The sequence below is a fragment of the Chiloscyllium punctatum genome, chromosome 19 (genome assembly GCF_047496795.1).
Source record: "Chiloscyllium punctatum isolate Juve2018m chromosome 19, sChiPun1.3, whole genome shotgun sequence".
NCBI lineage: Eukaryota > Metazoa > Chordata > Chondrichthyes > Orectolobiformes > Hemiscylliidae > Chiloscyllium > Chiloscyllium punctatum.
In genome coordinates, this window is record NC_092757.1 from 68,582,323 (window position 1) to 69,731,385 (window position 1,149,063).

Genomic DNA, 1,149,063 nt, shown 5'->3' on the forward strand with positions numbered 1-1,149,063 from the left:
GGGGTCAAGTTTATCACTTTTGAAATTTTAACCATTGCTTGCAGTTTTCAATCAAGTTTATGCTGTTCGAAAACTGGACAGTTATGTACCTGTTAATACACGAGCTATTCAACTGTACTAGTCAATCAACAGGCCAAAGTTAATTCTTAACTTTTGAGGTGAAGACGGTTTTGTGTCAAGTCCAAAGTAGAAATGGATAGCCAGATTTGCACAGATGATAATAAAATTACTGAAATTAATATTCTGCAGTTGTTGAAATTTAAAAATTGATTTCATTATGAAATTCAATAGTATTGTACATATGCACTGATTTTGGCAAGCAGTGAAAACTGTTTCTTCAAATAGTACTCCTGAATTTTTAAAATCCATGATGGGTCATATCTATGAACAGTCCTCCAAAGATACAAAAGGTTACAATTGTTATTATTGGTGCAAATAGATTGCATGTGCTTATAACCCAAAGTAATGAAATACAGACAAATTCAGAAGCTGTTCGATACAGATCAACAATATAGTTCTAATTAAGGTAAATACGACACATAATCATTGTATCCTTTTATTCAGCAAAAGCATATGCAAATTTTTACCAAAAAGCACAGAAACTCCAGAAACCAGAGATTGTCATAAAATAATGTGCTATGATTACAATCATGCAACAAGACAACAAGCAACACAAGACACAAAAAGATTTCCCTTTCTAAACAAACTATGGGGCATTCTAACAGTGCTCAGGCACTTTGCAAATGAACTGAGATTGAAGGCAACATGACTATGGTTAAAAAAAATCACATTTGCAGAGGCAATCTCAGTTTATGCAATAGCTCATAATCAATACATCTCCACATTCAAATCAGGAGACAGGGGTGGAAAATAAGCGATTTTCACAGATGCACATGTATGCTATGGAATATTTAATATACCAGCCAGAAACTGCAACAAGTTGTAATTCCAATTTGGGCTGACAGACCTGTACTACATTTTAAATCAAGCCTACTTTGCACTGCATGTTTTATTTGCAGTGCTGAAATGGCTTTGAACTGAATCAGGAAGGAGTAAAAAACACAAACTTCAGGCTATAAACTATTTGATCTCAGCATACTTGAGCACCAGTACAGTCAATCACACGCTTAACCGAAAGTCTGTTTGGCAAAAATGAAATACATTTCATTTTCCAAACTCAAATTCTTAGTTGTCATGTAAATATTAAAATAAAGCTGCTTGGGGAAGTAAAAGTGTAATATTCAAAGTATACAAAAACAGATTTTCTTCCACATTCTTCACTGCTTTTCACCATTGTTTGGATCCATAGTTACCAGCGCATTGTCAGAAGCTTTGCTTCGTTCTGGTTCAATTTAATAAATAAGGTTCATTTCAAATATTAATCAATTAACCGGAAAGGTATCAAAGAACGGAGTAAAAATGAATTTTACTCCACAGAAACACAGAATAATAAATGTAGTTTGAAATTGAGACCTCTGATCAATTTTATCAATTTTTTTTGAATATTTAAAGTGCACCAAAGCAACATCCTGGCATTGAGATCATATGGGCCACTTTATTCTTTAGGGAGCAAAGTGCTGAATCTTTCTTGTTAAGTTCTTTTATGATAGCTTTGAATTCCTTTCGTTTAACAAACATTACAAACAATGTGAATTCAACAAAATAAGCTGTGAAGGGGGTATTATTTGAAACAATTTGTAATGGCTAACAAACAAGAAAAGACAAAAATAAGGCCAGTAGAATGATGGAGGTTATTAAGGCAATTTTGTGGACCAGTTTGCACACAATACAATACATGCAAATACAGTCTGATTGAGGAAGTGGTTGGGGTGGGTAAGATGGGAGATAGGCCTAGTTGCATAAGAAAGAAAAAAAGCAAAAGAAATTGTGTACAGTACTCCAGCAAGCCATACATATAATACAGCCAACACTGGCAATTCTAAGCAAGCAATTTTGCTGGACAGCGGTATAGTAAATCACACAATGAATTCTGTCTCCATTTCCTGCAAGCTCAAGCGGTACTGAAATGCATTATAATATACATTTGTCTTCTTCAATGTTCCAAAGGTTTAATGCCTTTTCTGTCAAGCATTAACAAGAGATAATAATTGTGCTGAACTACATATACACATCAACTTCAAATACTTAACAGATCATTGGTGTCAGAAATGCAGCATATACCACTACAGCACATATTTCCAACACATTATTTACACATTTGATACACCTTACTGTTTTCTTAAAAGTATTTTTGCAACTCAAAGCGTCAAGAGTTCAAAATTCTTTGACAGAGAAAAAATGCTTCTGAAATCATGGTTAATTTTCATGAACCTTCTTTCTATACATCCAGACTGGGTAGGTAGCAAACTTTTTTGTCTTTAACTTTTTCTAAAAAAAAATCGCAGTTAGCATGTGGCACAAGTGCATTGACAGACTGGTTTTGGATATATTATTACAAATATGTACAAAGTAAATACAGGCACTTAAAATGTCTTTGGTTGGAATAAACCAACTTTGCAGGACACTGGAATCAAAGTGTCAATACCCATTATTTTGGGTTCAACGTGCAAATGCTACAACCTGTCCGTTTCCAGTAATGAAGGTGATTTATGCTTCTGATAGTGCAACCTGAAGAAAGAAAGAAAAGTGACATAGAAACCAATATACAATAGTAACAAAGAGGAATTTCTGGCAAAACACAGGTCTGGCAGCACCTGTGGAGTGAAAACAGTTAAATTTCAAGTCCAGTGCCTCTTCTTCAGATCTGATAGCAAGTAGGAAGCAATGGCTGAAGACAAGATGGCAGGAGAAAGAGGTGAGTGGGTTGGTGGAGATGGAGCTATTTAAATCAAATGTTGAGGCTGAGAGGCCGTAGGGTGTCTCACTATAGGCTTCGTACCACCTCTCCCTCTCCACATTCACATCCCAAACTAGTCTTCAGCAGATATACAATGTTTTCCTAGTTGCCAGGTCACTAGACTCAAAATGTTAACTGACATTTCCCCCACCGATGCTGCCAGACCTGCTGAGTTTTGCCAACAGTTTCTGTTTTTGCTTCAGATCACCAGTATCTAAAGTTCTTGGTTTTATTTTATACATGAGTAAACTAAATTAACAACTGCTGAAAATGAGGCCTGTTTATTGGTGTAGCTCAAAACCTAAGAGTAAGGCCAGCACAGCATAAGCAGCCCAAGCTTATGGTTACATAGTTTCCTTGTTAGGAAAAGGGGAGTTTTGGAATCACAGAAGTATGGTAGCCAAGCTCTTGTAATACCAGAGCTATTCAGTAATATTCAAGGTAATATTTCCAATCTAGGTTCACTAATATTAAAGAAAAATAAAATTCTAGGGCTAATGTTCAATAACCAAATGCAGCTGACATTATCCACAAACAATACACAATAAGTTGAACATTTTTAATCTTCATAATTTAAATATAAGCACTAATTAAGACATTAAATGTTTACAATATTTAATTAATGCTAAAAGCTAAACTCTAGGAAAATGAGAATAATACTCACAATTATGTACTGTGTTAGTGTCTGTATTTAACAGGCATCACGATCAGAGTATAATTTCTCTTTAAATCGGGCTGAGTCACAGGAAAAGAAGGAGTTACCTTTTCTGGACAGAATTCACTATTGTTTTGTCGTATTTTCCCTGGCCGTCCTTTAATAACCGCATAGCAGAATATTGTAATCACCATGACGAACAGGAAGTAACTGGTATGCATCAAATGCAAATTAATGAGTGAACGGTCATCCTGGGAATGGAAAAGATTTTTTGCAGGAATAACTTGAGAGAAAATGACATACATCTGCATTCTTAATTTTACAAGGTTCACTATATCTATCTTTCCCTTAAATTTGTACAATCCTTGTCAGTTGGTAGATCAATCCAAAAACTTGACCACAGTTTTGCATAATGTAAAAATAAGTAAATTTATCCTTGGAGTTTATGCCAGGTCTTTGCTACCCAATTAATCTCACTTGTCTATTCTTTTCCCATAACCCTGTAATTTTTTTTTCTGTTTTGTACTTATCAAAATTTTTTCAAAGTCATAATTGAATCATTCTCTCACTCTAATAGGTAGCATAATCCAGATCACAAAAAGGAGCTGCTAGAACAGTGTTTTCATGCCACCACTGGCTCTTTTATTTATAAGACAAGATTAGTTCTGTATCCTCCAGTTTCTGAACTATTTCTTACTTTGGACATTCCTTTCAAATGTCATCTTAGCACCCTCTTTAAAAAGAGCATCACCAGCTTCTCTGATCTCTCCACATAAAGTCTTTCAACCCCCTAAATCTCTTCTGCTGCTGTACAAAGTTCTTGACATCCTTCTGAGATGGAGATGCCACAGTACATAATTGAACTGAACCCAGTACTTCAGATGGAGCATACAAAGTCTTTCAAGAAGATTTAGCATTACTTCCTTAGTTTTGTATTCTATGCATCTAATTGAAAAGCCAAGGATTCAATGCATTTTCTAAAAAAAATACAGCTTAATAACTAATGCAACATTTGAAGATTACCTTTTTAAAACAATTTATATACTCCCTTTATAGTAGATACTAATCGACTGGCATATTCTCTCTAATGCCCTATTCCTTTATCTTTTCTATTGTTTGTATACACAACTGCATGGCTAAACAAACAGAGGATTACTTCTCTTAAGCAAACTAAGGCACAATGACAGAAAGCTAGTCTACTCTACTACTGGATGAGATAATGACATTGATGCACACCAACCAGAAGCCCACCAATTCTGACCAGAGGTTTTTAGGCTTGATGATTTCAAAGAATGTTCTAGCCATTGAGAGTTGCTGAACATTTTCACAGCTAGAGGTGAAATCAAAAGGTTAATAGCATTGAAATAGTTAGCTGGTTCTGTATACTGAAGAACCCTGGCTTCATGCAGACAGAACCAAAATAAAAAGGTACTAACGAACTGTCACTGACCTGACACTTCAACTTATTTCCTTTGCCAAGGGTGCTGCCAGCATCATTGTCCATTTGATTTTAAAATTTTCAGCATTTTTGTCAAACGTCTGATTAGTACCTTGGAATTTTCAGTGCCTCATTAATATTGGAGGATACTGGGATTACATACATTAACTGCCAGTAAATCTGCATGGTTTATGTATGGGTCATAAAATCATGACAGAAGAGACCCTTCAGCTTATCAAGTCGACTCCATTAAAAAAAAACTCAACCTACACCAGTCCCACTTTCCAATACTTGGCCCATTTAAAGTACTCATCCAACTACTTTTTAAAGATTGTGGGTTTCCTGCCTTAACCACTCTCCCAGGCAGTGCATTCCATTTCCAAATTTCCTCAAATCCCTCTAAAACCCCCGCCTTTCACCTTAAAATTATCCCTTGTTACTGACCCTTCAACTGAGGGGAACAGTTGCTTTCTCTACACATCCATCAGGTCCCCTCTCAGTCTTCTCATAACTCCTCTGCATCTCCTTCAATGCAATCATATCCTCTCTATAGTTCAGTGAGCATAACTACATACAGCATTCCAGCTGAGAGCCGACCATAATCCTGCTCTAATAATCGATGCAATGACCAATAAAGACAAGTGCTCAGTATGCTGTTTTAATTAACCTATTAACCTGTCCTGCTGTCTTCAGGGATCTGCGGACAAGCACCCAAAGATCCTTCTGAACTTCATGTTCTACCATTCACTGAGAACCCCCTTGTCTTGTTGCTTCTTCCAAAGTGCACCATTTCACACTCAGAGTTACATTTCATCTAGCATTGACAAGCGCAGTTGACCAACCTGTATCCTCCTGTAACTCAAGACCACCTTCCTCACTGTCAATCCCCCAATCATCGTGCCATCCGTAAACTTATCATTGCCCCCACATTTTCTTCTATAATCATTAAAATGTAATTATCACATAATTCACAAACAAAGGGCCCAACACGGATTTCAGTGGTATGCTGCTGGACACCAGCCTTCAGTCTTCTTCTACCAATCTCTGTTTCCTAAGACTGAGTTAGTTTTGGATCCAATTTTCCAAGTTACTGTATGCTTTTGTCATCTTTATCACTTTCCCATATGGGACCTTGTCAATGGCTATGCTGTAATCCATAGCAACCACATCAAGTGTGCTAGCCACATCTGGTCACCTCCTCAAAAAAAATTAAAATCAAATTTGTTTGGCATGACCTACCTCTGACAAAGCCATGCTGACTATTCATGATCAAACCTTGACTCTCCAAGTGGAGATTAACTGTCTCCTTTAGAATTTTCTCCAATAGTTTCCCTATCATTGACCTAAGATTCAATGGTCTATACTCCCTGGTTTAGCACTAGCATCCTTCTTGAAAAAAAAGTGGAAACACATTAACTGTCCTCCAATCCCACCACCATTGTTCTACCCTCAATTTGCTGTTTCCAATTTACTTTGGCCAGATCATGGCATCTTTTAATAAAATTGGCCTTTCCTCAATCCAAAGCCCTAGCGCCTGTTGTCAGTTTATGGGTCTATAATACAGTCCCAGCTGTGTGATTGCCCCTTTTTATTGCTAAGCTCTACCCACGAAGCCTCCATTGATGACCTAAGATATCATCCTTTCTTCCTGCAATGACCAACTCACCAATAATGCAACATCATCTCCATTTTTACATCCTACCCGGTCTTGCCTGAAGATCCTACATCGCAGAATGTTGAATGGCCAGTGCTGTCCCCAGCCATGTTTCTTTGATGGTAACATTGCAATTTTACAAATTAATTCATCTCTCTTACCTCTTATACTCCCATCATTAAAAGGAGAGGTTATCTAGCTGAACTTTGTCTGCTAGATACTCAAGTGTGCTGTGTCCCTACTGTATTAACACAGTGCATCCCCTCTCCCTGCCAACTAGCCTAAATTCCTCTCAACAGCAACAGCAAACCCATCTGCAAGGATGTTAGTCTTATTCTAATTCAGGTGCAGACCATCTCATTTGTACAGGAGCCACCTACCCTAGAAATGATCCCTGTGAGCTAAAAATCTAAAACTTCTTGCACCCGTTTGAGACCTGCATTCACCTGCATTATTCTCTTATCTCTGCACACTCTAGCACCAAGTAAAGTTGTTATAGCTCCCAGAGGGCCATAGGCTACTTTGTCATTAGACCATGACGACTGGTGGTAAGTTTAACCCAAGGGTCTCCAGATCTCAGGCAAGGGGCAAGATTGAGAAAACAGGACCTTCATGGTGACCTCAACAGGTACAGAAACTGAACATGCACTGTTGGGGTCACTATGTATTTTAAACCAGCTATCCAGCTAACTGAGCAAACTGACATCCCTATGATTTGTAGAATTTTACACTGAGCAAAATCCACTGGAATAGATGCAACCCAACAGTGGTATTACCAACAACACTTGCATAAAATAGTAAGTGTAAGATCAGCAAAGAGAAAAAATTGAGAAGTCTTTTAAATATGAAAAACTTTGATGGGGTAAAGATCATGATAGACATATCATAATATGGACCAACTAAATTTCCTACTGATTTGCTCTTGGCCCATAATAATGAGATAGTAGATTATACTTGAGCAAAATAATCTTAGTGAGTAAAAAACACAAGATAAAACACAAGATTCCCACTTCAATTTTTAAACATGCAAATCAAAACAATGTATAACTTTAGGCAATGTTAATGGGTTGGCAACTTGTCACAGAGCCGTAAAGAAAACATAAGGATGGTGTGTTGCCTTCCTGGTGCTAGAGTGAAAGACATCGCGGACTGAGTGCAGGACATCCTCAAGGACGAGGGTGAAGAGCCCGAGGTGGTGGTACACGTCGGCACAAATGATGTCGGGAAGAAGAGGAGAAACATACTACAGCGAGACTTCGGAGAACTAGGAAGAAGGCTAAAAAGCAGGACGTCCAAGGTGGTTATCTCCAGTTTGCTTCCAGTTCCTTGGGCTAGTGTGGCTAGAAACCGGGAGATAATGGACTTGAACGTGTGGTTGGGGAACTGGTGCAGGAAGCAAGGTTTCAAGTTCTTGGATCACTGGGGTATATTTTATGGTAACCATAAATTCTACAAGAGAGACGGCTTGCACCTGAATAGATCAGGGATCAGCATTCTGGCAGGCAGGTTTTCTGCTGCAACACCGCTACATTTAAACTAAGTAGCGCGGGGGAGGGGACAAGCTGGATGTTTAAAAAGGAAATTGAAGGGGTAGTTAGAACAAGAGAAGTCAAGAAAGACAACTGTATCAAGGAGGCAGAAAACTGGAAAAGGCATCATGCTGTAAAGTTGAGTGAAGTAAGGGTTGAGGGGATGGGTGAGAGCAGTAACAAATTAAAAATTCTATATATGAATGCACGAAGCATTAGACACAAGGTGGATGAGCTTGAGGCTCTTTTGGAAATTGGCAGATACGATATTGTGGGGATAACTGAGACGTGGCTTCATGGGGACAGGGCCTGGGAAATGAATATTCAAGGCTACACGTGCTATCGTAAGGACAGACTGACGGGCAGAGGGGGTGGGGTGGCCTTGTTGGTAAGGGAGGATATTCAGTCCCTTGCGCAGGGGGACCTAGAGTCAGGGGATGTAGAGTCAGTGTGGATAGAGCTTCGAAACACTAAGGGTAAAATGATCCTCATGGGAGTCATCTACAGGCCCCCAAACAGCCGTCTGGATGTCGGATGTAAGTTAAATCAGGAGCTGAAATTGGCTTGTCACAAAGATGTTACTACAGTTGTTATGGGGGATTTTAACATGCAGGTAGACTGGGAGAATCAGGATGGTATCGGGCCTCAAGAAAGAGACTTTGTGGAGTGCCTCAGAGATGGATTTTTAGAGCAGCTGGTGCTGGAGCCGACCAGGGAGAAGGCGATTCTGGATCTGGTATTGTGTAACGAACCTGAATTGGTCAGTGACCTCGAAGTGAAGGAGCCATTGGGAAGTAGTGACCATAATACAATAAGCTTCAATAGCGAAGATAAGTGGGAAAAATGAGGACTGGGAAGCTTTTAAAGAACAACAGAGGATTAGTAAGAAGGAAATACGCAGAGAAAAAATGAGGTACGAAGGTAAACTGGCCAAGAATATAAAAGGAGGATAGTAAAAGCTTTTTTAGGTATGTCCAAGGCAAAAAAATTGTTAGGACAAAAATTGGGCCCTTGAAGACAGAAACAGGGGAATATATTACTGGGAACAAAGAAATGGCAGAGGAATTAAATGGGTACTTCAGATCTGTGTTCACTGGGGAAGACTCAAGCAATCTCCCTGAGGTAACAGTGGCTGAAGGACCTGAACTTAAGGGAATTTATATTTGCCAGGATTTGGTGTTGGAGAGACTGTTAGGTCTGAAGGTTGATAAGTCTCCGGGACCTGATGGCCTGCATCCCAGGGTACTGAAGGAGGTGGCTCGGGAAATCGTGGATGCGCTGGTGATTATTTTCCAGAGTTCAATAGAATCGGGGTCGGTTCCTGAGGATTGGAGGGCAGCTAATGTTGTGCCACTTTTTAAGAAGGGTGGGCGGGAGAAAGCAGGAAATTATCGACCAGTTAGTCTGACCTCAGTGGTGGGAAAGATGCTGGAGTCTATTATAAAGGATGAAATTACGGCACATCTGGATAATAGTAACAGGATAGGACAGAGTCAGCATGGATTTATGAAGGGGAAATCGTGCTTGACTAATCTTCTTGAATTTTTTGAGGATGTAACTCGGAAGATGGACGAGGGAGATCCAGTGGATGTAGTGTACCTGGACTTTCAGAAAGCTTTTGATAAAGTCCCACACAAGAGGTTAGTGAGTAAAATTAGGGCGCACGGTATTGGGGGCAATGTACTAGATTGGATAGAGAATTGGTTGGCTAATAGGAAACAAAGGGTAGTGATTAACGGCTCCATTTCGGAATGGCAGGCAGTGACCAGTGGGGTACTGCAGGGATCCGTGCTGGGACCGCAGCTTTTTACAATATATGTAAATGATATAGAAGATGGTATCAGCAATAACATTAGCAAATTTGCTGATGATACAAAGCTGGGTGGTAGGGTGAAATGTGATGAGGATGTTAGGAGATTACAGGGTGACCTGGACAAGTTGGGTGAGTGGGCAGATGCATGGCAGATGCAGTTTAATGTGGATAAATGTATGGTTATCTACTTTGGTGGCAAGAACAGGAAGGCAGATTAATACCTCAATGGTATCAAATTAGGTAAAGGGGCTGTTCAGAGAGATCTGGGTGTTCTTGTCCACCAGTCAATGAAGGCAAGCATGCAGGTACAGCAGGTCGTGAAGAAGGCTAATAGCATGCTGGCCTTCATAACAAGAGGGATTGAGTATAGAAGCAAAGAGGTGCTTCTGCAGCTGTACAGGGCCCTGGTGAGACCACACCTGGAGTACTGTGTACAGTTCTGGTCTCCAAATTTGAGGAAAGACATTCTGGCTATTGAGGGAGTGCAGCGTAGGTTCACGAGGTCAATTCCTGGAATGGCAGGATTGCCTTACACGGAAAGACTGAAGCGACTGGGCTTGTATACCCTTGAGTTTAGAAGACTGAGAGGGGATCTGATTGAAACGTATAGGATTATGAAAGGATTGGACACTCTGGCAGGAGGAAACATATTTCCGCTGATGGGGGAGTGCCGAACCAGAGGACACAACTTAAAAATACGGGGTAGACCATTTAGGACAGAGATGAGTAGAAACTACTTCACCCAGAGAGTGGTGGCTATGTGGAATGCTCTGCCCCAGAGGGCAGTGGAGGCCTAGTCTCTGGATTCATTTAAGAAAGAATTGGATAGAGCTCTTAAAGATAGTGGAGTCAAGGGTTATGGAGAGAAGGCTGGAACAGGATACTGATTGGGAATGATCAGCCATGATCATATTGAATGGCGGTGCAGGCTCGAAGGGCTGAATGGCCTACTCCTGCATCTATTGTCTATTGTCTAAAACATAAGAACTACGAAACGTCTGATTAATTTTGTGTTTCACATACATATAGTAAAATGATGCATCACTTACATCTGGCACAATGACTGTTAGTTTAGGATTAAGTGCATGATACACTTTCCCAATTGCTCCTTTGTAACACCAAAACGGGTTGTAATCTTGTGAATATTTTGTATTTGCGTCTCGAGCTGTGGTGAAGATTTTATACCAGACAGTAGCATTGCTGAATGTTTCAGGGACGCAATGTGGTGGCTGGCTGCAAAAAGAAAGTAATTTTCACATTACTTCAAATGTTAAAAACTAGTTTGAATGACATCCTCCACTTCTCTCCTAATGCCTTGCCCCTTTTCACACCATTAGGGCTGATAGCAAAAACGTTGATAATTTCAAACTCTTGGAAAGCGTGTTGTGCAAGCATGCTCTGCTCCAAAGCAGATCCTTGGCTCATGTTCTGACGCTTCATGCCAGTTTTGTTTTGTTGTTGATGGTCATTTGGTATAGCCATCCACTTCAGGGAAGACAAGGAGACAGGTCACACAAGTCAAACACAGCAGAACAGGAATCAAAATCTGTCCTGTTGCAGTTTATCTGAACCAAATCTGAGCCACCTGAGAACATTAACCCCTTTAAAAAATATATCCATTTTAGTTTTTTTTAAAACTAGATTTTTGGCAACTTCAAAATTATCTTGATCTGGAGCCAAGCTTTGAACCAAGCTCTATCACAAAGACCACCTACTTCCAGGTCTGGAAGCATCACCTATTGTTGAAATTGTCCTTCATACTCTTGACCTTTAGAGTCAACTATTCCACTGCAATTCCGTCCAGCTTCTCAATTTTCAAGTCTCCGTATTCTTCCCAACCCTACCACCTGCTGCTCACCCTCTGCTCATTGATCTATATTTGATCCAGGTCCACGAACACTTCAAATTAAAATTAGCTTGTTAAATCCATCCATGGGCTTCCCATCCTAATCTCATCAACCCTGCAGCCCTCAAAGAACTTTGCATCTTCCAAATTTAGTCAATTGTGCACTCTCCACTGTTCACCACAACATAGGCTAGCACAGCCCTTCCTGATGGAATGATTGCTAAATCTGTTTTCCTTATCTCTTCCTTTAAACGACTTCCTAAATCCTGCCTTTTTGAACAAACCTTTAGTCTCCCAACCTTATGCTTCCTTCTTTAGTTCATTGTCAACTATTGTCTGATTGCTTAGTGAAGTATCCAGAGATGTGTTTACTACATTAGTGACACTTTATTAATGCAAGTTACTGTTGTTAAAGGACCTAACACTTAAATAAGCAGATTATGTTTTTCCAGATCAATAAATAAATAAGATGTACTCTAAAACAAAAGCAAAAAAGACATTCCACATTAAGAGATTAACTAGATGTTAGAAAGTTGCCCTTCGTTAATTACGTTGCATTATTCATACTGTTCACTACTCGCCAATCATATTCTACTAAGTGTTTCAGAAAAATAAACTATTTACAAACATGGAAACAGACTCTTGGGTCCAACCATTCATGCAGAACACAATCCTAAACTAAACTGGTCCCACCTGCCTGCTCCTAGCTCATATCCCTCAAAACCTTTCCTATTCATGTAGTTATCCAAGTATCTTTTAAACATTGTAACTTCTTTGCCCACTTCCTCAAGAAGCTCATTCCACACGCAAATCACCCTCAGGTACAAAATTTGCCCCTCATGCCTTTTTTAAAAAATCTCTCTCCTCTCACATCAAAAATATGCCCCCTAGTCTTGCCATCTCCCATTTTGGGGAAAAGATATCAAACATTAACCCTATTTATACGCCTCATGATTTTTATAAAATTCCATAAGGTCACCTCTTAACCTCATTCACTCTCGTGGAAAACGTCCCAGTCTATCCAGCCTTTCCATATAAATTAAACCTTCCATACTGAGCAAAATCCTGGGAAATCTCTTATGAACCCTCGCCAGCTTAGTAATATCTTTTTCCGAGAACTGGGGAACCAGAACTAAATACAGTACTCCAGAATATGTCTCACCAATGTCAGAGTCATAGAGACATACAGCACGGAAACAGACCCTTCGGTCCAACTCATCCATGCCGACTAGATATCCCAACCCAAACTAGTCCCACCTGCCAGCACCCGACCCATATCCCTCCAAACCCTTCCTATTTGTATAAGCATCCAGATGCCTTTTAAATGTTGCAATTGTACTAGCCTCCACCACTTCTCAACATAATTTTCCAACTCCAATATTCAAAGGACTCAGCGATGAAGGCAAGCATGCTAAACACCTTCTTAACCATCCTGTCTATATGCATTACAAACTTTGAAGAATTATGTACTTGAATCACTAGGTTCCTCTGTTCTGCAACATTACCCAAGGCCCCACCATTAATTGTATAAATCCTGCCCCTGTTTACTGTATCAAAATGCGATTCCTCACACTTATCCAAATTGACCCATTTGATCAAGATCCCTTTATAATTTTAGAAAATCTTCTCCGTTGTCTAGTTATGCCACCAATTTTGGCGTCACCCACCAACTTACTAACCATGACAAACAAGAGAGGACCTAGAGCCCAAACATGTGGAACTCCACTGGTGCCAGGCCTCTAGTCCGAAAAACAACCTTCTACCATCACTCTGCATCCTGACATTAAGCTAATCATGTATCCAATCGGCATGCTCACCCTGAATCCCATACAATCTAACTTTCCAAATTAGTCTTACTATGCAGAACCTTGTCAAAGGGCTTTACTAAAATCCAAGCAAACAATGTCTACTGCTTTGCCGTCATCAATCTTTTCATTGCAACCATTAACTTATAACATTTTTGGTTGCATTAGTGGGAATTAAAAATGAAAACATTTTAATACAAGACAAACGAGACATACAAATTCCCTCAAAATGCATCGCTGCAACGTTTCCTATAGATGTATGACCATGCAGCCATTTGTAAGACTCGTGCACTTCAACTGTCCTCCACTATGTGTCATCGGCTTCCATTTGAACCTGCCATGCACAGAGGTTAGAGGTCACGCAGAAGAAACAAAAATTTGGAGAACATTGCTGCAAAGTACATCAAATACAGGGTCACAGATGTGCATAGTTATAACCTATTAGTTCTTCCATAACGGCTTTCAAGAAAATAAAAAGTATTTGCTAGACCAACAAAATGGGGGGGAAAATAAAAGACCAAGCTATGGAGACATAGTCCAGGTAGGAAAGAAAATCTTTACAAAGGATGCATTAACTCCTTGGAAGGCCGGAACAATAATAAGTAAGCAATTTGTTTAAGTTACAGAATATGGGCACAGTGGTTAGCACTGCTGTCTCACAGTGCCAGAGACCCGGGTTCAATTCCCGCCTCAGGCGACTGACTGTGTGGAGTTTGCACATTCTCCCAATGTCTGTGTGGGTTTCCTCCAGGTGCTCCGGTTTCCTCCCATAGTCCAAAAATGTGCAGGTTAGGCGAATTGGCCATGCTAAATTGCCCATAGTGTTAGGTGAAGGGGTGAAGGTAGGGACTACTCTTCAGAGGGTCAGTGTGGACTTGTTGGGCCAAAGGGCTGTTTCCACACTAAGTAATCTAATCTAAACCTCTGCTAAAATAGGTTGTCCAGCTACAGCAACTATTTGAAGAACCTTCAGTTTAAGAAGAAAAGTAAAACAAGATCTGTAGAATAAGTTTAATTCAATTGACTAAGCTGATCACATTTTAACCTTAATGTCAGAACGTTGTAGATTCAATTCCAAGGTTTCAGAATAGTCCAGGTGGCACTTCAACAGGAAACGGGGGCAGCCTGATTTGTTGGAAGTATCATCTTTTAAATTAGATCACTACAGCACCACCTTCAGGTACTGCAGTGTACCTGTGTGTACAAACTGCACTTGGTTCCTGAAACTCAGCAGTGATTACACTTTAAGAACAGCTCATTTGATAAGATTCGGAAGACCCTGATAACAAAAGGTGAGTTAAACAGCAATTGATTTACTTTTCTCAAAAGAAACAATACATCAGGGAAATTAATTTTCTCTAAGCAATTGCTTCTGAAGCAATAAATAATTAGGAGGCTCTGGTTTAATTTTCGTTATCATATAATATGTGATATTCTTCAAGCAAGGTCACAAATCCCAAATGCTGTAGTCAAACCAGAATGGAGATTAGGTTTAATTTGGCATGTAAATTGTTTTTTCCTATGGAAACCAAGGATCTGAATCTGACGATTGAATGGAGAAGTATACTTAAGCCAATTTCATTGAATTGTACTAATGGGTCCTTCAGAAACTTATCTAAATGGATTCTGCTGCGTAAAAGGAAACTATTTTCTGTACAAAAGGATTCATCAAATAGAAGAGGGGGTAGGGTTAAGGCATTAATATTTCAACTCATGGAATAGTATAATACTAAAAATGTAAACAATGCTGACAGTATGATGATGCAGTAAAGTGATGTGATGTTATCAGGACAACCTTATTATGTAAGAATCCTGGCCATAAAATACTCATGTCTTCACATAAATTTACCCTGTACTTCATTTGATGGTCTTCTCTCCTGAATACATCAAGAATCTTCGATTCAATTTTATGAATGGCAGACACCCTTATCCATGTCACACAAGTAGCCCCTATTTCTGTTATCACAACTGTGGGTATGAGAGGGGTAATCAATTGTGGAAGGGAGAGAAAGTGACTTTATTTTTATTCTCACCACTAATCCATAGATATGCAATTAATATAATAGCAGTCAGAAATGGTGACTAGAGTCATATTTTTCCTCCATAATCCTGAGCTCACTTATTACTGCTCAGCTAGACTCAGTGTACTTTGCACCAAACAGAATTCTGACCAGATATAGTTCTTTTTGTGGCTCAACTATTCACTAGAAAACCCAAATTCTGGCGATTCTGAAAACTGGGAAGAAAATTAAATTTCTAAAAATTCTTAAATGGTTGCTAAAAGATTTGGTAACTGTACTACTGGATAACTTGATTTGGAGGTGCCAGTGTTGAACTGGGGTGTACAAAGTTAAAAATCACACAACACCAGGTGATAGTCCAACAGGTTTAATTGGAAACACTAGCTTTCGGAGCGTCGCTCCTTCATCAGGTGGTTGTAGACTATAATCATTATACTCCACAACTATCTGATGATGGAGAAGCGCTCCGAAAGTTAGTGCTTCCAAATAAACCTGTTGGATTATAACCTGATGTTGTGTGATTTTTAAGTGGATAACATGGAAGATTTACCATTCCCAATACCAAAGCCAAACACCATCAAAATAAACATGCACTTCCTCACACAAAGTATAGTTATGGACAATACCACTAGCTGGTAGGGAGGTTGACAACAAAGAGTATAAATCACTGGCATCAAATGCGGATAAACTCATTTGATTGAATGAATTAATTACCAAATCAATTCAAGTTTGAAGGTAGCATCTGCATTAGCTATCAGTGCAAATATTCTCTCACATTCACCCGACACAATACATTCACTCCTAGTTCAAAAATCCCACGTACGTTAGAAAATGAAAATAGGGAAATACAATGACTTCAGATGTTGGAAACCAGATTCTGGATTCGAGTGGTGCTGGAAAGGCACAGCAGTTCAGGCAGCATTCGAAGAGCAGGAAAATCAACGTTTCGGGCAAAAGCCCTTCATCAAGCCCAAATCATCGATTTTCCTGCTCATCGGATGCTGCAGGAACTGCTGCGCTTTTCCAGTGACAATCTAATCCAGGAAAATAAAGATACCCTACACACCCACTTGAAAACCCCAATCACTTCCAAAATAATACTCACACTGTGACAGGAAAAACATTAGTTGCAGCTGTAATGGTCATGCATGTCGTGTAAACCATCTGCTCACACTGGCCATGGAGTACACATTCATCGGAATTCCAGGAAGTTGGCAAAGTAAATGTAATATTCATTTCTTCATGTGATTCATGCCCTATAAAATAGTATTTTTAAAATCACAGTCAATAAACATTTTAGGGTGCACTAAGTGCTCAAAACATGCCATTGGGGACATTACAATAAAAATCAAAAAAGTTATATCTTCCTGGAGAGATACGCAGTATTATAGCAAAATTGATTGTTAAAAATGGATCTGTTCACTTTATAGATTGTTATGTTAGTAATAAATATTAGTTCTGCACATCCAAAGTACAACATGCAATAAGTATGCCACAAGAAATAATCAGATCTGCTAATCACAAATTTGATTGAACAAACTATTCAGCAATAAATATTGCTTTATAATCCAATTCACAATGAGAATTTTCTCATTTTATATTCAGTCTGTAGCAAGAAGTAGTAACATTTAATTATTTAAAACATCACACAAAACATATTAGAAGTGCAACTGCACAAACAGAATGGTATCAAACAAAATACAACATAATCAAAAGCAAAGTATTAAAAATTTCCACCTCTAACACCTATTCTCAGTCAGCCTTTTGAAATTCATATTTGTGGTTTATTTAATTACCAGTGTCTTGGGAATTGAGAGTGTGGTGCTGGAAAAGCACAGCAGGTCAGGCAGCATCCAAGGAGCAAGAGAATCAACGTTTCAGGCATAAGTCCTTCATCAGAAATCATGAACGGTGAAATTCCTGATGAACGGCTTATGCCCGAAATGTTGATTCTCCTGCTCTTCGGATGCTGCCTGACCTGCTGTGCTTGTCCAGCACCACACAGTCACTCTGAGCTCCAGTATCTTCAGTCCTCACTTTCTGCTTGTGTTTTAAGAATGCAAGTCTGACATTTTTGACCAATGTACACTATAAAGATTTGTTTCGGATTAGCTTTAGAATTTGCACCAAGTATGTATACTGTAGAAAACATTCTTCTTCAGTAATACTTCAAAGAATCAGTACCAGGTTCTTGAAACATTACCAATTTGACAAACTTCCTATGATGAAGCAACTGTAACTGGAAATTTAAAACCATTACAAAAATTGTTTATTCACACCTAATATCACAGTGGGAGGCAGAGTAATAGACATTATGTTTCCTTGGAGTATGCAGGTGATTCATGATCCTTGTAACTTTTTTTTTGATCAGAATGAAACAGTGACTAAAAAGGACACAATTTGGATGCAGCCTGTTTTGGAATGTTGGTTTTGCAGCTGTGTCACTTACAGGAACAAGTGGTTGTACACACAGATGCTGAGAAGAACTTTCAACGAGATATAGATTAAGACATTTGCAGAACAGAAGGTGGACTATTCAGCCCATCATGTTCACACCAGTCAACAAAGACATCACCACACTCATCCATTTTAAACTCTTGGCCCATAGCATGGAGGCTGTGACAATGCAAATGAAGACCTAAATACTTCAAGTGTTACAAAAGTTTCTGAATTAACCACCCTTTAAAGCAGTTCCAGAATACCCAGCAGCCTCTGGGTGAAAAAACATTCTCTTTGCCTTCTACATCCTACCTTAAATCTATGCCCTCTGGTTAGTGACCCTTCTACTAATAATAAAAAAATGCTTTCCTATCCTTAAATGAAACAAAAGTGAGGATATTGTAAATCGGAAGCAAACAAGAAAAAAAAATTAGAGAAACTCAGGAGACACGGCTGGCTCACAGGACTCTAAACATGAATGTTATTCTTTCCACAGATGCCACCAGGTTTGCTGAGCTTCTCCAGCTTTTGTTTTCTTTACTACTCACTCTATCTGCAACCCTCAAAACCTTAAACATCTCGATTGGGTCCCTTCACAACTTTAACTGCTCCAATGAAAACAATCCCGGCCAATCTAATCTTTTCTCATAACTCAGACCCTCAGCCCAGGCAGCAACCTGAAATATTCTCTGCAACCATTCTAGTTCAATCACATCATGCTTACCAGAACTGTAAACAGTACTCCAATTGTGGTCGAAACAAACTTTATAGTTCCAACATGACCATCTTCCTCTTGTATTCTAAAGCTCAGCTAATAAAGACAAATATCCCACATTCCTAATTAACTATATTATCTACTGGTCTTGCTATCTTCAGTGATTTATTCACATGCACTAGGTTCCTCTCATCTTCAGTACCTTCAGGCACAGTGGCAAGCATTGCTGCCTCATAGCACTAGGGACTAGAGTTCAATTCCACCCTCAGGCGGCTGAAGTTTGCACATTCTACCCATAGGTGCTACTCTGGTTTCTCTCTCAGTCCAAAGATGAGCAGGTTAGGTGGATTGGCAATGGGAAATGTAGGGTTACAGAGATGGGATGGGGTGGGGAAGGATGCTCTTCGGAGGGTCGGTGTGGACTCAGTGGGCCAAATGGCCTGCTTCCACAGTGTAGAGATTTGAAGACTCCAAAATCCTACCATTTATTGTGTAATTCCTTGGTCTTGTTAGCCCTCCACACGTGCTTATCTCATATGCCTACCCTTATGATCTCATTTGATAGTAATTCCCATGATATCAGCCATCCTCACATCAAGAATTGATTCCTTAGTCTGTATCATGAAAATTGATGCTGTACCTATTCAGTTGCTCTGCCATTTCTTTGATCCCCACTATTACTTCAGCAGTCCAATGGCCACTCTTGCCTCACTCTTACCTGAGCTTCTAAAAAAAACTCCTACAATCTTCTATTAAGAGCGAACTTACTTTCAGATTTCATCTTCCCCCTCCCCCATACTACTTTTAAACTGTCTTTGCTTAAAAGACTCCCCAGTCCTCTGGCTTCCCACTGATCTTCACCTCATTGTATGTTTTTCCTTTTGCTTTTATGCTGTTCCTGACTTCCCTTGTCTGCAATGACTGTCTGGTCCTCCCCTTAATATGTTTCTTCTACCTTGGTTTGAATTTCTGCTGCATCTTCCAAATTATCTCCAGAAAACAACTGTTTATTTTCACTTGAATGGCAAAGGATGAGAGGTGACCTGATGGAAGTTTCCAAAATTATGAGACTCAGTCTTTTTGTCCCAGGATAGGAACGTCAATTACTTGGGACATAGCTTTTTTTATAAAAGGGCGTAAGTTTAAAGGAGATGCGAGAGGCAAGTTTTTTTTAAAATACAGAGGGTGATGATTGCTTGGAATGAACTGGTGGAGGCGGCAACATCTAAATATCTTGACAGATAAACGAACAAGCGGAATATAGAGATATGGAGCACAGAGGCAAAAGGTTTTAGTTTAGAAAGGCATCATATATGTTGGCACAGTATTGGTGGACACAAGGACCTGTTCATGTGCTGTACTGTTCTTTAAATTCTTAATTCCTGGCGTTGCTACTCCACCATCTTTTCTGTTAGGTTGCCCTTCCAATCAACATTGGCTAGCTCCTGCCTCATGTCTTTGTAGTTATCTTTACTCAACTGTAATACTGTTACATCGGATTCCAGCTTCTCCCCCTCAAATTGCAGAATGAAGTCTATCATATTGTTACTGCCTTCATTTTAAGCTCCCTAATCAAGACTGCCAGATGACATAGCAAATCCAGAAAGGCCACAAGCTGCTTCAGAAAATCTTGTGGATGTTCCATAAATTCCTTACCTTGGGATCTGCTACCAACTCAAATCTTCCCAGTACATCTATTATATGATAATCCCATGATCATCAACACTTTTCTCTTTCATGTCTTTCCTATCTTCTGATCTTTTTTCTGCCCCACATTCTGACTACTGCTAGAGGGTTTGCACCATCTCTCCAACATTCATCTGCTCTATCCTTCTATGCCTATATTCACTACTGCATGACACCAGGAGGAAATCTAGAGATTGCTACCTTATTCGATTTCCTATGTAACTCAATAAAGTCTACTTGCAACATCTCATTTTTTTCCTCCTATATCATTGGTCCCAATATCAACCACTACTTCCGATTGTACACCTGCTTCTTTCAGAATTCCCCTGCAGCCGTTCTGTGGCATTCTTGACCCCAACACCCAAGTGTTGACATACTATCCTAGAGTTATAACAACTGAAGTGTCTATCTATTCTACTCATTAACAAGCCCCTCCACACTTCTGCTTCCCAAGTAGCTAGATTATCCACAGTGCCATGGACTTGGCTGTGGCTGGTCTCCACGAAGGAACCAGCACTATCATAGTCTAAGACTGAAAAATGTTCGCAAGTGAATGGCACTTGGGATATTTCCTCACTGACTATCCTGCCCCCTTATTCTGTCTGGCAATCACCTATTTAGTCAGCCAGTTCTTAAGCTGTACTTACAATCTTTAATCACAAGCAACAAGAAGTTTATTTAAATAATATAGGAGGAAACATAGTTAAAAAAGCAACTATTTGCCTAAAAACCTGGAAGTAAAATGGTAAAATATTTGCATAGATTATAAAGTAATTTTTTTGTGGAAATTAAATTCATTGAAATTAAGTCAGTTAATACAATAAGAACACACAAAACCTGGAATCATCCGACAACTGAATTAATGGGATAAAGAAAGCTGTGCAAAATTACAAATGAACTTAAACAAATTAAGTTTTAAAATCCATTTGATTCCAAATTTTTAAAAACATTACAACATTGAACTGTGGAAGAGAAGGAAAAAAGGCAAGCCAATAACTTAAGATTAGAGAAATAAAGTTACAGCACTACAGTTCATCAGGACAGAATACATTGCAGTTTCTTTACCTGTCAGCCCGATCTGATGTCCAAATATAGTTGCACTAAGGTGTGTAATATTGCGAGAGTATCCACCAAAAGGTTTTAGAGGATCCAATGTGAGTGTTATAGAAACAGAAATATTTATTGGTCCAGGATCTTCCAGAACTGATGGGGATTGTGTGGAAGATCGCATTTGGCCACTTGTTACTGTGCTCTCTGGGGTGGTTGTTTCATTAATGAGGTGCTTTAAAGTTTCATTCTCAGATATACACAAGTCCAGATCATTAAATCTCAACAGGAAAGTGTTCCAGTCCTATCAGGAGACAAAAAAAGTGTTTATTTTAAAATCATAATTTTAGCGCTTCAGCTTTTAAAATATATTGCAATAGCAATCACAATCCACTTAGTAACAATGATTTTGATTGATGCTGTCACCATTAACCACTACCAGAATTACTTTCATAATAACAGACATATTCAAACAGCACCTTGGATTTTTGAAAAAATATCCTTAAGTGGTGGTGAGCTTCTTGAACTGCTGCAGTCTAAGAGACGCAGACATGCCAACAATGCTATTAGGGAGTTCCAGGATTTTGTTGTGTGCCTTGGAGAAAAACTTGCAAGTTGTTGTCCTTCTTCTTCCAGGTGGCCAAAGTCTTGGGTTTAGTAGATATTGCCAAAGGAGCCTTGATGAGCTGCTGCGTCAATGGTGGAGGAAGTGAGTTTTGAAAATAGTCAATGGTTTGCCAATCGCTTTGTACTGGATGGTGTCAAATATCTTGACTGTTGTTGAAATTGCACCCACCCAGTAAGGCAGAGTGTTATATCACACTCCTGACTACATGATATAGAGGCTTCATGAAACTAGGTGGTGAACTACTTACTGCAAACTTCCCAGCCTCTGACCTGCTCTGTAGCACCACAGTATGAATATGGCTTACCCAGTTCATTTTCTGGTTATTGGTAACTTCTAGGATTTTGATAATGGGGGATTTAGTGATGCTGAGAGAATTGAAAGTCATGGAGAAATTATTAGATTGCCTCCTGTTGGAGATAGTTGTTGCCAGGTACTTAAGTAGCACAATGTTAGTGGGTGGCACGGTAGTTAGCACTGCTGCCTCACAGTGCCAGAGACCCAGGTTCAATTCCCACCTCAAGCGACTGGATTTTGCACATTCGCCCTGTGTCTGCTTGGGATTCCTCCAGGTACTCCAGTTTCCTCCCACAGTCCAAAAATTTGGCCATGCCAAATTGCCCGTAGTATTAGGTGTAGGGGAATAGGTCTGGGTGGGTTGCGCTTCGGCGGGTCGGTGTGGACTTGTTGGGCCGAAAAGCCTGTTTCCACACTGTAAGTAATCTACTCTAATCTAATGTTACTTACTACGCATCAGCCCGAGTTTGAATGTTGTCTAGAGCCAGGAACATGTGGATTATAGAAAGATTTTCATAGTCATTTCACTGATTCGAAGGATGAGTAAAAGTTTGGTCAAGGTGGTGCATTCTGGGAACTGGAATGAGGAAAGGCAGAGAAGTTTGAAGAGGTAATACCAGAGCATAAGGCCATAAATGTCTGAAAACAGTGTTAATGCGAGTGGGTGAAACACAAGCGAGAGAATTGGAGAATGCTACAGACATAGGGAGGCAATGTCCATAAAGGAATTCAAAGAGAACAAGAAAATTTATAAATTTAAACTGTTAGGAAAACTGAATTCTAGCGTGTGAAACAGGATACAAACACTGATTAAATGAGCTAAAACATGCAGAGATTAGAAGTTAAGTGAAATGTTAGCAAATTTCAAGTCTACAAATAAAATTATGGAAGGAGGTTTCTCTGTAAGAGCTTCAGCAGAGGTGCAGACACACATGGGATCTTTTTATGGGCAAAACGACACTTTTTTAAGAAAAAGCATATAGAATATCAGAAGACTTCACAAGTTGCAAATGGATTTTTTTAAAAATCCAAGGTCAACCTTTATCTTAATTGATCAGTTGAAATTAAGAACTGCCAAGAGGGAGAGAATAAAGGAGACTGGCTACTAACCAAAGGTCTATTAAATGTGTGAACAAACTCTTCAGAAATGTCAGGCAACACACATGAAAAGTAAGAATCAAAATGCAGACAACAATATGTAATGACTTGTTGATGCTTCCTCTTCCCAAGACTTCTCATATCCATGTTGTTAAAATAAAGTCTACTCTTGAAGTTTTATTTTTCATTAAACTTGGCACACTATCAAAAACAGAACACTTCAGTCAACACGAGATCATCCTTATCCTTTGAGGTACATACACAGTAGGCTTCCTGTCACATGCTGCAAAACCCTCTGAAGCACTCACTGCCAGAGCAGCTTCAGTTTTGATTTCTAAAGGTTTACATTTAATACTTACTTTTGAATAACTGCCATTTGTTTTATCAATATTATGTGTATTTTGAATTGTGTGAAAATTATGCTGACCTCAATATATTTGACAAAGTACTATTGGACAATACTTACAATAAAATCATTTCTCACCAAAACTAGCACAAGACTTAATCAAAATCCAACCAAGGTATCAACTATCCTCTCAAGTGGTTGTAAAAGATGAAATACAGGGTATTCTCATTGTACTACAGGAAAGACCATCACAACAGATCTTCATTTGTTGGAACTCCTTGCTATGTGCAAATTCAAAGGCCCATTTCTCTTGAAGTGTGGCTAAACTTCAAAATTTATCCCCTCATTGCGAAGTACTTAGGGATGGAATGAAGCTGTGAAATGTGCCATAATGAGAAGTTCTATTTAAAATGTTTTTCTCACTTCTGTGACTATTCTTTTGTAAACCTGACAGCAGATGCATTCAATTTAATGCACAAACAAATGAAGTGTTCAAAAACATCACTGTGCTGCCAATTATGAGGTGGCATGGTGGCTCAATGGTTAGCACTTCTGTCTTACAGGATCAGGGACCCGTATTCAATTCTGGCCTTGAGCAGCTGTCTGTTTGGAGTTTCAAGTTCTCCCCGTTCAGCCGTGTGTTCCAGTTTCCACCCACAGTCCAAAAATGTGTACATTAGGTGGATTGTTCATAGTGTCTAGAGATGTGCAGGCTAAGTCAATTAGCATGGTAAATGTGGGGTTATGGAGACAGAATAGGGGATTGGGCCTGGGTGCGATGCTGTTGCAAGGGGTGGTGCAGAGTCAAGGGGACAAATAGCCTCTTTCCGTTCTGTAGGGATTCTATCATTCTATTATGCCATTTAGCTAGTAATACTACTAATTAATAATAATTAGTTAACTAATACACTTAGGTTTGTGCTTTTACCTGACAAAAGAGATTTTCATCAATTCTAATACAGATTAACACAGGTTGAGGAAGTAAATGACAATAACTGGAAGGTTTCTAGAACATGGCATTTTGAGAAGGAAAATTGCTGTTTATATTTTAAAATATAGTGATCATTCCTCTTGTAGTGCACAAAAGAGAAGGCAGAAATACTTTGCAAACTAAATGCCATTACAGCTGTTTTTGTTGACTTAAAGCAACATTTGCAAGCATAGTTGTTTTTACCTCCAAGTAACTAAACACATCTTATCCACAGATTTCAGAACAGAAGTGACACTATAGTACATTTACAGTTGGAATCTATGTAAACAGTATCTATGTTCTGGTAAAAACCGAGAGCTTTAATCATGACAAACATTTTTTAAAAGCACTACTTCATACAGTTTAAAAAAAAGGAAAGAAACAATACCTCAGTCATTTCTGGAGACTTTATTTCCTTTATTTTGAAAAAGTAACCCAATGTCAGGAAAGCGATGGCCATTGCACTGACACTAATCATAAACACCACAAGTGGAGGACGGTTGCTTATGTATACCTTCAAGTTCTCAAGTGGATGGATAGTAAGCATGGTTCCCATCAAGTAAACCTGCAAAACAAATCACTTTTTAAAATTGTATACAACAATGGATTTTATTATCTGCCAACAGACAAGGTTTCCTACAATTGACCTGCTACTTTGCAATTAGGAATGAAAAACCCAATGCTATTAAATATTTTTTGTTGTTTGATTCACATCAAACACACAGCTATCACTCTAAACCAAAACATCAAACTCAAAGCTCCAAGAGATTTAAAATTTATGTTATTTGCAGTTTACAGTCCAATTTACTATCACTGTCACAATTCATTCAAAAATTCAGAATACAAAAATATTCTCGCTAATACATATACAATGATCAACAAAGCAAAATTCTTGCCCAAAGTTGCAATGATTGCATATAGCAAATCACAAAGCTAAAAGTCTAGCCTCAAACATTAAGAACATTTCCAGAAAATAAAGCATCCAGCAGCTGTTTTGATTTGCCAAATCAGTCTTTGCCCACTTCCAACCTGACAAACTCTCTGTTCAGTAGGGTTAAATAGACTTAAACATATGAACTACATTCAGAGGATTTAAAGCAGTTACGATGAAAAGTTAGTACCCAGTAGTCATAAACTAATTTTTCAGATTCTGCTTCAACTAATTATTTCTCACAAAGTTTTTCTTTATCCTGACTATTTAGGTTGATTACAAAATCATGAAGCTCAGAATCAATGTCTATTCATGCTCGCACAGCTTCAATCTGCTTTTACAGTATTGAACAAAGAACTGAAATTCAGAGGTATGCACAAAAAATGGTTGAATTCACCCCTGGTCTTGAGCCAGCATGTGGCCTCTATTTAGTATTCTTTCCTAAAAAGGTAAAAAAAAATCAATAACTCAAAACAAATCTGGATTTAGATGCAAAGCCAAGTCATGCACCTGCAGTGTTAACACCAAGACATTAGAAAATGTCAGTAAAATGTTTTGCATATAGTATATGTCATGGAAATGTTTACTTTGCTTCCTGTGTTTCAGTCATGACTATCATTAGCATTAGCAGTCATATCCATTTTTCACTGGAAAAACCGAAGCCATTGCTTCCAGTTCAGATTTCAAAACACCATTCCCCAGTTAGACTCGGTCCATCTAAGTTTTTGAAATTAAACAAGTCTGATCTTCTGGCTTATTTTACCCAAACTGAGTGAACACTTAACTTTGCCTTCATCAAGATAGTTCACATCCACTTTGCTGACAGAATTTGCCTCAGATTATGCGCTGCCGAAATCTTTGCTCTTGCATCTGGTACCTGCACACACAACTATGCCAACATGTTTTCTAACTGTTTCTCCACAGTAAATTTTCTGCACATGAGGTAATCCCAAAATCCTTCCCAAGTTTTAACATAAAGTCCAGTTCAACAATTGCTCCTCTGCAAATGAGCATTGTCTTTATAATTTTCTCATTTCTCAGGAAAATAAAACACTTGCATTCAGGTGCCTCCCTTCCATTTTTTCTCAAAATTGTCAATTTATCCATTAATTGTATAATTAAAGTATTTGTTCCATGAAAGGACAGAATTACATTTCACTGTTGTCATGTAAAGACCTTACTAATATGTAATTCATAAAGTCACACACAAAGTGCAAGGACAATGAGAGGAAAGAGGTTTACAATCAGATTGCGAATATGTATAAAATCTTAAAAGAACTTGGGACTGTGCGTTTCTTTCTCATAATAAGGATGTCAGTATTGCGATTTCCAGTGACCACAAGCCCTCATTATAAAAGTTTCACTTCAATTTGTTGCTCAATAACTGGATTTTAGAATTGAACACAAAAGTGATTATCCCAAGCCTGAAAGATTATATATCTTTCAGTTGCATGAATTTACTTCTTTATGATGAGTCACCATAATGTTATATACACACTTTCTAATGATCTCAACTGAAGTTACTACTAGACAAGTCAGATCGCAGAACAAAATCTGGCTTGACAGGCCAAATTATGTTTTTCTTCAAATTTCACTGAAAGCACACAAGGCTATAGATTTAGATTTGCCAATTAAATAGAAGCTCGTTACTCAAAAGTAAAATAAACTAAACCAAGCTAAATATGGCAGGTTGAAAGATTTCAAAACACATGGCAAAATGAAGTCTCACCTACATCAGTGTTTTGACTGGAATCACACAGTCCCTACGGTGTGGAAGCAGGTCATTCGAGCCACCGAGTCCACACCAATGCTCTGAAGAGCATCCCACCAACGCCTCCACTCTATCCCGACAGTTCACATGACCAATCCACCTAACATGCACATCTTTGGACTGTGGGAGGAAACCTGAGCAACCGGAGGAAACGCAGATACAGTAAGAATGTAAAAACTTCATACAGAGAGTCGCCTGAGGGTGAATTCGAACCCAGGTTCCTGGTGCTGTGAGGCAGCAGTGCTAACCACTGAGCCACAGGGACACCCCTTCACATGTAATCAAAACCCAGAAAATTTTCCTTCCCACTGCTTCTTCTCAATTCCGGTCCTAACAGTTGTGGAATTTTTTCTTTGAAAACTCACAACTGAGAGCTTAAGACTTTCTCATATTGAATAACTAATACAGATTTCTATACAAACATTTCTAGTCTGGAAAGTTAACAAACTATATTTTTAAGAAAAACATAATTTGGCCTGTCAAGCCAGATTTTGTTCTGCGATCTGACTTGTCTAGTAGTAACTTCAGTTGAGATCATTAGAAAGTGTGTATATAACATTATGGTGACTCATCATAATGAAGTAAATGAAGTAAACTTATCACCTTAACTGCTCTGAACCTCTTTTCTCGCAGAAGCTGCATTTTCAGTCAGGCCTCCTTCAAACCGAACCAAAAGCTAATGTAAAACAAATCTGCTTTAATGAGTGCCACAACAGCCAATGGCTTAACATTTCTCTCAGCTGTTATAAACCTCAAATATATAATTAACATTGCACAGGTCCTTGCAGTCACCTGGTTTCTCTCTGATACATACTGGTTTTAAAGTCACGGTTCTGATAAGACTGACCCAATTAAATTTTAAATCCCTTCCTTCACAAAAATCAGACCCATACCCATATAAGTTTGAAAACCAAACTCTTAAAAGAAATGAAGTCATTTAATGTAGTTCTGATAATAGCCCTAGTGTTCATCAGCTACAAATATAAACAATCACGTCTGCAGAACCACTGTGAAATGCAAACATGGATTGCTCACTCATGTAGGTGACTGCAATGAAAAGAAAATATTTACTAAAACCAATGATGTATCCAATTTGTACTCTAATACCTTAAACACAATACAAGGGACTTGAAAAAAAAACTCATCTGAACAACTTCCAAAATGCAGTGAAATGTTACACAACAACACGTGCTGTGTGGCATGAGTACTCCCAAAGGGCTGTTAGGTACAGATTTCCATGATTTTGACACTGTCGCAATAAAGGAATGCAATCTACTTCTACGTCAGGATGGCATGTGACAAGGCAGGGAACTTGAAAGTGTTCACATGGAACTGCTGTCCTTATCCTCCAAGGCTGTAAATGTCCAAGTTGGTAAACCCCAAAATGAAGTTACTAAAAGTGCATCTTACAAAAACTACACACTCCACCCAGTGCATCCATGGTGGAGGAAGTGAATGAGCAAAATGAGTTTTACTAAAATTAAATTGAATGATTAAATCCAAGAATGAGAAGTGAGCTGCCTCTTCTTCCAACCCTCCCATTTTTTCAAAACCAAAGGGGTAGCCATGGGCACCTGCATGGGCCCAAGCTGTCCCTGCCTTTGTTGGGTACGTGGAACAGTCCAGAGCTACACCGGCACGATTCCCCACCTTTTCATCTGCTACAATGACGACTGTATCAGCACTACCTCATACTCCCACGAGGTTGAACAGTTCATCTACTTCACTAACACCTTTCACCCCGACCTCAAATTCACCTGGACCATCTCGGACACCTTCCTCCAGGGAAGCACTGAAGTTCATGACCTGCTTTCTATTTATGCATTTAGGTTTCCTTGGGTTGATGATGTCATTTCCTGTAGTGACAATTCCCTCCACAACTCCCTCGTCAGATCCACGCTCCCCACCAGCCCTCACCCCACTCCTTGCAGCTTCCCCTGCAACCGCAGGAGTGCAAAACCTGTGCCCACACCTCCCCACTCACCTCCATCCAAGGCTCCAAAGGATCCTTCCACAGCCGACAGAAATTTACTTGTACCTCCACAAATGTCATCTACTGTAACCATTGCACCCAATGTGGTCTCCTCTACATCAGGGAGACAGGATACCTTCTTGCGGATCGCTTCAGAAAACATCTCTAGGCTACCTGCACCAACCAACCCTACCACCCAGTGACTGAACACTTCAACTCCCCCTCCCACTCCACCAAGGACATGCAGGTCCTTGGCCGCCTCCTTCACCAAACCCTAACAACCCAATGCCTGGAGGAAGAACGCCTCATCTTCCATCTTGGGACCCTGCAACCACACGAGATCAATGTGAACTTCACCAGTTTCCTAATTTCCCCTCCCCCCACCTTAGCCTAGTCCCAAGCCTCCAACTTGGCACTACTCTCTTGACCTGTCCATTATCTTTCCAATCTATCCGCTCCACTCTCTTCTCCAGTACCTTCACCTACTTATTATATTCTCAGCTACCTTCTCCCCCGCCCCCCACCCCCACCCCACCCCCTTCCCATTTATCTCTCAGTCCCCCCGCACATAAGCCCTTCATCAGGAATGAAGCCTATGCCCAAAACATCGATTCTCCTGCTCCTTGAATGCTGCCTGACCTGCTGTGCTTTTCCAATACCACACTCTCAACTCATCTTGAATGGTGCTGAAAATGTGTTGCTGGAAAAGCGCAGCAGGTCAGGCAGCATCCAAGGAGCAGGAGAATTGACGGTTCGGGCATGAGCCCTTCTTCAGGAATGAGGAAAGTGTGCCAAACAGGCTAAGATAAAAGGTAGGGAGGGGGGACTTGGGAGAGGGGCGTTGGAAATGTGATAGGTGGAAGGAGGTTAAGGTGAGGGTGATAGGCCAGAGAGGGGGTGGGGGCAGAGAGGTCAGGATCAGGATTGAGGAAAGTGTGCCAAGCAGGCTAAGATAAAAAGGTAGGGAGGAGGGACTTGGGGGAGGGGCATTGGAAATAAGATAGGTGGAAGGAGGTTAAGGTGAGAGTGATAAGATAAGGGTGATAGGCCGGAGTGGGGATGTGGGCGGAGAGGTCAGGAGCCCAGAAGGGGTCATGCCCGAAACGTCGATTCTCCTGCTCCATGGATGCTGCCTGACCTGCTGCGCTTTTCCAGCAACACATTTTCAGCTCTGATCTCCAGCATCTGCAGTCCTCACTTCATCCTGAATGGTGTCAAACTTCAAGTGCAGTTTTAACAACACTCGTTCAGCAAACTGGAATGTATCCCATCACACTCCTATCTGTTGCCTTGTAGATGGTTGGAAAGTTTGTGTGAAACAGGAAGCAAGTCACTTACCACAAAGCATCCAGCCCCTTGCCTGCTCTTGGAGCCACAGTATTTGTGGCTATTCCAGTTAAATTTTAGTTAATAGTGACTGCCCAGGATGTTGATGATAAGTGATTGGCTGAGTGTAATGCTAGTGACTGTTAAATAGAGTTGCCAGGTTTGACCTGTGTGGCATAAACTGTATTTACCAGTTTATGCCATCTGTGTCAAGCCTGGCAACAGCCTTATTTATCACATGAAGCCTGAATGCTATCCATGTCTTGTTGCAAGCAGTTAAGGACCTTTGCACTATAAGGCAAGTGCCCAGTTGGTTATAATAAAAAACACATGAAAATGCTATCATTCAGGCTATTGTCTCTGTGCTGGCTGCTTGCTAGTGTTAGTCCAATACTAACCTAAGTGCCCTGCTCCCGAGTTGAAAATATTTATCCGATGCCCCTGCAAAGGATGGAAGTACTTTTGACTCAACTATTCTGTGCAGCAAAACTACAACAAGGAGTTTTATTGTCCCAACTGCAGACTTCACTCTCACAAATTTTAAAATGTAGGAACTCTCATTACGAACATCCTAACTGGATGAAAGAGTTTGATTCACCCAATTACAATTTTTCATTACTCCCAGTATCACTCATTTAGACAATAGGTGCAGGAGTAGGCCATTCTGCCCTTCGAGCCTCACCACCATTCATTATGATCTTGACTGATCATCCTCAATCAGTATCCTGTTCCTGCCTTATCTCCAGAACCCTTGATTCCGCGATCTTTGAGAACTCTATCCAACTCTTTCTTAAACGAATCCAGAGACTGGGCCTCCACTACCTTCTGGGGCAGAGCATTCCACACACCCACCACTCTCTGGGTGAAGAAGTTTCTCCTCATCTCTGTCCTAAATGGCCTACCCCTTGTTTTTAAGCTGTGTCCTCTGGTTCGGTACTCGCCCATCAGCGGAAACTTGTTTCCTGCCTCCAGAGTGTCCAATCCTTTAATAATCTTATATGTCTCAATCAGATCCCCCCTCAGTCTTCTAAACTCAAGGGTATACAAGCCCAGTCGCTCCAATCTTTCAACATAAGATAGTCCCACCATTCCAGGAATTGACCTCGTGAACCTAGGCTGCACTCCCTCAATAGCCAGAATGTCTTTCCTCAAATTTGGAGACCAGAACTACACACAATTTTCCAGGTGCGGTCTCACCAGGGCCTCACCAGCTGCAGAAGAACCTCTTTGCGTCTATACTCAATCCCTCTTGTTATGAAGGCCAGCACGCTATTAGCTTTCTTCACTACCTGCTGTACCTGCATGCTTGTCTTCATTGACTGGTGTACAAGAATACCCAGATCTGCTTGTACTGCCCCTTTACCTAACTTGACTCCATTTAGGTAGTAATCTCCCTTCCTGTTCTTGCCAAAGTGGATAACCATACATTTATCCACATTAAACTGCATCTGCCATGCGTCTGTCCACTCACCTAACCTGTCCAGGTCACCCTGTAATCTCCGTACATCCTCCTCACATTTCACCCTGCCACCCAGCTTTGTATCATCAGCAAATTTGCTAATGTTACAATTAATACCATCTTCTATATCATTAATATATATTATACAAAGCTGCTGTCCCAGCACTGATCCCTGTGGTACCCCACTGGTCACCGCCTGCCATTCCGAAAGGGAGCCATTTATCACTACTCTTTGTTTCCTGTCAGCCAACCAATTTTCAATCCAAGTCAGTACTTTGCCCCAAATACCATGCACCCTAAATTTTGCTCACTACATTTATGACTACATTTTTCTATCCTTGGCATCAACTTGGCCGATTTACACTGTATTAACTTTATGCAGGGAATTTTAATACTTGGTTGAAAACAGATGAGAAAGTAAAACTCTAAAGGTTCTCAAACCGGAATCCAACCCACCTAGTTAGTTTTAAATGGCTATCTTAATATATCACCTGCAATATCACAAGTCCTTGTATTAATCTTTTGAGAAACATCTTCTTGAAGATCTTTTAGAAATCCAGGTATACTACATTTATTGGCTCCCTTTATCTACCTTACTAATTGCATTCTGAAATAGCTCCAATAAATTTGTTAAATAGGATTTTCCTACTGTTAAGCCACAATGACATCTCCTAATCACACTACCCTGTACTAAGTGCATTGCTAAGACTTCTTTGATTGTAGATTCCAGTATAACATCAATTTGTGGAAATACTAACTGGTCTGCAGTTTCCATTTTTTCCAAATGCAGCATCAATATTTGTCAACTTATAATTTGATAGGAATATTCCAGAATCTTAAGGAACTTTTAAAAACAAAGCTTGCAGACCAGCTATCTGTGCAACTCTCTTTTAGAGCACTAAGGCATAGGCCATCTGGTGCGGTGAATATCAGATTTTAGTCCCTTAAGTTTCATCAATACTATTTTTCTATTGATATTAGCTTCCTCACTCTTTTAGGTTATGCCCATTTTTGGGATGAATCTTTTATCTTATGATTCAAAGAAATGCACAAAATGTCTGTTCATTGCCTTTGCCCTTTCCTAGTTTCCCACAATAATTCCTCCTATTACGGGGCCAACATTAATTTTACCTAATCTCTTCCATTTTATTTAATTGTAAAAGCTCTCACAATATTGCTTTAGAATCCTGCTAAGTCACTCATATTCTTCTTTTTCCCTTCTCAACAATTTGGTAGCCTTTCGCTGGTTTCTAATATACTTCAAATTCCTCAATCTTGACACTTTTTCTTTAAAACAATATTATAAGCTTCTTCTTTTGACCTGATACCATGATTAATTTCCTGGCTGAGCTGCAGATGGGTCATTCCTGCCGAATTTTGGTTTGCAATACAAAGTACTTCTGTTGAGTGCAGGTATCCCCCACTTTCTGAAAGTTTGATTTACACCACTTCACTTTTACAAAAGACCTACATTAGGAACTATTCTTGCCAACCGAAAGAGGATTTTCGCTTTTACAAAAAAAAGTGAAATTTTTCCCATATAAATTAATGCTCCTTCGCTTTATGCCATTTTGGCTTACAGAAGGTTTCATAGGAACGCTCTATTTTCAGATAGCAGGAGATACCTGTAAATGTTAAACAATACATTACATCTATTTTAAGTTTTACATTCCACTGTATGCCCACTCCTCAGGTCTGTTTATTTTTCCATTCCACTTGATGAGAAAAGTTATAACACACCTCTGGAACAAATGAGATTTGAACCTGGGTCCCCAGGTCCAGGGATGAGAACACCACCACCATGCCAAATTTCTTCGAAGTCTTTCACAACCATCCTTAAAATGTTAACCTTCCTACTTTGCTGTCATCAGCAATAATTTTAAAACTTGCCCCAATAATTTAAAAACTTGCCCCAAGAACAAAGAAAATTTACAGCCCAGGAACAGGCCCTTCAGCCCTCCAAGCCTGAGCTGATCCAAATCCACTGTCTAAACCTATCGCCCAATTCCTAAGCACCTGTATCTTTCTGTTCCCCACCTACTCATGCATCTGTCCAGACGCACCTTAAATTAATCTTCCATGCCTACCTCTACTGGGAATGTGTTCCAGGCACCCTCTGTGTAAAGTACTTGCCGCATATATCCCACTTAAACTATTCACCCCTCACCTTGAATGAGTGACCTCTGGGTATTGAGTCCCTCACCCTGGGAAAAAGTTTATCTCTATATCTACCCTGTCTATACCCTTCGTGATTTTGTAGACCTCAATCTCCTTTTTTCCAAAGGAAACAATCCTAACCTACTCAACTTCTCTTCATACCCAGCACCTCCCATACCAAGCAACATCCTTGTATACCTTCGCTGCACCCTCTCCAAAGCGTCCACACCCTTTTGGTAACGCGGCGACCAGAACTGTACACAGTATTCTAAATATGGCCGAACCAATGTCTTGTACAATTTTAACATGACCTGCCAGCTCTTATACTCAATACCCTGTCTGATGTAGGTAAGTATACCATATGCCCTCTTGACCACTCTATCCACCTGTGCAGCCACCTTCAGGGTAAAATGGACCTGAACTCCCCCACCCTAGGACAAAGGTCCTGGCGATTCACCTTATCCATGCACCTCATGATTGGATAAGCCTCTATAAAGGTTGCCCCTCAACATCCTATGTCGAGAGCGTGGTGCTGGGAAAGCACGGCAGATCAGGCAGCATCCCAGGAGCGAGAGAATGGACGTTTTGGGTTTAAGCCTTATGTTTGAGAGATAATTTCCTTCACACAAAGCCAGGCTGACTATCATTAATCAGTCCTTGCCTCTCCAAATGCATGTAAATCCTATATTGCAACCACTGATGTCAGGCTCACAGGTTTACAGTTCCCAGGCTTCTCCTTGCATCCTTTCACAATTTTAGCCAGCCTCCAGAACTTTACCCATGATAAAGGGAATATGCAAACATCTCTGCTAGGGACCCCATGATTTTTTCCCTAACTTCCCACAACATTCTGGGATACACTTGATCAGATCAATGAGATTTATCCACCTTCATGTTTTCAAAGACCTCCAGCACATCCTCTCATATAACGGGAATGGTTTTCAAAACATCAACATTACTTCTCCAAGTTCTCTAGCCTCTACTTCTTTCTCCACAGCAAAAACTGAAGTGAAATATTCATTTGATATATCTCCTATCTCCTGAAGTACAACACAGATGACCATGTTGATTTTAGACTCCATTCTCTCCATAGTTGCTCTTCTGTTCCTCACATACATGTAGAATCTCTTTGGATTATCCTTAACCATACCTGCCAAGGTTCTCTCATATCCCCTTTTTGCCCTCCTGATTTCCCTTTTAAGAATGCCACTACACCCTTTATACTCATCAAGAAATTCACTTGATACATCTGCAATAGCTTGAATGTTTTGAGCTAAATTTTGACTGCACCAGTAAGTAAAGATACTGGATTGCTATACATACACCTTGAAGGGAAAACACTAACTTGAATAATAACAAATACCGTTTTGATAAGTTAGTTTTGATGAGTATGAAGTAATCAAGCACGCTTTTGTTTGCAATATGAACCAGCTTGGTTAGGGCAGGCAGGGACAATGCAGAGAAGAAGGGAGGACTGCTAAATTAAACTGCATTTACAGTCAGAGTCATAGAGATGTACAGCACGGAAACAGACCCTTTGGTCCAACTCGTCCATGCCAACTAGATATCCCAACCCAATCTTGTCCCACCTGCCAGCACCTGGCCCATATCCCTCCAAACTCTTCCTATTCATATACCCATCCAGATGCCATTTAAACATCACATTTGTACTAGCCTCCACCACTTCCTCTGGCAGCTCATTGCATACACCCTTACCACCCTCTGTGCGAAAAAGTTGCTCCTTAGGTCTCTTTTATATCTTTCACCTTAAACCTATGCCGTCTAGTTCTGGACTCCCCACCCCAGGGAAAAGACCTTGTCCTATCCATGCCCCTCAATTTTGTAAACCTCGATAAGGTCACCCCTCTGCCTCCGACGCTCCAGGGAAAACAGCCTATTCAACCTCTCCCTATTGCTCAAATCCTCCAATCGTGGCAACATCCTTGTAAATCTTTTCTGAAGCCTTTCCAAGTTTCACAACATCTTTCCAATAGGAAGGAGACCAGAATTGCATGCAATATTCCAACAGTGGCCTAACCAATCACTTGTACAGCCGCAACAGGGACCTCCCAACTCCTGTACTCAATACTCTGTCCAATAAAGGAAAGCATACAAAGTGTGTTCTTCACTATCCTATCTACCTGTGAATCCACTTTCAAGGAGCTATGAACACGCACTCCAAGGTCTCTTTGTTCAGCAACACTCCCTAGGACCTTACCATTAAGTGTATAAATCCTGCTAAGATTTGCTTTCCCAAAATGCAGCACCTCACGTTTATCTAAATTAAAGTCCATCTGCCAGTTCTCAGCCCATTGGCCCATCTGATCATGATCCCGTTGTAATCTGAGGTTGTAGTCTTTGCTGTCTATTACACCTCCAATTTTGGTGTCATCAGCAAACTTACTAACTATACCTCCTATGTTCACATCCAAATCATTTATGTAAATGATGCTCACATTCTTTCAAAGTGGAGGTTGACACCTGACTGGCCAATCAGATTAATGTGTGAAGGGAATAGCAGGTTAGTTCAATGGAAGAAACCTAACAGGGAAGGCAGATGAACTCAGGGCATGGTTAGGAACATGGGAATGGGATATCATAGCAATTACAAAAACATGGTTCAGGATTGGACAGGACTGGCAGCTTAATGTTCCAGGATACAAATGCGACAGGAAGGACAGAAAGGAAGGCAAGAGAGGAGGGGGAGTGGCATTTTTGATAAGGATAGCATTACAGCTGTATTGAGGGAGGATATTCCTGGGAATACATCTAGGAAGGCTACTTCGGTAGAACTGAGAAATGAGAAGGGGATGACCACCTCATTGGGATTGTATTATAGACCCTCAAATAGTCAGCAGGAATTTGAGAAACAAATTTGTAAGGAGATTTCGGTTATCTGTAAGAATAATAGGGTGGTTATGGTAGGGAATTTTAAATTTTCCAAACAGTGTTCAGGGATTAGATGGAGAGAAATTTGTTAAACATGTACAAGAAAGTTTTCTCATTGAGTATGTGGATGTACCTACTAAAGCAGTGCAAAACTAGACCTACACCTGCGAAATCAGGCAGGATAGGTGACTGAGGTGTCAGTGGTGGAGCACTTTGGAGCTAGCGACTGTAATTCTACTAATTTTAAAATAGTGATGAAAAAGGATGGACCAGATCTAAAAGTTTAAGTTCTAAATTGAAGGAAGGCTAATTTTAATGGTATCAGGCAAGAACTTTCAAAAGCTGATTGGGGGCAAATGTTCAGCAGTGAAGGGATAGTTGGAAAATGGGAAGCCTTCAGAAATGAGATAATGAGAATCCAGAGACAGTATATTCCTGTTAGGGTGAAAGGAAAGGCTGGTAGGTATAGGGAATGTTGATGACTAAAGAAATTGAGGGTTTGGTTAAGAAAAAGAAGGAAGCATGTGTCAAGTACAGACAGGATAGATCGAGTGAATCCTTAGAGTAGAAAGGCAGTAGGAGTATACTTAAGAGAAATCAGGAGGGCAAAAAGGGGACATGAGATAGCTTTGGCAAATAGGGTTAAGGAGAATCCAAAGGGATTTTACAAACACATCAAGGACAAAAAGGGTAACTGTGGAGAGAATAGGGCTCCTCAAAGATCAGCAAGGTGGCCATTGTGTGGAGCCGCAGGAGATGGGGGAGATACTAAAAGAGTATTTTGCATCTGTATTTACTGTGGAAAAGGGCATGGAAGATATAGAATGTAGGGAAATAGATGGGGACATCTTTGCCCAGAGGCCCACCTAGTAGGGTGACAAAACGTCAAGAAAGGAATCTTCCAGCTCAGTAAGCAAACCTACATCTAGATCTTGAAAAATGTCCATATTACAGAGGAGTAAGTGCTGGATGACTTGAAACCGATGAGCCTGACATCAGTGGTACACAAGGTATAGGAGGAAATCCTGAGGGAAAGGGTGTAATGTATTTGGGAAGGCAAGGACTAAACAGGGAGAGTCAACAAGGCTTTGTGCATGGGAAATCATGTCTCACAAACTTGATTGAGTTTTCTGAAGAAGTAAAAAAGAGGATTGATAAGGGCAGAGAGGTAGACGTGATCTATATGGATCAGTAAGGCGTTCATCAAGGTTCCTCATAGGATACTAATTAGCTAGATTAGATCTCATGAAATACAGGGAGAATTTGCTATTTTGGATACAGAACTGAGTCGAAAGTAGAAGACAGAAGGTGGTGGTGGTGGAGGGTTGTTTTTCAGACTGGAGGCCTGTGACTAGTGGAGTGCAACAAGGATCGGTGCTGGATCCACTACTTTTCATCAAGTATATAAATGATTTGGATGCAAGCATAAGAGGTATAGTTAGTAAATTTGCTGATGACACCAAAATTGGAGGTGAAGTGGACAGTGAAGGAGGTTACTGCAGATTACAACAGGATCTTGACCAGATGGGCCATTGGGCAGAAAACTGGCAGATGGAGTTTAATTCAGATAAATGCGAAGTGCTGCATTTTGGGAAAGCAAATCTTAGCAGGACTTATATACTTAATGGTAAGGTCCTAGGGAGTGTTGCTGAACAAAAAGACCTTGGAGTGTGTGTTCATAGCTCCTTGAAAGTGGAGCCGCAGGTAGATAGGATAGTGAAGAACGCACTTGGTATGCTTTCCTTTATTGGTCAGAGTACTGAGTACAGGAGTTGGGAGATGATGTTGCGGCTGTACAGGACATTGGTTAGGCCAACGTTGGAATATTGCATGCAATTCTGGTCTCGTTCCTATTGGAAAGATGTTGTGAAACTTGGAAAGGATTCAGAAAAGATTTACAAGGATGTTGCCATGGTTGGAGGTTTTGAGCTATAGTGAGAGGTTGAATAGGCTGGGACTGTTTTCCCTGGAGCGGAGGCAGCTGAAGACTGACCTTATAGAGGTTTATAAAATCAAGAGGGGCATGGATAGAGTAAATAAACAAAGTCTTTTCCCGGGGGGCAGGGGGGGGAAGGATTCCAGAACTGCAGGGCATAGGTTTAGGGTGAGGGGGGAAAAATATATTAAAAAAAGACCTAAGGGGCAACTTTTTCCACGCAGAAAGTGGTGCACGTGTGGAATGGGCTGCCACAGGACATGGTGGAGACGAGTACAATTGCAACATTCAAAATGCATGATATATGAAAAGCAAGGGTTTGGAGGGATATGGGCCGAATGCTAGCAGGTGGGACTAGATTGGGTTGGGATATCTGGTCGGCGTGGACAAGTTGGACGGAAGGGTCGGTTTCTGTGCTAAACATCACTGATTCCATGAACTGAACAATTTTCACCAAAATATGAATTACAGTATTCACTCTGACAGTTCTTTTCAGAAATATTTATACCATCAGATCAGGAATGCCTGAGTTACACTTCTTATATTGTTAATATCAGACATGTTCAGATGCATATAAATGCTCTACGATTAACCACACAGGTTTGACCAATTTAACTGATTTATCTTTGAGGAAATTGAAAATCCACTCGATATTGTTTGCATATGTGGAGTTTCAGACGCATATTGACATAAGATGCCTAACAAAAACCAAGGAACAGTGGATGCAGGAAACCTGAAAGAAAAACACAAATAGTTGGAGACACTCAACAGGTCTGGCTCATCAGTGGAGAGAAAACAGAGACAACAGTTTGGGTCCAGTAACGCTCCTTCAGAACTAACACAAAGGTGCCTGTTCGGAACATTAAGGCACATAGTGAAAGTGACATGCAAAATAGTTACAAGATAAAAGTAAAAAGGAGTAAGAGGATGTTTAATTCATATTGGTGGGATTTGAAGAGTAGAGGTTTTGTTTTCTATTGTATAATTACAGACATAAAAGTGGCATGAACTTTGTTCCTATCAAATTAATGGACAGCACATTAAAAAATTAGGTCCGATGCAAGAGACCATAAACAAGAACTGCATCCAGTTCAATACACAGAAGAGAGCATGGAAACTGTTATAGGGATAAAAACAAAATACAATAAAATGCGAAGACTTGCAATCACATTCCAGGTGCAAAACAATGATATTTAAAAGTTGGAAGTGGAGGCCTAAAAGTCTAAAAAAAAGGAAAAGATAATAGTTGCAACAAGGATAATCTAAAATACCATTAGCTAGATATTTGAAAATTATTACTAAATAGATGTAAGGAAAAGACAGAGAAACAACTGCTCCCCATTGAAAATAGCTTTCGAGTCTACACCACAGCACAGAACCTGTTGGATCCAAATGTAACTCATTTCGCACAGTCCGCCAAAAAGCAATAGAAAGTAGAAAATTTTGTTTTTTCTTTCCTATTCTGGCTGTATAAGAATTTACATTACAAAGAGAACAGCTTTTTTTTAAAATGTTCAGAGTATCACTTCAAATAGATCACAAAACCAAATCTAATCAAACCAAATAGATGTTTTGCCTAAATTTAAATAGAAGTCTATATTTCACTGTAATTGCAACAAATGGAAATGCATAAATAGAAATTAAAAATTGTACTACAAGTAGCAAATCTTTGTGAAAGGAATGTTATTAGCAGGAAAACACAATTAGTATGGTTCTAGCCAAGGAGTAGCCAATTAAACTATCAGGTTGGAATCAGAATTCCATTCCCTAACTTGAATCACGAGCATGGTACATGTCCCGATTATTTAGAGAGTGAAGGTGGTAGTATCCCCACTGCCTAAGTATTAAAATCAAATCACTGGTAAGAATCAAAAATCTTCACAGCATTCAAAGGAATCCTTGAGGTTGCATTTAAGTTACACTCAAAGTGACACCAAATAAAATGTGAAACTATCCCCTCCTAGATCTCCCCCACTGTATCCCTTCAGATGTGGAACATGCCCTCTTTCATAGATTAAATTAAAACAGCTCTGTTGGAGTAAAGTAACAACAGTAATGTTGCACCATAAATGCATCTTAAAAATCAGTTGTTTATGGAATACTAGTGAAGATATATAATTTTGCATGGATCGATTAGTTTCCTCGAGATTCGAAACACATTTTTGTTTGGATGGATCGCACATTGTTACAGCATGTGACAACATGGGATAAATGCACATGACACCACCCATGCAAAACATGATTTCAAGAAATACTGCCTTAGGATAAAAAAAACACAGTACAAGTATTCTGAAAATAAAAACTATCCAGACAGTACGGCAACTTAGTAATAATGTGAAATTTGACAGTAATATCACAAGCTTTTAAGTTACATGCCAACAGAATATATTTCTTTCACTATATTCATACTTTCCCATATTTTTGTATATATTTAATCAAATGCAAGACATTTAACAAATATTTGCAATCATATTGCAGAGATCACAGATTAACAATCACTGGCAAAGTTTTATCAGGGAAATGACGAGGAAATGTTTCACATAATTATTGGCACCTGGAACACTACCTGAAAAGATGTAAAATTATTTCAGGAACTTGCTTGACAAGGAAGTTAGACAAGTACATGACGTTGAACTTGAAAAAAAAAGTGGGGGGGGTGGGGGAGGTGAGGTTAGCGAAGTAAACATGACTACTCTTACAGCACAGCCATGTCAGGCTGAATGACTTCCCCATATTCCTTTGATCTTATAAAGAGTGTATATAAATAACATTCAAATTAGAAAGAATCGAAATCCTAAACTGAAAAACTGCCCCTTTTGAAACATTGATATTAATACTTGCAGGTTTAATTCATTAAGCAACATTGTAAGTTTATAGTACTTAACTAGTAATTTATCAAGTCACTTGAGATACTTTGTAAAGTCTCCCTACAGCTTGAAAACAAATTACCAATTTAGTATCTAAAACAGTGAAACAAGAGCCCAATATGCTACTGAGTGTACGTACATTTGGTCTAAAACAGTTACCAAGGTGGATAATGTTACTTTTCTCAGTAGAAAGGACAAAAACCCGTATACTGAACAGAAAAGAAGTGTTACACAAAAGAAGATTTAAAACGAGCCTGTCAAGATTGAAGTTTGAAAGCGAACTGAACAGAAAGGACAATAGTCTCAAGTTTGAAACTACAGCTAAAGCGGCCTAGCAGCAACTTCACAACAGCGGAGCCTGCGCGTCTGCCCGAGCCCCAGCAAACAAGAAAGCCGGCTCGTCAGGTTCCCCGGGCCGGAGGCTGTACTCACCATGGTGGGGGGCTGACACGGCGGCCTCGCCTCGCCTAGTCCGAGGACACAGACTGACCGGGAAGGAGTGAGGTGAGGGGAAGGGGAAGGGGAGGGTTCTGAAGAGGGATCGCCCCCTCCCCGTTAACTCTCCACGGCCCCGGGGCTGCAGGAGGGACAGGGGCTAAAGGAAGACCGGCGGCGGCGGTGGTGGTGACACGGGGCTGGGCTGGGCGGCTGCTGCTGCTAGTGACCGGCCTCTCGGCATCTCTCACACACACCGGGCCGGTCTCGGCATCTTGGCCTGGCCGCCGCCACTGCAGCCGCGGTACAAATCCCGATGGTCTGCCCGGTGCCAGCTCCCAGCTCCGGCCTCAGTCTCTCTCTCTCTTGCTTTGGGCGCTCCCTGAGCGGCTCCTCCTCCGGGTCCTGAAGCCCGCCTCCTTCCCTGATACAGCCGCAAACCAAAGCCAACAACAAAGTGGAAAGCTTCCTGCTCCACTCCCGGTGTTGACATTAACTGTGAATCAGGCACCCGCCGATGATCAGAAACACTCCAGAGTGTGCGGCTGTTTTAATTTTAAAATCGAGACCCGTAGAGTTAAGGGCTTATTTTTTTTTGCAGAAAACATTTCACACTTGGCGATCATCAATTTCTGTCCACTCTCACTGGCCCAAAACCTTAATGTTCCAGGTTTAGTGTGTGTTAGTTTTTAAAAGGTGGAACAATCCGACGCTCGTTGAAACGTATCGACAATCTTTCTCACTTTATTTTCCCATACTTAAATTTAACACGCAATATTTATTCAGTGTCGAGTTTTTTGAGTTATGTCCCGTCTACGTCAGAACATTTTTTTAAAAAGTAAATGTATGCCTTTGATCCAGTGTCCTGTAAATACCTTTCTAATAACGCATTTTAAACCAGAATGGAATCAGATTTTACAAGATTACAATCCTGGATCTGGAAGCGACCATTTGGTCAAAATGTACTTCTCTTCTGACCCCCACCACCTCCATTGAAGGTTTCTTAAATGATTCTAGGGTTTTTCCTTCATGACTCAATCTGGAAGGTTATTTGACATGTTCATAATTCTCTCAGTGATGCAAAATTTTCTGATAGCCCAAAAGTTCACCTCTCTTGTATCTTAAATCTTCTAAAGTGATACTCTGAATTAACGTTTACTTTTCCCTTCAAAAATTTTTATACTTCTGTCAGACCTGAAAAAAACCCCATGAAAAATCCTGAAATAACTCCCCAAAGGCCTGTATCCTATCACCAAGTCACCCATTATTTACACATGCATATTACATGGTACTGACCCAGCTAGTCAGAGCTGGCTACTAGGGTGAGTAGAACCTCTGACACTCCTGATTATATGTGTCAAACAGGAGTTCCTGTTTGGACCAGGTTAACCACCCCAATTGGGGAACTCATATTCTATGTGGTTGACCTGGCTGACATCATTCCAATCACTACAAGTCCAATTTTATCTTTTCTCATATCATTATACCTTGATGCTGGGAAAAGTATCAATGTTCTTTACATTATGCAACATTGGCTATTTTCCCTTGTTTCTTAGCAACCAGGATTGGAGTATTAAGTTGCAGTCTGACCAATGCACTGTACAATTTAATCATTACCTCAAGTGATTTACAATCTATTGTACCTGTTATAGAATTCACCTCATTGTTATTGTTCATATTTGCTCTGTTTTGTTTGGAAATGTTGATTGAGTCTGCTAAGACACCAATTTCTTCAGCTTCTTCTCCAGCTAGATGAGTGCCATTTATGGATTATCCAAGTCATTTTTTTTCCATTACTGTACAATTGGTCATATTAAAATATACTTGTCAATGTGCTACCCACATGTATCTTGCCCAGCTCATTTTTAAAATTTTTATTTCAGTAGTTTCTATTGACTCTTGTAGTTTCTCTGGCCTTTTTAGTTTAACAGTCAAGAAGTGTGGTGCTGGAAAATCAAAACCAGTCAGGCAGCAAGCAAGGAGCAGGAGAGTCGACATTTCAAGCATGAATTCTTCATCAGGAAGTTTAACAACTTTAAATGTGACCATTCAGCACACCATAGAAAGATACAGCACAGAAGGACGTCATTTGGCCCATCGTGCCTCTGTTAACTCTTTGTAAAATCTCTAGATTTCCTTCTGCTCTGTGGCTTCTTTATATATTCCCAGCAAGTTTGTATTTTAATTCCAAATTGTTATTCAATTCCCTCCTTTTTGAAAGTTATTATTGAGCCTGCCCCCACATGAAGATAGGATATTGACCCATAACTACATTTTTTTTTTAAATCCCCATGTCAACTCTTGTTTTTTGCCAGTTACCTTAATATTTTCTCTATCAAATGCATGTGATTTCTTTCTTGAATATATTCAGTGACTGAGGTCTCACAACCTTTTCTGGTAGAGAATTCCACTGGTATAGTACCGTTTAAGTGAAGATACTTTTCCTCAAGTCAATCCTAAATGGTCTGCAATGTATTCTGAGACTGTGTTCCCTGGTTCTAGACTCCCCAGCCAGGGAAACCATGCTCCCTGCATTGAGTCTGTCCATCCTGTTAGAATTCTGTACATTTCAATCAGATTCCCTCTCATCCTTCACCTAGTGAATACAGAAGTAGTCAAACCAATCTCTCCTCATAGGACAGTCTAGTGAACCTCCGTAATATTCCCTCTATATCTTTCTTAGGTAGGGAGACCAAAACTGCACACAATACTCCAGTTGTGGTCTCTCTGAGTCTGTTTTGTCATTCAATAAGATCATTATTATTCTGTTTGTGTTTTAATTCCACATTATCACTTACCCCTGATAACTTTTGATTACCTTCCACAATGACATTTGCCTTAAAAGTGTTCAAGGAGGGCAGCATGGGGCTCAGTAGTTCGGACTGCTGCCTCACAGCACCAGGAGCCAGGGTTTGATTCCAGCCTTGAGTGACTATCTGACTTTGCACATTCTCTCGGTGTCTGTGTGGGTTTCCTCTGGATGCTCCAGTTTCCTCCCATAGTCCAAAGACATGCAGGTTAGGTGGATTGGCAATGATAAATTTTCCATAGTGTCCAGAGTAGGTGGATTAGCCATGGGGGATACAAGGTTACCGGGATAGGGTCAGGGTGAGTCTGGGTGGGATGCTCTTCAGAGGGTCAATGTGCATTCAATGAGCCAAATGGCCTGCTTCCATACTGTAGGAATTCTATGATTTTATCATGATCCTGCCTTCACTGCCTTCCAAGGCAGAGACTTTTAAACTTGCACAACTCTCAAATGAAAAAAAAAGCCTAATCTCTGTCCTAAAAGGGTGAGAGACCTAAAAGGGCATTACTCACATCTTGACAATCAAGTCACCTTTCACTCTTCTAAAGGCCAGTGAACACATTTAGTCTCTCCCAACTTCCCTCATAAGCCAACCCATTCACTCCAGCATTAATCTAGTAAAAACTGCTCTGAATTTCCTCCAATGCATTTACATCATTCCTTAAATAAGGAGACAAAAACTGTACACATTATTCAAGATGTGGTCTCATCAATGCCCTGTATAACTGAAGCATAATATGCTTATTCTTACATTTGCATCCTTTTTGTAATCAAGGATAGTATTCCATTACCTTGATCATTACTTGCTGGATCTGGATAATAATGTTTTGTGACTCAAACACTGGAACAACTAGATATAAAGAGAATGAGTAAATCTTCTTGGATTACCAAAATACATTTAATAAGATGCCACATGAAATACAATTCCATAAATTAAAGCTCATGTTGTATGGGGTAACATATTGGTAGGAGTAGAAGATTAGTTAACTAACAGGAAACAGAAAGGTTGTAAATGGGTAATTTTCCGGTTGGTAAGATGTAATGAAAGCTGTGCCACAGGAATCAATGCTGAGGTCTCCATTTTTCACATGTTATGTAAATGTCTTAAGATATGGATGCTAAATTTGTTGTTTTCACAAAGTTAGGTAGTAAACTAAGTTGTGGAAGAAGATAATAAGCTACAAAGGGATATGATGAGTTAGTGGGAAAAAATGTAGCAAATGGAAAATGTCCATTTTGGAAGGAAAAATTTAAAAAGTAGCATATTATCAAAGTGTTGAAAAACAGTATAGCTCTAAAATGCAGAGGAATCTGGGTATTTTCATTTATTCAGGGCATTGGTGAGAACACATCTGGAGTAGTTGTATATTGTTTGTCTTTGGATAGGTTAGGATTGAATACGCTGGAGTTTGGAAAATTATTATGTGAATTGATTGAAAAGTACAAGATCCTGAGGTATCTTGGCAGGTTGTTTGTGGAGATGATGGGGCAACCTAGAACTAGAGATCACTGTTTATAAATAAGGCATCGTCCAAGACAGATAAAGAGGGTTTTTTTCCCACAGCAGGCCAAAGGTCTTTGGAATTCCCTTCCTCCAAAGGCAGTGGAAGCAGAGTCTTTGAATATTTTTGAGACATCAATCAATAAATAGACTCTTGCTTCTCAAGGAAGTGTTGGGAATGTAGTGTAATCAGATTAGCCATGATCTTGTTAAATGGTGGTTCAGGCCAAGGGAGCCAAGCTTTGTGCTCTGTTTACTTTTCTTCAGCGCAGACCGCTGAGGTCCATGCATGATAGGGAATTCCAAAACCGGACGTCAAGGCTGGGAATAGTGTCAGCATGCTGATTAGTATTTGCAGATGCTCGAAATGGCTGTGCAGTTCAGAGAAAATGTGCAAGCTGAGTGGTGTATTCTTGCTTCTAGTTTGTATGTTCGTTTGTTCCTTTCGTAATGTGACAAAAAAGGTCAAGAAAAGCCTGAGTCTCCAACAAAACACAAGATCTCAGCATGAAATAATGTTTCCTGGAGGTGAATTAGTTTCTGTGTAAATTTTATGAAGGATGTGTTTAGTTGTATGATCTGTGTAACCATTGATTAAATTGTGTTTTTACTTTTACTTTATTCATATACACCCAATAAGGGTTTGCAACTTACAGGGACAGTCGGTGTTCCTTTCAATTTCTTAACTGGGATTGCACACATCGTTCTGATGCACAAGGTCTTAAGTAGTTAGCAACACATGTTCATTGTGTACTTATTGTACTCATTATGTACAAAAGTTGTATTCAACTTGGGTAACAATAAGGCTAATCAATGACGTGATTTTTGGCCAACAAAAGCCAATTAATGTTGTCTATGTTTCCAACCAGTAATAGCTGACTAGTCAGAAGCAGCTTTGACCATATTTTAACCAGAAATAACTGAGTAGTTGCAGACAGTGATAATCATTTCCAAAATGTAATAGCTGACCAGCCTGGGCTTGTGTTGACTGTTAACAACTAGTAATGGCTGACAAGTACTGTAATAACCAATGTCAAATTGTTTTCAATTGGAAGAAGCTATAACTGCTCAGCAACCAGGATTCAACTTTTCCAACTGATCTCACATTCTGGTTGGCAACTCTTTCAAACATTCTAGTTAAATGATTTTCTTTCAGCTGAGAAGTCCAGGATGTCCAAGTCCCTGTCATAAAAATATATCAAAAAGAGCACCAATCCAAACACCAACTCCTAGGGAACACTAATGCACATTTCTCTCCAGTTTGAAAAGCAACTGTGTCCCAATTTCCTGTCTGTTGTTCCTTAGTCTATTTTGTAACTATGTCACTATTGACCCTTTTATCCCATGGGCTTTTTTTCCTAACAAGTCTGTTAAGGGGTGCTTTGGTATGTGGTCTTGAATGCCTTTGTACACAGCATTGATTACACCACCGTAACACACCAGAGCTATCAAGGAACTCTTTTACATTATTTGCATATAATTTGTCTTTAACATAATCCAGGCTGGGTTTAATTCCAAGTGCCAGTTTATATTGTTTATGCCACTTATGTAAATTAGATCACCAATGTGGCACTAGAATTGAGACAAAAAATAGACAAACAGCATTTGCCCTTCATTTCCATTTAACTCCTCAAACAACCATACCTTCCCTATCCTTCAACCAGTTTCTTATCCATGCCCAGGAATTACTCTTAATTCACATAGTTTTGAATTCAATTCGATGCCTTTCATCTTGAACTTTGCTAAAGACTCTGGAAGTCAAGCTACACAACACTTTCATGCTAATCAGTTTGTTTGGATTTATCCTTCTTCAAAATACTTGGACAAGATTTGCATCTTCTGAATTCTTTTCAACTTACATTTGCTCTGTTATTGTTGTACACATTAATTTATCTTTATGAATGTCATTGATAGGTCATTAATAATTAATGGTAGATTGCACACTGGGATGAAATCCTTTTTTGCACCATCTTATATTGTGTATGCCAGCAAGTTGTGAACATTGTAACATTTAGAAAACTTGGCATTGCAAAATATCTTAGTTATATTCAATCCTGATTGATTAAAAATTATTAAATATGAAACTACTAAATGAGAATATATTGTTGATTGGGCTGCTGTTCTAACTTTGTTTATTATTGTTCTAAACAATGGAAACCAGTGGCCTTATTCTTTTAATACATACCGGGATTTCACACTTAGTCTACTTTAAAAATGAAAGTTATTGGTGCCTAGCCAGATTGTAACATAAATTTGGCACTCTGACCTGAGGATCATAACAAAGCATATAAAATGTGGAGCTAGAGAAAGATTTGTTTAAACTATGAGAATGTTATTGCCAACAACAACATTTGGCAGACCTGCTTCATTGTTTACACAAGGGGCCAGGCTACTTAAGAACAGTATCTTAAAAACCTTTTAACAAGACATTGGTTTTCTGTAAGGTTGCTTTATGGGTCTTTGAAGTAATAACTGAACTTGGACCTTTTGGTGAAGGTTCAGCACAAGCATACATTTCTCCTTATTATGATACTAATTAAGAGATAAACCTGAGCAGAAATTTATCAAAGGTTGAATATGCATTGTGCTTGAATGAAGATAGTAAATAGAGTTATGACACTAATGTACACATATTACATGGTATAAATGGATACTTTTGACACTATGTGACTTGATTATCATTCATGAGTGAATAGACTGGTTTATGGGCTAGAGACAAGATAAACAAAGATCAAACCATACTTTTACTAATTTCACTGAAAGGAAATTTGACTAAATGCTACTTTGTAAAGCCATGTACACGAGTTAAAATACTAGAATATCATTAACTTCATCAGATTTCACACTCTAGGAAAATCCACGTTTCCAATCAGTTCCTACAATTGTTAAATCTGTATTATTGGATCTATTTGCTCAATATTATCCCTCTGACTGTTTCATTTTAACATCACAGAATATTAATACAATCATGTAGTATCCTGGAAACAGTAAGCTGAGAAGAGAGACGTGTAACAAAAAGTTATAGCTACCAACAAAGTTTAAGTGTTTTGATAGCAGCCAATAAATAGAAAGCAGAATCAAGCAATAACATTGCTTTAGGTCTAGAAAAGGTAAGTAAGGAGACAAGAAACTAAAAGGAAGCATATAAATATATTTCAAAAAGTGTCACACTTTATCTTCACTCATTTTTGAATGAGCTGAACAGCTTATGGAAATGTATGATATTGCCTGTGACTTGATCAGTACATGCAAATAAAATGGCTGATCAACCCGTGCCACTTCCAAATTTAGATACATGATTTGAAGCATGGGTGGGCCTGAAAAAAAGAATCAAGATAGGCTATTCAGAAATAAATGGAAAAGTCTGTTGAAGATAAAAGAAAATAGAGAAGCTGAAGACTCATACTAGGGACTGGAGAGTGAAGCATTCAAGTGGGAAGCAGTAAGATATTAGGAACGTAAAATTTGATCGAGACTAATCTATAAGCAACTCAATTTTCCTACCTTTGGTGAGCTGATCTGACATCTATCTCAAGTCTTGCCAAATTCCATCTCACATTTATTCAGTTGTAAAATGGCTATTCTATAATTATAAGCAACTTAGCATATTTTAATGCATTTGAAAATATTTTCCCACAGGATAGCATCCCCATAAATTACTGTTGCAATTAACAAACCAGTTGTTCAGTTCAGAAATTTCAACATTCATTGCATATGTTATATATTCTTGATGCCAATAGCCTGCATTAAATTGAGGTTTGAGGTGAGGAATCTATTCATTTCATGGCCACCTGCTCACCAGCAGGAAGATCCATCCTTAATTTGATGAATGGGTGGTTGTGGAATTTGCACAATAGCTTTTTGCAGTCACAAGCAATGATTTATTACACCAAGTCATTCCAAATCTTCAAAATCATATTTTAAGATATCATGTTTGACATTGATTTTACATAATACTTCAGAGTAGTGAAATTAGTTTTTGATAAATATCTCAACTTTATCAAAAAGTTTATTTGTCATGGCAACCACAGAAGAAAAATGTTTTGAACATGGTGCCTCACCTGCTAACCGTGTTGTTTATATCCAAAACATGTCATAGAATAATTATAATGGAAACAGTACAGAAATAATAAGCCCTTTGAGTGGCAAATGACCTTCAGATTTCAAAATGAAAAAAAACTAACTTTTAAAAACAGCAAAGAAACAATTGCCTGAAGTTTTTTTTGACAATAAAACTACATTATAAAAGAGTATAAATTAATATAAAAGAGTACAACCAAAATAAAGCCTGCTGCTCACTCTATTTGAAATGAGACAAAACCAAGAGTCACGTCAGAGTTCAAAGAGATAGTGTTGCTCAGAGAATGTCTCTATTGGAGAAAAATGAAGGCTGTTGGATAAGGCATTTTGTCACAGTCAGCTGAGCCTAAAGAGCATCTTCTAGCTGGGCTGGGTGTGGATGTCTGATTGTTGGCTATGTTTTGAGTAGGTAGTGGTATAGTTGACCAGTTGCAGTCACTTTGGTTTTCAATTTTATGAGATTAAATATTTATTCATTTTAAGATGTGGCAGAATCTATCCATTGCACAATGGATTTATCAGCCATCTCAGAATGCATTGACTGATGAGTAGAAGCAAGTCATCCTCGATCACGAGTGACTACCTTTAAGAATTGTTAAGTATGGAAGTCCTTGCAATGGGCCAGCGTTCATAATTTTTAATGCAAAAATGTCAACATTTTATTATATATATCAAAAGTTAAGTTTATACTTTTAGTATTTTTTAAATGCAGAGGAAAAGTGCAACATACTTGAGACCGGTTTAAAGTAGCTACTTTCTTGTCAGCAAGAGAAAGAATTAATACATGTATATAAATGCTGCAGTTAACATTCTATAGCAAAAACTGATGTTTATATTCTGGGCAGCAATCAGTTCACCAGTTGCTTCTTTGAATGACACTTATCTTTCTCAGCTGAAATTTCCAGCAAGGCTCCTTCTGTTCTCTTTGCAATTTGAACTGCAAATCTGGTTTTCCTTTTAAACCCTAGAACAAGAAAATTATAAGATTGCTGTTTACTCCCGTAGTGAGCCAATTACTTTCACAACACATCTGCTCCTTTTCCTCAACTATCAAAACAGCAGTTAGTGCCTTTGTTCGATAACTACCACCCTGGTAGTTTGGAAGAAGACAGCAGGTCAGGCAGCATCAGGAGGTCGCGAAGTTGACATTTCAGGTGTAACACATCTTCAGGACTGGGGGTGGGTGTAAAGGGAGCTGCAGATAAAGGGACAGCAAGGGCAGGGTGGTGAAGTGGGGATAGGTGAAGACAGGTAGGGGGTAGGACCTGGTTGGTCAATGAGAGGAATGAATCCGGTTGGTGGCAGGGAGGAGTGGAAGGGAAGGGAGGGAATGGGGTGGGAAGGGGTGGGGTTATTTGAAATTGGAGAACTCAATGTTGAGTCCTCTGTGCTGTAGACTGTCCAGGCGGAAGATGAAGTGTTGTTCCTCCAACTTGCACTGTGGTTTGTTGTGGCAATGAAGGAGGCCAAGGATGATTATGTCAGAAAGGAAGTGGGAAGGGGAATTCAAATGGGCAGTGACTGGGAGTTTCGGTCAGCCCTGTGGACACGGCTGAGATGTTCGGTGTACCATTCCCTAAGTTTACATTTGGTCTCCCCGATGCAGAGGTCACATCGGGAGCACCTGATGTAGTAAACTAGGTTGTGAGAGAGGCAGGTGAACCTCTGTCTCACATGGAGGACTATTTGGGGCCCTGGATGGAAGTGACAGGGGTGATGTATCAGTAGGTTTTACATCTTTTCCAGTTGCAGGGGATGGTACAGCCCACAGTCCAGAGGACTCAATATTGAGTTCTCCAATTTCAATTGAGCTTACTTTTTTAGTGCTCATTCACTTAACACTTCTTGGAATCTACCAGCCTCTGGCTTTCATTGTAGTTCAGTCCTTTGGCTCTTCAATGTTGTCAGCCTCTGTAGCTTGCATTGCTTTTTAATTTAGAGGGAGAGGCATACAGCTTATTCAGAGCTCTGAACAGTCAAAGGGAATGAATATATAGCTGCATTGCAGTGTGCTACGTCAATATCACATCTGTAGCATTGGTAGCAGCTCAGACTTCTATAAGGAGAGAGTGTATGGCCAAAAAGGGCACAGCAATTTATAAAGCCATGGGTTCTGCAGGTACATTGGAGACATTAGCTGTAAAAGTGGTGGGGGGGGGGGGGGGGGGAATGGAAACTTGGGCAGGCTGAAAAGTCATTGAGGAAATAGGACCAGCAAAACAAATTGAAATACCTGTGCAAAGGATGGGATTATTCTACACCTGAGACAAAACCTGCAAGTGATTCACATGGACACAAATTGAAACCTTGCCAACTTCAATTAAAAATTAGCTGCATAACTACAAGGCAAAATAGCTGCCAATGCATGCGTAGTGTGTGGAGTAAATTACTGATTTCCATTTCAGGGAGGAAGAAAAATAATTGAAATTTGAAATGCTTCTCAGGGAAATTTCATTGATCGTACATCCACTGATTCAGTAATTGATTTGGGCGGCACGGTGGCACAGTGGTTAGCACTGCTGCCTCACAACGCCAGAGACCTGGGTTCAATTCCTGCCTCAAGCGACTGACTGTGTGGAGTTTGCACATTCTCCCCATGTCTGTGTGGGTTTCCTCTGGGTGCTCCGGTTTCCTCCCACAATCCAAAAAAATGTGCAGGTTAGGTGAATCGGCCATGCTAAATTGCCCGTAGTGTTAGGTGCAGGGGTATATGTAGGGGAATGGGTCTGGGTGGGTGCGCTTCGGCGGGTCGGTGTGGACTTGTTGGGCCGAAGGGCCTGTTTCCACACTGTAAGTAATCTAATCTAATGCCACCTATCTGGCATCAAATTGCAATTCATTGGCAATTTGTTCTTTTTGGCTCCTTGTCTTGTCATATAGGGAAATCTATGAAGAGGTTAGTTTAAATGTATGACCTGGGTTCCCATTTGTGAACCATATCTCATACCTGATACTGTAGACAGGGGATTGTTTAGCTGGTTTGTAGATGCCAACAGCATGGACTTAATTCCCATACTTACTGAGGTTCCATTAAGAACTGTCCTTCTCACATGCTCCCCTCACCTGAGGTATGGCATCTCCTGGGTTAAACCACAAGCAGGTGTCTCCCTTTAATGACAGGGCGGCCTTGTGGTCCTCTGAGTCTATGATGATTTTACTAACTGGAGACAATGCTTTGGAGTTGTCATATTCACACACTGAACTATATATTTGCAAGGAATGATCTGTTGAAGGGTGTCTTTTTTTTTGGAGTGCATGTGTCACAGTGGATTCATGGCAGAGTTTCAATTCCCCAAAGTAGCATGAACAGTTTGGTTCTGCACCAGACATCTGGATAAGGTTACATATCTCTCAGCTCTGTCTCAAGGCAGATACTAGCCTTCTTGTGAAGTCTCCATAGCATATATTTTAGGGCATAATATTAAGCTTCATTGAGATTAAAATGAGCGACCAGAGCAGTGTTACTAGAACACAGTTCTATTTCCAATCTTCCCCACAGATTTTCAACTTGTGCATCTGATATGGGCATTACAGTTGGAGGATTCTTGGAAGCTTTACTGCACAGGCAAAGGCAGCATCAGAGGGGAGTGCAATTGTAACATTGTCAGCAAGCCCAGCAAAAAGAACAACGTCTGACCCTACTGCATAGCCTCCAGTAGGAGAAGCAGCAAGTACGGATTTCCCAGGGAGGGGGAAGACAACGACCTTGCTGTAATGTTCCACAGTTTTTGGAAACAAAATGTAGGTGCAGGCTACATGCTAACATACAAGCAAGGAACGGATATCCAGTCTTAGGAACTCGGGAACAGAAGTAGGCCATTCAGCCCCTCCAGTTTATTTTCTGCCATTTAATGAGATTATAGCTGATCTGTGTTGTACCTCTATATAGCTGTTTTAGCACATGCCCCTTTACACCTTTGCTTAATCAAAATATATCTTTCTCAGAATTAACATTAACAACTGATATAGTATCCATTATCATTTGTGAAAGGGAGTTGCAAAACATTTCCTGCCCCTTGTGCTTAGAAATCCTTCCTAACATCTCTCCTGAACGGACTAGCTCTAATTCTCAGACCATGCCTCGTAGTCCTAGAATTCCAAACAGTGAAAATAGTTTATCTTTATCTACCCTATCTTCTCATCTTAATATCTTGGCAACATTAACAAGATCAACCCTTAACATTCTTTAGAAAAATTAGGACTAATTTGTATAATCTCTCCTTATAATTCAACCCTTAAAGTCCAGGTATCAATTTTATAAAGTTACATTGTACCCCCTCCAAGATCAATACATCCTTCCTAAGTTATATATGATCTGCTCATAGTACTCCATAGGGTCTAACCCGGGCTTTGATAACTGTAACATAACTTCTGCATCCATGTACTCCAGTGCTCTAGGTATAAAGGTCAGCATTCCATTGGCTTTCTTGATTATTTTCTGCATCTGTGACATTTCAAAAATCTACACACCTGAATCTTTTTGGACATCCATCGTATTTAGCTTCATTCCATTCAGAAATTACCCTAATTTATCCTTTTTTGGTCCAAAGTGGATAACCTCACACATTATTGCTTACATTGAACTCCATCTGCTCATTCACTTAATTTTATCGATATCCCTTTCTAATTTTGGGCTGCCATTTAAACTGCCTGCAACGCTGACTAACTTTGTGTTATTGACAAATTTGAATATATGACTTTTGGTGCCATTATCAAAGTTGTTAATAAATAATAGGAATAATTGAGGCCCTAACATAGATCCTTGAGGGACACCACTGTCAATTTGAGTATCTACCCATGATCCCTATTTTCTGTTATCTGCCACTCAACCAATTTCCCAACCAAACCAGTAACTTGCCCTCAGTTCTGTTGTCTTCTATCCCAGTTAATCATCCCTAATATGGGATCTATCAATTGCTTTCTGGAAGTCCACATAAACAACTTTCAGACATTCCCCTGTCGCTAATCTGAGTCACCTCTTCAAATAATTCAATGAAGTTTGACAGGCATGGCCCACCTGTCACCTATCTGTGCTGGCTCACCCTGATTGTGAGATGTTCAGATACCCTATACTTGATGAGGGGCACCAACAATTTTCCCACCACGGCTGTTAGGCTAACTAGTCTGCAATTTCCCTGTACTTTTCTCTTTTGCCCTTCTTAAAAAGCAGAGTGACATGTACAATTTTCCAATCCAGAAGAATACCTCTTGTATCTAGGGACCTCCTAAAGATTACAGTTAGGGTGTCTACAACATACTCCCCTCCGTCCTTTTAACACCCTCAGGTTTGTGACTCCTTAAGTACATGAATTGCCTCATTTTTTTTGCTGACAATAATCTTATTCAGTCCCACTTCCCAATCCACTATTACTTTCCTCTGGATTTCCGGCAAGCAATTCTCCTTTTCTACTGTAAATACCGAGGTAAAGTAATAATTCAACATGTCACCATTTCCCCATAGTCATTGATAATATCACCATTTTCCATCTTACAGTCAGCCAAAATTGCTCCTGATCACCTGCTTTCTCTTTCTGTAACCTTAAAATTTATTATTGGTTTTGATGTCCCTTGCAAGTTTCCTTTCATAATCCCTTTTAGTCACTATAGTTTTATGCTGGCGCTTATCTCTTTAGTTATCCATACCTGTGTTTTTTTTCTGTGCAGTGGAGTTTTTCCCTCTCAGGACTTTAACTGGTTTTGTGTTGTGTTAAATGTTTCTTTATATATCCTTGCTTGATCTGCCAATCAGTAAGATGATGGCTGATCTGATTGTACCTAATATCCACATTCTCTCGTACCCCAATTACCTATCGTCCCCTTGCTTAACAAACATATAAAGGGCGACCCCCGTATCTGTGGAATCGACCCCCGTATCTGTGTAATCATTTTCTGTGGTTTCAGTTACCTGTGGTTTACCACAGCCAGAACATATTGTAGGGAAACTTCTGAAACCAGGGACTGGGGGCTGCCGGGAAGATAAATTCCCCATTGAAATGAATGGGTTTGGTCCTCTCCGTGGTTTTGGGCTTCTGTGATAGGTTTAGGAACGCATTTCCCCACAGGTATGAGGGAACTACTATATCCACCTCTGCCTTAAAAAATACATTAGTACTTTGTTTCCACTGACTCTTCAGAAAAAGAGTGCCAAAGATTCATGTTTCCGAGATAAAAGTTCACCTGACTGGTTTTAAGTGGGCAACCTCTGATTTTTAAACAGTGATTCTTGACTATTCCATAACAGGAAACATCCTCTCCACCTCTATCCTGTCAACACTCATTGAGATCTTAATGACAAGAAGTGCTGGAAGAACTCACTGGGTCTGGCTGTACATTTAGAGAGGAAAACTGAGTTAATGTCTTGAGTCCAAAATAGCTGGGAAATGATGGTATTTATGCCGATGGCAGCTGAGTTAATTAATAAAATACGTGCAGACAAGGTCCAGAGAAAGAGAGAGTGAGAGAAAGAAAAAAGGGAAACAAGAGATTGCTGATCATTAGCTGAGAGAGATGTAAATGGCAGGTAGCGTGCAGATGAGAAGTGCAAACACTTATATATCAGTTGGCTGCAGGAAGCAGTCCATATAACAGTGGAACTGTGGATGTGAGGAAGAGGTCATGAACATAGAAGAGGGTTCTGGATTAGTGGTGCTGGAAGAGCACAGCAGTTCAGGCAGCATCCAAGGAGCTTCGAAATTGACGTTTCGGGCAAAAGCCCTTCATCAGGAATAAAGGCAGTGAGCCTGAAGCATGGAGAGATAAGCTAGAGGAGGGTGGGGGCGGGGAGAAAGTAGCATAGAGTACAATGGGTGAGTGGGGGAGGGGATGAAGGTGATAGGTCAGGGAGGAGAGGGTGGAGTGGATAGGTGGAAAAGGAGATAGGCAGGTAGGACAAGTCCAGACAAGTCATGGGGACAGTGCTGAGCTGGAAGGTTAGAACAAGGGTGAGGTGGGGGAAGGGGAAATGAGGAAACTGTTCAAGTCCACATTGATGCCCTGGGGTTGAAGTGTTCCCGTGGCCCAACATTTCAACTCCCCCTCCCACTCTGCCGAGGACATGGAGGTCCTGGGCCTCCTTCACCGCCGCTCCCTCACCACCAGACACCTGGAGGAAGAACGCCTCATCTTCCGCCTCGGAACACTTCAACCCCAGGGCATCAATGTGGACTTCAACAGTTTCCTCATTTCCCCTTCCCCCACCTCACCCTTGTTCTAAACTTCCAGCTCAGCACTGTCCCCATGACTTGTCCGGACTTGTCCTACCTGCCTATCTTCTTTTCCACCTATCCACTCCACCCTCTCCTCCTTGACCTATCACCTTCATCCCCTCCCCCACTCACCCATTGTACTCTATGCTACTTTCTCCCCACCCCCACCCTCCTCTAGTTTATCTCTCCGCGCTTCAGGCTCACTGCCTTTATTCCTGATGAAGGGCTTTTGCCCAAAACGTCGATTTTGAAGCTCCTTGGATGCTGCCTGAACTGCTGTGCTCTTCCAGCACCACTAATCCAGAATCTGGTTTCCAGCATCTGCAGTCATTGTTTTTACAACATAGAAGAGGGTGTTCATGTTCTGAAATTGTTCAATTCAGAAGGCTGGAAGGTACCTTGATGGAAGGAGGTGATGTTTCTCCAGCTGCATTGAGCCTCAATGGGGCACTGCAGGAGGCCCGAGACAGAAATGTTAGTATGGTGTGTTAAGGTGGCAGGTGGCTGGACAAAGTGTAGGTGATCAGCAAAGCGGTCACCCCCCAGTCTGCATCTCATCTCCTCAATGTAAAGGAGCTTGCATTGTGAGCAGTGAATACAAATTGAGTGAAGTGCATGTAAATTGCTGTTTCACCTGGAAGCCTTGTATACTGGAGAAGGAAGGAAGTAAATGGGCAAGTGTTACATCTTCTAAAATTGCATGGGAAGGTATAATAGGGCTGTGGGGAGGTGTTGGAAGTGTGGGAGAATAGACCAGAGTGTCCTAGAGTTCCCTGTGGAACCTCAAGATCTTATATGTTTAATTAAGTTGAGTCTTGCACTACATTTCAGTGCGTGCAAGCCTAGCATGTCCAACCTTTCCTCATAAATCAACCCACCTTTCCTGGGTGTTTGGCCTTTAAACCTTCTTCAAACTGCTTCCAAAGCATCTTCATCCATCCTTAAATAAAATGACCAAGACTGTACACACTACTGCAGATGTGGTCTCACCAGTACTCTGTACAAATGAAGCATAACCTCTCTACTTTTAAATTTAAAATTGCCCTCACGATCAATGATAACATTATACGAGCTTTCCTAATTACTTGCTGTATCTGCATATTTGTTTTTTGTGATTCATGCGCTTATCAGATTCTTGTCCACCATCTTCGCTGCTCTCTCTGAGAAATTAATTTTTTTTGCATCTTACAGCAGGACACCTTGACCCAAAGCGCCAGTACACTGAACTGAACTGACAATACATGGACGAGTTTGGATCATTGCCTCGTTAATGAAGTGCAATCATGCGGTTGTTATTGCTGCTATTCACACTGTGTTCAGTTAGACTGGCTACCGAGAGGCTCTGTGAAACCCGAATCATTCATATTTGAAAGGAGGATGATAAAACAAACAGGAATGAATAAAATATGTGAGCTGCAAAGTGAAATTCATTGAGATAGATATCAATCTTTTTACATATTAGTGAAAATGGTATACAGTTTTCATTCAATTGTCAGGTAACAGTCTTGTAATCAAATAATATATCTATCTTTGAACAAGTTTTGACAATTGCAGGATGCAGTTTCAGTCTTTGACGTCAGTACATATACAGAAAGGGTGCTCTCTGCAGTTGTGATGTCACCAAATTCAATCTTTCTGTTTTTATTTCAGTTTTCCATCATCCACAATGTGTTACTTTTAAATCACTTTAGCATGTTTCTTGCCTGACATTTAAAAAGAACATAGAATGAAATTAAACCCACCCAGCATAGTTTACTGTTCTTGCTCTTAATCCATATACCAACATTGGCCTCTGCTTTGTTCTTTCATACAACGTGGGAAGTTCCTAACCCTGTCAACTTGTTCTTTACTTGTGATTAATTGCCAATATTAACATTGCCTTATTGGACAGAAATAATACAATGTGAATAGAAGAAATAACGTGAAGGAGTTCTGATTTCTATATGTAAATTGCAGGTTCAAATGTCACAATTTTGGTTTGCAAACCAGGATCATTTGAGTTCCGTGGGTCAGTTAAGTAAATTGAACTTGGTTTCTTTGCCAAAGAGGAGACTTCAAAATGACTGACCCATTTGAATTAAAGTTTCCAAGATAACAAAAAATGGAATTGACAAAACACATTGTGAAAATATGTTAAAGGATTGAAATAGCAGTTAGAAGTAGTTGGAATCAAATTCGGCAGACCTTAATGAATGCAAAACTTAATTGAGTTGAAGGATATTAGTAAAAATAGAAAATGCTGGAAATATCTATTGATGCATTCTTGGACAGAGGAAAGAAGAGAGAGACAGAATATTGAGTAATATTGTGAGAAGAAGAATAAATGCTATTAGTCTATGTTTAAAATGACTTCTATTTAGAGTCATAGCATCACACAGAATGGAAAAAGACCCTTCATTCCACAAGTTCACAGTGACCGTGTTCCCAAACTAAACTAGTCCCACTTGCCTGCATTTTGCCCATATCCCTCCAAACCCTTCCTATTCATGTATTTATCCAAACATCTTTTAAATGTTGTAACTGTACCTGCATCCACCATCTCCTCTGGCAATTCATTCCACACACAAACCACTCTTTGTGTAAAAAAAGTTGCTTCTTCTGTCCTTTTTGAAACTTTCTTCTGTTACCTTAAAAATATGCCTTCTAGTTTTGAACTCCCCACTTTAGGGGAAAAACAACCTTCTTATTCGTCTTATCTATATCCCTCATGATTTTATAAACCTCTATAATGTTTCCCCTCAGCATCTTACACTCCAGTGAAAAAAGTCCAGCCTTTCCAGCCTCTCCTTATAACTCAAACCCTTCATTCCCAGCAAACATCCTGGTAAATCTTTTCTCAATCCTCTCAATTTAATAATATTTTTCTTATAGTAGCATGACCAGAACTGTACATAGTACTGCAGAAGAGGCGTCACCAATATCTTCTACAACCTCAACATGACAACTCATATACTCAAGGGTCTGAACAATGAAGACAAGCATGCCAAATGCCTTCTTGTACTGGGATTGGTAGAGTGAATGTTGAGAAATTATTTCCAATAGTCAGGGCCACGAAAATACTGACTATTTCATTTTCCACCTTAAAGAAGAGTCCCAGTGCTGAGTATTGTTTCCTTTTCAAATATTTTAATTTCTGGTTCCCTATACATCCCAGCAGCTTATCCATATTGCAATCAGGGCTCCAGATGCTGTATGTTGTTCCTCATTTCAAATGATCTGGAAAGTTATCTGCTTTCTTATTTCTGACTATATTAAAATTGCTTTTTGTAATTAGAAAGAAGTGAAATGACCACCAGCAAATAAACATTTATATTTTCCAAATTAGGATGGGATATAATGTTGTCTTCTCTAAATCCTTGTATAATGTGTTTGGTTGGAAATAATTTCTCATCATTCACTCTACCAATCCCCCTTTGTAATGTCTTATTTAAAAACTTAGGCAAAGTTAACCAACAATCAGTAATATTGACTAATACAAAGAATCTCCTGTTAGATACTATAAATAAGGTTAACTGTTAAAAGAATATAACTACAGCATTTGGATCTTGACAGAGACCATTAACGATAAAAAAATTGTGTTCTGGAAATTTGAGTGTCATAATGATAGTTATTTTTAAGTGAAACTAAAGGCTTTATAATATTGTTAACAAAACTATAAACAAATTTTAGCTAAATTTTTGATGTATGAGTAAAAATGTACCCATAGTGATAAAGCCATATTTTTGTGGTCCAAAGGCAGCTTTAACAAAAATGCATTATTTAAGAAAATAAAGGAAGAAATTATATTTGGATAACATATTAACATCTCACAAATACTCCAAAGAAATGCAGCTAGATTAACAATTAACAAATGAGTAATTAATTAAATATTCTGATTGTGTGATATTACTAGAGGGAAAACTGTTGGCCACAACAACAGAAGAACTTATCAAATTGTGCATCAAACTTAGCTGGAAAATAGCCTTAGTTTAGCACCTCAACAGAAAGACAATGCAAAAATATCATTCTGTTTCAGCACTATAACAAGATTAGGTTTAATCACTATGATTTCAATTTGATTTTAACCATATCATATACATGGAAAGACATTGTATTTAATGCAGTACTTATGCAAAAAAAAGTTGACTTGGTTATTAATGCCATTTAATAAACATAAAACAATAAGGGATCTAATTTGGAGATATTATCAATTTGCACATGACTTACCTAAACAGCTATTGTAATGAAATCTTTGGAAGGCTTGGTTGTATAAAAATGGGGGAGGCAGAATGGAACTTGAGGAAAGGCAGAAGTGGTTGCAACAAATGCCCATTTTAACAAATTACCAAACTACTACTAATATGACAATTAGAATATACTCTGCATCATGATACAGAAGTATTGCCTTGTGAATATCCATTTATTAGACAATTATGGTATGATATCAAGATTGATAATTGGTTGACTATTGGAATAAATTATTTTGTTTCACCATATATAAATAATTCCTAGATATCATTGACTTGGCTCTTGGAACAAAAGTAGCTTGTACTTGGGCGAAGTAGTTTTCCAACCAAACATATTATACAAGGATTTAGAGAAGACAACATTATATCCCATCCTAATTTGGAAAATATAAATGTTTATTTGCTGGTGGTCATTTCACTTCTTTCTAATTACAAAAAGCATTTTTAATATAGTCAGAAATAAGAAAGCAGATAACTTTCCACACCATTTGAAATGAGGAACAACATACAGCATCTAGAGCCCTGATTGCAATATGGATACAGCCAAGCTGCTGGGATGTATAGGGAACCAGAATTTAAAATATTTGAAAAGGAAACAATACTCAGCACTGGGACTCTTCTTTAAGGTGGAAAATGAAATATTCAAATTATTAAAGCTCAATGATATAAACCATACAGAGAGTGGCAGATGACTTCATAATCAGGGTGATCAAGAGCGGGTCACAAAGCTAGTGGCAAGGAAATAGGTAGACATCTAATTAAGATGTCTAAGGAGTATTACCTAAACGAACAGCAATCATAGCATCTAGTTAATTAACAAGAATGCCTCATTCTTTTGCATGAACATTAGATATCTTAAATCGTGTAAATCATTCCTGCCACAATATAAATATCAACATTTAAAAGTAATGTTAATTTTTCATTCAACATATATTTACGTTAGTTTTTATAGGAGTAATGTGTCTACTGCACAAGGAAGGATGTCTCTGCAAAATCAGAAACTTAACAGCAATTAAATTTGCACTTCCTATAGCAGCCAGAAATAGACAGGTACAAATGAGCCATTTGGATTTATCAAACTTCATACAGATAACTAATCTGAAAGTGAACAACTAGCAGTTGAAACTGGCTTGTCATTGAGTCATAGAGTCATAGAGATGTACAGCACAGAAACAAACCATTTGGTCCAACTTGTCTATGCTGACCAGATATCCTAACCTGATCTAGTCCCATTTGCCAGCACCCAGCCCGTATTACTCTAAACTCTTCTTATTCATATACCCATCCAGAGGCCTTTTAAGTGTTGTATTTGTACCAGCCTCAACCACTTCCTCTGGCTGCTCATTGCAAACACGCACCACCCTTTGCATGAAAAAAATTGCCCCTTAGATCTCTTTTATATACATCCCCTCTCACCCTAAACCTATGCCATCTAGTTCTGGACTCTCCCACCCACGACAAAAGAGCTTGTCTATTTACTCGATCCATGCCCCTCCTGATTTTATAAACTTCTATAAAGTCACTCCTTAGCCTCCAACGCTCCAGGGAAAACAGCCCTAGCCTATTCAGCCTCTCCCTATAGCTCAAATCCTCCAAACCTGGCAACATCCTTGTAAATCTTTTCTGAACCCTTTCAAGTTTCACAATATCATTCCAACAGGAAAGAGATCAGAATTGCAATATTCCAAAAGTGGCCTAACAAATGTCTTCTATAGCCGCAACATGACTTCCCAACTCCTATACTCAATGCTCTGTCCAATAAAGGAAAGCATACCAAACACCTTCCTCACTATCTTATCGACCTGCAACCCCACTTTCAAGGAACTAAGAACCTGCACTCCAAGTTCTCTTTATTCAGCAACATTCCCATTAAATGTATAAGTCCCGTGCTGATTTTCCTTTCCAAAATACAGCACCTCACATTTGTCTAAATTAAACTCCATCTGCCACTCCTCAGTCCATTGGTCCATCTGATCAAGATCCCATTGTACTCAGAAGTAACCTTCTTCGCTAACCACTACACCTCCAGTTTTGGTGTCATCTGCAAATTTACGAACTATTTCTTCTATGTTCACATCCAACTCATTTATATGAGTGACGAAAAGCAGTGGACCGCACTGATCCTTGTGGCACACCACTGGCCACAGGCCTTCAGACTGAAAATTAACCCTCCACCACCACTTTGTATTCTTCTACCTTCAAACCAGTTCTGTATCAAAATGGCTAGTTCTCCCTGTATTCCATGAGATCTAACCTTGCTGACCAGTCTACCATGAGGAACCTTGTCAAACACCTTACATAGACCACATCCACAACTCTGCCCTCATCAGTCCTCTTTGTTACTTAATCAAAAAATTCAGTCAAGTTCACGAGACATGATTTTCTATGCACAAAGCCATGTTGATTATCCCCTAATCAGTCCTTGCCTTCTCAAATATATGTAAATCCTGTCCCTCAGGATTCCTCCAACAACTTGCCCACCACCAATGTCAGGCTCACAGGTCTATAGATTAGATTCCCTAGTGTGGAAACAGGCCTTTCGGCCCAACAAGTCCACACCGACCCTCCGAAGAGCAACCCACCTACCGCCCCTGACTAATGCACCTAACGTTATGGGCAATTCACCTGACCTGCACATCTTTAGACTGTGGGAGGAAACCGGAACACCTGGAGGAAATGAACGCGGACACGGGGAGAATCTGCAAACTCCACACAGACAGTCAGCCCGAGGCTGGAATTGAACTTGGGACTTTGGTGCTGTGAGGCAGCAGTGTAACCACTGAGCCACTATGCTGTCCCAATAGTCCCCTGGCTTTTCCTTACCACCTTTCTTAAATAGTGGCACCATGTTAGCCAACCTCCAGTCTTTTGGCACCTCACCTGTGACTACCAATGATATAGATTTCTCAGCAAGGGGCCCAGCAATCACTTCCCTAGCTTCCCACAAAATTCAAGGGTACACCTGATTAGGTACTGGGGATTTATCTACCCTTCAGCATTTTAAGATATCCAGCACCACCTCCTCTGTAATATGGACATTTTTCAAGATGTCACCATCTATTTCCCCACATTCTATATATTCGATGTTCTTCTGCACAGTAAACACTGATGTGAAATACATGTTTAGTATCTCCCCAACTCCTATGGTTCCACACGTGGGCTGCCTTGCTGATCTTTGAGTGCTTATTCTCTCCCTAGTTACCTCCTTGTCCTTACTGTTTTTATAAAATCCCTTTGGAGTCTCCTTAACCCTATTTGCCAAAGCTATCTCGTGTTCCCTTTTTGTCCCCCGACTTCCCTTTTAAGAATACGCCTATTGCCTTTATACTTTTCTAAGGATTCACTCAATCTCGGCTGTCTATATCTGATATGTAATTCCTTCTTTTCCTGAACCAAAACCTCAATTTCTCTAGTCATCTCCCATTCCCTATACCTACCAGCCTTTCCTTTCACCCGAACAGGAATATACTGTCTCTGGACTTTCATTATCTTATTTCTGAAAACTTCCTATTTCCCAGCTATCCCTTTACCTGTGAACATCTGGCCCCAATCAACTTTTGAGAGTTCTTGCCTAATACTGTCAACATTGGCCTTCCTCCAATTTAGAACTTCTACTTTTAGATTAGGTCTATGTTTTTCCATCACTATTTTAAAATGAATAGAATTATGGTCGCTGACCCCAAAGTGCTCCCTCATTAACACCCCAGTCACCTGCCCTGCCTTATTTCCCAAGAGTAGGTCAAGTTTTGCACCTTCTCTAGTCGATACATCCACATATGGACTCAGAAAATTTTCTTGTACACACTTAACAAATTCCTCTCCATTTAAACCCTTAACACTATGGCAGTCCCAGTCTATGTTTGTAAAGTTAAAATACCCTACCATAACGGGCGGGACGGTGGCATAGTGGTTAGCACTGCTGCCTCACAGCACCAGAGACCTGGGTTCAATTCCCACCTCAGGCGACTGACTGTGTGGAGTTTGCACATTCTCCCCGTGTCTGAGTGGGTTTCCTCCGGGTGCTCCGGTTTCCTCCCACAGTCCAAAGATGTGCAGGTCAGGTGAATTGGTCATGCTAAAATTGCCCCTAGTGTTAGGTTAGGGGTATGGGTGGGTTGCGCTTCGGCGGGACGGTGTGGACTTGTTGGGCCGAAGGGCCTGTTTCCACACTGTAAGTAATCTAATCTAATCTAATAACCACTCTATTATTCTTACAAATAACTGAGATCTCCTTACAAATTTGTTTCTTAATTTCCCACTGACTGTTGGGGGGGGTCTATAATACAATCCCAATAAGATGATCATCCCTTTCCTATTTCTCAGTTCCACCCAAATAACTTCCCTGGATGTATTCCCAGGAATATCCTTCCTAAGTACAGCCGTAATGCTCTCACTTATTAAAAACGCGACTCCCCCTCTTCTTTTGCCCCTCTTTCTATCCTTACTAAACCATTAACTGTCCATCTCTGAGCCAGATCTCTATAATTGCGATGATATCCCAGTCCCATGTTCCTCACCATGCCCTGAGTCCATCTTTTCCCAACTGTACCAGTCTCTGATTGATCTCTTTCCTCACTATTTCCCTGGGACCCACCCCACCACCTTACTAGTTTAAATCCTCCCAAGCAGCTCGAGCAAATCTCCATACGAGTATATTATTCTCCTTCCAATTCAGGTGAAATCCATCCTTTATGTACAGGATACTTCTGTCCCAGAAGATGTTCCAATGATCCAAAAATGTGAACCCTTCTCCCCTGCACCAGTCCTCAGCTATGTATCCATTTGCTCTATCCTCCTATTCTCACCCTCACTAGCTCTTGGCACCGGGAGTAATCCAGATATTACTAATCTTGAGGATCTCCTTTTTAAACTTCTGCTTAATTTTCTATATTCTCCCTTTAGAATCTCATCCTCTTCCCTTCCTATGCCATTAGTTCCAACGTATACAATGATCTCCTGCTGGTTCTTCTCCCCCGTGAGAACATTCTGCACCCTCTCCGAGATATCCTTGATCCTGGCACCAGGGAGGCAACACACCATTCTGATTTTTTTGCTGCTGGCTGCAGAAACATCTGTCTGTGCCCTGACTAGAGAATCCCCTATCACAGTCAATCGCTTGGAACCTGACTTACACCCATTACATTAGAGCCATTACTGCTACCCGAAACTTGGCTGTTCATGCTACATTCCCCTGAGAGTCCATCATCCCCTACATTTTCCAAAGCAACACATTTGTTTGCGATGAGGGTAGCCACAGGAGACTCCTGCACTACCTGCCTACTACCCCTAACCTCTCCTGGAGTTAATCCATTTACTTGACTGTACCTGCCACTTTTCTCCCTTCCCAAACTGCCATCCATCACACCCCTTAGCTCCTGTAAATTTCTTATTGCCTCTAACTGCTGCTCCAACTGATCCATGCGATCTGATAGGATTCACAACTGAAGACATAATCATCAGGAACATGGAAACTCTCCTTAAAATTCCACATCTGACAGGAAGAGTACATCACTCTACTAAAGGTTATCTTTGCACCTTAACAATCTAAGACCTAGAAAATAACAGCATCTTATTGCTCTACAAAAAACTAAGGCTAACTTAATACTTATGGCTTATATTCTTAAAATTTAATCAAGAGACAGATCTCAATAAAACATATAATCAAGAAAGAACCTACTCTACTCACTGTTGTAGATTTACAGCAAGGCTACACTGAAAAACTATGCACTGAGGGGATCCAAGATGGCAGCGATCTAGGAGGATCATGTTGCAGAACTCCATACTGCAGCACAAGCAGGACGAATTTCTAAACCACCCAACCCGAACCATCCCGATATCCTGGGCCTCTCGAAAGGTCATGGAGTCCCAGGAAACTGAAAAGTTGACTTACCTGCGTTTTTGCCATCCAAGAATGCCGAATAAGGGCGGAGGAGTGTCCGAGGCTTGGCCCACGGCCCAGCCTACAGGATCCTCAGACGCAATTACCTCCCAGGACCTGGAGAATGAGCTTGTGAACTCTCGCGCAATGCTGGGTAAGCAGATAGAGGAGAAACTGGCCCCAATCTCTCTCATGCTGCAGTAGCATGAACAGCAGCTGGGAGACCTAGAAAAGAGGAGGGATGAGGTCGAACACAGAGTCACTGTAGTGGAAGCTGATGCCAGTTCCTCCAAGGATAGGATCCAAGACCTGGAGACGAAGGCGCGTAGTTTGCGTGACCAAGTGGATAATCTCAAGAACATGGAAACTCTCCCTAAACTCCCACATCTGACAGGAAGAGCACATCACTCTACTAAAGGTTATCTACTAAAGGAGCAGGAGAAAACATATTCGGATCATCGGTCTGCTTGAGGGTAAGAAATGTGAGCAGCCAGCAGAATTTATTGAGGACTGGTTGTTGAAATTCCTTAACTTGGAGGCTGGCATGAGAGGCTTGAAGAGCGAGAGGACTCACTGGGTCACAGTGCAGAGGTCAGGTCTGGGTCAACATCCTTGTCCTCTCCTGGTACAATTTTAATCACTACAGAGATAAAGAGAAAATCGTGGAAGCTCCCAGAATCCAGGGGAAGGATCCAAAGGCCCTAATTTACGAGGGCTCTAAGATCAAGTTCTTCCAGGACTTCTCAGCAGCTGTGATCCAGAAAAGTAAATCTTATGACAGTATTAAGAGAAGTCTGAGAGCTTGGGATTCAGTACTCCCTGAGGTATCCGGCAGTGCTTCGGTTTACCTTAGATGGATCCGTACATCTCTTTGATATGCCAGAGAAGGCAAGAGACTTTGTGAACAAATTAACCTGATCTGAACAATTTGGTATGTACAAGTGGTAGTGTTGTTCGGGTATGTCTTTTTTTTTAAAAAAAGCAGAGGAAGTGCGATTGGAACTTTCTTTCTTTTTTTTTCTCTTGGTAATAATTTGGTTTATACTATGTTTGGCAGCAGTTGAGATGTGTACTTTCAATTTTAAAGTTGTTATACCAAAGGATGGGTGGGGTATTTACTCCATTTTTCTTTAAAATTTTTTTCTTTATTCATATTGCTATTCCATGATGTATTTTCTTTATTTTCTGCTTGTGTTTGCGATGTGGCTCTAGCTAGGAGGAGGGAAAGTGGTTGGGATGGCTAGATGCCTACTTATGGGCTGTTTGGGATGGGTAGTTACCCCCTTTGGGCAGGGGGTGAGTTCGCCTATTCAGCACCGTTGGCGGTTTATATGTTGGTTATTTTTTGGTTTTTGTTGTTTTTAATCTTTGATAGTTTTGGTGGTTTGTTAAATGTAGTGATTTTAGTTTATGTAGCCTTCATGTTCAATGGATCATGTGACACTAAGGCTCAGTGATTTGTGGTTCCTCCTCTCTGGAATTTAAATGTTACTGCAGAAAGTTATGACTAATGACTTGATTAAGTGGTGTACCTGGAATATCAAGGGGAGTCACTCACCAATTAAGAGGAAGAAGTTACTTTTTGAGTCTTAGAAAGAAGAAGGTGGATATTGCTTTGTTACTGGAGACATATTTGGATGATAGGGAGCATTTGAAACTGCAGCAGGATGACTTTGATCGGGTTTACTTCTCAGTACCAGAAGTAGGGGAGTAGCTATATTGGTTAGGAGAAATCTCCCAGTTAAAGACTTAATTCTTAAAGCGCTGATGGATGGGGAAGAATATGGTGTTTTAAATGTTTATTGTCCTTAAGCTTATCCCCTCAAATATTTGGTAGATGCGTTTTCTAAACTGATCAGTCTTGAGTCCCGGCATATCACTATAGGGGGAGATTTTAACTGTCTCATGGATCCCACAGTGGACAGGCTGCTCAAAGGCCCCCCCGATACCCTTTGTACAAACTAAACAATTAGTGGATCTGTGTGTGGAGTTAGGGTTGGTGGACGTCTGGAGGCATCTCCACCCTCCAGGCAGGGATTTTACATTTTCTTCCAATCCACACAGATTTCACACCAGGTTTGATTTTTTTTTCTGACCCCTGTGGCAATCCTGGACTTGGTGACATCTTGTATGATTGATAATATGACCATCTCTGATCATGCTCCAGTGTACCTATTGGTTAAGATTAAGGACATTACAGTGGGTTTGAGGCATTGGTGAATGGATCCCTTTATCCTCAAGAATAATAAGTTTGTGGTGTATTCCTCGAAGGAGTTTTGGACGTTCCTAGACATTACCTCAGGATCAGTTGTAGCCCATCTGACCTTTGGGAAACTGCCAAAGCCTATGTCGGGGTTAGTTATCTCCGATTCTGCCAGTAGTAAGCGGTAGGAAGGTGAGCAGCAATGTCTCCTTGAAGCACGGTTGAAGGCAGCCAAGAAGGCTTACTCTGACAGGCTCTCGTTGGTCAAACTACAGAGGATTACGGCACTGCGGTCTGCATTGAATTCTGTGCTCACACAGACAGCAAAGAAGGAGCTTACCTTTGCAAAACAACGGTTATACAATCTTGGTGACAGACCAGGGAAACGCTTGGCATATCTCACCAGGAAATGGAGTGCCCCACAAGCCATTACAAAAGTGACTCAGGTGACTCCAAAAAGATTAATGTGGCCTTCCATAGATTTTACTCTATGTTGTACAAATCTGAGGATTGTGAGGAGGGGCAAGCCAAAATGGAATCTTTTTTTAAGGATCTGGAGCTCCCGGGCATGAGCCCCCCACCCCGAACAAGAGTCCTTTCTCAATGCCCCCTTATCAGAGCAAGAGGTACAGGAAGCTGTGAAGCAGTTTCAGAGTGGAAAGGCACCCGGTCCTGATGGACCTCCCAGCGAATTATATAAGGAATTTATAAACAAACTGTCAGGCCCGATGCTTAATATGTTTAATGGTTCATACAGCCTTGATTATCTCCCGCCATCTCTGACAGAGGCCAATATTTCACTTATTCTTAAAAAAGGGAAGGTCCCGGAGGACTGTGCTTCGTACAGGCCCATTTCACCCTTAAATGTGGACTTTTAAAATCCTTTCTACGACTCTCGTGTTAAGGCTGGACACTGTGTCACCTTATTTTGTTAAAGAGAATCAGATGGGCTTCATAAAGAACCGCAGATCCTCCAATAATGTTAGGAGGCTGCTTAGTGTAATTCAGGCATGTCAACAACATTCAACGCAGGGATTGGGGATTTCTCTAGATACAGAGAAGGTATTTGACCGAGTTGAATGGCCGTACCTTTTCTACACGGAGTCTTTATAAGATGGGTAAAGGTTCTCTACAGTGACCCTCTTGCTGCGTGAATTCAAGCAATTTTAACATTTTTAGGGGCAGCTGGCAGGGCTGTCCCCTTTCACCATTGCTTTTTACGTTGGTGATTGAACCGTTGGCGAAGGCCAGTTGTAGGGATCCGAATATATCAGCTCTAGAAGTGGGGTCATAATTACATAAATTTCATTGTGCGTGGACGATGTCCTAATTTCTTTTGTTAAATCCAGCAGTTTCAGTGCCTCGCCTGATACAATGCATCTGTGCTTTCGGTGCCTTTTCGGGGTACAAGATTATTCTTGCAAAATCAGCTGCTATGCCTGTGGTGGTCTTACGAAGGTGCTAGGTCTTGAGGGCGAGTATCAATTCCCATTTAAGTGGTCACAGGGGATTTTGTGTATTTGGGCATATTCATTACTTTGAACCATTGGGTTGTTCAAAGCCAATTTTGTTCAATTATTTGACAAACTCAAACAAGACTTTCAAAGATGGGGTTAAAAATCACACAACACCAGGTTATAGTCCAACAAGTTTAATTGGACATACTAGCCTTCGGAGCGCTGCTGCTTCACAACCACCTGATGAAGGAGCAGTGCTCAGAAAGCTAGTGCTTCCAAATAAACCTGTTGGACTATAACCTAGTGTTGTGTGATTTTTAACTTTGTACACCCCAGTCCAACACTGGCATCTCCAATTCAAAGATGGGAGGCAATTCCGGTCTCGTGTTTGGGCCGGATTACACTTATTAAGATGAATATTCTCCCCCTTTTGCTATACCCTATAAAGATACTTCCCCTGATTTTCAATAAACAAATATTCAGGAGACCAAAGGGCTGGTTCAGCCCCTTTATTTGGCATTGTAAGCGGCCCCTCATTAAATTAGCTAAACTGCAACTGCCTCACAGGTTTGGGTGGAGTGGACCTTCCAGACATTATAAGCTACCAACTAAGCTCACTTTTACCCTATGTGAGTGATTGGGTCGTGGAGACCCATGTTAAATATGGTTAGATATCAAAGCCTCCAAGGCAAGGTGCCCCCTTACTAGCTTGCTATTTCTGGACAAAATGAGGACAGTTAGGGAATATTGCCATAACCCAATAGTTATCAATACTGTTAGAGCATAGAGGGCAATTCGGCAGAGGGAAGGCAATATTGGCAAAACATCTTCTTTTACATCTATAGTTGGACTGCCGTTTTCAACTGCGGATGATAGATTCAGGATTTAAACATTGTGCAGCTAGGGGTGTGTCTTGCACGGGCGAGTTATTTGAGGGAGACGCAATGATGTCCTTCGATCAGTTGGCATGGAAATCCGAGCTATCTAACAGGGACTCTCGTTTTTTTTCAAGTTAGGTATTTTATTCAGAAAAAGACTAGACTTTTGATTGATCCCCACAAATCTGACATAGAGAGGAGGGTTCTCAGTGCTAAGAGTACACTTTCTTTTAGCACTTTATATCGTCAATTGGGGGTTCGATCGAATCTACAGGGCGTGGGACAGAGAGCTAGGTGGTAAAGTCTCCTCAGAGGCATGGGAAGATATTTGGGAAAATGCAAGAAAGATATCAATTTGCAATAGGACCCATGCTCTACAGTTGAAGATTCTCCATAGTGTCCACTTGGCTCCAGACCGTTTGTCAAAATTTAAACCAGGGATTTCTTCAAACATATCCCAAGTGCAAGGCCTGTACAGGCACTCTTACCCTTTGTCTCTGGTCTTGTGGTAGGCTTCAAACATATTGGAGTGCTGTGGCGGGTGCAATGGAGAGGACTTTGGATGTCAGGGTGGAGAAGAACCTGATCTCTCTCTGGGCCTGCCCAGTGTGTTCCCTGCAGATGCACATAAGAAAAAAACTTTTCAATATTCTCACTTTTTGCACAAGAAAGAATATCTTGCTAGGTTGGGTATCCGAAACCACACACCCCCCGCCCCAGGCCTGTTGGGTTTGCGGAAGATTGTCTGGAGCATATTCCTTTGGATTTTGTCACAAGTATGATAGAGCACAAAACTGAGAATTTTTTAAGACATGGTAGCCCTTTTTGGAAAACCTGGACACAGATTTATCTGCCACACTAACAGTTGCTTTTATGTAGCCATAATGATTGTGTTTTACAAGTCCAATATCCAGGGAGGAGGAACTCTAAATGTATGAGTGTCTTCTTTAGCTAAGTTGAGTTATTACTATTTATTAGTTTGTTGTTGGTTAATATTTATTTAGTAAAATAGTTTGGTTTTTTAATGTATATTTATACATTTGTTCATGGGGAGCAGGTTGGGTTTTTTCCACTTTTTTTGTTGTGCTTTTTTTTTGTACTCTTTTGAATTGTACTGTTTTGTATTTGTTGTTATATTAAATTTTTTATTTCCTAATAAAATGTATTTAAAAAGAAACTATGCACTTGTCTGTTCCTGTGCTATGAGCTCTCCCACACAGGTTTCTCAAAGGTCAGTTGTAAACTTTACTGTTTGTTCACTTTTCCTAGATTCATTCAGAGATATTTTAACTCAAACAGCAAAGGCAATGACTGTGCAGATTTGCTGCTGTCTGAGACAGCAATATTGGTTTCTTTCTCTCAGCATGTGGTCACTGCCTTTGTCAGTCCTCCTCTTTTTTTAAAGTGCCATGGGGGGGGGACAAAAGATCAAAACAAAGTTCCAAAATGATGCAACAGTATATAAGCTAGCACTTGCTGCTCCTGGAATTCAAGAAAATCACCTCCAACACCTAAAACACCTCAAAAAAGGAGCAGCTCTTATAGCCACAATTTATTTCCTGTCCTCTGCTTCAGAAACACCGTTCAGTCTCCAACTAATGCCCAATTACTGAGTACACCCAACATTTAGCAGCACAGATTAATATTTCATCAAAAAGTCATACTTGGGCATAAGCATAGATTTCCTGCATAAATTCCTAAAGTAGAACATCTGATCCAAAGACAGGAATGTTACCACTGAGCCACCGCACATTTGTTCTTACTTTATAGCTCACTCTTCATGGACAAAGGACACTGACTATAAAATTCCAGTACAATGGAGTGCAGCATGCATTGTTTCAGCTCAACCCATTACATCAGGCATTAAGTGCTTAACCAATGACCCTAGGTAACTCAGAAATGACCCAGGAAATTTAATTTTTGTGGACCAAAGGAAAGGATAATTCCTTTTCATTCAGTCATTCAATCTCCCCATCTATCTTCCCCCACCAGAATCAGTTTCTTTCTTGAACAATGGCACAACCAGGTCATGCCACTGTTGTCCTCTGCCTGACTGAACTTGTCATACTGGACAATTTCTTCATTTCTCTCAATTGTTCCAAACAAACAGCATTACTTGTGGGAATCTGTATGGGTCTTAACTATGCCTGCCCTTTTCTCAGACAGGTAAAACATTCAGGTTGTAAATTTGCTCACTGAGCTGGCCGGTTTGTTTTCAGACGTTTCATCACCATGCTAGGTAACATCATCAGTGAGCCTCCAGTGAAGCGCTGGTGTTCTGTCCCACTTATAACTTTGCTTCAGATTTTTATCCTTATCTTGCCATAACAGTGACCATTGTTAATGCTTCCCTTCCTCAAATTCTCTGCCTGGATGTCTGGGGATATGTTTTCCACCAGTACCGTAAATAAACTGACTGCCGCATGTACCTTGTGTGACCACACTTCTGTATTACAATTGTTGACATAACTGAGCTGGAATATTAATGCTGACAGGGAGAGATATTAAGCATCCAGTGCAGTTAGTTTGGGGTGTGGTCAGCAGCATAAGTGGTGGCACTGGTTTTACAGGTGTAGCAAGTATACAGTCAAGGCCATAATAAGAACTGACAGGATCCGATGAAATGGCTTATTCTTGCTCTTTATTCTGTTTGTTCACAAATAGAAATTCTTATCAGAATTACTACTGCTAATCAAAATTTGACTTCCAAAAAAAAAACCAGGTTATTTGAATTTCTCAAACATCATTTAGTATTATGGCAATGATGAACCATATTCTTCAAATAAGATTTCAAATATTACACTTGGTTAAAAAAATTCAGGTTATTTTCACATATTGACATTAAACTGAAGTTATTATACACTTTAAATATTGAAATAGGTAAAGTCTAATTGCTACAAACTGCAATTCATTAATTAAGAAACTGTCATTGCTTAATCATTTAAAAATCACTTAAGACACAATGTATTCAGATTACTAAATAACACTGTACAAGATGTTAAATTATGGCATAAAAACAGACATTTCAACATAGATGAATGACATTTTAAAATCACAACACTGATTTTAGATACAGAAAAACATTCAGCAGGAAATAAAGACAAACTTCAATTTGCACCAATTTACCAATTGTTTAGGTTTCAGTTTTGAATTTCCAAATAGATACAGTAAACTAATAGTTATTAGCCATTTTCACATATCAATATTTAATGTTGTACTGTTCAACTGTGACCAGCGAACCAAAATTCAGTCCATTTAGAGGTTTAAACAGGTTCATATTGTCTCCTTTCTGCTCGTTCAAAACAGGTGGTGCTCAAACCATTTGTCCCACAACGGGAAATGCAAAACAAATCAATCTCACCGATTCAAGACCTGCCAAGTTCAAAAAGTCAAACCATTGTTTGATTCGCAGGCACACAGCTGGTATGTGCATGCAGCAGAACAAGAAGACACTCCCTCATTGTTACTTCATCTGGTGCTATGTGAGCCAATATGAATTACAGGTACTTTCAATTTTACTTTTCCTCTGGTTGTGTTGTTCACTTCATTGCTGGTTATTCTTCCCATTAATATTCCCAAAAGTCTGTTTTAAGATGTGCATGCCTGATTTACTTACCCTAACTTTGAAACTTGTAGTCTTGAAGAGCTGATAGAGAAGCTGCAACAAATAAAAGCATTAAGTACTCTTCAGCCCAAGAAATCAAGAAAGGTTAGGTTTTACAACTTACTGTACATCTCTCAAATTAACAAGTGGTGTGATGGTCAGAGTTAAAAGTAGTCACTGGAGAATAGGACACAGGGCATTACCATAGCTAAATATTCATTTAAAAATTGGACAATTTTAATAAGGATTTTATATCTAATTTCACGTATGTTATTTTAGAAATAAAATCAGGAAGCCTTTTCTGTGTTTTCTGGTGCAAATTATTCACATTGAAAGTGAATTAAATTCACAAGATTGTTATGTATTATGGGAGAATCGAAAAGGTAAAGCTGGAACAGGCCTTGCAATAACCTTATTCTTGACTTTGGCTTTCAATATCAATTGAATATTCCTTACACGCACATTGATTGCAAAGTTCATCAGGTGAAGAATATATATATATAAAAAAAAGACACTTATCCAGTAAAAATAGTTTAATTCCAATCTGTCTGTCCCAAAAGCAAATACGATCATTTTGTGTCCATTCAGGAAGTGGGATTTACACGTTCCAAGAAGTTCACATGCAGCAGTGAAAGACTGACCCACAAATTAAGAGTGCTACCTTTATCTACATGTGACTTAATCTCAAGAGCGCAAAATAATCAAGTTTAAACAGTCACAGAAGTCATCAAGTTTTGTGTAAAGTGCAATTATTCTATGCAGAGATCTTAAAAGAAACAATGAAATAGTACTAAAGACAATTTAATTTTTTGAAGTGTCAATTGCACTTCACTGATTACTGAATTATTAGCTATTTCATGAAATATTATGTATTGTGATCAAGTTAAAACTTCTCACATTGTAACAAATAAGGAGTGTTTATGTATTATTCCTAAACTATGGTGAAATTTGTGACCCACAAATGGCAGTTGGTTTTCTAGCATAATTAAGAATATTTTTCTCTTTATATGAACAATGGATTTGTTTCCAAAAGGTATTTTGTATACCCACTGCAATATTGTGTGGATTATTTACTGAGATTTCATATCACTGTACTCACTACCTTGTTTTTACAATTATACACGAAAACATCAAAAACAAATGACAAAAGGTTTTCAAAAGTTAAATTCTGTACAAATTGTTTATCTTGAAAAGAGGAAAAAAAAACGAGGGGCAATCGTCCTTTGGTAATTTTTCCTTAAAGCTGATTGAAAAAGATCAGTCAGAAGTTTCAAAAGAATTTATAGATATCTTATACATGAAAGCTATGTGGAGCACTTAGCATCAGTAATGCTAAAGTTCAATCCTTGAGCACACCAAGGTGGTCAATTTTTATAGCAGCTGTCTAGAATCAGCACACCAGTTGATGGCATGTGCATCACTGCAGAGCTGACCTTGTTCTCAACAGAAAATCACAGAGCACACATTCCAGCAGGACTAATGGACAGGAATCAGGAATGGAAATACTGCCTATGCCAGGATACTAAAATCATGTGACAAAAATTCTGTGTCAGTTGAAATCAGCTAATACAGGCCAGAAAATAGAAAAAAAACTGCTTTCTTATAGCACCGTTTACAACATCAGGGCCTCCTAAAGCATTTTAATGAAATATGAAGACTTATTGATGGAACCCTCCAGATTGTATAATGTAGGCTTACCAATAGGAGAAGCAATCTAAATTTATTATACTGAAATTTGAAAATAAAAGTTAACTGCAGAATATGGACCTTTAATGTGAAGTTGTGCAAAATTGCCTATTCTATTTTAGTCATTGAACATAAAACGTTACAATGCCAAAGTTAAAGTAAGCACTGTTTCCATTAGTACTTTGTTAGAATATTATGTACATAAATTATTTTAGAGACTAAAAAGTAAATAAAACAGACACCCAGAAGATTGAAGTCAGCAACCAGTGATAAATGGGAATATGCCACTCAAAATTTAGCAACTAAAAATATTGATAGATAGCCCAACCAAACTGTATTCTGTACAGAAATAAGAGTTACTTTCATCAAGTTAATGTCCGAACTCTGCTTCAATTTTAACATCCATCAACCACATTTTAGGTTAAATTATTGCAAATGGACCATGTAAATGAATAATGCATCAAGCATTTGATACGATTCACAACCGGCCCATACAAAGAAAACCTCCAACTAGGTCATATTTATTGCTGATGTGTTTTCAAAATAAAAACAGGGGATAAAAATGTTGGCAAGTATGATAAAAAGTGAAACATCTTTTGTTTCTTTTTGCATAATATAACATGCAACGAAATGAAAAATGTAAAGATTTATCCTTTTGCTTTAAAGTATGGATTGCTCCACACTATATGCCAAATTATCAATGTGTTGTACAATGAACATATTTACAATGAAACATTGCATTAAAGTTGAGACTATCGAAGAAATATCAATAATGGTTTCTGATTTCTAAACCAAAAACGAATCATGGAGTAAATCCTAGAATTGAACACATTAGACGCAATTCTAATTTACCCAGTAACTTTAACTAGAATCCCTGAATATGAACTACTCTCAGTGGCAAATCAAGGAAAAAAAAAAGTGTTGCAGAGAATTTAGTAAATATAAAATACACCTTGAAATTTGCATGCCGGATTAAAGAGGGAAACAAAAACAGAATACTCTGGATGCTGGAAATCAAAAATAATAGAAGGCAAACACTAAACAGGTTAGCTAGTCAAGTCGGGTTTGACTGAAGATTCTGTGCATGCTGCCTAAGTCGCTGAAGGATTCCTTCATTTCTTTAAAAAAGGTACTAATCATAACATTACAATTTTGATTTTTTTTAAAATCAGAGATCAGCCATTAACTTTTGAAGTAGCCTTTGTTATAAATCTCCAACAAATCTTTACCTTACAACTGAACTGCAAATATTACTGCAAACATTTCACAAAATCATTAGTTTGAACACAGCTGTACTCCTGTAATGTATGTTCCAGAGCCATAGTTAGCAGTGAACAGATTGAACATCAAAGGAGAGTTAGCTCAAGTTTAATATTCAGTTAACATTCTTTCAACCAATGAATACTTGTGGCTGGATTGGTGGTGGAAGCTTGTCATTTTCTACATTGTCAGAATCAATTGCAGCCACTGGTTGGCCCCTAGGTTTGATTTCAAGTGGATATTTCTCAATAATATCTTCAATGTCTTTTGTCACACCTTCGCTCCAGTCAATTAGATCTTTTTCAAGCTGCTTAGCATCTGACAAAATTTTTTGTTGTCTCTCATTCAGTTGAGAAATAAGATTTAAATTTTTGTACATCTGCTTCAGTCCTGGACATGCTTCAGGAGACCATTCTTCAGAGTCCTGCTTCTTAGGTGATGCTTGGCCAGACATATAGCGATCAAAATCTTCCTGAGTCAGGTTCAAAGATTGGGCATCCAATTTTTCAATGAAGGCAACAGCACAACACTGAAAACAAATTAAATGCCATATTAAAAATCATTGCAAATACAGTTTGAACATTACTTTCAAAAAAATTGAAGGAATGTTAAAAAAAGTTAACAGCACTATACAGTAACTGATTCATCAAATCTCATGTGGCAGCCCTTTAAGTAATACTTTGATAAATAAAACATGATTAAATATATATACCAAAATATCGAGGTAAATCTCAAACCTATAATTTATCAAGTTATCATCTCAATTGTATTCTTAACTAATGGTAAATATACAAGCATTAAACCAGATACATTTGTTCCTAAATTTGTTTCAAAGATTTTTCACCCATTCTGATCTTACATCCTTTTGATATTTTAAAACATTACTGGAAGGGGCTTAGGACTGGATCAAATTTTTCTCACAATACTTGAGGAATTAGTGCACAAATGGGGGCAAACCCATCACAGATCTCCAATGTGAAAAATTAGTAGGGTCTGATATTCCCTTGCATAAACTCTCTTTAAAATTCACATATATTGGTCAGCAGTCAATGAGTCCAAAAGGTATCCAGTATTGCATTAGGATCCTAGGTCACATAGGGTCAAGGAGTCATACAGCATGGAAACAGACCCTTAAGTCCAATAAGTCCACGCCAACCATAATCCCAAGGTAAACTAGTCCTACCTGCCTGCATTTGGCCCATTCCCTCCAAACATTTCTTATTCATGTACTGATCAAAATGTCTTTTAAATATTGTAACTCTACCCACAGCCACCACTTCCTCTGGAAATTCATTCCACACATGGAACCACTGTGTAAAAAGATTGCCCCTCAAGTCTTTTTTAAATCTTACTCCTCTCAATTTAAAAATATGACCCCTTGTCTTGAAAACCCCCACCTTAGGGAAAAGGCACCTGCTATTCACCTTAACTACACCCCTCATGATTTTATAAATCTTAACCTACTACATTTCAGTGAAAAAATGTCCCAACCTATTCAGCCTCTCCTTATAACCTAAACTCTGCGTTCACGGCAACATCCTGGTAAAATTTCCTGAATCCGCTCCAGCCTAATAATATCCTCCTTATAACAGTGACCAGAATTGTACGCAGTACTCCAAAAGAGGCCTCACCAATATCCTGTCCCATCTCAATATGGCATCTCAATTCCTATACTCAAATGTTTCAGCAATGAAGGCAAGCATGCTAAATGCCTTTTTAACCACCTTGTCTACATGTGACACAAATGTCAGAATTATGTACCTGAACCCCTAGGTGTCTCTGATCTGCAATACTACTCAAAGGCCTACTTTTAATTGTGTAAGTCTTGCCCTTGTTTGTTTTACCAAAATTCAACAATAATTTCTTGAAAACAATTTGTGCGCCTCGGTTGCATCAACCAAGTATTGTAGATTTGACTTTATCAAATAGTAAACTATTATTGTTTATTTTAAGAGTGTAATTCTGGGTAGAACACTTACTAAATTTGTGAAATAATATCCATCTTCTCCAGTCATTAGTCTGCTTGGATTGCAGAATCGAGTAATGTACTGGATGTTTGACTGTAAGCGAGGTGGATTAGCTTTCAAAACAATGTAGATAAGTGTGGGTAAGAAGTCATCAGCTGAAGCAGGCTCATTCTTTGTGATCTTTATAGCATTGAATATTTGCTTGCTGCATTGTGTGATGCAGGTCAATTTTTCACGGGGAACACGTCGTGAATCCATTTCAATAACAGCTATAAAGAAATTCACAAAATTCATTACATTATTAAATTAATTTTACCACAATAAATTCACATCTTCAGTTTTATTTTGTTCCTTTAAAAAATACATACAAAATTTGTATGTATGATGGAGCCAAATTTCAATTCACAAAAATAAAATGATCAAAATCTGATTAGATGATGTTGGATCAGTTGCCTGTTATACACAATGTCTCATAATTCCATTGACTGCAAAGGATCAAATACAACCTTTTGCATCAATGTCCATGATTAATTTCTATACTGATTGTTCCAATGTTCGTTGCAGTATGAATGTTGGCATTCATACCCTAACCACAAGCTTCCAGATTCAAGCTCCACTCTAGAAACTGAGTGCAAAAGTTAATTCTAACACACTAAGGTAGCATGGAGCATGTTGTACAGCCAGAGATGCCATCTTTTAGATGACATTGTCCGTTTGTCCCTCAGGTGAATGAAAACATCCCATGTTGGCACTATTTTGAAGAGTGGATTAGTTATCCCCAGTTCCCTAAATAATATTCTTACCTCAGGAACTTGCTACATCCAATTTGGTTGCCATGTTTCCTGTATTACTACAATTATTACTAATTCAAAAGTAAACTGTTGGCTGAAAGTGTTAACTGCAGGAAAACAGTGTCTTCAAAAAAAAAACAGGCCAAATGTAAAAATGTATTAACATCAAAGTGTCTTCTCTAGGTGTAATCAGAGTTTGATCCTTATGCATTATTGTTCTTCAAAATTCTGCGAAAGGGGGACTTCTGATGTTCAATTCTTATACAGATCTTTGTCCTTCAGGTCTGTATGTTATTATTGGTGAGATTTTAAAAAGTTCTTTGATCCAAGATACTGCAAATCTGCTGGCCAAGTTCCACCATTAATTGGGTAATAGCTAAGTTGGGTCGTGAGGCTTAATTTACTTAGTTGAGGGATCTTATTTTGGTTGCTACATGCAATAAAGTTTAAATCATTGTTTCAGTACTTGATTGTCTGTGAGATTTCTTAATAAGTGGCCGATTTAAAGGTAACTTGTGATTTACCAACATCATGTCAAACAAGGAATGATACCAAAAGTTGTATATTCTATTTTTGACATGTGGTTATTTGAATGGTCTTATGAGTAGACTCCATAGTATATGTATATGAATGGGTGTACTATTCTACCTCAATTTGTGGGTGCATGTCTGACAGCTGCAGGGGACTGATGATGGTCTAATTTTTTTACACTGGCTCCATCAACCTGACCCTGAAACAATATCATAAGAAGCTCAACATTGAAGGTCTTAAGTATCCCACAAAGACAGTTCTTTTCAGCCAACACCTTCCAGCCACAGGAGTTGCTGTCTGTGGTCAAAGGCAAACCAGAATCAATACAAATGTCTGGTTAAATCAGGATGAAAGACCAACTCCTGACTAACCATGGACCATGTGAGTATGCTCATGAAAACAGATTTATTAATAAAGTAGTAATATAGAGTCATTCCAGTTAACTATTGATTTGCAGGGTTCTGACTGACTGCTGTATCCAGTTGAGTGGACTTTTACCTCTCAGTATGCACACCATGGGGTTTAACAATGCTTTTGTTTATATGCCTTTGCTAGCTATTTTTAGGTTAAAAGCATTTTTTAATTGTACTTGACTGGCTTACAATTTCGAATTAATTCAGCCATACATAACCATTAACAAGTGTATTTCCAATGCTTTGTCTCAGAGTTCACGCATTTAGCTGATATCGCCAACTCAGCTCCGTTTCTGCCATTGTGCAATTGCATACTACTTCCATCTCTACCATAGCCCTTTGCTTAAATAAAATACATGGAAAAATATATCCAGATTAAAGAGACAAAGATCTAAGGCTTCCTAAACACATCATTTCTTCAAATCTTGGCATGATTTAGGCAAAGCTAAAGTTATGCTTTGCTTTTCAAGTTAACAATGATGTACAATTACTCAGTATTTTGTAAACTTATGAAACAATCATTTAAATCTGCATCAGCATTGGTGAAGAGGTTCTTGGCTTCTCTGGATGTTATACACGAGACTGGCAACCAAACGTTTCCAAGAAACAAAGGAACTAAAGTGCAAGTACAAAGCAATTGGAGACTGAAAGCATCAGCACAGTTCAAGAGAAAAGCAGCACAGCTATTGGTGCCAGAGGTAGACAAGCAGAAGGCTGGAAGAACACAGCAAGCGAGCAGCATCAGGAGGTGGAGAAGGCAACGTTTCAGGTGTAACCCTTCTTCAGGTGTAAGGGGAGAAGCAAATAAAGGGGGTGGCCGGGGCAGAGTGATATGTTAAGACAAGTAGAGGGTACAACCTGGTTGGTCAATGGAGGAAGGAATCCAGTAGGTGGCTGGGAGGAGTGGAAGGGAGGGGGGAAAAGACTGGGAAGGGAGGTTATTTGAAATTAGAAAACTCAATGTTGAATCCTCCGGACTGTAGGCTGCCTAGGTAGAAGATGAGGTGTTGTTCCTCCAATTCGCGGTCTAGTTTGTTTTAGCAATGGAGGAAGCCAAGGATGGTCATGTCGTAAAGGGAGTGAGAAGGAGAATTAAAATGGTCGGTGACTGGGAGGTCCGTTCTGCCCCAGCAGGCCCAGTTGAGATGCTCAGCAAACCTTTCCTTAAGTTTATGGTTGGTCTCCCCGATGTACAGAAAACCACATCGGGAGCACCTAATGCAGTAAACTAGGTTGGAAGACAGGCAGGTGAACCTGTCTCACCTAGAAGGACTGTTTGGGGCCCCAGATGGAGCTGAGGGGGTTGTGGTGTACTGGCAGGTTTTGCATCTTTTCCGGCTGCAGGGTAAGGTTCCTGGGGGTTTTTGGTGGGGGGGGGGGGGTTTCATGGGGAGAGTGGTGCAATCCAGACTGGCAGATGGAATGATCCTTGTGGAAGACAGAGAGGGGTTGGGAGGGGAGATGTTCTTGGTGGTGTGGTCTAATTGGAGTTGGGGGTGCCTGAGGCAGTGGTACAACTAAAACCTGTGGCATGTAAAGAAAATAATGGTGGGCATACATTGAAAAACAAGAATGGAGCAGCCTTATCAAGGACAGAGAGACAATCAACTCGCACAGTATATTTTGTAGAGATCCTCAACAGAGGTTCTGGAACATTCTTTCCCAGAAAACAGTATCTGCAGAGTTATTTAATTCTTTTAAGACAAAAGTACATAGATTGTTGACTAACAAGGAGCCAAAGGATTCAGAGGGTAGGCAGGAATGTTGAGATGCAGCCACAATCAGATCAGCTACGATCTAATCGAATGATGGATCAGGCTTGTGGACCTTAGTGGCCTACTCCTCTCCTGCTCTTAATTCATACTCTTGTATGAGATTAATTTTGAACTGAATTGCCTCGATCTCATATGCTACATCAAGTCTCAGTGTTAGCCCAATTCAGAATAAAATAAAAAAAAATCCACTTATCAGCTGATAAACGAGCCTGCCAATGCAGACAAAAATTGCTGCTGAAATCCTAAAATATGTCGGAGATACATTCAGGGTATGATTGATCAACCTAAGATCCCTTATCTGGGGCAGAAGCACATCCAATGGTTCTAAGGGACACTGTAATCATGACCACTTCCAAGAAGAGTGAGACCAAATGCAGCACTTATAAGCAAGCCTTCCTGATGTCTGGCACAGAGAGCATCACTGCAAGGATTCCCTTCAACTGCCTTAGCCAATACATATAAACACACACAAGCTCTGTGTATTAATCACTTTGAATCATGCAACTGTGATTTTGTTTCTTTCTTACTAATGAACGTTAACTAGTAAAGCTGAAGCTGTTTGTACTGGATTTGTCTCATTGTTACAGGATGGGCATTGAAGAAATTGGTATCCTGACTGAAGAAGTGCATTATGAGATCAGGAAGGGAGATCGGGAAGATCCACAGATTCTTGCCAAAAGTTTGAAAATTAATTTCAAAAACTGTGTTGGAGATGTAAGGGAACTGTGCCCTATTGTTTCTGTGAATATATCGATGATGGTGTTGTGGATAACACCCAGACAGCTGCCTATGATTTTTCAAGTATAACCTTGAGGAGACCAGAGAGAATACATCTGGGGATGGCTTGGAACATGACAGTAATGTAAAACCAATTAGATGAGCCAACACTGGGTGTTATGTTATTTGGTACATTCATAGTAAAAACGTATAAAAAAAAAGGACATTGTAAATTACTTGTTGCTGCAAACAGCAGTTTGGTCAGCTGCTTCAAAATTACACCAGGATATCTGTTGACAGATGACCACCTGACACAGACTCTGGTTCTTAGGACATCTAAACAACCAGTGTCATTGTGTGTCCTAGTGCTTAATATTCAAGATGTTGTGTGTCATTAATATCAGGGTCAGAAATGTTTGACGTAAAAAGGTCTCTTCTTCTTTAAAAACACCCTCTTCTCAATGGCTGAAGAGCATCTCCGAGATTTGTAATGTGGATCTCAGCCACAGGGAGTCACAATGCAGTTATGATTTTCACTGCAAGACAATCCAGCAAAAATGCAGGAAGTAGCATCAACTCCTGAACAGTACGCTGCAATTTTTGACATGACTAAAACATTTGATTTGTCAATCATGAGGGCTTATGAAGAGTCCTCAAATTTGTCTGCCTTCAACAAATTGTCACCATTCTCTATGATGACAAAATCTAAATTCCTACTGAAAGGTCAGTAGTGGTCCCTAGCTCAGTGAAGACAGGCAGTGCCATCATATCAATCTTTATCTCCACCTTCTTTACTGCGATTCTGCATTTCTCCTCCAGCAAGTTTCTCACACTAGTGGAGATGATCTACAGAGTAATAGAAACTAAGTCAACCTTCATGGCCTCCACTCCAAGATTATCATCATTCCAACAATGGTCATACAGCTTCAGTTCACAGCCAGAGCTGGTGAATGTGCTCACCTTTGGATACAGAACTCCAATTCACTGTTGCCTCTTTCAACTCACTCCCTCAGCCACAACATCAATGCCCAATGCACTGATCCATGAATAATTTTCGACATAGGAGCTGTTGCTTGATGAAGGAAGACATCAATGGCAAAGTCCACCACTATTGCCTTTGTGACACCTCAGTTTTTAGCTGACTTAGCATCAAACACAGGACTGAAGTTATAATGTACCAGTTGCAGGGACCCTCACACTCCTACATGCTTCAAAGATTTCGATCATCTATAGTTGACATCGGGGCAATGGAAATGTACCAACAACATTGGCAGGATGGACAACGGCAATATCCTCTCCCAAACCAATATTTCTATCATCAAAGCACTCATCAGTTTAAAAGCAGCTTTGGTGGTCAGGTTGGGTCAATTGCATCCTTGACATTAGATTCCCAAAACTGCTGCTCGACTCAGAACTTGATATCAACAATAGACTCCCAGAAGAACAGGAAAAGTTTTAGAGATGCTCTCAAAGCATCTTAGAAGAGTCCAAGATCCCCACTGATTCGTGGGAGTCTTTGTCATGCAAGAGGCAAAAATGGAGAAGGAGTATTCAGAGAAGGCATTGACCAGCTCGAGATGATTCAATAGCAGCACACAGAAACCAAGTCCAGGTAGTGGAAGAAGTTTATAATTTCCAATGTAACTATTTGATCATTCAAACACAACTTGTGGTAAAAGCTATGGACCATGCATCAGGTTTATTTGCCAGCTTCGTACTCCCTGAAATAAGTATAGCCAAATCATCCTTGACCTCACATGACTAAGTAGTAATCAATTTGTTCCCATGCAGGCAAAGTAATTGCAATTAGTCAATCAGTCTGATGGTATGGAATCTGGCCAAAGGATAACCTCCAGATGTTGTTCTACATGTAAAAATTTATATTTTAACACATCAACTATCATAGAAGATAACATTATGATCTCAGCTGGGTAAGTCAGATCTCCAAGTTAAACCTGGCTTGATAGATGATGAGTATATTTTCAGCAGTTTAATCACCATAGTGGACAATTATTGAACACATTTGCACAAGGCTGCCAATATTCTTTTAACGGAAGAACACAATTTTACTTTAAAAGATTAAAAGTGATATAAAACAATTTACAAAGAATTTAACATAGACAGCTAAAAGGTTCAACCTTTTTCCCATCAATATTCTTTATTGTCACTCAAACCTAGTGAAATATCAGACACTCTAATTCCTTCTGCAAATGACTCCTTCCAGACCTTTTCCTTGGATAGCTGAAGCTCTTTTTCTGCTCAGACAGCCTGATGTCTTCGCCTCAGTTCTGACAATCTGGAGATTTCTACCAAGGGTCACAGTCAGAAAACTTCTACAACCTAAAAGAAACTGCCCTTCTGTTAAGATGACTTCCCAGTTTCTGAACTCTGGTAACCCCTAACCATCTGTTTCTATACCATAAAACTCAACTTTGTAAATCTTTAGTAATAAACTTCCCAAGTCGCTGATTGAGCAATTTAACTCGAGCGACTTGCTTTCTTATGGAAAAGCATTCTTTAGCTGTCTTTATTACTATAAAAGTCACCACACAGAATATGACTGAAATTTATTCTTCCTCCACTTTCAATCTGAGTTCCCAAACATATATTAAACTCCTGAGCTGGAAATCTTAATGAAAGCTGATTTGCATTTGGATATCGCATGTCAAAACCAGGGCGCAGAGGGTCATTTAAACCAAAGATTAGAGGGGGTTCAATATTTGGAACACAGCTCATAAGATATATTCACCTAAACTCAGGTCAACAAGAATGTTTCTAAAACACTCTTGGAGTTTGCATTTAATAAGTGGAAGATTTTACAGTATCTGATTATAGAAGCTCCACTGTACAAGAACAGCAGCCATAACCTGACCCTGTTGTTTGCATTCCTGTAGATCTATTCCCCCATCTTTACTCCAAAATCTTTTTATGTTCCTACTCTACAAATAAACATCCCATTCCCTTCAAGTATTAATCTGATGTCCAATATGGTTAAGTCATGGTCTGATAACCCTCAGTTAAAGAATCATCCTCCCTTTCCCTTTTATTTCTTCCCGTTAGAATCACTATTTTCCATTCATAAATTCCCACCTTGTCTATCAATGGAACTAATCTCTTGTTGCTTGCCCTCACCAAGGTCTCTTTTCACTTACATCTTTGCTGGCTGCTCCCACAACACTTCTGAACTGCAGCCCCTGACTCTCTGAATATGGTGGTCCTAACACACATTTTAGTCCAATTTCTGATCACCAGTTCCTTTTCTATCAGAACTTCCCTTCTCCTAAATGCTCATCTCCTGGTGAACACCACTAACAATTCCCCATTCTACAGTATGCACATTTTCCCAATTTTCATCTCCCCTCTCTGAACCACATTCACATACCTTCCCTTGATGTCCCATAATTCTCCTCTTCCCTTCCGTTAGTGTTCCACAACTCCGATGCCAGGTTTTCCTCAAATTTCAAGCCCCATGAATTCACTGACAGCCAAAATGGACATTTATGTTCTTGAACCTCAACTGTTCATCTTCCAGACTCCTATGAATCAAATTGCCTGAATTCCACATGATGGTGGCTCTCTGCATTGGTGACATTCAGAACCTAAAACATGAACTGTTTTTCTCGTTCTACAAGTATTTCCACACCACAGAATGTTCAGCATTTTCTGTTTTTAGTCCAGACTTGCAGCATCTGCAATATGTTGCTTCCATAGAAAACATATACCTTTATTTTGTAACAGAGATCTTAAAATAAATTTGCATTATTGTAGTAAAACAGATAGTCTCACTGGTTAAAAAAAAACTGAACAAACCTGTAATTGCTTTCACAACCAATTCATAAACTTCAGGAATTTCTTCATTCACTGGAACACATAACATTTCAAGAGTCACCCAGTGCAATGCCCTGTAGGTTAGAAAATAAAAAGAGGAAAAAGTATTGTTAACCTAAAATTGTAGAACCTCTCGTCTGTGAGGGCAAAAATGACTAAAATACCTTCCAGATTGTGAACTTACTAAATACTCAAGTCTTTAAATATTGCTGATAAGAAATTTCTTCCCAAAGCTTTTCTTCTTGCACTTGCTAGGACAAATGAAAGAGGACCAAATTTCAAATGAGAAGAACTTCTATTAATATCAACTTGGCAAAAGTGAGTACTGCAGATGCTAAAGATTAGAGTTAAGAGTATGGTGCTGGAAAAGCACAGCAGGTCAGGCAGAATCGTGAGGAGCAGGAAAATCGATGTTTCAGGCAAAAGCCCTTTATCAGGACTCTAACTGGTCAAGTTATTCCCTTGGAGAAAGCAAAGGGGAATAAGAATTTCTCAAATTCCCATGGAACTCAAAAAGGCAGAAGGCTTGAACAATTATTTTTGTTTACAATCTTTAATTTGATGTCCAATGCACTTGATATTTTTGAATATCCAAAGTGAGTATGCTTGCCTGATTCTTTTCTGAATTGCAAGATCTTTTTTCTCATCATCAGTTGTCTCTGGACAAAACACATTTTTGTACAGTCGCGTCATGATGAAGTTTTCAATCTGGTCCATCAATTTGTCTATCCGCTCAGAGGAACCTGGAACAGTAATTAGATGTATAAAACTTGCCTGCAGGGTAAAGATAATTTTATTATCAGATAACACAACTGCACAACCTAAATGAAGGCCATTGAGTATCAAAGTTGATCTTCTAAAATGTGAATACTTTGCAAAAGGACAGTAAATGATCTGCAATTTTGTTGCAACCTGTAACGGAAGAAATCTAAAATGATCACTGACTTTCAAAAACACTTATGATGGAAACAACATTAAGCACACAGCCCTGTGCAATTCCTTACAACTGAAAATTCAGCATGCAAATTAGCTACAAAAACTGACAAGCATGACTTATTTTCAAATCCTGGCAGACAAGGTTGCAGAATACTATTTGTGCTGAGGGGTGGGAAGAAAAAGGAGAGTCTTAAGCAAAGACTTGATAGTTTTCTTACCTCATTTTGATTTGGCTTAGCAAATAATTACAATTTCTCTTGCCAAGAGGTGGACCAAGCCAATCAATAGACAGTAGGTGAACATTTAGTGGAAGGTGTAAATTCTGTACTAACAAGTAAGTTAGTAGTAGAAAATGACATTGATCAACTTAAGAGTGGTCATCATCAAATTGAGGAGAGCCAAATTCAATGGAGCAAGAGCTGACTGGATAGACCAGAACCAAAGGTTGGTGGGAGAAATAATAGCTGAACAATTGGTTATCCTTAGAGATAGTTCAAGCATAAAGATCTATTCCTTCAAAAAGGAAAGGGAAGATAATCACATATAGAACTTCCTGGACGATGAAGGAGATAGAAATTAAGTTAAAGAAGAAAAAAAGGTGTGCTACTGACAGGTGCCCAGTAGTAGTGTCCATGGTGATGACATAGGCAGGACATTTGTTCAGCTGCAGCTCTTTATTTGCCACAAGGAGTACCTGGAACTGCAAATGAACTCACTATGGAGCATCCATGAAGCTGAGAATGTAATGGATAGCACATTTAGCAACCTGGTCACACCACCAGTAAGGGCTAAACAGACAGTGAGGAGCTGGGTGAGCACCAGGAAGATGAGTAAATTTGGAAACAGTACAGGAGCCCCCTGTAGCCATTCCCCTCTGAAACAGGTACACCATTTTGGATACTGTTGTGAAATGGCTTCTCAGGAGATAGCAACAGCCAGATCAGTGGCACCACAACTGGCACTGTTGTATCACAGGGAGCATCGAAGGGTGGTTTATAGTCAGGGGCACAGACAGGCTTTTCTATGGCCATAAGGGAGACTTCAGGATGGTGTGTTGCCTTCCTGGTGCCAGGGTCAATGATCTGAGTGGGCACAGGATATTCTGAAGTGGGAGCGTGAGCAACCTGAAATAGGTCCATGTTGGTACCAATTCACAGAGGCAGAAAGATATTTATATGATCTGGTCTGTTAAGGTGAGTATTATCATTTCCAGCATTTCTATGCTGTGGTTTGTATATGGGGTCTATCTCTACATACTTGTTGATGGCATTCTGGATTGAAAATCAGGTCTTTGGGAAGTCCCGTGCATGTCTCTGGTTAACTTGTCCTAAGATGGTTATGTTAGCCCAGTCAAATTAAGGGCCCTCCTTGTCTGTGGGTATTGACTTGAGCAAGAGTTGGTGTTTGTGTACTGGGTTGCTAGTTTTCTGCCGGTCTGCCTGATGTAGTGTTTGCGGCAGTTGTTACATGGGATTTTGCATATAATGATGGTCCTCCATGTCAGGTAGGAATTTGACTAGCAGGACCTCTAGGGTTGTAATCCTGGATTTAAACTAGTGTGGCTGAGACGATATATAACTATGATGTTGTAACTATTAGACACTTAGTTGAGAGAGGATCAAGACTGGCAGCTTAACGTTCTGGGATTTAGACATTTCCAGCATGTTAGAAAGAGATGTAAAAAAGTCGGGGGAGTTGTTTGACTGATAAGGGAAAATATCATAGCTCAGATGTCTCATCCAGTGAGACCATATGAGTAGAGCTCAGGAATAGGAAGGATGCAATCACATTGATGGTATTGTACTATTGATGGGAGGAACATTTTGGGAAGAGTGACCATAATTCTGTAAGCTTTAAGTTACTTATGGGTAAGAATAGCCTTTGTGTGGGGAAAGCTAGCTATCACAATATAAAGCAGAAACAGAGGAATGTAAACGGTGGACAGATATTTGAGAGTAAATCCACATCTGGCACATCCACATCTTTTAAAGACCAGTTGATTAGAATTCAGGACTATCATGTTCCTGTGAAATTGAAGGATAAAGATGGCAAGATTTGGGAATCTTGGAATGACAAGAGAAATTGAGAACTTACTCAAAAAAGGAAAAGGAGGCATACATGAAGTTTAGGAAACTGAAGACAAACAGCCCTTGAAGAATACAAATCTCACAAGACAGACGTGTGTTAATTTGGAAAATAATAAATAAACCGTGACAGGATGGTGTAGACAGTACAAATCTAAGAGTAAATTCACAGATATGACTACAGATTATAAAAATAATAGGATAAAATTCAAAACAAAATAAACAAGCTGACAGCACAGACAAGTACGTGCTAACAGCCATTAGAGAGATGGGCTGCATGATGACAGTTTGGGAACTTTTGAAGGATTTAAGAAGGTCAGGGTGGAGGAGTGGCTGTATTAATATAATATGATGTTTGCTAGTCAAATAAAAAATGACCGAATTTCAGAAAACCAGGAGGTTTAGATAGAGGTGAGACATGATAAAGGCAAGAAGTCATTTATGGCTTTGGTATACAGACCCTATATCAGTAACCACATGGTAGTATAGAGTAAAATGGATGAAACAGCTAAAGCTTATCTGAAAGGTACAGCATTAATTATGGGAATTTTGATTTACATTTAGCCTGCAAAAGTAGCATAGATGAGGAATTCACATAACGTTTTGCAGGATAGTTCCTTAGAACTGCACATCTTGGAGCAAACCAGAGGGCAAGTTAGACTAAGCATGGTATCATTTTATGAGTTGGATTAATCTATAACCACAGTGAAGGTGCTCCAGGTAGCTCATGCTTAAACTTTAATTAAGGCAATTATGAAAGTGAGAGCAGAGCAGAGCTAGCTGAAAAAAGGCAAATCAAAGTTAAAGGAAAGGTTAATAGAGTTGCAGAGCCAAACACTTAAGAGGATATTTCAGAATACACAGAATAAATAAATTCTAAAGAGAAGGAAAAATTCCAAAAGGGAGGTATCAACATCCATGATTAATTTAAAAAGTTAAAGACAATATCAAACTTGAAGAGAAAACATATAGCTGCATAAACAAATTGGTGGCATGTCAGAAATTGGACAGATTTAAAAAAACATAAAAGAACAAAAATATTAATCAGGAGATATTACAGAAGAAGCTAACTGTAAGGAAGAATAGATTTACTGTAGATTCTTTCTTGAAAAAGTTAATGAAGTGGGCATTGGCAGAAAGTCAGTCACAGAAATTAATAATAAAATATAAAATGGACATGTCAGATGAATTGAACAGATGTTTTGCATTGGTCTTTGCAAGACAGGATACAAGCAATATCCCAGAAATAGCTTTAAATCAAAAAGTGAAAATGAAAAACCTGATGGAAAACTACAACTACAAGGAAATTAGTACTGAACAAATTGTTGGAGATGGCAGTGCACATGGAAAAGTTTAAAATAATCCTGCCGTGCGAACACGCTTTTGTGAAAGGGGAATCATGTTAACATTTGAGGAAGTAATATGTGCTGTGGATAAGGGGAACCAGTGGATGTACTGTGTTTAGATTTTCAAAAGGTATTTGATAACGTCACAATGATTATTACAGAAACAAAAATGTTCATGAGTTTTAAGTGTAGAATTTTTGTTTGGATAGAAGATCAGGATCTAATAGGGAATGGACTTGGCATAAATGGATTGTTTTCTGGTTGGTAAGGTAACAAGTGGTATGCCACAGGGATATGTGGTAGAGTCTCAGCTTTAACATAGAGTCATAGAGATGTACAGCATGGAAAAGACCCTTTGGTCCAACCCATCCATGCCGACCAGATATCCCAACCCAATCTAGTCCCATCTGCCAGCACCCGGCCCATATCCCTCCAAACCCTTCCTATTCATATACCTATCCAAATGCCACTTAAATATTGCAATTGTACCAGCCGCCACCACTTCCTCTGGCAGCTCATCAATTTATATAAATGAACTGGAAGAAGGGACTGAAGGTATGTTTGCCAAATTTGCTAATGACAGAAGCTCGGTAGAAGAGTTACTTGCGAAGTAGACATAATCTATATACAATCACTTGATAGTGGGCATGAATCTGCCAAACTGCATGGATTGTTGGAAAGTTTTGGCAGGAAGAACAAGAAGAAAAGCCCATTTTCTAAAGGGTGAGAGACTGCAGAGCTCCAAGAGACAGAATAATCTGAACAGCCTTGGTAATGAACCACAAAAAATAATACTGCAACTAATAAGGAAAGCTAATAGAATGTTATTGTTCATTGTGAGAGCAATTGAATACCAAAGTAGGGAGGCTATGCTTCAGTTATATAGGGCATCACTAAAATCACGTCTGGAGTACTGCACAATAAAAAACAGCTAAGAACTGTGGATACTGGAAATCCAAAACAAAAATAGCAGGTCTGGCAGCATCTGTGGAAAGAAAATGGAGTTAACATTTCAAGTTCATTCTGAAGAAGTCACTGGACCCAAAACATTAAGTCTGTTTTCTCTCCATTGATACTTCCAGACCTGTTACATTTTAACAGAAATTCTGTTTTTGCTTTTGGAATATTGCGAAAGGTATTCATCTCCTTATAAAAAGAGGAGAGAAATGCATTGAATGTAGTTTAGAGAAGATTTACTAAACTAATATTTCAAATGAATGAGCTGTCTAATGAAGAGAAATTGGATAGGCTAAGGTTTAATCCACTGGGGTTTAGACTAGAGGCTATTTAGTTGAAACATATAAAATCCCAAGTGACCTTTACAGGGTGGATGTTGAAGGGATGTTTTCATTTTGACAGAATCTAGAACTAGAGATCACTGCAAAAATAAGGAGTCATCAATATAAGCCAGAGCAAAAAAACTCAGAGGGTTGTGAATCTTTGAAACTCTTTCTCTGAAAAGTTGGTAGAAAGAGTGTTTTTAAATATTTTTAAATCAGACGTAAACAGTTTGTTGAAAGCAAGTGGGTAAAGAGTTATTAGCAATAGTTGGGAACATGGATCAACTGCTCTTAGTGAACAAGCTTGAGGACTGGAATAGCTTACATCTGTTCCTAATCATTTGTTTGAATGTTAAAAGCTTCCAGTTTTGTGCATGCTTAATGGAAATACATCAGCAGTTACCTCACCAGTATGTAGATTGATGACTTTTGCACAGAAATGTGGGTCAGTCGATTTTTTTGAGAATAAACTTTTGCTGGTAATTTATGATTACTTTCTTGTGCTAACGTTAACAACATGGTGTCTAGGAAATTAGTACTTGCCTGTGTGCTGTGTCTTTAAGTCCAATGAAATGGTATTGAATGAAGATTAGATTAGGTTTCTTACAGTATGGAAACAGGCCCTTCAGCCCAACAAGTCCACACCAACCCTCCAAAGAGTAACCCACCCAGACCCATTCCCCCTGACTAATGCACCTAACACAATGGGCAATTTAGCATAGCCAATTCACCTGACCTGCACATCTTTGGATTGGATTTATTGGTGAATTCTTCCAAATTTGCTTTTGCACAAGTTTAAATACTGTCGCCTCATTAGTGAGAATGAAGTTAAAAATCGCACACCAGGTTATAGTCAAACAGGTGTATTTGAAAGTACAAGCTTTTGGAGCACTTCTCCTTCATCAGGTAGCTAGTGGGGTAGGATCATAGGATACAGAATTTATAGTAAGAGATCAAAGTGTCACACAACTGATGTGATGTATTGAACAAAGTCAGTCCATGTGACATTTTATGAATTCCTACTTTGGAAACAGAACCTGTCTGACTTAAGTTTGGAATACAGACAGACTCTAACCTCACATCTTTAATGCATTGTCTGAGCTGAGATGCCACCTTTTTCTAAAAATAAAACCTTAAGTTATCTTGGAAATGCGACTTGAAAGAAGCTCATCTGTGAGAATGAAAACAGTATCGGAAAAACGTTTAGAAGAGCGCTCAGAAAAATGTTATTTTAACTTCAGAGTATATATTATAAAAGCCAGGAATATCAAAATGTCCTTGAGTCAATCTTATGCCCTTGGCTGCTTTAAAAAAAAGTTACTCAGAGCTAGGTACCTTTAAAAGTGGAGTGTGTCTGCAGTCGGTCAACCATATTTTGATAGAAGTCCTGAACACACTCAGATTGTTCCTCAATGCTCAATTCCTAAGAAGAAAGAAGTTCAAATTTCACAACTTTAGTTCAAATACAAGCAAAGAACTTATTGCTAGTATAACTGAAAACCAACCACAGATTAACAGTAACAAATGGAATAACTTGCAATTCTGTAGTGCCTTAAGAGTAAAAATGAACACCTAAAATTAATTTAAAGTTGCAATAAGGGACATTAACATGTAGAAAGAATTTGAGAAAGTGGGAAAAACACATTTTCTGTAAGGCATTTATTGAGTATTATTGAAATAATGGGGCAAGAGTCTGATAGAAATGTGAAAGGCATGAATGAATTTTTCTGCAGCTCTGCAACTCTCTGAAAGTTGCCACCCAGGTAAATAGTGCAGTGAAGAAGGCATATGGCGTACTGGCTTTTATTGGTAGAGGAATTGAGTTCCGGAGTCCTGAGGTCATGCTGCAGTTGCATAGGACTCTGGTGCGGCCGCATCTGGAATATAGTGTGCAGTTTTGGTCGCCATACTATAGGAAGGATGTGGAGGCACTGGAACGGGTGCAGAGGAAGTTTACCAGGATGTTGCCTGGTATGGTAGGAAGATCCTATGAGGAAAGGCTGAGGCACTTGGGGTTGTTTTCATTAGAGAAAAGAAGGTTTAGGGGTGACTTGATAGAGGTGTACAAGATGATTAGGGAGTTAGATAGGGTTGACAGTGAGAACCTTTTTCCACGTATGGAGTCAGCTATTACAAGGGGGCATAGCTTTAAATTAAGGGGGGGTAGATATAGGACTGATGTTAGGGGTAGGTTCTTCACTCAGCGAGTCGTAAGTTCATGGAATGCCCTACCAGTAGCAGTGGTGGACTCTCCCTCTTTATGGGTATTTAAGCGGGCATTGGATAGGTATATGGAGGATAGTGGGTTAGTGTAGGTTAGGTGGGCATTGATCGGCGCAACATCGAGGGCCGAAGGGCCTGTACTGCGCTGTATTCTTCTATGTTCTATGTACTGAGATAGGACAGGGGCACTCAGCATTATCTCATTCACTGGTGAGAAAATCAATGTGAATTCCACTATTGAAACCTGGAAGCTTCACAACATTCAGCAAACTTTAAATTGTAGTGTTACTAATTCACTATTTATTATTTTAATATTGGAGATGGCACCTAAGACATTATCTTGGACCAAAAAAAATTCTGGTCCAGTTTTGATTCCCTTAGTATAGCATGAATTTCAAAATCATGGAGGCAGTGTACAAGAGTTTTACTGAGACACAAGAATGATGGACCTTTTATTCACAAATAGAGAAAACAATTCAATAAACAATAGCACTTTTCATGACAACGAAGATTTAATAGAGATGTTTGACGAAGTGAACAGGTCAGCAATGTTATAACTAAAGAGGATATTTAACAAAAACTAAAAATTAAAATGCTGAGAAAAATAAATCATTGCATTTGCACTTAAGATATAGAATGCCCTACTTGAGACAGCAAATCAAAGCAGAATTTATAACTGCTTCAAAAAAAAAGTGAATAGACATTTGATTTAGGACAAAAAGGATGTAGACAAACCATAGGGTTTTTTTAGTTTGAATAAGACAGCTTTCAGAAAGCTCACTAAAGGCTTGATGAACTAAATTACCTCCATCTGTGCTATAAGATGCTATGTTAATTGTTGAGATTCATCAGCAAAAACAGCTTATAATATTTTAACTGTGAGCTCAGATTTTAATTGGTGCAGTTACCATCCTTCATTATTTGACAAGATTTAAAATATTCTTGCACTAGTTTATGTGAATTTAGTGACTAAATTTTAAAAAACAGCTTTAGGCATGAGCCTTCGCTCAGTGATTACACCCCACCTCCAAGACAGAAGATTGTGGGTGCAAGGCCAATTCCATAGATTTGAACACACAATCCAAATCATGCAGCAGTGAGGGAGTGCTGCAACCTTGACTTTCAGGTAAGATATTCAATCCAGCATTGGTGGATGTAATAGATGTGCCTACACAAAGAGAAGTACAAGAATTCTCTTATAGCCAATAAGTGTTCCTTAAACACTTTCACTAAAGCTTATATATGTTAGATTTGGTTGTGCAGAAATTGATTGCTGGATTTCCTCACATTACATCAGTGACAACAGTGATTCCCTTTTCTTTCAACCTCATTCTTTTTTCACATTTAGATCTCTGTTCATATCTAATGAATTACATATATTCATTACAAATCACAATTACAAAGTATTGAACTTTTATACATCTTAGTTATATTTATTGGGGGCAGTAATTTTACTAAGATCAAACTGGAATCCGTATCTACTCAAAACAAATGTTATATATACTGAAAGTTAATAAGTAAGTAAGTTAGCTTGCTGAGCTGGAAAGTTTGTTTTCAGAGTTTCGTCACCATGACCAGGTATCATCATCAGTGAGAATCTCTATTGAAATGCTGGTGAGATGTCCTGCCTCTCTACTTATAGGTCTTGGTTTCTAAAGGTGGGTGGTGTCATTTCCAGTTTTGTTTTCCAAGGGAAGGTAGATGTGTTTATTGATGGAGTTCTGGTTAGAATGCCATGCCTCTAAAAATTCTAGTGCGTGTCTTTGTTTCACCGGTCTTAGAATGTGTGTGTTGTCCTAGTCAAAATGGTGTCCTTCTCTGTCTGTATGTATGGACAATAGTAAAAGTGGGTCATGTCTTTTGGTGGCTAGTTGGTGTTCATGTAACCTGGTGGCAAGTTTCCTGTTTGTTTGTCTGGTGTAGTGTTTGTTATAGCTCTTGCATGATATTTTGTAAATTACGTTAGTTTTGCTGGTAGTATCTAATGGATCCTTTCAGTTCATTAGTCACTGTTTAAGTGTGTTGGTAGGTTTTGACTGGGACAAAACACACTTCCGAGGACAGACGAAAAAAGGATATGCACAAGAATTCTTAGAAGCATGGCATTCTAACCAGAACTCCTTCAATAAACACATCGACTTGGATCCCATTTAAGTTCCCTTGAAAAAAAATTAACCAGAAATGACATCACCCACCTTAAGAAACCAAGACCTACAAATACAGAGTCGTGACATACCAACAGCACTTCACTGGAGACTCACTGATGATGTTACTTAGTCATGGTGACGAAACATCTGAAAACAAACCTTCCAGCTCAGTGAGCTAACTTACATACTTATCATCAACCTGAGGTACAAATCTTCTCAAAAACTGCTTCCTTATAGTTAATACTGAATGTACCTAAATAAATTGTCTGCCATCCTGGACTCTACAGTACAGAAAGATTGCTAAAGCTTTCGAGAGTGAAGAAATTCTCTATGAGGTGCTCTAATATGACAAAATTCAAACAGAAGTAAAATCTGCTTCTGTTCATCAGAACAGAACAAATGAAGTAAAAGGTTTAACTATGAAAAAGATGAACAGGATAGGCAAAAGCAAATTGTTCTTGACTCCTCTACTGGGAATATTGGGCTTTGGAAATGCATTTAAATATAAGATTTGGACCTGAAAGCAAGAAACACTTCTTTATACAAACTGTTATTGTATTCACTTCAAAGTTAGTGGCTGAGGTAGAAAGTACGTTTGCATTCAAAACTAAATTATATTAGTGGACAAATGTAAAATGGTTGAATGGACATGGAAACAGAGTAGACAAAAGCAGTTTGAGCTATTGCGTGAAGACATATGCCAGGGTGGATGACTCCATTGGTGTGTTTCATGGTTGTAACAAATTATATGAACCCCATAAACAGATGGAAACCAGAAGATTATTTTAATGTCAATCATTACTGTAATATTTCAGCAAGCTCAGAATTAGATTGTATACAATTTTCATGTTGATTGTTGGACATTAGTTTTTTTTATACAAATGTACAACAGTAGCTGAAATGAAGTGCTTTCAAATGTTACCTTTTTATGTTGCATTGACTCAATAAATCCTCTGCATTGTTTTAGTATATCTTGACCAGGCTTGCGAAAGCTCTTAAGGAAATCAATAAAATCCTTAGATGCTCGTTCTGTTTCTAGGCTGGTTTGCCTATTTATGGATGGACTTGAGGCTTTAACTTCCTGACTGTCTGCTACTTTCGACAAGAAAAAAATTATAAATGAGAAATCCAGTATTCAAATACCTTTGGTTTGTTTCATATTTAGTTTCTTTGAAGGCAAAATATAACCTTGTTACAGCATACTACATTTTTATACAATATCTGTAATGTTGCTTTAGTGATACAGTTTTAATCAATGGATTTTATTTAAACTTTGTAACATTTAGCACCGTATACTTACTGTATTTTTCCCAATTGCAGTTAGTAAATTTGCAGATGACACTAAAATTGGAGATGTAGTGGACAGCAAAGAGGGTTACCTCAGATTACAACAGGATCTGGACCAGATGGGCCAATGGGCTGAGAAGTGGCAGATGGAGTTTAATTCAGATAAATGCGAGGTGCTGCATTTTGGGAAAGCAAATCTTAGCAGGGCTTATACACTTAATGGTAATGTCTTAGGGAGTGTTGCCGAACAAAGAGACCTTGGAGTGCAGGTTCATAGCTCCTTGAAAGTAGAGTTGCAGGTAGATAGGATAGTGAAGGCGGTGTTTGGTATGCTTTCCTTTATTGGTCAGAATATTGAGTACAGGTGTTGGGAAGTCATGTTGCGGCTGTACAAGGCATTGGTTAGGCCACTGTTGAAATATTGCGTGCAATTCTGGTCTCTTTCATATTCGAACAGTGTTGTGAAACGTGAAAGGGTTCAGAAAAGATTCACAAGGATGTTGCCAGGGTTGGAGGATTTGAGCTATAGGGAGAAGCTGAACAGGCTGGGGCTGTTTTCGCTGGAGCGTCGGAGGGGTGACCTTATATAGGTTTACAAAATTATGAGGGGCATGGATAGGGTAAATAGACAAAGTCTTTTCCCTGGAGTCAGGGAGTCCAGAACTAGAGGGCATAGGTTTAGGGTGAGAGGGGAAAGATATAAGAGACCTAAGGGGCAACTTTTTCATGCAGAGGGTGGTACCTGTATGGAATGAGCTGCCAGAGGATGTGGTGGAGGCTGGTACAATTGCAACATTTAAGAGGCATTTGGATGGGTATATGAATAGGAAGGGTTTGGAGGGATATGGGCTAGGTGCTGGCAGGTGGGACTAGATTGGGTTGGGATATCTGGTTGGCATGGACAAGTTGGACCGAAGGGTCTGTTTCCATGCTGTACATCTCTATGATCTATGCTGTGAGAGGCAAGTATGCAACAAGAGTAAAACTAAAACAATGGTCATTATGAGTGAATAAGCAATTTCTACTTCCAACGATTATTGTTGTGACACTAAATAATAATATCTCAGAAGCCACATCTCCTCCTTTCTTGTTCTTGTGTTGGCAAAGAAATCTCAATAGCAAGAGCAAATATATCGTAAAGAACTCACACAGCAGAAGCCAACAGTTTTCACCACGAAAGATTCAGTTTTTTTTGGAAAAGGTCAATATCTGCCAAAACATTGAATTTCTTGTACGTTTAGCAGACTAATCTATTAATATCATTCCTATTAGATATTTCAATTGATTTATAAACTGGTTTAAAAAAAATGGGTTTCTTCCGACATAAAATAGCAGACACAGGAAGACAATGTGCTCATTCACCACCATTACCAACTGCAAATTTTACCCTCATTTTACAGCTGAAAAATATAATGGAACACCAATAACATTATTTCAAATAACGTAAAGGCTGTAAAGTATTTAAAGCACCATATTGGCATGTTCAGAAAATATTTCACACAGAACATGTAACATATTTACCCAATTATTCAATTAAATAAGTTGCCACTCAATGGCCTCTATTACTACAGAAAAATAACCATAAAAAAGCAAGTTATTACTAACAAGAGACAAAGAGCTCAGAACTGTTATTAATTTAGTTTCAGGTTAAAAAATAACCATGGAGTTAGCTCCCAGGAAGAAAACCCAATTACCATTTTTTTTCTTGCCAAAGCACAAATTTTAAATTGTATCAGAGTCTCAAAGCTTAATTTGAGATAGATCATATGTATAGAATATACAGAAGTAATTTTATTGATGACAGTATGAAATGTGGGAAAGATATAAAACTGATGCATCATTTTAAACCCACAATGATGTAATTTTTCCATCATGCAGAATAATCTGAGCTACAGAAATTAGGTTTATTTTTGCAGCAGATGTGAATCTGTTTTTAAATTTAATAGGAGTTTTGAAAGTTTATTCATGGTTCCTATCAAGGAAAAAATAGACCAAAAAGAATAATGAAATGAAACATTATTTTCCTAATTTTAAAGTTATATAATTAGGTACAAATTAGTATTTAGTTCTGCCTTGGTTTCAAGTTTAAAATGCAAAAAGAGTTATTTGGTGTTTACATATTAACTAATGCATTTCCTTTGTAATTAAAAGCTGATCACAAACTTGTTTACAATTTTTTGCCACATCACATCAGCTATGCGGTTGTAGTACAATGTTTGTAGTTATACATATGTAAACATTTCATGAAATTAGATATCAGTCATATTTTGATGGGAAAACATTGGCTGGATAATTTGATAATGCACATGACTTGCCAGCACCTTTTTCTCTCATTGAAAACTTTAGACAAACATTTCATCGTAAGAAAGATACAATCCTTTCATGTTTGCAAAATAAATTGAACTTGTCCTACAACTTTGCTAACTAATACAACTTGAATTCATGTCAGACTGCGTATGTATATCCTGAATAAGATTTTAAAAACTGATTGCAATATAAAAGACTAATTGTTTTGGCAGTTTTGTAACAATTTTGAGCCCATGATAAATTGATTAGCACCTACCTTGCAATTCATCATCAAAATACAGTAGTGAATTAAGGGAAAGATAGTAGCAAATGAACACAAGCAAAAAAACAACAGAAAAGGAAACACATGTTCTTCACATACATGTACATGAAAACCAAGTGAGAAATTTACACCAAGATGAAAGCAATTTTGCAAAAAAATGCAGTGTTTATAAATCAGAATTTGTATCATACAATTTGCTAACATTCCAATCACTAAGTTAACATGCTGCTTTTTGGACTACAAATGAGACTTAATCTACATATATATCACTTACATGTACTATCAGAGCTGAAAATGTGTTGCTGGAAAAGCACAGCAGGTCAGGCAGCATCCAAGGAACAGGAGAATCAACATTTCGGGCATAAGCCCTTCTTCAGGAATGAGGAAAGTGTGTCCAGCAGGCTAAGATAAAAGGTAGGGAGGAGGGACTTGGGGGAGGGGCGTTGGAAATGCAATAGGTGGAAGGAGGTCAAGGTGAGGGTGATAGGTCAAAGTAGGGTGGGGGCGGAGAGGTCAGGATGATGATTGCAGGTTAGGAAGGCGGTGCTGAGTTCGAGGGATTTGACTGAGACAAGGTGAGGGGAGGGGAAATGAGGAAGCTGGAGAAATCTGAGTTCATCCCTTGTGGTTGGAGGGTTCCTAGGCGGAAGATGAGGTGCTCTTCCTCCAACTGTCGTGTTGCTATGGTCTGGCGATGGAGGAGTCCAAGGACCTGCATGTCCTTGGTGGAGTGGGAGGGGGAGTTGAAGTGTTGAGCTACGGGGTGGTTGGTCCGGGTGTCCCAGAGGTGTTCTCTGAAACGTTCCGCAAGTAGGCGGCCTGTCTCCCCAATATAGAGGAGGCCACATCGGGTGCAGCGGATGCAATAGATGATGTGTGTGGAGGTGCAGGTGAATTTGTGGCAGATATGGAAGTATCTCTTGGGGCCTTGGATGGAAGTAAGGGGGAGGTGTGGGCGCAAGTTTTGCATTTCTTGCGGTTGCAGGGGAAGGTGCCGGGAGTGGAGGTTGGGTTGGTGGGGGGTGTGGACCTGACAAGGGAGTTACAGAGGGAGTGGTCTTTTCAGAGTCACGGATAGTTACATGTACTATCACCCAAATTCAGTTGGACCTTATTACTCTGCTTGCATCACTGACATTCTCCCACACCACGCACGCTCTACCTTTCCAACGGACGGTTTAATATTGCAATCCATGCTCATTAGGGTCTGGATTTTTTTCTGCTGAATTCATTTTACAAGAAACCTTTACAGCCAGAAAGGATATAATAGTCTGGGCTAGGTTCAAATCTCAGAAGGAAAGACCAATAACTAGCCAACCACACCAGACATTTACAGGAAATTATAACTGAATCTCAGGATCTTACTGAAACATTATTGGCAAAATTTATTTTTGATATTTGGTTATATAAACATGACAGCAAGGTTATGTGATAACCTCTCAAAAGAATAATTAACTAGCTTTCCATCAATCCAATTTAAGACAGCACAAACTATTCAACTCAAATCATAACTTCAATAATTCTCAACATGTTCTACTTTACACATATGTTAAATTTAAAGTTCTTCATTGGAGTAGCGAGTAAAAGCACTGTCTAATAGTATTGTATGAATAATCATAGTACTGGTAGAAATGTATCCATGACTAACCTAAGGGTTGGGTACACTAATTTGTTTGTAGATTCAAAACTTCATTTCCAAAATTAACTAGTTTTCCAAAACTAATTTTGGAAACGTAAACTAGATGTTCATGCATAAATCTGGAATGACACATTAGGAGTAGTCCACTGGAGCCTGCCCTGCCATTCAATAAGATCTGATCATGGCCTCACCTCCACATTCTTGGCGAACCTGATACTTTTCACTGCCCCAACAATCAAGACTCTATCTCAGCCTTAAAGTATTCAATGACCCCAGTCTTCACTGCTCCCTGAGGAAGAGAGTTCTACAGTCTCAAAACAACAAAAACATTTTCATTTGTCTTAAATGAGAGCACCCTTATTTTTAAATTTGTTTCCTAGCTCTAATCTCTCAGAGAAAAAGAAAAATACCCTTTTAGTATTCTGTCAAATCTCCTCAGGATTTTGGTGTTTCAAGAACATCATCTCTCATTTTTCTAAATTCCAATGGATACACGACTAACCTTTCCTCATAAGATAACTCCTCATCCAGATAAAATTACCTAATTTGCTATTATGAATAGATGTAGCAACATAACCCATCTTTAAGCATATGTTGCCTATTAATACCCAAGAACTTAGATTTCCTGAATATAAAATTTATTTTACATTTTTCTAAATTCAGAACATACTTTAATACTTGATTACATTACATTATAATGCAATAATTTTAATCATCTTGGTATCATTCACAAAAAGTTCCTTTGAATAATCTATCTATCTATCCTACAAGCAGTACATTGAGGATTAAGGAAGAAAATAGGTATGTATATTTTATGTAAAATATACATTTTAAAACAGAGACACCAGGGATTCAATTTTTAGTAACCATAGTTGTTCCAAATTTAAACAACAAATATATAAAATAAGTCTCATTTGAAGCAAATGACAAGGAATAATGATAGTCAAATACGTTGCAAAGCAGCGGTAGTGTCCCTACACTTGGACCAAGAGACCAGGGTTCAAATCCCACCTGCTTTAGAAGTGTGTAGTAACATCACTGAACAGGTTTATTAAAAAAAAAGAGGTTAAATAAAAAATAACTAAGTAGATTGTGGCACAATGGTAATATCCCTAACCTTGATATAGCTTCCATGTTCAAGACCCTCCTGCTCTAGAGGTATGTAATAACATCTCTGAACAGGTTTCGGTTTTGCTTAGTAAAAATATATGCCCATGGATATATAAAAGGGAATACAAAATCTAGAATAATTTCAAATTATTCAAAATGAAAAAATTCAATAAAATACTTAATGCTTCAGATTAACTATCCTGAAATAGTTTCATTGAAACTAGCATTTTTATTTCCACCAGCTTGCAAAGATAGGAATAAGTGAGCAGATCTGACACTATCAGAACATAATACATTTGTGCTCTAATAGTCTGCCATCAAGTGGTGGGATTTCAAAACACAAACTTCTGATAATAGCAGGGAGGTATTTCACCAAACGGAGGAGGAACACCTAATTATGTTCTTCCAGGGTTGGTTACAAAAAAGAAATCAGCAAATGCAGCTGTCTGCAAAAAGAACAGAAACTTCTGGGGCTGCAGCTTGAGTAATCCTATAATGAAGTAAACACTAGACTTGGTCCCAGGTAACTTTATAACACTTGAGAACGGGTATAAATATTAAAATATGGAAGGTATTTTAATTTTCATATCATGGTTGAAGAAATAAAATTTTAAATCTCACTTCTGAATTTGTTATTTTTCATTGATTTGAATTCTAATCAATGACATCTCAGCTCTCCTCACAAAAAGTGAAAAATTAGTTATGAAATAAAAGTTTGATTTGAATTAAGTTACCAATTTAGGTGTTCAACAACTATGGGCAGTAAAAGTAACCCCAGTTACCTAAGCAAAGGTAACTCTCAATACCAGTCAGCATAGACAGGCAGCTTTGCAGCAGTGCTGCATTACCTTCAGTAGGAGAAGCCAGCTCCCACGGTGGAGTAAAAATCTCCTTCAAATCCCTAAGAATGTTATCCGCATTGCATTCCCTCCCACCTAATCCATGCTTATGAACTTTGGCTTGATTCACTGAATACAAATGCAGAAAAGAACAGAAAGCAAGAGACAAATGGGAGAATACCATGAATGGGTAAAAAAAAATTCACAACTAAAACATATAATTATCCAGAGCATAATCACACAGCACAAGACAATGAATGAAAATTAAATACCAACAGCTGTTAGATACCCTCATCCTGTATCAAATGAGAGGACAACACTAAAAAGTATGAAATGATGTAATAGACTTAATTTCCTCTTTGCTCATGCTTTCGTTTCTTATCCTTAAACACAATTCCCACTGGAGAGCTATCATTAGCTTAGGAAAATAGCAGCATTGCAATTTGGAGATTAAAATACATCTAACCACCATTCAAAAATAATGGCCTCCTTAATTACAAGGACAGGAAAACTCCTCAGAGTTACTCCCAAACTAATGGCGCTACTTTGCTGGAAATATGTTGGAAGCCAATCTGTGCAGACAAACATGCTTTTTACTGTACAGTAGCACAGGTGGGAATAGGAACAACTCAAAGGAATTTTACAGCTACAGGATTAAATTATGTTTTTAAATAAACCACATTTTTTCAAATGGATTTAGACAAAAAAATAAGAAATCCACTGAAAGAAAGTGCAATACTGAAACAAAGTAAAAGTGGGCCTATTTTCATACTGTGAATATCATTGTCTCATGTTGAAATGCAAACTGAGCCCAAACATGAAATATAACTTATGATGTGCAGATAATTGCGTGTACTTACTGAAAAATTAAGTTATTTATGTAAGCTTTCGCTTGAAAACCAGAAAAGGTTTCAGATTTTTTGAAAACAAAGTAAACTGTGCTGTGAATGGTAGACATCCTATGACCCCAGTGACTGAGTCTGCAGATTTGTGCCAAATGAGTAACAGTGCAGACTCGTCAACTAAGATATGAATGGAAGCTGTGCAAACTAATTTAACACAAATTCTTTATAGCCAGCTGAGGAAATTTTAATCTTGAGTGCAAGAGACTGGATTTAAATATAGATTTCAAAGAAATCACTGCATCATCTAGCTTCCCCGAAACAATCTTATTCATGGTCAATTGTCCACAAATACCTGAACATGAAATACCTACCAAGACAGGCCTCAAGATGGTGAGAAAGCAAATGGAAGCACTTCTTCTATCATCACTGTGCATATTTAATGCAAAGTGTGCAAATCCCAAGCACCAACATTTTTCTTCTTGAGTAGATAATACTTGGGGAATAAGAACAAGCTGAAATCTTTTTGGAATTATGCATTACAGAAAGAAAATATAATTAAATTGAAAACAGAATAAAAGTGCCACTGGGACTGGGCAGAAAACAAAGAGGAACCTGAAGCACCGGATTAAAGTAGATTTTGTCCTGTCCCGTAACTAAGCTCTCAGTTTAGCATGGAGCAGAGATGCAAGCTGCACTAGTAGTGGTATCACCTTCTCTGAAGTAGTTTTCCATCTTAAGTTGTTTTTAATGGCTGTATACAGTTCAATAGCCATTTTAATAGAGCAATTTTGTTGCTCCTGATCATAGATAGTAAAAAATTATGTAGATGCTGAAAATCTGACATCTATGCAAAATACTGGGCACACTCAGCAAATGGGAAATAGGAAATATGATATCATTTTTCAGAATGCTTTTCAAATCAGCTATATTGTAGAACTGGAAGGTAATCAAATGATAAACCTCAAATAAAATTAACATTTTGTTAAAATATTTATTGTGGGCACATTATGTAAAACAAGACCCACCTTTTAAATCATAACATCCAGAACAAGAGGTGTAATTTTGAAGGGTTATTGAAACGCTGTTTTCCACTGGGATTAAAGCTTATTGTTTTCCACTGGGATCAAAGAAATTAGGGAATAAACATACACTGCATTTATCCTGTAAATCACTCATCAATTTCATTCTCAGAGTTTCCATAATAGCTTCACTTCCTGATTCTTGTCAATGTGATGACTCCACACGTAAGTATGCAAAACACTGACACATGAATTATTTTTATAGTTTTAAAAATAGTACAAGAACTTTATACTAACATTTGCAATCAGAAATATTTGGCAAACACAAGGTTAAATTGTTAAAGATGCTTGTTCTCAGAAAAGAAAGAAGAATTATGTTCAGTTCAAGCATTTCCAAGCTATTTACCTTTCTTTGGTGCAGCCCGGGATGATGGACTGAAGAACTTTTTGACAGTTTGAACTTTTCTTTTTGTCTCATTTGTTTTTTTCTCTTCAAATTTAGAAAAGGTGAGTGATGGAGCCCCTTGACTGCTAGCATAAGCAGCTTCCTCTTCACGCTGTAAACTTTGTATTCAAAATATTAGATTAATATACAATATAAAAGCAAATATTTAATGCATACTGCAGAGGGTCTATCATCTTATGTAACAAACTAACCTGCTTAGATAGATTTTACATGCTTAAATTTTTTTAACCTATTGCTTAACCAATAACATACTTAGTCAGAAATATCCACTTCAATTAAATAGAAAGGTTCTTTCAATTACAGACATAAGGAAAAAACAATATCCAAGAATTCCTTCAGAAGGAAGCAAAAGCAGAAAGAGACACCAATTGCAAAAATGTACAGGAGAAAGCAAAAATCAGAGAAATGCTGCACAAATTCAATGGGAACATTAGTCCAGAAATTTAACTGCTTAATAAATTAAATCAATAATGCAAAAGAGTTTGTCCTGGTGCTCAAAACGTTCGTACTACATTTCACACATTGTGGAATGCGTTATATCCACTCAACTTTATTTTCTGTTAGGTTGGTGCTCTGTTACCATGCTGTAAACTTCAGCATACTAAGGGTTCCAGACCTATGACACTTATTCTATGTAGCCTAGAACCACATCACATTTAAAAATCACACAACACCAAGTTATAGTCCAACAGGTTTATTTGCAAGTACTAGCTTTCAGAGTAGCGTTCCTAAAGCTAGTAATTCCAAATATACCTGTTGGACTATAACCTCGTGTTGTGATTTTTAAATTTTGTTCACCCCAATCCATCACCGGCACACCCCTATCATACCACATTTGGCATTTAAAGACTTTTTTTTCCTCAATATGTTTATTGTTTAAGGGATTTATTTCTTTAAAGAAATACTCATTACAGATGAACAAAAGCAACTAACAATGTTGAGAGATGTCAAGCTTGACCAAAAAAAGGTTTTCCTATAAGTCATTCTTGGAATGTGTCAAGGATATTGCTGGTAGAGTACAAAATAATCAAAGCAGAAGCACTACCGTTCTGCAAGCTCCCAATCTTCCTGAATTTGTCGTTGTCTCGCTTTGCTGTATTCTTCTCTCCAACACTTGGAACAAAAACCTTGCCAAGCAGGATTTCCATAGTAACCACACCCTTTCTTACACAGCAGTTCTGACTGGTCCACATGAATTCCTCTTCGTTCCGATTTCAAGCTCATATTTCTATTGGAAAACAAAACAAAGTTACAGTAAAGACAAACTAAAATCTGATAGACACAGGTTTGCATAAAACAGCTATGTAACACTGATAAAGGGTCATTAAATAATTTACTAAATCCTAAAATAATAATTTGATTATTCAGATAAAATTACTGGTCAGTGAATTAGCTTCTTTCTTGTAGCTCTATTAAAAACAAAAGGCTTGCAAATTCAGAGCACAGCTTTAAAATAATTAAAATGTTAGAGTAATGAATACACCACAAATATCACTTGATCTTATGTTTGTAGTCACCATCTTAGGCAATGATACTTGGGTAACTTAGAGGATGACATGAAGGTGGGATTTGCACATGGTGATATGGGCACATGACTGCAGCCAAATAAGAGGCTCAGATAGTGTATATACCAGCTTGAAGGAGGGCATGTTTGCATCAGAGCTCTGCCGCAGAAGAGGCCTTCCATACATCCTTTGACCAATAGCTAGGAAAGTGGAGGACTCCCAACATATCTTTGACACAGGAATTTGCACATTACCAGTAAGAATGTGTGTCCAGGTTTATAAACAACCATAACTTTACTGGAACAGGACAGATCCGAACCACTGAACAGTCTCCACCCAAACAAAGCAGGGACCAATGTTCTAGTGAAAAGGGTAAATAGGGTGGTCAACAAGACTTTAAACTAGGAAGTGAAGGTGAAGGGAAAGGCAAAAGTTAAGAAGTGTCATGGCCAATGGGAAACAAAGCAGCAGGTTAATGTATGTGGGGAGGGATTCAACTGCATGGAAAAGGATGAATAAAAAAATTTAAAAAGAAAGGAGAACTCAGGAGCAGTTATTAAAGTCTCCAAAACACAAAATAGGACAATGTGTTGAGAAAGGGTTAGGATGCAAATTTCAAGCACACGGAATAAAGGGATGACAATGAGAAGAAAGATGGGAAATACAGGAATGAAGATATTGTATCTGAATGCATTCAGTATATGAAATAAGGTAAATCAGCTTGCAGCATAGATAGAAATTGGCAGCTATGTGGTGGTCATCACAGAGACATGGCTGCAAGGGGATCAGCACTGGGAGTTAAATATCCAAGGATATACATCCTATCGAAAAGACAGACAGGTGGGCAGAGTGGAGGCTGCCTCACCAGTAAGAAATGAAATTAAATTAACAGCAAGAAACAATGTTGGGTCAGATGATGTAGAATCTGTGTAGGTAGAGCTAAGGAACCGAAAAGTTAAAAAATCACAATGGGAGTCATGCACAGTTAGGATGTAGGGCACAAGATACATCAGGAGATAGAAAAGCCATGGAAGAAAGGCAAGGTTACAGTGATCATGGGGGACTTCAATATGGGACCGGGAAAATCAGGTTGGTAGTAGATTGCCAGAAAGGGAACTTGTGGAATGTCTACGAGATAGTTATTTGGAGCAGCTTGTGGTGGAGCCCACAAGGGCACAGGCAATTTTGATATAGTGGTGTGCAATAAGGCAGGCTTCATAAGGGAGCTTAAGGTGAAAGAACCCTTAGGAGACATTGAACATAACATGATAGAATTTACCTACAATTTGAGAGGAAGCAAGTAGAATCAGATGTAATGGTATTACAACTGAATTTAGGCAACTACCAAAGCATGAGGGAAGAGCTGACCAGAGCTGAGAGTAGGAGAGGAGCCTAGTAGGAAAGACAGTGGAACAATAATGGCAAGAGTTTCTGGGAGTAACACAGCAAAAATTCACCCTGAGGAAAGAGAAGCATACTAAAAGGGAAGATGAGGCAACCGTGGCTGACAAGGGAGGTCAGAGACAGCATAAAAGCAAAAGAAAAAGCATATAATGCAGCAAAGGGCAGTTGGAAGCTAGAGGACTGGGAAGCCTACAAAGACCAACAAAGGATAGTGAAGAAAGAAATAAGGAGAGAGAAGATTAAATAGGAGGGTAAGCTAGCCAGTAATATAGAAGATTCTTTAGATATCCAAAAGACAAAAGAGAAGCAAAAGTGGACATTGGGCTGCTGGAAAATGACACTGAGGAAATAGTATTGGGGAACAAAGAAATGGCGGAGGAACTGGAAAATGCTTTGTGTCAGTCTGCATGATGGAAGACAAAAATTCAACAGAATGAGGGGGCAGAGGTGAGTGTGGTGGCCATCAGCTGGCGAAGGTGCTAGAAAATCTGAAAGGGCTGAAGATGGATAAATCACCGGAGCAGACGGACTACACACCAGAGTTCTGAAGGAAATAGCTGAAGAGATAGTGGAGCCGTTAGTGGTGTTCTTCCAGGAACCACTGGAATCAGGGAGGGTCCCATAGGACTGAAAAATCGCAAATGTGCCCCTGTTTAAACAGCGAATAAGGCAAAAGATGCGAAATTACAGGCCAATTAGTCTGACCTCGGTCATTGGTAGGGTTTTGGAGTCCATTGTGAAGAATGACATTTCTGAATACTTGGAAGTGCATGGTCAAATAAAGTCAGCATGTTTTCATCAAGGGGAGGTCATATCTGACAAATCTGCGAGAATTCTTTGAGAATGAGCAGGTTAGACCAAGGAAAACCAATGAATATTATCTACTTGAATTTCCAGAAGGCCTTTGACAAGGTGTGGCTCAGGAGTCTGCTGAGTAAGATAAGGGTTTATGGTATTTGAGGCAAGGTACCACCATGGATGGAAGATTGGCTGCCTGGCAGGAAGCAGAGATAAAAGGGTCCTTTTCAGGACGGCAGCTGGTGACTAGTGGTGGTCTGCAACAGTCAGATTTGGGCCAACTCTTCTTTTTATACATTCACGATGTAGAAGAAGGAACGGAGGGCATTGTGGCTAAGTTTGCAGACGATACAAAGATAGCTGGAGAGTCAGGTAGTATTGAGGAGGCAGGGAGGCTGCAAAAGGATTTAGACAGGTTAGGAGAGTGGTCAAAAAGTGATAGATCAAATACAACGTGGGCAAGTTTGAAGTTATGCACTTTGATAGGAAGAACAGATGCATAGACTATTTTCTAAATGGGAGAAAATTCAGATATATGAAGTGCAAAGAGAGTTCAGAGTCCTAGTCCAGGATTCTCTTAAGGTAAACTTGTAAATTGAGCTAGTAGTTAGGAAGGCAAATACAATATTAGTATTTATTTCAAGAGCTGAAAATGTGTTGCTGGAAAAGCGCAGCAGGACAGACAGCATCCAAGGAACAGGAGAATCAACATTTCGGGCATCAGCCCTTCTGAAACATCGATTCTCCTGTTCCTTGGATGCTGCTTGACCTGCTGCGCTTTTCCAGCAACACACTGTCAGCTCTGATCTCCAGCATCTGCAGTCCTCACTTTCTCCTCGAAGATTTATTTCGAGAGGACCAGAACATAAAAGCAGGAATAGATATCTGAGGCTAAGAATCTGGTCAGACTACATTTTGAATACTGTGAGCAATTTTGGGCCCCATTCCTCAGTAAGGATGTACTGGTCCTGCAGCGGGTCCGGAGGAGATTCACGACAATGACCGCAGGAATGAAAGGCCTAACACATAATGGCCCTCATCTATACTTGATGGAATTGAGAAGGATGAGGGATAATCTAATTGAAACTTACAGAACACTAAACGGCCTGGACATAGTGGACGTTGGGAAGATGTTTTTATTAGCAGGAGATTCTAGGATCCAACTGCATAGCTTTAGAGTAAAGGGAAAACCCTTTAAAACAAAGATGAGGAGAGACTTCTTCAGCTAGAGGGTGGTGAATCTATTGAATTCATTGCCACAGAAGACTGTGAAGGCTAGGTCTTTGAGTATATTTACAACAGAGATAGCTAGGTTTATGATTGTCAAGGGGATCAAAGGTTATGGGGAGAATGGGGTTGAGAAACTTATCAGCCATGATTGAATGGCAGAGCAGACTCCATGGTTCAGTTTCTGCTCCTATGTCTTATAATTTTAAGGTCCAACTTCAGCAGCACAGTTGAAGCCCAAGCACAACAATGTCAGATGGGCGAAGTGTTATTTCAGCACACCAATGGTCAGCTCCAGTACATCTTATACATTAACTTGCATGATTCACTGCCTGTGATCACATATCAGCTACATGCACATTAGGAGACCGGGAATCCCAGCAAAATTGCATTCTCACTCTGCCTGCATCTTTCAGGTTAAGAGAGGATGAAATGTACTCATGATAATGGTTATCACGCCACACTATGAACAGACATACTAAACATTCAAAGTTTTTTTTCAAAGAAGAGGGCATATTACTAATGGTTTTCTGGCACTCCTTGTGTGGATCACAAAGCCCCAAGAGGAACCATGAAATATTATACTTGAAGAAGGTGTCAAAGGAACTTCAAATAGCAAACCTTCAGAGCAGGAGATAGAATTCAAAACAAAACACACTGATTTCTTGCTGCTGCAGAGACAATGAAAGACTGACTACCCCTCTCAGCAGAATTATGGTCTAAAATGCAGGCATGTTTGTGTTTTACCGTTTGAGGAATATACAAAAAGAGGTTAAAAATCAACTGCAACAACTGGACCTGTATGTGTATATATGAGCAGATGTGCCAGTGTGCTTAGAAGCTCATAGCTCAAAAACAGCCATTAGATATCTCTGCACTGCAAGTAAAGAAAGACACTCTCATACTGGTTGTTAAAAGCTAAGCACTGAAGTCACCATTAAAAAGGAAACAGCACAAAAGCCTGTTAAGGTAACTTGCTAAGCCAAGAATTTCAAAAAGAACCGCAACAGTACCAACATTGGAATTACCAGCATCATCATGTCACATTCACCATTGGGATCATCACTTTTTTAAACTTATTTTTCTCATTTTTGGTTTGGAACTGAGAATTGAAATTGAGAACTGAACTTTGAATATCAGCTTGTTTTCTTATAATACAAGGAGAGAACAAAGAAGGCTAGAAAGATGATGCAGGCTAATTACTGTTCCAAGGATACTGTAGACAAATTGGTCCCTCAACGCTGCTTTTCTGAGGGACTGACAGCTGGTTGGATGTTGAATTGGTCAATCAAGTAGGAGAGGTGCTGTCCAGCTAATCACAGATAACGTTGAAGAAAAAAGGAGAAAGTTAAAAAAAAGGTTCTGTCTGGGTTTTGAGCAGGAGGCAGTTTTGTGTTTTGAAATCTTTTGGACAGCGTTGCTTTTGTCTTGCTTTCTCTGGTTTCAGCTTGGTTATTGACTTGTTGAATGTTCTAAGACGACTTCTACTGAGGCCATTTTCATTAACTGGTGACATCAGAATTCAAGCAAGATACATAATCCTATGTACCTCTAATACAACCAATCATCAAAGCATTTCATGAAAGCCTTTCATTCATCATCGAAACAAATTTCAATTCTTTTATTTTCCTTTATAATTTATCCCATAAATATGTGTGTCAGTAAGATGATCAAAGATTGGGCTTAGATCATAGATATTAATTAGAATGCCTGTTGTTTATCTGTGTTCTGTTAAAGTTACGCTACTAATAATAAATTGTTAACTCATGTTTAAGTTACAAACCTGGTGCCCAAGATAAAGTCTGGTTGGGAACACTTGAGCAAATTTGTGGGTCAATAAATATTTTAATTTCACTGTGTTGTGAATCCAGTGGTAGTGAGTTATTTTGTTTGGCTTCTTATCCCTATGTCATAACATCATGCTTCTAAGAACTGGTTTGCATGTCTTTTTAACTGTGATCTGATTACATAATTCATATTTCTAATCTGTGTGTGCATCATTTTTATTATCTTTTCTTGTTTTAATAGTTAATAACTCTAACTTGGTAAATTTGGCTTCCTTTTAAATAAACACATTCAGATTGGGAAAAAAAGATATCCATACACGAGGGGGTTCCTTTTTAAAAAAAACTTGAAACCCCAAACTAAAAGGAAAATCACTTCAAGGCAGGCATCCTTGCAAGAGGATTCGCAGGAAATCAGTTGATCCCTCCTTACTTGGGAACACAATTTAGCCTAATCATAATGATTTAAGGACCCTCTCAAGCGGAGCAATTATAACAATTGTAGTCAATTCTCAACAAACAGAAAGAGTGAGAGTGACCTTCCTCATGCAACAACACATGGCAAACTGAGATGCAATAAATGTCTTCAGTCCAAATGGTCATTGCCACAGTCACCTTCACAACTACTGGGAATGTAATCTTTGCATTGATCCTATGTTGCAGTTGTGGCTGCAACAGGTAACAGATTTCAGTGCACTCATACAATTTGAGATGAGACACTACAGGTCAATTGACTCAACCTTGACTCTGTTAGATCAATTTTAACCTAATTCACCTCTCAAAGGAAACTGCTGAAACTGAATGCAATACCCTGGTAGAGTACAAAACCAGCATTTCATTCAGTATCACAGGTTATCCTCCTAACTTTGGATTCAGAGTACCCCCATTATTTCAAGGAGACTCCATTCACAAGTAAGGAAAGATAATTTCCTGGGGTGCATGTGAGAACTGGTAGCACTACTGGCAAATATAGTGTCAGGGAAAGAGTCCTGTCAACAATAAAAGTGGACAACAGTCATACAAATCAGAAAAAAAGTAATCTGCTTAAAGTCTAAAAGATCTAAACAGTTTAGATCTGTGTTGACTAGAGCAACTGAACATGAGACAATACATTTTCTCAGATCACATAACGGGTACTATTTTAATTAGCATTAGTAGTTTCATCATGTAATGAACCCATCCCTCATCACAAGACTCGGGGACTGCTTATGGGAGAAATACATACACGCAAGACAAACCTGAAAATTGTAATACCAACTCAAAAGAAAAGATGCTGAATAGACAGCCACACCCTCAGGTATAAACATTCCCACTTGCCACTGCTAAATCAAGACTTAATTAAGAATATGCATTTTTCCTCAGAATATTGATGCATTGGAATAAATAACAGTAGTACCTCAGTATTTGCCAATATTAAAATATAGGACAGACAACTCGGTCATGGTAACAGCATTTAAAAAAAACAGGGGCTTTCCAATTTGCCAGCTGAGGCCTGCAGCCAAACATTGTAAACAAAAATCAGTCACCTTGAAATACTGTGATAGATGTGAAGATAGCCATTGAAGTTAAATACTTAATTGCCCACTAATGTTACATTTGTTTGAATATGCCTTTGTTTCAGCCTGAATATTGGCAATTTGCATGGCTCTTACTGTGATCAATCTCTTTTAATGTAAAATCCATTTCCAAAAAAGTTACAGCGGCATACAAGATAAACAGACAGTTCCTGTACCAATGAATCTCGATCAGTAATTTAGGGGTAATAATTGGAGATCCCTTACTTTCATCCTTAATTACACCTTTTCTGCAAAACAAAATATTAAATAACATTAGCGCCCCATCCCTACAATCCATCCCTGCACCCCACTCCCATTTTGAATATGTCAACCTGTATTGGGGGGAAATCTGGAATTTTTGGGAACTGAGTAAGCAATCATGTCTCACCAAAACAATTTGATTCTAGACAGAATCTGAACCAGGAAACAGTCAAATCGTGTGCAAAAACCAAAATGCGTGAAGGAACGACAGCAGTTAAGAGAAATAAGAAAGAAAAAGTTACTCTGAAACAAATAAGTATTTAAATTTTATTTCAGACCCTCAGTTATAATTAAAATTAGATGAAAATTAATTTTCAGTGTTGGAAGAGTCTGGTGTACAGTAATTAACAACCTGCTGTTTAAAAGTTGCTACACTGGGCAGGCCCCAATTTTTCTAGGAATTTTAATGGTATCATCTCAAAAGCACTGCAACTCCATGACCTTCCATTTATTTCAATTCCAAGTTGCTCAGTGGCATTACCAGTTTTAACTGTATATGTACAGTCACCAGATATTGCTGCCCAAAATTACTTTTGTCTTTAGTCTAAATCTGAGCCATAACTTTTTCATTGCCTTGATGAATCTAACCACCAGCCCTTGAGGTTTGATTGCATTATTATCACCAAATTATCCAATATAAACAGTTGGGGGAGTACTACTGATCAGAAACTACTACAGGACCACTCAGATAAATAAATAGCTACAAGAGTATGTCAAAACACTAGCAGTTTCTGCGACAAGTAACGACCTACTGACTCACGCCTGAGAGACAAAGTCTAATTAGACAGGACGTTACAACACTTTGCAGAAACAACTCAAAATACTTCACAAACTATTCAAGCAGGACCCAACTGGTGAGGAAATAGAATGTTTAATTCTGCACATTATTTTCATCTCTAACGGAAGTATAAAAAACTGCCTTCCTTTTGAGACCCCAGGGCATTGCAAATTACTTCACAGCCTACTTTTCAAGATTTGGAGATGCCAGTGTTGGACTGGGGTGTACAAAGTTAAAAATCACACAACACCAGATTATAGTTCAACAGGTTTAATTGGAAGCACACCAGCTTTCGGAGTGACGCTCCATCAGGTGATTGTGGAGGGCTCGATCATAACACAGAATTTATAGCAAAAATTTGCAGTGTGATGTAACTGAAATTATACTTTGAAAAATTGATTGTCTGTTAAGCCTTTCATCTGTTAGAATACAGTGATAGTTTTACTTCTTTCATGTGTAAATCAAAAAACCTTTTTTTTTAAAGTTGCATTCTCGGGTTAGCTGTTAACAATGGTGATAGCTAGACAATATGTTGAAGGTGGATTAGTGGTGCTGGAAGAGCACAGCAGTTCAGGCAGCATCCAACGAGCAGCAAAATCGATGTTTCGGGCAAAAGCCCTTCATCAATATGTTGAAGGTGTTACATTGCACTTTGCTCAAAAACTGCACGCATTCATGTAGAACTCTGAGCTCAAAAACTGCATGAATTTATGTAAAACTCTTATCTCACTTTTTAGATTAGAATCAATCTAAACATCAGGTCATAGACAGAGAACACAGGGGGCTAACACCTTCAACATATTGTCTAGCTATCACCATTGTTAACAGCTAACTTTTAAAATGCAACTTTTAAAAAAGGGGTTTTGTGATTTACAAATGAAAGAAGTGAAACTATCACTGTATTCTAACAGATGAAAGGCTTAACAGATAACCAATTTTTCAATGTATAATTTCAGTTATATCACACTTTTTTGCTATAAATTCTGTGTATTAGGATTGAGCCCTCCACCATCACCTGATGAAGGAGCGTTGCTCCGAAAGCTAGTGTGCTTCCAATTAAACCTGTTGGGCTACTTTTCAAGGGTTAAGAGTTGAAATTAAGGGAAATGCAGCAGCCACTTTGAGTACAAGTAACTTGCTCTGGTAACTTATTCTCCAATCCACATGGGATTGAGGTCTCTTAAAACGTGAGGGCTACATTCACTGCTCACAGTGACATCTGATAGGAAACCCCGGTGGAGAAGATGCGCTTCTGCGGCCGGATTCACTTCGCTGAAAGGGCATGCAGTCCATCTGGATGTGAACTGGTGCGGGAGAAGCTTGGAGTTGGACAAGTACCGTGGATCCCCGTCGAAGATTAAAAACAAGGCTTCGGTCCCGACTAAAGACAGTCTCAATCGAAACGCCTGTTTCTCTCCACAGATGCTACCTGACCCCGCTGTACGTTTAATTTTGTTTTGTTTTGCTTCAGTTTAAATGGCTCATCCGACAGGTCGCACTGGAGTGCCCCACCTGGGTTTATTTACGTTCTCAAGTCTCAGGACTGAGATTTGAACCTGTGACCTACTCTGGGAGGAGGAGGAGGAGGAGGAGGAGGGGGAGCGCTATCAACCTGATCAACACTGGGATGTAGGAGTACATTTAAACACAGATCGCACTAACTCTTCCCATCTCTCTCGGTGTTTGTGTACCATCTCCCCCACACCTACACCACCCCTCGGTGCCTACCCTTTCCCCACACCGATCGATGGCTGCTGAGGGAGGAGAGCCCGGCCCTGCGGAGCAGGGAGCTGCCTGTTCGCCGGCGGCCGGTTCCCAACTGCCGCTCCCCGGCTCAATCGACACGGACCCGGGCTGTGAAGATCGGTCTAACACCGCAATCCATCATTTCGTGCGACACCATCGGAAAGCGGGTCTCACCTGGATCGCTGTCCGAGTCGCTCTCGGTCTCTCTCTTCCTCTTCCTCCAGCTCCAGCTCCCGGCGGAATTTTCTTCCTTCGCTTCACCAACCGCTGAGGCGCGCGACTCCTGGGCGTGGGGGCCTCATTGCGTCATCGCGCACAGAGCCGCGCAGTGACGTGTAGACGCACTGACGTCACGGTCCTTGGACAGTTTCTTCCCGCCCCGCAAAGTATCAAAGTTGGACGATTGGGGAAGTTGCTCTTTGGTCTAACGTGGTGACCTTCTCAAACTTCTCGCTGTCGGCATCCGCAGCACTTACATGTACAAGACTATGGTAGCCATGATGTGGAGGAGCCGCTGTTCGACTAGTGTGGACCAAGTTAAAAATCACACAACACCAGGTTATAGTCCAACAGGTTTATTTGGAAGCACTAGCTTTCGTAGCGACGCTCCTTCATCAGGTGGTTGTGCTTATCAGGAGCAGCGCTCGGAAAGCTACTGCCTCCAAATAAACCTGTTGGACTATAACCTGGTGTTGCATGATTTTTCACTTTGTACAAACCTTCCCTGGCCAACGCATAAAACGAATGTTGTGTAACTCCAAGCTCCACTGCACTAGTTCATATCAAGACGGATTGCCTGTCCATTCATCTAAATGATAGCACCTGTATCAGCGCCCCATCCCCTTTTTGTTCCCAACCATCAGAGCTTCCAATGAATGCAACTCATGATCAGGCAATTTGGTCCTCTCATTTCAGAGAGAACCCGTCAATGCAATGATGTTCTGTCTGCTGTAAATTAGGAAGATATCTCAACCTGCTGACTATTGTTTCTGGCCGTTAGATGTCTACCTGTGATGTTTGAGGGCATAAAGCACCATTGTTGGGATTGGTACACTGAACAAAATTATTTCTGATTATTCTTCTATTTTATACCCTCCAAATATACCGGCCATAGCTTGATTTGAGAGAGTGAGTTATTGTTACGTTTGTTGTTACATATATCCAGAAATATATAGTGAGAATTGTTTTGTCCTGTCACAATCCAGGACCATTTTGAGTTACAAAAAGAATAAGAAGAAATTACATAAATGGAGTTTATCTTCTGTACAAGGGGTCATCAAATAGTGCTCCAGAATTTCTGCAAGGTGTCCTGGGTATCAAGAAGTCTCTGCTCTGAAAACAGCAATGATGACCCCACCACCAGTCCATGGATCAGGCCTACCACAGTTGGGAGAACCTGCTCCAGGCACCATCACTGCCACAGCCAAAGACCCGCAAGACCAAGCTCTGGGTTTACCACAGACGGAGTCGTCACCTGCTGCCAACAACTCATCAAGTCCAAGCTTCAGGTATACCACAGCCAGGACTCTCCACTCCAGGTACCGTCACCACTGCAGCCAATTACCTGCCAAGTCCACCCTCTGGGCCTACCGCAGCCATGGATCCTGCCTCTGGACACTACCAGCACTGCAACCAACACCCTGCCGACACTATTGCAGCTTCTCCATGACATCAGGAAATGAAGAAAAGCAAAAAGAGAAAAAAAAACTAAAAAGGAGAGATAGAGAGAAAAGGATGCAGACTGTTTGGAGCAGACAGGCTGAGGAGCCTGAGAACAGCCCTATCATGCCACCGCCATCTTGAATTGTAATACTGTCTTTAAGTCATCATAGTTCTGGGTTCACCTCTACTCAGGCACACAATCAAGGCTGATGCACCAACCGAATTCTGCAGGATTAATGCCTTTGTGTTGGAGTGGATGTAAGAGAGCCCATGGCACTATGATGAGGAAGAGCAGGTGCTAACTCCCAATGCCATCGTTTATTCCACACATCAACATTACCAGATAAATGGATTATCTGGTCATGTTAGATGGTTGTGTTTGGAGTTTGCCATTGATAAATTAAGCTAGACATTTCCTGTGTTACAACAGTGAATACACTTCAAAATTACTTAAATATCAACTGACGGATCCAGTAGTTATGAAAAGTGAAATGTAGATGCAAATTCTTTTCTTTCCATTGAATTTTTAAAAAGCACTTGCTTTTTTGAAAATATTCTCCATTTATCACTAACAAATCAACTGTATTAATTCTTTTACTTTGTAGTAAATACCAACTTGACTTTAATGGCAACACTTTCTCCTTCAAGAGGATTGTTGGTTCTGGACCCACTACAGTCTTTCTTGCAAATTTAAAGAGCTTTCGTCTCTCAGAATGGCACCAGGTTTGGATTATATGCCTGCGACAATCCTGGAAATTAGATGTTTTACACTGTTTTCTTCTGCAGCATTGAATACTTAATTCCAACAAATCTCAAATTTAACTAAGATACCAAATTCAAACAATGTATCTCCTATTCTTGACTCAGATCTCTTAAAGGGAGGAGTAGCGGTATTCCAGTTAACCTGTTGAGTCTTTTCTGTCATTCACTTCAACCATGTTTGGTTTATACCTTAATTCTATATATTCACATCGGTACCAATCCTTACCCCCTTGCAGAACAGAAATCTTATCAATATTCATTTTGACATTTTCAAGTGACCTAGAGTCAGCAGCCTTTCACTGGTGCAGGTGACAGGGAGAGGAAAGAAAGTTCCAAATTTCCACTATTATTTACATCAAAAGTAAATTTTTTGACATCACCCGTGAATGGTGAAGCTTCAATTTTAATGGTATGACATTCTGTTCTGGACACTTGCACCAAAGGAGATTGTGAGGATGTTGTGGAGAAAATCACCAGCCCTGGAGTCAGAGTTTATTGTACAAGGAAATACCGGGGAGAGAGAGAGACACCAACAGCACAGTGGTCAACTGCGAGTTTTCTTTCACCTGGAGCACATGTCAAGATACTTTCATATATTTAGTGATATAATAGATCAGTGATGAGGTTATTGTCTCTGTAACATGGTTTGGTTATTGTAAACATTGCAGAATCGTTAATAGTTTAGGTTAAGTCATTGTGGGTTCCACCACAGCCTTTGTTAATTTCAGCATGGTTGTTGTTAGTTTCAGTGCAGACATTGTCAATTTCAATATCTGCCTGGGAGTCCATTTCTGTAGTTATGGACGCTAACTGCTCTTCCTGAGAAGGATGATTACGGCAGCCTGTATCACTCTGTATTGAGTCTGTATCAGACTGTTAGCATTTCTATCAAATGTGTTGGCTGGACCCAGACACTTCAGCGGGCAGTATACGTTACTCATGTGTATTCTCTCCCCAGCTGCCTTAAACTAATCAACTCGGTTGTGAGTGCATTGTGCTGGAATTCTGGTGACCCCAGGCAGTGTCTGTATTTTCTCTGCTGTCTCTCTCCATATCATGGTCTGGTGGCCATCTTGCGTGTCAAGTGGCCAACTTATAGCTCAGTGCCCATTTTGTGTGTCCATGTATCACCCTGCCCCATGCCATCTCCCACTTCATTTCCCCTTTTGTAGTCAAGGAGACGACTTCAGAGATCTCCTGCAGACCACCCAATTACATATAGAGATAGGTCATCTCTAGGAGCTCCTCCTCTCAAGAGGTATCATGGAGTGCCAATTTCGTTGGGGGCTCTTCCGTGGTGACACTTGCTGCTGGTACAATTCTCGTCAGTAGTGCCTTACAGTAGAGCTTTAAACACCCAATGCCCAAAAAGAATACCAGCATGAGTGCAATGAAGAGAACTAACCCGTGTGCCAAATAGGGTCCCCAAGATTTACCTATTAACCAATTTAGCCAGCTGTCTGTAATTGTGGCTCCCTGTCAAAAATTATCTAGCTGGTCTTGGATATTCTTGACGGCTTCTGTAATGTTATAAGAGGCATCAATAAAATGGGTAATACAATTGTCACCAATAATTGTACAAACTCCCCCCTGCTGTGCTAACTGATAATCCACCGGGTAACGTGTCTGCTGTATGTAGAGTCTGAGCTCAGTCAGCTCTGTGTTAATTGCTTCCAGGGCTTTTGAGGTACTATTACCTTTGATAGTCAGGCCACATCCAAGATAATTTCAGTTTTTAGCACTGACGACCCCTGCTGTGCCCCTCAAAGATAGAGATCCCAAGAATCCATATCCCAGTGATGACCCCTTAATGGTGGGGATCTGCCAGTCAGCACAGAACTCCTGACTGATGGAGCGGGTCACTGTCCTTCTCCAAATGTGTCCCCCGCTGGGGCATGGTACAGTAAGGGATGCAATTGTCCCTACTGTGAACAGGTTTGGGAGGTCTGGGGTGTCTGCTACATAAGTCCCCTTAAATAGAATTCAATTTCTTTCGCCACTCGGTAACGTACATTGTACTGTCCTTCCGTCTGTCTATCCACCCATTTTGCCCCGATCCCCTGGGTGTCTTCCCCTCCCCCCAGCTGGTAAGTATCGACAGGTACGTCCATGTGGCAGAGCTGACATGGGTGCCATTGCACTGACCACATATGAATTGTCTGCCTGCGGTCACATTCAAGCATGCCTGCTCGCTGCAGGTGCAGGTAAACAGTGACTGTACAATGCTGATAAATGCATTGTGTCTGGATGCATGAGTCACTTTTGGGAACCAGGGCATAAATGCATCCCCATGCATCCCCATGTGAACCAGAGTGGATAAGTACTGGGTTTTAAATGGGTCTTCCCTTCACTAGCTGGGGGGCCTGGCCCCATGGGCCAGTGGTCCTGCCCAGCTGTACACATCTATCCTGGAATCCCCATTTTGTATGTCCCTATCTGCCCCATACACGGTGCTCAGGAGGTATCTACTGTATACAGGTCGCAAGGGTGGCCACAAATAGGGATTCTACTGATCGTGCCAGTGGGTAACAGACAATTCAGTTCCCATGCAAACTTTTGTGGGTTTTATAGAAGAGGTTATCTTCAAATCCTGACATGCTCCTGACAGTTGCAACACTTAAAACACAGTGAAATACATACAGGTATATACATTTAGCAGTTAAAGTAAAGTTATCAGTCAAAGTCTTTGTTTTCGTCAGGAGGTGCAGTCGTGCTTCTGTGTGGTTTGTTCTGTTGGGTTTTCGGTACTCACCCACTGGGGTGACCATCTTGTCTGCCGCTCCTGTCTGCACCTGGGGAATGATCAATGACATTATTTTTGTTAACAGGAGTCCTTAAATGGCTTTAGTTGGGTCCAGTGCTTCCATGTGCCTTTTCCTTTAACGTCTAGGCAGGCACTGGTGTCCCCACATCGAATGGCCCATTCCATTTTGGGGCAAAGCCTGGTTTGTTGAGCAATGTTCGCACCAGGACACTGCTTCCTGCTGCTGGGACCTTAGGGAAGATTTCGAGTTCCCCTGCTTTGTCCTTTTTCTCCTGTTCGGGGAATATGAAATTTTTGTCTAATGCCGAGTAATTGGCAGACAGTCTTCATGACCTTGCATGTAAAATGTGTCCCCTGGTCAGAATCGATCTTGAAGGGCTCCCCCCGACCTTGTGATTACCTCCTCGGCTAATGTTCTAGCTACAGTGTTTGCACTGCAGACTTTGATTGGGAATGCCCCTACCCACCGTGTGAATTGGTCTGTGATGACCAGGCAGTATGTTTTCCCACGGGTAGGTGGTAGTGGCCCTGTAAAATCCACCTGAAGGTGTCCCAGGGTCCTCTAGGTCTGGGCTGGTGTCCCATCCTAACTTTTATGGGTCACCCTGGGTTATGTTGTTCACAAACCATGCAGCAGTGGCAGTACTTGGCCACAGCTCTTCCCCCACTACTCTCTCCCTAGGTTTGCTATCATGGCCTCTCTACCTGGATGGGAGAGCCTGTGGTGCAGCTCAAGCAATGTGTTCTGTATACACGCTAGTGCTATCACCTTATCTGCTTGCCCCCAGACACCATCCTCCCCTTTGAACGCACCCTGCAGTTTCCATTGCTTTCTCTTTCTTCCTGCAGGGTGTCCTCCTGTAGCTGCTGAATTTGGATAGCACCTTTTGCTAATTCAATAGTGGCTGTTGCAGCCTCGACAATGGCTTCTTGTTCCAGGATTTTCTGAGCTTCTCGGTCTGCTGCCTGGTTTCCTTTGAATTTTACCCTATGTGGATTCTCTTTTGCTGGCTCCTTTTGATGGGCTTTTATTTTTATTACTGCAGCCTCTTTTGGTTGTTCACTGGCATGCAATAGTGCCTGAATTCTTAACTGGTGTCTGATAGGAGATTTCCCCTGTGGTGGTGAACCCTCTTCTATCCTATGCCACCATGTAGCCATGGACTACACTGAAGGCACATTGACCGTCGGTATGTATATTCACGGTTTTTCCTTTTGCTAGTTCCAGTGCTTTGGTGAGTGCTACCAGTTCTGCTACCTGTGCGGACTGACTTCCATCAATCCTTTCAGACATAACTGCTTCTAACTTCTCACTTACCACAGCCCATCCTGATCAGGGCCACCCTGCTACATATTTTCATGACCTGTCCACAAAAAGTGTCTAGGGGCGTAACCTTTACTCTCCCCCTATCTTCATCTCTACCTATATCCCCACAGTTGTGCGGTTCCCCCATATCTAGAATTCCCTCAGTTGGGTTTTCTCCCATATCCTTAACTATTACCATGGACTTACTTGGGGCTAAAAGAACTGCCTCCCACTTTGCCCTTCTCATATTAGAGACAGCCCTCTGTTTCCCTGTGTTTAGCATCTCTACTAGGGTGTGTTTAGTGTGGAGGATGACATTCCCTGTCATTACTATGGGCTTGCTAACCCTAACAGCTCAAGCAGCACAGGGTGAGGCTGCTATGCATCTGAGCAAGCCGGTGACTAATGGCCCTTTTGTAGTTGAGTAGTACCCTACGGGCCTTCTGCTACTGTGGTCTTGGGTGACCACTGTGGAATAAAGCCCTCCCTCGTTATTACAGTGGATGTGAAAATCCTTGCTGGGATCTGGCAGCCCTACACCGGGGGCCAATATGAGTTGAGTTTTAAGCTGACTATATGCCTCCTCCTGTTCTGGGCCCCTCTTCCTCACCACATTGGAAATTACAAGTACAAACAGCACCCAACTTTCAACTCAATCTCTAACTGGACTCTATGTTGTTCACCCCGACAGAGTCCAATGTTACCTGACTTTGCCACTTGTGCTTCACAGCTCCTAGTGCCCTTGGCACCTCAATTCCCACCTCAAATCCCAACCTTCGCGTGGGGGTGGGGGAGGTGGGGGGGGGGTGGGACTTCCCCTCTTAACAACCGGTTTAGGGCAGGGCTTTTGAGACAGGCACTACCTTGTTCTCTGGCTGTTTCAGCACAAACAGCGGGTTCTTAGAACAGTTAATAGAGTTAACACTTATTCTCCACAGACATGCACTTAAATTGTTTTTTTTTAAACTCAGTACTGTAGCAAGTTAGACATTACAATCGGTATATCTTTTAAACTGTGCTTTTTGCCTGGTCTGACTCTTCCCGTTTGCAGGTACAAATTGGTTCTTACCTCAGCTCCCTGATCGTGGCCTTTGACCAGGGCACCAGTAATAAGAACCCTGCTCGCAGCACCAATTGTTTTGGGGAAAAACACCAGTGTTGGAGTCAGAGTTGGGGTTCAATAACAGAGTTTATTGCACAAAGAAATACCGGAGCTCCGGGGAGAGAAAGACACCAACAGCACAGTGGTCAGCTGCGAGTCTTCTCTCAAACCAGAGCACATGTCAAGATACTTTCATGTATTTTGTGATATAATAGGTCAATGATGAGGTTATTGTCTCTGCAACATGGTTTGGTTGTTGTAAACATTGCAGAATCGTTAATAGTTTAGGTGCAGTCATTGGCAGTTCCAGCACAGCCTTTTAATTTCAGCACAGTCATTGTCAGTTTCAGCGCAGACATTGTCAGTTTCAATTGCTGTAGGAATGGGCGCTAACTGCTCTTCCTGTGAAGGACTATTACTGCAGCCCTGGCTATTATCACCCTGTATTGAGTCCATATCAAACTGTTAGCATTTCTATCAAAGGTGTTGGCTGGACCCAGACACCTTAGCGGGCAGTATATGCTACTCATGTGTATTCTCTCCCCCAGCTGCCTTAAACTAATCAACTAGGTTGTGAGTGCGTTGTGCCAGCATTCTGGTGACCCCAGACAGTGTCTGTGTTTGCTCAGCTGTCTCTCTCTCTCCATATCATGGTCCGGTGGCCATCTTGTGTGTCAAGTGACCAACGTATGGCCATCTTGTGTGTCCGTGTGCCTAGTGTCACCCTGTCCGTGCTGTCTCCCACTTCAATGAAGAAAACAGACAGCTAAGCCAAATCAACCTTTCTACCTTTATATTTGGAACAGAGTAAAATTAAACAGTCAACGACCAAGATTGGCTCCACTGGTTCCTGAACAAAATTTTGAATAACCAATCCTAAACTTCATGAATAATTAATTCCAGACAACGGTTTTGTATCTTAAACAAAAGACTTAACCATTTATTACATAGACAATAACTTCCGCAGAGAAAAAAGAAATCAAACAAGGTAATCTGAAATCAAACAAGGTAATGCTTTAAACTCAAACCATTCACACAAAAAAACGGTCAAGCAAACAAATACAGTTAAGGGATAAATGAAAGAAAATAATGAAACTTGGCCAGAATACTCAAATGGTTTTCACAATGGATTGTTTCACTGGCATAGATGTGGACTGCTTCGTTGCTGTTTTGGAACTTTCTCAGTTAACTCAGTTAATAGTTGTGATACAGCTCCAAACCAAAATTGGTACAAGAATAAAAATAATGAAAAATATCAGTGAAGGTCCCAACAAAGTGTGAACTATCTATCTGCCGTATTCATAGAATCATAGAATCATCTTAAGCACTTCACTTAGATGGTTCCACACTCGACTCAAGTTTATGCAACCTTTGCTTAGAATTTATCTCCTTTAGCCCTGGTATTATTCGGGTGAATCTACAGTGCACTATTACAAAAGTCAGTGTTTTTTTTGAGGTGCAGTGCCCGGAATTGACTATTTTGTATTCCAGCTCTCAAGATAAATGTCAATGTCGATTTTGTACTCCCACTAAATCTTTAAAATTTCTTTACTTAACACCAAATTCTCTCTGCTCATCCACAGCTTTTAGCAAATCAGAAAATGTTTTAATCTATCTTTCATGGATTAAAAGTTGATGACTGTGCAGTTTTCCACATTGAACTCTCCTGCCGCAGTTTTGCCCATTCACATAATCTATCAATATCCTAGACCATCCTTTCATTCCAATCTGTTTACTGTGTTACATAACTTAGGTGCTGTGAGTAAGCTTAGATATGCACTTCTGTCTATTTCTTAATCTCAGTTAATTGTACAAAGGCTGAAAGTCTTGAAAGTCCAGAATAGATCCCTTACTGACGCCTATTTTAATTATATATCCATTACCCTTATTCTTGTTCTCCTAATTTCTAACGAATTCTTTATCTAAGCTGTTTGTTGCCAGATGCTTTTATTTTTGGTGAAAGTATCTTTTGTGGAACCTTTTTTGAATATCTTCTGAAAATCCATATAAATAATCATAAGATCATAAGACATAAACTAGTAGCTGAGGGTTCTATTAATTTAGTATTAATTATGGGGAACTTATTAGATTGAGTTAGTAGGGACTGAATGATTGAGGATTTGTATAAATACAAATTGATCAGAAAAGCTAGACAAATACATTCCATCAAATAAACCAATTTAAATTATTTGAAGAGGAAACTAACATGCTATAAATGCTATGTCTTGGATTCTTAAAGAGATTAACAGGGTAAATACTGAGAGGATGCTTCTACTCATGGGAGAGTCCAGGACCAGAACGCATGTCTCAGAATAAAGGTGTGCCAATTTAAGACTGAGATGAAGAGGAATTCCTTCTCTCAGGAGTAGTCCATTTGGTCTCTTGATACTGGATTAGTGGTGCTGGAAGAGCACAGCAGTTCAGGCAGCATCCAACGAGCAGCGAAATCAACGTTTCGGGCAAAAGCCCTACGTTGATTTCGCTGCTCATTGGATGCTGCCTGAACTGCTGTGCTCTTCCAGCACCACTAATCCAGTATTTGATTTTCAGCATCTGCAGTCATTGTTTTTACCATTTGGTCTCTTGAGCCTACTCCATCATACAGTAGAATCATGATCCAACATTCCTCATAACAATTTACCTGCCCTTTCACCATAACCCTTGTTTCCCCAACTGATCATCAATCAATCCATCTCAGCCTTAAATATACACAAAAGACTTTGCCCCCACAGCTTTCTGTGGCAACGAGAACCAAAGACTCTCAAACCTCTGAGAGAAGGAATTCCTTCTCATCTTAGTCTTAAGTTGGACCCTCTTTATCATGAAACATCCATTCTGGTCCTGGACTCTCCCATGAGAAGAAACATCCTCTCAGCATTTACCCTGTTAATCTCTTTAAGAATCCAAGATATTCATAGACAGTCCCTTATGTAATGTGTCAGCTTCCTCTTCAAACAATTCAAATTAGTTTATTTGATATAATGTACTTGTCAAGCTTTTCTGATCAACTTGTACAAATCCTAAATCATTCAGTCCCGAATAAAAGAAACTAATAGGTTCCCCATAATTATTACTAAATTAATAGAACCCTCAGCTCCTGGTTTACCTCTCTTATCTTTCCATATGGGCAGATTTTGAATTCAAGAGGACAATTCCTGAATCAAATATGGCTTTTTTTAACCCTTGCAACCTCACACCCACATGGTTTTCACAATTTAGTCTCTCCAATATCATCCAAACAATCCCCATCAACTACCATCTTATTGCATAACCACTTCACCCAAACTCTCACATTCGGGTCAGCCATGGTCTTAATAAATGATGGAACAGGCTTGAGGGGAGGAATGACCCAATTGTATGGCTAATTTGTAAATTTGTCTAAACAGATCTTCATTTTCAGTTCTGAAAAAGGTAAATCTCAAATTTTGAGTGTAAGACAAGTCTTAAACTAGGAAAAGGCAACTTCAGGACTGATGTCTGGAAATGTATGTAAGAACATAAGAAATATTACAGGAGGTGATTAATAATCAAAAGAAGAAATCCCTTTCCATCTCCATTTTAAGTGGGAAACCCTTTATTTTGAAACTGCGCCCTTAGAGTCCTGAACCAGGGAAATCATCCTCCTGGTATCCATCCTGTCAAGCCCCTTCAGTATCTTCCATTTCAATAATAGGGAATCTGTGTTCTTGATGGAGGTCATTGATGCTGTGGGTCCGACCTATTTTGGAGCAGAGAATTGAAGAAGGTACTCTCTATCCAACTACTTAACCTATCTGCATCCCATTGCAAATTCTTTTGTCCTCCAGTCAACTTACTCCTACCTAGCTTTGCATTGTCAGCAAATTGGCTACAGTATATTCTATTTCTTTACTCATATCATTAATAGAGGTTGTAAATAATTGATTCCCAGCACTGATCTGTGATGCACTCCATTTGTTCAAGTTTGCCAATCTGAACATGACTCCATTTATCTCGATTCTGTGTTTTCTGTTAGTCAATTCTCTATCCATATATTATCCCATCACCAAGCATCTTGTGTAGCAATCTTTTATGTGATACCTTCACTTGTTTTGTCCAGAGAAATGTGAAATTACTTCAAATAGAATAGTGAAAATCAAACCTCTGACAGTTTAAAAAAAAATTGAATGCTGCAATAGATGGACTATTCAGAAACTGTATGAGTCAAATGGTTCTGCTGATTAGTGTTTTAGCTGATACCTTCTGAAAATAATTATCCAAATAATAATAATAATAATAATAATAATAATATGTGAACATTGCCCCCATTATTTTTCTGACAATATTGACTTATTTGGACTCTTTTGTGTATTGTGTACATAGTATAACTGGCCATTCTAAATTACATTGCAGGAATCCTGGGATATTTGGTAAGGAATTCTTAGCAAGCCAAGATATGAACAAGAGATTCCATTATTAGTATTGTCAGATGTCTTGAATTAAGGCTGGGTTCCAGTGTCAACTCAAGTTTTCACAAAGCATTACAACATAATTAGTTGAGTCATACATGATGAAGAATGCTGATATCCCTTATGAGGAGAAACACCTCCCCATTTTATTTATGGGTTTGGAAAGGGAAAAATACAGCACAGAAATTGAATCCTATTCTTCAAACTAGTTAAAATCTGATTGTGATTTTACCTGATAATATGTACTTCCATTGAATAGCACCTTTAAAGGGCTAATGTGACTGAGCATATTAGCTTGTTACTATCCCATAAAAGTCAAATTAGAAGTTGCAGGCTCCTGATGAAGGTTCAGGCCTGAAATGCTGATTCCCCTTCTCCTCTGATGCTGCTTTTTCCAGCTCCACTTTTTATCCACTGCAGAAAAATCTAAGATCATTTCCACCAAGGATACAAAGTTAAAGCAATTGGTAAAGAACTCTTGAAGCAGATTTTCAAGAACAGAGAAAAGTTAAACAAGAAATGAATTGAATCAAACAGAAACAACATTTTGAAGTGAATCACCACTGTTATTTAATAGCTTTTCTGTGAATCTGAGAGCAAAATAACATAACAATACAAATATATATTTGTAAAATTAAGCAAAACTAAACTAGGATGTGAAGATGACTGAAGAAAGGAGACAACATCTTGAATAAGAACTAACAGCTCATCCAAAGTGAAGCTAAACTTCCTTGAGGAAAGCAGAACCATTCAATACTATAACAGTCAATCTCCTTAAAGGAAGATGTACCATTTCTGTTCAATCACAGACTCAACAATTCACAAATACTTGAAATATAACAATTATGCATCATATATAAAACATAAAGTTTGTCTTGTCATCTTCTACTGTAACCTTAAACAAAACTGTTAGTGTTACTAAACAACATCAGACAAAACAGAGATGTGATGAACCTCTTAACATCTAAATCATTACCACCATTTGATAAACTATACTGGTTAAGTATCAAATAATTGCACATAATCTTCTTGTTATGCCAGCATAGGTATTATTGAATAGTTGGTTAGCACACGCATGTCTTAACTTCATCCTTAATTGTTCTTTCATTCAGCACTGTATTATGGTTCTATTTTGATTGACTAGCTATCAATTAAATTTGGATTGCATTGTCTGGAATGATCTAAAGGAAAACTAATTGTGTCTCTTGTAATCTGTGTGTGCCTCACAGCTGCCTTGAAAATACCAACAGGCGACCTATGAAGGTACTTTACAAACAAATTTAAAGTTGCCACACAATGAAACGAACAAGTTGTGCCCAATGAAAATAATTAAGTGGAGACATTGCTTGTGACTGGTAGATTACAATCCAGTTTTTAATTTGTGTGCATTAGAAAATGGCAAACAGATGGGTGTATTATACTTTAACTAGAATCAATTGTCTTTTGGCATTTTAGACACAAATTGGGGAGATTTTCAGAGTGAGCTTATCACATGTGAAAATGGAAGTTGTGGAAAATCTGATCCAGTTTCATAGTTGGGCCTCATTTAGATACCACTGTTGAGCTGCTTGTGCTAAAGGTATGCTGACTGATAGCCCAAAAGGGGTGGAAACTCGGCAATCCTCAACTCAGCTGAAATTTTATGATAAGTGAAATTGGAAAAAAGGGAAGTGGTCCTTAGACACAGTTGCACAAAGCTGAATATCAAGGCAAGTTTGGTGAAGGAAATCATGAATAGTCCCTATCTGTCTAGCTTTTGGATTGGCCCTTTAAAATTGTTCTGTGCGTGCTCCACCCAATGATTATTTCAAAATTGTATCAGGATCCTACAAGTGGCATTGAACTCCAGTCCACACGGGATCCAGATTTGACTGTTTCTGCTGGCCACTTGGGAACCCAGGTTAAGGACTCCCACGAAAATGGATAGTAAATAAATGAAGCTGATGGACCAACTGCTGTACTGGATACTTAATCACATTAATACTCAACAGTGTAGACAAACGTCAGCCGCAATTTTATGGCAATTAACTGTCAGGTATATTTCATTGACATTGTGTACAGTTTATACATTTGGCTGTTTACTAGTTTGAACTCACTAACCAATACAGGTGTAAAGTTGAAAATATGAAAAAAAACTACTGGCTAGATCTCTAATCTGAAATATACTTTCTCCTCTAGATTCTGTGACAACTCATCAAAGTTTATGCAAAACTAGCTTAGTTAAAAGATTATTCCTCTGTATTCTAGATTGCCATTTGTATTGCAGCTCCATGGAACAAAGCATGAGTTGATGTTTGTCATTGATATGGTACAGCAACTTTATGCATTTTATGAATGTATTATACCAGAGAATTTGGAGACATGGGCAATTTCTCAATGAGAAGTTCTTGTTTCAAAGGCAGCACTTCAAGAACTATACACATGGAGACGAGAGGTGGTACAGCACAAATCTTTCAAAGCACAACGCTCACAAAACGACACCACTAGTAACAGTTTGTGAGATCAGCACTCTCCAAACACAACGTGATGCATTGGGGAATAAAATCAATTTCAAAAAAGCCATCTGATATTACCTACATTGTAGGCCACACTTGCAAATGGTGGATGAAAATACAGCTTTTATCACTACTTGAAGCTTTTCCAAGTTTTTTTGTTATAGTGCACCTCCAAATAATTTCAAAGCATTTCAACAATTCAATAAATATCTTTTAAATTATATTTGCTACATTTTAGCTCTTTCAAAATAATTAAAATTATTACTAACAGTCTTTAAAAATGCTAGGGTTCGGAATTTCTGTGAAGAGTCTAACAGACCTCTGTATTACATGGCAGAACATAGAACATTGTCAAATAGTGTGGTGCTGGAAAAGCACAGCCGGTCAGGTAGTAGCTGAGGAGCAGGAGAGTTGACGTTTTGAGCATAAGCCTTTCATCAGAAATGACAGGGTGGTCCAAGGGAGTTGAAAGATAAATGGGGAGGGGGGGGGGCTTGGGGGATGGTAGCTGGGAATGCAATAGGTAGATAGGTCAGAGAAGAGGGTGGAAGGATAATTGGAAAGGAAGATGGATAGGTAGGACAGTTCAAGAGGGTGGTGCCGAGTTGGAAGGTGGAATCTGGGATAGGATGGGGGGAGAGGAAATGAGGAAACTGGTGAAATCCAAATTGATCCCATGTGGTTGGAGGGTCCCAAGGTGGAAGAATAGCACTCCCCACCTCCATCCAAGGCCCCAAAGGATCCTTCCACATCCAACAGAGATTTACCTGTACTTACACACAAGTCATCCTGTGTCCATTGCTCTCGATGTGGTCTCCTTTATATTGGAGAGACAGGAAGCCAACTTGCGGAACGTTTCAGAGAACATCTCTGGGACACCTGCACTAAATAACCCCATCACCCTGCGACCGAACACTTTAACTCCCCTTCCCACTCCACCAAGAACATGCAAGTCCTCAGCCTCCTCCACCACCGAACTCTAGCCACCCGACGCCAGGAGGAAGAACACCTCGTCTTCCACCTTGGGACCCTCCAACCACACTGGATCAATGTGGATTTCACCAGTTTCCTCATTTCCCCTCCCCCACCTTATCCCAGATCCAACCTTCCAACTTGGTACCACCCTCTTGAACTGTCCTACCTGTCCATTTTCCTTCCCACCTATCTTCTCCACCCTCCTCTCTGACCTGTCACCTTCACCCTCACTTTCATCTACCTATCACATTCCCAGCCCCCTTGGTCCATTTCCTGATGAAGACCTTATGCTCGAAACGTCAACTCTCCTGCTCTTCGGATGCTGCCTGACTGGTTGTGCATTTCCAGCATCACATGCTTCGACTGATCTCCAACATCTACAGTCCACACTTTCTCCTCGAACATAGACCATAGAACAGTACAGCACAGTACAGGCCCTTCAGCCCTCAGCGTTGTACAGACCTTTTATCCTTTTCTAAGATCAAAGTAACCTATGTAGCCTTCATTTTACTATCATCCATGTCAATATCCAAGAGTGACTTAAATGTCCCGAATGTATCTGACACTATTATCACCACTGGCAGTGCATTCCATGCATTCAGAAGTTATGCAAAACCTCCTTGGAAACATATTGAATACTGGCTGAGTACCAAATACAGGTTGAATACCAACCATTCCTCCAGTGGTTCTGCTATTATCAGAATTCCCCTGGAATTTCAGAGGCAGAAATTATACTGTCTCAAATGCTGTTAATGGTCTATATGAGAGCAAATTGTGACTGAAAATCCCGCCTATTGGTTACAGAATTAAAACTAGGTATATGTCTACACATATGAACACTTTTAGACACCCATATTAAACAAACTTTATCTCAAAAGATTCAAAAAGAAAATAATTTCTGTATTTCAAAATCACAGCACCAAACAACTGAAGAGTATTTATTGTAAATTCATCTTTTCTATGAATAAATATTTTTTAGCAAAACAGACACTCAGAATTTAAGTATCCTTAAGTGACTGCTGTTTAGACCTTCACTTTATTATCATTTTTGGTTTGAAATTTTGAGCTGAAGCTGAGAATCAAACTTTGAACTTCAAGCAGCAGCTTTTGGGAAAGAAGAGACAGCAAACAAATTTGTTTTTGTTTATAGGAACTGGCCTGGAAAGATAATTGTGGGTAATAATTTTCCAGGACCATGACAAACTTTTCAACACTAAGATATGTTGCTCAGAGATTGATAGCTGGTTAGATGTTGAATGGGTCACCATGGATTGAGTGACGCTGGCCTGCCAATCAAAGCGAATGTTGAAAAAAAGGGAAACGATAGTGTGAACTGGTTTGCTTGGGGTTTTGGCCAGAAGGCTGTGAAAGCTCATGGACAGCAAGCTGTTTTGAATATTATTCTCTCTAGTTTTATACCCAGTGAAAGATTTATTGAAGGTTTTGAGGAAAGAATCTCAATCTGTACGACACAAGTAAAATTTTCCAGCGGTCTGCAAAAGGTGTTTACATGAATCAGTGACTTAAGAATTCAAGCAATGTACAATGCTATTAAGTGGGTATACAACACATTGTTCAAGGATTTATGAAGGCCTATTACACATCTTAAAACCATTAACTGGCAAACTACAATTCTTTATTTTACTTTAATTTATCCATTAATTGTGTCTGTCTGTCCAATTGTGGATGAGTGGGCTTGGTGTTTAAAGAAGATTGGGCTTAGCTTGTGGATATTAAGTGGATCACCTTGTTGTTTATCTGTGTTCTGCTAAAGTTGTATTATTAATAATAAATCAGTAAGGTTTTTGTTTCAGTATACATTTGGTGTCTGATGTCTGCTATTTATAAGGTCTGGTTGGGAACAATTGAGTGATTTTGAGGGTCTTTGGATGTTTTAATTTTACTGTGTTACAAACCCAGGGATATGAAAGCTGGTTTGGATTGGCCTGTTGGCCTTCTGTGTCATAACACTGTAACCAGTAAATATAGCAGTAGGATGGGTGGGGAGCTAGCTGAATCAAAATAATTCATTGCTATGTTTTTAATTCATGTTTTTGAAATTAGCAAATGATATACTGTATGAAATACTATTGTCTACCATTCCAGAAGTTAGGAACGTATGCCTAAAGTGTCCGAGTACAACTTCTAGCAGCTATTCAAATTCTGAGTAAGCTTGAAAAGAATTTTTAAAGTGCAACATAGAGTCAAACAATATCAGCTTCAAACATGAAAACCTCAGACATTTACTGTGCTTTCTGGTTACTTAACTTGATCGAGGTCAATGATGAAATTATATTGACCCAAACTATCCCAGTATCTAATCTGTGAAGGTTTAATCATGGAGAGTTGTTGGTACAAGAAATACTATGTAAATGTCAGTTATTAATTTAATTATACACAATAATACAGTAAGTACCTGGAGAAATATAAGCAAACGATTTGACTTTTCTGATGGGAGACAAAGAAAAATGCACTAAATGCCCCTAAAGTGACTGTTAAATGCTACTGCACCTTGAGTATGATTACAATCTTATTCATGACAACAAGCTCGAGGTTATATTAATCAATCAGACTCGTCAGCATGAAAAAGGTTATGCTAAAACTCCAAGTTGAAATGCAGCTTACTAATCTTGCCTTGCTACAAGATGCTGTGGGCTCCCAGGTGCTAAATATATCTAAGTTTTCTTGCTGTCAATAATAATTTTTAAAAATCAGACTGTTTAGAGATGTTATAACATAATTCCAAGGCCATACACATATCCGGAGTTCTGACTTGAACTCAGTCCAAAGGTAGGGACAGTACCACTGTGCCACAAGATTATTAATAAAGTAAATTGCAAAACTACTCCCATCATAATGTGATTTCAAATAATTATGAAACTAAAAATTATTTAAAATGTTATTTACCACCAGGTAATCTTGAATTCATAAATTGGGCGTTTGCAGTAGTAACAGTTTATCAGATGCTTATCACAAACACCTATACATTGGTGATCGACTGTAATTCCTCTATCTGCTAAGTCTGTCACGATGCAATGAAGAAGGTCATATACATCAGCAATGGCTTCCCAAGGGCCAAATGATACATCAACTTCACAGTGATGTTCAAAGAGTTTTGTCTCGTTCTCACTTCTATCAAAACGTAGTGAGTTGTACAGAGGGCGTTCATATGGTGTAACTGGCATCTCCTCTTTGTAAACACAAATCTTCAACTTTGCAAATCTTGCCTTTCGTTGAATTGCTCTTTGTTTTGCAATATCAATTATTCTTTCCAAATTCTCTGTTAATGAAAGGAAGCAAAAGGGAAAAATACTGAAAACATACAACACAACTTTGGTTAACTGTTTTTTGAAAAATTTAAGGAAGTTTTATCATCAATCCTCATTGGTACGGAGAGAAAGAAAATACATTTCTCATTTTCATTTGCCAAAAAATGGCATTCATTCCCAAGCCGGTGTAACCTTTCACTTCATTCATAATCTTTAGATGCATTACTCACATGATGAGATATAGAGCAACATATTAACTATTTGGGAAATATAATCAGCTTGTTTTCCTGTTACAATACAAATTTTTCAGAAATACTTGTATAACTTAAAATTCTGAATAATATTTATTTCCCATGTTCAAAATTTTAAACACAAATTTCTTTTTTCCCTTTTACTGTTCCCTGGCCCTTCTAACTGACAAAGAAATCTTTAAACCTTAAGAGTTATCTAAAAACTCACCTAGGCCTCTTTTAAACATCTCTCTTACTGGTGGTTCATGGACTGTAAGCAACTTGGATATTTTATATCATGGGACCACAGTATTTAATTATTTATGAGACTCCTATTTTTAGCAAGCAGCGAGATCCTAAAAAAAACTGTAAGGTACACCTGAATGTAATTTGAAACTCTCGGATTAATCAGCTAATTTTCCAAAGCAAGAACAGTTTCATCACTTTTTTTTCCAATCTTACAATTTTACATCTATGTATTCATAACTGAAGTAGAAATAGATAGTTTTATATATTTTTGCTATGTCTATTTTTGCATTAAGATTCATATATTTTTATATAGAATCCTTACAATGTGGAAACAGGCCATTCGGCCCAACAAGTCCACACTGACTCTCTAAACAGCATCCCACCCAGACTCAACCCCTTACCCTAGCCTTGTAACCCTGCATTTCCCAAGGCTAATCCACCTAGCCTACACATCCCTGGACACTACAGGCCATTTTGAATGGCCAATCCACCTAACCTGCACATTTTTGCAGTGGGAGGAAACCAGAGCACCCAGAGGAAACCCACACAGACACGGGGTGAATGGACAAACTCCACACAGATAGTCACCCAAGGCTGGAATTGAACCTTGGTCCCTGGCACTGTGAGGCAGCAGTGCTAATCACTGAACCATCATGACACTCCAATATTTAAGGAAAGAATGTCAATTTTAATTCAAAACTCTGAAATGAACCATATTTAAAGGGGAATCGTTTGTAACAGAATGTATTGTCCTGTACACAAAATACAATGAATATTTCTCTTCCTTTTAAATAAGTTATGAAGTGAGCACCATGGAGAACAACAGAAGGCTAAAGGTTCCCAACTCCTAAATAATATGGGCTGGGGCCAGTCATTTTCATGGTTCATATAGAATTAATGCTCTATTTCAAAACTGTAGTTTAGAGCATTCTAGCACCTTTAATTATAATGCAGTTGCCAGGTCACGTCCTCAGAGACAAGTACCCAAGTCCGATCCACTCATGGATTGGACTAGGGTGCATCTGAGGGGTCTTGATTGGCCACTTAGCACTCACTTACTTTGTGCCTACTTGGATGCTCATTACATATCAGCTTTCCATGGAATGCTGTGCAGACGGGAAGTGACACAATAATCTGTCCAGAGATGGAGATCAGAAGGTCACATCATGCTATCCAGTGAACTCACAACACAACACATTCTTTGTCTGGGAAAAACAAAAAACATAGGATGGCCCCTTGACATCAGACTTCCATTCATCTCAAGTCTGACACTTTGTATCCATACCATCCAGAAAGAGGATGCCACTCAATCCTCAGAATCTCTGGGGTGGACGATGAGGATACGGGAGAACTGCCGCATTGTGCCAAGAACAAACCCAAGGATATTCTTCAAACAGAACAGCTCCTACAGTATCATGAAGCACAGAAATATTGGCCAAAGTAACATGCAGGACTTCTTTGTGAGTCTCGTTCAGTCGAATTAATTGCGTGAAGTCATCTTTCACTGACTGTAAATGTTTTGAAGCTCCTGATGTCAACATCCCCTGCATAATCCCAATTGTGAGCACACCTTATTGTTTTGATCTTCCAACATGGTTTATTCTGTTTAAATGAAGCTAAGGTGACAGATGGATGGAAATCTTCACAACATCTGATGTCCCCTCATTCAATCATGCTCATATGAGCATTATGTACAGGATAGCTGTCACGAAGATACAGTTAAACAGATGTGGTGCTAAGATTGACTCGTTTCTCTACCTTCATTCTTGTAGTTACAGCTAAAATGATGGTTGAGTCCACCGCTCATGATGAAAATTGAACCTATATTTAAACATGTAAGAATGTATTTTAGATATAATGTCACCCATGTGATATATATGATCTCAAAAGGTTTACTTTCCCCTTCCCCTCCATTGTGCCCAGGAACAGTTCCAATTTCCGCATCACGGGTAGAGGTAGCCTGCAGCTCTCTCGTGGGGTCTGTTAGCCAGGGGATTTGGCACACAACCCAGGGGTATTCTGGCGAGATTGTTAAGTTATCTGGTGTGCCCTACTCGGTTGCAGGGTCACCCTCATTGGCTTTAACTCCCACATGTTTGAGAGTGAGAGAGTGGGGATGGTGGTTGAGAGTGGCAAGGTGAGGGTGGTGGTTAAGAGTGGCCGGGTCGGGGTAGTGGTTGAGAGTGGCAGGGTGGTGGTTGAGAGTGGCAGCGTGGGGGTAGTGGTTGTGAGTGGCAGGGTGGTGGTTGAGAGTGACAGGGTTGGGGTGATGGTTGAAAGTGGCAGGGTGGGGATGGTGGTTGAGAGTGGCAGGGTAGTTGTGGTGGTTGAGAGTGGAAGGGTGGGGATGGTGGTTGAGAGTGGCGGGTTGGTGGTTGAGAGTGGCAGGGTAGTTGTGGTGGTTGAGAGTGGAAGGGTGGGGATGGTGGTTGAGAGTGGCGGGTTGGTGGTTGAGAGTGGCAGGGTAGTTGTGGCGGTTGAGAGTGGAAGGGTGGGGATGGTGGTTGAGAGTGGCGGGTTGGTGGTTGAGAGTGGCAGGGTAGTTGTGGTGGTTGAGAGTGGAAGGGTGGGGATGGTGGTTGAGAGTGGCGGGTTGGTGGTTGAGAGTGGCAGGGTAGTGGTGGTGGTTGAAAGTGGCAGGTGGGAGATGGTGGTTGAGAGTGGCGGGGGTTGGTGGTTGAAAGTGGCAGGGCATGGGTGATGGTTGAGAGTGGCAGGGTGAGGGTAGTGGTTGTGAGTGGCAGGGCTGGGCTGGTGGTTTAGAGTGGCAGGGTGGGGGTGGTAGTTGAGAGGTAAAAACAATGACTGCAGATGCTGGAAACCAAATTCTGGATTAGTGGTGCTGGAAGAGCACAGCAGTTCAGGCAGTATCCAACGAGCAGCGAAATCGACGTTTCAGGCAAGAGCCCTTCATCAGGAAAGAGTGGCAGGGTGGTTATTGTGAGTGGCAGGGTGGTGGTAGTGGTTGAGAGTGGCAGGGTAGGGGTGGTGGTTGAGTGGCAGGGTGGGGGTGGTAGTTGAGAGTGGCAGGGTGGTGGTTGTAAGTGGCAGGATGGTGGTAGTGGCTGAGAGTGGCAGGGGAGGGATGGTGGCCCTTGGTACTTGTGGAAAGTCCTGAGAATCTTCTGGAGGATGTGCATCTGGTTCCCTCTCTGGCTGGGTGACTACTGATCCCATCCTTTCTCTGTGTGAGCAAGTGGAACCTGGAGAAAGTGAAAATCCTTCACAACCCTCTCGCCTGCTGTTAGTCCTGAGCAACAATGGCTAAAGAGTTGGAGTGAGGGTCAATATTCATATCCAGCAGACATTAACTCTCCATGGTAGCTGTTAACTGGTCCATGGACGCAGCCAGACATTCACATGCCAGAGGCAACCTGGTACAGATAACATTGGTGGATTCCACCAACCTTGAAGTCAGTTTGCCCACTTCCTCCAACAAATGGCCTGATGCTCCTGTTCAGCTTGTGCATTTGGATGAAATTGTGACTGACCAGCATGATAGAGTCCTCTCCTGGCTCAGGCTAAGCAGATGCCTGATCTCTGACAGTCCTCTAAGTGCCAGTGGCCTATGGTGTTTGTTGTCAAAATGTGAGCTGATGAGGCAGCCTTGGTGGAAGATACTGTGCGGAAATCTGTGGCTTCTTCCTCAAAACGTGGAGGATATGAAATTTGGAGGGGCTGCTGTCTTCAGGGAGCAGTCAGCACAGATGTCACAGGAGATGAGAGTGAGAGAAAGAGCTGTAAAATTGGGGTGGAGATTAGGGCATGCTGAGAGTACATTCAAAGTGCTGGTAATGGGGCGGAGCACAGTACTCGGCAATGAATGTAATTTGGTTGCCGGGGGATGGAGGTCTCAGCATCTTCACAAGAGTGGTCATGGCCGTCTCCCTCTAAAGACAGGGTTCTCTTCTTGTTTTGGGTAAGGAACCTCATTGTCCATCTTGGCTCCTCTGGCTCCATTGTGGGCAGTTTTCTCCAGAAATGAGACAAAGGGAGGGATTGAGTGAGATGAAAGTGGCTGACTCGGCTGGTAGTGCTGGGGAAGGTGGAGGGGGGGGTGTCCTGAGTGAGTTAGTAGGCAGCATAGAGAGTTATTCAGGTCTAGCAATGTGTCAGGATACAGGGATGAGCGTGAGTGAGGGAAGATACTGCACTTAATTTCGAAAGGGGTAGAGCATCCACCCCAATGAGAGGTAGGTGCAGTTAGCACAGTTAATGGGATGTGAGGTAGCAGGGAGGTGGTGGTGACATATACCCTCATTGAGCACAGAAAGTCAGTCGTCCTAGTTCTTGGTGCTCAATGCAGACTGTGGAGCATGCCTGACCAAGGTGGCAACTCGGTCGGCTGAGTGAGGTACCATGGCCTCCTCTGGCAGCCCTGAGGATGGTCCTCCTCATAACCCTGTCCATCAGGGCATCCAGTTCACTGTTGATATAGCACAATCTTAACCTGCCTCTATCAGCCATCTCTGGAGCAATTCATCACACACAGGAATGCATGGGACAGCTCCTGAATGACAGCACTTGACCTGGTGCACACTGTAATTTAATTATGGCACTAGCAGTAGTGGTCTGTAGGCATTCAAATTGGTGTGAGCTGGGCACTGTACAGGAGTGCTGCAAGCTGTGGAGAATTACATGAGATAACGTGTTAGAGTTCATGACAGGAAACCACCATGAAACCCCCCAAAATTGACACTTAGCCAATCTTTGGTAAAATTCAGCCCATGTTAAGTGAAATGTGATGGCACTCAGATTGACAACCATGAAGAACAGAGTCTTGAGAATGGTGCCGGGTAAAGTGTCATTAGTGAGATCTGAACTCAGAAAGAGCCACAGCAGTGAAGCTGTTATTAAGAGTGAACAATGGTAGAAAACATTGCAGTAGTGACAAGAGTGCCCAGGCAGAATTGGTATGAGGTAGTAGGTATTGGCACAAGTACCAGTGAGGTAATTACCAGGCAAAGTGCCAAATTTTTAAAAATACTTCAATTACTCAACAAGTGGTCTGAAAGTGCACAGCAAACAGTCACACATCTTGCACAGGGTAAAATAAAACTTGGAAAACTGCTGTGATGACAGGGCATGCTCAGAAGATATAGTCAACCACAGAAGAATTTCAGAGACAATCAACAAAGACCAATTAGTAAATGTGGTGAGAAGATTAAATGTTGGTCTAAAAGTAGCAGTGACACTGCATTATCTTTCCCAAAATAGCAGTTAGAGCAGAGATGTTAAGAAGGCAAGTAATTGACATTGAATTTCATTTTACAATAATCTTCTTCTTAAATGCTTAAACTGGCCTTGATAAATCCCATTTTACATAAATGAAGAATTCAATGAAATACATACATCTGCATAATTTTATATAAGTGACTGCACTGTACTCTGAACTAAAAAGTCTTTTTGATGTGATCAGTATAAATTAAAGAGGATTAAAGCTAAAATGGAAGAGCATTATCCTGCATCAATAAGCTAATACACTGTTGCAGAAACAAGTAGATCCAAATTTCCTTTCATGATCCTCCAAATATTGAGAGCAGCCAAAGGAAGTAATAAATACAAATAAGACATCACCTCAAATACACAGACATCAACTCGTATACTTCAGCTGGCTTCAAAAATATTGCTTTCACATTTGTATAATTAAAAACAAAAGAAACAGGAGTTGGTCACTTACCCCTCAGGCCTAATCTAACTTTCATCAAGATCAACCCTTATCTGCAATCTAGTGCAGTCTTGTAAAGAGAAATATCTGCAAAAACAGCGTTACCTTTGTAATAAGGCAGCAAGTCCAAAAATGCCTTTCTCACTTTTTCACTAGCCAAAGGCTGTAGTTCATCCAGACACTCAAGAAGTGGTCCAATAGAGTAATATTGAGCTTCTTTGTAAACTGTTCTCACTCGCTCACGAGGTGGCAAGTCATCATTTCGTAAAAAATTCAAAATGTCTCTGAATACAGAAGAAAGGTAATGTATTAACCCAGGATGTGTCAATGGCTACATCAGTGTCAAATTCTTGGCAGATGTTAATTAGTTTACATATTCTCACAAATTAAGTATCATGTTGGTGTGAAATATAGTTCAAAGAATAAAATGTCCATAACTGAAAAATATTTCTAAACATAAGTATTTCCATGGACCCCTGCTGCTTTCATCCAACTCATTCAAATAACTGCTCTTTCTATGTGATTAGTATGTATGCCATATGAACAGGAGCGGGCCATTCAAACTCTCAAACCAGTTCTGCCATTCAGTTATGGTTGCTGTGCACATCATGGTCTTACCCAACAAACACCTTCACTTTCAAAATTTCAATTGATCCAGAATCCACAGAATATTCAAAGAAGAAGCTTCAGATGATAGTACCTGGGAAAAAATGCGTTCCAATTTCATTTCCTAGCTCTAATTGTAAGGGTATATGCCCTTGTTTTTATTTCTCCAATCAGAGGAAATAGTTTCTCTATAGTATGGATTTAGTATTTTAAACATTATTTAGATCACATCTCAACGTCAAGGAATTCAAGCCAATTTTATGCAATATTTTCTCAACTTAATTCTGTAAGTCCTAGTTTAATTATATGTTTTCAGACTATACCCCTTCCAAAGTTAATATAGCAATCCTGAAATGCAGTACACAAGACTAAATGCAATCCTTCAGATGAGATCTGACTAAGACACTGTACAACAGATCCGTAATTCTTCTACTTTCCGCATACTAACTGACTGCAGGGGCATTATAATAAAGGCCGGCTCTACCCTTACTGAGCATCCTTTTGCAAGTATTTTCCAACAAGTCTCAGTGAATCTGATGAGGAGAAAGAACTCTGCCTGATTTACCTTTCCCCCTTATCCTCAACTTACTGAAGTTAATTGTAGCACCTTTGCTGGCACCCCAGTTAGGATTAGCTGGTTCAATAACAACTACAGAAACTAATGACACCTGTAACATTTGGGTGACTCAACAACACATCATTCAGTGAGTGCATTTAGCAAAAGAACTGTCACAGGAATTACCAACCAACATTTCTAGTTATCGTCATTGTAAATAATACCACTAACAAATCTTCTTAAATGTAATTTAGTTTATATTTAGTGTACATTGCTACAACATTCTGTACCAAGTTCAATTCAGCTTGTTTAGTTATTTGAATTTGCCGTTTTTAAACTGAATACGTCAAGCAAATATTACAGTGGGAAGAGTTCTTCTTTAATGAAGTAGAAACAATCATGATATTATTACCTACCCAAAGTAGGTCCCATCTCTGTCAATAAAGAAGCGTCCCTCTGAATCAGTAGGAATATGATGCCGGCCACTGAACATTGCTGCCAGCATAGTATCTTCATAACGCCTCAAAGTGGATAGTCTTGTCGTGAAATACATGCCTCCTACATTCAGTGGAACAACCTCTGGGAACTACGGAGGCAAAGATTAAGACTATTGGAAAACACTTTAACAATCCTAACAGATTGTTTTTTGAGCTACCACATATTATATTTGTTGTTTATTGATTATTATAATTATTTCTATAAAGGGACAAGACCTATTATTAGTTAGAAGAGAACATTACATTTTCATCTGTTGTGGAATAAGCAATATATTCAAACTATCCATTCATCTGCTATACTTCGTAACATAGCTGGCTCCATACAGCACACTTTGTCCGATATAACACCACCTTGCTTACAAAGGCAACGGAAAAATAATGCAATTTTGATCTAAGCTCAAATATTGTTGATCGACACACAAACAACATGACACACTAACTGAAGTATCTTAAAGGCTTTCAAATAGTAAAAGGAAAATAAAGGGGCAAACCTGCAGGTGAATGACAGGCGTATACAGATTTATAGAATGGGGATATTAGATCACATTAATGGCTCAGTTATTGATTAGGGTTTTTTTTTAAGTGAAGGTAAAAGAGAGTGAGGACTTTCTGAAATGTGTTCAGGAGAACTTCCATGACCAGTATGTTTTCAATCCAACTGGGAAAAAGCCATTGCTGGATCTGGTGCTGGCAAATGAGGTGGACAAGGAACTCCTTGTCAGAGCATTTGGTGATATTTGAGGAAAAGATGCTTCAGGTACCAACTAAGTACATTTCAATAAACAAAAAGGGACAGTTTGAACAAAACCAGGGCTCTTGGATGCAGTAGAGTTATAAAACATGAATGAAACAAGAAAAGACAATGTATAATGCACATCTGATAAATTCTCTGGAGTCTCTGGTGAAGACCAGCAAAGAGAGAATATAAGTACAGAATAGCATGTAATATTTCAAGAAACCCAAACACTTTCTACCAGCTTGAAAATAAGAGGTGGAATGGGCACCACTGAGGAAAAATTGATTGATGCATACTTAGAGGTGTGTGGCATTGAATACTTTTTAAGTACTATGTATTCATTTTTACTGAGGACACAGATGCTTATATAATATTGACAGAGGCAGAGCTTGTAGAGGTACTGGATATGGTGAAAATAGTTACGTTGATGTACTGGAAAGGTTGCATATGCTTGATGTAGATAAGGCATCAGCCTTCATGAGCGGAAGGACGCAACTCCAATCTGACAAGTTTAGACAGACAACATTCTGTAATAAATACAGACAAATGAAATCATAAAGGAAACGCTGCCAGGAAGTGTACACAGGCAAAAGCTTTTAAAAAGTATTATATAGAATTTTAAAATAATTTCAACACATTTCAATAATTCCCGTTTTGTTCATTCTCAATTTAATTCTCTGCCTTCTCATCACATTTCTTTTTTTTAATGAATAAGCTCAAATATTGTTCTGTATTTCACAAAGCTTAATGGAAAAGTCTTCAAAATTGCCCATTTTCTATTCTCAAATTATATCCTCGTTCCTGAATGAGTTATCTGGATTGATCGCCATCACAGAGTTGTTGCAGCACAAAAGGAAGCCACTCAGTCTATCATGCTTGCCCTGGCTATTCAAAAGAACTCATTACCCAGTGCTAATCTCCTGCTTTCTCCCTATAGCTTTGCACGTATTTCAATCCAAAGAATTATCCACTGTCCTCTTTTACGCCTTAATTTATCCTGCCTCCACCAAATCTCTACCAAATGTCCTCTCAGCTGTCTTCTCTCGAAGGACATCGCCTCTGCACACTCTCCAAAGCATTCACCTTTTTATGATAATGCGGTGCCCAGGACTGTGTACAGTACTCCAGCTGACGTTTATCAAGTGTTTTACATAAATTCAACATGACCTTGCTCCTGTACTCAACGCCATTGTTAATAAAGCCGAGGACACTGTCATAACCTTAACAACCTCAAACACTACATTCTAGTGAGATTCCCCATAACATTGGGGATAGTTAAATTTCAAATTTAGGAATATGTTAATGTTGGAGATCCTAACTTCAGTAAACACAATAGAACTGTTGTACCTATGGAAAAATGGAAATGCACCTTTGAATTTTGAAACCTGTCGCTAACTCTTGTTCCACTCTTGTACAACTTCCACCCGCTCTCAAATTCACTTGGTCCAACTCGGACACTTCCCCCTCCTTTCATGACCATATCATTTACATCTCTGGTGAAAGTCTCCAGACGGACTTCTACAACAAACCTACAGACTCCCATAACCACTTGGACTACACCTCCTCTCACCCAGTATCCTGCAAGACCTCCATCCCATTCTCCCAATTCCTCTGTCTCTGCCGTATCTGCTCGGACGAGGAGACTTTCCACTTGCAAGCATCCCAGATGTCCACTTATTTTTAACAATGGGCTTTTCCACCCTCCCTCATTCAGACAGCCCTCCACCACACCACCTCCTGCTCCACCACTCTAAACACCGCCTCTCCCAGTGCAATAAAGACAGAGTCCCCGTTATCCACACCTACCACTCCACCAGTCCCTACATGCAATGCATCATCCTCAAACACTTCTGCCAATTCCAAATAGACCCCATCACCAAGAACATCTTCCCCTACCCACCCGTCTCTGCCTTCTGCAAGGACCATTCCCTCTGACAGTCTTTGGTTTACACCACCCCTGCCACTGAATCACCAAGTACCTTCCTGTGCAACCGAAAAAAAATGCAAAAACTGCCAGTACACCACCCCCCTCACCTCCATCCAGGGGTCCAAACAGTCCTTCCAGGTGAGACAGAGGTTCACCTGCCTCTCTTCCAACCTAGTTTACTGCATCAGGTGCTCCCGATGTAGTCTTCGACCAGGGAGACCGAACGTAAACTCAGGGAGTTGGTCACCAGCATCACAGCCATGTCCGCAGGGGCTGACTGGGCCTCCCAGTCATCGACCATTTCGATTCCCTCAACCACTCTCTTTCTGACATGACCTTCCTTCTCCATTGCCAAACCACAGCTCCTATTGGAAGAACAACACCTTATCTTCTACCTGAGCACCCTACAGCCCGGAGGACTCAACATTGAATTCTTTGATTTCAAATAATCTCCTGCCCTATCCCCCAACTCCCTTCTCAGCACCTCCCCCTCCCTTCCACCAACCGGATTCATTCCCCCCATTGACCAACCAGGCCGTACCCTCTAACTGTCTTCACCTATCACCACCCTGCCCCCGCCACCCTCTTTAGCTCCCCCACACCCATCCCCAGTCCTGAAAAGGATTGTACATGAAACATCGATTTTTCCACCTCCTGATGCTGCCTGGCAAACTGCGTTCTTCCAGCTTCCTGCCTGTCTGCTTTGGATTCCTGCATTTGCAGGTTTTTTTTGTTGCTAACTCTTGTTACCGGTGTTGTAACTTCACAAGCGTAATTGTACCTTCATAGATTATAGTAACTAATGTTACATATAAATGTTCTAGAAGAGCATTTTTTTACACAGAGGAAAATAGGAATAGGATTAAGGCAATTAGGTCAAAACAATTCCACTGCTTGATTAGATTTGTGTCTTGACTTCACATATCCACCTTTTCTAACTGTTAAGATCTTTGCCCCAAAACTTCATCAACCTTGTATTTTAGAATGTTTAATTGACCCATATTCAGCAATTTCTTGTGGGGGACAGAGTTTCAGACTCTTGCTGGTTTTTATGAGAAGTATTTCCTGACATCATCTTAGACAGGCTGAGCTTCAACATGTAACGTTAGTCCCCTTTAATCTGGACTCTCCCACAAACGTTTGGAAAATAGTTCCGATCGCTTCATCAGATCCAGTAATTATACAGTTCAATTAGATCATCTCATAACCTTCTCAATCAAGAAAATACATGTCTAATCCATGCAACCTTTCTTCATAATTTAATCCTTTTAGTCCCCCTCTAATTCTGGTGAATTGGTGCTGCAAGGCTCCAAGACCAATAAATCCTTCCTGAAGTGTATTCTCTTAACTAAATGCACGACACCACACTGTGGTCTCACTCAAACTCCACACAGCTGTAACCTAACTTCCATCCTTTTGTATCCAGCTCCTTTCAGCCAAAGGCCTAGGTTATAAGTACGTTTTTCATTCTAGCTTGTAAATGCCCAATTGGTTTCAAAGATTTCTGTACTTGGACCCCTGAATCTGTCTAATGCTTCACAGTTCCGAGCTTCTCATCATTTGCAAAATATTCTGATTGATTTTCTTGTGTACACAAGTGCATGACTTCACATTTTCCAACAGTGAATTCCATCTGCCACCATTGCAGTCACTAATTTAATCCTCACTCACTTATATGTCCTTTAACAACTTTCGGATCCCATCTGTGCTATTTATTATGTCATTGAATGTAGTGATTTTTGAAAATGTGGATATCTGGCTCTCTATTCCTTCATCCAAGTCATTTATAAATGTAGTGCAAAAGCTGAGTCCCAAGTACAGATCCCCGCTGGACATGTCTAGTTATATCCTGCTAATTTGAGCACATGCCCATTATTCCTTGTTCTATTTCCTACATCATAGCCAATTCCCGATTCACTGAAAGAGCTGGCTTCTGATCTGATACACTCATTTTTACAAACAGTCATTTGCAGAATCTTTTCAATTGCTTTCTGAAATTCCATATATACATTAGTTATAAATATTTCCTTATTTACCTTGCTACAGCATTTATATGTCAAAACAATCAACCATGCTTCTCAAAATGACTTCTGTCTTGTAAATCTACGCTGACTCTTTCTGATTAGTTGATATTTGTTCAATAGTTCAGTAACTCTGTCCTGAACACCAGGTTCTCATAACTTTCCTATCACAGCTATTAGGCCAGTTGGACCACAATTTCCTGTTTTGTCACTCCTACTCTCCAGGAATAATGACATGACACTGACTAGATCCAAGTTGTCAATCCCTGAATCAAGCAAGTTTTCAAATGTCACAATGACGGCACCTATAATTTCCTTGTATACTTCATTTAATATCAATTATTTTCGATATAGAACATATTGCAACAGTGAATGTTTGCTTAGAAGTTATACAATTTATAGCATAAGTTCTGGAAAATGTAACTAATAACACATTTTTCCTCAACTCATGAAGTGTCACAACCTAATATGGAGAAATCACTAACATCATAGAAATGTATTAAAACATTTGCTTTTTTCACATAAAGCTGATGATTATCATTATCACAGCAGACTGAAAATCTAATCAGTTCAGGGTCAGAGTCAGAAATCTGCAGCACAGAAAATGGCCTTTCAGCCCATTGCATCTGCACCGGTCAAAACAACGACCTAACTATTCTAATCCCATTTTTCAGCACTTCGCCCATGGACTTGTATGCCACGGCATTGAAAGCACACATCTAGAGTCATAGAGTCATACAGCATGGAAACTGACCCCTCAGTTTAACCAATCCATGCCGGCCATAATCTCAGCCTAAACCAGTACCATCTGCCTGCAATTGGCCTACATCCCTCCAAACATTTCTTATTCATGTACCTATCTCAATTTCTTTTAGACTTTGTAACTGTACCCACATCCATCAGTTCCTGTGGAAGTTCAATCCACACACGAACCACTCTCTGCATAAAACAAGCCCCCCCACATCTTTTTAAAATCTTTCTCCTCTCACTTTAAAAATGTCTCCTAGTCTTAACATTCCCCACCCTAGGGAAAAGACACCTGCTATTCACCTTATCTATACCCCTCATGATTTTGTAAACCTCTATTAGGTCACCTCTCAACCTCCTACACTCCAGTGAAAAAAGTCCCAGCCTATCCAGTCTCTCTTTATAACTCAAACCTTCCATTCCACACAACATCTTGGTAAACCTCTTCTGAAACCTCTCCAGCTTAATAATATTCTTCCTATAACAGGGCAACCTGAACTGGACACATTAATCCATGAGAGGCCTCACCAGCGTCCTGTGTGACCTTAACATGACATCCCAACTCCTATACTCAAAAGGTCTGAGCAATGAAGGCAAGTGTGCTAAAACCTTCATAACCACCCTATCTACGTGTGATGCAAACTTCAGATTACTACGTACCTGAGCCCCAGATCCCTCTGTTCTACAACACTACCCAGGCCTTACTTTTAATTGTATAAATTTTGTCTTTGTTTATTTTTAAAAATCCAATACCTAGCATTTATCTAAATTAAACTCCATCTGCCACTCTTCACCCCAATGACTTAATTGATCAAGATCTCTTTGTAATCTTTGATAACCTTCTTCAGTCTACTATATCACCAATCTTGGTATCACCCACAAACATACTAACCATGTTTTCTATATTCTCATCTAAATCATTTCTATAAAATGACAAACAAAAAGTGGACCCAGCACTATTTCCTGTGGAACATCACTGGTCACAGGCCTCCAGTCCCAAAAAACAACCATCCACCATTACTCTTTGTCTCCTATCATTAAACCAACTATATACCCAATTGACAAGTTCACACTGAATCCTATGTGATCTAACTTTATTAATTAGTCTGCCAAGCGCAACCTTGTCAAAAGCTTTACTAAAATCCAAGTAAACAATGTGCTACTGCTCCGCCCTCAATCTGCTTGGTCACTTCCTCAAAAAACCTCAATTACAATTGTTAAACACAATTTCCCTCACACAAAACCATGCTGACTATCCCTAATCATTCCTTGCCTCTCCAAATGTGTATAAATCCTAATCTTTCAGAATCACCTCCAACAACGTATCCACCACTGAAGTCAGGCTCACAGGTCTATAGTTAACAGGCTTCTCCTTACATTCCCTTCTTACACAATGGCATAACATTAGCCACTCTCCAGTCTTTCAGTATCTCACGTATTTACAGATAAAACAAATATTTCTGCAAGGGGTGCCACAATTTCATCTGTAACTTCCCACAAAGTCCAAGGATACACTAGATCAGGTCCCAGAGATTTATCCACTTTTACATTTTAAGACCTCCAGCATTTCCTCTTCTATAATGTGAACTATTTTCAAGACATCAATACTTATTTGCCCGCATTCTCCAGCCTCCATTTCTTTCTCCATAGTAAAAACTGACATGAAATATTCATTAAACATATCTCCCGTCTCCAGAGGTTCAACACATAGACAATCACTTTGATCTTTAAGGGGTTCTCCTCTCTCTAGTTGTTATCTTGCTGTTAATGTACATGTAAAATCTCTTAGCCTTGGCAAATAAAGTGAAGGATAATGCAATCTCATGTCCTCTCTTTGCCTTCCTGATTAAGAATGCCAAAAAAGTTGTTAAATGTTGTGAGAGTTTTTACCTCTACCATCCTTACCATCAGTGAGCTCCAGACTCCCAACACTCTCTGGGTGATAAAGTCTTTTTCCTCCCATCTCCTCTAAATGTCCTTCCCTTAAATCTATGTCCCCGGTCACTGATTCCTCCAAGGGGGCAAGTTTCTTCTCGTCTACCCTATATTTGCCCTTCATAATTTTACACATCTCAATCATGTCCCATCTCAATCTTCTCTGCGTTAAGGATACCAACCCCAGTCTATCGAATCATTCTTCATATCAACTCTCCAGCCCAAACAGCATCATGGTGAACCCCCTCTGCACCCTTTCCAGTGCTATCATCCCTCCTATACAGTAATGTGAACTCCAGAATTACATAAATGTTCCCATTGTGGCATAACCAATGTTTTATACCCTCCAGCATTATCTCCCTGCTCCTAAACTCTATGCCTTGGCTAATATAGGCAACTCTCCATACATTTTCTTAACCACCTGACCTGATATCTACATAAACACGAAAGGTCCCTCTGCTCCTTGTTGCTTCCCAGTGTCCGAGTTCATCATGTAATCCCTTGCCTTGTTTGTCTTGCCCAAGTGTATCACCTCACATTCATCCAGATTGAATTCCATTTGACACTGATCAACCTATCTGACTAGTCATTCTCTATCCGTCTGTAATTGAATGCTATCCTTCTACTTACCATCTCAACAATTTTTCAATCATTTGTGAACTTACTGATCAAGCCTCCTATATTCAATTGAGAAATTTTGTATTTGAACTTGTGTTTCCCTGGCATTTCTCTACCACCACCCTCCAGCCCCCAAATATGATTCTAAATTTACAATTTAACTTCAACAATGGTTGAAAAGTAAGATTCATTAACATAGCTCGGGATAATTTGCTGGAAAACTTTTTAAAAACTTTAATAAGTTTAACTGAAATATTCACAGTCACCACATGATATAACAGATGCAGAAGGATAACAGATATTTAGCAATCCAATTTCAGGTCAAACAGAGCTGATGTCGACAATAAAGATTAAGATTGACAGCGGGTTTATCCAATGATGAGGGTAGCATCGCCGAACTGTTTTTACCCAAGAGGAACGAGGAGGTAACTGGGCCAGTAAGAAACGGGCTTTCTGTTAACAGCATGGAGGTAGCTGCTATTTGTGTGAAACGTCTTCTCCAAATGGAGCCTGATCCACTCTGGACGAATGTGGATAATTAGAGAGATATCCATTCATTGGTAAACCCTCAACACTGAAAGAATGCAGGTCAGTGCAGTCAGCGCAACAACCACCAGAACCGCAGCTTCTACAATGCAGCATCGACCTCACCTCTTGCACGGTCAGGGTATTCGTAGGTCGGTTGGCAGCTGGCTTCCTAACGCCGTCTACTGAATCGGAGCCTGACATTGTATCATCCGACTGTTCGCTTCCCTTCTCTTCTGAAATAACCACCATCACTCTCGCCTTGTGCAGTGTGTATGTGCAAAAAAAAACTGCTGCTGCAAAAAGTAAGGAGGGAGAGAATTACTTCCTAAAGGCTGCAGCTCATCTTGCGACGCTCCACCTCCTCTGTGCCCACATCGATGGTGTTGGCGGCTGCCGGCTGTATCCGCGGTTTCTTATCTGCACCATGAAGGTGTTTGCTGTGGAATCCCTGTCATCGTACATCCTCAACGCGCAGACGTAGCCTCGCCCTCTGATCAGGCTGTGTTTCATGTACTACCCTGGGAAGAAGCTCAGAGTCATTCTGGGGCACGTCGCAGGAATCTAGCACTGCAATATTGTCAATAATATACAGTTGATCCTTTAACTGCCTGTCCCCAAACCTATTCCATTCCAACTCTTCACCATTGTCTCTTTTTCTTTGGTAATGCTGGTGTAGAGATAACAGATCAGTCTGGGGGAGCTAAACACACAATTCTAGTTATATACTGTACATTGCCCAGATATTCTGATGACCAGATATTTGTTTTGGCAGCACAGACTGAAATCCCATATTCCATGCGATTTGCCCTGGAAGATGAAGAAATCAGTCGCCTGCAACTCTCAGGAAGAGTCCATAAATGTTGGAAAAATTGGATGGTTCCACTGCGATTAACCCTGTAAAAGTTAGATGTTTAAAAGTTTAGTCGAACTCCTGGATAATTATTAAGCTGAAGCTCTCCCACAGACACCCAGCTACACCTCTCCTGATCTCTCTCACACCCCAGACCCCTGACAATCCCAATCACACTCTCCCAAAACCAACATGACTCCACGCCTTTGTGACACTGCCCACTGCTAGCCTGAATTCCTGCCAATACTGAACACCTCCTCCCCCCCCCCCCCCCCCAACCCCATCACTGCCAAACCCAATACACTCAGGCTGCCTTAAGCAGTCTATCTAATCCCACACCTACGTACTTACACTATCACTGCAGCTGTACTGGACATTAAATCGCAAGGTCAAAAAGTGTGGCCCTGGAAAAGCACAGCAGGTCAGGGAACATCCGAGGTACAGGAGAGTAGACGTTTCAGGCATAAGTCCTTCATCAGGAATGTGGGGGGGGGGGGGGGGGGGAAGGGATGAGAGATAAATAAGAGGGTGAGGGTGGGGCTGGGGGGAGGTAGCCAGGAAAGCAATAGGTGGATGCAGGTGGAGGGGTGAAAACAATTGGTCGGTGGGGAGGGCAGAGTAGATAGGTGGGAAGGAAGATGGACAGGTAGATCAGGTCAACAGGGCGGTGCTGAGTTGGAGGGTAGGATCTGGGATGAGGTGGGGGGGGGCAGTGGGAGACTTGGAAACTACTGAAGTCAATGTTGATGCTGTGTGGTTAAAGGGTCCCAAGGCAGACGATGAGGCATTCTTCCTTGAGTCGTCAGGTGGCGTGGATTTGGTGACGTAAGAAGTCCAGGTCTTGCATGTCCTTGGGGGAGTGTGAGGTAGAGTTGAAGTGGTTGGCAAGAGGGTTGTTGGGTGCATGTGTGCCAGAGATGTCCCTGAAACATTCCGCAAGTTGGTGTTCTGTCTCCCTGATGTAGAGGAGAGCAATGGATACAGTAGATGAGGTGGGTTGACCATGCAGGAAAATCTCTACCAGATGTGAATAGATCCTTTGGGGCCTTGGATAGAGGTGAGGGAGGTGGTATGGGTGCAGGTTTTACATCTCTTGTGGCAGCTAGGGAAGGTGCCTGGGGTGGAGGGTGGGGGGCATGGATCTAATGAGGCGGTCACAGAGGGAATGATCTCTGTGGAACAGAGGGAAGGAAATATGTCTCTGGGTGTAAGTGGCTGAAATGGTGAAGGATAATGCGCAGTATCTAGAGATTGGGGTAGAAGGTGAGGACCAGGAGGTTCTATACTTGTTGTGGTTGGAGGGGTGGGGTTCAAGGGTGGAGGTGCAGGAAGTGGAGGAGATGCACTGGAGGGCATCGTTGATCAGATGGGAGGGGAACTTGCAGTTCCAGAAACAGGAGGCCATCTGGGATGTCACAGAGTCATAGATATATACAGCATGGAAACAGACCCTTCGGTCCAACTCGTCAATGCCAACCAGATATCCTAACCTAATCTAGTTCCATTTGCCAGCACTTCACCCATAGCCCACTAAACCCTTTATATACCTAAATTATTTATAAACCCATCCAGATGCCTTTTAAATGCTGTAATTGTACCAGCCTCCACCACTACCTCTGGCAGCTCATTCCTTAAATGCACCACCCTCTGCATGAAAAAGCTACCCCTTAGGTCTCTTCTATGTCTCTCCTCTCACCCTAAACCTATGCCTTGTGCAGCCTTCTCATGGATGGACCCCCAACATCTCACTTCCCACTCCAGCTGTGGAGCACAAAATCGACTCTTAAATAACTTGAAACAAGATAAACAATAGATGAAAACTAAATTTGGCAGTTTCTATGCATATCATTTTTAAGTGTGACCCTAAATCATGAGTACTGCAAGCAATTTAATCTTTGAAACAAGAAAAATCTCAGTGGGTCTTTTTCAAGGCAGCAGTTAGATTACAGTCACAAGCAAAAACACCTTAGATTATTTTTTCTCTAATCTCGAGGGATCTGAAGTTAACTTGTAGAGATGTCATTGACTTTGATTACTGTGGATAGATTCAACTATACTCAAGAGATTTTAGGAATTGTATAACTATGTTTTAAAACAAAGGAGAAAAAAGGAAATTAGAAACTTATTCAGTTAGTTTTAATCAACAGAAAAACCATTGTGTTTGACCTTCATAAGAACCTGTCTATAACCTTTATCTTGCTGAACAAACAAGAATTTTATATAGTTACAATTATCAGCAATTTAAGTGCTAACTCATGAAGCACGAGTCTCTGCTTTTATTGCGCAAGTATAGAACGATCAGTTCCTTACTCAAGTTGCTCTTAACACTTTTCAGCAGATTTGAAGTTGTGTCTTCTGTAGCAGATGATTTTGGAAGTAAAAAAAGATTTTTGAAATGCTGCTATGCAACCTTTCCACGTGATCCTGATTCCGCTGTTCTGCACAAGGTATATAACTTTACTTTCTGCAAAACAGCTATAATAGAAATTAGGTAACCCATAACATATACGTTTCTCATTAGGCTATTGATTTATTTTAAAAACCCAACACACAACTTTGAAGTGCAACAATAAACTATTCTGTGATGGAAAGACGTAAGTTTAGAATACATTCAGGGAGAGCTATGTCATTGAAACTTTTTGTCTCGCATGTATCAAGATAAATACAAGAATGCCAAAATTTCAGTCAGCAAATTGTATGTGCTTGACCAAGGTAGTGGCATAGAGAAAGCAATAGGAATTAAAGATTCCCCAAATTCCTAGGTAATTTGGAAAGGTGCAAGACTTGAAAACATTGCTTATTTGTGAAATACAGAAGGATCCTTGCATATGACTATGTTCCTTAACCAATGTAAATGTCCCTTGTTATGGACCAGGCCAGACCCCCTCAAAACATTTCAAGGAAGTAGCCCAGACCCAAACTTTGCTAGTTGTTTTAAGCAGGCGTAGAATGGACATTCCAGGAGTGATGCAGCTGGTCAAACCGCTCAGTTTTAAACAAAACAATTTATTTACAAGATTACCAAATCAAACATAAATAAAAGAGAACAAAATATAGAATAACTTAAGCTATCTGAAAACCCAATTGATTATCCCAACGTAATGATGCTGTTCCACATAACAATCCACATAAACACCCCTTGGCACAAAACGAAAAAAAAAATCAAACACAGGGTCTTACAGGAGAGATGTCAGAGAGAGGGAGGATCAGCATGGACCTGCTTCTGTGGGCCCAGCAGCTTCACAATGACTGACTGCTTTCAGTGAACAGCCAGACTGCTAAAACCAAACCAAACCAGAGTAAAGCTGAGCTGGGAGAACTGGCCACACCCGCTTCAGTGTACAAGTGTTTCTTTAAAAACTTGAAAGCTTTTGCTTGAGGCAAATCTGATAGCTATAATCAAACTGACCCTAAAACCCTTCAAACCTGGACTTTTTGGAATCGCTGCTTTTAATGACCTCTCTGGGGAAAAAAAACCCAAGGACAACCATATCTTTCTAGCAAGTACCCAATTGGAGCAGATCAAAATTATCTTGCAGGACAATGGTATCCTGATCAAAGTTATTAGCTTATATCACAAATTCACAAATGGGCTAAATGCCACCACTTTCAGATTTGCAAAGTATCCAATTCAAGTCCTGGAGAGGCAAAGCACCCAAACATTTTGAACAGGTTTAAGTAATACTATGCAGTGGCTATATGAGTGGTAATTTCTACTAACAGAAAGCTGCTTTGAATCCAAGGACAGTTAGCCCACCAGAAAATCGAGCAGTCATGTTTGAAATTTAGTGCTGGTGCAATGCTAGACATGTAGGCTGTATATCCCAATGTCAATTCAAACTGCAAGTTCCTCCACTTCTTTGTTGGCTGCTGGGTCTTAAAATTTACTTCGAGTTTGAAGTCTTATATCATCTTAAATTCATATCGTAATGAGCTCGGCAATTATGAATGCTAACTCTTAAAATAGGCGTTGTTAATATTACATCAGCTGCCTGGACAACCTTTTAATTTTCTTTTAATGACATGTGGGCATCACTGGCAAAGATAGTTTTTTTTGTTGCCCATCCAATGGCCTTGAAGGGGGAGGCTTCAAAGATTACTTAAAAGGGCATTTTAAGAAGTAACAAATTTGCTTTGGGTCTGGAGTCACAGCCAGGCCAGATTCAATTAAGAACATCAGATTTCCTTCCCTCCAGGGCTTTTGTGAACAAAATCAGTATCAATGATAAATTCATGGTCGACACAATTGAGACCCTCACAATTTCAGATTTTATTGTCTGAATTGAAGTTCTATCATTTATCCAAACCAGGAGCCTTTGCTTCTGGATTATTAGTCCATTATCACTACCACTGTCTCTTCCCCAGCAAACCCCATACTTAAAATATTGTAACAATTTCAGGAAAAATACAAGAGGTTGCTCATTTACATCATCCATGCCAATACTGTTTTAACCTCCTCAGCCCATCTGGAAATATTCTTGGCATTAATGAGGTTGCTAAATTATTTCAAGTTAATTCTCTACCATGATTAATTCAGACAAGAATATTACAGATTTTTTTTCAGTGCTTATTCTAAATCTATGAGCGAAGGGTCATGGGGGAAGTATCATCTGCAGAATGCCCTGGAATGATACATCCTTCATGCTGGAGGTGCAACACAATTAGGAAAACAATTGTTATTATAATTTGAGGTTATCTCCACTTTCCCACTACCAAAGTTATTTTCAGGCCCAGAACAGGAATGTCCTTTTCCTATAAAATAACAATCATAAATGTACTGAACAATATCTGTAATGTGCAATCTTCTCCTGAAATTGCAAATGACAAAAAGACTCTTGACTGGAGTATATACGCCACTCATAAGAAAAGCCTGCCAAGCCAAGAACATGGTCTAAGATTTATGCAAACAAAAAAGCACATTATAGCAAGAGTGAGTTGCATTAGAAACAAACAGAGAACGGAGTAACTCAGCTGATCTCGCAACATGTTAACCTCAGGTTTCTGAAGAAATGATAACATGAAATGTTAATTATATTCTGTCCATGGATGCTACCAGATCTGGTGAGTTTTTCCAGCATTCTGTAAATTTCAGATTTCCAGCATTTGCAACGTTTTGCTTTTATTCAAGTTATACTTGGAAATGGGTGAACATTTGCCTGAAGGTTAGGTGCAATTTCTTGATTCAACATTACTGCTGACATATATTGTGAGCTAATATTTCACAACTAAGTAGTGTGAACACACTAACTTGTCACTTTTCAGACTTTGTCCTCACTTACTCCTATATTTCAGATGCAGACAACTTATCGTGTTAAAATTTATTTTAATGAAAATTTTACTTCAAAAATACAAAAACAAAATTTTGTATGCAACTGTATAAATAAATCAATTACATACATGAACAGCACTGTGCAGTTGTTCATGCTCCAATAATTACATATTTTACATGGAAATGCATAGATAGAATCACTATAATTTTAAATCACAGCCCACAGTTCGCCCCAAGAGCATTTAGGGAAACAGGGTTCTTGTTCATTCAAAATCTCTGGGAGATTACTTCCAAATCCTCATTCATAAAAATAAAAATAAAAAAGGTCTATGGTGATTTTTGCCATGAATAAAACTCAAGGGGAAAATGGATACATTCACATTTCATTTGTTGATACTTTTGTAATGTCTGTATGACAACATTCTAACATTATTGCCATCATTAATGGTTACATTACCTCTTCGCATATAGCATATTTGCATTTTAAGTTTCTAAGAGTTTACAGCTGGAATAGTGGCTATAAAATGAAAATTAATGTGGAATAAAGAACTTATATCACTGGTCAAGAACAAGATCCATGAGAAAATCTGATCCTGAGATATCTTCTGAGAATCTGCTTTTCTGAGAATCAGAAAGGAAGATATCTGACCATCCTGGAGTTAGGATCTCACCTGCAGCAAAACATAATACAATAGAATATTTTTTAATGCAGTTCCTCTTGAAAAATGATAAACTACAATTTACAAAAATTGTTCTGACTGCTCTTTTGTGAAACATCAGCCACTTTGTGTTAGATTCAATTATGTTATGGTAAAATTTGATTTTGTATTATGAACTAAAACAAAAATTCCAATTTGGTTGTGGAAGATTGTGCTACAAGAAAAGCTCAAAAGTTGAAGTGGAATAAATAAAATGTGAAAACTGGAAACTTTTAACATGTGGATTAGCAGCACACATGGGTTGTTTGTCTTAGCATAAGAGAAAACCCAAAATAATGGTTACAAATTTTGTTTATTTTTACATTGGATCTGGGCTTTGCGGACTAAACAAACAATTTTTATCCAATCGCTCGAGGTGTGGTGAGCCATGTTCTAGTTTCTTTATTCTCGTAAATAACTGTGCACATACAGCACTCATACTTCTAAGCTGTTTACCTACTTCAGACAACTTAAATGAACAAAAATGAGTTTTCCTAAATGCTACAAATGGGAAAAAAAATTCAATCCAGATTTGCTTGAGTGACAAGGCGACTGTTTTTCTTCTAATGGAGATGGAATAAGAAAGGATTTTTTTTTGGAAAAGGGATAGGAAAATGCAGAAGACATATAATCTAAACCTTAAAAGCGAAGAGACTGGAGATATCTTTTTAAAAATTGAACAGAAATAAAACATCTAGACAGTAGTAATCACAAGGATTAAATCACGATGAGTGACATATGCACATAAATGCGATGACGGATACACAAATACAAAAATCGAAAGTAACAGGGGAAGATGGTGATGATGTGGTTATATCATTGGACTAGTAATCTAGGGTCATCCAGGTTAACATAGGGAACAGTCTGGGAACATAGATTTCATCAATTGCTGTGGTGGGTTTTGAGCCTAAGTTTAATAAATAAAAAAATGAGAATTGAAAATAAGTCTCAGTCATGATGACCACAAAACTTTCACCTTTATCTAAACTAAATTGTCATAAAAATGATGCTGAATGAGAATTAATCTAAGGATGTAAATAAGAACACATTAACCAAAACTGAAATGCCATGAATTAATAAAGGGATGAATTTAAAATTAAATCCAAACAAAAGCATCATCATCACTAGACTTTTCTCAACCCTCAATAGCTACATAATCTCTGAAAACGAAAAGTTACAGGAACATTCAATAAGGGAAAAGGCATATACAAACTACATAAATGATAAGAAAGGATGTCTAAAAGAGTATTAAAGTAAGGTAAGATTGAGCCACTGTGGTCTGCCAACACATGAGAATGACAGACAGGAAAAGTTCAACTGAGCCAACAACCCTGCCACACTCCTGAGGAAGGGTCACCAGACCCGAAACGTTAATTTTGATTTCTCTGCCAGACCTGCTGAACTTTTCCAGCGACTTCTGTTTTTGTTTCTGCCACAGTCCTGATGGCTAAAGCATTATGATTAGACAGCTTCAAATCTCTAATGGGTATGTAATCTCCCAAGAGTAAAATAAAAACAGGGCAGATAAAGAGTGGAGAGGCCTTTTTTTTTTAAACATTCATTCGCAGGATATGGGCTGTGCTGGCTCGTCCAGCATTCACTAACCAGCCCTCAATACAGGGCAGTCAAGAGTCAACCACGTTACTGTGGGTCTGGAGTCATACATAGGCCAGATCAGATAAGGACAGCAATTTCTTTCCCTAAAGGGCATTAAGTGAACTGGATGAGTTTTTCTTTCTGACAATCCACAACCGTTTCCATAGTTATTATTAGGTTCTTAATTTGTTTTTTTTTCTTGAATTCAAATTCCACCAATCTACCATGGCAGAATTCGAACCTGGCTTTCTGTGAGATTAACTCTCTGGATTAATTACCTATCAATAAAATCATTAGGCTGTGCCCCGCCTTTTCTCTTAGTTTCATTCTGATCCCCTCAGGTAGTCAAAACCAGTTCAGGTGGTCACTGGCCACACATACGTTAACTGTATCTTCACTTTTATGAGATGTTAAACTTATAATACATAATAATGAAATGGCAGGAATATTGAATGTATGCCTTCCATTCTATTTTTGCATATCTCCAACTCTAATGAAGAGTGCAGGAGGGCATACCCAGAAGTGACATGCCAATTTAGAATACAAGTCAACTTGTGTGCAAACAGTGTAAGCACAGTGTTATAGACAGAGCCTCCTCCTGAGGTACTCAGCATAACAGATACCAGGCTTTAACCAATTTGATTAATTCCACACAATAACAAGGATTGATTGAAACCACTGGATACTGCAAAATCTACAGGCCTTACAATGTTCCAGCAATAGTACTGAAGATTTATAATCCAGAACAAGCTGTGCCGTTGCCAAGCTATTCCGATAGAGCTACAAGACTGGCAGCTATGAACAGCGATAAAAATTGCCAAACTATGTTCCACCCATAAAAAGCAGATCAAATACAATTATTTCTGCATCAGTCTCCTCTCAATTAAAAAGTGATTGAAAGTGTTGTTGACAGTGCTATCAAGCAGCACTTTCTCAGCAATAACCTCTCTCGGATACTCAGTTTGGGTTCTGTCAGGTCCATTCAGCTACTGATTTCACTAATCTTTGACAGAAGTTTGAATTCATGTGAGTAAGTGAGGGCGATTATTAACGACAGCAAGATAGTACTTAACCAAGTGTGGTATCAATGAACCCTAGCAAAACTGGAGTCAATGGCAATTAACCTCAAAACATTCTGCATTTTGGAATAATACTTGGCATAAAGGAAGATGGTTGTGATTGTTGGAGGTTAGTCAATCATCTGAGCCCTAGGTCATCATTGCAGGAGGTCTCAGGGCAATTGATTGGGCTCAATCAATTTTAACCTTTGTTCCATCATAAGATTAGAAGAGGGGATGTTTGCTGATGATTACACAATGTTAAGCACCATTCTCAACTGCTCAGATACTGAAGCAGTCTGTGTCAATTTGCAACAAGTCATGGACATCATTAAAAGTTGGGCAGATAAATAGCAAATAAAATTTGCACCACACAAGTGCCAGACAATGACCATCTCCAACAAGAAAGAATGCAACAGAAAAGAGGACTTAAATTGACATTTAATTACATTACCTTACTGAATTTCCCATGATTAACACCTTGGGGTTACCATTGACTAGAAGCTCAAGTTGATTATACGTAGATATTATGGCTCCAAGACTAGAGGTTGAGCATCCTGCGGTAAGGATCCCGCCTCCTGACTCCTCAAATTCAGCCCACCAGTCACAAGGCACGGTGGTGGAATACTCTTCAGCAGCAGTCCCTCTCAGAACTTTTTTCTACATGAACCTTGGAGGTCCATTCATGGCAGTGACTTCTGGAACACTGATCGCAGTGTGTGAAACATTGAAGTGGATGCACACGCATATGTGCAGCTATGCAGCTAAGTGGGAATGTTGCTCTCCACTTGCCTGGATGGTTTCAAATCTAACAACACTCAAGATGTGTTACCCAATTTAGGAGAAAGCAGTCTGCTTGATTGGCACCCCGTCTCACACCTTTAACATTCACTCCCTCTACCACTACAGTGGCAGCAGAGTCTACCGTCCATAAGATGCAATGCTACAACTCACCAAGGCTCTTTAGACAGCACCTTTCAAACCAACAAACTCTACCACCTAGAAAGAGCTACATCACTTGCAAATTTCCCTCCAAGTCCCACAGCATCTTAATTTGGAACTTTATTCTGTTCTTCCACTGTTGCAATGTCAAAATCCAAGAACTTTGCCCTTAACAACACTTTGGGTATACTTACACCACATGGACTACAGCAATCCCAGAAAGTAGCTCATTACCATTTTGTCAAGAGCAATTAGGGATGAAGGTGATGCCCACAGCCCACAAATGAATTTTAAAAATCATTGCCTCAATTTCCAATGGTGAAATTACCAAAGAGGAAAATGACAAAAGAATATCCCAGAGGTTGTAAATTCAAATCTCTTCAACCTCAGCCCTACTCAGATAGATATTTAACCATCTTCTATCTTATCTTCCCAATTCTGACAATTTGTTCTAAACTCCACACGTACTACAGATGAGATTGTACTTTTGAGTAATTTGATATATTCCATGTTTCTAATCTTGTACTTCCTCTAGGACTCCTCTGTGTCCTTTGCCACTGTCTGATCTATTGTGAAATTTAAAACCCCCAATATTAGCCATCTAAGCTGTGCTTACTCACTTTGAAACAATTCTGAACATTATGTTCTCAGCATCAGTATACCTGTTGACATAGGACCTGTGCTGCATTGTGAAAAACATCCTATTGTCTATGATTCCTTCTCTTTGTATTTTCCCTGGGCTATTCCCTATCCCACTATTTGTCAGTATGCAAGAATTAAACTACTGATCACTAATTGATCAATTAAGTGACTGAATAAATATAAAAGAAGGGACGAATGGTACTGGGGTTGGAATGAGGTATGAGACTTAGTAGCCAATGAACTTTATCCACAAGGAAAATTTCAGGTCAATTTCCCAACAGGCTTAGATCCAAACTTGCACAACTGATCACCAAATTATTTCCTAGACTATCTCAACAATTTTGAAAAAAAAATTACCCTTCCCCAATTTCCAATGCCTTCAACAAGAGTTTTAAATCTATAGTTTCTAACTTTTATGAAAATCTATTAGTGTGGAATGGGCCAGCAGATCTATTACTGCTGTCCACTTTATCCCTTTAAATTAGATTCCACGTATCTCAATTTAAGTCTCATTTCGAATTACCGACATCCACGCATTTTAACATTCTCCATCTTTGATTCAGATTCTTTAACCATCACTGTAATTTTCCATGTGAGCAGATCTCCTGTAAAATTTATTTCCAGTATTTTATCATTGGAAGCCCTCTATCACCTCAATCATTTACATATTACATCATCTCCCTTCATTTAGCTTAAGTCACTCTCATTGCAAACATTATCTCTCTAGTCCACTCACCACCCTTTATAGAACCAGCATTAATAAAAGGACATGTGGTGTCTGTTGTGCATAAATTTTTGTTGGAAATGTCTTCACTGAATACAAGTCAGGCTTCCTCTGTCACATTGAATGCTATGTTCAAGCTACTACCTACTTTCATTTACATCTGAAACATTTAATTAGATTTGAGACCTTGACGAAGATTTGTAGCTCAGGTTGTGGATCAGGTTATTGGTTTGCTCGCTGAGTTGGTGGGTTTGCTTTCAGACATTTCATCATCATGCCTGGTAACATCATTGGTGGGCCTCTGATGAAGTGTTGATGTTCTGTTCCAGTTTCTATCTATTTTTCTTGGTTTGTTGTGGTGGGTGATATCATTTTTGTTTCTGGCTCTGAGAGGTTGGTAAATGGGATTCAAATTGATGTTTGTTAATGGAATTCTGATTTGAATGCCAGGCCTCTAGGAATTCCCGTGCATGTCTTTGTTTGCCTATCCCAGGTTGCATTGTTCCAGTCGAACTGGTGTCCCTCTTTGTTTGTGTGTATGGATACTAGCGATAGTTGGTCATGTCTTTTGGTGGCTAGTTTCCTGCCAGTTTATCCAATGTAATATTTATTGCAGTCCTTACAGGGTAATTTGTATATCACGTTCATTCTGCTGGCTGTGGGTATGGGGTCCTTTAACTTAATCAGTAGTTGTTTCAGTGTGGTAGTAGATTTGTGGGCTACCTTGATGCCCAGGGGCCAGGGTAGTCTGATGGTTTTCTCTGATGTGTCTTTGATGTATGGTAAGGTGACTACAGTCTCTGGACATGTTGAGTCTTCCTGCTTAGGTCCGTTGTGCAGGAATCGGTGCACTGCACATATCTGCTAACCATTGTTCCTGAAGAAGTTGTATAAGTGTTTCTCCTCGGCTTGTTATAGTTCCAGGTTGCTGCTGTGTGTTGTGGCTCATATGAATAGTGTCCTGATGCAACTTCATTTGTGGGTGTTGGGATGGTTGCTTCTGTAGTTGAGTATGTGATCAGTATGTGTGGGTTTTCCTGTAAACACTCGTCTGCAGTTCTTCATTGGCTTATCATTCTACTATGACATCCAAGAAGGGGTGTCAGTTATTGCTCTTTCTCTTTGATGAACTTCATATTGGTGAGAATGCTGTTTGTGGGTTTGCGGGTTTCTTCCAGCCTGTCACATTTCATGATGATAAAGATATCATCTACGTAGCAGACTCAAAGCTTAGGCTAGATCATGGGAATGGCTGTTCATTCTAACCTTTGCAAAACTGCTTCCATTATAAGTCCTTATATTGGTGACCCCATAAGTGTCCCGTTGGTTTGTTTGTACATGTTGTCGTTGAAAGTGAAGTGGGTGTGAGGCACAGGTCCAGTTGTTTGAGGATGCTTTCCTTGCTGATGGAGTTGCTGCTGTTAAGGGTTTGTATCCTTGGTTTATCTCACAGTGACACCAGTGTTTCTTTAGCTAGGATGATGTTTGTTGATGGGGCCGTTATGTTGAAGGAAACCATGACCTTATTGTCCTCGATCTTGACGTCTTTGATGATGTTAAGGAATTCCTGGGTGGAGTGGATGGAATGGGTTGAGTCTTCTACCAGGTGTTTTGGTTTTCATTGCAGTTCCTTTGCTAGCCCGTATGTCAGTATGCCAGGAATTGAGATTATGGATCCGGGGCGGGGGCCCTTATTTGTGTTCCTTTGGTAATCTGTAGAAACAGTGTGTTAGATCCTTCTGGTTTCATTCTTTGGAGGTCTGTCTTGTTAAGTTCACCTGTCTTGTGTAGTTTCCTCAGGTGATTCTCGAGCTGTGGAGTTGGGTCCATCGCTGACTGTTGGTAGGTATCGGTGTCAGTTAGGAGTAAGTTCATTTTTTCAATGTACAGAAGAACCTTGATTATCCGAAGGACACAGGCGGGCAAGTATTTTGTTCGGTTAATCAAATTCCGAAAAATCAAATGCCAGATAACATAGTTTAGCCACACATCGGAACCTTATGACTTTGCTGGATAATCGAATTCCAGATAATTGAGGTTCCTCAACACAATGTTCTGTTCAGGATGATGGTCATGCATCCTATCTGTCCGCAGGTAGGATTACAATGTTTCTGTCTTTTGTGTCTTTCTAGGGCTTTCCCTACAAGCATCTTTAGGATGTTCACTTCTTTCTTTCTGCTTAGTGTTAGTGCTACCATCTATCTAATGGCCTGTTGGGTTTCTTCTGTAAGTCTACTGTCTTTTAGGATAGATTCCAGTGCTGCCAGAAAGTCCTTTTTGTCCACATCCCTGTGGTTGTAGTTTATCCCTCGTACTAGGACAGCTTTTTCAGTATGAGTGTAGTCGGTCAGATAGGTTCTTTATCCAGGCTCTGATTTGTTCATGTCATTGCTCTGAGAGAGTTTGGTTAGTTTTTCTTATAGGGCCAGTCTCCCTTCCTTGTCCTGGTCTGCTGTTGTTTAATCTGAAAGCTCATTCTAGTGCAGTTGTCCATTCGTGGTTGGTTGCGTTAGTGATGCTTCTTTGAATGGATGTAGCAAAGTTTAGGTGGGACTCAAGAAAGAAATTGAAGGCTATCCAATGTAATGGGAGGTAAAGGGATCTAGAGAATCTTAGAGTCAGGGTAATGTATCTGGGAGTTGTAAATCCAATGTAAGTTAGTCATGATGGAGGTGATGACGAGACAAATGCATGCTGTCACACTTTGAACAAATTATGAATGATAGAAAGTGACAGGCCAGCAAGGAAAGCACTGGACTAGTTAACAAAATTAACTTTGGGGGTCTGTGATTTGGGCAAAAGTGGGTACCTGCTGCATGTGTAGAAGCAAGGTGGCTTGATGACTAGTAGAATGCAAGGATTTTAAAAACCCAGATGAGGATTGATCAGGGTGCTGAGGTGATGAATTGTTAGGTCCATTTGCATGTACAGCCATGTAGTGGGATGACGGCAAACAAATTTAATTTATGATACGAGCTAAGGACCATGGTTTTGTTCTTCTGGTTGGTGACTAACTGCTCACTCATCAAGAAGTGAGGTGCATTTGAGATTTTTTTCTTTTTTTACAGCTCAAAGCCAAAGGGCTGATTGAAATGGTAGAGGGATGTTACTGGGTATCATCAATGTAGACATGAAAGTTGACAGAAAGCCTTAAGATTATACTGTTAAGAAACAGAATTTTAATAAAAGGCCACTAGTTAAATACTTTGGAGATCACAAAGTTATCAACATTCTTATCCTTCCTTTCCTTCAGGCATATCTGCTGCAAAGCAGGATTGGAATCTGCATAAAGTAGGAATGCATCTAGTGTGAAAAATAATTTTCCAAAACTAAACTTTGGGGGAATATTAAAATCTTTATTTAGTTCACTCCAGCCCTAATGTCACCTGTCTGGTTTTGGGCTGGAGTGTTGGGATACTTTAAGATACACACAAAGTTTAGCTCAGTGCCAAATTTCTCCTTCGACTTCTTATATAATGTTGCTATTATGTTTTTCTTAACTGATTAAGTATAGAAGACAAGCTACAATGGTAATATAATGCAGCCTATTAGTTTTAGATCAGCAATTCCACCTATTAGACAAATTATGCTTTACCTTGAGCAGCTTTGTTAACTTATCACTTTTTCCAACTGCCATTTTTTTTTTGTTTACTGCTGTGCTAAACCTGTTCTGAAGTAAAGTACCTTCTATATCACTAAGAGCAGCTTTATGACCAAAACATGTATTAACAATGTGGCACAAACACATTTTAAATAATGGGTGTCATATCAAGGATATGCCAACATTTATTTAATTTTCATAAAGTCATTTTAATGCAAACTAGTGGCGGCAATAATGCTGAATTTTCAATTTAATGATAGGTTATTTGCCTATTTCACATTCACTTTTCTCTTTAAAGACTTAACCAGAGTTTCTGCTCCAAAACGGGAAAATGATTTTGGTTATCAACAGCATACAGGAAGGTCAGTAAAAGCTCATCCTATAGGCAAATGTTCTGGTCTATTGATAAGCTCCTTATTTTATCCTAATCATCTGTTCTTTAGACATTGCACTCTTCAGCTTTGAATTGTGATCCTTCAGAGTTACAATATCAAATGCCACACACAATATTTGAATTACATATAGGTCATTCTACCTCACAAATCTGCTCTAATGATGGCTAATCCAAGTGCAGAATAATTCCACTTTTTGCATACCTTGATAACTTTTTATTCCTTTGCTAGTCAATGAACTTATATATTTCTGCTGTTAAAATAGTCAATGACCCTGCCTGTACTGCTCCCTAGGGAAGAATTCCACAGACGCCTGACCGTCTGAGGGAAGCAAATTCTCCTCCTCACCATCTTTAATGAGAAACTAGTTATTTTTAAATTAGTTCTAGTCTGGATGTAGGTTTGCTCGCTGAGGTGGAAGGTTTGGTTTCAGATGTTTTGTCACCATACTCGGTAACATCATCACTGAGCCACCGGATGAAGCACTGGTGGTATATCCCACATTTTATTTATGCGTTTAGGTTTGCTTGGGTTGGTGACATCATTTCCTGTGGTGACGACATTTCCAGTTGTTTTTATCAGGGGGTGGTAAACGGAATCCAAGTCAATGTGTTTGTTGATAAAGTTCTGGTTGGAATGCCACGCTTCTAGGAATTCTCGTGCATGACTCTGTTTGGCTTGTCCTAGGGTGGATGTATTGGCCCAGTCGAATTGATGTCCTTCCTCATCTGTATGTAAAGATACTAGTGAGAGTGGGTCACGTCAACAAACACATTGACTTGGATCCCATTTATAATCCACTGAGAAAAAGAACTGGAAATGAATCACCAACCCAAGGAAACCTAAACACAAATAAAAAGTCGGCCACACCACAGTGCTTCATCCAAAGGCTCACTGATAATGTTACCTAGTTTGGTGACAAAACATCTGAAACCGAACCTTCCAGTTCACCGAGCCATCCTACATCCAGAACCTCAACCTAAGCTCTAAATCTTCTCAAAACTCACTGGTTCTAGTCTTTCACAAAAGAGGAAGTATTCTTTCAGCTGCCTCATTGTCAAGTCTCCTAAAGATCTTATATTTCTGCAAGATACAGGTTCAAATGTCCAAACATTCCTCATAACATAAATCTTGATCCCAGGAATCAATCAAGTGAACCTTTTCTGAAATGGTTCTAATGCAATTATGACCTTTTTAAAATAGCAGGCTAAAGCTTTATACAGTACTCAAGATTCCACCCAAATAACTTCCCTGGATGCATTTCCAGGAATATCCTCCCTCAGCACAGCTGTAATGCTAGCCCTTATCAAAAATGCCACTCCCCCTCCTCTCTTGCCTCCCTTTCTATCCTTCCTGTAGCATTTGTATCCTGGAACAATTGAAGCTGCCAGTCCTGCCCATCCCTGAGCCATGTTTCTGTAATTGCTATGATAGCCCAGTTCCATGTTCCTAACCATGCCCTGAGTTCATCTGCCTTCCCTGTTAGGGCCCTTGCAGTGAAATAAATGCAGATTAATTTATTAGTCCTACCTTGTCCCTGCCTGCCCTGTTTGACTCACTTCTGTTCTCAACTGTACGCGTCTCAGATTGATCCCTTTCCTCACTATCTCCCTGGGTCCCACCCCCCCACCTTACTAGTTTAAATCTTCCCAAGCAGTTCTAGCAAATTTCCCTGCCAGTATATTAGTCCCCTTCCAATTTAGGTGCAATCCATCCTTCTTGTACAGGTCACTTCTACCCCAAAAGAGATTCCAATGATCCAAAAATGTGAATCTTTCTCCCATACACCAGCTCCTCAGCCATGCATTCATCTGCTCTAGCCTCCTATTCCTGTCCTCACTAGCTCGTAGCACTGAGAGTAATCCAGATATTACTACCCTTGAGGACCTCCTTTTTAAATTTCTGCCTAACTCTCTCTAATCTCCCTTCAGAATCTCAACCTTTTCCCTTCCTATATCGTTGGTTCCAATATGGACAATGACCTCTTGCTGGCCCCTCTCCCCTGTGAGAACATTCTGTACCCTCTCTGAGACATCCTTGATCCTGGCACCAGGGAAGCAACACACCATTCTGCTTTTTCTCTGCTGGCCACAGAAACATCTGTCTAGACCTCAGACTACAGAATCCCCTAACACAGCTGATCTCTTGGAAGCCGACATACCCCTCGTTGCATTCGAGCCAGTCTCAATACCTGAAATTGGAACTGAGAAATAAGAAAGGGATGATCACCTTATTGGGATTGTATTATAGACCTCCTAATAGTCAGAGGGAAATTGAGAAACAAACTTGTAAGGAGATCTTAGCTATTTGTAAGAATAATAGGGTAGTTATGGTAGGGATTTTAACTTTTCAAACATCAACTGGGACTGCCGTAGTGTTAAGGATTTAGATGGAGAGTGTGGGATATAGGTAAAGCAGTGTTACTTCTGCAATCATAATTGCTTATGTACGGTAAAGGAACTGACACCAGTGTATAATTGTTTCATCCAAGAGCTGAGTTAACAAGAATGAAAACTATATGAAGGAAATATATAATTGTTTTTGTATTAGCCATAATGTGCATACAAGAATGAAATGCGCCTGCAAACAATGGTAGATGTTACAGACAAATAGATAAGGTGCTGTGAGGGGAGGGGGTTAAGTTAGATATACTTGTACAAACAATAGTAATAAGCATCTGTTTCCCACTTCTGCAAAAACAAGAACAAAGCACAATCAAGAGGTCACAAGGCCCACAAGGGCAAACAATAAAAGGAAATGTTGCTTTAGTGAGCAAGGCAAACAGATGGCAGTGAAGAAGGATATATAACATTAAGACCACAGAGGGATGTGGTCAAATGTCCTTGTGAGGCCAGAAATAAGCATTCTGTCAGACAAGGCTGGATGAATTCAGAGATAAACAAGAGTAGTGGGCGTTAGGCTTAGAGTCGTGGGAAATGTAAACAGGGGAGGAGCAATGGGAGGAGGGAAGAGAAACGAATTACATAAATATTGTGTACTTGTTGAACTCTGTGTGTGTGTGACTACCTTGTAAATAGTAGACATCACACCCCTCTTGCACGAGCGTAATAAACGATACTACTGCTTCAGATTTTGTCTTGGATTGAAATTATTGAAGTGAGTGAGCTTCGTTTCTCACAGAGAGGAATTTCTTAAGTGCATACAAAACAATTTTCTGATTCAGTATGTGGATGTACCTACTAGAGAAGGTGCAAACCTTGACCTACTCTTGGGAAATAAGACAGGGCAGGTGACTGAGGGGTCAGTGGGGGAGCACTTTGGGGCCAGTGACCATAATTCTATTTGTTTTAAAATAGTGATAGAAAAGGATAGACCAGGTCTAAAAATTGAAGTTCTTAATTGGAGAAAGGCCAACTTTGACGGTATTAAGGCACGAACTTTCGAAAGCTGATTGGGGGCAGATGTTCACAGGTAAAGGGACAGCTGGAAAATGGGAAGCCTTCAGAAATGAGATAACAAGAATCCAGAGAAAGTATATTCCTGTCAGAGTGAAAGGGAAGGCTGGTAGGTATAGGGAATGCTGGATGACTAAAGAAATTGTGGGTTTGGTTAAAAAAAAGGAGGAAGCATATGTCAGGTATAGACAGGATAGATCGAGTGAATCCTTAGAAGAGTATAAAGAAAGTGGGAGTATACTTAAGAGGGAAATCAGGAGGGCAAAAAGGGGACATGAGATAGCTTTGGCAATTAGAACTAAGGAGAATCCAAAGGGTTTTTACAAATATATTAAGGACAAAAGGGAGAGAATAGGGCTCCTCAAAGATCAGCAAGGAGGCCTTTGTGTGGAGCCACAGAAAATGGGGGAGATACTGAATGAATATTTTGCATCAGTATTTACTGTGGAAGGGGATATGGAAGATATTGACTGTAGGGAAATAGATGGTGACATCTTGCAAAATGTCCAGATTACAGAGGAGGAAGTGCTGGGTGTCTTGAAACGGGTAAAGGTGGATAAATCCCTAGGGCCTGATCAGGTATACCCGAGAACTCTGTGGGAAGCTAGAGAAGTGATTGCTGGGCCTCTTGCAGAGATATTTGTATCATCAATAGTCACAGGGGAGGTGCCGGAAGACTCGAGGTTGGCAAATGTGGTGCCACTGTTTAAGAAGGGCAAGACAAGCCATGGAACTATAGACCGGTGAGCCTGACCTCAGTGGTGGGCAAGTTGTTGGAAGGAATCCTGAGGGACAGAATGTACATATATTTGGAAAGGCAAGGACCGATTAGGGATAGTCAACATAGCTTTGTGCGTGGGAAATCATGTCTCACAAACTTGATTGAGTTTTTTCAAGAAGTAACAAAAAAGATTGATGAGGGCAGAGCAGTGAATGTGATCTTTATGGACTTCAGTAAGGCATTCAATAAGGTTCCCCATGGGAGACTGATTAGCAAGGTTAGATCTCATGGAATACAGGGAGAACTAGCCGTTTGGATACAAATCTGGCTCAAAGGTAGAAGACAGAGGGTGGTGGTGGAGGGTTTGTTTTTCAGTCTGGAGGCCTGTGACCAGTAGTGTGCCACAAGGATCGGTGCTGGGTCCTCTACTTTTTGTCATTTACATAAATGATTTGGATGTGAGCGTAAGAGGTACAGTTAGTAAGCTTGCAGATGACACCAAAATTGGAGGTGTAGTGGACAGTGAAGAGGGTTACCTCAGATTACAACAGGATCTGGACCAGATGGGCCAATGGGCTGAGAAGTGGCAGATGAAGTTTAATTCAGATAAATGCGAGGTGCTGCATTTTGGTAAAGCAAATCTTAGCAGGACTTATACACTAAATGGTAAGATCCTAGGGAGTGTTGGAGTGCAGGTAGATAGGTTAGTGAAGGCGGCGTTTGATATGTTTTCCTTTGTTGGTCAGAGTATTGAGGACAGGAGTTGGGAGGTCATGCTGCGGTCGTACATGACATTGGTTAGGCTACTGTTGGCATATTGCATGCAATTCTGGTCTCCTTCCTATCGGAATGATGTTGTGAAACTTGAAAGGGTTCACAAAAGATTTACAAGGATGTTGCCAGGGTTGGAGGATTTGAGCCATAGGGAGAGGCTGAGCAGGCTAGGGCTGTTTTCCCTGGAGCGTCGGAGGCTGGGGGGTGACCTTATAGAGGTTTACAAAATTATGAGGGGCACGGATAGGATAAAGTCGTTTCCCTGTGGTCGGGGAGTCCAGGACTAGAGGTTTAGGGTGAGAGGGGAAAGATATAAAAGAGGCCTAATGGGCAACTTTTTCACGCAGAAGGTGGTACGTGTATGGAATGAGCTGCCAGAGGATGTGGTGGAGGCTGGTACAATTGCAATATTTAAGAGGCATTTGAATGGGTATACGAATAGGAAGGGTTGGGAGGGATATGGGCCGGGTGCTGGCAGGTGGGACTAGATTGGGTTGGGATATCTGGTCGGCGTGGACAGGTTGGACCGAAGGGTCTGTTTCCATGCTGTACATCTCTATGACTCTATGTGATCTCACCAAGACCCTGTGTCATAAAGATTATTTTTTATTTGTTCACAGGATGCAGACTATGCTGGCTTGGCCAGCATTTATTTCCCATCCATAATTGTTCCTACAAGGTGGTGAGCTGCCTCCTTGAATGGCTACAGTCCTTGGAGCATAGTTACACTCACAATGCAGTTAGGAAAGGCTTTCCATGATTTTGGCCCAGAAACAGTGAAGAAATGGCAATAAAACTACAAGTGTGCTTGAGCTGGTTTTGTAGGTGATGGCGTTCTAATGTATCTTCCAGCTGGTAGAGGTTGCCTTACTGGATTTCATTCCTCAAAAAACAAATCTTCAGCATTCCTTTAATATTTAGCCTGATTTCTAACAAAATATTTCTTCAGGTGCTTCGATATCTTAGTAATGACTAGTTTAAATTCATATTTTATTACACACATTTATCATTATAATCAAAGGTGGAAACACTTCTTAGACTTACTCGAGTTATTGAAGCTACTAACTTTGTAACCCAAAACTCACAGCTAAAGTTTAATACTGCACTCCCTTCACTTTTTCAAAGGCCCAGATAATAAGACCCCTCAAGACTAACACTGTCAGCCTACTATTATGGGTTAGAGCTTTGAGATTCACAGTATTTCTAATACCTCAAGTCTTTTCAAAAGGTAAATACTTGGTATTTCACAACAACCACCAATTCACAAATGCAAATGTTAATTCACTGGCAATGTTATAAACACATGCCTGTGTGTTAAAAAGCTAGTTATCCACTGTTTTTGTACACAACAGTACACATCTTTCATGGTGCATTTAATAATACATGAAAAGTATCTAGGAGAAAGTGAGGACTGTAGATGTTGCAGATCAGAGTTGAATGTGGGGTGCTGGAAAAGCAGGTCAGGCAGCATCCGAGGAGGAGAATCAAGGTTTTGGGCATAAGTCCTTCATCAGGAATTTATGAAAAAAATATAATCTGGGCTAGCATTTCATGCAAGTTCTAGACAGAAGTTCTCATGAGTGAAAAGAATAGAAATAGAAGAGGCGTCAATATAGGATGATGTAATGCAGGAGTATTGGGAGAGATCTAACAGCAGTTACTACATTATAGACAATGGCTAGAGTGAGCACCACTAAGCGAGAGAGAGATAAGATATCATGAGATAAGATTCTTAGTATTGAGATTAAGGATCATTAATAATTCCCCAAACAAGCAGTCAGAAATTTATTTCCAACAATAGAACCAAGTCAAAACATAAAGAAAGCACAAAAACAAGTGAAGACTTTAGTATAATTTAGATTATATTTGAATACCAATGTGCCTCCTGAGTCAGAATTAAAATTGGTTAGTGAAATAACTCCTCAGAGGCTGGTATCCTGTCACTAAGTCACTCTTTATTTACACGTAAAGAGTTCTTGACACTGAGCCAGCTCTCCGAGTAAGCAGAACCTGACATTCCTGTTTATATCCATTAGCCAGGGGTCCCTGATTGGACTAGATTAACAACCCCAATCAGGGAACTCAGATTCAATGAGGTCCACCTGGCTTACATCCTTACAATTGCTACATCCCTTCCCTTGGAGTCTGAAGACCTAGGCCACTCTTTTTTTTGGAGATCCTCCGAGGGAGTTTTAGCACAGGGTTAGGCTCCTCCACCTCTGCCTCTGATATGGGTGGTGTGTAAAGCACAGCAGCTCACGTCTTGTACCTGGAGCATCTCAGAAGAAACTCAATCTCCTCTCCAGGCGGCAGAGGTGCCGAGGCAGCAACATCTGCTGTGTCCATTTCAGATTCTAAGTTATTTCAACGCTTGACAGAGAAAGAGAGCCCACAGGTTCCAGAATAGGTGTGGAAAGGCAGTAGAGGAACAAGGCTCCTGCACAGTTTGCTACCGTGTTACAGCTTTCATGTGGTCCACGTGCTTGTTCAGGACCACCACACATACCTGAACCTTATAAGTCACTGAACCTGACCTCATGTCAACTATGCCTCTTACCCATGCAGGGCCACTCCAGTAGTTCATTCCAAATGTCAAACTTCATTCCCTGAAGTAAACTATCTGTCTCTCTCACTTGGTGCCTTACATTCAGCATTTGGCCTGAAGCTATGGGTGGCTCTGCCTTATCCTCTTTAAGTAGAACTAACATGTCTTTGTGGCCCGCTATTATAATAAATGTGCTTCTGTAAAGTTACTGGTGGAACTTTCTGACTTCAACTATGACCACGAAAAACCTTCCTTTCCTATCTGGGCGCATTTATGCTGGATACATAAACTATTGGGCATTCCTCTCCATTGGGCCACTTGTGAGCTAACACTACTCCAGTGCCAGATGAGGCATCACATGTCAATACCAGATCTCACTTGGGATCATAGTGTGTCAACATTTTAGACAATGATAGCTGATTCTTCACTTCCCTGAAAGCTATGGCTTGGCTACGTGACCATTTCCAAGGCTGACCTTTCCTGAAGTGTTGATGCAGAAGTGCCAGGGAAGAGGTCACCAGATTATGTACAATCTTTCCATAATAGTTCACCAGCTAAAGGAAAGACCTAAGGTCCGGTACTGACATGACAGTTTCACTTTATCTTCCAATGGGTGTATCCTGGTTTTGTTGACTTTGTAGCACAAGTCACTTGGAGTACCGGGAACACATGTTTCCCTCCTACAGTCTTTGCCCACCTGGGAGAAATGTCTCAGGACTATGTCCAAGTTCTCCAAGTGCTCCTTATTGGTCTTCCCTGTTATTAGGACGTTAACTAGATAAATGGCAACCTGGGGTATACCTTGTAAAATGTTCTCCATTGTGTGCTGAAGAATGGCACAGGCTGATGATACCGCAAATCGCAGTCTCATATATTGGTACAAACATTTATTTGTATTAATTGTGGCATGCTTCTGAGAATCCTCATCTAAATGCAATTGCAAGTATGAATTGTTCACGTCCAACTTTGTGAAGGGCAGCCCCCTTGCCAGCTTTGCGTATAAACCCTCTATTTGAGGGATTGGCTATTTTTCCAGCTGCAAAAAGCGGTTTACCATTTGTTAAAAATCCCCACAAGGCATACCGAGCTGTCAGGCTGACCGGTGCTGCCCATTCTAAAACTGAACTGGTTTGATGATTCCTTTGCTTTCCAGCCTTCTGATTCCTGCCTCTACTTTTGTCCGTAAGGCAAATGGCACTGGGCAGGCTGCAGAATCGTGGAATTGCTTCTTGGTCAACATGCAAGCATACCAGCGCTTTGACAGTCCCCATATCATCCTGAAAATCTTATGGGTATTTAATTAGGACTTCACTCAGGCAGCCATCTCCTGATTGAAAAATGTTGAACCAATCTGGGTGAATCTTTTCCAACCAACTTCACCTTAACCACCTTAGGCTCGGGCCTTGTACTACGAGCAATGGTAACTGAACCAGTCACTTCTCATAAGAGACTAGAACCAAAGTTGTATCCATAATATGTAAAGAAGGATATGCAATTGCCTTCACTCAAGTTCAGTCGGACTGGTGAGAGTGCCCACTTCTATCAGAATACCCTGCAACTCGTATGCTCTACTTGCTGCATTTTCCAATGAAAATGCCATTTGTTGTGCCTGTTGGAACTCCAGTTGGGCTTCAGTTAATAGGCGCTTTTGCACTGTTACGTCATTAATACCACATACCAGAACTACAGGGTTTAGGATGAGAGGGGAAAGATTTTAAAAAGGGACCAGAGGGGCAACGTTTTCATGCAGAGGGTGGTGTATGTATGGAATTAACTGCCAGAGGTAGTAGTGAAGGCTGGTACAATTACAGCATTTTAAAGGTAGCTGGATGAGTATATGACAAGGAAGAATTTAGAGGGATATGGGTCAAGTGCTGGCAAATGGGGCTAGATTAATTTAGGATATGTGGTCAGCATGGATGAGTTGGATTGAAGGGTCTGTTTCCAAGCTGTATATCTTCCACTCTAACTCTTGAAAGATTTTAGTATCTGGTGCCTCAGGGAAAGTTTGCCTCCGAAAACCAAACAAAAAAGCTGTAGGTCCACAAGCTGTCAGGAGAATTACTCATTGTTTTTCATCTGTCCAATGTCATTTACAAGGAAAAAAACTCATTATTTTCACAAACTGGGCCGAGTCATTATCAGCAGGATTGAACGAGTCAAGATTCCCAAGTAACGGCATGATACCAGAAATCCTTACCCCACCTCAAAGAGGACTGTTGTGAGCGAATTTCTTCAAGAGCACATTTTTCTCTCGTCACCACTGAAATAGCTCCAGAGGCTGGCATCCCTTTACCAAGTCACCCTTTATTTACACTCATCCAGCTTCCTCAGAGCCAGCTCTCAGAATTCACAAAACCGCATATACTCCTGTTTGTATAGAGTCATAGAGATGTACAGCACGAAAACAGACCCTTCGGTCCAACTTGCCTATGCTGACAGATGTTCTAAATAAATCTAGTCTCACTTGCCAGCATTTGGCCCAAAGCCCTCTAAACCCTTCTTATTCTTCATGTATCCATCCAGATGCCTTTTAAATGCTATAATTGTGCCAGCTTCCACCACTTCCTCTGGCAGCTTGTTCCATATATGCTATACCTTCTGCGTGAAAATTTGTCTCTGAAGGTCCCTTTTAAATCTTTGCCCTCTCACTTAAACCTATGCCCTCTAGCTTTGGACCCCCACACCAGGGAAAAGACCTTATCTATTTACTCTATCCATGCCCCTCATGATTTTATAAATCTCTAAAAGGTCATGCCTCAGCCTCCGATGCTCCAGAGAAAATAGCCCCAGCATTTCCAACCTCTCCCTAAAGCTCAAACCCTCCAACTTTCTAAACCCTTTCAAATTTCCCAACATTCTTCCTATAGCAGGGATCTGTCAGCTAATGCTCCCTGATTGGACAAGATTAACAGCACCAATCATGGAACTCATTTTCTGTAAAGGTCGATCTGGCTGACCTCATTACAATCACTAAAGTCAGGATTCAAAAACATATGTTAATGGTATATTTGTTCATTTCTGATCCCCAAAAACACAGTACATACACAGTACAAAACAGAAAAATAGTAATTAGCAGCATTTATTAGAAAACAAATTTTAAAATTTGATATCCTCGACCAAAAGGGGTGGTGACAGGACTGCATATTTCTTTAATTTACATATTCTAAATTATAATTTGTCATTTTCAGAAAAAGAATTTATGATTTTTTATTTGAAATAATCACATAAGTGCAACTATTGGAAGAGAAAGTTAAATTTAAAGTACAGAGTGAATTGTTTTAAGACAGATCAATGTCAAGTGTACTATTCTTCTAATGCAGAAAAAAAAGACTTAATGTAATTTAAATAATACAGCAAAAATAGCACTGCAGAAAGTGAAAATCAGGTCTGACTGACATTGATAAAATGTTCTATGCCAAGCTCTGAGACATAAGTTACACATATAGGATAAGCTGGCTTTGTATGAATAAAGGTCCTACTAGAATCAAAACATTAGCTATTTCTCCACAGATGCTGCCAAATCTGCTGAGTTTCTCAGGCATTTTTATTTTTATTTCAGATTTGCAGCACCTGTGGTATTTTGCTTTTATTTGTATGAATAGGAACTTTCATGGTTAGTGTGACTATTGCTGTGGAAGATGGTTTATTAAAATGCTGATGAAACAACTTAAAACACTGAGAAAAAGGATACCGGAAGGATTGTGAAAAAAATGAAAAGAAAAATGATTTTAAAAAGTCTGAGATTATCAAACAGAAAGACCATTAAAGTATGTATTGAATAAAATTAATGAGTTAGAAGGAACACTTTAGGATTAAGGCAGGTCGGGCTTGCTTTTGGGCAGAAGTAATTTTTTAAAAAATCATGACGTTGTCTTTGCTAGCTGGACAAGCATTGATTGGCATTCATAGTTAACCATGAGAAGGTGATGGTAAACTGCATTCATGGAATCAGCACACCCACAATGCTGTTAGGGAGAACGTTTCAGGATTTGAGTCGGAGTTGAGAGGTGGGGGGGGTGGGGGGGGGGGGGGGGGGGGGGTACTTGCAGGTAGTGGCTCTCCTGTGTATCTAATGCCCTTGTCTTTCTAGACGATAGCAGTCATTTATCAAGAGAGTGCTGCCTAAGAAACTTTGGTAAGTTGTTGCAGTGTGTCTTGTAGATGGCAAACATTGCTGTTCTTGTGAGTCAATAGTGGAGGGAGTGAATGTTTGCGGATGTGATGCTAGTCAATTGGTCTGCTTCATCCTGGATGCTGTAAAGCTTCTAGAGTGTTGATGGAGTTACAATCATCCAGGCAAGTTGGAGTCTTCCATCATTCTCCTGACTTGCACCTTGTAGATGGTAGACAGGCTTTGGGGAGTCAGAATATGATTCAGTCACTGCAGGATTCCTTGCACGTGATTTATTCTAATAACCAGAGTATTTATATGATTAGTCCAGGTCAGTTTCTGCTCAATTCATTTCCAGCATCTAAGTTGATGCCAGGTGCTCTGTCCGTTTAACCAGGCTTTTACTGGTTGATACATCTGAATGGCTTGCTTGGCCATTTCAGAATGCAAAAAACCCAAAGAACTGGGAATGCTGAAAATCAGAATGGCAGAGGGCAGCTGGCATTTTATTGTCAAACACATTATGGGTCTGAAGTCACATATAGGGCAGATTTCCTTTCCTAAAAGTACATTAGTAAACCAAATGGGTTTTTATGACAATCAATAATGGTTTCATATTCACCATTAGATTTTTGATTCCAGATTTTTAGAAAAATCAAACACTGCTATCTGCTGTGTTGGAATTTCAGTTTGGGATTCCCAGAGCATTATGTGCCTCCAGGTTACTAGTCCAGCAACAATTCACTATCACATCCCTCCAAGGCCTAAGATATCCTGGTTACAAAATATTTAGGATGAATCAAGTCGAGAAAACAAGAAAGAATGGAAGTAACAATCAGAGATTCATTACTGGCAAAGAACTTAAAGATATAAGACATGGTCCTACAATCCTGTGAGGAACAGTTAATTTTTAAAAGACATCAAACAAACAGCAAATAACCAACAGAACTATGCCAGATGATTTTATGTTTAAGCAAACAACAAGCTTTATTGTATATAAAAAAAAAAGAATTAAACAAACTAACCACTGTAGCTAATAAAGGTCTAATATCATAAGCTCAATTCTATTTCCTATTTCTCCCCAAAAAGTCCTTTAACCTATGAAATCTTTAGAGATCCTTTCATTTTTCCTGGGGCCAACTCATCGTTCTCTGGAGTTCATGGATATCTCTTCAGTGTTCCAGCTATTCACCAACATGTAAGATTTTGAGAGGGTCTTTCCTTTAGCTTCTGATTATGTAATCTCCATTTTAAAAAATTTGCCTAATGACTTTGGATTTCATAGCTCCAGCATGAGAAGGGGAATTTGGTAATGGGATGTGAGAAAATGGCCAAGGCCAGGTATTTTGTGTCTGTCTTCACACTGGAGGACACAAATAACATGCCAGCAATTGACACAGACAAAAGGTAGGCAAGGACCTGGAAACAATCATTATCATGAAAAAGGTAGTGTTGTGCAAGCTAATGGAGCCAAGGGTAGATAAATCTCCTGGCCCTAATGGAATACATCAGAGGCTACTAAAAGAGGTAGCAGGAAAAATAGCAAATGAACTTATGGTAATTTTCCAAAATTCACTAGACTCTGGGAGAGCTCCAGCAGATTGGAAAACAGCAAATGTGATGCCACTATTTTAAAAAGGAGGTAGACAAAAAATGGCTTATCTTCTGTAGTGGGGAAAATGCTTGAAGCTATTATCAAGGAACAAATAATAAGGCATCTAGATAGAAAACGTCCCATAGGGCAGTTGCTGCAATTAGTTCATGAAGGGGAAGTCATGCTTAATTAATCTACTGGAATTCTATGAAGACATTATGAGCATGGTGGACCCAGTAGATGCGGTGTATCTAGATTTACAAATATATTTCACAAAGTGACCCAGGCTGGTGCAGAAGATAAAGATGGAAGGTGTTATGATCAATATATTAGCATAGATAAAGGATTGGTTAACTAGCAGGAAGAAAAGAGTGGGGATAAATTAGTGTTCTTCTGGTTAGCAGTGACTTGTAATGTGCCTAGTGTTGGGACCGCAATTATTCACAATTTAGATACAGGAGTTGGAGTTGGGGACCACGTGTAGTGTGTCTACATTTGCGGATGACACGAAGATAAGTGGTACAGCAAAGTGTGCAGAGGACTGTGAAACTTTGCAAAGGGACATAGATACTTTAAGTGAGTGGGAAAAGGTCTGGCAGATGGAATACAACATTAATAAATGTGCAAGTCATCCATTTTGGTCGGAACAACAGTAAAAAGGACTATTACTTGAATGGTAAAAATGTGCAGCATACTGCTGTGCATAGAGACCTGGGTGTCCTTGTGCATGAATCACAGAAGGTTGGTTTGCAAATAGAACAGGTAATTAAGGTGGCAAATGAATTTTGTCCTACATTGCTAAAGGAATTGACTTGAAAAGTAGGGAGATTATGTTGCAGCTTTATAGGGTGCTGGTGAGACCACACCTGGAGTACAGTATGCAGTTTTGGTCTCCTTACTTGAGAAAGGATGTACTGGCACTAAAGGGAGTGCAGAGGAGGTTCACTAGGTTGATTCTGGAGTTGAAGATGTCGGCTTATGAGGAGAGACTGAGTAGACTGGTATTATATTCATTGGAATTTAGAAAAATGAGGGGGTGATCTTATAGAAACATATAAAATTATGAAAGGAATAGATAAGATAGTAGTAGAGAGGATATTTCTACTGGCGGGTGAAACTAGAACAAGAGGACATAACCTCAAAATTAGGGGGAGCAAATTTAGGACTGAACTGAGGAGGAACTTCTTCAGCCAGAGGGTTGTGAATCTTTGGAACACACTGCCCAGTGAAGCAGTTGAGGCTTCCCTCGGTAAATGCTTTCGAAACTAAGATAGATAATTTTTTGACAGTAAAGGAATTAAGAGTTATAGTGAGAGAGTGAGTAAGTGGAGCTGAGACCACAAAAAGACCAGCCATGATCTTACTGAATGGCAGAGCAGGCTTGAAGGGCCAGATGGCCTACTCCTGCTCATGTTGTTATGAGCTTTCTGTGATTCCTGCCGGTGACTTATAACATCATAAAACACCCTTATTTTCCAATAACTGTTATGACTTCAAACTGTAACCACAATGACTACATCCAGTACTTCAAATGCAACAACGTTAACTTCCTTTTATTGTGGACTGTGTATGTTTTTTTCCACAATGCTAAACAAATCTGCCAATTGTGTTTCCCCTTTCCAACTGAGTTCGAGTATCAGCTCCCTCTTTGTGGCACTAAGTTGAACAAGAAATCCAGTACTGGGATGGAAAGTGGTGTCTCTTTCAAATGGAATCTTCCACTGTGCAGCACGAGATCTTGTTTAACTGCTGTTACAGCGAATTGGGTCAGAAGAATCACGAGGTTAATTAAGGTCACGAGGTCCCATACTTAGCTTATTATCAATTTGTGTAAGAAAATATGTTTTGTTCTGACAACTAACTTTTGGATGAAGATGAGCAAATCGAAAACATTTATTCTGGCAACATGAGTAATTGTTCCATGTCCAAGAATTCGAATGGGTGATTAATAGTCACCCATTGTGCTCAGGTCAGACAGCAGTTCTCATCAGGCAGTCCAGGTGATTCTAAGAATAGAAACAGACTTCCTACAGTGTGGAAACAGGCCGTTCAGCCCAACAAGTCCACATCCACTCGCCAAAGATTAACCCACTCAGACCCACTCCCCTACTCATTTACTCCTGACGAATGCACCTACATACCCCTGAACACGGTGGGCAATTTAGCATGGCCAATTCACCTAACCTGCACATCTTTTTGATTGCGGGAGCAAACCAGAGCACGCAGGGGAAACACATGCAAACACTGGGAGAATGTGCAAATTCCACAGATAGTCGTCCGAGCCTAGAACGGAATCCAGGTCCCTGGTGCTATAAGGCAGCAGTGCTAACCACTGAACTAGTGCCACCTAGGTTGTTCTCAAAAGAACTGTTTTCTTCAGACGCAAGACAGACCAAAAGAGGTGCAGGGAGGAGTTCCTTAGAGCTTCAAGCAGAGAGTGGAATGCTGTCTTCACAACTTTAATGAGATCAATACCAAATGCTTATGTCCTTTGGTATTAGTGAACCATCCTCAACTGTCATGGGTTATATAATCTCATGAATTTACATATCTTATCTAAACTACTGCGTCTCAATGAACCATCAGAAATTCCTTATGAATAGTCAATTGCCTCTAATCAGGTAACCACTGTCATTAACACCCAAAATGTAATAGGTGTGGGCATGATTGTATCCCTAGCCTTCCAATGACCCGAAAAGCTACTGAAGGTCCAACATTGACAGTTTGTTAGCTGCATTTCCAACATTAACTAGTCTTATCTGCTGGCTACACACTAACTGAATTCTAGAGATAAATTCAAACACAAAGAATTGCACTAAAGTTTACTCAAGGTGACACACACAGCCAACTCCCAGGTAAAAACACAAATTAACTACAATAGTCTCCCCATACCCTCGGGGGTTACGTTCCAAGACCTACTGCAAAAGCCCAAAACCACAGTTGGAGCAAACTCATTCATTTAAATGGGAAACATTCCTTCTCGGTAGCCTCCTGGTCCATGCTTCTGGAATGTTTCCTGTAACATGTTCAGGCCACGGTAAGCCGCAGGAAACTGAAACCGCAGAAATTGATACAGGGGGTTGCCCTTTGTCTCCAAATTAACTAATTCCAAAGTTTTCCTTAATTCTGGGAAACCAAGTTAATAATTTATTTTTTTGCAGGAATATCTAGTCTCCAGTTCTTTAGCCAAGTATGACTACCTGCAACTTTAGGATTCTCACCTTTATTACTGTGACATTATCATGAAAACACAAGGATATGTTTTGAGTTGTAAATATCTGAATTTTACATTTAAAATTTGATTTCTAAAACCTATAATCTGTACCCCTAAAATATTAACTGTAATATTAAACATATGTAACAGAGGGCAGAACATAAATTTTAAAAAGGGAAATGGTACTATTCGGAAATGTGTTTTGGATCACAGAAGAGTAGAAGTGAGCCAAAGGAAGAGTTATAAAGATAAAAACAAACTAGGAACAATCAGGCCACAATACTATCTGGTTTTAATTATCCAAAGACAGACATGAGTAAAAGTAATTTTATTGCTAAGAACAGGAGCTTTTACAGCATGTACAAGACTACTTTCCAGACCATTGCATTTTAAATTCAAGGGAGGAAACAGAGCTGGATGTGATGACAGGAAAGTTTTGACTTTGATTTTTCCCAAATATATAGACGAACAAATCTGCATAAATTTGCAGCAAATATCTGACAAGAGGAAAAAAAACCAGAGGAAACTTTCAAGCAGATAAGACTTACTAGATATATTCTCACAAAAAGTAAAGAAATTAAGAAAAAAAAAGTGTCTTTTGCTGAATTGACAAAATTAGATTGAGACTTGGAGATAGGACCAATACTATAAAACAAAACCACATGAAACATAGAACATTTAAAACAAATAGACTAGAACAGCTGACAAGGAGCACCGAAAAGTGGAATTAGTGAGGAAACAAAATATTAATAAATGCAAACAACTAAGTGTCAAACATAGGATAAGATTAAAAACATTAAGGTATGAAATGATGCCGATAAACCTTTGAACTTTGAAAACATTATGACCAGGACTTAGATTTTTAAAAAAAATTAAATTCTTACACCTGTTTTTGAATATTATGACAAACCTGGTGGTTCGTACATTCTGAGGTGAGAACAGAACAGTTCATTTGGCTCCGAAATAGGACACTACCACGACACTTGGCTTGGTTTGGGGGAGGTGCAGTTTTATTCGAAATAGTAGTCAAATTATGAAGTTGATACGTGAACCCAAAATTCGTACAGTATGCAGTGAGAATGCTGCGTTTGAGCAAGGGACCCCAGTTGCAAAACTGGCTAAATGAAAATGCTGAAGTCAACACATGCCCTTTTCTCGTCACTAGCAGTATTCTTTACTGCCGTCTCTTTAAAAAAATTGCAGGACCTCAGGCTTGCCAGCGGTTGTATTTTAAAGCAATTGATTTCATTCGTCTGCTCCGACTTCCTGCAAGTCATGCGCCTCTGTTACCTGACACTTTGCTGAGGCAGCAATGTCAGGTAAAAGAGCTTGCCATATTTCCTGCCTTGTGCCGGGAGGTGACCGTCACCCTCACACAGGCCGCTGCTTAGCAAACTCCGAGGTCGAACACGTTCAAAGAATGATTTTCCTGCCTCGCTGCATCCCCTCCCTTCATAGCTTCAATACACTTGTGGATTCCAGATTATTCCCACCTGACCACTGGCAACTTTGCCTTTAGCTGCCGAGTCCCAAAATCTGGAATTCTGTTCATTATCCTCTGCGCTTCGACTTCATAGAAGATGCTCCTAAAAGGCTAACTCTTCTTCAGAAGGTGTTCACCATTTACCCTAACTGCACTTATGTTCTCGTGTCAAATTTTGTGTGACATTCGTAACAAATTTGAAAGTTTAAAAGTATTTTCTACCAATCTATCACAATCCGGCTGCTATGATAGTAATTTTGCTACAAAATAAAATCGTTATTTTTAGCTCAACACTACGCCACGTCGTCTGCACACGCCCTGCGTGTTGTTTTCATTTTCGGTACTGTTGATTTTCTATATTCCTTAGATTCATCCCGATTTTTTTTTTTAAAGTTACCTGGTCCTTAAAGTACTGAATTTATTCAAAACTTAAATTTGACTTAATACTATTCATATAGAGAAGCACAATCTTTAGTAGAATTTTTCATTTCATTTTCTCACTTGGAATTTAATTGACTTTTACTCATCCTATCTTTTAGGTGTGTTCCATTATAGACATTGGTTCTACTTGTTACTTCTTCCTTCTATGTAATCTGGACAAGATAGGAATGACGTCATACAATTTTTGCAGCATGCAAAAAAGCCCTTCAAACCATAGCATGCGCAGCAGTAATCAAACATCTATCCATCTAGGATGAGCCCTGATGAACTTGCCTTTATTGGTTCTCTGAATGGAGAGCTCACATGCGGCTGTACAAGACATTGGTTAGGCCATTTTTGGAATATTTCATTCAATTCTGGTCTCTCTGCTTTAGCAAAGATGTTGTGAAACTTGAATGGGTTCAGAAAAGATATACAAGGATGTTGCCAGGGTTGGAGGATTGGAGCTATAGGGAGAGGCTGAATAGGCTGGGGCTGTTTTCCCTGGAGCACTAGAGGCAGGGGGCAAGGATAGGGTAAATAGACAAGGTTCCTTTCCCCAGGGTAGCAAAGCCTAAAACTGCAGGGCATAGGTTTAAAGAAGATGGGAAAGATTTAAAAGAGACCTAAGGGGCAACTTCTTCACAGTGAGGGTGGGGAGTGTATGGAATGAACTGCCAGAGGAAGTGGAGAAGGCTGGTACAATTACAACATTTACAATGGAATAGAAAGGATTGGGAGGGATATAGACCGAATGCTGGCAAATGGGACTAGATTATTGTAGGATATCTGGTTGGCATGGATGAGTTGGGTGAAAAAAAAAATGGATCCTCAGCTCCTCTTTAAAACTCCTGCTCCTTATCTTAAAACTGTGGCTCCTGGTTACTGACCGTTCTAAGACTCCAGCCCAGAGAACATCCTGGTGAATCTTATCTGCACTATCTGTATTGCAATCACATCCTTTGTATCTTGTTCTCAACATAATTTTTGTTATAATAAAATTTCATTATTATGCAGTCAGCTTTTTCAAAAAGTTTGTCATTTCTTTGGTTGCTTACTTATTCCCCAACATTCTTGAGACAACTTTGCATGCAAATATACAGGAATTTTGCATTTTACCATTTCTATTTACAAAATGAAATGAGGCTAACTGAAGAATGCAACTGGTCACCTCCTTCTGATCAATTATTTTCCCAGATTCTTTAGCATTTACCATTGTTTGGATAGCTTTAGCCATTGTAACTTTAAACATAGCCTCAGAAATAGTAACAAATTTGAACAATCCAAAACATCACTAAATCCAGTTGACAATGCAACCTAATACTGTACCTCTGGCAGATCTTTAAGAATTGCAGGTAGTTGAAAGTCACCTTTGATTACCTGGGAAAAGAAATGAGTTTATTTTAGCATACTTTACATTTCCTCAAATAAAACCATCTCAGATAGTACATGCTCAACTTTTCCTCATTAATACTGTCACTTATTTTCTTTCACTTTCCTCCCCCAGGAAAAGAAGAATGACAGGCAAATGACAGAAGGCCAAAAAAAATAAGATCAGAAAGATGAGTAAATACAGTGAAGCTAAAAGAATTAAGTCAAAAAATAATTTAAGTCAAAATTAAACAGGTATCAGGAAAAGGTATATCCCTTTTATCTTAAATGCCATTCAAAATTTAAACTTAAATTTTAGTACCGTCAATTTGATCTTAGATTTTAAAGCAGTCTAATGTGAGGTGCAAAATAATAATAATGTATACATTGGCTAATGTTTCAATAAGATTTAAAGTTGAATCTTTAAAATGCTTTCATCCATGAACTACAATGACTTGCAGAAAAGGAGCAACCACAATAATTACCTAGCAACAAAAGGACAGGATGCAAGTCTGTTCCACCATCCAATAATTTCATTGCTGAAGGCTATCCCAAATGCATTTATCTAACTTCAATCTAATCCTTCGTAGCTCTATATCTTGGAACATAATGCAATGAATGACATCTGTGTTAAACCCGCTGATGAAAGGTCATCAGCAGGAGATGTTAATTCCATCCTTCTCTTAACAAATGCTATCACAGTGCGCTCTTGCTAAATATTGTCCAATGTAACTGCAGGAGCACACAAAAAAATGGCTGGCATATTTACAAATATAATTTTCCCAATTATGTGATCACAAATTGTTTTCAAAGACTAAAAATTAATATAGTTGAGTCAATGATTTCAAACATTTTTTTCTTAAAAGAGGTTCTCTCTCCCTGATCAACAAAGTACTTTACCATGTCATGTAACTTGCAAATGTTTCTCTATATAGGACCAACAAACAAATATACAAGTTTTGAGCACTGATTACCCGTCTTTACTGCACTTCTTTTTTATAGCTATCTTTCTTTATCTTGTAAATCCACGATGCAAATGGTTTGGCATTACACGTTATTTAGAGTTAAATTTGAGCTTTAAACGCGAAAGAAAAGCATACATTTGCTTAGCATTTAAAAAAATAAACTTACTTGCAACATGGTTTGTGGCACAATAATCACTCCTGTCAATGGATGATCAGTATATATTGGAACACCTTAGATCTATCTATATGCATATTGAACAAATAGGTCTTTTTTAAAATTGTTCTCCAGTATAAATTGGTAAATATAAAAATTTCTGTTTCCTCCCACAATCCAAAGATGTGCAGGTCAGGTGAACTGGCCATGCTAAAATTGCCCATTATGTTAGGTACATTAGTCAGAAGTAAATATAGGGGAAGGTTGGTTACTCTTTAGAGGATCAGTGTGGACTTGGGCTAAAGGGCATGTTTCCATACTGTAGGGAATCTAATCTAATCTAATCTAATCTAATCTCGAAGAAACGTCTCTGATATCTCTTATTTTGATGACAAACTAAGCATACACACAAATTAAATCAGCTTTTCAGGTACTTTGTCAAAATAATTAATTTGAATCATGTTATTTCAGTATCATTTTCCTGTTAGGTTTTGGCTAATCTGTGCAGTGATAAAGTTAACCTCTCCCGCTCACAGATCTCATTTACAGTTATTATAGGGAAGCATCTACACCAAGGAATAAATTCTTGTTTAATTTGCTATTCCAATAGATTATGAATAAGAGAGACCATATCATATTGAGACTTCTATTTCAATCATCTTAGCCACTGATAAGATACGATTTCCTGTGCTACATAAATGTATTTTAATCAACATTCACAGATATGTTAATACAACCTCTGAACAGATTGGGCTTGAACACAGGTTTCCAGGCTTCAGTGTAGGGACACTATCACTGAGCCACAAGAACCCAACCTGGATTACGTAGTCACTCACCAATGCAAGCAGTAATTTACGGACTTCAAGCACAGCTAGAAAGAGCAAATTTAATGTCAACAACAAAACACAAGTTAGCACAATCCAGGATCGACAACAACGTTTTCCAAACCAATTACTGCTAGCTTGTTGCTACTCGCTGAACATTTGCTTACAGACAAGTTTAAAAACAGACAGTGCTGGGTTTTGAGGTATGGAAGATTAATGTTGGCCATAGATTCCACAGCTGAAATTCAAATACTATTGGACAGCAATCCCAACTGGAATGAAGGAAGTGTTCAGCCTTCCTAGACTAGCAGTCCCATTTGGAACAAGGGAATCAAATCAGAGACTTTCTGTACAACTCAGAGACCCATTATCTTTATTGGTTAAGCCACTAGGCATTCTCCAATCCAAGCTCCAATCCAGCTAGAGAATTTCTAGTCAGTTCTGCAGCCTTCAACTTATTCAAGAATAAAAGATAGAACAATGGACTTTTTTTGTAAAGGAAGGTGGAGATGCAATTTAATGACATTAGTGGAAGCTGGTGTCCATATTAACGTATCTTGAAAATGCTTCAACAATAATTTAGCCATATTACATAAAGCAAAACCTGAAGGGTTGGCATTCTTGGAAAAGACAATCCATATTTTATTACTCAATTGACCCCCCCCACCCATTCCAACAGTGGATGTCCTATCTCTGCTTTTCCAGCAGTTAAAGACCTGAATACAGGCAGAGAAACTTAACCACCAAATCATCATGGAAAATCAATGTTAGGAGATAGTTACTACTAACAATAAACCACTACTTGCTCTTTTGAACATAGCCCCAAAGTCCTGACCAAGCAGAAAACTGTCCAAATCAATACATCAAAATGTATATTCTTCAAGTTTGACAGTAAATTTAAGTGCAGACATTTTAAAATAAAGCAGTAAGTTTTAATTGTGTCCATGGAGGGAGGAACATTCAATGCTTCCAAAAATGTACATTTCTTGATTGGCCCTCCATCACCAACATTCAGTAACAGCAATATGTACTGTCTACATGATGCACTGCAGAAATTCATTAAAGGTCCTCAAAAGTACCTTTCAAACCCATGACCACTCCTATCTAAAAGGACAGGGACAGCAGATATATATGAGAACATCACCATCTTCAAATTCCCCTCCAAGTAACTCACCATCCTGACTTGGAAATAGATCAGCATTCCTTCACTGTTGCGGGGTCAAAATCCTGGAATTGACTCCCCAATGAAATTGTGGGTCAACCACAGTAGGTCAACTGCAGCAGTTCAAAAAAGGCAGCTCACCACCACCTTCAAGGGCAACTAGGGATGTGCAATAAATACTAGCCAGCCAGCAAGGTCCTGTTCTACAAAAATGAATACATTTTTGAAAAATTTTCAAGAAATTGGCAAGCACTCACCCAACAGGATAACACAAATTTCATGGATACACTGGAAAACTGCCATAATTGGTGGTGACAAGGCCTAAACACCAATATCACTTTTGAGGTAGTAAACTGTACCTAAAGCAATGTACATAGGAGAATTAGGCCATTCAGCCAACTGGTACCTGCAAATAGTTGTGCTTCACATGAACCTCCTCCCAGCCTACTTTCTATCGGTAGAACCTCAAAAGATTGCTGTGAAATATTAAAATAATATATTTATAACATATGCACAAAATGTTTGAGATAGACAGACAGACAGATACATGTATGAAAGATTAGAATGCTTGTGGTATTTAAAATTCCATCACTAGATATAGGTGTCACTGAAGCCCAGCATTTGCCGCTCATCTCTCTGCCAAATTACCATTGCAAGTGGTGGTGAGCTGCTTTCTTGAATCGTTGCAGCCAACAATGGTGTGCATAGGGAGAAGTTACAGGATTTGACTCAGCAACAGAGAAGAAACAAATATAATTTACAATATGGCTTGAATAAAGTATAAATGGTGGCATTCCTATGCATCTTTAACAATTGCATCTCGCAGGTGGTGCACACTACTACCACTTTGTGTTGGTGATTGAGGGAACTAATGTTTAAGGTGTTAAATGGGGTATTAAACAAATAGGATACTTTATCCTGGATAGTATTGCTGCACCAATCTAGGCAATTGGAAGGTATTCTATCACACTCCTGCCCTATACTTTGTAGACAAGTGGACAGGCTTTGAGGAATCAGGAGGGAAGTTCCTCACTGCAAATTTCACAGCCAACGATCTGTGCTTTTAGCTACGAGCATTTAAGATGTAGGTTGGTCCAGTTAAATTTTTGGTCAATTATCACTCCTGGATTTGACAGTAGGATTCAGTGATGGTAATTCCATTGAAAGTCAGATGGTTAGATTGTCTTGTTCTAGATAGTAATTACCGGATATTTCTGTGGTATGAATGACACTTGCCACTTAGCAGCTTAAAAGGTGAATTTGTCCAGATTTTGTTACATGCAGGTAGACCACTTTGTCAGCTCGTGGAATTGAGAACAGGTCTGTAATTATAAGTGAACAACTCTTTTTCTGATCTTATTTAGAGCAAGGTGATTTGAACTCAGGTCTCCAAAGCACAAGTCCAGGCCTACAGACTGCTACTCCAGTCACGTAACCATTCTGCTTCCTATCTGGGGAAACGGTAGCATATCTGAAATTCTGAGCACTCTTGCCTCCTCTTTATTGTTCCTCTCTTCTCCCCACTCAAGTGTTGCTTAATCGTGAGCTTATGTAGGTTAACAAAGAAGGTTGAAGGGTACAGTACTTGGTGCAAGTTAAGATACAGCAGAATTTTGGGCAGATCATGGAAGGCCAGGCAGGAGCACACAGGACGAGGCAAACATTGGAGATAATAAAGACATGGGTTGACAGCTGCACCATAGATGAACTGAGGCAGGGTTGGGGTTGATCATTTACAATGAGAGCGAGAGAAGAATGAACAGCTCCTGGGTATTGTAGTGGACAGTTGAACACACCATACACAGAAGTAAATAAAGGAATAATATCATACATGATAAGGTTAAGAGCCTCACTTAGGGATGAAGAGCAGGCAGCCTCAATGACAGCATGTGTGTAGATACCCACTTAACCCAAGATATTCCTGACAAGTATCTCGAGAGGTAGCAGTACTGGCCTAAAACGTAAGAAAAAGCTAGGAGAAAACATCTACAGCTAGGATCTGAAGTTAAAACAGCCTCTAAAGGGCACAGTTAAAAAAGGAAAGTTCCAAAGGCAGGCCAAAACAAAATGGTGAAGAGCAGCAATTTCAACCTTGGAAGGCTTCAAAGCCAAGCCACAGACTCAGCAATATTTTGAAGAAAAGCTATGAGAACACCTTGATAATAAAGAGGCAAAAAAAAACATCGATTGTCACTCAGATCAATCAGGTTTGATAGTCAGTATGAATGGTAGTCCTGGTAGAGACCTAACCATTATCTCAACAATTTTATAGTGCAGAAGGCCTATAACAAGGGCAGATGAGGAATCTCTGGAAGTAACAGTTACACTGCTATAGAACAGCTTAAGGCTTAACACATTGACTAATAAAACTATGTTTTATTAGTCCACTGGCTAATTATGTTCTTGTAAGGCAAAGCATGAAACAAAGCAACATCCAGCATTCTGCACAGATTAAAATATTTGACACTAGCTTCAGCCCGAAAAGAAAGTTAAAGTTAGTGATAGAATAGGAGAGATTCAAAATCAGCAATCTCAGCATGAGACAAATTAATAGAAGCCTTTTGAACAGATTTATATCATTCATCAGGATGCTGTGGGTACTATGCATTGAAGGATGAATTAAAGGCCATACAAGTTTGAGAGAAGATTTGTAGCTTGGGTTCTCGTTGTTGTGGTTCTGTTCGCCGAGCTGGGAATTTGTGTTGCAGACGTTTCGTCCCCTGTCTAGGTGACATCCTCAGTGCTTGGGAGCTTCCTGTGAAGCGCTTCTGTGATGTTTCCTCTGGCATTTATAGTGATTTGTATCTGCTGCTTCCGGTTGTCAGTTCCAGTGGCCGGTATATTGGGTCCAGGTTGATGTGCTTATTGATTGCTTCTAGGAATGCCTCAGACAACAACTCACCAGGACAAAGGACCTGATACCCAGCATGAGCTAAACCAATGTAGTGTACAAAATCCCATGCAAGGACTGTACAAAACATTACATAGGACAAACAGGAAGACAGCTAATAATTTGCATCCATGAACACCAACTAGCCACGAAACAACACGACCTGCTATCCTTAATAGCCACACACTCAGATGACAAGCAACATGAGTTTGACTGGGACAACACTACTATTATAGGACAAGCCAAACAGAGAACAGCAAGGGAATTCTGAGAGGCATGGCATTCATCCACAGATTCAATCAATAAGCACCTTGACCTGGACCCAATATACCCAGCCATTGCAGCAGACAGCTGGAACTGACAACCGGAAGCAGCAGATACAAATCACTATAAATGCCGGAGGAAACATCACAGCAGCACTTCACAGGAGACTCCCAAGCACTGAGGATGTCACCTAGACAGGGGACGAAAGGTCTGCAACACAAATTCCCAGCTCGGCGAACAGAACCACAACAGGCCATACAGTAGCTTATGTTAGGGATGAGAATTTCAGACAGACATTCTCTAATCCAAGGCATATTTAATGTTGGAATAGGCAATGCAATTCACTGTGCAAGCAGATATCAGGGCCCAAAATTGTTCTGTAGTGGATCTACATTGGAAATTCTGAAAACAACTGATGGGTAGGCCCAACATTGGTACTATCGCCCTCCTGAAAGCTTGCCAAACAGCAACGAGAAAGAATTAATATCATCCACCATATTGGCTAATACAAAGTATGACTTCGAACAGAATCATAAGTAAAACAAATATCCAGATGGGAACTGTGTGCTAGAAGTCTGGCCAGTTGAGAAACTTTAGAAAATATTGTAAGTTAACAACACTACCACCACCACCTCAAAAACAAAAAGATCCTGCAAAAGGAAAATTCCACAGAAATGGAAATAATGATTCTGGACCATCATGCTGAAAGTGTAAAACTATGAAAGAGAATTTAAAACACAGAAACATCAGTCTCATATTGGGTGACAGTTCGCTACGGTTGAGTCAGATCACGAAACATAAAACTCCAAGGTCCCGGAGATACAGATCTTCAGATATGTAGACAAATCATTATAAAGCTTTACCACAAAGGACGAAATATCAGTGAAACACTGGATACATTAAAGGAATCAGAATATCTCATTGCTGAGCAGAAATACATATACAGAACAACCTCTATTATCCAAACGAGATGGGCGAGGAGCATTTTGTTCGGATAACGTACAGCATTTTTATGGGATCATGAGATCTTGTTCAGATAATCCAAAATTTGAATAATTGATGTTTGGATAATCAAGGTTGTTCTGTACTCATTCAGCAAGAATCTCCAAAGCTATTTAAAGTTCTTCAATTTGTCTTGTTCTTCATTACTCTGCAAGAAGATGCTATGCCATCTGCTTGCACAGAAAATTAAATAATCCATTAATGGAAAATGTAAAATCTCAGGTGGACAGCCTGATTGAAAGCAGGGTTACATTACAAGGGACAGAACTGACATAAAAGTGCTCAGAGCTAATAACTGTTCCCAAGGCAGACGGAGGTGAAGACGGTACGGATCTCATTCATTTAAACAAGGAGGGAAATTCATTCGGTTTCATCTGTTGATGATAATTTGGCAAAATGAGCATCATTTTTCAAAAAACTGGAGGCCAATAGTGCATTCTAATACCCTTAAACCGAGAATGAAGGTTGCTTACTACATTTATCCCACCCTTTGGTTAGTATTGCTTTAACAGTCTACCAAACATCAAATGTCTCAAACCTAGAAGGGAAATAGTGAATAATTTGTCTTCAAGATGACATCTTGTTGCATGGCAAAATGAAGAAGGAACATAGCAGGTTAATGATATGCTAACAACACTACATAACACAATCCTTAATTAAATGAGAAACACTAAAAATTGTCCAAAGTGATGAGTACATTTCTCGGATACAATATCTAAAAACAAGACATCACAATGAATTCAAGGAAGACAAGGACCAAAGTGCATACGATGTAGAGTGCTTCTTAGGCATGGTAATTCAAATTTAGAAAATTTATATCCAACTTAGCCAGTCTTACTGAACTCATAAGAAATCTTTTGAAAAAAGCCATATGATATTGGAGTCAGAAACAGACTACAGCTTTTGAAAAGATTAAAAAAGTTATTTTCTACTAATGTTCTAGCAGAATACAATCCAGGCACATTCACAATAGTAGTATGAGATACACCACCCACAGGTTTAAGAGCAATCCATATTCAATTGAAAACTGAGAACTTTAACGGAAACTGAACATGAGTATGCAATCATTGAAAAGGAAGATTTGCACTTACATAGGGATGTGCAAAGAATTGAAATTCCAGGTCAATGTAGAGCACAAGACTTTGGGAATGCTTTTGGGATTAAAGGAAATCTAAAAATGTCTCTATCATACAAAGATTCAGACTGAAGGTGCTGAGATACAATTATGGTAGTCAATGTTCCAGACAAGGTGCAAGTAACAATAGAGACACTTGAGGGCAGCAGTGGATTGAACTCTTGTAGAGGTAGAAAATATTATTCTACAGCTAAAACAAAACAGCAATAGAGGGTAAACGCAGACAAATTTGTGCAGCTTAGAAAAATTATCAAGGAGAACACAAAGGTCAGATAACTACAACTGAGTGGTATAAATATAGTACAACAGACCAAAAGCTTAAAAGATAATACAAACATTTGATAACAGTGAAAGACTTGTTGCTGTACAACCATAAAACGGCTATACTGGTCTATGCTAATAGAATTTCTCCAGAAAATCCGTGGGGACATCTAGACATGATAGAGTATTTTGCTTTTGCTCTCCAATCAAGATGAATTGCAATGGCAAGACTTCATTTAGACTCATTGATCAGAGCACAAAAAATGATCTTTGTGATATACTGTTTCCTAAAATTAGAACCAAAGATTTCAAGGATGAGGATTTCAGTGATTTACTTTGGAGACAAGTGTCAACTGAATGACAAGTTCTCCACTCCATCCTCAAATCAAAAATGAGAGGTGGACAGAGCAGTTAAGACCGCGATGTTTCTGATCCACAAGAGTCCACACTGAGAATTTGCTCGACTCTGTCGCACAGCAACTCTATAATACATAATCGGCAGTTGAATTGTCAATGGAGAGGTGGTTAAAAATGGACATTACAGTTTGAGAGTACAAGTTCAAGCCAAACATACCTTTGCATTCAGGCTTGGAGGAAACGAGGAGAAAAGATGAAGAAAATGGTGATAACAGTGATGTTAGTAATAATGATGTAATGATTACAAAGATTAAGTAAATAAACAAAAATGAACTACTCGAATAATGTAGGCCAAGCAGAGAGAAACTTAGGGGGTGTTGTGTATGAGATTCATATAAATCAGAATGATCTAACTGACTAGTGACAGAGAAAACACAAGTCTGGAATGAACAAGTGAAGAAAGGTCTTACATAATAAAGAGCTGTATTGGAGAACCTACTTTGCACAAATGCAAATAAAGGAATGTTACAGTAAATGAGGCATTGATGAGCCTTAGAGATAAGAGCAAGCAGCCTCATGGACATTTCATGTGAAGACTCCGACAACCCTGGGAAACTCCAGACCAGTATCTCAATCTGCAGGTAGCAGTATCGGCTAAAGCACAAGACAAAATAGCACTGAAAACTAAAGTAAACAACATTGACACGGCAATGTAGTTTGACTTTCAAAAAGTCTGTTAATGCTACTAACTTAAAAATTTTATATACATTGTCAGAAAAATATGACTTTTTAAGTCTTTTGTTTGCAAGGTAACAAGGAGGGCAGTGTTCTGAAATAATGGCTAGGAACAAGATTATGTGGAAAAACAGAAAAAAGTAGTTATATAAAGAGCTACATTGATGTTGCAATTTAAATATAGAATATTGTTCAACTCACTTGAATCAGTTTGTGAACCAATACAAAATAAAGTGCACTGTTTGTTCCATTCTAACAAAAATCTCTTTGCGGGTGAGCAAGACAACTAACAGTCCATGAAATATCATACAATAGTAAACAAATCAAGTTGCACTAATCACAATTGTAAACCACAAAATTAGTGTGAGCTTTTCTTCTTGATTTAAACTTAAGGCTAGAGTCCAACATGTTTTGGACAATTTAAATGCTGGGCTCTGCAACCCACCACCACTTCTCTACTGTATAAAGTAGAAATCACTCCAAATAAAAAATGGCCAACAAGCCAAAGTAAAATTAAAGAACAACAAATGAAAATGTGGAGTGTTCAGAAGGGCAATTACTCCACCTTTAGCAGATTTCCTCAAGAACGATTTGCGAAGCAATCATTAGTAGCTCACAAGTTTACAGCTCCATTTTCAGATTAACAGGAAGAGATTAATAGTAGGTAAATTACAAATTACAAACTTGTGTCACAACACTACTTTCAACTCTACAAACTTTCATTTTAGTTAATTTCAAGCAAAGGAAGCATGCCAGTTCTCTGCACAGACAGATACTCTCAATTACTAAACTCCAGGAGTCTCTCTACAAACTTTTATGTCTCCAAAATTGGTTGATCATTAACCTTTGCATAGGCTCTATAGCCTTTAAGAAGTTATATTTCTCTGAAATAAATACAGGAATAAAATTCATGTCAGCCATAAATATAGCACTTACATATTTAGTGCATCTGTAGTGAGGGATCATTACTAATTTCCCTTTCTAAAATGAACTTTCTAATCTGTACATTAAATGTAAACTGCAAAAAGCAATATACATCTGCATTTAGTAGTTCGATTCTTTTATGGTCGAGAGGGAGTGTTGTGGGATACAGTGGCCAGAAGGAAGATTTATGGACATTTTCAATTAATTTTTAAAATCAGCTTTATAAATGTTACTTTATTGATTTCTACTGGGTACTTCTTAAACTGCCTCATCATACCAAGCATCCTCTAGGCAATGCCTAGCAACTCATGCTCCACCTGAAAAGGACTGCACATTGGAACACTTCATTGTGGTATAACTCTCCTCAGTAACAGTAACTGTGTGGAGAATTAACATTAAAAGGGTATTCAGAGAACAAACCATATTAAAGGGTATTTGTTATAGCTGCATTTACATTAATTATTTATCTCGAGCTCTGTCCTTGACTAAAGGTGCACACTCTTGTTTGGGGTGTGCTGACAGCCCAAGTGCCAAACTGAAAAGGACACTTTTCCCTAGCAAGCATTTTTTTTAAAAAACAACAAACTTAGTTTTTTTATGAGGGGTACAAAAGATATATCACAAATATATCTCCCTAGTTAGCATGAAAACTGGGCTACATTGGCAAGTCATTTACAATGTTTTTTGGGCTTTGTTACATTTGCTGGTGAAATGAAAACAGTGCTCTGCATTATAAAGGTCCTCTAATGGCAATAAAACATATTACCTCTGCAACAGCAAGAAGGTAATTAAAGTGAGATCTATACCAAATTCAAACAAAAAGGAATTTCCGAATCAGAAATACCTAATGAAGGGATCTGAGCTATTTACTATCAGAACATTGCATAAATGTTTCATGTACCACTTCAGTGTACAATTTCTTTGGCAGAACATATTCTTAACTAATACAACTTTTATTTTTAAGAAGGTGCTTCTTTTTAGCTTTAAAAAAAAAAGCATTAACCTGGTAAAATATTCACTATAACTGAATTATTTTACAATTTCAAGAGATTTTTCTTGCCAAAATTCAAATAATATTTATGAACAAGCAGTTTAAACAGTTTGGTCAGGCAGGTGAAAATAGCTCTTTTTAAAAAATGAAGGAGTCAAACATTTTTATATTACTTTATTTTTTGAGAAATTGCACAATACAAAGAAAAACATTACAGTATGATTTCATACAATGAATCATAATTATCATGGGTTATACTTTCTGAAAAATGTAACTAACAATCTTTTCCCAGACCCCCACATGTACACAGCACACAAAGAATACTTTACATATTTAAATGCCAATACAATTCTTTAAAACATTTAACAGACAAATCAAAAAATGAACAACCTGGATTTGATTTCTTATTGTTGCACAAAGGCAGTAATAGACTTTGATTTAGCAGAAAGCTTATCAAATACTGGATGGTCTTCAATTGGCTCTTGGCAAGCTTTTTCTTAAAATGTTTAATGGTGGAAAGGTAAACTCAATGCATAATGAAGTAGTGTATACCTTTTTTTTGCTTTCTGATGAGTCTGCTGTTGTTATAGTTTAAGAAACATTTCAAGTGACAGTCACAAAGATAAAAACAGGCAAATGCACGTTTCCCTATTCAACAGAAAGGATTTATGTCAACTTTGAAACTCAGCAAAGTTTGACAATGATTAGTTAAATGGAATATTTATTGGGACAGTACAGGCAATAAAACAACCCAGTGGTTAAGTTGCCATATAAGTAGCAAATAGTCTTTTAAATGATTGCACATATTCCAATAAGTATGCTACTCCATTGTTTAAAAAAAAAGTTCTAGTGCTTTTCTCCATATTCTATCAAGTCCATATCTCACAATTAAATGGCTACAACTTCAATAAAATTAAAATCTGTAAGTCATTGTGTTGTTATGTTTAGAAAGCATCAAAACATATCGAGGCATGGTTTATGCACCAAATTATTCAGAGGGAAAGTTCTATTCACCTACCTGATAAATTGTTCAAAAATCTATAACTAACATTGATACAAGATAGCAGTGTAAACCATAAATTATACAAGTGATTTCACTTTACTGTCAATGTTTCATCACCACTGGAGGAAATGAGAGAGTTCCTTAAAATATTACATAGAACATTTTGAACAGAATTCTAACTTCATACTCAAGAATTAGGTTTAAAGGAGCAGACAGACAAAGTGAGTCTTGTAGACCAGATATATAGGATAAAAGTGCAGAAAATGTCAGCTGGAGAATAAAAAAAACTTCAATTTCTTAGAGAAACAAACTTTAAAAACTCTTATGCAAAGAACTGAGCTGCGTATAACAAGCACTTCAAAATTTCAACATAGTTTAAAAACTGTTTTAGAATAAGAGGTGTGCAACCTTCACAAGACGTTTCTCTGAAGTATAAACTGCAGATTTGTCATTTTAAAACGAATTTAAAATAATTTTCCTATATTTTTCATTGATTTCAAAGATAATTGCAATGAAGTGTAAATATAGGTTAAAAAGAAGAGCTGCTATATTCCTGAATTTCAAAATATTTCACAGATTCTGTATGGTTTACTTATGTGGTGACCTCATCAACATATTTAAAATACTGTAGTACAAACCAGCATGTAAATAGGAATACTGAATAAAAAACATTGCAGCCACATTAAAGAACAAGCATTATGTCCACAACCTAATGTTGTACATGGTTTCCCCAATATTCAACACTACATTAAAATAATTGAAGTCCTATTCTAGAACGAGAACAGTGAACAGGTGAACATTTAATATTTTAAAACTACAGTATTACAACAAGTTTTTGTAAGTGCCTGATAACCATTGGTTTAGAATGGATTAGGACAATGGGAAACACTAATTTGTACGACTTGATTATGACAATTTTCTGCACATTTAAAGTATATTTACATATTTTATTCAGAATCCACAAAGCTTCCTTATTTAGTTCAGTCACGACATAGTTTCTATTACAATTTAACAGAATTTGTTATAAAAAGGAACAAAAAATTTTCCTTCAGTACAAAGTTCAGTTTTGCTGTACAGGGCTATTAGAAAAAAAAAATGATTTGCCTGCAATTCTTTGGTTTTATATGCACACACAAAATAAAACATTGCATCTACTCCCATAAGCCAACATCTTTAATTTCAAAAAATAGCAATTTACTGTAAACACCGAGAAGCAAAAATTAACAAATGACTGAACCAGTCAACTTTGTATGGCTGGGCAATAATTGAATATTTTTCTCAACTATTTTCTGAAATGGGTAATCATAAACAGAGTTGGTTGGAAAGGATGTTCCAGACACTTAAACTCTTACACCTACCCTTTTAGTGTTTTCAATAACTGCTGGATCTGGTTTTCCATAATTGGGTGGATTTGCATATGGATCATATCCAAGCTTTGCTAACATAGGTGCAATCACTGGCATTTCACGAACTACCTCATGCGGAATTTTTCCCACCCATTTTGACAAGGCTTCAACATTGACTGGTTTGATGACTTGATCAGTAGATCGCTCAACCCTGTAAAATTGAAAATATTCCATTTAAGTTACAAAAACAGTTAGCCCATATAGATTCTATTTTCCTCCCCCCCCCCCCCCCCCCCACCCCCCACAAACCGCATGTTAAAACGTGCTCTGAGCTTTATATAGTTTTTAAAACGTCAAATTCATTCTAAGATAGACCCTGCATATAATTAAAATTTATTTTTGGCATTAGACATTACTACTTGGTTAGGAATTATATTTTTATTCATATTATGGCAGAATTTTTGCAGCATACTTATTGTGCATACTAACTGCAGCAACAGCATAAATCAAATTATACTGGTGGCATTTAAACTGGGGTCTTTGTACTCTGAAACCTAACAAGGAATACCTTCAAAAACGGAGATAATCAGTTTCTGATGCTTAATGAAAGTTATTTGTATTTGTATGCCAATATGTTTCTACATTGATAGCTGTTCAAAGGAAAACTAATACTTGCAACAATTAGCACAAAAGAATTGGCTATTAATAGGAAGTTCAGTGAGGCAAATTAAGAGTAATTCTGATGAGACCAGATTAAAATAAATCAGCCAATTTTGTTAGCTGACTCACTTACCTTAACTGGAAATTAATAGATCAAAGTCTCAAAGACTTGACTGTAAGCCAAAATTTTATTGCACTGAAGCAGCATTGTTTTATTGCATGTGGTGCTAAATCCACAAGTGTCTACTTGTTCAGGTGAATGCTAGTAATCTCGACATTCTAACCAAATGCTTTCTTCCATACATAAAAAAAACAGGTTAATTGCCATTACTTTGTTAGTAAAACATTACTGTATGCAAATTAGCCTTAGCATTGTAGAACCTATTGATGTACTTTAGCTTGAAAGAATTGTAATTAATGCTGGTACTCACTTACAAAAGAATAAAAAACTACAAGGTTCATGTACACTACCAGGTATCCTGAAATAATAGATTATATTAGATTAGATTCCCTACAGTGTGGAAACAGGCCCTTCGGCCTAACAAGTCCACACCGACCCTCCGAACAGTAACCACCCAGACCCATTCTCCTATATTTACCCCTGACTAATGCACCTAACACTACAGGCAATTCAGCAGAGCCAATTCACCTACTCTGCACATCTTTGGACTGTAGGAGGAAACCAGGGCACCGGGAGGAAACCCACGCAGAGACGGGGAGAGTGTGCAAACGCCACACAGACAGTTGCCCTAGGTAGGAATCGCGGAGCCCTGGCGCTGTGAGGCAGTAGTGATAACCATTGAACCACTGTGCCGCCCATCAGAATGTAAACTAAAGGGTGACATTGTCTCTCAATCTTCAATGTTCATATCCATTAATTGAGAAAATGGGTCAGTTATTTAGGGCAAGTTACTCAGAATATATTCTGACCTGTGGCACTACTTAGATTCTCAGTTTTATTAATCTTAGCGCTGCTTTCCAATTTTGAGAGGTTATAGTGGGTTAGCTTTGCTATCTACCTAGGGTAGTCTACTGTAGAGTGTTGACCTGCCACAGGATGAAGGTGGAACCTACTTTTAGAAGCAATAGAGAATCTAGAGTTAGAAGACTTTAACTTAAATAGTACCTTTCAATACATCAAAATCCCAAACAACTTTCAAACGATGCATTGCTTTGAAATGTAGTCTATGAGTAACAGAGGTAATATGGTAGAGAATGTGCTGAAATAGTGCTCAAATAAATTTTCAAAATGCAATTGGAGATCCATTTCACAACTTTTATGGTTTTCAGGTTACGAATTTCAGCCAAATTTCATATGTTTTATGCATTACTGGACCTGACATTAACCACAGCTGCTATTATAAAATCACCTTTGCTGTTTGGTCATGGCTCATACATACAAACAAATGAATTAGGAGAAGCAGGCCATTTGATCTTTTGAACCTGCTCCACGTCATGGAGGATCTGATTGTGGTCACAACTCCACATTTTGGTTTACAGCTGATAACCTCTCACTCATTGTTACAGGAACACATCTCTTCAGCTTTAAAAATATTCAACTATCCTGCCTTCACCCTCAAATCTTAAACTGAGAGAAAAAAAAAGTGTCTGAAAAGGATATCTGATACACTGCATTGATAGAATTTATCTAGACTTCCGAATCACTTCCAATTGGCTATTGCTTGAACAAAAAAGCATTTAAATAACACCATAACATTAAATGTCCATAATGCTTCCTATAGTTTGAAGAACATTTGGCATAAAACTGCTGCCGTATTTACTCAAATATCCTACAAATAAGTGATCAGATGAATGAGACTGTCTCATTCTGGGCAACACAGTGGTTGTACAAAATAGAAGCACATGGTATGGGAGATAACAGATCAGCATGGATAGAAGATTACATGGCATAAACCGTATGCATTAATAGGCCTCTCTCTGATTGGCAGGATTTGAAAAGTGTGGCCCTCCAAGCGTAGTGTTGTGCTCTCATCTTTTTATAATTTAGATGAAGGAGAGAAGGCATGCTAGTTAAATTTATAGATGACACAAAAGATAGGTAGGAAGGTATGTTGTGAAGAGAACATAAGCAGGTTGTAGACTGATTGGGACAACCTGAGTAAGTGGACAAAAATTTGGCAGTTGGAGTATGAAGCGGAAAAATGTAGAATTGTTCACTTTGGCAGGAAGAATTAAAAAAAAAAGCAAAGTACTCTGTAAACAGAATGACTGCAGAAGTCCAAGGTGCAGAGGGATCTAGGTATTCTAGCACATGAGTCACAAAAGGTTAGCATGTGGGTACAGCAAGTGATTATGTATTTCATTGGCTGTCTATCCTTTATTACAAGAGGAACTGAACATAAAAATAAAGATTGTACTGACTGTGGTGGGGCTGAATAGCCTACTTGTCCTAATTCATATATTTGCAGGTACTTGGGAGTACCCCAAATTTGGAACCTGAAATACAGTCATTAAGAAAAGGTTAGCAGGATGCTTAAAGTGTAATATTTACATTCCTTCTAATTGCTCCAGTCACAACTGAATCGGCATGAATGGACCATTGGAGCAGCTGTGCAACTGAGGGGGGAAGCATTGGCTATTGGGTCAAAGTATTTAAGCATTATATATCTTAGTCAAAAAATGTTAGAATGGCAAGACAGTGTTGAGTTTGGACTCTTCAGCTCTTTATATTTCATTGTCAGCTTAAGTCCATGTTTTGTTTGGTACTGAAAATCAAGTATAGTAAGAGCTTCACATCCAAAACTATTTAGTCAAATTAAAGATCCGAACATAAGTGCAGAAGTATAAATTACAGAATCATGTGGAACAGCAGTTGGGAGTCTTAAAAACACCTTCATATACTTTTTCATTATTCTTAGATGCATTACAGGTATCAATACAGGTACCAGCAAGGCCTGCAATTGTGGTACATCCCTAATTACCCTTGAATTCAATGGCTCACTCAGCCATTTCAGAGGACAGTTCTGATGCTGGAGTCAGATGCAGATCAAACCAGGTAAGTACAGCAGAATTCCTTCCCACTGAACAAGATAGTTTTTCTTATGGCAAAGAAGAATAGTTTCATAGTCACCATTATTAAACATAGCTTTCAATTCCAGAATTATTAATTAAATTCCACCATCTGTCATGTGGTGTTTAAGCCAATGACATGAAAGCATTAGGCTGGGCCTCTGGTGCTGTGAGACCCACCTCTGGATTACAGGTGTGATATTATCATTAAACCACCACCACCCGAAACTGGAAAATTGAAATATTAAGGCAAGACTTACAATAGGGTTTTTGAATCTTCTTTTGATGTTCTTCATAACAGTACCCTAGCAACCACAAGCAGCACAGGCCTATCAAAGGTATTTTACAGGACAACGCGATGTGTTTTGAGTTTTACAATTACAATGAGGTTTTTCAATTCTCAGAACTGACTTCAGATATTCTACAAATAAAATGTTAACTAATACTTACTTAGAAAGAGAAACACCTCCTGCTTTCCCTATCATTTCTTCATGATGCAATACTGCTGTATTCCAAGGAACACCTAGGAACTTCAGAACATTCTTCATCCAAGTTTCAGGATGCAAAACGAGTTGTTCATAGTGTACTGGTAAACACTTATTAAACCCAGTTTCCAAACATTGATTATACATGGTCTCAATAGCACGGTTCCATTTGGTCAGACAGTCTCTGTAACTGCTGAGGTCAAATCCAGCTATGGTAACTTTCCGAGTAATCATGGAATGTACTGAAGCACGTCCATCCCGTATCATTAGAATGAATTTGGCATTGGGAAAAATTTTGCTCAAATAAGTCAACGATTTGAGAGCAAATGGATCTTTATTGCATAAGTACGTAGCAGGTTCCCCATGTTTAACAATAATTTCTAATAAAAAGGCTTGCATGGCCGAGTCCAGCACCTCATCAGTAACACCAGCTTCATCCAATCGCTGTTTCTCTCGGCCAGATCTGCTCCACATTTGTTTCATTGCAAGGATTCTAGGAATAACCCGGGTTTCCTCGCCACAGCGAATTTCAGGATGGGCATCAAGCATTGCTCTCATGAGTGTGGTGCCACTTCTTGGTACTCCTCCAATAAATATTAATGGCATGTCTTTGTTGTAAACAAATCTACTTGAACTATTTTTGAATCCAGATTTTGAAATGTAACGTAATGATCTGCCACTATCTAGAATGTTAGAATGCTGCTGCGTATGCTCTTCTACTCTATGGTGGCATTCTATTGCATAACGGCCAAGATAAAATACAGTTAGTGAGCTGATCACTAAACATGCTAATAATAAGTTCTGTTTTAATTTGCCTACCATTTTGAAATATCACAAAGATAATTATTGATCCAGATATCAAAATAGTCTCTTACAAATCTGCCTTTAGATCAATTCCATGGCACCAAAACAGGAAAACACATCTGAAAAAGAAAACAAAATGTCAATGAGAAAGCTGCATGAGATTACACCTCAAACAGACAAAAGTACTTCAGAAGTAAAAGCAACTTTTGTAATACTTTTGGTTCTACATCAGGCAGCTGAAAATTTATCACCTTAAGTAGACAAACAAGCTACATCGTCAATTTACTTTCCACTGCAAACCAAGAAGTATTAGCTAATGGTGAAATAGAAAGTTTTAGCCTGTTTAAAACAATATAGTTATGCATGCTACTAGACAAACATAAATCCAGAGATTTCAAGAGAAAAAGGCTCAAGATCAAAAACATGAAAAATATCTCAGGAATTAGTGACAAATTTGCTCACAATGCTCATAAACCAATCATGTTTATGTTCTTACAATTTAGGTAATCAAAAGGGTTAACCACATCATTTTTAAGAACAATTAGATCACACTCCCCCTCTGTGTGTGTGTTATATTAAAAGGTGTTCTGCTATACACTCTAATGATCACCATTTTAATCACAAATTCTGACAGTACAGATGGAAGCTGTTTGGCCCATCATGTCTGCACCAATTTTCTGAATGAGTTAATGACTTGTTCCAACTATTTTTTTTCCAAATAACCCTGAATATTTTTTCTACTTAAATCGTTATTGAATACTCATGAATGCCTCAACTGACCTGCTTGCAGGCACTGCATTTCACAGACTAACTACTCACGCTGTAAAAAGATTTTGCTCACATCAAATCTGATTATGCAAATTATCTTATATCTGCACCTCAATGTTTTCAAACTTCTTATAAAGCAGGAACAATTTTCAACAACTCTGTACAGGACTCTCATGATTTACAAAACTGCTGTCAAACTTCTCAGTCTTCTCTTCCCCAAGGAAAGCAGTCCCAGCTTCTCCAATCTATATTCATAATGGAAGTATCTCATCCTTGAAGCCACTTCCATAAACCTCTTCTGTACACAAGTGAATTAACATCTTCAGTGTGACACACAAAATGCAGCAGCTGAGGTCCAACTAGTGTATTAAACTTAAACTTCTCTGCTCATGTGGTCTATGACTATTAAGAAAGCCTAAAATACTGAATGCTTTATTAAATAAGTGTTTTACATGTCCTACCACTTTTAATTACTTATATGCATACAAGTTATGTCTCTCTGCTCCTGCATGTGACTCATTTAATACTGCATCTCTATGTTCTTTTGACCAAGATGTATCATCTTATATTGAACTTCATCTACCACATAACTGCCCAACCCATGAGCTTAATGTCCTTTTGCAGCTTTACACCAACCTCCTCACAGATTAAAGTGCTTCTAAAATTTTGACATACTGGGAAAAGCTACATTAATACTATTATTTGAATTAGGAGTAGGCTATTTGACCCATCTAGCCTGTTCAACCAACCAGAATTGTGGCTGCTCTGATTGTGGCCTCACCTGTACATTTTTATCTACCCTAAACAATCTTTGAGTCCCGTTAGTGAATCATTTACTTCCATCTGAAAAACGACTGCCTCCACTGCTTGCTGGGAAGACTATTTCAATGATTCACAAATTTTGAGAGTTCAAAAAATTCACCTCAGTCTTAAATAGGAGACCTCTTAAGTTTAAAGTGCATCTGTTAAGTCAATTCTTTCTCAAAAGAAGAAATATCTTTCAGCATCCACATGTCAAGTCCTCTTAGGATTCTGCACATAGTTAGTCACTTTTTAATTGCAATTCCTAGACTTTCATGAGTTCTCTATTACCTGCCTTCTGAACTTACTGCACTTTTTGCTCAGGTATAACCCCGACCTTGTTCTCAAACCTAGGGACAAGGGCAGCGCTGTTGTCATCTGGAAAACTGACTTCTACCTCGCTGAAGTTGCATGTCAACTTTAACAGCTTCTCCTACCTATCCCTGGACAGCGACCCCATTATTCAGCCACAATTCTGGTTGGTTGAACAGGCTAGATGGGTCAAATAGCCTACTCCTAATTCAAATAATAGTATTAATGTAGCTTTTCCCAGTATGTCAAAATTTTAGAAGCACTTTAATCTGTGAGGAGGTTGGTGTAAAGCTGCAAAAGGACATTAAGCTCATGGGTTGGGCAGTTATGTGGTAGATGAAGTTCAATATAAGATGATACATCTTGGTCAAAAGAACATAGAGATGCAGTATAATGCGACCCCATTATTGATCCTCAAGCCAAAGATTCCACAACAGTCACTGACTGACCTTATCACCTCGAGGGGCTTCCCTCCACAGGTTCCCATGTCAGATTCAATGCCTTGTTAGCTAACTTCTATCTCTTTCCTAAAGTCCATCCATAGGTTGACCCGGTAGATGTACTGTTTCAGCCCCACCAAACCGATTTCTCTATACCTAGACTCTTTTCTCCATTTGTCTAATCTCTTCCCACTTAAAAATCAATGTCTCTCCAAATGCGGGGGCTTCAGCAATGTTTACAACTTCCTTGCCCAGATGTTCACTAGACACCCAAAAGCTGCTTCTTCCTTTAACTGAAACCCAATCAGTCCCCATCCAGCAGTGTACCATGCGCACTTCAAAATTTGTCATCTTTCGAAACAATTCACTTCAAATAAAGAGAGTTGCTAGAGGTACTCTCAAAAATCTTGGCTTACAAGAATGCCTGTATAGTTATGTTAAACATGGCTTGTTTCAGTTGTAATTGGACCTTTTCCCTCAACTCTTTGTCAGCACTGACGATTATATTGATGTTATGTCACATTTCATCCTGAATTGAGAAAATTTCAATATTGTTTCATAATTCTACCTTTCACTCAGTCTCATATGGTTCATCACCAACTTTTTTTTCCTTGACTTTTCATCTCATTAAATCGACTAATTCATAAAATGCTCCCATAACCGAAAGTACTCCCATACCTACCCTGACTTGACTTCCTCACACTTTAGACTAAGTAAAGACTACATTTCATTTGCCCAGTTCCTTAGTCTCCTTTACATCTGATGTAATTAAGCAACCTTCTACAAAAATGCTTCTGGAGATCCAAAGAGAGCAGCATGGATCGTGCAGCTGCTCCTGGGATTTCAGGCTTAGTTAAAGATGTATTTGTTTTTTTTAAAAAAAACACTCATTGCAGCCATAATTTTACTAACAAGATTTTTTCCATTTTGGTTCATTAACATGAAAAAACCAAAATTAAAAGACATTTGGATAGATACATAAATAGGAAAGGTTTGGAGGGATATGGGTTGTATGACTCTGTGTTGATTTTCCTCCACCATTGCCCTATCTGTTTCAATCACATTGATTATACTTCTGTTGTAACCCTTTCAATTCCATAACTATGACAGGTCCCCTTGCTCTGATCTTGTATTCTATTAGCTTCCATATTCAATAAATACTTTGTTATCTTCATTGCAAAGCCACTAAACACATCTTCCCCCTCTCCTCTGCCTCCAGCATTCCAAATAGACCATTGCCTTCCGGAGTCAAAAAGTATGGAGCACAACAGATGATCCAATTCTCTTTTCGATTCCTGTCATCTTGTCCTCTTCCCACAGCATCTAAGTATCTCAGAAGATAACCTCACAATTCAAGTCCCTCCCAAATTAAGCAGCAATTATGTATATTTCTCTCAATCCAGTCTACCATATTTGCTGCTCAGAATGCGGTTACTTTACAGTGGAGGGACCAAACAAGATTCGATGACTGCTTTGGGGAACACTTCCATTCTGTCCATAAGCTTGAGAGCTTCCAACAACCTGTCATCTTAATTACAAACCTCTCACACTGACATTTCTGTCTGCAGCCTGCTGCTTGTCGTTCAACTTGTCACTTCAGAGCCTTCTGGAATCATAGAACATGGAATTCAACAATTTTAGACCATAAAACCATGGCCCCTATTGTGTTTCCTGATTTTTATTTGCCTCATTTTTTTTCCTCTCTCAGACAGAATACCTGCTCTAGGCACATATGTTCTTTCTTTCTTTTATTATCCCACTAATCCTCTTTATTTTGGATATCTAGCTTTTCTATCATTCAATTTTTTTTAGATTAGATTACTTACAGTGTGGAAAAAGGCCTACGGCCCAACAAGTCCACACCGCCCCGCCGAAGCGCAACCCACCCATACCCCTACATCTACCCTGACCTAACACTACGGGCAATTTAGCATGGCCAATTCACCTGACCTGCACATCTTTGGACTGTGGGAGGAATCCGGAGCACCCGGAGGAAACCCACGCAGACACGGGGAGAATGTGCAAACTCCACACAGTCAGTCGCCTGAGGCAGGAATTGAACCCAGGTCTCTGGTGCTGTGAGGCAGCAGTGCTAACCACTGTGCCACCGTCTCTCGTCTTCCACCTTATCACAGACTTTGCTTTTGTTTTTGTCCCATTGTTTGAAACCTATTACATGTCTAACTTTTCCCAGTTCTGAGGTCACAGATAGGCACTATTAGATACTTCTCCATAGAGATTCTACCTAATTTGAGTTCTTTCTAGCATTTCCTGTTTTTCTTCAGACTTCCAATATCTATTTTATAGTTTATATTCTTCGATGTAATCGTCCACTTACATAGAAGGTTTGACCACGGATTAAGGTACCAAAAAGTAATGCATATCATCTTCAAGAGACCAGGACAGAAACAAACTGAAGAATGAATCCACCAGCATGGGATTGGGATACAATACTCTAGGTTTTCTTCCTGTTTTCTTTTAAACCAACTGCTGGTACATGTAAGAAAGGACTCCTGATGGAGGAATTGCCTCAAAACATACTTCAAAATCAATTTTTCAGAAGAAAATACCATAAGATTCAGAATTAATTTACATGTTCTTACTAGTTGGGCACTGACTTAACTGAGAAGTACCATGCATCTTATTTATATAAAAAAAGTTGCAACATTAGAATTTACAATTTTAAATTTTTTGTGCATTCAATCCTTTTGACACAAATTATTTTGAAAATAATCTGTTTGGCTACCAAACAACAAAAGTAAAAGAACAAAAATCCTTTAAAGTGGTAGAATTGTTGGGCAAATCTAACTAACTTCAACTGTAATGATAAATACCTTCAGACATTCCACAAATAAAGCAAACATCTAGAGATGGACACAGATAATTAACACAATACAGAATTAAAAAAAAATCTCTGGGCTCCTTGTTAGCCAAAAAAGTACGGCAGATATACAAATAAGACAAAACCAAAAAGGTGTGCTCGGGATGCTGTTGAATGATCCAGACAAACCAGACTCTCTGTTTCAGACATGAAATATATCTTACCTTCCTGAATAGTTGATCAGTATCGCCAGTTATGGATGTTATTATGGGAATCAACATAGGCTTAGCTATTCTTTTGCATTCAATGTTGAACACTCTGCAAGTTAGACTCCATATCCTTTCCTGGCTAAACATTCCTTCCATTGGCATCTGATGGAGATTTCATTCACAGGTTTCTAACTCCTACATACCATCATGCTCTACCTAAATGTTCCTCCACAGATTTCTCTATGCTTGATGATGATGGGGAGAATCACAGATGATCGGACAACTCCCATGAATCTATGATTATGCTTCTTGGGAGGTGCTGATAATTGGAAAATTTAAATAGCTCTGTCCTAGTACTCAGCAGTGAATATCAAATACAATTACATCATTGCCCAAGCTTTGTGTCATCACATCCTCACACAAACAAATGCCACATAACAGAATGTAACAATCAAGCACCCTTATGTTAGTCTTTTGCTTTTGAACAATTTACTCATCACCATAGCAACAGAAGAATCTCAAGCAACTGAGTGTGTGGAGTTTGCACATTCTCCCTGTGTCTGCGTGGACTTTCTCTGGGTTCTCCAGTTTCCTCCCACAGTCCAAAGATGTGCTGGCCATGCTAAATTGCTCATAGCGTTCAAGGATGCGCAGATTAGGTGCATTAGTCAGGGGAAATGTCGAGCAATAGGGTAGCAGAATGGGTCTGGATGGGTTACTCTTTGGAGAGTCAGTGTGGACTTGTTTAGCCAAATGATCTGTTTCCATACTGTAGAGATTCTATGATTCTATGAAGAATCCAAGGGACTCCACAATGCAAGCAAATGCTGACAGACTAAGAATGTCCCTCTTACCACTTTCCCATGGAAGCCTAAGGGATGGCAGAATATTAACAGGTCATTAGTATTATTGCATGCAGATACAAAGTTGCACTTCAAATTCCTTAAACTCATGAAAGAAAAACAAGAAAGCAAGCTATCAATGCAACTTGTAAATGTAATCAAAGCAAAACAGAGAATACTTAGTACAATCAAGACAATTACATTTCATAGGAACCTTTTTTGGCTGTTAACACCATAAAATGAGGATGGCGGAGTACACTGCAGTACCAACTACAGATATCAGCACCTGTTCAAGGCGAAACATTGCTATCTGATCTATAAGGTTACCAACAAGACGACCAATAACCTATAGCTTGTACATTAATACAGAATTCCTCATTACGTGTTTCAATTTTTAAAAATTCATTCACAGGATGAGGGCATTGCAGGCTAGGCCAGCATTTATTGCCCATCCATAATTGTCCAGAGGGCAAATAAGAGTTGACCACATTGTTGTGGATCTGGAGTCACAGATAAACCAGATCAGGCAATGTTCCTTAAAAGGACATTAGTGAATTCGATTGGTCTTTCTTGACAATCAACAATGGTTTCATGGTCCTTACAAGATTTTTATTGAATTCAAATTCCACTATCTGTCATGGCAGGATTTGAACCCAAGTCCCTAGAACATTACCTGGGTCTCTGGATTAACCGTCGAATAATAATACCACGAGGCCGTCATGACCTCACATTTACCTTAAACACGTGGCAAAACAAGATAAAAGCAAAAACATGATGCAAACTGTTCATTTACGAATATCTTTCTTAGGCTGAAGGGTCTGTTTCCGTGCTCAACATCTCTAAGTTTCTAAATGGAGAAAGACTGCAAAAAAAAAACTTAGAAAACAGAGGAATTCCTTCTCTCAGAGTTGCAAATCTGTGGATTTGTTTACCACATAGCACATATGATATTCAAGGTTAAGATAGACAGATTTTTAGTCAGCAAAGTCGTCAAGAGTTATGGGGAGAAGGCAGGAAAACAGTTGAGGATGATCAGATCAACCATGATCTAAATAAATGGTGGAGCAGACTTGATGGGCTGAATGGCTCTGTTCTCATGTCTTAATGCTTAATTTCAATAAGCCTAATTGGCAACAGCTGGCCAAGTCAAATCAACTCAAATGGAATTTTGCAAAAGACCTTTGGAAATTATTTCCAAAGAAATTGATGTGCACTAATAATGTATTTTTTAGTCATAAAACTACCTGCAAAATACATCTTACCTTCTGTATCAGCCTTCCACAAGAAACCATATCAAAAGCCTTACTGAAGTTCTTGTAAACCTCATCAACTGCGCACCCTTATTTCATCACCTTATCAAAAAACTCAGTCAAACAGGATCTGCCTCAAATGAATCTGTTGTGGCTGTCCCCAATTAATGCCTGACTTTTCAAGTATAGTTTAATCCTGTCCTTCAGAATTTTTTTCAACAATTTCACCACCACTGACATCAAACTAACTTGCCTGTAATTACTTGGCCCATCCCTGCCAACCTTCTTAAACAAAAAAGGGACCACATCAGCTATCCATCAGTCACTTGGCACCTTGTGACTGGCAAGGTATTAAATACTTCAACTAGGGCTTCACCAATCTCCCTCCTTGCCTCCCATAGCAGCCTCGGATACATCTCATCAGGCTCTAAGGATTTGTCCACCTCTATGCCTTCTAAAACATCTAATACTGCCTCTTTATTAAAGCGTTCTAGAACCTCATCTTTCCCAAACTAAATTCCAAGCTATAATGTCTTTCTCCAGAGTACAGATGAGAAGCATTCACTTAGGATCTCACCCGCGGCCAGGATGCCCTTTCCATGGTAGTCCTCTTAATATACTTATAAAAAAAAACTTGGGATCTTTCTTAATCCCATCTGGCAAAGATATTTCATGACCCCACTTTGTGCTCCTAATTTCTTTTATTATGTAAACCTTAACACACTCCACACTTTTGAAGGGCCTGCCCTGCATTTAATGCACTGTACCTAACAGGCTTCCTTTTTCTTTACAAAACTCTTGACTATCACTTGCTAGACTCCAAGTCGAAGGGCTATAGAGGCTCAGATTAAATATGCTCAAAACAGACAAATATATTTCTAAATTTTAAAAATAAAAATAGGATATGTGGACTCTGCAGAAAAATGATGTTGAGCTAGAAGATCAGTACTGATCTAGTTGAAAAGTGAAGCAGGCTTGAGGGGGTTAAAAATACCCAGTCCTGTTCCTAACTACTATGCTCTGACTAGTTCACTTGATTCACACCCCAACCACTACCTTAAGCCTCGATTCACTTCACCACTGATGCGCAGTGGCAGGAGTTCATACAATTTACAACATCCCCTGCAGCAACTCATCTTCAGTAGTCCCTCAGGGGCTGAGTTCTGTCGTGGCTGAATGGTCAATCCCTGAAGAAGCAAACTCTGCAACAGGTGAGACAGGTGGTGTTTGATCAGTCAAGTTGGGGGCGGCGTGGGTGACGTTCTTTTTGCTACTTGCAATTAACCTTCATAGACTCACTTGGTGATGTTCAAAGTGGTTGGCACATTCACGGATGCTTGTTCCTAAGTTTTTGCATTATAGGCCAAGCAATTCCCATCTGATGGTGGTTGTGACTCATTTGTTTAGGCTTTCAGGGTTCCCTTGTAGCATTTCCTCTGTCCTTGCTGTGATCGTTTATGCTTGCAGAGTTTGGAGTACAGCTCTTATTTAGTGAGTTGTGTGAGGCATGTAGACAATATAGTTCATCCATTATAGCAGGATATTTATGTTGAGTGCCTTGATACCAGGGACAATAGCTTGGGAGAACATGCTTACGCTGATACACCTACCCTACCAGCATACTTGAAGGATTTTCAGAAGGTACAGTTGATGATAACACTCCTGGATTTCAGATGCTGATTGTACATCAATTTTCTGATGCATACGGGTGGGTGGGCAAACGGGGTGAATACAGCTGCTCTGTACACCATGAGCTTGCTGGATTTGAGGTCTCAGACCTTGGACCCCTGCAGAACACAGTGCACAAAAGCTGCACTGGTGATGTTGGTGATGTCACAGTCAGTTCACAATGAGTAACAATCATCCATGTTGTCCATGGGCTCACTGTGGATTTTAATGATCAGGGGTCAGTGTTGTGAGCAGGCTAGTACAGACATTTTTCTTTCCTGGATGTATTGTCCGAGTCCATTCCCTTATTTGCCTTAGTGAATGTGCTGACGGTGGCTTGCAGCTCAGCCAGAGTGTGTGCACACGCAGACGTTGTCTGCATACTGCAGCTCACTGACAGACATTAGGGTGGTCTTGGTTCTTGCCAATTTCCTGCCCATCCTGTAGGTTTCCTAAACTCTGGCAGAAGCTTCACAGAGATGGGGTGGAGTGTTGCAATAAGGAAGATGAAGAGTGTTAGTGTAATGACATAGTCTTGCCTGATCGTAGTTTGCACTTGCACCAGATGTGCGGTGAGTCAGTTGGTGAGGATCACAGTTTCCATGTCATCTGTATCTAATTTTATCTTTGTACCTGTACTTTAACCAATAACTGTCAGTTTTTATCAAATTTCATACAATAAACTAACCTTGGTCTTGTTCAACTACTAAAGTTTTACAGTTGATTATTTTTAACCAGGAACACAAAAGAACTGAAAAAGGGCTGAACAGGTTATATTAACTCAGTTCATTGAGCACACTGCAGACATGCCTGGCAGTCATGACACATGGAAAAAGCATTTCATGGACTGGTGCTCCATTTAGTGAATGACTGCTCAAGGTATGATGCATTTCAAAAATTTCTAAATTAAGATTATCTAAATGAAATTATGATTATGTAAAACCTGCCATCTTTCAGTAGAGACAGAGCTTGATTCCAATTTTAGAATGGATACTGTGCAACTTTCAAGCAAAAACCTCTGTTGATACTGATGTTTCACTTCATACAAAACTAATTATTCAAATATAATTGAGGGGACAAAATCCCTGCCCCTCAAGAGAGTTCTAGAGAAACTCAATTCTCTCATTTTTGGTCTGCTGAAGATTCTTTTACTCACTTTTTAAATTAGATGTTGTGATGTTACATGCATGAGCATTGAATTTTTTTGTAGGCGCTCTTTTAGAGAACTAAGTTAGCACAAATATCAAATAAAAACAAATTGCTGGAGAAATTCAGCAGATTTAGCAGCATCTTTGGAGACAGTCAACATTTTGAATCCAGCACGACACTTCAGATATGCAGTATTTCACTTTTATTAGTGCCAATTTCATATTTAAAGAACTTTTTTTTATATCAAGTATTCTCCATGAAAAATTAAAGTTGCAGAAACTGCAAGATATTTTTTTTAAATTCACTCTTTGGATATGGGTATCACTGGCTGCTTGAGAAAGTGGTGGGGAGCTGCCTTCTTGAATTATTGCAATCCACGTGCTGTAGGTACATTCAATGTCATTAGGGAGGAAATTCTAGGAGTTTGAGTCAGTGACACTGAAGTAACAGCAACAAATTTCCAAGTCAGGACGGGGAGTGGCTTGGAGGGGAACTTGAAGGTGGCAATGTTTCCGTGTATCTGCTGACCTTGTCCTTCTAGCTGGTAGTGCTTGTGGGTTTGGAAGGAGCTCTCTAAGGATCTTATGTGAATTTTTGCAGCATATCCTATAGATGTTACACAACTGCTACCTGGCTTCAGTGATGGAGGGGTGCATGTTTGTGGATGTGGTGCAAATTTAAGTTGGTTGCTTCGCCCAGAATGGTGTCAAGCTTCTTGAGTCTTGTTGGAGCTGAGCTAACCCAGTTAAGTGGAGAGTATTCCATCATACTTCTCACTTGTGCTTTGTTGATGATAGACACTATAGTTGACAAGATTAAAAACATTTGCTGCAGTCCATCCCAATAATGGAACCTGACTTTGTTGGGTTATGAACATCAGAGACAGGGAGGTTTGAGTAAAAGGGGCAAAGAAGCACCAGCTATGAATTAAGGCTGCCTGCAATCTTAAAGTCTCTACTAATTACCTAATTCCCAAATTCCAAGAACAGACGAAAATCAGATGCTTTTTAATTTCTAACTATATAGCACAACAGATAGGTAGGAGCAGATTAACAACAGACCAAATGAATTTTTGCATAGCTCATAACTTCTCAATTACCATTACCTTCCCACCCACATCACTACATGATTGCAGGGAAATTAAGACGCAGCAGACTTTCTCTCCTCCAGCTGCTGCTCTTGAAGACATTCTTGTCACAGCCAACTCCTTAAGCTTGCTCCTGACCTGGCCACAGGTCACCTATCTTCACCCTCTTTATTTCCCCAATTATTTGCCTCCTGTAGGACAAATGAGTCAGACGAATTGTCCAGAATAACAATTTTTTTGTCTATAATTACAGCTTCAATCCTTCCTGCCCTGGTTTGCAATTTTTGAGAAGATCTGTAGCTCAGGTTGTAGGTTTGCTCACTGAGCTGGAAGGTTTGTTTTCAAATGTTTTGTCACCATGCTAGGTAACATCAGTGAGCCTCTGGTGAAGCACTGGTGCTATATCCTACTTTCTATTTGTGTCTCTTGGTGGGTGATAGCATTTCCAGTTCTTTTTCTCAGAGGATGATAGATGGGATCCAAATTGATGGAGTTCTGGTTAGAACGCCAGGCCTCTAGGAATTCCCGTGCATGTTTCTGTTTAGCTTGGTCCTACGATGGATGTGTTGTCCCAGTCAAAGTGGTGTCCTTCCTCAACTGTAAGTAAGGATACTAATTATTGTGGGTCATGTCTTTTGATGGCTATTTGGTGTACATTTAACATGGCGGCTAGTTTTTTGCCTGTTTGTCTGATATAGTGTTTGTTACAGTCCTTGCATGGTATTTGTAAATGACATTTGTTATGCTGGTTGTTTGTATAGGGTCCTTTAGGTTCAATAGTTGCTAATTAAGTGTGTTGGTAGGTTGTGGGTCTGAGTAGTCTGGAAGTCATTTCAGAGATGTCTTTGATATTAGGTAATGTGGCTAGAGTTTCTGGGTATGTTGTGTCGACTTGTTTGGGTTTGTTGTTGAGAAATCAGTGGACTGTTTATTGGGTGCCAGTTCTTCCGGAATATGCTGTATAGGTATTTTTCATAATTCCTGGGTGCTGCATAGTGTTGTGGCTTGTTGAAATAATGATGCTGCTTCTGGTGCAGCTCTAGTTTTCCTACAAAGATGATTTTCTCTCTTGCAGAACCACAAAAAAGTGAGAGGGGTGAGAACAGTGAACATGGAACATGGAATGTGACTGAAACAGCTCCTCAGATTCTGTCTCTCTCACTCAATCTTCCAATCAAATTCTATATTATTTGCCTGCTCTGAAATGCCAGTACTTTTACTCAGGGAATTTTGGAATACAAAGTGGCCATATTATAAGCAAGAGACGTATGGAAGTGAATTTGCTTGAATTTTTCACCTTTAATATGGTGGCTCAAAAAGACACCTCACTACCATCTTTGAGATCAAATAAGAGTACATGATACTAAAGAGTTAATTTGCTCTGCTGACCTGCAAGAAATTGGATTGTCCCTAGGTGAGGCTGGGCTGCCTCTGACTTCCAGATAGATTGTAAGAAATTTATATTATCATCTCTTATTCAGAGCCATTTACATTGTCATGTCCTCCTATTTACATTTTAATCCGCTATTCAGAAATCAATTAAGAACATTACAGTTGGAATTTCACTACTCCCTATAGTTAAAAATAAAACTATTTGCAACATATTTGACCATTAAGGAATGATTTACATTACATTGTTTCCAGAGATGGTCAGGTCACTGCATTGTGTCTTGAGTGGCATGTGACTATTCGATTGTGGGGCCGTGGGGGCGGGTGGGGGAAGTGTTGGCTGGGGTGGTTGTCATGTGGGTATTACTAACTCTGGTGTAAAGATTTTGTATAAACAAAAGAACTGTTTTCTTTGTTCAGAGAGCTTGCCTGGATAAGCTTCGCAAGCATGGCGAAGAGTGTTCATGGTTTCTCCAAAGTTTCTACTGTACTGTGCTTAATAAATTTTGGTTATTCACAGAAGTTAGTGTGTTGCAGTTGCACCAAGAGTGTAAGAATCTCAAGAAAAAAAGAACCTAACAGGTATATAATAAATGCTTGCTTTGTTGGAGATATCCAGAACCCATTAACAAATTCAATTTGTTTCAGTTTCACAAAGGAAGTTATTCATCATGTCATAATTTTTAATCTATCAAAGTGGCAGTAATCACAAGTACAGCCAAATACAAAAGCTGTCAGCAAGATTAAGAAACCAACATGTATCAAAATTCATAGAAACAAACAAATCTTTCTAAACTCCAAGTCACCTGAAAGTATTTCAGATTTCACTTCTAAGAAACTATCAATCACTTACTCCCCAAGATTAAGCTTTCAATTTTGCAAGAATCCCCGATCCATCTGAAACATTTCAGAATACTCATTCCAACTTGTAAAATGAACCATGGCAGGAGCTTTTGTGACAAAATGCAGACTTAACTCAAACTCAGCCAGATTGTATTCTAAAAGAAGAGTCCATTGTTACCATTGAGGCTGCAAGAATGCATTGTTGCTTTAGTCCCACTACTCCATGGGTCACATCTAAAATAAAAATCCTTTTCCCAGTTACCAAGATGATCAATTAAATAACTTAACAGATACCTGATTTTGTGTAAAAGGAGCTACCAACCAGATTTCTTTAAAAACTGAATTATCAGTTAACTGATTAACATTCATTGCCAAAAATTAAAAGCACAACTAAAAAGGTCATAATCTCTGATTAATACCTGAACAAATTGGCAAAGGATCTACAAGATGAAAGAGGTAAACGCATGTCTCAAAGATTGGTGTGGGAGAAAAGGGTTCAAATTCATGGGACATTGGCATCAGCACTGGTGAAGGAGAAAGCCACTCTGATAGGAATCATGCTGGGACCAGAGTCCTGGCAAATCATACTAGGGCTAAATAACAATCGACGAGGTATTAACGTTTCCAGTACAAGCCATAGGACAGAGTATGGAATGGGTGAGGAATCTAACTTCAGGCACGACAGATTAATGCACAAATACGAGGGGAGATTGGGACAATCGCCACAGGACTGAGGTGTTAAATGCACGCAATATACGAAATAAGATAAATGAATTCGCAGCACAAATCGAAATGAGCAGGTATGACGTTGTGGGTAACACAGATGTAACTGCAAGTGGATTAGGGCTGGGAACTAAGTATCTCAGGATATATGTCCTATTGAAAGGGCAGGCAGATGGGGCAGGGTTGCCTTTTGCATAAGAAATGAAGTTTAATCAAGATCAAGAAGTGATTTTGAGTTGAAAGCATAGAATCTGAGAGAGTAGAGTTGAGGAACCACAAAGGAAAAAAATTCTGATGGACGTTATAGGTGTCATGGCGTGGGGACGAAAATATATCAGGAGACAGAAAAGGTATGTTAAGAAAGGTAAGTGAGAAAGACACTTATGATAATCACAAGAGACTTCACTATGCAGGTTGATTCTGAAAGATCAGGTGGGTAGCAGACCTCAAGAAAAAGGAATTTATGGAACATCTATCACAGTTTTATTTAAAAACGAGCAGAGTGCAGTAGAGCCCATGAAGGAATAGGCAATTTTAGATTTGATGCGTAATAAATCAAACTTGGCAAAAGTGAGGACTGCAGATGCTGGAGATCAGAGTCTAGATTAGAGTGGTGCTGGAAAAGCACAGCAGGTTAGGCAGCATCGGAAAGATGTTGTGAAACTTGAAAGGACTCAGAAAGGATTTAAAAGAATGTTGCCAGTTTTGGAGGATTGGAGCTATAGGGAGAGACTGAACAGGCTGGTGCTGTTTTCTCTGGAACGTCAGAGGCTGAGGGATGACCTTATATAGAGGTTTACAAAATTATGAGGGACATGGATAGGGTAAATAGACAAAATCTTTTCCTTGGGGTCAGGGAGTCCAGAACTAGAGGGCATAGCTTTAGGGCGAGAAGGGAAAGAGACCCAAGGGGCAACATTTTCATGCAGAGGGTGGTGTGTGTATGAACTGAGCTGCCAGAGGATGTGGTGGTGGCTGGTACAATTGCAACATTTAAGAGGCATTTGGATGGGTATATGAATAGGAAGGGTTTGGAGGGAAATGGGCCGGGTGCTGGCAGGTGAGACTAGATTGGGTTGGGATATCTGGGCGGCATGGACGGGTTGGACCGAAGGGTCTGTTTCCATGCTGTACATCTCTGACATTATGAGCAGGAAAATCGATGTTTCGGGCAGAAGCCCTTCATCCTTTTGCCTGAAACGTCGATTTTCCTGCTCCTCGGATGCTGCCTGACCTGCTGTGCTTTTCCAGCACCACTCTAATAAAGCAAACTTGATTAGGAACTTAGGGCAAAGGAACCACCAGGGGGCAGCGACCATACAGCACAGAAATAGAGCATTCAGCGCAAATAGTCCATGCTGACCATAATCCCAAACAGCAGCTTGTCCCACTTGCCTCCAAATATTTCTCATTCATGTGCTTATCCAAATGATCACATTCACTCTACAGTTTGAGGAGGAAAATCTGAAATCAGATGTAACGGTATTACAATTGAGGCAAGGTAACTAAAAAGACACGAGAGAAGAGCTGGCCAGAGTTGACTGGAAGGGGAGCCTAACAGAAATTCATCCCAGAGAAAAAGAAAGACACTAAAGGGGAAAATGAGGCAATCATGGCTAACAAGGAAAATAAGGAGCAGCATAAAAGCAAAAACAAGACCAACAATATGAAGATTAGAGTAAAGCCTTTAAAAAGCAGCACAGGACAACTGAGGCCAGAGAAGCAGTCATGGGAATCAAAGAAACTGTGGAGGAACTGAATAGGTACTTTGCATCAGTCTTCACAGTGGAAGATACCAGCAGTATGGCAGAACCTGAAGAGAGTCAGGGAACAAAATGGAGTGTAATGGCCCTAACTAAGAAGAAAGTGCTGGGGAATGCAAAAGGTCTTAAGACGTATAAATCACACAGAGCAGATGGACGACACCCCAGAATTCTGAAGCAAATAGTTGAGGAGATTATGGAGAAATTGGTGGTGATTTTTCAGTAATCACTAAAATCATGGAGAGGCCCAGAGGACTGGAAAGCAGCTAATGTAACACCCTTGTTAATGAAGGGAGGAAAGCAGAAGACAGGAAACTACAGGCCAATTAGACTCATTTATTGATAATGACTGTAAAATCTTACCAATGATGAGAACCAGAGACTTCTGGTCAAAAAACAAAAACATGGCTTTCTCTCTGTAGGAGACTAATTTTAAAAATTAAAAACTAATCCAAAAGGCAAAAAGGTTAAGTTGTAGACTGTTCTAAAGTAATTTTGATGTTATAACAAGAGGTGAAGTCACAGCCTGCTCAGGAAACAATATCAAGAAGTTCTCTCAATCATTCTGCCAGATGAATGAACAGATTTTATCTTAAATTCAATGAGAGGTTTATCTTCATAAAGTGGTGAGATCAGTCAGATCCCCTCTCACATGCTTCTTGCTCCCCAACTAATTCCAGACACCTAGACAATGTTTGAACAGCTCTAAACAAGGGCCTAAAGCAAAACAAGCAATTTATCAGCATTCACGTGATTTCTAGGAAACTTTGTTCAAACAAAACTTCACTGTCCACAATAACCTTTAGGCTATGCCATTAATGTTTGCGTAAAGATTTCTAGCTCGGGTGCTGGTTGTCATAGTTGACGTTTCGTCCCTGTCTAGGTGACAGCTCCACGGCTTTGCAGCCTCCTTTGAAGTGCTGCTGAACTGTATCTTCTGGAATTTATTTGGCTCCATTCCTGCTACTTCCAGTTGCCAGTTCTGGTTGTTTGTTTTAGTGGCTGGTTTATTGGGTCTAGGTGTATGTGCTTGTTGATGAGAGTCTGTGGGTGGGTGTCGTGTTTCTAGAAATTCTCTGGCTGCCCTCTATTTGTCATGTCCTTATGATCATAGTGTTGTCCCAGTTGAATTTATGGTCCTTGTCATGTGTCAGTGTAGCTACTAGGGACAGCTGGTTGTGGCGTTCAGTGGCTAGCTGGCGTTCGTGGATATGGATCAGCTGTTGGTTTATGGGCTGTCATGAATCCCAGTGGTTGGAGAAGTCTGCCTGCCAGTTCAGAAACATTTTTTTTTTAAATGTAAGGTAGTGTTGCTAGTGAGTTAAGAGATGTACAGCATGGAATGCCACGACCTATGACTCTATGACCTTGTCGCATTGTTTGTCTGTTAGGCATCTGCGGATGAAGTTGTAGTGATATCAGTTCTTGGCAAATACTCGGTAGAGGGGTTCTTCTTGCCTCCGTAAGTTGTACTAGCTGTACTTGACAAGGGATTCAACTATAAACTACAGGGAAACAAAAACAAACTTCCTTGCTGCATTAGAGTGTACACTCAGAACTAACAGACTAACCAAAGAGACACAGCAAGCAGTCAGACAAACCACTGTACCCTTACTAACACAAAAGACAAAAGAACAACCTCAACACCAAAAAGAGAGAAGCCCTAAAAACACTCAAAAGTGACAAAAACCTAATTATAGTACCAGCAGACAAGGGCAGAATGACTGCTATCATGGACAAGACCGAATATATTCAGAAAGAAAAGAAACTATTTGCAGATACAGACACCTACCTACAGAGGAGTATGACCCCACACCACAGCTAGCCAACAGAATAAATAACACACCACAGAACCTACAAAAAAAAAACGGACTAATAACCAGGATTGACCTATAAAAAGGATGAAACCAGAAAGCATCAACACCTCAAGATTTTACAGATTACCCAAAGTACACAAACCAGACATACCACTTCGACCCATAGTGGCACTCCAATCACAAACTGGCAAAAGAACTTCAACAAAAACATCCTATCAGTGGATTCAAACACCATACAATCATCACAGGAAATCCTAGACAATATCAAGAACATAAAAATAGTCAAGGATGAAGCAATGGTCTCTTTTGATGTCATGGCACTGTTCACTACAATTGACAAGCTTTAGCTAGAGGGACAATAGCCAAATTCCGGGACAAGCAGAAACAGACACGACCAGGAACCTATCAACAAGGACTGCATTGGTGATCGACAACACACTTTGCATTCAATAACCAAATATATGAACAGATCAATGGACCACCTATGGGCCCACCCATCGCTGGGCTCATAGCAGAAGCAAATCCAACCCAAACTCTGGATCAGATATGTGGAGGACACTTTTGTTATCATTAAGAGAACAGAAATCAAGAACACACACTGGATTATGAAATCCATGCTCACCAGGATCAGATTTACACGAGAGGATGGTAGAAAGAACACAAAACAGTGAATGTACCTCAAGAAAAAGTCAAACACACCAACCAGGTCCTGGACTACAACAGCAACCACCCGAATACACGCAAGAGAAGCTGCATTAGGGACCTGTTCAAAAGGACTACAACACACTGCAACACTCCCGAACTACGAAGGGAAGAAAAACACCTCTACAGATTATTTGCCAAGAATGAATATCCCCACAACTTCATCCTAACAGACAAACAACGCAACAAGAACATGCCATGACTTAACTCACTAGCAATGCTAAATTGCATTTTTTTAAAAATCTCAGATCTAACAGGCAGACTTCTCCACTCCCTGGGATTCATGTCAGCCCATAAATCAACTGCCACACTCAGACAACAACTCACCAAGACAAAAGACCCTGCACCCATCATGTGCAAGACTAATGTAATTTACAAGATTCCTTGCAAAGACCGCATGAAACACTATACAGGATGAACAGGCAGACAACTAGTAATCCAGATCCACAAACACCAACTTGCCACTAATCGCCATGACCAGCTGGCCCTAGTAGCCACACACACACAGGACAAGGACCACAAATTTGACTGGGATAACACAACGATCATAGGACAAGCCAAACAGAGGACAGCCAGAGAAATTTTAGAAGCATGGCACTCATCCACAGACTCCATCAACAAGCACATATACCTAGACCCAATATACTGGCCACTACAATGAACTACTGGAAGTAGCAGGAATGGAACCAAATAACTTCCAGAAGACAGTACAGCAGCGCTTCACAGGAGGCTCCAAAGCCCTGAAGATGTCACCGAGACAGGGACACAAATATCTGCAAATCAACTTCGCAGCTCAGCGAACATACCCACAACTACCTCATTAATAAACCACTGTTTATCCATACAACTTGAAATTAATCCACCTCTTCCAAAATCCTTCAAAACCTAATCTTAATAAAAATGCAGCATCTTTTGAACAAAATACAAATACATATTCAAATTAGATATTTCAATAATTCTTAGTCCTCCCAATTAAAAAAAATGTTAGTGCATTAAAATAGCACATACAAATACAATAATTGTAGTTTAAGTTAAGACAATTCCACCTACATGCAAATCACAAACCTATATAACCTGCGGTTTCATATTAAAGTGAATGTTCGAGCAAAACAAAAAAATAAGAGCAGCGGGGTTTCATCAGCATGAAGTGTTCCCATCAAAATCAGACGGGCTCAGGGTTAAAACAGGCGTAGGGTTAAAAATTAAACATTATGGCAATGGCAAATATCAGAACAAGCTGTTTTATCATTCTACTCTTGCGGAACTAACAGTTAAATCAACGAATAGATGGATCTTTCAGAAGGTGGAACCTCCAATTGGTGCTGAAATGGTTAATATCCAAGAATATAGTGAAAAGCGGACTCGACAATCCTGGGTTGATGGACTAGACTGGAATACCGACTAGACAGTTGTCCAGACAAACGCAGGGGTACAGACACCAACAAGCATCAGGCGTGATGCCCTCCACAGCTGAACTGCGGGGTAAAGTCAGAGCTATGGCTGGTGCGAAACAAAAAAAAGAGACACTTGCAAAGCTGCATCACTGCGCGAAACGAAACCACACGCGCACACAAAATGAGTACATAGAGGATAACTTGAGGGTTTTGGTTCTGAAAAGGAACCCGGGTGGGGGAAAAAGGGAGAGAAGCTCAGAGAGCCCGAGGTTAACCGTTCCCCCCCTCCAGCTCGGGGGACCCCTGCCCAGAGCACATACAAATCAGACAGACCAGGACATGAAGCCGCTCCAAACAGAGCTAGCTTAGCGGGTCCGACTGTAAGTGGGCGGCTCCCGGTCATCTTGGCCGCGGAGATTGTTTTGGGAGGGAGGGGGGGATGTAAGAAGGAAGCGGCACACACCGCCGTCCAGAGCTGTCGCCCGCTATCATTCACTTTGGACGGAGGAGTTTTTTTTTAAACAAAAAAGGAAATTGACAATTCAGCAATCACTATTCGGTTAACCGTCGGCCATCAGTTCGACTCTGCGTTCACCCACCGGGTAGAGCCGATGATTTCGATTCCGATGTTACCGTCCCCTGCCTCCCCATAAGTGAGCACTGAGCCTCCTGCCGGCCGCCATTTTCCGCCGGGTCGCGGCCCCCCAGCAACCGCCCGTCCCGCGCTGACTGACAGCCAGGCACAAAACAACCGTGGCCTCCTATTGGCCCAATGCCAAGACATTCCGGCTGCTGATTGGTCGGGATGCGCAGGGGAGGCGGGGCTAACGGCCCTTCGGCGCACTGTAACCCTTCAAAGGACCGAGGTGTCTCTGAGGAAATGTTCGCTTCCCCTGTCTCCACGGGTGATGCCTGAACAGGTGTGATTTTCAGTATTTTTTTTTGTTTTCGGTACAGATCATAACATCTGCAGTAATTTGCTCCGACGTTAATTCTTCGAAATTTGCCTCCAGGAAGACTCATTTCTGTGGTAATGTCCCTACCTCTGGACCAGGTGGCCCAGGTTCAATGTCCCATCTGCTCTAGAGGTGTGTAATAGCGTTGATTTAGACAAAATCAATCATGCTTTACTTCACTACCCACCCTCCCATTGTACATGAGCGATTTACATGGAATACCTTTTGAAGTTTGATTTAGGAAATGCTACAGCAATCAACCAACATTAATGTGTTTATGATAGGTAATCCTTTCTGAAATGTCGGTGGAGCATTTGAGTTAATTACGTGCAGACTTTTGCATTCATATAATGCCTTTCATGATCCGCCTGAAAGGATGATAGAGGCAGGTACCATCAAAATCTCTAAAGAGCAGTTGGATGATTATTATTCAATCCCTACAGTGTGGAAACAGGCCCTTAAGCCCAACAAGTCCACATGGACTCTCGAAAAAGGAGTCACGCAGACCCATTTCCCCATATTTACCCATGTTTAATGCACCTAACCTGCACATCCTTGAACACAATGGCCAATTTAGCATGGCCAATCCACTTAACCTACACATTGCAGGGAGAATATGCAAACTCCATACAGAATCGAACCCTGATTCCCTGGTGCTGTGAGGCAGCAGTACTTACCACTGTGCTGCCAAACAATAGCGTACAAGGTTACATGCCAAGTGTTGGAAAATGGGACTAAAGTTTGATGATTGCCATAGACATCATTAGCCAATGGACCTCTTTCTGTGCTGTAAAATGTAATAATGTCCAAGAGTACTTGTCAGCCAGTAAAACACTTCTTGATGTGTAGTCACTATTGAACTGGAGGAATAAACTATGTGTAACTTTGTTATCACTGTGGCTCAGTCAGCTGCTTTCTTGCCTGAGTGGAAAGGATTGTGATCGAAAACACAGTGCAGAGACTTCAGCAAAAACATCCAGGTCACCACTGGGGAACTGCTACACTATTAGAGATTCTGTGTTTTAGAGATGTTAAATCCAGGTTCCAACCTGATTTTCATGAAAGATCCCATAGGACTATTTCAATGAAGAGCATAGGATATATTTCTGGACGATATTTATTCATCAGTAATCTTCACAAAAACAACATGCCTGGTTATTTTAATATCACTGTTTGTAGACACTTGCTGCATATACTATATAAATAGTAAAGTCTGTGAAAACACATTCTTGCGAAAGTTACAATAAGTACAGTATAATTCTTTATTTTATTTCAGCAATTCTAGTGTTAATTGGAAGTACTAAACTTGTCAGAAATTACTGTTCCTTATTTCAAATGCTTTGAAGTTAAGTCAATAAGGACATAACAATAAATAAGATACCTTTTCACCTTTTAAAATAACAGAAATTATAATGTACATCTGATACTTCACTGGAATATTATGAAAGGATCTTGAAGGACCTGCCTCAAGATTTCTGCTGTAAAACATCTGCAATAAAGCTATCCAATGAGACCAAAAAATATATTCTGAATACTGCAATACTATACTGGTGATGTCATATGCCAACTCACTGCAAATTAAATAAATCTTTCACTTGAATGTTTATATAGGATTGCTTTTTCTGTTCTCAGATCAAACACTTTGTTCAAAGTAGTTGCAAGTATATTTTCTTTTAGTTCTACAAAAGTAATTGAAACCTCCTTTCCATAGTTAGTTGCTAGCTACATTGCAATTCACTTATGGACTTAATATGTCAGATATTGCTAACTTTTAATAGGGCAGATATTACTAACTTTTAATCTGCCAAACAGTACAGAACAATTCCAAAATGACTATGCCAGCAACAATCATTTTACATTACTGTATTTACCATTAAAGGAGAAAGATATTTGACTCTCTGGAAATCTGTAATAGTGGAAGAATATTCTCGAGATGTTTAAAAGTTTCCCTCCGTTTCCAGTCAAAATGTATATGCTTTAACAGTCTAGTAACATTTGAGTAATGTTCATTTTTTTTGCACTTGTAACTTGTCCAAATGGATTTTCTTCATCTATGACCCTTGGCAGTTAGCGTCTGTGGGTTTTACTGACAATAGAGAACATCATCATTACTGTCATAAAATGTTTCCCTGTGCCAATTCTCTTCATTGGCCGACCATGGATTTGGCCATTTTCCAGGGTCAACATTTAGAGAATAATTCCTACTTGCATCATTGGACCCAGCACCATGGTGGCTGAAAAATTACTGCTAAACACTTCAGGCGCTCGCAGCTGTGGACTTAAGCCAATTGTTTTCGTGGCAGCTGAAAGGAGACCTTTTCAAATTTAAGATTTGAATTTGGAGCAGTATAATTGATCACTCCTTGCTTCACGCAGCAACATGACATGCTAACAATATGGCATTAATGATGTATAGTACATCAATACATCATTTTAACACAAAGATTCACACTGAACTGGGAAGTCCCAGATGTGATACTGAGCATTAGGAAACTTGCAGTATATTTCCCTGGTCCTAGCTCACTCCAAAACCACAGAAGCTATTGTTGAAAAATGGGCAAAGGTCTTCCGAAAATTGTCCCTTATTTTTCTTACATCATAAACATACAAATTACACTAAGGCTTTGAATTGCCTTTGAGCATTCACTCATGAATACATCACAATTTAATGCATTTTAGTTTGCTAACTCATTTGAAGTTTGCTTTGTTCAAATAACATTTAAAATTTGGTCATCTAGTTTTTTTTATCATTCACAGATGTAAGTGTCTCTTGCTAGGTCATCATTTATTGCCCATCCCCAATTTCCCTTTACAGTCCACTGGGGTTATGCACAGCCACAGAACTATGAGGCAGGGACTTCCAGAATTCTGACACATTAGCAATGAGAAAATGACAATCTAGCTTCCAAGTCAAGATAGTGCGTGGGTTGGAGGGACATTTGCAGGTGGTGGTGATGTCCTTCTACATACTAGAGGTTGCAGGTTTGGAAGGTGCTATCAAATGAGCTTTTGTGAAATATTACCACAAGATCATAAGACACAGGAACAAAAATTTGACTATACAGCCCATTGACTCCACCATTCAGTCATGGCTGATAGGTTTCTCAACCCCATTCTCTTGCTTTCTCCCTGTACCCCTTGATCCCCTTGATACTCAAGAACCTATCTATCTCAGTCTTAAATGTACTCAATGACCTGGCCTCCACAGTCATCTGTGGCAATGAATTTCATAGATTCACCACCCTCTCTGCCTGAAGAAGTTTCTTCTTATCTCTATTCCAAAAAAGTCTTCCCTTTATTCCAAGGCTATGTTCTTGGGTCCTAGTCTCTCCTACCAATGGAAATCTCTTCCCAACATGTATTCTGACCAGCCCATTCAATATTCTGTGTGTTTCAATTAGATCCCCACCCCCCACACCCCCGTCCTTCTAAACTCCATTGAGTATAAACCCAGAGTTCTCAAACATTCCTCATATGTTAAACTTTTCATTCCTTGGACCATTCTCGTGACTCTCCTCTGAACCCACTCCAGGGCCAGGACATCTTTCCTGAGAAATGAGGCCCAATACTCCAAATGTGGTGTGATTAGAGCCTCAGAAGTACATCCCTGCTTTTATATTCAAGTCCTCTTAAAATAAATGCCATCATTGCATTTGCCTTCACAACTACTGACTCAACTTGCAAGTTTACCTTGAGAGAATCTTGGACTAGAACTCCCAAGTCTCTTTGCACTTCAGACTTCTGAATTATCTCCCTATTTAGAAAACAGTCTATGTCTCTATTCTTCCTACCTCACACTTTGCCATGTTGTACTCCATCTAGCACTTTCCTAACCTGACCAAATCCTTCTGCAGCCTCCCTGCCTTCTCAATGCTACTGTTCCTCTACCTATTTTTATATCATCTGCAAACATAGCCAGAATGCCCTCAGTTTCTTCATCTGGATTGTTTATGCATAAGGTGAAAAGTTGTGGTCCCAAAACTGAGCCGTGTGGAACACCATTTGTCACCAGCTGCCATCCTTTGATCCCCACTCTCTGATTTCTACCAGACAAACTTCTATCCATGCTAGCACCTTGCCTCAAACATCATTGGCCCTTATCTTACTCAGTAGCCTCCTGTGCAGCACCTTGTCAAAAGCCTTCTTGAAGTCCAGGTGGGTAACATCTATTGGTTCTGCTTCGTGTAAACTGCTCATTACTTCCTCAAAGAATTCTAGCAGATTTGTCAGGCATGACCTCCATTACAGTGCGCCTCTTACTGTGGATGATACACAGTGCTACAACTGTATGTCAGTGGTGAAGGGAGTGACTGACTGTTGATGAAGGTGAATGAGATGTCATTCAAGTGGGCTGCTTTGTCCTGGTTAGTGTTGAGCTTCTTGAATGTTGTTCCTGCTACACACATTCAGAAGAGTATTTCAACATAATCCTGACTTGTGCCTTTTAGATGGTGGACAAGTTTTAGGAGTGAGTTACTTGCCACAGAATTTCCAGCCTCTGACTTGTTCTAATCACTGTCATAATTATATGACTGCTCTAGGTAATTCTTTGATCAATGAAAACAGCCAGGTTATTGTTCCTGGAGGAGTTAGTGATCATAATACCACTGAATGTCAAGAGAGCATGATTAGATTCTCCCTTGTTGGAGATAGTAATTGCCTTGCACTTGCCTAGAATGAATGTTAATTTCCACTTATTACCCAAACCTGGATATTGTCCAAGTCTTGCTTCATATTAACGTAGATGGTTTTAGTATTTGAAGAGTCACAAATGGTGCTGAAAATTCTACAGTCTTCAGCAAACATTCCATATCTAGCCTTGTAAAAGCAATGGGATAAATGAAGCAAAGGGATTAATGGGATTAATAAATAAAGATTTTTAGTCCAAAGACACTACATGGAAAGTCCCCTGTACTGCTGTTCTGGGACTGAGAAGATTGACTTCCAGCAACCAAACTTACCTTCCTTTATGTTAGGCATAACTCCAAACCTGCCATCTTCCCAAAAGAAAGTTAAACAATTAAACAAAGTCCAAATCCATCTTATTCATCCTGGAACCATGTTACAATTTGATTATCTCTAGCTACTCAGATCCTACAACGTGTCAAATAACATCAAGTAATGTGTTGTCATGCTGTCTTTGCCATTCTTTCTGGTCAACATGCTAATACTCAATCTCATAAGATTATTAACATAAAACAACTAATATGCATGCTGTAATCATCATTACACAAATGTTGTGATGCCATAACTGTGGTCTCAGAAGGTTGTTGTTGTTCCCCTTTACTGTTTGCATTCAGTTGTTCCTTGAAAAGAACAACTAGCATAAACCGTAAGAGCAGCTGTGCCTGACAGCCACTGGGATGGGATTTCCATCTAGTTCTTTTGGACTCATATACTCCCAAAAATATAGGAAGAAAATGACACTGAGGCTTATAGTATGAGGAGTCTCATCATAATTCTCCGCCTCCTTGATGGATCTTCCCCTGCTTGAGGTAGCACCAATGTCATCATGATGTCACAATAAAGCCCCAGCACCAACATGGTGATCTCAACACGGTGATTTCCATGTAAGAAATGTAAGCAAAACATCGATGGGGAGTTTTGGAAAAGTAACATATTTAATTGAAGAAACTCTTGAGCCTTTACATCTGTTACAATGAAGCATCATTTAAAGCCCGAACACAGTGTGGAATGGAGGCTTCCCAAGGTGGTCACTGTCATAACTCTAAAGTGATCTCCTATGTATGTCACTTTACCCAAATGTACATTGCACAATCTAAGTTGTCATGCTAGGTTAGGGGAGTTGTCAATATTGTATTTTGTTCTACCTTGATATTTTGGTTTTGTATTTCCTCAGACTTTCTGTTTTAACCTTTCCTTCTAATTTCTCTGTCGTCTCCCTAGTCGTGCTGTCCTCTGTTTATATATTGTGTGTGCATCTCTTTCCTCACAAATGTATTCATCCATGGTATCTGATTAATTTTTCATTGGATTCAATAATCCTAGTGAACTGGGACCAGGATAACAATTATCCCATGGTGCATCAAATAATTTGGGAGTATAGCTAACCTTGCTTAAATCAGTGTCATAACTTCAGCATCTTCATCACACATTTTTCATGAATGCAGAAAGTACAATCTTTGGAAAGAGTAGGGAGCTACAAAAACATCAACTTTTAAAAGGCTTCTGCTCTATTTCTACCCAATTTTTTGCTTTGGTGTAGAAGACTGGCAAAGATAAATAAAGATCTCTACATTATAAGCTCCAAAATATAGTCCCATTCCCTTATCAGAGAGAGTTGACTGGTAGTGGTTTAACCAAGGGTTCACCACAGGCAAGGGGAAAGGTTGGGAAGGCGAGTCCTTTATGGAAACCTTAGCTGATGTGGGAATTGAACCCATGCTCTTGAGTTCTCTCCATTACAAACTAGCCAATTAAGCTAATTGATCCCTACAATAACCATAACTTTGCTGTGGAACTCTCCTCCAGCCATAACCGCACACAATGAGGAGGTTGTGAATACATTAACAATGTTCTCATAATCTATGAAAGCAGAAATGGAAGGAATTTGTAGACTTAAGGATGTCTCTCTGCAGCATGATTCCACAGGTTACATTTATACATGTGATATGCATGCTGTAATCATCATTACACAAATATTGTAATGCCTTAACATAAGAATGTATAAAGCACCAGTACAATTTCTTGCACCCATGATGCCTGCATTTTCCTATCCATAATGTTTCAGATTTAAATTTGTGACTGATGCTGAGAAATATGTCTCATGCATATTGTAGCAGTCATACTACCATCAGAAACTATTTGTTATTTGTAAAGTGTGGTATTTTATCAAATAATGTGCATTGTAGGTGTGTATTAATCAACTGTTAATGTTTTTTAAAATGTTAGAACAATATGCTTCGTCTGTCTTTAAATAATAACAGGAGTGAGACAAACTAAACTGATGGAATTGAGCCAAGAGAATCTGAATGAGAGCTATCTTGTGACTTGTTGCTAGGCCAATAAGAAAATGTTTTTTTCTTAACTACCACCTGTTTCCTACCAAACTCACTTACTAACTTGAAACACCCTGAGCAACAGTAGGACAATATTCAACTAACTATTACAATTTGTGTGTGTCTATTTCATACATGTATCATGGTAACACAGATTCTTTTTCTATACATATAGGGATCACCTAACATGAATATTATCTCAAAAGAATGCTTCATATAAAGCTGTAGCTCAAATGTATTCTTCTTGGAGAAATTGTACCAAATAATGAGGAAGAAACTGATGAAGGACACAATATATAAAGTCAGAGTGACCAGAAGCAGGTCATGGTCTTAGAACAAGGGGTAGCAAATTTAAAACAGACTTGAGGAGAAACTACTTCTCCCAAAGTGTTATGATTCTGTGGAATTCGCTCCCCCAAAGTGCAATGGGTGCTGGAACAGTAAGTAAATTTAAGGAGTAGTTGGACAGATTTTTAATTGGGAATGGGTTGAAAAGTTATGGGGGGAGGGCAGGAAAATAGATGTGAAGAATGTATCAGCCATGATTGAATGGCAGGAAAGACAAAAGAAACTGCAGATGCTGGAATCCAAAGTAGACAAACAGGAGGCTGGAAGAACACAGTGAGCCAGGCATCATCAAGAGGTGGAGAAGTCAATGTTTTGGGTGTAACCCTCCTCCTAAAGAAGGACTACACCTGAAACACTGATTTCTCCACCTCCTGATGTTGCCTGGTTTGCTGTGTTTTTCCACCTCCATGATTGAATGGTGGAGTAGGCTGATGGGCTAAATGGCCTAATTCTGCTCCTATAACTTATGAACTTATCAGTCCTGAGGAATGGTCACTGGACCTAAAATGTTAACTCTGATTTCTCTCCACAGTTGCTGCGAGATCTGCTGAGCTTTTCCAACAATTTTTGTTTTTGTTTCTGATTTCGATCATCCGCACTTCTTTTGGCTTTTAATGTGTTTATGGGAAGTTACTATATTGGAACAGCTAATTTGTAGTAGTTAATATCTATTATTTTGTCAGCCATTTCAATAAAGTTACAATTAAGCCAGTTCTTTCCTTTTATTTTTACTTAGTCTGTATTTTAACTGTTGTGTAAAAATAAAGTGTGTTTTGCTGAAAGCCAAGTAGTTTGACCAACCAAATTGCATCTGGAATGTGGCACCTTTAGCTTACCTTTAAAATAAGAAAAGGTTAGGGTCTAGGCTATCTTCTTCATATGTTTTGAGGGAGGTTGGTCTGGTCCACATCAAATCCCCATTTATTTTTTCAGTATTAAGGCTTTACTAGTTTGCAGATTAGTACTACATTTCCCAGATTTTAGTTTTGTTTCTTTTTGTTGGAATTAGTAAAGAAAATAATGTTTATATTAGGATTTCCTTTCAGCTGGAATTAAGCCATGGCGAGCATGAGTTCTAAAACCTACATCACCAGCTAACTAATACAGAAACAATGGAAGATTGCATTGAGGCAAACAACAGGAATGAATAGTTACACAACAGTAGGGAGTGTTGCTGAACAAAGAGACCTTGGAGTGCAGGTTCATAGCTCCTTGAAAGTGGAGTCGCAGGTAGATAGGATAGTGAAGAAGGCGTTTGGTATGCTTTCCTTTATTGGTCAGAATATTGAGTACAGGAGTTGGGAGGTCATGTTGCAGCTGCACAGGACATTGGTTAGGCCACTGTTGAAATATTGCATGCAATTCTGGCCTCCTTCCTATCGGAAAGACGTTGTGAAACTTGAAAAAGGGTTCAGAAAAGACTTACAAAGATGTTGCCAGGGTTGAAGGATTTGAGCTTTAGGGAGAGGCTGAACAGGCTGGGGCTGTTTTCCCTGGAGCGTCGGAGGCTGAGGGGTGACCTTATAGAGGTTTACAAAATTATGAGGGGCATGGATAGGATAAATAGACAAAGTCTTTTCCCTGGAGTCGGGGAGTCCAGAACTAGAGGGCATAGGTTTAGGGTGAGAGGGGAAAAATATAAAAGAGGCCTAAGGGGCAACATTTTCATGCAGAGGGTGCTACCTGTATGGAATGAGCTGCCAGAGGATGTGGTGGAGGCTGGTACAATTGCAACATTTAAGAGGCATTTGGATTGGTATATGAATAGGAAAGGTTTGGAGGGATATGGGCCGGGTGCTGGCAGGTGGGACGAGATTGGGTTGGGATATCTGGTCGGCATGGATGTGGTTGGACCAAAGAGTCTGTGCATCTCTATGACTCTATGACTATATGCTCAATCTGTGTCATTCTATGAGTTGGTGGGGAGGTGACAGTAGGAAAATATGATTAGATTCAAAACCAGATAGCATGCAGTGATTAATACATTTCAAAATATACAGTATTATTTAAAGCATTAATTAACAAATTATTAACTGCTTATGAGAGATTTCTGTAACCTAATTAATACATTTAATTTTATACAATTGGAATGAGGGTAGCATGGTGGCTTGGTGGTTAGCATTGCTGCCTGACAGAGCGAGGGACCCAGATTCAATTCCAGCCTCAGATAACTGTTTGCATATTCTCCCTATGCCTGCGTGGGTCCCCTCCAGGTACTCTGGTTTCCTTCCAAAGATGTGCAGGTTTGGTGGATTGGCCATGCTAAATTGACCACAGTATCCTGGGAGGTGTGGGCTAGCCATAGGAAATGCAGGGATAGGCTGGTGGGGGTGAGTTTGAGTGGGATGCTTCTCGGAGAGTTGGTGTGGACCTGTTGGGCTGAATGGCCTGTTTCCATACTATAGAGATTCTTTGATTCAATGAAATAATTTATGGAACAGTGGAATTTATCGCAGACTGAAAATGATTAAGGTCAGATAAAATTATGAGAATATACATATAAAACGGTGCATCATGTATTAAAGGACCATAATTCAATACCATGCAGGACAAAGCAGTCCATTTGATCAGCATCTCATCCACCACTTTCAACAGTCACTGCCTTCACTACCTCTGCACTATGACAATATATTTTCTAATCAACTTGTTCACTAATGTCATTTCATACCTCAAGAGCAGGTGTGATTTGAACCCAGGCCTCCAGGTTCAAAAAGCAGGGATACTATCAGTGTACTACAGGAGCCACACAATGCTAACAGTATATACAAGAATAGAATTCACCTGTGTGACTTCAGTACAATGGTAGTCACAGGTCTCATTTACCAAGGTCAATTAGCATTAGTGAAAAAGCATAATTTGGATTCTAAACTGTGCTATTAGACAAATCACCATATTGGGAAGTTGAATCTGCAAGATGTAAAGCAACAGCTTACAAAGGCTTCTTCGATAGTACTTTCCAAACCAGAACGCTGACCACTTAGAAGCACATAGGCAGTAGATGAGACAGGACCAACACTACCTAAATGTTCTCCAAACCCACACCATCATTACTTTGAACCATATTGCCATTCATTCATTGTTACTTGGTCTAAATCCTGGAACTCCCTTCTTAATAGCATTGTGGGTGTACATACCACCACCCCCACCAACCAAACCACCACCACTACCATTCACTATGGACTGCAGTGATTCAATAAACATCTCACCATCACATTCTCAAGTCTATAAGTATTGGTCTAGCCAGCAACATCCACATCCCACGAATAATGAAAAAAAATTAAGCTTGTAATGATATTGTGAACAATCTGGAATTATGAAAGGCATATTAACATACAGTATTTTCTAAATCTCTGACTAGTGATGACAAACATTTTTTTCCAAGTTATGCCTCTACTGATGCAGGTTGCTCTTTGATATTTTACACAAGTTGTTCACCAGCTTATACAAAGACTGCCTGCTAGGGGGAGAGCCATTTGCCCATGAGGATATTCTAGTAAAACTCATTCCTATTTTCGTCTAATGTTTAGACATGTAAAATCAATGGTGACTACAATTGAATGGCTCATTTCTTTGTTATTTCCCTCATTGCCACTGAATGCTAAGACCAATCACCTTTTACAGCCAATATATAGATCAAAGTAAACACGTGGCTAAGGGATTGGTGTGGGAAAGAGGGATTCCACTTCATGGGGCATTGGCATCAGTTTTGGAACAGGGGGGATCTGTACCGTTGGGACGGTCTCCACCTGAACCGATCAGGTACCAATGTTCTGGCGAAGAGGATAAATAGGGTGGTCAGTAGGACTTTAAACTTCTGAGTTGGGGGGAAGGGAAAGTGAAAGCGACAGGGAGTATGGAGGTAAATGGAAAGATAAGCAGCAGGATAGCATGTTTCCAGGCGGATTTAAAATTGAGGCAGACTGAGAATGCAGAAAAAAGCAAGGATAACTTAGGACATATGACTTACAACATCTCTAATAAGGAAGTTAGCATTAAGGCACTTTACCTGAATGCTCGTAGCATTCATAACAAAGCCGATGAATTAATGGCACAGATAATAGTGAATGATTATGATGTAGTAGGCATCACAGAGACTTGGTTACAGGGGGGTCAGGACTGGCAGTTAAACCTCCATGGTTTTTCGACTTATCGAAAAGACAGAGAGGTGGGCAGAGGGGGTGGGGTTGCCTTGTTAGTTAAGAACAAAATTAAATCTATGGTATTGAATGACATAGCGTCGGATGATGTGGAGTCTGTGTGGGTGGAATTGAGGAACCACAAAGGCAAAAAAACCATAATTGGAGTTGTGTACAGACCTCCTAACAGTGGTCAGGACCAGGGACGCAACATGTACCGGGAAATAGAGAAGGCATGTCAGAAAGGCAAGGTTACATTGATCATGGGTGACTTCAATATGCAGGTGGACTGGGTAAATAATGTTGCTAGTGGATCTAAAGAAAGGGAATTCATGGAATGCTTACAGGATGGCTTTTTGGAACAGCTAGTCATGGAGCCCACAAGAGAGCAGGCTATTCTGGACCTAGTGCTTTGCAATGAACCAGACTCTATAAAAGATCTTAAAGTAAGGGAACCCTTAGGAAGTAGCGACCATAATATGGTAGAGTTCAGTCTGGAGTTTGAAAGGGAGAAGGTGAAATCTGATGTAATGGTGTTACAGTTGAATAAAGGTAATTATGAGGGCATGAGAGAGGAACTGACTAAAATAGACTGGAAGCAGAGGCTAACCGGGAAGACACTAGAGCAAAAATGGCAGGAGTTTGTAGGTATAATTGAGGACACTGTACAGAGGTTCATTCCCAAGAAAAGAAAGATTAACCGGGGAGGGATTAGACAACCTTGGCTGACAAAGGAAGTCAGGAAATGTATTAAAGAAAAAGAGAGATCCTATAAAGTGGCTAAGAACAGTGGGAAATCAGAAGATTGGGAAGGATACAAAAGCAAACAGAGGATAACAAAGAGTGTAATAAGAAATGAGAGGATCAAATATGAAGGTAGGCTAGCCAGTAATATTAGAAATAATAGTAAAAGTTTCTTTCAGTACATAAGAAACAAACGACAGGCAAAAGTAGACATTGGGCCACTTCAAACTGATGCAGGGAGCCTAGTGATGGGAGATAAGGAAATAGCAGGAGAACTTAACAAGTACTTTGCGTCAGTTTTCACAGTGGAAGACAGGAGTAATATCCCAAAAATTAAAGGGTGTCACGGGGCTGAGTTGAGTATGGTTGCCATTACGAAAGAGATAGTGCTAGAAAAGTTAAAAAGTCTTAAAATTGATAAATCTCCTGGCCCCGATGGGATACACCCTAGAGTTCTGAGAGAGGTTGCTGAGGAAATAGCAGAGGCATTGGTTGAGATCTTTCAAGAGTCACTGGAGTCAGGAAAGGTCCCGGATGATTGGAAGATGGCTGTAGTAACCCCCTTGTTCAAGAAAGGATCAAGGCAAAAGATGGAAAATTATAGGCCAATCAGCTTAACCTCGGTTGTTGGTAAAATTCTAGAATCCATCATTAAGGATGAGGTTTCTAAATTCTTGGAAGAGCAGAGTCTGATTAGAACAAGTCAACATGGATTTAGTAAAGGGAGGTCATGCCTGACAAACCTGTTGGAATTTTTTGAAGAGGTAACAAGTAGGTTAGACCAGGGGAACCCAGTGGATGTGGTCTATCTGGACTTTCAAAAGGCCTTTGATAAGGTGCCACACGGGAGACTGCTGAGCAAGGTGAGGGCCCATGGTGTTCGAGGTGAGCTGCTGGGATGGATTGAGGATTGGCTATCTAACAGAAGGCAGAGAGTTGGGATAAAAGGTTCTTTTTCAGAATGGCAGCCGGTGACGAGCGGTGTCCCGCAGGGTTCGGTGCTGGGGCCACAGCTGTTCGCATTATATATTAATGATTTGGATGAGGGAACCGGGGGCATTCTAGCGAAGTTTGCCGATGATACAAAGTTAGGTAGACAGGCAGGTAGTACTGAGGAAGTGGGGAGGCTACAGAAGGATCTAGACAGATTGGGAGAGTGGTCCAGGAAATGGCTGATGGAATTTAACGTGAGCAAGTGCGAGGTCTTGCACTTTGGCAAAAAGAATATAGGAATGGACTACTTTCTAAATGGTGAGAAACTTAATAAAGCCAAAGCACAAAGGGATCTGGGAGTGCTAGTCGAGGATTCTCTAAAGGTAAACATGCAGGTTGAGTCTGTGATTAAGAAAGCGAATGCAATGTTGTCTCTTATCTCAAGAGGGTTGGAATATAAAAGCAGAGATGTACTACTAAGACTTTATAAAGCTCTGGTTAGGCCCCATTTGGAGTACTGTGTCCAGTTTTGGTCCCCACACCTCAGGAAGGACATACTGGCACTGGAACGTGTCCAGCGGAGATTCACACGGATGATCCCTGGAATGACAGGTCTAGCATATGAGGAACGGCTGAGGATACTGGGATTGTATTCGTTGGAGTTTAGAAGATTAAGGGGAGATCTAATAGAGACGTACAAAATAATACATGGCTTTGAAAAGGTGGATGCTAGAAAATTGTTTCTGTTAGGCGAGGAGACTAGGACCCGTGGACACAGCCTTAGAATTAGAGGGGGTCATTTCAGAACGGAAATGCGGAGACATTTCTTCAGCCAGAGAGTGGTGGGCCTGTGGAATTCATTGCCACGGAGTGCAGTGGAAGCCGGGACGCTAAATGTCTTCAAGGCCGAGATTGATAGGTTCTTGTTGTCTAGAGGAATTAAGGGCTACAGGGAGAACGCTGGCAAGTGGAGCTGAAATGCGCATCAGCCATGATTGAATGGCGGAGTGGACTCGATGGGCCGAATGGCCTTACTTCCACTCCTATGTCTTATGGTCTAAATCTCAGAAAGTACTGTCATGTTTGGTTTCCTGCAGAACCATCCACTGGTTGAGGCGTCATATGGGCTTTAAGTATAAAGTACAGTATTTAAAACAAAAAGCATTCTGATCAAAGGAATTAAGCATTCTGCTAACTTTCATATATGCTTTGGATTATTTTGTCAGCTACCAGAACAAACAATGTGCAATCAACAAGCAAAAATAACCTGAAAACTCTTAATTGCCTCTTTACAAAGCCAAAGCTAAACAAAGTAAAAAAAAGTAGATTAATATGAGGATTCTCAGTGACACCTGTTATAAAAAATGGATATCGAAATGGTTACTTATTTTATTCATGGGATGTGGGCATTTCTGGAATGTCAGGCCCATGCCGAATTGCCCAAGGTCAGTTTGGAGTCAACTATTTGGCTGTGGGTGTAGCTATTTGTAGGCCAAACTGGGGAAGGACAACAGATTTCTTATCCTAAAGAATGTTAGGGAAGAGAGAGGTTCTGACAACAATTGCCAGTGCTTACATGATCATCACATGACTGGCTTTTTATTCCAGATTTCTATTCAATCTAATTCCATCATTGCCGTGACGGGATTCAAAAATGGGACTAGTTTTGTTTGGGATTATGTTTGGCCTGGACTGGTTGGACTGAAAGATCTGTTTCTATACTGCATGACTCTATGAGTCTGTGACTTTGCCCTCAGAATGTTAGCCTGGGGTTTGGGATTGCTAGTCCAGTGATACTACCACGACAACATGGCATCCCCTCTGAATAAAGTGGGAGCTCTGTCAGCTCTGATGCTTAACACAGGATGGAGTATCATGCAGTTTTGGACAGTGAAGCAATCCAGGCAGGCAGCAACTGGAATCTGACTCACCCTTCTCATGAAGACCTGTCTTTACCTACCTCGTGTTAATAATAATTAATATGTCTAATAGTTAATGTAACCTGTTTATAGTTTCTGAGTTGTAATAACCTGATTTATTTTATGTAAGACAAGGAACTGTTCTGTGAGATTTATTTGTGGCTCATCCTTTACCACTAACTATTTAAAAAATTCCTAGAACTAGTATAAATAGGATTAGTGACAGCATTATATCCCAGCCATAAATGTTTGGTATCTAGCCTTCCTATCACTCTTATAATGACAATCAGTTTTCAGTGCTTATTTCAACCATGCTGTTCTTTAGCAGTTATTTGTGCTTAACTCCTAAAGCATTAAAAGACTATTTTTTGCAAATACAATAACTTAAATCAGTATCCTGTGACACAACCAAGGTAATGAAATTGAACATGACCTCGAATTCTGATGCTGTTTCAGTTTCCATTACAGCCTGTGTTTTAAAGCCACTTATTAGAGTATATTGAGCTTTAAAACCCTCAAGTGATTTATTTGAGAAACAGATAGCAAACTCAGCCAGATTTTTAGCTCTGTGAACAAAATTGTATTGATGTGCACATCCAGAAGGCAAAGTGCTGAACTTTTTGTACAGATGGCTAATATAAACAAATTTACCAAGCACTGGAGAATTATCAAAACTTTTAGGAAAGCAGACATTATAGAAAACAGAAAGAGAAAATAACAGTTTGGCAAATTTGCCTGAAAATACTCAGGGTAATTTCTTTCTTTATATCTGTGGTTACATAAGCTTGCAGCCCTTGAGGAGTTGTCTGGATTGGAAACAGAATGTACTTATTGTGCTGTTATTTCATGTTCTGGCTCAGGCTGCCTTTATGCATCTAAAAGCAGAACATTCAAGTAAAGATAAAAACATTGATGGTACTTAGAAGCACATGGTTGTTTTCTAAACTTGTCAACAGACAGCGCCTAAATAAGTTGAAAAGTTGGGCATGTACTATACCATACCCTGAACAGACCCCACGTTGAACTCTTTTGCAATTTGAAGCCTTGAAGTTTGTTGAAATCATTTGAGAGGGAGAAGACATGATTCCTCTTTTGTTCTTTATTTTATTTCTGCTGTCTACATTGCAAAATTAAGTCGTAACCTATTTTGCCTAAGTTAATGATTTGAACCGGATGTGACTCTAAATGTTTTAATGAGAGTAATAATATAAATCTTCAGTGAATTTAATTAATTGTTTGCTTACTGATATCAAAGTGGACTAAAATTCCATGTCTGGAACATAATTTGGCTATACTCCATAATTTCTCACTAGTTCATAACCAGTATCTGCAAGGATGATTCAAAATGTAGGGTTAGCGTTAGACTGTACAAATGCTAACAATGACAATGGTAGGCATTGTTTATTCTAAAATGTCTAATGTTGCTTGAAAATGAAGACAGAACTTTGCACCCTGAATTTGCATGACTCTCCTCACCCATCATCTTGAAAAGATGCTGCCTCCACTACAAGTTTTTGGAAATTGGGTAAGCAACTTAAGAGAAAAATAATCTGCAGAAATAAAGGGTGGAGGGAGGGAGCAGTTGAATCGCCTTTCAGACAGTTGGCATGGTCATGAAAGGCCTATTGGCCTAGTTCCATCTTGGAATCATTCTACGTTTTACATGTAAGCTGGCAATTACATTGTAAGGGCAATGGAGTAACTGGAAAGCTGACAAATAATGGAACCAACTGTCTCTCTCTTTAACCAGTCAGGCTTAAGGTTTGAGAGAAAAAAAACAGACAAGGAGAGTGGATTAGAGTGAGTGAATTAGAACCAAATCAGGTCCACAAAGTGAAATAAAGGAGGGGTAAGTACAATTAGATTAATTGGGAAAGAGCAAAGGCAGAAAAAGTTAAACTACAAAATTTTAAATCTCTTAAAATATTTGTTAAAGAAATGCAACTGCTTTCTCATCTGGAAATTGCAGGTATTTGAATCTTGACGTTAAAAGAGTATTTATGTTGGATGTACAAGCCTTAATCTTGGATGAACTTAATTTTTATTTATTGGGCAGAAATTTCTTGAAACATATAAGGAGGTTGATACTGACTTGCCAATTTCATGATGCTAAATGGAAAATGATGCAAATTGTTCAGCAATCTGTGGCAGTTCAATGGACAGGCTATTTCCTCGCCATTTTACTGAATTACTTAACAGAATCATGGAAACAGCTTGGTAAAAGCCTCCTTAACAAATTCAGGCCCAATGTCACTTTGACGATTAACCTGAAACTGTACAAATGCTAACAATGGGAGGTATTGTTTATTCTAGACTCATAGAGTCATACAGCATGGAAACAGACCCTTTGATCCAACTCATCCATGCTGACAAGGTTTCCCAAACTAAAATAGACTCATTTGCCTATATTTGGTCCATATCTCTCTAAATCTTTGCTATACATGTCCCTGTCCAAATGTCTTTTAAATTATAGAATCATAGAGTCCCTACAGTATGGAAACAGGCCATTTGGCCTAACAAATCCACATCTGCCCTCCAAAGAGTAACCCACCCAGACCCATTCCCCGACTCTATTACTACATTTACCCCTAACTAATGTACATAATCCACACACCCCTGAACACTATGGGCAATTTAGCGTGGCCAACTCACCTAACCTGCAATCTTTTGGATTCTGGGAGGAAACCCACGCAGACACGGGGAGGATGTGCAAACTCCACACAGACATTTTCCCAAGGCTGGAATCGATCCCAGGTCCCTGGTGCTGTGATGCAGCAGTGCTAACCACTAAGCCTCTGTGCCACCCAAAGTTTAAATGTTGTAACTGTACTTGCATCAACCACTTCCTCTGGCAGCTTGTTCCATATACAACCACTGTCTGTGTAAAAACATTGCGCCTTAGGTCCCTTTTAAATCTTTCCCTTCTTGCCTTAAACCTATGCCCTTTAGTTTTGGAATTCTCTACCCTCAGGAAAAGACCTTGGTTATTCCCCTTATCTATGCCCCTCATGATTTTATAAACCTGTAGAAGGTCATCCCTCAACTGCCTACACATCAGGGAAAGAAGTCCCAGCCTGTTCAGCCACTCCTTATAACTCAAACTCTTCAGTTTCAGTAACATGCTTGTAAATCTTTTCTGTACTCATTCTAAATCTTTCCTATAGCCGGATGACCAGAATTGTACACAGTATCCCAAAAGTTGTCCCATCAATGTCCTATACAGGCTCAGCATGACCTCCTAATTTCTATGCTTAATGCTCTGTCCAATGAAGGGAAGCGTGCCAAATATCTTCTTCATTATCCTGTCTGCCTGTGACATCACTTCCAAGCAACTATGTACCTGAACCGCGAGGTATCTTATTTCAACAACACCCCCCAGGACCTTGGCTGCATAAGTCCTGCCCTGGTTTGTTTTACCAAAATGCAACATCTCACATTTATTTAAATTCCATCTGCCACTCCTTGACTTACAGGCCCAGTTGATCAAGATCCCTTTATACTCTGAGATAACTTTCACTGTTTACTAGACCACCAATTTTGGTGTCATATGCAAACTTACTAACCATGCTTCTTATATTTTCATTCAAATCATTTATACAAATGAAAAACAACGGTGGACAGAGCACCAATCTATGTGGCACACTGCTGGTCACAGTCCTCCAGTTTGAAAAACAACCCTGCACCACCATCAGCCTGTCTCCCACCATCAAGCCAATTTTGTATCCAATCGCAAGATCACCCTGAATCCCATGTGATCTAACTTTACTAATCAGTCTACAATGCGAAACATCATTAAAGACTTAACTAAAGTCCAAGTAAATAACATCGACTGCTCTTATCTATCTTCTTGGTCACTTGATCAAAAAACTCAATCAGGTTGGTGAGACACTATTTTCCAGGCACAAAGCCATGCTGACAATCCCTAATCAGTCCTTCTTTTTCCAAATGCACATAGATCCTGTCTCTCAGAATTCCCTCCAACAATGTATCCACCCTGACATTAGCCACAACGGTCTATTAGAGTCATAGAGTCACAGAGATGTACAACATGGAAACAGACCCTTCGGTCCAACCCGTCCATACCGACCAGATATCCCAACCCAATCTAGTCCCACCTGCCAGCACCCGCCCCATATCCCTCCAAACCCTTCCTATTCATATACCCATCCAAATGTCTCTTAAATATTGCAATTGTACCAGCCTCCATCACATCCTCTGGCAGCTCATTCCATACACGTACCACCCTCTGCGTGAAAAAGTTGCCCCTTAGGTCTCTTTTATATCTTTTCCCTCTCACCCTAAACCTATGCCCTCTAGTTCTGGACTCCCAGACCCCAGGGAAAAGACTTTGTCTATTTATCCTATCCATGCCCCTCATAATTTTGTAAACCTCTATAAGGTCACCCCTCAGCCTCCAATGCTCCAGGAAAAACAGCCCCAGCCTGTTCAGCCTCAACCCTGGCAACATCCTTGTAAATCTTTTCTGAACCCTTTCAAGTTTCACAACGTCTTTCCGATAGGAAGGAGACCAGAATTGCACGCAATATTCCAACAGTGGCCGAACCAATATCCTGTACAGTTGCAACATGACCTCCCAACTCCTGTACTCAATACTTTGACCAATAAAGGAAAGCATACCAAACACCTTCTTCACTATCCTATCTACCTGCGACTCCACTTTCAAGGAGCTATGAACCTGCACTCCAAGGTCACTTTGTTCAGCAACACTCCCGAGGACCTTACCATTAAGTGTATAAGTCCTGCTAAGATTTGCTTTCCCAAAATGCAGCATCTCGCATTTATCTGAATTAAACTCCATCTGCCACTTCTCAGCCCATTGGCCCACCTGGTCAAGATCCTGTTGTAATCTGAGATAACCCTCTTCGCTGTCCACTACACCTCCAATTTTGGTGTCATCTGCAAACTTACTAACTGTACCTCTTATGCTTGCATCCAAATCATTTATGTAAATGACAAAACGTAGAGGACCCAGCACCGATCCTTGTGGCACTCCACTGGTCACAGGCCTCCAGTCTGAAAAACAACCCTCCACCACCACCCTCTGTCTTCTACCTTTGAGCCAGTTCTGTATCGAAATGGCTAGTTCTCCCTGTATTCCATGAGATCTAACCTTGCTAATCAGTCTCCCATGGGGGACCTTGTCGAACGCCTTACTGAAGTCCATATAGATCACATCTACTGCTCTGCCCTCATCAATCTTCTTTGTTACCTCTTCAAAAAACTCAATCAAGTTTGTGAGACATGATTTCCCACGCACAAAGGCATGTTGACTATCCCGAATCAGTCCTTGCCTTTCCAAATACATGTACATCCTGTCCCTCAGGATTCCCTCCAACAACTTGCCCACCACTGAGGTCAGGCTCACCGGTCTATAGTTCCCTAGCTTGTCTTTACCGCCCTTCTTAAACAGTGGCACCACGTTTGCCAACCTCCAGTCTTCCGGCACCTGACCTGCGACTATTGATACAAATACCTCAGCAAGAGGCCCAGCAATCACTTCTCTAGCTTCCCACAGAGTTCTCGGGTACACCTGATCAGGTTCTGGGGATTTATCCACTTTTAACCATTTCAAGACATCCAGCACTTCCTCCTCTGTAATCTGGACATTTTGCAAGATGACACCATCTCTTTCCCTACAGTCTATATCTTCCATATCCTTTTCCACAGTAAAAACTGAAGCAAAATATTCATTTAGTATCTCCCCCATTTTCTGTGGCTCCAAAGGCCACCTTGCTGATCTTTGAGGGGCCCTATTCTCTCCCTAGTTACCCTTTTATCCTTAATATATTTGTAAAAACTATTTGGATTTTCCTAATTCTATTTGCCAAATCTATCTTATGTCCCCTTTTTGCCCTCCTGATTTCCCTCATAAGTATACTCCTACTGCCTTTATACTCTTCTGAGGATTCACTCGATCTATCCTGTCTATACCTGACATATACTTCCTTCCTTTTCTTAACCAAACCCTCAATTTCTTTAGTCATCCAGCATTCCCTATACCTACCAGCCTTCCCTTTCACCCTAACAGGAATATATTTTCTCTGGATTCTTGTTATCTCATTTCTGAAGGTTTCCCATTTTCCAGCTGTCCCTTTACCTTCGAGCGTCTGCCCCCAATCAGCTTTCGAAAGTTCTTGCCTAATACCGTCAAAATTGGCCTTTCTCCAATTTAGGACTTCAACTTTTAGATCTGGTCTATCCTTTTCCATCACTATTTTAAAACAAATAGAATTATGGTCACTGGCCCCAAAGTGCTCCTCCACTGACATCTCAGTCACCTGCCCTGCCTTATTTCTCAAGAGTAGATCAACTTTTGCATCTTCTCTGGTAGGAACATCCACATACTGAATCAGAAAATTGTCTTGTACACACTTAAGAAATTCCTCTCCATCTAAACGTTTAACACTATGGCAGTCCCAGTTGATGTTTGGAAAGTTAAAATCCCCTACCATAACCACCCTATTATTCTTACAGGTAGCTGAGATCTCCTCACAAGTTTGTTTCTCAATTTCCCTCTGACTATTGGGAGGCCTTTCATACAATCCCAATAAGGTGATCATCTCTTTCTTATTTCTCAGTTCCACCCAAATAACTTCCCTGGATGTATTTCCAGGAATATCCTCTCTCAGCACAGCTGTAATGCTATCCCTTATCAAAAATACCACTCCCCTTCCTCTCTTGCCTCCCTTTCTATCTTTCCTGTAGCATTTGTATTCTGGAACATCAAGCTGCCAGTCGTGCCCATCCCTGAGCCATGTTTCCGTAATTGCTATGATATCCCAGTCCCATGTTCCTAACCATGCTCTGAGTTCATCTGCCTTCCCTGTTAGGCCCCTTGCATTGAAACAAATGCAGTTTAATTTATTAGTCCTACCTTGTCCCTGCCTGCCCTGTTTGACTCACTTCAGTTCTCAGCTGTATCCGTGTCAGATCGATCTCTTTCCTCACTATCTCCCTGGGTCCCACCCCCCCACCTTACTAGTTTAAGTACTCCCAAGCAGTTGTAGCAAATTTCCCTGCCAGTATATTAGTCCCCTTCCAATTTAGGTGCAATCCGTCCTTCTTGTACAGATCACTTCTACCCCAAAAGATATTCCAATGATCCAAAAATGTGAATCCTTCTCCCATACATCAGCTCCTCAGCCATGCATTCATTGGTCTATCCTCCTATTCCTGCCCTCACTATCTCATAGCACTCTGAGTAATCCAGATATTACTACCCTTGAGGACCTCCTTTTTAAATTTATGCCTAACTCTCTGTAATCTCCGTTCAGAGTTTCAACCTTTCCCCTTCCAATGTTGTTGGTTCCAATGTGGACAGTGACCTCTTGCTGGCCCCTCTCTCCCCCGTGAGAACATTCTGCACCCTCTCTGAGACATTCTTGATCCTGTCACCAGGGAAGCAACACACCATTCTGCTTTTTCTCTGCTGGCCACGGAAACGTCTGTCTGTACCTCTGACTACAGAATCCCCTAACACAATTAATGTCTTGGAAGCCGACGTACCCCTCGTTACATTAAAGCCAGTTTCAATACCAGAAACATTGGCTGTTCGTGCTACGTTCCCCTGAGAATCCATCACTCCCTACATTTTCCAAAACAGCATACCTGTTTGAAATGGGTATATCCACAAAGGACTCCTGTCCTAGGTGCCGACCTCTTTCACCCCTTCTGGAGTCAACCCATCTATGTGACTGTATCTGAGACTTCCCCCCCCCCCCTTCCTATAACTGCCATCTATCACATACTATTGCTGTTGCCAATTCCTCATCGCTTCTATCTGTCTCTCCAACCGATCCACTTGATCTGATAAAATTCGCATCCAACAGCATTTATGGCAGATATAATCTGCAGTAACCCTTAAACTCTCTTTAAACACCCACATCTGACAAGAAGTACATATCACTGCAAAGGCCATTTTTGTTCCTTCATAATCTACAGACCCAGAAAATAACACTATTCCTCTACAGACACTGCCCCAGGTTAAATTAATAGCTATGGCTTATATTTTAAGTTTAATCAAGAGACTTATCTCCAAAAACATATAATCAAGAAAGAATCCACTATACTCACTACTGCAGCCTTTCTCTTGGACAGACTGAAAACAACAATTAACTTATCTGATTCTGTGCTGTGAACTTCGCCCAACAGTTCCTCCAAGATTAGTTGTGAATTTCACTGTTTGTTAATTTTCCCAGATGCACTCGATGTCCAGCGATACACAAATTCAAACAGCAAAGACAGTAACTGTGCAGGTTCTCTCTCTCTCTGTCTCCTGCACTGTCCTCACCTTTGTCTGCTCTTCTCCCTTTAAAACTGGTGTTGTTTTGACTTTTTTTTCCGAAGTTCCAAAACAATGCAACAGCATATAAAACAGTAATTGCTGCTCCTGGAATTTGAGGAAATCTCCTCCAACACCTAAAATACCTCAAAAACAGGAGCAGCTCTTACAGCCAGAAATCTTTCCCGTACTCCATCTTGGATTGTTCCCTGGCATTATTTTTGTAGTCTTACTTAAATAAAGGCACAACATTAGCCATCTTCCAGTCTCCTGGCAACTCACCCATAACTGTAGGTGATACAAATATCTCTGCTAGGGACCCTTCAATTTCTTCTCAAGCTTCCTGCAATATCTTAGGATACACTTGATTGTGTCCTGGGAATTTATCTACCTTTATGCTTTTTCAATTCTCTTTGCTTGTAATTTAGATTGTTTTCAGGACATCAATATTTATTTCTCCAATTCCCTAGCTTCTATGCCTTTCTCTATAGTCAATGATGATGCAAAATTGTCATTGAGTATCTCACCCATCTCCTGTGGTTCCATACACAGACATCTCATGTGTATTTTACTTGAATTCTGCACTTCATATTAATGGCCATCAACAGTAAAGAAATCTTGGTGTGAGTGTTTTACGAAGGCAACATCAGGAATTCCTATGGACCTCTCTCATCCCCAGGCTGACTGTAAAAAGCTACTGCCTGCATCCTCTGTCTTTGTGTGATATGCGTGAGCTTGCGTCACTGAGAGACATGTTTGTGTGTGTGTTCATATGAATGATATGTTTGTGTGAGAATATACATCTGGGTGAGGTATACACACTTAAACAGACATCTCTGAGTGACATGTGTTGAGTGTGTACATTTAAAGGATATGTATTTGTTTGAGTGAGTGTACATCTCTGAGTGACATGAGTTTGTGTGTGTGTATATTTGTGTGATGTGAGTTTGTGTGGGATTGTATATCCAAGTGATGTGTGTTTGTACATTAGAGTAATGGTGATATCGATTGAAATCATTCTTTACTTATTAACTTCCTTTGTCTTCTATGTAATGAACTTATATACCTGTTTAAAAATAGGTGATATTTACATATTTCAATGCACAAGAGTGATACAGTACAATTGCTAACTCAGGATTCGAACAAAATTGATTTTTTGACAAGGTTAACATTTTGAATGTACCTCTTATCTATCCAAAATTTTTTATTGCACCTAAAGTATTTATACAGAGTGTTATTTTTCCAGAGGTATTTGCACACGTTAGTAGTGATAACCAAATCTTGGGTTCATGTACTGTGGGAATTTTTGTACTTTATTTTAATCATTTTTGATTTAGAGCTGTGGGTTGATCTTCAGCAGTTGCTTGAAAAAAGGAAGAACAAACTTATATTTGTTGATGAGACCTGGCTTAGGTGATTGATTGTTGTTCGAACTTAAGAACTAAGAGGAGTAGGCAATTCAGCCCCTCAACCCTGCTCCACCATTGATAGGAACACGGCTGATTTCATTGCAGCTCCAACTCCACTTTCCTACCCGCTCTTCACAGCTGTTAAACCCATTACTAATTAAAAATCTGTCTATTTCCTAAAATTTACTCAATATCCTGGTGTCCAATGCACTTTTAGGGCAGCAAATTCCATAGATTCGTGACCGTTCAAGAGAAATAATTTCTCTTCACCTCTATTTTAAAACTGCTATCCTTTATCCTGAAATCATGTCCTCTCATTCTCATTGTTCAAAGAATGCTGTAGACATTTCAGTTCTGGAGCCTCAAGTGTTGACAGATGCTTGGATATTAATAAGGGGCCATCAGAAGGCTGCCAATGCCAATCAGTCTAACAAAGGGAATGGTGAAAAAAATAACAAAGAGAAATCAAATTTTGAATTGGATTTGAGCTGTGATTTTTTGGTTAGAACAGTTTTGGCTGTGAAAGCTGCAGTACAGAGGTTTTCTCCCTGGTTCCTCCCATTAATAACTTACTGAAAGTGTAGTGAATAGAATCTCAGTCACAGAATTAAATAAATATTCCTTAGAGCCTGCAAGAAGCTATTTGGATTGTCAGAAATCAAACCATATATAATCCAAGGTGTCAGTGATCCTTTGCATCTTGGAAACTGCTTTTATTTTTCTTTCAGTTTATCCCTTATCTGTGTCTGTCAGAATGGGGGCTAGAATCAAAGAAGATTGTGTTTAAACCCTAGACATTATTAGAATACCTTGTTTAACTTTGCTCTGTTAAAGCTACAGTATTAATAATAAATAGTTATTTTTTGTTCAAACTATAAATTTGGTACCTGGTATCAATCATTCAAAAAGTCTGGTTAGGAATCATTGGGACAGTTTGAGGGTCATTGAATGGTTTAATTTTACTGTGTTGTGAATTCAGGGATAGGGAGGCTGATTTGATTTGGCTGTCTGTCTCTGTGTCATAACAACTGAGTTCTGCTGCAAGGTGAGTGACGTGTTACAGCATGTTGTTGCCATATGCACCCCATATGTTCTGTGGTTACAATGATCAAACTGTTCTTGGTGTCCTTGGATATTATTGGTTCTGACCATTTTTAATCAGGGAGTCTCTTGACTTGGAAAGAATATATCTTGACAGTCACGGTTTATTTGGCAGATAAACAAAAACAGTGAATTTCCTGTAGCTTAATCATGTCCACAGAGCTAGACGGAAATATCTAGGCACTGCTTTGAAGAATGGGAGGCACTCAGCCTCCTTCAGCAATGTCACACGTAAGCACCACAGTTCCACCAACCCCTCTTCCTTATTTAAGTCCAGGTGCTGTGTTTTACAAAGGAAGAGGGAATACTGTGCTGTAGTCGACATAGCAATAATGATTGCATTTCTCTGCCACATGACACAATTAGAAGTATAAATAAGAATTTCTTAATTTCTATTTGGAAAAAGGTACCAAAACCTTGGGTTGGATTTCACCGACAGTGGATAAACAACAGAACTTGCTGTTGGCCCTAAAGAAACTTCGAATAAAGATTTAGTGATTTCAGCATATGGACTTACCCTATCGCAATGACAATTTAAACCTGGCACCAAATCAAGGAAATCTCCATGTGTCCGGCAGCAGTAATTTTTGCAAGCAGTCATCACGCTGAAACGTTCTCACAGATAGCAAGTGTGGAAGTTTATAACAATAATTGTCTTTTTATTTCAATGTTCAATAGTGAACTAAATAATGATAGATCTAAATTAAAGTTAATTAAAACTGTGGAATTTTATAATAGAGAAATCTGACATTTCACATGTACAATTAGCTTTTTAGAATCAATGAGCGTGTTTTATAGTAGTTATGAATTTATTACTTTAATACACCTAGTTGCAATTATTCTATAAGGTGCAACCTTTTCAGGGGGTGTTATAGCAAGATCAAGTGTAAAAGTGTAAGTGTCTGTGGATGAATTAATTGTCGAGAGATTGCAATCTAGAAGGACCTTAACGATGTATCCTCTGGAGAAGCACAGTATCACTGAAAACAACTTCTGGATTTTCACTTTTTTCTGTGCATTATGAATGTCTTAAGTTACTACTTCTGATGAGTAATAATGACAAACACAGAGTTGGCTTACAATATTCCTGCAAAATCCAGGCCTTGGCTCAGCAATTGAGGTCAGCAGATGACCCTCATTACTATACATAACCTAAAGTGTCCACTTATGTAATCCAATGGTGGGGACAGGAATGTCCTTTGGAAGCCAAGAAGATTTCCACATGGTATAGTCCTTAACTTGGATCTGCAATGTTCTTTAACATGTAGAGATCACAGTACAATAATTGAAGCCATTTTAGAGAATCTAATCGACAGCATTACTTGGCAATTGTATGTAAACATGGTTTCATATAAATTTGAATGGAAAAATGTCAAGAAGGTATATTGTAATTTTTAAATAGATTAGCAGAATTATTTTTTAAAAGTCTTATGAAGTAAATTGGTGAAATAAAATATTCAAAATTCCTGCACAGACATTTTGAAAGTTGAAAAACCAAGTACTATTTTCTCACTGGGCCAAATTAAAAAAAACCCTGTAAACTGATTCAAGGTTTTTTCCCACTGGAAACCACAACCTACAACATTGACAAAAAACCTTCATAAGTGGTGAATTTGCCCACATTCATACTACATCAGGATTTCTGAACTCTATTGTGCACATATATATACCCCCAAAGTTTGGGTTATAAAGTGTAATAACAGCACATATTAGCAGACCATCATGAGCACAGTAAAACCTGGGCTAATATATTTACGAAGTTCTATTGATAGGAATATAAACCTTTAAAAGCAGTTTCAATTAAGAATCTATGATACTTGATTATCTTTGACTGCATGATCCTTTCACATAAACTTTATTTCTGCATTCTCAATGAGAAAGTTACTTGAATATCTAAATATTTTGTACAATATTCATGATGGAAGTGTTCCAAGTATAGTTAAGCACGGTGTAATCTTCATTTTCACACTATTTTGCCACAAAGAGAAAGTGAATGTTACTAACATAATTCCACATTATCCCCTTAATTCTACTAATACACAAATATGATATTGCCTATGGAATGACATAGAGTGAACAATTTTGATTACATGGTAGACTGATGCATCTGTCATCCAGATTAATGCAGAATCAAAAAAAGCTGAATTGCAATTAGTTTTGTATCTATATATTATTTCTGGTCTGCTCCAGTTTATTTTGCAGGCTAGTATACATCAATGGTGTTCTATGGACATTAAAAATCACAACGGTTTAGAGGTCAGTCTTCTGCATCTCTCTCTCCATCATGGAAGATATTCAGTGGTTGCTTTTCCATGAATAGAGCTTAATACAAATATGAATGGTTAGTTCAGGAACTTTTCTACTCCTTTCTCATGTCAAAGGAAGCAAAATTGAAGGCTTGCAAGGGATTATTTACATCCTGTAAGGCCCTGAACAAAATTTGCAGCTGTTACGTCCAGTCAACATGGTTGAATGTTGAAAAAAGCAATAATCTTACAAATACATTTTCAAGTGTATTTGTGCAGGAAGTACCAGATGTTATTGAGCTCTTATCTTCTTTAAGGATCACAGATTTTGATGGACTATAATTAAGTGCCAACAAATCTAAGATTATTTATATGCTGAAGTCATTCACCCAAGAATGAAAAAACTTTGTTTCATAACTTGCAGAAAATTTACATTCCAAGGTTGCTGTTACATAGAAAATAGAAGCATGAATAGACCATTCAGCCCTCTGACCCTGTTCCTGCTTTCTCCTCAGAGCCTTCGATCCCTTTATCCCAAGAACAATATCTCTTTCTTGAAAACATTCTATGTTTTAGCCTCAACTGATTTATGTGGCAGAAAATTCCCTAGGCTCACCAATCTCTGGGGTGGAAATGTTTCTTCTCAGTCCTAAATAGCCTCACTGTATCATTAAATTGTGACCACTGGTTCTGGACTCCTGGGCATCCTTTCTACATTTGTACTGTCTAATCCTATTAGAATTCTTTAGATTTATATGAGATATTCCACTCCCCCCTTCATTCTTCTAAACTCGAGGGTTTCGTCCTAACCAATCCTATCTCTCTTCATGAGCAGTGTTGCCATCCAAGGAATGAGTCTGGTAAACAATTGTTATATTCCCTCCAAAGCCAGAACATGCTTCCTCAAATAAAGAGACCAAAACTGCACTCAGATGTGTTATCATACCAGATGTGTTGTTTCAGTTTATTTAATGTTACAGTTTCCAATATAGAATCAATATGTTTATAAAATGCACAATCATATCTACCTCAATTCTGCACATATGTCCCTATGTAAGCTAGTCTAGAAAATATTTTTTCATAAACTAACTATAAGTGTGCAAGGACCAAATTCAGTCAGTTTTAAACCAAATTCATAGTTAGGGAGGTTTAAGTATTGTGGTTTTTGCACTATTTGAAAAGTAAAAATATTAGTTCTGGGTTAAGATAAACACTCATCAGTCATAGCTTATGTCTCACACTGTACAGTATGGAATATAACTGAAAACATGTGTACAGTATCTGAAATTACCATTACTGTGTTGAATCCAAGTACAGTCAATAGAGTTTAAATACCAAAGCCAAGATAGATCAATCATCAAAACATTTCCTGAACAGAAATGGAGTGTATTGGCTGGATTTTGTTAACTTTCTATCTATTGATTTCCTTTTTCTCCAGCAACCATATCCACCTCATCCTCCTGCTGAGTTACAGCTTGCTCATCAGGGTCCCCTGGCAAAATACTGTTGATTGTCTGTAGAAGTTCTTCTATCTGTTCTTCTGTTAATCTTTCTTCACTCTCTTCTACCATCTGAAATATTAAAACAGATAATTTTATATTTGTTCATGAAAATTGTTAAATTTTAATCCATTGCACATAAAATAAGTGAACAAAACATCAATTTATTGTCAAGAGTTTCTACAAGCATTATCTGGCAACAGGAAGTCCCAAAATACATTAATTTGAAAGTTCAATATCGAAAAAAATCAAACTATGTAGAATCAGTTTATTTTCAGTAACTGAAGTATTTCTGAAATGTTAGCAAAGCCAGTTATAATATTTTATAATGATTTTGAGCTATCACAGACTCCTGGATATGGTCACGTAGAAAAGTGTTTGATTCCAAAATCCTCTTGTAAAATCCAGGAGTGGGAATGATTAACGTGATTTTCTGAATTTCCTCTTTCTGCAATTTTCATTGAAACATTACCTCATTCAAGAAAGTATAAGGTAATGCAGTCATTAAAAAACATGGATAGGGAAAAATTTTGATGTCAGTATCCCACATCTTTATTTTTTTAAATTTCTGCGACTTCCCTGTCACTGTGTTTGTTTATGGAATTAATGTAATGGAGGTGGAAACAGGATAAACACTTGCTCACTTTTCATTTTATTTGCCTATTTGGCAGCCAAGCAGAAGAGCAGTAGGATTCGCGCTGGGACCTTCTCTAGACCAGACAGTCCATAGGGGTTTGGGGCAGGAGGAGAGAGTCTAAGGCTCAAACCAGAAAAACAAACTTTGTCTTTATACAGTATTTCCACATTTAAAGAGCAGCAGTAAAATGTCCCGACATCAGCTGCCAGGAAAATCCAGCTTTTATTTAAAATTTATCTAAATTAAATTTTTGTTTAAAGATTCTGAACGCTTATAACAACAGAGGAGTACAGAACGTACAAGGAGTAAACTTAAGAAAATCAGGAGAACAAAAAGGGGTCATGAAAGAATGATGGCAAGTAAAATAAAGGAAAATTCTAATCCATTTTACAAGGACATTAAGGATAAAAGGATTACCATGGAAAGATTAGGGCCCAGTAACGACCACAGTGATAATTTGTGTGTGGAGCCAGAGGATGTAGGTACAGTTCGAAATGAAGACTTGGTTTCAGTGTTCACACATGAGAAGGACAATGTGAATATGGAAATCTGGCAAAAGGACTATGATATACTTAAAGAAATTAGTATAGACAGAGAGGAGGTTCTAAGTGATCTGGTAAGACTTAAAAGTAGATAAATCTCCAGGCTGTTGAGTGAGGCAAGAGAAGAAACAGCAGGGAAATTGGCATTGGCAATAATTTTCAATTCCTCCCTGATTACAGGAGAGGTACCACATAACTGGAAGGCAGCCATTATTCAAGGGATAAACCGGGATAAATTACAGGGAAGTTAGTCTAACATCAGTGGCGGGGAAACTATTGAAAGCAATTCTGAGGGTCAGAATTAGTCTGCACTTGAAGATGGAGAGATTAATCAAGAACAGTCAGCATGGTTTTGTTAAGGAAGGTCATCTCTGACCAACTTGATTTAATTTTTTGAACCGCTAACCAAGAAGATAGATGAGGGCAATACACTCAATGTAATCTGCTTGGACTTCAGCAAGGCTTCGATAAAGTCCTGCATGGCGAACTGAGAGCCAAGGTAAGAACCCATGGGATCCAAGGAAATTTGGTTAACTGGATCCAGAATTGGCCGAGTAGCAGGAAGCAGAGGTTGATGATTGGGGGTGTTTGTGTGACTAGAAATTGAGTTCCACCAGACTCCTTAAAGATCAGGTGGGGCCTTTACTGCTTGAGGTATATATAAACAATTTAGACTTTAATGTTGGAGGCTTGATCATTAAGTTTGAGGATGATATAAAAATTGGTGGAGTGGTAAACGATGATTAGATTAGATTAGATTCCCCACAGTATGGAAACAGGCCCTTCGACCCAACAAGTCCACACCGACTCTCTGAACAGTAACCCATCCAGACCCATTCTCCTACCCTGTATTTACCCCTGACTAACGCACGTATCACTATCCGCAATTTAGCACGACCAATTCACCTGACCTGCATATCTTTGGACTGAGAGAGGAAACCGGAGTACCTGGAGGAAACCCATGCAGACACGGGGAGAATGTGCAAACTCCACACTTCACCTGAGGCTGTAATTGAATGGAGGTCCTTGGCGCCGTGAGGCAGCAGTGCTAACCACTGAGCCACTGTGCCGCCCTGAGGAGGATAACTTTAGATTATCAAGGATGTGGATGGGCAGATCAGCAGCAAGCGGAATTCGATCCAGCTAAGTGAGGTGATACACTTGGGCAGGACCAACAAGGCAAGGGAATGTTGGGAAGAACCGAGAATCAGAAGGATCTTGGTATTGTTACGACACAGTGGTGAACCCCTCTGTTAATTAAACTAAACACCCAGATAAGCTCACCTCACCTCATAATCTGTTAAAATGTAATTGACATATTTTAACTCCCAAAATTCCACTATTTAAAGAAAATAACATCAATTTATTCTTTAACACTAAAAGTGAACATTAAATAACAACTATTCACGACTCTTAAGCCTCCTCCCTTTCTCTACTGCTTGCTATCTGCCTCCAATACACTGTTCCAATAAAACACTTATTAAAATTACATCAACTTAGTTTCAAAACCATACAGCGGTTGTCGTCTTCGGTGTCTTTCTTCTTCTGCTAAAGATCTCCCTGGGCCGTCTTTTTTCTTTTCACTGTGAAGATGTTTCATATGAAAAGATACCTCTGATAGAGAGTGTTTCAATGTCTTGGGTGTCTCTCTCTCTCTCTCTCTGTGGCAGTTGCTCTGTCTGATTTTCAAAATGCCTGCCTTTTATATATCCCCAACATCTGATCATCTCATTGGCAAAATAACAAATTGAAACTCAATTGGGTTTTAGTATACTGGGGCATAGTTTAATCTGATTGGTTAAATTTAAAGTGTCAAAACAGCAACCAACTCAGGTATCTATTTCACAGCCAGATGTTACATATTTTCTAATTTCTAGTATACTCTGACTTCTCTTATAAGGTCTCAGTATAGAACAGCATTCACTCTCTCTTAAAGTGACAGTATATGCCTTCAACTACATAACAATACACGTCATCTGGTTCCTTACGATAGCAAGAAAAGTAGATAAAGTGGTGAAGAAGACATATGGATATTTGCTTTTATTCTCCGAGACAGAGATTTTAAAGAATTGGTTGGGGGGGGGGTGTTAATCTGGCATTATAGACAAATTTGGTTAGGATACAGCGAGAGTACTATGTGCAGTTCTGGAATCACATTATAGGAGGGATGTGATTGCACTGGAGAGGATGCAGAGGAGATTTACCAGGATGTTGTCTGAGCTGGAAAGTTTTTATTTACAAAGAGAGATTGGATGTACTGGGGTTGTTTTCTTTGAGCGGGGCGAAAGTCAAGATTTTCCTGGTGCTTGGATGCTGCCTGACCTGCTGTGCTTTTCCAGCACTACTCTAATCTTGTTTTCTTTGGAGCAGAGGTGACTGAGGGGCTACATGATTGAGATGTGTAAAATTATGAGGGTTATAGACAGGAAGAAACCTTTCCACTTGGTGGAGGGGGCATCATCAGTGGGCATAGATTCAAATTAAGAGGCAGGAGGTTTAGTGGGAATATGTGGAAAATTGATTTCATCGAGAAAGTGGTGGAAATGTGGAACTCATTGCCTGCAAGGGTAGGGGCAGAAACCCTCATAATGTTTAAGAGGTATGTATACTTGCAATGCTAAGACAGCCCAGGCTATTGGCCAAGTGCTGGAAAATGGGATTAGAATAGTTAAGTGGTTATTTTTGACCGTAGTGGACGTGACAGGCTGACGGGCTTTTTTATGTGAAGTAGGTCTGTATGATTTTAATAAAAAACCAACAAATTCTTCGATGTTAACTGCATTGACATCACTTTAAAATAAGTCAAATTAAAATTATTTTCCACAGAGATACTATTTAATGAGAAATGTAGAAAGAGATGGAATCTTTACAATATGAAAGTAAACAAAAGCTAGTGCAGTTGTTTCAGCATATTGTACCCTTTTTTTAATTTACCCATTTCTTATGAGAAATACTGGAGGCAACTAAATGCCGCTGTGGAAACTGCAGATTGTACATACTCAAGTTTGACACAACTGATTCATAAGGAATGCAAAAGTATCACACTGAAGCCGAGATGTTTATGAGAATGTCAGATCTTCAAGTACAAACATCAATGAGACTATTAAGAGGCACTTAGTCAATTTTGAATGAGTTATGATGAAGATTTTTAAAAACATTTATTTGGTTTAAAACTTTACAAAACAAATTCCAAAGACTGACTGACAAATTATTTTCCAAAATAATTGTTGAATGATTTGATTGGCACACCAGCTTTCTCTTTACTAATTTATTTTAATGTTTACGGCTTTTTTAGACCGATTGTTCAAGAATTACTGTTTCATAAAATCTCAATTGCTAACCACCTTCTTCATTTAATTTATACATATCCTTTCTTTACAATCTGATTTGATGCTGTTTTACTCAGACCAAATTGTCATGACGGTGTCAGTCCGTAGGGCTTAAATCAAGCACAGAGATTGATGCAGCAAGTCCCTGTTCTTCACCACAACAAATGTGGGCTGGGAGTTCGTACTTGGATTTAAGAGACCATAATTGTGAGAGTTTTAAATCCAGTTGGAAGATCCATATAACTATGTCTAGAAGGAGGGATCTCCAGTGTAACACACACTGTGCAAATCAGTTCAAATAATGAAGTTAGCTAGCTGGAAAAAAGGAAGCTAAAAATTACTCTGGACTGGCTCCTTCACAACAAAATGCCCGCTTAGGTAACAAAGTAAAGCATAACTGAGGGGGGAGATTTCTGATCTAAAATGTGAAACAAGAAATCTTTTCTGTGGTTACCTATTCAAATTAACTAAACATTATTTCAGTAGGTAATTTATGTTGCTTTTAGTTTGCATGTCTTAAAACTTGAAATGTTGTCATTTGATCCTTTAGTCCTTCACTGGAAGTCTGAATTTTTTTCTAGAAGTTTTCAGTCTCTTTGAATGGACTGGGGAATGATTTGGAATGAGGAACGAAGACTGCTAAAGGCCAAATTAAACTGATGCTGCTAAAACAAGAAATTAAGAGCACATGCTGAGTGCAAATGATTACACAAAAAAAAGAGGATGGATCATCACAAAATGGATCAGTATTTCTGAAAGAAATAGCTGAGATCAGTGTGGAATGTATTAGAACTCAAAGCAGGTGCTGAGAAAGGTGATATGGCTGTAAAAGTAGATCTTGGCAAGTGGACACAAACCAGAGAAGAAAACACTGATGATGAATAGAATAAAATAGACATGATATCTAAATGTAAAGCATGGAAAGCAAGCGCTTGAAAGCTAAAGCTGCTGACACAGTAAAGTTTCAAATACACACTCTCACTGGAGCTAAAAAATGAAAACATGCAAGGCTCTCAGAAAGGCTGAATAAAGATAGTGTGAACGGAAGAAATACAAGGTACTGTAGTCTCAGAGTAAGTCAATCAAAGTGCAGGCAATGCAATCTAAGCTGTATTCAATGAACCAGACAAAAGCCAAAACAAGTTCTTGCTTTAGTCTTAAGAATGTTTGGAAGAGATTAATTTTTTTCTCTGATTTAGATAAAAATTGGTCGTTGTCATTATTTCTGCATATCTTTGATTTGTTGTCAAATCCTCTTGAATTAAGTTTAGAACTAAGAGCCCCAATTTCACAAATGAGTGAAGGAATTCTAAGACTCACTTCTTCAGATGATTAACCAACTGTCTCATCTTTATAATCACTCAGACTGACCAGTCTATATTTACAGTTTATATTACTTTAATATAGGACCTATAGAAGCTAATGATTAAACACTTAGCTGACAATGCCAAAACTTTTCATCAACTGTCCAGTACTCTATTTAGTGTCATAGAGATGTACAGCATGGAAGCAGACCCTTCTATCCAACCCGTCCATGCTGACCAGATATCCCAACCCAATCTAGTCCCACTTGCCAGCACCCGGCCCATATCCCTCCAAACCCTTCCTATTCATATACACATCCAAATGCCTCTTAAATGTTGCAATTGTACCAGCCTCCACCACTTCCTCTGGCAGCTTATTCCATACATGCACCACCCTCTGCATGAAAAAGTTACCCCTTAAGTCTCTTTTATATCTTTCCCCTCTCAGCCTAAACCTATGCCCTCTAGTTCTGGACTCCCCAACCCCAGGGAAAAGACTTTGTCTATTTACCCTATCCATGCCCCTCATAATTTTGTAAATCTCTATAAGGTCACCCCTCAGCTTCCGACACTCCAGGGAAAACAGCCCCAACCTGTTCAGCCTCTCCCTATAGCTCAAATCCGCCAACCCTGCCAACATCCTTGTAAATCTTTTCTGAACCCTTTCAAGTTTCACAACGTCTTTCCGATAGGAAGGAGACCAGAATTGCATGCAATATTCCAACAGTGGCCTAACCAATGTCCTGTACAGCCAACTCCTGTACTCAATACTCTGACCAATAAAAGAAAGCATACCAAACACCTTCTTCACTATCCTATCTACCTGCGACTCTACTTTCTAGGAGCTATGAACCTGTACTCCAAGGTCTCTTTGTTCAGCAATACTCCCTAGGACCTCACCATTAAGTGTATACGTCCTGCTAAGATTCGCTTTCCCAAAATGCAGCACCTCGCATTTATCTGAATTAAACTCCATCTGCCACTTCTCAGACCATAGATCTATCCGGTCCAGATCCTGTTGTAATATTTGTTATCCTTTTCAATACACTGAACAGAAAAACACGTTTGAATCTATATATCTTTTTAAAGTTTTGGATTGGAAAACAGGCCCCAAAAGGTCATTGAACTGACTCATGCTTACTGACTTTGATATTGAAAAACAAATATATTGTCAGAAAATTGTATAGCTTCTACTTTAATTTTCTGAAAACAGTGCAACAGGATTCTCGAAATGGTTTGAACTGTAATGTTGAAAGATTAAATGAGAATATCTCTCTGGATGTTAGTGTAAAGTTAGAGGGTTAAACTGCACTGTCTTTGGGTGGGGACAAAAGCCATGAAAGAATGCAGATGACTGTCCATTGTAAGTTATAACTTCATTTAGACATTACACCCCTGCTATTGTCAACTTAAATAATCAATTCAATCTCTTTCATTCAGAAATGCTTTATGGCCAGAGGTACGTCGCACCTGTATTGTCTTGGAATTACTGAGTCAGGAAATCATCTGCATAATAGTTCCCTAGGGTTAGGACACTAGCATTTGCATTATCTACAAGGATGGTCTCATCCTGGCATTGTACCTGGGGTTGCATGCGACTAACTGCAACAGGGGGTTGTCTTGAGTGGCATGTGATTGTGGGGGAGTGGCCAGAGCATCTGTAAGCATGGCCATTGACCTGCATAAAGAGGATGTGTTTCCTTTTGTTCAGTGCCTCACCGTGGCTCAAACTCGCATGCTTGTGAGGTGGGGTCGGGGGGGGGGGGGGTCACATTGCTTGTACAAGCTTTAATAAACTTTAACTGTTTCCTTTGTTCAGAGAGAGAGATTTTTGCCACAAACCCGTAAGCTCTGGGAGGGGTGTGTTAAAGATTCCTCCAGGAAGCCTGTACTGTACTGTGTTTAATAAATTTGGTTGCTTGTTCACAGAAGTTGGCATGTTGCAGTTGCATCAAGTGGGTAAGAACGTCAGGTTGTAAAAGAACTTCACTGAACCCATATTACAACCATCAGTAATAATAGCTCAAGGTTGTGTTTTTTTCCAAAACTGGAAAGGAACTGATAAGCATAGCAATTAAATTGATTGTAGATTTATCACTGCCCTTTTCCTTAAAGCAGTGTCTTATTCTTTCACTTGAATTGTTTATTTTCTGATGCAACTAAATGTTGACCCTGATTTGTTAAAAAAAAATCCTTCCAGAAGCTGTCCATGGCTTGTTTTGAAGCAGGAACATGACTTAGATGAATACCATTATTATCCTAGTTGATCTGTTTTCATTATGGACTTCTGAGGACCATCACTTTCTTTTTTCATAGCCAAAGAGGTATTTTTCTGAAATTGTTCACAATTTTGCATTTTTTCTTTCTTTTGATGGAATTAAATAAATTAAGTTTACCAACTGTATCTCCACTGCAGTTAGTGGTCTGTGATTCAGCAGCTGGAGCTTTTCTGCCCTGAAAGATAGACAACAGGAAATGAATACGATGAAAGAATAATGCTAAAGATATTCAATAGTGAAAGCTGTTCAACAATGTGACATTTGATCACAATGTCAAATAATTGAATCAGTAGGATTTTTGAAAACACATCTCTCTATGGTCTTGTTTTCAAATCGTGCGTTATTAAACAGGACCATATTTACATATAAACTGGTGTCTCTGCACTTTAATATAAATTAGAAGTCTTTACATAATGAGGTTTGGCTGCGAGTGACTCATCCATTAGATTGTTGAAACAGTTAGGCTACAGGGGAAAAATCTTCATTGGCTGATTTGTCCTAACATTTGTACAATGTTTATTCATACAAGATAGAGATTTCAAGTGCTTATAGTTTTTGTTATTGATATCTTAACTGGTCTGGATGATTGACATTTTATTACCTATAGTTAAAAATAATTTTTATGAATTAATGACTTAAAACAACCTATATCCTCCAGTCACTATCAGGATTATTGTTCTATACAGCGTGTATACTAGCTGAATGGCATAAAACGGTCATAGCTTGGCATGGAAGCTATGAAACCAAGATGGTAGTCAGCACAATGTGGCATGAATGAGGCATGAGGATTCAAAGAAGTCTGAGGGGGTCTGAGATTAGATTAGATTACTTACAGTGTGGAAACAGGCCCTTCGGCCCAGCAAGTCCACACCGCCCCGCCGAAGCGTAACCCACCCATACCCCTACATCTATATCTACCCCTTACCTAACACTACGGGCAATTTAGCATAGCCAATTCACCTGACCTGCACATCTTTGGAGTGTGGGAGGAAACCAGAGCACCCGGAGGAAACCCACGCAGACACGGGGAGAACGTGCAAACTCCACACAGTCAGTCGCCTGAGGCGGGAATTGAACCCGGGTCTCTGGCGCTGTGAGGCAGCAGTGCTAACCACTGTGCCACCGTGCTGCCCAGAATATAGATTACTTACAGCGTGGAAACAGGCCCTTCGGCCCAACAAGTCCACACCGCCCCGCCGAAGCGCAACCCACCCATACCCCTACATTTACCCCTTCCTAACACTACGGGCAATTTAGCATGGCCAATTCACCTGACCTGCACATCTTTGGACTGTGGGAGGAAACCGGAGCACCCGGAGGAAACCCACGCAGACACGGGGAGAACATGCAAACTCCACACAGTGAGTCGCCTGAGGCGGGAATTGAACCCGGGTCTCTGGCGCTGTGAGGCAGAGGAGTGAAGGTTAGAGGATATTACTGTTTTATTAAAACTAATATGAAACTAATATGAAAATCCAGAGCACTAAGGTTAGCCATTTGAACAGTTAGTTTAGGTACTCTGCAGCTCCTGTGGCAGCCTCCTAATTCTTTCCGAAGGCACTAGGCCCAACTCTTGTTTACATTCTGCTCCAAACTTCTATCCGTGCAGGCACTCTCTTGAAATTTCCTGACTCTGTTTGCCCATTTCAAAGAAGAAAATCCAGTTCATTATAATTTCTATAGAAATGAAATGCAAGGATAGGGGTAGTCCATCTAGCCCCTCAAACTTACCTGGGTATTCTAAATCATGGCTGATCATCGAAGTCAACTCCTATTTCTGCAATATCTCCATATACCTTGTTTTTAGTGACCATAAATCTATCAATCTCAGTCTTGAACTTAATGCCTGAACCTCCACATTACTCTAGAGTAAAGAATTGCAAAGATAATCCACCCTCTGAGTGAAGAAAGCCCTCCTCCTCTCAATTCTAAATGGCTTGCCTTTTATTCTGTGATTGTGTCCTTGGCTCTAGACCCCACAGCTAGGGTAACATCCTTTCTGCATCTACTTTGTCTATCCCTTTAAGAATTCACTAAGGTTCTCTGAGATTGGATTTCATTCTTTCTAAATTTGGTGAATATAGGCATTTAAAGAAATACTCTTATCAAATTGGACAACCTCACATACCCAAATTATATTTCACTGTCTCGCTCTTGCTCACTCACTCAGCTGAAATTCTTTTACAACCTTTACAACCTTCTCACAACTTACGTTCCCACAAAGTCTTGTAGTAACTGCAAATGTGGAAATATTCAATTGGCCCCACCGCCAAATCATTGATATCGATTGTGAATAAGCAGGGCCCTGTACTGATCAGTACTGATCCTTGCATTATTTCATTGGCTATAGCCTGTCAGTCTGAGATTACTGCTCCCTGCTTTCTATCTGTTAATCAAAATGATTACTGCTTTGTACATAACCCCGATGCCATGTGCTTTAATTTTGTTTATTAATCTCCTGTACAGAACATCTGACTATCTAAATACAAACCTGTGAGCTTTTCCTTATTGATTCTGCCAGTAATACCCTCAAAAGCTCAATGTGCTTTCTCAAACATGATTTCCTCTTCATACATCATGTTAACTCTGTCGAATTGGACTTTACTTTTTATGTATCACATAATTGCATATTGTTTAGCTTTTGTAATTTCATCAGAAAGTCATCTCTATCCACTAAATTATGTTAAAAAACCTTTAGGGTGCTGTGCTCATGTTATTGTTCAACATGTTTTGTTTCAACATAAATTCCAAACTTGTGGATGATACTAAACTTCAAAGAATTACAAACTCCAAGGAGGATTGTATAAAACATCAAATGGATTTAGACAACTGGTCGAATAGGTCAATAAGTGGCAAATAAAATGTAATGTAGAGAAGTGCCAACTGGTTTATTTTAATAGAAAAAAAGAGACACTTCTCTGTTTACAACAAAGGGTACAATTCTAAAGGGTGTGCAGGAAGAGAAGTACCTGGGTGTACATGTGTATAAATCATTAAAGGTGGCAGGTCATGTGGCATAAACATGTAAGTTTTTTTTAATCCAATCATGGGATGTGGGCATTTCTAGTTGGTTCAACAATTATTGCCCATGAATAACTGCCCTGGAGAACGTGGTGATGACTTGATGTAATGAACTGCTGCAAGATAATGGGGTGACGGATAAGGGATAGGGATAAGGGAGTTCTAGGGCTTTGAGTCAGAGAGAGTGGAAAAAAGACTAATGTAGTTCCATTTCAGATTATTTTAATGTGAGAGTTGGAGCAGAACTTGCAGGTGGTGGTGTTCTTATGCAACCAGCACCCTTGTTTTACTAGCTGACAGGTTTGGAAGGTCCTGTTGAAGGAGCCTTGGTGAGCTGCTGAAGTGCATCTTGTTGAGTATCCCTGGGGGAAGCCAAACTGTTCATCAGTAAGCAGGTTATTCCTTTTCAAGTGCCACTTGATGGCACTACTGATGACCCCCTTTACTACCTTCCTGAAGATAGATTAGACTGGTAGGACAATAAATGGCTGGGTTGGATTTGTCCTATTCTGTGTACAGGGCATGCAAAGGTCATATTTCCCATTGTTGGTTTTTTTTGCCTGTGTAGCAGCAAAATGGAAGAGCTAGACGAAGTCTTCAGTACCATTGCCAGAATATTATCAGGGCCCATTACCTCACTGTATCCAATGTCCTTTTCATATCACATGGAATGAATTGGAGTTAGTTGTAGACCAGCAGCTGAAATGCTAGAGACCTCAGAAGGAAGTAAAGATGGATCATTAACCTTGCACTTCTGGCTGAAGATGGAAACAAATGCATCACCTTTGTATTTTGAAATTATGTTCAGATGGAAATGTGTGTGGAGTTTCCACCTCCTATAAGTTGTTTAATTGTCTGCTATCATTCATAACTGGATCTAATTGATCCAGTTGGCTGTAAAACGGCTTGATATTTTGCCTGGAAGTAGCCATATATTGTAGCTTCATGTTGATTCCTCATTTTTAAGTATGCATGGTGCTCCTTGTAGCATTCCCTCCTTATAAGAAGTTGAGTAGGGTGGGTTTGTAGCTCATTGAAGTTTAGAAGAATGAGAGGAGACCTCATCGAAATATAAAAGATTTTAGGGAGCTTGACAGGGTAGATTTGGCAAGGTTGTTTTCCCTTTTTGGACAGTCTAGGATCAGAGGGCATAATCTCAGGTTAAGGGTCACCCATTTCAGATAGAGTTGAGAAGGCCTTTTTTTCTCTCAGAGTTGGTGAATCTGTCAATTGCTGTACCACAGAGGCGGTCATTGCTGGGTCATTAAACATATTCAAGGCTGAGATAGACAGATCTCCAAGTGTAAAAGCAATCAAAGTTTATAGGGAAATGGAAGAAAGTAGAATTGAGGATGATAGAATGAACTCCTTTGGCCAAATGGCCTGTGTCTTCTGCTGAATGCCATGAGATTTCTTTGCCCATGTTTGACCTGATGCCATGAATTTTCGTGGGGTTCTGTCGTGGAAATTAAATCGACTCGACTCAACTTTGCAAGAGCAAAGAAAGGAGCTTTATTTAAATTCTGCAGAATTGACCCAATACATTCAGCCAGATGCCTCATGTAAGGGGTACTGAGCATAATTTAGAAACTCTTCTTCCACTATTCTTATCACGCTCGCCAGGGCAAAGACTGGGAAAACTCAAATTGTTATTCTCTCATCCCCTGGTCATGGACATAACTGGTCTTCAGCTTTCGCTGAATTCGACTGTCACAAGGTCAAACTGAATTCAAACAAAGCCAAGCTGTCTCCTGGCTGCAGAGCTCAACAAAGTATTGTTTACAAAGCTCAGCACAGTATTAAATTTAGAAAGGCATTTTCTTTCAGATTTCACAGTAAGTGTTAAATTTGTTAATTTTCCATTACAGGTTCAGAGTCAATTTGGAGGATTCTCAGGTCAACTTCTTCCTAGCAATGAATTTAATCTTAAATAGAACACTGGTTCAACATGACTGAGTATGAGGAAAGATTGTTTTCATTGGCAGAAAGATCAAAAACAAGAGGTCACAAATTTAAGATCATTGGCAAAAAAATGGCAATCAATAATGGATGGTTACAAGCTAGAATGCACTACCTGGGAGTGTGGTGTAGACTGGTTCATTTTTTCAGCGGCAGTTGGAGTGGGAGGAGTGACAGTGAGAACCAGTGGCCCGACAGGAAGGTCATTTTAAATTTTAAAAACTTACCTCGGGAGTTTCAGGTATACATTTTGGTAGCGGCTGAATCCCAAGACACTACACATGTAGTATCTCCCACCCGTCCTCTTCCTCTAACCAAAAAAATCTCATGCATTGCTAAGGTAAGGCGTTTCAATTGATATTTCTTGTGTATCATGTGATTGATCTCTATTAGTTGGTTAATTGAATAAGATGACAGTGAAGTACTAGAAATTATTTAACTCATAAATTTGTATAAATTAATTAAATAAGTAGAGATGGCTGGGCAGGTGATGTGCTGTAGCTGTATGATGTGAGAGCTGGCTGATCCCATTGTGAATGGCAGTTACCACATCTGCAGTAGGTGTTGGTTGCTGGAAGAACTCCGGATCAGAATTGATGATCTGGAATCTGAGTTTCAAACACTGCGGCACATCCAGGAGGGGGAGAGTTACCTGGACGCTTTGTTTCAGGAGGCAGTCACCCGGTAGATTAAGTAATTCAAATTCAGTTAGTGATCATGAACAACAGAGTGTGACTGTAAGTGAGGCAGTTAGGGGGAATTCTGAGTTTAGGAGTGGAGGAGCCTTGGCCTTTGGCCTTTGGCCTTGTCCAACGGGTATGAGATTTTTGCTTCCTATATGGATGAGGAAAAGGGCTGTGGACAGGATAAGCCAGCTGACCATGGCACCATGGTGCAGAATGCTATTCAAGAGGGGTGAGCAAAAAGACAAGTAGTTGTTGTAGGGGATTCTATAATTAGGGGAACAGTAGTGTCCTGTATGAGCTGGATAGAGAATCCCGCATGGTGCCAGGGTGCAGGACATCTCCGACCAGCTTGAAAGGATATTGGAGCGGGAGTGAGAGGATCCAGTTGATGTTCTCCACAATGGCACAAACAACATAGGCAAGGCTAGGAAAGTGGACCTGTTTGGGGAGTATCGAGCACTGGGAAGGAAATTGAAGGACAGGTCCTTGAGGGTCGTAATCTCTGGATTACTGCCCAAGCCACATGCTAATTGGCATAGGGATAAGAAAATTAGGGAAGTAAACACATGGCTAAGAGGTTGGTGTGGGAAAGAGGGATTCCATTTCATGGGGCATTGGCATCAGTTTTTGAACCAGGGCAATTTGTAACGATGGGACGGTCTCCACCTGAACCGATCTGGAACCAGTGTTCTGGCGAAAAGGACAAATACGTTGGTCACAAGGACTTTAAAACCTATGAGTCGGGGGGGGGGGGGGGGTGTGGGGAGGGAAAGCCACAGGGAGTATGGAGTCAAGTCGAAAGATAAGCAGCAGGTTAGCATGTGTGCAGGTTTTAACTTTGAGGCAGACTAGGAATGAAGCAAAAAGGAAGGATAACTTAGGACATATTACTAGAGGTGATGGAAATCATGAGGATAAGATAATTAGCATTAAAGTGCTTTATCTGAATGCTCATAGTATTCGTAACAAAGTAAATGAATTAACAGCACAGATCATCGTGAATGATTATGATGTGGGAGGCATCAAAGAGACGTGGTTACAGGGGATTCAGGACTGGCAGTTAAACATCCAAGGATTTACCACTTATCAAAAAGACAAGGAGGTGGGCAGAGGGGGCGGGGTAGCCTTGATAGTTAAGAATGAAATTAAATCTATGGCACTGAATGACATAGGGTCAGATGATGTGGAGTCTGTGTGGGTGGAGTTGAGGAACCACAAAGGCAAAAAAACCATAATGGGAGTTATGTACAGACCTCCTAATAGTGGTCAGGACAAGGGACGCAAGATGTACCAGGTAATAGATAGGGGCATGTCAGAAAGGCAAAGTCACATTGATCATGGGGGACTTCAGCTTAATAGATGTAATTAAAGGGGCATGAGAGAGGAATTGATGAAAATCAACTGGAAGCAGAGCCTCGTGGGGAAGATAGAAGAGCAACAATGGCAGGAGATTCTGGATGTAGTTGAGGACACAGTACAGAGGCTCATTCCAAAGAAAAGAAATATTATCTGGGTAGGTGGGATTAGACAGCCATGGCTGACAAAATAAGTCAGGAAATGTATCATGGAAAAAGAGAGACTATGAAGTGGCTGAGAGCACTGGGAAATCAGAAGATTGGGAAGACTACAAAAACAAACAGAGGATAACAAAGAGAGAAATAAGGAAGGAAAGGATTACATATGAACGTAAGCAAGCCAATAATATTAGAAATGATAGTAAAAGTTTATTTCAACACATAAGAAACAAATGAGGGGAAAAAGTAGAAATTGGGCCGCTCCAAATTTATGCAAGAAGGCTAGTGATAGGAGATAAGGTATTAGCTGAAGAACTTAATGAATACTTTGTGTCAATCTTCACTGTGGAAGACATGAGTAATATCCCAATAATTAAGGAGAGTCAAGGGGCAGAGTTGAGTATGGTAACCATTACAAAAGAGAAAGTGCTAGAAAAACTAAAAGGTCTAAAAATTGATAAGTCTCCTGGCCCGGATGGGCTACACCCTAGCATTCTGAGGGAGGTGTCTGAAGAAATAGCGGAGGCACTGGTTGTAGCCTAACCTTGGTTGTAGGTAAAATTCTAGAATCCATTGTTAAGGATGAGATTTCTAAATTCTTGGAAGTGTAGGGTTGGATTAGAACAAGTCAGCATGGATTTAGTAAGGGGAGGTCATGCCTGACAAACCTGTTAGAATTCTAGTAGGTTAGACCAGGGAAACCCAGTTGGATGTTATCTATCTTGACTTCCAAAAGGCCTTTGATAAGGTGCTTCATGGGAGGCTGCTGAGTAAGGTGAGGGCCCATGCGTTCAAGGTGAGTTACTGGCATGGATTGAGGATCGGCTGTCTGACAGAAGGTAGAGAGTTGGGATGAAAGGTTCTTTTTCGGAATGGCAGCTAGTGACGAGTGGTATCCCGTAGGGTTCAGTGTTGGGGCTGCAGCTGTTCACTTTATATGTTAATGATCTGGATGAAAGGATTGGGGGATATTCTGGCGAAGTTTGCTGATGATACGAAGTTAGGTGGACAGGCAGGTAGTTCTGACATGGGGATGCTGCAGAAAGATTTAGTCAGTTTAGGAGAGTGGTCCAAGTAATGGCTGATGAAATTCAATGTGAGCAAATGCGAGGTCTTGCACTTTGGAAAAAAAGAATACAGGCATGGACTATTTTCTAAACGGCGAGAAAATTCATAAAGCCAAAGTACAAAAGGATCTGGGAGTGCTAATCCAGGATTCTCTAAAGGTTGACTTGCAGGTTGAGTCCATCGTTAAGAAAACAAATGTAACGTTGTCATTTATCTCAAGAGGGTTAGAATGTAAAAGCAGTGATGTGCTACTGAGACTTTATAAAGCTCTAGTCAGGCCCCATTTAGAATACGATGTCCAATTTTGGGCCTCACACCTCAGGGAGGACATACTGGCACTGGTGCATGTCCAGCAGAGATTCACATGGATGATCCCTGGATACGATGACATACGATGAACGGCTGAGGATTCTGGGATTGTATTCATTGGAGTTTAGAAGGTTGAAGGGAGATCTAATAGAAATTTACAAAATAATGCATGGCTTCGAAAGGGTGGATACTGGGAATGTGTTTCTGTTAGGCAGAAGTATTAGGACCTGTGGGCACAGCCTTAGATTTAGAGGGGGTCAATTTAGAACGGAAATGAGGAGACACTTCTTCAGCTAGAGAGTGGTGGGCCTGTGGAATTCATTGCCATGGAGTGCAGTGAAGGCTGGGACGTTAAGTGTCTTCAAGGCAGAGATTGAAAAATTCTTGGTCTTGCAGGGAATTAAGGGAGAATGTGGGTAAGTGGCATTGAAATGCCCATCAGCTATGATTGAATAGCTGAATGGCCTTACTTCCACTCCTAAGTTTTATGGTCTTATGGAAACTATAATACCACCTGAAAATGACGGATGTGTAAGGCTGCAGGGAGAGTGCAGGGGATTGGCACTTGAATTGCTCCTTTGGAGAACCAGCACATATACAACAGGGTCAAATGGTTAGTGTTTTCTGTGATAATTTGTAATTTTGCTCTGTGCTGCACCAGATTGATACAAATGAAATCTTATTGAATTGATGCCAAAAAAGCTAATCTGCATAGTTGTACTATTATCAAAATGCAAAGTATTTCTTTTTGACCACAATAATATATAAAATTAACTTACAGAAGACATATCACTAATCACAAAGTGCTCTAAAATCAGTTAGTGTCACATCAACATTGAAAAGAAAAATGCACTTCCTTTAGTCATTTTCATTGTGATATTTACTTAAAATTATTTGTAAACCTTAAAAAAAATTATATTCTCGTAAATTCATTTATCTCCATTTCTAAGACAGATACATTGTTGTCTACAGCAACAAGTTCCTCAGATTTACCTAGATTGACTTATTCTCAATAGATTGTCCCAGTCTTTGTTTTGCCATTATTATGGTTCTGCCATTGACTCAGGCCCAACATGTGTAACCTCGCATTTATCATGGCTAATCCACCTAACCTGCACATCTTTTGACTGTGGGAGGAAACTGGAGCACTTGGCAGAAACCCAAGCAGACAAGGGGAGAACATGCAAACTCCACACAGACAGTGTGGAAGAGTTTCATCCAAACAGAAAGATTCACTTCTTCCCAAGTGCAAGGCAGGAATTCTGTCTATTCCCCTCTCTGTCTGTGTCATTTTTGTGCTATCACCCCTCAGTCGCCAGCTCTCCCTTTTGAAGTTCTCCTGTGCATGAGCATCAGTACCTTTACTTTCTTCCTACTGATGCTGTCCCTAGGTCAAATGTTATCAGGTCACACTGACCAATATTTCTTGTTATCCAAGAAAATTACAACTGATTTCTTTATAACTCTTTACATTGCATTCAATACCATCCTCGGGCAACTGTCTGTGTGGAGTTTGCACATTCTCCCCCTGTCTGTGTGGGTTTCCTCCGGGTGCTCCAGTTTCCTCCCACAGTCCAAAGATGTGCAGGTTAGGTGAACTGGTCATGCTAAATTGTCCAAAGTGTTCAGGGATATGTACGTTAGGTACATTAGTGAGGGGTAAATATAGGGTAAGGGAATGGACCTAGGTGGGTTGCTCTGCCAACAAATGTGGACTTGTTGGGCCGAAGGGCTTGTTTCTACACTGTAGGGATTCTAAACATAAGAACTGATGCAAACTCTTAAAGATTCCTTTAAAACACCCTCTTAAAACAAGCTTCTAGACATAAATTGTCACACCAGGAATTTATAAGTACCAAGCTATCATCAAAAAAAGGAATTGAACTCTAATTATCCTCAGGCTTATGTTTATTTACAGCAATTACACTTTGCAGAAATAAGAAAGGCTGTTAGCTTTAAAAACTTAAAGTTAGCAGATAAGGACAATATATATGGTATAATATTTTTTAAATGGTCTGTTATTGAATAAATAACCCCTTTTAAAATTAGGTTTTCAGGTTTGAACATTTATGAAAAAACAATTTATTTCTATTCTATGACTTTGCAGAGAGAAGGGTTTAATTTGTAATGTAGGGTGGAAATTTCAACCCACTGAGTCAGATCAGCTCCAAGTACAGCAAATTCTTTTGGTGTTTTGTAATCCCACACTCTATCCATCTAAACCGTGCACTTCCTTTACAGAGTTGCTACATCTAGTCAGTTTCATGTTTTTGCTCAACTATCAGCAATACTTCTGTAAGTTCTCCTTTCCTAAGTTTATTTCTAGAGTCTGAATCAACATTTTGTTTACATTAGTCCAATCACAAATTTTCTCCTAGTTTTGCGCATCCACACAGAGATTTTTTTGTAGCAATATTTGTTACCTATTAGCATGATGGAAATTGAGCAATCATGTATGCTTTAACAGTCTGAGACTCCACTTTAAGTAAATACACTCACTTAACAGAAGTGATCATTGAGGACGATAAAAAAAATGGGACCTTTATAAACACTCAAGATGACTTTTCAGCTTAGGCAAATACCACAAACAAAGTTAAAAATCACACAACACCAGGTTATAGTCCAACATGTTTAACTGGAAGCACACTAGCTTTTGGAGCGTCGCTCCTTCATCAGGTGGTAGTGGAGACCTCAATCCTAACACACAGAATTTATAGTAAAAATTTACAGTGTGATGTAACTGAAATTATACATTGAAAAATCATGACCACAAACAAACAGAGTATAAAACCGGAAAGATTTGACAATCTATCCTCTTTCAATTGTTCACTGTTACAAATACCTATCAATGTATCCTTAAAAGTTCCAATGTTACCTGATTCCTGGGCTATCTGTTCCATCTCGTCACCCCCTATGTTAAATAATTATAAATTATAATATATTATGATTTTGAAGTTTCAGAATTGCAAAACATGTGTAATCCATGCTTCATAACTTGAAGATACTATAGTCATATCTTCTCAGGTCAAGTCACTGATACAACCAAAACATGCAATCACTCAGTGAGACATGGCTTTATAGGTCAAAATAGTTTTTATTTTTTGAGGGGTCCTTTATTGACTTCATGTTCTCACGAACCCATTAGATGAGACTGTAACACAATAACAATAGCATCTCTATTTATGTTCACACATGGAGCATTTGGACTCAACACTGAAGCAGACCAGAATAATTTATTAATGCTCTCAATTATTATCATCTCTCCATTAAACTTAAACCATGACACATAAGGGAAGCTTTGATTTCATAGCCACAGTATTCAGTACAAGGCAAGAGGCATAAGTTAACATGAGTTTTTTTTTCCCCAAAGTATCTAACACACCTCTCTACACACCAAAAATCACCAGCCAGACACACCTGCGGAACAGAATGAGTTAATGCATTTCCATCATACATGCACAAAACTGAAAGTTTAATGAGGCAGTTATAACCTTATTATTACATCCTGGACCTCAATCACAGATTTAAATATAGCAATTGACAGTGTTCATTCCACTAAGTTCCACTACTTTTCCCCCCAAATATAATGGCACCTGAACTTATTTAGAGATTTCATTTGAAAGGGAATTTACATTATCTCAGCACTTTAAAGCTAGCCAGTTAACTGTTTCATTATGGATAGCTTTAAAAATTACTCTCCTTTACAGCCTCCTTCATCCCACCCTTGCAACCTCCCTCTTCACCCCCTCCTTTCTTGCAGCTGCCTCCTCCAACCTCAGTACACCTCCTGTAACCTCCTCCTTAGCCCAAATTCCTCTTGCAACCCTTGATTCACCACAACTCTTGCAATTCTTCCAACTCTTGTCCCTCCAACTCTCACCAGCCTTCCTTTCTGCCTCCTTTTCTCCAAAACTCCCTCTTACACTCCTTATATCCCACAGTCCTATTATAACCTCCTTCTCCCCCAAAACCCTTTGTGGCCTACTGAAAACCATTCACATCCCTTGCATTCTTCCTATGTTGGTCAATTTTCTTTTTGGCTAAAACTTGTTAATGATTAGAATAGTTATTTGATGCAGAGGCATTATCTTTTATAAAGAAAAAGAGAGGTTATTAATTGTTATGTGTAAAGAATTTGGGATTGCAATGTGGTGCACTTGCGAGTACAGCAAGTTGCATATACTAACATATAGGACTTTACAGACAAAAAGAACGTGTACATGTACTGTTTCTGTTTTATCTTGACAAAAACAGGTGACAGCCATTTGCTGGTTTATTTGTCAGGGCAATGCCTGACCAGAGTCAATATGCCTGGTTTGAAATCTAAAGAGAGTCTGGCAGTTAAATAGTAATCATCATTGATCATACCATAGACTCCATGGTAATGTGTCTTCAAATCAGAGTCTATTTGCCAACCAATCAGCTCTCTCCTCTTACGCAGTATAATATTGATTTTCCCATTTATTGGTATGCTTGTGAATTGTCCTGAATACAAGCCAAAACTCTTGACAAACTGTCTTTTTCAGCAATACTACTGTTTATATTAACTAACGATCATGTAAACATACAAGTAGTTTTCCAATAACGCGGTAGTTGTGACACTGTTATAGAAAATTGCACAATATAAATAATGGGGCCTATGGGAATCCCAGGGTTGGGGCGACCTACCATAAATATCAGTAAAAATTGAAACAAAAATAGTAGTTAGCCTAACACAAATGATAGCACAGTCTAAGTAAATCTTTAAATCATATATTTCAATGAAATGATACAGTAAATTTAACACTTTCACACTACAATCACTGACTACTGCACTGTACCTTTCATGAAGCTCCTCACCAGAAAGTGTGTGAGCTGACTGACCACATGATGCAGATGTGGAAGTCCAATCCTCCTCAGGATTCTCCCCCGGTTTGAAATAAAGTTCCTTCTAAATGTCAACTACAATTCCCAGTTTCAACCTACGTTTCAAGGCTTGCAGAGCTGACTGCATCCCTGTTTTAGCCGAACACACTAAATTTCCATTTTGCAGACAGAGGGTTCTAAGGCTGGGTTTTGTTGTTCAGCTAGTGCTGGGGATGAAATTGGATAACAGCGAATGGGAATTTGCTTTATAAAAAAAGTCTGTAATTCACAAATCACATTTAATAAACACATGTTTTGGAGAACTACCTGTGTATTCTGAGGTGCCACATCAGTGCAACACTGAAGTTATCTGCTGAGCAGAAAACAATGTATCAATCCATCAACCATCAGCTGAAAGGTGATATACCCAATGAGGCGTGATTATTTCGAACAATATGAGACCATAAGACATAGCAAGTATTTATTATTATCAGACACCTGTTTTATATCTGTGAAAAGCGCTGGAGGAGCACAAGAGCCCCTTACTCAAGTTTTAAATAGTAAATGGGCATGTTTTGGGGCACCAAATGAATTGATGATACTGAAAAGTGGACTGGATATAGAAGCTCACAATCTTATTGAGCAGCATAGCAAATTTGTTGACCATTTGGAATAGTCTTTTTTTATATATTCATATTGCAAAGTGATCAATAACAGGATAAAGAAAAAAATGCAAAATGCCAATCTGGTTCAATCTATCATAGCAGTAAGGGGGAAGAAACGACTCAGTGGCAATGTTATAACATGTATGATTGACGCCAAAGACAACAGCGTCACAATACAGACAGGGTGAAGAGTTGAGAATGGGTGACGCAGAGATGGAATTGGCTATTCCAGGTACATATGGAAGCTGATCCCGTGTCTTCTCATAGAACATGTAAACAGTTTTAAAAAGCAAGGTCCAAAGATAGACTTGTAAGAATTCCAGAGGTGATAATCCACTGGGAGAAAATATTAAACATTGGGAAACAGATTTGTAGGAAAGCTAGGTATAGACCTCAGGACTTGGGAAGAAAGGCAAGTACAAAGATAGAGTCTGCCAAGGTTAGAATATCAAATACCAAAAGCAACATACTATTGGCACTGGAAATTTGAAATAAGAACAAAAAATGAAACAGCTAGAAAAATTGACCAGGTCAGGCAGAATCAGTGGAGAAGAAACAGTGTTAATGTTTCATATCAATGACCTTTCATCAGAACTGAAGAGAGATAGAAGCGTAAGGAAAAAAAGCACACAGAAGACAACAGGGGTGGAGGTTATAATCTACAGATGTGGCATAATGTTGAGTCCAAAAGGTAGCAGAGAGTAGAATTGAAAGATAAAGTGTTGTTCCTCGAGCTATCATTCAGCTTCAGTCGAACATCATAGCAGGGCATGGATTAAAAAGTCAGCATGGGAGAAACATGAAGAATTAAAATAACAAGCAACTAGGAATTCAGGATTGTGACTGCACACCAAACGGGGATGTTTGCAAAGTGGCCACTAGACTAACTTTGGCATGGAGATTGTACTTTATGGTCCCAAAGCTTTGTGAATCAGTGGAAAATAAACTATGTGCAATGGAGTTTGTGAGGGAGACATATATTCAAGGCCAAGTTTGACTCCCTGTAGATCAGAAATCTGTTTAAGGTTATGGGGAGAGCAGGCAGGAAATGGAAATCAGATAAGCAGTAGTTTTTTTTGAATACCAGAGCAGACTCAAGAGGATGGGGGAATGACAAAATGGCCTATTTCTGCTTCTGTTTCTTATATTCTTTTGTTTGGGTGTAATATTTGCAGGAAGATTTTAGTCCTCTCATTTATTTTACAGATCTTTTCAACTTTAATGAATTTTTAAATTAATGTGAATTTTTGAATTTTGTATTTCTGAATTTTGAGAGAAGCACAAGGCATTTTATAAATTGCAGATTCCTTTGTTAGTGGCCCATGTTTGTAAAGATTGAGTTTAAATGGAACCTAAAATACAGCATTTAATCAATGAAGAGAAACGAGAAGAAATAAGCGTGCCAAGAAAACAAGCCCTACCTATTAGCATTTCACATTGTATGTCAAATAATTGGCTCCTAGATGTTGAATAGAAAGAATTGTTCCATTGATTTTGTTTAGATCTTCTGAATTCAGCCAACATACGGTTTGAGCTGCATTATTCTAGAAATTCATACACTTACAAATAGCAAGATCTCATGTTCTTAGCCATAGTCCTCACATATTTCTGCTAAGCTCAATTTTATTTAATTACAGCCATTATCTTCAGTGAAAGAAGATCAAGAAAAAGTAGTAGCACCATCTTGGACAGATGTCCAAAGAAGCTAGAGATGCAATTGGAATTAGTGCAATTTGTTACAAGGTGTTATGCAATTATTTTTTCAAACAAACTAAATTATGCATCGCTTTCAAAATAAATATCAAAAATTGTGATCTTTTCTTGCATCAAGGATTTCAGAACCTACCAATCTACCAAGAAAGCCTGCTAAAACAATTGAGAAAACATTTTAACTACCTGCTGAATCTGATGTTTTGAAGATCTGAACTGAGGTGGCATTATCTAAAAGAAATTTGTTCCATGCTTCAAGTCACTATTTTAATCAAAAATTTCCAATGCGATTCTAAAAAAAAGCGTGCTTGTAAGAACTACATTGTTTGGTTAATGAAACATCATAGGAAATGTTAGTCAAAAATAATTCATGAATGAAAATAGCTCTACCCTATTTAAGTTCTACCAAAAGAGAATGAGAAAAAAACACTCATACATACTGCCGACATACATCACTGATTATTATAGACAAGGAAGGAAGGAAAGCTGATATCTATTGCTTTTAATTCCTTTATTGTTAAGGAGATGATCTAGTGAAATCAGAAAGATAATCATTAAAGATTTGTTTATTCAGTGAGTAATTGGGTCACATAAACAAAGAAATTCAAAGTTTGATGTCAGATCTGTGCTGGGTTAGCTGATCTCAGGTGCGACTTCATGGAGAATGTTAAAACCATTCTTCACATTTTGTTTTGGAGGAATGGGAAAACTAATGAGAGTTCATGTGCATGACCATCTCCAGCAAGAGCAACCAATTGTTTGCATGAGTGGATGTCCAACAGAAATAGAACTGGAGTTGCAGTTGAAAATGTTTTCTGTAAAATAAATTCTGCAAGTGGACACAACACTAATGTATAGGGAAGCACTGTATGTTTGAAGAAAATAAACTGGTACTTTGTAGTGACCAATTTTATCTCAACGTGGGTAGATGGGCTTTGAATGAGCTAAAATGGCAACCACGCACTCTATGAAAGGATACATTTCAAACAGTTCTTTAGGAATTAGTAGATTTGTTGCTTTTACGTGTCAAAATATCGAAGCAGCAAACATTAAAACAAATAGGATATAAATATTAGTCAGCTGAGTTACAAAAAAAAGAGTAGAAACATGAAAGCACTGTGAAAGTAAGTGACTGAAAAATACATAAAATAACCTAGGTGCTGGGAGAACTAAATCCAGGAAATATTCCAAATTGAAACATAAAGATCACCATAAGCCTAAACTGACAAATTTAGGACTGTTGACAACAATCATGTGGAATTTCTAAGTTGGAAAATGTGTTGTGTCTCATATGCAGTATGTTCAAATACCTTTAAGAGACACACCCATGATATCATCACTGTACCTTAGCATTTGGCCTGAGGGTATTTTTTTTTAGATTAGATTAGATTACTTACAGTGTGGAAACAGGCTCTTCGGCCCAACAAGTCCACACCGCCCCGCCGAAGCGCAACCCACCCATACCCCTACATCTACCTCTTACCTAACACTATGGGCAATTTAGCATGGCCAATTCACCTGACCTGCACATCTTTGGACTGTGGGAGGAAACCGGAGCACCCGGAGGAAACCCACGCAGACACGGGAAGAATGTGCAAACTCCACACAGTCAGTCGCCTGAGGCGGGAATTGAACCCGGGTCTCTGGTGCTGTGAGGCAGTTGTGCTAACTACTGTGCCACCGTGCCGCCCCATATTTGGTCCATCTTATCTCTGATCACTTGACTCATGCCACTCTACGAGAAGCAAGCAACTCTGTTTGAAACAAATACCTTAATATCAGCCAAGAAAATTGTCACAGAGCTGTACAGCATAGAAACAGAACCTGTGGTCCAACTTGTCCATGCCAACCAGATATTTTAAATTAATCTAGTCCCATTTGCCAGCATTTGGCCCATATCCCTCTAAACCCTTCCTATTCATATACCCATCCAGATGCCTTTCAAATGTTGTACATGTACCAGCCTCCACCACTTCCTCTGGTAGTTCATTCCATACACGCACCAACCTCTGTGTAAAAGAGTTGCCCCTTGGGCCTTTTAAGTCTTTTCCCTCTCACCTTAAACCAATGCTCTCTAGTTTTGGACTCCCCCATCCTGGGAGAAAACCAGAGATTGTTAAAACATCTGTAATACTGTTTTACCGAAAGAAATGAGCCAAGGTAGAACAAATAATCTTTCTCTTCTATTGTGTGGCTTGACATCAACACCATTCTAACACTTACATTTATATAATGCCTTTTAATAACATAGCATCTCAACAGTTACTTTAGAAGCGCAGTAACTGATGATATATGGCCATTCTGATGCTTGACAGTCAGGAGATATATAACAAATTAATTTATATTTTAGGTGATATTGAAATCAAGTACTCCATTCCAACTGCATATTACGATTAGATTAGATTCCCTACAGTGTGGAAGCAGACCCTTCGACCCAACAAGTCCACACCGACCCTCTGAAGAGTAACCCACCCAGACTCGTTTCCCAACATTTACTCCCGACTAATGTACCTAACACTATGGGCAATTTAGCATAGCCAATTCACTTGACCCACACATCTTTTGGATTGTGGGAGGAAACCGGAGGAAACCCAGGTAGACACGGGGAGAATGTGCAAACTCCACACACAGTCGCCTCAGGTAGGAATTGAACATGGGTCCTTGGCACTGTGAGGCAACAGTGCTAACCATGGAGTTACCATGCCATCCTACTGGAAAGAATCCAATCTGGTCAGAGGTCACAAGAGCATGACAAATTTTGCATTTACTGAAACATTCATATTTGTCAACATCGTTTATTAGCTATCTGTACAGATTTGATTGCAAGTAATTTGTTTCAACAGTCAGTTTTATTTTGAAATGTTGATTTATTTTATTCATAAAATAGCAAGACCTTTGCTCTTGATATGAAGAACAAACTGTTGGGCACCATTTAGTTTAAGCACTTTGAAATCAGATAAGCATGTTGCTAAGCTTACCCTGGTAAGTGCAATATAAAGTATTATAATTCTGACTGGTCTGGGATTGTTCATATTTTACCTTCATGTAACAAGTTACTTTTGCTTTGATCATCAATCGTAATTCAAAAAGTCTGTTTTGGATATTGAGGTCACTTAGTTTAATGAAGGTGTGTCAAGTCTCAGATACAAATTTCAGTATTACATTTAATTCAACTTAACTTTACAGAATAACATTATTTTAAAATTAATTTTGATTTGCCATAAATGGGTTAAGAGTTATTTTGTCTTGATGACACAGAGAATAATGCACAGTGCTATTTAAAAACAGCCACTTAAATGCTGGCAGGTGGAACTAGATTGGGTTGGGATATCTAGTCAGCATGGATGAGTTGGACTGAAGGGTTTGTTTCCGTGCTGTACATCTTTATGACTATGATTCTATTTATTTTTTAGAAGATGACTAGGCTTTATGTTGCTGCTTAATCAGATACCCTTTATAGTTAAATTTGACTAGTCAGTTTTCATGTTGAAATATTAACAGCACAAACCAGCAAATTCATACCTGACATTAAGAATGGGTTTTGTTGCAGTCAGGTGTCGTAAATAGGCAACTATGCAGAAAATACATTCCTAAAACTTCCCGCTTTCACAAAAATTTAATCACCACCCTAAAGGTCTCCTTTTTTTGTCAATGTCAGTATTTTTGTCTATTTATATCTGATTATACTCAAGTATAATAGCTTACGATGTTTTACTACATTTAAACAAACTTGTTTCGTCCAACAAGCCATTCTTCTGATTCTAGCCTCATGCATTTTGATTGCTCTTAGCATTACTAGCCATGCTTCCAGCTGCCTTGTCCCTAAACTCTAGAATTTCCTTCGGAGACTCTCCGCCTCTCTCTTCTACTTCAAAGTGTTCTTAAAACCTACCTTGTGGTCATCTGTCCTGATTTCTCTTTTTGTGGCTCAGTGTCTAAAATGTCAAAAATCTTTTTATCAGTATCACTCATGTTGAACAATTTGAATCGTTTTAGTATTTAACTGGACCACATAAATATTTAGGTGCTAAAATAAGTGCAAGTTATTATCTATTTGATTGATAATGTAATTATCTGATATGGAAAAGCTATGATTATTAAATATGCCTGCACAAACTTCAATTTTTGAACAAAAATATAGACAAAGACTAGTACAGTTTATTCCCTATTACCTACACTTTTGCAATTAGCAGTGTCCTAGTGGGGATCTATAGTTTTTTTGGAAACATAGTGGTTCACTAGTTTCAGAAACATTTGCTTCTGAAACAGTTGCTTCATGATGATATAAGTGTTGTACTATGACATTATGACTTTGTGTTTTGCTCCTGTGTAAATAAATCTAACTTCCTAGTTAGGCTTGAATGGCTGAAAGTGTGCTACCTTTAATCTGCTAGACATGATAATACAGCCAGTGTGATATCTGATGCAAATGTTTGATCTTGCAGCAAATATAAAGCTGTCAACTTTGATTTGTTAGAACTGCATTTATTTTCTTTCTTAAGAGTTATTTTTGTTTATTTCACTTCCCCAACCCCTTCTCCTGAGATTTGTTGGAAGAAAGACCCAAGGGTTATTGATCTCTGGCTTTGTTCAATGTTCTCTATTAACTAGCCACTTTAAGACAAATATAAAATACTTGGAACAGTGTTAATTCCAGACAGCAAAGCATCTGGTCCTCTACGTATCATTTATCAAGCTTGCAAAATTGTAGACATGAACGTACATGTTCCACATTTTTGTGGATATCCAAATTGTAAAGTATGTTTTTAAAAGGAGGGCTTTTTTTCTGAAATACAACAGGTAACTGTCAGACTCTTAAAGCTATAAGCTGCGAAGGCCTTGTTGGTGTTCAGTAAATATATTCTATCAAGCAGTTGTACAGTAATTCTTCACTTAACACAAAGTTGTATCCTGTACTTTATGTAAAACAATATTCAGCAAATTAGGTTTTCTCATCAAAATGAATGTAACAACTAGTTAGGTTCTGTAGTACTTTTCACATCAGAAAAAGGCAGTAGTCTGCGCCAGTGACTTTTCTGTCAGTGTCAGGTCCAGCAAGTGTCAGCAGGATGCCAGATTAGGTCTGGTGAGTTGGGTGGGGGTGTCAATGCCGAATCAGGTTCTGTTTAATAATTGTTCAGGAGATACTGCCAGATTTCACTCATCTATCTTTTCCTGAGTAATTATTGCACTTAACTGAGTCAACTGCATCAGGATTCCCTGCATTTAAGGAGTTATTGCAGCTTGGAAAAATAAGTGAAGCTAAGTGATGTATATGAAACAAAGTTAGTTTTTGGGGACATTGAGTCCAGATAAATTGGCGCTATTTGTAATGATTTCAGAAGGGCTCAGTATGGCAACAAATCTGATTGGTCAAGTTGCAGTTTAACACAGACTCCATCAGGGCAGCACGGTGGCTTAGTGGTTAGCACTGCTGCCTCACAGCACCAGGGACAAGGGTTCGATTCGAACCTTAGGCAACTCTCTGTGTAGAGTTTGCACATTCTCCCATGTCTGCGTGGGTTTCTATTGGATGCTTTGGTTCCCTCCCACAGATGTGCAGGTTAGGTGAACTGGCCATACTAAACTGCCCATAGTGTTCAGGGATGTATTGGTGAGGTGCATTAGTCAGGGGAAATTTAAAGTAATTGGGTAGGAGAATGGGTTTGGGTGGGTTACTCTTCGGAGGGTCGATGTGGACTTGTTGGGCCAAATAGCTTGTTTCCACACTGTAGGGATTTTATGAAGCAGAGTGAAAAAGAGAGAAGCAAGAAGACCTCCAGAGGTTAGCTCTCTATTAAGGTCTCATTTTCTGTTGGAAGAGCAGAAAAAAAAATTATATCCGGAAACACAAAGAAATAATTCAAACTGAAAGAAAACTTGAAAGACCTCAGGTTTAACCAAGCAACAGTGTACTACAGACTGACCAACATTGTAAAAACAACATCAAAACATCATCGAAGAAAGATAAAGAGATAGTGGAACCAACCATCTAGTTTTGGTGATTTGGGACTACTAATGCAGAACTGTGTTCCTCTGATCTTTGTTTTTCTCTCCACTCACAATATTTGTGCTTTTTCTTTGTGTGTCTCTATGCATGTCAGAGATTCGTAAAAGTCAAGTTACATAAATTAAAAGTCCTGTCCTTTTGTGTTTGCTAAAATTAAGAATGTTACAATAAAGTTATTTTTATTGTTACTGAAGAAATCAGTGCAGTTTGCTTTTATCCTGGGTAACAATAAGTTAGAAACAAAGTGGGATTGGTGATAGTTCACCACATCTTCACATTTCTGGTGATTCTAGGTATAGTGGGTGTTGATTCCCACTGCACTGCCTCACAGCGTTGTGACAGTTAAAAATAGAGTCATAGAGATGTACAGCACGGAAACAGACCCTTCAGTCCAACACGTCCATGCTGACCAGATATCCCAATCCAATCTAGTCCCACCTGCCAGCACCTGGCCCATATTGCTCCAAACCCTTCCTATTCATATATCCATCCAGATGCCTTTTAAATGTTGCAATTGTGCTAGTCTCCACCACTTCCTCTGGCAGCTCATTCCATACACGTACAACCGTCTGCACGAAAAAGTTGCCCATTAGGTCTCTCTTATATCTTTCCCCTCTCACCCTAAACTTATGCCTTCTAGTCCTGGACTCCCCGACCACAGGGAAAAAACTTTGTCTATTTATCCTATCCATTATCCTCATGATTTTATAAATCCCTATAAGGTCACCCTTCAGCCTCCAAAGCTCCAGTGAAAACAGCTCTAGCCTATTCAACCTCTCCCTATAGCTCAAATCCTCCAACCCTGGCAACATCCTCATAAATCTTTTCTGAATCCTTTCAAGTTTCATAACATCGTTCCAACAGGAAGGAGACCGGAATGGCACACAATATTCCAACCAATGTACTGTACAGCCGCAACATGATCTTCCAACTCCTGTACCCAATGCACTGACCAATAAAGGAAAGCATACCAAACGCCTTCACTATCCTATCTACCTGCGACTCCACTTTCAAGGAGCTATGAACCTGCACTCCAAGGTCTCTTTGTTCAGCAACATTCCCAAGGTCCTTACCATTAAGTGTATAAGTCCTGCTAAGATTTGCTTTCCCAAAAATATTGTACATTTCCAAATTCCCATATTTGCAAATGAAATAATATTTAAAATAAATACACTGACTCTTTCAAATTATAGCTTGCCAACCTTCCCACTTTGACCCACTTTAGAATTAGAATTAGAATTCCTACAATGTGGAAACAGGTGATTCGGCCCAACAAGTCTATACCGACCATCCGAAGGCTAACCCACCCAGGCTCATTCCCCTACCCAATGCTTACCCCTGACTAATTCAGCTAACCTACTCATCCCAGAACACAATGGGCAATTTAACACAGCCAATTCACCTAACCTGCATCATCTTTGGATGGCGGGAAGAAACTGGAGTACCTGGAGGAAACCCAAGCAGACATGGGGAGAATGTGCAAACTCCACACAGTAGCCCGAGGCTGGAATTGAACCCGGATCTCTGGCGCAGTGAAGCAGCAGTGCTAACCATTATACCACTTGCATGCCATTTCCTTCCTGACCCTCCTACTCGAAGTTTCTGTCTTAACCCTCCCATTCACATTACTATTGTTGAGAATGTATTCTTACAGTAAGTGGCATAACTTGTTATCAACTAAGCTATACAAGATTAAACTATATCCTCCTTAATACAAACACGCACACATTACAAAACGACATAGCTCTGTTCAGTATAATAGATGGGGAAAAAGTACACAAATAATATCACCATTGTAGAGCAAGGACTTGAGTGCAGAAGATAGAATGGGCTGACTTTTCATAGTTACTTTCATCTTCCGGGTGATGAAATTGCTGTTGTTTGCAGAGCAATGAATGACACTCAGTTGGGTAGAAGATCAGTCATACCCAGGTCCTTGGATTGAGTCAACAGTTCAGCTTTCAGAGTTCACAAGATCAGGCATATTGACTACTGGAATTTTCTCTGATTTCCAAAAACAAAAACACTTTACTGAGATCTCTTCAGCTGGTTTTCTTTAAGGATTACATTTTAATCATTGAGAGAGAAACAGCAAGAGCTCCTTTCTTTGCAAACCTCTCCACCTACTACCAACTTTCTTCCACTCCCATTTTTCAGGAGATATAATTACTAATTCCAGCGTGGATATCCTTTTCCAACTCCTAAGTGTGCAGCTAAACAGGCAACTAAAGTTCAGAGGTAGTTGTTGAATGAAGGTAGCATTTTTTTTCATGTCTCACAAACTCGATTGAGTTTTTCGAAAATGTAACAAAGAGGATTGATGATGGCAGAGCAGTGGACATGATCTGTTTGGAGGTAAAAACAATGACTGCAGATGCTGGAAACCAGATTCTGGATTAGTGGTGCTGGAAGAGCACAGCAGTTCAGGCAGCATCCAAATAGCTTCGAAATCGACGTTTCCTGATGAAGGGCTTTTGCCCGAAACGTCGATTTCAAAGCTATTTGGATGCTGCCTGAACTGCTGTGCTCTTCCAGCACCACTAATCCATGATCTGTTTGGACTTCAGTAAGGTGTTCGACAAGGTTCCCCATGGGAGACTGGTTGACAAGGTTAGATCTCATGGAATATAGGGAGAACTAGCCATTTGGATACAGAACTGGCTCAAAGAGAGTGGTGCTGGGTCCACTAGTATTCATCATTTATATAAATGATTTGCATGTGAGCTTAAGAGTAAGTAAGTTAGCAGATGACACCAAAATTGGAGGTGTAGTGGACAGTGAAGAAGGTTACCTTAGATTACAACAGAATCTTGATCAAATGAGCCAATGGGCTGAGGAGTGGCAGATGGAGTTCAATTCGGATAAATGCGAGGTGCTATATTTTGGAAAAGCAAATCTTAGCAGCACTGATACACCTAATGGTAAGGTCCTAGGGTGTGTTGCTGAACAACGAGACCTTGGAGTGCAGATTCATAGGTCCTTGAAAGTAGAGTTGCAGCTAGATAGGATAGTGAAGAAGGCATTTAGTATACTTTCCTTGATTGGTCAGAATATTGAGTACAGGAGTTGGGAGGTCATGCTGTGGCTGTACAGGGCATTGATTTGGCCACTTTGTGTACGTTGTGTGCAATTCTGGTTTCCTTCCTATCGGAAAGATGTTGTGAAACTTGAAAGGGTTCAGAAAAGATTTACAAGGGTGTTGCCATGGTTGGAGGATTTGAACTATAGGGAGAGGTTGAATAGGCTGTTTTCCCTGGAGTGTCGGATGCTGAGGGGTGACCTTATACAAATTTATAAAATCATGAGGGACATGGATAGAGTAAATAGACAAGGTCTTTTCCCTGGGGTTGCAGAGTCCAAAACTAGAGGACATATGTTTAGGGTGAGAGATGAAAGATATAAAAGAGACCTACGAGGCAACCTTTTCATGCAAAGGGTGTTGCGTATGTGGAATGGGCTGCCAGAGGAAGTGGTGCAACTAGTACAATTGCAACATTTAAAAGGCATTTGGATGGTTATATGAATAGGAAGGGTTTGGAGGGATAAGGGCTGGGTGTTGGCAGTGGGACTAGATTGGATTGGGATATCTGGTTGGCATGGATAAGTTGGACCAAAGAGTTTGTTTCAGTGTTGTATATCTCTATGACTCTATGATTAAGGCCAAAAATGCAATCTCCTATCTCGCTTATAAAACATCTGTTTTCCAAAGTTATTTATGTTCCCAGTAAACAGCAAATAATCTACAGTATTTCTTGTCTCTTGACGTTTTTCCAAGAGATCAGATGATAAAGGGTTTATAACCGAGGAATTATCTAAATCTTTCATTTTGTAATTCTCAATCCATAAATATAATTTGTGTACCCAACACTACAGGTTTCTTCAAGGAAGCAGGGCAGGTAGATAAAGTTATGATATCTACTTGCTTGATAAACTGGATGCTTTATGTTACAAGGACAACTGAGTGCTCTGTAAAAGAATTTGAGGAGTTAACTGCAGGAAAGCTGTGTCATCAACCAGACAATCAAGGCCAACTGGAACAAGGAACAAAAACAATTGCAGTAATTTGGATGAAAGGACTTCAAAGAATCATCAATGATCTGTCGAACATCTGCATAAGAAATGAACACCAGAACTCCACCTTTAGCAGAATTTTGAAGAACAACACTGTATAAGGATCAACCCCTGGACAATTCCAGAGACAGATGAGCATTGGTTGAAATCCTGGCCAGATTCCACCTTTAATTGGGTAATAGCCAATTGGGTAATTGGGTTGCGAGGCTTAATCTTGTTTAATTGAGATATCTTATTTTGGTTGGTACTTGTAATAAAGTTGAAGTCATTGTTTCAGTATTTGATTGAGAGATTTATTAATAAACCGTCGAATTAAAGGCAACTTGCAGTGGTTTACCGACAAAGTGATCAAAGATAGCATATGGAATACTTTATTTGGCCAAGTCATGAAATTTAAGGGCACAGAGTTTATGCTAGAGTGCAAAGGCCTTAGTTAGATTACAGCTAGTGTATGTACAGTTCGAATTGCTGCATTACAATAGAGATGTAATCAGACCAGAGAGCTACAAATAAGATTTATGAGGCCATTGCCAAGATGGAGAATTTTAAGCAACAAGGAAAGACTAGATCGGTTGGGGTTGTTTTGTAAGGAACAAAGGATTTAAACTGAGGGGCTAAGATAGAGTGAATAGAAAGGACCTAATTCTATGAGCAATTAGGTTAATAATGAGGGTGCATACTCAAAGTAGTTGGTGGAAGGATTAGAGAGATATTGTGGGGTATCTCATTCATGCAAAGGGTGGTACGGGTTTATATCTCATTGTCCTGAAGGAGCTTAGGCATTTGAAAAGTATCTGGATATTCATTAAAGGTTCGAAATTTCAACAAACACAAATCAGCCAAATGACCTCCGTTTGAACGGTAAATTTTTCTTCTGAATTTTTGTCATCTGTTATGGGTTTCTACTAATTTCCAGACTCTTCAGCTTATTTATCTTCTTGCCAATGTTATGACCCTAACAGGATCCTCAACATTTTTAGTTAAGCAAGCATGGATCGCTGTTTCCAGGGGGAGATTCTTTGAAACCGGTCTATTTTCCCCTTTTGTAATCAGCCTCGCCTGGATGTACAATACAGCTTTTAATATTTATTTCAAGAAATATTCATTCTGAAGGTGTGAACAATGATGGGAAGGGCAGAATTTATTGCCACAAATAGTTAAAAAGGTCTTAGCACTTTGATAGAACTGACTGATTTGTTGGACCACTTTAGAGGGCAGTTCAGATTCAAACACATGCTTTGGGGCTAGATATATATAATCAGTCTGGATAAGTGTTTTTAATTTGAAAGATGAGTGAGCCGGAAGGATATTTCATGAAGCTAGCAATTTTGTGGTCATTTTCACTGATAGCATTATTTTTAAACTTCAGTCTGCTTAAAACTACATTCACATTCTCAAACTACAAGGTAACTTTTTATGACGATTTTTGTAGTCATAGAAAGTGGACTACCAGTCAGAATTCAACCAATCAGACTGGGTACTTGGACAAAGAAGTTCAGTCTTTACAATGCAATCACTACCTTTATTCTCTATACTTAATTTACATTGCCAGCTTTGGCTCTGGAGGAGAACTTTGGAGTCAGAAAGACATTTGAGTCATTTTGGTCTCAATCCAGAGCCGTAAACACAATTTTAGTTGACACTTCCAAACTGTACTGGGACACAGCCACACAGCCAGAGATATAATCTTTAAGAAGAGAATCTGAGCCATGGAAAACATGGCACTGTTTGAAGAAAAGCAGCTTCATGAAACCCTTGACAATATTTACTTCAACACCAACATTCACAAGGGTTTATATGGTCATGTATCTCGTTATTGTTTGTGGGATGTTACTATGCACAAGCTGGGTATTTTACTTTTCCACGGTTAAACTCTTTCTTCATAAGCAATTAATTGGCTATAAATTATCTGAAGTCTATGAAGTGCTACGAAAATGTATGTTCTTTTTCTGTGGAATACAACAAGAATTTAAAGATATTGAAGTGACCATATTAAAACTTTTGAAACTGAAAATAAAACTATTAATAGCCCAGATATTCTGATGGTCAGATAGATGCTGGAAGAGCACAGAATGTAGTTATGCGTCAGATTCACGTGGAATCCCTAATACAGCAGACCTTGCAGGAACGCCTGAAAAATTGAAACTCCAGGTAGACAATTCCCTTGCATCTGAAACTCTCCAAACCAAACCATATCTCCCCCCCCCACACACACACAGATACACACACACACACACAATGTTGGAGCTCAGAAAGTTCTGATTCAGTAAAGTTTAGTTATTACCCAAGAAATGTTAGAAGATTAAAAATTTAATCTAGCTTCTGGGCAACCTCACTTTCATGCCCTAGCTCACTAGTGACCCTCTGAACTGCACTTGTACAGATGTCTGACATCCTGCAGATCTCCAACCCATCCTCGTTGATTCCCCCAGCTGACCTGACTTGACCTGACCCTGCCAGACCCAACAACCACCAACAGATTGCCAAATTCAACACCATGCACCCTTACATGTCCAATATCCATATGAACATGCAAATTAAGAGGAGCAGACCTTTTGGCCATTTGAGCCTACTGTACCATTCAGTAAGCCATTGCTGACCTGATTTCAACTTCAATTCCACCACCTTGCCTATCCCTGATAAATATCACTGTTGCTCACCAAGAATTTATCTACCTCTGTCTTAACAACATTCAAAGATTCTTTCGCCACTAGTTTTGACAGAAGTTCCAGACACACACAACCCCCAAAAGAAAAATATCCTCCTCATTTTGATCTTAAGTGAGTAACCTATGATTTTTAAACACTGATTCTCCCACCACAGGAAAAATCCCTTCCAAATCCACTCTGTCAAATCTACCCAGGATATTTCAACCAAATTAACCCTTACTCTTCTAAACCCTAACACATGCAAGACTGGCCAGAGTTTCCTCATTAAGACTACCCACACATTCCAGATACTTAGTTTTATAAGCTTTTTCTTAACTGCCTCCAACATATTTACATCCTTCTTAAAACAGGGAGGTCAATATTGTACACAGTTCTCCAGATGTGATCTCACCACTGCTTCATATAACTGAAGCATAATTTCAAAGTTTGAGAAGATTTGTAGCTTGGGTGCTCGTTGATGTGGTTCTGTTCGCCGAGCTGGGAATTTGTGTTGCAGCCGTTTCGTCCCCTGTCTAGGTGACATCCTCAGTGCTTGTGAGCCTCCTGTGAAGCACTTCTGTGATCTTTCCTCCGCCATTTGTACTGGTTTGAATCTGCTGCTTCCGGTTGTCAGTTCCAACTGTCCATTGCAGTCGTCGGTATATTGGGTCCAGGTCGATGTGCTTATTGATTGAATCTGTGGATGAATGCCATGCCTCTAGGAATTCCCTTGCTGTTCTCTGTTTGGCTTGTCCTATAATAGTAGTGTTGTCCCAGTCGAACTCATGTTGCTTATCATCTTCATGTGTGGCGACTAAGGATAGCTGGTCATGTCGTTTCGTAGCTAGTTGGTGTTCATGGATGCGGATCGTTAGCTGTCTTCCTGTTTGTCCTATGTAGTGTTTTGTGCAGTCCTTGCATGGGATTTTGTACACTACATTGGTTTTGCTCATGCTGGGCTATCGGGTCCTTCGTTCTCACCAGAACAAAACTACTATTATAGGACAAGCCAAACAGAGAACAGCCAGGGAATTCCTACAGGATGGCACTCATCCACAGATTCAATCAATAAGCATATCGACCTGGACCCAATATACCGACCACTGCAATGAACATCTGGAACTGACAACCGGAAGCAGCAGATTCAAACCAGTACAAATGGCGGAGGAAACATCACAGAAGCGCTTCACAGGAGGCTCCCGAGCACTGAGGATGTCCCCTGGACAGGGACGAAATGTTTGCAACACAAATTCCCAGCTCAGTGAACAGAACCACAACAATGAAGCATAATTTCCCTACTTTAGTATTTAAATCTCTTGCAATAAGTTATAACATTGTATTAACTTTCCTAATGACATATATCACCAGCATTCACGTATATCCCAACACATGCTAGAGCTCTGTAATCCCTCATCATTTAGATAATTAAAAAAAACTTCCTTCCAAAATGAACAATTTCACATTATCCCATATTGGCAACATAATCACTTCTCCCATTTGTCACTTTGCATTACAACTCCTTTCACAGTAGCGCCAAAGTGTCGGCTATGCTGCTGGATAGTTAACTCTCAGAAAATGGCACATTGACTACTACATAAGTGAGTATGGTTTTTATAAACATCTTCTGCATTGCTGGATATTGTGGATTCCTGGAAGGGTTCACAACAGAAGGTCCCTCACCAAGAATCTCCAGCACAGAGGACATGAAATGAGAGTGAGTAATTTGTTAATCCAATCAGGGTCTGATTGTATTACATATTATAGATCTGATATTCCAAAATATTGCCCCTCAGAGATGGTCCCAATAGTTCTTAGAAAGGAACAATATTATTCAGATCACCTTCAATCAAGATACATTAATATTCAAAGGAAGAGGGGAAAAAAACTGAAATGTTAGCTGGAAATGAAAGTCTAAAAAACATGCAAACAATCAATTATAACCAACTGTGATCTCCAACACGATTCCAAAAAAGCGCTACACAATTTGAAGAACAGCACCTTGTTCTGTTGATTCAGCATTTTATGAGCTTCAAGGCTCAGAATTTAACAACTTTGGATTAGAATCTCTACTTTTTTTTGGATAGCGGCTTTTAGTAATGATTCTACCATTCCCATTTACACTCTTTCTTAAGCAACCCCTTTTTTTCTGTTTCGTGTTAACAAAATTATCCCTCTTGTGCCTTCCAGTATTCTCCCTTTGTCATTTCATCAGTCTTGCCTTACACCCTAATGCACACCCACTTTTTGTTGTTTCTTTTTAAAATCACATTTTTCTACTCCTGCCTTTCCACTGCTTGAAACTGGTTAGATATCTGGCTTTCTCCAGTTCTGGTGAAAGGTCATTTATCTGAAACAATAACTGTGTCTCTCCTCAAAATATTGGCTTCCTACAGCTTGATCTTGCTTTAGAGTCAGGAGGTCTGCAGGATTTTGCTTTTTCAGCAATGAAGTGTGGTATAAACTATTTGGTGATCATTACTTCTGGTTTGAAAGTACAACTGGTTTTATGTAAAAATAGCTGCTGGCTAAATAAGATTTCCAAGATACAGTCTTTTAAAACTATTAATGTTCAGATTTAGAGGCCTGTTCCCTAATTGATTTTGTTCTTTTCACATAACATCTCTCCCTTTTAGGATATAGAACATTTCAGCACAGTACAGACCCTTCTGCCCTCGATGTTGTGCTGACCTGTGGAACCAATCTGAAGCCCATCTATCCTACACAATTCTATTTTCACCCAACATTTCAGTTTTCTGGAAGCTTTAACTTCTTGCTGAGATAGAGTTATACAGGAATCAATCACCCACGATATGTCATCTCTGGATTAAGTTCTGAGAGGAAATTTAACACAATGTTTTAAAATCAAATCTGATTCTGCCCCCCCCCCCCCCAACTTACTCCTATGACTGTAATGTGGAGGTGCTGGTGTTGGACTAACACTATAGCCGTTTGTAGTTGGAATTCTAACTAATTTTATCTTCCTTCATCAAGTGATATTAAAGCCCACTTTTATTGTCTTCACCACTGGTATCAGCTAATAATCAAACTGGGGACCTTCATTCCACTAGTTGTCACTTGCCTAGTTGAAAATGTGGGTGTTGAATAACTCAGTGGTATAGTGATGGATCAAGAAGAGTTGCTAAAAAGCTAGCAGCATTCCAGGTAGAGGAGTTGCCAGGCTCAAATGAGATGCATTCTAGATTGCTCAGAGGGGTAAAGAAGCAAAATGGGGAATTGTTGACCGTACTTCTGAACACAGGATTAGTCTCGGGGACTGCACATGTGACACGGTTGTTTAAGAAAGGGGAAATGGATAACCGAGGAAACTACAGACCTGTCAGTTTGACGTCAATAGTGGGAAAACTGACGGAGGCGGTAATGTGGGATAAAGTAAACATACATAGAAAACAAAAGTTGATGCTAGACAGTCAACACTGCATTGTCAAGGACAGAGATGCCAGAAGGCAGGTTGGTTAGCAAATTGGAAATGTTTGGGTTTGATACGTCCTTGGCAGCATGGGTTAGAAGTTGGCTAAAAGAAAGGAACCAGCGGGTAGGTACAAATGGATAGTTCTTAGATTGGAGAGGAGTTGAAAGTAGTACACCCCAGTGATTAGTGTTGGGATCCTTCATTTTTCTGATTTATATAAACGATTTAGTGATGGGTGTTAAGGGCAAAATCTCTAAATTTGCAGATAATACCAAGCTAAGAATAATAGTGAATTGGGAGGATGATACTGAGCAACTTCAGAAGGGCATTAACAAGTTGGCCAAAAGGGCAGACACCTTGCAGGTGAATTTCAATGCTGAGAAATGTAAGATAAAGCATTCCCAATTCCTCCCCCGGATCTGCTCCCAGGAAGACAAGTTCCACCACAGAACACACCAGATGGCCTCCTTCTTTAGAGACCACCATTTCCCTTCCCACGTTGTTAAAGATGCCCTCCAATGCATCTTGTCCACATCCCGCCCCTCCGCCCTCAAACCCCACCCCTCCAACCGTAACAAGGACAGAACCTCCCTGGTGCTTATTTCCACCCTACCAACCTTCGCATAAACCACAACATCCGATGACATTTCCGCCACCTCCTAACAGACCCTACCACCAGGGATATATTTCCCTCCCCACCCGTTTCTACCTTCTGCAAAGACCATTCCCTCCATTACTACCTGGTCAGTTACATCCCCCCCAACAACCCACCCTCCCACCGCAGAAATTGCAAAACCTGTGCCCACACCACCTCCCTCACCTCCATTAGAGGCCCCAAAGGAGCCTTCCATGTCCAAAGTTTTACCTGCAATCCACCAATATCATTTATTGTACCTGTTGCTCCCAATGTGGTCTCCTCTACATTGGAGAGACTGGACGCCTCCTAGTAGAATGCTTTAGGAAACATCTCCGAGACACCCGCACCAATCAACCCCACCGCCCTGTGGCCCAACATTTCAACTCCCTCTCCCACTCTGCCGAGGACATGCAGGTCCTAGGCCTCCTCCACCCCTGCTCCCCCACCACCCGACACCTGGAGGAAGAACACCTCACCTTCTGCCTCGGAACACTTGAACCCCATCAATGTGGATTTTACCAGTTTCCTCATTTCCCCTTCCCCCACCTCACCCCAGTTCCAAACCTTCCAGCTCAGCACTGTCCCCATGACCTGTCCTACCTGCCTATCTTCCTTTCCACCTATCCACTCCATGCTCCTCTCTGATCTATCACCTCCATCACCATCCCCATTCACCTATTGTACTCTATGCTACTTTCTCCCCACCCCCACCCCTCATTTACCTCTCCACTCTGCAGGCACCCTGCCTATATTCCTGATGAAGGGCTTTTGCCCGAAACGTCGATTTTCCTGCTCCTTGGATGCTGCCTGACCTGCTGTGCTTTTCCAGCACCAGTCTAATCTAGCCCCTTATTCTTCTTGGATCAGAGAAGATTAAGAGATGACCTTATTGAGGTGTTCATAAACAATTTTGACAGGCTAAGGAAGGATATTCTACTTTCATGAGTTGGTATGTTGATAACTAGGGGTCAAAATTTCAAGACCGTCAGCAAGAGAGCTAGGACAGAGATTAGGAGAAACTTCTATACTCAGTTGTTTGGATTTGGAATGTGCTACCTGGGTGAGTAGTGGAGGCAGATTTTATACAAAAGTTCTAAAGACTTACGGATACATATTTGAAAGTTGATGAATTTAGAGGGCTATGGAGATAGGGCTGGTGAATGGGAATTGCTGGGTAGCTCTTTGGGGAGCTGGTACAGAAAAGATGGCTTCCTTCAGTACAGTAAATTCAACGATTCTAAAAAGCTTAAGTCTAAATAACCATTGAATCAAAAGGGCTGGGCATTCCATGCATATTCTTTATTTAAAAACTATACTGCTACTTAAATGCCACATACTTAATCTTTAATTCTAATCTAACCCATCTCTCTCCCTTGCTCCATGCACTGATTCTTAATCATCTTTCATCTGTCACCTTTCAGCCAGTATTCCAGTTTCTGAAAATTTTTATTAGCCTTGGAGCTTTGGGAGAAGAAAGAAATTCAATGTCCTTTCAAATTGGGGAAGAACAAAGTACAGTTGCATAATCCTTTATCTGAAATGCTTGGGACCAGCTGATTTTCGGAATTCAGAATTTTTCAAATTTCAGAATAAGTGATAGTTTAATGGTGAAATTTTTAAAAAACCTTACTGGGGGGAGCACACTCACCAAGTAAAACGGGGCCTTGAAATAGAATTGAGGCCTGCCGGCCACACCCCCCACATTGCATTGTGGGTGTTGACTTGGATTAACTGTTTGCACGCCAAACAACCTTGCTAATGAAAACAAATTCACAAAAAAACCTTTGGACTTTGGAGCTTTTCGGATTTCTGATAAAGGATTGTCTACCTGTATTTTAAAATATAGCACTTTCAAACATTCTAGGTCATACCTCATCTAGACTATTGCTGCTACCTCCCCATCTTGAAGTCACATGACCCCACACCTGGACTCTAAATCAAGGTGGTCATGGAGTAATACATTAGAGCAACACACTCTTTGGCACACCAAGTCTATGCTGATCAACAAACACCAAACTACACAAATCCCATCTTCCTGCACCTGGTCCATAGCTTACAATGCCCTGGCATCTCATCCAGATGCTTCTTAAATGTCTTGGAATCTCGTGAGACAGTTTGAGGCAGGGGCAGGGGAGCAGTGCAGTGTGAAAGTAGCATTCACCGTCATAAGAAAACTTGTACTAAACAAAATGAATATTTCGCACTTTTTAAAAAAAATGACACAAATGGTATGAGAGTTGCTGTATGTCGATAGCCCTTTGCTCCTATGAGTAGACCTTAACACTATAATTTATCATTCTAGCAGGGTTGCAGAGAATAAATAGAACTAGGGAGCAGGTGATGGTTATACATTAAGTAAGGGATAATTGGAGAGCACTTCATTGGGTATATATCCTTTTATATATGGGGGATAATAGGGGCTCAGTGGTAATTTCCCTATCTCTGGGGCAGAATGTCTAGGTTCTAGTCCCATATACTACAGAGAGGTGTTACTGCATGACTTAACAGGTTGATTTTAAAAATATGAATGAAACAAGTAATCAGTAGTGTTGAACTTTGTAGTTTGTGAACTAAAACAAAAACCCTGACAAGAAAGGTTTATGACTGGACACTGTCTAATCATTTTTAAAATCAGATATTTATCATAATTTAATGGATACCATGTCTGCCTATTCTATAGATCTTGCATCTGACTTCCCCTTACAAAAATGTCATCAGATAGTTTGCTTCAACTTGAAATCAATAAAAATAAAATGAAGGCTAAGTTAGCTATATTAACTCAGATCACAGACCACACTGGGAAAGAAGCTTAGTGGTTGTGACATGTAGTTGAAAACAACATATCCTTTAATGCACAACATTTGCGAGAATCTTTGTATGACAATATAACATCTAAGATATAAAAGATCCAAAGGTACAATTAATTATGAAATTTTAATAAGTTTCCAGCAATTGAACCATGCTTATAAAATATACAGAATAAGTGCTCTGTTGTATGCAAATACCTTTGAGGGAAGAAAGTACAGGTGACAGTATACAAATAAGCATAGGCTGGCTCTTAAAAACATCTCCAAAACATAAAGAAAGAAAACAGGTCTGCAAGTACTAAAATGATCAACTGCAAATAATTAAATGCAGACAAAAAAAATTACTGAAACTGAAGCCCAGCAAACACATGTTTCACATGCTGGCACAAACACTGGCTTCAGAAGAAACATTGTTCCAGGCACTGACACGAATGTTCAGATAATTGAAAGTAATAATTTCAGTAAATTGTTAAATATTTTACATGCCAGTTAGTATTATGCTCAGTTGGATTAGGAACAAGAATATCAGGAGCAACGAGGAAAAACAACATAATTCAGGAAAATTGTAGGCTTTAACTAGAGGTTGCATTTCTTTGAGACCTTGTGGGATCCATTTCTCAATGATTCAGTGTGGTTACACTGTTTATTTCAGCTAATTAATAAACCATAACACTGGAGAGCCAACTTTGCAATTCTGCAAACCTGTGATTGTACACACCCGTGGTATGGGTTGAGCTGAACTTTGAGATCATAGGCTATGCCTTTTCATTTGAGCATGCCTTTTAGCAAAGTAGGGGGGAAAATGTTCAGAGAGTCAAGCTTATAAACTGGATGGTTGCCAATTGCAAAACTAGGTCAACTAAGCTGCATTTATGAAAGCAAATTCTTACCCTTAGGCAGCAAATAGCTTTTTTCCATCTGAGACGGGTACAACTGAGAACAGAAGTGAGTCAAACAGTCAGGGCAGGCAGGGACAAGGTAGGACTAATAAATTAAACTGCATTTATTTCAATGCAAGGGGCCGAACAGGGAAGGCAGATGAACTCAGGACATGGTTAGGAACATGGGACTGGGATATCACAGCAATTACGGAAACATGGCTCAGGGATGGGCAGGACTGGCAGCTTGATGTTCCAGAATACAAATGCTACAGGAAGGATAGAAAGGGAGGCAAGAGAGGAGGGGGAGTGGCATTTTTGATAAGGGATAGCATTACAGCTGTGCTGAGGAAAGATATTCCCGGAAATACATCCAGGAAAATTATTTGGGTGGAACTGAGAAATAAGAAAGGGATGATCACCTTATTGGGATTGTATCATAGACCTCCCAATAGTCAGAGGGAAATTGAGAAACAAACTTGCAAGGAGATCTCAGCCATCTGTAAGAATAACAGGGTAGTTATGGTAGAGGGTTTTAACTTTCCAAACATCGACTGGGACTGCCATAGTGTTAAAGGTTTAGATGGAGAGGAATTTCTTAAGTGTGTACAAGACAATTTTCTGATTCAGCATGTGGATGTACCTACTAGAGAAGGTGCAAAACTAGACCTACTCTTGGGAAATAAGGCAGGGCAGGTGACTGAGGTGTCAGTGGGGGAGCACTTTGGGGCCAGCGACCATTCTATTCATTTTAAAATAATGATGGAAAAGGATAGATCAGATCTAAAAGTTGAAGTTCTAAATTGGAGAAAGGCCAATTTTGACGGTATTAGGCAAGAACTTTCGAAAGCTGATTGGAGGCAGATGTTCGCAGGTAAAGGGATGGCTAGAAAATGGGAAGCCTTCAGAAATGAGATCCAGAGAAAGTATATTCCTGTCAGGGTGAAAGGAAGGCTGGTAGGTATAGGGAATGCTGGATGACTAAAGAAATTGAGGGTTTGGTTGAGAAAAAGGAGGAAGCATATGTCAGGTATAGACATGATAGGTCGAGTGAATCCTTAGAAGAGTATAAAGAAAGTAGGAATATACTTAAGAGGAAATCAGGAGGGCAAAAAGGGGACAAGAGATAGCTTTGACAAAATAGAATTAAGGAGAATCCAAAGGGTTTTTACAAATATATTAAGGACAAAAGGGTAACTAGGGAGAGAATAGGGCCCCTCAAAGATCAGCAAGGCGGCCTTTGTGCGGAGCCACAAAAAATGGGGGAGATACTAAATGAATATTTTGCATCAGTATTTACTGTGGAAAAGGATATGGAAGATATCGACTGTAGGGAAGTAGATAGTGACATCTTGCAAAATGTCCAGATTACAGAGGAAGTGCTGGATGTCTTGAAATGGTTAAAAGTGGATAAATCCCCAGGACCTAATCAGCTGTACCCGAGAACTCTGTGGGAAGCTACAGAAGTGATTACTGGGCCTCTTGCTGAGATATTTGTATTATCGATAGTCACAGGAGAGGTGCCGGAAGACTGGAGGTCGGCAAACATGGTGCCACTGTTTAAGAAGGGCAGTAAAGATAAGCCAGGGATCTATAGACCGGTGAGCCTGACCTCGGTGGTGGGAAAGCTGTTGGAGGGAATCCTGAGAGACAGGACGTACATGCATTTGGAAAGGCAAGCACTGATTCAGAAAGGGTTCAGAAAAGATTTACAAGGATGTTGCCAGGGTTGAAGGATTTGAGCTACAGGGAGAGGCTGAACAGGGTGGGGCTGTTTTCCCTGGAGCGTCAGAGGCTGAGGGGTGACCTTATAGAGGTTTACAAAATTATGAGGGGCATGGATAGGATAAATAGACAAAGTCTTTTCCCTGGGGTTGGGGAGTCCAGAACTAGATGGCATAGGTTTAGGCTGAGAGGGGAAAGATATAAAAGAGACCTAAGGGGCAACTTTTTCACGCAGAGGGTAGTATGGGTATGGAATGAGCTGCCAGAGGATGTGGTGGAGGCTGGTAAAATTGCAACGTTTAAGAGGCATTTGGAAGTGTATATGAATAGGAAGGGTTTGGGGGGATATGGGTCAGGTGCTGGCAGGTAGGACTAGATTGGGTTGGGATATCTGGTCGGCATGGACGTGGTTGGACCGAAGGGTCTGTTTCCATGCTGTATATCTCTATGACTCTATGACCAGAAATTGACATTGATACTGGCATGTTATAAATGTAAGTGACCATATAGGCAAAACCACTTCTTTATGTGGAAAATCCTTGAATCCTTTGCTGCATCAAGTACACGACAGGAGGATGGTTCAGTGGAATCAAACAACGGAGAATATCATTGGGAAGGCATGAGGTTTAAGCATGGTGTTGGTTTTAGAATTGACAGATAGACAAACAAACAAGGGAATCTGAGAAAGGGATGTCTCAGTGAAGATAGAGAATGAAGAGGATCATATTGCAATAATGTGTGGCAGGAGGGAGTTTATAGAGTAAGCATTTAACCCATTACTTGAACAGAATTGGAGAACCAAGAGATAAGGTCATGTGGCCCTGCGAACAGCATAGAGGTGCAGCAGTTAGAGACAGGAGAGTTATAAGAAGAAAATTCCTGAGAATAGTTTTTAATCAAATACTCTGGAGTTAAAGGAACATTAGGTGACTGGTGCATTTACACCTGGATTCGGGAAATGTTTTGTTTTAATTTAGTCTGAGAAGTGGAAACACAGCACAGCACTTCAGTCTCAGGACATGCATGTCCTATGTTAGTAGAAATACCTGGTACACCACACACTTAGGTAGTGTCATTAGCTAGAAGAGCTTGAATCCTGGTTGTGAGCTTAATCAGCACTGTTCAAAGGGTAGGGCAGGCAGACACCCTTGTTGCCTTTACAAGCCATGAGCTAAAAGTTGGAAGATGTGATTTGGCTGGAGAACGCCTTTTCAGCTTGTCTGGACATGATGGGCCAAATGGCTTCCTTCTTTGCTGTAGATTTCTATGAATCACACTCCTGTAAACTTTAGTTAAACCTTCTTGGGAAGAAGGCTGTGCCAATCCCAAAAGCCACAGATCCAAGTGCAAATCCAGAAGATTAGTCAGCATCTGCATAAATGCCAGGTCAGGAGATTCTCCTTTATAGACCTGCTGCCCTTTTCTTCACAGGCAGCATTGGAGGAGAAATTATCACTCCCAATTTTTGGATTTTTCCAACACCATAATAATCACATTCGACATATGCGTTCTTGCATATAGAGCAATGCACCATATGTCCTAATCATCAGTAAATTATTTTTGGATTAGTGGTGCTGGAAGATCACAGCAGTTCGGGCAGCATCCAACGAGCAGGATGCTGCCCGAACTGCTGTGCTCTTCCAGCACCACTAATCCAGTATTTGATTTTCAGCATCTGCAGTCATTGTTTTTACCTAGTAAATTATTTTTGCCAACTCTTCAAAATTGCTCATCCCTCAGCTAATCTGAGGTTGAAACCTGAATACGTTTTTCTTCTAGAACCGACTATTGTAATACTCAGCCTGGCCAGGCTCCCCTCTTCGATTCTCCATAAATTTAAGTTCACCCAAATGTTTGCATCCCAAATTACACTATGGGATTTGCATGCTGGCCTTCACTGACCCCCAAGTTAAGATATCAATTTTAACATTTTTGTTTTTGCTTTCAAATGTCTCCTGGGTCTTATCCCTTCTTATCTGTGTAATCGCTTCCATACACACACCCTTCTAAGAGATTCACCCTCTTCCTATCTTGGCTTCTTGCTCATGCCCATTTTTGGCAAATTTACCTGCAACTAGGTTTTCAACTGACAGGCCTCAAAATTCTACAGTTCCCTCCTTAAAACTTGGCACCTCGCTCCCTCTGTGTTCTTCTTTAAGACTCCATTAAACTTATCACCTTATCATTTTTAGAGTCATGTTTTGTTTCATAACACTCTTGGAAAGCATGTTTGACATTTTCAAATGCAAATGGTTTTGTTGTCGCATTAAACTCCAAGCAGTTCCTTCAAAATTAGAAAATTGCGATTCAGGATTATTTCAGGGAAACTTGAAGGACCTTTTGATATCACTCAGCAATCACCTTCCTGTCTTTCTCATCCTCAAAATACTTGCAATTTGCTTCTTCCTAAGTTGTCTCAAAAACATAATGTCTGATGTATTTATGGTTTTGAAAGCTTCATGTTGTGCAATGCATTGTAATGAGCTTCTGTCTTTTTGGGCCTCTGCTATTGATTCAAAACCAAAATGCTGGCAGAGAATGACAACTTCCAGCAGGCCGCCTCCCTGTATCCAGCACTAGTTCTGTTCAGTAAAATCACAGTTTGGTTATTCGTGAGAATGAGGAAGGTGCTTTGGAAGAAGTACCAGGTTATGGATGAGAAGGAGCAAATGGATGAGGCCAGAGAGGAAACTGTCAAGCTTTCATTAGTCCACTTCATGGGCTTGATCTTCCAATGCATCCATCACAAGACGCAGGTGCAATACAGAAAGACCCAAATTGCACAGGTTTTGAGGTACAATCTTTGTGTAATCCATTCAACAATACTGAGCAGCAGGTTACTGCATATCACTGCGAGCTGCTGAGATTTTTTTTATATAAATGCAGAAAGCTGTAAAGAAAGTAATGTCTTCAAAGAGAACTTAGAGGGAGCAGGCACAAAATATGATTCTTTCACCAGTATGAGCAATGCTGCAATGAAGACTTTGAACACTCTGCTAAAAACACTGTGACTGCTGCTATGGACTAATTTTGATTGTGATGTAAATGCGAATTCCGCATCTCATGAAAGAAAAAGTAGTATGTTAAAACTGAAGGTAAAAGTGAGCATCCTGCCAGGTCAGCATTGTGTGCAGTGCCTACGGATAACAATAGAGGAAGAATTAGAAAAATATTCACACTTATAGCATACCCTTCATAACCACAGGAGTGCCTCTGAAGTGTTGTCACTGACATAATGATAGGCAGATGATTGGCGTGGCCAAGAGGAAACCGTTGCCTATGTCAGTACTTTGCACTGAACCCATGTTAGTGATTGAGCTACTCCTCAGTCCTCATTTTGCCTGCAAAGCAGCAGCGGTGCTGACAAAATATGATCCACCTTTTTACCCAAATGTTCAAAGCAGAAAGATACAGATTTGGAAACTGACAGATGGATGCTGTGAATCAAATTTTTTATCTTGAACACAAGCTATGTGTGGAGAGAAAAGAGACACACAGAAAACAGCATGAAGTTATCTATATGTAAATACAGAAAATGTTGCAAATACTCAGTAATCCTGGGAGCAACTGTGCAGTAAGAATTAGAGATGATAATGATTGATGTTGATTATCTGAACTCTTAGAAATATTAGGGAAAAAATAAGACTATTATAGACAACAAAATACAAAATCCAGTTTGTCACCGCACTAAGCTTTAGTTACTGCACTGCACAATACTGCAAAATGAGTCATTTAGGTCCTCATCTGCATATGATTATGAGACTCAGACATGTCTGATGCTTAACCCTCAAAATATGCACCAAAATCCCAAGCACGAAATTAGGGGCAATCTGCACATATGCAAAATGTGAGGCTCTGTAAGCAAAGGCAGCATCACTCAACATTAGGACAATGTGATTTTTAATTAGATAGATAATTCAAGCAACAGCTGAAATATTGTTTTTGATTTAGATTTATGGTTACTTTAATTTGAATTGAATTGCATAGAAGTGCCCTACAAACAAATTAGACATATTATTCTCCAGACTTTGGATTGGAGCTAGTTCCAGAATTGATTTAAAATACTGGTGACGATTTCTTTTTTAAGAAAATGTTGTGAATAAAACAATATTTTATATATAACCCCACCAACTTAAATAGGATAAAAGATTAACATGAAAACAGAAGTGTTCTCTCTGAGAAGTAATTAGAAAACTTTTCAAGCTTGTTCAAATACTGCTGACAAAATGTCTTTTTTAGATTACCCACTGTGAACAATCCAGTTGGAGCTGCTTTGCTACATTTTCTTTTGTTTAATTATCTTCATTTGGTTCCATTACACACTTACAATTATATTTCCTCTTTTCTCATCCGAATACTTCAATTTTAAATCATAGTCAACTGATTTTCTTTTGCATTCACAAACTAAGAACTCAGACAATTAAAGAGAAACATAACTGTGAAGCAGTTAGGTCCTCACAGGAACCAAGGGAAAGGATGGGACTAACTGGAAAATATGACTGATGTCTAAAGGTCTGAAGTACACTGGATGATGTCATTTTGAAAACATTTCCGAAATTAATCACCAAGATTAATGCAAATTATGCAAAAACAGATATACTCAAGCACTGATTTTCAGGATTTGATTTTTAATAATGCAATGTTTACTGCATACGTTATTTCAGGTCTCCCAGTTACAATGTACCTGTTTCCTTCAGGTATTTCTTTTAAATTCTGTTTGCTATACGCAGCTGGTTTGTTGCAGTCAATTTTGTGTCAGTTCAATTGATTGGCGATGAAGTGTGATGCCAGTGTGGCGTTGAAAACTCAACTCCAAGTTTTCTCACTCACTTACACACACACACACACACACACACACGCAGCTTTTTACTTGTGTACAAGGAGACAGTGCCTAGTCAAAGGCTAGGCCAGCAACTCAAACGAGCATCAGTTACAGGAGCATTTTTATGCACTCACATAACCAAGTTCCAGATGACCATGTGTAATGCTTCTTCCTTAATGTGATTAAAGCAGCTTGAGTCATAGTACAGAGTTCACCACCTTTCAGTATTATTATTACTGCCTCCTCAGTATTATCTGCCTGATAAGTGGAACAATATTATCCAATTAACTTTTTTTTATATTAATTGCTGAAGTAAGCTTTAATTCTAAGTTGATGAAACATAATGTCCCAGCAAGCCTAACAATCTATAGTGGTCCTTTTTCTGTATTTCCACAGTGGATACAATTTCTGTACCAGCTGAATTCATCATGATGACCCCAGCTTCTGTTTCCTGAGTGGGGATCCCCTGGTTAAACTCGCTACCAGCAGCCTATCGTCTTCTGGGATGATATTTTGATTTACTTCCAGCGATTGATTAAAATCCATTTTTATGCAATTAACTTGTAGCAAATGGTACCAAGACAATACCCTCCCACTACAATGACAGGGTCCCACTTGTCCTCAATTTCCACCACACCAGTCTCCATATCCAAAAGATAAAGCTGCCAGTTTTGCCACATCGAGCTGGATGGCACCACCAGACACATATTCTCCTCAACTCCCTTGTCAGCATTCCGCAGGATCCATTCCCTCCTGAACATCCTGGTCCATTCCTCCACTTCCAAAACCTTACCATGCAATAGCATAAGGTACAATACTAGTCGGTTTAATTCCTCTCCCTTCACTATCCAAGGCCCCAGACACACCTTCCAGGTGAAGCAGCAATTTACCTACACTTCAGTCACTCTAGTCTCCTCCATACTGGAGAGACAAAATGCATACTGGATGACCATTTTGTCTGTAAAAATGATCTCAAGCTTCTAGTTGCTGGCACATCAACATACCAGGTCTCAGGCCTTCTGCAGCACTCCAGGAAGCTCAACGCAAGTTGGAGGATCAACACCTCGTCCTCCGCTTGGGCACCTTACACTCTTAGGAGAAAGTGAGGACTGCAAATGCTGGGGATCAAAGCTTAAAAATGTGTTGCTGGAAAAGCGCAGCAGGTTCGGCAGCATCAAAGGAGAAGGTGAATCCGGTTTTCAAGCTCTGATCCCCAACATCTGCAGTCCTCACTTTCTCCTAGTTGATTTTAACCTACTGCGAATTCTCTTGCAAGGATGCCTTCCTTGAAGAAGCTCTCCTCATCTCATTTACCCTGAAGCTCTTCAGCATTCCTGAAGAAGGGCTTATGCCCGAAACGTCGATTCTCCTTCTCCTTTGATGCTGCCTGACCTGCTGCGCTTTTCCAGCAACACATTTTTAAGCACCTTAGACTCTTCAAGACTCAATGTTGTGTTTAACAATTTCAGAATATGAACACCTTCCTCCATGCTTGTTATCCATCTCTACAGCCTTTTCAGCACAGCAAACCCATTATTGACTATTCGCAATTGCCACTAGCATCCATTCAGCATTTCTTTCTCTCCTGTTTGTCACCAATCCCTTTTTTATCCCCTACCCTTCTCTCTCTTTCTGGAAATGGTCTCATCTATTCAACTCACTCCTCCACCCAACAGTAACCCCATATCAGCATAAATTCCACCATTCCCCACCTACACTCATTTCCATCGAAGTGTCACTGGACTCAAAACATTAACTGTCTTTCTCTTCTCAGATTCTTCCAGACCTTCTGAGTTTCTCCAGCACTTTGGTACTAATATTTTGACAGCAACTGACTGTTTGGGAACTGCACACATAGTTCCAAAGCTTAGCCAGCTGGTTAAGTAGGACTTCAAAGAGATGTTCATCAGTTGAAATGCTCACGAGGTTTGCTTCTTCTTTTGCTGACAAGCCTTGTGGCACAGGTGCTGCAGAAAGATGCGAAAATTCTGCAGATCTGCCTATTTCACCAGACACTGAACTAATCTCTCCTTATAGTTTCACCTAAATCTAGTATGACAGATGCAACAGTCTAATCAGCCCGGATCTACCATTAAATAATTAAAGTCCCATTCTAATTCTGTTCAGTGCTTCCTAATTGATATTTCCAGACACTGCAAAGTTCACGACTTTGAAGGCAGAAACAAACTTGTCCTAAACTCTTTCTAGTCAATGCAGTTTTCAGCACTGGCACTTGCTCTTTTAATCCCCATACTGATGAAACATCTGTTTAATGGAACATTTCCTCCAGATGCATTATTTCTAAAGTATTCTGTCCACACAGAACACTACACACATCAAGAAAACAAGATTTTGTTTTGCATACAGGATGTGGTTTCCCTTAACTCAATATTTTAGTTTAGAATAACTCACATTTTAATGACTTTTTGGGTCAAGTTAGAGTGATAGAGTCATAGAGATGTACAGCATGGAAACAGACCCTTCGGTCCAACTCATCCATGCCGACCACATAGCCCAAACCAATCTAGTGTCACCTGCCAGCACCCGGCCCATATCCCTCCAAACCCTTCCTATTCATATACCCATTCAGGTACCTTTTAAATGTTGCAATTGTACTAGCCTCCACCACTTCCTCTGGCAGCTCATCCCATACACGCACCACCCTCTATGTGAAAAAGTTGCCCCTTAGGTCTCTTTTATATCTTTCCCCTCTCACCCTAAACCTATGCCCTTTAGTTCTGGACTCCCCCACACCAGGGAAGAGATTTTGTCTATTTATCCTATCTATGCCCATCCTGATTTTATAAACATCTATAAGGTCACCCCTCAGCCTTCGACACTCCAGGGAAAGCAGTCCCAGCCTGTTCAACCTCTCCCAATAGCTCAAATCCTCCAACACTGGCAACATCCTTGTAAATCTTTTCTGAACCCTGTCAAGTTTCACAACATCCTTCCGATAGGAAGGAGACCAGAACTGCACGCAATATTCCAAAAGTGGCCAAACCAATGTCCTGTACAGCCGCAACATGACCTCCCAACTGCTGTACTCAATACTCTGATCAATAAAGGAAATTTAAATTTGGGTCAGACCCTAGCTAAAAATCAGCAGATTTACAAAGAGATCAGTTTGTCTGTGAAATTGCTGAAGGTAAGTCAAGAAGTCAAGATAAAATTCCTCTTTTCAAAACACAACATATGAATATCTCCCAAAAATGACCAATATAAAATTGATAACTAGTAATGAAAGTAGTACAATTAAAGTTAGGGAAAAGGGAATTATAAGGGAAAATGTCTTGGGCAATAACAAGCAAATATTTTTAATTAATAGTTGAACATATTAATACAAAGCATATTTGTGACCTGCCATGACCTACAATATCTGTACTGATCTTGGTAATATTCTTCATTGTAAATGTTTCTTTTTTTCTAAATTATTGTAAATTATTCTATTTACAACAAAAGTTTAAACCAATCGAACACTGGTAGTAAAACATGAAAAATCATTCTCTTTAACTGCAACCAATGCGCTGACTGAAAGCCCACAGCTCCCGATTTATGTTAAATCCCACAGGGTAGTGAAATGAGAGTAAACAAATGTCTGCCTCCCCATAAGCAAACAATGTGGACAATTTTTCAGACTGCTTTACTGTGACTGAATTTTTTTTGGGAAATTGCTTTATCTTAGTGCAAAGTCAGGGCAGCAGCAGTGTTGTTTCCATAATGCACACCAATGTAACTGAAATCAGCAGTGATAGTAGGTGCAAATTGCAAGCGTGAGAGGAAGCAAAATGATTTGAAGATGCTCGTGTAGGGGATGCCATCAGATAATTTCTCTTATGTAACCATTCCAAATGTTACAGCTACCCCAGAGGCCGGAGTATCAGAGTTTGAGAACTTTTGTCCTCGTAGAACTCTTAAGGCATAGCTTATTTTAAGCCAGTAGATAATGCTGTTTTACAATGAAGGCATCATGCCAAGTGTGCACAATGTATGCCTCACTGGGTAGTCGGCAAGCAATCAATCCCCAATATTCCTGGTGTTGTCAGAAAAGTTAAAGGTTTCACTGAAAGTTCACAAAATTCCCCAACTCGAATGTCTTGAGGGGCCCAAGTCAACACACAGTAAAGACTAGATTTCTGTACTTAACAAAAATTAATATACATATTATAAATAACCAGATTCTAACTACAAGTAGACAGCTATGAATCATCAGCACGTAGCATTACTCAGTAAAATTCTAACCCCTTACAAAATTTCCTCCAAATACATCTGCACATACACAGATACATATAGACCAAAAAAAAATGGTGTTGTGCAGGGAAGGAGAAACCTGGGAAGGCACTTCAATGGCCCCTGTCTGCATGGTTCACTGAGATGTTTGTTTTGCTGGTTGGGACTGTATTTTTGATTGTGGACTGAAATGGGAAAATGACTATTTTAAAAAGCAAGCATTTTGGAAGGGATTACTGCAATTTTTAAACACAAGTTACCAACAATTATTATAAGTGGTGTATACACTGTTGGGGCTTGTTCAATTAGTGGGGAAGATTGGTTGCATAAAGCCCAGCACCAGTGTGCATAAAGTGAGATTTGGCTGAGGAGGAGCTAATTAGTCTGTAGAGTAATGATCAGTTGATGATGACTAAGGGCTTCTGCCTGCCAACAACTGTAATTGGCTTCTAAGCAGCTGAACAGCTTGTGGGTGTAAACATTATGGTCAGAAGACTTTGCACCTTTGAGAAAGTAGCTAGCGTTACTCTTTCATTTAAAAAAAAGTTATTTTCCCTCATCAGTTGCTGTAACTTCTGTTTTTTAAGCAGTAACTAACAGTCTTTGCAATTTGCGAATCAGTTGTTCTGTCCCTCCTGGAAGAGAGTGAAAAGTTGTCAGAGGAGAGATTGATGAACAGTAAGTTTTTTTAAAAATATGACGACAGGATGAGGACATCACTGGCTGGGCCAGCCTCTATTGCCTAATTGTCCAGAGGGTATTTAAGAGTCAATCACATTGCTGTAGGTCAGATCACATGTAGTCCAGACCAGATTTCCTTCCCTAAAAGGCATTAGTGAATTAGATGTTTTTTTTTGACAATTGACAACAGTTCCATGGGAATTAAGTCCAATGATGATCACATCTGCTGTCTCCACTGTGTATATCCACCATCTACAAGCCACAAGTCCGAATGTGAAAGAATGGTCTTTACTTGGCTGGATGAGTACTTAAACAGCACAAGCAGCTTGACTCCTCTGGGAAAAGCAGCTCACCTGACATCCCATCGACCACTTTCCACATCCATTCATCACCAGCAATTCACAGAAGAAGCAGTGTGTACCATTTATAAGATGCTCTGCAGTAACTAGCCAAGGCTCCTCAGTGAGCACCTTCTAAACCTGCAACATCTACCATGGAGAAGAAAGGCCTCGGTGAAGTCAAAGTTGGTGTGAAAGTATATTTTTTGTTCTCCACATTTATCTGGACTTATGCAACTGCAAACACTACATAAGGGTCTCTCAGCCTTTTCTGAAACCGCACTATCAGGCAGCTGATTCTGGTTAAGTTATTGCACTAAGATACCTTAGCATGATTCTGGCAAATGTTTTGCCAGCACTGAAGTGGAGTGATATTTATCCAAATCTTGCCAGGTTGACTGGTTACCTGTTACCAGATAGACTGAGTGAGTTCAGGGAGCTTCTTAACCAGGCCTTGACCTCCAATTCTGCAGAGCTCAGCTGGGTGAACATCAGTTAATACAGCTTTGCCATCAGACTGATGTTTAATTACGTTTCTCATTGTGCACAATGTGTGGGTGTGATGTCATCAGGAGAGCAGTTGTAACATGTTATTTGTTTCATTGATGTATTAAGGCCAATTGAGGATATAATTAAATGCTCAGATGCAGTGTTGACCTGTTGACATTGACGATGTGTGATGAACCAGTGGTTTAGGGTCCACAGAAAGGTTTTAGAGTATTGTAATACATCTTCCAGTCTTCATGGTCGACAAGTGAACTTCGTCAGCTTTCTTACTTAGCTAAGTGTCCTCGTCTCAGTTTGCAATGAACAGTCCTATGAATATTTTGGTAGGCATTGTGTTTGGATCATGATAACAAGTCACTGAGAGAAATCCTGTAGAGGCAAGGTTCATCCTCTAGTAGATTTGGGATAACAATTGTTTTCAGTGAGCCAATCTTCATGTTTATGAGAGGCAGCGCTGAAGCCTGTCCAGTAATTCTCATTGCAGCAAGTGTCCATTTTCACCAGACACAGGCAACTCTTGAATTCCTTGGACAAAGATTCCTGCCGGTGTGTTTAATTCTTGAAACGTTGTAACGCATCTGGATCTTCAATCCTTGGCAGTATGTAGGAGTATATGTTTAGTGTTACGACACAGGGTAAACCCCCTTTATTAATTTTAAACCAGCAACACAGAAAAGATTTATCCCATGTGGTAATCTGTGAAAATTTGAGAGACCAAGAACTATTTAAAATAAAAATGAAAAACTTTATTTCTTAAAGTATAACAGAGAATAATTAACTAACTATTTATAACTCCTTATTCTAACCTATCATTTACTTACCCTTCAATAACACTTGTCAGGTAAAACCCCCAATTAAGATTTACTAAAAATTCAAATTTCAAAACCAGGCAGCTGTCAAATCTTCTCTTTGTATTTTCCTTTGGAGATTTTCTTCTTAGGATTTCTCTTTCACAGGTCGTTGACAGATAAATGTACCTTCAAGAGAGCTGTGTTTCGGGCAGTCTGTACATGCTGGTGGCTTGGCAGTTCTCTCCCAACTGTTCGCATTTTCCCAGTCTTTTACTCCCAAAGCATTGGATTGGGTCATTGGTTCTTAACATTGTCAACATACTAAATTCAAACTCGATTGGAAGTTGGTATTTTTCAGGGTATAATTTAAACTGATTGGCCTAATCTGAATTTGTTTTTTTTGTCTCCAGGCAACCAGATACACTAGCCCCGCTGGACCAAAAGGTGACATTGTATCTTGTTCAGAACACTTGGTGCTGTCAGGTAGTTCTGTTAGCTTTTAACTTTCTTGAAGGTATAGTATACTTCTACACCTTCATAACATTAGCATTGAAATGATAAGTCACAAAATTCAGCAGTCAGCCTTCCAAGTGGCTTTCATTACATTTTCATGTACCTGCATCTGTCCAAAGATGACTTTGTTGATTAGATGCCAAGGCATTGATTGCAAGTGTACCAAACACATCTTATACAAATTAGAGTAACAGAAAATGGTCAGTGATAAGACCTTATGCATTTTCAGTAAAAGGAGACCATTACTGTTAGAACTACCTAATTTTCCCGATGACCCTTTCCCATGCCTGGTTATCTGAATCAACTCCTGTACTGATGTTAAATGAGCTTGTCTGACATTGGCATGGTAGTAATCAAGGACTTGAGATTATTATAGAATTTTTCCTTGACTTCATCAGGATTGATCGTGATAGTGGTGCACACGTTGAGCATTAATTGTTGTTGCTATGCAAGGAAAAGGTAAGTATCATCAGGCAATCATCAATAACTTTAAGAATGCAAACCAACTTACTGGTAAGATGGTTTATGACAACAAAGTCTGTGCCAGATTCATGCCATTTTTCTTTTCCATGGCCACACCAAAATATTGACAAGACACTGGGACTGAATGAGATATACCTAAGGAAAGTGAGGATAGAAACTACAGAGGTACTAGCAATAACTTTTCAGTCGACCTTAGATTCAGGGGTGGCACTAGAGGACTAGAGGATTGCAAATGTTACGCCCTTGATCAAAAAAGTTGATCATAGCAGTTTAACTTTCATGTTTGGAAACCTCTGGACACAATAATCCGGGGCAAGTTTGTACTTGAATAGACAAACATTGATTAAGACAGCCAGCAAGGATTTATGATGAGAATATAATGTTTAACCTAACTTGCTGGAATTATTTGGTGAGGTAACAAAAACAATTGATCAGGGCAACAATGTTGATGGGGTGTACCTGGACTTCTAAAAGACGTTTGATACAGCGCCACTCAACAGTTGGGTTCATAGAGTTACAGCCCATAGAATAAAAACAGCAGCAACATGGAAATAAAATTGGCTGAGTGATAAGAAGTATTTTTTTAGGCTGGACAAACAATTTGTAGTGGAGTTTCCTGGGATTGGTACTAGAACCCTTGCTTATTTTTGATAAATATTAATGATCTGGACCTTGTGGTGCACATTACAAGCACAAAACTTGTGGATGACAAAATTTGGAAGCATTGTAAACACTGAAGATCATAGTGTGGAACTTTAAAAATACATGGACAAAGAGTGGGCAAATGCTACATACAAACTTTTTCACTGTTCCGAGGTACATCTGACAATAATCAATCAAACCAAAGTTAAATCAAATAGGTTTTAGATATAATTCGATGTGGAGAAGTGAGGGGTGATGCATTTTGGTATAAAAAAAACACAAAGACAATTAAAAAAGAGTAAAACACTAAAAGTGGTTTCGGAGTCAAGGGATTTGGACGTATAAGTGCATAAACATTAAAGGTGGCAGATAGATTGAGAAAGCAGTTAATAAAGCATACAGTATCCGTGGCTTTATTTATAGGGACATAGACTATAAGTGCAAGGTGGTAATGTTGTAAATTATACAAGACTAGTTCTGCCTCAGCTGGAGTACTGCATCCAGTTCTGGGTATCACCCTTCAGGAAGGATGTGAAAGTACTGTAGAGAAGAGTTTATGAGAAAGTCCCAGTGATGAGGAATTTCAGTTATGTTGATAGATCGAAGAAGTTAAAATTGTTCTCCTTGCAGAAGAAAACTCTCAGAGGAGATCCAAATGAAATATTCAAGATCATGCTTTTCTAAGGAAGATGTTGTTAAACTTGAGAAGGTGTAGAGGTCTTACAAGGATGCTGTCGGGATTAGAGGGTTTGAGTTATAGGGAGAGGCTGAATAGGCTGAGGCTTTTTTCCCTGAAGTGGAGAATGAAGGGTGACCTAATAGAGATTTCTCAAATTATGAGGGGCATGGCTAGGGTGAATAGCCCAGGTCTTTTTCCTAGGATGGGGGAGTTCAAAACTAGAGAATACAGATAGAAGGTGAGAGGAAAAAGATTTAAAAATGACGTCAGGGGTAACGTTTTCACACAGATGGTGGTGCGTAGATGGAACAAGCTGTCAGAGGAAGTGGCGGAGTTGGGTATAATTTTGACATTTAAAAGGCATCTGGATGGGTATGAATAGGAATGATTTAGAGGGATATGCTGGCAAATGAGAGGTGGTCAGATTTGGGTGTCTGGTCAGCGCAGTCGAGTTGGACTGAAGGGTCTGTTTCCATGCTGTATGACTCTATATATGTACAGAGTAAGTAGGGAAAAAAAATGTTCCCACTCACGAAAGGATCGAGAACAAGAGGGCACGGATTTAAATTAGTAAAAGAAACAGTGATCTGGAGAAAATGCAGTGAGTGATTAGGATCTTGAATGCACTTCCTGAGACTGTATTGGAGGCAGGTTCAATTGAGGTGTTCAAAAGGATATTAGTTGGTTATTCTAAAAGGAAAGAACGCGCAGTTCTTTGGGAACGGCAGAAGAATGGCATTGAGTGAGAGACTCAGTTGAAGAGTAAATGCAGACACATGGACCAAATGCCCATCTCAGACTCCTCCTTCCCTTCCTCGACATCTGTTTCCATGTCTGGGGATAGATAGGCTACCAATATGCACTATAAATCCACCGACTCCCACAGTTCCCTGGACTATAAATCCTTGCACCGTGCTTCCAGTAAATACTCTATTCCATTCTCCCAGTTCCTCCATCACATTTGTTCCAATGATGCCAACTTTCAGAGGCTCCGTTGTCAATGTTCATCTTCTTCCTCAACAGAAGATTCCCCAGCATTGTTGTCCACAGAGCCCTCAGTTGGTCTGACCCATCTCCTGCATTTCGACCTTCACCTCCTCTCTTCCCGCCACAACAGTGATAGGTTCTCCCTTGCCCTTGCCTACCATTCCACCAGCATCCACATTCACAGGATCATTAAGCACCATTTCTGCCACCTCAAGCAAAATGCCACTACCAGACACATATTGCCCTGCCCTCCCCTCCCTTGTCAACCTTCTGCAGGAACCATTCCCTCCAGGACACCTTGGTCTATTCCTCCTTCACCCCCAATACCCCCACATGGGACCTTCCGCTGCAACCGCAGAATTTGTAACACCTATCCATTTAGTTCCTTCCTCCCTCAGTATCCAAGGGCCCAAGCACACCTTCCAGACGAAGCAGCGCTTTACTTGCATTTCACACAATCTAGTTTACTGCATACATTGCCCACAATGTGGTGCCTACTACATTAGGGAAACGAAGTGTAGGCCGGGTGACTGCTTCACTGAACACTTGCGTTCTGCCTGAAAAAAAACCTTGAACTTCCAGGTGCCTGCTGCTTCAACACCCCACCCTGTTCCCGGCCAATATTTCTGTCTCAGGCTTGCTGCAATGCTCCAGCAAAGGTCAGTACAAGCTGGAAGAACAACATCGCATTTTCTGCTTGGGGACCTCGCAGTCTTCCAGACTCAATATCAAGTTCAATAAATTTATGGCTTGAGCTCTCCTACGTCCTTCACCCAACTGCTACACACTAAGCCCTGTTATCACATAGTTTGCTATTACACACAATCCATTGTCAGCCACTAATAGTCTCCATTAATAGCTAATCACCCTCCTAACCAGATCATTATCTACTCCTTTGTCTGTCCAATTGCTCTTCTCTCTCTTTGGGCTCTATCCCCACCTACCATTTACTCATTACCCCCTCCCCCCATCCTATCTTCTGCTTATAAACTGACACTTTGCTAGTTATCACCAGTCCCGAGGACAGGTCACTCGACCAGAAACATTAACTCTGATTTCTCTCCATAGATGCGGCCAGACCTGCTGAGCTTTTCCAACAATTTCTATTTTTGTGACCAAATGTACTCCTGCATTGCAACTATTTTGTGGCTTAATGACGAATGTATAACCTGTATCGGTTTCCTGGAGTTGGCCGTTCTCAGTCTCACTAAGGGCAATGATGTTGGTGTAATGCCTAACTAGCTGTGCAGACAAGAGCAGTTCTACTTCTAGTCAGTCAGCTGTGCAATTGTCCTTGAGGATGCACATGAATTGGACTGAAGGGTCTGTTTCCATGCTGTTTCATTCCATGACCCTATGTTCCATGTACCATGATTAGATTAGATTAGATTACTTACAGCGTGGAAACAGGCCCTTCGGCCCAACAAGTCTACACCGACCCGCCAAAGTGCAACCCACCTATTCCCCTACATTTACCCCTTTACCTAACACTACGGGCAATTTAGCATGGTCAATTCACCTGACCTGCACATTTTTGGACTGTGGGAGGAAACCAGAGCACCCGGAGGAAACCCACGCAGACATGGGGAGAATGTGCAAACTCCACACAGTCAGTTGCCTGAGTCGGGAATTGGACCCGGATCTTTGGCGCTGTGAGGCAGCAGTGGTAACTGCTGTGCCACCGTGCCGGACTTTACCTTTTTGGAATGAAATACAATTGTGGTGACGGGATACCTGCCAACCTTGCCCTGGCTATAGAAGTGAAGTATATCATGTTTTAGGCACATTTTCTAGCCCATTATTTAAAAATCTTTCACAGGATGTGTGCATCACGGGCTAGATCAGCATTTATTGCTCATCCTTAATTGCCCAGTTGGCAGTTAAGAGCCAACCACATTGTTGTGGGTCTGGAGTCACATGTCAGTCAGACCAATTAAAGACAGCAGTTCCCTTCCCTAAAGGATGTTAGTGACCCAATTGACAATGGTTTCACACTCTTAATTCCATATTTTTTTAAAATATAAAATTCAAATTTCACCATTTGCCATGATAGGATTGAAACCTAGGTCTCCGGAACAATACCTGGCTCTTTGGATTAATACTCTCGTGATACCACCAGACTATCACCACCTTTCTCCTGAGAAAATGATAGTGAGCCACCTTCTTGAACCACCGCAGCCCATATGGAGTAGGTACATCCACAGTGCTATTATGGATGGAGATTCAAGATTTTGTCGCTGCAGCAAAGTGATACCTGGTATGGAGGGATTGTCTTACAAGCAAAGGCTAAACAAGTTGCATCTCTACTCACTGTTGTTTAGAAGAATGGGAGGAGTTTTCATTGAAACATATAGGATTCTTAAGGGGCTTGATAGGGTAAACACTGAGAGGATGTTTCCCCTCAGCGGATGGTCTAGGGCCAGATCTAGGTTCAAATGAGCCAGGTCTAGGGTTCATTTAAGACTGAGATGAGGAGGAATTTCTTCTCTCAGAGAGTTGCAATTATTTGGAACTCCTTATCACAGAGAGCTGTGGGGGCAGAGTCTTTGTGTACATGAGGCTGAGATAGATCTATAGATTCTTGATTAATAGGGGAATCAAGGGGTATGGGGTTAGGGCAGGAAAGTGGACACAAAGAATGCTATTAAATGGCAGAGCAGGTTTGAGGGGACAAATGGCCTACTCCCGTTCCTATTTCTTAACTGGTTTCAATTCAGACGATTTACAGCCTGAAGGTGACTATTCAGGTGATGGTGTCCTCATGCATCTGTTACAGGTGTCTTTTTAGGTACCAGGTTTGGAAGGTGCTGTTATACTGAAGAGTTAACTAAGTAGCATTTATTTCAATACAAAGGATCTTACAAGAAAGGCTGATGAACTCAGGGCATGTTTAAGAACATGGGACTGGGACATCATAGCTCTTACAGAAACCTGGTTGAGAAATGAACAAGACTGGCAACTCAATGTTCCTATAGGAAGGATAGAAAAGGAGGCAAGAAAGGTGGGGGTTAGCACTTTTGATTAAGGAATATATTACTGCTATAGCTAGGAAAGATATTTCTGATATAACCAGTGAAAATATATGGGTAGAAATTACAAATAAGAAAGGAGCAATCACTTTGATGGGATTGTACTATAAGTCCCCTAGTAGTAAGAGGAAAATTGAGAAACAAATATTTAGAGAGATCTCAGAGACATATAAGCATAATAAGGTTGTAATAATGGGGTTTTAATTTTCCAAATGTTGACTGGAACTAGCATAGTGTTAAAGGTTTGAATGAGTCAAACGTGTTCAAGAAATCTTTCTATATCAATATGTGGATGCTTTTACTAGAGAAGGAGCAAAATCAGGCCTTCGTTTGGGCAAAAAGGCAGGGCAGGTGACTGATGTAAAAGTAGGTGAACACTTCGGGTTTAGTGATCATAATTCTGTTAGTTTCAAAATGGTTATGGAAAAGGATAAGCCTTCCATAGAAGTTCAAGCTTTTAATTGGAATATGGCAAATTTTAATGCTATGAGATAAGAACTTCTAAAAGTTGTTTGAAGCAGACTGTTCGCAAGTAAAAAGGACATCTGACAAGTGGGATGCATTCAAGAGTGTGATAATGAGAGTACAGAAGCATTGTTCTTGTTAGAGTGAAGGGTAAAACTGATCAGATTAAGGAACAATGGATGAATAAAAATATTGAGGTTTGAGTCAAGAATAAAAGAGCATTTTAACTTAGATAGAGATAACTTGGTTCAATTGAATCTCTTATTCAATACAGAGTGTCTTCCTGATTTTTCTTTTAAGAATGCTCCTGCAAAGAGGGTTTGTGGGATAGCATTGGCAGATAAGGTTAAGAATAATCCAAAAAGATTCTACAAATACATTAAGAGCAAGGGGGTAACTAGAGAGAAGGTAGGGCCTCTTAAAGATCAAGGAGGACATCTTTTTGTTGAACCCCAGGAGATGAGAGAGATACAAAATTAATATTTCATGTCAGTTTTTATTATGGGGAAAGAAATGGAGTCAAAAGAACACAGAAATAAACTTTGATGTTTTAAAACCATTACAGAAGAGGAAATTCAGGATGTCTTAGAGAAAATAAAGGACCTGATCTAATGTATGCCAGAACATTATGGGAAGTAAGAGAGGAAATTATGAAATTGCCGAAACATTTGCATCATCTATAACAATGGGTGAGCTGCCTGATGACCAGAGAGTGGCTAATGTTGCATCTTTGTTTAAGAAAGGCTGTAAGGAGAAACCGGGGAACTATAGACATGTGACTCTGACTTTGATTGTGGGTAACTTGTGAGAGGTGATTATAAAATATAGGATTTATGGATATTGAGAGGGGCAAAATTTGATTGAGGATAGTCAACATTGTTTTGTGTGAAGAAAATCATTTCTCAAACTTGATTGAGTTTTTTTTGAGGAAGTTACCAAAAAGATTGATGAGTTGTTTATTTGGATTTTAGTAAAGCCTTTGTCAAGGTTCCACATGGCAGACTAATTTGTAAAGTTAGATCACATGGGATTCAGGGTGAGCTTGCCAATTGGATATAAAAATTTACTTAATGGCAGGAGACAGAGAGTAATAGTGGAGGATTGCTTTTCGGACTGGAGGCCTATCACCAGCAGTCTTCCACAGGGATCGGTCCTGGGTCCTCTCTTGTTTGTCATTTTGTATAAATGATCTGGATGAGAATATCGAAGGCAGAGTTAGTAAGTTTGCAGACAACACCAAAATTGGTGGCATAGGAGACAGTGAAGAAGGTTTTCTAAGATTATAAAAGGATCTTGATCAAATGGGTCGAGGGACTGAAAAATGTCAGATGGAATTCAATCTGGATAAGTGGGAAGTATTGCATTTTGGTACAACAAAGGTAGGGCTTATATAATTCACGGTAGGCCTTGGGTAGTGTTGTAGAACAGAGGGACCTAGGGGTGCAGGTACAGAATTATTTGAAGCTTGTATCACATATAAACAGCGTGGTTAAACAGGTGTTTGGCACGTTTGCCTTCATTGCTCAGTCCTTTGAATATATGATTTGTGAAGTTATGTTGAAGTTGTACAGGACATTGGTGAGGCCTCTTCTGGAATACTGTATCCAGTTCTGGTCACCCAGTTATAGGAGGGATATTGTCAAGCTGCAGGGGGTTCAGAAGAGATTTACAGGATGTTGCTGGGTATGGAAGGTTTGAGTTATAAAGTAAGGCTGGACAGGCTGGGACTTTTTTCACTGGAGCGTAGGAGTTTGATAGGCAATCTGAAAGAAGTTAATAAAATAATGAGAGGTATAGATACAGTTAATGGTTGTTGTCTTTTCTCTAGAATGGAGATTTCAAAATAAGGGGGCACATTTTTAAGGTGAGAGGAGAGAGATTTAAAAACATAAGATGCAAATGTTTTACACAGAGGATGGTTTGTGTGTGGAATGAACTTCATGGGAAAGTAGTGGATGTGGGTACAATTACAACATTTAAGAGACATATGGATAGATACATGAATAGGAAAGGTTTGGAGGGTTATGGGCCTGGAACAAGCAGGTTGGACTAGTTTAGTTTGGAATTATATTCACATAGACTAGTTAGACTGAAAGATCTGTTTCCATGCTCTATGACTCTAAGTGAACAGCATGGTCCTGAAAAGAGCTACTCAGTTAATCGGGGGCAGTGAAGTTCCACCTCTGATCCCTTCCAGTGAAAAGCGATTCTATGGCTTACGTTGCCCGTGTGCAGATTCACCATGATAGCTCTCAGGGAATCCACATCTGCTATATCACTCAACCATTATCACAGGACTTCTGACAGATGGCTGATAGATGAACATGATTTGCATATGAATTGATTAAAGGCAGGGAAATATGCACATCATCAGCTTTGCTCTTCCAATCCAACCTACTGTAGTCAATAGTAAGGCGAGTCTGTCGAAAATAAATCTGGATGGATTGTGGGACCTGGACGTCACTTGTCAAGCTCTACACATTCCACAACATGGTGCTGACTCTCAGTTAAAGACCATTAGACCCTAGATTATTCTTGTCCACCTGCATAAGCCTTCATTTCCATGGGTAGGACACCTGATAGCTATCCTTATTTGATTTAGCTTGCTTGTCAAAATAATTTAGTGGGGTGTGGCTGCTGTCACATGCTAATAACTATTTAGAGTCCCAGATGAGGAGAGCTAAGTGGAGGAGAAGATTAATACAGGATAAGTCCCCCCAAAGAGTGCATGAGCCTGCATCAGAAGTTATACCTTCCATTATATTGGTATTATTCATAAAACAATTCCAAAGTGAATATTATCAGTGGAAAATCTTCTTGATGACTTCAATTCTTTATCACTAAGCCAGCCAACTATCCATATAAATTACATAAGATGGTTTTCGAAGAATGTTAGTCAGATTACTTGCAAGTTTTGACACTTCTATTGAATTTTACTAAATTATCCAGTCGCAATCACATCTGTAAAGTACAACTCTGGTTGGCTGAAGAGCAATATTCATCTAAAAGTTTGGCAATGAGCCAATACTATGTCTCAAAAAATTGTAATATTTTACTGCATTGGCTTCATCAAAGTAAAGCTGCATCATACTCCAAGTTCCCAACCACCATTCTCCATTCCAATTTTGTGTCCAAGATCACTCTCCATTAAATGTTGAGCTCACAACTCTGGAAAGGGTTTTGAAAGACAATGAAAAGGCAGGCTCTGCTGTAGCCGGAATAAAAAATTAGTTATGCTGTTTACATTGTATAGTGCAGCCAACGGTGGAAAGAGCTGGCAGGTCTAATGAAGATTGTAACCAGCCCTCAACCTTTTCATCTTGTATGACCACTAGATCTTATCTTAGGAACTCAGAAAAAATTATATGCAAGATACTATCTGCCCAATATTTCCCTTTTACTTTTTTTCATTGTCTGCCAATGTGGAATATCAGAACAAGACTGGCAATCTTGCAGATTTACGTACAACTACAGGACAGTAGATGAAGTGTAATTGAAATTTAGTAAATTGAATTTTGTTTTCAACTTTTTATTACACACTGCATCCAATTTGGAACATATCAATTCCATCTGGTGCCAATTCTTGCTGTGTATCTTGGCATTTAAAAAAAAATGACAGCTTAGCATATGTTCAGGAACACGCAACACTCAAGGATACAAGTTTTAGTGTCCTACAGAGAAATAGTCACATATAAGCTAACAATATGATTTTTTTTGTCCTCCTTTTGGTCAATCTTACACTGTACCAAACTTCTCTTCTCACTGCGAAACCATACTCATTCTCAACTTTCCCTGAAGAATGCCGATGTGATGCCTTTAGCGTCTGGGTGAATTTTCATTTCATGTTTTTTATTTTTGTGCAAATCACAAGATACACTGCAGCAGCTCACCAAGGCTCTTACACTGCATCTTCTAAACAGTAAAGAGCTACCATCAAGGAGGACACAAGCCTGCAAGTTCTATTCCAAGTCATAGATCATGTCAAATTGGATTTATATCTCTGTTCCTTTCCAGTAACTAAGTCGAAATCCTAAAACTTGATCCCTAATAGCACAGTGGTGCACCATACCTCTAAGGCTGCAGCACTCAACAGGTATTCTTACCATCATCTTCTGAAGGGCTGTTAGGGATGGGCAATAAATGGTGGCTTTGCCAGCAATGCTTCCATCCCCAGAATAAAGAATGTGAACATCACAATTTTTATTTTTAAGTTTCAAAAACCAAAAAATATCCTGATCTGAACTCCCAAAAACCTTTAAAATATGATGAACAATGAACAACAAGAAGAATTTTTAGTTACTGACTAAAATAAAAGTAGAGTGTTGTAAGGTCATAAATCAGTCAGTTTGGAATCATAAAGACTTAGAAATTTGCCTATAAAAATATTTGTTTACTTTGACTTAAATTACTTAGATATTCCAATGAAAAAAAATAGTGTGAAGTGGATAGCTGTACTTACTTGGTCAGTCTTTGTGGAAGCATAGCTCTAAGAAACGTGGTTACAATTTCTGGTGTCTGATGTTTGCATGGCGTTTTGGACAAATACTTTAAAGTCTGTGAATGAAATATAATAAACAAGATAAATACCCTGTCCTCAACAGTGTGGAAGTCTTCAATAAAATTATTCATAATTTTGAACACCTCAAAAAGGTCACCTCTTAATCTTCTCTGTTCCAAAGTGAACAAGCTCAATTTCTTTACACTTTCCTTATACCCAAAATCTCTCATGTCTGGTATCATTCTAATTAATCATTTTTGCACGCTCTCCAGAGCATGAACATCCTTCCTTAAGTAAAATAAAAATGCTCAAAACTGAACCTAAACTCAAAATGTGATTGACCAATGATTTGGGTCAAAAGTCCTGGAATTTTCTCCCGGAGGGTATTGTTGGTTAACCTACATGTGGACTGCAGTGGTTTAAGAAGGCACCTCATCACCATGTTCTCAAGTGCAACTAGGGAAGGGTAATAAATACTGGCTAGCCAGCAACGTCCATGTTCCACGCATAAATAAAAACCTTTGTACAGGTATAGTATAGCAATATGTCTTTGCTTTTATGCCCGTCTATAAACCCAAGCATCCTAACAACTGTTTCAACTTGCAGGCCACCTTTGTGGAATTACTTACATGAATCAAGAGATCCCTCTGCTCCTGTACTCCCCTCAAAGTCATACCATTTAGCCTGTTCTGTCTCTCCAAGTTTTTTTTAAGATTAGATTTCCTACAATATGGAGACAGGCCCTTCGGCCCAATAAGTCCACTGAAGAGTACCCACCCAGTCCTATTTCCCTACATTTACCCCTGACTAACGTACCAAACACTATGGGCAATTTAGCGTGACCAATTCACCTAACCTGCACATTTTTGGATTGTGGGAGGAAACCCGGAGGAAACCCACGCAAACACGGGGAGAATGTGCAAACTCCGCACAGACAGTCACCCGAGGTGGGAATTGAACCCGGGTCCATGGTGCTGTGAGGCAGCAGTGCTAACCACTGAGCCATCATGCTGTGTAAATGCATGACCTTTCATTTGGCTGCATTGACATTCATTCATCATATGTCTGCTCATTTGGCCAACTTGTCAAGGTCCCTCTAAAGTCACTCAACATTTTACTCACAATTCACTATTCTCCCTAGCTTAGTACCACCTGCAAATTTAGAGATTTTAGCCTCATCAGCCATCTCCAAATAGTTTGTACAAATCTGAAAAAGCAAGAGGCCTAACACTGATCCAAGTGTTGAATCACCACTTTCAACTCATCTCTAGTCTGAGAAATGCCTATGTCTACCTACCATCTGTTTCTTATATTTTAACCAACTTCTAATCCATGCTGCCAAGGATCCACCAATCCCAAACATTTCTAATTTGCTAACAAATCTATTGTATCAAATGTTTTCTGAAAGTCCAAATATACAACATCCACAGCACTACCCTCATCCAATGCCTGTGTCACCTCAACAAAAGAGCTCAAATAAATTTGTCAGACATGACCTGCCCTTGACAAAGTCATGTTGACTGCCTAGCATCAACTTGTTTTTCTCTAAGTGCTTATTTATCTTATTCGGTATTGTGGTCTCCATTTTTCCCATTATTGGCAATGTGACAGGTCTGTAATTTTCTGGGTCATCCTTTGTCCCTTTCATAAACAATAGAGTCACGTGTGCAGTCCTCCAGTACTGATCCTGAATTCAGAAAGGCCTGGAAAATTTCAGTCAGAAACTCCGCAATTTACTCACCTACCACTCTCAGTAATCTAGGATGCATCGCGTCCAGGCATAGCAAGTTCTTCACTGGAGTGCTGCCACCCTTTTTAGCATCTCTTCTTTATCTATCACCATACTGTGATACCCACATTTTCAACTGGGCTGTTACCAAATTAGAAAATGGTGACAAAGATAGATGCAAAGTAGTCACTTAGTACCTCTACCGTTCCCTTGCTTCAGTGAGCAACTGACCCAGCTTATTCCTTCTGGACCCACTTTATCCATCATTAATCTTTACTATAAATACATTTGAAGAACATTTTGCTACTTGTTTTAGAGCAGCCTGGCATTCTTTCCTCATGCTTCCTCTTAGCCTTCCTTATTCCTGCCTTAGCCTCTCTCCTGTATTTGCAAACCGTTTCTGGATTTCTATTATTATTCTGGTTTGCGTCTAATGTCTCCTTTCTCTTCCTTAGTTTCTCATCAATATACTTAGCCATCCAGCATCCTCTAGCTTTAGATACCCTGTATTTATTTGTCATGGACATGTACCTAGCTTACATCCTATTCATCTCTTTTGAAAGTCCCCCTTTATCATCCACTGTTTATCTACCAAAATGCATTTCCAATCAACTTGCTCCCGTCCAACCTTAGACCTCTAAAATCTGCTCTTTTCCAATCTGTGATCTTAATCCTTTACTGATTTTTATCCCTTTCCAACTTAATATTGAACCTTATTACATTATAATTGCTACTTACCAAATGCCCCCTTACTCTGATGTTCTCCACTTGGCCTGTCTCATTTCCTGGGACTATAGCCAGCATAGCTTCATCCCTGGTAGGAGTGTAAATGTACTCTTACAGAAAGTACTCCTACACGTGACAGGAATTTCTCCCCTTCTATGCCCCACACCCTACCTACTATCCAATCTATCCTAGGATAATTGAAATCACCAGGTATTACAATTCAATTGCCTTGTAGGTTTCCATTATCTACCTACAATTGCTTTCTACTACTTCTGCCCCAGTATTTGTAGGTCTAAAATAAATATCCAACAAGGTCACTGCTCCCTTCCCATTTCTCACATCTAACCACATAGATTCTAATTCAGGTATTGCATCTTATTCAAGGGCTACAATACTATCTTTGATCACGACTGCTTCTTACCCACTTTGTTTATGCTCAAAAAAGGTTATAACCCAAGATGTTAAGTATTCAGTCATGTTCTGGCTTGAGCTAAAGTTTCTGCAGCTATGTCATATCGCCCAGAGCAATTTCTGCTTTCAGTTCCCCAGTTTTGTTCATTATACTCCATGCATTTACACACATATATTTAGCCCTTAGTTCTTTTTTGCCAACTTGAAGGCAACTATTTTTCTATTCATAGTCAACACTCAAGCCTTCTCTTACTTCCTTTTCACCATTTTGCAGCATCTCTTTTGTCTCTTCCAAAACTACACCCATTAGTCAACCCCCAACCACTCGCGCCATTTCTCTGACTAAAAGCTCTTGCATCAAAACATAGAAGGTGGAATGCACCAGAAGTTGGGATGTCAAAATTGCAGTAATAGATTAAAAGGAAGCAGAGGGTAATAATGGAAGGATGCTTGTTGGACTGGAGGCCTGTGACTAGTGGAGTGTCTCAGGTTTGGTGCTGGGCCCCTTGCTGTTTGTTAGCTATATCAATATTGATTTAGATGAGAATGTGCAAGGCATGATTGGTAAGATTGCAGATAACACTTAAACAGGAGAAATCATGGACAGTAAGTAAGGTTATCAGAAATTGCAGTAGGACCTTGATCAGCTGGGGAAGTGGGACGTCAAAATTGCAGCAATAGATTAAAAGGAGGCTGCAGAAGGATTTAAGAATGAGGACTGTTAATCGTACATGACTTACATTGTTGAGATACATGGGTGAATGGCTTTATTTAATGACACATCTCTGAGCCAGGAGGCCAGGTTCAAGTCCCACCTGCTCCAGAGATGTGTTTAGATTAGATTCCCTACAGTGTAGAAACAGGCCCTTCGGCCCAACAAGTCCACACCTACCCTCTGAAGAGTAACCCCCCCCCCCCCCCCCCGACTAATGCACCTAGTGCTATGGACAATTTAGCATGGCCAATTCACCTGACCTGCACATCTTTGGATTGAGGAAACAGGAGCAACCAGAGGAAACCCACACAAACACGGGGTGAATATGCAAACTCCACACAGACAGTTGCCCGAGGCTGGAATCGAACCTGGGACCCTGGTGCTGTGAGGCAGCAGCGCTAACCACCGTGTTGATTAAAAATATCTTTGAGAAAGTACCTAAAAGAGACTGAAAGGACCCTTGTGATGCAGTGCTACTCAGAAATAGCAGCTGATATGGTCCCACCTGCTCCAGACGTGATCATATCACATCAGAACAGGTTGATTAGAAATGTTGAATTGAGAAATGGTTGGGAAGGTGGTGGCATTGTGGTAATGTCACTATCAGAGGTTATTGTTCTGGCAGTTCACATGCATTCAACTCTCAGTAGCCAATGACATTTAATTTTTGTTCCTTTAAGGGACTGCCATCCATTTAATTTTTGTTCAATTCGGTTTCACTGTTTGGATTAATATATTGAAACAAAATGAAGAGGACTACTGGGTTACTAGGTTGTTTAGTACAAAGTAGATATATGAAATTCATTTTCTCTTCTTTCTTTAGGTGGATTAGGAAAGTCAGCATGTCTATAAAGGACCCTCACCAACTTTTATAGATACACCACAAAGTATTCTATTGAGGTGTATAACAGCCTGGTACAGCAACTACTCTGCCTAGGACAGCAAGAAACTAAGAAAGTTGTCAGCATGTCTATAAAGGACCCTCACCAACTTTTATAGATACACCACAAAGTATTCTATTGAGGTGTATAACAGCCTGGTACAGCAACTACTCTGCCTAGGACAGCAAGAAACTAAGAAAGTTGTGTGCACACCCAGATCTATTTGCATTAAACCCGATTTCCCATTTCTTGGCCCACTTCCCCAGCTGATCTAGGTCCTACTGCAGTTTCTGATAACCTAACTCACTGTCCATGATTTCTCCTATTTTAGTGTCATCTGCAAACCTCTCAATCATGCCTTGCACATTCTCATCTAAATCACTATTGATATAGATAACAAACAGCAAGGGGCCCAGCACCGACCCTGAGACACTCCACTAGTCACAGGCCTCCAAGCATCCTTCCATTATTACCCTCTGCTTCCTACCACCAAGTCAATTGTGTATCCATTTGCCAGCTCGCCCCTGGATTCCATGCAATCTAACCTTCCAGAACAGCCTAACATGTGGAACCTTATCGAAGGCCTTATGGAAATCCATATAGACTACGTCTACCACCCTCATTAACCTTCTTGGTCACTTCATCAAAGAACTCTAATGATTTGTGAGGTCTGATCTCCTCACACAAAGCCATGCTGACTTTTCCTAATCAAGCTTCTTCCCTGCCGTTATTAGACTGATGAATGGACCTCTCTAATTTCAAATAATGTTGACCTTGCTAATGTTGATCTTGTTTTGCACACCTCCTACACAGCTGTAATCTTGTATACCTCACTCTGTCTAAGCACCCTATGATCTATATGCCCTTGTTTGCTATGATTTTCCTGTACCTCTCACAAAACAAAGCTTTTCACTGTACTTAGGTACATGTGACTCCAATAAATCAAATTAAACAATAAATCAAATCAAATTTTCTGTGAATAAACCTATTAAATGAGAAAAGACCAGTATATTGTTCCAAACTTCATCAAGAGTATAGAAGTTGGGAGGTCAAGTTGTGACTGTAAAGGACATTGTTTAGGCCACTTTTGGAATATTACGTGCAATTCTGGTCTCCCTCCTATCGGAAAGAAGGAAAGATGTTGTGAAACTTGAAAGGGTTTAGAAAAGTTCTAAAAGCATGTTGCCAGCTAGGGGGAAGAGGCTGAATAGGCTGAGGGTATTTTTCCTGAAGCATCGGAGGCTGAGGGGTGACCTTATAGAGATTTATAAAATCATGAGGGACATGGATAGGGTAAACAGACAAGGTCTTTTCCCTGGGGTGAGGGGTCCAGAACTAGATGACATAGGTTTAGGATAAGAGGGGAAAGATATAAAAGGGACCTAAGGGGCAACTTTTTCAAGCAGTGGGTGGAGCATGTATAGAATGAGCTGCCAGAGGAAGTGGTACAATTACAACATTTATAAGGCATCTGGATGGGTACATGAATAAGAGGGGTTTAGAGGAACATGGGCCAAGCGCTGGCAAATGGGACTAGGTTAATTGAGGATATCTGGTTGGCATGGACGAGTTGGACTGAAGAGACTGTTTCCATGCTGTACCTCCCTATGACTCTATAACTGGCTTGGGATTCAAGGAACAAGGACAAAAATTCTGAATAGACAAACTGGTGGACAAAGAGCGAATGGAGATGAAGAATGATAGAAGGAATTGTGGAGCAGAATTTATCATAATATAGTAATTATAATATAATTAAGTGCCTAAGTTCTGGATGAGCTTGAAATGATGTGCATAGAATGCAGTTAGATAGGACTTGTTAAAGTTGCATTTAAAGAATTCAGTGTTCAGTTGACAGGAATGGATGAGCATTATGACTGCAGTGGATGAAATGGTATTCTTTAGCCAAACAACACAAGGACTAATATGGCTTTCCCAAACAAAAAGTGCTTCCATGTTGCATTAATCATAAATAACTATATGAGTAAGGCTTAGCTGGAACACATCCCAGAAAAGTGGTGGCTAGGGAGAGTGTGGATCTTGCAACTGCTCCTGAGACTGTAGGCTTACTTAAAGATTTATTATAGCTTTATTACAGTTATTATATTTAAAAGACATTTGGATAAGTATATGAATAGGAAAGGTTTGGAGGGATTTGGGCAAGGAGCAGGCAGGTCGGACTAGTTTAGTTTGGGATTGTGTTTGGTATGGACTGGTTGGACTGAAGGGTCTGTTTTTGTGCTGTATAACTACGACTATGACTCAATCAAAACTTCCATGAAAATTCCATGTGTTTTAATTTTGCTCATCTACCTTCTGTGGGGGGGTGGGGGCTTTATCAAAAGAATTCTGAAAATCAAAATTTACTAAATCCATAAACTTCCCTAGACCAATTTTGTTAGTATCATCCTTAAAAAATAAACTCCAAATTTATCGAACATAATTTTCCATTTGCAAATTCATGCTGACTATGGCCAGTCAGATTTGTTTTGTCCATGTGTCTATTTATCATGTCCTTTAGGATACAGAATATGCTAGAAGGGTCTGTAGTTCCCTTTGTTCCTTAAATAATGGAGGGATATTTCCAATCTGCAGAAATCATCCCAGAATCCATGGATCATAGACGATAAGATGTAGAAGCAGAATTAGGCCATTTGGTCCATCCAGCCTGCTCTGCCATTGATCATGGCTGATACATCTCTAAACCCCATTCTCTTACCCTCTCCACATAACCCTTGATTCCCTCACCAATCAAGAACCTACAATCTCTGTCTTAAAGACACTCAGTGCCTTGACTTCTGTAGCAGAGTTCCACAGAATCACTACCTCTGGCTGAAGAGGTTTCTCCTCATCTCAGTGATTTGGAATTTTAGAAGATGGTTACCCATGCATCTTCTATCTCTACATCAAACCCCTTCCAACACTTTGGATTGTAGACTATCAAATTTATGCCCCATTAATTTCTCTGATACAACCTTCTGACACATACTCATTTCCTTCACTTGCTTTGTCAGCCTTTGAGTTTTTGCACCTTGAAGAATTAGGTGGTTTGCAAAGGCCATGAATAGAGCACAGACCACCAGGGTTCTGATACCAAGACTGACTCTAATGCAACAAGGAGTGCATCAGGTTGCAAGCGATCTATTATGATAGGGGACTCTCTAGTCAGAGGCACAGAGAGTCATTTCTTCAGCCGACAGCGAGAAATCAGGATGGTATGCTGATTCCCTGGTGCCAGAATCAAGGATATCTCAGAAAGGGTGCAGAATATTCTCAAACAGGAAAGGACCAGCAGGAGATCTTGTATACATTAGAACTAACAACATAGGAAAAGAAAAGGATGAGATTCTGAGGACAGAATATAGGAAGTTAGGCAATAATTTAAAAAGATCCTCGAGCACAGTAATATCTGGACTATTCCTAGAGTCATGAGTTCGTGAGGGTAGGAATAGGAGGATAGAACAGATGAATGCATGGCTGAGGAACTGGTGCAGGGGAGAAGGATTCACATTTTCGGATCTTTGGAATCTCTTCTGGGGTAGAAGTGATCTGTATAGGAAGGACAGATTGGCAGAGAGATTTGCGAGATGTGCTCAGCAGAATTTAAACTAGTAAAGTAGAGATTGAGATCCAAGGAGATGGTGAGGAAAGAGAGGAGTCTGATACTGGCACAGTTGGGAAAGGAGCCAGTCAAACAGTGAGGGCAGGCAGGAACAAAGCAGAGAATAAAGTAAGACTGATAAATTGAACTGCCTTTATTTCAATGCAAGAGGTCTAACGGGTAAGGCAGATGAACTAAGGCCATGGTTGCAAACATGGGACTGAGTTATCATAGCAATTACAGAGATGTAGCTCAGAGGTATACAGGACTGGCAGCTTAATGTTCCAGGATATACATGTGATAGGAAAAATAGAATGTGGGGGCAAGAGAGGAGGAGGAGTGGTGTTTTTGATTAGGGATAGCATTACAGCTGTGCTAAGGGAGGATATTCCCGGGAATACGTCAAGGGAAGTTATTTAGGTGGAAATGAAAAATAAGAAAGGGATGATCACCATATTAGGATTGTATTAGAGATTTCCCCCCGCCGCTCCACCCCCACCCCCAATAGTCAGCGGGAAATTGAGAAACAAATTTGTAAGGAGATCTCAGTTAACTGTAAGAATAGTAGGGTGGTTATAGTTAAGGGGATTTCAACTTTCCAAACATAGACTGGGACTGCCATAGTATTAAGGGTTTAGATGGAGAGGAATTTGTTAAGTGTGTACAAGACAATTTTCCGATTCAGTATGAGGATGTACCTACTAGAGGTGAAAAACGTGACCTACTCTTGGGAAATAAGGCAGGGCAGGTGACTGAGGTATCAGTGGGAGGAGCACGTAGTGGCCAGTGATCACAATTCTATTAGTTTTAAAATTGTGATGGAAAAGGATAGACTGGATCTAAAAGTTGAAATTTTATATTGGAGGAAAGCCAATTTTGATGGTATTAGGCCAGAACTTTCAAAAGTTGATTGGGGCAGATGTTTGCAGGTAAAGGGATAGCTGAAAAATGGGAAGCCTTCAGAAATGAGGTAATGAGAGACTAGAGACAGTATGTTCCTGTTAGGGTGAAAGACAAAGCTGGTAGGTATAGGGAATGCTGGATGTTTAGAGAAATTGAGGGTTTAGTCAAGAATAAGGAGGAAGCACATGTCATGTGAAGGTCCTAAGGAATGTTGCTGAACAAAGAGACCTTGGAGTGCAGGTTCGTAGCTCCTTGAAAGTGCAGTTGCAGGTAGATAGGATAGTGAGGAAGGCATTTGGTATGCTTTCCTTTATTGGTCAGAGTATTGAGTACAGGAGTTAGGAGGTCATGTTGTGACTGTACAGGACATTGGTTAGGCCACTGTTGGAATATTGCGTGCAATTCTGGTCTCCTTCCTATCGGAAAGATGTTGTGAAGCTTGAAAGGGTTCAGAAAAGATTTACAAGGATGTTGCCAGGGTTGGAGAATCTGAATACAGGGAGAGGCTGAACAGGCTGGGGCTGTTTTCCCTGGAGCATCGGAGGCTGAGGGGTGACCTTATAGAGGTTTACAAAATTATGAGGGGCATGGATAGGATAAATAGACAAAGTCTTTTCCCTGGGGTCGGGTGTCCAGAACTAGAGGGCATAGGTTTAGGTTGAGAGGGGAAAGATATAAAAGAGACCTAACAGGCAACGTTTTCACGCAGAGGATGGTACCTGTATGGAATGAACTGCGAGAAGATATGGTGAAGGCTGGTACAATTGCAACATTTAAGAGGCATTTGGATGGGTATATGAATAGGAAGAGTTTGGAGGGATATGGGTTGGGTGCTGGCAGGTGGGACTAGATTGGGTTGGGATATCTGGTCGGCATGGACGGGTTGGACCAAAGGGTCTGTTTCCATGCTGTACATCTCTATGATTCTATGTGCAGACAGCAGAGATTCAGCGAATCCTTAATAGAGTATAAAGGCAGTAGGAGTATACTTAAGAGGGAAATCAGGAGGGTAAAAATGGGACATAACCCTACTTGCCAAAGTTATGTTAAGGAGAATCCAAAGAGATTTTATAAATGTATTTAAGGACAAAAGGGTAACTAGGGAGAGAATATGGACCTTTAAAGATCAGCAAGGCCACCTATGTTTGGAACTGCAGGAGATGGGGGAGATATTAAACAAGTATTTTGCATCAGTGTTTACTGTGGAGAAGGATGTAGAAGATATAGAACCTGTGGAAATAAACAGCGACATTTTGAAAAATGTCCATATTACAGTTGAGCGGGTGCTGGATGTCTTAAAATGCATAAAGGTGGTTAAATCCTTGGGACCTGATCTAGTGTACCCTAGAACTCCATGGGAAGCTAAGAAAGTGATTGCTGAGCCCCTTGCTGAGATATTTGTATCATTGATAGCCACAGGTGAGGTGCTAGAAGACTGGACGTTGGCTAACGTGGTGCTACTATTTAAGATGAAAGGGAAATGCCAAGGAACTACACACTGGTGAGCCTGACATTGGTAGTGGGCAAGTTGTTGGAGGGAATCCTAAGGGACAGAATTTACTTGTACTTGGAAAGGCAAGGACTGATTAGGGGATAGTCAATCTTGTTTTGTGCGTGGGAAGTCATGTCTCACAAACTTGATTGAGATTTTTGAAGAAGTGACAAAGAGGATTGATGAGGGCAGAGTGGTGGACGTGATCTATATGGAATTCAGTAAGGTATTTGACAAGGTTCCTCATACTAGACCGGTTAGCAAGGTTAGATCACATGGAATACTGGCAGAAGTAGCTATTTGGATACAGAACTGGTTTCATGTTAAAAGACAAGGGTGGTGGAGAAGGTTACTTTTCAGACAGGAGGCCTATGACCAATGGAGTGGTACAAGAATTGGTGTTGGGTCCACTGCTTTTTGTCATTTATATAAATGATTTGGATGTGAACATAGGAGGTGAAGGTATTAAGTCTGTAGATGACACTAAAATTGGAGGTGTAATGGAAAGCAAAGAAGGATACCTCAGTGTATAACAGGATCTTGATCAGATGGGCCAAGGAGTGACAGATGGAGTTTAATTTATAGAAATGTGAGGTACTGCATTTTGGAAAGGCAATTCAGAGCAGGACTTATACACTTAATGGTAAGGTCGTGGGGAATGTTGCTGAACAGAGAGACCTTGGAGTGCTGGTTCATAGCTCCTTGAAAGTGGAATCCCTTGGTAGATAGGATAGCGAAGATGACATTTGGTATGTCAAATTTTATTGGTGAGAACGCCGGAGATAGGAGTTGGGAGATAATATTGTGGTTATTGGTTAACACTGGTTAAGCCACGTTTGGAATACTGTGCGCGATTCTGGTCTCCCTGCTATACGAAGGATGTTGTGAAATTTGAAAGTGTTCAGAAAAGGTTGGAGGATTTGAGCTATAGGAAGAGGCTGAATAGATTAGATTAGATTACTTAGTGTGGAAACAGGCCCTTCGGCCCAATAAGTCCACACTGACCCGCCAAAGCGCAACCCACCCAGACCCATCCCCCTACAGTTACCCCTTCACCTAACACTACCGGCAATTTAGCATGGCCAATTCACCTAACCTGCACATTTTTGGACTGTGGGAGGAAACCGGAGCACCCGGAGGAAACCCATGCAGATACAGGGAGAATGTGCAAATTCCACACAGTCGTCTGAGGCGGGAATTGAACCCGGGTCTCTGGTGCTGCGATGCTAGGGATATTTTTCCTGAAGCACGGAGGTTGAGGGTTGACTTTATGCATGTTGATTAAATCATGAGGAGCATAGATAGGGTAAATAGACAATCTCTTTTCCCTGGGGTGGGAGAGTCCAAAACTAGAGGGCATAGTTTTTGGGTGAGAGGGGAAAGGACCTAGGGAGCAACTTTTTCACGCAGTGGGTGGTGTGTGAATGGAATGAGCTGCCAGAGGAAGTGGTGGAGACCGTTACAATTACAACATTTAAAAGGCATCTGGATGGGTATGTGAATAGGATGGGTTTTCAGGGACATGGGCCAAATGCTATCAAATGGGACTAGATTAATTGAGGATATCTGGTAGCAGGGACAAGTTAGACCGAAGGGTCTGTTTCCGTGTTGTACACCTCTATGTAATAAGTTCTTTAAAAGACTGTCCATTGTCCATGTAGAGTCTTTTGATGCATTTTTCCAATCCAGGTCTGCCAATTTATCCCTCATGCTTTCATAACTTCCAATTATATTTAACATTCTTCCTTCAGATTGAATACCTCACTTTTAAGCATAACGTAAAATTAGATCCTATTGCTACTCATTGTCCTCTCTGTGGGGATGTCTGGTTCATGGCAGTTTGCCTAGGGATCCAAATGAGAGAACAGAAGTAGAAATGATCCCATATCTAAAATATAATAAGACATTTAATTAGAGAAACCCCATGGCTCAACTTATTAAATTGAAGACCTAAAAATGCATAAAACACTGTATATTTACATCCTGAGATGTAGTTAGACGTTGGTCTTAACAGAAACAGCCCAAACAAATTACATTAGTGGGATCTCCCAAAAGTTTATAAAACAAATATTTCGTAGGCACCCCAAAATGCACAAGTGAGATTTTATAGTTAGAAAAATGTCATGCTTTATTTGAATAAAACAAAATTCGAGCAGAAATGCAGTAACAAAAATAAAAACAAAAAAATTCTGAAGTAGCAGTTAGCAGTCGAAAGGCACTGTGGTAAGTTACAAATAAACAATTCTGTTAAACAGCAGGTAATCAACACTTATGGAGATGATATCTAGATGATGGTATAAATTCATGCTGTTTGTCTGTTGCTTGGTGTAATTCTGTTCTTAACTGTCTTCAGATTCTAATTCTGTTTTACACGACCATGCCTTCTTAAACGGACTTGCAGAGCATACTTTCACACAACTTTAGTTGCCTACTATAAAGCAAACTACTCCTTTGCTGTACTTTATGGATATCACCTCCATGACTGCTGAGAGGATGTAGCAGAGAGTATTAGCTGTAAGGTTTCCTAGGCAACAAGCTGTTCAATTTGTGCAACACTGCTGCTGTCTATGCAATGCTGCTGAGAAACTCAAACTTCTCATCACTGACGCCCACAAAAGACTTCTGATTGAAAAAAAAAAAGGCAAAAGATAAGGATGAAGCCCCAAAAAGATACTGAAATGAAATCAAGCTTGTAAGACCCTCAAACAGTTTGCAGAAAGTTATTAGTTCATATAAAAATGCTACCAAATATTCAGAAACATTGCTCGAATCAATTTGATTTCAGAAAATCTGTCTGAGTGGTTAGATGGAATGCTAAGGCATATCCTAAAATTTCATACATTAGACCATAAGACAAATAATGCGGCATTTGAAATTGCAACAAAAACTCAAAGTGATATCCAAAAAATTGACAGTGTTTGAGTTATTTGATCAGAGTTAAAAAAACTATCAAGACCTCTTTGTAAGGCAAAGCAGAAAGAGGGTTTAAGCTAGGTATAGTTAGATGACAGATGTCAGAGTGTTTGCAGATGAGCTGCAAATGAGAGTGAGAATCATAGAATCCCTAGTGTGGAAGCAGGCCATTTGAATCATCGAGTCTACACCGGCCCTCCAAAGAACATCCCACCCAGACCCAACCCCTACTCTATCTCTGTAACCCTGCATATTCCATGGCTAATCCACCTAACCTACACACCCCTGGACTCTATGGCAACTTAGCATGGCCATCCACCGAACCAGCACAACTTTGAGAAGAAACTGGAGTACCCGGAGGAAACCCACGCGGATACTGGGACAGCATGCAAATTCCACACAGTTACCCGAGGGTGGAATTGAATCTGGATCCCTCGTGCTGAAGCAGCAGTGCTAACACTGAGCCACTGTGCTGTCTCAAGGATGGCACAAGCCAGGTGAGAATGACATCATGACAGCAGCAGTGGTAACGTGTTTTGGGCCCGTTTGATTGTACTACTTTTAGATCACAACAGTCACCTCATGCACTGAAACTATTTTGATTTCACAGGCATTTGGCCAACCACTCTGTCATTTAAGCCTTAATACAAGATTGATTTTAATTCAAAGGGATTCTCTTTTTCCTCCCCACCACGTGTCCCCTAGTTTCTACAGATGGAGCCACCCTCTTAAGCAATCTAAACTAGACAACCCTGGATGACAAGCTCCCAGACTCTTGCCTGGTGGCTGTACATCTCCCAGACCACACTAGCCCTAAACCTTGGACTGGCTATGACCCTTTCCCTGGACATCAGAGGCAGAGACTCCCTGACTAAGAACACCTCAACTAGATGCCTGACAGCCAGTTCCCTAGACTTGCTGCACCCAGGAAGGCAACATCCGGTGGGGATTTTATCAAAACCTTCTGAAGATCGAAATAATACATTCACTTGTTCCCCTTTATCGACTCTGCTAGTAATTTTCTCAAAAAAAAGAACAGGTTCCTCAAACCTGTTTACTACCTTGCAAACTGCAGCAACAGGACCTATTGAATTTGGGAAGAAGATCACCAAAGCATCCATATCTCTGTAGCTACCTCTTTCAAGATGCTGGAATGTATAATATCAGATCCTAGGGACTTAGCTGCTGTCAGTCCCATTAATTTCTCCAGTATAACTATCTCACTAATATAAGTACCTCATTCTTCTTCGTGCCTTGAATTGCTAATTCAGGGAAATTTCTTCTATTTTCCTCAGGGAGGACAAATACAAAGTAATCATTTAGCTTCACTACATTTCTCTATTCACTTTCATAAATGCTCCTGCCTCTGCTTGCAAGGAGCCCACACATTTCCTTTTTGCATAGCACGGAAGATTTTACAGTTTGTATTATTCTTTTGCTATTTCACATTCATATTTTATTCTCCTTTTATCAGTTTCTTGATCCTTTTTTTTCTAAAATCCATCTAATCCTTTGTTACACTAATATTTCTAAATAACTGGAGAGACTATAAAGACTACATAGACATCTTTAACTACCCATTGCCCATGCACCATCATATCTTTTTAATTATTTCCCAATCCACTTCAGCCAATTTGCTCCCCATATCTTCATAATTTCTTTTGTTCAAAGTAAGCACCCTGGCTTCAGACTGAATTACCACACTTTAAAACATAACATAAAATTCTATCATAATATGGTTACTCGTCAGTAAAGGTTATTTTACAGCAAGATTACTAATTACCATTTCTCCACGACATAGCACAAGACCTTAAAATGTCTGTTCTCTAGTCAGTTCTTCAACATTCTGCTCTAGAAAACCAACTGCAACACATTCCAGAAACTCATTCTCCACAGCATTAGCCCTCATAAAATTTATTCAGTCTGCACGTAGTTTGAAGTTAACATGATTACTGTACTATTTACACTACATGCCTTTCTAATTACCTGATTTAATATCAGGCCCAACACTACCACTACTGTTTGGTACGAGTTGTTTACAGTCCAAAGTTTGCTAACCTTTGCTGCTTCTTAGCTCCACCCGAAAAGAACTCACATTTCTTTATTCCAAACAGAGATCCCTCTTTACGAATGAACTGATACTGTATGTTATTGTGTTCTCTTTTGTTCATCTGTCCTTTGTTCCCATTCCATTTTGACTCCCATACTTTCTCATCTATCCTTACCTCGCCTTAGACAACGGAACTTTTTCTGCCCTGCATTATGGTAAACACCCCTCAGCTCTGACCTAAATACAGTCTTCTGCTTGTCCTAAAGATGGTGTTTAATTTTGACTCCATCTGTGCAACACCTTCTACACAGAAACGATAGATCGAGATGACTTATGATAATCATGGAGAAAAAGAAACAACAAACATTCCTTTCAAAATTTTCCAGTAATTTTGGTTTGTTTTCTTTGTAGCAAAATATGTGGAACTATGTGTCTGTTTCTAAAGAACCATGATTCATATGGGAACAATGAGCTAATTACTACAATGTATATTATCAAAATTTCATGTCCCACCATGGAAGTTACACATGTTCATCATGATAAACTGAAGGGCTTTCCTGTAGATGACAAAAGGTTGGGTGAAGAGAATGCAAATCTTGGCAACACACAAATGTTGTATTCTACCTACCTCATACATTATTGTGTTAAGATTTTGCTGACCAGCACTATGCTTCTTATTTCCACTTTCTTTCCGTTGCTCTTTAAGATCAGTTAGAAGCTTAAAGACCTAAAAGGAATAACAAAAGGATGAAAAATTGCCAATAGGACTTTCAGCTAAGATTTCAATGTAATAGATAGGGATGATCCAGCAATCCCATTATTCCACCAGGTCAGCTACATCCACATGGTATGCAAACTTGCAACAGGTTTATAATTGTACAGTTACAATGCTCCACCTGACACTCCTTCCATGTAAACATTGTACACTTACAGATACAATAAATAAAGACAGTTTGAATTAATTTATGGGCGGCACGGTGGCTCAATGGTTAGCACTTCTGCGTCACAGCACCAGGGACCCGGGTTCAATTCCCATCTTGGGCAACTGGCTGTGTGGAGTTTGCACATTCTCCCTGTGTCTGCATGGGATTCCTCGGGGTGCTCCGGTTTCCTCCCACAATCCAAAGATGTGCAGGTCAGGTGAGTTGGCAATGCTAAATTGCCTGTAGTGTTAGGTGCCTTAGTCAGATGTAAATGTAGGGGAATGGTTCTGGATGGGTTGCTCTTTGGAGGGTCGGTGTGGACTTGTTGGGCCGAAGGGCCTGTTTCCACACTGTATGGAATCTAATCTAATCAAAATATATTGGCACTTTGGCTCTAAACAAATATAGAAAATATAGAGAAGCAAAGAAAATAAAATGATAAACTTTTTATTATTTGAATGAACAAATTCTCATACTTCAATTTACCACACAAAGCACAAATGTTCTGCAGAGAAAAAGCAAATAATGCAGCAAAATTCACATCAAAATAGCACTTAAATTTCTTTCAGTGTATGGGCATTGGTAGATCAGGCAACATTCATTGCCAATCTCTAACTGACCTCGACAAGATGGTGGTAATCTGCCTTCTTAAACCACTGCAGTCCCTGAATGTGGGAACACCTAGTGTTGTTAGGATTGGAGTTCCAGTACTTTTACCCAGAAATAGTGAGGAACAGCAATATTATTCTAAGTAAGGAAGGTGTGTGACTTGAGGGGAATTTGCAGGTGGTGGTACTGTCATGAGGTTGCAGCTTTGGAAGGACTGTGGGAGTTTTTTTGGAACAGGAATCATATTGGAGTGAAAATATTAACTCTATTTCTCTCTCAAGAGACAGTACCAGACCTGAAATTTTCCTGTTCTATTTTTATTTCACAGCTTCTTTTTCAATCATTAAAACGTGCACAAAGTTAGAAACTTTACCTCATAATTACTCAGCATTGCAGCATTTGCATCTTTTCTGAAAGAGAAAATGAAAGGATCAAGTTTTGCTTTGAAAAAACATTACAGAAATAAAAGAGACAAGTAATAGAGTACAGAATATATAGTACTGCTTTTGAAAACTTCAAATTGCTGTAACTCAGTAGTTAGTGAACACACAGAAACATCGATAACTGTCCTTAATTAGCAACAAGTCACTTTGACAGGATTTCCGACCACAAGGTAAAATTCCCATGGCCTGGATTTGGTTGTCAGTGATAAAGTGTGATCTTTGCAGTTTGGTTTGCCCTGTTCCTAACATTTGTTCTAGTGCCAAGTCAGGAGGATCTCCAGCAGTTCAGCAAGAATGATGCTATGAAGCAGAGTAAGTGCTCAATTACATTGAAGTATCTCACAGACAGTTACAAAGTAAAATGCTGGTTAAACTGATTGTCCTTTACTTTATACATTTTTTTTCCCAAGACAGCAAAATGAAGATTGGGTACAGATTAGAAGCTGAAATATAAAACCAATTTTAAAAGAAATTTAAATGTTGGAAGTTCAGAAAATGTTAACATAACACGAATCCGAGTTTTCAAAACCTAGAGATGTTTGTCAGCAATGGTTTGACCTGGTACATAATTCAAATCCCAGTTACATTTATTAACATGGCAGTTTCTTTAGCGGAAAGAGGGAGGTGCTCATAACATCAATGATTGCATTCTGTGAGGAACTCAACAGTGCAGCCATGCAATCACTGACAGCTTTGAACTTCTGTGCATCACTGAATGGTTTACACTCTGCACAGAGGTTAAAGTTTAGTTAATATCCAAGCATACACTTTTTTCAAATCAGTTTGATTTCAACTTGCACCTCACAAAACTCCCACCCCATGCATTACTTGTTCTCCATATAATGGTTATTTTAAATCAACCTGTTCAGATGTGTTATGACCCATTGTCCAGGGCAGGTGGGATATGAAGTCAGGCTTCCTGGCCCAGATATCAGGACATTACCACTGTGCCACAAGAGTTCATTCTATTCCCCATATATACAGCCAGTCAAGTTCTTAACTAATTATCCCTAAATTGACAAAGTACCTGTTCCCTAGTTCCATTTGGTTTCAGGAATACCTACCAGACCCGATTAGATGACAACATGAACTCCAGAAACTAATGTCAGTTTCAGAGGAATAATGAAGCTAAACTCAGACAAGTTTGCATCACTACCATAAAGTCCACATTAATATCTCTGTTTTACTTTACAGTCAGATATATAATTTTACTGCATGCTAAATAACTTTATTACTAGGTCAAGAACTCACATAATTTGAAGGTATGTTTTTATTACAGTGCTCTGTGGGAATGTTTCTGGCAGTTTCAAATTCCTTATTGTGAGCTAATTTATGTCTTGTCTGATAAGGGAAGATGAATTAAATAGTATAGTAGATAAAGTATACTTGTACAATGCCATGATTGTTATGAGTTGTTGTGAATAAAATTAATGTTGGCTAAAAATAATATTTACACTATTTTCATTTCTTTAAGGGAAATTATACAGAATTCAAATGAAATTAAGGCAGTGTTTGGTGATGGCACAACTGTTGTGTAGTTGCAAAGACTATCTATGTCATTGCAAATGAGGTCCCAGGCAGCTAGCTGCAGACCATTTCCTTTGTGTTTCACAGATGCTGTAAGTGCAAGAAAGGGGCAGTAGCTGAGGAGCAAGAAGCTCAAGGGAGAGGCAGCAAGAGCATGGGCAGGAGTAGCAAGTGGGTTGTGAACACAAAAAGCACAAAGCTTGAGGGGAACTAACTTGGGGGCTAGTGTGGACTTGGAAATAAATGACAAGTGGGAGCAGTGAGCAGTACACACAGAGTGTGACAGCATGTGTTTGACCTAGGAGCATATACTGGATTAGTGGTGCTGGAAGAGCACAGCAGTTCAGGCAGCATCCAAGGAGCTCCGAAATCGATGTTTCGGGAAAAAGCCCTTCATCAGGAATAAAGGCAGTGAGCCTGAAGCGTGTAGGAATAAGCTAGAGGAGGGTGGGGGTGGGGAGAAAGTAGCATAGAGTACAATGGGTGAGTGGGGGAGGGGATGAAGGTGACAGGTCAGGGAGGAGAGGGTGGCGTGGATAGGTGCAAAAGAAGATAGGCAGGTAGGACAAGTCCGGACAAGTCATGGGGACAGTGCTGAGCTGGAAGTTTAGAACTAGGGTGAGGTGGGGGAAGGGGAAATGAGGAAACTGTTGAAGTCCACATTGATGCCCTGGGGTTGAAGTGTTCCGAGGCGGAAGATGAGGCGTTCTTCCTCCAGGCGTCTGGTGGTGAGGGAGCGGCGGTGAAGGAGGCCCAGGACCTCCTCCGCCTCGGAACACTTCCAGGGCATCAATGTGGACTTCAACAGTTTCCTCATTTCTCCTTCCCCCACCTCACCCTAATTCTAAACTTCCAGCTCAGCACTGTCCCAATGACTTGGCCGGACTTATCCTACCTGCCTGTCTCCTTTTCCACCTATCCACTCCACCCTCTCCTCCCTGACCTATCACCATCATCCCCTCCCCCACTCACCCATTGTACTCTATGCTACTTTCTCCCCACCCCCACCCTCCTCTAGCTTATCTCTCCACGCTTCAGGCTCACTGCCTTTATTCTGATGAAGGGCTTTTGCCTGAAACGTCGATTTCGAAGCTCCTTGGATGCTGCCTGAACTGCTGTGCTTTTCCAGCACCACGAATCCAGAATCTAGTTTCCAGCATCCGCAATCATTGTTTTTACCTAGTAGCAGACAGGGCAGCACCAGTGCAATGAGTACTGCCACTAGTAATGACATCAACTATGAGGGAATCTGCATGTGTCAGTGTAGTTGGTAGGTGCTGAGTATACATGGACAACTATTCTTGTTCAGGAGCAACAGTGTAAAATTAACTTCATTTGAAAATCAGATGAACTTGCAAATTAAAACATAACACAATTGTAGAGACTTTACGAATAAAGGAAATGAGGTAAAGCAAAATAGAAATTGTGGCCTATATTAAAATATGTTTGTTTTATATACTTATCCACAACGTGCAGATTAACATTATTATATGGATTAATTTGCTATAGACATGTTAGAATAAACATATATTGAAAATATTTCTCAAATTCTATACGCATGCAAGCACCACCTTGTGTTCTAATACAAGGTGAGTCATCGAGTGCATGGGGCTGAATTTTACTAAAGATTTTAGCTTCTCAATGATGGCTACCTGCTAATTTATTGACCCTACCAACCTTGCCTCCATTCCTACTGAAGAATAATAAAGTTCTAGCCACCGTAATGGATTGGTTTTCGAAAGCAGGCATGCTATTTGGAGCATGTGATTTGATTTGCAACAGGGTGTATCTTTGAGAAGGACTAAATAAATTTGAGGAAAGACATTCTGGCTATTGAGGGAGTGCAGCGTAGGTTCACGAGGTCAATTCCTGGAATGGCAGGATTACCTTACACTGAAAGACTGAAGTGACTGGGCTTGTATACCCTTAAGTTTAGAAGACGGAGAGGGGATCTGATTGAGACATATAAGATTATGAAAGGATTGGACACTCTGGCAGCAGGGAACATGTTTCCACTGATGGGTGAGTGCCGAACCAGAGGACACAGCTTAAAAATACGGGGTAGACCATTTAGGACAGAGATGAGGAAAAACTTCTTCACCCAGAGAGTGGTGGCTGTGTGGAATGCTCTGCCCCAGAGGGCAGTGGAGGCCCAGTCTCTGGATTCATTTAAGAAAGAGTTGGATAGAGCTCTCAAGGATTGTGGAATCAAGGGTTATGGAGATAAGGCAGGAAGAGGATACTGATTAGGAATGATTAGCCATGATCATATTGAATGGCGGTGCAGACTCGAAGGGCAGAATGGCCTACTCCTGCACCTATTGTCTATTGTCTATTAACTGAGGGGTCCTCTTGTAGTGCAGTGGTAGCGGCCCTACCCTGGACCAGGAAGCCAGGGTCAAAATCCCACCGGCTCCCAATGTATGTAATAACATTTCTGAACAGGTTGATAAGAAAAAAAGGTCAAATTAAAAGAAAAACACTAGCTGTTCCCTACTTCTCACTCATCTTTTTGGTTTGTACTGCCCTTATTGAGATTTGTTTGTAAATTATTCAACTGGAAACATGGGCATTTACTAATGGTGGTTAATAGACAAAAAAATATTATGGGTGATTTGATGATGGAAAAGAAACCCACTCAGTTGCGTGGAAGTGCACTTGTGGATATGAAAAACAGAAAACTATGCTAGCTGGAGTGCTCTTGTGGTGCAGTGGTATCATCCCTATGTCTGAGCCAGGAGGCCTGGGTTCATGTCCCATCTGCTCCAGAAGTGTCAACTCACGCTGACTTAAAATCATAAGTAAACCACTAACTCAGCAAAGAAGTGAAAATAAACGGGACCGTGGAAAATTTGTTGATAGTGAATAATAAGGAAGGAATTTCATGGAAGCACAGGTAAGAAGTTAGGATTTGTAGAATTTGATGGTCAGTCAAAAGTACTGCTCAGAGGAGATATAATTGATTATTAAATTAGATAAAAGTAAAATATATGTTAAAAGGGAAGAACCTCTTTGAAGTTTGGGAGAAGGGAATATCGGGTATTGAAAAACTAACAAGCATGGAAGAAGAGTTGAGCTACAGTGAGTATATGAATGTGGAAAGAAGAAATAACTTAAAATTTATTCATGAGATATGGGCATTGCTGACTGGGCCAACGTTTATTGCCCAGTCCCACTTGTCTTTTGGAAGGGACAAGTGAGCTGTTTGCTTGGACTACTGCAGTTTATTTGTTATGGGTACATCCAAAATGGCATAAGTGTGGAAGTTCAAGAATCTCAGTTGTTACTGTGCAGAAGGAGCCCATTCAGCCCATTGTGTCTGCACCAGTTTCATTCCCTACTGCCAATCTCCTGACTTTTCCTCATATCCCCCACACCATTTCAATCTAAATAATTATCCAATTATGCCCTCTTGAATGCCTCAATTGAACCTGCCTTCACCATATTTCAAACAGTGACTACTCACATGTGCTTATTTTGCACATACTTTAAATCTATGTTCTCTCATTCATTTTTCTTTGATGAGCAGGAACAACTTCACCCTATCTACTCTATCCAGCCCTCTCATGACTTTTAAAACCTTTAACAAATCTCCCCTCAGCCATCCTCTCTGAGAACAAACTCAACTGTTTCAATCTATACTCATAGTTCCATGATTTTGACATAGCAACAGTGAAGGAATGATCATATATCTCCAAGTCACGATGATGAGTGGCTTGAAAGGCAACTTGAACGTAGTGATGTTCCCATATATCTGCTGCCTTATCCTTCTGGATAGTAGTGATTGTTGATTTGGAAGATACTGACTAAGGAGCTTAGGTGAATTTCTACAGTGCCTCTTGCACCTGCTACCAAGCGTTGATAGTGGAGGGAGTGAATTCTGGTGGAAGTGGTGCCAAATTAGGTGGGTTGTTTTGACCTGGATGTTGTTCAACTTCTTGAGTGTTGTTGGAACTGAACTCACCCAGGCAAGTGGGATATATTCAAGGTGACAATTGACTTTTGCCTTGTATGTGGTGGAAGGTTTTGGAGAATCAGAAAAAAGTTACCACAACAGGATTCCTAGCATCTGACTAGCTCTTGCAGCTACAGTATTTATATGGCTAGTCCAGTTCAGTTTCTGATCGATGTTCACCCCCAGGAAGTTGATAGTGGGGGATCCAGTAATGGCAATATCATTGAATAAACAGTGATAGAAAGATCGTCTCTTTTTGGTGATGGTCATTTCCTGGCACTTAAGTGAAAGGCAATGGAAAGAAAAAGTACAAAAGTGGCAAACAACAGTAGGACAGAGCAGCAAGTGGGAGGCATTGTAGAGTGGGATGACGATGGGTGAATGAAAACCAATACTTCCCCTTCATTACCCAGAGGAATAAAATAAAAATTCAATTTTTTTTCCCATATGGGAAAACCCAGTCTGGTTTATCTTCAGAGTTTTCTACATAGCATTGGAAATCCCCATGGGGTGTTTTACTCTATATGGTAAAAGAGGGGGCTGCAACTGTGAACAAAAATAAGGTTTAAGTTCTTCTAGCGTTCTTAAAACTTATCAAATCATGTGAAGTCCTTTAAATTCTGCAGCAGTTTGACTGTTTGAAAAATACTAAAACATTTCAAATAGCATTAATATCTTGATTGTTTGTAACCACTTTAAAAGCCAGAAATTTAAAACCAGTTCATATTCCTAGCAGGATCAGCACAAGACTGAAAAAGCACCACATTGCAAACAACCTTAGCAATAGGAGGATTCAAAGAGGAGTACAGGTACAGTATCAAATCTGGCCATCAAAAAAACCAGTGACGCAACATGATGAAAAAGCAATAATTTTTTAAGCTGTCATACAGGAATTTCAATTATTGTTAGATGAGTGAAATAACTTACTGGTTCATTGGACAGTACTGGTGCTGCATTGATACAGTGGTATGCCAAATCGGTTGTAGACTGTATACCTAGCTTTCCTTGCTGTCCAAATTATCTGAGCCACCCCTGACCTAACCCACCCAACCTGAACCATGTGACTCAAAAGACCTGCAGGAGCCAAAAGCCAGCAATGGACTTAGTCCCAAGGTTGCTGGTTTTGAGACACCGTTACTGTACAGATATAAATCATTTAAATGCAACACTCAGTCTGAGAAAAATACACCTGAATTAATTTCTGTGAATATTAAAAAAACACAGTAAATCACATGCTATATATGAGCTTCAGTACATCAGTTATTTCTGAATAAAAATGTAAATAGAGAATTGCATGTATCTGTACATGCTTTAATCCAACCAATTGCAAATTTTGAGAAGTGTCTTTAACTTCAGAAATATCTGCCATGCACCACAGTTGCAAAATCAGTCTAAATGAAGCTAAATGACATTGATCCAAAAATATGTTAGGAGGGGTTGACTTAAAATTCAGTCAAAAGAATAAGCTTTAAAGAGAGTAGGACCAAATTACTGCAGATGGAATCTGAACTGAAAACTAAAGATGCTGGCAATCACAGTGGGTCATACAGCATCCATGAAAAGAAAGCAAGCTAACGTTGAGTCTAGATGACTCCTTGTCAGAGCTGAAGTGAAGTGTGGAGGGGGAAGCAGTTATGCAATATAGAGTGGGGGGGAAGGAATGTTGATGGTTCAGAATAAGTGATTGGAATATGAGAATGGCAGAACAATGGTGTGGCTTTATGGAAAGAACAGACAGTCCACTGGGAAGTGGGGAGGAGAGAAAGGGTGACAGAGAATGTAACAAACAAAGCTCAAAGAAAGCGAAGGAATGGGTTCACAATTTGAAGGTGTTGTACTCAACGTTGAGCCCAAAAGGTTGTGAGCTGCCTAATCTGAAGATGAAATGTTGCTCCGCCAGTTTGCGCTGTGATTCACTGGAGCATTGCAGCATGCAGAGGACAGGGCATGTGAGCAAGAGGTTGTGTTAAAATGAGCAGCTACAGGAAGGTTGATTCACGCTTGTGCATGGACCAGAGGTATTCTGCAAAGCGGTCACCCAGTCTGTGTTTGGTTTCTCTAATGTAGAGTAGGCCACATTGGGTACAGTGAATATAATAAACAAGATTGAAGAAGGTAGAGTGAAATGCTGCTTCACCTGATTTTCCTGCTCCTTGGATGCTGTCTGAACTGCTGTGCTTTTCCAGCAACACTAATCCAGAATCCTGTTTAAGCCTTGGATGGTGAGCAGGAAGGAAGTGAAAGGGCAGGTGTTGCACCTTCCATGGTTACATGGGAAGGTGCTATGGGAAAGGGTGGGTGGTATTGATGGTCAAGGCATGGACTAAGGTGTCCCAGAGTGAATGATTCCCGTGAAATGCAGACAGGGGGAGTGAGGGGAAGATATGTTTGGTGGTGGGATTCTGTTCGAGGTATCTGAAACGGCGGAGAATGATCCTTTGGATGGGGAAGCTGGTGGGATGAAAAGTGAGAACATGGGGGAATGGATCATGCTGTTAAGAGTGTTGGGAAGGGGTAAGGGTAGAAGCACAGGTGATAGGCTGGATGCAGTTCAGGGCCCTTTAACCACAATGGATGGAAAAACCACAGTTATGGAAGAAGGAAGCAATGTCAAGAAGGTGGTATTGTCCAAACAGATATGATGTAGGCGAAGGAACTGAGAGAATGGGATAGAATTCTTGTAGGATGTGGGGTGGCAAGAGTTGTGACCAATGTAACTATGGGAGTCAGTGACTTTGGATGGAGCGAGAAGTGGAATTTATGATGCCATTAATCTGTTTATGGCCCACTTCAGGCATTTATTTCAAATCACAAAAGCTTCAGACACATTCACACACATCAAGTAGCACGTCTGATCTGTCTAATGCGTTAGGTGTAGGCTCCAGTCTCTTTGGAGATGTGGACTGAAACCCTGCTATTGCTAAAATGGTCTCTTGTGATGCAGTAGTAGTGTCCCTACTTCTGAGCCAGAGGCCCAGCTCTCCAGAAGGGAGTTGTAACACATCCGAACAGATCGATTTAAAGAAACGTCAAAAGACTTCACAACACACTGAATTGTCAAGGACTGTTTGTGTTGGAAGTTCTTGATAATTGGATAGCCTGCCTCCTAATAAAAAGCATCTGATATTCAGCCTTGCTTGGTCAGATGAGGAAAAGCAAGGAGAGTGACTTATTTATGTTTGTAGCATATATAATCTAATTCTTAAAGCAGAGCAAGTAATTGTTGATCCTGAGGCATTACCTAAAATACACAACAATATATAAGGAAAAGGACACAACACAATAACTAAGTTGACAAGGACAGAGGAAAAGAAAAGTACAGGACAGGAATCTCTACTGATCAGCCAGCAATTTGAGAAAAACATAATAATTTTAGACAAGGTGAAATCAATCGCTTAAATTTTGGGTACAGTATTTGAATCATCTAACAGCAATGATGTTAGTTGCAATGGAGTTCACATTTTGTTTCATCATTGACGACCAGTTCTTTTGCTGCCAAGACCATTTTTCCTTTATCACTCACTCAATCACTCATGTTGCTTTTTTCTATTAAGGATGCAACAGAAAAACTACCATGTTGACCTTGGTCACCTTCCCTAATATCTGAGACAACATGCTGACCTCATTAAATTTGGACTTGTATGTGAACAAGACAATCAAAAATAGAACACAGAACAGAACAGTACAGTACAGAACAGGCCCTTCAGCCCACGATGTTGTGTCGACCATTGATCCTCATGTAAAGTAAACCTAAAGTACGAACCCTCAAATTCCTGTGACCATATGCATGTCCAGCAAATATCCACAATGACCTCGCTTCCACAACTGCTGCTGGCAACGCATTCCATGCTCTCACAACTCTCTACGTAAAGAACCCGCCTCTGACATCCCCTCTATACTTTCTGCCAAACAGCTTAAAACTATGACCCCTCGTGTTAACAATTTCTGATCTGGGGAAAAGTCTCTGGCTTTCAACTCTATCGATGCCTCTCATTATCTTGTACACCTCAATTAGGTCCCCTCTCTTCCTTCTTTTTTTCCAATCAAAAAAGTCCAAGCTCAGTCAACCTCTCTTCGTAAGATAAGCCCGCCATTCCAGGCAGCATTCTGGTAAACCTCCTCTGAACCCTCTCCAAAGCATCCACATCTTTCCTATAATAGGGCGACCAGCACTGGACACAGTATTCCAAGTGCGGTCTAACCAAAGTTTTATAGAGCTGCAACAAGATCTCATGGCTCTTAAACTCAATCCCTCTGTTAATGAAAGCTAAAACACCATATGCTTTCTTAACAACCCTGTCCACTTGGGTGGCAATTTTAAGGGATCTATGTACCTGCACACCAAGACCCCGCTGTTCCTCCACACTGCCAAGAATCCTGTCTTTAATCCTGTACTCAACTTTCAAGTTCGACCTTCCAAAATGCATCACTTCGCATTTATCCAGATTGAACTCCATCTGCCACCTCTCAGCCCATCTCTGCATCCTGTCAATGTCACGCTGCAGCCTACAACAGTCCTCTATACTGTCAACGACACCTCCAACCTTTGTGTCGTCTGCAAACTTGCTGACCCATCCTTTAATCCACTCATCCAAGTCATTAATAAAAATTACAAAGAGTAGAGGCCCAAGAACAGAGCCCTGTGGAACACCACTCACCACTGACTTCCAGGCAGAATACTTTCCTTCCACTACCACTCGCTGTCTTCTGTCGACCAGCCAATTCTGTATCCAGACAGCTAACTTTCCCTGCATTCCATTCCTCCTGACCTTCTGAACGAGCCTACTATGGGGAACCTTATCAAATGCCTTGCTGAAGTCCATATACACCACATCCACCGCTCGACCCTCATCAACTTGTCTAGTAACATCCTCAAAGAACTCAATAAGATTTGTGATGCATGACTTGCCCCTCACAAAGCCATGCTGACTGCATTTAATCAAGCAATGCTCTTCCAGATAGTCATAAATCCTATCCCTCAGAATCCTTTCTAACACCTTGCAGATGACAGACGTGAGACTGACTGGTCTGTAATTGCCGGGGATTTCCCTATTTCCTTTCTTGAAGAGAGGAATTACATTTGCCTCCCTCCGGTCCTCAGGTACAACTCCGGTGGAGAGCGAGGATGCAAAGATCTTCGCAAGCGGCGAAGCAATCACATTTCTTGCTTCCCAAAGCAACCGAGGACAAATCTGGTCTGTTCCTGGCGACTTTTCAATCTTGATACTTGTCAAAATTTTCAGCACATCAGCTTCCTCAATCTTTATCCGTTCCAACATGCTTACCTGCTCCTCACTGGTTTCATTCACTACAAAGGTCCTTTTCTTTAGTAAAGACAGAAGCAAAAAACTCATTTAGGGCTTCCCCTACCTCCTCAGACTCTATACACAAGTTCCCTATGCTATCCCTGATCAGCTCTACTCTTTCTTTGATCATTCTCTTATTCCTCACATACATGTAAAATACCTTTGGATTCTTCCTAATCCTTCCTGCCAAGCCTTTTTCGTGCACCCTCCTGGCTCTCCTCAGGCCATTTTTGAGCTCCTTCCTCGCCTGCCTGTAATCCTCTAGAGCTGAGCAAGACCCTGGCTTCCTCCACCTTATGTAAGCTGCCTTCTTTCTTTGACGAGAAGCTCCTCCTAACATGTCTCATTAGATTTTAGAATCCTTACTGATGTATGCAGAAACTGAAGCAAAACAGTCTGTTTCCATGCTGTACATCTCTATGACTCTATATAAAAGTACAAATGATTCAATGCAAAGTAATGTATAGAAAACAAAAGAAAAAGGTGGGGGCAACATGAAAAGGACAGAAACAAATGTCACGGTCAGGCTTGAGATCTAATTTTCATTTTATAACAATCCTGTGAAGTGTCTAGGAGTATTTTATTATATTAAACAGACTAATATATGGTCACTTTGTCTAGACTATGCTTAATCTTTCTGAATATCAACCTAATGATGTTCATAAAGGTAACAGTTTTCTTTTTGATAAAAAACTTCCTTAAATAGTATTCTCCCTTTCAAGTGTTATGGACCAGACTAGACCCCTTCCAAATATTTTAAGGTTAGCCTAGACCCTAATATTTTCTTATTTTAAAGGTAGATATGAAATGGGTGTTCCACATGTGATGCAACTGGTCAAACCATTTGACGTTAAGCAAAACAATTTATTTAGATACTACAGTTAAAGGACAAACAAAAGAAAGAGGAATTAAAATAACTTAACTATTGGAAAATTTAACCAAATAATAGATACAGTACCTATTGCTAATTAACTGTTCCAATGCAGTAATATCCCATAAACAGACCCCTTGACAAAAAGGTAAATTCAGACACATTGTCATGTACAGTTTCCCAGTCCATGAGGGAACTACATCAAGAGAAATTTCAGAGAAAGTCATAGTGAGGAATCATTTACCCAAGTTTGCAACCCTTCTGGGATCCGAGAAGCTTCCAACTGCGACAGCTAAAAAAAACTAGGAAGAAGTGTGATTTGACAGAACTTAAAGGAGTCTTAACCCATTGACTTAGGCCAGCTCCCGTAGCCACTTTGCCAACTCTATCTTTACATCCTCTCTTCAAAAAAAAAACTCAGAACAAAATAACCTTTTTAAAGTGACAGCATTGTCACACAAGACAACATATTTGTAAGTAATCTATCAAAGAACCAAATTTCTCTCACACGTGATGGCAATCAATGTAAAATTGCTCACTTAGGAAAACTAAAAGGTTCTTTCTGGGATAACCATTCTTTTGAAACCAACATGAAGCAAAATCCAAAGCATAGATAACCTCGTGAATGACTTTCATAGCTGAATGTGGCATCTTCAAGATGCTGGGATTAAAATATTGTAAGCAGTCTGGAAACCTAAAAGGTAATTCTAACTGTGACAGGTGCTGATTTCTCTGCCTCAAAACAAAATATCACTGATATAATTGGGGTGTTGTTGCAAATTTCAAAAAGTTATAAGGGAGCAGACTGGGAGATCAAATCTGATATCATTGGTCTTAAAAGAAGTATAAAAATTTAATCTTCCTGGTACAATAGAAGAAACTCTGCCACAGTATTAAGTAAATGAAATTTGCTCATTAAATGAAAGAAAACCCACCGGTCTGTATTTTCTGATCAGCACTGGTTGAAAGGGGCATAATTTAAGGAGTGTAATCATAATTAATACCTGCCCACTGACATTCGTTGGGCTTTAAAACTGCTATTTGTGGTATTTAGAAAACTAAGACAACATGCTGCCCTCTACAGGATATTTGGGACATATGAGCAATAGAAGCAGGTTTTAAAATCCTTACTGACACATGCAGACATATAAGTTAAATGTATAAATGATTTCAATGAAAAGTTATGTATAGAAAGCAAAAGGGGACAACACATGAAAGGGACAGAAATGTAATTTTTAAAAAGTCTCCAATAATTAAAATTTAAAGAAATTAAACTTCACTTTTAAGAAACTAAATTTTCTGTGCCAGTTGTTTGGTTGCAAGTAACCCTTATCCTGTCACTAAACATTCACTGATATTTGAATCCACAAACCTTAACCTTCTCCTAGACTCTCTGAGTAACTGAAGACGTATGGTGCAATGAAGCTTGAATAGGAACACCATAACTTGGAGAGCAACTTCCTCATTTCCATGTTTATCAGCATCTGTTTGAATGTCTACATTATGTAGAACTCCAGGCCAATGTATGCAGTCTCTGTCCGATTTGCCCATTCATAAAAATAAATGCTGATTGCTAAGTCACTGATATGAAACTCAATGTCTATTCCATGACCTAATTTCTATGAAATTAACTATCCATTGTAAATGGTCATCTCTCCTCAAATTCGGTCTCTCTTCATTATAAAGTCACTGTCATCAATACCTGTTTAAAAAAAAGAGTTCACCAGATCATACAAGGACGGTAGGTTTCCTTAACTGTGGGAGAATGAAGCAGCATTTGGGATTTTCACAGCAACATTTCACTGTCGATAATAAATGAATTTAAATTGTGGATGCTGTCTGGGTTATTAGTTCAGACTTCTGGATTGCTAGCCCAATTGGATATCCATTACTGAAAACAACAAGTGCTGGAGATCACATCCATGGAAAGATAGCAAGCTAATGTGGAGTCTAGATGAGTTTTCATCAGAGCTCCATTATATTTCACACTTTTATATCCTTCTAACTTTAACTTTACATTGGTTCCCAAACCACCAAAGCCTCAAGTTTAAAACTCTTTATATTCAAATCCCTATGTGGCCTTGGCTCTCGATGTCAAAATTGATTCTGATCGTAGGAGACCCTCTGAAATGGCTATTGAGAACATAGAACATAGAACAATACAGCACAGAACAGGCCCTTCGGCCCATGATGTTGTGCCGAACATTTGTCCCAGCTTAAGCACCCATCCATGTACCTATCCAATTGCTGCTTAATGGTCACCAATGATTCTGACTCTGCCACTCCCACAGGCAGTGCATTCCATGCCCCCACCATTCTCTGGGTAAAGAACCTACCCCTGACCCCCCCCCCCTCTACCTTCCACCCTTCACCTAAAATTTATGTCCCCTTATAACACTCTGTTGTACCCGGGGAAAAAGTCTCTGACTGTCTACTCTATCTATTCCCCTAATCATCTTATAAACTCTATCAAGTCACCCCTCATCCTTCGGCTTTCCAATGAGAAAAGGCCTAGCACTCTCAACCTATCCTTGTACGACCTATTCTCCATTCCAGGCAACATCCTGGTAAATCTCCTCTGCACCCTCTCCAAAGCTTCCACATCCTTCCTAAAGTGAGGCGACCAGAACTGCACACAGTACTCCAAATGTGGCCTTACCAAGGTCCTATACAGCTGCAACATCACTTCACGACTCTTGAATTCAATCCCTCTGCTAATGAACGCTAATACACCATAGGCCTTCTTACAAGCTCTATCCACCTGAGTGGCAACTTTCAAAGAGCTATGAACATAGACCCCAAGATCCCTCTGCTCCTCCACCTTACTAAGAACCCTACCGTTAACCCTGCATTCCACATTCTTATTTGTCCTTCCAAAATGGACAACTTGACAGGGTTGAAATCCATCTGCCACTCCTCAGCCCAGCTCTGCATAATATCTAAGTCTCTTTGCAGCCGACAACAGCCCTCCTCACTATCCACAACTCCACCAATCTTTGTATCATCTGCAAATTTTCTGACCCACCCTTCGACTCACTCTTCCAAGTCATTAATAAAAATTACAAACAGCAGAGGACCCAGAACTGATCCCTGCGGAACTCTACTTGTAACTGGGCTCCAGGCTGAATATTTACCATCTACGACCACTCTCTGCCTTCGACCGGTTAGCCAGTTCTCTATCCAACTGGCCAAATTTCCCACTATCCCATGCCTCCTGACTTTCCGCATAAGCCTACCACGGGGAACCTTATTGAATGCCTTACTAAAATCCATGTACACTACATCCACTGCTCTACCCTCATCCACATGCTTGGTCACCTCCTCAAAGAATTCAATAAGACTTGTAAGGCAAGATCGACCCCTCACAAATCCGTGCTGGCTGTGCCTAATCAAGCAGTGTCTTTCCAGATACTCAAATCCTATCCCTCAGTACCCTTTCCATTACTTTGCCTACCACTGAAGTAAGACTAACTGGCCTGTAATTCCCGGGGTTATCCCTATTTCCTTTTTTGAACATGGGCACAATATTCGCCGCTCTCCAGTCCCCTGGTGCCACCCCCATTGACAGTGATGACGAAAAGATCATTGCCAACGGCTCTGCAATTTCCTCTCTTGCTTCCCACATAATCCTAGGATATATCCCGTCAGGCCCAGGGGACTTGTCTATCCTCAAATGCCCAACACATCTTCCTTCCTAACAAGTATCTCCTCTAGCTTACCAGTCTGTTTCATACTCTCCTCTTCAACAATATGGTCCCTCTCATTTGTAAATACTGAAGAAAAGTACTCATTCAAGACCTCTCCTATCTCTTCCGACTCAATACACAATCTCCCACTACTGTCCTTGATCGGATCTACCCTCGTTCTCTTCATTCTCATATTTCTCACATACGCATAAAAGGCCTTGGGGTTATCCTTGATCCTACCCGCCAAAAGATTTTTCATGCCCTCTCTTAGCTCTCCTAATCCCTTTCTTCAGTTCCCTCCTGGCTATCCTGTATCCCTCCAATGGTCTGTCTGAACCTTGCTTCTTCAGACTTATGTAAGCCTCCTTCTTCCTCCTTACCAGATATTCAACCTCCCTCGTCAACCAAGGTTCCCTCACACGACCATCTCTTTCCTGCCTGACAGGTATATACATATCAAGGACACGTCGTATCTGTTCCTTGAAAAAGTTCCACATTTCAACGACATCCTTCCCTGACAGCCTATGCTCCTCAGATCCTGTCTTGCAGCATCATATTTACCCTTCCCCCAATTGTAAAACCTACCCTGTTGCATGCACCTATCTCTCTCCATAACCAAGGTGAAAGTCACAGAATTGTGGTCACCATCACCAAAATCCTCACCCACTAACAAGCCCCATCACTTGTCCAGGTTCGTTACTGAGTACCAAATCCAATATGGCCTCCCCTCTGGTCGGACAATCTACATACTGAGTTAGAAAAGCTTCCTGGACACAGTGCACAAACACCGCCCCATTCAATCTACTTGATCTAGATAGCTTCCAATCAATATTTGGGAAGTTGAAATCGCCCATGACGACTACCCTATGGCTTCTGCACCTTTCCAAAATCTGTTTAACAATCTGTTTCTCCACATCTCTGCTGCTATTGGGGGGCCTATAGTAAACACCCAACAAGGTGACAGCTCCTTTCCTATTTCTGACTTCAGCCCATACTACCTCCAAAGGCAGATCCCCCTCAAACTGGCTTTCTGCAGCCATTATACCATTTCTAATTAGCAACGCCACACCCCCTCCTTTTTTAACCACCCTCCCTAATCTTACTGAAACATCTGTAACCAGGAACCTCCAACAACCATTCCTGTCCCTCTTCTATCCACGTTTCCATGATGGCCACAACATCGTAGTCCCAAGTACCAATCCACGCCTTAAGTTCACCCACCTTATTTCTGATACTCCTTGCGTTGAAGTTTACACACTTGAACCCATCTCTGTGTCCGCAAGTATTCCCTGTCAGTGCTACCTTCTCCACAGCCTCCCTACATTCTTGGGCATCCTGAAAAACAGCTAACCTACTTGCTGGACGACAAGTCCGGATCCCATCCCCCTGCCAAATTAGTTTAAACCTCCCCGAAGAGTGCTAGCAAACCTACCTCCCAGGATATTGGTGCCCTTCTGGTTCAGGTGCAACCCGTCCTGCTTGTACAGGTCCCACCTTCCCCAGAATGCAGTCCAATCGTCCAAATACCTGAAGCCCTCCCTCCTACACCATCCTTGCAGCCACGTGTTCAACTGCACTCTCTCCCTATTCCTTGCCTCACTGTCACGTGGCATCGGCAACAACCCAGAGATGACGACTCTGTCCGTCCTAGCTTTTAGCTTCCAGCCTAACTCCCTGAGCTCCTGAATGACCTCCCCACCCCTCTTCCTACCTATGTCGTTGGTGCCAATGTGCACCACGACTTCTGGCTGCACACCTTCCCTATTTGTATAATCCCTCCCAACTCTCTTGGTTGCCATATATTTCAGTTGCTGGATTAGTGGTGCTGGAAGAGCACAGCAGTTCAGGCAGCATCCAATGAGCAGCTCGTTGGATGCTGCCTGAACTGCTGTGCTCTTCCAGCACCACTAATCCAGTATTTGATTTTTAGCATCTGCAGTCATTGTTTTTACCTTATATATTTCAGTTGCCCAGTCTTCATGTACTGGAATTCCCTCTCTAAACTATGCTTCCTTCTTTTTTTAAACTGACCCACTAACAACGCTTTTAATATATCCCTGAGTTTAGCATTCATTTTTATCCTGTCATGCCACTTAAGTTTGTTGGAGCTTAGTTCGATGTTAAAACCGCAATAAAGAATTGCAAGCTCTATGAGACATCTGTCAACATTCAGTACAAGGGATGGCATTAACAAGTGGAAGACAAACTATGATCAATGCATCGTCAAAAGCTACTCACCCAACCATCCTTCACACCCCCCCACCGGCCCTTACCTTCCTTCCACAACAATGCGAGACAAAGCAAATAGTTTATACAGAGAGCATTGTAATTGAAGTCACACCACACTCCCTGATCCAAACCCTCACATTGACAGCTTCTCTAACATCTCTACTTTCCACACCCAATGCAGGCCATGCTCTTTCTGGTCTAATGTGTTGCAATACTGACATTCCTGATCCCTTCATCCACAGGCATCGTCTGCAACAAGTTGAATATACTTCACCAAAAGTAAACAAACAGGGATATTGAACCCATCTGAACTTTTCCTGTGTTTTTTTAAAATTTGCCACATAATTAATAACCTCAAGCTCAGCCAAACCTCTCTATCTGCATGAATGATTTATTCATTCACTCCACACAGAGAGGCTGGAGACTCACGCCAAAACAAAAATCAAGCTATTTGCACAACATACACAGGACAATCAAACTGAACAAGTCTTGTCTGAAGTGAAAGAAAAGTGTTTAGAAACCCGACCTCAGTCTCTTGATGATTTGGAAATGCCGGTGTTGGACTGGGGTGTACAAAGTTAAAAATCTCACAACTCCAGATTATACTCTAATAGGTTGAATTGGACGCACTAGCTTTCGGAGCGCTGCTCCTTCATTAGGTGGTTGTGGAAGACACAATTCTTCATCTGAGAGACTTAACAACCAATCAAGGTATTTTTCAATATATAATTTCGGTTACATCACACAGTAAACTTTTGCTATAAATTCTGTGTTTTACAATTGTGTCCTCCACAACCACCTGATGAAGGAGCGGCGCTCCGAAAGCTAGTGCTTCCAATTAAACCTGTTGGACTATAACCTGGTGTTGTGTGATATTTAACTCTGTCCACCCCAGTCCAACACCGGCATCTCCAAATCATAAAAAGACTGAGGTCGGGTTTCTAAAACGGAAAGACAGACTGAGAAACGAGCCAGAAACAGAGCCGTAGCTTTGGTTTCTCAGCCCCTGCCGGACGCCCGACTCCGTTTGAACGCTGCGAGCGTCTATTTATGAGGAAACGTTGGTTTTTAAAAACTGGAGCGACGCTTGAGGAAAACTTACACCTCCATCCTGACCCCCCCCCGCTCTCCGGCCCTGACAGCCGCTCACACGCCCCGCAGCTCGGTCCGGCCCTCACTCCGGAGGAAAGAAACTGGCTGCACACGTCCACGTCATTTCCGGTACTGGACCCCAGCCTCAACTGTCCCTGATCAGGAGCAGGCTCGAGGGCAAGGAACCGTTGAAGGGGCCGCGGGTGGAAACAATGTGTAAGGACATGGCTCACGGTCGGGTGTCAACTGGAGAGGGAGAATGTGGTGTCTATTAATGCTATCCATGACTTTAAGAGAGAGAGATGGGCACCCCAGGGTGCTTTATTTCCTCCAGCAACTCTGCTGGGGGAGTTTCAGTCCCTTCCCTTTCCTACTCTCCCCATTCCTCCCTCCACTTTGATCTTTTGCATTGCCCATAATGGCCATTGCTTGTAATGCTAATTGGCTGCACGGGTGTTTTACTGGTGGTGCTCCTCGGTGGGTTAAAAAAAATAGTCATAAGGATTTTGCTGTTGGGAAGGTCATTTAGTTATGAGAGTTACTACTTTTGGGTATAAACAAAGTGAAGGGAAAAACAAAGTTACAGTAATTTGGTGGTGGGAAAGTTGTTTGGTTGTATGTGATAGCGCTTCAGGATGTGTAAGGATATGATTAATGTCAGTGCACCTGTTAGTCCCAACTTCAAGTTTCACCTGCTCCAGAGGAGTGTAATAATGTCTCTGAACAGGTTGATTAGAAAAAAATGTTGTGTGAAGATATAATTGAGACTTGTGGTGCAGTGGTAATGTCCCTGTCTCTGGACCTAAAGACCTATGTTCAAATCTTATCTACCCAAGACAGCTGCCATCTCAGTTCCAGGGCTACCATAACACATTTGAACAGGTGATTAAAATCTCTATCAAAGATGTTTGAAGGAGAAAATAACATTTTACAGGATATGATGTGGGACTTTTGAACCAGGAGGCTCAGGTTCAAGTGCCACCAGCTTCAAAGTTATGCAATAATCTCTGAACAGGATGACTCAAATTTATGTGAAAAGATACGGGTGCTCTTATGGTACGGTGCTAGTCATAGAGAAGTACAGCATGGAAACAGACCCTTCGGTCCAACCCGTCCATGCTGACCAGATATCCCAATGCAATCTAGTCCCACCTGCCAGCACCCGGCCCATATCCCTCCAAATCCTTCCTATTCATATACCCATCCAAATACCTCTTAAATGTTGCAATTGTACCAGCCTCCACCACATCCTCTGGCAGCTCATTCCATACACGTACCACCCTCTGTGTGAAAATGTTGCCCCTTAGGTCTCTTTTATATCTTTTCCCTCTCACCCTAAAACTATGCCCTCTAGTTCTGGACTCCCTGACCCCAGGGAAAAGACTTTGTCTATTTATCCTATCCATGCCCCTCATAATTTTGTAAACCTCTATAAGGTCACCCCTCAGCCTCCGACGCTCCAGGGAAAACAGCCCCAGCCTGTTCAGCCTCTCCTTGTAGCTCAGATCCTCCAACCCTGGCAACATCCTTGTAAATCTTTCTGAACCCTTTCAAGTTTCACAACATCTTTCCGAAAGGAAAGAGACCAGAATTGCACGCAATATTCCAACAGTGGCCTAACCAATGTCCTGTACAGCCGCAACATGACCTCCCAACTCCTGTACTCAATACTCTGACCAATAAAGGAAAGCATACCAAACACCTTCTTCACTATCCTATCTACCTGCGATTCCACTTTCAAGGAGCTATGAACCTGCACTCCAAGGTCTCTTTGTTCAGCAACACTCCCGAGGACCTTACCATTAAGTGTATAAGTCCTGCTAAGATTTGCTTTCCCAAAATGCAACACCTCGCATTTATCTGAATTAAACTCCATCTGCCACTTCTCTGCCCATTGGCCCATCTGGTCCAGATCCTGTTGTAATCTGAGGTAACCCTCTTTGCTGTCCACTACACCTCCAATTTTGGTGTCATCTGCAGACTTACTAACTGTACCTGTTATGCTCGCATCCAAATCATTTATGTAAATGCCAAAAAGTAGAGGACCCAGCACCGATCCTTGTGGCACTCCACTGGTCACAGGCCTCCAGTCTGAAAAACAACCCTCCACCACCACCCTCTGTCTTCTACCTTTGAGCTAGTTCTGTATCGAAATGGCTAGTTCTCCCTGTATTCCATGAGATCTAACCTTGCTAATCAGTCTCCCATGGGGAACCTTGTTGAACGCCTTACTGAAGTCCATATAGATCACATCTACTGCTTGTGTTCCTGCCTCTGGACAGAAACTTTGTGTTGAAGCCCCATTTCAGATATGATTTTTAAAACGTTTTGTTCAACGTTATGGGGGCAGATGGAGTGTGTGGAAACTGGAGATTGAAAACAGGTAATGATGCTCTTTGAAGATCTGATGCAGGGACCATGGGCCGTATGGTGTCTTTCTGTGCTATAATAATTGTGTGATTCAGTTTCATTATTACTTTTCATCAAGCATCTCATTTTCTGGAGCAAGAGGATTTCAATCAGAATCTTCTGCCCCAGTGGTTGGATGCTACCACAACTGCCAAAACATTATATTTCATGATGATATGACACTTTCAGCTCCAGCGGGATTTGATCCTCAATCTCCTAGTTTAGGCTTCACATTTACAGTTAGCTGCAAGGCATAAGGGCTACTCATGGAGGTGAAACAATTTAACTTTGCGTAAAAGGTGGAAGGATTAGAGAGCTAGAGTGGCTATAGGATGTATAAAGACTCATAGTGTTATTAGGGAGAGTAACCCAACAGGGGTTAATGGGGCAAAGCACTCGTGGGAGTGGGGGCCAGCTATGATCGTCCTTCAAAAGGCAGGAAAGGCCATCTTTTGATATTGGGCTGTGCAACTTACATTTGGAGATAAATAATGATGAGCAGTCATTCCTGCAGTAATTGAGTCTTTGGAGTAAAGGTATAGAGAGCTATTGTGCACAAGGCATGGAGAGAGTGAAGGTGATGCTGTCTGTATACGGTATGCCAACAACAACTGAACTTCCTGCATCCTACAGTCCAGCGTCTCTGAAGAATCACTTAATATGACAAATAGACCTCATGTCCCTAGCAGCAATCCATTAGAGATGGCTGCTAACAACTGTTATGAAACCAATTAAGATACAGAAGTGCTACAATAGCTGTCATCTCGGTACCGTGGCTACTGTGGAGCAGACACTCTACTACTCAAGATTTGGTTCTGGTGAACAGCTTAGGGGGTGTCTTTCAGTACAGTCACTCAAGGATTCTTGAATTGGAATGGTCTGCTGCACTCTTAAAAGAATAATCTTCCTGTCAGGTTGGATCTTGATGAAGGAGAAATGGAGAAGTACTTTCTTGGGGGTTAAGGAAAAAGTGGACAAGGGTGACCTAACCTTGCAAGGCCCTCCATGGGTCTGGCTGAGGCCTCAACATCTCAAGCAGGATGGAAAGGGAACTAGGCCCACACCTGTTGAGCCGATTCTATCTTAGATCCCTTCAAACTGGAGGACAAATGACCATAAATGCACCTTTTCCAAAATGAATGAGCAAATTTAAGAAGTGTACAAGTCATAATGATCCCTGTTTGCCCAGTGCGTACATGACAGTTCTCAAATTGTTCCATTTCAAATGTGTCTCTTCTCACTTCACTATTTGTGTGCCTTAAAGCCATCAGTTGTTAGAATCGTGGATCTGGCATTAACCATCTCATTACATTGAATCTTTTTCAATAATCACAGCCTGAGTAAAGATTAACTAAGTGTGCCAGTACTACTGACATGACCACTTCTCTCTTGACCAAACTAACTGAGTGCACTTCGTATGGTAGAGGTTGAAATGAATGCAGCTGGGATGCCCTTGTACTCAGGGACCACAACAGATTTGTTTGTATGTTAGCAATTTTGAGAAGATTTGTAGCTCAGGTTGATAAGTATGTAAGTTAGCTCACTGAGCTTGAAGGTTTGTTTTCAGACATTTTGTTACCATACTTGGTAACATGCTTAGTGAGAGTCTCTGAAGTGTTGGTGGTATGTCCTTCCTCTCTCTTTATAGGTCTTGGTTTCTTAAGGTGTTCTTATATGTTGATGGAGGGGGAAAACATGTGTTATGACACTGGGTAAACCCTTCTGCTAATTTTAAACCAAACACACAGAAAATCTCACCTTTCTTTGTAATCAGTTGAAGTATGAGTGACAAAGAACTACTCAAATCCCACTATTTAAAGAAAAAAAAATTATTCTTTAACTCCAAGAAAAGAGAACATTAAACAACAACTATCTACACTGTAATTCTCCTTTGTCTGATTGATTTATGTACCTCCCACTCTACAACAATATACTGTAGTATTGGGGATAAACCTTTTAATTAAGATTTACAAGAAAAATCAAATTTCAAAACCAGTCAGATGTTGATACTCCTGGGTCATCTTCAGTCTTCTGCTGCATAAGTCTGTCATAGATAAAGGTAGCTTTCAGAGAGCGGGTTTGCAGGTAATCTCCTGGTGCTCTTTGCCTCTGGCTAACTGTTCAACATGTTTGATTTTTATGCCCCAAAACATCAGATTGTTTCATTGGTTTGATGTCATCAAAACAGTAAATTCAAATTTGATTGGGTTTTAGTATCTTGATGCATAATTTAAACTGACTAAATTTGATTTGTTGTGGGACATAGCAGTTCAGCTCGGCTATTTATTTCATAACCAACTGTTACATTTTAAAATTTTTCAGCACAGTCTGTGCTTGCAGTCAGCCACATGACAGGCTTGCCAGCTTTTCAACTCTCTTAAAGGTACAGTACACGCCTACAACCTCATAACACATGGCTACAGATTTTTCCTGTATTGATGTTGATTCAGTCAGCGGGGCTGGTGGGGGTTAAAGTCTGATCATGTTCTTGACTTCATCAACCTCACCATTAGCTTCGTTTTAGCCTCTTCACATGCTGATTGAACGTCAAAGGGAACATAGTACCCATGCCTTCTATTTTTGCAACATGCTAGCATTGTGCAGAGCAATTCAAATCAATTCCATTCCCCAACTCTATCTCTGTAGCTGTGCAAATTTATTTCCCTCAAAGTGTTCTCCACTTTCCTTTTGAAATTATTAATTGTGTGTTCTTCATCTAACTTAATAGGCAATAAATTTCAGGTCATTATCATTTGCTGAATAAAATAGTTCTTCCTTATTCTCTCTTTGAATCTCTTGCCCTAAATCTCAATCCTTGTACCATCTTGTCTTTGTTTGTCTTATCCAAATCTTGAGTAATACATCTCTGCCAAATTTCGTTTCCTCCAAGGAGAACAACTCCACTATCTCCAATCTCTCATCCATAGAACCATTGTGGTAAATCTCCTCTGAGATCTCCCAAGAATCCTCACATCCTTCCTAAAGTGAAATGTCCAGGAGTGGATACAGTTGTGACTTAACCAGAGCTTTATAAAGTTTCAACATAAATTCCTCATTTTTGTACAATTCCTTTATTAATTAAGCCCAAGATCCCACATACTTTCCTAATCACTCTTACAATATGTCCTTTCACCTTCAAAGGTCTGTGCACATGGACCCTTAGGCCCATTTGTACATTCGAACGGTGTATGGAATAATTGCCTCTCCCTGTCATTCTGCCAAAGCGCATCATCTGATTTTCTTTGCACTAAATTCCATCTGTCACTTGTCTACCATTTTGCGAGCCTATATCCTGTTGTAGTTACCAAAACAACTCACTGGAAAAGCTCATCAGGTCTGGCAGCATCTGTGGAGAGAAATCAGAGTTAACATTTCAGGTCGAGTGACCCTTCCTCAGAACGATGAACTTTTATAGTTAATTGCTTCATCCTGATTCTTTGCCACACTTCCAACTTTAATATCATTAGTAAATTTTGAAATTTTATTCTACATTATAGATAAATAGATTTGGATATTATAAAGAAACTGTGGACTTAGCACTGAACCTTGGCAAACACAATCATCTATTACCTTCTGGTCTGCAAATGAACCATTTAGCATGATCTGTTTTCTGTCCCTAAAGGAATATCTTTATCTTAGATTACAATAACCCTACTATTCTGAATCTGAATTATATTGATTGGATTTTTATATGGTCTGTTTGACAAACACTTCCTTGAAATCTTCTGATAAGATGGTGATAGTCGGACTTCTGAGCCCAAGGCTTCATCTACTCCACCCGCTTTTCTTTTGATTTCTTTTCCTTTTCCTCTCTTTCTCAATTTTTAAAAAAATTACCTCTTGTTTTCTTGGTGGTGGCATTGGGGAAGCGAGTGGGCCCAGCAGTGCAGACTCGTCGTGATGTCAGAGGCGAATTTGGGTTCCTAGTGGCTTTTGCATTACCAAGATGGTCCTAACGCTGACTCATGGCTGCTTATGGTGGCGACGTGTTTGGGTTTCTGGTGGTGTCTGCGTCCATGTCCAGGGCAGATTCATGGAGGCAGCACTGGAGGTAGGCTTGGGCCCAGTACAAGACCCAGCGGCATCAGCAGTGGCTGTGTTGGTGAGGTAGGCCTGAAGCGGACTCAAGGCAGTAGTGCCATTGAGTTTGTGCTGCTGTGATACCCAGTGGCACCTGCATTGGCAAGGTCCATTGAGGGCTCGTAGTGGCCAGGGCATCAGTGGAGGCAAGCTGGCATGTAAAAGTGGCCAGTGTTGGTGCAGCGAAGGAGACTTGTGCCTGATTTATCAGGACAATGACTGAGCATTTAGCAAGAAGAACTGTAAAGTTGAACACTTTTTATTTCCCTCTGTTTCTTCATTTTTCTGCCTTTAAATTTATGTTTTGGTTTATTTTTCTGTGTTTTAAGATGGTGCTGGAGAGTGGCAGTGCTACACAAATTTTTCACTGTATTTTGTAACATACACATGGCAATAAATACATCAAATTAAATCAAAGTTGTTCATGACATTACTTCAAAGAGGAGAGGGGTCAGCTGAAATTTGACCTTCAATAAAGGTGGCAAAAGAATGATAACATTTATTTGTGAGTTGCTGTGTGCAAATTGCTGTGTTACCTGCATTTCAACACCAAGAAATTCACTTTGGCTTTAAAGTGCTTTGATATGTCTGATAGTCTTGAAAAGTGCTAGATAATACTTGTAATGCAGTGGTAGTATCACTATCTTTGCACCAGGAGGCCTGGGTTCGTGTTCTACCTGTTCCAGAGGTATGTAATAATTTCGCTGAACAGGTTGATTAGAAAATAGTTATTTTTGTTCGTAGCCCATCTTTCCTAACTTTCATCCCATTTGTTATTTCTACAATTTAAGTTTCTACTACTACCAATATTTTGTCAACAATCTCTTAGTATTCATTACATATTTTGTGTCTTGGCTGCATCCCTAAGCATTTATCATTCTCATTACCTCACAATTTACAAGCTGGATGATTTTTGGTACCCTTTCATATTAATTGTCATTGTATCCTCACACTCTTCTGGTCAAATATACTAAAATTCCTTGAGGATACAAGCAAGTTGTATTTATTGAGGAATGAAGTCAGCACCTGACCCTGTGGTGAAGGAATTTTCAATGGTCAGTATTTAACCTGAGGATTGTGAGGCTTTTTACTGGAGAGAGGAGCCAACAGATTCTGGAACACTGCCATTCAGCTTGCAACTGAACCGGGAAACAAAATCAGAGTCTTGACTCAGAAAAACAGTGAGCTGATTGGCTGGTAAGGAACTAGCTTAAATAGTATTTTTTTTTAAAAGTGTAAAATTACTAAGGGATTAACTAGAAAACACCAGGGAAGAATAACAGAGAATAAGAAAAGGAATGTATTTGGAACACTGTAGAAATAAAACATTTAATGACCGTCAAAATTGCCTCAGTGGCTCCTCACCAGACTTTAAAAATAACAGATATCAGCATCAGCTTTATAGCTCCAAACAAAAATAAATAATGTAGTACTCAGTGTGATTTTAGCAGAGCAAGACTAAATAAATTTAATCAATGTCTTTGATTTTAAACCCAATCCTCCTTGAATATAGCCCCCAATCTGATATAGGCAGACAGACACAATTAAGAGATAAATTAAAGGAAAAATAAGAGAGGAGGGAATTGGCCTGATCACTTAAACAGTTTCAAAGATGCGTAGTTTCGCAAGGACATGAAATTATATCTTGCTTGATTTCTGAAGTCGCCAGTCAATGCCTATAGCTTTCAGTAGGCTTCCAGATATATTCAATGTTCTTCCAGCTAGGATTCTATTCCCTGAATTTTCAATAATTTGACAATAGGAGAATAACTAGAGAGATATCAAAACTCCTTACAGCAGCTTTCACTCTCTCAGCCTTTCTGTCTAAAAAAACAGATCAAGCTTTAGTTTCTCTGTCTTTCCATCATTCTCATTGTTGGACAGGTCAGCACCGGCCTCTGTCTGATGGCCCCTTTTAACAAATGAAGCATTTTCTACCTTTGAGCATAACACATCTCTGGAGCTGAAATGTCAACAGTGTTTTTTGAACAATAATCAATCTGCAATTAACTTCGTAGGCCAGCTCCCATAAACAAATATCAATTTGTTTGTTCTTTCCCTTTTTAACAAACAAACTGCTGTTCACAGTCCAACTAGGTTAGGATATCTGGTCGGCATGGATGAATTGAACTGAAGGGTCTGTTTCCATGCTGTACATCTCTATGTCTCCATGAGACTAAAGGTAAGGAGAGTATCTTCTCAGTCTAACTAACTTTTCTAATCAATTAATTTAAGTTTCAGTTTAAATCATGGCAATTGAGGGCAGCTGAGCGGAATGTGTGATCTGTCATATGTGGGAAGTCATGGATCTTACAATCATCCTAGATGACCATTGCAAGAAGTGCTTCCTACTGCAGAACCATGAGCTCTGGGTTTTGGAGCTCAAGGCAGCTGGAGACACTGGCATATTGGCATGGCTGAAACTTACATGGATACAATGTTTAGAGAGGTGGTTGCACTACAGATCAAGGGTCTGGAGGTATGAAGGGAATTGGTGAATACCAGGCTATCAAAGTGGAACAAGTAGATAGCCCCTAGGGCTCTGTTCATAAATTGTTTTTTATATTTTGGAAACTAATGAGTGTTTGGTTCCTCAAGCGAGTGCAGTCACAGCCAGGCTTCTGGCACCACAAGCGACCTGAGTACAGAAGGGGAGGAAAAAAAGGAGTGATAATAGAGGATTCATTGGTTAGGGGAGCAGGCAAGCATTTCTTTGGCTTCAGATGTGGTTCCAGGATGTTTTGTTGCCTCCTTAGTCTCAAGGTCAGGGATGTCACTGAGTGGACGCAGGTCTTCCTGAAGGGAAGGGTGATAAGACCGAGGTAAACATTGGTAGAGTCATAGAGTCATAGAGATGTACAGCATGGAAACAGACCCTTCAGTCCAATCCGTCCATGCTGACCAGATATCCCAACCCAAACTAGTCCCACCTGCCAGCACCTGGCCCATATCCCTGCAAACCCTTCCTATTCATATACCCATCCAAATGCCTCTTAAATGTTGTAACTGTACCAGCCTCCACCACATTCTCTGGCAGCTCATTCCATACATGTACCACCCTCTGCATGAAAACGTTGCCCCTTAGGTCTCTTTTATACCTTTTCCCTCTCTCCCTAAACCTATGCCCTCTAGGTCTGCACTCCCCGACCCCAGAGAAAAGACTTTGCCTATTTACCCTATCCATGCCCCTCATAATTTTGTAAATCTCTATAAGGTCTCAAGGTCTCCTGTCAGCCTCCAAAGCTCCAGGGAAAACAGCCCCAGCCTGTTCAGCCTCTCCCTGTAGCTCAGATCCTCCAACCCTGGCAACATCCTTGTAAATCTTTTCTGAACCCTTTCAAGTTTCACAACATCTTTCCAATAGGAAGGAGACTAGAATTGCATGCAATATTCCAACAGTAGCCTAACCAATGTCCTGTACAGCCGCAACATGACCTCCAAACTTCTGTACTCAATGCTCTGACCAATAAAGGAAAGCATACCAAACGCCTTCTTCACTATCCTATCTTCCTGCGACTCCACTATCAAGGAGCTATGAACCTGCACTCCAAGGTCTCTTTGTTCAGCAACACTCCCGAGGACCTTACCATTAAGTGGATAAGTCCTGCTAAGATTTGCTTCCCCAAAATGCAACACCTTGCATTTATCTGAATTAAACTCCATCTGCCACTTCTTAGCCCATTGACCCATCTGGTCCAGACCCTGTTGTAATCTAAGATAACCCTCTTCGCTTTCCACTACACCTCCAATTTTGGTGTCATCTGCAAACTTACTATCTGCACCTCTTATGCTCACATCCAAATCATTTATGTAAATGACAAAAAGTAGAGGACCCAGCACCGATCCTTGTGGCACTCCACTGGTCACAGGCCTCCAGTCTGAAAAACAACCCTCCACCACCATCCTCTGTCTTCTACCTTTGAGCCAGTTCTGTATCCAAATGGCTAGTTCTCCCAGTATTCCATGAGATCTAACCTTGCTTATCAGTCTCCCATGGGGAACCTTGTTGAACGCCTTACTGAAGTCCATATAGATCACATCTACTGCTCTGCCCTCATCAACCTTCTTTGTTATTTCTTCAAAAAACTCAATCAAGTTTGTGAGACATGATTTCCCACGCACAAAGCCATGTTGACTATCCCAAATCAGTCCTTACCTTTCCAAATACATGTACATCCTGTCCCTCAGGATTCCTTCCAACAACTTGCCCACCACAGAGGTCAGGCTCACCGGTCTACAGTTCCCTGGCTTGTCTTTACCGTCCTTCTTAAACAGTGGCACAACGTTTGCCAACCTCCAGTCCTCCGGCACCTCACCTGTGACTATCGATGATACAAATATCTCAGCAAGAGGCCCAGCAATCACTTCTCTTGCTTCCCACAGAGTTCTCGGGTACACCTGATCAGGTCCTGGGGAATTATCCACCTGTAACCGTTTCAAAACATCCAATGCTTCCTCTTCTGTAATCTGGACATTTTGCAAGATGTCACCATCTATTTATCAATGATACATGTAGAATGCGGGATTGAGCCTTGTATTACAAGTTCAGGGAAATAAGCAGTTGAATAAAAAAGCAGGGCCTAAAAAGGTTGTGATCGCTAGAATACTCCTGGTGCCATGTCCTGACGAGCCCAGAAGTGGGAGAACAGGGCATATGAATGTGTAGCTCAAGAGTTAGTGCAGAAAGGAGGGTTTCAGATTCCTGGATCACTTGCACTGTTTCTGGGGCGATAGGACCTCTACAAGTAGGATGGTCTGCACCTGAAACCCAATAACATACTTGTTATTGCGAAGTTGGGTCGCGTATTTGTAGATTGGAAGACAGGATGTTAGAATTTGATGATTGTAAAATTATGGGGGTGTGCAGGGAAGGGAGGAAGTGCACGGCCTCTTTAAAAGATGATGTTTTCCCCTATGCTTAGCAATTTAAAAATGAGTGTCTGTGGGCAGCAGAGTGCTCGAATTGAAACATTTGTATCAAAAGGCTATACTGTTAGCAGGCAAAGCAGCATTTTTCCCAAGACAACAGATTTTTATAATTAATTTAAATCAGGCACTTGGAGACTAAGGACCAATTAAGTTTAAATCTGATGGTTTTGACAACCTATAACCAATTGGACTATAGAAAAATTAATAAGTCATCAAAGCAGATGGCATTTGAAAAGTGGCAGAGACCAAACCGCCATCTTAAGAGATTAGCTCTCTCAGCTGTCCGAGTAATCTGATTAAAGGTACAGGGTTAATATTCCTGACACCAGAATTCGATGGAGAGAGGTGTTCCTGACACAAGAATTCAAAGGAGGTAGCATTCCGGAAAGAAGATCAGCAGAGAGGGAGTGGAGCATTCTGGAAGATGTATCCTGGCTGTAAAGAGACTAAATTTTATAGTATCTTATATAGACTTGTATTTATTGAAACTGTGTACCATGAGAATTTTGTTTTATTTGGGAATAGTTAGTAGTTAGAGGGTGAATTGTTCACTTTGGAGTTAGATAAATAATTGTTGAGTATAGAGTGACTGAAAGGATTTCATTTCATTTAACCACTCCTTTAGAACAGATTGGGAGAGGGGGTGTGGTGAGAGGTATGTTATACCACTTGTCCTACTACTTTTAACAGATTGTGAAATGAGGTGATACTCTCTGGATGTTTCGGTTTTAGTTATCAGAAGGGGTTGACCTCCGTTTGAGGACACATAGAATGATACAGCATGGAAACAGATCCTTCGGTCCAACTTGTTCATTCTCAAACTAAATCAGTCCCACTTGCCTGTGTTTGGCCCATATCCCTCTAAACCTTTCTTATTCATGTCTCTAACCAAATGTATTTTAAATGTTGTAACTGTACCTGCATCTACCACCACTTTTGGCAGTTCATTTAGCATACATTTTTGAATAAGAAAACATTGCTACTGTAATTAAAGATATTTCTGAGGGATCATTTAATGAAAATATATAGGTTGAAGTTAGAAATAATAAAGAGACGATCACCTTGATGTGATTGTACTATAGAACCCCCAGTAGTCAGAGGGAAATTGAGAAACAGGGTAAGAATAAGGTTGTGATAGTAGTGGGATTTTAATTTACCAAACATTGACTGGGACAGCCATAGTGTTAAAGGTTTGGATAGTGAAGAATATGTTAAATATGTTCAAGAAAATTTTCTTTATCAATATGTAAATATTCCAACTAGAGAAAGAGCAAAACTTGACCTTCTCCTGGGAAATAAGGCAGGGCAAGTGAGTGAAGTGTTAATAGGGGAACACTTTGGGATTAGTGATCATAATACTATTCATTTTAAAATAGTTACAGAAAAGGATAAGTCTTCCATAGAAGATAAAGTTCTTTCTTGGAGTAAGGCAAATTTTAAGAGTATGAAACAAGAACATTCAAAAGTTGATTGGAGTAGATTGTTTGCGGGTAAAAGGATGACTGATAAGTAGGAGGCCTTCAAAAGTGTGATAATGAGAATTCAGAGGCATTATGTTCCTATTAGAGTGAAAGGCATGGCTGGTAAGATGAGGCAACAATGGATGAATGAAGATTGAGGTTCTAGTCAAGAATAAGAAAGAATCATAGATGTAGGCAACTGGGATCAAATGAATCTCCAAGAGTATAAAGAGTGCATTCCTAAGGAGGAAATCGGGAAAGCAAAGAGGGATATGAGGTAACCTCAGCAGATAAGGTTACAGATAATCCAAAAAGATTCTACAAATACATCGAGAGGAACTAGGCCCCTTAAAGATCATCAAAATCATCTTTATGTTGAATCTCAAGAGATGGGAGAGATAGTGAATGAATATTTTGTCTGTTTTTACTGTTGAGAAAGAAATGGAGGCTAGAAAGCTCTGGGAAATAAATAATGATATTTCACATTACAGAAGAGGAAATGTGGAGGTCTTAGAAAATATAAAGATGAACACATTTTCAAAACCTGATCTAGTGCATCCCAGCACTTTGTGGGAAATTAGGGAGGCAATTACAGGGCCGCTTGCAGAAATATTTCTCATCTATAAATATGGGTGAAGTACAGGAGGACTGGAGGGTGGCTGTGTTGCTGCAAGGAGATGCCTAAAAGCTATAGACTGACGAGTCTGACATTAGTGGTGGATAACTTGTTGGTGATTCTGAAAGGTACGATTTACATATATTTGGAGAGGCAATGACTGATTAAGAATAGTCAGCATAGTTTATTGCAAATGAAATTGTCTCACAAATTTGATTGAGTTTTTTAATGAAGTAACCAAAAAGATTGAGGGCAGAATTGTTGTTTGCTTGGACTTTAGTAAAGCCTATGGCAAGGTTCTGCATGGTAGATAATTAAGTTAGATCACATGGGATTCAGGGTTCGCTTATCAATTGGATATAAAATTGACTTGATGGTAGGAGGGTGGTGGTGGAGGGTTGTTTTTGTGACTGGAAGCCTTTGACCAGTGGTGTTCCACAGGGTTCGGTGCTGGGTCCACTTTTGCTTGTCATTTATATAAATGATTTGGATTAGAATAGGAGGCATGGTTAGTAAATTTGCCGATGACACCAAAATCGCTGATGTAGTAGACAATAAAGAAGGTTATCTAAGATTACAAAGAGATCTTGATCAGTTGGATCAGTGGGCTGAAAAGTGGCAGATGGAGTTTCATTTGGATAAATGTGAGGTATTAGATTTTGGTAATACAAACAACAAGACTTCTACAACTGAGTAATGTTGAGGTAAAAACAATAACTGCAGATGCTGAAAACCAAATACTGGATTAGTGGTGCTGGAAGAGCACAGCAGTTCAGGCAGCATCCAAGGAGCAGCGAAATCGACGTTTTGGGCAAAAGCCCTCGGAGACACCTAGAGGTTCAGATACATAATTATTTGAAATTTGCATCACATTAGACACAGTGATTAGGAAGGTGCTTAGTACGCTTGCCTTCATTGTTCAGACCTTTAAGTATAGGAGTTGGGACGATTTGTTGAGGTTGTACAGGATGCTTGTGAAGCCTCTTCTGGAGTAGTGTCCAGTTCTCATCACCCTGTTATAGGAAGGATATTATTAAACTGGAGAAGATTCAGAAAAGATTTACCAGCAGGGTGCTGGGAATAGAGAGTTTGAAATATAAAAACAGACTGGAAAGTCTTGGACTTTTTTCACTGGAGCATCGGAGATTGAGACGTGACCTTATTGAGATTTATAAAATTATAAGGGACATAGATAAGGTGAATAGCAAGGGTCTTTTCCCTAGGGTAGGGGAGTTCAAATCTGGGGGCAAATTTTTAAGGTGAGAGGAGAAAGATTTAAAAAGGACATGAGGGACAACGTTTTTACACAGAGTGGTTAGTTTGTGCCATGAACTGTCAGAGAAAGTGGTGGATGCAGGTACTTTTACAAGTTTAAAAAACATTTGGATAAGTTCACAAATAGGAAATGTTTGGAAGGTTATGAGCCAAGCGTAGGCAGGTGGGACTAGTTTATTTTGGGAACGTGGTCATTGTGGACTGGTTGGACCGAAGGGTCTGATTCCATGCTATACAAATCATTCACTGTGTGGGGAAAAAAGTTGTCCTTCATGTCCCTTTTAAATATTTCTCTCCTCATCTTAAAAATATACCCTCTAGTTTTGAACTCCTTTACCCTAGGGAAAAGACCTTCGCTATTCACCCTATCCATATCCCTCATGATTTTATAAACGTCCATAAGGACATTCATAATCCTTCTATGCTCCAGTGAAAAACATCCCAGACAATCCTTATAACTCAAGCCCTCCAGTCCTTAGAAATGTTTTCTGCACCTATAAATCACAAACAATAGTGGACCAACACTATTTCCTGCAGAACATTGCTGGTCACAGTCTTCCAGTCCAAAAAAGAACCCTCCGCTACCATTCTCTGTCTCCTACTGTCAAGCCCTGCCCAAATCCCATGTGATCTAATTTTACTGATCAGTCAATCATGCAGAACCTTATCAAAGGCTTTACTAAAGTCCATGTAGACAACATCTATTGCTCTGCCCTCATCTATCTATCATCTTGGTTACATCCTCCAAAATCTCAGACATGTTTGAGAGACGTGATTTCCCATGCATAAAGCCATTGCTAACTATGCGTAATCAGTCCTTGCATCTTCAAATTTATGTAAATTCAATTTTCAAAATCCCCTCTAACCTTCTTGGGGAGGATTTGCTGATGTTGTTGGAAGGAATTTAACCGGTTCAAAAGGGCAGGGTACACAATATGTTAATTTAATAGTGACTCAGAATATCTGAGCAAAGGAATCTAGGCAGAGGTGATCAGCCATGTTTTGTCTTAAGAAAGTAAGGTGAAAGGGGGCCCTTCAATGTAAGAGATGAAAGAAAGGTATGAACATGTGGAATTGTGATGTTGCTGCCATCACAGAGCCATGGCTGAAGGAAGGACAAGACTCACAACTTAAAATTCCAGGGTAGGATTTTCAGGCAGAAAAGGGTAAGGTGTAAGAGAGGAGGTGGTGTTGCTTTATTAATCAAGGAGTCAGCAACTGCAATAAGAAGGGATGATACCTCGGAAGTGCCATCAAATGAGACTTTGTGGATAGATAGTAGAAATCAAAAGGGGGCAGACACACTGTTTGGAGTACTGTATATTAGAAGCCTTGAAACTCACTCGACGAGAGGAGCACATATATAGCCAATTCACTAAGCTGTGTAAAAGCAATAGTAGGGTGGTTAGTTTAGGGGATGTCAACTACCTCATTAATTAGGATAACCATAGCATAAAGGGGTTTGGAGGGTTCAAATCCTCCAAGGTCCATTCAAGAACAGCGCAGTGCTGTGCCCAATTCTGGGGAACTAAGCTGGACTGGTGTTTTCATGTGGCACAGGGGGTGCACTTTAGTGCTAGTGACCACAACATCATATATTTTATGAAAAAGGAAAAAGAGGGTCTGGAAAGATGTATTTAATTGGGTTAAGACAGTTTTTATTAAAATAAGGCAGAATCTGGCCAAAGTAGATTTGGAAAAATACTTCAAGGTAAATCTATGACAGAACAGTGGGAAGTGTTCAAATGGCAATTGGGGAGAGTTTAGGACCAATATGTTCCCTTTAGTCTGAATTGTAGCAGACAATGTGGAGAATGTGGCTGTCTTGGAATTTCAGAACTGGATAAATAGGCAAAAAGAGGCTTTTAACAGGTCAAAAGGAAGCAAATCAATGGAGCCCTAATGGATTTGAGAAATTGTCCTTAAGCAGTTTGGACAGCAAAGATGGTGCATGAAAAACAGTGGAGGGCAAGATTGTGGAGAATCCCAAAATATTACATAAGTAAATCAAAGGGAAGAGAACCAGGGAAAGTGAGGAACTTATTAGGGACCATGAAGGAAATTTGTGCATGGATCAGAAGGATATTGGTAGTGTGTTAAATGAGTACTTCGCATCTTTCTTCACTCAGGAGGAAGAGGACATAAGTATAGAACTTAGAACAGCATAGTACAGGCCCTTTGGCTCTTGAGGTTGTGCCGACCTTTTATCCTACTCTAAGATCAACTCACCTAGTGAGTTTTGAGAAGATTTGTAGCTCAGGTTGAGGTTCTGGATGTAGGTTTGCTCACTGAGCTGGAAGATTCATTTTCAGAGGTTTCGTCCCCATACTAGGTAACATCTTCAGTGAGCCCATTTTACTATCATCCATGTGCCTACCCAAGAGTTGCTCAAATGTGCCTAATGTATCTGACTCTACCACCACTGCTGGCAGTGCATTCCATGCACCCAGTGTAAAGACTGACATCCCCCTAAACCTTCCTCCAATCACCTTAGAATTATGCCCCATTGTCATAGCCATTTCCAACATGGGAAAAAGTCTCTGGCTATCCATTGTCTCTATACCTCTCATCATTTTGTACATCTCTATCAAGTCACCTCTCATCCTTCCTTCACTCCAATGAGAAAAACCTCAGCTCCCTCGACCTTTCTTCATAAGACATGCCCTCCAGTCCAGGCAGCATCCTGGTAAATCTCCTTTGCATCCTCTTGAAAGCTTCCACATCCTTCTATAATGAGGTGACCAGAACTGAACATAATATTCCAAGTGTGGTCTGCTCCATAACCTTATGGCTCTTAAACTCAATCCCCCTGCTAATGAAAGCCAACACACAATACAACTCTATCAAGTTGGGTGGCAACTTTGAGTGATCTATGGACATGGACCCCAAGATCCATCTGTTCCTTCACACTGCGAAGAATTTGGCTTTTAACCCTGCATTCTGCATTCAAATTTGACCTTCCGAAATGAATCACTTCACACTTTTCCAGGTTGAACTCCATCTGCCACTTATCAGCCCAGTTCTGCATCCTGTCAATGTCCTGTTGCAAGCTACAACAACCCTCCACATTATCCACAACTCCACCAACCTTTGTGTCATTGGCAAATTTACTAACCCATCCTTCCACTTCCTCATCCAAGTCATTTCTAAAAAAAACAGAGCAGAGATCCCAGAAGAGATCCTGTAGAACACCACTAGTCACCGAGCTCCAGGCTACCACCACCCTCTCCTTTCGGTCAGCCAATTCTGCTTCCAGACATCCAGGAAGATGAATTGAGGTTCTCGAGCAGATTTACATAAAGGAATGAGGAAGTATTAGAGATGTTGGTAGACATAAAAGTGGATAAATCCTAGATCTGGATCGGTTATATCCCAGGCAGCTTGGGAGTTGAGGGAGGAAATTGCAAGGGCCCTCACCCAAATTTCTAATTTCTCTCTGGCCACAGGGGAGGTGCCAGAAGACTGGAGTACAGTTAATTCAAGGGTAAAGAAGATAAACCAGGGAATTACAGGCCATTGAGTATTATATCAGAAGGGAAATTGTACGAGAAATTTCTAAAGGTGAGAATCAATCTCCATTTAGAGAAGCAAGGTTTGGTGGAGGATAGTCAGCATTGTTTTATCAGAAGGTGGTCATGCTGAACAAATCTGGTGAAACTTTGAGGAAGTGACCAATTGTGTAGGAGAGAGTAAAGGAGATAAAAACAAATGGAATAGAGAGTAACTTGGCACATTGGCTTAGGGGCAGGAAATGGAGGGTGACAGTTATTTTACTGGAGGCATTGCAGTTTAGAAGTAATAATTTAGAGTACTAAATCAATGGCAAGATGTTAGGAAACGTGGAGGAACACAGAGAGCTTGGGATGTTTGTCTAAAATCCCGAAAGGCAGGGCAGGTTAACAGGGTAGTATGATTGAGGCATAGATTAAATGAGCAGGGAGGTTATATTAGAGTTGTACAGCACTTTGGTTAGGCCACAGCTGTAACACTGCAATTATAGTCACCAAACCATTGGAAGGATATGATTGTATTAAAGGAGATGCAGAGGAAATTTACCAGGATGTTGCTCAGAGAAAGTGGATAAGCTCAGGTTTTCTTCTTTGAAGCAGGAAAGGTTAATCACAGAATCTGTGGAAGCAGGCCATTTGGTCCATCAAGTCCACACCAACCTTCTGAAGAGCGACCCACCCCTCTACCCTATCCCTGTAACCCCACATGCCCCTGGACACAATGGGCAATTTAGCATGGCCAGTTCACCTAACTGGAGCATTGGAGGAAACCCACACAGACAGTGGGAGAACGTCCAAACTTCACACAGATAGTCGCCCAAGGATGGAATGAATCAAACTGGTGTCCTTGGCACTGAGCTACCTAATATAGTTTCCCAAATAGCTGTGTGTTGATGGCTAGTATATTAGATAATATTAATATAGGATGTTTGTAGTTCCTTAGAATATCACATATTTAATACTTATGGTAACTGTTTACTATTTAGCATAATTTGTATAAAAGTAGATGCCTTTTTAATGCATGTTTCAGCTTCCTGTGAAGTTAACCCAATTCAGAAAATTATACAGAACTCCCTTTTGACAAATTTCCTTCAGTTACAACTTCCTGTTTTATCAAAAAAACTATTTACACATTTATTCAAGTCAGTCACTCCAGCCACTGTATTTATTGTTTTAATAGTTACAGATGAACAAGTTCACTCCATATACAATTACCAGTACAGTTTTTACAGATCTTATTACAATACATCACTGCTATTTGTTTATTTACAAAGCACTTATGTACATAAAAATCTTCCAATTCAGTGCAATGTCATTTTTTTTACAATTTACAAAATAAGATGTAATGTAGTTACTCAGATAAATTAATAAATTCTGCAGTTATTAATGATTTAATTTAATAAAAAAAATATTTTTCAACCATTATATCTATAACAGACTTGTAAGAACACACAATACAGCAGTAGATTGCACTACCGGCCCTTATTTCAGGGCTGTGGCTGAAATGATGGTTTAAAATATTAATTTCTCTCACAATCACTCAGGCTTTTTTGTTTTAAACTCTTGGAGAACATAAAAAGAGGAACAGTTAGAGAGACAATGTAAAATTGTTGCTTTTGTTCTAATCATAATGCGCACCTGTGTTTGTCAAGATATTTAAAAATGCATGACATAGTTAAGTGCATGATCACTGCTTTCAGTGGTATTGTGTAGAGAAAGTATGGCTAGATTGTTTTAGAATACCAAGCAATGAGGTACTGCATTTAGCCATCACTTTTAGAATTAGTATGTCAAAACTTGTTACACAGACTAACTGCGCAAAGGAACCATCGGTTCCAAATTATGTTACATTGTATTTGCCAATGTTCCCGTTTAATAGAGCTTAATTAGTAGTCTTTATATGAACGAACACACACGCACACATATATATATTTAAGACCATCTGAAGTAGCCGTAGGATTTTGCAGGATATCAATAAAAATCACATTGGATGGGAATTGCAATGACCTTTGAAGGTAAAACACTGTTCAATAATAGTACCTAGCTCTGGATATCAAATGTTTGTTCCAGTTTTGAATATAGTAAAATAGATCACAAATCATCTGTTTCTGCTAACTAAGTTATTTTTATGATGCCAAAGAAAACAGTTCTGCTTTAAAATGCTTCTAGGTTTATGGACATTTTGTAGCTCAAGTAATGATATGAATTTAAAAATCCAAATAAATATTAAAAGTGAAAAAAATCATGTGCCCAAAGTACTTGTAATATAATATCAATTAAACAAATCATATAGCAAACAGCAGTGCTGAAAATGCGGGTGAAGTTTAAATACAACACTGTCAAAACCTTCTAAATCAGGTTTCTTCAGGTTTTTTCTGGCTTGGCTAAAACTAAAGATAGTTTGCTCCAAATTCATCATAAATGTGAATTATTAAAATAAAAAGTGTAGCTTAACCTAATTATTTCTATGTTTAAGGAACGTGTAAATCAACCAAACAGAAGTGAGGAAGATTCAAGAAACACAACTCAACTTTGTATTACCTTTTTAAATTCTTGAATGCATTCAGTTCAGTTCACTCCACTCTCACTTGGGTGAAGAGATTTAAATAATCATGGCACATATTTTGTAACTTCTCAGAATTTTACACTGAACAAAAAGACTAATTCTGAAACATTTACACAGGTTTTAAAATATTGATTTTTCTACAACTATATAACATTAAAAATACAAGCTAAAGTCATTGTTAAAAAGGTAACAAATGCAAATTGTGTTTCATGAACCATCATTTCAAATTCACTAGGGGAAAATATAGTCTACTCAGTTAATGATAACTCTGTTCGAGTTAAAATGCTGTGGCCCATGTTTTAGGAAGTTTAAATTTCTGGCATGCTACCATTCTGGTCTCGTCAACACAATGCATGAAACTCATAGTTTAAGAAAAGGAGGTAGCAGATCATATTGGCTACTGACACGTTGCAATTAACAACTGGAAAATCAGTATTACCATCTGTATTCAACTTCTACACTTTTTCCTTATGCTTCATAATCACATAGAATTTATTTGCAGAAGCAGTACATTTTGAGCAGAAATCCTGTCCAACCCTGAAATTCTCATCTGGAGTGTTTTGTTGCCCAGTCATTCTGAAATCTCATGGCATTTTGCAAATGGAAAAACACATTCACTGCAGAATACAGTACTTTCTATAATCAGATTCAAAATCTTCATCCATACTGCTCGTGTCTGCCATCTTCTTGCCTTCTGTCTTTGGCAGGAACTGTGCATAGTTCACACCTTGTTGTTCATAGAAAAGTATGTAGGCTGAATCAGTATCAATTTCATCAGGACGCACCTCCTGGAATGGAGAAAGAAAAAAAAAATTAGGTTCATAGTATATTGTTAGAAGAATTACAAGAGAAGGTTTAGGGGTAATAAACCAGGATATAATTCTCATAAGAAATAAAATAATCATAAAACAAAAATATGATCTAATGTATGTACACAGTATTTAATCAATCAAGATTGTGGTCACTGAAGGACGGAGGAAATCAGAACATTCTGTGCAGACATTTCTCACCACTTCCAGTATAGACTGAACTAGTCATTTCTGGATAAAACATCTATTCACTGTCAGAAAGCCTTTTTATTCAGAGTCTTACCCATAACTTTTAGGCGAATTGTGATAAAATTGGAGCTATCCTCTTTTGCTCATATCTTCACTTTATCATTCCTCTGAAGTCCATTCACTATCTTGGGTGACATCTTCTGTTTAAGCTGGTACTAAATGCTTTTTCCTTTGAATGCCCACATCAGTTACACCAAGGGCATATTTAGAAATCCTGGTCCAGTTTTGCCCTGCCCTCCAGCTACTACAGAAACCAGTAGTTCTTGTATTTCACATTTTAAAAGGCCCAACTATTCCAATATTTCAATGGTTTGTATTTTTTCGTCATTCCCAGTATGTTCTAAACTCCATTTCTTAAATTTAACCCAAACAACCCATAAACATAACCATCCATCTGTCAGAGTTACACAAGATGATTTTTCTCTCTTAGCTGCAGTGCCCCCCTCCAACAGCCTTATCACATCTATGCAATGTAACGAGGATATCTGTTTATCACACTCCCCGGGAGTTCCACACCTCCCCACTGAGTGAGAAAGAAAAATGATTCCCTTCTAATCTTCCTGCCAATTACTTTAAACCTATGTGCCTTAGTTATTGACTGCTCCACTATGGGAAGTAGGACCTTACTATCCCACTCTATATCCATCCCTCGATTTTTAGTAATTTCAATTAATTCTTTACTCAATGTCTTTTCCAATGAAAACAACAAACACTCTAATCGTTCCATGTAGTTAAAATTTTCATTCCGGATATCTTTTTAAAAAACCCTTATAATCTTTATCAGCATTTTTTGTTCACTCCTTGACTACCTACATTTTAAATTTATTTTTGTGTGTACAATTGTGAGAAGTACCATAGAAATGGAAGTCACTGAGTTAGCTAAGTGTGGCATATTTTGGACATGCCATAGAATATACACTGTACCAGAATGATTATATTCAATTTACACAAGTTGTATATTTTCATAATGAAAAGGATGAAACTGCGGCATTAACATACCTTACAGCTACTATCGTTGTAGCAGTACCACTTTTCATTGGGGTTTTTGGCATATGTGACATAGTGGCCTCCTCCCAAAATTCCTGAATGGCACTAGATGAATAAAGCAAATTATTTTGTTAACAAATAACATTTTACTACTTTTAATTTATCACACACAGTCTTTTAAAAACAATTATTTATAGGATGAGGTCATCACTGGCTAGGCTAGCATTTATTGCCCATCCCTAATTACCCAGAGAACAGTTAAGAGTCAACCATATTGCTGAGGGTCTGGAGTCACATGTAGGCCAGATGAGGTAAGGATAGCAGATTATTCCACCATGGGTCATGGCAAGATTCAAACCGAGGTCCCCAGAACATTACTTGGGTCTCTGGATTAACAGTCCTGCTCCTCGGATGCTGCCTGAACTGCTGTGCTTTTCCAGCACCACTCTAATCTAGAATCTGGTTTCCAGCATCTGCAGCCCTTGTTTTTACCTAGTTAATAGTCCAGCAATAATCACCTCCTTTCTCCTCTCTAATTGCAAATAATTTACAGAAGATAATCAGCAATATTTATGTACATAAAAAGAGAAGTAATTTATAAAATGACAGCCACAGTAAACAGTAAAAAGACTCAAGTAGATTTTGGAAAAAAATCTGTTGCATTTAATTTTTACTATCTTTTTGTTAAAAATCATATGTCCATTGGAAAATTTATTTTGTTTCTCAGATCTAAAGAAACTCTGTAGAAGACAGAAGATGAATAAAGATGAAAATAGGCTGGTTTATATTCCTTATTAACTGTTCAGACTGTCATCCAGAATTTATGGTGGACACCCAAAGATGGTTTCAGAAGAGACACTACCTGAGATAAAACGGATATCTTGTTACATTTCTAAAAGGATTAAGTGTACCAAAAATACATTTCAGTGCTGTATTTAGTGATTCATGAGAACTATCAGCTATAGCATCATAACCGTAAATGTTTTCCAATTACTTGTTTGGTTGGGTGTAAAATTTAGAGTCTTGGTGAAACCACATGTTGTGGAAGCTTTTCATCTTACATTCTTCTGAGCAATTATTACCTCTTAAATAGAGAAGCCATTTGTTCAAGTTGTAAGCACGACACTGTAATATGGATACACCAATGTCATTCTGCAGGTTAATGGTTACCTTGATTTCACAAACTAATGAATGGACATAAGGTCATCACTTTTGGCCTAAAACATGCTCTGTTTACCTCAGACTACTTTGGAAGGGCAAGACACTTCAAACATTAGCAGTTTCATGCAACTACAATACAGGAGCAACATGATTCACCGCTAACAGGATGTTGCCGTCAAGCTAAAAGACATTCTGCCTGTTCCACAAATGACAACATGATACATGAATTTAAGTACTAGTGTGATGCTAGGTATCACATTAACTCACCATTGTCTTACCAGACCATAGGGCGGTTCTCTCATTAGATAGAAAAGTACAGCACAGAACAGGCCCTTTGGCCCACGATGTTGTGCCGAGATTTAATCCTAATGTAAAATATAGTAAAAACCTACACACCCCTCAATTCACTGCTATCCATGTGCATGTCCAGCAGTCGCTTAAATGTCCCCAATGACTCTGCTTCCACCACCACCGCTGGTAACACATTCCATGCATTCACAACTCTGTGTAAAACACCTATCTCTGACGTCTCCTTTATACCTTCCTCCTAATATCTTCAAACTATGACTTCTCGTACCAGTCAATCCTGCCCTGGGGAAAAGTCTCTGGCTATTGACTCTGTCTATTCCTCTCATTATTTTGTATACCTCTATCAGGTCTCCTCTCTTCCTCCTTCTCTCCAGAGAGAAAAGTCCGAGCCTATTCAACCTTTCTTCATAAGGCAAGCCCTCCAGTCCAGGCAGCGTCCTGATAAGCCTTCTTTGCACCCTCTCCAAATCCTCCGTATCTTTCCTATAGTAGGGCGACCAGAACTGGACACAATATTCCAAATGTGGCATCACCAGGGACTTGTAGAACTGCAGCAAAACCTCTTAAACTCGATCCCTCTGTTGATGAAAGCCAAAACACTATATGCTTTTTTAACAACCCTATCCACTTGGGTGACAACTTTGAGGGATCTATGTACTTGCACACCCAGATCCCTCTGTTCTTCCACACTGCCAAGAATCCTGTCTTTAATCTTATATTCAACATTCCAGTTTGACCTTCTAAAATACATCACTTTGCATTTATCCAGGTTGAACTCCACCTGCCATTTCTCAGCCCAGCTCTGCGTTCTGTCTGTGTTGCGCTGCAGCCTGCAATAGCCTTCTATACTATCGATGACACCTCCAACCTTTGTGTCATCTGCAAATTTACGAACCCACCCCTCAACCTCCTCATCCAAGTCATTTATAAAAACTACAAAGAACAGAGGCCCAAGTACAGACCCCTGCGGGACCCTACTCAACACTGTCCTCCAGACAGAATACTTTCCATCTACAACCACCCTCTGCCTTGTCAGCCAACCAATTCTGAATCCAGATAGCCAAATCTCCCTGTATCCCATACTTCCTGACTTTATGGATGAGCCTACCATAGGGAACCCGATTAAATGCCTTGCTGAAATCCATATACCCATTGGTATATTTCCATTGGTAGGACAAGGATACAGCTGTAGAGTAAAGGGAAGACCTTTTAGAATGGAGGTAAGGAGAAATGTCTTGACCCAGAGAGTGGTGAGTCTTTGGAATTCATTGCCACAGAAGGCTCTGGAGGCCAGAACATTGAGTATATTTAAGACTGAGATAGATTGGTTCTAGATTGTCAAGGGGATTAAGGATTACAGGGAGAAAGTGGGAGAATAGGGTTGGGAAACCTATCAGCCATGGTTGAAAGGCAGGGCAGATTCGATGGGCTGAATGGTCTAATTTCTGCTCCTATGTCTTATGGTTTTTATGAAAAAGCATGAACAATGTCTTTTATTCTGCAAAACACACAATTGTTTTAACTAGGATTAACTTTTAATGGACTCTGTTTACTACACCAGGCTCAGACTTAGATTTGTGTTATAACATGCATTCAAAATCTGCAGAACACTGATTATGCAATTTTAACTTTGCTAGTGACATCAAACATTAATGACATAATGCATTGGAGTTTGGATCTCAAAATGAAAGAAATTAAGTACAACTGGATTTTGCATAGTGTGTGTAGTCAAGACCAACAAACGTCTTTCAATGTGAATGTGCAGTTACACAAGTACACAAAGCACTACTGAGTAGATCAGTAGTGGCAGGTAAGTGATTTGGAGATGATTGCTGATTATTCCTCAAAAGTTTCAAGTACAGTATGAGGAAGATGCAGTCAAAGGAAGCAGGGACCTGAGCTGTATTACTTCAACTGTTCAGTACAAAGTTAGAAATGTCGTAATAAGGTTATTTAAATTTTAATAAGCTCTCAGTTAGAATATGGTTAGCCATTCTAATCTTCATATCACAAAGATGACATTCTGGATGCTCAGGCAGAATGATCAATGGCCTCATAACAATAATTTGTATTTATATCATGCTTTTAAAGCAAAAGTATTCTGACCCTTCACAGCAGCTTTTATCAAATAATTTTTGACACTGAGCCATGTTGGGAATTATTGTAGCAGAAGGACATAAAGGTGAGTTCTTGGAGCATCTTAAGCAGTAAGGGGCAATGGAAAAGTGAAGACATTTAAGGAGGAAATTTCACAGGTTAGGACATTAGCAACAGAATGCATTCAATTGTGTCTTCTGTTGAGTTTGCTAGAAAGCAAACTTGTTTCTGGATTTTAAAATAGAATTTATTGATTATTACACATTAATAGACGGCATAGAATTGATAGCTTATTCAAATTGAGAAATCAAAGTATAGTTGGAAATTTACTTTTCTAAGAAGCACTCAATCTGTGGAACAGGATTCCAGAGGTAGTAATTAAATTGAATTCTTGCCGTTCAAGGCAACAATTCTGGTCACAGTTTTTTTAAAAAAGTGATTAGTGTCTCTCTCACACATCAAAAGTAGTGATAGATGAATCCTGAATTAACTTAAGAGTTTTAATTAACGAGTTCTTCAAGATTTTATGCAGACAAACAGTCAGGATGAATACATGGCTGAGTCCGTCAAAATAGAAAGTTAGCACACAGGGGTTTAATGGCGATTCCTGACCTATGGAAATAACTGAATTTTCAGCCTTCAATCTGTGGTAATTTAAACTGACTTTTGATATCATGAAGGTAAATAGAGTGATGTTACAGATTGAGCATGAGGGGTTGTGAGTTTAATTTCTCCTAGTTTAATATGCACTAAATGGGAGTGGGGTGAGGCCAGAAGAGGAAAAGTGAACAAATATCCTGCTCGTGCAGTTATGTGCGCTTCCCTGTGTTGAATTAAAAGGAGTAAATATGATGTTCTGTGGGCAACCTGTCTGAATGAGGTTCATCCGGAAAATAGGAACATGAATTAAAATTAGGCCTGACTATGATTATTTTCTAGGTTATTAAGATACATACATATTTTTGCTTCTGGTTATAATTGATTCATTTCTTTAAGGATGGTTCATTAGGATCAAATACCATTTTTTTCGTTCCTAAAAAATAGCCTAGCAGATTTATCATCTCAGAATACAGATATATTTAACTAGATCTAGACACTAGGGATAAAATCATTCAATTCAAATACAAGCATCTTGTGGTTTCATTTGAACCTTTAAAAATAACAAGGGCTCTCAAGTCAGAACAAATAATTACATTTTTAAATCTGTCATTTTTGTTTTGAAGAATTTCTTAGCATCCCTGGTCCAATTTGGAAAGTCTATCTTAACAACTTGGGTAAGGCAGAGGCAAAGAGGTAAAAAAGAACTTGATGAATTATCAACAAGCCACTATGTAAAGATTAACATGCCAGAAATGTTTATCTAATCTGTTATTTTAATAGGCACTGATGCTATTTAAATAGTTAAGCATGCATTCCTATCAAACCAAGGTCATTATCAAATGCTTTTGGAAGTTCCAATTGGTACTGATGATGACATTGCTCTATAATTGTCAGATTTTTGTCAGGAATAATATAGATTGATCAGTAAAGTCATTAATCAGCCTGTCAGTAGATTCACAGTGGAAGTTAATTGGTGTGGACATCATTGGTAACTTTCAACAGAAAACCTGAGAAAACTTTACTATGGACTGACAGTTAGCACTGAAGAGTCCCAGTGAAGATCAAAAAAAAGAGAAAGTAGTCAGTACACATGTCTGCTTTCAAGGAGATCACCTCAATGAATTATTGAGAGAGTTAACAATAGAAAAGAATGAAGTTGAGTTCTTCATAAATTGTGGAATTTTCAGTTCATTTCATGAACAAATGTGCTTGGAGAATAGACACTTCGTAAGTCAATGATTTTGGTTGAATTCCTATAGATTAATTTACTGTTCAAGTTACAATATAGTTAAAATTAAAACCTGTAGAATTTTAGTCAGAAGAGTTTAAAAAGTTTATTAATATTGGAATGTTTATCAGACAACTAAAGAGTTTACTCTGCAACAGATTATAAAAATACTGTACTTACAGAAATTGCATATAAATTATATAGAGGCTTCAAATGGAGTGGAACTCTTTGGTCATCTGCAGTTACGTCTTCATTCTTGTGACTTTCACATTCTCCGTTACTATTGCAATTTCTAAATCCATTCTGTGGCTTATTGTGACACACTCCATTGACTAAAATCAATTCATTGTCCTGAGCTGTTACAACCTCGTGCATTATTCCCTCATTGTCTCCTCCACAGCAGTTTGCCTTATCAGTGACATCCACCATTTGGTCAAAATGAGCATTTCTGACATTCTTCATCTCCAATATTTGATCTATATCACAGTTATTCTCCTTGCTGCTGTCCAGATTTTCTTTACTGTTTGACAGCTTATTCTTGCCAAGTTGCGGTAAGCGGAGTCGACCTCTGTTTTTTCCTTGTTTAGGGCTGTTGGTAGGGCTATTGCTTTTGCTTGATGAGTTATGATTTTTTCTTCCTGAAGGTGGAGACGCTGCAATTAAAGATAAATATGAAAAATAACAATTTTTCTCCATAATGGTTGCTTGTTTATCGAAAACGTATCTTATAATAGAAGTTTATATTTACTGTAACATTATGACTAGATTAATCTACAAAAATTAATTTAGATTGTCATGAAAGTTGGAAATGGCAGTGACTCAGGTTTTAAAAAAAACTCTGAATTAAATCATCTCCGTCAACTTATTTTACACTGCGTCACAAACATCCAAATGTAATCCAAATTGAATTTTAAGTACTAGATATCTGGAATTAAGGCACAAAAGCTATAAATTAAGTACCTTTTAAATTCAAAATACTCATGTTTATACCAGCTTGTGGTTCAGAGCCACCAGTCCCCATTCCCTGGGAGTTTCCCAAATCGGATTTCTTCGGTTCCATTTGTGTAATCTGCTGTTCAGTATGTGTTAAATACCGTGGCACCAAAAATGCACTTGGGTCAAAACCTTCACGAGGAAATTTAACAATCTTCTGCGATTTAATCCAACGGCCATTAACAAATTGAAATCTTTTCAGGTGAATTATCTTAAAACAAAGCAAACCAGAAGTATAGTTATTACCAAGTTAATGTACAAAACACAAGTGACCTGTTTTTGACATGTAAATGCCAGATGATATCTGCCCTAGTCACCTCTAAAATTCTTCATTGTAACTTAGTTTTGCATGTTTTACAAAATCTTAGCAATAAATGTATTGAGACATTCAATACTAACATGGTCATTCTAAAAGATGAGAGACTTAAATAATTCAGGTCTTTTTAAATATATCATTTCAGTTGCATCACACTAAACTTTTCCTATAAATTCTGTGTCTTACGATCTTATACTCCACAACCACACGATGAAGGAGCAGTGTTCCGAAAACTAGTGTTTCCATATAAACCTCTTGGACTATAACCTGGTGTTGTGTGATTTTAAAAACTTTGTACGCCCCAATCCAACACCGGCACTTCCAAATCATAATAAACTTTCCTCCTTAATTTCTATACAGAATGGAGTTGGAGGTAAGATAATTAGCATGTTACATGAATAAGGTCCACATGAAGCACATAGCTAGGGAAATGAGCTTTTGAGGGAATAGCCCAAAGGTGGCCATTATAGGATTACATTAAAGGTTCTCCTTGCACTTGGATTGTAATCAATTGTGGAAAGTTTTAGGCAAAATTGAAAGATGAATATAGTTTTATTGGAAGGAAGAATCTCCAATGTAATCCTCACCAAGACAGTGATTGCAATGGTTATAAGTTATCTGGGTGGAAAAGGTTAAAAAAACCATGTCATCAGAGCTCAGATGGGAGAGATAGGATATAATTGTGGTGGTTTATTTTTGATTGTTTGTCTGGAAGAACTTTTTTTGTAGTTTTATGATGTCAGCTGCCTAAAACAATTAGGTTTGTTTATGACAGTAAAACCATAAAACTTTAACTTTGTAAGATCAATCAAGTTGGTCAATGGGATTCAAATACCTTCTTTAAAGTTATCGGTGTCTAGGAGACAAGACAGTTTTCTAGTTATCAATTAAAATCAAGTGGCTTTAAAGCCCAGTACCAGAATTGGTGGAAGTCTCCAGAGATCAAGCTTCTTTGTTGCCAGGCGATGGGTCTTACATTTTGAACAATAATAGAGCTCGTCCTCCCCTAACTCTTCTTCACTAGTGAATGCCCGAAGACAGCTGTCTAAATTAATGGGCTCTGCTTGAGCTCGCCGACTCTCCTCGACACTTTCATGCTCTTCACAGATCTAGACATGTAGGACAATTAAAACGCATGGTGATCAATCATAGTCTTTGCAATAACTTTGCATTGTATAGTACACCACAAAATTGTCCATTTGATTATTCTGGCAGGATCATTTTTACGTTCACTGGGTGAATTTGTTATTTAGAGTACTAGAAAGGCTTTAAAATCAAGAAAATAGGAATAACAAGGAGTAACACTGTCCTAAAATTATCCAATGAATTTAGTGAAATATTACCCTTTCCTGTGATGTTTGATAACGAAGATGTAGAGCAGTTGGATCCCAGTCAATGGCTATGTAAGCATTTCCAACAGCAGCTCGTTCATCAGAACAGTCAATCTTGCATCCTCTGCAAAATCTACATCAGAACACAAGTGTTGTTCAGGATGAAATGTTACCTCAATTGGCAAAATACAGTTATCCCAAAAAGTATTTTTCCACACATCTTGTATTTTATCACTGAAGAGACTGGAACCTGGACAGAATTGGAAGGTAAGCAATTTATGATCTTCACCAACAATATTCTATGGTGAAATAAAAAGAGTAAAGAAGTACAATTGACTTTAGAATACATCCAGTTTGTCCAATAGTAAGCAAGGGATCTTGCCTCTGGATTGATAAGTTATGGACCAAATAGATGTCAGCCAAGGCTGTGATGTAAAACAAAATTGTTTGTGGAAATACAAAATTAATTGAAGGCACACAATGATGCACTTTTAAACGTATAATAATCTTTTTCTAAAACCAGAGTCTGTAATAAACTCTAAGTCTTGCAAGTTCTTCATTACTATTGAAAAGAGCAATTAGCAGAGTAAAAAGGACTTTTTTGTTACCTGTACCATGAACACCATGAACACGTGTTTCCATCTTTATGAACAACTCGAAGAGTGAATGGATACTGATAGCCCATACTGTCATCACTAGAATACAAACACAATGTACAGTATTAGTCTGGAAAACAACATATGATGCAATGCACTGAAAGATTTGTTTACACATTACATAGTAAAATATAATGTTACGAATATTTAACTCAACAGCAAGATTGCTATAGTCAAGGCAAGGCAATGAAAATCAGACACATTTATCATTGTGCATGGCTAGTTTTTTATCCACTTGTGGGTCACGAGCATTGCTGGCTGGGCCAGCATTTATTGCCCATCCCAGCTGCTCGTGAAGGTGACGTTTTGAACTGCTGCAGTCATAGGAACAAAGAACAAGAGTAGGGTACTCGGTCCTTCAGTCCTGCTCTGCCATTCAATAAAATCATGGCTGATCTGATTTTAACCTCAACTTTACATTCCTGCATATCCTCAATCTTTCATCCCCCTGCTAATTAAGAATCTGCCAATCTGTACTTTGAAAATATTTAATGATTCTGCATCCACTGCCTTTTGATGAATGGAATTCATCCTCAATGAAAAACAAACATTCTTCCACATTTCAGTTCAAAATGCCCTGTTATTCTTAAACAATGACCCCTAGTTTTGGAATCACTCAAAGGAGGAAACATGCTTTCCAGTCAATCTAGTCCCCTCAGCATCTTAGATATTTCAATTAATTCACCTCTGACTCTTCTAAACTCCACAAAGTACATTCTTAGCCTGTTTAACTTTCTTCATAAGGCAATCTACTAATTCCAGGTATTAGTCCAGTAAGCCTTCAATGAACTGCTTCCAATGTAATAACATCTTCCCATAAGTTCTCTATACTGTACACAGCTCTTAAGGTGTGTTCTCACCAATGCCCTATGAAACTGAAGCATAACTTCATTACATTTGCATTGTTTCTCTCACGATAAATAATCGACCCACAATGCCATTAGGGAGGGAAATCCATGATTTTGGACACTGAGGAACAGCAATGTATTTCCTAGTCAGGATGGTAAGTGGCTTGGAGGGGAATTTGTGGGTAATATTGTTAACCTTGTCCTTGTACATAGCAGTGGTAGTGGGTTTGGAAAGTGCTATCTAAAGATCTTTGGTAGATTTCTAGAGTGCATCTTGTAGATAGCACAAACATGTTGCTTCCGAGTGTCAGTGGTAGAGGGAGTGGATGTTTATCGATGTGGTGGCAATCAAGAAGGCTGCTCTGCCCTGAATGTTGTCAAACTTTAGTGTTGTTGGAACAGCACTCATCCAGGTAAGTGGGGAATATTCATCACACTCCTGACTTGTGGCTTGTAGATGGTGGACTGGTTTTAGGAAGTCAGGTGGTAACCTACTGCAGTATACCTAGCCTCTGCTGTGTTCTTACAGCCACTGTATTTAAATGATTAGTCCAGTTGAGTTTCTGGTCAGTAGTAACCCCCAGGTTGTTGAGAATGGGAGATTCAGTGATGGTAACACCATTGAATGTTAAGTAGCAATGGGTTGGATTGTCATTGCCTGTGATGTGTATGGCACATTACAGCCACTTTTCAGCCTAGGCCTGAATATTGTCTGGGTCTTGCTGCATTTGAACATAGATTGCTGAAGCAACCTGAGGTATTGTAAATGATGGTAAACATTGTGTAATCAATAGTGAACATCCCCACTTCTGACCTTATGATGGAAAGAAGGTTATTGATGAAGCAGCTGAAAATGGTTGGGCCTAGGACATTAGCCTGAGGATTTCCTGCAGAAATGTCCTGAAGCTGAGATGATTGACCTTCAACAAACACAACCAGCTTCCTTTGTGTCAGGTATGACACTAACCATCAGACAGCTTGCCCCCGATACCCATTAATTCCAGTTCTGCTCGGCTCCATAATGCCGCACTCCATCAACTGTTAGAATTCTTCTTGTAGATTCCGATATAATCAGAAAAACATATGAAGGACTAAAATTGTTGTGTTACCTCACTGCCCAAGTTATAAGATGTTATAAGGCCTTAGGCAGTTTCCACAAAACTTTCATGGGTACCAGCTATTGCCCTGCATCCAGTGGGCCTTCTAAGCTGCACACTGGTACACAACTTTAAGTTCCTATGTAGGTCAAACACAAAGTAGGCTCCTGTAGGATACGGAATGTGCAACTGCTCAACAAAAAATGAAATTTAGGGCTGAGATATGATAAGTTTAGAAAGAACATAGGTTGTGCCACTTCCATCTCCTCCACATTTAGTTAGCACCATATGCTACAATATAATATTGTCTGCTGCTGACAATAACATAATTATGTTACATAATGGGAAGGGTAACTGATGTACACTTCAGTACAGAACCTAGAGTTACAGAGAAATTGTTGTGAGAAAGAAATCATATTTTTACTAACCAGTCTTGAGCGTGGTTACTTGCTTCCTGAGGTGGCAGAGGGCTGGCAAGTCGTGAAACCTGTATCCATACAGAATCATAGAGGTCCTTCTTGCGAGTATGTACAGTGCAGGGTACAATAAGTGGCATGCCAAATAAGCTGGGGCGATTTTTCTGTGAGGACAGAAAATACAATTCTGTCCGCATCTGTACAAAAGAAAAATATTTGAAGTAAAATCCATAATGCTTATATAAGTGATCAAAACGATTCCAAAGTATGACTGGTAATTTTTATTTACGAAAAGAAGTCTCAATGTTTTATCAAAAATGCATAATTAATATAAATAGTACCAACATTCCATTAATGCTGGGCTGTGATCCCTGATAGTCAGGCTAATGGTAAAAATAATTGGCTTTGCATCAGTGGCCCATTTGATTGCCACCTCACCCTTAATCATTCACATTCTTCACCACTGACACAAAGAGGCAGCGCTACATACACCATCTACAAGATGTACTGCAGCAACTCACTGAAGGTGCTTTGACAGCACATTCCAAACACAACACATCTACCACCTAGAAGAACGAGACAGCAAATGCATGGAAATACCATCACCTGTAAGTCACACACCATCCTAACTATATTAGCTCTCCTGCCCTGTGGCTGGATCAAATTCCCTTGCAAATAGCACAGCAGTAGTTCCAAAAGGTTGCTTGCCACCATTGAGTGTGTTGGGTTAGTAGCGTAATGGATAATGGGTCTGACTGTGGATAAGAAGATTGAAGGTTCGTTTCCTACCTGGCTCATGCACAACATACAGCTTTTCCACCATTGCGAATTGGCAATTGTCTGCCACCTGCTGCCTTGATATATTCCCAAGAGCTGCATGAATAGGTCAGTGAGTTTGGGGCGGCATGGTGGCTCAATGATTAGCACTGCTGCCTCACAGTGCCAGGGACCTGGGTTCGATTCTAGCCTTGAACAACTGTCTGTGTTGAGTTTACACATTCTGCTCATGTCTGCATGGGTTTACTCTGGTTTCCTCCCGCAATCCAAAAGATTTGCAGGTTAGGTGAACTGGCTAGGCTAACTTGCCCATAGTGTAGGTTAGGTGCAATAGTCAGGCGTAAATGTAGAGTAATAGGATAGAGGAATGGATCTGGGTGGGTTACACTTTGGAGGGTCAGTATGGACTTCTTGGACCAAATGGCCTATTTCCACACCATAGGGAATCTATGAATTATGAACCATCTTCTTGGGGTAAACTAAGGACAGCCAATAAATGTTGGTGTAGTTAATGACATTCATGGCCAGACATTTCTGATAAGAAAGACTGCAGATCATGAAATGTCAGTGATTTTCTAATGCCATTTGATTTTTGGAAGTAAAGGTGTCACATTTCTTGAGTGTTTGTGAAATTCTTCAAAGCAAATGGAGAGTATCCAATCATACTCTGTTTGTTTCTTACAAATAATGGATAGACTTCAAGTAGTCAGAGGATGGTTTACGCATCTCAGAATTCCCAGCCTCTAACTTGCATTGTTAGCCACTGTATTTCTATGGCTGCTCGGAGTTCAGCTTCCAGTCAATGGTAACTTGAAAGTGTTGATGGAGTCATAGAGTCTCACAGCACGGAAAGAGACTCTTCGGTCCAACTTGTTTATGCCAACCAGACATCCCAATCTAACAGAGTTCCATTTACCAGTATTTGGCCCATATCCATCTAAACCCTTCCTACTTACATACTCACCCAGGTGCCTTTTAAAATATTTTAAATTGTACCTGCCTCTACTACATCCTCTGGCAGCTTGTGCCACACATGCACCAGCCTGAGTGAAAAAATTGCCCCTCAGGTCTCTTTTAGATCTTTCCCATCTCAACTTAAACTTATGCCGTCTAGTTTTGGACTCCCCTCCCCTGGGGAAAAGATCTTAACTATTCACCCTATCCATGCCCCTCGTGATTTCATAAACCTCTCTCAAGCAATCCCTCAGTCTCTGATGCTTCAGGGAAAAAAAAGCCCCAAGCTATCCAACCTCTTGTACATCTTTCCTGCACTCTCTCAAGTTTAACAATATTCTTCCTATAGAAGGGCATCAGGGGAGGTGTTGCCTGTCCCTAACTGCCCTTACATTGAGTGGATTGCTTGGTTATTTCAGAGGGCAGTTAAGAATCAATCAAATTGCTGTGGGACTGGAGTCACATGGAGGCCAGACCAGGTAGAGATGGCAGATTTCCTTCCCTAAAGGACATTAGTGAAGCAGATGGTCATACTGGAGTTGAAATGTTAACTCTGTCCCCTTTCCAAAGATGCTGCCAGATGTGCTGGGTTTCTACAGCACTCTGTCTTTGTATTTCAGATCTCAAACACTTTGTTTTTATTTGGATGATGGATGGGATTTTACATCCAGTTACAATAGTTGTCATAATGTCAATAGTCCAGCTTTATATATCAGAATTGTCATAGTATTTAACTTCCACCAGCTACTGTGGTAAGATTTGAACACATGTCACCGGGGCATTAACCCGGGCTTCTAGATAAAAAGACCAGTAACATTACAACTAGGTTTTTTTTCCTTTTTAGCATTTATCGCCTCCCCATAATTTCTGTGGAAAAGGTGGTGATGAGCTGCCTCCTTCAACTGCGACAATTCATATGGTGTTGATTTACCAGGATTGGAGGGTTTGAGCTATCAGGAGAGGCTGAATAGGCTGGGGCTGTTTTCATTCTAGAGGGCCTAAGTTTAAGATGAGAGGGTAAAGATTTAAAAGGGACTCGAGGGGCAACTTTTTCACTCGTGTGGTGCATGTATGGAACGAACTGCCAGAGGTGGTGGTGGTGGTGGAGGCAGTTTAAAAGGCAGGTGGATGGGTACATGAATACTAAGGGTTTAGAAGAATGTGGTTCAAATGCTGGAAAATGATCAGTTTAGGACATCTGGTCAGCAAGGATGAGTTGCAGCGAAAGGTCTGTTTCCATGCTGCATAGTTCTATGACGAGAATTGTACATAGTATTCCAAAAGTGGCCTAACCAATATTTTGTACAGTTGCAACATGACATCCCAACTCCTATACTCAATGTTCTGACCATCTCAATCACACTTTCACTACTGTTACATTCTGTGTCTTTGGCTCTGGGCACCCTCATCATATTCCCCCTCTGTCTACAATATAAAAATCAACATTTTTCAGCCCCTTTCAGTTCTAAGAGTCATATCAGACTCTAGACATTAATTGTTTCTCTTTCCACACAAGTTTCCTGATCTGCTGACTTCCTCCAGCACACTGTCTGGACTACTGTACCCATGCTGCCTTTAGATCCCATGCCTGCATAGTGAGAGCTGGCAGCTTGGTGTCAGGATAAAGCTCAGCCCATGGGGCCTGATGGAAGTTGTAGTTCTCACAAATGCTCAGCAGCAATTGGTGGCCAACAGCCAGGGGTTTGAATGTGAGCATGGGGGAGCCCCCCCCCACCCCACCTCCTCCTCCTCCTCCTCCCCCCCGTCTAGTGGGAAGAATTACCTGTGTAGATGGTGGGGATTCTGCAATGGTAATGCCATTAAATATCAAAGGGAGATGGTTAAATTCTCTCTTGTTGGAGATGGCCATTACCTGGCATTTGTGGGGTAAAAATGTTACTTGACATTTATCAACTCTAGCCTGGACATCATCCAGGTGTTGCTGCGTATGTACACTGACTGTTTCAGCATCTCAAGAGTTGTGAATGGTTTTCAACAGTGCAATCGTCAGTAAATACCTTCACTTTTGATCTTATAATAGAGGGAAGGACATGGATGAACCAAGTGAAGTTGGTTATACCTGAAACACTACCCTGAGTTTAATTTTCAATTCCATTTTAAACAGCAGCTCTGCTTTGAGGTATTATCTTACCATTTTTCTGTGAACTGCAATAATATATCCTATGAAAGGGCTATCAGAAGCTGCTGGCAAATGTCCATTAGGCAGTCCATTAGAGAGATTCTTCTCAATCTCAGTTGGCACAACTGTACTAGGAATTCCATTGGGAATAAGATTAGGTTTCATTGGATTTGCACTTGAAGACTGGTTATGTTTTCCATTAGTTAATGGCACCTTGGAGGAATCTAACAAAAGATACACGGTTCAATAAGTTGAGAGTGATACATTAAAATAACTGGATTCAAACATTTTTTTCTTTCTATAAAACAGAAAACAATTAAAAATGGGGTCATCTATAAGAGAGAAGTCAAATAAATCCAAAATGATTTCATTCTCTGAAGGATTAACTGCTTATATTTTATGATTACAGCTGATAGGAAGTGAATGTTTAATGTGTCTGTATGACATTCCTTACTGTTAATTTTAGAGATATAAGCCAACTTACTAAACAGATTGCAGGCTCCATTAGAAGCACAGAAACACAAAAAACTTAATGTTATCATATTAAAACTGATGTAACCAACTGTAATATCTAGCCTACTGTAGTATTCATTTTGCAAATGGACACCATAACAAGTTGCCCAAATCAAAGCCAAATAAAAGGGTTTTAAAAAAATTAAATAACAGACTGCAAAGACACTCACTTAGTGCAAGCTGTGGTTTTCCCTGAACCTTTAAAATAGCATAAAACTTGGCAAAAGGGCCTTAGTTAGAGCAAGTTGAGTGAGATAATGCCACCTTCCAAAAATCAAGAAATACTGAAATTTATCAGACCACTTATGTCCAAGGTTCACAGACCTGAAACATTACCCCGGTCTTTTTTCCACAGATACTGCTGAGTGATTTTGACAACTTTTTAACGATGTGAATATTATTGCTATGTTGCAATATATAAAAGCTTGCTTCTGAGTCTCTACCTGAATTTTTACAATGTTACATCTTAATACCTACAGTTTATCCATATTATATCTCTCTATTATATATATTAATACCTGTTTGTATTGGAGATGTGGCAGAGGTTGGTGATCCTGGAACAGGGATCTCAAAAGCACACAAAAAACCACTCGCTGACAGTCGCACTTTCTGGTTATCTTGAGGAAAATTCTGTTCAAAAGGATACAATTCACCCTTTTTTAATCACAAGCTTGGAGACTGATAGATTTCACATTACTATTAGTTCTATATTCTTCCATTCAAATTAAAATGGTTCTTTCACTTGATATGAAGATTATCGCCAACAAATTTATATGATCTGTTTTAATAATCACTCCTGTCTAAACGTTTTCTTTTACAAATCTGAACTTTCATTTTCTTCCATATTTCCTAAGTTTTACTCGTGTTAGCTAGATTTACTTTGTTATCACAGAAGGGATTAATTTATAATCCATCAAGGATTATAGTCTTAGTTTTAATTATGAAGAAATGAAGCATTTTATTAAAAAAGATGCAAAGTCTGCTGCCCCACTGTGTAAATATTTCCAGAAAACATGTACTCACTTTTATATTAGAACCATGAACCTCTCCCAGCAAGATCTGTTCTGACTTCAGTCCACACAATTCACTTAATTGCTTTTTCAAACCTGTGTATTTCTCATCCATATTTAATCGTAAACCATAACGAACTGGTGTGGAACCATCTAATTTGATAACTGAAAAACAGAACAAATTTCATATCTATAGAAGCCCAACTTTTTACTTGTACTCTTCTCAATTAAGTCAAGTCTTGGGATGAGATTAATTCCTATGTGGAAGCTGATTCTTTTGAGGAAGGGAGAATGACGAATAGAAAAAGATGGGCCAGACAAATCGGGGAAAAAAAAAGAAATCATCAATTGTGTGACAGAAATATTAACAATAACAATTAATGGAAAAAATAATTCTAAAAGTGCTTTTCAAAATAGGAGAAAATTACTGCAGATTTCAAGATTGTGTTTTTAAGAGGAGATTGTGGAATGAAATACTGCTCAGTTTCAGCATAAGCCACATTTCAGATCAAATATAAAAATATAAATATGCAAATCAAAATATACTTCATTATCAACTAGTACTGTGCCACACATGACTTCACACTCCATATACTGCAATATTTTTCAATAGCTCACACCAGCCAACTTTCATAGATGAGGCAAATAGTTCATGTAAAATTCAGGGCAGTTCTGCACTGTGGGTCCCATATTCAACAGAAATTGTCCAGTCCTAATTCAGTCTGTATTTCTGTAGCCATGAGATTTGGGAACCATTAATTCCAGCAATTTTGGACAAGGTTCTCCAATGAAAAGGACAGCAGAGTTGAACTACTGTACTTTTCAAATGACTTTTGAGAGGAGAAGGTTCATGGTACACTGGCTTGTAAAACTAAAATACTGCAAAAACTCAACAGGTCCTGAGCACTTGTGGAGAGAAACAAACGTGTATGTTTCAAGTCAGTGTCCCTTCGTCAGAACTGAGGAAGATTTAAGAGGTTTTGAGAAAGTGAGGGGAGAAAGAGAGAGGAGCTAAAACAGCAAAAGAGTAATTCTGTATTTGGGTGGAGGGCAGGACAGATTAAATAAGGAAAAACTTTCATTTTGGAAAAAGTTCAAGAAAATTATAATGGGTATAGGCAGAGAACCAAAAGATGCATCCATATGCACTGTGAATGGTTGCTTTACAGCTACTCAATTTTTAAAATTCCTACATACTATGTAGATGTCACTAGTAAGGGTAACAGTTATTGTTGATTCCAAGTTACCCTTGCACTGATTGGCTCTGTAGGCCAGTTAGGAGTGAAACACTAATGGTTATGTCAGAATTATCGATTTCCTTCTCTAAAGTATATTAGGGAACCAAATGGGTTTTAGGACAATCAACAACAGTTTCATGGTTGCCATGAGACTAGCTTTTAATGTCAGATATCACAGGTTCAATTTTTTTTTAACCATTTCTGCGATGGGGGTTTCATTGGACAACTGTAGCACACAGAAAGATTAGAGTGGGATCAAGGTAGAGAATTGAAATGAAAGGAAGCTCATGGTCATTCTCATGGGAATGAAGGAAGAGGTCTACACTCAGTCCACCTTTAATCTCCCAAGTGTAAAGGAGACTTCCTGATGAGCAATGTATGTAATATAAAGTGAAAACAAAAAAAAAGACTTCACTCAGAAGTGTTTGGGACATTGATGGTGAGAAAGGAGAAGTAAAAGGGCAGCTTTACATATCCTGCATTTGCATGGAAAGATGTCACAGGAAAGGGAAGGGCTATTGTAAAGTGACTGAAAAATGAATCAGGCTATCATGGAGATAATACACTAGGGACAGAAAAGTGATGAAGAATGACCCACTGAACACTAGCTGAAGCATTACTAGATAGAAAATATTGCATGCAAAGGGAAGAGATAAGTCAGATCATGACAATTTCTATTCTGACTAGTCTTTCATTTAGAATTTGCGTGGACTTTTCAAGTCAAACTATTTTCTGTATTGCTTGTGAATGACAATGAGGAAGGGTGTGCTCTTTACAGCCTTGTAAATATCAACATTTGGTTTATTCCAAAAAGCTATACTCTAAACTAAAAAGATTAAATTAATTTATAGGCAGCACCATGAATGGCTGAAATATTTTTCTTTACGAAGTTGAAATTTCTCCACAACTTTTAAAAAAACCATTAAGTTTAACAAACCTGTTATTTCTAAGTGCATATAGCTATCCATTGGCAGAGGCAAAGACAGGAAGTTAAATGGGTCAAATCGAACACTAATGTGACCACAGGTTTTACATTTGACTTGTGATTTTAGCTGTCCGTGAAACAGGTCGACCACAATGGATTTATTTCTCCTTAAATGATTTTCCCAAGCCTAGAAGAGTATAGAAATAAAAGTTGAACTGAAATACATAACGAAATACATACTTTAATAATGAAGTTGAAAGTACCTATCTTGATGTCTAAAACTGTGAACTATATAATTAAAATTATTTTTAAAAATTCCATTCACTGAAGCAGCAAATTCATTACTATTCAATTTTTTTAATCTTGAAGTATTTGAAGATTGATTCATTACTCAAGTAAAAAAAAATTTACATAGAAATTATAAGTTGTACAACTTTCTGTAATTAATTGATATAAGTAATTAAAAATCTGTCTGAGTATGCAGGTTAGGAAACTGACTGTAATTCATAGTGCACAATCTTGCAGTCAATTAAATATGCAGTATAGCTCTGTAGCAGGGTTCCAGTAGTCCTCAGGACAATTGTGGATCAACCCAAGTGGTATCATGCATCAAATCACTAAAATACACTCAGAATTCTAATCAATGCCCAGGTATTTTTCTGTAATTTACAAGATGCAAAATAACTTCTGGCAGATTTCTCCTACTGTGAAAATATGTTCAGCAATAATATTTTCAAAGATCAGTGAAAATACTTATTTTAGTGGATATTGTGATGCATTGATTGAAAGTGATTTGAAGAAAAATATAAGCAAAAATTCTTTTTTCTTAAGGACATAAATTATGTTTTTTTAAAGGTACCAATTTAAAGGCAGTCAATGGATTGCAAAATTTCTACAGGTACTTTATTTATGCTCAATGCATAAAATTACAGAACAAATAATCAATCTTCAGCTTAGTTTAAATTTGTACACAATTTTGTAAGAAACTATATAACTAGTTATGTATCATCTGAGATTTAAATGTTTTGAACAAAGAACTACTGACCTCTGCTGCAACCTCGAAATCTGGACGACCATCACTATCCTTTAGTTCAACATATGGCTTTTCATGAACTCTGTTGAGGTCTTCATGAAGACCATCCAATAAGAATGCGAGGAGCTCTTGGGAGTCCTGCTGCTGAAAGCCATTAAATCTTGGGGCATACTTGGCTATTGTCCACTAAAAAAAACAAGGGATAAAACAAAACTTGTAGTTTGTTCTGTGCCAAACATAAAATAAACGGTTATATTGTATCAAGGAAATGTTTTACACCACTGTTCTCACTTATGTCTTCCCTTTTGAAATTTGCCCTTTTTGTTCATGTTTCCCACTTTAAAATTTATTTTCCAGGTTTGTGAAAAAAAAACTATATCCACGAGGCAAAGTCAATGCTTGATTTTGCCACTGCCACACTCTCCAACACTTTCATCTATCTGATATCATTGATCGATACACAAACTTTAACAGTAACAGTTAAGGTAGCACAAAATAAATACGAAGAATGGTTTATTGCTAATTTTCTCATTAATTTCATAGTAACTGTTGTTACTTAACCAACTTTTTTCTAAAAACAAAACGTTCACAAAACAAATGGTCAATGCGACAGATCTTATCCATTGAAATATTTTACAATAATATGCTCCCTTACCCTGAGTTTAAGTGGCGCTACATTCTTCTGAGTTCCACTCCATAATTCTTGGATAAGATCCCCATAGCACTTGGCCATATGACCTTTCATTCCTAAAGGGTTAGCCCTGCAGTAAATCACAGACCGTCAAACTGACCTTGCAACAATGTACTCACTTTAACATTTTCATTGCATAATATCTAAAAAAAAGTCACTTATTATTTAACAGATTACTTATATTTTTGTTGCCATTAGATTATTTGATTAACATCTGAAACATTTAAAAACATAGCTCAACAACCAAAAAGCATTTGCTTCCAGAGTCTGCTATTCCATTCAATGAAGTCGTAGTGAAACACTGGATCAATTGCACTTCCCCACAATCCTCGATTCCTTTTGTGCCTAAACGTTTATCTAAAAATGGGTACTAAAATTTTGCTCAGGACATACACAGCACACGTTTATTTCCTTTAAACTTTGGTACTATTTTTTTAAAAATTAAAGAGCGTTTTAAGTGTTTAGTGATTCAGTTCACAGAATCATAGAATCCCTACAGTATGGAAACAGGCCATTTATCCCAACAAGTCCACACCGACCCTCCGAAGAGTAACCTACCCAGACCCATGACATTTACCCCTGACTAATGCACCTAACCTACACATCCCTGAACACTATGGGCAATTCAACATGGCCAATTCACCTAACTTGCACATCTTTGGATTGTGGGAGGAAACCCACGCAGACACGGGGAGAATGTGCAAACTCCACACAGTCACCAGCAGCTGGAATCGAATCCAGGTCCCTGGCGCTGCGAGATAGCAATGCTAACCACTGAGCCACCATGCTGCAGTTCTGTTGTAATAATCAGGCACTATGGAATCAATTTGTCAAACAGAGAACTTCCTAATCCTTACTAGCTAGGCTTTGCTAGACCTTTGTCAGGGTATTATATGAATCAGTTTTGAGTTGCAAATGTTTCATCCTTGGAAAAAAATGAATAAATAGCAAACATTCCTAAATCATCAGAGCAGCAAAAGTAGTGGAAAGGCAAGATATTCAAAACAAATGGAATTTTCTTTTTTAATCAAAGTGGTTTGAGAGTGCTTCACAAAAATAACAACTGGATACAATATTGACTAATTTGAATATTCAGAAACACACTTTAGCAGCATTTAATCTTTTCATAACTCATTTATTCTCCACTGAAATTTCTAAAACCAACCAAACATATATACAACATTAATATCTAGTTCAGAATACTCCTTGTCAAGTTTTAGAAAGATTTTCTTTGGAAACCGATGAAGTTCAACAAATATATTCAATGCAATTATCTTGTCACACCCACATCATTTTAATTTTAGGCAGTACACTGCACAGGTATAGTCTCTGTTGTGTCTTTAAGTGACAAAGTGTCATGGACTTTAATTGGCTGCCTGGTCTACTTGATATTATAAAATTCAAGTATGCTTCTAATTGCTCATTATTGGCCAATGTTTCACAGCCAATGACAACTTGAATGAATATCCTTCTTTAAATTGTAATAAATAAAGATAACTTGAGTTATTTTTACAGTTTAAGTTAATGGTTAAAGCATCTCACCATCCAATTTAGATGGAAAATTATATAGACTTAATGTCAATGTTAATGTTTTTTTCAGGCAACTTAATATATACACCTTACTTTAAAGGAATAAATTCAAAGAAGTCTAAAAAAATGTTCAAGTTGGTCAACTAATCAATTATAACAGTTCATGATAAAGCTTTTATATACAGAGTGTAAATGACAGTTTACAATTTGTTTACACGGAGGAAAACACATTCTTGTCAAGTTACAGAGAGAAAAGAAATCAACTTTAAGCTATCCTTCATTAATTGACCTTAATCTGCCTAGGCAGGAAACTCAGTGCATTACCCTGAGCTGTGGTGGATACTTAAAGCATTCTCAGTTAAAAATCACAGAACACCAGGTTATAGTCCAACAAGTTTAACTGGAAGAACACTAGCTTTCGGAGCGACAATCACCTGATGAAGGAGCGTCGCTCCGAAAGCTAGTGTGCTTCCAATTAAACCTGTTGGATTATAACCTGGTGTTGTGTGATTTTTAACTTTGTACACCCCAGTCCAACACCGGCATCTCCAAATCATGAAAGCATTCTCAACCTACAGCAGATTTCTAAGCATTAATTTTTGAAGACTGTGTTTCACATATTAAAGCCCTCAAGATTTTCCTTTCCTCAGCTGCATAACGGCACTTTTAACCAAAGGAAACTGTACAACTCCAAGTACGCGTAGTTGCGTTCCTACAAAACCGAGCTTCATAGAAGATTGCTTAATATAAATAATGGGACCTATAGGAAAAGTGAGGAGAGGGGCAGACCAGCAAAAAATATCACTCACATCACCTAAAAGTCTAGCGCAAAGTATAGCAAAGTCTGAATGAAGGTTGAAATCATATTTATTAATAAAACAAAACTAAATTTAACACAGCACATTAAAAAAAAATGTAGGGAAACTGCTCTTTGTACAGAACCTCTCACATCAGAACATGCGCAGAGCAGCATGAAAACTAGTAGTGACATCATAGAATATCACACGGACTTCAGTGCAGATGTCGCACATGCACAGAACAGCACGAAGACCAGCACTGATATCGCACATGTGCAGCCACCGATGCAGAAGAGTGCGGAGATTCCAGCACACACATTGGTGCATACGCAGAACTAAGCAAGCGGACCAATCCCCGCTGGAACTGCGCTATTGCCAATGAAGGTAAGCATTTTCCAAAATACCGTTCCCTAATTCTTCAGCAATGCTATAGCCAAATCGCACTGCCGAAACGCAGATTTCCAGAACTATTTGCACAACAGATTTGAATTATTCAGAAAGGGACAGAAGAGTTCAAATTTTTGAAGGGATCTTGGTACACAGGACATTATTTCCATTTGAATTATCTAACTGATTCTACAAGGTATGATGTACCATTTTCATTCCAGCATTATGTTTGTACCATAAAAGGATAACCTAGTAGGAATGCTGAACTGACTCATTACAGCAAAAAGAGATTTGCACTGCATTTCGTATTACGAAGAGCAGAGGAAAATCACCTATACAGTGTATTCAAAAAGAATGGGTACCCAATGAACACAGACTGGTGATTTCTCAGCAACAAACTCAAACAAGCAGACAAAACACGTCCAGAAACCCTAGCCAGTCTCCCCTACATGAAAGACATCTCCGAAATGACTGCCAGACTGCTCAGACCTCTTGGCATCATGGTAACCCACTAAAACAGCAGCTAATGAACTTGAAAGACCCTATACAGACAACAAGCAAAACTAATGTCATTTACTAAAGACCTTGCAAGAACTGGAACAAACACTACACTGGACAAACACGCAGAAAACTAGACACCAGGATACATGAACATCAACCAGCCACAAAAAGACATGACCACTCTCACTAGTATCGTTGCATGTATTTGAGGAAGGACACCACTTCGACTGGGACAATATATCCATCCTAGGACAAGCCAAACAGAGATACACACGTGAATTCCGAGAAGCATGACATTCCAACCGGAACTCTCTCAACAAAACACATTGACCTGGATCCCATTTCCCACCCCCTGAGAAAAAGAACACGATATGACATCAGCAACCCAAGGAAACCTAAACACATAAATAAAAAGCGAGCAATACCTCCAGTCCTTCACCGGAGGCTCACTGATGATGTTACCTAGTATGGTGATGGAGTGTCTGAAAACAAACCTTCCAGCTCAGTGAGCAGACTTACATCCAGACCTCTAACTGAGCTACAAATCTTCTCAAAGACCTAATCTTCGCTAAGACTTAATAGTTTTAATGCTGCACAATAATCATACCAAGGATCAATATGCAAGAGCTCCACTAATTCAAAATTTGCCTTTATAAGCCAGTTACAAATAGGGATGACCATACATAAAATTCAAAACAATGTATAAAGAATATGAAGCAGTGTGCTCTTCTTGGGGTTGAGGTAAGTGCACAGAGATTAGCATTGGGACCTTCACTAAATTCTCTAATTTCTATTTATGTTTGCAATTGGAAATATAAGTAAAATAGATGATGTCTTTATGCAAATCAGTTAGCTCAAAAACAATTCAAATCAACAAAGGGTCAGTTAGACTTGAAACGTCAGCTCTTTTCTCTCCTTACAGATGCTGCCAGACCTGCTGAGATTTTCCAGCATTTTCTCTTTTGGTTTCAAATCAACTAATACTGCATTTAAAAAATAAAAATTAATGTCTTCAATTCTTCTCAACAGCAAATACCAGTATACTAGTAATTCACCTATTCTATAAGCTTTCCCCAAAAGAGTGTACAAGGAAAATGGTTACTTTACACTTATAAATCGAACATAAACACTACAGGAAACTTGAGTTCCCTGCTATGTAATAGTTGCAGCCCAATTAATACATATTCTTTCTCATAGCTTACACTGGTCTGCAGAGAATCAAACAAAATGACAAGTGTAGTTTAAACTAATCTTAAATGATTTTCAATAAATCCAAAATATGACACCTTTCTACAAGATGACATTTCAGCCTTTTTTTTGTAAAAAAGGTAGTTTTCATTCAGGTATCTTACAGTTACAGACAATTTCTGATCAACCTGGATGTATAGGGTGTGGAGAGAAATTTTGAATGTTCATGAACAATACTCAGATGAAAGAACAATCTCAAAAACACCAGTTTAAATAAATAGTAAAAGCAGAAAATAACATTCATTATTCTCGTGTCTCTCCCTGTTTTTACTTCGTTCAATTAAAACACTTCCTACTCTTTCAGTTTTCTGCTTGAATGAAACCAATATTTAATAACCCATCTTTTTGGAGATAGCGATGAAGCAGCTGGATTTTTCTATCATGTTTCTTTCTTATTTCAAAAGCTCAGCATGTGCATGTTTCACTCTTCTCATTTAAAATTTTGTTCTAATATAATCACTGCATACCAGTGTAGTATAAGGGCCAAGTCTGAGAATGAATATTAAAGGCCTTATGTGTTGGCATGTAAGTATGAAATAATTTAAGGAAAGAAATCTTGGAATAAAAGCTGGCAGAGTACCAAGAAGCTGTCAAACTGTTACAAAAACCTAACTAATTCACGAATGTCCTTTCGAGAAAGGATCTCATGTTCCTTACCTAAATGGCCTCTGACTTCTAGTCTCATGTCAACATGGTAGATTCCAAAGTGGCCATGCAAGACACTCAATGTGAACAATTAGGGATGGGCAGTAAATACTGGCCTTGTCAGCAGTCTCCATACCTTAACAATGATTAAACATATCCTGTGACGTTTTGTCTACTATTTCTATTCGAGTAAACATTTCACAAATTCTCCCTGTATACCAGAACAGTTCCAGTCTTCATTGAAATCAGCTCTGGAGAAAACATATCTAGTATGATCTTACCTCTTTTCACAATCATGGAATATTTTGATTTACTAGCATTAGGTGCATCAAAGTGCACAGGAAACAGCTGTTTTTTTCTGTACAAATTGGAATTGAATTTCAAGATGAATTGAACAAAGAAAAAGTTGATATGTGTATTTCACATTCCACAGATAGATAAATTAAAATCCTTACCTGTTTAGTTCATAAAGATGTCTCCCTGATATGAAATATCGAGTGAGTGGCTGTGTGTTACTGACACACTGGATACTAGAATTCATAAAACATGTGTTTCCCAGGTTACTTAACCCTGTTGCACCTTTTTCCGTTGGAACTAGAACAAAAAAAGCATTATATGTAATGATGTGATTTAGAACAATCAAGAAACAAATAAACATCAGGAAATAGTCAAATATTGAGAATAAAAAAAATCTGCCAAGTGGATCCAGATAAATAAGTGATTAAAGAACTTGCAACAGATCAATTTGCAACAAACAAGCAGAAATGGTATCCACACCTGACAAAGATCTGAAATTAAACATGCCAATGACCTTGAATACTGTAAAATGCCTACTGAGATGTAATTGAATTTTATTTGTCACCCTGACAAGGATGTATGAACCCATAATAAAACATTATTAAACCCATTACAACTGCCTACTATGTTAGTGGAATAATTTTCTGATCAGAAATCACATTAATTGCTTTGTGAAAAGTTGCAGAAGTAATAAGATAAAAGTGTGGCATTACAAACAAAGAGCAACTTGCAGGTCTGCCATATATTAATACCGTGCATCTGAAGAAATCCCATAGATCTAGTGCTTAATATAAAAACATGGTGAGCACATTTCCCGGTGATATATATTCTTTAGAATCACCGTATTCTAAACAATTCCAGTTTTTTTGCCAGTGGAATTTTTGTTTGAATGTATGTGCTACACAACAAGCACTGCAGTCGTACATATTTAATGTTCCAACTAAAACAGCTCATTTTCGCATCTATATGAACCCAGCCTCACTTAACTATATCTTTCTATGTTTTAGAATAGAAATTAGTAATTGAAATAAAATTGTGGGGCCAATAGCAAACACAGCAAATGTATCATTTATACGTAAGGCCAAATTGAAATGATTTACATTTATTTACTCAAATTACAAGTCTTGAATATTGCTGTTGAAGCTTCTCAGCTTGTCCTCACTAGGCCAGATAGATGTGGTCTCTGGTTGAGGACCTGCCATGGAGAATTCACCTAGGAACTCTTGTCCCATTTTCTCTTTAATTCAATAAAGGCAAACAAGTGTACACATTTTCCCTTTTGACAGATAAAGACTGCTTTTTGAATATGAATATATGTAGCTTCTCACAAAACCAAGTGAGCTTTAGTAAAATAGCTCATTTGCAGTTCCTAGAAGCCAAATATATTTCCCTGCAAGGAAAAGGAATACCAGACATTCAAAAAATGGGACAATGTTATAGGAGACAGGGCTTCAACCAATCAATATCCTCATGCAATATAAATTGTCACTCTGAGGTTTGGTATCCTTGCATTATTCTGATGAGTGGAATATGAAAATCTTCAATGGCATTTTTTTTAAGCAATGTTCAATTATGCAATTGCAATCAGAAATGATTATTCCCAAGAAAGAATGGAAAGCCAATATTTATAATAAAGCATAGATTCACGTTATAAATCAGTTTTAAAGTCTATGCTCCTTTTCCTATTTTTCACTTATAATATTTCAAGTCAAAATTCCTTAGCTTTAATTTAAAGAAACCCACTAGTTATTATAATTAATAGAAAATAAACAAGAAATTTGCTTGCTTAAGTTTTAGTATTTCAAATAAATATCTTGAATTGTGAAAGTTGACTTTACCTTGCTCAATGACCCCACAACATGAAATAAATCATATTACCTCAAAGCTAAAGTTCTATATTTGTACCTACCCTTGTGTCTGTCCATTTTGCTACTGTTTGCAATGAATGACATCTCCTCCGGCCAACTCATATCTTTGTTGCGAACTATTATAAGAAACGCAGGATATCAGGCTGATAGTACTGTAACAATGCTCATACTTAAGTAACTGGAAAGCCTGTTTGACATAATATTTAGAACTTATGCTTTGCAGTTCTTTATAAAATCTTGTTTTTGTTCCATGCACATCACAATGCTAATCAGAGGGCTCAATTCTTGATCTGCTGGTTAGGAAGGGGCAAGAAGTGTTTTTAAAAATATTGCCCAGAAAAAAAACTGATCCACCAATTCTTTCATTCCTTCATGTGTGGAAGAATCAGGACATAACTTAATATCTCTCCTTGATAAACAAAACCTAGTTGAGATCAAAAATTCATTGCTCCTGGATGAATAGGCTTGGACTGACCTCAACCAGTCTATGGTTCTGAACATAAATTTAAACATGTAACACCATCATGCAACAGGCAGATTTCCCTCCACCCTGATCCTGAACCCCAACCCCAAATCATTTGTACTGTCCTGACCAAGGGTTTTACGACTGTATGCTACATGTTAATTTATTGTGACTTAGAAGCAAAATCATTTTTTCTAATATTTTAAATAAATTACACAAAATTCCCAATTTTTAAAAAAATTCTCAAACAATAATCTAAATGTTCTGTATTGTTAGAGTATATTGATACATCTGCATGAAAATAAAATCATTAGTAGTTTTAATTATATTTCACCTACTACCCAAAATATACAGATGCGACTATGTATTGAGCTGGTTAGAAAAATAAAATGTACGCTTGACCATATGAAGAACCTTAAAATTCTGCTTACAAATATCTCTTCTTCATTGCTGCTTGAACATTTTGGTATTCCCAACTATGACCAAAGAAACTCACCAGCACAAGGCTGCTGCAATTCAAAAGGAATCTAAAGTACCATAACCACCTTGGGAAACTAGAAATGAGTAGATGATACCCTGTGCCTGAATTTATAAGATCGGAACAGACTACAAAATAACCAGATAGTCACTAAATATAAAAAAAAACTTTTATTTCACAAAATGCACCACCAAATTAATCATTTCATGAAGAAAGTTGTGTGCTGCTTTTGTAGAATTGAAAATTTCTAATTGGTAGGAATAGTTCCAAGTTAAGATGAAATGAATAATCAACCAATTCAATACATTGCACTTCCAAAAGCAGAAGGCAGAAGGATAGATCTAAGTACAATAAAATGGGTGTGTTCATACTTGTGGAGGCCATGACATCCCTGAAAGAAAATTCATGAGTTAAAGCTTGGAGTAAAATTCTCAGGCCTCCAGTTAAAACTGTTAACTTTGACAATATGCAGAAATCAGCATCAAATTATAATCAAATATTTAGTTAGTGCGCCAGGGAGTAGCAAATAATTTTGGATAAGCTTTCTCAAGGTTTTACAGATTGTATGTCTGTACATCTGGGTCTAATGCAGATTAATTGACAGATATTGATGGCTATGATTAGCCAACAATTTCAGTATTGCTGTTATCAAGCAACTATCAGGACAGTAGATGAACTAGGAGGACCTTCATAATTTGTATTTTGTCCAGAAGTTCTGACATTCCTCGTTAGATAATTCCTAGATATTTTAATTTCACAGTGCACTGCAAGTTATTCTTAAAATTTCAACGTCACAGTAAGTGTAATAATCATGAAACATGGGATTGTATTTTTCACTAGTTGTTTAAAAATGCATGCCCAGAGAAGAAACACTGGCTAATGAGTCTGTGAATTGCATATTTGGGATTTCAGAATGCCTGATGTATTCTGCAGAGTAGCAACACATGATTCAAGTGATGCTTTTAAAACAAATCTAGCAATTATAAAGATAATCTGTTCTATAAACATGGTCATAAACCAAGCAGCAGCAGACTGCAGACTCATTCAAATTATGTGACTTGAATGGAAACAATTTGCTCTAGTCTTTAAGATTAGTTTAGAGTCATAGAGATATACAGCATGGAAACAGACCCTTCGGTCCAACCCATCCATGCCGACCAGATATCCCAACCCAATCTAGTCCCACTTGCCAGCACCGGCCCATATCCCTCCAAACCTTTCCTATTTATATACCCATCCAAATGCCTTTTAAATGTTGTAATTATACCAGCCTCCATCACTTCCTCTGGCAGCTCAGTTTAATTTCAGAAATGATTTATATATCATTCACATGTTATTTAATACTGCATTGGAAAAGACAAGGAAAACTGCAGAGAAGGAAAAAAATGCAAGTTGTTTAGATTTTTAAAAATTTGCTGAGGAAAATAACAATATATCATCATGGAAAGCTGATCTATACATCACTCTGAAGGGATAGACAGCAGAATTTAAGGCTGAAACATTTTATCAATGAGTGCAGTCTAAGTTTAATGATTTTGCAGATAATCATTCTGACAAGCCAACATGTGAACTTGACTTGCATCCACCTGGAATACAGTGAACTGTTTTACTTCCCTTACCAAAAGGAGGTAAATGCTGAAATCAGAAGGTTCGTGAGGTTGATCCAAGGTTCTTAAGAACAGTGATTGAATAGGTCAGGCCTGTTAATCATTGGAATGATTCATTAGGGGCATGACAGGGTAGATGTAGATGTTATTTCCTTCTCTGGGAGAGGTTAGGATCAGAGGGCATAATTTTAGAGTAAGGGGTTGCCCACTGGAGTCAGAAATTTAAGAGGACTTTCTTCTCTCAGAGGTAGTGAATCTGTGGAATTTTTTTTAAAATCAGAGAGCTGCAGAAAATGTTCTGTTCAATATATTCAAAACTGAGATTGACAGATTTTTAATGAGTAACAGAATTGACCGTTATGGGAAAAAGGCAGAAAAGGAACTTGTAGGATTTTTAGATCAGCCACAATCTCATTGAATGGTGGAGCAGACTTGATGGGGCGAATAGCCTATTTCTACTCTTACGTCATATGGTCTGTAATAGCCAAGTCAACTTATTTCTGGCCCAATGCATAACTAGAAAATGATTCTAATGAGCAGTTTTTGGCATTTTCAATAGATAGCAATGCGATTATAACAATTTCAGTTAAATTTCCATAAACCTTTTATTCGCATTCACTAAATAAACTCGAGCTCCTCAAACATCAAATGATTAACGTTGAGATATAAATGCTTAAATTAAATCAGTGAGGGAATAAGATGTGCCATAACATTGGTAGTCCCACACAAAGTACTAGATAATCATTATTCTTTAAATAATGAGAACACAATATTAATAAGTAGAAATGGGAAGCTGGAGGATGCAGTTTCTAAGGCCAAAGACAAGTTTTAAAGTTATTTTACTCTGTACTATGTCAATGAGTTTTGAAATGAATCACTGCCATGACTTAGAAATGAAATGTTCATTTACACTTGAGATCATCAAATACATTAGCTAACTTTAATGATTTTTGTGCTTTTCTTGAAAATCTTGTCTCTTTACCTTCAATCACCAAGTGTTGCTCATCTAGAATTTTCAAATCTTCTAATGTGTGGTCCTCATCATCCAGTAATGCCAGGTAGTTCTTAAAAAAAATTACATCATATTAAATGATAATCTCAACAGAATACAATCAACCAACCAAACATTGTAAATTCTATTTTACCTCACTGTTGTATAGCCACAGTCGCATGTCTTCCTCCTTTATTCGAAGCCGCTGGGATAAGTATTCATGTATATCTTTTATTGTTTGCATACGGCTGAAGCAGCCAGTGTAAGCTAACACTCGTTTCATTGGAGAAGATGGTGAAGGTACATTTCCTAAATTCACAATAAATATATTAAGATGAAAACATACTAGCCACAATACAAAATTATTAAACTCATTAATGTTACTCCGATTGAGGTTGGGCATCCAATTCTTGATAAGCATTGAAAATAGCACTCTGCAAACATACATTCGCCTGCTAACAAATTAAGTTAGAAAAGTTCAGTCTAGCTTCATGATCATTGATATCATAAGCTTCATCAACTAAACAGACTTAAATAGATAAAACTAGTTTCAAGTACAGCCAATAACAGTTTGTCTCAAAAGAATTGCAGCAATGAGGCTAGCCAATGTATTTTGTATCAATTAGTATGTGACTCAGTTATCAAGATAATATCAAATAGGCTACATACATTTGTTGCAGTCCATTAATCATTATGATCACTTATTTCCAAGTCATTAAAAATATAAAACCATCTAATACATATATGCATAATTAAATGCCCATTACACTGGCCTTTCCCCCAAAGAAACCAACTATAATGATGATTTAACATAGCAATTTTGACTAATCAGAAAGCAGATGATTCAACTGTTACAGGATTCAGACCGCTTTGTAAATCAATTTAATTGCTAATAAAAATGAAATAATAAAACCAAATTGTATTACAAGAAATTTTCTACATGGCAAGGAAGATTTTATGGTAAAACCAATTTAAGCATAGCATCTTATTACTATACTTTTAAATTAACTATTATATTTGAAGACAGTTAAACACATCAAGGTTAAATTTCATATTTGATAACAGAAACATCATGTCTGTTAATACTGCAGTTGCCATTTCGTGTCCTTGTCTGATCTGAAATCTACTCAACCAATGGAATAATAGTTAAAAGAGTGATATCCTAATGTGCTACATAATAAATTAAGCAGGTTACACTGAAAATATACAAAAAGGTCCAAATCTCAGTCACATCATCAGGCTACTGAAAGACAAAACTCTTCGAGATGTTGGGGAGGAACTGCAAAACACCTGAAACTTTAGAGAGTCAGTTACAAAGGTAGAATTTTCACAGAACTAATGATGATCTTGGGTAGTGGGGAAGAAAATTTATAAATGAAACCAAATTTAAAAATTACAACTCATGCGGCAAAGAATAGCTCAATGTCAAGTTTAACATGACTGTAAACCAATACATTGAAAAGAGCACAGTAAAAGCTAAAAATCTAATTAAAAGGCTACAACTTGCGATACAGTTGGTCAAAGTCAGACCATAAGTAAATAGATTAAATCACAAATTAAGAGGTACAGATGTAAGATTACAGCAAGGAAGTAGATTGGACTAAATTCAATCCAGAGTTCAAATTCATAAAAATTATTGTGGGGCAAATCTTGGAAGTTCATCATGAGGTCTTGAACATTTTATCAGGGAAACACACACAGCACCAAATCCACTCAATAGTACCCTAAGCATTGTAAATGCAGCCAGAATTCTGTTATGTCTCAGATTTCTGTATAGTAATATTAGTTTTGATTACTGTTATTACTGATTCAATTGTCCACTTAGCAGTTAATGATGGAAATGGGTTACACCAAACAAACAGTGTTGGTCAGTGAACATTCTGTTTCTGAATGATCTTGGTATGGTCATTGTTTTGTAGATATTGATTTCAAGTATTGAAATTTGTGTAGACATGGTCTTCAGTTGTAGGTCAAGGCCATTTGGATTTTGAGAAAGCCTCAATTCAAAACTATAATCTTTGTTTGAAAATGTAATGCTAATGGAATTAGCAGTCAGCTAACCAGATAACTAATAGCTCCCTATTCTTGCTGCAGTCTTGCATTACCCCCAGGTGCATGTTGAGAAAATGTTCTTAGGCTCATCATACCCATATTCACCCAAATGTTTGACTGTTGTGTACGCGTGGCTGTTTGTTGACGCAAGAAAAGTAGGTAACGAGGAAACAATTCCAGTTCTGCTTCTTCACTTGCTGTATTTCTAATGACCTAATTAAGATGGTAGAGAAAAAAATATTAATAGTTCCAGTTCTGACCACATGGTTTCAGCAAATTCTTTCAAGTGATAAAGAATCTCTTAAATTTCTGTACTTGTCACATAAATACCAAGATTTTGGATGCAGTATGGCTGAGACAGTAAGTTGGAATAACGGTCTACTTCACAAAAAGACAGAACAGCAATATTAAATATTTCAGATTTTTGCAAAAATATGATTCAAACACACCACAAATATTCTTGCACTGATAAAAACTTGAAATTTCTGAGCAGTTTTAGACTCTGACAAGGGCCAATTATGAAATCATTAAGTAGGCAATTACCAATCATGAAATTACAACATTTCTAACATTAAACTAATCAGTATTCATTTAATGCTTATATATTTTCCAAACCTTTAGTTAATTGAATGAATAATAGTAAACATCATAATATGTGCAATATGCTAATTTGATTAACTTCAGTAACCAAATAGAAACTAATTTGCTATCTATTTTTTCCCTCAGGGAAAACACAAGTACAGGCTTTCAATAAAAGGGGATTAGTATTCCCTGACTGGCTAAATCATTAAACAGCATGAGGATTTTGCAGTTTCGGTACAACACTGTACTACAGTTTGCTTTGTGCACACTTCAGGGTAGCTTAAATGTCTGAACATGTTTTTTCACAACTCAGTGGTCTTTACAGTTCATTGGTACATGACACTCCCAAATAACTTATGCATGGAAAATACAGAACAGTAACATGGTAGTTATGATATTTGACTACCTATTCATGTATGTTTAAATCCCTCTGTTGTAAAATGAGATTTAAACATAATAAAATTTGCTAACTTGTTGTGAAGACACACTAATTTGTTCATGTCCTATGTGAGAATTAGTTTCACAAGAGTCATGAATTATTCGCCTTTATTTATTTACAGGATGTAGGTGCTGCTGATTTTTGGTGAGCGTTTATTGCCCTGGAGAAGGTTGTGGTTTGCTGCTTTCTTGAACTGTTGTATTATGATGCACGTGCATCAGCAGGGCTGTAATGGAAGGATTTCCCGAATTTTGACCCAATGAAGGAATAGTCAAATAAAGGAAAAACTGGAGTGCTGGAGAAACACAGTAATTCTGACAAAGTGTCATTGGACTTGAAACATTAATCAATTTCTCTCCACAGATGCTGCCAGATCTGTTGTGTTTCTCCACACTGTTTTTGTTGCAGATTTCCAGGATCCACAGTTCTTTGTGCTTATAATAAGGAACTGTGATATTTGCCAAGAAATTCTGATTAGATACACGTAGAGGACATTTACTCTGGAAATTCCTGTCCAAGAGCCTCCTGTTTTCAGAAAGTCCAAGAATCCTTGTAACTAGTAGGGGAACAGCATCAACATGTGAACCACACTCAGCTTTGCGGCAGGTGGTGTTTCATATTCATATTTAATCCAAAAATTCTCATGACTATCTATGACCTTGAGGGGTTTTATTGAATGTTTATCAGAGAAGATGTGCCAACAGACTTTTCATTTCTCAGGCATTTACTTTAGAATCAGCCCTATCTGGATTTACACGGTTCCAACACAATTCCAGCCTGCACTGTTGCATTGATGATTTGATCATCGAAATATCTGGGCCACTGTTCACAGTCAGCGTGGTGTGTGGCTTGGAGACAAATTTACAGGTCCAATGTATTTATTGCCGTTGTCCAGCTAGATGGTAGAGATCATAGGTTTGGAATGTATTGTCTCAAGAGTTGGTGATTATTGCAGTGCACACTGCTCCCATTGTGCATTGCTATGGAGGAAGTGAATGAAGGTGGTGTTCAACAATTGGCATGTCAATCAAGTGAGTTGCTTTGTCCTGCATGGTGTCAAGCTAGAAGTGTTATTGCTGCATTCATCCAGGCAAATGGAGAGTATTCCATTACAAATCCATTCTGATTTCAGGATTGTGGATGGATTGGGGAGACAGGGAGCGAGTTACCACAGAATTCTCAGCCACACATTATTTATATGAATGGTCCAATTCAGTTTCTGGTTAATGGTAATCCCAAGGGTGTTGGTAGTAGGGTATTTAACATGAGGAAAGATCAATATGATCTTTCATAAAAACTACTCACATTCCAAAAGTAAATATAAAAAAAACTCACTTGTTGTTACATTGATGTTAAATAATTACAATGATTAGATTCCCTACAGTGTGGAATCAGGCCCTTCGGCCCAACAAGCCTACACTGACCCTCTAAAGAGTAACCCATCCAGACCAATTTCCCTCTGACTAATGCACATAACACTATGAACAATTTAGCAGGGCCAATTCACCTGACCTGCATCTCTTTGGACTGTGGGAGGAAACCAGAGCACTCAGAGAAAACCCACACAGACACTGGGCGAATGTGCAAAATCCAAACAGACAATCGCCTGAAGCTGGAATCAAACCCGGATTCTTAGCGCTGTGAGGCAGCAGTGCTAACCACTCGGCCACTGTGCCAATATTTCCATGCATCCCAAGAAACCATCAAAACAGTTTAATTCAAAACAATGCACGAATAAATATTTATTTTAATTGTTCATAGTAAGTCTAAGCAAAGGAAGAAGCCAGACAGACCACTCAGCATTGACCTATGCACCAGAAAGAATAACAGCAAATAAAGTTCAGGTCAAACCTGTATAATCCTCATTAACATCTGGAGTATTGTGCTTGAACTGGGAGATGTGTCACACAGACTCATCAAGCACAGTCCACATTCTAAAATATGATTCTGAGTAGCAGAATGACCAGGGAAGCAGACAAAAAATAGGCAACTACGGGCCAGTCAGCTTAATGTTTGTTATTGGGAAAATTTTGAAGTCTATTATAAAGAATGTAATAGTAGAGCATTTAGAAATGCATAATATGATCAGAGTCAGCATAGCTTCATGAAGGGGAAATCATGTCCAACAAGTTTACTGGAATTCTTTGAGGAGGTAACAAGCAGGATATATAAAAGAGAAGCTGTGGATGAAATATATTTGGATTTTCAGAAGGCATTCAGAAGATGGTACACATTAGGGACTACTTAAGACCCCATACTGTTGGAAATAGTGTGTTAGGTTGGATTGAGGATTGGCTAACTATCAAAAAATAGGGTGTCAAACTTAGGGTGCATTTTCAGAAAGGCAATCTGTTACTTAATAAGGAGAACTGTAACGCTGAACACTTTTTCTTTATTTCTTCATTTTTGTACCTTTGTATTCTATATCTTGGTTTATTTTTCTGGGTTAGAAGATGGCGCCACTGTACAACAGTTTTATTACATTTCATAACAAAATGAGAGAGACAATAAACAAGTCAAATCAAATCCAAAAAACTAGTAGTATGATGGGATCAGTGGTGGGCCACCATTATTTACGATGTATATTTATGACTTGATTGAGGAAAGTACATATACTATAGCCAAGTTTGTGAATGATGAAAATATGTGGAAAGCCAAGTGATGAGGATAACACAAAGAGTCTGCAAAAGGAGACGAGAGAGTTTAAGGGGGCAAAAATTGGCAGATGGAATATAACGTGGAGAAATTTGAGGTTTTGCACTTTAGCAGAAAGACAGAGGAGTTGAATATTATTTAAATGGAGAAACACTGCAGAAAGCTAGTGGAAAAGAAGTCCAGTCTTCACATTGAGGATACCTTCTATCATGTTGTGTGGCATGACAAATATGTTAAATGGGACAGATTTCAGACAGATCTAAGACCTAGTCATCTATGAGACACTGTCAGTCATCAACTGCAGCACAATCTGTAACCTCATAGCCTGGCATACAGATCTTATTTGCCTAACCCATTTCAAGTTCACGTCTACAGAAATCCCTGGGATATTGACTGGGGATTCATCAATGATATTATTGTTACACGTCAAGGTATGAGCGTTAGACTTCCTGTTGCTGTAGATGGTCACTTGTCAGCTCAAAGTTCGATATTGTCAAGGTCTTGTTGCATTTAGACAAGGGATTTTTAGTATCCAAGGAGTTATGAAGGGTGCTAAACATTGTGGAAATTATCAGCAAACACCGCCAGTTGTGATCTCATTATATTGGGACGGTCATTGATGAAGAAGCTGAAAGTGTTTGAGCCTAGGACACAACCGAGGCACTCCTGCAGAGATGTCCAGCTGTTGGCTTCTACAACAATGATCTTTTGTGCTTGGCATGACACTAGTTTAGAGTTCACCCCGATTTCTATTGACTCCAATTTTGCTAGGGCTCCTTAATGCCAGACTATCAAATGTGGCTTTGAATTAAAAGGATGTCACTTTCACCTCACTTCTGGAATTCAGCTTTTTTGTCCATGTTTAAACCAAGATTATAATAAGATTAGGAGCTGAGTGATCCTGGCAAAACCCATACTGAGCATTAGTCAGCGGATTATTGCCAAGCAAATGCAGATAGATAGAATTTTGGATGACACCTTCCACTATTTACCGATGATTGTGAGTAGACTGATGAGTGGTAATTGATCACATTGGACATGCTTTATGTGGTTGGACATACCTGAGCAAACTTTCTATATTGTTGATTAGATGCCAGAGTTGTAGCTTTAGTGGAACCGTTTAGCTAGGACTGCATCTATTTTTGGGAAACTCCCCAGTTGTTGTTACAGAGGACTTGCAGGATCTACAGGGCTGATCTTGCCCTTGTCACTTCCGTTGCCTTAGTCAATGCCAGGTGGTCAATCTGGTTTCATTCCTTTGAGACTAATGTAAAAATGTAATAAACTAAAAATAAATGCAAGGATAAAGATAACTTACAGGCCGTGGCAAAGCCAGGTTTGCACCATACCAATGATACAGTGCCCTCCAGACGGGTTCTGGGACAATCTCATAGTCCTTGCCACAAACTAAAGTAGGATTCTGTTTCAGACGTCCACCTTCTAAAGTTAATGTAGGAACCTTTACAAGAAAAACAATGCTCTTTAGGGAAATATACAAATTCATGACAACTATAGACATTTTCCTAGATAACAATGATAGAATAAGTTTAAAGAAAGGATCTGTGGCTCATCACAGGTGTTCATGCAAATTATCTTGAGCTAGCAGCTTGGTGACAGTATCAAATCTGCTGATAGCACCAAATTAAAACAGTATGACACAGTGAAAGATTATGAAAACCTTCAGGAAAATACTGCACTACCTTCAAAGATAAGGGATAGTCAGAGGCTAGAAAGCAAACCAAAAAACTGGCATACTTTTTGAATTGGCTGAATGTAGTTAAACTGGTACCCCAGTGTTCTCTGTTGGATCCTTTTTTTGTTTAATATTGATACAAGCAATCTGGGTGTAGGCACAATGGAAAAGGCATTGATATTTTCTGGTAGTTGAATGTGGTCTCAGTGACAGATAAATATAGGTATAAAAAGTTCAGCTCAGGGACATATTTGTATAGTTGCAAACTGGTTAGTTCAGCCTTTTATTGGCTGGAGAGAAAGAACTTATAAATGGCTAAGCAATGTAATTTGTGGCAGAGGCTTTGAGTCTTCCCAATATTTCACTGGTGAAAGGTTCTGCTTAACCAGTGCTAGCTACTGGCCACAACTCTTAGACTTATCAAAGGCAATGGAGGAAGGCAAGAGAGGTGGTTGTTAGATAAACTTGGTGTCATCAACATAATGTGGAATCAGATGCTTGTTTCAGATAGTATAAGCAAAGGAGAGCATTAAGATAAGAAATAAGAGATGGTGAATGATAAATTCTTAGAATTTTCTTAAGATAGCAGTGAAGGTCCAGGAATGGAAGCCAGGGATGGTTTCCTGATTACAACTGAATGGGTGAGAATGGAACTAATCATGGGCAGGGTCGGAAAGTGTGGCACTGGAAAAGCACAGTAGGCCTGGCAGCAGGAGAGTCGACGTTTCGGACATAAGCCCATCATCAGGAATGGGTTTAGGCAGGGCTAATGGTGTAGTCAACAGAGTCTCATAAAACTCTAGAATAAGATTAATTTAAATTGCTGAGCTAAAAATGCTGGAAGACATTATAATTTATATCCATCATTTTCAAACAAAAAAAAATCACAGTCAAATAAGACTGCAGTTTCAAGTTTGCTGCTGTTTCAATCCATCCAAGGGAAATAATTTTGGCAATTTTGTTTTCGATAAAAATTTTAATTTTGTAGCAAAAGGCAAAATATACAGTATATAAATGTCTTGGTGATGCATGGGTAAAATTGAGGTCATAGATGGTTTCAGAATGCATATTGGGAGTACATCTGAAAGTTAGTCTGCCCATCTAAAATGCAACATGGACTCTGCTTCAACTACTAAGTCTTCAGGTAGATCACACTTATTATCCAATCACAGTTACAGCTTTTAAAGTGCTACAAGTGTGAATCTCAAGTTCTGTTGCTGTTACACATCACCAGACTCTGTGCTATCCAGAACATCAATGAAATATATCATGTTTTAAAATGATAATATACTACGTATTTACTGATAATTAATTCCAACTATCAGCTTTCCTCTCATTCCACGAGGAAACCAATTTCCTTTGCAGCTTTCTCTGGTAAATGCAAACATTTAAATTGATTGGAAAGAACAGCTCGAGTCAAGCAAAATGCCAAATCAGAATCATGTTTGTTATTCACTATAAGAATTTATATGTACGTTATGCCTTCACTTATTTAAATGTCATATAAATATGACATGTTAAGTTTATCTTGCTAATATTCACAATTAGGCATGTCATGAGTTGTTAAAAATACAAGAACTCAGAACATCTTGCACAATTTCATCGTATTTAGAAATTCAATTCCCAAGAATCATGAATCTGTGCATTGTCTGAATACTTGGTCTGACAATCAACTTGTTTGGCATAAGTGACAAAAAAGTTAATAGACAGAAACCTTAAAAGAGGACATCACAGTAAATTTAATGTTTTATTTTTGGAGAGACTGTATAAATACCTTTACAGACCCTTGCATTACAAGTGATTGGTTATCAATAGCTCCTGGTTTCTGTGGACCAAGTTGTGCCAAAATGTTCCCATTGGCACTGAGGAAACACTGACCATTATTGTCCAAACTGTTGTTCTGTCTAGCAAAGCACATATCAGTACCAGCTGGACTAGACTGGTATAAACCTGAAATTAAAAAAAAACCATAATTTTTACTTGCTTTCAAATAAAAAAACTTTTACTTTGTACATTATAATCTAATATAATATGAATGCAGCTTCTTGAAATTTGAAAGTGGTCACATTAACTCCTTGATGAACAGTAAAGCCATCTTATGTTGCCTGTCGGAGGTCTGCATTTGTAAAAGATTGATCAATGGCTCAGCATTTTATTCCACCCAATGAAGGTCGCTTTAAATGTTTTTGCACTTAATTTTTTTTTTGTGTTGTGAATGTGAGAATGTTGACATAGAAAACTTTCTAATGAGAGTGGATTCAATGATAAATAAATTAAAGTAAAGGTAAAAGGTATGACAACAATCCAAAAAAAGCTTCAGATATATCCTTTCATGTAAGCAAGGCATTATGGTAAGCAAACATACATTCTGTACTTGAACGGAAACAGAAAACAAATCATATTTTCATCCAGACTATGCTGCACTCTGGATTTGTAATGAAGCTAATGAATGTGATTGATTCATATATTCCTACATCCACAAATGACCATATTATTTGTTTCCCAGTGCATTTTATTTCTTGGGACTTTTGCTACAATACTGGTAGGCTGAGCTGAGAAGAGATGAATAAGAACACCAGTGATTATAACATACTGAAACATTAAATGTTAACATACTCATTTGTATGTAGTTTCAAACACCTTTACTTTTTCCAAAATGTTATGGTTAATTTAAGTATGCCGCATCTGAAATTATTTTGCAACAATATCGCTTCCTTTTTTAATGCAAAAGAAAGTGCCCATTTTATTACTGTTAAATGGTGGTCCTTAAATCTTCAGCTAGACCAGCCTAAGTTATCATAACTCAATGAATTCAAACTAATTGATCAGCACCAACAGTTTTTCAGTATTATGCAAATACATAGATTCCTGAGGGTAAAAGTGCTATTTTAAACGTAATCATCATTTACTTGATAACAGGAATCTGACCAGAAGTGTTGAGAAATGCCAAGAATAAATATATAATTTGGATCAGACACTAATAGAGTTGCTCTTTTGACAGTTTTCAGTACAATCAATTTATTTAATAAACTTTGTATCCCAAATTAATTTCTGATTTTTAAAAAAAATCCATTTCCAGTGTATGCAGTAAGTTGAATTATCAGGCTTCAAAAGAACTGTATTGCACAAACTGAAAAGCAAAAACATTTTTACCAGTGCCAGTGCTCTCAGATGCTTCAGATGCAATTGATATATTATCAAAACATTTTTCATCTGCAGAACTGAAGGAATTCTGCACTTCAGGCTTATCTTCACCTTGATCCGCAGCATTCAATGAGGTCTGATTTTTCATTAAATTCGTTATTGAAGAGGGCTCAATTATGACTGGCTTTGCTTCCTGCAATAAAAGCAAATCAAAAGCTTGAGAACTGAAAGGTAACATTCATGGCCATAGCCACTTCCATCAACAAAAATGGTGATTGAAACTAGCCAAAGATCCTTACTAATAATTTGAGATTTAAATTAAAACTGTTCTTGACAGATATCATGAATTCTAACCTCCTAGAGGGGATTTTGGGCTCATTATCAAGTTTTGGTCCTACTGACCTACAAGGATGAATTTTGGTCTTGTAGTTTGAATTTTATTTTTAGTTGATTACTTTGATAATCAAATTCAAACTATATTGTAAACATCTGCAGGACTAATTGACATTTTTTTACATGGTTTGCAAAAATTCCAAAATGTATCACTCTTTTTTCAAATTGCCTCACTGACTATAGTTTGAAAAGAACAGTAGACTATAACTGTGGTAGAATCAAGTCATGCGCAGCATTTGTAAATATCAAGCTAAATCTAAAACTCAGAGGGATGCCAGACATAAGTACATTAGTGTAGCCAACTCTCTTGTGATTCAACAGAAAACATAAATGGAGATCATAATGGGTCAGGCAGCATCCATGGTTCAACTGCCTATGTCCTTAACAGCATCAGAAATTATCTTATTTTTGCTATTTGGTAAAGGGGAGTGAGAGAGGGCAAAACTTTGTCTAAAATAGCTCAACTATTAAGGATACAACTCTAAAATCCAAATTCCTATCTTCATTGTACCAAATCCTTCATTAATACACCTGACAGTATTTTGTACATCTTAATTTTGAAGTTGAAAACCTGTTTTTGGAAAGCTCAAAGCTGAGTGTTACAAACATGACTTGGCTGCTTTGATTACTATTTTTCTACACTGAAGCTACAAAGACAGACTCCATAACGTTAAACAATATTTCACCAGAGACTCTGTCAAAAGATCATAAAGACTAAAAAAAAATTGAATAGGCTAAGTATTATACCAGAAGTTCTTTCCTCCTGCATACTTATGAATAATTCTCTCTCTCTCGTATTGTTTTTAATATAGCTTGAGCATCATGATCTACAGCTTGATATTGATCATCTTTTAAAGGGAAGAAAAACTCAGTGTAGGAGCAAATTACTTCAAGTAGTCTCGGACACAAAACATAGCGGTAAAATGCTAATTATTCTTCTCTTGACATACAATGTCATTTACATTGTGCGAGTGTTGCAAGTTTTAGTTGATAGGTTATGTAGATCTGCTAACAGAAGCTTGTCGTTTAGCTGCAAACATGAATCAATGTGAAGGAAGAACCCGAATTGTCAAATATATCAAAACACTTAAAACTAATACACTTTTTTGATACTCTAAAATATTTCAGTGTGGAATAAAATATACGCTCATTATATTCTAATTACCTAATATCTTTCCTTCATTTGATGTTGATGCATGATCATCTGCAATCCTAGAATAAGTCTTTGCAGTGCATTTTATATTCCTGATGTTTATCAGTGAATAACAATTTAAGGAACTCAGTGTAGGAGCAAATTACTGCCAAAAGCTGGAACCTGTACCGAAAACAACAAATAGTGGAGATCACAGTGGGTCAGACAGCACCCATGGAGAAAGAGTTAATGTTGAATCAAGATGACTGTTCAGAGCTCTGAGGAAGAATCATCTAGACTCAAAATGTTAGCTTGTTCTCTTTCCATGGGTGCTTTCTGATCCACAGTGACCTCCAGCATTTGTTGTTTTCATTTAAGGAATTCTCCCTTTGTATTAAGGCAAAATGCAGTTTTGTTTAGATGTTTAAGAAACCAATTTCAAAAGGCAGAAAGTTTGGAGACAGAAGACAGCAAAGTACTTAATCACAGCTTCAAAATTTTCATCTTCTCAAGATGTTGATTTTTTGAGAAATAAATTGAAAATTGGAATACATAATACAATGTGCTTATATCGTGTCTATATCATGTTTCATTCCCTTGGTTATTTGACAAGAGCAGTACAGAGAATAGTTCAATCTGAATTTCACGTCTACAACTTGCTGGTTGAATATTAACTTCTGAACTCATTAATTAAGTATAATAATTGAAAGATGGCAATGTTTGAAAGATATTAAGGCTTCTTATCTTATGAATCTCTTAAGTAGTTGATATCTTAGTCAGTTTGTTACAGTATTCCTAGTTGAGTTATTTTATGCAAGTTGCAGTGAATATATACAAAAAAGTTATGAACAGACTACATACAATAAGCGAAGAAAATCTTTTTTTTGTGTAAATGATTGACTTACAGCTTACAAGTATTTAACATATTTAAACAAAACAGTGGTCTGTGGCGAGGTTGGGAGTTTAATGAAACATTCATCCCAAAAATGTTTTGGTTCAGTGAAAACTTGCATCCCCTCCTTATTCCCAAGCTAATTATTAACTTGTTTCAAGTAATTTATATTTACCTAATTGGCATAATGTTCGATTAATGATGTTAAATTAGTCTAGGGTATGAGATCAGTTGTGATGTTTATTTACAGGTCTAACTTTTAAAGAACAATGCCTCAAATGCTGTTGTTGAAAGCAGGTAAACAGAATTCCTTACATCAATAAAAGCTAAATAAACTGTTTTTAATCTTTTGCATTCAAATGAAATGACCAACTTGCTTGCTTTATTCGAAAAATAATTTTGCACCTAACAAAGCACAACATTATATGTAATGTTTTCTCGTTTTACTTTTAAAAGGATAAACACAGTGTTGTAATTACTCACATATTTAACATACTCCTTCCACTGATGCCACCATTGTACTGAAATCAGAAACCAGTTATGTCCAGGTTGTAGACCATGTCTACTTTCTCTTTCCAACCATCCACTAGATACAAGATACATATAAAATTAGTGATTGTACAATTAAACACAGGGATTCCCAAAATTTATTAGCACAAAGTTACATAGCATGCTATCTAAGGCCTCCACCACGATATTATACAAGGTGTATTAGACATTAGCAAATAATGTCACACAACACTCAGACAATGGATATTAATTGATGTGCTAACTTCAACAACAAAATGTTGTAGATAGCAAATATGGATCAGCCTGGATACACATAACTAATGGTAGCTTTTGGGGACAAGTCCTGTACCACAAATGTCCTAATTAATCATCAGAACAGTCAAGATGTGCAGTTAAATGGTAGCCATGATGTGGAGGTGCCAGTGTTGGACAGGGATGGAGAAAGTCAGAAGTCACCTGAGGAAGGAGTAGTGCCCTGAAAGTATGTGATTTCAAATAAACCTGTTGGGCTACAACTTGGTATTGTATTACCTCTGATTTTGCAATTAAATGCAAAGAGATTGGACCATATGATGACTGACAACATTTAGCTGAGATAAACATAGCATTGTGCATTTTTATTGGTCCCACAGATAATGTACAGGGGACAATTAATACTGTTGTTGACAACGTGAAAAAAAAAGTGATACTCTGTAAATATTACTTGGGTTTATGATCAATCATAAAATGAAGTGAAACTGGATTGCATTAATAAAAACATATGAACCAAAGAACAATATTCTGTCATAATACAGATCACTAGGTAGACTGCATCTGGCGTACTGGATTCAATTTTGGATATTTTGCATGACACTTTAGAGTGGTCTTGGAAAAGATGCAGGGGAGCACAATGGAAACATTTAGCAGCTTAAGGAACCATTGATACTCAGGTAAGCTCAAGAACTTGGATATATTTACTTTCGAATATCTCATATTTGGAGGTGATACACTTAGGTATTTAAAATAATGAAAGCAAAAAATACACATTATCGAATCTATTATTTCTACTTAATCTGTCAATTTCTAGAGAGGGGAAATAGTAGTCATGAAGATTCATATCTCAATTTTTGTTCATGAAAAATAACTTGCATCAAATGCAGAATTCCAATTAAATATGAGGCTTACTTAATTTGCCAAATAATATAAACACTATTTCAGGCACAGCATTCCATTCATAAAAGACTAGAAGCAGCAAAATAATTATAGCTTTATGGTCATTTGCAAGTTACGGACCTGATAATTTGCCCTTCTTCTTCTGGTGTAGCTGGTCTTAAACCAAGAACTATGTGGCATATCTGCAGAAAGAAAGATGATAATTACCACTGTGACACACACTCTCCGACTTTTCAGTAAGAGATATTGTCCTCTCCTTTGAAGAATCACTTAAACAAAACTTTTGCAGGATAGACAAATCCCACATGCCAAATTGCTGAATAGCTTTATAACTACTTAATTGCTGCCATGTAACATGTGACTTTATAACCCAACTTTTTAAATATAAATACTTGCGCTGTTTTAGTTTAGTATTTGCATAGTTGCATGAAAAAAGTTCTCACATACTAATTTCTTGTCTCCATGTTCTTGAACAAGTTAACATCTATTCCTAAACTGAATGATAATTTGAACCATTCACCCAAATACATTCCACAACACCATATCGGTCAATTTGGCAAAGCAGACGTTTTAAAACAGTGATTCTGAACCTCAATTAATACAACAGGAATATCATAAATTATAATATCAGTTTTCCTTAAGAGAAAATGACTTCAAGCTAATCTTTCACATTTATCTCCAAGTTGGTCAAACACATATGCAAAAGCATGATGCAGGTGTATGTTTGGATCTAAAGATCTCTGCACTGCAGGCCTCATCAGGGTGAAGTTTCAGCAGTGTGCTTTTATCGGTGCAAATTTTATGCATCCCAAAAATCCAGATTTTTCTTGAAAAGCAAAATCACTGGTCAAACATTGTAAGAAAATTTTAGAAGGAACAGTAAGCAGTGACTCAATTTAGTAAAATGTTACTCTGGCTAATCTGAATACCGAGCACCTCGTTAGCAAATCTCAAAAAAAAATTCTGACAAGCCGGGGTGAGGTTTTAACGATGTGCACTAAAGCAGAAATGGTCCTTCACATAATGCACGTTACTGACTTCATTAACTCATTGACTGAATAAACATCTCTCACTTGGAAGAAATTGCAATTTCTTTTCCATCAAAATTTTAAATTCAAGCAACAAGATACAAGTAGTTATTCTATACCATGATGGTTGCATTCTTGTGCAACTCCACATTACAGAAACAGTGCTTAAAGAAGTGGTGATATAATTGCGCTACAACCAACACACCTTGTAAAAGTTTGTGCTTTAGAAACAGTATCCCCAATTTGTCAATCACGTTAACGAAACACATGTTATAGCAGAACGACCTGTATTTTGCATTTTTATAATTTGTTGATGGGATGTGTGCTCTGCTGGCTCACCCAGCATTTATTGTTATCCCCCAACAGAAAGTGGTGGTGTTGTGCCCTCTTGAACCACTGCAGGCTACAGGGTGTAGGTAAAATCACAGTAATGCGAAGAATGGAATTCCAAACCTTTGATCCAGAGACAGTGAAGGAACAATGGTACAGTCCCAAGCTTATATGATGTGTGGTTTGGAAAGGAATCTGCAAGTGGTGGTGGAGCTCCCATGCATTTGTTGCCTTTGTGCGCCAGTGGTGAAAGGAATGAATTTTGAAGATCGTGAATGAGGTACAGGTCAAGCTGGCTGTTATTCATGTTAGTGTCAAGCTTGAACATTGTTGATCTGCATCCACCCAGCCAAATGGAGCATGCTATCTTGTGCCATGTAGACGGTGAGAAGTCAGATAATCATAGAATCGCAGAATCCCTACAGTGTGGAAGCACGCTTTTCAGCCCATCGAGTTCACACCAACTCTTTGAAGAGCATTCCACCCAGACCCACTCCCCCACCCTATCCCTGCAACTTTACATTTCCATGGCTGATTCACTTAGCCTGCATATTCCTGGACATTATGGGTAATTTAGTATGGCCAATCCATCTAATCCGCACATCTCTGGACTGTGGGTGGAAACCTATTCACCTAGAGGAAACCACACAGATACAAAGAAAATATGTAAACTCCACACAGACAGTCACCCGAGGCCGGAATGAACCCAATTCCCTGGCGCTGTAAGGCAACAATGGTTATCATTGAGCCACTGTGCCACCCTTCGTTCAATAATGATTTACTTGCTGCTGAATTCCCAGCCTATGATCTTTATATTGCAGTTCCAGTTCAGTTTCCAGTCAAATAGCAACGACAGGATGTTGATATTGGAGAAAGTCAGCAATGGTAAGAATATTGGATGTCATGGGATGATAACTTGATCCCCTTTTGTTGAAGATGGCTGTTGTCTGGTACTTGTGTAGTCCAAATATTATTTACCAGATCAGGTCAAGCCTGGGTGTTCTCTGGTCACATTGCATATGAACACAGTTAAAAATCACACAACACCAGGTTATAGTCCAACAGGTTTAATTGGAAGCACACTAGCTTTCGGAGCGACGCTCCTTCATCAGGTATCTCCAAATCATGCATATGAACACAGGTTACTTCAATATTGGAGGAATGGTTAAATGATGCACACTGTGGAATTGTCAGCCAACATCCCCACATTTGACTGTATGACTGACTTCCAATAACCCCAATCATCTCCCTGCGGGAAGAGTCTTCCTGCTAATTGTCAGAATCCAGGTTTGCCAAAGATCCTTAATGCCATATTCAGTCAAACATGGCTTTGATGTCTCGATCTTCTTCCCTCTGGAGTTCAGCACTTTTGCCCATATTTGAACTAATGCTGTAATGAGTCAGAAGTTGAGCAGCCCTGGCAGAACTCAAACGGTGTCAGTGGACAGGTTATTGCTGAACAATTGCTGCTTGACAGCAATGATGACCCCTTCCATCACTTTGATGGATGTCAATTAAATGGTTTGGATTTGTTCACCTTTTTGTGTAGAATCTACTTAGACAATTTTCCAAATTGGAGGGCAGATGCCATTGTTGTTGCAAATCTGGAGCACGTCTCCAATTCTATTACAGGAATATTGGCAGGGCTCATAATCTTTACAGTAACCAGTGCCCTCAGCATTGCTTCAATATCATATTGAGGGAATCAAATTGACTGTATATTGGCATTTGCGATGTTCAGAGGTGGTCATCCAGTCAAAGTGGATCATCCACTTGTCAATTGTGCTTGAGATTGTTGAAAATGTTTCCATTTACCTTTAGTACGGATGTACTGGTTCCCCACATATTGAGGATGGGGATATTTGAAGAACCTCCAGTGAGTTGTTTAATTGTGCACCACCATTATCCACAAAATGTGGCAGGACTGCAGAGCTTAGATCTGATCAGTTAGTGATGGAATCCCAGAACCACGTCTATCACTTGCTGCTTGTCTTGTTTGACACACAGGTTGTGTTGTAGTATTACTAGCTTGACACCCCATTTTTAGGTATGCTTGGGTGTTGCTCCTGGCACTACCTCCTGCACACTTCACTGAACCTGGGTTATTCCACTAATGATGTGATGGTAGAGTATCTGGCCAGGACATTTCAAATGTTAGTTAAAACAATTCTGCTAGTGATGACGCACAGTGCCTCACAGATGCTCAGTTTTCAGTTGCAAGCTCTGTTCAAAGCCTATCCTATTTAGTGTCATCTATCAAGACGGTAATTCATCTCTGTAAGGACAACATGATGGTCACTTCTACCTATACTATGATGGACAGATGCAACTGCTGCAGAAAGATCATGGTCAAGTACATTTTTTACCCTCTCTATGTTTATACGACCAGCTAGTACATTCTAGTCGAGCGACTATATCCTGACTGAAGCTGCTTTGTAGATAGCGGTGCTGCCAAAGCACTCGATGTCGGGACTCTGAAATTCCCTAACCAGAGTACATCCTCTCTTCTTGAAGGTACTGTCTTATCAGAGGTTGGAGTGGTGGGAACAACATTACACACACACACACCAGTGTAAACTGTCCTCCAGTGTCTCACCTGCAGCAATCTTCACACACAATCCTACTCTCCACTACTAAATGGCAGCCCCCATCCTCACCTAAGCATTGACATGTTCTACGAAGAGTCTGTGGATAGCAAATACAAATAGAAACTGTGTAAACTTCCTACTCCAGCATGATGACGCCAGGTTAAATGTCTCACCCCACAATATCAGGTTGACCATATTGCTTTGCTGCAATAAGCAATAAAGTTAGGAATTCAGTGGTCTGAAAGGAGAGGAAGAGAGGACAGTGTGGAAGCAGAATTTAAATACTTCATAACTGAGCCTAACCATGTATTTACTTCAATGCCACAATGTACCGAATACTTAAGACCATAAGGACAAATGGAATAAATAACTCAAAAAAACCTAAAAGAAAAATAAAACAATGAGATTGTTTAACAGTAAACATATATGTACTAACCTGAAATAAGAGATTAAGAAACTCACTGGCCAGAGCACTTTGTACACTCCATATCTGATAATCTTCTAGTGTTAAATGTCCCATCTGTCATTGAGCAAGAAAAACAAAAACTCAGTTGCCACAGAATGCAAAATTAGATACCAAAAACACAGCTGAGCAGGCAACATATATATGTTCAGTTTTTAAAGAGTAAATCAGAACAAGTAATTTGTGCCATCAAATTTGTATGAATGTGTTTCTTCGCATTATCTTTTCAAACCAGTTGCAAACAGACATCCTTCAAATTACTTCAGATTTCTAATTCAATAATCATAAACTTATACTTCTCAGCAGCATATCACTGAGAAATAAAACAATGACTTACTATTACCTGTCAATCCTTCTCAATGTTCAAAACCTGCAATATATGTATTTTCAACCTGTTTAGGTAATGAACAGTTTGACTTCATAACTATAAACCTCTTGCCTGCAAGATTCTCAGGAAAATAAAATAAATTCAGACAACTGCACTTTTCAAGATGGAGAAAATCAGCTAAGTGGGGGCGGCACGGTAGCTCAGTGGTTAGCAATGTTGCCTCACAGCACGAGGGTCCCAGGTTCGATTCCAGCCTTGGGCTGTGTGGAATTTGCACATTCTCCCCGTGTCTGCATTGGTTTCCTCTGGGTGCTCTGGTTTCCTCCCACAGTCCAAAGATGTGCAGGTCAGGTGAATTGGCCATGCTAAATTGCCCATAGTGTTAGGTGTATTAGTCAGAGGGGAGTGGGTTACTCTTCGGCGGGTCGGTGTGGACTCGTTTTGCCGAAGGACCTGTTTCCACACTGCAGGAAATCTAATCTTAACGATGAAAGTTGCTATGCCCCTTGTCAAAAACCATTTGTTATTGTACGAGATAGATGGTGGGAGACCATTAGTGCACTTGCAGACCTGGGTTTTGATATCCCTCTCAGTTACCACCCTGTGCTGGGGTGACATACTGTCTAACATTATTTTGTGTTTAATTACTGTAACGTCCATACAATGCAAGGGTGGGGGATTTTAGATAGATGGTGTCTAATCTTGGTGATTGCTGTTGAAGCTATCCAGAAACATAGCAAACATGGCATCATTTAATTGGCAGAGAACATGTTTTAGTTCAGAAAAGTCTTTTTCAAAATTAAATGATTGCATCGAGTTTTTAAAACAATTTATGATCCCTTTCAGATCTCCTGAACCCAACACAAGACCTTCCTCTTTTTGTATTACTATCCATGCTGATTAGCAATAGATTGAAGTGCACTAAACAAAACAGATTTATTTAACTAAAATTTATCAGTTGAAATATCTAGGAAATCATTTGGAAAGCTAAGTATTTGATCCAGCTGATACCATATCACTTATTCTGAAAACTAACAGTTTAGCTAGAATGTCTGTGAAACAAAATCACACCACAGCATTGTCGTCAAGTTGCAGCAGCTGGGTCCATCAAATTTGCAACAAGCCAATGTATGATTACTTGTTTTTGCTTTGACTATAAAGTATATACATTTCCTTAGTCAATTAATTGAAGAATCAAAGTGTCATCACTTAATACAAATGCCTTGAATTTGTTCAAAATCCACTTCCCAGATTATGCAGGTTTAGTATCTCAGTTTAAAAGAGCTAAATCCAAACTTCTATTTCATAATTCAAACAGCTATAGTTAAATATAGTTAGTTTTAAATTCCAAATGCAATCAACAAGTCCAAAATACATATCAATTTAAATGCACAGCACAGAAAGTCTTACTTTAGTGGTATCATGCTTCTTCAAAATATGATTGACGATATCAGCTATCCCCATTTGCAGTTCCTAAGGAAAAGGTGAAACAATGTCAAGTCAGCTGAGCTAGATGTCTTCAAGTGGACACAAAATTTTAAAATGGACACCAAGGATGCTCTGGATATTCTGCGCACAAATACATAGAAGTGCTGATGGAAAAGCAAAGAAAACAATTGAAAATCATGAAAAGCTTTGAGTATTTTTATATTTAATCCTTCTGTTGTTTTCTTTGGAAGTGCTCTTTTCTTCCTTCTCTATTTTTCTGCCAGGGTTCATATAATGCCACATGCATCAGGCATTACTGGGGAGTTAAAAGATAGGTTGCCCAAAAGTAATGCCAGTTTCTATACATATCGGACTTCACATTCAATGTATCTAAATTGTCACACAGCTTGACTGACATCTACAGTTTGCATGCATGCATTGAGGTGGGGTTTAAGGGAAGTATTGGTGATAACTGTGTTGGGATAATGAGTTTTAAGAAGATTTATAGCTCAGGTTGAAGTTCTGGATGTAAGTTTACTCGCTGAGCTGGAAACTTCATTTTTCAGACATTTCGTCACCATTCTAGGTAACATCAGTGAGTTTCTGGATGAAGCATTGGTGGTATGGCCCGCTTTTTATTTGTGTTTCAGTTTCCTTGGATTGGTGATGTCATTTCCTGTTCTTTTTCTCAGGGGGTCCGAAATGGGATCCAAGTCAATGGGTTTGTTTAAGATAGAGTTCTGGTTGGAATGTCATGCTTCTAAGAATTATCACACGTGTCTCTGGTATGTCCTAGGATGGATGTGTTGTCCCAGTCGAAGTGGTGTCCTTTCTCATCTGTAAGGATATTAGTGAGAGTGGGTCATGTCATTTTGTGGCTAATTGATGTTCATGTATCCTTGTGGCTAGTTTGTCCAATGTAGTGTTTGTTACAGTTCTTGCAGGGTCTTTTGTAAATGACATTAGTTTGCTTGTTGTCTGTATAGGGTCTTTCAAGTTCATTAGCTGCTGTTTTAGTGTGTTAGTGGGTTTGTGGACTACCATGATGCCAAGAGGTTGGAGTAAGTCTAGCATTTCAGAGATGTCTTTGATGTAGGGGAGAGTGGCTAGGCTTTCTGGACATGTTTTGTCTGTTTATTTGAGTTTGTTGCTAAGAAATCGAAAGACTGTGTTCATTGGCTACCGGTTCTTTTTGAATGTGCAGTATAGGTGATTTTGCTCTGTATTTTATAGTTCCTCTGTGCTGCAGTGTGTGGCGGCTCATTGAAATAATGTTCTAATGTAGCTTTGTTTGTGGATGTTGGCATGATTGCTTCTGTAATTCAGTATTTGGTCTGTATGTGTTGTTTTCTTGTAGATACTAGTTTGAAGTTCCCCATTGGCTCTTTGCTCTACTGCGAAGTGTTATATTGTATTGCGAGAATAGCGTGGAGCTCGATTGAGGTTATTCTCCAATGCATCCACACACATGGAACTTGCCCAGAGGTAGTCTGTAAAGTGAACTGGCTGTCTACTGCGTAGCACTCTACTAGTTTTGTTATAAGTAATGTAGATTTGGGACAGCCATTTGAAGCTGCCTGACAGGCTTCAGTCTCCTCCATAAAGTTCATTTCCTCCCTCCCTCCCTAGGCCAGCTATCTTGAGTTGAACCAGAATGTTTGTGGCTTTGATATCATACTAATCCAAAGGCAAACATCTGATCTCACATTCATGCCATGACCAAGACTGTCTATTTCCACCTCCACAACTGTTCTCAAATCTATCCTTGCTTTGGTTTATCTGCTGTTGAAATTCTCATCAATGCTCTTAAAAAAAAACAGCGCAGCACAGGAATGGGCCCTTCATCCTACCAAGCCAGTGTCGACACATGGTAAATTGTGTGTCTAAACTAAACCCCCCCCTCCCTCTTTCCCCCCACCCCAAACCTAAATATTCAATGTAATGTTCTAAATTCTAGGAATTTAGAATTCACTTCATAAGAATTCAAATTTTATTTACTTAAGAATTGATTCCATTACTTACAGGGATACTATCAGTGCGGTTATCTTTCCAGACTTCCAAAAGTGCAACGACCATTTCTTCTAACTCAGCACGAGACAAAGCTCCATCTTGATCAGTGTCAAATACCTTGAAACAAACTATTGAAACAAAAACTTTTGATTTTTAAAAATAAAAAACATATGTACATATAAAGTCAACCTTTCAAATGATAAGCTTTGATACCGACCAATACTCATGGAAATAATCCAAGTCAACAGCAAATAGGAGAAAAAGATTGGTTTTGACAATTGTCAGAGTGTACCCTTCATCAGAATAGAAGCTCAAACTGTCAGAGTCAAACAGCTGTACAACATGGAAACAGACTCTTTGGTCTAACTCATCCATGTCAACCAATCATCCTAAAAATACTCTAGTCCCACTGCCAGTGTTTGGCCTATATCCCTCTAAACCCCTCCTATTCATAGATCCATTCAGATGCCTTTTAAATACTAAAATTGTACCAGCTTCCACCACTTCTTCTGGCAGCTTGTTGCACACGCACTACCCTCTGCATGAAAAAGTTGCCACTCGGGTCTATTTTATATCTTTCTTCTTCACCTTAACCCTATACCCTCTAGTTTTGGACTTGCTCACCCTGGGGAACAGACCTTGGCTATTCACCCTATCCATGCCCCTCATTATTTTATAAACCTCTATCAAGTCACCCCCCTCAGCCTCCGATGCTCCAATGAAAATAGCCGCACAGCCTATTCAGCCTTTACCTATAACTCAAACCCTCCAAACCCGGAATCATCCTTGTAAATCTTTTCTGAACCCTTTCACCCTTTCAAATTTCACAACATCCTTCCAATAGTTGGAAGACCAAAATTGAAAGCAGTATTCCAAAAGTGGCCTAACCAATGTCCTGTACAGCTGCAACATGACCTCCCAACTCTTATATTCAATCCACTGACCAATAAAGACAAGCGTTCCAAATGCCTTCTTCACTATCCTGTCTACCTCTGACTCCACTTTCAAGGAACTTTGAATGTGCACTCCAAGGTCTCCGTTTGACAACACTCTCCAGTGCTTTAGCATTAAGTTTTCCCTTGAGAGAAATTACTAATCTGTTCTGTTACTTCTATCTTTTTCAGTTTTATTCCAAAGATCATTGCATTATAGTAAATAGATTATTTGCCTTGCAATACCTCAATTTCAGCCTTACTCTGACATAGTCTAAGCTAAAGAGATACTATACAACACCTTCTTTTAGTCCTCTGTCTTGGCTAAGCAGTAAATGTTTTAGATCTATTATTCTTGTTCCAGACCATAAAACCATCACTGTAACCACAATAGATGAATAATTTTTATACATATCTCCAATATATCTGGTTAAGGACCAAAAAGTGCAGCAAGTAGACATTTACTTTCCATCTCTGGAACCCGGCTCAAATCCAAAGATTGAAGGAACAAAAATAAACTGTCTTTTGGCTATATGTTACCGAAAAAAAAAACAAGATTGTCTCAGTCCAACTTCTACAATCCATAGTTTAAATAATATGGCTGAAATTAAATCTAATAAGAAAAGAATATGATGCCAAAGTGATCACTCATCTAAACTATCAACAGTTTTCAAATTCATCTTTAAAAGTCATTTTTCAAGTTTCAAGAAGTTAAAATAGATTAACTCAAAAAAAAACTTCATTTTCACATATTATGTTCTGCATGTTTCCAAAAATAGTGGTCACTGTTACAAAACAAATGAGATATCGTTTGATCCATGGCACAACTGCCAAATCTGCCAGAACTTACATTTCTGCCGTTCAGCAAGAGGTCCTCTACAGCAAGCAGAAAGTCCACAAGAAATTTCTTTGAAATCTATGTGATTGTCACGATTTTCATCAAAAGCACTGAATAGACCTGGAGGGATACCCATATAAATTGACAATACAGTATGAGAATATTGAATACAATAATATCTTGTATATATTAGTTCCTGTACAGTGAGATGTACATATGAGGTATACCATTAGGGACATATAAATTATATGCTTGTATCTTCTGACTTCCCATAGTATACTCACAAAAATTCCAATCTAGTACGAACAAATAAAACTTCCCCCTCCACCCATCTGTGCGAGTTCCTCCCATTTCCTCCTCCAATAACAAAACCAGTGAGCTGAAGCTTGTCCCACATGACTATGTAGAATTAAGAATTGTTTCAGTCAATGTGAAGATTGTTCGCCCCCCCCAAAACAATTTCCCTCTTCTATTGACTAAGAGATAATACAAAGTACTGTAAATCGCACAAATTTAAAAACACAGCACACAAGATGAAAAGGAAATGGTATATAAAATTAACAAATATTTTGTTTCTGCCTTCGCATACAGGATACAAAAAAACTCAATACATCAGGAGGTGGAAGGAAGAGAAGAACTTGGGATGGCACAATGGTTAGCACTGTTGATTCTCAGTGCCATTGACCCAGGATCGATTCCAGCTTTGGGTGCTGTCTATATAGAATTGACACGTTCTCCCTTGTCTGCTTGGGTTACTACCGGATGCTCCAGTTTTCTCCCACAAAGATGTGCAAGTTAATGGATTGGCGAGGCTAAATTGCCCTGTTGTGTCCAAGGATGTGTAGGCTAAATGAATTAGCCATGGGAAATGCAGAGTTAGTAGATGGGGTGTGCCTCAGTGGGACGCTGTTCAGAGGGTTGATGCAGACTTGGCGAACCAAATGGCCACTATATGGCACTGTTGGGATTCTATGACACTGCAAACACCAGAGAAATAGTACCCACCAATTTGGTGGTGCCACTGGCTAGCAAGTTCCCAGGTACAGTTGAACTTAATCAAGAGTATTAAGAGGAGGTGGCTAACAAGCTAGATGCGTGGTGTTAATTTTCCAAAACACCTTAGATTCTGGAAAGGTTTCATCAGAATACAAAGTAGCAAATAACTCCTCTCTTCAAGAAGAGGGAGGCAGAAATCAAAAAACCAGTTAATATTTGTAATGTTAGAATTTTAGGCGGTTATAGCTGGACAGAAAAGAAAGAAATCACATTTAACCAATTAATTGGATATTTTTGAATATTTTTGAAGGAGTAACATACACCATGGACTAAAAGAAAGGGGCATTTAGATACACTGCACTTGGATTTCCAGACCATATTTGACATGATGTCACATAGGTTATTGTGGAAAGGCTATAAACTGCAACATACTAGCAAGGATAGAAGCATGGCTGGTTGGCAGAAAACAGAATATACAAGAGTCCCAATTCTGTAGGGTTTAGCTTTTACAATTTATATTAATGACTTAGTTGAAAGGAGCGAAGGAATAGCAACTAAATTTGCATGTGACAGAACTACTGGTTGGAAAGTATGCCGTGAAGTGTATACAAGGATAATGCAGACTGAAAATATTGTGGGTAAATGCAAAACAGTGTTCACTTTTGCAGGAAGGATATCAAAACAAAACAAAACAAAAAAAAAGTGTTAAGCAAAATGGAGAATAATTACAGAATTTGGAAGTGCAGAGTCATCTAGATATGTTAATGCATGAGTTAAAGTTAGCATGCAGGTACAGGAAGCAATTAAGGCAACTGATGGAATGCTATCCTCTATTACAAGGGGAACGGAATGTAAAAGGATGTTGTATTTCAGTTAGTTATGCAGAGTACTTATGAGATCACATCTAGAACTGCACATGTAATTTTGGTCTCCTTATTTAAGGAAGAATACAAATGCATGATAAGGGGAGGTTTACCAGATTGATACCCAAAATGAGCAGGTTATCTTCCAAGGGAAGACTGGGCTTAATTTCACCGAAGTTTTGAAGAGTCTGGGAAAACTTATATACTTCAATCAAGATCCTGAACAATCTTGACAACTGAACATGGAAATATTTCCTCTCATGCACAGTACAGAACAAGGAGACACTGCTTTAGACTTAACTACATTTACTGTGATCACCACTAGGTGGTGTACTGACCACACAAGCAGAAACACAGGTTTGCAGTCCTATGCATCTGTGAAGTGATGGAACTGAAGCTGCGAGAAAAATTTGGGTATATAAAAAAAAAGTGATTGATAGTAGCCTTAGCATTGGTCCCTCTTCAGTGTGAGAAGTTTCTCTGTACACTGTCATGGCCCTGATGGGAAGAATGTGCTCGTAATCAAGTCATACTACTCCACAGGGCATTACAAACACAAATGATCAACTGAATCACTAGAATGGTCAAGTTGGCTGATTAAGGAGAGGGGGAGATATGAGCTGAAACTCAGTGTTTTGTTTCCTGTTTGCCATCCAGTCAGGCTGTCTGATTTACAAGGTGACCCAAGACAGGCTGTCTACAAAGAGGGGGCAGGGAGTAAGTTATTTACTGGGTTTTGCAATTCAGAAGCATCCCATCCAGCTGTTTTTTTTCATCGCCTGAAAACACTCAAAGACTGTTGACTGGACAAACAAATGACTGTCTGTGGTCAGTACATACACTGCAGTTCTGAATATTGTGGGGCATGGCACCTGCACACGGCTCTCCACTGTATTAAATAATGAGTAATCAGCATTTATGCATGGTGAAAAGATCCACAGTAGTGATGTGACATCTTTGGTGCCATTTACCTACGGTATTTGCTTCATACACTCAACTTGAAATTTGGGATCATCTTTTTATGACAGACAAGGTGATTTTTTTTATTCCTGTAATGGTTGTGCCATTTTGGACCACTGCCTCCGGAGTTGGGATGACTGAATATTTCTAAGGCAGAGGTAGATGAGATTTTTTTTTGTAGATAAGATTTTTGTTAAATAAGGAAATCAAATGTTAGCAGGAACAGATGAGACAGATGAACAGATTTGAAACAAATATTTCAGCCATAATTTTACTGAATGGCAGTGCAGGCCCAAACAATCAAATTACTTACTTCCGCTCCTAATTCATGTATTTGCATGGACATTTTCATATTCAAACGAGATCCATCCATCATCATCACTGAAGCAATTTGCCCTTGTTCAGAATCATTAACTCTTGCATCATCTTGTTTTTACCTCTCCTCCACTGTACAACTGGCCTTTACCTCCCTCCCTGACCGCTTATCCCAAAATCAAGTACTTGAATGACTCTATTTCCACCTAATTAACCAATTACATTTATTATGGAATATTTTCTGTAAACGACTATTGATTTTGCAAGCAAGCTTAAGGATCGCCAACCTAAAATTGCTCACAACATTCCACACAATGCATTTGTCATCCCAGTTTGACCTTGAGTGGGTTCCAGTTGAACAGCTCATTCTCAGCTCACATTTTCTCTCACTAAAACGCTTTTAGTAGACGTTATCCCCAGTAAAGTTTTCATTACCTTCAGTTAAAGATGGATGGATAGGTGGAGAAACCAAAGGAACAAATGTTTCCAAATCAAAACGTCCAGTCCTCGACTGAGCCTTTAGCAGCCAGTAGCGTTTCTCAAGATCAATTATATCAGATTCTTCCACTGTGAACAGAAATAAATACATCATTAGATCACAGGTACAAGAAGCCAAGGGTTCAGAAAACAATTTGAAGTAACTGATGAGAGCCACTGGTTACAAGACCAAACATATCCCTAAAATTTCAAAAACAATTTTTAATTTGTTGAATCTTTAGGACTGAATTATGGCTTTTTAAATTTTATTAACTGAATTTAAACAAAATTCTTAACTTAGAAATCACAAATACTTAGCAACATGCCTAAAACATGCCCTTGTACTTTTCTCATCCTAAACCCAGCTTAAGTCACTAGAAAGCACACTTCAGAGACAAAAGGAAAAAGGACACTGACTCAAATAGATATCTAGCAGACTGACCAAAAGATGGACTTTAATCAAAGTCCTAACATTAAGGAAACAGGCAACTCCAAAGTGAGCAATTAAAGCATCTAAAAAGCACAGCAAGCACTGATAGGGCACAAAAAATCAAAGGCAGAGAAAGAAAAAATTGTGGATGATTGTAGAAATGGAGATTATAGAGATAGCAAGCAACAAAGCCACAGTTCGATTTAAACATAAACAATGTTCAAGGCATTGCAGAACTGGAAGGTAACATGACGAAAATGGATAGTGATGCTCAAGCCAATCTTAAAGCAAAGTAGGTCCAGCCAGAATAATTATGGGTTAGCACAAACGTATGGGATAGGCAAGGTGGAATAGGTGTACCGAATGATACTAGAATTAATTGACTGAAGAAGTGGTAAAGGAATGGTGAGGGTTTCAGCGATAGACCCATGAGGGTAGGGAAGACTGGAAGGTTATTAAAGGTGGACAAGGTGGCCTTTGTGATAAAAAGGATATAGGTTCAGAAATTAACTCAAATTTGAATGAGATGTTAAGGTTACAAATAATCTGGTTCAGGCTGAAGTCAGATAAAATCTGTGGCAGAAATAAAGTTCACAACTGGGGCTGAGATGTCACTTCAATCTTTTCCAACGTATAACTGAAAAACTGGATGTCAGGCACACAGTCTGGCAACATGGGGGCATTGGAATGGTTGAGATTGGTGAAGATGTAGAAATTGGTATCATCCAAAAGTGGACTTAATCACTATGGATAATGTCACCATGTGGAAACACAGAAATGGAGGTAGAGGACAGGGGTAATGACAAATCCCTTGAAATCGAGATTGTGGTCTCAGTGCTGAAGATGCAGACATATGTGTAGCATAAAATCCATGTAACAAAAGGTTTGGAGAGATGTTCTTATGGCTATGTCAAAGACTATGGACAGGCTAAGTAGGATGAGAAGGGGTATATATGTCATGGTTAAGTCACAAAGAACGTTGTGGAGCTTCAATAGTGGCATTTTTTGATGCTGTATCAATTGCTGAAACCTGACTGAAGAGATTTATAAATTGATTTGATGAAATGAGGCAGAAATTTGAAAGGTGGCATATTTCCAGCCCAATCCCAATGCAAATTTCCATTCCCATGCAATGATGCTGAATTAAGTACTTTACCACTAATCTATATTAATATCCATCAAATTTAATAGTTAAGGCTATCATCAAATGAAAGATCGATACAGCAGGTGTGTGCACTCAGAGGGTTGGAATGGAAATGGAAACAAACGTGATACAAGGTAAAGAGTAATAAGTTTACTTTCTTTGGAAGAAATTTCTTTAAGAACAGTTGTCTTGTGACTTAAGATAGAATTGCCGATTTCCATGGCAGATTCCATAGCAGTTCATATTCCATAATATGCAATCAAAGTGAAACCAACGTAGAGAAGTGATGATACATAACCAAATGATGTTCACAACGCAATGAAAATACTGAAAAGGTACAGGGATATGTCAAGTTAACAAACTGATTTGACAATGCTGCTTCAATAGAACTTGAAATACAGCTTGATACTGGAATAACTATATCTATTGTAATAACTACTGTCAGCATAGCACCTCAGTAACGATTATCAGTGGCAGCACACACACTGAACCCTGCCATATTTAGTGAATCAATTCTGACTACCAAAGCCAATATGTTCACAACAACAGGGTTTTAGTACATATGCCTGATTATAGTAGTAATATACGATATGGAACTTATTTTAAATCAAGGTTCAATTGTCAGAATTCATTTCAGGTTTGAATAACTAGCACACACTATTTTTGCCAAATCTCAGTGGTCATATCATTTGAAGTTTATTGGCATTATTAAGTTGGTATTCTTGAGAAGAGCACTATGGAGTATACTAACAGATACACTAAAATTTCCACTAAAAATATTTTATTCTTTATCTTGGCGTGTGATCGCCAAATTAGTCTTCCGAAAAAAATTTGCCCTTATCAGTCTTTTGTCACTGGAATTTACATACAAGCACACTCAATTAGCTGTCTCAAATTAGTGCTAATAAGTAGAAGAAATGGCAAAGAGCAGCAAATTCTTGGACCATGGCTGGGCTACCAATAAGCTCTCTCACAGGGATAAACAAGCAAGTAAATACAATGTTAGAATGCTTAAAAGTGAATGAGAATCAGAAAGTGAATGAGAATCAAAGTGAATGAGAATCAAAGTGAATGAGAATCAAAGTGAATGAGAATCAGAAAGTGAATGAGAATCAGAAAGTGAAATAAACAATGTGACATTCACAAAAGACTGATGTCAAAGGTGAAATAATAGACGACTCTAGATTTTGAGGAATAAAAGTGGAAGTAAGTACACTGCAGAGATCTAAAAGTAGCTTTTCAGGTTGTTCAGCAGTAATTATGACTTGGTAACCTTTTATCTAATTTTCTCACTAATGACTGCAAATGCTAATTATGCTATTACGACAACCACAAGTTTGGGTTTGTATAATTATTCCTTGTCCCTTCTTAGTTTTGAACTGAACTTCTTTGAAGAATCTGCTTAGTCGTTTAAATTATATTAGGGATAGCTTTTCAGAACAACGATAAAGATGCTTATTATCCATTATTCAACTAATAGATACATGCACGAACCTTTATCCTAAGATGTAGGCATGGCATGGAAGTTCTGTCACTTTTCAAAAGATACAGGGCAAGGTTTTAAAATCACAAAATAACTACTGCATTACAACCCATCAACTGCTATTAACTATGACACTAGGTTTTTTTTAAGAAAGCTGTTTTACAATTATATTGCAATTTTGTTCAAATATGCCTGAATTGTGTGAACCTGACTGCTTTAGTACAAATAAGATGTGCAATCATTAAATTCTGGCAGAATACACAGGTGAAGATAGTTGAATGCAAAAGATCTGGGGTAAAATACAGAAGTGCTCAATGCTTTGATAAGAGCTCCTACTGGACATTTTTCTGCACTGATTAGCCTGCATACTCAGCATTTTGTATTAATGTACACTACAACATAAAGTTGAGCCCCAGTGCATTACAGCTCAATAAATGGAGAAAGCCCTCATGATTTTGAGTACCTCTTTTCAACATTCCTAGGCCCTTCAATCTAAATAACAGAAGTTCTTCATCCACTGAATCATTCTCACAAATCCTTTCAGCACTCTATCTTACATCTTCACATTGTCTTTGAAGTACTTCCAATGGACTGTAGTGGTTGCAGAAAACAGCTCAACATTACCTTTTCAAGAGCAATTAGAGATAGACAAAAAAAGCTGGCCTAGCCAGTAATACTCACATTCCATGGACAAATACAAGAACTTCTAAAGAAAACTTAAATTGGACTCAAACTATTAATTGCTTCTCTTTTCATAGATCTTGTCAGACCAGAATTTCTCTTGCAATTTTTTTTAAAAAAGAGGTACATGATTATTTCTTTGTTTTCTTGTACTTGTTTCTTTTATCTTAAGAAAGCCCAGAATCCTGCACGCCTTTAATGCAAATTATTCTATGATTAATGCATATATAGCCATAGATATCTTCATGTCTGAACTCTGTTTAGAGAACTTTTATTTTCATAATCCTTTGCTCTCCTACCCAAACTTATCACATCATGTTCGTAAGTTCCTCTACAGATCCCAAAAATTAAAAATTCTGTTCTGTACTTTGATAAATTTTCTGACTTCTGAGATTAAAGGGAAATCATCACCAGTGTCCCACTCAAGTTACTGGCTATAGACCAGTCAAGCTCCATTAAAACCCGATCACCATATTTTGGGGATCAATTTCCCAATTCCACAGAAAGGCATACTAAAAGACAAAAAGAAATCAACAAATGCAGAAAGGAAGCAGGATATTGATGGGCCACTTTAAATTGCCTATCTGCTCTGATTCAAGACTATCAGCAGGTTCTTGTCAGGAGAGCAATAAAGAATGAGATGAAGGTAAACAAATGAACTTGAAATCTAGATCACACAAGTGCCAAGCAATGACCATTTCCAATAGGAGAGAAGCTAATTATTGCTCTTTGACATTCAATGACATCACCATCGCTAAATTCACCACGATCAACATCCTAGAGGGTTACCACTGATCAGAACTGGATTGGCCAAAGCATAAGTTAGGAGTGTGGTGGAATCCTCCCCACTTTGCTCAATGACTGCAGCATCAATGTCACAAGAAGGTTGACACTATCTAGGACAAAACAGTCTACGTGATTGGCACCACATCCACAAAATTCAACCCATCCACCACCGATGCTCAGTAGCTGTGTAGGCCATCTACAAGATTTGTAGCAATATCACCACCTGCACGCTCCCTTCAAGCCAATCCATCTTGACATGGAAGTATATTGCCATTTCTTCAGTGCCACAGATCGAAAATCCTTAAACTCCCTCCCCAAATGGCATTATGGGTATACCTATAACAAACAGACTGTAACAGTTCAAGGAGGCAGCTTGTCACCACCTTCAAGGGAACTAGGGATGGTCAATAAATGATGCGGTTCAAAATAAAACAGAAAGCACGTATGGAATGGCTTACTGACTGACTATTATTTCTTTGTGTAAACTCTGAGTTTACAATATGTAGATTGTAATGGAATTTTTTTTTCCCCTGAGTGTGAGAGTTATAGAATCGGAGATGCACAGTACAGAAACACCCTTTGGTCCAACTCATCTTAGTTAATGCCCAATGCTATTTGCCCTCAAACTCAGCCTGCTATGCCATTTCAGATGACAGTTAAACATCAACCATATTACAATCGATATGGAGTCATATATAAGCCAGACCAGGTAAAGATTTCTTTCCCTGAAGGGCATGAGTGAACAAGAGTGCTTTTATGACAACCAGCAATGACTTCATGGTCACCATTTGCCTAGTTTCTAATTTTAAATATATACATACTTAATGGAAATTCTACCAGCTGTCACAACAGAACATAAATCAATGAGACTGAGCAACAGTTTGGACATTTAGATCATTATCTCAGCGACATTGTAACTATACCACTTTCTCCACATTATTGTCATGTTTTCAAAATAGTTTAATGATTTGGTGCCAGCATAAATTAAAATGAATCTATTTTTACTTGCAGTTTAATGATAGGACAATTCCAGAAAAATGGCAGCCTTAATGATGCACAGGTTCTACCATCACTTTTAAAGGTATACATTAAACTGGAGCCAAAATTCAAAAATTTAAATTACTAAAAGCCTTCATCCAAATAAAAGTCAAACTCCTTATACTACTTCCTACACAATAAAACTCATTCAGAAAATAATTAAAATTAACTAACGAGTCTCAAATTCAATTACTATGACATTTTCTATTTCTGTCTTGGAATATAAATTTCAAAGAATCGCTACGGTGTGGAAACCGGACATTTGCCCCGGGCTTATGCCCGAAACGTCGATTCTCCTGTTCCTTGGATGCTGCCTGACCTGCTGCGCTTTTCCAGCAACACATTTTCAGATTTGGCCCAACAAATCCAAACAACCCTCCAAAGAGTATCCCACCCAGACCCATTCCTCTACCCTATTACTCTACATTTCCCCTGACGAATGTACCTAACCTACGCATCCCTGAACATTACTGGCAATTTAGATTGGCCAATTCATCTAACTTGCACATCTTTGGACTGTGGGAGGAAACCCACGCAGACAGGGAGAATGTGCAAACTCTACACAGACAGGCCAGAATTGAACCTGGGTCCCTGGCACTGAGAGGCAGCAGTGCTAACCACTAAGCCACCATGCCACCAAACATACATTATATATAATTTAATAGTTTGCAAAGAATATTTTAAAAAACGATGTGCAATATGCAATGAGCAAGATTTTTTCCTTAAAAAGCGAAAACAATACTGAATATCTTAAAAAATATGTTAACAAATAAAGACAATGGGTGTAAAGTGATGTAGCTCACCTACTTGTCTTTTTATTTTTGTGAACAAACTATTTTGAGACCCAAGGATTTGCAAGGATGGCTGCATGTTTTGAGAGTAAGGAATGTGATACCTCTTGTAGACTCTAGTTGTGGGTTCCAGAAAGGTGCAGACGAACTGGAACTGAGGGGTTGTTTAGAATTGAAGCTGATTGAAGAATGCTCCATTCTCCGCAAACCAATGACAAAGGTCTTCTGGCTGCCAATAACTATAATGATTGGCTGTCAGGTAACTAATAGTTTGGGCTTTGAACAAGACAGAGAGAAGCTTAGATCAGAAGTGAAACAACTAAAAACTCTTATCTGTACTCAGTCATTTTTAAAATTCAAGAATAGCTTATTTTTCTTTCAATTTTCCTGCTGCAAGTTGTGACTCTGAATTGCACAGATCAGAGATCTCCCTCTACCTCTTGCAAATCAGTGAAAGCATTGGTGAAAAGGTCAAGGAACAACCTTGCTATCAGCAAGAACTAACCCAACAGGTTTAGTGAACAAAAACAATGGAAATTTTTTCCCCAGTTTTCTCTTTGTTCATTTTTATTCCCCCTTTTATGTCTGACTGCGTGTCAGGGAGAGTTAGAAGGGGTTTAGAATTTTAATTTGTAGAGTTTACTTAATTTAAACAGATGGTCTGTAACAAATACTAACTTTTGTAAAGTATAAAAACTTGTTCTGTGCTTTCGATCAACCTGCCTTTGAAAATCAGGTAGCAAGGGGATTTTGCTATTTCTTTTAAAAACACTAACTTTTGCGATGACCCTAGGAATACTAGGGCTTTATTTCCAGTGAACTATTCTGCTGAGTCATGACAATGAATTAGAAAGCTGTCCAGACTAATGATCTCTGTAGATCTCCCTTTCTCTGCTATCTGGTACAAAGTCAAGATATTTGGCAGTCATTCAATACATCAAACATGATAAGTAGTCAATTATGTTTAACTATTCTCTCAAGACAGCAAAACAGGAAGCAGAATATAAAAGTAAGAATACAACAAACAACTGGGACACATTATTTCATAAACATGAATTTAAAATAAAAATGTGACACTCCACAGCTTTCCTTAAAAAAAAAGGGACAATGTACACATTCAGCAGTAATTAAAAATCTGGTACACTGCTAAAAACCCAGTTAAAGGTGTAACTGTTGAGGTATTTTACTGCAATATAAACAGCCCAGAACAACATTTCCACCTGTCGTGATTTCTACTTTATTTGCGTCTGCAATCAATACATGTTCTAGAGTTGGTTTGTGAGAGGGAATGCAAAGAAACGGTCACTTCAGATTTGGCGTCAGTTTCCTCATTTGATCATGTATTACCAATACCAGAGGGCATAAGTGATAAAGCCAAAGAAAAAAAAAATGGGAAAGCATCCTGCGGCTAGGTTTTCGTAATGCTCAAAATCAGGTGGAAAGCAACCCTAGTTTTGTTCTCCCTATCTATGGGAGATCACTTGTACCAATATGACTAAGCTTATAAACTCGAAGGAATAGGGGAATCACCATGACCACTTAAGTTGCAATTCAGTGAACTATTGATTTCATGCAAGACTTTATTAAACAAAGAAAACCCAGTTCTTATGAACTGAGCTGATGATATGATAAAGCTTTTCCAATTAAGTTGAATTCTGTAACTTACTTCATGAGTCACTAAGTCTCACGCTTTCATGAAGCACATATTGTCTAGTGAATGTTCCTTGGATACAATAATTTTTATTTTGAAAGAGATGGAGCTCATACCACGAACAAAAACTGCTATTTTGGAAAGCACCTACACAGAGATCCCCTAAACAGATGTGCGGGTGGGCAAGAGAAATAATTGGCTGACGTAGCCCTGGATATATTTTGTAGCTGATTACTAGTTACGTTGAATAGCTTGATTCTACATCTAACTTAGAAAATTGAAATTGCCTTCAATACAGGCACAGGCATTTTCTTTTGTTCACTAAACCTGTTGGGTTAGTTCTTGCTGATAGGAAGGTTGTTCCTTGACCTTTTCACCAATGCTTCCACTGATTTGCAAGAGGTAGAGGGAGATCTCTGATCTGTGCAATTCAGAGTCACAACTTGCAGCTGGAAAATTGAATGAAAAATAAGCTTTTCTTGAATTTAAAAATGACTGAGTACAGATAAGACTTTTTAGTTGTTTCACTTCTGGTCTACACTGTAGCCTTCAAGTCTCAATCGAGTTCAATAAATTTAGGGCCTGAGCACCTTCTCTCATGTCCTTACCCCATCTTCACATACCACGCCTTGTCATACATGGGCTGCTACCACAACAGTCCCATTGTCAGCTACTAATGGTCCCAATTAGTAGCTACTGATTCCCACAGGTTAACCTTTACCCATTCCTTTGTCTGTTCAATTGTTGTTTTCTCTCTCTGGACTTCATCTCCACATATCATTTACTCCTATAACTCCATCTTCAGCAAATATACTGACTTTCTCCTAGCTACAATCAGTTCTGAAGAATGATCACTACACCTGAAACATTAAGTCTGCTTTCCACTGAGGCTACCAGACCTGTTGATCTGTCCTCAGCAATTTCGGTTTTTATTTCCGATTTCCAGCAATCACTGTTCTTCAGTATTTTTCTTCTTTTTTTATTATTTGTTTATGGGATGTTAATGCCACTGGTTGAATTTATTGCCCAACCCTAATTGCTCAGAGGCAGTCAAGAGTCAATCACATCAGTTGTCACAGCAAGACAAGACCAGGGAAGGTTATTACATTTCCTTTCCTAAAGGATATGAATGAAACTGATGAATTTTTAAGGCAATCAACAGTGGCGTCATGATTGTCATTAGACCAGATTTTCACTGATTTCAAATTTTACTATCTGCCATCACACGTCTAGTTTCGATCACCATTGACATCTCAGGTATGTCTGTACTTAGTTTAACCATGTAGCCTACTGGCTACTGCTGAAACCCTCTCCCTTTGTGTGCAGCACTCTCCTACCTGTCATTACCTTGGCTTATCATTCCCTTTGCTGCAGCAGGCAGCAGATGGAAGGGAGCAGAAACATGAGTGAATGCTTTTTTCAATCTTCATTAGATACGCACCATCTTTAATGCAGATAATTGCCTGGGATGTTGCGGTCAGTGATGTTCAGGCACCACATCTGCACATTCAGTTGTCCTCTGCAGCTGTAGCAGCAGAAAACTGAACCGTATAATAAAATCACTAGAATTCATCAAATAAAACTATATTAAGATAAACCTTTATTAAAATAAATGTTTAATAGATGCGTATTAATTTTTTTGTTTAAGAAATATGATTGAACAAGAAATGCTACCCCATAACCATGATTATCTGTATACATTTAAAACACACTATGTATGGATCAGGCTGCCAGAGGTGGAGGAGGCCGGTACAATTACAACATTTGAAAGGCATGAATAAGAAGGGTTTAGAGGGATATGGGCTAGATGCTGGCAAATAGGACTAAATCAGTTTAGGATATCTGGTCGGATTGGATGAGTTGGGATCCTAAGCATCTGTTTCTGTGCTGTATAACTTTGAATCTATGACTCTCCATGTGCCCCTAAGGAGCAAAGCAACCAGTCTGCAAGAGATACGGTTGTATTATCAGTCTACAGGTATATGCTTCTTCAACTTCACGGATACAGGATTATCCATAATTTTCCTGCTGGCCCCACAGTGGGTTATATCTCATTCCCCTGAATTATCAGGAGTCACTCCCTTCAGCCTGAGGAATTTACCCTCTCAAAATTAATTTGTTAATATTTCCATTTTTTTCCATTCTTTCGTCCATAGCCCCTTCTCTTCAATAGTCCTTTTGCATCATCCCCCAAGCCCTCCTCTATTTATCTGACTACAACTATGTGAGATGATGCGGAGATCAATATAGGAATGCAAGTAGGTTGCTGTTCAAGCATATGACCCCCTACATTTGTGCATACATGCATTCATCACCTGCACAATAGCTCAGATACTTTGGTGAAAAACAGCAGTCATCAGTCCAATACAGACTACACCAAGATTCCAATTATATTGAAATGTAAAAACTCTGAAGTCATACAAATACTAACAGACACTATTATTATTTAGCTTCTGTAGTGTAATAAATCTGAATAAAGAAGTTTGTTTATATTTAATAGGCATTTCACATTCAAAACAGTAAGTCAGTCAATTTTTTCATACCATGATGTGAAATGGATTTCATTCTTGGCAAAAGTCAATGGCACACATCATAAGCACTACTTCTTCTAATGGTCCAATGTATATTTATTCACCCACCTGCAGGTGCTATTTTTTCAAGCAGACAGCAGTTAAGACATATCATAATCCAACCCACACCGATAATAGTCAACCAAGAGATACATGGACTATATTCAAATCAAAAGCACCTTTTAAATCTAACGCATTGAAAACAAGATTATTGCAGAGCAGAGAAAATTCAACTCCAATGTGTACAAATTAAATCTTTGTCACTTCTCCAACAAATGAGGCATTCTGTCATGATGCTTGGAAGGTTACATGGAGAAAATCCTTCTGCTCAGAACATAGCTTCAGAATTAAGAGGATAACCAGACAGCTTGACGATTAGATTGCACAAGCAATTTCTCTAATTGGCATATGATATCAAAATCATGGAACCTGGGAGGAACATGAGTGACAAGAGTAATAATATGTGATTAAATAATATACGAAATGAGATAGTACACAGCTCACAAGAACAAATGAGCATTTAAGAAAGTAAAACAAATTTTACAATGCTTTAGGTATCTTAATCAGCCTGGATAAATTAAACTATATCTTGAAACTTCAAAGTGTTAGGTATTTCTAAACTAACTGACAATATTGATCCTGAAATTGTACACAACCTCAAAAATTAGATCGACTTGAACCTCACTTTTCCAAGCAGTGGCAATCTTGGACAAATTGCCACTCTCTTTCTGATGCAGAAATCCTCACTATTTTTCTTTTCATATTTTTCGGTGGAAACGTGGTCAGGGGTGACCTTTTAACAGTATGTTTAAAATAAAGAAATGTAGATGCTTGCTGTTGGTGACTGACCCAGAAGGCAACACAACGTAATTACTAATCTAAGGAACACAGTGCAGTTTAACACCATGTATTGCTGCGCCCAGGGCTCTGAGCTGGTTGGACATTGGGTTGGTCAATCAAGGGAGGACCCGATGCTAACCGCAGAGAATATTGATTAAAAGAAAACAGAAAACTGGTTCTCACTGATCTTGGCAGGTGCAAAATATTTTTGGAAGTTTCGGGACTGGCTGGCATTTTCTAAATAAAATTTTCTGTAGTTTCCTTAAAAAAACTGTTGAATGATCTGAAAAAATACTCATTTCTTACAGACTAAGATTAACTATTTCTTCTAAAAGTCGAATGAAATTGTTCATATTCATTTGTGACTTTGACTTTAGGTACATTTACTCGCCTTGGAACAACTCATTATATTCACATAAAGGACTGCTTTAAGGCTTGGCATCCCGTGTTTGAAACGGTTAGTTGAATTGGCAAATTACAATTGTTTTATTTTCTTTCAATTTATTTCTTAAATGTGTCTGGCTGTCTTGAGAGAGAGTAAGCATTATGTTCAAAGAAGATCGATTTAATCAGAGACTTAATTACGATTACTTTGTTCACTAACCTTGTTCTGCTAAATTTAATTATTAAATTGTTGATTTTGTTTAAGTTATAAACTTTGTGTCCAAGATCTGTTATTTGTAAAAGTCTGCTCAGGAACAAAGAAGCAATTTTGAAGACCACTGAATATTTTAACTTCAGTTTTATAAATCCACCAATAGCAAGCTCGATTTGGTTTGTGTTGCTATCCCTGGCAGTAAAGTTACTTTAAAAAAAACTGTTAAGACAAAGTTCTACATTTCTAACAGGAGATCCTAATTAGTGTACTTTCAGAATGAGGACCTAACTTTGAATGTCACAGGTTCCTCATAATATAGGATAGTCAAGCAAAGTCAAACCATGCAGCTTCCCACCATGCTCCCCTCCGCCGCCTTAGTTACTGTCTTCTGTGAATTAACATATCCTGCAACATTGAGAGCCACTATGGCGGTCCTGGGAAAGGCTAAGTATATAAACATGTACAAGGGAATGCTGCTCGGATGCAAAGTGGCAAGATGGCCAGTTAGGTACTGGAGTGTTTGGGGTATGGGGGTTGTGGTGTGGGCCATCAATTTAATAGCTTAAAGTAACATCTAGGGATTTTCCTGACAAAATATTTGCTTAAATGCAGTAGAATCCTCCAAACTCTGATTTAAATGGATACTTTGAGAGGCTTCCAGGCATAGGGGAATTACCCATCAAATCAATTTCCTGGGCAATTCCTTCAGAGTCTGAATAGGGGATTTCACAGAGTCCCAACACACATCTCCCAACTGCTCTACAGAAAAAACAACACTGGCCAATGGAAAATTATTTTTAACACTCTTCTGTAGCTATCGTATGTAGCCAGTGCTGTGCGATAGGCAAACTTGAAAAAAATTCCCATTTCAGTATTAACGACGGATAAAATGGGCCATGTTGATTTGTGTAATTAGTTCTCCCACTGACTAAGCCTGATATATACATTTTCAAACCACCTTGAAATGAAATGTTGAGACACTCGGGGATTTCAATAAATTGGTTTTATGTATTGTATGCACTTACTTCCTGGATTGTGTCCCATCACACACTATAACACCCTTATCATAAAACAACACTTTTTTTCCCTAGTTAATCAAAGGTTTCAAAACCCTGTTGGTTGCTGAAACACCAAACTGAAAGGGAAGATTCAATCTGCTCAAATTACACACCCCATAGTACTGACTAATCAAAGCACTAAGTCAATATTTTCAAAGCTATTTAAAAGCAGCTTAAGTGGGGGCCGCACAGTGGCTCAGTGGTTAGCACTGCTGCCTCACAGCACCAGAGGCCCAGGCTAGATTCCAGCCTCAGGCAACTGTCTGTGTGCAGTTTGCACATTTTCCCTTCATCTGCGTGGGTTTCGTCCAGGTGCTCTGGTTTTCTCTCACAGTGCAAAGATGCGCAGGTTAGGTGAATTGGCCATGCCAAAATGTGCATAGTGTTCAGGATGTGTAGGTTCAGTGCCTTAGTTAATGAGAAATATAGAGTAATAGGGGAATGGGTCTGGGTGGGTTACTCTTCAGGGGGTTGCTGAGCCGAAGGGTCTGTTTCCACACTGTAGGGATTCTAATTCAAATTCTAAAACTTAAGTTGAATTGTTTTTGCAAGAATAAGCTATGTGGTTTTTCTGTAATATTACATGTCTTCACCATACATTTCTTTATGGATGGCACCACAGTGCACAAAAACTGACACAAACACTAAATACTAACTGATATTGTGAAACACAGCTTGGAATTACCTTGTGGGATTCAAGCCAATAAATACTTAAAGGCATCTATCTACTTCAGTAGAGGCATTAACCCGCTTAGCCCGAGCTGAAACAATCCAGAAAGGAATTTTAGATGAATATGCCACAAATCAATTTTGAGAAGCTTATCTATTGATTCCCCAACTGAACTTTTCACAGTGTTGCTCTCTCATCTACACAAAAGGTGACACTTATAATCTCTCAGAAAATTAAAGTGCATGGAGATTAGTCACCAGATGATTCAAAGGATCAGAATAGACTGATCTGCAAGTGAATCACAGTGTTCATCAGCTGCCTCAGACACCATAACTGATTTTGAAAAACTTTCATAACATCTTTCAGAATAATTATTTCCAAGCTCATCTGCAATATAGCAGAACTGTATCTTCTAACACCCATTTCATCCAACTTAGTGCCACAATTCATGCCACTCCTTTTTTGGGGTTCGGGGAAGATGCAAATCAATAATGTTAAACCTGAGGATATCGTGGTTTATTGGAGATCTGGATATTGAAAAATAATCTGACTTCACAGAACGAATGAAGGGGGTCAAGGAAACTATTGGGGAAGAACAGCTGAGGTTTTACTTGTGAACATGATAATCCCCAAATGCTGCCGCTTTAGGTAAGCAGATATGAGGCGCAAAGATAGATCTTTAGTGTAAACCATAGGTGAAGTTGGGTGCGGAGAAAGTGGGGGAAGAAATAGTTGCTGCTAAAGAAACAAAGGCCACGATTGGTTGAGCAAGTCTTAAACTAAATAAAAATGGATTTAAACCATGGAAAATACAATAGATGGTCATGTCAAAAAGCAGCAAAAGGTGGTCACTGATGGCAGGAAGTCAAATTGGGAGTGGTGGAAAAGATCAAATGGATTTGGGTGAAATGTTATTTAAGGATGAGAGAAAAGGGCGGTTACAAATGGTGTGACAGTTAGCAAGCTCACAGATGTTCAAGGAGAAATATAAAATACTTGAGAAGTAATTAAACACAAACATCAGGGAGCATCAGGGCTCAAAGAGAAATTGCAACATCAGCAGGAACAGAATCAGGGAGCATCAAATGGGTCCAGTGGATTGATGCTCTGTGGGGAGGATAGTTTCACAAAATGAGTAATCATACAGTTTAATAGCCCATGGGTTTTCTGGGCTTCCAGGACAAACTGGCAGTAATTTTTTTTTAAAGCAGAGGACACTACTAAATGCATCCCAGCATTAATTGCACACCATATTCATTCAAATCTCAATAATTAATCTTCTCTCTAGTTAGGAACGGATTACTGGAAAGATAATACAACCCAAGTAGAAGCTGACATCTCATCTCGATCAGTATTCAGAATAGGGGTCACTGATTGTTGATGCAAGTGGCTGCATCTCTCAACAGGAAAAGCCTTGCAGCAAAACCAACAAGGAGCCAGCTGTTAGAAGAAACAAAAATAATAAAATAACACAAAAGAAGGAACTACAGATTTTGAAGATCTGAAACAAAAATAGAAATTGCTGAAGAAACTCAGCAGGTTTGGCAGCATTTGTGGAGAAAAAGCAGAGTGAAAATGTCTGGAAAATTGACTCCAAGCTCCCAGTTCCTGGCCACTTCAATACATCACCAGGTTCTCTGGCCAACACTTCTGCCTCAGGCCTGCTGCAGCGCTGAGAGGTCAGCGCAAGTTGGAACAGCAGCATCTCATTTTCTGCTTGGGCACTATGTGACTTTCAGGACTCAATAATGAGTTCAATAATTTTATAACACGAAACACTACTTTTAATGTTGTTTACCCACCCCAACATCAGACCCTATCATGACATGGGCTGCTTTTCAGCACAGCCACCCCATTTTCACTTACTCATGGTCCCCATTATTAGCTGTTCTTCTTCCTTGGCTTATTATCAACCAAACCTTTGTTTGCCTAATTTTCTTTAGCTCTTTCTGCGCTCTGCCTCCACATATACATTCACTCTCTTTCCCTCAATGTCCTTCACCAGCATCTTGAATCACCTTTTTCAAGCTACTGTTAGTTCAGATAAGGGTCTGGATCTTGAAATATTACCTCTACTTTTTCTCCACAAATGCTGTCAAACCAGAGTTTCTCCAGAAATTTCATTTTCATATATTATCACAACAAAAACAAAATATAATGCCTTGGAATATGCTGCATTGCTGCATAATCATTCAGAAACTACAATTTGCTTTGTAAAACTGGCAGCAACTTCTGCATAAACACACATGGCTGAACACAGAGTCAAAAAGCTATACAGCATGGAAACAGATCCTTCAGTCCAACGCGTCCATGCCAACCAGATATCCTGAATTTATCTCGGCTAATTTGCCAGCACTTGGCCCATATCCCTCGAAACCCTTCCTATTCAAATAAAAAAAAGATGTCTTTCAAATGTTGTAATTGTATCAGCCTCCACCACTTCCTCTGGTAGCTCATTTCATACATGCACCACCCTCTGCATGAAAATGTTGCCTCTTAGGTCCCTTTTAAATCCTTCCTCTCTCACCTTAACACTATACCCTCTAGTGCTGGATTCTCCCACCCCAGGGAAAAGACCTTATCTATTTATCTGATCCATGCTCATGATTTAACAAACCTCTATTACCCCTCAGCCTCCAACACTCCCAGCCCCACTTTATTCAGCCTCTCCCTATAGCTCAAGCCCTCAAACTCTGGCAAAATCCTTGTACATCTTTTCTGAACCCTTTCAAGTTTCACAACATCCTTCCTATAGCAGGGAGACCAGAATGGCATACAGTATTCCAAAAGTGGCCTAACCAATGTCTGTACAGCTGCAACATGACCTCCCAAACTCCTATACTCATTACACTGACCAATGAAGGCAAGCATATCAAATGCCTTCTTCACTATCCTGCCTACCTGCAACTCCACTTAGAAATTTCGAATTTATATTAATAACATACTTACGGAATATAATGGACTCACAGCAATATTACAGCCTTTGCGACGACAATGACGTGACATTAACTTCAATTCTTTAAACTCATTACTCTTGTAAAATAAACTAAAGTCATGGATTACTGAAAGAGGTGCAATTGAAAACTTAACTGACATATCAAGTCATAATTAATACTGAACAATTGACATGGTACTGAAAATTAAGATTAGATGTCTGCAGGCTCCATTCCATGATTTCAAAGAGATATAATAAACTTAAAAATTACCTAGACATTTTATGATATTTCAATTTCTACCTTAATCCCTTTGTACACCCTAATTTCTATTTCTGCACTCTATAAATATACCCAAATATTGAATGTTAGTTTTTGTTACTTCCTGTTTTTTTTTAACATGAGTATACTTCATTTTGATTGATTGCTCAACTGCATGTTGACTTTACTACTACTAGACAAGAACTTTCCAAAGGATGGTAGCAGAACGATACTAATAAGGAAAACTGACATTTCGCAGTTTGGTGTTCTTCAAATGAGCAGAAAGCTAACTACGGCTCCTAATAAATATTAAAATTCCCAACTATGCATTTTGCCATTCAATATCTTATTTTCTAAATGAATGTAGGATTACAGGAAGATTTAGGTATGTATTCCTTCAATGTTGATCTCAAAATCCCGAAGAATTACGCACACATCTCTAACACACGATCAGAATATTTCATAATTTTTAATCTTGACAAAGTACAGCAAGCCTTTTAATGTCATGTCAGGTAGAACAGCACAGGCATTATTAACAGTAGACTGCAACAAGTCTACAAAAAGATTCAGAAAAGCCAAATATTATGATGTGCTCTGCATGATGATAAATGCTTTCAATTGAGACTACTGAATAAAATGTCTGAATTATGAATTTGCGCAAAGAAAACATTGTCTACTGCAAACTTCAATTATACTTCTCATTAGGTTCGGTGAAAATACAAACTACAGTAATCTCAAGATATTCAAGTCGCAGACAAATGCCCAAATTAATGAACAGAAAAGGATTCAAAGGGTTACAAGATAAATCTCCAGTGGATTTTAAGAAAAATAATTACTGGAGGGCCTCAGCCAACTGCATTAATTAAAGTAAAACCAACAAAGGACATTAAAAATTGACAGATATTAGAATATCGTGATAAACAGCGTTAAGTAGCTTTAATATCAAAAGCTAAAGCTTGTCATATTAAATTCATAATATTCAGCTTTGCAAAATGCAAGCTCAAAAGATATTATCCCTCCCCAAGGAATTGGTCCAATGTAAAAACAGATCACTATCTAACATCCCATAACAGAATTCTGTGTTAACACAGAACCATTCAGCCCAACAAGTTTATGATAACTATAGTTCAAAGCAAACTGTTTATTTTCACTCATCAGCTCTTAATCTATCTTTCTTCAGACTCTTTTGCTAGTATTTATTCTATTTCTGAAAATGAACATTGAACCTGTCTCTACCAGCCAAAACATTGCAAATATAACTTCTGTCTGAAAACACTTTCTCTAAATCATCAATAGCTCTTTACCCAATCACCTTAAATATCTACCCTTCGATCACTGATTCTGGAATTTTTATTTTTAAATGACTCATCCAAAATTTTCATTACTTCTAAGATTACCATTAAGTCTCCTCTTTCTTTCCCCATTTTAAGGAGAATAACTCCAGCTTCTTCAGTCAATCCACACATCTGTAATCCATCATAGCAGGGACCAATCAAGCAAATCACTTCTGCACTCTTTGAAATTGACTATTTTTTCTAAATAGCAATAGCCAGAATTGGATAAAATACTCTGCTGAAGCTGAATCAGTGTTTTATATGCGTTAATCCAATTATTCTTTATATAAAATCTATCCATTTGTAAATCCAGGCATCCCATTTAGTGTATTAATCTGAACCATCACCCTTAAATTATTATGCACAACCAATGGTCATTCTGTTCTGTGGTCTATTTTAAATTTTACCACTCCACATGTATTGCCTTTTCTCATATTTCCTATTAAAATGTATCACCTCAGGCTTTGCTGCATTTGAATTTCATTTGTCATTTGTTTGCCCACTGTATCAGTTTATCTACACAAACATATCAATTAGCAGAAGCAGGCCATTTGATCCTTCACGCATGTTCTGCCATTCAGTAAGATTACAATTAATCTGCTAGTATTCTCAATTCTGCACTCACAATAATGCCAATAATGTGTGATTTCCTTTCCCATTAAGAATCTATCAACCACTGTCTCAAAATTATTCAATAGCACTTTTTGCATTTGTCACCTTCTGAAGTAGAATTCCAAAGTTTATGAATTTCTAGAGCTCTACATCCTCCTGAAACCTATTGCTACCTTTTTTTAGAATCTGAAATGCATTGGGGTAGCTCCTCCTAAATCTCCATTTATGTCTAAACTCCGACTTAATCGATGAGCCATTTCCTTAAAATAAACTTGCCTGCTAAGGTCAAAGAAATTGCAACAGCTTTGAGTGAAACAAATTATGTATAAAAGTGTAACAGTACAAGCTACTTTTGAACGTTCAAACCTTTTTTGGATTAATACGGATTTTGTATTTTAATTAGTTCATTTTTTTTATATACTTAAAAAAGTCATTCAATATTTCAAGTGACTCAACTTCTAGCAAATTAAAAAAAAAGACAAAGAATAAAAGTCACTTGCAAAACCAAAAACAAAATCAATTAAAGGATTCCAAAGATGTGCAGGTTACATCTTTTGGCCATGCTGAAATGGTCTATGTGTTCAGAAATGCATCAGCTAGGTGGATTAGATACGGTAGATGTGGGGTTACAGATACAATGGAGGGCTGGGTCTGGGTGGGATGCTGTTGGAGGGTTGGTGCAGACTGAACTTCTTCCACACTGTAGGGTTTCTATGATTACCAAACATGTACTGATTAAAGCTGTTAAGGTGATTCTGAATATTCAATATTATTTAGAAAGTAGTTTCTAATGCTAGAGTCTATAAAATCTTGCATTCTTTCAACAACACAAAGAAAAGTTATTTTCTGAAAGCAAAATCTTTCCACTCATCAGTTTTCACTCATTCTTTGTGTAAATAAAACTACGAATATTACAAATAACTGAAAAGTAGAGTCTGTAATTTAACAGAGTTGTCAGACACTTAAATTTTACATTTTATATTCATCTGGTGGCAAGCAGCATTGAGCTTTAAATAACCCAGTGATCAGCACACCAATGTCATGCTTCAGTGATATCACTAATGGGAAGTGAAAGGCACCCAGGAGAAGTAGATACTGGGCAATACACCCACGTTCAAACACCCACTTCTGATGTCACTAGTGGGGAAATTTTATAACCCTTCCTTAGGCTAACTAGCCTAGTCACATTTTCTTGTATTATAATGAACAGGTGCTGACATCCTGTAAGCTAGCTGTTTGCTGAGGTGAAAACTACAGAAAACAGTAAACAGCAGGAATAAGATGTTTTTAAATCAATATACATGTCCTACCTGTTGATTTTAATGAAGGCTATCACTTCAAAAACAGTCGTGAGAGTCATACAGCCCAGAAACAGAACCTTCAACCCAACTTGTCCATGACGACCAGGTTTCCTAAAATGAACTAGTCCCTTTGGTCCATATCAATCTAAACCTTTCCTATCCATGTACTTCTCCAATTTTGTTTTCAAATGTTGTAACTGTACTCACCTCTACCACTTCCTGCAGCACCTTGTTCCATTTACACACGACCTTCTGTGGAAAAGTTGCCCCTCTGGTCTCTCAAATCTTTCCCCATTCAACTTAAACCTATGCCCTCTAGTTTTGGACTTGGCTACCCTGGGGAAAATACCTTGGCTATTCACCTTTACTATGCCCGTCAGGAATACATGAGCTTCTATAGGCTCACCTCTCAGACTCCTATGGTCGAGGAAAAAAAAACTCCCAGCCTATCCATCCTTTCCTTATAACTCAAACGCCAATCTTGGTAACATCCTTGTAAATCTTTTTTATCACCCTTTCCAGTTTAGTCACAACCTCCCTATACATAGTGACCAGAAATGTATGCAGTACTCCAAATGTGTCCTCGCTAATGTTTTGTATAATCATAATATGATGTCCCAACTTCTGCACTCAATGCTCTGATCAATGAAGACAAGTGTGCCAAAGGCCTTCTTCACCACCCTGTCTACCTTTTACCCCACTTTCAAGGAACTATTTATCTGCATCCCTACATCTCTCTGTTCAACAACACTCCCTCGGGGCATACCATTATTTATGTTAGTCTGCCCTGATTTGTCTTTTCAAAATGCAACACCTCGCATTTGTCTAAAACAAACTCCGTATGTGCCCATTGGCCCAGGTGATCAAGATCCCACCGTAATCTTGGATAACCTTCTTCACGGTATATGCCATCATTAATTTTGGTGTCATCTGTAAACTTATTAATCATGCCTCTGACATTCTCATCGAAAGACAGTGAACTCAGCACAAATCCTTGTAGCACAACTGACTACAAGCCTCCAATCTGAATGAAAACCCTCTCCCACAACCATCTGTTTTCTACCGTGAAATTGATTTTGTATCCAATTGGCTCGCTCATTTTGGATCCTATATGATATGATCCTTACTAACTGGTCTACCACGTGGAACCTTGTCAAAGCCTTGCTAAAATCAGTGTAGACAAAGTCTACTGGTCTGCCTTCATCTATCTTTTTGATCTGTTCTTCGAAGAAACTTAAGTTTGTGAGACATGATTTCCCACGTGCAAAGCATGCTGACTATCCCTAATCAGTCCTTGTCTTTCCATATGCATGTGGATGCTGTCTCTCAGAAGCCCCTCCAATAATTTATCCCAACTGACAGTAGGCTCACTGAAGTGTAATCCTGTAGCTTTTCCTTGCAGCTTTTAAATAATAACACAACATTAGCCACCCTCCACATCTTCCGACACCTCATTTGTGGTAATCAATAATAAAATCTCTCTGCTGGGGGCCCCCTAATTTCTTCTCTAGCTTCCCACAATGTCCTGGGATACACCTGATCAGGTCCCAGGGATTTATCTCACTTTACATGTTTTAAGACCACCAGTTGCAGACGACACTAAGGTCGGTGGAGTTGTGGATAGTGACGAAGGATGTTGTAGGTTACAGAGAGACATAGATAAGCTACAGAGCTGGGCTGAGAGGTGGCAAATGGAGTTTAATGCGGACAAGTGTGAGGTGATTCACTTTGGTCGGATTAACCGGAATGCAAAGTACTGGGCTAATGGTAAGATTCCTGGTAGTGTAGATGAGCAGAGAGATCTCCGTGTCCAGGTACACAGATCCTTGAAAGTTGACAGGATTGTTAAGAAGGCATACAGTGTTTTAGCTTTTATTAATGTAGGGATCGAGTTCTGGAACCATGAGGTTATGCTACAGCTGTACAAAACTCTGGTGCGGCCGTACTTGGAGTATTGTGTACAGCTCTGGTCACCGCATTATATGGAGGATGTGGAAGCTTTGGAAAGGGTGCAGAGGAGATTTGCTCGGATGTTGCCTGGTATGGAGGGAAGGTCTTACGAGGAAAGGCTGAGGGACTTAAGGCTGTTTTCGTTCGAGAGGAGGAGGTTGAGAGGTGACTTAATAGAGACATATAAGATAAGCAGAGGGTTAGATAGGGTGGACAGGGAGACCCTTTTTCCAAGAATGGTGGCAGCGAGCACGAGGGGGCATAGCTTTAAACTGAGGGGTGATAGATATAGGACAGATGTCAGAGGTAGTTTCTTTACTCAGAGAGTAGTAAGGGTATGGAATGCTTTGCCTGCAACGGTAGTAGATTCGCCAACTTTAAGTACATTTAAGTCGTCATTGGACAAGCATATGGACATACATGGAATAGTGTAGGTTAGATGGGCTTCAGATTGGTATGACAGGTCGGCGCAACATCGAAGCCCGAAAGGCCTGTACTGCGCTGTAATGTTCTATGTACCTTCTCTTCTGTAAAGTGGATTCTTATCAAGACATCACTATCTATTTCCCTGATTCACTAGCTTCCATGGCTTGCCCCGCAGTAAGTACAGATAGTATTCAAAGTTTGGGAGAATACAAATAGTAATTCTCCACAGAAAAAAAATATCCGAAATGTAAGGGGTCAATGTACTTGCACATCATTAGACTTCAGACAATCACTATGTCAAAAAATACTTACAATGAGTGACTCCAGCCAGAGTTTGATAGAAGGTAGGTGTATCACTATCATCAGTAAGAGTGACACATACTCCCCCTGACAGCAGCCATCGAGCAAATGTGAAAGCATCCTTATTCTGAAGGAGCCAGTTCTTGAACTTCTCATAGTTTACCTTTTCACCCTAAATGGAAAGCAAAATGTAAAACTAGAATTGAATGTACAAAATATACAAAGTAATCATTATTACTTTCATAGAAAAGTAAAGTAACTGGACCAGCAATTCAAGAGGTTCAGACAAATGGTCCAGAGTCACAAGTCCAAACCTCACAAGACAGTTGCAGAGTTTCAGTTAATTAAATAAATACGTAATTTTTAAAAAGCAGCATCAGTTAGAATGACGTTACTGGCTTGCTACTGCCCTTGATGCAGGGAAAATATGTTATCATTACCCTGATTGGGCTATTTGCCAGCCCAGATGCACAGTGATCCACTTGGTTCTTAACTGCTCCCTGAAACGGCCTAACAAACCACACAGTTGTTACCATCTTCTCAAAGGGTAACAGAGGTGGACAATAAAAGCTGGCCGAGCTCTTGACACTTGGGTTGAAGAAGTAAAAAAAAATTCAAGCATGCTCTGAAAAGTGGAACTCAAGAAGAGTTTAAAAACAACATAAGTAACCATAGCTGCCACAGTGTTTCACGTGTTTTTAAGAGTTGATTTGAGCTTGTGAAGCCACACTGCATCAAATCAACAGTATTTAATGCACATAGGTCAGTCAGGTTAAGAAGCTTTATTCAAAGCACTTAAGTTTCAGATGACAAGTTCTGTAAGTTGTGACTTCCTTTCAATATTGAGCAGACAGCAATGTGGTTTAAAAAAGATATTTAAACAATATTTTACATTTTTAAACATGAAAATCTTTTGTGCAGAAGTGATTATAGTCTCGACTTTTCACACAGCAGTTATTTACAATACAATGGGGCGGCACAGTGGCTCAGTAGTTAGCACTGCTGCCTCACAGCGCCAGAAACCCGGGTTTGATTCCCACCTCAGGCAACTGTACATGTGGAGTTGGCATATTCTCCCCATGTCAGCGTGGGTCTTCTCCGGGTGCTTCGGTTTCCTCCCAAAATCCAAAGATGTGCAGGTCAGGGCGAATTGTCCATGCTAAATTGCCCATAGTGATAGGGGTAAATATAGGGTAGGGGAATGTGTATGGATGGGTTACTCTTCGGAGAGTCGGTGTGAACTTCTTGGGCCGAAGGGCCTGTTTCCATACTGTAGGGAATCTAATCTAATCTAGTACTGGTACCTAGATCGGCTGACTGACAGAAGGCAGAAAGTAGGGATAAAGGTGTATTTTTCAGGTTGGCAGACAGTGACTAATGCAATTCGCAGGGATCTGTGTTGGTACCACAACTATTCACGTTATACATTAATGAAATAGGCTTTTGTGCTGAAATCCATTAAGTACTGACAAGACACCTCCAATAATCTGATCGTTATTATGATATTTGACTTTTTTTTAAAATGTCCATGAGTAAATGTGATATTTTAATTTAGTTGAATATGCTGTGTATGATCCCATAGCTTCTTCTGCATGACAGCAAATCTAAAATAGCAACAATTATTGCTTTTTAAATTATATAAATATATAATTAATTATATAATTATGTAACAAGAAGTATATTTAGAAAAATAACTAAATCAAATTTGAAAAAAAAGGTGTGTTGACAACTAAAATCTGTATCTTCTTAATCTACTAAACAAAATAACTAGTAAAATTATTGTCCACGAAGCCATGACAGTGGCCAGGCTGTACTTAGTATACTATCATAAGAAATAGATGGCGGTCATCAAGCCTGCCCTGCTATTCAACAATATCATAGATGATAGGATAACAGCCTGACCTCTAGTTTCTTTCGACTCTGATAACCCTCAACTGTCTCGACAATCAAAATTTTGTCCAACACATCTGTGTATTTTATATATATTATATATGACCCAATGTCCACTGACTGCTCAAACATTTTTTTTAAACAGGGCAACCCTTTCATCACAAGTATAGACCCAGTGAACTTTCTCTGAACTGCTTCCAAAGCATATCATCTCCATAAGCAAAGAGACCAAAACTCTGCACAGTATTCCAGTCAACAATCTAATTCATAGTTCATGTTAATATATACAGAAAATATTTATCTGTGAAGATTGCTATAAAGGTAAAGTAATTAAATGCTGGACTTTAGTGACTGCCAGAATAACTGAAGAATTAGAAGCTCAAAAGGTCACGTACATTTGTGAAATGAAGTCAAAATAGAAGAGATGGCACTATAAAATAGGTGAGTCTGCTTGCGGTCATTGGCTGGAGGTCAGCTGAAGATTGGCAGAGCAAGCTACACTGTATGGAGGTGGGTAGCGCCAATTAATGTGGGTATTTGTTGAAGCAGGTTTTTAGTTGCAGTTTAGATCTTAAAGTTGGACAAAGGAGAGCCAGTAGACATGATCTATTTAGATTTCCAGAAAGTCTTTGAAAAGGTGCTCATAGGCGGCTGCTAAATAAGGCAAGGTACTGGCATGGATGGAGGACTGGCTCACTAGCAAAAGGCAGACAGTAGGGATAAACAAATCTTTTTCAGGATGGCAGCCAGTGACTAATGGAGTTTTCATAGGGATCAATATTGGTACCACAAGTATTCATGTCATCCATTAATGATCCAGGCGAAGGAAGTGAGGGTGCTGTTGCTAAGTTTATGGATGACACAAAACTAGATGAAGGGACAGACAGTGGAGGGGAAATGGGGAGGCTGTCTGGCAGAAGGCAGAAAGTAGGGATAAAGGTGTCTCTTACCACAGGCTAAGAGAATGGGTGAAAAACTGGCAGATGTAATACAATGTGGTAAAGTGTGAGGTTATGCACTTTAGTAGGAAAAATAGAAACATGGACTGTCTTCTAAACAGAGAAATCTGAAGCACAAACAGACATGGAAGTCCTAGTTCAGGAATCTTTTAAGGTTAACCTGCAGGTTTACTTGGCAGTTAGGAAGAAAATGCAATATTGGCAATCATTTCAAGAGGGTGCAAATACAAGAGCAGAGATGTACTGTCTAGGCTGTATAGGTTCTCGTCAAACAGCATTTGGAACAATGTAGTTTTGGGCCCTGTAACTAAGGAAGGATGTACTCGCATTGGAGGAGGTCCAGAAAAGGTTCACCAGAATGATTCCAGGGATGAAGGGGCTGTTATATGAGGGACGATTGAGGACTCTGGGTCTGTACTCAATGGAATTTAGAAGGATTACAGGAGGAACCTGATTGAAACTTACAGAATAGTGACAAGCCTGGATAGAGTGGATGAGGAGAAAATGTTGCCCTAGCAGGAGATACTAGGACCCAAGGGCATAGCCTCAAAACGAAGGGACGACCCTTCAGAATGGAGGGGAGAAGGAATTTCTCTGGCCAGAAGGTGTGTAAGCTATGGAACTCATTGCTGCAGAGGGCTGTAGAGGGAAGTAATTTAGTGTATTTAAGACAGAGATAGATAGGTTCTAGACTGATAAAATGATCAAGGGTTTCAGGGAGAAGGCAGAAGAATGGGGTTGAGAAACATATCAATTTATGATCAAATGGCAAAGCGGACCCGATGAGCCCAATGGCATAATTCTGTATCTATATTGGGGAGATAATTGCTTAGTGGTATTATCGCTGGATTGTTAATCCAGAGATTCCAGGGACCTAGGTCTGTATCATGCCACAGCAGATGGTGGAATTTTAATTTATTAAATATCTGAAATTAAGAGTACAATGGTGACCATGTGTCGATTATCAGAGAAACCTAGCTGGTTCACTGATGCCCTACAGGGAAGGAAAATGCCATCCTTACCTAGTCTGGCTTACATGTGACTCCAGACCCACAGCAATGTGACTGACATTCAACCGCCCTCTGGACAAATAGGGATGGGCAATAACTGCTGGCCTCATCAGTGACGCCCACATCCCATGGATTAATATTAAAACAAAGCATGGTCATGTGGTTTGTAACTCGGAAGTTTGCCAAGATAAATGATAGTCAGACTTACCCTGCAATTACTATAAGTCATTACTTTAGCCAGCAACTGCATCAAAGGAGGGACTTAAATTTCAGTTTGAATCTTATGAGCACAAAATCTGGAAGGTTGCCTAGTTTGAAGCTAATTGGAGAATCTGCAGTGTCCTCACATCAAGTTGTAAGAAAGTAACAAGTAGATTAGCTTTAGGAAGTAGTAAAAAAGTAATCAGAACAAGGGATTGAGAAATACACATTCAAGAGATTGTAAATTCAAGTTTTACCTCTGATAATAACTTAAAGTTCTACTTCTGAGGAAAGTGCTCCAGAGGTTTATGGCATACTTGAGAATGGTTTCTACAGAATTAAATTACTTGAAAACTGATGGGTCTTTTAAGAGCGCATAACCTATATAGCTATACACCATTTTAGGACTTTTTCTAAAATTTCATTTTTGCAACAATATTCATTTTGTTAAAGTGTGAAATCCTGTGGTGTAGTTCTGTTGAAACAAGTTATTTGGATTTATTTTTAAATGCTGAAGGTTGCTGCAATCGATTCAGCTTTGTCTACCTTATTCATGTTCCCTAAATAGATCATAATGTTCCTTACATGCATATTGTTTGTAGACTTAGTGTATATTCCACTTTCTTTATAACAAAAAACCTGATTGTCTGTGGATTTCTTTATTTGTAGGTTTAAAATAATTGGAAAATATGGCGCAGTCTTCTAGTTACACATCTAGCAGTTCAAATTTAGGGCTTAAACTGGAACAACATTTGTCATTGCACTTAAAGAAACTTCAGGTTTGCCAAATATTTGGCAGTCTCCCAGCCCGGTGTGACCTCAGCATGGACTTCTGGTCTGAGGTAATTCCAGAGTGGCTGTCTGGCCTCAAGGTGAAGCCTGCCATGGTCTGGAGTCAAGGTCCAGCACGGACTGGAGGTTATATGCCAGCGTGGATTAGGTTGGAAGGACTGTTGTTACAAACTTTTTATTTCTCTATTTGTTAATTTATTCTTTGATCGGTAATGCTAGACATCTTATTTCCTTATTTTTGTATTCCTTTTCCAGAACTTGTACTGAAGAAACGGTACGCAAGTACCTTGTACCTAAGATGGTGCCATAATTGGTGACTTTGAGTACATGACAATAAAGCTAATTCAATTCAATGCAATTCTATTCAATTCAAATATTTAGAAGCTAAAATATCAGGACTAATCAATTCATATAACAAATGAAATATTCTGGGAAAGATGATGTGGCATGGCAAAAAAAATTCTACTCTAGGGGTCAGTTAGGTTGAATAAATTATATGGACTGTTTATGAATTGAATTTGCTGTGGTGTTATTTTTATTTGCAGGGCACTGGCAGAGACACTTCCAAGGCAATAAAACCACTAAGCGGAATTACTTTCAATTACTTTCCTCTTTATTCCCAACCTAGGTTAGCAGTATCACAACAATTTGAGAATTCACATTGTGATCCTTCAGCAGTGGATAGATTCATGAAGCAAGTAGATTTAAGATCATAATATTGTCAACTTTGAGAGTTTTCTATCACTTGTTCAACTTGGTTGCCTGTTAGCTTAATAATCATATATGCAAGCAAAATCTGGAAAGCAAAATGTATGAACTAAAGAAAAAGAGAAGAATATTAAGGAGCAATTGGAATTTCTCAGTACTAAGATTGATCAGATAAACTTGAGCAGAAGTTCTGCACTACGAACACCATCCCCCCACATAGTATTTAGTTCCACTCATTTTGACCAGAATGAAATTTCAATTAAACATTATTCTCAAATAAAAATCAAGAGGTCATAAGATAAAACTTATCTTTCATTCACTGCCCTATAGTGTTCCTAACATTTCTTTTTTCAGAAGCACTGAGAATGACAACATTACATCTACTTATCTGCAGGATACAATATGAAGAAAACATAGCTTGTCAGCAAAGCATTTAATATTTCAGCATGCTGCAGCAAATAAAATGTTGTTTTGGGCAGCTGGTGGTACAATGGCAGAGGAGAATTTGCAGCATAATGCACAGAAGGCGAAAGAGGTCTTCAAGCAGGAACCATCACTAAGACTAAACCTGTAACAGACTCAAGGTGAATCATTCTTTGAGTATTTTGTGTCAATAGATGAATAAAGGTTACAATCTCAAGTATATCATGTTAACTTACATTTGGTTGCAGAAATACAAGATCTACATATAGGATGGGATGCTGGGTTTCAACTAACTTCTGTTTGAAGGAGGCAATATATGTCAGAGGTTTATATGAAATGTAAATCGGTGTAAGATGGGAAACCAAAAAGGAAGATATTGACAGCTCTAGAAACAGCAAGGGTAGCAACAGGGATTTCAACAGCAGTGTGGATGAGATTACCCAAGTTGTTGAAATGAATATAAACAATCTTGGCAAGAGACTTGATGCTACACTTGATGCTTAGCTTTGAGTCAAACAGTTTGTGAACAATTTGTCTTGTCTGACAATCTGTGTCACATTTCTATTAGCACCATATTATTCATAAAAACATTTATTGTGACATCATTTCCAAGGATTAGAAATTAATATTCTAGAAAGCAAGACAGATCAGGTTAGGGCCAGTGGAGACGATAAAGGAGCAATAGGAAGAAGTCAAAGAAAATAAATTCCAGAGCAAGTTGATTGCTGGGTAAAAAGTGATAGAGGCAAAGGCTCTACAGAACCAAGATTTTGGTGGAAATTCGCAGCTTTACCAACATAGCAGATTTGATCTCAGCAATATGGACTGCATACCCATAAAAATACCTCAAGATTCACTCAACACATCCTGAAAAACTAAAGTCAAAACTCAAAAATACAGTTAGCCATGCATTCAAAACTAGCAAGATCCAGAGTCACATGTGGCTATTTCTGATCATGTGATTTCAAACATGTTGGAATACAACCAGAACAATCTTCAGCAAAAAAGTCTTTCAATTCTTTCTAATAAAATGTATAATCCTTTCTGATAGGACAATGTAATATCACAAATACTTGATTAAAAAATCATAACTGCGCAGTTCAGTTTTAAATCCAGGAAAGGTGTCAATGCAGGACAAATTTTTTTGAATAGCAACAGAATGTAATTGAATTGTATTTTGCTGTAATTGTATTTTGCTGTAATTGTAATTACTGCTTCTGCTATTTCAAGATTAGCTTGGATTCATTGTTTAGATTTGGGGACAACTGAATGAATGACAGGGTAACTATTATTTGAACATTAGATCCGAAGATGAAACCACTAAAAAGGATTATGATAATATTTCAATACTGGATTCTCAATGCTACATTTCTCAAGCTATCCAAGTTCCTCTTGGATAGCCAAGAAACCAAGTCACAAGAATACAGGCCTGTTTACTGCTGATTTCAGACATATATCTTTCCAGAGACTATTTGACATTATACTTAATGTAGAGTTGAATAGGACATGAGTAGTTTGTTGTAAGAGGTGATTCTGACATCAGCTAAGCTAGTTTCATGATCAAAATGTCAGGTGGCCTGCAATCAAGGTTTTTAATGGTATATTTAAACAATTCAATTGTCAGCTATTTATCAAAGAAAGACTTATATTTCCAAAATATCTTTCATGACCACTAGACATTCCAAAGGGTTTAATGTTCTAAGAAAGATTTTGGAAGTATAGTCACTATTGCAGTGTGGAAAAGGCAGCAATCAAATTACACACAGTAAGTTCCTAAAAACAGCAATATAATAAGAACTAAACAATCTATTTTTGTGATCTTAATTAGGGAATGACTGCTGGCAAATACATAATGGATAATTTCACTTATTTGAAAAGGTGTCATGATGTCTCGAGAGAACAGATAAGGCCTTGGTTTAATATTTCAGCTGAAAGATCACAGTATTTCCTCATTTATCAATGTTTGCCTCAAATTTGTACTCAATTCCTGGAGTGCTTTTTGAACTTGGAACATGGGTTGCATGGACAAGTTTAACTGAAGAGTTTGTTTCTGTGCTGTATAACTCTGAGATGCAAGTATTGTACCAGTTGAGCCAAGGCTAACACTAAAGTAAATTTATATTTAAATTCAACATCTTTGAAGTAGTTCTTGGTGATGCTCAAGGTTTAAATATTTTCATCCATCTTTTCTTAGTGGGTATCATTCCTTGGATGCCTGCCACCAAGTGATGATTCTTGTCCATATATTTTGAGAAGCTAAAAACATTTGGACCTCACCTGATGTCTGAATATATGAATTTTGAGAGAGATTTCAGAAGAATGGTCAGTTCCTGTAGCTCAGAAATGCTGAATTCCCTTCCCATCACTCGAAGATCAAACAAAAGCTTACATTGTGAAGACTTCCCTGCTACAATTAGCTCAGTTGCACATCCTTGCAAATAATTGACGCGTGATGTACAAAATTTGCATTCAAAGGTATCATGCCTTTTCATTTGTTTGTTCTTCAGTACTAACTTAGACAAGACATTCTTAAAAACTTTCCCATTGTAAATGCTATTCCAAAGCTGTTTATGGAGCAGCCAACACAATGCAAAAATTATTTTTTGTAGACCTTGTGCACAATGGATTTCACTTGAGATACTCAAAAAGAATCAAATGAATGTGTTACCTTTCGACACAACGATTCTAATACACTTTTGGATAGCCCCTCACACGCCATCTTCTCAAAATACAAAACCACCCAAAACATTGTCACTGCAGACTCAACCCTTACCATGTCCCACTCATTGATCACCTCTGCATTAGCAAAAGTATATCATTGCGCAGTCAAGCAATGCCTAAAACTCAAAGACAACCATCAAGTATCTATTTAATGTTTTGACATCAATTTCAAATAGTGGATTAGTAGCGTCTAATTAATATTTATATATTAATATAAACTTTACAATTTTTGTGGTAAAGGAATGAAAAATGATCCATTATAGGCAGCATCACATTTGAAAAAAGATAAACTGGACACAAATCGTACTACAATCTGGTAGAGCTGTGCCATTAAGCAGAGTTAACACACACAATTCTTTGGAGGCAATTCAGAGGAGGTTCACTAGATTGGTTTCAGAGATGATGGGTTTGTCTTATAAAGAGAGATTGAGTGGTTTAGGCCTATACTCCCCGGAGTTTAGAAGAATGAGAGGAGATATAATTGAGGTTTCTAAGACGTTAACGGAGATTGACAAAGTAGATGTGGAGAGGATGTTCCCTCTCATCAGGCAAACTAGAACAAAAGGTAGAAAAATGCAGAAATTTACCAAAGATTCTCAAACAGCACCTTCGAACCCCATAACCACTTCCATCCAGAAGGGCAGCAGATGCATGGGAACACTATCACCTTCAAGTTCCCCTCCATGCCACTCACCATCCTTACTTGGAAATATACTGCCATTCCTTCATTGTCACTGGGTCAAAATCGTGGAATTCCCTCCCTAATAGCATCATGGGTCAATTAATAGCAGTGTCTGCAGTGATTCAAGGCAGCAGCTCACCACTACCTTCTCAAGAGCAACGAGGGACAGGGAATAAATGTTGGCCAGCCAGTGACCCCCCCACATCCCACATATGAATAAAAAAAAGTTTAAGGATAAGGGTCAGCAGATTTAAAACAGAGGTAAGGAGAAATTACTACTCAGAGTAATGAATACATGGAAGCTATTACCCCAGAGTGTGGTGGCTAATGGAAAATTGAATTTGTGTACATTTAAGGAGATGGATTTTTAATCACTACTGTATTTAATGGCTTTGGAGAGCAGGCAGGAAAGTGGAATCAAAAGAAAATCAGAAAGTTGAAATGGCGGAGCGGGCTCAATGGGCTGAATTGCCTACTCCTGTTCCCAATTCTTTTGAGATGCTCCGGATGAGAAGCAGCACAAGTATGAGCTTAAAGCTCTTAATTTTACATTCCAAGGACAGGGGTTGCAGGCCAGAAATACTCACTAACACTCCCTTGAGGCACTTCCAATAAATGAGCCAACTAGGGATTGAGAAAGTCACTGTGTTTAGAAGACATCTTGAGTCAAATTAGCCTTGAAAAACAAGTTCCAGATTTCCATATATCCCTTCAGTTCCAGATGAAGACATGACTACTGTGTTTTGTGTCTTTCAACCATACTTTTAGATATTAGAGTTAAGCTTTATCACATAGGAGTCTGCAATACAATAAAATAATTTCAGCGAAAGTTCTGACTTTATTCTGAAAATAGATCTCAATGGGGCCAAAAGTTGAAGTGAACATTTAAACTGATTAATGTACAATAATGCTTTTTAAATGATTAGATTTGAAAAGTATGAACAATAAGTAATGTGAAATGGCAAAAATAATTTCAGTATCACTAAAAAGCAAATACCATTAACTAATTGCGTGGGTTTCCTCCGGGTGCTCCGGTTTCCTCCCACAGTCCAAAGATGTGCAGGTCAGGTGAATTGGCCATGCTAAATTGCCCGTAGTGTTAGGTAAGGGGTAGATGTAGGGGTATGGGTGGGTTGCGCTTCGGCGGGGCGGTGTGGACTTGTTGGGCCGAAGGGCCTGTTTCCACACTGTAAGTAATCTAATCTAATCTAATCTAATCTAATCTAATCTAATCTAATCTAATGCATGCCTTAGTTTCTGTAATCTAACTCACATTAGATGCAGGAAATCAATGGAGAAACCTGCATTCTGCCCAAGCAGATTTAGAGGCTGAGGGATAGAACAAGTGTTTTTGGAGAGAAGTTTGTGTGTGTGGAGTCCTTAACGCTTGCTTAGTCAAGGGAGTGCAACAATCACCTTATCTTAGTTGGAAGTTGGAAATTGGAATTGGGGGGTTATGTGGCGGAAGGGGATGGAGGGGGTAATTACTCATTTTAGAGCAAAACAAGTGTCAGAGATGGAGTACAACAATCCTGGCATTAATTTTATTTTAAAACATTATTCACATTGGCAGGTTATCAAACTGATTGCTTTCTATTATTGGTTGCTCGCCAACTGTTCTCTGAAGTGATATACATTTTCTGTCTGATTAAATACAAAAGGATTGTTGGAGATTCAGTCTGGACAGTAGCTTAATCCTAGGTGATGCAATATTTAAATTATGTAATTCTGCAAATGAAAAGGCAATAAAATTTGCAGTCTTGAGATTACTCATTTATTTTAATTATGTAAGATAAAAATAAGAAAACACTATTTTTAACGTATGCTGATATTTCCACTCTCAGAATACATAATCCAGTGATACTTAACAAAACAAAATGAAATGACAAATTCAACTTGGCCTGAGAAATATTTCTCAAGGATCATCAACAGACAGAACAAAATTCCCTTGACAAAATAGAAAACATTGAATTTCCCCAGAATATCTTCAGGGAAATCCCATAATTGACAACAAAAAAATTAAAAGTAAGTGCACATAACTCCAATACAGCTCTGACACTTACATTTTCTATACTTCTCTAATTTCACTTGTTAAAAAAGTGAAATCAAGTTATCGTGCACTGAAATGTTTCTCATTCTTGATGAACTCTGATAACAAAATAAGAAAGGCAGTCAATATTTATAGTTACAAGAAAACAGTCTGCAATGTAACAGTGGAAATGAGGAGAAATATTTCTTACTGAGCTGTGGTCTGACATTTGTTACCTAAAGTGAGTGGTAGAAGCAACTGAATGATGACTTTTAAATAGGAAATTAAGACTTCTTAAAAAAAAATTAAATGAAATGTTATGTCCTCAAATTTCTTAAGGATGCATGCCAATGCTTGAGATGTAAAAATGTTTGTTCAAGCTAATGGTAAAGGCCTTTTTTTTGAATTCAAAAGCCTTGAGTTAACTTTTCTTTGGTGTATTCTCTATAGCAATGCCTTGATCAAAGTCCACTTGGCAACTGATCAGCGCACAGTTTTTGATGGAGTATAAGTCGTTATTCCCTCTACATCTTGGTATTCTTACATCTGTCCTGATGAGTGTACGAAGAAAAGATTTGACAGCATATCACTTTTTGCAGCAAAGAAAAATTAATTGCAGACTAATGATGCTCAGTCATGCAGATGACAGGCTTTGAACCTATTTACTTACTGTCCTAGAAAAAGACAAACTGTATTTGTTGGTTTGGGGACATATGCTTGGAATGATAAACATAAATAGAGTCATACAACACGGAAACAGACCCAATGTTCCAACTTGTCTAAGCTAACCAGATATCCCAATCTGACCTTGTTCCATTTGCCAGCATTTGGCCCATATCCATCGAAACCCCACCTATTCATACACCTATCCAGATTCCTTTTAAATGTTGTATTTGCTCCCAACTCCACCAATTTGTGGCAGCTTGTTCCACATACACAACATCCTCTACCTCATGAGTTTATAAACCTCCATAAGGTCACCTCTCAGTCTCTCACACTCCAGAGATAAAAGCCTCAGCCTCTCCTATAACTCAAACCCTCCAGTCACAGCAACATCATTGTAAATCTTTTCTGCACCCTCTCAAGTGCAACATTCTTCCTACAGAAGTGCAACCAGAATTGAGGGTAGTATTCTTCAAGTGGCCTCATCAAAGTTCTGTCCAATTGCAACATATCATCCCAACTCTTGTACTCAATGTTTTTACCAATGAAGGCAAGCGTGTCACCAGCGACTCCCCTTTCAAGGAACTATGCACCCGCACCCCTAGATCTCTTTGTCCGACAATACTCGTGAGGACCCTACTACGAACTGCCTAAGTCCTGCCCTGGTTTGCCTTAACAAAATACAATACCTCTCATTTATCTAAATTAAACTCATTCTGCACTCCTTGGCCCATCTGATCAAAGTTCCATTGTGCTCAGAGGTCATCTTCTTCACTGTCCAGTGTTTTTGGTGTGATTTGCAAACTTGGTAACCATATTCACATCCAAATCATTTACATGAATTACAAAAAGCAATGGACCCAGCAGTGATCCTTGTGGCACACCGCAGATCACTGGCCTCCAGTCTGAGAAGCAACCCGCCATCAACACCGTCTCCTACCTTTGAGCCAATTCTGTAAGCAACCAGCTAGTTCTCCCTTGATACCACGTGATCTATATTTACTAATCAGGTATCATGTCGAACCTTGACGAATACTTGCTGAAATCCATACAGACAATGGTTACCACTCTACTTTCATCATCCTTCTTTATCACCTCTTCAAAAAACTCAAGAAAGTTAGTGAGACACAATTTCCCTAATCATTGCCTTTCCAAACGCATATAGATTTTGTCCTTCAGAATCCCCTCCATTAACTTACTCATCACTGACTTCTGAATCTCCGGTCTATAGATCCCTGGCTTTTCCTTACCACCTCTCTTTAACAGTGGCACCACATTAACCAATCTCCAGTCTTTCAGCACCTCACCCATGGCTGTCAATGATACAAACATCTCAGTCAGGGGCCCAGCAATCTCACCCCTAGCTTCTCACAAGGTTCTGGGAAACAACTGATCAGATTCAGGGGATTTATCTACCTTTGTATGCTTTAAGACCTTCAGCAGTACGACTTTTCTGTAGTATTAACTCTTGTCATGACATCACTACTTATTTCCCAAGTACACTGGTTTCCATGACCTCCTTCACAGTAAATACTGACATGAAACATTTGATTAGTATCTCAACCATCTCCTGTCCCACATGTAGACGGCCACATGGATCTTTAAGAGGCCCTATTCTCTCCCTACTTACTCTTTTGCCCTTAAGGTACTTCCAGAATTACTTTGGATTCTCCTTAACCCTATTTGCCAAAGCGATGTCCTTTTTCTGCCCTCCTGAATGCCTTCAAGTGTACTCCAACTGCACTGACAGCACTCTAGGGATTCACTCAATCCAAGCTGTTTATACCTAATATATGCCACCTCCTTTTTCTTGACCACAGCCTCAATTTCTCTAGTCATCCAGTATTCCCTATACCTAGCTACCAGCTTTGTCCTTCACATCAACTGGAACATACTGTCTCTGAGCTCTGATTATTTTGTTTTTAAAGGCCTCCTATGTCCCTCTACCTGTGAATAAGCCTCTCCCAATCAACCTTTGAACGTTCCTGTCTAATGCTGTCAAAATTGGCCTTACTCCAATTTAGAACTTAAACATTTTGATCAGTTCTGTTCTCTTCCATAACTATTTTAGAAATAATAGAATTATGATCACTTGCTCCAAAGTGCTCCCCCAATGACATCTCTGTAACTTGCCTTATTTCCCAAGAGAAGTTTGTGTTGCTCCTTCTCTCATAAGTACATCCACATACCGAGTAAGGAAATGTTCTTGTACTCACTTAATAAATTCCTCCCCCTCCAAGACCTTAACACTATGAGAGTCTCCGTCTATATTTGGAAAGTTAAAATCCCCCACCATTACAACTCTATTACTCATGCAGATATCGGAGATCTCCTTAAATAGATCTCAATTTCCCACTGACTATTGGGGGGCTATAATACAATCCTAACATGGTGATTTTCCCTTCCTTATTTTCACTTCCACCCATATAACTTCACTGGATGATCTCCAGGAATATCCTCCCTAAGTACAACCATAATGCTCTTCTTAACCAAAAATGCCATTCCACCTCCCCCCTTACCTTCCTATTCTTCACAGAGCATTAATATCCAGAACATCAATCTGCCAGTCCTGTCCATCCCAGAGCCATGTTTCTGTAATGGCACTGACAGCCAAGTCTCATGTTCCCAACCGTGCCCTATGTTCATCTGCCTTACCGGTCAGGCCTGTCACACTGAATTAAATGCAGTTTAATTTATCAGTCTTATCTCATTCTCTGCCTTATCTACTGTGCCAGCCTCAGCATCTCCTCTCCCCACTTTTTCATTTAAAGCTTCCTGGGTGAAACTAGCAAATCTCCCCGCAAGAATATTGGTTCCCTTCCAATTCAGGTGGAACTTGAAGATCCCAATGATCCAAAAATGTGAATTCTTGCCCCTGCACCAGCTTCTCAGCCATTCAAAAACCAACTGGTATTCTGGAATAGGACAAAAATCTAACAGATCTCAACAAAAAATGAATTGTTTACTTTTACCATCTTTGTTTTCTTCCATTTATTTTTGCTGTAATATTAAATAGTTGATATCATTTGAAACTTCCCTCAAAAACAATTAACATGACAATTCTGCTCCTTTACACCAAGATGGTAGTTCAAATAAGGATTGATGATTTTCTAAGATGAAATTTAGACAAGCATCATATTTCTAACAATTTAAAACCGTTTGTTGTTTCTTGAAGGAAGCTTAGTATGCTTTGGCATAACATTTTACGTGACCTAACTGAGAGACATCTAGTCATATTACAAAAATATAGATGACTAAAATATTTTACACCAGTTCTGTCCAACAAGCAGCCCATGGGTGCGAATATGGCCCATTAAGTGGTTCTATCTGTCACACAACCAGTGCTCAAAGTACAGATAGGTATCCCAGATACTGAATGGGGATTCTCTTCCAATTATAAGTGATTCTCTCCTTTTTCCCATGATTGGAGTCACTGGTGGAAGAGATCTGGCTTCAGTTTGGCACAGCAGCCAGCTGTACTAATGACCTGACCATCCAGTGGATGGCTGGACACTGGAAGGGAGAGGATGTCTGCTGGACTGGTCAGTGGTTGAGACTCTAAGGCAACAGATAGTTTGTAGGATGAGGTTTTGAGGCAGCAGGCAGATCAGACAACAAGGCTGAGAATGTCCAGGGGGATTGTGGACTCATCTTTATGCACATGTGAGAGTCCATTGAAAGATTGCGCTGAAGATGGTGAAATAGGCCTCTTGAGCATGTGTGGATGAGTGAGAGTACAGATTCATCAATAAGATCAGATGTCCAAATATAGTACTTCAAACAGTATAGTTAACATTAAATTAGGAACTTAAAATGGTTCCAAATGAACCCTAAAAGATCCTTAAAGCTGTTAATCAATGCCAGTATTAAAGATAGCAATGTGAGCAGGTAGATTTGCATAGCAACTTGCATCTTATTCAGATGTACATGCAGTAGGTGTCTTGGCATAAACAGAGGATCCTTGAGTCAGAATGTTGTCTGCACTGTCTGTTTTTTTCTGGCAAAAAAGGCTATAATTCTCCATCTAAAACTAGGTTGATCAAACATTTCACATGGGGTGGGGTTAACTTTTCTCGAGAAAATCTCAAAGATAGGCTTGCTTCCACCCTTAAAACTGGGTAAAAACAATGACTGCAGATGCTGAAAACCAAATACTGGATTAGTGGTGCTGGAAGAGCACAGCAGTTCAGGCAGCATCCAACGAGCAGCGAAATCCTTTAAACGTCTGTTTTGGAATGCGCATAAGTTTAAGTGAAAGGTTGCAGATTATCTGGTCTGGAAATTTACTTTTGCCTTAGTATTATCTTAATTTAAGTAAACAACACTGTCCCTATCAACATAGTAGCTTATGTTGGTTTGAAGCAATCAAGGATAAATGATGAGATTCAGCTCACAAGCCAATGACTCAAACAATGTTCACCCATAATCCATTATCCTAAATTTTCATTTGTGAGATTTTTGGTCAAAGAACAGCATACTGACAGAAAATTGTCAAAAAATATTACATGAGACAATACTGGTAAGAACGCCTTACAAAAATCAAGTTACACATTTCTAGTATATGCAAACATAAATTTGTGGCATCATTGAGCCAGTTCAACTCAAAATATTATGGCTGCACCACTTCAACAAAAACTTGTAGCTGTAACATGGGATAATCTTTGTAGCTGCTTCACAGCAAGAAAAAAGTATCTGTGCACACATGATAGGAAGTTTAATTCTCAAAGCACAATACAAACTTGTGTAATACCATGAACATTTTCTTTGTTAATCAAATAACACTCACCACATGTGCTGTAGTTACCATTCTTCATATAATCCTTGGGTATTTTCTGATATAAAGGGAAAGTTTTTACATCAAGCACATGGTCTTAGTATTACTATGTGCCACAGACTCACTGTGAATATACTGCCTGACCAACTTGGCTTTAGCGATGTACTGACTTCGGATGGTAAAGCAGAGGGCGAGGAATCAGTCCAACTAACAGAATACGAATACGTATTTACATTAAAAAACCCTATTGGATATGCACACTGTAAAGAAACCACTCCCTTTAAATCCGACTATAATGACCTATATGGTCTCATAAGCTGGTGGGGAAACCCCAGCAGAAACCACACCAAAGAGGAACTTAAAGTATCCAATGAATGCGATTACAGCTGGCAACCCACAAAATTCCTGTTACGTAGTCATTATCTGATGTCAGTTCTTTTCTAATCTGGTTCCTACTTTCCAAATCTTTCTTGAACTGAAGTGAACAAACGTAGTAGATAAAGTAATATCTATTCAAATTCTGAGTGACACAATTATACACTCTATTTTACAAAATATCACCACAAAACAGAACAGAAAATACAGCCAAAAAGTTGAAATAGAATCCTGAATTCATGCTGCACTTTTCCACTAAAATGGCAATAAGAAAAGCTATGTACTAGCTTATAAAACCAAATAAAATGTACTGATTTTCACATGAAAACTCACTACTAATTAACCAGCCCCCTGTCTGGACATTATCTATGCACAAACCTTCCAGCAGGAGCTACAGCTAGAAATTTGAAGACTTTGTTGTCTTTGCTTCAGCCTGAGGAAACGTCAGTATATTTAAAGTTACATAATAATTTATTGCATTAATGTGAAATCAATACAGATTAGCAATTATTCCTGCAATACTCATCAATTAACAATGCAAACGCATCCCTCCATTGTTTCCAGTAGTAGAACACACTAAAAACTTGGCAGAAAGAGTCATTGAACTTTCACAGCATGATAAACAGCTGGTCATCAAGTATCTGTTTCCGTTAATCTCATTTTCCAGCAATTGGCCCATAGCCTTGCATACTCTTGCATTTCAAAATACTTAAAATGTCTTGAGGGCTCTCACTTTTATCACCCTTTTAGGCAGTGAGTTCCAGATACCCAGCACCCTCTAGGTGGAAAAACATTTTCCTATATCTCTTCGAAACCTTAAAAATGCGACCCTCTGGTTAGTGACCCATCGCCTAATGGGAAACTCGGTCCCTATCTACTTCCCTCTTGGCTTGGCACGGTCTCATGAGAAACCAGTACAGACAATTAAATATGATAATATAAAGAAAGGCGAGCAACTACAAATGTGCACATTTCATGACATGAACAATCTTAATAAGGCTAACATACCCAAATATTCTTGCCAATTTAAATACTTATTAATTTAAACAGGGAGACCCAATGCAATATATAATTATTTACATGTACGAAATCCCAAGTTGAGGAGCACCCTATGCTGCAAACATTGAATTAGGGCATGATAAAGGCAGTAGTTAGTGGAAAACACCTAGTTTGATATATAGGATTCAGGGAAATCCATCGTCAGGTGCAAATTTCTAACATACTCCTAGGATATATTGTGCCAGTGCCGAACTGGGCAACCTAACCACATGTCTATTAATTTTGAATGGATTGAAATCATAACTATTATGCACAATTTAAACACATGACCTTCCAACATACATGGACTCTATTAGTAAAAACCTTAATCTGTTATAAATACACTAAACTAAAATAAGCATGTTATAGACCGAAGGGTCTGTTTCCATGCTGTACACCTCTATGACTCTGTCACCTTGCAGTGACCAATCCTTAAAATCGCTCAGCATGGATTCTGTCACAAGCGAATTTAAATTAATTGATCAACTTTCAATTGTTTCAATTTCTACTACATAAACAAATATTTATAATTTTACTTTGCTTACTCACCTGTTTTCAGCTATTTCCCCAATGAAATACTAATGTTTTACAACTTTACATTTTGTCTTCAAACAGAGCATGAACAGAATAAATCCAAAATGGATCTAAAATGGAACAAACCTACCTTAAAAGTATTAAGGAGACAGATTAATCCAACAAGCAGCAGCTATTCTGTTTTACAACCAAAAGCTACCAACATTAAATTCTCAAAAGTAATAGAAACCAACTAAAATACTTTATTTGGAATACTATGTTTACAATAAGTGAGGAAGTTGAAATTAATTAATTTGCAGATCAAAAAGAGTTGCTTTTGTTTTAAATCCAGACGGTGTTCACAAGTATACCATTTTCAGGCAAATGTGCAAAGTTAATTTCTCCTTGAAATATTTGCTGAAGTTAATGACATGATAAATAGGAAACATCTATTTCCAATTGTCACATCTCAGAGCAAAATACAAGCTCATAACTAAAAGGCAAGAAAATTTAAGGAATTAAAAAAATACATACAGATGGCTATTGTATCATGGAATGCCACATCAGAAATAGTGGTGGAGGGATAATCTATTATTCATAAAAATGAATGGATAACTATTTGAAAAGTAAGATGTAAAATGACTGTATAGAGAAAGGACTGGAATTTAAGACTTGAGTGGATAGATCAAAGATACAGCACAAACAATGATGGCCCTTCTTAACTGTAATTGTTTAACTTAATGTATCATCTTTCAGTTCACAACTTTTGACAGCACAATCATACAATGGTTGCCGTTACAACAGGTCTACCAATATCCACCACTACAGATTAAAGAGTTGAACAATAATGCAAGTAGCTTTGGCATTGTGCAGAATGTGCATAATCAGTGTTATTGAGCTGCGAACTATTCTGTACATAGAAAAGAAAGAAGGGGGAAACAATGCATTGACTTAAGTAGCAACCATTCGGAGAAGAGATCTATCTTTCATATTTTTAAATACCAGGAAAGAAACACCCATTTAGTCAAGTAGGTGCCATATAATTCACATTCAGGTGACCGCTGGAAACAAGACATTTAAACATTATGATCACCTGAAGTACAATTTTAATTTAAATTATGTCTCAGGGTTGTGTTAATAATGTGAGATTAAATAAATTGGCATGGTTATAATAATGTGTCCAGAACACAAATTAGCATGCAACACAAACAAAATAGCTAATTTTACCACAGGGGTATTGTTGCTGAACTAGTAATGTTCCTGGGGAACCTGGTACAAAGTCTGAATGCAAAAACAAATTAAAATTATAACCGTCTAACCATTGTCAACCATTGTAAAAGTCCTTAGAAGGTAACGCGAGTAATGGGGACCCTAAGACAGGCAGTCAAAAAGACGCGCTGCAATCAACTGGAAGTGGTTCTTGCCATATTGCACAGCAAAGCTATTTGGTGAGTCTCTGTTGTTATGCTTACTATTCTTAAATCTTCATACAGCATACAAATTAGTGGCAAAGTTAAAACATATAAAAGCCAAACATGTTCGAACAATAATAAGAATTAGCACAAGATTGGGGAGGCCCAAAATATGGTGAGAGGGGGCAATTTTTTGAGTTTGGGAGACTTTTAAAATCAAATGTGTGCTTACAAAAACGTCTCAAAGGAGACCAAAAGTTGAAAAGTTGCACAAATGGAAAGAGTTTAGACAATATTCAAGACCAATACTGCAGCTCATCAAATGGGATTGATGAGAGAGAAGGGGAGGGAGAAAAGAGAAAGAGTGAAAGAGCAACGGTGACAGGGGATTCTATTGTAAAAGGGAACAGACAAATGCTTCTGCAGCCACAGATGTGATACCAGGATAGTTTGTTGCTTCCCTGGGACCAAGGTCAAATATGTCACAGAGCAGCTGCAGGAAACACTGCAGTCGGAGTGGGGGGGGGGGGGGGGGGGGGGGGGTTAAAGAGAGAGCAGCCAGAGATTATGGCCCATGTTGGTACCAACAACACAGATGAAAACAGAGATTTCAAGCACAATATACAAATGTAGAAAGTGATTTAAAAAGCAGAATCTCAATGGGTAGTAAACTCAGGGTAATAGATGTCAATGCATAGCTGGAGGGATGGTGTAGGAGGAGGGATTTAGATTTTTGAGTGATTGGGACAGAATCTGGGTAAGATGGAATATGTACAAACTTATGTAGAGTGACGAAGCCTGTGAACTGAATATCCGATGGTATTCAATTTTTAGGAAGTACTGACAAAAGGGAAAATGAGGTGAGGTTACCTTTGAAATGAAAGAGGGAATTAGGGCAATTGTGAGAAAGGAAGAAATACAGTGCAAGACAGCCAGCCATGGAGTTAGTTTAGATGGAGCTAAGAAGCAATCAAGGGCCAATAACATGAGTGGGAGTAGGCCTCCAAATAGTAGTGATGAGGTAGAGATGGCATTAAACATGAAATCAGATGCATGCAAGAAGTGTGCCACAGTAATTGTATATCATTTTAACCTCAATACTGACCAGGCAAACAATATTAACAGTCAGCACATGGCAAATGAATTCCTGAAGTGTACATAAGTATTTTTAAAGACCTTTTTGTTGAGTAACCAACTTGAGGGATGGCAGGCTATTCTACATTTGTGTAATGAGAGATAGTTTACCAACAACCTTACTGAGAGATAAGGAGGAAGTGACCATAATATGATAATTTTCTATCCCAATGAAGAATTCAAAATAATCCAGTTGAAGATTAGGTTCAAAATTTAAACAAAAGAAACTACAAAGTTATGAGAGGTGACTTGGCTGCGATACCTAACTGTCATTCAAAGACATAGCAGTGGAAGGCAATAGATAATATTTGAGGAGAAAAGCCTGAATTGCAGAGGTCAGACGTTTTTCAGGGAAAAGAACACCAACAGGAGAAAGTTGCCCAACCACTGTTAACAACAGAAATTAAGGATAGCATTAGATGCCAAGAGGAGTCATATAAAGTTCCTCAAAAATTAGCAAACCTGAAGAGTCATAGAGAAATACAAGATGGAATTAGACTGTTCGGTCCAACTTGTCCATGCCAATCAGATATCCTAAATTAATCTAGTCCCATTTACCAGCCTCTAAACTCTTCCTATTCATGTATCCATCCAGATGCCTTTTAAACATTCTAATTGTACCATCCTCCACCACTTCATCTGGCAGTTCATTCCATATACACACCACCCTCTGCATGAAGAAGTTGCCCTTTAGGTCGCTTTTAAAGCTTTACCCTCTCACCTTAAACCCAAGGGAAAAGACCTTGTCTACTCACCCTATCCACACCCTTCATCATTTTATAGACCTCTATAAAGTCATTCTGCAGCCTCTAACATTCCAGGTAAAATAACCCCAGTCAATTCAATCTCTCCCTGTAGCTCAAACCCTCCAATCCTGACAAGACTGGGTACAGTTTAGAATTTAGCATAGAAGGACAACAGGTTAAGAGGGGAAATATTGAGTATGAAAGTGAACTTGCAAGGAACATAAAAGTGACTAAGAGTTTCCATAGGTATGTATAAAAAAATTAGTGCAGACAAATGTAGATGCATTAAAATCTGAAGCAGGAGAACTGATAATGGAAAACAACACAATGACAGAGCAATTAAACAAGTACTTTTGTCTGGTCTTGACAGAAAATGACAAAAAAAAGCTTCCCAGAAGTGCGAGGGAATCCAGAGTCTTTTGGGAAGGAGTAACTGAAGTAAATTAACAACAATAAAAAACAAGGAGAAATTATCGGCATTGAAAACGGATAAATTCCAAGGTCTGATAACCTAAATATGGCAGCTATGGAAATAGTGGATACACCACCTTCCAAAATTCTGTAGATTCGAGAACACACTGGCAGATTGGAGGGTGGCAAATCTAACTCCAATGCATTTAAAAAAAAAGAGGAAGAAAACTGAAAATTATAGACCAGTTAGCCTAACATCAGTAGTAAAGAAAAAAACAGAATCTCTTAACAGCTGGGAATACAGGATGCTTAAAAAAAAATCAATAATCTCACAGAGTGTCACTATAGATTTATGAAAGGGAAATCATGTTTGATGAACCTGCTAGGGTTTTTTTTGGACAGTACAACAAATCAAATAGACGAGGGAGAACCAGTCGGTATGATGTATTTGAGCTTTCCGAAAGCTTCTGATAAATTCCCATGCAAGAGCTTAGTGTGCAAAGTAAAAGCTTATAGGATTGGTGATAATATAATGATATGGAGTAGGAATGGTTAGCAGATAGGCACCAGAGTAGGAATAAATGGGTTGCTTTTAAAGTGAAAGGTGGTGATAAGCGCTGTCGTGCAAGGATTATTGCTTAGACGTCCGTTATTTACAATATTTCAATGATTTGGATGAGGAAACCAGACTGTAATATTTCCTAGTTTGGTGAAACAAAATTAGAAAGGATTGAAAGTAATGAGGAGAATGCAAAGATGCTTCAGGGTAATTTAGCCAAATTGAGTCAATAGGCAAAGACATGGCAGATGAGGTATAACATGAATAAAGTGTGACATTATCGGTTTTGGTCAACAAAACAAAATGGCAAGATATTATTGAAATGCTGATATATCAGGAAAGATCAATGTACAGTGGGACCTGGGTCACCGAATGCAAGCATACAGGTGCAATGGGCAGTTAGGAAGGCAAATGACATGTCGGCCTGGAGGGTTTGAGTACAAGGGAAAGTACGTTTTGCTGCAGCTCTACAGGCCTTGATGAGAGCACACCAACAGCATTATGTGCAGTTTTGATCTCCTTACTTAAAAAAAGATATGCCTACTATAGAGGGAGCACTGTGAAAGCTCAGTAGATTGATTTCTGGAATGGCAGGTTTGTCCTTTGAGGAGACATTAGGTCGACTGTGCCTATATTCACTGTCATTTTAAAAAGTGAGAATCACATGCTCTTCAGCCAAACAAGTCCACACCAGTCCTCCGAAGAGTAACTCACCCAGACCCATGCTCCTACCCTATTACTCTATATCTTTCCCTGTCTAATGCACCTCACCTACACATCCCTGAACACTATGAGCAATTTAGCACGGACAATTCACCTAACCTGCGCATCTTTGGACTGTGGGAGGAAACCCACACAGATACAGGGGGAATGTCTGTGTGGAATTTGCACAGTCGCCCAAGGCTGGAATCAAACCTGGATCGCTGGCCCTATGAGGCAGCAGTGCTAACTACTGAGCCACTGTGGTGCCCCAAATGAGGGGTGGGGGGTTGAGGGTAGATTGCATTGAAACTTAAAATGTCCACAGGGCTGTACACACTGAATGCAGAGATGCTGGGGGTCCAGATCAAACTGTTAATGTCTCAGGATATACAACAGGCCAGTTTTAGACTGACAGGAAAAATATCCTTACAGAGGGTGGTGAACCTATGGAACTTTCTACCACAGAAGACTGTGGAGGTGAAGGCATTGAGTATACCTAAGAAATAAAGTTAAGATTTCTATAAGCTAAAACTGTCAGGGAGTATGGGAAAGAGCATTGGAGTTAGCTGTGATATGTAGCAGAGTGGTCTTAAAAGGGCCAAATGGTTTACTCCCACTTCCATATTTGAACATTGTCTTGCACAGAAGTGTTGTACTCAAATCTTTAATGGTTACCAATTTTGGGGAAAATAGAATGACTACTCTAACATACAGAAGTTACTCAAAAATACTAGAGGAATTCCAAGAAAACCAAGTTCAAACATGGTTGTTAATGACGATAAACACAGTCCAAATCTAGACAAGATGTGGAAGGTGTCCTTTGGCTAGCAGGTAAGATCATTTTGCAAGAGTAGTAGTTTGTAGTCATATCAGCTTGATTTGGGGTAGTCAGATGATCAGAGAAGCAAATACAATCATCAGTTGTGGAGCCACTCAACTGTCAATGTTTTCAACGGTCCAACACAAGGTTCCCAAACGTTCGCCCACAGGACTGGATTTCAAGGCTAGAAAATAGTTATGGCTCCTCAAAGACAAGGCCAAGAGCTGGTGGGGAGAAGATTGTGGTAAGAGGAAGGGTGATGAAATGCAGAGGGTTGAGGAGATTATAGTAATCATTAAACACAAGGAGTATCTTTGTACTGCCATGGGAGGCAAGTCTCCAGGTTGAGTCATGCAGTTAGAGAGAAAAAAAAAAACTCTCTTGCAGTTGTTCATGGCAACCATTGGTACTCTCAACACCAAAACCCCCACTTTGGTTAGCCCACAGTCTATGTTTTCCATGTAACTATCCACATCTTGTAATATTGATTTCACCCAAGTCTCTGACTCTAGATCAGATATTCATATTCTCAGGGAGCAAGAAAGTTGCTCATCAGAAGTTTAAACTCCTCAGAAATTCCACTTTGCATTCGGGTCCTGACGTAAATTAGTTATTGTACTTAGGGTCAGTGACTGGATGGAAACTGAAATCTGGTCAGTAGATTGACAAATACTTAAGAGCATGTTCATGTCAAGAGGGGACAAAATTATGCTTCTTTCCTCAAAGACTCACCCTGAGATTTTCTCAATATCTACTTTTCAATTTGTGGGACTGACATTTTCAGTTTCAGGGCCTCCTTGTTCATTCTCACAGACTTAAGTGACACAGTCACATCGTAATAACGCCATGTGTCTGTGTTGATTTGGAATATTTTGATTTGCACAGAAGCAGAATTAGAAGAATTAACCAATATCATAAATAATCACAGTTTCATTAAACTTAAAGCCACAACACTCCTGGAAAGTATTAATTTTCCATTACAGTATTTAAATCGCAACATGACAACAAGCATAAGTTAACAAACATTTTTCAAACTAAGTGACATATACTCTAACACACAAGTAGCATCAGTCAGCATACCTTCTGTAGACTGAAAAAAATCATAGCACACATTTCCATGGTGTATAAACAAAGCTGGATCTTTTAACCAGGCAGTTACAACCTTATTATTGTATCTCAGATTTCAATCCCAGAATCAATTTTATAATTACAAGTGTTTATTATAAAAGCACCCATTATATACATTTTCAAGTTTAGGAGCACCTGAACATATGCAGATTAAAGGCAGAGATTACACATTCTTTTTCAAGGAATTCATTACTTCAGTGATTTCAGGTTTTCCTGGTTCCCAGATAGTTGAATAGTCTTTTGTTGACCGGTTTCTCTGTCCTTCAACCCCACTCCTTGGCCACTACCACTTCCATGCTGGAACCTCCTCCCTTTCCCACCCTCTCTTGGAGCCTTCTTTTCTCTCCCACTCACCATTATTAGTGACCTATCAACAGCAATTGAGTGAGAAACAACTTGTGATACAGCAGCATTAGGGATACAGAATTTGAGGAGTCCCTTGCAGATTCTGTGATTTATGTACACTTTAGCAAAGTCCAGGTACAGGGGTGATCTTTCTTTGACATTCCCATTATTGATTTTTTTTCAGTCACGTGTTGGACTTTGGGAAGCAAACTCGCCTGCTGTTTCTGTTCATTTTGAGCACTGATGCCAAGCAATCACTATCTTAGACAGAAGACACTGCTAGTATAATCTTTACTGTGCAAGATGAAAATGGGGAACGTGGGAGTCTGGGTTTGCATTTTAGATTTCAAATAGTTTTACACGTCGTGTCCCAAAATTGGCAGCCTTGGAACCATGTCCATGCTGGATTTCAAATCTTGCCAGTGCCCAAATTAGTGTGAGGGTTGTTTGGACAACTTGGCAGCACAGGAAAAGACAGGCACACAACGTCGATAACTGGTTAGTGTGTCACTACTCCAATTCAGCAGCTATGCTGAACACTGTTATTCTACTTACCTAATAATAATAATTCAAATATGTGCATGACAACTTAGAAAAAGTGGTATGGTCTTCTTAAGACAGTGCCAGTTTTTCAGTTGGCTGGATCGGAGGCATTGCACCTGTATTTTCTCACTACATGGACAGCACAAGTTCAGCAGCTGTATCTGGAGCTTCTGTTCAACCGTAATGAAACAGTGCAGAAGGCCAAAGATGAAAAGATCAGAGTTGGAGTGAGCACAAGGTAGAGAAAAAATAAAAGAGGCAAATTAAAATGAAAATTTTAAGCAGAATATACTGTCAATTTGGATGCTGGAGAAAATTTGACAAAATTATGAAAAATAAAAATGGACACATTGGAGAAGAACCAATTGGAAATAGTATAAAGAATATTTAACATATCTTCCACAAAAACAGACATGGGTAGGATGAGAGTAGCATAAGTTTCCAGCAAAACTTTGGACTCAAAGGAAAAGATTTTCAATGTGAGAACAAGGTCAGCTGGATGCAAGGATGGTGATATGTTTGGAGACAGATTTGTCCACTGTTAAAGGAATAAGCAAGGAGTCAGCAGTCTGCCCTCCTGAATGATAACCGTATGATAACTAGGAGCAGGAGTAGGCAATGAGCCTGCTCCACCATTTGTTATGAGCATGATTGATCTCACCTTGGCTTCAACTCCACTTTCCTGCCCTTTTTCCAAAGCTCTTCAACCCATTGCTATTTAGACTTCAACTCCTGAAACTTAGTAAATGTCTCAGCATCTACCACACTCTGGGGTAGTGTATTCCATAGATTCACAACTCTTTGAGAGAAGTATTTTCTCATTGGTTTTAAAATCTGCTATCCCTTATGAAGTCTCATTGTAGATTGTCCCACAAGGAGAAACATTTTATGTTTACTTTGTCAATCCCCTTGAGCATCTTATGTGTCTCAATTAGATTTCCTCCCCTTGTTCTAGACCCCAGAGTGTACAGGCCTAAACTGCTCAATCTCTCTTCATTATACAAACCTCTCATCTCTGGAGATGTAATTTGTGATGCTCACTAAACTCATGACAATTGGATCACTATCCTCACTACAAAGGTACTAGCCTGGCAAAATGGCACATTTGAAACCTAAAAGGCAGCCATACAGTACAGACCACCATTCTCATACCCTAAGCATGCAGAAAAATCCAGCAGATCTACTCATATTGACATTTAAATTCATCCAAAAAAGCAGCAGAGAAGGGGACAATGGTGGACTATTTTATAGATTTAATTTAGCAAGTGGTCTTTCAATTTCAGGTCACCAGAAACTCAACATCTGAATTATATTCTCATAAACACAGTTAGTTTGTCTTGCACTGCAACTTGTCAGTTAATCCATCTCCTACTATCCAGCTAATCACTTTGTTTGGTTCGCAGTGTGAGGAGTTACACCCATCCCTAAATTTGATGCTGCAACCTCAACACCAATCACTACATGGTACTAAACATGAAATACATCAATTCATCACTTCTATGACTAATTCATCTCATGGGTGGTGTGCATATATGAGGTAAGTGGAACCATAAAATTGAAATTTGTTCAGGCATCCAACACAAATAGAAGAGTTGCAGGCATTGGTGTGTGAAGATTAGACAAGGAGAGAAATAGAGCCGAGGGAGAAAGAAATGAGTTTTCTGGAGCAAGAGAAAGCAGAAATTATAAGGATGCTGAGACAGTTCTGGTTGTCTATGTTCAGTAGGGAGATTATGCAGGCTGCACAGGATAGGGGTGCTCAATTTGGAGGTTTGAGGAAAACAAATCCCCAGAAGAGAGGAGGCAAGTAATGATAAATTGTATCTTTCTTTTCTGGTAATAGGTTAATGCTCTCAGAAGCAAAGGTTTTCTAAGAGTTACCTTGCAGTATGACTGACAGCTTTCCACCACACAAAGAGCTTCTTATCAACAGGATGGTAACAATGTCAATGTTGGAATGTTAAAAACCACACAACACCAGCTTCTTGTCCAACAGGTTTTATTTGGAAGCACTAGCTTTCAGGGTACTGCTCCTTCATCAGGTAGCTGTGCACAGTTAGAAAACCTTTGCCTCTGAGAGCATTAACCGATTACCAGAAAAGCATGATACAATTTATCATTACTTACAAAGATCAAGACAGACTAAGAAGTCAGAGGGAGAGGCCCAGATGGTAGGAGTCCTGAAGACAGGAGGATACATCCAAAACACAAGGAAATGCTGCTGGTCAAAATAAATGCATGTGGGGCAAGGATGATAAAGCAAATCCCTGGGTTACTGGAGCCTGCTCCACTTCACCAGTTTTCCATGATCTCCACTACCCACTAGCCAAAATGTCGTCTTCTGGCTCTTTAGATTCCTTTGATTCATGCTTTTGTCTTGCACTATAACTTCTGTCAGTTGACCCAGCTCCTATTCTCCAGCTAATCACTTCACTGCATATTCTTGATTCCTGTTTTGTGTGTGTTCCCTTCATTCCATTATTCTATTCCATCTTGGGGGTTGTTAGTCTGTAAATGTTTTTCTACTAAAATGTCACATTGATACTTTAGCTTGTCACTTCTTTCCACAGATCTGTGCATTTAATATTTTATGCTTTGTTTCAGATTTACAGTAGCTGTCAGTTTCAGGTTTTTGTTTTGCTTTGGATAGTAGGATGAATAGGTATTCTAAGTGTCAAATACCTACCTCAACAAAGCACTTCTTAACTCCCAGCTGAACCTCACCGTCACAAGCCCGAAGCATAGTTTCCATTTCCTCTCGCACAACGTAGCTCCCAGATTCATTTGCAAAGAGATTAAAAATATCTGTAAAAGATCACACAAAGTTAAAATACATTTCAGGAGATAATTGTAATACGTTTTGATGAAAATAGGGGCTGCATTTCTGTAAATTGCATTCCCATTTAATTTCTCACTTTAATTAAGGACACCCATGCATCTAATCAGGAAACTGAAAAGTAATTGGCATAGACATTATGATTAATTGATAAATCCAGGCGGTTTGAGGAATGCAAATATTTTCTCCTAGTTTGTGCAACTGTTTTCAAAAGTCCAACAATAATAATAAAAATTCAAGTTACTAGACCAGCTTCCCAGTTTTGTAGAGAAGGAACAGTGTCAAAACCTAAGCACCTGTCTTTCAGAACTATTTTCAAGACCAACTGATAAATACTTACAGTTACCAGTCTATACTATTGCTTGTACTTGGTTTGGAAGCTACTCGACAAATAAAAGTAAGGTTTTCTTTCTAAATTATTTTTTTTTAAAAATCAACCTATTCAGAGATGTTATTGCACACTTCTGAAGCAGATGAGATTTGAAACCAGGCTTCCTGATCCAGCGGAAAGGGACATTCCTTTGCACCACAAGATAGCCCTCCTAAGAAAAGGAACACTTCACAAACATGCATGTCATCCTTATGCAGAGACCATGCTCGTCTGTTTTTGTATCATTCAAATTTTAGTATATGCACTGCCAAAGTGAGCAAAGTTTGAAGATTTTCTAAATCTTCATTTTGGTTTATACTGGAATTGGTAATCGGTGGTGCAGACAGAAATCTCAAAAAAACTGATATACAGCCCATGAGCAGTCAGCATACAATATATACATATCACACATATACGCACAGAAACTATGGCCCATCCCCATCTTGGATCAATTAGCTCAACAATCTGTTATGTCAAAAAAATTTATAAGGGCAGAGAAATATTGACAAAAACAGCTAATACTGCAGCTACCATATTCTCTTTAACAGATATTAAGTTAATGAGCCTCTAATTTCTTTTCTTTCTCCTTCCCTTTTTGAATAAAGTAGCCAGATTCTAAATGTTAACGGTTTCTTGCTCTACAGATGCTGCCAGACCTGCTGAGTTTCTCCAGCAATTTCGGTCAGACTCACTATCATTCAACTTTATAGGACCATTCCCCAATTTAGAAAATTAAAACCAATGCACCAATTATCTCACCCATTTCTTTTAAGACCTAGGATGAAGTCCATTAGGACTTGAAGATTTGTCAACCTGTAGCTCCAACAATTTACTCCATATCATTTCTCTGGTGATTGTGATTGCCCCAAGTTTCTCCATTCCTTGCATTTCTTGATTTACAGTTGATTCTGAGATGTTGCTTGTATCTTTGTATTTCTTCAATTCATGTGCCATTTCTGTTCTCTTATTTTCCATTACTAATGCTACAGTCTGGCTTTCAATGAGATAAATGCTAACTATGTTAACTCTTTTTCAATAATTACAGAAACTCTTACCGTCTTCATACAGCTTACTAACTTTCTCTGACATTCAAATATTTCCCTCTATTAAACTATTAGTCATTCTTTGCGGTTTCTTGTATTCCATCCAACCTTCTGACCTGGCACCTGTTTTAACATAATTATACACCATCCACTTTAATTTGATACTATCTTGCTCTTTTTAGTTAAACATCCCCTTAATATCTGCCACTACATCCAATGTATCCTAGAATCTAATTTGCCAATTCACATTATCAAGCTCTGCTTTCATGCCCCCATAATTGTATTTAAGTTTGAAGAGAAATAGCATGACATCCATTCTTCTCTACCTCAAACTGAAGGTAAAATCCAATCATATTACTGCTGCTCTTAGCTAGCACTGGCTTCACTATGAGATTAACTAATCCCATCTCATACAGTATACCAAGCCTAACATAGCCAGTCTCTGGTCTGGTTCAGAATAGTTCTGAGGAACTAGCCCAATGACAAACTCATCTCAGCCAACCTTGTCTACCTGACTTTTAATCTGAGCATTAAATGTTCAAGGCTCTCTTTTTTTTTCCTTTTCTGTTTCACCCTATCGCATAGTAATGGTTAGGGAACCTGTACACCACTCCTACCAGGGACTCCTTGCCTTTATGATTTTTCATTCCAACTGCTCCAACATATTGGTGTCCTGAACTTAGGTATACCTCTCTCTTGTGCTCATACTGTAATTAACTAGCACAGCCACCCCTCCACCTTCTCCTAGTAAGGCGTCATTCCGAAATGCTTTGTGCCTTAAGATTCAGGTTCCAATCCATGTCATCCTGCAGCCATGTCATGGTAACGGCTACCAGATAATTTTTTTTATATCTAACCTTACACGCATTCAAATATAGGGCCTTTAATTCTATCCTTTCACTGCTTTTAAAAGTCGTCTGATCTGTTGGCTGAAACAACATGAATCTGTCCTTTACTGCCCCACATTTTTCATCATTTACCATATTAATACTTTTCTCTTTGGCCTTAACTCTACTCTTTGATTTATCACATCTTCCCTAATTTGATCATTTATTCCTACTAATTAGTTTTAAATCCTATCTACGACTTGCCTGGCTTTGCGGTTGGCAACTGCACAAGCTCCAGCATGGTGTCAATGGAGACTGCCCAAGCGATACAGATCCCACTTTCCCAGTACTAGTGCCAGTACCCACAAACAAGAAACTACTTCCCCAACACTAGTGTTTAAGACATGCATTCATCTTGGTAATCTGATTTGGCCTACACCAATTTGCAGATGGGACAGGTAATAATTCAGTGATTCTATCTCGAGGTTCTACTGCTTAGTTCTACACTGAACAAATCTTATTGATGACATGGAAACTCCTTTGTCCTGCCTATGAACCACAACGACTGGAGCCTGCCCCGCCCACAGCAAGATCCTTTCAAGCCTTAAGCAGATATCTCAAACCTTGGAACGAGACAGGCAACACCGACATTTAGGTTCATGCTCCTTGCTGCAGTGGTGATAATCCCCCTCACCTCTATAACCACTAGATTACATCCACCTCCCACCTCTTGAATGACTTCCTGCAACATGTGGTCAGTTAGCTCATTCACCGTGTAGTCCTATCATCCAGCCAAGCTGAAAGAACCATACACCTGTTGTCAATTGTGAAGGCCGAGGCTCCTGCCCTCATATCTCCCCTTAACTGTTTCATTTGCGGTCATACATTCCAATCCCTGAATTTTTTTTTATTATTAACTTGTAGGGTGTGGGCATCACTGGCTGAGCAACATTTATTGCCTGTCCCTAATTGCCCTTGAGGGTGCTGGTGAGCTGCCTTCTTGAACCACTGCAGTTCACAGAAAGACCAAATCAAATTTAAAACCTTTCCATCTCCCTGATGCATTGCAGCACCTGTAGTTCAGTTTCCAGCTCACAACTTGCCACAGATGTGCTCTGAACCAAACTGGCATCCCAGTTTGGAACTCGAAATCCCACTGTAATCTTGACATATCACTTGTCCTAACATACTTCATGCATTTCAGTTAATTATTTAATTACATTATTAATTTACCTGTGTTACTTTTCACATATTTTATTAACTTTACTACCTAGGTATACATTGTTTAAAAACTAAAAAAAATACAAAGATCTCAACCACTTATCAGAAATTCACTAACTTCTTTATCTGTAGTACTGCAAAAACCATTTCCAATCATCTCCAATGAATTTACCTCGATTTCTAACTGCCTGTCTTAACTCAACCTTTTTAAGTCTACATTTATCATTTTTATAATCATAATAAATGGCTAAGAATCTATAAAGAAAGAGTCCACAATAATCAAAGACAAGTTTAGGAAAATAAAAAGGGATGGCTTCAAGGTAACTCAGTTGAAAGGTCTGAAATGAAAAATATTTAAGTGAGATGCACAAAGTTAAGTATAGAATGAATAAAAAGACAGTACTGTGAAGAGATACGAAAGAGTAAAAAACTTAAAATGACTGACCTATGCGTACGAGCTATCAAAGGTTGAAGATAAAATTGCCATAGGATTGCTCTCCCATTAGAATGACAAAACTGGTAGTGTTTTAACTTGAGGGTCACCACGCCTCAGGCAAGGGGTGAGGTTAAGAAGGAGAGTCCTTCATGGTAACCTCCGCTGGCATGGGAATTGAACCCAGCCCTTGGCAGCACTCTCTATCATAAGCCAAAGTTAAAAATCACAACACCAGGTTATAGGCCAACAGGTTTAATTGGAAGCACACCAGCTTTCGGAGCGACGCTCCTTCATCAGGTGGTAGTGGAGGGCTCAATCCTAACAGAATTTATGGCAGAAATTTACAGTGTGATGTAACTGAAATTATACATTGAAAAATTGATTGTCTGTTAAGCCTTTCATCTGTTAGAATACAGTGATAGTTTCACTTCTTTCATGTGTAAATCACAAAACCTTTTTTTAAAAAAAAGGTTGCATTCTCGGGTTAGCTGGTAACAACGGTGATATCTAGACAATATGTTGAAGGTGTTGGCCCCCTGTGTTCTCTGTCTATGCCGTGATGTTTAGATTGATTCTAATCTAAAAAGTGAGATAACGGAGTTTTACATAAATTCATGCAGTTTTTGAGCTCAGAGTTCTACATGAATACATGCAGTGTTTGAGCAAAGTACAATGTAACCCTGCAAGTACAAATGCACCCCCCAAAATATACGTGTGCATGTGGGTGTGGGTGTGCGTGTGCGTGTGCGTGTCTGTCTGGGTTGGGGGTTGTGAGTGTGAGAAAGTGTATGTGTGTGTGTAGTGAGTATAGAGTGTCTCAAGTCTGTGGGGGGAGGTGCATGTGTGAGTGTGGGAGTGTGTGGGTGTCTGTGTGTGTGTATATAGGAGTGCCTGTGTGTGCGTGCGCGTGTGCGTGTGCGTGTGTATAGTGCAATGGTGGTCTGGTGGTAATGTGACATGAACCCAAGGTCCCAGTTGAGGTCCTCCCTATGGGTACCGAACTTACACACACACACAGGCACTCTTATACACACATACATGCACACAGACACCCTCACACACCTATGACATAAGAAGGAAAAAGGATGAGGTTTTGAAGGGAGAATATAGAAAGGAATATAGAGAAGGAATTTAAAAAGAAGGTCCTTGAGGTAATAATATCTGGATTATTCCCAGTGCTGCAAGCTAGTGAGGGTAGGAATAGGAGGATAGAGCAGATGAATGGGTGACTGAAGAGCTGGTGTACAGGAGAAGGATTCACATTTTTGGATCATTGGAATCTCTTCTCGGGTAGAAGTGACCTGGACAAGAAGGACGGATTGCACCGGAGTTAGCAGGGGACTAATATACTCTCAGGGAGATTTGCTTGAGCTGCTTGGGAGGATTTAAATTAGTAAGGTGGGGGGGTGGGACCTAGGGAGGAAAGAGATCAATCTGAGAATGGTACAGTTGAGAAAAGAAGTCAAGCAGTCAGGGCAGGCAGGAACAAAGCAAAGAACAAGGCAGGACTGATAAATTAAACTGCATTTATTTCAATGCAAGAGGTCTAACAGGGAAGGCAGATGAACTCAGGGGATGGTTAGGAACATGGGACGGGGATATCAGAGCAATTAGAGAAACATGGCTCAGGGATAGACAGGACTGGCAGCTTAATATTCCAGGATACAAATGCTATAGGAAGGACAGAAAGGGAGGCAAAAGAGGAGGGGGAGTGGTGCTTTTCATAAGGGATAGCATTACAGCTGTACGGAGGGAGGATATTCCTGGAAATACATCCAAGGACGTTACTTGGGTGGAACTGAGAAATAGGAAAGGGATGATCACCTTACTGGTATTGTATTATAGATCCCCTAATAGTCAGTGGGAAATTGAGAAACAAATTTGTAAAGAGATTTGTAAGAATAATAGGGTGGTTACAGTAAGGGATTTTAACTTTCCAAACATGGACTTGGGACTGTCATAGTGTTAAGGGTTTAGATGGAGAGGAATTTGTTAAGTGCGTACAAGAAAATTTTCTGAGTCCATATGTGGATGTACCTACTAGACAAGGTACAAAACTTGACCTACTCTTGGGAAATAAGGCAGGACAGGTGACTGCGGTGTCAGTGGGGGAGCACTTTAGGGCCAGCGACCATAATTCTATTAGTTTTAAAATAGTGATAGAAGAGGATAGACAAGATTTAACAGTTGAAGTTCTAAGTTGGAAAAAAGCTAATTTTCATGGTATTAGGTGAGAACTTTCAAAAGCTGATTGGGTGCAGATATTCGCAGGTAAAGGGACGGTTGGAAAATGGGAAGCCTTCAGAAATGAGATAACGAGAGACAAGAGATAGTATATTTCTGTTAGGATGAAAGGAAAGGCTGGTAGGTGCAGGGAATGCTGGATGACTAGAGAAATTGAGGGTTTGGTTGAGAAAAAGAAGGAAGCATATGTCAGGTATAGACAGGAGACATCAAGTGAATCCTTAGAAGAGTATAAAGGCAGTAGAAGTATACTTAAGAGGGAAATCAGGAGGGCAAAAAGGGGACATGAGATAGCTTTGGCAAATAGAATTAAGGAGAATCTGAAGAGGACAAAAGGGTAACTAGGGAGCGAATAGGGCTCCTCAAGGATCAGCAGGGAGCCTCTGCGTGGAGCTACAGGAGATGGGGGAAGATACTAAACGATTATGTTGCATCAGTGTTTACTGTGGAGACTGTCATGGAAGATATAGAATGTGGGAAAATTGATGGTGACATGTTGAAAAATGTCCATATTACAAAGAAGTAAGTGCTAGATGTCTTGAAACACATAAAAGTGGATAAGTCCCCAGAACCTGATCAGGTGCACCCTGTGGGAAGCTAGGAAAATGATTGCTAGGCCCCTTGCTGAGATATTTGTATCATCAATAGTCACAAGTGAGGTGCCAGAACACTGCAGGTTGGCTAACGTGGTACTATTATTTAAGAAAGGTATTAAGGACAAGCCAGGGAACTATAGATCAGTGAGCTTGATTTCAGTGGTGGGTGAGTTGTTGGAGGGAATTCTGAGGGACGGGATTTACACATATTTGAAAAGGCGAGGACTGATTAGGGATAGTCAACATGGCTTTGTGTGTGGGAAATCATATCTCACAAACTTGACTGAGTTTTTTGAACAAGTACCCAAGAGGATTGATGAGAGCAGAGGGGTGGACATGATCTATATGGACTTCAGTAACGCATTCAACAAGGTTCCTCATGGTTGACTGACTAGCAAGGTTAGATCTCATGGAAGAGAAGGAGAACTAGCCATTTGGATACAGAACTGGCTCGAAGATCGAAGAGTGGTGGTGGTGGAGGAGCATTGTTTTTTCAGATTGGACACTTGTGAACAGTGGAGTGCCACAAGGATTGGTGCTGGGTCCACTACTTTTCGTCATTTATGTAATTTGGATATGAACATAGTGGGTATAGTTAGTAAGTTTGCAGATGACACCAAAATTGGAGGCGTAGTGGGCAGCGAAGGTTACCTTAGATTACAGTGGGATCTTCATCAGATGGGCCAATGGGCTGATGAGTAGCAGATGGAGTTTAATTCAGATAAATGTGAAGTGCTACATTTTGTGAAGCAAACCTTAGCAGGACTTATACACTTAATGGTAGGGTCCAAAGGAGTGTTGCTGAACAGAGAGACCTTGGAGTGCAGGTTCATAGCTCCTTGAAAGTAGAGTCGCAGGTCGATAGGATAATGAAGGTGGCGTTTGGTATGTTTGCCTTAATTGGTCAAAACATTGAGTACAGGAGTTGGGAGGTTATGTTGCAACTGTACAGGGCATTGGTTAGGCCACTTTTGGAATACTGTGTGCAATTCTGGTCTCCTTCAAATTGGAAGGATCTTGTGAAACTTGAAAGGGTTCAGAAAAGATTTATAAGGATGTTGCCAGATTGGAGGATTTGAGCTATAGGGAGAGATTGAATAGGCTGGAGCTGTTTTCCCTGGAGTGTCGAAGTCTGAGGGGTGACCTCATAGAGGTTTATAAAAGTATGAGGGGCATGGATAGGATAAATAGACAAAGTTTTTTCCCTGGGGTGGGGGAGTCCAGAACTAGAAAGCCAAGGTTTAGGGTGAGAGAGGAAATATTTAAAAGGGACCTAAGTGGCAACTTTCTCATGCAATGGGTGGTGCGTGTATGCAATGAATTTTGGACTTCATCCACCCAGACCAACACCAGCCCCTCCACATCATGACAATTTCTGAGGTTAATGAGTTCCAATGTTCTTAGCAGATTAATTCCAAATCGAAAGATCCTAGGGAGTACAGCAAACTTTTCATTATCTGGCACCCATTAGGCCAGGAGTATGCCTATTGATCAAATATCTTGAATTAAGAGGCCTCCATAATTAAATTAAAAACACGGACCAAATAATAGATACATAATACAGGTATACACATTACCATTTTCCTTTAGTTACAACATAAATCATTTAAATAATAAAGTAACTTTGCCTTAAATGAAACTTACCAGCACAGAGTCTGCTCACCTGGACCCTCAACTGACTACTTGGAGATTAGATCATAGTATTGGAGGAGAAATTGATTCAAATTCGAATTAACTGTTGGTATTTCTTGTGGCCAGTTGATTGAATAAGTATACTTAAATTCAGGAAAATAAACTAAAAACTATAATAATTGAACAAAATAATACAGTAAATGTCACAGTAATTAAGGTATACAATTTTGCCAGTTTGTCAAGAGTGCAGTTCATAAGACGTTAGTTAAAATATGTTTTCTGTGCTTCACTGCATAGTTTGCTAATGTCTTTTGGAAATGAAGCTCCTAAAGTTGAGAATTATTGTTGAACAAGTTGATTTAAAACTAATTAGAAGATGCACTATACTGATAGCTAAATATTAATAGGTGGCTAATTATTGCTGGAAATATTCAATATATTTTCAGATTTATCCAGGTTGTCCTGAATATTCAAGTTTCCAAATCACCAAAATTCTGCTCTGCATAACAAGTTACAAATCAGGGAACCGTTCCAGTAGAGTTGAATCGTTACCACTGTAGGTTTTAATTTGCTGACATTTTCATTAAACATACAATGATGATGATTGGGGTACTTACACTTCGCTTTTTCTTCATCTCTTCCCCTTGTCAGGAGGACCAGCCCCACTATCAGATTATTAAAATGAAGACCTTTTGATGTTCCACCAAATGAATGATAGATAACCTACGGAAATTAAAAAAAATTCAAAATCTGAGTATTTTTGATCTTGCAAATTTTCCTCCAAATATTACACTGATAATATTTAAATATTTTATACAAATGTAACCATCACCTACATAATTTAGTTTTTAAATATTAATCCTTGGAGATGATAATCATCATGTTTTGCCCTTAAAAGTATGTTTCAGTGCTTGCGGGTTGAATACATCATCTTTCCCAATTGTGGCCAACAATAACAGACAAGATGACATTCTTTGAAAGCTTCCAGTTAAGTGACTGAGTAGCAATACAATATATGATACATTACAAAAATGCTATTAAAGTATAATTATAATTGACATCAATACAAGCTAGCTAATTCTCTTGATGACAGAATATTGGCTACATATATTGCAAGAGAAAGTGAGGACTGCAGATGCTTGAGATCAGAGCTGAAAATGTGTTGCTGGAAAAGCGCAGGTCAGGCAGCATCCAAGGAACAGGAGAACCGATGTTTCGGGCATAAGCCCTCATTCCTGAAGAAGGGCTTATGCCCGAAACGTCGATTCTCCTGTTCCTTGGATGCTGCCTGACCTGCTGCGCTTTTCTAGCAACACATTTTCAGCTACATATAATGCAGTATGCACAGCTGTTAGACGCACAATTCTCAAGTTAAAATGGCAAAGTTCAATATTCTGTGCAAGAAAGCTTTTCACTCAAAAGATTCTTCAGAGATATCTTGTTACTATATAAAATCGTACATTAAATCCAACTAGATTTCAAATAATTATAGACCATGCTATTATGAGGTCCTGTGCAAAAAAGGTCACCTGACTGTTCCTGATACATGAGAGGGGGAAGCAAATGCAAAAAACACAGGGACATGGAATCATTTCTTGCCGCCACTGGTGACTATCTTCTGCCCATTTACACAGAATTAATATTTTAGAACTAGGGGACAGAGACTGCTCAGGAGAGATATTAGAAAGCACTTCCACACAAAGGATGGTAGATGTTTGGAACACACTTCAGCATGAATGCAAGATCAGTAGTGATTTTAAATCTGATATAGATTTTCTTCTTGTAAAACAAAGGTATTAATGGATACGGGCCAAAGGCAGGTAAATGGAGTCAGGGCAAAGATCAGCCAAGATCTCATTGAATGGTGAATGATCGGAGGGCTGAATGGCGCACTCCTGTTTTTGGCTCCTTATTATAACACAAAAAGTAGGTTTCCCCCAAAATAAAGAGTACACAAATTCAAACGTAGTCATTCTTATTCATTGTTTTTCTGCATGTCCTCTTCTATCTACTTATTACAACATTCTGCTCTCAGCACCAAAATAAGCAGCAGGATTGCTAATCCCAGGACTATAATCCAAATGTATGAACTTTAAAACAGGTACAATATGTTTAATATATTGCATGAGTAATTTCAGAAATTTTTTTTGAACTTGTACCTCTGAACTACAAACCATTTCAAGAAATATGGCAGTAACATGCCCCCAAGAAATATCACTGCTGCTACTGATTTGGTTGTCAGAAAAGTCAAAGTTCACTAAACATTCATTTTCATCCCTTAGAAAAGCAACATACTTCCAAATGGGCCTTGGACCAGTAATCAGACAAAATGTCCTGTCACAATATATCACTCAATTAACATGGCGCATGACGAGATAACAAGAGACTTGTTTTGTGATTTAATGTAAAAGGCCCTGTGCTGGACTATATTTTCCTTTGGCACATTGAAAAGCTCAGAAGGACATTTCAACATTTTTTGGCTGCATCAAGTTAGTCCAGAGTAGACTTTATCATCCTCAACAGTGCTAACATCCTCAATATTTTGATTCTTTATTAGGTAATGAATCTTCACTAATCACACAGAACTTAATCACATTAATGTACGCATGGCAAAAACGCAGGGTTAAAACAAACTCAGCATTTGACAGTAAACCAATAAAGCTGTGATTCTAATCAAATTAACTTATTTGCAAATATATATTAATATTTTTCATATGAGTAGTTTAAAACTCCACAGTACACAAAATGATCAGCTATTTTATTCAACATCCGTAATATAAATAATCCAAAGACACTCAGCCTCAAGATTTTGAACACAAAAACTAATTAGACTGGTTTCAATAATTGAATAAATTAATAAATCCAATGATATTTAGTTTTCTTCACAAGTTTAACTTAAAAAACCATTTGCCATGTTAATTTACTTGACCACTTATTCCCTCCTCAGCACTTTTACAACCTCCACCTGCACTGAGCGCACACATCTTCCTCTTTTCCAACCAAGCTCCAATGTCCCGGCCCTTCTGACACCTCTACCAACATAACGTGCGCACCCCCACGTGGCTTCATCTTTCCAACATCCTAGTCGTACACGTTTCTGGCCCATAAATAGTCCCCATACTTTGCCTGACCTTCTGCTGCCACCTACTGAGTGTCTTTGTATCTTTCAATTTTCTATGCCTTTTGTGAATTAATTTTCTCAGTTCCCAAAATGTCAACAGTCCTTATAAAAAATATTGAGCCACGTAAGGAGATAGTATGGTAGATGATCAAAACGTTGGTCAAAAAGGGTGTGCTGAGAGTAATCACTTCAACGAGTAAAGTGAGGTACAGAGCAAGAAAAGCATAGTGAGGGTATTCCAGATATTAAGGCCCAGGCAGATAAAGATCTAGCTATTAAAAGTGCAAGAGGCTGCTTTCGAAGTATGTCATTTTTCTGAGTGTTTTGCAGCTAGAGAAAATTATAGAGATAGTTAGGAACCAGGTGATGGTGCAATCTGAAAACAATACTAGGAATCTTTCAATCAAGATGTTGCTTAATCAGAGCCCACTTTAAGTCAGCAAACAGAGGGGTGATGCATGAATGGGATTTGGTGCAAGTTCAGACACAAAGAAGTTTGGATGAAATAATGCTTACAAGGGTATAAGCATGTTTTTTTTTGTTTACAGGAAATAGTCATCATTGTCTGGGGTAGTATTTTTTGCCCAATCCCAATTGTCCTTAAGATGGTGATGAGCTGTTTTCTTGAACTACTGCAGTATACAGGTTGTGGGTACACCCAGAGCATAATTAGAAAGAGAAGGATAAAGAGACTCGCAGAAGAAAAATCGAATTTGGAAGTAATACATTGCAAACTAAGACTATACTCACATTTCATAGATCTAGGACCTCTCTGTATTCAGACAATTCATGCCTCTCCCCACACCCACCTCATCCCACATGCTAGAGAGAATAAAAATTGGAATCAATGCTACCATCCCCAAAAGCTCTTTCCCATGACACTCATTACAAAATTAGCTCTACAAGCCTGCAATTCCCACATCCCAGCACCAATTTTTCGTTTCAGACTCCTACATTGGTTGAGAGTGTGGTGCTTGAAAAGTACAGCAGGTCACGCAGCATCAGAGGAGCAGGAAAATCGACGTTTCGGGCAAAGGCCCTTCATCAGGAATGAGGCTGCTGCCTGACCTGTTGTGCTTTTCCAGCACCACACTCTCGACTCTAATCTCCAGCATCTGCAGTCCTCACTTTCTCTGATGTTGGTTGGACAGGGTGTAGCTTCATTTTTACATTAAAAAGACAGACTTACCATTGTACACAAACAGGACAAAGTTAGGACTGCAGATGCTGGAGATCAGAATTAAAAAGTGTGGTGCTGGAAAAGCACAGCAGATCAGGCAGCATCTGAGGAGCAGGAGAGTCACTGTTTCAAACATAAGCCCTTCATCAAGAATGGCATTCCTGATAAAGGGCTTATGCTCAAAACATTGACTCTCTTACTCCTCAAATACTGCCTGGTCTGCTGTGCTTTTCCAATGTCACACTTTTTGAAATTGTGCACAAACAGGTGAATTAATAGGAAATGTTAGAGAAATCTGATAATAGACTTTTCAATGTGGTGCAGACACAAGATATTATATATTCAGAACAAATGCACAGCTTAAAATATTATATCATTTCCAATAATACTGCACCAGAACTTCTTGTAAAATTTTGATTACCTAAACGTGTGAACCAACTCACCAGGGAACCTCTAAGGAAATGAGCAATTGAGAGCTGCTGTATATTCACCTCTCAAGTTTGGCAAAATGAAAATGAATTGGAGACCGTTATTTAACAATAATGCAGCAAAGGAAGAAAAAAAACTTGTTATTTTTTATATGCTAACGAGACATAGAAGACAGTTAATAAAATTAATTCGTAAATCTCTGTAAAGAATTCTGCAAAGTTACATTTTTTACAGGTTAAAAGCACAAATGAAGCAATACCTCAACAAATACAAAATGTTCCCTTCTTCTGCCTTGGCCTTGAACCCAGTAGGAAGTTTACATTTATGTAACTGAAAATGACTTAAGACTGAAGCTGTCCATATGTCTGCCCTGGACAAACAAAAAATCTACTAGCATTAGAAACAAAAAAAAAGAAAATCAAGAGTTAAGATATGAAATAAAAGACATGGTCAAGCAAATCCGGCTCAACTAATGGCCACCCATTAAAGTTAACAATGATAATAGAAGTCGGAAAGGAAAATTGCTGCGTCCTACATTTTTAAACGATTTTTGACTTTCCCAGAGATAAACAGACCATTCGCTGAGCTTATCAGCCAGTCATGCACACATCTCATTAAAGATGAAGAAAAGTCAAGGGTAGCTGCCATCTGTCATCATAAGTCAAGGGCATTGTGCAATTACAGTCCACAACTTGGATGTGGTTAATCATCTGCTTGGGGTATGAAGGGCTTTTGCCTGAAATGTCGATTTCAAAGCTCCTTGGATGCTGCCCGAACTGCTGTGCTCTTCCAGCACCACTAATCCAGAATCTGGTTTCCAGCATCTGAAGTCATTGTTTTTACCTCGTGGCCAGAGGGTAGTTTCACTACAGTCCACAGGGAGTGAGCGTTGTCAGTCCTGCAGATCCAGCACAAACAATCAGGGAATGTGTGGAATGTCTGTCAGGGTTTTGCATGAGAATTGGTCACTGATCAGGGCCTCATGTCCAAGTAGGTCATGCATCATTAATGAGGCAAGTTTGGCACAGCAGCATAATAGAACTTGCTCATGGTTACAGAGAGAAGCCATCCAAGAAACTCACCAAATTGATCATTAGGTGATTTCTGGTGAGATTCAATCCTTCATCTAGACTGCACACGATACATAACCTTTTCACTGATAACAATCCAGGGAACTCTTTGCTCTCTGGATTTCAATGATTTTTCTGAAATCAGCTAACATTACAATACTACTAAAAATAATGAAGGCTGTTTTATTTCTAGAAACCTATCATTTAACAAGCAAAATGAGAAGTGTTTGAAAAATCAGCATGTTATTCAGTGGTTGCCCTTTCTATTTATCAAGGACAAAATTCCTCCATACTAATTTTCATTTTCCTTTAACATATTCAATAGAAGTCAAACTTCAGAAAAGTACCTCTTAACTGCCTTCTCAAGTTCCCCTGCAAAATTGTCTGGGGGCGTTCCTATATCACATCAGCCAATTGATCAGTCTAAAGTTTGAGATACCTTGCCAGTGATGAAATGGCAACACAGCCAGTTTATGTATTTTCAAATAAGTAGTGCCCATGAAACTGAAATTCTACCCTCTCAAACCTATTTCAACTAAAACTGAACTTCCCTTCCCTAATTCTATGAGAATTGGCACTTATAGATACCATTCCTCAGGTACTATCCCTTTGCTTTTGGTCTGCATAATCACCTTTTCAAAATCTCTTCTCAATTTATCCACATTTTTGGGCAGATACCAGCCTTGTGGCTAGAGTGGAAAAGTTTGGCTAAGACCACACTACCTCTGGGACACAAATGTTTAGCACTGCTGCTCAGAACTTTTCAGAATCCATAGCCTTTGCAGTATCTGGTATCTCCAACAATTTCCTGTTAACTTGTGCAGTGGGCCAAACTGGATCAAAATTCCTAACTGTGATGTTGGGGACATCCAGAGAAGGCAGAGATAGATTGTCCATTTGGCACTTCTGGCAGAAGATGGTTGCAAACACTTGCATTTTGTGCTTTGCACTGATGTGCTAAGTTCTGCCATTGTTGAAGATATGGATATTTGTGATGACTATCATAGGATGCCTCATTGATAATCAGTTTTGATTTGCTAGATATCTTCTGAAGCTAATACTGGATTAGTGGTGCTGGAAGAGCACAGCAGTTCAGGCAGCATCCAACGAGCAGCGAAATCCTGATTTGGATTTTCAGCAGTATTTGATTTTCAGCATCTGCAGTCATTGTTTTTATCTTCTGAAGCTATCCTACCGAGCACATTGAAGATGTCTCAGAACATAATGCATGAATAAAATGACCAGTGTAAATTTGGCACTTTATCTTCACAGGGACTTTCTCACCTGTTAAGATCTGAGTTTTGTGAAACAAGAGATTCAGCTAGGCATGACTCAGATAAGAACTTACAGTCAGAAATGCGGTGCTCAAAGCAAGGGCAATGAGTTAGCAAGGTGGAGAAGCAGTCATTATGTAGAGCCATTTAACAAGATAAGGTAGCATTTCAGTATGTAACTTCAATTAACAAGGTAAAAAATATTCATTATGTGAAGCCAGTTATTCATGTGTAACAGCAGATGGCTTAATCTTTACTACTGATACCCGTTGATTGTAACGGTCACCCAATTAATATATATGCTGCCTTATCTGGATGCTCCTCCCTGTAAAATGATTATATAATTCATTAAGAAATTGCTATTTCAGAGAAGACCACTAATTCATGTCTCTGTGCACATGGGCAATCGTTTGCTCCAGGGCCCACAATAAGATGGAGGAGGTAAAGTCACACTGTGTCTCTGAGCATTTTGCTTCGACTGATGGGGGAAACGGGACCACAATATTCGCGTAGTCAGCAGGATCCAGACCGCTAGTTACGATCGGACGATGTCAGTGGCTGCCCGGAACATTGGTGCCTTGAAACGGACAGGCCCACAAGGTAATGTTTTAAACCTTGATCCCTCTCGATATTCCAGTGCGCCAGAGACAGTCCTCTGCTCGATCACTCTGCATTCTACAGATTCCTCGAACGATAATTAGTTCAGTTGAGAGACACAGTTTCACAAGCCCACTGGCTGACAGAGGTTCAAGTACTCTGCGCTGCATTGGGGTAGGGGTGGGGATGAGGTGGTTGCAGTTAGAGTCATCTGCGCCGCTTTGTGGGGGGGTGGTTTGTCCGGGATTGGAGTCCTCTGCACAGTACTGGGGTTCGGAGTCCCCTGAGATGGGTTTGGTTGGGGTTAGAGTCCTCTGTGTGGTACTGGGCCTCGAGCCTACTGGGTAGGTTGATTCAGGGTTCGGGTCTTCAGTGAGGTACAGGGCTCAAGCTCTCTGGGCCTGAGTGACATTCGAGCTCTGTGTTTGAAGTGGAATTCGAATTGTGTGTGCTTACGTGGGGTTCGAGCCCCATGAGGAAAGTGAGAAAGGGATTAAAGTCTCCTCATGGCAAAATTTGAATGTCCAAGTCTTTGTTCTTGGGGAAGAGAGTGACTTGGATTGGGACGCCATGTGGTCTGCTGCGAAGGCTTTCTCTTGTTCCAAGTGTAATTTCAGTGAAAAGATGCAAAAAAAAATTAAAAACGAGAAATGTTGAAATAAAGATTGTACTAATACTTGCGTTGAAAAAGGATAGTTTCAATTTAAATTTAAATTGCGCCATGCTGAGAGTGTTTGATGTTTAAAAATTTTGGTTTGTTAAAATACTGGTTCAGAAAATCCTTTTAAGTAACTGTTTTGCCTTGTTTGAATTAGGATCTCAATTCAATATTTTGTGGGCAATAGTAAAGGGCAGATTTTATTTTTATTTTGAAATTGTACGACAGTATGTCCTTTTTAAAATTATCAAACTTGCTACCTTAAAGCAAATTGATTGAGTGTCTTGAGCCCCTGATTCTACAATTCTATAATGACTGTTTTAAAGAAAACAGTTGTGTCAGTGGTCATGCTTCAGCCAGATGAACATATTGTATTAAAATATCTTTGCTGCTGTGTCTTTTTAATGCAGAGTGTTCACAAAAAGAAGAGTGCATTTTGAGTTTGATGTTTCTACAGAATATCAGAACTTGAGGTTGAGATGTTTCAGTTCTGTTAATTATTATTTGTTAAAGGAAAATAACTTTTCAATAACATGAATGAGGTTCCCCCGAAGGTTTGATTTTAAGACCATTGATTGCTGTTTATAAATGACTGAATTGTTGAGGCAGTACAATTTAGAAGTTTATGGATTGTGTAAAACTTGATAATATCACAAATAGTGAACAGAATAACAGACCAATAATTCAAAGAATATTGAAATAGGCAGACACAGTTTAGTGCAGTTAAATGTGTAACTATCTTCATGCTGATAACCACCCTGGCAGAGGGGGAATGAGAGAGGAAATGCAAAGATACTTTCAGCAGCTAACATAGTCTGCAGAGTTTCTCCATTCACGGGTAAAGCACACCTTCGGACCACCGCCCACCACTCCACAACTTGATCTAATGGATTCATTCAGCTCCTCAGCCATGAGCAAAAGCAGTGAAGAAGCTAACAACAGTGAAGAGGAGGTATGTATGCTTTTTGCCAGTGGCCTTCCAACGGACATTAAACCACCAGAGCGAGAGCAGAAGTAGCAAAGAATGCTGCATTTACCTCGCCTTCCGCTGCAACTGCTGCACTGCATGCTCAAATGTGCTGGTTTCCTTCATCTTACGCATCTCCAGAAGGATGGACGTCTCGTCAGTTTAATGAAGCAGTTAACTGCCCTTATCCAAGAATTCAGATTTCTCTGAGGCGTGATGCAAGGACAAGCTGAATTTTGTTTTCAGGTTGGACTTTATGAAAGAGGATTTTAGAAAACTGGCTCATTTCCACTCGACTTGGAGGGATGGAGTGGTCACTAAGAACTGTGGCTTTAAGAACTTTACTGGTTAATTTTTTCTCCCCCCACATGGGAGGATTCTTCAAACACTAATTACTGTAACTGATTGGTCATTTTTGTTGTTATAATCACTGCATGCTGTGTATCAATAACTTGCTTAAATACTGCTGTCAGTGCCATCTAGGTAGTTACCATGAAATGATAAGAGGGAATGAGAATGTGTATCATGTATAAGCAGGCAGGGAAAGAGTTAAGTTTGGAGATTTGTGAAACAAGAGGTTAAGCTGAGCATGACTCAGATCAGATAAGAACTTACAGTTAACAATTGGGTGCTAGAGGCAAGGGTAATGTGTTAACAAGGTAGAAAAGCAGGAAAAAGTGAGGACTGCAGATGCTGGAAACCAGAGTCTAGATTACAGTGGTGCTGGAAAAGCACAGCAGGTCAGGCAGCATCTGAGGAGCAGGAAAATTGACGATTCAGGCAAAAGCAGTCAGTATGTTGAGACATTTAACAAGATGAGGTAGCATTCAGTACATAACGTCAGTTAACAATGTAAAACTTACACATTATGTGAAGCCAGTTATTAATTATGCAACAGCAGATGGCTTAATCTTTATTATTGATACTTGCTGATTCTAACGGTCACCCAAGTAATATGTATGTGCCTTATCTGGATGCGCCTCCCTTTAAAATGACTATATAGTTCATTGAGAAATTGCTGTTCCAGAGAAGCCTGTGAACTCATGTCTCTGTGCACATGGATGATCTTTCTCTCTCCCTCCAGGGCCCAGAATAAAGATGAAGGAGGTAAAACTGTGTCTCTGAGTGTTTTGCTTCGACTGAGGGGAGGAAAACGGCAAGACACTTTAGAGCAAGCTTTCAAAGACATAACGGAGACTTTCAGCAATGGCAAGTTTGACATAAAGGTAGAGATGGATAGTCTTCGAGGTAAGAAAGCTTCAGATTGAAGAGAAATTGCAGCTGAAAATTCATCTGAGTTGCATACCATCTTGGAGAAGTCAGAGTGTGTGTGCGTGCGTGTGTAGGGTGAGGCTCGGGTGTGTGTGTGCGGAGGGCGAGGTGCGTGTGTGAGTGTGAGTGTGAGTGTGAGTGTGAGTGTGAGTGTGAGTGTGAGTGTGAGTGTGAGTGAGTGTGAGTGTGAGTGTGAGTGAGAGTGTGAGTGTGAGTGTGTGAGAGGCTCGGGTGCGGGGCGAGGCTCGGGTGAGTTTGTGTGTCAGTGTGTGAACCATTGACTAGAAACTGAACTACGCTAGCCATATAAATACAGTGGTTACATGAACAGGTAAATAGCTAAGTATCATGACTCCCCAAAGCCTATCCACCACAAGGAATGAGTGAGGAATTTAATGAAACATTCTGTACTTGCCTGAATGAGTGCCGCTCCAATAAACAGTCAAGATTGATATTATCCAAGACAAAGCAGCCTGCTTGATTGCTTGTGGATGTGGTGCCATTCAATTACTTCATCATCAATGCACACTAATAGGAGTGCGTACCATCTACTCAATGCACTTCAGAAATTCATCCAAGTTCACTTCTAAAGCACCCTCCAAATCCATGGCCACTACCATCTGCAACAGTAAGAGCAGATATATGGGAACCTGCATCTGCAAGGTCCCCTCCATTCTGACTTGAAACTGGTGTTGTCCGTTCATTGTCACTGGATCAAAATCCTGAAACTCCTCCCTTCCTAACATTCTGAGTTGGCTGCATGTACACCAAATGGAGTACATCAGGCAAGTCAGCAGCTTATCACAAGGGTAATTGGTGATGTACAACAAGTGCGGGCTCTGCTAGCATTAATAAAAAAGTTGTTGTGGTTCTGTTCGCCAAGCTGGGAATTTGTCTTACAAACGTTTCGTCCCCTGTCTAGGTGACATCCTCAGTGCTTGGGAGTCTCCTGTGAAGCACTTCTTTGTTGATAGAGTCTATGGATGAGTGCCATGCCTCTAGGAATTCCCTGACTGTTCTCTGTTTGGCCCTCAACACACACAAACGAAGTTGCATCAGGACACTATTCAAAAGGGCCACAACACACTATAGCACACCAGAACTACAAAAAGAGGAAGAGGAACACCTATACAAAGTATTCGCCAAAAACGGATACCCTCGCAATTTCATCAACAGATGCCTAAGGGAGAGACAACGGAACGAGGACATGCTGCAACCCAAAGGACTAGCCACACTACCATACATCAGGAGCATTTCTGAACTGACAGCCAGACTACTGCGACCACTAGGACTCATAACAGCACACAAACCAACAGCCACGCTCAGACAACAACTCACCAGAACAAAGGACCCGATACCCAACATGAACAAAACTAACGTAGTGTACAAAATCCCATGCAAGGACTGCAGAAAACACTACATCGGACAAACAGGAAGACAGTTAACGATCCGTATACACGAACACCAACTAGCCACGAAACGACACGACCAGCTATCCTTAGTAGCCACACACACAGACGACAAGCAACATGAATTCAACTGGGACAACACTACCATTATAGGGCAAGCCAAACAGAGAACAGTCAGGGAATTCCTAGAGGCATAGCACTCATCCATAGACTCTATCAACAAAGAAGTGCTTCACAGGAGGCTCCCAAGCACTGAGGATGTCACCTAGACAGGGGACGAAACGTTTGCAAGACAAATTCCCAGCTCGGCGAACAGAACCACAACAACGAGCACCCGAGCTACAAATCTTCTACCAAACTTTGAATTAATAAAAAAGGTTTCACTCCATCATAAAATCCGATGTTTTCTCCTGAAACCAGATACTGAAGCGGTTCACATCCAAATGCAACAACACCTGGTGAACATTCAGTCTTGGACTGAAAAGTGACAAATAACATTTGCACCACACAAGCACAAGGGCAAGTACAATCTCCAATAAGAGCATCTACTGTTTTCTCTTGGCATTTAGTGGCATTCCATGAATTCCCCCACTATCAGTATCCTGTGAACTACCAGTCACCAGAAACTGAACTGGAGCAGCCATATGAATACCATGGCTACCAGAATAGTTCAGAGACTAGGAATTCTGAGAGCAATTGGTCATCTCTCAACTCATTAAAGCCGTACGCCATCTACAAAGTATAAGTTATCAATGTAATAGAATACTGTCCACTTGCCGGGTTACATCTAGCTCAAGCAGCTCAACATCATCCAGGATAAAAGCAGTCTATTTGATCAACATCCCTCCCACTACCATGAACGTTCTCTCCCTCGACCAACAGCACAGTGGTATCAGTGCTTACTGTTCACAAGATGCACTGATGCATTTCACCCACTTCCTTTGATAGCTCTTTCTAAACACAACATCTAGCAGCCAGAAGGACAAGGGCAACAGATACATGGGAACACCAAATGCATGTTCCCCTCCAAATCAAAAATTACGATGAACTCTATCATTTCTTTGCTGTTGCTGGATTAAATTCTCAAACTACCTTTCTGACTGCACTACCTTTGTTCTTTAAAAACTAATTAACCTATTTTTCTAATCAACCTGTTCATACATGGTATCACACACCTCTGGAGAAGGAGGACGTGAACCTCAGCTTCCCCGTCCAGGGGTAGGGACACTACCACTGCACCACAAGAGAATCTGACAGAGCTAACGTACCTCCACTAGATTACCTGCAACTGTTCAATATCTCAAGGATAATTAGGGATGGCCAACAAATGCGGCCTTGTCAGTCATAACCACATCCCGTCAAAAAATGTGTTCTTTACAGAATGTTTACTGCTCATTGATAGATAATAACTCAGACAATCAACAACGATCATTCAAAACGCTCATCTTCACATTATGTCCTCACCACTTTCTTATCTTTGTAACTTCAAATTCTATAATGCATCAAGAACTCTGCATGTCTCTGACCCTGACCTTTTAGGCACTCCTCACTCCTATACATCATAATTTATGTTCAAATGTTCAAATTCCTAGGCCCTAAACTCTCAAATTTCTTCCCTTGCTTCCTTTAAGATCCTTCCCAAAAACATCTATCAACAATATTATAAATCATCCTTTCCAACTCCTTTGACTCCATGTTAACTTCTGTCTAATTGTACATCCATGAAGCACTTTGGAATAGCTTGCTACATTGTAGATATTGTGAACTGCGAAGTTACCTTTATTTTCAGAAATGTTAAAGGAAATGGCACCATTCATCAGGAAACTAGAATTTAAATATAATATTCATTATAATGACCATGCAGATCAAAATTTCTTTGGGTGTTGCACAGCCAACAGTTTTAGATTTTCAACAGCTCAAGTATCTGAACCACACATTCTCATGAATGTTTCAAAAATTAACTGCTCCAACTCGAGAGCAAATAAAACATCAGTTGAACTAGAGTGTGCTTCCCAAACATGGAAGGGCCAAGTTTCCATGAGGTATCAAGTTCAAATCGTGTGCTCCCATAACCCCAAAAAGGAAGAGAGAACAAGCAAAAGTATTGACTACAGGTAAACAAAACAATTGACTTCAAGATTTACAGAAAGCACCCTAAAATAGAAAGGCAAAAGTATATGCCCAAACATTAATAATATATCAGATGTCTTTTCATGGAAAACTAAATAAGCATCTTTCAGTTCACCTTGTGATAAGTCAAAATGATGTTTAAGCATCAAAAGCCTAAACCTGAATCAAGGTTACTATTATTAACATTATTTAAAAAAGAAACCTACAGGTCCATTTGATTCAAGATGGGCCCAAAGTCCATTTTCTGAGTTTTCTATGCTTCAATAATGACTAAATTTCAAAGGCACTTCATTAGCCATGAAGCAACTCAATATATCTGGCTATCAGGAAACAGCATTTCTACACATCCTCTACCTTCTTACAGACAATGCTATTTACTTTCTGAATGCTGAATAATAAAATTTATTCTTCACTGTCTGTGCTTAACCCAAAGAGAAATAGCAGAGTTGAAAACCTGTAAAACAAACTGGCAACAATTTTCAAACTATCAATAAGATTTCCTTTTGAATCAGTCAGCCTCAAAGCCATTGAAAATTGCTCACTTTAAAAAGATTTAAACTAAATTCAACAACTGAGAAGTTTATTTTTATTTGTTGCGGTAGTCATAACAATTGCCAACAAAAATATATTTTAGTTCATTCTGGTAATATGTACAGTTTTAGCTTCCAAGAATGGAATTTAGTAAGAGTCTGATTTCTTCAGGAGGTTCCATGTCTAGAGTTTTAAAGCATATGAGAATTGAACAGACACAAAGTTTTTGTTGCAAACTACACAAGAAACTGATTTGTGGATGGAGTGAAGCTACTTTTCAATTACCAATAGCAATCTAGTCTAGTAAATTTGTATAGGAGAAAGTCAGGACTGCCAATGTTGGAGATCAGAGTTGAAGCCAAGAAGCAGGAGAATTGACGTTTCGAACATAAGCCCCTCATTCCTGATGAAGGGATTATGCTTGAAACGTCGATTTTCCTGCTCCTTGGATGCTGCCTGACCGGTTGTGCTTTTCTAGCACCATACTCTTTGATTCTGGTAAATTTATATCTTAAATACCATATTTAGCAAATAATATATAAAGCTTCCGAAGTCCATGGACAGTAAACAGTTGGGCATTCAAGATGGCAATACAAGAACTAAGAAACTTGATACTTCCATATCTTATGGAAAAGAAAAGCTACACCATAAAGACACGTCCATGTTAACTGTAAATTTTAAAACGATTTTTTTAAACATGGGCATCACTGGACAGGCCAGCATTTATTTACCAGAGGGCAGTTAAGAATCAACAAGTTTAATATGCTTACTTGCTCAATGTTTTGTTTAAGAATGAATCATAGCTTTATTGAGCCCCATGCTAAATAAGGGACAAAGCATTTTAAGGACAATATATCAGCTTCTGAGACAAAACTTAAAACTTCTGGAACAAAACAGTGACAACAGTACAACTATTGGATACTAAGAAGATGGCATAAACAGAAGAATAATCAAAAATTAATTAAAATCAGTTGCAGGACAGTAAAGAAATATTTTATAGGATCATATTCTAAAACTGAAGAGTCAGTATATAGCAAATAGTAATATACCAGTAGCAAAATGCTTTACCACGATAATTTCATTGAGATATCAAACTTGTTTGCATTGAACATCCAGAATCCTCACAGATCAAACTGGTTCACAATCAGTACCAGTCACTTCTCTTAAAATTCTTAAACATCCTTTGGTGTAATTGGATTAATTCAAACTTGCAGTTGAACACTTAATAGAACACATTCAGAACATCACAGCGTAGTACAGGCCCTTCAGCCCTCGAATTTGCGCTGCCCTGTGAAACCAATCTGAAGCCCATCTAACCTACACTATTCCATTCTTATCCATATGCCTATCCAATGACCATTTAAATGCCCATAAAGTTGTCAAGTCTACAACTGTTGCAGCCAGTGTGTTCCATGCCCCTACTATTCTGAGTAAAGAAACTATCACTGACATCCATCCTATATCTATCACCCTTCTATTGTGTTTCATGGCAGGTATGTATCATTTTAAATCAGCTATGACAAACTGCAAACTGTGAAGAGCAATTTGAAACCTTGCAATGAGCTAATCCAAAACCTGTGTGATTTAAAACACTTTTTAATTTTCCTAAAGGATCCCCAAGCACACTGCTGTGGTTGACCTGCACTAAAAGGAGTGAGTTATTAACACTGGGTTAAATTGTTTGTGGAAATTATTTCTTCAGGTAACTGAACAACCAACTGTAGATCTTAGCTTGAAATTGAACATAACTTGTTTAGTTTTAGAAATAGTACATTTTTAATCTGTATTCATTCAGGAAGAACAAATATGAAGGTAACAAATTGATAATTTTCATAGAACAGTAACTATAACCCACATCAAAAGTGGAACTGTTCAGTACCCATTTAGTGCAATGACTTTAATTGTAATTTCACATCCAGAGGAATTGCAAACCATAGCATCTAATTTTGGATCCTATGCTATGGAATTCAGTGAACGGGGGAGCTAGTGAGAGGAGAGTAGGTCAACTGGGTGACAGCAGTGAAGGATGCATGCCTGCATAGAGGGAGGGTAAGGGGCAGGAGGACATGGACGAAGGGAGAGAGGATGGAAACAGAGAGACAGACCACTAATTAATTTATCACAAAATGCTCTACAAATTGTTTTTGAACATTAAAACGAGTGTGAGTCTTCAACAATGATTAAGAAAATGTTATAACCAATCATAAATCTACTGTACTGGAATTCTTTGCCAATAATCACGTTAATCTTGCAGACTACAAAGTGAAAATAAGTAACTTAAATGTCAAATATTTGACAGTTTTTGGAGACTTCTAAATACATTGTTCAGTTTAATGCTAAGTTAGATTTAATATTACTCACACTAATAGAAAGCAGAGCCAGGTGATAAATAAATTAGGATTCTCAGGGAAAAAAGGTAGATGTGAACAGTAGGATTTATTGAATTGTATTTCTCCTGCTTAAACTTTTGTAAAAAATATAGGCAAGAATGGTGGTTGTACTTTTATGAACAAGTTTACCATAACACAAAGATATACAGCAAGTCATTAAGGTTTGAGATCTGATAAGCATTCAAAAGGAATTTGGAAAAATTAAGGAAAGTCAAATGAATACCTAAGTGATGCTGGAAGACATATAGGTACATAATATATGTTTCTCTTGGGTTGGTAAACTGTTAAGAGGTTGGATATGATTATTGGATGAATAGTAATGCATCTACTGCATAAAAGACTGAAGTCAGAAATACATTTCAAGGACCTCCAAAATAACCTACATCTAGGAGAGAGAAGAGGATCAAGACGGAGAACACCACCTGCATTGACCAGTTGGGTCAGCTAGCCTGTCTGTACTGCAAAAAGATTGTAAACCAACACCGAGTCATATTCACAGTACTGGCTACCTTTTCAAGCAGAGAGGATTTAAAAAGTTTGAATTTCTGGTAACAGAACCTTTCTGAATTAACACGGTAAAACTGTTAGATAAAAGGTTTAAACAGATTATTGCACACCGCCAACCAACATCTCTGACTTGCTCAGCTCTAAGTCCATGAATGGCTGAAGAACCATCAGCTGAAACCACAACAGCTCTATAAAAGGTCCAGTAAACAACATATGGTGATTTTTAATTTATATACACAGAGGTAGCCAATTGGTTTGATGCTTATTTATCTCATGATTCAATGTTATGTATTCTAGTGCATGACAAAGGAAAAACATTTCACTGATGTCATAAAACAGGTCGACTGCGCAAATCAGAGTTGTGGATTATTCACACACTTCTATTTAGGTCTAAACAATATGCTTTCTTTATAGAATAAACTAATGTCCTCAAAACAGTAAATAGATAAAGTCCAATAATAATAAAGTCCAATAGGAATAAAATAAAATGTTTTGAATAGAATTTGCAAGCACACTGACAACTGGCCCAACAAAGAAATCAAGTGAAGGAAAAAAGTTCAATGCAGAGGAAACAACCCCAACAATCTTATGTCCTCTGTCCCTACAAATGTATAAAGTTATTACCAGATCCAGTTGTCATATTCCACTTAAGTGCCAACTCCAGAAAACTGCCCATGAAACAAACAAACAAACAAACAAACAAACAAGTGAATTTTTCTGGCATTAATGAAACGTATTCTGAATGGTGAGCAGAACAAATTGATTTGCCAGAACTGCGAAAGGTAATGGAAACCAAAATGAAGACAACCACAATTAACCAACAGTACTGCTCCCTTTAAAACTTAAAACTCTACAATATAACTTTGATAGATATAGGCACAAAGTCAGTTTCTAAAAAGATGCAACTGTTGGCCATCTGCAACAAGCCAATAGAAGCTACAACTTAAACTGAAGCCATTTGTAGCAGCTTGCAGTAAAAAGACATGTACTTATCGAAGAGTGAGCACAGAATTACAAATTATTAATACAAGATAAAGAGACATAAAATTATGTAGTCCATGAAAAGAATCTGCCGTCCACCCTTAAACAATGGCAAAATACTGAGGATGCTGGAGAAACTCAGCAGATCTGGCAACATCTGTGAAGAGGGAAACAGTTAATGTTTCAAGACTGGTCGGATACTCTTGGCAAGTTCTGAAGAGGTGTCCATATCAGACTCTAAACGTTTGTCTCCCCACACGTAGCCAAATCTGAAGTTCTCTGGTGTTTGTTACAGCCCAATCTTAAAGCTATCACCTTCACAATGAATTCCACCTCAAAAGGTAACAGCCATATCTTTGTCTTTTATAAAAGGTAAAGAAAAAGCTACAACATTGATGGAAATAAAGCAATAAAGGCACAGAGGACTGAAAGTAGAGAAGCCAAGTTTTGTTTATAAATACACCTGACAATGTGTATCAGATAACAAGTGGATTTCACAAGGTGCAGTATACTCAATGCATACAGTTGTTCCAAAATAAAGCTTCACTTCTCAACTCATAATTTTAATTTTATTCAAAACCTAATTGCAAATAATCTATAAACAATACTGAAATTCTTTTTAACAAAACTAATTTTTTTTAGTAGAATATTTGGTAACAATTCACTTCCAATGACCCACCATACTAAGATATATTTAGGCATGAGATGCAGTTATATACTAATGAACCATTTAATCATGAACTACTCAATTTTATAGTAACAAAACTAAGTGATGTTGAGCAGTTTACAAAGTCTAAGAGGCAACTTACTTGCCAGAAAAACACTGTTGCATTTTGAATTTTCTCTGCACCTGAACTGAACATATTCTTGATATTTTCACTTAGAACAAAGGAAAATTCAAACATCATGGTGTATCAAAATGTTGGTGGCCTTCAGCATTATTGCAGCTGCGGAAAGGAAGCTGGCTGCATGTTTATCTCTGAGCTGTTAAAGGGTTAACTTATTCTGCTGACATTTAAGAAAGTGGACAGCCTGGGAAATGTGTTTTTCAGTCTTGCAGACTGTGATGAAAAAACCCTGCATAAAGGAAGGACGGTTCCCTTGTTCAGAGAGCCTCACTTGACATGCTCCGCAGGCATCACGAAGAGTGTTAAGTGATCCGCCAAAAGATTTATACTTGCTGAAACAAATGGTGGCTGCTCACAGAAGTTGGCATATTGCAGTTGCATCAAGTGTGCATGAATCTCAAGAAACGTTTCATTAATGCCAGAAAACGAATCCTTCTAACAAAACCTGAGGCATGCATTTGAACACTCCCAGGAAAACTACAAGACATTCTACTAATTTTTGACTGAATACCAAGTGGCAATCTAAGCAAGCTCAAGAATAGATCCTAAATATAGCAGAAAAGGAATTTTGCAACTTAATACAATTTAAAACCATGCCATTCATCTCTGATCTAAACCAGAAACTAATTCTTGGAATTGTACAAAATGTGGAACAATTCCCAAATTACCAACTTAGTAAGCATATACATAACAACTACATCAGCCTATACAACATTAACTTACTGATGCTGTGTGCTGATTGTTAAAAATGGACATTTCCATTGCATAGAGAATATGTCATGAATCCCTTGATATCAAACTGAGATAGTGTAACTTACAAATGTTCACCACTCGGTATGAAAAAAAACAAAGAACTCTGGATGCTGGAAATATGATACAAACATAGGGATTACTTGAGAAATTCAATAGGCCTGGCAGCATCTATAGACAGAAGGCAAATGTTTCAGGCCCAGTGATTCTTCCTCAACCTGAAACATTGCCTCTGCTTTCTCTTGAAGGTTGCTGCCAAACCTATTGATTTTCTGCAGCAATTCTGGTTTTTGTGTAATGGTGTTGTTGTTTAGGGTAACAAGTGGGCGGCACGGTGGCACAGTGGTTAGCACTGCTGCCTCACAGCGCCAGAGACCCGGGTTCAATTCCCGCCTCAGGCGACTGACTGTGTGGAGTTTGCACGTTCTCCCAGTGTCTGCGTGGGTTTCCTCCGGGTGCTCCGGTTTCCTCCCACAGTCCAAAAGATGTGCAGGTCAGGTGAATTGGCCATTGTTAAATTGCCCGTAGTGTTAGGTAAGGGGTAGATGTAGGGGTAGGGGTATGGGTGGGTTACGCTTCGGCGGGGCGGTGTGGACTTGTTGGGCCGAAGGGCCTGTTTCCACACTGTAAGTAATCTAATCTAATCTAATCTAAAAAAAGTTCTGTTTTATTCTTGGAACAGAGGACAGAAGATTGAAAAGTGAAATTAGCAGAGAGCAAACAAAAGTGAAGACAACGTACATAAAACAGCTTGCAGTCATAAGCTTCCACTTCAATCCTTTTTCAATTATAAAAGCAATGACAACTTGTCACAGATTGCTACACACACTAGTATATTAAAATCTTGATTGTAACCATTACTCAATTTTATGAATAACCAAACAAATTTAATGAGATTTTTAAAAACTGAACAAGCATTTTATTTTCAAAATGCAGCAAAAATCTATGCTTAAAAATGCATGACAATTTGCATTTCTATTGTAACAATAATCAGGTGTATTTATATGTTCTTTCAAAGTTAGTGAAACATCGCACAAGTAAGTCAGAGAGACAACAAAGTATGACTGAAAGATGTATCTTGGAAGGGACAAAAAAAGATTGAGTTGCAAAAGTGTGGGGCTAAGATAATTACAAGCTTAAAGAAACAAAGTATACAGGAAAAAAAAGAGAAACACCAGCTCAGTAAATTACCATAGCAGAAGTTTGAAGAAATTTGAGAATGAGAGTTGAGAGACCAGCACTAAGATTAGTGGGAGTGTGAATTTGGAGCTGAAGGATGGACAGTTAACAGTTCTAACAGTGGAGAGTACAATATATACGGAGACACGAAACAAGAAGCCTTGGTACTGGATATGGCTGGAATAAACATTCCAAGTTGACTCACAAGCCAGTAACAGAAATCCCACTCTGCCAAAATCCTATTTTTGAAAAGGTGCCACCAGCAAACACCCCATCCTCTGAGGTGTTAGCCTCCCAAACCAACATCCATTGTTCCTGAAACCAAATGCTCAAATCTCTCCAATCAAGTTCCAACCTCTGTCATAGAAGTGAAACACTTGTTAACTTTAGAAGTTGCAGCATCCTGTCCAGAAAATTATTTAAAACAGAGAGCAATTGCAAAACATGGAGACATAAAGGGATGTCGAGGAGCCCTGGTAAATGAAACAAAGTTAACATGCAGATACAGCACAAGATTAGAAAGGTAAATGGAATGTTTTTGGTTATTCAAGGGGTATGAAATATAAAACTGGAGTACTCTGTGATAGTTATAAAGATTGTTAGTGAGTTGCATACAGAGCTTTTGTCGCCTTGCCTAAAGGACATAAACATTGTTCATGACCTTGATGGGAGTAAAGTGCTGATAATCAAGACCCACAAAGGCTGCACTGGGACTGACAATGACCACGCTGAAATTAACAAAGACTGCGCTGGGACTGACAATTACAGAACCATTTTGTACAAGGAGGCCACCTTGTCCCACTGAGTCCACACTGACCCTCCAAAAGAACATTCCACCCAGACCCCCAATGTATCCCCATAACTCAACATTTACTGTGGCTAATCCACTTAGCCTACACATCCCTGGACACAACGGATAATTTTAGCATGGCCAATCTACCTAACCTGCACATTTTGGACCATAAGGGGGAATTGGTGCACTCAAGCAGACACGGGAAGAATGCGTAAACTTCACACAGACAGTTGCCCAAGGCTGGAATCAAACTGGATCCCTGGTGCTGTGAGGCAGCAGTGCTAGCCACTGAGCCACCATAATAATTGCTTTTGTCCAATCATCAAAATGGCCAAAGGTTTCCCTTTTCTACTGCTATCCAGGTTGAGAGAGATGATCACCAGACATTTTTAACAAAGCAGAAAAAGAAATCTGATTATGGAAAATCAAAACTCTTAAAAATGAGGCAAAACTAGCAAATGCCTCATTACAATCCAGAATTAGAATTACAACCCCTTTTAATTCCAACAGAAACACACTCAATAGACAATACAATAGACAAAGATAAAGACACTGAGGAGATAATATTGTTAAAAAAAGGGTTAAAAAGAGCTTGTTGATTTTTAATCAAAAGATAGAATTAATCAAATTCTTTCAGTCCGCTGAGCTTTTTGTTTATAAAACTGAATTGTTAATAGCATACACCACTGAAAGATTATCAAACAAGTTCAGGTCAGAAGAAATTCAAGCTGTCATTGGATCGTGGACATCAACTTCTGATGGTTTACCATGTAGTCAAAATCCTGAGATATGGAAACTTGTAGTCCTCAAGTACTTCAAACAAAGAAGGGAGAAAGAGACATGAAGCCTTACTGCAAAACTTTCTTCCTTCAGAATCCTAATGTTTGTGAAATAGAAACCAAGACCAAAACAAGGTTCAAGACAACATTCAGCACAAGTTCTCAATTTCTTGCAAAGTCAGATTTTCCAGCAATTAAGGGCAACAAACACCATCTTTGTTTGGCTATGTTTCACTAAAAGTAATTTATCTTTCTGTATTCAGCAGGTGCATCAGAGCTCACAAAAAGTGTTCACCTAATTACCACAAAACCACATGTGTTCCCATCAGAATCAGAGTGAAACCTTTTTTAATCCAAAATGTTAAAATATCTTCAGGTTTTCTACATATTGCAAGCATTTTAAAATAGGCTGAGGCCTGGCTTCAGAAAATAAAAGGGTTTGCATATACCATTAATAGATTTTATTACGTAATATACTTGTGACCCAGCAAGGTTTAACATGCAGCCTCAAGGATCATTCAAGACTTGCTGAACTTTGTATTTTTTTTGTTTCAGATTAATGGAAACTCCTGGAGCTTAAAGAGAGGGCTTTATTTTTCCCAGTTTGCATTTGGAGCAGTCCTGTGAAGTCCTTGGAAAATGTAGGCTATATAGAGCAGAGCTCTTGAGAATGGCTATATACTGAACTAGGATAGAGCAAAGAGATAGTGATAGCACCAAACCAAGAGTCAGTGTTGGGCTAAAAACTTGAAATGGTTACTTATAGCCAAATACATTTCAGCAGGTTGTATGCTAGCACTCTAAGCTACCTACAGTTCCATTGTAAGTGTTTAAGTCACAGTGACTTAAACTTATTAGTGTTAGAGTTGGGGACTCAGATGTGAGTGTTGTGCAAATGATGTTTGGGGTACTGTGCCAAGGTGTATCGGGTATCTTGTTTGCTTTCAATTTGTACAAGAGTGTTTTAATGGGATAATACTTTCAGCATATGTTGAAAGATCTTTGAATTTGTGTAATCGGTAGATGGTATAGTTTATCTGTTATTTTACTAATAAACTTGTTTTGTTGTTAGAACAAAATCTGCAGCATTGCATACTTATATTTCAGTGAGACACCACTTTGTTAATACCAAAACAAATCAAAACATGATCCATCAAGCCAAACTTGTGTCTGGGATCTGACTTGTCCAGTAATAACATCAGCTGGAATCATAATATTATTCACTGGGACTTCAGCAGCAGCACCTTCCTTAGTAAAGACAGATGCAAAGCAGTCATTTAGAACTGCAGCCATGTCTTCTGCTCCAATGTGAAGGCTACTGCTTACTCACGTTCACTTGCACCAAGCACAGGATTGGATGTTGTCCTGGGATACCAATCATGCAAATTCCACTGGGGCCACTGCAAGAGCTTTACTCAGCCACTTCCAATAAAAAACAAAGCTGTCTTACTGAGGAGATGGCAATTTTCATTTCAGTAAGCTAGACAGTCATTCAAACATGCAGACTTAATCTCAGATTCAAATTTGGAAATTATTCATAAATTCACAATTAAACCAAACTCACATAGCCATGGATAGAAGGAAGAGACAACTTTGATTAGGAAACTGCAATAATTTAAAAATTCACACTCCTAACAAAGTGAAATGCAAGCTGGGCACTGGAAAGCATCACATCCCAGTGCTGACAGCAATCTACTTTCTTTTGAAAAAAAAAAGTAGCCATGAGGCATCAAACACTAAAAATGCCAGAAGACCATACCAATGCTCCATTATTCCACATTGGGTGTAACTAATTCTGTGTGAGAGGATGTTGGGAAAAGCTACTGGCTATATATATCTTCCTTGCTCTTCAATCTCGGTCATGAATATACTAGTACATTTAACCAGCAGCAGGACTTAGTGATCTCTCACACACACTGTTTCTGCATATGACATGCTAACATGCATCTTTCTACACATAAGGATTTTCCAAAACAAACTTTCAAGAATTAAAGAGAAAGCTGATACTTCACACATACACATAAACCATTTCCAACTGGACGAGCATATTCGCACACAACAAACTTGAGAATTCTGATAGGTACAATCAGATAGGTACACTGGCTAAGCAGTGCCCAATTCAAATTAGGCAGATAATCAGCAAAGAAAAAGGGGAAAGTAACCACAGATGACACTGAGTCGTAGAGATGCACAGCAGAGAAACAGACTCTTCTGTCCAACCCGTCCGTTCTAACCAGATGCCCTAAATTAACCTAGTCCCATTTGCCAGCATTTGGCCCATATCCCTTCCTATTCATATACCCAACCAGAGACCTTTTAAATGTTGCAATTGTAATAGCCTCCACCACTTTCTCTGCATTTCAATCCATACACGCACAATCCTCTGCATGAAAAAGTTGCACCTTAGGTCCCTTTTAAATCTTTCCCCTCTCACCTAAACTGATGCCCTCTACTTCTGGACTTGCCCAACCCAGGGAAAAGACCTTGTCTACTTACCCTATCCGTGCCCCTCATGATTTTATAAACTTCTATAAGGTCACCCCCTCAGCCTCCTATGCTCCAAGGCAAACAGCCCCAGCCTATTCAGCCTCTCCCTGTTGCTCAAACCCTCCAACTCTGCCAACATCCTTGTGAATCTTTTCTGAACCCTTTCAAGTTTCTCAACAGGGAGACATGTGCATGTAATGCAGATCCACATAGTTATGCCCTGTATCCAGTCATCACCTGGACAACTTCTTGAATCATTAGAAACTCTTGCATTGCATGGAAGAAAAAGCACAGTTATGAAAAACATGCAGATAGTAGACAGCTTCCAGGAATTTGCATCCTGCCAAATGTGTAAATAAGCACATCATTCCAAATAGAGAACTACTCAAGGCAAAAACCAAAAGGGGTGACTAATTTCCATTACACAAAATTGGCACTCCAATTTACTGAAGACAACTACTTGTGACCTGAGAGGCCAGATAATCCATTTGAGAAAACCTTGATGTGGACTCATGGCAACTGGTGTATGCCCAAATGTCCAACCCTGTTAAGTATCAAAATGTTGGAAATAAAACAGCTATATAGTTACCCATAAATAAAAAACATTGCAATTGACAGATGACAAAAACGTAACCATTGACCCTTTAGTTGGATTACCCTGGTATTTCAGAATCATCCACTTTGTTTTTCACATCTATCATTATCTTAAAAATACTTACTTGAAAATTATCAAATCCAGGAAATAATCCAATCAGAAACCGAGCCACAGGAAAAATTAACAGTATTATCACAAAGGACATTTTGTTCAAATCATTTGGTGTCACAATTGTCTTCTGGACTAGCACTTGCATCACCAGTGATCACGATCACAATTTTGTTATCGGGCACGTCTTTACATCAGAAATTTTAGTCCCATGCTTTCATCAATTAGAATCATCAAATCATTTTCCAGTTCATGTACCTCAAAAGTACACGTACTAACAGTAACAAGCAAGTTAAACTATAGCTTCCACACCATCTATTACCAAATAGAAGTATATTTCTACTGAGAGAGATACTGAATTTATTTTTAAAAATGAACACATTATGGCATTACACCCACTTGAATAGATGTCACAATGCTAATAACTTGAGTTTTCAGAGCATCTTTAGTATAGTCAAACTTTCCCAAAATACTTTGCGCCACTTTACACAAGGAAATGTTAGAAAACAAAGCCAGAAGCCCAATGAGGTAGATCTTAGTGAACGGTTAAAAAGGAAAGGAGTGGCAGGAAAGAAACCTTCAGGACCAAATTCTAACAATGACAGCCACATAGCTGCAGATGCAAGCAATGGTGGGGCAATTAAAGTAGGGAGGCAGGAGGCCAGAATTGGAGGAGCACAGAAACTGTGAAAAGTTGTAGGGCACTGGAGATGTTCTGAGAGATAGGGCAAGTCGGAAACCATGGCAATATTTGAAAACACTAACAAGAATTTTAATATCAAGGTTATGCTAGAATGGCAATTAAAGGTAAATGATTGTGGCAATTAAGTGCCCTGTTAAATTAATGGTTTTCTTTTAGATGATGGCACAATTCTGTCAATTTTGAGGAAGAACATGCAGTTTACTTAAAGATGAAGCCTCTTCTGGAGTACTCTGTCTAGTTTTGGTCTCTGTGATAGGAAGGATATTAAGATGGAAAAGGATAGAGCCACTCAGCCAAAGATCATGGAAAGACATCCTTTGATCCGTCTTGTCCATGCCAACCAGATGTAACTCGGAAGATGGACGAGGGAGATCCAGTGGATGTAGTGTACCTGGACTTTCAGAAAGCTTTTGATAAAGTCCCACACAAGAGGTTAGTGAGTAAAATTAGGGCGCACGGTATTGGGGGCAAAGTACTAGATTGGATAGAGAATTGGTTGGCTAATAGGAAACAAAGGGTAGTGATTAACGGCTCCATTTCGGAATGGCAGGCAGTGACCAGTGGGGTACCGCAGGGATCCGTGCTGGGTCTGCAGCTTTTTACAATATATGTAAATGATATAGAAGATGGTATCAGCAATAACATTAGCAAATTTGCTGATGATACAAAGCTGGGTGGTAGGGTGAAATGTGATGAGGATGTTAGGAGATTACAGAGTGACCTGGACAAGTTAGGTGAGTGGGCAGATGCATGGCAGATGCAGTTTAATGTGGATAAATGTCTGGTTATCCACTTTGGTGGCAAGAACAGGAAGGCAGATTACTACCTCAATGGTATCAAATTAGGTAAAGGGGCTGTTCAGAGAGATCTGGGTGTTCTTGTCCACCAGTCAATGAAGGCAAGCATGCAGGTACAGCAGGTCGTGAAGAAGGCTAATAGCATGCTGGCCTTCATAACAAGAGGAATTGAGTATAGAAGCAAAGAGGTGCTTCTGCAGCTGTACAGGGCCCTGGTGAGACCACACCTGGAGTACTGTGTACAGTTCTGGTCTCCAAATTTGAGGAATGACATTCTGGCTATTGAGGGAGTGCAGCGTAGGTTCACGAGGTCAATTCCTGGAATGGCAGGATTGCCTTACATGGAAAGACTGAAGCGACTGGGCTTGTATACCCTTGAGTTTAGAAGACTGAGAGGGGATCTGATTGAAACGTATAGGATTATGAAAGAATTGGACACTCTGGCAGGAGGAAACATATTTCCGCTGATGGGGGAGTGCCGAACCAGAGGACACAACTTAAAAATACGGGGTAGACCATTTAGGACAGAGATGAGGAGAAACTACTTCACCCAGAGAGTGGTGGCTGTGTGGAATGCTCTGCCCCAGAAGGCAGTGGAGGCCCAGTCTCTGGATTCATTTAAGAAAGAATTGGATAGAGCTCTTAAAGATAGTGGAGTTAAGGGTTATGGAGATAAGGCTGGAACAGGATACTGATTGGGAATGATTAGCCATGATCATATTGAATGGCGGTGCAGGCTCGAAGGGCTGAATGGCCTACTCCTGCATCTATTGTCTATTGTCATACTTTAAATTAATCTCATCCCATTTGCCAGTATTTAGCTCATATCCCTCTCAACCCTTCTTATTCATGTACCCATCCAGAGGCCTTATTGCTATAATTGTACCAGCTTCTACCATTTCCTCTGGCAGCTCATTCCATTCACGCACTACCCTCCTGCATGAAAAAAGTTACCCTTCAGGTCCCTTTTAAATCATTCCCCTCTCACCTTAAATCTATGTCTTCTAATTCTGGACTCCCCCACCACAGGGAAAAGACCTGGTTTATTTACCATATCTATGCCCCTCATAATTTTATAAATCTCTCTAAGGTCACCCCCCCAGTCTCTGATGCTCCAGGGAAAATAGCCCCAGCCTTTTCAGTCTCTCCCTAAAGCTCTAATCCTTCAATTCTGGCAACATTCTTGTAAATTTTCTGAACCCTTCTTGTCGGAGGGAGACCAGAATTGCACGCAACATTCCAAAAGTTGCCTAACCTAAGTCTTGTACAGCTACAACATGACCTCCCAACTCCTATACCCAATGCTCGGATCAATAAAGGCAAGCACACTAAACACCTTCTTCGCTATCTTGACTACTTGTGACTCCACTTTCAAGGAGCTATGAACCTGTACTCAAAGGTCTTTTCATTCAGCAACACTCCCTCGGACCTTACCATGAAGTGTATAAGTTCTGCTCTGATTTACTTTCCCAAAATGCAGCACCTTACATTTACTTAAATTAAGCTCCATCTGCCACTCCCTGACCCATCTGATCAAGATCCCATAGTGCACGGAGTTAACTTTTTACACTGTCCACTACACCTCCAATTTTGGTGTCATCTGCAAACTTACTAATATACCGATGTTCACATCCAAATCATTTTTATAAATCACAAAAGCAGTGGATCGAGCATCGAACCTTGAGGCATACCACTGGTCACAGACCTCCAGTCTGAAAAGCAACTCTCCACCATCACCCTATGTCTTCTAACTTCGAGACAGTTCTGTATCTAAATGGCTAGTTCTCCCTGTACTCGATGTGATCTAACCTTACCAACCAGTCTATTTGGAACTGTCGTAAAGTCCATATAGATCAAGACCTGTCTTCTACAATCCTCTTTGTCACTTCTTCAAGAAACTGAAACAAGTTAGTGAGACACAATTTCAACACACAAAGCCATGCTGACAATCCCTAATCAGTCCTTACCTTTCCAAATGTGTGTAAATCCCGTCCATCAGGATCCCCTGCAACAACTTGCTGTCGACTGATGTCAGACACACCAGCCTTGGCTCCCTGGCCGTTCCTTAACACCTTTCTAAATATCAGCATGTTAGCCAACCTCCAGTTAAGACAGTAACTAGATGTTGCAGGGAATGGAGGGTTTAAGTTACAAGGAGAGGCTGGTACTGTTTTCACGAGAGCGGTGGAGGTTGAGGGGTGACCTTATGTAAGTTTATAAAATCATGAGGGGATAGATAGGTTGAATGGCAAGTTCCTTTTCCGTACAGTGGGGAATTTCAAGAGTACAAGGGGGCATATTTTTAAGGTGAGAGGTGAAAGATTTACAAAATACATGCGGAGCAATTTTCTTTCTTTACAGAGTGGTTCGTGCATGTAATGAACTTCTAGGATGAACTTCTAGAATGAAATAGTGGATGCAGGTACAGTTACGATGTTTAAAAGACATTTAGATAAGTACATGAATAAGAAATTTTTGGAGGGTTATAGGCCAATCGTAGGCAGGTGGGACTAGTTTAGTTTGGGAATGTTGTCAGCATTGACTGTTACCCCATGCTGTATTATTTTATGATTCTAATTACTGATTTACCTTCCCTTGTTTCCACTCTGAAGTGGGAAAACAGATACATCATGAAATGTATTTAAATTCAACCCAACTTCGTCTCAGAAAAAAACTAACATATTAATCTGTTTAAACCAGAACTCCAATTCTGACAATGTGTAAATGACTCGAGACCGAATGCAGTTCAAAATGTGCAGCGCAGTAAAAATGCTTTGACTAGTGCAGTTAGTACTCCCATTGAGTTTGCATTATTCTATTTCTCGTACTCATGTTATGTTCATAAAACATAAATAATAGAGTCAAAACCAACATTGATTAACATTCATTAATATTGACCTAATGCAGGAATAAGACTATCCTTAAATAATTATAGAGTCACACAACACAGAATAAGACCCTTTGGTCCAACGTATCCATGCTCAATTATTCCCAATTGCCTGCATTGCACCCATATTCCTCTCACCCTTTTCTATTCATTTACCTGTCCAAATGTCTTTTAAATGTTGTAACCGTACTTGCATCTACCACTTCCTCTGGCAGCTCATTCCGCATACAAACCACCCTCTGAAAAAGCTGCCCCTTAAGATAATTTTTAAATCTTTCTTCTCTCACCTTAAAATTATGCCCTCTAGTGGAGAAAAGACCTTGGCCATTTATCTTATCTAATTACCCTTCATTATTATCTAAACATGTACATTCTGTTTTTCTACACAATCTTCGTTCTTGTGCAACACTGCTTTATAGAAAAATCATACTTTATAAACAACATTTCAAGTGTTGGCGACGTAATCATGTTGCAGCCAATACACTTAAGAAATTCACACTTTAGAAATGGTGTCTCCAATTCATCAATCGCGTTATAGTGAGTTCACATTGACAAAACACCCGTTATAGCAGAACAACCTGTATGAAGGTCCCCCTTTAACATCCCGTGTTCTAGCAAAAATATCCAGCTTATCCACCACCCCCTTATAACTCAAACCCTCCAGTCCTGGTAACATCCTTGGTAAATCTTTTCAGCACCCTTTCCAGTTTAATAACATCCTCCCTATAGCACAACCACCAGAACTGTATACAGTACTCAAAGTGGTCGAATCAATGTCCTATACAACTGCAACATGACCTCTCAACTCCTGTACTTAAAGCTCTGACTGATAAGGGCAAGCATGCCATATGCCTTCTTCACCACGCAATCTACTGTGATGCAACTTACAACAAACTACTTATCTGAACCCCAAGATAATACTCTCTACCATTAACTATGGAAGCCCTGCCCTTATCGGACATTTTCCACATTAAATACTGCACAGCAGCGCTCACGAACAATAAACTCACCCACCAAAGTTACTTCCAACCAGTCACACAGGGCAGTGTAGACTCTTACCATTGACATCAATGAGACAGAGTCCTCAATACAAAACGTCAAATTTGCTATTGTAATGGTCGTGTTGCTCTCTCCTCTGCAATTCGGAAATGTTCATTTTATTTGTGACAGCCCTTGTGGATGAAACACTGACTGCTGGCAGCAGTGAGCCAAGTCATTCTGAAATTTCCGCCTTCAATGACCTCAGCCAGAACTAGTTGGAGAACACTCAAAGGTGCCTTGATTCCAGCCAACAGAGACAATTCATGCACTACTACGTTTTGCCTTGCTGCATAAACTCACATTCTACATTTAACTACAGAGGTGAAACACTCAAATATTTAAATTCAGCCAGCAGCTGAGCGCAATCATGAATAATAGTTAACTCAAAAGCACTGGTTTTATATTAAAAGGTTTTGTCCATTGTGCCTGTGATTTTAGAACATGCTTCACATTATCGATTCTCTTGATAAAGAAAACTTGAAGCATCCCATCAATTAATGTCTCCCTTAGTTAAAAAAAAAGGATATTTTCAAAAACACATACACATATTCAATTTCCAAACATTTGAAACTTCAAGTTTACAATTATCTTCTATAAAATAAGTTTATAATTTTGTTTTCAGTATTGAAAACATTGTTAATATTGTACTTGTCTTTTGGAGACCCTGAAATCCCTAAATTAGTTTACATAATTAAATTAATCAGACTAGCGTTACTCCCATTAATGAGCTCGGAATATGTGAGGAGTTGGAGAGTAAAACAGGATACAGTTCATCCATCAGTAGAAAGTTTATGTATCATTCACTTTTGGAATATTCGAAGACACTCAATTACTTCAAGCTGGTACATCTCACTGAAGCAGAAAGAGAGCAGCTTAAGTACTTCACTAATGACTTAAATCTTCAATTGTTGAATGATACTGCATAAATGGACACTCTTTGATCACTGGATATTGCGCCTTTGCTGGGTCTTTGGTAAAGCTGTTTGGTTCATCCTATGCTCCCGCTCTTTACGTATAACCCTGTGTACAAGTCGTCCTGCTATCATGCACGTTTCATTGACATAAATTCACCATAACATGATTGACAAATTGGGGACACTGTTTTTAAAGCATATTGGATAGAAGGCAATTCCAGCCCTATTAATTTAAGTGGTGCTGCTATTACATGATTTTCTTATAATACAGGATCGCATGAGAGGAATTACCGTGTTACAGCCAAACTGGCTGTATTGTTTTCCCAAGGATTTAGAAATTTCCTTTGGAAAGTTAAGATTTAACCCACTTTCATGATGCTTTCAGATAACATACTCCAGATCACAACACATGCTGCACAATGGTGCTTCCACATCATTTCTGGCTCGGTTTTGAGTTGCCCATCGCCCATCGCCCATAATGCACATCATCTGGTTACCAGCCCTGCTGCCACAAAACAGTTTCTCTTTATTTTCTCTGTCAAGACAGGTAATGATTTCAAGCATCTCTATCAAATTTCCACTTAACCATCTCTGTTATAAATAAAGCAAATTCAATTTTTCCACATAAGTGAAGACCCTCATTCTTCACACCTTCATAAACTTCCTAAATTGTGGTTCCCAGAATTGAGCACAATAATCCAGAGAACTAACCAATTTCAAGAATGTTGACTTGTACATCTTTCTACAGAAGTGAATAATTCTCAAGTACAGTTAAAAATAAATAAGCCCTCACATTTTCCCACATTTTCAAAGATCAAGTCCCATTGGTAAATCTGATTTCATTCTTTCATTCAATGTCACAGCCAGTATCACTGTCCATTCCCAACTGCACTTCAAAAGACTTTATCAAAGATGTTCTAAAATCAAATTACCCACTAAATCAGGTGGAGAAGTCTGCTTCTTTAGCCATCTTATGCTGACCACGAAGCCCCAAATGGACATGTTTTCAGATTTGCTCAACTTTCTGATCAGCCAATTCATAACTACCACTCAACATGGGCAAAATGGATTGAGGCATTATGGAAAACAACCCAGTTATGAAAAATATATCTCTGAAGATAATCCAAAATGAATTCTTCAAAAGCTGTTTATTGATCCTTCTCCATTCACGGCCAACTGCACACACATTAAGTGCGTGGCTAGCAACACATTTCAATCCACCCAAGCAAAGTACAAGTTCTACTTGCCAGACAGACAATTGAAAACAATACAAGCAGAGGCACTGCATACAAAACTGGATTCTGTTCCTGAGATTAATCACAATGCCAACCACATAATAAACATGCACAACTATAAACTATCATACTATACTAAAGAGCAAAATCTAATGTACAAAATTTGAAACCAAGTGCCGTACAATCTAATTTATAGACATAAATTAGATCCACAATTCCAAATATAAAAAGCTTACACAATCAAGATGAAATCATTTGGAAAAACAGTATAAAAATGCAGCTAACTCTGCCCCTCGACTAACATGTATTCCACACAGCAGTTTGAGAACCTAGAAAGAGCAATTGAAGCACGGTGGGATATATTCAACCACATTAAAAGGTTTTTTTGTACCCAAATATGATAAAGTACCTCTTTTTATTGTCCATAAATGTGTGCATTGCTGCTTAGGCCAGATTTTATCACACATCCTGGATTGTAATGGAAAACCTAGTGGAGAGCTGTAAACCTTGAACTGCTGCAGGCTTTACAAGCATATGAAGAGGAATCAGGAAGGAAATACCAGGAATTCGAGCGAGAAACAGTAAAGGAATAGCAATATAGTTCAGGACATGTGTGATATGGAAGGAAACTTGAAGATATTGTTCAGACCAAAGGGATAGCCATAGTCACCCGCATGGGCCCCAGCTATGCCTGCCTCTTCATTGGTAAACAGTCCATCTTCCGCAGCTACATTAGCACCATTCCCCATCTTTTCCTCTGCTACATAGATGAATGTAATGGCACCACACCATGCTCTCACAAGGAGGTTGAACAGTTCATCAAGCTCAAGAACACCTTACACTCTGACCTCAAGTTCATGTGAGTCATCTCCGAGACCTCCGACGAACAATGCAACACAGACATCTATTTCAAACCTACTGACTCCCACAGCAATTCGACTCCAGGACATCCCAGATGGCCTCCTATTTTAAAGATTGCAATTTTTTCTCCCACATGATCAGCAATGCCAGACAGTGCACCTTCTCCATTTCTTGCCCCTCCACCGTTGAATCCCACCCCTCCAGCTACAACAAGGATAGAATGCCCCTGGTCCTCACCTTCCACCTGACTAATCTCTGGATATAGTGCATCATCCTCCGCCATTTCTGCCACCTAAAATCAGACCCCACCAGAGATATATTTCACTCACCACCCATACTGGCATTCCGTAGAGGCCATTCCCTCTGCAACTCCCTTGCTAAATCTACGTTGCCCACCATCCCAACCTCCACTCCCAGCACCTTCCCTCGCCACCTCCAGAGATGCAAAACCTGCACCCACACCTTCCTTCACCTCTGTCCAAGGTCCCAAAGATCCTTCCACATCCAGCAAAGATCTTTCTGCTATTGTGTCCATTGCTCTTGATGTGGTCTTGTCTACACTGGGGAGACAGGAAGCCTACTTGCAGAATGTTTCAGATAACATCTCCGGGACAACGCATCCAACAACCTCACCACCGTGTGGCCAACCACTTTAACTCCCCCGGCCACTCCAACCATGACATGCAAGTCTTGGGCCACTTGCACCACCAAATCCAACCCACCCGATGCCTGGAGCAATAAAGCATCATTTTCTGCCTTGGAACCCTCCAACCACACAGGATCAATGTGCATTTCACCAGCTTCCTTATCTCCCCTCCACAACCTCATCCAAATCAGCACTGCCCCTCTTGAACTGTCCATCTTCCTTCCCATCTATCCACTACACCCTCCCGTCTGACCTATCACCATCACCCACCTCCTACATTTGCCTATTGCTTTCCCAGCTACTCCACCCCCATACTCCTATTTCTCTCTCCACCCCAATATTCCTGATGAAGTGCTTATGACCGGAATGTCAATTCTCCTGCTCCTCAGATGTGGTCTGACCTGCTGTGCCTTTCCAGTGCCATACTTTTCCATGCTGATAGGGCATCAAACAAACTGATTTGTGTGTTTTAGATGGTGTTGAGCTACACCCAAGCAAGTGAAGAGTCCATCACACTCTAGACTTGCACCTTGTAGATTGAGGATAGGCTTTGGGAGACAGGAGAGTTATTTGCCCCAGAACTCCTAACCCCTAGCCTGTTCTTGTAGCTACAGTATTTATGATGGCGAGTTCAGTTCAATTTATGGTCAATAGTCATCGCTAAGATTTTTCAATAAGCAAATGATATTTCAGCTGAGTGCTACAACATGGGACGAGTCAATGGACTCTTACTCCTGATATTTACTGTTTCATTTATGTTACATTAGAATGCAGCAATCCCTCAGCTTGTTGTTTTTGTATCAACCACTGCCACACGCGAACTCACATTCCTAGGTCCCCAGAAAATTTAAATAAATTAGTAACATTGCCAGAAACCAAAAACATACCCATCTGGGCACCATACATTAGGAAGGATATACAGGCCTTGGATAGAGGCCAAAATAGGTTTAAAAGAATGATACCTGGACTTCAAGAGCAAAGTTAATGAAGAGAGATTATACAAATTAGAAATGGTTTCTCTAGAATTCAGAAAGTTAAGGGATGATCTGATCAAAGTCCTCAATATAATAACAGGAAATGACAGGGTAGGTAAAGATAAACTATTTCCACTGGTTTGGGGTTCTAGAACTAGGAAGCATAGACTGAGAATTAGGGCATGACCTGCTCAGGAGAGATGTTAGAAAGCACTTCTACACACAGAGTGGTAGATGCTTTAAAATCCCTTTCACAAATGGCAGTTGATGCTGGATCAGTTGTTAATTTTACATCAGAGATAGATAAATGTCTGTTAAGCAAATGTATTAAGGAATATAGGCCAAAGGCAGGTATACAGAGTCAGGCAACAGATCAGGCCAAAGTAAGGACTGCAGATGCTGGAGATTAGAGTCAAGAGGGTGGTGCTGAAAAAGCACAGCAGGGCAGGCAGCATCTGAAGAGCAGGAAAATTGACGTTTTGGGCAAAAGCCCTTCATCGGGCAACAGATCAGCCATGATCTCCTTCAATGGCAGAATAAACTCAAGGGGTTGAATGGCCTACTCCTGTTCCTATATTATTTTGATTTTTTTTCCATAAAAGTACTGGAATAATCCTTTACTATGCAAAGTGGTAGATGCAAACTAAAAATTTAAATTCAAAAGAAATCTGTTAATCAGAAATAAAGATTTCAAAAAGCAAGTAGACATAATTTCAGATTTTATGCTAGTTTTTATCTAATTTAATGGCAGAATCATGTTATACCCATTATCACCAGATGGAAGATTTCTGGTCTGGCCATTTCTCTCAAAGCTTTTTCAGTTTGTACTGTGAAGATTGAAAATTGGCAGGCCAAAGCAAATTTAAATAGCATCTTCAGCATTTTGCTTTTGTTTAAATTTAAATGGATGTTTTGCTGCAAAGAGCAGCTCAAATCAGTTACACAATCAAAACTATTCAATTATTTTCTTTTGTCACTGAACTGAATGGATTATCCTCCTCTACCCAGAAACCTAGTCCAGGCAAAACAAAATTTTCAAGTCCTGCATCGAAATAAAACAGGGCATTTTTTTTTCCTCATTACTTCAGCTGCTTTTTAACACTGTACGTACTATAAACAGATGAAACAAAATGATTTTTTGCCAAACTAATTTTCTCAGGAAAATATTGAAGCATACGTTTTGCTCCATACACATACAAGTTAACCTATATGTAGGGTTACGTTGTTCAAAGAGAAACCATAAACATGAGCTCAATGGAGAACAAAAGGTGATCTCAGGAATTCCAGTTATGTGGTACAACAACATAACTTCTCTGATAACATTAAACTGAAATATATTTTGGCAGGCCAACTGCATCATGCATTTTTATCGATTCTACATGCTAAAACGTACAGGGAGAGATAAAAATTTAGCCATAAATTTTCAGTTCTAATTTGGTTGCCCATTCACCTGCATAAAAATAGTGCCAGCTGGGGAACTTCTACATGCTGAAGCCTTTACTAGCAATGATCTAGGCTCTTATTACACTACAATTACATTAAAATACTCACTTCCGCAACTTTAGGTGGAACCCCATCTCCAAGAACTTCCCTTACAAAGGCTTGCTGGCTCATATAGAAAGAAAGTCCACTGGTTCTCTTGAAGGCATCTTTTAACCTTTTCAGTTCTATATCTGTAACTGTATAAAAGGGAACATCAGTTAGCATTTATACGCTGTGCAAAACTGCAATATTTCAACTAACATTGAGATTTTATCATCAATATTTCAAGTTATATTTTGAGAGATTTAAAATTCAAGACGAAATTCCAAGCTAGCCCCACTAAAAATCCTAACCACTGAGTAAAATGACAAGTCTAAGAAAAGCAAACAACATAGCATGCATAAGGCTGAAAGTAATTTTTTTTATTTCCCTGATGCAAAATGGGGTAAATTAGCTACAATGAGTTACTTGAAGGGTTGGAAGAACTACAATTCCACAATGAGTAATTTGCTCAGTGTTCCCTATAAGCCAACTGTACATCAATTTAGTGTAACTTTGAAGATCGTAAAATAGATTCACAAAACCTAGGTCAGACAGCATAAACAATTCTGATGAACTCACTCTCTCCACAGATGCTAAAAGACTTGATTTTCCCAGCATTTTCATGTTTTGTCTCAAATTTCAAGCATTCACAGTATTTTATTTTGTTATTACGTGACAAAGACTAACATTCCAAGTTTGCAGTGTGATGACAGGTCATTTATGTAATGTTATTTGGAAACTTGGGTTCTAAAATGACAGAACCATGTACTGCTTTAAATATGATTTTATTTCTATAGTGCATGTTCAGGGAAGAATAAAGTTTTATTTCTTCTTTGAGCTGAATGTCGTGACAGGTTGTCTCAAGTTTTCTTTTCTCTAAATTGAACATTTAAAATCATAGGTGAATACTTCAGTGCATTAGAAACAAGTGTAGAAGAAGGAAAATTGTTGTCATGTAACCAAGTGTCTTGTGACACAAGGTGACAAAGGCACAAATATTCAGAACATCACGAAGTGTGCACAGACTCCTTTTGGAGAGAAGCAGGTTCCTCAGAAAGTAGAGGCTTAGAACAGTAATGTTCAGAAATGTGCAATGAAACATGATGTGTGCTTTCCAAGTCCATGTGCCAATGTGGCAGTTAAATGGAAAATCAGCCCTCAGTGACTTAAGATTACTAAGAGAAAAGCCTCCAGAGTCAGAAGGCTGTAGAAGAAAAGTTTGACGTAAGAATGTAAGAATGTAAGTTAGTTCGCTGAGCTTGAAGGTTTATTTTCAGACGTTTCAACACCATACTAGGAAACATCATCAGTGAGAGCCTCTGGTGAAGTCCTGGTGGTATGTCCTGCCTCTCTCTTTTTAGGTCTTGGTTTCTTAAGGTGGGTGATGTCATTTCCGTATTTTTCCCCCACAAGGGAAGGTAGATAGGGCCTAAATCAATATGTTTATTGATGGATTTCTGGTTAGAATTCCATGCCACGAAGAATTCTCTTGTGTGTCTTTGTCTTGCCTGTCCTAGGATGTGTCTTGTCCTAGTAAAAGTGGTGTTCTTTGTTGCCTGTATGTATGGAAACTAATGATACTGGGTTGCGTCTGTTAGTGGCCGGCTGGTGTTTATGTATCCTGGTGACAAGTTTCCTGCTAGTTTGTCCGATGTAGTGATTTTTTTGTTATAGTTCTTACATGGTATCTTATAAATTATGTTAGTTTTGCTGGTGGTATCTAATGAATCCTTTAGGTTCATTAGTCACTGTTGAAGTGTGCTGGTCGGTTTGAGGGCTACCAAGATGCCAAAGGTTTGAGTAGTCTGGAAGCCATGTCTGATATGTCTTTGATGCAAGGTAGTTTTTGGTTGTGTTGTGTCTGCTTGTTTGGGTTTGTTTCTGAGGAATTGGTGGATTGTGTTTATTCAAAAAACAAAATCACAAAGTTAGACATGTTAGAGAAATAAGCAAACTGTGCTAGCAGTTTAAAGATTTGGGGGAAACATTAAAGAAATAGCCTTGAGTGAATGCAAAACTTCCTGAAATGAAATCAATTACAACTAATCAACTACACCAGAAACTACATCAGAAGTAAATAAAAGGGACCCTTCACAATCAGAATGCAGCTGAGGACAAAAGGTGTTAAGTCTATATACCTGATATTTGTCATAAAGATCTGTCCACAGATTGTTCTGGTGCAGTGTAATAAAGGGCTGAATTTTCCAAAATTTGGCTAGGTATCATTTTCAAGTTATTCCATGTAAGATTTCACTATGTAAGCTCCAGCACACAAGGTGAGAGGCAAGCAGCTCCTAGACCTTGTACAGGCTACAAAACCTTGGAATGCATTGCTGAATCGTAGACTTTAGCTGGAACTTTACTGGATGCTCCTCCTCTACTTTGGATGGTCTTGGACCAATGAATCCCAGGTATCAGTGGGATTGTAACACTTCACCAGCGCGGCCTTGAGACAATCCTCTGTGCACCTGAAGCTTACCTGCCATTTCGGTGTTGGGAGTAGAGTGTCTGCTCGAGGAGTCTCACATGGGTCATGGGGGTAAAATGTCCAGCCCATCACAGCTCAGCAAGGGTGGTCAGTGCGCAATGCTAAGGATATTGGCTTGAGACAAAAAAAAAGATGCTGGAATCCAAAGTAGACTAGCAGAACGCTGGAAGAACACCACAAGCCAAGCAGCATCAAGGAGGTGGAGAAGTCCCCGTTTCAGGTGCAACCTTCTTCAGAATCGGGGGTGGATATAGGGGAGCTACGGATAAAGGGGGCGGTGAGGGCAGGATGGTGAAGTGGGGATAGATGAACACAGGTAAAGCATATGACCTGGTTGGTCAATGGGAGGAATGGAGCCAGTTGGTGGCAGGAGGCAGTGGAAGGGAGGTTATTTGAAATTGGAGAACTCCATGTTAGGTCCTCCAGGCTGTAGGCTGCTTAGGCGGATGATGAGTTGTTGTTCCTCAGTTTGGTTCATTGTGGCAATGGAGGAAACCAAAGATGGTCATGTCAGAAAGGAAGTGGAAAGGGGAATTAAAAGTGGCTGTGACTGGGAGGTCCAGTCAGCCCCTGTGGGCACGGCTGATATTCTCGATGTAGCATTCTCTAAGTTTACATTTGGTCCCCCCAACATAGAAAAGACCAAATAGGGAGCACCTGATGTAGTAAACTAGGTTGGAAGCGAGATGGGTGAATCTGTATCTCACCTGGAGCCACTATTTGGGGCTCTGGATGGATGCGGGGGGGAGATACCGGCAGGTTTTGCATTTTTTCTGGTTGCGGGGGAAGGTACCTGGGGGGTTCAGACACAAAGCAAGGACTGGTGAAGGGAACGGGCCTTTGCAGAATGCAGAGAGGGATCGGGTGGAGGAAGATGTTCTTGATGGTGGGGTATAGTTGGTGTTGGCGGACATGTTTAAGGATAACGCGTTGGATATAGAGATTGGTGGGGTAATAGGAGAGGACAAAGGATGGTTTGGAGGATGGTTTAGAGCAAGAGAATGAGGAATGGAGGTGGTTCGGTAGAAGGCTGTCTCTGGATGACAGGGGGGGGGAAAAGCATGTTGTTTAAAATAGGTGGACATCTGAGGTGCATGGAGGTGGAATGTCTCCACATCTAAGCTGACGAGGCGGAGGAATTGGGAGAACTGGATGGGGTTTTTACAGGATCCTGGTTGGGAGGTGGTGTAGTCCAGGGAGTTGTGAGAGTCTGTGGGTTTATGGTAAAAGTCGGTCTGGAGACTGTCGCTGGGGATGGAAATGGAAAGATCAAGAAAAGGGGAAAGAGGTGTGCAAGATGGACCAAGTGAATTTGAGGGCGGGGTGGATGTTTTGGACAAATTTGATTAACTGCTCCAATTCAGCCAGGGTGCACGTTGCTGCGCCGATGCAGTCATTGATCTAATGGCGGAAGATATTGGCCTCGTCAATGAAATTGTTGTTGGTGCATCTGTCTTCCCAGTGGGTTCACAGAATCTTTGCAGGCAACACTGGTGGTTGTGCTTCAGGGCCTTGAGGTGTTTGCTGTAAACAGTCCACGCTCAGACGTATATAAGTGGTGGGAACCACTACAGTTCTGTATACCACGAGTCTGATGTCAGGTCTGATGATGTCTTCAAACACCCTTTCCCTCAGGCAGCCGGACACTGCGCTAGCACTACTGGAGGCTATGCTGGGTTAACAGGACACAAAATATTGCAAGTGGCCAACATTCTCCAGGGCCTTAATGATTTGCAGTTCATTCCAGAATGCTGGGCTAGGTTGGTGTAGGATCTTCAGCTTGTGGATGTTCAGGGTGAGCCCTGTGTTCTCATATGCACAGGAGCAGCCACCTCATTGGGGTTTTCTACAGACCCCCTAATCGCACAGGGAGATCGAAGAACCCAGAAGCCAGCAGATTTTGGAAAAATGCAGATGTAGCAGGGTGGTTGTTATGGGTGACTTCAACTTTCCTAATATTGACTGGAACCTCCTTAGTGCAGATGATTTGGACGGGACCATTTTTGTCAGGAGGGTTTCCTTACTCAGGATAGAATCAGGCCGACGAGGGGAGAGGCCATTTTGGATTTGGTGCTCGCAATGAGCCACGACAGGTGCCAGATCTCATGGTAGGAGCACACTTGGGTGGCAGTGACCACAACTGCCTCACAATTAACATAGCCAGGGGAGAGGGAAAGGAACAGTTACCATGGTAAGATGTTTAGTTGTGGAAGAGGAAATTATGACACTATCAGAAAGAAGTTGTCAAGTAGAGATTGGGAGCAATTGTTCCATAGAAAGGGCACAACAGACATGTGGAGACTGTTTAAGCAGCAGTTGTTGAGTGTGATGCATAAATTTATTTCTCTGAGACAGGCAAGGGGTAAGATGAAGGATCCTTGGATGATGAGAACAGTGGAGCTTCTCATCAAAATGAAGGTGGCAGCTTACGTATGGTGGAGGAAGCAAGGATCTAGCCCAGCTTTCGAGGATTAGGGCTTACGAGACAGGAGTTCAAAAATGGACTGAGGAGAGCCAGGAGGGGGCACGAAAAAGGCTTGATGAGAAGGATTAGAGAGAATTCAGAGGGACAGGATTTATGACTATTTGGAAAGGTATACTGTGATTAAAAGCAGTCAGCATGGCTTTGAGGGGGGCAGTTCATGCCTCACAAATGTTATTGAGTTCTTTGAGGAGGTGACGAGACAGGTTGACGAAGATTGGGCAGTGCATATAGACTTCAGCACAGCATTTGATAAGGTTGCCTATAGTAGACTCATTCAAAGTCAGGAGATATGGGATAAAGGGAGATTTGGCTGTCTGGATTCACAATTGGTTGGCTGACAGAAGGCAGAGAGTGGTTGTAGATGGAAAGTATTATGCTTGGAGGTCAGTGGTGAGTGGTGTCTCACAGAGCTCTGTTCTTGGGCTCTGCTCTTGGTAGTTTTAATAGATGAGAAGGTCGAGGGTTGGGTTAGTGAATTTGCCAATGACACAAAGGTTGCAGGTGCAGTTCATAATATCGAGGGCCATTGTAGGCTGCAGTGTGACATTGACAGAATGCAGAGCTGGGCTCAGAAATGGTAGATGGAGTTCAACCTGGATAAATGTGAAGTGATGTATTTTAGAAGGTCAAACTTGAATGCTGAATATAGGATTAAAGACAAGATTCTTAGCAGTGTAGAGGAACAGAGGGATCAAAGTTGCCTCCCAAATGGATAGGATTGTTAAGAAAGTATATGGTGTTTTGGCTTTCATTAACAGGGAGACTGAGTTTAAGAGCCACGAAGTTTTGCTGAAGCTCTACAAAACCCTGGTGAGACCATAATTGGAATAATGTGTCCAGTTCTGGTTGCCCTATTATAGGAGAGATGAGGAGGCATTGGAGAATGTGCAAAGAAGGTTTACCAGGATGCTGCCTGGACAGGAGGGCTTGTCTTACGCAGAGAGGTTGACTAAGCTCGGACTTTTCTCTCTGGAGAGGAGGAGGAAGAGAGGTGACCTGATTGAGGCGTACAAGGTAATGAGAGGGATGGATAGAGTCATTTGCCAAAGACTTTTCTCCAGGGCAGGATTGACTGCCATGAGGGGTGACATTTTTAAAGTGCTAGGAGGAAGGTATAGAGGAGAAATCAGAAGTAGGTTCCTTACACACAGAGTTGTGAACACATGGAATGCGTTGCCAGTGGTGGTGGTGGTGGAAGCAGTGTCTTTAGGGATATTTAAGCAACTGCTGGAATTGAGGGGTACATAGGATGAATCGTTAGCACAACACTGTGGGCTGAAAGGTCTGTTCTGTGCTGTACTTTTCTATGTGACTCTGTAAAGGTGCTAATGATGGTCTAGAGTCCATCTTCAGAGTCTGCACATATGCACGCATCATCCACTTAATGCAGCTCATTGGCATTGGTTGGGGTGACACTGATTTTGGCTTGAAAGTGGCAGAGGTTAAATAATTTCCCACTGATTCTAGAAGTTAGCTCCACTCCAGCAGGGAACTAGTCAGTGAGATGATACACTGCAGCAATGTACATCGAGAACAGTTTTGGGGAGATGACATTGCTGTCCCTCACAATGCTGGAAGTCTCCGCCACTCTTGCAGAATTTAAACAAAGGGGCATGACTTATTTCAGCTTTAGGTTTCTGTTGTCATTAAACATAAATGCAAACAAATGACCAAGAGAATGCCGGTTTTGGAATTTTTTTTTATGGCTAGACCTTGTCACATTAATTTCTATTTATAAAAAATCCGAATTTCCTCCTGTGTATTATTCAACACTTGTCAACCAATCATCTCAAAAGTGACTGCAATGGGCACACAATACAGCTAAGTAGCTCTTGGTGCCACACTTTTAGTACAAAAGAAACATGACACTCCTACTCAGAATGACTATATGCAAATCTAGACAACAATGCATGGGTAACCCAGGAAGTCACATAATTGGAAAAACAGAAACCACTACCTTGTGCCAGTATTGTTTATATCCTGACAAGAATGCTTTAAATATGTGAACATGAACCACTTTCAGCGCACAAAAGGGGATTTAATTGGAGTAAAATTGTGACCAACTTCATAAAGAATACAGATGACATATAGGATAAAAACGTCTAAAATGCTGGATTCAAGACCAGATATATGTTCAGACTCGTTAGGAAGTGCATTCCTCAATACTCTAACTGAAGCTCAAACTAAGTTTTTTTTCCATAAAGTTTTAGAATGGTTAAAAATTTTAACTTCAAAACAAGGACGGAGGAAATGGAAAATATACAAAACTGTCATTTTACTCTCAGCAAGAATCAAAACTGAATACAAGCGAGCATTATATTGCACATCAAAACTGTAAAATTCTAATTCTTATGTTTTGGGATCGAAACATCCCAAGACAAGTGACTAACAGGTTAATCAAAGTACAGTGGTAGAAATTAAGAAATGCTTTAAGTGAGTAGTAAAATGGACAAATAGGAGGTTTGATGGATAAAATTTGTGCCTAAACAGCTGAAGGACAGCCTCCTGATTGTGGGAACGGGAAAAATTAGTGTAAGGGGTGGGGACAGAGTAAAGCCTGAACTTGAGAAAGTAGTCTTCAAAAACAGGGTTGTAGGGCTTGAAGTTTCAGAGTTTTCAAAAGCAAGACCTCAAAAGGTGATTGAAACAAAGACTTAAAATTTTGAGATGCCATATGCAGGGCTGGGGTCTGACATGGGTGAATACATGAAGTTGTTCAAGTTAGGACATGCGCAGCAGTTTTGACTGAGCTGAAGTTATGGAGAGTAGGAGATGGGAAGACTTTGAAATATATAAAGTCTGGGGGAACAGGGGTATGAGAAAATATGTCAAAGATGTAAAGTTGCATAGTTCCAGAGGACCATATGAATGCTCACTCGTAACAGAGATATAACCGGTGGCAGTTTAACCCAAAGGTCACCATATCTAGGGCAAGAGAGGTAGAGGAGGAGAGTTCTTCATGGAAACCTCAGCCATTGAGCGAACTGAACTCAGAAGGCTTGCATCACTCGACGTCACAAACTAACCATCCAGTCAACTGAACTAACTAATCCCTGTAATACATATACCTGTATAATCATTTCAACAGCAGACTGACTGAACAGTCAAGATTATACATTTATCAGTTTCAATCTCTGACAGGATGGGGCCAGGTAGAGAATAAAAATGTCACCAGACACAAAGACACTGACTTCTGATTGCCAATCTTCACACAATACTAGTTCTTCACTGTAATTCCAATAAGTCATCATTTATGCTCATTGGTCCTATACCCATAATTTCATAAATTATTTTTTCTCCCCCTTGACTCTCAAATTTATGAACAATGTTAGCATTTAACTAACAATTCTACACCTCAACTATAAGATCGATATCCATCCCCCAAACCACCTCCCATTAACTTTAATTTTCACCTGTATACTTAAAGAGATATACAGCATGGAAACAGATCCTTCAATCCAGCATGTCCATACCAATCAGATATCCTAAATTCATCAAGTCCCATGTGCCAACATTTGGCCCATATCCCTCTAAACTCATCCTATTCACGTACCCATCCAGATGCCTTTTAAATGTTGTAATTGTACCAGCCTCTACCCACTTCCTCTGGCACCTCATTCCATACAGGCACCACCCTCTGTGTGAAAACGTTGCCCCTGAGGTTCCTTTTAAATCTTTCCCCTCTTACCTTAAACCTACACTCGCTCATTTCAGATTCCCCAACACCAAGGAAAATACATTGTCTATTTACCCTATCCATGCCCCTCATGATCTTATAGACCTCTGTAAGGTCACCCCTCAGTCTCCAACGCTCAAGGGAAGAGCGCCTCAGCCTATTCAGCCTCTCACTAGAGACCAAACCTTCCAAATCTAGGAACATCCTTTCCGAACCCTTGCAAGTTTCATAGCATCCTTGCTACAGAAGGGAGACCAGAATTTCATGCAAAAAGCAGTCTAACCAATGTTCATATATCGCCACAATATGAGCTCCCAACTCCTATATTCACTGACCAATAAACAAAAGCAAACGAAATGCCTTCTTCACTACCATATCTAGCTACAACTCCACTTTCAAAGAATTATGAATCTGCAGTCCAAGGTCTCTTTGTTCAGCAAAACTCCCCAGGACCTTACCATTGAGTGTTTAAGTCATGTCCCGATTTGCCTTTCCAAAATGCAGTACCTCACATTTAGCTAATTTAAATTCCATCTGCCACTCCTCAGCTCACTGGCCCATTTGATCAAGATCCCGTTGTACTCCGAGGTAACCACCTTCGCTATCTCCTGCTTTTCCACACATAAGCGGCCTTACTCATCTTTAAGGGGCCCTATTCTCTCCCTAGTTACCCTGTTATCAGTTATTTCCATGCTCTAGCTACAACCACCCATAACTTCAGAGCCTGGGAAGGTATCAGAATGGTAGCATGTCACAACTTATCTTAGCAACTGTCCATATTTACCTAACTTTTTTTTTAAAGTAAGTCACTACTTAATCTGCTTTCACAATCTTTACAGACAGTAATCAACATAACTCAGGCATAAAAATTCTTCTTCACACCCCTGGATTTTAACAATTACTTTAAAATCTCTTACTCCTTCCCAGTGAAAATAATTTAATCTTAGCTACTCTAGCAAATTCATGATTTCAAGTCTCAGAAGATTGGTTTTGTAGTAAAATGGAAGACAGTAAACCTTTATAAGTCGACACTGAAGTGACTGCAAAACACTATAGTGTATATGAAAGGGAGGAGTTGCAGTTACAGGAATGCTGCTACTCAACATGGACTCATTTTAAAGTCATCAGGTTTTTTTTTCTTTGCTTGACAGGTGGAAACTAAGGGTATAAACGGAAAACAGATACAAACTATGTCACAGAATATTCAGAATCCAAGCTGATGTTACGACCAGACAAGACAGATTTGAGGCAGAAACTGGACTTGACAGATTGTATTTGGAAGTGTTTTGGTTTTAATAAAGTAGGCTCTCATTGAAACATGAACATGTAATGTTGTAGGTTTTGCTCAGACAACAAAACTTAAGTCTATTAATAAAGTAGTGAAATAGGACAAACTCAAATATATACTTCTAATACAAATTCAAAGTTTTTTTTTAGAAACACACTAATAGGAATATAGTTTTAACACAAAAACACACATTGAAAAGTTGACAGGAAACAAAACAGCTGCATAAAAAAAATCCAAAACACTGCACGAGTAAAGTATGCAAAAGCACACATACAATACTCAGTTTCTGATGAAGGGCTTTTGCCCGAAACGTTGATTTCGCTGCTCGCTGGATGCTGCCTGAACTGCTGTGCTCTTCCAGCACCACTAATCCAGTATTTGATTTTCAGCATCTGCAGTCATTGTTTTTACCTCAGTTTCTGTACCTAATACCTCAGTAGGTTTAAGGCACTTTGTGAAATGACTTCAATATATGGACTGAAACTGCAGTTGGCTTCTTCTAGAATCCATCCTACACCTGTTCAAACGTACACAACATTCCATGGTTTTATCCCAGTACGTCTGGTCTAGGATTAACACTCTCTTAACCCCAAGGTCACCTAGCTCATTATGTATCCTTCCTTCCTCATGAGTGTTACTCTTAACAGGCATTCTTTTCCAAGTATTTCATTAGACTGTTCAAACTCAATGTTAAACCTAAAGAAAATAACTCTCTAAACAATGAGTATTCCCCATAAACTCAAAAAGTAAGTTTAGGCCTCCAGCAAATCTGAGGCCCCATTATTTATTTACTTAGCTGGATCACAAAACAATCTAAGATGAAAATAAATGTATTAGTGCTTCATAAAACTTAATTCATTTTGAAGCCAGGCCCAAAAACTGCTTTAAGATACAGCACCATGGCTGCAGAAATACTTTCAAGTTAATTATCAACTTCAGACACAAAAAACTAAGATCAATAACTCAAACGCCAGAAACGCATTAACTAAATATATAGTGCAAAATAAATTCAAAACACTAAACTTCAGTTACTGCATGAAATTAGTTTAAGGTGACTGAAGTTTCACAACAGCATTTTCACTAAATGGAATACAAATGTTCTTTCCATTACTTAAATGTACAATTCACCGACATAATTGCCCATTCAGTATTGCATTGACGAATGATTCACAGCAACTCTGAAGCATCTTCCTGTCAGTAAAAATCAAAGTAGATTTGTAATGCACAGGTGAATGTGAAAGGTTATTAAAAGCAATAGAAATCATCTCATCAATATATTGCAATTTAACCACATCCAAAATATCCTAATGCCAAATTATAAGAACTCGAGAAAGAGCTATTTTTGCACAGCATTTAAAATTACATTTCTCTGCCTCAGCTTCAGCTAATTAAAATTCTAAATCTCAGCCCAAGTCTGCCAACACTACAGTAACAATACAAATGCCAAAAAACGATTGTTAAAACTGTGATGTGCTTGCTGCACCTTGGAAAACAGATGTGCAAGCATGGAGTTTAAACTAGGTTTAGTCAAAATTATATCCAGAACCCAAGTAAACAATTTCTTCTCTAAACTATATTATAATCGCCTGTTGTTTGTTATAAGGCCATCTTTTGTCAGTTGCATGTCTTATTGAAAATGTATTTCCAATATCAAGTGAGAATTCTTTAAAAAAATGTCCATGTTTAAACCTTCAGACTTCCATTTCAAATCAATAACGAGAATTAACCATATTGTCTGTACTAGAGCAGCATAGAACATTACATTTTGATTAAAGTAGAAAGACAGCTTGTTAACCTAATCCATGGGGTTGGAATGTTTGTTTCCAGTCTACTGGTCCTTTTCCAACTGTCCTCCATTCCAATACATATTATAGTCACTTATAACTTTGGTACAAAGATAAATTTCTCCACTTCTTCAGTTACTCCCTTTCTATTTATTCAAACAAAGCCCAAAGCTTTGAACTTTGTATGGAAAACATTGGCAGACTAAAATTAAAATACTAAATGTGTTATATTACTAAAATGTTACAGATAAAGCCAAACACTGCAAGTTATGTACAAAAAATCTTTTGAATGCAGAGTTCAAACACTTCTTTCCATAGTCACAAAAAAATTAAGTGTTTTCGGAATTAAGAATTTTTTGAAAACAGTAACATGCATTTTAAATTACACTAGCTACAAATATCTGGGGCACAAAGCGTTCTATGTTATTGGACAAGTAATCCAGAGATCTGGGTTAATAATCCAGAGAACAAGTCAGATACTGGTGCAGCAGTCTGAGAAGTTGAATCTGGTATTTAAAAATTTAGAAATATAAAGATTGACAGTTTAAGAAGTGACTTAAGAAGTTATTTAATTGTTTACAAAGGTTACTAGTTTCAAGTGTTCTTCACAGAAGGAAACTTGCTGTCCTTATTAGGGCTTTTTAAAAAATTGTTAAAAATTTACTTTATTCATCAAAATTCTTTATGTATAGGTACTAAAGCAGTTTTGTACAGTCCATGCATTAAAAAAAATGCAACACTGGAATTTGACATTCCCTGCAGTTGCAAAAACAAAAGGTATTTCTGACTCAGACATTAATTGAGAGGCAAAAAGGGCTGATAACAGAAGAGTCGATGCCTTTATCCACTGCGCATTGGTGGCAGCTGCCACAAGCTTTTGTGTGACTCTCAGCACATAGTCATAGATGCTGGAATGCGCTGGTCTGCCCCAGATGACCAACAATTTCAGACAGACCAAAGAGATTCTTTCACGAAGCTGGTCTTGCAAGCTCAGTCAGTGTTGGTCTTGGTGTGCGCCCTGGGCAACAGGCAATGTCATACACAATCCTGCATCACAAAGCTACTTGGGATGAACCTCAACAAAAACCAACTTCATCTCTCTCCACAGTCTTTGTATCAGCACATTACAAAACAGATGGTATGACAGACTCTCCACCATCATATCCACACTAATTCCACCCCGCCTCCCACCCCCCCAAATATGACACACAGAATGGTAGCCATCAGGATGAAGCTACTGTTTGGTACATTCATCCTCCCCTTTTCCAGAGCTTCATACATTGCGCCCCTGCAGATCTCCAAATTAAGTGGAAGATGGTTCAGGAGACTGCAATGGTGAAAAGACAGACCTGCACCGCTTAAAATACCTCAAGTACCTCACACCTGATGACCAGATTTGTACCCACAATTGAGGGGGAGTTGTGCTCCCACCTGCCCATTTCTGCCTCATCTTGGTGATAAGACCCTCCCAAGTTTTGGCACACGCTCAAGCCCCTCAAACATACATCCAGCACCTTCAGATCTGATGCAAAAGGATCAGTCAACCCAGTTCTCAAGAAACACAACCTTGCTTCGATTTACCTTGGCTCCTGAAGCCATTTTGAACTGGTTATTTGCTCATGAGTCTGCACACTGATAGCGAATCAGAACAGGTAACAGTTATGTCATCCCTGTACAGGGAAGCTTGGACCTGCAAGCTTCCACTATCTGGAACAGTCACCCCTCTCAGGCTTGCACTCTTCCTGGTGAATTTGGTGAAAGGCTCTGTATTACTCACAAACAAGGAAGAGGAGAGTGGGCAGTCCTGCTCAACTCCAGATCTGACTGGGAAGCTTTCAGAATTCCATCTATTCACTGAGACTGCACTACAGATGTTGGCGTAGAGCAACTGGATCTAAATGCAGACTTCCTCACCAAATCCCTTTTTTTTGGAATGCACATCCCTTATATAGGTGTATAATCCTGCTGCTAAGTGTCCCTTCTCCTGCTCCAGGCTGATGAGGGAGGTAGCCAATCTCTGTTCTGCATGTTTAGCAATCATATCCCGAAGGAGCACGAGGTTCTCAGGATTCATCCTGCCTGGTACAACAGGTTCATTTGGGGTGTATCACCAATTCCAGAGCAGACCTGACCCAGTTGTGATGATCTCAGACAGGATTTTATAAGCTACATTCAGCGACGAAATTGGTCACCAATTTGGTTTACTCCCTATCCCTTTCCATTTGTAGGGGAGGGTGTTGATATCTTTTGTCATGGATTCATACTATACTACCTGCCTGAATCATATTATTGCACACCTCCAGCAGGTCCTGGTCAATGTCCCACAGAGCTGAATACAGCTCAGCTGGTAAGCTGTTGCTTCTGCGTGTTTTATTATTTTCATAGGACTCAACAGCTAGACTAGCCTCTCACGCATGCTCTCACATAGGACAGGAATGACTGGGAGACAAAGCTTTGTGTCATACAGTCTGACATAAAATGAATTGCTAATCCTCAGGATGTCAGAATGAGATGTTGTTACTGATCCTTCAGGCTGTTGATCACAGATCTCTCTTTGTGCACCTGCTGGAAGAAGAAATGTCCTCCTCCATGATTAGAACCTTGTCTGGAAGATCATCTTAGACGCCTAAGAGACAAACTGAAGCTTGCTGGCTTGTCACCTCAAAGAGATCCTAGTGACATCCACCGCCACCATCTGCAGTAGGTTCCACATGTTTATTTGGAGTTTCAACACTTTTCCCTGTTTTTCTCTTCCCTTCTTAACACCTTTGAGGATGAAGAACCTCTTTACCTTCTCCCATTTCCCACTAAACTGCTGGAGATTCAGAAGGACTTGAAGTCTCCAACCTGTGCAATCCCTTTGAGTTTCTCAACAACTTCTGGCATCAACTCCTTCATGGTCAGCTTTCATGTTCCTTTACTGGCCCACCTATCACCTTGTAGTTGGCAGTCACCAAGTTGGTGGTGGTCAGAGAAGCTTGGAGTTAGTGGATTTGGCAGAGAATGCTCGGGTCACAAACTTGAAACCTATCCTTGATCAGATAGACCTGATCGTGGCCACACAGGTCTATCTACATGGTGTTCCACCTGGATGTGTGATGACATCGTGCAGCTTAGTGTCTATGGCAGTGTGTATCAGCCTCCAGATCGTCCAGCTGCAATGACACAGTTGAACTCTCCGGCTAGAATGGCTGATCTGGACATCGCCAGCAGCAGTGGGAGGTGAAGGATGGCTCACTCTTAACCACTGAGATGTACATGTCAGTCTGTCTCAAGGGAGTGTTTCTGCGCATGATATCTACTAGGAGGCACCCTCTCACCAAACCTTAAACTTTGCCAGTAGTGCAAGTGCCTCCTCATCACAGCATATCCAGGCTGGAGAAACAGCAATCATTACTACCTGACTAAATCAAAGACCAATGGGCCCACAAATTTGACCACTTCCCGTAGCTGCTGAGATGCAGTATCATAAAGCCTGCAGCAACAGAAGCTCCACTTCAATGTTGGTCAGGTAAGCAAATGTGGAAACAGATAGTGAAGGGGTTTTAAAGCCACAAACATGAATACTAATCATTTTCAAAACCATTTAAGATAATCAAAATGTCCATCAGTTCTCCAAACTTATTCTCACTGGGTGAGCTCCTGCCTCCCTATGATATGTTGCATTCTCGCAGGGTTGAGTAGCTGTCCTGTTCCTCCCTGGTGCACTTGACTGCTCAGGTGTCATCAGGGAAAGGATGAAACAGGGAAGGTTCAGTTCCAAATCTGAAAGCTGCTGCTGTGCTTTGCTCCTTGTTCACTGCTCCCCGTATGGTGCAGTGGAACCTTTGGTTCCAGACAACTGGAGTATGGGCGTAATTAGGCTCCTCGTGATGTCCAGCATTTCTGGGCTGGAGGAGCTTATTTTCTTCTCCCCCTTAGTGCGTGTCTCTTTTGTCTGTGGCTATCCCTCCGCACGTTACATGAGCTGCCAGTGCATCCTTCATGCAGATGCCTCTTTTTTTTCTTTCATCGTTGGCTAATGGGGGAACCCATATGGTTTTCTTTTCAGGCTATTCCTCACCCAGTTGTCCACTCTCCTGAGTCCTTCGTTGCCTCCTCAACCTCCACTCAACTGCCAAGTCAATGGAGGAGTGGTCAATTGTTGACCCACTGTCCTGGCCTCCTTTCTCTCCTCGCCAGCCTCTCTCTCATTCTGGGTTATGTTTACAGTCATAGAAATGTACAGCACAGAAACAGACCCTTTGGTCCAACTCGTCCATGCCAACCAGATATCAGAACCTAATCTAGTCCCATTTGCCAGCACTGGGCCCATATTACTCTGAACTGTTCATCTTCATATACCCATCCAGATGCTTTTCAAATGCTGTGATTGTACCAGTCTCCACCACTTTCTCTGGCATCTCAATCTACACATGCACCACCCGCTGCATGAAAAAGCTGTCCCTTAGGTCCCTTTTATATCTTGCCCCTCTCACCCTAAACCTATGCCCGCTAGTTCTTGACTCCCCCACCCCAGGGAAAGGACTTTGTCTATTTATCCTAGCCATGCCCCTCATGATTTTATAAATCTCTATAATGTCACCCTCAGCCTGTGATGCTCCAGGAAAAATAGCCCCAGTCTATTCAGCCTCTCCCTGTAGCTCAAATCCTCCAACCCTGGCAACATCCTTGTAAATCTTTTCTGAACACTGTCAAGTTTCACAACACCCTTCCAAAAGGAAGGACCTTGGTGTACAGGATGATTGGAACTTGCAGGGATTGAAAACAAAGAAGGTACAAGTGCAACAGGGGTACCATGAGGCCTGTAGCACCTGAACCAGGAACAATTTATTACGCAGTTTTACAGCTCAATTAAGACCATGACTGACCCAAAGCTCCAGCTCAAAGTCACCTGACACACACTCAAAAGGGGCAGCAAGCACACCCACTATATACAAAACACCCCTTCTTCTCTATTTCAAATCCTCTCATTAATGAACATATAGAAGACTGTAAACGTTATACAAGCATCATAGGCATAACTATAAGAAGATGGAAAACATGCGATACAGCACTTCACACCTCTTTGCAAGCCAGTGCTTCCATTGTCAACATCAACATGATTAGTCTCTCATGGGGACAGTGGTCTCTAGAAGACCATCTCTTGGTCTCAGGAGCCTTTTCTGATGTAGTCTCTGGAACTTCCAAAACCTTCTGCTGCTTAGTAGATGCACCCTCACTGACTGGATGCTGACCATAAGACATAGGAGTGGAAGTAAGGCCATTTGGCCCATAGAGTCCACTCCGCCATTTAATCATGGCTGATGGGCATTTCAACTCCACTTACCCACATTTTCCCCGTAGCCCTTAATTCCTTGTGACATCAAGAATTTATCAATCTCTGCCTTGAAGACATTTAGCGTCCCGGCCTCCACTGCACTCTGCGGCAATGAATTCCATGTACCCACTCTCTGGCTGAAGAAATGTCTCCGCATTTCTGTTCTGAATTGACCCCCTCTAATTTTAAGGCTGTGCCCACGGGTCCTAGTCTTCCCGCCTAACAATTCCTTAGCGTCCACCCTTTCCAAGCCACGTATTATCTTGTAAGTTTCTATTAGATCTCCCTTTAACCTTCTAAACTCCAATGAGTACAATCCCAGGATCCTCAGCCGTTCCTCGTATGTTAGACCTACCATTCCAGGGATCATCCGTGTGAATCTCCACTGGACATGCTCTAGTACCAGTATGTCCCTCCTGAGGTGTGGGGCCTAAAACTGGACACAGTACTCCAAATGGTACCTAACCAGAGCTTTATAAAGTCTCAGTAGCACATCGCTGCTTTTATATTCCAACCTTCTTGAGATAAATGACAACATTGCATTTGCTTTCTTAATCATGGATTCAACCTGCACATTTACCTTTAGAGAATCCTCGACTAGCACTCCCAGGTCCCTTTGTACTTTAGCTTTATGAATTTTCTCACCGTTTAGAAAGTAGTCCATGCTTGTATTCTTTTTTCCAAAGTGCAAGACCTCCGCATTTGCTCACATTGAACTTCGTCGTCTTATCTCCTCCCTGGGTATGGACAATCTGGCTCAGAGGCATGACTCAGTTGACACCACAGGTTCGATCTGTTTCTGACTTTTGAGGGACATACCCTTGTTGAGGATATGCAATAACCAGTTAATCCGCATGTCTCCTCCGCACCAGTTCATCCTTCCATCATAAACAACAATGGTTCTTGTCACTTGAATACAGTTTTCCTCAGAGGTGTAATTTTTAGCCAAGACAGCCCCTCAGTTTTGGATAATCTTTGACTTTGAGGCTCCCGCCCTTCTGGCCATCTGTCCCTCTTGATTACATTCTACCACCTCTCTGGTCTCCTACAGCTGCAAGTCAAATATGACTCTCAGCTGGTGGGCAAACATTAAGGACGCCAGTGTATACTGTGACATACAAGATGTGTTACAGTGCATGCTGATGAACTTGTTGATTCACCATCCCAGAAAACCCGCCCCTTGGGAGGCTTCTACATTTTGCTTCAGGGTTTGTACAAATCTCTCCGCCTGGCTGTTTGCTCCCAGTTGATACGGAGCTGATCTCACATCTTAAAGTGGCATTCCAGGTACTCTTCTGCCACAAACTGTGGACCACTGTCACTCACGCCTTGTTCAAAGTTCCCAAACTTGGAAAGTTATTTCAACCAGTCAGTCTATCGCTGTTTTCGCTGATACCAACTCAGGCCCTTGGAGTGGGCATTCATGATCAATAGTAGCATCATGAGCAACACGGTGGCTCATGAGTGAGCACTGCTGCCTCAAAGAGCCAGGGACTATGGTTCAATTCCAGCCTCGGGCGACTGGCTGTGTGGAGTTTGCAATTCTCCCAGTGTCTGCATAAGTCTCCTCCAGGTGTTCCAATTTCCAACCACAATTCAAAGATGTGGAAGTTGGGTAAACTGGCCATGCTAACTTGCCCAGTGTGCTGAGGGATGTGTATGTTAGATGCATTAGTAAATGTAGAGGAATCGAGATGGGGAATGGATCTGGGTGGCATACTCTTCCAAGGGTTGTTGTGAACTTGTTGGGCCAAGTGGCCTATTTGCACACACTGTAGGAATTCTGTGATCTGTCCCTCTACTGGTCTCATATAATCAACGTGAATGCACTAACAAAATAATTGAGGCCATTCCCATTGGTGAAGGGGTGACAAAGCGCCTTCTTCATTAACACACACAACATAGGTGACTCTCATTTCAGTGCTCTTGCTGGTGAGTGGTACTTAACTGTCTTTTGGGGGTCCATAGCTCATGATGCCACACTCAGCCATCTAAACATATGTGGTCGCCAGTCTTGGACAGGCCTCGCAGATGTGGCCTGCTTCCCCACACATTGCAGCTCTTGAACTCCTTATATCTTTAGTAAGGTGCTCCTCCATTTTAGAGTCTCTGCAGGGGGTTCCTTTACAGTCCACTTTCATGGACCCTGACCTCCCACACACTCTAGGCTGCTCTATTTATGTTAGATAGCCTCAGATCCATCCAAACCTAAAGCAGATGATGGCTGAAGGCTCATCTTGACCTGCTGCTTGCTTGTCCAGATCCCACAACAGGTCCACTGCATCAATGCTCCCTCCTTCTAACTGGACATACCTTTCTAAGGAGGTCAGAACATCTGTTGCCAGGACAGAGAAACTTGTACAAATGGACTGCATCAACCCAGCTCCTCTACGTTAGAAGACCAAAATCAGTAGTATCGCAGATAGGACATAGAAGTGACCCTCATCTTCAAGGTCACACCATCACCATCCTTTGAAATGGCCTGACAAGCCAGACAGTTGCTCTACTACTTTTTTTAATCAAGAGAATTTACATTAAATAGGTAAAGAAACAGCCAGTTGGCTCAACAATCAAATGTTGTTGTTTGTGTTCCATGGAACCCTCTGCTCATTTCCCTTATACAATTCAATCATTGTAACCATCTACTCACTTATTCATCATATTCCTGTCTTATCACTTGCAAAATAGTATGAATTCAAATAAATGCAACTTCCCATGCTACATTTGGCCACCAGCTGTCAATATTTTCCTCAGAGGAATATTAATACTATAAATATGTTATAGATGATACCAGACATGCTCAGTTTTTCCTGCAATTTTGGACTTTGAGAGAGGATTTATTTTGCAAAGTTATCCATTGTGTTAAAGTATACACAGTAGGTAACTAATGTTTAGTTTCTAAATTGATACTATTCTTTTGATGACTCATTGGATAAACAAAACACAGCACAATTCTCTCCCATTTTTGTCATCCTTCAAAATAAACTTGACCACATTCATCATTGGAGTTTAGTACGGTTCCAGTAGGTACATAGATAACCATTAAAGTATTTCTGCTAAAATAAGATGAATAGCACAGGAGATTGATTATGTTTTGCATGAGTTGTCTCAGGTTATCGTCTCATTGTGTTTTCTGCCTCAGTTAGACTCGTGCATTTAATGAAGGCCACACCATTTTATTTATTTGTGCAGTGATCATGGGAGAGATTCTCACAGGACGTCAAGTCAATATCAAAACTCCTAAGTGGAGTCTTCTTTGTATCCTTGCATTGCTTCCTATGACTAATGCAAGAACACACTCTAGGTTCATGTTCTCCAAGCAAAGTTTAGTTCACAAGGCGAATGCTAGACATCTAGCAACCTGACCGGTCAAATTCAGTTGTAACCGTCTCAACATGGTGTGCATGCTTAGCATGCCAAATCAAGGTAGCGCCCGAGTGTTTGGTATTTTGTCCTGCCATTAGCTTCAGAATCTTCCAAAGCAAGAAAAAGTGGAAGTGTTTGAATGTCTTGGCTTGACACTGGTACAAAGTCCAACTGTTACATGCACAGAACAGTAGATAAAATTATTGCTCGATCGGTGCAATGCAGTAGACACATTTACTCCTCATTCCTGGACTAATGTTCAACTTCTGGTAAAGTCGAAACTTGCTCAACAAGTTCTGCTGTCTATCACATCATGAACATTATAGCCCACTGTTCCTCAAATTTACCTATCTCAGACAACTTAGCGATTGAGATCAGATGCTGGTCACTGAAACAATCCTTGCACCTTGAGATGGGGTATCCTGGCTTGTAACTTACATTAGCTTTCTTTGTCTGATGGTGAAGCCAAAGTTGTCATGTAAAGGGAGAATAACTTCACATTACACTTCAGAAGAGAAGAGGTGTACAGTAATTAGCAAACAGAAAATTGGGATGCAACTGTCCATGAAAACCTTGGTCTATGCCCCAAGCAGTCTCAGATTAGGCAATTCTCTATCCATGTGTAATCTGATTTCAATGCCAAGGTCATCATGGAAGGCAATTTGCTGGAGATCCATGTTCTGTTCTCCCCATTTCTCCTGGAGCTGTTCAACTACATCCACCTTATCAGCAGCTCCTCAACCTTTTCTGAAAACTTGCTGACTCTCTGGAAATAAAGATTGCTCAAGATGAAGTGACTCAGAAGACTTCTACCAAAGAATTTGCCAGTGATGGAATGGGGTGAGATTTTCTAATGCTTTCACAAGATTGATTATGTCCTTCCTGCTTATACAAGTAGACAATTCAGGCATTCTTACAAGATGATTCCTTGTTATCACATAGGCTGAAAGGGTTCACTAAGCTCCTTGACCAGATTTCAAACACCGCAGATCTCAGCTGGCATCCTGGAGGTGAGGAGGTAACCAAGTTTTTGGAAGAAAGTAGAGCAACACACACAGTTTATATGGATTTCAGCAAGGCCTTTGACAAGGTCCCACATTGAAAACTGATAAAGGTGGTGAGATTCCTGGGACCCAGGGTAACTTAGCAAGATCCAAACTTGGCTTAGTAACAGGGATACTGGATTAGTGGTGCTGGAAGAGCACAGCAGTTCAGGCACTAATCCAGTATTTGGTTTTCAGCATCTGCAGTCATTGTTTTTACCTTAGTAACAGGATCAGAGGGTGGTGCCCAGTGTACAAGGCGTACCACAGGAATCAGGGTTGGATCCCTTATTGTGATGTTATTCCTAAATGACGTTGGCAAAACCATGGGAGAGACAATGGGTAAGTTTGCTCGTGACACAAAGACTGACCAGGTTGTTGACAGTGAGGAAGGTGGTACTAGGCTACAGGAGGATATAAATGGATTGGTAAGATTGGCAGATCAATGGTGACTTATGGTGGATAAATTTGGAAGAAACAAGACAAGGGAATACACAATGAATGGTAAGCCACTAGGAAGCTCAGAGGATCAGAGGGATCCTGTGGCTGTTTGCTCACGGATCTCAGAAAGTAGCCTGATGGATAAACTGGATAGCTATGACGACATATAGGATACCTGCCTTTCTAAGTCATGGCATAGACTATAAGAACAGGGCAGTCATGTTAGAGCTGTACAGAACACAGCTAGAGAAGTTTGTGTAGGAGACTCACCAGGTTGCTATTTGGGTTGGAGAATTTCAGCTATGAAGAGAGATTGGACAAGGTTGGGGTATTTTCTGTGGAGCAGAGAAGGGGAGGACTAGATAAAGGATTGAGAGATATAAGATTATAAGGGCACGGATAGGGCAAATAGAAAACAGCAGCTTCCTTTAGCTGAAAAGCAATCACAAGGGAGCATAAATTTAAAGAAGAAGGCAAGAGGATGTTTAGAGGGGATGTGAGGGTGGTGAATCTGCAATGCACTGCCTCGAAGGGCATTTGAAGCAAAATCTTTACAAAGTACTTGAATGCGCATCTGAAGTGACATTACATTCAAGGCTATGGGTCTAATGCAGTAAAGTCTAGGTAGTTGTATATTTTCAGCAGTACAGACTTGATTGGCCAAACGGTCTCTGCTGTACAGTATTATGATTGTGGGTGTAGAAGGTGCTCTCTAACATCCTTCAATGAACTGCTACAACGCATCTTATAGAGAGCATCTTGCTGATGCTACTCAATGTTGGTAGATGAAGTGGACATTTGTGGATGTGGTGCCAATCAAGGAGGCTGCTTTGGCCTGGAAGGGGTCAGGCTTCTGAGGGTTGTTGGAGCTACATGCATCCAGGCAAGTAGAGAGTACTCCATCATACTTCTCTCTTGTGGCTTGTAAATGATTAATGCCATATGTAGAATGGAAATTTATCAGAGATGTCTTGATGCACATTAAATATTGTCCATTTCACCATCTAAAGTATGTCTCCTTATACGAGGGAGGTGAACACTATGATCCAGAAAACAGCTGTTCAGTTGTTCAAGTGACTGCTGAGATCCACTTCTGCCTTTTCCATTGAAAAGTGACCAATGTGCAAGCTCACAGCTACAACTCCCTGCCACATTGCTCATGCATCAAGTCAAGACTTGTGACAGATTGATGATGAACATAACTTGCACGCGAATTGAATTACAGTGAAGGAGAGTTGGGCATTATTAATCTCTGTCTCTTGTACAACCTGATCTTAGTCCAGTGGGAAAATGAGCCTAGGTAGGCTGGAGATACAGCCAGATGTAGGAAGTGACTACGATGCATTCTTTCTTGTCAAGGTCTACACCCTCCATTACATGTACTGATCTGCCTTCAAGACCGCTGGATTATAGACAGTGGACTCAGTGGATGATATTACCTTTGCAGATCAAGAATGACAAATCTCTAATTGTTACGGGCAATAGCTACTCTCAAGTGGTTTGGCCTATCCAAACAAAATAAGTCACTCAGAATGCAGCAAGCTCATTTGAGAGAAATGCTACCTTTTTCCCTTGTACACCTCACCTATATATTCTGAGAGGGTTCAGGTTCAAATGAAATTACCAAGCAGTAGCATGGATGCTACAGTCAAACTCATCACTAGTACCAACTTGGAGAAATTGAAGTGAGGGACAAGTAGGTGTAAATAAAATGACTATGTTTATAATCCTGATATCAACTAGGAACATCTTTGTTGTGAAAATGCACAGACCTCAGTCAACAGCAGACTATGATCCTACTCCGTACTTAGGCATGAAGTCTGTTGGATTGTAGCATCTTGACTACTAACAAGCTAATTTCTTCAGGTGGGAGGAGGATGAAAGGAAAGGAAAAAAAAGGATAAGCATTCTGTAGTCATTCATTTTCTTATAATTGAAGCTGCAGTACTGATGCAGTGTTGATTGCCAGCTTTAAAAGTCTCCATAGTGGTACCAGACCATAGTGCTCTCAGAGAGACTGCTAGTGGTTGTTTAACCAGAGTGTCACCACACCTCAAGTAGGGGAGAGGGTGAGAGAGAGAGTCCTTCATGGTAACTCTCAGCCAGCTATAACACTACCTGAAAGGATAGATGAACTGATGTATCTTTTCATTAAACATATATGAGTTCCGAAGCCATTAATCAAAGAAATGTTGTCCCAGCATCATGACTAATATTTAATCACTGAATCAATATCATTAAAAATTATCAAGTTAGCTGTTTCACCACCAATCAAGCATTTTGGCTATGTATAAATTAGATGCCATATTAACCTATCATTACAACAGTATTATTTACAACTTCACAATATTGCTTGGCTAAGTGTAATGTGTTGAGATTGCGAAAACAGCGATTTAAATGCACTGTTTCCATCTTTGTTATTCCAACTTAGCTACACTATACCAGCATAGTCAGAATGTTACCTCATCGACTACAATTCCAGAGTATGGGCAATCTAGATTCAAACTTCCTATATAGTTTGAAATAAGAGTTGCATTATTAATATTTCAGTCATATGTTGTGATATTAAGCAAAGTTGTTATATATCAAATGCATGCAAGATATCTGCTAAAATGCCATTGTTAAGGAGCACGATTCCAGTCTTTAAACCTAAAGATATAGTAGAGCACATTCCCTGCTTCATCTCATATATACTTGCCAAATTACCAGACTTTTTTTTAAAACCTGAATCGCAAGTGCTGGGCAAATTCCCTGCAGGGGAAAACCAGTAAAGAACGAAGGTCCCAACAACTGAACTATTAAAATTGATAATTAAATCACTTTTTAAAACTGATATAATCGATGTGCGTTTTTTAACATATATGAACTCATATGAACACAATATATTTCCCAAAAACATTGCAAGACCTGAATAATTTGCATGTTTATTTCTTTCTGCAGAATAGTATTGGAAAATAATGTATCCACTTTCCTCCAAGGCAACAACACCAGTTCATAAACATTGGAAAATAGTAATATAACTTCACTGTAGGTCAATTACAGGAAGCCAATTCAAAAATATTAGTGAACAAACTGCTAGTAAAGCAAAAAGACTGATCATACCAAGGGCAATAAACCAAAATAGAGAACTCAAAATTGGGCATTAAAGTACCACAACACATTTGAACGTTAAGTTACAAAACAAACAGAACAATAACTAAATCTCAGGTATGTTACAGCTTTCATACACAAAAGTAATTTTGTAGCTTTTGAAAACAGAACGGGAAAGAGATGTTGATTTATAATCACAGCTAAAATTTTATTATGGAGCTTTACAACTTTGGTCACGTTTTAACGTTTTAAAAGTAAGCTACTTCCTGAGTTGGAATAACACCCCATCCTAAAAAGAAACTATTTTATCAAACACGCGCTAAGTTATAAGCCTCATGCGCATGTTAAGACGGCCGGAAAAAGAGCAATAACCGTTTGCTCTTTAAAAATTTTAACCATGCGTGTTCGCTCAGTTTTTGAACCAGGTTACTTGATCTTACTTGTTGAAAACACACTTGATAATCACATATTTAATTACGCAGCATATTTTGCCCTCTTATGAACAGGGAATAGATATTCCAGTTTCCTATGTATTAAGGAGTTACGTGAACAGCGAAACACATGAAAGCAGAATCCATCGAGAAGTGACAGTTTGCTGCAGAACTCACTGGTGTCCACAAGTCTGCGTCACCCTGGGCTGTTGTGCCCGCTATATGTTACTCTGAAATTTCGTCGTAAAAAATAGGTTATATTCTGTTTGCTTCAATCGTATGACTATTATTATTTCGGCTCGAGAAACAGGCAAGAGCAAATTGTTGTGTTAGGAACGTTTTTAAAAGATTAAAGGGGTCTTATGTGAATTCATTCCTGCTATATTTCAAAATTCCCAAAAATACCCCCAATCGTAGATACGCAGTACTACACTGAAAATTACTCTTCCCCGCGAATGGCTAAGAAATCTCTTGGGTTATGAAAACATCCTAAAATCCAGAGATTCAGAAAATTCAGGTGACACAAAGACATCGTTAGCCCTCGAATACTGCGATTCAAAATAGATTTATCTCAATTTCAAGCAAACCAGGGATCGAAACTCCTGATCAACACAGACCCACCCTTTAGTCTGGTATACATGCACCTTTAAAATATCTTTTAAAATAGATCCTGAAAAGCACGACAAATAAATACAGACACCTTCCCACTTTCGCCCTTACAGCGGATTCAGGCATTTATAAAGCTGGATTTCAAAAAATAACAGCAAATCAGTGTCGTCTATATAAAGTCCACCCCCGCCCCAAAAGAACGGAGTTTCCGTGTCTTTATTGACGCGCATAGACAGCATCCCTGTCATGGTGGTGAAATGCTATCTTAAAGGAACTGCACCATTAAGGGGCAAACCGAAAACATAACCGCCGGCTTTCAAATATTATTTCATTTTTTAAAAAAAATACAAAAAAAACAAAACCCAAACATCGTGAGACCTCACCTCGTTTCACCGCTTCATCGTAAGACAGAAAACCTATCCTTGACTCCTTAGCGCCCATATTCCCCTCATCTCAGTGTTATTATTGTAAGTGCAGATCTTCCTTCTCTCACTTTGTTTTCTTCCTTCAGTCTCTACTTTTCTCCCTCAGTCAAAGCCCGGCCTCAGGATTGTCCACAACCTCCATGCTGAGTCACATGACCAGCGCGTGAAGTCACGTGGGCGCCGACAACAACGGCGACACCGCCGAGTGAGGGTGCGCATGCGTCCCTTCACCTTCTCTCCTCCTCCGATCCCGCTGTTCCCCAAAGCGCTGACTTGCGGCCATATTGCAAAAGGTGCTGTCTTCGTCAGATGTTGCGCTTCTCTCCAAGTTGGCTAGGGAAGGGCAACTTTACTTTTTATTTGTTGCAGTTTTATTTTCATGAGTATGATGTCAGATGGTGGACGAAAAGAACGCAAGATGAGAGTATTTTTTTCCATATACACAAACAGCCATTTCAACTGAGTAATTTGGAAATGAAAGAGTGGTGGAAGCAGATTCACCCGGTAACTTTGCAAAGGAATTCGGGTAAAGTCTTATTGAGAATGTACAGTACTGTACTTGCAGGCCTGCAGGGACAGAACGTGGAAGGGTCCAATAGCTCGTTCTTATTGTGCCAATACTGACACAGTGGGCTGAATGATCTCTTTTTGTGCCGTAGTATTATGTGACATCACAGATTTTTAATAAACTGAACAGAAAATTGCATAATCTGTCGCGGGCAGTTTAAAGTTTATAGATATATCATATCAAAGAAACAAACATTTCAAGGAGTTCGTCAAATGAGCAGCCAAAATTAATACTCTTATTATTATTGAAGATGAAAATATGTCAAGCAGTTTATTTAATGAGCAGCCTTACACATGTTAAGAGTAATTAACGTGGTATATCGACTAGGAATAATCAATAATGAACATGGAATTCAACTTAAAATTTGTATAATGTATTTTTGCTCAATAAGACAATTCTTTGAAGTTTGCATCACATTAGATTGGTTAAAAAGGCATTTAGCATGCTTGTCTTCATTGCTGGGACCTTTGAGTAGAGAAGTTAGGATGATATGTTGAGGCCTCTTCTGGAGTATTTTGTGCAGTCCTGGTATCCCTGTTATAGGAAAGATATTATTAAACTGGAGAGAGTTGGGAAGAGATTTACTAGGATGTTGCTGGGAATGGAGGTATAAGGAGAGACTGGATAGGCTGGGACTATTTTCACTGGAGTGTAGTTGATTGAGAGGTTGCCTTATATAGGTTTCTATGTGTCAAGAAAGGCATGGATAAGGCAAATAGCAGGTGTCTTTTCCATTGGGTGAGGGATTTCAAGACTAGGGGACACAATTTTAAGGTGAGAGGAGAACGATTTAAAAAAGACTGCAATTTTTTTAGTGATTCGTGTATGGAATGAACTTTCAGAGGAAATGGTGGATGTGGATACAGTTATAATGTTTAAAAGACATTTTAGAGAAGTGCATGAATAAGACATGTTTGGAGAGATATAGGCCAAGCAGGCAGGTGGGACTAGTTTAGTTTGGGATTATGTTTGGCATAGACTGGTTGGATGGAAGGGTCCGTTCTGTGCTCTATGACTCTTAAGAATTCATAGATGATCCAAAATTTTGCTTTGTAATGGAGGATTGTGACAGCACCAGGCTTTGAGCTAAAAAGTGTGTTAGAGAGGAGCTATTTGAAATTTCAAAAATACAAACTGGATGCTAAGAAGCCTTGTTTCATAAAAGAACAGTCCACTTATTGAGACTTTTCAGTGAATAAGGTTGTCAAGTAAAATTTCTTTCGCAGTCAATTTACATGCTAGACGGATAACAACAAACAAAACACCACACAACACATTACCCAAAAAGGGGCCGTTTAGTTTCATGAGTTGTGTGTCAGTTGGTAGGCATGTGTAACATTGCTTACTAAAATTTGTTCAGAATTATTTGATAGCAATTCTTAGTCAGAAGGTTATGTGCTCAAGTCCCAAGGACTTACATGATGCAGTTCTGTGAGAGTGCTGTTTTTGTAGGTGTTGTCTTTTGAATGAGACTTTAAACTAAGGCTCTTTTCAAATGGACATAAAATCACACATGGCTCTTCAGGAGCAGTGCATTTCCCATGGTGTTCCAGACAATATTTCTTCCTTCTCTTTAGGCAGTTCCTCAAGTTACAGGACTTACTTTCAGATCAGAAATTAGTTCTCAGATGCAAAAGAGTCAAGTGCTTGACCGGTCACAGGTAGGGCAGATGATCATTGTGGGAATGGGAGGGTGGAATGCCTGAGTTGCTATGTTCTCTTTTTTTTTCTATCAACAGTTTTCTCTTCAGTTTGCCATCAACAATGAATTTCAAGGTTTTCAGATGCTTGGTTGTGTGTAACAAAGTTTCTGATTAGATAAAAAGACAAGATATGAAGTAAATGTTGATACATTCTCAGCATTCCCAAACATCGAGCTGTCAGCATGAAATACCAATCACTTTTTGTGAAAAAAGAATGATGACATGATCCTGGTCCACTTTTTAATCCTTATTCTACTCTCCTTTGTTTTTGCACATAATAAACTTCAACAATTGACTTGGCATGTTGTTAGTTTGTAAAATTTCAGCATCTATTTATGAATTTCCCTTCCTCTTGCATCACAAACCTATTACTGCCGCTGCTTAGTCAATTTTACAAATAACAATATTTCATTTATAAGAAAATAATGTAATCAAGTATCTCTTGATTGAAATCCCCTTCTTTCGAGTTGAGATGCAACTCTTCATTGATTTTGTTTTGTTTTCGATGAGGCTAGTAGGTTACATACTCGGTAGCCGTCATCTTTCAGTTGTGGTTCCCCACGTCTGAAATATCAAATTTTAAATCATGACAAAATTGTTTAGCTTCTTTGAAAACCGAATCAGGGATGCGCAAAAGTCTTGGAGTCCTTATTGACCACGGCCACTGCACCATATAAATTTCAACATTGTCAAAAAAAAGGTTTGTAATAATGATAATGAAGAAGTATTGTCTGAAGTTAAGGAGTTGATTTTGGATAAAGTGACTGTTTTACTTTATGTAGGTCATAAGATAAGTCATTTAGCCGAACTTGGGTCACTTATCCAAAAACCATCTACAATCCTTCCAAGTCGCTTGTATCTTCTCAGAACTGTTGTTCAATACTTGTGTGATACATCACTTTCTGATAACTTTAGATGTCACAACTTTGAATTTGTGCCTTGTCTTTATGTTTTGATTTAACTTGGAGGATTGGTCTTGATTCCACTCATCTGCAATATTTATTAATATATGTCTATACCATACTTTTGAAATATCCAAACTCATCTCATTGTTCCTAATAATTCAGTCCTGACACATTTGGGTTCAGTCTTCTGTATTACATTTGGGACCTGAATGTTTGATTATACATATTGTCTCCAAGACCAGTTTGTTCAACTATTTTGTTTGCTTTTGTTCTTTTAAATTTGAAAAAATTATGTAGTTGAACAGCTATCCAGTCTGAAACTAGGGGAGCATTATCTTGCAATCAGCTGGACTGTAAACCCATTTTCTTCCCTATAGTGAAATTGTATCAATTTTCATTTAATGGTCTCATACTTAAAAAGAAAAGCTGAAGTCAAAACCTAAAAAAGAAAGATAACATTTGAAAGAATAATAAAAGCAGAGAAGAACAAGATAGATTATTGGCAACAAAAATAGAAATTGTTGGAAAATGCAGCAGGTCTGGCAGCATTTATAGATAGAGACACAGTTAATATTTGGGGTTCACTGACCCTTCTTCAGAACATTAGTGGCAAACTTGCTATAATATGATAGAGATGGATTTAAAGCCACATCTCTTCATAATGTGAATTCTCAATGTTGCCAGACATAAACTAAGCACAGCTCCAAAAACAATGAGCATAGTTGAGACGCTGAATTGTAGACCTAATATCAGTTATTAACCACTCAAGGAAATACACCAGTATCCTGGAGTAATGCAAATTAATGTTGATGATCACTTGCTCCACCTTTAATTTTGCAAAGAGGATCAGACAATGGAAGTATAAGAACAAAAAACAGAACCATATGTTGTAATAAAGTAAGGAAGTGGCATTTTGTTTTAAATTCTTCAGTTGGCAATCAACCAAACAAGATAGGAATACTTCAAGAGAGAGTTTAGTGGTTGAAAACCCATCAGTCCTTGTCCAAACTATCATTTGCATTCAGTTAGTCTTTGTGACTGGACTTTGCAGTCCTAATATCTCCCTTAACACTTGGGGAATTGCTTTCTAAGTACCACTGTACATTTATAATCTTGACTTCTTATTGGTACTATTTCTATTCGTGCCATAGGTTAACTAAAGAAGTACCATAAACCAAGGGATGAGACCTTGTGCTTGCTTCTCTATTGGCCTTGTGTTTTTGGAACTCTTACAGGCAGCATGACTCTTCTGTGTAATCATATATGTTTTTAATTTATTAGTTTAATTTTATAAAAGCTTTGCAAACTGCTTAAACACAAGCAACATAAGCTGTACCAACAGGTAGTATGCTGAGGTTTACACCATTTCACATGTTTAAAAATAGTTTTTAATCAATTAATTTTAGAATTTTCAAATGAGCGAGGATACTAGGATGTACCTCAAAATTGACTGAAGCAAGCAGGAAGTAGTGTGGTTTCTCATTACCGCTGTTTTCCTTTTCTTCCCCATAAAAATTTGCATCTAAGTGAAAATAGCTCAAAGTCACTTCCACTGAGTTCCGAAATTCATTGAACTTTAGTTTTGAAGTTAATTTTAATGCGTGTTCACCCTGCAGCAAGGCAAATCTTCCAGCAGCTACTTTCAACTGAAACTGTTGTTACAGCTGTGAGATTGGGCCTGTTTCCAATATGATGTATGCTCAGTTACTTTCTCTCATTGAAATGTAGCATGCTCATTTAAATGTCAAGAGATCCAGAGAGCGGGATCTGGACCAGTAAGCGGCAGGTCAGGGTAACCCTGAGGGTCGATGACGACAGGAACATCCTCCACCCACCCTCAAGCTTCGCAGTTGGAGGGAGCAGAGGCTACCTGACATATGCAGGGCAGCCAAAAGTGTGCCGAACCTGTGAGAAGTCGGGACACATGGTGGCAGATTGCAAGGTGACCATCAGCAGGAACTGCAAACAGGAAGTGTCATCTGACCAAGGACTGTCAGGAAACAAAGATCTGCAACCTGTGCGGAGAGGCGGGCCACATGTACAAGACCTGCCCGACGGGGGGGGGGGGGGGGCACTTAATCACAGATGGTCGGAGGTGACAATGTGAGTCGTGGACCCCCAAAGATCAGCCGGGAAACGGAGTCTGGTGGCACCCACAAAGAAGGACAGGCTGGAGCGGAGGAGGCGGCAGCCAGCGGAGAGACACAGCAGCTGATCCTAGCTCTAGCTGGGCAGATGGAAGCAATGGAGGAGGAGGTAATCGAGAAGGCAGAGGAATGGATACCTGTTAAAAACAGGAAAAGAAAATCCTGCCAGGCCCCCAAAGCCTCCCAGCAAAGGGGGAAAAGACAGCTGCAGGAGGGAGGTACGGCCAGCTGTTCGGATGATGAAGATGGGTGCAAGGAGGGTCATTACCAGAAGAAGAGACAGAGCGCCGTAGATGAAGAGGAAGGGCATTTCCTCCCATCCAGGAAACAATGGGCCCCCCAAAGTCCACCCTCCACCCAGTGAGAACCCAGGGATACCCACAGCTACACGTAACTGAGAGCTGTGATCCTCTGACAGTCCCACTGTCAGACAAAGAACTGGATGGTGTGGATCCTTGCCTTGGCTCAATGACACCAGAGTGGGTAAATGATCCCAGTGAGGAGCTGGACAGCTACCTCAGCCCAGCAAGGGTCCAGCAGTTCGTGCTCACTGTGGGAATGCAGACAGCTACCCCAGAGAAAGGACAGTCAAATGGACGATTGTAACCCCACAAACTGGGGGTTAAAGAAGGTTCCTTTGCTATCGTATAACAGGGGGCCCGTTACAGTTGGGTTCCGTTGAAGCTTCAGCTAAATACTAAGAGACTGGATGGTTAATAAACAGAACTGTAAATACGGTAACTGTAAATTCGATTAATTCAATCTGTTCTCTTGTAATGTTAAGACATGCAATGTATATATATGAACGACATGACCAATTGTACAAGTACCAAAGATTTATTTCTATGAATAAAGTATATTTTGAAATTAAAAAAAGAGATCCGGAGAGAAAAGGAGAGGGTGGATCTTGTTACATGGTTCCCTGAGCAGACTGTCAAAGTCATTGGCAGAATGCCTTATCACCAGAACTTTCCAACAAGCACCAAGACATCGCACCAAGTCATTACCTGTGAGATCCTTCATGTGCGCTCAGTCTGCCTGTGCCACTGTACGCTTCCCTCAAAGTGGCTGTGGAGGTCTTGAGCCTGCCACACATCTTCTGGAATGTGCCTTTGCAAAGGAAGTCTGGAAGATGATGCAGTGTTTTTTGTTGAGGTTCACCCTGAACAGCTCTGTGATACAGGACTCTGTGCTTCTCAGTCTGTTTCCCAGGATACACACAGTGACAAACATTGTCTGAGCCTAAAGGACCATCAACACAGTGACAGATGCTCTTTGGTCTTCTGAACCCTGTTGATCTTCCAGAACAAGGTGTTGACCCTGACCAAGTGTTGCAGACTGGCACATTTCAAGGTCCAGGACTGTGTGCTAAGGCAGGCAGTAAAGCTTAGGGCAGCTGCCATCAAGTCGCAGTGGGGAAAGACCACTATCTGAGGTCTTTATACTGAAATGAGGGTCCTTCTGGTGCTTCATGTTTGTAAGTAAAGTCTTGTACACATAAGAAATGGCTTCAGTTTGTTTACTGGATAGAGTTAAACTCCAATGTTTGTTTGTTTCTTAATATGCCACTGTACAGAACCAAACTATTTTCATGGTGATGTGTATATATAGATATTTTGAATGAATAAAGTTTATTTTTGAAATAAAAAACCAAATTTATTATTTTTCATAACTATATTCATTCAAGAAGGAAATAGAGGTAAATGCTGGAAACAAACAGACCTGCACAAGAATAGAGTCCTTCAATTTAATTTTCTAAATATCTTTGAGGAAATGATTGTAAATTTCACACGATTGTTATGATCCCAGTTGATGTTAATACTGGACAAGTCAGATCCCTAAATGAAATTTAGCTACTTGTTTCAGTAAGTGACCACCATGTTAAATAAAACAAATGAGTACACAAGGTTGCAGATTTTCTCTTACAATGAAATTGTTGATTACATAAAAAGAAGAATAAAATAAAACAAACCAAGCTATCTAAGTATAGAACATAGTTTGAAAAAGCTTCACACATAAAGTAAAATCTTTTATTTGCCATCAATTTACAATTTCACATCCAGAGAAAGCACTATTCTATCTTAAATCTTTAATTTGGAGGAGCCAGTGTTGGACTGGGGTGGACCAAGTTAAAAATTGCACAGTAGCAGGTTATAGTTCAACAGGTTTGTTTGGAAGCACAAGCTTTTGAAGTGCTGCTTCTTCATCAGGTGGTTGTGGAGCACCTGAATTTATAGCATGAGGTTACAGTGTCATGTGGCTGAAATATATTTGCTTGTTTAATATATTGCAGCTGCGTGACCCTAATGTTTTGCTATAAATTGTGTCTTTTGGTCCTGCTCCACAACCACCTGATGAAGAAGCAGCATTTCAAAAGTTTGTGCTTCCAAACAAACCTGTTGAACTATAGCCTGGTGTGTGATTTTTAACTCAAATCTAAGTTCAACTGAGCTGATTCATATTAGTTCTATCCTGCAAACTGTGAAGTTGTCTTCCACGAATACTCAGAAGACAAAGATTAGATATTCTCCCATTTCAGTCCACTGCAGATTTATAAACAAACATTCCTAGTTTGGAAATTACGCAAATTGGTATTCTGCTAAAGCAGGAGAAAGTGAGGACTGCAGATGCTGGAGATCAGAGTTGAAGAGTGTGGTCCTGGAAAAACACAGCAGGTCAGGCAGTATCCAAGCAGTATGAGAGTCAATGTTTTGAGCATAAGCTCTTCATCAGGAATGAGGGGGTAGCTGAAGGGGCTGAGACAAAAATGGAAGGGGGATAGGCTGGAGGGAAGGTAGCTGGGAATATGATGGAGAGATGAAGGTGGGGGTGAAAGTGATAGGCCAGAGAAAAGGGTGGAGGGGAATTCGTGGGAAGGAAGATGGACAGGTAGGAATGTTCAAGAGGGTGGTGCCGAGTTGGAAGGTTGGATCTGGGATAAGTAGGTGGAAGGGAAATAAGGAAATTGGTGAAATCCACATTGATCCCATGTGGTTGGAGGGTCCCAAGGTGAAAGATGAAGCATTCTTCCTCCAGGCATCGTGTGGCTAGAGTTTGGCGTTGGAGGAGGCCATTGGTGAGTGGGCGGGGAAATTAAAGTCACAAGCACAGTAGAAATTTTCTCCTAGATGGAATATAGAACAGTTCAGGGACCAGGGTACTTTAGCAGAATCAAAGAGTATGGTGCTGGAAAAGCACAGCCGGTAAGGCAGCATCCAAGAAGCAGGAGAGTTGACATTTCGATCATAAGCTCTTCAATAGGAATGAAAGGCTGGCCCAAGGAGGCTGAGAGATAAATGGGAAGGGGGTAAGCTGGGGGTGGAGGGAAGGTAACTGGGAATATGATTGGTAGATGACTGGGAGGGGGGGGGGGGGGCAGAAATGGGAAGTTTTTGAGCCTTCCTAAACTGAACTCAATCCTTGATTATTCTAAAGCAACAACAAGCTAATGGTCCACAATGTTTATATTCCTGATCAAAAACCCTGCACAGTACTAACAACCTTGCATTAATATTCCAGGGTCCCTGCTCTTAGCTGTTGATGTTCTAGAGATGACTCTCACTAATCTTAATTTTCTTTTCCAGACTCTTAAAAACAATAATACCCATATGCTACTAGATTAAAATCTGACCTCTTAAAAATGGTATGATAGGCAGGGCAAATAGAGAATACTAGGCTCCTTGACTAACAAAGCAGGGCAAGTGTGAATGTTGAGTTGAGACCAGAAGCAAATCAGCCATAAACATATTGAGTCGCAGAGAGGATTAGAGGGACCAAATGGTCTGATTCTGATTTGTTTCTTATAATATTGTTTTCACACTTGTTGATAAGTTTAAGTGAATCTAGATTAAGCAAAGAACAGGAAACTTCTTATATTTGACCATTTTAGCTTTGTGGAGAATATGGATAGTTATGGGGGAAATGTGACCTTGTGGTCTCCTGGGACTTGTATGATTGTCTCCTGGAGTCAGAAAGGATTTGCTAGTTTAACTTTGTTTATTTCTTGTGTTTTTCCTTGGAGATTGAGAGAGTGGTTAGGTTGATGTGCTTAAGTAGCATCATGACAATTTTGGATAGGCTTAATAAACCAGCTGGTCTTTTGTTTTTGTGCTTTCATAAATATTCATCTTGTGTTTATTCGGGAATTGCCATGAAGCAGCTGAAGCTTAGCGATCCAGCAGAAGCCAGTATGTCAGTGCACACAGTGTAATTCCGCCTTTTACAAGCATCAGCTCAAGTTCATTTTTGAAGAATTTAGGTGGTCAGTTTTGAGGAGGACGCTCAAGATAAAGCTTATTCAAGTGGTGGGGGGGTTGCCCTGTGAGATTCTTTCAGGCTTTTGGGATATGATCATTTGTTTCAATCCTTGCTCCTCTGTTTGTGCCCTGTTGTTCGACTAGTATGAGCTGAAAATGTGTTGCTGGAAAAGCGCAGCAGGTCAGGCAGCATCCAAGGAGCAGGAGAATCAACATTTCGGGCATGAGCCCTTCTTCAGGAATGGGGAAAGTGTGTCCAGCAGGCTAAGATAAAAGGAAGGGAGGAGGGACTTGGGGGAGGGGCGTTGGAAATGCGATAGGTGGAAGGAGGTCAAGGTGAGGGTGATAGGCCGGAGTGGGGGTGGGGGCGGAGAGGTCAGGAAGAAGATTGCAGGTTAGGAAGGCGGTGCTGTATTCGAGAGATTTGACTGAGACAAGGTGGGGGGAGGGGAAATGAGGAAACTGGAGAAATCCGAGTTCATCCCTTGTGGTTGGAGGGTTCCTAGGCAGAAAATGAGGCGCTCTTCCTCCAACCGTCGTGTTGCTATGGTCTGGCGATGGAGGAGTCTAAGGACCTGCATTTCCTTCCTCAGCCCCTGTTCTACTAGTATGTCTGACTCCATGCAACCTTACTGTCCTGGGTTAATTCATTTATTCTTTTCCAAAGCTACATTACTTGCTCCAAATATTATCCCACCAAAAATGTATTAAACTTTTATTTTAACTGATTTTTCTCCCTGTGAGTGAAGCATTGGTCTACTCAATTTTTTGATATGAAGGAGCTGAATGATATTCACTGCTTTATATTGAAGTGTAAGGCTTCTACCCGAAGTGTTTGGCCAGCTCAAAATGCCAGTAGTTATCTCTTGTTGATCCAGTAGAAGAAAAGGAACCTGCTTGCTTGAGAGCTAACTTCCTCAGCTGCAAAGCCTTAGCATTGGAACTGGCATACCTGATGATAAGAAAAAGCACAGACATTATTTGCAGATTCAAATACTGAGATTCAGAGACGTCCATAGTTTACTTTTATGATTTCATGTGCATTGGTGTATTGGAACTGTAACCAATCGTGAAACATGAATATTTTGGGAACTTCTGAAGTGGAGTTCTTTTCCTTCATGGGAGAGCTCCTTCCCAAAGTGAAATAAATGGCCAAACACTTTGGGTAGAAGTCTTACACTTCAATATAAAGCAGTGAATGTTGTTCAGCTCTTTCATGTCAAAAAATTGAGTAGACCAATGCTTCACTTGCAGGGAGAAAAATCAGTTAAAATAAAAGTTTAATACATTTTTGGTGGGATAATATTTGGAGCAAGTAATGTAGCTTCGGAAAAGAATAGATAAATTAACCCAGGACAGTAAGGTTGCATGGAGTCAGACATATTCATAGAACAACAGGGCACAAACAGAGGAGCAAGGATTAAAACAAATGATCATATCCCAGAAGCCTGAAAGAATCTCACAGGATAATGAAACAACAACAGCAGCCCCCCCCCCCCCCCCCCCCACTCCCTTGAACAATGCGAATTCCAGAGCAAATGGCCCCTTTCCAATGCTAAGAAGGTCAGATGTGCCATCCTACACATTAAGCCATTGTACTGGGGCAATAACAGATGTGTTCCAGTAAAGAAAGATTAGGTGTACCATCAAAATAACATTGAAGACAGCTGGAAATTGGTGGAGGAGCTTAGCAGGTCTGGCAGATTAAGAGTCATTGGGCTTGAAATGTTAACTCTGGTTTGTTTTCACAGATGCTAGCAGATCTTCTGAGTTTTTCCAGCATTTCTGTTTTTGTTTCAGATTTTCAGCATCGGCAGCTTTTTGTCATCAATAAAACATAACAGTAGGGTTTACCTCCTTCACCCTACCCTTTCTCTTCCCCACCCCCAAGCCTTTCCTGTGTATATGTACCCTCTCGTTAAATTAATGTTCAAGCATCAAAGATGGAATTTGGCCATGTTCAGATCAAGAGAATCAGGTGTATTTGAGGTGATTGGTGCATTAAAATAATTCAATTCCCAAATAAAAAAAGTGTATAAAAATCAATGTTTTAGCACATCTCTGGAAGATCACTTTTTGCACGGGATGATTCTATCTCCCTTGCATACACATGAATAAACACTGGTGAAGCTGTCAGATGTTGCTATTTAGTCTTTATTAGTTGAGATAAATTAAGAGGAAGCCTCCTCTGTCATTCATAACTTAATTGTAGCCAGAAGCCTGTCCCATGTAAGTGATATGGTGAAGGCGTATCCAACAGCAGTTTGGTGGCTGAAATAGGTATGGATGAAGTTCTGCTTCATAGTATGATAACATATCTATGTTATCCATATATTTTCCCCTCCCCTTTAAATGAAAGATATGTCAGAAAATGGGTAGAAACAGCCAGACATGAGGTCAGACAAGGTGAAGCTAGCTACAAATCATGTCTAATGACCCAAAACAGGACGATCTGCAACCCAAGTGGCCATCAGCGAGCTACCTCGTTTATTGCTGCCACTTGGGAATGGTTGAACTGAAAACTAATTTTGGTTCTCGAAGATGCTGTTCAAAAGATGAAATGCTTTCATTTGCTTCCTTATTATGTTCATGTTTAAAACAGGAACCCTTAGAGCAACTCAGCATGTCTGAAAGCATCTATGGATTAGGTAATTGATTATGGCCCAATGACTGTTTGGGCTCTTCAGGAAATACAAAAGCTTCCATTACGTGGTCCATCAGTGTGCAGTTGAATAGCGACCCCAAGTAAACTCATCATGCAAATCAATGACCACTTCTGAAATAGATCCTCTTGTGTTTTAATTTTGCGATAAGATATCGGAGCAGAATTAGGCCATTCAGCCTACTGAGTCTGCTCCGCCATTTGATCATGGCTGAAAGGTTTCTCAACCCCATTTTCCTGCCATCTCACCATAACCTTTGATCTTATTACTAATCAAGAACTTATCTATCACTTTCTTAAAATACAGTCATTGACTCGGCCTCTACAGCTTTCTGTGGCAATGAGTTCCACAGATTCCCTACTCCCTGGCTGAATAAATTTCTCATCTCACTTCTAAAGAGTCATGCCTTCACTCTGAGGCTGTATGCTAATGTCCAATTCTCTCCTGGAAACATTTTCTCCATGTTTGCTCGATCTCAGTCTCTCTATACTCTATAAGCTTCAATTTAAATTCAGTCATATCTGTCAGATTTATTTGACAATGAAACAAAATGTGAGCAATGGTTCCTGGGAATCGGAGGCTATCTTCTTCAATCCTGGCCACTTGTAGTCTTGGGAGAAGTCGGGTTTTGATATAATTGAGCCAGTTTGGGTGCCAAGACAGATCAGGATGTCAAGCCTGTCGTAGTACAGTTCAACCAGAGTTTCTGGGATTTGTCTTGTCTGTTGCATATTTCATTATTTTGATTTCAGATAAGATGTCAAACCAAAGCAATATCTGTCATTTCAAATGCATACAGTAGATCCTACAGTTATGTTGGAAATTTTCCACCTGTTTCAGTCACCAAAGAGCTTGTAAACCATTAAAAGAACATTACCTTATCTTTTATGCATTTGAGAGATCTTGTGCTGTGCAAATTTATTGGTTTACCTCATCAAACCTCAGTGCATACATTTTCAAAGCATGTGAAACTATATCTGTCAAGGGAGATAAAAGTGATACAGTGAAAAGTACACTATGATTTTGAAGATCTAACTGCAGTGTCAATCCACTCTTCCACTGGAAAAATGCAACAAGGAAATATGTTAACATAATTTTTCAAACTACCTTTTACCAATCCGTGGATAAATTGTTTTGATATTCATTGCCAATGGGCAGAATATTCAACCTAAAGTTGTGTTGTATGGTTTTAGGATTCAGTGTATGCTTGTTTGTTATTGATTATAGAGTCCTGCAGCACAGAGACAGACCCTTTGGCCCAACTGGTTCATGCCAACCAAAATGTCCCTCCACACGAACCCCATTTCCTTTCACTTGGCCTGAACCCTTCTAATCTTTTCCTATCCATGTATTTTTCCAAATACCTTTTAAATGTTGTTAATGTACCTGCTCCAACCACTTCCATATGCATACCACTCTGTGTGTAAAAAAAGTTGCTCCTTGGGTTCTCTTTTGCTCTTTGCCCTCTAACTTTAAACTGACGCCTTCTAGTCCTTGATTTGCCAACTTTGGGAAAAAGACTGAGTGCATTCATCCCATCCATGCTCCCACAATATTAGAAACTTTAATAAGACGCCCCCTCAGTCTCCCCTACGCTCTAAAGAAAAAAAGTCCTAGCTTGTCCAACCTCTTGCTATTACACAGACCGTTGAGTCCTCGAAACATCCTTGTATATTTCTTCTGCACTTTTTCCAGTTCAATAACATCCTTCTTGTAGCAAGGTGACCAAAACTGAATGCAGTACTCCCAAGTGTAGCTTCACCAATGTCCTGTACAACTGTAATATAATTTTCAAACCTCTATATCAATTCCCAGACTGATGAAGGCCAGTGTGTCAAAAGCCTTCTTCACTGCTCAGTCTACCTGTGATGCCACTATCAGAGAACCATGCACTTGAACTCCAGTGTCCCTCAGTTCCACTACACTCTGAAGGCCCTACCGGTCACCATGAAACTCCTGCCTTGGTATGACTTTACAAAATGCAAGACCTCACACTTACCTATATTAAACTCCATTTGCCATTTCTTGGCCCACTTCCCCAGCTGACCAAGGTCCTGCTACAATTCTGATAACCTTCCTCGCTGTCCACAATACTACCTATTTTAGTGTCATCTGCAAATTTACTAATCGTGCCTTGTGCATTCTCATCCAAGTTATTGATATAGATAACAAACAGCAATGGGCCCGGCACCGACTTCTGAGACATTCCACTAGTCACAGTCCGACAAGCATCCTTCCATGATTACCCTCTGCTTCCTACCATCCAGTCAATTGTGTATCCAATTTTCCAGCTCCCTTTGGATTCCATGCGATCTAACCCCTCAGAGCAGCCTACCTTATCAAAGGCCTGACTGAAATCCATGTAGGGGGACGTACTGCAGATCCTGGAGATTAGAGTCAAGATTAGAGTGGTGCTGGAAGAGGTCCTCGTTCCTGATGAAGGGCTTTTGCCCACAACATCAATTTTCTTGCTCCTCGGATGCTGCCTGACCTGCTGTGCTTTTCCAGCACCATTGTAATCTTGACTGAAGGTCTACCACCCTGCCCTTGTCAACCTTCCTGGTCACTTCATCAAGGAAGTCTAACAAATTGAGGAAAGAAATAAGGAATTAGAATATGTTTGTGTTAATCCCAAGTTTCAGTATATCTTCAAGCTACTTGAACATTATCAACTTACTCATGGTTCTGCTCTGAATCATTTTCTTACGTATTATCTTTTTGGTTTGAAGGTATTATGAAGAAAATATATTATACTGCGTTGGTCTTCACAGTAGGGGACACGAATAACATGCCAGTGATTGACAAGGAGCTGAAGGTAGGTGAGGACCTGAAAATAATCATGAAAGAGGTAGTGTTGGCAAGCTAATGGTGTTAAAAGTAGACAAGTCTTCTGCATTCCAAAATACTAAAAGAGATGGTGGGAGAAATAGCAAACGCACTTGTAATTTTCCAAATTTCACTGGACTCTGGAGCAATTCCAGCAGATTGGAAAACAGCAAATGTGACGCCACTGTTTGCACTGCTACTGGAAGTGGTTGAAGCAGGTATATTAATAAAAAGAAGGTAGATAAAGGATGGAAATTATAGACCCCTTAGCTTAACTTTTGTAGTGGTGAAAATGCTTAAATCTATTATCAAGGAAGAACAAACAAGACATCCAGATAGAAATTTTCCTGTTGGGCAGACATAGCATGGGTTCATGAAAGGCAGGTCATGCTTAACTAGTCTACTGGAATTCTATGAAGACATTACAAGCATGGTGGACAACGGAGACCCAATAAGTGTGGTGTATCTAAATTTCCAAAAGGCATTCGACAAGGTGCCGCACAAAAGGCTGCTGCAGAAGAAAAGATGCATGTATTAGCATGGATAGAGGACTGGATGACTAACAGGAAGCAAAGAGTGGTGATAAATCAGTGCTCTTTTGGTTGGTGATCAGTGACTAGTGATGTGCCTCAGGGATTAGTGTTGGGACTGCAATTATTCCCAATTTATGTAGATGATTTGGAGTTGGAGACCACGTGTCGTGTGTCAAAGTTTGCAGATCACACTAAGAAGCATGGTAGAACAAAGTGCAGAGGACTGTGAAACTTTGCAAAAGGACATAAATAGTTTGAGTGAATGGGCAAAGGTCTGGCTGGTGGAGTACAATATTAATAAATGTGAAGTCATCCATTTTGGCAGGAGTAACAGTAAAAAGGACTATGATTTGAATGGTAAAAAATTTCAGCTTGCTGCTGTGCAGAGGGATCTCAGTATCCTTGTATATGAACTACAGAATGTTGGTCTGCCAGTACAACAGGTAATTAAGAAGGCAATGGCATTTTGTCCTTCATTGCTAACGGGATTGACTTTAAAAGCAGGGACGTAATGTTGCAGCTGTACAGAGTACTGCTGAGGCCACACTTGGAGGACTGCCTGCAGTTTTGGTCTCCTTATTTAAGAAAGGATATATTGGCACAAGAGGGGATGCTGCGGATGTTCACTAGTTTGACTCCAGAGTTGAGGGTGTTGGCTACCGAGGAGCGACTGAGTAGGTTGGGATTATATTCATTGGAATTTAGAAGAATGAGGGGTGATCTTAAAGAAACATATAAAATTAGGAAGGGAATAGAAAAGATAGAAGAAGAGAGGATGTTTCCACTGGCAGGTTAAACAAGGACAAGAGGGCATAGCCTCAAAATTAGGGGGAGCAGATTTGGGACTGAATTGAGGAGTGAATTTGGGACTGAATTCTTCACCCAGAGGGTTGTGAATCTATGGAATTGCATGCCCAGTGAAGTAGTTGAGGCTTCCTCATTGAATGTTTTTAAAGCAAAGATAATTTTTTGAACAGTAAAGGAATTAAGGGTTAAAGCGAAAGGGCAGGTAAGTGAGTCCAGAAAAAGATCATCCATGATTTTACTGAATGTTGGAGCCGGCTTGAAGGTCCAGATGGCCTCCTCCTACTCCTATATCTTATGTTCCCTAATCTTGCACATGCAGTGATATGCAATTGTCTTTCTTAAAACTCAGCCTGTCTGACTGTAAATCAACTGGTTGACTAAAACTTTGTTGTAAATTTCTGGTTTAAATTTCTGGAGTCTTCCTTCTTTAGGAACTTGTATGATCCAGCTAGAAATTTTTTTTCCTCTGTTCATATAGACCAAAATGAAGCTTCACAAGAACGGTTAGTCTGAATTTTCACATCAACATGTATGACTAAAAGAAGAATGGTGACAATAATAGCAGTAATACATTGTTATGGATGTGTCAAATTTAAACTAAAAATTAAAAGACCCCCACAACAGGATGAAAACGTTTAATTGTCAATCTGAAATGCATGTGGAAGGAAATGCTTTTTATAAAGAGAAATATGTGTAACATTCCATGCACCATTTAGAAATTTAGTATGGTCTGGCCAAGAGTTTCTCATACACCAACTTGAAAATGGTCAAACCTGCACAAAAGACCAAGGAAGTTTATGTGCAAGTTCTGTTTAACATAATGGCACCATAATTGACTGTGACTAGTGGTGTCCGACCAGGTCCTACATCGAGGATTCAGCTGTTCACTGCATTTAGAAAAGATTTCAATGATTGAAGGCGTGGAACCAAATGTCCAAGTTTGCTAATGATATCAAAATAAGTGGCATCTTATGTAGTGTAAATGGAGGTACAAAAACACAAAGAAACTTATTGATTAAATGAATGAGAAAAACTCCAAATGGATTTCAATAGGGTGAGTGTGGGATCATCCACTTTTGGACCAAAGGAAAAGTGAGAATCAGCGGAAGTGCAAAGAGATTTCGAGGTCCAGGTATATAGATTGTTGGAATGTTATGGATGAGATAATAGTATGATTGCCTTTATAGCTAGAGGATCGCTTTATTCCATCATGGAATATGGGATTCAACAGCAAGACCAGCAATTACTGTCTATTGCAAATTGCTGTTGAGCTGAGTGGCTTGTCAGGCCATTTTGAAGTTATTCACATTGCTGTGGATCAGGAGTCACATGAGAATACAAAAGGTTAGAAGTCACTCTACAAGATTGCAGATCCCTGGTTAGACTGCACTGGGATTACTATGTTCAGTTTCAGCTTAGGAACAATATGTTGATCTCGGACAGCTTAGATTTACTAGATTTATGCCTGGATTTTGAGAGTTAATTTATGAAGAGACATTACAGAAAGCAGGTTTGTGTTTTCTGGAATTTAGAAAATTAGATGATTTTACCAAGGTCTTCAACGTATTCGGTGGAACTAAGAGAATAGATTGGGTGAAGCTATTTCTGTTGTTTGGGGGGTCCACGGCTTCAGTGCTATAGTTTAGAGCAAGGTTTTTCTGCATTGAAGCTCAGAAATGCTTTATGTGTAATTGAATAATATGAGTTTAGAATTTTCTTCTACAAATGGAAGTTAATACTTTGTCAATTATTAATTTTATATCTATATTTGGTAGAGATATTTAACAATTAATGTTCAGTCATACAACAGTGTACGGATTTGTCATGATAGAATCAAATAGCAGCACAAATTCAAAGGTCTAAATAGTTTACACATGTTCTTGTGTTCCTATGTTCTGTGATTTTCAATAAAAATTGAAATTGTTGGAAAAGCTCAGTATCTGGCAGCAGAACCCTGAGGAAGGGTGACTCAACCTGAAATATTAACTTTGATTTCTCTCCACAATGCTGCCAGACTTGCTGAGCTTTTCCAGCAATTTTTATTTTTGTTTCTGATTTACAGCATCGGCAGATCTTTCAGTTTCTGTGACTTTTAATGATTTGTAGGTAGCAGTGTTGGACTGAGGTGTACAAAGTTAAAAATCATATGTCAGGTTATAGTCCAACAGGTTTATTTGGAAGCACGAGCTTTCGGAGCGCTGCTCCTTCACCAGGTGGTTGCGGAGTATAAGATCATAAGACACAAAATTTATAGCAAAAGTTTACAGTGTGATGCAACTGAGATGATATATTGTAAAACACCTGGATTGTTTGTCAAGTCTCTCATCTTTTAGAATGACTATGTTGGTTTCAAGGTTAAAAAATCACAACACCAGGTTGTAATCCAATAGGTTTAATTGGAAGCACTAGCTTTCAGAGCACTGATCCGAAAGCTAGTGCTTCCAATTAAACCTGTTGGACTATAATCTGGTGTTGTATGATTTTTAACTTTGTACACCCCAGTCCAACTCTGGTATATCCAAATTATGTTGGTCTCAGTTCTTCTCTCTCTCTCTCTCTCACACACACACATACACACACACACATTCAGACAAACAGATAAGTTTGTGGGGTGAATTTGTACTTGCAGAAACACATTTTATTTTGCTCAAAAACTACATGAATCCATGTAAGATTCTGTAAATCCCTTTTTTAAGAACTAGAATTAGTCTGAACATTGGGACACAGACAGACTTTAACTTTATAAATTCAGTGCATGATTTGGGCTGATATTGCACCAATTGTTAAAGTTAGCTTGAGAATGTAACTTTAAAAATGTTCTGGGATTTATTTATGAAAGAACTGAAACCAACATGGGCAAGACAGCTCTATTAATTGTTCAAACGTTATAACGTAAAATATTATGAGGCTATTGTGACACACCCCAATCAATGTTCCCCCATTTTATGGTTCCAGACAGTATATCCCAACCTGTTCAGCTTCTGCGTAAGGAAGGTTGAACTGACTCCCCCTCTTTATTCACCCACCTACTCAACTGGTCACAACAATGTTAATTTTAAAATGGATTCCTTTCCTTTCAGATACTTTTCTCTCAGACCCAAATGAACTTGAAGTAAATGATTTAACCATGCTTCCCTGCGTTAACGAAGAGTGTGCTCATTAATTACCAAATGTGAGGAAAAATTAGTAACGTAACACGCATATGCATGCTTTTGAAATAAGACAGGAGTCCAGAGAAATAAAAGCTTTTTAAAAAAACGTCTCTGAATTGTTCATAAATTGTGAATGGCTGAACATTGTGACCGTTGCAGTGGAAGTTTCCGGTATCTTTGGTATTAATAGTCACAAAGTCACTTTCGTAGTTTTGCAGGTTGCTTGAGATTTTGATGTTCTGATTCCTTTTCTCCTCAATTGAATTCCAGTTTTCAGGGTGAGAGAGCCCTTTGTGAGTTTTGTTTTCTTTCTCTGGCTTGCCAGTGGCTGAATTCTAATACTCTGAGAGAGTTCCTTTATCTGCAAGATGTTGGACAGTTTTTCAACTGTGACCTTCACAGCATAGTAAGACTGAAACCCAGGCTAGTACGCATGGGTGCCTTAACCCACTGGCGGATATGAGAACCTCAGTTGCACTAGCACAGTCTAACAGAGTTGAAACTGGCTTTTTTAACAATGTCCTTCTTTATTTTTCAAAGGAAGAAATACCAAATGTATCAGCAGTTTGGGCCAAATGAGTTTTTTTTTACTATATTTGTACTCGGGAGTTTACAATCCTGTCCATTTTGACTCATTCCTTCCCCCATTGTTGTTTGTTGCATCTTTGAGTGTGACATTCTGTGGGTATCTCTTTCCAGAAAACCATTTCGTTTACAACTCCACCTATTTACTGCACGTTCCCTCTTTTAAATGTCATAGTTTGGAACTGCAAGTTGAAAATGTCCATTTGACTTCAAGATTCTGACCTGTGGTCACTTTGCCATACATCATTGGGAGAGTTAATGGTGCTGAAAGCCTTACTTCAGCTTAAAGATTTTCTCTTTTTATTCTCTGTTTGCATACATTGGATTTTGTTCACAATAATTTCTGAACTTATCGTGTAAATTGTTACCAAGCTAGCTTGAAAAGATATTTTAGGGCTACAGCTGTCCAACTGGGGTCTGTGGATCCCTAGGGGTTTGTAGTCATTTCAGGGGAATCTGAAGAATAATGTGAATATGCTGATCAGAGGTTGGGTAGAGTAAGGCAAGCATCAAATATGGATCAAACATTAAAACACTTTTTTGCATGCAGCCCTTTTATATTTTTAATATCATATACTATTATATGAACTGGGAATGGAGGGGGTATTCTGTCCTTACTGACCTATTTGAAAGAGGGTCCTTCAATCCAAAAAAGTTGAAGATCACAAGGGAAATAACAATCTTCAAGAAATGCATTCTTCCACTCACTTTAAGAAATAAGAAATAAGCAACTCCAGATATCTTGGCAACATGGTAAATACTGCTACATTGTGCAAACCCTTATCCTGCTTAACCATGCATGGATTTAAATGCGTCTTCAGGCTTTATAGCTACTGTGGAAGTTTAAATCACTTCTTATCCTCCTGTGATCAAGCAAGGATGTAAGAGATTGATTGCACGATTTAGTCCTATAGCTCGAAACAGCAGTATTAGAAGCTAATAGATACCAAAATATGCTCTTTTAAAAACTTTCCAGTTACATACAGTTAAGCTTTCTAGGAGGTGCCAATTTCATTTTCTGGTTAAAAATGAGAATTAGTGTTCTTCATTTGGTCATTAAGAAAAAATAATATGAAGAAACTGGTAAAAAAAACAAAGAAAATTGCATAAAAGCTCTACCTTTATGGAAATTATAAAGGTTTATTTGTATTGATAACTAGACTTGGAATGACTCTCTTGGCACAGTGGTAATGTCCCTACATCTTGACCATGAAGCTTGGTTTCAAGTCCTACTGCTCCATATGTGTGTAATAATATCTGAACAGGTTGATTTAAAAATTTCAGACCTAGACTTTGAAGTATCTTGTGGTTCAGTAGTAGTGTCCCAGTCTTTGATAAAGAAGGGCTGGGTTCAAGACTCACCTGCTCCAGGGGTTTACAGTGACATCTGTGAACAGGTTGATTAGAAAATATAAACCAATACCACTTTGGTGCTGCAGTGGTAGTATCCCTATCTCTCACCTGGAAAGCCTACAAATCCTACCTATTCCAGAGGTGTGTCACAACATTGTCTGAACAGGTTGATTTTAAAAAGTGCAGTGCCAAAATATATTTCGCTTATCAAATAAACACATTTAAATTTATTCATTTAAAGTTTATCTAAATATTCAATACACTAAAATGAATAGAATTTTATTACCATTGAAATATAATCTAAGTCAATTATAGATTTTATGAAATGTACTTATTTTTTAAATCCAGTAAAACAGTTGGAACAGGAACTTATTAAAGCAACACATGAAATGATAATTGTGCATTGTTTAGTGACTTAAAGGAGACAATTCATCTTTCTGACTTAATATTTTTGCCACATTTTATTTAAAATTGTCATGTACATACTAAAATAAAATCTTTGGACTGTGGCATGAAAAATGTCTAATCTGCCCTGTGCTATTTCTGTAATTTGTGCAAAGTTATGAAGTAATTATGGAGAGCAGATTTGGTTTGCATTATCAAAGCAGTGGTAACTGTGACCATTTTCAGTAACTGTTTACCTTCTAACTTGGCTATTTTTACATGTGAGTACTGAAACAAATTAAACTTGGGTGACAAGGTCAAGGATAATCTCAAAATTTACTTACACAGTGAATGTGAAATGCATTAATACACTAATTTATAGTATAATTTAAGCTGCTGTAGAACCATACATTTATGATAAATTAGGTATAATTGAAGTTTAACAATTAAGGATTTGCTACATTAATAAGAGCTGAGATTTTTAAATATTGATTCCTTATCAAATTGCTTAGTGTACATTAAACCTGATTACAGTTACCTGGAGAAGGGTGGTACAAGAATCATAAACAAATGAATGTTTTATCAATTTTTTAAATCTCTGTTTCTCCATTAAGAAGGGTACATTCATTCAGTTATGAGTTTAAAAATAAATATACAGAACCATAGTGTTGATTAAGTCACACACCGGAATTACTTCTAAATTGATCTGAAGGTGGGTAAATCACCTGGACCAAATGGACTACACCACAGTGTTCTAAGGGAGATTGCTGAAGAGATAAAGGAGGCATTAGTGATGATCTTTCAGGAATCACTCAAGTCAGGGAGGGTCCCACAGGAAAATCACTAATGTGACACCCCTGTTTAAAAAGGGAGAAAGACAAAAGATAGAAAATTACAAACTGATTAGTCTAACCTCTGTTGTGGCTCAGATTTTGGAGTCCGTTGTGAAGAATGAGATTTCTGAATACTTGGAAATGTATAGTAAAATAGGGCAAAATCAGCATGGTTTCATCAAGGTGAGGTCATGAGAATTCTGAGGAAGTAATGAGCAGGTTAGACCAAGGAGAGCCAATTGATGTTATCTACCTGGACGACAAGAAGATCTTTGACAAGGTGCCACACAGGAGGCTGCTGGTAAGATAAGGGTCCAAGGTATTAGAGGAAAGGTGCTAGCATGGACAGAAGAATGGCTGGCAGAAAACAGAGAGTGGGGATAAAAGGGTCTCTGTCAAGATGGCAGTGGAGTTCCACAATAGTAAGTGTTAGGACCACAACTTTTCATTTAATATGTTGATGATCTAGATAAAGGAACTGAGGGCATTTTGGTAAGTTTACAGATGATAAAAAGGTAGGTAGTGGGATAGGTAGTTTTGAGGAGGCGGGGAGGCTGCAGAACGATTTGAACAGGTTAGAAGAGTGGGCAAAGAATTGGCAGATGGAGTACAACGAGTGAAAGTGTGAGGTCATGCACTTCGGTAAGGCAAATAGAAACATGGACTATTTCCTAAATGGTGAGAAAATTCACATGTCTGAAGTGCAAAGAGACTTGGGAGTTCTAGTTCAGGGTTCTCTCAAGGTAAACTTGCAGGTGGATGAAATAGTTGGGAAAGCAAATGCAACATTGGCATTTATTTTGAGAGGACTTGAAGGTAAAAGCAGGGATGTATTTCTGAGGCACTGTAAGGCTCTGGTCTGACCATGTTTGGAGTTTTGGGCCCCATATCGCAGGAAAGATATACTGGCCCTGGAGCATGTTCAGAGGAGGTTCACAAGAATGGTCCCAGAAATGCACAGCTTAACATATGAGAATGTTTGAGGCCTCTGGGTTTATAATCAGTGGAGTTTCGAAGGATGAGGGGGGATCTAATTGAAGAGAAACTTCTTCAGCCACGAGTAGTGAATCTATGGAATTCATTGCCACAGAAGGCTGTAGAGGCCAGGTCATTGAGTCTATTTAAGACTGAGATAGATTCTTGATTGTCAAGCAGATCAAGGGTTACAGGGAGAATTAGGAGGACAGGGTTGAGAAATGTATCAGCCATGATTGAATCGTGGAGCAGACCCGATGGGCTGAATAGCCTAATTTCAGCTCCTATGTCTGATGGTGTTATAGATGGAAAAAAAAGTACATAAAGATAAACATAATTCTCAAAATCAAAATTCCATATTCAAAGAATGGGTTAAATTGTCTGAACTGAATTTTAGCACTGATGTCTTGGCTCTAAAGCAATGCTTATTCTTCATAAATGATCTGGCAGACATTTGTCCTTTCTTGTTAGAATTCTTTCTTTCAAGCTTTATTGATTTTACTGTCTGTTTTCCTACATGGAGAAAGAGAGAGATGTAAGCTTTCAGTACACAGACTGAAGGTTTTCTGTCTTGTCCTGGCACTTGTAACCTTTTTAGCACTAATTTCTCAGTGCTGCTCAGTCTCAAATTCTCCCTCCATTGCTTCAAATACAACATTGTCTGATGCAAGCAAAAATGTGTAATACTTGATTTTCAAGTTACAAGACTTTCCCAATATTTTACCTATGTAGCAATCAAACTTCCATTTCAGTTTATAATCCCAAAAAAGACAAATATGCAGCTGCTTATGCTTTGGTGGATTTTGTTACAGCTATCAAATTGTGAGTGAAGTGTCCAGAGCAGATTGCTGACTATGAATTAGCTTGAAGTCTCCTTTGGAAAATTATAAAAAAGTATTTATTTTTTCACCTTTATAGTTTCAAAGCACTAACCAGACAGGCAAGCCCTCAAGGAAAAGATGACTAATTGTAATAATGTCAGTACTGTGTTGGAGAGCTGTTCTTCACTTGTTGTTAATGAGACTAGGTTTCTGATTCTATATTCATGAATTTAATTTGAATTGTTCTACATGATATGTTCGAATTTTGTCTTATGCGTCCTGACCGAACAATCTGACTTTGATATATTCTCGTCCAGTAAGCATTGCTACTTCCTGCTGGTGTAATAGAAAGGTAAATCTGGTAAGGGGGGCGAATTTGGAATGGAATGTGGGTATCCCAGTGTTGGACTTGAACCAAAACGCAAATTAAGTTTGGATAAAATTGGCCCTATGCAGGAAAGCTGATCAGCCCAAAGAGCTGCATGTGCACAAATGACCAATTTATGGACACAATCTGTCCAGAAGTTTCGCCATTTAATTTAGGATTGCCACCTCTTTTAAGCTCGTAGAAAATCACAGTTAGTTATCCGCTGGACTTGCGAAATCCAAGTTTTGATTGAGTGCACAAGCTTTAAAAGAATCAATTACAGAAATATATTCTCAGCAGGTAAGACAACTGGTTTTTAGTAGTTGCAAGCAGTCCTTCTTTCACAGATACATAAGCTGAATATTGGCATTCTTATGTTGATCTTTATAGTGGGAACATAAAATTCAAAGTAACAAGGAAACTCTGAGTATGGCTATATTAGAGGCTGCGAATACCTTCAAATTTTACAGTCCCGAGTCACTGCCAAATTGCCAGCATCCCACTTTGGTAATACTGGCGAAGCTGAATATTCATTATGATCTAACTTGATGGATCAAAGTTGAAAAATGTCATGCTGGAAAAACTCAGCAGGCCACGCAGTATCCGAGGAGCAGGAGAATCGACGTTTCGGGCATAAGCCCTTCTTCAGGATGGATCAAAATCTTGTAAAGAAACGAAAAGAATGCATGAAAGAACCAAGGTAAATAAATAAGCAACAAAATTCCCATGTTGAAGTGCAAATAAAAATTATTTTGCAAACTTGAACTGAACAGACATACACTGTGATGACTAAATAGCTTTATGTTGGTCATATAAGGTATTGATTCTGAACAAATAATTTGCGTACACATTTGGTGCTAACATTCAGGATTAAAATTACATACATACAAGATAACAGACACTCCATACAACGTACTTGAAATAGACGCAATCAAGATGTTTCCTTTTCATATATTGGCAACACTATGGTCACTAAATCACATGAAGGCTTTGTTCTTTTGTAACAGATTATAATTTTTCGCTTTCAAGGATCCTGCTTCAGAACTCCAGATTTACATATAGCCTGGGCAAACCATATGAGCAATAGTGCAGATTAATTCTTGGCACGTGTACAAGATTTTCTTTCAGACCAGTACATTGAAAAACCAGTCCAAGAACAGGCTGTTCTGGATTTGGTATTGAGCAATGAAAAGTGGTGAATTAATAATCTTGTGTTGGTCCTTTAGAGAAGAGAGACCATAACATAATCGAGTTCTTCATTGATAATTTCACTTTTCATGCTAATCAGAAACTAGGATCCTAAATTTAAACAAAGGAAACTATGGAAGTATGAGAGGTGAATCAGCTCTGTTAGATTGCATAAGTTCCTAAAAGGCATGATAGTGAATTATGAATAGCTAATATTTAAGAAATTAGTTCATGTTTTGTTTTCTGGTGTAAAAACATATCTAGAAAATAGCTAACAAAAAAAATTAAGTTTAGTATGAGATCCAGTGAGAAGTCACATACAATTGCGAGAAAAAAAACCTAAGAATTCAAAAAAGGGGGAAAAATAAGAGTCTATGAATACATGAGGAACATGAAGGTGAAGGTAAAAGCTTCTACAAGTATATAAAAGAAAGAATATTATTGAAGACAAATATCAGGCCTTTTCCATCCCAAATAGGAGACAGTTAACTAGTCTTCCTTCATGGAAGAACACAAACAATTTCCCAGAAATGCTGGGGAACCAAGCAACTATGGGAAGGAGGAATTGAAGGAAATTAGCATCAGTTTAAATAAAGATGCTGGAGGAATTTGTGTATCTGAAAGCTTCCAGGCCTTAGAATCTAATTCCCAAGGTACTAAAGAGGTGGCCATGGATTTAATAGATGTGCTAATTGTCATCTTCCAAACTTCTGTAGATTTTGGAGCAGCTTTGATTTTAGGTGGCTCCAAAAAATCTTTAACTTGCTTTGATGATCAGCTGGTGTTCCATATACTTGGGGAGCATCCCATTAGTGTTGCAAATTCCCAATTCCTTTCTTTTCATTTGTTCCTTTCCAGAGTTGGGTGTCCTTTCCAATCCTGACATTCAAGTCTCGAAGGAGGATAATTTTTATCTTCCTTAGGCCTTTTGGTAAGTATGATGGCCAGGGTAGAGAAGAAGCTTTCTTTGGACTCATCTGTTGCATCAAGGGTTGGAGCATATGCACTCACAATCATTGCCTGTCTGTTTGTGACTAACAGGGCATTCTGAGAGTCAGTTTGAGTTCATTCTTGATAGCAAATCCAATTCCATGCACCCTATGTTGATCTTTTTGTTTTCCTCTCTGGAAGAAAATCTAACCACTGCCTTCTTCCTTGAGGTGCCATTTGCCTGTTTTTCAAGTCGTCTGCAAAGTGAAATGCCTGAGTTCATGGGTAACAAGGCTAATTCTTTGTTCTGGATACTTGTTTTGCTCATTGTCAATGAGGGTTCATACATTGCAGGTTCTGAGACTGTGTTTCACTTTGGTTTTTTGGACTGTAGATCGAAGAATCTGCTGGATTTGGTTTTGCAGCCAGGTTGGTGACCGAACAGACTATGTTTCAGGAACATTTTCTAGCCCTTTCCCCGGTGCGGTTAGCAGAGTGAATCCTGTTCAGTTGTGAAGAAAGTTACCAAATGCTCTCCTGCTCCTATTCCAAGATTGAAATGGCAGAGTAAAATTCCACTGCCTGTGTGCCAATTTGAAGCCAGGGATCTCTCAATCTTGTTGCCATTTTGTCTCACCAATCACCAGAGGGCTTGTGTGGGGGTGTTTGACTTCCTCTAGGTAGACGGCTCGTGTGGGGATCTTTGAACATCAGCAGACAGGTCGTCCTTGACAGAAGGTAGATCCAGTTCCAGTGCAGGGGAAAACTTGACAACTGGGATCTCCTGACTGCTTCAGCCTTCAACCATCATCGCAGCCATTGATAACACGAGTATCTTCTGCGTGGATTGCCATTAAAGTCTCGATTTGAATTGCACTTCATCTCACTGCTCCCCTTCAACCTCATAGGTGGCCCTGCTAGGAGTTGAGAACTCCTGACAGCATCACTCTTGGGATTAACAGAACATTCAAGCCTTTCCACCACAGCAAGGTGGCAATCCACGGAAAGGCCATGGACAATTAGTGCAAATCGCCTCCACAATCTGAAAAACTTCCATCAACCGCTGTCCTCTGCTTCCTGTCACTCTGTGAACTCTGTATCCATTCTACCACTTTCCCAATAATTCCATAGTCTTCCATTCATAACAAGCTTCCTGTGTCATACTTTGTTAATAACAGTATAAATCAGCCTGGGCATCCAGGTCTTCAATTAGACAAGGACTATTCCATTGTGGCTACAATGAAGAAGCAATTAAAGTGAATATGTCCCAGTGGCATTGCGTACTCTGTGGTCGTGCCACTAAGGCAACATACTTGGCCTCAAACTGGTGTATAATAAGGATAGCACCCTTTTGAAAGGCAGAGAAAACATCAGCCTCTGATGGTGAGAACACTTCAAAGAAACCCTAAACTACAATACGATCATAGCCAAGGTCATGTTTGAGGAAATTCCCCAACTCCCCATCACGGAGATCTTGTACTCCAACCTAGTGTGGCAAAGGTTGAAGCTCCCACTGAACACCTGAAGAATGGAGAGCTGCAGGAGCAGACAGGATTCGAATGGAGATTTTCAAATTTGGAGGAGCAGAGCCATCATCACTATCAATTGTTGCTGTAAATCTGGGACAAAGAAAATATCCCTGCTGATCACATGGATGCTGCACAGAGTGGACCACAGGAATTACCAAGGAAATCCCTCCTGTTCATTACCTGAAAAATCATCACTCAAATCCTCGCAAGGCACCTTCACCCAATCTCAGAGGAAATCCTCCCACAAAGTCAGTGTGGCTTCTAACCAAACTATGGAACTATGAACATGATTGTCACTGCTTCACAACTCCAAGAGAAAAGTCAGGAATAACGCCAATCACTCAAAATAGCCTTCATTGACCTGACCAAAGCTTTTGACTCAGTCCATCAGGGAGTGCTATGGCAGATCCTGACAAAGGCCTATCCAATAAAATTCATCAACATCCTCTGTCTTCTCCATGATAAGATGTTGGTGACAGTCTTCAGTGACAGTAATGACAGAATTCTTTGAGGTCAAGCAGGGATATGTCATTGTCTCCACTCTTTTCTCCATCTTCATTCCCACTATTCTTCATCTTGCCAAGACCAAACTTCCTGGTAATGTGTACATTGTCAACAGAATGGACAGAAAATTTTTCAATCTCAACTGGTTGAAATCCAAGAAGAAAATGACACTGACCTTGCTTGTGGCTTGTGGAACTTCAGTATGTGAATGACAATGGTATTATGCTTTCTCGGAACAGAAACTTCAAACCTCACTTAATGCCTTCGCAGAAGCATCATGAAGAATTGGTTCCATCCTCAACTTCCAGAAGATTTGAATCTTCTACCAGTCCAACCCAGATTAGATTTCAGTCTATCCCTCCATTAAGGTCAATGGTGATATATTGACCATTCTAGGTCTGTGACTTAGAATGCTGTTACATCCTTCATCTTTTAGAATGGGTTGCAGGTTTTGGTTCATTAATATTGTAAATCCCTGATAGACTGGATCTAAAAGTTGAAGTTCTAAATTGGAGAAAGGCTAGTTTTGACGGTATTAGACAAGAACTTTCAGAAGCTGATTGGCGGCCAATGCTTGCTTCTAAAGGGCCAGCCTTTAAAATGGAAGCCTTCAAAAATGTGATAACGAGAGTCCAGAGACAGTATATTCCTGTTAGGGTGAAAGGAAAGGCTGTTACATGTATGGAATTGAGGTTTTGTTTAAGAAAAAGAAGGAAAAATATGTCAGGTATTGACAGAGAGATTGAGTGAAGCCTTAGAGAGTATAAAGGCAGTAGAAGTGTACTTAAGAGGAAAATCAGGAGGGCAAAAAGAGGACATGAAATAGCTTTGACAAATAGGGTTGCAGAGAATCCAAAGGGATTTTATACAAATAATAAGGACAAAAGGGTAACTAAGGATGGAATAGGGCCCCTCGAAGATCAGCAAGGCCGTCTATGTGTGGAGCCGCAGGAGATGGGGAGATACTAAACAAATATTTTGCATCAGAGTTTACTGTGGAGTAGGACATGGAAGATATAGAATGTGGGGAAAGAGATGGTGACATCTTGAAAACTGTCAATATTACAGAGGAGGAGGTGCTGGATGTCTTGAAATGCATAAAAGTGGATAAATCTGCAGGACCTGATCAGGGAAGCTCGGGAAATGATTGCTGGCCACTTGCTGAGATATTTGTATCAACAAAAGTCTCAGGTAAGGTGCCGGAAGACTGGAGGTTAGCTAACGTGGTGCCACTATTTAAGAAAGGTAGTAAAGACCGGTGAGCCTGCCATCGGTGGTGGGCATGTTGTTGGAGGGAATCCTGAGGGACAGGATTTACATGTATTTGGAAAGGCAAGGACTGATTAGGGATAGTCAACATGGCTTTGTGCATGGGAAATCATGTCTCACAAACTTGATTGAGTTTTTTGAAGAAGTAATAGAGGATTGATGAGGGCAGAGTGGTAGACGTGATCTATGTGGACTTTAGTCCGGCGTTTGACAAGGTTCCTCATGGTAGACTGGTTAGCAAGGTTCGATCTCATGGAATACAGGGAGAACGAGCCATTTGGATATAGAACTGGCTTGAAGGTAGAAGACAAAGGGTGGTGGTGGAAGGTTGCTTTTCAGACTGGAGACCTATGACCAGTGGTGTGCCACAAGGATCAATGCTGGGTCTACTGCTTTTCTCATTTATATTAATGACTTGGATGTGAACATAGCAGGTATAGTTAGTAAGTTTGCAGATGACACCAAAACTTGGAGGTGTAGTGGTCAACAGTGAAGGTTTCCTCAGAGTATAATGGGATCTTGATCAGATGGGCCAGTGGGCTGAGGAGTGGCAGATGGGGTTTAATTTAGATAAATTAGAGGTGCTGCATTTTGGAAAAAATTAAACCCCACTATACTATACACTGTCGCAGACACTGTTACATATTCACACACTCACACAAACCATCTCTCATACACACGCTCTCTCACACACACACATACACCCCCTACCTTCGCACCCACCTTCTCACAGGAAAATTCCATCACTCACACATTCTACCAAGCACGCACACATGTAAACAAATACTCTCTCACGTGCACTCACACTCGAATGCGCATACATACACACACTCTCACACTCTTTCTCATGCACACACACACATATAAGTTTATGGGGTGATTTTGCATTTGCAGAATTGTATTTGCAGATACATTCAGCATACAGTCTGAAGACAGTCAATCCATATAACATTTTATAAATTCCTATTTTGGAAATAGGACCAGTCTGACTCAAGATTGGGGTACAGACTCTAACCTCACACCTTTAATGCATTGTCTGAGCTGAGATGTCACTTTAATTATAAAACCTCAAGTTATCTCAAGAATGTGACTTAAAAGAAGTTCTGGGATTTATATATTAATGAACTGAAACCTGAGACCCATTCTAAAAGATGAAAGACTTAACAGCAATCAAGGTTTGTTCAATATATTGTTTCAGTTGCATGACACTGAAATCTTGTGCTATAAATTTTATGTCTTATGATCATGCTCCACTAGATACCTGATGAAAACAACACTCTGAAAGCTAGTACTTCCAATTAAACCTGTTGGACTTGTCGTGGAAATTAAATCGACTCGACTCAACTGCTAGCAAGAGCAAAGAAAAAGCTTTATTTTTAACCCCTCTGCATGCAGGACCAATACACTTAGTAAAAACGCCTTGTGTAAGGGCCATGAACAAAATTCACATAGTCTTTTTATACCATTCTTATCACACGCTCAAGGACAAGTGCTGGGAAACATTTGAGTTCTTATTTTCTCAAACCCTTGCAATGGACATAACTGTCTTTATGTTTTCCTTAGCTTCTTTGCTGAATTCGACTGCTCGCAAGGCCAGGTTGAATGTTTACAAAGTTTAGCAAAGACAAGCCGTCTCCTCAACTGAAGAATTCTGCAAAGTGTTTGCAAAGTTCAGAAAAAGTATTAAATTTAGCAAAGCATTCTTTTTCAGATTTCACAGTAAATGTTACTTTTATTAATTTTCCATTACATTTTCTCCCTTTTTGTCATTTTAACCAAAAAAAGTACAGAGCCAGAATAGCTATACATCAAAAATACTTAGGGGAAAACCAGGCCTTTCCTCAGTCACCATCTACCTGTAGCTTTGTGGTGGTATCGTCACTTGTTCTGGTGTGCCCTGTACACAGCCTATGTTCACACATCACACTCATCAACATCACGTTAGGGTGGAGTCCACGCAATCGTATCTTACTGCCTTGGGGCCACTGATAGTTTTACCATTTGGTACCCTACTGCACTCATAAGCAAGCGGCGTAGGCAAGTACACAAGCAGGGTCCCTTACAAAGCACTGTGAGTAAGACCAGTCCTACAACTAGTAGAACGTGTCAGATCCAATACCTCCATCCTCCCCAAAGGGAGGTGAGCTATCGGAACCAGGAGTCATCTGCTGGGGGAGGCGGTCGTATCACTGCCTTCATATGATTTATTACATGAGTGATAATTTGGGACTCATTAGGAATATTAAAACAGCATGAGGTATCTAACATTTTGCAGACGCCCCTTCTCTTCACCGTCAGTATGTCTAGTACTAATCGATTTTGTATCACTGCTTCACTAACCCCCGTTAACTCAGTGTGAATGAGTGGTCGGCCTTCCTCCATCTCATTTGCTAACAGTAATACACTATATGCGAGGCCATTAATCTTGTTTATTGCTACCATTGTCCTTGCTCCCAAGAGAATAAACGCCCACTGTTCGCTCCTGGTATAGTCCAGGGGTCTGTGAGTGTGTACCCATTCCAATGGCGTGGGATGTCCCTTCGGGTTTGTCTGTTGCCAGCGCTTGGGACGAACACTGTTGTGCCAGTGGACAGTATCGCGGAGTAGCAGCACCCCTTCCATCCCAGGGGAAGGTGGTGGTACCCTTTCTCCACAAGCCCATATTATACCCACCATCATGGTCTGATTATTGATACAGGAACAAACAATGTTTATGATTGTACCATTTGCATAGGTTGCTGAGCAAGAGTCATTGTTCAAGTACAGCGTCGTAGTACACTAGGAGATCCCCAAATGGAGTCTCTCCTGATCGGTGCCCGTTTTTCCCCTACCTTCCACTGTGTGAGTCTTGGATATTGTCACCCGTGCCCTGGCATCTACTACCTTGATCATAGAATATCTATTTCCCGTGTCACTTGAGACACGTGGTGGCTACTACTAAGTGCCAGTCACCTGCACCGCAAGGATCCCTGCATAAATACTTATTATCCCATTTATAGTCGTCCTCATTTCTAAACAGCTATGGGTCGCATATGAAGGCCCACTTAACACCCTCAGTTAAGATTACCATCTGCGGCTGTATCCCAGATACCCCTGCCCTTGTGAATAGTCCTACCAGGGCGCTTGCTAACAGTGCGATCTGGGGCAGCCCCATATTTGTGTGAGGCTTCTAACAACTACTTGCATTTGTTGTGTTGCTCCTTCCAGTGTTGTCCGATGTCTCCTCAGGCCCAGCTACACATTTGCAAAAGCTGGCATGTATCCATGTGGCTCTTTCAGCGATTTTAACAGCTGTCTGTGTTGTAAGGAGCACTTGAAACGGTCCCAACTATCTCTTTGCCTTCCAGTTTTTCCTCCTGAAGTCTTTTACCACTATCCAGTCTCCAGGTTCTCGATCGTGCAGCTTCCCTTCTGCTGGTTGGAGTAGTGCTGCTTTCACTTGATTCTGTATTTGAGACAAAAGTGTAGAGAGTTTTATACAATAACACAACATCTCATCCTCACAGTGGCCTGTTATCTATCTTACCTTAGGTCTTGGGCCAATTCCTGTGTTGAGCGGCGTACCAAACAAAATTTCAAATGGGCTAAGATTAGCTCTTCCTCTCCTCCTAGAGCTCATATACATTAGCACAATTGGAAGTGTCTTTGTCCATGTCACCCCGAGTTCCTCACAACATTTTGTCAATTTATTTTTTAGGGTCACATTTTCTCTTTCCACTGCCCCACTTGCTGCGTGGTAGGCACAGTGTTGTCTCATGTTTATTCTTAAATAATCACTGATCTGCTGTAAGGCATTATTGACAAATGGTGTCCCATTGTCGCTACTAAGCCTTTCAGGAATGCCCCATCTCGGAATTATTTCAGTTAGCAAAGCCTTGGCTACTGCACTGGCATCCAGTTTAGACGTGTGGAAGGCTTCCACCCATTTGGAAAATATATCAACTATTACCAGACAATACCTTTTCCCTTCGCTGGCCGTTGGTTCAATAAAGTCCATCTGTAAATGTTCAAAGGGTTTTTGGGGTTGAGGGTGTGCTGCCTGACTCATCTGTATTCCCCTCTCCATATTATTAGTGGCACAGATAACACATCGTTCACAATATTTTTGGGAGTAATGAATAAATCCCTTAGTGTACCAGTGTGCCGAAATACTGTCATGCATCCCCCCCTTTTGACACATGGTCCTTACCATTTGTCAGTTTGGCATAGAATGGAAATAATGACCGTGGTAGGCAAGGTTTACCATTGGGGCCATACCATAACCCTTCCCTCACGCTGCACCCTGCTTTTGTTCACTCATGCTTTTCTTCCAGCATGGCCTGCAACTCCAACTCCCGTATGTCTGCTGTTGGGGTACAAAGTTTTGTCATACACATGTCAAATTGATTACTTATCGGCTGCTGGGCTGCCGTCCTTGCCGCTGAGTCTGCTCTTGCATTACCTTGAGAAATAGAATTGTTATTTTTCGTATGGGCTTCATATTTACACACAGTTATTGATTTAGGCAAAAGGACAACTTCCAGGAGGTCAGAAATCAGGCCACGGTGTGTGATGGTTTTTCCGGTGGAGGACAAGAAGCCCCTGTGTTTCCACAGGGTTCCAAAATCATGTACAACCCCAAATGAGTATCTGCTGTCGGTGTAAATATTCATTGTCTTTCCCTTAGCCAATTTACATGCCACTGTCAAGGCAGTCAGCTCCGCTGCTTGCGCTGACAGATGAGAAGGGAGTGATCCCGCTTTGACTACCTTGTGGGTAGTCTCTACAGCATACCCAATACAATTCTGGCCTGTCCCCTTGCTTCTGAATGCTGACCCATCCACAAAAAACTCCATATCTGGATGCTGAAGGGTGAATCCTGCAAATCTGCTTTAGGGCTGCAAATTTTATTAGTTACAGCGACACAATCATGTGGGTCTCCATCTCCGTCTCCTTCTGTGGGGAGAAGGGTAGCAGGGTTAAGGACGTTACATCTCTTTATTGTAATGTTAGGCATCTCCAATAACATAGTATTGTATCTGAGCCAACATGCTGCCGACATGTGTGTAGTCTTTTGCTCAGAAAGCAGTAAGGATACTGCATATGGGACCAGTAGGGTTAATTCACTATAGCCGATTATATTCCTGGATGCTACAACAGCCTTTTCAGCTGCAGCCATGGCTCACAGGCATTTAGGCAATCCTGCCGCTACAACGTCTAGCTTAGCCAAAAAGTATGCTCCCAGCCTCAGTTTTCTCCCATGATCCTGCAACAGCACAGATGTCATGCAGCCACGCTTCTCATCTCCCGTTTGTACAAAAGGCTTATTTGGATTCTGAATCCCCAGTGAGGGTGTAGTTTGGAGTGCCTTTTTCAATTCAACACAGGCACTCTCGGCCTCTGGGGTCCACTGCAATGGACTCTTGTTCTGCAACCCTTTACCATGGGCTATGTCACTAGGGGCCCCTCAAGGGTTGTGTAATGTAGGATAAACATTCTACAGTAGGAGCACATGCCCAAAAAGGATAGCAATTGTTTCTTCATATGAGGCTTTGGAATTTGCTGGATTGCTTGAACTCTGTCTTGACCAGTAGCCTTCCCTTGTTCAGATATTGAGTGACCTAAGAACTTCACCTGTTGTTCCACAAATTGTAGCTTTGCAAGCCTAGCTTTATGCCCTTCCCTCGCTAGGTGGTAGAGCAACGCAAGGGTATCATTCTCACATTGTTCCTCTGTCAGTGCTGCTATTAAGCAATAATCTACATACTGCAGAAGCAATGACCCCGGGGTAAAAACAAGAGTCTCCAGACTCCTGCGTAAAGCCTCATTATATGTGGTTGGGGACTCACAGTAACCTTGACAAAGTCACGTGAAGGTATATGATTTCCCTTTGAGTGAAAAAGCAAACCAGAATTGACGATCTGGGTGCACCAGTACACTAAAGAAGGCATTGGCTAAATCCACAACAGAGAACCATTTGCTATCCAGTGGAATTTGAGCTAATATAGTATACGGGTTTGGGAACATTTGGGGCGCGCGGGATAGTAGCATTATTGACTGCCTGCAGGTCTTGAACAAACCTCCATTCCTCCGGTTCACCAGGAATGCTTTCCTTTTTGACCGGAAAAATGGGGGTTCTCACCGATGAGTTTTCACAGGGTATTATCGCTCCAGCCTTTAGGAGGGATTCAAAGACTGGAGTAATTCCTTCTGTGGCCTCGGGTTTTAACGGGTATTGTGCTCTGCAAGGACGATACTCAGACTTCGGGATTATTCTTATGAGTTCACAGCCTCATATGAGCCCCACATCATATATGCCTTTTGCCCACAACTCAGTAGGGACCATTTTTAATCTTGGGTCCAAGACTTCTATCTTAGGGAAATGCCAGGCTACCCTCCTAGGCTTTTCAGAGTTAGTGGGGGTTACCTGGACTGTCCTATCTGCCTGAGTTAGCCAATTTAGTTTCTTCCTATATGTCCACATATCTGCATTGAACAAGATACCCACATCGTCCCTGAAGACCCAACCTTTCGTTTTTTGTGCCTTTAGCACCCATGGTCCCAAATCCTGCCATCTGTCACTGGACGCCTTCGCCAGTGACTCGTGAGGAGCGGAGCCTTCCACATCAAAAAGATAAGGGTCTACTTGCCATCACAGATACTTAAGATAAGTTCACACTGACTGCACATCTGTGATCACTCCAATAAAATTTGCACAATAACAACTGATGTGGATTAACCAATCTCCTGAACCAATCCTTCTCATATGATTCGTCAGGGCCATCACGGTGTACGTATGCTGTGCAGTGCAGCATGTCCCCAGTAAGAAAATCGGTGTTAACAGGATTAACATGGTTACTTGCTTCTAGGGCGAGTGAATCGCTCACTGAACTTATCGCTCTCTGGCTTAATTGCCACTCATAGACATCCATCGGGGTTGTGGGTTGTATTTTACAGCCTGCACGGGTAAATCTTCGCTTTGAATTACCTGCAAGCCTGTCAGAGTACTGAACAAACCTAATCCCAGTCTCCCTATGAGATCCTGACCCATCAGATTTAAAGGACAGAATTCTGATAACATGAATGAGAATTGGAATGTTTCCCCATTACTAGTTTCGCACAATAGGGGTGCGGAAAATCTCTTTTGTACCACGACTCCTCATGCACCCATTGTGTTCAGGAACCTTCCACTCATCTTTATTTGTGTCGATTGTCTAAACTGACTTAATTTAAGGACTGAATATGTTGCCCCTGTATCTACCAAAAAGGTAACTGGTGTACCTTTCACATATAACATAGAGGTAAGCATCAACTTATACACATCGTTGTTATATTGAACATATTGTCCACACTTCGCAATCTCAGCGCTCAATATAGAGGTGGGACATGTTTCAGTGCCCATAAGCTAGTAGAAGAGATTAGCATAAGCGAGTTTTGGTTGTCAAGCATAAGGGAAAGAGACTTACCTGTACCTGTGGGCTGCCCACCTTAACCTCAGCCTTCCCCTGTCAGTCACCCTGCTGTCCAGCCTCCAGGGTCAATTGGGATTGTCTGTGCGGGCACTGTTTTGCCCAGTGGTCCATTGCTCCACAACAAGGCACCCGTCAGATCTACCTCTGCCAGTGCCTCTTCCGCGACCTCCACCTCTGCGCCTCTCTCTTCCTGCAGCACCTCCCTCTAACGGCTGGGTGACCATTTGTATCATAGTAAGCTGAGCCTTGTGCTTGCTGTTCCATCTTTAGTTTCCACTTATCCTTCTCTTGGGTAAGCAATTTTTCAGCATGTATCGCATGTTGTTCTATCAAATTCAGTTTTCCCGTGTCCTGGGTAATACATGTGTCTTTTACCTTTTTCGCTATTTTGTCCTTCATTCCATTGATGAAGCTGTTCTGCAGGTGTGCTTCATACGCCGTGATCTCTGCTGCCGTTATGTTGTCAGGTGTTCTCAGTCCACTATGGGCGTTATGGGGGACTCGTAAGGCGCGTAAGGTACTGGGACACTGTCTCACCTTTTCGTTGTTTACACATTGCAATTTTGGTCATGTCCATTCGCACTGGGAATGCCTCCCTACAGGCAGTTGCCAGTGCTACAACAAAAGCATTAATGTCTCCATTCTCTTCCACTTCTGGGTCAGTTGATCTGGCATGGATATTTATGGCTGGCCATTTATACTTGATTTTGGTGACATTGGCACCCAGTTTTTCTCCCAGGAGAACGTCTCATCTCATGTGACGTGGGACGGAACTCGGTACAGAACATTGTCACTTCTTCGGTGAACTTATTACCTCCAACCTCGCGTGGGTCAGGCAAACTGCCCATAGGCACTTTCCAAATCCTTCATGGTCCATGGTCGGTGTACCAGCACTGGGCGCCATTTTGGATCTGCAACTTCAACCATTGGTGCTTGCAGAACTACCTGGTTAGATGACCGTACGCCAATACTCTCACCGTCTGACTCATCATCCATCGTGGGGAGATTGCGAGCAGGCCCTGGATGCCTTTCCATCTTGGAATGGCTGTCGTCATTTTGGGCTTGTTGCTTTAGTAGATTGCGGGTACGAAGTGATTCAGCAGACACTAAGGCAGTGGCCCTTGACTTGGAATCTTCGCCAGGCGGATCTCATGGTGGGGGGGCTGTTGGTCTCGGAGGACAGTCATCAAGGTCAGGATCTGGAACAGACTTAAGACACTGTACAGCTTCGTGAGGTTGTTTTCCGCGCGCGTCTGCATGTGCCCTAGTGGTTGTACGTGTGTTTGATCTATCTTTTACTTAAGATTTACTTTCGCTGATATCGGCCTCAACCTTCCACATGTTACAAGCACTCCAATTCACAGGTTCTATTTTTCTCTTCCATTTCTCCTTCTCCCTCTCCTCCAACCTCGACCTCAATATTTCCAACTGCCTTTTACGAAAACTTCCTCCCTCCTTGATCCATAATTCTAACTGCTTTACAGACTCTGGGCCATAATTATTTAGCATGTACTGTATTTTTGGTTTGCTATTCCAAGTCCTCTGTGGACCCTCCTTTTGTTTGCTCTTGCCGGAGCCCATTTTTAGCATTACTGGAAAAGTGTTCAGCTCTCTTTGTCTCTCTCGCGGTACCGTTATCTTTTCCCTTTGACTTGCTTTTTACCTTCGGAGGTCCCCTCTCGCATTGGGCGCACCTGCCTCAATGCCTTGGTTTTCGTAAACCAAGAAACCACGTACCTGGTACGTCTTTGGCAAGTCCAACTCAGCAAGTGGTGGTTCCAAGTCTAAAACCGCCCTTAAACTTGCTTTAGAGACGGCAATCCGTTCCCTTGGGTTTTACTCGAATACCACACGAGAGTTCACTGGACCATTTTCCTTCTTTATTTATTCTCTTAGAATGACTCTGTATGTAGGACTACTTAAGCCACGACCCTATTCGATTTAAACCCCGGCGCTGGGGCGATCCACAGATTCCCAGTCCTCTCACGCAAAGGGGCAAATTCACTGCTCGAGATGAAGTGAAAGACCTTCAAGGCACTGGCGCCTGAGCCCTCTGGGAATCTTCAGAATCTTACCCAGTCGCGGGATCCTGGGACGAGCCCCCAAGTTTACTGTCGTGGAAATTAAATCGACTTGACTCAACTGCTAGCAAGAGCAAAGAAAAAGCTTTATTTTTAACCCCTCTGCATACAGGACCAATACACTTGGCAAAAACGCCTTGTGTAAGGGCCATGAACAAAATTCACATATTATTTTTATACCATTCTTATCACACGCTCAAGGACAAGTGCTGGGAAACATTCGAGTTCTTATTTTCCCAATCCCTTGCCATGGATATAACTGTCTTAATGTTTTCCATAGCTTCTTTGCTGAATTCAATTGCTTGCAGGGCCAGGTTGAATGTTTACAAAGTTCAGCAAAGACAAGCTGTCTCCTCAACTGCAGAATTCAGCAAATTGTTTGCAGAAAAGTATTAAATTTAGCAAAGCATTCTCTTTCAGATTTCACAGTAAATGTTAATTTTGTTAATTTTCCATTACAGACTATAACCTGATGTGTTATTTTTAAATTTGTCCTCATGAAATGCAACATAGATGTCAACACATGGGAGATGCTCGTTCTGAAAAAAATAATTTGGATAAACTGATGGGATGCCATATTGAAGTGCAGAGTTGTCCTGGAAATTGATTAGAGATATGCCATGTCAGTTGTTTGAGGCTTGTATGTATCAGATGGCAATGGCCGTGGAAGAGGCGTGCTTATAGCTGGCACCAATGAAATGTGCCATGACATGTTGGTGCCAGTTTCCAAAGTAGAGCTCCTTTGGAGCAAGCAGCAAGTTGAAGTTGCCAGGTACCTGGTCTGACCTCTGTATTGAGCATTCTCAACGTCCAGCTTTTTCAGTTTATTGGTGAGATACAAAACTGAACATTAATAAGGCTATCAACAAGCTAAAAGCCTTGTTAATTGGCAACTCACGGCTACCTAGTGAGAAACTTACTTTGACACTTAACAGATGTTTAAATGTCACTGAGTTGCTCCTGATGTCAAGATAGGCCTTGCCAGACTCATCGTGTGATTCTGCCACAAATCTCACTGTGGCCCATATCATTCAGACCCCTATAAGTCTCCAACTAACTTGTCCATTTACCTGCATCATTCAGATTCCAAACACCTTAATGTTGAAGCAGAGTCGTAGAGAAGGAAACAAATCTGGAACTTCAGTACCACCCTATTGCAGAAAAATCCGGGGATTGAGAATTGGCCTCATAAATGATGAAGAACCATGGTAGACATTTGTCACCCTTAGTAGATGTCGTCCTTAAATCAAGATCAGTGTATGAAATCTTAGTTTCTTATCATGACCAATGACCCCAAACATTTATACATTGTGCTGTACTCATGCAGAATTATACAGGAACACTCTGGAGCTATTCCCAGTTTCCAACTGTGTCATAATGTAATGTATCCATTGAAAATCATTCCTTTAGTTTTCTGAGAATTCCATTAACTGACTTTTATTTGTCTGTGGGATGGGGATACCAGTAGCACGGCAAGCATTTGTTGCCTATCCATAATTGCTGTAAGGAAGGGGTAGCAAGTTGTATTCTTCACTGCTGCAGGCCATGATGTTGTAAGTACACTAACCAGGTTTTTAAGAAGGGGTTCCAACGTTGTGATCCAGTGACTGAGAAGGCAATGCAATATAGCTGCAACTACGCAAGATAGACTGGTTAGTAAAGTTAGCTCACATGGGATCCAGGGCAAACTTGCCAATTGCAAAATTGGCTTGAAGGTTGGAGACAGAGGGTGGTGGTAGAGGGTTGGTTCCTTTTCGGATTTGAATTCTGTGACCAGCGATGTGTCACAAGCATAGGAACTGGGTCCACAGATTTTTGGGATTTATCTCGATGATTTGGATGTGAATATAGGATACATAGTTAGTAAGTTCGCAGATGACACCAAAATAGGTGGTGTACTCAACAGTGAAGAAGACTATCTCAGAGTGCAAAGGTACCATGATCAGATGGGCCAATGGGCTGAGGAATGGTAGATAGAGTTTAATTTAGATAAATGTGAGGTGCTGCATTTTGCTTAGGCAAACCAGGATAGGACTTTTACAGTTAATGGTAGGACTTGGGGAGTGTTGCCAAACAAAGAGACCTAGGGATGCAGGTGCATAGTTCCTTAAAAGTGGAATCACAGGAGACAGAGTGGTGAAGGTGGTGTTTGGCATGTTCACCATCGTAAGTCAGAACTTTGAGTATAGGAGTTGGGACATAATGTTACAGCTGTACAGGACATTGGTGAGGCCCCTTTTGGAATACTGCATTCACTACTTGTCACTCTTCTATAGTAAGGGTGTTGTTAAATTTGAGAGAGTGCAGAAAAGTTTTGAGATTGGAGAGTTTGAATTGTAGGGAAAGGCTCAATAGGCTGGAGTGTCGGAGGCTGAGGGTGACCTTGCGGAGGTTTATAAAATCATGACAGGCATTGGATACATGAATAGCCAAAGGTGGGGGAGTCCAAAGCTAGAGGGCATAGGTTTAAAGTAAGAGGGAAAAGGTTTTAAAATGACCGGAGGAGTAACTTTTTTTACACAGAGTGTGGTGCATGTGTGGAAAGAGCTGTCAAGAAGAAGTGGAGGATGTGGGTGCAATGACAACATTTAAAAGGCAATTAGATAGGTATATGATCAGAAAGGGTTTAAAGGGATATCGGCCAACCACTGGCAAATGGGACTAGGTTAGATTGGGATCTCTGGTCAATCTGCACAAGTTTGACCAAAGAGTCTGTTTCATGCTGTATGACTCTAGGACTCTAAGAATCAGGATGCTGTATGAATTGTAGAGGAACCTGCAAGTGGTGGTGGTTCCATGCATCTGTTGTCTTTTTCCTTCCAGGTAAGATTGCAAGTTGGAAGGTACTGGTGAAGGATCCTGGAGGAATTTCTGTCGTGCATCTTGTAGCTAATACACATTGACATCACTGTGCGCAAGCAAACAGAGGAGCAGTGGCCTGGTTTGTCTGAGGTACTGGACATCATCTCAAAGATTTCAGAGCTGCAGTAATACTGTTGGCACCCTGCAGACTGAAGAATGCAATTGTCTGGCTGTCTCTGTCGACAGGTTTATGGAGAGCCAAGTCCAGTTGCTCGGCAAAACCGTCAATTTGCATAAATTACTTGGATGTACAGATCAAATGTTCGGTTATTAAATTTTCTGATGACACAAAGATAGGTGAGAACCAAGTTGTAACGAGAAAATAAGCAGGTGGCAGAAGCATATAGTTGGGTTAAGAGAGTGGGTAAAGAACTGGCAAATGGAGTATTATATGAAAAATGTGAAATTGTCCATTTTGGCAGGAAGTATTAAAAAAAAGCATATTGTTTTAGCTGTAAGAGATTGCAGCACTGTGAAACGCAGAATGAACAAGATGTCCTTGTGGATAAATTACAAAAGGTTAAAGTGCAATTACAGCAAATAATTAGTAAATCTAACAGAATATTAGTGCTTTTTGAAAGGGGAATTTAATTCAAAGGTAGGGAGGTTATGCTTCAGTAACACAGTCTATTGGTCAAATTACATCTGGATGCTATGATCAATATTGTTCTCCCTATTTAAGGAAGGATGTAAATGTGTTAGAAGCTTGGACAGACTAGGATTGTATTCACTAGAGTTTAGAAAACTATAAGGTCACTTGATTGAAACATATAAGATCCTGACAAGGTGAATTTGGAAAGGATATTTCTTCTGATGGAGAATCTAGAGCTAGTCACTCACTGTTTAAAATGAATAGTCACCCATTTAAAACTGAAATGAGGATTTTGTTTTCCTCTCAGAGGGTTGTGATTCTCTGAAATTATGTTCATCAGGAGACAATAGAAGCAGAGTTTTGACAATTTTTAAGGTGGAAATTAATTCTTGATAAGCAAGGGCATAAAAGGTTGTTGAGTGTTGGTGGGAATATGGAACGGAGTTCACAATCATATCAACCACAATGTTTATGAATGGTGCAGCAGGCTAAAGGAGCAAAGTGGCCTAGTCCTGCTTCTCCGGTTTCCTCCCACAGTCCAAAAATGTGCAGGTTAGGTGAATTGGCCATGCTAAATTGCCCGTAGTGTTAGGTGAAAGGGTAAATGTAGGGGAATGGACCTGGGTGGGTTGCGCTTCAGAGGGTCGGTGTGGACTTGTTGGGCCGAAGGGCCTGTTTCCACACTGTAAATAATCTAATCTAAATCTAAATTCATAAGCTAAAAAATTACCTTTGATACAATAATTTCTTTTTGATGGACACATCCGAAGTGGCATGTTATAACATACAGCAATCTGTATGTTAGTTTAAGGTTGTAGAAAATAAAAATGTATTCTAAAACTAGCTCTAGAAATAGCCGGAGGTCATGTCTACTTTCATTTCTAATGTGCGTGCTTGTTTATTCTGTTTTTCTGGTGATGTTGGAACATTATGTTTGCTGACCCAAACACAAGAATAATCCATTGATATTTTTCACAGCTGAAATAGAGAAGTGGTTTCAAACTTTCAATGATACCATTGTTCTATTGCAATTGAGGTAGATCAGAATTCTACCTACTACGCCAGGTAAATATTTGGTAAGCAAATACATTAAGACATCCAGCCGGGTGTTTGGATTTAGGCCACAGATTAGCCTTGAAATCATCAAATGATGGAACAAGTTTGAAGGGATGAATGGCCGCCTCCTGTTCCTACATTTCAATCTAGACCTCATCTTAACATGGGAACAGAGACTTCACTTATGGAGAGGGTGAAAACTATGCAAATCCAGCCTGTATCATATTAGATACATTGGCAATTAGGAAGTCACTACAGGGTTATGCCAAAAAAGCCTTGGAGCAATTGCAGTAGAAAGGTACAGGGTGCAAAATTTGACCAAGAAAATCTAGAGATATGTTGCTACTACATTGCCAAGTGGAAGTAATGAATGAAGCAGAAAGAATCTTTACATCCTCCTCAAAACTCACAAGGTTTTGTACAATCAGTAAACTTGTAAATATTGCATTTGATTCCCACATCCAAATCATTGATATATATTGTGAAATGTTGGACTTTGAACAGTGATTGCTGCAGTGTTCCAGTCATCACCTTCCATTTGAACAAAGACCCATTTGTTTCTATTCACTGTTTCCTTTCTGTGGAGCAATTCTCAACCCATGTCCACATCTGATCACAAATTCTATGGTCTTTAATATTGCACACTAACCTCACATGTGGGACTTGATCAAAAGCTTGCTGAAAATCCAAATACACCACAAATACTGGATCTCCCATTTGTATTCTACTATTAACATGCTCAAAAAATTCTAGTTGGTTTGTCAAAGATAATTCATGTTGGCTTTGTCTAATCCCATTAATATTTTATAAATCCCGAAATTATAATACAGGTAGTTCTCCTATAACACCATAGTTGCATTGTAGCAAAACCTAGCTAAATAGAAAATTGCTTTATATAAATAATGGGGCATATGGGAAAAGTGGGGTTAGTGATAGACCAGCAAACATTATCACTTACAATCACTCAAAAATCACCCAAAAGTCTACACAAAATATTGCAAAGCCAGAATGAAGATTGAAATCAAATTTATTAATAGAACAAAAGTAAATGTTAACACAGTACATTTAAAAAATGTAAGAAGTTTGCTCTCTGAACAGTACCTCTCACAGAAAGCTGTTCTGTTGGCAGCTGACATTGGCATATGTCGGGTATGGCTCAAAGACCAGCGCTGACATTGTGCATGTGCAGAGCACCATGGAGATTTTGGTGCTTGCGCAGAATGAACCATACACAAACTAATCCCTGCCGGAATCATGCTATTGCAAGCAGAGATAAGCATTCTCAAAAATACCATTCCCTAATTCTTCAGCGATGCTATAGCCATATTTTGCTGCTAAAACGCGCATTACCCCGAGGCTACCTGTACTCTAACACATTCCCTGATGTTAGTCTAACCTATATGTAATTCCCTGTACTCCCATTACCTCCTTTTTTTCAACACTGGTTTAGAGGGATATGGGCCAAATGCTGGCAAGTGGGACTAGATTAGGTTATGATATCTGGTCAGCATGGATGAGTTAGACCAAGGTGTGTTTCTGTGCTGTACCTCTCTATGACTCTATAATTGACATCCTGTTCTTTATTCACACAGTACTGTCAGATTAAATTGTCATTTATTTTGATGATGCTTATGGAATGTTCATGCTACATAATTGCTGCAGTGTCTGAATACATACTGCTAAGTACCCACCAAAAGAAAATAATATGTTGCATTAAGCATTTTGAGATGAGGTGGCAAGATGCTTTATAAATGCTAATACCTGTATCCATTTTGATTAATATACTTAGCTGATGATGAGTTAAAAAAAGGATTTCCATTTTGCAACCAAAAAACAAAGATGATATGATTATCTGTAAACAACTGCTACTCCTGACAATAAACACAGATTCCTTGTTATTTTTGTCATAATATTGGAACAGGAGGAATACTATGAAGGTAAGGAAATGAAGTTACTCAGTCCTGAATTCATAATAGTCTTTTAATAATGATGATATCTGAAAGAAAGTTTTTCATTTTCTATAGTTCAATCAATTATGCCAAAACATACTGTTGTATGCAAAAAGTAGTGCTCTATTTTAGTCACTTGGGATTGAAATTCAGTTGTGGGTGCACAGTTGTGCAAGTGCATTTGTATTAGTGCATTGTGCATATTTTGTGTATCGAGACACTTCTTTGGGTTTGCGGAGGCCCTGTTAAGTGAATTATCAGATTATGTGCTTAGGCACACACTGCCCAAGGGCAGGGTGTGGAGGGACAACTTGCAATCTTTGTCATTGTGAGAAATGAAGCTCACTCACTTCAATAATTTCAGTCCGAGATAAGATCTGAAGCCGTAGTAACGTTTATTGCACTCTTGCAAGAGGGGTGTGGTGTCTACTGTTTACAAGGTAGTCACACACAAACCAAGTTTAACTAGTACACAATAGTTATGTAATTCGTTTCTCTTCCCTCCTCCCATTGCTCCTCCCCTGTTTACATTTCCCACTACTGTAAACCTGATGCCCACCACTCTTGTTTATCTCTGAACTCATCCGGCCTTGTCCGTGACAAAATGTTTATTTCTGGCCTCATCCGGCCTTGTCCATGACAAAATGTTTATCTCTGGCCTCACAAGGCCGTTTGACCACCTCCCTCTGTGGTCTTATTGTTATATGTCCTTCTTCACTGCCATCTGTTTCTGTGCTTGCCAAAGCAATATTTCCTTTTATTCTTTATTTACACTGAGCCTTATGACCTCTTGATTGTGTTTTTTTTTGCTGAAGCAAGAAACAGATGCTTGTAACTGTTTGTACAGGCATATCTAGCTTAACCCCCTCCCCTCACAGCATCTTATCTATTTGTCTGAAACATCTACCATTGTTTGCAGGCACATTTTAGCTAATACAAAAACAATTATATATTTCCTTCACATAGTTTTCATTCTTGTTAACTCAGCCCTTGGCTGAAACACTGGATTAGTGGTGCTGGAAGAGTACAGCAATTCAGGCAGCATCCAAAAAGCAGCGAAATCGACGTTTCGGGCAAAAGCCCTTCATCAGGATTTATGTGAGTCTTGGAGGACAGTTATGACATGGAGACAGCCAAATCAAATCAGCCTCTCTGTTCCTGTATTCACAACACAGTAAAGTTAAAATAGTCAAGTTAAAACTGATGAAGGGCTTTTGCCCGAAACGTCGATTTCGCTGCTCCTTGGAAGCTGCCTGAACTGCTATGCTCTTCCAGCATCACTAATCCAGTATTTGGTTTTCAGCATCTGCAGTTATTGTTTTTTACCTTGGCTGAAACAATTATACACTGGTGTGAGTTCATTTACCTTGCATTACCTATGTTCCTAGAGGTTTTAGAAAGGATTTATGTAATTTTGGTTATGAGGAGCAATTTTCTCAACACAGAAATATCTGGCCAAGGATGACTGAGTAAGTAAATGCAGTTTTGGCGATCAAAATGTCAACCATTCAGATTAGGAATAAATTCAAAGTCTTGAAATTTTTTAAGACTCTTGCTTGATGGTGGTGTCCACCTGTTGTTAGAATCCTCACTGATTTTTAATTATTTTGTTTTTGTTTTTTAATTTATTTTTGGTTGGAGCTGAAAGGTGACTCCTGGACTGTGAGCAGCAGCTTGTGTTAAGAAAAAAGAGATCTGATCAGGTGTTGATTGTTTTTGAGACCAGGTCTGAAAGCTATTTGCAGGTTGTTTGTGATCAAAGAACTCTGTAAACTCTTGGACTCAAGAGTGGCAGTATGCTTAACTAGCTAGCAGCTGTTTGGTCATTAATGTGGTCAGTACCTGGGAATAGGTCCCAGCAAGCCTGGGAGAGAGCATGATGATCAAACACAGTGAGGGGCTGGAGTTTTTTGTCCTGTTTTGAATTGGCAGTCTCTGAGAGAAGAAGTTTGGCTATTGTCGCTGCAGCATGAAGATTTAGAAATTGCATGCCTAACCTCCCATTACCATCCTTTGGAAGTTCAGAGAATAGAAACTAAGTTAATTATTAATCTTCCTAAAGATGAATTGGAAAAGGTGACACTGATTGACATCTTCAGGTAATCAATCAAGAGACAATCCCATATACCTGTGAAACAATGCATCATAGAAATTGCTTAAGTAATTTGGCTATTTTGTTTTGTTCCTTTTTTTAAAAAATAATCCTTAACTTGTTGATCTGGTTGTCTTATGTGGGAATGGGGCTGAAAACAAAGGTTATTGTATTTAAATCGTAGGCATTAATTTAATTATTTGGTTGCTTAACTTTGCTGAGCTAAAGTTGCTGTATTATAAACAAATTGTTAAGTTATAAACCTGGTGTCTGATATTGATTATTCACAAAGTCTGGGACTAGTTATTCAGAAAGTCTGGTTAGGAACTATTAGGGTCAATTTTGAGTCATTGACTATTTTAACTTTACTGTGTTGTGAATACAGGAACAGAGAGGCTGATTTGATTTGGCTGTCTCCATGTCATAACTGTCCTCCAAGACTCACATCCATGTGGATGTTCCTGAACCCTTGTTTAGGGAAGCACATTGGTCAATTGCAGTTATGGCAAGCCTAAAGAAACAGTTAATTTTTATTAATGTGTATATAATTGAAGACAAATAAAGTGTAACAGAATAAATAAGCTGAACAGTGGAGGGAAACTTCCAAGTTGCATTTCATTTGTAGAGCTGACCTTGATCTCTGTAGTCCACAGCTACAACTGTAAAGTCACCATAGTCCCATTTCTCATTAGAGAAAAGTTATTGGTGAGAGAGATTAACCCTGAAAATCACCATGCCTCAGGCAAGGGGCAAGATTGACAGAGTGGGACTTGAATGTGCGTGGTTGGTGTCACTCTGCATTGCAAACCAACTGTCTAACCACCTGAGCTAACTGACCCCATGTAACTAAAAGGAACATGCAGATGGTGAATCTAAATCCACTGGTTACTATTCATTCTTTCTTTTTTCTATTTTCTCAAAGATTTATTCCTTCACTCAAGTTTTCTATGAATAGAGATTTTGTATTTCTACAGCTCTAATCAGCCCTGTATTTCAAAGATATATAATCTTATCAATGTGTTGAATATCATTTAAGTCAATCTAACAGAAACATTTTCCGGTCTTCCCCTTTCAGATATTGCTGGAATTCTGTTTCCTTTCTCCCAATCATTCAAAGTTTTGTTCCTTCTTGCACACCATGTTCTTTCTAGTTTCTGTCTTTCTCCCTCTGCATTTAATTTCCCCTTTCCTTCTCTCTTTCAATGCCATCCATTTCCACTTGTTCCCTTTTACTTTCATTCCTACCTTTTTCCCTCTTTTGCCGCTATCTCAGAATCTCCATTTGTTGTTCCTTTCTTCCCCATAGAATCATATGCCTCTTTGTTGCCATTGCTCTCATTGTCATTCATTCTGTCTCTTCTCAGTACTATTCCTCTCTGAGTTTTGTTGCATAAATAAATAATCCTGGTCTTAAAGTTAAGAATTTTTGTTTTTATGAGAATGGTCATCCGGCAGAGACCAGATTGACTGACATTAGTAGCAGAATTCTAAGTAGGAGTGGCACTAAGGGGAAAGGGACATGATCTATGCTGTCTTTTGTCAGAAATGCTGACATTTGGCCAGCTTGGAATGTTTTCCTCAAATTGGTTCAAATACCATCATGACAATTTTAAGAATTTGATTTCATTTTTAAAATGCCTCAAAAATACAAAAGCTGGTATCATTAAAAGTGACCTTAAACTTTCAGGATGCCCTTATAAGGGAAACTAGGGATGGGAAATAGTTGGCATTCTTAACAATGATACCCACATTTCGATATTGTTCAAAACCCAGTGTACTTTCTTCATAAAGCGCAGTGACATTTGCAGACTGGTATGCAATGTTGTATAAAATCTTCCACTCAGTCTCAGAGTCAATGTTCTCATTGTTATTTACTGCTGTGTTGATGTTAAACATTTCAGTCGGATCTTTGAAACATTTGTCAAATTTCTTAGTTGATTTAGAATTTTGCTTAGTGAAGTTGAATGGCAAGCAAGAATTTATATCCAATAATGAAATGATCAATGTACCTGTCAGTAGTCTTCACTATCCTAATGATTCTGATGTTCTATATTTTTCAATACAAAACATTACATGGTAAACAAGATGTCAGTGTTTTTGTATCATCTTCCTCTTCCAGTGCTACCCATTACTGTAATGGATCTGTGGGAAAGAATGAAAAAAGGCAAAAAATGGTGAGCATTATCCTATTGAAATTAAGGAAACAGAAAGGGGATTCGAAGCTTTGCCTGTATAATGCTTCAAATGGATCCAGTAGTGACAGGGGAGACACTTGGTCAGGAGCATGGTGCTAGCAAGATACCACTATCTCATTAACTTCCATGGCAAGTGTAGAATGCCTTCTCCTTAACATAGTGGCCTTGTTCTCAAAAAGGTTAAGAGTTAAAATATGTGAAAACCACCTCTGATTGGCCCTTTTTTGGTAGGTCTTCTGCCTTAATTTTTTCTAAAACGTTATAAACAAAATAAATCAAAAGCATTTGATTTTGGTGCTATTTGATTCAGACATTCTGAATTGGCTTGGTTAGTGAGAATATATATTGCAAGTATAGAGTGTTGACATTCAATGCTAAGGACGGAAATACAATTTCCATTAATGTTTACATAAACATATCACTGACCTGGACTGTATCTTGACAGAATTAATTCAGGAAGGATCTGTGTCCCATAGACAACTCAACTAATAATTGCAGGCTGCCTTCTTTCCTGAATTATTTGAAGACATAATTTTATTTAAAACACTATTCATTATGTGTTTTATCCACCTGATGAAGGAGCAGCACTCTGAAAGCTGGTGCTTCCAAATAAACCTGTTTGTCTATAATCTTGTGATGTGTGATTTTTAACTTTATATTTTGAATGCTTTGATGATTCCATAAACAGGAAATTAAGTGATTTAACTTAGCTTTCAACTTATGTACTTAGTCATTTGTATACAGAACTTGAGTATTGCTGGAAAAAATACCCATTTTGTCAAAGTTTTTCATCTTGCATTTGGGACAATTTGCAAGAACACAAATTCAAGGGGATGAACTCCATTTCAGCAACAAGTTTGTAAGTTGAACAAATAGCTCAGGTCATATTTTTAACATTTTAGTTAAGGCCAAGTTCACCTATGGAATTGCAGGAATCTCAATGTGCATACTGACGAGTAAACATAGATTTGTGGAAATTGGAGTCGAGAACCCCTGGAAGATGTCTCAACTAGGACATCAAACAAAGGGAACCTATTTGACTGTTCCATTTCAAAAAATGATTTTAGGCACAGCTAAAGATGGCAGATTTCCTTCCGTAAACAAAATTAGTAAACTAGTGGTTTACGATGGACACCACTAGGTTAGCTTTTTGTGTCTGTTTACTAAAGTCAAATTTCACTATGGTGGCTTTCAAACCCATGGCCTCAGAACATTAGTCTAGGGATTGTTGATTATGAGTGACATTGCCACTTCATCACTACTTTCCGTAATGTGAAGGAATCCTTAACTGTGGAAATTAAAAACTTGCTCAGAAATGGTTGTACCATTTCATTCAGTCATTTGACCAGTTCTTGTTGTGGAGAAGCAGTCATAAGTCAGATAGGGTGTAAAGGGAGATCACTTTTATTTGTCTTGGGCTGCTCATTCATGTGTGGACCATGTGATAGGGAGCCTACCATATATATCACCAGCAACCCATTGCCCTAACAAAGACCAGCAATTTCTTTTTCAATTTACTTCGCTTTTGAGTAAGGATCTTTAGTTACGCTGAATGGCAGGTCGAGTGGACATAATTTTGGACATGCCATTAAAGATGTGCATTGTTGATATAATCATGACTGACATATATAATTTTTTATATATGTATTATATATATATATTTATTTAGATTGACCTTGAGACCTTGCAACACTATCAGACATTCGTATTCAATGTGAAATTCAGACAGTTTGTTCAAAGCTGCAACATGTCTGAGTTATGCCAGCTAAGTGTGCTTTCAAGGATTCACTGTCTTCATTAGGCACTGATTCGTAGCAGAAAAGCTGGGAGTAAATGAGTTTAAATGCAGTAAATACCTCTTCACGTTTGTGGGATGAAGGCACACAAAAGTTGAAACTATATGCAAGGACAAACACTTCGCTTTCAGATAGTACATGGTCAGTGAGATTTACTACATGTTTCGTGGTGTCACTAATTATGGAGAGCAGGCAGGAAAGTGGAGTTGAGGTAAGATGAGATCAGCCATAATCATCAAATGTCAGAGCAGGCCCAAGGCATTGAATAGCCTGCTTGTGCTCCTAATTTTTATGTACTTAAGTGCATGGCAATGTGAGTTTAGTGTGTGGGTGTTTTTTAAATGGACACTGTTAACAATATATAGTTTGGGGAAAATTCTGTAAGACATTGAAATTTGGGAAAAGGTTCTTGGTTCTGAAAAATACAGTGTTTCTTCAAGCTAACCAAACTAATGTTACTATAATGCTATTTAATAAATGGAAGTGATCGTGTGCTGATATTGCCATTGGGATAATCCTCAGGAGACATGGATTTAAATTCTAACATAGCAAATTATCAAATCTGAATTCAATAAAATCTACTATTTTATTTGCTGGTCTAACCATGTTGATAATTGTCAAATTCTCTCTGGTTTAATGCGTTCTTTAGGGAAGGAAATTGACTATCCTTACTGGATCTGGTTTACATGGCCTGACAGGCCAGTCAGTCATATCAAACTGCTGTTACATCTAAACAAAGGAATGAAACCAGATAGATCGTGCAGGCATCAAACTAGGCACCAAAAATGACAATGGAAACACGGTGCTGTTGACTTGAGCAAAGTTGGAAGAGCTGCCCTACAAACTAGTCAAGCCACAGCCTGTAATAGTCATACTCATTACTTACAATGTCCCAGAGATCATCATCACCATCCTTGTTATGATCTGTCCTGTCCCACTCACTGGCTGGAAAGACCCACCAGAGACGACTGCACAGTGGTATATAGATGGAAAAGTGCTGCCATGGAAATCCTCAGCATTAAAACTGGACACTATGATACCTCATAGCATCAAGTCAAACATGGGTAATGAAACCACCCAATTATTGCTATGTAACCATCCTGCCAATATGATTTATCAGTGCTATTAAATGCTATCACCATTTGGAAGAGGCGCTAAGAGTTTCAAGAACACAGCATATACTCTGGGTGTAGGATTCCAATGTTCATCATCAAGAGTGGCTTGATACAATGACTGCTGGTCAAGTTGTAAAGGACAAAGTTGTTACGTCTGTGGCAAGTAATGAGGGAACCAATAAGAAAGAAAACATACTTGACATCATCCCTATCAACCTAAGTGTTGCTGATCTATCCTTGGCAGCATCAGTTGCAGTGACCACCAGATAGTTCTTCTAGAGATAAAGTCCTGTCATCACATCATTTTTCACCCTCTAATATGTTGTGTGGCAATACTACTATGCTAAATGGGGCAGACATCAAACAGACTTAGCACTCAAAATAATGCATCCACGAAATGCTCTTTTGGCCATCAGCAGCAGCAGAATTGCACTCCAATACAATCTATAACCTCAATGCCTGGCATATTCCTCACTCTGCCATTGACATCAAATCAGGAGATCAACCCTCGTTCAAACAAGAGTACAAGAGGGCATGCCAGGAACAGCACATAACTAAAAATGAGGTGCCAATCTGATGAAGCGACAACACAGGACTGATGGCATGTCAAACAGAGGAAGCAGCATGCAATAGACAGGGCTAAGCAATCCCACAATTGAGGGTTGGCCTCTAAACTCTGCATCCCCATCACATTCAGTCATGAATGATGGTAGATAATTAAATGACTAACCGGAGATGGAAGCTTGACAAATATTCCCATTCCAACAATGGTGAAACCCAAGACATCAGTGCAAATCACAAGTTGTATCTAGCACAAAGGAATATGATTGTGGTTGTTGGAAGTTGATCTTCTCAGCCCCAGGACATCACTGCAGGAGTTCTTCGGGTTAGTAAGGTGGAGCAAAGATCTTCTGCTGCAATGAAGCATTTGTATCCATCTTCACCCAGAAGTGCCAAGTGGATGATCCAACTTGGCCTCCTTTAGAGATCCCTAACATCATAATTGCCAAACTTCAACCAATTTGATTCAGTCCATATGATATGAAGAAGTGGCTAAACACACTAGATACTGCAAAGACTCTGGGGTCTGACAATATTCTGGCAGTAGTACCGAAGACCAGCATATCCTCTAATTTTCTTTCTACCTACACGGGCCTCTGAGGATTGTGCAGGAAAGTGACTTCTAGAATTGGAAATTACTGCTCCAATCAGTGTGCTAATGTATCACGGAACCTTGGAGCAGCTGTGTGCATGTGCACCTGCACAGCTTAGAGAGAATGTTATTGAAAATATGTTCCAAAACTAGCCGTGCCTGTAGCCAAGATGTTTCAGTACAGCTACAACAGAGTCATCAACCTGCCAATAGGGAAAGTTGCCTCGGTATGCCTTGTGTACAAAAAGCAGGCAGATTCCAATCCAGCCAATTATTGCCCTATCAGTCTTATTCTATAACCAGCAAAATAATGGAAATTATCATCAAGAGTGGTATCAAAGAGCAATTGTAGAGTAATAAGCTGCTTACTGTTACTTAGTTTGGGCTCCACCAGAGCTACTCGGTTCTCAACTTCATGACAGTCTTGGTCCAAACATGGAGAAAGGAGTTGAACTTCGGAGATGAGGTGAGAATGAAGACCCTTGATATCAATTCAAGTCAGTTTAAATTGAGTCAATAAAGTCAAGGGGTAAACTCTGTATTGGTTAAAGTTGTATCTAGCACAAAGGAATATGATTGTGCTTGTTGGAAGTCGATCTTCTCAGCCCCAGGACATCACTGCAGGAGTCCCTCAGGTTAGTAAGGTGAAGCAAACATACTCTGCTGCAATATCATTGAGGTCAGAAGCAGTGGTACTCAGAGATTATTACGCAGTGTTCAGCATCATTCACAATTCCCCACTACCAAATCAGTCTTTGCATATGCAGCGGAAGCGAGACAATATTCAGGCTTGGGCTGATCATTGACAAGTAACACTCGCTTCACACAAGACAAATGACCATCTCTATCAAGAGAGAATCTGACCATTACACCTTGACATTCAATGGTATTACCATCACTGAGTCTTTAACTGTCAACATTCTGAAACTGAACTGGAACAGCATATAAATACTATGGTTACAATATCAGGTTAGAGACAAGGAATTCTGCCACAGGAAACTCCCCTCTTGTCTGTCCAATGTCTGCCCATTATCTGCAATGTACAACTTATGAGTGTGATGGAATATTCTCCACTTACCTGAATGTGTACTGTTCGAACCATACTCGAGATGCTCAAAACCATCAAGAAGTAAACAGCCTGCTTCATTAACACCTCATCCACAACATTCACTCCCTTTAGCACTATGGATAGGATAAATAGGCAAAGTCTTTTCCCTGGGGTCGGGGAGCTCCGAACTAGAGGGCATAGGTTTAGGGTGAGAGGGGAAAGGTATAAAGGAGACCTACGGGCAACTTTTTCACACACAGGGTAGTAAGTGTATGGAATGAGCTGCCAGAGGAAGTGGTGGAGGCAGGTACAATTGCAACATTGAAGAGGCGTTTGGATGGGTACATGAATAGGAAGGGTTTGGAGGGATATGGGCCGGGTGCTGGCAAGTGGGACTAGATTGGGTTGGGATATCTGGTCGGCATGGATGGATTGGACCGAAGGGTTTGTTTCCATGCTGTACATCTCTATGACTAAGTGTGTGTCAGCTACAAGATACATTGTAGAAACCCACCAAGACTCCTTTGATAGCATCTTTCCAACATGTGACCTCTATCCCCTAGAAGGCCATGGCAGCAGATGCATGGGCATACTACTGCCTGTAAGGTCCCTTCCAAGACTCACATCATCCTGACTTGGAATTGTATCTCCGTTTCTTCGCTGTCACTGGGTCAAAATCCTGAACTCTCTTTATAACAGCACTCTAGGTCTTCACAAAACCAGCAGCAGTTCAGGAAGGCACCTTGCCACTGCCTTCTCTGGGCAACTAAGGATGGGCAATGATACCCTAGCCAGAAAAGCCCATATCCGATATATAATGAATTTCAATAACTGATTTTTGTTTTTTTACAAATTGAATAAGATGCAAATGATGCTAGTCTTCTACTATTTTCTCTCCTATCTGCCATCTGTGACAAATTGAAAATACTTACAGACAAATGTAAATTGATTTTGGACCAAATTTCTGAACCAATTACCACTATGTGAGCTGCTAGTAGTGTTTTCATTCCAACTAGTGGACAGCATTTATGAGCCCCACCTCAAACATTTAGGTTGTCATGATTTGTGTCCTGGCAGTTAGAGAGCAGCTACATTATTGGTGTTTTTTTCAATGTTTAAGGAGTACCCTAATAATGGCTACACAATTTTAAATGGTGACTTGTACTGGGATTTGAATGGTAATTGATTCAGGCTCATGTCAAGGGGCTGGTGGAGATTAATTATTTAATAAGAATATGTGGTACTGATATTCAATAAAAATTACTGAATTAAAATACCTTTCAACATACAGGTGGGGCATAGTCACTGCAGATCTATCCTTTTTTACTGATATAGGTTCTAGAATATCAGCTCTTGACTACTGTGTGATGGAGATGGTTAAAGCTCTAACAGATGGTCCAACTACTTCGAACATTTCACAGCACTGTGGTCAGACCCTTACTTTAGAATGCCAGAAACTGCAGAACCTCATCATAACATTTGGTGCATATCAAGGAACTACATACAACTTGATACAGCCACACAGGAAGATGGCCATCAGAATGAGCCCAATCTTGGGTATGAATTTTTCCCTCTTCCTAGAGGTTTATACATCAGGTGCCATAAAATACTGTTCACTTTCAACCTTTATACAAATCAGCAGATGACTTGGGTGATTGCCATGAAACAGGAGTGAGGAATGGGTCAGACCCACATCAGGTGCAGCAACAATGAGGGCATAACATCTGATAACCAGGTTCTTATCCACAATGGAGACAGAGCATCCCTCCCACGTGCTGCAGATGATCACCATCTTGTTCTGTTAGTAACTTCAGGAACAGTGAAATTTTGAGTCACAAGACTACACTTTTAAAGTTGTAGGAACTTACTAAATGAAAATTTGGCATTAAGAATTTGCAAACAAAACCACTAGATGTCAGGGTTTACTAAACCAGCACTGGATGTCAAGGCTATCAGTGTTTTACATATTGAGGTGCAATGCATCATCTTAAAGAAAGGTCTGGTCTGAAATGTTAATTTGTCGATTCTCTCCGCAGGATGTTACTTAACTAACTAAATGCTGCGAGTATTTTTTGTCTTTGTGTCAGATTTCCTGCATTTCCAATTTTTTGTGTTTTGTTTAAAATACTACAACACATAGGGATAAGAGAACAAAGTATTTAACCAAATATGTTAGTTTAAATGTTTTTCCTTTCTTCCTGCATCATTAGAGTACTGAAACCAAACCCATCTTATGACTTCTGCTTGAGCTCATTCACTTCAAGATTTCAAGTCTGCATTTTTATGCACTTCAACGTTCCCTTCTTTCTATAATAGCATTTTTAAAAGTACAATTGTGGTGTAACCTAACTTTTGTATTATTAATATATATATTTTTAAAGTTCTATCTTATTCTTTTCAATATTTCCCCATGTTAGGAGAGTCCAAAATGAGAGGACATAGGTTTAAGGTGAGAGGGGAAAGATTTAAAAGGGACCTGAGAAATAACTTTTTCAAGCAGAGGGTGGTGCGTGCAGGGAACAAGCTGCCTGAGGAAGTAGTGGAGGCAGGTACAATTACGACATGTAAAAGATGTGTAGATGGGTAAATGAATAGAAAGGATTCAGAGAGATATGGGCCAAATGCTGGCAAATGGGACAGGGTCAGATTGGGATGTCTGGTGCAGTCAAGTTGGACTGAAGCATCTGTTTCCATGCTGTATGACCCTATAACGTTGATAATGCCCGACTTCACAGAACTTGACACTGTATCTAGGCTTCTGAATTAATACTGTAATTACAATTGAACCTTGACATTCATTCATCAGATATATAAAAATTTATTATCAGCACACCAAAATTTAGCATTTACCAAATATTTCTAGTTAAAATTTGTTAATTAGCTTACCATTGTTGGTATTATGCTTTTTTAATTCAAATTATTGGCAAGCTTGGCTTTGCTGAATCCTCAGAAACAAATCTTTTGTTTTAAAGATGGATAGTATCTGGCTCGTTGTTGTGCCTCCGTAGTCTTACCAGACCATAGGGGCTACTGTAATTTTAGTGGTGATTTAACCTGAGGGCTACCAGACCTCAGGCAAGGGAAGAAGAGTCCTTCCTGGTAACCTCAAACCAGTGACGGGAATTGAACTCATGCTGTTGGCATCATACTGCTCTACAAACCAACAATCCAGCCAACTGAGCGAAATCAATTACCATCTGGCTAGATATATTTTTTTCTTTTCCTTGTTTGGGTGGGAAACAGAAGGTTCAGGACAAATTGATCAGAACAATGCAGGAGGTTGTGGATTGTCAGAACATTTATAATGTTTAATCTGAATACAATTTGAGGTAATTTTCAAGACTATGCAATTGGTAATCATGGCTATGGAACATCCAGTATTCTATGCTAGAATTTGATAATGACCCAGGATCATCAGCACATTAAATATCTCTAGCATTTCTGATAAACATGCCCAAGTACTATTTAAAGTATACACACCTAAGTAGATATTTTTAATCAACCTGTTCATCCCTGTTATGACACATCTCTGGAATGCTGAATCTTAAATCTGGGCCTCCTGGTCCAGAGGAAGGGACATTATCGCTGTGGCAGAAGAGCTCCATGTTGTTGCTTTTCCTAAACAGTCCAATTAAATCTATTGCACTTGTTCCAGCAGTCCTCAATTCTGAAAGGAACTCTATTTATTAGAGCACAGTTCAAAGAGTGTTTATTTGTACTGACTTAATATTAGCCCCTCCAGGTGCTGCAAAATCAATGATCCATCCTGCAGCAGTTTGCTTTGATATTTGAAGAAGAATTAGGAGGCATTGATATGGCCAGTATTCCTTTGACATAAATAGAAACTATGTGGGAAGATGGATTTCAAATCAAGCTTAAAATGAAAGCTTTAAAGGATTCATGTTACAATTCAAGAAGAAAATTTGAGAGAAATTAGAATATGGGATCAGAATATGTATGCTTTCAGTCATTGCTGCCAAGAACCTGACATTGAGGACTTCATCTATGGCCACAATTTGCATATCATCAGACTTAATGCCATAAAAGTGATTTACAAAATGTTGCTTCAAGGTTTTAATTAATTCCCAAGCCAATTAAAATTTGAATAGGAACACCCTGGGCCTCTGAGCATCAATGAAAAATAAAACACACACTCTTTCGCCTCCTGTTTTAATAGGGTAACATTGCAAATGCTGCTGGATTTATCATGTTCTACCTAACGTGTTGCGGCAGTACAAATGCAAGTAATGGACTTCTCCATCTAACTTCCCATTGAGGACCATTTTGATTGGGTTGTCAATGTTTGCATCAATTTTTTTTCACTTTTTTTAAAAAAGGACCCTTGATAAGAACATTGCTGGACCTTTAGCCAAGAAATTATATAAACTGTATTGAGTGGCAAGATAGAATCTCGATAAGTTTTTCACGAATTTAATGAAGTATGCAATTTGATGAGAAGGAAGGTAAACCAAACCTCCTCGAACCAATACCTGGGTTCCTCTCTTCTGCATTTAAAACATCCTTGATAAACTTCATCCACAACGTATCAAGAAATCATTCCACACATTTATTAAAAGTTTCCATGTTCATGGGACGCCAGTTGTTGTTATTCTCTCTCTCTCTGGTCTAATTTCTCTGACCTTGCCTGATTGAATAATTAAACTTCCTGCACTATTTAATTAGACTGTGGTGGTGGAATTGGCTGTGACAGATGTGGTGACTGCTTACCCTGTTGCTTCAGTTCCTTTCTGTGTACTATTTGTGTCAAAGCTGGAACCTCACCTCTGTTATGCTTTATAACAGTATCTCTCTCGCTGCATTAGAAAACCTAGCCGTGCCCAGGTTTCCCACACTCTAGAGCATGCTGCATATATAATTTATCAGCCCTTGCCTAACCAATGATTGAATGTCACCTAACCCAAGGTACACTTGCCAATAATATTTTAAGAATGCTGACCGAGAAGCTGGCATAGATCAGCATACAATATGACCATAGGTTACCAGTTAGCCAGATGGCTCATGCCCAATTAGAAAATCTAAGCTATCATTTTCAAGAAAAATTTAAACTACTTTTGCTTGCATCACCTGTAAGGCCAGCCATTGCAGCTACTCAGATAAACCATTGAGTCAGAGCCAAACCAAAGTGTGTCCCCACAAGAAAAATAGGATGCCATTATCAATATCCAGCAGTCACATACGAAGTTTAACAATGACTAATACTTTTGTGAGCTTTGATGGAAGGCATTACACATTACATGGCCAGAGTGCAATATGGAGTATAACGAGTGCAGTCAGTGAACTATAATTTTCCCAACAACTTTCCTATTGTGCTTTTTCCTCATGGGATGTTGGTGTCACCGGAAAGGACAACATTTGCTATGACAAAAGTCATAGCAAAAAATAACAGTGCACAATTGGACCTGACTAAAGGAAACAAAGGAATTGTGTCCGAGGAAGAAGGTAAACTGTAGACATAAGTGAATTTCAAGCACAAGTTTACCTCTGAAAATAAACTATTGTGCAGGAATTTGTAAACCATAGAGGTGACTGGGTTAGTTATTTCCAAAATTTCAAATGAAGAACAACATTTGTATCAGCTTAATGTGGTAGTTGGAACTACTTGAAAAAATAACGTTAAAAATCACACAACACCAGCTTATAGTCCAACAGGTTTATTTGGAAGTACAAGCTTTTGAAGCGCTGCTCCTTCGTCAAGTATCTAGTGGGGCAGGGTCATTGGACACAGCATTTATAGTAAAAGATCAAAGTGTCATACAACTGATGCAATGTATTGAACAAACCTAAATTGCTTTTAAGTCTTTAATCACTTCAAATAGGGATTCAGGTTTTGATAGATTAATATGTAAATCCCGGACTGTGACTTTCAAGTCACAGTCCCAAGCTAACTTAAGCTTTCATAAAAGAAAAGGTGACATCTCAGCTGAGATAATGCTTTAAAGGTGTGAGGTTAGAGACTGTCTTTATCTCCACCTTGAGTCAGACTGGTCCAAATGGACCCCATTGGTCTGGCAGTAGACACTGAGAAATTAATCAGATGAGTGACACTCTGGGAATTCTTCCAAGATGTCAGCAGTGAGCCCAATCAAACAACCGATGAACTGGAACAGTGATCAGAGAGAAATGTGATGGAACAACCAAAGACGTAGTAGATTTGGACTCCTCTGGAGGATCACTGCCCTGAAATTGACATGTATGCTCAAACCTTCAGGAAATGGGTGAACACCAGATTCATCGGCCACACCCACAAAGTCAAGCAAAACATCACCCAATCAGAACACATCACTATCAAGACTAATCGTAACATTTTCATCAAACCAGCAGTAAAAAGAGGAGCCATCATAATTCAGAATAGAATGAACTACTGCAAGGATGGGTACCGATAACTGAACAACCAGGAACACTACAGGCAACTACCAACCGAGCCAACCAAAGAACACACCTGTGACCTATACAAATTGATCAAGACTTTTGATGTAGTCTTTCAGCATACGCTACGCACTCCCAACCCACATACTTCTTGCATACAGAACTTGTACTGCCATCTGAAGATACACGAAGCCAACATACCTGGACGTCCCATTGTATCAGGCAATGGGACCCTGTATGAGAATCTCTCTGGCCACGTCAAGGGCTTCTTGAAACCCATTGGCCCCCAGCTTCTGTTATGACACTACAGGTTTCTCACAGAAACTCAGCACCCATGGACCAGTTGAACCAGGAGCATTCTTCGTCATAATGGATGTTTCAGCACTCTACACCAGCTACCCACACAATGACAACATCACTGTTCAAACCTCAGTACTCAATACCAATAGCTGCCAATCTCCAGGCACTATCCTACAACTCATGTGCTTCATCCTTGACCACAACATCTTCACCTTTTGTCAACAGTTCTTTATCCAAACACATGGACAGCATGGGGACCAAATTTACACCCCAATATGCCAACATTTTCATGCACAAGTTCGAACAAGACGTCTTTGCTGCACAGGATCTCCGACCAACACTATATACCAAATACATTGACAACATTTTTTTCCTCTGGACCAATGGCAAGGAGTCACTGAAATAACTGCACAGTGATATCAACAAGTTTCATCCCACAATCGGATTTACTCTGGACTACTCTTTGGAATCTGTCTCATTCTTTGATACACGCATCTCCATCAAGGATGGGCACCTCAGTACCTCACTCTACCACAAGCCCATGGATAACCTCATGATCCTGCACTTCTCTAGCTTCCATCCTAAACATATTAAAACAGCCATCCCCTATGGATAAACCCTACACACAAATAGGATTTGTTCAGATGAGGAGGAACGCGATGGACACCTTAAGGTGTTGATGGATGCCCTCATAAGGGCAGGATACGGTGTTCAACTCATTGATTACCAGTCCTGACGTGTGACAGCTCGAAACTGTGATGACCTCCTCATTAGACAGACATGGGATATGACCGATAGATACCCTTTGCCTTCAGTACTTCTGGGAGTGGAGAAACTATGCCATGGTCTTTGCAGCCTGCACCACATTATCGATGAGGATAAGCACCTTGCCACGATCTTCCCTGCACCTCTACCTCTTGCTTATAACCAACTGCCAAACCTTAAAGAGACCATTGTTTTCAGCAAACTGCCCAGCCTTCTGGATAATGTCAACCACAACTCCACACAACCCTGTCATGGCAACCACTGCAAGACATGTCAGAGTGTCAACATGGATACTACCATTACATGTAGAGACACCACTCATCTCATGTATGGCAGGTATTCGTGACTCTGCCAATGTTGTCTATCTCATATGCTGAAGGCAAGTATGCCCCTTGGCATGGTATTTTGGAGAGACCAAGTAGACGTCACGACAATGGATGAATGGACACCACAGAACAATTGCTAGACAGGAATGTTCCCTCCCAGTCTAGGAATACTTCAGCAGTCAAGAACATTCAGCATTTACAGTTTAAGCTCCACAAGACTCCTTTGACTCCAAGAGACTTCGAATGGCAAAAGTTTAACACAGCCTCCGCCCCCAACAAAAGCTTTTAAATAAATATAACAAATCATTTATTGAGCTTGTGCTAAAAATAGCAAATTGGGTCAAACCTAAAGGCAGGAGGGCCTTGGTCTTCGAACTTTATGCGAATGCAGTTTCCCCAAACAGAACCAAGCCCACGACAAATAATTTGTCTGGGGAAAATAGTCTCAAACATTACAAATCAGATGACTTGACCTGATTTGGAATTTCTCCATCAAAAGTAACAGCGCTGAATACGTTTTTTTCCAAGTCTCATACTCCTGAAATTTTCTTCCTTGCCTGCGGAAAGAAATGCACAAGGCGACCCCATGGACTGATACAATTTATTCAATTATTTTATTGCGAGTATGTTATTTTCACCAATTCAAATCTCCAAACAAAAGAACATGTGAACTGTGAATTAAAATCTACAAAGAAAACACAAGAAATATTGTGTCGCAATGGCAAGAAGGCAGCAAACTATTTTCTGGACATAAAATATTAATAAAATGCGTTTCCATGTTCTAGAAAATCTTGCAGATAGAGGAAGTGACGGTCTTAGGCAGCTCCAGTGAGGAAGACGCATGAAATTCCAGCTCCACCTCCTCCCGAGGAATTAAATAATCGAGCCGCCGCTGCAAATTTATTTGGGTGTTTAGTTTGAGGGATGCGTCTTTGATCGCTGCACTGGTGACATGCTGCCTGCTTATTTGTCTGTATAATTTTGTGGAGAAGTGAGTTGCCCAGAGGTTGCGAAAGGCACTGACTCACAAATTATTTCAGTTTTGGAAGGAAACAGTGAAGATTGACGGTAGTCGCAAGTGAACTGCAGTTTGATGAATACATGAGCAGGTTATTGAAGCCGCTGCGGGATTATCATTCGAACCTGCACCTCAAATGTTAGTGTTTCCTTTCGTGGTGCACAGAACTACAAAATGGGCTTGAAAATCTTGCTTTTTGTGCCTAACATTATTGGTAAGTAGCTTTTCCGGATTTTATGATGTTTTGGTTTGATGTTGGGGTGAACAGAGATGCAAGGCGAGATCTGAATCTGCTTTAAAGCATGTGATTGATGCGCTTCTGTCCGGGCGGTAGAAGCGATTTATATTTTGTGCGTTGTATTTTGCTCCTATTTGCAGTTCATAGCGCTTGCATGTTGAAATTCTTTACCCGGTACGAAGATACTGATAGAAATGTGAGCATGTGCTTTACTAATGCCCCACTTGTTCCATCGGCAAACACCAGAATATTTAGAATCACTTTTTTTTAACTGGCACATGTTTTCACTTTGAGAAATGACTTGTTTAGGACCTGCATTGAAATGTTACTTCTCGCAAAGTATTTGATTTAAGGGAGGAGCTTTTTTTATAATTATTTATGGAATGTGGACTGGAGTAGCATTTATTAGATAAAAGTGAGGACTGCAGATGCTGAAAACCAGACTTTAGATCAGAGTAGTGTTGGAAAAGCACAGCAGATCAGGCAGCATCCGAGGAGCAGGAAAATTGACGTTTCTGGCAAAAGCTCTTCATCAGGAATAGAGGCCGGAAGCCTCCAGACTGGAGAGATAACCCTTAAATAGCTAGAGGGCAGTTATGAATTAATCATAACTGTGAGTCTGGAGTCTTGTAGGCCTGACCAGGTAAAGATATACTAAAGGATATCAGTGAACCAGATGGGTTTTTCCTGACAAGTGGCAGTGGTTTCATGGTCATCATTAGGCTCTAATTTCCAGGTTATTATTGGATTAACCTCTTTCGATTAAAAGTCGAGCAATAAAACCACTCTGCCATTGCCTACCCTTGAGGGTTCAGGTTTAAGTGTTAACACACAGGTTTTACAAAAGTCCTGCAAGTGTAAGTGATTCACTGAGGAGCAAAATATTAAGATAATAGTGTGTAAAACATTTTGCTATCTAACAGGTGACCAGGTGTCAGTGGGGGAACACTCTGGGGCCAGCGACCATAATTCTATTTGTTTTAAAATAGTGATGGAAAAGGATAGACCAGATCTAAAAGTTGAAGTCCTAAATTGGAGAAAGGCCAATTTTGATGGTATTAGGCAATAACTTTCGAAAGTTGATTGGAGGCAGATGTTCGCAGGTAAAGGGACGGCTAGAAAATGGGAAGCCTTCAGAAATGAGATAACAAGAATCCAGACAAAGTATATTCCTGTCAGGGTGAAAGGGAAGGCTGGTAGGTATAGAGAATGCTGGATGACTAAAGAAATTGAGGGTTTAGTTAAGAAAAAGAAGGAAGCATATGTAAGGTATAGACAGGATAGATCGAGTGAATCCTTAGGAGAGTATAAAGGAGGTAGGAGTATACTTAAGAGGGAAATCAGGAGGGCAAAACGGGGACTTGAGATAGCTTTGGCAAATAGAATTAAGGAGAATCCAAAGGGTTTTTACAAATACATTAAGGACAAAGGGGTAACTAGGGAGAGAATAGGGCCCCTCAAAGATCAGCAAGGCGGCCTTTGTGTGGAGCCACAAAAAATGGGGGAGATACTAAATGAATACTTTGCATCAGTATTTACTGTGGAAAAGGATATGGAAGATCCAGACTGGAGGGAAATAGATGGTGACATCTTGTAAAATGTCCATATTGCAGAGGAGGATGTGCTGGATGTTTTGAAACGGTTAAAGGTGGATAAATCCCCAGGACCTGATCAGGTGTACCCGAGAACTCTGTGGGAAGCTAGAGAAGTGGTTGCTGGGCACCTTGCGGAGATATTTGTATCATCGATAGTCACAGGTGAGGTGCCGGAAGACTAGATGTTGGCAAATGTGGTGCCACTGTTTAAGAAGGGTGGTAAAGACAAGCCAGGGAACTATAGACTGGTGAGCCTGACCTCAGTGGTGGGCAAGTTGTTGGAGGGAATCCTGAGGGACAGGATGTACGTGTACTTGGAAAGGCAAGGACTGAGTCGGGATAGTCAACATGGCTTTGTGCATGGGAAATCATGTCTGACAAACTTGATTGAGCTTTTTGAAGAGGTAACAAAGAAGATTGATGAGGGCAGAGCAGTAGATGTGATCTATATGGACTTCAGTAAGGCGTTCAACAAGGTTCCCCATGGGAGACTGATTAGCAAGGTTAGATTTCATGGAATACAGGGAGAACTAGCCGTTTGGATACAGAACTGGCTCAAAGGTAGAAGACAGAGGGTGGTGGTGGAGGGTTGTTTTTCAGACTGGAGGCCTGTGACCAGTGGAGTGCCAGAAGGATCAGTGCTGGGTCCTCTACTTTTTGTCATTTACATAAATGATTTGGATGCGAGCGTAAGAGGTACAGTTAGTAAGTTTGCAGATGACACCAAAATTGGAGGTGTAGTGGACAGCGAAGAGGGTTACCTCAGATTACAACAGGATCTGGACCAGATGGGCCAATGGGCTGAGAAGTATCAGATGGAGTTTAATTTGGATCAATGCGAGGTGCTGCATTTTGGGAAAGCAAATCTTAGCAGGACTTGTACACTTAATGTTAAGGTCCTCGGGAGTGTTGTTGAACAAAGAGACCTTGGAGTGCAGGTTCATATCTCCTTGAAAGTGAAGTCTTGGGTAGATAGGATAGTGAAGAAGGCTTTTGGTATGCTTTCCTTTATTGGTCAGCGTATTGAGTACAGGAGTTGGGAGGTCATGTACTGGCTGTACAGGACATTGATTAGGCCATTGTTGGAATATTATGTGCAATTCTGGTCGCCTCCCTATCAGAAAGATGTTGTGAAACTTGAAAGGGTTCAGAAAAGATTTAGAAGGATGTTGCCAGGGTTGGAGGATTTGTGCTACAGGGAGAGGCTGAACAGGCTGGGGCTGTTTTCTCTGGAGTGTCAGAGGCTGAGGGGTGATCTTATAGAGGTTTACGAAATTGAGAAGTATGAATAGGATAAATAGGGAAAGTCTTTTCCCTGGGGTCAGTGAGTCCAGAACTAGAAGGCATAGGTTTAGGGTGAGAGGGGAAAGATATAAAAGAGACCTAAAGAGGCAACCTTTTCACGGAGAGGGTGATAAGTGTGTGGAATGAGCTGCCAGAGGAAGTGGTGGAGGCTGGTACAGTTGCAACATTTAAGGGGCATTTGGATGGGTATATGAATAGGAAGGGTTTGGAGGGATATGGGCCGGGTACTGGCAGGTTGGATTAGATTGGGTTAGGATATCTGGTCAGCATGGACAGGTTGGACTGAAGGGTCTGTTTCTATGCTGTACATCTCTGAGTCTATAACAACTATATTAAAATGTGCATGAATATGTTGTTGGTCCTCTTATAGAAAATTTGTGTTCAAGTCCTTTTAGAATTGGTTAGTCACTATCAAGCGAGAAAAACCTGTTCACAGTAAGTTCGGAAGTATTTGACACAGGTGGAGATTAAAATAGGGAGGGACAGTAGTAAATTATGTTCCATGCTGTGCTTTGAAACTGAGCTCAACATGAGTGCACATGCACCTCTCAGCAGTCTGATGGGAGATCCCTAGCAGTTTTCTTCTTTCCTAGGGGCATGAAGTAGAATTCTGCTACTGGTTTTCAGGTGAAAAAAAGTGTGGATCTCGGACATTTTGGTCTGTGCTTCCTGCCTAACATCAGATTCTGTTATTTTCAAAGCTGCTGTTAAAATGTGTGCTTAGAAGGAGGAAGTGAAGACAAGAGATTGGCAGTTTAGTGATAAAGTTCAGGCACCCAACTGGCCTTCCTGGTTGCTATTTTAGGTGATAGTGTAAACTTTTAAAAAAAATGTTCTCCTTTCAAGTGTTGCCCTGCTCTCATTTTACATTTGCTATTGTTGTCCTCTCCTCAAAATAAAATTTTGATCTCAATGCCTTTGCACCAAATCCAAGTGTGCCTTCCTTTATCAAGTTTTTGAGTGTGTTTTCATTTCTTAAGTCCTTTTCCATCTTTAGAACTCCATGTTTTAGCCCCCAGCATGTACTAAAACAGTTCTTATCGAGGTCATACGTGATAGTAACAAAGCTAAACTTTAGCTTCTGAACTTGCTGTACCTACCAGCAGCATTTGAAATGATTGACCACACCATCCTCCTCCACTGATGTCCCCTGGCATAGGACTGCTCTCATCAGGTCTCATTCCTATCTAATCACAGCCAAAGAATCGCTTGCAATTGCTTCCCTTCCTGTTCCTGCTCCTTTACCTCTGGAACCTCTCCCAGTAGTCCACCTTCTCCAGTTTTGCAGTATGCTGCAAACTCCTGTTCTCTAGTGACAATTGATTCTATCCCTCTCCCTCTCACTGGTTTGAGATTAAGCCAACCTGTTTACAACCTTGGTATTGCATACAACCATATGTTCTGATCTCACGTTCCTACCATTGCTAAGACCAACTATTTCCATCTTTAGAACATCGTCCAACTTTATCTCTTTCCCCACTCATCTACTGCTGAAAAGTTTCTCTTACTGTTATCCCAACATGACTCCATTCCAATGCACCTGGACTAGCTTCCTAAATTATGCCCTTTGTAAATTTGAGGCCATCCAAAACTCTGCTTATGTCTTAATTTGCACCAAATCCTATTCCTCAATTACTCTCCTGCTCACTGACCTCAATGGCATCTAGTCAAGCATCTTGATTTTAAATCTCATTCATTCATTTTTAAAATCCTCCCATCATCTTGCACTTCTCTGTCGCTATCTCTCACCTCCAGCATCACAACCCTGAAGGCATCTTGTTATGAAGTTAAAGGCGTGTACTGTACCTTTAACAGAGTGAATGCTGGAACGGAGAGCTTACAAGCACCTGTCATTTGACTAGTGAGCAATCTAAGTACTGGAAAATTGAAAATATGTAATGTGTGGCTGTGAAATGGATACCTGAGTTGGTTGCTGTCTTGACAACAATTCGAATTGAACCGATCTGTTTAAATTATGCCCCAGGATACAAAAATGTAATTGAGTTTGAATTTATTATTTTGCCAACATCGAACCAATGTGATGACCGATGCTGGAGTATAAAAATGTAGGCAAACTGTCAATGAAACACTCTATCAAAGGTACCATTTCATATGAAACATCTTTGCAGTAAAAGAAAAAAGACCCAGGAAGATCTTCAGCCGAAAAAAGAAAGACACTGCAGATGACAGCTGCTTATGGTTTTGAAATTAAGTTGATGTAATTTTAATAACTGTTTATTGGAACAGCCTATTGCTACAGAGGTGGAGGCAGGTAATAAACAGTTAAGATAAAGGGGGCTTTGAGTTGTGAGTAGTTGTTGTTTAATGTTAGAGTTGAATAAATTAATGTTGTTTTCTTTAAAATTGTGAAATTTGGTAGTTCTGTTTGGAAAGCATTAACTCAAAAGAAGGAGAAAGTGAGGGCTGCAGATGCTGGAGATCAGAGCTGAAAATGTGTTGCTGGAAAAACGCAGCAGGTCAGGCAGCATCCAAAGAACAGGAGAATCGACGTTTCGGGCACAAGCCCTTCTTATTCCTGAAGAAGGGCTTATGCCCGAAACGTCGATTCTCCTGTTCCTTGGATGCTGCCTGACCTGCTGCGCTTTTCCAGCAACACATTTTCAGCTCTTAACTCAAAAGAAGCCAATAACATAATTCATTAGCTATCTAATGGGGAAAAAAATGTTTAGGGCTGTAGTGGAAGAAATGGTGACTGATTGATTGTGCCATTTAGGAAGTTATCCAATGTGATGAGTCAGTTGGCCTCCTTGCTGTCTCAGTTGAGTTTTGAGGATGTGAATGAAGTTCAGTGGGAGGAGTACTGATCCAGTGAAGAACTATGTTCTGAGCTTTCTGTATTTTGTTATAGCTGCATATATGCAGGCAAGTAGTGGGTATTCCATACTATTCCTGACTTGAGAGTTGTAAATGGCTTTGAAAGGCCGGGAATTGAGAATGTTTTGTAGAAAATCTTTGTTCTCTTTGTTTTTCCAAGTGTGTTAATGTGAGTTCTCCAGTTCTGTTCAGGTTAGTATTCGGATTTTGATGGTGGGTTTTATGCCTATGGTAATGCTGTTGAAAATTGGAAAGAGTGGTTCTATTTCCTCATGTTGGAGTTGGTTGTTACCTGGTACTCTTCAGGCTCAAATATTAGCTGGCTTGTGACAATCTAATCTCTGATTATTGTCAGGGTCTGTCTTCTGTTGGATGAGGATTTCATGATTTGAGGTTCTATGATTGAACTTCAGAATCATGAACAAGCGCACTAATCCCCACTTAATGAAGGAAGATTCATTTTTGAATCAGATGAAGCATATTTTGCTGAGGATATTGCCAGGAGTAATTCATTCAATAATATCTTGGGTTGCAATATTCAATCTGTGACAATCACAATCATAATCATGCTATTTGTCAAGTGTTGCTCCAGTGTTATGACCTTGGCGAGATCCCCCAAATTGTTTTTCTGGGTGGATATTCTAAATTATCAAGATCACAGAGGAGGAGAATTAATGGGTTCCCCTTCTGTATTCACTCACCCCAACAGGTGGCCATTACAAAGTTAATTTTAAAAGTGACATCCACGATTGAAGGAATCCTTTCTACCAGACCAAAGTTTTCTTGAGTTGAGTGAATTTTTTCATTACTAAACATAAGAAATAATAATGCACAGTTTTTAGAAATGAAAATTGAGTCCAAACATGTGTAAAAGTTTAAAGATAAATATACCAGTCTCTGGGTTATTTGAAGAGTAGATTCATTGTAACTGCTACATTGATACTGGAAGTCTGGATGTCGGCAGGTGAATTGTTGATTTCATAATGCTCGGTTTTGCAGGTAAGCTGAAAGGCCTTTGTCCATTTTCCTTTTGATTATAATTTTGCTTGCTTTTCGATTTCCAGCAAAGAAAAAGAGATTTCCTCCTCTGCTCAGGGGGTCAACTAGGGTTTTCTCAGCAGTGACAAACATTCCCACTAAGCTGCGTACATACATAGCCTCTCCAAGGTGCCATATGTGATGATTGTGTTCAGCATGATTCTTGAAAAAGGAAACCACCAACATTTCTCTTGCCCATACTGCTGTGTTCTGTTATCAACTTCACAGTATGTGACTAGTCAGTTCAGTTTGCAGTACATAAGAACATAAGGACTAAAAGCAGGAATAGGCCACCAGGCCCTTTGAGCCAGCTCCGCCATTTGATAAGATCATGGCTGATCTTTTCATCAACTTAATTCCACTTACCAGTGCTGTCACCGTATCCCTTAATTCCTTTATTGTTCAAAAAAACTAGCTTAGCTTTAAAAACTGAAGCATCAACTACTTCACTGGGCAAGGATTTCCATCGATTTACAACCCTCTAGGTGAAGAAGTTCCTTCTCAATTCAGTCCTAAATCTGCTCCCTAATTTTGAGGCTCTGCCCTCTTGTCCTAGTTTCACCTGCCAGTGGAGACATTCTGTCTACTTCTACCTTATGATAGAGTCATAGAGATGTACAGCAGGGGAAACAGACCCTTTTGGTCCAACTTGTCCATGCCAACCAGATATCCCAACCCAATCCACTCCTACTTGCCAGCACCTGGCCCATATCCATCCAAACCCTTCCTATTCATATATCCACTCAGATGCCTTTTAAATGTAGCAATTGTACTAGCCTCCACCACTTCCTCTGGCAGCTCATTCCACACACGCACCACCCTCAGCGTGAAAAAGTTGCCCCTTAGGGGTCTCTTAAATTTTTCTCCTCTCACCCTAAACCTGTGCCCTCTCGTTCCAGACTCACCCACTCCACGGAAAAGACGTTGTCTATTTAACCTATCCATGCCCCTCATGATTTTATGAACCTCTATAAGGTCATCCCTCAGCCTCTGACGCTCCAGGGAAAGCAGCCCAGCCTTTTCAGCCTCTCCCTATTTCTCAAATCCCCCAACCCTGGCAACATCCTTGTAAATCTTTTCTGAACCCTTTCAAGTTTCACAACATCTTTCTGATAGGAAGGAGACCAGAATTGCATGCGATATTCCAACCGTGATCTAACCAATGTCCTGTACAGCTGCAACATAACCTCCCAACTCCTGTAGTCAATACTCTGACAATAAACGAAAGCATACCAAACGCCGCCTTCACTATCCTATCTACCTGCGACTCCACTTTCAAGGAGCTATGAACCTGCACTCCAAGGTCTCTTTGTTCAGCGACACTCCCTGTATAAGTCCTTCGAAGATTTGCTTTCCCAAAATGCAGCACCTCACATTTATCTGAATTAAACTCCATCTGCCACTTCTCAGCCCATTGGCCCATCTGATCAAGATCCTGCTGTAATCTGAGGTAACCTTCTTCGCTGTCTGCTACCCCTTCAATTTTGGTGTCATCTGCAAACTTACTGTCTGTACCTCTTATGCTCGCATCCATATCATTTATATAAATGATGAAAAGTAGTGGACCCAGCATCGATCCTTGTGGCACACCACTGGTCACAGGCCTCTAGCCTGAAAAACAACTCTCCACCACCACCCTCTGTCTTCAACCTTTGAGCCAGCTGTGTATACAAATGCCTAGTTCTCCCTGTATTCCATGAGATCTAACCTTGCTAACTAGTCTCCCATGGGAGACCTTGTCAAATGCCTTACTGAAGTCATTGGAGATCACGTTTACTGCTCTGCTCTCTTCAATCCTTTTTGTTACTTCAAAAAACTCAATCAAGTTTGCAAGACATGATTTCCCACGCACAAAGCCACGCTGACTATCCGTAATCAGTCTTTGCCTTTCCAAATACATGTATATCCTGTCCCTCAGGATTCCCTCCAAAAACATGCCCACCATCGACATCAGCCTCACTGGTCTATAGTTCCCTGGCTTGTCCTTACCACCCTTCTTAAACAGTGGCACCATATTAGCCAACCTCCAGTCTTCTGGCACCTCACCTGTGACTATCGATGATAAAAATATCTCCGCAAGGTGCCCAGCAACCACTTCCCTAGCTTCCCACAGCGTTCAAGGGTACACCTGATCAGGTCCTGGGGATTTACCCACTTCTATGCGTTTCAACACATCCAGCACTTCCTCCTGATCTATTTCCATACATTCTGTATCTTCCACGTCCCTTTCCACAGTAAATACTAAATGAATATTTTGCATCAGTATCTTCTCCCATCTCCTGTGGCTCCATACAAAGGCCGCTTTGCTGATCTTTGAGGGGCCCTATTTTCTCCCTAGGTACCCTTTTGTCCTTAATGTATTTGTAAAATCCCTTCGGATTCTCATTAACATTGTTTGCCAAAGCTATCTCATGTCTCCTTTTTGCCCTCCTGATTTCTCTCTTAAGTATATTCCTACTGCCTTTATGCTTTTCTAAGGATTTACTTGATCTATTTTGTCTATACCTGACCATATGCTTCCCCACCTTCATAGTTTTAAATGTTTCTATAAGATCACCCCTCATTCTTCTAAATTCCAATGAATATAATCCCAGTCTACTCAGTCTCTCCTCAATCCCCTCAACTCTGGAATTAACCTAGTGAACCTTTTCTGCAATACCTGTAGTGCCAGTACATCTTTTCTCAAGTGAGGAGACCAAAACTGCGTACAGTACTCCAGGTGTGGCCTCACCAGCAACCTGTACAGCTGCTTTTAAACTCAGTCCCTTTAGAAATGAAGACCAACATTCCATTTGTCTTCCTAATTACTTATTGTACCAGCAGACCAACCCTCTGTGATTCATGCACAAGGACACCCAGGGTCCTCTGCATAGCAGCATGCTGCAACTTTCTACCATTCAAATAATCCTTTTTACTGTTACTCCTACCAAAATGGATGACGTCACATTTACTAACATTGTTTTCCATCTGCCAGATCTTTGCCCGTTTTCTTAAAGTATCTGTGTACCTCTGCAAAGTTTCACAGTCTTTTGTACACTTTGCCACTCATCTTTGTGTTAGAGTATGGGGATGACACCCTACATGCAGCCTCCAACTCCAAATCATCTATATAAATTGTGAATAATTATGGTCCCAACACGTAGCCCTCAGGCACACCACTAGTTACTGATTGCCAACCAGAATAGAACTCATTTATCCCCAATCTTTGCTACCTGTTAGTAAACCAATCCGCTGTCCATGCTAATACTTTGTCCATAATGGTGTGTATCTTTATCTTTTGCAGCAACCTCTTATGTGGCACCTTATCAAAGGCCTTTTGGAAATCAAGATACAACTCATCCACTGGGTCCCCATTGTCCACCTTGCTCATTACGTCTTCATAGAATTCCAAAAGATGTGTTAAACATAACCTGCCCTTCATGAACCCACGCTGTGTCTACCCAATGGGACAATTTCTATCTAGATGCCTTGCCTTGCTGTTTCTTCCTTGATAATAGACTCAAGCATCTTCCCCAGTACAGAGGTTAAGCAAACCAGTCTATAATTCCCCATCTTTAGCCTACCTCCCTTTTTAAAGTGGTCACATGTTTGCTGTTCTCCAATCTGCTGAAACTGCCCCAAAGTCCAGCAAATTTTGAAAAATTACCACAAATGCACTTGCTATTTCTCCCGCCATCTCTTTTAGTACCCTGGGATCCATTCCATCAGGACCAGGAGACTTGACTATCCTAAGCTCCATTAGGTTGCCCAACACTACCTCTTCTGTAATAATGATTGTTTTCAGGTCCTCACCTACTTTCATCTCTTTGTCAATTACAGACATGTTGTCAGTGTCCTCCACTGTGAAAACCTATACAAAATGCCTGTTCAGTGCCTCGGCCATTTCATCATATCCCATAACTAAATGCCACCTCATCCTGTAAAGGACCAATGTTTACTTTAGCCACTCTTTTTCATTTTATCTATTTATAGAAACCTTTGCAATCTGTCTTTATGTTCTGTGCTTGTTCTTTCTCGTGTTCTATTTTACTTTTCTTTATCGCTTTTTTTTTGTGGCTTACTGTTGACCTTGAAAGTTTTCCCAATCTTCCTGTTTTTTACTGTTCTTGGCCATATTGTATGCCATCTCTTTCAATTTGATAGCCTCCCTTATTTCCTTAGACACCTATGGCAGATTACCCCTTTTTTTTACAGTCCTTCCTTTCACTGGAATGTACTTTTGCTGAGCAATTTGAAAAATTGCTTTGGAAGTCCTCCACTGCTCGTCAATTATCCCATCATAAAGTCATTGTTTCCAGTCTATTTTAGCCAAGTCTATTGTAGTCTCCCTTGTTTAAGCAGAAGACCCTGGTATTGGATTTTAGCTTCACACTCTCCATCTGTATCCGAGATTCAACCATACTGTGACCGCTCCTTCCAAGAGGATCCCTAACTATGAGGTCATTAATTATTCCTGTCTCATTACACAGGACCAGATCTAGGATAGCTTGCTGCCTTGTCAGTTTCACTATATGCTGTTCACAAAAACTATTGCAGATACACTCAATGACTCCACCTCAAGGCTACCCTGACTGAGCTGGTTTGACCAATTGACATGTAGATTAAAATCCCCCATGCTAATTGCCATTCCATTTTGAAAGGCATTTGTTTATTGCCAACTCCAATGTGATGTTATTTGGTGGCCTATAGACTACACCTATCTGTGGCTTTTACTTAGAATTTCTAATTTCCACCCAAATGGATTCAAACGTCTTCTCCAAACCTATATCATCTGTCAGCACTGCTGTGACGTCATCCTTGAATATCAAAGCAACACCACCTCCCTTACCTTCCTGTCTGTCCTTCCAAGTAGTCTGATACCGCTGGATATTTAACTCCCAGTTGTGACCAGCCTGTAACCATGTCTCTGTAATGGCACAAATCATATGATTTAGTAGCTACTAACTCATCAACCTTATTACAAATGCTGCGAGCATTTAGGTAAAGTGCCCTTATGCTAGTTTTCTTACCCTCATGATTTCCAACTTTTCTAATGATATCTCCTGAATTATTCTTCCTTTTTACTTCTTTCATAGGCTGCCTTATAATTAAACCCTCCTGCACACATGCTAACCTGCTTATCTTTCTATTTGCCACCATTCTTCCTATCATTTTCCCTTTCTCTTCCCCTGACTCATTAGTTTAAAGTCCTAGTGACCACCCTATTTATCCTTTTCACTTGAACAATGGTGCCAGATTGGTTCAGGTGGATACCTCCCATCGATACAGATCTCCCCCTGCCGGTTCCAAAACTGATGCCATTGCTCATCTCTCCCTTTTTGAAGTTCTTTTGTTTTAGACTTCTTTGACATTGATTAGGTGTGACAATCTGTGGTCTCCTTTGAGATTGAGGTTTCTTCTGCCGCCTCTGCCTCCAAGCTTACTTTTACAATCAAGGCTCCTGCCCATCTTCCGAGGACCCCTTCACCCGCCTCCAACACACTCCATCGACCTGGACACCCCGTGCTGGACACCCTCTTCATTTCCAACTGCCATCAAGACATTAACCGCCTCAACCTGTCTACCCCCCTCCCCCACTCCAACCTCTCGCCCTCACACGTGCTGCCCTCCACTCCCTTTGCTCCAATCCCGACCTCACCATCAAGCCAGCAGTGGTGGGTGCAGTAGTAGTCTGGCGCACTGACCTCTACACCGCTGAAGCCAGATGCCAACTCGAGGACACCACCTCCTACTGCCCCCTCGACCATGGCCCCACCCCCCATCGCCAAACCATCATCTCCTAGGCCATACAGAACCTTATCACCTCAGGAGATCTCCCACCCACAGCTTCCACCCTCATAGTCCGGGAACCCCGACAGCCCGGTTCTACCTCCTTCCCACGATCCACAAGCCTGACCACCTTGGCCGACCCATCGTCTCAGCATGCACCTACCCCACTGAACTTACCTCTACCTACCTCAAACGTCCCCAACAGTACCCTTCCACCGATACACTCATTCGTTTGGCCGAACTGGTCCTCACCCTTAACAATTTCTCCTTCGAATCCTCCCACTTCCTCCAGACCAAGGGGGTAGCCATGAGCACCCGTATGGGCTCCAGCTATGCCTGTCTTTGTTGGCTACGGAGAACAGTCCATCTTCCGAAGTTACACCGGCACCACTCCCCACCTCTTCCTCCGTTACATTGATGACTGCATTGGCACCATCTCGTGCTCCCGCATGGAGGTTGAACAATTCATCAACTTCACCAACACATTCTACCCTGACCTTAAATTTACCTGGACCATCTCTGACACCTCCCTCCCCTTCCTGGACCTCTCCATCTCCATTAATGACGACCGACTTGACACCGACATTTTTTTACAAATGCACCGACTCCCACAGCTACCTGGATTACACCTCTTTCCACCCCAACTCCTGCAAAAATGCCATCCTGTATTCCCAATTCCTCCGCCTCCGCCGTATCTGCTCCCAGGAGGACCAGTTCCACCACAGAACACACCAGATGGCCTCCTTCTTTAGGGATCGCAATTTCCCTTCCCATGTGGTTAAAGATGCCCTCCAATGCGTCTTGTCCACATACTGCACCTCCATCTTCAGATCCCACCCCTCCAACTGTAACAAGGACAGAACCCCCCCACCCCCCCTCCCCCCACCCCCCCAGTGCCCCGGTGCTCACCTTCCACTCTACCAACCTTCGCATGAACCAAATCATCTGACGACATTTCCGCCACCTCCAAACGGACCCCACCACCAGGGATATATTTCCCTCCCCACCCCTTTCCACCTTCTGCAAAGACCGTTCCCTCTGTGACTACCTGGTCAGGTCCACGCACCCCCAACAACTCACCCTCCCGTCCTGGCACCTTCCCTTGCCACTGCAGGAATTGCAAAACCTGCACCCACACCTCCTCCCTCACCTCCATCCAAGGCCCCAAAGGAGCCTTCCACATCCATCAAAGTTTTCTCAGCATATCCACCAATATCATTTATTGTATCCGGTGCTCCCGATGCGGTTTCCTCTACATTGGGGAGACTGGACGCCTCCTAGCAGAGTGCTTAGGGAATATCTCTGGGACACCCATTCCAATCAACCACACCGCGCTGTGGCCCGACATTTCAACTCCCTCTCCCACTCTGCCGAGGACATGGAAGTCCTGAGCCTCCTTCACCACTGCTCCCTCACCATCCGGCGCCTGGAGGAAGAACGCCTCATCTTCCGCCTCGGAACATTTCAACCCCAGGGCATCAATGTGGACTTCACCAGTTTCCTCATTTCCCCTTCCCCCACCTCACCCCAGCGCCAAACTTCCAGCTCAGCACTGTCCCCATGACTTGTCCTACCTGCCTATCTTCCTTTCCACCTATCCACTCCACCCTCCTCTCTGAGCTATCACCATCCCACCCCCATTTACCTGTTGTACTCTTTGCTACCTTCCCCAACCCTCCTCCCTGACCTATCACCTTCATCCCCACCCCCACTCACCTATGCTGCTTTCTCCCACCCCACCCTCCTCTCATTTATGTCTCCATCTTTCAGGCACTCTGACTCTTTCCTGATGAAGGGCTTTTGCCCGAAACGTCGATTTCCCTGCTCCTCGGATACTGCCTGAACTGCTGTGCTTTTCCAGCACCACTCTAATCCAGAATCTGGTTTCCAGCATCTGCAGTCATTGTTTTGACCTAGTTGATTATCCCCATGAGCCTTGCGGACAGTAACTGAATTACATTACACCAAATATACATTTGCAGTCATTCCTCTAACTTGTATAACCTTATTTTAAGAATCTTGTAATTAAAAGTTCAATCTACCTGTATTTGATCTACGATCATGACACCAGACTGTGATAAGTTGTTCCTTTTGATTCGTTGACCACAATTAGGTGTTGTTGTGCCATATTTTGCTTAAATGTTGGGAACAAAATCCTGTCGTAAGTGAGAAATGCGTTTCGTATGTTAAATGCTTTGGAGGAATGAGTGCATTCTTGTCATTTGTTGCAGTGCTTTACTTCTTTAGCCCTGTGTGACAAGATAATTAATTATAGAAGAATGTGATTAAGCCTGTAGAATCAAGCCAGGGAACTATAGACCGGTGAGCCTGACCTCGGTGGTAGGCAAATTGTTGGAGGGAATCCTGAGGGACAGGATGTACATATATTTGGAAAGGCAAGGAATGATTCGGGATAGTCAACGTGGCTTTGTGCATGGGAAATCATGTCTGACAAACTTGATTGAGTTTTTTGAAGAGGTAACAAAGAAAATTGATGAGGGCAGAGCAGTAGATGTGATCTATATGGACTTCAGTAAGGCATTCAACAAGGTTCCCCATGGGAGACTGATTAGCAAGGTTAGATCTCATGGAATACAGGGAGAACTAGCCATTTGTATACAGAACTGGCTCAAAGGTAGAAGACAGAGGGTGGTGGTGGAGGGTTGTTTTTCACATTGGAGGCATGTGACCAGTGGAGTGCCACAAGGATCGTGCTAGGCCCTCTACTTTTTTGTCATTTACATAAATGATTTGGATGCGAGCTTAAGAGGTACAGTTAATAAGTTTGCAGATGACACCAAAATTGGTGGTGTAGTGGACAGCAAAGAGGGTTACCTCAGATTACAACAGGATCTTGACCAGATGGGCCAATGGGCTGAGAAGTGGAAGATGGATTTTAATTCAGATTAAATGTGAGGTTCTGCATTTTGGGAAAGCAAGTGTTAGCAGGACTTATACACTTAATGTCCTCGGGAGTGTTGCTGAACAAAGAGACCTTGGAATGCATGTTCATGTCTCCTTGAAAGTGGAGTCGCAGGTAGATAGGATAGTGAAGAAGGCTTTTGGTTTGCTTTCCTTTATTGGTCAGAGTATTGAGTACAGGAGTTGGGAGGTCATGTTGCGGCTGTACAGGACATTGGTTAGGCCACTGTTGGAATATTGTGTGCAGTTCTGGTCTCCTTCCTATCGGGAAGATGTTGTGAAACTTGAAAGGGTTCAGAAAAGATTTACAAGGATGTTGCCAGGGTTGGAGGATCGGAGGATCCCTGGAGCGTCGGAGGCTGAGGGGTGACCTTATAGATGTTTACAAAATTGAGGGGCATGGATAGGATAAATAGACAAAGTCTGTTCCCTGGGATCGGGGAGTCCAGAACTAGAGGGCAGAGGTTTAGGATGAGAGGGAAAAGACATAAAAGAGACCTAAGGGGCAACTTTTTCACACAGTGTGGTACGTGTATGGGATGAGCTGCCAGAGAAAGTGGTGGAGGCTGGTACAATTGCAACATTGAAGAGGCATTTGGATGGGTATATGAATAGGAAGGGTTTGGAGGGATATGGGCCGGGTGCTGGCAGGTGGGACTAGATTGGGTTGGGATATCTGATCGGCATGGACTGGTTGGACTGAAGGGTCTGTTTCCATGCTGTACATCTCTATGACTCTATGCCATTCAGCATGTGGTTCCCATTTCTGCTCTCCAAGTGCAACTCAGCTAGTCTCCTATTTATCTCATCCTTTCCACTTTTTTTGGTTCATCCATTAGAGAAACAAAATTTTCAGAACAGCAGGTCCTATCTCATGCCTCCTTATTTTTCTTCTCGACACTTTGGTATTTTTGTGAAAATTTATTGGCATCACAAAACTAGTATAAATTTAGGTTGAGAATTGCATCAGCATCATAGTTTTGTAATGATATTCAAGGGTGTATGATAGAGCGTGGACCTTTTTTGATTGGTTTATTTTTGCAGCTGTGAATGTCGATATTCAGTCGTTTGTGGTCCAGCCTTAGTTACACACCGTGCAAACTATTTCTCAGTTTTACTGTTCCGAAGTTGAAAACCGACCATGAATTTTAGGGAGTAAATGACAGACAACATATTCACCAACACAGGAAGATTTGAATGATTTATATTAGTGGGAGTCACCAACTTACCACTACAAAATACCAGCATGCAGGAAACATAACTCTGCTGATTTATTTGAATGTGCAAATTGCAGCCGATTTAAAAAAAAACTGGATATCTTTATATGCTGCATGTTGTGGTTCTAATTCTTAGGAAATTTAGTTCTTTCTTTTATTATTGGTTTGTTTCAGTTCTCTTTAACACTTGAGGCAGCTTTAAATAGAAGTAGGAATGTTAAATTAACATTTGGTACAGGGATTTAGAGGAAAATCGTTTATTCTTTCAGTATCATTTCTTGTGTTGAAACTTCTGCCCCTTTTCATAATTGGAATATCATAGACTTCTTAACTTATAAAGCAAGTAATCTCAAGACAACTTGCAATTATATACCAACTCTCATTAAATAGAATGGTGTTTCAGAGGAACATTAACAAACAAAATCTGATACACAAATATCTTGGAACAAATGACCAGTAACTTGATGAATGGTAGGTTTCGGGAGGTTTCACTGAGAATAGAGAGTTAGAGAGGCCAAGAAGTTTACAGGGGGAATTTCCAGAGGTTGGCTAAAGCAGCTAAAGGCCTACTGCCAATTGTGGAGTGCTCAAAGCCAATGACATGCAAGAGACGAGAGCTAGAGGATGCAATAATTTTGAAAGGTTGTAAGGCTGGAGTACATTCCAGAGAAAGGAAGGAGAGCAATGGAGGGATTTGAAAACAAATGTGAAAAAAGTTGTTGGCGGACTGGGCTGATGCAGGTCAAGCACGAAAAGTGTGATGAGTGATATCTGAAGAGCTTGAGGTGGATAATGGAAAACTGGACAGCATAATTGGCATAACCCAGTCAAGAGGTAATGAATGTATGATCAGGTTTCAACAGCAGTTGAGCTGAGATGGATGAAGTAGAATGATGCAACTGTGATGGAACTAAGAGATCTTGATGATGAAGTGGTTATGTTGAATATTGTATTTCCTCTCCATTTTCCTGCCAAAGCATGGATCTCCTGAGGTCCATGCACGGCAGTAGCTTCTGGAACTGAAAGTCAGTGTGTCAATACAGCAGTGAGTATGGACCTGCGTTACTGCACAGGTTAGAGGGAACGTTGGAAAGTCATCTTATGGATAATACTACAATAAAGTTACTGTTAAGTTCTTTTCTATTTACTCCTGAGGTTCTTACACATTTGATGCAACTGTAACAAACCAACTTTTGTGAACAAGCAACTAAATTTATTAAGCATGGTACAGAACAAGCTAGGTGACCCCCTTTGACCTGACTTTGCATGCATGCCTGTGAAGAGGGTCAAAGTGAGGCTCTGAACAAAGAAAGCACATCCTCTTTATACATGTCAGTTGCAATGGTTACAGATGCTGTGGCCACTCCCCCACAATCACAAGCCACTCGAAACAATCCCCAGTTACTCTCAGTCACACGTTACCGCAGATACAATGGCAGGATGAGATTATCCTCTGAGATGGTGCTAATGCCCTAATCCTGGGGAATTGTTACGCAGATGATTTCTTGACTCAGTGCTTTCTCAAGACAATTTCTGGTGCGACATACCTCTGGCTGTAAAGCATTTCTGAATGGAAGAGATTGAATTGATTGTTATAATTTGACAATGGCAGGGGGGTGTAATATCTAAATGAAGTGTAAATTACAATGGACAGTCAACCACATTCTTTCATAGTTAAAAATCACACAACACCAGGTTATAGTCCAACAGGTTTAATTGGAAGCACACGAGCTTTCGGAGCGACACTCCTTCATCAAGTGATTGTCGCTCCGAAAGCTCGTGTGCTTCCAATTAAACCTGTTGGACTAATACCTGGTGTTGTGAGATTTTTAACTTTGTACACCCCAGTCCAACACCGGCATCTCCAAATCACATTCTTTCATGGCTTTCGTCCCCACCCAAAGACAGTGTAGTTTAACCCTTTAATATTACGTTCATGTCCAGAGAGAGTCCCAGTTAATCTATTAACATTATAGTTACAAGCCATCTGGCACTGCCTGGGAAACGGGTAGCTTGCAAATTAAATTTGTGGCATGGACCAAAGACTAACTTCTATTATGTCAATCTTTTAGTTGAAAGGAAGTTATGCCTAATAATTGGATGTGGGATGTGACAAACCTGGGGAGATGGTGAGGTGCAGCTGGGTTAGTGCTAATGTGGAACCTGACACTTTGATACCAAATACAGTAAGAATGAAAAATAGGAAAGGGACAGCCATAAAATGAAAACAAAGGCTTCAGTCTTCCAAGTATTTAATTGGAAAAAAACTTTGGCTCATCCTTACCTGATGAAGGAGCGTTGCTTCCAATTAAACCTGTTGGACTATAACCTGGTGTTGTGTGATTTTTAACCACTTATGGGTGTTAGACAAGCAGGCTTATTGCTGAGTGACAGTGAAAGGATCAGGAGAGGTGATGACGAGGAAGCTAGGTCTTGAAACCTGCATGTATAGATTGGTTGGTTTTCTGATGGTGTGGCCAAAGAGTAGTACATAGATGAATAAGAGAGGGCCTACAATAGATCCTTGGATGCTGTCAAATGTATTTGTGTGGGAAGGAGTTGTGGGAAAAATGGGTCTGGATTAGAGAGATGACAGTTACTTGAATAACTGTACAGAAGAAAGGAAAGAGAGATTTGAAGATATGTTTTTGATTTGCAGAGACAAAGGGGACAAGGGTTAGCTGGTTTTTGAAGAGTGGTGATGATGGCAGATTTATAGAACTTTGGAACAGTATTCAGAATCAGGAAATCTTTAACTATATAGCTAACTTTGGGGACAGAAAAACAATTTAGTGGCCAGTAGTTTACAGTATAGAATCCACACAGTGTGGAAGCAAGCCATTTGCCCCATCAAGTCCACAGCGACCCTCCAAAGAGCATCCCACCCAGACCCACCTCCTATCCCATCCCCGTAACCCTGCATTTTCCCACCTAGCCTGTACATCCCTGGACACTATGGGCAATTAGCATGGCCAATCCACCTAACCTGTATATCTTTAGACTGGGAGGAAACTGGAGCACCTGGAGGAAACCCAACCAACACAGGGAGAATGTGCAAACTCCACACAGTCATCTAAGGATGGAATTGAATCCAGGTCTCTGGTGCCGTGAGGCAGCAGTGCTAACCGTTGCTAGCCACTGTGCTGCTCTGTTTGTCAGGAATAGGATTGAGGGAGGAGGAGTTGGGTCTTGTGGATCTGATGCACTATCCCATACTATATGTGGGGAGCAGAGGGATACAGATGCTTAGGAATTGGGCGACAGGTTTAGACAGTAGATTTGGATCGGCTCAGACTTGGAGAGCCGAAGGGCCTGTTCCTGGGCTGTAAATTTTCTTTGTTCTTTGTTCTATGTTTGTCTTTTATGCCATATGCGTCATTTAATAAATAGCATAAATAAACAATTTGTTAATCCTCCTTATAAATCATTGAGTGTCAGCTGTGATTCACCTCTGAACCATGAGGTAGCCCTACTCAGTACCTTTTGGACGAGAGATAAACCTGCTCAGGTGGATGTAAAAGATGCCATAATCATTGTTTTGAAGAAGACCAGGGAATTGTTTCCATTGTTCTGGCCAGAGTTTGTACCTCCAATTAACATCACAAAAACTGGATTATCTGACTGACTGATTGCACCAACATTTATGAAATGTCCTGGCTAATGTTTATCCCTCAAATCAACTTGAACAATTAAAAACTTTTTGTGAGAGATTGCTGTGTGAAAGTTGAGTGCCTAATTTCTTCTATTAATAAAGTATTACATTACAAAAGTTCAATTAGCTGAAAATTCCTTTTAGAATATATGGTGGTAATGAAAGTTTATATTCTTTTTGTTCGTGCGAATTCAGTATCCAGCAATCCATCGTGGATCTGAAATTGATGAGCTAGAAGCATAAAGTATGAAGTATTCAAATGCCATGTTCATTCTATTCTGGTGTTAATGTGCTTTGTCTTTTTAAAACAGGTTAGTTGTAGTTATGTTAGTTTCTTGTCAAGTGTTTGTGCTTCAACCAAACATGAAAGAGAATGAGAGTGCAGTTCAATCGTGTCCTTCAGAGAGGAGGAATTTGTATCAACAACAGCTATTTCATCTGATCTTTCAGTTAACTTTAAGCTTTGTGTTGTATAATTTAGGATCCCACAATCATCAAGGTTATTTCCATTATGATTTCCATTGGGAATTGATAATCAGCACTGTCGTAGAACTTATGCATGTACTCACATTATCTATTACACATGAAGTTATTTTAATTCTGTCACATTTTGTTCCAGTAACAGTTATTTTGTTGTTGAACTTTAACTGTTTCATTTAAAGATAATGTGCAATGTTTTTTTTTCCCAAGGGTGCAGGTATATGTGACATACATTGTCTTTAATCTGCTCTCATTCACTTTAGAAAGGGGGTGCAGGAAGATGAAATTGATTTGACTAGAGAATTAATTGCTTAACTAATTTCCTGCAAATAAAACTATGAAAGGGAAAGAAAGAAAGAAAGAAAGAAAATTAAGTACGTTACATTATTTCTGGGACCTACTCTTAAATTAAATTGATTGGGTAAAATCTCACAAGATTAAGGATTCCAAATGAGTTGGACAGTATCTTTCTAGTTCCTATGCACATGAGTTTACTGCTTAAGCCTGCTAGTGATGCAGCACTATCGTTGTATTAAATCACAATACTGTCTTAAAAATATAACGTTAAAAATCACCCAACACCAGGTTATAGTCCAACAGGTTTAATTGGAAGCACTAGCTTTCAGAGCGACGCTCCTTCATCAGGTGGTTCATCAGACCACCTGGTGGTGCGAAGTTAAGAAAGCTAGTGCTTCCAATTAAACCTGTTGGACCATAACCTGGTGTTGGGTGATTTTTAACTTTGTACACCCCAGTCTAACACCAGCATCTCCAAATCATAAAAATATGACATTAGTGACTGTGGTCACGGAACATAATAGCTATGTTCAATTAAAGTTACAATAGTGTGAAGAAAGATTTCATCAACTCACTCATGCTGTATTAAAATTAAAATGCAAGCACCAGGGTGCTGCCATTGTCTAAGTTGGAGATCTTCAAAAGGAGTGATAGGTTTAAAAAAGAAGTTTGAAAGTTATTTCAGCTTGAAGGAAACAACCTTTAATGTCTTTTGCTTCAAAACAACATTGAATGTTCACGTAAAATATATTTGTGTGTCTAAATTTGAGATATAATCTATTTTAACTAAATTCAGACAATGCTCTTTTCAGGTTATATGAGGATACTCCTACTGCTGGTTTGTTGGTGGACTTTCAATTATCCTACAGTGTTTTTTCCCTGTTACGTGACTTTTATTATTCTTGATGGTGAGTGTGTATTTTGAAATGTTTGATCTAGAGAAAGAATGAAACATGTTCATGTTTGAATAGTTATGACTGTGTTCCCTATTTTAGAGGGCTGCAACTCACAGATGCTGCTACTTCTCTTGCACAGTACACTTTGATGCAGCATCTGTTGGTTTCATATCCGTAGAACTTAAATTTACCTTCTGTGTTTTAGAAATTAATCTTTCCATTTTTGTACTTTTAAAAAATCATAAGCAGACTAAATCACAGAAAGTACCATTAGAGGTACTTATTTCTTTGTTTAGTTTAGATGTTTAGTGGAACTATAGTGGCGCTGAGGTAAACTCCACCACTTCGAAAACCTGAAACTAAATCCAGAAATTGCTGGAAATACTCAGCATATCAGGCAGCATCTGTGGAGCGACGGCAGTTAATGATTCAGGTTGATTACCTTTCCAGCATATTCTATTTTTATTCAGATATCCAGAATCTGCAGTATTTTGCCTTTGTATCCAATAATTCTGTTCATTGCTAAAATTATTGCAGGTTAATGCCCTGAATTTCAAATATCGTACTTTATAGAACAATATATTACACGTGCACCTGACTATGAGTCTTGTACTACTTTGATTTGCTCCTGTTCTGTCAATTAGAGCTTGGAGGATGACCTTAAGTAAAGGCTTATTCTATTATCTCAATGAGTGGTTGTTTTCCAACAAACCTGATTCACAAGGCACACTCCGTATTAGTTGAAGCACACTTTTGGCCCTTTGTCTCATAAGTCCTTGGACCCACTGATAATTTGTCCAAGATCCTTGAAAATAAGGAAATAGTTATATTTCAGAACCTATTTGATCAAAGGAGCATGGTGTTATTATTCAATGAAGTACTTTTATTGCGTATGCATTTCAAATATCCTCTATCATTCTATTGAGGAAAACCTTCTGTCTAATGCAATGAGTTTTGTCTGTGTTTAAATTCTATGTCACATGTAAGATGCTCATATCTTCTGATACGACACAGATGAATCAGGTCTTTTTTTTTCAGAAAAAGCATCAAAGCTCCCCATGTCATTTATTTTGAGCCAGTGCATCAAACTGAGGACGAACATGTGAAACTCTGTTTGGTCATAACTTGGAGCTATAAATCCAAAATCATTGCAGTTTTTCTTGAACTGATGAAAACTTATTGCTCTAAAAGGTTAACTCTTCGAGTCATAGAGATGTAGAGCATGGAAACAGACCCTTCGGTCCAACCCATCCAGATATCCCAACCCAGTCTAGTCCCCCCTGCCTGCAACCGGCCCACATCTCTCCAAACCCTTCCTATTCACATACCCATCCAAATGCCTCTTAAAAGTTGCAATTGTACCAGCCTTCACCACATCCTCTGGCAGCTCATACACATACCACCCTCTGCAAGAAAACGTTGCCCCTTAGGTCTCTCTTATATCTTTCCCCTCTCACTCGAAACCTATGCCCTCTTGTTCTGGACTCCCTAACCCCAGGGAAAAGATTTTGTCTATTTATCCTATCCATGCCCCTCATAATTTTGTAAACCTCTATAAGGTCACCCCTCAGTCTCCGCTCCAGGGAAAATAGCCCCAGCCTGTTCAGCCTCTCCCTGTAGCTCAGATCCTCCAACCCTGGCCTCAAAATCTTGCTGAACTGCAGAGTATTTCCACCTTTAGTTTTTGTTAAAATTCCATAGTTATTAATTTTAAAATTTTAATCTTCCCAAAAATTGGGTGCCACCTGGTGCCTGCTTGCTGACTCGAGCACTGGAATGAATCAAATTTACACAATTATGAGGAGCTCATTGTTTTATTCACCGTGCTCATTATAAATAGAACAATATTAAGCAATTAAAAATTGATGTGGAAATCTCTGCAGTTGAATTTAACTCAAAACTGCAGGAAAAAGTAAAACTATTCTGTGAAACTCGAGACTAAAACTCATGTTGATACAACAAAGGTTCTGTTCAGTTGATATAATTGGCCTGTAACGATTCAGAATATGAGTGAAAACGTAATAAATTTACAATATGAAGACATTTAGAAAGCATGTGTACTTGAGCCTTCCTGAAGTCTGCAAAAAGTTTTGACTCCTGTAAAACAAAATGCAGAGCAAAACAAAAGTTGGAAGGAAGGCTCAGTTAATGAGTACACAGGAACCACAAGAGAAGCTGCCAACTTGCAGCACAAACAACTTGGAATTGTCATCAAAGGAAAGGTAGCCATTGTAGTGGTAGTTTACTGATTTCCGAAAACTTAACCTTTCTCTCAGTGAGATGTTCTCTCTTAAAAGATATGACATTTGAATCTCTGGGGAACACAGTTTGTTCTGACCTAGACTGGCTTACATAAAGGACAGTGAGAATGATCAACTGTTTTTTCAAAGGTTATATGTTTTTAAGGGGAAAGAGATTCCAAAAGGCTCCCAATATGACTAATTGTGGTGAGGATTACACTAGGCTTGTAGCTGTCTGACAGATGGATATGCTAAGGTTAAGTTTATTTTTAAGTATTGTGAGAGTTGAAAACTTTCACTAGGTGAAATGCCCTGAAGCACTCTGCATGGTCATAGTGAACTTCAATTTCACTTTTTTGTGCCAGATTGTACATTTTAGTTTTATAAATAATTAACTAACAAGCGAATTATTGGCAGAAGCTTTACTTTGTTATTGAATATACATTAATAGATTGTAAATGATAAAAGCTGCACAATGCACGGCTAAATTTTAAGGAAAACCAAGGAAGTGCATGTACTAACAGGTTTTTAAAAATGTTTTGATATGTATAAATTGTTTTTATGCTCATTACTATATAATATAGTAAGCTCATAATAGTTAGAACTTAGTAACTGTCCACTAATACCCAATGTGTACACTGACATTATATTTAAAACCTCCATCATGAAGTCATAAATAGAGATGTCTGCTGATGATTATATTGTGTTCAGTGCCATTCACGACAACTCAAATACTAAAGCAGTCCATGTTCAAATGCAACAAGATCTGGACAAAATCTAAACTTGGACTACCAAGGAGCAAGCAACATTCATGCTACACAAATGCCAGGCAATTGTTGTCTCCAACAAGAGGCAATCTAATCATAGCTCCTTGACATTCCATGCTGTAACCATCACTGACTTCCACAATTATTGACATCCTTGAGATTCCCATTGACCAGAAGTTCAACTGGGTTTGCCACATAAACACAGTGGCTACATGACCAGATCAGAGGCTAGGAATACTGCAGCGAGTAATCCACCGCCTTACTTCCCAAAGCCTGTCCATCATCTACAAAGTATAAGTCAAAAATGTGATGAAATCCTTTCCACTTGTCTGATTGGGTGCAGTTCCAACAATGTTCAAGAAGCTTGACATAATCCATGACAAAGCAGCCTACTTGATGGGCACCTACAAGCATCCACTCCCTCCATCAGTGACTCTCAATAGCAGCAGTACATACTATCTACAAGATGTACTGCAGAAATTCAAAGATCATTATACAGCACCTTACAACCACTTCCACCTAGAAGGACAGGAGCAGCAGCCATCCTTTCAGATGGGTCAAAATCTTGGAATTCTCTCCCAAAAGGCATTGTGGGTTGACCTACAACATGTGAACTGCAGGGTTCAAGAAGACAGCTCACCGCCGTTTTCTCAAGAGCAACTCGAGGCTGGCAATAAAAGTTGGCTCAGCCAGTTCTGAGAGTGAATAAAAGAATGTGTACAAGGTCAACTATCTAATAATCATTGAATTGCATTTATTTTTTTTTCCCATTCTGACATGTATAATCTATCCACTTAATATATTCTTAACAATTACAGGGCTTGATGGATATGCAGCTCGGCAGTTAAATCAGGTTTCTGAATTTGGAGCTTGGTTTGATGTTGCTATTGACAACTTTGGGCGTACAATGTTATGGTGCTTGCTCTTTAAGGTAAGTGCATTACTATTGAGAGTGGCAAAAATGAGATTCTCTTCCTCAGGCAGTCCTTCAGGATGGAAGATGACTTTCTTCCACTCAGATGCTGTGGATTTGAGGGTCTTAATAGTCCAATGCTACATCTGCAAACCCTGCCATAAATAGTGAATGTTGTGTTCGTTGAAATGGATAAGTGGAATGCTCGGGTTGAAAGTGAGATAACTTTACAAATTTGAGCACTTTTGGAATTACATTGCATGGGCATTTCTTTCCCCAAATGTCAACGTTTCTCTAGACAGGAAGAAATGGCAAAATAAAACCACTGAAAATGTTCGGTGAAGAATTCGTGGAAGAATGGAGAATGTATAATTATGAAGACGGTCCTGAGATAGTAGGACTCTTTCTACTGCAGCAGAGGAAACTAAGATGAGAGTTAATAGAATTTCAAAAACAGACTTTTAGACATTTACAGCACAGAAGGAGGCCATTGACCCCATCATGAAAGCATTAGTCAACAAAGATCTGACTGCACTAACCCCATTTCCCAAACCTTGGCCTATTGTCCGAGAGGCTATGGCAATGCAAGTGAATATCTAAATAACACTTAAATGTTACAAGACAGTCTGACCCAATTAGTCATAGAGATGTACAGCATGGAAAAAGACCCTTTGGTCCAACCCATCCATGCCGACCAGATATCCCAACCCAATCTAGTCCCACCTGCCAGCACCCGGCCAATGTCCCTCCAAACCCTTCCTATTCATATACCCATCCAGATGCCTCTTAAATGTTGCAATTGTACCAGCCTCCACCACTTCCTCATTCCATACACGCACCACCCTCTGCATGAAAAAGTTGCCCCTTAGGTCTCATTTTTATCTTTCCCCTCTCACCCTAAACCTATGCCCTCTAGTTCTGGACTCTCTGACCCCAGGGAAAAGACTTTGTCTATATATCCTATCCATGTCCCTCATAATTTTGTAAACCTCTATAAGGTCACCCCTCAGCCTCCGACGCTCCAGCAAAACAGCCCCAGCCTGTTCAGCCTCTCCCTATAGTTCAAATCCTTCAACCCTGGCAACATCTTTGTAAATCTTTTCTGAACCCTTTCAAGTTTCATAACATCATTCCATAAGACCATAAGACATAGGAGTGGAAGTAAGGCCATTCGGCCCATCGAGTCCACTCCACCATTCAATCATGGCTGATGCGCATTTCAGCTCCACTTGCCAGCGTTCTCCCCGTAGCCCTTAATTCCTCTAGACAACAAGAACCTATCAATCTCGGCCTTGAAGACATTTAGCGTCCTGGCTTCCACTGCACTCCGTGGCAATGAATTCCACAGGCCCACCACTCTCTGGCTGAAGAAATGTCTCCGCATTTCCGTTCTGAAATGACCCCCTCTAATTCTAAGGCTGTGTCCACGGGTCCTAGTCTCCTCGCCTAACGGAAACAATTTTCTAGCATCCACTTTTTCAAAGCCATGTATTATTTTGTACGTCTCTATTAGATCTCCCCTTAATCTTCTAAACTCCAACGAATACAATCCCAGTATCCTCAGCCGTTCCTCATATGCTAGACCTGTCATTCCAGGGATCATCCGTGTGAATCTCCGCTGGACACGTTCCAGTGCCAGTATGTCCTTCCTGAGGTGTGGGGACCAAAACTGGACACAGTACTCCAAATGGGGCCTAACCAGAGCTTTATAAAGTCTTAGTAGTACATCTCTGCTTTTATATTCCAACCCTCTTGAGATAAGAGACAACATTGCATTCGCTTTCTTAATCACAGACTCAACCTGCATGTTTACCTTTAGAGAATCCTCGACTAGCACTCCCAGATCCCTTTGTGCTTTGGCTTTATTAAGTTTCTCACCATTTAGAAAGTAGTCCATTCCTATATTCTTTTTGCCAAAGTGCAAGACCTCGCACTTGCTCACGTTAAATTCCATCAGCCATTTCCTGGACCACTCTCCCAACCTGTCTAGATCCTTCTGTAGCCTCCCCACTTCCTCAGTACTACCTGCCTGTCTACCTAACTTTGTATCATCGGCAAACTTCGCTAGAATGCCCCCGGTTCCCTCATCCAAATCATTAATATATAATGCGAACAGCTGTGGCCCCAGCACCGAACCCTGCGGGACACCGCTCGTCACCGGCTGCCATTCTGAAAAAGAACCTTTTATCCCAACTCTCTGCCTTCTGTTAGATAGCCAATCCTCAATCCATCCCAGCAGCTCACCTCGAACACCATGGGCCCTCACCTTGCTCAGCAGTCTCCCGTGTGGCACCTTATCAAAGGCCTTTTGAAAGTCCAGATAGACCACATCCACTGGGTTCCCCTGGTCTAACCTACTTGTTACCTCTTCAAAAAATTCCAACAGGTTTGTCAGGCATGACCTCCCTTTACTAAATCCATGTTGACTTGTTCTAATCAGACTCTGCTCTTCCAAGAATTTAGAAACCTCATCCTTAATGATGGATTCTAGAATTTTACCAACAACCGAGGTTAAGCTGATTGGCCTATAATTTTCCATCTTTTGCCTTGATCCTTTCTTGAACAAGGGGGTTACTACAGCCATCTTCCAATCATCCGGGACCTTTCCTGACTCCAGTGACTCTTGAAAGATCTCAACCAATGCCTCTGCTATTTCGTCAGCAACCTCTCCCAGAACTCTAGGGTGTATCCCATCAGGGCCAGGAGATTTATCAATTTTAAGACTTTTTAACTTTTCTAGCACTATCTCTTTCGTAATGGCAACCATACTCAACTCAGCCCCGTGACACCCTTTAATTTTTGGGATATTACTCATGTCTTCCACTGTGAAAACTGACGCAAAGTACTTGTTAAGTTCTCCTGCTATTTCCTTATCTCCCATCACTAGGCTCCCTGCATCAGTTTGAAGTGGCCCAATGTCTACTTTTGCCTGTCGTTTGTTTCTTATGTACTGAAAGAAACTTTTACTATTATTTCTAATATTACTGGCTAGCCTACCTTCATATTTGATCCTCTCATTTCTTATTACACTCTTTGTTATCTTCTGTTTGCTTTTGTATCCTTCCCAATCTTCTGATTTCCCACTGTTCTTAGCCACTTTATAGGATCTCTCTTTTTCTTTAATACATTTCCTGACTTCCTTTGTCAGCCAAGGTTGTCTAATCCCTCCCCGGTTAATCTTTCTTTTCTTGGGAATGAACCTCTGTACAGTGTCCTCACTTATACCTACAAACTCCTGCCATTTTTGCTCTAGTGTCTTCCCGGTTAGCCTCTGCTTCCAGTCTATTTTAGTCAGTTCCTCTCTCATGCCCTCATAATTACCTTTATTCAACTGTAACACCATTACATCAGATTTTGTCTTCTCCCTTTCAAACTCCAGACTGAACTCTACCATATTATGGTCGCTACTTCCTAAGGGTTCCCTTACTTTAAGATCTTTTATAGAGTCTGGTTCATTGCAAAGCACTAGGTCCAGAATAGCCTGCTCTCTTGTGGGCTCCATGACAAGCTGTTCCAAAAAGCCATCCTGTAAGCATTCCATGAATTCCCTTTCTTTAGATCCACTAGCAACATTATTTACCCAGTCCACCTGCATATTGAAGTCACCCATGATCAATGTAACCTTGCCTTTCTGACATGCCTTCTCTATTTCCCGGTACATGTTGCGTCCCTGGTCCTGACCACTGTTAGGAGGTCTGTACACAACTCCAATTATGGTTTTTTTGCCTTTGTGGTTCCTCAATTCCACCCACACAGACTCCACATCATCCGACGCTATGTCATTCAATACCATAGATTTAATTTTGTTCTTAACTAACAAGGCAACCCCACCCCCTCTGCCCACCTCTCTGTCTTTTTGATAAGTTGAAAAACCATGGAGGTTTAACTGCCAGTCCTGACCCCCCTGTAACCAAGTCTCTGTGATGCCTACTACATCATAATCATTCACTATTATCTGTGCCATTAATTCATCGGCTTTGTTATGAATGCTACGAGCATTCAGGTAAAGTGCCTTAATGCTAACTTCCTTATTAGAGATGTTGTAAGTCATATGTCCTAAGTTATCCTTGCTTTTTTCTGCATTCTCAGTCTGCCTCAATTTTAAATCCACCTGGAAACATGCTATCCTGCTGCTTATCTTTCCATTTACCTCCATACTCCCTGTCGCTTTCACTTTCCCTTCCCCCCCAACTCAGAAGTTTAAAGTCCTACTGACCACCCTATTTATCCTCTTCGCCAGAACATTGGTACCTGATCGGTTCAGGTGGAGACCGTCCCAACGGTACAGATCCCCCCTGTTCCAAAACTGATGCCAATGCCCCATGAAGTGGAATCCCTCTTTCCCACACCAATCCCTTAGCCACGTGTTTACTTGCCTAATTTTCTTGTCCCTATGCCAATTGGCACGTGGCTCGGGCAGTAATCCGGAGATTATGACCCTTGAGGACCTGTGCTTCAATTTCCTGCCTAGTGCTTCGTAATGCCCAAACAGGTCCTCCACCCTAGTCTTGCCTATGTTGTTGGTACCAACGTGGACCACAACAACTGGATCCTCCCCCTCCCGCTCCAATATCCTTTCAAGCCGGTCAGAGATGTCTCGCACCCTGGCACCGGGCAGGCTAGGAAGGAGACCAGAATTGCACGCAATATTCCAACAGTGGCCTAACCAATGTCCTGTACACCCACAACATGACCTCCCAACTCCTGTACTCAACACTCCCTAGGGCCTTACCATTAAGTGTATAAGTCCTGCTAAGACTTGCTTTCCCAAAATGCAGCACCTCGCATTTATCTGAATTAAACTCCAGCTGCCACTTCTCAGCCCATTGGCCCATCTGGTCCAGATCCTGTTGCAATCTGAGGAAACCTTCTTCACTGTCCACTACAACTCCAATTTTGGTGTCACCTGCAAGCTTACTAACTGTACCTCTTATGCTCGCATCCAAATCCTTTATGTAAATGACAAAAAGTAGAAGGCCCAGCACCGATCCTTGTGGCACTCCACTGGTCACAGGCCTCCAGTCTGAAAAACAACCCTCCACCACCACCCCCTGTCTTCTACCTTTGAGCCAGTTCTGTATCCAAATGGCTACTTCTCCCTGTATTCCATGAGATCTAACTTTGCTAATCAGTCTCTCATGGGGAACCTTGTTGAACACCTTACTGAAGTCCATTTAGATCACATCTACTGCTCTGCCCTCATCAATCCACTTTGTTACTTCTTCAAAAGACTCAGTCAAGTTTGTGAGACATGATTTCCCCAATTGTCGTTTCAGAAAATGAGTTCCAGTGCTGGGTTAAAAAAAAAGCTCCTTAACAATTCTTTAAGCTATTTATCTCTTAACTTACATCTATCTTGCCCTTCTATTCTATGCCTTGATTAATAAAGGAAAATATCCTATATCATCCTCAATCATGTCATCTGCTTTTTCTGCCACCTTCAGGGATCTATAGAAATGCACACCAAGGTCCCGCTGACCACCTGTACTTTCTAGGATCCCGATGAAGACTCATAGTGTAATCCCATGTGTTGTTGGACCTCCTCAAGTGCATTAATTCCTGCTTTTCTCAAGTTGAATCCACTTGCTACTGCTCTGTTAATCTGACCAGTTTGTTGATAGCCTTCTGCAGTCTATGACTATTTTCCTCATGGTTTACCACCCCTCCCAATTTTCCTGTCATTTGCGAACTTCTTGGTGATACCCCCTTCATTTAAATCCAAATTAAGACCTTCAGTCCTCTGGCACTCACCTGTGACCTGTTATCTCCTGCCTCATAATCCTGATTTACATCTCAACCTGCCCTGGGGATTTATCCACTTTATTAATACTAAACCCATTCGTACCTGCTGTCTTTCTGTGTTAACCTCCTCTGATATTTCAGTCTTCCACCCTGATGTTTGTATCTCTGTAATCCTTTTCCATTGCTAAGACAGATGCAAAGTTTTGGTTGAGGACCGTATCTACATCTTGCAAGACAAAATAGAGGTTAAATTATGCACTACACCATCTCCTTACTAGCTGTGAGGGATAGGAACGTGGACTTCTTGCGGATAACAAAATAGATACCACTGGCATGTAAATCTCCTATCTGTTGTGAAGGCCCACATGTTCAGATCAAATGAGTCATTGATGTAAAAAAGAAATGAAGTGGGGTTTGGGTCCAGACTCATGAGTCTGCAGATCTGTGGGTAGCAAATCTGTTGATGTCCAGAAATGCATATACTGGTTTTTTTTCCTCCCCCCCCCCCCCACCTCAGTTATTGTGTTCCTGTTTATGTAATTTAAAAATCCCTTCAGAGTTGTCTTCTACCTGCCAATGCTTTTTCTCATGCTTTCCTAATTTTCAGAGGACATAATTGAGGCAGAGGCCTTTGCTTCCTTGGAGGAGAATGTAGGAAACCAGTTGCAACAATTGAAGATACAGGCTATGAGAGAGTGCAGCAGTATGATTAATTTTCAATGGGTTTAGGAAATCTCTCGTACAGATATGATGGCCTCCTTCTGTTATTCTGTGGTACAAATGAAAGGAGGTTGCAAAGAAACATATTTCATTGAAAAATTATTTTTTTTTCAGTGGGGACATTTTATAAGTAGCTTAGAGTGGTGTGTTTTTGTATGTACACACAATTCCATGGGAGCAGACTGGAAGAACAAGTTTGGCGAAGGTCCTTGGTGGGTTCGGAAAACGATGGCAAATGGTATGAAAATTTTGACTTAATTTTAAAATCAAAGTTTAAGAATTGTCCTGGTGGAAACATTGCAAGTTCCAATTGGCTGTCAAACAACTCAAAAAAAATTAAGGAATGTTTTATGTGAACTTCAGGAGTGGTCTTCTATGATGACATATGATGACAACAAGTCATAAATGAAAACATATGCAGAGTTGAGAGTGTGGTGCTAGAAAAGCACAGCAGGTCAGACAGCATTCGAAGAGCAGGAGAATAGACATTTTAGGCATAAGCCCTTCATCAGGAAATCTTGGATATTGCCTGACCTCCTGTGCTTTTCCAGGACCACACTCTTGACTCTGATCTCCAGCATCTGCAGTCCTCACTTCCTCCTCTATGAAAACACATGCATGTGTGCCAAGAGCATTATGTATTTTATAAGGCAACTGGTCTGACAAAACGACATGCATAATTGTATTAAAAGTAAAATATGCCACTTGCTCCTTGATCTATTTCACCATTCAGTGACATCATGTCTGATTTATTACTTCATATTTCCACTTATCCCTGATAGCCTTTCACCCCTTTGCTTAACAAGAACCTTCCTACCTCTGCTGTAAAAATGTTTGAAGTCTCTGTCCCTGCTGCCTTTAGAGTTGTAAAGGCTCATGACCAGTTTAGGGAAAACCTCTAAATAAAGGTAACTTAAAGCAGATAACTAGTAACTCCAAGTTCCAGATCCTCCCACAAGTGGAAACATCCTTTCCGTATCCACCCTTGTCAAGACCCAAGAGGATCTTTTTAGGTTTCAATCAAGTTGCCTCTTGCTCGTTTAAACCAAGTCTGTCCAACCTTCCTCATAACACAACATGCACATTCCAGGTTTTCCTCCTTTTAAAGTCAACCCCTTTTTTCCATTGAACCTTGGTAGCCGAGCAATCGATTTGGTACCCAGGGGAAAAAGATTCTGACTATTCATGCCTCTCATAATTTTGTAAACTTCTATCAGGTGCCCCCCAACTTCTCCATGAACATTCTAGTGAAAACAAACCGTTTGTCCAATCTTTCCTCATAGCTAACGCTCTCCAAACCAGGCAACATACTGGTAAACTGTTCTGACATCTCTTCAAAACCATCACATCAATTTTGTAGTAATGTAGCCAGAACTATATACTATATTCCAGATTTGGCCTAACTAATGTTCTATACAGTTGCAACATAACTTGCCAATTTTTATACTCTGTGCCCCTGCTGATGAAGGCAAGCATGCCATTTGTCAGCTTGACCACCTTATCCACTTGGGTTACCACATTCAGGGAACTGTCAATCTGTGTGCCTAAAATGCATCACCTCACGTTTGTCCAGCTCGGACTCCATTTGCCATTTCTTCACCCAAGTCTCCATCCAATACCCTGCTGTATCCACTGGTAATCCTCCTCGCAATCAGTAGCTCTCCCATCTTTGTGTCATCTGCAAATTTACTGATCTGACCACCTACATTCACCGCCAAATCATTTATATAAATTAAAAACAGGAGGGGTCCAAGCACTAATCTCTGTAAAACACCATTGGATACACATGGCTACTTTCATGGCTACTGTATGACAAAAACAGTTCTGTATCCATCTTAGCAGCTCACCATGTGGCATCGCATTTTTTGTATCAGCCTGCCATGAGGGACCTTTTCAAAGTAAAATCCACGTAGAGAACATTCACTGCCCTGCCCTCATCAGTCATCTTTGTCACTTCCTCAAAAGACACTTACATGTTTGTGAGACATAACCCTCCCCCTTACAAAGCCATGTATTGCTAAAGTCTCATCTCTTTCTAGATGTGAATAAATCCTATCCCTAAGAATCTTCTCCAATAATTGCCCTACCACTGATGTAAGGCTCACCAGCTTGTAATTTTCCAGATTATCCCTATTGCCCTTCTTCAAGACCAACATTTGCTATTCTCCTGTACTCCGGGACCCTTCCTGTGACTAAAGAGGATATGTAGATTTTGTACACAATTTCCTCACCTGCCTCCCTCAGTGTCCAGGAATAGATCCCATCAGATTCCTGGGAACCTGCCTACCTTAACGCCTTTCCAAACACCCAACACGTTTATATATTGACGTGCCCTAGAATATAAATGTGCCCCTCCTGAGATTCACCATCCACCATGTCCTTCTCCTTTGTGAATACTAATGCAAGTGTTTGTGAAGGATCTCACCCACCTCTCCCAGCTCCGTGTATAAATTCCCTCCTTTGTCCTTTACTGGTCCAATATTTTCTCCAGCTAGTCCCTTTTTCCTTACGGATGTATGAAACAGCTTGGGATTTTCCTTAATTCCCTAAAGGGGAACATTTCATGGCCCCTTTTAGCACTCCTAAGTCCTTGTTTGATTTCCTTCCTTCTATCCTTCAAGTGCACTGTCTGTCTACAATTGTCTCAAATTTATGTAGAACTTCCCTTTTCTTTTTGACTAAGCTCTCAATTTCTCTTGTCATCCAAGGTTTCCAAATTTTGCCATCCTTAACCTTCAGTTTCACACGGACATGTTAGTCCTGAACTCTAATCAACTGGCCTTTAAAAGATTCCCACATACCAGATTTACCCTCAATCATCTGCCCCCAATCTATATTTCCTAGTTCCTGCCTAATATTATGATAGTCAGCCTTCTCCCAATTTAATGCTTTCAACCGAGGACTACTCTATCTTTATCCATAAGTAACTTAAAACTTGTACAGAATAATGGTCACTGTTCCCGAAATGCTCCTCCACTGAAACTTCAGTCACCTGTCAGGGCTCACTCACCAATATCAGGTCTAGAATGCCCCCATTCCTGAAGAAGGGCTTATGCATGAGACATCAATTCTCCTTCTCCTTTGATACTGCCTGACCTGCTGCGCTTTTCCAGCAACACACTTTTAAGCTCTGATCCCCAGCATCTGCTGTCCTCACTTTCTCCTAGCATGCCCCCACCCATTGTTGGATTATTTAAATATTGTTTCAGAAAACCTGCCCTGGACACCTAACATATTCTTCCCAACACTACCACCACCATCAAATCCAAGACCCTGGCACAAAGGGAGTCCCAATAAGGGAAGTTAAGTAACCCACCACAGCAACCTTGTTTTCATTACATTTTTCTGTAGTCTGTCCACATATCTGTTCCTCTACCACCTGTTGGTGGTTGGGAAGTTTATAGTCAATCCCAAAGTGATTGGCCGCTTCTTATTCCTAAGCTGTACCCATGTGGCCTTGCTGGATGAGCCATCCAAAATGTCCTTTCTTAAGAGAGCTGTTTTATTCTACCTTGCCAGAAATGCAACTCGCCCATCTCTTTTACATTTCTTGTTATCTCACCTGAAACATCTGACAGAATGTTAAGCTGCCAGTCTGTCTCTCTCTGCACTAAGTCTCTGTAATAGCTACGTCATTGAGCTTGGATTAATACATATTAATTACATATTAATTATTATGTGTTCATCTGCCTTCCCTGACATACGCCTCTTGTTAAAAGAAATACACCTCAGACCATGGGTTCCCTCCCATCTCACACTGTTCTTCTCATGAGTCTTGCTGGCCTTAGTCTCAGATTCCTCATTTGTCATTTTACTTGCTGACCAGCTGCAGTGGTTCCCATCCCAGCCACACTACTTTAAACCCTTCCAGGATATTAGTGTCCCTCCAGTTTAGGTGCAAGCAGTCTTTCTTATAAGGTCCCACTTGCCCCTGAAGACACCCCAATAATCCACATCCTGAAACTCTTCCCTCCTACACCAGCTCTATAGCTACATATTTGACTATACTATCTTGTATTCCTAGCTTCACCGACACTTGGCACAGGGAGTAATCCTGAGATTACAACATGAGATCCTACTTTCCAACTTTTTACTTAACTCCCTAAACTTCCTTTGCAGGATATCCTCTCTCTTTCTGCCTATGTTGTTGGTATCAGTATGGACCACAACCTCTGGCTGCCACCCTTCGCTTTCAGAATGTTCTGTGCCCACTCAGTTATCCTTGACCCTGGCACCAGGGAGGCAACACACCATCCGCAGTGTTGCATGTAACCACTGAAATGCCTGTGCCTCTGACTGTAGAGTCCCTATCACTACTGCATGCCTACCCTTCAATCCTCCCTGCTGTACAACGGTGCTAGTTGTGGTGACACTGATCAGCTGCAGGTGCTGCTTGCTGCTTAGAGGCCATTTTCCCTCTGTCTCCAAAATGGTATACAGAGGAACCTCAATTATTTGAAGGACACTGGCAGGGAGTATTTCGTTCAGTTATTTTAATTCCGGATAATTGAATGCCGGATAACATAGTTTAGCCAAGCATCGGATCCTTGCAATCTTGCTGGATAATCCAATATTTGAATAATCGAATGCCAGATAATAGAGGTTCCTCCATATTTGTTTTGGGGGGGGGGGGGGGGTTGTCACAAGGGATTCCTACACTGCCTGTCCATGCTTACTCATCATATTGGTGGTTACCCACCTCTTTTTGGTCTGTGTAGCCCTTCCTGGTGGTGTGACCAGCTCATTAAATGTGCTATCCATGACATTCTTAGCCCCATGCATGCTCTAAAGTGAGTCCATCTGCAGCTTCAGGCACTCAGTGTGCCAGATCAGGAGCTGCAACTGAACAGATTTCCTGCATATGTTATCATCTTGGAGACTGTAAGTGTCTCTGATATCCCACATCTTGCAGAAGGAGCACTCCATGGAATTGAGTTTCCTGCCATTTCGAACTTTATCAAGTAAATCAATCTTGTCAACTACAGAAAATAATTCAGCAATTGACTACATAACATTACCTACTAGTCACCAAATTCCAGTCTCCTGCTCCTGTGCTCTATTCCTAGCAGACCACACCAAAAAGTTCTTTCTCATTGTCCAGTTTGCATTACTCAGTCTGCAAATCTGGTCCCTGAGCCGCCAAGCTGTATCACTTCTTTGAGTCATGACGTCGCCTCTGGAGTTCTACCCCTAGGTTCAGCTCCACGTTTGCTCCGTCTGACCCTGCTCCTCGGATATTTACCCTGCTGCTGATGTTCGCCCTTCGGTTCGCTCTGACTGACCCTGCTCCTCAGGTATTAATCCGGCTGCCGCTGTTCACCCTCAGGTTCACTCTGTCACTGCTGTCGTGCTCAGACTGCCCTCCAAATTCATGCACTAGGGGACCTCCGGCTTCCTCTATATTTCAGAGCTCTGCAGTACTCGCTGTTCAGATAATATACTTGTTTATTTTTCTTGCCAAATGGAGTTTCACATACGCCACATCTTACTCCATTTGACAGATCTTTGTTCACTCACTTTATCGATAATCCTTACGTCCTCTTCAAATGTACTTTCCTAGCCATCTTTGTATCATTAACAATTTTTACAACCATTCCTTCTGTCCCTTTATCAAAGCCATTTGTATAATTTTTTAAAGATTAAGGCCCAGACATTGTGACATTCTTGTGACATTCATCTCATAACACCCTGCCAACCAGTGAAAGGCCCTGCTGTTTGCTCTCTGGCTAGCTGATAAGAAAAACAATCTTCTGTTTATGCAAATATATTAGCACATACACAATGGACTTATATTTTCTGCAGTACATTTTGATGTGACATTTTATCTGGAAATCTAGGTACAGTACATGCTTTTATCCACAGCACTTGTAACTTTCTCAAATAATTCCAACAAATTGGTTAACCACTATTTCTCTTTTACAAAACCATGTTGATCTGCCTCATTACCTGAAACATTTTGAAATGCTGTGTTGCAACATCTTTAATAAAAGCTTCTAACATCTTCCCTATGACAGATATTAAGGTAGCTGATTAACTGCTTCTGTCTCCCCTTTTATAAATAAAGGAGTTACATTGACTGACTGATTTTCAATCTAATTGAAACTTCCCAAGCTCCAGGACCCTTCAATGAAGTCCATCAGGACTGGGGTTCTTATGAACCTGCCACTGCAACAATTTGCTCAGCACCAATTTTCTTGTTCTTCTCTGTCTTTGATTTCCTGACTTGCAGCTATTTCTGGGATGTTACTTGTAAGTGTGTCATTACAGACATTACTATAGAATCAATGCCCACTTAACTTTTTTTCTTTTTATCTATCTGTTTTTATATTTCAAGCCAACTTTCTCTTGTGCTTTTGATATTCTCCTTATTAGTCTCTTTATGCTTTGATTTTCTTTCCCATCTTCTGACCCGCCACCCATCTTTGCGCAATTATGTTTTTTCCTTTAAATTTCAATACAGTCTTTAACCTTTACTAGGTTGTGTGTTAATGACATAGGTAGGTAAGAAGAAACGTTTTGCATGGCCAGTATGGGGAGTTAGGCACAAAGTTAAGAAGCAGAGCTTCAAATGAAATAATCAGATCCGAGAAATAAATTCATGAATAAATCAGAGAAAGATTAGTTAAGAAAAAATGGGTTTTGGTTCATGGGGGCAATGGCACAAATACTGGGAAAAGAGGTGATTGTACTGTTGGAATGGAATTCTCATGATCCATATAACTAGGGAAGTAGACAGGGTTTTGAACCAAGTAGTGGGACAAAGAATCAAATTTAGGAAGAATGGGAACAAGGAAAGAAGGTAGGTATTAAAATGGGAAACTATAAACTAACAAGGAATAAGCAGTTATGATTGAATACTAAATCAATAAATAAGGTAGTTACAAAACTAAATGCTCTGAATGTGAATGCACAATTAAACCTTTCTTTCAGTCTCTCCAATTCACTGTTGCAGTATCTGATTTGACATTGAATTTAACACTATGCCTAACCCTCTGGAAGAGTCATATTCAGAACAGAAAAAGGCATTTTGGCCCATTGTGTCCACATCAGTCAAGAACAAAACCCTAACTATTCTAATCCCATTTTCTAGTACTTTGCCCTTTGCCCCACAAGTGCACATCTAAATACGCTCTCTTTTTTAAATGTTGTGAGGTTATCTGCCTCTACCACCTTTACAAAGTCATAAGTCACATGACACCAGGGTAATAGTCCAAAAGGTTTATTTGAAATCACAAGCTTTTCCTCACATCAAGAGCTGTGTAATAACATCTCTGAACAGGTTGATGTGGAAAATATTCCTAAATCTTCTGCCCTTTAGATCTTTGTCCCTGGTTAATGAATGCTCCATCAAGAGAAAACATTTCTTACTATCTACCCTATTTATGTCCCTCATAATTTTATAGGTGTCCTCTGCTGCAAGAAAACAATCCCAGTCTGTCCAACTCCAGCCCAGACAACATTCTGGTAAATCTTCTCTGCACTCTCTCCAATACAATCACTATCTTTTTCTGGAATGTGGATTCCAGAATTGGATATAATACTATAGCTGTGGCCTAACTAACATTTTAATCTGTTCCAGCATAACCACCCTCCTCTTAAACTCTTTGCCTTTGTCAATGAAGGCATGTATATCTTATGCTTTCTTAACCACTTTATTCACCTGTCCTGATACTTTAATGTACTGATGTACTTGAACAGCAGCATTATGAACAAATGAAAAATAAACCAGCAATTAAGTTGAAATTTTGTTAAATCAAAACAAATATTAAGGTCTTGATAACCATTAGTTTTTTATAATATTGATTTGCAGCACAGAACTCCTCTTTTGAGCCTCTGTTTAAGTACCGCATTGATGAAACCCAATTTTCTCACCTCAAATGGTGTGTCCCCTGTCTTTGGGGAATAAACTCAATTATGGATATTTTCCACATCAACCTGTTTAGAGATGTTATTACACTGCTCTTGAGCACCTCTTGAACCTGGGCCTCCTGATTCAGAGACAGGGAGACTTGTCACCGCACCACATGAACTCCTATGAGTTCATTTGTGGCGTTTTTTACTTTAACTATTAACCATCACCTGTGCAGCCAATTGGAAGTTTATATACAAATTCCATTATGTGCAATGAACTATTAAAACTAAGGGCAGTGTGTTGAGAGCAGAAAGAGGCTAAATCAAAACCGAGTTGTTGGGGGGGGGGGGGGGGAAATAAAGCACTGCATCCCCTCGTAGTGCCTACCTCTCTCCTAAAGGCATAGAGAGGACTGGTGGACACCACATAAGGGGGACAGACAGTTGGCAGATATGCCCCCTTCCATAGCTTGCTGCCTGGATCTGTTTATAGCCAGTTTGACCAGGTCCAGACGCAGACCCATGAGAAGGTCCTCACCCCTGGATGCCCAAAGATCATGAGCAGAGGATTGAAATGCAATCAAAAACATGACAAAAGATTTTTCAATAAATTTTAAAAGGATGTGCAAATGCTCATATGAGTTAATTTGTGCACCTGCGGTTTAAAGTGGCCACCCCTGTCAAGGAGATAATTGTATGTATAAGGATACAGATTGTGCCTCATTAATGGCTGTTCATGAGTTAATGTTTATTTTTCTGACTTACAGAATAAAGGAATACTTCTGGGACATTGAATGTTGGCTAGGGAGAAGGCTGACAGTTATAATATTGCATTCCATAAATAAGCCTAATATTAAGGTTTAAAAAGAAAACACACTTTTTTTCCAGAATTAAGTGGAGATATTTATAACTTTTAATGTTTCACTCAAATGGAGCGATCTCAAATACTGACTTTGGATTTTTCTTTCACCAATTGGCTATCAGGAGTATAATCGGGGAAACTGCTGACTCGGCATGTGGTAAATATGCACAAGATGTCATAGTAGATTTTATCACTTGTTATAATCTACGTGTGAAATACCATGACTCAGCTCCTCAAATTACAAAATATATTTTAAAATTAGCTCTGTATTTTGAATCAAGTTCCACTGGGGACTTGCATAATATGTTTCAGCTTCCTTTGCTTTGTAGGAATTACACTGGTTTTTAATGATTTTAGACAAGATAGCTGTGTGCACAGTGTTTTATGGAAAGATTCCATTCTTTTATGCTCCTCTACATTATTCTATAGTTAGTAAAATGCTGAGTGAAGATCAGAAACAGAGCAGCAGTCACTGGGCTGTTTATGTACACGGTCATTTACATAGTGCCAGATGTCCGAAGGACAGAATAATGCTCAGTGGCTTGGAAGAGATCCAGTCAAAGAAATCTGATGCTGGTTGACTTCAGGATAAGGCTGAAAAAACAGATAGGCTGATATCTTACATTAATTTCTAGTAGGTTGACTTCAAACCTTACTATAAATATATTAGAACGTCACAGGAACGATCCCTTAAGCCCATGATGTTGTGCTGAACATGATGCTAAATTAAACTAATCCCTTCTGCCTACACTTGGTCCATACCCCTCCATTCTTGGCATATTCATGTTCTTACCTAAAAGTCCCTTAAACACCCTTACCATATCTGCCACCACCACCAAGCCTGGCACCATATTCCATACTCCTACCACTCTTTTTTTTAAAAAAAACTTGTCATTCACATATTTTGATCTTTCTCCCCCTCACCTTTAAATGCATGACCACTGGTATTGAGCATTTCAATTCTGGGGGAGAAAGATTTTTTTCTTCAGTGCAGAGGCTAATACACCTCCTGCTTTCTTCTCCGGCCTATGGCCTCACTATCAAATATTAGGCTAATGTGTCCACAGTGGTCACATACCTCTGCCACCCCCAAATTTCTACCAAGTCTGCCCAGACAGACCCATTGTTTCTGCCTCTCATAATTCATCTCTTCCTACCCTGACTTTGTATTTTTTCCCTCCCTTCCTCCTCATGTCCATGGTTCTTCTGATGCTTTAACAGTTTGAGATTCCAGGTCAGGCTCCAGCTGCCTTCTCTTTACCATGGATGTGTAATCCCTTTTACATATCTGCCCCCCAAAGAATTATGTACCTGCACCCCAAGGTTTCTCTATTGTACAACACTACCTAAGTCAGGGAATCAAAGCGCAGAGTGGGTGACTGATTGTGGAACCTCTATATTCTGTCCATAAAAATTACTGAATCATTGTCATACAGCACAAAACCAGGTGTTTTGGTACAATTTGTCCATGCCAACCAGATTTGCTAAACTGAACTAGTCCATTTGCCTGCGTTTGGCCCACATCCCTCTATATTTTTCCTATCCATGTATATGTTCAAATATTTTTTATAATTGTATTTGCCTCTCAACTTGCTCTGGCAGCTCATTTCATAACACAGACTGCCCTCTGTGTGAAAAAGTTGCCCCTCAGTTTCTTTTTAAAATCTTTCTTCTAGTTACCATCTATTCAACTCATTATTGCTCCCTGACTAACATCTCAATCTCAGGCTTGCGGAAGTGCTCCAGCAAAGTTGGACCCTACAGCCTTCAGTAGAGTCATAGAGATGTACAGCACGGAAACAGACCCTTCAGTCCAACCCGTCCATGCCGACTAGATATCCCAACCCAATCTAGTCCCACATGCCAGCACCTGGCCCATATCCCTGCAAACCCTTCCTATTCATATACCCATCCAAATGCCTCTTCAATGTTGCAAATGTACCAGCTTCCACCATGTACTCTGGCAGTTCATTCCATACACGTACCACCCTCTGCGTGAAAAGGTTGCCCATTAGGTCTCTTTATATCTTTCTCCTCTCACCCTAAACATATGCCCTTCTAGTTTTGGATTCCCCAACCCCAGGGAAAAGACTTTGTCTATTTATCCTATCCATGCCCCTCATAATTTTGTAAACCTCTATAAGGTCACCCCTCAGACTCTGACGCTCCAGGGAAAACAGCCCCAGCCTGTTCAGCCTCTCCCTGTAGCTCAGATCCTTCAACCCTGGCAACATCCTTGTAAATCTTTTCTGAACCCTTTCAAGTTTCACAATGTCTTTCCGATAGGAAGGAGACCAGAATTGCACACAATATTCCAACAGTGGCCTAACCAATGTCCTGTACAGCCGCAACATGACCTCCCAACTCCTGTACTCAATACTCTGACCAATAAAGGAAAGCATACCAAACGCCGCCTTCACTATCCTATCTACCTGCGACTCCACTTTCAAGGAGATATGAACCTGCACTCCAAGGTCTCTTTGTTCAGCAACACTCCCTAGGACCTTACCATTAAGTGTATAAGTCCTGCTAAGATTTGCTTTCCCAAAATGCAGCACCTCACATTTATCAGAATTAAACTCCATCTGCCACTTCTCAGCCCATTGGCCCATCTGGTCCAGATCCTGTTGTAATCTGAGGTAACCTTCTTCGCTGTCTACTCCACCAATTGTGGTGTCATCTGCAAACCTACTAACTGTACCTCTTATGCTGACATCCAAATTATTTATGTAAATGACAAAAAGTAGAAGGCCCAGCACCGATCCTTGTGGCACTCCACTGGTCACAGGCCTCCAGTCTGAAAAACAACCCTCCACCACCATCCTCTGTCTTCTACCTTTGAGCCAGTTCTGTATCCAAATGGCTAGTTCTCCCAGTATTCCATGAGATCTAACCTTGCTAATCAGTCTCCCATGGGGAGCCTTGTCGAACGCCTTACTGAAGTCCATATAGATCACATCTACTGCTCTGCCCTCATCAATCTTCTTTGTTACTTCATCAAAAAAACTAAAAACTCTTATCAAATTCAACAATTTTAGAACCTCAACATCTTTCTCTTTATCCACCTCCACGCTCCAGGCCTTGTCATCACATCGGCTGCTCTCAACACAGCCAATCCATTTTTAACTGTTTGTGGTCCCCATTCTCTTTTTTTCCTTCCTGGTTTAGTCTTTGCTTACTGTTCACCTGTCTTCAGCATGTATCACATTTTCTTAGCTATTAATGGTTCAGTAGGGTCACAGGACCTGAAACATTAGCTCGGATTTCTCTCCAAATATGCTGATAGACGTGCTGAGTTTCTCCAGCAATTTGTTTTTGTTTCAGATTTCCAACATCCACAGTTGTTTATTTATATCTTTAATTAAACCTGAAATGGAATCTTTAATTGTAATTTAGTAAGTAGTTTTATTTCTGAAGTCAGTTTACTCAGCATGATTTGCATTTGCATGTAATATACCTTGCCTAAATAGGTAGTATCCTTTTTTTTTAGGTTTTAAGACTCCTGTAGGAGTATTTGCTATCTTTGGATTACACGTACTTCCAATTTGGCTGTATGGTTACTATAATCAAATTCTATCTGCAACATTTTTGATGCCTCTTACAATGCAATGGCTTATTATTGCATTTCTTGTTGCTGGAAGACTTCTATGTATGGCAGTGGAGGTAAGAGAAAGTTTCTTTTTGTTTACAAAGTCAGCAAATTAATTTTCCAAAGCAGATAATTCAAATACATTTGTTTCTATTACAGTTCTGGTGTATATGTATTCACATTCTGTACCTCGTACGAAATGAAAAGCAAACCAAAGAAAAGTAATGGACTGATTGTAAAGATACCTAAAGCAATATTTCCAAGTTCAGGTAATTGATTCCTGCAACATAATTAAAGTTCCACTAAGAGTTGATTGTGGAACATTTTTGCAATTTAGTGCACCTTGTGTGATCCTTTTGTGCAGGATTTATGGGGAAAGGAGAAGTAAAAGGACATGGAACTTTTTCCTATTTTTCTTAAATTATGATAATCACAGTTGTGGAGGCTTTGTCACCAAATGAATTCTGTATTTTATAATTAAAACATTTATAGTCTTTTTTTTCCCAAGTGGAGTTTTAAAAGATATTTCTTAAAAACAATCTAGTTCTTCATGATAAACAAAAATGGCTTAGTTTCTGCAGGCCACAGTAAACACCATGAATGACTCCATGAAGAATAATCTTCATTCATAACTTTTCCAATACTGCCTAACCAGTATGAAGCATTTTAGCTACAATTGCTAATTATTACAATACATGACTAGGATACTTAAAATTACCTTGATTGACTGCTGTATGACCAGAAAAACAAAAGAAAATCAATTCATTTAGCGTTACTGCTGAACACTAGTTGCATTTAGTTTAAATTTAAGTTTCTGAAATTCTTTTGCTTCAGATTACTTAATCTAATGAAACACAACTTGTTTAGTTCATGCTTTTATGCTAACAAACCCACTTGTTAACAACTAAAGCATTCCTGCTGGGTTTTTGACAATTAACAAGAGAAATTGCAAATATGCTTAAAGCAAGAATTAAATTAGGGGTAGTGGTAGAAAAAAAAAAGAGTATTCTAGTCTGTGCTTTGTTTTTAAAGTAGAAGTATATTTTAGCTATGTCAGTTTGTCAGTGTGCTCATTTTAAAAGGAGAGAGACAAGTTCTCAGACTAGCAAGCATCTGTATTTGAATGTTATGAGACAAACTGCTGAACACATTCTGCAGTAACCCAGTTTAGACTAAAGTGACTAATAGTTTTGCATTTATATGAAAAAATGCAAGTTTAAACTAATCAGTTTCTATTTTAAGCAGCAGAAATGGTCAGCATTCCCAGTTCTTACCCAGCAACACGAGTGGGTAAGTTAGGTTTACTTGCTGCCATTACTGTCAAATCTTATGCAATAAATGCTCATTTGATAAAATGAGTGAAAGGAGAAATTTGTTTCAGTTGTGGCAGAAATAGTTAGTAGATTCTTTGAGCTACAGCACAAATATTTATAGTATGTTGACATTCATAGTAGACTAACAAGCTCTTTCTGTTTTGATAGTAAAACAAACTCCAACAGAAATTGAAACTTATGTATCTCTGCTTTGACTTCTATAGGCAGAGTAACCATTACAAATACCTACAACAGTTGTGATGACTTCTGATTTTGCAGTTATTAGAAATCGACATTATTTGTTAATTGCTTTTGTGATTGGATAAGTTAAATTGTTAATTTGTACAATATTTTTACTCAGTGACAATACTCATTGTAGCAACTGTAATTGAAGTTGTCTCAAAAGTGAAAAGGACAAGATTTGTACCACAATCATTATAATAAAATGCATTTTTTTATACAATATAATGAGTTTATAGTTTTCTCAATCAGTTACAAGTTGGCACTGTGCTGGTAGAGAGAGACCTTCCAAAAAAAAACTCAAATTGAAGTAGCTTCTCTAGTTGATTATGCCATCTTCCTATAAACTGTAATCTGCTACTGTCTCCTGCAGAAAGTGCCATAGTGTAAAACACCTAACACATATTGCCTCAGAGAGCCAGCTTATAATGTTAGTGTAGTTGCCTGGAACAATTTCGAATTTCACAGTAATGAAGTGTTTATTTTAATTTAAAATGAAGTCTTAATATTCCCAAGGTTAGAATCAAAGTATGGAATTTATTCTTTATTACATGTGGCTGAAAAGCACCATCTTTTTCATTCACGGAGTGTTTGTTTAAAGCAAGTACTGATGACTTAGAAGCAGGCCTCTTTTATATTTGAGTAAGCTGTTATTGTCACTTTTTATATTCCTTGCTAGTTTTGCCTTAATTTTTTTTTGTTCTGAATTTATCACAGTTTTCAAGACTGGCTCTTGTTTCCATTTTATATGCTTTTTCTTTCAACTATTACTGTCCTTAACTTCCTTGCTTAGCTATGGTTGATTTATCCCTCTCACTGCTGGCTTACTGTTTTTTCCTGCTAATCTATCCAGCCAACTAATTCTACCCTCATTTGATTCCCATGATTTAAGTTAACACAGTTGCTTCTAACCCAAGTTTCTCGCTGTCAGTAATTAAATCCTATTATGTTATAATCACTAATTATTGAACTGGAGAGGGATTTACCAGGATGTTGCTGGGAATGGAAGGTTTGAGAGACTGTAAATGCTAGAGCACATTGAAGTTTATAAAATCATGAGGAGTATAGGTAAGGTGAAAATCAAGGGCCTTTTCAAAGGTGGACAAGTTCAAAACCAGGGGGCATATTTTTAAAGGTGAGTGGATAAAGATTTAAAAACATGGGCACCTTTTTAAACAAATAAAGTATGTTGTGTGTGTGTGGAATGAACTGCCAGAGAAAGTGGATACAGGTAGTTAGAACATTGAAAAGACATTTGGATAAGTTCATTAATAGAAAAGGTTTGGAGGGATATGAGCCAAGGACAGGCTGGTGGGACTAGTTTAGTTTGAGTTTATGGTCAGCATGGACTAGTTGAATCAAAAGTTCTGCTTCCGTTCTGTGTGACTGTGACTACTGGTGCTTTCTAAGTAACTCCTCCAGTAAAGTCTCCAATTCCAAGAATATAAAGAGCAGAAGTACTCACCACTTTAAAAAAAAGGAACCGATCACCACTTTGTTTCACCAACTGCAGCTGCACTGTAATCAAACAAGACGGAAGTGGGTACTGCAGATGCAAGGGATTTGAGTAAAGATTAGAGTGGTGCTGGAAAAGCACAGCAGATCAGGCAGCATCCGAGGAGCAGAAAAGTTAACATTTTGGGCAAAAGCCCTTCATCAGGAATGAGGCTGAGCGCCTTTGAGAGATAAATGGGAGGATGTTGGGGCTGGGGAGAAGGTAGCTGAGTGTGTAATAGATGGATGAAGATGGAGGCAAAGGTGATAGGTCAGAGAGGAGGGTGGAGTAGACAGGTGGGACAGTCATGAGGACATTGCTGAGCTGGAAGGTTGGAACTGGAGTAAAGTTGTGGGAGGAGAAGAGGAAACTGTTGAAGTCCACATTGATGCAATGGGGTTGAAGGGTCCTGAGGCGGAAGATGAGGTATCCTTCCTCCAGGTGTTAGGTGGTGAGGGATGGCAATGGAAGCAGCCCAGGACCTGCATGTCCTCGGCAGATTGGGAGGGGGAGTTGAAACTTTCGGCCATGGGGTGCTGGGATTGATTGTGAGAAGGTGCTTCAGAGAACACCTGCACCAGTGTTTCAGAGAACTGTCAATCTTCCTTCGCACTTATGCTCCACCCTCCTCTCTGACCTATCACCTTTACCCCACCACCTGCCCTCTGTTACCTTCTCCCCAGTCCCACCCCTTTCTCTCTCCACCCTCAAGGCTCCCAGCCTCATTCCTGATGAAGGGCTTTTGCCTGAAAATCAGTTTTCCTGATCGTCAGATACTGCCTAACCTGCTATGCTTTTCCAGCACCACTCTAATCTTGACTGTAATCAAACAAGGCAACACTGAAGGCACCGTCATTTTTATATCCCCTAATTCAAAAGCTTCTGAAACTAAATTAAACTGTAATTAACGAGCTTTAGCTGACAGTCTGTAAACTCCTGTTTTAAAGCTGCACTTAAACTTCAAATAGCAAATTGTTACATTAAACAGTAAACTAGCACTTAGGCTGAAATTAGCTCATACTCTGTTCCTCAAAATGTACCCCTTGACACGTTCAAACTCCAGCACACATCTGTTTTCTAAGCCTGATTAGATGATCCTGGCCATTGTGAACCCCTTGATCAATCTAGAAATTGGAATGCCAATTCAGTTTGTTTGCACAATAATCCTGCCCAGTGTTTTCACATTATAATACTTCAGATGGGGGCCCTCTTGTGGTGCAGAGGTAGTATTCCTACCCCTGGTCCAAGAGACCAGGGTTCAAATCCCCCTGCTCCAGAGGTCTGCAATAACATCTGAACAAGTTGATTATGGGGGAAGAGAAAAAGTTATATTTTTAAAAATGCTTTCGATGGGAAGCAAATTACAAATACCACAATGATGTGACTTACTCTAACTTGTTATTTGAAAAAGGCCTGTTCACAAGTTTTCTTTCACGCTAACATGGTCCTTTGTACATTTAGCAGTTTTGACCAACAGATAGACTTATCATATCAACCATCATGCCTTAAGAGAAGGTTTAGTCATTCAATTTCATAGAGTTAAAAGCATACAGCACAGAAAAAGACCCTTTGGTCCAACCAAGATTTCTGAGCTAAACTATTCCTATAAACCTTTCTTCATGTCGGTTGCCAAATATCTTTTAAATGTTATAACTGTACCCACATCTACCAATTCCTCTTCCAGTTCATTCCACACATTCTCAAAAGGTTGTCCCTCTGGTCCCTTTTAAATCTTTCTCTTCTCACCTTGAACTCCCCAACCTAGGAAAAAATGGGCTTGGAAAAGTTTGTTTTTATAAACATCAAAATGGATTTCAAATATTCGTGGAATTGCAATAAGGGTAGTGGCAAGAAATAAGCATGCAAATGTGGGAAAGCTTTCATTAATTTTGAGTTTCAACTTAACATTATTCATTTCTGGTGAAGCAAACCAGCCATCAGCCTTTGGCATGGTGCTAGATAGATTAGGCCTCAGAATATCAATTCTGATAAGACTTCTGGGAGATATGATGCAAGTAACAAAAAAATTCTCAATTTACATACGTTCTGTGCTTCCACTTTAACTTACGATACAATAGCTTACAAATTAAAATTGAAGCTAACTGGGATATGCAGCACACTTTTTATGTCAAAATGCCACAATCTCCTGTGTGGTGCACAATTGACCAGATGTTTTATACTTCCTGTTGTACTACTCTATCAAAAAAGTGTTACTGGCCACATAACTTAAAAGCAAGTCCTACTATCAAGTGACTTTAATTTTACATCAAAACAATCTTTCTTTTAAAATACTGTTATGCAAGGGTGCAGTTGTTACGGTACTGCCTTTTCTCAGTGAGAATTTGCAAGTATAAGAAATTGGTTAACAAAGATTGCAAATATTTGGACTTACTAATGGAATATGCAGCAAGAAAACATTTCAGGCCATTTTTGGAATTGTCAGATATCTTACATAGCTCAATATTTACTGCATTTTTGGAGAAAGATGATTGATTTTCACATAAATCAAACTTCAAATAAAATCTCTAGTACTACTCCAGTTGCTCAAGAAAATTAATTTTTAGTTAATTCTCAAATGATTCAATAATCTGTAGCGTGTACGCATCAAAGTATTAGCAAGTGAAAAACTAGCTGTTGCACATTTAAACAAATCTGTAGCAGCAAATGCAAGTGTTTTGCATTTGCTGCTAATCAACAGCCCCCGTAATTTCATACTTTTGTCTTTTGCCATTTCTAAATTTGTTACTCTGGCAAAACTTTAAGTGCAGTGTTGACACAGAATAACTGTTTTTAAGTTGTTTCCTACTCAATGCAGCTGTAACACCTAAAAGCAGTGGTGATTTCATGCCAGTATATGTATAGCAGCAGAGGTTTTGGAGAAAAAAAAACTGATAATGGACAGTTTTGCTCATACACTTTGCTTTCCCATCTGCTGCCAAAGCACCTTTAGATTGACACTTTAAAATCAGTAAATGTGAATATTTTGCATTTAAAACAGTTTCCTTGGCAAAATACAGGTAAAGCTAACCTTTCACTAGTTGTACTCCACCACAAGAGTTGAACATAGTAAAGCATCCATTGGAAAGGCACCTCACTTATAAAGGTAAATTTACATCATTTCAACAATTAACTAAGAAGCAAAGACAGATTGTGCATGAACACTATATTTAGCAGATCAATAATGTTTTATAGTAGTACACTTACAGAATATCACAATGTTTGTTACAAACATAAGCAATAATGGTCTGATGGTTGCACATAATGTTGGGCGCTGCAGCCTGTGTCATTACACTAAAAGTTTCTGTACACAAATAAATGGAATTAAAATTAAACAAAATTGTAATGTCATTGTATAAATTCAGCATGGCACTATTACATGGATTTCTGCTCAAGTATCTTTGAGTGTCTGCTTGTCATTTTGCTTTCGAACAGCAGAGGCTGAATATGGTAATAGTGTTAAGCCATTGCTGTCAAAGCAATTCAGTAAAGTACAAAAATAGTACTGTTTAATTAAATGTGCAATAAAATGGACACCGTTGACCTTTTTCTTTACCAGATCCTCAATGTTATCAAAACTTTATTATTCACTTAATGCAGAACATGGCAATATTATTCCCAAAGAGGAATAGAAGTTGAATTTTTAAAAAAAAGATGACAAATGGTACCTAAAAACATCAGTTAGTGATCCAACACTTAACTGTGCACCACAAACCAACTTCTAGATATCTCCTTCAATATTTCAATTTTAAAAAATGTGCACTTCAACAACTCACTAAGGCCACTCATGCTATAGATACCTAGGAATATAGTGACATACTGTAATGTACAGCAAACCTATCACAGTGCCCTTAAGGATGTCATTTTGCAATTGGTGACACAGCAAAATAATTAGGACTAACTGCGATGCTGTGGAGGCAAGCAGTGCGAATGGCACCAGTTTAGCATACTTCACAAGGAACTGCTATAACTTCCAAGATGCCAAATAAATTCAGTCAATAGTTAGCAAGGCTGGTTTAAAATTGCCCATCCTGGAACAATCTGATTATGCATTAAGAAATGGTTGGATTACTAGTCAAAAGTTATGTGGTCAGCAGCAAAATGGCTGAAAATATAATTAAAAATAAAAGGCTGCAGCTGCAGAATAACTTCACTTTAACCAATATTTATGGCATTCAGGTGCCGAGACCAATCCTCCTGTCATCAGCATTTGCAAACTTTACTAGACAATGACATGCCATGGCGACTGTTTCTGGTCAGTTCTTTCCTAGTCTTGTATCTATTACATGAATTTTTTTTTCCATTACCTTTACCTCTGAGTTTAACACCTAAATGAAAGTAATTACCCTAATGGTATTACGTGTAGTTACTGGATTGTTTCACAGTATGCTTCTCCCTTGCAGTCCAGGGAATAAAGACTGTACGTGACAATTTAATCCTGTTTTGATCCTCAGCAACCCTGTCCAATTGTAGGCTGAGCTAACAGGAACGATCTGACCACTTCTTCTGTGGATTGCGTGCTGCCATTTACATCCTCAAGGGCATCACTTATGGCAAACTGTCGATCCCGCAGGCGGTTCCAGTTAGACAGAATATTATGATATTCAAATACTTTCTCAAAATTGCCAATAGAGTTGTACAGTTTGATGAGACCTCTGTAATCATATTCCAGTCCACTGTAACCTTCTCCAAATAGCTTCTTTCCTGCAAGTAAGCACATTATACAGAACTTGACTATTTCCAGAATGAACAAGATCAATTATTTTAACTGTGACAACCACACTGCCTGTTACATGAGACATCAAAAATTATATTTAATCTGCCTTTCTTCACAAGATTTTTAGACCATAGCTTAATACTGGATACAAAATGTGGAGAGACAATATTAGGAGAGGTGGTTAACTCTTTAGTTGAATTTATGAGGAACCTCAGATACAGTGGGGAGAGGAAACGTGAGGCAAAGGATTTCCAGAAATAATACTAGAGCATGAGAAAATGTCTGAGTGCTTTATTTCCATTTCCTCATTCCTGTCATTAGTAGTAAAGTTGGAAGAGGAAATGAGATCTGAAGATGACGGAGAAGTTTGAATTTGATACACTGGGAATGGGAGTTAGTTTTATGCAGCATGGAAGGAAATCAGGGACTAACCAGAATGGCATCCATATTGCCACTGTTAAGCTTCAGAAAGTTAAAACTCAACACCAGGTTTAGTCCAAGTTTATTTGAAAGTACTAGCTTTCAGAGTGCTTCAGTGGGCAGGATCAGAAGACAATTTATAGCAAAAGATCAGTGTCATGCAATTAAAATGATATATTGAACAAACCTAGATTACTGTTAAGTCTTTAATCTTTTAGAATGGATTTCAAGTTTCAGTTCATTAAAAGAAGTTCTTGTATTTACATATTAAGTCCCATTCTCGAGATAAATGTTAAGGTTTTATTTTAAAAATGTGACATCTCAGCTCAGACAATGTATTAACAGTGTGAGGTTAGAGACTGTCTGTACTCCAATCTTGAGTTAGCCTGGTTCTATTTCCAAAGTAGGAATTCATAAAATGTCATATGGATTGACTGTCTGCAGACTGTGCTGAAAGTATCTGCAAATACAATTCTGCAAATGTAAATTCACCCCATAGACTTGTGTGTGTGAGCATGCATGAGAGTGAGTGTGTGTGAAGTTCCATGTGCACATACTTGGTAGAGTGTGCCAGAATATAAGCCAGTGAGAGAGAGTGTGGGAGGTGTGCATGTCTGAGAGAGGGTCTGCATGAGTAGGTGAGTATATAGTGTAGTGGGTCACCTGTAGTGTGACATGAACTCAAGATTCCAGGTCACACTACAGGTGATCCCACTACACTATACACTCCCATACACCCACCCTTACATACTCCGCAGACTCAAGCACACACATGCACCCTTTCACACACACACACACACACACACACACTTTCTCCCTCACGTGTGTGTGTGCACAAGTCTATTTGCAAAATTGTATTTGCAGATGGTTACTCATTCAAAATTGAATGTGTAACTACAACATGCTCCAGAGCCATGGAAAGAAAGGCACAGTTGGACAGAAGAATTGAAACTTTTTTGTAAAAAAAAAATTTTCAAACCCAAAGACATGAAAAAGTCAATTAACCTGAATCACATTTAATTTTCTATCAACATCAATAACCCTATAATAATACAAAGGAGCAAAAGGACAAATTAAATATTTGATGAAGTTTGCAAAGCTAGTTACTATAAAAGGTGCTCAATAGTACAAGTGTGGGGGGAGAAAACGTAGTTTGAAACACAGACAGCCAGTCTGACATGTAGAAGGAGAAATCTTAACAGGATTCAAATGTTTGGCATAACCAGGACAAGGCATCCCCATTGACTGGCACCCATTTAGTAGCTTCTGCATTCACTCTCCATTACTGATGCTTAGTGACAGCGTAGACCAGCTACAAGATGCAGATAAACTATTTCCACTAGATAGGGATTCAAAAACTAGAGAGAGCACAGTTTGAGAATCAGGGCCAGACCATTCAGGAGAGATATTAGAAAGCACTTCTACACGTAAAGGGTGATAGCTATTTGGCACTCTCCTCCACAATGGCAGTGGATGCATGATCTATGTTATATTTAAAATTAATAAGTGTTTTTAAGTAGATATTAAGGGATATTGGCTTCAGATACCATTAAGGGAACGAATGGCCTACCTCTCTTCCTACATTCCTATGTTCTGCAGCAACTTACCAAACCTCCTCAGATAGTAACTTCTCAACCTGCAAATTCTACCACCTCGAAGGAGGGAAGTAAATGCATGAGAAAACCGCTACCTGCACAAGTCCCTCCAAGCTACACACCTGACTTGAAGTGTATCACCACTCCTTTACTGCTGCTGTGTCAAAACCCTGCAAATAGGCATCCCTGTTTACCTTCATGACATAAACTTTGTGGCTCAAAGAAGCAGATTATCAGTCTTCAAGGACAATTATATGTGGGCAATAAGTGCTGGTTGAGCTAATCATGTTCAAATAATCTAAAATGAAGGGAAAATAGTGAAAAGATTTATGAACTCGGCTGCTGTCAAGGGTGCCCAGAATTGAGGGAGTGCATATATTTTAGGGAATTACATAGCTAGAGGAAGCGAACGGAGTTAGGAAAGGGTGAGACCATGGTAGAATTGAAAATAAGGAAGGGAATTTAAGTAGTAATACATTGCTAGAGCTAGTATAGGTTGACCAGCCTAGGGATGCTAGATCAACTGTATTTGGTGCCAGTTAAATGGTACAGACATTGGCAGATGGCAGCCAAGCCAGGAAAGCATTGGAAAGATCAAGTCTAGAAGGAATCAAGAAATGGTTGAGGGTTTCTGCACCAGAAACTGGTTTTGTGATAATATCCATGGTCCAGCAATCCAGAATCCCAGACTGGAATGTTCTGAGGACGTGGGTTCAAATCCCACCTTAGGCAATGGTGGAACATAAAATCAGATCTTTTTTTAAAAACAATTGAATTACAAACTAGCCTACTGGCAACCATTTAACTCTATTGTTGTAAAGGTTCATCTGGTTCACTACTGTTCTTTAAGGAAGGAAATCTGCGATTATAACCCAGTTTGGCTTAGTTGTGACTCCATACACTCAACAAGTGGATGACTACACTCCGAAATGGCCAAGCAAGCCATTCAGTTCAAGGGCAATTATGAATGGATAATTAATGCTACCTTTGTGAGCAACACTCATATCCCATGAACAAATTAAAATAAAAATAAGCTGAGGCTGGTGTGGAGTCGATTGCAATCATCGATCTGGAGGAGGTGGTCTTCGTAATAGAACAAATATAATCAGAAACAAATCCTGGAGTTAGTTAAAATCACCTCCCAGGAAAAGCTTTGCTCAGTCATATAGTTAACAGGGAGAAGGATGAAATTGATAGCCAGGGAGCAGGGTTTATGTGAGGTCTAATGACAACATTTCCATTCATCCCAATGTTTATTTCAAGGAAATTTCTACCAAATCACTGCTGCAAGTCCACCAAGCAATATCATAAATCAAGAGAAGTGGCGGTAAGGTAGAGCTGGATGTTGTCAGAGTACATGTGGAATCCTGCATTGTTTTCAGATGGTGTTGAGGGTCTATATTGAGGAGGGGAAAAAAAAAATGAAATAATTCACCAAAAGGATCTTCTCCATCAAGTGAGCACATTCATTCGCTAAAGGTGAAATGTTATTTGCCAAGGCTGTATTTGAAAGTCATACCACAGATATCAGCAATAGGATTCGATATTCAGAATTTTCAGTTTTGAATATTTAATGCATTGATGGTAGCTAGGTAGTGAAATGGTGGTACTTTGCTACTTCATTGTAATTTAAAGTGCTGACAATTTTCCTTTATCATATGTTCTAGAATTTTATAGGTATCAGAGCACCCTCATGTATTTCATAAATACATTTGTAGCTAGCAGGCTATTACTGAAGTTAAGAACTGGAACTCCCAAGTAGAACGTCAAAGCTCAAGTATGTTGGAAAATGGGAATCTTTTCCCTCCTTTTTTTTAAAAAAAAAGTACAACCTTCAAGAGACATTCAAATAAGAAAAGCACATAATGAACATAGGTTTAATTGCTTTCGCATTATATTCTCAGGTGTGGAAAGTACATACCTATAGCTATAGACCTCAGATAAAGTTTTTCAGCATCTTCAAACTGATTCATATCATAGTTATAGAGAGATGCTAGATGCCCCACCGATAATGCCACTTCATAATCTTCTTGGCCCAAGAGTTGCTCCTTAATTTGAATTGCTTTTATATGCATTTCTTCTGCTTCCTATGAAACCAAAAGCATTTATAATAATTAGTTATAATTATAAACACCAATTATAAAATGAACTGTGCCACCAAGCGGATCCCTTTTTTCTAAAAGCTGTTCCTTTTCTCATAGATGGTGCGTCCTTGATTTCTTTTCAGAGGGGTCATAAACCAGGCCAGGCTCTGATCAGACTGGTTTGGTACAGAGATGAAAAGGGTTTTAAGAGGCTTTTTATTTATATGTAAACAACTGAGATTTCAGGCCAAAGTGGTCATGTTTTAGAACTGACCTGTGTAATAAAAGGGGAGTGGTCAGCTCTCTAGCTGAGCAATTCAGTTCAGTCCAGAACTAGTTGGGAGTTCAACAGTGAGCTGTGTGAAAACGGTCTCTCTCTCTCTCTGTCTTTCTGTCCCCTTCTAATGTCAACCTGTAAGAACTGTTCCATTTATACTGGTTTTTAAGGGGGTTTGCTTATTGGGACTGTTGGGTGTATTCAGAACAGCATAATTAAGTCTAGTTTGGATAGACTTGAGTTCTATAGAGGTTCTTTAATCCGTTCTTTGTGTTTCATTGTGTAATTTTGTGAATAAATTTCTATGTTTTAAAACCTAGTAGCAACCTAGCTAGTTTACTCCGGGTAATTTTTACTGTACATTTACTGAAACAAATTGAAAAGCTTTGGTCTGGGTTGCCTGCTCAAGAATGTTTTGGGTGGTCTGGCTTAGTCCATAATAACTGAATAGGCTGAAGATAACTTCTTAGTCCATAACAATCTAAAATAAACTCCGGGAATAGGCTAGCCACCAATATCCACTACAAATCCATCAACTCCCACAGTTATCTTGACTATACACCCTTACATCTTGCCTCCTGTAAAATTTCTATTCCATTCTCCCAGTTTGGAAGTCTCCATTGCTGCTTTTCCAATACTGCCAACTTCAAGGGGGCTTCCAAAAAGTCCATGTTTTCCTCAATCTAGGATTCCTCATCAGCATAGTTAACAGGGCCCTCAGTCATCCCCGACACATCTGCACGTCGGCCCTCGCTCACTCTCTTCTCTCCCACAAGAACAGGATCCCCCTTGTCCTTCCCTATCCTGCCACAACAGCAATAGGATCCTCCTTGTCCTCACCTTGCACCCACCAGCATCCATATCCAAAAGGATAATTAATCACTATTTCTGTCACCTCCAGCAGGATGCCACTACCAGATACATATTCCCCTTCGCTCGCAGATCAGCCTCCCTCTGGGACACCTAGGTCCACTCCTCCTTCACTCCCAATACCCTCCCACAGCACTTTCCCTTGCAATCACAGAAGGTGTAACACCTGCTCATTTATTTCCTCCCTCCTCACTATCCAAGGCCCCAGACACTTTCAAGTGAAGCAGTGTTTACCTGCACTTCACACACAATCTAGTCTACTATATTCACTGTTCACAAAGCAGTCTCTTCTACACTGGAGAGATGAAGTGCAAATAAGGTGACTGCTTTGCAAAAGACCTATGCTCCATCTGCAAAAATGACCCTGTCTGCCACCTCAACACACCACCATGCTCCCCAGCTTATATCGGTCTTGGGCTTGCTGCAGTGCTCCAGTGAAGCTAAGTGCAAGCTAGAAGTACACCTCATTTTCCACTTGGCAACCCTACAGACAAGACTCCATACTGAGGTCAACAATTTCAGGGTTTCAGCACCTTCTCTGAAGAGTCAGAGGGGTATAGCACAGAAACAGATTCTTTGGTCCAACTTGTCCATGCTGACCAAAGATCTTAAATTACTCTAGTCCCATTTGCCAGCAATTGGCCCATATCCCTCCAAACCCTTCCTATTCATACCCATCCAGATACCTATTAAATGCTATAATTGTATCAGCCTCTGGCAGATCACTTCATACACATACCACCCTCTGCGTGAAAAAGTTGCCTCCAGGTCTCTCTCAAATCTCCCTCCCGCATTTCCCCACCCCACCCTAAAACTATGCCCCCTAGTTTAGGATTCCCCAACCCTGAGAGAGACAGTTTGGCTGTGCACCCTATCCATGTCCGTCACGATTTTATAAACCTCTATCAGATCACCCCTCAGCCTCTGACACTCCAGGGAAAGCAACCCCAACCTGTTCAGCCTCTACTTATAACTCAAACCCTCCTCCATCCAGAGACTCACTGATGATGTTACCTAACATGGCGACAAAATGTCTGAAAATGAACCTTCCAGCTCAGTAAGCAAACCTATAACTAGAACCTCAACCCGAGCTACAAACCTTCTCAAAACTCACTAGCACAAACCTTCCACCCCAGCAACATCCTTGTAAATCTTTTCTGAACCCTTTCGAGTTTCAGAACTTCTTTCCTATAGCAGGGAGACCAGAAGTGCACACAGTATTCCAAAAGTGGCCTAACCAATGTCCTGTATGGCTGCAACACAATATCTAACTCCTGTATTCAATGCACTGACCAATACTGACAGACGTACCAAAAACATTCTTCATCAACCAGTCTACCCGAGACTTCACTTTCAAGGAACTTGCATCCCTTTGTTCGGCAACACACCCAGGACCCTACCATTAACTGTACAAGTCCTGACCTGTTTGCAACACCTCACACTTTTATTTAAATTAAACTCCATCTGTCATTCTTTGGCCCATCTGATCAAAGTCTCATTGTACTCCAAGATAACTGTTCTTCCCGGTCTGCTACGCCATGATTTTTTTTTCTTTACTGCCAAGGAGCAAAAAAGATGCAAATAGGTCCAGCATAACTTATCAGTTTCTGGATTAGTGGTGCTGGAAGAGCACAGCAGTTCCCTCATTTCAACAGTTTCCCCATTTCCCCTTCCCCCACCTCACCCCAGTTCCAAACTTCCAGCTCAGCTCTGTCCCCTTGACTTGTCCTACCTGCCTATCTTCTTTTCCACCAATCCACTCCAACCCCCCCCGACCTATCACCTTCATTCCCTCCCCCACTCACCTATTGTACTCTATGCTACTTTCTCCCCACCCCCACCCTCCTCTCACTTATCTCTCCACCCTTCAGGCTATCTGCCTGTATTCCTGATGAAGGGCTTTTGCCCGAAACATCAATTTTACTGCTCCTCGGATGCTGCCTGAACTGCTGTGCTCTTCCAGCACCACTAATCCAGAATCTGGCTTCCAGCATCTGCAGTCATTGTTGGACAGTGATAAGTTATGGTAAAAACAATGAACCTTCAGTTTCAATGGTTCCAAACAGCAAAGCTGGCATTAGGAATGCCTTTTTATGGCCAACATGAATAATTTAAACACGTTCATTTATCCACACAAATAACCAGCGTACAGCTGAAAAATTTCCTAATTTTAAACAATTTAAGTAAATAAAACAAACAGCTTCTATTTAGGTTTGCTGGTAGTTCTACTTTTTTTTGTCAGCAGCTGTAAAAGTACATGGCTTTTCAAGCCAACATACAGACTCTAACTTAATGCGCTTCAATGGCTCAACGTGGAACCAACTTCAGTAACCCTTAAGTTCAAATGTTAAAGAAAGAAGAGAATGTAAACTGAAAACACATTGTTGACTAGGAAAGCTGTACATCATTTACCTTGAACTTCCGCATAGATTGATATAGCCTGCCCAGGTTTCCGTAGTGCTTCGCAGTCTGCACATTGAATTCACCAAAGGCTTTCTTGGCTAACTGAAGTGAAGAAAGGTGCAAATCATGAGCCTCCTGAAGAAGCCGTTGCTCAGTTTCCTTGTTATGACAGTCAATAGCAATCTCCTCCAGTATAAGCGCTGCAAAGAAAACGTGACAAAAATCAACCTGAAAACAGATTTCAGAGGATAGGACTAGTGATAGAAACCTGGAGAATTTATTAATCCGGATGACTAAAAGTAGAAGATCTATCAGGCTGACCACATTCATTTCAAGAAAGCAGCTTAAGAGCAATTAGAAATGTTAGGAAATGCATATTAGCCGTGCCAGCAATACCCTTTTTCCGTAAAATAATTTAGGGAAAAACCGGGTCAGATACTTATTACACACAGTTCCAATTTCAGATACAAATTATGCCAAAAAAATTATGCTTGTCTTATTTCTGTCGCCTATTTTGATACTCCTTTGAAACCCTTAGCATTTTTGGAAAGGAAGAATGTTGAATTCAGGATCACATTTCTATGCTTAAACATATCAGAGAAAACAACGTATTGTTATTCAGATGGAGTAAGAAACAAGTAGTAAGAAATGAAGTAGGGTCAGATGGTGTAGAATCCGTGTGGATAGAATTAAGCAACCGCAACGGTTAAAAGAAAACATAGTTGGAGTTACGCACAGGCCCCCAGACAGTAGTCAGGAGATGGGGCGCAAGATACATATCTTTTCTATCTCCCTTCTGTAAGAAAGGCAAAGTTACAGTGATCATGTGGGATTTCAATATGCAGGTGTACTGGGAAAGTCAAGTTGGTAGTGGATTGCAAGGAAAGGAATTTGTGAAATGTCTACAAAATGGTTTTTGGAGCAGCTTGTGAAGCTCACGAGGAAACAGGCTGAACTGGATTTAATATTATGCAGTGAGGCAAAATTGATAAGGGAGCTGAAGGTGAAGGAACCCTTAGGAGGCAGTGATCATAATATGATTGAATTTACTTTGTAATTTGAGAGGGAAAAGATGTAATACCGTTACCTCTGATTCTAACTGAATAAAAGCAACTATAGAGGCATGAGGGAGGAGCTAGGTAGAATTGACTGGAGAGGAGCCTAGCAGGAAAGACAGTGGAACAGTAATGGCAGGAGCTTTTGGGAGTAATTCAGAAGACACAGCAGAGATTCATGCAGAGGAAAAAGAAGCATGGTACAGGGAGAATGAGGCAGCCATGCTGAATAGGGAAGTCAGGGATAGCATAATACCAAAGAGAAAGCAAATAATGAAGCCAAGGGCAGTGGGAAACCAGAAAATTGGAAAGAGATAGTGGAGGCGTTGGTGGTGATCTTTCAGGAATTGCTATTATCAAGGATGGTCCCAGAGGACTGGAAAATTGCTAATGTGACACCATTCTTTAAAAAGGGAGTAAGGCAAAAAACAGAAATTTACAGACTGATTAGCCTAATCTTGGTCGTGGGTAAGATCCTGGAATCCATTGCAAACGATGAGATTTCTGAATAATTGCAAGTGTGTGGTAAAATAAGGCAGAATCAGCATGGTTTCATGCTAGACTTCTTTGAGGAAGTAACAAGCAGGTTAGATCAAGGAGAACCAATGGATGTTATCCACCTGGACTGCAAGAAAGCCTTTGACAAGGTGCTGCACAAGACGCTATGGAGTAAGGTAAGGGCCCATGGTGTCTGAGGCAAGGTGCTAGCATGGATAGAAGTTTGGCTGTCTGGCAGGAAACTAGAGAGTGGGGATAAAAGGGTCCTTCTCAGGATGGCAGTTGGTGACAAATGGTGTTCCACAAGTCTCAAAGTTGGGACTACAACTTTTCACTTTATGCATTAATGATGTGGATGAAGGAACAGAAGGCATTATGGCTAAAGTTTGCAGATGATACAAAGAAAGGTAGAAACATTGAGGCAGCGGGGAGGCTGCAGAAGGATTTGGCAAGGTTAGGAGAGTGGGCAAAGAAGTGGCAGATAGAGTACAATTGTGGAAACGTGTAAGATTATGCACTTTGGTAGGAAGTATAGATGCACGGACTATTTCCTAAATAGGGAGAAAATTTAGAAGTCTGAAGAGCAAAGAGACTTGCGAGTTCTAGCCCTGTACTCCCTCAAGTTAAACTTGCAGGTGGAGTCAGTAGTTGGGAAGGCAAATGCAATGATGACATTTATTTTGAGGACTTGAATATAAATGCAGGGATGTACTTCAGAGGCGATAGAAGGCTCTGGTCAGATGACATTTGGAGTATTGTGTGTAGTTTTGGGTCCCATGTCTCAGAAAGGATATACTGGCCTTGAAGCGTTTTCAGAAGAGGTTCACGAAAATGGTCCCAGGAATGAAAAGTTTAACATATGAGGAATGTTTGAGGACCTCTGGGTTTATACTCAATGGCTTTTAGAAGGATGAGGGGTATCTAATCAAAGCATACATAATACTGAGTGGCGTGGACAGAGTGGATGTTGTGAATATGTTTCCATTGGTAGGAGAGACTAAGACCCAAGGGCACAGCCTTAGAGTAAGGAGAAGACTTTTTAGAACGGAGATAAAGGAGAAACTTCTTCAGAGAGTGTGGTGAATGTATGGAATTCATTGCCACAGAAAGCTGTGGAGGCCAGGTCAGCGAATACATTTAAGACTGAAATAGATAGGTTCTGGAGTATCAAAGGGATCAAGGGTTATGGAGAGAATGTGGGAGAATGGGATTGAGAAACATATCAGACATGATTGAATGGCAGAGCAGACTCAATGGGCTGAATGGCCTAACTCCTGCTCCTATGTCTTATGGTCTTATGTGAATGGAGATAGACATGACTGACTCAGTTGGAGAAGTATGTTTATTTTTAACATGCTAGTCATTATGTACTGATTTCAGCATCTTGGATGAAAAATATATAAATCCTCAGAGTGCTCTATGAATTACAGACCTCACATTCCTAAATATCACATCACTTTTTTCCCCCACCGCAACTAAAATACCAGAACGAAGGAAAGGGCAGACATATTGAATTATTACATCAGCATTTAGAATGAGAGATGGCATGCCAGACATTCCCAAGGAAACAGATATTGAAGAAAAAATGATTCACCAAAATTAAAGCAAGCAAAACAGCAGTAAATAATATTAAAATAGGCACCAAAATGTGACTCTCACATTTTTAAAAGAACATTTTAAAAGAAGAAAACTAACTGCAGTCTAAAGTCCTTTTGAATTAGGAAAATTTCTTTTCGATTGGAAAACTGCAGGTGTTGAGAAGGGAAACATGGGACCCCATAACACGAATTATTGGCACTAGCAATTACAATGAAGGATAGTGCGATTGAACGTATTGAAATTTTCAGTTGATCAGAAAAGACTAGCGTTGTAAAAGATGGTCATGCCCAAATGGAATGTTTTGGAGGCAGCCAAGACCTTGGGACAGGGAATAGTCTCTGGATGTTATTTATAAATTTCAGAGGAACTGGATAAAATATCCATCATTAAAAAACTGTTAATTCACGTTAAAGACAATGGAATCAAAGTCAAATTTCTGATCAAGTTCAGAAGTTCACTGAGTGGCAGGTGAAAGAGTACGAATATTGTGCAGTACTCCAATTGGCAGGGTTACTAGTGATAGCCTGCAAGGACCCAATTAGTACCTCAACTATGCTTTTTGGCCTGGATATTTCATTAGGCAGATAATTGCTGGAGCAACACTGCCTGGGGTTGTGTTGGGACAGTGCAGAGTCCCAGATGGAGCATATTAGAGTCAGATGTACAGCACGGAAACAGACTGTTCAGTCCAATTTGCCCATGCCAACCAGAATCCTAAATTAATGTAGTCCCATTTGCCAGCATTTGGCCCATATCCCTCTAGACCGTTCCTATTCTCTTATTCATCCAGATATCTTTTAAAGTGTTGTAATTGTATCAGCCTCCGCCATTTCCTCAGGCAACTCATTCCGTACATGCACCCTCCTCTGCGTGAAAAGGTTGGCCTTCAGGTCCATTTCAAATAATTTCCCCTCAGCCTAAACCTATGCAATTTAGTTTTGGGCTCCCCCACCCTGGAGAAAAGACCTTATCTATTTACCTTATGCATGCCCCTCAATTTCATAAACCTATATAAAGGTCACCCCTCCGCCTCTGACGTTCCAGGAAAAATAACCCCAGTCTATTCAGCCTCTCCCTATAAGTCAAACCCTCCAACCCTGGCAACATCCTTGTAAATCTTAACTTCAAGTTTCATAACATCCTTCCTATAGCAGGAGACTAGAATTGCTTGCAGTATTTCAAAAGCAGCCTAACTAATGTCCTGTACAGCTGCAACATGACTTTCCAACTCCGATACGCAATGCTCTCACCAATAAAGGAAAGCATACCAAAAGCTTTCTTAACTGTCCTATCTACCTGTAACTCCACTTTCAAAGAGCTATGAACCTGCAGTCCAAGGTCTCCTTGTTCAGCACCACTCCCCAGGCCCTTACCATTAAGTGTGTAAGTCCTTCCCTGATTTGCCTTTCCCAAAATGGAGCACTTCACATTTATTAAATTAAACTCCCATCTGCCAATCCTCAGCCCATTGGGATCTTGATCAGAGGAGCCATTGTACTCCGAGGTAACTTATTTCTCTGTCCACTCCACCTCCAATTTTGACGTCATCTGCAAACTTACTAACCACACCTCCGATGTTCACATCTAAATAATTTATATAAATTACATCATTTATATTCCTTAGGAAATATCTAAAGACATAGAATACAAGGAGTAGAAGAAATCATTCTTCACATACAAAGCAGTGGTTTAGCTAAACTTGGAGTACTGCAAACAGCTATGGTAATCACCAGGCAATTTTATTTCAAAAGTATTACAGACTTCTGTACTGTTTACATTAAATCAAATAAGTTTTTCACATTAGTTTTCTGCATAATTTTGACTTCTTGGCTTCCATCCAAATATCTACTACTACCAATTTGAGAATATGTGTCAGCTCAAATAGTAGTTCTCAAATTCATTCATAATTACAAATCAGTACACTAACAACTATTCCAAGATAAAATGTTTTGGTTGATCAAACTGAAAATATCGAAAAATGCCACCATGTATTAATTCCAGAGAGTGTGTGGACATATACATGATTCTTTAGAATAAATATATCTAAACTATCTGAGCCAGGTTTCAACACTGTCCACAGCACGAGTGAAGACCGGGTATCCTCAGAAGGATAGAAAAAATTATTAAATTCCTCTATAACTGTGTGTGGAGTTTGCACATTCTCCCACAGTCTAAAGATGTGCACGTTAGGTGAATTGGCCATGCTAAATTGCCCGTAGTGTTAGGTGAAGGGTTAAATGTAGGGGAATGGGTCTGGGTGGGTTGCTCTCCGGAGGGTTGGTGTGGACTTGTTGGGCCGAAGGGCCTGTTTCCACATTAAGTAATTTAATCTAATTTAATAACACCAGCAAGTTGCTACTATATGAGTAGTATTAGCAGAGGCTTTAAGAAGAGCTTGCCTGACAGATACTTAGCCTATCAGGGAGCATACAGACGCAAAACACACAGGAAAAAGAATCATACCTCTAGGAAATCTGTTATTTAGTATTCTACTTCGAAGTTTGTTCCATCGTTAGCTTTTCTTTTAAATGTGCATTTTAATGGTCTTACTATTAGAGAAAAAGACAATAGGCTTGCATGTTCTTTGGTGCTATTCTTAGAAATTAAAAGGATAAAGAGCAAAATATTTTTGTTATACAATTAAAGTATAGTTCCTGCAGACTGAATTTTACATCTATAGTTCAGACAGATAAGTGTTAGATATTCAAAGTTCAAAAATACTGAGTCATAAGATTTGAACAAAATTCTAATAAACAGACCTTTAACCCTTTTAGAAGAAGCCAACAATAAATGGTCTTCAGGAAGGATATGAGTGATGATGTCTATGGCACGTTCAGCATGGAATCTGTAAGGAATCAAAAAGCATATTCTTAACTTTAAAAAATGAATATTGTTACCATCAGGGTAGAAGACATGTAAACTCCAAAGTGTTACTTCATTTTTGTTAAAATATGGGTGATGAAGTCTGTTTGACAGGGGAAAGGAAAGAGAAAGGAAAGAAAAAAAATCTAAATCTAGTTGGAGCAGACACAGATCCAAATGCACAAATATAAGCTCTAATACAAAATATTATATATGCCAGATTTACATCCTGATTTACACTGTTCTCATCAGAGGTGAAAGCAATATTTGAATTATGTCACCCCTTCTCAATCTAATTAAAATGCTGAAAAAAAATGCAAAAAAGTTTCCATTCCAACTGATGAGCATTTTTAACTTGCTATTTTATTAGCAATAGAAAATAGTGTCGACATGTAACAAATTAGGTAACTTACAGTGCATTGTCAAACTTCCCAGAACTATACTGATGTACGTAAGAAGAATAGGCCAGGTCTTCATGAGCTGTTGCTACGTGGATGTTCTTGCCTCCAAATACTGACTGCCGGATATCGAGTGCTGTCTATTGTTCAAATTTAAAGTTTAAAATTAACTTGGATAAGTTGCAACACCACCCACTTGTAAAATTCTTCAGACAAAACAGTTGTAAATATCAACAAAAAAGAAATAAACTAATTTTATATATATATATATAATATATATACTCTCTGTGCCTGCTTAAATGGAGTAAGTCTGCATGACCTCAAAAGTTATGTTATGGCTCAATTGAAAAATCACAAACAGTGAAGCTCAAATCAAGCTGCCATTTGCTTAAAATAAAAAAAACCCAAGTTAGAGGACAGCTACAGATTGTGCCTGGGTTACAAGCAGTTCCTTTCTTGCATCCATTCACAAGTTGATTTGTACGCATGTCAGATCTTTAAAATTACACCCTCAATACAGGATCACATTTGTAAGTAGGATATTTGTAAATTGGGGAACCCCTGTATCGTAATTGAGCAAGTTTTAATGGCTTATAAGTCAATATCATTTTGGCACTGTAGCATTGTTCCAACACTTTATTAAATTTTCATTGGCTAGCCAATGTCTCAACTGGAGAATTTTAATAACAATGACATTAGTTAGCACTTAAACAAAATCATGTAATAAAAAAGGAAAAATATTTAAAGCCTTCCTGAAAAATAAATATTGACAAAAGTGACCAACTGCTTTTTCCTCACTGTAAAACAAAGACTACATTAATCATTGGTGACTTTAATGTTCATGTAGATTGTCAAAATCAAAGGTATCCACAAGGAAGAATTAATAGATTGTATTTAGGATAGTTTCCCTGAACAAATGGATCCAACCATGCATCAGGCTACTTTAGATCTAGCAATGTGAAATAAGGCAAGTTTAATAAAGGATCTCAAAATAAAAGATTGTTTAGGAAATTGTGATCGTAACATGGTGGAATTTAGCATTCTTGTTGACAGTGATAAAACTTCACAGGCAATTCTGCTAAACCTAAACAAAAATTACCAAAGAATGAGGGCAAGGTAGGCTGGAGTGGACTAGGAAATAAGTTTAGCAGAGAAAAATGGTTGATAAAGAAGACAGCTTGCATTTATATAATCATACATGACAAAGAAAGAAACAGATGAGGCAAGATGGAAGTGACCAAAATCCTGCACAAGAAACATGTATTGAATGAAAACAAAAATAAAGTGAGAGATTTCAGGAATGGAATTCCACAGCAAATTAAGCAAGATGTCAGGAGTCACACTATTGGTTCAGGAGGGCAGGAAGTATTTTGAGGGGAAAGAGGGTTACTGTAGGACTAGAACACAGAGTCACAAAGGGAATTAAAAGCATTTAAATTAGAATGAATAGTAACAATTTCAGGTGCAAACAATTAGACTCAATATAGTTAGCAAGGAGATGATAAAGGAAGAACTTGGTCTGGGAGCAAAAAATGGGCAACTGAGGTTTTGAAATGAAATGGAGACGAAAGAAATACAGGTTAGTTACAAGCAGGTAGCCACAACTAATCGACTATGAATTGTGGACAAGAGTGATAAATATATATATTTAAATATGTAGGGGCTTATCATCTGATATGTAATGGAAGCCAAAGCTCAAGCTCGAAAGCGAGACTCAAAGTGATACACTATTGCAGACTAAAGTCATGGGGAAACAATAAAATCCAGTTACAAGTAGAAGTTCCATTTGAAATAAGAGGACAGGATGGATGCATCACTAGCAAAAGGTGGGAGCAAGTGTGTAGCAGGACAAAAGTTGTTAGCTTTGGGCTTTCTATTTTTTGATTTAAAGAAAGTACAGCTGATTCAAGATCGAATACAGTCCAATAATATGCTTCCAATTTGCAGACTTAAGAACATAATTGACAATTTAAAATACACCTTAACTGGCAACAAGAAAAATTCCAACATACCTGATAAATAGCAACTGATTGACAAATATTATCTACGTTGAGCAAGTAAAATCCATAATCTAAGAGGGTATCAGAGTATTTGGGATGCTTTTGACCAAAATGCTCCCTACAAGAAAAATGACATTTCTGTAGTAAATATTCAAAACATGCAATGGTGTTTGAAGTACTAAAGTATGTTGAAACGAAAAAGCAAGTCCTCTGCTTCAACAAAAGGGCAAATGTTATTCATACTATCTTATCAAAACTGTCATTCCCTCTCATTCAATTTCTATACCTGTTTTGTAAAGCTTATTTTTTGTTCAAGATTTCTTCATTTCAGGTATAACACTTCTTCAGGGAGGAAAGGTTATACCCGAAATGTTGACTTATCAACCTCATCGTGCTGCCTGGCTTGCTGTATTCTTCCAGCTTCCTGCTGGTCTACTCTGCATTCTAGCATCTGCAGGTTTTTTTTGTCTCTATCACTGTCTCTTCATGTCCAGTTTATTTTGTTTCTTGTTATCACAGAAAATGCAACATAATGTACATATAAATTTAAAGGTGGAGGCCATTCATTCCCTTCAAGTCTGCTCTGCCATTTAAAAAAGGTAACAGCTGATCTGATCAGTAATTTTTTCACTAACTCTTGACTAGCCAAGCAGTCAAAAGGTAATCTACTACTGCCTTAAAGATAGAGTAAGACTGTCTCCACTGTCCTCTTGGGAAAATGGTTCATCCCTGACTTAAATAGAAGTCTTTTTAAAATTCTACAGCCAAGTTCTCATCTCTCCCACAAGGGGAAATATCCTTCTAGCATCCATTATCAATTCCTAGCTAGATCTTAAAAGTCGCAATAAAATTATCTTGCACTTCTCTAAATTGGACATACTGTCAGCATGGAGAAAGTGAGGACTGTAGATGCTGGAGACCAGAATTGAAAAACATGGTGCTGGAAAAACACAGCAGGCCAGGCAGCATCCGAGGAGCAGGAGAATCGACGTTTCGGGCATAAGCCCTTCTTCAGGAATGAGGCTGGTGTGCCAAGCGGGCAGCCTTATCAACTTTTCAAGTCAGACAGCAATCCTCAATCCAGTTATCAGTTGACTGTTAACCTTCTCATAATTATTTCCAATACTCTAATATCCTTTCTTAGATGCGACCAAAATTTAGAGTTAGTTCTCCAAATATGGTCTTACCAATGCCCTGTCCAGATGTGCTTTAGCAGGATTTGAATCTGGGTTCCTATAACAGTAGCAGAGTTCCTGGATCAAATAGTCTAGCGATGTTATCACTAGACTATTGCCAGCTCAGTTGTTGGTAGGACAGTTAAGTAAAACGTAACAGAAAAGTGATTAGGACAGACACCAGTCTGGCTATTACTGACAAGAAGATCTAAGAGAACCCTGTAATTTAGATTAAGATTCTCTCGAATTATGTTTGCATGGAAACTTACCGTGCTAAATACACAGCATGTTTTATTAACTGCTCTGCTTTCTTGAATTCCCGTTTCACTACGCAAGCCTAGGGAACAGAAATAATTCAATTACAAAAGTGCAAATGACTTGATTTTAGTATCCCTAATAATGTGAATTAGATTCACAGTTATACAGCACAGAAACAGACCCAACTCATCCATGACGACCAAGTTTCCTAAACCGTACTAGTCCTATTTGCCAGCTTTTGTCCCACATCTGAATTTTGTTATTGAAAGAATTAAAAACAAAAATAATACTTGTTTCTTCCTTTCACATCATGAAAAATATCCCAACTAGACAGATGTGTTTAGCTAATTATACCTGACACTAATTAATCAGAGTAAGATTAAATAAAGTGCATATCATCACACCAATTTGTAGAACAGAAGAGGAAAGTACATTTGTTTTTTTTAAAATGATGGCTTAAATGTTTAACAAATTAAAAATGCAAAATAATTAATTCTTGAAAGTTCTGTCTATTCAATTTCAAAATGCATCAACTTTACCTCATAACTGCAAATTACTTACTTTTGAAGCTTGCCTCAAAACATCAACTGCTACTTTCACAGGCAAGCCAACTGTGATTTCCTTCATGGCTTCTACACACCACTTATAAGCCTAGAAAAACAAGTGCATGGTAATTACCATTTAAATAGGATATACAACACTTGTCAACTTTCTACTATACTGTAGTACATTAATACTAACTCCAATAAGGTAGGACATTGCACATAATCAAGATTACAATACAATACACACACCAAGTTCATTAAGTGGGGAATGCAGGAGCAATCCAGTGCATAGTGGTACTATAAAACATTTCCCAAAGTAACCTGGCTACCTGAAATCTTAAGCTCTCACTCTGATTACAACATCCACCACTCTAGCCAAATCTAAAAATGGTAACCATCCTAGTCAAAAAAAAGTTATACCAAGTCCCGATAAAGAGATGACACTACTTAATGCCTTGACATTTAAACATAGATGTAGACTCAATCCTTTGATCTTCCCAGGAAGTTAGCACAATATCCCCAAGAAAGAAAATCTACATTGTAAACATACCAATCACATTTGCCTGCTTATACTACTTTAAAACCAATTCAAAACGCATCTGTGAAAGTAAACTTAGATAAAAGACAATGTAACAGTAATGTGGGGTACAACACAATTTCAGGCAAGACATTAGTCGTAACCTCATTTCAACCACAACTTTGAGATGTCCCGAAGATGTGAAAAGTGCAATGTAAGTGATCTTCATTCTTTTTTGTATACCCACGCTTGAATCTCAATAATTTGCATTCTTAGATTGTTACGGTCAAGGCCCACATTAGAGACTTGAGCAAATAATCTAGAGTTTGTCATTGCAGCATAAAGGCAATATATTTCTGGCTTTTTAAATGAGGCAATTAAAATCCTGGCTCTGATTTTTTTTACTTAAGTCACTTGAAAGAACAAAGCAACATTGAAATGAAATAATGGGAGGCTCTCTACTGCTCATAATCAATATCTATTCCTCAACTAAGTCCACAAAATGATTATCCGACTCCCTGCTACTTGTGGAACCTTGCTCCGTGCAAGCTGACTACATGTTTTCCTACATTATAACAGGGAATGCACTTAAAAACTATTCTCTGATACATTTTGCAATGTTATAAGGATATGGAAACAAGCTTGTTTTCTCAAACACTTTGCAAATCAAAGTTTCCAAAACCTTTAAACAAAATTTGAAAATCTGTATCTTGATAATTCTATCCAAATATTATAGTGACAAATCGTTCAAACATGGTACTTCAAATGTACTATGGTGAATTTAGAAGTCAGTTTACAGTACTGATATGAACAAATATCTTAGATTCATTTTCTACTCTCTCAAACATAATTACTCACACCGATATTACAGGGATCTGCCAAGTAGACAAGCTATTCGAACAAGGCCTAAACCTGAAGCTGTCTCAACACAGTGCAATAGAAGCAAGCAGATCAGGGGGCATCCAAGAGAAATGAATACAGTGAAACTTCTGTTAATTTTCTCCTTACTATGTCAAGACACCGGATCAATTTTCACTTACTGTATAGAGAGAGATCAACTGCTGCAGACTTTACCTGACGTAGAATCACACAGCATGGTGATTGTATATACAGTTATACATTTCTTGAAACAAACAAGTCATATACACATTACAGACATTTTGGTCATCAACTCCAGTATTCTGAACCTACCTCATCATAATGACTTTTAGCAAAGAGTAATGCACATAGCTCTCCAAAGAGTGCTGCTCTATTTGCCTGGTGACCATGTTTTGCCAGTTTATCGATGTAGGTTTGGGCGAGTTTGTAGGTCTCTTCCCCCAAGTGGTACTTACAATTGCCATTGCGCACGTGGAGTAACCTTGAAACCAAACAAATTGGGAGTCAGAAATCATAATATCTGAAAGACATAACCCAAAATCTATTACTCACAGTGATCATTTTTAGCATCCCAGGCCACCAATGTTCTTGCACTGATAGAACAAAAGTGATGTACTGAAAATTGCAAGGAAATTTGGACATATCCAGGTCTCTCAGATGCCTCATAAGTTCAGAATTATTTGATTAAGGCTTAAAGCTTCTACTTGATTAGAACATAGAACATAGAAAAGTACAGCACAGAACAGGCCCTTTGGCCCACAATGTTGTGCTGAGATTTAATCTTAATGTCAAATATAATAACTTAACCTATGCATCCCTCAACTCACTGCTATCCACGTGCATGTCCAGCAGTCGCTTAAATGTCCCCAATGACTCTGCTTCCACCACCACCGCTGGCAACGCATTCCATACATTCACAACTCTCTGCATAAAGAACCTACCTCTGACGTCTCCTTTATACCCTCCTCCTAATATCGTCAAACTATGACTTCTGGTACCAGTCAATCCTGCCCTGGGAAACATCTCTGGCTATTGATTATATATTCCTCTCATTATTTTATACACTTCGATCAGGTCTCCTCTCTTCCTCCTCCTCTCCAGAGAGGACAGTCCGAGCTTATTCAACCTTTCTTCATAAGGCAAGCCCTCCAGTCCAGGCAGGATCCTGATAAACCTTCTTTGCACCCTCTCCAAAAGCCTCTGTATCTTTCCAATAGTAGGGCAACCAGAACCTGACACAATATTCCAAGTGTGGTCTCACCAGGGACTTGGAGAGCTGCAGCAAAACCTCACAGCTCTCAAACTCGATCCCCCTGTTAATGAAAGCCAAAACACTACATGCTTTCTTAACAACCCTATCCACTTGGGTGGCAACTTTGAGGAATCTATGTACTTGCACACCCAGATCCCTCAGTTCCTCCACACTGCCAAAATCCTGACTCTAATCCTATATTCAGCATACGAGTTCGACCTTCCAAAATGCATCACTTCACATTTATCCAGGTTGAACTCCATCTGCCATTTCTCTGCTCAGCTCTGCATTCGGTCTATGCCGCGCTGCAGCCTGCAATAGCTCTCTATACTATCGACGACACCTCCAACCTTAGTGTCACCTGCAAGTTTACTAACCCACCCTCAACCTCTTCATCCAAGTCATTTATAAAAACTACAAAGAGCAGAGGCCCAAGAACAGAGCCCTGAGGGACCCCACTCAACACTGACCTCCAGGCAGAATACTTACCATCTACAACCACTCTCTACCTTTTGTCAGCCAGCTAATTCTGAATCCAGATAGCCAAGTCTCCCTGTATCCCATATTTCTGACTTTATGAATGAGCCAACCATGGGGAACCCTATCAAATGCCTTGTTGAAGTCCACAGACACCACATCCACTGCTCGACCCTCTACCTGACTATCACCTCCTCAAAGAGCTCAATAAGATTTGTGAGGCATGACCTGCCCCTCACAAAGCCATGCTGACTGCCTTTAATCACACTATGCCAGGGATTTCCCTATTACCCGTTTTGAAAAGAGGAACAACATTCGCCGCCTCCTTCCAATCCTCCAGTACGACTCCTGTGGAGAGTATTCTCACAAGCTTAGCAACCTCCTTTCTCACTTCCCGGAGCAGACTAGGATAAATCTGGTTTGGCCCTGGAGACTTATCAATCTTAAATGTTTTCCAAAATTTACAGCACATCAACTTCAATCAATCTTGATCTGGTCAAGACTGTATCCCAGATCCTCTAAATTTTCATTTAGAGCAAGTTCCCTTTCCTTGGTGAAAACTGAAGCAAAAAAAAACTGATTAGGGCTTCGCCTATCTGCTCAGACTCCACGCACAAGTTCTCTACGCTATCCCTGATCGGCCCCACCTTCTCCCTGATCATTCTCTTATTCCTCACGTATGAGTAAAATGCCTTTGGGTTCTCCCTAATCCTAATTGCGAACCCTTTTTCATGCCCCCTCCTGGCTCTCCTCAGTTCAATTCTGAGCTCCTTTCTAGCTAGCCTGTAATCCTCTAAAGCTGTGCTAGATCCTTGCTTCCTCCACCTCACATAAGTTGCCTTCTTCCTTTTGACGAGAAGTCCCTCTGTTCTCGTCATCCAAGGTTCCTTAATCTTACTCCTTCTTACCTGTCTCAGAGGAACAAATTTGTGCATCACTCGCAATAACTGCTCCAACTGTCTGCTGTGCCCTTTCTGTGGAACAATTGCTCCCAGTCTGTACTTCCCAACTCCTGTCTGATAGCGTCATAATTTCCTTTTCCCCAATTAAATATCTTCCCTCGGTAACTGCTCCTTTCACTCTCCAAGGCTATGCTAAATGTGAGGCAGTTGTGATCACTATCACCAAAGTGCTCTCCCACCACGAGATCTGACACCTGTCCTGGCTCATTGCAGAGCACCAAATCCAAAGTGGCCTCTCCCCTTGTCAGTCTGTCTACATACTGAGTAAGGAAACCCTCCTGAACACACCTGACAAAAACGGCTCCATTCAAACCATATGCACTTAGGAAGTTCCAGTCGATATTGGGGAAGTTGAAATCACCCATAACAACAACCCTGCTACTTTTGCACTTTTCCAAAATCTGCTCACCTATGAGATTTTCAATCTCTCTACTGCTATTAGGTGGCCCGTAGAAAACCCCAAATGGCTGTTGCCTTCCTAACTTCCACCCATACTGACTCAGTAGACAAACCTTCCTCAACAACCTTAGTTTCTGCAGCTGTGATGTTCTCTCTGATTAGCAATACTACATCCCCTCCTCTTTTTCCACCCTCCCTGTTCTTTCTAAACGTTCTAAACCCTGGAACATCAAGCAACCATTCCTGCTCCTGTGAAACCCACGTCTCTGTCATGGCCACAACATCGTAGCCTCAAGTACTGATCCATGCTCTAAGTTCATCACTCTTATTTCAAACACTCCTTGCATTAAAGCAGACACACTTTAACCGATCCCTTTGTTTCATTGCGTGAGAAGCCTTCCTGATAGATTCAATATATCCTGTCACTGTCCCATCTGCAACTGACCCCCTCTTAGACATGTGGCTCTGATGCCCACCCCCTGCCAAACTAGTTTAAACCCTCCCGAATCACATGATTGTTTATGTTGACTCCACGACAGTTTTTGTGTTCTAGGAAAAGCTAATGATATTGTCAGGAAATTTTCAAGTGTATATTATGACCAGAATTCAACACAAGCTGAATCAATGGAAGTCTGGAATTGTGTGACTGTTAGCAAAATGTCAAGTTTTGAACAATGTATGATGTTGGGTTCAGTACGATGTGTCTTGTACATGCCTAATCATTTGAAATGCCCGTTGTTGCCATTTTTGTTCCTCACTGCACAAGTACAGAACATGTACTGCATTTACCGTATGTTGTGGTGCCTTCACCGGTTCTTCTGAATGATTAGCTGAAAACTACTTTAGTGAAGTGAGCCACAAATACAAACTGATTTTTTAAAATGAATAAACAGTACACAATTCTCAAAGAAATAAACAATTAAAACTAGACTATTAATGTGAAAGTCCATTTTAAAGTTAGCAGATGTTTTGGTGCACTGTGACAAGTTGCTACTCTTGCTCTATCATGATGGTGGGGGAGGGAGATGAGACAAATGAGAGAACACAAATGTACCTTTGATCTCTTAAATGCACATGATCATGTGATAGGCTTGCTAAGGCGTTTCGTCATTTATGATTTCAAATGGTCTTACCCAGCGAACCATGAAGATTTCACATGCTTTTCATTTGTCAATTAAACTGGCAGTTGGTGGATGAGGAACAATCAAATTTAGCAAATTTAAAATGAAAAATCCCTTTGCTGAAAGGACAGGATGTTTCGTGCTCTTGCCTGTCTAATCCACAAGCTTCTGAAAATAGGAGCCTGTGAAGTTCCTGACCTACACCATTCTTCCAAAAAATAAACCTTAAGCTTAGGTGACATTGTTGGGGAAAACAAAACAAGTCAACTAAGTAGGATACTAGAACAAGAACAATTATTCCTCAACTACAACGTACTGCACCAGAGGCCAAGAGTCATCTTCCACTGCAGAGTGCTATTATATACAATCTAAAATGAATAGATTCGACAAGGATTGAGATAACAGTATAATATTTAAAAATTATAGTTACTACACCTGGCGTTTCTACATGTATCATAACGTTAAAATGCTTCTGGATGAAATATGTTTCATAGCCTCTTAATGCAATATTGCAGATGAGAAAAACAATATTTAGGTTGAATAGACTGCAAGTCCTAGAAACAGAATTGAAAATACTAAAGTTCCCACTATGAAAATGTTACCTAAATGGCATAAGATTACAATTAAGCATATTTTTAAGAAGTGTAATAGTCTATGCTTACACTACATGTTAACAGAATCTTAATGTACATTCTGAACTTTTACTTGAATAGATTCCTTTATGATTCAGCCACTTAGTAAACCAATCAGTAAGTTCACAGTAACTGACAACATTCCTAATATGAACTGGAATCTTTAATGCTGATTACTCTTTAAAAGGATTAAAATATTTGCTCAGTATCCAAGAACCAAACTGTTGTATCCAGGTGAAATTTCAGATCAAAGATTCCTTTCTGTATTCTGAGAAAAGTAACAGTCAAGCAAGCTGTTCACTTCAAGAGCAATGAGAGAGGCCAACAAATGCCAGCCTTGCCCAATGATGCCCCCCTCCTGTGACAGAACTTTTGCGGAATTTAAACTGGAAGTTTTTTTTAATTTTTGTAATTGGTTTACCTTGGATAGTTTCCAATTAGCTTTCAAAGTTAAAAATCTGTCTGGGTGCATAGAATACATACATCTATAGCTCATTCTTGAAAATTTAGATTCATTACAACATAGCTAGGTTTTCATGATTCCCAGATTTAAACTGTAAATAACAATGTCTGAACATTTAAAAATAATTGCTATGACACGGAGGTGAACCCCTCATTAATTAAACCAAATACCCAGAAAAGCTCACCTAACCTCGCAATCTGTTAAAATATGAGTGACAGAGAACCCCAAAGTTCCACTATTTAAAGAAAATAACAGCAATTTTTTTTTCAAAACTCAAAGTGAATACCAAACAACTATTCACAATTATGAGATCCTTTTCTCTTCACTGATTATCTGCCTCCAACTCTGTAAAATACAACTGTTCCAATAAGACACTTACTAAAGGGGCATGGGAACCTAGACTGTAGCTTTAGGGTGCAGGACGTGGAGTGTAGGGAGGTTAGGAACATGGCATCAATCTCAAAAGGAGGGTGACTGTAAACAGGAAAGTGGCTTGAAGTGTGTATACTTCAATGCAAGAAGTATACAAAATAAGGTAGGTGAACTTGCAGCGTGGGTTGGTACCTGGGATTTCGATGTTGTGGCTATTACTGAGACATGGGTAGAACAGGGACAGGATTGGCTGTTGCAGGTTCCAGGGTTTAAATGTTTCAGTAGGGTCAGAGGTGGGGGTAAAAGAGGGGGAGGTGTGGCATTGCTTGTCAAAGTTAGTATTACAGCGGTGGAAAGGACGATGGATGAAGACTCGCCATCTGAGGTAGTTTGGGCTGAGGTTAGGAATAGGAAAGGTGAGGTCACCCTGTTAGGAGTTTTCTACAAGCCTCCTAATAGTCCTAGAGACGTAGAGGAAAGGATCGCGAGGATGATTCAGGAGAAGAGTGAAGAGTGAAAGTAATAGGGTGGTTGTTACGGGGGACTTTAACTTTCCTGATATTGACTGGGAAAGCTATAGCTCGAGTTCGTTAGATGGGTCGGTGTTTGTCCAATGTGTGCAGGAGGGTTTCCTGACACAATATGTAGACAGGCCAACAAGAGGTGAGGCCATACTGGATTTGGTTCTGGGTAACGAACCAAGCCAGGTGTTAGAATTGGAGGTAGGTGAGCACTTTGGGGACAGTGACCACAATTCGGTGACTTTTACTTTAGTGATGGAGAGGGTTAAGTGTGCATTGCAGGGCAAGAGTTATAGCTGGGGGCAGGGAAATTATGATGCGGTGAGGCACGACTTAGGATGCGTGGCTTGGAAAAGTAGGCTTCAAGGCAAGGGCACAATTGATATGTGGAGCTTGTTCAAGGAGCAACTATCGAGTGTCCTTGATAAGTATGTACCTGTCAGGCAGGGAGGAAAGGGTCGTGTGAGGGAGCCGTGGTTTAATAAGGAATTGGAATCCCTTGTTAAAGGGAAGAGGGCGACCTATGTAAAGATGAGGCGTGAAGGTTCAATTGGGGCGATTGAGAGTTATAAGGTAGCCAGGAATGAAGAGAGAGCTAAGAGCAACAAGGAGGGGACATGAAAAGTCCTTAGTTGGTAGGATTAGGGAAAACCCAAAGGCTTTCTATAGGTATGTCAGGAATAAAAGAATGACTAGAGTAGGAATAGGTCCAGTCAAGGATAGTAGTAGGAAGTTGAGTGTGGAGGCGGAGGAGATTGGGGAGACATTGAAAGAATACTTTTCGTCAGTATTCACTCAGGATCAGGACATTGTTGCCGATGTGAATACTGAGTCACAATTCATTAGAATGGACAGCTTTGAGGTATGTAGGGAAGAGGTGTTGGAAATTCTGGAAAGGGTGAAAATAGATAAGTCCCATGGGCCTGATGGCATTTATCCTAGGATTCTCTGGGAAGCAAGGGAGGAGATTGCAGAGCCATTGGCCTTGATTTTTATGTCCTCGTTGTCTACAGGAATAGTGCCAGAAGACCGGAGGATAGCAAATGTGGTTCCCTTGTTCAAGAAGGGGAGTAGGGATAACCCTCGTAACTATAGGCCGGTGAGCCTCACGTCTGTTGTGGGCGAAGTCTTAGAGAGAATTGTAAGGGATAGGATTTATGAACATCTGGATAGGAATAATGTGATCAAGGATAGTCAGCATGGTTTTGTGAAGGGCAGATCATGCCTCACAAATCTTATTGAATTCTTTGAGAAGGTGACTAAGGAGATGGACGAAGGTAAAGCGGTAGATGTGGGGTATATGGATTTTAGTAAGGCGTTTGATAAGGTTCCCCATGGTAGGCTACTGCAAAAATACGGAGGTATGGCATTGAGGGTGAGTTGGAAGTTTGGATTCGGAATTGACTGGCTGGAAGACGACAGAGGGTAGTAGTTGATGGTAAAGGTTCATCTTGGAGTGCAGTTACTAGCGTTGTTCCGCAAGGATCTGTTTTGGGACCATTGCCATTTTTATATATGACCTGGAGGAAGGTCTAGAAGGTTGGGTGAGCAAGTTTGTGGATGATAGGAAAGTCAGTGGAGTTGTTGACAGTGAGGAAGGGTGTGTCAGGTTACAGCAGGATATAGATAAGCTGCAGAGCTGGGCAGAAAAGGTGGCAAATGGAGTTCAATGTAGCTAAGTGTGAGGTGATTCACTTTGGTACGAGTAACAAAAAGATGGGGTACTGGGCTAATGGTTGGATACTTGGTAGTGTGGATGAGCAGAGGGATCTTGGTGTCCATGTACACAGATCTCTGAAAAGTTGCCACCCAGGTAAATAGTGCAGTGAAGGAGGCATATGGCGTACTGGCTTTTATTGGTAGAGGAAGTGAGTTCTGGAGTCCTGAGGTCATGTTGCAGTTGTAGAAGACTCTGGTGCTGACACATCTGGAGTATTGTGTGCAGTTTTGGTCGCCATACTATAGGAAGGATGTGGAGGCACTGGAACGGGTGCACAGGAGGTTTACCAGGATGTTGCCTGGTATGGTAGGAAGATCGTATGAGGAAAGGCTGAGGCACTGGGGCTGTTCTCATTGGAGAAAAGAAGGTTTAGGGGTGACTTGATAGAGGTGTACAAGATGATTAGGGTTTAGATAGGGTTGATCATGAGAACCTTTTTCCACCTATGGAGATGGCTATTACGAGGGGGAATAGCTTTAAATTAAGGGGTGGTAGGTATAGGACAGATGTTAGGGGTAGATTCTTTACTCAGCGAGTCGAGAGTTCATGGAATGCCCTGCCAGCATGCAGTGGTGGACTCCCCCTCTTTATGGGCATTTAAAAGGGCATTGGATAGACATATGGAGGATAGTGGGCTAGTGTAGGTTAGGTGGGCTTGGATCGGTGCAACATAGAGAGCCAAAGGGCCTGTACTGCGCTGTATTTTTCTATGTTCTGTTCTAAAATTACATCAACATAATTCCAAAACTACACAGCCACTGTTGTCTTTCTTCTTCCAGCTGAAGATCTGCGAATATGTTTCATATGAAAAGGTACCTGTAAAGACAATGTTTCCTAATTTCTTGAGAGAACGAGATATTAGCTCTCCATGTGTTTCTGTCTCAATGGCAGTTGTTCTCTGACCAGTTTTCACCCCCCAACACTGGATCATTTCATTGTTTCGATGTTGGCAAAACAGTAAGTTCAAACTCGATTGGGTTTTAGCATCCTGGGGCATAATTTAAACTGATTGGTTAAATTCAAATTGTTGTCAAACCAGCAACCAAAACTCAGGTACCCATTTTACAGCTAAATGTTACATGTTTTCAATTTTTCACTACACTTTGGGACTGCCATCTAGTCATACACACAGGTGCGTGTAAGCTCTCAGTTCAGAACAACATTCACTTTCTCTTAAAGGTACAGTACACACCTTCAACTTCATAACAGGACTACATTTCCAATATTGAATTCAACAGATTTTTTTTCTGAACCATAACTGAAGTTCCTCAAAACACAGAAGAAGAAAACTGCAAATAATAGCCTGATTTCTGCAACAAGTGATGAACTAACAATGCTAACCTTTCACTAGACTTTTTAAACTGGAACTAGCTGTTCGGGCTGCCCATGACTGAACAGCACCAAATGACCAAGGACAGCTGACCCCGACAAACTCTATCGAACATGGCTGACAGTAGTTAAGTCTATGGGAAAATACTTGACCAATGTAATCCCAGCAGGCCGAACAAGTTTAATCAAGGTTACTGGCGGGGATAGAATGGGCAGCTGCATTTGCTTACATAGACAAGAACATTTTACAGTAAGTAATTGTTTCTTTGGATCCTTCATAATCATAGATATAGATTCCAAAGTAGTTATAGATCCACATATATACAAAAAAAAAATCACCAAAAAGAAAACCAGTTTCAGCCAACAGAAATGGCCCCTCTTATCACTAAAGTCTGTGAAAACATTATGACCGTGGGTGGACCACCAACCTGTCCACTTCTTTGTCATTCAGTGATTTTACTTGGAACTATTTGTGGGGGGGGGGGGGGGGGGGGGGGTTGCGCTGGGCAATGTGCTCTCTAAGTTTTAAAGCTGTATACCATCTGTAGTTTTTATGTGCCTTACTGCAAAGAAAATCTGAAGCTTTAACAAAATTGTACCAAAATAAAGTTATACCTGAATCTCCCTCCAGACTCTATGGCTCTCATTGGAAAATATGAGTTCTAACACTAGCATAATTAGAAATCAAAAATAGCACATTTCTGAAGAGGGAATTGGGGTGTGTGAACAGGGCAAGCAAGTGTACATGTTTTAAACAAAATCAGTTTGAAGAGTTGGCTCACAGTGCCAAAGACCTAGGTTCAATTCCCGCCTCAGTCAACTGTCTGTTTGGAGTTTGCACATTCTCCCACTGTCTGTGTGGGTTTCCTCCGGGTGCTCCGGTTTCCTCCCACAGTCCAAAAATGTGCAGGTTAGGTGAATTGGCCATGCTGAATTGCCCATAGTTTTAGGTGAAGGGGTAAATGTAAGGGAATGCCTGGCTGGGTTGGTCTTCGGCCTGTTTCCACACTGCAGGAAGTGAAAGGTGGAATAGTAAATTCAATGTTAAATCATCTACAGAGAAACTAAAGCAAAGAATGTAAAGACGAAAGAGGAGCCTGGGGGGAGGGAGGATATGAGAGAGAGCGAGAGCAAGAGCAAGAGAGGGAGAAGGAGCCAGACGGAGAGGGAGAGGGAGCCAGACGGAGAGGGAGAGGGAGAGGGAGCCAGACGGAGAGGGAGAGGGAGAGGGAGCCAGACGGAGAGGGAGAGGGAGCCAGACGGAGAAGGAGAGGGAGAGGGAGCCAGACGGAGAAGGAGAGGGAGAGGGAGAGGGAGCCAGACGGAGAAGGAGAGGGAGAGGGAGCCAGACGGAGAGGGAGAGGGGGAGAGGGAGGATCGATACAGGTCTGGGCCAGTAATTTCCTGATTTCCATGCATTAGTGAGAGTATGCAGTCACTGGAGAGGTTTTGTTTGATTGAGTATTGTTAGCATCACCATTGCAGTCCCACAAAATCTGGTCCACCATCTGCAAATTCGTGCATTTGACTAGTTGCATCATGGACTGGAAAGTATAATATGTACAACTATTTATCAAGTCATTTCTGTTATGATGGCGCTGTGATCCTGCAATTGCTAAAATTTAGAAAAAAATCTAATCAGATAATAAAAAAATCTGGATCTTTAAGGTGGAATACTATTTTCCTTCTGAAAAGGGCAATTGCAATTTGGGGCCTCACTTACAATTCCACTGTTCAGAAAACTGGAATGCAAAGTAATATATTTTCATGTATTCCATCAAAAATCAGGTGATTACATTTCAACCCATGACAGTCACTCTCGGATCCAAGTTTCACACTGTAAGGATATTGGCAAACGTGACAAATTTATGTATGTCAAATATGGTCAAACGATCAAATCACATAGCAGCATATACTGAAAAAAGGCTGCAAGGAAGCCTTTAGTCACTGTTAAAAGGGCCAGGAAGAAAAATCAAAGGATGTCCTCTTTATAAGAACCCAAATATCCTTAGCAAGTTGCTGACTAGATGAACTTCATATTATGTACAGAAATAATATTCAATTTTCTAGTATTGACATTGTACACCCTCCTGAGGAACAAGGCTCTACGTTCAAACCAGACTCCGTGGACTTATGCATATAATCCAGGCTGACACTTCAATACAACATTGAAAATATTGCCATGTTGGAAGGACCATCATTCACATGGGCCAGTAAACTGAGGATTCCATTAGACTATTTACAAGAAAAGCAGTTTCCTAGGTATTCTGGCAAAAATCTGTTCATTAATTAAGAACAGAACAGATAATCTGGTCATTTGTTATTTGAGAGACTGTTGTGTGCAAATTGTTGCCATATTTTACTACACCAGTGATTACATTTTAGACCATTTCAAACTTTTCATAGCTAATTCAGTACTTCTGACATTGTCAAAGATGGTAAGTAAACAAAAGTCTTTGCCTTCTTTGCTAGTACACACCTGACGCAGCATTCAACTGCACGAAACCAATGAAGTACCTCATCATGTAGCGAACATAGCTGCAGACAAGAAAGGAACACCTTCTCAGCATCACTATACCAGCCTGCATCAGAAAGAAAGCCACCTACAGAGGTGGGGGGGGATCAGAAAAGAAAAAACAAAATCATTAAACATAATAATATTAGAATGAACCCTTTATGAATGGATATTTTGCACAGCATTTAAATGCATCTTATACAAAACAGATATGTCTTAAGTCAGTATTCAAGTAATTTGGTCTCAGCTGACTTGTGTGCCTGGTCACTAAACAGACGGAACTTCTAAAATATTGCCATAAAACCTATTCAGAAAGGACTTACCATGAATAAGAAATTCCACCCAAGTATATATATTGGTTTTTCTATGTGGGTGACCCAAAACGTTAACTGATTTCACAGGTGCTGCCAACCTGAGCTTTTCCAGCAACTTCTGCTTTGGTTTCTGATTTACACCATCTGCAGTTCTTTCAGTTTTTGTTTCTCTTTGGGTGGCTTGCAAAAAAGTGAGTTGTTTAAGACAACACTGAGTTGTTCAAAGTTAAAAATCACACCACACCAGGTTATAGCCCAACAGGTTTAACTGGAAGCATACTAGCTTTCGGAGCGATGCTCCTTCATCAGGTGATTGTGAGATCACCTGATGAAGGAGCGTCGCTCCGAAAGCTAGTGTGCTGCCAATTAAACCTGTTGGGCTATAACCTGGTGTGGTGTGATTTTTAACTTTGTACACCCCAGTCCAACACCGGCACCTCCGAACCCTGGAGTTGTTCAGTGTTCTCCTTGGAGGTGGTCATGATGTTAAGAACTCTAATTGAACCAATTCTGGTAACGTGACCATAAGTAACATGGAGAAGTATTGATCTCAGATGGTGGAGTCTCACGTAATGCTAACTGCCATGAGTCTGTGCTGAAGAGACTCAAACTAGGCAGCGAGCTATTTCTTCCTACACACATTTGTACCTGCAACTCCATTTGTTTTTTCCCAGAATTACACATAGGAAGACAACAGAGGATTGCTATCCAAGTCTCGCCCACTTCTCCACATTTGGAGGCCAGTTAACTCAGTTGGCTGACTTGTGATGCACAAAGAGTGACATCAACAGCATTCCTATACCAGCTGAAGTTACCATGAAGGTCTCTCCTTCTAAAACTTGCCCCTTGCTTGAGGGATGGTTAATCCATCACCAGTCGTCATCTCTCTCTTACATGAGAGGGCAGCACTATGGTCCTCTAGGACTATGGCAACTTTACTTCTCCACATAACAAACAAAAATCATAACAGGTATTAGGTATATCAGAGGCAAAGGATTTATTTTGGCATAAACTTCAAAAAAAAAAGAATGACATAAACACAGTCTCCACGAGGATAACTTCAAAAGTACACACAGTGTCTGCTACTGATTCTCAAATCTTTCAAATGAGACAAAGTGCAACTAAACTTGAACAACAATTAAAATGAAAACTATCTAATGGGGAAGAATCTCGAAGAATACAACCAGTAGCAAGTCCTTTTTATTGGATCGAGTTCAACAATGTCACATCTAGCAACTCAAGAGCAGCCAGCAAAACCAAACCAATTCATAGAAACGTTAGAGACCTATAAAAAAACATGGACTTTTACCATGCTGTTTTAAAAGAGTGAAACTGAATTATCAGTTTAAAAGTTCCCACTTTGCTGTATATTTATATTAGGCAAAAGTGAGGACTGCAGATGCTGGGATCAGAGTCAAGATGAGAGTGGCGCTGGAAAAGGACAGCAGGTCAGGCAGCATCCAAGGAGCAGGAAAATCAATGTTTCGGGCAAAAACTCTCATCTTGAGTCTGTATATTTATATTGTATTAATTTAAATTAGATAGTTCAAAATTTTCACCATTAAAATCATCTTGGGATTTCAGTAAACTGGATTTAAGTATAAAGTTAGGAACTGAATTGAGGTTATGATTTTAACAGGCTGCTTTTGTTACTTCAATCTCACAAAAAAAAATTATTCTGCATCTATGAAATATAATAGATACAATATTATTTGATAAAATACCTGCAGCCTATAAAGGAAAATAATAATCAGAAACAAAGATAAAAAAACCCAGTTACTTAATTGGCTCGGAGATCTTACAAAACGTCTTTCCGTATCCCTTCAGCAGGTCTTTACCACTTACAATGGGCACTCACACTGTACTCAATACTCATTATTTTCTAAAATCCTACTTTTTCTCAACTACTGAGTAACCCATTAAAACTAATTAATGCCATTATCCACGTTCACATCCATGCTCAACTCTAATTACCGTACATACTTGTGCAAAAGTCAAACATCTTTAGGCTATTTTTAAAGGTTCAATTTATAGGGTCGACTAATACATGGTTACTAATTTTGTGGGGCTGAAATTCATGCTGCAGCTCAAAATACTGTATTATTAGCATAAGTCGATTTGATCGCACAACTAATTCCAGGTAAAAAAGAAAAACACAATGCATTACAGTAAAGGTAACTACTGGATAAAAGCAAGAGGAACAAGAATGAATTACTGATAGGCAATTTTATTTATACGTACCAGTATGAACATGTCAAACATTTATTGAAATCCTGTAAAATCACACTGTTCAACATAGTCATGGCCTGGTTTAATGGCACACTTAAAATGAAACATTTATTAAATTCTGAATGTGTAAGCATCTTGAACTTTCTGCCAAATTCTTCTGTTTTCCTCCTATTTAATCTCGTATGCTATCAACCTCAGCAACATTAACAAATTTGTTAAAGAATTAAAGATATATGTCGCTAATATGTCTCACTTTTACTCAGATATAATGACAATTAAAATGATGAACTTGTTAACGACATAAACATTTGGATGTATAGTGAACAAAGTGCGATAAATACTGAGACTGAGTAAATGTGCTGTAGTAAACCAAGTGGGCTCAATGGACGCGCAATATAGTAACCAAAGGGCGATGGGTTGAGTTACCGATATGAATGAATGAATGCAATTTTGTTTAAGTGGGTTAATGGGAACATGCAGTTTCCTTTGTAAGAGGTTTATAATACGATATAATAGGGTCAACATTTACACAAGATATATGGAAAATACAAGATTTGTTGGCCAAAAATAAGAGGCCAACCTTTACATGAGACTGACTTTTACATGAGTATATACTGTATATTATTTGGCAAATACTGTTCCTCACAAAACAAACAATGACCCAGAAGATTCACTTCTATTGTGGATCACAGAATGCCTCAGTTTCTACAGCATTAGTCTGAAATAAGGGCAAGTGCTGCAAAAGAGCAATTTTAAATACACCAAATTATCACTCTTCAACATTTAAAAAGAACATTCTCTAAAGTTGCCTGTTTTGCTGGATCACAACAAATTTTACATTCAAATGAATGAGCAGCAGTCCTTTTAGTGGGTGGGTGGGGCAAGAGGAGGGTGGGACGAAACTGTGGGTCAAATTATGGGATGGGACTTTGTGTTTGCCAGCTCAAAACAGCAATGGCAGCTGTAAAGCTTGGACTAAGTTTCGGCAGTGGTGAGGCCCTTTTAAAATGTTCATGTTTTCGTCATTGGTAGGAATATCTTAATTTGAAATTCAGCCTGGTGCTGCTATAACCACTACCTACAATTTTTTTTTAAAAAGTGCTTATTTTACTTTCTCTCAGGGCAAGTTCCCAAGTTTTAATCACCTTCCCCAACAACCCTCAACATCACACCCGTTCAGGTTCTTAAATCATGTTGCCAAACATTACTTGCTCAGTTGCCCTCTCCCTAGTTCTGCCAGCCCAAACCCCAACTCCACAAAACCCTGAAATGTTCACTTAGATCACATGACACCTGAGGCACTAATGTGTTATGTAGGGTAAAAGATTTGGGAAGCACCATCTTAGGAAATGAAAATCTTGAAAACCAGCATAACATAGGGTGTAATTTATAGGTAGAGCACCTACTGCAGCCAAATGCAAACTATATCCATACTCCGAGGAGAAAGTGAGGACAGCAGATGCTGGAGTATCAGAGCTGAAAATGTGTTGCTGGAAAAGCGCAGCAGGTCAGGCAGCATCCAAGGAACAGGAGAATCGACGTTTCGGGCATCAGCCCTTCTTTCCTGAAGAAGGGCTGATGCCCGAAACGTCGATTCTCCTGTTCCTTGGATGCTGCCTGACCTGCTGCGCTTTTCCAGCAACACATTTTCAGTTATATCCATACTCCAACTTTCAGCAAGTCTATGCCACATAAGATTAATACAAACAGAGGTGTATCTAGTTGTGCATTTTGCTACTGGCACATTTTAAGCATCGTGCTCTAGAACCATTTAAACTACATATCAGAATTCCAAAAGGTTTTCCATTTGATTTACAAATTTATCATGTTTAAAAATATTACACAAGGTGATGCTGATAGGGTGATGCAAACTTATGCAATCAGTTGCTTTCTAAACAAAATTGGATAAATACTTGAAGGAAATAGAAACTGGAACACTGTATGCAATAAAGAGGTATGTATAACTGACTGGATCTCTTTTATAGAAAGCCAATAACGGCACAATGGGCTGAATTGTAAGATTCTATGATTTGAAGGCAAATCAATCAAATTCTCAAAACACTATTTCTATACCTTTCAATCGTAGAATTGTAGGTTTGAAGTATGTTCACATTTAAGATATAATTTGCAGTCACTTGACTTCTGTTTACATGGATGTGCTACTTTGCTACTATGACAAATTCAATGTGGTAAAATGAACTGAAGATGCAGTGAAATATGCATGATTCAGGCAGTTTCTTATAATTCAAATCAAATGCAGATTTTTCCTAAGTACAAGTTTCTAATGAAATCTAAATAAAAGGCACAATGATCAAATTAATTATTCCTATAGTCAAAAGTTTAAAAGCCCTTCTTCACTGCAAAGTTACAATGTCAGGGTGGCAATGTGTCTTTTTTAAAAAAAAAGGGAATATGCCAGCAATCTTTTCCTGGCCACATGCCATGTGTGTTCTATTAACTCCAAATTCTACAAACAAAAACACAAATTCAGGTAACGGGTTAAGATAAAAGTACGAAGGAAATCTTTACAGTGTAAAATTGGCATTGAAATTTCTTAAAATGAAAACATGGGATGTATGTTTTGTAGCCTGGCATATGACATTAAGAGACCACCTATATTAGTTCAGATGAACTGCAAGTAATCCACTATTTGAAATTCTCTCTACTAAAATTCTGCCTTATGATGTTTTCTAATCAATCTCTTTGGAGCAAGTGTGACTTGAACCAAGCCTCCTTGTACAGAAGGAGGGAAATTGCCACTGCACCACAAGAGCCCTAAAATTCAGCTTATTAAATAACTGCTGCAACACCTGTAAGCTGTCAATTTTGAAGTAATTCTACTTTCTTCAGTCCTCCCTTCTGATGGAATACACAGGATAAGAAGAATCTTAAACTTCAAAAAGGTTTTTCAGTGGAAAGGACATACATTTTATACCCTTCAATAAGCTATATCCAGTACATAGCTGGCAATTATTTAATCTTTAAATAAACATACACAAAATTAAATGTTTTCAATTATACAGATTCCAGTATCTTATTCTGACTGGAAGAAAAATTGTAGATCCTGAAGATTAAATCAACGCCAAATGATTTGTATCACAGTCTAAAATACATTTTCTCCTTTAGATTGATTCTTGAATGGATTAGAAAGCAAAAGCAACTTAAAAACAGTTCTTACCTAAAACAAATCCAAACTGGATTGCTTTTTCTTTCACATGAGCATCTGACTCTTCAATATATGAACAGCGCCTGCTGAAAGAATTGGCCAACACTGAAGCCACCTTGACTCCATGATCCATTAATGCTTGAAAACAGTGATGCAGGAGATGCCTAGTAGAGAGAGAGAGAGAGAGAGAGAGAGAGAGAGGGAGTGTGAGAGAATGGCTTGATTAAGCAGAGAGTGATGTACATTTTAAAATAAATCCATCGAAAATAAAATCAATTTCTGTACATAATTAATTTAATGACTATAGAATTCTGAAGGGAGGAATCCATCATTACTATTAACAAATTTATGTACATAACAGCATTTCATGAACTCTATTCAGGCCATTAAATACAGTGGACAACTGTCCTAAATACAAGACAAAATTAATACACTTCCAATGGGCAATACTTAGCAAACAAATTCCAAGTTATGAATGTGTGGCATTAAACTTTAGTAGCAAACTGGAGTGGATCAAAAATGGGATTGCAGGATTTTCACAAATTGTTAAAACAGTCCAGGTTACTAAAACCATACAAAAACAAAAGTTCATTTGGGAGAGATTTCAAAGCAGTTATATCATTTAAACATTCACAGACCCTGTGGTTACCTCACACTTTGATTGCTGTGTATAGGTCCTAATTCCAGGCTCCACAAGAAGTGTGAAAAAAATTACAAGCATTGCAGAAAGTGCAAAATTGATGTATAAATAAGTACTATCCCAGAATTAAGAGCATACAGCCACGGGGGGAAAGACTGAGCACTTTGATCCAGAATATTGGAGAGGACAGAGATAATTTTGAGGACCTCATTTGGGTTATGAAGTAGTGCAATAGGGCAGAACAGTGTGGACACTTCCACTCAGGTCAGTGTAAAACTCGTTACAATAAACACAAAACACAATCACCAATAAAATCCAATAAAGACTCTTTAAAATACATCAGTGTTAATGTGGCCCCTCCTCAACCATTCCATGCAAGACAATAGCATATATCTCTTAAAATTGAATCAAGAATGGGTACAGGAGGGAGAAAAAAAAAGTATTATAGTATGCTTATGTATTAAGTAATGGGAGAAAGCTTCTGTTAAATGAAATATTGTGATTTCTTCTGTGGAAATATGTTTTTATGCATTTGGCAAATAGGAATAGTTGTGCTTGTGTACAGAACACGGTCAGTTGAGACCCAATGTTAACACCCTGAAAATTGGAGACAAGATGCAGAATAAACTACCCTCGTACTGCCGACACAATACTGCCAACATTTACTACATCGATACTATTCATCTAGGTTATTCTTGTAGATGTTCGGAATAAAATTGTCAGTTTATTTTGCATAGTGGTCTTTTGAGTAGCATGGCCTATGTCCACCAGCAACTTGATACTGTTAGCTTGCCTTGTAGAGAAAAAATTGTTTAAAGATGAAAATGGAGAAAATTAAAATTAATAGAATCCTCGCGCGTCTCAGCTAGTTTCAATTGCGGGTTCCAAAAAAGGTTTTGAAAAAAATCCCATCACGACCACAACCAGATCAAAGATGATCTTGCTGAATGATAGAGGTATTTCAAATATATTAAAGAAAAAATATTAGGAAGAGAATAGGGCCCCTCAGGACCAAAGTGGACATGTATGTGCAGAACTGTAGAAGATGGGCGAGGTTCTCAATGAATATGTGTTTACCACGGAAAAAGACAAGACGACTTGGGAACTTGGGGAAGTTAGTGGTGATATATTAGAGACAGTCAAATCACAGTAGAGGTGGTTTTGGATGTATTAGAATGTATAAATCACCTGATCCTGACCAGATATATCCAAGAACACTGCAAGAGGCTAGAAAAGAAATTGCGGCAGCCCCAGCTGATATTTTTGCATCATCGTTAGCCATGGGTGAAGTCCCAGAAGACTTCGAGGGTAGTGAATGTGGTGTCATAAGACTATAAAACATTGGAGCAGAAATTAGGCCATTCAGCTCATCGAGTCTGCTCCACCATTCAAATCATGGCTCAACCCCATTTCCCACACTTTCTCCCCATAACCTCTGATACTCAAGAACCTACCTACTACCTCAGTCTTAAGTGTACTCAATGACCTGGCTTCTACAGCCTTCTGTGGCAATGAATTCCATAGATTCACCACTCTGTGGCTGAAGAGGTTTCTCCTTATCTCTGTCCTAAAAAGGTCTTCCCTTTATTCTGGCTGTTCCCTCGTGTCCCTAGTCTTTCCTACCAATGGAAGCACCTTCCCAATATCTACTGTTCAGACCATTCAGTATTCTGTATGGTTCAATTAGATCCCGCCTCATCTGTCTAAACTCCATTGAGTATGGACCCAGAGTCCTCAAACATTCCTCATATGTCAAGCTTTTCATTCCTGGGACCATTCTTGTGAACCTCCTCTGAACACACTCCAAGGCCAGTATATCCTTCCTGAGATATGGGGCCCAAAACTGCATATAATATTCCAAATGTGGTCTGACCAGAGCCTTAGAGCCTCCCAAGAACATGCCTGTTTTTATATTCAAGTCCTCTCAAAATAAATGCCATCAGTGCATGTCGCTTCCCAACTACTGACTCAACCCGCAAGTTAACCTTGAGAGAATCCTGGACTAGAACTCCCAAGTCTCTTTGCACTTCAGACTTCTGAATTTACTCCCCATTTAGGAAATAGTCCATGCCTCTATTCTTCCTACCAAAATGCATAATCTTACACTTTTCCACATTTGTAGTCCATCTGCCATGCTTTGCCCACTCTCCTAACCTTTCCAAATCTTTCTGCAGCCTCCCTGCCTCCAGTCACTCTACCTACCTTTGTATCATTGGCAAACTTAGCCAGAATGCCCTCAGTTCCTTCATGTTGATCGTTTCTGCATAAAGAAAGAATTTGTGGTTCCAACATAGAGCCTTGCAGAACACTATTTGTCATTGGCTGCCATCCTGAGAAGAATGCCCACTCTCTGCTTTCTGCCAGACAGCTAAGCTTATATCCATGCTAGCACCTTGCCTCTCACACCATAAGCCCTTATCTTGCTCAATAGCCTCCTGTATGACACCTTGTCAAAAGGTCTTCTTGATGTCTAGGTGGATCACATCCATTAGCTCTCCTTGGTCTAACCTGCTCTTTACTTCCTCAAAGAATTCTAGAAGATTAGTCAGGCATGACTTCCCCTTGATGAAACCATGCTGACTGCCATATTTTACCATACACTTCCATGTATTCAGAAATCTCATCCTGAGATTCCAGGATCTTACTCATGACAGAGGTTAGGCTAATCGGTCTGTAATTTTCCGTCTTTTGTCTTACTCTCTTTTTAAAACAAGGGTGTCACGTTAACTATTTTCTAGTCCCCTGGGGCCCTTCCTGATTCCTGAAAGATCACCACTAACACCTACATTATCTCTTCAGCTATCTCCCTTAGAACTCTGGGGTGTACGCCATCTGGTCCACGTAATTTATCCATCTTCAGGCCATTCAGTTTTTCTAGCACCTTCTCAAGTGATGGCCATCATACTCAGCTCTTCTCCCTCACTCTCTTGAATTTTTGGGATATTATTTGTGTCCTCTAGTGAAGACTGACAGGAAGTAATTATTCACTTCCTCAGCCATTTCCTTGATCCCCATGACTATCTCTCCAGCGTCATTTTCCAGCAACCCAATGCCCACTATTGCTTTTCTTTTGTCCTTTATATTATTAAAGAACAGGTGCAAAGAAAAGCCTGGGAACTATAGACTACTAAGCTTAACATCTTAGTGGTGGATAAGTTACTTGAGAAGATTCTGAGAGATAAGACAAATATGCATTTGGAAAGACAGGGTTTGATTAAAAATAATCAGCATGGCTTTGTGAGTGAGAGATCATGCCTCACAAAATTTGGAGTTTTTTTGATGAAGTGGCCAGGAAGGTTGACAACGGCAAGGTGGCAGACATAGTCTATATGGATTTCAGTATACGGTCTTTGATAAGGTTCCACATGGTACACTATTCTGGAAGGTTAGATCACATGGAATCCAGAGGGAGCTGGCAAATTGGATGCACAATTGGCTTGATGGTTGGAAGCAGAGGATAATAGTGGAAGGATGCTTGTCAGTCCGGAGGTCTGCAACTAGTGGAATGCCTCAGAGGTTGGTGCTGAGCCCATTGCTGTTTGCTATCTTTATCAATGATTTGGATGAAAACGTACAAGGCATGATTAGTAAGTTTGCAGATGACACTAAAATAGGTGGCATTGTGGACAGTGAGAAGGTTATCAGAAATTGCAGTAGGAACTTGATCAGCTGGGGAAGTGGGCGGCACGGTGGCACAGTGGTTAGCACTGCTGCCTCACAGCGCCAGAAACCTGGGTTCAATTCCCGCCTCAGGTGACTGACTGTGTGGAGTTTGCACGTTCTCCCCGTGTCTGCGTGGGTTTCCTCCGGGTGCTCCGGTTTCCTCCCACAGTCCAAAGATGTGCAGGTTAGGTAAATTGGCCATGCTAAATTGCCCGTAGTGTTAGGTAAGGGGTAGATGTAGGGGTATGGGTGGGTTGAGCTTCGGCGGAGCGGTGTGGACTTGTTGGGCCGAAGGGCCTGTTTCCACACTGTAAGTAATCTAATCTAATCTAATCTAAATGGCAAATGGTGTTTAATATAGATAAGTGAGGTCTTGTATTTTAGAAAGTCAAATTAAGGTAGGAGTTTCATGGTGAAAGGTACACATCCCTAAGAAATGTAGTGAAACATAGGGATCTTGGCGTTCAGGTTCACAGTTCTCTGAAAGTGGAGTCATAGCTAGACAGGGCAGTGAAGGCAGATTCTGGCACACTGGCCTTCATCAGTCAGGGCACGGAGTATAGAGGTTGTGCAGTTATGTTGCAGCTGTACGGGAGGTTGGGGAGGCCAAACTTGGAGTATTGCGTTCAGTTTTGGCCACCTTGTTACATGAAGGATGTTATTAAACCTGAAAGAGTGCAGAAGAAATTTATAAAGGATGATTTCTAAACTCAATGGACTGAATTATAGAAAGAGGTTGGACAAGCTAGGACCTTTTTTCTTTAGAGCGTAGGAGACTAAGGGGTGTCATTATAGAGGTATACAAGATCATGAGAGGCATGGATAGGGTGAATGCACTCTCTTCTTCCCAGGGTTGGAGAATAGAGTACCAGAGGGCATCAGTTTAAGGTTAGAGGAGAAAGAGTAGTGGGGGCACTGGGGGCAGTTATGCATATGAAATGAGCTGCCAGCAGATGTGGTTGAGGCAGGTGCATAACATAATTTAAAAGACATTTGGACAAATACATGGATAGGAAAGGATTAGAAGGATATAGGACAAGTGCAGGGAAACAAGGTTAGCTTGGACAGACATTTTGGTTGGCATGAACCACTTTGGGCCAAAGGGCCTGTCTCTGTGCTGTAGGACTCTTATGACTAAAAAGGACGCATGGCCTACATCTGTTCAGAGACCTATATTCTGCAACTGTGCATGAAGTTTAAATATTTAGTTAAACTGCAATGACTAATGAAAGGAATTTATAATAAGAACAACATCATCCAGTGGAACAATGGATCATTCTGCAGCCACAAGCCACACTAGAGTCTGCTGTTATCAGTTTTCAGCAGCACAATAGTCTCAACCCAGAAATGCAGAATGGTTTAAAAAAAATGCACACTGCTAAAGCTGGATCGAAAAGCAAATTTAAGACACAATTCCTCTAAAGAAACTTAGCAGCAATCATTTTAGTGTGCACAAGAGCTGTACAGACAAAATTACAACTAAAATATAACTTCACCTTTGTTCGTTAGAAAGAGTAATGCAATATGATGCATCTTTTTACTGTACTACATTCAAGGGCACATGCAGCCAAATACAAAGGGTCTGGCATTTTTTTTTGTTCGAGACAAAAACAATTGCAGATGTTGGAATCCTAAGTAGACAGGCAAGAGGCTGGAAGAACACAGCAAGCCAGGCAGCATCAGGAGGTGGAGAAGTCGACGTTTCGGGTGTAACTCTTCTTCAGGGCTCAGGATGGGTGTAGGGGGCTGCTGATAAAGATAGTGGCGGAGGCAGGGTGGTGAAGTGGACATAGGTGTGTCGGGGGGGGGGGGTGGGAAAAAATGAGTCAGGAGATGGAGAGGGAGGTTACTTGAACTTGGAGAACTGTGTCGAGTCCTCCAGGCTGCAGGGAGTGGGAAGGGGAACTAAAATGGATGGGGACCTCCCAATCCCACTTCCTTTCTGACATGACCATCCTTGGCCTCCTCCATTGCCACAACCAACCACACCGTAAACTGGAGGAAAACACCTTAGCTTCCACCTAGGCAGCCAACAACCTGAAGGACTCAACACCGAGTTCTCCAATTTCAAATAACCTCCCTTCCCAGCCCCTCCCCCCTCCCTTCCATGAACTGGATTCTAGTAGCACTTTTTATAATTTATAGTCAAATCCAATCCTGCCAGGCCTTTTAATATGGGTGGAACAAAGTCCGTCAGTCCATCCATCCGTCTATGTGATACAGCCTGTTGTCCATATTGAGAGAATATAACCTTGTTGGATTATATACACATGAAACAAAGCAAAGGACTATGGCACTGCTGTGCAAACTCTTTCCCAGTGTGACCCTATTTTAGTTCACTACCTCCAAGAGGAGGAGGAAATAAATACAATGCTTATTCGAGAAACATAGGGAAATTAATGGGGTTAAAGGCTAATCTCTAAATGGGGCTAAAGAATGACCCAAGTTCCTAGACTGGAGTTGCATTTTTGGACATTAAAGACAGTATTGGCAGAAATCCAAGATGGAGGACGGGAAAAATTTCTGGCTGTAAGAGCTGCTCCTTTTTTTGAGGTATTTTAGGTGTTGGAGGTGATTTCCTCGAATTCCAGGAGCAGCAATTACTGTTTTATATGCTGTTGCATTGTTTTGGAACTTTGGAAAAAAAAATCAAAACAACACCAGTTTTAAAGGGAGAAGAGCAGACAAAGGAAGCACATGGACTGTGCACGAGAGAGCGAGAGCGAACCTGCGCAGTTACTGTCTTTGCTGTTTGAATTAGTGTATCGCTGGACATAGAGTGCATCTGGGAAAATTAACCGTGAAATTCACAACTAACCTTGGAGGAACTGTTGGGCGAAGTTCACAGCACAGAATCAGATAAGTTAATTGTTGTTTTCAGTCTGTCCAAGAGAAAGGCTGCAGTAGTGAGGATAGTGGATTCTTTCTTGATTATGTGTTTTTGGAGATAAGTCTCTTGATTAAACTTAAAATATAAGCCATAGCTATTAATTTGACCTGGGGCAGTGTTTGTAGAGGAATAGTGTTATTTTCTGGGTCTGTAGATTGTGAAAGAGCAAAAAATGGCCTTTGCAGTGATATGTACTTCTTGTCAGATGTGGGAGTTTAAACAGAGTTTAAGGGTTACTGCAGATTATATCTGCCAAAAAATGCTGTTGGATACAAATCTTATCAGATCGAGTGAAATCAGTTGGAGAGACAGATAGAAGCGATGAGGAATTTGCAACAGCAACAGTATGTGATGGATGGCAGTTATAGGAAGGGAGAAAGTCTCAGATACAGTCACATAGATGGGTTAACTCCAGGAAGGATGAGAGAGGTCGGCACCTAGGGCAGGAGTCTTTTGTAGATATACCTATTTCAAACAGGTATGCTGTTTTGGAAAATGTAGGGGGTGATGGATTCTCAGGGGAACGTAGCACGAGCAGCCAATGTTTCTGGTATTGAAACTGGCTCTAATGCAACGAAGGGTACGTCGGCTTCCAAGAGATCAATTGTGTTAGGGGATTCTGTAGTCAGAGGTACAGACAGACGTTTCAGTGGCCAACAGAGAAAAATCAGAATGGTGTGTTGTTTCCCTGGTGCCAAGATCAAGGATGCCTCAGAGAGGGTGCAGAATGTTTTCACGGGGGAGAGGGGCCAGCAGGAGGTCATTGTCCACATTGGAACCAACGAAATAGGAAGGGAAAAGGTTGAGATTCTGAAGGGAGATTAGAGAGAGTTAGGCAGAAATTTAAAAAGGAGGTTTTTAAGGGTAGTAATATCTGGATTACTCCCAGTGCTACGAGCTAGTAAGGGCAGGAATAGGAGGATACAGCAAATGAATGCATGGCTGAAGAGCTGATGTATGGGAGAAGGATTCACATTTTTGGATCATTGGAATTGCTTTTGGGGTGGAAGTGACCTGTACAAGAAGGACGGATTACACCTAAATTGGAAGGGGACTAATATACTGACAGGGAAATTTGCTAGAACTGCTTGGGAGGATTTAAACTAGTAAGGTGGGGGGGGATGGGACCCAGGGAGATAGTGAGGAAAGAGATCGATTGGAGACGGGTACAGCTGAGAACAGAAGTGGATCAAACAGTCAGGGACAAGGTAGGACTAATAAATTAAACTGCATTTATATCAATGCAAGGGGCCTAACAGGGAAGGCAGATGAACTCAGGGCATGGTTAGCAACATGGGACTGGGATATCATAGCAATTGCTGAAACATGGCTCAGGGATGGGCAGGACTGGCAGCTTAATGTTCCAGGATACAAATGCTACAGGAAGGATAGAACAGGAGGCGAGAGAGGAGTGGGAGTGGCATTTTTCATAAGGGATAGCTTTACAGCTGTGCTGAGGGAGGATATTCCTGGAAATACATCCAGGGAAGTTATTTGGGTGGAACTGAGAAATAAGAAAGGAATGATCACCTTATTGGGATTGTATTATAGACCCCCCCCCCAATAGTCAGAGGGAAACTGAGAAACAAACTTCTAAGGAGATCTCAGCTATCTGTAAAAAAAAAAGGGTGGTTATGGTAGGGGATTTTAACTTTCCAAACATCAACTGGGACTGCTATATAGTGTTAAAGATTTAGATGGAGAGGAATTTCTTAAGTGCGTACAAGACAATTTTCTGATTCAGTTTGTGGATGTACCTACTAGAGAAGGTGCAAAACTTGACCTACTCTTGGGAAATAAGGCAGGGCAGGTGACGGAGGTGTCAGTGGGGGAGTACTTTGGGGGCAGCGACCATAATTCTATTTGTTTTAAAATAGTGATGGAAAAGGATAGAGCAGATCTAAAAGTTGAAGTTCTAAATTGGAGAAAGGCCAATTTTGACGGTATTAGGCAAGAACTTTCAAAAGCTGATTGGAGGCAGATGTTCGCAGGTAAAGGGACGGCTGGAAAATGGGAAGCCTTCAGAAATGAGATAACACGAATCCAGAGAAAGTATATTCCTGTCAGGGTGAAAGGGAAGGCTGGTAGGTATAGGGGATGCTGGATGACTAAAGAAATTGAGGGTTTGGTTAAGAAAAAGGAGGAAGCATATGTCAGGTACAGAAAGGATAGACTGAGTGAATCCTTAGAAGAGTATAAAGAAAGTAGGAGTATACTTAATAGGGAAATCAGGAGGGCAAAACAGGGACATGAGATAGCTTTGGCAAATAGAATTAAAGGAGAATCCAAAAGGGTTTTTACAAATATATTAAAGGACAAAAGGGTAACTAGGGAGAGAATAGGGCACCTCAAAGATCAGCAAGGAGGCCTTTGTGTGGAGCCACAAAAAAAATGGGGGAGATACTAAATGAATATTTTGCATCAGTATTTACTGTGGAAAAGGATATAGAAGATATAGACTATAGGGAAATAGAGGGTGACATCTTGCAAAATGCCCAGATTACAGAGGAAGAAGTGCTGGATGTCTTGAAACGGGTAAAGGTGGATAAATCCCCAGAACCTGATCAGGTGTACCCGAGAACACTGTGGGAAGCTAGAGAAGTGATTGCTGGGCCTCTTGCTGAGACATTTGTATCATCGATAGTCACAGGTGAGGTGCCGGAAGACTGGAGGTTGGCAAATGTGGTGCCACTGTTTAAGGGCAGTAAAGACAAGCCAGGGAGCTATAGACCAGTGAGCCTGACCTCGGTGGTGGGCAAGTTGTTGGAGGGAATCCTGTGGGACAGGACGTACATGCATTTGGAAAGGCAAGGACTAATTCTGGATAGTCAACATGGCTTTGCGTGGGAAATCATATCTCAAACTTGATTGAGTTTTTTGAAGAAGTAACAAAGAAGATTGATGAGGGCAGAGCAGTAGTTGTGATCTATATGGACTTCAGTAAGGCGTTCGACAAGGTTCCCATGGGAGACTGATTAGCAAGGTTAGATCTCATGGAATACTGGGAGAACTAGCCATTTGAATACAGAACTGGCTCAAAGGTAGAAGACAGAGGGTGGTGGTGGAGGGTTGTTTTTCAGACTGGAGGCCTGTGACCAGTGGAGTGCCACAAGGATCGGTGCTGGGCCCTCTACTTTTTGTCATTTACATAAATAATTTGGATGCGACTATAACAGGTACAGTTATTAAGTTTGCAGATGACACAAAAATTGGAGGTGTAGTGCACAGCGGAAAAGGTTACCTCAGATTACAATAGGATCTGGACCAGATGGGCCAATGGGCTGAGAACTGCCAGGTGGAGTTTAATTCAGATAAGTGTGAGGTGCTGCATTTTGGGAAAGCAAATCTTAGCAGGACGTATACACTTAATGGTAAGGTCCTAGGGAGTGTTGCTGAACAAAGAGACCTTGGAGTGCAGGTTCATAGCTCCTTGAAAAGTGGAGTCGTAGGTAGATAGGATAGTGAAGAGGGCGTTTGGTATGCTTTCCTTTATTGGTCAGAGCATTGAGTACAGGAGTTGGGAGGTTATGTTGCGGCTGTAGAGGACATTGGTTAGGCCACTGTTGGAGTACTGCATGCAATTCTGGTCTCCTTCCTATCGGAAAGATGTTGTGAAACTTGAAAGGGTTCAGAAAAAAATTACAAAGACGTTGCCAGGGTTGGAGGACCTGAGCTACATGGAGAGGCTGAACAGGCTGGGGCTGTTTTTCCTGGAGCGTCGGAGGCTGAAGGGTGACCTTATAGTGGTTTACAAAATTATGAGGGGCATGGATAGGATAAATAGACAAAGTCTTTTCCCTGGGGTCGGAGAGTCCAGAACTCGAGGGCATAGATTTAGGGCGAGAGGGGAAGGATATAAAAGAGACCTAAGGGGCAACTTTTTCACAAAGAAAAAGTGTCTGTGTATGGAATGAGCTGCCAGAGGAAGTGGTGGAGGCTGGTACAATTGCAACATTTAAGAGGCATTTGAATGGGTATATGAATAGGAAGGGCTTGAGGGATATGGACCGGATGCTGGCAGGTGGGACTAGATTGGGTTGGGATATCTGGTCTGCATGGACATGTTGGACCAAAGGGTCGGTTTCCATGCTGTACATCTCTATGACTCTAAATAGTGGATACACTGATAACAATCTTCCAAAAATGCTTAGATTCTTGAAAAGTCCCAGAAGACTGGGAAACTGCCAATATAACATCCTTAATTCAAAAAGGGAGAGAAACAAAATCAGGTCAGTTAGCTTGACATTTGTCATTGGGAAAACGTTAAGAGTATTACAAAGGACATAACAGCAGAGCACTTAGAAATGCATGTTATAATTATGAGTCAGCACTGTTTCCTAACAAACTTATTACAATTCCTTGAAGGGATAACAAGCAGGATGGTTAAAGAAGACCCAGCAGTTGCGATATATTTAGACTTCTAACATTTGATAAGGTATGCACATAATGTCAGTTACTAAGAGCTAACGGAAGACAAAAATAGTTGGTGAGGATGACACAAAGTCTGTGAACGTATATGGATAGGTTAACTGAGCTAAAAATTGGCAGGTACAATATAATGTGGGAAACAGACAGTTATGCATTTGGTAGGAAGAATAGAGAAACTGAATATGGGGAAAACTGCAGAAAGTTACAGCAAAGGGATTTGTGGCCTTGTAGATAATCAGAAAAGGCTAGTGCATAAGTTCAGCCAGTAATAGGGAAGGTAAATGAAATACTGGCCTTTATTTCAAAAGGGAATGGAGGACAAAAATAGGAAGGTCTTGCAAAAACTATACAAGGTAAGGTAAATCACACTGAGAATAGTATAAGCAGTTTAGGTTTCTTTATCTAAGGCAAGGCACACTGATATTGGCGACAATCCAGAAAAAGGTTCACTCAGTAGATTCCAGCACTGAAGGATTTTCTGAGAAGTGGAGCAGCTTCTGTTTGCAGTCATTAAGGCTTACAAGAATGAGGGCAATCTTGCTAAAACATTTTGAAAAATTCTGAGAGATTGTTTTCCTTTGAGGGGAGGGTCTAGGAACACAGCATAATCACAGAGTAAGGAGTTGCTTCTTTAAAACAAGAGGAGGAGGAATTACCTAGATGCGGGGTAAGTAAGCAAGCCTGAGACAGATTCATTAGTAAGAGTAGAGGGTTAAAAGGGAAAGGTCAGAAAGTGGAGTTGAGGATCAAAAAGGCCTACTTTAATTCTCACATTTTATAGTGTTGCCATGTTGCCAGAAGTCTCAGTGAAGCCACTCCTTCCACCCCATTCATTTCAAGTACCTTCTCTCCCCTTTTACACAACGCCTCACACAAGACGAAGGTGAGAAAATCCAGTAATCCTGTGCCAGAGAGGTTGGTGCAGGAAGAAATGTAGGAAAGAGTTCTGCAGGTTGCGCAACAAAGCAGTGGCAATAGGAAGTGTGACCTCTACTTCCTCCAATCACAGAAAGCGAGTCAGGTTGATGACAGAGTATACAGAATGCAGGCATGCAAAAGAAAGAGAAAAAAAGAGAGACACCCCAAGTGACAGTTCTGTCAGACCTGGCAATGGTCAGAGAAAAGTTGAAAAACAAAAGGACAACTAAAAATTCTATGAGGGTGGGAAGGGAAGGAGGTGGGAAGAAATCAAATACAATTGTAATGAAAGCTAATTTTACATTTTAGTTTATGCTACAACTGAAAATTTTCCTGTTTATACATCTTCAAAATGACATGCAAAAACTAAGTTTAGGCCTTTCCATTCTGCAAGGAAAAAAAAATCTATGATAAATGACACAGCAACTCAAACAAAATATTTTAAATAACTTTTTCAGGTGACTTGAATGCCAATTGCACAACAGCATTAGTACACTTATGTTCAATACCAAATATTTCAACCTAAATTTTCAGAATTTGGAAATTTACAGAAACTTACACAATAAACTAAGCTTAGAGAATCCAGCTCCTTTGCTTAAGGCCAACTTTAGCTACTGCTCAAAAGAGGGCTCAATGTTTGCATGAGTATACATGACATATTTAGAGTTTCTAATATTGCCTCTTTCTTACCTGTAAATTCCATTCAAAGTTGATAATTACACAGAGGCCTGTAGTTAATTTCTTTTGAATTGCTCCAAGTCACGAATATTGCCAAAATTGGCTCAACACACAAAAACACTAACATTTAATGGGAAGAATATTTATAAACAAAGATTGGTTGAATGTGGAGGATGAAAGTAAAAATGGTAACAGGCAGATAGAAACGATGGCAACAACACTAGTTGAGGTCTGGGAATAAATTAATGTAAACCTAGATCAACAATCGCAGACTTGGGTCTTGGAATGTGTAGCTGTGACATGCTTCTTTTTTAAAAATGTTAAGATGCAAGTAGGTTTCAGGCAAACTAATTTTCTTCAATTAGTTTTTCCGAAACCAAAATGCTTTTTTTAAAAAACCTTTTAGAAGAAGTCAAATTACAGCACACACTGGGTACATTTCTCTTTCAACTTGCCATACTATCTCCCTCACAATTATTTTTGGAGAATGAAGCTTTTTTAATACATCAGGATTTCAGTAGAAGAAAAATGGTATTTGCATTTACTTTAAACTCTAAATTTCTAGTCTTCTGACAACTTAAATTTGTTAAGCTTGCCAACACAACTTCGAAGCAAAATGGAGGACTGGAGATGCTGGAGATCAGAGTCAACATTAGAGTAGTGTTGGAAAAAGCACAGCAGGTCAGGCAGCATCTGAGGGGCAGGAAAATTGACATTTCGGGCTAGAGCTTTCATCAGGAATGAGGCTGGAACCCTCGGGGGTGGAGAGATAAATGGGAGGTGTGGGGCTGGGAAGAAAGAGTGCAATAGGTGGATGGAGGTGGGGTAAAGGTGATAGGTCAGAGAGGAGGGTGGAACGGATAGATGAGAAAGAAGATTGACAGGTGGGACAGGTCACAAGGGTAGTGCTGAGCTGGCAGGTTGGAAATGGGGTAAGGTGGGCGGAGGGGAAGTGAGGAAACTGGTGAAGTCCACATTGATGCCCTGGGGTTGAAAGGTTCAGAGGCAGAAGGTGAGGGGCTAGATATGGCGGAAGTGCAGGAATTGGGAATACAGGATAGCATTTTTGCAGGAGGTTCCAACCTGCCAGCTTAGCACCACCATCATGACCTGTCCCACTTGTCAATCTTCTTTCCCATTTTTCTCTCCACCTTCCTCTCCGACCTATCACCTTTATCCTACTCAACTACCTTCTCCCCAGCCCCACCACCTTCCATTTATTTCTCCACCCCCAAGGCTTCCAGCCTCGTTCCTGATGAAGGGCTCCTGCCCGAAATGTCGATTTTCCTGCTCCTCTGATGCTACCTGACCTGCTGTGCTTTTCCAGCACCACTCTAATCATAACACAACTTCTAACTTAGCAGATGGCACCAACTTCTCTAGTCAGAGAAATGTTAAATACTTCCGTTCTATCATCCAATTATACTGAAGAACGACCATAGTATATTCAGCATAGGAGGCCATTCAGCCCATCATGTCCATGCTAGTCTACATGAAGCCCGTGGAGGCTATGGCAACACTCATGAAAATATAGATACTATTTGAATGTTACAAGTGTTTCTAATTAATCACTTTGCATCATCAGAAGGATATGATTTTTGGGCTTGTGGGGACACAGTAGAAATTTACCAAAATGCTGCTGGAACTGAAAGGGTCAGAGCCATAACAAAAGATTGGATGGGCTAGGATTGCAGCTGCAAAGTTGAGAAAGGACCTGTTGGAGGTGTATGAGATTTTGAGGGGCATGGATAGGATTGATAGGAAAACACGTTACATTAGATGAGGTCAGTAATTGAGGAACAGTAGAGGTAGAAGGCAAACAGGGAGAATTGAGAGTTGTTTTCATTCAGAGTGATGGGAGTTTGGAACTCACTACCTACAGTGACCCAAAATGTACTTCGGTTGTGGTCAAACCAGGACTTTATACAGTTCTGGCAAAACTCCTTGCTTTTGTATGCGGTGTCTTAGCTATGTCTTCTTAACCATTTTATCCATCAGCTTGCTACTTTCAGAAATCTTTGAATAGGTACACCATAGTCCATCTGAGCTTTAGTACTTTCCAAGTTCCTGCCTGTCTTAGCATCATCCCTTAACTTGTCTGCCCTCCCCAATATTATTGGCTTTCTTCCTCTCCACAGAACAGAACAGACAATGCATAATATTGATCTAAATAATTTGGTTAAAAATAATTTCAATGGTGGAGTCCACTGGCAGAATGTTTCCTCATTCAGGATTATAATTCCATGCACAACCATTTTGTTCAAAGAAGATATACTGCAAATCGAAGAACAAACAATTATTTGCTGTTCATAATTGGTGTTAACAGGTTTGCTCGCTGAGCTGAAAAGGTTCCTGTTCAGACGTTTCGTCACCATAGTTGGTAACATCTTCAGTGAGCCTCCGGACGAAGCACTGCTGTTGGTTCCTGCTTTCTATTTATATGTTTGGGTTTGTGTTGGTGATGTCATTTCCTGTTCTTTTTCTCAGCAGGGATAAATTGGGTCCAAGTCAATGCGTTTGTTGATAGAATTTCAATTAGAATGCCATGCTTCAAGGAATTCCCGTGCGGGTCTCTGTTTGGCTTGTCCTAGGATGGATGTGTTGTCCCATTCGAAGTGGCGTCCTTCCTCACCTGTGCATAAAGGATACTACTGAGAGAGGGTCATGTCGTGTTGTGGCTAGTTGATATTCATGTATCCTGGTGGCTAGTTTTCTGTCTGTTTGTCCAATGTAGTATTTGTTACAGTCCTTACACAGTATTTTGTAAATGACATTTGTTTTCCTTGTTGGCTGTAAAGAGTCTTTCAAGTTCATTAGCTGCCGTTTTAGCCTGTAGGTGGGTTTGTGGGCTACTATGATGCCAAGGGATCGGAGTAAGAACCGGAAATGACATCGCCATAGGATATGAGATCACACCAGAAAATTACATCACCAACCCAAACATATAAATAGAAAGCAGCAGTCATCAGCAGTGCTTCGTCCGGAGGCTTACTGAAGATGTTATCTACTATGGTGATGAAACGTCTGAAAATTAACCTTCCTGCTTAGCGAGCAAATCTACATCCAGGAACTGGCTATTAAGTCCAAAAGGAACAGCCAATTCTTCATTTGGCAATGTTGCAAAGGTGTAGGGAATAACTGGGGATGGCGGAAGGAAAGTGCAGAGGTTTGGTAAAGAGTGGGGCTTTTTTTTTAAAAAAAGTTCTATCAATCAATGTGAGATGTGAAGAAAGCTGGAGTCGTTTTTTTATCAATGTACAAAGAAATGTCTACAAGTGTTGCTTAACCTATTACATAAGAAAAAGAAAAGTCAATTGGTCCTAAAAGAATTCTATGTGTTGTCAATCAAAACAAAACCAAAACTACTAGTTGAATTGGGGTTTATTTTGCCTATCAGGAAAACACAAAGCAGATTGAAAATAGCAGTAAAAAAAATGTATGAAACAGATCTATAGAAGGTGGTTAAACAAAAGTACAGACCAAAACTCTAATTTGTTAATATTCTTCAAGGTCAGAAAATGACTGTTTAGTTTAAAACATTTTGAAACCAATTTTAAGTACATGGCATTTTTTGGAAAAATGGGTTAGAAAGTAACACTGGGGGCAATTCCATATTGCCAAACTTCAGGTTAGAATCCTATTACTTGGCAGTTGCCTTCAGATGCAAAATCTGCACACAGTTCGCTGGGCATACCAAATTCAAATTATACTAAAAACCTTTACACGGACAGAAAAACGAGCATTCCTACCTTTTGTCTGATGCTCTAAGCACCTTGGCAAACACCTCAAGCTCACAGAATTCACCACCAAGTTGGCATAAGCGTCCTTGTTGATAAAGCTGCAAAAACCAATGGGGATTTAGTCAGGTCAGGAAAATTACATCGCTAATTATGAGCATTCACATCATATTTTGGTAACATTCAAGAGACAAAAATTGGTCCATTTCCCCAGTTTTACTAGTGCTTGCCATTGTTTTTGATGTTTCCCTTATTGTTTTAAAAGTAGCAGTTGTACGTAGTTTCTTTGCAGTCAAAGGTTAATGGATCACTGCCTACTGGGGCCAACCAATAACAATATCGAGCAAACCCAACTCAGGTGCAACTAAAGTGAAACTGTTATTTCCTTTATGGTGCAATGCAACAGGGAATTGCTTTTCGTTTTTTGCACCTGCCATTCTACAGTTTTTCAGCAAAGCTGCTAAATTAGACAATTTATACCCAAGATACTGTTGCTCCAGGCTCTCAATGGCAAGACGACAAAGACAGACAGTCAAACTCAATGATGGGATGAAAACAACAAACCACTCAAAATAGAAAGACTTAAGCATTAATCAAAAAAAAAGGAAGGCTGTAAAAGATAATTATAACTTAGATCACAAACTTCCACACTTAAATGAAAACTGTAGCAGTACCAGTAAAACCTTGGCTGAGTATACAATTTGATAATGAGACAGTTATCGTTCATCTTCTATTTCCACAGAATATTGTGTTAAGCATTGAAGATATTGTTTGAGCAGTGTGAACTACATTGATAGCTCAACCTGGAAACAGGACCATCAGAGGAATTACTCTGCAATTAAATCCCTAACTTCCATGACACATCATGAACTGGTGAAGCAAAGGAATGGCATGCACAAGTTAAGCAGCTCAGCATGAAATCCGACAAAGCTAGACCATAAAATGAGAAATTATGACCTATTGATATACATTTTGCAGTTAAACAGATACGCATTTGATATTCTAACTTAGCAATTCATAATAAAACACAACAGGAGTAAGGAGTGTAAATGAACTATTTTTACATAGATTGCTTCATACTGGGCACTGGATTAGTGGGGCTGGAAGAGCACAGCAGTTCAGGCAGCATCCAAGTTGCTTCGAAATCGACGTTTCGGGCAAAAGCCCTTCATCAGGAATAAAGGCAGTGAGCCTGAAGTGTGGAGAGATAAGCTAGAGGAGGGTGGGGGTGGGGAGAGAGTAGCACAGAGTACAATGGGTGAGTGGGGGAGGAGATGAAGGTGATAGGTCAAGGAGGAGAGGGTGGAGTGGATAGGTGGAAAAGGAGATAGGCAGGTAAGACAAGTCTGGACAAGTCATGGGAACAGTTACTGAGCTGGAAGTTTAGAACTAGGGTGAGGTGGGGGAAGGGGAAATGAGGAAACTGTTGAAGTCCACATTGATGCCCTGGGGTTGAAGTGTTCCGAGGCAGAAGATGAGGCGTTCTTCCTCCGGGCATCTGGTGGTGAGGGAGTGGCAGTGAAGGAGGCCTAGGACATCCATGTCCTCGGCAGAGTGGGAGGGGGAGTTGAAATGTTGGGCCACGGGGCAGTGTGGTTGATTGGTGCGGGTGTCCCGGAGATGTTCCCTAAAGCGCTCTGCTAGGAGGCGCCCAGTCTCCCCAATATAGAGGAGACCGCATCGGGAGCAACGGATACAATAAATGATATTAGTAGATGTGCAAGTAAAACTTTGATGGATGTGGAAGGCTCCTTTAGGGCCTTGGATAGAGGTGAGGGAGGTGGTGTGGGCGCAGGTTTTACAGTTCCTGCGGTGGCAGGGGAAAGTGCCAGGATTGGAGGGTGGGTTGTTTGGGGGCGTGGACCTGACCAGGTAGTCGCGGAGGGAACGGTCTTTGCGGAAGGCGGAAAGGGGTGGGGAGGGAAATATATCCCTGGTAGTGGGGTCTGTTTGGAGGTGACGGAAATGTCGGCGGATGATTTGGTTGGTTTATACTGGGCACTGTATAATTGTAAAGTTCCAGTGAGGAACTAATATGTTCAACCAGCTTCAGAACGTCATGCTTCTGGGAGATTTCTCCTATATTTCCTAGCAGTATATTGTTAATTAAATTGGAAAGACATAATCTGAACAGTGTAAATTACAATCTCTTGTGAATACTTTAACTAAGATCAGAACCAAAGGAAATACTACGCAATTAAATTTGTAATTTCAATATGTATTATTTTTTATACCTGTCTGGAATTTACCACAAAATTCATGCATTTCAAAACAAAAAAAAAAGGGTGTAACGGACAGGAGACGGATAAAATGAAATTCCCAATTCCTCTTTCCCATTTATCGATAATCAGTGCAGTTTAATTTTGAAAAGGCTGATCAACATATTCCCAAGCTCTTAGCAGCAGCAAACAATTTAAATGTAGCTATCATGCATTGGAGAATTTTTATTTACGTACACCTCAGAAAGTTGGTTGCTTTGTTAAAAGTTAAAATCACAACATCAAGTTATAGTCCAACAGGTTTATTTGCAAGTACAGTGGCTCAGTGGTGAGCACTGCTGCCTTATAACACCAGGGATCCAGGTTTGATTCCAGCTTAGGCGACTGTATGTGGAGTTTGCACATTCTCCCCCTGTCTGAGTGGATTTCCTCCGGGTGCTCTGGTTTTCTCCCAGAGCCTAAAGATGTGCAGATTATGTGAATTGGCCAAGCTAAATTGCCCATAGTGTTCAGGGGTGTGTAGGTTAAGTGCATTAGTCATGGGAACTGTAGAGTAATTGGGTAGAGGAATAGGTCTGGGTGGGATACTTTTTGGAGGGTGGCTCAGTCGTTAGCACTGCTGCCTCACAGCACCAGGGACCAGGTTCAATTCCAGCCTCTGGTGACTGTCTGTGTGGAATTTGCACACATTCTCCTCGTGTCTGCGTGGGTTTCCTCCAGATGCTCCAGTTTCCTCCCACAATCCAAAGGTGCGCAGGTTAGGTTAATTGGCCATGCTATATTGCCCACAGTGTTCACGGATGTGTAGGTTAGATGTATTAGTCAGAGGTAAGTATCGGGTCTGGGTGGGTTACTCTACAGAGGGTTCGTGTGGACTTGCTGGGCTGAATGGCCCATTCTACACTGTGGGGATTCTATGAGTACAAGCTTTCAGAACGCTGCTCCTTCATCAGATAGCTAGTTGGGCAAGATTACAGGACACAGAATTTATAATAAAAGTTCAAAATGTCATAGAACTGATGCGATGTATTGAACAAACCTAGATTGCTGTAAAGTCTTTAGTCACTTAGAATGGGGATGCAGGTTTTGATTCATTAATAGACAAATCCCAGAATTTATTCCAAGTCACAGTTCCCTGAAATAACTTAAGGTTTTATAAAACAAAAAGGTGGCATTTCAGCTCAGACAGACAATGCACTAAAGGTTTGAGGTTAGAGTCTGTTTGTACCATAATTGAGCCAGACTGTTCTATTTTCAAAGTAGGATTTTATAAAATGTCACATGGCCAGAGGAAGTGGAGGAGGCAGGCATAACTGCAACATTTAAAAGGCATCTGGATGGGTATATGAATAGCAAGCATTTAGAGGGATATGGGCCAAGTGTTGGCAAATAGGATTAGGTTAGGTTGGATATCTGCTCAGCATCGACAAGTTGGATGGAATGGTCTGTTTCCATGCTATACATTTCTATGATTGTATTTGCAGATAGTCTGTATGCAGCCAAATCTGCACATTTCAGGACTGATTTGAAATAAGTTCTGGGATTTGCATATTAACCAATTGAAACCTGTAATCCCATTCTAAGTGATTAAGGACCTAAAAGCAGTCTAGGTTTTCAGAACAGGCTGTAAAGAGTCTTTTAAAGCTTTTGGAAGGCACAACAGCAAGGTTTTTCTCTGATGCTTTGGCACTGCTGATGTCAATTTTCAGATTACCAAGAGTCTTTGGGGTTTTGAAATTGAAGTACGTAATATCAGAAAATTAACAACTGGATTACTGTCCATTGATTCACAATACAAGACAAAACATGTGTTTTTGATAGCAAGAACTAGATTCAATCACATGGTCAAAGGCCACTGACGTTCATGAGTCCATTTAATACAGAAATGTTTTCTTAAAAAACTAATATCTTCAATCCTACTTTAGTAATGATAAAAATGGTAAATTTAAGTCATTTGTGTTCTAGAATGAGTCACAGAAAAACAACTATGAAACCACAATTCAATGCATCAGAGTGTACTGGAATATTCAGAAGTAATTAGAAAGACACTTTCACTTAATTCTGACCAGGACAAAGTGTTATAGTAAAGATACCATTGCACATAAACTTGTGCTGCCACATATATATCCTACTTGTTAGGAAAATAAATCAAGTCAGCTCATTTGGTATCTAAGTCTAGCTTGAATGAAGTTGATTTTGTTTCGCTATGCTAGAAGACCAAGTGCGACAACAGAAATCCAGGATGCTCTGCAGGACTTATAGATATAACTACGGTTTCAGCAAGAGAAGGCTTTTGATATCCCTTGACACATTTACCTAAAAAAAAACCTGCAAAACACAATGCAAAAAAAATTTGATCTAACATCCACAGACTTTTTGGGGAAGTGGGTGGGGAGTCGTCACCCTCGGGTGACTGTGTGGAATTTGCCTGTTCTCCCTAGGTCTAGGTGGCTTTCCACTGGGTGCTCTGGTTTCCTCTCCAGTCCAAAGATGTGCTGGTTAGGTATATTAACCATGCTAATATTGTCTGTAGTGTCCAGAGATGTGTATGCTAGGTAGATTATAGCCATGGTGAATGTGGGGTTTTGGGACAGGGCTGTGGGGTGGGGGTGGGCCAGGGGCTGGGGCTGGGTGGGATGCCCTTCAGAGGGTCAGTACCGGTACATGATTTTCATATTTATGAACTTCTGCTACATTTCCAGGAGGTAATAACTTCAATACACCTACTCCATTGAATCTCTTATCGTTTTAAACCCCTCAATTCAAACCATTTATTCTCTGCCCATAACAACCCTTCAAATCTTAATTTTTCTGAATTTTCCAGTGCAGGTATAAACACTTTCCTTAGGCTACCCAATATGGTTTGCAATGCTCACGAGGTCTGACTAAGCATTCACAAGAAGCATCAAGGGCAGAAAAATTATTATAGAGCTGCTGTTTCCTCCGGGATTATGGAAAAAAATCTATGATTAATAGGCCTTAAAATTATACTACAGTTACGTAAACAGACAGGTAGAAATTATGGCAGGCACGTTACCTAGAAGTAAATCAACATTGGTTTTCTCAGAACAATGCCAACCACCTTCCACCACCACCAACATCCAGTAAAAAAAAAGTGTGTTCTATCTACGTGATGCACTGAATTCACCTAGGTTCCGGAAACAAACTTTCCAAAACCACAATCTCTACCACCTAGAAGGACAAGAGTAGCAGATGCATGGGAATACCACCACCAGCAGAAAGTTTCCCTCCAAGCCACATCACATTTTGACCTGGAACTATAATTGTTATTCCTTCATTGTCACTGGGTCAAAGTCCTGGAACTCCCCCTCAGAGCTATGGAAACAGTCAATTGCTTTTTGACTGCAGCAATTCAAAGAGAGGTAGTGCACTACACCTGCTACAGGGAAATAACAAGAATGCATAAAAGAGAAAAAAAAATCAAGATTAAAGATACTGGGTAAACATTTAGTCAATCTTATTGTCTACTAAAAAAAGGAATAATAGCAAATTAGCTTAGCCATCCAGACCCACTTTCAAAATCCAATTTATCCATTGTTAATGTTTCCTGATCCCAAGGCTTTTGTGTCAATTGAGAATTAAAACCAAGATGTTAAACACTCCATTTCTGACTATGTTATTTCAGCAAACATTTTTGACATCACAAATTCTTGAACTGGGGATAACTCCTCTTCTCTTCATCAAAACAGTGCCACAGGATCCTTTACAAAAGCTAAGCAGGAAGATAGGACGATGGCTTAATGTCTGATTGGAAGATGGTATTTCTGACAGTTGACATGGCTACACTGCCCTGCACAGGTCAGGCAGCATCTGAGGAGCTGGAGAAACAACGTTTTGGGCATAAGCCCTTCATCAGCAATGCTTCTTCAGATGCTGCCTGACGTGCTGTGCTTTTCCAGCACTACACTCTACTCTGATCTCCAGCATCTGCCATCTTCACTTTCTCCTGCCCTGGAGTATCAGCCTCGTTTTTTGTTCACAAGTCGCAGAACAGGCTGGAAGTACAGGTAGTTCTCCTATAATGCACGTTTATTCAACATAATTTGGTTGCAACATGATTTTTAATTGTGATCTTTTAAAAAAAGCAAACTCCCTTTCGCTGTTAAGCGATTGGATCCCCAGCACTAGCTGAACAGCAAAACCCAGCCCCAGGACCCACTGTCTGCAAAATGGAAATTCAGCATGTTCGGCTAAAACAGGAATGCGGTCAGCTCTGCATGCCTTGGAAACGTAGCTTGAAACTGGGAAGTGTAATTGATATTTAGAAGGGGAGAATCTGGAGGAGGATTGGACTTCCATATCTGCATCATGTGGTCAGTCAGCTCACGCACGTTCTGGTGAGGAGCTTCATGAAAAGGGACAGTGCTATGGTAAGTGATTTTATAGTGTTAAATTTACTGTATTACTTCATTAAAATATACGATTTAAAGATTTACTTAGACTGTGCTATCATGTGTTTGGCTAATTACTATTTTTGTTTGATTTTTACTGATATTTTTGGTTGTTTACGCCAACCCTGTTTTTCCAATAGGCGCAAATCATTTATATTGCACGATTTTCTATAACCCGGTGTTCCGTGGGAACACAACTACCATGTTGTAGGAGAACTACCGTAAATGATGTGGGTATGTAGCTTATTAAAAAGTGTTGAAGACTGCACAAACAAATGTTTAGATGGGGCTTTTAATATAAATTAAACACTGGATAGTGCTTCACAAGAGGATTATAAAGAAAATTCAGGAAGTGCACACTCGAGACAATAGAAGATAAATCGTACTGAAGTGTCATTATACACTGTTAATCTTTCTATTTATTGCCAGACATGCAGAGAACACGCAGGAGAGATTTAGAAAAAAAATTTCAGCTTTTTTCTCTGCTGTCTTGTATCACTTTAAATGTGGCAACTAGGAAATTTATGATTTCCTTATGTGTCATGCCTTTAAGTTCATTGGAGAGTTGACAGTTATTGAGGCTATTAATGAATCATTCCATTTCTACTCTTGTGCAAGTCCATTTACAAAAGATATCAACATAAACACATGAATATCTTGTCGCTACATGACTGAATCAACTAATAAATGAGTTTGAGAATTTAAAAAGTTGCCCAAGAAAATCTCAAGATGAAACTCGGGGGAGGGGAATTGTTGACAACCTCCACTACCACAGCGCCATTTTAGGATCATGGGAATATTTGCAGCATGCAAAAACGTTAATGTTGTCAAGCCCAATTTTATCTCCCTGATATTCATCATACGACAGCTCTAACAAGCTATGTTAAAAACAAATTCACGCAGAAAGTCAATATTTTTACTGGCTGACAGTGCTTTTGATTGCCTGAAGGTCTGTCAAAGGGAAAGCGTTAATCACATACTTGTTGGGCTTCAAGCTATCATTTACATCTTTATAGAGCTCAGTTCAAATCTCCGTTACAGAAACAAAATACATTCATGCCTGAATGTCACTAATTTGCATTCATCAAATGTAATTATATGAACAACAGTTGTTGAAGACTAGCAATATTACAAATAATTAGAGTGTTACATGATCTCATTGAAGGATTAATAAATGATCACATGCAGAACACAACAACAAAAAAAAATTTTTTAAATGACACTGTCATCCCATTCCCACGTCAGTTAAAGCAAAACGCTCAGAGACAGCATAGTTCTACGTCCTTCATCTTTATTCCGGGCCCTGGAGTGAGAAAGAACGATCGCCCATGTGCACAGAGACAGGAGTTCTTGGTCTGCTCTCAAACAGCAGTTTCTTAATGAATTATATAGTCATTTGCAGGGAGGAGCATCCAGATAAGGCAACATGCATACTGATTGTAACGGTCACCCAATCAATGAGTGTCAATGAATGTTTTTAACCTTGTTAACTGACTATATACTGAATGCTTTTTCATCTTGTTAAATGGCTTTCCATAATTAATGCTTTTCCACCTTGTTAACACACTACCCTTGCCTCCAGCACCTCATTGTTTACTGCAAGTTCTTGTCTGATCGAAGTCATAGAGATGTACAGCATGGAAACAGACCCTTCAGTCCAACCCGTCCATGCTGACCAGGTATCCCAACCCAATCTCGTCCCACCTGCCAGCACTTGGCCCATATCCCTCCAAATGCTTCCAATTCATATACCCATCCAAATGTCTCTTAAATGTTGCAATTATACCAACCTCCACCACCTTCTCTGGCAGCTCTTTCCATACCCATACTACCCTTTCAGAGTTATGCTAGCTGAACGTTTTGTTTCCCAAAAACTCAAAACTTAACTCTTTCCCTACCTGCTCATACCAAATACACATTCTCAACACAATGAGAACGAAAACCAAATGCCAAAACTTCAGAACAATAATGGTCAAAAATAAGATGTGCAGTATTTTCATAATTACAGTGGCTACAAAAACAAGTCAATGACTAGGAATTCCGTAGCAAGTAACTTGCCTCCTGACTCTTCAGTGTCAGTCCACCATCTGCTAAGCACAAGTCACAAATTTGATGGAATATTCTCCATTTGCCCGGATGAGGACAGTTCCAACAACACTCAAGGAGCTCAACACCGTTCAGGTAAATGCAGTCCACTTAACTGGCACTTCATCCACCATATTCAACATTTAGTCCCTTTGTGATGGTATAGTGGCAACAAAATGCACCACATATAACATGCACTACAACAACATTCCTTAGACCTATTAAATCCACAGGCTCAACTGCTTAGAAGGACAAGGGCAGAAGATAGTTGGGAACACCATCACCTGCTAGTTCCTTCGCAGCCATGCACCACCCTGATTTGGAATTATATCAAAATTCTTTCACTATCACTGGATTAAAATCCTGGAATTTCCCTCGTAATAGAACTGTAGGTGCACCCACACTCCGAACTGTAGAGGTTTAAGAATGCAGTTCAACGTCATCTTCTCCATGGTAGTTAGTGATTGGCAGTAAAGGCACCAGTGTCCTCATCCCATAAACAAATTGACAAAAAAAAGTTAGATCAAAATGTTACACTAATTGTACCTTTTGACTATGGTTCAGAATAAATAAACCTACTCAGTAAAGGTTAGAATCTTGAAACCTATCCTTTATGTATGGTAGAAATTAATTCTAATCTGTTAATTTAACTGTCAATTTTACATTCCTGCTCCATAGCATACATAAATGATTAAGGGAGAATTTAGTCCAGTAAATTCAAACATTCAAAGAATATTTTGCCCTGATACACTGTCATTGCACTTGCATGACTAATTATATAAAAAGGAATTAAGTTATATCTTGGAATAAGAAATTTGTGGTTATGAATGCCCAGAGTGTTAACACTTGATTTTCAAGAAGGCTCGGAAAAGCTACTGTTGTTCTTCCTTTTAAATGATGTAAATAACCCCCTTGAAACTTTAGAATGTGTTGTGCAAAACCACAATTATTGCAAAAAGTTACATTAAGCTATTCAGCGCATGCCAGTCATTCAAAAACAGGCAGGTGCTTAGATTTCCACTTAATTTTACTTCCGCGTTCAAAATTTCTTAATCCAAAATGAATAAGAAAATGTATATTTTGAATGTTGTGTATTTAACATTGCCTAAAATTGCCAAGTAATTAATTAACTACTTTACATTTAGATTTCCAGGTTCCCTTTCAGGAGAAATTCTTCACAGCAGCATACAAGTAAACTCCGGCTAGATACTAGACAATTCACTAATAGAATATTATGGAGCTTATCCTTGTTCGAAAACCACAAAATCAAACAAACTTTTTGGAAAGGACAGGAATATGGCTACGAATTCAAAGTAAAAACAAACAGACAGTCACATGGCTAGCAAAAGATCAGTCTTTTAAGACTAAAAAGAGGGAAATCAAATAGTTAGATAGTCTGTAAATGAATGGATATGAGGATATTCATCGCATTTATTTTCCTTTGTTCAAATGTACTGAGGAACTTGTTCCTAGAATAGTACACTTCTAATACAGGGAACGTTTTTTTTAAAATGCATCTTCAGTAAAAATCAAATAAAAACAGTACATATAATCCTGGACACACTGAGTTACATTCATGTACAATTCCTAAGTATTAGGACCAAAATGTATTTTGTGGCTTGACTGCAAATTCCTAGTCTAATTGAGTATTTAAGAACAAACTATAAGATGCATTGTTTAATAAGTTATCAAACTTATAGTCTTTACAATTAATGTCATACACAAAAGGCAAAACACATTTCAGCTTTTGACTAATGCCTAAATAAGTATACATTTTACTTCGCTAGAGTAAGTGTACCTGATTTGAATACAAACGGAAGTTTGAACATGAAAAAAAAAATTAGCTCAAAAAGGTACATAGAACAATAAAGAATATACAGGTAGTTCTGGTATACCACGCGTTTCATCAATGCAATTTAGCTATAACGAGATTGACGAATTGTGGCCATTATTTGGATAACAAACTTTCTACTGAACATGTATAGCGATCTTCTACAACACAATTTTCTATAGCACAGGATTGCAGAGGAATGTAACTGCTGCATTATAGCAGAACAACCTGTTCATTTTTGCATATCTTTAATGTTGCTAGTGCATCATCTCCTGCAAGCCAATTTACAAAAAAATGAAACCTATCATCTACAATTAGCATATTTAAAAAATGTTTAGTGGGCTGCCTTACAGTTAATGCTACTTTCATCAGAAAATGTTTCAACAATGACGGTGCAATATGAATTGCAATGTACACAATACTGAAGGAACAGTCTTACCAGAACACTTGCAGTTTGATCACGTCTTCCTCTAACTTGTATTCTATTGTTTTCCTCATGTTATTAAACATTATTTTGATGTTAACTGTTGTGTGACGTTGGGCAGACATGCCGAGAGCGCAGGTTAATAAAATTCCTGCCAATCTTCAGTTATTTTATCATTTTTCATGGAGTACAACCATTTCTCCAATTTGTAGGAGTTTATTTACACTTGACTGCATTAAATTTCATCTGTTCTACCCTAATTTTACTCAAGTTATTTAATCATATTGGAGTTAAAATTTGACCATTTGTATCTAGTTTCTGCGTTGAGGGTGCTGACGCAAATCAGAAAATGCAGTCAATTATCTCAATGAGTGTACTTCGTGGGGAAAAAGGTCTCACATTTAAATGAATTTAGTTTGTGCTGAAATAGTGTACTTGACCAATTTTTAAGATTCCTGTGCTTCAATCAACATGCAATTTTCAAAGTTTGCAGGATGATGAATGACCTGAACAAAAATGTACCGTTTGCAAAGTTAACCTGTTTTAGTACTTGGGATTTTTTTTTACAAAAGTAACAGTTTGAAAATGTTATAGTTATTTTCAGTTCAGCTGATTAAGCCATGCAAACTAGAAGATTGCACTTTCAACATTCATTTTTTGCTCATTAATTGATCTCAATAAACATTTGGGGGCGGCACGCTGGCACAGTGGTTAGCACTGCTGCCTCACAGCACCAGAGACCCGGGTTCAATTCCCGCCTCAGGCGACCCGACTGTGTGGAGTTTGCACGTTCTCCCAGTGTCTGCGTGGGTTTCCTCCGGGTGCTCTGGTTTCCTCCCACTGTCCAAAGATGTCAGGTGAATTGACCATGCTAAATTGCCCGTAGTGTTAGGTAAGGGGTAAATGTAGGGGTACGGGTGGGTTGCACTACGGCGGGGCGGTGTGGACTTGTTGGGCCAAAGGGCCTGTTTCCATACTATAAGTAATCTAATCTAATCTAAATATGTAAAAGTCAGTCTCTATTGCAAAGTTTAAAAAGGACAATCTAAAAAAAAAGACTCCTCTATTTCCTATTCCTGTATACAAACCAGCTCAGAGCATATTTGGTTGACAGGTCTGGCTTGGGCAAGATGTAGTGGGTGGGAAGAGAAATTCAAATGATGTTCTAGAACAATGATGTTGCTTTTGTTTCGAACATCCTGATAAATAGGGGCATGGAAAAATTAGATACTCACTAAGACGTAGCAACACCTTGTGCACATTTAGTTCTGCTTGGTCCCCTTCAATCCAAAGGGAAAGTGAGGCTAATTGACGAGATTGCACTGAAAATTGCACCAACACAAAATCTATATTATCTGTGGGATTTAATTGGAAAGTTTAAAAAAGGCAAAATATTTGCATGTCTGACTGATACCAAGTGACTCTAAAAAACTCTTGGCCTGAATGAGTCCAAGAAATATTTTAATACCCAACTTTGAAACCTCTCACTGAAAATAAAAATGGATCTACCCAGAAAAAAAATGAAGACTACTTTTAAAGTCCCTGAATAATTAACTGGAATGCTTATTTTAATATTCCAGCAGTATTACTTTAAAAAAACTGCCTACAAAATAAGTACTTTTTTTTTTAAAAATGGGAAAGGTGGTCATTACAATAATGGGAATTTTATATCATGGCATTCAACTGTCTACACAAAATAACCCAAGCCAAAACTTTACAAATATTCATAATAAGTTAACAGATGTAAAAATACAGACAGTATTCAGTTGCTTAACAGGTAGGTCTGTAAACTATTTTAAACTTTGCAAATTTTATAATTCAATACTCTCTAAATTAGTGGCAATATCTCAAACAAAAGCAATGCACTTCAGAATTTATTTGCAAATTAATATGTTAATTCTGAAAAATGTAACCTCACACATTTTATGCTAACGAGGTTCACTGAGCCGATGTCCTCTGTAACAATGCAAACATTTTCCTCGTACTGGAATGATGCAAGATTATTTGAAGGACTGAGTAGTTGAGGGGTTTCTAAGAGTGAAATATAGTTTAAATAGCTGATGGATCAGCCATCAGCTGTGGGATAAATACACCTGAACCTACTGTCACAGTAGCATAAGAGTTTGGTTGAAGTAGTAGCTTGGAGCACTCGAGGAGGTCAGGGTGAAAGCAGAGAGGCAGACTACAGAAATTTTTAAACAAGGAAACAAAGTTTAAATATTCTGGCTTATAAAGTCAGAGGTGTACAGCATGGAAACAGACCCTTCAGCCCAACTTGTCCAATATCAGAAAAGACAGGAAGAATGGGCAAATGGAATTTGATATGGTATCAAATATGAATAGTAGATACTGGGAGAAACAACTGAAGTAACTTACAAAAACAATCTGTTTTTTGCACCTTTTTTAATGCTTTCGGCATTACCATATCCAATTAAAATTTGACGAAAGCAAATTAAAACAATTGCTTTGTTTTAGTGAGCAATTAGGAAAATTAACATGCATCCCTTTGTGAGTGCTTCACAATGCACTAATTTGGTAATGCCATAAACACCTGAAGGAAAAAATCAGCCAGAACAGTTTTCTTAAAGATGTAGGCAAATTGAAATACAAGCCTCATGGAAGTATACTCCGAGCTCTGGCACCGTATAAGCAGGGCAACTGTCTGTGATTTCCACAGAAAGGTTGATATAAGTAGAACTCTACTTTTTCAGTGACCATAAATCATAAGCCTTGAAAATGAAGTTACAAAGTGTGTTAAATAATCTTTCTTCTGAAATGTAGTCATATTTTTGGACCAGGAGCAGTGTGGTATTTATCAACATTTCTATTAAGAAACTAAATTTTCAAATTTACTAAGCCAAAGAGCACTACTATTATTACATAAACATTATTACACTCAGCTGAGCTTTTATTTTCTTTTGCCCATTCTTCCTCAGCAATAGTGCTTAACTGCTAAGGAGTAAACCTCTCATTTTTTGAAAAGAAAATCCAGATAGAACATGGCAGTGCAAATTCCACACTGTTTCCTTGCCAGTAACATTTTAAACTCCATTGTGAGAAACAAGAGGAATAGGTCGTTCAGCACTTTGATCCTATATAGTTATTCAACATAATTAGGCCCGACCTGCAACTCAGCTTACCAAGCTTTAATCCACATTTCTCAAGACTCCACTTATCTAAAAAAATCCAAATTCAGTCTTAACCATTTCCATTGACCCAGTAATTTTCCCATATACTCATGCTTTTATCATTTAAAATTTATCAATTAGATCATTCCTCAATCTTTTAAACTCCATTGAATAGAAGTCTAGTTTTGTTACGATTCCAGATGATGGTACAGCTAGACCAGTCAGATCGCTGAATGAAATCTGGCCAGATAGATAAGGTGTTATTAAAAAAATTAATGTAATGTACAGTTTCTTTGTTCAACTGTTAAAGTTTAATGCACAAAAAAAATGAAAAAAAATGTTTAGGCACAGTCAGTTCTGCTAGAACATGGTAGTTCCGCTCTCATGCAATCCAGTTTTAAGAAAATTACATAATAGTTGCACCGTTTAAACTAATGAGGCCAGAGTCGCATTATAATCAATACACACTTCTAAAGGTTCATGCTTTAGAAACAGTGCCCCCAATTCAATCATTTCATAACAAATTCATATTAATGAAACGCGTGTTATTGCAGAACGACCAGTACAGGGAAAAACAAAATGTAAAAACTTATACCTAGCAAAACAAAATTTCAATCTATGCCCCAAGACCATTCCTTTACAGCACAGAGTCAGTCATACAGTGTGGGAACAGGCTCTTCAGCATGACTTGGCCATGCCAACCAAGTTTCCTAGACTGAACTAGCCCTATTTACTGGTTTGGTCTACATCCTTTTAAACCTTTCCTGTCCATATACCTGTCACCAAAATTGGTAGTTTAATGAACAGTGAAGAAGGTTATCTAAGAGTACAACAGGATCATGATCAACTGGGCCAGTGGTTATATATGTACCTGCCTCTCACTTTCTCCAAAAGCTCATTCCATATTAGCACCATAGTCTGTGGGAGATATTTGCCCTTCAGGTCCCTTTTAAATCTTTCCCCTCTCACCTTAAACCTACACCCCTAAAGTTTTGTTCTCCTCTACTCAGGAGAAAGATCTTGGCTACACACTTTAGCTATACCCTCATGATTTTAGAGAGTAAATAAAGGGGATCGAGTCCCTATGAGAAGTAGAATGAGAAAGGGGTTAAGGTCCCCTGGGAAAAAAAAAGTTTGGATTTCTCTAGTGGCGAGACTTCAGGCTCCAGAGCATAGCATAAAGTTAGAAACCAGGAACTTCAAAGAAAAGCACCTAAACAAAATTTGGTACTTGTTAAAGTTATTACCTTTGTCTCCCACACCTCCCCTTAGAAGTACATTTAGGACAACATGGCATCGCCGGGAAAAGGAGGAGAAATTGGAGCCGGTCCACTCGGATCCTGACAGTGAAGTACATTAACTAACGGGGAGGCTTTGTCTGGGTTTTTGTTGTGGGGGGTTTCAGTTTCTGGGCTGTGAACTTAACTTTTTCTGGGAGAAAGAGAGTGGCTTGGACTGCAGCGCCATGTGGTCCACTACAAGGACTCTCTCTTTTTAAGTGTAATTTCAATGAGAAGATGTGGGAAAATAAAATCAAGAAATATTGAAATTAAGGTTGTACTAATACTGGGGTCAAAAAAGGAAGTTTCAATGTAAATTGTGCCATGCTGAGAGTGCTTGATATTTAAATATTTTGGTTTGTTAAAATCCTGGTTGAGAAAATTCTTTTAAGTAACTGTTTTCCCTTGTTTGAATCAGGATCGCAATTTAAATGTGTTTAGTGTGCTGTGTATTAGGGCAGATTTTGTTTTTTCATTGAAGTTGTGCAGCATTAATCTAATCTTTTTAAAATTATCAAACTTGTAACCTTAAAGCAAATTTACTGAGGTCCTTGAGCCCCCCATTTGTTTCAAATTCTACAACACCAGTCTTAAAACAAAATAGTTGTGTCAGTGGTCATATTTTAATACAATACTCTCACCTGGCTAAAGTATCATTATCATTGCTGATCTCACAAAAAAGGGGAGTAGATTTTAATTTTAATGTTTTGTTAAGATTTTAGAGAATATTAGAACTTGAAGCTGAGCTGTTTAAGTTCTTTCAATTATTGTTAAGACTTCATTGCCCCCCTTCATATTTAAATTCAAAGAACATTGATCTCTACCAAAGTTGCCACTGTAATTCCATTTTATTTGGGAAATTTAATTTGGAGAACATATTTTAATATATTCTGCATTTATTTCCCAGGAATATTTGAGATTTAAAACTGAACATTGGCTAAAGCACAGGCACTTTTTTTTGCTGTTCGAGTTTTTTGAAATACTTTTCCTGACAGCTTTCATATTAGCGCTGAAAATGTGTTGCTGGAAATTCACAGCAGGTCAGGCAACATCCAAGGAACAGGAGAATCGACGTTTTGGGCATCAGCCCTTCTTCAGATTCCTGAAAAAGGGCTGATGCCCGAAACGTCGATTCTCCTGTTCCTTGGATGCTGCCTGACCTGCTGCGAATTTCCAGCAACACATTTTCAGCTCTGATCTCCAGCATCTGCAGTCCTCACTTCCTCCTCGAAGCTTTCATATTAGCCAAGTATTCATTTGTTAAAAGGAAAATAACTTTCAGCTAACCTGAATGAGGTCCCCGAAGTTTTATTTTAGGACCATTGATTGTTGTTTATAAATGACTGAATTGTTTAGGCAGTACAATTTATAAGTTTATGGATTGTATAGAACTTGGTAATATCAAAAATAGTGAACAGAGTAACAGACTTCAAGAATTCAAAAACAAAACACTGAAATAGGCAGACACGATTTAGTGTAGTTAAATAGGTGACTGTCTTCATGCTGATACCCATCTTGGCAGGGAGTGAATGAGAGAGGAAATGCAAAGATACTTTCAGCAGCGAACAGTCTGTAGAGTTTCTCCACTCACAGGTAAAGCAAGCCTTCAGACCACCGTCCACCCCTCCACAACCTGATCGACAGATTCAATAAGCTCTGCAGTCACAAGCACAAAAAGTATAGAAGCTAACAAATGGTGAAGAGGAGGTCCGTATGCTTTTTGTCAGTGGCCTTACAATGGACATGAAACCATATGAGCTTTACCTTCTCTTTTGATCATTTAAGGGATATGAAGGTTCACTAATCATGCTAACATCACAACAACCAGTTGACTTTGTTACATTTGACAGCAGAGTGGGAGCAGAAACAGCAGAGAGTGCAGCGTTCACCTGGCCCACCGTTGCGCTGCAGCTGCTTCACATTCCGATGTGCTGGTATCCTACATCTGAAGCATCTCCAGAAGGATGGAAGTCTCGTCAGTTTTGTAAAGTATTTAACTGCCCTTATTCAAGAACTCAGACTTCTCAGTGGAGTGATGCACAAGACCAGACTGAATTTTGATTTCAGGTTGGACTTTACTGAAGGAGATTTGATAACGGGGTCATTTCCACTCAACTTGGGAGGGGGTGGAGTGGTCACTAAGGGTTGCCTTGTTAGTTCAGAACAAAATTAAATCTATGGTATTGAATGACATAGCGTCGGATGATGTGGAGTCTGTGTGGGTGGAATTGAGGAACCACAAAGGCAAAAAAAACATAATTGGAGTTGTGTATAGACCTCCTAACAGTGGTCAGGACCACGGACGCAACATGTACCGGGAAATAGAGAAGGCATGTCAGAAAGGCAAGGTTACATTGATCATGGGAGACTTCAATATGCAGGTGGACTGGGTAAATAATGATGCTAGTGGATCTAAAGAAAGGGAATTCATGGAATGCTTACAGGATGGCTTTTTGGAACAGCTTGTCATGGAGCCCACAGAGAGCAGGCTATTCTGGACCTAGTGCTTTGCAATGAACCAGGCTCTATAAAAGATCTTAAAGTAAGGGAACCCTTAGGAAGTAGCGACCATATGGTAGAGTTCAGTCTGGAGTTTGAAAGGGAGAAGGCAAAATCTGATGTAATGGTGTTACAGTTGAATAAAGGTAATTATGAGGGCATGAGAGAGGAACTGACGAAAATAGACTGGAAGCAGAGGCTAAGCGGGAAGACAGTAGAGCAAAAGTGGCAGGAGTTTGTAGGTATAATTGAGGACACTGTACAGAGGTTCATTCCCAAGAAAAGAAAGATCAACCGGGGAGGAATTAGACAACCTTGGCTGACAAAGAAAGTCAGGAAATGTATTAAAGAAAAAGAGAGATCCTATAAAGTGGCTCAGAACAGTGGGAAATCAGAAGATTGGGAAGGATACAAAAGCAAACAGAGGATAACAAAGAGTGTAATAAGAAATGAGAGGATCAAATATGAAGGTAGGCTAGCCAGTAATATTAGAAATAATAGTAAAAGTTTCTTTCAGTACATAAGAAACAAACGACAGGCAAAAGTAGACATTGGACCACTTCAAACTGATGCAGGAAGCCTAGTAATGGGAGATAAGGAAATAGCTGGGGAACTTAACAAGTACTTTGCGTCAGTTTTCACAGTGGAAGACATGAGTAATATCCCAAAAATTAAAGGGTGTCACGGGGCTGAGTTGAGTATGGTTGCCATTACGAAAGAGATAGTGCTAGAAAAGTTAAAAAGTCTTAAAATTGATAAATCTCCTGGCCCCGATGGGATACACCGTAGAGTTCTGAGAGAGGTGGCTGAGGAAATAGCAGAGGCATTGGTTGAGATCTTTCAAGAGTCACTGGAGTCAGGAAAGGTTCCGGATGATTGGAAGATGGCTGTTATAACCCCCTTGTTCAAGAAAGGATCAAGGCAAAAGATGGAAAATTATAGGCCAATCAGCTTAACCTCGGTTGTTGGTAAAATTCTAGAATCCATCATTAAGGATGAGGTTTCTAAATTCTTGGAAGTGCAGAGTCTGATTAGAACAAGTCAACATGGATTTAGTAAAGGGAGGTCATGCCTGACAAACCTGTTGGAATTTTTTGAAGAGGTAACAAGTAGGTTAGACCAGGGAATTCCAGTGGATGTGGTCTATCTAGACTTTCAAAAGGCCTTTGATAAGGTGCCACACGGGAGGCTGCTGAGCAAGGTGAGGGCCCATGGTGTTCGAGGTGAGCTGCTGGGATGGATTGAGGATTGGCTGTCTAACAGAAGGCAGAGAGTTGGGATAAAAGGTTCTTTTTCAGAATGGCAGCCGGTGACGAGCGGTGTCCCGCAGGGTTCGGTGCTGGGGCCACAGCTGTTCGCATTATATATTAATGATTTGGATGAGGGAACCGGGGGCATTCTAGCGAAGTTTGCCGATGATATGAAGTTAGGTGGACAGGCAGGTAGGACTGAGGAAATGGGGAGGCTACAGAACGATCTAGACAGGTTGGGAGAGTGGTCCAGGAAATGGCTGATGGAATTTAACGTGAGCAAGTGCGAGGTCGTGCACTTTGGCAAAAAGAATAAAAGCATGGACTACTTTCTAAATGGTGAGAAAATTAATAAAGCCAAAGCACAAAGGGATCTGGGAGTGCTAGTCAAGGATTCTCTCAAGGTAAACATGCAGGTTGAGTCCGTGATTAAGAAAGCGAATGCAAATGTTGTCTCTTATCTCAAGAGGGTTGGAATATAAAAGCAGAGATGTACTACTAAGACTTTATAAAGCTCTGGTTAGGCCCCATTTGGAGTACTGTGTCCAGTTTTGGTCCCCACACCTCAGGAAGGACATACTGGCACTGGAACGTGTCCAGCGGAGATTCACACGGATGATCCCTGGAATGACAGGTCTAGCATATGAGGAACGGCTGAGGATACTGGGATTGTATTCGTTGGAGTTTAGAAGATTAAGGGGAGACTTAATAGAGACGTACAAAATAATACATGGCTTGGAAAAGGTGGATGCTAGGAAATTGTTTCCGTTAGACGAGGAGACTAGGACCCGTGGACACAGCCTTAGAATTAGAGGGAGTCATTCCAGAACAGAAATGCGGAGACATTTCTTCAGCCAGAGAGTGGTGGGCCTGTGGAATTCATTGCCACGGAGTGCAGTGGAAGCCGGGACGCTAAATGTCTTCAAAGCCGAGATTGACAGATTCTTGTTGTCTAGGGGAATTAAGGGCTACGGGGAGAACGCTGGTAAGTGGAGCTGAAATGCACATCAGCCATGATTGAATGGCGGAGTGGACTCGATGGGCCGAATGGCCTTACTTCCACTCCTATGTCTTATGGTCTTATGGACCATGGATTTAAGAACTTTACAGGTGAATTTTTTTCAATACGGGAGGATCCTGGATATTCTATTTACTGCAAGGCTAGTAAGTTTTGTTGTTATAATCATTGTATGTTACGTGTCAATAATTTGCTTAAATACTGGTTGTCAGAGTCCTATGAAAGCTGTTACTGTCATCTAGGTGGTAATCATGGAATGATAAAATAGTGGAATGAAATGTTAAAAGATTAAATTGTACTCTCTCTCTGGACATTAATGTAATCTTCAAGGGTTAACCTGTACTGTCTTTGGGTGGGGGCGACATTCACACAGGAATGTAGATGACTCACTTCATTTGGGCAGCCATTTGCCACTACTCTCCTCCTATTATCAAATTAAACTCTCATTCAGTCCCTTCCATTCAGAAATGCTTTCATAGCTATACCACGAAGCTAGGGCATATCACACTTACAATGTCTTGGGGATTCATGGAGTCAGGAATTCATTTACATAACGATTCCCCAGGATTAGGGCATTTACATTATCTCAGAGGATGACCTCATCCTACCATTGTACCTGGGGTAACATGTGGTTATGGAGTGGATGAGTGGCCAGAGTACCTGCAAGCATTACCAACAGACCTATATAAAGGGGATGTGTTTCCTTTGTTAGGCCATAGGAGTGGAAGGAAGGCCATTCGGCCCATCAAGTCCACTCCGCCATTCAATCATGGCTGATGGGCATTTCAACTCCACTTACCCGCATTCTCCCCGTAGCCCTTAATTCCTTGTGACATCAAGAATTTATCAATCTCTACCTTGAAGACATTTAGCATCCCAGCCTCCACTGCACTCTGCGGCAATGAATTCCACAGGTCCACCACTCTCTGGCTGAAGAAATGTCTCTGTATTTCTGTTCTGAATTTACCCTCTCTAATTCTAAGGTTTTGTCCACGGGTACTAGTCTCCTCGCCTAACGGAAACAATTTCCTAGCATCCACCCTTTCCAAGCCATGTATTATCTTGTAAGTTTCTATTAGATCTCCCCTTAATCTTCTAAACTCCAATGAATACAATCCCAGAATCCTCAGCCGTTCCTCGTATGTAGACCAACCATTCCAGGGATCACCTGTGTGAATCTCCACTGGACACGCTCCAGTGCCAGTATGTCCTTCCTGAGGTGTGGGGACCAAAACTGGACACAGTACTCCAAATGGGGCCTAACCAGAGCTTTATAAAGTCTCAGTAGCATAATGGTGCTTTTATATTCCAACCCTCTTGAGATAAATGACAACATTTAATTCGCTTTCTTAATCACGGACTCAACCTGCATGTTTACCTTTAGAGAATCCTCGACTAGCACTCCCAGATCCCTTTGTACTTTGGCTTTATGAATTTTCTCACCGTTTAGAAAGTAGTCCATGCTTGTATTCTTTTTTCCAAAGTGCACGACCTCACATTGAATTGCATCAGCCATTTCCTGGACCATTCTCCCAAACTGTCTAGATCCTTCTGCAGCCTCCCCACTTCCTCAGTACTACCTGGTCCACCTATCTTCGTATCATCGGCAAACTTCGCTAGAATGCCCCCAGTCCCTTCATCCAGATCATTAATATATATCGTGAATAGCTGTAGCCCCAACACTGAACCCTGCGGGACAGTGCTTGTCACCGGCTGCCAGTCCGAAAAAGAACCTTTTATCCCAACTCACGGCCTTCTGTCAGACAGCCAATCCTCAATCCATCCCAGTAGCTCACCTCGAACACCATGGGCCCTCACCTTGCTCAGCAGCCTCCCGTGTGGCACCTTATCAAAGGCCTTTTGGAAGTCTAGATAGACCACATCCACTGGGTTTCCCTGGTCAAACCTACTTGTCACCTCTTCAAAGAACTCCAACAGGTTCGTCAGGCACCACCTCCTCTTACTAAATCCATGTTGACTTGTTCTAATCCGACCCCGCTCTTCCAAGAATTTAGAAACCTCATCATTAATGATGGATTCTAGAATTTTACCAACAACCGAGGTTTGGCTAATTGGCCTATAATTTTCCATCTTTTGTCTTGATCCTTTCTTGAAGAAGGGGGTTACAACAGCAATCTTCCAATCATCCGGGATTTTCCCTGACTCCAGTGATTTTTGAAAGATCTCAACCAACGCCTCCGTTATTTCCTCAGCCACCTCCCTCAGAACTCTAGGATGTAGCCCATCGGGGCCAGGAGATTTATCAATTTTAAGACCTTGTAGCTTTTCTAGCACTGTCTCTTTTGTAATGGCAACCATACTCAACTCAGCCCCCAACTCCCTTTAATTGTTGGGATATTATTCATGTCTTCCACTGTGAAGACTGATGTAAAGTACTTGTTAAGTTCCCCAGCTATTTCCTTATCTCCCATCACTAGGCTTCCTGCATCAGTTTGAAGTGGCCCAATGTCTACTTTTGCCTGTCGTTTGTTTCTTATGTACTGAAAGAAACTTTTACTATTATTTCTAATATTACTGGCTAGCCTACCTTCATATTTGATCCTCTCCTTCCTTATTTCTCTCTGTTATCCTCTGTTTGTTTTTGTAGCCTTCCCAATCTTCTGATTTCCCAGTGCTCTTGGCCACTTTATAGGATCTCTCTTTTTCTTTAATAGATTTCTTGACTTCCTTTGTTAGCCATGGCTGTCTAATCCCTCCCCGGATATTCTTTCTTTTCTTGGGGATGAAACTCTGTACAGTGTCCTCAATTATACCTACAAACTCCTGCCACTTTTGCTCTACTGTCTTCCCGGTTAGCCTCTGCTTCCAGTCTATTTTCGTCAGTTCCTCTCTCATGCCCTCATAATTACCTTTATTCAACTGTAACACCATTACATCAGATTTTGCCTTCTCTCTTTCAAACTGTACACTGAACTCTACCATATTATGATCGCTGCTTCCTAAGAGTTCCCTTACTTTAAGCTCTTTTATAAGGTCTGGTTCATTACATAGCACTAGGTCCAAAATAGCCTGCTCCCTTGTGGGCTCCATGACAAGCTATTCCAAAACTTCATCCTGTAAGCATTCCATGAATTCCCTTTCTTTGGATCCACTGGCAACATTATTTTCCCAGTCCACCTGCATATTGAAGTCTCCCTTGATCACAGTGACGTTGCCTTTCTGACATTCCTTCTCTATTTCTCAGTACATGTTGCACCTCTGGTCCTGACTACTGTTAGGAGGTCGGTACATAACTCCCATTATGGTTTTTTTGCCTTTGTGGTTCTTCAATTTCACCCACACAGACTCCACATCATCCAACACTATGTCATTTAGTGTCATAGATTTAAATTTGTTCTTAACTAACAACCCCACCCCCTCTGCCCACCTCCCTGTCTTTTCGATAAGTTGAAAATCCTTGGATGTTTAACTGCCAGTCCTGATCCTCCTGCAACCACATCTGTGATGCCTACCACATAATAATCATTCACGATGATCTGTGCCATTAGTTCATCTGCTTTGTTATGAATGTTACGAGCATTCAGGTAAAGTGCCTTAATGCTAACTTTCTTATCATTAGAGATATTGGAAGTCATATCTTAAGTTATCCTTCCTATTTGCTGCATTCTCAGTCTGCCTCAAGTTTAAATCCACCTGCATATATGCTATCCTGCTGCCTATCTTTCCATTTAACTGCATACTCCCTATCGCTTTCACTTTCCCTTCCCCCCCCCCCCCCAACTCAGAAGTTTAAAATCCTACTGACCACCCTATTTATCCTCTTCCCTAGAACGTTGGTACCTGATCGGTTCAGGTGGAGACCGTCCCATGACTGATGCCAATGCCCCATGAAGTGGAATCCCTCTTTCCCACACCAATCCCTTAGCCACATGTTTACTTCCCTAATTTTCTTATCCCTATGCCAATTGGCATGTGGCTCGGGCAGTAATCCGGAGATTATGACCCTTGACGACCTGTACTTCAATTTCCTTCCTAGTGCTCGATAATCCCCAAACAGGTCCTCCACCCTAGCTTTGCCTATATTGTTAGCCCCAAAGTGGACCACAACAATGGATCCTCCCCCTCCCGCTCCAACATGCTTTCAAGCCAGTCAGAGATATCCCGCACCCTGGCACCAGGCAGGCAAAACACCATGCGAGACTCCCGATCCGGCTTGCAAAGGATACTATCTGTCTCCCTAATTATAGAATCCCCCTATAACAACTACTTGTCTTTTTGCTCCCCCCTCTTGAATGGCCTTCTGCATCATGGTGCCGTGGTCAGCTGGCTCATCCTGTCCAGAGCCCTTTTCCTCATCCGTACAGGGAGCAAGAATCTCATACCTGTTGGACAAGATCAAGGGCTGAGGCTCCTGCACTCCTGAACTCAGGTTCCCCTTACCTGCCTCACAGTCACACTCTGATGTCCCTGATCACTAACTGAATGTGAATTACTTAATCTCCCAGGTGTGACTGCCTCCTGAAACAAAGCGTCCAGGTAATTCTCCCCCTCCCGGATGTGCCGCAGTGTTTGAAGCTCAGATTCCAGATCATCAACTCTGATCCGGCGTTCTTCCAGCAACCAACACTTGCTGCAGATATGGTCACTGCCATTCACAATGGGATCAGCCAGCTCTCACATCATACAGCTACAGCACATCACCTGCTCAGCCATCTCTGCTTAGTTTATTACTTTGTATAAATTTGAGTTAAAATACTTTCTGATACCTCTCTGCTATCGTCCTTTTCTAAAAACCAATTAATAGATAAACCAAAAAAGTACAATTTTTAATTGTTCAGGGTCTCTTTAGACTCAACTTCACACACCTGTGAGGAGAGTCAAAGCAGGTCACCTAGCTTTTACAGGCTTTAATAAACTTGTACTGTTTGCAGAAGTTGGTGTGTACGAATTGCATTGAGTGTGTGAAACCTCAAAAAAAAGAACCTAACACTGGGAAACAGTCAGTCAGTCAGGTTCTGTGGATTTATCTACCTCTATGCTTTTTAGGACCTCTGACACCTGTTTCCATAATGTGGACTCTTTTCAAGACATCACTACTTACTTCCCATCTCTCTCCACAGTAAATAGATTAGATTAGATTACAGGCCCTTTGGCCCAACAAGTCCACACCGACCCACCAAAGCGCAACCCACCCATACCCCTACATTTACCTCTTACCTAACACCACGGGCAATTTAGCATGGCCAATTCACCTTACCTGCACATCTTTGGACTGTGGGAGGAAACCGGAGCACCCGGAGAACGTGCAAACTCCACACAGTCAGTCAGTCGCCTGAAGCGGGAATTGAACCCGGGTCTCTGGCGCTGTGAGACAGCAGTGCTAGCCTCTGTGCCACCGTGCTGCCCGTGAAATACTGACAAGAAATATTAGTTTATGATCTTGAGAAAGTCTATAGCCTTAAAACTTGTCTAAACATTTAGACTAAAATGTAATGTTGAATTATAGAACACATTTGCTGCACACTAGAAAATAGACAGGCAGGGAGGCTCAGAAAAAAAAGAGGAAACCCAAGGTATGCAGAAGATAAAAACATCTGTGTTCACCAAGTGATAACAGAATGCTCTAAGGCAATTAAGAACATTTGCCTTAACATCATTGAATCTGTGTCGACAGGACACCACATAATAATCTTCATGGCTGTTCCCTTGTGAAATTAATGAGTGCTTGATTCTGACCCCGAAATGAAACTCACTACATCTTTGTTGTTAAAAGTCCCTGACTTGAGTTCAAAAGGACACTAGAGAGACAGACCATCTTAGTGCTGAGGCTGCTGAAGCCAGTAGAAAATTAACTCTTAGCGCTTATCTGCTATGGATTGAACTTAATTGCAGTTTTGAGTCTTTATGATGATATTGAGTAGCCATTACCGGTTATCAAATACAAACTCTGTAAAAGGTAATATTGATGAAGCTTTTACTTGCTGTTTTTGCAGACCACTCTACAGACCGCCCCACTGTCAATTCTAACTGATCAAATGTTATGTCTTACTTGAATTTGAATTACAACCCTGAAAATAAAGCATGTTTAATTCAAAGACTAAAGAATCAGTTTAAATACAACCTTATGGTAACATCTCAGCCTTAGATATAGAATGATTCAGTGCTTAAAATAAAACAAGAGTCGGCTCCTAGCTTAGAAATTATTCTAGGCCTAATATTGAAGAGATGCTGGCACATTGTGTCGGGAACCTATTTTATGGTCAAAAGTTTGCCCTCCTTGCTAAGAAGCCATTTTTGTAAAACAATTGTATCTGACATGTCCACTGCCCTCGAAGTGGCTGTGGTGGTGGGGGGTGGCGGGGGAACGAGGCTGTCACACACCTCCTTCTGGAATGTGCCTATGCAGAAGTAGTCTGGACAGGAATGCAGTGGTAAAAACAATAACTGCAGAAGCTGGAAACCAAATTCTGGATTAGTGGTGCTGGAAGAGCACAGCAGTTCAGGCAGCATCCAACGGGCAGCGAAATCGATGTCGATTTCGTTGCTCGTTGGATGCTGCCTGAACAGGAATGCAGTGGTGTTTGTCGAGGTTCGTCCCAAGCAGCTCCGTGATGCGGGGCTCCGTGCTCAACGGTCTGTTCCCCGGGACACACACCAAGACAAACATCAACTATGCCTGGGCGGTCTAAAACCTGTTGATCTTCCAGCTGAAGGAGTAGACCCCAACTGAGTGTTGCAGACTGGCACATTCCAAGGTCCAGGATGATGTGTTGAGGGACATGCTGAGGCTTGGGGCAGCTGCCGCCAAGGCACACTGGGGAAAGACCACCATGTAACGTCTGCCTGCCTAAGCACAGGAGTCCGACGCGGTAAGGGGGCTCCGCTGACACCACCCCCCCCCCCCCACCCCCCCCGGCTAAATATGTGGATTAGTAATCGTACAGAGCTGTATATACGAATGATTACTCTGTCTCTGTATGCCAAGAAATGGAATGTTTACGTATGTATGGCATGATCAATTGTACAGATCAAAATATTTTATGAATAAAGTATATTTTTGAAATTAAAAAAATTGTATCTGACATGTGTTCTGTGCAAGATTACCTTTTGAACTCTCAAATTAGCTCAGACTGGTACCTCTTTATGACAGGAGTTTATCTTGCTAGCAGGCACCTAACTTGGCTGGCTACGTTTTTCCCACCTGATGAATGGCTTAGGGCCTGCAGGATTTTTTTTTTAAGATTAGATTCCCTACACAGTGTGGAAACAGGCCCTTCAGCCCAAACAGTCCACACCGACCCTCTGAAGAGTGACCCATCCAGGCCCATTTCCCTCTGACTAACTGACCTAGCACTATGGGGCAATTTGGTATGGCCAATCACCTGACTTGTATACCTTTGGATTGTAGGAGGAAACCCACGGAGGCACAGGAGAATGTGCAAACTCCACACAGACAGTCACCCGAGACTGGAATTGAACCTGGGATCCTGGTGCTGTGAGGCAGCAGTGCTAACCACTGAGCCATTAGTCGAGTGTACGCAGGCCTGTCAATTAACTTCTTTTCCTTACGAAGTATTGTCTTTCGCTGTTATCTGTCTAATTAAGAACATGCAATGTTTTTGTAAACTTTTTGTATAAAGGAAGCCACTTTGTATCAGTACATTGGAGTAGCCTGCTAGGGCACTAGAACCTAGCTAGTTTAGCTTATCAGTATCAGTGTATGTTGTAACAGTGATGCTATTGGTAAATAAAGGGGATAACTAAAATTAAACTAAATTATCTGAAAGAGGTTTTTTTCCCAAGGTCCAGGACGACGTGTTGAGGGACACGCTGAAGCTTGGGGCAGCTGCCGCCAAGGCACACTGGGGAAAGACCACCATGTAACGTCTGCCTGCCTAAGCACAGGAGTCCGACGCAGTAAGGGGGCTCCGCTGACCCCCCCCCCCCTGCTAAATATGTGGATTACAATCTCCAAGAGTACAATCTCCAAGATAAACCTTGAGAGGCTTACAGGTCTGAGTCCACAAGGGATTCCCTGGGCCGTCTCAAATCTGTACTTTAACAATCTCACCCATTTCCTGTGGCTCCACACATAGACAACCTTACTGATAGTTAAGGGATGCTATTTTCTCCTTAGTTACTCTTCTGACCTTAATGTACATAGAGAATCTCTTTTAGCATGGGGAGGCACAGTGATCAGCACTGCTGCCTCACAGCACCAGGGTCCCAGGTTCGATTCCTGCCTCAGGCGACTGTCTGTGTGGAGTTTGCACATTCTCCCTGCGTCTGTGTGGGTTTCCTCCGGGTGTTCCAGTTTCCTCCCACAGTCCAAAGATGTGCAGGTCAGGTGAATTGGCCATGCTAAATTGCCCATAGTGTTGGGTGCATCATTCAGAGGGAAATGGGTCTCGATGGGTTACTCTTTAGAGGGTTCGGTGTGGACTTGTTGGGACGAAGGGCCTGTTTCCATACGGTATTGAATCTAATCTAACCTAACCTAATTCTCCTTTATCTTATCTCAATCCCCTTTTAGCCCCCTTGATTGACCCCTTAAGTGTACTTCTACATCCTCATAGTCCTCAAGGAATTAACTTGTTCCTACCTACCTATACCTGACATATGCCTCCTCCTTTTTCTTGACTCGATATCTCTAGATATCCAATATTTCCTAATCCTGCTGGCCTTGAACTATTTTTGCTTTTGAAAAGCTTCCAGTTGCCAAGTGGTCTTTTACCTGCAAACAGCCTTCCCTAACTTTTCAAAGTTGTTAACTAATAATTGGCCTTACCCCAATTTAGAAATTTAAACTTGTGGACCATTTCTATCCTTTCCTATAACTATTTTAAAACTAATAGAATTACGATCACTGGTCCAAAAGTGCTCGCCCATTAGCACCTCAGTTACTTACCTTGTCTTATTTCCTAACAGGAGGTCAGGTTTTGCCCCTTCTCTAGTAGGCCATTTAACTTTCTTGATCAAAATGTATCCCGAACACACTTAAATTCAACCTATCCACTCTTAACATTATGGCAGGTCCCAGTATGTTTGGAAAGTTAAAGTCCCCTCATATTACAAGCCTATTATTCTTCCAGCTATCCATGATCCCCCTATACATTTGTACCTCAATTTCCTGCTGGCTATTTGGAGGCCTATAATACAATCCCAAAACAATCATCTCCTTATTTCTCAGTTCTATCCAGGTAGCTTCACCGGACAATCCCTCAGGAATATTCTTTTCAAGTAGTGCTGTTATGTTTTCCCTAATCAAAAACACCAGTCCCCATCCTTCCAGTAGCATCCATACCCCAGAACATTGAGCTGCCAGTCCTGTCCCTCCCTCAACCATGTTCCTACAATAGCTTTGATATCTCAATCCCACGTTCCCATTCATGCAGAGTTCATCTGCCTTATTCGTCAGTCCTCTTGCATTGAAGTAAATTGTTTAACTCATCAACCTTCCCTTGTTCACTGCCATGCTCTTGCCTGTCTGGTTTATTTAACGTGCTCTCTTTAACTTGGGCACGAGCCTCAACCTTTTCTTTTGTCTCATTACTGTTTAGAGTCTCACTCACCTGCTCGACTAGTTTCCAGAGGAAAAAAAACCAATGGGGATGAAACTCATTCTCCATGGACTGTTAAGTCTTCTTACATTAATTTGGACAAGTTGAATGACTATTTCAATGCTATGCATTTGCACATAGTGTTGATAAATATGAAGTCATCTACTTTGGCACTAAAACAGGAAGGCAGATTATCTGTGTGGGCATAACTTGGAAAATGACAAGTGCAACAAGCCCCCAGCTACTTTTGTACACCAGTTGCTGGAAGAAAGCATGCAGGCGAAAGCAACAAATGCACATTAGCCTTCATGAGACCACACCACACATACTGTGTTCATTTTTAGTCTTCTAATCTAACAAAGTGTGTTTTGGTTATGGAAGGAGTGAAACAAAATTTTAACTGACTGATTGCTGGGATGGCAGGACTGAGTTAAAAAAAAAACTAGATAAGTTAGGACGATGTTCACTGGAGTTTCAAAGAATGAGAGGGCACCTCACAGAGAACTGTAAAATTCCAAAAGGACCAAACATAGTAAATGCAGGAAGCATGTTTCTGATGACCAGAGTGTCCAAAACCAGGGGTCACAGGATATGGCAAAGGCCATTTAGGACTGAAATGAGGAGAAATCTCTTCACCCAGAGTGTGGTAATTTTATGAAATTCTCTGCCCCAGGAAGTGGTTGAGACCAAAACACACTGATTTCAAGAGAAGACAGTATTCTTAAAAGGGATCAAAAGTCATGGAGCAAAATCAGGAATAAACTATAGAGTTACATGATTAGCCGTGATCATATTGAATGGCAGAGCAGACTCAAAAGGGCCGAATAACCTACCCCATATCCTATTTCCCACATTTCTATGTTACTTTTTTGAAAAAATGCCTATTTCTAAAAAACCATCCCAGCTGTGGAAGTTGTACGAACTAACTTTTCCATAGAGGTAGCTGTGCTTTCGCTGAACTTTTCTACACACTCTTTAGGAGATAAAAATATATTTGCTTCATATTTCCTCCAACCCAATCTAAATTTTTAATCTCAGGATCTTTTAAACTAGAATCAAAACAATGATCATCAATTAGACTGTAAAGGAGTGGATTATCCTGAATCAAAAGTAAGCTAATAGCCCTCAATGATTATCCCACCTGTCCTAAACCAACATAGTAAAATCAAATCTTGGCGTGCCCATTTGCCACCGGGCGGTGGGGATCCCCAGTGGAGGGCTCTCTACGCGGGAGTCCTCCCCCTTTCTCTTGGAGATCTGGGGTGGAGGGTGCTGCACGCAGCAGTCCCCTGCAACCGCAGATTGCGGAGGTTCACGGACTCCCAGCCCAACTGCTTGTTCTGTGATGCTGTGGAGTCAGTGGACCATGTATATATTGGGTGTGGGCATTTGCACTCCCTTTTTGATTTTATGAAAAACCTCCTCCTCTGCTTTTGGTTGCACTTCAGCCCCACGCTCCTGATCTTCGGGCACCCGGTACGGAGGAGGGAGGGCAGGTCCGAAGACCTCCTCGTGGGTCTGCTCCTGGGCCTGGCCAAACTGGCCATCAACAGGTCCAGGCAGCGGGCCATGGAGGGGGTCGTTAGGGCCGACTGCCTGCCCCTCTTCCTCGGTTACGTTAGAGCCCAGGTGGAGAAGAAAACCCTATCTGCTACTGCTGTAAAACTCTAAATCAGACACCTTCCACCACAGTTTTCCTCATGATTTAAACCCTATATATGATTCTGGCAAATCCATACGGCTTCTTGTGAGCATATAATTGTGGAGGTGCAGTGCCTAATATCAATCTGCCAGACGGAGTTTCATCAAGTTTCTGCACAACTGAAGCAAAGCTTCCACACCTTTGAACTTATACCCATTACATGGAAGAATTAAAATTTCCCCAAGCGCTTCCTTACTTTTGCACTAACTTTTATTGATTTGTAGCCATCAAATTCTTTTCTCCTCCATAGTTCCAGTTTGGCACCATTATAAAAACATTTCCATTTATTGCTCTTCGATCAAAGATGGACAGTCTCATTTTTCGCTAAAGAATTCCATCTGCTGGTCATTGGTCTATTTGATCTGATTATGTGCTTTGGTAACTTTCAGTTTCAACACAGATTGCAACATTGTGAAGCTGTATTTTGTTTTAATCGCCTTTCTACGTATAAACAAGAACACCAAGAGGAAATCTTAACCATAAAGATATACAAGTTGACATTTGCACAAATAAAACAGTTCACAGGAAAATATTTTCCAAATCAAGTATTGCTAATGCCATTAGGAACAAGGTTCTTAAGAGCAAGGTTTGTGATCTATGGATGTCAGAATGGCTTAGTTAGTTATTTAGCTAAATTAGTTATATCTCTCCATTTCTCAAAGAGTCTCCTTGTGACATGTAACCCAACAAAGATAGCATCAACAGGCCAAAGTTTCATAAGCTTAAGGTGACCGGCTCTCTAATTCTTCCTCGGTCATTGTGTACCCTGAGCTGCTGCATCACCACCTGGTTCAGGAAATGCACAGTCTCAGATCATAAGACCCTACAACAAATAGTGAGGACAGCTGAGAACATCATCGGAGCCTTTCTTCACTCCATTACACACAGTTACGCCACACGCTGCATCCGAAAGACTAAGAGCATTGTGGAAGCCACACACACCCCTCTCTCAAACTCTTCTCCCTCCTGCCATCTGGCAGAAGATACTGGATCATCTTTGACAGTCAAACTGTGCAACAGTTTCTTCCCCCAAGCCATCAGGCTCCTTAACACAGTACGATCAAACTCTTTCCATCTGAATTGTGCTAGAAAAATGTCTATTATTTATCATTCTTCTATTACACTGCAACTTGCGTGTTTTGCACTTCTTACACACTTTATGCCATGTACAATTGCATAGTATGCGCTGGCCATGTAGCATCCTCTGCCCTGGAGGAATGCTGTCTCGTTTTTACTGTACCAGTTGTATATGCTAGGAATAACAAATTTTAAAAAACTACTCTACCATCTCATCTCTAAATATTTAGATTAGATTAGATTAGATTACATTACATTGTGGAAACAGGCCCTTCGGCCCAACAAGTCCACACCGACCCGCCGAAGCGCAACCCACCCATACCACTTTTTATCTAACACCACGGGCAATTTAGCATGGCCAATTCACCTGACCTGCACATCTTTGGACTGTGGGAGGAAACCAGAGCACACGGAGGAAACCCACGCAGACACGGGGAGAACGTGCAAACTCCACACAGTCAGTCGCCTGAGTCGGGAATTGAACCCGGGTCTCTGGCGCTGTGAGGTAGCAGTGCTAACCACTGTGCCACCGTGCCGCCCACTATATATTCTAACAAGATTGGTAGCTTAACTACATAACGAAAATAAACATGCTTTCACAACACATGAAACGGTTATAAAAAAGGCAATGTACCGCAGACTTCAAAGCTTAGCCCATGGCACATTCTGCTAGAATAAATACATAATGGCTTTTGTTCCCAACTGTTGTTGGGAGCACAAATGCACAACAGCATTGTAGTTTTGACTTCACTAAATAAATGGCTGATGGCAACAGCTGATCACTGAAACAAGAATACTTTTGCACACCTAGCAGGAATGCGAATTTGCACAAAAGATTCAACCAATGAATCTTGTTTTTAAAAAGAATAGGTAGAGAGGGAAGTGAAGACACAAACACAACGCAGAAAGACTTTCCCAATAGGAAACAGACTCGGACCAGAAGGCACAATCTCAGAGTAAGCAGTTATCCATTTAAAACACGAATGAGGAGGAATTACTTCTCATGGAGTGTTATGAATCTGTGAAAGTCTTAATTACAGAGAGCTGAAGAGGCTGATTTGTTAAATATATCAAAGGTGAAGGTAGACAGATTTTTAACAATGAAGGGAACTGAAGGTTATAGGGAACAGGCAGGAAAATGTAGTTCAGGATAATCAGGCCAAACATAATTTGATTGAATAGCAGAGCATCTGCTCCCATGTATTATGACATACATGGTTAAAATAAAACTACACAAAAAAGTGCATTTTACTACTTCCAGTTTTATAGTCTGTTAATATCAATAAATTAGTAATAAAATCTTTACGTTTTCTACGTCATTAGAATTGAATAATTTCTCCTGGGAATTGCAAAATTACCTAGTTAACAAATCACACAACACCAAGTTACAGTCCAACAGGTTTATTTGGAAGCACTGGCTTTCGGAGCGCTGCTCCTTCACCAGGTAGCTTGGAGCAGCGCTCCGAAAGCTAGTGCTTCCAAATAAACCTGTTGGACTGTAACCTGGTGTTGCGTGATTGTTAACTTTGCCCACCCCAGTCCAACAGCGGCTCCTTCACGTCAAAAACAACCTAGTAATCTTATTTCCCAAGAAAGAGGTCAGCCAGCGGGGTGCTAGAACAGACTTACAGCCGTTCTAATGTGGCCTTAACTTCACTTTTCTTCCTGTCCCTTACAACCCTTGTGTAAACACATGGAAACGTAATGTCATATACGGATTAGTGTCATCGCTTGCCTGGTTTTAAATGGCAGGATATACGGGGAGCAAGTGTGCTTCTGAAACCAAATATCAAAATTCATGCAAGGCAATTTACTCGCGGCAGTAATACCCAGTATCGCGGAGCAGTCCCAGACGTGAACCAGAACTGGATAACGGTGATTATCACAGCCCCAGGGAAATCAGTTAATTGGTCGAGTCAACTGCAATGCAATAAAAGAAAATCCGAAAAGGGGTCAGGATGCGGAGAGGGACCAGATGGCCGTACCTTGTAATAAACGTCAAACTGTATATTTTCGGGCAACGAGCGGATCTCCCTTCGGGAGCGTGTGTAGCTGTCCACCACAGCCGAGATTGCAGTATTATACAGGGTTTCAGGAATCCATTCCAGCTCCAACGCCGCCATATTGTTGATGTCTTTTCCCCCTCAGCGGCCGCCTCGCACCCCAAACAGGAACCAACCAACCAACTAACCAACCAACCGAGCGAGCGACAGAGCCGCGGGAACCTGCAGCCCCTCGCCAAAACACACCGCCGATCGTCAGCTTTCAAACAATCCGAACGTTATTGTTTAAAAATGAAAAAGAATTAAAATGCCATTCAACCGAAATACACTCCCACCGCCTTTTCTTCCTCACACTTCATTTTAAAACAATTTTCTCGCAGAGGCAGAACATTTTTTTAACCTACGCTGAACGCGGTGACGTTTTCCACATCCACGCCGGTCCCCGCCCATGTACGTAATGACGCAGCAGCTGCATGATACGTCATTGAGTTTTTTTTAAAAAAGCGTAGGGATCTCCCGCACTGGGAGTTTCCCCGCTTCTGCACGGCTGAATTAAATTCTCAGAGTCACGTACACAAAAGACATGATATTGGAAGGGCGGGCAGTTAGCCTTTAAAATTTAGATAACACATAGATTGAGAGCTTCTGGAACAGTGATAATGTCCCTACCTCTGAGCCAAGGGCCAATACAAACTATATTGCTGAGATAAAAGATTTCTTATCACAACATTCTCCAAGTAAAGTTTAACGTTTACAGTTTCTCTCCACGATCCCACTGACCTTTATGTAATATTTCATCTCAGTGTGTTGCTACTCCCAGCTGCTCTCCAACACACAAACACAATCTGCCCGATTCTACCCCACCCCTCTCACTCCAGACAATCACACTCAAACATCCCTCACTTTTTCTCTTACTCATTATTAGGCCATTACCCCACTGGCTCCCTCAGAAGTCTCACTTCCTCAACCTTCTCTTTCCTGCCTGCTTAACTGTCTCCATTTTGGGCCAGCCCAAATTCTTGGACACATCCCCACAAGCCTGGAACATCCCATCCCCTTGGCTTGAGACCAGTCCTTGCTTGTGGAATTACAGACTTACAGCTAGATCTTACTGTACTTTTTGAGACCAGCCACCCACCTGCCAAAGCTAGGCAACTCTCATAGAGATAGTTGCTAGCCATTAGCCACTTGGGTGGGCTTCCTTCCTGTCTGCTCCTGCAAACTATGCTAGCTCTGGACGATGAATTTACAGAAACCAAAGATGCTCAGGCATACTCAGAAGGAGGCTTTGAGCAGTCTCCTCAGTCATGGCCCCAAGGTATCCAGAACAGGTGGTATTCCAGAAAGCCCATTCTTAGGATGTGACAAAGGAAGCCAAATTGTGGCAAAACACCAGAAAATCTGGTGGGCCTGCATTTCTTGACCCATTGATACAGACTAAAGCAGACTGTTCGTAACCACGGCATTCAATTCAGCAGTGGAGCTTCCAACTTATTTTCCATGTCATAAAGCTCCAATACTCCAACATTGCCCTCCACTAACTCCGTTTGAAGCCCTTTGCTGCTGAAACAGTTCCATTTCTTGTTGTCTTAGAACACGTAATCCAAAGAGCTCCCAGTAATCTCCCATCCTTCATACAAAACAATGTTCAGTTTATCCAAAGCTCTGCTGCCTACATGCTATGTCACACCAAATCCCAGTCACCCATTGCTCCTCTTCATGTGATTTATATTTGATCCCAGTTGCACAGCACTTTCAATTTAAGAACAAATTACAGATGATGTTGAGTCTGAAATGAAATCAGAAAATGCTGGAAACGCTCATCTCAGACACCTCCCTCCCCTTCCTGGACCTCTTTGTCTCCATCTCTGGCAACCAAATCAGCACCAACACCTATTACAAACCCATCAACACCCACAACAATCTCGATTACACCTCCTCCCAACCCCCTCCTGGAAAAACGTGATCCCATACTCCCTATTCCTCTGCCTCCACGGTGTCTGTTCCCGGATTGAGCAATTCCACATCCTAGACGTCCTTCTACTACTGCAATTTCCCTTCCCCTGTGATCAATAATGCCCTCAACTGCATTTCGTCCATTTTCTATACCTCTGCCGTCAAACAAACCCCCCCACCCGACCACAACAAGGGTAGAGTCCCCCGGTCCTCACGTTCCACCCCATAAATCTTCGAGTCCACCCTCCGTCACTTCCGCCACCTGCAGTCTGACCTCGCCACCAAAATGATATTTCCCTCTTTACCCCATCCGCTTTTCGTAGGGATCATTCCCTCTACGACTCCCTCTTTAGGTCTACAATCCTCACCAACCCCTCCTCCCCACCTGGAACCTTCCCCTGTGGCTGCAGGAGGTGCAAGACCTGCCCGGACAACTCCTCCTTCACCTCTATCCAAGGCCACAATGAATCATTCATTCCAAGTCTGATAAAGAATTTCCTCTGACCTGATTTAATGCATCTCAATGTGGTCTACTCTACATCGGAGAGAGTGAGCGCAAACTCGGAGCAGGTCAGGGAACATTAATGGTCCATACGAACCAACCAACCCCCCTCCAATCACCATCCATTTCAACACCCCCTCTCACTCCCTGACAACATGTCCATCCTGGATTTCCTCCACTATCAACACAAGGCTACACACAAACTGGAGGAAAAGCACCTCATCTTCTACCTTGGGAGCTTATGACAATTCAGCCTTAATATAGAATTCACCAGCTTCCAAATCTCCCCACCCCTGACCTCATCCCAGGCCCAGGTTTTCCATCTCAACCTGTCCCCTTAACTTGACACAACCTGTCCGTCTTCCTTCCTATCTTTCCCCTCCACTTTTCCCAGTGACCAAACACAGCCACCTCCCACCTACATCCGTCTATTGTCATCCCACCCACCTTTCCCCAGCCCCACACCTCCTATTTATTTCAAAGACCCCTTCCCCTCCCCAAGCCTGATGAAAGGTTCCAACCTGAAACGTCAACTCCCCTTCACCTCTGATGCTGCTTGACCTGCTATGCTTTTTCCAGCTCCACTCTTTATCCAGTCTGATCCACAGCATTTGCAGTTCTCACAATCTCCAACATACTCTGGCAACATCGTTGGAGAACAAAACGAAGTTAACCTTTCAGGCTGGAGAATGACCATCAGCTTTCAGCACTCTAAGTCTTAATAAATTTCTTAGCCTCTCCATCTCCCTTTCCTCCTTCAAGACCCTCCTTAAAACCCACTTCTGATCAAGCTGTGGTCACTTTTCCAAATATCTCATTATGCATCCACCTTGGTGTCAATTTCAGTTTATAAGATTGCTGTTAAGGACCTTAGGTTCTTTTATTACATTAAAGGTGCCTTTTGGGGGGGGGGGGGGCGGGGAGGTGGAATCCAAGATGGCAGTGATCTAACAGGTCTGCCTTACTGAGCTCTGCACCACAACTCAGATGCAGTGGTGCTTTTACCCCTCCACTTAAGCTCTTTTGGAGAAAATCGAGTTAGGTATTTTTGGAATTGCTCCATACTTTTTTTTAAGCAAAAGAAGATGACGAGAGGCAAAGGACTGAATAAATCGCAACAGGCAGGAAACTCCGCTGCAGCATCAGACACGCCGGTGGCCACAGCTTCAGCCTCAGCTGAAACCCCGACAGACTCACCTACTCAATAGGGCTTGGCTGCAGAGTTCATGAAGCTCTGGGAGAAGATCGAAACATCAGTTGAAGAGAATCACATCATGCTGCAACCGATCTTGGCCATGCTGCAGAAGCACGAGCAGGAGCTGGAGAGTGTTGGGATGCAAGTGGAGGAGGTCGAGTGGTGGACTGCGATGTCAGAGCCGCAGTCGAGTCCTCGGCAGGACGGATCCAGGCCCTGGAGAAGCTGGTACAGGCCTTAGTTGAGCAGGTCAACGATCTCGAAAATAGAGGTTGAAGAAAAAACATCTGGGTTGTTGGGCTGCTGGAGGGAGAGGAAGGCGCGCAGCTCGCCAGTTTTTTTTAAGACTGGCTGCCGCGGCTTCTTGGCTTCGGTTGGGGGGTTTGAGCCAGGCCAGGTGAAGGTCAATAGAGTTCAACAGGTTGTGGTGCACAGGCCCTGGTTTGGACCAGCCCCCTCCTCCCAAAGACAGGGGGTAGAGTCTCCAATCAAGTGCTTTTTGTATTTTGTATTTGGTTTAGTTTGTTAGTTTTTAGTAGATGTGGTTTTTGAAAGTTTTGTTAATGTAGTTTTAGTGTGTGTATTTTCTGGACTCCATGAGTCTCTAATTATTTGCACTCAGTGCATTGTGAGTAGGGTTCTTCCTCACGGGGGTTTGAAGGTTGTTATAGAAGGATATGGCAAAGTGTCTTCTTAAATGATGCACCTGGACTATTAAGAGGAGACACTCGCCGGTCAAGAGAAAAAAGTACTCTTGAATCTCAGGAAGGAGAGGGTTGATATTGTCCTATTGCAGGAAACCTATCTTGATGATAAGGAGCATCTAAAGTTACAGCAGGGTGGGTTTGATCAGGCGTTGTTTTTGTCCTTTAACACAAAGAGTAGTGGAGTGGCCATACTTGTCCATAAGAATCTCCCATTTAAGTTATTAGATCACATTAATGATAAATTTGGGCATTTTGTAATCCTTGAAGCTTTAATATGTGGTGAAGAGTATGATTCTAAATGTTTACTGTCGTCCGGCACATCCCCTAAAAATCCTGACTGATGCCTTTTCTAAATTGATTGCCTTTGGAACGCAACACGCTATCATAGGGGGAGATTTTAATTGCCTCATGGGCCCCTTAGTGAATAGAATGCCCAAAGGTCCCCCAACCATCTCTCCATAATCTAAGTAACTGGTTGACTTAGGCATGGAATTGAGGCTGATGGACGTTTGGAGATGTTTCCACCCTATAGGTAGGGACTTTACCTTTTCTTTTGTAATCTATACTAATATCTACTAGTATTGATCTTTCTTTAGCCGCCTTAGTTTTTCTGGATTTGGTGATGTCCTATACAACTGGAAACATTGCCATTCCTGATCACGCTGCAGTGTATTTGGAGGTTAAGATTAAGAGCAATGGGACAGGTTCACAGCATTGGTGAATGGATCCTTTTATTCTTAAGAACAATAAGTTTAGCAAGTACTTATCAAGTGAGTTTAAAGCATTCTTGGCTATTAACTTGGGTACGGCTAGAACCCGCCTATGCTCTGGGATACTCCTAAGGCCTAGACTGGGGGATAATTATCTCTTATTCGGCCAGTTGGAAGCGATAGAAGGGAGTGCAGCAGCATCTGCTCGAGCAGATGAAGGCAGCTGAGACAGAATATTTTGATAGACCATTGGTGACTAAACTGCAGCGAATCACAGTTCTTTGGGCTACTTTGAAGTCCATGCTCACTCAGACAGCAAAGATTGAACTCTCGTTCACGAAACAGAGGCTGTTTGAACATGATGATAGGCCAGGCAAATATCTGGCATAACCGGCAAGGAGAAAGAATGCCCCCAATCTATTACATCAATTAGAGAAGGCACTGGGATTCTTACTTGTGTCTCTAAAAAGATGAATGCAGCATTTCAGAGATTTTACTCCAAACTATACCAGTCAGAATGCTGTGAGGATAGGTTGGCTAACTTGGAGTCTTTTTTTTAAAGAACTTGGATCTTCCAGGTGTGACCTCAGAACAGGCATCTCTTCTTATTGCCCCCTTAACAGTACAAGAGATACAGGAGGCAGTAAAACAAAGTGGGAAGGTGCCTGGCCCTGATGGTCTCCCTAATGAATTCTACAAAGAATTTATAAATATATTGTCAGGGATGCTGGACATGTACAACTATTTGTACAGTCATGGCTGCCTCCTGCCATCCCTGAGAGAGGCAAACATCTCTCTCATCCTCAAGAAAGGAAAGACCCCAGAGGACTGTGCTTCATACAGGCCCATCTCATTATTAAATTCAGACTTCAAAATTTTATCCAAAACACTTGCTCTGAGATTAGAGAAGGTGTTGCCCTCTGTTGTTAAGGAGGAGCAGATGGGTTTTATAAAGGGCCGCAGGTCCTCCAATAATATTAGAAGATTATGTTTATGGTCCAAGGGTGTCAGCAACGATCGTTCAAGGGTTGGTGATCTCTTTGGATGCTGAGAAGGCATTCAGTCGGGTGGAGTGTCCATATCCTTTTTACACCCTGGAATGGTTTGATCTAGGTGAGAGCTTTGCCAGATGGGTGGAGGTCCTGTATAGTGATCTGCTGGCTGTGGATCTCACCACTAGTGACTAAGATCCAGTAACTTCAATATTTATAGGAGCAGTTGACAAGGTTGTCCCCTCTCACATCTGGAGGGAGCCTAACATAACTGCCCTGGAAGTGGAATCAAGGGCACATAAGATTAAATTACATGCAGATGATGTTCTCCTCTTCTTATCAAACCCTGCAGTTTCTGTACCCCTTTAGTACAATGTATTAACTTATTTGGCTCTTTTTCGTGATATAAGATCAATTTTGCAAAGTCAGGGGCTATGTCCCGGAAGGTCTTAAAGGGAATACCTGACATTGAAGGTGAAACACGATTCCCCTTTAAATGGTCACGGGGGTGGGGGGGTGGGGGTGGGTTTCTTTACTTAGGAATTTGTGATACTCCCACCTTTGATCAGTTATTTAAGGCTAATTTTGCTCACTTTCTTGATAAGATTAAACAAGATCTTCAAAGATGGGAGGCCCTTCCAAAATCCTGGTTGAGTTGAATAGACCTTATTAAAATGAATGCTCTTCCTCGTTTGCTATATCCCATGGATATGCTCCCTCTAATACTTCCCAGGCAAACATTGCAGAGACATACTGGTTGGGTTAGTTCTTTTATTTGGCCTCACAGGTGGGCCCTCATTAAGCTTGCCAAATTGCAACTACTCCAAGGACTGGAGGGAGTAGATTTCCCGGAGATTAAGAGATAGCAACTAAGCTCCCTTCTGTCTTTCGTGAGTGACTGGGCATGTGAGGGCCTGACATCAATGTGGTTGGATATTGAAGCCTCCCAGACAAAGTGCCCTCTTACTAGTCTGTTGTTTATGGATAAGATGAAGACAGCTACAGAATACTGTCAGAAACAAATCATTATTAATACTGTCAAGGCATAGAGAGTAATGCGATAGAGTGAGAGCAATTTATCTAAAAACTCCTTTTTCACCCCTATAGTTGGTATGCTGGTATTCCGGCTGGGAATAATAGATCCTGGATTTAAATTTTGGGCAACTAGGGGAGTCTCCTGCTTGTTTGAGAGGGAGATTTAGATTAGATTAGATTCCCTACATTGTGGAAACAGGCCCTTCAGCCCAACAAGTCCACACCGACCCTCCGAAGAGTAACCCACCCAGACCCATTTTCCTCTGAATGATGCACCTAACACTATGGGTAATTTAGCATGGCCAATTCACCTGACCTGCACACCTTTGTGACTGTGGGAGGAAACCGGACCACCCAGAGGAAACCCGCACAGACATGGGGAGAATGTGCAAACTCCACACAGACAGTTGCCTGAGGCTGGAATCGAACCTGGGACCCTGGTACTGTGAGGCAGCAATGCTAACCACTGAGCCACCGTGCCACCCTATCATGATGTCCTTCGACCAAATAAGCTGCAAATATGGATTGTTTAGCAAACACCTTTCTTGTTTTATTCCAGGTCAAGGACTTTATCCAAAAAAGAACTGCACTTTTGACCAACTCCTACAGATCTGATACAGAGAAGAGAGTGCTTCATAATAAAAGCAGTCTCTCAGTTCGTACTCTCTACCATCTACTGGGGGGAAGTACCTTGGATGATATTGAGTGACTATGTGAGGTCTGGGAGCAAGAGTTGAGAGTGGAGATCTTCTCCAAGACATGGGAGGACATTTGGGAGAATGCAAGAAAGATCTCGATCTGTAACAGAAAACATGCCATACATTTGAAGGTTCTTCTTAGAGTTCATTTGTCCCAGATTGTCTTACGAAATTTAAAATGGGAGCATCTTCAATGTGCTCCAAATGCAAAATAAGCATAGGTACCCTCACTCATTGTTTGTGGTCATGCCACAAGCTTTGAAGGTATTGGAACGCTGTGGCAGGTGTAATCAAGAGGGTCTTGAGGACCAAAGTTGAGGTAGACCTGGTCTCTCTTCTCCTGGGCTTGCCGAATTTACCTTCCTGAGATGTACATGGGAAAAAGCTGTTTAACATAATCACTTACTGTGCACGGAAGAACATTCTGATGAGCTGGGTGTCTGAGAACTCCCCCACCCCTTCCTGCCCATAGGGCCTGTTGGGATGTCGTAAGTTAATTATGGAACGCATCCCTTTGGTTGTCCTTACAAATGTGGTGCACCATAAAATGGAACATTTTTATAAGACATGGCAGCCCTTTTTGAATCACCTGGATGCAGATTTGTCTGCCATTTTATTTAGGGCCTTCGTTTAGCCATGATGATTAGGTTTAATGAACCTGATGCCCTGAATCCAGAATAAATATATGTTGGGAACCTCGAATTTGTTGTGTTGAGTTGCATTATTTATTTATTTATTAATTTGTAGTGAGTATAGTTTTGATTGTTCTGTAGAGTAGGGTAGTAATTAGTTTATTGTAATTCTTGTAATAATTTTATATTGTCATATTTTTATAATTTTATAATTTTGTGAAGAAATATTTCTCAATAAAAGTATTTAATAAAAAAGGGTGCCTTGTAAATACAGGACAATTTATCAGGAGTTGAAAAGTGTGGTTATAACTGAAAATAAAAATGCAGTATCCATATTATCCAGTGTTACATATAATATACATACATATACCTACAGAGTGCATAAACAATAGAGTTTTATCTGACTATCAGTGGCAAGTCAGATGACACTAACATAATTTTAATATGTTTGATGCTAGTGTTGATCTTTCTGTTCTGGAAGTAGCATGGTAGTGATGCCTTCTCTAGTCTGCAGCGAAAAACTAGACACTGTATTAAGCTAATGAGTGCCCTCGGTTGGTCAAGTGTCCCAAAAAGATGCTTCCATTGTCTACTTCATTCAGATGCTAATGTAGTTTGCTGAAAATCTTAATGTACAAAATGGCAATGCACATATTATCTGAAGACATCTCTGAAGTAGGCCTCTAATATTTCCCATGGTGCCATTTAATACTTGCCAGCATTAATTCTCATGCATAAAGAAATTACTTTCTTTTGACTCAATGAAAATAAACAATGTTTGAACAATATGATTATCATTTGATCCTTCTGCTGGCACATGAATGGATATTTGTCTGACTGGCTTGTTTCTGTTTATGTTGCTATCCCATTACTGTGGCACCGTTGCCAACCATTGTTGGCTGCATTCACTCCTGCATAATGCAACAACTTCAATAGTTACCTATTAACAAACCTTATTATTTCTATTTTATGTTCCATCTGAATTACTCATCTAATGTTATAGTTTGTTCCTGATATAGAAAATAGCTGTATAGCATATGAACATTTTTAGGCTTTACAATGTTGAACTTTGCCAACAATATAAAATGAGACTATGTATTAGGATCACCGTTGTAAGGGCACATGTTGAAATAGAAATTTGTTAGATCATCACATGACAAGAGAATTTCAATAGAGACAACCTGCTAGAAAATAAATCTTAGTCACAAAAAATTAAAGAAACTGAGAATAAGGATCAAAGTAAAGATAAATTTATAAATATAATAAAGCAAATCAGATTCATCTTTCTTTTGACATCAAATTTAAGCATCCACTGGCAAGGCCAACATTTATTGCCCATCTCTAATTGTTCTTGACTTCAGTGATTATCTAGCTTATTTCACAGGGAAGTTAAAAGTTAGCCTCATTGCTGTGGATCTGGAGTCACATTTAAGAAAGAACAAGTGCAGATGACAAGTTTCCTCCCCTGCAGGACGTAGACAAATTAGATGGGATTTTAGACAATCCAGTAAGATTGTCATTACTGAAACTAACATTTTATTTCACATTTACTGATAAAATTCAAACTTCTCAAGATGGCATAGTGGGATATGAATATATATCTCTGGACTATCCGTATTACTTGTCCAGTAACATTTCCATCACACTAACCTCACCCTTTCAAACAAAGTATGCACTTTATGGTACCTTATACCATTATATATTCCCATGTTGTTTTGAAACCATGTTTTATTAAAAATCACTTTATGAATTTACTGGCTGGAAGCACTTATTTAACTTTTAAAAATGACTGAAGCCATGTTCTAATGCTTGAATCCATAGCCAAAGACATTATGCATTTGCATCACTGTACCTTCCACACTGCAAGGCCATTAAGTGGAGTCCACCTGTCCAAACAATCTCACCAGAAACAATTGCCTTGAAGAAGAATGAATAAGAGTCATCATCTGCAAAGCTTCACTAATAATCTGGGTACAAAACTGGGTGGAGAAAAGCCATTAGATTTAATCACTTGGACAATGGGACCCTGACTTATCTAATCATACGAGCCATGCACCTAGAATCCACTATACACAACCATATTTGGGGGTAACTAAGCAATTGGAGATTACCTGGTCATGTAACAAGCCAGTTAACAAGCTAATGGAATGCTGAACAAGCAAGTTTTCTATGTGGGTCTCTCTCTCTCTCTCTCTCTCTCTCCCTCCCCCACTAAAACTCAGTCATGTCCTGGCCAAAATCCATCCCTCAATTACAAAAACAATTACAAGAGCGATGATTGGAACCACAGGAGATGGGTTAGATACTTAGTTAATATTTTGTGTTAGTATTTACTGTGCAGAAGGACATGAATGCTGAGGAACAATGGAAATAAACAGTGATGGCTTGAAAAGTGTTCATATTATAAAAGGTCAAAAATCACACAACACCAGAGTACAGTCCAACAGGTTTATGTGAAGATTGAAGCTTAGAGCATTGCTCCTTCCTCAGGTGCTAGTGAGAGAAAGAGAAAGAGAGAGAGAGAGAGAGAGAGGCCTTAGACACAGAATTTATAAGTAAAAGATCAAAGGGTCATACAACTGATGTGAATGAATTGAACATACCATAGGTAGCTGTTTAATCAGTTAGAATGGAGGTGCAAGTTTCAATTGATTAATATGAAAATCCCAGAATTTCTTCCAAGTCACTGGCCTGAGATAATTTAAGGTTTTGTCAGTATAAAAGAGGTGATATCTCAGGTCAGACAATGCATTTTAGGTGGGAGGTCTTGTTTAGAGTCTGTCTGTGTCTTAGCCTGGAGTCAGACTGGTTTTATTTCCAAGCTATGAATTTATAAAATGCCACATTGACTGATTGTCCAAAAGCTTGCGTCTTCAAATAAACTTGTTGGACTATTCCCCGGTGTTGCGTGAATTTTGACCTTGTTCAACCCAGTCCAACACTGGCACCTCCACATCATATTGCAGACGAGGAGTTTCTAAAGGTCTTAAAACACATAAAGGTAGATAAATCCCCAGGACCTGATTAGGTGTTTCCCAGAACTTTGAGGGGAGCCAGGCAAGAGATTGCTGGGACCTTTGCTGAGATATTTGTACCATCGATAGCCATGTATGAGGTGTTGGAAAACTGGAGGTGGGCTAAAATGGCGCTATTTAAGAAAGGCTGTAAGGAAAAGCCAAGGAACTGTAGACCAGTGAGCCTTACATCAGTGGTGGATAAGTTGTTGGAGGGGATTTGAGGGTCAGGTATTGTATGAATTTGGAAAGGCAAAGACTGATTAGGGATAGTCAATATGGCTTTGTGCGTGGGAAATTATGTCTTACTAAGTTGGTTATAAATTTTGAAGAGGTGACAAAGAAGATTGATGAATGGTAAACTTTATACATATGGACTTCAGCAAAGCGTTCGATAAGGTTCCGCATCATAGATTGGTTAGAAGGTTAGATTACATTGGACGTTGGGGAGCTAGCCGATTGGATACAAAATTGGTAGTGGTAGAGGGGTTTTTTTGGATTGGAGGCCATGACTGCCTTACTATCAGTTTCTAACTAATCTCTTTTATCCTTACATAAAAGTGATTTATCGAAAACAGTTGAAGTCTCAAAAAACATATAATTGGTCAGATTAATCGGATGAGTAAGGTGTCTAGTCAGGACCCTGAAGGGGGTGAGGAAGAAGGTGACACCGGACCTCGTTAAGATTAATTAAATTAGCAACAATAGGAGGCACGGGGAGTTGCCTGTGTAACGATTGATCTGTAAATAATGTTAAAGGGGATATATCCTGACCAACAGTTCTTTGGGGAGAATATTGGGTAATTGGGAACACAACTCCCAGATGCGGGAGAAAGATAAGGCTATAATGATAAACTATTGTTGTTTTGTCTGGACTAGAGAAAGTATTAAGGCGCCTGGTATTTTTTTGGCCTACATATGGGTCCGATGAGGATTGGCTGTGTCAAGATCTTAATATATATGTCAATCGAAAAGAACCATACAGTCAAAAAGAGTCCGATTATGCAGCTTTTTGGCTAGGGAGCGCGGGAGTAAAATTATGTCCCATGAATACAGAGGAATCAGGGAAAGAACAGAAAAAGAATGAACAAGGGAAGCCACAATGGGATCCCTTAACATGTTTGCTGCCCCCATATACTACTCCCCAGAACGAGCCTACAGCTCCCGAAATAGAACCAAGTCCAGACACAGAAAGGGGAATGGACTCTGAACTAAAAGATGAAGAACCTAGGGGGCCCAGAGTCACTCGAGCCACCACACGTAAAGGAGGGGCAGAGATAATGGAAAATATAAAATTATGTCCCTTTAAGAGAGGTCCCGATTGGGGATGGAGAAATAGGATACGTAAACACTCCCTTAACTAGCAGTGAAGTTAGGGTCTTTAAAAAGGAAATGAAAAGTTTAAAAGAGGATCCGGTTGGACTAGCCGAACAATCAGATCAATTCCTAGGGCCTAATCTATATACCTGGGAAGAACTGATGGTCATTTTAGGAACGTTATTTTCAGGGGAAGAACGAGGTTTAATTAGGAGAGCGGCTTTACAGGAATGGGAAAAGAAGCACCCAGTTGGGGAAGAAGGGGCCCCAGCAGAACAGAAATTCCCAAACGTTGACCCTCATTGGGAAAATAATGACAGAGAAAATAGGGAGTCAATGCGGGATCTACGAGAAATGGTAATATTAGGAATTAAAGAGGCGGCACCTAGATCACAAAACTTTGTTAAGGCCTTTGAAGTACGACAAGAAAAAGATGAAACCCCTTCTGCATTTCTTAAAAGGCTCAAGGAGGCCACAAGGAAGTATTCGGGAATGGATTCCGATGATCCGATAGCTCAGGGACTCTTAAAGGTCCAGTTTGTGACTAAATCATGGCCAGACATACAAAAGTAATTACAGAGATTAGCTGGATGGAGTGAAAGACAGATAGAAGAACTGTTACGTGAAAAGGGAAGACGAGAAGCAGAAACAGAAAGCCAAAATGATGGTGGCGGCAGTAGAAGAAATAACAAAAAGGAGAATGGGATCAAGGGATAACAGGAAGGGCAGGGGAGGACATGAAAGACAAGGGTCAGATACCCGGGAAAGGAGGTAACAGGCAGGGTGTTACCATTGTGGGAAAGTGGGGCATTTTAAACAGGAATGCCCGGAATTAGCATGAGAAAGGGAAGCCGTTTCCCTAATGACCTTAGATGAAGATTAGGGGAGTCAGGGGTTCCTTCCTCCTGAGACCCACTGGGAACCTTTGATGAATCTAAATTGACGAACAAGAATCTCAGGGTTTCCAGAGTAAAAGGCGAAGAATTCTTGGTGCCTATTTTTGAGCCAACCCTAATTAGAGGAAATGATGAGGAAGTGACAGGACAATTACCAACTGTAGAGTTCAATGATAAGTTCTTAAAAAAAACTATATTGTGGCACTTGGTTCTTCTTTGTCTGTCCTTAGGAAGAAGGGTCTGTTGACCCAGACACCTCCACTTGAGTTCGCAGTACATCGGATACGACCGGGTGATTGGGTTCTGATAAAGACCTGGAAAGATACCAAACTGCATCCAAGCTGGGAGGGACCGTTCCTGACCCTCCTGACTACTGAAGCAGCCATCCGAACTGCTGAAAAAGGGTGGAGTCATCACACTCATGTTAAGGCCCCATGGACGCTCCCTCCCCTTCGGCAGAGTGGCAAGCTCATCCTACAGACAACCCTCTGAAAGTCAAGCTGAGCAAAAAGGATGGACTGAGATAAGAGACTATTAAGTATTGGTTAAAAAAAACTGTATCCCTAAACAATTGTAAGTGTTGCGTGGACTCACTCCTCCCTGGTATTTTAAGGGCTAGGGAATAGACAGATAGGGTTGTGAGCTGAAATGAATGGTCAGCTTTATGTTGTCACGATAATATTGGCACTAGCTGCCAAGGGGGGGTGAGAAAAATCATTTTACCACTTTATGTCAGAATTATGCTAAACTAAAGGGGCATACCAACTGTTGGGTATGTGTGGAGATCCCACATCATAGGGAATTCGGAATTCCTCTCACGGTAATACCACTTACCAAAGAAGAAGTGTACGATGTACAACAATTTGACTCGGGCTCAAACAATACAAAAGGGAGATCTGACAGGAGTAATTATAACTTTGCGGGATGGTTCCCTCGACCAGCCCTGAAAACTCTGGGTGCTATCGATGGCCTTAGAGTTTCCCCACCAAAAGGAGCAGTAAATACCACTTGTTTCTGTAATCAGAATGATACTGCACCCTTCCAATTAGGAAAATCATCTTGTGTCTACACCAGCCAAGCCACTGCCACGACCATTCCCTGAATATTAAACGGAACATATTGGGTATGCGGCCTGAAGGCCTATCCATTTATTCCCGGGGAAAAATACATTCGCATGACCGAATGTATAGGAATGCATGCCCGTTATGATGTTGATCAAACATTGCCTCAAAGCCAGAAAGGCTGGAGTGGCTGCTGCTACCTCGCCTATATAATTCCCCACTTGAGGCTGATAAAGAGAGTCCCAAAAATACCTCGGAATAAACAGGGAGGAAGTTGAGTAACCCGGAAAGTAACCGAAGGAGATCACCTCCTCTGGACTTTGATACCTATGTATGGGACCGCTCGAGCAGGAGTAGAAATACAAAAGTTGGTGGCTTCCCTGGAAGAGTTGGCCAACAATACTGCTGATGCGTTGGCTGAAACCATATCCCAAGTAGCAGCCATAACGACCAAAATGATTGCCACTAGGCTAACGACTCTTCAGAACAGGATGGCTCTGAATTATATTCTAGCAGAGAAGGGTGGTCCCTGTGCACTAATTGGAGAGGAATGTTGTATGTACATACCTGAGGTCTCCTCTAACATTACTGATATCTCCAAACATGTGTGAGACAAAATCACCAAGATAAGGGAGGCCGGTAATCGGTACCGGAACGATAAAGGATGGGAATGGGAAATTGGGGATTGACTGGTTGGGGAAGGTGGTTAGTCAATCTAGCAATCTATGTATTTTTGATATTAGTGGGTCTGGTGGTAGGGTTCAATGTCCTAAAATGGGTAAAGAGCCGACTGATGACATGCCTTGGGGAAGGAACCCAACTACACCATCAGATGCTTTTATGCCGTGTATAAGATTGTGAACCTCATCGCCAAAAGGTGTAAGAGGGCAGAACATAAGAAAATGAATTAAAGGAGACTTAATAAGTGCAGAAACAACAGATAGAGAAAAAGAAAAAGGGGGAATTGTGGGAGATTAGAAATGTAGTTTCTGCAGGTGGTGGTGATTAGAGATATTGTTTTTGCAGATGGGTGAGAGGGTGTTATGGAGGGAGGGGAAGGGGAACATTACACAAACGGTCGCGGGATTCTTGCAGCATACTTAAGGCTAAGATTTTAACAAATATAGAGGTTTTTTTGTTGAAGAAATAGTTTTAAACTAAGAAATAACTTTAAAGTGTTGTAGCTGACCACAAAAGAAGCAGCAGGGGCATTTCACAATAAAGCTTACAGTATGATAAGAGAAACTGTATAAAAGAACAAGCTGTAACAAACAAGGAACGAAGAATGCAGACATAAAAGGACAGCAGGATGGCCAGATAAGAAAATAACTAGAAAAAAACAAGTGAGATAACCGGTTTATGATAGGATGAGATTAGACCAATGAGAAAAGGGAGGCATGATTCAGCAACTTGCAAACTGAATAAAGAAAGTTTACATGCTTTGTAACGCGTGCATTTTTGCTTGATTGCAGAGGCGTCCAGTACTTGCAAGGCCGTAATAAATTGTTCTTGTTTCCAAGGCTTTGTCTCAGGCTGACTTGTGAGTGAGTTCTGTTTCTCACAAAATTATGTACCAGACAAAAATATGAGGAACATTTTCTATAAGAGAACAAGAAGTGGTCACAGCTGGAGAAGAGAGGAGAGAAAGCCTGAGAAGAGGAACATTTTCCCATCAAGTCACGTGAAATCCCATGAAAATGTAAAAAAAAACTGATCATGATGACTTTAAAATCTGAGTTGGGACCTTGGGGTCAGGATCAAACAGGGGCCTTGGCTACCCCTGATTATTTCAGGAGCGGTCACATGACCACAATTCTGCTTGAATTAGTTAATTAGTTACCTGAGGACCATAGATGGGCTCATTGTGGAGGGAGAGCGGATACAGCGACAGCTGTAACCACATAGATTGAAAGGGCTTTCACGGCATCTTGGACCGCCGGTCCCTCAGGTATGTTACCAGAACATTTCCCCAAGGAACCATTATGCTCCTGACACCTCAAGGTACTAGCGGATCTTCTGGAGAATTCCAATACACTTCTCACCCATGGCCTTAACTGCTTGTTCTGCTTGCAGCTACTTGATGCGCTGGTACCAATACTGCCTTCCCCAAAATGGCTAGCATTGGGGTTGGCAAACAAGCTTGCTAACTGGTGGTGCCACACTACACACCGACCCAAGTTGGTTTCTGCTCCCATCAGCTGACAAAATCCCACCTTCAAATGCCTAGAAAGAATACAATAAGATTTTTGGCTTCAAGTTATGACATAGAAAATATATTTTACTGCTTCTGCAAGATTTCCTCCTATTCTTTCAAAATACAGTCCTACATTTTCACTTTGAGACCACAATGCTCAATAGTTACTGTTATATGATGTCCAGAAATTTAAGTTTGTGAACTTTATCTCACGAGACCTTTATCCCAGTTTTCTCCCATGCAGTCTCAGTGCCTCTTTCTATCTGACTTGATTGTTCTTTGTATGTGGTTTCTCTTTCAGATTCTGGTGAAGGCCACAATGAATTTCCCTTTGTACTCTATTCAGCATTGTCTCCTAAATAGGCTTTTGACCTGGACATCATGTTCTTTCAGTAGGCTGTAGAGAAATCTCAAATGCTGCCAAAAGTGAAAATTTATTTTTCCTGCTTCTGTGCTTCATCATCGGTAAAGCAAAAACCAACTTTCAGACCAGGATTACACTTCTCTGCTTCCATCATGCATGTTCAGGTCAGATTTGGCAGAATAAAACTGCATGATGTATATTCAATAACACATAAAGGAAAAACTGTGAGAGCTGAACATTGAATTAAAAGCGGAAATGCTGGAAAATATTCTTCTGGATGACATTTTACCTCTTTTATCTAATACCAGTCTCTCTGTACCCCGAGTCCTGTTCACCCATCTCTATTTTTTCTAACCGACCTAAAGAAAAACGGGATACTGTTCAGACAAATCTGGAAATACAAAGCAGCTCTGGCAGAATATTATTTCAGGATGTGACCTTCCACCAGAATGGTTTTGATGGAAGGTCACATCCTGAAACATTCATAGAATCATTTGAACCCTTACAGTGTCGCAGAAGGTCATTCAGCCCATTGAGTCCACACTGACCCTCCGAAGAGCAGCCCACTCAGACCCACCCTGTAACCCTGTATCTCCCATGTTTAATACTATACATCCCTGGGTACTACGGGCAATTTAACATGGTTAATCCACCTAACCTGCACATTTTTGGACTGTGGGAGAAAACCGGAGCAAGCGGACAAAATCCATGCAGACACGGGGAGAATGTGCAAAGGCCACACAGATAGTCACCCGAGAATAGAATCAAACCCAGGTCTCTGGTGCTGTGAGACATCACTGAGCCACTGTGCTGCCAAACCTTTATTTTGCACTAACATGGAAAGGTGGTTGTGGTTGTTGGAGGTCAGCCATCTCAGCTCCAGGAATGGCAGCAGGAATTCCTGAGGGTAGTGTCCCAGGCCCAACCATCTTGAGCTATTCCTCTCTACATAGATGTTGCCAGCCCTGCTGACTATTTCCAATATTTTTTGATTTCATTTTTCACTGATCTACATTGGTTCACTGTCCAGCACTGCTATCGCTTATTGAGTGCTGTAGCTACTGAAGAAATGTGAGTTTCTTGTTGAATAACAATTCTTATAGATACTGTATCTGCCCTACACTAGGAGGCATGGCAAATCAATGTCCCTTATTGAACCAGGTGTCCTGGAAGCAGGATTCCTATCGCCAGTTAAGCACTTTATTCTGTCGGCCGCTCCCAGAGATTGAGGGGACACAGATGGCACTAGTTTTTGTTTTGACGGTCAGGTCTCCACCATATGTATTAATTTCTGCCGATTGTGTTGGGATCTGTGGTCATCTGATTGTTAACTGAAATCTCAGTTAAAAGTTGGGTTTGGAAAACATTCCTTCTATTATTTTAGAATCCTTCATTGATTTTTAATGTTCTTCTCTGGCAGTCCCTCTCTTCTAGTTCTGGAGTTTGGTTTCTATGGTTACTGAGTTGTCCAATAGAGGAGTTGCCGACAGATGAGACAGGTGAATGGGACATTGTGGAATCTGTGCGCCCTTTCTGCTCCCTTCACTTGGTCTCCACATATTCCACTCACAGACATTTGAAGTGGTCGACTCCTTCCTGGATGCTTCTTCAACAGTTATACGTTCTAGGGCAAGTGATTCCCATGTATCAGTAAGGATGTTGCATTTATTTAGGGAGACTTTCAGGGTACCCTTGTAGTATTTCCTCTGCCTGCTTAATGATTGCTTACCATTGCAGAGCTGGGAGAAGAACACTTGTTTAGGGAGTTGTGTGTCAGGCAGATGGACAACATGGCCCATCCATCACAGCTTGTTGTGCATGACTTGTGCCTCGATACTGAGGATATTGGTTTGGGAGAGCTGCTCATGTTGGTACACCTACGCTGCCAGCAGATTTGCAGGATTTTGTGAGGCAGTGCTGGTGATAACCCTAAAGGGATTTGAGGTAACTGCTGTATATGGTCCATGTTTTTGACGTTTACAGGAAGGTAGAGAATACAGCTGCTCTGTAGATCAGGAGCTTAGTGGTGGGTTTGCGGTCTCAGGTTTTGAACACTATGTTCCACTGGCATACGAAGGCTGCACTGGTGCATTGGAGTCAGTGCTGGATTTCATCATCAATGTCTGCTCACATGTGAGGAGCCTCCGGAGTATGGGGAATAATTCATGTTGTGGATTTTGATGGTTGAGAATCAGTGTTGGTTACCAGGACTGGTAGAGAAACTTTGTTTTCTGGATGTTTAGTCTGATGCCCATTCTCTCATGAACTTTGGTGAATGCATCAATGATAATTTGTAGTTCAGGCTCTGAGTGTATGAACAAGCAGGAATTATCTGTGTGTTGCAGCTTTATGACAGAATATAGAGTGCTCTTGGTTCTGGAGGCATTAAAAGTTGAACACTTTCCTGCTCATTGTGTAGAGTAGTGTATTGTGGCAAAGAAGATGGAGAAGAGTATTGGTCTGATGACATATCCCTGCTTAAACTGAGTTTGCACTTGTATTGTGGTGGATTCGTTGGTGAGGATCACAGCTTGCTTGTCATTGTGGAACAGGCAGAGATGGTGACAAATTGTTGTGGGCTGCCAAATTTGAGAAGTGTCCTTTGACTGAGAGGATACAAGGAGTATACTTAAGAGGGAAATCAGGAGGGCAAAAAGGGGACATGAGATAGCTTTCGCGAACAGAGTTAAGGAGAATCCCAAGGGTTTTTACAAATACATTAAGGACAAAAGGGTAACAAGGGAGAGAATAGGGCCACTCAAAGATCAGCAAGGCAGTCTTTGTGTGGAGAAGCAGAAGATGGGGGAGATACTAAATGAGTATTTTGCATCAGAATTTACTATGGAAAAGGACATAGAAGATATAGAATGTAGGGAAATAGATGGAGACGTCTTGAAAAATGTCCATATTACAGAGAAGGAAGTGCTGGATGTCTGGACATGCATAAAAGTGGATAAGTCCCCAGGACCTAATCAGGTGTACCCTAGAACTCTGTGGGAAGTTAGGGAAGTGATTGCTGGGTTCTTTGCTGAGATATTTACATCATCAATAGTCACAGGTGAATTTCTAGAATATTGGAGGTTGGCTAACATGGTGCCACTATTTAAAAAAGATGATAAGGACAAGCCAGGGAACTATAGACCAGTGTCGGTGGTGGGCAAGTTGTTGGAGGGAATCCTGATGGACAGGATGTATATATACTTGGAAAGGCAAGGACTGATTAGGGAAAGTCAACATGCCTTTGTGCGTGGGAAATCATATTTCACAAACTTGATTGAGTTTTTTGAAGAAGTAACAAAGAGGATTGATGAGGGCTGAGCAGTGAACATGATCTATATGGACTTCAGCAAGGCATTCGACAAGGTTCCCCATGGGAGACTAGTTAGCAAGGTTAGATCTTATGGAATACAGGCAAAACTAGCCATTTGGATATATAACTGGCTCAAAGATAGAAGACAGAGGGTGGTGATGGAGGGTTTTTTTTAGACTAGAAGCCTCAGACAAGTGGAGTGCCACAGCGATCAGTGCTGGGTCCATTACTTTTTGTCATTTATATAAATGATTTGGATGTGAGAATAAGAGATACAGTTAGTAAGTTTGCAGATGACACCAAAGTTGGAGGTGTAGTAGACAGCGAAGAAGATTACCTCAGATTACAATGAGATCTTGATCAGATGGGCCAATGGGCTAAGGAGTGGCAGATGGAGTTTAATTTAGATAAATGTGAGGTGCTGTATTTTGGAAAGGCAAATCAGAGCAGGACTTATATATTTAATGGTAAGGTCCTAGGGTGTGTTGCTGAACAACGAGATCTTAGAGTGCAGGCTCATAGCTCCTTGAAAGTAGAGTCACAGTTAATTAGGATAGTGAAGGCGACCTTTGGAATGCTTTCTTTTATTGATCAGAGTACTGAGCATAGGAGTTGGGAGGTCATGTTGCGGCTGTACAGGACATTGGTTTGGCCACTTCTGGAATATTGCATGCATTTCTGGTCTCCTCCCTATTGGAAAGATGCTGTGAAACCTGAAAGGGTTCAGAAAAGATTTACAAGGATGTTGCCAAGGTTGGAAGATTTGAGCTACAGGGAGAGGTTGAATAGGCTGAGGCTGTTTTCCGATGATCATCGCAGGATGAGGGGGTCATCTTATAGAGGTTTATAAAATCATGAGGGGCATGGATAGGTTAAATAGACAACATCTTTTCCTGGGGTGGGGGAATCCAGAGCTAGAAGGCATAGGTTTAGGGTGAGAGGGGAAAGATATAAAAGAGACCTAAGGGGCAACTTTCTCACGCAGAGGCTGGTACGTATATGGAGTGAGCTGCCAGAAGAAGTCGTGAAGGCTGGTACAATTGCAACATTTAAAAGGCTTCTGGATGCGTATATGAATAGGAAGGGTTTGGAGGGATATGGGCCAAGTGCTGGCAGGTGGGACTAGATTGGGTTGGAATATCTGGTCAGCATGGACAGATTGGACCGAAGGGTCTGTTTTTGTGCTGTATATCTCTATGACTCGATGACTCTTATCCATTTGTCGATGGTGCAGCTTTAGTGGCAGTAATCAGCAATCTTGGATTTGTTGTGCTTTCTTTATCCATCAATTGTTCTTCATTCAGTGGAGCTTCACACTACAAGTCATGGTTGATGCTAGTATTCTTTATTGACTTGTAAGTTAGCATCATTCTATGTGTAGTAATTTTAACAAAGTCAGCCAGCTGAACATCATAGAATATGAATTCTCTGATTGGGACTGTTAATCTTGTCTGATCACGGAGCCTTGGCTGACACAAAAGGATGAGTGTCAGGGCTATTGGGCCCACTGGATGCCTGACTCAGTTAGAGGCAGTGCTAGTGTCAAAGGCTATGCATTTGTAAATACACTCCCTCTCAGACACACATCCTCTCACAAGCAAATACTCCATCACACTTACACACACACTCTATCAAACATACACACAGTCTCAAACACACACACTCACACCCTCTTTCCCTCACTCCCACACACATGCATGCACATACACATATAAGTCTATATGGTGAAGTTGCATTTGCAGATTTATATTTACAGATACATTCTATTTTGTTCAAAAAGCACACAATCTTGTAGGCAGTCAGTCCATGTGATGTTTTATAAATTCCTACTTTGGAAATAGAACCAGTCTGATTCAAGGTTGGGATACAGACAGACTCTAACCTTTAATGCATTGTCTGAGCTTAGATGTCACTTTTTTTTATAAAACCTTAAATTATCTCGGGATTGTAACTTCATGGAAGCTCTGGGATTTACGTATCAATCAATTGAAACCTGCATCTTCAATTTAATTGATTAAAGACTTAACAACAATCAAGGTTTGGTTAATACATTACATCTTTTGTAAGATACTTTGATCTTTTACAATAAATTCTGTTTCCTATGATCCTGCCCCACCAGTTACCAGATAAATGAGTTGGACTATAACCCTGTGTTGAATGATTTTTAATTTTGTATGGGATGTCAACCTCTGAAGAGTTATTTCACTTTGCATTAATGAACCCATTGCTATCATATTTGATATGATCTTTAATTTGTAATTTTCTTCGAACTGATTTTCTGACAGTTGGCTGACAGTTTGGTGGCAGACTTAAGTTAGACTAACTTTTAGCAGCTTTCTCTGATCATTGACTAATCTGTGAGCATGCAGTAGACAAGTAGCTTGTGTTGGCAGTGTCCTTAGGAAGCATTACCATATGTAATGGATTACAGTGCAAGGGTATTTCCACGGCAGCAATACAGAATGTCCACTTAATCATGGGCATGCTGTACCCTTGAAAAGTACATGACCTTTTGCTTTAGGCTTTGTGACACGAATGGATTAAAATCCAGCTTCAATACTCACATCTATATATTTGTGACTTTTAAAAAAATATAGTAAGCAGCCGAACAAAAATGACATCCATTGGACATATTCCAGGCAAGTTGGCTGCCTCCAGAAATTTCCAGCAATTATCAAGGCAAAATGAAATGCATCATCTACTGGATTGTAACACTCTTTACATTGTATAATCATTCCAGCGAAGCAAACACAAAAGAGACACAGGTGAAATGACTATACTAGCCAGTTATCTACAAAGGATTCCATTACGACCTGTTTGTGCTTGATTTGGAGCTCATGACTGCACAGTTGCCTGCTTCAAAACACACTTGGTTTTGGCCAGGAAATCATGACCCACCTTGTTAGCTGAGTTACATGACCGAAACTGCTGGTTTGTTTGAGATGCCTTCACCTATAGAGTGTTTAACTTATTCCCTGCGTTTTAGAATCATAGACTCATAGAGATGTACAGCATGGAAACAGACCCTTCGGTCCAACCCGTCCATGCCAACCAGATATCCCAACCCAGTCTAGTCCCACCTGCCATATCCCTCCAAACCCTTCCTATTCATATACCCATCCAAATGCCTCTTAAATGTTGCAATTGTACCAGCTTCACCACATCCTCTGGCAGCTCATTCCATACAGATATCATTCTCTGTGTGAAAAAGTTGCCCCTTAGGTCTCTTTTATATCTTTCCCTTCTCACCCTAAACCTATGCCCTCTTGTTCTGGACTCCCCGACCCCCAGGGAAAAGACTTTGTCTATTTATCCTATCAATGGCCCTCATAATTTTGTAAACCTCTATAAGGTCACCCCTCAGCCTCCGATGCTCCAGGGAAAACAGCCCCAGCCTGTTCAGCCTCTCCCTGTAGCTCGGATCCTCCAACCCTGGCAACATCCTTGTAAATCTTTTCTGAACCTTTTCAAGTTTCACAACATCTTTCCGATAGGAAGGAGACCAGAATTGCACGCAATATTCCAACAGTGGCCTAACCAATGTCCTGTACAGCCGCAACATGACCTCCCAACTCCTGTACTCAATACTCTGACCAATAAAGGAAAGCATACCAAATGCCTTCTTCACTATCCTATCTACCTGTGACTCCACTTTCAAGGAGCTATGAACTTGCACTCCAAGGACTCTTTGTTCAGCAACACTCCCGAGGACCTTACCATTAAGTGTATAAGTCCTGCTAAGATTTGCTTTCCTAAAATGCAGCACCTCGCATTTATCTGAATTAAACTCCATCTGCCACTTCTCAGCCCATTGGCCCATCTGGTCCAGATCCTGTTGTAATCTGAGATAACCCTCTTCGCTGTCCACTACACCACCAATTTTGGTGTCATCTGCAAACTTACTAACTGTACCTCTTATGCTCGCATCCAAATCATTTATGTAAATGACAAAAAGTAGAGGACCCAGCACTGATCCTTCTGGCACTCCACTGGTCACAGGTCACCAGTTTGAAAAACAACCCTCCATCACCTCTGTCTTCTACCTTTGAGCCAGTTCTGCATCTAAATGGCTAGTTCTCCCTGTATTCCATGAGATCAAACCTTGATAATCAGTCTCCCATGTGGAACCTTGTCGAACGCCTTACTGAAGTCCATGTAGATCACATCTACTGCTCTGCCCTCATCAATCTTCTTTGTTACTTCTTCAAAAAACTCAATCAAGTTTGTGAGACATGATTTCCCACACACTAAACCATGTTGACTATCTCTAATCAGTCATTGCCTTTCCAAATTCATCTACCTCCTGTCCCTCAGGATTCCCTCCAACAACTTGCCCACCACCGAGGTCAGGCTCACCGGTCGATAGTTCCCTGGCTTGTCTTTACCGCCCTTCTTAAACAGTGGCTCCACGTTTGCCAACCTCCAGTCTTCCGGCACCTCACCTGTGTCTATCGATGATGCAAATATCTCAGCAAGAGGCCCAGCAATCACTTCTCTAGCTTCCCACAGAGTTCTCGGATACACCCAATCAGGTCCTGGGGATTTATCCACCTTTAACTGTTTCAAGACATCCAGCACTTCCTCCTTTGTAATCTGGACATTTTGCAAGATGTCACCATCTATTTCCACCATCATTTTCACCGTCTATATCTTCCATATCCTTTTCCACAGTAAATACTGATGCAAAATATTCATTTAGTATCTCCCCCATTTTTTGTGGCTCCACACAAAGGCCGCCTTGCTGATCTTTGAGTGGCCCTATTGTCTCCCTAGTTACCCTTTTGTCCTTTAATATATTTGTAAAAACCCTTTGGATTCTCCTTAATTCTATTTGCCAAAGCTATCTCATGTCCCCTTTTTGCACTCCTGATTTCTCTCTTAAGTATACTCCTACTTTCTTTATACTCTTCTGAGGATTCACTCGATCTATCCTGTCTATACCTGACATATGCTTCCTTCTTTTTCTTAACCAAACCCTCAATTTCTTTAGACATCCAGCATTCCCTATACCTACCAGCCTTCCCTTTCACCCTGACAGGAATATACTTTCTCTGGATTCTTATTATCTCATTTCTGAAGGCTTCCCATTTTCCAGCCGTCCCTTTACCTGCGAACATCTGCCTCCAATCAGCTTTTGAAAGTTCTTGCCTAATACCGTCAAAATTGGCCTTTCTCCAATTTAGAACTTGGAGTTTAGATCTGGTCTATCCTTTTCCATCACTATTTTAAAACGAATAGAATTATGGTCACTGGCCCCAAAGTGGTCCCCCACTGACACCTCAGTCACCTGCCCTGCCTTATTTCCCAAGAGTAGGTCAAGTTTTGCACCTTCTCTAGTAGGTACATCCACATGCTGAATCAGAAAATTGTCTTGTACACACGTAAGAAATTCCTCTCTATCTAAACCTTTAACACTATGGCATTCCCAGTTGATGTTTGGAATGTTAAAATCCCCTACCATAACTACCCCATTATTCTTACAGAAAGCTGAGATCTCCTTACAAGTTTGTTTCTCAATTTCCCTCTGACTATTAGGGGGGTCTATAATACAATCCCACCGAACGGAGAATTCACCACAAAGGTATACAGGAAAACCACACACACAGACCAAATCCTAAACTATGAAAGCAACCACCCAACACACACAAAAGAAGTTGCATCAAGACACTGTTCAAAAGGGCCACAATACACTGCAGTACACCAGAACTGCAAAAAGAGGAAGAAGAACACCTATACAATGTATTCGCCAAAAACGGATACCCTCGCAATTTCATCAACAGATGCCTAAGGGAAAGACAACAGAATGAGGACATGCCACAAACTAAAGGACTGGCCACACTACCATATTTGAAAAACATTTCTGAGCTGACAGCCAGACTACTGTGACCACTAGGACTCATAACAGCACACAAACCAACAGCCACGCTCAGACAACAACTCACCAGAATGAAGGATCCGATACCCAGCATGAGCAAAACCAATGTAGTGTACAAAATCCCAGGCAAGGACTGCACAAAACACTACATAGGACAAACAGGAAGACAGCTAACGATCCGCATCCATGAACACCAACTAGCTACGAAACGACATGACCAGCTATCCTTAGTAGCCACACATGCAGATGACAAGCAACATGAGTTCGACTGGGACAACACTACTATTATAGAGGTAAAAACAATGACTGCAGATGCTGGAAACCAGATTCTGGATTAGTGATGCTGGAAGAGCACAGCAGTTTAGGCAGCATCCAAGTTGCTTTGAAATCGACGTATCGGGCAAAAGCCCTTCATCAGGAATAAAGGCAGTGAGCCTGAAGCGTGGAGAGATAAGCTAGAGGAGGGTGGGGGTGGGGAGAAAGTAGCATAGAGTACAATGGGTGAGTGGGGGAGGGGATGAAGGTGACAGGTCAGGGAGGAGAGGGTGGAGTGGATAGGTGGAAAAGGAGATAGGCAGGTAGGACAAGTCCGGACAAGTCATGGGGACAGTTACTGAGCTGGAAGTTTAGAACTAGGGTGAGGTGGGGGAAGGGGAAATGAGGAAACTGTTGAAGTCTACATTGATGCCCTGGGGTTGAAGTGTTCTGAGGCGGAAGATGAGGCGTTCTTCCTCCAGGCGTCTGGTGGTGAGGGAGCGGCAGTGAAGGAGGCCCAGGACCTCCATGTCCTCGGCAGAGTGGGAGGGGGAGTTGAAATGTTGGGCCATGGGGTGGTGTGGTTGATTGGTGCGGGTGTCCCGGAGATGTTCCCTAAAGCGCTCTGCTCGGAGGCGCCCAGTCTCCCCAATGTAGAGGAGACCGCATCGGGAGCAACGGATACAATAAATGATATTAGTGGATGTGCAAGTAAAACTTTGATGGATGTGGAAGGCTCCTTTAGGGACTTATATCGAGGTGAGGGAGGAGGTGTGGGCGCAGGTTTTACAGTTCCTGCGGTGGCAGGGGAAAGTGCCAGGATTGGACGGTGGGTTGTAGGGGGGCGTGGACCTGACCAGGTAGTCACGGAGAGAACGGTCTTTTTGGAAGGCGGAAAGAGGTGGGGAGGGAAATATATCCCTGGTAGTGGGGTCTGTTTGGAGGTGGCGGAAATGTCGGCGGATGATTTGGTTTATGCGAAGGTTGGTAGGGTGGAAGGTGAGCACCAGGGGCGTTCTGTCCTTGTTACTGTTGGAAGGGTGGGGTCTGAGGGCGGAGGTGCGGGATGTAGACGAGATGCGTTGGAGGGCATCTTTAACCACGTGGGAAGGGAAATTGCGGTCTCTAAAGAAGGAAGCCATCTGGTGTGTTCTGTGGTGGAACTGGTCCTCCTGGGAGCAGATCTGGCAGAGGCGGAGGAATTGGGAATATGGGATGGCATTTTTGCAAGAGGTAGGGTGGGAAGAGGTGTAATCCAGGTAGCTGTGGGAGTCGGTGGGTTTGTAAAAAATGTCTGTGTCAAGTCGGTCGTCATTAATGGAGATGGAGAGGTCCAGGAAGGGGAGGGAGGTGTCATAGATGGTCCAGGTAACCTTAAGGTCAGGGTGGAATGTGTTGGTGAAGTTGATGAATTGCTCAACCTCCTCGCGGGAGCACGAGGTGGCGCCAATGCAGTCATCAATGTAGCGGAGGAAGAGGTGGGGAGTGGTGCCGGTGTAATTACGGAAGATCAACTGCTCTATGAGCCAACAAAGAGACAGGCATAGCTGGGGGCACATTTGTGTACCCATGGCTACCCCTTTGGTCTGGAGGAAGTGGGAGGATTCAAAGGAGAAATTGTTAAGGGTGAGGACCAGTTCGGCCAAACGAATGAGAGTATCGGTGGAAGGGTACTGTTGGGGACATCTGGAGAGGAAAAAATGGAGGGCTTGGAGGCCCTGGTCATGGCGGATGGAGGTGTAGAGGGATTGGATATCCATGGTGAAGATGAGGCGTTGGGGGCCAGGGAAACGGAAGTCTTGGAGGAGGTGGAGGGCATGGGTGGTGTCTTGAACGTATGTGGGGAGTTCCTGGACTAGGGGGGATAGGACAGTGTCGAGACAAGCCAAACAGAGAACAGCCAGGGAATTCCTAGAGACATGGCACTCATCAATCAATAAGTACATCGAGCTGGACCCAATATATCGGCCACTGCAGTGGACAGCTGGAACTGACAACTGGAAGCGGCAGATACAAACCACTATAAATGCCGGAGGAAAGATCACAGAAGCGCTTCACAGGAGGCTCCCAAGCACTGAGGATGTCACCCAGACAGGGGACGAAACGTCTGCAACACAAATTCCCAGCTCAGCGAACAGAACCACAACAATTTTAAATATTTACATAATTTGTAATTTTTAACTTATATCCTTACCTTTTTCTTTTTTTCTTCTTGAAAGCGTATATGTGTGAATGTGTGTTGTGAAATAATTCCCCCCAGGTGTGGAATGCAGAATACACCTGAAAGCATTTATTGAAATAATTTATTTTAATTGGACTGCACAAACAGGGCTTGGGAAACACACTATCATCTATTTTTAAAAAAGGGAAAAGAAAAATAAGAAAAGAAAATTTAAAAACCAACCAAGTTGGGGGAAAAGACAAAAACAGTAAAAACAGTTAAATTCACATCTCTCTCTGTGGTCCATGATGCACAACCTCTTTTGCTCTTTTTCTTCTCCCCCCCACACCCATCCCCAAAACTCTATAATATTGCTTCAAAATGTATTTTGAGTGCCTTGTAAGAAAACAAAGCAAATTAAATTACAAATAGTATTGATTTTGGCAAACATCCTGAGACCAACATATTTCTGTCTTGCTGCCAGGTTTTAGGTGGTGTTGAGATAGTGGTGACATTTTCTGCCAGCTACTATAACTTCTCAGATAAGAGCCACCATCTCCAAAACAGACCACTCCTTGACGCCTCCAAACTCGTTTCATTATGTTGTGCTGGTTTTCTTTGCATCTTTCAGGATCAATTGTTAAATGCTGTTGTGGCAGGTGTCCCACTCATTGAACTAATTCCCAATGTGTCTTGTGATGTTTGCTGAGAACATTTAATGAGTGAATTCCTTCTACTTGACATTATGAATGGTTATTTATCTCAGGTCTCTTTCTCTCCCCACTTCCAAAATCTCTGAAGTCTTTCATTCTATACAAATAGTTTTCCATTCTAATTCCCCTCCCTCTCCTTCCTTGCTCAAGAAATCTAACTACTTGACGACACTCAGTTCCAAGCTCATTATATCAATCAATGCTTCTTGAAATCTCTTCAATTCCATTTCTGCTCTGGACACAGCACTGAAAGTAATATAATCAAAAACATGAAGAACATCCTCTCTAACCATGAGGATGTTGTCCTGTTCATTCTTGTCCTTCTTAGCCTCGCTGCAGCCTTTTACACTCCATTCATCTTCAAGCTCACTACTCAGTCCTCCATCTCTGTGCCACCCACCTGGACATGGTTCCACTCCAACATAGCTCATACTTATGATACAATGGCTTTCCTTCGGGAGTGTTCTTGGACTTTATTGTTGTTCCCTCCACCCTCACTTTCATGTCGATAGTCAGTCACCATTAGCTAACTCTTCCCCACTATCTACAGAGATGAACCAAAATGTTCTCGAAATTAAAATCATCAGGATCAAATCTATTTTGCTGAGCTTAAATAAAAATTCTTCACTCTAGGCTTATGCACTCTCCTGTGATTTCATAATGTGTTTCATTCCAATGTGAGCATTTAATCTTTAAAATTGTTTATTTTCTCCTCCAGAAAATCATCTCCTTCTGTTTTCATGTAGTTTTGGTAAAACAATGTCTCTGTGAGTGAGAAATCCAAATCTGCTAATGATCCTTTATGCCTAGTTAGGTTGAACCACATCAAAGACTTACACATTTGATGCTTTTATATCATATACTACTATTGTTACTCCTGTTTTTAACCACTTCCATTTAGCTTTCCCTTCCACAAAGTATTAGATTCAAATTTATCATCCAAATTCATCAATCTTTCTAAAGCCACAACTATTCCCAATCTGTTCCTCTTCCAAACTTTGTAATCTCCACTGAAGGTGCACCTCTTATTGCAACATCCTCATTCTTGTGCTTTATCTTTTGTGTCGTGATATTTAGCTTTCTTAGGTGTGTGTTCTGAAATGCTTTTTAAATCCCTACCAAAAACTATTTCTTTTTAATCTGTAAAAGCCTGTCAAAGTCTGTAACAATGGTTTTGGTCCCTATTCGGTTGCATGGAAATCATTCTTGCAAGCACTGATGCATTATGTAATTATTAATACATGGAGTCATAGAGATGTACAGCACAGAAACAGACCCTTCGGTCTAACTTGTCCATGCCGACCAGATATTCAAACCTAATCTAATCCCATTTGCCAGCACTTGGCCCATATCCTTCTAAACCCTTCCTATTCATATACCCACCAAGATGCCTTTTAAATGTTGTAATTGTACCAGCCTCCACCACTTCCTCTGACAGCTCATTTCATATATGCACCACCCTCTGCAGGAAAAAAATTGCCCTTTCGGTCCCTTTTAAATCTTTCCCCTCATATGCTAAACCTATGCCATCTAGTTCTGGACTCCCCCACACCAGGGAAAAGACCTTGTATATTTACCCTATCCAGGCCCCTCATGATTTTATAAACCTTTATAATAAAGGAACCATATATATGCAGATTATTAGTCTGATGTTTTCATTGTCAAAGTTGTAATTTTAAAAGCACTGGTTTAAAATGTGATTGTCAAGCATGTAAAGAAGACCAGGTACTTTGAAATTATCACAGTTTTGTGACAATTTTGCTCTTTAGAATTGGTAAATCATTTATCTGCTTGACTCAGTTATACGTTTCCTCTTTCACCAATGTCTGCTGAAGACTATCAGACCATGGTTTTATGCCTTTTGTATTTATCATTGCTCAATAACAACTCAAAAGTTTTTAATGATCACCAAACCAAAATAGTCTCTGAGACTGCTACTTAATAAACAATATTAAACCTCAAGCTAATGTAAACACACATCACAACAAGCAATGTGAATAATCAAATCCATTTTTGTCAATAATTATAAGATATGCAAACATATCGGAAAATGTAACCATCAACTTCTTTGCTCACACGCAATTTCTTGTGTGGGAATACTACTGATAATTTTATGTCAAGAATTTTACACAATGTTATCAGTCATAAGACCATGGCAAAGGAATTTTAGTGCTCATGCCTGCTCATAACCTTCTGTGATTACAGCCTTAACATTATGAATTAATATCAATTGAATAAATTTGAAAAAATGCAATTGGAATATCTCTGAAATATTATTTCACAGATCAACTTCATTAAATAGTACTAAGTTCAAACATTCCTCTGTTCATATGTAAAATGTATCAGTAACCTATCTGTAGTCTTTAAGAAATGTTAGAAATTTACTTTTTATCATTTAATTCATTTTTATCACTTAGGACCTAAAAGTGTTGCCTACATGGTGAAAAAAAATGGACAAACCATGTTTTGTTTTGGAAAAGAATAAATCAGAAGAGCAATATAATGTTTTTGTCACCATTATGCCACATGCACCTAACACAGTGTTGTTATTCTCAAAACCGTGGTAAGACTTGATGCTTGTGTTACTTATGAACAAATGATATAGCAAATTCAAGCTAGACCTGACGTACTATTAAACAAATCACCCTAAAGGTTGCTGCTCTTAGCTTTGTGAAAATGTCATCTTGCTGCTTGACTTGCCATTGAAAGCATTGAATGGTATGAATCTGGTGTGGTTTGGTGGATAGGCATGAAGTCACTGCAATGCCTGTGTATTTGTGTCTCAAACCCCTTTAACAATGTGTTAAATTTTATCTACTGACAGACAATCTTTCTGACACAGAGAAGAATGATTTCCAAATGTGATGTTTCTTTTCCTCTGTGTTTTAATTATTTAAGATAAAAAAGTACTTTTCAAAAACAAAAAGATCTTTTCTATCTCTTTTATTCCTCCGAAACAAATCTTTCTTCTCTTCTTTTCATTTATTTTCCCATACCTAATTTGGATTTGAGTTCATTCACTTTAATTCGCACTTCCTTCTCAATCTTTGCATTGTAAGTTTCACAAAGCTTCAATCTGATCAGTAAAGACACAGCTGTTTGCCCTCTTCACTTACATGGTAGATTCCCTGTTTATGTCAATTCAAAGTTAATCAGTTTTCACATTCATCAACTAGCTGTACAAAAACTATTAGAATCGAAACACGCCTGACCAAGTCAAATGCTATAAAATATCAGAGCACAGTTTGTTATTGCTCCATATGATTGCTCGCAATAAAATGCATGTCTGTAATCAAGAAAAATGTTTTTAAAATAAATTCTATTCTGAAGAAGAGTCATACTGGACTAGAAACATTAACTTTGTTTCACCCACCATAGCTGCTGCTACATCTGCTGAGTTTCTTCAGCATTCTCTGTGTTTGTTTCAGATTTCCAGCGTCTGTAGCATTTTGCGTTTATTTTAAATCAGTTATTGCAAGGGGGTCGTGTTCAAATGATGTATTTATATGTTATTCTGTTAACTCCAAGACAGTTTTGCTTTCGTTAGTTTTTCTGATCCTGCATAAAAAAATTATCTGAACCACCAAATGGGTTAGGAAAGGATTGAAAGGCAGCAGACACTCTACACTGATCATCATCCATTGATCATGACAATGTACGCATAGCTATTGGGTATGGATAGAATTGAACTTGGTTGTTTATGAAATCTTACTTTCATGTGTGAAAATGGCCATCAGGCACTATAAGTCAGGAAATATCACTGTCTTTAGTAAAGTGACAAGTCAAAAATGAACTGAGCCTGCTGTAGTCAATATTTGAGCACCACCTGGTGGTTAATATGAGACCCCATCAGTTGCTTGAAGCCCAGCAGTGATCGTCTTACCACTGTGAGAATAACTTAACACTGTGTTAGGTGCATGTGGCATAATGGTGACAAAAACATTATATTGCTCTTCTGATTTATTCCTTTCCAAAACAAAACATGGTTTGTCAATTTTTTTTCACCATGTAGGCAACACTTTTAGGTCCTAAGTGATAAAAATGAATTAAATGATAAAAAATAAATTTCTAACATTTCTTAAAGACTACAGATAGGTTACTGATACCTTTTACATATGAACAGAGGAATGTTTGAACTTAATACTTTTTTATGAAGTTGATCTGTGAAATAATATTTCAGAGATATTCCAATTGCATTTTTTCAAATTTATTCAATTAATAATAATTCATAATGTTAAGGCTGTAATCACAGAAGGTAACAATTTTGACATGAACTCCATTTTTGTAAAAACAAGATTTCCACCAAATTTACAATCCCAGAACAAGAGAAGCAATAGTTTTTTTTTGTTAGACAAAAAAAACTGCAAATGCTGGAATCCAAAGTAGACAAACTGGAGGCTGGAAGAACACAGCAAATCAGGCAGCATCAGAAGGTGGAGTAGTCAATATTTTGGGTATAAACCTTCTTCAGGACTAGGGGTGGAGGGGGTAAGGCTGCAGATAGGGTGGCCGGGGAGAGGAGCGGGGGAAGATTTTGGATGCGGACAGGGACAGAGTGGTGAAGTGGTGATAGGTGACCACAGGTAGAGGGTATGGCCTGGTTGTTCCATGGGAGGAATGAATCTGTTTAGTGGCTGGAAGGAAGGGTAGGCAAGTGGAATGAAAAGGAGGAGGTGGGTCTGGAAAGGGAGTCAGGGGGTGGAAAGGGAGGTTACTTTAGATTGGAGAACTCAGCGTTGAGTCCTCCAGGCTGTAGGTTGCCCAAGTAGCATCAGGAGGTGGAGAAGTCAATGTTTTGGATATAAACCTTCTTCAGGACTTTGGGGTGGGGGTTAGGCTGCAGATGGGAGTCTTGGGAGGTGGGGGGGAGGTTTTGGATGGGGAGGGGGTGGAGTGGTGAGGTGGTGGTAGGTGAACATAGGTGGAGGGTATGGCCTGGTTGATCCATGGGAGGAATGAATCCGTTTGGTGGCTGGAAGGAAGGGTAGGCAAGTGGAATGAAAAGGAGGAGGAGGGGCTGGAAAGGGAGTTGGGGGTGGGAAGGGAGGTTACTTGAGTTTGGAGAACTCAATCTTGAGTCTTCCAGGCTGTAGGTTGCCCAGGTGGAAGATGAGGTGTCGCTTGTCCAATTTGCGGTCTGATTCACTGTGGCAATGGAGGAGGCTGAGGATGGTCATGTTGGAGAAGGAGCGGAAAGGGGAATTGAAATGGGTGATGACTGAGAGATCAGGCTGGCCCTTATGGGCCCAGCTGAGATGCTTGGCAAAACATGCCCTTAATTTATGTTTGGTCTCATCGATAGAGAAGACCATCTTGGGAGATCTGGGTATAATAAACTAGGTTGGTGGAGAGGCAGGTGAACATCTGTCTCATCTGGAAGGACTGTTTAGGGCCTTGGGATGGAGGTGAGGAGTTTAGTGTGCTGGCAGGTAAGGCACTCAAACAGATAAAATAAAATACTACTGTCCCTGATCATTTAAACATTTTAATATATATTATTTTCTAGTTATTCTTGTAGATGTGACAGCCTAGGAGGACACATCCATACATTGGCTAGCATAGAAATAAGGAGAAAGATTTACAGCACAGGAGAAGGAGGCCATTTGGCCCACTGTTTCTATGTCAGCCAAAAAATGAATGATCAACCTTAATCCCACGTTCCAGAACATGGTGCATACCTCTTTAAGTTATAACATCTCAAGTGAATATTCAGTTATTTTCAAAAACCTGCTTATGGTTTTTCTCTCCACCACCTTTACAGATAGTAGTTTCCAGACCTCACTATTCCCTGCATGTGAAATGCGCTCCACAATTCACCAACTAATTTAAATCTAATTCCTTTGGGTTATTGGTCTTGCTGCAAATGGAAACAGGCCCTTCATTGATATTTTATAATCAACTTGCTCAGAAATATTATGACACATTCCTGGAGCAGGTGGGACTTGAACCTCAGCTTCCTGGCTCAGAGATAGGGACATTACCACTACACCATAAGAACCCTTAGATCCATTGTTGTATGATATCCAGTAATTGTAGATTAGATTCCCTACAGTGTGGAAACTGGCCCTTTAACCCAACCAGTCCACACCAACCCTCCAAAGAGTAACCCACCCAGGCCCATTTCCCTCTGACTAACGCATCTAACACTATGGGCAATTTAGCACGACCAATTCACCTGACCTGCACATCTTTGGATTGTCGGAGGAAACTGGAGCACCCGGAGGAAACCCACACAGACGCAGGGAGAATGTGCAAACTCCACACAGAGAGTCACCTGAGGCTGGAAACAAACCTGGGACCCTGGTGCTGTGAGGCAGCAGTGCTAATCACTGTACGTGTATTCAGCTGAATTAAATTTTCCTGTAGCCTTTCTTTTTCAGAGAAAACAAACTAAGTTGAACCAATCTTTTCCTCATAGCTAAAATTCTCCATTCTTCACACACTTTTGTGCTAAGTACATTCTTTAGCACAGTTTTGTGCTAAATATCTTTATAACCTTGCCGATGTGATCACATTCCTCCTCAAATGTAGTGTGACCAGGTTAAATCTAGTAATTCAGCTGCAGTAAATTTGTATGTTATACAATATTAATTTAACCTCCCTGCTTTGTTATCTAGCCTTTCACCAAAAATGGAAAATGTCCCACATAGCTTCTTAGCTGCCTTATCCATTTGTATTGCTACTTGATAATCAACTGGTAGGTAGGATTAGACTCCTTTTTTGACAAGCGTGGTCACTTTGGGTATAAACTATTGTGCAAATCTTCCACTGTTTTTATGTAATCCTCCAATGTCCCTCTTTTCCCTTACATGTAATAGAACCATAGTATCCCTACAATGTTTAAAAAGACCATTCAGCCTATACATTCTGCACCAACTCTCTGAAGAGCAGCCTTCTAGACCTAACGTATACATCCCTGGACACTACAGGGCAAATTGGCATGACCAATCTGCATATCTTTGGACTATGGGAGGAATCCAAAGTAGATTCAGGGAGAATGTGCAAACTCCATACAGATAGAAACCCAAGGGTGGAATCGAACTGGATCCCAGATGCTGTGAAACAGCGATGCTAACCACTGAGCCACCGTGCTGCCCCCTTTCTTTTCTCTAAGGCAGAGAAGGGGAGATAGAGAATTCTCATTGGAACATATCACAAACTGCAAGGGTCCCAGTACTGAACTCTGTAGAAGTCACTGAAAACAGTTTTCCAGTTACAAAACCACCGATTGACCATAACACTTTGCTCCCTTCCACTGAGCTAATTTTGGACCAACTTGGTAACTTCCTTTACATTTCATGAAGTTTTAATTTGTTGATCATTCTATCATTTTGGACCTTATTAAAAACTTTGTCAAAATCAATATATTTGGAATTATGTGATACATTCAAACTGCCTTGAACAAGGGAAATTCATTTGATTTTCAATAGCATAGCCACCACTGAGTCTTCCACATCAACACTGTGGTATTACTATTGTACAGAAACTGAACTGGGCCTCAAAATCTTCTCATGTGATGTAACATTATTACTGTTGAAAGGCTTAATCTGTTCCTGAAGATATTCTTCTTTGGTTTTTGCGGGTGATTATTTCCTAAACCACAGGAAAGAACTATCAGTTTTACAAGTAGAGCAAAGAATTAGACCCTGAGAGTACCTGAGCTGGAATGGGGAATTGAATCCTAAGCAATTAACATTAATCCAACCCCACCAAGATAACAGCATCCCAGAAAAAGCAATAATTGATATTAGCCTTTGGGCCATTGCTCAAGACATCAGAAAAAGATGTTTAGAAACAAGTGTATTAGCATTCTTCCAATAATATCACACAATATTATTTAACCCCGAGAATATATGCCAAATTTGAATTTGTTTTGAATGCTGATAACTGCCAGAGACCACAGCTTCCTCCAAGTGTGTATTTTTACCCCTGAAAATGTCACTATATGCATTTTCCTTCCTGCTGTTACAATGAAAGAAAAGATCAATCATGAAGACACTGTACCAATATGACATATAACTTTAAATGGGATCTTGTTAGCCCACAAAATACGAACTTCTGCAAATATTCTTTTCCAAATGTTTAGAGGTATATAACAGATGGTAAGGTAGATTTTTGAATGTATTTATTGTTAACCATATTAATAAAATTGTTAGGACATGTCGGAGTTCATAATTTTGCCCTGGTCCTGAACCGAATAGACTGAAATGAGGTGGAATTCATTTCATCTGTCAAAGAAGAAATACTGAAGATTTCCTTCTTGTAATATTTGTGGGACCAACCAATTGTATATGACTTTGTGCTGTGATGGTTACATTTCAGAAATGTTTACAGAACATACTCAGAAAAATCACCAACAATTACTGGGACTTTCTGGTGGCTGTACCCTTTAATGGAAAGCATAAATTCCTGATTGCTAAATTTTCCTCACTGATGCTGCGTTCATCTTCAACTCATCTCACATTGTTCTACTTCTATCTCTTTTCTTTATGTTGCTTACCAGGCGTTTTTCTGTACTTTGCCTCTGTACTTCTTGGCAAAATGCCTTTGCTCCCAAATTTTCATAGAATCCCTACAGTGTACTCTTACCAATCACCTGTACCTGTGTTTTTGTTTTTGCGGCTGATTACTTATTATTCACTATCTGTGCTACTTAACTATGTAATCTGCCTGTATTGCTCGCAAGATAAAGCTTACCACTGTTCCTCAGTAGATGTGACAACAAATTCAATTCAATGTAGAAGCAGGTTATTTGGCCCATCAAATCCATATCAACCCACTAAACAGCATCTCATCGAGACCCACCCCTTACCCTATAATCATGGCTAGTACGTCTAATCTACACATCCCCGGACACTATGGGCAATTTAGCATGGCAGGTCCATCTAACTTGCACATCTTTGGACTGTGGGAGGAAACCAGAGCACCTGGAGGAAACCAATGCAAACACAGGGAGACTGTGCAAACTCCACACAGACAGTCGCCCAAGGATAGAACTCTGCTCCCGGGCACAGTGAGGTAGTAGTGCTAACCACTAGGCCACAGTGTCACCCCTTGGAAAAGGTTTCTTCAAATCTTTCCCTTGGTAGGATGGCAAGCAACCCTAAGGTTGTTGCTGCTGACACACACTTTCTCAGACTTCTGCTTTTTATATTTTCTTTTTTGTGCATTCCGTTGTGGCATTCCATTAACCACAGCTTTTGTTGTGCCAACAGTGGAGGTGAGGCCAAGTTTCATTCTGTGAAATTGTAGTTTCATCGTTTCCAATGGAACTGCTACTTTCAAAGTGTTTTAAGTCTCCTCCTCCATCTAGCAGATCATCCCTTGACCTATCTGACCTAGAATGTCAGACCATCTGATTCATTACCTGGTAATACAAGTTCTTTACAACATAACTGCATCCATCTGATCCCTGCTTCAGACGGGTCACAAATTAGTCTGTTGTTTGCCCAATTTCTGTTTCATCTGATGGAAAACATGCTTTTAGAATGTGGCATTTGGCAACAACACATTTGGTCTTTTAAAATACTGCACATTCATAATCTCCCTTTTTCTTCTGTGTCAGACAACATTTTGCAAGCCTCCCTCACCAGAGCATCTGCATTTAATTACGTAAAGCCAGTTGCTATGCTGTCTGTGTGAGTGTCTCCAAAGTGGACTGCAACTGTCAGCAGGAGTTTTAAACTTCTCTATTGCCTTCATTTCACACTGATGATACTGGTATTATCTGTCACATCAAACAGCTCAATTTCCCAGACTGTTGACACATCAACTCCAGAAAATGCCATGATGCAATCCTAAATATCTCTGTATATATTCTTGTTACCAATGTCACACCTTAAGCTGGAAGAAAAATATTTCAAGTCACAAATTTAGCTGTAGATGTCATCTCATTTAATCTGCTAACTTCTGAACATGTGCTACCTGACCTTCCAACCCAGGCCAGCTGACCCCATATATAAGGCAGAGTGTACCTGACACTGACTTACTCTATAGTATTTAATTTTCAAATCCCCACATGACAATTGCTACCTAACCTGTCGATGGATTCACAGTGAGCTGAACTGTGACTCCAGGACTTGGAGGAACTGGCTCAGTATCAATGTTAATAATACATTGGTTGGATTTTAAGAGAGCGCATCAGTCGATGTGGGGATGGGACCCCCACCAGAGCAGTAAGCTTTGGGGGCAAGCCTGCCTCTGCTTGGCTGGCAACCCTGTAGCCATATAATTGCCATTCTAACTCAACTGTGAAGAAAGTCTTGCAACTGAGAGTTGTCAATCCAAACAAATGGCCAGCATCACTTTAATCCCAGAAGGGCTGCTATGAAGAATGGCCACTGCTGAGCGTTGCAGTCAGATTGCAGTCAGTCAAGAACAGATGCCATTATATGCCTGAATTTCAAGTTAATTCTGGGTTCTCAGTGGGCTGGCAGACCTTCTGATGTCTGCTGGTAAAATCAATGGCTAGGAAATATATCTCAGGCACAATGCCCAATTTTACAAATTTGCTGCCGCCAACTTATCCCTGTGTCACTTAAAATCCAGCCCATTAAGTGAGTGAAATTGGTCAAAGCCAGCAGTGTGAAACTGGTTTGTTGTAAACTGCTAATTAACTTTTCAGTGTGTCAGTGCTTAATTTCAATTGACTTGAAAACTTGTATCCAAGTAAACCTAATGGTATTACTGTAAAATATTCAACCAGAAATGGTTTGAACTGTCATACCATTAATGTCAGTGGAAGGTATATCAGGCAGTTTGAGAAAGTGGTTGCTAATTTGCCACAAGCAAGTTTCATGGTGCTGCTATATCAATTTGTTTCACACTCTAAACTTCAAGGGAAGGCTAATGTTCTTATAAGTGAGGAAAAAGTTCTCTATAGTTTACTTATACTGTAATTTCACCCAGAGTTTCATGTGAGTAATTGTAATATTTTAGTGCAACACACATGTTTTAATACTGCTTTTAGATCTCTGATAAAGAATAATATTCAATTCACTGCTATGTAGCAGCTAAGAGCAAAACATTGCCACAAGGTGGTGCCTTTAATACAACCTGAATAATATAATTGTTCCAATAGTTTTTGTGCATCTTCAGATCAATCTGGAATATTGAACTCACACAATGTTACTAATTATAAGTGGGAGCTTAGCTTCAGTGGTAGTACTTTTGCCCTTGTAAGTCTGTGAGCCAGCCTTACTCCAACATTGAACATATATTTGTCAGAGGGACCTGCATTATTATGGTTTCTGCATGAATACTCTGCTACTTCTTTTGATTCAAGAGGATGCAGATGATCCCAGAGCACAATTCCGAAAAGAGCAAGTGGGTTTGTCAATTGTGGTAATCATGATCTCACAACAAACACCACCAAAAATAATTCATGTGTTTATTTTTTCATTTGGAGCCTCAGTGGATACAAATGGACTGCCATATTAGTTACTGCAGTTAAAGAGTGATGATTTGGTCATGAAGTCTTCGAATAGATCCTGGACAAGGTTCCCCAAGTGATTACTGTTCTTGACATGATACTCCAAGTTGTTAAGGTCCAAGGTGAGGAGGGATGAATTAGTTTCCCTTCTTTATTCACCCACCACCTCAGTTAGAAAAACATCAATTTAGAAAGGATCCTTTACCTTGAGAATACCTTTTTCACAGACTCAAACAAGCTTATGTTTTAAGAGGATCCATCTGGCACTTCTTTGCCCTTTCTCCTAATTTGTCCAAGTCCTTCTGCAGCCTCGCTACTTCCTCTGCACTACCTGCCCCTCCATCTATCTTGGTGTCATCTGCAAACTTAGCAACAATATCCTCAGTTCCTTTGTCCAGATTGTCAATGTATAATGTTCACTTGCGGAACTCCAATACTCACTGGCTACAATCCTGAAAAAGACTAATTTTATTCTTAACCTCTGTCTTCTGCCAGTCAATCAATCTCTGTTCTTGCCAGTAACTTGCCCCTAACACTGTGAGCTCTTATCTGATTTAGCAGCCTCCCATGCAGCACCTTGCCAAAGGCCCTCTGAAATCCAAATAGATGACAGCCATAGGCTCTCCTTTATCCAATTTGCTCATTACCTTCTCAAAGAATTCCAGCAGATTTGATAGGTCCAGAATTTGTTGGCCTTTCCAAATTAACTTGTGAAAGTGGTTGTAAGTTGTTGTGCTGAGATGCTGTAGTCCATCTGTTGCAGCTCCATCCACAGTGCTGTTAAGAGAGGAGTTCCAGAATCTTGACTGAGCAATAGTGAAGGAAAGCTGATATATTTCCAACACAGGATGGTGCTTGGTTTGTAAGGGAACTTGCAGGTGGGTCTGATGCCCATGTCCTTCCAGATTGTTGAGGTCTAGGGATTTGGAAGATGTTGTTGAAGGAGGCTTATTGAGTTGTAGCAGTTGCTGCCTCTGTGCAAAGAGAATGAATGCCTTATGTTGGTGGATGGGTTGCTGCTCAAGGAGGTGGCATTGGCTTGGATGATGTTGAGCTTCTTCAAAAGGAAGGAAAAACATGCCTCATCCAGATAGTCAGGATATCTGTTTCAAAAGGACAACTGTCTCTATATAGGACATCCAGTGGATAAAAGGTTCTCTAGTTGAAGGGACTTAGAGACAACATACTGTCAGAAACAGAATTAAGGTCAATAGTTTTCAGGTCTGGTCAGAACATGGCTTCATCCACCACTTAGCACCAAGGAGCTGAGAGCAAAGGATGTGAATAGCTATATTTCAGACAAAATACAAGACCTCAACAAAAAAGAACAATGCTTGGAGATGGATGATGTGAAATACATGTCAATCATAAAGTGTTTATTTTTATGACTTATGCAATGCTTACTTTAGCTATGCTTTCCCAATAGAAGTTTGATGCTTATAGCTAAAATCAGCATCTCTTAGCTTCCTTCCATGAGTGTTTGCAATGGTACATATCATCATGTTAATGCTCAAGGCCTTAATGGCATGCATTCGCTATATATTTTCTTTTAATAAATTGGCATTAATTAAGTTATTAAAAAAACAATAGATGACAACAAAAACTGACCAGTGACAACTGTTTTCAACCAGCAATAGTCAGTAATGTCCAGTCAGCAATGAGTGTCAGCTATTTCCACTGGGAAAACCAACTGCTCATCTACAGTGATCAGCTTTTGCAAACTGGTCTGAGATACCCATTATCAACTGTTTCAATTGTTTGTGTTACATCTTTTGTTCCTGTTTGGGGATATTGATGGGATTGATGTGGGATAGTAATATGAGTGATAGGGTTGGAGGAAGGTAATGGGCTAGTGGGTGATATTATTCAAATAGGAGAAAAGTACGTAGATGGTGGGACTCACTTTCAGGGTTATCTTGTGAGCATCATATCTTCAGAAGTCACATGACATAGATAGTCCAACAGGTTTATTTGAAATCAGAAGTTTTTGGAGCATTGCTCTTTCAGACTCATCTGCTAGAGGAGGATTTCTGACTTCTAACATCATCTTATCTTCAGAAAGGGAGAGAGATATTACAGCAGGGCATACTTGGTGCTTCTTAGGAGCACACCTGAACCTTCTGGCCTGACAGGTAAACTCTAGGCCTCTTGTGGCCCTAGCTTGTGTGTGTGTTGTATCAGGCTACCAGGACAAATTGTAGTCAGGATCTGATGACATCTTCAGAGCTGACATACACTTTAAGAAAGAGCTTGGGAGGTAGAAGAGATTTTCTAGAATAGTGCCAGGGATGGCAGTAGGGGTGAGAGAGACTTCAGCTACATGGAAAGACTGGAGAAACTCAGGTTCTCCATCATAGTCCTGAGAAGGTAAAGTAGATTTGATAGAATTCAGAATCATGAATGGAGTTGATAGAATTAATCAGGAGAAATTGTATCAAGTGGCAGAATTTTAGTACCCATTTTTGACAAACTAACCATAGGTGATATGAGCCAAATTTATTTACATAGTGAGTGTTGTGACCTGGGGTGCACTGCCTCAAAGAGTGGAGCAAGCAGATTAAAAAATGAAGAGCACAAATTATTTCATGAACAACAGCTTTAATATATCTTAAGATCATTCAGGGTAGGGATATGGGGAATATAAGGGAAAACAGCATTAGGCATTCAATAAACCACAATTGTATTGAACTTTGAAACTGGCTCAATGGGTTTAAGGTAATGTAAATGGCCCCTACTCCTTTCTTTATATTCCTTTGATGGAATAAGCTTGTGATTTACATCCATTCCGGAAATAGCCTTTAAATTTAGGTAGGTGCCTCAACAGAGTCCTGCACTATATAATGTGAAATGACATTAGGATTTCAGTAAACCACTTATTTTTCACAGATACAGTTAACATTACAATCATTTTGTCTGCCTGTCCAGACCAGCCACAAGAACATCTTGCTATTTGTCTTCTGTGATACCCTTCTGTTTACACATTTCTACACCCACCGTTAACTGAAAGCTCCACTTCAAATGGCTCCCCTCACTACATAATTACAGGCTCTGGGCAATAGATGGCGCTGCATTATCTTTTCCCCAAAATATGCTTCAGACACCCTAAAGAAGCATTTGTTTAATGGTTCTTTCAAGATCAAAATGTCAAATGTTTGAAAGAAAAATATAAACAAAATTAGTATATTTCTAAATATCTTCAGTCTCTGAATGCCCTTCATTACAATTTTTACTTAAAAGCCTTAGCCACTTCGTTAAGAAGCTCTAGGACCAGATGTCTTTTCCTATTTATAACATATTAGTGGAAAGTAGGTACTAATGTGTTTAGAAAATTCTCTAATATACAGTTGAAAAATTGATCCCAAAGGTCCATCTAGATGCATTGAAGGTTCCACTCCTTTTCAATTATGTTTCCAAACCTTTTCAAGAAAATGTAAGAAAAAAAATCAAAATCTTTATTTAGGTTTCTTTTTGGAACAGAAAGGCTGTGGAATTTCTTTCAGTCCATGTTTGGGTTTGAAATCGGCAGTGTGCCAGGAGGTAGTGTCAGGACTCAAACAGCAAACAGCTCCAAAATTGGATCTAGAGACTAATCAGCATATTACCACTGAGCTGTGAATTCCAACCTTACAAAACATGCCTGTTGCAGTAAATTCCTAATCCAGAATACTCAGACGCATTCGGATAAATTCTTCCTTCCGTTACTTATTGGACATTTATAATACTTAGGAAAATAAAGTTAAATAGATGAACTTTACATGTTATGTATTTATTTCTATAAACTCTATAAGGTAGCCCTAACATTCCAAAACAAAATATAAACTGCTGGTGTAACAGAATTTTTGATGTTTAATTGAGAACTGTTTGATGCTTCATTGCTCCTCAAGCTTATATAGGCATACACAGCAATGATCAAGATCAAGAAGATGCCACCTGATTAGTCCCAACTCTTAATAAATATTGGATCCCACAATAATGAGCATATCTACCAGAATTAAAAACATGCTGTAAAGGATGTTCTATTATTACAGAAAGAGCTGCATATTTTGCAAGCTGTACCTGGCCACAGAATTAATCATCAAATGGGCCAGAGGTTATTGTGGCATAAATGGTATTTTCAAAGCTGCAACATGTTGGATCAAATATAATTTTCCATAAAAATAAATGCACATTAATCATGATCTAAACTATTTGTGCTGTCTTACTTGAAATACATATTGTGAGATTCAAAATTAGTGATTCAGAATATCAAAAAGGTTCCATGCATGAAGCCAACTTTTACTCACTTCTACAATTTGCCACATCATAATAGATGAATGTGTGCCCCTTTCAAGTTATGTAAACTAACCTAGAGTGTTGACATATCAGAATTACATATCAACTTTGTCAAGGCAATTCAGAAATAAAATTAAAGATTTGTGTTACTCTTCACTGTTTTTCTTTCGATTTGAGATCAGAAAACCCTTCATCGCGGTCAAATACATGCCAATTGTACATTTTAAGGTTCAGCAGCCTAGTAAACATCTTTGATCTTAAACAAAAAAAAGGCTTGTTTAACATCAGCATCAGAGTTATGTATTCACTGCTAACAAGAAAACAACAAATCATTGGCATACATCTTTTGAAAGAGTTGATATTGACAGTGTTGCGTAACAATGAAAAATTATACACAGCTGCATTCCTGTATAATCTTTTTCATTAAATCTGGCTCTAATTACAGATTCAGAAATCGTTTTTTTGGATAGTAGAAGAGTAAATAACGGTAATTGCAACATTGATTCTGAAAGCCAAACCTCTCCCCAAAGTGACTGTGTGAGGGTGGGGTCGGAAGTAACATGCAATGTCAGTGTTGGATCAGGTTTGATGGACCATCTGGTCTTTTCCTTGTTGTCAGTTTTGATTTTGCTTGCAAGTGCTCTGGACGCATTTAAGGCGCTGTTTCTTTCGATTTGGACTTCACACCAGTTGCAGTGTGGCCCTATAGTTATGCGAAACCAAGATTAAAAGTGATTGGACAACCAGTTGACTGTTCTTACACTGCACAACTCATAATAATGAGTCTTTTTTATGTTATGTTAAAATATCCACTGTTATTTAAGGAAAAATCATGGTGAGGTGTAGAGCTCTATGAGCATGTGTATAGCTTAATGGAACAGCAATCTACTGATAAATAGAATCTGATTTACAGCTGGTGCAGGCTGCAGTGTAACTTAGGTGGAAAACTGCACTTCACATTTTTAGCAGAAAGCTATATGACAGGACTTTCTTCAGCTGGATTCCCCAAACCAGTTCCAAACCGGTTTTTACTGGGATTAAAACAATTAAAGCAGAAGATTAACCACTGAAGAGCAGTACATAGGTTCAATTTTAAAGACTGAAGAAAAGTAGATCAGTAGCAATGTTTCTTTTACACTATGCTTTATTATTGTGGATTCTGTGAGACGCAATCTCATGAGTCAGTCTTTTCTTTGTAAATACATTTATTAGCAAATTTTTTTAACTTTACAAACATATAAAATTATTGAAAAATACAATCAATAACAAATATCAGTATAATAAAAAGAAAAAAGTCACGAGTTACAACACAACTACTGTCTACTAACTACTGATCTACCCTATAATACAAAACAAACACTAACACCAAAGCCACACCAAATAAAAAAGAAAAGCAAAAACAAAACCCAAAAAACCACAAAATACAGAACAGCTATGTTCAGCGCAAAGCTCCCAAACAAAGGAATGGGAGCATTGTAAATATACCCGTATTAACTCAGGAGACCCCCCCTCCAGGGCCCATGAGTCAGTCTTAACAATAATGCCCCTGCATGCTGGAAGTCCACCAGTCTCCTCGAACCTTTGTCCATGCAAGTTAGCAGGGACAAACCACTGACCTCACTTTATGCCTGATGTCCGACTCTCAGATCACTCCAGATTATCAATACTCGATATCTGAGCTCATGTCTTGCATACTTGTTCTAGCTTGCTTGCACACAGTTGTACAGACACACCTCATACATCTAAACAGGATGCACCCTATTTTTCTTAGCTTTTATTTCTAACTGTTTATTCGCTCAGTGCTTACTTGGGAGCCAACAACTTCTGAGGCTTGTACTGTTTTTTAAACACATTGGCACTTCTGAGCTCAATTGCAGACTGCCAGCTTCTGAGGCTGGAATTACCTTTTAGGATAGGAGGCAAAGCAGACAGCTTGACATAGTCAGTAACACCAAACACTCAAGGGGTGGACATTTGCTGTACCACACTATGTTTTGTCAATGCCATGTAAACCAGCAGTTTATACAACAAACGTGTTGCAAGTGCTTCAACCAAATGACCATGTCTGCAAGTCAAAGCGAATAGATGTCATTGGTTCGAGACTATCTATGGCCAGTTGGCTTGCCATAGTAGGTCAAAGGCCTCATCCGATTCTGCCATTGTCAACCAGGGCACTTTGTCTTACCAAGGTCCAAGGATCCATATCCTTGCAATCTGGAGATTGGGCACACTCAGTTCTGCAAGTCATTTGTAACCACTACAGGGATTACAGATAGGCCAGTGTGGTAGGCCTGTGATGTGCCGGGGGGCTTTTTCTAAGGGGATAGAAGCCTATCACAATGGACAGAAAGTCCCGTTCACAAGTGCTATCAGTTAATCTGATTGACTAGAACGTCTAGCAGTAAAAGCAGCACAGGAACTAGACAGAAAACACTATTTGGACTCTAAGCAAGCTCACAGAGATTATTGACAGCACTTATACACTGGAAAGCCCAAGGTTTTGGGACAAAATGGGATCAGACACACTATGGTGGAGTGTCAGGGTGTAATAAAAGGAACATTTTGGTAGCCTCATATGGGAAGCTTCTTGGTATGGCATGAGATACCTTCCATGTGTACAGGCTGCTCTCTGAATGATGGTGTTCCCCTTCTGTCCTGCTCTTTCAGCAAAGTTTAATGCAGTGGAGGCAAATTATGATCTTTAATTAGGCAATAATTTGCTACCTGAAGCCTTCAGTAAGGATAGGTAAAAACAAGGACTGCAGATAGAGTCATAGAGTCATAGAGATGTACAGCATGGAAACAGACCCTTCGGTCCAACCCGTCCATGCTGACCAGATATCCCAACTCAATCTAGTCCCACTTGCCAGCACCCGGCCCATATCCCTCCAAACCGTTCATATTCATGCACCCATCCAAATGCCTCTTAAATGTTGCAATTGTACCAGCCTCCACCACATCCTCTGGCAGCCCATTCCACACATGTACCACCCTCTGTGTGAAAACGTTGCCCCTTAGGTCTCTTTTATATCTTTCCCCTCTCACCCTAAACCTATGCCCTCCTAGTTCTGAACTCCCCCACCCCAGGGAAAAGACTTTGTCTATTTATCCTATCCATGCCCCTCATAATTTTGTAAACCTCTATAAGGTCACCCCTCAGCCTCTGACGCTCCAGGGAAAACAGCCCCAGCCTGTTCAGCCTCTCCTTGTAGCTCAGATCCTCCAACCCTGGCAACATCCTTGTAAATCTTTTCTGAACTCTTTCAAGTTTCACAACATCTTTCTGATGGGAAGGAGACCAGAATTGCATGCAATATTCCAACAGTGGCCGAACCAATGTCCTGTACAGCCGCAACATGACCTCCCAACTCCTGTACTCAATACTCTGACCAATAAAGGAAAGCATACCAAACGCCGCCTTCACTATCCTATCTACCTGCGACTCCACTTTCAAGGAGATATGAACATGCATTCCAAGGTCTCTTTGTTCAGCAACACTCCCTAGGACCTTAACATTAAGTGTATAAGTCCTGCTAAGATTTGCTTTCCCAAAATACAGCACCTTGCATTTTTTTGAATTAAACTCCATCTGCCACTTCTCAGCCCATTGGCCCATGTGGTCCAGATCCTTTTGTAATCTGAGGTAACCCTCTTTGCTGTCCACTACACCTCCAATTTTGGTGTCATTTGCAAACTTACTAACTGTACCTTTTATGCTCGCATCCAAATCATTTATGTAAATGACAAAAATTAGAAGGCCCAGCACCGATCCTTGTGGCACTCCACTGGTCACATGCCTCCAGTCTGAAAAACAACCCACCTTCACCACCCTCTGTCTTCTACCTTTAAGCCGGTTCTGTATCAGAGTCTAGATTAGAGTGGTGCTGGAAGAGCACAGCAGGTCAGGCAGCATCCAAGGAGCAGGAAAATCGACTTTTCGGGCAAAAGCCCTTCATCTGGAATAGAGGCTGGGACCCTGCACGGTGGAGAGATAAATGAGAGGGGAGTGGGCGTGGGGAGAAAGTAGCATAGAGTACAATAGGTGAATGGGGGTGGGATGGAGGTAATAGGTCAGAGAGGAGGGTTGGGGAAGGTAGCAAAGAGTACAATGGGTAAATGGGGGTGGGGATGAAGGTGATAGGTCAGAGAGGAGGGTGGAGTGGATAGGTGGAAAGGAAGATAGGCAGGTAGGACAGGTCATGAGGGTGGTGCTGAGCTGGAAGGCTGGAGCTGGGGTGGGGGAAGGGGAAATGAGGAAACTGGTGAAATCCACATTGATGCCATGGGGTTTGAAGTGTTCCGAGATGGAAGATGAAGTGTTCTTCCTCCAGGTGTTGGGTGGTGAGGGAACGGCGATGGAGGAGGCCCAGGACCTGCATGTCTTCGGCGGAGTGGGAGGGGGAATTGAAATGTTAGGCCACAGTGTGGGTGTCCCAGAGATGTTCCCTAAAGCGCTCTGCTAAGAGGTGTCCAGTCTCCCCAATGTAGAGGAGACCGCATCGGGAGCAACGGATACAATAAATAATATTGGTGGATGTGCAGGTGAAACTTTGATGGATGTGGAAGGCTCCTTTGGGGCCTTGGATGGAGGTGAGGGAGGAGGTGTGGGCGCAGGTTTTGCAATTTCTGCGGTGGCAGGGGAGGATGCCTGGAAGGGAGGATGGGTTGTTGGGGGCGTGGACCGGACCAGATAGTCACGGAGAGAATGGTATTTGCGGAAAATGGAAATGGGTGGGGAGGGAAATATATCCCTGGTGGTGGGGTCCGTTTGGAGATGGTGGATATGTCGTCGGATGATGTGGTTTATGTGAAGGTTGGCAGGGTGGGATGTGAGCACCAAAGGGGGTTCTGTCCTTGTTACGGTTGGAGGGATGGGGTTTGAGAGCGGAGGGGCGGGATGTGGATGAGATGCATTGGAGAGCATCTTTAATCATGTGGGAAGGGAAATTGTGGTCTCTAAAGAAGGAGGCCATCTTGTGTGTTCTGTGGTGGAACAGGTTCTCCTGGTAGCAGATGCGGTGGAGGCGGAGGAATTGGGAATACGGGATGGCCTTCAGTAAGAATAGAAAGTGAGGACTGCAGATGCTGGAGATCGGAGCTGAAAATGTGTTGCTGGAAAAGCGCAGCAGGTCAGGCAGCATCCAAGGAACAGGAGAATCGACATTTCGGGCACAAGCCCTTCTTCAGGAATGAGGAAAGTGTGTCCAGCAGGCTAAGATAAAAGGTAGGGAGGAGGGACTTGGGGGAGGGGTGTTGGAAATGCGATAGGTGGAAGGAGGTCAAGGTGAGGGTGATAGGCTGGAGTGGGGTGGGGGCGGAGAGGTCAGGAAGAAGATTGCAGGTTAGGAAGGCGGTGCTGAGTTCGAGGGATTTGACTGAGACAAGGTGGGGGGAGGAGAAATGAGGAAACTGGAGAAATCTGAGTTCATCCCTTGTGGTTGGAGGGTTCCTAGGTGGAAGATGAGGCGCTCTTCCTCCAACCATCGTGTTGCTATGGTCTGGCGATGGAGGAGTCCTTGGACTTGGTGGAGTGGGAGGGGGAGTTGAAGTGTTGAGCCACGGGGTGGTTCGGTTGGTTCATCCGGGTGTCCCAGAGGTGTTCTCTGAAACGTCCCGCAAGTAGTTGGCCTGTCTCCCCAATATAGAGGAGGCCACATCGGGTGCAGTGGATGCAATAGATGATGTGTGTGGAGGTGCAGGTGAATTTGTGGCGGATATGGAAGTATCCCTTGGGGCCTTGGAGGGAAGTAAGGGGGGAGGTGTGTGCGCAAGTTTTGCATTTCTTGCGGTTGCAGGGGAAGGTGCCGGGAGTGGAGGTTGGGTTGGTGGGGGGTGTGGACCTGACGAGGGAGTCACGGAGGGAGTGGTCTTTTCGGAACAATGATAGGGGAGGGGAGGGAAATATATCCCTGGTGGTGGGGTCAGTTTGGAGGTGGCAGAAATGACGGCGGATGATACGCTGTACATGGAGGTTGGTAGGGTGGTAGGTGAGGACCAGTGGGGTTCTGTCCTGGTTGCGGTTGGAGGGGCGGGGCTCAAGGGTGGAGGAGCGGGAAGTGGAAGAGATCCGGTGGAGGGCATCGTCAACCACGTCTGGGGGGAAATTGCAGTCTTTGAAGAAGGAGGCCATCTGGGTTGTACGGTTTTGGAACTGGTCCTCCTGGGAGCAGATGCGGCGGAGACGAAGGAATTGGGAATATGGGATGGCGTTTTTACAGGGGACAGGGTGGGAGGATGTGTAGTCTAGGTAGCTGTAGGAGTCGGTCGGTTTATAGTAAATGTTGATTCGGTTGCCCGAGATAGAAATGGAAAGGTCTAGGAAGGGGAGGGAGGAGTCTGAGACGGTTCAGGTGAATTTGAGGTCAGGGTGGAAGGTGTTGGTAAAGTGGATGAACTGTTCAACCTCCTTGTGGGAGCACGAGGCAGCACCGATACAGTCATCGATGTAGTAGAGGAAAAGGTGGGGGATGGTGCCAGTGTAGCTGCGGAAGATGGACTGTTCCACATATCCTACGAAGAGGCAGGTATAGCTGGGGCCCATGTGGGTGCCCATGGCTACTCCTTTGATTTGGAGGAAGTGGGAGGATTGGAAAGAGAAGTTGTTCAGGATGAGGACCAGTTCAGTCAGTTGAAGGAGGGTGTCAGTGGAAGGGACCGTCTCAGACTCCTCCCTCCCCTTCCGAGACCTTTCCATTTCTATCTCAGGCGACTGAATCAGCACAGACATTTACTATACACCTGGACCGTCTCAGACTCCTCCCTCCCCTTCCTACTGCAGGTCCTTGGACTCCTCCATCGCCAGACCATAGCAACACGATGGTTGGAGGAAGAGCGCCTCATCTTCCACCTAGGAACCCTTCAACCACAAGGGATGAACTCGGATTTCTCCAGTTTCCTCATTTCCCCTCTCCCGACCTTGTCTCAGTCAAATCCCTCGAACTCAGCCTTCCTAACCTGCAATCTTCTTCCTGACCTCTCCGCCCCCACCCCACTCCGGCCTATCACCCTCACCTTGACCTCCTTCCACCTATCGCATTTCCAACGCCCCTCCCCCAAGTCCCTCCTCCCTACCTTTTATCTTAGCCTGCTGGACACACTTTCCTCATTCCTGAAGAAGGGCTTGTGCCCGAAATGTCGATTCTCCTGTTCCTTGGATGCTGCCTGACCTGCTGCGCTTTTCCAGCAACACATTTTCAGCTTCAGTAAGAATAGGCAGGCAGACCTGTGGGAACCTTACCCACCCCTGTACTATGGGGAATGGGTGGGAGGTGGATGGAAAGGCTAGGGTCTGGCCACCCAATATATTTATGTGCACCCTGTCAAAAACATGCTCGTCATAGGGCACATGGTGGTGTTGGTCTCCTAGAATTTGGGCTAAACTGGCACGAGAATAAAAATAACTTTAAAATGATTTAGTTTTTATTATCCAATTTAATCTTCAGCTTCCTGTGAGTTTATCTCTTTCAACATTGTAATTCTGTGGTAGTTCCTGGTATAATGATTTTCAGGGTGTGGCTGCAGATGATCTTTAGACTGCTTTCATCCCAAAGCCTTATGTACACTCGTAAGTTAAGGTTACATTGTTGCATTATTTCAAAAATATCAGTCAGGCACATTCATCTTGGAAATACACATTAAATGACACATTGTCCAAATTCAGATGTACATTGCTGCTCCTTCATCAACAATGGGCTAAAATCCTGAAATTCTTAACACCCACTGTGGGAGTACCAATCATTCTGAGGGCAGCAGGAGTTCAAGTCTTACAGAGTTTCAGAGTGTCTTGTGAAAATGAATCATTCCTTTAATACAGGGAAAGCTAAATTATGCAATATTGACCAAAAGAATGATTGCAGTTACCAATTTGTTTTTGTAGACCTTTATTTCATCTTATCTGATGAGTTACTTTCCTTTCCCTTTTCAAAGAATTGATGAGATGCTCTCTGCTCTAATTCCCTGAACTAAAGTGATAAATTTTAAATAACCAAAAATTTCAAATAAAATTAAATGTCTGACAATCATGAAAGTTTTGTGTTTTTTTTTAATGAAACATCGACACCAACCTTAGGAAAGCTTGTGTGCATTTTTAAATTTGTTTCTTACACTGGTGAATTCCCATTGTACTGTGTTTAGCTACATAAATGTAACATTGCAATCAATGATGTCCAAAATACAGACTTGTTCATTTTGTTGTCGAACTAATTATGTTGCCTTGTGGATGAAGCTCAGTAGAGTTATGATTAATATACTCTATTTTTGGGCCAGAAAGTTCATTTTATGAGCAGGCTGTCTTTATGAACATTTATTTTTTAAGTCCAACTTGACATAACTGGTCCCAAAATGTTTACAGTGACGTAGCAAGAACAGGATGGTTCAAACTATTCCCATAACTACCAAAATCATCAGACTTTCAAAGTGACTTCCAGCATCAGAAAAGCTACAGCTGACTTTGACAGGTCCTATCATTATGCTGAAGTCTGCTTTGGCTAAACAAATAGCTGCTGAACAAAAAGGGGCCAAACATTCAATAGCAGATATGATTTGAAAGAGATAGAGAAAGAAAGCCACAATTAAAACATTCAAATAAATCTACCCTTACACCAGTTGATTGCTAAGGCCACAGCAATTACTTAGACTGCACAGCACAGTTATGGTTCATTTGGCTCAACTATTGTGTGCTCATGTTCCTTCTCTATACAAATCTTCTTCCATTTCATCTATCTCGTGTCAAATTTCCACCATATCTTTCCATTTTATTCACTTTCATGTACTCATCTTGTTTAGCTTTATAAGCAACTAACCTTAGCCACCTCTTGAAGTTGTGTGTTCCACATTCTTACTACCCTTGACATTAGGAATTTTCTCCTTACTTCCCTGCTGGAGGTATTCCTTAATAATTTGTATTTATGACATTTGCAGTTGCGGAGAATCTACCCCAAACATTGCTGCCATATTTACCTTATACCTATCTAAAATTTTAAGCACCTCTATCAGCTTAAGTTATCTTTTTCAGAAAAAAATGCTCTGACGGATTAAATTGTTGTTGAGAGTTAGAGGATGGAATTTTCTCCTAGTCTGAAGAATTCGGGTTATGGTGAGAACTTTGCAAGATTTGGACAGGGAGTTGAGCCAGGTCTTTCTTGACATTGGAAGCAATGAGTCACATTTTCTAACCAAGTTCTGAATGTCGAGACAAGATTCCCACTAGTGAGTACCAAGGGGCCTATTAATGGTGATTATTTGCTCACTATTGCCTGCATTATAACCTAATCTCACCTCATTAGTATGCACTCTGCCATCCTATTCCCCACTGGATAGAAACTGGATGCTGAGAATTTCTGACATGAAACTCAGAGTAGTTAGCTGGTTACTCCAGCTTGCTGCTTGCTCCTGGGGATCTCCATCTTGGACAGTACATGCATGGCACGCTCCACAGGCATAGATGGAGGAATCTGACACGTGTCAGATTTTCCACACCCTCCACTTCCTGATCCTCTGATTCACTTACAATTCACTTCTACATTGCCAACTATCATTGCATTGCTGCTGCAAGTACACTTTGTGCAGGGACTGGGACCCACCTCATGGACTGTACCAGGTTGCTTCTCAGAGCTGCTTGCTTTCTCTCTTAGTACTCGCTCAGTTAGCAATAGATGAGGAGTGTCATAGGGGTGTGACAGGTAGTTAATGAGGAGAGTTTGAGATGATCATATGAGGAAACTCTTTAGGCCTCATGGAGAGAAACCCTTATAATGAATATTATTGAGAGACAATAGCTTAGTGGTATTATCATTAAATTATTAATCAAGAAACTCAAAAAATGTTGGGACCCAGGTTCGAATCCTGCCATGGCAGATGCTAGAATTTAAATCCAAGAAAAATAAAACCTGGAATTAAGAATCTACTGACAAAATCATTGTCAATTGTTGGAAAAACTGATTTTGGTTCACTAATGAATGCCCTTCAGGGAAGGAAATCTGCCATCCTCACCCGGTCTGGCTTACATGTGACTCTAGACCCCTGCGATGTGGTTGATTCTCAATTGCCCTCTGAAATGGCCTAGCAAGCCATTCAGAAATGAAACTGCAAGGGCCACCCTGGCATTGACCTAGGCTCTGGAAAAGACAAGGGCAGAAACAGCCTTTCAACCTTGCAAAGTTGAAACTAACATCTGCGAGTCATTGACATTAAGATTTCATTCAACTGAGTGTTGCACCATGAAGCCCTAGCAAAACTGGAATCATTAGTATCAGAGAAAATTGTCCTGTGATTACAGTCATACCTGACACATTGGAAGGTGATCGTGGTTGTTGGAAGTCAGTCATCTCAGCTCCAGGACATCTCTGCAGGAGTTCCTCAGAGCAATGTCCGAGATCCAACCATCATCAGCTGTTTCATCAATGATTTTCCCTTCACCATAAACCTAGAAGTTGGGATGCTTGCTGATGGATGCACAATGTTTAGCACCATTTGCAACTCCTCAAATACTGAAGCAGTCCATTTACAAATGCAACAAGAGCTGGACAATATCCAGGCTTGGGCTGACAAATAGCAAGTAACATTCGTGTCACACAAATGCCAGACGGTGCCCATCACCAATATGAGACAATTTAACCACCTTTTTTTAACATTCAATAGAGTTACCATCATTGAATCTTCCACTATCAATAAAGTGGACATTACCATTGACATGAAACTCAACTGGACTCACCAAATAAACACATTGGTTACAAAAGCAGGTCAAGGCTAGGATTACTGCAGTGAGTAATTAGTCTACTGAAACCCCAAAGCCATCTATAAGGCACAAGTCAGGAGTGTGATAGAACACTCTACTTGCCTGGATGAGTGCAGCTGCAACACTCAAGAAGCTTGACACCATCAAGGACAAAGCAGCCCGTTTGATTGGCATCTTTTCCACAATCATCCATTCCCTGCACCATCAATGTTCAGGAGCAGCAGAGTGCACTATCTACAAGTTGCAGTGTAGAAATTTACCAAAGATCCTCAGATAGCACTTTCCAAACCCATGACCACTTCCATCTAGAAGGACAAGGGTACAGAAAGATGGGAACACCAGCACCTTCAAGTTCCCCTCCAAGCCACCATTCCTTCATTGTCGCTGAGTCAAAATACTGGAATTCCTTCCCTAATGGCATTGTGGGTCAATCCACTGTAGGTGGACTGCAGTGGTTCAAGAAGGCAGCTCACCATTTTCTCAAGGGCAACTAGGGTCGGGCAATAAATGCTGGCCAGCCAGCAACGCCCACGTTCCACAAAAATTAATTTTTAAAAATATTCAAGCATTTAGGAATAATATCTGCAGATAAAAGGTACAACAAAGAAAAATATACAAGGATGGTGATGAAATGCCTGTAATTGGTATCAGGAGTCTGGAAAACTCAATAAACAATTCAAGAAGTGACACGCAAAGAACTTAATTCATTGTATTGTTCTGAATGGATATGATGAAGGGCTTATGCCTGAAATGTCAATTCTCCTACTCCTCTAATGCTGCCTAACCTGCTGTGCTTTTCCAGCACCACACTCTCGACTCTGATCTCCAGCATCCGCAGTCCTCACTTTCTCCTGCATGGATATGAGTCTTGTATCTACAGAAAAAGACTAACTTGCTAAATAGCTTTGAGTTGATTTGTTTGAGTGTGTAAAGGATGGGTTAGGCAATAAAAGTAACAAATGATGAAGTACTATGGAGTGTGAATGAATAAATAAACTTACTGACTGTAATTAGAAACAAGTCAGTGTTGGGAACATCTTAAGATAAAGAAAATATCAATACTGCATGGTTTACAAACTGAAAGAAGTTATCAAATGAAAAGACTGGCAAGGGGTGAGAGAGAGAGGGTGAGAGAGAGAGAGAGAGATAGACAGCGAGAGAGAGAGACAGAGAGAGAGAGACAGAGAGAGAGAGAGAGAAGAAAAATATTGCAGTAATTCAAGGACTCTCCTTCATGTAGAACGCAAATGAGAATGAGAATGATAAATTCACAGTGCCTTACTGGCATTTTAATTGCCTTGCTGGTCTTGATAATATTTTTAACTGTTTATTCACCTGCATCCAGGTGGCATACTGGCTCAGTGGTTAGTACTGCTGCCTCACAGTGCCAGGGACATGGGTTTGATTCCACCCTTGGGTGACTGTCTGTGTGGAGTTTGTACATTGTCCCTGAGACGAAGTTGATTTCCTCCTACAGTCCAAAGATGTGCAAGTTAAGTGGATTAGCCATGCTAAATTGCCCATACTGTCCAGAGATGTGTTAGCGAGGTGGATTAGCTATGGGAAATGCAGGATTACAGGGATAGGGTGGAGGGTGTGTCTGGATAAGATGCTCTTTGGAGAGTCATTGTGGACTTGATGGGCTGAATTCCTTACTTCCACATTTGGGATTCTACGATTCTATCTCAGATCCCTTTGCTCTTTGACCCCATCTGGTTTCTTATTTTTTAAAGGTGTCAGTGATATATCTATTTTCACTAAAGCATATAATCTCACAGTTATTTGTGTTGAAGTTCATATTACTTAAATTCCCAACATGCAAGTTCTTGAATATTATATTATGGTCATTTTTCTACAATATTTATAATAACCTTGCGAGTGGTCTTGGTTTGGAAATTTTGATGGTGAGTTACTAGTTCCTAAATTCAAAGTAATCATGAAACTTATGAATAATAGTTGCCCCAGCATTGATTTTTATGGAAAAACTTCCTAATTTAAATGTGTCCAATCTGAATACCACTCTTTACTGCTACTCATAGTTTCCTTTTGTCAGCCAATTTCTATATGTTCAATTTGTCTCCTGACTTCACTTATATTAATGTTTGGCTTGAGCCTACTGTGGTGCCTTATCAACAATACTTTAAATAATAAGATTGACTTCAAATCCCTATTAGTCCAATGGTGTGTACGAAGGGTCACTCCACTTACAGACTCGAGGCCCACCCAAAAAAAAATCCTAGTTCTTTCTCCAGGTCGTTATTCAATTTATGTGTCTGGACACAAAGTGAGGTTGGAATTCTAGTTGATGGACTTCTCAGAAAAATAACACAGCAATGTTTATTGCTTAAGTCTAACTGTGAAAAATGGCAGGCTAGTGTGGTACTAAAGAGCTTCTGCTTCCCGTAATATGTTTACATGCCATGCCATTTACTGGGAGAGGGTTCAAAATTAGAGGATGGGAAATTGTTGTGTAGTGGGTAAGGCATGAAAATTCAATACAAATGGTTTCTTGGTTTCACAGTCCAGATTTAACCCATCCAATGGTAAGACCCAGGGAACTTGAAAACTTTTTGTGCTCATGCCGTGTTGACATGTTCAAAATATCCCTAGCAACTGGTTTCCTGGCGTTTTCACAAGTACTGCAGACTCTATGTATGATTGATACACAATTAGGTCTCCTCTCACCCTGTCCCCTGTAAAAATGCCATCCCATATTCCCAATTCCTTCACCTCCACTGCATCTGCTCCCAGGAGGACCAATTCCAATACCGAATAACCCAGATGGCCTCCTTCTTCAAAGACCGCAATTGCCCCTCGGAAGTGGTTGACAACGCTCTCCATCGCATCTCCTCCACTTCCCGCTCCTCCGTCCTTGAACCCCGCCCCTCAATCGCCACCAGGACAGAACCCCACTGGTCCTCACCTACCACCCCACAAACCTCTAGATACATCGTATCATCCTTCGTTATTTCCGCCACCTCCAAACAGACCCCACCACCAAAGTTATATTTCCCTCCCCTCCCCTATCAGCATTCCGGAAAGACCACTCCCTCCGCAACTCCCTCGTCAGGTCCACACCCCCCACCAACCCAACCTCCACTCCCGGCACATTCCCCTGCAAAACCTTGCGCCCATACCTCACCCCTCACTTCCCTCCAAGGCTCCAAGGGATCCTTCCATATCCGTCACAAATTCACCTGGACCTCCACACACATCATTTACTGCATCCGCTGCACCCAATGTGGCCTCCTATACATTGGGGAGACGGCCGCCTACTTGCGGAACGTTTCAGAGAACGCCTCTGGGACACCCACACCAACTAACCCAACTGCCCCATGGCTGAACACTTTAACTCCCCCTCCCACTCCACCAAGGACATGCAGGTCCTTGGCCTCCTCCATCGCCAGACCATGACACGACGCCTGGAGGAAGAGCGCCTCATCTTCCGCTTAGGAACCCTCCAACCACAAGGAATGAATGCAGATTTCTCCACCTTCCTCATTTCCCCACCCTCCACCTTTTCTCAGTCCCAACCCTCGGACTCAGCACCGCCTTCTTGACCTGCAATCTTCTTCCCGACCTCTCCGCCCCAACCCCTCTCCGGCCTATCACCCTCACCTTAACCTCCTTCCACCTATCGCATTCCCAATGTACCTCCCCCAAGTCCCTCCTCCCTACCTTTTATCTTAGCCTGCTTGGCACACCCTCCTCATTCCTGAAGAAGGGCTTATGCCCGAAACATCGATTCTCCTGCGCCTTTGATGCTGCCTGACCTGCTGCACTTTTTCAGCAACACATTTTTCAGCTCTGATCTCCAGCATCTGCAGTCCTCACTTTCTCTCCAATGGTGCAGTCAATTTATTTGTATTGAACAGGAAGGTTGCTCAGTTTGATACTGGATTGTGCTAAATTAGCTGCGGTGTGGGAGGAGAAGGTCCATATTACCAGTCATTATCCAATTATCCCTAGGAGAATTAATGATTTTTGGTCATTGGGTGAGCACAGACTCAAGTTCAGCTGTAAATCTCCCGTGCATAATGTAAGAACATAAGAAACAGGAGCAGAAATAAGCTTTGAGCTCACCTTATAGCTCATGGCTGATTTTCTATTTAACACCATTTTCCTGCACTGTCTCTGTACTGCTTAATGTTTCTAACATTGTTATGGACCAGACCAGACCCCATCAAAATATTTTAAGAAGGAAGCCTACATCATAATGTTTTATTATTTTAAAGGTAGATGTGAAGTATATGTTCTAGATGTGATGCGATTGGTTAGACCACTCATCTTTAAGCAAAATGCAATTTATTTAAACACTATAATTAAAATATAAACTAAAGGAAGAGGAATTTAGAAAAGCTTAACTACTGGAAAACTTAACTGAATAATAGATACAGCACGCATTACTAACTAACTGTTCCAATATAGTAGCATCCCATAAACACACCTCTTGGCAAAAAGGTAAATTCAGCTACAGATTCTTATAGACAATTCTTCAATCCAGGAGGAAACAACATCAAGAGACATTTCAGAGAATATAGCAGCTAGGAATTATTTTACTGAAGCTTCAACTCTTCTAGGACCCAAACAGCTTTGATTGCTACAGCTAAAAAAGAACTAGAAAGCTTGATCTGTGGGAACTGGCCACTCCCTTTCCAATGTTACAAGTTTAAAAAAACTAAAGGCCTCCTCTGATTGTTGAATTAGCCCATCTCCCTCATACACTTCTGCACCTCTGCCTTTACAACCTCTCTTCAAATAACACAAGACAAAATAATATTTTTAAAGTGACAGTATCATCACAACATGTTGAAATCTATAAAATTTCAATCTTGGACACATTCAACGAGAATCTCCACTGCTCTGTGGGGCAAAGAATTCCAAATATTCACCATCTTTTGAGTGAAGAAGTTCCTGCCACCTCAGTCCTAAATAGCCTGTCTGTTAGCCTGGACAATGTTTTAATGCTAGAACCTTCTGCCCAAATAGAGAAACATTCTTCCTACATTTACCCTGACAATCCCCAGGTTTATGTTTGAAAGAAATTACCTCTTATTCTTCCAAGCTCCAGCAAATATGTGCCCAGTCAATTTAATCTTTCCACAAACCTTTCAACTCAGAAATTAACTTACAGATTCTTCATTGCATTTGTTGTATGGCAAGTATATCTTTCCTCATATAAGGAGACCAAAATTTCACACACTATGCAAAATATATTTGTTGTATATATTTGCAGTCAATATATAGTTTCCTTCTTAACTGCTCACTGTATCTGCACAATAACTTTAAGTGACTCATAAGAAAGACAACTAAGTTATTCAAACATTGTGTAAACTGAACCTAATCCACATCCACTATGGCCACCTCCCATTTGAATTAAGGTGAGACCTGGAGTAGGTGATCCACACCCTCCAAAGATATATTTTTGTGGTTTAAAGATTATAATGATGTCACTTTGTATCATTTTCTTTCACCACTTACAACTTAAAATTGGTCCCGAGCTAAACTCAGGTGAGGGACAGCTAGATCAGATAAAAGGCGCTTTTCTACTACTTGTATGTATATGTGCTCTGAATCCAACAATGCGATTATCCTAACTCTTCTGATCCCCCTCTGGCCTCCCCCATGAGGCTTGCAACCTCTGTCCATTGTACCAACTTTTTTATTACCTTTTGAGGTTCTACACAATTTTACTCACAGTTCACAATATTTCCAGGTTTGGTGTCACCTACAGATTTTGAAATTGTGCCCTATAGACAAAGCTGAAAATATGTTGCTGGAAAAGCGCAGCAGGTCAGGCAGCATCCAAGGAGCAGGAGAATCAACGTTTCGGGCATGAGCCCTTCTTCAGGAATGAGGAACGTGTGTCCAGCAGGCTAAGATAAAAGGTAGGGAGAAGGGACTTGGGGAGGGGCGTTGGAAATGGGGGATGGGCGGTGGAAGGAGGTCAAGGTGAGGGTGATAGGCCGGAGTGGGGGTGGGGGGGAGCGGAGAGGTCAGGAAGGAGATTGCAGGTTAGGAAGGCGGTGCTGAGTTTGAGGGTTGGGACTGAGACAAGGTGGGGGAGGAGAAATGAGGAAACTGGAGAAATCCGAGTTCATCCCTTGTGGTTGGAGGGTTCCTAGGTGGAAGATGAGGCGCTCTTCCTCCAGCCGTCGTGTTGCTATGGTCTTAGCCTGTTGGACACACCCTCCTCATTCCTAAAGAAAGGCTCATGCCCGAAACATCGATTCTCCTGCTCCTTGGATGCTGCCTGACCTGCTGCGCTTTTCCAGCAACAAATTTTCAACTCTGATCTCCAGCATCTGCAGTCCTCACTTTCTCCTCCCTATAGACAAAGGTCTACATCATCAATATATGTGAAGAAGCACAGAGATACCAATCTGACCCATGGAAAACTCCACTACAAACCTTCATTCGGGGTGAAAAACAACCATTAACCAGTACCCACTATTTTCTGTCCCTTACCTGAATTCATATCCATGTTGCAAACTAACTTTGTTCATTAGTCAGTTACGTGGCCCTTCATCAAATGCCATTTGACAGTCCATGTCCACCATATAAATAGTAATACCCTCAGCAACACTTTGTTACCTCAGTAAAATAACTTGACAATCAATTGACCATGATTTGTCCTTCAAAAATCTGTGCTGTTCTTAATTAACCCAGATTTGCCAAGTGACTATTGATTTTTGTTTCAAAAAAGTCTTTTCTAGAAGTGTCTCCATCAATGAGTTTAAACTGAGCCTGTAGTTGCTGGACTATCTTTAGTTCTTTTTGAAAAAGAGTATTATATTTGCAATTCTTCATTCATTTGGCACCACCACAGAGTCAATAAAATATTGGAAAATAGTGGCCAATGCCTTTACAATTTCTATTATGCTTTCTTTCAGTATGCTTGGATATTTCTTATCTAGTCCTACTGCTTCAAGAATTTTAAGCACAGTCCATTCTTATCAATTTTAAACCCTTTAAGCATTTGACCTTCCTCCTGTTTCACCACAACCTGTGTAGCATCTTCTTCATTCATAAAGACAGCTGCAGGATATTCATTTAAAATAAAAGGAAAGTTGCCACAGTCTTAGAGGACTACTTTCGCATTAAAGAGAGATGACTGGTGGTAGTTCAACCTGATGGTCATCTCACCCTCAGGCGAGGGGAGAGGTTGAGAAGAAAAGTCCTTTGTGGTAACTTCAGCAGGTGCAAGAATTGAACCCAGGCTGTTGACATCACTGCATTACAAACAAGCCATTCAGCCAATTGAACTAACTAACCCACAAAGTTATTCTTTTAATACTCCAGCCAAGCTCTCTGCATTCATATATAAATGCCTTTTGTATTATGCTCATTGGCTCCACTTCTTCTTTTACCATCTTTTGCTGTCTATAGGAGAATTTTGCTTTCTCTTCTATGTCAGCTGCCTGTCCCCCTTGCTTCTCTTATTTGTTTTTTCAATTCCCCTTTGAAGTTTCAATATTTGGCATGGTTCTCAGTTGCATGATCCACATAATATCCGTTATACTTTCTATTTTTCTTCCTCATTTTATTATGTATGTCTTTTATCATCCATAGAACGCTGAATTTGTTTGGCCTACATTTTCCCTTTTGTTCCAATCTATCAAGATTGTCGCTCAGCTATTTTTTCTTTAAAGATAGTCCATTGTTCAGTTGCAATTTTGCCTGTCAACCTTTGACTCCAGTTTATTTGGGTCACATTTCTTCTTATCCCAATGAAATTCACTTTTTCCCAGTTAATTATTCTTACTCTGGATTGTTATTTATTCATTTCCAAAGCAAACCTAAATCTTATGATATAATAGTCACTGTACCTTAAATATTCCCTCATAGATACCTTTGGTCCTTCTCAAACCCAAGAACCAGGTTCCTTGAGAGAGATATGAGAATGTGAGAGACCCTCTGGAATTGCACTTCATCAAGGAGTTAAAAATTCCAATGGAGAATCAAATGGAAAGTCTTGGTATAGGACGAGTGGAGTGAAATAAATAAAACTGAAAGAAATCTTCACAGCTGTAGTGTTAAATAAACCTTTCCAATGAAATCTATAAACAAGACCAATAAGGTTATTCACAAAGTAATCACTCCATTTATATTATCGATGACCTCTGAATAATGAAAGCAATTTAAAACATACTTGAAAAATCTGCAGTGCATCAAGACATGAATTGTACTTGCAATAAATATGGTGTCATTTGGTTGATATCTTTTTTTTAGTTTTGAAAATGGAATTCACCTTATAATCATTGATTGAATGACACACTCTATATTAAATCCATACCATCTCTTTCAGATTCATCAAACACAAAGGCAACAAATTACGTTTTTGTAATTTCGTCATATGGAAAAGCAACACCCCATACGCTTCACAGGAATGGAGGGAAAGACAACGGAGAGGCAAAATAGAATTCAGAATTATTGCCCATTTTCAGGAATGTTGCTGCTGGGGGTGACTGATACCTGTTTGCTAACAGCTGGCATCCAATTAAGCTAATTAAAGTGCCAATCGATGGCACGCTGCATGGCCATGGAGTGTCAAGAAGTATATCCTGCCAATGGAGTCAGCATGGACCAATTGCATTACAAGCGTCATTAACTCAGCTAAAGACTTTCCTATGGCAGTGACCCCCTTCATAATAATGAGCTGGCAGCTTCAGCTAAGTTTTATTTAACTAAATGTTCAGTTCGTCAGATGGTGCTATGTTAAAACATTAAATTCCCAACCATCATTCTTCATTGATAATAATCTTGAAGGCAGCCATTTGTTAGGCCACCTCTTGAAAGAACACTGGACTGGTCTCACTAACAGAGAGTGTGAGCTTATGACATCCATTTGGTCCCAACGCTTGTGCTATTGGATAGGATGTAAACAGTAATGTTTTGGTTGAGGTTTACGCAAGATGTGTGGGAGGAAGATTCGGGGAGTACCAGAATTGAACATAGAAAAGGCACAGATGGGATTTCAATGGCTGATTGGTGGCAGTAAGGGGTAAAAATTGGTGACATATTTTTGATTGACATTTATGATTGATTTATTGAATGATTTATTGTTGTCACGTACCAAGACAAATGTTATTTTGCATCCTGTACAGGCAGACTATAAAATACAGAGTGCAGCAATGTAGCAGAAGAGTGTAGAATACAGTGATACAGCTGCAGAGAAAGTGCAGAAACAGAGAGAGAACAGAATTAGCATTGGAGAGGTCCGGTATGGGAGAAGTCAGTGAAAGCACAGATTGAGGAAAAACAGACTTCAAGCAGGCGAGGATAAAAAAGGGTGTTCAAACTTTCCAATATTTAGCAGGAGGAAATCATAGTTTATCTAGGACTGGATTTTGGATCAAGCACTCTGACATTAGAGAGGCAATGAGAGGCTGAGAGAGGTAGTGGAGAAGTAGATCTAAGTGCCATCTGTTTACAATTGATCTGTGTCAAAGGGCACTCTGTGACTGAGGAAGAGCGGTGAACTAATGATGAAAATGTGAAACAAAGAGAGGACAGTTAAATGGAACTGAGATGAAAAAAACACTGCAGGAAAACGGTGTTTCTGATTTTGTTGAAAACATCAGCAAGAGTGAGAAAACAGCTGAAGAAAATTCATTACCATCAGTCATAGAGAATTAGATTACTTACAGTGTGGAAACAGGCCCTTCGGCCCAACAAGTCCACACCGACCCGCAACCCACCCATTCCCCTACATTTACCCCTTTAACTAACACTATGGGCAATTTAGCATGGCCAATTCACCTGACCTGCACATCTTTGGACTGTGGGAGGAAACCCACGCAGACACGGGGAGAATGTGCAAACTCCACACAGTCAGTCGCCTGAGTCGGGAATTGAACCCAGGTCTCTGGCGCTGTGAGGCAGCAGTGCTAACCACTGTGCCACTGTGCTGCCCCCAATATTGTTCATGATTCTAACTAAGACAGTTTTATCAATTTGAAAGAGAATGGAAACTATGTCAATCCATATCAGTTGACTCTACATTACATTTGAAGAGATTAAAAGATCCAGCCTTCTGCAAGAGAGTTTAAATGTTACAAATGACCTGGTGTTGCCTAAAACTCTATCATAATCAGTTGCGAAGTTCTGTTGTTAGTAAGATGAAAATTACTTGTTGGTGCCTGTGAGTCTGTAATAGTGAGGTTTGAACGATATACGATAAAAATAACTTACAAAAAAAATGTAATTGGGATAATAGCATTATTGCAATCCAAGGCCAAATAATTGTGTACATAGATTCTTACGAAATGTATAGAACAGGAAAGGGAATCTATTAAGTTAGAGATTTTATATGTGCAATATTTGCAATCAGCTAGGACAAGTAGAATGGTCAATTTTAAAATGGAGAGAATGGTTGGTGTGTTCAGTGATTCTGAATAAAATGCAAACTAAGCTAAATTTGAGGTTAATGATACAGTATTAACACCCAGAGCCCACTCATTCAACACACCATCTGTTGCCATCCAATTATTCCTGCTAAAAGGTTATAATGACTCTATACAGACCACAGAAGGCATCAAGTGTGCTGATTAGAACTGAACCATAATGCAACATATACACTAAGATAGAGTGATGCTATTTGTCATCGAGTCTCTTCCAAAGATGCAAAAATTCAGGTTTCGGGAAATGGCTGATATTGCACTAGTGAAAACCAATTATCAATCCAACATTAGCTTGTCACCATTCTGCAGTCGACAGCAAGTTTTTCTTTGTGCAGCAGTAAGTATTGACAAGCCATTCAGGTGTTTCTTTTTTTCACAGGAAGTGAAAGCGAAAATGCACAAATTTTATAAGAGTATACCAACCAAAGTGCTATTTTTGGAAATGATGTATACTGGAAATTCCAGTTTATAAATCTGAAGTTTTTTGACCTATTAATCACCTCGATACCCCTCCATGTCAACCTTTAAATTAATTGTCATAGAGTCATAGAGATGTACAGCACGGAAACAGACCCTTCAGTCCAACCCGTCCAATGCAGACCAGATATCCCAACCCAATCTAGTCCCACCTGCCAGCACCTGACCCATATCCCTCCAAATCCTTCCTATTCATATACCCATCCAGATGCCTTTTAAATGTTGCAATTGTACTAGCCTCCACCACTTCCTCTGGCAACTCATTCTTTACACGTACCACCCTCTGCATGAAAAAGTTGTCTCTTAGTTCTCTTTTATATCTTTCCCCTTCTCACCCTAAACCTATGCCCTCTAGTTCTGGACTCCCCCACCCCAGGGAAGACACTTTGTCTATTTATCCTATCCATATCCCTCATGAATTTATAAAACTCTGTAAGGTCACCCCTCAGTCTCTGACACACCAGCGAAAACAGCCCCAGTCTATTCAACCTCTGCCTATAGTTCAAGTCCTGCAATCCTGGCAACACCCTTTTACATCTTTTCTGAACCCTTTCAAGTTTCACATCTTTCCGATAGGAAGGAGACCAGAATTGCACGCAATATTCCAAAAGTGGCCTAACCAATGTCCTCTACAGCCGCAACACGACCTCCCAACTCCTGTACTCAATACTCTGACCAATAAAGGAAAGCATACCAACTGCCTTCTTCACTATCCTGTCTACCTGTGACTCCACTTTCAAGGAACTATGAACCTGTATGTTTTGGATATATATGAAGGCAGAAACTCCTATCAGAAAGATGCATGTAAAAATGAAAAAGTCTGTTACTTTACACAGATCAATCACTTCTATTTAACTGGGTTATTTTAAGCGTCTGGAAACATATCACATGTAAAAATGTATTACAAGTGTGTTAAAAGTTCATGTGTAAACTTGACTTCTTAGAAGTGCAACTTTTTTTCTGTAGATAGATGGTGGTAGGCTTTCTGTGAAAACTAAATAAATTAGCAATAGAAGGGAACAGAAAGCTTAAGATATGCACGTTTTGAATTGCCCCTGATCAACTTATGGCATGCCCCCTGCTCATATTGCATGGGCCTGTGGAACTTTGCATACAAGTGGTTGGGAAATTTATTGAATGCAACAGAAAAGGAGGCAGTTTTTGTTTAAGAAATCTATAAAGACTGTAGGTTGAAGCACAATTACACTACACTGTTTGGAGTCATTTTCAAATTGAAAATGCTTGTTAAATACACTGCAGTTGGAATCAATAAACTTTGCGAAATAGACATTAATACTTCGCAAGATCTTCTTAACAATAAAGTTTGCATTCACAGCACAGGAGCATATGGTTCATTAAGAGTTTGACAGCAATTTCCTCTAATGTACAAGATACAATGTTGGAAAATACAAGTGGACCACTTTCACCATGGCATTAAAATACCTTGCAAAATAAATTGCTTCAATCAAGCAAAATTTCAAACTTTCAAAAAGGTGGTGGTTATAGATTGTTTGTATATTTCCAATCACATAGGGTAGCACAGTGGCTCAGTGGTTAGCACTGCTGCCTCATAGCACCAGCGTCCTAGGTTCGATTCCAGCCTTGGGTGACTGTCTGTGTGGTGTTTGCATATTCTCCCTGTGTCTGTGTCAGTTTCCTCCCCCAGTCCAAAGATGTGCAGGCCAGGTGAATTGGTCATGCTAAATTGCTCATAGTGTTAGGTGCATTGGTCAGAGGGAAGTGGGTCTCTTCGGAGGGCTGGTTGGGCCGAAGGGCCTGTTTCCACACTGTAGGAACTCTAATCTAAACATTTGTACTGCACAATATCTAAGGTGCTGCATATTTCTGGAGATTCTGAATCTACTTTGATGGTTAACAGAAAGAAGATTCTGAGGAGCGTTGTCCTTTTTGGAAAATTGATGTACTTTTCCCAGAAGTTTAGCTGTACCTGACAGGGAATGACAATGAACTGTGAAGGATGACATTAAGGTTTCATGTTATAGAGCAAGTTATTGACAGGAGACAGATGTTTCTGTTTCCTGTTTTGCGGACTTCATGTTAATTTGGAGGCCCTACAACTGTTTTTCATTGCCATTTGCACGTACAAAGCTTGCAGTTAAAATAGAGTGCCTGATACCAGGTTAGGACATTCTAACTTCTCCTGCTTTTGCTATTATGCACATGTTTTGAAAATGCTTCCAGAACAGTAAACCCAACAGACATTTGACTATGATAATAAAACAAAAAAGCTTCTGGAAATAGGCAGGGTTTGTGAAGAGAAACATACTTATCATTTCAAGTTGTTAAACTTTCATCAGAACACTTTTTATGAAAGGTCATTGTTGATCTGAAGCATTAACTCTGTTTCTCTTCACAGTTGCTGCTTGACCTGTTCAATATTTCTAGCGCTTCTTATTTTGATTTCAGATTACTAGCAACCACAGTGTTTCGCTTTTGTCTACTTTATGTTTGGCCAAGCAAAAGACATTAATATCCATTTCTTAAAAAGCATTTCGGAAAATATTTTTTTCAGAATTTTTACAAAATTAACAGACTCCTTCAGTAAACCTAAAGTTCATAATAAAATCACTCAGATCTTCAATGAGTTCCACCACGTCTGAAATTTTCTTTAGGCTCAGTCCAAATGGATAATGGAAGCATTAAGTTCAATCCCAGCCAAACAAGTTGAAAATGATAGCAGATTATATTGAGAGAAATAGCTAGGTTTTATACAGACAAATATCCTTCTTTATATTTTTTACACCTCTCCAAGTGTTAATTTTCTGGGGTAGTCTTCACAGATGCTGTGTTTCCAATACATGAAGTGTGACTTAAATAGTGATGCAATAGTTGTAGCCCTTTTATCGTGAACCAATGTCCCTTTGTTTCAGTGAAAAGCCACTTTGACACCAAAAACCACTTCATCTTAAAAGTCCAAAATATGAATCCAGCTGATGAAATTCAATAGAGCACAACTTCATGACACAGCCACTGAATGGGTTGCTTGTGGTGGACTTTTCATTGACAGACCAGCCAATCATCCAGGAACAAGTCATAGGATAATTTTAATCCACATAATTACTAACATAAATGTAATTATTACCAATATTCCTGCTGGAATACTGTTTTTGTGTCACGACTCTATTTTTTCTCACTGATACTTGCCACTGCTAAATACTTCACAAAACTAAATCAAATTTATTACCAAATAATATATTTAAGACCATAAGACCATAAGACATAGGAGTGGAAGTAAGGCCATTCGGCCCATCGAGTCCACTCCGCCATTCAATCATGGCTGATGCGCATTTCAGCTCCACTTGCCAGCGTTCTCCCCGTAGCCCTTAATTCCTCTAGACAACAAGAACCTATCAATCTCGGCCTTGAAGACATTTAGCGTCCCGGCTTCCACTGCACTCCGTGGCAATGAATTCCACAGGCCCACCACTCTCTGGCTGAAGAAATGTCTCCGCATTTCCGTTCTGAAATGACCCCCTCTAATTCTAAGGCTGTGTCCACGGGTCCTAGTCTCCTCGCCTAACAGAAACAATTTTCTAGCATCCACCTTTTCAAAGCCATGTATTATTTTGTACATCTCTATTAGATCTCCCCTTAATCTTCTAAACTCCAACGAATACAATCCCAGTATCCTCAGCCGTTCCTCATATGCTAGACCTGTCATTCCAGGGATCATCCGTGTGAATCTCCGCTGGACACGTTCCAGTGCCAGTATGTCCTTCCTGAGGTGTGGGGACCAAAACTGGACACAGTACTCCAAATGGGGCCTAACCAGAGCTTTATAAAGTCTTAGTAGTACATCTCTGCTTTTATATTCCAACCCTCTTGAGATAAGAGACAACATTGCATTCGCTTTCTTAATCACAGACTCAACCTGCATGTTTACCTTTAGAGAATCCTCGACTAGCACTCCCAGATCCCTTTGTGCTTTGGCTTTATTAATTTTCTCACCATTTAGAAAGTAGTCCATGCTTTTATTCTTTTTGCCAAAGTGCACGACCTCGCACTTGCTCACGTTAAATTCCATCAGCCATTTCCTGGACCACTCTCCCAACCTGTCTAGATCGTTCTGTAGCCTCCCCACTTCCTCAGTCCTACCTGCCTGTCCACCTAACTTCGTATCATCGGCAAACTTCGCTAGAATGCCCCCGGTTCCCTCATCCAAATCATTAATATATAATGCGAACAGCTGTGGCCCCAGCACCGAACCCTGCGGGACACCGCTCGTCACCGGCTGCCATTCTGAAAAAGAACCTTTTATCCCAACTCTCTGCCTTCTGTTAGACAGCCAATCCTCAATCCATCCCAGCAGCTCACCTCGAACACCATGGGCCCTCACCTTGCTCAGCAGCATCCCGTGTGGCACCTTATCAAAGGCCTTTTGAAAGTCTAGATAGACCACATCCACTGGAATTCCCTGGTCTAACCTACTTGTTACCTCTTCAAAAAATTCCAACAGGTTTGTCAGGCATGACCTCCCTTTACTAAATCCATGTTGACTTGTTCTAATCAGACTCTGCTCTTCCAAGAATTTAGAAACCTCATCCTTAATGATGGATTCTAGAATTTTACCAACAACCGAGGTTAAGCTGATTGGCCTATAATTTTCCATCTTTTGCCTTGATCCTTTCTTGAACAAGGGGGTTACTACAGCCATCTTCCAATCGTCCGGGACCTTTCCTGACTCCAGTGACTCTTGAAAGATCTCAACCAATGCCTCTGCTATTTCCTCAGCAACCTCTCTCAGAACTCTAGGGTGTATCCCATCGGGGCCAGGAGATTTATCAATTTTAAGACTTTTTAACTTTTCTAGCACTATCTCTTTCGTAATGGCAACCATACTCAACTCAGCCCCGTGACACCCTTTAATTTTTGGGATATTACTCCTGTCTTCCACTGTGAAAACTGACGCAAAGTACTTGTTAAGTTCTCCTGCTATTTCCTTATCTCCCATCACTAGGCTCCCTGCATCAGTTTGAAGTGGCCCAATGTCTACTTTTGCCTGTCGTTTGTTTCTTATGTACTGAAAGAAACTTTTACTATTATTTCTAATATTACTGGCTAGCCTACCTTCATATTTGATCCTCTCATTTCTTATTACACTCTTTGTTATCCTCTGTTTGCTTTTGTATCCTTCCCAATCTTCTGATTTCCCACTGTTCTTAGCCACTTTATAGGATCTCTCTTTTTCTTTAATACATTTCCTGACTTCCTTTGTCAGCCAAAGTTGTCTAATCCCTCCCCGGTTAATCTTTCTTTTCTTGGGAATGAACCTCTGTACAGTGTCCTCAATTATACCTACAAACTCCTGCCATTTTTGCTCTAGTGTCTTCCCGGTTAGCCTCTGCTTCCAGTCTATTTTAGTCAGTTCCTCTCTCATGCCCTCATAATTACCTTTATTCAACTGTAACACCATTACATCAGATTTCACCTTCTCCCTTTCAAACTCCAGACTGAACTCTACCATATTATGGTCGCTACTTCCTAAGGGTTCCCTTACTTTAAGATCTTTTATAGAGTCTGGTTCATTGCAAAGCACTAGGTCCAGAATAGCCTGCTCTCTTGTGGGCTCCATGACTAGCTGTTCCAAAAAGCCATCCTGTAAGCATTCCATGAATTCCCTTTCTTTAGATCCACTAGCAACATTATCTACCCAGTCCACCTGCATATTGAAGTCACCCATGATCAATGTAACCTTGCCTTTCTGACATGCCTTCTCTATTTCCCGGTACATGTTGCGTCCCTGGTCCTGACCACTGTTAGGAGGTCTGTACACAACTCCAATTATGGTTTTTTTGCCTTTGTGGTTCCTCAATTCCACCCACACAGACTCCACATCATCCGACGCTATGTCATTCAATACCATAGATTTAATTTTGTTCTTAACTAACAAGGCAACCCCACCCCCTCTGCCCACCTCTCTGTCTTTTCGATAAGTCGAAAAACCATGGAGGTTTAACTGCCAGTCCTGACCCCCCTGTAACCAAGTCTCTGTGATGCCTACTACATCATAATCATTCACTATTATCTGTGCCATTAATTCATCGGCTTTGTTATGAATGCTACGAGCATTCAGGTAAAGTGCCTTAATGCTAACTTCCTTATTAGAGATGTTGTAAGTCATATGTCCTAAGTTATCCTTGCTTTTTTCTGCATTCTCAGTCTGCCTCAATTTTAAATCCGCCTGGAAACATGCTATCCTGCTGCTTATCTTTCCATTTACCTCCATACTCCCTGTCGCTTTCACTTTCCCTTCCCCCCAACTCAGAAGTTTAAAGTCCTACTGACCACCCTATTTATCCTCTTCGCCAGAACATTGGTACCCGATCGGTTCAGGTGGAGACCGTCCCAACGGTACAGATCCCCCCTGTTCCAAAACTGATGCCAATGCCCCATGAAGTGGAATCCCTCTTTCCCACACCAATCCCTTAGCCACGTGTTTACTTGCCTAATTTTCTTGTCCCTATGCCAATTGGCACGTGGCTCGGGCAGTAATCCGGAGATTATGACCCTTGAGGACCTGTGCTTCAATTTCCTGCCTAGTGCTTCGTAATGCCCAAACAGGTCCTCCACCCTAGTCTTGCCTATGTTGTTGGTACCAACGTGGACCACAACAACTGGATCCTCCCCCTCCCGCTCCAATATCCTTTCAAGCCGGTCAGAGATGTCTCGCACCCTGGCACCGGGCAGGCAACACACCATGCGAGACTCCCGATCCGGCTTGCAAAGGATACTATCTGTCCCCCTAATTATAGAATCCCCTATAACCACTACCTGTCTATTAGCTCCCCCCTCTTGAATGGCCTTCTGCACCATGGTGCCTTGGTCAGTTGGGTCATCCTGTCCAGAGCCCTTTTCCTCATCCGAACAGGGAGCAAGAATCTCGTACCTGTTGGACAAGGTCAAGGGCTGAGGCTCCTCCACTCCTGAACTCTGGGTCCCCCTACCTGCCTCACTTACAGTCACACTCTTTTGTGCCTGATCACTAGCTGAGTGGGAATTAATTAATCTCCCAGGTGTGACTGCCTCCTGAAACAAAGCGTCCAGGTAACTCTCCCCCTCCCGGATATGCCGCAGTGTTTGAAGCTCAGATTCCAGATCATCAACTCTGATCTGGAGTTCTTCCAGCAACCAACACTTGCTGCAGATGTGGTCACTGCCGTTCACAATGGGATCAGCCAGCTTCATCATTAGCAACATATAGCAAACAGAAGTTGATAGTGTTTCTAATATCTCACATTTTTACGTGTATAGTTATATTTAATATTAATAGATTCAGACGATATGCAATCCATACATGTAACCTGACTTCAATTTCAAAGCCTGATGCCACATAAACTATTTAACTTAAACACCTCAAAGATGGACCACAAACCATTATGATCATGTTTTTCACTACATTAAAATATCATTTATTTAGCAAGATTCAATCTGACAGTGGGCAGATAAATTGAAGATTTATTTTCAAATTTAATAATAATTTAGTGGACTGCAATTGTCATTTTATAAAATGATTCCTTATAGAAGAAAGAAGAAAAATGTAAGACTTATACTTATATAATGACTTTCACATAGAGATGTACAGCATGGAAACAGACCCTTCGGTTCAACACATCCATGCCGACCAGATATCCTAAATTAATTTAACCCCATTTGCCAGCATTTGGCCCATGTCCATCGAAACCCTTCCTATTCATATACTCTTCCAGATGCCTTTTAAATGTAATTGTACTCGCCTCCACCACTTGCTCTGGCAGCTCATTCCATAGAAGCAGCACTTTTTGCCGAAAGAAGTTGACCGTTAGGTTCTTTAAATCTTTCCATTGTCTCCCTAAACCTTGTCTATTTACCTTATCCATGGCCCTCATGATTTTACAAACCCCTATAAGGTCACATCTCATCCTCCGACCCTCCAGGGAAAACAGCCCCAATCTATTCAGCCTCTCCCTGTCGCTCAAACCCTCCAAACTTGCAACATCCTTGTAAGTCTTTTCTGAATCCTTTCAAGTTTCACAATATCCTTCCTATAGGAGGGAGACCAGAATTGCACACAACATTTCAAAAGTTTACTGCCAAATAATATAGTTCATTATTAGCAATGTATAGCAAATGTAAGTTGATAGTCTTCCAAACATTTCAGATTTTTATGTATCGTCATACATAGTATTAATAGATTCAGACTATATGCAACCCATACATGTAACCTGACTGTAACATTCTTGTAAGTCTTTTCTGAACCCTTTCAAGTTTCACAACATCCTTCCTATAGGAGGTAGAACAGAATTGCTCACAATATTCCAAAAGTGGCCTAACCAATGTCCTATACAGCCACAACATGACCTCCCAACTCCTATACTCAATGCACTGTCCAATAAAGAAAAGCATAGCAAATGCCTTCTTCACTATCCTATCAATTTGAGACTCTACTTTCAAGGAACTATGAATCTGCACTCCAAGGTCTCCCTCTGTTCAGCAACACTCCTCACACCCTTGCCATGTTCAACAACACTCCCCAGGACCTTGCCATTAAGTGTATAAGCCCTGCCCTGATTTGCTTTTCCAAAATGCAGCACCTCACATTTATCTAAATTAAGCTCTATCTGTCACTCCTCGGCCTATTGGCAGGTCTGATCAAGATCCCATTGTACACTGAGTTAACCTTCTTCGCTGTCCACTACACCTCCAATTTTGTGTCATCTGCAAACTTACTAACGATACCTCCTATGTTCATATCCAAATCACTTATATAAATGACAAAAAGCACTGATCCTTGTGGTACACCACTGATCACAGGCCTCCAATCTGAAAGGCAACTCTCCACCACCACGCTCTGTCTTCTTCCTTCGAGCCAGTTCAGTATCGAAATGGCTAGTTCTCCCTGTATTCCATGTGATATAACCTTGCTAACCAGTCTACCATGAGGAATCTTGTTGAATGCTTTACTGAAGTCCACATAGATCATGTCCATCATTCTGCCCTCATCAATCCTCTTCATTACTTCTTCAAAAAATTCAATCAATTTTGTGAGATATGATATCCCACTCACAAAGTCATGCTGACTATCCCTAATCAGTCCATGCCTATCCAAATACATGTAACTGCTGTCTCTTAGGATTCCCTCCAACAACTTGCCCACCACCGATGTCAGGCTCACTGGTCTATAGTTCCCTGGCTTTTACTTACCACTTTTCTTAAATAGTTACACCACGTTAGCCAATTTCCAGTCTTCCGGCACCTCACCTGTGACTAACAATAATCCAAATATTTCAACAAGGAGCCCAGCAATTACTTCCTTAGCTTTCCACAGAGTACTAGGGTACTCCTGATCATGTCTTTAACAGCCATTAAAGTACCATCGTAATTTAAGCAATATGGCAGCCAATTTGTGCATATCAAGCTCCTACAAAAAGCAATGTTGCTGAAAAGTTAGCTGATACTCTGTATTGAAGAACAATGTGATAATGGCAGTAACTTTGAGGGTTAAGTATTCTCTAAGGTCCTGGGGATATCTTCCTGTCTCTGATACAATGCCTTTGGACCTTTTATATCCACATGATAGAACAGGAAGGGCATCAGTCTAAACACGTTTATCTGAGAGACAGTACTTCCAACTGTGTCAGCTGAAGGTTTTACATTCACAACTCTGTATCAGGATTTGAACCCATTAACCTGAGAACTGAGAGTACTATCAACTGAAGCAAAGCTGAAAGCAAAAAGATTAGAAAGAAATTAGGAATACAACTATCTCAAAGGCATCTGCATGGGTATATGTATAGGAAGGGTTTAGAGGCATATGGGCCAAGTGCTGGCAAATGGGACTAGATTAATTTGAGATATCTGGTCAGCATGGATGTGTTGGATTGAAGAGTCTGTTTCCGTGCTGTACATATCTATGACTCTTTGACTTTATGTAACACAGTGATTATGTTTTATTTTGCATTCTGCATTTTAAAGACTAATTTCAGGCTGTGAAATTACTTATGGCATGATAAATCTTGACTCAGCACTTTTGTATCTTCTAGGTAAAAACAATGACTGCAGATGCTGAAAATCAAATACTGGATTAGTGGTGCTGGAAGAGCACAGCAGTTCAGGCAGCATCCAACGAGCAGCGAAATCAACGTTTCGGGCAAAAGCCCTTCATCAGGAATAAAGGCAGTGAGCCTGAAGTATGGAGAGATAAGCTAGAGGAGGGTGGGGGGGGGGAGAGAGTAGCATAGAGTACAATGGGTGAGTGGGGGAGGAGATGAAGGTGATAGGTCAAGGAGGAGAGGGTGGAGTGAATAGGTGGAAAAGAAGATAGGCAGGTCGGACAAGTCAAGGAGACAGTAACTGAGCTGCAAGTTTGAAACTAGGATGAGGTGGGGGAAGGGGAAATGAGGAAGCTGTTGAAGTCCACATTGATGCCCTGGGGTTGAAGTGTTCCGAGGCGGAAGATGAGGCGTTCTTCCTCCAGGCGTCTGGTGGTGAGGGAGCGGCGGTGAAGGAGGCCCAGGACCTCCATGTCCTCGGCAGAGTGGGAGGGGGAGTTGAAATGTTGGGCCACGGGGCGGTTTGGTTGATTGGTGCGGGTGTCTCGGAGATGTTCCCTAAAGCGCTCTGCTAGGAGGCGCCCAGTCTCCCCAATGTAGAGGAGACCACATCGGGAGCAACGGATACAATAAATGATATTGGTGGATGTGCAGGTGAAACTTTGATGGATGTGGAAGGCTCCTTTGTATCTTCTGTCTACCTTGCTGCTGTATGACTGTTTTGCATTTTTGTGAGCTGCGAAATCAGGTATGGTTTAATAGACTACGTGATGGAACAACAAATAAAACAGGATCTGCAATAGTCGTCTTCAGCACCTGTGTAAATGCTATGCAATTGCATAAGGCTTAAAATATTGTGTGCACAATCTTGCTATTTCCTGAGCACTTTTTGAATGATAATGGATCATTGGAAGTACCAGACATGCAAATTTGATGAGCAAGCCAGCTACTTGAGTGTGTAAACCTCAGAGAATAAAACATGAACAAGTGAAGCATTGAAATCTGGAAGCGCTAGGCTCTCAGAGGCTTGGTAAGAAATTGTAGAGTGAGATAATATTTTGGATGACATTCACCTGTCATAAGCAAAGATGAAAGAAACTCATCCCTAACAATCTCACAACGATTCCCTTGTCTGAGACAAACAGGCTGAGCAAGTTAACAAGTGGAGTGATTCTGAACTGGTGATTTTCATAGTTATGACATACTAATGCATTAATTTAATTTTCAGTTCCCCTCTGGGTACAACAGGACTGGAGGATGGCTAATGTGGTATCATTATTCAAGAAGAGTGGTAGAATAAACTAGGAAGCTACAGGTCTGAGGATTCTAATGTCAGTGGTAGGTAAACTATTGAAAAGGTTCTGAGAGTCAGAATTAGTCTTCACTTCTAGAGGCAAGAATTAATCAAGGATAGTCAGCATGACTTTGTAAGTGGAAGATCATGCCCAGTCAATTTGATTGAATTTTTCGAGGAGGTGACTGTGTAGAAAGATGATGGTTGTGGACTTCAGTAAGGCTTTTGATAAGGTCTTGCATGGCAGACTGGTTAAGAAGCTAAGAGCCCATAGGATCCAGGGCAGTTTGAAAATATTGATCTAAAATTGGCTTTGTGGCAGGAAGCAGAGGGTGATAGTCGAAGGGTATTGTTGTAAATGGAATCCTGTGTCCAATGGCATACTATGAAGTTCATTGCTGGGTCACTACTGTTTGTTATGTACAGTTATGATCCAGACATGAATGTAGGAGGGATCATCAATAAGTTTGCAGATAATATGGTTGCTGGTGGTGAGGTCAAAAGTGAGGAGGAAAGCCTCAAATGACATTGTGAAGTGTGCAGGAATGTCAGATTGGAAGAACAGTAACAGAAGAAATTTAATTCTGAAAAATGTGAGGTGACACATGTTAGGAGGATTTAGGCAAGGGAGTAGACAATGAATGATAAGATGTTGGGATGTACTGAGGATTAGAGGATGTGTATGTTTATACTTACTTGAAGGCAATAGGACAGCTAGATAAGGTGGCCAAGAAAGCATTTTGGATATTTGCATTGAATACAAGAGCAAGGAGGTTATGATGGATCTGTATATAACATTAGTTAGGATTGGTGCACTGTGTGCAGTTCTGGTTGCCACACTACAGGGAGGATGTGATTGCACTGGAGGGATTGCAGAGGAGATTTACCAGAAAGGTGCTGCTTTTGTGAGAACGGAGAAGGCTTAAGGAAGATTTTATTGAGGTGTCCAAAGTTCTGAGAGGCATAGATGTGGTAGTTACGGAGAACTATTTCCTTTAGTAGAGGGGTTAATCACCGAGGGCACAGTTTTAAAGGAAGGCAGGAGGGTTAGAAGGGATTTGCAGAAACAATTTTTCACACACTGGGTTGCCTAAAAGAATGGCATGAGTGGGAACCCTCATTTCATGTAAGAAGTATTTAGATGGATGTTTGAAATGCCATAGCATACAAAGCTTTGCCATGTGCTAGAAAAAGAAATGGGAATAGATGGATTTGTGTTTGACCAGTATGGACATGATGGGCTGAAGAGTGTCTTTCTGTGCTGTAAAAATTCTAAGTCTCGAGTATGTCTACCAAGCTTGTTGAGAAGATTAGTACGAATCAGTCATAGCTTTCCAGCTAAGTTACTGACACCAGAGACATTGCTTCTCCATCTGTGCCAGCTATCTCTGGAATGATGCAAACAAAGTGTATGGTGCCAGTAGAACCTGACTACCTAACTATACAAGTCACCAATGCTATGCTTCTTGGTCTCCTTGTCCTACAGAATCTAGTCTATATGTTACACAATTTCCTGCACTGTCTAGGCTGTTCTTTATAAAACTTATACGATTGAATTTAGTACCTTTTTAACAATAAACTGGAGACTTGAAACTAGGAGAAACTAGAAATGGCCATAATTAATATTTGGACAATTGTGAGTGGGCCACCATTTATCATGTTTAAGGGGCTTGGTGTCATTTCATCTAGTTCTTACAAGAAACTTGATTGTGTAGACATTTGCAAGCCTTTTTCTCACTAAGGTTAGGAACTGTGATTACCAGCTTAGTGGACTGAACTGCTGCATCATGTGGAAAAGGGAAATCCAACTTCCTGTCACATCAGACATGGGAAACAATGTTATATTCCATAAAGTGAGGCATCCATGGATAGAACCTGAACCAAACTTAATATGTTTTTACAAGCAATTCTTTATGACGACAAACATTACAAGCGTACATCTCTAACCCAAATGTAATATTTTCTGTATGCTCCTGTTTGTAGAAGCACAACTGAATCCCCAAATAATGACCACCAGCTGGGGAGCTTGAGCAGTCAGGTGGATCCTCTCTGGAGGAAAGGAGTCTTTGTTAAAAAGAGAGCTCCAGGAGAGAGGGGGAGACAAACAGCACTTTCTCAATCAGAAATGAACTACAGGTTTAATTCAATTTTTTCTTAAATTTATCTTAATTTCTCTCACTGTTGGTGAAGACCTAATGCCAGTGGAATAAAGTAATCTTGTTTCACAATGTTTGGGCCAAGTGTGTGCTTTAATCTCACATAATATATAATTAATATACAATTAACAGGCAGTGTTCTCACAGTAACTGGTGGAGACTGTCAATTATGCTTTTAGAATTTAATGGCTAGCTCTTAATGGCTTAACTGGAAAAGTATGACATGAGTTAGCTTTTTTTGTGTGTGTGAGAAAACAGAAGGAGTTATCATTACAAAATCTGTCCATTTCCACATTTCTAATTGTCGTGAACTCTGCTCCTTCTCAGCCTATCTGCTGGTGAAGCCCTCACCTATGTCTTTGTAAACTTTAGATTTGACTGTTCTACTTATCTCCTATGACGGTGGGAGAGTGTGCAGGGGAGTGAGTGTGATGTTGGGGGAGTGTGCGGGGCAGTGTGTGTGACGCTGGGGGAGTGTGCGTGGAAGTGAGTGTGATAGTGGGGGAGTGAGCGGACGACTGAGCGTGATGGTGTGGGAGTCTGCAAGAGAGTGAGCGTGACGGTGGGGACTGCAGAAGAGATTCATCAGAATGTTGCCTGAGTGATACAGCTATGAAGACAGACTAGGTAGTCTGATGCTGCTTCTGTGAGAACAAGGAAGGCTTAAGGGAAATTTTACTGAGGTGTACAAAGTTCTGAGTGGCATAGATGCGGTAGTTATGGAGAACCATTTCCTTTAGTAGAAGAATTAATGACTGGGCGCACAGATTTAAGGGAAGGCATGAGTGTTAGAAGGGATTTGCAGAAACATTTTTTCACACACTGGATTGCCTAGTTCTTGTTATAAAGCACTCCTGAATTTTCTCATTGGTAACACCCAGCTTGTTTATCTTGGCTTATTGTGTGCAAATACATTTCTTCAACAAGGGATCTTCGAGTTACCGCTTTTTAATACAACCTCTCTAACTTTAAACTCCACATTTCAGACAACTCGATTATGGTATAAGTAATGTTTTTAAAGCAGCATATCAGGGATAACTACAATTAAAATGATGCGTTCATCCCTGTTTTGACAGTTCTGTCATCCTAATAAGAGTGAAGGAGAGCAGCATACTGATTTTATAATAGTAGGAAGCTGCTCAGAGCAGATCAGTTCTCAGTTTGCTAAATTGTTACTTGAACTCAAACAAGTCTAAGCTTGAAAATCCTATGTAAACACAGCAAGAATATTTCAGCTAATGTTGAACGTTTATTATTTCTGGTAACTGCTAATCTTTTAACATGTCTCTGACTGAGTGCTTCTTTTTGTTGGGAATAATATTCGAATGGAAAAATCGAAACCTCTGGGCAAACATAACCAGTTGACAGTTGCTGAAATAAATTCAAAACCTTAGGGAATGCTCTCTACTCAGTGATATACCAGCCTTTTAAGGTTGCATTATTCTTGCTGTTCGTCAGTGTGAAAGACTGGCACAAAAGCCTTGTTTAGGTATGAAAATGTAGTCAGTGTATTATTGTTTCATTGGCCTTCTTTTTCCAGCAGTTGTGTCTCTTAAATGCATTGTGAGTAAAATAGGAACAAGATGTACATGTTCTCAGGGCTGTACACTGAATAGTTGACAGCTGCTGATTTCTTAGTTGAATATATAAATTCATTGTATCCCCATGGCAATACTGCAAAGTAGAAATCACTCAACTGGACTGAATTTGATCACACTAATACATATTTAAGTTAGAGATGTTGTTTTGTCATTTATAATTTATTTGTATAGAATGACACAGCTGGCCTGTGTCTAGCAAATGAACAGTACACTGCTTGTAATAATAACATTTACATTGCATCTTATCAGAATGTTTCAAAGTGATTCACTATAAATCACTCTTGAAGTGCAGTAATTATTGCCTTGTACATGAACACAGCAGATATTCTGCATCAATAGCATTTCAGATATGGCAATGAGAAAAAGTAACAATTGCACCACACAAGTGCCAGGCAATGACCATCTCCAACAAGAAAGAATCCAAGCATTGCCCCTTGGCATTCAATGGCTTATCATTGCTGAATATCCGAATATCAGAAGGCTGATCACCCTTATTCATCTGAAATCAAAACCTATGGGTCACTAAGTCCTCTTTGTTGCTCTGTGAGAGTTGCTCAATGCTGAGAGTATTGCACTAACACTTCATACCAGCAGCAAATAATGGACAGGCTCTCTCAAGTGTATAAATGGTTTGATCATCGGCAGAAAGAAGACAAAAGTCATGATCCACGATGGTGCCATACCGCCAGACAGTTCTCAGTACTCAACACCAACAACTGCCAATCTCTGAGCACTGTCCTACAACTCATCTGCTTTATCTTCGACCACAACGTTTTCACCTTTGACAACCAGTTCTTCATCTAGACATACAGAACAGTCATGGGGACCAGATTTGCACCCCAATATGCCAACATTTTCATGCACAGGTTTGAACAAGACTTCTCTACGCAGGAACTCCAACCAACACTATACACCAGGTACAGTAACGACATTTTCTTCCTCTTGACCCATGGCGTGGAGTCACTGAAACAACTACACAGTGATATCAACGAGTGTCATCCCACCACCAAACTCACCATGGACTACTTTCTATTATCTGTCTCATTCTTGGACACATGCATCTCCATCAAGGATGGGCATTTCAGCACCACACTCTACCGCAAACCCACGGATGACCTCATGATGCTACACTTCTTCAGCTTCCACATGAAACATATTAAAACAATCATCCCCTATGGACCAGCCCTACACATACACAGGATCTGTTCAGATGAGGAGGAATGTGACGGGCACCTGGAAGTACTCAAGGATGCCCTCATAAGAACAGGGTACGATGCTCAATTCATAAACCGCCAGTTCCGACGTGCCACAGCAAGAAACCATGATGATCTCCTCAGGAGAAAGACACATGCTGCAACTGGCAGGATATCCTTCATTGTCCAGTACTTCCCAGGACCGAAAACCTACACCATGTTCTTCGCAACCTGCAACACATTATCAATGAGGGTGTGTACCTCACCTTTCCTATACCTCCACTGCTGCCTTTAAACAATCATCAAACCTCAAACAGATCATTGTTCATAGCAAACTGCAAGCTTTCAGGACAATATCATACAAACTTGTCATAAGGGATGCTGCAAGTGTCAGAATGTGGACATGGATACCACCATTACGCGTCGGGACACCTCCCACCATGTATGTGGCTGGTACTCATGCGACTCAGCCAACGTTGTCTATCTCATATGCTGTAGGCAAGGATGCCCTGAGACATGGTACATTGGGGAAACCAAGGAGAGGCTATGGCAACGGATGAATGGGCACTGCACAACAATCAACAGACAGGGGTGTTCCCTCCCAGTCGGAGAACACTTCAGTAGACCAGGACATTCGACCTCGAACCTTTGGGTGACTGTCCTCCGAGGCGGACTTTGGGACAGGCAACAATGAAAAGTGGCCGAGCAGAGGCTGATAGCCAAGTTTGGTACCCATGGGGATGGCCTCAACTGGGATCTTGGTTCATCTCACACTACAGGTGACCCCATTGCACTACACATGCACACACAAAGACACACACACAGGCAGATGCACACATACAGACAGACACAGACACTCTCCTACAGACCCATACATTCATGCTCACACATACACTCCTACACTCACACATACACCCTCTCACAGACTTATACCCCTTTACACTCCTACACTCACACATACACCCTCTCACAGACTTATACCCCTTTACACTCCTACACTCACACATACACCCTCTCACAGACTTATACCCCTTTACACTCACACTTACACATATGCACATACTCTCTCACAGACACTCATAATATCTTGCAGACTTTGATCAAACCACTCCTTCACTTTCTCAGTTCTAGAGAAATCAGACGTTATTTGTATAATCTTTCCTCATAACTTTTATGTCTCCTGAAACCTCCAAGCACTTTACAAAATATGACTTCAAAGTGCGATTACTTTGGTGAACACAGAGCAAATTCACACACGTCAAAGATTTTTGTGCTATTAGAAACTTTGCACTTGAAATTATATCCCTTGTCATTTATTTTATGAGATGTCCTGAGTGTTTGGGGGCTGATGAAGTATTTTATTTGTGTATAATTTGGAAAGATCATGAAAACAGGAACAGCAGCTAAAAGATCAATGTACAGAGTGAAATCTTGGAAAGAATGCAATATTATTACAAGGAGGGAAATGTTTAGGATAAAATGTCCTCAAGTTAGAGCTGTTACCTAAGTAGGATCTGCTTAATAACCTTAAGTACTGTTTCTTTTAGTATCAGTTCTTTGGATCTTCATACAATTTCAGGCCAGGTATCCAGGTTATTTTTAAGTAAGTTTTATTAATGGACTATACAGGATGGTAAGGCTACAGAGCAACATGCTCTGTGCAGTACTGGTCCTAAACTTCCTGCAGAGTACTTCCAGCATACAACTACTGAGGTCACAGTTCCATCACAATATATCTACATATTCATTAAGCCCTATGTCTACCTCTGTTACCCCTGTTGAGAAAGAAGGAATCTTGTTGACTATGAGATCCTTAGTTGCAGTTGTTAACCTGGGATAATCAGGAAAGCCCTGGTGGATCAATATAACCAGGAGATTTAGAATTTTCTCAGTTTAGGGGACAGACTCTGTACTGGCTGGGCGACAGTCATGTGTTACTGCTGTTGTTGGTTTTGCTTTTTTTTTGTTGGGGTAGGGGGGGAGGAAAGACAGAAACCTAATTCCTGGACTGGCTGAATTATATAGCCAGTTTGTTAACTGGTATTCTCTTTCTCTTGAGGGCTGATTTCTAAACTGCCTACTTTTCACAGTCAATGTGTTTCAGGTGTAACTTGATTCTCTTTAGGGAACTATTGTTTTGCAGGCTGGTTACAATCTGTGTGTTACTTTTCTTTCTCTTCTACTTTGAGTAAAGGACAATGTTGATTTTGTGGCATGGCTTAGCCCTTGCATGCTGGTTTTCTTTGTTTTTTTAAATATATTTTCACTTTTTTGGTGTTTGAACTGCCCTTTTGAGAAAATAAATCTTTTCAGCTGAGTTGTTCCTATGGGTAAGCCTGGTCCTTTGTTGATGGACTAAGCTTCTGTAAAGACTGAACACCTGTGTGTGTGCTGGGAGGTTAGCATTTACTGTGTCCTGGAGTTTGGGAGTGGACCCTTGAGTTAACTGCACCTTTACAATGTACTGTGAGTGGGCCCGATTCTCTACGGATGGCCCAGGACTCTATGGAGACTGAACAACTGTGGGGTGTACATTTACTGCTTTCAGGAGTGGACTCTGCAGTTTGGAGTGGACTCAATTTCTGGCAATACACTTTGTATACTGGAGTGGACTCTGTGTTCTTGGGAATGGACTCAACATTTTGAAGAGAACGGTTTATGGTAATGAACTCTGTACCAGAAGGGACTCTTTGTTGATCATTGACTCTGTCATGTTGCCTGTTAGGGTTATCACCTGCACTGATTTGTGTGTCTCTGGGTCTGGCAGGCCTGACTGTGAGCTGGGAGGCTCATAGGCCGTCCCGAAAGCTGACACCCTGAGAGCTGGAGGGTGGGTAGGTTGGCCTGTGAACCTGATGGTGGGTAGGTTGCCCTGAAAACCTGAAGGTGGGTAGGCCATCCCGATGCCAGTCACCCCTGAGAGCCGGAAGGTGGGTAGGCCGTTCTGAGTGCTGTCGTCCCAAGAGAAGTAATCAGGACAGGCTGTCCTCAAGGTGGCCGGAAGGTGTGTCAGAGCTGCCAAGAGCCAGAAGGTGCATAGGGGCAGGCTGAGATCTGGAAGGCTTATGGGAAGGAGATGGGCTCTCCTAGATGTGGCCAGAACATGTCTCAGGGCAGTCCACAGGCTGGATGGCGCCTCAGGGTGGGCGAGACCCAATGGTACGGAGGGGTAGACTGGAAGGTGGGTAGGCCTCAGCATTGTCACCCCGGGCAGATACTGGGATGGGCTGTCCTCGAGGTGGCCGGAAAGTGCAAAGGGCGGTTAGGGAAGCCAGAAGGTGGGTAGGCTGTCATGATTACTGTCGTCCTGGGATGGTGGGGAAGCAGGATGGGCTGTCCTAGAGGTAGTCAGAAGGGGTGTAGGGCAGACTGAGAGCTGGAAGGGGCATAGCAGTGGGCTGTCTTAGAGTGGCTGGATGGTTCGAGGGGAGAATGGGTGAGTTTCTGGGGGGCTCTGTATTCTATACTCTGTTTCTTATCAAATTGCATTGTCTTTTTTTTACTGCTGTTTTTGTGATGACTGAATGTGGAATTAGCGAGTTTTGAGAAGATTTGTAGCTCAAGTTGAGGTTCTGGATGTAGGTTTGCTCGCTGAGATGGAAGATACTTTTATAGACATTTTGTTACCCTACTAGGCAACATCTTCAGTGGGCCTCCAGGCAAAGTACTGCTGCTGATTCCTGATTTCTATTTATATGTTTAGATTATTTTGGGTTGGTGATGTCATTTCCTGTTCTTTATCTCAGGAGGTGGTAGATGGGGTCTAACTCAATGTGTTTATTGATAGAGTTCCGGTTAGAATGCCATGCTTCTAGGAATTCTCATGTGTGTCTCTGTTTAGCTTGTTTCAGAACATTATTTCAACGAACCAAAACACACACTGCAGCACAGAGGAACTACACAGAGCAGAGGAAAATTGCCTATACCGTGTATGCAACAAGAATGGGTACCCAACGAACACAGTCTGCTGATTTCTCAGCAACAAACCCAAACAATCAGACAAAATACATCCAGAAACCCGAGCCACTCCCCCCTACTTCAAAGACATCTCGGAAATGACTGCTAGACTATTTGGATCCCTTGGCATCATGGTAGCCCACAAACCTACCAACACACTAAAACAGCAGCTAATGCACTTGAAAGACCGTATACAGAAAACAAGCAAAAGTAATGTCATTTATAAAATACTGTGCAAGGACTGAAACAAACACCACATTGGACAAACAGGTAGAAAACTAGCCATCAGGGTACATGAATATCAACTAGCCACAAAATGACATGACCCTCTCTCACTAGTATCCTTACATACAGATAAGGAAGGACACCACTTCGACTGGGACAACACATCCATCCTAAGATAAGCCACACAGAGACACTCATGAGAATTCCCAGAAGCATGGCATTCCAACCAGAACTCTATCAACAAACACATCGAATTAGACCTCGTCTACCACCCCCTGAGAAAAAGGAATGACATCACCACAGGAAATGACATCACCAACCCAAAGAAACCCAAACATATAAATAGAAATCAGGAATCAGCAGCAGTGCTTCGCCTGGAGGCCCACTGAAGATGTTACCTAGTAGGGTGATGAAACGTCTGGAAATGAACCTTCCAGCTCAGCGAGCAAACCTACATCCCGAATGTGGGATTTGAGGTTTGTCTTCAGTTCCCTGAAAACTGGTTGAATGGTGGGGTTTGGGATTTGGCTTTGTCGCTCCTCTTTCTTGTGAATTGTTGTTTTTCTGTACAGCTGTTAATATTAATTGCTTGTAAACTGTAGACAGTTTATTAAAATTTTAAAAATACCCAAGATACTCATGAGTTTAAGTGGCTGTCAGAAGAGAGGGCCATGGCAGCAAGGGTGACCAGGGTCGGGGATGCGGTGGGGGCCTGGACTGGATGCTGCTGCAGGATTTGGTGAGCAGGGTGGTGGTAGATGTCCGGTTCATGACCGCTGCCATTTGATGCCTTAAAATGGCGGTGCTTGGACCTGACATAGTGCGCCAGTTGGAGGATGCTCAGGTTTGTGGTGGAATCCCATTTGCGCTTACCTCTGCCCGGATAGAATTTCACATTTGCCCCAAGGTCCCATACCTCCCACAGGAGTCTGTGCCCCACAACCTGAGCCACCTCTGGGATCTTAATGTTGACCCCTTTAGGGACATAAAATGGGGGGCCCTGTATCGAATGCTGCTGCACACCATCCACCTCTTCTCCCTTATCCACTGCCCAGACACGCCTTGGCGTGCCCATTTGCACCGGGCAGTGGGGATCTCCAGTGGAGGACTCTTTATGTAGGAGTCCTCCCTCTTTTTCTCGGGGATCTGGGATGGAGGGTGCTGCACGTGGCTATCCCCTGCAACCGCAGATTGTGGTGATTCACGGACTCCCAGACCAACTGCTTCTTCTGTGGTGCTGTAGGGTCTGTGGACCATGTATATGTGGGATGTGGGCATCTGCATTCCCTTTTTGGTTTTCTTAAAGATCACCTTTTATGTTTTTGGTAGCACTTCAGCCCCATGCTTCTCATCTTTGGGCACCCGGAGCAGAAAGGGGAGGATAGGTCAGAGGATCTCCACGTAGATCTGCTCCTGGACGTAGCCAGGCTGGCCATAAACAGGTCCAGGCAGTGGGCCGTGGAGGGAGTCGCTACGGTCGATTGCCTGCCCCTCTTCTGCGGTTACATTCGGGTCTGGGTATACTTGGAGAAGGAGCACGCGGTGTTTTAGGGAGAGGTTGGCACCGCAGAGCATGGAGTGTTTTATTTCACCCTCCAATTCGGTTTTGATTTAATCGCTGTCCTTCTCTTCACTTTCTCGATCATGTAGGGAATTGCCCCTAAAGAGAAGAGCACTGCCTGTCACTGGCCACTCTGGTGTTTTTCTTCTTCTTGATCGTGGAATATGAATAAAGTTTTCTGCACTTGTTTTTCTTAAGTGTCCTACACCTACTCGTACATGATATGGACGTTTGGAAGAAATAAGAGCTACTGCCGTTTTGATCGTAGTGTGAGGGTTTACAAAAAAAAATCCAGGACATTTAGAATTTCCTCAGTTCAGGGGACTCTGAGCTGGTTGGCCACAGGCAATGTACCGTGCACAAGTAAATAAAGTGGTGACTTGGTGATAGGATATCAGCCTCTGTGCAATTATTTCATCAACCTTTCTTAAGAATTGCATTGTTGGTCATAGAGTCATGGAGATGTATAGCACAGAAACAGATGTTTCGGTCCAACCTGTCCATGCCGAACAGATATCCCAACTCAATCTAGTCCCACCTGCTAGCACCCTGCCCATATCCCTCCAAACCCTTCCTATTCATATACCCATCCAGATGTCTTTTAAATGTTGCAATTGTACCAGCCTCCACCACTTCCTCTGGCAGCTCATTCCATGCAGGTACCACCCTCAGCATGAAAAAGTTGCCCCTTAGATCTCTTTTATATCTTTCCCCTCTCACCCTAAACCTATGCCCTCTAGTTCGTACTCCCCCAGCCCAGGGAGAAGACTTTGTCTATTTTTCCTATCCATGCCCCTCATGATTTTATAAACCTCTGTAAGGTCACCCCTCCACCTCCTACGCTCCAGGGAAAACAGTCCCAGCCTATTCAACCTCTCCCTATAGCTCAAATCCTCCAAGCCTGGCAACATCGTTGTAAATCTTTTCTGAACCCTTTCAAATTTCACAACATCTCTCTGATAGGAAGGAGACCAGAATTGCATGCAACATTCCAAAACTGGCCTAACCAATGTCTTGTACAGCTGCAACATGACCTCCCAACTCCTGTACTCAATAGTCTGTCCAATAAAGGAAAGCATATCAAACGCCTTCTTCACTATCCTATCTACCAGTGACTCCACTTTCAAGAGCTATGAACCTGCACTCCAAGGTCTCTCTCTTTCTGGATAACCAAAGATGGAGGACGGGAAAGATTTCTGGCTGTAAACAGGCTGTTCCTTTTTTTTTGAGGCATTTTAGGTGTTGGAAGTGATTTCCTCAAATTCCAGGAGCAGCAATTACTGTTTTATATGATGTTGCATTGTTTTGGAACTTTGAAGAGAAAAGAAAAGTCAAAACAACAGCACTTTTAAAAGGGAGAGGAACAGACAAAGGAAGCATATGGTGAGGTCATTGCAGGAAAGAGAGAGAGAGAGAAAGAAACCCACTGCTAACTGATTTTGGTCCTCTATCTTATTTCTAACTTTTCTTTGACACTGTAAGTAATGTTACTACATTTCCTTTATTTCTCTTTTGTATCCAAGATTTGTACCTAGGCACTAGTAATTAAGATGGTGCCATTAAAGGCAACCATTGTAAAAGTTATTCGCTGTACTACTGTATTTCTGTACTGGAGTACACATGACAATAAAGGCTATTCTCTTATACAATCAGGGATATTCTATGCTATAAAAATTTACTTGCTTGGTGGAACTGTCTGTTCATTTATTATCCATAGGTCAACATGGTAAATGTAATCTCTGTCTTGTGAAGGGTGTTCAAATCTGTCTTCACTTTGTTTAGAAAAGTGGTACACTTAGCCAACAAAATAAAGTGGAGAAATAACTGCAAATCACAATGTTATCTATTGTGTTACAACTACATTTTCAAGCCAACTTATTTGTTAATATTTTTTCTTGCTTTGATTAAATCATTAATGTAATTAAAATATATTATTTAGTCATAGTTTTTTTTAAATCTCATTGCGAGTGGAAGGTATACCAGTTCACTGAAAAGAAAGATAATAAAATAACTGCAGAAGATCTAAACAGCAAAATTTTATGTAGAAATTTATGGCTGCAATCAGCAACAAAATGGATATGAAATTAATCTGTTTTCTGATGATACGTTCACCAAAGTGGTCGTTCTTGGATATCATCATGTTATCGCTAATACAGATTGTGCTTCACTTTAACATTCAGTTAAAGAACAACAATAGTAGTTGGTATTTTTATAGCCCTGTCAATTTCCTAAGATATTTTGCAGAGAATTTAATCTATATTTTCAGTGAAATAGGTAATATCAAGATGAATGACCCAAAGTGTAGTCAAAGGTATTTGTTAAGGAGAGCCCTTGATGGAGAAGAGAAAGATGAAGGACTGAACTGATGTGTAGAAGAGAGGTGAAAGAATTAGAATTAGAAGAAAGAGAAAAGAGAAAGTCAAAGTTGATGAAAGGCAAACTAGACAGAAGTTGAAAATTGAGCATAACGAGAAATTAGCACAGGGTAGTAGTGTTGAATATGGGGAAATACTTTCCAAAGAATAGAGATGAAGAGTTCAATAATGAATTCTGCTGCAGAAATTCATCATAATTTCAACTTGGGTAATGCACTCAGGTCCTAGAATATATAAGTTAGATGAGAAAACTAGAAATGGACACAAACTGATGCTCATTGCTAATTATTTGATAAATGAGTATCAATCAATTATCAGTTATTGTAGAATGCAGTTTTTATTTTCCTTTGTAAAAATTTATGACAATATTTTTCTAATCTTTTTTAAAAAATCTTGATTTATTTCATTGTTCTTTTTTTCAAAAAAATCCTTAAGTTTGACCTTTTGCTACTTGCTTTTCATCATTTCAACCTTTGTTTTATTTTTTTTCCCATTAAATGTTGGCACCAAATATATCCACTTACACTCCCCCCTTCCCCCAGATTTTGAGCTATTTAAGTCAGTGGGCTACTATAATTCCATTGGCGAAAGTGAGGACTGCAGATGCTGGAGATTAGAGTCAAGATTAGTGGTGCTGGAAAAGCACAGCAGGTCAGGCAGCATCCAAGGAGCAGGAAAATTGACGTTTTGGGCAAAAGCCCTTCATCAGGAACTATAGTTCCTTTGTCTTCTGATATTTTATCTCCTCCTGATTGTCTGCTCTGTTATTTGCACAGTGCTACAGCCTGTGTTATTTTTGTTGGAAATTTTCTGTTTTCAATGCTGAACCCCATCTGTTGCTCAGATCACTTCTCTCATGTGGAATGTGATAAATGTATTCCATCAAACGTCAAAAATACAGCATAGAAGCAGGCCTTCAACTCTGTGATGTCTGTGTTCATGTTCCACATGGGACTCTTCCAAATCTTTTCATTTTATCATACTGGATCTGCACATTCTTTTATTCCCTTCTTTGTTACAAACTTACCTCTTTACCTTTTAGGTGCTCCTACTCCTCAATTACTCCACATGGTAAGCAGTTCCACATCCTCGCCACTGAGAAAAGATGTTTTTTCCTTAAGTCCCCACTGGATTTCTTAGTGACAACATGATAGCTATGATTCCTGCTTTTTGACTCTGTACACAGTAGAAACTGCCTCTCTATATTTACTCCTAGGAACTCCTTCACAGTTTAAAGAGCTCTATCAGGTTGCACCTCTCTTCTCTATTAGTTAAGCAAAAAGGTTTCTAAGCTGCATTGACAAAGCATGTTGGCAACTTTGTTAATTCTTCGGATTAGTTAAAGTGAGAATACGAGTAGCACATGCAGCAACAATGTACAACCATAGTTAACCAGCCTCTCCCGCTTAACTAATTTCTCCTTTATCCTTTGTTGTTGGTTGAAATGATTCCTGAATGCGATTGAAAAATTAGAGTTCATTGACTCGGTTGTGTCTTTGAGGTTTACAGGTTGATAAATTAATGAATTCTGCAGGTCAACTATGAAAATGCTCTGATTAAAGAGTTACCTTCTTTAATTCACCACGCTTTTGTCTAACCATGTATCTGGTTGTGCTGGTTTAATTATCTCTAGATTAACAACACTCCAAGGGAGTCTTGTGAAATGGTGCTATGTTGGGCCAGGGATTAGAAAATGGTGTGAGTTGTATCTGAGTGTCATGATCCTGATGGGAAGAGTGCAATGGAAGTCAAGACCCCACTATTCCATGAGTTATCACAAATGTATGATTGGCCATTATCTGAGAGAAAAGAAATATACCAGGTTTTAACTATGAACAAGAAAATAAAAAAAAACTATTATAACAAGCTTATTCTTTAACAAGTAGAAAAATGGAGCAACAATTACTAATCTGCAAAATTAAACTGAAAACCTCTTTAATTCCCAATATGTACACCTTTATTTCTAAATAAGACAGACATGCTAGACAATTCTACTGAGATATTATAGGTGGAAAATGTAGGCAAAAAGTAAAATTTCTGTGCTTTAAGTCCAAGCCACAAGGGTGGAATGAGTTTCCTTTCTCACCATTTTTCTGATTTCTACCAATGATATCATGCTGTTGTCATTGGCAGTGATCTTCAATTCAGTAGCTGGTCAGTTGGACCTAGGCTTTTGTTTAAGTTAGGAACAGGGCACCACTGTGACACAGTAGTGGACACTATTGCCTCACAGCACCAGAGACCCAGGTTCACCTTGGGTGATTGTATGGAGTTTGGATGTTCTCACTGTGTTTGTGTGGGTTTCTGCCAGATGCTCCAGGTTCTTCTCATAGTCCAAAGATGCAGGTTAGCTGGATTTGCCATATTAAATTGCCCCGTAGAGTCCAGGATTATGAGGCTAGGTGAATTAGCCATAGTAAATTTGGGTTATGGAAATGGGGTGGATCTGATTGGGATGCTCTTCAGAGGGTCAGTGCAGACACGATGGGCTGAATGGCCTCCATCTGCACGCTAGGGATTCTATGAATTTTTCCTTGCACAGTCTTTGAACATTGTTTCTTTTCCGCTCAGGTAGAGAGAGAGAGAGAGGGACAGCAAGGGAGATCTGTATTGGTTTGCAGTAGTTTGGATGTTTGAGTATAACTGCTCTCTTCTAAGACCTGTGATAACACTGAAACTTAAAACAAATCCAAAAGCTACTGCTGGACAGTGTCCTCTTCAACCCAAAGGCACTTCGTGCCAGCTAATCTCACAAAAGTATCCAATCTTGATTTTCCAAATGTTGTATGCCCTTCTTTACTCAATTTGTGAACACCACACAGTTCTACGTTTCCTTCAGGTTATTAAAATGAGATTCAGTTGTTGCAACACAGTGGTCCAAGCTTCCATTTTCCCAGGTTATATTCCAAATGAAATATATGTAATCCTTACACTGGGGCTGGTGAAATTTGATTTCTTCACACTAAACAGCAATGCACTGACAGCACCCGGGATTAGCAAATCCCATGCCATGTGGCAGAGATACAGTAGCTTGAAGGATTAAGAAATTTTTTTAGCTTCATCCCTGTAGAGGAGAAGCTTTCCTTTTTCTCAGGCTTAGATTCAAACTTGGTCAATCTATCACATGATGCTATCAGAAGGTTTTGAAAATGAGACTAACAGTTTATTCCAAGGAAAAATTGATTCCTTGCTATGAAGAAGAAATTATACTTAATTCATTTGGATATTGAATGGCATGACACTGTACATATTTAGACTTCCAAAGATAATTTTTATTTGTCTTTTAAGACTGAATTTATCTATGGCCAACATATTTTTCATCACCGTTGAAAATGAATAAAATAATGCACATTTTAAATAGGATAACTTGAAAGAATTTAATCATCAGTTGCTTTCACTATGCCCTCCCACGAGTATTCACTAAACATTTTAGGCTTCTGTTCTCTGCATTTCACAGTTTCAAAGATTGAATTATTTAAAAAATATGTAAATGAAGTTAGCTTTAGGACACCTTAATAACCAAGTAGGAGTAACTCATTATTCCAACATTTACAAAAATGCAACAGCTTGTGACTTTTTTTTTAACATAGTGGTTTAATTTTTTTCACAAACAGGACAGAACAAAAAGGGTGAGTGAGACACTCAGAGCAAACCAAAAACTATTTATTGAACTCCCCTTGGGAAAACGAACTGACAGTCAATAAATTGAGTTTTCTAAAAAAAACTTCCAGTTTCCAATATGATTGTGTGTGAGTTTTCTCTAAGAGCTGTAAAGACTAATGGAGTCATGAACTGGGTTGTGGTCTGGGATGAGGAAATGTTTCAAAATAAAGGGTTAGAGTAAAATAGATTGTTGTGTAAATTTGTCCTGAGTTATGTTAAATAGCTTTTTTTTGGAGAACTGCAACAACCATCTCACTCAAGCTTCTAATTTGAAGGTACTTTTACAGCTCTATGCCATAACTCATTCATGAACTGATCACACTTTGTGTGAAGAACTTTCCAACCTCTGTCTTGAAATGTGCCTTTTGCTCGTTTAAAGCTGTGTTCTTCTTGTCCTCTTGTTGCAGATTCAAACTTATAGTTAAAGGATGGTGCGTGATTTAAGGGGAACTTTCAAGTAGTGATATTCCCATGCATTTGTTGCCCTTGTTCTTTGCGACCGTAGAGTTCAGAAGTTTAGAAAGTGTTGCCGAAGCACCATTGTCAAGTTGTTGTTGTGCAGCTTGTAAATGGTACACAATGACAAGACTTGGGCTTATACAATTAATGGTGGGGTCTTGGATAGTAGAACAGAGGGACCTTAGGGGTGCAGGTCCATAATTCGTTAAAGTTTGAGTCATATATAGACAGAGTGGTTAAAAAAGCAATTGTCATGCTTGCCTTCATTGCTCAGTCATTTGAGTGAAGGAGTTGGAATGTTATGTTGAGGTTGTACAGTACATTGGTGAGGCCTTGTCTGGAATATTGCATCCAGCTTTAGTTGCCCAGTTATAGGAAGGATATTATCATGCTGGAGAGTGTGCAGAAAAGATTTACAATGATGTTGCTGGTGTATGGAAGATTTGAATTAAAAAGACTGTTTTCACTGGAGCGTAGGGAGTTGAGAGGTGACATGATCGAATGTTATAAAATAATAAAAAGTATTGAATGAGTTGATGGGAGTTTGCTTTTCTCTAAGAGGAAATTTCAAGACTTTTTTTAAGATGGGAGGAAAGAGATTTAGAAAGGACAGAAGAGGCAAGAGTTTACATAGAAGATGGTTTGTGTGTGGAATAAACTTGCTGAGAGAGTGATGGATGTGGGTGCAATTGCAATATTTAAAAGACATTTGGATGGATACATGAATATGAAAGATTTGGAGGGATATGAGCCAGGAACAAGCAGGTGGGACGAGTTTAGTTTGGGATTATGTTCAGCATGGACTGGTTGGACTAAAAGGCCTGTTTCTGTGCTGTATGACCCTATGACTCTTACATTTTGTGCATGTGGTGGAAGGAAGGGAAGTTGAAGGCTGGGAACGGGGGTCCCAATCAGGTCAGTTGGCTTGTTTTGGAGGTGTCAAGCATCTTGAATGTTGATGAACAACACTCAGCTATACAAGTTAAGAGTAATCCATTGCACTCCTGGTTTGTATCTTGTAGGTGATGGACAGGTTTGGGAAGTCAGGAGGAGAGTTACTCACTGCAGATTTCTTAACATTTGCCCTTCTCTTGTTGTCAATGTATTTATATCACACATGGGGGTCTCTTGCAGTGACATCTTGGGGCTGAGAGGATTGGTCTTTGACAACCACAGCAATTCATATTTGTGTTGGCTATGGCTGCAATGAATGGATAATTCACCCTTATTCCCTTCTATCTCAATTTTGCTGAGGATCCATACTGTAGCATTTGGCCAACAGTTGCCTTGGTGGCATGATCAGTCATTCCCTGCCAATTCTTTTGTTAATGTTAGAATCAAGAATTTAATGAGGTTTGGAGTTTTGCTCATGGTGAAATCCAAACTGCTCATCAGTGAGTTGACTATATGTAAGTAGGAATTGGTGGATATCACTGTCAATAATACCTTCTGCAGATGATTGATGGTAATTAGCTAGTTTGGAATTTTATCCATTTTAGAACATACTTGGGCAATTTTCCAGACTAATAGGTAGGCATCAGTGTTGTAGCTGTTTGGCTTGAATAACATTTAATTCTGTTGCCTAATTATTCAGTATATTGGCTTGTATTTGTTAAGATTCGTAGTCTCTCTTGTGCCCAGTGTATTTTAGCCACTTTCTTGATATCACGTGGAATGAATTGAATTGGCTGAAGATTGGCATTTTGATGCTTAGGACCTTGAGGAGGACAATTCAGATCGTGCATTTGCATGTATGACTGGAGATGATTTTAGCCTTGTCTTTTGCACTGACATGTTGGGCTCCCCCATTCTTTATAATGGTGATGTTTGTGGAGCCTCCTCCTTTGATTAGTTATTCAGTTGATTGTATAGAGAGCCTCACCACTTTTCTTTAATCTTGCTCAATTTTGTTTGATGGAACTAACATTTGAACAGCTGTGTGTTTTTGGAGAAGAAAGCAACATTTATGTTTACTTTTAGTAATTGACCTGGAAGATAATGCAACTTAACTATAAATCTAAGAAATTTTCCCCTGAGTACTACCTCACCCAGAACTGCCAGCTGCTTGAATGTTCAGTTGGTCAATCATGAGAGTACAAATGCTAACAAAGAATATTGACTAAAATTGAAAAAAAAGTGAAAAAAGGCTCTCACTGGCTATTCCAGGTGCAGAGTGATTTTGGAAGCTTCAGGACGAGCCGATGTTTTTATTACTTTCTCTGCAACAATTCTGTAAATGTACTGGTGACTTTGACCTTGAAATTAGATATGCAACTACATGCCTGTGGTGAATAACATAACATCCATCATTTGAAGCTGTTGAATTAAGCAGACAAATTTCAATTGATTTTTCTTTTTAATCTATCCCATAACTTGTCAATCTTCTTTCCCATCTATCTGCTCCACCCTCCTCTCTGACCTATCACCTTCACCTCCACCTCCACCTCCATCCACCTATTGCACTCTCGATTACCTTCTCCCCAGACCCTCCCCCACCTTTCCACTTATCTCTCCAACCCCGAGGATCCCAGCCTCATTCCTGATTGAAGGGCTTTTGCTTGAAACGTCGATTTTCCTGCTCCTCAGATGCTGCCTGACCTGCTGTGCTTTTCCAGCACCGCTCTAATCTTGACTTTAATCTCCAGCATCTGCCTATCCCTTAACTATGTCTGTCTGTCTGTCTATGTGTACAGTCATGATCAAAGAAGTTTTGGATTTAAATCATAGATATTAATTAGATCGCATTGTTGTTTAGCTTTGTCCCTGCTAAAGTTACAATATTTAAAATAAATTATTAATTTTTTGTTTGCATGATAAACTTCATGCCCAAGAGCTGCTATTCATAGAATCTGTTAGAAACAATTGGGTAAATTTTGAGCATCAATGAATATTTTAATTTCACTGTGTTGCAAATCCAGTGTTAGTTAGGTTGATTTTGTTTGGCTTGTTCTCCCTTGATTGTAACAATCAAATGTGACAGGACAGATGAGCTTTGATCTGATCTATTGGTTGCTTTATCTGTTGGTTGAAAGCTTTCCTTATCATATGCTGCTTGTCTGTTTTGGATCACATTATCATTCTACGCAAATTCCATCTTTAGTCCCAGCACTTGAACCATGTGGATCCTATAGCTGAGCCTGAAGTGTCAACATCGATATATCTTTCTGCTATGATATGGCTGTGATGTGTTTGTCTCATAACGATCCATGTTTAATACCTTCTGCAATTCTCCAACAATTTTTAATGTAAGAAAAACAGAAAGTTGCAAATCTTCTTGGTAGTTTTTCATAATTCTAATGTTTGTCATCATTTGTTTGAACTTAAAAGTAATTGAAGATTTTTCTTTAGGTGCAGTTTATTCATTATGTGGTCTTGTCAGTGGATTACTCAGTCATTTCAACAATCTCTCTAAATTAGCTTAAATTAGAGATGCGAACATTTTGAGGATGTCTGGATCAAATTACCTCCCACACCCTGATACAGATTGTGTGTAGCATCAGGCTGAAAAGAATGCATTATTCATTTTTTTTCTCCACATACAGACAATATTTCCCATTATGCCTTGCTCTAACTTATGATCAATGCTTCATATTAATTTTTGCTATATTTGCTCTTCATAAAAATATTGTATTGGATGCTTCTGAGTGCTAGAAGAAATTTAAACTCAAAGATTTTGTTATAATATGTTAATCATTTTTAAGTAACAGTTCAGCAACAGATTCCTCTGCTGTTCAATATTTCAGAATTCTGTTGCTGTGGTAACATGTCAGAATGCAACCACAAACTAACATCTAAACATTGCAGATATGATGTTTGTGAGAATGAATTTTTGGCTCCGTGTTCAGTGCTGGGAGATGTTAGAAAAAGACCTTGTGGCTATAACAGATAATAGTTAAGTAATCCTGCAACAAAAAAAATAGTAGAACCTTGTTAGGGCTTGTTGAGAAGCTTATACAATGTATTTGTGTTAGAATATACACAGTAATTTAAATTCACTTTTAAATGATCAGCTTTGGTTATCTGACTTAATTTTAAAATAGTATGTTTTATAAAGGGAGCTGGTATCAGAATAGATGAGGGGATCATGACATGGTATCACGAGAGAACCATCATTTCAATCTCAAATTGAGGTCCCATACTAGCAAATTTACAAACTGGAAGGTTTTTTTGGGGTCAGTAAATGACAGCATAAGCTGATGTCAACTATCAAGACCCTGCCTAAATTGCAGTGGATACAAATTTTGTCTGTCCAACCATTGCAAGACAATACATTAGGCTGGTCTATCTCCAACATGTTTATATCCATCCTTAAGTAAGGAGACCAATATTGTACACAATACTCCAGATGTGGTCTCATCAATCCCCTGTATACATGAACCATAAGTTCTCTACCTTTGTGTTCAATTCTTCTCACAATAAATGATGACATTGCATTACCTTTATTAAACCTTCATTGTATCTGAACACTAGCACTTGAATCCCTCTGCATTTCAGGCCTCTACAATCTCTCGCCATTTTGATACTATATTTATTTCTTACTTTGACTGCCAAAAATAGCTAATTTTACATTTCCCACACAAGATTCCATTTACTGGATTTTGTCCACTCATTTAGCCAAGCTATTTGATTTTGTAGCCTCCTTAAGTCCTTTTCATGATTGATTTTCCTACCTATCTTTGTCTCATCAACATTCTTAGCTAGCGTATAAGACCAGAAGAAAAAGGAACAGGATTAAACTGTTTGGCCACTTGAGCCTGCTCTGCCATCCAATAGGATCATGCCTAATTTGACACTCCCCATATCTAGCTTTTTTGCATTTTCCCCATCACCCTTGATTTCCCTACTGATGAAGAAATTATCTATCTTCGCCTTAAACATACACAAGAACTTTGTCCTCATAGCTTTCTGCGCAAGAAGTTCTGAAGACTCACAATTGTCTAAGGCACAAAATTCCTCCTCATCTCAGTCTTAAAATTGGTACCCCTTCTGTCTGAGACTATACCTCTCACTGTGATTATATCTTTGTCCTTTGATTCAAGTCATTTCTATAATTTATAAAGTAGAGAGGGCTCAGCACTGATCCTTGTGGCAGACCATTTGTTGAGTCTTGCCAAAGAGAAAATTACCCATTTTAGGCCTGCTTTTTTGTTTTGGCTTGTTAGCCAGCCATGGCAATTTATTCAGACCAAGCCTGGATGTGGTCCAGGTCATGATGCATGTGGACACAGACTGCTTAGATATCTGAAATCATAAATGACACTGAATAATATGAACGTCCCCATTCTGATAAAGGAAAGTCATTGTTAAAGCAGCTGATGATGGGCTGGCCTAGTCAGTACCTTGTTGAGCACTTTCTTGGAGTCTTGATGATTGACCTCCATCAACTTCAACTACTTTCCTTTTGTGCTAAGTATGACTCCAATCTGCAGAGTTTTCCCCGATTCCAACTTTACTGGGGTTCCTTGGCATCATACTTGTTTGAGTGCTGCCTTGATGTTCAAGAATTATCACTTTCACTTCAACCCTGGTTTTCAGTTCTTTTTGTCCATGCTTAAACCAAGACTATAATGATATCCGGAGCCAAGTGGCACTGATGGAGTTCAAAGTGAGCATCAGTGAGCAGGTTATTTATTTGCAAATAATCCTTAATAGCACCATTAAGGACTACTTCCATTACTTTGATGATTGAGAATACCTATAGGTTAGTAATGGGCCGGGTTTGTCCTTTTCTCCTGTGTAGAAAATACCTTGGCAATTTTTCATGGTGCCTGGTTTATGCCAGTGTTGTTTGTTGTGATTGGCTACTGGTTACAGCCAGTTTTGGAGCGCAAGTCTTCAGTACTATTGCTGTAATATTATCAAGATCCATACTTTAGAGTGGACATTAATTATTTACCAAATATTCATCAAACAGCTAGCTCCTTCTGTTATAGGACTCTAAGAACCAATTCTGACAGGGTGAAGAAATTGGAAAGGATGAAAAGGTACTTCCTTCCCATAACTCCCTCACCCAACTCCCAGCATTTTGTTCAAAGTTACACCAACTTGACTGACAATCAATCCCAAATAGAATACCCTGAATAACTGTCAGTATCAAATCTCTAATTATAAGAAAGTTCCTACAGTGGCAAATATTATCAAAAGTGGGGGTCGGTTGGCTGATGGCTGCTTTAAGTTGCAGGGTGATGCTAATAGTATGGATTCAACTCTTGCACCAGATGAGGTTACTGTGAAGAACTCTCTTTCTCAACCTCTCCTCTTACCTGAAACATGGTGACTCTCAGGTTAAACCACCATGAGCTCCCACTCCCACTCTCACTCGGGAGCAGCCCTATGGTCTGGTAAGACTATGGCAACATGACCTTTATAATCCAAAACATACTTCATTAATTGAAAAGTCCATTTGAATGTCCTGAAATTATGAAAGGCTTTCTAGAAATGAACTGCTGTTCTCTATTCTAATGAGCACAATTTTACTTGGTTATGAATTCTAAAATCATTTATCACGTTAATTACACTGAAAAAACTTCAACTTTTCAAATTTACGTAGCACTTCAAAACTTAGCAAACTGTGAAGTCAGAGCTTTTGGATGGAAATGATAAAATAATTTCATAATATTTATGCCCTAAATTTGACAAGTTATCATTTTTAACATTTCAAAGTTTTTTAAACAAAAGATTGAGTTTATAAAAATACATATTAGAGACATTTTATTGGTATGTACATAAAATCATAGTAATTGTGCTCGAAATCTAAACCCACAAATGCAAAAAGCTTTATATAATGAACTGTCAAAAGAAAACCTCCCTATTTACTTAACATTTCCTGTTTTCTTTCTTCCAATAGACTCAGCTCCAGCTGTAATAAACTTGTTTTTTTTTGTTGTGGCTCTGTTTACTTTCCAGAATAATTTTGCCTCAAAGAAAAATGTTTAGGATTCTTTTATGACTGACCATTAGATGAAAATTTACACAACACAGCTTCAGACTGCCAGTTTAGCAGGCACTGTATTAGTGAATCACCAAGGGCAAGGACAGAATGCAGCATTACAGTGTAGTTTAATCTTGCAAACAACAGATAATTATTCCGAAACATCTACCACAGCAATATCATGTTCAGTATGTTATGAACTTGCAGTCAATATATAAGGTTTTGAACACAGACTATTAAATGGCTGCTGCACATCCTTTGAGTTTTGGCATTTTGAGCTCTAGACAGTCTTGAATCTCAAGAAAAACAGCTAATTAAACATGAGCATTCAAAGCCACATGAGGAATTCATATATATCTTTTGCTTTAAGTTGTCCAGCAGGCCCACCTTTCTCTTTTGTCATGGGCAAAAGAAACTCAGGAGAATCTTCTGGACTGAGGAAATAAGGAAGGAGGCCTGGGAAAATTATGTGAGCTGTCATTATGACTGGTAGCTAATGTCTTTGTGCATCATTGTAGGTGAGCTCTGGATGGGAATACCAATGAGCAATTTTCTGCTTTCCCCTACATAAGAACTTTAAATAGTCAATTAGTGACAAACTTCAGGGCCTCTTCCTGAATGGACAGCAATTTTATCAGTTTCAGATGAGACAACTGACAAGTGATGAGAAAAACATTTTCTTCCTTGGTTTTAAACTAACGTGAAGAATTTCTTCACACAAGAGCAGAATTGCAACTCCAAGATATTAAACCTACTATAAGTTTTCCAAGCAGTTAAGGTAATAGATTGCAAAACCTTGAAAGTGGGCAAAGGTCACATTCACCCTTCCCCCAACAATCCCCCTCCCTACTTGCAACTGCGAGTTGACCTGACACCCAATCTCCTGGAAATTTGACAACTCAAAACCATACCACAAGCTCAAGATCTTTTGCTTTACAAATTCTTCACATAATTTTTACTCATTTAAGAAGCTATAGGCCTGTCATAGAAGAGACTGAGACAATCGTCAATTATAATTGTATTGTTTTACCTTTAGCTATGCCTAATGTCTATGTTGATAGGGTGTGTGGGATAGCGAGTGAGACATGACATTATAATAAACACCTATGGAGAAAGTGAGGAAGAGCTGATGAAGAGCTTATGCTTGAAATGTTGACTCTCCTGCTCCTCAGATGATGCCTGACCGGCTGTTCTTTTCCAGTGACACACTTTTTGACTTTGATTGTAAACATTATTGCAAGTATGTGCTATTAAATATTATTTTAAACCAAGCTCGTTGCTGGAATTATTTAATCAGAACACTCGCTCTGAGGAGTAAAAAAAAGATACCCATTGCACATAAACATTTTGATCACAGGCAGGAAAAAAAAGCACAAGTTTCTTCAAGACCACATCTTTTTTAGCTAAAGATTTAAAACTTTGTTAAAATATCATTAGAGATGGCTTCATTTTGAGAACAGTGTGCAAGTGATTGCAGATTTGAACACTCAATTTGAAATTTTGATATTAATTTCTTAATCATCTATTCACCTTACTTTTGACCCTCATCTAGACTGAATTGAATTAGAAATCGGATCCTCTAGCTCAAATATGCTTCTTAGTCAAGCAACAGGGGAGTAACAAAGGAACAGCATCAATATAAAAAAAAGTTAACCTTATTGAGGCAGTGGTGCTTTAATGAGGTAGCCTCTGTGAATGGAGATACAAGAAACAAATTAGAAAAGTTATAATTGAAAAATATCTGGTCTCAAACCATTTAGAGGGCTTGCTGTTAACAGCTAAAGTTGAAGGGTCTAATGCAGTATTTCAGTCTTATGCATGACTTTTTAACACATACAGAGAAAAATTGGTGTTTCAATGTCCTGACCTTTGTCTTTAGAACATTAAACCAAATAACAGAATGACATTTATAGCTATAAGAAAAGCTTTGGGCTGGTTGGCTGTTTGTGCAATGTTTGAAGGTGATATCCTAGGAAGCCCAGCCGTGAGAAGATGTGCTAAAATAGTGAAGAAGTTATTGAATAAAGTGGGAGAAAGAATATAACTTTTGGTCAAGTTTGAAAGTGTTGGGAGTGGAGTTTTGCCTTTGCTTCAATAACATATTTGGTAACTTTGCCACAACCTTGCCGAATGCAAACTGAAACAATTTCACTCCCAAGTATTGTGTTTAAATTAGTTAAATAAATGCTGATTCAAAAGCAAAAAAAAATGATGGCAATCTCTAGGCATATTGTTACCACAGCCTCTTTTGAATAGTTGTGCAATTGAAGTAAAGCAACAATGGACAGAAAACATCGGAATAAAACACTTTGAAAAAGCTTCCTTGTAGAAGAATAACATGAAATCTCAGAAAACCGAAATAGTGCTGTCCTTCAGAGTGGTTATATGATGGAAGACTCTGAACATTACAAGCAGACCTTCAGCAAATGGAAGAGTGAAAGCCACCTAAGCCTCCTTTATTATCAAGAAATAATGAGTGGCAAGGTTTAACTTGAGGGTCACCACCCCTTAACTATGGGGTATAGTTGAGAAGGAGGCCTTTATGGTGAGCTAGCTAATGCAGGAATTGAACTCCCACTATTGGCAACACAAAGCAGCCTTCCAGCCAATTGAGCTAGCCAACCTCATTATATTGCTGAATAAGACTGTTAAGGGTACAAGAAAAAAATGTCAGTATCTTGAATTCAGAGGTGGGAAGTAATTTTATAAATGGATTATATAGACCATTCACTTGGTGAAAATATCAGTTGAAAATTGAAGTAATACATTGCACTGTCTATATTTTCATATCTTTATCCAGTACTGGAGAAATATATCTATCAAATATACTGTGGCCATTTGAGGAAGGATGTTAATTGATCAGATGTGGTTTCGAGCACCTTACTAGATTGGTACTTGGAATGAGTGGATTGTCATTTGAGGATAGGTTAATTTGGAGGAGCCAGTGTTGGACGGGGATGAACAAAGTTAAAAAAATCACACAACACCAGGTTATGGTCCAACAGGTTTATTTGGAAGCATGAGCTTTTGAAGTGCTGCTTCTTCATCAGGTGGTTCATCCGGATAGGTTGGACAAGCTCACTTCTACTGGAATTCGGAGGAGTGAAAGGGAACTTGAATGAAGTGAAATAAGATCCTGAATGGTCTTGGCAAGGTGAATGTGGAAAGGATGCCTACACTTGTGGGTCAGTCCAGAACTAGGGGGTCAGTGTTTTAAAATTAGGGGTCACCCTTTTATGACAGAGATGGGTATTTTGTTTCTCTTAGAGGGCTGTGTAACTTTGGAATTTTCTCCTTTAGAATGTCATGAATTTGGAGCTAGTAAATATTTTTAAAGCAGACACAAATTTTTTATGCAAAGGAATCCAAGGTTACCAGGAGAATATGGAAATGTGGAATTTGAAACAGAAATAGATTAGCCATGGTCTTATTAAATGACAGAGGAAACTCGAGGGGTTGCATACTCTACTTTGGCTCAAATGCTATATGTTTGTATGTTTGTTTATATAGAAATGTTAATTATGTAAGAATAGTTTAGTATTGAGGTTAAGAGCCTTCATTATTTTCTTGCAATAAAATTAATTGTTACAGTGGCAATATGTATTATATATTTACTTACCCAGTTGATAGTAAAAATGTTAAATCATATCTGATATTTTAATGTCTTGATGCTTTTCAAAACGTGAGAAATGTTCAGAGGATTAAGGGATCAAATGAAATTTTAAAGTAAAATCTTCTGTTAGACACCTCTCTGATACTTTCCTAAATACCAATCAAAGTGGCCATGTGAATTCAAAGATCTTTATGACATTTGAAAATGAAGTACAGAAACTGAATGATTCAGCCAGACAGATAATGTTGTCTTCTTGCTATGTTCAGCTAAATAATCTTACATTGCAACTGCAAGGATGCTTATTGCATCTTGCATTATTTATTGCTGATTAACGTATCTTCTAATGTCTTTGTATTAATCCTAATGCTTTTTTAACCCCTTACCCGGTAAAGATGAGTTAACTTGTCTTCACCCAATTTGTCTTTTTCAGAGTGCGACGAGTAAACTCGTCCAAAACATATAATTTAAAAAACAGCCACAGACGAGTTTATACGTCAATTCTCAGCATTTCTGGGCTCTTCTCAGCTAGAAACGAGTAAACTCGGTGACTCATACGTCTGGTAGCTGTGTCTCTTCCACCTCAGGCATTGCAAGAAGCATCGACGCACCACTTTTGGGCACACACTGTCATTCGGTTTTTCTGTTTTTGTTTACAAATTATGCCCACATGTCGAGCTCAGAAGATGACAATGAGTATGAACCTTCTATTATAAGCTTGGTTACATCAGATGAGAGTGCAAGCTCGTCTGATAATGGCTATTCTCTCTCAAGTGAGGAGGAGGAGGAGGAGGAGGAGGATGGACGAATTTGGTGTCGACATGTGGTGTCGGAAGAATGCGTGCTTCCTCCACCACCACGCTTCCCATTCACTGGAAATCCTGGAATATCAATTGATCAAGACACAGCTGATATGACTCCTTTGGATTTTTTTAGTCTTTTATGTGACAACAGAATTATTGATCGAGTTGTGGACGAAACTAATCGCTTTGCTGAACAAACTGGAGAAAGAGGTTGTATATGGCGCCCTGTAACAAAGGCAGAAATTTGTGTGGTTTTTGCCTTGAAAATGCTTGGGGGTATTGTGAAAATGCCAGATCAAGAAATGAACTGGTCGAAAGATGAACTACTTGAAAGACCAATTTTTTTTTGCCGAAAATAGTATCTTCAAAATAAAATTTCAAGTAAAATATTGGAAATGGATAAAAACAAAAGTTATTTCCAGCATTAAAAATACTATAAAAAAAGCAATTAAAAAAATTCATCTGAAAATGAAACGTTTTCTCCAAAAAAAGTCACCGGGGAAGGGGTTAAAGCAATTGTGAACTGTACAGAATACTTACAATCACTAATAAAGTTTCTTTCCTTCCTCATTGTCATGAAGTTTGCTTTATTTGATTACACTTGACTATTGGTATTTGGATCTTTAAATTCCTAATGTTCTAAAGTGGAACTTTCCATGTTCACTAACATCCAAAAACATTATGTGTTCCATTCCCTGAATGTTATCTGATTCACGATCATTACAAAGTCTAGATGTGAGCAGCCTCTTCCAATTTACCTGGTGTACCATTAATGTTTAATAACTTGGACTTCTGGTTTAGATTGGTTAACTGAAATTCCATAATCTATTTTCATACACCATTCTTACCTCATCATAGAGTAAGTGGTCATGATTTTTAACCTGATAATCCATTGAATGTTAACTTTTCAGGTTAAAACTCTCATTATATAGTTCATTATGTAGTTTTCCAGTCTCTTGGAGATCAAGGTTTTTAATCTTTGACAAAAAGGACTCCATTACCTGCTCTATTTTATTGTATCAATGTTGTATCAACTGCTATGCTCTGTGGTCAGCTCATTTTTATCATTTTCATTTAGAAAGGTCATTAAGGAACATCATGATTTGGAGATGCCGGTGTTGGACTGGGTTGTACAAGGTTAAAAATTACACAATGCCAGGCTATAGTCCAACAGGTTTAATTGGAAGCACTAGCTTTCAGAGCACTGCTCCTTCATTAGGTAGTTGCTTCCAAATAAACCTGTTGGACTATAACCTGGTGTTATGTGATTTTTAATTAGGGAAAATAGAATTCAGGCTTCTAAGTAGTCTTGAGACATAATTGAACTATGGCCTAATTGAATGGTGAGAGATGCTGAATGGTCTACTACCTATCCTATATCAGATGTGTTTCTTATTTTCCTACTGCATTTTAGTTTAATCCTACCATTACACTTTCAAGGGAGCTTCTAACTAACAATCTTGAAGCATTAAACATGAAAAACCTGTGGAACATGCAACCTCCAAAGGATTTTACTGTAGTTTACACTGACAGCATTCTGAAGTAGCTATTCAAAATCAATGAGATAGCATTATAAGGGTGAGATGGGTGTCAATGTAAATAAATTAATTGTCTTTTACCTGCTGAATTACAACAAGTGAAACAATGATACCAGAACAATATTCTGTGATTCATTCTAACAGAATGTCATATCAGATTAGATATTTAACCAAATATAATAAATATGAAAATGGTAAGGAACGCTCACACGTATGACATTACAGAAACTTTTTAAATGTGCCTTACAGCTTGAGCTGCTGCAGTTGTCAGGCAATCAGGTAAAACATTCTTGAAGAAGAGTATTGACTTCTAAAAGTTTCTGCAAAGTTATTGAACAACATCACTTAAGTGCAGCCTAGTACTATCAGAATTGTAGATGGCAAGAAGCTGAAGACTGAACTCTACATTCCATTACTTACAGTGTGGAAACAGGCCCTTCGGCCCAACAAGTCCACACCGACCTGCCGAAGCGCAACCCACCCGTTCCCCTACATTTACCCCTTTACCTAACACTACGGGCAATTTAGCATGGCCAATTCACCTGACCTGCACATCTTTGGACTGTGGGAGGAAACCGGAGCACCCAGAGGAAACCCATGCAGACAGGGGGAGGATGTGCAAACTCCACACAGTCAGTCGCCTGAGTCAGTAATTGAACCCAGGTCTCTGATGCTGTGAGGCATCAGTGCTAAACACTGTGCCACCGTGCTTATGCCTAAAGCACTATCAAAACGTATCTAATTAGGATCAGTCCTATTGTGTGCAACAGGCCACACACTTCAATAGATGCTCCTATTGAAGACAGTTATCACTTTTAGGCCAGAGGCAACAGGTGTGGGTCAGGGATCTGAACCGAAAGGTTTAGTTATCCAAGGAGCTACAGACCAATGGAGACAGTATATTGTTCAAACTGCTGAATGAGTCTTATAAAGGAACTGCAGGAAGCTTATGCCATCATATGCTAATCTTCTACAACTGAAAGTTTTATTTTTATTGTTCACAGGATGCCAGTGTTGCTGGCATTTATTACCCATCCCTAATTGCCCAGAGTGCATTTAAGAGTCAACTGCACTGCTAGAGTCACATGTAAGCCAGAACAGGTAAAAAAAGCAATTTCCTTCCCTAAAGGTCATTAGTGAACCAGATATATTTTATAAACAATCAACAGTGTTTACATGGTCACCATTAGACCATTTTTAAAATCTAGATTTTTATTGAATTCAAATTTCACCATCGGCCATGGTGGGATTCAAATCCATGTCCCAAGAAAATTAACTTGGAGTTCTAGATTACTATTCCAGTGACATTACCACTACAACGCCAGCTCCTAAAGTGGGACAAACCTGATAGGAAGTTGATCATGCAGGGGTCAATAAACCACATATTGTCAGGATAAGAATCAAAGTCAATGGTCTGCAACCCAGCAAATAATCAGTCTTCTAAACCAAACAGAATACAATCCAATGAAATGGTGCACTATTCAAATCACTTGAATTGTAAAATCAGAGACTTTGAGGGAGTAAGTGAAAATGTAATTATATACAAAAATATAATAATTAAGAAAAGTTGGGAGGAGATATTCTGTATCAGTCTGGAAGGGTTAATATTGAGAAGGACCATAAGTGATAGGATTTGCAGGCTTGTGAGCCGAACAGCTTTGAATTTCGAAGAAGTGAGTCCTAACACCGAGTCCTTCTCAAAGTTTCTTTTACAGTGTCTGTCATATTAATATAACTGTAATCAGTTGCTACAATCTCTGTAAGATAAACTCTATCTGATGGTATTCCTCAATATTAACCTATATACAACAATAATGATCTTGTGAAGCCCTTGAGATGCTTTACTAAGTTAAAAATGCCATCTAATTGAAATGAAAACAAGAAGTGCTGGAAAGATTCAATAGATTTGGCAATTTTTTTGGACCGAGAATAGTTCTTAGTAACAGTGGGGTGGCATGGTGGCTCAGTGGTGAGCACAGGGACTTGGGACCCGGGTTTGATTCTCCGGTTGGATAATTATCTGTGTGGAGTTGACACATTCTCCCAATATCTGCGTGGGTTTCTCTGGATGCTCTGATTTCCTCCCACAGTCCAAAGATGTGCAGGCTAGTTGGAATGGCCGTGGGAACTGCAGGGATAGAGAACTGGGTCAGGGTGGGATGTTCTTCAGCGGGTCAGTGTGGACTCAATGGACTGAATGGCCTGCTTCCACACAGTAGGGATTCTATGAATAGAAATGCAACCAGTTTTTCCATCATAATCTCCTTGAAACTTCCTGTTTGGAGAAATAATAGACAGGTCACTGGGTTGAGGAGAAGATTGTGTAAGAAGGCTAGCAGAGATTTTTACTCACGTACCAACTTTCACAGCAGATTCTACCAGTGAATCCAACTGGAACCACACTTTTAGAAGGACGGAGATCTGTGGAGATGTTGACTTATGTAGTTTATCATGACAGCTCTTCACCATCATAATCCAAGAATATTTGCAGACAAATGTCACCACACTTAAGCACTGTCAGTAGCAGGCACACTTAAACCACCCTTAAGTTTTGTTCTTTGAGATAATTTTAGACTTTGTAACATCAGCAACATAAGCCAATTAGCCTCCATAATTATAAAGCAAGTGCCTCATTTACTTGAGGAAGAAATTAATCTCATCACATCAGTGACAGGAATATTGTCTCAATATTCAATATAATATATGTTCAAACATTATGTCTATCCTTAAAAGGACCTAGAGTCAATCATCTTCCTCTTCTCCTGCTCTGCTTTTATCTTTCTAAAATACCCTACATAGGTAATTGAGAATAATGTTGCAGGTTGCTGCTACTGCAGACAGCATGTTTTTTTGAAAATCATTGAAAGATTTAAAAACGTTTATTATAAAATTAGTTTCAATTGCTTGATATTATTGGCATGGTAATTTTGGGATCTAACAAAACAGCGTTGTATGTTTATGTTATAAAATAATTGGCTTGACCTAATATTGTATTGCAAAACCCTGTTAGGACGGTCTTGTGATGCTGTGTGGTTTTTCAATCTCTGAGCTAGAAACTCAAGGTTCAACTTTCACCCAACCCGGAGGTGTTTCATAACATGTTTGAACAGTGTGGTTTCAAAAAAAACTGCTGTTAGTTTGGTAGGTGGTGATATGAACTATTTACTTTGCAGTGCTTGCTACTGATTTCTGGTGCTGCAAGGACGGCTCAACTTTCCAGCCAATCTGATTTGTATCTAAAGACCACTTTTGATATTATGTGCATTTAATAACTTCCCAACATGCCATGAACAAAATAACTAAAAGATTCCTGCAAGTTACTGATACTTTTTATAACTGATGTGTGAAACAGGCATTGAAAGTAACTTCTAAGTAGAGTTCTTGAAGTAGGGCAGCACAGTGGCACAGTGGTTAGCATTGCTGCGTCACAGCGCCAGGGACCCTGGGTTCAATTCCTACCTTGGGCAAATGTCTGTGTGGAGTTTGCACATTCTCCCTGTGTCTGCACGGGTTTGCTCCAGTTTCCTCCCACAGTCCAAAGATGTGCAGGTTAGGTGAATTGGCCATGTTAAATTGCCCATAGTGTTAGGTGCATTAGTCAGGGGTAAATGTAGGGGAATGGGTCTGGGTGGGTTGCTCTTCGGAGGGTTGGTAATCTAAATGGAAAAGTGAAGCTTGCTATTTTCTGAAATAGTACAGATTCTTTTACTCTGCTTCAAAAATATGTGATTATGGCCATCAGTACCAGAAATGCTTTTAAACTTATTTTGTCAGTACATCAAAGTACATGTCGAAAATAATTTCATGACATGAAATAGGTGCAGGTTTGAAAACACTTCCACAAAAGAAGTTGTGAAAAGGATTTAGCTATTTGCTCTATATGGCTGCATTCACAGAGCAGGTACAATGTTTCTGAACAAAATTAATACTTGTTTCAAAATGTGAAGCATGGTTTCCCAGCAATCTGCCCTCAATCTCTGTTGGGTTTGGGCTATTTGCTGCAATTGTTACTTGTTTAAACCAAGCTCATTGCTGATGGGGTTCTGTTGAATGTAACAATATAATTTATTTTCACATATTGTTCTGTCAGATTCATAAAACAGCGGCATTGTCAAATTTATATATAAACAAATCTATACCAGCTTTAACACATTCTACTTATGTACACAACTGTCCAATATCATGACTGTGGCAATGGATTTACATAATGTTTCTGAACATAAATAAAAGAGGTGGTAGTAGTCAGATAAATTGAAGTAAGCTTTCAGCATTTAAAATACCATCAGACTTTGAACAGTTAAAATTATCCATCCTTTCTTGTAGCTTTGACATGAAGACATTCACACTTGTGAACCCTGAGCAACCTTATGAAGCTATCAAAGAGCTGCACCCATCAACCAATTTAGGATTGCCAGTTAGGGTCACAGTATGGCATATTACATGTACTGGAAGTTCTAGGGCTTTGTCCTTTGTAGACAGAAAGCACACATGCACTCACTATGTCTGTTTCAATTCAACAAAATAGATGAGACCCACTTATTTCTCAGGGCATTGTTTTGACAAATCAGAGTCAACCTGTCTGGTTTAAAATTTGAATAAAATCTCAGTAAATCCAATTATTAACTGGCACATTCTCCATGGCAATGTCTCTGCCAATTAAAGTCCACTTGCCAATCAGTCAGCTCTCCTCCCATACAGTCCAAATTATGGTTTCTGCCTTAAATTGGTTTTGTGGCAAATTTTCAGTGTTGGAGCTGATTTCCTCATATTCTAGGAGCAGTAATTACTATTTTATAAGTTGTTGCATTTGTTTGGAATTTTGAGGAGAAAGATCAAAACAATGGTGCTTTTAAAGATGAGGAAGACAAAAAAAGATAGTGACCATCAGGGAAGTGAATCAAATGGAGAAATAAACCTGCACTGCTGTCTGACCGAACTGTGAATTTGCACAGCTGACTGTTCTCCTGTTTGATTTTTTTTGTAAATATATTTATTAGCAATTTTTTAAAACTTTACAGACATATAAAATTATTGAAAAAACAATCAATCACAAATATCAGTATAATAAGAAGAAAAAAGACACAAATTACAATACTATCTATTAACTACTAACCTACTCTATAATACAAAGCAAACCCTAACACTGTGTAAAGCAACACCAAAAAAAGAAAGAAAAGCAAAAAAACCAAAAAACCCACAAAATACAGAACAGCTATGCTCGGCGCAAGGCTCCCAAACAAAGGAACGGGAGAATTGTATACATACCCGTATTAACTTGGGAGACCCCCTCCAGGGCCCAGGGCTTGACAAATCTAATCAGCCTGTTTAAACAAACATCCTAGTTAAGATAACCGATAAATCTATATCCAAATCACTCAAGTAGGGCTGCCATGTCTTAGAAAAATTGTCTGTTGGGTGGTGCACCATGTTTGTGAAAAAGTCCAAGGGAGTGTGCTCCATAATTAATTTTTGCCATCCCAGCAAGCCTGGCGGGTTCTCAGACACCCAATTCATCAGAATATTCTTCTGTGCACAGTATGCAAGAATATTAAATTGTTTCTTCCCATGCCCGTCTAAAAATGGTGAATTTGGTAGACCTAAGAGGAGAGATATCGGGTCTACTTTGACTTCAGTCCTCAATACCCTCCCTATCTCTCCTGCCACAATGCTCCAATAAACACGGAGCCTGTGGCATGTCCAGAAGCAATGGGTAAGAGTACCTACACTTGGGGCACACTGAAGATGTCCCTTTTTTAAACTTCGCCAGATCGTCTGGTGCCAGATGAGCCCTGTGCAGAACTTTTAACTGTGTAGCGCATGTCCTGTTACAGATTGAGATCTTTCAAGCATTCTCCCATGTTTCAGAAGAGATCTCCACTCCCAGCTCTTGCTCCCAGACCTCACATAACCAGTTAATATCCTGCCAGGATCTACCACCCAGCAGGCGATAGAGGGCACTAACCGAAAGGGTGCTTGTGGAGCGTAGCAACAAACTCACTGTATCAGATTTACAGGGCTTAGTGAGAAGTGTAGTCTTCTTCTGGATGAAATCCCTAACCTGAAAAAAACAGAAAAGGTCTCTGCTGGGCAAACCATATTTGTGGTTCAGTTGCTCAAAAGACATCATGACCTCCCCCTCAAACAAGTCTCCCAAAGTAGAAACTCCTCTCGCTGCCCATAGTTTCAACCCTGAGTCCATCATTCCTGGTCGGAACCCTGGCATGTCAACTAAAGGTGTAAGTGGCAAAGTCTTGGATAAACAACCCTCATGCTGACGCATCGCCCTCCATGCCTTGACTGTACTAATGACAATGGGGTTCCGGCAGTGGTCCTTAACTGTCCTCATCTTATCTATGGACAATAGGTTAATAAGAGGGCATTTTGCTTGAGAGGCCTCGATATCCAGTCATATTGAGTTTGGATCATTACCTACCCAATCGCAGACAAAGGACAGCAGGGAACTCAATTGATACGTCCTGATGTCTGGGAAATCGACTCCTCCCCCTCCTTGAGGCAACTGCAATTTAGTAAGTTTGATGAGGGGCTGCCCACGATGCCAGACAAAGGAACCAAACCACCCCATAAGCTTCCGCAGCGTTGACCTGGGAAACATTATAGGGAGCATACGCATCGGATAAAGCAAATGAGGAAGAACATTCATCTTAATGAGAGATATTCAGCCCAGCCATGAAATTAGAAGAGCCTCCCATCTCTGGAGATCTTGCCTAATATTGTCGAGCAAATGAGCAAAGTTAGTCCAAAATAGCAGATCAAACTTGGGGGTAATAAAAATGCCTAGGTCCCGGAGCCCTGCCTGTGACCACTTAAAAGGGAACTTAGAGCCACCTTCAACTTCTGGCACATCCTTAAAGTTTCCCCAAAGGCATAGTCTCTGATTTTACAAAGTTAATCTTATATCCTGAAATAGCCTCAAATGAATTGATACATTGTATCAATGATCATCGGGTTCGATAAAAACAGAAGGACATCATCTGTGTACAGTATAATCTTGTGTGCCCTTGGTCCCACTTCCGGAGTGGTTATGTGGATGTTCTGACAAATAGCCTCTGCCAGCGGCTCTATCACCAATGTAAACAACAACGGTGAGAGGGGGCAGCCTTGCAGACTACCCCTACCAATTGTAAAATTCCCAGACTTCACCCCACTGGTGATGACCGTGGCCAGAGGGTGGCGATATAAAACCTCCACCCACCTAGCAAAGACTCCATCCAACCCAAACTGTTCTTAGACGTAAAAATGATAAGGCCATTCCACCCTGTCAAATGCTTTCTCTGCATCTAAGGAAATCACCGACCCCTGAATTGATCGTTGCTGACAAACTTGGACCATATTCAGCAACTGTCTAATAATATTAGAGGACCTACGGCCCCTTATAAAGCCTGTCTGGTCCTCTTTAATAATATGGGGCAACACCCTTTCCAATCTTGGACAGAATCTTGAAGTCTGAACATAATAGAGAAATGGGCCTGTATGAGGCACAATCCTCAGGAACCTTTCTCTTCTTAAGAATTATTAGCTGGCCTATTAGCTTCTCTCAAAGATGGTGGTAGGCATTCATACATATAGGAGTGATTGTACATCTCCAACATAGGCCCTGACAGAATCCCTATAAACTCCTTATAAAACTCACCTGGAAGACCATCAAGGCCAGGTGCGTTCCCACTCTGAAGTTGCCTAGCTGCCTCCTGTATTTCCTGAACTGTCAAGGGGGCATTAAGGAGAGAGGCCTGTTCCAAGGTTACCCCTGGGAGGTCCAGGTTCTTAAAAAAAGGTCTCCATTTTAGCACTCCTGTCTTTGCAACCTTCAGACCGATACAATTCAGAGCAAAAGCTCCGAAAAGCCTCATTAATCTTTTTAGCATCATATGTAAGGACCCCGGCGCTGTCTCTGATTGCAGTAATGGATTGGGGAACACCCTTTTTCCTAGTCAGGTATGCTAAATACTTCCCTGGCCTATCCCCATATTCGAACAGCCTCTATCTAGCAAAAGCAAATTCTTTCTTTGCATTTTGTGTCAGTATTGATTTCAAGGCAGCCCAAAGGGCCATGATCAGCTATAGCTTAGTCACCGAAGGCTGCGCAAAATGTGCTGCCTCGGCGGCTTTCAACCGAGTCTCAAGTAGACACTGCTGTTCCTCCTTCTGTCGTTTCGAGCTAGCCGAATAGGAAATAGCTAATCCCCTAGCAAAGGCCTTAGCAGTCTCCCATAGCATGGACGGACTACCAGCCGTCCCTGAGTTGATAGTCAAGAATTCCTGAAACTCCTTCAAAAAGTATTCCACAATTTTGGAATCCTTAAGGAGAAAGGGGTCCAAATGCCAATGCCGCAAGCCTAGCCCTTCACTCTTGGCCTTAACTTCCAAATATACTGCTGCATGATTACAACCCATAATCGAATCCAAAAGGGCCGAGGGAGCCAGAAAGAGGTTAATCCTCGTGTGATATTTATGTGGGTTTGAAAAAAAGGTGAAGTCCCTGCTGGTAGGGTGAAGACATCTCCAAATATCCACCAGCCCCAACTCCTCGCATAAGTCAACCACCTGCTTGGCCTGCGAAGAAGTAGTTGGGGGCCCACAAGGCATCCTGCCCACTGTCAGATCCAAAAGAAATCCCTCCCTGCTATAATAATGTGCTGTGTTCCAAAAGCACTCAACTTAGAGAAAGCACTAATCAAAAATTTGAGGGGATGCGCCGGAGGACAGTAGATGTTTAAAATGCCATATTCCTCCCCATGTATCAGGGCTTTAAGTATCACAAACTATCCCTGCTCATCTTTCACCTGCTCTGTGAATGGAAGATTTTACTGGATAAGTACCACCACTCCCCTACTTTTAGTAGTAAAGGATGAAAAGAATACCTGGTCTCAACCCCCCTGTTGTAATTTCAGGTGTTCCCCATCATCAAGATGGGTTTCCTGCAACAAAGTGATATCAACCCTTTTCCTCTTAAGGCTAGAAAGCACTTTTTTCCATTTAATAGGTGAATGACTTCCCTTAATGTTCCGGGTGCACCATTTAATAAGGCACTTAGCCATTTCCCCTTTCAGACACCCTTGAACCCCTCGGAGGGAGAACGCTGCTTACACAGCGCTGAGCATAACTAAATAAAGACTCATAGAATCGACAAACTATATATACAAAAACTACTCTATCATAACTATAAACAACTATTACTAGCAAAAAACTACAAAGAAAACCAACTATGGAACCTTGAATGGAAGACTCTTCCCCCTGCCCATAGGGGGCACTCACCCTACCCATCCCCTCCATCACAGCTCCTTCAAACCTGGACTGTGCCCCAGCCTTAGGCCAGAAAAAAAAACAAGGAGATTATCCTTAAATCAAAAGACAACGTCAAGATGAGCACTCCACCCATCCCTGGCTTCATGACACCCCTCCTTATGACTAAAAGAGAAGCAGAACAAACAAAAAAAAGGGAGAGACAGACAACAAAGAACATCCACAAAATTTCTCATCAGAAAATCCAGTTATTAAAAAAAAGGAACAACTTATTACAAAGTCTTTTCCCCTTTCCAAACAGGGAGAAAGAAAGGAATAAAAAAAGGAAGGGAAAACACGGGGAAAAATAGAAAAGAGAACAAACATTAACCATATTCTTCAGGCCAATCCGTCTATTTTAAAGTGTCCACAAAGTTTTTAGCCTTATCCGCCGAGTCGAATGTATAAACTGAGTCTTCGTCGCTGAAACGAAGTACTGCAGGGTATCTCATGGAGTACTGGATGCCCAGCTTCCTCACCCTCTTTTTAACTTCATCGAAGGACTTCCTCTTTCGGATTACAGCTGCTGAAAAATCCTGGAAAAACATGATTTTTGACCTCTTTTACAGCAGCGCCTTTGGATCTTTTCCAAGGGATTTGGAAGCTTCTATGACTTTTTGCTTGTCCTTATATGAGTGGAAGTGCAGTAGGACCGGGCGGGGATGCTGCACCGGCCCTGACCTGTGCACTGTAACCCGATATGCCCTTTCAATCTGAAGCCTGCTGGACTTGATGTGAAGGCCCAAAAACTTTGGCAGCCAGTTTTCAAAGAAACTGACTGGCTGCTCACCTTCCTCACCTTCAGGGAACCCAACAATTCAGAGATTTATCTTCCGACCTCGATTTTTGAGGTCGTCGATATGGTTTCACAAGGCCCGCACCTCTCGCTCCAGCACCTGGATCCGACTGGATGATGACTCCATCGCAACTTCCGAGGCCTTAGTTCGACCTTCCACCTCCTCCAGGCTCTCCCCGAGGCCCTGGATCTCCTGCTCATGCTTGTGCAGCATGGATGTGATAGGTTGGACCTGGGCACGAATCTCCCCACAGATTTCCTCAATCGTCACCGCAACTTTAAAGGTAAGTCTCTCCATCGCCGCGACCAATTCCTGTTAGTCTGTCAGTTCCCCGGGCGATTCAGGAGAGGCTGCTGCTGCTGCTGTCTCTGGTGGGGTAGGTGCTTCAGGGGAGTGTTTTCCCTGCTGCTGTTTGCTCGCTCCTTTTCCCTTTGGCATCCTTCCCACTCCCAAATATTAACAAATATGTGTTCTGTCATACAGATATACCTTGGCTGTTAGGCAGAGCTGTCCACTGCAGTTCTACAGAATTGCTGCCATCTTGCCGAGTCCTCCTGTTTGATTTTAAGTCTCTCTGGATATCAGAGTTCATTCTAAGAAAAATTAACAAAGAGAGAAACCTATGTGGGACAGCTCACAACAGGGGAACAGCTAAGTGGCTTTTGAAAACGTAACCTTACTTTGTTTTTGTAAATCCAAAACAGTGAGTAGAGTGGGTTCTTTTTCGACTATATATTTTGTTAAGATCTGTCTCTTGAATAAACTTTAAAAATGTAAAACATAGATATTAAGTTAGCCTGGAGCAGTGTTTTTTAGAGCATTAAGACTGTGCTATTTTCTGGGTCATAGAGTCACAGAGATGTACAGCACGGAAACAGACCCTTCGGTCCAACCCGTCCATGCCGACCAGATATCCCAACCCAATCTAGTCCCACCTGCCAGCACCCGGCCCATATCCTTCCAAACCCTTCTTATTCACATACCCATCCAAATGCCTTTTAAATGTTGCAATTCCATCAGCCTCCACCACTTCCTCTGGCAGCTCATTCCACACACGTACCACCCTCTGTGTGAAAAAGTTGCCCCATAGGTCTCTTTTATATCTTTCCCCTCTCACCCTAAACCTATGCCCTCTAGTTCTGGACTCACTGACCCCAGTGAAAAGACTTTGTCTATTTATCCTATCCATGCCCCTCATGATTTTGTAACCCTCTATAAGGTCACCCCTCAACCTCTGACGGCCCAAGGAAAACAGACCCAGCCTGTTCAGCCTCTCCCTGTAGCTCAAATCCTCCAACCCTGGCAACGTCCTTGTAAATATTTTCTGAACCCTTTCAAGTTTCACAACATCTTTCCAATAGGAAGGAAACCAGAATTGCACACAATATTCCAACAGTGGCCTAACCAATGTCTTGTACAGCCGCAACATGACCTCCCAACTCCTGTACCCAATACTCTGACCAATAAAAGAAAGCAGATTAATGTATCCTTCCTGTTGGGTGTGGGAGGTCAGGGAGAGTTTCCACGTTACTGATGATTGTTTTTACAGGAAGTATATTTAGTTGCGAATCCTATTGGATTGCATGGATTGGATGAAGTGGCAGTTAAAGGCAATAAGGAATGTACAGCAGATACGAGAAGGAAGATAAACTGAAGTTAGGCGGCTGGGTTACCTCCAGGAAAGGTAGGAGAGTGGGGCATGTCATAAAGGAGTTTCCTGTGGCTATCTCCATCTCAAACAAACATGCTGTTTTGGAAAATGGAGGGGGTGATGGACTCTCAGGGGAATGTAGCACAAACAGCCAAGTTTCTGGTATCAAGATTGGCTCTAATGTAATAAGGGGTACATCAGGTTCAAAGTGGTCGACTGTGATAGGGGACTCTCTAGTCGGGGCACAAACAGACGCTTCTGTAGCCAACAATGAGACATCAGAATGGTGTGTTGTCCCCTGGTCCCAGGATCAAGGATATCATGGAAAGGGTGCAGAGGGGAGAGAGACCAGCAGAAGGTTGTTGTATTCATTGGAATTAACAATATAAGAAGAGAAAAGGATGAAATTCTGAGGAGAGAATTTAGGAAGTTAAGTGGGAATTTAAAAAGGAGGTCCTTGAGAGTAGTATTAGCTGGATTACTCCTGGTGCCAACAGCCAGTGAGGGTAGGAATAGGAGGATAGAAAGTTACCTCAGATTACAATGGGATCTTGATCAGTTGGACAAATGGGCCAAGGAGTTGCTGATGGAGTTTAATTTAGATAAATGTGATGTGCTGCATTTTGGAAAGGCAAATCAGGGCAGGACTTATACATTAAGGGCAAGGTCCTGGGGAGTGTTTCTGAACAAGAGACCTTGGAGTGCAGGTTCATAGTTCCTTGAAAGTGGAGACGTAGGTTGGTAGAATGGTAAGGAAGGCATTTGGTATGCTTTCCTTTATTGGTGAGTGCATTGAGTATAGGAATTGAGAGGTCGTGTTATGGCTGTACAAGGCATTGATTAGGCCACTTTTGGAATACTGTTTTCAATTCTGGTCTCACTGTTATAGGAAGGATATTATGAAATTTGAAAGGGTTTAAAAAAGATTTATAAGGATGTTGCCAGGGTTGGAGAATTTGAGCTATAGGGAGAGGCTGATTAGGCTGGGGCTACTTTTCCTGGAGTGTCGGAGGTTGAGGGGTGACCTTATAGAAGTTTATAAAATCATGAGGGGCATGATAGGATAAATAGACAAAGTCTTTTCCCTGGAGTGGGGGAATCCAAAACTGGAGGGCATAGGTTTAAGGTGAGAGGAGAAAGATTTGAAAGGGACATAAGAGGCAATGTTTTCATGCAGAAGGTGGTGCATGTGTGGAATGAGTTTCCAGAGGAAGTAGTGGAGGCTGATATAATTACAACATTTAAAAGGTGTCCAGATTAGTAAATAAATAGGAAAGATTTAGAAGGATATGGGCCAAATGCTAGCAAAAGGGACTATATTTATTTAGGATTTCTGGTCAGCATGGATGAGTTGGTCTGAAGGGTGTGTTTTCTTGCTATACATCTCTATGATTCTGTGACTAAGTGCAAGACAAAAAGTTTCAAAAAATGTCTTTTATCATTGATACTCAAGTCCTGTACTACTAAATGACTAGTTGTAAACCCAACTACTTGTTCTTTTCTTATTTATGTTGGTTTTATTTGTTTACCAAATGCAACACACTAATTTTGATGAGTTAAGTATCAATCAGATTCGTTCATCTACCAGGCCCTCTCTTTTATCATAACAGATAATGGAGACTCTATTGAAATAACTTGAATAATATGTTTGGATTTTGGAGCTGGGACCTTTTTCTGGTTGATATTTGCACTCTGTGGATTCAAGCTTCCCTTATCACACCCTCATCTCTATTCAATGATACTCAGAGAAATGTGCAATAGACATTTTTCTGAATTTTTTTCCAACACTCCTTAACTTCTACTCTCTGAGTCTTCCAGTCAAAAATACAATAAATAGAAAGTCACAATAAGGCTTCCTAAAGCACTTGTGACTTTCTTGTAAAGATATTAAAAAAATTGAAGGGGGAAATAAAGCACTGTATTCCCCACGGTGCCCGTCTCTCTCTCTCTCTCTCTGAAGGCATTGAGAGCATTGATGGACACACGCACTCCCTCTGCAACGACACCCAGGCATGAACATAACTGCGAAAGAGTGCAGACTGTTAGCAGATACGAGGTCCTTCACAGCCTTCTACTTGGACCTGTTAAAAGCCAACCTGTTCAGACCCAGGAGCAGACTGATAAGGAGGTCTTCCAATTCACCCACACTGCTCCACACCGGATGCCCAAACATTAGGAATGTCGGGCTTAGCTGATGAGTTTCAGCAGGACAGGCCATTACCTGGTAACAAGTTAACTCATACTTAACAAGCTCCACAGAGAGACGAAATAGTGATTCACCATGGGCCTTATGGAGGCTATCACACATGGGAAACCTATAATTCTCTATTGCTTACTCCTTGACAACACCTTTATCAATCAGAGTCAAACTGCTCATCAATCAGGAACTCGTTTGCCTGTTCTATAAATTGTTGTGCTCGTTTAAAATTTAGAATTTTTATGTTTGACCAATGAGCACGATTATGAAAATCTTCAACAACTTGTTTCGCTTCTCAGTAATATTTAAGATCAACTGCAGTTTCATTGTAGGCTATTCCAAAAAAAAAGTGCTGAACTCTTGTTGACTGTGTTGTCTTGTTGTCTGTGAGGCTGTTGTTGCTAAGACGACCAATGGCTCTTTCTAAGAGCTTTGTCAGAATGGAATGGATTGGACTGGCTAGATTACCATGACCTCCATCGACAACCAGTCAGATCAATTCCACTGAAACATTAACCTTTCAATCTTTGGAATGCTGACTAACCAGTCGCACATTTCTATTATTTCTATTTCTAACACATCACGATTTGTGGCCCTGCACTTACTTGAGTTTCCTAATCAGGCAGAGTATGGTTTTCTATGCTGATTAATATGTTTCCTGTCATATTACCCTCAATTTCTGAAAGTCACTGTGGAAACTGAAGTAAACAGGCCAGAGTTTTGAAAATTCAGACAGACTTACCATGTGTTTAGAAATGAATTCAAACAGGATCAACAATAAAATAATACATCAGTGAAAAAAAGGTCAATCATATTTTATTACAATTAATTCAGAGAGATCAGTTTCATGCTTTTTGTAAGTTAAATTATATTACTTTGTACCATAACTCTATTGTCAAGACAAAAATAAATCAGTTAATTTCTATGTGGCTTTTTATTGATCTTTGTGGTTTTTGAAAATTATATGCCCTTTGCGTAAACTGAAGAATGAGCTTTTACCATTTCATCTTCAAGTAACCGTGAGAATGTTAGGTCTTATCTTGACATGATGAGTAAATATTCCAAACAAAAGACTGACTGAATATTTACATTGGTTTTCATGAAATAATTAAGGATGTTAAAATAGAGGTTACAGTCAAAGGTCAGGAGATGGTTGCAACGAGAGCTTCCTGTCCACATGCATCAACAATTCTTAGAACTCACAATATTATGTTGTATTAAACAGCTAAATACAATTTAATGCAAAATGAATAAATACAAACTGACCATACAGGCAAATGACATTTTAGTCCTTCCATATGCATGCACATCCCCATGTTAGTGTTCCAGTATACATCATTAAGTGTTATGAACAGGTACAAAAAAATTGAAGAACTTCTAAAGTAGCAGAAGTCAAATGTCAGTTTTTAAAAGCTGTGGATCTTATCTGGAGTATTGTCAATAGTGTCAGCGTCACACCTGAGAAGGATATAATATCTGTGTAATTTTGTTTTTACATTTAGATTATGGATCAAAATGGTAAAATGATACTGTTTTAAGACAAGGGTACTGTAGAATGGGGTGGTGCAGTTTTAAAATGAGCTACTGGAACTCATTGTGAGTTGTATTTACACTGTTGCTTTGTTCATACAATGGGAAATGATTGGTGAAGTCGTCACACCATGGCTAAATATTCTAAGCAGTTTTGCCGAGAGACAGCCTGTTGATTGTTTTATCTTTCATTGAGGACCAGCTGCATGGGTCAGGAATGCTTAGCATGACAATAATTCATTGATTGGCTCCTGGGCAGATGGATAGCCTGAGTGTGAAAAAGTGGGCAGAAGCCTCCAGACTCTAAAAATACAGCATCGCTCTCTCTCATCGCATAAAGGTGACAAAGGAGTAGAAGCTAGTTAACTATTTTTATCCACTATTTGCATTTAAACAGCTACTTCTCATCTGTGACTCAGAGTTGAAATCTCACTGTGCCAAATGCCTTCCAGTAAAAGTAAAAGTAAAAAGAGCACCTCATTGAAATTTATGTTCTCGCAATTTTTTTTCTAGTCCGATAACATCGACTTTTTTTGTTCATCTATGTGTATCTGCATCTATATGCAAGGGTTAAATATAAGGGTTTAGGATAGGGTAGAGTCATAAGTTGATAATATATCTTCTTTTTGCCTGTGCTAAGAACTGATTTATTTGTAAAAGAAAAGTTATTTCTTGTTAAATATAGAAACTTTGTCATTATTTCTGTTAACCTGAGAACATCAGACAGGAAAATGGCAGTTTTTGAGTAATTTGATTAAACCTTTAACTTTTATGATGAACCTGGGAGCAGTGGACTCAGGTATCAGCCAAGTGGGACAAGACAGTCTTGAGAGGAGAATCAAATAGGATGTTGTTATTGATTTCATGGGGTATAGAATATTAAAAAATGCAAATATTTACCATAGTTGTACAGGGCTCCGATCAGACCACATCTACACTTTTACTTTCTTTATCTAAGAAAGGAAATAATTGGAGATCAGGAAATAGTCTCTCAACTGATTTTTTAGATGGGACTATATATAATCTTGTAAGGGATATTGGCCAGGTTGGATCGGTATCCACAGGAATTCAAAGGAATAAGAGGGGGCCTTAATGAGCCATGTAAGAACCAAAAGGGCCTTCACAAGTGATGCTAAAACAATACCTTGGGGTAGAGGTTAAGGGGCATAGCTGTAAAAGAATTGGAGATGAGAAATATTTTCATTCAGAGAATCATGAGTTTGTTCAACTCTCTTCCCTGGACAGCCGCGGAAACAGGGTAATTGAATAATTTTAAGGGTGAGTTACACAGATTCTTCATTGTCAAGGTACAAAATGTACACAGGATAGCCAGGAAAATAGAGTTGAGGCCACAATCAGATCAACCATAATCTTATTGACTGGCAAAATAGTCTTGAGATATAATGATCTACTTCTACCCCTAATTCTTCTGCTCATATGCAAGTATTTATGCAACACAAAATCTTCTGGTAAATGTTTACAACGTTTACCAGAATGATACTTGAAATCTAAAGGTTACAATTATGATAAAAAAATTAGGCAAATTAGTGTTGCATTCTCCACAATTTAGAAGGATAGGAGGTGATTTGGTCCACTGAGGGGAACAGATATAACAATTTCCACTGTTTGGGAAGTTGAGGCCAAGGGACAGAGTCTAAAAATCAGAACTAGACCTTTTTAGATTGATGAGGAAACATTTTTATTTGCCAAAGGATGGTACAATTTGGAAATCTCTTCAAACAGTAACTCTTGATGCAATTTTGTTAACCAACGATTAACTAAAGGAGGAAGTGGCAAAGACAGATATGTGGAGTTAGGACTAGGATCAGTCATGATCTAATTGAACAGCAGAAGACACTTGAGTGGATAAATGATTTATTTCTGTCCTTATGTCAGAATGTGCACATTCATTCAAGTAAATAGCAATTGACCTGTCATGCTTTTTCTGGCTAAATGCTTCTCAGTTGTACTGAACAATTAAAATCATCTGTGATACGTTTTCAGTTAAATGTCTATCCAGAAATTACTAATTCATTACAACTGACTTTTATTTATTTGTAGCAATGGCACAAAAGTAATTGAACACTGTTCTGTGATTATACATAGTAACCTATTGGAAAGAAGAGGTTGTTTACCAGATGCTTTTATTAACTGCCTGATAAACAAATGTGATGCGCTGGAAAAAATAAGAATGTCACATTTATGCCTTGACAGTACTATCTGGGTTGTGTTTCAATCAGTTTAATGATGCACCATTTACTCTTATTGGTTTGCATCAAGGTGTCACAAAATCAATCTCAACGATTAGTTCAGCAACAAGATTTGGATTTTTAAAAATTCATTCACAGGATGTGGGCATCACTGGCTGGGCCAGCACTTAATGCCTATTCCTAATTACCTGAGAGCAGTTAATAGTTAACAACAGTGGTGCAGGTCTGGAGTCACATGTAGGCCAGACCAAGAAAGGATGGCAGTTTCCTTCCCTAAAAGCTATGAGTGAAGTTGTTGAGTTTTCCTGACCATCAACAATGGTTTAATGAAACAATTAAAAAGAAAGTGCTGGAGAAATGCAGGCAGCATTAATGGAGAGACAAAAGTAAGAGTTAATGTCTTTAGTCCAATGACCCTTTATTGGAGCTAAATATAGCTGTGATTAGCTGGTATTTATGTTTATTGTGGCAGGGTATTGGGGGGAGCTGGGAAAAGGGGAGTGACTAGAACACATGGAGTCAGAACCCTGAGAGGGCAAGAGAGAAAAAAAGAGACAGGCAAACAAAGAGATTGCTGATGATTAGCTGAGAGAGAGAGAGAGGGATAAACGCTGAGTGGAGCGCTAATGATAAATCAGAGCTTGTGTAAATGGTTGAAAACGGGAGGTGTGGACAAAAATAGAGGAGGGTGTCTAATTCTGAAATTGTTAAACTCAATGTTGAGTCCTGAAGGCTGCATGGTACCTAGATGAAAGATGGGTATTGTTCCTCCAGCTTGCATTGAGTGTACCTGGAGAACTGCAACAGGTCAGGAACAGAAATGTTGGCATGGGAATACAGTGGTGTGTTGAAGTGGTAGGAAATTGGAAAGGCAGGGTCATTTTTATGGAAAGATGCTTGGCAAAGCAGTTACCAGTCTGTGTTTCATCTCTCTGATACACTCGAGACAAATTATGGACAGTCAAAGCACTAGAATAGAGTGAATGAGATGCAGATGAATTGTTTTTTCATCTGGAAAGTGTATTGGGGGCCTTGGATAGTGAGGAGGGAGGGAGTAAACGGGCAATTTCTGTGATTGCACCGGAATGTGCGTGGGGCTGTTGGGAGGTGTTGAGAGTGAAGGAAGAATGAACCAGGGTAGCCCAGAGGGAACGATCCCTGCGGAATACTGACAAGGGAGGGGAGGTGAAAGAAATGGCAGCTAATGACCTTTGAGATATGGAGGGTGATGGGATAGAAAGTGAGAACTCTATTATTATTATGGAAGGGAAGGGTGAAGGCAGAAGTGCAGGAGATGGGCTGGACTTGATGGGCGGCCCTGTAACCATGTAGAGGGGAATCCTTGGTTGAGGATAAATGTGGACATTTCAGAGGGTCTCCTGAGGAAGGTGGCATGGTCAAAACAGATGCAACAACAACAGAGAAACTAGGAGAATGGGATGGACTCTTTACAGGAAGTAGGGTGTGAGGTTGTATGGTCAGGTAATTGTGGGAGTCAGTGGGTTTGTCATAGATATTGGTGACTAGCCTTCCCCCAGAAATGGAAAAAGAGGTGTCTAAGAAGGCAAGGAAGGAGTCAAAGATGGACTAGGTGAAGGAGAGTGCGGTGTGGGAATGGGAAACAAAATGGATAAACATTTCCAATTCAGGATGAGAGGGGGAAACAGCACCGATGATGTCATCAATATTTTGGACAGAGACCCAAATAGGATTGGAAAAGGAATGCTCCACGTACCCCACAAAGAGACACGCATTACTGGGGCTCATGCGGGTATCCATGGCCATCCTTCTGACCTGAAGAAAGGGAGAGGAGTTAAAGAAGAAGTTGTTCAAAGTGAGGATGGGATCAATCAGGCAAAGAAAGTGAATGGGGATGGTTCAAGCCTTTTTTTCCAGGAAGTGGAGAGCCATAAGATCTGACTCCTGACAGGGATGGGCCTGTAGAGCGATTTGTTTGTGTTGAAGAGGAGATCGCTACTCATGTCAACTTGGAAATTTTGAGAATAACGTAAAGAATCCGCTGAATTGTGGGTGTAATTGGGAAGGAACTGGACAAGGGGAGAGAAAAATCCAGTCAAGGTAGAAAGAAGTAAATTCTTTGGGACAGGAACAGGCCGAAACAATGGATCGGTCTGGAGAGTTGTGTTTGTGGGTTTTGTGAAGAAGCAACAGATCAGATTAGATCCAGATTTTTAAGTGATTCAAATTCTATAATCTGCATGACCGGATTTAAACCCATGTCCCCAGAGTGTTTCCTGGGTCTTTGTATAAATAACCTGGCAATAATATCACTAAGTCATTGCCTCCTTTGAATCCATCAGCGACAAATTATAATCCTATTATTTGGTAGCTATAACCTTTATGGAGAGCTCTATTTGTTGGAAAAGAAGTGGTCAGTGTGACTTTTGATCTGAACTTGTATGATTTCTGATGGTGAGGTGGGTGAGATGCATTGAAGGAATGAACTGTGAATTTACTGGCTGCCTCTTGGCAAATTTTGCTATAAATGTTTAAGGACGATTTTAAGTTGCCTGTGGTTCCAAATCTAAGCAAAATTTCCAAGTACATGCTTGTTGATGCAGCTGAGAGCTTAGAATGAAATAAAGTAAGCCTAGCTATTATCAATAGATTAATGCAGCTTGAATAAACATTCAAGAGAAAGTGCAGGAGTAATGGAAGAGCTTTTAAAGTGGATTTTGTTGTTTCACTTGTACCTAGTTTCAGCAACTCTGAAATTTCACCCAATGCATACTAAAAGGATTTCTAATGAGACTTTCCTTGTATCTATTTATAATGGAAAAGATTGAATATCATTGCAGCATAGAGGTACAAGAGATAGAATAACACCCAGAGGCTTGTCTGGCAATGCATCTATAACTTTAAGAAGAATTGGAGGATTTATCCAGTTTTGAATGACAATGTCAGGAGTTTCTGGATTAGTGGTGCTGAAAAAGCACAGCAGTTCAGGCAGCATCCAAGGAGCTTCAAATTGGACGTTTCGGGCAAAAGCCCTTCATCAGTAATAAAGGCAGTGAGCCTGAAGCATGGGGAGATAAGCTAGAGGAGGGTGGGGGTGGGGAGAAAGTAGCATAGAGTACAATGGGTGAGTGGGGAGGGGATGAAGGTGATAGGTCAGGGAGGAGAGGGTGGAGTGGATACGTGGAAAAGGAGATAGGCAGGTAGGACAAGTCCGGACAAGTTATGGGGACAGTGCTGAGCTGGAAGTTTAGAACTAGGGTGAGGTGGGGGAAGGGGAAATGAGGAAACTGTTGAAGTCCACATTGATGCCCTGGGGTTGAAGTGTTCCGAGGCGGAAGATGAGGCGTTCTTCCTTCAGGCGTCTGGTGGTGAGGGAGCGGCGGTGAAGGAGGCCCAGGACATCCATGTCCTCGGCAGAGTGGGAGGGGGAGTTGAAATGTTGGGCCACGGGGCATTGTGGTTGATTGGTGCAGGTGTCCCGGAGATGTTCCCTAAAGCGCTCTACTCGGAGGCGCCCAGTCTCCCCAATGTAGAGGAGACCGCATCGGGAGCAACGGATACAATAAATGATATTAGTGGATGTGCAAGTAAAACTTTGATGGATGTGGAAGACTCCTTTGGGGCCTTGGATAGACATGAGGGAGGAGGTGTGGGCACAGGTTTTACAGTTCCTGCAGTGGCAGGGGAAAGTGCCAGGATGGGAGGGTGGGTTGTAGGGGGGTGCGTGGACCTGAACAGGTAGTCACGGAGGGAACGGTCTTTGCGGAAGGCGGAAAGGGGTGGGGAGGGAAATATATCCCTGGTGGTGGGGTCTGTTTGGAGGTGGCGGAAATGTCGGTGGATAATTTGGTTTATGCGAAGGTTGGTAGGGTGGAAGGTGAGCACCAGGGGCTTTCTGTCCTTGTTACGGTTGGAGGGGTGGGGTCTGAGGGGGGTTGGAGGTGCGGGATGTGGACAAGATGCGTTGGAGGGCATCTTTAACCATGTGGGAAGGGAAATTGAGGACTCTAAAGATGGAGGCCATCTGGTGTGTTCTGTGGTGGAACTGGTCCTCCTGGGAGCAGATCCAGTAGAGGCGGAGGAATTGGGAATACGGGATGGCATTTCTTTGCAAGAGGTAGGGTGGGAAGAGGTGTAATCCAGGTAGCTGTGGGAGTCGGTGGGTTTGTAAAAAATGTCAGTGTCAAGTCGGTCGTCATTAATGGAGATGGAGAGGTCCAGGAAGAGGAGGGAGGTGTCAGAGATGGTCCAGGTAAATTTAAGGTCAGGGTGGAATGTGTTGGTGAAGTTGATGAATTGCTCAACCTCCTCGCGGGAGCACGAGGTGGCGCCAATGCAGTCATCAATGTAGCGGAGGAAGACGTGGGGAGTGGTGCCGGTGTAATTACGGAAGATCAACTGCTCTACGTAGCCAACAAAGAGACAGGCATAGCTGGGGCCCATACGTGTGCCCATGGCTACCCCTTTGGTCTGGAGAAAGTGGGAGGATTCAAAGGAGAAATTGTTAAGGGTGAGGACCAGTTCGGCCAAACGAATGAGAGTGTTGGTGGAAGGGTACTGTTGGGGACGTCTGGAGAGGAAAAAACGGAGGGCTTGGAGGCCCTGGTCATGGTGGATGGAGGTGACGAGGGATTGGATATCCATGGTGAAGATGAGGCGTTGGGGACCGGGGAAACGGAAGTCTTGGAGGAGGTGGAGGACGTGGGTGGTGTCTCGAACGTTTGTGGGGAGTTCCTGGACTAGGGTCAGTTAGACTCGAAACATCAGCTCTTTTCTCTCCTTACAGATGCTGCCAGACCTGCTGAGATTTTCCAGCATTTTCTCTTTTAGCTTGTTTGACATTATTGGTAAAATTGGAAGCTGAAAATTAATGAGGTAAGCTTAGCTATTAATAAGATGTTTAACAAGCTATAATCCCCCTTGAATGGCAAATTACCACTACCTCGTGAGAAAGTTATCTTGCTGCTCAGCATATGCATAAAGGACATAGTGAGTTACTCCTGATTGGCCTTTCCAGTCCTCCCATGCGATTCTACTACAAATCTGACCGTAGCCCATGTGGTTCAGGTCCCGGTAAGATTCTGCCCTCGGTCTTTCTTTTGTCAGTCTTGTCTCACCTTCCTCATAATAATGAGGTGTAACAACATCAACCCTGTAAACTCCATTTGGGGTCAGCTTTGGACATTGTTTGAGTCTTCAACTCTGGATACACAGGGCGGTAGGATCTCATCAATTTTTTTTCCCGGGCATTAAGACTAAAAGTTGTGTGAGTGGAGCTCAGCAAGGAATGTTTTTACTGGGGAGGATTTTATGCCAGGAAGAGGAAAATTAATCTTGTTCAGTGTCACTTTACTGTCCAATTACATGCTGGTATTGGCAGATAGCTGGGAAAGGAAATGGCTAAGCTAGCCCTCTTACCACAAAATAGATTTTAACACAATGACAGGTGCTTATTGAAGAAACAAATGATTCCAATCAGAATTTATTATACAGATATAATCAATATACATGTTTTAAAAACCCGGACTATACTGAATGGAATTGTGTGGTTAAAGAAAGTCAGACGGCGAACAATGAAGAACTTCTGCTGTGCTCCAAAGTACTCACTTTTCACTGCATCATGCCACTTCATTGAATTAAACAACATTTGATCCCAGTTGCATCATATCGGTGTTGCTACTACAATTTGAGGCGCTGTGTGTTTGACAGCACATTTTGCCCACGATTAAGATTTGTAGCAGCAGGACAGTGCACCTTGATGTTGAATGATATTGTAAAGTGTGTGTTAGTAAGTCACCAGCCTCTCTTACATCCTTCCTGATTTTTATTTCCACTCAAACTCTATGCGACTGCATGAGTTTTGAATCTTGTCATGCACAATTATCATATGCCGATGGTAAATCATACAACATGTGCTAAGTGTTGGAAGCTGCGGAATTTGTTTGGAAATGTTGCTCTTTGTCACCAGCAAAATCAGCTCTGATTGACTAGACACTGTATCTAGATGTCCAGAGAGCTTTTCCTCCGCTAGGACCTGTTTTCACAGCTCACATTTGGCCAGAGCTCCAGTGGAGGAGAAAGAAAACACCTTAAAGACACTCTAAGGCAGTCCTTGAAATGTGGCAGCTTTGGCATTAGAATTGTTTGCTGTCAATCATTCAGAATGGTGACAACTTGTCCATAAAGTTCCATCAAACGTTATCATAATGTCTTATGAGTGGTGACAAAGGGAAAGAAGCAAATCCCAAATTCTGGATTCCGTACTTCATGTACTCAAAGATCCATGAGTCAAGAATGTTTCTGCTAAGTCACTTGGTTACCTATGATAGAAACCCACAACCCGACTTGACACTATCCTTGACTGGAGGGACAATCTACAATGACAATCTATGAAATATTCAGAAATAAAATTTCATTGACGTCCTCCATGAACAAATGTGATTAAAAGTGATATGATTAAATGTGTTTATCAATTTATCTAAACATTTCATAACAAGTTCTATATTTTATCATGTTGTAATTGTAGTGACATGGACTGTTAGTTTTTGACATCTGTCACTTGCGACCTTTCATGGACTAAAATGGTTTTAAACAAAGAAACTTGATGATCTAAGATAGCTGCAATGACCACCTGACTTAAGGTTGAAAGGTTCATGAAACAATAAAAAAACAAAACCTAGCCTTTCACACAATTTAATATGTTATCAAAATGATTGAACGCAGTCACTCAGATCTATAGCTGTTATTTGACATACCTTTCTGGAAATTGCAAACACTGAGATAAAAGTCGACAGCAGGTTATCCAGCTTAAAAAAAAATGAAGCCACACACAGGAATAGTCAAGTGAAATGTATTTCAGATTACAGCTTTTGGATCGAGAGAAGAAAATGGAGAAGTTTCATTAGAACTAGAGGGCTGGCTCCCTCTCAGTTTGTTTCAAACTTCATACTAATATTTGTTTATGTGTTAGATGTCATGTTCTATTGTTTTTCTTAGGGGTAGCAAGTAATAAATTCCTCTTTCTTTCACTCAAGAAAACCTTGTAATTGACTTCTTAATTTTTACTAACCTCATGTTTTAATTGAGTGTGATACAACTGTGTGATTTGATGCAGGAAACCTGGGTTTAAAAGTGATGAATTGGTTCACCCTCCTAACCTGGTCATAATAATCAGCTGGCTTTTTTTTAAATCAGCTACAATTCAAAAAGCTAGTCATTAGATATTTTGAAAATTACCTACTGAAACAGGGAAACACTCACTAATCCTTCATTACATATTACTTGCTTCTTCCATCTTGCCACCTTTGATGGATTAAACATGGTGTTAGAGTTACAATCTGAAGCTTTCCAGAGAGAGATGTGTTTGTGTTTGGATTTTCCTTCCAAATAATTAACTACTGATCTGAGCATGAACTGTTCTCTTCTGAGCATTCACATTCTGTGCAAATTACTACAAAACAACATTGTAGCGTTGCAGGAGATCAAAGGGGCAATCTCCTAGTGTTAAATTAGACAGGGTTCATATAATGGATACTGTATTTGCTCAATGTAATAATGCTTGAGTACTTTCTATGAGCACAGTATTTAGCAATGAAAACATGGATTTAGCCTATAAATAAGCTGAACTTCTAATTTCAGTTGTACACCCTCCAAGGCATACAGGATGCTCAGACTGGAAACTGAATTGATACTAATGTCTGTACTTCACATTCATAATGATTGGTACCCTAAAGGGTGAGATTTCAATCTGCACAAACATCACAGTCTTCAGCCTATTTACATTAATTCGTCTCAGGTACCATACCATTAAAGCTGCCACTCACATCTAAGGATTACAAACAGATAGGAAGGTAAATCAGGTGCAATAAGCTGAAATTTATCGCTGCAGCTCCCAGTGACTGTCTCTGGTTGAACCAGACTGCTTTGAACTTCTTAAAAATGTGTTGCTGGAAAAGCGTAGTAGGTCAGGCAGCATCAAAGGAACAGGAGAATTGACGTTTCGGGCATAAGCCCTACTTCAGAAATGAGGAAGGTGTGCCAAGCAGGCTAAGATAAAAGGTAGGGAGGAGGGACTTGGGGGAGGGGCGTTGGGAATACGATAGGTGGAAGGAGGCTAAGGTGAGGGTGATAGACCGGAGAGGGGGTGGGGGCGGAGAGGTCGGGAAGAAGATTGCAGGTCAAGAAGGTGGTGCTGAGTCTGAGGGTTGGCTCTGAGAAAAGGTGGGGGGAGGGGAAATGAGTAAGTTGGAGAAATCTGCATTCAGCCCTTGTGGTTGGAGGGTTCCTAAGCGGAAGATGAGGCGCTCTTCCTCCAGGCGTCGTGTTGCTATGGTCTGGCGATGGAGGAGGCCAAGGACCTGCCTGTCCTTGGCAGAGTGGGAGGGGGAATTAAAGTGTTCAACCACGGGGCTGTTGGGTTGGCAAAGGAGCAGCACTCTGAAAGCTTGTACTTCCAAGTAAACCTATTAGACTATAACCTGGTGTTGTGTGATTTTTAACTGTAGCCAGGCAGACAAAGAGGGGCAGTCGGTTGGTCTGGAACTGCTGAACCACAGGCCTATGGCCTAACTCCAGGCTAAGCTGCTCCTGTCATAAAACTGGAGACCAGCTGGGAAGTTCCAGTCAGTCTGATTGTCTCTGAACTTGAAATGGCTAAAAACATGACAAACACCAAGGACAGGGTGAGGTAACTGGCACCTGATCATCTTGAAAGGCTGGAAAATTCAGTCCCAAGATTTTTTGAACCACAGGGAAGATATATTGACTTTGGAGGGGGTATAACATAGATTTAGAAAATTGAGACCTGGACTTCATTGATTAAGTTATAAAGAGAGATTATACAAATTAAACCTGTTTTCTCTAGAATTTATAAGGATAAGGTGTAATCTGATCAAAGTTTTCAAGATATTAACGGGAAAAGACAGAGTAGATAAAGATAAATTATTTCCACTGGTTGTGGATTAGGGCCAGAACATCCAGTAGAGATGTTAGGAAGAACTTCTACACACAAAGGACAGCAGAGATTTGGAACTCTCTTTCACAAATAGCAGTGGATGCTGGATCAGTTGTGAATTTTAGATCTGAGAGAGGTGTCCAGCAAAAGTATTAAGAGAAATGGGCCAAAGGCAGGTAAAAGGAGCTAGGGCACAGATCAGTCATAATCTAATTGAATGGTGGAATAGACTCCAGGACCTGAATGGCTTACATTACTATGTTCCTATGAAAACTGTCTCTGCTAGTGCAAGTGTATGGTAATCTGAAGTGGATAACGTACAGATTTTCGATACACTACAGCTAAGAACTTGTGCAATTAGCACAACCCCTCAAAAAAGAAATTTTCTAAAGTGTGCATCTTTACAACAGTGAAAGGAACAAATGAAATATCCAACTGCATTTTGACAATGAATGTCATTGTGATGAGAATCACAGGTTTGGTAAATAGCACTGTAAGTTCCTTCATAATAATCCAAAGTGTTGTGTAAAAAAGGAACTTGAAATCAAAGAAAGAACTGTTTTCTGTTTGAATGCAGTTAACAAGGTTACATCTCATGGAATACAGGGAGAAGTAGCCATTTGGATACAGAACTGGCTCAAAGGTAGAAGACAGAGGGTGGTGGTGGAGGGTTGTTTTTCAGACTGGAGGCCTGTGACAAGTAGAGTGCCGATACTGGATTAGTGGTGCTGGAAGAGCACAGCAGTTCAGGCAGCATCCAACGAGCAGCGAAATCGACGTTTCGGGCAAAAGCCCTTCCTCAAATTCCTGATGAAGGGCTTTTGCCCGAAAGGTCGATTTCGCTGCTCGTTGGATGCTGCCTGAACTGCTGTGCTCTTCCAGCACCACTAATCCAGTATTTGCTTTCCAGTATCTGCAGTCATTGTTCATTGTTTTTACCAGTAGAGTGCCACAAGGATCGGTGCCGGGTCTGCTACGTTTTGTCATTTAAACAAATGATTTGGATGTGACCTTAAGAGGTATAGTTAGTAAGTTTGCAGATGACACCAAAATTGGAGGTGTAGTGGACAGCAAAGAAGGTTACCTCAGATTACAACAGGATCTTGATCAGATGGGCCAATGGGCCAAGGAGTGGCAGATGAACTTTAATTTAGATAAAGTACTGCATTTTAGGAAAGCAAATCTTAGTAGGCCTTATATACTTAATGGTAAGGTCCTAGGGAATGTTGCTGAACAAAGAGACCTTGGAGTGCAGGTTCATATCTCCTGGAAAGTACAGTCACAGGTAGAAAGGATAGTGAAGAAGGCTTTTGGTATGCTTTCCTTTATTGATCAGAGTATTGAGTACAGGAGTTGGGAGGCCATGTTGCAGCTGTACAGGGCATTGGTTAGGCCACTTTTGGAATATTACGTGCAATTCTAGTCTCTATCCTATTGGAAGGATATTGTGAAACTTGAAAGGGTTTAGAAAATATTTACAAGGATGTTGTCAGGGTTGGAGGATTTGAGCTATAGGGAGAGGTTGAATAGACTGGGGCTGTTTTCCCTGAAGCATTGGAGGCTGAGGGGTGATCTTCTGGAGGTTTATAAAATCATGAGGGGCATGGGTAGGATATATAGACAAGGTCTTTTCCCTGGTTTGGGGGAGTTCAGAACTAGAGGGCATAGGTTTAGGGTGAGATGGGAAAGATATAAAAGAGATCTAAGGGGCTACTTCTTCATGCAGACGGTGGTGTGTGTGTGGAATCGGCTGCCAGAGGGAGTGGTGGAGGCTCATACATTTGTAACATTTAAAAGGCATCTGGAACGGATACAAGAATCGGAAGGGTTTGGAGGGATATGGGCCAGGTGCTGGTGGGTGGGACTAGATTGGGTTGGGATATCTGGTTGGCATGGATAAGTTGGACTGAAGGGTCTGTTTCTGTGTTGTACGTCTCTATGACTATGAATGGTTAGTTAATGTTTGTGTATAGATGCAGTATAGACAAGGATATTTTGTCTGAGATTGTTAAAATGGTTTGTTTACTACATAATTCTGTGTTTATGAATTGAAAGTCATGTTGGAAACTTAATCGGACACAAGTGTTGGCAATGTTAAAATAGTTCGAAGAGAACATGGCTTTGAATTGTTTCTAATAGCCACTCACGTTTTAGAAAGTTAAGTCTACATTTCTGAATTTTTACATCACAGGATAAATCATTTGTACCTCAATTTACAACATGAAGCACTTAATTAGTATAAGGTATAAGTAAAGAGTGTGATGGAATGCTCTCCACTTGTCTGGATGAATGCAACTCTTAATAAGACTTAAGAAGCTTGACACTATCCAAGGCAAAGCAGTCTGCTTGATTGATACCATGTTCATGAACTTCCACATTCATTCCTTCCAACACTGATGCAAAGTGCCAGCAGTGTGAATCATTTAACAGTTATACTGCAGCAACTCACCAAAGCTATTTCAACCGACTTTAATAGGTGTGAGCTCGACCAGCTAGAAAGGATAAAGCAGCAGATACATAGGAATACTATCACTTGCAATTCCTTTCCAAGTCACACACCATCTTGACTTGGAATGATATCTCCATTCCTCCACTGTCTCTGGGTTAAATTCTGGAACTTCCTTCCTAATAATACTGTGAATGAGCTACGTCAGATTGATGGCAATGATTCAAGAATGCAGGTCCCCATCACCTTCTCAAGGGCAAAAAGGGATAGGCAATAAATGTTGGCCTTGTCAGTGATGCCCGCATACTGGGAAAGAACAAAAAAATTGTTCACTCATTTGCGAGATACTTGTGATTATCTTTCATATACTTTTCAATTGAACCTTGTCCAATTGACTAGCTTCCAAATTTACCTAATATGAAAAGAAATGTCAAATACAGGTCATTCTGCTGTAACGCAACAGTTGTCTTCCTCTGCACCCTCACATTATTAATAAAAAACCGCTATAGAAAATAGCGCTGCAGAAGATCGCTACAGAAAGTCACTATACCTGTTCAGCAGAAACTTCGTGTTATCCAAACAGCATCTACAATTCGTCAATCACATTATAGCCAATTTGTGTTAATGAAAAATGTGTTATTCCAGAACAACCTGTACAGACCCATATGGAATAAGTACAACATTCACAGAATTCAGCCTTGTTTCTTTAAAATAAAGCTGCAAGCCATGATTTAGAGACATACTGCATATGGTTATGTTTCATGTTCAAGTTTATGGAATTGATAGGAAGAATCTAGCAGTCACTCTCAAAAGCCTCAACAAATATTTTCAATATATGCCTGCAAAGCACAAATATGTGGCACTTACGAAAAATAATTTGTTCACCAGCTTAAACTAGTCCAATTACAATATCTTGAGAAATTAGCGATGACTTGGTGAAGATAAAGTTGTTGATGTCTTTTATATTTTCCACTGCAGAAATGGTCTGGGCAACTAACATACCATCTAACTGCCAAGAAAAGATTATTCAAATTCAATTTAATGAAGACTATGATAAGTTGTATTCACTTGGATTGAATGAATTTGCAAAATCAATCTTCCTGGAAACTCCTCAAAGAAACAAAATCTGTGCTGTCAAAGAAATGCCCAAAGCAGCTGACCATTAGCTTCTTGCTGACAGTTGTTGTTGGTTTTGTTGTGTCTGAGTAAGAAGGTCACAGATTGAATCACTCCCCTGAAAAGCAGTTTTCAATCTGGGGAGAGATACCAATCCCGACCAACACCCCCCACCCCCACACCCTTAGTGTGAGTGAGGGCATGGTGGCAGCTCATTCTTGCTTAGTCAGCTCATCCCATATAATCATTCAATGGCTGGCAAGCTGTTATAGAGTCTTGGAGTCATAGAGATGCACAGCACGGAAACAGACCTTTGGTCCAACTTGTCCATGCCGACAAGATATCCCAACCCAATCTAGTCCCACCCGCCAGCACCTGGCCCATATCCCTCCAAACCCTTCCTATTCATACACCCATCCAGATGCCTTTTAAATGTTGCAATTGTACTAGCCTCCACCACTTCCTCTGGCAGCCAATTCCACACATGCACCACCCTCTGCATGAAAAAGTTGCCCCTTATGTCTCTTTTATATCTTTCCCCTCTCACCCTAAACCTATGCCCTCTAGTTCTGGACTCCCCCACTCCAGGGTAGAGACTTTGTCTATTTATCCTATCCATGCCCCTCATGACTTTTTATAAACCTCCAGAAGATCACCCCTCAACCTCCGACGCTCCAGGGAAAACAGCCCCAGCCTATTCAACCTCTCCCTATAGCTCAAATCCTCCAACCCTGGTAACATCCTTGTAAATATTTTCTGAACCCTTTCAAGTTTCACAATATCCTTCCAATAGGATGGAGACCAGAATTGCATGCAATATTCCAAAAGTGGCCTAACCAATGTCCTGTACAGCCGCAACAATGGCCTCCCAACTCCTGTACTCAATACGCTGGCCAAAAAAGAAAATCATACCAAATGCATTCTTCATTATCCTGTCTACCTGTGACTCTACTTCCACGGAGCTATGAAACTGCACTCCAAGGTCTCTTTGTTCAGCAACACTCCCTAGGACCTTACCATTAAGTGTATAAATCCTGCTATGATTTGCTTTCCCAAAATGCAGCACCTCACGTTTATCTAAATTAAAGTCCATCTGCCACTTCTCAGCCTATTGGCCCATCTGATCAAGATCCTGTTGTAATCTGAGATAACCTTCTTTGCTGTCAATTACACCGCCAATTTTAGTGCCATCTGCAAACTTACTAACTATACCTCTTATGCTCACATCCAAATCTGTTAATCAGCTTCAGTTAGACCTTCCATTCCCAACAGTACATCACCACTGCCGACCAGTCAAATGGATATCAGCTTTCTTGTCCCAGCTTTGCCACTGGGAGATGTGGCCATTGCTGATACTGCAACTGTACCAGAGGAAAATGTGTGATGGAGCCCGGACTTTAAGGTACGTCTAGGGTCTCATTGCAACTAGGTTGACAGACCAGAATGAAGGTTGTGCGGGTTCAATGTGTGTGGGGAAGGTTGGAGGACACTGTGGGTAAGAGGAATACCTTGGAGATGTGCTGGAAGGGGTCCTGTAATGAAGGACTCCTTCCCACTTGCTGGCAACCTGCCCACCTACAGTGAAATCTGGTGGGTTAGAGACATAGACATGGTGTTCACCTGTTGAAGATAACATTGCAGCAGTAGTGGGAGGTAGCTGTTAATTGGCCTGACTTGCCACTGGTAAAACTGTGGAAGGGTTAGGAGCAAGTGCATTGGTTCTGGGAATTACATCTCTGGCATGGTACCCAATTTTATGCTGCACTCTGCCCGAGGGAATGGCACAAGTTTCAGCCAGAGTACTTAAATCCAGACGGATGTATCCAGAATGATGCCCCAGACTAGGGTATTATTTGTTACTCCCCAACTGATCAATTAGAACACTTCAAGATGAAGAGTCTTAGTTAACTTTCCTCCCTCAACCAATATCATTAACATGTAACTGAGTGAACATGCAATTTCACTTTTTATGGGGCCTTTCTATCTGAAAATTGGTCAATTTAAAAAGTAGTCGAAAAGCGCGGTGCTGGAAAAGTACAGCCGGTCAGGCAGCATCCAAGGAGCAGGAAAGTCAACGTTTCAAGTATGAACTCTTCCTGATGAAGAGCTTGTGCTCGAAACATTGATTCTCATATTCCTTGGATGCTGTCTGACTAGGTGTGCTTTTTCAGCACCACAATTTTCGAGTCTGATCTCCAGCATCTGCAGTCCTCACTTTCTTCTATTTAAAAAGTAGTCACACTTAGAAAAGTAAGTTATTGGCCCTAAAGTTCATTGAGACATTTGGAAATATGAAAGACACAATATTAATGTAAATTTATCCTTTCTTTCTAAACAAGGATGCAAAATTCTGGAAATAATTCACAATCAGGAACTTGGCAAGAGGAAGAGAAAGCATCTTTGCCCAAGACATATTATATGGGGCAAAATGACTCAACACCTATAGTAAGTTGGCAATATTCAAGAAGTGAGTTCTGAGGAATTGTGTGAATATTTTTATATACAAGCAGATGAATGTCTTGGGGAGATGCAAGTGGATGGAATGTGATGTATTAAATTGATTAGCTTGGTGGGATAATGTGATGAAATATTTCAACATAAGGGAGCTGGATTATACTATAAGCTCTGCAACTTGATTTCAATGCAGATACACTATTGTGATTATAAGCATTATAAAATACATCAAAATGTTAGACCAGAGATGCAACACAGAACAACAAATTAACTGTAGTCTGTGTTGAGCTGTAAGTAACCTCCCTCCAAAGTTGACACTTATTTAACAGAAAATCAATTGTAGTCAAACTCTCATGTGTGCCATTGCTTGCAACAACATTTGTCCCCAAATGAATTGAAATTATTAATGGATGTTGTGAAGGATGAAATTCAGCTACAAGAATGTCTTCATTATATCAATGTGAGAATTGTTTATGAAGACACTGATTCACTGTCATTCAAGTATGGCATCAGACGTAATCTGAAATATAAAGAGCTACCAGTCAAACAAAAGACCTGCAATTCTACTGTACCATGACACATTGCTAGAAGTTTTCAAACTGCTTTTTAATCAATGAATTACTTTATTGTGCAGCTGCTATTGTGGAAAAGCACAGAAGCCAAATTACATGTAGTAAGGTCCAGGTAGCAGCAATATGAGAATTGCCTGAATGGTTTGTAGTGGGTGATGCTGATTGAGGGATACTGAGCCATCAGAAAGCTCCCTGCTCTGCAATTACATTATTAACCATCCAGATAAACACATTTTATGTGCACAGCTTCAAGAGTCTCATTAAGGTATATACCAAGGTCAGCTAATTAAGAACTGCTTCATAGTCATTGTTTATTTGATCATTTCATGTCCCATGCCTGAAGAACCTTAATATGTTGCCTCCACATTAGAGAAGGTAAATTATTATTCAGACTGAGCAACTTCCTGGAAGCCTGCATCGCAATGATGGCATAAATACAACTTGATGCCAATTTGCAGCACAAAGGATCAGAGATGTTTACTTATAAGTGAACTTTTAAGACAGGCATGAGTTTCCTTGATCTTTTGTACTGATTCCCTGAAATTTCTGCTGAGTCACTCTGCCAGTCATTCGCATAGCTCTTCACATTCAGAAGAGAGGTTCACACATTTTCTGCATTAATTACTGATTTTCTGACAGCATAGATATAGTCAAAATGTTTAAAGAAACAGTGGAATAAAGTCACTTTTACACACTTTAACGAAGATTTAATAAAGAACTCTCAAAGAGATCTGAGAGTTTTTATGGCATTACAAAATAAAACATTAAAAACTGAAAACATTCCATGATTGCAATTTCTTGTACGTACCACGCCTGGTATGCATGAATGATAATGTAAAACTTTCCAATTTTAATTTTCATAAATTAAAGGAAAAATAGAACATAAATTGTGTACTTTGCTTTGGCCCTGATTGTGTATACTGATTTCTGCGTATTTGCTCCATTTTTGACATACCTGATAAATGAGACCATCTAATGAATTATAATCGTAGAATTATAAATACACAATGCTCACATCAATGAGTATTCGTTCACACTTCTATCCTGGCTGCAGAAGACAGAAACAAGAAATCAGCCATTTGTCAATGTAAGATGAACTTAAGTAGTTTAATACTTTTGATTCATGCTCTAGACATTGGACTTAAAACCTAATTTGTCTTTTCAACATTCATTTTTCAGAAATACAGAAGGAGTCATAAAATGAATAGAATTTTCTTTAGCTATAATAAATGTTCAGTAGGTGACATGGTCCATTGTGAGTCTGCTGTCTTTTCCAGATCAACCAGCAATGTAGCTAGCACAAATGATCAGATTTGAAAAACTGATCTTGTGTTTGTGTGTGTGTGTGTGTGTGTGTGAGACAGTGAGAGAGAGAGAGACAGAACAAGCGAGACAAGAAGTGTTAGAATACCATCCGAAACAGGTATAGGGTAGAGACTGTTGGGTGGTGGAGATCATGGAAGGTATTACAGTCCAGATCCCAGCTATTATTATTATTGGAAAGGTTCAGATCTCAGACTGAAATCCAGCTTGAAATATTTTGTTTTGCTTTTATTTAACAAATAGCAATTTTTAAAATCCATTTACCTATGAGCTATTGGTGTTGCTGGATGGGCCTATATTTATTATCCATCCCTCGTTGCCTTTGAGAAGGTGGTAGTCTGCTGCTTTCTTGAATCATGGCAGTCTGCATGCTGTAGGTTGACCCACAATACCATTAGGAAAGGAATTCCAAGATTTTGTCCCAAGTCAGGATGCTGAGTGGTTTGGAGGGGAATGTGGCAGTGGTGGTGTTCCAGTGCATATGCTGCACTTGTCATTCCAGATGGAAGAAGCTGCTGGTCTGGAATGTGACATCTAAAGATCTTTGGTGAATTTCTGCAGTATATCTTTTAGATGGTTCACACTGCTGCTTCTGCTGTTGTTTCATGTGTGCATGGAACTTCAGCCATCCTGGCTTCTGAACTTTGTCTACCACCCTCAGATCACCCCTCTGTGATGTAAAGTTCATGAATATCATTTATTTTGGAGTTACAGCATTTGGATTTTGCCTTGTATATATATGAGAGGTTTTCATGATCAACATGTGAGTATTTTTGGAGCCGTTTTTTAAAGTTACGAGATAGGAAGTGCTTGGGGTGATGATAGGAATTTGTTTGCATTGGGACAGTTTTATGATTGAATAGAGTAAACATTGAATGTCATTAGCTTGCTTTTAGTTAAAAGATTCCAGTTTTTTTTTCACTTAGGGAAAACCACAGAGCTTGTAAAGCTTTTGTTTTCAGTGTGTAGACATCCTGACTGGAGTTTGATGTAAAACCACATTTTCTTCTGAAGAAAAAAAAATTCAGAACAGTAGGAAATGGTTTTACTCTATGTAAACATTTTATTTTGGAAGTTCTGAACTAGAGTACTTGATTTGGGGGTGGCATGGTGGCTCACAGCGCCAGAGATCCAGGTTCAATTCCACCCTCAGGTGACCATCTGTGTAGAGTTTGCACATTCTCCCCATGTCTGTGTGGGTTTTCTCTGGGTGTTCTGGTTTCTTCCCATAGTCCAAAGATCATGTACTCTTGGGAAGTAAGGCAGAGCAAGTGACTGAAGTGTCAGTGGGGGAGCATTTTGGAGCCAGTGACCATAATTCTATCAGTTTTAAAGTAGTGATGGAAAAAGATAGATAGGATCTAAAAGTTAAAGTTCTAAACTGGAGGAAGGCCAATTTTGACAGCTATTAGGCAAGAACTTTCAAAAGTTGGTTGGGTGCGGATGGTCACAGGTAAAGGGACAGCTGGAAAATGGGAAGCCTTCAAAATGAGTTACCAAGAGTCCAGAGACAATATATTCCTGTTAGGGTGAAAGGCAAAGCTGGTAGGTGTAGGGAATGCTGGATGACTAGAGAAATTAAGGTTTTGGTCAAGAACAAGAATGAAGCATATGTCAGGTACAGACAGCAGAGATCGAGTGAATCCTTAGGGAAGTAGAAAGACAGTAGGAGTATACTTAAGAGGGAAATCAGGAGGGCAAAAAGGGTACGTGAGATAACTTTGGCAAATAGGGTTAAGGAGAATCCAAAGGGATTTTATAAATACATTAGGGACAAAAGGTTAACTAAGGAGAGAATAGGACCCCTCAAAGATCAGCAACGCAGCCTATACGTAGAACTGCAGGAGATGGGGGAGACACTAAACGAGTATTTTGCATATGTTTACTATGGAGAAGAACATGGAAGGTATGGAATGTGGGGAAATAGATGGTGACATCTTGAAATGCGTCCATATTACAGAGGAGGAGGTGCTGGATGTCTTGAAATGCATAAAGGGGGATAAATCCCCAGGACCTGATCAGGTATACCCTAGAACTCTATGGAAAACTAGGGAAGTGATTGCCGGGCCCCTTGATGAGATATTTGTATCATCAAAAGTCACAGTTGAGGTGCCGGAAGACTGGAGGTTGGCTAACGTGGTGCCACTGTTTAAGAAGGGTGGTAAGGACAAGCCAGGGAACAATAGACTGGTGAGTCTGATGTCAGTGATGGGCATTTTATTGGAGGGAATCCTGAGGGATTGGATTTACATGTATTTGGACAGGCAGGGACTAATTAGGGATAGTCAACATGGCTTTGTGCGTGGGAAATTATGTCTCACTAACTTGATTGAGTTTTTTGAAGAAGTAATGAAGAGGATTGATGAGGGCAGAATGGTGGACATGGTCTATGTCACCTTCAGTAAAGCATTCAACAAGGGTCCTCATTTGCAAGGTTAGATCACATGAAATACAGGGAGAACTAGCCATTTGGATACAGAACTGGCTTGAAGGTTGAAGACAGAGGGTGGTGTGGATGGTTGCTTTTCAGACTGGAGGCCTGTGACCAGTGGTGTCGTTCAAGGATTGATGCTAGGTCCACTGCTTTTCATCATTTATATAAACAATTTAGATGTGAATATAGGAGCTATAGTTCGTAAGGTTGCAGAACCTTCTCTGGACCGTTGAAGGTTGAGAAATAATCTTATAGAAATTTATAAAATCACAAGGGCATCAATAGGGTAAATAGACAAGATCTTTTCCCTGGGGTGAGGGAGTCCAGAACTAAAGGAAATAGGGTTAATGTGAGAGGGGAATAATTTAAAAGGGATATAAGTTGCAATTTTCCATGCGAACGGTGGTGCATATATGAAATGAGCTGCCAGAGGAAGTGCTGGTATAAATATAACATTTAAAAGGCATCCGAATGTGTACATGAATAAGAAGGGTTTAGAGGGATATGGGCCAAATGCTGTCAAATGGAACTCGATTAATTTAGGATACCTGGTTGGCATGGATGAGTTGAACTGAAGGGTCTGTTCCATGCTGTAAATCTCTATGACACTCGATGCAGTTTAGGTGAATTAGCCATGCTAAATTGTCCATTGTATTCAGGGATGTGTAAGTTAGGTGGATTAGCCACAGGAAATGCAGGGTTACAGGGTGGGATGCTCTTCAGAGGGTTAGTGTGGACTTGATGGCCAAAATAGCTTGCTTCCACATTGTAGTCATTTTATTGTTCTATGGTTTGAACTCTGATAGTATTATCTGAAGCTGAGAAAGTATAAACTCAGTTGTGTGACTAATCAAGAAAAAGGCCATAAAAATTTCAAGATTGAAAATTCAATGAAATAATTAATCAAAGTCATAGATATGATCAGGAAGCAAGTTAACATTCACTGGTGTTTGAGTACACTAAAATGATGGGATTGTAATTTTACTGGCATTTTGAAATACTTCAAATTGTGTTAAATGTAAAAACTGTTGAAATCCACATTTATCCTGTGTGGTTGCTCAGTCCCAAGGCAGACTATGAGGCGTTTTTCCTCCAGGCATTGGGTGGTGACAGTTTGGTGGTGGAGGAGGCCCAGGACTTGCACGTCTTTGATGGAGTAGAAGGGAAGTTGAAGTGTTCATTCACGGGGTGGTGGGGTTGGTGGGTGCGGATGTTCTCTGAAATAATCCGTGAGAAGCCATCCTGTCTCCCCAATGTAGAAGAGACCACACTGGGTGCAACGGATGTAGTAGATGACATTGGTAGAGTTATGGGTAAATTTCTGTTGGATGTGGAAGGATCCTTTGGGGCCTTGGACGGAGGTGAGGGGAGTGATGTGGGCACAGGTTTTGCACTTTCTGCAATGGCAGGGAAAGGTGCCAGGTGTGGGGTGTGGGCTGGTGGGGGGTGTGGACCTGACATGGGAGCCGCGGAGGGAATGGTCTCTCTGGAATGCTAATACGGGTGGGGAGGAAAATATATCTCTGGTGGTGGGGTCCATTTGTAGGTGGCGGAAGTAGCGGAGGATAATGCGATGAAGGAGTTTAATAACTAACTTGTAAGTATTTCTGTAGTTATAGAGACATAGGATTGTACAGCATGGAAACAGACCTTTCGGTCCAACTCGTCCATGCCGACCAGGTATCCCAACCCAATGTAGTCCCACCTGCCAGCACTTGACCCATATATCTCCAAATCCTTCCTATTCATATACCCATCCAGATGCCTTTTCAATGTTGCAATTGTACTAGCCTCCACCACTTCCTTTGGCAGCTCATTCCATACACATACCAACCTCTGTGTGAAAGAGTTGCCCCTTAGGTCTCTTTTATATCTTTCCCCTCTCACCCTAAACCTATGTCCCCTAGTTCTGCACTCCCTGAGCCCAGGGAAGAGCCTTTGTCTATATATCCTATCCATGCCCCTCATGACTTTATAAATCTCTATAAGGTCACCCGTCAGCCTCTGACGCTCCAGGGAAAACAGCCCCAGCCCCATTCAACCTCTCCTTATAGCTCAGTTCCTCCAACCCTGGCAACATCCTCATGGTGATTTATTTTAAAACATTATTGGAGAGAGACCTTCTATCGAGTAATGGGGTGTTGTCGACATTGCAAGAGTTTATAAAAAAAAAGTGAAATAAACACGTTAGTGCATTTGGCTTTCAGATCCTGAATTGCTTCTTGAGGTTGAGGGAAAACAGCTTTTGTGTTTCAATTTGGCAATTTTGCAGAAGGTTTGGATGAAGCTGGATATGAAAAACACTTCCTCCTGAGAAAGGGTCATAGCTTAGGTCTGTGAAGAAAGAGGTTACGTTTAGATGTTCCAGGCTAGAAGTTTATGATTAAAATCCTAAAGGGCTCATGTAAAGCTAAGAAGGTTTAAGCTCGGTTATCTGATGAATCAAGGAATAACCAATCAGAATTGAAGTCACAGCTAAGCTAAACACTAAGTGGGACAGAGAAGGGAGTGCTCTTTGGTGTAAGAGATGCTCTTTGAATGAATGAAATTATATTTTGACCATGTGTTTCAAAGGTTTTCAGTGTGTGCTAAATGTAAATAGCTTCAATCATTCTATTTTATCTTAATTTATATTATGCAATTAACATCTGTTTTATTGTTAAAACTGAATGTGCAGCTTTGTGTGTCCATGTTTCAGTGAAAATTTACCCCATTAAAATAAAACAAAATCTATCAACCTAGATTTAAGTCTGGGATTGACTTGTCCAATAATAACATCAGTGGGGATCTTAACAGGGTATTTATTTTGTTAGTAAATGTGATATGGAACAGCTCTGACCTTTTAACTGTCTGCTACTTCAAAATGCTTTAAGTTAATAAGGTATTTGGGTTCAATATTGTGGGAATCATGTGAGCACGGTGTCTAGAGAACAGACAATTAACCAAGGCTTGCATTGCACATAATGAGAGGTACGACCTGTTCCAAAACTGAAATGCAAAGTCATTCAGTCATCTTCTTATAGGATTGTTCTAACTTGCAATTCTACTGTGTAGGTTTTTTTTGAAGTATGTTCAATATGTTGCAGCATATAAGTCAAAAATTTGCATTTTAATCTCATCAAGAAGTTTCTTGATGCATTGACTGTCTTGATGAGTTTATGTTTCAGAGATTTCCAGAAGATTATTGCTCAGTCTGGGAACATGATTATAACAAACATCTTTGAAGGATTGTTCAAAACAGTCACTTACATGCATTAGCAATTGGAGTTTACTCAATAGTTGACAATATTGTTAGAGCATTTGATAATTACTTTGCTTTTAGAACCAAACTTACCACGGGAAAAGCATGATTTAGGAGAATAATATACCTTCCAGGAGAACCTATGATAATTTATTAATGATCTTTGTATATTGTGAGAGTATTTAGAACCATGGAATCTCTACAGTGTGGAAGCAAGCCATTCAGCCCACTACATCCACATCGACCCTCTGAAGAGTCCCCCAACTGTACTCATGCACTTACTCTATCCCTGCATTTCCCATGGCTAATTCACCTAACGTATACATCCCTGGAGACTATGGGTAATTTAGTATGGCCAATCCACCTAACCTGCACATTTTTGGACTGGGGAAGGACACTTGGGCATCTGGAGGAAACCCACGCAGACACTGGGAGAATGTGCAAACTCTACACAGTCACCCAAGAAGATCATTGGATTTGTTCTACTTTCTAAGGAACAAAAACACCAAAGCATCACAAGATGGGCGAAGGAAATCGATGCTCGAGCTTACTGTTCTTGGAGATAAGAAAAAAATGCACAGAGCAATGTCCATCTTTATCACACCGAAGCAACTTGGGAAATTTTCAGAGAATGTGTAAAAGTCAGAGATCAAATAATACTTAGAAAATAAAGATACAATAAGAAAAGATGTTGAACCAATGAGTTTGGATTCACCCAGCAAGATGTATCATCCTTTATTGGATTAAATGGACCTTCATGGTGATCTTAGCTGCTACAGCAATTATACTATACACTATTGGCATTACCCTGCATTGCAAACTAGCCATCCAGCCAATTGAGCTAACCAAGTCCCCGACAGTAATGCATACTTGGTCTTGAGTCTAACATAAGGTCTCACAAGACCTAATATGTAACTTACATGTGAAGTAACTAGCTATTAAATGCAAGAAAATAAACTATTCTGTTCCACAAAACCAAACTGTCTTCTATCTATGTGTGGACACCTTTCCCTTTTGGTAGCAGTAAATAAGACTAATATCATGAAGAAGGATTGGCTACAGGCAAACATACAGGTTTAGAGATGGGAGGAAACACGACTAGTCCTTTTGGTCCACAATCAGAAATGGAAAAGTACTTACTTGTGTAATGCAGCAACCCTCACCTCTCCTTAGCTACTGGGTCTATAATATTGATCTGCCCCTTGAGAATATGTTGTTCACCCTACCTCGTAAAGCTGGAGGTAGGTACAGTCATGCAGTTTGGACCTTCCTTTCTCTTTTCTAAGAATTAAACTTTTCTCTTGAGTGTTTGGACAAGGGAGTTAAAAGCATTCTTCTTTTAAAACAATGAACCTTCACCAATTTTTAAATGTGCATTATTCATTATGATGGGTCTTTCTACAATAGTTCAAAGTGCAAAGAGAGTGAAGTGGTAGGCTGATTCAGAAAGTAAGCATAGTTTAGACTGGACAAACCACGAATATTTATGGCACTTAAAATGAAAATAATTCAACCTATCAAAGATCAACTCTGTCAACGTGAATAAGAATGGAGAATCACAAACTGGTTTTTCCATCGACACCCTATAACTATATTCTGACCTGATTTCCAGCTGGAAACAATTCATATCTTAGAAATCTTTCCATTTAAGGAAATTATGCCACAGGTTTAATACATTCCATCAGATTCCTGTTTAGTGAATAATCCCAATAAGTAAGCACAATTAATTGTGTTGAAAAAGCATTTACATTGAATTGTCAGGTCATAAAATATCTGCACCAAATTTTCACTGAACTGGAGCTTTCTTCTTCCATCTTAACTTCTGTGTAGGCTTTGTGGCAATAAATGACTCAAACTCTGCTGAATTATTTGAAGGAGGACAATTGGTGTAAATTGCCTTGATGGACAGTTACAATGCCCTTTTTAAACTAGCTGTTGTTCCGTGGATGTTACTAGTAACCAGCTTCTTTTAGTCGGTGAGCAGGATACCCATTGGAAAACTGTGGGATCCATCTTTACAGATGTAGATCAGGTTCAAGGACATCATTGGCATGCAACTGCAATCTGAATACCATACCCATGTCATAGTGTCATTACAGGTTTTCTGCCAAGCTAATATTTTTGAGAAAAGGAGCAATATCTGAAAAAGATCTATAAAGCTAAGATTCTTCTAAAAAGATTTCCCCTCGATTAAGAATGGAAGGGCTCTTGATCCCAACAATAAAATGTTGGCCTTCTCCAATCATCTTGTCTCATGACAACTTACCTTAATGTTATGTATCAAGTGGCAGCCAGAAAGTAGCTACTTCAAGGAGTAATCTTGACATTATATTGTTAGCATAATATACAAGCACACAGTACCAGGAACAATTCCTTCAGGACATCATAGCCAGCCCAAAATCCTCTCTTGCAATAGCTCCAATGGCTTGTGCTTCTTCCTGCAATCAGGCACATGCAAATATAAAGCATCTAGAACAGGGGCTGGTATTAAAATGATCACAAACTCATCAGCAGGAAGCTAGAATGTTTCCCATCTCATCACTTCAACAACCCCTCTCTTCAGTTTGAAAATTCTCTCTCTGTTCAATCTCATAGACCAACCAGATTTCACACCTACTGAGAGCAGAATTATTAAGGATCAAAATCTGTTGAGCTCTTGAAGCCTTCAGGATGGAGGTTACTGCTTGCAGGTGTTTGATAGTTAGGCCTTCCTTGTGCCGACACAGATTTTCAATAGGACATATCCTGGGTAGAATTAATGGGTGTTATGAGGAAGCATGATATCACTGGTCTCACCTCCAAAAGTAACACCAAAATGAAGGGAAGGCAGGCTGAAAAAATTTGTGAGGAATAAATATCATATTTGTAAATTTATGGATGATCCAAAGCTAAGTACAGTTGGCAGGAACATGTAAACTTGCTTCAGGAGGAATTGGACAGACTAATTGAGTTAAGAACACAATAGATAGGATAGAAACATAGAATCCCTATATTTTGGATAGAGGCCATTTGACCCATTGATTCTCTACCGACTTTGACCTCAAATGGAGTCTGAGAATGTGCCAGAACTGCACCACGTACGACAACACTGAGAGTAACTCACACCTGATAAACCTGCAATGGAGAGGGAGCAGTGCTCCCATCTGCTCAATTTCCATCTCACCCTGGCAATGTGCTTTGCCTAAGTTTTGGTGCATGCTCCAGGCACTCTGAACCAGATGCCCAGCACGTTTGAAATAAATGGCAGGTTATCCATTTCAATAGGAAGAACAGACGTACAGACTAGTTCTAAAATGGTGAGAGGTCAGAAAATGTAGAAATGCAAAGGGACTTGTGTTACCTTTGTGAAGGCTAACATGTAGTTACAGTAAGCTATTTTGGAAGGCTAATGGAATGTTAGCCTTTATTGCAAGAAAGCTTAAGTAAGGAGTGACAGTCTTTCTTCAATTGCACCAAAATACAGTTATACTGCATCTGAAGCATTGTGTGCAATTTTGGTCTCCCTACCACAGGAAAGATATTATTGGCACAAGAGGGGAGTGCAATGAAGGTTCACTAGACTTGTTCCTGGGATGGTGGACTGTCCTATGAAAAATGATTGGGTAGATTAGGCCTGTATTCTTTAGAGCTTGGATGAATGAGAGGTGATCTCATTTAAACTTACAAAATACTTAAAGGGATAGGTAAGCTAGATGCAGCTAAGATGTTTCTCCATCTAGAACCTAGAACCTAGAACCAGAGGGTACAATTTAAGAAGAAGATGGATGGCTATTTAGAATGGAGATGAGAAAAAGACTTTTGTACTCTGAGTGAATCTTTGGATTCTCTACCACAGGGGCTTTGGAAAATGCAGTCTTTAAGCATATTTAAAATAGAGATTGATACATTTCTGGCTACCAAAATCTGATCAGAAAATAGCAGAACTGAATGTAGTTCCCTGCTGATTCTCTGATGAGATTTTTATGCTAGTTTCTTTCGGTATGCTTAATACACTAATTCACAACCTCCTCATTTGCTGGTAGTTATTTTGGAATATTTGACTCTAAATGTGAGTGCTTTTTTTTGCTGTTGCTTATCAGTGGCTGGAATTTTGTACTTGTTCACGGATACTTAGTGCTGGATTGTGGGACGTGACATCTGATGTGGTGTCCACTGAAAGCTACGCATTCTTGTCTCTTACTCTTACCCTCCAGTTAGAGAACTGATGCAAACCCTGTCCTATTTCATTGGGGGCATGTTCTGATTAGGAGCTTGTTTGTACTGCATTGGGCCTCCCACAGGATTTAGGATCTGGGGTTCAGGTTTGGGGCAGAAATCCCACCCTCACCATGAGAGCTGTCAATCAGTTACCAATTGAATTTTACCACTGCCAACATCTTCATTAGGGGTGGTCGCTGCTACCAGTAATGTTCTGATGACCTAATCAGGCTTTAGACCCCTGATTATAGGTAAGGGTGGAATGAGAGCAGTGGAGAAGGGGGGAGGGGGGTGCTGTCTGGACAAGGGGAGAAGGGGATTCAGAGACAAGAATGGGTAGCTTTCAGTGGACACCACATCAGATGTCACATCCCACAATCCAGCACTAAGTATCCGTGAACAATTGAGCCCCATGGTACCTTTGCAATTCGATATAGTTTTGATGGCTGGTTTTTGAGAAGTGCAGGAAAAGCTGGACAACTCCCATTAAATCTCTGAGCCACCAGTAAATTCCACTGGGCTCAGAAACAATTGGCTTTAAGTGTCTTATTAATGAACCCACTTGATGTCCCAGCACCGGTGGGCAGGATTCCTGCATCAGGCTTGGTTAGTCCCTATCCTAATTGCAGACAGTATTCCAAATGCCAAGATTCTGTCCTGAATCTCCTAACCAGTCCCCCATCATCGTGCCTGCTCTAGGGGGCTTATTTATTTATTGAGTATTTTTCTCCTTCAGCATTCAAATACTACATTAATACCTAAGCTCTCACTTGCAAACTTGCTGTTTTCTCTTACTTTCACATCTCATAGGTTAATCCAACATAGTCCTGTGTAAGAAGCTACGAATCCTGTCAGTGCAGCAGATGTGAAATTTCTCATACAAATGTTAGCTCTATCACATCCTTTGAACCACAAATGGCTAAACTGTTTGCACAGTCATTTCAAATGCTCGATTTAGGTTTTTTGTTGATTGAAATTATGACCTCTATAAAGGGCTTTGTAATGCAATAATTTATGCTAATGAATAATACCTGGCTTGAAGTATAGTTATTAATGAAAGACATCTGTTCGACTTACCTTGAATTAGAGATTGATGTGTAATTTCTATGAAGGCCATGAGCTGGCCAGCAGATTTTTGTCTTCACTGTGTTTAGATTGCTTGTTTTTATATTTATAAGTGAAAATTCAACTAAAGAGAGACAAGTTCAGTGATGTTTATTCTGTTTTTCATCTAAGAGCAGCTTCCTCAAAACTACGTGAATGCCATGGTGAGGACAATCATATCACTTTTTTGATGGTTCACACAAAATGATTTTGCTAATTCCTCTTAACTGCTTAGAATTTACCCTTGGAGAAAATATCCATCAATTTATTTTCAATGAATCCAGATTTTCTTTGCAAGCCAGCTTCAACCGTTAGATGATAGATGCAGAAGTGCTGCAGACCCAGGAGAGAATGGCTCCCATCACATCAAAGCTGAACTCACCATCTGACATGGAAATATATTACCATTCCTTCACTGATGTTAGGTCAAAATCATAGAACTCCCTCCTTTATGGCATTGGGTGTCTACCTATGGCATATGGACTGGTGCATTTCAAGGAGGCAGCTCACCACCAAGTCCTTTGGGGTGGCATGGTGGCTCAGTGATTAGCACTGTTGCCTTACAGGGCCAGGGTCCCAGGTTTGATTCTACCCTCCATTAACTGTATGTGTGGAGCTTACACATTTCCCCTCGCCCCGTGTCTGTGTGGGGTTTCCTCCAATTGCTGCAGTTTCCTCCCACAGTCAAAAGACATGCAGCTTAGGTGAATTGGCCATGCCAAATTGCCCATAGTGTCACAGGGATATGAAGGCAACGTGTATTAGCCATGGGAAATGCAGTGTTACAGGGATAGGGTAGGGGGATGGGTCTGAGTGAGATGCTCTTCGGTGGGTGGGTGTGGACTTGATGGGCCGAATGGCCTACTTCCACACTAGACAGATTTTATGATTCGCAAGAATACTCAGAAATGGGAAATATATGCTGGCCCAGCCAGTGACACGCAGATTCCATGATTGAATTAAAACAAAATTGACTGAGTATAGCATCAAGGTATCTTAGAAAAACCAGAGTTAATGGGAATTGGGAAAACTCTCCTCTCATGAGACCATAAGACATAGGAGCAGGAATTAGGCCATTCAGCTGAAGTCTGCTCTACCATTCAATCATGGCTGGTAAGTTTTTCAACCCCGTTTTCCCACTTTCTACCTGTAACCCTTGATCCACTTGACAATCAAGAACCTATCTATCTCCATCTTAAATATTCTCAGTGACCTGTCTTCCACAGCCTTCTGCAACAATGAGTTCCAAAGATTCACCACTCTCTGGCTGAAGAAATTTCTCCTTATCTCCATTCTGAAAGGTCTTTCCTTTACTCTAAGACTGTGCCCTTGGGTCCTAGTGTCTCCTACCAATGGAAACATCTTCCCAACATCTACACTGTCCAGGCCATTCAGTATTATATAAGTTTCATCTAGAACCACCAACCACCCCCCCCCCCCCCCCCATTCCTTAAGCTCCATTGAATATAGACCCAGAGTCATCAAACGTTCCTCATATTGTTAAGCTTTTCATTCCTGGCATCATTAAGGTCATACTTAGCACAAGGAAAGATGGCTGTGGTTGTTGGAGGTCAACCAGCTCAACCACAAGACATCTCTGCAGGAGTTCCTTGGGGCAGCATTCTAGGTCCAACCTTCTTCAGTGCCTTCATTAGTGACCTTCCCTCATTCATAAAGTCAAAAGTGAGGTTGTTCACTGATGATTGCACAATGTTCAGTACCACTATTGATTCCTTGAATACTGAAGCTCTCTGTGTGCATATACTGTAAGGTTCAAACCACATCTAGGCTTGGGCTAATAAGTGGCAAGTAACATTTGCTCCACACAGATGCCAGTCAAGACCATTCCTAATGAGACAAGATCTAACCATAGCCCTTAATGATCAATGGCATTACCATCAATGAATCCTCCCACTACTGGCATTCTGGGAAATACCTTTGAACCAAGATTGAATGAAGTCAGTCATATAAGTACTGTGGCTGCAAGAGTAGGTAAGAGTATAGAAATTTTGCAGTGAGTCAGTCACCTCGTTTTTCCCCAAAGTCTGCCTACCATTCACAAGGCACAAGGAAGGAATATGCTGGAATACCTTGATACAAAAATATCAGAAATCACTAAAGAAACTTGACAGAATCCAGGAAAAGGCAGCCCACTTTCTTGGTGTCCCATGTACTCTTTTTCAATATTCACTCTCTCCACTACTGATGCACAGTGACAGCAGTGTATACCATCAGAAGATGCACTGTAGTAACACAGTAAAATTTCTTCAATAGCACCTTTCAAATCCATGACCACTACCATTTACAAAAACAAGATATGTGGGAACACCACTACATCCCCTCCAAGCCACAGTTCATCCTGACTTGGAACTATATCTCCATTCCTTCACTGTCACTGGGTCAAAATCCTGGGACTCACCTCCTAACAGCACTGTGGGTGTCCCTTCAGTAGCAGCTCAGGACTGCAGCTCATCATCACTTCCTCCAGGGTAATTAGAGAGTGACAATAAATGCTGATCTACCCAACAACACCTACATCCCTAAGCAAATGAAGAAAAAGCACACCTTTCAAGACCACTATCTCTTTCCCCTGCCCATCATTTTGCCCTCCCACCGGCCACCATTGTGCATCCAAGGCCACCATTTTGCCATCCCCCATTGACCACATTTTGCCACCCTCCTCAACATCTCACTCACGATACTATAATCTACAGACACAGCAGATAACTCCTATATGACCTCTTTCCTGCCTCCCTGCCTGCTCCTCTGCTCCTCTGATAGTAAGGCTGTCAGGCAGACTTGGAGAAATAAGTTGTGATGTATTTCAGAGTTTCCTATATCAATGTCTTCCAGCCATTGAACACAACGCACTGTAAATATTGGGGTCAGTTGTCCATTGGAATTGCTTTCAAAATCAGAAAACATGGATCACTTGGTAGACAATGAGTAGACATTTTCTAATTTATTCAAAGACATTTAGATATATCACTAAAAATTATGTTAGTTTTGCCACAAAATCCTTTGGAAACTTGAGATTAAGTAGCACACTAAGTAAGAAACTGTCCTCACTTATGATGTACCTGTCTGCAAACCCATGATGACAAGATTAACAGCCTTTCACCTCAATTTTGGAGCTCACCTTCCCAGCACAATTGTACTTATTTTGCCCAAAAGTTAGTATTAATCCATTAACCGAGGCCCTAAGGAGGTACTGGAAAATGAAATCCAATGCATGCACATTTGATTGCAGTTTTTCTGCATTTTTAAAAATGTGATTGGATCTGGTCGTTTCACATTGGAGCTACACTATGTTGTAACCAAGTGGAACCTAAAGAGTGTAGATGAACAAAACAAACTTAACCTCTTTGCCTTTTCAACTCTCACCTCATACATTTTCATAAATTGTGGATGAGCCAAATGGAAAAGAAAAGAAAGTGAAGTCAGTACACTATGCAGATTCCTTTAATAAAACTGACTGTCTGAAATCCCAATAAAGAATAGGAATAGAGAACAGGCAGCTGTGACATTTCCAGATGTAACAAGAAATGTACTTCTCCAGTACAATTCAGTTTGGATTACAGCCTTTTCAACAGAGTCCCTTTTATTTGGTTAGGGATGGAACATGGCCAGTGATTTCCTGAACATACTGTGACTCACTGCATTATTTCACAGTGATTAACTGAAAATGTACCCTTCCATTGAGGTCAAGGAAAATCAGACAAGATATACAAGGGACAATCAACTAATATCAGCAATTTTACAGCATATCACAAAGTTAAAATTACTCCTGCCTTTGTTTCTTTGCTACTTTCCTGTCTCAACTACAGTTAAGTCAGTGGTGGGAAGGTCCATAGATGACTTTCTTGCCTTTGAGCTCTTTAGTGGGCAATGAATGCCAGTAGACATCACAAAGAAAAGGAGTTTCTATCATATGGTTTTGGACTGTACTCTGGGTTTGGGTCTGTTTAGACTTCCAAAAGTATGCTGCTTAAGTCCAAAGTCTTTTTATGCAGGAATGCTTTAGTCACAATAAAATCTTTATGTATGTTCGCTTTATGCAACTTTTAAAAAAAATCATTTTCAGGATGTGGGTATTGCTAAGGTGGCATCTATTGCTCAGCATATATTTGAGAATCAGTTGCATCGCTGTGGGTCTGGAACCAGAACAGGTAGGGATAATAGATTTCCTTCTCGACTGGCTATTAGTGAACTGTATGACAATGGTTATTCTATGAGAGGTGTCTCTCATTCAAAATCACTCAGTACCTGATTGAGGGATCTGGCATTGGGAAGGGGGCCACATTGACAGAAACCCTTGTCCATGCCAATGACCATCATTCCCCCTTGACGGAGTGAAACCCCCCTCGATCGGGGACAAAGACTCAGGAGGCAAGCAGCAATCAGGCATTTGGCAGATTTTATTCCTATACAAGCAACAACCGTCTAATGCAGGGAGACGACCAAAGCCCTTCCCCCGAATTTGGCCTTGACATGAGAACCCAGTCATTCTTTTAATCTTGAGCTCAGAAGAAAGATCAAAGACACTCTCTGGTATTTACAGTTAAATACTGCATTTTTATACATTTTGAATTACAATAATCACATACAACATGGTCAATGTGTCCTTCCCCTTATTCTATACATCCAATCCTGTAAAACACTTAATCAATGATGGGCACTCCTAAGGACAGTCCCAGGTTCCCATGATCTCGTGGTGTTTAACAGACATGGCAATTTCCAGGCCTTGAGATCTATCTATACATCTATTCTATTAACTTGCATTCCAAAGTTACTGGTTATACTCCTTTGGACCTGTTGCAGACTTTCTCATAGAACATAGAGCATAGAACAATACAGCGCAGAACAGGCTCTTCGGCCCTCAATGTTGCACCAACCTGTGGACTTTTCTCAGCTCGTCCCCCTACACTATCCCAAAATCATCCATGAGGATCTCCAAGGACTTCTAGAATTCTGTAGCCCCTTGTATTCATTTGCTATCTCCATCAAGTTCTGTTACTCCTCTTGTATTTTCCACTGTCCTAATTATATATATATAAAAAATACAAAAGACAGTTGGTTCTAACCAACTGCCATAAGATTGATAGCATTAATTCCTATTATAAGGTTAGTTATAAATTAAAGTTTTACAGGTACTTTTACTGTTAGCACTTTTTGTGAACAATTTATTTCGTTCAGGATGTACCAGACATTTTTTTTAGAAACGAGGAAAGCATTTCCTGAGACTAATTATCTTTCACATCAATGTTTGAATGCTTTTCCCCTAATGCTTCTATTATATTTTGGTTATATATGTGTATCAATAATTATATTGAAATCTATATCTGTGATTATCTAAAGAATCTTTAACTAGAACCTATTTCTTAACATTGTGAATAACTTCAAAGAAACACTTGATTCCTACAAAATAACTTCAGCTGTTGTTTTCACAGTTGTATGATGATTTAGGCTGAATGAGATTTACACCCCTCGTTCTAATGGGCACTGTTCACCTAATGGGACAACATCCGTTCTTTAATGAGGCCAGAATTAATCACTTGTCATAGTTTAATGAACTTGTGGCTATTTTTAGACATTCTCTTACTAAACTGTCTCAGATGGCTGTTTATGTAGGGCCTCCTGTTCACCTTGGAGTAGCCTGTTCAAAGTTACCATTGTGCTTCACTTAAGTGCTGAAGCAGACGTTTAATTCTGTTTTATTTACTTGTTCGTCATTGTGTCGAAATGCTGGAGCAGGCTTTTTCATTCTGTTTATCCTTTGTCAGTGATTTTGTCTCTTTTAAACATGGGTAGCCTTTACACCAGATCCCCATCCCACAGTGTTTCTTCTGTCATCGTTCACCTGGATCCATTCAGGATTTTAGGTCTCAGGTGGGTGCAGTACCAGCAGCAGTTGTTGCCTTCCTGGTGGCACCACTGCTCTGTGAAAAGATGCTCATCTCTGATTGGTTGACAATTCTTAGCTTTCAGGACTTTTGGCTTCAGAGAATTTGATCCCAGGGAGAGTCTGCCTCTTTCCTGTTGATTTCCTGAATGGTACTTAATTTTGTGAGACTTTTTAAAAGGAGGAAGCTCAAGATGTTTTGGAGTACAACAGCAGGTAGATCAAAGCAGCACTGTGTTCAGCATGGGGTGTTTATTAAAGAGAATTTAAGATGTCTGTTTACAACATGCATACCTCATGGTAAAGGCCACCTGATTGTAGCAGACTAGGAAGTATGTTTGCACATGATTGCATTTCAATCCAAACATTCCCCTTTTATTTAAAATCAAGCAAAAAACTGCATTATCAGGTACATTTTTCACTACCCAAGTTACAAAATGTATGCATGACTCTTCTCATGCATTAGCAGTTTGTTCTCTCCCTCAGTATTTGCATTCGCTTTGCACACATGGGACTAAATCTTACTATATTTTGGCAGTGTCATTTTCGTTCAGTTTCCTGGACAGTTTCTTTCTGCAAGGCCTAGGACTAAACGACCAAGCATGCTTCTATGGCACCCCGATCATTGGCTGCTAGTCCAATTCTCCTACTTGCTGCAGCTGGAAGGACTCGCTTTGAAGATCTGAACAATGAGCAAACTTTGTTTAGGCTGGTGTTGTTTTCCTTGGGTCAGCGAAGCTGGAGAGGAGACATGATGGAAATGTATACGATCATGAGATGTACAGATAGAGCAGATAGGACAACACTTTTTCCATTAGTAGAGGGATCAATTACCAGGAGCACAGATTAAAGCATAGAGGTAGAAAAATAAGAGGGTTGTTATTGAGAATTTATTTTAACCTAGTGGAAGTGGAAGTCTGGAACTCACTGTATACTTGAAAGGGTATTTGAAACAGAAACTCTTGTAATGTTTAAACAGTATTTATATATTCACTTGTGTGGCCTCCAGGACCATGGGCCAAAAGCTGGATAATGTAGTATTGCCAGATCTTTGTTGACAAGTGTGGACATGATGGGCCAAACAACCTCCTTCCAATCTATAAATGTCTATGTTTATGAGTTTATAATCCTGAAATCCTGGCATTGATGCTATATTTTAAAGACCATTACTCACTTGGTCAGGCGTAGGTAGTCCAGCGCTGCCCTGCACATTCATAGACATTCACTCTGGGCATGGACGAGAAAGCAAAAAGTGGTATCCGGTTTTGTGGACAAGGACCTGGAGGGTACAGAGTAGGACTGTCCTCTTTTGAGTGAACTACCAGAGAAGGCAATGCCAGCAGACACTGTCAACTTGCTGAAATGGTTTATTGCACTGTTATATTGAAAATGTCTTCTGAGGGACATTGAGGGTTACCAGATCTAGCTTTAGACTTACTCTGGCTAAGATGAGTGTCACGTGCTTGACATCTACAGATTTAGAACTCCAGATCCTTGTTTGTTATGTTGCAATGGACTCACAATGTCCTTTTGGCAGGGCATGGTACAATCATATTGCCTCAAACTTACTTTAAAGGGCTTCACTTTGGATTGCCATGTTGTATCAACTCACACCGGCTTGTGAATGCCGCGATGTTGCATGATGCACCAATGTCAATCTGACACTTCATGGGATGTTTTCAACAGTCATTATTTCAACAGTCACTAACCATCCCTCATCTCCCAACTTGTCTGAACTGACCTGCTGTATGGTGTACAGAGGTTTTGCCCACTGCAGTGTTCCTACAACAAACCCCAGGATGGAGTAGGTTATATTAAGAGGCTGTTTCTCATACCTATTATGGTGACACAGGCACAGCTGTCCAACAGAGGTAACACTGTTGTCCAGAAAAGAGGGTTCTATTGGATTTAAAATGAATGCACCTTGAAAATGTTCCAGGAAAGAAACTTTCTCCAAAATGCCGCTTACATGCTACATGTAAAGGGCAGGGTAGTGGAGGACGGCTGAGATGTACACTGCATTGAAGAAGCCACCTCCCAATGAGGATTTTATGTGCCATAAATGGGCCATAATCTGCCAGCTTGGAGTCCCACCTCAAATTCTTCCTTCATGAATCCCCCACCCTCACACCCCACCACCGTTGTGATAACTCTTGAATTCCAAGTGGGTGACAACATCCAGTGGTTTTGTTATGAAATAATACTCATCATGAAAATTATGAAATTACTGAAGAAACTGAAAGGCATCTGAAAAAGCCAGTAACATCAACCAGGTAAATAATAATTAACATGACAGGCAAAGTACACACTTTCATCAAGCTTGAAATTCAAACAAACAATCAGTGCTATTCTCTTAACCGTCGAAAATAGATGAGAAAATTAGAATCTGAGCAAGGTGCAGTTTGTGAAATTACCTCTTGCTGGGAATATGTTAGCTAATATTTTCAAAAGGATTAATTATTAAAAATAAATATTTTTCTCAATGTATGTTGTTGTTAATATTTAATCTGATGGCTGCTTGGGATTTGTTATGTTAAAGTCCAGCAGGTATACCCTCTGCATCAATCTCAAATGACAGAGAATAGCACACCATGGGGCGGACAAAGCACTCTGGTTCCCAAAAACATGTAGGTACAATTCTATTCAGTTGCTATTTCCCGATAACTTTCTCCTCGTGAATAATTTTAGCATTTTTGAGAAAAATTTGGGGCAAAAACCGTTAATGGACAACCCCAGGTTCTTGCACACATCTCGAGAGTACAGATTGAATCAAGTAAGGCAACTAATTAAGAAATATTGGTGCATTTTCAGTTTTCAGGAAAAAATAATGTTCCTTACTACAAGAAGTATCACTTTAACAAGATCTTAGGTCATCCGTGACCAAGGTCACATTAGGGAAAAATAGAAATAATTATATCTAAAACACTATATCTACAAATATGAAATGTTTGCAACAAAGCAGCTAAATAATAGCATACATTGAAAGAAATTAGGTTTAAGTTAAAAGTTAAAAGCTTGGTTGCAGTGCGGCCAAGGGTGGAAGTTAAATGTTCCAGGATACTTGACCTTAACAGGAGATGGACTAAATAGAAACTTGTTCACCTGGTAGTAAAGCATGGGATAATTACAGAGAAAGAATCTTAGCTCAGAAAGTCAAGTTTGGGTGGAAATTGCAACTAGCAGAGTAGATAAGGAAGAACCTAATGATATATTATATTTTGATTTTCCAGAAGCAATTCATAATGTGTGCTTGAGAATATTAAACAGTGATGGGATTGGGGTGAAAATATTATCACGGAGTGAGGATTGTTTAGCAAAGAGAAAACAAAGTTAACATTTCAAGCCTATTATAATTGTTCTTTGGAACTGAAGGGACATGAAACCATGGTGGGTTTTATGCTGATATTGAGTTTATCCAGCACTTTCTAATTTAATTTCAGATCTCATGCATCTGCTGTATTTTGCTTTTATAACATGAAGTGAAAATGGATTAACAGAGACAAAACAGAAAACACCAGCACGGTGGCACAGTGCTTAGCACTGCTGCCTCACAGCGCCAGAGACCCGGATTCAATTCCCACCTCAGGCAACTGACTGTGTGGAGTTTGCACATTCTCCCTGTGTCTGTGTGGGTTTTCTCCGGGTGCTCTAGTTTCCTCCCACAGTCCAAAAAAATGTGCAGGTTAGGTGAATTGGCCAAGCTAAAATTGACCATAGTATTAGGTGATGGGGTGAATAGGTCTGGATGGGTTGCGCTTTGGCGGGTTGGTGTGGACTTGTTGGGCTGAAGAGCCTGTTTCCACACTAAGTAATCTAATCTAAAAAAAATGCCATTTTTAGATTGGTAAGTTGTAAGTAATGGGCTTTGCAAGTATCAGTGTTTGAGCCTCAATGGTTTACATTCTTCATAATTAACTTTATAAAGAATTAAAACTTGCTTTAGGAATAATTACCTGGGAAATTGCTTAAGGACTGATTGCTCCTCATGTTCCATATTAGAACTCATTTAGGACAATGTATAGCACTTAACTGGATAATAGTCCATCATCCTTACCTAATATGTTTGGGAACAAACAAGTTCTTGCAAAGTATTTGGAGTTCTACTTAGAGACATATCATCTTCTACATTTTACCTGTTGCTGGTGGTTTGAAGAATAAATTTGAAACACATTGGGAGACTTGCTAGAACACTTGTTGCATACTTCACAAATAATCTATTTAGTTTTATTGTCAAAATCTCTGAGGATTTCACTTAAAAATAAAATAATTGCACTATTCTATCTAAATTGGACAACCTACAGAAAGTAGTGTCACCATAATCATAGGAGAAAGTGAGGACTGCAGATCCTGGAGATCAGAGCTGAAAATGTGTTGCTGGAAAAGCGCAGCTCGTCAGGCAGCATCCAAGGAACAGGAGAATCGACGTTTTGGGCATGAGCCCTTCTTCAGGGCTCATGCCCAAAACGTCGATTCTCCTGGTCCTTGTGTTGCTGGAAAAGCGCAGCAGGTCAGGCAGCATCCATTTTCAGCTCACCATAATCCTACCTGACCATTGGGTTGCTCTTCATTAGAGAAAGGTGTAATCTGAGGGTTATTGTGTTTCAGGTGAGGAGAGAGGAGAGTTTGAGAAGGAGGGTTCATAGTGACTTCATCTGGTATGTGAATTGAGCTCATGCTATTGGTGTCACTCAGTATGACAAACCAGATGTCCAGCTAATTGAGCTAACCAACCCCTATTTAATTTACAGAAGGTACCAGAGGAAGTTATTTGGTTTTGATGTGGCTAAGGGCCCTCCTTGGTCTGTTGGAGGAGGACAGGCCAGCCAGAGCCAGAACACTTGCTGCAACAGTGAGAGAAAGAAGAGAGAAAGTTGGTTTCCTTACCTGCTTTGTGAGAATACGACATCCCTTCTCCTTTGTGGTTCCTTCACTATGACCTTCAATACCATGTTGAAGGACTTACATGACCTCCCACAGGGTCGCTGAGCAAGCTTGAAATATATTGTGTGTTAAGTGTAACTGAGTGAATGGAGTTGACAATGTTCAAATCCCATCTGCTCCAGAACTGTGTAACAACATCTCTGAAAAGGTTGCTTAGAAAATATCTACACTGCACTGTGAAATTGAGTTTAACTCACAGTTGACAACCTGGAGGTATATGTTCAGTATATCCAACCAAGTTCACCGTGGGCGGCACGGTGGCACAGTGGTTAGCACTGCTGCCTCACAGCGCCTGAGACCCGGGTTCAATTCCCGCCTCAGGCGACTGACTGTGTGGAGTTTGCACGTTCTCCCCGTGTCTGCGTGGGTTGGGCCGAAGGGCCTGTTTCCACACTGTAAATAATCTAATCTGATCTTAAACAATAATTATAACCATTATTACATTCTGTTAAGGCAGACTATCAAACAGGCATGTCTTATCAACACAGCAACACAGCCTGTTTTCAACCTTTTAGATTTGTTGGATTTGTGAGTCAGATTATAATCTGAATCTTGAGTTCTATTGGCCCTGACTTTCCATTGCACATTTTGCCTGGCTGCAGAATGATCAGAGTAATAGTAGCCTAAACACAATATGATTGTTTAGGCTCAACACATGAATGGAAAAGTCTGATCAAATTGCTGATAACAACCATTTATTAGAACAAGCATCCATTTGCTACTTAACTAACTTGTAAAATTGCTACTGAATTTAATCTCTTACATGTGCCTAATTTATAGTACACCAGCATGATGAAAAATAATTATGATTCCGTGGAGATTAGATGACCATGTAAACATATGGGATAGAATAAACCACCTCTGCCAAAACAGTAGATCATTTCAAATCAGAAGTGACATTTCTCATTTACAGTATTATTGGGATGTACAAATATATCCAGAAGGTGACTGCAGTTCATTACAGATACTTTAGCATTCTTCTCTGAATTCATAATGATGCAAGTATAAAATAAACTAAAAATAGTTTGAGTGAGGAATTGCAATACTAACTACAAACATGAATCCTGACTAGAACCAAATATTAGAGGAGAAAGTGAGGACTGCAGATGCTGGAGATCAGAGCTAAAAATGTGTTGCTGGAAAAGCGCAGCAGGTCAGGCAGCATCTAAGGAATAGGAGAATTGACGTTTTGGGCATCAGCCCTTCATCAGGAATGAGGAAAGAGGAAAGTGTGCCCAGCAGGCTAAGATAAAAGGTAGGGAGGAGGGACTTGGGGGATGGGCATTGGGAATGCGATAGGTGGAGGGAGGTCAAGGTGAGGGTAATAGGCCGGAGTGGGGTGGGGGCGGAGAGGTCAGGAAGAAGATTGCAGGTTAGGAAGGCGGTGCTGAGTTAGAGGGATTTGAATGAGACAAGGTGGGGGGGGAGGGGAAATGAGGAAACTGGAGAAATCTGAGATCATCCCTTGTGGTTGGAGGGTTCCCAGGCAGAAGATGAGGTGCTCTTCCTCCAACCGTCGTGTTGCCATGGTCTGGCGATGGAGTCGTCCAAGGACCTGCATGTCCTTGGTGGAGTGGGAGGGGGAGTTGAAGTGTTGGGCTACGGGGTGGTTGGGTTGGTTGGTCCAGGTGTCCCAGAGATGTTCTCTGAAACGGTCCGCAAGTAGGCGGCCTGTCTCCCCAATGTAGAGGAGGCCACATCGGGTGCAGCGGATGCAATAGATGATGTGTGTGGAGGTGCAGGCGAAGTTGTGGTGGATATGGAAGTGTCCCTTGGGGCCTTGGAGGGAAGTAAGGGCGCAAGTTTTGCATTTCTTGGGGTTGCAGGGGAAGGTGCCGGGAGTGGAGGTTGGGTTGGTGGGGGGTGTGGACCTGACGAGGGAGTCACGGAGGGACTGGTCTTTTCGGAACGCTGATAGGGGAGGAGAGGGAAATATGTCTCTGGTGGTGGGATCAGTTTGGAGGTAGCGGAAATGATGGCGGATGATACGCTGGACATGGAGGTTGGTGGGGTGGTAGGTGAGGACCAGTGGGGTTCTGTCCTGGTGGTGGTTGGAGGGGCGGGGCTCAAGGGCGGTCTCTGCCGCATCTGCTCCCAGGAGGACCAGTTTCAAAACCGTACCACCCAGATGGCCTCCTTCTTCAAGGACCGCAATTTCCCCCCAGATGTAGTCGACGATGCCCTCCACCGCATCTCTTCCACTTCCCGCTCCTCTGCCCCTCCAAACGCCACCAGAACAGAACCCCACTGGTCCTCACCTACCACCCCACCAACCTCCATATACACCATATCATCCGCTGTCATTTCCGCCACCTCCAAACGGACCCCACCACCAGGGACATATTTCCCTCCCCTCCCCTATCAGCGTTCCGAAAAGACCAGTCCCTCCGTGACTCCCTCGTCAGGTCCACACCCCCCACCAACCCAACCTCCACTCCCGGCACCTTCCCCTGCAATCGCAAGAAATGCAAAACTTGTGCCCACACCTCCCCCCTTACTTCCCTCCAAGGCCCCAAACGACACTTCCATATCCGCCACAAATTCACCTGCACCTCCACACACATCATCTATTGCATCCGCTGCACCCGATGTGGCCTCCTCTATATTGGGGAGACAGGCTGCCTACTTGCGGAATGTTTCAGAAAACATCTCTGGGACACCTGGACCAACCAACCCAACTACCCTGTAGCCCAACACTTCAACTCCCCCTCCCACTCCACCAAGGACATGCAGGTCCTTGGACTCTTCCATCGCCAGACCATGGCAACACGACAGTTGGAGGAAGAGCGCCTCATCTTCTGCCTGGGAACCCTCCAACCACAAGGGATGAACTCAGATTTCTCCAGTTTCCTCATTCCCCTCCCCCCACCTTGTCTCATTCAAATCCCTCTAACTCAGCACCGCCTTCCTAATCTGCAATCTTCTTCCTGACCTCTCCGCCCCCACCCCACTCCGGCCTATCACCCTCACCTTGACCTCCCTCCACCTATCGCATTCCCAACGCCCCTCCCCCAAGCCCCTCCTCCCTACCTTTTTTCTTAGCCTGCTGGACACACTTTCCTCATTCCTGAAGAAGGGCTGATGCCCAAAACGTCTATTCTCCTGATCCTTGTATGCTGCCTGACCTGCTGCGCTTTTCCAGCAACACATTTTCAGCTATAACCACATATTATCCAATAGTACTGTTGAGCTTTAAACAGCTCTGTTTTAATGTTTAAAAATCACACAATATCAGGCTATAGTCCAACAGGTTTAATTGGAAGAACTAGCTTTCGGAGCACTGCTCCTTCATCGGGTGGTTGACTATAACCTGGCGTTGTGTGATTTTTAACTTTGTACACCCCAGTCCAACACCGGCATCTCCAAATCATAACTGTTTTCATGCTGAACAACTGCAAAAGTTACAATCAATTCACAAGCTGTCATCATATTGGATTACCATATTGCAGCAGCCACCTTTCCAACCTCCTCCATGGGGCAGTAACTACTTCTAATAGTGTAGAAAAAAAAATTTGTTCCAACCTCAAGCATAGCAATCTAATATCATTAGGTTTTGGAATGATGTTTATAAAACAGCTGGAGCTGCTCAGTAGGATAGTAATGAGACATTTGGGACGGTAATGATAAAATTATGGTATTATCCTTACGAGGTCATTAATCATGGTGCTGTATTCAATTTTCAATATTCTGTCATGTTAGGCTGATCTTTGTCTTAAACACACTGCTAGTCTTGCCTCACACAAAACTCTCTTCAATACCAAAGATGTGCAATTGTCCACTCATTTGTTTTCCATGCACAATTTTTCAGTGATTATTCAAGTCTTAATTGAAAGTTTAATTAGATGCAGTTAACCTTAATTTTTGCTGTTGATTTTTTCATTTCCATTAAACTCATACCCATGTTTGATCATGTAGTTGAGGAGGAGTGTGGGCAGATGACAGGGCCGACAACCTCCTGGTAACATAACAAACAAAACAGAACAGTAAACTGAACAAAGTTGGTTTTCTTTTAAGTTATCATTAAAAAGCAGATTGTACAGCCGAACTGTGAGGAATAATGTATTAAGGCTTGGGTCTTTATTAAGACTATTCTTCATTTTATACACTCCCTTGATGGCTATGTAATGATATATAGGTATGGATCACAGCATATTATTTTCTTTCAGGTCTTGTTTAATAATGGTTCTACATGATATTAACTTATTGCATTTTGAAGTATTTCATTGCCAGGTTTAGGAGAGGTGAATTGACTCCCTTCTGTACGAGCATTTTGGTTGAATTCAACATTAGATGGACTGGAGGGCTGCCTTTCATTGTACAATGAAAGAAAGATAGGAAAGTATAGTGAGTGTGAAACAAATCAAGTTCTTGAGAAAACATTTTCTCATTTTTTCACTCAAGATGTAAATGGTGGCTTCTGAACTTCAGACAATCCTATTCCAAACTTATTTATCTGACTCATCTTATTTATATGTTCATTCCAATTCTCTTCCCCTCCTCCAAGAAACTAGATGGTGCAAATTCTCAACATGTAAATCAGAACAGGGCATGCAGCTGCAGTTCACCAAATGCTTGTCCCAGCCATTGGGCAAGCACCTTTTTACAACAATGACCTTACATGGTTCATGCTTCCAAGTCTGTTCAAGTCAGCACTGACAAACCACCAGCACATCATCATTTAGATTAGATTAGATTTAGATTTTATTTCGATTAGATTACAGTGTGGAAACAGGCCCTTCGGCCCAACAAGTCCACACCGCCCCGCCGAAGCGCAACCCACCCATACCCCTACATCTACCCCTTACCTAGCACTATGGGCGATTTAGCATGGCCAATTCACCTGACCTGCACATCTTTGGACTGTGGGAGGAAACCGGAGCACCCGGAGGAAACCCACGCAGACACGGGGAGAACGTGCAAACTCCACACAGTCAGTCGCCTGAGGCGGGAATTGAACCCGGGTCTCTGGCGCTGCGAGGCAGCAGTGCTAACCACTGTGCCACCGTGCCGCCCATCATGCCTTCCCTTAGAACAACTCTTGCATCATTTCATCCCTTCAACACACTATGTTGGAGCACATGGGCCCCTTTTGACTTAAACGCTTCTGCCAGGTCCCTCTGTGTGCAAGAACACATAAATACATCATGCATTGTACAGGGTATACATTATGGCTTTCAGTTAGCTTTCATAGCTCTCATCCACTTTGCGCTTACTTCAGCTCTTGTAGACTCAACATTGCTTTCTTAGCGCACACTCACTAACTTCAGCACTGACTTAGAATGGCCAGCCTCTTGGTAGCTCATGTTGCATTTTTAGTGCACAGCGTCCTTAGAGCTCAGTTCCAGGTTGACAGTCTTTGTTTGCCATACATTGCTTTTTAGCATGGACAGAGAAGTAGGGAGTATTGAACAGTCAGGAGATTGACATGTTGTTGTGTGGCACAGTGAAATGGCAACATCGCACCTGTGCTAGCAGTTTACACACTCCATGGGCTCTGGAAATGGTGGGGGAGGCTGAAAGGTCATAGGGTATACAGGGACAGGTACACAAAAGGGAACATGAGATAGGGAGAGAAAAGGGAAGCAGGGTTGGGGGTGGGGGGGGGTGTGAATTAGTGCATCACAGGCACAGCCTGAAAGTCACTCATACTGATTGAAGTTGGAACCTTGTCATGTTGATTCAAAAGTCAACTGCACAGTACTACCGACACCACTTGCAAAGTGGGTGGAATAAGTTACTGCCTTTTTCTTTTGGATCAGTGTAAACTCTTCAACTTGGAGGTCCTGCTTTGAGCAATTGTAGTAATCATATCTCCACTGAGATGCCACCCATTTGGCTTCAATTTATATTTCAGTGGCAGCTCATACATTGTCAAAGATGGCATATTAGAAATTATGGCTTCAAGCAATCATGGCCATTATATTGGGCACACTAATTAACTCCTTGTCTTGACAGCTAATGCAACTAGAATGAGAACAAGGTGTTTAAAAGCAGAACCTGAATTTTGATTTTCACAGACAAATTCCATATCTAGCATGGGAAGATAATGCCTCACAGCTGCCAGATTTGCACATTAAACTGTAAATATGCAAGCGTATGGTCTGTAATGTGGAAATGAGCCTTTGCTTTGGGAGGGGACAGGGTGAATTTGGAGACCTATTGGCAGAAATCTCCACCTGATGCAGCGCTAAAATTTTAATTGTGCAACATATATTTGAGTAAGGTGACATACCTCAGAGCTCCTTTTGGAAGCATGGCAATGACTGTCTTGGGAAGCCTCCATGCTACACTGTTCCAGGGCATAACATGAATCTTCATTGTGATGGATGTGAGGGCTCAGGAGTTTCTTCAATAAAATTATCTTCCTGAATGTATCTCTCATGGAGATCACCATGGTTGGATTCCTTGTGGCCTTGGTGTTACTGCAAAAACAAGACAACATAGGAGGAGACAGTGATTATTGACTCATTAGCAAAAACAGTAATCTTCAGAGGCTGCTGCACACCACCAAAGGGAGAAACAGCAGCTTAAGGTGCATTGAGGTGGAGGAGAATTGTGTGACTCTACATTAATAGACCTTGCTGTCATTTTATTCAACTGTCTGAAAGACAGTGCAGGCACTGATTAAGGATGTCCTAGCCAATCATCACTGAACTATGTCATCTGCTGGAACAAGACTTGTGCTCAAAAGAATGGGTGACTGTCCTCATTCTGGTGGCTGTCAAGCTCATAGCTGCCCTGAATTTTACTGCCAGCAACACATTTCAAGGAGTAAATGGGCATCGATTGGCATCTCCCAATCTTTGACCTACAAGTACATCCAGAGCACAGCTGTTCATATCCTTCCCTAATGATGAGGAGAATCTAACAGCGCAGACCCTAGGACTCTCTACCACCACTGAATAACCTGAGATGCAGGGCACTATCTACTGCAGGTTGAGATGATTCTTTTAATACTTCTACCATTGGTTAACCTTCAATGTTTCAGAGTGCATGGAGACTGCTAAGTTGCGCTAAAATGCTTGAGCATCTGTAGGACAGTCATTAACCTGACAGAAGCAGACTTTATGCAATTTTTCTCTGCAGTCCAATACTCAATGGGGGGAAGCAGACATGTGAGCTACCCAATGTACATCTCCCAATCTTGAATAGCAGTGCACTCCCTTGATATATTGTTATGTAAAGGGACATTTTCCTGCAGAGATGTGTGGATTCACCACTGATTCGGTACTCTCAATCACAAGATAGTTTATGTTGGTATAATGCATGCAAAACAGGCCATAGCACATTGCATGTACATTGCTTTTAAGCTCAGTGTTGTTCACATAAAAGCATGGTTATGCAAAGTATTGTCAGTCTCCCTGTTGGCAAAATGGTGGATGAGCTTGTGTTGAGTTATGTGCATCACAGTGTGGGGACATGTTCTTAGATTGTAGCATCTAATGTTGCGTGCATCTGGGCTTTAAATATGGTGTTGGAGGCATATGTCCTGGTAGGTCCTGTTAGTGGCAAGAATTTCGGCTTCTCTGGCGACGTGATTCCCCAGTTGCATAATTAATGAAGTGAAGTATTGAAATCTCCATGAGAAAAGTTGCTCTAAGTTATGGCAGACTAGGTATCATGATTCTTACTCACCAAAACACTAATTGAAAATGGGAAACTTTCATCTTCTCCTTAGCAAGAGGATATATTGCTTTCTGATATAAAAAATATAGTTGCCCATTGTCAAAATTATCAGTAAAGAGCCAATCATGAGGTTTTCTTGAGTAAAGAAAGAGAAATTTTATTATCTATTAAGCCCAAGAAAAATAAATAAAAATATATGTCAAGCATAGATACAGACAGATACAAGGTTAAGAACGTTTCGAGTCCAGTACAAAAGCAAGATTAATGGAATATACAGTGTCCTTGAGGTGTAATAACTTAACTTGAAATCATGTTTTTTAATTTATGTTTTGCATTCTCAGCAGTAACAATGTTTTAGATCTCCTTAAGTTCTCAATCTCTAGATATGTTGCATATAAAAACAAATTTCTGACGAAACACCGGTGGTCTGGCAACACATCTGCGGAGAAAGGAGGGTTAACACTAAGTGCAGTTTCTCTTCATCAGAATTGATACCAGCTAGAAAAAGGTATTATTTATGCTGAAGATTTGGGGTGGGGGGGGTAGGCGATGAATGAGGGAGGAGTGTGATAAGGGAGAGTGTGTAGATGCAAATGGAACCCAGACAGACGATATAAAAGGAGGGTATGCAAACAGGAATGACTGATAGCAGGCCTGGACAGAAGAGGAGCTCAATAAATGATAGACAGCTGAAAGTAGGAGAAAATAGGTAGTCGGTGCTAAACATATATCATTTCAGGATCACGTGTACGGGTAGGTGTACGCATGGGTGGACAGAATCAGGCACGAATGCTTTCAACTCGATGTTGAGTCCTAGAGACTATGGAGTCCAGAGCAGAAAATGAAACGCAGTTCTCAGAAATGGAAACATATTGAGGAAAGGAAGGGAGGAGATAGAGATGGACTAGGTGAAGATGATAGCAGGGTGGAAATTGGAAGCAAAATTGATAAACTTTTCAAATTCTGGCTGAGAAAGGAAAACAGTGCTGAAGATGTCATCGATGTACTGGAGAAAGAATGGCCAGATAAGACTAGAACAAAGAACACTGTGTACACCTCACAAAGAGGCAGGCATAACTGGACCCATGCAGATATCTATGGCCACCCTTTTGACCTGAAGAAAGTGAGAGGAGTTGAAGGAGAAATTGTTCAAAGCACTTGGCCAGGTGGAGAACGGCGGTGGTGGACGTAAATGGTTCAGGCTTCTTTCCAGGAAGAAGAAGAAACTGTTGAGACAATCCTGATGGGGGATGGATGTCTTTAGGATCCATAGTAAAGAAGAGGTGGCTGAAGATTGCAAACTGAAAATTCTGAAACTGATGTGTAGCATCAGAAGAATCATGGATGGAAGTGGGAAGGGATCAGAAAAGGAGATAAAAACTTGAGTCAAGGAAGGAAGAAATAAGTCCTGTGGGACAAGACCAGGCAGAAACAATGGGTCAGCCGAGGCAATCTTCTTTGTGGATTTGGGGAGCAAGTTGAAGCAGGCTGAATGGAGTTGTGGACTATGAACTGGGAGTGTTGGAGGTATCCCCAGATGAGATGAGGTGAGTGACAGTTGTGGATACAATAGCCTGATGCTTGATGGTGGGGGCAGGTCCACGGGGAGGTCAGAGGATTTCTGAGAACTGGCACTCAGCCTCCCTGATGTTGAGGTCAGTACGCTAGACAACAGTGCCCGTCTTATTGTCAGGTTTGATGACAAAGTCAGGATTGGATGTGAAACATTAACTTTACTTTCTCCCTACTGATGCTGCTATACCTGTTGAGTTCCTTCTGCAATTTCTGTTTTTGATTCAGATCTCCAGTATCGACAGTTCTTTTATTTATGTCTGGATGCGTCTCTCCAATTTATGTCATCATTGAGTGCTTTATTCCTTAAGAACCAGAGAGAGATTTCTCTAGTTCTGCAATCACAAACACATTTTCCCTGCTCTGCCAAAAAGAGTCCCATAAAATGCAGCTGGTGTGTATATTTCAATGTCTGAGTTAATAATTTCCAAGATTGATAATTGCAGGTGCACCTTCATCTCCAATTGTGAATCTTATCACAAAAGTTGTAAATCACAGTTAGAGATGTGGGATTTTCATGCATGATTGGGTGGACTTGTTTTGCTATCTTTTACTAAAAACATTAATTTTGGTTCAGACAATCTCATTTATTCCACATTGATTTCACAAAGCTTAGCTAACCTGCGTGGTCAACTGATTTTAGTGGCCATTATGTCATTTTTTTTTCCCTGTTCAACTATTTCAGTAAATGAAAATTCCAAGTATTAATAACAATGATGAAATTTGAAAATGACAGTCTATATATTATCTCAACGCTGACATTGCAATTATCAGATGGACATTAAAGCAAAATAAATGGCACAGTACAGATTTACCAGGAGATCAGTATGACAAAGTTCAAAAGAGGAAGAAAAACTTTAAAAATTGCATATGCTCCATTGGAACAGAATAAATTAAGGGATACAAGCTACTTGAAAGTGCACTTATTATTTTTTAATTTGTTTTGGTGATTTCTCTTTTACACTTACTCCCTTATCTTTAACAGCAATAATTCAAAGTTTGACTAGTCTTTAAACATTATAGATTCCTCATATGTTTGAATATTTATTTTGCCTTTTTTTCCTATCTTTGCTCCCATCTTAAATAAAAGCTGGCTTAAAGCAGGTGGATGTGACCTCCTACTAAAAGCCCATCTCCCTGCTTCCAGTAAATTATTCTGTTCTGCAGTACCACAATTATAATGCTCTGCACTAAGTATAATTTTTCTGAGGTTCTGATGCTTGGAATGTTCATTTAGGAAAATGTGAGAAATGAAAACACACAGTCATGTGACTGGTTTTGAAGTCTACCTAACAACAGCGTTGGGTGACATAGCTCTTAAAGGTTAAACAGGAGATTCAGAATCTCCCCACTTCAGGGACTAACTCTGAGCTGGCTGGTCACAGCAGTGTACTGTGCACATGTACTTCATTTGCTAGGAGGAAGATGTAAAATATTTACAATTGCAGACAATAGCAGTAGCTCTATGTTAAGTGCTAGTTTCCAAAGTTCTGGAATATTTTGTGAATGTTTAGTTATAAACTGTGTGCTTTACACTGTTCATTTACTTCCAAGATACACTCAAAAAATACCCCTTGCAGCATATTTACCTGGATGCAAGGCTCAAAGGATTCATGTTTCCATAGAGATGGACCTTGAAAGGTTTCTAAGGTGAGTTTGATACTCACAGACAAGTAGCAGCATCCAAGGGAGAGAAATTAACTAGGGCTGGTTTAGGGAATTGAATGAGGATGGAAGCTAGTTTTTGGATTTAAAGACCAAATTCACAAATGAAATTGCCTCAGTTGAGCTGGAGCAAAAAAAAATCTCCAGGAAATCTTTCACCATGAGGGACAGTTTTTGCCTAAAGGCTACTCAACTAGGAAAGGAAAAGACAGAAATAAACTTTTGGGAGCTAAGAATCATGTTGGACTGGTTGTGGGAGAATTGGTTTTTTTACTATGGATGGTCAACATAATGTATACCTGATGGTGGATTTTTCAGTTGTGTTAAAAATTCCATCCCACCATTTAAAGAATGTTTCGTACGAAACACTTCATAGTCAATGTGGCTTTTAAGCTGCCTGTTGCAATATGTACGTTAAAGTGTGAGAACATACTATGTCATTATTTCAGTTAGCAACTTGAAATAACTGCACAAAGACTGGTTTCTTATCATCAAGTCATCCTTTATTTACAATGTGAACAGTACACTGGTTGTGACCAGCCAGCTCAGAGTTAGTCCCTGAAGTAGGGAGATTCTGAATCCCCTGTTTTTATCCTTCAGCCTGAGCTCCCTGATTGGCACAGGTTGATAATCCCAATCAAGCTTTGCATAGTTAATGAGATCCACCTGATTCCAATCACTACAAACTGGAGACTCAAAATTAACTTTTTGAATTTATCAGTCTCCATGCGGATTGTGACAATGATCTTTCTGAATGGAAGGTTTGCCAATGAGAAGTGTACCAATGAGAAACTGGACTGTTCAAATATTTTGAAGTCAGCAGATTGTACTTCAGCACCTGCAACGTTTCTCTCCGTAGACCTTTGGAGCATTAAATGTACTAAATACATGAAGAATTGTGTCAGCAGCCTGATGAAATCAAACAGCTACTAACCTGTTAGTATTTGATGATCCATTTATATAGCACTGGTGGGTATTCCTTCCTACTGCTTGATATCATGTTTGACCATGGCAGGGTAAGAGATGGTGTTACCTGAATCATCGAGCTGGAAAATGGCAGCAGTGGATAGACATTGGTTGATAAAACAGAATCATTCAGGGCAAGCAAATCTTTGTATGTTCTTTTTGTGCACACCTTGGTTAGGCCACTGTTGGAATATTGCGTGCAATTCTGGTCTCCTTGCTATCGGAAAGATGTTGTGAAATTTGAAAGGGTTCAGAAAAGATTTACTGGTATGGAGGATTTGAGCTATAGGGAGAGGCTGAACAGGCTGGGGCTGTTTTCCCTGGAGTGTCGGAGGCTGAGGGGTGACCTTATAGAGGTTTACAAAATTATGAGGGGCTTGGATAGGATAAATAGACAAAGTCTTTTTCCTGGGGTCGGGGAGTCCAGAACTAGAGGGCATAGGTTTAGGGTGAGAAAGGAAAGATATAAAAGAGACCTAAGGGGCAACTTTTTCACGCAGAGAGTTGTACGTGAATGGAATGAGCTGCCAGAGGATGTGGTGGAGGCTGGTACAATTGCAACATTTAAGAGGCATTTGGATGGGTATATGAATAGGAAGGGTTTGGAGGTATATGGACTGGGTGCTGGCAAGATTGGGACTAGATTGGGTTGGGATATCTGGTCGGCATGGACAGGTTGGACCAAAGGGTCTGTTTCCATGCTGTACATCTCTATGACTATGACCAATACATAGGTCAAGAAATGTGTTAAATGCATTATATGTCACAAAATTGCCTGGATACTATGGACACCACTTTGGAGAGCTAAGAGCTGTAAGCATCCAAACTATAGATGTTTCTGAGGCCCACTTTGCATCCAGGAACAACTTCACCAAAGTTGTAAGGGAATTTGGTTACCTACTTATGAAATCTTATTCTGTTTGCATAGAATTAGCATGAGGAGAAGTAAAGAAAAGCAAGTCACAAGCTGACAGTTCACTGAACAGCAAAGCCATCATGTTCCATGAGGATCCAGTTTGACCCCTGCCTGTGTACAACTTCAATTGTTTCAATAGGAGGCACAACAGTTGGTCTCAGGGCCCTTAAATAATGGGACTAAAATGAATCCATCTTCTCACAATTACCATTTAAAAACTTCATCTTGAAATTGTATAATTATGGATGTCAACTGAATACAGGGTCAGGTCTTTTTGGGAACATATCTTTCCAAATTCCCCTAACTTGCAGTAAAGTAGCACATTGAGGCACAGAGTAAAAATTCATAGATGAATAATGGCCATTGAAAGCAAGAACAGGCTTTATTTTCATCCTTAAAGGTAATGACTAAAAATGCAGAATGTTTGAAAATCTAAAAGTTGCTTGGAAGTTTTAGAAATACCCAAATAGTTTCTCTGCAACTGAGATGAAATAAGGCAACTTTATATGTTTGATAGCAAACTTGGAGCAGAACATATTGGAAAGAACAGACTCCACAATTCTAATGAAGACAGTTAAAGTGCTAATCTGATCAGTTCTCTCTTAAGGTCTGACAACACTACTCTGTGTTCCTAACATTCATCAATAATACTGTAAATGCTTGCTTGTTTAGGCTGGCTTTGATTGATGATCTCACATTAGGCAGATTTTCTAAATAAGTTGCCATCTTTTAAAAGTCACAATATAAAAGTCACAAAAGTCACAAGATTTTTCCAGGTACAGAGAGAAGAAAGTTCTGACATAAACTTTCCTGCGCTACCTTGGCTATTTGTCACCATAATATCGGAGCTCTGAGAGAGGGGTAGTCGTTTTCAGATTGTCCTAAATCTCTTCGCTTAGACAAAAGCTGCATCTAGAATAAAAAAGTGAAGATAGAATGGAATATTGTAGGTAAGATTTTTGAATCCCTAATCAAGATTGACATGTTCTGAGTGAATAGAGCAGCTGCATGTTCAACAACATAGGACAAATGGAAGTAAAGGAACTGAAGTAAAATTAAACGAACTGTCGTAAAGGCTGTGTATAAAATTGATAATTGCTCACTCCTCATTTAATCTATGTATTAAAGATTCTTGTGTCAATACATAGTCATTTCAAGTCTCAGAGCTATATGTTGGAGCAGCTATTAACCAAAATGGTATTCGTTCAACATCACATGTAGCTTTGATGTGTAAAGTTATTACACATTTTTTTTTACAAGATGGATCAGCTGAAGAAATGTTTGGCAAGTTAAAGATAAAAGACAAGGCAGTTGAACACAAAAATGATATTGATTAAAATAACCAGGGAGTGACAGAAAGGGACAAAGCATGCAAACACTAGAATGTGCTAGCCAGTAGGGTCACAGAAGTAAAAAAAGGTGAAAAAAACAAATTAAAGATAGATGAACTTTTAGCACAAATATTGATAAATGTGTGTAGTATGATATCCATTACAGAGACATGGTTGCAGGTTAACAAAGAGAAAAAATTGAATATTCAAGAACAATTGAGAGGATATGAAGAAATGAAGATAAAGTGAATTAACTTTGTTAATAAAAGATGGGATTGGTGCAGAATAGGAAGTGGTGTTGACCTGGAAGATCAAATGAAGAATCTTTATGTGTAGAGTTTAGCAATAGCAAGAGAAAGAAGCCACTGATGGAAGATAACTATAAATCTTCTAATAGTAGCTACATTGATGAATGGAGCATAAGTCTAGAATATATTGGAGCTTATGTGAAAAGTACTGAAATCATCATGAGCCATCTTAATCTTAATATTATTGAAGAAATCAAATTGACAAAGGTAACTTGAAGAATGAGTTCATAGAGTAACGTTTGGCTAATTGCACTGATGAATACATTTAAGTGCCAACCAAGTAAGAACCACTAGCATGTAAGAATAAAGGAGCAGCATTGTGATAGTGCAAATGTGTTCAGGTGATGTAAGTTATATTATTGCAAGCTTCGATAAATTGGGAGAATAAACTTATCACTGTAGATTCAGAGAAGGAGCATTTTTCAAGATCTCTGAATTTAACATTCCTTTTATAGTTAAATTGTTTTTCAACAATTGTTTTCCTTATTGATACACTCGATGTGCAATGCATTTATTTTGTCTTAGTTAAACTCATGTAGCTTTATCTCTCCTACATTCTTGTATGTTTTCCAATCTCTCTCACTGACTATCATATATGTTCCTTTCCAGATGCATTCAATCTTAACTTTGTTAATATCCTGAATAGAAATAATGAAGATGGTCATGAATATGTTATTAATGGAATTGGGTAACAGTGTTGGATGGTGATAAGATGAAAAACAGATGGCAAAAAGGGCCTCATGATATACTTTTGAAGCTAAAACTAATGATTAGTGATCTGGGACAGTTGGGAGGGAATGTATAATTCTGGTGTGAGTCCTTTAGGAGTAGTTTTCAGCTCTTGAGGAGTTACTGAAACCTGGCAGCAGTTAGGGCCAGAAATACTAGCCTCTGACAGTGCAAATGGAAGGGGAAAAATGAAAAAAATGGGATTTTGGTATGTAGTGGCATGGGATTGTGGGATATATAGTATTACGAAATGTCAGAATTTGGAGCATTTGAGGAAAGGAGTGGGCTAGAGTTTGAGGACTGAGAAATCGAGCATACATTGAAAAATAAACTATTTTAACACTGTCTCTTGAATGATTTAGGTTTCACACACTGATACAGGATTGGAATGCATTCATAGGCAACACAAATCAGAGGATTGTTCCATTAATGTAAACATTTCTTTGCCATTGTTACCAATGAATAAAACAAGAGGACTTAAGAACCTCTGCTGGTTTGTGTGGAATGGAAGACGTGGGAAGAATCTCGACCCAGACCATCGGGGGAGCAGAATTGGACATTATAAAAACCAGCCCAATGTGGACATGGGATTGGGAATGGGCAAAGAATTTGTGGAGCTTTACAAGAACCCAGATATTGCAGCAGATAGGAAAAGCAACTGTTAACTTATACAAGATACTTGACCTATACCTTCTCTAACAAAGGTTTGGCAAGGTGTCTGTACCATGTGATCTTTGACATTATCACTTTGGGTGATGGCATTCATATATTAACCCTTTGAAACCTTTTTAAACTCCCTCCCCCCAGTGTTTTGTTCAGGTTATTATTAACACACATTCATTTTAGTATTTACATTTAAATACTATTCCATCTTCCATCAAGGCTCTAACTTCACAAATTTAATCTGTCAGGAGGTGTCTCTCCCTTATTATGTTCTCATTGGACTGAAATCATACTTCTTGTAAGTACTTTGGCTTGTCTTCCACTAAAGACTTCTGTACTTCTTTGACAGTTATATTTTGAAGACTATGCCTTTAGAAATTTTAACGATTAGACATTTATTTTGGCACAATTTTTTGAATGTGGGAAGCATTCTCCTTTACTTGCAGAACACTGATTTCATCTATAAAGCCTTTTTTTGAATTATAGCACTAGGAGTTTACAGCATCTTACACTTTACCTTTGGGTGTCTCATTTTTATGGTGTTTTTCACTATTTTGCACCGTAGGAAATGTATTGATGACTGATTAATCTGATGGAGATTCATCAGCTATTTCAACAGCAATGATGTATCTAATCAATTTTGTTTTCAAATCTCTGTAGTCACTTGCCTCAACATCTATAAATCATTGATGCAATATTCTATTAACTGTCTGGTTGCTAGACTTTTTGGTAGGCTTGGATCTTTACAAAGTCTTATTTACATATTTGTTCTGAGATTGCAGTGATTATCAAAGGCCTTCAAATATCCTCAAATTTGTCCGGTTCTTCCTTAATTCCTTTGCCTGCACTCATTTCATTTGCTGTTTCTCCGAAAGAATAAATAAATATGCTCATTTATTGTCTAGTCTTGAAACAATTTTATATTTTAAGAATTTTTTCTTCAACACGCCCAATATTGTGTCAGATTTGATCCATTGCTATGTTCAAAGCTTCTAGCTAAGAAACGTTTAAATTTATTGTTCTTTATTAACGTTGCTAGTTTTGTCTGTTTACTTCTATAAAATGTTTTTCAGTAATAGACCGTTTTCATTGTCTCTGAGCTTCACTATAACTTAGATTTTTAAATTTTGTTTTAATAGTTAGAATTGTTCTGCACTCAAAGGGCTGTAAATACTACTTAACTTTTCCTCCACATTCCCAGCAATATTCTAAACTGTCATTGTTTGTGGTACTTTAAACTGTTGGCTTCATAAAAAAAATTCCAAACCGTCACCTTTGTCTCATTCAGCCCATTTTGTCTCATTGCTCTGTTGGGATAAAATGATTTAGCCTAAGTATTCTGTGCCATTTTCCAAGCTTTGTACAATTACTTTAGTCTTTCTGTTATTGAAGCCTATTTGAATTTTCTTACCCAGTCCTCAACATCTGGCTTACCAACTCAATCTGGTGTGGAACAATCCTGGTAATTTTATGTTTTCTGTCTTTTGCTCTTCAGGTCGGTTTTTGTTTTCTTCTTTTCAGTAGGTTTAGATTTAAAGAAAAAATGCCATTACTCTTGTTAACAGCTTTCTTTAGCAAACTTTACTAGTGTTGTTATGTTGTAAATGACATCTAAATATAAAATCTTCAGATTCCGTGCTGACCACTTCTGAAGAAGGGTCACCAGACCCAAAACATTAACTTTGATTTCTCTTCATAGATGCTGCCAGATCTGCTGAGCTTTCCCAGCAACTTCTGTTTTTGTTTCAGACCTCCATGTTGTAACGTTTGCTGTATTTATTATCAATGCCACCACTAGGATGTGCAGCCAATGTGCATGCATAAAAGCACAGATATGCAGCGTCACACCACTACAAAACAGTGGAACAGCATTCACCAATTCTGCATCCAAATGAGCTCTGATAGCATCTGAATGATTCACATTCCATGCACAGCATTAGAAATTAAACTATACATCTGTGCTTGTATATGTACTATCGACCATGCATGTGCAATTACATTCTGGCTGAGAGTCATATGTCACTAGTAACTGACATTATTGGATGTGTATGTGCATGCTTGGGTGCCATTTTGTTGGCCAACTTTGCAACTGGCCAATTATTCTGGTAAAACTCGGATCCAAGGCTGATGTCCCTAAACTTCCATCTAATCCATAAAAATGCTGAGGTTTCTGTATTTATACAGTAACAGTTTTATTACTAGCTATTAACTGTTTACATGTGGTATATGAAACATGCCTTTCTCCATTAAGTTAAAAATCACACAACACCAGGTTATAGCCCAACAGGTTTAATTGGAAGCACACTAGCTTTCGGAGCGACGCTCCTTCATCAGGTGATTGTCAATCACCTGATGAAGGAGCGTCGCTCCGAAAGCTAGTGTGCTTCCAATTAAACCTGTTGGGCTATAACCTGGTGTTGTGTGATTTTTAACTTTGTACACCCCAGTCCAACACTGGCATCTCCAAATCATGACTTTCTCCATTAAAGCTGGGCAAGTAGTCCTTAGCATGTGATCTCTGACATCATCAGAATACGAGATATCGCTCAAAATCTTTTCTATAACTTCTTAGCCGACAAATGACATTAACATTCACAACTAAAAAAAAAGATTTGGAAGAATAGGATATGTGCTCTTTATGATCATCTCTCGGATTGCTACTACAATGGAAAGGTAATTTGTTTATGCTTTCCAAAAATGTCTCTTCATCATAAATGCTGAATTGAAGAGTTGGGGAGAATAGAGATGAGGCAAAATGTAGAGTTGTGGGAACTTTCCAGCTTTGGGAGGGTGGACACAGTCCATTGGAAAATACATATAATAACCCTTACAAGCCTGTATTTTGTCTGAAGCAAGCAACTGCAGGAGGGAGAAGCTGCCCGTATGAGCTGTCCAGCCTGCTCAAGTGGAGAGGAATCCTGGTCCAAAGTCATCACTTTGTGGCAATGGCTCCAACACAGCGAATTTCATCTCCTAGGTAGTGAGTCACTGTTCTATGATGACCAGACATCAAGCTGTACCAGGAGGATTGAGATGTTGGAGATAACGGAGACATCGAAAGCCCCAGGTCACAACTGATGTAGCCAAGGTTATGCTAATGCTAGGTCACCCACTGCTCCAGAAGCTTCACATCCCTAACTATGCACAACCTCAAACTGCCACCATCTTAAAACATTACAATTTTTTAAAAAATCATTATCTGTTTTTTAATTGATTCTTACATGGCAATCTGTTGGTGAATTTTAATAATAGAAATAGAATAGAAATAGCAGAAAACAAATGTTTGCAAGGAGCATTTTGAACAATCAGGCCCTCAGGAATTTTTTACACCCTGTGAGTAGTTCCCAAGTTATACTGACATTTTTGTCCTACATGTGCCACATGCAGGACTTTCAGTTTTATAGATAGTTGCAAGGAAAACCAATCAAATAGATCTTATTCATTCACCGCTTTGAAGCAAAGTTGAACTGGCTTGGTTAGCTCAGGCTGCCATGGTTACAAAAGAGAATATCAGAGCCTGAGCTGCATACTAGACACACATGGAATTGTGTCAACAACAAAAAAAAAGATTTCACTATAGAGTATTGAAATGTTAATCTCTACACAACAAAATTATACAAAAATATCCAGCGTTTAATAATCCTTTTTTAAGCTAATAAAAAGCAACAAGTGAAGTGCTAAGAAGATTAATTTGTAATTATATGACAGGATTTCAAAACATTTAATAAGTAGGTAGTCTGACACACTATCAGAAAATGACATTTGTTTGAAGCGAAGTAATTGCTGCTTTGTGTTATTAGAATTTGTTGAATTGGCATCGCTGTCACTAGACTTGCTACCCACTCCCATCATCAGTGCACTGTTTCTGCAGTTTGCATACAGAGGGCACTATGGCAACTTAGATTACTTGGTCAGTGCCTCCCATTGCTTTGACCCCCACCACTGAGGAGGACAGGATCACTGATGCAATTGAAACACCATCACATCTAAATTTCCCTAGAGCCCACAACATCTTGACTTTGATGAAAACCATTGTTTTCTCATTGTTGCGGAGTCAAAATCTTTGTATATCCTATCTAGCTTCATCATAAAGGCATCATCAATATAAAAACAGCAGCATTTCTGGGAGAAAACACACCATCACCTTTTCAAGGTAACTGCGGAATTGCCAGCATCACCCACAACACAAAAACAAATGAAAATGAAGTGATACCTTCGCTTTTCTCTCTAAATCAGAAGGTTCTCTACTGTGACCTTTCAGCGCATTATCTCTGTGCAGTTCAATACTTTCAATATCTTATTGTGTGCTGCACTGTTGGAGGTGTTCAAATGAAACATTATACCCTTATTAGACCTGCCAGCTCAATCAGCTGGCTGCCTGAATAGGTATATTCTTTGTTGTTCTGGTCAACATTCATCTTTGAGCCAACACCCATCAAATCCAGGTTCTCTTATTATGTATTCACTTTTTGTTTGTGAGACTGTTCGGTGTGAAAATTGTCTGGTATGTTTACCTATATAATAACGGCCAAAGTTCAAAATCAATCTGTTGGTATGAATAACATTGAGCCATCCTGAAACTATTTACACAATAATCTACAATCTACAAAAATGCAATTTATTGTAAAGTATGTTTTAAAGCGTAGAAGTGGTTTTTTTAAGGTCATGGTCCAGTTTGCAATCCCAGGCTCAGTTGACTCCACCATCTGAAAGGGATCAATTTTTCAAGCTTTTGTTAACTTGTGGTTTGATCTTTTTCCCTATTTTCATCAGTTAGTTTCTCTAACTTCCCTCATTCATACCGTCCTCTTTGGCAAGGAATATGAAGTGAGTGATGATACACAAAAGACATCATGCCAAGCATGTGACAATCCCAAAAAGCTGCAAAAATTGACTCCTTTCAAATGGTGGAGTCAACTGAACCTGGGATTGCAAGTCGGACTGTGAACTTAAGCAAAGCACTTAGCTGCTTTAACTAAAGCATGTACACTGTTAGAGCCTATTTCTCTTAAACTAACATGCAGTAAGGGGACTTGCAAGAGACTCTTGGTACAATTTTGTGCCTTTCTCTGTGGCACAGTTGATGGCAAGAGGGTACTTAATTAGACAGGAGGGAGAGGGATGGGAATTCTGCTGCTTACCAATTTCCACCCTAAATAGGTCATGGTGGGAAGATTTGTGAATGGCTTTCCTTGCCCCATGTGAATTGAGGGCCCTGAGTGGGTAGATAGAGGGATGCCTATTTGAGGGGGTGGTGGTGGGGGGTGGCGGGGAAGGTCCATGACAGGAAAAGCAGCAGATGTTCGCTTGTGGGCTCTCGGATGGGTCTCTCATTTCAAAAACAGTGTGTGTGATCAAGAGATCTGCCATCAGGAAGTAGGAAATCTGCTGGAAGCAAACCTCCACCCTTGCTGCCAATCCTCTACAATACCCCCAAACCTTTCTTATGCCATCACTGCCCAGAATCTAGATTCAGTTCTAGCCTTTGAGTGGTGGCAGTAGCTACGTTCTCTAACTTGCTCTTCTGCTTGATAGATTTGCCAGCTCCGATTGACCAGCAGCTCTTGATAGGCAGGACTTTTGCACTTGGATGTCCTTGGTGCTGAGAGATGATCCATTCCTGCTGGTCAACATCATCAGCTATTGATCCTACTACATATGAAAACGTGCTGACTTGGTGGTGATGATCCTTTGAGTTTAAGCCTGAAACCATTCAATAGCACTGAAGCTTTCAGAGCCCCTACTTCTGGTCTTGTTCTCAGCATTTTACAAATGGTTGAGGTAATGACAGGTCTGCATTGGGACTGCCATCCCTATCTGACTGGCCTGGCTGTGTACATTGGTTTTTCCTTTTTTGCTGTCAAAATGTCCTGATGCTGTTCTTCCTCTGCAGAATATTGTGGTTACGATTTGACATCTTCAGAGGTTCTTTCTCTTGTCCTTTGACATCTTTCTGTTCTGAGGCCCCATAATTGACATCTTCTGAGGTCTTTATCTGTCATTCTAATATTTTTTCAGCTGCACCTTTGAAGTCTTCTGAAGTCCTTTGGAATCTTCCTTTTCTAGCTGCTTCCCTGAACTCTGTAGTCTCTGGGCACTTTGTTCCCCCTGCTAGCAGCTGCCACGTTTCACCTTGTAGTTTAAACTAATCATGCTCTTAGAAGTATTGGTTGAGAATATCACAGGCTGTGGATGTCAACATACAATATCTATGAGGCTGCTCATCTCAAAGCCAGCTCTTCAACTCTTTAATGTTCTGTAACACTCGTTGTATAACACTATCTGAAGACAGTGGATTATCCAATATAGCTCTCTGGAGAAGTCTCTTCATCAGTGCATCTAGACTGTCTTCCCTCTTACTGATGTCTATCATGTGATCAGTCACAGCAACATGAATCATGAATAATACACTAGCGACATGGATGTAGTGCTGTTCATTTCAACATTTTAACATGGCATTCTTTAGGTCAGAAATTTAGGAAAATAGAACATTGAGAACATAGAACATAGAACAGTACAGCACATGATGTTGTGCTGAGCATTGATCCTCAAGTAAGGTAGACCTAATGTATGAACCCTCAAATTTCTGTGACCATATGCATGTCTAGCAGCCTCTTAAATATCTCCAATGACCTCGCTTCCACAACTGCTGCTGGCAACGCATTCCATGCTTCCACAACTCTCTGCATAAAGAACCCGCCTCTGACATCCCCTCTATACTTTCCGCCACACAGCTTAAAACTATGAAAACTCGTGTTAGCAATTTCTGCCCTGGGAAAAAGTCTCTGGCTATCAACTCTGTTTATGCCTCTCATTATCTTGTACACCTCAATTAGGTCCCCTCTCTTCCTTCTTTTTTCCCAATGAAAAAAGCCCGAGCTCAGTCAACCTCTCTTCGTAAGATAAGCCCTCCATTCCAGGCAGCATCCTGGTAAACCTCCTCTAAACCCTATCCAAAGCATCCACATCTTTCCTATAATAGGGCGACCAGAACTGGTCACAGTATTCCAAGTGCGGTCTAACCAAAGTTTTATAGAGCTGCAACAAGATCTCATGGCTCTTAAACTCAATCCCTCTGTTAATGAAAGCTAAAACACCATATTCTTTCTTAACAACCCTGTCCACTTGCCCTGGGTGGCAATTTTAAGGGATCTATGTACCTGCACACCAAGATCCTGCTGTTCCTCCACACTGCCAAGAATCCTGTCTTTAATCCTGTACTCAACTTTCAAGTTCGACCTTCCAAAATGCATCACTTTGCATTTATCCAGGTTGAACTCCATCTGCCACCTCTCAGCCCATCTCTGCATCCTGTCAATGTCACGCTGCAGCCTACAACAGTCCTCTATACTGCCAATGACACCTCCAACCTTTGTGACGTCTGCAAACTTGCTAACCCATCCTTCAATCTCCTCATCCAAGTCATTAATAAAAATTACAAAGAGTAGAGGCCCAAGAACAGAGCCCTGTGGAACACCACTCACCACTGACTTCCAGGCAGAATACTTTCCTTCCACTACCACTCGCTGCCTTCTGTCGACCAGCCGATTCTGTATCCAGACAGCTAAGCTTCCCTGTATCCCATTCCTCCGGACCTTCTGAACGAGCCTACCATGGGGAACCTTATCAAATGCCTTGCTGAAGTCCATATACACCACATCCACCGCTCGACCCTCATCAACTTGTCTAGTAACATCCTCAAAGAACTCAATAAGATTTGTGAGGCATGACCTTCTCCTCACAAATGTGCTGACTGCATTTAATCAAACCATGCTCTTCCAGATGGTCATAAACCCTATCCCTCAGAACACCTTGCAGATGACAGATGTGAGACTGACTGGTCTGTAATTGCCGGGGATTTCCCTATTTCCTTTCTTGAAGAGAGGAATGGCGTTAGAACATTGGCTATAGTCATCTGCCTCTATTATATAGGGTATGTGGACAGCAGTTCCAACTGATGGTGGAAAACATTGGTCATAATTATCTGGTTGGGGTAATTGTGATAAACCATGCTTCAGTTTATGCCTCACCAGCACTAAAACCAGCCTTCATTTCATAGTAAAATCCAGGCAAATCTGTCAAAGCTAATATAGATGATAGCATAGATGATTCTGAGAGGCCTGGGGATGGTGGACATCAAGAAGATGTTTCCACTAATAGGAGAGACTAGGATCCAATGGCACAGCTTCAGGGTGAAAGGGAGATCCTTTAGAATGAAGATGAGGAGGAATTTCTTCAGATAGAAAATGGTTAATCTGTGGAACTCATTGCTGCAGAGACTGTGGTACCCAAGTCGTTGAGTTTATTTAAGACAGAGATAGATAGGTTCTTGATTGGTAAGAGGATCAAAGGTTATAGGGAGAAGGCAGGAGAATGGGGTCAAGAAACATATCAGCCATGATCAAATGGTGGAGCAGACTCGATGGGCCATGTGGTCTAATTCTGGTCCTATAAGTTATGCTTTTATGGATGAATTTCCCAAGTACAAGTTGGCACTCTAAGAGTTAAACTCCAGCAGAGGTTCAGTGTGTTCCAGAAAGGAAGAGTGAAAATTGGGAACAAATGAGAGGAGAAAAAAGGAACAAAACCATTGGTTTGTACAAAGATAATTGGAGTTGAGAATATCCTTGCACCTCTCTTTTATATTGTTAGACTTTGAAGTTGGGTCCAAAGCAAGTATTGTATCACAAGTGATATTGTACCACTGATGATGAATTACTGACAAAAGCAAAATGAACAAGATAGCAGGAATTTCTTTGAGGATTCTCTAATTTGACTAACTCTATACCTCAACTTTCCTCCAATCTTTCACAAATGACTGTCAATTGGAAGAACACCAGAAATTCCCAGCAAGAATGTTGTGAGATTGAGTTTTCTGTTATACTGATTAACATCATCAGTGTGTCAATGGTGCAAGCCAATGTTCTAGCAATTGCTCTTTCTCACCAGTTAATGATTAATGAAGAACTGGAATTGGACAAGCTCCTAGCAAAAGAAAAATGATTATCTGTTTTGTTAACATTTACTTATATGCCAGGAATGAAGTATGATTATGGTTAGCATTAGTCTCAGCAGTTAATATACTAAAACATATATACACTATTTATGTGCTCTAAGTGATCAACCAATGATTTCTATCAGATGATAATATTTAATATTTCAATTCTTGAAGTTTAAGATAAAACTAATTGACCAAACCAATTGCATTTTAATTACATCTGCCAAAGAGACAGACTTTGAAATGCCTGGCTCCACTGGCAGAAGAAATTTGGTGCAAATTCACTTCTTGTTCAAAGGACTTGGATGAAGGATTGACCATGAATTATTGTCATGCAGTTGAGAAGCTGCCTGCATATTTTTAACATCTTGCCAACTGGAAAGAGCTGCAAGTCCAGTGGCTTTAACATGAACCAAAAATAGTGCAGGAATGCTCAAAAGGAAGAAATGATCCTGTGGAGGACTGCAAAGCATCAAACATTGCAGGGACTGAGTTCAATGGAGTTAGCAGAAGTATTGAACCAGTCATAGAATCCCTACAGTGTGAAAGCAGGCCATTCAGCCCAACAAGTCCACATCGACCCTCTGAAGAGTAACCCACCAAGACCCAGACCACATTACTCTATATTTACCCCTGACTAATGCACCTAATCTACATATCCCTGAACACTATGGGGAACTTAGCATGGCCAATTCGCCTAACCTGCACATCTTTGGACTGTGGGAGGAAGCCAGAGCACCCGGAGGAAACCCACCCAGACACGTGGAGAATGTGCAAACTCTACACAGACAGTCGGCCAAGTCTGGACTCAAGCCCGGGTGCCTGGCGCTGTGAGGCAGCAGTGCTGACCACTGTGCCACTATGCTGCCCCGTATTGAGTATGTTCCAAACTTCAGAAAAACTGTTTGAAAACTTTGAACTGCTGACCCTTCAGCAATTATCAGACCTCCAATTATGGATCATGGAATCACAGATTGTAACAGTGCAGAAGGCGATTGAAATAAATCTACAGAGGCCAGTATCCTATTACCAAGTCACCCTTTATTTACTCATGCACAGTACTTGACTCTAATCTGGCTTCCTCAGAGCCAGCTGTCAGAGTGAACAGAACCTCAGACACTCCTGTTTACATCTGCCAGCCAGAACTCCCTAATTGGACCAAATTGAGAGCCCCACAAACAGCGAACTCATATTCTATGAGGTCCACCTGGCTGACCTCATTACAGTCTCTACAGAGGTTGGTTTGACTTTGCAGGAATAAGCCTGTATTTCCAGAGTAAGTAATATGGGGAGAAGGTACTTACCTTCACAGAACTGCTTATGGGCCAGGAGGTGGAGGAATGCTTAGACCTCAGCTCAATGCTCTTGTAAATCAGACCATTCTCTCATTAAAAAGACCCCAAAGGTTAGAGATTGAACTGTAAGCTGGTATTAGAAACACACTCCACCTCTAGATGGGATTCCCTGTGCTACCAGATCAGATGCATCCCTTCTCCCAGCTCTCAGCCCCTTCAGAGCGAGGATCAGAGCACTGGGTTGAAAATTGGGTTACGTGGCTGTGAGCTTTTTGCCTGACTGGAAATGAAGTCTGCCAAGCTTTTCCCAGTTGGTGAACCAATCAGGGTCCAACTCTACACCAAGTGGTGTTGTACAGTATGCCTAGCTCCTGGGGTTCACACCCCAGACTCAACTACCCCCACTCCCTGGGTGAGTAACACACACCAGTGAATACACAGGCCTAAAATTCAAATATCTAAATGCTCTTTCTCCCCATAATCCTTGATACTCAAGAACTTATTCAATCTCAGTCTTAAATATACTCAATGACCTGGCCTCCACCACCTTCTGAGGCAATGAATTCCATAGATTCACCACTCTCTGGCTGAAGAAGAAGTTTCTCCTTATCTCCATTCTAAAACATCTTCCCTTTACTCTAAGGGTGTGCTCTTGGGTCCTAGTCTCTCCCACAAAAGGAAACATCATCTACACTGTCCAGGCCATTCAGTATTCTGTACGTTTCAATTAGAACTCTCCTCATCCTTCTAAACTCCATCGAATACAAACCCAGAGTCCTCAAACATTCCTCACATGTTAAGCTATTCATTCCTGGGACCATTCTCATGAATCTCCTTTAAACACACTTCAAGGCCAGTGCATCCTTCCCAAGATATGGGGCTCAAAACTGCACACAATACTCCACATGTGGTCTGATCAGAGTCTTATAAAGCCTCAGAAGTATATCTCTGCTTTTATGTTCAAGTCTTCTCAAAATATATGCCATCATTGCATTTGCCTTCCTAACCACTGACTCAACCAGCAAGTTTACCTTGAGAGAATTCTGGACTAGAACTCCCAAATCTCTTTGCACTTCAGACTTCTGAATTTTCTCCCCATTTAGAAAATAGTCCATGCTTCTATTCTGGATTTAGGTTTGCTCCTTGAGCTGGAAGGTTCGGTTTCAGACATTTCATCATCAAACTAGGTAACATCATCAGCAAGCCTCCGGATGAAGCACTGGTGGTATGGCCCGCTTTTTATTTATGTGTTTAGGTTTCCTTGGGTTGGTGATGTCATTTCCTGCAGTGATGTCATTTACTGTTCTTTTTCTCAGGAGGTGGTAAATGGGATTCAAGTCAATGTCTTTGTTGACAGAGTTCCGTTTGGAATGCCATGCTTCTAGGAATTCTCACACATGTCTCTGTTTGGCATGTCCTAGGTTGGAGGTATTGTCCCAGTTGAAGTGGTGTCCTTCTCATCTGTATGTAAAGATACTAGTGAGAATGGGTCACATCTTTTTGTGGCTAGTTGCTGTTCATGTATCCTGGTGTCTAGTTTCTGCCTGTTTGTCCAATGTCATGTTTGTTTCAGGTCTTGCAGGGTATTTTGTAAAGGTTTCTATTCTTCTTACCAAAGTGCATGACCTCACACTTTCCCACATTGTACTCCATCTGCCACTTCTTTTCCCACTCTTCTAACTTGTCCAAATCCTTCTGCAGTCTCCCCTCCTCCTCAATGCTACCTGTCCCTCAACCTATCTTTTTATCATCTGCAAACTTAGCTAGAATGCCCTCAGATTGTTAATATATAAATTGAAAAGTTGTGGTCCCAAAACTGAGCTTTGCAAAACACTATTTGTCATCAGCTGAGAAGCACCCTTTTATCCCCACTCTCTACTTTCTGCCAGACAGCCAGTCTTCTGTCCATGCTAGCACCTTGCCTCTAACACCATGGGTCCTTATCTTACTCAGAAGCCCTTCATTCCTGATGAAGGGCATTTGCATGAAACATCGATTTTCCTGCTCCTTGGATGCTACCTGACCTGCTGTGTTTTTCCAGCACCACTCTGATCTAGACCCCTTACTCAGTAGCTTCCTGTGCAGTACCTTGTCAAAGACCTTATTGAAATCCAGGTAGATAACATCCATCGGCTCTCCTTGGTCTAACCTGCTCATTACTTCCTCAAAGAATTCTAGAATATTTGTCAGACATTACCTCCCCTTGAGTAAACCAAGCGGACTTTGTTTTATTTTACCAAACACTACCAAGTATTCAAAAATCTCATTGTTCACAATGGATTCCAGGATCTTACCCATGATCAAAGTTAGGCTAATCAGTCTGTAGTTTTCTGTCTTTTGCTTTACTCCCTTTTTAAACAGGGGTGTCATGTTAATGATTTTCTGGTCCTCTGGGACCCTTCCTGATTCTTCCGATTCCTAAAAGATCACCACTAACACCTACACTATCTTTTCAGCTATCTCCCTTAGAACTCTGGGATGTAGTCCATCTGCTCCAGGTAATTTATCCACCTTCAGGCCATTCAGTTTTTCTAGCACCTTCTCAAGTGATGGCCAATATACACAACTCTGCCCCCTCGCTCTTGAATTTTTGGGATATTACTCATGTTTTCCACCCTGAAAACCCATGTGAAATAATTATTCAGTTCCTCGGCCATTTCCTTGTTCCCCACCACTATCTCTCCAGCATCATTTTCCAGCAGCTGAATGTCCACTTTTGTTTTTCTTTTGCCTTTTACATATCTAAAGAAACTCTTACAGTCTTCCTTTATATTACTGGCTAGCTTACCCTCATACTTAATCTTTTCCCTCTTTTTTTTCTGTTGTCCACTGTTGGTCTTTGTAAGCTTCCCAATCCTCTGGTTTCCCACTGCCCTTTGCCACATTATGTGCTTTTTATTTTGCTTTTATCCTATCCCTGACTTCATTAGTCAGCCATGCTTGCCTCATCCTTCCTTACCAGGTTTCTTTTCCCTCAGGATGAATCTCTGCTGTGTCTCCTGAATTACTCCCAGAAACTCCTGCCATTGCTGTTTCATTATCTTTCCTGCTAGGCCTGTACGTGACTCCAGTTATGGTTTCTTTATCCTTGCAGTTCCTTAATTCTACCCACACAGATTCTACACCACCTGATCCTACTTTGTTTCTTACTATTGACTAATTTCATTTCTTTCTATCAACACAATCCCACTTCCTCTGCCCACCTGCCTATCTTTTTGATAGGATATATATCCTTGAATATTCAGCTCCCAATCCTGATTCCCATGCAGCCACACCTCCATGATGCCTACCACGTCAAACCTGCCAATTTTGATCTGTGCCACAAGCTCATTTACCTTATTCGTTCTACTGCGTGCATTCAGATGTAACACCTTCAGTCCTGTATTAACCGTCCTGCTTCTCATTGTTGTTCATTGTCCTTGAAGTTTGATCGCTAACCCTTTCCAAACATTCAGTCGTATTTGTGTCTGTGCTGAAGATTTTGATAACCTCTCTTGAGTTCTGTACTCTTACCGCCTCCTTTAATTTGGGTTTTCTAATTTCCCCTGTAAGTGAACCCTTCACCCCCCCACCCCCATCACCATTTAGTTTAAAGCTCTATCTACAGCTCTAGTTATGCGGTTCGCTAGGACTCTAGCCCCAGCACAGTTCAGATGAAGACCAATCCAACAGAATAGGTCCCTTTTTCCCTAGTACTGGTGCCAATGTCCCATGAATTCAAACCCATTTCTCCCACACCAAACTTTGAGCCATGCATTTACTTGCTTCAGCTTATTGAACCTGTGCCAATTAGCTTGTAGCTCAGGTAGTATTCCAGTGTGTTGCACACTACATGTTCCACTTTTGTCGAGCAGTTCATAAAAAGTACACTTAAGGGACAAAAGAGAATCCCAACGGAAAATTGAGGAGCTGTTTCCATGTGACATTCTGGATATTCTCAAGCTTGCAATTTCTCTTTCCGGTCAAGTGTCAGTAGTTGGAAACTGTTGCTCATTATAGACAGAGTGTATTGATCCTGAGGAAAACATGATGAACTGGGGACCTTACTTTCAAGTAATACCCACCTTCCATAGGCAAATAAAAACTTCTTGTTGTTATCAGAATTGCAATTACAAATGAGGTAGACATCAAGTAATGCAGGGTAGGCTTTGCGTATAGTCATTCTATTTGAAAATTAATTAAACTGATGTAAGTAAACAAAAAATAAAATGTGTATGCTCTAAATAGTCAAAGAATGAGGTTACTTGTATGTCTGTGGACTTAGTACTACGAGAAAGTGAGGACTGCAGATGCTGGAGGCAAGAGTAAAAAAATGTGGCGCTGGAAAAGCGCAGTCGGTCAGGCAACATGCGAGGAGCAGGAGAGTTGACATTTTGACCATAAGCTCTTCATCAGGAATGTGGGTAGGAATGCTCAATAGGGCTGAGAGATAAATGGGAGGGGTTGGGGAGGGGGGAATGTAGCTAGGAATGTGATAGGTGGATGAAGATGGGAGGGTGATGGCGATAGGTTCTGAGGAGCAGAAAGAACATCTCATCTTCTGCCAACTACACGGAATCAATGTTGATTTCAGCAGTTTCCTCATCTCCCCTCCCCCACCTTATCCAAGATCCAACCCTCCAACTTGGCACTGCCATCTTTAACCGTCCTGCCTGTCCATCTTTGTCCCCACCTATCTGCTCTACCCTCTACTCTGACCTATCACCATCACCCCCACCTTCATCCACATATCACATTCCTAGCTACCTTTCCCCCAGCCCTAACCCCCCTCCCATTTATCTCTCAGCCCCATTGGGCACTCCCACCCACATTCCCGATGTTTCGAGCATAAGCTCTTCATCGACTTTCCCGCTCCTTGGATGCTGCCTGACCGGCTGTGCTTTTCCAGCACCACACTTTTTCACTGTGGACCTAGTACTGAGAACCATTACTAGAGGCTTGCCTTGCTTATTCTCCAGGCTCATTACTCTTTCATAGGTTGATTCCCTGAAAGTAGCTGATCCATCCACATGAGCCAACTTGTTGTGTGGAACTGAAACAGCATAAATTGTTAACAGCAAAGAGAAAAAAGATGAAGGAAATTCATTCTCTAACTTTGCTCCAGCCAAATGCTGACTTTATATCTGACCACAGAACTGCATTACAGTTTTTGTGGTGTTAAATTTGCAAATACAGCATGTTAACATTTGTCTACTGTTGACAATCATAATGGATATTGAGGCAAAATGAAAAACAATACAGCTTGAAAAAAATAAGTTAGTGCTTCTATTAAAATGGAAAAGGAATTTTATACAAAAACACATTAAGCTTTAGTATACTTAAATGTCATTCAATACAGAGAGACAAGCAGCCTGTATCCTGCACATTAAGTTTTAATGCGCTGACATTAGACCACTATCAGTCAGCCTCAATAAAGAATCATAACCTGAAGCTTCTTGCATCATGACAAGCTATCCAGAAATGCCCAATGTTCCCTTTCTAGTTAAGTGCAACTAAAGCAACACAATGTACAGAAACCTAGCGAAAGGCTGGAATGTAGCCAGATCGCAATGATGCAATTCAAACTCAGTTTATCAAAGGAACAAAACCATAAAAGTAAAAGCAAATGTTCCATCAAGAGCTGAAAATATTGAAATCTGAGATTGAAATTTGTTTTTAAAAAATAAGCAAATGACTAAACAAAAGATTGCAAAAGTTATATTTGCAATCTGTTATAAGCATTCTGTCATAATATTTTCCCTATTTACATGTCTGCATAGCAATATTCATAGTCATGGAATGGGACAATACAGTTGCAAATGTCAAACTAATTAAGAATATGTACTGTATTTATGCTCCCTGGATAAATTTGGAAAACATTGAGTTTTCTAACTACTTACTGCCAGTTAATTCAGAAGTACATAGCCAGGAATTCATCAATTCCAAGGGTCAAGGAGAAAGTTATAAGCCATTAGCAGTGTGTAAGCAAAAAATGGGATTTAAAATAAAAGAAACTTTGGCTACAGTTGACAGGCCAATTCTGTGGAGGAGAAACTTTCTGTGGCCAGTTGATCAATGCAGCCCTGATAGGAGGAGTTAGAATAAGAAGCCTTGTTACTGAGCCCCCTGAGGCACCTGTCAGTCTGGTTATTGCAGGGAACAGATTTGCTGCAGGAAAGATCTTGGCAGCATTTTCAATCAACTCAAAATAGGTAGTTAATGATTCAAACAGATAGTCACTGCCACCTCATGATCCAACACTAAAATAAGTGACTTTTCTCATCGGACAAGGAAGATTCCACCCTGAAACTTCTTTGTACTTCAAAATGTGAGTCATATTCAACTCAAAATGTTAACTTCGCTTCTCTTAATATTTCTTATGATTTTAATTTCAGATATCCAACATTTGCAGTATTTGGCTTTTAATTCAATATGATTCCTTTATCAGGTTCAACCATCAGGCTCAAGAATGGCCTAGTAGTATTATTAAATCTGGACTATTAATCCTATGTACTGGGAATCCGAGATCAAATCCCAGCACGGCAGACGGTGGAATTTCAATTCAATAAACATCTGGAATTAAGAATCTACGAATGACCATGAAGCCATTGTTGATTATCAGGAAATCCCATCTGGTTCACTAATATCCTTCAGGGGAGGAAATCTATTATCCTCACCTAGTGTGCCCTGTATGTGACTCTGGAGCCACAGCAAATGTGGCTGATTCTCAACTGTCCTCTGAAATGGCCAAGCAACCATTCAGTTGTATCAAGCACTGCAAAGTTTCAGCAAAGAATTTAAAGCACCTGTTGACCCCGCAAAGTTCTCCTTATGAACAGCTGGGGGATAGTGCCAAAATTGGGAGAGCTGTCTCATAGACTAGTCAAGCCACAGCCTGACATGGTTATACTCCAGAATCATACCTCACTGACAATGTCTCAGACACCACCGTCACCTGGGAGTTGCCCTGAGGGTCCTCAAAATTGACTCCCAGCCCCAAGAAGTCTCATTGTTTCAGGTTAAAAATGGGCAAAGAAATCTCTTGCTGATTACCACATATTGACCTCCCTTTGTTTGATGAATCTGTACTTCTCAATGTTGAACAACACTTGGAGAAAGCACTGAGGGTGGAAAGGACACAAATGTATTCTGGATGGGGAATTTCAATGTCACCAAGAGTGACTCAGCAGCAGTACTACTGATTGAGCTGGTTGGACTCTAAAGGACATAGCTGCTAGACTGGGTCCACGGGAGATGGTGTAGAACCAACAAGAGGGAAAACATGCTGACCTCATCCTTGCCAATCTGCTGACTGCAGATGCATTTGTCGATGACAGTATTGGTAAGAGTGACCACCACATAGTTCTTGTAGAGATGAAGTCCCACCTTCACATTGAGAACACCCTCCATCATGTGGTGCGGCACTGTCACTGTCCTACATGGGACAGACTTTGAACATATCTAGCAACTCAAGACTGGGGATCCATCAGGTGCTGTGAGCCATTAATAGCAGCAGAACTGCAGTACACAATCTGCAACCTCATGGCCTGGCATAGCCCCCACTCAACCATCTCCATCAAGCCAGGGGTCAATCTTGATTCAATGGAAAGTGCAGGAGGGCATACTAGGAGCAGCATTATGGCCAAAAATTAGTTGTAATGCGGTGAAGCTACCAAACAGAACCATTTAAATGCTAAGTAACATAAGCAGCAACGATAGACAAAGCTAAGCAATCCTGCAACATACGGGTCACATCTAACCTCTGCAGTCCTGCCACATCCAGTTGTGAATGGTGGTGGATAATTAAACAGCTCACTGGAGGAGGAGGCACCATAAATATCCCCATCCTTAATGATGGAAAATCCCAGTGCATCTTGCAAAAGATAAAAAAGATAAAGCTGAATCTTTCACAACAATCTTCAGCTAGAAGTGCCAAGTGGATGATCTATCTCAGTCTCCTCCAGCATCTCATATGCCAGTCTTTAGTCAATTCAATTTACTCCATGTGATATCAAGAAATAATTGGAAGTATTGAATACTGCAAAGGGCCTTGACAATATGCCAGCAATAGTACTGAACTTTTGTGCTCCAGAACTTTCCACTCCTCTAGCCAAGCTATTCCAGTACTGCTATCTACCAACAAATGTGAAAAATTGCCCAGATATGTCGTGTACACAAAAAGGAGTCCAAATTCAACCCCACCAATTACCACCCATCAGTCTACTGTCGATCATCAATAAGGTGATGAAAAGTGTGGTTTCATCAACAGTGCTATCAAGTAGCACCTGGTCAGTGATAACCTGCTCAATGAAGCCCAATTTGGGATCCACCAGCTCCTGACCTATTCCAGCCTTGGTTCAAATATGGACAAAAAAAAGTGAATTCCAGAGGTAAAGTGACAATGACAGCCCTTGACATCAAAGCCACATTTGACCAAACATATTTAACCAAGTATCCCCATCAAAACTGGAAGCAATGGTAATCAGGAAGCAGACTTTCTACAGAAGTCATAAGTCATTTCAACTCCAGGACATCTCTGCAGAAGTCCCTTAGGATATTGTCTTATGCCCAATCATCATCAGCTGCTTTGTCAGGTGAGCTTCCCTCCAGTATAAAGTCAGAACTGGGGATGATCGCTGATGAATGCACAATGTTAAGTACCATTTGTGATTCCTCAGATACTGAAGCAGTCCATATTCAAATGCAACAAGGTCTGGACAATATCCAGGCTTGGGTTGATAAGTGGAAACATTCGCTCCACACAAAAGCCAGGCAATGACTATCTCCAATAAGAGACAATGTAACCGCTGCCCTTTGACATTTAATGGTATTACCATCATTGAATCGCCTGCTGTCAATATCCTGGGTGGTTACCATTGAACTGAAACTTAACTGGACTCGCCACATAAACTGTGTCTACAAAAGCAAGTCAGAGCCTAGGAATGATGTGATGAGTAATTGACCTTCTGACTCTCCGAAGCCTAGTCATAATCTACAAGGCACAAGTCAGGACAGTGATGGAATACTCCCCACTTGCCTAGATGGGTGCAGCTCTAACAACACTGAATAAGCAAGTGAAAGGAGCCCGCCTGATTGGAGCCACATCCACAAACATCCATTCCCTTCACCACAATGTTCAGTAGCAGCAGTGAATGTTATCTACAAGATGCACTGCAGAAAGATCATTAGACAGTACCATTTCCATCTGGAAAGACAAGGGCAGCAGATACATGAGAAAATCACCACTTACAAGTTCTCTCTCGGGCACACACCATCCTGACTTGGAAATATATCACTGTTCCTTCACTGTAACTGGGACAAAAATCCTGGAATTCCTTCACTAAAGTCTACCAACAGCACATGGACTGTGGCAGTAGAAGAAGGCAGCTCATCACCATCTTCTCAAGGGAAATTAGGGACAGGAAATAAATGCTGGCCAGACAGTGATGCCCACATCCCATCAGCAAATAAAAGAAAATATGTTGGCTGTGTGAATAATGTAACACTACCATGCACCTACAAAATTGAGCACTTAAGAAGATTGCTATTTCAATTTTAGTTTTATTTGTACAGAACATGGAAATATACCTCAACCACTGTAATATTGGCCAACCAATCTTTGAAATGTTCCAATTACCAAGCATGACAGACGTAAGCACAGTTAGTTATTTTTGCAATTTTAGTACTTTATTTGATACAGAAAGTAATAGTTTTACTGAATAGTTGCACTATATTTTTTAAAAAGACAAGTATGCCTCTGAAACAAAATGGTTGAGAATCCCAGAATTTATTAATGTGACGCAATATGGCAGCACGAAGGAATCTTTGATGTGTGACTGAAAACAATAATTTCTTTAAAGATCATTGCTATATTTTACCAGGACTGCTAAATCGAGGACTTTTAATGAACAGAAAACAGTTAAAATGTTGTCATCAGACAGAACAGAGAGCACTGTGAGTGCCTTACTCCAAAAATATCTGAAAAATTTATGATTTCTATTAAAACCTCAGAACATCAAACGTACTCATGAGACCAAGTTATAATCTGCAAACTGTTGTATAATTTTGAATTTGGAAGTGTCAGTGTTAGACTGGTGGACAAAGTTAAAAATGACAACACCAGGTTATTGTCCAACAGGTCTATTTGGAATCACTAGCTTTCGAAGCGCTGCTCCTTCATCAGGTGGTTGTGAAGAAGCAGCGCTTTGAAAGCTGGTGATTCCAAATAGACCTGTTGGACTATAACCTGGTGTTGTGTGATTTTTACCTATAATTTTGAAACACGTTTTTTTGAATAGTGTGAATATAAAGGCAGCACAGTGGCTCAGTGGTTAGCACTGCAGCCTCACAGCGCCAGACCCCCAGGTTTGATTCCCACCTCGGGTGCCTGTCTGTGTGAAGTTTGCATGTTCTCCCCGTGTCTGCGTGGATTTCTTCCCACAATCCAAAGCTGTGCAGGTTAGGTGAATTGGCCATGCTAAATTGCCCATAGTGTTTTGGGATGTGTAGGTTAGGTGCATTAGTCTGGGGTAAAGGTAGAGTAGTAGGGGAATGGGTCTGGCTGGGTTACTCTTCAAAGGGTTGGTGTGGACCTGTTGGGCTGAAGGGCCTGTTTCCACACTGGAGGGATTCTATGATGTATAAAACAAGGTTATCTTCTGTTATGTCTTATATTTTGCTGTGGTATCCTAATTACTGATTGTTTCTTTCAAACTCTGTTTCATGGCAAAGGCAATGTAATGAATGAGATAAAAGATTGAAAATTACATATGATTCTTCTCATTATATCTTGTTCAACTGATTTTATTATTATCTGTATATTAGGAACAGTAACAGAATATATTGGTCATACAATATTCCACAAAATCAGTGGAACACAATGCTTTCTTCTCTGAGTGTTTGGTGGTGAAGAGAGGGCCTTTAATCAGATGGGAGAGTAGGGGTATGGAGCCTGTTATTCAAGCTCCAATTAAATCTGTGATTGGAAGGCCCCTGGACAACGTTCCTGACCTGCTACAAATAGAGGCCTTTAAATGGGCAATTAAATGGTTCCTTGCAATGTCCTCTGCCAAGCGGAGGACAAACAAATCTCTCTCAAACCTCTCTCAGCTGTAATGCTCTTAACACTGTTCCAGATGGGTTCACTTTGCAGACTAAAGTCAAACTTACTGATGGACGTAAGGCTGAATCACTCACCAATAGATGCGAAAAAAGGAAAACATTACAGGACAAGGAAATTTCTGAGAAACGAGACAAGATACATTTTGATGAACTGATGAAAGTTGAAAGGAACATGTCTTTGATAACACAGATCGACACAAATGGGGCTAAAAAAATGTTTTTGGGGCTAAAAGTCAGTGTGGCCATGTTTTTGAGGGCATCCTGCTGGAAGGCTTAGTGAGTTCTCTAGCCTTATATGACCAATTTGCCTCATTAAATACCCATCCTGCCTCAATGGCGTCACTCTTACCTGATTCCAGCCCCATTTTACTGTTCCCAGAAGAGCTGGCTACTTACCAATATCTGCCAAAATAAAACCAGCATCACTGGTAGCAACATCATCTTTAAAAGACTGCAGTGCACTCAGACGAGTGCTGACAGTCTGATGTGGCCTTACTCATTGACGGACATTCATGCAGAAGATGTTGGAGAAGATGTTGCAGAAGATGTTTGGAGAAATTGGTGCCCGATTCTCAGACAGGTACCCGGAGGTCCTGATGGATAAGATAGTCCTAATGAGGATGCCCTCCTCCCTGAGGACCAGCAGATTAAGTCACACCACCAGACCTTGGCAGCCTGATCCAAGGTCACCACTCCGGTCAATTTGGTCTCCACAGTCTGGAGGAATAGCTGGTAGTGACAGAAGAAGATCAATGACTTTTCCACTGTGCCAGGGCAAGTGCCATACTCTTCTCTCTGCTCCCTCACACCCATTCTATCACTGCTACTGGACCTATCTCACATTAAGGTTAGTGCTGACTATTCTTACTATTGGCTGCTACGTGGTCACTTAATTGTTTTTGGTTGCCCCCAGCTCCCCTCCACAATACTAATCCTGCTGGGATTCTGCGTTACCGCCTCACTCACCTGGGACTCCTCACCACCTTTAGACCATCTGCATCAGCATTAATAGATGTACCACTCAGTTTCATCTCACTCAATCCTTCTTTTTTTCTCATTACAGGAGAAGACAGCACACTATAGGAGAGAAGAACAGACTGAAGGAGTACCCGAAATCTGACACAAACACCTACCTATGCAGAGAGATTCCTTTCCCTCGTAGAAGACTGAGATCCAAGGGGATGATGAGATATCCATGTCACACCAACAATGTAAATACCATTATGCATTACACTCCATTATTCATTACCGAGCATGACAGATATAAGCACAGTTCATTATTTTTGCAATTTTATTACTTTATTTGGCACAGAAATTAATACTGTTCTCAGTGTCATTCACTGCACACCACTCTGAGCCAGGCCATTATACTTTCTCTCCCTCATGTCTTGCAGGTACCAATGGGATGGCTATGACCTTAGTAGAGAAATGGGTTGCTCTGCCAGAAGTCAGCTCCTTGAGGACAAGAGTACCGAGACCTCAGTGAAAACATTGTGAAGGCTGCTTCCTGCAACCCACAACAGCTCAGGTACTGGCACCCTGGTAGAATGTTAGCCTTAGAAAGTTTGGGAGCACAAGCTGGTCAGCATCTCACTCTGACACCTCCGCAACTGACTGAGGAAGAAAGCTCCCCCAGGCCTCTGTCACTCTGAGGACTGTCAGGGACCAGGCACCTCCTTGGCCTCCAGCAAGAAAGAGGACTCTAAAGGTTTCGGTAATCAAGGAGTTTTTCCACATGCTCGGGGAGAAACAGAAGTAGCAGACATGGATGTGGCAGGCAATGACCCTCAGAGTACAGAGGCTGCAGTAGTGCAGCTACACTGTGGAGACCCAGGTGTCTCAAATATCTGATTGTCTGTCTGCCTCCATGAAGAGGTTGGTGGTTGCTGTGAGAGCCAGGCCAGTACTCAGGTTCTGCTAGAGAGGCGCAAACACCTGTACTCCATCCTCATGGCAACAAAGAAATAGGGAACAGGAGGTAAAAAGTCAAGGAAGCACCACACACAGACCTCTCAGGAATCACCTGCCACGGCACTTCAGATGTGGCCAGGCCCTCACTTCCACCCTGCCTGCCTCCCTCCAATCCTTGGAAATTGAAGCTGAGGAGAGTCTCCTTGCCCACAGTAAGATGATCTTTGGTACGTCTGAGCAGGCTCCCTCCACCTCAACTGTAGAACCAGTGAGTACACTGAGATGCAGGAAAAGAAACAAAACAACATTTTGAGGGCGTCCTTGTGGTATGGGTGTCAATGAATGTGAACTCTTCATTATGAAATAAGTATAGGTTTTCTGCTATTTGGCAACACCTATGATGGAGAGTTAGCTCATAATAATCCTTTAATTTAAAGTGCTATGCCTCTTGAACCATGTAGTTGCACTGTTATTGGCTGTAGACCATATTTTCTTAACAATGGCTCACTATCTGATGATATAGTATTTTATTTAGAGCAGAGAAGAATGAGGTGGGGACTTGGTTGAGGTGCATAAGATTACGAGAGGCATAGGCAGTTGGATAAGAAGTAGCTGTTCCCTTTAGTTGAAAGGTCAATAACAAGCGGGTGAAGGTGAAGGGCAGGAGGATTAGAAGGGATTTGAAGAAAATCTTTTCACCCAGAGGATTGAGAGAATCTGGTATGCACTGTCTGGGAGGACAGTTGAGATAGGAAACCTCAAGTTTTAAAAAAATACTTGAATGGGCACTTGAAAAGTCATAATATTCAAGGATAAGGAAGTGCACCATGTTGAATGAGTGTGCTAAATAAAATTTGTCCCACTGATTGCCATGTCATATGTGCGGCGATCTACCTTTGTATCTCACCATGTGGTAGGCTTGCTTCCAGTGCTGGAAAGTGTGACTAGTGTAGATTTAGACTAGTTTTATTGATACAGACCCAATGTGCCAAAGGTGTTTTTTGTAGTCAATGATTCTATAGTGATACTCATTCTATTGCCTACATTTAAGTGAGATGGCTATTAGCATTACTACCAGCTTACCAAAATGTAAAGTGTACATTTCATATTTCCTCCAGGGATTGTTTATATTTTTCTTCTCTTTTATACTGCTCTACCTCAATAACCTATTCATTTAGTTTGATCGTTGACTTCTTGCCTTTCTGAAACTGTCTCCCACTTGGCACATTTTTTGAGAATGACCTATTGTATGACAGATAAAACATTCAGTTTTAATAAACTACCTTTGCATCTTAAAGTTTGTGTTCATGAGGTTTCTTTGCTCCACAGTGCTGACAAGGACTTTTAGTATTTCCTGTCTGACCTCCGCATTGCACTGGTTTTTCATATGTATCATTTGTTTTATACCTTAAGGACTGAATGGAATCTGTTGGTCTTCTGTGCCAAATTGGACTTCTTCTCGTAGGATTAATTTGTGTTGAACCAGACTTCTGCTTTTGTAACACCTTAATAGCTTTGTCTACAGTCAGATCTTCTATGGATCGTAATATATCCTGCCAAGTCTCATCAGCAATTCCTATAAGTCTTTTTTTATGAATTCAGACTTTAAAAATCAGTATTGCTACATTTTTTTCATTAATACCATAGAAATCATTAATATTATTAATGGATTCTCCTGAATGTTGAACTCTTCTTTTAAATCTGTTCTTTTAAAAAATGCATTTATTCTGAGATAAAAGTAATTGTCAAAACTTTTTTGTGTTTCTTCAAAATTATCTGTTGCTTCTTTTACATTTTTTTGATCTGTAAATGTCATCAACTATATTCTCAATTGCATACAGAAGTGGATTAAATTGCTAGGCTTCTGATTTAGTATCTATTTTGGAAAGAATTCCATCTCATAAAAATGCTCAATTTTGCACTGTATTTGGTCTATCTCCGAAATGAAATTTTCTGACCAATATTATTTCTCCTCAATTCTCCTTGAATTATTTACTTTCCTTGTTTAGAAGGCTTTTATTTTGTAGAAATGGGTCTGTATGATTGACTGTAGATTTTTCTTTATTGAGTCATAATTTGAAGATTTTATTTATAAGGTGTTAATTGCTTAGCTGTTCCATGCTGCTAACTGCTTGATAAAGTGACTTAAAGCTGAGTCTGAAGATACTGGAAAATCTTCAGATGTTTGTCACTGCTACCATGTTGTATGAGGCGCACTAAATAAAATTTGTCCCACTGACCGCCATGTCATATGTGCGGCGATCTATCTTTGTATCTCACCATGTGGTAGGCTTGCTTCCAGCATCATCTTTAAGTGTAGGAATCTACGCAGCTTGCTTGAGCTGTTGTGGTGCAGAAACTCAATTATTGATACAACTAGAAGAGACACCTAACATTGAACAAGAACTAGTTTATTGAATGCTAGTGATTAGTTACAGACTACAGTGAAACAATATAAGAGCTGGATGTTTGATCTTACTCCTCTGAGATGCTATATCCTCTGGGTGCTCTGGTTTCCTCCCATAGGCAGTTGTGCAGGTTATGTGGATTGTCCATGGTAAATTGACCATAATGTCCAGGGATTTGCAGGTTAGGTGTATTAGCCCTGGGAAATGCAGGGTTACAGGAATAGGTTGGGGGGTGAAATATAGGTGGGATGCTCAAGAGAGGGGTGATATGGACTCAAAAAGCTGAATGACCTGCTTCCACACTGTAGGGATTCTTTGAAATCCCAAGCGGTTCTGCCATAAATCTAAATTATATCAACATATTGGTTGGTACTTATAATACTCCTCAGTATTAACCCTTCCTAAGACCAATATTCAACTTTCAGTTTCTGAACACATTGAACAAGGATCTTATTAAGGAGTTTTCATAATTTGAGCTCTGAGAAAATATATTGTCATTCATTTTTCTTATATTTGTTGTTCTCATAGAAAATTCATTTTCTGAATGTTTTCTTTCTGAAGAAGTCAAGCAAATGGGGTCTAAGTTCTGAAATCCGGGGCTCTATAAATTTCATGATAGTCCAAATACACTTTCAAATGTTTAACATAGCAGCCGGACAAGGTCAGGGGAACAAAATTTGAACACAAGTTTTGCTCACAATTTGCCTCCATTCATTTTTCTGACAGTTGAGGCTCCTGTACATTCAAATGACACAATGATATTAAGATTAGATTTACTGCATATTCAGAAGTGGGAGGACACCAGGATAGCAGCCATATCTGTAGCAAAAGAAAAGGAAATATGCCTTCTCTGAGAGGATTGAAAATGTAGATAAATAATAAGGAAAATGGCAACTACCTCCTGCAGCTTCACTCACTGATGACACTGAACACTCTGGGCTGAAGATTATGATGTTGATCACTCACAATAAGGGAGGCTGGCAGTGGGTAAGGAATCTGAAAGTTAAAAAAAAATCACACAACACCAGGTGATAGTCACCTGATGAAGGAGCGTCGCTCCGAAAGGTAGTGTGCTTCCAATTAAACCTGTTGGACTATAACCTGGTGTTGTGTGATTTTTTAACTTTGTACACCCCAGTCCAACACTGGCATCTCCGAATCTGAAGTGTGTGAGTAGTAGGTTTGTCAGTGGTTTTGTTTTAAAATAGAACATTGGAATTAGTATCCTAAGTGCGGAACTCTGGACAAATCAGAGAGGGTATAGGAGTATGAAGGGGAGAATTTGTGATGACAAACTGTACATCACTGTTGAATCTTCACTATTTAAAGCACCCAGTGAGACCCTGAATGGAAGCATTCTGTAACTGTCAAGAGAGAGCTAGCTCCTAGTGATGCTCGTCTAGCTGGGCTCACATGGAGATCCTGTTTTCTGTGATTGAGAGTCCTGGAGGTGACATATGCATGGCTGGAATTGGCCAAGGAAGTGAGCAGCAGGAATGTGTTGCCTTGGTCCTGGATAGTCTTTCAAAAGGTTCAATGGCTGCATCGGGATACGAAGTGTAAGCAACATCACATTAAAGTGCAAACTCTGTCACTCTAACTACGCAAACTTGCCCAGACTGCATTCCTCAAACTATAATACCTTGTAGCTCCATTCGGTCCTTTCTTTGAGGCAATGCTTCAGATCCCACCTGACCAACCACACTCACCCTCATTGTATTGACTTACCGCACCCAACTCTCTTAGTCACCCTCCACCCATTACAATTTCATTTCTCATGCTCACAACTCTCTTCTTTCTCTCCTTGCAGGGCTTTAGAACATGAGACACCATGTAGAGCAGGGAACTGTGGGCAATCCTCCAGCCATTGCCACCTGATATTTGCAGAGAAGGATGGGGCAAGCAGAGAATCAGTATGAATGTCACTGGTGATTGAGAGATCAGGTCTCACAGCTACCTGAAGAAGTGGATATTGCCATATAAAATGTAATACTCACTCATATTGACTAGCTATCAGCAGGAATTAAAAACAAATGTTATCTGCACAATGATGACAAAGAACTCTCTTAGGATTGAAATTTCATTCTGAAAAGGTGTGAAGTTCTTTTGTGTTTCTAGCTGCTTCTGGGAAATGTCCACGATTTACTTATCAATGGTGGGAAACCATTAAAATACAGTACCTATTGACTGCATGAACTGTAAACCTCTTGAATTTTCCAGATGGCTAACAGGTCCCTGCTGAGGTGGCCTCCAGGCTGTTGGGAGGAGCAGCAGGGTCTCCTTTAATTCCATCATTATGCCCTAGCACTGCAGTAGCCTGAGGGTCATAGCTCTGGCTCACAAACAATCCACCCTGCAGAGGCCTGGCAGCCATAGCCACTTTGCATTTTAGATTTTCTCAAGTCATCATTGGGCATGTCTCCTTTGTGGCATCTTTTGATTTCCTTCTGCATACACCTCTCCCAATCGGATCACCAGCTGTCCAAGGTCTAGATTAGATTAGATTACTTACATGTGGAAACAGGCCCTTCGGCCCAACAAGTCCACACCGCCCCGCCGAAGCGTAACCCACCCATACCCCTACATCTACATTTACCTCTTACCTAACACCACGGGCAATTTAGCATGGCCAATTCACCTGGCCTGCACATCTTTGGACTGTGGGAGGAAACCGGAGCACCCGGAGGAAACCCACGCAGACACGGGTTACACCAATAGCCCCTCTCAGCTGTTGGACTTGTCCATCACCCTTTAACCTGATATGAGGAGTGCTGTTCTGCAGCAAGTTGATGCCAACAGTCACATTAAACATGTCCACATTAAACACACGGAAATGAACAAAGACAAAGACAGAGAAAGATGTTGAATATGGGCTTTTGAAATTAACTGCTAAGTGGAGGACTAAAATTATTGCTCCTTGATTAAAATGTTACAAGGGAAGGCAAAAAGAAGTTTACACAATCTTCCCTCACATTTGCCTGGGTCCATCAAGATACAATAAAGACTGCAGTTCGACAAAGATGACTTTTATCGTCTCTGAGCCCTCAAAAACTGGTGCTGGCTGCAGATAAGGACAATGACCTTTTGGTGCTTTACTCGCCGCCACAAGTAGTTTAAGACCAGAGTTACACCTAGCCATCATTCTGATTGGTCAGCAACAATCTATACTGTTCAATGACTGGCTAGTTCACATACTTTCATATATGGACTTTCAAAGTCTGGCTGTATGAACGTGAAGTTATTTCTCCTTAACTTTGCCTGTTGCTGCATTGAACTCCACAGTTAGATAAACCACTGGGAATTGGAAGGTGATAACACTGGGGTTTAAATCCTTTTAATTGGGCCAATTAATTATTTGCAATGACGTAATCTCATATATTCACTTTGCTCAGATATAATGGTCAAAGTCAATAGTAGGGTTATTCAGGATTATGACCACTGAAGAACATTAAAAAATATAAGCTGCAGTCTCACCATCCTGGCAGTGTGTCTGCTTTGATGGCTCCAAGAGAGCATTGGCAAATTTGATGATTATGACTTTATGGGATAAATGTGGAACATGGACCATCTCCAAGCAAAGCTCATATTGCTTGCATTCAACATATCAGAGTGAGTCAATCGTAAGGCCACTGATTAAACTGGTTGTGTATCCCATGTCTAGATTGAGTCTTCCCAAAGAATTAAGGGAAGAGAGGGTTAAAGCTGCTGTAATTTCCCATTTGGGATAATTGAGTTGCATCAGAGAATGCTGATGTTGCCCCTGGCTTAAGCAGAATCATGATGGTAATAAGCACATCACGTTCATGGACTTCAAGAGAAATAGAGTATTGGATAAGGAAAAGAAAGGAAGCTAGAAGCAAGAAAGGAATATAGTAGACATCAAAGACTCAAAGCAGTACATGCCCTAGTTGAGTGTAGAAAGTACAGGATGTTGCTTAAAAAACGACATTAGGAAAGTAAAGAGAAGACATTCTCAATAAAAGTTCTTTCAAACTGTTAAATGATGTTGCATTTGATATTGCTATATATACCCTCAGCAGCACAATTAGAGACTTTTATATATAGTTTGTTAGACTCTGGGAAAACAAGAATATATTTGGGCAGCACCAGAGACAGCAACGTGTGATTAATACATATTTACAGTGTGGTACATTGCGACAAGTACCTTGACCAATGTTACTGGCTCCAAGAGCAATATTTCTGTCATAATGACCTGTAGGCAATAGACAGGCAGGAGGCTGGAAGAACACAGCAAGTCAGGCAGCATTAGGAGGTGCAGAAGTCGATGTTTCGGGTGTAACTTTCTTCAGGACTGCACCTCCTGATGCTGCCGGGCTTGCTGTGTTCTTCCAGCCCCTCCTACCTGTCTACTTTGGATTCCAGCATCTGCAGTTTTTCCTGTCTCTATAATGACCTGTATGACAGGTATCAGGACCAGTTTTATCTGCTTGTCTGAAAACTGATAGTACACTGTATGTGGATTCCAGTTCAATGAGCAAACCTACATCTGGAACCTCAACCTGTGCTACAAATCTTCTCAAAACTTGCTGATAGTACACTGATCTTTCATTAGTCCAGTATTACTAGTTTCTCCCTCTGCACTGATGGGGTCTGTACACACCCCCTCTTAATTCCCCTCCTCCTTGAAAATAACTTCAAGATCCCACCAAAGGTTTTCCTCTCCCAGAACACAGTCTGGAGTTGGGATCTGAACATTGACTAAAATCCAACCCATCTCAAACCAAAAGAGAAAATGTTGGAAAATCTCAGCGGGTCTGGCAGCATCTGTAAGGAGAGAAAAGAGCTGACGTTTAGAGTCTAACTGACCCTTTGTCAAAGCTTTGTCCAACTCATCTCAGTTCACTTTCCACAAGACCTGGAAGTGTTCCTCATAGACTGGTGCAGGAAGGACCACTGGTGCAGCATAACCTGTGTTGAAGGTATCACCTCCTGCAAGCTGCAACTGTTTTCTTTTCCTCTGTCCTTTGGGGTGACAGGTGAGGAAGGAGAAGGCTGCTCCTCTTCCTGCCATTGGTGCTGCTATTACAACTGGTGTTGGTTTTGTTCTTCATTTTGTTCCTCAATAGAGGTCTTAGTGAGAGCTGCAGAAGCTATCTCTATGCTGCTGAGGAGGCTGACAGCTGGAAAGTATGGATTAAAAGCAAAAAAAAACACCTGCAAAGCAGCAGGAATAAAATGGATTAGTCTCAGAAATCACCTCCAAAGTGGTGAAGGCACACTCTCAGAACACATCCTGTGAGTAAAAGTCTCTCACTAAGGGAAGAAAACAGCTTGCATTTCTTAGTTTATAAAGCTTTCCAGCCTGTCAATAACCAAGGTCTGTCAATTCTTGCTATACCTACTAAATCCTTGTACTGACAATTAAAGTACGGAGGGTAAAAAAAATGCACTCAACTGCCTATTAGCACACATTGAGAACAAAAAAAAACACAGTCTGTCCCACAGGATTCCTCGAATGTAACCAAATATGCTCAAGTTAAATCCAGAAGGCAGAGGGTTTAATGTTGGGTTCCTGACACGCTGTCAGTTTTTGCTTTTCTGACCTGTCAGATCCACTGAAACCCTCCCACCCTAGCAGTTAAAATTCCCCACTTGACATGTCATTGCAACCATTGTTGATAACACTTAATATTATTTGTGTTTGTATATATTACACTGTTTCACTGGTATCTTATGAGTGGCACTATTTATAATAAATAAATTAGATTTTTTTTTTCAAAGACGTCAAATGAAAAGACGCTGTATAGATAGCAAGCTGTTGTAAAGCATAATATAAACCAAATTAAAAGATAAATCACTCATATCAGTGCTATGTTTTACAAAATGATAATTCATCTACATCATTACAGTAAAGATTAGATTACCTACAGTATGGAAACAGGCCATTCGGCTCAACAAATCTACACCAATCCTCCAACGATCAACCTACACAGACCCATTCCCCTACATTTACCCCTGACTAATGCACCTAATATGATGGGCAATTTCCCATGGCCATTTCACCTGACCTGCATATCTTTGCATTATGGGAGGAAACCAGAGCACCAGGAAGAAACCCATGCAGACACCAGGAGAATATGTAAACTCTGCACAGACAGACAGTCAGTCACTCAGGGTGGGAATCAAACCCAGGTCCCTGGCGCTGTTAGGCAGCAGTGCTAACCACTGAGCCACCATGCCACCCTTAGCAAAGCTAAGCAAAATATCCATGACCTGATACTGAAGAGCAGAACAAGTTGTTCTGGTGATGAAATAACCAAATTGACTTGCCTGACCTTTAGTTAAGCTGTTGATTGAAGCAGGATTTATAATGTAAGACTGATGCAGGCATATATCGCTGTTCTTAAAATGTGTGCATTACATGTATAAAACTACAAGTGTTATTGTATCTTGACAGAATACAGTTGAAAAGAGCATTTACACTTTTGTTACAATTCTATTTCAAGGTTTTGCAACCAGTAGAAATTATAAAATACAAAACAAAATGAACAATGTGCTACCCAGAGGCATGAATGGTATTTATGCCCTTTAATGTCAAATCTTTCAAATTAACCATCATAATTGACAAAAGCCATACTTTTAAAACACATTTCTTAAGAGACTGCTTGCATAATTTGATGAAAATATTTATTTAGTTCAGAATCAGCCCAGAACGATAGGATCATAATTTTCTTCCTTCTAATGACTATTAAGAGTTGTTAAAAGCAAGTTCTTCCTTTGTAAAATGAATTTGGTTATTATCATCTAACCCCTTGAAATGTAAGATTTGATAGCCAACAATTCTTTGACTTTTCTTCTGCATATATGGGCTGAACAGATTATGTATAGATCAAGCTCCTATAAAATGCATTACTTAAGACTCAACTTGAGACTGGTAAAACACTCACACTTCAGCAAAATAAGAACAATGAGCATGTGCTGGTTAATATCAACCAGAAATCTGACCTCAACAGGAAATCTGAGATCAGTGCAAGGGAAAGAGCAGATACCAGTCATGACAGATCTCAAATCTCTTTACTGTAATTGGGGAATGCCAAATTTTCAAATGCAGTGAAAGGAAAATCTATCCATACACAGTTGAAAAATGTCGACTTAATATATTCCATCAATTGTAGCATATATAGCTAACTATGTTAATTCCACATGCATTGTATCTGGCTGTTACCACAGAAAAAAGGACAAAAAAGTTTACATTTTCATAAGCATCTTCTTCAGCCTCAGATGGTCTCATGTAATTTGCAGCCAATGAGATACCTTTTTCTTTTGAATTTTGACATGCATAATTTAGAAAATGTAGGAGACAACTCGCAAAACAACAATTTGATAGTCATCTAATTGTAGGTGGTGTTTGAGGGGTGACTATTGATACTGTGGAGAATTCCCTTGTTTTTATTCTGATTAATTTCATGCTCAAGTTCCTGTGTTTGGATTTGTACCCACAAATGTCGAGTCATGGGGGTTAGAATGCTAAAATACAGTTTCTATCAGTTCCCTGAATCTTTTCGCCAATTATCAAAGAAAATATTAAGCAAAGTCATAGAATCATACAGTATGGAAACAGACGCTTCAGTCCAACCAGTCCATGCTGAATATAATCCCAAACTAAACTAGTCCCATCTGCCTACTCCTGACCTATATCCTTTCAAACCTTTCCTATTCATGTATCTATCCAAATGTCTTTTAAATGTTGTAATTGTACCCACATCCATCATTTTATCAGGAAGTTCATTCCACATGCAAAACTATGTGTAAAATATTTGCCTTTTATGTCTTTTTTAAAATCTGTCTTTTCTCACCTTAAAAATGTGCCTCCAGTCTTGAAATTCCCCAACATAGACAAAAGACAACTAACACTAACTCTAACTATCCCTTTCCTTATTTTATAATCTTCTGTCAGATCATCTCTCAACCTCCTACACCCTAGTGAGTAAAGTCCCAGCTTATCCAGGCTTTCTTAAATAACTCAAACCTTCCATATCTGGCATCATCCTGGTAAATCTCTTCTGAACCCTCTCCAGCTTGATAATATCCTACCTATAACTGGACGACTCGAACTGGACACAGTATTCCAGAAGAAGCCTCGCCAATGTCCTGTACAACTTCAACATCATTTCCAACTCCTATATTCAAAGACTAAGCAATGAAGGCAAGCATGTCAAATGATTTTTTAACCATCCTGTGATGCTTCAAAGACTTGTGTACCTGCATCCGTGGGTCCCTATGTTTTACAATGCTACCCAAGGCCCTACCATCATTGTGTAAGCCCTGCCCTTGCTTGATGTATCAAAATGTAATACCTTGCACTTATCCAGATTGAACTCCATCTGCCATTTTTCAGCCCAATGACCTACTTATCAAGATCCCTTTGTAATTTTAGAAAACCTTCTTCACTGTCTACAATGCCGCCTACTTTGGTGTTGTCCACAAACTTACTAACCATGCCATCTATATTCTCATCCAAATAATTTATATAAATGACAAACCAAAGAATGAGTATTTTATGGACAGTTTTAGGGATAATAGATAATGTCAGTGCAATATTTTATTTTTTCATTTTTGAATTATTGCAAGTTTAATTTAAACTTAAATGCTGAGTAAGACAGAATTAATGCAGTGGGCTAGCAGACAAATAAATAACAAGCAGTTTAGTTATGTCAAAGTAATTGAGCATTAACTGCTTGCTGGTTACAAACGGAGATCAGTATCGGAGATTGCTATAAATGGGTAAGGTAATTTAGGATTGAACTTTTTAGGAAATTGATAAATTAACAGCCTACCTTTTTATTATTAGCCATGTCTCAAGACTTTAAGCTTTCTCATCTGTGGTGATGCTGTCACTTTAAAGATTATTTTGTACAGTTTTTTTTGAGAGAGAGATTATAAGGCAGAGGTAGCAAGCTGACTCTAAAGAAAGTAAACAATGTAAGAGGCCTTGTGGGTTTTTAAAAGTTGGAGTGGAAGCAGCCTGGTTATGGCCATCTCTCACAGACCAGCCTTTCTATTTTTTTTAAGGGAGCTTTGAGAAGTTTTTTTAGTTTAAAGCGGAAATCTTTGGGGTATCAAAAGTGTTGGAGCTTCAGAGAATGTCTCTTAGCTACTACTTTCTCTGAATTTTCTCTTAATGTTTTTTCCCTTCTGGATTGAAGAACTGTATGTGAAAATCTGTGTCTGATTTGTTTTTTTTTGCCAAGGAGAGTGTTTATAAGATATTACTACATGGGATCAGTTTGTTAGTAATTGTTAAGTTATGCTAAATTCCTCTTTCTTTTGTTTGTATTTTACCTATAGTGTTTAAATAATTTGTGTTTTGTTTAATGTTGAGTAGTTTGACCAGTTGCATCACATCTGAAACACGACACTTCATATCTACATTTAAAATAAGAAAAAGTTAGGGTCTCAGCTACCTTCATAAAATATGGTGAGGGGGTTTTATCTGGTCCATAACACATCATTATGAAATAAAACAAAACAAGTTGCATATATACAGCAGGTCTGGCAGCATTTGTGGAGTGAGAAAAAACAGTTAACATTTTGAGTCCAGTGTTCTGATGAAGGATCACTGGACTCGAAAAGTTAACTCTGTTTCTTTCTCTCCGCAGATCCTGCCAAACCTGCTGAGTTTCTCCAGCACTTTGTTTTTTCTTTGTTTCAGATATCCAACATCCAAAGATTTTTGTTTTATCTTAATTGGTGCAGCTGAAAAATTTATTGGAGGGCGTTTGCTGCCTATCGATAAAAAATTCTCTCGCTGTAGAAGTAAATGTATTTTTTAAAAACCTAATTTCCTGATTACCCACAACCATCAATACCAATTGCACAGAAACAGTGCAAATATGGGATTTAAATTGTTGGAAGATTCTCCTGTATTCTTGATGCAATTTCAACTTGCTCATCTCAATTTCTCTTAAGTTTGGAATAGAAATGGTTTTGACAGAAAGGAACTGGTCCATAATTAAATGGCAAAGTCATGTCCTGATGATATAATCAATATGAATAAACTTAACTTTAAGTCTTACTAAAGTCTCTATGGTCTCAGGTATTGTGGGTATTTGAATTGTATCCCAACAACAAGAAAGGACATTTTATTTATATAGCACTTTACATGATCACTAGATTACTCAAAGCAATCTTACATCCAAAGAAATACATTTATATATGTGGTGTAATACAGAAAATGCAGTTGCGCACAGCAAACGTCCATACACAAAGTGGTAATGAGCAGGTAACCTGTTTTAAGATGAAATTTAATTATAAGTATTGATCTCAATCCAATAGTTTTATGGAAATAATGCCATGCGATTTTTTTACATCCACCAAGCAGGCAGCTAGAGTCTGATTTATTACCTTAACCAAAAAAAGCTGGTAGTAGCTGTGTAGTACTGCACCGAGTTTCAGCCTTGATTTTTGGGCTCAAGCCTGGATAGGGCCTTATGTATAGAAGCTAGTGACTCAGACAATAATGCTACAATGTGAACCACAGAAGACACAAGGAAAGCGTTAAGAAATAGTTATTTAACAAAACCCTTATATAGTATTACATCAATTTATCATAGGTTTATAATCAGGTAATGTATCCACGACACAAAAGGAGATTTTAAACACTCTCCAATGCATGCTATTGTGAAACTAATTTACATTTCAAATACATTCTAAATCATTTCCTCAATGTAAATTTCCCTTTTTCAAAAGACACTATTAAAAGCCTCTGTCAGTCATACACCCTCTCAATGCAGCTTGATGAAACAACATTATGTTTTGTAATACTAAGCAGTTTAAAAGCACTTTTACATTTTTCAGCCAACAGTAGACATGCTTCCCTTCTCCATATAGTCCATTTTATAATGGCTTTCTATTTACGGAACTGATCGAAGTGTGGACCAATGGAAATTTGGGTCTCTGAATCTGCTTTTGGTTTAAAGTAAATGCAAAAAAAATTGTTGATTAAATTGGTGTTTAGGTCATTTATAACACCAAGACCATAGGGATTTTACAGTATGACATAGATTAAAAGAAGGGGCAAGAGCCATTCAGAGGTCATTTTCCCGATACAGAGCCAATTTAAACAATTAGTAAAATGGCACCTTAATTAGACATGAGAACATTGTAAAAAAAAAAATGCACATGAACATGGTACTTAATCTTCTACAACGTGACTATTAATTACTTTGAGTAGTGCAAATTCATATGTCACTCTGTAGACCTCTGGTATCACATAAATAGAACTTGAGGAAACATTAATTTGAAACTCATGTATTCCATTACTTGCCTTCCTGGGAATGTTCAACTGCGTGCCGTCTGGTCAACAGTCTCTGTGGACATTTAGTATTTTCACTTCTTCACAACACATTTGTAACTGGCTTCCATATATGTTATAGATTCCAGTCAGTTTGACTGAATTTGGATTTTGCCCAGTTTTCAGCGTGAAGCTAATGCAAGACATCTGCTACTTCATAAAATCCCAAAGTAATCCAATCTTTATAGGTTCCGGAAATTCTATCCATGCAGATATTCACAGAACTGTGGTAAATGGATATAATTTTTTAACTGAACTGAGATCTACCAGGTTTTGATCCCATGTACAAAAAGAACATTTGAACTAGGGTAGGGTTGACTCAGATTCATGGGTAGTTGCTTCTTCTGCCAACATCACTGCAGCAGGTTGTTAGTGTGTGTGTCCCTTCAAAGCTATCCTGATAAATTGCATCATAGTTTTACCTGATCAGCAATGAGAACTACATTTTCTGAGCAGTCAAAGGTTTTGTGTGAACCTATTTTGGAAAATTTATTTGAAAAGACAAATGATGATTGATCCGAGACAAGAGTGACTGATGTTGTCAAGGAGACTGTGAGAGATTCCAGAAAAATAGCTGGGTGAAATCTTACTCGGCCCTCAATAATAACGGCAAGAAATTTGGGACAATCATTTGAGAAACTGAGTGAGGCCTTTCTCAACATTGAGACTGACAAGTTGCATTTTTTAATAAAGTCCCAAGTGTTGATATAATCTTCTTGCTTGTGAGCAGCAAGAGGCCTATTTGGGTATTAACACTGCCTATCATCCTTATGATTACAGAATTTTGTTTCATTATTATGCAGTCATCTATTCTACTAATCACCAGATAAAAACTAGATGCTGAGAATTCCTAACGTGAAGACTGGGTACCTGACACCTCTAGCTCACATCGTCCTCTGGACTTCCACCCTGGACACCTACCCACCAACATCATAAAGGAACACTCAATAGGTAATGGTTACACACACTACATGTCTATGGATGTTGGCAGCTGACATGTTTTAGCCTCATTGCATCATTATGGTACATCTCTAACTCATTTACGGTATGCTTCTACATTTTAATGCTGTACTTTGAAGTACACCATTACTTTTCACTGCAATGCTGTTGCAAGGACACATTGTGCACACAGACAGACAGACAGACAGTCACTTATCTCATGAATTGGATATCTATGTTATTAAGCACTGGTCTGCTTGCCCTGCAGAGGAAGACACCACTACCAACAAGTACCACTGTATTCCATGAGACAGTTGGCCATCTCAGTCTATGTCTATTCTATCCATTCCAATCCCATTCCATTAAAGATTTGTCTGATCTTGAAATATATACTTTGGTGGCTCTGCTGCAATTAACAATGTTCTATTTTTTTCCTTTATCATTTTAAAACAAAATTGTTAACATCCTTTACTGACATTTTTATGACTTACAGTTGTCCGTAATTAATGAGTTTATAAACAAATGTTTTAGTGGTTTTTTTGGTCTCATAATTTTGGCCTCCTCGCTGAGGGTTTGCTTTGTCAATTTGATTTGCAATAAGCAATCCTAAATAAGTCATTTATCTATAATCATATATCCTTCAGTCCTTTCTCCAACAACTGTAGTATTTATGATCCAATTGCTCCCATCCAAGCCAAAAGCTTGTTCTGATGTGATTACATGCAGACCATGCTACTTTCAGTTTCTAACTTGCCTCAAGTTCTTCAGTTATCGACTAAATCAATTCCCTTCTGCACATGATATTTTAGGAACAGTTCATTTAAGTCAGTTAGCCAATTTATTTCCTGGCCTGGTTATCAAGTGTAAATGTGATAAGTTCAGAAATTAGCATTGTTGCATTTTTTAAACCTACCCAGCATAGTCGTTCTATAGTCTTTCATGGAACACATTATTCAGACTCATTAATATAACTGGTTTAAACATGGTTCTTTTCAATGAAACATTGGTCCCATGATCCTTTTTGTAAGAAGATAAAACATTTGTACTGACCCTTCTGCTCCATTTCTACTTACATACCTCACCTTAGAGCTTATTCAAAATAGGTAGTGAGGATAAGCCGAACAATTACAGACCAGTCAGTTTAACTTCGGTGGACAAAACTTTAAGGAATAATTAGAGGAATAGAGTTAGGAAGCCCATTGAAAAAAGGTGGGTTGTTTAGGAACAGTCAACATGGATTTCTAAAGTTAAAAATCACACAACAGCAGGTTATAATACAACAGGTTTATTTGGAAACTTGAGCTTTCAGAGCGCTAGTCTTTCATCAGGTGGTTCATCAGAGCAGCACTCCAAAAGCTAGTGCTTCCAATTAAACCTGTTGGACTATAACCTGGTGTTGTGTGATTTTTAACTTTGTACATCCCAGTCCAACACTGGCACTTCCAAATCATAACTGCTGTCGGATTTCTAAAGGAATTGTGTGTTTGACTAACTTGAAGCTTTTTGAAGAAGTAACAGAAAGGGCAAGGGTAATGCCCATTGATGTGGCATACAAGATTTTCAGAATGCCTTCTGATACACTGCCATACAGTTATAGCTCATGAAATAAAAAGGACAGTAGCAGCATGGTTACAAAATTGGCTGAATGTTAGGAAACAGGATTTTTTTGGGGCTGAAGGGTAGTTTGTAGTGGAGTTCCTGGGGTTTGGTATAACATCCCAAGATTGGGAAGTCTCAAAAATTTGATTGTGTTTTTTTGAAGAGGTGACCACAAAGATAGATGAAGGCAGAGTAGTTGACATTGTCGACATGGACTTTAGCAAGGCTTTCAACAAGGTTCCACATTGTAGACTGTTTAATAAGATTAGATCACTTGGGATCCAGGGAGAGTTAGCCAATTGGTTACAAAATTGGCTTGACAATAGGAGACAGAGGATGGTGGTATAGAATTGTTGTTCAGACTGGACATCTGTAACCAGTGGTGTGCTGCAAGGATTGGTGCAAGGTCCACTGTTGTTCATGATTTATGAACAATTTAGATGAGAATATAGGAAGTTTGGTTAGTAAGTTTGCAGATGACACAAGAAATGGTGGTTAGTGGATGCTGAAGAAGCTTATCCAAAAGTAGAATGGAATCTTGATCAACTGGAACAGTTGGCCAAGGAATAGCAGATGGATGTTAACTCAGATAAAAGCAAAGTGTTGCATTATGCCAAGACAAACCAGGGCAGGATTTATAGTTCATGGTTGGGCCTTGGAGTGTATCATCGAACAGAGAAACCTATGGATGCAGGCATATAGTTCCTTGAAAGTGGCATCACAGGTAGACAGGATGGTGAAGAAGACATTTGGCATTTGAATTCATTGGTCAGAGCCTTGAGTACAGGAATTGGGCCATTATGCTATGGTTGTGCAAGACATTGGTAAGGCCACATTTGGAGTACTGCATACAATTCTGGTTGCCCTGCTATAGGAAGAATATTAATTAAATGGAAAGGGTGCAAAAAGGATTTTCAAGGCTGTCACTGAGACTGGAAGGTTTGAGTTATAGGGAGAGGCTGGATAGGCTGGGAACTTGTTGCCTGGAGAGTAGGAGGTTGGGTGGGGGTGTGGGGGGAGTGGGGGGAGTGGGGGGAAAAAGGGGGGTGACCTTGTAGATGTTTATAAAATCATGAGAGGAATACATAAGCTGAGTAGCCAAAAGGTATTTTCCCCAGGGTAGGGGAGTCCAAAACAAGACAGCATAGGTTCATGGTAAAAGGGGAAAGACTTAATAGGGACGGAGGGTAAACTTTTCACACAGATGATGGTGCATATATGGAATGATCTGCCAGAAGTAGTGATAGAGATGGGTACAATTACTAACTTTAAAAGAAATTTGGACAGGTACGTGGTCTCCCCTACATTGGGGAGACAGAACGCCAACCAGGAGGAGCATTTTAGGGAACATATCTGGAACACACACCAAACAATCCCACTGCCCTGTGGCCAAACACTTCAATGTCCCCTGCTACTCCCCCAAGGACACACAAGTCCTGGGGACCTTCTCCACCAGCCAAATGGAGGAAGAACTCCTCATTTTCTATCTTGGGATCCTTCAACTACATGGCATCAATATCAACTTCACTAGTTTCCATAACTCCCCTCCACCTACCTCATCCCAGATCCAACTCTCCAATGTGGCACGGCCATCTTGACCTGTCCTACCTTTCCACCGACCTATCACAATCACCTCCCACCTGGATCCACCTTCCCACTAGCCCCACCCTCCATCCCCTTATTTATCTCTCATCCCCCTCCAAAATGTTGATTCTCTTGCTCCACGGATGCTGCATGACCTGCTGTGCTTTTCCAGCACCAAACTTTGACTCTGATTTTCCAGCATCTGCAGTGCTCACTTTCTCTCAGGTACAAGGATAGGAAAGCTTTAGAGGGCTATGGGCTAGATGCAGGCAAATGAGATGAATCCAGTTTAGGAAACTTAGTTGGCATGGATGAGTTGGACCGAAGGACCTGTCTGCATGTTGTAAGACTCTCTAATCTATGACTAAGTTGGGACTGTTCTCCTTGAAGAGCAGAAGGCTAAAAGCAGATCTGGTGGCAGTTTTCAAATTCATGAGGGGTATGGATAGAGTAGAGAGGGATAAATTGTTTGTTAAATGATAGGGAGTTTGAGAATGATAGGGTGCGGATTTAAAGTGATTTGCAAACATAGCAAATTTGATGTATGAAATAACGTCTTCACACAATGAGTTGCCTGGGTCTAAAATGCACTGCCTGGAGTTCTACTGGAGTCAGAATCAATTGAGGTCATTCAATATGGTATTAGTGGATAATTTGAATAAAAACAATGGGGAAAAGACAGATGAATGGCTTTAAGTCATATTGTTCATTGGAGACTGTTAGATCTGATGTAGACATGATGGGCTGAATAGTCTCTTTCTGCACTGTGACAACTCTGTGATTCTATGATTTTTTGACAGTCTCCAGTATCAATAGTTCATAAACGTATAATGTCTCCTTCCTGTATCTCTGCCAACTCACTCCCACAGAGCCATTATTTTGTATTACTTACTTTCACCTTTTTACCTTGGGTGCAAATTTGTCAGCATCATCACCAGTCTCTATATTTACTAGATTATCATTACCCTATTTGTAAGACCATGTCAATTCTCATCAGGGTGAATAAGCCTTATTGGTTATCATTATACATTAAGAATAGCAAGAAATATAACCTTTTGCAAAGCCCTACAGATCCAAATACCAGGTCTTTATGATCTGATATAACATAATGATTCCAATCATTCTTTATCCTCAAGCATTATCTTGGCTCCTGCACTGCATACCACCTGTTTCACTTGTCAAAGTCTCTGTGCTTTACAGAAAAAGCCTACTCCCTTGTTTCACCAATGTCCTTGAAACGTTTTGGAATTCTATTGGGGGTTGTGAAGGATCATTGCATGGAAAACTGCTTTGTGAGGCTTTCTCAACATTTACTTCAGACATTGGTGACTGTGTTGCAACAATATCTTTGAGGATTGAATTGTGAAAGCCATCTAGCTACCTGTTTCTCCTTTAAAACAAAATTAAAGCCCTGTTGTTCTATCGATCAATGCATTTTGTGTATAAACAAGATCTGATCTTGGCTTATGCAGCCATGGGAGTAGAATGCCCCTTCACATGGTGCTCTCCGGAGTCATGGGATCCTTTTTGCAATGGAAGCCAATTCTACAATCACTCTAAAAGGGTTTGAGCTTGGCCTATCCTATACTGAGGCAAAAATGGGTACTGCAGATGCTGGAGATTAGAATGATGCTGGAAAAGCACAACAGGTCAGACAGCATCCGAGAAGCAGGAAAAATCAACTTTTCTGGCAAAAGCCCTTCATTGCTCATTCCTGATGAAGGGCTTTGCCCGAAATGTCGATTTTCCTGCTCCTTGGATGCTGCCTATCCTATACTGTCCCTCCTGTGGTACTTGTCACATCGAGCTTGGTGAAGAATGTTTGTTTGTGAGTCTAGTCAAGTTCTTGTTTTCAGATGCATTTTGAGGTATTTCATGTTGCACTGCCTTGATTAAATGTATTAAATTGACACAATTTCTAATGGAGTTGTTCAGTTTAGGAACTAGCATCATGTAGTCAGCTGTATGACTTTAGAAATGCCTTTCTAGCACATTATCTCAGTCTCCTCTTATTGCTATTGGGTTCAGGACCTTTCTGCGTGTAATCCAACAGTTGGAAGATGCATGTGCCTTTTTTTTTGATGTGCTACATGGAACTTCCCTGGATCTGTTAAAAAGTCAAAGGATCTGTTGTTTAAACTCACTTGTCGGTGTCTGACTGATAAACTTTGTCTGCCTTAAAGGATGAGACTGAGGCCTGTGAAGGCTTTCACACTGAACAATAAATATGGGTGGTCATATGGTGCTTAAACAATCTGTTTATATCTGTATCAAAATGTTGCTTAAAATGACCCTTTTACTGAGAAGCTGGTTGTTCCCGGTATAGACAATTGGATGGATGAGGTTGTAGGGTGACTTCATTTGGTCATCTAAAGGCTATCTGACAAAATAATAAATTTCTACCTCTATGTCTCACTTAAAATTGTGTATGGTAGCCATTAGCAATGATTTCCATGCTCCAATAATAACTATCCACATCCATAATTTACCCAACAGTGAAATACTACTGCACAGATGTGCTTTTGAAAACAAATGTCTTGTTTGCTCTTAATATGAGTTTCTATGATGAACAAGGAACACTGAGTTGGAGTTTGATTTATTGTTATCACATGTACAGAGACAGAGTGAAAATTGTTGTCTTGCATACTATACAGGCAGATCGTACCATATGAAGTGCGTCAGGGTACCAGAACAGATTGATCAATACAGTGTTACAGCTGCAGAGAAGGTGCAGAGAGAGAGAGAGAGAGAGAGAGAGATCAGAATTCACATTTGAGAGGTTTGTTCAAAAGTCTGACAGCAGCTGGGAAGAAGCTGTTCTTGAATCTATTTGTACGTGTATTCAAACTTTGATATCGTCTGCCTGACAGAAGAGGGTGAAAGAGAATACAACCAGTGTGGGAGGGGTCTTTAATAATGTTGTGCTTTTCTAAATCAGCAGGAAGTATCGATGGAGTCAAAGGATGGAAGGCAGTTAGTTTTCTGTGGTGTGGGCAGAGTCTTTTCCCCAAAGTAGTACTTCTTCATGCTGTTTTGAGAAGTAAAATAATGCCCAACATCTTTTGTGCAGTTTCCCTGTTTGTGCCACATCACATTTTCAATAGTGTACCATCTATGGCAGTTCTGCCACTAGTTGGCCCATCTATAGTTCTGCATAAGGCTATGGGTAGGCCAAGATAGGATTCGTTGCTCATCTAGATGCCAATTGATCACCCACAGTGCTTGGACACATCATATGGTTATCATAGGCCTTTTCCAGATACTAGTTACTGTATTTGTTGTACCGAACAGTTGCTGTAGTGCTGCCACCACTCTTTAATCAACTTGTATGGACTTATTATGACAAACCTCTGAACCCAGGCCTTTTGGCCCAGGCGTAGGCATCCTACAACTGTGTCATCAAAGTTCTCAGCTCTGTTCTCTATGCGGAGTCTCAGGGCCTGTTTACTTAACAATTGTAAAGGATATACCACTGTTTAGTCTGAACAAGAAGAGGGATTGGTCGTACACAGCGAAAGATAGCTTATTGCATGATAACATAAGATTCTATTTATATTAACTAGTTAGACATAATTATCTATAATGCAGGAGACAGAAATGTCACCTTTGACCCATTGGAATCTTGTACAAGTCTGTCAGATTGTCCATCTAAAGATGGTGTAACATATCAAGTTGGATTGTATATCGTGTAACTTTAACATCAGCTCTTTCAGAACCATTTCTTTGTTCAACAATGTTCCTTAATATATGCTTTTTCACCATTTTTTTTTCATTGTGTATTGGTATCTAGATTAACCTTGAATAATGTTGTTTGACATTTTTTTTCTGGTGAGTCTTATCCCTATTGCCAACATGTTGTTGCCACACATCTGGGTGAGCATTAATTGGCTTAATTGAACACAATTTTATATAAAAGATAACAGGAGAGGAAATCTTATCTGAAGTTGGACAGACCCAAACACCAGTTCCATATCATGTCACAATTATAACAGTTTCATTAGCTACATGTTCAGTAGTTATGCCAAGGATAAAGATATACGTCCATTTACTCAACACTTTTACCTCAATCTAATCATTACCAGTATGCTCATCAATGTATTCTCTCTTTGATTATGTGTATGATCCTTTTTAAGCATTTTTGCCTTGAAGATACATGAGGTAACTTAAAGAGGCCAAGGAGTGTGCTGCATGTGCAGGAATTTACAGGCTGCTACATAACCACTCAGCTTAGGAAGAACATTTGGTAATCATTTCAATGTGCTATTCCAAACATCACTACTGTAATGTTTGCTTTAATTGTCTCCCATCTAAACACTCTACAATTTGTCACACAATTCTACTTCCAGAGTTCTAGTTTACACCTAAGTCTCATTCTGTCCTTACTGATCCACATTGACCTCAAATTTTTACCTTATTTGCAAATCCCTACTTATTTTCACAATTTTCTCCCCCTGCAAGGGTCAATATGTGGTTTTCTCTTGGCCAAGGCCTAAAATCCAAAATCCCTCCCTTCACTTCATGTTTGATAGTGGAGTCTTCAAATACCTCTGGAATTCCTCATGTCTTTCTGTGTTAACACCTCTGTCCTCACCTTCAAATCTTCCTTAAAAAAAGTGTGCCTTGGATCAGCTCCTTTAACTCCACTATTAGTACAAAGCAAACATTTTCTTTTCCTATTGTTTAACATGTTAATGATGGAAATTATTGCCACTCATATTTAATGATCTTGAAATTCTGTTGACGTTCTCTCAGTGCCTTGACAGAAACAACAATGGACCAATGGAAACCTCCAGGAAAAGAATGGAAAGTTAGAACGCTGGAAATAACAAAAGCATGATTGAGAATTTCAGCAGGTGAGGAAGGGATATCTCTGAATCCCACCATATACAATAGGAACTTGGGAGAATCCCCATATAATTCGAAGGGTTAAAATGCTCAACCAACCTGAATTTGACCAAAACTCATCCATTTATTGGATGACAGCTAAATCACAGTTCTAAACTCAGCATTTTTGACATGTCAATTGGTGGAGTAGTTGGACTAAATTTATTATATTTCACTTCATGTTAGGTAAGACTGATCACTGGCACAGTCTATACATCACTGTAAATGTTTCTTTAGTCCTGGACAAAGATAAAAGTTGTGCTCAAACCAGTGCGTAGCTGTATGTTTGGCTTATCTCTGTGTTAACAACGGAAGAACGAATGTTTGCACAACTTTCAAGGGCCAAGTCAATCAGGAAAGGGAGCAGTTAACCATGTTTTGCTGAACTCCAAAGTTTTCCCACTGCACAAAATGTCAAATTGCTCTCACTTCATTTGAAAGCTGGTGTATCCTGTGGCAGCACTCTTCATTGCTCTTGAGACATTAAGATGGATTCTATCAGAATTGATTTATTCCTTCCAATCATTCAGGTCTTAGGACATAAGTTATCCTAAATGATCAAAACTTAAACTGTGGGTACCCCATCATCATTAGGTATGGGTTAGTGCAAAAAATGACAATTCTTCTTTTACCAAACATGCAATAACTAAACATGTACAGAAATGGATACTGGATCAGTATAACGTGATTGCATCCCTATCACACCAGAGTAACACAATCTGAGTGAAACCATTTTACTCACAAGAGAAGCCAAAAGTCTTGTTATGAGTTCAACTTGTATGCTACAGATGTGTTACTTACATTGTTCTGGCTATAGAGCACTCCCCCATTTCCCCAGTCCCAATCAGACTCCAAGCATCAAGTAATGTTTTTATCCTTAAAACATGTGAATGCTTCATGACTATTTAAGTTAAAATTGAGTGAGAAAACCTTCTCCCTAATCATATTGTGCACACACTATTGGTGATGGCAACCTGAATTGCCACATCACTGCCTTTCAAAACTAATTAATGGAAATACTTTAGCTGTGGATTGTCCTTCCAATCTCCTCCATTTCCTCTACTCTTCCTTTTCCTGGCCCTACTCATCCCTTCTGTTCTGCCTCTAACCTGAGGCAGGCAACTTCACAAACTTTAAAAAATACTTTGATGACCACTTGAATTGTCATAACATTCAAGGCAATGGGCCTAATGCTGGAAGGTGGGCCAAGCATAGATTTAGTGTAGTTTTGGTGGTTTGGCTCGATGGGCCGGAGTGCCTGTTCTGGACCCTATGATCCTATGATGATGCTTTTTCTGTCACCCCCTTCTGTTATTGTCACTCCTTCCTGACCTTTTTATATTCTTTTACCAATATTTTCAATCTCCTCCCCCTTTCTTCTACCATAAGAAAAAGTGTGTTGGCCATTTAGCCCATTAAACCTGCTTCACTACTCAAATTGTGGGTGATTTGTACATCAACTCATTATTTACTAACATTTAATCCATATTCCTTGAAACCCATACTTTACAAAATATTTGTTAATCTGAATCCTGGTAATTCCAATAATTTAACGCTGTTTATATTTCAAAATTCCACTGCTCTTTCCTAGCCTACATTTTAAGGTTATGGCCTCCTTGCTTTCAATTCCCTCAGAGCAAATAATTTCTTCAGACTAGTTTCTTAAAGACTTCTTATCATTTTAGCTGCCTTAATCATATCACTCCTCGTCCTTCTAAACAATGAAATACAAGTTAATCCCACTGGTCATCATAATTTAAGGTGTGCTCACTTTTCTGGGATCTCCTTTTCCCTATGCATTCATCCCATTCTCACTACCCCATCCTCCTTTCCCACTTATCTCCCTAACTGCCCATATCCCTCTCAACCTTATCCCTGAATCCTCACTGTTTCCATTTCCCCAACAACCAATAAAAGTGTGCCTGTTGTTTGAATTACCAGCCTTGTCAGTAATAATATATTCACAGCTCACCTGGAAGCTGATTATTATCGGAGAAATTATTTTTGAGGGGATAATAACAAAAACTCCTATCTAATATTATCTTTCATGAGAAGTACTACATTTAGCACTCATTATTTCAAGCTCTGGAAACAAACGCAGGTTAAATGTTATTTTGCTGCATCCTCAGAATCAGCCCAACCACTATAAAAATGGGGCAGTAGAGAAGTATTAAATACTGTGTCACTTTCCAGTACTAATACAGTATTAAACATTATATTTAGAGATAGGTTTAGGTCCATTTGAATTACAATGATTGTGCTCTGCGGCATAAAAATATTACTTACTAAAAAGCTCCGTCCACATTTAAACTTTTACTTGCTGGTTTTATAAATTTCTAGTTTTGATATCATTTTCTTTTGTATTGCTCTGCAGAGATGAGAGGCAATTTCTTTTTAATATTGGGGGATAAGTAGGAATTACAAAGCAAGCTAATGATGTTTATTAATTATGTTGATATATGAAAAAGGTTCAATATGTTATGATCTTATCCTATTTCAAGTAGCAAGGTAAACTAATTAAAATGTTACAAATATAGTTTTATACATGATCAGTTTGAGAGATCAGAATCCTCTGGGTAAATAAGTATATTTACATTTGATGCAGCATTACTGAAATATTCCCAGAACTCGGTTGGTTGAACTTTGGCACACGAATTGAGTTTTCGCTGTTCAATTAACAGATGAAAGAACATGTAATTCGCATGAGATTGCACAGCAGTTTGACGCACGAGTTCTGGCTTAGATGCCAAAATTAAGCTAAACAGCTCAGTATGTCTGATCCTGCCAGCATGACAGGATCCTGACTGACTAGTGCAGACAGTGATGTTCAGTAATTGTTCGAATGCGATATGGTGGATTAGCACAAAATCTCATTGTGACCTCCAATCTTTTAATAATTAAACACTAAAACCTTGAAACACATCACGTAAGAATAAACACAAACATCAGTTTCTTACTTACTATTTTCTTTGCAATCTGGTGTCTCAAATATCATGCATTTTGATGTCTAACAGATTGGCAAAATTATTTCAACATAAGTTAGAGGATTTATAGAATCAACAACACTAAATGGAAATCACATAGTATAGTAAATCATCCCTCGGTGTTTAACAGAAGTACAACCAAGTGAAACCTGACACGGGACCAAAGACACTCCTCAGAAGCTTCTTTAAGGAGGAGCAAGATGAAGAGCCAAAGAGGTGGAGCGTGGTAAGGGGTTGTTCATAGAATTCCAGTCCTTGGGTCTAAATAATTGAGAACATGTCTTCCACAGGAATGATAGAGTCATACAGTAGTACAAAAACAGACCCTTCAGTCCAAGCAGTCCACACCAACCATAATCCCAAACTAATTCCACCTGCCCTGTGCTTGGCCTACATCCTTCCAAGCCTTTCTTATTCACGTACTTATCCAAATGTCTTTTAAACTGTAAGTCTCTTTTGTCTTAGAGTGATGTAGTTCAACAAACTGAGGTATGTCTAAATGAGATTGTTACTGTTGGACTTATTTCATAAGGACATGATCCTTGTGTCATTCCTTCACTTCCTCTATTTCCAAGGTTCCTGTGGATATCAGTCTGGCCAGTATCCTTGATTGCATTCATATTGTGCTCCATGGGGTATCCCAGTGCATCCACACAACAGTCCAAGTAAACCACCTCTTTAGACTGGAAGGTGCAATTCTCTGTTTTGAAGCACACTCCTACATCTTGGAATCTCTTTAATACTTCTTCCAAATTCAACAAGTGTTCTTCTTCCATAGGACCTGTTACCAATACAATAACACCCGGCAAGTCACGTCGTAAACTCTTCATGGTAGTTTAGAATATAGCACATGCTGATGAAACTCCAAAAGGCAAGTGGGTATACTGATATGATCCTTCTTAGATATTGAGAATCTTTAGCCAATCTGATTTGATTTCTTGGAGCCAGTCCTGCTCTATTAAACGCAGCCTCTGATTAGCCACCAGGACTAAAGGCAGTTGAGCAGATTAGTCACTGGAGCCAGTGTTGTACCCATTCTCTTAATAGCTTCTCCATATATGTCATCAGTCTGGACACAGTGGTCCTCAACCTCAGGGGAAGATACTGGTTACTCCTCCACAATGATGGTAGAAGCTCCAATGTCTATTCCATTCATAATACCTTTCTGTTTACCAATGGCTCCACTGTGATCAGGGTGAGATTTCTCATTTTTACATTGTTGACAGACATACCTGTCCACTTCACCTCAGAACCAGTTTCTATATGGGACTGATCCTGTTCGATTTACTTGTGCTGGGTAGGCTTTGCTTATACTTGCACTTATGCCTCAAGTGTCCTTTTCTGCTGGGGGCTTCCTGAATTTAAAACACTTTGTGCACATAGGCTGTATCCAAGCTGTTGATTTAATCTTTTATACTTCTTGCTCTTCCAATTCCCATATTCATTTCCTTGCTGGACCAGCATCTTCACTCCAGGTACCACTCCTGTTTGTGGTTTCCTACCCTAACTGGATTGCAGTGCTCAGAGCATTTTGTACTCCTGGGTGCCCTTTCTCCATGCTTTCCATAGGGACTTTTTTTTTAAGATCTATTTCCAATTTTGTCAAAAGCTTCTTTGTGTGGCTTCCTTATTATTGACAATTACTAAATGATCTCTTAGCATGTCATTGAATGCAGATGCAAAATCATAAGGCTTTTCAATCTCCCTAAAAATCTTTACAAAGGCTGCAATAGTCTCTCCTGAGGCTCTCCAGTTCAAATTAAACTTGTAATGTTGTAAAACTATGTCAGGCTTCCACTTACTGATTACAACTCTGCCTTCAATGCTAAAATCACAACTAAACTAATCTCCAAACTTCAAGACCCAGGTCACTACTCCACCCTCTGCACCTGGATCTCAATTTCCTGACTCTCAAATCGCAATGAGACAGCACCTTCTCCATGGCAATCCTCAACACTGGCAGCCTGAAAGGATATGTACTCAGTCCCCTATTGTACTCCCTGTACCTGATGACTGTGTTGCCAAATTTCATCCAAACTCCCCCTACAAATCAATGACCGTTGTAGGCCAAATATCAAACAATGACAAGAGAATATAGGAAAGAGATAAAATGCTTGATGACATGGTGCAAATCTCTCTCTCAATGTCAACAAAACTGATCATCGACTTCAGGAAGCAAGAAGCGGGTCATGCCCCCTTCTACATCAATGGAGCTGAGGTGGAGGTTGCTGAGAGTGTCAAGTTCCCAGCAGTGACAATCACCAACAATCTGCCCTGGACCACCTGCATCAATGCAACAATCAAGAGGGCATAACAACTCCACTTCCTCCTCAGGAAGCTAAGGAAATTCAGCATGTACATAAAGACCTGCACCAACATTTACAAATGCACCACAGAAAGTATTCTATCTGGATGCATCACAGCTTGATACAGCAACTGCTCTGGCAACAAACATAAGAAACCACAGAGTTGTGAACACAGCCCAGACCATCACGCAAGCCAACCTTCCATCCATTGACTCATTCTACATTTCTCGTTGCCATGGAGAGGCAGCCAACATCATCAAAGACCCCTTCCACCCTGTTATAATATCTTCCAACCTCTTCTGTTGGGCAGAAGATACAAAAGCTTAAACACACATACTGACAGATTCAAGATAAGCTTCTTCTCAGCTGTTATTAAACTTCTGAATGGACGTCTCAAATCTAATGTTGATCTTGCTTTATGTACACCTTCATTGCAGCCATAATTTTGTATTCCTCGCTTTGTTCAATCATCCAATGATCTTTGTATGTTATGATCTGCAGTACTGCATGCAATACAGAACCTTTTTCTGTACTCTTGCATATTTGACAATAATAAATCAAATTACCAGGAGCTTAGGGTGGTAGTGCCTTTGAGTAATTCTACAATATCTATGATTGTTTTGTTATCCAGGCCATCAGGGAATGTTAAGTTTCAGATCACACTATATGTTTATGCCACATGCAGTTAGACAAATCTGTTTCTTCTCCCCCTCTAATTCATTAGCATGGCAAGATTTTGAAGCATTCAACATACTATATCCAACCTTCTGTTGCTAGATTAAACAGCTTTAATGTTCTGAAAAGAGGCATTTGACTGTTATCTTATTTGGTAGGCTGGACTTGTCTGATTTTTTTTAAGCAATTTGAGCTGCTGACTTCTACCTCATTGTCAACATAATAGCTTCAAAGCTTGGCTCTGCCTGGTAACTTAGAAAACACAATGATTTAAAGCAACTAATAACACTTATTTACAGAGTACACTAGACAGTCATTGGATGCCTAGCTCCCCAATTTAATTGCTGGGCAAGACACCACATGCCCCATGCAGATTTTCCACTCCATCCCTGATTAGTCCCGCAGGTCACGTACCTCCTTCCTTGGACCTCAGCCTGAAAGGAGCCAACTATTACAGGATCTCATTTCACCGTTGTCAGGGTAGTTTCCAGAGCTGGTTGGTGAAGTAAATGGGTTTGTTGGCAGATGATATGTCAATCAATTTCCTTACCTCAATATCCATAAAGTCATAAACAACCTGGCAATATAGGTTGTTGGCTGCTCATCCACTAAGAAGACCTTTCAGAACTGCAAGAGGAAGTTGAACTGGACAGTGAAAACACAGGTCATTAAAGTAGTATTCAAAATCAGTCTGTTGCAGTCAGGAGCAGCTGCAAATGTTAATGTTAGATTATGATGCATTATGTTATGAGGCTGAGAACATCATTAGGGAGATGAACCAGGATCATTATGTTCTGTTCATCTGCGAGGATGCTCAATTACAGAAATGATCCTCAGTCAATTTTGTATTGGCTAAAGTCTACTGTCAGTAATGAATGAGATTTTTTTTCAGATTGTCAATGATTGACAAGTCTAGGAACCACTGATTTGCCCAAGGTCAGGAGGATCTAGACATGACAACCAGACAATGGCATAAAATACAACTGCTTTTTTCTGTTCATTAAAGAAATATATTTTGACATATTTAAGGGTGGTAACCTAGCATAGTTTCCTTAATAGGCTGAAAATGGATTTAGTGCTTAATAGAAGCCTTTTAAATAAGTGTATGCATCTGTGTGTAAGTAATCTAAAACTATTGGAAAATACTTATTAAAAAACTAGCCCATTTCATAGCTACATACATTTTTCTCTAATGTGTTTCGCACTAACTTAATTGCTTTTAAAATGAAAAGCACTTCCTAAAAATGCTTGCTAATCCCTGTGCATCGAAGATAATAAACAGAATTTGAAGAACCTTCCCTAATAAATGTAATTAGTGGATACTCACAGTTTGGTCTAGGGAAATGGCCCATTTTGTAGTCAAGATCTGAACCAGGTGAAATGAGTTTTGATTTAGTGCAAGACACAAATATAGAGCCCTCTTGTGGCACAAAGGTAGTGTCGCTACCCCATAGACCAAGAGTGGGTTCAAGTCCCACCTGCTCAACAGGTCTGTTGATTAGAACAGGTTGATTAGAAAAATAGATTAAATAAAAACACAAATATAACTGATTTTGAGCATAAGCCAGTCATTACCAACAACCTAAAATATTTTACTCTCTTTCAGCTAAAACTGCATTGACTACACTGACATTGCTGATGGAAACAAGTGGAAACTTGATTCTATTACATGGAGGCTAAATTTGAAAACATGCAGTTTTACGAATTGAGATTAATGAAAATCATTATTGTGCTTCAGTAAGAGGTAAACAGCTACTACTTAAAATCCATACCATCAACTGTTAAAGCCATCACTCGGTAGGATATGGTATATTTCTATGCCATGATTAGGAATATTTTCATAATATTACAATGAACTGTCATGTTCACCAGCCATCATTTCAGTTTTACATTCAGTGAACACTGAAGTCATCTTGTGACTCCTTATGGGAGGGGTAGGTTTGACTCAGATTTCTTTGATCTTGATGCAACACCAAAATGACATCTGCTAATGATAGTTGAGAAATTGGCATGTCTACAGTACACTAATGACATTGTTGATAAGTGACTTAGCCAATCTGACTCACTGATAGATGCTACAAATGCAGCACTTTCCTAGGAATTGGCTTCTACCTACTCAGCTTCAAATGTAAGTATATGGAAACTTTGTACTTTTAGTAGCTTTATACTTTTAAACTGCAGAGCTTTAACATTTTAAACAAAATCAGCACCACTGTGCACATTTGGGGGTCCCTAAAACCTGGCTCTGTCAACCTGCATCTAATCTCTTTGGACTAATTAAGTGTTTTTGTCAGTGGAGAAATAGTATGCACTTTGTACTGATGTAGAAGATTTGAAGATGCTTAAATATGGTTTAATGCATATGCCAGATACTTAACTGTCCCATAAATGTTTTACTGCAACCAACTGATAAGGTAATTAACCAGATCAAACCAACTGGACTAATTCATACAAAAAGAAGCTAATATTTATAATCATATTTGTTGGTTTTTTAAAAAGTGTTTCTCTTCAACGGCTTTTCTCAGTAGCCTGAGGAAATGCTTTTGGTACACACCTGTAGCCTAAGTAACTATAGAAAATGACTTTTAACTAACTCTGAAAACCAACAATATGTGTAAATATTTAAATATGAAAATAAGAAGTAAGCTATTATTTATAGTGCTATAACACACTTGGTCCAAAAAACTCATTACGTGGGTGGACCAAATATTTCAAAGTCCATAATCTTTATGACAAATACCAAGAATTCCTGTTTTGTACTGATTTAACAAACTACTTCAGCTCCTCTCCTCCTACAGTCTCTGTCTCTCATTGTTGCTCAACAGCTTTGGTTAGAGAAGGAGGAATTGGATCAATAAGTCAATTTTTGTTTTTTTGTCAATGCTGTTGATATGATTGACCCAATAGAAGATGCAGTAGAAACAGACAAAACATTAATTAAATGTTATTCAAATTTATAATTCGAAGCTTGCCGTATGCACTATTTTAAGTGATACAGCTGGTTCATAACATTAACCACACAGTTTGTTTACATTGCTGCCTTATCATTCATTGCCAGTCATTTGTTATTCTCTGTATAACATAGGGTACAGTTTTCTCACAGACACAGCAATATAATGAACATTAATATCACTCTTTGTCACAACACATAGACGATGTCTAAGGAAGGGTCACCGGACCCAAAACATGAACTTTAATTTTTCTTCATAGAGGCTGCCGGTCCCACTGAGCTTTTCCAGTGATTGTTGTGTTTGTTATTGACATATACTATGTCATTATTTTTCAAACTATATGACAGATTATCATGAGATATTGAACTTTATACACATGATGTCTATCCATTTTGTTCTGCCCTGAAACCTAGGGATCAAGAATGCATAAATGTTATAGTCAGCTCCCAGAAACAACATAAAAACTTCAATCCATCAGATTTTCTAAGACAGGATTTACGAGATGGTCTTGTGTTCTGCTCAAAGTCTGCGATGGAAGTTCCAAAGAACTACCTTGATTAGATTAGATTAGATTACTAACAGTGTGGAAACAGGACCTTCTTGATAAAGGTCGATTTGGTGACTATGTGGGAAGTCATGACAAAATCTGGCACTAGTCCACTAAAAATTGATGTGCAAATCGCTTTCATCTAGTAATGTCTGGCCAGGATGCCCAAGACTGAATGGAACTAGGGAACAGTTAATGACTAAATGTTTAGAGAGCACCTGACTGGGTGTAAGGGTCGGGTGGGGGGGGGGGGGGTGGTGGTTGGGGGCACAAAAGATCGGTGTAGTCAAACTCTGTGAATATGAATAGAACTCAAACTATAACTAGAAAAGTATATGCCTGGAATCAATTTATCTGGCATATAACCTCTGATATTTTACACAAATTATTTTTAGGAAACATAGGAGTCATTGAGGACAACACTTTCTCTTTCGATGAGGAACGGAGCAAAACCAGGGTCCCAGCAACTGCTCAGGTAAGTGGCAAAGGTTGCAGATTGGACACATTTACATTTATATTTTGTTTCATTTTACATTCACCAATTAACATTCGCCAATTTCATCTATTTACAGAAAATAATTTTGGGAAAATTATTACACTTAAGTACATTTACTTTACAGATGAGAAAGCCAGAGCTGGCGATACGTATCAAACACACAACATGGAAAGAGTTAAGAGTGTCTTGCTGGAAAAGCACAGCATGTCCAGCAGCATCCAAGGAGCAGGAGAATCGACATTTCAGGCATAAACCCTTCATCAGGAGTGAGTCATTCCTGATGAAGGGTTATGCCTGAAACATTGATTCTCCTGCTCCTCGGATGCTGCCTGACTCTGATCTCCAACATCTGCTATCCACACTTTCTCCGAGTTGACACAACAGGGAAAGCACATTTCAGTTTTATGTTTTGATTGAAAGAATTAAATAAGCATCACTGCATCAAATCAATAAGATATTACCCTGCAGTTTCATGGAACTCAATTTTTAAACCATTCCAATTCATTTATTTATGGTAAATCCTATTTAAGTGTCAATATCACTCTTAGTAACAATAAGAAAATAGACAAAATGGCAGAATAACTAAATTGAACTGTTTTGTCATGTTTCTTTTGTTGCCTGTAGCAGCTTCTAGTCAAATTTGATGTAAATGCATTATGAGTAATAGAAAATATGGAACTACAGAACCACAATAAAATGGACAAATGTAGATGCATGTAAGTATGCATAAAAATGTAGGCAAATATTGTGACATTACACACAGATTTAAACATTAGATCAATAGAAGTGATTTTTCAAGGATTCACCCACAATCAAACAGAACAATTGCTAAGATGGTATGCTACAATATTAAAATATGATAATTTTGATGGTGGGATGATGCACTGGATTAGTAACCCTGGGAACTGGCTTCGAATCCTGTGTTGGCAACTTGGATGAAAGTCTCTGTTTGCTGACTGTGATGGCATTAGGCCAAAATGTTTGGTTTGTCACAATAGAACTTCTAGTGCTGGTGCACAGAAGGAGGTCTTTCAGTCTATTGTGTCACAGGAATGTAGAAATTGCTAGATGAATAAAGACCAATGTCTGTCCATTTTCCTTTGATGATCCAGATGAACACATGATATCACAGAATTGTTACAGTGCAGGAGTCCACTTGGCCCATTGGGTCTGCACTGGCCCTCAGGGTATTTCGACCTTGTGACAACTCTCTTATCTTTTCCCTATAACCCTGTACATTGTTTCAATTTAAGTATACACTCCATATCCTTCAATTGAAACTGCTTCCACCACAATTCCAAGCAATGAATTTCCAACTACTACCTCATGTCCAAGCTACTCGCTGTGTGAAAAAGAGGTGCATTTCTTTTTTGCAAAACTCTAGAACAGTGCCCTTTGGTTCTCCATCCATTTGTAAATGGGAACAATTTATCCAAATACGATCAGTCCAGATGCCTCATGATTTTGAAAACTTCTGTCAAATCACCTGTCAGTGGTCTCCTCTCCAAGGAAAATGATCCCAATTCTAAAATCAATCCTTTTAACTGAAATATTTCCTCCCAGGAATATTTTTGTAAACCTTTTCTGTACTTTCTAAATTCATTCGCATCCTTCCTAAAATTACTGCTCAGACTGTATGCAATATTCCAACTGAGGTCTAACTGATGTTTTATGTAAATTCATCATATCCTCCTTGTTTATCAAAATTTTGCCCCTTTTTATGAAGCTTAAATATGTATATGCTTTGTTAACAGCTCTCTCTACTTGTCTTGACAGTCTAATGATTTATGTACACAGACAGCTCTCTGCTCCTGTAGACCCTTTAGTATAGTACTCTGTGTTTTATATGGTCTTTTCATGTTCTTTGTTCCAAAGTACACCACTTTACACTTGCCTGGATTGAACTTCATCTACCGCCCATCTGCCAACTCCATCAGTGTCTTTTTGAAATTCTACACTTCCTTCGTCACTGTTTAACCTTTTCTGAAGCTTGCAGTCATCCACAAACTTTGCAACTGTCCCATGCACAGCAAAATCTAGATAATTTATATACATAAAGTAACAAATACTAACATCTGGGAATTTCCATGACAAACTTTCTCCCAGCCTGAAAATACCCATTACGCATTCCTCTGTATTTCCAACTCAACAGCCAATTTTGTATCCATGTTGATACTTTCTTTTATTCCATAACCTATTAGTTTCCTCACAAATCTTTTATGTGGCACTGTACTGAATATCTTCTTGAAGTCCACATACATCAAATCAACAGCCTTGCCATCATCAACTGTCTATACCACATCTTTAAAAACCTCAGCAAGTTAGTTAGGCATGTTTATTCCTTAACAAATCTATGCTGACTCTTCCAAATAAGCTACATCTTTTTGTGATTATTAGTTTGATCATGAGTAATTATTTCTTGAAGCATTTCCATCACAGAGATCTCTAACTGCTGCAACTCTATTTACAATTCTGTTTGAATAAGGGTATAATGTTTGCATTTCTCTGATCTTTCAGCACCATTCCCAAATCCAGAGAAGTCTGAAAGATGATTACCAGTGCCTCTGCAATTACTATTTTCACTTCCTTTAATATCTCTGCATGCATCTCATCTGGTGCCAGTGGCTTGTCAACTTTAGTTACTGGCAACCTATTCTATACACCTTCCTCGTCAATTTAAAACCCTTCCAGTGACTGAGTTTCCTCATCCAATATGGATGACAAATTAATTAATTTACAAAGATACAAAGAATTAATTAAACACCTCAACCATGCCTCTCTTGATATTTAATTGGCTCTATTCCTCCTTTTGCCATATGTTTACAACTTATGTACTCAGAGGAGACTTTGGGAATGTGTTTTTTCCAAAAATCCCTCTTTGCTATTCATATTTGCTTTTTCACTTTCCTTCTGAAAATTTTATATTCAATTTGGTTATCAATAGTATTTGCAACCTGACATTGTCCTGAGCATACTTTCTTCTTTTAACTTATTTTCTATTTTCTCTGTCAGAAATGGAGTGTGAATTTGTTTGTCCTGAATTTTCTTTTTGAGGGAACATACCTCAACAATTCCAAACCATGTCCTCTTTGAAGGTAGTTAATTGTTCAGCTATTGTTTCTCTCATTAAGCTTTGGTTGCAGTCTGTCCAGTCCATCCCAATCTTGCCCCATTGAAGTGTGCTTTCTGCCAGTTAACTTTGGATTGACCAACGTCATTTTCTACCATCATCTTAAATCTTGTAATATAGTAATCACTGTCCCCTAAATGCTATTTTTCTGTCAGTTGTATACTTAGCCCACGTCATTCAAAGATCCAGGTCTCCCAGTGCCTCCTTTCATGTTGAACTGGATGCATAGAAAATTCTCCTGAACACATCTTGGAATACTTGTCCCTCGCTGTATCTTACACTACCACTATCTCAGTTTATACTTGAATATATAAAGTTCTCCGTCATAATTAGTCTATAACGTTTATAGACTATTATAGTCTCTATAATTTTCTTGATTTGTTTTTCTCTATTCTTCCCACAAGCTGGTGGTGTATATCTTACACTGAACAATGAAATTGCAGACTTACTATTCCTCAGTAATGCAATATTCCCACTTAATGGCTCCACCCTCTTTTTCTTCCTTTCGAATGTTTTCTGAATACCTTCTAACCAGGAATACTAAACACCCAGATCCAGCCTTTCTTAAGTCAGGTCACTGTTGTCACTACAACATCATAATCCTACAAGAAAATCCTGCCTGTAACTCCCTAACCTTATTAAATATACTCTGTGTTTTCATATGTATACAGTATGATTTAGCTTTAATTTCTTCCTCTTTACTTTAACTTCACCCATTAAATTACTATTCTCTACTTTAGTGCCATTTGCCTCTCTGTGCATTTCATCTGACTAGTATTACTTTCTAATATTCTCTCCTGGTTCCCACATCTCTACTGAATAAGTTTAAAGTCTCCCTAATAGCACTAGCAAAATACTTCACAAGGATGTCATCTAGATTGTGCAGGTGCCATCTTCCCCACAGCTAGTCCAGTCTACCAAGGATCTAAAGCCCTCCCCCTCCCACACCATCATTCCAGTCACACATTTACTTGTCTTTATCTTCCTATTTCTGTACTCACTTGCATGTGACACTGCGAGTAATCCAGAGATTACTACTTTAGACTCCTGCTTATCAATTTTATACCAAACACACTAAATTCCAATTGCAGGACCACATCCCCACCTTTCTATCTTTGCGGTAAATACTAATATGGACCATACGCTCAGGCTGTTTGTGCTCCCCCAGAAGAAATATCTTTGACCACTCTATATAATGAAATTGGAATTGTTGATTATATCATAGTTATCAATATCAATCACTTATTCAAGCAAGAAAACTTTCAGCGCTGGAAGGCCAAGAATCATGGATCTAACGTCAACTGTTCATCTCAAACATGATGTAGAGGTGCCAGTGTTGAATTGAGCTGGACCAAGTTAAAAATCACACAACACCGGGTTACAGTCCACCAGGTTGATTTGAAAGTACAAGCTTTCAGAGCACTGCTCCTTCGTCAGGTAGCTACCTGATAAAGAAGCAAAGTTAAAAATCACTCAACACCAGGTTATAGTCCAACAGGTTTAATTGGAAGCACACTAGATTTTGGAGCGACGCTCCTTCATCAGGTGATAGTGGAGGGCTCGATCGTAACACAGAATTTATAGCAAAAATTTATAGTGTGATGTAACTGAAATTATACATTGAAAAATTGATTGTCTGTTAAGCCTTTCATCTGTTAGAATACAGAAACTATCACTGTATTCTAACAGATGAAAGGCTTAACAGACAATCAATTTTTCAATGTATAATTTCAGTTACATCACACTATAAATTTTTACTATAAATTCTGTGTTACGATCGAGCCTTCCATTATCACCTGATGAAGGAGCGTCGCTCCGAAAGCTAGTGTGCTTCCAACTAAACCTGTTGGACTATAACTTGGTGTTGTGTGATTTTTAACTTTGTACACCCCAGTCCAACATCGGCATCTCCAAATCATGATAAAGAAGCAGCGCTCCGAAAGCTTGTACTTTCCAATAAACATGTTGGACGACAACGTGGTGTTGTGTGATTTTTAACTTAGTCCATCTCAAACATGCCTGTTCTGATTCTTAACTAGATCAATCCTAAACTGAACCAATCCCCTGATTTTTCCTCTTCACTCAATTACTTCTCTGCTGTAAATATTTATGTGCTGTTTCCTTAAGATGCAATTGCTTTTGTCTTAACCATTCCCTTTGGAAAAAATATTCCATCTTCCGCTCCCCACTCTGTGTAAAAATAAAATTTCTTACATTCATTTCATCACTTTCTTGAAGACAATATCACATTGATGACCCATCATTGTGAACTTGTCAAAAAGCTTGGATCAGTTCCTAAACTATTCCCATACCTGTTTTGTTAAGGAACTTCATTTTTGCATGTACGTCTCTGCCACAAATCTGTCAAAATCATTGTGTTATCTCTTTAAGGAATCTCCCAGTCATATCCTGGCTTCATGGTGTCACTCTCACCTTTGAACCAGGATTAATTGCATAATCTTGGCTGACACTTTGATAGAGTATTGAGTGCTACCTTGCCAGAGATGCCATATTTCAGAAAAGGTATTAACTAAGGTTCTTCTTTACTGAATTTTTAGGGGGATATAAAAATATTATAATGATATTCAGAGAAGATCAGTTCTCCCTGTAGCCCTTTCGGCATCCATAATGCAACTAAATAAAGTAACTGTCCATTTATCTTCATTTGCTCTGAAGAACCTTCTCTGGACCAAAAACGTTAACTCTGCATTCCCTCCAGAGATGCTGCCAGAACTGTTGAGTTCCTCCAACAATTTCTGTTTTTTTTTCAGATAATTAAGCATCTGTAGTTCTTTGATTTTTTTTTAAACATTAATTTTGTGTTTTTTCTGGATATTGTAATATGCAGATTTTGCGTTAATGTTTGTTGATGTTTTGATATTTCAAAAGTAATGTATTGGCCAGCAGAGTTTTCAGATGTCATTAGTTAAGGAACTATATACTGCAATTGCAAATTTTAAAAATTCTTCCTTTTCTATATATCCTGTTAAAAGTCTTTATTTAAAAATGTCTATTAAATTTCCTTGTAACCCGTCTGCTCCAGTGGAATTAGTTCAAGTACTTTATACTACTCCTCTTTTTATCTTGAAGACATTTGTAATAAATGAAATGGAGCTCCCAAAAGTGCATCGGATCTAAATATGTTGAATTGTTGCCTAATCCAATGTTATCCTCATTACTCTTCTCTAGTACATTATGTCTCCATTTATTACATGCAAAATACCATTAGCCTTTTTCATAACTCTATATAACTGTGCTCACACTTTCAAACAATTATGTATTTGAACCCTTAGTCTCCCTAATTATTTGCCATCTTCCTCATCTTTTCATTACTTGAATACACTTATTCAATTGACCACCTCCACCACCCCTCCCCCCTCCCCCCCCCCCCCCATTTAAATATATGACCTTACTTTATTTTTACTTTATGCTGCTGGCAGCCCAACAAGCAATCAAGTCCATAATGGCTACATACAGCACTAAAGTGACAATCCAACTCAAAAAAGCACAGCGATAATCACTTTGGAAATGGAAACATCATAGTGGAATATTAATGCCCAGGAGGTTCTTATTCATCAATGATTGAGACAAACAAACACTTTTGGGTTGAAAAGTGTGAATATTTTTCGATCAGATTTTCACCAAATCTGATCTAGCAGTGGCTGATGTTGATATTGTGAGTTTTATGTGGAAAATCCCTCATTTCCTAGCATTGATATTTCTCATTTTGATAATCAATAAAATCACTTTCAAACATATGAAAGGATGGAATATGACCATAATTCATTGGAACAAAGTGTTAATATTGAATTAAACGTGTATCAATCTAAATCTAGCTGAATATTATGAACAGTAAAATGCTTGACAATAAAATATTAATTTAACATTTCAAAGATGTTACAATTATTTATTTGAAAACTTAATGTGTTGGATTTCAAATAACTTTTACTTAGGGAAGTTGGCTGAGACTTGGGGATCAAGGTGATCTGCTTCCATTCCAGATCGATCGGTTTTGAGACTATTGCTAAGTCCAGTGCGTGATATGGAGCCACTGTTATATGTGGCACAGTGATATTTGAAGAGTTGGGTAGATGGGTTGTTTGGAGGTGTCTGCACTTACCTCAATACATTTTCCTGATGAGGTTACTCAACACATTTGGTTCCACTCAAATGACCATACTCCAATATGGTTAGTCATTAGACAGGGTTGCCTATGAGTCAGAGGACACGTTTTGACCTCTTCAGAGATGCTCTGAGGATGTCCCTAAACATTTCCACTATCCTTCTGGGAGTATACTCCGGTGACCATGAGTTCTAAGAAGAGTAGGTGCTTCATGAATCTGGTGTCAAGTATATGAAAGTCATGTTCTGTCCAGCCAAGCTGTTTTTGAGTGATTGATGCCTCAAATGTGGCCAAACTGGATTGGGAGATGCTGCTGCAGTTGGATACCTTTTGTGATGCTGAATTTTGAGTGTCTTGTGAAGGTACAGTTGGCTTTGCTTCCAGGGTGCTTTGAGGTGCCAGCTGTAGGTTGCCTTTTATTCTCCAAAGCACATAGAAGCAGGGGATCATTGTTTTCCAGCAAAGCCCAATCTTAGTCTTGTCTCAGTTGGCCAAAATCTGAGGTGGCACATAGAGATGATAATGGATTTTGTAATCTCTGTTAGATGAGCTCCCAAAGTATGAAAGATGGTCTATATTTTTCAGGATCTTACTGTTAATCTTAATCAATGGGAAGAATGGTTTTGCTGTGGGAACTGCTGGATAAGGACCTAAGTTTTCCATCTGTTTAGTAAAGGTTCATTTTCTCATTTGCTTTGAAGAAGGAATCTACACTGATCCAGAGTTCAATTTCTGAATGAATGCATGCACAAAGGTTTCTATGTACTTAAGCTCTAAGACAGAGTTGGAGTGGTTTTGGCTTTGGATTGGAGGCAGCACAGTGTGAACAGTTTTCTGTCTATTCTTTAGATTATCCCCTGCCTGCAGGTAATTTGTTATTGTAGAGATATAGAATTGCAGCAAGGCAAATGGAGAAGAGAACTGGTGCAATGGTGTATGTCTTAGGAGGGCTTGTGGTGGTGCCATTGGTGAGGATCACTTGTTGCACATTGTCATGGAGTAAGCAGACAACGATGACAAATTTCTGAACACAGCCAAATTTGAGGAATATACTCGACAACTGACAAAGTTAAAGGCTTTTGTGAGATCATAAAAGGCATGTATAGTTGTTGAAAAGGTCATCCAGCAGCTAAAATACAACAAAACTTCTGGAGCAGATAGAATCCTTGTTGAAACATTGTGAAGATATGCTCTTGCCATGGCTGCACAATGTCATATACCTCATCAGAGAAGAAGAGCATATGTTGGTGCATGTTGGGTACACTGTGATTGTGGCTTTATCCAAGAAGGGAGACATGTACTATTATGGTAACTACAAAGTAGATTCTCCGATGTCTGCCATGTGACAGTCACTGCCTCCTCAGCCCCTTCTTCCCAAAGCTGAGGAACTCCTTCCAGAGACATACTGCAATTTTCACCCATCGCCAGGCCCCTTGTGCACGGTCTTTGCTGTGGACTAAACTGAAAAAAGTGCAAGAAATAGCACCAATCATTCTACATTGCCTTACTGAAGTAGGAGATAGACAGAAAGACCAAATTTTCATGTTAAACGAATATTTTCATAAGCCAGCAGGAATGATTAATGCTCTCAATTGAATATCAACAACAGTAAGGATTACATTGATTGCAATTCAAGTGTGAAATCAAATTTGTTTCAGTCTTCCCAGATCATTTAAAGAACCCCTAGGATTGAAGTTAATTGTAAATCTCAGGTAATATGGACAAAATTGTTTGACTAATCTTTTGAAACAAACATGTTTATAAAATCATGAGGGGCATGGATAGGGTAAATAGATAAGGTGTTTTCCCTGGGGTATGGGAGTCCAGAACTTGAGGCATAGGTTTATTATGAGAGGGGAAAAATTTGAAAGGACCCTAAAGAGCAATTTTTTCGTGCAGAGGGTGGAATGAGCTGCCAGGGGAAGTGGTGGAGGCTGGTACAATTACAACATTAAAGGCATCTGGATGGGTATATGAATAAGAAGGGTTTAGAGGGATATGGGCCAAGTGCTGGCAGATGGGACTAGATTAGGTTTGGATATCTGATTGGCATGGACAAGTTGGAATGAAGGGTCTGTTTCAGTGCTGTATAACTCTGACTCTATAAAAAATAAACAAATATAAAATGGATAAAGTATAACTAATGACATCTGAGCTGTCCATGGTGTACTCTCACTGAACCACAGCATTATTATTGTGCAGAAGAAGACCATCGGACCTTCATGTCTGCACCGGCTCTCGAAATGAGCATTAAGTCTTTGTGCCATTCTCCTGCTTTTTCTCCATAACCCTGATTGTTGCTTCTGTTTAAACAATTATCTGATTATTTAAAAAATCAAAATGCTTCAATTGAATCTGCCTCGATCTCACTTCCAATCAGTTACTTTCCACAGGGGAAAGTGAGGACTGCAGATGCTGCAGATCAGAGTCAAAAAGTGTAGTGCTGGAAAAGCACAGCCAGACAGGCAGCATCCGAAGAGCAGGAGAATCGACGTTTCAAGCATAAGCTCTCATTTATGATGAAGAGCTTAGGCTCAAGTCTTCGACTGTCTTGTTCCTCAGATGCTGCCTAACCAACTGTGCTTTTCCAGTTACATTCGTTACCCTAACACCTCCCTGCGTGAAATCTTTCTCAGATCACAATTTTCTCTTTGACAAATTATCTTGTATCTGTGACCTCTCAGTCTTGATCCTTTGATGTGAGAGAACAGTTTCTCCTCATCTACTCTGCCTATCACCCTGATGATTTTGAAAACTTTGATCAAATCTCCTCTCCATGACAAACAGTCTCAACTTCTCCTACCTATCAACTAACTTTAGTTTCCCAGATCTGGAATCATTTCTGTAAACCTCTGCTGGATTCTAACCAATTCATTCATAAAATTCTCTCCTTCCTAAATTATGACACCTGAAATTGTACACAATACTCCAGCTAATGTCTAATCGGTGTCTCATACAGGTTCAGCACGTCCTCCCTGCCCTTTTACTCAACATCCCTATTAATAAGGCCGAGGATACAGCATCATTTATTAACTGCTCACTTTACCTTTCCTGCTACCTTTAGTAACTTAACTATAATAACCAGGTATCTGCTTCTGTGCACCCTTCAGTTTACACTGGTTTTACATGTTCTTTGTGCCAAAATGCATCACTTTACATTTCTCCACATTAAACATCTCTTGCCATTTGTCTGCCCACTCCACTAACTTGTCTATATTCTTTTGAAGTTTCCTGCTATCCTATTCACAGCTTATAATGTTTTCAGGTTTTGTATCATCCGCAAAAATATATCAGCAAAAAGATTTTATGCTGGACTCCTCAAAAAGATCATTTGTTTTGCCAAACATGTGAGCTGCAGACTGGTGTCTTTCTTTTCTAGCCATTATGCCTTCACTAAGCCATCACCAAAACTAGAGCAAACTTGACTGTTTTTACTTTTTTCAGAAAAACAACTCTTCAGATTTGTTGAAATGTCATCAAAATGATCAATTAACCTTTATTCCCTGTTCATATATACTGCCTAACCTAATGAGTGTTTATAAAACAACAATATATGTTTATGTAGTACCTCGAGCAAATAGTTTGGTTTTCCAAGCAAGTTAATCCCAATAACTTCACAGAGTTATGAAGCAAAATTTGACGCTAAGCCTCCTACAGTAGTACTGGGGAATATGATCAAAGAGAGGAAGGGAGAATTAGAGAGAGAATTTCACGACTAAGGACCTCCGCAGAATAGAACAGTTATCAATAACACAGTGATTGGACATGCTCAAGATGCCAGGTATCTCTGGGGTAACGGTTGTACAGGTGGAGGAAATTTGAGAGATAAGAGGTGAGACCATGGAATAACTTGAAAACAAGGATGAGATCATTAGAATCAAGGCATTTCTTGAGTATCTAGTGTACGACAGCAAGTACAGGGCAAAGGGCAAATGGGATTTGGCATAAACAAGGACATGGTCAACAGTGTTTTGGATGACAACATGTTTATGGAGAGTAGAATGTAGAAGGCCAGCCAGAAGTGCATTGGAATAGTTTTGTCTGGAGGTAAGAGAGGCATGTTCCCAACGTTTTCTGTTTCTATTTCAGATTTACAGCATCCACAGTATGTTGCTTTTGCTTTTAACTTTAACATCTGTTTATTTCAATCCTTTTTTCACAGCATATTTTTAAAACTTTTTTTTATATATTGTTGGTTTTGGATTACTTTCCATGACATTACTAAGTCTGTTATGCCCCAGCCTCTTATAAGCTGTACATGCAAGAAAACCTATATTTGTGACAACCTAAAATTACTTAAATTCCTGACATTAATTCCTCAAATATATTTTATCTCAAAAGTGACATATGAATATCTGTTAGATAGCAGTATCATGTAAAATAAATAATGCCTCTATGAATCTGGTCTCATGAGTTATGTAATTATGGGTCACAGATAATAAACCATACATTCCAAAATTCTCTACTTCACACAAACAATAAAACTTCTGCTTATCCCATGATTTTGAAATATTGCCATGGTTTCACCCAAACAAATTCATTATCACATCCTAGGGTCCATCTAATGGAATAATGTTGCTTTACACAATATTTCCTGTACAGAAACCTTTGCACAGAAACATATTTTTCATAATAATTCATAGATTTGGATTTACCTGACAAATTTGCTTTTTGATCTGAAAAATAATACTTGTTATGCTCTGCTGCAAAAATATATTCTGAAGTTATTTCACAACAAAAATTCCAATTTATAAGAGCATCACTATGTATCCATTAACATTGCTTGCATTTTATAAAAACATAATATACATTTTAAAATAATGAACTGGTGAAACAAAATTAAAGGTTATACATTAACTTCATGGTTCAAACATGATCCATAGATCACTCAAGCCTTTGTGGATACAGCAGTGGGATTCAGTTAAATAAGAACCCATTATTCTTTACTAAGTATTAATCAACATTTAGAAAAGTTTATACATGTATTGTTTGCATCCTTTTGATGTGTAGTTTATTAACTTTCATTACCTGATCATATAAAACAACAATAGACATTAATAATGGTTACTCATTTTCAGCTATAGAACTGTTCAGGCAAAAATAGAAAACAAAGTCTTTGTAACTCACTTTCTGCATATTAAGGATTCTCTCATTCGAACTGCTTTCCCTCTCCTTCTGTTGCAATTGCAGTATTTTAGCCCTTTTTCTTTGAATGACTCACATATTAACTATCACATCATTGTGCAAAGGGTAAACTATTTCTTATACTCTCTCTCTGCAAAAAAATAAACACAATTACCCTTTGGTTCATCAAAGAGATAGGGCAGTGCTCAGTGTAACAACTTGACAATGGCCATGAGCATTGTGTGGAGAAGGAGGATGTTAAGCAGCCAGGAGTTATATTAAAGGAAACAGCTGGCTTCTTGGAGGAAATGGGCTTGACTAGGGATTGGAGAAAAAATGGGGAGGCAGTCTAGAAGCATTGCAGGAGGAGAGACACGGACCAGCTTCAATGTGGACACAAAGGGTTTGCTGAGATGAAGTGGTAGGAGGAAAATGGCTGAAAGGTCTGAAGAGGGAATTTCAATTGGAATTCTCTTGATTGCTGAAGTTTAGAAAGATATGGTCACAGAGAATGTGAAGAGAAATGGTGATGAACAGCCACTTGGAAGTCACATTCATCTTGTCTTCAACCAACTGCCAAGACATGAAAGTAAATGTATATAAGGGAGCAGGATATAAGAGATCAAGGATATTTAAGAGATGGATGCCTTTGCCTTCTTAAAGTTATTAGCAGTGTTTGTGTGTGTTGTTTGTTATCTCTTATGATAATTTTTCCTCAAGGTCATAAGGTTACAAAATTAAAAATGATATAACTGTGAATGCTGGAAATCAGAAACAAAAACAAAACTGGTGGAAAAGCTCAGCAGATCTGGCAGCATGGGTGGAGAGAAATCAGAGTTAACATTTCTATAGTGACTCCACCTCAGAATTATTTTCTGTGGATGAGAACCATAGGGTCAAGCTCTGCACAGGGCAGCACCTGACCAAGTAACTCTCATCACAGCTGGCAGCCAAAAGGATGGTGGAGTGGAATGTCTGTCGAACAGGGCTTGGTTCAATCAAAATGCCAAAGTTCAGCAAAAGACAGACTTCCCCATCCCTATGAGGAGGAGAATGTGAAGCACTGAGGAGCTGGTACTGTCATAGGTTTTAGCCGCAGAATTAATATTTGCCTCCTTAAAACGCTGAACCACAGTCAGTGGTTACATAACCAGGGGTAGCCTGAACGGATACGTTATTTTTTTAAAGCTTGCTGATACGAAGTATGTGAAGACAGTGTGTCAGTGTGTAAAGGGAGGAGGGGGGGAGTAAGAGCTCCTGGGAGCTCGAATGTGATGATTTGACGACAACAAGGCGAGAAGTTTTTTTTAAATTGTGAAGGGACGAGATGCTCAGCGTTGAATAGGAAGACGATGCGATCACATCAACTTCCTTTCTGACGGCTGAACGGGGAGGTGGAGGGGAGAGGGCATGTAAAAGGGTTTATCCTTTTCAGTCTCTTTGATGTACTGGAGCGGCGCACATTAGTAAACAGTGTCTCACAGTTCAGTCGTTTCAGTGACTGAGAGAGTCTGCTTTGTAAAGCTAGCATTCAGAGCTCCGAGCAGTTGCTGTGCTATCCAATACGAGAGGAACGGACCCACTGAGTTGTTATTGCCGTTTGATTTGTTTTGCTGTCGTTTGGGGAACTGCTTGGCAGCCAGTTGGCACTTGGCAATGCCATGGTGGACTCCCACAGTGAGCATTGTGTTCCTGGCCGTGCTGTACCTGGTGGCCAGGCTGTATTTCGGATGGAGTTTGACCGAGAGGTGTTTGCTGAAGGGAGCCCAGAGCCCGGGGGACAGTGATGTGCCGAGGCTAGTCCACAAGCCCTCCGCCCTGGCCAAGTACCTGCTCAGGAGCTGCCTGAGCTTCAGCGCGGGGGCGCCGTGCCGCTGTATCTGGAGCAAACTGCCTCACCTGCAGACCGTCTGGAATGTGATCTGGCCGCCGGGCACCGCCGTCCACTTCGTCCGGGATTACCTGCAGTTGGCCGACGAGGGGCTGGTGGCACTGGACTGGGCAGTGCCCGCCACATCGGGCAGGAGAAGAGCCTCCAGCAACTCGCCGGCGCCCATCGTCCTCGTCATCCCCAACTCCTTCGGCAAGATCACCAGGAACGTGGTCGAGGTGAGAGTCCAGCTAAAAACGTTGTTATCCCTTCTCTCCTTGCTGTCTCCCTTCTCTCCCTCCCCTCTCTCACTCTCTCTCCCTTCTCTCCCTCTCTTTCTCCCTTCGCTCGCTCTCTCCCCGCCTCTCTTTCTTCTCCCTTCTCCCACTTTCTCTCCCATCTCTCCCTCTCTCCCTTCTCCCCCTTTCTCCCCCCTCTCCTTTCTCCCCCTTTCTTCCACCCCCCTCCCCCCGCCCGTCCGTCTCCCTTGTCCCCTCCTTTCCCTTCTCCCGCACCCCTCCCCCCCCCCCCCCCGTCTCCTCAATACCTAGAGAGAAGAACTCAGCCACGCATTGGGGTTGCAGCGGCTGATTGGCAGCCTCTGAGCCAGTAGAGGCATGATGGGCCGAATAGCCGGCTTTTCCTGTGGTATGGCGATAAGAAGTAACATTGGTGCGCCGTGTTTCGAGTTGCTGTGGACCAGCAGTGTCTCGTTCAGGTTTGCCCTGAGCCCTTCAGTCAACCTGCTTTAGAACATGACAGAGAGCAGTTTCGTTGCAAAATTGCAGCTGACCACAATCTTTACCCTGACGTTCAGGAAAAGGCCTCGAATAAACGTTCACCTGGGGGAGGGGGAGGAGAGGAGGACAGAAATATGGTTCATTCTCCCTACTTCCCATCCCATTCCCCTCAACTCCCAATGACCCCAGATCAGATTTTATGCAGTTTTATTTTGGAGATAGTCTTCCGTGAGTGTATGAGCATTCAGTCTCAATCTGTCACTGCGGAGGAAGTGGGGCGCTCACGGTTTTGAACAGCACAGAGGTTTAAAAAAAAACAGCTTATCGAAACTCGGTGCTTAGAATCCGAATGAATAGCAAACGAAACTTGATGTTGCTCCCAGGAGAGCGGTCTGTATCTGACATCTCTCTGTTTAAACACTGCAACAATTCCTGCTGACAGACTGTATCAGTGGGATAAGATGCTCAGACTTTCTTGTTCTGCTTTCAAGTCGGTTAGATTTTCTTTTTAACAGGGCTGTTTAAACTAAGATTCTGGAGGATTGGTATTGACGAGCCAGCTTCTGTTTACATTGCTAAAATTCAATTCCCTTATGTCAGACTTTTAGACGATTAGTTTGAACGTCTCCTGCATAGATAAAGGGTTCGAACTCATTCTGACAAACGGATCCCGCAGACTGGGTTCTCCGAATCCAAATGAGATGACAACAGTGTGAGTATAACTGCTACCTTACTCTGCTCAGCCATCCACCTTGTCCACTTCATGGTCAGCAACAATTACCGATTACTGGACTATTTGTCTCAAAACAGCAGAGTGCAATTAAGAGGATAGTGGTAATGTCCCTACCTCGGGACCAGAAGGTTCAAGTCTCAACTGCTCAAGAAATGTGTAACAGCATCTGTGAATAGATTGGTCAGGAAATAGCTATAATTCGAAGTAAATTGGTCTTTAGAACATTTTCTTTGCCAGAAGGCATTTGAGACCTGTGAACCCTTCAGGGCACAAGAGAGATGTTTAATCCTTGAAGAAAATACAGAAAGAGTTATATTACTGATCCTCAGCACCCCAGTGGGTTGTTGGTAACAATATACATCAGACGTGTGACTGTGAATTGCTGACCATGAAATGTGATGGACAGAAAGTTCAGCATGGGGTGTGTCTTTTCTAAATACCTCCTGTCAGAAGCATTTGAGTCCAGCCTTTCCTGTCAAAGAACTCAGCTGCAAAAGAACAGCTTAGAATATCAGTCTTCAGAAAAGGGCAACCGAGAGGTACAGAAGTAAAGGAAATAAGGAATACTAAACCTGGAAAGTTACTCAAGTTAAATTACAGCATTAAGCAAGTATGACTTCAGTTTAAACTAACAACAGACAATTTTTTTACGAATGTCAAGAAGTTCCACTTCCCACAGGCAATGATCAATTTCCAGGTAAGGTAATGGAGACAAAAATGCAATTGAACAGTGGCATAATGGAGAAACCATATGCTAGTAGGTGGTCCCTGCATAGCTCTGCTTTGTGATTGTTAGAGATTTTTCTTTTTGTTTTTTTCTCTGGCTTCTAACCATTCATTCTGAGAATTAAAGTTAAAACCAAAATAGCTCACATACCTTATGTCTCCAGCCCCATCTAAAGCCACCTCAACACTAACCCATCAACCTGTGCTGATTGTTTGATGTTATCCGTACCTGAAGTTAAAACCAATATCTTGCATCATGGTTGAATCACAAAGCATCTCATCCACTTTACTTGGAGAGATATCTCCCAAATGTTCAGTTTGCAATTTACTAAATAGTTACATAGTTCATGATTAAATGGAGGAATGCCACCTTATTGGATGAAAAGGTGAGCAGACCCCAGATACACATTCCAGCAGTTGCACTGCACTCCTGTTTGAAAGGAGTGCAGAAATGGTCAATAAGATTATTACATCTATCAGCTTAGCAAGAAGCATTTGTTGAACGTTAACTGCATCAGTTAAAAAAACAAGAAAAACCACATTACAAAAGTTAGTTAAAAAGGTAAGAATCCACAATGTTCCTTTTAATGTGCTGCCAATCAATTATTTTCGCTATTGCACTTGAAGAAGCCTACATATAAAAACATTTCTTCAAATTGAACTGATTTGATTCAGCTTAATATTAACACCCCTTTCTACCTCATAATTGGACACTGCTTCTGGCTTGATAATTGACAAGAATTTATAATTGAAGAGTGGTTATATCTGTGTCAATAAACTAATAGTGAATGCAACAAATAACTGTGGATGGTGGAGATCTGAAACAAAACTTGAAATTGCTGGAGAAAGTCAGCAAGTGATAATCACTGGTTTTGATGGCAGGTAGAAAAAGCAAAATCTTATATTGACTGATGTTTCAAAGAAATTTGTAAATACATAGATTGCTTTGTACTTTTGGAAGGAAGTCCTCATCTTTCAACAAAACTTAGTTACTGTTCAGAGTGCCTGTGCTAAGAAAGAGAACAAACAGGCAGCTAACTCAACATGGAACCAGAGTCGAAGTTGGTTTGATAAGAATCAGCTGAATAAGTACACAGATTGCAAATTCCTGAAATTGACCTCTGCTGCCATAAATTGGTTATTTTAATAAGCAATATCTGCTAAACTGTATAATGTCCTCACCCTGTGATAGCAGAAAATAAACCACTATTAGAAGTCTATGCATCAGGTATGCAGCTTCACAGCAGTTGTAAATTACTATGATTTATATCAAATCCACACAAACTGCCAGATTCAGATCCCTGCATAATGCAGAATATGTAACTGGCAATACTCAGATATTGTTGAACTCTGTCATTGTTTATGGTATGAGGTGCCTTGACTGTAGATGCAATAAATTGTACTTAAGTGTGATCTGTTATGAAAACAAAATGTGACCTCAAAAATTAATTTTAATTTTCAGATAAACCTTACAAATTTGGACAACTCCATATATTAAGGGAGACTGATATCAGAATTGAGCTCATATTTTCCTTTTCACATTTCCATCTTGGCAGCGACGTGCAGTTAAAATACAGTCAGTTCTGATATAACACGATAGTTCCATTTTCACGTGATTACGTGTTGTAAGAAAATCATGCAATATCCACGCAACTTAAACTAACAGAGCCGGAATCACATTATAACCAATACAAATAAGGAAAGTTTGCATTCTACAGAGAATGGTCTAAATTTTTCAATCACATTGAAGCCAATTTGTGTTAAAGAAACATGTACTGTAACAGAACCGACAGTGTAATGATTTATTTTCTGAATTAATTGGGATTGTTGCTTTTTATAATACTTTCCTTTTGACTTAGAGGTGCTGGTGTTGGATTTGGTTGGACAAAGTTAAAAATCATACAACACCAGGTTATAGTCCAACAGTTTTATTTGGAAGCACAAGCTTTCAGAGTGGGATCAAGGAGAGGTGTTCCGAAAGGTAGTGCTTCCAAATAAATCTATTAGACTATAACCTGGTGTTGTGTGCTTTCCTTTTGGAGATGATCAAAAAACTGTTAGACTCCAGCTAACAGCTCAACTGGCTCACTAACACTTTTCAAGGACTGAAACCTTCCATTCTTACTCAGTGTTACAAGTGCTCCCCAATATTTATGTACTTAGACAATCAATACCCATCATCTGTTTCTTCTTAATCTTAAATAAAGATATTAATAAGCTTAACAATGTAATTTACCGGGCCTCCTCTACCCATCCCTAATGCTATTGACTCTTAACCTTGTGTGTCAAACTACTGCAGACATTGAGTGCAGCGATTCAAAATGGCAACTCAACACAATTTTCTCATGTATAATAAATGCAAGCCTTGCTTGTAATGCTCAAAATCAAGGAATACCTTTCTTAAAAGTGCATAAAGCTTAAAATAAAATAGAATTTATTGGAAATAACAGACAAAGGACCATCTGTAGAGAGAAAAGCAGAGTTAACAGTCCTACTGGTCAGAAAAAATTAAAACTCATGGGTTGTAAGAAAATGTGACAAAGTTGAATACAAATTTGGCTTAGAGTCATAGAATCATAGAGATGTACAGCACGGAAATAGACCCTTCGGTCCAATTCGTCCATGCCGACCAGATATCCCAACCCAATCTAGTCCCACCTGCCAGCACCCGGCCCATATCCCTCCAAATCCTTCCTATTCAGGTAGTAGGCAGCAAAGGGAAATGGTCAACCAGTATCATTGTGACTGGAAGGCTGTTTACAATGGAGTTCTGCAGGAATTCGGTATAATTCAGAGAACTATTGTCTACATAACATTCTATGGGCAATTAGTTTCTCAAATTGCCCCTTTTGTAAGATTACCTTCGTAATATTGGAAAACACAGCCCCACTTCTATTGTTTCCACTCATGCCAGTGTTGTATCAGCCAAGATACCTTTAACACCCCTCTCAATTTTCTTGGCTTCTAAGATCAATGGAAAACATTGTTTATTGTCTCGCACCAAGAACATGATAAAATTTGCCATAGAGGAGTAATGATCTGGCATATGAAGAATTGCTAAAAATGACTAACTTCATATCTTTTGGATGATCCAAGACTGGAAATTTGGATACGTAATTCCCTAAACTTAATTTCTTCAGTATTTTAATTACTCTTAGAGCCTCTTTCCCTGTGACATGTTTGAGCATGGTATTGAGTTCCACTAAGCCATTACTGGCTTTGGGTATCATCATAGCATGCAATCAATTCAACTGACTAACCAAGTCTCTTAACTGACTTGTTTGTACCTTGGATGCAAAATTCTCTTTCAGAGGACCTGGCTCCATTTATTGGGATGGAATTGGACTATACTAAGCAAGATTGTTGATTCCAAATCACTCAAAGTTAATCTACTCAACATCTATATATTTAACACTCCCTGAAGCTTGACTACCAGTCTTAAACTCCTTCATATTGTGTCTATCACATAATTCTCAAATTCTGCAGAATCTCCTCACAATTATCAACATGTATCATAAAGATGCCTGCTAGTTTCTTGTTGTGATAACAATAAAACATCACTGCATCTGCTACTAACTGAATGCAATCCCTTTCAGTAAGATGGACTCAATTTAGAAATTCCACATCCTCATACACCATGCAACTCAAAATTACTTGTTTAATTTCCAGTAATTCCACTTCTAATCACAAACTTCTTTAGATGGCTATAAAAATACTTTCATTTCAAATGTTTCTCCTTGCCAAAATGCAGATTTTATATCATTTGATTTGCATCCCAAAATATGTTGCTAAAAGGGCTAAGAAACTCTTCAGGCCTATTTTTTCTGATTTAGCAAAATTGACTCTAATATTTTGACCACCACAGGCCTTTTGGCAAATAATCTGGCTTTAGATTTATATGTATCATCAGAAGGCATTAACTGTGAGATCAAACTGGCTGTCTGATGCCTTGTGCATAAACCAAATTATTTCCAACTTCCCAATTCTTTTTGTTTAGCATCCTTTATCAACTTGTCTACCTAGTTATTAGCCACTAACACTTCTCAATCTATGATCTTTTACTTTTTTGTGGTATTTCTGACCGATCCTATAGTCCTTATTATTAAACTGAGTCTCCTGCTGACCTTGCAATCCTAATTCTGGATTTCCCTTCTGTGATCTGAGTTCCTTTCACCAATCCATGATCTTTTCCTCAGACCATGATCTAGGGCCATTTGAGAACTTGTCTTTTGTTACTTGTCTTTTTAGACCATAAGGCCGCAGCATAGAAGAAGGCCATTCAGCCCATCTCATCTGCTTCAATGAGATAATAGCTGATTTGATTATTTTCAACTTCTATTTCCTGCCTTTTGCCCATAACTCTTTATTGCTTTAGAGATTTAAAAAATCTGCCTATCTCAGTTTTGAATAGACCTAATGACCCAATAACCTCTGAGAGAATAAAGAAAACCTCCTCATCCTTGTCTTAAATTGTTGACCCCTTATACTGAGATTGTATAGATTTATACAGGATCTAGTCCTAGACTGTTGCACAAGTGGAAACAACCTCTCAGCATCAATCCTGTCCAGCCTCCTTAGAATTCTCAATATTTCAATAAAGTAGCCTCTCATTCTTCTAAGCTCCAATGAGTACTGGCCCAATTTACTCAACTTATCCTCATAAGAAACTCCCTTCATATCCAAGGACAATTTAGTGAGCCTTCTCTGGACTGCCTGCAATGCCAATACATATTTCATTGGATGTGGGGAACAAAGCTATTCACAGTATTCTGGGTGTGTTCTAACTAATAGTTTATATGGTTCTGGCGAGGCATCCCTTTGTCTACACTCCACTCCCTTCAAAGTAAAGGCTAACATTCCATTTTCCTTCCCTGTTAGCACTGAAATTGTATGTTAGCTTTTCTTGATTCATGAATGAGCATCCCTAAATCCTTCTGTGCTGCAGTTTTCTGCAGCCTTGCTGCATTTAAATATTGTTCAGCTTTTTTTTTCCTGCTAACGTGCATAACCTCACAATTTCTCACATTATATTACAACTGTCAAATTTTTGTCCACTCATTTAACCTAGTTATATCTATCTTTGTGTGTCATCCTCACCACTTGCCTTCCCATCTATTTTTGTGTCATGTTCAAACCTGGCCATAATACATTTACTTTCCAAGTCATTAATATATATTGTGAATTGTTGTGTCCCCAGCATTGATCCACTAGTAGAGCTTTGCCTCCTGAAAATGGCCCTGTTATCCCAACTCTCTATTTTCTATTATTTATCAATCCTGTTTTCATGCTAATATATAACTCCCAATATCATGGTCTCTTATTAAGTAGACTAATGTATGGTACCTTATCAATCACCTTTTGGAAATACAGATTATGTTACATTGACTGGTTGGCCATTATCTATCCTGCCCATTAGCTCCTCAAAGAATTATAAATAATTTGACAGGCATGATTTCTCCTTCATGAAATTATGCTGATGCTGCTGATGAAATTATGCAATTAAATCATTTATAATAGGCTCTAATATTTGCCCAAGAATAGATGTTAAGCTAACTAGCCTATATTTAATTTTGTTTTGTTTCCTCCCTTTCTGAATAAGAGTATTAAATTGGCAGTTTTTCAGTCCTCTGGGATGTTTCAAGATTCTGAGGACCCTTGGGAGGCTATTAGCAGTAAATCCATTATCTTGTAGCTACTTCCTTTAATATGCTAGGATATCACTCATCAGATCCAGGGAACTTATCAACTTTTAGCCCTTTTAGTTTCCCTAGTACTTTTTCTCTCATGGTATTTATTGTGTTTATTTCAATCCCCTTTTTTTTGTACATTGATTGTTTAGCACTTTTAGAATGCTGTAGTGTCTTCTACCATGAAGACTGATACAAAGTGTTTACTCAACTCCTCCACCACTTTCTGATTCCTGGTTATGATTTCACTAGCCTCATTCTCTAACAGGCCAATATTCACATTGGCCTCTTTCTTTTTATGTATTTAAATAAGCTCTTGCTGTTAATATTTATATTAATGATAGACTTTGGTTGGCTCATCCCCTCCTTAGAATCTTTCTTCTTCACTGGAATATATCTTTGTTGTAATGTAACCTATCAGGTCTAGAGGATTTTCTGGTCTATAGCCCCATTTGTTTCCCCAGTGCTCTTCTCTAGTGATAGTTATTGTTTTTATTGTATCTTCTTAAAGGAATACAATAAGGTCTGGATTTTGCAAATTGAAAATCCATTGGTTTTTCAAACACAATAGTCTTTTTTGTCCCATGTTTGTTTCATTTGAGCCTTTATTATAGTTGGCTTTTTGTTTATTATTCCATGGGGCGTGAGTGTTTATTGTTCACCCCTTATGATGCTTGAACTGGGTGACATTGCTGCAGATCTGATTTACACGTAGGCTGGACCAGGTACAAATGGCAGATTTCTTTCCCTTTAATGACCAGATGAGTTTTTACAATAATAAAGGGTCAATTGTAAGGATAGTTCACTTGTTATGCAATCTGGATTGTTAAAATGGTTGGCCCCAGCAATGTTACAGGGAATCACCACTACCTTCAGTGATTTCAACATTTTGTCTTCCCCAAACCTGAAACAGTAGAACTTTCAAATTTCTTAACCTTCATAGAATCAAGGTAAGATTTTTACCAATCCACTCCACAGACTGTGGACAAGCACCCATGGTTCAACATGGCACAATTGATTGTTTTAGTTGTCAACTCATTCATTTCTGGGCTGAAGTCGGTTACATCTAATAGAATGCCTTCCTCCTGATAACTTTTCCCCCATTTTTTCTCTCATTAGTTCATTACATAATGGAATTTTTGAGTTGCATCTAAAAAAATAGTTGACCATTCATTAGGGTTCTGTTATAGTTCCCAAATTCTTGTCTTCTGGTTTAATCTCTACCCTCACTTCTCTTTGCTATGATTCTCCTTTTGTGTTAGTGTTATTCAGCTTGTATCTGAGTGGTCTTACATCACTGCTACCACTGAATCCGCCATTCTTTGTGGGGTTTTTTATTCACTCGTGGGGCATCGGACACACTAACATTGCCTATCCCTAATTGCCCTTGAGAAGGTGGTGGTGAACTGCCTTCTTGAACTGCTGAGTCCACATGCTGTAGGTTGACCCACAATGCTCCTAGGGAGGGAATTCCAAGACTTTGACCCAGTGACAGTGAAGGAACAGTGATATATTTCCATGTCAGGGTGGTAGCTAGGAGGGGAACTTAAAGATGGTGGTGTTCCCCCATATCTGCTACCCTTGTCCTTCTGGATGGAAGTGACAATGGGTTTGGAAGGTGCTATCTAAGGATCTTTGGTGAATTTCTGCACTCATCTTGCAGATAATATGCACTGCTGCTACTGAGCATTGGTGCTGGAGGAAGTGAATGCTTGTGGATGTGGCACCAATCAAGTTGGCTGCTTTGTCCTGGATGGCATCAAGCTTCTTGAGTGCAGTTGGAGCTGCATCCATCCAGGCAAGTGGGGAATATTCCATCATATGTTTGACTGTTCCTTGTAGATGGTGGACAAGCTTTGGGTAAAGCTTTACTCTCTCAATATTCCTAGCCTCTGACCTGCTCTTGCAACCACTGTGTTTTTGTGGTGAGTCCAGTTGAGATGTTCATCAATGGTAACCCCCAGGATATTGATAGTGTGAGTTTCAATGATGGTAACACCATTGAATGTCAAGAGGTGGTGGTTAGATTGCCTCTTATTGGAGACAATCAATGCCTGTATATTGTGTGGTTCAAATATTACTTGCCACTGGTCAGCCCAAGCTTAGATATTGTCCAAATCTTGTTGTATTTGAACATGGACTGTTTGAGTATCTGAAGAATCATGAATGATGCTAAATGTTGTGCAATCTTTAGCAAACATCCCCACTTCTGACCTTATGGAGGGAAGCTTCGTTGATGAAGTAGGTTGGGGCACTAACCTGAGGAATTTCTGCAGAGGTGTCCTACAGCTGAGATTACTGATCTCCAAAAGCCACAACCATCTTCCTATGTGCCAGGTATAACTCCAAACAATGGAGAATTTGCCCCTGAAACTCATTGATTCCAGTTTTGCTCGGGCTCCTGGAAGCTGTACTCAGTCGAAATTGGCCTTGATGACAAGGACTGTCACTGTGACCTCACCACTAGAATTCAGCTCATCTGTTCCTGTTTTGTCCATATTACTGCTGAATGGCTTATTTGAGTCATGAAGGCCATTGAGAATTAATGTTTTCGCAATAATTATGTTTAAGGTTTCTGACATCTGTTCCAAAATTCTTCTTTTTGAAAATTTAACTCCAATTAATACTAGGGTCTATCCATGTCTTACACTTTAGCGCTGTCTAAAAATTTAAAGGCACACATAGAAGTAGGAATCTCCTTTAGTTCTGAAAATATTTTATACTTGTTCCTGGTTCTGGTGCGAATTGGCAGTGCCAAGGTTATACTTTGATTTCTCGAAGAACATTGGTGGGAAATCATATCTCAGAATTTTACACTTAGCTTCAGCCATTCTTTTCAAAGATGACTCAAATTACAATGTTCTGCCTGAATAGGACTCTTAGTTTTCAATCTTCACCTTCACAGAACTATTCCCTGCTACCAATCAGTGAGTCAGAAAACCATGAGGCCTTCTTCTGTGGATTGAGTTTGCTGGCTACTCAGTGCCACTGCCACTGTGTTTCCATACCCATTTCCCTACCCCAACTTAATGTCCCCATGCCACCCCTCAGGGCGTTCCCCACATCTATGAGTTTAGACAATAATAACTACCATCTGTACTCTTTAACTTTGAATAAAGGTATGAACAAACTTAACAATATGATAAATTAGATATTTAAAAAAACACTGGGATCTTGGAGTATACTTCGGCAGATCCTTGAAGATAGTGCAACAAATAAATAAGATGATCAGAAAGGTACTTGAGATATTTTCCTTTATTGCCGAAGGCCAAGAATATAAGAGCAGAGAAGTAATGCGGAACTGTATAAACCTTGACCATAATTTATACAAATAAATGACTGCAGCTGAAGTGCTGTTTTTAGCTCTGGTCTCCCATTAGAGGAAGTATGTGATCACAATACAGTGAGTACAGAAAAGATTATGAAGAAATTGTCAGGAATAGGGATTTTTGACAATAAAGAAAGATTGGATAGTTTGGGGTTGCTTTCTTTGTATTGGAGGAGGTGGAGGGGAGACTTAATGGAGACATATAAAATTGTGAGGAGCCGTGTGATGATGAATAGTAAGAACATATTTCAATGAGCAGAGAGGACAATAACCAGTGAACATCAACTGAAAGTGGGGTAAAAGGAAATAATTAGAAGGGAGTTTTGAGGAGCAAGTTTTCACCCACAGGGTATTGGGCATCTGGAATTTACTGGCTCAGACTGTGGTCGAGGTGGAAACCCTTACAGTATTTAAAAACACTTAGATATGCTTTTTGGGTGCTGTAATCTACAGAGTGTCAGACAAAGAGTAAGGTGGGTAATCTTTCCTGGCCAGCATGAACATGATTTCCAAATGGCTTTCTCCTGTGCTGTAAATCTTTCTATGTTTCTATATTTTTGTCTCTATGTTACAAGTCAGCCTAAAACAGATGTCCCTCAGATGTTGCGACATTATTTCCAGCATTCAGTGCAATTTTTTTTCCAGAATCTGACATATGTTGCCTTGTTGAGATAAAGCCTACTTCTTCTGAACCCAAGGGTGGTTTTGCATTGTCCTGTTTTTGCACTCTTTATTATTGTTGATTTAAAGATAATCATTATTGTGAAATTGTTAGGAAGGGGCTGATGTGGAACATTGATGATATTATGCATTACGTTGTCAGTGCTTGAGAAGTCAATGAACTGTGCGTTTGTACTTCTAGCTACAGCACAAACAACACCCAAATTAATCTGGGTTAAAACCAAAAAATTAAATGAATTTAATCCAACTCTAACCTGAATTTTAAAATTCCAACTCCATTGTGACAAGCATGGTTTGAATCACCTGTGCAAATTATTTAGGTTAAGCGAAAAAATCTGTTTCAAACTCATGGAAAGTTCAATTCTGTACAATACATAAACTTGTTAATAATTTCAAGTAAAAGTACAGACCAAATGTGTCCTCTTCAGATTCAGTTATTGTGTGAGAATGTTTTAATTTTCTGTGCAAAATTTTTAGGAGAGATTTTATATGTGCTGAGTTGCACTGCTGTTATATTACAAAGGAGTGATTTAAGCCCACTGGTGGTCAGCAGAGGTATTTATGTAAAAGTTTCCAGGAGCCGTCATTGGTGTAATTCCCTTGTGAAATGGATGCAAGCTGTTGCAGTGCCTAAAGAGTGGGCTGTGGATTTTTAAATAGATAGTTCATGCTGAACATCTGGGGGCTAGACAGGTAAGGAAGCAGCAGCACTTGACTTACTCACTTGAATCTCACATACTTCACTGCACATTGCATGAAACTTTCTCTCTAATATTTCAAGAATGGCCAAATATGGCAAATGTCTTGCAGCAAGCAGATTAGTCTGCAAGCATTGGCATCCAGGCAAAAAGGCACTTATTTAAAGCTTAGATTGTCATTTTCTTTGATGAAGCAAGAAGTTGTGCCTCCACCCAACCATCTTCAGCTGCTTCATCAATGATCTTTCCTCCATCATAAAGTCAGGAGTGGAGATGATTGCTGATGATTGCACAATGCTCAGTGCCATTCATGGCTCCCCAAATACTGAGATAATCCAAATGCAGCAAGACCCGGACAAATTCAGGTTTGGGCTGACAAGTGGCAAGTAACATTCAGGCAACACACCAGGCAATAACCACCTCAAACAGGAGAGATTCTAACTATTGCCCCTTGATATTCAATGATATTACCATTGTGAAAGCCCCCACTATCAAGCTGTTACTATTGACCAGAAACTGAACTCGATTATCACTATAAATACTGTTGCTACAAGACCAGAGAGAGCTAGGGACCATTGGCACAAAGCTGGTCCTGTTTTTCTAAAAAGCTGTTCCTTTTCTCAAGGATTGTGTTCTTGATTTTTATCAGAGGAGTCATAAAACCCTCCCGGCTCCGAGGTGGCTAGTTTGGTAGAGAGAAGAAAAGGCTTTTGAGAGGCCTCTTGTTTATATGTAAGTAGATGAGACTTCCGGCCAAAGTGGTCATGTTTTAGAAGTGACCTGTACAATGAAAAGGATCTGGTCAGCTTTCTAGCTGAGCCATTCAGTCTAGAACTAGGTAGGAGTTACCTGTGTGGAAACAGTCTGCTAGACTCTCTCTCCTTCTACCGTTCTAATTTCAACTTGTAAGTATTTGTTTCATTTTTAACTGTGTTTCAGGGGGTTTGCTTATTGGGACTGTTGTGTACATTTGGAATAGCATAATTAAATCTAGTTTGGACAGACGAAGTTCTATAGGTGAATTTTATTCTGTTCTTTGTGTTTAATTGTGTAATTTTGTGAATAAATTTTTGTCTGTTTTAAAACCTGGTATTCAACCTAGCTAACTTACTTGGGGTAATTTTCACTGTACACTTAGCAAAACAAATTGCAAAGTTATGGTCTGGACTGCCTGCTTAAGAATGTGGTCTGGCCTAGTCCATAACACCATGTAGTGAAAAACTCACATTGTGGCTCCCCAAAACATGCCCACCATCTACAATGCACAGGAATGTGATGGAATGCACCCCATATGACTGGATAAGCAGCTTCAACAACATTCAAGAAGTTTAACACCATCCAGGGAAAAGCAACTTATGTCATTGACATGACATCTACAATCATTCACTCCATCCACAATTGACATTCAGAAGCAGCAGTTTGTAACAGATACAAAATGCACTACAGAAATTCACCGAGGTTCTTTCGACAATGCCTTCCAAAACCACCATCGTTAGAAGGACAAGGGCAGCAGACACATGGGAATACCAGGACCAACAAGTTCCCCTCCAACATACTCACCATCCTGACTTGGAAATATATTGCTATTCCTTCACTGTCACTGGGTCAAAACCTGAACACTTGCATCCGCAATGGCATTGTGGGTCTACCTACAGCAAATGGATGGCAATGGCTCAAGAAGTCAGTTCACCACCTCCTTCTTGAGAGAAACTAACGATGGGCAATGAATACTGTAATTAGAAAGTAAGAGGCATTAAAATCTGAACAAGAGTAAGCCTCAGATGTGAAGAAAGGAAACAGCTGTTTGTAAAAGTATTATGCTGGAAAAGCACAGCCAGTCAGGCAGCACCAGTGAGGAACAGGAGAATTAACATTTCAAGCATAAGCTTTTCATCAGGATTCCTGATGAAAAGCTTGTACTCGAAACGTCAATTCTCCTGCTCCTCAGGTCGTAGAGTCATAGAGATGTACAGCATGGAAACAGACCCTTCGGTCCATGCTGACCAGATATCCCAACCCAATCTATCCCACCTGCCAGCACCCGGCCCATATCCCTCCAAAACCTTCCTATTCATATACCCATCCAAATGCCTCTTAAATGTTGCAATTGTACCAGCCTCCACCACATCCTCTGGCAGCTTATTCCATACACATACTACCCTCTGCGTGAAAAAGTTGTCCCTTAGGTCTCTTTTATATCTTTCCCCTCTCACCCTTAACCTATGCCCTCTAGTACTGGACTCCCTGACTCCAGGGAAAAGACTTTGTCTATTTATCCTATCCATGCCCCTCATAATTTTGTAAACCTCTATAAGGTCACCCCTCAGCCTCCACACTCCAGTGCTGCCTGACTGGTTGTGCTTTTCCAACACCACACTTTTCGACTCTGATCTCCAGCATCTGCAGTCCTCACTTTTTGCCAGAAGTAATATGTCTTGAGATAATGGTCAACGCAGTTCTTTGGCTGTTTTGTAGGACTTGAGTAGACAGCCATCATTGATGGCCCTAAAAAGGAAAAGCAGTGCAGTAGATGAACTAGTGGCATGTGTAAAAGCTCTGTCAAAAGTGGTACTAAAATGATTGTTGGCAGTCTTCTGCTTACTTTGGATTTCATACTGTTAAAATAGATATGGAACAGATAGATACTTTGTTAATCACAGAATCTATAGTCATACAAGGAAAGGGGTTCTATTGGTACAGAATTATTTACACAGGTGGTGATGCCTGCCTGGCATGTTCATTGAGAATTATAAAGTGCACATTTGTTGGTACATTGTAAGATGGGAATTGCAACGATAACCTCCCTCCTTATTGAAAAGTGGCAGAGAGGAAGGAAAGATTGTGATATTAAATGATGTTCCAAAATGGAAAGACTTGAATGATATGATTTCGTCTGATAGCTCATGCAACAGTTTCTGAGCGCTGATCATTGGGACATAATTCTCCATATTGTTCTTGATCCAACAGTGTCATACTCTTCTTATCAGACAACACTGTCCATCTCCATCCCTTCTGCTATAGAAATTATATAAATAATCATAACACATTGTTAAGTCTTTCTCAACTTGACTAGGCAGTGGAAATGTACTTTAAGATCCTGATTATCTTCTGATGACCAATTTTTAAAAGTCTTTAAAAGTCTTTGAAAGAAATATGCCTTCCCCAAACTCTCAAAACAAACCACTGCAACTGTATATAGGTAGAATAGTTTAAAAAAAGCAAAAATGGTTTATCCCAGCTGCAAATATCCCTTATGAAACTCTGAAGATCCTTCATGTTCAGAAACTCCAGACTCCCACTTTTTATCATCTGATACTGGCAGTGTCTGTGCCATATAAATCCCAGTCTAAGTGACCCAAAGTATAATGTAGACAAATGTAAAATCAGGAAGCTAAGAGCTGCAATACCATTGGTTCCTAATGTTGATACCTGCCAATGACAACAGTCAGGTGTCAATCATGTGTAATGGAACAGAAAGATCCAAAAGCAGAAGGAAACTCAGAAAAGTGATTTATTGGCTGAAAGGGTTGTTTTTCAGACTGGAGGCCTGTGACCAGTGAAGTGCCACAAGGATCGGTGCTGGGTCTACTACTTTTTGTCATTTATATAAATGATTTGGATGTGAGCATAAGAAGTACAGTTAGTAAGTTTCCAGATGACACCAAAATTGGAGGTGTAGTGGACAGTGAAGAACGTTACCTGAGATTACAACGGGATCTTGATCAGATGGGCCAATGGGCTGAGAAGTGGCAGATGGAGTTTAATTCAGATAAATGTGAGGTGCTGCATTTTGGGAAAGCAAATCTTAGCAGGACTTACACACTTAATGGTAAGGTCCTAGGGAGTGTTGCTAAACAAAGAGACCTTGGAGTGCATGTTCATAGCTCCTTGAAAGTGGAGTCGCAGGTAGTTAGGATAGTGAAGAAGGCGTTTGGTATGCTTTCTTTTATTGGTCAGAGTATTGGGTACAGGAGTTGGGAGGTCATGTTGCGGCTGTGCAGGACATTGGTTAGGCCACTGTTGGAATATTGCATGCAATTCTGGTCTCCTTCCTATCGGAAAGATGTTGTGAAACTTGAAAGGGTTCAGAAAAGATTTACAAGGATGTTGCCAGGGTTGGAGGCTTTGAGCTACAGGGAGAGGCTGAACAGGCTGGGGCTGTTTTCCCTGGAGCGTCGCAGGCTGAGGGGTGACCTTATAGAGGTTTACAAAGTTATGAGGGGCATGGATAGAATAAATAGACAAAGTCTTTTCCCTGGGGTCGGGGACTCGAGAACTAGAGGGCATAGGTTGAGGGTGAGAGGGGAAAGATATAAAAGAGACCTAAGGGACAACATTTTCACACAGAGGGTGGTACATGTATGGAATGAAACTGATTCAAATCCACCACTTTTATGACTGTAATGTTATATTATTAAATAATGCAATAAACATGTACAAGCTTTTTATACATTATCAGACAAAGTGCACTCAGATCCTATTTGTTTGCTTAGCTTCTAAGGAATTGTGAGAGTTATTGAAATGTAATAAATTACTATAGGGATCATGCAAGACCAATTCAATGTTTTAAGTCACATCTTCCAACATTTATCCAATTTTTCACTCCTATCACATAGATGGTTGTTGTACCTCTGTACTCTGTTTTAAACAGAACAGGCTTTGTGTGAAACAACATCTCTATTGGCCAGCTGACTTCTTCATTTCTTAACATATAACTTCCCATTAATCTTAACTGCAGGAATTCATCTCAGTCAATGCACCAAACAAGAAATGTTACTCATTCTTCTATGTTAAAAAGAAGTCAACGCACAATGAAATCTGATGTTAGAATTCATCCCAGTCTGTTTCAATCCAGAAGTGCAGTTGCACAGCTTAACAGTGTAAAAAACAATGATGTAGGTTAGTAATGGTACAATAAGTACAATTATCTTTAAACTGGTGAGGGCAAGTCTTAGAGTGAACAACACATTTTTGGGACCCTCACAGTCCTTATTGCATGAATGTTAGAAAGTGACAATAAACCTTATCTATTATCCCTTCCAATCATGCAATAAAAATTGCTTGAACAAGTCCAAGAAACTAATAATTCATTTGCATCCTGACAGGACTAAAACACTCACGTCAGTCACACAACAACAGCAAAAACCACATCACCTCAAAATAACATACGAAAAGTATGATCACTGCACCACTGCTGCTTAGCAATGATACACTGTTCAACCACAGAAAACGAATTGTGCCTGCACTCACCTGATCATATGACCAATGCAAGAAAACCTTTTAAAAATACATTTAATTAATGTTCCAGAACATTATATTCACTACCATGAGGTGAAATAACATGATAAGATCTGTAAATATATTGTACTGTTTTGATCTGAGCAGTGCCATTCAGTATTGAATTGACCTCCTTAAATGTTCATTCTTGACAAATTGATGGTTATCAGAGGACATGCAGTTCATCGGCAGTGACACCCAGACAAATAATTGAGAACCAAACCACATGAAATACTTACCTTTGTGTGCTGTGCCTTTCAGGGAACGGAAAGATACTAGCCTGCACTTTTTGTATTTCTATTTCCGTAGAGATTTGCATTGGTGCCATTCAATGTAGTTGAATAGACTACACATTACATGCTATATTGTGCAAGTGAAATAGATCAACTTAATGGCCATGTGCTAACTTTTAGTATGGTTTTGTGTCTTTTGCAGTCTAGTTACTTAACAACTTGGTCCAGTGTGCATGCCTAATTGGTGTTGAGGACCAGTTTACGGCAGGCATTTCCTGACTCCACTTAATTGTGTTCAGCTGCATTATAAGTTCATCTCTTAGGTACCAGAGAGATTTGGCAGAAATGATGGTGAGAAGCAATATAGATTAAATGGTGCAGGTCTAGGAAGTAGAGTCTAAGGGAGCACATCGGGATCAGAGATCTTTGTATGTCACAGGCAATATTGTGGGAGTGATTAGCAAAATGTATGAAATTTTAAGTTTCATAAATAAAGGTGTTGAATACAAAAATGGACATTATACAGTGAATCTTTATAAAACTGTGATTATATCATGATGAGAGTTCTGTACCCAGGTTTGGTCACCACAGTTTAGGTAGGAAAAGTGAATCCTGGATACTAGTCATGGATGCTAGTGCATATTTATCAGAATGACTTCACGGTTCAGAAATTTTAGCTGGAAGGTTAATTTGGTATAGTAGGCTAATTAGCCTATCAAGGATGCTGTGCCATTTGATAAAATCATGGCTGATCTAATTTTGGTTCTTGTGCCACTTTTTACATGCTCTGAAAACTCTTAACTCCCTTATTGATCAAAACATTTCTTCAAATCAGCCTTTAAATTTCAATGACCTCGCCTCCACTTTCCTTCTGTGGAAAGGAAGTATAAGAATTCTGAGGGAAGAAATTCCTCCTCTTCTTTGTCTTCAATGGGAGGTGCCTAATTTTGAACCTTTGTCCCTAGTTCTGGATCCCTCCACATCCTCCCATCATTTATTTTGTTGAATTTCCTTAGAGCCTTAAATGTTTCAATAACTTCAATAAAGTCTGCAAATTTCAATGAGTAGACACTATGTGCTCAAATTTTCCCAAATTTAGCCTAGTGAACCTGCTCTGAACTGCTTCCAAAAGAAGTCCCTCCATAAATCAGGGATAAATAATCTAATGTTGTCCTGAATGGCAACAATCTTTTTGAGTGATATTGGAGTTGCACTCATCCAGGCAACTGGAGAGTATTCCATTACCCTCCTGGCTTATGCCTTGTAAATTGATTGTAGGCTTTGGAATCAGGAGGTGAGTTACTTGCTGCAGATTCCTAGCCCCTGACCTGTTCTTGTGGTCATAGTATTTAGATGGCTACTCTCGTTCAATTTCTGCTCAATGGTAAACCCCAAGGATCCAACTGTGTTGAGACCCTTGGCCACCAATATCCCCACCAGCTCTTGCTCTATAGTTGGTTAGACCCAAGCGTCCTTGCTGAATCCTCTGAAGAATGTCATTCTATAATGAATGGGGAATTACTAATCAATCATCAAAACTAGTAAATCTTCGATGATATAGAAGGGTTGTTTTTGTTCAAAGTAAGTTCATCACAGTCACAGAGATCTACAGCACAAAAAAAGGCCCTTCTGCCTACTGCATCCATATTGATCAAAAACCACCACCTAACTATTCTAATCCCATTTTTCAGCTCTTGGCCCAAGCCTGGTAGGTCTTGGGATTACAAGTGTATATCTAAATACTTCTTAAGTATTATGAGTGTGTCTGCCTCTACCACCCTCACAGGCAATGAGTTCTAAATTCTCACCACCATCTGGGTGACAAAGGTTTTCCTCACATTCTGTCTAAACCTCCTACTCCTTACCTTTGAATACATCACCTGTGACTCTGGAAAGATCATCTGCTGGCATCCGATTCTTGCCTTAGACATTTTGAGTCTTGTCTAAGAAACTCATAAGTTTGAGATGATTATGTTATACATGAAGAGTATTTTTAACAATACTTTTTCATCCAGAAAGGAGAGCAAAACTTTATGATCAGACTCAATCATGACCCTGAAGCCTTGAATGCAGTCAGAAAATTTTTCACAGTAACCACTACAGCTGCTTTCTTGATGATGGCATATTTGTCTCCAAATCTGACAGATATAGGAATAGAATATAATTGTTTTTGATATCCTTTTAGCTATTCCTACAATAGAAGCCCAGCCAAAAAAGCAGTCAAGTAATGCCAACCAGGAGGCATTACCTAGTGGGAGGGGAATAAAAAAGGAAATACTTTAGAGGGTACAGGGGTGGCACAGTTGATACTTTGCTATAAGTACAAGCTTATGTTTGTAAATGTACTGCTATTTTACATATTTTATTTTACCTGTCTTATTAACAGTCACTAGTAAGAACCAAACCACACAGATAGTTTGCTTCTTACATCTGTGACATCATCCAATCTTGGAACCCCCTCAAAGAGAGTGCTGTTCTTTTCTTAGTGCTCAGCATAGTGCAGCATCTTCTAAATTGTTCAAAGTGAGACAGTCATACACTGGAGAGCCTTCAAATGGTTGAAAATATTCACTTTTATTCAGCAGCAGCAAAAGTGAAAAGACAAAGAAACACTGCATTTACTTCTGGAAACAGACAAGGACCTTCTGTCTTTTGATCAGCAACAAATTTACAGTCATGTATGGCCACGATATCCAGCTCTCATCTACTAGAACTGTCTGGTTTGTTGTGCCTAATGTTACAGCACTCTATCATCCAGGAGATGATGTTCCTTTTGTTCAATGTCCTCATCTTCCTACTTGGAAGACAGTTGTTGCTCTCCCAACTTTTCAGCATCCACCACATCCCTTCTTCATCTGAGCATAGCTTGCTTGGATTGTATGGCACACTCCATCTGAAGTGTACTGCAAGGACCCCTCAGACTGATCTAAGCATCGGAACTTCACCTTTAGCAGCTCTACCATCTGTTCCATGAGGCTCTGGTCACAGGAAGGGCAGCATTGCATTAATGCTCAGCTTCAATCAGGGGCTTGCGTAATGGTGTGATCAGCAATGGTTGCAGAGGGTAGTTCTTATCTCCTAGTAACCATCCTTGTAAGGCTTTTGGCCCTTGAAATGAAGCAGAAATGTGAGAGTTCTTAGGGATATATGCATCCTGGCAACTTTCAAGATTCCCAGATAACTTACAGATTGATGGAACAGAACACCTGTCTCATGATGATGTTGGCTGTGTTATGATATGTTGCTCTCAATAGAACATGTGTCCAGTCTATGGTACAGTATACCTGGGGGAATGCCAGCTATGCTGGCAAAGTCTACTGCCTGGGCTGCAGCACTGATTTCCTCTGGGGAAACTGTGGTGAAATGGTGTGATCTGGCACAAATTACATTGGTAACATTCTTGAAAAATTTGTGGGTCGAGGATTGTGAGATCACACACAGATCGCCAGTGGCTTCTTGGAAGCAGCCAGTTTTGTAAAGGTTTAGCACAGCTATCACCTTGACAGCCACTGGGACAGGTGGCCACTCATGTCTTCAGGTTACAGGTCCAGCAGTTGATATGGGTGTGTGAAGGTGTCCTGGGACATTCATAATCTGTGGTGGCATGGCCTCTCATTCATCTGGAGGAAACAATATTTTGGATGATAGATTCTGGCCCTCCTAAACCTCCTTTACATCCTCAGGGGACCGTCGGCTGTGACGTATTCATATGACAGTAGTTCAGCAGCCACTGAAGTTTATTGTTGTTTCTGGACTCTCTGGTGAGTTTGAACCTCCTTGATGTGTCTATACCTTCATACCACTGCAGCCACATTGATGATAACACTTGCTGTGAAAGTTGATCATTGATCCATGTGTAGGGAATATCAGAAACAATATTGGTTTATGGAATATAAGGCATAGTCAGGAATTATCTTCATGCTTAGATTTCAAAGTTTTAGATTAGATTACTTACAGTGTGGAAACAGGCCCTTCGGCCCAACAAGTCCACACCGACCCGCCAAAGCGCAACCCACCCAGACCCATTCCCCTACATTTACCCCTTCACCTAACACTACAGGCAAGTTAGCATGGCCAATTCACCTAACCTGCACATTTTTGATCTGTGGGAGGAAACCAGAGCACCCGGAGGAAACCCACGCAGACACGGGGAGAATGTGCAAATTCCACACAGTCAGTCGCCTGAGGTGGGAATTGAACCCGGGTCTCTAGCGCTGTGCTCACCACTGTGCCATCGTGCCGCCCTCAAAGTAACTTAATTTATTATACATCAATTCCAAATAATGCCAAATATGGTAATCATAGAGACAGGTTGTTCTCATATATCGCATATTTCATCAACAAGAACTAGCTACAATGAAATTGACGAATTGTGGATGCTATTTGGATAAAGCAAATTTTCTACTGAATGGGTATAACAATTTTCTATAGTGCGATTTCCTATAGCGGTTTTCCATAATGTGATTTCCTATAGCTCGAGGTTACAGAGGGTTGCAACAGTTGTCTTCAGCAGAATGACCTATATACCAGCCTCTCAATCATTGTTACATAAAGCAAAGGCTAATCTACATTCTTTGTGCATTCATATCCATCTGCTTTCTCAGTTTAGTGTTCTAACTCTGCCCATAATGTGCTCTTTATATTCAGTGATGTGCAGTTTTACAACAATACTGCAAGGTTGCTCTAAGATCTTGAATTCCTTATACAGTAGAGTGCCTTCTCTCTTTCTGTCATGTCTTAATATTGCAAACACACTAATATCAGTGGTCTCTAAACATTTGGTGGTACTGTGAGTCTAAGTATAATGATGACCGATGGGATTGCTAGAAAGTGAACCCTGAGTCTCTCTCGAATATACCATCAGGTCTAGTGTACAATATGTGTGTTTGCTCAAACATGGCAGATCCTGGCCATTGAAATGCATGACAAAATGATTGACCACACACTAGCTAAATATTCACCGAATGAAATTTTTTTCTCTTAAGTTAATGATATTTACAATTGGGGCATGAATTGTAATTTGAGTACAGTCTACGCCACCTGAACCTAGAGAAGTGTTGCTTATCACCCTCTTACTGGGTCAGGTTATTTTGACAAGTGATTCAGTGGATGATTGAGCAAACATCAGTGAAGAGTTACTAACTGATATTTGCAGAATTCCTTTGTGGACCTCCACTGTTGCTCTTATATTGTAGCCTTGGCTTCAGGAAAGTAGCTTGAAAGCTTTCTAGGCAAAAGTGAGGACTGCAGATGCTGAAGATTAGAGTCAAGATTAGAGTGGTGCTGGAAAAGCACAGCAGGTAGGCAGCATCCAGGAGCAGGAAAATCGAATCCTGATGAAAAGCTTTTGCTGAAACGTTGATTTTCCTGCTCCTGGGATGCTGCCTGACCTGCTGCGCTTTTCCAGCACCACTCTAATCTTGTCAGCCTTCTAGCTTTACTGATTGATAGCACTTTATCATTAATCATGCTATACACCATTTGCTCCGTGGGATGGTCATTTAATGTGGCAGTGGTGACTTGTACAGTCCATTTATGTGAACTATTCAAATATTAACATGGTGTCATGATGGTATTATAAGAATTATATTAATTTGTTCACATCATGACAGAATGCTATGCCATTATATCATAACCAATAAGTATAGCAGCTGCCACTAAAACATTGTATTAATCTTTTTGATGAAGAGTTATCACAACCTCAAACATTAGCTCTATTTTTCTTCCTGATTCTGTTTAAATTACTGAGTCCATGCTTTCTGGAATTGAATTCCAGCTGTTTCGATTACAGATTTTCAGTTACTGCAGTAGTTTGAATTTGGATTTATTGGCCTTTTGTTACCTTAGTCACTGTGCTTAAAAAGTGTACTAAATTTATCATTATACCATCTTTGGATATTCACGACTGGCAGCAGCAAAACTTAGAGGATGCACATCTGAGCACTGACGGCATGCTGCATCCACCAGCCCAGTGAGAATCCTGACAAGCTTTGAGGAGTCAAAGGCAATCCCTTGAATAGAAATGGCAGCTGTTTGTGCCTTTTGGACCACTACAATGGTGTACACCAAAGGTGAATTTTGGTAGGAGTGACTGACCAAGAGCAGGGATTGGTACAATGTCTTCTTTATACCCTTTATCAGAAACTTTATCTTGCCAAAAGAACCCACTTTTTAAACAAGGCCACAGTAAGAAAACAATGAGAAAAAATATATCTTGAGGTTCAGGCTACAGTCCCAATTTGAAATTTAAATTGAGAATTTTTTGCTATTCAGCAAGCTAGTTTGGAGAGTAGCCAGATGCACTACCCCTGTTAATGATATCCCAGTCACTTCTGAGAGCTGAGGACATGTGAAAACATGAATAGCTTCAGATCTAAACTCTGCACTCCTGTCACATCCAGTCTTAAATATTTGTGGACAATCAAACAACTCAGAGGAAGAGACTCCACAAACATCCCAAATCCTCACTGATGGGGAAGCCCAGCACACCAATGCAAAATACAAGGTTGTTGTATTTAAAGCATCTTAGACCAGAAGTGCTGAGTGGACAATCCAGTTTGGCCTCCTCCTGAAATTCTTAATATCAGAGATGTCTGTCTTCAGCCAATTCAATCCACTCCTACCTGATGTCAAAAAAAAATCGAAGGTACTGGATACTGCAAAGGGCATGGGGCATTTGTACTAAAGACTTGTGTACCAGAACAAATCACACTAGCTAAGCTTATTCAGTCCAGCTACAACATTTGCATTTATATAGCACTGTGGAAAATTATCCACATATGTTCTGTCCTCAAAGAGTAGGACAAATCCAACCTAGCTAATCCTGTCCCATCGATCTACTCGCAACCATCAGCAGTTGTTGACGCCATTATCAAATGGTTTTTACTCAAGCCTAACCTGCTCAGTGAAACTTGGCTTGGGTTCCACCTGGCATACTCAGCTCATAACTTCAATGTGGTATTTGTACAAACATGGACAAAAGAACTGATCTTAGGAGGCAAAGTGATGGTTACTGCCCTTGGCATCAAGGCAGCTTTTGATTGAGTATGGCATCAATAAGCCCCAGCAAAACTTAAATCAATGGTAATCAGTCTCTGCTGGTTGGATTCTTACCTGGGACATAGGAAAATGTCTGTGATTGTTGGAGATCAGTCATCTCAGTTCCAGAAATTCCTCAAGGTAGGGTCCATCTTCAGCTTTTCATAAATGATCTTTCCTTCATCATACACTTAGAGTGATATGTTTGATGATTATTGCACACAATGTTCAGTACCAGTCACGATTCCTTTGGTACTGAACCAATCTGCGTCCGGTTTGAGCTGATAAATGGTAACTAAAATTCGTATTTCACAAGTGCCAGGCAATGGCCATATCCATTAAAAGAGAATCTAACCATCACTCCTTCACACACTATGGCATTACTATTGCTGAGTCCACCACTACTGATGTGTGCGGAGCTACTGTTGACCAGAACTGCGCTGAGCATGTTAATTGTACAGTTACAAGAGCAGGTCAGAGTTGGGTAACTTACCTCCTGACTCCTTAAAACCTGTTTGCTATCTTCAAGGTACAAGTCAAGAGTGTGACAGAATATCTTTTGTTTTGCTGGATGGGTACAGTTCCTCAGGAAACTCAACACCATTCTGGACAAAGCAGCCCTATTGATGAGGGTCCCATTTCACTCTTTCAGAATTCATTCCCTCCACTACTGATACATAGTGACAACAGTGTGTACCTTTACAAGATGCATTGCCTTGGAACTTGAGAACATGAGTGGGGCAAAAACAAAAAGTTGCTGGGAAAGCTCAGCAGGCCTGGCAGCATCTGTGCAGAGAAATCAAAGTTAATGTTTTGGGTCTGGTGACCCTTCCTTAGAATTGGGGAATTTCTGAGGAAGGGTCACTAGACCTGAAACATTAACTTTGATTTCTCTTCATAGACTTGCTGTGTTTTTCCAGCAACTTCTGTTTTTGTTTCTGATTTACAGCATCCGCAGTTCTTTCGGTGTTTATTTAACATGAGTGGTGCATTTAGTCCACTAAGCCTGCTCCATTATTTAATATAATCATGACTGATCATTAATTTCAATATTTTTATCTCAAACTTTCCTCATTTCCCTTTATGAATTTGGTATTTAGAAATGTGCAAGTCCCTGTTTCAGACGGACTCAATAATAAACTTTCACAGCCCTCTGGAATAGAGATTTCCAAAGATTCACAACACTCCAGGTAAAGATGCTGCCTCATCTCAGTCCGTCTGAATCTTCCCCTTGTTTGGAAGCTGTGTCCCTGCTTCTGGACTCCCCAATTAGGGTAAACACCTTACCTGCATCTACCCTGTTTGGATGTTAACTATTTTGAAGGTTTCAATGACATCACTTCTCATTCTTTGAGATTCTACAGAATATAGAAGGTGTGGTTAGTAAGTTTATGGATGACATCAAAATTGGTGGTGTGGTATATTGTGAAGACAGTTTTCTAAGATTACAAAGGAATCTTGATCAAATGGGTCAATGGGCTGGAAAATGGCAGACGGAGTTCAATCTGGATAAATGCGAGATATTGCATTTGATACAACAACCAAGGTAGGGCTTATACAATTAATGGTAGGGCCTTGGGTAGTATTGTGGGACAGAGGCCCATAGGGTGCAGGTACATAATTCTTTGAAGCTTGCATCACATATAGACAGAGTGGTTAAAAAAGTGTTTGGTACACTTGCCTTCATTGCTCAGTCCTTTGAGTACAGGAGTTGGGAAGTCATGCTGAAGCTGTACAGGACATTGGTGAGGCCTCTGCTAGAACATTGTATCCAGTTCTGGTTGTCCAGTTATAGGAAGGATATTATTAAGCTAGAGAATGTTCAGAAGAGATTTACCAGGATATCGCCAGGTGCGGAAGGTTTGAGTTATAAAGAAAGGCTGGACAGACTGTGACTTCTTTCACTGGAGCGTAGGAGGTTGAGAGGCGACCTTATAGAAGTTGATAAAGTAATGAGGGGTATGGATACAGTTAATGGTAGTTGTCTTTTCCCAAGTATGGGGGATTTCAAGACTAAGGGCACATTTTTGAGGTGAGAAGAGAGAGATTTAAAAAAGACATAAGGGGCATTTCTTTACACAAATGATGGTTCGTGTGTGGAATGAACCTCCAGAGTAAATGGTGGAGGTGGGCACAATTACATTTAAAAGACATTTGGATAGAAATAGGAAAGTTTAAGAGGGATGTGGGCCAGGAGTAAGCAGGTGGGACTAGTTTAGTTTGGGATTATGATCGGCATGGACTGGTTGGACCAAAGTGTGTTTCTGTACTGTATGACTCAATGACTGTGAATCTAATACAGGCCCAGTTTTCCCAAGATTTCTTCATTGAACAATCCTGCCATCCTGGAAAAGGACTAGTGAACTTTTGTTGCACTCCCTCTATGGAAATAATACCTTTATGAAGGTAATGGAGCCAAAACTAAACATAGAACTCCAAGTGCAGAGTAATCACGCACCTACGTAATTGAAGTAATACTTTTCTACTCCTGTACTCAAATCCTTATATGATAAAGGCTCATATACCATTAGCTTTTATAATTACTGACTGCACCTACATGATTGACTGCTGTGAGCCAGGCTCCATAAAAGACCATAACACATAGGAGTGGAAGTAAGGCAATTCGGCCCATCGAGTCCACTCTGTCATTCAATCATGGCTGATGGGCATTTCAACTCCACTTACCCGCATTCTCCCCGTAGCCCTTAATTCCTTGTGACATCAAGAATTTATCAGTCTCTGCCTTGAAGACATTTAGCGTCCCGGCCTCCACTGCACTCTGCAGCAATGAATTCCACAGGCCCACCACTCTCTGGCTGAAGAAATGTCTCCGCATTTCTGTTCTGAATTTACCCCCTCTAATTCTAAGGCTGTGTCCACGGGTCCTAGTCTCCTCGCCTAACGGAAACAACTTCCTAGCGTCCACCCTTTCCAAGCCATGTATTATCTTGTAAGTTTCTATTAGATCTCCCCTCAATCTTCTAAACTCCAATGAATACAATCCCAGAATCCTCAGCCGTTCCTCATATGTTAGACCTACCATTCCAGGGATCATCCCATGTGAATCTCCACTGGACACGACACGGTCCAGTGCCAGTATGTCCTTCCTGAGGTGTGGGGACCAAAACTGGACACAGTACTCCAAATGGGGCCTAACCAGAGTTTATAAAGTCTCAGTAGCACAACGGTGCTTTTATATTCCAACCCTCTTGAGATAAATGACAACATTGCATTCGCTTTCTTAATCACGGACTCAACCTGCATGTTTACCTTTAGAGAATCCTCGACTAGCACTCCCAGTTCCCTTTGTACTTTGGCTTTACGAATTTTCTCACCGTTTAGAAAGTAGTCCATGCTTGTATTCTTTTTTCCAAAGTGCAAGACCTCGCATTTGCTCACATTAAATTCCATCAGCCATTTCCTGGACCACTCTCCCAAACTGTCTAGATCCTTCTGCAGCCTCCCCACCCCTTCCTCAGTACTACTTGCCTGTCCACCTAACTTTGTATCATCGGCAAATTTTGCTAGAATGCCCCCAGTCCCTTCATCCAGATCATTAATATATAACGTGAACAGCTGCGGCCCCAACACTGAACCCTGCGGGACACTGCTTGTCACCAGCTGCCATTCCAAAAAAGAACCTTTTATCCCAACTCTCTGCCTTCTGTCAGACAGCCAATCCTCAATCCATACCAGTAGCTCACCTCAAACACCATGGGCCCTCACCTTGCTCAGCAGCCTCCCGTGTGGCACCTTATCAAAGGCCTTTTGGAAGTCTAGATAGACCACATCCACTGGGTTTCCCTGGTCTAACCTACTTGTCACCTCTTCAAAGAATTCCAACAGGTTTGTCAGGCAGGACCTCCCCTTACTAAATCCATGTTGACTTGTTCTAATCCGACCCCGCTCTTCCAAGAATTTAGAAACCTCATCCTTAATGATGGATTCTGGAATGTTACCAACAACTGAGGTTAGGCTAATCGGCTTATAATTTTCCATCTTTTGTCTTGATCCTTTCTTGAACAAGGGGGTTAAAACTGCGATCTTCCAATCATCCGGGACTTTCCCTGACTCCGGTGACTCTTGAAAGATCTCAACCAATGCCTCCGCTATTTCCTCAGCCACCTCCCTCAGAACTCTAGGATGTAGCCCATCGGGGCCAGGAGATTTATCAATTTTAAGACCTTTTAGCTTTTCTAGCACTATCTCTTTTGTAATGGCAACCATACTCAACTCAGCCCCCTGACTCCCTTTAATTGTAATTCCACTGTGAAGACTGACGCAAAGTACTTATTAAGTTCTCCTGCTATTTCCTTATTTCCCGTCACTAGGCTTCCTGCATCAGTTTGAAGTGGCCCAATGTCTACTTTTGTCTGTCGTTTGTTTCTTATGTATTGAAAGAAACTTTTACTATCATTTCTAATATTACTGGCTAGCCTACCTTCATATTTGATCCTCTCCTTCCTTATTTCTCTCTTTGTTATTCTCTGTTTGTTTTTGTAGCCTTCCTAATCTTCTGATTTCCCAGTGCTCTTGGCCACTTTATAAGATCTCTCTTTTTCTTTAATACATTTCCTGACTTCCTTTGTCAGCCATGGCTGTCTAATCCCTCCCCGGATAATCTTTCTTTTCTTGGGGATGAAACTCTGTACAGTGTCCTCAATTATACCCACAAACTCCTGCCATTTTTGCTCTACTGTCTTCCCCGCTAGGCTCTGCTTCCAATCTATTTTCGTCAGTTCCTCTCTCATGCCCTCATAATTACCTTTATTTAACTGTAACACCATTACATCCGATTTTGCCTTCTCTCTTTCAAACTCCAGACTGAACTCTACCATATTATGATCGTTGCTTCCTAAGTGTTCCCTTACTTTAAGATTTTTTATAAAGTCTGGTTCATTACATAGCACTAGGTCCAGAATAGCCTGCTCCCTTGTGGGCTCCATGACAAGCTGTTCCAAAAAGCCATCCTGTAAGCAATCCATGAATTCCCTTTCTTTGGATCCACTGGCAACATTATTTACCCAGTCCACCTGCATATTGAAGTCTCCCATGATCACCGTGACCTTGCCTTTCTGACATGCCTTTTCTATTTCCCGGTACATGTTGCACCTCTGGTCCTGACCACTGTTAGGAGGTCGGTACATTACTCCCATTATGGTTTTTTTGCCTTTGTGGTTCCTCAATTCCACCCACACAGACTCCACATCATCTGACGCTATGTCATTCAGTGCCATAGGTTTAATTTTGTTCTTAACTAATAAGGCAACCCCGCCCACTCTGCCCACCTCCCTGTCTTTTCGATAAGTTGAAAATCCTTGGATGTTTAACTGCCAGTCCTGACCTTTATATGTTTACATTTTCTAACCTCTTAACTTTTATAATAAACTCTGCACCCCTGTTCTTCCTACCAAAGTAGATAATTATATTACATTTGCCATGTTCTTCCCACTCACCTAGTCTGTTCCAATAGTCTTGTAGCCATTTTGCATCTTCCTCACAGCATATATTCCTACTTAGTTTCATTAACTTGGGAATACTATACTTTTTCCTCACATCCAAATCATTGCCATACATATTGTGAAAAGCAGGGAAACAGTACTGATTCTTGTGGAACCCCACTAGTCACAGATTGCCAACATGAGAATGAACAATTTATTCCTACCCTGTTATCAGCCTTTTAGCCAATTCTTAATCGATGCGCTAACTTACCAAAGCTCATTTTTGAGTTTCTTTCAAAATCCAGGACCAAAAGGACAAAAGCAGCAGTTACCTGGGAAAACAACCATCTGCAAGTTCCCTTCAAAATTACAGATCACCCTGACATGTATATAGGAACTACATCGTTCCTGATGAAGGGTCCTGCCCGAAATGTTGACTCGCCTGTTCCTCTGATTTTGCTTGACCTGCTGTGCTCTTTTTCAGTTCCACATTTTATCAACTCTAACTTTCCAGCATCTGCAGTCCTCACTATCTCCAAGTGTAGGAACTACATAGACATTCTATCATCATTACTGGGTTAAAATCCTGGAACTCCCTCCCTAACAGCAATGTGGCTGTACTGCATTCAATGGACTGTAGCAGTTCAAAATGGCAGCTGACTATCTCCTTCTGAAGGGAAGTTAAGTTAAGGTTAGCCACTGACATCCACCTCCTATGAATGGATAAAAAAAAACTTTAGACATTGAAAGAAGTGGAGTTGTGTCTCTTGAAGAGCATTAAGGTGGATAAGTCCCCTGGGCCTGAAGGCATCGAAAACAGGTTAAAGCAAGAGGCAAGAAAGGAGATTGCTGGGACCTTGATCAAGATCTTTGTATCCTCATTCACCACTGGAGAGGTCCTGGTTGTTCCTCTATTCAAGAAAGGGAGTAGGGATAATTTTAGAAACTGTAGACTGGTGAGTCTCACTTCGGTGGTTGGGACCCTATTGGAGAGCATTCTTAGGTATAGAATTTATGCATATTTGGAAAAGCATGGCCTAACTAGGAACAGTCAGCATGGCTTTGTGCAAGGCAGGTCATATATTACTAACTTGATTGAATTTTTTGAGGAGGTGACAAAGGTGATCGATGAGGGTAGAACAGTGAATGCTGTCTAGATGGTTTTTAGTAAGGCTTTCAACATGTTCTGTTATGGTAGACTCATCCAGAAGATTAAGATGAATGGGATCCACAATGACTTGGCTGTGTGGATTCAGAATTGGCTTGCCCATAGAAGGCAGAGTGTAGTGTAGGAAGGTTGTTTTCCAGACTAAAGCTCCATGACTGGTGGTGTTCCACAGGGATCTGTACTGGGACCTTGGTTTGGGGGGGGTGGTTCGTAGGTTTGCAGATGATACAAAGATCAGTGGAGTGATGAATACTGTAGAAAGCTGTCAGAGGATGCAGTGGGGATAGATCAGTTGCAGAAATGGGCAGAAAAATGGCAGATAGAGTTTAATCTGCGTAAGTGTGAGTTGCTGCAGTTTGGGAGATCAAATCTTAAGGAAAAGTATCCAGTTAGTGGCAGGACCCTGAACAGTATTGATGTACAGTGGGATCTTGGGCTTCCAGTCCACAGCTCCCTGAAAGTGGCCATGCAATTGGATGGGGTGATAAAGAAGGTGTATGGAATGCTTGCCTTTACTGGGGTTAGGGAATTGAATACAAGAGTAAGGATGTAAAATAGCAGTTTTATAATACTTTGGTTTGGCCACACTAGGAGTATTGCATTTAATTCTGATAGTCACAATACAGGAAGGATTGGGAGCTTTTGGATAGGGTACAGAAGAGGTTTACTAGGATGCTGCCTGGATTAGAGGGTATAAGCATTAAGGAGAGGTTAGAAAAACTCAGGTTGTTTTCTCTGGAGTGGGGGAGGCTGAGCAGAGACTTGATAGAAGTCTGTAAAATTTTGAGATGCATAGATAGGGTCGACGGTCCGAATCTTTTTCCCAGAGTTGAAATGTCTAAAACTAGGGGGCATGCATTTCAGGTGAGAGGGAGTAAAGTTCAAAGGAGATTTGAGGGGCAATTGTTTTACAAACAGAGTGGTAGGAATGTGGATTGCAATGCCACAGGTGGTGGTGGAGTCAGTTACGATAGGGGTGTTTAACAGACTTTGAGATAAGTACATGAATATGCAAGGAATGGAGATATATGGACCGAAGGCAGGTGGACGGGATTAGTTTGGTTTGGTATCATGTTTGGCATAACATCATGGGCTAAAGGGCCCATTCCTGTGCTGTACTGTTCTATATAATATGGGGGGGGCTGAGTTGTCCCAGAACAGGGAATTTTTTCCAAGTCATGCTGGAAAGCAGGTTGACTGCCTGCTACACGGAGAAGGGCAGATAAATAATGCTGTTGAGGCCCCAGTGAGGGAGACTTTTCAAGTTTTTCCAGCATTTTGCTGGTTACAGAATGGCCATTTACAATGTGGAGAAATCAGCTCAGTGTAGGTCATTCAGGGATGAGTGAACGGCTACATGCTTCCAAGAGCATTAATTAATCAAAAGCAACTCCAGACAAAACCAAACCACTGGAGGAATTTCCCCAGAAGCACAAAGCTACTTGATCATTATCTCATGCTTAATATGCAATGCATTGAAGGCTAAATAATATTTAAACTAAATATGTCCTTTACTACAAGGTGAATGGAATATGATAATATAGGGAAGTCAGGCTATAACAGTACAGGTTATTGGTGATTCTGTACCTGGAGTACTATATGCAAAGCAAGGGATATACTTACATTGGAAGCATTTTGAAAAAGGTTCACTCGGTTGACTCCTGGAATGAAGGGGCTATCTTATGCAGAAAGATTGAAGAAATTGAGCCTATACACTTTGGAGTTTAGAAGAATGAGAGATAACCTTAATGAAAAGCTTCGGATTCTAAGGAAGATGTTCAGTGAATTTTCTCTCATGGGGAAATTTAGAACTAAGTTTAAAAATAAGGGGTCTCCAATTTAAGATGAAGAAATTACTCCTCAAGGGAGGTCAGGTAGGAAAATATGAAGTTAAGGCCACTATCTGATATCCATGATCTTACTGAATGAAAATGCTGGCTTAAAGTCCTAATTGACCTTTTCTTTCTCCTATTTCTCATAACCTTATGATTTTACAACTTGTTTATCTCAGAATGTTCTTTATGATGTCACAGAAACATCTAATGCTTTGCAAATTTATATTTAACAGAACTGTATGGAATGCCAAAGTTATGAGACAGAATGTGGCATTCAATTGACTCATGTTCACATATAAGACAAATTAGCAAAACTACAACACTTTCTATGTGTCCTATGATTCACAATGTCTCCAGTAAGAGAATCTGGAAGTTATAAAGTTTCCTTAGAGACTCTTAAAATATGTCTAGTCTGTGTAGATAATGACTCATTTCCCCTGATTTTACACACTTTTTCATTTGAGACAGCATAATGTGATGTTTCCCTGAGACATTTAATTAAAGAAGCTGACAACCAGGTGGAGAATCGTCAGTGTAGTCCACATACAATAACCTTAATCAACAGCAGACTGTGGTAAATACTTTACCACAATGTTTTTCTCTGATGATTTTAGGGTTTAGAGTGGGTTTAAAGTGAAACTGGTTGAAAACATTTCTCAAGTTACACCGACCAAATCTTGAATATTTTGTACAGCAGAAGCAAATTCACTCATCAATATTAGTAATTAGAATCCTAACTTAAGAATTCTAGGATATCACTATCTAGATGTGAGCTTATGAGCATGGAAGTATGAGATGACAACTTTTTATAATTGCTAATTAATACTTATTATAAGAATCAATTCTTGATTTCTTTGTAGTCATGAAAACTGTATCATAGAACATGTAATATGTGAAGACAATATCTTCAGTGATACACGTAATGACTACTCTAAGTATAGTCAATATTCAGTGCTGTATTCTCTCAATGAGTGTTAGTTATATAGCCAATCAATAGTACTTACAACATGACTATTCTACTTTAAATTTATATACAATATTTAAATACATGGATCATAATTTGACGTGAATTATAAATTAATATCTTAAAATAATAAGTTAGTGTATCCTGTGATAATTTTAATACCTTTTATTTTATTTTGTTTCTGTCCTTGTGCAATTTTAAGATGGCTATCACATAACCACAGCAAATGACTTGTAAAGATTGAACACATCTTTCCATTTTATGGTACAAATCTATCAAACAGCACAATTCATGAGGAAAAACATTAAAGAGAAACATATCATGTGAGATAAGTGCAGGGGAGTTTATTGATCTAGGACTTCTCATTGTGTACAATAAGACATACTTGTTAAACACCTTGAAACTATCCAACTAATGAAATCATGGAAATAGATATTTTAAGTAGAAGCAACATCATAGTACATGACCAAGGAAAAGTTGAGGGCAGAGCAGCTCCCTGTCATTCTTTATCTGTAATGCTTCAATACAGAGCATAGACCAAAGTATTATGGGATATGATTAGGCTGCCTCCAAATTATCAGACTATCCGACTGATATCCAGTACTGAAAGAGCAGAAATTTCATCTGACGAAGTGTTGGAAAACTGAAGGCAGTACCTTTGGCTCCCACAATAAAGTCTGCTCTTTAACCACCAGCTTCATTCCTTGCTCTGGGAACTACTCGAGGCTGAACAAGACTGCTCACAACTTTGGCATCATATTTTACCCAAGGTGAACTGACCATATATCTGCACTCCATTAAGACAACATATTTTTACCTTCGTAATAATATCCAATCCTCCCTACCTTAGTTCAGCTGCTGTTAAAATTTTTATCCAAGCCTTTGTTTGACTCGAGACTGGATCGCTTCCATTTTAAATTCCCCAATCTTTGTTTTGTCTTTGCAGCTCTGTGCCTCAGCCTTGGATTATGGCTACCGCCCAGTAATCTTTAATAGAAGGTGTCAGAATGGAAGTCTTTTAACTACACTGAAACTGCAACAGTTTGGTGATCCATCTGATCTAAGGGAAGCAGTCAGATACATTCGATACAAGCATCCAAATGCCAGACTTTTCACTGTAAGTGAGAGCACAGGAGCTGGGCTTTTGCTGTCTTATCTTGGAGAGTGTGGATCTTCCAGTTATGTGACATCTGCAGCCTGCATCTCACCTGTCTTCAGATATCAGGAATGGTTTGAAGGAGGACTGCCTTGGCTTTATCAATGGTTTCTACTCCTTTACCAAAAAACCTGGCTCAGTAGGTGAGTTTAACCGGATACGTAACTTGAAAGGCATGTGTTACTGCATCAGGAACTGTGTGAGGTAGAAGCTGACAATGTCTCATGAGGATTGCTCCATTGTGTTGTTCATTTGTCCTGTAGATGAGGTCATGTCTTCAGTTTTTATATTCATTCAGGGGATATCGGCATTGCTAGCTAGGTCAGCATTTATTTTCCCATCTCTAATTGCTCAGAGAGCAGTTAAGAGCCTCAAGGAGGCCAGACCAGGTAAGTTCAACAATTTCCTTCCCTAAAGGACATTAGTTAACCAGATGGGTTGCAGGGTATCTTTCAATTATGATCAATTTGCAGTCAAATGTCTCCTTCTCTCACAGATAAATTAAACTTTCTTAAGTATATAGAGGGCCAGGTCACCCAAAACATCTGTACAATCCTTTGCATTTGCTTTGAGGTTGGGTATAAGTATAGGATTCTGAAACCAAATGTACTTTCAATTGTAACATGCAGGGGAGGACTGACTACATAACATTCTACTTATAAATGCATTTTAAAAAGGATTACAATTTATTCAATTATCAAACAAGTGCAACAGAAACTACACTTAGCCAGACAGTGGACTCAACTGCTCTAAAAACTTCAGTGCTGTTTCTTCTTCTTTCTTCTACCTCTCTTTCTTTTTGCACACTCAACTACTGAAAAATAAGCTTCATTAACCTTTTTCCAAATCATAACTCATAGCATGATCAAAGTTATGTTTAACACTAGTTGATCCATTGGATTCTTACGTGGCTGGGTGATGCACCCACAGTGCCTGAAGGATCCAAGGTCAATCTTTGAATGGCTAGATAGTGTATGCTCAATATCTGTTTTTTCTTAACGGTAATAGTCATCTTAATGTTATCACTTCCTCCCCTCTCCTGATTCATTCTTTCTCAAGTGTACTGTATAAGGTTAATTCTTAATGAAATCAAGTGTCAATAACTGTTTGTTTTAGAGGCCATCTGCTCAACGTGTTTTCTTCTCCCTACTTGAGGAAGACTTGGAACATGACACCTTAAAGTAAGGGACATGATGGAAAAGTTACTTATACATAAATCTAATACAGAAAATTATTAAGTACTAGTACACATATTCACACAGCAGGCAATACGTAAGTTATACAAGTGTGTAAAAATATAAATACACAATAATTAATGCAGGAACATTGAGAAAATGCAATATCCTTAACGTTCAGTCAATATATAATTTCAGTGATAGAATTGTACTCCTTACAAAATGAACCACATATTGCCACAAAGCTAATTCTAAGTACATTTGGCAATTTTGTTTCCCAAATAGAACACCACAAATGTAAAATAAAGAATATAGCTGTTGCCTTTGAATAACAACTTTTCACCTCAGAACTTTCTCACATGCGTTGGCCTAAGGTTACACTAGCCTGAGTCATATAACAAAAGGACGATAAACTTTACTTTTTGACCTGGACCAAATAGCTTCTTCCTTATAGATTCCTCACACAACCATAATAGAACTTGTCACTTGTATTCTGTTTAAAACCCCTGATTCATTCCTTTGTCAAGTGATGTTAAATAGTCACATCACTGGAGTCCCACATTGTTTATAATTTAAATAAAATAGTATAATATTCAGTTTATCTACTAATATTCTCTGAACTAATCTAGATTATTTACGAAACAATAGTTTCTCTACTTAAATGAATGTGTATCATTGTTTTGCATGCATCTTACCTTTTGTACTGGCCTGTGAGTATCTCCTGTCTCTTGTGACCTGACATTGTTTTCTAGGTGGATATGAGACTTCACAGACAAAAAAGTAGGCCACAAGCAAAGAACAGTACACGACAGGATGTGTTCTGTGGGTGAAGTCAAAAGCAAAGCATTTTACTTTTCTGCAAATGTTGCACTCACTCCTCCTCCCCTGTTAAATTCAATTAATGTTTTTTAGCACTTCATCCACATTACTGGCATATTGTTGGTCAGTTGCCTGAGCTACTTCCTACCTTGCCATTGTTTGCCATGACTCTTAAGATCTTCATCATTGCCCTTGGGGGTGGAGGGGCACCCTCATGATTTCATACTCAATTTCCTACTCTTTTGACTTACACTGCCAATTGTAGAATTTTTTACTAGCTTTATTAGGTTCACAGAAGGAGCCCAGTATGCTTATTTGCAATTTATTAGCTTGATAAATTTTCACTCATGGTCAGAGTTCACTATTTCCTCTGTGGACATTTTTAATGCTTCCACAGAAACATTAATAACATAAAACAGAAAAAGGCAATTCAAAGCACTTACAAATAAATCATTGCAAAATTAAAATGGTTGATGCTAAAAATTCAATCGTAATTTTGGTGATGAGCAATTACTAATAATTTGTGAGATTTATTTGATAGAAACATACAGAGCAAGTGACCTAAATAACACTTTTTTAATAAATGCATGGATAAAGACTTATATTCTTAATTGACCGAAGTTCAAATTCCAGTTTCATTGGATTAGAGGTCGGTTTAAACAGTCAATGCATGGAAGTTTTGGGAAAATGCTGCTGTGGTAAAGTTTTGTGTAAGTATAAGTACTAAATTGCCATGCTAGCTTATTATTTCTGAAGGCTTGTGAATCAATTGATGAAATATGAGACTTGCTTCCGTATTTGAAAAATCTTACAGAGGAAAGGAAGGCTGGAGAAAGGGTAGCATTTTGCGCTAGTTTAATCAGACCAATTCATTCTTTTTCAGGGAGATAGATTGCATCCTACATTTGAAATGGGGACACTGAGGGATTTAATTCAAGTTGCCATTTTTCCACTTGAATAATGGATCTTAGAAATGGACTTCTCACAATTCTGTAAAATAATGAAGCTTGTATTAACTATACACATAAAATACAACTGTTAATGCTTTTATTAACGACAGGTATGCCACTGCACTGGGACAGATCATTGACATGGATAAGTTGTTTGCTACACGTACTCTGAAGGAGATGGAAGAGGTACTGTTCTGTCAAACAAAGAAGAGCAACCTATCTTGGGACTTGTACTGGGAGAAGAATGATCCATTGCGGGATGTGGATGAGGTTGCTGTGCCAGTACTGTGTATTTGCAGCCAAGATGATCCATGCAGAGGGGACCCAGATTCGACCCTGCCATTTGAGCTCTTTGAAACCAACCCCCATTTTTTCTTATTGTTAACTAAACACGGTGGCCATTGCGGCTTCTTGAAGAACAGATACTCTACATGGAGTCATGAGGTATTACTAGAGTATTTTAAATCTGTCAGTGAGTTCTTTATGACTGAGGAAAGGACAAAAAGTTTTTCAAAAAGGAAATGCACAGGGTCTGGAACCTCCATGTCTTATAAATGTGGCAGAGGCAACAATTTCAAAAGAGATTCATTTTGCTCTCACAATATCCATGATATTTTCAATTGGCAACGGTCCTACACCAGGTGATTAAAAATTAGAATGCATATGAAATGATTGTTCTTAATAACCTCAAATATCAAACTGATGCAGCCCTGTTTGATGTGGATCATCATATGAAACCTCATTGGCCTAAACAAGGGTTCAGCGTTTCATTTTTTCACAGGGTTTATGATTGTTGAGGTTTGAACATCTCATTAGTTTCCAGGCAGCTAGAAAAAACATTTTTGACTAAAGAAAATGGACTTACATACTTGTATTAATGTTAAAGAGTCCCCATGATTCTAAATTACATATTAATTTTAAAAAGGGTTAAAATGTCATACATTGGGACCTGCCAATGTATTTATGAGTCTTATTTGTAATACAAGATTTCTTATAAGGACTGTGTAAAGTTTGCTGTAATAAATGGAGCTGTGTTAACTGTTATAACTAAGCTGGATTTTTAGACTCTGTGAAAATACTTTAGTTGACCTTTAGTCTCTTATGCTTTTGACAAACCTCAAATATAAGGCCAAAATGCAGAGATCAAGTTAGGCTTTACCTCTGTGTTATCTCCAACCTATTTATTATAACAAAAGTAACAGTAAGGTTACTGATTACTGTTTCATAATTCAGTGTGGTTGGAACAGATGTACGTTTTCGGTGGTGCATATTTGAGATGTAAAGTATTTTATTAAGTTCAAGATTGCATTTGACATCAATTCATATAAGAGTTAATAATGGGATGTTTGGTGTCAAAATATGAATAATTGCCAACAGGGCAACTTGAAAAATGGTGTTTTACATATGTATTCAGTCAAAGTGATGTATGTCTTGTTTTATATGTCTTGTGGTTTTATATTTATTGTATCTATTCCTAACATTAATATGCACCCAGACCTGAAACCTACCCATTTCTCACCCCAACCCCCTAAACAGGAAGTCTCATTTATCTTCTAGCTTTCAGTTTTGAAATAAAATATTCAATATAACCAGCCTTCTCTCAATAACTGTACAAGAAGCAGATGGAGTACATTTACTAACAGACACAACTGGCCAAATAGATTCAGATTAAAGGATAAATGTTAATATTCTTCATTTCTTCATTTCATTTTGGAGATTTTGACTTTAATTCTCAATTAAAACTTTAATATGATATATTTTTTAAAATGTTGGATTTGAAATATATGTATATTTTAAAGTTTGGGGCAACAACTGGACAGTTAAAAGTCACACAACACCAGGTTATAATCCAACAGGTTTATTTGCAAGACCAAGCTTTTGGAGCACTGCTCCTTTGTAAGGTATCTAGTGGGACAGGATCATAGGACACAAAATTTATAGTAAAAGATCAAAGTGACATACGACTGATGTGATGTATTGAACAAACCTAGTTTGCTGTTAAGTCTTTAATCACTTAGAATGCGGTTCAATTGATGAAGATGTAATGACCAGAGCTTCTTTCAAGTCACAGTGCTGAGATAATTTAAGGTTTTATAGAAAAAAAGGTGACATCTCAGTTCAGAACATGCATTAAAGGTGTGAGGTTAGAGGCTGTCTGTATCCCAACCTTGAGTCTGACTAGTTCTATTTCCAAAGTAGGAATTTATAAAATGTCACATGAACTGATTGCTTACAAATTGTGTGCTTTTGATCAAAATAAAATGTACCTGCAAATACAAATCTGCAAATGCAAATTCACCCCATAGACTTCTGTGTGTGCAGATGACATGAAGACTGGTTGCAGATGACACGAAGATTGGTGGAGTAGCAGAAAGCATAGGGAACAATATAAATAGACTGGTGAGTCGGGCGGAGAAGTGGCAGATGGAGTTCAATCCAGGCAAATGTGAGGTGATGCATTTTGGGAAGGCTAATTCCAAAGCCAACTGTACTGTAAACGGAAGAGCCTTGGGTAAAGTTGATGAGCAGAGAGATCTGGGAGTTCAGGTCCATTGTACCTTGAAGGTGACTACACAGGTGCATAGAGTGGTCAAGAAGGCATATGGTATGCTTGCCTTCATTGGATGGGGTATTGAGTTTAAGACCTGCAGGTCATGTTAAAATTGTACAAGTCTTTGATTCGGCCGCATTTAGAATACTGTGTATAGTTCTGGTTGCCACATTACCAAAAGGATGTGGATGCTTTGAAGAGGGTGCAGAGAGGGCTTATGAGGATGTTACCTGGTATGGAATGTTCCAGCTATGAAGAGAGGTTGAGTTGGTTAGGATTGTTTTCATTAGAAAAAAGGAGATTGAAGGGGACCTGATTGAGGTCTACAAAATCATGATGAGTATAGTCAGGGTGGATCGAGTTAAGCGTTTTCCCAGGGTGAGGGTTTTGGTAATGAGAGATCACACGTTCAAAGTGAGAGGTGAAAAGTTTAAGGAGGATAAACGCGGAAAGTACTTTACACAGATGGTGATAGGTGCCTGGAATGTGTTGCAAGCAGAGGTAGTAGAGGTGGGCACAGTAAATTCATTTAAAGTGCATTTGGACAGATGCATGTGTAGGTAGGAAATAGAGGGATACAGATGCTTAGGAATTGGGCAATAGGTTTAGACAGTGGGTTTGGATTGGCTCAGGCTTGGAGGGCCGAAGGGCCTGTTCCTGGACTGTACATTTTCTTTTTTGTTCTGTGTGTGTGTGTGTGTGGACAGGAGGGATAAGAGAGAGACAGTGTATGTGTGGGGGGAGAGAGAGACTCTCTGACTGTGTGTTTGTGTGCTTGGTAAAGTGTGTTTGAGTGTGACGCAGTATATGCCTGTGAGAGTGTGTGTGTGTGAGAAAGAGCATGTGTATGAGAGAGGGTCTGAGTGAGTGTAATTGCGTATAAGAGTGTGTGCGTATGTGTGCTTGCGTGTGAGCGAGATGTATAAAGTAGTGGAGTCACTTGTAGTGTGACATGAACCCAAATTCCCAATTGAAGCTGTCCTTATGGGTACCAAACATGGTGATCAGCTTCTGCTTGACAGCACTGCTTTGTTGCTTATCCTGAAGTCCGCCTTGGAACACGGTCACCTGAAGATCTAAGGCCAAATGGCCTTGAACGCTAAAGCGTTCCCCAACTGGGAGGGAACATTCCTGTCTGACAATTATTGTGTGGTGTCCATTCATTCATCCATTGTCATAGTATCTGCTTGGTCTCATCAATTTACCATGAGTTGGGGCATCCTTGCCTGCAGTGTATGAAATAGACAATGTTGGCCGAGTCACTAGTACCTGCCGTGAATGTGGTGGGTGGTGTTCCCATGTGCAATGATAGTGTCCATATCAATACTCTGACACATCTTGCCGTGGTTGCCATGACAGGGTTGCATGGTGTTGTGGCCAAAGAACAAAGAACAAAGAAAATTTACAGCTCAGGAACAGGCCCTTCGGCCCTCAAAGCCTGAGCCGATCCAAATCCACTGTCTAAACCTATCGCCCAATTCCTAAGATTCTATATTCTTCTGCTCCCCACCTAATCATGTATCTGTCCAGACGCATCTTAAATTAATCTACTATGCCTGCCTCTACTACCTCTGCTGGCAACGCATTCCAGGCACCTACTACCCTCTGTGTAAAGTACTTGCTGTGTGTATCCGCTTGAAAGCATGACGTCTCGGTATTGAATCCTTCACCCTGGGAAAAATCTTATCTCTCTCTACTCTGTCTATACCCTTCATGATTTTGTAGACCTCAATCAGGTTCCCCCCCCCTCAATCTGCTTTTTTCTAATGAAAACAATCCTAACCTACTCAACATCTCTTCATTGCTAGCACCTTCCATACCAGACAACATCCTCATAAACCTTCTCTATACCCTCTCCAAAGCGTCCACATCTTTTTGGAAATGTGGCAACCAGAACCGTACACAATATTCTAAATGCAGCCGAACCAATGACTTGTACAATTTAAACATGGTCAATGTTGTCCTGAAGACTAGGCAGTTTGGTGTGAACAATGGTCTGTTTAAGGTTTGGCAGTTGTTTAAAGGTGAAAAGTCAAGGCATGGGAAAGGTCTTGGCGAGGTGCTCCTCCTTATCAATAATGTATTGCAGGCTGCAAAGAACATGGCGTACTTGCTCCATTCCCGAGAAACACTGGACGACAAAAGGTATCCTACCAGTCATCTTCTGTGTCTGTCTCCTGAGGAGGTCATTATGGTTTCTTGCTGTGGCATGTCAGAACTGACAATCGATGAGTTGAGCATTGTAACCTGTCCTTACGAGAGCATCCATCAGCACCTTCAGGTGTCCATCACATTCCTTCTCATTGGAACAAATCCTGTGTGTGTGTGCAGGGCTTGTCCATAGGGGATGGCTGTTTTTTATATGTTTTAGATGGAAGCTAGAGAAGTGCAGCATCATGAGGTTATCCGTGGGCTTGTGGCAGAGTGAGGTACTGAGGTGCCCATCCTTGATGGAGATGTACATCCAAGAATGAGACTGATTCTAAAGAGTAGTCCATGGTAAGTCTGATAGTGGGATGTGCAGTTGTTTCAGTAACTCCTTGCCATGGGTCCAGAGAAAGAAAATGTGTTCAATGTATCCAGTGTATAGTGTTGGTCAGAGTTCCTGTGCAGCAAAACAGTCTTGTTCGAACTTGTGCATGAAAATGTTGGCATATTGGGGTGCAAATGTCCCCATGGCTGTTCCATGTGTCTGGATAAAGAACTGGTTGTTGAAGGTGAAGATGTTTCAGTCGAGGATGAGGTGGATGAGTTGTGGGATGATGCCTGGAGATTGGCAGTTGTTGGTGTTGAGTACCGAGGCTGTTGCAGCAATGCCGTTATTGTGGGGGATGCTGGTATAGAGTGCTGAAACATCCATTGTGACGAGGAATGTTCCTGGTTCAACTGATCCATAGGTGCTAAGTATCTATAAGAAATCTGTAGTGTCACGATAGAAGCTGGGGGTCCCCTGTATAAGTGTTTCAAGATTTCCTCGACCTAGCCAGAGAGGTTTTCACACAGATGACACAGGGCCTGATACGATGAGACGTTCAGGTGTGTTGGCTATATATATATCGTTGGAAGGCAGTAGAAGTCCCCTACACGAGAATATGTGGAATGAGAGTGCATAGGGTATTCTGAAGAACTGGATCAAAGGTCTTGATCAATCTGTTTTGTTCACTGGTGTGTTGTTTGGTTGAATCAGTATATTTAAGAGTAAAATAGATAGGTTCTTGATTGGTAAGGTAATCTGGGGTTATGGGGAGAAGGCAAGAGAATGGGGTTGAGAAACATATCAGTCATAATCAAATGGTGGAACAGACTTGATGGGCTGGATGACATAATTCTGGTCCTTTCTTACAGTCTTTCGATCATTTAAGTCACTTTTAATCATAACCAAGAAAGTACATTTCTTCTACTTAATCACTAGTTGATTGTAGCATGTAGAAATGGCCTCCTGCCGCCAGAGCAAAAAAATTATCTCTTATTTCAGTACTGTATTCCTCTGAGCTTCATCCAGAGTCATTTGTTAATCATTTTAAAGTACTCTAGTAAATTAATTTTAATATTGTGTTACCTTTCCGTTGTGGGGAAAATCACCAGCCTCGAAGTCCGAGTTGGGGTTCAATGGCAGGGTTTATTGTACAAGGAAATACCGGAGCTCTGGGGAGAGAGAGTCATTGACAGCACAGTGGTCAGCTGTGAGTCTTCTCTCCACCCGGAGCACAGGTCACGATACTTTTACACATTTTGTAATATAATAGGTCAGTGATAAGGTTATTGTCTTTGTAACATAGTTTGTTTATTGTAAACATTGCAGAATTGTTGATAGTTTCGATGCAGTCATTGTCAGTTCTAGCACAGCCGCTGGAAATTTCAGTGTGGTCATTGTCAATTTCAACATCTGCGCGCAAGTCCATTACTGTAGTAATGTGTGCTAATCGCTCTTCTTGAGAAGGACGATTACTGCAGCCCTGGCTATTAGCACTCTGTATTGAGTCCATATCAAACAGTTAGCATTTCTATCAAAGGTGTTGGCTGGACCCATACACTTCAGCAGGCATTATACACTACTCATGTGTATTCTCTCCCCCACCCGCTTTAAACTAATCAACTAGGTTGTGAGTGCATTGTACTGGCATCTAGGTGGCCCCAGGCAGTATCTGTGTTCGCTCTGCCATCTCTCTCCATATTGTGGTCCAGCAGCCATCTTGTGTGTCAAGTGGCCAACTTATGGCTCAGCGGTTACCTTGTGTGTCTATGTGCCTAGTGTCACCCTGCCCTGTGCCATTTCCCATTTTATTTTCTATCTTTGAAAAGTGGCTATGGTTACTAAGCCATTTCGTGCTGCCTTTTTAAAATTTAAAACCAGTCTTCAGCGTTTGTACCCTTATCCTATATCTCCAGACAGAGTCTGTTAAATTCATAGTATTAGAACGAGATGATCAGAGGTGAAATAGCTCCCCTCTTCTCTACTCTCTTCATTTGATCATGAGTGTTTAACTAGTTATATACTGTAACCTTAAAAGAACCAATGAAACACATTTTCACAATTTTAACAATGAGTTAGCTTTATTGTACTTGCACTAATCTGGGTAAAATAATAAAATACATTCCAATATTGACAAGCATACACAGATGATGGGACCAAGCATAGAAATACAGATTACAGAGGAAGTAAGAAAAGGTTTATTATATTTGACTCAAGTGAAAAGAATACAATGTCAGTGATCTTGCTGGCCAAGTGTTCTTCAATAGTCCTGACTTTTTAAGTTAAAGCTAATTTGAGTTTTTTTTGTCTGGAGATGATAGGGTTGAGCAGAATTTCAGTTTTAAAATATTTCTGTTTGCAGTTGTTTGATCCTTGTCAGCAAGTACACGCTTTTGTTTGTAGGATGATTCCTGCCATCACAAACATTGCTGTTAGAGAGTTTAGGTGCCCTTCTTCTCAGAGTTAAATGAATTATGGGTCATGGTTGAAAAGTTGCTGTTCTGGTTGGTACAGCATATTCACATTTATTCTGTAATGAGTGCTTCCCTTCAGTATAAATCTCTTAACTGAATGATTGCACAATAGTATTTGTTATTTATGTTTCAATTCCCCGAATTGGGTTTGTCTATGTATGCAGGAACATGTACAAATAGGTGTTGGTCCTCTCCCATTGTCCTGCACACTCACTGAACCTTTTCATTTCAGCCCGCTTTTGAGTTAGGCCTGATCTGAGTTGGGCCCCATTTGCTGGTGTCAACCAGTGTGGCTGCTTCACTCAGGCTGTCCTGTTGATTTGATCAGGCTTCACCCCTTACACTTTAAACAGTTGCACAAAACAATAGTTTGGTTATGAAGAAACCAGGTTACTGAAGAAGTTTGCACTCAACAGAGTTTGGAGGAAGAAAATGTACTCACCAGTTACACAACTCATATACTGTACGTGTTGGGTTTGGAGACATATGAGTTTTTAAGTTTGGCTTAACAAGATTATGCTCATAAAAGTTATGCAATGACCTGGAGTGTTAATGAGTATTCATGCTAATAAAAGTAATGGAGGTTCAAGCATACCACCTGAAAGGTTAGGAGAACCTAATACCAACCTTTTAAACCACTGTCAGGAAACTGAAGTTTTGCTTCCAATCCTATTAAGTTCCCCCACCTACCCTTATAAAAGCTCCATACAGGCCTGGAAGATTCTGACCATAGGAAAGTGGGCTATTTAATCATTACAGCCTGTAACTCATTGAATTTGATCATGGCTGATCTGTGTCTCTGTATCATTTTGCATACTTGGTCAATATTGCTTGATATCTTTAATTAATAAAAAAAATTGTCCATCTCTTAATCTTGAAAATGTCAATTCACCCAGCATCCATAGTCTTTTGTTGGATAGAGTCCCACATTTCCAAAACACTATGTTTGAGCAAGTGATTTGACTTTAGTCCTGAATGATCTCACTCTAATGTTAAGATTGTGCCACCTTGTTTTAGACCATCCCACAAACATAAACTACTTGTGTCTGTATTTACTCAGCTTTTCAACTGAATCAACCTTCAACCTTAAGGGAATAGAAGGACACAAGTATTTGCAAAGAGTACTTTCATCAAGAATATACCAGGATTTAAAATGTTGAGTTATGAGGACAATGTCTAGTGCTAGGATATTAAAATAAAGATGTTGAAATACAAGTATAAATTGAAAATATAATTGAAGGGACCACAACTGACATACATCTCTCTGATGAAGATAAACTCAGCCAGATCAATTGAAAAAAGGACAACATGCTGGAATTAGCAACTTGAAAGCAATTTCATCATTATTTGTGAGGTGCTAAGAGACTAATCTTCTATTCTGTGCAGACCATGAACTTCTCTTTACTGTGTTACACAATAACTGTCTAGACAGATGGGAAAGACACTTGGTAGGAAGGATTTGTCTTCGACTACCTTTAATGATTTGACTGCTGGTTTCAGCAGTCTCATTACTTTTTTGTCTGACACTTATTTAACAGCATGAGCTTGATGTTCCACTGAACTGAAGGCTGTGAATTAAGTAAATTCACAAATACATATGAATAAACATATATAATTTTTAATTCAACACATGGGTCAAAATGCAATGGATATATAACCAGTCAATAACTCTCTTTGTTATTGGAATCTCTAAATATAAAGGTTTCATAGGCCATCCAGCTTCAAATACAGGAGGTCTAGGAACTGGAAAAATAGATAGTGGAAATCATGACACTCAAAACTGACAGAATTGGTGTTTCTAAGTGTAGTATTAGTTATTAAATAAATGATTATGGTATACCACAAGAGCACAATTTATAACAAAATTTAATACAACTAATGTGAAAACAATTAGGATATAAACATAGATTGGACTTAATGCAGAAAATCATGGAAAATCACTCAACATTCTTTTTGAATCTCCATTATCAGAAAGATATACACAGAAAAAGGGAGTTGAGCAAAAGCTTTTTTAACCACATTATAAGGTTCTCTTTTAACATTAAAATAATCTCTTAAAAGAGCCTTTCCTGCAAAATCAATGGACAGACAATGCTTACTTCTGAGAGATGATCACTGTGATGAGGTTTCAGAATATTGTGAACATTCATGAAAGGATAGTAAAAATGAGCTGGATTGTTTTGAGATGAAAAAGGTAGAAAAAAGGCATTTGGGAATAAGTATGAAAAGTAGAATTTCCTATTGATTTGGGGCAATTGATTTGATGGGGTTTGTAGGGTAGAAGTAAACCTTTGATTGCCTAACCCATGGTGACCAGTCTGCCTAATCTTTAAAGAGAATTCTAGATCCTAGCACAGTTGAAGTACGTTCAGCTTTTTCAATTAGTTTACATTCACTCATTTCCTGTCACCAAACTGATTCTTAATCAGAACTGATTTAATTAGGGCCTGACCTTTGTGTTGTTATTAATTAACCCAAAAGAAACTTATAATGGTTAATTGTTATTCAATGGGAAGTTTGTTCTAATTTATTCAATAATAAATATTAAAACCACTATCAGAGTCTTTATCAGTGAACTGTCCTTCACCTGTCCTGCTTTCAAGTGGTCAGTGTGAAGCAGCCTGGAGCTTTGCATCGATTCCCATTGATGTGGCATTGCTATGTTCTGCCTGTCTAATACATAGTTTAAAAGAGAAAATAAATTTCAAAGCTTATCCTTCAATTCATTAATGCCTACAGCTCAATGGAAAGGATCAAGACTGGAAGACCTCTGGCCTATTCTGTCAACCAGCAGTGGCAATATCAAAAATACTGCAGCAAAACTGAACATGTTCCCTCAACAACAGTAAGGTTGTAATTTCAATTCTGAAATGGGTAAGAAGTGAGGGGAAGAAGACCTGCAGCTAGCTGGAGAAGTCAGCAAAAGTGTTGTCTCAATTTTCAGAACGCCTCCTGTTTGTGTGGTGGAAATGAGCAGGCCAGCAGGAAATGTGCTCCTCAGAGGCATGTTGCTATAGGGAGGTAGGATGTTGGGTGCTGCTACAACTTCTTAAAGGTCTGCAGAACCTAAACAAGATTTTCCTTTTGTGTGCAATACCAGGAAGCCCAATGGTGGAACTACAGTTTAACAGTTGCACTTCCAGCAAATAATCAAAATATTTTGATGTATTGTTGGAGATGCTAGTGAAGCAAATATATGGTATAAAAAAAGTTCTCTTACCTTTGGGTTGTAGGTAGGTGACATAGTAAATCGTTAAACAGGCATCATGAGAAGAGCACATGAATACCACTTGGATTTTTACCAACATCGAGCAGAAGTTTAATGATAAGGTAAGAGTTATGTTTCCAACACAATCTGTCAGGGGCTCTATCTATCCTTCGGCCTTACCATCCTTACCTTCCTGCTTGTCATGGTTATCTCCAACTTAGATTGGAAGTGCTCAATGCAGACCCCATCTGTTTGTCGTCATACCCACAATGCCTGATAATGCACTCAAAGCTGCTTTTTCTTCTTGGCTAAATTTAATGCTTTGGATTAACTACCTTATACAGTCAGAAATTAATCCAAGGTAAAACTCTCATCCATTATTCTTAAAGGGGAAGCTATACCACTTAACAGGGGAAAGATAACCAGCAAGGAGAAAGTGATGATTGCAGATGCTGGAGATCAGAGTCAAAAAGGCATTCCTGATGAAGAGCTTATGCTCAAAACTGAAAATGTGTTACTGGAAAAGCGCAGCAGGTCAGGCAGCATCCAAGGAGCAGGAGAATCGACGTTTCGGGCATGAGCCCTTCTTCAGGAATGAGGAAAGTGTGTCCAGCAGGCTAAGATAAAAGGTAGGGAGGAGGGACTTGGGGGAGGGACGTTGGAAATGCGATAGGTGGAAGGAGGTCAAGGTGAGGATGAAAGGCCGGAGTGGGGGTGGGGGCGGAGAGATCAGGAAGAAGATTGCAGGTTAGGAAGGCGGTGCTGAGTTTGGGGATTTGACTGAGACAAGGTGGGGGGAGGGGAAATGAGGAAACTGGAGAAATCTGAGTTCATCCCTTGTGGTTGGAGGGTTCCTAGGCGGAAGATGAGGCGCTCTTCCTCCAACCGTCGTGTTGCTATGGTCTGGCGATGGAGGAGTCCAAGGACCTGCATGTCCTTAGTGGAGTGGGAGGGGGAGTTGAAGTGTTGAGCCACAGGGTGGTTGGGTTGGTTGGTCCGGGTGTCCCAGAGGTGTTCTCTGAAACGTCCTGCAAGTAGGCGGCCTGTCTCCCCAATATAGAGGAGGCCATATTGGGTGCAGCGGATGCAATAAATGATGTGTGTGGAGGTGCAGGTGAATTTGTGGTGGATATGGAAGGAATCCTTAGGGCCTTGGAGGGAAGTAAGGGGGGAGATGTGGGCGCAAGTTTTGCATTTCTTGCGGTTGCAGGGGAAGGTGCCGGGAGTGGAGGTTGGGTTGGTGGGGGGTGTGGACCTGACGAGGGAGTCACAGAGGGAGTGGTCTTTTTGGAACGCTGATAGGGGAGGGGAGGGAAATATATCCCTGGTGGTGGGGTCCGTTTGGAGGTGGCAGAAATGACGGCGGATGATATGGTGTATATGGTTGGTGGGGTGGTAGGTGAGGACCAGTGGGGTTCTGTCTTGGTAGCAGTTGGAGGGGCGGGGCTCAAGGGCAGAGGAGCAGGAAGTGGAGGAGATGCGGTGGAGAGCATCGTCGATCACGTCTGGGGGGAAATTGCGGTCTTTGAAGAAGGAGGCCATCTGGGTTGTATGGTATTGGAACTGGTCCTCCTGGGATCAGATGCGGCGGAGACGAAGGAACTGGGAATATGGGATGGCTTTTTTACAGGGGGCAGGGTGGGAGGAGGTGTAGTCCATCGCCAGACCATAGCAATATGACGGTTGGAGGAAGAACGCCTCATCTTCTGCCTAGGAACCTTCCAACCACAAGGGATGAACTCAGATTTCTCCAGTTTCCTCATTTCCCCTCCCCCCACCTTGTCTCAGTCAAATCCCTCAAACTCAGCACCGCCTTCCTAACCTGCAATCTTCTTCCTGACCTCTCCGCCCCCACCCCCACTCCAGCCTATCACCCTCACCTTGATCTCCTTCCACCTATCGCATTTCCAACGCCCCTCCCCCAAGTCCCTCCTCCCTACCTTTTATCTTAGCCTGCTGGACACACTTTCCTCATTCCTGAAGAAGGGCTCATGCCCGAAACATCAATTCTCCTGCTCCTTGGATGCTGCCTGACCTGCTGCGCTTTTCCAGCAGCACATTTTCAGCTCTGATCTCCAGCATCTGCAGTCCTCACTTTCTCCTTATGCTCAAAACATTGACTCTCCTGCTCTTGGATGCTGCCTGACCAGTTGTGCTTTGCCAGAACCATACTGTTTGACAAGGATAACCAGCACTCCCACTGTACTGAAAGTGCTGACATTTGTGGGAAAGACTACTGTTGATATAATTGAAGATCACACGTAATGGTTACTAGCATAGTGGTTGCGTTACTGGATGAATAATCCAGAGGACGGATGCAATGATAGGGATTCTGTGGGGATACCTTATGTAGAAACTTGGTACTCTGTAAATATCAATTATTTAGAATTAAAGATAGGAGCATCATTCAGAAATTTATATTCTACAGAAATTGTCTATGCAGTTGACAGTGAGGACAAATGGTGTAGGTATCAGGAAACTATCAATAGGCAGGTCTAATGGGTAGACAAGAGCAAGATAAAGTATTTGGAGATGGCAAACAATGGAAATGAATATGAGGTAAATGGTAGGATAATGAGAAGTATTGAGTGGAGGAATAGCGGTATCTTGGACTGTTGTGATCAGTGGTCTCTAAAGGTGGTTAAATGTATACTTAGCTCCACTTGTCTGAGAGTATAAGAACAGGGGGGGTTATGCTAGAACTATATAAAATATGAGTTAGACTTCTAAAGGTGTAATGCAAATAGTTCCAATCACTGCATTTAAGGGAAGGATGTGATCAAGATAAAAATGATGTAGAGGAGCTGCATGAAGATGCATGCAAGGGTAGAAATTTGTGTCAGGCCAGCAGACACAAATGTCCATAAGTGTGACCATGATCTTCTGGTCACTTCTCATATTGATTCTCCACCTTTTTCTAACTCTGATTTCTCCATCTTCTGCCTCTGTAGTGCTCCAAGCAATCACGCTGCAAGTTATAGAATTGCACCTCATCTTTCTGCAGGCTTCTAATTCAACATTGAGTTCAATAATTTTATATCATGACACCCTCCTTTATTTTGTTTTTTTCTTTCTCTCATTGTTTACAGATGGTAGCTACACATGATACTGCCATTCACACCTCTTCTAGAAACATGTTTGTTCCTTCACTTGTTATTACTCAACCTTGTCCCATAGATATTTAATTATTTAATGGAGCTGTGTAACTGGATGGCTAGTTTGTGACACCATCAGCATGAGTTTAATTCAACACTGGCTGAGTTTACTATGAACTCCACTACTCCAAGGACTCCACTTCTCAAATCTCCCTTCACCCAAGGCAAGGTAACACTTAAGTTAAAGCACTACTATCTCTCTTATGAGACAGCAGCCCTATTTAGCAACTTTAAAAAATCAGTGACTCTCTCCTATCCTCCCATTTTCACAGATGCTCCCTTTTGTTCTTTTCCCACAACCCACTGCTCTCCCTCACCCCCTTTCATTTGTGTATAACCATTACATTTCTAAGTTTCCCAGTTCTGATGCATGGTGACTGACTTGCAGTGTTGACTCTGTTTTGGTCTTCACAAATGTTGTCAAACATGCTGAATATTTAAGGCATTTCTTTTGATTTTATTAAAGATTTCTAGTATCTGCACTATTTTGCTTTTAAATTTGCAGGGGTTTGAACAGAGGTGCCTAAAGGGAGATTCAACTGAGATATACAAAATTATGACGAACCTACATAGAGTAGATACAACAAACCACTTTCCTTTAGTAGAATTACAAGAGGGCACAGATTTAAAATAATTGATAGAAGAATTAATGAACATGGGGGTTAAGGAGAATTATTTTCACTCTGAAGATGGTCAAGGGCTAGTCAAGTCAGAAACCTTCGCCATATTGAAAATACATGGGAATATACTTGACGTGCTGCGACCTTTAGGTTATGGCTAAAGGCGTGGAAAGCTATTTTTCAATCCACATAGTCCTGGTATGCAGAATAGCCACTTTCTGTGTCCTAACCTTTCTATGACTCTACATCAGGACACCACAGTGGTGTATTGTACTGCCACTGACCTCCAATTGCTTTAGTATAACCAAGTTTTTACTCTCTCTGCTTTATTTAGGCCAGTGTCAACCAGAAAAATGAAGAAAGCTCTGAAGACAAAGCACATTCCATTTTGCTCTTTTTCTTACTTAGCCTAGTTAAGCACCATTAGAGTCAAGTCACTTGACTTAGTTATCTGTAAAGTGACTTCAGAACAGCAAAACAGAGCAGGTATGATGGGAAGGCAAGTCTAGCCAAGACTGAATAAGATGACTTTCTCATATCCCTCCCCTGCTGAAGGAAACATACAAGTAAAATACAAGGATCCAGCATTTATAAGAAAGGTGATTTTTGTGAATCAACAATTACTCCTCACACTGTATTGGATCAACAGCTAGTTGCAACTCCTCAAGAATCACTGGGTATGAAAAAAAGTGGGATTTCTCACATGTGCAAGAGCATGTGTGAACTCTTTCCCTAAAAAATATAAATTATTCAAAATTGCAAAAAAACCTTACAGAATTTGCAATACAATTCAATTTGTCTTCGAATGCATGTTCTATTCTTAGGTGTTTCAATATGATTGTGATTGTCCTAATGTTTACCATGTACATTCCATGACAGGCTAACATCCCACGGGCAAAACAATTCATTTTGTCAAAGACAGAAAGTGCAATATACAGGTTAAAAAAAAAATTCTCAATGCACCATGACCCAGTCTGGGGCGTCTCAATATAATTTCAATACTCTTGATGTTTACAATATATATAGTATAGATTCATAGTCATACAGCACAGAAACAGATCTATTGGTCCAATTCGTCTATGCTGACCAAGTTTCCTAAAACTTTCCCACTTGTCTGCATTTGGCTATATCCCTCTTGATCTTTCCTATTCATATACCTATCCAAATGTCCTTTAAATGTTGTAACAGTACTTGCATCTACCATTTCCTCTGGCAATTCATTCCACATATGAACCACCCTGTGTATGAAAACATTGCCTCTCCTGTCCTTTTTAAACCTTTCTCCTCTCACCTTAAAAATATACCTCCTAGTTTTGAACTTCTCCATCCTACGGCAAGTCCTTTGCTATTATATATGGCCCTCATGATTTCATAAACTTCTAAAAGGTCACCCCTCAACCTCTTCTGCTACAGTGAGAAAAGTGCCAGCCTGTCTAGTCTCTCTTTATAACTCAAACCCTCTGGACCCAGCAGAATCCTGGTAAATCTTTTTTGAACCCTCTCCAATTTAATAATATCCTTCCTATAGCAGGGTGACCAGAACTGTACACAGTACTTCAAAAGTGGCCTCAGCTCAATGTATTGTACAGTCTCAACATGACAGCCCAACTCCTATATGCAGTGCAAACAGGCTAAATGCCTTCTTGATCACCCTGTCTACCTGTGACACAACTTTTCAGAGAGCTATGTACCTGAACCCCTAGGTCTCTCTGTTTAATACTACTCGGGGCTTTACTAATAACTGTATAAGTAAGTCCTGTCCTTGTTAGTTTTCCAAAAATGCAATACCTCTTATTTATCCAAATTAAACTCAATCTGTCACTCCTCAGCCCGTTGGCCCAATTGATTAAGATCCCTTTGTAATCTTTGATAACTTTCTCCACTGTCAACTATTCCACCAATTTAGGTGTCATCCTCAAATTTACTAACCACGCCTCCTAAATTGTGATCCAAATTATTTATATAAATGACAAACAACAGTGGACCCAGCACTGATCCCTGCAAAAAACCACCAGTCATACACTTGTAATTCGAAAAATGACCCTCTCCATCACCTTCTGTCTCCTGACATCAAGCCAATTTTGTACCAAACAGACAAGCTCTCCCTGAATTCCATGTGATCCAACTTTACTAATCAGTTACCATGTGGAATCTTGTGAAAGGCTTTCTGATGTCCATGTTAACATTATCTATTGCTTTGGCGGGACTTAAGCCCAACCACAGTATGATTGCCTGAGGTTCTAGATTAACAGTGGTGTGGCATTACCACTACCCCCCACCCCTTGAAAGGATAATTGTTAAATGAACATAACTTTACACAAGTGATCAGCCTAGAGACAACTTATTCTGAAGAGAGGCTGACTACAATCTCACATCTTTTCTTTGTCTTAGCTAGTTGCCATTACACGCTTCATGCTAATAGTGGTACAGTGTGCAGACGGATTAATTTACTTTATGATACACATTAAGGAGCCTTGATTGCTTCTGTTTCGTTCATAAACTATAATGTCAAGTTTTTAACGAAAATGAATAGAAGACCTTTAACTTAAATAGATATCGTTTCTTGAGCTCAATTATCAATATCAGTATTGCTAAACAGCCGCTAGCAGTTGCTGAAGTATCATCAATGCTTTCTAGTTTTAAAATTGACCTTAGGTAGTTCCGGTCAGAATGCACAAAAAAAAGCTCCGAGATAATTCTAATTTCAGGCGAGCAGTGCCACCTAAAGAAACTCTCCTACCCTACAAGGGAAAAGCTGCACTTAATTAAGAGTTTGGCTGCAGTACGGTACAATTGAGGCAAAGTTGTTTACACATGTTGAATTTATATAGCGCCTTTGGATGAAGGAAAGTTTCCCAAGACACTTCACAGGAGCACAATCAAAAATGACACTTGGTCTAAGCAAAACTTGTTAGTAAGGGAAACTGAAATCTTAGCAAAAACGTTAACTTTCAGTGAACAAAAACATCATCCGGCACCACATCGGCTTTTATGCGAGGTGCGATGCCGAAGTGGACTTTTTTTTTAAAAAAAGGAATATTTACAGTCTTGCCAATTCACGGCTGACAATAAACCACATCCACAATAAGCCAACAATCGCAGCTCCGAAGTGAACTAAATTTCGCTGGCTATAGAGCAATAGGACCATTTTTGGCTGTGTCTGATATGTTTGTGATCATGGAACACTATATCGACTTTGGTGGAGCATAGTTTTAAAATTCCCCTCAAGAGATTCTGCGCCACCAGAAGAACGTCAGTTCCAGCATGATTACTTTTAAAATCAACATTAAAAATTCCGACATCAAAACAGCGAGCTCTTTGAGATCAGTCCGTGCACCAGGTTCTCTCAGAAGACAGAGCTGATACAACCGTTTTCCACCAGATGGCGCATTTGAACACACCCGCTACAGGCAAAGTTGTAAAGGAAATAACAAAATTCCACATGATAACGTGGAATTTACGAAATATTGCTTTTTTTTTAGCAGTTGTTACTTTGTTTTTAAATAAGAAAGAGCTGGATTTACTGTTTTGCCATTATCAATCTCACTGCTGAGGACATCACAATACCACAATGTTATTGTCAATGACTCTCATTCTCTAAGTACCAGGGAGGGATGGTATACTGGGTACTCCTTGGTTCTCTAATTGATTGTTTGTTCCTCATATGGTCCATTAGATTATCAGGCTTTACAGCCAAACCTGATCCCTACACTCACCCAATGTTAATTTGAATACACATCACTAGATTGAAAGTGGAATCAGGCTGACGTCATTCATTTTTTGACCAGTTGGAGCTCATTATTAGTAAGATCAGTGAATTAAGCACAATTCAAGAATTAAAAGGGGTCAATTGTGTAAATATAGCTCTGTTCCATAATGGGAAGTGAATATTAACCACATTAGCATTCAAGCTATTTCGATTATATATATGGAAAGTGCTGGAAAATCTCAGCAGGTCTGGCAGCATCTGTGGAAAATGAAACAGTTAGGGCTTCTATTCTAGTGTGACTCTTCTCTGAAATGTTACCTCTCTTTCTGTCCACATGCTGTCAGAGGGGACATCAATGTTGAGGCTGTACGGTACAATAGCAAGGCCTCTTCTGGAGTACAGTGTGCAGTTCTGGTTGCATTGCTGTCGGAAGAATATTATTAAATTGTGGGGAGTTCAGAAAAGATCTCGCCAGGAATGGAGGGTTTGAGTTATGAAAATAGACTGGGTAAGCTAGGACTTTTTTCATTGGAGCGTAGGAGGTTGAGGGATGACCTTATGGAGGTTTATAAAATCAGGTGATTATATAGATTATATAGATCAGGTGAATAGCAAAGGTCTTTTCCCTAGGGTGGGGGAGTTCAAAACTAGGGGGCATTGTTTTAAGGAGAGAGAAGAAAGTTTTAAAAAGGACATGAGGGGCAACTTTTTTTTTACAGCGTGGTCCATGTGTGGAATGAACTGCCAGAAGAAGTGGTGCATGCATGTACGGTTACAACGTTTATAAGACACTTGGATGAATTCATGAATCGGAAAGGTTTAGAGAGATTTTGGCCAGATGCAAGCAAGTAGGACTAGTTTGGTTTTGGGAACATTGTCAGCTTAGACTAGTTGTTTTTATTTCAAATTTCCAGCATTGACAGTATGTGGCTTTTATTTGAGAAAGTATTTGGTCAATGCTTCCACTTGTTGACAGTATGTACTTTTAGAAACTATTTAGGAGTTATTTATTACTGAAGTGCTGAGGGAATATCAACAAGCTATGTCTATTGTCATTCTTTTTCAAAACCATAAAACTACAAGATACAGGAGAAGAATTCAGCCCATCATGTCTGTTCTGCCATTCAATCATTGTTGAAAAGTTTCTCAACACAACTCTTCTGCCTCCTCCCCATAACCCAAATCCCTCTTTGGCATTGCCTTTCCTGATATATGCAGCCTCTTCAAGTCTCACAACTATTTGAGGTATCTGCACTCCTTGAGCTCTGACTTCTAGCACATCTTTTTAATTGCTACATCTTTGGAGGCTCCACCTTCTGATTCCTAGATTCTAAGCTCTGAAATATCTTCCTGACACTTCTCTGCCTTTCCATCTCACTTTCCTCTGTTTGGACACTTTCTCTTTCTCCAAGCTTTTAGTTATTTTATTTAATATTTCCTCATGTGGCTTACTGTCATACTTTGTTTTGTAATGTTCCTGTGAGTGCCTTAAGGTGTTTCATTACATTAAAGTGACCGTTTAAACATAAAGTGTTGTTGCAAATTGGATTCTGATTCCCTTTAAGATGCAATAAACTTTCAACAATGACCAAGATCCAAACATAAGTAGCAGCTGTTTATATAAGTACATAAGATGACTGATGGCTATGAACTCTGTAAGAAATACTTTCATAAAGCAGGGGGCAAAACTTGCCATAAATGAATTACAGTTCCACATCATTGTAATACAGAACACTGTTACATTTTTCAGACTACACGTAATACTTTCCATACTCATAGCATAAATTGATAGTATAGTGGTGAACTCTTCAAAATGATTCACATTACACCTACAAGTATCAACCACTGAAGTTACTGATCATGAGTCATGTAGTTGCCCTCACTCTATTGCTCATGACACACAAATTACAATGAACAATGCATCATTCATTGCCCTCTGCACTTCTTGTTCAGAGTAGAATTAACTGTTTTCATCTTTTCTGAACCCTTTGGTCAGGTCAAAATTGAATATGGTGCATGGGAAGAGGCAGAGGTCATGATCTTGCCCTGAGTTCTGATTTACTGATTTCATTATATACAGATTTAAGCATAGAAATAGTTATAATTAGTTATAAAAATCCAGTTTTTAGGGGTCCAAATTTAATTTTATTTTTAAATGAGTTACAAGCTCATTCCATTTACAATTCCAAAACCTTCAGACAACATAATTAAAAAAGCAAAGTGATCTAATTCAAAAAACGGACAGGTGGTGACACAACCTGTCAACACAGTTACCGGTGAAATCATTTTAAGTACCTTCTTGTTATTTCTTTTGTTTTGATGAATTATTTGCTGTCAGAGAGGTAGAGATTCAGGGACACTGTATAGTTGGGCAACAGTTTGATTCATGCACAACAACCTTCATCTCACTTTAACTCTGGCAGACTAAAAAGTTTCAGCTTTATTGTTATAATAAAATAAACAAATCATTGAGCTGACATCTTTTTATTTAGTCATATACAGCTTGCAAACTGAACAGTCTTGACAATATTGTCTGCGAATGGCATAGATCATGACTGAATACTGGAAGTGTAAAGACAGGATGAATATTCTAGTGTTTTCTTGTATTGATTTAAGGTTCAGGAACATTCATACAAAGGTTTCCTTCAGAAAGCTAATTGAGAGAATTACAATTCACAATAAAGTAGGCACTGACTATGGAAGTAGCCACCTTAATAAGCTGAATAGTTTTTTTTGTTCCCTGCAACAGCTATGAAGCACAAACCCTATTCTTTCAATGGCTAATGTGCTTTATAAGCTATTTATGTTTAATGCCTGTTCCAAATAGATTGACGATGTACTAGCTACTGCTTCATGTCAAATATATCATTTTGTAAGGCATAAGTCAACAAACATTTCAAAGATTAAGAGAATTTCTCTATCTTCTAAAAGTTCCCTTCAACTACATGACTCATGATCAGTAACTTCAGTGGTTGATACTTGTAGGTGTAATGTGAATCATTTGAAATGTTGTTTAATAAGCTTGAGAAAAGGTTCCTAGACATTATAACCAAAGCAACAGTTATGGAGAATCATATTTTTATATAATTTTTTATATAATAAGTCATCCAACATCCTGGTAGACAATCTAACAAAGGCTGTTCAAATGGGCCACTGGAGCCAGCTTCACCATTTTTTTTAAGATTACCCTTGATTCTTCCTGTCCACCATTTAGCTACTCTCACACATTCTGTGGTCAACCTCATACCCTGCCCAATTTTAATATTCCCTTAAAATCATTGGAAAGTAACACAGGGCCGCTGATCCAATTCTATCAGCTTCCTGCTACGTAACTGAGGTAAAATGACCCCGTGTCTCGAATATGTCTTTTCTTCTCTCATTATCCCTTTGGTTATTTCATTCTAATATTAGGTCAGCCACTTAACTGCCTCCTGTTCAGCAGCTTATGTACTATACGTGTCATTCAATTACTTTGCTGTGCATGCAATAGGGTTTGTTTCCCTCTTTGTCTTTTACCTTAGTTTATTCCTTTTTGAATACTAGTCATTTATAACATATTTCAGTTCTGTGGAAGAGTCTACATTTGAAACATCTTGCATGCCCACTCCACAGATATTTTCCCTCATGATCTTGCTTGACTGGTTGTAGGCTTCCAGTAACTTGCGATTTTGTTTAATTATTTCAGCTGAGGTTGCATTTGCTTTTGGCTCATATTGATTTCTGAAACCTTTTCTGTGCGATTCCCATGAAACAAGTAAATAATGAGAGACAGAGCAGAAGCTGTTTCACACAACAGTGATTAGGGGACAGAACACTCTGCGTGAAAGTGTGATGGAGCCAGATTAAATTCAAGCATTAAAGAGAGCATTGGATAATTATTTAAATATAAACAATGTGCATGGTCACAGGGAAAAGGCAGGAGATCGGCATTAAGTTGAAATGGAGTCTGTCTGTTCCAGGGCCAGCGGCATTGTTTTCTCTATGTACTTGTCATCATTTTTCCTTTTCTTCTTCCTTTCTTCTTCATCTTTGAGGCCAGGATGGTGTCAGTGGGGTGGTGGCTGCAGCGTTGGTGGCATGGATTGGGTCGCCTCGCAGTGATGGCGATGCTAGTGCCCTTAGACTGGACTCGGCGGCAGTAGGCCCAGTGCCTGGACTTCTGGTGGCTATAGGTCTGAAGCCTGGACCCTCGGCAGTAGGTCCTGAGCCTGGACTCCTAGCGGTAGTCGGCCCAAAGCCTGTACTCCTGGCGGTAGTAGCAATGCTGGTGGTAGGCTCAGAGCCTGGATTTCTGGCAACAGTCGGCCCAAAGCTTGGACCCTTGGCAATGGTGGTGCCCAACGCAGGACACCTGGCAACAGTAGAATCTGGACATGGACTCTTGGCAGTGTCAGCATTAGCAGAGAACAGCCAGAGAATTCCTAGAGGCATGGCACTCATCCACAGATTCAATCAATAAGCACATCGACCTGGACCCAATATACCGGCCACTGCAGCGGACAGCTGGAACTGACAACCGGAAGCGGCAGATACAAATCACTATAAATGCCGGAGGAAACATCACAGAAGCGCTTCACAGGAGACCCCCAAGCACTGAGGATGTCACCTAGACAAGGGACGAAACATTTGCAACACAAATTCCCAGCTCGGCGAACAGAACCACAACAACGAGCACCCGAGCTGCAAATCTTTGATTGACTTAATGATAATAATGCCTTGTTGCTAGATATGGACCTACTTTTAAAGTAACCAAGATTTCCATGGAATCAATACTTTGTTGCTGTAGAATGGTAACATCATTTATTGTATTATTTTTGCATTGAGGCAAAATTATGCTGTGGTCTTGCACCCACCAGACACTGGATATACTAGACTGATTTAACATTCCTGACTGCCGTAAGCAAACTCTGGATATGTTTAAATCAGTTGAACAGAGGATTCAGTGTTAAGTATTAATTATTCAAGCCATCTGTACCACCCACTTCTCTTGACTTGATGATTCACATCCTGTCTAATGTTTCTTTCTTGGTGTTACATTTCTAGGTAAAATGGTTGTGTAGAAATAGAATTTCTGTGGAGTCAAGGACTCTAGATTTTAATGTATGAAAATGCTTTAGCCATAGCAGAACCTTTCAAGTTATCTCTTCACTATAGATTTGTACACCAATTTTATCATATGTAACAGCTGTTTTGAGTAAGTGAGAAATGTGCAAGCTGCTGCTCTTATGGTTTCATTAATCAATATATTTATAGTTTTGCTGTTCCCGGTTTACTCACACTATATTATACAGTAGCTACTAGATTCTTTATTCAAAATATGCACGTCACTTATAGTTTCTATTATGTGGGATAAAACTGCTCACAAATGTCTCTACCACTCACACACAGCTTACAGATTAATTTCAAACTATCTTATTTTTGATGTTTTAGTGAACATATCAGCTATATATTGCAGCTTTGAGATTACATATCCACAAGGACAATGTAATGTTATTCATTGTAGTAGCCAATATCTTATTGATTATAATCTATTTTGTAAACCATCTCACTCTTTTTCTGCAAATAGAAGAGTTCAGTTATTTCATTTATAAAGGGGTAAACTACACTTTGATATGCGAAAAACACTTTCCACTGTATTTTTACATACATATGACAATAAATATAAAGTTAATGTAAGGTATCTGCTGAATTTATAAAATTCATTTTCACACTATAAGTTTATAATAGGTTACTTTAACTCCAGAAGGTCCATTACTAGTTACAAACTGACATTCTGCAAATCCTGAAGCTAAGCAAAAACACTCAAACATCATTTATGCCAAAAGTGCACATGATAGTCAAAAACACAATTTATGACCCAAGGTCTGTTTTGAACATGGTGGAACCCTGTCCATGAAGGAAATTCATTTCATTCATTTTTTAGTTGATCAAAATGTCGCAAATATAATTTTTTTATTAGAAGAGGAAACCTGAAAAGTCAACAGGTCACCTCATTCACAACTGAACTTAGCACTGCTACCCTAGGAGGGACAGTTTCCTGGAGATGAATCAGAATGAATACTTTCAAGTTATATGATTAACTTAATCAATTAAAACAGAGACAGATAAAGGGACTAAAGGTCTTGGCATCATGAGACAAATGACCTTTATTTGAAGAACATTGTAACTAGTAAACAGTTGTAATTTATTTTTATAGGAATTATTCCATTCAAATACACGGAACAAGTTGCAGTAATCAGAACCATGCCACACCAAAATAATTTTGATATTCATTATCATTGAATACTATAAAAATATCTAGTTCAATTGAATTAAATCTTTTTCATTTGGCTTAGCAGAGATTTGATCAGTTATTGTGCTTAAATTTACATGTAAAACATTAATTGCAATTTGACAGTGCTATTTTCCCTGCAGTGTCAGAGGCTGAGGGCCTGAGGAGCATGGATGTGGTGAACCCCCATGGTCTTTATCCCAGGGTGGAGGAATCCTAAACTAGAAGTTGTAGGTTTAGGGTGAGAGGGAAAGTGGTGGAGGCTGGGACAATTATAAGATTTAAAAGGAATCTGGGTAGGTACATGAGAAGGAAGGGTTTAGAAGGATATGGGCCAAATGCTAGCAAATGGGACTAATAATTTAGGATATCTGGTTGGCATGGATGAGTTGAACTGAAGGGTCTGCTTCCATGCTGTACAACTTTATGATTCTATAATTGAAATAACTTCTTAATCTATGAGTACAAACTAGTAGTTCAAATTGAATATAGTTAAATTGGGGATGTTTACCACTATTTTCATTCTATTTTTCATCATCAAGCTTGTTTTACACTAAGGGTAGGATTTCACAGCTTCATAACATTGTAATAATTAACAGCAGATTTAAAGATACAAGTGTACATGAAATGGGTGGTAAGAACTTAAAAAATAGGGACTGGGGTGCGGCCATACTTGGAGTATTGTGTTCAGTTTTGGTCACCTTGTTATAGGAAGGATATTATTAAACTGGAAAGAGTGCAGAAGAAATTTACTAGGATGTTCCCTGGACTCAATGGTCTGCATTATAGAGAGAAGTTGGACAAGATAGGACTTTTTTCTTTAGAGGAGAAAGTGAGGACTGCAGATGCTGGAGATTAGAGCTGAAAATGTCTGAGAATCTGAGCTGAGAATCTCCTGTTCCTTGGATGCTGCCTGACCTGCTGCGCTTTTCCAGCAACACATTTTCAGCTTTTTTCTTTAGAGCATAGGAGTCTAAGGGGGGGACCTAATATAGGTGTATAACATCATGAGAGGCATGGATAGGGTGAATGCACTCAGTTTTTTTCCCCAAAGTTGGGGAATCGAGGACTAGAGCGCATCAGTTTAAGGTTAGAAGGGAAAGAATAAAAGGGAACCTGAGGGGCAACGTTTTTACACAGAGGGGGGGTATGCATATGGAATGAGCTGCCAGTGTAAGTGGTTGAGGCAGGTGCATTAACAACTTTTAAAAGGCATTTGGACAAATATACAGATAGGAAAGGATTAGAAGGATATGGGCCAAGTTTAGGGAAACAGGGTTAGCATGGACAGGCATTTTGGTGGACATGGGCCAGTTTGGGTCAAAGGGCCTGTCACCATGCTGTAGGATTCTCTGACTCTATGACTTTATGAGTAGCCTCTTGACCCTGCTCCACTATTCAATAGGATCATAGCTGATATGATGTCCACTTTCCTGAATTTTCCCTGATAAGATTCCCCGATCTGCATTTTATCAATTCAAGATTCTAATAAATATGAATTTACTGAAACAATGACCGATAACAAACCAAGCAGCATTGAATGCTACAAGTTTCTGATACTTTTCATATCTTTTTTAAAGAAATAATACAGTTTCAGGTTAATAAATTTTAAAAGTGAAGTTGAAGATGAAGAATTGGGGAAATAAATTTAATATTTCAGTGATACATGGTGTTACCTTGTGGTTTGAAATGCCATATATTAACCCTTTAAAGTCTGAAAGACCACTTAATTCTGCAAAATAACCAAATATCAATTTGGAAGCAGCAGTGAAAGGGATAGAAGAGGATGAGTGTTGCCTGCAGAATCCAGGTGCCTTCAAGCTTCATAATCAAGTCAAATATATGCAATTTTTGAATCTATCAAAAGTAAAAGATTCAGGAACAATTAAAAAGTTAAAAGGATTGGGGTTCAGTAACTAACCTGTACTTTCAATCAGATGATTTATAGTGGCCACAGCTAAAGAATTTTATTTAAATAATTGCATGGAAGGAAGAACCTGGTGTTTGAGACCTGAAAGGCAGGAAAATATCCACTGAACCTGTGAAGACACTGGAAAAATCCATCTTGTCAACATAACATGGGAAAACCTTAGAAGTGGGTAGCCACCAGTTTGAAAAGATACAAAGACACAGTAAGCAGTACAGTTATACAGCATTACCAGAAACATTTTAAATACTTGAAAGCAGTAAATTATTACAAAACAGTAATACAGTATAAAGCTTTATTGAAGGATCTAATACAGTCATACGGTAATAGAGTGTTTAAAAAAATGCAAATAAAGAGAGTACTGCATAGAGTCTAGCAAACTCTTTAGTAATTCAATTCAAAACTACTTTAATAATGTAAGAATACAGGTTTAAGTCATAGGGGTTTATAAGAAGTATTGTGATGATGCATATGTTAAATAGTTTAAAGTAATAAGAATAATTAGCACATCAAAAAGGAATGGAAAAATGTATAATGTATTTCCTAACATATTCAAGGTCAGAAATAAATCATACAGAATACAAGATTGGACTTCATGGCATTCCTTCAGAATTTAACACTTTGGGCGGAAATTTCTTTTTAGAAATCAAATTATGGCAGTGAATGTGTTGGATGACAATGACTGGAGCAAGTATTGCTTGCGATCACATACGTCTCAACTTGTTCTATGCAAGTGAGATGTTGCACAGGGTACTTGGTGCATCATGGAGTGAGCAAGCTGGATAATCCTGCCTCACAACGTGATGGCTCACTAGACTATCATGCACTTGCACTCAGCCACTGAATGCATCTCACAAAGCCTCACATTCTGCAAGCCTCTGCTCACATTTAATGATGCTCACTCAAGGACTTATTTCCCTCATCCTCTCAAACTACTAACTTTTATTTGTGCTTCTTGCACGCTGATTGGGATATTCCACTACCTTGCATGGTGACACTGGTTCACAAATTGCTGCTGCATCCATTACCAACAATGCTTCAATCCTTCCCTTTATCTCACTGCATGAAAAGTTAGCATGGAGCACATTATGAAATCTAAGATTACATGGCATTGTCACATTTGAAAAATGTTCCTGGCATTACCACAGACAAAACAGAAGATAAAAATCTGCAAAGTTTGCAAAAAGAGGCAAATATTGAGAACAAAAATGAGGAATGGCATAACCCACTTGAGGCCATTCAGGAATCTTTAGTTGATGTTGCTCATACAGCAGAACAAACTGCCTGCACCAATCAACCACACTGCCCCGTGGCCCAACATTTCAACTTCCCCTCCCACTCTGCCGAGGACATGGAGGTCCTGGGCCTCCTTCACCGCCGCTCCCTCACCACCAGACGCCTGGAGGAAGAACGCCTCATCTTCCGCCTCGGAACACTTCAACCCCAGGGCATCAATGTGGACTTCAACAGTTTCCTCATTTCCCCTTCCCCCACCACACCCTAGTTCTAAACTTCCAGCTCAGTAACTGTCCCCATGACTTGTCTGGACTTGTCCTACCTGCCTAACTCCATTTCCACCTATCCACTCCACCCTCTCCTCCCTGACCTATCACCTTCATCCCCTCCCCCACTCACCCATTGTACTCTATGCTACTTTCTCCCCACCCCCACCCTCCTCTAGCTTATCTCTCCACGCTTCAGGCTCACTGCCTTTATTCCTGATGAAGGGCTTTTGCCCGAAACGTCGATTTCAAAGCTACTTGGATGCTGCCTGAACTGCTGTGCTCTTCCAGCACCACTAATCCAGAATCTGGTTTCCAGCATCTGCAGTCATTGTTTTTACCTGGTTAAATAGAATGCTCAAGGCAAGTGACAGAAATTGTGTAGAGTGAGCAATAATCATTCAATACCATGAGAGAGAGTCTGGAAAAAGTATTCTTCACCAAACAATCACAGAGAGTGACTAAAAACATCCAGGTGATCAACAAATCAAGGTAAATGAGCTGGTAATGAGACCAGTGTCCACAAATTAAAACAGTAAAGAAGAAGAAACTCCTAATCTAAGCATCTAGAATACTGCAAAATTGAGACTGATTTTCCAATGAAAACTATATTGCCTGAGCCAGAAACCCAGGAAGCTAGAAGGAAGAAAATTCTTGTTTCAACAGAACTGTTGTCTCCCATCATGGATGAGACCATGGAAGACGCTGTAGGGCAGAGCAGAGTTCCTCTGCAAAAGGTAATTCAGGAAAATCATGGTGCTCCAGAAAATGAAATGGAACAGCATAGAAAAAATAATAATCCTCTGCGAAGGATATCCAAGAGAAAAAAAAATCTTCCAGTGCATGAATGATCCCCATATCAGAACCAGGGTCAACAGTCTTCAATTGAGAGACTTACCATTCTTTCAACTCTAAACAAAATGAATTCTGAGAAAAGTGTGAAACATCCAAGCCATCTGTATTTGTGAAGTCCACCCCTATAGAACACTTCGGGAGTGTGATGGAATATTCTTCACTTGCATGGATGGCTGCAGCTACCAAAAATACTCAAGACATATGACACTATCCAGGACAAAGACACCTACTTGATTGGTACTCCAATCTTCAACACTCACTCTCTTTAACATCGCTACATAATGGCAACAGGATGTTCCATTGACAAGATGCACTGCAGCAAATCATCAATGTTCATTTAACAATACCTTTCAAACCGACATCATCTACTGCCATCATCTACAGCAACAGATACATGAGTCCACCTTCACCTACAATTTCTTCTCCAATTAACCTACCAGACTGATTTAGAAGTATATCACAATTCACTGTTGGTGGATCAAAATCCTAGAATTCCATAATAAGATCGTAAGTCCTTCTTCAGTGGTTTAAGCCGATAACTCACCACCACCATCTCAAGGGGTTGTTTGGGTTAGGCAATAAATGCAGGTCAACTGCACATCCATTCCATGAATTAAAAAGATAAATAAAGGCAAACTACTGTGGATGCGAAAATTTGAAATAAACATAGAAAGTGGAGGAGAAACTCAGCAGGGCTGGCAGCAATTGTGGTGATAGAAACAGAGTTAACGTTTTGCGTTCATTATGACTCCGAAGTCCCTGGACCTGAGACATTAACATGATATTTTAAAAATGGTTAGAGTTACAATGCTACTGTAATTTTGTGTGTCTTTGAAACTAAATTCAACCAATTTACAGTTATTATGAACTGAATTCAAGACCCTTTCTCCAGGACATAAGTACAAAAAACAACATTGTTGCTCCAGTGCCATATTGGGGGAGTTATGTTGAAGGGAGTAAATGAGACAGCTGAATGGAAAAAGTCCAACTTAACTATTCTAAAGGAGAGCAAGTAAGTTATCCCCAGTGGCCAAGCCAAACATTGATCCCTCAAAGAACATCACAAAAATAAATTATCTGATCATTAGTGCATTGCTGCTTGGGAGTTTGGTGTGTCCAAATTGGATGCTGTGATTCCTACATTGCAACAGTGACTACATGTCATAAAATATTTCATTGGCTGGAAAGTGCTTGATGAAAAGTGCTGTATAACTACATTATTCTTTTCTTCATGAAGACCACAGCCATTTAAAGATGAATTTGCCAAAGATATTTGAAGTTCCTTTTTTTTGCATTTGTATCAGATAATTAGATATTGGAATTTCACAGGAAAGATTAGTTGTAAATTTATATAACTGAGAATGGAATAAACTGTGTTAGTTGTCATGGTAACTGGGCCATTTGAGCCTGTATGCGTCAGCTGCAACACTCGCTATATTCACAATTTCCTTTCCCTCTGACTGCTGTAGCAATCAGGCTGTTCATTATTGAACGGCTCCCTTAAGTTCCAGTACTGGTCTGTGGCTGCAATGTAATTGAACCTTTTGCTTTCAGGGTTATTCGGCAATTTTCCTAACCCAGTTCATGAACTTTAAGCAAAGTCAGATTGCTGCTTCTTCAGCTGAGAGTTGCAAGAAGCTAAAATTCCAGCTCCCAGTTGCCAGAGATTGAGATCAAGCTTGGACCCGAGGTAAGTGAAATTCTAATGATAGGGGTCATTGACCTGAAAGATTTGTTTCTCTCCACAGAGGCTGCCTGATTCGTTGAGTGTTTCCATCATTTTTTGTATCATTTTACATTTGTAGCTGCGAATTAAGTGTTACTTTTCTCCGTACAGAGCAAGCCAACTGCAATCGTGATTTTCACAGTAACTGTTACTTAACATAGTGGCCATACTGTGAGGATGTTCAGAACATAATAGCTGAATAATATGTGATATACCAATTTGGTTCATGATACTTTCGTAATTCATGATTCTAACCATTGAGCAGATTATTGTCTTTGTTCAGGTTTAAAAATACTTTCAAGATAATGAAAAATATCTATGTGGTACAAGATAAAAGTTTAACAGGTCTAAATCCTGTCCTTCCCAGGTCATTCCAGCCGAGGCCCAAAAACTTGTAGCTTAGTCACTGCCAGCACCAATTTTAATTCACACAACCACCTCTATGTTCATCACTATGTTTAGTTTATATGATTCCTATCATGTTTTTCTGTCATGATACTTCAAGGAATAAGTGTTTGCAGTTGTAAAAAATAATGTCCAATCATTTTTCTATTATACCAATCAATGCTTAACAAGTTAGCTTTTGATTTACTCTATTCAAATTTAATTGTATATTGGAGGGCTTGGGTCTTCATTCTGGCTTAGATTAGATTAGATTACTTAGATTACTTACAGTGTGGAAACAGGCCCTTCGGCCCAACAAGTCCACACCGACCCGCCGAAGCGTAACCCACCCAGACCCATTCTCCTACATTTACCCCTTCACCTAACACTACGGGTAATTTAGCATGGCCAATTCACCTAACCTGCACATTTTTTGGATTGTGGGAGGAAACCAGATCACCCGGAGGAAACCCACGCAGACACAGGGAGAATGTGCAAACTCCACACAGAGAGTCGCCTGAGGCAGGAATTGAACCCAGGTCTCTGGCGCTGTGAGGCAGCAGTGCTAACCTCTAAAAGTAAAAACAAGACGCAAGTCTTAAAGGGCCCGGAATGACATGGGCCATGGTGAAATTTGTGGAAGAATCAGACACAAAGTCTGACAAGGTATATCTCAACATTGGAAACAACTTGCTGCATTTTGTATGTATTCTCACTAGACAGTGGTGAGTTGCCAATGAAGAGTGATTATAGCTTGTTAAACATCATATTAATGCCACAATTCCCCTCATTAATATTATGTTTCCTATCTTACTAAATATGGCAAACAAGCTAGGCATTGAGAATCTTGACTTGGCGACTTCAGAGACTTCTTGTTTTGGACTGTCTGATTAGGTCACTCAAGGAGGTGGACTACAGTCAGTCCGTTGTGGCTTTCCACAGAAGCTAAGGGAAAAAGGGTTTTTTGGAGACAAGGGGATGCCGCTGACATGAGAAAAATGCTAGGGAATCTATTTATTGGGATTGGGTCTGCAGCTGGGAAGACAGTTCTGAAGGGGATATCTGTATTTGTAGGAGGATATATGAGTCAGCAAGGAGTGGTGTAATGTGGGAAAGGGGTTTGTCCAGTCAGGAACAGTCTGGCTTCAAGGTGAGAGGGGACAGTGTATGATCACAGTTGGCTGGTCACTTCATATGCCAGGTGCTGGGGTAGGGTGAAGGTGGCCAGGGGCAGGCTCATGTAGACAGGTTGGATGGGGCCCATGGGAGGTGCAAAGCCTATGATGTTCACAGGAAGGGAATCTGGATGTTGGAGGCCTTATGGACACATACAGGCAGAGGCTAGAAGCCACTGCCCAAAGATTGCTTATTGTCACCTTCCATTGTATTGCAATTTGAAAGGATGCAATAAGAAAGCAAACGGCTGTAATCACAGCCAGAGTGGGTTGGGGAAATATCTCAACCTGTGAGGGAGGGAGCTGCAAATCCAAGATTGAGAGGCATTTTAGAGGGAAACATCCGTGCTCTGTACTGGCCACAGACATGCTAATCCCTAGCACTCCTAATATTTTGACCCCCTCATTACTGCAAATGACCCTGCTCCAGACATCGCTGACCACATCATTCACATCAGCACTTTTGGGCACACAGAGCAGAGACAGAATAGGGATTATCTAAGGCAAGAGACAATGGAGTCAGCAGAAGCCATTGCCCTAGAAACACCTCATTCATCTTACATCCACACACTGCAGCAGGCTGTCAACACAAGCACTACTGTGTAATACATCCTGTGTGGACATGAAGTTTGGCATCATGCTGGCCAAGTTACATCTGGGGCTGCACAGAGAGTCAAATGAGCAGATACACAAGAAAAACAACCAAAATACTCAGAGGAGATTAGATTAGGCTTCCTTGCAGTATGGAAACAGGCCCTTCAGCCCAACAAGTCCACACCGAATCTCCAAAGAGTGACCCACCCAAACCCATTCTCCAACCCTATATTTACTCTTGACTCATGCACCTAACACTATGGGACAATTTAGCAAAGCCAATTCACCTGGCCTGCAAATCTTTGGATTGTGGGAGGAAACTGGACCACCTGGAGGGAACGTATGCAGACATGGGGAGAATGTGAAAACTCTGCAAAGACAGTCACCTAAGGCTAGAATCAAATCCAGGTCCCTGGTGCTGTGAGGCAGCAGTGCTAACCACTGAGCCACCGTGCCGCACCATGCCGGGAGATGACAGCCGAATGATTTATTGATGGACTGTTATTCGAGAGATCCAGGTAACATTCTGGGAACCTGTATTTGAATCCTGCAATGGCGGATAATGGAATTTGAATTCAATAAAAGTTTGGAATTAAGAGTCTAATGATGACCATGAATCCTTTGTCGATTATTGGAAAAACCCATTTAGCTCACTAATGTTCTTCAGGGAAGGAAACTACCATACTTACCTGGTCTAACCTACACTGCAATGTGGCTGACTCTTAACTGCCCCTGGCAATTATGGAATAAATACTGGCCCAGCTAGAGATACCTACATCCTGCAAATGAATAAAACAAAAATGTGTACAAATGTGATTCTTCATATACGTTGCAATGTCACCCAAGCCACAAGGCTGCTCTCAACAGATTTACTGCTTCCTCTCTCTGTCACTACATCTTTGGGTAATCCCTGGTTTTGCAGTTGGAGTAGAGGGAGCCTACTCAACAGATGAGCCCATTGGGCCTGGACATTTGGTCAGACAACTCCAGAGCGTTTGTGTCTGGACGGCCTAGTCATATTGAGCATCTGCTCACCAGAGGTAAGTTGACCACCAATGGCTTAAACTTTCATTCAGCTTTATGTTTATATCCACTCATTTAAAAAATGGGAGAATAAAATAGAGGCAACAAGTAGAAAATGGTCTACAGTCATTGTTATATAGCATATAAAGCAGAGAGGGAGAAAGCAACTCGAGGTCCAAATGTCAAAACCTAGTCCAGTCTTAAAACAATGGGGAAATCCAGGACTGGTTTTAAGAAGTTCCAAAGGTGAGGATGGAAGAAAGTTCTACCGTATCAAAGGTGGGATGTGTACATCAAATGGAATAAGTTTGCCAGTGTCTTTGTATGGATTAAAAATAAAAGGTGTTTGTAGATTGTAGGTGTGATAAATAATAGTTCATTTCCAAAAGGTTTCTGGTGGAGCAAATGAAGAATTTTGAATCACTTGGACAGAAGAGTAACAATATTCAATTGACATATGTAATTAAACAATAATATTTATTACTTATTCTCTCATGGGATGTGGATACCATGGGCCAGGTCAGCATTATTGCCCATCTCTTAATTGGCAATACTACTGAGTGGCTTGCTAGACAATTTCCGAGGACATTTAAGAGTTAACTACAATGCTGCCTGAAGTTACATGTGGGCCATGCTGGATGAAGATGACAAATTTCCATCCCTAAAGGACATTTGTGAACCAGATGAGTTTTTATAACAATCAATGATCATTTTATGGCCACCATTGTTATGATTACCTTTAACTTCCTGATTTATTACATAAATTAAGAAGAAACAGCTTATGTGTTAGAGATAATATATGGGGCGACCGCCGTATCCACAGAATTGCTTTCAGCTGTTTCAGTTACCACAGCCCAAACATATTACAAGGAATGTTTCAGAATCAAGAACTGTGCGCTGTTGGGAAGGTAAATGTCCCATTTAAATGCATGGTTTCGCTCATATCTGTGGTTTCGGGCTTCTGCGATAGTTCTTGGAACGTATCCCCAATGGGTCCAGGGTACTAATGCATTAGCATACATGGAGGATTGGCTAACTCATAGAAAACAATAATTTGTGATAAGAGGAGCACTTATATTATGGCAACCTGTAACTAGTGGTGTGCTGGAGGGATTAGTGCTGGAGCCATACTTATTTAAGATATAATACTAATACAATATTGTATTATTGGATGGGAAAAGTGTATGTACCATAGCCAAGTTTGTGGATGGCATGAAAATAGGTGGATGGTGAGGATGGCATAGAGTTTTGTAGAGGGATATGGGCAGGAGAAGTGACTGAATAAAAACTTGGCAGATAGAATACATGAGAAAATGGAAGCTAATAAACTTCATCAAGAGGGATAGAGCTGAATATTATTTAAATGAAGAAAGACCACAGGAAGCTGCAGCACAGTGAATTTTGGAATCTTCATGCATAAATCACAAAATAGGATAATCTTTCTGAAACTATACAAGGCCAGGTCTGGAATATTGTAAATAGTTTTGGGCCACTTATCTAAGAAAAGGTATGCTGTCTTTGGAGGCAGTCCAGAGTAGATTCACAAAGTAGATCTTGAATATGTAGGGTTTGCCTTATAAGGAGTTGAGTAGGTTGATCCTGTATTCATTGGAGTTGAGAAGAATGAATGGCAATCTTATTGAAATATACAAGGTTCTTAGTGGACTTGATAAGGTAGATGTGGAAAAGTTATTTCCCTTTATGGAAGAGTGTCGGACCAGAGGGTGTAATCTTAGAGTAGGGTAGCACCCAGTTAGGACAGAGATGAAGAAGATTATTTTTCTGTCAGAAGGCAGTGAATCTGTGGAATTCCTCACTGTCGGAGGCTGTTGAGGTTAGAATGTTAACTGTATGCAATGTTGAAATAAACAGGTTTTTAATCAGTAAGGGAATCAAGAGTTATGGGGAAAAAGCAAGTGGAATTGGGGATTCAGATCAGCATGATCTCTTTTAATGGTGGAACAGACTTGGTGGGCTGAATGGCTTACTTCTGCTCCCATGTCTTGTGGGCTTATGAATTCAACGTCCATCAGCTGCCATGGTGGGATTTGGACCTGTATGCTTCTAGCATTAGCCTGGTTCTCTGAAATACGAGTCCAATGCCATTACCACTACGTCACCATCTTCACACAATTGTTTAAATTATTCCAACAAAATCAAATATAAAAACAAAATCTTAATAAGAAATTCAGTTGCAATTTGAAGGTCTATTTCATATATTTGATAAAGCACTAATGTTTTGTAAAGCAAATCAAAATCTTCATGACAAATTGTGAAGTAAACTGGATCAGGATAATTTTGAATTCTGTTTTTATGAGAGTGAGACAATATTACCCCTGAGGCCATGAAAAGGTTACATTTTTGTACAGTTGAAATGATCATATTATATCAGTATTGTGCTTATTTAATCAAATCCATTGTAAGGAACAATAAGGTGAAGGCAAGTTTCGTACAAGTTTCGTACAAGTTTCTTTATCCAAGTCGTCAAACACTTATCTAATTTGTACCACAGATGGCAAATTGCATAATAAGCTCATTTGCTGTTTGTAAAGCCTTGTGTAATGTTCATAATTGCATAAGATTTGCCCTTACACAATGCCTTTAACAGGAAAAAAGACCTCTTAAATGTTTTGAGAGCAGGTCTTATTTCTCAGTCTAACATTTCCGTTGCTCACTATTATACATATCAGTCATGATACTTTTTCAGTCAACACTCTTTAGAAAGGAATGTGGTGTGGGTTAAATTCAACTTAGTCATTGGTTCAGCATCCAATCACTATGCATATACAGAGTGGCTGACACAGTTGTTTCAGACATTGTGGCTTTTAACGAGCTTTAGAGCTGCTCATAATCACTGTTCATTTTTAGATGATCTCAACTAAATGATACAAAGGTTAAACAACTAACAATGTGAGCAGGAAAATGTCAGACAAATAAATTTGAGATTCAATAAAGGATCAACGCTGCAGTGTACAAGTCCCAGTCTGGCACTGCTCAACTTTAATGTTTATAATATTATCGTTTCAATCAATACAACAGATTTGTGATGTACTATAACATAAAATAGATATTTTAAAATAAATTTAAAAGATATCGGCTAGAATTTCGTGGCGGTGAATTTGGAGATGGGTGGGGGTGGAATTTATTAAATGAGAGTCAGGTAGCTTTCTCATGTGTTCCTACTGCTTTGTGCATTTTTCAATTATGTGAGTGCACTAGCAACAGCAATATGGGCAGCAGAAACCAGTTGATGAGATGCTTAGTGGGCATTTCATGAGCCTACTACAAACTAGTTTTGGTACATATTCTCTAGCAAATAAGAGGAGACAGTTGTATAACAGAATGTGGAGGCTGCATTAAAATGATTGAGATTTATCTGATACTTGCAAAAAAAAGGAAGTATACTATCATCATGTATCAGTGCCTTGGCAATGAAGTTAGAATTCCTGGAAAGTGGGAGAGAAACCTCCAAAGACAATAAGTCTCAAGATGTCTCAGCCTCTCCCCTAATATTGATGATGTGTTGCTGTCTGCAATGCTTCCCAGCTGATCCTGCTGCTCGCCACCTGCTAGTCAGCTAGTGAGTGCCACAAGCCTCACTTGTCATGTGTTGAGCTGTCCAGAACTCCCAATTCCAAGACCTACTTGCAGCCCGTAACTAGACACCAAATGCTGATATGGCCTGTAAGTTTGACACTTCCCATAAAATGAAGCCAGTGAAGATGTTACAAAAAATATAGGTTTGGAAACTGTAAATACTGTAGTCCTGATTTCATGTTTCCAATAACCCAAGAAAATTCAGCCTATCATCAATCATAAACACATGTTTAGCTTACTGATTTTACTAATACAGAAAATGTATAACATTCAAAAAGAATTTGAAGTAAAGTCATAGCAAACTCAAAATGTTAACCCAGTCTCTATCTCCACCTGTTGAGTTTCTCCAGCAATTGTTCTTTTTTCAGATCTCCAGCATTCACATGTTTTGTTTTTATTTAAAAATGATTCATTGGTTAATATAAGTACTTTTTGCAAAACCTTCCTGTGCACAAAATAGGTGCTCCATGACTTATTGACTGCACTCTAAAGCAATTCATTGTATGTGAAATATTTGGGTTCTAAGAGACATAACATGGCACTAAATAAATATACATTTCTCGATGAGATTATGGCTCTGTAAGCATTCCCATGTAAACTATTTAAAGCATGGATTTACAATTATACTCTCTAGTCCTTTGGGAATAATGGATGCCTCTGACTGATCACAAAGTGATATACTAATTGAAAGGTTCATACCATGCCAAAAGTCATGGAACTAAAGCCTAAATTGTTAAAAGCAATTAGCTCCAGACTAAGGTTAGTCTGTATTCCTAAAATGTCTCTCTGCTATAAGATACTATTCTTGTTACCTTTAAAAGTGGTAAGTGTGTTGGTTTTGTCTAACTTTTATGCTAGAAGCTGGTATGCAATACACGATTTTCATGGTCCCATGCCATTAATAAATATGTGAATGCAGGCCTTGACAAATAATTTAAAACAAATTTCCAGGAATTATGCATTCGCTATAAACATTACATGCGTACAGAATTTTCCTAGCCCATTAGAGATGGGTTCAGTGCTGGGTTAGGCAAGAAAATCATGGAAAGTGGAATCAGGTCATGATCCCAACAGTATACCATCCCCTTTCCAGTTTTTCTCTGATGGCTTTAAGGATGACTGGGAAACCCCATTGGATCTATAATTGAGAACCTTTTGAGATTGTTAAAAACCTAACTATGAGCTTCTTCATTACTAAATCCTGGATTGCCTAATCATGGCCTTTAGAAGAATGAGAGGGATTCTTATAGAAATCTATAAAATTCAAACATGACTAGGCAGGGTAAATGCAGGAAGGATGTTCCCAAAGACTGGGGAATTCAGAACCAAAATTTACAGTCTAAGGTTATGGAGTATGCCATTTAGGACTGAGATAAGGACATTGTTTTACACCCAGAGACTGATGAACCAGCATAATTCTCTGCCACAGAAACTGGTTGAGGCCACAATATTGAATGTTTTCAAGAAGGAGATAGATATGGTTCCTAGTGCTGAAGGGATCAAAGAGTATGGAGTGAAAACAGGATAAGGTTACTAAGTTGGATGATCAGCCATCATCGTATTGAATGGCAGAGCAGGCTTAAAGGGATGAATGTGTTTCTGTTTCCCTGACCGGTCAGCAAATTGCTCAGATCACCAAGGCAAGTGCACAAACAGAATAGCAGAAACTGACAAGCTGGGAAAGCTTTGATCAGTTACACCGAAGAGCTCCAGTCTTGACAATTGAGAAACCTCTGTTAATTGCAATTCCCTCAGAGAGTGCTTCACTGCCTGAAAGGTAATTGCCATCTTCTTGGAAGGTGCTTTATTCACCCAAGCTATACCTCACTCGCTAGCCTACACAGTAAAATGACAGCAGTTTACCTGCTTTTCCTTGCACCTCTGCTGAGGGCAGACAAGAGCCTTAACAACAACCAATAGATCCAGCAATAGCAGGAACAAAACTTGCAACAGAATCAGCTGTCTTCTCTACAGTTGTGTGCCTCTCCAGTGGTCAGATGGGAGATACCAAAATCTAGTTGAATGGAGGTAAACCCCTCAATATATGTGTTGCCAGCAGAGGATCAGTCCTCATTATGTCAAAGCTCCAGTGCCTGAGGAGGCCTAGGTTCTCAAGACAAGTCTATGCTGACATCTGCATTTTCCTGGAACAGGACCTCCTTTCCAGTGGAGCAGATGGGTATATATTACTGGTGGCCAGCAAGTGGCCTTTCACCAGAGAACCATCCTTAACCTAACTCTTTTCTCTGTTCAGATTATATGCTCTCTTCTCTAAGAAAGAAAATAAAGTTGCAAAGGCTCAAAATGATATATGCAGCTGAATGCAGAATGTCATTTGTGGTAGGTGATTGTGAGGGATGGACAGGAGAAGGCAATAGGCTAAAGGTCATGTAAGGTGCCTGCCAAGAGATGAATGAATGGTACTATAAGGTGTTGCCTTGAAGTACATTGTGCAAAAGAATGTTAGGCAAGTTGGAGCACGGGGTGTGATACCTGAAAATATTACATCATTCTTCTGAGCTTTTATATTCTTGTTGATGCACTGTCTTCAACTGCAACCTCAAAAATCGAAATGGTGGTCAGGTTTCATGTCGCTGTCTGTTTAATGAGAAATTCTTGTCTTGACAGAATGGACATCAGCATACCCATCCTTCCTAATCAGAAAGGGTACCCAGATACAAGTTGAAAAAAGGTAAAGAGCAACTGTTTGGCATGCTGTTCAGAGATGTGGGTTCCAAGCCATCCTGGTGGAGATTAGGATGGTATAATTATATCCTATATGTCCAATAATGCAAGTCATTTGAATTCATTATCTATCTCATATTTGTACATCAAGCAATAGCTATAGTGAAAGAACTACAGGGGTATTGTTTCAGCACTTCCCAATTTTTACTTCAGATTTCCAGCATCTGCTTTTTGGTATCAGATTGAAGTTTGCATCCAGCAGTACACCTCCTGCTGCCTCAGACAGTTTATCTCTCTGTTCATTCAATCTACATTTTCCTTTGAACCTTCTGGGGGCCTTTCATTCTTAATTTCTCTTATTTTACAATCTGTCTTAAATATGTCGATTGCACAAGGTCCTGTGAATCTCTGTAGTTCTTTACATTTAGTTGCAATGAACAGGGTCTCTCACACAGAATTTCACATTACGAAGTATCTCAACAGATTATGCTCTTAAAGTTATATTTAGAAACTGTGAAAAGGGATAAGAAGTATAGATGCCTACAATCACCATGTTATAAAAAAGGATATTGAAATGATACCAAAAAAATCCACCAAGACAGTTACAGAACTGAAAGTTAATATCATTCAGGAAAGAATTAAACAGGTTGGGGCTCTTTTCTCTCGAAATGAGAAGGCTGAGGAGTGACCTGACAGAAGTCCTTTAAACTATGAAAGGGATAAGGTAAATAAAGATAATATGTTTCACCTGGAGGGGCAAGAGAAGATCTAGAGTACATGACTATATTAAGGAATCGGTTTTTATTGCTTCAATTAATGTTCAGTTGTCATTTAGCAGGACCATCACATCAATATTAAGAAGGGCAAAGCAAGAAAAAAAACAAGATTGGAATTCTAGGCAGGTTCCCAATAAAATTCAACAGTGAATCTAGAAAGTATTTGTGAAGTATACATCACCAAAAATTGTTTTTAAATTAGTTACATTTGTGAATGCTTATTTAAAAAAAAACTATATCAAACAGCTCTTTCAGTATATTAAGTAAATGTCAGGGAACAGGGAACCCCTGGAGTGTTAATGGATAGTTCTGTTAAGACTCATTAGGGTAGCATACTGGAAATCAGGCTATTCCCAGAGTCATCAAAAAGTTGAAGATATTTTGAAGTATGCAAAATTCGCTGATTTACCTGACGTTCAGACCCAGAACGATAGAAAGCATGGACTAGGTCTCTGCATTGAAAAAGAATCATGATTTATTATAAATGATTGGACCCTAGTTATAGGCAAATAGTTATAATCTGTTGGCATATAACACTACTAATTAAAACTTTAATCCACTTAAACTTAACTTCCTTACATATAAATGGGTAAAATAGGTTAGGGAAAAGGAGTAAAGACATTCAGAGGTCTCCTCCCATGCTTTGTTGTTGAGATGCTCCTTATGTCTCTTCTGCTGATCACCGTGATGCTTCAGTCATCTTTTTCCAGATGATTACACTGGTTGACAAGAGACATAAAGTTGCTGGTACACTCAGAAAAAGTCTCATACTTATCTGTTAAAAGTCGTAGTTTATAGCAACTGTTCCAGGGAAAATAAATTGGTTTTCTTCAAGTTTACTGTGAGATTTGATTGCAGAGAACAAACAGACTGTTCCCAAGCTGGAGAAGAATTGAATACTCCTCGCTTACTGTAACTTGTACCCAGCTCCAAGCTGTTCCCTTACCTTAGAACCAATCACAAAGTTGTTGGTAGGCAAAAAGGTCTCTGTCATTGACAGCTGGTCACCAATAATTACTTTTTGCCAGCAAAAACTGCATCCGTAAACCCCTTTGTTTCCAAATCACCTACAACTCAAAATCCAATTACTGCTTCTTCAAACAGTATTGCTTTTTGCAATGCTTGCCATGAATGTCAGGTTTCTTGCTTTTTAAAACTTCAACCACCCTTTCAAACTCTGGTTTTCAGAGCAGGTCTTGTTCGTTTATGTCCACGGTTGTTAGAACCACAAAATAAAAATACATAGCCCGTACAATTTACGACAGGTGGAGTAAACATTGAAAGTTATTAGCTTGTTTTTGGTTCAGGATAAATAAGTATCAATATTAGCTTAGGAAAACTAAAGATTGAAAGTTTATAAAGCCAATTTGGAGGAGAGCTAACTGAGGTCAGAAACAAGAATAGCTTCTCTCTGTGAAGGAGCCTTTTCAGAGTAGTTAAGGGGATAAATTATCTTAGTAGCTAAGTTTAGTTCATGCAGCTCCCAAACTAGAGCATCTGATTAGAAATCTGCAGGTTCTTAGAAGCTAAGAAAATTAGAACTCAGTTTTGTGAGTATTCATGGAAAAAGTCTCCCCAGTTCACAAGCTCAAAAATAGAGAAAATCAGTTAAGTTTAACTTAAAGATTTGATATTGAAGTATAACTGCTCTGGATTTGAAACCTATAAAGTGATGGTGTGGGTGAATAGATTGAAACTTTGCTTGGCCTGCTTGTTTCTGGACTTTTTTGAATTGTGTCCGATATCTAGATAGCTTTTTTAAAAAAAAGTCTAACCTTTTGTGTAAAAATGTTCTGTTCTGTTCTTGAAGAAACTTTGCAATTTGGGTGATTATATTTCAGAATTAAATGAGATTTTTAAAAAGTGGTCTATCAAGCCAGGTATGATTCAGGGATCTGACTTGTCCAAGTAGTGCCATCAGCTAGGTTCAAAGTAGGCTATATCCTACTATATCAGCTGTCCTCTAAACTAGCCTATGACCTTTCAGTCTCTGAGATTTGTTACTATAGTAGTCAGTATTTGCTACATTATCAAGTTTTGCATCATGTACAATCCTTGAAGATTCCTAGGTTCAACTTATTTACAGTATACAGGAGGATGTTTATACACTGTATAAAGGGAAAGACTTGGAGGGAGATGTAGTGTAAAGGGTACTGTTGGCATGTAGATGGAAAGCTAGGTCAATGATACTGTCATGATCACATGCTGACACAGAGACTCTGGAAGAAGGAGCAGCAGCTCAGACTTCATGCCTAACTAGAATATATATAGTTTAAAATCACACAACACCAGGTTATAGTCCAACAGGTTTAATTGGAAGCACACTAGCTTTCGGAGCGACGCTCCTTCATCAAGTGATAGACCTATCACCTGATGAAGGAGCGTCGCTCTGAAAGCTAGTGTGCTTCCAATTAAACCTGTTGGACTATAACCTGGTTTGTGTGATTTTTAACTTTGTACACCCCAGTCCAACACCAGCATCTCCAAATCATAGAATATATATAATTAACATGTAAATAAAGAATAACTTTGAAAAGATTTCACAGCCCAGCTAGACCTTTTTCATAGAGAAATGCACCTACATCCTGCAAGAAACTACATGACAATAGATGTTTGCAATGTTGAAGAGACCTAACAACAACTCTAAGCAGTGGAAACAATCTGAAGGACTCACCCAGCAACGTGGGGCAGGTGATAATCCAATGATTGAACAAAGAGAAAAGCTTCATGTGATTTAGAGGTGATCTGACAAAGAATGTTTTCATTCAGAGGGTGGTATAAGTATGGAATGTGCTGAATGAGAGGATGGTAGATGCAGGTACTCTCATAACATTCAAGAAACATTTGGATAGTTCTTAAAATGCCAGGGCATAGTAGGCTAAGGAACAAGTGCAGGAAAATAGGATTAGTGCAGTGTAGTGTTGATTGGATGGCATAGACATGGTGGGCAGAAAGCCTGCTTCTTTACCATATGACTCAATGAAAGACACAGACCCTAACAAATGGTAGCAAAACATTGGGGGAAGAATAGCTTGAAAATCAGAGTAAGAAATGGAGTCCAGCTTGCTGCTTCAAGAAACACTCGAAAACATGGAGATTCAGTAGGCAGAAAAATGGCAAAATTGCATCTAGTTTAGCAACAGTGACCAAGAAAAATCAGGTAAGTGCCATGAAATACATAATGGGAAACCATGAAAATGATGTGCTTGCAAGGCAAGGGGTGAATATGAAGACAACCTCTTATGTACATGTAACTGGAGCTTTGGCTTCATATTCTAGGATTCATTGCAATGTTATAGTTTAAAGAGTAAAATTTAATAAAAGACACGAAAGGCATAACTTGTTTATTAATGACATTTACTGTTTAGCATTATTGTGATTATAGATTATTTATGGATGATTTAATGGAGATAGAACAGGTCATTGATTTAGAAGAAATGCTTTAAGGCCTCCTAAAGCCTAGAAAAGACCTAATATTGACAAAGGCGATACAACTGATGCAACTGACTGAAGTATGAAAGCAAAACCAAGTTTTCATTAGGAAACAGGAATATCCGTAGAAAAAAAAAACTTGCCACCATTCAATTTAGTGGTTGCAAAGCCAAAAGCAAGACTAGGCCAAAGCCAGGGAATCACGTGGAAAGAATGACAAGTGCATTTTACAATTGTCCTTGCTGTAATGGGGTAAGAACATATATGGATGTGATAAATGTCCACCCAAGCCAAAAATTGCCAAACTTGTGGGAAAGTTGGTTAGGTTAAAGTGATATGTTGTTATAAACAGTTCTTATTCATCAAGGAGAGGAAAAATCCCTTGATAAATACTTGCATATAAGGAATAATGGAACCAGGAAGTATAGAAGTAGGGTGACAACATTTTCAGAAATATTTCACTAAACTGGAGCATGTTGAAAAGACATAGGAAGGTGTGACTGCCAGATGATTGACATGGAGTCAGAGAGATGTACAGCACAGAAACAGACCCTTTGGTCCAACTTGTCCATACCGACCAGACATCCTAAATTAATCTAGTCCCATTTGTTAGCACTTGGCCCACTTTCCTCTAAACCCTTTCTATTCATGCACCTATCCAGATGTCTTTTTAAGTGTTGTAATTGTACCATTCTCTACTACTTCCTCTGTCAGCACATTCCATATACACATATATTAGGCAATCATAGCAGGAATTTATAGGAGGGACAGTTGAGCTGGCAGGTCATTTAATGACATTGGACAACTCAGAACAGTAATCCTATTGTGTAGATTGTTTAAAAGACCTCACCAGCAATGGGACTGTGGATACTAAAAAATACTGGGGGAAAGTGGAAGGATAGAGACAGGCTTTCCTGCATGCAACAGACAGGTGTTTAGATGAGGAAGGATGAAATTACACACAAATGTTTTCCTCCACATACACAGTGTATATTTGATTCAAAGGAAATATGGCAAAAAACAGAACCTTTTAAACTACTTCTAGGAAATTGTCAGGACACTGAGACATTTAATGAAAAGCTGGAACTATCCTGGAAAAATCAGGATGTCTGGTCACCCTATACAGAGAATAGCTGAAAGTAGCTGTGGTTAGATGACATTGAACTTAAATTTTACATGGTTTACCAATTATTAGGTTGAAAGAAAACTAGGAGAATGTCTTAAACAATCATGTGCAATGTTTTAGATCAAACTATTTGTTTTGCGCCATGCTTTTAAACGTTCAAAAGTTCTCATAGCATATTAAATGTGAACTGTTAAGACTGTGCAGTGATGCAATTTGGGAAGAGACAGTAAAGACTTTCTGTGCATTTAAGCATAATGCCTGCTGAGATTCCAGACTATTCTCAACATAACAAAGAAAATAACATATTAATGAACAACTCACTTCCTGTACACTTGCTTTTGTTTGAATTGCCCTGTTTCCTGCTAGTTCAATCGGATTGAATTATTAATAAATGGGGAATCAATAGAGTCAATTAACCATCAATCAAAATATTGCCTTGCTCACTGTTGATCTACATACTAATTGATAGAACTCCTGTGATATAACCCAGTGAGTTAGTGGTTAGATGGTTACAAGAGGTTGCATGCATTTCCACTGAAAAGTTTGAAAAGTGTCAAGTATATGTTTTTCAAATATTTTCCTTAGATAATAAAAATCAACATTTTCCTTACTGACTACAGGCAGGTGAATACATATTTTCCCCTTATATATCATGTTCAGAAAGGAGGAGCAAGAATATGCATTAAAAAGCACCTTTTATAATTTTACAGAGAACTTTACAGACAATGAAATATTTTTGGATTGGCATTGTTGTCACTGTTCTAATGTGGAAAAAAAATGACATTTAATACTGTACAGTAAAGGTATAATTCCTTTCACTTTAAGTACAGCAACTGAGCATGTGTGAAAGGAGCTCTCTCAAAGTGATATCAGATCATACGGAACTTGAGCCTTGGTCTGGTAAGTTTTAAGAAAGATGTTCTCTCTTACCAACCCTTGTACAGAGTTATGTTAAACAAAGTCTGGTGGCAGTGATCAGACCCATCAAACTGGAGGTAGGTGGTAAGAGTCTGAAATGAAATCCAGTGAGAATAAATTATAAATTCAGCCTACTGATCCAAACTCATTGGTGGAAAAAAATGCTATCTAATGATAAACTTCAAGATGCACCTGGATACTACACCATTGTATGGAAAGCCTATGCTGAAGCCGAAGAAAGCTTGGGAGAATGTCCAAGGAGAGTGCATGATTATCAACAGGAAGAAATCATTTAGGATAGGAAGTAAAGCATTACATGAAGAATTTTAACATGGGGAATAAATAAGTATTTATAAAATACACTAGTAATAAGCAAGTGAAGGAACAGTGTGCAGTCTAGGCCACAAAGAAATTTTACTAGAAGGAACCTAACTCAGCCAATTTTATAAAGAGTAGCAAGTGCAAAGACAGAGATTGGGCAAAGGCTGCAGAAGCAGCACAGAAAGTTAAACATAGTTCACAACATTCAGCAGGAGTGATGGCAGAGCAGCTCATAGAGTGGAACGATGAACTTTTCCTTGGGAGTGTGACAGGCCCATGCAATAATTAAATTTACTTGATTGTACAAACCCATTGGATAAATTTTAATGTGCAGAATTTAAAATAAATGGCAGAGAGACTAATTTTAAATTGGTATATAAAATGCATCAATCCTTTTGGAAGCTTAACCATTATGGAGGCCATGAATCCTTATGACCATACTCCATTACATTTTGGGTCTCAAGAGATACAAGAATTAGAATAAGAGCCCAGCTTAATGCTACACTTTGCTAAATTGAAAAACAGCTTATGGAGATCTTGTATGTAATTCCTAACCATCCTGCTTCTTTACTAAGTAAGAGATCCTTGCTTAGCTTTAGACAGTCTGTGGTTAACAACAGCAAATTAACTTCAGTCCTTGCATCACAGGAAGGTAGAAGTGACCATCAAGAACAGAAAATGGAATCAGTGCAAAATTAAGATAACTAAGAAGGCACTGTTCAGCCAGTAGTTTTTTTTTTAACTTTGGGCAGAAATATTTAGGACCTGAATGATATGGGCTATGATGAGAAATATGGGAGAACTTTATGAGGAATTGAGCCTTTCTTGATCTCAGAAACAACTCACTATGTTTTCAGAGTTGCAGGCATTAAGATCAGACACTCACCAGGGACTGGCAAGGTTCCTATGGAGTGGCAAGGACCCTATTAAGGGAGGATTGTTAACAACCTCATGAACAACAAATCTTATCTTCATGATGTGCAGCTTTCTACCATTCCAAGCAAAAGCTAGACACTGATGATCCTTGACATAAAAATCAGATTGGGTAATTAATAATTTCAGCTCATTGCTTGTTCCTCTGGCCAGCACCCCAATTCCACCATCTTGGATGCCTGACAACATCTCAAGGCACAATCTAGGCTACCAGCACACCATGTCGCAGACACTGACATTTGACAACTGCTGGCCTCTCCAAACCTTTGTGGCACTTCTCTGATCCACTTGCAGGATGATTTTGCACTTTGAAGTTGCACTTTGGGGAGCACCTGCCATAAGGACACTTTGTGCGTAGGGAAAAGTGTCCAGCTTAAGGATTGGACCATGCTGCATCTCAGGACTGCCTACTTGCCCAGTTGTGTTCACTCACCGAGCACCTACATAGATGCTTACGGCATCCCTGGCCTTGCTTAGTTGTAAATGCGTTTTTGTGCAGACCTCAATCAAGGGGGTGGATATCTTATCGTATGGCACATTGATTTGTCACTCACTCTTCTGACTCATGTGTTAGCTCTGTATGCCACAAACACATCTTATGTACTTAAAGCACAGAGCTATGTCTCAAATTCTACCGGGATTGGTCCTCAGTGAAGTCGACAGAGGTGGACCTGACATAGTAAGTTGAGAGCAACCTCCGAGATCAGTCAATGGGCTTGTTCAGGGTTAGGTGTCCAGTTGGGTTGCTCCCAAGCCAGGGGCCCATGCCTCTGCATTCTGGGGGAATGGGTTACAGTCAGCCCTGTGTCTCCTTAACAGCCAGTCCAAGGGTTTAGCACTAACACAGTCAAGAAGATGTACATGCGTTAAGGGTATTGATACTTCTCATCTAGGCCTGTCCATTTAGGCCACTCAAGGGAATGTGCCTATCCAATAAAGGCAAGGGGTTCAGGGAGTGGAGGGAATAAAGGGGGCTTTTGCTGTGGGAAGGGGAGTGGGAAACCTATTTGTGGGGATTTCGGGTTGCAGCTTGGGAGATGCGGGAATGGCAAATGTGAAGGGGTTAACTTATATATAAGAGGGGGATATGGTAAAACATGGATAGGAGCAGGGTCATGCAGGAGAAGTTTGTCAATAGAAAGGATCACTGTGGTTTCAAGGGAGAAATATATATACAGTATATGTATAAATGAACACAGCTGGCATAGTCACATCATATACCAGGGGCTGGGAGATCAAAGGCGAGCAGGTGCAGGCTCATATAAATGGGTTGAATAGGGACGTGAGGAGGTTCAAAGAGTATAGAATGCATGGGAAGGACAGCCAGGAAGTGACCTCACCAACATGTAAAAGTGAAGCCTGGAAATTACTTTCCAAGAAGTGCTTACTATCACCTTCCATCATCCTGTTCATGAAGGCAGCCAGATGATCGCATGCTTAAACAACTGGGTTCCTATAGCATAACCTCAGTCATGGAGTCATCGTGTCATACAGCATGGAAACTTGCTGAGTGGCTGAACATTTCAACTCCCCCTCCTAATCCACCAAGGACATGCAGGTCCTGGGCCTCCTCCATCGCCAAACCCTAACCACCCGACACCTGGAGGAAGAATGCTTTATCTTCTGTCTTTGGGACCCTCATTTCTCCTCCCCACCTTATCCCAGTCCTAAGCCTCCAATTCAGCACCACCCTCTTGACCTGATCATCATCTTTCCCATCTATCTGGTCTACCGTCCTCTCCAACCCAACACCTTCTCCCCCACTTTCGTCTATCGATTGCATTCTTAGCTACCTTGCCCCAGTCCAGCATCGCCCCCCCCTCCCATTTATCTCTCAGCCCCTCGGTTCACAAGCCTCATTCCTGATGAAGGGCTTATGCCTGAAATGTTGGTTCTCCTGCTTCTCGGATGCTGCCTAATCTGCTGTGCTTTTCCAGCACTACATTCTTGACTCTGATCTCCAGCATCTGCAGTCCTCATTTTCTCATAGCAAGTAAACAGACCCTTTGGTCATCTCTGGACTTTGACAGGCAATGACTCCCTCATACCTGCCTGCTGTTCTTGTGTGTACCTGTGCATGTGCACGAGGTCCCTGATCCTCTTAAGGGCTGACTAGGTGCCTGGTCTCTGACAATCGTCCGAGTGCCAGTGGCCTAGGGCAATACTTCCTTGGCAAACTGTGGAATCATAGTAGTGATATTCTCACCAGTTTGTGCTACCAACTCTAATCCAGTTTAATTTCACCAAAGTATCAGTATCTAGGCTAGAGACACCAGCAACAGGAGGCACCAGCTAATCTTTTCTATGTCAGAACTCTAAATGGTATGAAGCAAATAGTGATTGAGTTCATACATAAAATCAATGGAGAGCTTGCTTACATTCCAGACCTAGTACTTTGTGTTTCTGTGCATATCTGTTATTATTTTGATATGTCAAAATATGGCTGCAACTTTTACAGTGATCTGAGAAGTTGCAACATTTGCACCAAGTTAATCTCACTAGGCAGTGTTCAGCGGTCACAGCTGACATGAAAACAGAGAAAACATTCTATTCTCTTAAATTAGCACCTGTCATTGTGATGATAAACTGACCAATTGATTAACAATTTAACAGCTTTAGTCTGTGAGCAGAAATTTTCCAATTTACTGGCTTTTAAGAAAAGATTTTAAAAATTCCGAGAATGCCAAACAAATCAATCAGCATCTGAAATAGTGAACACTGGTTAACATTACATGTGGCAATTTAACAGTCAGATTAGCAAAACTCCGACAGGGCAGAGACAAAAAGGAAAAGGTCAAAAGTTAAACCTAATAGGTCACAACCTCATTGATTTAGTACTTTAATCAAACATGCAAACAGGCAGGTCGTAGGTTGAAACCCTGATGTAATCTGAGTCAGCTGATCTCAGCTGGGCAGTAATAGGGTTGTATTTTATCACTCATAGATTGTGCAAGGTTTGTAGTGTTTTATGTCTTGGAGACATGCAGAGATGTCACACCAGTTTTTATGTCTCAACTAGACTATATCTACAAACATTTCTAAAATGTCTCACATACTTAACATCTATTGTTTTCATTTAATTTAACTTGCTCAGTAACCACACCCAAATTTGACTAATCGTGCATGGAACAGTCAACAATCCACCTCCTACGTAATTTGGATTTAACCCTCTCCCTCTCTCCGCATCCCCCCCCTCACTTTTTGATGTTAGCATTGAACTGAACAGGCTTTGCTTGTAAATATTCAATTGACCACACAGATGTTTTCTCATGGAGAGAAAAAAATATAATAATAAACTTCATTTTCAACTATGTCTTCATTTTCTGTCTTGCTGTATAAAATATAAACTCAGGTGTTTTGGGGGAAGAAAGGGGGAAAAAAAGTGAGCAAGTACAAAATAAATAACCATGGGTGATTTGGGAAAAAGAATAAAAATCAGCTGAGTTGACTTCTAAGGCACCCTAAAAAAAAGTGATTAAAAGAGAACCGTCATCAAAAACACAAAAAATGAAGAATTGAATGCAACACCTTTCTCTCTTTGTAAACTAAAAAGTCTAAACTTAAATTAACCCATCATAAATGACATACATATGTACATTGTGTCCTTTTTTTAGAATTCTTCTATTTTCTCCAAGAACAGAAATACTCATTTTAATACGAAGGCTGTGGATGAAGGTGCTGAGATCTATGAACTTGAAAGTGGGGTTCTGCTTCAACAGCTCAAAGAAGCTAATGAACAACGTCACAGTCACTCATCAGAAAGGGAAATTACTTCACATAAATTTCTGCCCTTGAAATATTTTTGTCTATTCACTATTAAGTATTTCATTTGCTGAATGTTAGTGATGCAGTAGGCAGTGTGCAAAAGTTATATGTTCAGGTAGTGTCTTTCCAGTCAGAAAGTCTGGGGTGGGTCAATTTGTACAAAGTAGGATATAAATGGATTGTCCAAACACTTCCCCTCCAACATATAAGCACGCAACCTGTCCTTGATCACTCTGTAGAAGCGTTCAACGCCACTGGGTTAATTTCATGTTGCATCAGGATGTCAGATGGCAGTGAATTTCATACCTTGCTAAGAATTCTGTGAACTGACTAAAAACAAACTGCAGTCCATTGTCCATAGTGATACTGTCTGGAAAATGCCATTTTGTAAACAACTTGCCTCTAATGTAATTGACAGAACTGGTGATCATGGGATTCGTGCAGCAATATAGATCATGAACAACAAGCAAAAGGGAATGATTGTTCAAAGACTGCTTGCATTTCTTTAAAAGTACTTACTTGGAGTTGTTACCAATGTTCTGTTGGGCTTTGATTTGGTTATAAGCACGTGACACAGTTTAATAGGTTGTCTGTTGAATGTACATGCAAAGCAGTTTCTAATGAACTCCACAGCGATCTACTCCCAGCCACCAGACTACATCATGGAATGGTTATTACATGTTTACCACAATATAAATAACGGATCTCCTATCTTTGGCAGCCTCAGTTGTATCCGAACTTTCTTCTTCCAACAGACTTTGTTTGCTTAGGCTTCTACATTGGCCCAGTATTGCTTAAATTCTGTCTTTGCAATATTCTCAATGCAGCGTCCTTAAGTTAAAATTACATCTGTGGCTTTTGACCTCCGTTACTGTAGTCATGCTTTCCAGAGCACCTACAATGGTGGAAAACTCTCCAAGAGCTGGAAGTACTCCATTGACATATAGCTTTTTCAGCCTGAAACCATAACATTGTTTAAAAGTTTTTCCCTTGCTCAATAGTGATTTTAACTTTACTGATGAAACTTGCAAATCTATTCACTTCTGGTTGAACTCTGATTTGGGACTGCTCTTACAGTTCATCAAGTCCTGAAGCAATCTATAACTATCAAGTGTGACTCATGTTCCAGCTCCAGAAAGTCTCGTTTTGACTTGCTTTTGCACATCATCTGAATGCTTTTCACTATCACCCATTGAACCTGTCTAGTTGAATCTTGCTATAAATTGTTCTTTTGCAGGTTTTAAAAATATTCAGCTTTCTCGCTACTGGCTGCTTAAGTAGCCACATTAAAACAGTGTTTGAAGATTTTTTCCAAGCTCACTAGAATCTGCACCGCTGCACAACATGTTGCATTATGGATCCTTAGCATTGCTAGCTTAATGAAATCTACACCAGGTAGATTTTCTGCCACCATTTTCCTTTTCGATTGAGATTTAAAAGGTCTGACTGTTTTAAAATGGTAGAGTGAAACCACTTGAAAGTCAAGAGGCCATTGTCTTAAACAAGATGTATTTTTGTTGCATGATAGCATTCAGCTAAGTTGTATTGGTATGATAAACATCGGCTCAGGTTTTTAGATGCCAGAGAATCGATTCTAATGTATGGATGGGAGTTGCACATGGGGACCCTGCAGAATCCCCACCATTGAAGAATCCAAAGAAATTGTGCAGAACTTAAAGCTTTGATTGTGGAATTTACCTACTCTTGGAACCCTCCAAAAGTATCAATTTAAATTGGAGATTTCAGACATTTAAGCTGAAGTAAAGAGTTATTTATGAAATGTTAAACTATTAATTACTAGTCTAACTCCTGAACAGTTATTAAATTGACCCCCAACTTTTCACATACCCCAACTACACCACCCTGAGCCTCTAACAAACAGATTCTGGCCAGACACCCACTCTCCCCTCAAGTACCTGACTTCCCCTCTCCTTGAAGGCTCCAAGAGCACTGCAGCATTGACCACAAAACCCCTCCACCACTAGATCTGATAATCCCACCCACCAACACATCCCACCACTGAATCTGATATACTTCTCTATGCCCAGGTCCGGATCCGAAAACTCCTTCCCCCTCTGACAGACCCAACTTCTCCTTCCCCACTCTGACACATCATCCCCTTCCCCTACCATAAAACCAATGACTCCTTCCCCTGCCCTGGACTTGACACCTCATTCCCCCACTCCAGACCCAATCACCTCTTTCCACTGCTCCAGACCTTTGCCACCTTATCACACATTTTGAGACACACACACACACAATAGAGGGACAGAAAAATGTCTCTCCCACCTGACCAATCCTGAACAGTCATTCTACCAGCTCCTGAATACCCTACACAGCTGGCACTCTACTCACTTACCTATATCCTGTGACCCTTCTCTTACCCACTTAGAACCATACTTACCTGGCACCCTACACTCTACCCACCTGGCACTTATCCTCTCAAAGTCCTAACCTCATATTTACCTTACTTCCTTACTTTTAGACAGCAGCTGGCAAAGTGGTTGCCTGTGATTCTGGACCTTTAAATTTAACAATATCGCAGATGATTACTGTGTTAAAGTAGTTGCTATAGTTAGCTTTCTCTGACAGTTCCAGTCTGTGATAGAACTATTGAAATGGAAGTATGACTCCTCCTTTCTGAAGGAGCTCTGATGAATATTCTGTTTAAAATATAGAACTCTTTCATAGTGTAAAAATGGAGTTGAGTGAGATTATCACTCCTCTGAAAATCCAATTCTATGTTACTGACAGTATGAGGGTGCCTAGAGAGTAAGAGCTGAAAATGTGTTGCTGGAAAAGCGCAGCAGGTCAGGCAGCATCCAAGGAACAGGAGAATTGACGTTTCGGGCATTAGCCCTTCTTCAGGAAGTTCGGGCTGATGTCCGAAACGTCGATTCTCCTGTTCCTTGGATGCTGCCTGACCTGCTGCGCTTTTCCAGCAACAGACTTTCAGCTCTGATCTCCAGCATCTGCAGTCCTCACTTTCTCCTGCCTAGAGAGTAAGTTTATCACCTTCATGATCTAGAGCTGTTTTCCTATCTAAGTCGAATTGATATTGTCAGATTGGGTGGTGCTGTGACAGTCCTCAGCAAAAACCATCTGAAAGCCTACTACATTATATAACAAATATGCATTACATATAAAAATGCATTTTCTAAAAACACCTTGTTGCTTGTCATCTTTACATTGCAACATTATAATTTCACATTCTGGCTATATTCCAGAATCAAAAAGACAACAGGATTATTGCAAGTAGCTATCAATCAAAGTGTTTTATTTTCTGAAGCATAGGTCAATGCTGACTTTATCAAATGTGAAAGCTTTTAACTATTAAAGTTGTTTATTTATTGTTTTGTATAAGTCAAATTTTGCTGCAAAGGAATTATTCATCTTTTTTGTAATACAGCTGAGTATCTGGTCTCAATTTAAAGTGACTAACAATTCACTGCCTGACATCTCCCCAGTGTTTCCATCCATTGAGAGATAAAATGCGAGTTATGTAAAGGGTAGATTCTGATGAAAGCAGGCACACTAAAGATGGAAAGCAATGAGCTATTTACAGGACTGTGGCTGGATCAGCTGAGATGGAGTAATCAGCTGTCTGGCTCTGTTTATGTCACAGTGACGTCTGCAATTCTATCCATGAGACGTGAACATGCATAAAAAAATTCCCAAGTTTTAATCCTAAAGAGGTAAACGAACAGACAAAAGAGAGAACTCCTCTACAACTATAAAAGTAGTTTTCTGAACAGGACAAGATAAGCTTCTGTATTAACATCCAGAACTATTGATATTAAAATTGATGGCACTATCTGGAGTACCATGTTCCTGTTTAAAAGAGTAATTGTTTGATATAAAAGAGATTCAGAAAGCCACTATTTGACCTAAATTAGATTCTTATCAGCATTAGATTTTCTTTAACCTCATCGCCAGGGAATGACTACTGCAATGCGTCAGCAATATTTCAAGCCTTATTCCTTTTAGTTGCAAGACCAAACAAATTCCATGATTAGTATTTGAAAGGGAGTAACATGCCTTAACTTAGCTTTAGAGCCAAGAGAATTGTTCATATTACCACCAATTTTTGTTAATTATTGGTTGTACTTCAGCTAATCCACCACAGCTGTCATTTTAAATGTGACCAGACTGAAAAAATGGTGCTGCGTATTCACATTTACCTGGAGCCTGACCTCATTTTCAGGCAGGGTGTGGAACAATGATATGCATGACATCCTCAGCCAAGAGCCCTCTGGGTAACAGTAATGATTTCCTAACTCATTGAAATCAACAACTTTAATTTGTAAGACAGAGTCCAGATAAAGAGACTTAAGGTTTTCATAAATTATATTACATTGGCCTCACCAAAGCAGCATTGTCTTCATTAACAGATGAAGTCATAAACCTCTTTCTAATTGGAAAAAGAAGAGGTTTAAAACTATCATTTTTGTCCTGATGGCAAAACTCGGAAGGTGCATAGTGAAGTGCATCATTTATAATTGAGCTTTTTCTGTAAGAAAATGTTTGGAAACCACTTTTCACAAAAAGTTATGTCCCTTTAAGGTTTCAAAATACATTCTTACTCTAAGTATATTGCTATAAAATGAATTTGATTTAAAACAAGCCTAGTAATAGCTTTGAGATAAAGAAATAAAATGAATGTAAACACAGCATTCAATGCTTCTGTCTGTATGCTTATATGGATTTTTTTTTGTGGTAACATAGATCTAATTGCACTGATCATAACATTTGTATGTCAAAGGTTTCAGTGAAGCTATTTTTAACTTCCTCACCCAATAGCTTCCTATAACCATACGATCCTCAGTGATCAACAAGGTTTACTGGCTTGGCTTCCAGGGACTGATCAGTTTTCTCATCCAGTGATATGCCTGGGTATAAATACTGTCAGATTTCCAAGGTGGATTCCCCTTTTAGACAGTTGTCCTGCTACAATTAAGTTAATCTGTTCATAGCATGTACAATAAAAATCAAGACTGAATTAGCATCTACAATATACTTGTTTGAAACATTATATAATGCGAATTTTAATTATTTAAAAGTTTTAGAAAAAATATATTGTACATAGAATTATGAGAATACTATCATGGACTACGTTCATTAATACTGTGGTTGGTAAATGTGATAAGATAAAATTCTGTGGCATCATGTGCTGATTTGTAATTTAAAATTATGAAATTACAGACAGTGACTCAGAGTACGAGTAAGCAAAATGGAGCCGAGAAGGATAGACCTAATAATAAACTAATGCTCATCCAAATAGCTGTACATATGACACAAGCCTGATTTTACAATCCACATTTTCACTTTTTCTACATGGCTGGAACATTATCAGGTTTGGATTGAACTATCTTAAAGAAAGAACAATTTAAGTACATACAAGCAAAATCACAAATGTACTCTCATGCAGCCTAGCAACACTCAACTCAAATTTACTTGACAGTTCTAACACAGCATGGTTGTCAAATATCTTAAGCTGCGGCTGTAATCTTTAAGAAAAGAACCCGAGAGGAAATCTGAAGGCCAAAATGTGGGCTTGCACTGAGTCAGCAAATTTAATATCCAAACAACTTGAGTTATCTTCTCCATTTTGCTCCATCCTGCTTCACCAAAGATGATTACAGAATGGTTGGCAAATTTTCAATGCAACAACTTGGGCCTCATTCACAATTGCCAGATTTAGATGCTTGTGTACTGTAATTGCCAAGGACATGTTTTCATACTTCTATTTTCAAGATATGAACAAAGGCAGAATACTGCAGGTGGCAAAATATCAAAACAAAAATAAAAATATTTGCAATATGAAGATTAATTTATACCTGCAGAGAGAATACATGAGTTAACCATTCAGGTCCAAATCATTTTTTGGTTAGGTGTTGGATGGTTTAAAATGTATCTGGGTAATTTCAACCTATAATTCATGTAAATATTAGCCCCATAAACCAATGGATATTGTTCCTTCTTTCAATATGTAACAGGAATAGACAGGCATGTTTTCTTACCTTTTTTGGTTCCTGTGTATGTACACCACAGAATTAATATTGTTATCTACAAACATTAAGGTGTACATCTCCCAATTTTAATTGTTATAAAAATTATCTTGTGGGATGAAAACATCACTGGCTGACAAGCATTTATTGCCCATTCCTAGTTGCCCATGAGAAGGTGAACCGCTGCAGTCCATGTGCTATAGGTTGACCTACAATGCTGTTATGGATAAAATTCCAGGCTTTTGATCCAGCAACAGTAAAGGAACAACAATACGTTTCCAAGTCAGGATGGTGTGGCTCAAGGGGAACTTGAAAGTGATGGCGTTCTGTGTATCTGCTGCTATTGTCCTTCTAGATGGAAATGATTGTGGGTTTGGAAGGTTCTAAGGATCTTTGGTGAATTTCTGCAGTGCATCTTATAGATTGTGCACACTGTTGCTACTGAGTGTTGGTGATGGATGCTTGTGGATATAGTGCCAATCAAGCCAGTTATCTTCTTCTGGATGGTGTCAAGCTCCTTGAGTGTTGTTGGAGCTGCAGACAGTGGACAGGCATAGCGAGTCAGGACGTGAGTTACTTGCTGCATATTCCTGGCCTCCTACGTGTTCTTGAGCCACTGTAGTTATACGGTGAGTCCAGTGAGAAGTTTGTCAATAGTAATCCTCATGATGTTGAAGGTTGGTATTTGTCTATTCAAGTTGTTTATAGCTAAATTATTTTAGATCATGTAATTATGAGTGATACAATTGTTTTACATAACGTTTCATTATTCTGGAATTTAAAAATACAAGAGTGACTCTTGGTAGCTCTTTAAATGACTGCCAACAAGGGTTGACTCAGGTCTTTGAAATATTTGCCAGTATAAATAAAGGAATTTAGTTTTAGTGAGAACTTCATCTGCAAAACACTTAACTCAGGAATTTAATGACAGGGGGAATTGGGTGCATTGACAGAGGAGGTGCAATTCTGGTATTTGAAAAGCATTAGCCTCTGAGAGGGAGATCCTAAGATCTCAAGGCCGGAGAGTCAAAACTAAAAGCATTAATTAAAATTAATAGTTTAAACATGATACTGAATAAATTCTCAAACTGGGAATCATTTTTGCAATGATGCTTTGGAAGCTGACAGCTGTTACTTGCCATTCCTGCACCTTCTGGGTACATTATAACACTTCATGTGTCTTAAAGGCCATTGTTGTAAGACATGTTTCCAGCTGCTTCATTGAAGAAGACAATGCCCCTTTAGAGAAGCCTTTTTTAAAATACATATTGTACTCCGTTGTGAGTCTCATAACGACATGCATCAGCAATTGGAAGCCCATGTGGCTGTCTCTGAACTGTTTCTAGGGCATCAACCTGGTTCCAGCACACACCCACACCACTGGATTTAGAATCTAGCCATTCAAGGCATTTCTCTTGATGAGAGTGCACAGACTGGGAATTTTTCTTTCTGTACATCTACCTTGAGAGTGAAAATCCAGGCCATTGAAATCAAAAGCCTAAACTTCAAAAGGTCTGGTTAGGCCACAACAAGAGCATGACTATGGGTAATGATTTGCTCAACCACATCTTCACTTATATCCCAATAAAACCATTATTCTCTGTCTGTTTCTCTTTTTACTGTCCTCATGTATGCTCCCTCAAGTCCAAGGCACACAGACTTGAAAAAATATGTAGACAATTGGTTTAGCTGTGGTATTTGGCTGGACCACTTAAGATATGATTGGGTCTGGTTCTCATCTGCTATGACTGCTAAATATTTCAGGATTGTTCTGGAGTGCAAAGATAACCTGAGGTTTTTTTGCTGTACTGAAAACTTGTGTTTTTGCTTGGATTCCAAACCAGACAGGTGGTGCGCCTTTAAGGCAGTTATGACATCACAACATTCAGGTGTAAAAGTATACACCTTGCCTTCCATCCCTCTTTCAGAGTAATGCAACCAATCAGTCAATAATGTGTACATCAAGTACAGCAATATCAGTGAGGACAGAACCCAAACTATGTACAAGTCTACGATATGAGAGCAACGTAAATAACTAGTGTTGTTAGCAAACTTCAAGATATCTGTTTCCACAAAAACCCAGTCTTTGTGATAAATGTTACATGAGATAACATAAGGAAGAACTTAGGCCATATCATAGTGGCATCTGACCCAAGAAACTGCATCATGATAGGATCAAGTGGGCAATAAGTACTCACGTTGACAGCTAGTTAGTGCAACTATTTGCTAGAAATGTGAAAATAGCAGTATCAGTTAAGAGAAATTATTTTCATAGGAGGCATTCCTCACCATCTACCTAATTTTAAGAGTTGAAGCCCACACCACAAACAAAACTAAAGTGCCAAGTCTGTACGGGAGCATAGTAGCCTCAATGGAAAAGAAACATTTACGGCACTCTATCTTGCATTTTTTTTTAAAAGTGGGGAAGCCACTGTTGATCTGTTTAAAAAAATCAATTTTACATGAGCTGAAGGACTGATCCAATCGAATAAAGTATTCCTTGAGCAAAACACAACCAAAAAAAATTAAGAATCATTTTCAGTATTAATTATGCTTATCTATTCATTTTATGAAAAATGTTTTATGATAAGTGGTCTAAAAGAAGGTAGAGGTATGGGTGACATCATTCTAATACATGTTTGGCAGAAATGCCACTGACAGACACTGCGGTTTTTTTTTAAAGAAAACAGAAACTATGGAAAGAAAGAAAGGATCAATGAGAAGAAAACCAAGAAAAGGGAACCAAATTAAAAATTGAAAATGCATGACCCTGCATATAGATGCTTATCCTATTTTTATACAGCATAATGCGCACAACAAAGGTAGAAAGCAAACTTCTGCATATGGACTGGCACTCCATTGAAATTCTGTCAGAATCTTAGATATTCAAAGAAATTAAATTATTCATTTCTGGTTCCTGGATCAACAAATAACTGACAAAGAAAGACAAGCAGTCAAGCTCCTCGTTGCTTTGCCAAATAAAAGATTAAGAAGTGTAAATCCCCATAATGTCTAAGATGACTGCCAAGATCCTGACAGAATTTTACAATTTTAATTTGAAGACCAAATTAAAGGTGTGTCAGCTTCAGGATACACTTACCAAAAATAGTCAGATGAAATAATTGAGCAACAGGACCAAAGGTGATCTCACCAAAATTAAGTCAACTGAAATGCTTATGGAACTGGTTATAGAATAATCACCCTGTAAATCCTTTGGAAAGGTACTTCTGGACAAATCCAATGACAAATCTAAATCTATCAAAACCCTGTTAGAAGAAGAATGGAAGTTTGAAGCAATTGTAACTGGCCAGCAATATCTTCAAGTGCCTGACTGCACAACAACTGCAGCCATCAATAGGGCCAGTAAAACTTCAAATTCTTGCATGAAGTATCTCATCTATCAAAAGAGTAACCAACATTTCATAACTTATGAAAGGTATGTTTACTAACCTTGCCAAATCCATGCTCTTCAAGACAACAATTTACCTTTACCAGCAGCTCTCACACCTCCCACACTCACACTGCCCAACCACAAGTGCACAACATATTAATAAAAGCGGAATACTGTGAATGCTGAACATATGAAATAAGAATAAAGTTCTGGAGAAACTCAGATCTGGAAGCATCTGTGGAGACAGAACAGTTCTAAAGAGGAATTATTGGATGTGAAAGGTTAACTCAGATTCTCTTTCCATAGATGTTGCCAGACCTGCTGAGTTTCTCCAATACCTTCCGTTCATGCATAATTCATTGGAAAGAAAGGAGAACTAGAACATAGTTACAGAGCAGCAAAAGGTCACATAAGGATAGAGAAACCTGCAATAGAAGAGACATCCAATGTACTCCCAGGAGAAATCAGTGTTTCAACTAATTCATTTTGGCAAGAAGTGATTTATGTCAATGGATATCTCAGTAAATTTAAGCTTCATATGGCAGCAAGTGTCACAATGATGTCAGATCATAAACTAGGTTGAAGAAATACAGTATACCAGTTAAGATTAATGATAAGTTACAAGCAACTCTGCAAAACAAATAGGAGAGTAGAACATGTATTCCTCTACTAATGATTGATAATTCTCACTCTTAAGCATGAATACGTATCTTGAGTTTACCCTTTTTCAAATGGCATAAGGAGTTGATCTAGTTACAACTGAGAGGGCAATGTTGAAGAGGTAGCCAGTCATGCTCCAACTGTTCAAAAAGACTACAGTTATAGAACAATGGTCAAGGAACAGCCAGTTATGGAATGACAAGTGATAAGAATATTACTTGTTGATCAAACAGTTAGCTTTTGAACAACTGACCAAGAGATAACTGGTTGAAGATTTAATTGGGGCTTCCTAGACTCATCTGCAACAGGTGGTGAGGGAAGCAATGAAAGGGAAAATCATACTTGGCCTCATCCTCACCAATCTGCTTGCTACAGATACATCTGTCCATATCAGTGTTAGTAAAAGTGACCAGCACACAGACCTTATAGAGACAAAGTCCCATTATTGTACTTAGAATACACTCCGCTGTGTTGCATGGCACAATCTCCATGTTAAATTGGGTAGATTGTAAACAAATTGAATAGCTCATGACTGGGCATTGTTTCATCTCACTGGAGTTGCACGCTGGAAATCAAGCCCAGGAATCATTAGTCATCATCACTGGTAGTCCCTCACAAACAAGGATAACGCTCTTCCACTCTCAGGGTGAGTCTGTAGGTATCTGTACACACTGATGCAGCATCTGCAGGCTTTGTTACACTTGGGGCAGAAAGTAGTTGCGGGAAGGGGTGGGTGAGGTGTTTGTGTGGCACCATGCTCCTTTTGCTGTTTTTGCCAGGCTTCCATTCTTTCCCGACGGGAAATCTTGAGGTGCTTGACCCTTCCCAGATGCTCCTCCTCCACTTTAGACAGTCTTAGGCCAGTGATTCCCAGGTGTCTGTAGGAATGCTGCACTTCACCAGTGAGGCCTGGAGGGTATCCTTGAAGCACTTCCTCTGGCCATTTGGGCTCGCCTGCAATTTTGAAGCTGGGAGAGCACCTTCTTGGGGAGTCTTGTGACTGTCATGCAGACGACATACCCAGCCCATCGTAAGCACTCATTGGTGGCCAGTGTTTCAGTGCTGGGAATGTTGGCCTGATGTTGGTGCATCTTTCTTTCCGGTGGATTTACAGTATCTTGCGCAGACAGGGTTGGTGGTACTGCTCCAGCGCCTTGAAGTGTCTGCTGTAGACTGTCCACGTCTCAGAGCCATATAGGAGGGCAGGAACCACCGCAGCTCTGTAGTCCATGATCTGATGTTGCGGTCCTTGAATACCCTTTTCCTCAGCCCCAAAGACTCCATTAGCACACTGGAGGTGATGTTAGATCTCTTCATCACCAGCTGCTTTGGCTGACAGAACATGCCCACATTCTTTAAGACCTCCCTGTGTTCCTTGCTTTGGTGGAGAATCTTTGCCTTGTGGATGTTCAGGGTGAGACTCATTCCCTCATATGCCTCAGTAAAAGTTCTGGTGATAGTCTGGAGTAAATCCTCCAAGATTACAAATACACATTACATACTGGGGCTCAAAAACACTGGTTGGGGTGACTTTGCTTTTGGCTGGAAGATGGCATAGGTTGAATAATTTCCCACAGGTTCTGTAAGTTAACTCCATTCCAGTGGGGAGCTTGAAGGTGGTGAGGTGAAGCATTGCAGTGAGGTTGATTGAGAACAGTGTTGGGGTGATGATGCAACCTTGCATGACATCAGTTCAAACAGGGAATGGGTCGGTGGTGGAGTCATTTGTCATTACCATGACTTCCGTGTCATTGGGAAGCAGGTGAAGGATGATGACAACTTCATGTTACAACCAAGGCAGAGAAGGACTCCCCATAAAGCTTCCTAATTGACAATGTCAAAGGCCTTTGTAAGGTCGAAGGCGGCTATGTACAGGGGTAGGTTCTTTTTTTCTGCATTTCTCTTGCAGCTGTCACGTGGTGAAAATCATATCTGTTGTGCCCTCAGAAGCTGAAAGCCACACTGTGGTTCCAGGGAGTTCTTCAGTCACAAGGACAAGACAGGTGAGGAGGACCTTGGTGACGACTTTTCCAATGGTTGACAGCAGGGAGATTCCCCTGTACGTACCACAGACCTGTTCCCTTTTTTGAAAATACTCACAACTGTGGCATTTCAGAGTTCTGCTGGGATGTTTTCCTGAGACAAGGCAGGCAAGGGCATGTAGCTGCGGGAGGAGCTCTTTGCCTCCGTACTTCAATGCCTCAGCAGAGATGCTGTCTGCTTCAGCATCCTTGTTATTCTTTAGCCTTCTCTACTTCATGCAGGGCTGGGGTGTGACTGAGCTCATGGCATGGAGCATACTGTAGGATATTTTCAAGGACACTCAGATTGACAAAAGAGCCCTTAGTTGAGGATGTCTCTGAAGTATTCCCCAGCATTGTTTAATGACTTTTGTTATCTTTGATAACAGTCACTCCATCCTTGGCCAGCAGTGGGATGGGGCCTTGGGTGTTTGGTCCATATGTTGTCTTGACAGCACAGAAGAATCATGCATATCTTGGTTTTTGGCCATTTGTTGGGCCTCCAGTGCCTGCTCCACCTACCACCTGTACTTTATGTCGTAGGTTTGTTGTTGGACCTCAGACTTCAGTCGTCTGTCGGCCTGCCTTTTTTCTGCTGAGTGTGGTTGTTGTTTTACACTCAGAAATACCATGTGCTTCCGGCTTAAAAGTTCTTGGATCTCGTGATCATTCTCATCAAACCAGTTTTGGTATTTCCTGGTTAAATGACCGACTGAGTTTCTTTTCTTCTCACTTAAAAAGTCATCAGTATGCTAGACACAACCATCTTAAGCTGTTTCATCAACGATCTTCCCTCTATCATAAGGTCAGAAATGGGGCTGTTCGCTGATGGTTATATGATATTCAGTACCGTTTGCAACTCCTCAGGTATTGAAGCAGTCCAAATGAAGCAAGACCTGGATAATATCTAGATTTGTGCTGATAAGTCAAATTAACATTGATACCAAGTGCCACAAAGAAAGAATCTAAACATTGATGTTCAATGGCATTACCACCATATGAGTTCCTCAATAATAACATTCTGGGGTTTATCACTGAATAAAACTGAACTGGTCTAGCCATTTAAATTCTGTGGCCACAACAGCAAGTTAGAGGTTAGGATTCCTGCATTGAGTAACTCATCCCCTCACTCCCCAAAGTCTGTCAACCATCTACAAGGCAAAAGTCAGCAGTATGGCAGAATGCACAACACTTGTCTGAAGTACAGCAGCTCCAACATCACTCAATAACTTTGACACCATCCAGGACAATGTAACCCACTTGATTGGCATCACATATCCAAACATTTATTCACTTCCTCACTAATGTTCAGTAGCAGCAGTGTATACCACATACATACACTACAAACATTCACCAAGGCTACTTAAATACTACCTTCCAAACACATGACCACAGCTATTTAGAAGGAAAAAGCATTAGTTACAGGGGAAAACCATTACCTGCAAGTTCCCCTCTAAGTAACTCATTATCCTGACCATGAAGCCTGGGGTAAAAACAGTAGATGACCCTCCTTCGGAACATGTTGAGTCTTTCTCTAACAATTACATTTTTCTCTGCTTATTACATATTCATGCACAGGTAAAAAACTAAATGTTATGTGCAGTAAGATCTGAAGCCTACTGGGACATCCAGGTGACATTTAAAATGCAGCTGGTAGCACCTCACTTTCTCAACCCAGGACCATCACTCAATGTCTGCTCATCACTCCTATCCACCATTAGTGATGTCTTCCAGCACATTATCCTGAAGGCTGTCCAGATGAGAGGGTAGTTCTTTCCCCTAAGAATGGCAACAACAGGCCATCCTGACTGACAAAGGCAATCTAAACAGAGCTGGCTACAGAAGTGATCATGAGTGATTCTTGAAAACCTGGCTTTAAATCTGGCCCTATAAATGTGAGTAGCATTATAATAATGGAAAGAACTAGCAAAGAAGAGTTGGGTGAAAGGCATCTCCATTAGTTCCTTTATCTGCTCTCAATGTCTGTACATTAATTGCAGTTACCAGTGGGACTCTATTCCATTGATTTCACACATTAGGCAGTGTTCACAAAATGTAAAAGGAGCTACAACAATTAGCAGTTCCTGCACCATCACGTCACTAACCTTTCAACACAACAATGTGAAAGTACATATCAAGTACGGCAAAATTTTGATCAGATGGGCCAATGTACTGAGGAGTGGCAAATGGAGTTTGATTTAGATAAATGTGAGATGCTGCACTTTGGAAAGGCAAATCAAGTCAGGACTTATATACTTAATGGTAAGGTTCTGGGAAGTGTTGCTGAACAGAGACCTTGGAGTGCAGGTACATAGTTCCTTGAAAGTGGAGTCACAAGTAGATAGGGCAGAAAAGATATGCTTCCTTTATTGGTCAGTGCATTGAGTATAGGAGTTGGGAAGTCTGTTGTGGCTGCACAGAGCATTGGTTAGGTCACTATTGGAATACTGCATTCAATTCTGGACTCCCTGCTATATGAAGGATGTTGTGAAACTTGAAAGGGTTCAGAAAATATTTACAAGGATGTTGCCAGGGTTGAAGGGCTTGAGCTATAGGGAGAGGCTGAATAGACTGAGGCCATTTTCCCTGGAGCATCGGAGCTGAGGTGTGACGTTATAGAGGTTTATAAAATCATGACGGGCATGGATAGGGTAAACAGATAAAGTCCCCTGGGGTGGGGAGCCAAAACTAGATGCACAGGTTCATGGTTAGAGGGGAAAGATTAAAAAGGGGCCTCAGGGGCAACTTTTTCATGCATAAGGTAGTATGTATATGCAACAAGCTGCCAGAGGAAGTTGTGGAGGCTGGTATAATTACATTTGAAAGGCATCTGGATGCGTATATGAATAGGAAGGGTTTAGAGGGATATGGGCCCAAATACTGACAAATGGGACTAGATTTATTTAGGATATCTGGATGGCATAGAGAAGCTGGACTGAAGGGTCAGTTTTTGTACTGGATATCTCTATGATTCTATGTCTCTATGATAGCTTTCAATCAAATGCTTGCATGGGACAAAGATGGAACTGCCAAAGAAGGTGTTTGGAGATGAGCCCCCTTTTGATTTCAGTCCCAGTTGTTGCCCCAGATAAATTCACTAGTATTAGCCAATGCAGCTACCTTGTGTTGGCAAATCTTTTAACTCACCCCTAACACTCTTAAGTGTTTGGGCAAAGACATGCCTTGGAAACAAAGAAGCCAAATAATTGAACAAGTTTGTACATACTGGAGATTAGAGGACCAAGTTTACCCTAACAGATAAACAGCTCATACATGCGTATAATATAATCAAGTTTGTGAACATATGTGGGCTGTTAGTGAGCTGTCATGACATGCTAACAAATGCGAAAGAGTTTCCTGACCATGGTGATTAGGAAAGCTGACCCACCTGAAAGATTCTGTTAGCCTCATAGCAAAACTGTAACCTGACATCAGGAAACTAATATTTTGACTCCTGTCCAAATTTGCCACCAATTCTTCAAAAAGCTCCATGCAATCATGAAAAATTCCACTCAAGATGTCTATGTCCTAAAATATATTAATTTGAATAAGAGAATATAAAAGTTAACAAAACACTACCTTTTAATAATGTCACCTCCTGTTCTTACAACAAATACAGAAAACAAAAATAGTTCTTGTAAGAACATTCAATAGCACATTGTTAGAATGAGCTGAGGTTTACAGACTCGATTGTTTATTTTCTGGATTTGGTCAATGCAGATTGAGTCTTAGTAGTGCCTGGCCATTTTGGGAACTGCCTTCTTGAACCATTGTAGTCTACATACATTTGGAGAATGTTGTTGAATGTGTATGTTTTAAATATTTCTGCAGTAGTTCTTAATAAATTGAATAGCTTAGAAATTTTTTCAAAATTAAATTTCCAATGGGCACATGGTGGCTCAGTGGTTAGCACTGTTGCCTCACAATACTAGGGACCTGGGTTCAATTCCAGCCTTGAGCCTCTGTCTGTGTGCAGTTTGTATATTCTCCCTGTGTCTGCATGGGTGTCCTCCAGGTGCTGCAGTTTCTTCCCACAGTCCAAAGATATGCAGGTTACATGGATTTGCAATGCTAAATTACCCATAGTGTCCAGGGACATAAAGGCAGAGTGGACTAGCCATGATAAATAGAGGGCAATGGGGTGGGTCTGTGTGGGATGCTCCTTAAAGGGTTTTGTGAACTTGATGGCCTGCTTCCACACTGTAAGGATTCTATGAATTCTAACCTAACACTATTAATTATTTGAAAAGTAATTCACATAGAGATCATGTAAAGGATTGCTTTACTATTTATTGAACTAAATATTTTAGGCTTGAATGTATAAAACTAATTATTTTTCATGTCAAAAACCTAATCTTGGTGGTTTCACATGAATTGAATGAATATTGGATTAAAATCCCCAAGCTGCCCAACAATGAATCATCTCCTTTTAAGCTAGTCATTATCCACTTTCAGCTTTGTGTCCATTGCTAAGAATAACAGTTCTTGGATAATACCTGAATATTTTTGCTTATCCACTAAGTCCTATTCCCCAAAGATTGCTTCAGTGCTGACCCTACAACATTGTAGCTCCTATCCTCCTATATCTCTTCAATCATCATGCTCAAGATCATCTTTATAAAACTGGTCTCCTGTTCCTCCAGTCAATTCAAATGCAATTTGTTGGCCACTCAAGCACATTTTCTCTGTCAATGTTACATTACCCACTTTTTGGTGTGTCTGGAGTTCATTTATATGCTGACTTTTTGCAGTGTCTTTAGCTCCATCAATTTACTAAGTTCTTGGTGTTCCCTTATTGACTTGATTGTTGGTTTGCTGACTAGTAGAAGAATTTATGAATTTACTACATACCAGTTAATTTCCATTTGATTTGCTGCTGTCCACTGCGTTCTTAATTTATTAATTTGCTAGCACCTGCTACTATATGAATGTATTACTTCAGCAATGGTCATTTCTTTATTAATTTCTGGTGTCTACTCAGCTACACTACAATTTTCAAGAATATTCATTTATTGCCCATGTATGGTTTCTGTTGCTTTCTATAAGTTCCATTTCCCCACTGCAACTATGTTGTGTAAACCAAACATTTTTTTCTAAAGTTATCGTTTCCATTTTGTTATGCTTTAGTCTTAATGCGACTTACAATGGTGTAATAGTTTTGGCTGACCACTTTCATGACTTTCTTTAGTAATTTTTATCATTAAAAAGTAGAACTATGGATTTCTACTGCATGTGTGGAATATCATGATCAATCAATTAATCCATCTAATAAATTTTAAATGATATAAGAAACTATAAAGGACATGAAAACAATAACCTTAAAAGTTATGAATAAAAAAGTGCATTCATCAAAAATGCTTAAAATACAGCCATTCCTCCTCATCCACTCCCATAGCCAAATCAACCACAGACTGATGTGTTGCTTAACTAGGGGCCATTGTAGGTGACCAAACTTACATGTGATGAGGAAAAACAGGGCATGTTGCAAGTTAAAACATGGGCAATAGAGTATTGAATGATCTTAAGTTTATGGAAGGCAGAATGTAGGATATTGATGAGCAGTGCTTTGAAGTAATCTAAAAGTGACAAAGGCATGAATGAGGATTTCAGCATCAGATAAGCAGGGGCAGGGAGGAGCCAGGTCACACTAGAGAGGCAGAAATAGACACAAGTGATGGCAAGGATGTGTGTTTGAAGCTCATCTTGAGTTCAAATATGATAGTTGCTCTGGAGAAAGATGGAGATGTTAATGAAATAATGGAGTTTGTGATAGGATCCAAGGACATAGCCTTTGGTCTTCCCAATATTTAATTGAAGTTGCTGCATATTCAGAACTAGATGTCAGACGAGCAGCCTGACAAGTTAAAAATGCTGGAAGAATTGAGAGAGATAGAGCAGTGTGTCATGGAACCTTATACTATGATTTTGATTTGATCTATTTATTTATTGTCACATGTATCTTGAGACAAAATACAGTGAAAAGTGTTTATACTATGTAGAAGAAGAAAAGGAAAAGACTCAAGATAAATCCTTGCAGTAGTGAGGGAAGTGCCTAACTAAGCCCATTGCTGTGGATTAGACAGAATAGACGAGAATGAAATCAAGCAGCTGATTTCCCACACAGCTAGTTGACAGTATGGTGTGGGAGGAGAACAGGTGGTCAACTGTAAAATAATGGCATACCTTGACACACTCTTCTGAGCATTCCTAGATCTCATTAATGACCAAAATGTTAATAAATCAGTCTTTTATAACATTACATACATTACTGGAATCCTTTTGATTTTAGAAAATCAATCCTAGCAATAATGCCATTAGTTAATAACATAAAAATCTCACATAGGCATTAACATCCTCCAGGTGTCTTGTTTCCTGTTCACTACATATTTCCAGCATACCTTTTTATTGTAATTAAAATTATACTTTCATTTTATTTCATTGGAATTTATGAAGTTCAGTCCCCAAAGCAAGTTTATATTCCAGATTTACCTCTGACTCTTTTTAATTTATTTTCCAGGATAAGTGACACTGTTCTCCTGTGGTTTATCTTTCTCAGTAGAGCAAATATCAGAGTCAGTTTTCAGTTGGTTACTACAAGGCTGTAGAATCAAATATGAGAGTTTGAAAAACACTGACAGTATTTGGACTAGAGCATATCCCACCTGTTACAAACATTATTTAGCAAACAAGTTTACAAGAAGCAGAAAAAAGCACCTGAAACCTCTCTAACAACTAAAGTTAAAATCTGATCAGAATTCATGCTTATTATTAAATGGTCCATATTAGTTTTAAGGTGAATGCCATGGTGGACTCAATAGTGCATGTTTCTTCATAATTCTCTTTAGTTAAATTAATAAGTGATTTTATAACAACAAAATCTTGTCAATTAAAGGCAAGAATCTCAAAATATCTAACCAGTACTGAATTAAACTTGTATTATTAAGATATTTAGTTTACTACTATGGCAGCAGTATACATGTTGCCAAAAGCTGAATCTTGATCAGGTCAACATCATTATGTATTACTGCACATGAGACTGAACTATAATTTTATTGCAGATTATCATGAGGCCACATTTTGATGATTTACAAATCAAATAACTCTCAAATTTTCACCCCACTTCAGCCTGAACGTTTCCATCTTGCATTCTGTCACTCATTCATAAACACGCACATACGTACACACTCACACGCAGAACTCAACTGTCTCCACAATCTTGTTATTGCATCATTTTCTTTCTCCCACTCCAATGTTCACTCGCTATGCAGTTACTCCCAAAAATGTATTAAAATACTGCTTGTCACATGCTCAAATTATCAAAAAGATTTCATTGCCATTAGATATGACTCTCTGGTTTAATGTTTGGAAATCAAATTATTCTCAAAGTCATCACAAAAGTTAAAGATTTGATAAGGAATGCAAAGTTCAGACTCAGATTGACAGAAAGCAGAAGTACAAGACTTCTATTTATTACTAGGAATTATACTCCAGCTACATGTAAGCAGTTATAAAACATTGATACATAACACTACTAATCAAAACTCTAATTTCCTTATAAACTCCCCCACATACACACAGGGTTAAATAGGTTATTGTCAATGAGGAATAACTGGAAAGACAATTTGGTACCCCTTGTTCCTAAGTACTGTTGTTGAGATGACTTTTTGAGATGATTCATCTTATGACTTTTTTGCTGATCCCCATAATGCTTTAATTTTTTTTTCTCCAGATACTTCCACTGATTATTAAGAGACACAAGGTGGCTGTTTCACTCATAAAAAGACTCTGATTTATCACTTAAAAGTCACAGTTTATGACAACTGGTGCAGAAAGGTAAACTGATTTCTTTCAGGCTTCCAGTGAGATTTGACTTCAGGGAACAGATTGAGCACTCCTGAGTTAGGAAAGAACTGAACAATTCTTTTCTTTTTTAGCTTGTTCCCAACTCCAAGCTGTTCAGTTATCCGAGAACCAAACACATTGTTTATGGTGGGCAAAAAGGTATCTGTCATTGATAACTGATTGCTCATCCAGACCAGTCAACTTCTTGTTGCGAGCAGAAGCTGCATTCATAGACCCCTCCAACTTCAAATCATCTGCAACTCAAACTCCAATTCCAGCTTGTTTAAACAGTTGATTAAACAAAGCCTGTCATGGGTGTTGGATGCTTTCAAAATTTCAGCCAACCTTTAAAACACTTTTTTTAAACAACCCTTTATCATGTCATTCACATTTTTAAAAACATAAAGTAAAAAGACATGATCTTTACATAATAAATTACTTTCTGAATGCAGTCACAGTTTGTACATAACTGTGTCATTTAATATTTGCTGAATAATGAAACAAATTGCCAGTTAACTAATTAACCGATCCTGCTTTTATTGATATTGGTTGACATACAGAGGGTGAGTAAAACACTGAGCAAGCTTCCTACTTTCTCTTGAAATAATATTGTGAATTATTTTGCAGCATTCTACAAAACAAGCAGAATAAAATCTTGGCATTACATCTCATATAATCTACAGCATTCCTTCAGTCCTGTTATAGAATGTTTAACCTTGACAATGTGCTCAGGTCCAAAGCAACTCTTGAACCAAACATTTGGGTCAGGCGAGAGTCAGAACCTGTCAAGCTGTGACATGTTATACTACAATCAAAACAAAATCACCCAACATGATCCAATAGTGGAAAATCAGAAACATAATTAAACAACCAATGGAGAGTGATCATTCCTCACACCATTCAGTGAAATTTTATCAGGAACAAATGTCAGTTTACTGCACTAAAAATATATATAGTATGTAGCATTAATTTTGTGCCACCCAAAATATCCAAAAGCACAAGGAATAATTGAGCAGAAAATTAATTAGAAATAATGTAAGATTTGTAGCTGAAAGCCATCAAAATCAATTTGACATCTCATGGGACTTTTTCTTTCCCTGAGGGTGGTGTTTGAATGATTATTGTCTTTTTCTCAGGTTTCTCTTTGGAAGTTTTACTATATAATTAACAACAGTTGGAAATTCAGCTGATTTATAATATACTTTGCATTTTAATGAAGAAAGGTTGCTGTGCAAAAATCTGCTTAATGAATTTATACATAAATGAGTATTATCATGATAAGGTATTATTATGTCATGGTCGGATTGTCACTTTCTCCACAAAACATACTTCTTGTAAGACTTAAAACATAATTAAAATGTTGAAAAACATAATAGCTGACTGTTGGAGCACTATTATATGTTGAGGTATCATTAACTGATAAGTAGGGATTCTCTCCTCTCCCAAAACTATTATTTAATTCCAATAGGTTACTAAAAGAAATTATTTGGCTGTCATAGATTGAAAGGGGGATAATTGGAGGATATTTCTTCCCACACCTCTTGGCCCCCAGTTTCAAAGCAGTACAAGTGCATGTTGAGAAGTAATTTTCTTATAATTCTTATAGATGGGTAAGGTATAGTACAAGAATGCCACAAGAGAAAAACAACAGTGTTTGTTATTTCAAACCAAAATGGAAAAGCAGAAAAAAAATCTCATGCTGAAACAAATACTCCCCACACTAAAACAAATATACCATTTTAAATAAAGCAAAATTTATTAAAATTAGAGCAAGGCAGTTATTAAGTGTTGTCAAAATGTACTTTTTCATACAAAAATTTGGAACTCACATTCCCGGACAGCTGCGGAGGCTAGTTCAATTGAAAATTCCAAAATTGTGATTGGTAAACTTTTGTTAAACAAAGGCATGAAGAATGATGGAATCAAGGCAAGTAAACAGAGTTACTGTTCAAATGAGACATGATTTAACTGACGGGACAAGCTTGAAGGACTGAATGTTTTATTCCTGTGCCCAAGTACAAATAGTTATAATCTTTGCATTTGTAATTCTTTGACACAATCTTCCTTTCTGTCACGCAAGCAACCAGGGTCCAAATTTGGACATGCTAAATTGATCCACAGCTGGAGAAATCGGGCATGATAGAAAATTGGCCAAACTCAATTAAACAGCAGCCAGCAGCTGACCAGTGGAAAGCAAGGTGAAAGAGATCATAAAGGTTCAAGAGAAACCAGTTATGATCAACCTGAGCATTCTGCATTAGAGACGTATCGGTCAGACTTCCTGGCACCTTGACTTCCACCTTGTCTGTGAATATGCACATTATACCTCCCTGGCAAGACAACAGTGAAAGATGTGCCAAGACTCCTTTGGAAGCATTGAATCCCACTCATGATGCCACTGGACAAAAGCCACAGGACATTCAGAAAGTTCTGGGCAGAGTGGTGGATTAAAAAGACATACCAGAAGCTAACCTCTCAGCCAAGACTGAAGCCAAACTCATGCAGCAAACCAAGAAGACCCAGGAGAAGATCCACCCTGACCTGAGAGACCAACCTTTGTGAGGGAGAGCCAGCCCGATATCAGGGAGGAAGGAGATTCTAACAGCCCAGCTCAAACAAGTGGATCATTGAGGGTAATATCCTTTCTCAGATGGATAGAACTAGATAAAGAATTGTAGGAATTTGGGAAATGTCCACATGGTGTTTGAGCAAGGAATATTTTGTTAATAAAATAGAGTTGAACTGCAAACTAAATTTGGTATTTCATTATCTGCCTCACTGGCAAGAGCACCTGGATTAAATGTTTTTAATACATAAACTGTCAAAGTGTTCAAAGCACAGACAACACTGCATTTTATCTTAATCATAAAAATGAAAAAAAATTATAAGATCTATCAATACCACCTATGTAGTTGGCCACTGAGAGGTACTTGTCTGTAACAATGGGTCAGGTTTATTAGGAAAACTGACTCTTAAGAACAATGAAGCAGATATTGAAATTTAGTATCAGGCTTCTTGGCAACCTACAAGTTTACTCTTCCATACCCTTTAACTATTACCAATAGAAAATGTTCTACACATTTTTTTCATTTTAAAGTGTGTTTATGCTTATTCATCATAAAAACATATAAAGTGAAATTTTCAGTGCAGTATATTTGTATTTAACATACAGATCTATTTCAAAGACAGACAATCTCTGTTTGTATTTTGTTTACAAGACCAGTGTAAATACATATATGGAAAACTTCTAATCCCAGCCATTCTATAAAACTATATCCCAACAATTCTGTAAGATTGCATCCTGGCAATAGTCAACTGCCTTCAAGAGAGATAGGGAGAAATATAAAGAGATAAAAGATAAGTGCAACATTTAGATTCAAAATGAGCATGTGTACATTGCAAAGGAAATAAGATTCACAGAAATTAATACTGTATTGCAAGTGCTTGACATGGATCTGGGAACTTGAGTACATAAATGTGATTCAGCAATATAGCTAAAAATAGCTATAATCATACTTTAAAATGAAATTAAAATGACTGAATGTCCAGACTTCCCAATTATGGTATTCCCCAGGGGTGGTGAGTAAGCATGCTAGAGACACAACAGAAAACCTATTAACAAAAATTCCCACATACTTACAATTTCATGTTAAGAACAATAATGACAAGCTAGTCCGTCAGATATACTTATGACATTATATTAACATTTTATAACAAGGTTACAGTTTTCAAGTTTACCCAAAGAGATTTGTTTTAAAATTTAACATATTTTCCCAAATCAACCTGTCCAGAGATGTGTTATAAAATGTAGGTAGGACTTGAACCCAGGTCTGTCAGTCCAGGGGTAGGGACACAACTGCTATGCCACAAGAAGCCCCCTCCTGATGAGAGTTGTGAGTATCTGCTAGTTGTTTATCTTCAGAGGTTCATTGAACAGTGAGTAAAATGGTGGGCAAAAAACTGCTACCGGGGTGACCCACTTGCAATTCATCTGTATTTCTCATGCATCATTGATTTACCAGTTAGTGTCAGAGCAAATCTTGAAGAAGACAAGGACACTGCCTTTCTTCATTACTGCTTTATAACATTCAGCATCTGCAACTTATGGGAATTATCTTTTTTATTGTTGTAAGCGCAATAGTGTGAAGTCAGCAGAAGGAACTTCTTAAATGGATAAACATTAGGGAAAGATTTTTATTAGGTTAATTGGCCATAGTTAATATGTTTGTATACAGAGGGATTTTGCTGTATTATCACTGTTCTGGTCTACAACTAGTGATGTGCAACACTACAAATTAGACAATTTTTAACTAAAAATTCACTTTAAAAATCTCACACGTTATCAAAGAAAAAAGCAGATTTAATGTAGCATATACTTTTTTTCATGTATTGGCAAAAGATGGAGCTGTCCATTTGCAAACAGCTAGTTCTGGTTTCTCAAGAATGATCTTTGTTGAAACTGCAATACAGCAAAGTAAGATTAAAAGTCACAAAAAACAACTTGTTTCTAGTGCTAAATCAAACCTGAATGTTTTATACATGAAATTGTTCTCATGTTGGCTCCAATTTCACATGGATAAAGCGAGTTAAAAATTAATTTGTGATAATTTCATAGAGTGATGTGCACTTGAGCTGAGAGGGAAAGAATTGATGTAAGTTGGCCCTTTGTCCTCATCAATGTTGTTGCTTAGAGCTGTGACAAGACCTACCAGTATTGGGCATGGGTCCACTTCCAGTTCATCTGAGCAAAGATGTCAGGGAGTTCCTAAAAGGTGAAAATGAAGTGGTCTATAATGATAGAAATATAAGATCCAGCAGATGTTTTTAAACACAACCAAGTGATGGCCATAGGAGGCCTCTGAAGAATCTGAAAGTTAGTCCATCACAAACTCAATATTTACTGCAGTCTTTCAAAGGCACTGGGACCCTAATTTTCATATTTAAAGCACCCAACACGTAACCAGGGAACCAAAAATTCTGGATCCACAAATTCACCAGTGGGTATTATGCCCAGGCAGATTGAGCACTAGCTATTTGTTACAATCCTAGTAGATAACACTAATTTATTAAGAAATTAATTTCCCAGGGACCTACAGAAATTCTCAAAGAACTCAGTTTTGCATTTTAAGACATTTACAGCAACATTTTAAACATGAAGTAAGAGACCACTTGTACATCAGACTGAACAAAAAGCAGCTGAGATATATATTTTTGCTGTGCACCATATTTCTGACAAAAAAAAATGCTGTAGAGCAACAGTCCTATTTCTCCCTGCCAGTCTATGTTGAAAGTTCAAAAGTTACTCCACTCACCCTGGATTGCTTGGATCTAATTTTCACAAAAAAGGCCCACATCAGTTACTCCCTTCTCATTACATCTCCAAGAGCCTGATCTGTTCTGCTCGTTTCCTTTCAAACCATAAACAAACTCTCACAAAAATCTTGATTATTTGTTAATACAAAGCAATTCCTATATGCTTCTCCACAACAGTATGATCTTTGTCCCTCTGCCTGTTTGGAGAAATGCAATTGTACTGTTAGTGTATTAGTTGTTTTGCTGTAGCCAGACAACCTCTACCCCTGCCATAAGTGCCTTTGTACACAATCAGTCCGAGCTATTAAGTACAGATCACTTGAAACGTGCTGTCAGAGTGGAGCAGTGGATTTTCAGAGATATAAGTTAGTGAGCTGCTGTGAAAAAGACAGTACAGAATGACCATCCGAGAATGGATTTTAAAAGCTGTAAGATAGTTAGCTACAGAAAAAAGAAAATGAATGACCACTTTGAATTACTGGTTGAGCCAACATGGCTGTGCATTTTTCATTTCCTTCTGCTATGGAAATAAAAGGAGATATGAGATAGAATTGGATTTTTCTCCACTCTCAGTGGCAAAATACTGAAATTGCTGTAGAATTAGATAAAAAGAAAGAACAAATTAGAGTAATAAACTTGCTATCTGTGCTGGGAAAGGAGTGCTACAAGCTACTTTACAAGTAGGAGCTGAAAGGTCAGGGAGGAGAAATTTCAAAAACTTTTAAACACACTTTGAATCCGACATTACTGTTACAGATGAATGGTTTGTGTTCAGCAGCAGAGCTTGCAGGAGATAGAGAGTGTATTTATCAATATCCGCACTGACCGCACAAATACTTCTAGATGAATCCTCAGAGTTTGGCCAACTGAATGATGATCTAATCAGACACTAGATTGTTTTAGACATAAGGAATCCTAGTATGAGAGCATGCCTGCTGAGAGAGGAGAAACTTACTCTCAGGAAGGTTATCGACATATGCAGAAGCTTTGAGATTGTTGATCATTAGCTAAGACAGCTTAAAGGGAGAACAAGAGAGGCTTTATTTTACACTGGGAAACAGGCTGAATAAAAACAACACATCAAAGAAAACAGGAAGAAATATTTACAGAAAAACCAGCAGAAAGATCAAAGCCAAAGGACAGGATGTCACATAAAAGATGATTGAGCATGTCTAGCATGGGGAAAACAGTGATCTAAGTGCAAGAAACTGAATCAATTTTCATACAAGTGCTTAGCTAAAGAAGCAAAGCGGGCCTTAAAGATGTCTGCTGGAGTTGTGCCAGTTGTTGATTCTCATGAATCACTTCAAGCCATGAAGAAGATTGCATTCTTTCGGTCTAGAGGTGGATAAATGGTTTGTGACAGCTAGAATAATGAGTGCAGAAGGAGAGCATCAAGTGAATGTGAAGTGTCAGATAGACATTAGTGCTCCCTTTTATATTATGAACTTAGCAGACATACATAAGGTGGTCTCAAATATGAGGCTCTATGGTAGGATAAAACTCATGCCAAGATGGCAAATTAAGCTGACAGCCTAAAGCAATGGCAAGAATAAAGATTTGGAAGGTAAAAACAATGACTGCAGATGCTGGAAACCAGATTCTGGATTAGTGGTGCTGGAAGAGCACAGCAGTTCAGGCAGCATCTGAGGAGCAGTAAAATTGACATTTCGGGCAAAAGCCCTGATGAAGGGCTTTTGCCCGAAACGTCAATTTTACTGCTCCTCAGAAGCTGCCTGAACTGCTGTGCTCTTCCAGCACCACTAATCCAGGATAAAGATTTGGAAGTCTACGTAGTAGGTGTTGAAGAAAATCTATTCACCTCAGCAGAAGTGAGCTGAGACTAGTAACTCTAAACATGCCAGAAAAGGTATAGAAACATAGAACTTAGGACCAGGAGTAGGACCAGAAATTTTATTTCTGTAGAGCAGATGTTTGGAGAAATATAATTATACCCTTATCTTACTGACTGGCTTGCTGTAGCCATGTGACATCCACCTCTGTTGTCAATTCTTTTGTGTACAATCTGGAGCTGCTATTGAACACATATCCATTTGGAATGCTGCTTCTTAAAAATATGCTGTTCTATTTCTCGGAGAAACTGTGAAAAGGTTTGAAGATTATCAATTGGCACTTCAATTGGTATCTATTTGAGTTTTTCACCTATGCCAACAATATCTTATGGATACGTTTCTGAGCTCAGGTGTTTATCACAATCTCCTCAACCCCATTTTCAGGATATTCTTTTTCACCTAAGGCTAAAGAAGACCATCTTGTAAACTTCATCATTCATGACAATTCCACTTTTAAGTTGATATGTTTACACTTGTTTTATGCCTAAAAGACAGACAAAACAAGTACCAAATACTAGATTTCTCAAGGACAGCTCAAGTGTATCAGTGGTCATTGCTGACTTTACTGCATAAGATTTTCTCAAATCTTTGATTGGCACATGTGCTTGTGTTTTTTCGAATATTGTATTGCAAATAAAATTTGTGAATTGTTGATAACTATTCCATTTTTAATTCTCTCTTTCTTAAATCCCTTTGGTTTAACTTATGGCAAAGACCATTGTTGAGAACTCTGCTCCCAGATTTCTGCCAAAGTTGCCTTATATCAGCTATTAACTGATGCAAGGTGGACTTAAGCTTTATTTCCAGGAAGCATCTACTTCGCACTCTGTTACCATTCCCTTTTTTCCATTTCTAGATCATTTACTTCTGTTCATAACACCATTAATATTACATTATTATGTGGTTTTATTAAATCTATTATACATAATTCCATGAAACAATGGAATCCAAATGGCATTGGTTCTTATCTCTTTACAAATTAAAAAGCGCAGGCAGTAGGTATGTTTTAACTCTAGTATCAATACCAAAAGTATTTTGTGGCTTAAGATGAATTTTAGCATTGGCACTGCTTTACAGGAATATAAGCAAAGATAGAAGTAATTTAATGTAGATTAGAAAGAGAAACTAATAGCCTTTCTTTTAAGAATGTTCTTAAAAGTTTCAAAAGCCACAAACTTGAGTCATGGTTAAATTTAGTTTTCAGAGAGACAGGATCTCCACCATTTGCAAAGTGCGTGCTGGAAGTGATTCTTGTGCCTAATGGTCTGTTTGCAGCCTAAGTACATAATGTTTGTGGAATACCTTTAGCAAGACTCCCTTCTTGAGAAGGCAAGATTCACCTTATCCAAATATTCTCTGTATATAACAACTCATTTATCGCTACGTGAAGATTTGGTCTGGATTGTGTGGAGTCATAGAGATCTAGAGCCCTTTAGTATTGTTGGGCAGGACATCAATGCAAAAGTGTTTTTGAGCACATTCTATTTCCACAGGTAGGAGAAAGATAGCAGAATTTTACTCACATAGAAGAAAAAGCCAAACCATCAGGTATCCATGCTCAATTTAAACAAACCCCATTTTGGAACAAGGACAATATCCTGTAATTTGTGAGTTTTGAATTTTTTGAGTAAATGTACATACTTGTGAAGGGCTGATAAAATCTGTGGAACAGTCAGTTGTAAAGCTACCGAAGTAACTACCCTGTAACATTATCCTTTAAAAAAAATCTGCCTATATCTGTGATTTGAAAAATAAAATGGTGCCAGCAGTTTCAATAACTGTATGTTGGAAGGTATTAAGTGCTATCATTATACCTATTTTCTAATCAACCTGTTCAGAGATGTAATTACACACCTCTAGGGCAGTTGGGACTTGAACCTAGGCCTCCTGGTTCAGGGATAAGGATACTACAATTGCACCACAACAGGGCTCCCCAGTAGTATCATTATAACATATTGCTATTTGATTGCTTTCCACAACCTATCATGGACACAGTGAAAGATTGTAATCTCACAGTTTGACTAACAGCTCCAAAGCATTATTAAAGAATTAGCTGTGACTGATGTATGCTTATGAACATAAATGTGTATGTTATAAGCAATTAAGTGCTTGTGAGAATTTACATGTATTGAATGGGACTTCCATGTGTGAGACTGCATTTTATTTAGTCAAACATATTTAGAACTTTTTTTCAATTCAGCATAGCTCCTGAGGCCTGCCCATGGTGGATACTGGGCGAGTTCACATGGAGGACATAAGGACACAATATAGTGATGGGGATGTATGATTTGACACCACAGTAGCTATAAAGTTTATGGAGAGATGGGAGGAGCTCCATGCTCCTAGCCTGTACATCCCTGAACACCAAGGGGCAATTTAGCATAGCCAATTCACCTGGCCAGTATGTCTTTCGACTGTGCGGGGAAACTGGAGCACTTCGTGGAATGTGCAAACTTCATGCAGACAGATACCCAAGGCTGGAATCATCCCTTGCACTGTGAGACAGCAGTGTTAATCACTGTGCCACCATTGCCAGTCATGTTGGTATCTTTGGCATGGGGAATGGATGGGTGATGAGGGGTTGTAAGGCTTGAAACCTAGGGAGACTAATATTTAACAAAGTAACTGGGATGAAGTCCCATTATACTGAAGCAGACCTTTTAACCAACTTGCCTCAGCACACAGCAGCCTCTGTGGTTAGTTCTGATCTGCATTTATGGTGGCAGGCCTCAATCTATCATGCAATCACCCCCACAACACTTGGAACAAAGATTCCGCTATTTGATGCACTTTTTCCTTAAGGTAATTGGGAGCAAACGTCCAAGCCTTTGTGCTATCCCTACTGCAAGGATGTAGACATTTGAAATAATATTAACTGTTTCTTGAAGTTACCCACAAGTCTTTTACAAATCTTATACTATGGATCTGTTTTGTATTATTCTGGCAATTGCAATTGGAACTGAAGTAAATGCTACAAAGACCCTATAACAACTAGGGCTCAGTTGGTAGCACTCCTGCCTCTGTTTAATGGGGCTGTGGGTTCAAGTGTAACTTCAGAGAATTTAGCACAAAAATATAGGTTAACACTCCAGTGGAGTACTAAGAGTGTGCTGTACCTTTTGGAGATGTCACCTTTCAGATGAGGCCTGAAGTAAAGGCACTCTCTGCCCACCCACATTGATGTTAAAGACAATGGTACTACTTTGAAGAACATGGCTGTTATCCCTGGTATCCTGGTAAATATTGTCACTTCAGAAGTACTTAATTGCTTGTAAAGCAGTTTCAGATGTTCTGATTTTGTGAACAATGCATTTTTCCCACCCAAAATTACATTACTATTAGATCCAAGCAGCTTTGTCAAATTAAATTCAAACAATGAATAAGTTGTATCAATGAAACATTCCTGTCTGAATAAATCCAAAAATCATGAGAAGTTTTAACTCAACTTGGGGCTAATTTGTATCATATTCGGTTGTGATCAGTTTGCAAAATAAAGATTGATCATAAGATATAGGAGCAAAAGTAGGCCATTCAGCCCATTGAATCTCCTCAGCCATTCAGTGAGATTCTGGCTGATTTGAGCATCCTCACCTTCACTTTCCTGCCTTTTCCCCATAACCCATAGCCTTGAACATGATTAATGAACCAAACTCTACAGCTCTCAGCATGAAAGAATTCCACAGATTCACTACACTCAGACAAAAACATTCCTCCTCATCTCTGTCTTAAATGGGTGACCCCTTATTTTAAAATTATGCCCTCAGATCCTAAACTCTCTCACAAGGAGAAACAACCTTTCCACATCTACCTTGTCAAGTTCTCTAAGAATTTCATATGTTTCGATAAGGTCACCTCTCATTATTCTAAACTCCAATGGG

General features: G+C 39.9%; 9 protein-coding genes, 2 long non-coding RNA genes and 1 other non-coding gene across 19 annotated transcripts; 3 read left to right on the forward strand and 9 right to left on the reverse strand.

Moving 5' to 3' along the window:
* Window positions 1–542: 542 nt before the first annotated feature.
* On the reverse strand, window positions 543–43,001 carry tmem248 (transmembrane protein 248). 3 transcript variants are annotated; one of them, XM_072589611.1, is made up of 7 exons: window positions 42,582–43,001; window positions 25,230–25,406; window positions 21,524–21,809; window positions 16,724–16,874; window positions 10,996–11,179; window positions 3,522–3,763; window positions 543–2,628 (listed from the first exon to the last, which is right to left on the reverse strand). In XM_072589611.1, exons 1-6 carry the CDS (start codon window positions 42,582–42,584, stop codon window positions 3,536–3,538), a joined length of 1,029 nt encoding a protein of 342 aa, XP_072445712.1. In that variant the 5' UTR covers window positions 42,585–43,001; the 3' UTR covers window positions 543–2,628; window positions 3,522–3,535. The 3 variants fall into 3 exon arrangements, with proteins under 3 accessions (XP_072445712.1, XP_072445715.1, XP_072445713.1); XM_072589614.1 differs by having other exon boundaries at window positions 3,620–3,763; window positions 42,582–42,993; XM_072589612.1 differs by lacking the exon at window positions 42,582–43,001 and adding an exon at window positions 27,502–27,625.
* Window positions 43,002–75,444: 32,443 nt separating this feature from the next.
* rabgef1 (RAB guanine nucleotide exchange factor (GEF) 1) lies at window positions 75,445–120,560 on the reverse strand. 3 transcript variants are annotated; one of them, XM_072589615.1, is made up of 10 exons: window positions 120,417–120,560; window positions 110,229–110,411; window positions 109,124–109,281; window positions 106,863–106,982; window positions 100,332–100,501; window positions 96,375–96,462; window positions 90,004–90,136; window positions 89,376–89,467; window positions 81,351–81,607; window positions 75,445–79,900 (listed from the first exon to the last, which is right to left on the reverse strand). In XM_072589615.1, the coding sequence occupies exons 2-10, from the start codon at window positions 110,405–110,407 to the stop codon at window positions 79,502–79,504; spliced, it is 1,596 nt and encodes a 531-aa protein (XP_072445716.1). In that variant the 5' UTR covers window positions 110,408–110,411; window positions 120,417–120,560; the 3' UTR covers window positions 75,445–79,501. The 3 variants fall into 3 exon arrangements, with proteins under 3 accessions (XP_072445716.1, XP_072445718.1, XP_072445717.1); XM_072589617.1 differs by lacking the exon at window positions 106,863–106,982; XM_072589616.1 differs by lacking the exon at window positions 106,863–106,982 and having other exon boundaries at window positions 100,332–100,504.
* Window positions 120,561–135,942: 15,382 nt separating this feature from the next.
* Window positions 135,943–156,204, reverse strand: kctd7 (potassium channel tetramerization domain containing 7). 2 transcript variants are annotated; one of them, XM_072589619.1, is made up of 5 exons: window positions 154,603–155,561; window positions 147,970–148,073; window positions 146,730–146,899; window positions 145,257–145,435; window positions 135,943–139,015 (listed from the first exon to the last, which is right to left on the reverse strand). In XM_072589619.1, the coding sequence occupies exons 2-5, from the start codon at window positions 147,991–147,993 to the stop codon at window positions 138,639–138,641; spliced, it is 750 nt and encodes a 249-aa protein (XP_072445720.1). In that variant the 5' UTR covers window positions 147,994–148,073; window positions 154,603–155,561; the 3' UTR covers window positions 135,943–138,638. The 2 variants fall into 2 exon arrangements, with proteins under 2 accessions (XP_072445720.1, XP_072445719.1); XM_072589618.1 differs by lacking the exon at window positions 147,970–148,073 and having other exon boundaries at window positions 155,446–156,204.
* Window positions 156,205–161,525: 5,321 nt separating this feature from the next.
* Window positions 161,526–230,444, reverse strand: LOC140491446 (protein-tyrosine sulfotransferase 1-like). Of its 2 annotated transcripts, XM_072589622.1 has the most exons (6): window positions 230,316–230,444; window positions 208,900–209,857; window positions 204,772–204,970; window positions 194,258–194,327; window positions 190,705–190,755; window positions 161,526–162,112 (listed from the first exon to the last, which is right to left on the reverse strand). In XM_072589622.1, exons 2-5 carry the CDS (start codon window positions 209,754–209,756, stop codon window positions 190,742–190,744), a joined length of 1,140 nt encoding a protein of 379 aa, XP_072445723.1. In that variant the 5' UTR covers window positions 209,757–209,857; window positions 230,316–230,444; the 3' UTR covers window positions 161,526–162,112; window positions 190,705–190,741. The 2 variants fall into 2 exon arrangements, with proteins under 2 accessions (XP_072445723.1, XP_072445724.1); XM_072589623.1 differs by lacking the exon at window positions 194,258–194,327 and having other exon boundaries at window positions 161,528–162,112.
* Window positions 230,445–259,762: 29,318 nt separating this feature from the next.
* Window positions 259,763–365,247, reverse strand: crcp (calcitonin gene-related peptide-receptor component protein). Its single transcript, XM_072589624.1, has 6 exons — window positions 365,137–365,247; window positions 346,391–346,427; window positions 345,114–345,212; window positions 329,029–329,123; window positions 268,537–268,594; window positions 259,763–260,400 (listed from the first exon to the last, which is right to left on the reverse strand). Exons 1-6 carry the CDS (start codon window positions 365,142–365,144, stop codon window positions 260,245–260,247), a joined length of 453 nt encoding a protein of 150 aa, XP_072445725.1. The 5' UTR covers window positions 365,145–365,247; the 3' UTR covers window positions 259,763–260,244.
* Window positions 365,248–365,260: 13 nt separating this feature from the next.
* Window positions 365,261–389,008, forward strand: LOC140491448 (uncharacterized). The gene is made up of 2 exons (XR_011963312.1): window positions 365,261–365,342; window positions 388,743–389,008. It is a non-coding gene; the product is annotated as an uncharacterized lncRNA (long non-coding RNA).
* usp32 (ubiquitin specific peptidase 32) lies at window positions 384,544–572,234 on the reverse strand. 2 transcript variants are annotated; one of them, XM_072589621.1, is made up of 34 exons: window positions 572,042–572,234; window positions 545,665–545,792; window positions 508,618–508,723; window positions 499,482–499,600; window positions 470,230–470,389; window positions 447,319–447,450; window positions 443,762–443,869; window positions 441,992–442,107; window positions 439,952–440,014; window positions 438,187–438,270; window positions 433,925–433,986; window positions 432,626–432,728; window positions 429,837–429,918; window positions 428,356–428,531; window positions 426,207–426,347; window positions 421,308–421,425; window positions 419,315–419,469; window positions 419,152–419,233; window positions 415,663–415,737; window positions 413,912–414,050; window positions 408,313–408,418; window positions 407,670–407,843; window positions 406,637–406,811; window positions 404,475–404,626; window positions 403,970–404,081; window positions 402,951–403,162; window positions 399,080–399,264; window positions 396,659–396,745; window positions 396,063–396,183; window positions 395,637–395,828; window positions 394,371–394,614; window positions 393,591–394,063; window positions 388,028–388,120; window positions 384,544–386,758 (listed from the first exon to the last, which is right to left on the reverse strand). In XM_072589621.1, exons 1-34 carry the CDS (start codon window positions 572,097–572,099, stop codon window positions 386,585–386,587), a joined length of 4,707 nt encoding a protein of 1,568 aa, XP_072445722.1. In that variant the 5' UTR covers window positions 572,100–572,234; the 3' UTR covers window positions 384,544–386,584. The 2 variants fall into 2 exon arrangements, with proteins under 2 accessions (XP_072445722.1, XP_072445721.1); XM_072589620.1 differs by having other exon boundaries at window positions 429,735–429,918.
* Window positions 500,175–500,278, reverse strand: LOC140491693 (U6 spliceosomal RNA). The gene has a single exon (XR_011963367.1). It is a non-coding gene; the product is annotated as a U6 spliceosomal RNA (small nuclear RNA).
* Window positions 572,235–572,335: 101 nt separating the features above from the next.
* LOC140491450 (uncharacterized) lies at window positions 572,336–683,263 on the forward strand. The gene is made up of 7 exons (XM_072589627.1): window positions 572,336–572,376; window positions 587,055–587,144; window positions 658,728–658,823; window positions 662,637–662,749; window positions 669,308–669,431; window positions 681,397–681,569; window positions 681,655–683,263. Exons 2-7 carry the CDS (start codon window positions 587,060–587,062, stop codon window positions 681,718–681,720), a joined length of 657 nt encoding a protein of 218 aa, XP_072445728.1. The 5' UTR covers window positions 572,336–572,376; window positions 587,055–587,059; the 3' UTR covers window positions 681,721–683,263.
* A 4,426-nt stretch (window positions 683,264–687,689) lies between these two features.
* appbp2 (amyloid beta precursor protein (cytoplasmic tail) binding protein 2) lies at window positions 687,690–777,983 on the reverse strand. The gene is made up of 13 exons (XM_072589626.1): window positions 777,550–777,983; window positions 743,131–743,219; window positions 726,177–726,328; window positions 720,420–720,543; window positions 709,005–709,173; window positions 707,313–707,402; window positions 706,763–706,830; window positions 705,331–705,436; window positions 703,334–703,458; window positions 702,818–702,903; window positions 696,916–697,106; window positions 693,194–693,359; window positions 687,690–689,244 (listed from the first exon to the last, which is right to left on the reverse strand). Exons 1-13 carry the CDS (start codon window positions 777,685–777,687, stop codon window positions 688,991–688,993), a joined length of 1,758 nt encoding a protein of 585 aa, XP_072445727.1. The 5' UTR covers window positions 777,688–777,983; the 3' UTR covers window positions 687,690–688,990.
* Window positions 777,984–937,640: 159,657 nt separating this feature from the next.
* On the reverse strand, window positions 937,641–1,010,707 carry LOC140491452 (uncharacterized). Its single transcript, XR_011963313.1, has 3 exons — window positions 1,010,558–1,010,707; window positions 948,467–948,656; window positions 937,641–938,031 (listed from the first exon to the last, which is right to left on the reverse strand). It is a non-coding gene; the product is annotated as an uncharacterized lncRNA (long non-coding RNA).
* Window positions 1,010,708–1,027,358: 16,651 nt separating this feature from the next.
* LOC140491451 (protein ABHD15-like) lies at window positions 1,027,359–1,068,546 on the forward strand. The gene is made up of 3 exons (XM_072589628.1): window positions 1,027,359–1,028,487; window positions 1,063,744–1,064,096; window positions 1,067,008–1,068,546. Exons 1-3 carry the CDS (start codon window positions 1,028,035–1,028,037, stop codon window positions 1,067,540–1,067,542), a joined length of 1,341 nt encoding a protein of 446 aa, XP_072445729.1. The 5' UTR covers window positions 1,027,359–1,028,034; the 3' UTR covers window positions 1,067,543–1,068,546.
* The last annotated feature ends 80,517 nt before the right edge of the window (window positions 1,068,547–1,149,063 follow it).

Coding starts and splice junctions, on each gene's coding strand:
- tmem248 (XM_072589611.1), bottom strand. Junction 16,875..21,523: donor ACATCAGATCGGGCTGACAG/GTAAAGAAACTG, acceptor ACTATTTTATAG/GGCATGAATCACATGAAGAA. Junction 11,180..16,723: donor AATGTTTTTCCTGTCACAGT/GTGAGTATTATT, acceptor TTCTTTTTGCAG/CCAGCCACCACATTGCGTCC.
- rabgef1 (XM_072589615.1), bottom strand. CDS start 110,407: ATGAGCTTGAAATCGGAACGAAGAGGAATTCATGTGGACCAGTCAGAA. Junction 106,983..109,123: donor CCGGGCTGCACCAAAGAAAG/GTAAATAGCTTG, acceptor ATTTGTATTCAG/TGAATCAAGCCAAAGTTCAT. Junction 100,502..106,862: donor GCTGGCTTCTCCTACTGAAG/GTAATGCAGCAC, acceptor TGTCGAAAGTAG/CAGACAGTCAGGAAGTTAAA.
- kctd7 (XM_072589618.1), bottom strand. CDS start 155,571: ATGGTGGTTATTTCAGAAGAGAAGGGAAGCGAACAGTCGGATGATACA. Junction 146,900..155,445: donor ATACCCTGACCGTGCAAGAG/GTGAGGTCGATG, acceptor TTGCCTCCGTAG/TTCCCAGAGGTTGTTCCACT. Junction 139,016..145,256: donor CTTGCTGCCTTATTACAAAG/GTAACGCTGTTT, acceptor TTTCATTAACAG/AGAATTTGGAAAGAATAATT.
- LOC140491446 (XM_072589622.1), bottom strand. CDS start 209,756: ATGGTAGGCAAATTAAAACAGAACTTATTATTAGCATGTTTAGTGATC. Junction 204,971..208,899: donor GGAGGTGTTTCTCTTTCTAA/GTAAGTATTAGT, acceptor TCAATTTTACAG/GGTTGAGCGATCTACTGATC. Junction 194,328..204,771: donor TTATTGAAAACACTAAAAGG/GTAGGTGTAAGA, acceptor AATATTTCACAG/CAATCTTTTGAGGTTCTACC.
- crcp (XM_072589624.1), bottom strand. Junction 268,595..329,028: donor CTTCCACAAAGACTGACCAA/GTAAGTACAGCT, acceptor TCTATCTTTCAG/GGCAGAAAAGCTCCAGCTGC. Junction 260,401..268,536: donor CTGCAGTGGAGATACAGTTG/GTAAACTTAATT, acceptor TTAATATTTCAG/ATGGTAGAAGAGAGTGAAGA.
- usp32 (XM_072589620.1), bottom strand. CDS start 572,099: ATGGGCGCTAAGGAGTCAAGGATAGGTTTTCTGTCTTACGATGAAGCG. Junction 442,108..443,761: donor TCTTGCTGAACGGCAGAAAT/GTAAGTTCTGGC, acceptor TTGTTTCAATAG/TTTGTTTCAAGGTATTTGAC. Junction 394,615..395,636: donor GGAGACTTCCACCAATTCTG/GTACTGGGCTTT, acceptor CTTTGTTTTAAG/ATAATTCACCTGAAAAGATT.
- LOC140491450 (XM_072589627.1), top strand. CDS start 587,060: ATGAAGAAAATATATTATACTGCGTTGGTCTTCACAGTAGGGGACACG. Junction 669,432..681,396: donor TCGGAAAACGATGGCAAATG/GTATGAAAATTT, acceptor CTTTTTTTTTAG/GTTTTAAGACTCCTGTAGGA. Junction 681,570..681,654: donor TTCTATGTATGGCAGTGGAG/GTAAGAGAAAGT, acceptor TTTCTATTACAG/TTCTGGTGTATATGTATTCA.
- appbp2 (XM_072589626.1), bottom strand. CDS start 777,687: ATGGCGGCGTTGGAGCTGGAATGGATTCCTGAAACCCTGTATAATACT. Junction 707,403..709,004: donor CTAAAAGTCATTATGATGAG/GTAGGTTCAGAA, acceptor TTGTTTTTCTAG/GCTTATAAGTGGTGTGTAGA. Junction 693,360..696,915: donor AATCTATGCGGAAGTTCAAG/GTAAATGATGTA, acceptor TTGGTTTCATAG/GAAGCAGAAGAAATGCATAT.
- LOC140491451 (XM_072589628.1), top strand. CDS start 1,028,035: ATGCCATGGTGGACTCCCACAGTGAGCATTGTGTTCCTGGCCGTGCTG. Junction 1,028,488..1,063,743: donor TCACCAGGAACGTGGTCGAG/GTGAGAGTCCAG, acceptor TTGTCTTTGCAG/CTCTGTGCCTCAGCCTTGGA. Junction 1,064,097..1,067,007: donor CAAAAAACCTGGCTCAGTAG/GTGAGTTTAACC, acceptor TATTAACGACAG/GTATGCCACTGCACTGGGAC.